At 40.2% G+C, this 922,329-nt stretch overlaps 35 protein-coding genes, 2 long non-coding RNA genes and 2 other non-coding genes across 63 annotated transcripts; 25 read left to right on the top strand and 14 right to left on the bottom strand.

Annotated features, from left to right (window-relative positions):
- Positions 1-1,560: 1,560 nt before the first annotated feature.
- On the bottom strand, positions 1,561-119,013 carry jarid2b (jumonji and AT-rich interaction domain containing 2b). Of its 4 annotated transcripts, XM_074614458.1 has the most exons (19): positions 65,043-65,061; positions 61,573-61,699; positions 51,193-51,316; positions 33,930-33,999; positions 33,776-33,833; positions 22,783-23,001; positions 18,630-18,868; positions 11,364-12,801; positions 9,536-10,095; positions 6,932-7,024; positions 5,486-5,604; positions 5,277-5,347; positions 4,939-5,053; positions 4,597-4,702; positions 4,316-4,498; positions 3,248-3,378; positions 2,925-3,111; positions 2,304-2,411; positions 1,561-2,053 (listed from the first exon to the last, which is right to left on the bottom strand). In XM_074614458.1, exons 2-19 carry the CDS (start codon positions 61,658-61,660, stop codon positions 1,826-1,828), a joined length of 4,137 nt encoding a protein of 1,378 aa, XP_074470559.1. In that variant the 5' UTR covers positions 61,661-61,699; positions 65,043-65,061; the 3' UTR covers positions 1,561-1,825. The 4 variants fall into 4 exon arrangements, with proteins under 4 accessions (XP_074470559.1, XP_074470557.1, XP_074470556.1 ...); XM_074614456.1 differs by lacking the exon at positions 65,043-65,061 and adding an exon at positions 118,336-119,013 and having other exon boundaries at positions 33,776-33,999; XM_074614455.1 differs by having other exon boundaries at positions 33,776-33,999.
- A 17,847-nt stretch (positions 119,014-136,860) lies between these two features.
- On the top strand, positions 136,861-148,234 carry LOC141754842 (uncharacterized). Its single transcript, XR_012590734.1, has 3 exons — positions 136,861-137,002; positions 146,162-146,338; positions 147,882-148,234. It is a non-coding gene; the product is annotated as an uncharacterized LOC141754842 (long non-coding RNA).
- Positions 148,235-219,571: 71,337 nt separating this feature from the next.
- On the top strand, positions 219,572-256,177 carry pard6gb (par-6 family cell polarity regulator gamma b). Its single transcript, XM_074613171.1, has 3 exons — positions 219,572-219,918; positions 226,313-226,535; positions 254,535-256,177. Exons 1-3 carry the CDS (start codon positions 219,847-219,849, stop codon positions 255,614-255,616), a joined length of 1,377 nt encoding a protein of 458 aa, XP_074469272.1. The 5' UTR covers positions 219,572-219,846; the 3' UTR covers positions 255,617-256,177.
- Positions 256,178-258,963: 2,786 nt separating this feature from the next.
- On the top strand, positions 258,964-263,681 carry bloc1s4 (biogenesis of lysosomal organelles complex-1, subunit 4, cappuccino). Its single transcript, XM_074613176.1, has 5 exons — positions 258,964-259,417; positions 261,161-261,232; positions 261,347-261,448; positions 261,915-262,049; positions 262,671-263,681. The coding sequence occupies exons 1-5, from the start codon at positions 259,079-259,081 to the stop codon at positions 262,767-262,769; spliced, it is 747 nt and encodes a 248-aa protein (XP_074469277.1). The 5' UTR covers positions 258,964-259,078; the 3' UTR covers positions 262,770-263,681.
- A 1,159-nt stretch (positions 263,682-264,840) lies between these two features.
- Positions 264,841-268,444, top strand: LOC141754245 (nuclear transport factor 2-like). Of its 2 annotated transcripts, none has more exons than XM_074613177.1 (5): positions 264,841-265,000; positions 266,659-266,776; positions 266,966-267,037; positions 267,242-267,340; positions 268,151-268,444. In XM_074613177.1, the coding sequence occupies exons 2-5, from the start codon at positions 266,675-266,677 to the stop codon at positions 268,265-268,267; spliced, it is 390 nt and encodes a 129-aa protein (XP_074469278.1). In that variant the 5' UTR covers positions 264,841-265,000; positions 266,659-266,674; the 3' UTR covers positions 268,268-268,444. The 2 variants fall into 2 exon arrangements, with proteins under 2 accessions (XP_074469278.1, XP_074469279.1); XM_074613178.1 differs by having other exon boundaries at positions 264,883-265,023.
- Positions 268,445-269,648: 1,204 nt separating this feature from the next.
- rrm2b (ribonucleotide reductase M2 b) lies at positions 269,649-275,530 on the top strand. The gene is made up of 9 exons (XM_074612541.1): positions 269,649-269,845; positions 271,016-271,183; positions 271,370-271,486; positions 271,656-271,789; positions 272,949-273,043; positions 273,166-273,299; positions 273,800-273,904; positions 274,595-274,708; positions 274,965-275,530. The coding sequence occupies exons 1-9, from the start codon at positions 269,795-269,797 to the stop codon at positions 275,115-275,117; spliced, it is 1,071 nt and encodes a 356-aa protein (XP_074468642.1). The 5' UTR covers positions 269,649-269,794; the 3' UTR covers positions 275,118-275,530.
- A 1,413-nt stretch (positions 275,531-276,943) lies between these two features.
- Positions 276,944-288,032, top strand: mtdha (metadherin a). Of its 2 annotated transcripts, none has more exons than XM_074612539.1 (12): positions 276,944-277,378; positions 281,748-281,846; positions 282,029-282,134; positions 282,377-282,544; positions 282,668-282,718; positions 282,930-283,097; positions 284,012-284,092; positions 284,296-284,367; positions 284,505-284,629; positions 284,912-285,022; positions 285,149-285,248; positions 285,372-288,032. In XM_074612539.1, exons 1-12 carry the CDS (start codon positions 277,022-277,024, stop codon positions 285,437-285,439), a joined length of 1,506 nt encoding a protein of 501 aa, XP_074468640.1. In that variant the 5' UTR covers positions 276,944-277,021; the 3' UTR covers positions 285,440-288,032. The 2 variants fall into 2 exon arrangements, with proteins under 2 accessions (XP_074468640.1, XP_074468641.1); XM_074612540.1 differs by having other exon boundaries at positions 284,015-284,092.
- Positions 288,033-291,055: 3,023 nt separating this feature from the next.
- On the top strand, positions 291,056-304,379 carry laptm4b (lysosomal protein transmembrane 4 beta). Its single transcript, XM_074614229.1, has 7 exons — positions 291,056-291,297; positions 293,744-293,861; positions 295,778-295,851; positions 295,954-296,076; positions 296,792-296,890; positions 298,485-298,580; positions 302,265-304,379. The coding sequence occupies exons 1-7, from the start codon at positions 291,205-291,207 to the stop codon at positions 302,337-302,339; spliced, it is 678 nt and encodes a 225-aa protein (XP_074470330.1). The 5' UTR covers positions 291,056-291,204; the 3' UTR covers positions 302,340-304,379.
- Positions 304,380-308,739: 4,360 nt separating this feature from the next.
- rpl30 (ribosomal protein L30) lies at positions 308,740-312,880 on the bottom strand. The gene is made up of 5 exons (XM_074614230.1): positions 312,775-312,880; positions 312,610-312,659; positions 311,782-311,927; positions 309,872-310,002; positions 308,740-308,840 (listed from the first exon to the last, which is right to left on the bottom strand). The coding sequence occupies exons 2-5, from the start codon at positions 312,628-312,630 to the stop codon at positions 308,788-308,790; spliced, it is 351 nt and encodes a 116-aa protein (XP_074470331.1). The 5' UTR covers positions 312,631-312,659; positions 312,775-312,880; the 3' UTR covers positions 308,740-308,787.
- A 1,984-nt stretch (positions 312,881-314,864) lies between these two features.
- LOC141754504 (uncharacterized) lies at positions 314,865-322,004 on the top strand. Its single transcript, XM_074613596.1, has 3 exons — positions 314,865-315,229; positions 317,981-321,281; positions 321,369-322,004. The coding sequence occupies exons 1-2, from the start codon at positions 315,139-315,141 to the stop codon at positions 318,292-318,294; spliced, it is 405 nt and encodes a 134-aa protein (XP_074469697.1). The 5' UTR covers positions 314,865-315,138; the 3' UTR covers positions 318,295-321,281; positions 321,369-322,004.
- A 107-nt stretch (positions 322,005-322,111) lies between these two features.
- On the bottom strand, positions 322,112-327,964 carry LOC141754503 (2-iminobutanoate/2-iminopropanoate deaminase-like). 2 transcript variants are annotated; one of them, XM_074613594.1, is made up of 6 exons: positions 327,813-327,964; positions 326,136-326,241; positions 325,566-325,620; positions 325,412-325,480; positions 323,356-323,411; positions 322,112-322,621 (listed from the first exon to the last, which is right to left on the bottom strand). In XM_074613594.1, the coding sequence occupies exons 1-6, from the start codon at positions 327,875-327,877 to the stop codon at positions 322,565-322,567; spliced, it is 408 nt and encodes a 135-aa protein (XP_074469695.1). In that variant the 5' UTR covers positions 327,878-327,964; the 3' UTR covers positions 322,112-322,564. The 2 variants fall into 2 exon arrangements, with proteins under 2 accessions (XP_074469695.1, XP_074469696.1); XM_074613595.1 differs by lacking the exon at positions 327,813-327,964 and adding an exon at positions 327,494-327,653.
- A 1,029-nt stretch (positions 327,965-328,993) lies between these two features.
- stk3 (serine/threonine kinase 3 (STE20 homolog, yeast)) lies at positions 328,994-338,045 on the bottom strand. The gene is made up of 11 exons (XM_074614225.1): positions 337,862-338,045; positions 334,482-334,562; positions 334,145-334,273; positions 333,791-333,905; positions 333,463-333,627; positions 333,144-333,311; positions 332,910-333,047; positions 332,631-332,756; positions 332,344-332,548; positions 331,968-332,161; positions 328,994-331,794 (listed from the first exon to the last, which is right to left on the bottom strand). The coding sequence occupies exons 1-11, from the start codon at positions 337,882-337,884 to the stop codon at positions 331,636-331,638; spliced, it is 1,503 nt and encodes a 500-aa protein (XP_074470326.1). The 5' UTR covers positions 337,885-338,045; the 3' UTR covers positions 328,994-331,635.
- Positions 338,046-338,489: 444 nt separating this feature from the next.
- polr2k (RNA polymerase II, I and III subunit K) lies at positions 338,490-341,189 on the top strand. The gene is made up of 4 exons (XM_074614227.1): positions 338,490-338,626; positions 338,846-338,913; positions 340,726-340,818; positions 340,932-341,189. Exons 2-4 carry the CDS (start codon positions 338,853-338,855, stop codon positions 340,952-340,954), a joined length of 177 nt encoding a protein of 58 aa, XP_074470328.1. The 5' UTR covers positions 338,490-338,626; positions 338,846-338,852; the 3' UTR covers positions 340,955-341,189.
- A 1,596-nt stretch (positions 341,190-342,785) lies between these two features.
- spag1a (sperm associated antigen 1a) lies at positions 342,786-356,351 on the top strand. Its single transcript, XM_074614226.1, has 8 exons — positions 342,786-343,279; positions 344,851-344,950; positions 346,311-346,463; positions 347,771-347,928; positions 352,467-352,608; positions 352,904-353,030; positions 353,147-353,284; positions 354,393-356,351. The coding sequence occupies exons 1-8, from the start codon at positions 342,922-342,924 to the stop codon at positions 354,396-354,398; spliced, it is 1,182 nt and encodes a 393-aa protein (XP_074470327.1). The 5' UTR covers positions 342,786-342,921; the 3' UTR covers positions 354,399-356,351.
- Positions 356,352-356,606: 255 nt separating this feature from the next.
- LOC141754843 (E3 ubiquitin-protein ligase RNF19A-like) lies at positions 356,607-378,116 on the bottom strand. Its single transcript, XM_074614224.1, has 10 exons — positions 377,967-378,116; positions 366,600-367,451; positions 362,841-363,049; positions 362,572-362,716; positions 362,206-362,368; positions 361,869-361,983; positions 361,518-361,676; positions 360,388-360,601; positions 360,017-360,160; positions 356,607-359,707 (listed from the first exon to the last, which is right to left on the bottom strand). The coding sequence occupies exons 2-10, from the start codon at positions 367,211-367,213 to the stop codon at positions 358,897-358,899; spliced, it is 2,574 nt and encodes an 857-aa protein (XP_074470325.1). The 5' UTR covers positions 367,214-367,451; positions 377,967-378,116; the 3' UTR covers positions 356,607-358,896.
- A 1,379-nt stretch (positions 378,117-379,495) lies between these two features.
- Positions 379,496-379,658, top strand: LOC141755074 (U1 spliceosomal RNA). The gene has a single exon (XR_012590783.1). It is a non-coding gene; the product is annotated as a U1 spliceosomal RNA (small nuclear RNA).
- A 2,365-nt stretch (positions 379,659-382,023) lies between these two features.
- ptpn2b (protein tyrosine phosphatase non-receptor type 2b) lies at positions 382,024-396,287 on the top strand. The gene is made up of 10 exons (XM_074614526.1): positions 382,024-382,256; positions 382,806-382,896; positions 383,031-383,131; positions 386,357-386,455; positions 387,929-388,066; positions 388,731-388,940; positions 390,040-390,201; positions 391,174-391,388; positions 391,508-391,603; positions 395,351-396,287. Exons 1-10 carry the CDS (start codon positions 382,200-382,202, stop codon positions 395,370-395,372), a joined length of 1,191 nt encoding a protein of 396 aa, XP_074470627.1. The 5' UTR covers positions 382,024-382,199; the 3' UTR covers positions 395,373-396,287.
- Positions 396,288-397,547: 1,260 nt separating this feature from the next.
- psmg2 (proteasome (prosome, macropain) assembly chaperone 2) lies at positions 397,548-402,798 on the bottom strand. The gene is made up of 7 exons (XM_074614527.1): positions 402,595-402,798; positions 401,574-401,745; positions 401,036-401,094; positions 400,682-400,800; positions 400,412-400,591; positions 398,999-399,119; positions 397,548-397,915 (listed from the first exon to the last, which is right to left on the bottom strand). The coding sequence occupies exons 1-7, from the start codon at positions 402,649-402,651 to the stop codon at positions 397,835-397,837; spliced, it is 789 nt and encodes a 262-aa protein (XP_074470628.1). The 5' UTR covers positions 402,652-402,798; the 3' UTR covers positions 397,548-397,834.
- Positions 402,799-404,941: 2,143 nt separating this feature from the next.
- Positions 404,942-407,037, bottom strand: LOC141754916 (putative 2-ketogluconate reductase). Its single transcript, XM_074614348.1, has 5 exons — positions 406,659-407,037; positions 406,167-406,338; positions 405,816-405,994; positions 405,626-405,722; positions 404,942-405,409 (listed from the first exon to the last, which is right to left on the bottom strand). Exons 1-5 carry the CDS (start codon positions 407,035-407,037, stop codon positions 405,244-405,246), a joined length of 993 nt encoding a protein of 330 aa, XP_074470449.1. The 3' UTR covers positions 404,942-405,243.
- A 1,850-nt stretch (positions 407,038-408,887) lies between these two features.
- LOC141754998 (putative 2-ketogluconate reductase) lies at positions 408,888-417,870 on the bottom strand. Of its 2 annotated transcripts, none has more exons than XM_074614528.1 (6): positions 417,740-417,870; positions 413,663-414,044; positions 413,401-413,572; positions 412,255-412,433; positions 412,049-412,145; positions 408,888-411,459 (listed from the first exon to the last, which is right to left on the bottom strand). In XM_074614528.1, the coding sequence occupies exons 1-6, from the start codon at positions 417,854-417,856 to the stop codon at positions 411,294-411,296; spliced, it is 1,113 nt and encodes a 370-aa protein (XP_074470629.1). In that variant the 5' UTR covers positions 417,857-417,870; the 3' UTR covers positions 408,888-411,293. The 2 variants fall into 2 exon arrangements, with proteins under 2 accessions (XP_074470629.1, XP_074470630.1); XM_074614529.1 differs by lacking the exon at positions 417,740-417,870 and adding an exon at positions 417,037-417,086.
- A 7,731-nt stretch (positions 417,871-425,601) lies between these two features.
- Positions 425,602-444,340, top strand: LOC141754084 (neurocalcin-delta B). 2 transcript variants are annotated; one of them, XM_074612910.1, is made up of 4 exons: positions 425,602-425,796; positions 437,752-438,182; positions 440,612-440,717; positions 442,321-444,340. In XM_074612910.1, the coding sequence occupies exons 2-4, from the start codon at positions 437,805-437,807 to the stop codon at positions 442,413-442,415; spliced, it is 579 nt and encodes a 192-aa protein (XP_074469011.1). In that variant the 5' UTR covers positions 425,602-425,796; positions 437,752-437,804; the 3' UTR covers positions 442,416-444,340. The 2 variants fall into 2 exon arrangements, with proteins under 2 accessions (XP_074469011.1, XP_074469012.1); XM_074612911.1 differs by lacking the exon at positions 425,602-425,796 and adding an exon at positions 426,170-426,306.
- Positions 444,341-445,746: 1,406 nt separating this feature from the next.
- Positions 445,747-463,208, bottom strand: grhl2b (grainyhead-like transcription factor 2b). Its single transcript, XM_074612909.1, has 16 exons — positions 463,047-463,208; positions 460,582-460,771; positions 459,917-459,984; positions 458,795-459,173; positions 457,781-457,851; positions 457,413-457,569; positions 455,868-455,979; positions 453,189-453,283; positions 450,763-450,921; positions 449,969-450,026; positions 449,580-449,719; positions 448,509-448,546; positions 448,250-448,341; positions 446,926-447,011; positions 446,775-446,839; positions 445,747-446,689 (listed from the first exon to the last, which is right to left on the bottom strand). The coding sequence occupies exons 1-16, from the start codon at positions 463,064-463,066 to the stop codon at positions 446,575-446,577; spliced, it is 1,845 nt and encodes a 614-aa protein (XP_074469010.1). The 5' UTR covers positions 463,067-463,208; the 3' UTR covers positions 445,747-446,574.
- LOC141754085 (uncharacterized) lies at positions 456,298-460,022 on the top strand. Its single transcript, XR_012590559.1, has 3 exons — positions 456,298-456,429; positions 459,587-459,702; positions 459,939-460,022. It is a non-coding gene; the product is annotated as an uncharacterized LOC141754085 (long non-coding RNA).
- Positions 463,209-474,131: 10,923 nt separating the features above from the next.
- znf706 (zinc finger protein 706) lies at positions 474,132-478,359 on the top strand. The gene is made up of 3 exons (XM_074613218.1): positions 474,132-474,271; positions 476,796-476,941; positions 477,430-478,359. Exons 2-3 carry the CDS (start codon positions 476,807-476,809, stop codon positions 477,523-477,525), a joined length of 231 nt encoding a protein of 76 aa, XP_074469319.1. The 5' UTR covers positions 474,132-474,271; positions 476,796-476,806; the 3' UTR covers positions 477,526-478,359.
- A 3,166-nt stretch (positions 478,360-481,525) lies between these two features.
- LOC141754779 (14-3-3 protein beta/alpha-like) lies at positions 481,526-493,533 on the top strand. 4 transcript variants are annotated; one of them, XM_074614058.1, is made up of 7 exons: positions 481,526-481,684; positions 484,476-484,783; positions 488,065-488,188; positions 489,842-490,005; positions 490,768-490,863; positions 491,920-492,004; positions 492,041-493,533. In XM_074614058.1, exons 2-7 carry the CDS (start codon positions 484,490-484,492, stop codon positions 492,094-492,096), a joined length of 819 nt encoding a protein of 272 aa, XP_074470159.1. In that variant the 5' UTR covers positions 481,526-481,684; positions 484,476-484,489; the 3' UTR covers positions 492,097-493,533. The 4 variants fall into 4 exon arrangements, with proteins under 4 accessions (XP_074470159.1, XP_074470160.1, XP_074470157.1 ...); XM_074614059.1 differs by having other exon boundaries at positions 492,047-493,533; XM_074614056.1 differs by having other exon boundaries at positions 491,920-493,533.
- On the top strand, positions 482,479-536,937 carry sf3b4 (splicing factor 3b, subunit 4). The gene is made up of 7 exons (XM_074614050.1): positions 482,479-482,482; positions 531,236-531,298; positions 532,456-532,584; positions 532,728-533,270; positions 534,082-534,249; positions 534,415-534,576; positions 536,604-536,937. Exons 2-7 carry the CDS (start codon positions 531,265-531,267, stop codon positions 536,771-536,773), a joined length of 1,206 nt encoding a protein of 401 aa, XP_074470151.1. The 5' UTR covers positions 482,479-482,482; positions 531,236-531,264; the 3' UTR covers positions 536,774-536,937.
- On the top strand, positions 497,385-507,753 carry LOC141754774 (polyadenylate-binding protein 1A-like). Of its 2 annotated transcripts, none has more exons than XM_074614047.1 (14): positions 497,385-498,167; positions 500,850-501,043; positions 502,183-502,298; positions 502,648-502,787; positions 502,915-503,009; positions 503,088-503,225; positions 503,569-503,664; positions 503,781-504,147; positions 504,275-504,385; positions 505,046-505,191; positions 505,319-505,403; positions 505,678-505,808; positions 506,104-506,203; positions 507,365-507,753. In XM_074614047.1, the coding sequence occupies exons 1-13, from the start codon at positions 497,975-497,977 to the stop codon at positions 506,194-506,196; spliced, it is 1,905 nt and encodes a 634-aa protein (XP_074470148.1). In that variant the 5' UTR covers positions 497,385-497,974; the 3' UTR covers positions 506,197-506,203; positions 507,365-507,753. The 2 variants fall into 2 exon arrangements, with proteins under 2 accessions (XP_074470148.1, XP_074470149.1); XM_074614048.1 differs by having other exon boundaries at positions 505,049-505,191.
- Positions 503,334-503,470, top strand: LOC141755085 (small nucleolar RNA SNORA5). The gene has a single exon (XR_012590793.1). It is a non-coding gene; the product is annotated as a small nucleolar RNA SNORA5 (small nucleolar RNA).
- Positions 507,919-917,054, bottom strand: LOC141754781 (type-4 ice-structuring protein LS-12-like). 2 transcript variants are annotated; one of them, XM_074614061.1, is made up of 4 exons: positions 917,050-917,054; positions 509,430-509,507; positions 509,214-509,340; positions 507,919-508,290 (listed from the first exon to the last, which is right to left on the bottom strand). In XM_074614061.1, the coding sequence occupies exons 2-4, from the start codon at positions 509,476-509,478 to the stop codon at positions 508,071-508,073; spliced, it is 396 nt and encodes a 131-aa protein (XP_074470162.1). In that variant the 5' UTR covers positions 509,479-509,507; positions 917,050-917,054; the 3' UTR covers positions 507,919-508,070. The 2 variants fall into 2 exon arrangements, with proteins under 2 accessions (XP_074470162.1, XP_074470161.1); XM_074614060.1 differs by lacking the exon at positions 917,050-917,054 and adding an exon at positions 621,141-621,144.
- lix1l (limb and CNS expressed 1 like) lies at positions 518,003-529,324 on the top strand. The gene is made up of 6 exons (XM_074614051.1): positions 518,003-518,598; positions 521,818-521,981; positions 522,310-522,450; positions 523,008-523,103; positions 523,479-523,556; positions 525,228-529,324. The coding sequence occupies exons 1-6, from the start codon at positions 518,214-518,216 to the stop codon at positions 525,477-525,479; spliced, it is 1,116 nt and encodes a 371-aa protein (XP_074470152.1). The 5' UTR covers positions 518,003-518,213; the 3' UTR covers positions 525,480-529,324.
- On the top strand, positions 539,020-554,979 carry LOC141754773 (synaptic vesicle glycoprotein 2A-like). The gene is made up of 13 exons (XM_074614046.1): positions 539,020-539,279; positions 543,929-544,675; positions 545,384-545,564; positions 546,085-546,236; positions 546,910-547,043; positions 547,219-547,308; positions 547,925-548,032; positions 549,039-549,127; positions 549,222-549,386; positions 549,474-549,607; positions 552,533-552,739; positions 552,840-552,999; positions 553,213-554,979. The coding sequence occupies exons 2-13, from the start codon at positions 544,066-544,068 to the stop codon at positions 553,394-553,396; spliced, it is 2,214 nt and encodes a 737-aa protein (XP_074470147.1). The 5' UTR covers positions 539,020-539,279; positions 543,929-544,065; the 3' UTR covers positions 553,397-554,979.
- Positions 559,639-561,796, bottom strand: LOC141754778 (cathepsin S-like). Its single transcript, XM_074614055.1, has 8 exons — positions 561,661-561,796; positions 561,315-561,436; positions 560,980-561,102; positions 560,728-560,874; positions 560,417-560,641; positions 560,172-560,337; positions 559,929-560,031; positions 559,639-559,820 (listed from the first exon to the last, which is right to left on the bottom strand). The coding sequence occupies exons 2-8, from the start codon at positions 561,432-561,434 to the stop codon at positions 559,721-559,723; spliced, it is 984 nt and encodes a 327-aa protein (XP_074470156.1). The 5' UTR covers positions 561,435-561,436; positions 561,661-561,796; the 3' UTR covers positions 559,639-559,720.
- On the bottom strand, positions 562,687-569,133 carry ctss1 (cathepsin S, ortholog 1). Of its 3 annotated transcripts, none has more exons than XM_074614053.1 (8): positions 568,975-569,133; positions 568,441-568,561; positions 568,214-568,336; positions 566,161-566,313; positions 565,677-565,901; positions 565,081-565,246; positions 563,300-563,405; positions 562,687-563,171 (listed from the first exon to the last, which is right to left on the bottom strand). In XM_074614053.1, exons 2-8 carry the CDS (start codon positions 568,558-568,560, stop codon positions 563,072-563,074), a joined length of 993 nt encoding a protein of 330 aa, XP_074470154.1. In that variant the 5' UTR covers position 568,561; positions 568,975-569,133; the 3' UTR covers positions 562,687-563,071. The 3 variants fall into 3 exon arrangements, with proteins under 3 accessions (XP_074470154.1, XP_074470153.1, XP_074470155.1); XM_074614052.1 differs by having other exon boundaries at positions 568,441-568,581; positions 568,975-569,128; XM_074614054.1 differs by lacking the exon at positions 568,975-569,133 and adding an exon at positions 568,689-568,896 and having other exon boundaries at positions 568,441-568,581.
- LOC141754678 (leucine-rich repeat and immunoglobulin-like domain-containing nogo receptor-interacting protein 1) lies at positions 573,717-578,588 on the top strand. The gene is made up of 2 exons (XM_074613922.1): positions 573,717-574,055; positions 575,976-578,588. The coding sequence occupies exon 2, from the start codon at positions 575,984-575,986 to the stop codon at positions 577,799-577,801; it is 1,818 nt and encodes a 605-aa protein (XP_074470023.1). The 5' UTR covers positions 573,717-574,055; positions 575,976-575,983; the 3' UTR covers positions 577,802-578,588.
- Positions 580,593-587,988, top strand: vps72a (vacuolar protein sorting 72 homolog a). The gene is made up of 6 exons (XM_074613577.1): positions 580,593-581,003; positions 585,346-585,498; positions 585,749-585,869; positions 586,109-586,285; positions 586,660-586,804; positions 586,983-587,988. The coding sequence occupies exons 1-6, from the start codon at positions 580,887-580,889 to the stop codon at positions 587,371-587,373; spliced, it is 1,104 nt and encodes a 367-aa protein (XP_074469678.1). The 5' UTR covers positions 580,593-580,886; the 3' UTR covers positions 587,374-587,988.
- Positions 597,335-648,207, top strand: LOC141754772 (ras/Rap GTPase-activating protein SynGAP-like). Of its 9 annotated transcripts, XM_074614037.1 has the most exons (22): positions 597,335-598,365; positions 598,512-598,640; positions 601,138-601,315; positions 603,793-603,896; positions 614,128-614,215; positions 614,510-614,641; positions 619,489-619,642; positions 620,464-620,562; positions 620,664-620,924; positions 621,017-621,352; positions 621,487-621,631; positions 622,644-622,788; positions 623,636-623,872; positions 626,181-626,382; positions 628,186-628,376; positions 630,450-630,654; positions 632,012-632,593; positions 634,251-634,919; positions 635,075-635,236; positions 635,845-636,056; positions 640,535-640,607; positions 643,347-648,207. In XM_074614037.1, the coding sequence occupies exons 3-22, from the start codon at positions 601,230-601,232 to the stop codon at positions 643,368-643,370; spliced, it is 4,107 nt and encodes a 1,368-aa protein (XP_074470138.1). In that variant the 5' UTR covers positions 597,335-598,365; positions 598,512-598,640; positions 601,138-601,229; the 3' UTR covers positions 643,371-648,207. The 9 variants fall into 9 exon arrangements, with proteins under 9 accessions (XP_074470138.1, XP_074470139.1, XP_074470137.1 ...); XM_074614038.1 differs by having other exon boundaries at positions 597,335-598,640; positions 614,128-614,216; positions 614,520-614,641; XM_074614036.1 differs by having other exon boundaries at positions 597,335-598,640.
- On the bottom strand, positions 652,657-656,109 carry LOC141754213 (relaxin-3 receptor 1-like). Of its 2 annotated transcripts, none has more exons than XM_074613128.1 (2): positions 655,754-656,109; positions 652,657-654,457 (listed from the first exon to the last, which is right to left on the bottom strand). In XM_074613128.1, the coding sequence occupies exon 2, from the start codon at positions 654,322-654,324 to the stop codon at positions 653,119-653,121; it is 1,206 nt and encodes a 401-aa protein (XP_074469229.1). In that variant the 5' UTR covers positions 654,325-654,457; positions 655,754-656,109; the 3' UTR covers positions 652,657-653,118. The 2 variants fall into 2 exon arrangements, with proteins under 2 accessions (XP_074469229.1, XP_074469227.1); XM_074613126.1 differs by having other exon boundaries at positions 652,657-654,463.
- On the top strand, positions 661,290-680,307 carry LOC141754673 (zinc finger protein 516-like). The gene is made up of 5 exons (XM_074613919.1): positions 661,290-661,608; positions 672,492-674,017; positions 675,459-676,766; positions 677,022-677,086; positions 679,292-680,307. Exons 2-5 carry the CDS (start codon positions 672,682-672,684, stop codon positions 679,340-679,342), a joined length of 2,760 nt encoding a protein of 919 aa, XP_074470020.1. The 5' UTR covers positions 661,290-661,608; positions 672,492-672,681; the 3' UTR covers positions 679,343-680,307.
- tshz1 (teashirt zinc finger homeobox 1) lies at positions 742,240-776,049 on the bottom strand. Its single transcript, XM_074613575.1, has 3 exons — positions 775,589-776,049; positions 774,826-775,451; positions 742,240-746,836 (listed from the first exon to the last, which is right to left on the bottom strand). The coding sequence occupies exons 2-3, from the start codon at positions 774,863-774,865 to the stop codon at positions 743,493-743,495; spliced, it is 3,384 nt and encodes a 1,127-aa protein (XP_074469676.1). The 5' UTR covers positions 774,866-775,451; positions 775,589-776,049; the 3' UTR covers positions 742,240-743,492.
- Positions 917,055-922,329: the final 5,275 nt, after the last annotated feature.

Consider the following 922,329-nt stretch of genomic DNA (forward strand, 5'->3'; position numbering starts at 1 on the left):
AAGTAAAGCTAAACAAACAAAACTAGGTTGGGCGGGGGGCAGTCGTTGGCTACTCAATATCTTCTTTCTTAGTGATATAAGCAGCACTTAAAATTTTTATACACGTTTACCAGAGCAACCCTGTAAGCGTCAAACTCACACGGATGAAGAAAGGGAAATGTAAGGCTTTTTCTTCATCAACCACTCTCCTCTGGAACTTTTTCTCTCTTCTCTATTCCTTCCTTTCTTTCTTCCTTCACCCCAGAAAAAAAGGCTCAGGTATTTAAAGAGATTTACAGGATTATGTACAAAAAAAGTTGATGTTTTGTTTGTGTTGGACTTTTTCCTCTCTCTAAAAAAAAAAAAAAAAAAAATCACTCATAATATATCTGGAAAAGGGAAAAAAATGCAAAAGCCAAAAAACAAAAGGACAATTTCAAAAACAAAAAACAAAAATTGGATTTGATATTTCACATTTTACACTCTTTGACTAGTGGCTCTACTTGAGATAAACACGTCAGACCAACAAAAGTAAAAAACACAAAATAATAATAATAATATAATATAATAATTAATGTTTACTGGTACAGATGAAACAAGAGGACTGGAAGAATGGAATGTTAACACGATTGCACATCTAGAACCAGAAAAGCCAGAAAGCCTTTCTGCCCTGTGGGGTGGGGGGTGCGTGAGCTAGCTGTTAGCCGATAGCAGGCGCTAACCCCCAGATTTTTTATTTTTGTGGTGTTATACAGTAATTATAACCAACAGCACCAATAAAGTGGATCTCCTCGCTAAGTATCAGGCACAGTTTTCACTTGCTAGCGAAGGAGGGATCCCTCCATACTACCAGGAAGTGAGGTGAGCGGTGACCTTTCACAGGTCAAGCAGCTGAAGCTCTGCCCCCTCTCACATCCACCAACGAACAGAAACATCCACAATGACAAAAAAAAATAAAATACACAGAAGACTTCTTGCAAAAAACCTAGCAAAAAACAAAGCTAAAATTCAAAATAGGACTTGAAAAAAAACAACATAGCCAACCAACAATAAACCAACATCGTCTGTCTTTCAAGTTTTTACCTCGCGTCACCAACCCCCCTTTAAAAAAAAAAAAAAATCAATGCAGGAGCTGCATCAAATAAAGAATAAAATCATTAAAAAAAGGACTCCTCTTCCTCAAAAGGACAGAGAGAAACTTTGGGTAACTACTTGATGTCATTTTCATTTCACAAAACTGGAGAAAAAAAAAAAAAAAAGGCCGCCTTTTCATTTGTCCCATGTTCACAGTTGAGTGACGCATGATGAGAAGGAATGGGGTTCAGTCTCAGGGGGGTGAGATGAGGGCAGGAGAAAGAGTGATGCAAGAAGAAGGTAACAAATGTAACCCACTGCAGTTAAGGGAGGATGGTGGGTGGAGGTAAAGGGTATAACAGGGCCCATCAAGTCTTCTTGTGAACGTTACACTTAATGCTTGTAATGTTGTAAAGGACGACTTAAGGAGGGACAAGGGGGGGATTCTAAAATCATCCAGAATAAAAACAAATTCTTCTTTCACACTAGTGCAAAAAAGACATCTTGCTTTTCTTTTTTTTCCTTTTCTTTTTTTTTTTTTATAAACAAGCCTGTCATACTAAGGGGGGAGGTGAATCTTTTTTCCGAGGGAGGACTGAGGTCAAGTGAGGGGATTTTTTTCAAAGCTCAAAAACAATCAATCTTAAATATTGGGTGTTGGAGGAGGGATTGATAGTGATCCTGCTTAATGTAAAACAAAACAGGGGAGTTTGGGAGGGTCGGGCCACGACGTGGCACAGCGCATCGGGTGTTGATGTCGTGGCGTTCCCCCTCAGGACACAGCAGCAGCCTTGGGTATGTGGCTGGAGGACAGGCGTGACAGGGACACCTCCACGGTAGCGCGCTTTCGGGGGCCTCGCTTGGCTGGCGATGATTTGGCGGGGCTCAAGCCGTGGCAGGGGTCCCCCGCTACTGCACTGACGACGACTCCGCCACCGCTGCCTCCGTTCTTTAACATGGCCCGGCCACACACCTGGTTCACCAAACTGTTGATTTGCTCCTGATTGGAAAACACAGAAAAAATATATTAATTAAAACATTTCACTTATTAAATTTATTTATAAATCACCTCCTCTAACATCATTTGTTCATCTATAACCTATTCACACATAGTAGGAATTACAGCATGAACACTGGGATGCTGAATAATGTACTTCCAGGAGCAGAGCGACGTAAACCTGGCTGATGTCTCCCCCTTCTGGACGGAGAGAGAACTGAATCACAGCAGAAACTAACAGGGGGCAGCTCACCTCATCGTAGCGGTACATCATCTTAAGGCCTCTGCAGGACTTGTGCTTCTCCACATAACGCAGGGCACACTCCAGACAGAAGACCACGTTGTCAGTCTCCTGAACCACCTGCACAGACAAAGACATTACTGTAGAAACCAGACACTCAACTCAGGAGTCTCTTACTAATGTCATAGTGACAAACCTGATAAATCATCTAAATGTATTCCACGACTACTGTATTATGCCACTGGCAAATTAGTATATATTAAATAAATTATGGCATTCAATTTTATAACATTATTATAACATTATCAGACTTCATTATTTGGTTTATATACTTTGTTTAAGATACTTTTGAAATATTCGGCAAATAAAAAGCCGAAAGAAAGTGTTGTTTAGTCTAGTTGGTAAGTACAGTATATAAACTGTTTTTGCAGTGCATAATGCAAAATAAAACCTACAACCTGAAGAAAAACAATGATATCCTCTCTTGCATTATTGATGATTTCATGAATAAATAACTTAAATAATAATAATAAAAAAAACTAGCTTCAAAAGGCCAAAGCATATCCGAACTAGCACAATAGCATTTTAGAAAACACGTCCCCATATCTTCTAACTACAGTGTGTTAAACTCACCATGGACAGGTAGCAGAGATGCTGACAGATCTGGCAGCGTCTCTCGGAGGACTCCAGTGCCAGCCATTTCCCGCGGGGCTTCTTGCGTCCCTCGCTGGGCCCCAGGCTGCTGTCATGGGTGCCGTAGCGGGCGGAGGAGAGCAAACCTGCTCTGTAAAGTTCCTGCCGTTGGCGCATCTCTATGTTCCTATTGGATAAGGAGAAAATACAGTATGATTATACCCTTAATGCAACATTTGATTGCTTCCTTAAGCCAAATAGTCATGGTATTTGAGTATATCTGCGTGAGTATGTGCTCATTTAGGACCACTGCTGCATCCTACCTGAGGTCTTTGAGTAGGGCGGAGATGGTGGTGAGGAGAAGGCCATTGTCCCTCTTGGATTCGGCTGCGGCGATCTGGTACAGTAGCTTCTCCATGGAAAAGGGTTTGGCTATACGACGACATTTCAGGTCCTGCAGACCAAATCACAACAGATTACACCTTATGATTCTTGTTAAATCACTTACAGACTATTTCTGATGTATTTTATTGAGTAATATTTCTTTATCTCAAAATCAAAAAGATGGCAGCTTTCCCCAAGGCGTGCCATTTATTCAATTATTTCCTTTTTTCAGAGGTTTACACACATCCCAATACGGATATTCTAACTAGGTGAAGTAACAGTAGAGCACGTTGACTGACATGCTCCAAAAATGCTAATATGTCCTTCAGACTGAAATTGTTTGCAGTGTAACCACGGACTCTGTACACTATTATTGTTTGTCCTCTCCTGTTCCTCATTCTTAAGTAAAAAATGTTTCAGGCAAAGCACCACAACGCAGTACGCTATATGAATGTCGTATTACCCTTGAGAGCAATCTTTGCTGTGGCTATGAATACGATGGTAATGCCGATGGTATACGTACTTCCATCACCATAATGCCCGTAATGACAGTAAGGAACATTTTCTTCTCCTCTATTACTGCCATAATGAGGTTCAAAGGCTTTCTCATGATAACAAAAAAAAAAATCTAAATACACCCGACGGCAGACTTACAGCTACAATTACTCCTTATAGTTCAACACACCGGCTGATTAGAGAATCAAGCTCTTGGTTCTAAGTTCATTTATCCATTTCACTTTCAATCAACTCTACATAAATCAGAGCTTTAACTGCCACTGCCACAGGGGGCCGGTGTTGTGAGGCAAGAGCGAAATAAAACAAATACATCATGTAAAATCTGTAATACACAGGGCAAAATATTCATTCCAAAAGACACCTAAGAGAACTTTTGATTTTATATTTATAATCCCTCATTGCACATTTGGTTTTTCCACATATAAATATGTACCATTAATAATTCAACATGGCCCTCGTACTGATCTGCTCACACAAATTCATATACTGACCTTTGCGGCCTGGTAACCCAGGTTCATCCAGTGCGGTGTGGCAAAGTGCACCGTCTCTGACACGCTGTAGCCACAGCACACTTTAGAGACAAAGGCACCGGGGTAGCAGACCACAAACTGGCCGCTCCGCTGGACCGTACGGTAAACCTTGATGCCTTCGCGGCACAGCACCTCTGGAGAGATCTGGAAGGTCAAGGAGGAAGAGAAAAAGTGTTACATATCTGAAACTGTATATTTTTTTGGTAACAAATAGGCTTCAGAAAGTCCAGAAAACAACTGACCATGATGTTCTTCTCCAACATTTCTAGTCCTGGGGTGCCATTGGCCTGAAGCAGTGTATGGACCACCTTGTCCAGCTTAGCCTTCTCCTCAGCAGGGACAGAATACCTGCGGGAGGAACACACAGAGACGTCAACACACATGGACAGATTCATACTGAACATTACGTCACATAAAAAGATCAGCGGAATTTACTCTACTTGCAAAGAACTGTCCACAGAGAGGAGACTATGCACTCTATTGATCCTCCTCAACAATTATGTTTAAATATTTATATGTTTTCAGTGTTATCACGTATACACAATACCAGTGATGATGAGGAGGAGAGTCCAGTGCATACTTACCAAATGCAATCAGCACCAGTGTGTAAGTAATCAATAAATGGAAGGCGATTTTGGTCTCGAGACCAGCATGAGGTAGAAAAGACCATGCCAATGTTAAGCCAGGGAATGGTCACCCCTGGGGAGACAGAAGGGGTTTAAAGAGAGAGAAACAAGAGCATAGGTTATTATTACTAACTGTAAATTACACAGAAACAACGACATAGCATCTGAAGAGTGATTTATGCCCTATACATGCATTTTTCTGGAGCAATTCACAGCTAAATTAGTCTTTCTTTTGAGTTTGCTATTGAGGAGTTACAGCCTTTATACTGTAGAGAACTGCCTTTTCATGTCCTTACCAGGCACAGCACCCAGATGCCTCAGAATGGATCCAGAGTTATTGGGGAGGACAGTGAGGTTCCATCCATGTCTGAGGAAAAGACGAGAGGAAATGGTCATTTTTGCGGACAGTGGCCTTCTGGTTAACAGGTCAGCACTACAGTCTTGCAACACAGGCAGAATATTCTGTGCAAACTTTAAAGTGAGAGTGCTGTAACGAGCTACTTACTTTGAAAATGGCTCTGACTTTCCTGTGGGGAATCCACTGCCATGTGTACTGGTGTCCACCTTCCCACAATGCACTGCCACATGGCTGTCTCTCTGCTCCACAATACTCCAGTACTCTTCCTGCAAGAACAAAAAGGAAAGAAAGACAATCAGTGGAAGAATGCATGAAGCAGGGGAAAGGTTTCAGGTGTGCCTCATAGTGGGTTATGTCAGCTAACAGAACAAATGCTGCTAGCTGAGGTCTATGAGAAAACAGAGCAGTAACACATTTTTGAATGACGAACCACTAGAAGCTGTATAGTAGTTAAAATGGTCATAGTATAGCACGTCATTAAAAAGTCATATAGTATAGTACGTAAGAAAAAAAGTCAAAGTCATTGTATAGTATGTAAGAAAAAGCCATAAAACAAAGTATAGTATGTCAGAAAAAAGTCATAAGTATGCCATTAAAAATGTCATAAAAATCATAGTATAGTAATTAATAAAAGTCATGGTACAGTATGTCATAAAACATTATATAATTGTATGTCATAAAAAGTCATAGTATATTATTTCATAAAAAAGTTACAAAAAAAATCATATTATAGTATGTCTCTGAAAAGTCAAAGTATAGTATGCCATAAAAAAACATAATCAATGTATAGTATAGTATTTCATAAGGAAAATACATAGTATGTCTGTATGTCATAAAAAGTCATAGTATGTCTCTGAAGTCATAAAAAGTCATTATAGTATACCATAAAAGCCATAAACAAGTCATAACATAGTATGTCATAAAAAGGTCATAAAAAATAATATAGCATGCCTTAAAAAAAGTCATAAAAAAACATTGACTTTTTATGGGATACGATACAAAGTATAGTATGCCATAAAAAATATAATCAAAGTATAGTATGCCTTTTAAAAATCAGAAATAATCAGAGTATAGTATTTCATAATAAAAACTCATGTCATAAAAAAGTAATAAAAGTCATAGTATAGTATGTCATAACAAAGTCACAAAAAAAATCATAGTATAGTATGCCATTAAAAAGTCATAAATCTTAGTATAGTACAGTGGTTCTCAAAATTGTGTTTTTTTTTCAGTCCTCTTTCATAGTCAACTGTATATTTTTGGGGGTTTTGGACGCTGGTCAGACGAGTCAAGTAATTCCATGACGTCACCTTGGGCTCTGGGAACTTGAGATTGACATATTCTTTACACGTTATAGACTAATCAATCAATCAATCAATTAATGGATAATGAAAATCATCATTAGTTGTAGCCCTTATTTAACCATACAGATAATCCACAAACCTCACTGTCAGCCATCTTTACCAGAACTATCTATTAGTAGAACAGTGTCCCAGTTGAAACGGATGACAGCGAGGCCCTGTGGACTTTCTATGCAGACGATGCAGTTTACATTCAGTACAAGTGGTTTAATGAAGACGTTAGCATGCTAACCTCAACCTCAGCAGCCCCTGGTTCCTTGTTAAAGCACATGGTCATGGTGTTCCGGGCTATCCTGAAGAAGTTAGTCAAAGACACCGATTTCCCCTGCAACAAAGAGGCATTAAACATTATGATGAGTCACAGCATGGTGCAGGAGTCTGAGGGGGAACAAGAAAAAAAACATCTCCAGACTTCAGTCCACATATTTATGGTCTTCTGTCATGCTATAACAGCTATAGGGAATGTGAACCGAGAGTGCGGCGTGAATAAAACATGAGCAGAGAAAATATTGCTGGACATCAATGAACTGCGAGTTCTCCTATTTCCCACCACATGTTTAAGTCAGAGGGAAAGCATTATGGTGAAAAGATTGTACATGCACAGATAAATGCATCAACTGCACATGTGTATGTACGTGTCACTATACAGCTCCACCTCTCTGCCTCCCTTACAAGCCACAGATACGTTTCCCCTGGACTTGACCCTTCCCTCCCATGGACACTCTTTGAAGGTTACCATAAATCTGCCTGCTCGGGGCCTGGAGACGTATGGACCCCGCTGAAAGATGACCTTGCGGATTCCTCATCCTCACAGTGACGATTTGTCTCTCTTTTCTTTTTTTTTCTCCTGCTTAGGTATCCAGATGTTTTGAAGCTGACCTTACTACAATATGTATTATTACAACAGCTACAAGGTTGTAAAGTAATGTCGTTGAATAATACAGTGTAGTCGTGACTTAGTAAGCACGACTTTCTTTAGGTGAGTCAGTAGCAGCACTTATCCAAGCCATTTCCTGGTGTAATTAGAGTTAATTATACCCTTGACATACACTTTGTTCTCTTGATAGAAAAAGTGAAATACAACCTCCTCTTGGGGGGGCCACTCGTGATGAAAAATGCATACAAATCTCAACCGTGGAGAAAAGTGATGGGTCATATTTAGACAAGCCTGTCCCGTCAGAACGGTGACAGCCATTCACATGTCACTACGTTGAATAGTGCTTCTATAATTCAGAGGTCTATGGACTGTACTTTCAGAGGGAGGTCATATAGAGGGATTTAGTTACCAAAGGAACTGGGAGGGAAGGAGTGGGGGGGGAGAAATCAAATGGGATCCACGTTTGAGATGGGTGGAGTATTGTGCAGTGTGAGTTACTGCTTCGTCAAGATGCTGTGGCGTGACAAAAAGAAATGTGCAAACAAGCTCTTTGCAAATAAATATTGTGAATTTCAGTTTTTTGTGAGTTTGCACATGTGGATTTCAACACGTACACAAAGAACTGCCAGAATTTGCACTAAATGTTGGGGGGTAGAGGGGCTTGGCAGAGGGATTGGCAAGCGGACTGGGCATGATGGAGAAAGAGAGGGCCGGCGAGATGACTGGAGATCTGGGGAAATGGCTCAGAGCAAGGGCATGGGCTGAAGGAGAGAAGGCATTGGGGGGTGGTGGGGAGAGGGCTGGATTAAAGGAGCTGGAGGAGGCGGGGTTTGAAGGGGGCGGGACAGGGGTGAGGGGAAGGGACTGGTTTGAGGGCTGCCTTCTCTCTGACCTACATTTCAGCCAGCCAGAATCAACACAGCTGCCAGCAGGCTGGGGAGGTGGGAATACATCTAATGTGTGAGTTCATACACACACACACACACAAGCAAGACTACTGACCACCTTACCACACACACAGCTGCACAGAAATACTCAGCGAAAACCACGAGACGTGCAAGGTACTGCCCCTCGCTCTCACACCAAAAACCAGGTCTTTACAATGCAGCTATGACACATTTACACGTATTCGCAGCATGTAAACAGGTGTGTAAACCTCTAATGTTTGCTTTCATAAACCACAAACTATGACAGCTAACAGCACGATAATGTTACCAACACTGAATATGAATGTCAATAGGCATTAACATGTTTGCAGTTAACACCACAGTAACATTCTCCCCTAAGAGAAACCCTTTCATACAGTGTGTTGTCGCAATTTATAGCACAGCTTAGCTCCTTCTGAAGATGGGGTGCAGATTTTGTCACTTAAGAACCGGCACAGTGATATGTAAACGTTCAAATTTTAGATGTGATGCTACGAAAGGTGTAGGCCGTTTGCACCTCATGTGTGACATTAGTCTCGATTCAGATAGTAGTGAGATGGCAGACATCTGGCTGAGCAATAATGAGGCTCTTGAAGACTGCTTAGGGGCTGACAAGCTACAAAATGTCTGGGATTTAACAAGACAATGTGCATATCGTTTGTGATTTTAGTTAAGGCATGTCATTATCAGCTTGTTAGGTTGAAGGACTAAAACAAACCTGATAATGGACGCCAGACAAACTATGATATAACATCTTGTGAGTTAAAAGTATCTGAGTAATACGAAAACAAGGGCAACCATGATGAGGAGGCAGCATCCAGAGATGTTTCTATGTCTACTGCTGATGCAAAGACAGCTAACTGCAAATTTCACAGCAAATGCTATAATGAACTGACCCCGGAGCAGTAGTCAATAACATTTGTTAACAGCACTTAATGACTTAAGATCATAAAACCTCTTTTAGAAAGAAAAGATACACTCACGTGCCTCTTGTCTGTCTGGTTCAAATATGTGACCTAAACAGCATCCTCACCTTGTTAATACATTTGTGCTGGTCACTGAGAACGCCCCTGTCCTCCTCCTCCTGCTGCTGCTGCTGCTGCTGCTCCTCTCCATGCTGCCTGTCCTCTTTGCCTTGTTTTTCCTGAGCGAAGAGCCGGCGCCGGCCCGCTTTGACCTGAGCCTCCAGCTCCTTCAGACGGTGATACACTCCATTGGTGCGGTGGTTCCCTGTCGCCCCGCCCACTATCCCACCCGCCAGCCCATTCTTGGGCTCATAGCGCGGCAGCACCAGTGCACTCGGTGCCGAGGAGTCTGAGAGACCCTCCAGAGGGCCCCGGCGTGACTCCAGGTTCTTTTTCTCCTGCAGCACCTCGGCCTGCAGTAGCAAGCGCTCCTCGGCGCTGAGCGAGTCATAGGAGAGGATGTACTGGAGGTACGCTTCCTGCAGCTTGGCCAGCCGGTCCTGCGCCGACTTGGGGATGCGCAGGAGGTCGGCTAGCTTGGTCCACTTCTTCAGGTCCATCACCTGCTGCATGCCGCCCATGTCATTGATGAGCTGGAAAAAACGTGACAGGTCCACTTCACAGCCACCTGCGAGGAGCAGAAAGACAAAGAGAAGGTTAATTCAGGGAAAAATTAGGAGTGAGCTCAGTGAGGTTAGACACTGTGACAGTTCCAATAGGACTCCATGTGTCTCGTGGTAATATTAAAATCAATCAAAGGCGAAACAATTGTCACCCAACAATGCTATGTGTACAAAAAGAAGTTGCCCGTTCACTTAATTTTCAAAAACACAGAAATCCAATCAAGAAGACTGCCATCTTGGAGCATCTGCTCCGTTTGGCTAAACATGCCTTTTCGTCCAGCCCAGTTCATTTTATTTGAAACGGCCAATTGAGCTATCACCTTTCAAAATGATCTGAACCGTCATTGTGCCAAACAGAGACACAAATTCCGTTAATGTAGAACTGATCTGCTGGGCGCAGTAAAGGAAGTCATTTGGAACCAGGGTATCCTGGCTGGCTGACGCCTCTCCACTGTGGCTCACTGGCTGCCAGGTCTCTCTGGCTAACAGCCGCATACCAACTGCACTCACACTGGGCTAATCTGAATACAGCTGTATATAAAAGCAACAAACACAGCACTGCACAGCACACACGCAGCACGAGCCGGTGAAAAACTAATCAAATCCAACCACGTTTATGTGGAGTACAGACAACTCACATGTACAGTTTCTGTCTAAACAGGGGCTGTTAAAGGCCGTTTAAAGGCTCATAAAACGCTGATGTCATTGTGTGAAATGGAAGGTGACCGGACAGACTGAGGGAAATACTGTATTGTGGCCTGTCAGGCCCCTCGCCAAGTTGTTCCACATTATTATTATCATCTATAAACAGGAAGATAAAATAGGGCGGAATGCCACTGAAGCTTTCAGAGCACCGCTGGAACCGATGGAAACAGCAACATTGGTGACGCCTGCTCGCTGGCTTTATATAGAGCCCAGCAGGAGTGACAAAACAGTTTAAAAACTCAGAATACTGAGAAGGTAAAAGGCAGTTTTTGTAATCAATAATTTTTATTTTAATATAGTGTATCTAGTTTATCTCATCTTTACATTCAACAAAAGCTGTGAAAGAGAAACAAGTGTAGACGGGGTTAAGAGGAGGCCTCAGTTTGGGATGGGTTGTCTGGGTTTAATTCACTCTCATAAAATCGATAGCCGTGGTCCTCAGTGGCAGCCTGCAGGAAGAAACCTGTGGCTTATTGCTTAGTTCATTTAATCAATTCAGGAAGGAGTTTTGTAGACTAAATTGCCCTGTGTACTTTCACATAAACATACGTGTGTTTGGCTCACTTACCAATGACAGGTGGCTCATCCATGGTAATGCCCTGAGATTTGAGGTGCTTGCGAATGCAGGCTAGCCGCTGCACGTTAGGGCCCCAGCGCCGGCCCAGCATGTGGACCCTCTGCACCTGTGTAACAAAACGCATCTCCTCGCTCAGCTTGCACTCTGGCCGCCAGTCTGGTGGCGGGGCCACGCGGCACATGCCAGCCACCTCAGCCTGTTCCCTCACTGCATCCAAGTACACCAGGGGGTCCTGGAACTCCCGTGGCGCTGGCCGGAAGACAGGGGCTTCGCCCAGCGCTGTCCAGCCTTCTTGCCTGCTCCGCTGGCGCTCCCACTCCTTCTCCTGATCGCAACGCTTCTGGCGCGCCATCTCTTTCTCGCGCTCCCACTCCTTGTCGCGGTCAGCGGGCCGAAAGGCTGCTGGTTTGAGCTGTCCGGGGCTGTTGCTGGATGTAAGCGGGGAGGAGGAGGTGGTGGAGGAGGACACAGAGGTTTGTTGGGGGTCTGAGGTAGTGCTGGCACGACTGGGGTTCTGTGGGTGATTCTGGCCTGACGAGGGGGAGGAAGAGGAGGAGCTCCGACCATGAGACCTGCTCTGCTGCTGCGCTTGTCGAATCAACATCAGCTTGCCGGCCGATGCCCGCTTGGGTCGCTGGTTCACCGGCTCCGCGTTGGCTGCTGGTGTAGAAGGAGACGGGGTTTGTTGAGGAGGGGGAGTAGAGGGTGGACGTGGGGTGACAGGTGGAGTTTGTTTAGGAGAAGGGGATGTGTCTGATTCATGTCCATTAGAAACTGGAGTGGTAGGGTTGGCAGCTTTCTCTTGATTGGCCGCCTTCTTGCTGCGTGTCTCCAGAGGCGCGGGTTGAAGCTTGGCCTTCTTTGCGTCGGTGCCAGTGGTTTTGGCTTTCTGCTCAACAACCCCCGTCCCCACAGAATTAAGGACCACCTCCAGACGCCGCTTGGAGTTGCGCAGTCCCTCTCGACCCGGGCACTCTACCTGCTGGCACTGTCTCTGCCCGTCCTCCTTGGCCGGGGTGTTGTGCCGCTGCCCGTTTAGCCTGCCGTTGAGGCGGGCGCCGGCAGCCACCTTGTGCAGCCCATTGGATAGTAGCACCTGTTTGCGGGTTTTTGCATTGCTGTGGTGGGCTGGAGCCGCTGCTTTTCCTGAGTTGGCCAGCCCATTGCTGGCTGCTGGCTGGCTGTGCTGATTGTGATTGTTCGCTGACGATGGTGCCGAGGCGGCGCTGTTGTGTTTGTTGCTGCTGCTGAGTTTGGTTTTCTTGCCCAGTTCTTTCTGTTTGGCTTTGGTGTAGGTGACGTGGCCCTTGGACACGGTGGCTGTGTACTTCTTCACAGTTTTGGACGGCAGTCGGAAATCGCGGCTCTTTTTGGCACCACCGACAGTTTGTACCGAGCCTGCCCGCGTCAGCCCGTTCACTTTAGAGACCTGAGATCAACAGAGAGAGATAGTACACGTTAGATGAATAGGATAAAAAAAAATCACAATGCTGTGGATCAATCATGAACTTGAAATAATTGGAAAATATATTGGAAAACAGCTGGAATGGAAAGGGGGTGGTTAGCTTAAACCTCTGAAAGAATCCTGTTTGATCAGATCTCTGAATGTTGAACACAAAACATATGAAAGTTAAAAATACTTTGGATTTAAAGATAGCAACATATTTCCCAAAATGTACCCACACACAATTCTATAATCAGAAAGCACGACAGGACACATGCAGGGGCGTGGGTGCGCCCACACTCCACAATGAAGAGGCCAAACATATTTGTGGAAACCTACGCCATTCATTGGAACCGATCGACTGCCTTGATTACTATACTTTAAACGCAGTAGACTTCTGTAAACTGCAGCTCAAACTGCTGTCAACACAAAGGCTGAGATTTACAAAAAGGATATGCGCAAACCAAAACCAAAACCACTACATCCCGAGATAAACAACACTTTAGAACGGGTAGGGAAAAAAAAGAGATGACACGAGAGGGAGAGCGGGGATGGCTTCATGGTTTCTGCTAGCAGATGGCTGGACAGTATGAGGTAGGAGGTGGGGTCATTAAATCAAATCCCATCCGGGTGCATGAAAACAGCCTTTTATTTGCTATGGGTTTCCTTAAACGCTACAATTCAATTTCTGTGCTATGAATAAAGCTCCTGCGTGAGTGTGTGTAGAAAGAGATAGAGAGAGGGACTGTGTGTGTCCACATGAATGTGTCTTTGAGGCACCCAGCTGTAGATCAGAGGTTTGGTACAGTGGTGTCTGGTTCCACGGCTGGCCCACTGGCTACAGCTGTGGGAAGAAACATGGTCATCCTCTCCCTCAGTGCAAAACGCTTTACAGCTGGATCAGAACATGTAAGAAACACATTGTGTAAAATTAAATTGTGTATAGGACTCCGTCTAGCCATTTCTTTCACTTCATCCCCGCATCTCCTTTCTTCCACTTATATTTCTCCTGAATGCAAGTCTAAGAATATCTCTCTCTCTCTCTGTCTCTCTCTCTCTGTCCTCCTCGCCTCTGTGTTTTCATGGCCCACTTTCAGTGCTGCCAGGAGCTTCTCATTCCCTTTTCCTTCTCTCCCTTCTCTGGTCTGTGTGTGTGGTAGACAGAGAGAGAGAGAGATGACTACAGAGTTAAGATGTCTTGTAAATTTAAAGATCACTATTTGGCTGCCGATATCTGAATGGGTTGAGCTGGAGATGATGTTTCTGTAACTATATTAACCCTCTGAGACCCACAATTGTTCTTTTTTAGGGGGATACAAGTGGTCTTTAAGGGAAGATAGCAGGTCAACAGTAGATGTCACATAGAAGTGGTGTACATCATCTGAAAGCTGAGAACCTGAAGATTAATTTGAGCTGCAGCAGAAATAAACATGATTTAATTGATGTATTAATTGTCTAAAATAAATTGTAAAAGTGTATAAGGGTTTAGAACATTATGATAGAAGTATATGATGGTCATTCCCATGTTCACTTAGCGTATGTCTCATAAGTTGTTGCAGCATTTTTTGGGTTGATAATATTTGTTACACAGATTTGGTGCTAAATTTAACCATTTTTTACCAATCAATACCAATGACAATAATCCCTCCCTAAAAAACTTTTGACATTTTATGATTTCTGCAAGAATTGCATTTTTAGAACACATTTTCTTTCACATATCTTGAGGTCAGAGGTCAAGGGACCCCTTTGAAAATTGCCATGTCCGTGTTTCCTCACTAGAATTTTAGCCCAACTTTGGAGCGCTATTTAGCCTCCTAGAGAGTAAAGTAGGTTAACATAAAAGGCCTACCTCGTCCTATTGTATTACATTTTATTTTCAGAAAAATATACTTTTCTTTATAGTTTTCATTCTCTTAAATATCTTAACGATGCATGCAAAGCAGGGGCAGACACACTCGTACATCAGCCATCATGGAGCCCTGATTGTCGTTAGAAAATTTACGATCACATTTCGCCGCCATCCATCTACGCTATCTGCGTGTCTTTCCGTCCAGACCAGCTGGAAGTGAACCACGGAAGAAAGAAAAGGAGGAGGGATGGGAGAGATGGAGTTATCAATCACGGTCGGGGCGCCACAGGAGGGAGGTGACAGCCGGCCCATTGACAGGTTTGCCTTTGAAGGGCTCTCGTGTCACACTTGTGTGTGTGTGTGTGTGTGTGTGTGTGTGTGTGTGTGTGTGCGTGCATGTATTGTATTGTGTTCGTCTCAGGTGGCGGGGGGCCGACACAAAGACCAGGCCATTAAAAGATAAGGGGGGACTGAAACCTAACCCTGCCTCCGTCAATCATTCCCCTCCGACACACACACACACACACACACACACACAAACACGCTCCTCCTCACAATGGAAAAACACAGGGTGACAAGGAGAGAAGGAGTTAGGGGAGGAAAGGGATGAGAGAGGATTCAAGGCTGCAGGGCAAGCGCCGCCTAAAGAGCACTACTGTTTTTACAGGATTCATATTTCATGTCAAAAAAGCGTCCGTCATTGGGATTTTGCTTGTTATTTAAGAATTAATAACAGATCTGAAACATAATCTCACAAAGTTCAAACTGACGTATTTTTTAATTGTTTCCTTCAGCCAAATCAAGTTCAGTGTGACAGTTTATTTAGTGTTACACTGATGCTGAAATAGTAACTACCCGCTGAAGCAGCAGCTGTCCAGACACTGTAGCTACTATATTTGTAACAGCCACAGTTTGCTGACAAAGCACTGAATCTGAGAGACACGCTGTCATGACCGCCTCCTGCCACAGGAGGGCTCAGCGGACCGGCTCTCTTCATGGAGGGCTCGGCAAGTCTCCATCACTTTTTCTCTCTTTAATTATTCGGTCTGGTGGCAAAGGCGGATGGCAAGAGAGTGATGATGAGAGGAGAAAACACGAGGCGGAGTAAAAGAGGCAGGAGCTAGTTTAGATACTTTGCTAAGGGAAAAGGAAAAGAAAGAAAGAAAGAAAGAGATACGTAAAAGGATGTGGAAGTTCACTCGTCTGGCAGAGAGAATTCAAACAGAAATGAGAAGGACGATGAACAGAACAAGAAAGACAATGAAGCCAAAGGGAGAAAAAAAACCACACACATACACACACACAGACACGCACACACGCACACACACACACACACGCAGGCAGACGGAGACTGTTCTGGAGTGGATTTCGGTCGCATGTGAGCGGAGGAAGAGGAGGGGAAGGGGAGGGAGAGGGAGGAGGGTCTAGATGACATCATGTGTTGCTATAGCCCAGCTGAGGCCTGGCAGGAAGATTTTTAACAGGCAACATCTGCAGGAGCCGGCCCTGAGAAGAAGAAGAGGAGGGAGAGAGAGAGAGAGAGAGAGAATGAGAGAGACAGACAGCGAAAGAGAGAGAAGGCCAGCCAGACGATAGAAAAAGACAGGAGGAAGTTTAACCCTTGCAAAGCACTGCTCTCTGACAAAGAAAGGGAGATGCAGGAGAGGTTGTGCACATCAGGACTATTTTGTGTTTTCTCCAGTAGTAAAAAAACATTCCCAGCGCAAACCTCCTCCTCACCATGACTCCATCACCGGGAAATAATGTAAACACCATAACTTTGGGGATATAATGAATGCATGACACAATGCTTGACGGCGTGCGACACATCCATCAAACGTTACGGTGGCGCGATGACTATCAACGGGTTAAATCCTGTGCTGAACTGTAAATCAATTCCTATGCCGGAGTCATTTACGGCGCGACTGCCGGAACACCTCGACGGCGAGGCATAAATCCGGCTTAAGCCTTCTTTCCCCTCTGCTGTCTTATTAGGGAGCGATGCGATGCGGCCCTGGGCAGGTTGACTTTTAAGCAGCTAGAGAAAGGTCACTACAGCCTGGCACTAATAACACACACACATTGCAAAATCCCTTTTTTATAAACTACCAGGGAGAGATCTGCATACAGTAAGCTGGCAAAAGAGGCTCCAAGAAGACAGAGAGAAACACGTTATTTCATTCTTATTGCTATGTTTGTTATCTATAGTAATTTGTACATGTTGTAGTATTATGAGGGAGGTTAATTGAGGATGGCTGAAGACAAACAACTAAACAAAAAAGTGCAGAGTGCTTCTCAAATGCTGCCGAGTCGGCTAAATGGTTTGGCCCACCTGCGCTCGCTGATCTGCGCAGCTGCTTTGCTGACATCCCCGCTTTTGTTATTTAATTAAAATGGATAGAATCATATTGTTTTATGAAAAGGTCCTGTTACGGCGCATGTATTTTGTTGATACAAGCCGCTATTAAATTAAGCAGAACTGAATCGCGGTGAATTGAATTATGATAATGCCTTTACCCTTCGGTTTTACACACACAACCCCTGGTTGGTTTTACGGCTACATAATCACTTAACCTTTTATATGGCTTAGCCTGTATTTTCGCAGTTGGTCGTGTGTATAAATGTGTGCGAGTCTTGAACACACATGGTTAACACACGTACTGTTCATGCTAATTGAAGAGAGAGAGCGAGAGGGAGAGAAAAAAAAAAGAAAAAAAAGAAGCACTAATCCTTCCAAATGATTGGAGCCATGTTGTCAAGGGCAAGATCCGTCTGTTAGACACAGGAGCAGAGAGAGTGGAGCATGAAGGGAAAATGAGTGAAAGAGAGACGGAGATATAACGAGAGAAAGGTGGAGTGAGAGTGCAGGGGTAAAAAAATAAAATAAAAAAATCGCAGCATGAGAGGAGTCAAAAGAATCACGCAGGGTGCCAACAGTGAATTGAAAAAGAAAGAGCGTAGAGGAAGAGTGATGGAACAAAGACTGGTGAGTAAGTGAGGCTGAAGTTTGTCTTGGCAGGCAGTCGCTCTCATTGAGATTCATTGTTGGTTTTACTGGACAATTCCAGCCACTTTAAAAAACCTGAAGCACATGCCCGAGTCTGAGCACATTACAACAACAACAACAACAGTGGATAGAAGGCTGGCATTCAACGGGAAGGAAAAGGCAGCGGAGGAAATGAGAAATAAGACGGAACGGAAGCAGATAGATTGTGAGAGAGAAAAAAGACAGAATGAAAATGTGGTGCCTCAGCAGACAATTGCTTCCGACTGGCTAATGTGATCATAACAAATGCCAGTTTTCGGACTAAAGCCACCTCTGGCCTCGTTCTACCATCGCCTCCTCTTCTTTCACTTTATGGGGTTCCTTGAAACCTGCTAAGTGCCACGGAGAGAGAGGCAGGCTTTCACAGGCCCTCGCCAGCACTACTAAATATAGCTGCAGTCGCAGCAGGCCAAAACACAATCATTACTCTCCCAGACACAATGGATGGAGGAGAGGAGAGGGAGAGGAGAGAGCAGAGGAGAGGAGAGGAGAGGAAGAGCATGGAGACGGCAAGGCAACGGAGGAAATCAGCAATAAATAGAAAGTAGAGGAGGGAGACAAGAAAGGCACAGGAGTAGTTAGGATAAATCACTGAGAGGAAGATAAAGAGAGGATGTGACAGATGGGTGAATGAAAACAAGAGTCAAGAGAGGAGAGGATTTCAAATGGGCATAATAGCCAAAGCATGCTGCAGCTCGAGCCCATTAATAGAGAATATTCCATGGTATCTCAAGTTATACCACAGCTAATGCAAACCATTCACCCTCCCTATAGGAGAATACTTCCCCTGCATGCCACTGTCACATTTTCCAAGGTCTCTTGGGGAAGCTATAGAAATGCTTTCATCCGTTCCATGTGATATTTAGCACGTTACGGCTTTGAAATTCCAGCACTGGGCGCTCTTGCCCCATACAGTACCTGTTTGCGTAGCTCCTCAGCAGCTCTCCTCGGCGGCAGCCCGTTGCCTTTGCTGCTGGCCAGGGCCTGCTGCTCCCTCGCGTGCTCCCGTGCCTCCGCCCGCTCGCTGCGCTCCCTCAGGAGGGGCGGAGGAGGAGGTGGAGGAGGTGGCAGTGGCGGGGCGGGCGCGTCCCTGCCGTGAGTTCCCACCTTGGGCCTCGGACTCTCCCTGGTCCCTGCTTTACCGTGGCTGTTGAACACTGGAACGGGAGAAAAGGAAGAATCAGGTGTGTTGCTTTTAGGATTCATAATTAATGTGGGAGGTATCAAACACTGTGAAGGACAGATCTCTCACTAGCTCAAAGTGGCCGTTCACATATTTGAAATTAGCTGAAATTGTTTACGTAGAAAATTTATGTGGATATTGTAGTTTTTCCATACACATTTTTTTTAATAGAGCTAAATGAGGTAGCAATATTTTACTGTTTCTTAACCAGTGATCATTGATGAAGCTCCATCTGCTCTCAGTATATGAAATAGGCATGTTTTCATATTAGGGCTGTCAAAGTTAACGCGATAACGCATTGACGCAAATTTGTTTTAACGCCAATAATTTCTTTAACGCATTAATGCAACTTGTGATTTTTAGCTTGTAGCGGGCTCAGTTTTAAAAGCTAGAGTGAAGATACTGGCATCATATGAAACTAGAAAACCTGAGAAATCCATTGGTACCAACCATATCATACTTCGTCCCCTTGACCTTTGACGTCAAGATGTGTGAATGAAAATGGGTTCTATGGGTACCCACAGGTCTTTCCTTTACAGACATGCCCACTTTATGATAATCACATGCAGTTTGGGGCAAGTCAACACACTAACAGCTGTTGTTGCCTGTTGGGCTTGAGTTTCCCATGTTATGATTTGAGCATATTTTCATGCTAAATGCAGTACCTGTGAGGGTTTCTGGACAATATTTGTCATTGTTTAATAAATATATGCATACATTTGCATAAAGCAAGCATATTTGCCCTCTTCCATGTTGATAAGAGTATTAAATACTTCCCAAATCTCCCTTTAAGGTACATTTTGAACAGATAAAGAATGACAGCCCTACTTCATATACTTTCTGTAGAGAAGTTCCCCTTAGATTTAAGGCTCTGCTGGGAAGTGCAGCAACATGACACTGCAGTATAGATTTGCATGATTCACTGATGAGTTTCGGGAATATCTATCTGGTATATGTACACATATATGTATTTTTTTTCAAGTTCTGCAACCTAGATCGTAAATTCTAATGTGCACAACTCAAAAGTAAATAAACAAAATAAAAAAATTAAGCCACCGTAAAGAAAACTAGATATTACGGAAAGTTCCTATCAGGTAGCGAGGCATAAATACCCTCGGACATATACTATGTTATTTCAGGCTACCGTCTACCCATGCCAACGCCAATATGTGGACATAAGTCTCAATACCCCCCCCTGTAGTGCAGAATGGCATATAAACCCCTGGCACCAGACCACAACGACCAAGTGGAAAAGCCCGCACAAACATTGGAGCGACAGGGTTTTGGCTAACATATAGTGCCCAATCAGTAAAATATGCATGATTTAAGGTCGTGCATGAAAACGTCTTTATGCTACATGTCAATGAACCTGTTCAAAAATGGACGCAGGCTGCATCAACCCCCGGGGAAGATGGTAAACGAGTCGAACGGGAGCGAGGCAATTAACATACACATTCAATAGCTACTCTCTTCGGCTTTTATGAGGCTCAATTTAAAGTTTCATGGCTTCTTAATATCAACAGGCTGTGTGGAAAAAATGACAGGAAAAAACACACGGAGCATTTACAGCACACACGCAACGCACAACATGTACAGTATGCTCTGAACAGCGAGGCATGTTAGATGATTATGTGTGTACATTTTTTTGAGCCATCAGTGCGGCGTTTCTGTCTGCAGAAAGTGTGTATGTGCTATACTGTATCCACTCATAACCGCGATGTGAGCGTCTGCGACTCTCTGGGGCCCCCCGGCTCTCGTGAAAAATGAGAGAAATCCTGACATTTTGAGAAGTGAGCTAAGCAAGAAACTGAGCCCAATAAAAGCTGTTTAATTTAGCTATGTCAACATGGCACATGGCCGAGCGGGAGAGACGGAGCGCTGATGAATGGCCTACAATGTAGGTCCTTTCCTGTCTCTCTTTACCTCCCAGAATAAAAATGTTTCTCTCCCCTTCACTAATTCTATTTCTCCTTTTTCCTCGACTATTTCCACCCTCCTTCCTCTCCTCCTCCTCCTCCTCCCTTAAGAGCCCATATAACCCTGCTCCTGCTGGAGAGTGGCCCAAGCTGCATATTAAAGTGTCACGTTTGACACCAATCTTAAAACCACAAAATGTACTGGAGGTGTGTGTGTGTGTGTTTGTCTCTCTTTGTGTGTGTGCCTGATACCCAACACAGCACAAACACCAGAGCAATGACCCGGTCTTTGACTGTGTGTGTGCACACCTACGTCAGTTTCGGTGTCCTTAACCTCCTCATCTCTATTGTCCCCTACAAAGTATATCTGCCTATATTTCCTTCTTATCTATTTATTTAGCATATCGCAGTGAAGGCGCCGAGCTGCTTTGCAAACAGTGTTGGTATACGAGATAAGAGAGGAGACTAAGCTGTCCTCGTGCACACAACAAGCCTGGATTTGTCCATACAGGTTTCACTATCCTACCGTTCGTGCTCCTTATACAGATACGTGCATATGTACAGTTTATGTTTGCAGCTACAGATGTTCAGGAAAGAACGAGAGAGAAGTATCTATGTGTGTTTTGGAGGGGGAAGACACTGTCAGTGAACTCTACAAAGGCAGCGCACAGTTCTCCAAGAGTTCAGTTCAAGTAAATCTATGGACCTCTCTCTCTTAATCCCACCAGTCTCTTCTCCTCCTCCTCCACATTCCACTTGAGAGGATGACAGAGGAAAGAGCTGAGCAAAGCGTTCACCTTTTGAACCTTTCTGGCGGCGATTCTACAGACTAGAGGAGGGGGGGAGAGAGTCAGGAAGGGCGAAAAGGAGGAGGAACCATGAAATCTAGCCGTTGTTTTGTGGGGGAACGCCTGGCCGGAAGGATTGTATGTCTCCGAAGTCTGCCAGGGAGCGAAGGCCTCCAGGTTAAAATTGTTTCTCTATTGCTCTGTAAAAAAACCCAGGGGCAATATTTTGGATTCTATGAAATGAGTACATGTTTTACCTTATACACTGCAAGAAAAAAGATTGCAATCTTATAATTTTTTATCCATGATTGAGCACTAAAAGTCAGATTTTCTTAAAGAATAAAAATATGCCTGTGAAGTAAGAATATTTGTAGTCTTATTTCACTCATAAATCACTTGATAAGATGCTAAATACTTGTTTTTATAGTCATCGATGTTGGGATTGTGAGTCTGTTCTCACGGCTCAGTAGCATGCATGCAATTTCCTAAATGTTGTGCACAAGTGTGTGCACGTGCATTCATCCAAATGTCTACGTGCCCCCAAGGGGTGTACGTATGCTGTCACTGCGTTGTATGTGTGTCGAGGGCCCCGGCCAGCTGTTGCAGTGCGTGCATAAACACCTTGTTAGGGGCTTTGCAAGCTAAGTGTTAATTGGGGTGGAAAGAGTTGATGTGCTGCTCTGCTCTCCCATGTGACTTAGCCTGTCTCTGCAGTGGAAAAACAAGAGTGCAAACTTAGGAAATAGCTCACGTTCCCTTCACACCGAAACAAGCACCACTACTCTGTCCTCCGTCCCATGACTCATTCTGTGCTCCTGTTTGGGCCGAGTTTCTCTCTCTCCATCATTCACTCCCTCGAAATGGATCTTTCCATTTCTCTGTAGTTATTCTGCCGGTGCATCATGCTTCACTCTACTTCTTCTTCCTCCTCCTCTCCCCTCACCTCCCTCTTCATCCATCTCTCTCCCTCTGAGTGCCGTATCTTTTCCTCCTACATACAGCACTCCTGCGCCTCTTCTCTTCTATTTTTCTCCTTCTCCTCAGACAGTATACACAGACAGGATCTCTGTGACCCGTTAGACCAATTGACAAAATTGCTCCTATTCATGACTGCGTTTCCCATCAAGCTCTGGGAATATGTATGAAAGGAGTGAACTCTACACAAGCTCTAGTCCCGTCCTTACCGTGCCCGTTGAGCGGCTGCCTGGCGGGGAGCTTGCCCTTGCGGGGCGTCGAGTGGCACGAGGAGGAGGCCGAGGCTTGGCTGTTGTTTCCCGCGCCGTGAGAGTGGATCCCACCACCGTTCCTCACCTCCTCCTCTTCCTCCTCCTCATCGTCCTCCAGGTCCTCTTCCTCCTGGGAGCTTCCGAAGTAGGCCATGTTGCTGGGCAGGGCCGATGAACCTGAGTGCAGAGAGGTGGAGGAAAGGAGGAGAGAGGGACACAGAGAGGGGGAATGAATAATAAAGAGGAAGGTTGGGAGAGAAAGGGGAAAAAAGGGAAATAATTATAATTTGAAATAAAAAAAGGCACTGAAAAACACAGCTTTACTGTAATTCTACTTCCCACTCAACACTTTTTTGGAGACCCCCAGCTGTCCATGCATGGGGAAAAACTGTCTTTCCTTTTTCATTCTAATCTCAGACATTACAGATGAATCAACATCAATATGTGAGCGGTGAAATATTAATGTAAAAATAGAAGTTGCTCAAGCGTTTGTGAATAATGGTGATTGTACTGCTGCTTTTTTCATCTGTTATTATCCCAGCTGGTGGCCTATTGATGCTTTATAAACTGCTCTGCACATAGCGGCTCCATTGTTGCATTCACACAAACATAATCAAGGACACGCACGGCACAATGTTCAAATGGTTTGCAAAAGCGATGACAGTTTTACTGTAACAGCATTTATACTGCGTCTGAATCAGGCTTAAGCTCTATTGTCTTCCAAATCACTTCTTGAATATGACATCTATGGATTTACAATTGATTTACTGACCTTGACCTTTATCTGTAGAGTTTGTCCTGCAAATGTTTGTTTATTGTTACAATGACTACGTTTACATGCTCACTAATATTTCACTATTATTCTGAACATGACAATATTCCAAATTTTATACAGGTCATATAAACAGCATATATTCTGAAATAGGCTATTTTCCGATTAAGACATGTGGGATATGCCGATATTATTCGGGTTTTAGGAGCATTCTTTGGATATGTATGCAGAATATGCATCTCAATTGGGTTTTTTACGGCAGTTTGCAACAGACGGCCTCTTGCCTGTTTGTGTCCAGCTCTGAGCGTTGTACACAAACCAACTAGCCGACAGTTTGCAGAGATGCATGCCCAAAAGAAAAGCCCACATTCTTAGTCGGAAGGAGAAACACACCTACTTTAAACATTATGAAAGACAAGATATGAATACAAGTAGTGGTGGTTCTAGCAATATTTGTGGTACTATTTTACTATATAAAGTGTAGAAGGAAAGGGAGGGGATGACTTTCAACATATTCTGAATCCGGGGCACTGGGAGCACGAAACAGTCCAACCTTCCACAGAGACTCTCGATGTTGACAGCTTTATTGAGACATATATATCGTACATGTGCTCAAATATATAACTGCAAAAGAGTTACTTAAGAAAACCAAAGAGTCACTGCTGAGCTAATCCCAAATCTGCCGCTTTCGCTCTTCCAAACAGGATTACTGTCAATCTCTCACCCTATTGGAGAAGAAAGCCGACGTTCTCTCTCTCTCTCTCTTTTCCGTTTTCTGTCACACTCAATCCCTTTCATTGTCATCTCTGAGAAATCTAACTCAATGCGCGCTGGAAGGAGGTAAATGGTGTTTGGCAGTGGATAGCCTATAATGTTACCTCAGTTAGCTGAATGTAGACACACACTCTCATAAAAGGTCGTAAAGCCCAAAGCTATGTTATTAAAGCTCATAATGTTGCACTCGTAAATCAGCGTGCAAACAGCTGGTCCACTCATACAGATGCAGGAATAAAAAGCTAAGGCAGGCTTGTAGAGTGTAGTAGTAGCGACTGGCATTATATGTTTGGATATAAATATATATACACACACACACACACAAGCACAGTTGTAAATCACTTAGGATTTTCATTGTGCTGCATCATGCCTCAGTGTGCTTCCAGAAACATCATAAAAACCTTCTCAGCAAAAGGCTGATCTTTGCCACAAATGAAAGAACAGACCAGGAGAACACTTCATTGCTTGGGAGTGTTTTAGTTTGTACTGATAGATTCTGAATTCACTTCCAACAGAGGAGCTGCCTCTGCAAGGCCAGTGTGAAGAAGACAGAAGATTTCTGCAAACAAGAACCTTCCCAATATTGCTAAATACGTATGTATAATATGTACAGTACGGCAACAAGGCTGATTCTTTATTGTTAGTAATGTACTGCTGAGAGATAAATGAAGTAAACAGACCCTTCCTCAATAATAGATGCCTTGGTATAAGCCTGTTGATCCGTATGATTAGGCTTTGTAATGTTATAACTGTGCGTTTGCAATTGTCGATTTATAGTTAACTTGGATGTGTGCTTATGCAACATCCTCATAGCTTTGATAAAACACGGTTGTTTATGAGCAGGAAACACTGGATTTGTATTAATCCTTTATAAAAATTGATTGCATAGCATGAGCAACAGTGGTTTTTATTACCCTTATAGGGGCCACAGTGTTTAAAGGGCATTAATGGGAAGCAATGCACGATTATATGTCAATTAAAATAATGTTAAGCCTCTGAAAAATAGGCTGAATTTAACTAGCCTCTCTCTTCTCTTTACAGAGAACTTAAAAATTACACAGAGTGAATTGAAAATCAGCCAAGCCAATTATTTAATTAGCGCTCTTGTTTTAGAGGGTGCTGAACACTTATCTTAGATTTTACACATCCAATACCGTATTAAGTGGCTTAATAAAAATATAGAGATAACACAACACCGACATAATTCAATTTTTCTAATGGACTTGCACAAGGGATATATCTTATACATAAAGAACGAGCCAGAAATGAGCAGCAAATCCTCACGAATACTTCCCAAGGTCTCTATTTGGACAACAGGTATAAGATTGAGGAGAATGAATGGATGTTTAGTAACCAGTCTTTTGTAATCAATATGACACAAATACATTTACACTCTAAGTTGACAATGGAGCTCGGCTTGGCAACATTTGTGTGTATGTGAGGATACACGATACTGAAATGACACCCTGACTAAGGCTGGGTTTTCCTAATAACAAAGGGGAGGCCATGGTACAAGGCTTAACTGGTGTTAACCAGTACCATGCAGACAAACAGAGCACTGTTGAATACTGAAGCATTCTCCTTTAAATAAACTACACTGCTGAGTAAGATAAGAAAATAAGAATAGAAAGTCTTTAAGGGAACCCTTGTACCAACAGACAACTTTATAAATGACATTAATTTGAGATGACTTTCTGCTTTTATGATGAGAGCATAAAATAATAAGCATATTGAAATCATTCTTGTCTAAAGCATGAGCTACATCTCTGAACACAGATTCATTTTCATTTTAAAGTGCACTAACAACTATTATTGGACAGTCGGGGGAACTGCGGTTACCGCACGTCACATCACATTTATTTTGAAAGCTTAGTTTAAATTTCATCCTCGTATCAAAGCGTTTTCAAACACTAAAAAAAACAAGAGCCTGGCAATAATAAATCGGGTTGTGCCTTGGATCACACTTTTCACTCAGCAGCTCTGCCAGTTTCTAATTATCTCCTCAGAGAGCTGGAGAGAAGGAGAAAATCTGACGTAGCAGCAGATTCCCTGAACGGATAATATAGTTTTACCTGCTCGCTTTAACTTCTAAAAAAGAGATCTGTAGGGCAAAAAGTAACTGTGAAATATGGCTTTCCATAGTAACCCCCATGGTAAGGCCAATTTCTTTGAAGGCAGGGATGGATTCTCACACCACGTCCGGCTAAAAAAGCCCTCATAGTTCCTGTCCAGTGTGCATTTATGTTGTGGTTTCTTGGCACACAGCATCAGAAGTGGGATGCAGACAATTATAAGTGGTTGAACCCGTGTGCCACTTTGTAGCAAAGTACAATCTTCTGGCTCTTTACCAGCGGATCAGCCCTCGGAGGTTGGGTGACCGCAGCACACACACACACACACACGTAAACCAATAGATACAAAAAGCCACACACATCCACCTAAAGACACACACACTGCACAGACACCTCGTTTATCTTGGCGACAGAGCAAACGCTCCTCTCTTAGACCAAACAAACACGCAGAGGCGGCACACACACATGGCCCAATCAGCTTCTAATGACTTGCTTCATTAGCTAAATGGCTGTAATTTACTGCTCTGACCAGGGGTCAGAGGGCCAATGGCAAACAGACCACAGGGGTACCCGGGGGTAGAAATGGGAGGGAGGAGTGTGTGTTTGTTTGGGGGTTGCAGGGAAGTGGAGATGAAAATGTTCTAATACGTTAGAGGAAGAGTGTGTGTGTGTACCTTTGCAGTACTTCTGAGAACCAGTTGAACAGGTTCAGGATTTTGAGAATAAATGCATTCAATACAGGGTTCTCAGAGGTAAGACAATAGTTGCTATAGAGCAGAAACTGAAAAGAGGAAGAGAGGTGGAGCAGAATGTGAAAGTGAGAAAGGAAATAAGAGACATGTTTTTTAAAAAGCTGAACGGTAGAAGACAAGGACCAGACATCAGACCGAAACAGGTTTAACAACAGCATAACTGTATCCTCTAATATATTCAAGAACCCCAAAATAAGACTGTCTAGGATTTTTGAAGAGAAGGAGAAGGGAGGGGAAACAAAGCCAGACAGACACACTTTCAGAAAACAGCCTGCCAAACAGATCTAGTGGTCCAACACCGACCACTGGCATCCCGACTACGGGAGTGGCTGCAGCACCAGAGACCCCGAAACCATCAGTTCCAAGAAAACACACACATGAATGCATATATATACATATATGTGGTAGGGGTGGGGGGGAAATGGATACAGCATGGCATCGCAATATTTCGTGTGGTAATGTTGTATCAATAGACATTAAGTATCTTTTGTTATATTAACTATTGACCTCTTAATGCTACGGCGGGAGCAGCCGCTATTCTGTCTTTCAGAGGTTGTAGTGGGCCCTGTCTTAAAGCTGGAGTGAAGATGTTTATAACATATGAAACTACAAAAAACCTAAGGAATCCATTGGTATCAAACATTTCATGTTTGCTTGTCAACAAGAACGCTAAATAATGCTCCAAAGGTACGCTAAATTTTGGTGAGGAAAAACTGGCAAGGGGCCCCTTGACCTTTGACCTCAAGATATGTGAATGAAAACTCTGAGATGAACAGGATGAAAACTTAGTCTTACTAGATAAAACATAATAATGCATAATTTGCAGTTGAAAATAGCTAATAAAACACAATATATCATGTATAAAATGTTTAAAATCGCAATAAGATCGTATCGTGACTTAGATATCGTGATATTGTATTGTAGCGCCTCTGGTTCCCACCCCTAATACAGTATGTGGTGAAAAAAAAAAACATATCTCAGTCCGTCTCCGAGACCTCAAACAGGGCTCGAGCCCAATCCCCCAATTACACCATCTTTTCATCCACCTCATTCTGACCGCAGACAAATCATAATTAGGTCTGAAAGAATCTATTAGAATTGTCATTTTTTAACGGGGCTCTTGGGTGGGGGGGGGGCATAATTACAAAACCTCCATTCTCTGGCTACCCTTCTTTTGTCCCCTTAACTGGAACTGAAACAATGAGGACAATTTAAATAGTCAATCAGGAGGGTTTAGCTGCCGCGGGGACATGTGGACGTGCTGACTTAGAACAAAGTGCCGCATGTGTGCGCAGGAAGTGTGAGAGCTGGGGTTTTTTTATTATTTAAGGGAAGGTCGGAAAGGGAGACAAATCTATGGTTCTCTGGCACGGAGAAGAAAAGTTATCTCCTACAGCTGAGCTCTGCCAAACCTGTTCATCAGTCACTAGGGTAGAAACAGAGAGAGACTGAGAGAGGATTAGGGATTACATCTCCAATTGACATTCCTTGATGTCAGCAAAACCATTAACCCCACAAACATTGGCTCTAAACTCGGAGGAGAATGCAGAATCAGTCGTCGTACCACCAACTTCAGCACAGCATCGTGAGTGACATGAAAGTCACAACTCCACTCACACCGTTTCCAGGCTTTAATCAAACAGCAATCATACATTAGAGAGAGAAACGAAAAAGGTACCTTATTATCCCTGAGGGAAAATTCAGTTGTCACAGCAGCAATGCACTTGAGAGACACATGAGTAGCTGTCGGACTTGAAATCCTATTCCCAGGAGTGGAAATGTGCTTCTAGTTAAGCGAGATTCTCAGACAATAAAAATACCATCAAACAAAATCCAACAATCTAGCTACAAAGATCCCAAGCACAGTTCCCAGGATTGGCAGTCTTTTTTCTTCAACAACAGATGTGAAAAGTCCACATTTGCCTCATATGTGTAATCACGTACTAGGAATCTGAGGTCTTTGGTTCACTAGGTCAGGGCTGGGGAGGTTATGTAAGCAGAGCAGAGAAACTGGACTCGCTGAACCTGAGAGAGAGAGAGAGAGAGGCACCACGCTGGGGCTGGCAGGCACGGATGAAGGCCCGGAGTTCAACGGGGGTAAACATGGCAGTGGTGCACATATACACTGCTGGCATACTGGCACGTACACACACACACACACACACACACACACATAATCACAAAGAAAATCCCACTCTTGGAAATGAATCTTATGTAAGAGACTCATTTCCAGGAGTGTGTGTGCAGACAGTTATTCATTTACTCCCTAATCTATTCTTATCTCATCTATGTCAATGTGTATACTGTGCTTGTGTGTGTGTGTGTGTGTGTGTGTGTGCGCTTCAGTGAGAACAAACTTCAGTAAACAACTTCTTTCCAAAATGCACAAAACAAAGCCGGAAATATTTATCGCTGAATATTTTAAAAGATGCTCAAACATGTTAAGTAAAAGGTCAGAGAGCAACCGATACCACTTATACGGTTCAGTTTACACCCATGACAGCAATCATTCCTGAGAGATTGTGCTATTTACTTAAAAATAGTATTTGGAATGCAACCCTTGGATGACTTGGAAAACCTGGAGCGGACCCACACCGAGCACTTTGATGTGAATCTATTCATCCTGCTCCTCTCAGTGCTGCCCCCACCCTGCCAACAGCAGCACTACACCCTCCAGGTTACCAGAGGCAGACGGAGCCAGAGGCAGACTATCTGGCTATCACCCAAATGGCTTTCTCCATGGATATAAACAGCGCAACTACAGGCCTGGACCACACATAAACACCATTCTGAGAGCACAGGCAAGGACTCAGCTTGTGTGTGTGTTTGCAGGAGAAAGGAGATGAGCTGTGAGATAAATACAGAATATAGACCCTAGACAGTGTGGGTGGTGAACGTACATGGTGTGCATCCTTCCATACACAAGACAGAAATCTTGTTTTTCACTTCTCCGTCCGGTTACTCCCACGTTGCATCAGAATTATCTCCTCGGATACAGCAGCCACCCAGAAAACATCCCAAAAGAATAGGATGTCGTCAATTACAAACTCCGATTGGATGCAAAAAGGTGCACGAGTAACATGCGGAGTGACGTGCTTTCATAATACGGAGTGACAAGAGTTCAGCTTTCACAACATGCGTTTATGGGGTTTTTTTTGTCGCTCACTTTACAGCTTCAAATCCTTCATGTTTTAACGGCTTTTATGTAGCTGTCACAGTGAGTGATGGATAGAAGCCTTCGGGGTGGATACGTAATGTTTACCAGATAAGAAAAGCAAACACTGCAGTGGGTGTGTGTGTTTAAACACGATGAACGTTTGACCTGATCTAAGAAATCCCCAGCGATAGGGGTTTTAGGGTAGAAATGTTGCTAAATGTCCTGTTTAGAAGTTCAAAAAATAAGTCCAAAATCAAATTGGAAAAGAATTAAGGAGATAATGGGGTTGGAGATTTCCATAATATAGCGAGAGAGATCCTGTCAGAGGCGTTTTGGTATAGCAGACATGAAGCAGCCTAATGTGTGTGGTGGTCAGATCACCAGAGAGACACGTATCAGAATCTTAAAGGGGATTTGGGGGTTTCAGACGATATCAAAGACTCGAGTCCCTTTGAAAAGATTAACCGGGCTACATCGTAGGCTGCGTCTCGTCATACACCCCCGGATGCTGCTGTGTGTGTGCATGAACACGACGGCGGGGCACACGGGAGAGATAAGCAGAACGGGCAAAAAACATCGGTGGTGAGCGTGGATTTGCACTCACACACACACGCTCACTGACACACAACCTCAAGGGCTCTGCTGACATTCTCCCACGTCCTTCTCTTGGTAAGGGTCCCTGCATATGGGTCAGATGAGAGGCCAAGGGGAAAAACAGAAGCAGAAGAAGCCCGCACAGGAAAATGTCATCCTCGCAGCATGGATAGTTAGTAGACACACACACATACATACATACATATATATATATATATATATACACACATAGAGCTAAACTGGGTCTATAAATACAGCAGTAAAGCAGGGAGCGGCAGAGTGGAAAAAGCCCAGTGGAAAACCATTCAATCTTTAGCTTAGCAGCCTAGCTCTAAAATTAACATTAGCAGACCTTGCACACACACAAACTAGAAATCAGCTTGCAAAGCACCATTCCTAACCTTAATTATAAAGAGAGAAAGCAGCGAAACTGAGTCAGGACCAGCCACCTACACCTCATTAGTCTACCACTCCACATGTAAAGGGTGGGGTTAGTTTAGCACCCAGAGCTCAGAATAATCTCAACTTCAAAGTATATGGGACATTATATCATTAGCCTATGTAACACCCTGGCCTATATATGCAAATCACCGCTTCAGTCGATTTTTAGCAACCCTCCAATTACGCGTCCTTGAACGAGCCCCTGTAAGGTTAAATCGACGTTCCATAATGGGAGCGTTCTCGTCAGAATAGCGACGTATAGCTCATAGCGAACCCAACGGACGTGAATCTAAATTCGACTCCCCTGAGTCTTTAGCCTACTTTGTAAGATGGGCAGAGGTTAATGATGATAACAGTAAATTAATCTGAAGCGATGACTTCCAAATGAGTTAATTCTGGTTGCGAAGACGTGTTTGAGAAAAAAAGGAGAGCGGGATATTTAACAAAAGGAAGATAGCAAAGAGAAGAAGTCACGACCAAGGTTGTTTGAGAAAATGGTCCTAAACTTTTTTTATTATTATTCAGGCCTTGAATGTGTCACTCCCTCTCCTCCTTTATAAGAGGGTGATTTAAGACAGCCGTGAATGAAGGTAGAGCTTATGATTTATTGAAGCGTGTGAGGGTCATTGTACTTCTTTACATTTTATGCACAAGTCTGCCTATATACAGGACATGTAGTAGAGAAAGGTATTGTTCAATAGACGTGTATTTTATCATGTAAAATCTGCACAGAGAGAAACTAGGAGCAAACAATTCATGTAATTTTTATATCCAAAAAGTAATTTTAATATACTGTAGATATTTATGTAGAGAATTTTAGAAGTGAAAACATTTACTGTATGTTTCTTGATGTTATATCAATGTTGATTCTTAAAATTTCTCTCATTTTTTACAGTTTTCTGCGAGCTCAGATTTAGAAATTACTAGAGTTGCAACGATTAAATCGATTAGTTGTCAAATATTAAATTAATCGCCAACTATTTTCATAATCGAATAATCAGTTTGAGTAATTTTTTAAGAAAAAAGTCTAAATTCTCTGATTCCAGCTTCTTAAATGTGAATATTTTCTATTTTTTTTTACTCCGCTTTGACAGTAAACTGAATATCTTTGCGTTGTGGACAAAACAAGACGTTTGAGGACGTCATCTTTAGCTTTGGGAAACACTTTTCACCATTTTCTGACATTTTATAAACCAAACAACTAATCGATTAATCAAGAAAATAATCAACTGACAATGAAAAGCCATTAGTTGCAGCCCTATAAAATTACAGTACAGATTTTGAAATAGGATTCATGGGTTTGGGTCTTGAAACTTTCCTAGAAAATAAACTAAGCAGAACTTTCGAGCTGTAACAGAGGAGAAACTTTTTGCAGTGTCCTGGCAGCGGACTCGCCTTCTCTGTTTGCTGGCCAGCAGAGCATAGATCATAAGTAACATGAATCCTTCATTAAATCCAGAGGGAAATAAAACAGGACTTGTTAAGTTACTGGGAGGGTCGAAGGGAGGGGGTCTCAGTTAATTTGAGTTACTGTACACAGGCAGTTTATATGGGTGTGTGATAGTGTGTAAGTGCCTGCATTTAACCCAAATAGTTCTCCCAGTTAAGACAATCCCAATAAACAATACTGCTCACACACACACACAACTCTAACTCCGCTGCTAATTACTCCGCCATGGCTTTTACAGTTCACTTGACATGGAAGGTGCTACATAGTGTCGATGAACCTGTGTAGTGTTTGCCGTGTGGGGTGTGTGACTGTGCGAGTACTACAGGCACGAACAGCTGCCGTAGTAGAGGGTGATAGGCAGGGTGTTAAAGAGACAGATAGTTGTTGAAAGGTAGGAGGGGGAGATGTGTAAGCTGATGAAAAGCAGGATAATCTTAGCCTTGGGCGAGCATACAGTTATTTGTACTATGTGTGTGCGGTTACATGTGTATGATAGTGGGTGGAAGGTGATCAAAACCTGACTTGACAAAACTTACTATATGTGCTCTTGAAGTGTTTGTGCACATGTGTCTAAAAGAAGGAGCGGAGCAAAGTGTTTAACCACAGTTCAGGTTTCCATTTAGATCTCCATGTGAGACAATCTCAGTCTGACAATACCAGCGCTGGGGCTGCACATACAGTATGACAGGTCTTGTGTTCATAAGCTTACATAGTGCAGGCCTATCCAAAGACAGCCAAACAGTAGCAAACTGCTGTCCAGCCTCCAGAGGTAATGCGTAGTAGTTTGGCTCTCTAGCAGACACTTGTGTCTTGGACCCATATAAAAACCTTTTAGAGCAAGACATATCTGCAGCTCTCTTGTTCAATAACATCCCTGCGTGTCTACCGCTAGTTGTGTGGGTCTGTTCTGTGATTACATCTCCATCTGCTTCGTCTTACCTCTGAGGCAAAGGAAGGTGAGGAAGTCCTCCGTCTTGGGCTTGCGTCTGGACAGGTCCTGAATGGACAAGGACAGTGATGAAGAGGAGAACGACAACAGGGACGTGGAGGGCACAGTGGCCAGGGCGGTGTTCAGGCTGCCTGGGTCTGCCACCTTGACGGGCGTGGTGCTGGGCGAGTTGGGCTGCGACTGGGCGAACTTCCTCTGCGCCTGGAGCCGAGGTCTGAGAGGGAGGAAACGAAGAAAGGAAGGAGAGAGTAAGTTACTGAAATGTATTATTTAATTACAGTTAAAACACATCAGTGTCTACTACACAGCGGTGGGCCGCCACGACAAAGAGACAGCCACGATAAAGTGAATGCATTTTATCAGATTGTATGATGTAATGTAATGTAAGATGAATCGCATTGATCTCAAATAATCAAATACAACTATACATTAGGAAAAAACATGAACAAGACTCAACTATATGACAAAACTGACTGAATGGCTGAACCATGTATGGCCAGTCTGTGAATTTGTGTCAGTGCTCATGTCTATAATGTTAAATCCAGCGGTACATGTCCACCTTTCCATTGTGGAAGAGCAACGACCAATGAGGAAACTCAAACACTCGGCCGACCAATCGTGTAACTTCATCACTCAGTGACAGACCCTCTGCGGTTCACCCAAAACACCTGCAGATACCACTATAATAGCACAGCATAGATACAGTAGATGTTGTATGCCCGGTATGTGGAGATGATATCATTCATCCCTATAAATTCTCAGCAAAAGACAAAGTAATCTACGGCTGATTAAAATCACACGCTTGCTCTTTTCCATGCACAAACACACATACACACTCTCATCGTTTTCATTACTGTGGCCCCGATGATGGCTATTGTCTCACTGCAGAGTGGATTGCTGAAACAACTACCCTGTAGTGAAGAATTGATCACCTTCGCGCGTGTGTATTTGCACATTTAAGTGAAGAGTGAGTGCGAGCCCATCATGGATGTGCAGATAAATTCACACTCACACAGTCATTCACTGAGTGCTGGGTGTGTTTGCATGTAAATGTTCACGAGTAAATTACGCAAAAAAACCTTACATGTGCGTAGTCACAGATACACACACGGGTAGTAGTTCTATTTTATTCCTGTTGAGCACTGAGTGAAAGATAATTAAGCTGCCGGAGAACAAAGTTCCTTCATCTCCCTGTCTTTCTTTTTACTTCCTTCTCACCTTTCTGCCATTATAGTTTCTCTTTCTCCCTCTAAGTTGCGCTCACTTTCCTCTGTGGTGCACAAAGCCTTTGAGATGTCTCTTTCTTGCTTGTCTCTTTATTTCACAGTGTGTGTCAGCGGAGGCGAGGGAAGGTGGAGAATATTAAAGAAGTGGGTGTCTGAGAGAAAGCGATGGACTTACCTGTCACACCGCCTCCCTCACAACACACACACACCTGGGTGTGGACACTCACAAACACACACACACAGACACAAACCATAAAAGTCCCAGACTGTCAGGGGCCACATGAACCAGTAAGTGGCCTCAATCGATTAGTGCTGCTGTGTGTGTGTGAGAGTGACAGAGAGCTGTGATAGAAGCAATGTGATATCCTGGTATTATTTGTCAATTTGCCGTGGACCCGATTGAAGTAAGGGGAAGATAGGATCATGTCTGGAGAACACCCACAATGCATTTTGGTGCAGAGCCCCGATTACGCTTCAAATCAGAGAACAGCGTGGTGTCAAAACGTGTCAATTTCCCGCCGTGACATGGGTGTACGCTCAATATGTGAGAAATTGAGAGATGATTGCGCGCACATTGCCAAAGCGCTGCATTCGGACACGAGGTGTGAGGAAACTCAACAAACAACTGTTTGCACACGTCCAGTTTGTTTACAATCAAACACTCGGTAAACAAAAAGCCTGTGACTGCGATCGGCTCAGTCAATAGGACACAAAAGTGATCCGCGTTTACACAAATCGAATCGGCTTTGATTTTGAGTTTCCAGATGAATGTGGCAGGGAAAAGTTTAATCACTCATTTTAATGAATGAAAGATATTATAGGGCTGCCTTATTTCAACATTAACTTGAAAGCTAGGAGCGTAGAGGATGTACTGTTTTCCCATGGTATTACAGAACAAAGGACATGACAACTCAATAGGCAGAACAACACAATGAGGACAGGTGAAAAAGCGGCACATAAACGTGTTAAAAATTGAGATACAAAGAATGAAAGAGACAGAAAAGAGAAAAACAAACTAACTAGGGTAGTAAAGGAAAGAAAGAGGAAGGGACGTGGAATAAGAATGGACACGACAAAGACAGAAGAGCAAAATGGAGAAAGAAATTATCAGAAAAATTATCAAAAACTGACTAAATGCAGTGAATGAACCACTGAAAATCAAAAGCCATTCAAGGCCAGTTCCAGGAGAAGAGCGTGACAAACAGCTAGAGAGACAAAGGATGAGAAAAGTGTGAGGGGTAAAGCACAATCCCCTTCGTTTCACACGTCCACATTGTGTCCGCAAGGCTGGCCTTCTGTTGTTGCCTGACTGGAGGGACTCAACATGTACACAAACAAATGCAAACAATTCAACATGCACACACATGCAAAGACCCAAAACACATACTTATTACCCTCACCTACCCAACTTCAATAACTTCCTCATGAAACATTTACTTTCTCAGTCTGCACGCACATCATAATAAAACTCTGCTTCGGTTGTGACCACTAGGGATGGAGAGTGCGTTGCGTACGGTCAGAGAGAAGTACGGAAAGGGATGAGGCCAAAGCCAGAAAGTGAGATGAAGTGATGGTGAGAGGTTTGCGTGACTGCAAGACTGAGAAAGATATAGTGTGTGAGAAGATAAGTGATGGAGAGGGGAAGGAAATACAGAGAGAAGGAACGACACACAATGTACACAGAGATAATGTAATCAGACTTAGGTAACTTTAACCACAGACATGCCACCACATCCATTTTGGCATTTCGACACTGTGCTCTTGCATAGACCGGCACACACATACTGTATATATACAGTAGAGTGTTTTACACATAGGCAGACAGTACTGTGAGTATTCCCCAGTGAAAACGGAATATTTCAGCTATGTATTAAATCAAATCCTTTGCATTTGCATTTACACCAATATATCAATAGTAATTCTATATCAATAAGAATGTCTGCTTTTACATAGACATTACTGTGGCAACACCTGTATGTGGGCATGGCTGTGTAGCTGTTGCTATGCTTATCCACGGTTCAAATGTGCAGCCACCCAAGCCCAAACGTCCCACCATCCCATAAATTTAATCGTCTGCAATTTAATATCGCAAATGGGGGGGGGGGGGGGAGAGCAATCACTGTAGACTAAGCTGCTAGCTATGAACGCTTTCTAAATAGTAAGCAGAGGAGAGACGGAGCTCTCCATAAAAGCCTCTTTGGTAAGCTAAACCCTGGATGTTTTTTATTGCTCCGGCCTTAGATGAATAGGATCCTATTTAAATACTTAAAAAAAGAGAGAGTGACAGAGGGAACAACTGACACATAAAAAACAGACGGGATGACATCAGAAATAAAACACAAGCAACTGTGCAAAAGAATGGGGACAGAGACAGAGGAGCTAATAAAGCATTGTGCGTCCTACATCCTGTCTAGACAGTCAACCAGAGCCTTTTTAAACGGGCCTCAGGTTTTCCTGGGACGATCCTCTGCTATCTGTTACCTATTAACTAACAAGGGAGATATGCTGGGAGTGGGGGGTGGACAAAATACTCTTTAAGTACATTTCTCTACGTATTATCAGTTGTCATCTTCTCTCTCTTTTGGTATGTTAACAGCCAAGATGAGGCTAATAAAAGGGTAATAAAAACAGATCTGCTTCACTGATGGTGTGATAACGAAGGGTATGGTATGTAACCACATGCAGGGGAATGCATAAATAAAGCCCTAACACCTTACATTGCGAAAACTACAACTTCGGTAACACGTAATTACTTTAATTAAAAGATGACAGAGAGCTCTCTTCCTTGGAAATAGTGCTCAGGTGGCAAAAACAGAATTACTGTTTTTATCACAATTAAGGGTGTTGGGAAATTAGCGCATGAAAAACAATTATAGTAACACGTGTTTGACAAATTCATCCAGATTCCTCTGAAATGATGGATCGTCCCCAACGTTTTGCAAATATGTCAACGCTGTGGCACATCTCTTTAGTTGTAAGAAATGAGGAGACAATCAAGCATCGACACACACACATACTCGCTCACACACACACACACACACACACACACACACTTCAGTGTCAAGGACCAGGTAAATATTGAGAAATCAGCACGGGAACAATTTGCAATGACATGACTTTTTATAAGTGCTGCCACTGCGTTATGTGCTCAGTGGTAACCTGAGCCTCTGATTTAGCCCCCTGTCTGCCCAGAGGAGGGCTGCCGGTGTGTGTGTGTATGTAAGTCAGGGTACACTATGTTCCCAAGCGTGTTGAGCTATAGAATACACATTGGTGCAGTGCCACGGTAGGCAAGTGAGGCTTACGTAAGGAAAAATTAAGACTGATTGTCCTGATTGAAGGAGAATGAGAGGAGGGCCGGAGAGACGCAGGGAGGGGAAAAGAGGCAACCGAGATCCGATAGCGGAAGAAAAAGCAAAGAGATTACAGCAGGATGTCCCCATTCATCCCTTTCTAATCCACCTTTCATCCATCCCTTCCTCCCTCCATCCCTTCCTGCTACCCCCCAGCCATCTACCCTTCAAAGGCCTGCTCTAATGTCTAATATTACACATGCCACCCTAGCTGCTGGAGCATTGATTATCTCTGGGAGAGACAGAGTGAGAAAATTTGACGATCCTGTCAGCCGGCGATCCCGTGAAAGAAGGCGGAAAAGGAGAGAAGAAGAAAGGGAGCGGATAAAGAGCCATTTGTGATTTCCCTCTAACACATGAAATGAAGTAAGATGAAAAATGGGAAGGAGGTGGTGATGAAGGGACACGAGGACAGAGAGAAAGATGAGCTACAGCTACGTTAATGCATTTTTTACTCAGCCGAAGCCAGACCACCGTGTGCTCAAGCAGCACAGTTGTGGACAGTTGATATAGATCACACTCATGCACATGGACCCTGTCAATCAAAGACTTCTAGCTCTCTTCTTCAGGGTAGATGCTAGAATGAACCCACTGAACCTAAGGTAGACTCACTGCACGAAAAACTATCTTGACCCCAACCATTCGAAGTCAATGCCTAACCATAACCATCTCACCAGCAAATCGTTACCAGTTACATCTAGCCCAACGACTAGGGCTCGGTATCGGTCCCTTTAAAAGGTATCGACCGAAACAACCCAGTACCAAGTAGTATCAAAACTTCTTCAGTCAAACGATACCTGCAATCAATCCTTTTTGTGCCCAGATCTGGAAAAGAAAGACCATTTGGTCACAGCCACCGAAAGTGTTCTTTGATTTATTGCGATGTGAGCCGGCGGCTGGGTATCGAATGAAGTTCTCTCTTGGTATCGGTATCACTTTAAGGGTACTGGTATTGGTACTGGCATTGTAATTTCTTAAACGATACTCAGCCCTACCAGCGACCTATCCTAACCTTAAACATCTTCTCATACAAACTACATTCTAGCATCTACCCTTCTTCTTCTTCAGTCTCCATCTTATCAACACCTTTCCAGTGATGGCCGTTTCCATGGGAACTGCCGTGATGGCAGGACTTCTCCATGTGGTCATCTCGATTTATGCTACGAGGTCATTGGAAAGCGTTCACCCTGCTGAAGTGTCACTGAGCAAGACTCTTGTCTATAAACACTCCCTACCGCAGGGATGTTGATCAGTAACTGACCCTCATCTCTGACCTCTCCCAGTGGAGGGAAGCCAGCAAAAACAGAACTTATCCTTCACACTCAGTCAATAACTCAAAAACCGTCAGTGTAGGAGGAGAGTATCACGAATAGAAACTTCCAACCCTAACTGGCTCCTCAAACCAGTTTGCTGTCAGCCAGAGCACATCGTGCAGGGTGCAGAGTGCAAGAAACGAGATGACTAAGCACGTGTGTGTTTGTGTGTATACAGAGCTGACAGCAGCTGATTTATTAAACCGCATATCAACTCATTTGTGAATAAAACACTTATAATAGATGCAAAGGAAAATACTTTAAATGCCAATTAGGCAGGGCTGATTGTTGGAAAAGCAAGTCTCCCACGCTTGTTTGATTTATTGAATAAACTGTTGGCTCAGCATCTTTCAATTCTTTACGTACATTAAATATTGATGAATGGAGTCCAATATGTACCAGTACAAGCAATAGTACAGAGAGGGGACAAACAGAGAGATACAAACGCTGTCAAGACTTGACTTTATGGATGACCCAAGCTTGAGAAAACATTTGGATTTGGCATTTGTCTCACTCGGTGATATCTAGCAAGGAACCAACACCACATAGGAAACCTGTTTCTGATTCTAAAGTTAGACGTGAAGCCTGATACCCAGGTTTCAATTTAATGTGAAGCCAATTCCTTTGATTATATGGTCATTTAAAGCCATATTCTACTTTTAGTTTTCCATTTTCACCAAATATAGCATCAAAACTAAATCCTTTAATGAATTAGTGGATAGAATGACACACTGAATGACTGAGCACCTTAACATGAGAGGGCATTTAATGACGTGCGCGTCTGTGGTCCTGAGGTCATATACTGTACACTGTGTCCCTTGTAGACGATGCCCTGGGTCCTCCACAGTGGAGCCTTGGCTGTTATGTGTGTCAGTCGCTGTGTGGTTTGGTTTCAGACCTTTGCTGCACCACTGTAACCTGATATTTGGATAAGGCTGGCAACTGGAACATGAGCTAGTAGTCCCTCTGTGTCGATTTGTGCAAAATGTGTCTGCCTTTGACTTTTAAAGCACTCTGCAGCATTTAATACTGTGAAGTTCTTTGGATGCGAGCCGTAGCCAGCGATGCCAAAATTTGAGTATTACTGTAATTGGAAAATAATTGCGTATCTTAATTGCATCCATTCCACAACTCCACACATACCACTAGAAAGAGAATGAGAACAAGACAAACAAATAGAAAGAGAGAGAGAGAGCAAAAAGGCAATTAATAAGTATGAATGTGTGCCAGGCCAGAAAGAAAAGCGAGTAAAACAGTTTAACAATTAGTCTCTGCATTTAACCTATGAGACTGTCAAAAGAGACAGCAAACTGACAAAAACAACAGACAAAAACAAAGATTGGATCAGGTATTCAGTAAATACATCCATCCCAGTAGCTCCATCTATGCCAGACATTCAAAATCTGCCTACTATTTTGCAGAGATATGGCCCATCTGAATCAAGAGGAGTCTTCAGCTCGTCCACAGAGTGTCCCACGGTTTGATAGATGTTGGCATGAGGCTGGGCTCGAGTCAGACTTTGTGCTCCCTCCCATGGTAAAGGTTATTGTGTGAGGAGAAGAGCACTGATCCAGAGTCTGTACCTTAGGGGCTGTATTAATTGGCTCCAGATGGCCCACATGGTCCTGATAAAAGACTACCTCGCTACAGCTGGCTCTGTGAGAGTGTGCTTATGTGTGTGTGTGTGTGTGCCTGAGTCCATTTTGTCCAACATGAATGCACATGTTTATGTACACAAGAGTGAAATTTGTTTGAATGTTTATGCGCAGGGATTGTGCTTCACAAAATGTGTATGTCTTTAATCAATGTCTCTATCTATATTTATTTCCGTGTGTGTGTGTTGTCTGGCAGTCTGACTCTGCTCAGATCGAATTCATCAGCAGATAAAAGAGTGAAAAGAAAGTATTTGCGCAACGATCACACTGTAATTGACACCATGTGTATGAGTGAATATGAGCATTAAAGCATGTGTATGAAAGAGATAAAGCTCCAAGGCTACTATGTTTCCGCGTAGATACCACACTTTTCTTGTATTGCATTTAACTGTTAATTCACTGACTTCACTGTATACCTTTTAGTTTGGCTCATAAATCTGTGTATCAAATGAAGAACATGAATCAGCTGGCCTTTACAGATGTTACTTCTTAGTTACTACCAGGGTTAAAAGTGCATAATGAAATGATTTATTCAACTTGAAAAGTTTTACTTTAAAAGACTACACTGACCACACACATCTTCCATTTAGGGTTTGTGTTGGGGAAACTAAACAGTTGTAACTGAACACTCATCTTACTCAAAGTGTTTATTGCTTTTCCGTCTCCATGTATTTAGGAGAGGGATGGCACTGGAGTGAACTGACCCACTGACCTTGTGACCTTCACATATGCAAACAGCCCCTGTATTGACCCCAGTCACATATACACAATGAGCATGTGCACACCAAACGCAAATAAACACCATCATTAGTCAATGAACCAAGGTTGCTGAGAGGACAAATATGCACACAGAAGTCAACTTATTGCTCAATATATTGGACCGAACAGTAACAGACAGTAGTCCACTGGAGCAGGCCTTGATAACCATAATAGTAATGTACATGTAAGGAAAAAAACACCCTTTGAAGTGTCCATAAACTGGAATTAAGTGCCTGATTGTGGACACCTCGAAGGGCATTATCCCACTTGTACCATGGACATTTGCCAAAGAAATAAAATTATAAACAATAATAATACAAATTTTCACAAGCCATAACTCTGTTTCCCTGGTAACGCCTGAGGGTTTGCTAATACCTGGAACAATCATTAACATCCCATAAGGTTCACATGCAATGGAAACGTTGTTCACTACTCCAGTAAATAGGATGAACCTAAGATACGACTAGGCAACAGGAGATATTACAGAGATTCTAGCCCGCTCAGCTCATAGAATTAATTTAAACGTGAACCCACAGTTTCACTGGAACTACTTAGTAGAGGTCCATTATAAGGAATAAATGGACACACTGCAGCGAATCAGAATCGAGTATTCACCCAGAACATGGTATACACTACAGTATTTCTGTATATATCGTCAGCATATGGTTTTAACGCTCAACTGCTTTGTGTTGACATCAAGATAAATGTGAGGGTGTTATTCAGATGTGTGTGTGTCTCTGTCCCAGTTCAGCTGTGACAGCTATGTGCTTCAAGCAGTCACAATAAGGCTAATATTCATTTGAGATTAAAGATATAGCAGGGCCTGTGTGCATATTTAAATATAACCTTGGCTTTTCACTCGCCCCCCTCTTTTTTTTTTTTTTACTGAATGAAACGATGAGAGGGGAGATGGCCTGATAGGCAGATGTGGAGAGAAAAGACATCTTGACAATAGATCAAGCTTAGCTGTATCTCTGTGAATATATAAATGCTATATTAGGTCAGGTGGAAGTCAGCCAGTGTCCCCCCTTTGTCACCTTAAAAATGCTAATGTACAAAAGTGGCGCGGCACTCAACCTAAACGCCATTAAAATAACTTCAAAACACCGATAGCGCTTTGCCCTGATGTAGCCAGAGGCTTTGAATTTGTAATGGATTACATGGCAGAAAATATAGAATCCAAATCCTGCTCTGCTTCCTTTACCGTCATGGCCAGAAAGGAAAGACCGCACCTAAATGTAGGCTTTGTTAGCAGTCAAGGTCCCCTGCTCAGGGCTATTTGCCTCCCCCCACCTCCTCACAACACATGCTGAACTCCAACCCTTTGACCTCTGACCTTGCAGTCCTTCTTAGTCACCCCTGGGAGTAGCCGAGCTGACCACAGCCAGATTAGGTCAATAAACATCAGAGATGGTTCTGTATGTGCTCAGCAATCAGTCTAATTAAGCCCGAGTCCCGTATGTAGACCTTCAGAGACCTTGAGTGGACTTGAGGCCTGGGGGCTAGAAACACAGGAGACTGGCTCACACAAAAGATCTGGGACAAGAGGAATACAGAGGGGCTCAAATAAGATACATATAGGTGCATAAACTGAATAGTCTACTGTTTGGAGTGCAGATTATTTTCATGATGATCTTTGTATTCTGTGATGCAGCTATTAGAACTACAGATTTGAAAGAAATTGAAGTACACGTGTGCACACAAGCATGGTGGTCGAAGCGCCAAATGCACACACATACACTGCTCCAGACTGATCAATCTCTCACCGGTGCATTTCCAATTTACAGAAGATTCCCCGGCTGAGATGACAAAACTGACCCTTCAAATGGGTCACTGCTCTCTGCTTTTGAAACGTTTTTCTTTTCACACACACAACTTCCAGCTCAGCTCTGGCTTTAATAGAACACTAAGGTGTATTTTTGCTTCCCTTTGGCTTCTACCAGCTACCTTTAAAAAGAATCCTTTCTGGCTTTTACTGGAGCTCAAAACTTGACATACAAGGTTATGCTTCTTATTGAGAGGTGTCTCAAAATGAGATATTTTTATGAAAGCATATTCTGATTCTAATATACTGACACAGTATTCTAACTATAAAGCAAGAATCTCTGTCTGTCTTTCTATGTGTTATTCACATATCTCGAGAACCGCTCATCCGATCTACTTCACACTTGGCAGGTGTATTGCTCAGGATCTAAGGGAGTGCAGTGTTGAATGTGGTGCAATTTGGCCAGATGGTGGCGCTATAACGATAACTTATATTACGAAAAAATGTCACATCTCCTGAACGCTTTGTGCCATTGCGACCACATAGACATGTGATATGTTACATATGATGTCTGAGTGACCATGGCAAATTTGGTGCCATTTGGCCAATATCTGGCGCTGTAGCAGCATCATCTAACTACGAAGGAAGTATTTTCTGTCTGTCTGTCTGTCTGTCTGTCTGTATGTATGACTGCCTTTATCTCGAGAACTGTTCATCCAATCATCTTCACACTTGGCGGGTACAAGCAGCCATACCACAGCTCTCGACAACGCTGCAAGCAGAACTTCTGGGAGCCAAGCAATCGGGCCCTTCTGGACGGGCACACGCTCCGAACGGGCGCTGCACTAGTCTTTTGTAATATACTGACAGTATTCTGAGTAGGGCTGTCCCAAATATCATTTTTTGGGCTTCGAAGCTTCCGTGAGAAATATTTGAAAGTACTCGAAGCTTCGCGGAGCAGCACGGAGTGGCAGGCTGACATGTTCTTCTTTCTGTCTGTCTCCATCTCCACTGTTTCTGTGCCCGGGACAGCGACACTGCCGCACTACTGTACTCACACGCAGCTCCACACACAACAAACGATATACGTCTGAGAATAACTAATAATAATTAATAATGTTGCGGGATTATTCCTTATTTAATGGGCTATTTTGGGATTTATACATCATTATGACACTTATATATAAAATAAAAATTGAAAAATGAAAAAACAAAGCATTCGAATAGTGATTTAGAGGTTGAATACCATGGCAACGGTCGAAGCTTCGAAGCATTTGGGTCAGCCCTAATTCGGAGTCATCTTTTTTAATATACCGATACAATATTCTGAGTCATTTTATTTTACAATAGATATTTCTGCAGCTAAAAAAAGACACACACTATTAAAAGACTTTTCTAAACTCAGGGTGGCAGCCCCAATTGCTCCGGATAAAAGAAAAATAACAGTGTACAGTAAATCCTGTCAACCATTTAGATTTTGTTGTCAAGAAGCACCATGCAAACCGGTTGTAACACGGCTAATCTGTGCTACAATCACAATGCTAGCACTTGTATTTGACAGTGATTATGGGAGCGAAGTCTGCGCTCTGACTGACATTATGCACTGTTGTGGATGGTTAATACTCCTTCACCCTGCCATTTCAGCGGAGAGCGGAAGGCTTTCATAAAGCCGCGGCGAGGCACCGACAATGAGAGCAGAGTTTAGAGGAGATTTTGGAGACTGACACGCTGACATGCAGGGCTGAGAACTGACAGACTGACTGAGAAAGAAAAAAACAAAGAGAGAGACCGTTTAAACTGTACTGGGATAAGCACAGACACAGTATTTAGTGGTGTTCCAAATTTAACACAAAGCCGCCATTTGAGTGCAAAACCAAAAAGATGCCACTCTAATGGACTGGCTGAAAGCTCAAAGGGCTAACTGTCCTGCTTTCTATTAATAAGATCAATGTGTGTTTGAATACAACATTAGGTGTTAGTAGTACAGCTAGGTGGTTGCACTACATATAGGTTCCCTCACACCTAAAGTAAATCAATAGACACATTATGGCCCTCTATTAACACACACATTTGCAGTGTGTGTGCATGCAGGCACATGCATGTAATCCCTCATAAATGGAAATGGTGATTATGCATTACTGACAAGAGTCATTGGTTACGCTAGACAAGACAAGCGTGTGTGTGTGTGTGTGTGTGTGTGTGTGTAGTGTACACACTTGGCATTCATTAAGTCGAAACAAAACAAGCGGCAGCAGCTGAGTGTGTGAGTGTGTGTCTTGGCTGAGACAACAGAGGGAGTAGATTCAAAGAGAGCCAAAAGTGGGGTTCAGTGAAGAGAGAGAGAGAGAAGAAAAGAGGCACAGAAAAGAGGGACAGAGAAAGAGAGAGAGAAACGCAGAAATTAAGTTAAGAAGCCTGTTTAAGAGGGCCACTCAACTTCTGATCTACACACACACACACACTCTACACACACTTTTGCAGCGCTTAATAAGTTTGTTTGCAGATTTTTTAAAACTTGCACGCAGTTGAACTAACAGCTGAGTCGCCGGCGGCAATGGCATGAAAACCTGTTGTAAACATAAATCAGATGAGCTGAAATAAGACATGATCTAATAGCAAATCCAAAAAATGTTATAACACATCAGATTCAGTGCTCGAGATTCGTTTCCCATTTAGAGGCTACGAAACGACTACCAGATTAATAATGATTACACAAATTAAAAACCAGAATATTCTCCAAAGCATAGACACAATCAAGCCACAAAATTGTCCTCAAAGATGAAAAAAGAAACCACACTGGAGTTTAGATTGTACCAGTGAGAGCAGCAATACTAAATTAAAATACCAATGAATAACAGTGAATGATTTACTCATCCCATTTATGACTTTACAAGATTTACAAGATGCTGACAAAACGCCAAAATTACGACAGTTTATTACTGCTGCTGTGCCAGCAGCATGTTTTATGACTGAACTGAAGACACAGAAGTATTCTATTCAACTGTAAAAAAGTTTAAATCCTATATGAAACGGATAAGGCTACCTGCAGTACTCCGCTAGCCAAGACAACAACTTCATGTTAAATACAAAGCAACAATCACCTCAAATACACAGGCTGTCTTCAAACCTATATCAAATGTGTAGGGGTGGAGGGGGAAAGAAAAAAATCGATAACAGTATCCTTGTATCAATACACAGACGTCAAGTATCGATCTTGTATTATATAAACTATTAACCTCTTAACAATCCGATGTAAAGTGAAGATACAGGTATCATATGAAACTAGAAAACTTAAAGAATTCACTGGTAACAACCATGTCATGTTAGGTGGTCGGGAAGAAAGCTAAATAACGCTCCAAAGTTGGGCAAAATTTTGGTGAGGAAAAACTGCCATGGCCATTTTCAGAGAGTTCCCTTGACCTCTGACCTCAAGATATGTGAATGAAAACTCTAAGATGAACTGAGTGAAAACTGTATCTTATTAGATAAAACAGACTTTGACAAACTGCATAACTTACAGTTAAACAAAGGTAATAAAATCGCAATACTCTGCATATCGCAAAATGTTTAAAATCACAATAAGATCGTATCGTGACTATAAGTATCATTATAAGATTGTATCATTGGGCCTCTGGTGATTTCCCACTTCTACAAATGTGGGAGAAGAACAGAGGTGCAGGAATATAAGTAGGTCAGTAAACCATGGCAGCGAAGATGAGACTGTGTGTGGGGTTGTGAATATAAGTTTGCGTGTGTATTTGCAAGGCCTGCTTTTGGCAGGGGAAACCCCATTTGGAGAATATGGTCATGCTGGTAGGAGAGGGCTACAATGAGCTGGCATGTTTGAGGGGATGTGCTGCCAGTGTCTCCACCAATCTCAGGAGCATGGGAAGGCAAACACAGAGTTGATCTCAAAGACTTCTAAAGGGGGCCGCTTCCTGCCAAAAATCACTCGCACCTGTCCTTCTGTCCCTGCCTCCCTTCCTCTCTCTCTGCTGCTCCTCCCAGTCTTTCCCTCTCCCGTCTATCCCTTCATCCTCTCTCCACAGTGTGAAACTTTTTTCTCCACTCAAAATTGGAACCAGCAACGCCACCGCTCCTCCCGTCTGTTTTGGCCAGTGCCAGGTGTAAAAGCTCCTGGCATCATCTCACTTAGTCCTGTTCGGGAACAGTGCGGGGCAGCCATGCCAGGGCACTGGAGTCATCCCTCACACATAAAAGCACACACACACACACACACACACACACACACACACACACAAAATACGCTTTTTAAAGAGGGCATGAGGCATTGCCAAGTACTGGCTAGGCTTGTGTTTCATTAGCATCAGATAGAAAGCCTTTCTTCATTCAGCCCCGCTGTGTGTATGCGTGTTTGTGTGTGTGCGTGGAGTGAACTAATGAAAACCGTGGAGCAAGCTGGCCTCGAACTGAACTCCACTCAACACAACACACAGCACTACAGGCAATCAGAGCGACGGAGAATACAAGTACGAGAGTGTCCTTGTTATACGTTATTCCTTCAGTGCTTTTCTTCCTCAGTCGGTAGAGAGTACAGGGTTAATGCTCACGGAACAATTATTCTCTAAGTGTACGATCCAACCTCTGGCATCCTCTCTGACATCAAGATAATGCTTTTCTGTCTTTCTTTTACACTTTTACCTTCATTTCATAGCCAAGGCTGTACAACTTTCATAAATTCTAAGATCTCTGACTTTTACTAGTGCTGTGTATTGGCAAGAATCTGGCGATACGATACGTATCATGATGCAGGGGTAACGATTCAATATATTGCAATATACTGCCATACTGTAAGCAAGGCGATATATTGCAATTTTTTAGAGCTGTCAAAGTTAATGCGATAATAACACCTTTGACACAAATTTGTTTTAATGCCATTAATTTCATTAACGCAATTGATCATTCGGAGGTGGTAGCTGGCTCTGTTTTAAAGCTAGAGTGATAATACTAGTATCATATGAAACTAGAAAAGGAATCCATTGGTACCAACCATGTCATACTAGCTTGTCACGAAGGAGGTTAAATAACGCTCCAAACTTACGCTAAATTTTGGGGAGGAAAAACTGGCATGGTCATTTTCAAAGGGGTCCCTTGACCTCTGACCTCAAGATCAGTGAATGAAAATGGGTTCTATGGGTACCCACGAGTCTCCCCTCTACAGACATGCCCACTTTATGATAATCACATGCAGTTTGGGTCAAGTCATAGTCAAGTCAGCACACTGACACACTGACAGCTGTTGTTGCCTGTTGGGCTGCAGTTTGTATGATTTGAGCATATTTTTTTTTATGCTAGATGCAGTACCTGTGAGGGTTTCTGGACAATATTTGTCATTGTTTTGTGCTGTTAATTGATTTCCAATAATAAAGACAGTATATACATACATTTGCATAAAGCAAGCATATTTGCCCACTTTCATGTTGATAAGAATTAGTTACTTGACAAATCTCTCTTTATGGTACATTTTGAACAGATAAAAAAATGTGTGATTAATTTTGCAATTAAATATTTTAATCGACTGACAGCCCTTGATTTTTTTAAATAAAATTTTAGGAAAACTGTCATAGTATAAAGAGCACAATTTTACTTTATTTATGCAATCAGAACAGTGGGATCTGCATTTACATTTATCACAGTCCCCGTAACATCCAACATCATAGCACGGAGGAAGCGCAAATCTTTGCAAATGAAAAGTATTGACTGAGTTCATTTTTGCAGAACCGCGTTTTTGAGAATCGATACAGCATCACACAACATAATATCTTAATATTTTCGATATTTTCTTACACCCCTAACTTTTACGTCTCTTAAACAGCCTCCTGAAAAACGTTTAATTCCTTATGAGCTGCTTCAGAGGCACGCTCTTCTGTTTTCAACGCCAGGTAGATGAAAGATCGTAATGACCGAGCTCAGATTTTGGAGGTTACAGTATCGAATGACAGCTAGCAGGACTTAGGCAGGTGCTTGACACACAGTGAATGGAGCCTGTATGGGCTGCTCATTACAGAGGGACATCTGCTGCCGTCCGGCCTCCAGACTCCGCCCCTAGCTTTACACTGATGCTTTGATGCCCTGTCAGTGTGTGTGTGTGTGTGTGAGAGAGACCAGCAGCAGAACAAAACAACACACACAAGCATGCACTCACTCTCACACACACATACACCTGCCACCTACAGTACAGTACCCAGCTGCTTAAGAATAAAAATATAAGAAAAAGGTTTATGGCTGCTAAAAATATAAGCATGAACATGTCCTGTATTGTGTGAGAGCGAATGTGATGTCGAGGCAGAGGAAAAACATCAGCTTCGACAAACACACACAAGCCATTTTAATCTGCTGTACACTCTATAGAGCGTGATTATTTGTAAATCATATTTTCCAGCTTGTGATTTCAAAACCTGCTTCATGCTGAATGCATTAGACGCATCACATTATCCAAACAATCCTTTATTCCATTTTTCCAAGAATATTTGTCTAAAGACAGAGAGCAGTGTTTTGTACCAATCTATCTGAATTTTTTTTTTTTTTTTTTCACCATTTCAATAATTCACTCGTGATATAATAAATGCCTTTAAAAAAAAAAAAAAAAAAAAATGACGCCTGCCGGAAATTAACAGTGTATTGTACTCTGCGACAAGTTAAATTTGTAAATGATTCATTTGGAAATGCATGGCAACATTCCTTTAAGTGGCTAATTATAAATGACTGAAATGGCATTTGCGTTAAAAGAAGAGGGGGTGTGCTCATTAAAAGACCTCGGCGGCGCTCTTTAAAGGGTGGTGCTGTTTACACTTCTCCGTTGACTGTCATCTTCTATTACACAACTAATAGACAACTTGCTCTCCTCCAAAATCTTTACTGCACGCGCTTAATGAGAGAGGGAGCTACTAAGTACAAAAATCAATGCGATGAACTAAGTCGCGCTGAAACATTTTGAATTGATTTTGCTGGGGATGTTGTAAGAGAGAATACATGAGGAGACAAAGAGAGCAACGGAAAATAAAAAAACAATGGAGGAAGATAAAGTGTGTGTGTAAAACAGTGTAAAGAACTTGAAAGCAGCTTCTCAACCCTCAGAACTCAGGAAATCCATCACAACGAAGCTGCACGTTGTAACGTGTGCAAAGTTTCTCCTCACACTCGCAGCCTCGCACATTCACGCTCACAGTATCAGCAGCCTTTGATATAAACTCAAGACAGGCCCACAATTCTACACCAATACAACATTCAGGGCTCTATAAAGCCTTTTAATAACCCAATGACTCAACAGAATGGGGAACGCTACACACACATAAAAACACACACGCAGTCTCACCTCTTCTTTGCAGGTCCGTCTTCACCGTACTCGCGGCTGCCGTGGCCCTGAGAACGCAAGGACCCATCTTCTTTGTGGCTGCCCTTTGACCCCGAGCCGTTCAGTTGCCCATTGGCTAGGGAACCTAGAGAGAGAGAGAGAGAGAGAGAGAGAGAGAGAGAAGCACCGAAAGGGTTAACGGCATGGTCCTTTGTAGGGCTGGGCGATATGGCCACAATCTTCTATCCTGATATAGGTCATTTCATATCTCAATAACAATATACATCACAATATAGCATGTTTTCTGGTAATTCAATAAATGAAGAGTCTATATGAAATAACCACATGGTTTTGTATACCGCTGTGTGAATTAAATATAGAGAAGTATCGATACATATTGATACTGAATATTTGAGTTTCAATACTGATTTTCAACAGTATCGATACACGGTTAACAGCTATGCTTTCTGCTCTCTCTTCTCCACAACAGCAAGTTGATGCGCTCACATTGCTATTTATCTTTTAAAAAAATCTAAAATGATATGCCCTTAATGTTGTGTAAAGTTTCCCCTTGGTATAGAAAAGGGTATCGAATATCAATATTAGTATTTTCTCATTGAATTAAGAAAGTTAGTGCAAAATGATGAGATTTTCTGAGCATTTGTTTGTTATTATTATCAATTTAGATGATGATTTAATTACGATATGATTTCATTGAGACGATAAATTATCATATTGAATTATCGCCCAGGTCTAGTCCTTTGTGGACATTTTATGCTCCATACAGCATAAAAGATATAGCACGAGTCTCTGGGGAACAAACATTGCTTTCATCTGACAGTGTTAATAAAGCCTTCTGTTTTTGTTTTTGATTTGATGCAGAAGAAGAGAGGGCTAAAGGCAAAGTAGATGCTTTTCTTTTGATTAGATTATGGTGGTTCTGCTTTATCTGACAGTGTACAGAACATGGTAAACAGAAGAAAGGCAGAAATACAGAGAGAGATCCAGAGTGTGCAAATACACTGAGCTCCTGAGCCCAAAGCATCGGCAGTCAATGCGAAAATAGTGGCATGTTGTCTATCCAGCAATTGTGACAGAATGACAAACTCACATACGGTCCTTCACATCACGTATTGCAGCATCACGGGGGCTAGTGTCGGAGCAAGGAGAGTTACTTATTCATTTTTCTGTCCACATTTCCCTTGTCAAGTGCAACTGCTTTCCTCTGCTGACGTACGTGATGTCTGCCCTTTGACAAAGAATTTAAAATAACAAGCCCGAGGCGGTGAGAGAAGTGAACAGATATTGCTGGACTTGACGTTCTCAGTGAGCCCAATTGGCAGAGCCCCAATTAAATATTTAGCAAGCGACTCAGACAAACAAAATAAGCCCCCAGACAGATTCTGAAATCAAAAGCAACAACAGGCACAGAGAATTCAAATTAGGTCAAACAGAGGAGTGGAAGTCAATGGTAATTAAGGGAGACAACCAAATTAAATAGATATCACAAGGGTTGTTTTTTCTCATGGGCAGCTCTGGCAATTCTTGGAACGTGTCGCACAGGTCTGTCTGATTCAACAACGGCGCGCAAATGAGCAAATTTATCGGAGGGAAACAACCGGGGTGTTCAAAAGCTTTTCAGGGTTGCTTAAAATATATGAATGCGGGAGTCAGAGTGGCAGTGACCTGTTTAAAACTAGCTGAAATATCACTTTACAGTGCTGAAAGCTGAAGATTTATATCAGAGAGTGAGAAATGCAGCAATCAAACATTTGACACTGACAGTAATTCATCCCATTTTACCCGTTTTGACAAGTATTCACCCCTGAGTGGACTTTGGCATGGCACGCTGTTCAATTACTCACATTATTATTTTGCAAAAACAAAATGATGACTCACTGAACAGTCAAGCTTCAAAGTGGTTTGTTTAACCAAGAACGCTGCCGTCATAAACCTTTTCATTCACTTTTACTCTGGCATGTCACTCTCTCTGATTGGCTGAGGGATTCTTCCCAGCACACCCAGTGAAATTCCATTTGACTGATGCTTCGGAGGGACGTGTCAATCACCCCGCACCACAAACTCCTAATAGTGGGTGTCAAAAGGAAAATAAATTAAGATAATAACGACAGCGGAGCGCCGGTTACGATAAGTGGCAACTTGAATGCTATCCTGTTAGCGAGGACTCTACCGTGGAACAAGCCCGGGCATTGTGTCATGTGAGAGATACGGGAGCTGTAAGATCAAATGACAGTGTAGGAGACAGGATGGAGACGAGCAGCAAAAAAGGAGTTTTCAAACATATGATTTAACGGAGATTTATAAATGTGCTTTGGGGCTGAATGAGCGCACACACACACACACAGCCACACTTTCTCATGATTGCACACTGGCGGTTAGTTTCTTACACACACAGGGCAGGTCAGTACCTGAAAACCGGAGATACAGTCATCAGGCACGCATCGTTGCGGTCAGAAAGTTAACAGGCGCCGAAGTGATGAGTAAGGCCATTGCACTGCTGGCAATGCTTTATGTTGGTGTTTGAGAGCCACTAAGTCTATAGGCCGCGGGTGAATCACTGCTTTACAATGTCTTGATTTGCACGAAAGGCTCACATCCGCTTGCCTTTAATCAATCAAGAGCTTCACTTAAAGAACTCTGAAGTTTCCCCTTAAAGCTGCAGTGGGTAGAAATGGAGCAAATATGATTAAAAAAAGTTATTTTTATAAAACAGTCACTATATCCTGACAGTTGTGAATGAAACAGGTCATCTGAAAAAAAAAAATCACATGCCTCTGTGTCCTCCGGTGCTCCTAATGGCATCTGCAAGGTTTCACAGACCGGAGGAAAACAACCAATCAGAGCCGAGCTGGAGCCTTGCCGTCTCTGAGCAGCTGTCAATCACTCGCGAACTCCAATCAAACGGTCAAATTAGGCAGCGCTGATCAAATATGAATCAATATTCTGTTACTGTAATGCCTATTTCTCACCTCAAATGTTTTTAGAAACAATTTTTAGCGTACAGTTTAGCTGTAAAATGAGAAAGTTTGTGACCCGGCAGCCATGTTGAGATCAGTTGAGGAAATACCAACCCCAGCCAATAGGAACGCTCTCTCTAAAACGACCTGTGATTTGTGAAAGTCTTCCGCAAATACATTTTTTTAAAGCCCGAAATCAGAGTCAAGAGGAGGTGCAGAAGTCTAGTTTTCGCTCAGAGCACTTGAATTACAATATGCTGAAAGGTTATTATGGATTTTTTGCCCAATGATGCCAGAAACGTTCTGCCTACTGGAGCTTTAAGCTTTAATTTCTCAGTACTTAAAACTAATAATTAGTTGAAGCACTACAGAGAGGAGATGGTGCAAGGAGTCTTATCACGACTTCAGGACCGTTTTTTTTCCCAGGGAAACTTGCACCAGAGCAAAAAAAAACACAAAATAGCTCATTAACTTTAATTGTGCTCAGAAAATGACTGACGCGTGATGTCCCCGCAGAACGCAAACAAACCCATTCCACACTCCCCCCTCTTCTTCCCTCCTCCACTTTCTCCCTCCCTCCATCTATCCTCCAAAGAGATGTTTGACATATGCTGGTTGCACATGAATGCCCATCCGAGGGCCGGAGCTGGGAATCTTGGGAAGGCTGAGGGGCTGGGGATGGGCAAAGTGTGGTGCCTAAACTCAAGCTCCTGGTGCTGGTGGTGGAGGAGGCCTGCGACCAGAGGGTGGTGTAGTGGTAGAGGTTAAAGGCTGGGATTGGACGGGGCAGCGGAGGGAAATGCTAGTGTGCCATCCCAATAGCTGCTCCTTTGGGGGGGGGGTTCTAATCAAATTTATGCGTGCTAAACTAAGCCCATCGCCTCACTATGCTCACCTCAAAGTCTCGAGAGAGCAGGAGGGAGCGAGCAGAGGTGCATAGCGTAACATCGCATATCACAGGGCTGAGAGAAGCCTATTAGTGTGAGCTGTGGTAATAAGTGGAACTATAGCATAGGAAAGACAATCATAATGGGGGCAGAGAGCCCTTATAGGTGCTTTATTACACTCACAAACACACCTAATGTACAGGGAACCATGTAAGGGCCGTGAATATCTTGCTATGATAGAATGCTTGCTTGTTTCTAGGTTAGCAGATACGTGGTAGTAATCTGTCTTTTGACTTACGTCTCATAAATGCGTACAATTTGCAGTGGGAATTCTAATGTTATACAAGACTTTAATCCCCATTTCCCTCTTGTAAACAAGAGCACTAAAATTATACTTCATGCCCTTTGTTCAAGCAGTCTGGGCCTGTATACAATTAAAGTTGTCGGATAATATGAAAGGAAACAATGGGTAGTTTAATTTTAGGGAAACTCCCCGTAGTATCCATTCCCAGAAGCTTTTCGGAGTAAAAGCAGATAGTAAAACTTGACTGCCTGCCTGGCGAGAGGGTTTCAAATGGCTCCAAATATATTGCTCTTCCCTGCGAAATTGAACCCAACAACGTTGCATGACACTTACCACAAGCCAGAACAAAAGCATACAGCAATGTGGCGTTTCAGAAACATCATGGCATCTGCTTTGTTGTGCAGTTTAGGGCCATAAATCTAAAGCATCAAAGGGGGAAAATGGGGCTTGAGCGGTTGCATAAAAAAGAGCACGTGAGGACAGAATAGATGCAATCTCTTTCACTCTTTTGGCTACTGGGATTCTCTTCACCTTCCATCCCTCTCTCTGCTGGGAGAGAGAGAACAGAGGGCCCACACAGTGTTTCAGCTGCCACGGCTGACACTCCGGCCACGCAAGGGGCTGGCAGCATGGGAAATACAGACAGACAGCAGAGTGACAGCAGAGGGAGCGCTGAAGGAAAGGGGACGACATGCATAAAAAAAGGGGGTAGGAACTGCAGGTCCTGAGATGGGCAGACAGACAGGACGAGACCGAGAGGGGACAGTCGGAGAAATGGGCGAACAGGGAGCCCTCTCTCTTCAGCCCCTTCTGGGTTTTTGGCCGGCGGCCAGCTCCTCCATCAACAGCACTCTCGGGGAAATGGAGAGGGAGGAAAGGATGGCCGGGGAGAAAAAAGAGGATCGCACGAGTGTAGCGGGGAGAGATGCGAGGTACAGGAAGAAGATGCGACTTTAACAGTACGGAGAACAGGAGAGGAAGGGTGGGAAACTGGACAGAGGGAGGGGAAGGATGAGTGGCGATGGAGGAAGAATGGAAAAAGAGGGAGGGAGGGTTTGGGTGACAGATACTGTAGGTAGTTAAGACAGACGGGGCAGAGGACAGGAAGGACAAAGCGGAAAAGAGGGAGAGATGGTGAGAAAAAGGGAGACAGAGACGGATGGAGGGAGGGGGTGTGGAGATACATAATCGAGGAGATTGAGCAGCGGGAGGGAGAGAGGAGACAGGAGCTCGCGGAGAAGGCAGTAACCAGAGTCCTATTGATGTGTAACGAAACCCCGCATCGGGGGAGGGACAACCGGAAGGACAGACGGATGGAGGGAGACGGGGATGAGAAAAAAAGGAGAGGAAGAATGTGGCCGTGATGGAGCGGGAGAACAAGCGGAAGCCGGGACGCAGAAGGGCATAATGTCATTTTGTTAAATAATGCAGGCGGCGAGCGGGAGAAAGCAGGAAGTGTGATGGACACAGAGATGGACGGCTGCCAACAGCGAGAGGCAAAGTGGCTGGGGGAGATGGCATGATTGCGGGCTATGGGCAGGGAGAAGGCTGGGTGGGTGGGGAGATGGAGTGACACACACACACACACACACACACACACACACACACACACACACTAACGGACACACACGCAGCTGACTGACAGACTGCCACGCCCCCTTTAAAACAGATCGCCACGCAGTGACGGAGAGAGGAGGAGGAGGAGGAGGAGGAGAGAGGGAGAGGCTGGGGAGGGATGGAGGTATGTGGGGAGGGAGACAAATGCTGCTTTAAGGAGGTATCGCTGTAACCTCCTTCGGTCAGACCTATTTCCCAAAATGGTGGATGCTTATCTCGAAATATACCGAAGCAGAGAGGACCTTGCCTCGGTTTGGACCAGATCCTGTGTATAGACTAACATTTGTTTTTCATTATTCTTCATTATGCTTTTGTCCTTTCCTTTAGTGTGTTATTTAATTGTTTGTGCATGTAAAAGGTCTGCAAAGTTACAAAGCCCAAAGTCCACACCAAAGGGGAGTTATTCTTTCCCATAGAAACTCTGCTCCTGAACTGCCTGAAACGCCTTGCTTGAAGTCCTGCCTTTTTTTCCGTAACATGGTGATGTCACAAAGTAACACACTTTGCCTAGGAGCTAGTTTGGCATGCCCTAAAACAAAGGAGCTCAAACAGAGCGTTTCAGACAGAGACAGAACGTGAAAAGCCAGTTGAACGGTATGGGAAAAATTAAATTAAATTAAATGTTTTTTGAACATTAAAGCATTAAAGCATTAAAGCATTTAAACATGCTTACAAATACAAGTGCGCACCTGAAAAATGAGGATAATAGGTCCTCTTTAATAACCATTCTCTGGTACAAGCTTCTGAAATGTGGGTATTTTCTGGTATTGTAAGTCTACTATGATAGTAAAGTCAATTTTTCACTATTTTCTGACCAAACGATTAACTAAATAATAAATAATCAACAGAATAATTGATAATTAAAATAATTCTTTGTTGCACCCCTACTTTCAATTATTTTGCGATAAAATAGTTAAAGAAAACACGAAATGATTCCCATCATAATTTCCCAGAGCTCAAGTCAATGCCTTAAAAATAGCTTATTGTGTCCAACCAGCAGTCCAAAGCCGTCTAATTTAAAACAATAAATCAATAAAAGCAATAAATCCTCACATTTGACAAGCTGAAACCAGCAAATGTTTTGACATTTGCTTATGCAATTATACAATCATTTAAATTTTCTGCCAGTCAAATAATCCATTAACCGACTAATCATTTAGATACGACAGTTATCTCTAATCCATCATCTTCTCCAACTCTATGACACATTTAAGGATCATGCACAGTACATGCCTGGTCTGGCTCCAAAATGGCTGATAGTTTCATAATAATGCCTGTGTGAGACTGAAAACTGTGGCACATGTCTGGCCCCAACATAAGCCCAGACTCTCTAACCCACAGTCCTCTAAAACAGCAGGAGCTGCCCATTCAGGATGTAACGCACGCTGAGCGTGATCTTCCAAAATGGCTGACAGTTTCACCGCAACGTCTGTGCGAGAAGGGGAAACTGTGCCGCTCGTACGACCTCCAAAGCCTCGCTAACCCACGGTGCTCTAAAACAGCGGGGCCCGTCTATTCAGCCCCAGCTCCCTTTTGTGTCAGCGCGGGCTGCTGTCGTTACCCCCGGCACGACGGGCCGCCGACGCTTTCTAATGAGTCATTTTTATTCAGGCGATAAGGTCAGCTACCCGCGGCGGCTTAAAAGGCCCCGAGGAGCTCTGGAGTGGCAGCTATGAGATGCCAGACAGACATGCAGAGATACACTAGCTACAGGGAGGGGAGGGGGCACTCAGCACAGACACAGAGAGACGAAATGAAGGTGTGAAAAAATATATAATATAGAGAAGGAAAAAAAAAACGCTAGGTATAAAAGATAAGCTACATTTCAAAAGAGACTTCCCTCCTGTCTGCCTGTCTGCCTGTCTGCCTGTCTGTCTGTCTGTCTGTCTGTCTGTCTGTCTGTCTGTCTGTCTGTCTGTCTGTCTGTCTGCCTGTCTCCCTTCCCTGCCTAGCTGGATGACTGGCTGGCTTCTTTGGCTGGGCGTGAGGCTCTTTTTTCCTCCTGTTTCCTTTCTTTCGGTGTCTGGCTTGTGTTAATGTCAGCTGAGAATAGCTTCTGAGGCACGTGTGAAGTTCAAAATCTCCTCCGCTGCCTGGCAGAGGGCTTTTTTTTGTGTTGGAGCACCAGTGTCAAACAAAGACATGGTGGCAGCTTGGTTCAAAACAAGCTGTTCATCCCCCCTGTGCTCTCACTCTTCTTGTGTTGTTTCAGGTTTACACGGGTCTAACAGCAAAATCCCTTAACTGTTACTGTAGCGGGCTTCCACCTGGAATTGGATTTCTGTCTAACTGAGCAACTTCAAGTATTAATTCATGTCAGGGTTTCTATTAGTCCGCGTTTTAATGAGTGCAAACGTCCACGCTGCAAAAGATTAAAAACACTTATACATAGGTTTTTTCTTCGGTGGAGGATGCAGCTCATCAGAGTCCCTCTGTTTGATGCGTAAACAACATTTGAAAACTAGTGGGAAATACTTTTAGAGTTCAAGGGCTCCTTTGAGAATGTGACACTGAACCAGCAAAGTGATATAATGCAGCTCGCTGCCCACTGACCCACAACAAAAGGAAAATGAGAGGCCTTGATCATTTGTTCTCGGTGGATTCTCTCCATGTTAAGTAAAGTCAGTCAAAGTAAACACGCTTAGTCTCCACTTACAAACAGACTAATAAAACTGTCGCCTTCAATTAAAGGACTGAAGAGCCAGACTGAGAGGCTAATGTCGGCCAAGCCAGACAGAATTGGCAACTCTTGACATTTACTCCGCAAAATTCTAGCGCAGCAGATTCATTTCCTCAAAACAAAGTGAACGGTTTTCACTCGGTTCAATTCAAGGTAATCCTTTAAGTGTTGTAGGGCTGTTTACAGTACATTGCAAGTCATTTTATCCTATTTAAATTTACCTCAGCTAAATAAAGATTTCCAAATATGGGATGGGAACTGATATCCACTTAAACTTATTCTTAGACTGGCATGCAATGGTAAGCCTACTGTATGTTCAAACATCTGGCTCAACTTGGCAGAATTTAACACTACAACTTTTGTATTCAAGTGATTTGAACAAATGTGGTCAGTTTGCTTTATTTCCTGTTATTCACCATGAGGAATGAATACACTAACTTACCACTTTACCTGAATCATACTGTGGTAAAGTGGGAAAGCTACAATTACACACATCTGATATATCTGTGTCTATCCAAGTACAAATAGACGAGTGGAAGGAAGGGACACACAATGGTACAGTTCCCTTACAAACCCCCTGGTGTCGCGTTAGTCGCCTGCGATTGCAAAAGCACTCACTTCATACTTTTACTAATATCTCTGTAACGGATGTATGTAGCGACTTACTTTAAAACTATCCTGCAGTGCACGGTTCAGCCGATACAATGCACCAACGCTTGCTCTTATAATCGATCCAGCGGTTTGGTAAACCATCAAGAAAACACATATTTTTTGGACACTTTCAAAAACATGTCTGGCAGATATGTTGACTCTCTGCTCTCTTCTTCACTGGAGTTTTATGTCGTTTGGCAAACAACTTTATGGTGCGTTACTGCCACCAACTGGTAGCCTATGGACCATGGATCAGGAGTCTAACTATTCACTAGTTTTAGAAACTCTCTCCTCTCCAATCACTAGCTGTGTTATTAGGAGGTGAACCGTGCGCAGAGCCACTGTGCCAACGACGGTTGCAAAATGGCAAATCGCCGATTTATAAACGTGATTGGAGAGATCTATGCTGTGTCCCGAGCCTTTAGAAATCTACTGCAACACGAAAGCGACCTTCAGAGAGTAAATAGATGTATCAAGATAGATATCTGAAGTGTGTTGAGCTGCGTACAGACATTGTCGGAAGTGGCGAGGTCGGCAAAAGGGCGAAGAGCTGCGAAATAATGCTGATAAAAATGTACATAGTTCTGTTTGTCTGTGTAATAGAGTTTATTTTGTTTTCCATTTTTCTTTCACTTGAGGCCTTGGGCTACAATGTGAAGAGAGTAAACAGTTTCTTTCTATTCACTTCTTGGTCAATTACTTGCTTGAAAGGATGCACCGACCGTTACCACATCGGATCAGATCGGGCCGATACTAGCTCAAATAGCTGATCTATTGAATTCAATTCTATGTGTATATACTATAGATATTACATTCTGGAATTTAAATTCCTGTTTAAGTTTTGCTCATTTGTGGCGGCATTAAAAAGGTTTACACCGGAATTGTAAATCCTATTAATTTTGAACATTTTGCTAGAACACAATTTATTATTTTAATACAATTCAGTATATCTATATCTAAGCTATGTATATATTTGTCACATTTTGTTCTACAAAGTTAGGAAAGCATTGTTTAAGTCAAACCTGCTGTTGCCTAAAAGAATGATCCCAGTCCCTTCCACACAGCTTATTAATTAAAAACAATTATCAGATCGGTACTCTGTATCGACCGATACCCAAAGCCCAGGTATCGCTATCGGTATCAGGACTGAAAAAGTCAGAACTGTGCATCCCTACTTGCTTGTGCCTCACAGTACTGAATCTATACACGTTTATATATTAAGAGAGTCGAGGCTCAAAATGGCTCAGTCCCCAGAGTGTTTTAAGGACGTGGATATGAACTTACCATTGGAGTTTGGTGTTCCATCACCATCCAGCTGCCGTTTCTGTGCGCTCCTAAACTCCTTTAGGGAGAGGTAAAGCACCTTTCGCATAACCCTCTCCTCCGACCACGGGATCCCATCACTGTCATCCTGTAGAAACATACAGAGAGAGAGAGAATGGGTCAATACAAACTATTGTCACTTTTGTGATACAACAAACAGTTCTGAATGATCATGTTATTTTTTGAAAAATCGAAACTGGCAGACAGACAATAAAAAACACATTAATATAGGCTGCAAGTTTGAATGTCAGAGCTGTTTATGCCTTTATTTCTTTGCCTTGTTGCCTTTTGACTTACAGACCAGTTGTCCAAAACAAAACAAAACCTAACAAGCTAATGTCAGCACAGACTGTCCATTTCCACGCATGAATGCATGAAAAGGTACGGCAGCTTTGGTAAAGAGAAACAGAAAGTTTTTGTATGATGGGGGAATCTCCTTTCGTATTGTTGCGGTTGCATCCTTCCCCTCCGTTTCTCGCCATATCGTGACATTGGCAAGACACAACATTACCATAACATAGCATTAGCTTGCAGCTAGACACAGGGCGACGCATTTTGCATAACAATGTGCGAAGGACTGCATCTCCCCACAATGCCTTGATAGGACAGTGTTATGGTGATGAATAGCTAGGAAGCAAATGAAAAAAGCATCATGGGACTTGCGAGTTCATGTGTTGCCAATCTCTCCCAGCGAGACTGAGACAGAAGACGTTATTGTCAAAGGAGGTCAGCAGAAGTCACACACACCACACATCCTTTCCCAAGACATGGCTATATTTCCCCAGTCAGTTTCAATCTGAGCAACAAACACATGACAGCGAAGACTGATTTTATTCAAATACTATATTGCTCATATTGAGCATTTTAACAGCTCAATTTAAAAAATACTCCACTGTGACAAGCTTTGTTAAAAGGGTCTTTAGTGAGTGTCCAACAGCAATAACCATACTTCTCTTCCCCCCCCCCCCCCCCCCCCCCGCTCCCCTACACTCATTGCTCTAGCAGCTGTGTTTGATGTCGAACAACGCTAATGACTAAAGGAAATGAGATTAGGACATGAGCAACAACAAAGAGGTATTAATAAATAATGGAAACTGGAAATAGCTTTTCTCTTGTCGAGCCATGGGGCGAGTGGATTTCAGCTGTGAGGTTTGAGAAAAGAAAACACTCTGTCTTTGTGCAAAAAAGCTAATGTATGCTAATTATTTGAATTAAACTGCAGCACACTTCTGATCCCGTCGGCTCATCCCGGTGAGCACGTTTTTTTTCCTTCCCTCTGAGTCAAATGTAATGTAAGAGAACAGACGTGGGAAAGTGTGTGGGAGCGCGTTCTGTTCATCCAGTTGACTCAGATCATTAAGAGTCGGCCTCGGCTGAGTGGCTGGCGGACATCACGGTGTCATCAGCGCGGGGTGTATTTAAGGATCTCCAACTCAGTCACACGAAAATGAATCACTCCGAGATGTTTTTAACGCTGCTGTAACAACAAGATGACGGTCACGGGGTTCCATTAAGAACGAGTGTGCTTTCAAAAAAGATAAACTGAAGAATTCAGTGCAGCTGGGGGTAACACAACTGAGTCTGTGTGTCAGCCTGTCTGACTGTGTGAAAGGGAGAAAGTTAATCTCGTCCTAATATTATGCATCCTCCCACAGCCAATGAATAAAATGCTACTGAAACGGCTCATAAATGTCTCGTCTTTCATTCCTGCAGTCCCGGGTCTAGTATACTCTGTTCACACACACACACACTGAAACACACAATACACTCACTGCTAATTATAGCAGCATCACAACAGGGTGTGTGCAAATGTGCCTGAACTTTGAAACCTTGAAGTAAACGCACACAATGATCTTACACCAAGATGACTTTCTGAACCGCGCCAATACGCTCACAGTTCACAATGTTCTGGGTATAAACTCAGATCTACTTCATGCAACTGCTTCCTGCTTCGTCACTCACCACTACTATAGTATATAGTAATTCAACAGAAAGTCAGATTACTTAAAGAGGACCTATTGTGCTTTTTTTCCCCTTTCCTTTAGTGTGTTACATAGTTTTTTGTGCATGTAAAAGGTCTGCAAAGTTACAAAGCCCAAAGTCCATGCAAAAGGGAGTTACTCTCCCCCCACAGAAACACTGCTCCTGAACTGCCAAAAACGCCTCGCTTGAAGTCCCGCCTTTTTCTTCCTTAACATGGTGATGTCACCAAGAAACACATTTGCATAATACCTGCCTAGTGGCTAGTTTGGCACGCCCTCAAATTAAGATAGTTAGAGCGGAGCCGCAGCAGAGTTCAAAGAGTTTGGTTCAGTTGACCAATCACAACAGAGTGGGCCAGCTGACCAATCAGAGCAGACTGGGAGCTCAGTTCGTATGAAACAAAGTATCAAATTAAAGCATGTAAACATGTTCTAGTAGAAACCTAAAAGACAAGTATGCACCTGAAAATGAGCATAATAGGCCCTCTTCAAAAGCCACAGGTGGGTCATGAAAGACAAAACTGCAAGCGAAGAACAACCTAGAAATGATGGTTTACTATCTCCATTTAATTGAAAACTTCCTGTAATCACAACAAAAAAAAAATGATACGACCTCATTCACTCACTTGACTCATTTCACAAAGCTTAATATTTTTTGACAATATTGACAAGGCTGAATATTTAGCTTATTTATCAGGCTTTTGTCTTTTTTTTTCTCGCTCTAAAAATAAGCTTTTGCAGAGTTTCGTTTTGATATCCCAGGTCTGCACAGGGGCCTTAGGGATGAGGCCTCAGCGGAGCTAAAGGAGACAGGATGGGGAGGGGGGGGGACAAGATTAAAAGCTGGGTGTCTGCACATGATGGAGCTGATGGGTGACAGCCACGTCTCCCTGCATACAGTACGCATGCACGCACACACACACATACACATACATGAGCGACCAGACCGTTGAGTGCACCGCTGGTTTGCAGCCTCTGACAGAGATTGATAGGGTGTGTTTTGTGTGTGTAGCGTGCAGTCCCTCATTACACTGTCACACGTGAGTGCGCGTGCACACACACATACACATAAGCCAGAAATATTGTGCAAGTATTCATTTATGCCATTTCCTCCTGTAGTTAATGTCATCTAATCCATTGTGTGTGTGTGTGCGTGCGTGCGTGTGCATGTGTGCAAAAGCCTGCCAGGTAAAGCGCCAATTACCTCGACAGCTCACTGGCACTCTTCTCCTCGCGGTGTGTCACAAGGCCAAACGTACACTGACACACACACACACACAGCATTGACGGTATATCTCAGGGTTACAACACTCTGACATACGCAGCTTCTATGGTATTCATATATATACCTGACACACACACAAACAACACACAGCTGTGCTGAGAAGAAAAAAAAAATCCCTCCAAAAATTGACCATAAAGTTCATCTGCATCTCGTTTTTCTCTCACTTTCTCTTTGGTTTCCTCACAGTTTTTGGCAGCGTGCCACAGATATTTCCTGTGCCGTGTACACACATAGCAACACGGTCTGAAAAAAAGAGAAAAAAAAAAAATGCTGACTGACTTCATCAGCTGAGGGGGGAAAATAGTGAGTGTTAAAGCTCCGCTCGGTTACAGCTGCTGCACCCTGAAACCTCACTAATAGTTCTTCATAACTCCAGATCATCGGTTAAATGGGTTTTCGCAACCTTTCCTCAACTGTAGGTTAACTATTTTGCCTGACCTTAAAAGGTGGTTTGCCATCTGTTTCAGGGCAAGGTATTGCTCTGCTTTCATTGGTCACAAAAGCCAGCTCCTGCCTGTGTGTGTGTGTTTGGTGTAAAATAAAGAAGTGATGGACAGGAATAGCTGCAAAATCCCTCCAAAGACATCCACATAGCCTGCCAGAGGGTAAGTGTGGTATGACAGAGGAGGGGAAACATCTACTCAAATAAGCAATAAGACCAAATTGTGTTGCATCCCAGTCTCTCAGTCACACATTGCAGTGTGTGTGTGTGTGTGTGTGTGTGTGTTTCTGAGGTATTGCCAGAGCTCTTTAGAGACAGCTCTTACGCAGAGCAATGCCAGCCGAGCGCTACCTGGCACTGACACACACATCTACACCCCGACCAGCTCCCATCAGGCTAGTGGAATCCCACTAATGAGCGCAGGGACCTTTTCAGTGCACATGCGAGAGTGTGTGTGTGTGTGTGTGTGTGTGTGTAACCAAGTGATGCATCAGGGAACGCGGTGAGCCTACTGTCACCCGGCAACTCCACCCCCATCCAACTCCTATGGAATACACACACAGGTAATCCGACCTGCAAAAAACACACAGACATACAGAGACAGACCCCTTTTAGGCATCCATAGGGATACTGTGCCTCCATCTCTCTCTGTCACACACACATGCTGCCATTAATCAGACAGTGCTTGGAAGTATACCAACGTAATACCTCTTGGCTTCTTTAAACCTTTTACCCCATAAAACATCTCCAAAAATATGTAATCCACGGGGAGAAAATATCACTGAATGCACACCCGAGAAGCAGTTTTTAATTTTGTAACATTTCAATTTATTAAATTCAAAATATAATGTCATCTCCAGCTATAGTTTGTGTTTCTTACTTACTTAAATAGCAATTTTTGTTGTAAGATTATATTGAAAAAAATGCACGTTACAATTTAGAGCAAGAAAAGTGAATGAATAGCTATTGTTGTGAAATAAACCCAGACAGGGCGATGCGGCACCCCGAAATGAAGCAGAGGGGTTTTTCATCGCCTTCTAGGGTTTATTTCACAACAATGACTAGCTAGCTGTACATTATCCCGCTTATTACAAGTCCACTTACTTAAGAAATCAATAATTTGACACAAAAACGGTCCGCCAAAGTCTGCCATCAGAACTGCGCCCATAGCAACGGTCTGTTATACATAGCAACGGTCTGATATAAAGAAATAACAGACAGTAGAACATCGTGATTGACCAATCAGAATCGAGTATTCAACAAAGCTGTGTAATAAATACCATGAAATCACAACCATCACAAGTGAATAAACTGAGTTTTTAGAGCAAATGTTAAAAAAGCTTGCAGCGGCGGGACAACGAAAACAAAAAGTCAAACGTCTGAGCGGGATCAATCGATCACAGCATCTGTATCTGTTCATCTAACTGGATGAAAAGTGGAGCTGGTTCCACTTCATAACCCCAGGCTTACTCAACAATCCTCTCCCCGCAGCAGGCAAATCCAATAACTGGGATAGTTGATGAGGAAACAAGTGGATTGCATTGGCTGTGTGTACCAGTGGATGCAGAAAAAAGGACCATGGATGCAGTATTAGATACAAGGAAGAAGAGAGAGATAGAGAGGGAAGGAGGATGATGAAGAGTGCTGGATGTACAGTGTGTCCATTTTAAACTTTAAACTCGCCATCAAAATCAAAATCAGATCCGACTATTTTGTTTTAGTGTTTGACTGATGTAGATGAAGAAATACTAATTTCCTTGTTTAACCCTTTGAACTCTTCAATAGAAATGGTATTTTTGCTTATTGTGTTGTCTTTTTTTGTGGAGTATCAAGAAACCAAATGCTTCACACATCCCTAAAATCAGTACAACAAAGCTAAAAGGTTATGTAAGTCAATAAACCATACTGATTGATAAAAGTATTGTAATGCCATAAATGTGAAAATAAATACAAAAATCTGACGTTTTTTCATAAATGTTACTAAATAAACACACAAAACATATCGATACAAAAGATTTCTAAACGTAGAAACATGATCAAAATATTTTTTTAACATTCCATAAATTATTTGAACTACGCACATTTTTTAGTTTTTGAGATCATGAGCTCATTTTCATGAGCAGATTGAGTGCAAAGGCGTTTTGATAGTTTTGTTACGTTCCACACGTAACATAACGAGATGACGCGGAAGACAGAAGCTTGTCCACTGGAAAATTAATGCTCTAGCTATTATGTTTTTTATTTAGATTGATATAAACAGGATCAGGCAACAATAATCTCTAGCGGCCCCCCGCAGGAGGTCCATTTTTAAAGGGTTAGCTCCCAAACTATACTATTCCTGGAGTCTTTTGTTGTGGAACAGACGTATGTTTTACTACCAGACTATTCAGAAAATTCAGCAGTACATCACCAGCATTTGGTAGAATACTTAAAATGTGAGTAGCATTTCTTATTACATCATTCACCAAAAACACCCACTGCGCCTTTAAGAACATTGGTGTCGTGCTCTGTGTGTGTGTGTGTGTGTGCATAAGTGTGACACCAAGCCACACTAGCGTCAGCTCTGCAGCTTACTGTACAGGGGAGACGGAAACCACAGATTTAAAAGGTGATAAAAAAAATATGTTTGGTTATTAGCAACATTCGGTTGTAAGATTTTCATTTCTTATTTAACAATTAATTGTCCAATATATCAATGTATATGTATAAACATCAAAGTAAACAAAGCTACAATCAGTCAAAATCTTGTTAACACTACTACTGTATAAACAAAGTCTCGAATTTATGTTTCTTAGGAGAAAAAAAACCCTTTGAGCTAATACATGTAAACATTCACACACTTGGGAATCTGCATATACGTGCACATATCTCTGTGTGTGTGTGTGTGTGTGTGTGTGTGTGTGTGTGTGTGTGTGTGTGTGTGTGTGCGTTCTCACTAGCTGTTCTAAAAATAGCGCCGTGCTGCTGCAGACCGTGCGGATGTCATGGCAGAGGAATGTGGGCCACGCGCCAGCTGCGATCTGCTCTACAAAACCGGCCCAAAATCTGTTATTCTAACACACATTTCCCTTCACGAGGAGGGACGGAGAGATGGATGGACGGATCAATGGAGGGAAAATGTTATTTTAACAAAGCTTGGGGTTATTGTATCCAGTAGTCCGGACAGTCTTTACCCTACTACTAGCCTCTTTCCTCTGCTTTCTCCACATCTTGCTATTTCTCACTCTTTCACCAACACATGGGCCCCAGATGACTGGCTGCGAGGAGGATATCATTGCTCTGGGTTCACAAGTGGTGCAGATGACTGCGATAACAATTATTTAAAGGGGACATATTATGCTCACTTTAAGATTCTTGATACTTGTATTTTGGGTTTCTACTAGAACATGTTTACATGCTTTCATGTTGAAAGAAAACAAATTATTTTCCTTATACTGTCTGTCTGAATATACCTGTATTCACCCTCTGTCTGAAACACTCCGTTTTAGCGCCTGTCTCTTTAAGACCCCCTTCCGAAAAAGCCCAGTCTGCTCTGATTGGCTTGCGAGAAAAATATGGCGCATCTTTGCAAAGGTAGTTGGTAGAATCTAGAAGGTAACCCACAAATTGCGAAAACGTGCAAAAACTTGCAAAAAATTATTGCGAACCATTCAAGGTCAACGCCTAACATCAACTATTCGAGGTCAATGTCTAACATCAACCATTCAAGGTCAACGCCTAACCTCAACTATTCGAGGTCAACGCATAACCTTAACCATTCGAGGTCAATGTCTAACATCAACCATTCAAGGTCAACGCCTAACCTCAACTATTCAAGGTCAATGCCTAACCTTAACCATCTCGCGAGAGTTTCGCAATTTGCTTGTTACCTTCTAGCCATGCCCAAGGTAGTTCTCAAGCTGTGGGTGGAGATACTCAGATGGGGGGGGGGGCGGTATATTCTAATGAGCCTTTATGTGACATAGGAAGGGGAGCCAAATTTGAATGCTTGTTGAATCACATGTTTTCTGATCTAGGCAGCCCACACAAACTGACTGGGTTGTCTTATTTCACAGTTTGTGGGTTGGTTGGTTGAGTTTTTCAAGATATGTCCCCATTCATTCCTAAATACACTACTGTAAACTATTCTAGGGTTAAGGCTAACCATTTGTGGATTAGAAACATTTAAGGCATCTGTATTATGACCCCAAACAACTGCAAAGTATTAAAGAGAGTCTAGACAATGCGGCAAGACGTCCAAGTTATGCCTCCACAATACTGGAGGGCTCTTCAAAGCAATCTTGTGAGTGAGAGATGCAAATAAAAAAACTTCTGTGCTGCATTTTTTTTAGGAGAATTGACTCATTATAAAACTAACTAGAAATTTGGAAACTTTCAATCCAGGTAGTTTTTGAGCCAGCGTTTGATGTAACTGATGGCTACTGTTTCCCCAAAAAGCACCCTGGCACTAACAAAATGTGACAAGCAGCACTACCGTCATCTGCAAACAAATGAGGCGGTGGCTAAAACCAGGCCAACTTCCTCAACTACGAAGCACGTGTTAGCTCACAAAACTCGCATTCCGATCCTAACTACATCCTGGTCCCTATGTCCCTCATGGCTTCTAGTAGACCGGATGCTTAGCTCAGCACGGAGCTCAGTGAATAGGCGAATGGAACAAGGTTGCCGGGTTGCCGGGGACGAGAGGCCCTATATAATCGCCTCATTACACCCCAAGCTCACTGCATTGGAATGTGTGTGTGTGTGTGTGTGTGTGTGTGTGTGTAGCCACAGGGCCTTCCCTTTAAAACTAGCCGTGCTGGGATAGCCCCAACCGTTAGAGTACAGGGACCCAGAACACTTCCATCTGCAGGAGTCGAGAGGCGATGAAAGGAATGCTGCAATCGTGTAAACGACTTACACCACAGTTTTTTTCATAAGCAGACATGCTATTGAACACAACTCCCAAATATCAACTTGATCCAGGCAGATAAGCAGTCTGAAGAGAGACATTTTTTTGTGTGTGACCACATCCTTTCTCCACCTTTTTCTCCCCGCAACATCATAAGCAGCAGATAAGAGGTTTCTCCCTCAGAACAATGCCTCCTGTCTGCAGCCTGGCCACGACGGTCTCTCCTGCTGAGCTCAGTGTCACAGACACACACACACAAACATGTCGCGTCTCCACTGTCAATCATATCAGCTGTCTGCATTTTGCACACTCGCACACACACACACAGTCTGAATCTATCTGAGCATGCATAAGTGACAGACCGCCAGCGCCATTCAGCCCTGTCGAGCATAAAACGCTATCAGGCTGGTAAAAAGTAGAGCACAGAGAGAGAGAGAGAGAGAGATGGGGTGAGGGAGAGAGAGAGAGCTTTTAAATACAGACTGTGACCGAGTTTATTTTGACTGAAAGAAAGAAAGAAATGTCACAGAGCTTTGAAGAACCAGTGTGTGTGTGTGTGTGTATTTGTGTGCATGTGAGCAGAAGAGGCCCAACTGGCAGCCTAATAAAGGGGTTTAAATTGACTGGGGTGCCCACCCACACTGGCTATGTGACCAACTGACCCCTGTTCTGACCCTTGACCCTAAAACACACATACACACAAACGGCACCTAACGCAAACCTTCATTAACACTGATACATTCTCCAACTTGTTAGGGCTGTCCTCGACCAAAGAAATTCTTAGTCGACTAACACTGTAAAACTGAGTTTCTCCTCAAAGAATCACATAAAAAAACACTTTAAATCTCATGTTTACCAGAGATATGCTCTTCATTTTCTTGGAAATAAGTCATTCAGCATAAAAAACGACAAATCGACTTAAGAAATTAGTCCAATTAGTCGACTAATCGACTAAGAGGGGGAGGCCCAAAAAGCTGTATTTCATTTATTTGTTTTATATTGCTCGTCTTCAAGGTTTGATTTCGGACGAATCAATGAACCAGCTGTCTGACCTTTCCACTGCCACGTGAAAGCTGCACCACTTGTGTCTAAAAAGGCAATTGTTTGACTGCAAACATCCCCGAAATGTAATCAATTGATTCTTTGGGCCATCTGTTCACCCACAATGCAGCCAAGTCTTTTATTAACTTTGAGAAATGCCTTTTAAACAAACAGATGTTGTTAATTTGTGGTGTTGAAAACTAGAATTTAAAGTAAAAGAAGGATATGAAAACCAGAATATTTTTTAAGTAAACCCTGGCAGGGCGATGAAGGGGTTTATTTCACAACAATGACCCACTGGCTGTACATTATCCCACTTATTACACGGCTACTTACTTAAGAAATCAATAATTTGACACAAAAGCGGTCCGCCAGAGTCCGACATCAGAACTGCGCCCGTAGCAACGGTCAGTTATAAAGAAATAACAGACCGTTGAATGCCGTGATTGACCAATCAGAATAGAGTATTCAACAAAGTAGTGTGATAAAAATGATTAAAAAAAAAAACTCGCTAATGTGTACAACTGGTTTATTAATCGGATTCCTGCAGCACTGACTGCTATAGCAGCACTGACAGATTATCTAACAGTACGTGGAAGGAGTTTCTTGCAGCCTCGGTACATACATACATACACAGCACCAGAGGAGCATTACCGCAAAGAGCCGGGGCTCAAAGCAACTGTTTTCCTGTTCATTCGGTGCCACAAAGCCAAGAAAGGACAGTGAAATCGTTGTTGTGGGAATTTTAAGTGTCTCTCATAAAGTGAAATGTTAAAGTAACGGCGTGATATCAGCTTTGCAGCCGTGTCTCTGTCAGTTTCACAGCCTTGTTGCCATGGTTTTTAGGGCTCAGCTGAGGAAAATTCCTCATATTCTTAAGTTGCATTTGGCAGGTTGAGAGTGCTGAGTGTTCAGGCGGAGGACTGGGCTTCGTCTGGTCTCACAATAGAACTAAAATACAGGCCTTGTGGTGGAAAAGTGTGTTAAAATATAGTATAAAGCAACCCTTGTGTGTACGTGTGTGTGTGTGTGTGTGTGTGTGTGTGTGTGTGTGTGCGCTCTCTCTCGAATTTGGCAGGTTGCATAACAAATGGCTCCCATTCAGTAGCAACAGCCTCGTTCAACACACTTACCCTACAACTCTGTCACAATATCACTTTCACTTTGGCTACTTGCCGCTGACCAGAGGTTTGACTCAATCCCCCGCACTCACACACACATACACAAGCTCTCTAGCAGCGGTCACGTGGACAGTTGTGATCGACGGCGCTCCCCAACACGCTGTCATTCATCATGGTAGCAGCGGCAATGGCTCATGCGCCTCCCTGCTATTCCCTCGGGAGCCTTGGAAGACCTCTGCTGCTGATCCCTCTTAACAGAGCGGCAGTTCTAACCTTCTCTCCTCCACACGGCAGCTGTGCCGCACAGAGAAACGCGGGCAATGACTTCTAATGTCAGTAGTTTATTTCTTTAGATTTTATATACAGCCAAAGGAATGTGCTCTTTATTGTCACCCGGGCTATACGACACCGAGCACTACGAGTCTCTGGAGATTATGAAATTCCTTCCATATAATAAAAGCTCTATCAGGACATTTAATTACTTAGATTGATGTTACACTTTAATCCTACATCTTTATATGTATTAAGAGTTGTGTAAGAGGTCACAATATGGAAGAAATATCTGCATCTACTAGAGATGATCCGACTTTTTCCAGTTCCAATAGGTATTACCTGGGCTTTGGGTATCGGCCGATACCGAGTACTGATCCGATACCAGTGTTTAATTAATCAGCTGTATGCCTCACTGTGTGGAAGTGACTGCGATCATTCTTTTTATGTGTAAGGCAACAACGACATTGCGATCCTTAATCGTAAACCAGCAAATTAAATAAAAAAAAAATCTTCAAAATTAACAGGAATTACAATTCAAGTGTAAACATTTTTTAATGCAGCGACAAATTGGTCAGAACTTAAACAGGAATTAAAATTCCAGTCTATAATGTATATCGTATATAGACATAGAATTTAATTGAATAGATCGGCCCCATTATTACGATACCCGATCCAGCTATTTGAATCCGTATCGACCTGATATCCGATCCGGTATGGGTGCATCCCTAGTATCTACATGATGAATAAATAAAATCTTGTCCTGCAAACTGCCTAAGGCTTTTGCAAGGCTAATGGTCAATTCTTTAAGAAATATTTTCTTTCTTTAAAAGCAAGGTCAAATGATGCTGGACCTCTAAAAACCCTGGATTTACGGAGATGAACAAAAACTTATTTAACAAACTGGAAATACATTTTGATTTTTGCGATGGGTTTTGGGTGCATTTAATGCACTCACGGGTCATTAAACTAACTACAATAATAATAATAGGCATGCTGAGGAGCATGTCACCTTTTGATTTAAGTAAAAACAACGTTTAGTTTATTTCATATGACAGCAGTGATATACAGTATAAGGCTATAGCTTTTCTTGCCAGGTTTGGCCTTTAAATGAGGCACCACTTGACACATTCTCTTGCATTTGTTAGACAACTCAAGAGTTACGGTCCCGTCACATGACTGGATCTGAAGATACTACCGGTCCTGACAAACTGTGCTAAAAGCTTACCTAAGTGAGGAGTGTATGTGCATACATCCATACAAACAATAGGTTTCAAAGCATATGTTACAGCGTGCCGACATGTCGTGCCACAGAGCTGAAGAAGCCCTCCCACTCCCACAAACACAAGGAGGGGACAGGAAGGCAGAAACAGGAAACAGAGTAACCTCATTAGCCTTGTACCTCGTCTGACAGGAACAGCCTGCAGGCTAGCAGGCTTATACGAACATACAGAGAACCACTATCCAGCCTCTGGTCAGTTTATGCAGCATCTGTCTGCTACTAGTGGAAGATGCCATTTGTATGGAAGCGAGCCGGTGCGAGGGCAACGCCTGAAGGGGACGTCTAGAAAGTCTCCCCGTTAGCCTTGGATAGTCAGACTCATCAGAAAGACTGTAGGATTACATCTGGAATCCAGTTAGGTGAGGCTGTAAGCAATCAGACAGGAAGAAGCACACAAGCCCCATCACACACACGTGCACACGGGCACAACAACAACAACCCGTAGCCCGAGGCTTTAAACTCATTTACCCTTGCAGAACTTTGTACGAGAGCAGACAAGCTGCTTTACTAGAAAGACTCATTAATTCCCCTTTCCACAACCAGGATATAAAAAGATATTGAGCGTGTGAAAAAGGCCGCCGCTTGCCCACACAAGAGCTACTGCGAGATGCAACTGAGATTAACGCAAATGAGTGCATCTGTGGAAGAAAAAAAAAGCAGCCACTTCAGAAGCATCTCTCGCTCTCCGTAGAGACGCCTCAAATGTTGTCACGGAGCATTCTGAATCCCGCTCGCATCTCCGCCGAAAAGACAAACAGATGGCCTCTGCACCTCCCTGCCTCATCTCTGGAGCCCTCTTCTCTCCGCTTCCAATCAAAAGAAGTTCAGTCTCAGTACAATCACTTTTAGACGCACCGAACAGCGGTGTCGGTTGATGCGAAGGCGACGGAGTCTTCAATCGATGAGCACACACGCACGCACTTTCCTACACACACATTTTATCTGATCTTCCATCGAACATTGTGTCTACATTGCAACAGATTGCAAAAGCAGCAATATAAGCAACAGTCTTAGTAACCAGGCATGGAAATGCAAGTATTAATGCTAAAAAGAAATCACAGGTGAGAGCCAGTTTACAACTGCCAAAGTGTGGTTTTGTTACATGTTCACATTTGTCACTTTTTTTTTTTTTCACAGCAATTCTTTTAATGGTGCCAACGTTTTTGATAGTAGTTTTAATGGCCTGAGGCTTATCAATAAACCCCAAGATTTGGAATTGCTGAATTATAATAGGAAACATAATACAAAACAGTGTGACATCTTATCCCATCAAGATGTAACTGATGTAATGTGTCTAATACAGTTAAATTAAAAAATAGGGAATAAATAACTGTGTGGTTTTGGTTCTTTGTCATGCTGGATGTTGGCCTAACCTCAGTGTTACATCCTTATTTGCTCAGCCTGACACACAGAACCACAGACATCATGTGTTGATGAAATGTTGGGTGTGTGTACATTTGATCCTCTGCAACCCTCTGAGTAATGTTTACCTTGAAACCCCCCCCCCCCCCCGGGTCAGCGTCCCTATTCAACCTGCAGAGCTTCCAAATGCTACTGCTTTACCTTCCAAGATACAATAAAGCAGCATGAGGTTGTGGTTTTAGGCAAACACGCGAGAACAGGTTACATGGTAGAAAAACAAAAGAGCCTTGAGACGGAGAGACACATTCTCAGGAAAGGTGTAAGAAGTGACTGACAGAAGAAATGGAAATGGAAAGCCTGCCTTTCTGTTAGCCCATAATGCACCGCTCCATTACTGCATCTTTCTTTCTCTCACACATGCATGCAGCCAATGCACCGTCCAGTATTGTTCATTGAGATGGATGACCGCCCTGGAACGGCCTGGATCCATTGAGCATTCACACTGCTCCATATATGCATGCGAACACACACACACACACACAGTGACATTTCATATTCAAAATTTCACTTTGAATAGAAGCAGAACAGGAAAAAAAAAAAAGCAGTGTGAACAGGAAAATAAACAGTGTCAAGGAAAAGGAGAGGAGAAAAGGAGAGAGGAGAAGCACACAGTGGCTCCTGTGTGGCCACTCTGGGCCTGGTGCCGGTTGGCATCGGTTGGCATCACCCCCTCTGCAGCTGGTGGCAATATTAACCCGCCTGTTGGCAGACGGCTGGTGGGGGCACGCGGGCGACAACTAGCCAGGCTGGAGGTGGGGCAGCGCTCTGGGTGGGTGTGTGTGTGTGTGTGTGTGTGTGTGTGTGTGTGTGTGTCGGTATTAGGCTGTCTCCAATACCATTTTTTGGGCTTCGAAGCTTCGGTGAGAAATATTCAAAAGGTATTGGAAGCTTCGGGACAGTGCCACTGCCACACTTCTATACACACACACACACACACTTCTACACATACGCATAACTAATAATCACTCTTGTTGGATATGAATCATGAATAATGTTGTGGGATTATTCCTTATTTCATAGGCTAATTTGGGATTAATACATTATTATTACATACTTTTATAACAACAAAAAAAAGCATTTGAATACTGGTCTGGAGGTTGATTACCATGACAACGGCCAAAGCTTCGAAGCTTTAGGGTCAGCCCTAGTTGGTATCTATTAGGGGTGCAATGGTACACAAAATTCAAAGTTCTGTATGTATCTCGGTTATGCGGTCACGGTTCGGTACGTTTTTGGGAAAACAAAGAAAATATTTTTTTCATTTATTTTGAAAATTATAAACATTCACTCAAATACTGTCATAATGCCAATAAAAGATAAATGAATAAGAAAAATAAATAACACAAAAGTCTAATGTAATGCTCCATCATATGACTCTGAAGTGTTGCTCATTCCTGAACTGCAGCTTAATGCTCGTTCATACAGGCAGGAACAACGGACTGACTAAAATACACAAGTAAAGGCACATTGTAGTGATGCTCAAAACTAGGAATGCATGATTTTGAAAAAAATATTTAATTTAATTTTGACTGTTATTGCAATTGTGATATGACTGTCGATATTAGAGGGAATGATCATTTTTACATCATTATTCTCATTATCATTGACAAACTTATGGTGGGATTTTGTTTGGGGGGCGGGGGGGATCTGTACCAAACAAAGATGTTTTCTTAAGGCTGTAGAATATGATATATGATGTGTAGGCCAGGACATCTCCGCAGCACGACAATATTTCATTTAAAGTACGATTTTGACACATATTTCAACTCTAACAAATATTGCGATTTCCTCTTTATCCTGCGATTTGAAAAATGTCAACAGGCCGTATTGCGATTTCAATATAATGGCGATTAATTGTGCAACCTTACTGAAAACATCAAAATAGACACATTCAGGTGATGCCGTCGTAAATTCAATGTTTAAAGTGGATCCACGGATAAAACCTACTTCAGTTTAACAGTGTTGGCATACAGTTTGACACAAATTGTTGTCCATTGAGCTTGATAAACCGGGCGAACCGGGCTGAAACTAGTATGCCACAGCTGACAACAACTGGTGCGCTGCCAGAACTTTCTGGATAAGACTCGCGCTGCAGAATTCTTGTTCCGTGTACGCGAGTAGTAGACATAAACAGCTGTGACAGGGTGTACCAAGAGGATGCTGTTACACCCTTAGTATCTCTGTGTCCTGAGATGCCCTCTGTTGGCACTGACGTCTGTGCACACTTGTGAGTAAAGTCACTTGAGGGTAAGCCTGACTTTGTGTGTGTGCAACTGTGCACACATGTCCTCGCTCTGTGTGTGTGAGTCTACATGCAGCTGCTTGCAGGGGTAGGATGGCGTGAGGATCCAGACCATAAACAAACCAAACTGAGCCGAGATGAGAACATGACAAAATATTGGCCGGCGCTCCTAAATCCCATTTTGAAAACACGATGCAAAGTCCCGGCCTGTGGATCAGGAACTCCTAAAGGTTCAGGCTCCACTCCAGAATCATACCTGCTTTTCCACAACTGAACAGATCGTTTTGTTTGACTGAAGGCTGTGTATGGTTTTCTATCCGACAGGAATGTTCAAAAATACCTCTTTTTCATTGCAACTTCACAGTGGTATGCGTTAACAAGATTCCTCCACTTTGATCGCTGTGGTATTAAAAAGGGCAGAAAGTGAAATTATATTTGGTATGTTAACATGCCTCTCCTCTGGAAAATGATAACGTCTTTTAGCCTGACATCTCACACCAGCGATACAATTAAAATCCCTCTGCTAGGACTGCTGTGCGAAGCAAAGAGACCCGTTTTCCACCAGTGTGACTGGGACTGATGACAGCAACAACAGAGTACCTTGTACAAACCATGTAAGGTCAAGTCTCTCTCTGGCTGACAATCTCGCTAACAAGCACGTCACAACACAGCGCTCTTTTTACACTGTACACACACATATACACATAGATACACAAGATTGTCTCTGAAGGACTTAAAAGCTCACACTATACAAGTGCTTGTCTGGATCATTACTGGCAGACTGTGTGCTGCTATGTACACATACACACATAGTCCGGGCCAAGAGGTGCATATCCATCCCTTCTCCCTAGCAGCTGTTTCTGACGTGCAAGTCGGCGCTATATGCGTGCGAGCGTGTGTCTGAATGTGTGTGCACATGTACAATCGTGGGTTGCTAATTATATGCCTTCACATGTGGCTTACATATGAATCAAAGAAACGGCACCTCCTACACGTCATCTTTTTCAACTGTAACAAACAGGAATATGTCTAGAACCCGCCTTCAAAATGTACCTCATCTACCAGGAAGCAGGAAAATATTATTACAAACTACGCTTATTTAAATATATATGTCAAGTATTTATTGAAAAGAAAGGGTGCGCTTGCAGTTGAAATATTTCTGATGACACTACTGTGCAATTTTTCATGTAACTTGCCAGACAAATGAGACCATTCCAACAAAGCCATAATTAGGCAACATAACTATTATTTCATAGACAACACAATTATTTCGCAGTCTCCTATTGCTTAAAGAGGGAAGAGGAGGGAGGAGGGTGAATCAAACTGTTGTGAACAAGCCACAAATATCACATGGGTGACAAGTTAATTACCCAATTTAACAAAGCAAATAATTACCCTCTGGCTCCGAGTCTACTGAACTATTTTCCTTATGGAAATGAGATGCCGCCGTGTGCATAGAGGGCCTGCGTCGCACGGTGGGGGAGCTGACGTCAGCAGGAAAAAGAGCTATGTGGGAGCTGTGGGTTGGTTCAATAGTTGAGGCATGTTATTACTTTGTTGCCTCTCCTGGTCATTGAGGTAATTCAATATCAAAGAGGAAGAGAGGAGCGGGAGGGGAGGGAGGGTGTGTCTGGGCGTCATAAAGCTGCTCTTTTGTTTAATCTGGCTCTCACTTTGAGGAATGTGACGTACACACAGTGTTTCTCACCCTGCCTTAAATCTCCCTGTGTGCACGTCATTTATCTTGAATGAGCACATGACTTACACACAAACACTGAAAAGTCCGCCATTATGATCCCACACCTACATGTGCTGGCATTTAATTGACAACAACAGGGGGTCACAGTAAACATATGTCAGGACATGACACACTTCAGAGCTCCTGGGTGCACACACGCGCGCAAACACTGTGTAACCGCATACACACGGACACATGACCGAGCGCTTTGTTCAGCGAAATGGCTGCTTTGCGGCCTCCGCAATCCCTGTTACATACCAATGAGTTTTTCTTTTTGGATTTGGCAACAAAGACCGACTTCTCAGTTATAATCCTCATGGAAAAAGCAGCTGTGACTGTGTGCAAAATCTCAAAAGAGTGGCAATACTCAGCGAGTATGGGCTGAAGTGGACCGGAGCCAAACACAATCTCATGACCTTCGATCTTGCCAAAATGACCAATCACAGCCAATAAAGTTAAATGAAACTGCAAACTACAATGAATCTGTAATATGAACAATGAGAGGTGGCGATACACACAGTCATATCTACACACACACACGCACACAAACACCTAAAGTCTTTTTTATTTACTGCACCATTCAAAAGGCTAAGCTAGTCCACGAGCGAAGTGCAAGACAAGCACTCTGTAATAAATCTATAACCGTTCACGGGGGAATGAAGAAAGCAACCTTTACAGCACAGCCTCTTATTCACACACACCCCCTCTTGCCGCTTCGCTCTCTTTATTGCAGTCCAGATGCATTCTGTTTATTTACCCCGACGACGCGGCCCAATTTAGCCCCCGAATGAGGGAAATTAAATCAGGCCTTGTGAAATCGCTACACTTCCCAGCCCCTCGTTTCGTCCATTAAATTGTCATTGTTGGCCGGCCATTTACGAGACGCGGCGAAACAAATGTAACGCTCGTGGAGCGGAGCGGAAAGCCAGAGGACGTGGCGGAAATTGCAGCACACGAGGCGGGTGAGAGTAACCTGCATGGGCTAAATGAGAAATCATTTGCTGAAACGTTCAATGAGGTGGATCAGAGTTTGTAGCTGTAACATGGGGTCAGGCAGGTATTAAAGGGGAACACCACCTAAATTAAGAATCCCAATATGTTATTGTGCCATGACCTAGTGAAGTCAATCAATATTTGTGAACATGAGCTACTCTCTCTAAAAGCCAGAAAACCAGAGAAGTGAGTCTCAAACTTGTGATGTCATAGTGAGACTGATTTTCTCAAACCACAAAATGTTTGATTTCTTTTTTATACCTAAATGAGCTTTATTCTATTGTAGTGTTCTCAGTACTGAAACAGAAAATGTTCCCATATACTCTGAACAGTCCCCTGGGTGCTCTCAGTGTCTTATAACATCTCTCCCTATTCATTGTCTATGGAGCAGCTCCACACTTTATACCCTATGACATCACAAGTTTAAGGTTTAGCACTCTAGTTTTTGGATTTGGGAGAGAGTCGTTCATGTTTGCTAATATTTTTGGACTGTCTTAGACCATAGAATTACATATGAATTTTGAAATTATGCGTAGTTCCCCTTTAAGAGTGTTTAAAGTGGATTGAGAGGGGAGGAAATGAAAAAGCTATTTATTGTGCTACGTAATGGTCAATGTATATATGGTAAAATATATTTAAACACACAAAAACACAAACAAAAGCCTGCTTGCAAAACAACCACCTCATTTCTTATCGAAGGCCACATGCGGTCCACGCATAAGTCCAGCTAAAGGTCAAAGGTCGGGGGCAAGCAGGTGGCCGGAAGGGGTCAAAGTTGACCTCCCGGCAGGCACATCGGTGGGCGGGCCGGAGCCACTCTGCTCAAAAGGACCCGTCAATCACAGTCACTTATTTACCATGCGTCGATCTCTGTTGGCCCCAGGGATCCAGCTTGCTATTTCTCTCCAGCCTCTTTACCCCCCAACCAGAGCCAGATAAGGGCCTCTTTACATGACAAAGTGCTGTGGAAGACCCGGGCAGAGCAAAGAAAGAGGGTCTTTTCAGTCGCCGATGGGGAGCAAATCCTCTGCCCGCAAGAGGTTATGGTCACATGGTTCTAATTTAAAACTGAAAGGTGAAATGGGAACTTTGAATTCCCTGGCCCAACATCATATCAAGTATCTTGCATGGGCTTGATCTCAAATTAAAGTTAAGCTTTAAGCCATGGCCGTGATGTCCTAGATCGCTGTTTCTAATCTTTAAAGCTTTGAAAATAATGTCCTAAAAGCCATTTCTTTATTTCTTTAGTTTCCACCCAGTCACAGCATAATAAGCGATCTTTCAAAAGGCAGATTTCGTTGTCGTTAACAGCAAACATTCTGCACACTAGAACCCAATTAGACCGGGACGCGCTGAACGCTAAAACTCCGCAGCATGTGTTACAACTTTAACTCGCAGCTGTAAGCTCACTCACCTCACTCTGAACCTCGCCCTCGCTAATGATGTGCAATGTGCTAAAGTTATCGCCGCTTAAAAGGAGACAAGACGACTGAAGCGGAGCATCTCCTTTTCGTCTTCAAATGCGCTCGGATTCAGAGAGATGTTTTTGGCACGTGAGAGCGAAAACGTTTTTTTGAAAGAGAGAGAAACAAGATGTGAAAAAGGGGAAGCCTGGTTTCCATGGTTTACAGAAACTGGCAGACAAACAAGGCGTCTGTTATGAGTAAAATCTCAAAAAAAAAAAAAAATATTAGTAGAGGGAAGATGGAGGATTTGGGGTTTGATTTTTAAGTCTGGGTTGGAGAAACTCCCGATCGAGCCATCTGCCCGTGTGAAAGGAATCGGAGGAGTCAGACAGCTTCTGCCAGCAAAAAAAAAAAGAAAAGAAGGGGTGTCACAGGGGAGTTAGTGGGAGGAAGAGAGGGAGGGAGGACAGGTAGGCATTGTGTCTCGAGTTCCCCTTTCTATTCATTCACCCTGGTTCCTTTTTGGCCTCTTGGGGGGGATGGTAACTGAAGAGGGTGTTAGAAATGTCTTGCTGCTCGGAGCCTGTCATCTGTAGACAGAGGGAAGTTTTGTATGCGGCGCTCTGTGAGGATGAAGGAATTCAATCAACTGGCATCTGTAGAGGACAACAGAGCCTGCTGAATGTCAATAGCTTTAGGGGTTTTAAAGAGACGTGTCACACATTTGCAGCTGAATGTATGTTGCCACGAGCTTCAAATGCTGCGGCAAAGACAATGGCGCGATAGGGGAGACTTTGATTAGCATGTGGGCTGTTGTGTCAATGAGAAACTAATGGCAGGTTAATCTGAGACGCTGAATGCATACGGTGACTGAAAATTCCTCTACACATGCAGCGTCCACACAAATCAGCCGGCTCGTCTATACGAGTGTAAACAGTTATTTTCCTTGTGGCGTAAATTGTTTTTGTGTCAGTTATTAAAATGATGATTGCAGAGTTCCTACTGCGCTACATGGGGGGGCGTTAAATTTGGAGACGAGGTGAAGGTGTGATGACAGGTCGTCCCGTAGGCCCGCTGCTATTTCTCCTTGGGGAAGTTGATTTTAAAAACAACCCCCCTCCCTCCTTTCCGCGCTCTCTCCTCCATATTTCACGCAGGCTTTTCAAACGCGCGCAAATCTTCATCCATCACTGACAGCGAGGCAAAATAAACAATCATACCGTAGATCAATCACTGTCTGTTTAATGCCGCGCAGCAGCGCCGAGAGCTGCGAGGTGGGGAGGTTTAATGCGGCGGTGGCGCAGTGGCGTGTGTGCTCACATACCTTTGTGGCGTGTGTGTGTGTGTGTGTGTGTGTGTAATATGCATGTTGTTTTTTTGATTGCGTGAGCCGAGCTACACAATCAAGAGGAAGATAAACACCACAATAGAGAAGGTTTTTCCCTATATGAGCACTGAACATGGAATCCAACCCAACAACTATTGAAAACCACACTGGAGCCGCACTGTCGCCTAATGAACAATAGGGCAACATGAGGCCAACGTCACGCTACTTGTCAAAACTCTTTTTTCACATTAGGTGATGGGACATTTCAACTTGTGTTTGAACTTCCACCTCTGGAGGCAGCAAACAAAAAAAAGTTACATTCAAATCTATAGCCAGAGGTGACACACAAAACACTACCGTAAATATGGTCACAGTCAGAAGTGCATCAGGTCCTGTGCCGATATCAGTGCTGCCAGGACTGATCCCGACTTTAATCTAAACCTTAGATCTGGGCTCTCTATCACAGCGTCTGCTTTCGAACCAAAGTCCACCGGCCGTCATCACCTGGCCTTCCCTCCTCTCATCTAACACTTCATAAAGACCATTCATCCCACCATCCTTTCATCCGTCTATACCAGGGGCCTCGTTAATCCTCCTCTCCATCCTGACCCTGTACCACTCTACTGGACTGGGACAAACTTCAAAGAGGGAAAGAGAGAGAGAGAGATGGTGTGTGTGAGGGAGAGAGAAAGAGAGAGAGAGGGAGACAGATTGGGTGGGTGGGCAGCTGTGTTGTGCTTGGCCTACACCACAAAGCCTTTAGAGGACAAGGGCCCACACACACACACACATATACACACAAGCCGCTACTCTTCAACATCCTCTCCAGGCCCGCAGTAGTTAATCTCTAAAGAAAGTGAGAAACCAGGCATGGTTAAAAAGCTGACCAGTTTACCCCAAAGAAGCACAGAGCAGAGCAAAATAGTGAACATTAGAGCTGCAACTGATGCCTATTTTCATTGTCGGGTAATCTAGTGACTATTCATTCGTCCTGCCGATTTCAACACGGGAGGTGTCATTGATGTACAGTATGATGCATTCAGGCTCTATTCAGTATTCGTATATTCAGAGTATTGGGCAAAGGGGAATTCTTACGTCAACATGATGTGTTCAAAGTAACTTGAATAAATCCAGTTGTTTGAAGGAGATGTTTTCACAGCAGTATAAAATAGGTAATAGAGAGGGAATTATGACCCGTTTAACTTCCTAACAAAAACCAGTATGCAAATAGTACATTTCTGGTATTTTGACATCCCTAGTTTAGTCTATAGAATTTCAGCAAATAACGAAAAATGGATTAATGCTCACATTCGAGAAGCTGAAACCAGACAATTTTTTTTTGTTGCTTAAAAATATATTTTTCCACACAACACATTTATAAAATCAGACAAACAGCTGATGTAGTAAATGAACAACATTTATAAAACACACTGCCAATCAGAGCTATCAAATTACATCATTTTCCCACAGGAAGATGCACTATTTAACCAAATAGAGTAGAATAACAACCCGTGTCCCCGGTGAACTCTGATGAAGAGTCAGACTGATACACAGCGTGCTAAGCTAATGCCCTGCTGCCCCATATGGGCTCCAATGTGCCGGGGAAGAGGCACTAACAGAGAGAGGGCTTTGACAGACAAGCCCCAGCTAAAAGTGACAGTCTGTGTTGGAAATAGACTCACACACACACACACACGCATCAAATAACCCACACACACACACACACAAACACACACACATATATATACACACGGCTGATGACAGCTAAGGGAGTCTGACATGCCTGCCATCGCCACTGGTGGATGTATGTTTATTTTATTAACCTGCCACAGACTTGGCAGGAGAGGGGGGGAGGGAAAAGAAGGAGAAAAGGCTAAATGTCTCGGTGCACGCTGTGACCTGTAAATGTACACATAACTTGAAATACATCCATTTATCTGGAACATTTCAGGCTGTGCGCTAATGTGTACAATTTCTTTAAAGGTTTTCCCTCTTCAGAGCCGACGGCGTTACATCAAGTGCATGTTTTTCCCAGTGGGAAGGGGTTTTCAGACTGACATTTTACTTTTTAGTCCGACTGTGACCTGTTGTGTCCACATACAAAACCTCTGAACGGTACAGCCGAGGCCTGACTTTACTGTTGTGTAACAAAAGAATGAAAGCAGTGAAAATGATGTGAACAAAACAGAACATATTTTGCCAACATGTTTCCATTATGCCTTTCACATGTGACATGTGTTTTGTTCTTGAAACTCAATAATGCAGATAAAGCAGTTTTTTATCAGGCAGTTAAAATGTAAGCAACTGACCATGACTTCTCACGAGATAACCGCATTATGTGGAAAGGAGCCATTCCTGCATCACCTGTTCATCTTGCCTCACAGTATCGACCATAACTGCCTCACTTATCACAGGACAGGCTGGTAACCGACACCCAGCCACGCACGGCACACCCTGTCTTCATACTAGTCAGCCCTGCGCTGCTTTATTATCAACGCTGGCTCCTTTCCTGGCGAGATTCTACATAGAGGAGAGAGCGTTCATGTGCTTGTGCCCCACAGCACCGCGGCTCTTAATTGATTCATGTGCTTTAATAAAAAGCTCAAACTCTTCCCCCGCCCGGAGGAATGCACCTGTCACATGAAATCAGCGGACGAAGAAGTGAGAACGGCGCAGAGGCTTTTAAAGCTACCAAGAGGCGCAGTAAAAAGAACAGCACTGTGGGCAGGAGGACAGACAGTCGCAGCTGATGCGGGTCTGCACGTGTAAAACATGTCAGCAGAAAAAACCGTGCTCCTCTAAAGCTGCGGCGAAGGAGAGAAAGAGAGTGTGTGTCGCTCTTTGTGTGTTTGCGGGTCAGCTGTTGCTCTTGGCCCGGTTTGCCCGCACAGCCTGGTGGCTTCACGGGACAGTGACGCCCTGTCCTCACATCGCCATTTCTCTCTCTCTCTCACACAAACGCTGCTCATGATATAATGGTCCATTCTACCGGGATAACAGAAGAAACACACTCACGTTATATGAGGGACCAGGCTCCCTTTAACAACACACAGAGTCAAAAATTCACTTCTGGCTGTGACCATTAAGAGTGCTTTTCCATCTACCCCCAAGCACCTTGCCAAAAACTAAGGTGCCATCAGTATAAGTACCTTTAATTGTGCCCAACGTACCATTTAAACCAATGTTGTGTTTTTACATGTCTCGAGCCCCCGAGTTGCGTGATTTACAGAGCTCTCGTAAAATGTGCCGTTTAATTTAAGCCGATGCTCTGCTAGAAAACGCTCACAATCGTTTTCCTGTATTAGCTCAGCGAGGAGCCTCCGACGGTTTTATTTCTTCTGCGTCGTTTTCTAACCGAGGGGTTGGAAAAAGAGAGAGGAGGGAGTGAGTGAGAAGGGGAGCGCAGCAGAGAAGCAGAGGAAATACAAGGGCATAATTGCACGCCACTTGCAATCAACTTGAATTCTGCTTTTGTGTTGCTTAAAAAAACAGAGAAGAAAAAAAAAAACGTGCTAAAGACATCAGAAATATGGAATCAAATCAACAAGCTGCGTTTTACCATCACGAGCACCCTTTTTTCTTTTCTTTTTTTTTTTGTTGGAGTAATTGCCAACTTACATTAAGGCTGAATTAAAAACAAGAAGAGGTGGAGTGGTTAAAACAAAAAGAGCATTATTTAAAGAAAACGTGATGGACATTACGAGCACATAAAAATAATGGCAGGCTCTCATTCAAGTACAACTCCGTGCCTCCTCTCCTAAAATGTATTCAGGCCTCGGTATTCATAGATTCGTATGGGTATGAGGCTAGAAGTTGACATAGCACCATTTCTCTGCACTATTCTGCTGATTATTTCTGGAAAAAAACTTGAGTTGCTTGTTTCTGCAATTGCTTTCTATACGAAAAAGTTATTCACATTCATACAGACATTTTAATTGACTCCCTTCTCAATTTCTACACGTACAGAACTGTCAGTTACAGCTACTGTCAATCAAAAAATCTACCAAAAAAAAGCATAATAAAGGGCTATAAGTGTCACATTTCCACCCGCAATTAAACATACAGCAATAAACCATCACCTCTGATCATTCAAAACACATTACAACCGCTGTTTGAATGTGGCCCAATTAACAAAGTGTTAAAAACTACAACACGAGGGGCGTTCTCCGAGCCCAGCAGACACGGCAGCCAGAGACGCGTTTGCCAAATAACAAATGCTTGTTCAATTACTCTCACCTGCCAAAAAACGGTCGTAAATATTGCTGTAGGCAGGCGAGGCTGGCTGGGGGACAGCGCCTGAAGCTCTTGGGCCAACTAGTACGCCGCTGGCCTTCACAGTGTCTGGTTGTTTCTCGTCACCCTTTCTAACCCCCAAACATGCCCTTCTTCACCAACCTCACTCCACTCAGCTTTGCCTCTCTAGCAGACAACACAAACACACACTACCTGCAGCGAGAATGCATCAAAATGATCAAGACGTTCGATATAGAATGCAGCAAGAAATTTCCATCTCGTGCCAAACCCCTCGCTGTTACCTTTGCCCCCCTGGATTCAGCAGACCGGGGGACTCCAGTTGCCCACAATTTCCTGTCCAAGTATACGAACAACATGCATACACACTCCAAGTCTGCCAGCCTGCACGGCGCCTGCTGCCAGAGGTAGCAGATCAAGGAAGCAAGAGGAAGAAGAGGATATAGACAAACAGAACATCCAGGAGGCGCCGCCACAAAGGGCTCCTAAGTGAGGTCATCGTTTCCCCTGGTTGTCATTTCCAACCATATCTCGGTCAGCCCAACCTTCCCTTTAATGCCCTCTATCTATTCCCACTCAGCACATCAAGATAATAGCAGCTAAATATAAGCTAAGACGACTCCTGATAAGGCCCCGCTTTCAAAAAAGAAGCCACCTCTCTCTCAAAAGCTCTTCTACCACCCGCGAGGGGCCCTCCTATCTGCCGCTTGATGAGATTTGTGAACGCTGGAGGGAATGAATGAGCTGTGAAGCCAAAGCGGCCGACCATTTTGGTTTCAATAAACTTCTTTCGCTTTTGAACATTTTAGCCTTGGGTTCTTGATAAATGAAGTGTCGAGCAGCCGCTGGTGGTATTTCCTGTGTGGCGGAAAAAAAGAAATATTCAGCAACTTCTGAAATGAACCTTCTTTCGGAGTGGGGCTCTCGCTTTTTATAAAAGGTCACGTCAACCATATGGCCAAATGGTACTCGCAGTAGAATGTGTGTGAGCCGTTTTTACAATGCCCTAGTAAGTTCTGTCTTTGTCCAACACAACAATCACTCTCCTCATCACATAGATTTAACTTTGGATTGATATTCATCGTATAAAACAGAAGCTAATAGGAGCTTGCGAAGTCGGAACAGCGCCCATGTATACGCACATAACGCCGAGATAAAGAGCTCAGAGCCTCTAGCAGGTAAAGTGGCCACTATGCTTCATTAAGCATGCTGCGATTCCCTTGGCCCTGCTACGTTTACCCAATTTAGACAGGAAATGACATTGTGTTAGCGTTAGCGAGCATGGGAGGGGGGGGGGGGGGGGGGAGAGTTGAGGAGAGAGAAAAGGGAGAGACCACAGGGGGAGAGAGGAGAACGGACTAGAAGTAAGCAAGATTAGATTAAGAACGGAGGGAATGGTCTACCATGAAGAGAGCGATTGACAAAGTGAATTAGTGAATTAGCACACAGCAGAGGTGCGCAGAAAAGAACCCCAGCGTGGCGTTACCTCAGCTACGGCAGCACCGAGAGGAAGATGGAAGGAGGGAAGGAGAAAGAGAGACAGAAAGACAAAGGAAACAGCGTGCGGGAAGCAGGCACACAAGCCTAATCACATTAACACTGACTGGAGGGAGGACGGAGGGAGGGAGCAGAGTGCTGTAAGACAAACCCATATTGGAAATCAAGTCTCGTTCTGCGAGCTAAAAGGTCAGCGTGGTCACAGCGTGCATGTGTGTGTGTGTGTGTCTGTGTACTTAACAGGTTGAGGCCACTGGAGAGCCCAAGGTCTGCAAAGTAGGAAAGAGGTCGATAGTGCATTACTGAGAAGAGAGAGAGTGCTGGTGTGTGTGTGTGTGTGTGTGTGTGTGTGTGTGTGTGTGTGTGTGTGTGTACAAGGTCCTGTCTGTCCATTTGTACTCCGCAGCAGAGAGAGACAGTATCTCCACTGGGAGTCGACACCCGCCTCTATCACAGAGTGTATGCATGGGTTTGACGGGAGCGGTTGTATGAATAGGCGAGCTAAGCAGCACTAACAAAGTGGCTTCAGAGAAGGGCTGGGCCGATGAACGAGGCCCAACATTGTGATTTAAAACCAACACTAAGGTACGGGTTTGAAGTGGCGCCAAAGGCAACAATTCTGATTTATCAACAGTGCGCAGATCATAGACTGTATATAGAGATGGATGACATGAGAGCTACCAAAAAGTGAAGCCAAAACATCTGGATCGCCCCCTGGTGGCTGGCTGCAGTATAGCTCATAAAGCCCACGTCCTCGATGTTAGTGGATGGGACATGGGCCAAACTAAAAAAAGTCAAAGTACACGTCAAATAAATTTTTCCCAAAGATGGTTTCTGTCATTTAAGGTAGTTCTTATCACGCTGATGTATGTTCAAGTGTTCATTTTTCTGATAAGTTTGGTTTTAATTAGTTATTTGATGCTATAAAAAACAAAAAAAAGGGAGCAAGATGTTATGATTGGCAGCGGAGTTTCTCTCGCTAACAAGCTGCGGTCGTGTTCGGCTCACGATTAGCTTGGGCGGGACCTCAATACAACAGCTCCAGGCCATCAAAATGTCAAAATGTCAAGATTGCAGCTCCCGTAACAGGGATATTTTGGCTTCACTTTGGTACAGTGGGAGGAAGTGGAGACGCATCATCCATTTATATATACGGCCTATAGCGCAGATTGATTTTGCGAGAGCAACTGAAGGACACTAGGGCTGTTACAAGCAATCCCAAAAAAATATTGTCATCAGTTTGGATATTTGTTATTGCGTATTGCCTCTTGACAGCACGCACCAGAGAAAGAAGGACAGAAAGTGGGAGAGAGAGAGAGCAACTGGTGCAATTATGAATTTATTTTATAGTCTATGGAACGCACTCATTTATGGCAAAAAAACTTCACGATTGATAAGATGACAGAGATCCTTTTATCCGTAATGGTGGATATAGCTTCTGAAGCAGGAGCAAGATGCCTGATTAATAATTCAATAATATGAATTTCTATTTTTTTCAAACACATCATCACAGTTTGATGAGTTAAAATGATACCTTTATGCAATGTTTCACTGTGGACATCTTCACATGCCAATTTGGCAGACACCGCCCAACCCTACTTCAGAGATGTATTTATATGGACTTGGACTTGGACTTGGACTTATATAGCGCTTTTCTAGTCTTCCGACCACTCAAAGCGCTTTATCTACACCAACTTCCCCAAAATATCAGCTCCAGTTGCAATAAGAGAAAAAAAAAAACTTCTTTGGGCTAAAGACACACAATCTCACAGCTTTAGTGGGTTTGTCGTCGTTCTGGCAGACGTTACATCATGAGGCGTGGCCTGAGAATGATCTGGGAGCCGTTCTCACATTCACGTCCAAATCCCAAATTCCCATCCTTCCACTTCAGCATAAACAACAACCCGCATGGATTAAGCTGCGACGTGAAGCAGCGCTAATGAAGGTGAGACGGAGAATGTTGCAATTAAACCCTCATTTTGCCAGGATGGAACGCGCACTTCATTGATTTGAAATAGGATATTAAAGACGGGCGGAAAAAAAGGAAGCGAGGAGAGGGAGGGAGGAAGGGAGGGGAATGGAATGGTGAGAAAGCAGAAGAGACGGAGATGTGTGGGAGTGTGGTCACAAACTGACTGGCAGTCCTGCTGAGGGCTAGCAGGAGGTGCGCACACACATATTCACGCTCACACACATGCAGAATGGGCCAAGGCATCTGTGCTGGAGACCTGCGTGAGTCAGGCTGACTGAGCTGACGAGCAGACAGACAAGAGAGGAACGAGGCCTCGGCGAAGAGAGAAGAAGTGATCTTGATGTGCAGCCAGTAAATGTGGCTTCATCACAACAGAGCTGAGCAAGTAGACAACTTGTCAGACGGATACACTCACCGAAACATGTACACAAACAGCATGTAATAGCAGAGGGTCAAAACTCAAGGAGAAGCAGATGTATCTTTGTCTGATAAAGTACTACGGTACTTTTTGCACTCGTACGCCTCAAGTGCAGCACACTTGGGACATCTGACCATCTCTCCCTGCCACACAGCCTGGCACAAACACACACATACAAAAACACAGATATTCTCTACTTTATTGGTGTATTTCATGATCTCTTTTGGCAACACTATAAACAGCTTTATGTCATGTGTTACAGCTGTAAATTTGGGGAGCAGATGCATGAAAAATGGGCCATTCTGTGCAACAATATTTTCTCCTACCAAACTATTTTCAGAGACTACCTGATTCACCATCTTTTAAAGAGAGGCACCCGTTTTTGCTCCCTGTAACTCGTAGTGAGGGTGATCCAAACATTTAACATTCCAAAGCCAACAAAAAGCTTTGAAATAATCCTCCCTCGCTGCACTCAAAGCTCCCCTGCCTGCTATAAATCCTTATACGACCATCAGCGTTTCCGCGTCGTAGTGTAAACTGCATTCCAGAGCTGCCCTCAGTGTCCCCCACTTTAAAAAAGACGGACAAGATATTCTGGCTACCGCCATTTACTCCCCAGTATGGAATCAAGATATTAGATTTTTCTTCTTACGATGGGTCTATTGGGAAGGGCACTCATTGCAAATCTCCCTTCGCTACCCATCTGGCCCCGCTGAAACAGATTTCAGGCCATTATTAGAAAAGCCCGTAGACACACTCTTACACACAAACAGACAACTTCCTCGACCAAACTCCGTGACCCTTTGTTTAATCATCGGCCGTGAGCTGGGGGGGGGGTGGGGGCAGGGTTTACTAGGCAGGATCAAAGCAAGCTCAAAGACGGACCTAAATAACCAGAGGAGCATGGTCGGGTGAGCGATGTGCAAGTACTGAGGGGGAGGCGAGCTAGCGACAGAGAGGCCAGCTCACTTGTTTAACTCAAGGCTGTCTGCGTATTGTCATAAAAACACTTCATACGGCGTCCCGACCACATTAAACCCCCCTCGATTTATAGGCCGGCCACTTTATTGGGTCTCGAAATGTCTCCAACCAAATGGGCTCTTAATGAAACGTGGAAGCCCGGCGAGAGAGACCTATGCAATGTATGCAGTGTCACTGGTGAGTAAGATGAGGCTTTGATATGGCTGAGAGAACCAGCAGCCGGGGAGAGGAGGAGAGGTACCGAGCTTCGTCAAGTACTTGAAATCTTTCCAGGACTGATTAATAGTCGGTGGCGTATCTGTCCTTAAGTCTGACACAAAGTGTTGCGGTGACTCAGACAAGACACAGAAGCACTCCGAGCCACAAATGAGATTTTGATATTCACCACAGACCGAGCAATAACAATCTGTTTAATATCACCAAAACTCCTTGGCTGTACGTCGTCCTCTCTAGTGCAACTCTATCCTGTTTTGTCCGTCCTGGCGCGCCCACCCAATGATCTTTTCTGCCCATAATTACTGTCTGTCTTTAGCTGGGAAACACACGAGGATGGGTCAAACCGCACTGACAAACCACACAGCTAATAATAAGAATGAAAACAGAAACACACATTTTAACCAGAGCCAGAGTTTCATCTCCAAAGAACTTTCTGTCTGTGGCCGCGTCACAGCAGTTAACCGTTACGTCATCGGCCCGTGACCGCCGTCTGGGAAATACCTCCAGGGGTTTCCTCGCGTTTTGTCTCAGGAAAATGACGCCGCTGCAACAACCACAACAAAAGCTTTGAGGTCTTCGTCACCGATAAGCTGCACAGGAGCCACATGCAGGAAATCATTTAGCTGACTCGAATGTGTGTCAGCGGCATGGTGCAGTGACCCGCTCCACTTATGAAAAAGAAAATCACCGAGACTTCTGGTGATGCAAGGCCGGGGGAAGGGAGAGCGGGTTGGCAGAGGTGAACGCAGGTCTGAGTCAGAATCTCCTGTGTCACTCTTTCATGTCAGCGTCATTATCTAATGAAACCCAGAGGAGGTTTCTCATGAGGAAACATTTGTGTGCGGCGGGAAGGCATGGTATGCTGGAATCAGCGAAAATGAGGCTAGAAGAGAACAGCTTTGAGTGTGCTGGGGGAAAAAGTTGTGCTAATAGCGGCTGTGTGGGCATGTTGTCACTGAGCTTTGAGAAATAAGAGTTGACAGGTTTTGGTGCAGAAAAACAGATGTTCCATTGGTCATGCTTTTCAAAGCTGCCCTCATTGCTTCAGTATTAAGACGAGGCAAAAAACCACAGCAGTCACAATATGATAATAAATTCTGTCTCGGATTTTGCTGCGCTGTTATAGCCCCATTTGGATCGCACGAACAAGAGACCAGGGTCTAAATTAAGTCTAATTTGACTGATCTTCACAGGTCTTTAGACCGCGATGGAAACACAGACAACAGAGGGCTGATTAAACCTCTTGGTTGCCCTCCTCCAACACTAAGAAATCCTTGATTTAACCCAGCATTGACCCCACCTTCCTCATGATTGTTGTCTTCCTTATCAGAGGTGGAAACTATTGCCTCAGTCCTTCCTTCTTCCTCGTTATAATCATGACTCTCTTTCTGTTTCTCACACACCCACAGACTTTGGACAAGTGCCAGTAAAGCCGAGTAGCGCATTACAGCAGGGTAGAGCACATTTAGAGCTTCAGACGATGACTTAAACGGATCTTCCACTCAAATGTCACTTTGCGTTGGCCTCGACGTCAGATTGTTGTTCGTAGATTTCACCCGCAAAAAGGGAGCCAAGAAGAGCACGTAAGGACAATCAAATGTGCGCTCGCGTGTGTTCCGGCATGCGTATCCTTATCTCTACTGAGCAGGAGGAGCAGGTTCAAAACGATTTGCGATGCATTTATCCTGCCCTAAAAGCTCAACACCCGTATGCTCAGTCAGTGTGCTCTTTTTGCCCGAGACAAAGGGTCACCGAAAGCAATCAATCACGGTGCCGGCACCGAAAAAAAAATGTTCACATTTGTCTCTGGAAAAATAAATCAATCTTAATCTATCGTGTCTCTTTCATTTCACATTGACAGAGGGAGTGGGAGGAAAGCTAAATCAATAGGAGAGAAATGTGTCGTGGCGACAATGACGTGGCATTAGGTGTGTGTGTGTGTTTGTGTTTGTGTTTGTGTGTGTGTTTAAGCAGAGGTGTTGAGGTCTACACTGTCATTCCTGTCATTCCTGAGGCCGAGCGTTTGGTTTGACCTGAGAAACCTGACAGTGTGGAGGAAGAGAAGGAGAATATTCACAAGATGGTGAGTAATAAAAAGAGAATGATGGCACATTAATAAACTATTTCACACACATTGTAACACTGAGCTCCGTGTTATGGTTGTGTATGAACTCTACACGCCCTCTGAGTTGGGGGTAACGGGGGAGAGTTGAGGAGGTGGAGGTGGGGGGGGGCACTGTGACTCTGGCCCTCTAAAAACCACAACTCCCAGGAGGCTCTGGGGATTTATTGACCACAGGAGCAGCCTGGGAGTCTGGAGCTAACACGATCTCCAACCAGACCTGAGCAGAATTAGTAGAGGGGAGGCCATAGGGGAGTGTGTGTGTGTGAGAGAAGTGTTCCTGTGCACTGGAGACAGGTTAACTGCCAGTGTCTGCTCACAGCGGAAGACAGGGCAGAGAGCTGCCGCCCCAAACATCCGTTATTTAGGGAACAGGCCATTGATCTCTTTCTTTCTCCCTCCCCTCGTATTCCCTTTCTCTCTCTCTCTCTCTCTACATCTGTTCCCTCTCTCTCTCCCCTTCCCTCACACCTGCTCCCTGTCTCCCTTTGCCCACCACTCATTCTGCCTCTCCCTTCTCTGCTCGCCAAGCTACGCCAGACAGCAGCTCGACCGCCAAGCAAAGATCACTCCACACTGAATTAAAAGTCCCGTTTTGTCCTCCGCCCCCCCAGTAAGTGGTGGAGGAAGCTGATTTGACTCAGGCTAGCCTTTACAGTGTGTTACTGATAGCCACGCAAACCACGTGCACACATAAAAAGCTCCCTCAGATCTCTCCCACTTCCCAAGATTGTTTTCCCACACAATCAATCCCCCTGCGTTTCTGCAGAATGATACTAATCGCAGGAGACCTGCGTTTTTTTTGTTTTCGCCATACAACCACCAAGTGGGAGACTCAGGAATTTTTTTTTACGATCGTCAGGGTTCCCCCCCTGTTCTCTATCACTCACTATTCCGGTTCTCTCTCCCACTAAAGCGTCGGAGAGTGGGGGAGGATGGTATCCTGTCAGAAAGATCCAGGAATTCTCTGTGTGAGCGCGGAGTACAGTGAGGACTCAGTGGGGAGAGAGGCCGGTACACTGAAGCCATTGTAAGCCAGCCAGCCACCCACACGTGGTGCTAGGGCTAGCAGATACAGATACACTCTCATGACTGGGGGGACAAGAGCCGTGTCCCGAATCCACACCATAAACTATCATGCTGTTTCGGCAGTTAGTATCCAAAGAAATTAATGCAGCTGCCAATTAAACATAAAGAAAAAGCAACATGCTTTTCCAAAAGATTTATTACTTAATCTGTTGTTTGCCGAGATGTTTCCGGAGCTGTCTCTCCACTGTCCAATATCAGTTTTGATGTTCTCCAGCTGTGGCCGATTTTTTTCATTCCCTTTGTGCATTGCATTCTGGGTCAACAGTTTCCACCAACAGCACACTCAAAAACCAAAGCAAATTTAGTATGCATAGGTGCTAAATTCGATATTCAGCGCGTTAATGTAGCAGAAAACAACCATTTGCTATGTAAAGATATAGAGGAGCAATGTCTACCTGAGCAGAGAACGAAGTCACTCTCCCTCTGTGTGTGTGTGTGTTGTAATCCGAGCTTCTCCGCGTTTTGGTGACACAGCCAAGCCAGACGCGCTTTCTTTTAGCACCTGCGAGCTTGCCCCACTGGCTAGCTCACGGACACCGCTCTGCACTGCTCTCATACGGCGGTTACAGCTGATAACACCGTCCAAACCGACGGCTTTGTCGCGGAAGCGTAGAACCCACCCTCCGGTTCCGCCTTCCGTTGAGAAGCAACAGAAATGCTCCCAATCCCGTATTTAGCACCTTTAATTTTCTCACTTTTCCTGTGAATACACTACATACTCAAACCCTGTTTAGAACTAGAGCTGTAACAATGAATCGATTAGTTGTCAACTACTAAATTAATCGACAACTATTGATCATTTTTGATTAAAAATCGATTAATTGGTTTGACTAATTTCTAATGGAAAAAAATCTAAATCTTCAACAGATTAATCAACGATGAAAATAATCGTTAGTTGCAGGTTTTGTGGAACTGGGTCAAAATCTAATTTGGACTAGAATGCAACAGAAAACATTATCATTCAGTTGACCTACAGTATTATCAAACTCATCAAAGTTGTCAAACTAAGATGTCAAACTAAGATGTCATACTCTTAAGTGTACCAGTTGGGTGGCTTGTTTTGACTGTGAAAACAAGCATTTCACCACAGCCTACCCACACACACTCACTCGCCAGCTTCTCCAGTGTGACTCGGAGCTGTGCATTTTATCAGTACAGCTCATCACAATGGAGGAGTATGTGTGAGTGTACTTCTTCGCATCATCTCGGCTTTGCTCATCACAATGGAGGAGTATGTGTCGGTGCATTTACGTGTGTACACTAACTGCACTCCCTCTTGTTCCCACACCTCCATTTACCGCCTGGGTCACATCCGCCACTTTCCCAGCAAAGTGAGTAGCTCCCTAAGTCGATGGGAAGGCGTACACAGCGAGAGCAAATATGGCCCGTCGTTTCAAACAAACGCTACTCCCCTGCTCGCGCGCACACCTACGCACGCTGTCACTCACTTGGTCTCGCACACACAAACACGAGCTCGCTGAAATTACCATCTATGAGACGTAATGATGCGGCTCGCTGTATAGACGCAGCGTGGTGTCATTTCTCTTTTGTTATGCACTGATAAGTGGAATCAAAGACAGTAGCAGCATACTGGGGCAAATGTCAGGTTCTGTTACTAACTACAGTGTGAATGTACAGCACTGTACGTTGTGGGAAGCTAATTTAGTGGGTGCAAATGGGGGTCAAATTAAAAGTTACATGGAATCTATTTTATGGCAATCGCGTGTTCGGAGAGCTGAACGTAAGAGGTCGTGGAAGTGACTGCTTTTTGGAAAGTATGTGTGTGTGATGTGTGTTTGTTGGTGATGGAGGCTTTTCTTGCCAGTTGTGTCATAATGAAACTCCTGTGAAACCAGGTAGTCTTCCTGTCAGTGCAGCCGAGGAGGAGGAGGTGGCGCAGGGGAAAGTGTAAAGAAGATGACTAAGATTTGACACATTATCTGAAAATAAATGTTTCGTGCAAAAGGCTAAAGATACAGTAGCACTTCTGTTCATCTTGGAAAACACGGGAGCAAACACACATTTAGAAAGACAAATTAAATCTCCTAGTCTAAGGACATCATGTATTGATGTTTAAAGTATTTTTACCACAGTTTCCAACACTACCATTCAAAGTATTTTGCATGGCCAAACCACAGGAGGCCGAGCAGGAGGCCCGTGCACCATCCCTGGGGAGACCCTGTGCATGTTTGCGTGCCAGGCATCTCTCCCGCTGGTTTGAATAATTAACTTGGGGCCTCTTTATCCTCCGGGCTTATTCAGAGTTGCTGGACCGTTGACTCGCCCTTTTTAATTCCTCCGGGTTTTTGGCTGAAGACGGGGAGACGGTGCTTGGCTCTTATGGGACCGTGCTTAAAAACACACCACACACTTTCTCTGCTTCAGGGGTGTGAAAGTTTGTGGTTTGTGGCGACCGAGTCATTTCAGAAAGAAAACAAGAAGAGAAAAAGACTCCCTTGCGAGACGAGATGATGCACGGCTTCTTCTGATCTGTTCCCAGTTACCCAAAACACGGGGATTTTCTGCTAATTGTGTATGTGTTTTTGAGTCTGAGTGACGGGTGTGGGCACAGAGTATAATACAGATATGATGAGAAATGTGTATGAACAGGAGTGACGGTAACGGGAAATGAGAATAGTCACAACGTAAAGGATTTCTTTCGTCACTATCTATAAGTTTACCTTGGAAACATATAGAACATGACTCTATGAAAGTGAAAGACGCCACCGTGTCACTTTTTGGTAGCCTTACACAAACAACAACTAGCTGTCAATGTAACTTTAATCCACGCAAGTTAGCCAAAACAAATACAGCCAACATATATTCAAAGTTTCCCTTAGCTGAAGTCGCTTAAAGGAAGTGGGAGTAAAGAGCCTCAGCAAAACGCCTGCATTTCCGAATCAATGTTTTATTGACGCGACTGGTAGCGAGCAGCGGTTTTTATTGTATTTGGCAGGCCATTGATTCAAACACGTGCTGATCTCTTCGCTCATCTATATTCATTTGGACGCTTAAAGAGGCCGAGGGAGAGAGGGTGCTAGTGGTCGGTAGGTACACACCAAAGAAAGAAAACGGAGGACCGTTCTTAATATGTTCAGAGTCGCTCGAGGGAAAACTCCACGTGCACCGCGTGTTAACATTTAACAGCATGTTGTTAACATAAAGCTTTACTGAGTGTGCGTTCAATCAACCAACACACTGACGAAGATGGATCTCAGTCAGCATCTAGAGAACATTTTCCAAGTTGAGAAAGCTGCTTCTTGTGCATTTGAACCATATTTTTACATCTATATACAAGACATAGAGCTAGAAACTTGTTTGCTTGCCTATACATTTTATATGTTATTGTTCTCTGTTAAATGTGCAAACATAGTTCAACAGAACACAGCTCTCGCATTGGCGTACAACGCACCCAAGGACATAGCTCAGCAGCCATTAAGGAGCAATCTCCAGCTCTGGTTTCACTTCCCATTACCCATTCAGAGCCATGACAATACCCAGGAGGGGGGAGACAGTGCAGCCCTGGCTTTTACCGTCTACCAAGGCCCTCATATTAGTAAGTTCTCTCTCTCTCTCCATCTATATATACACTCCACCAACTCTTCCAGATGTCCCATGTTTTTTTGCGAGATGATATTTTTCATTAAATGTCTGATTCAAATTAAATTTCCCTACCGGCTTTCTCTTCCTGTATTAAAGGGGAGGAGTGTGTGAGGAGAGGCAGTCAACCTCCAACCTTAGCGACCGCGGGGGAGGAATCATGAAGGGCACTGAGGTAGTGTTTGGACCATACTGTGTGCCAGAGTTACATACATGTTACATTAAGTGTGTAAAAGAGGGGTTAGTGTCCCAAATGTGACCACAGTTACAGAGCCAATTGTGGTGCTTTTAAAGACTGAAAAAAAAAAAAAAAAAAAAAAGGAATATGGAAATTAAATCCTGCACATTTGGAATATTGTAATGTAATTGCACTACCATGATGGTATTATCCTTGCCCAATGGCTGAGTAAAGTCTTACCTTACCCCTGCCCAGAGCCCCTGCCCCCTCTCTCTCTCCCCACCTCCGGTCCCAGATTACCCATCAATCCCATTTCATTCCACTGGCTAAAACAGCCCACCAATCAGACGGCAGGATGGGGAGGAATATGATAGTGGATTGGCTCGTTGGGGGGGGAGAGGGGTGGAGCCGCTCAGCCATCCCCTAACAACAGCAGCGTGCTGTGAAATGAGTGAGTGAGCGTGAGAGGCGGAGAGAATTTCGCCCCGTCTAGCATTTACTTCGTCCTCTCTACTTTTTCTTCTTCTTCTACTTGCCTCTCGTGCCCTTCTGTCTTTCTCTGAATCTTTCCTGCTTCGACTCAAAAATAGTGCTCTCCTCCCCACCCCCCGTGCCCCCTTCCTTGCTCGCTCGGCTGTCAGTCTGCATACGACTGCTGACTCTGTTGCTCGCAGCGACATTGAACAGAGCTCTGCCGGGGCTTCGGCCGTCACACACACTTGCTTGACGCTGTGGAAGCCGGGGGGAGGTCAGGCCGGTTCCTGGCGGAAGGAAGCAAATTACACACTGTGCTACACATGCCCATACACAAGTGCATAATGTGCACGCACACACACGTGCACTCGCACAAGCCGCTCAGCTCCGGGTTGAACGGGGTCTCTCCGCTGACCTACTTCTTTACTGTCATTCGAGGCAAACACCGGGCACACTCAACATAAACTCTGCAATAAAGACCGCTGTTCGCATGATGTGAATGTTTAAGATCAAGAGGGAGCTCCTAACCTCACAGTCCGCCCCCCCACCCCTCGCCCCCGTATCTTTCCTGTGGTGAGGAGACGGCAACAAAAAGAGGCCCCCTTCTGTAGACTAGAGGTGTTAACAGCCAGCCACAGCCTCGAGCAGCCATCTTGTTTGTGCGTGAGAATAATAGAACGAGAGTAGAAACGATCACCACACATGCGCCCTTTAAACTTCCAGCTATCCGGCATGAATGCCGTCAGTTTTGGCATTTTGTGAGCTCACATCTTTAATCATGTCCCATGATCCTCTCATGACAGCGAGAGATCCTTTTTCCATCGCAGCTGCCGTGGACAGCTCTCCCACATCTCCATTTAGACTGCTTTTGACCAAACACGACCTTGACATACTTTTTTATCCGCGGCCTTTCTTAAAAGCAATTCCTTTTAGAAATATCAAAAAAAATATTTTTTTAAAAACTGATATGAGGGCCGCAGCTCTGCCAATGCCTCTTCTTTATCTCTGGAATGATATCAAGCACAAAGCGCTTCAAGCGTTAACAACCTTGTCTCGGCCTCGGCCGGGGCCACTTGTTGTTTGTTTGCGGGTTACTACTGAACACCTGAAAGCTGAAATCTAATTCTTGTGTTGTAAACGGTCTTTTCAGCACATAGTTCAGCCTTAAGTCAACTGCCATTCAGTCAAGATAAGCAAGTCTTGGATTACAGTCTATGAATACAGAGCAAGTCGCTGGCATACTTTGGGTAACTCGAGCACAAAAGTTCTACTATTCATCACCACAGAAACAAACTGGACACAAGTTACACTTCATTTTTCTTTAGGAAGTCCTGATTTCCCATGTCATTTGTACGTCGCTTTTTGTCATTTGTATGTCCGCAACAAAACTACGGTAACGTTAGGTTAGGTTTAGGCAACAAAACCACACAGTTAGGATTAGGAAAAACGTCATGAATGGGCTTAACATAAGTACGTAAACTAAGTAAAATACGTACGGGAACATGTCACAAACGTCACTAAAAGACATGGTCTTGAACACCGGTCTCCTGGTTCAAAGTTGCGTGTTTGTTGGGCCCATTCACCTCCCCAACCACCCGTCATAAGAAGTCTCTTACTTTTTACGCTACATCACTGGCTCTGAGCGTCGCATATTTACGCAGAGCGTTTACATTGCAGTCAGTACAGACAACATGCAACACGCAAAAAGCAAGAAAGGCATTCTTATGGCACGCTAAATGCCTTGCGCATTATCATGTCATTCATACGCCTTTTTTGTGCAAACGGGCTGGATAACGGACACGAGTTGGAAAGTTGCCTCGAATAACTTCAGAAAAGCAGCCTACGAGTTTCACTATGAGATATTTGTGTGCATTAGAAGCTGGTTAAATACAGTTTCAGGTGGTTTCCAGACAGAATGTGATATATTTATATATGAAGTCTCTGGATTAATCAGCGCAGTATAACATTACCATGCAGCTGGGGTGCATTTCTTTTTGAATGGCGTTGCGGTTTCGCCACGGTCACGGCTTCATAGCTGGTTGATCTTAACCGTTTGTGCCGTAACACCTGCAGCTTAAACAGGTGAATATGGGAGGGGAAGAAAGGTGCTTCCCTGACACACAAAAGGCCTTATCGCAGACCTCCAACCATTGCACACACACACACACACACACACACACAACGCAGGAAGCCCACAGAGGGGGAAGCATGTGCCCATTGTCAGGGGGTCTCATGAGCCCCCCAGCTCTTTCAGCCCCGACAATAGCTGCATTGATAACACCTACCAGCTAGGGAGATATACACGAAAGGAGAAGAAAAAAGGGGACAAAGAGATATAGAAGGAATACGGAATTGCAGCCTGTCAATGGATATCCATTCACTTCCTCGCCCTGCAGAACATTCTCCCCCCCCCCAATAAGCAAAGTGTGTGAGAGCAACTTTTCTCATCTCGTGAGACAATAAAAATAAAACAGTCCACTCCTGAAAAGAAAGCAGACAGAACTCGATAACCTTGCATTGGTTATCAGTCAGCCAGTCACTCAATCAGCCGCTGATGGGTCAGGATGGGCACGCTCGGAATAGACTCTGCCAGTGAGTGACAGCTGCCTTCATAAATCAATCCATTTGACAAGTTATTCACACATCAACACCCTCGTTTATGGAAATCATATGCAAACTCGCTGTCGAGCAATAGACGCGTTTTTTACAAGAGACTTATCCAATTCCCCCCCGCAAGATCATTTGGTGTGCCGACGAAAAAAAAAAAGATTTTTTATGGCACTAACGAGGAGGAGAGAACGATAAACGGCGCTCGCTTGGAGATCTGCAATTTAGACAGTAGTAGAGAAAGTAGGAAGATGGAATAAAAGTAGCGGACATTAAAATGTGTGCATGAATATCTGAAAAAAAATCCTCTTTACAGCAGCAGAGGTTGAAGAAAAAAATGGATTTAAAACATCCTCATGATCTTGCAGCCACAGGCACACTAGGAATTCTGGGCCCAGTGTCAAAAGCTCACTCCCGAGCCTGAAACAATAAATATCTAATCCCTGTCATGTTGCAGGGCCCCTTGTGCAGCTTCGGGCCCCCTGAATCGATCAGGGTGTCCGTCCCCCCCCCCTACACACACATATGGCACCCCTGCCTGCCTGTGACACAAGTGAAGGGAGTAATCAATGGGATTTAGCGTGTGCTACAGATGCAATAACAAGACAAGTGAATGAAAGGTTTAGAGCTGTGTGTGTGTGTGTTTATATGGTTTGTGTGGAAGGATGATTGACGGATAAGTTCAGCGTCATGCTATAATTCTCATGACATGTGGTTAGTGAGTTGTAAATTCACAGGAACATGACAAATATAAAAAAAAATTGAAGGGAATTTGTGTGCAACCAAGAGGAGGGAATGGCTTCATTTCCCATGATACCACCACTAGCTCCACTCGAGATGATATGTCATGAGGCTAAACTGACATTCATTCAGGGTCAACAAGTCTGACCCGAGTTAAAAAAATAAATAAAAAAAAAAAGCTCCTGTAATCACTTCAACAGCCTCTTATATATTTTCCACAATGAGAGTTCTGTGTTAACCTTAACAACAAGCCCACGTTGAACTACACTCATTCAACGCAACGAGGCACCAAACAATTCTCCTGCTCCGGTTCCAACAACACTGATCAGGAGAAATGGCATGTCACGTAAGCCGAAGTCGACACCGAGATTAAAAATTCAATATGGGCCAAGTCGCTCGATATCACAACCATCATATTTCAGCCGTGCTAATCAAATTCACGAGCATGACCTCTGGGGTATATTAAATGTGTATAGAACATGTGTCATCTCTCAAATGTTTCGCAGGCAAGATATCCATCTACACTAGTAAATACGGCGTAAAAAAAAAAGAAAAGAAAAAAAGGTGATCCAGCAGCAGTTGCAGTAGCTGCAACAAATTCGCTCCCCATAAAAAATGAGCAGTGGATAGATTTCAGCGTGCAGCTTGCCAGAACCACGGGAGGGAGACTAAATGATTATGTTACAACAACAGCGCTCCAGCTCTCAGAAAACAACAATCAGGGTCTGGGTAGGATATTGCGGCCGAGTGAAATTAAAGGGGAGTGGGAGCGAGACAGGCTGAGGGAGGGAGAGTGGGAGACGGATTTTATGGAGATCATCGGGGGGCTGTGTGTCTATGCAAATAGCGACTGGCCTGCTCCGAAATTCATACATCCTCTTTATGAGTTGACAGACGGAGGAGGCGAGGGAGAGATAAGCTCCTTCTATGTCCGAACAGCTATGACAGACTGATCCTGTGCAGAATATCACCCGTCACTCAAACTCTGTTTGGGGCCTTTTCAACGAGCCAAAGTTCAAACCCAAAACGACAACACTTCCTCTCAACATACAGTGTTGCGCCACTGGGGACCAAAGGAAAACTGCTTGCGCTGTGGCCTGTGAAGGGTTAACCGGCAGCAGACTGAGCCTAATTCAGATTGTCAGGGAGATAAGATTACCAGTTAGTGTGGTGGTTAATGGAAGCCACCACAGCCCCTCCACTGACAGTTGACAGGAAAGGCCTGACCACGGTCACACAAGTACCCCTTTCAGACACAGTTACGGTGACGCGACTGGTTCAACCCGTCTCCGTGGTCAACCGATTAATCCAAACCAGTTTTGCATCCTTCCTCCTGACCTGGATTACAGATCAACCCCGTCTCCTACAAATTTACATTCCCATACAACTAAACTGCCTTCACAAATTAGGTGTGGAGGGAAACGTATTGTCTCCCAGAGTACGATCGCAGTTTTTAACATGTGATTAACATTGTAAATTGTATCAAAACAAAAAACGGAACCAAACTACTTAATTAGGTTTAGTAAAAAACATCATGGTTTGGCTTAAAAGTGACTTTTAGCTTCACGTGGGACACGAACAGCGGTCTCGTTATTAGACCAATAACATTATTAATCCAAGTAACTTTCGTTAACGGTCGCTCGATACACTATGTTACGCGCTCTGCACATCGCTCTTTGTACTACGCCACTCGCAGCGGCCGTCCGGGATATTTGGGATGCGTTCAAGACAAACGTAATCCGTGACAAAATACGTTTACTTCCAACACGTAATTGAGAACGCTTTTGGTTGTATGGGAACTTCATTTTTGGGAGACAGGGCTGGTACAGATCAGCGTCTGAACTGTACCAGCCAAAAATTAACCTGTGACATAAGAACTATACATTCGGGTCAAATGTGCTGAGCGCACACAGTCTATAGACACGCATCATATTCTCATCTCCTGTATGACAATGGGAAAAGACACACAGAGGATCTATGAACTAAAGCAAAATGTGTCTCTTCGGCTTCAATTTCCAAAAGAGCTTTGGCCAGAGAGATATCTAGATATGAATCGAGCTTTGCACTACCACATCCCATGTTTAACACACCAAAACTAGATTTAAAACCAGATTACACGTGTTCGCACAGCAAAAAAAAAAGAAATCACTTAGGGAAGCCTTAAATGATAAGACCATTTTATCTTACGAAACAGGCCTGCAGAAACTCGAGCTGGAACAGCTGCGAGAAGTTGTGGCGAGAGCCAAGCTGCTGTTCTACAATATATCATTTCTAATACAATGCAAAATATGTGGGATTAAAAAGCCCAAGACAAAAGCAGCTCGACCTGTTCACAAACATTAGTCATGATCCCAGACAAACCATCATCTGACACGTACTGCGCTTCACACTGAAGTACACTCAATTTACAATGCAGCACAACTGCTCATTTACAATTCACCTAGACCTCATAGTGCTACATCCAAAGCCTATTTTCTCTGTATTCTGCTGTGTCCAACATCTTAAGCCTTTTTAAAGCCTGTGTTTGTGTGTGTGTGTGTGTGTGTGTGTGTGTGTGTGTGTGTGTGTGTGTGCGTGTGTGTGTGTGTGTGCGTTGCTGTATGACTGCAGATTACAGTGTAGCCAGAGAACGTTATGAAACAAAGCCAGGGCTTAGGCGAGGGAGTTCCTCTGCTCGGGGAGTTGTAGTTCAGGCCCGGGAGTCCATTCCCTGGCACAACCGCTGGCACAAAAAAGACAAGAGGCAATTAAGAAATGATTTTCACCTCACAGCTTGGGACAAAACCCTCGTACCTCACCCCACCCCTTTGCTCCACTCAATCCGCTATCGCACACAAAGGCAAATTCTCCGAGGCCTAGCGGGGCCCAGAGAAGGGGGGTGGGGGGGAGACCGACAGAATACAGGGGACAGAGACGGAGAGAAGGTGAGAGACGGCAGGAAAACAGGGAGTAGAAGCACAGCGAGACGTGGTAGAGGAAAGATTGTGTGCAAAAGCAATGGAGCGGGCGGTGTAGATGGAGGTGGAGTGGAAAGCAAGAGAGTGTGAGAAAGAGGTGAATAATGGCGTTGGTACAGTGGGGATGAAGAATGAAGGTGATGCATGAGGGGCGATTAGATGGCGTCAGTGTAGCTAGCAACCCACAGGAGAGAGAGGGAGAGAGAGAGGCGCCCACACGTGTACTGCAGACTCTATCACTGGTAATGGACCTCAAAGGGAGCCTGGATAAGAAAGGAAATAAATGAATTTATGTCCAAGCCACATCCGAGCAGGTATAGTTTTTTTTTTGTTCTGTTGGCGCACTTACACTTAGCTGTTGTGGGTTTGTTTTATTGAGTCACTCGGCTATCCGGTAGTCATCTACAAACTAGATAACTTCATTACCGGATAAATTACTGTCCGACTCATATAAATGCTTTAATGATGTTGTCGACATAACAAACCAAATAGATCGAGTTAGATATGGAGTGTGTGTCAAAGACTTGCCCTACATTAGTTATCAATGATTGATCACACTACACAATAAACCTCTGAGTCAAAGCTGTAGTTCGTCATCAGACTTGCAGCCCACCCAGGTTGCGGCCAACACTTGATGTCACCGCTGGTGCCTTTTCCTGGAAACACTTGCAATTTCACTCGGAACCAAATTTCTCTATCTTGTTTGTACTTGTACTGTCAATCACAAAAAAAAAAGCATATTACACACCCATAGTGTTATCTACTCCTGAAAACAATTTCGGTTGTATGTGCTGAGGTTTTGAGATATTTGTCTCTGACATTTCTGTTGCCACCCCAATAAAAAAGAGGGGAATGAAAACTTTTTAACAAATATTTTAAAATCAAATATATACTGTATATTCGAATAGTAAAAAAACAACATTCAAATATGAAAATGAATATCCATTACGTCTTGTAAACAAACCATGTACCCATCAGCTGAGTTCCAGATCAGACAGGAGACATAACCACTTAAAAGGATGGGTGAGTAGTACTTGCAGTCGTCAGACGTTTGTACTTTTTAAACAGAAAAAACACACGTTTTATATTATGATATTTACTGGAAATGCCAATATAGCCAATAGCAAGTAGGAACTCCCTCCAGCCAGCTGCAGCTTATTGAGGTTTTTGTAGTGAAATGAGGAGGTATCGTATTGATACCTCCTCATTTCAACTTCACCAATCAGCTGTTCCTCGTCCGTTGCGGCACTTTCAAAGCGAGCGGCAGGAATAAATAGAAACAGCGCGTCCAAATAAAAGTCCAGCTCAAAACGGCGCACCGCGCTGAGCAGTGCTGCATCGCTCACGGCCAGTTAGGACACTGTTTCATGGACATAATGCGCAAAAACAGATGAATAAATAGGCCAATTTTGACAGCCCTAGTGTCCCTGTTACTCTGAATAATCTTCAGATATGCCATGGACAATTTTGTTTGTGACTATTTCTTCAGTGGAAAGACACAGTCCCAAAGAAACAGTCTGCACAGCTGGATACCACTAAGGGTGAGTGCAAAAATGTTTTTTTGTGACATGCACAAGACGGTCCGACTCAACTCTGTGGTTCCACATAAAGATGCAAGTCACAGCTGTTGTGGTAAATACAGCTACTGCATTACAGACTTTAAAACGCATTACTATGATCAATCATTATGATGAAACTACACTGCACTGCCATAATATAGTAGATCTGCTCACTTCTTTTGTCATTTTTGTGTGTTTTGTTGATTTACTTGTTATTCTGTGCATGAATAAGACCTATGATGAATTCATGTACCACTTCTCCACCTCAGGAACTACAACCGGAATTAAAAACAACTGTCATATAGGACTGAATGGTATGAGTAATATGAAATTCCACACTGATTTCTGTGACTGAATGGTGGGGGTGTTTGTTCAAAATGAAAATGACTGTCGATAAAAGGTAAAATAACTGATCTACTGTCAGGAAACGTCAAATATTTTCTTATGACTACTGCAATTTACTGAATAGATGTCACAATAGCTGGGTAATACGAGAAGCCCAGATGACTAAATAAGGAACAGTATTAGCAATGATGCGTTTACTTTTATTTCTCTTTTTCTTTTCAGCTTTAGCGTGTGCTTAGAGGCAACGGAAGAAATGAAATTCTCAAATTTTGTAAATTTCTATAGAAATAACACACACTGCATACCAACTTTTTCACATAAAAATTTCCCTTCTCAGATGTATTTTCTCAGTTTCACTGTCTCACTTAATTTCTCTGACTCACATTATTGCGAGACCGATCTAGTAACTTCCCCAGAACGCAGCCAGGAACCAGATGCTCCAACAACAATCTAACTTCGCTCTTCATCTAGTTCCACACCCTCGTGAGTGAGCTAGTTCTGAAACAACAAGGAGGAGATGTACGTAGTTTGACTTGCTCAGAAACCTTGTCAGCACGTCAGTTTCTATAGAAACCTGGGGGTGGGTGGTATAAGTCCCCCCAATCACACATGCCCACCCCCCACCCCCACCATACACAACAGAGGCAAAGAGAAGAGAGTTGAGGGGGGTAAACTCTCTAGTCACCATGGTAACTTCCTGCTAGTTGGCTTACACATTGTGTTTACCCAGAGTTTGTTTCGATTTTATCCTTACTGCTAACCAACCAACACCTGCGTTACTCATTTCAAATGTGTGAAAGTGAGCCTGCATCTACGGCAGACAGACTCGGAATCAACCGGTGGTTACCTCATTTCCTTTCCTCATTCGCAAACAATTACATCTAAAAACGACGACGTCAGCCTTTGTGATGAGCATGTGCTTTTTTCAGGAGCCGCGTTTTTGCACAGAGAGCGATTTTGACGGAGAGGCCTTGCCGTCACTGTGGATATTCCACTTGAGATGGTGCCTAATTTGATTATTTCTATCCTCTTGGATTTTCTTCTCCTTGACGATCACAGGTTGTGATTTCCAGGGCTGGCCCTCTCCTCCTCCTCCCTCCCTTCCTCTCCTCCCCCCCCTCAGGCCTTGTGATGTTTGATCCAGGGCCAGGGGAGGCTGGCCAGACATTCAGCCCAGACTCTGGCGCCCTTCCCTCAGTGTACCATGCACTCTAGCTCCCTGCTGTGAGGCCTGGAGGAAATCACGCAGCCAGGAGAATTATAAAAGCCCTCATCTATTGAGCAGAGGTTAAAAACGGGGGGAACAATACCTTTGACTCGCACTCTGCTGCGCTCTGTGGAGAAACTTAAAAAGCACCTATCGCTCGTAAAAAAAAATAAATCAATAGGCAAAAAAAAGAAGAAAAATCAATACGGCTGTACTGACTCTTGTCTATTCATACTGCTTTTCATAGGGCTTTTCATTTATAGGAATAAGAACAAGGACACCCCCGAAGCGCTTCACATAACAAGATTAGAATAAACATTTAAGCAGAATATTACAGCAGTCTGTTTATTATCAATAAAATGTTTGGTAACAAAGACATTAAAAATGTGTCCAACAGCTCTCTAAATCATTTTTTTGCAAAGGCACTGCAGCCAGGACAAGATTTACAAAGTGCAAAATGACAACCCCAGAGGGCCAGATTATGCGTGTGCATGCATGTTAGTATGTCGGGGTGTGTGTGTGTGTGTGTGTGTCTGGCCGGGTGGTGTGGAGGGGGTTAATTCACACAGCTGTGTAAAATCAAACTGGGGAGAGGATTCCAAAGTTTCCTTTGGCAGACAAAATCAAAACAAAAACGGAGGGGAAGAATGCGAGTTGCCGACGGAGTGGGAGACCGAGAAGGAGACGGCTGCAAAACCGCCAACAACCTAATCATGTCGCTAAGCAGTCTGATCTTTCAAGCAAATGATTGTCACATGCAAACACACATAAAGTGCAAAGACGACGGAGCAGATCCTGCCGATCGTGCGCCGGCTCCTCCTCCTCTGCCACCGCGAGGCAATTTCGCAGCTAGGCGAGGAGAAAATACCCCCGCTCCTTCTTCTTCCTCCGTCCTCTCTCCAGCCGCTATCCCACAGAAAGCTCCCAACGCCTCTTTCCTCTCTTTGTAGCGGCGCTGAGTAATAGAGCGAATGAGTTGACAGGGAGGAGGTGAGAGAGATAGAGTGGAGCAGCGGAGAAAAAATATCCACTCAGTATTCTATTACAAGACAAGATGGAAAGGGAAGGGAGGGGGGGGGGGGGGGAGTGATGCGTTTCTCATGGCGGTTGGAGGATGTGGGGTGTGGGATAGACGCAAACAGAATGTGTATATATTGACCTGCGAATCAAATAAACCGTTTATTCTGCCTCTTACCGCCCTCCACCACCGCTACACCTCCTCCCGAGCAGCTGACGCGGTAACCAGCAGCACATCCGACAACTGATACATCAACCATGTTTCAGCATTAAAACATGCTCTTCTTGTCCGTCCTCCAAATACAGTTTGGCGGGCGGAATTGAGCGAGGGCCAGATGCAGTTAGCACCTTTTCTGTAACCAGTCATTTTCCTCTAAATCAGTCATAAACCACAACATATATACAACTACTTTTCAGCCTTGAATCAATAAACTTTGTATAAAAAACCTCTTTACACCACGCCACCTTCACCACATCTACTTTATTTTTAATCTTTCAGCGAGGGCTGAAAAGTAGAGATTAGGCAGCAACAGTGGTCACTTTGCTCCACTGGCTCATTACTCCTCTGGTTGGGGGATGGAGGAGAGGAGAGGAGGTGGGAAGGGGGGGGTGCCATCCTGAATTAAGGCCTGCCTCGCAAGGGGCCAAACGCTTGGTGAAAAAAGGGTTGCATTCGAGAGCTCTTTCACACAAGGGAGGTCACCGTTCCACGACTAGCCATGCGTGTTGGAGAGCCACAAATGACCATCATTAAAAAGAGGGATAATGATAGTCAAATATTTTTTTAGGGATGTCAAAGTCAACGCGATAATAATGCATTAACGCAAATTCGTTTTAACATCACTTATTTCTTTAATGCAATTGATCTACTGGGGGTTGTACCGTGCTCATTTTAAAGCTGGAGTGAAGATACTGGTATCATATGAAACTAGAAAACCTAAAGAATCCATTGGTACCAACCAGGTCATACTAGCTTGCCACGAAGAAGGTTGAATAATGCTCAAAACTTGCACTAAATTTTGGGGAGGAAAAACTGTCATGGCCATTTTCAAAAGGGGCCTTTTGACCTTTGACCTCAAGATATGTGAATGACAATGGGTTCTATGGGTACCCACAAGTCTCCCCTTTAAAAGGACATGCCAACTTTATGATAATCACATGCAGTTTGGGGCAAGTCATAGTCAAGTCAGCACACTGACAGCTGTTGTTGGACTTGAGTTTGCCATTTTATGATTTGAGCATATTCTTTATGCTAAATGCAGTACCTGTGAGGGTTTCTGGACAATATTCGTCATTGTTTTGTGTTGTTAATTTATTTCCAATTATAAATATATACATACATTTGTATACCACTCCCATGTTGAGTATTAAATACTTGACAAATCTCCCTTTAAGGTACATTTTGAACAGATAAAAAAGTGATTTATTTGCGATTAAATATTTGAATCGATTGACAGCCCTAATTTTTTATTTTTTTTTAAATTATCATGGGAAAATACCTCATGAGAGATTAAATGAGTGATTTATCATGCCATGGCAGCATGTTGCCAGAGAGGACCTGAATAAAGTGGCCAGTGGCTTGAAAAACTGTTCCATCATAAAAAAAGAATGATTCATAGATTGCTGCACTTCGTGGGAAACTCGCGAGGCCGTAACACATGACGTAAACAGTTGTTGAATGTAAACCTCAACAGGATTCCCGACTGAAATCTGATGACACCGTACAACAAGCTATCTTCCCAGAAAATATGATAAGTCAGCGTAAAGCATTTTCTTAAGAAGCTTCAGAATGAAGTAATCTCAGTATCACAGTCATTTTATGATGTTGTCTACAGAGTCGTATCTTGATAATGAAACCGGTATCCCGGGCAGAAGGAGTAACAGAGGATCGATACCGACTGAGCCCTCGCTCTGTTGCTTCATCCCTCGAGGCTTAATTCACTGGATGTGTAAAGACGACGGTGTCACAATAGGGGATCAGATGGGATTGACCACGGGATGAAAATGTAAGGAGTGTTTATTAAACTGATGTAGCCGAGATGAAGAGCGGGGAGAGAGAGGGCGAGCAGAGATCGGTCAAAAGGTTGTCTGAGAGATGCACATAATGGTCATTAAAAGCTGATGCCAGACTAAGCTACAATAGCTGGGTGATTCAAAAAGTGGATGAAAAAACAAGCTAATGCCTCCTATTTCAGCTTTACGCAGCTTAAAAGGGGAAGCCCGGGGCGAGGACATTTGAACTAGAAGCAAAAAAAAGGCACCTGAAGATTTGTTGGATTATTTTGTATTATTTCATTTTCAAAAAAAGGACAATGCTTGAAGGAAGATTATTGTGCATAAAAACAACTGGGTCCATTGTTTTCTTTTCATTCAACTATTGCTGTTGAACGTCCTTCATGGACCCCACAAAGCCCGCAAGGCCAAACCAAAGACAAAGCTAAAGTGTTGATTCAGCTTCATAGGGATCCTGAACGGATAAGCTGTGGCAACCACTCACTCATTCACACACACACACAAACGCATGAGCGAGCATGTGTGTTCACATACACACACACACACACACACACACACACACACACACAGCGAGCCTCTCAGGGCCTGACCAGCTGTCTCACTCCCCCCCACCCCATCTCCATCCAAACCCACAGGAGCAGGAGGATATAAATCACTCGGCAGAATGAAGACGCGCACGCAGAGAACGCACGTGGTGTACGTGACACACACACACACTTGCACTGGCTGTCCACAACTGCACCGTGTCCAACTATTGGAGCATATGCTTTAAAAACACACCTACACAGACCCACACTTGCTTACGACAGAAACACACATTCTAACAAAGACAAGTCACGCCCAGTTTTGCGCGATTACTCCGAGAAAATGGCCTACGCTGCTGAAATCCACGAGACACCTTGGTTGGCCTTAAAACCGGTTTATCTCACCTACTGACTGCAGGTGTACACCCACAGACCTTTGCCTGTGTGCCAGCAAAGAGCAAGAGATTGTGCTCAATGCCAACAGCTGATAAGAGAAAAGGTCATATTGCATAACAGGAGTTTGTGCCATGTGTGTGTGTGTGTGTGTGTGTGTGTGACATAATGCTGTAGAAAACTGACACAAGAGAAGAAGAAAAAGACAGGGAGATTAAAGGGTAAACAGGGAGAGAGTGTGTGTGTGTTTGTGTCAGAGGAAAATAGCTGAGTGGTGGTGATGCATTTGGCCGCCGAACATCCATCGGCGGTCCAAATTGAAGCCGGCAGCTCACGGAGAGCCTGTAATGATGCAGTAAACTCTCCGTTGGCAACGCAGGCCTTTATCTAAGAGGGGGGGGGAAAAGGGCTCCCTTCTCTTCATTTCAGCACAAACTTAATAAATACGTAAATAAATAAGGCTGAATTAAATGAGGCAACTTCACTCCCAGATTTTTTTCTGGCAGTGCTCATCGAGTCGGCCGGCCCAGTGAGGGGAGAGATGCACAAAAAGGGATGTGAGGCTGGGCTCGCAGCGTGGGAAGGACGGCTTCCTCTCGGCTTTAACACAAAACTGTTGAGGTTGGGAGGGGAACACGTGAACTGAGGCCTGGCAGTGTTCGATTACCTGACATTTGAAAATTATTTGTCACTGAAACACAAAGAGAAATACGGTTGCTAAACACGTCTGGTTGTGTGTTTTCTTATTATGTTTCGTCTGCAGACACAAACTCCTGGTTCGTTTCAGTTGTTTTCCATTGTGTGTGAATTGCTGGCAATCCTCATGGAGACTTTTTATATTCTTGGCAGTTACTTTTATGCCACGCTGATACAGTTTGGCAACGTAATCAAAGTAGCACTGCTTTGATTTTCCCCCCATTGGTGAATAAAAATAAAAATAAAACAGACATCATGCTAGTTTCAAACTCTCATCTTTACATTCTGTATACATCCATAGAAAGACTGTCTTGTCTAAAAGCGAGGCTGACGAAATGAGCACATATGGAAAGCACTTTTATCTTTCACCGTAGCGCCGTTCACAGGTGCCACGTGGAGCGTATCCATAGTGAGCGTAGTCAAATAAACAGGCCGTAAAACGCTGCTTTAGCCACAGTACACTTTGGTTTGCCCCTGGTCGCCATAGTGACGGGGAGGTTGCAAAGTGAACCCTGCCATGTTGCACACGTGAGGAGAGGGGAGCTTATGAAAGAAGAATTTGCATTGAAACATAAGGTTAAATGAAGCGCATTGAGGCTCAGGCACAGTGAAAAAACAACCCCGTGACCCTCTCTTCATGGTCCGACATGAGGCCCACATTTCATTTGGACAGGCCAAGAACGAGAGCGAGAGCGAGAGAGAGAGAGAGAGAGAGAGAGAGAGAGACAGAGACGGAGAGACAGGGAGAGGGGGAGATAAAGAGAGGAAGAGGAGGGGGGGGGAGAGTCTGTGCCTTTGCACTCCCCTCTCTGCCCCCGCTCTCTATTTTTGTTTCCTCTTTTTGTGCACGCTCGACGCACACACACTAGCAGTGCAATGGATTTCCAACTTGGCCCTCATCAGTTGTGCGCCTGATGAAACAAACACTGACAGCCTCTTTACATTTGTAAAGGCCCCTGCAGCAGCTGTGCTTGTCCCACACACACACACACACAAACACGCACTCACACACACACACAACCTTTGAATCAGAGGCCTAGCCCCAGCTGGGGCCTACAGGAAGAGCCGACTCTGCACAAAATGGCTCTGGCTGCACTGAGCTGCACTCTGCCGCGCTCTCCTGCTATCCTCGCTTACACGCATTCACAAACACACACACAGTGTGTGTCATGTTTCGTTAGATAGAACAACACTGCCGCACATTAGCGCTTGCTACCTCAGTCATTACACAGCACCGACCCTCAACCGCTGGCTTGAAAGGCGCCAACAAATTACAAATATAAAAGCTTTTTTAAATAATTTGAACTGGGAGAACAGAGAGAAAGTGTGCTCGGTTGCTCCTGCGGCATCACTTCGCCTGACATTAGTGACAAAGCATCTTTGGAAAAAGAAAAACTGACAGGGCAATTTGGCTTTTCTTTTTGGTTGCGTTCACATCGGCGGCTATAAAGTCTAGTGGAAAATGGTAATTGCCTTGTTTGCTTTTATTAAAAAGGGACTCATCACCCTTTTTTCTCAATCATTTTATGACTGATGAATTTTAATATCATCCGTATATAGTGGGTGTTTGTTGGGTGTAGGGGGTGGCGGTGGAGGGGGAACAACTCGCACTCATGTTTCAGGGGAAATGGTTAAGCCAAGCATGTATAATTGTCTTACGCTAATTAAGGGGGGGTATGTGAGGGGGGAGGGGATCAGTAAGGGCCAGGAGTCCTGTCTCAAAGCCTGGAGGGAGGCTCGGGGATCTGGACTCCTCCAGGTTGTCGTAGAAAATGCACATTTGCAAGCCTTATTTGGTCCGGGCCAGACTTTATGCATCAACTGCAGCTGCTGAAAACACATGACAGATGCGACACACATGTGCACACATACAGGACAGAAACATGCATCCTGCAGTCGGGCACACAGACAAACCGTTTCCCCTCCAACCCCGAAACTCTTATGAATAGTTAGCTATGAATAGACCACATTTTAAAAAAAATAATCCAATTTTAGAGAATGAGACAGTGTTGGATATAGTTGTCTGGCTCAATTTTAAGTGGGGACTTTTGTTTCAGTTAGTCATCATTTCTGGGGCGCATCCTGTTTCCTCAATTCAGAGGGAGACTTATAAACAAGTTCACTAAATCAAAGTTTTCTTTGCAATAATAAACCCACTTTTCTTTTTAACCAATGGAAAGTAAAATATGGTTAAGTTAATGTAACTGAAACTATTTGGGTCAGTGGAAGGGTAAAGTCATTGTAATGAGTCAACTCTGACTGTGACAAAGGACACTATGGGATGTTAAAATCTAGTACAAATGTCACACACAAGAGCTAGATAGATTGACTTTTTCAGTCATTTTAAAAAACATCTGTCTGTCTTCTTTGGGATGAGTCATATTTGTGCTGCTTTCCAACAAATAAAAAATGTAGATGCCCATACATTTCAGCACATTTTCTTACTGGCGATGACGTAACAGAAATGTATGTGGGTCATAAGGAGACATACAGATGTGTTAGAATGACATCATTTTGGAGAGAGGGGATTTTTGGGCTGGATCATAGAAACCAATTCAAAGGTGGTAAATTAAAAGCTCCATGAGATGAATTTTAGATTATGTGTATATATATTGTTCACATTTTTAGCAGCCCATGTAATGAGACAGAAACAACGTGGATACTTGGAAAAAAGTTCTTAAGAAAAGACCATTATTTTAGTAGTATTCAGACTATGCATTAATTGATTACACACGAAATGTATTTAATTATCTATACTTATTTAGAGGAAATGGAAAAACCACCCAGGTTAAATTAAGATCCGAGCAAGAATGCATGGAAACAAACCTCTTTAAATTTAGTCCAATTGTTTGTTTTGCTCCTACAAACCTGTTGCTCAGCAATATTTCCTTACGGCACAAAATAAATGTCATAAAATAAAAATAAAAAATCAGCAACAACATGTCTGCAGGAGAAAAACACTTTTTAAAGCCACTCCACGTGTTGTTTGGATGATGATGATGGGGGTGGGGATGTTGGGGATGGAGGGGGGGGGGTTGTGTAGCTGTGCAGCTTTCACAGCATTTAGGCAGATATGATGAGCACTTAAACGCAACACGGGGGTCTCATAATGATAATTCACAATCTATAAATACACCAAAAGAAGTGCAACAAACTTCCCAGACAGACACATACATGCATGCAGAGAGGCCCTGGTCAGTCAGTCAGCAGCGTGTCATGAAAAACGATACTTTAGTCTGAGCACATTCACACTACTTCTTCTGCAACATTAAACGTCTTTGTTGCATTCACGGACAGACTACAAAATAGGTGTTCACCAGACTGACAAAAACGACAATATGAAACCGTTTTATTTCGCAGCCCCCTTCCCACCATAAATCCACTTGCAGTGTGTTACTTGCAGAAAGAAAATGGTTGCTTCTTCTTCTTCTTCTTGGTATCGCTTCATACATGATGAGCCCCTGCAATGCGACTGAACACAGCCTCTTTTGAAAACAACTGTGTCGTTTGTCGACCATGTAAAATGTGCAGGTTTTAATGTGAATTCAGTAGCTGTGGAGACCCAAACGCTTGTAAGCTAATCCCCAGTAGTGTTGCAAAAATGCTGCAATATATATATCTATGTGCTCGTTCACAGAGGTCACACTGAGACCTGCAGAATAACAGATAACCCTGCTGGATGCATATAGTGGCACTTAATAGCAAAAGAAAAACCGCATAACAACAAACCCAGAGCAACCGTTTTCAAGTGTTGGAAATTGCACGAATATGCTGAATTGCATGACCCCCTTTTCCTCCTCCTGCTCACTCTTTATGGAGGAAATTAAAGAGCCACAACAGTCCAGCACACACAATGCTACCTTTAAACATGCACGTAAAGCTTCGTGCGGAAAGAAAGGTTTTTACATATATATATTCTCCAGTTTAAAGCGGAGATGAAATGCTCAGCATGGGACGAAATGGAAGCCGGAATATAGCTGAGCCATGGCCGACAAGGCTCGTTGTCTTCACGGCTCTGAATAGGAGAGAAATGGGGCGCGAACAAAAGCGGTTTTTCTGACAACACTTTGCCAAGTCTTTTTTTAATTACGACCCCTTTTTATAGCTTTTATCAGACATGCATTCACACATCACATCACGCGTAAAAACTAGCCCTTCCTTCTTTCTCTCAAAGGCACCCAATGTTCAGAATCGTCTGATGTCGAAGAAACGCTGCAACACAGACATTGAATAAACATTGCTGTCTCTTTAAATAAAAAATAAAAAAATCATGTAATTGCTAACACGTTGAGGTAGAACTCCTTGCCTTATTATAGGGATGTTTGACCCAAATAGTGCACAACAAAGTGCCCCTATGGTAACCTTCACACACTCCTGTAATGAAAGTTTATTCATCAACTTGAATTTATTAAAATTTGTACTTACGTATTTCTTTTGAATGATATTCCTCTTGGGTCTTTCCTTGCTCATTATGCAATCCCAAAAAAGAAAATGTTTGGCTATAGAGAGAATGGCCACATGGGTTTCTTTTCTTTTGACTCTCCTCGCCTCTCCTCCTGGAGCAGGAGCACCGACGAGCAGCAGCAGCAACACCACCAAGCAAAATGACGATTTAAATCCCCAGCTCTCTCTCTCTCTCTCTCTCTTTCTCTTCTCTCTCTCTGTGTGTGTGTGTGTGTGTGTGTGTGGAGAGGAAAAGCTTGCTGGCTTTGCAGAATCCTCCCGTCGGCGTTTCCCCCTTTAAACTAGTCGGATGATAGAAATCCCAGAAACAGTCAAGGGTCGACGACGCACAGAGACGCACTGGAGCCAAACTCGCTCATAGTCAAAACAAACGCACAACAATAAGTTCCATTCGCCAGAAACAGCTCTCTTCGTCTCGTCTCTGCGCACTCGCTCCCGGCTCTTTGCAAATGCATGAATACACTTGGAGGTTGACGAGTTACATCTTGTTCAAAGGTGACGCACAAAGTAATAAATAGAAATTAAAAATAAAAAGGTGTCACGTCCTTTTTTGTGTGTGTTTTTTAAGCTGGAGCCCTGCGGTCGACGAGAGAGAGCTCTTCTCCTCCTCCAGCTGCACTGCTCTACTGACTGACTGAGCTGGGCTTCTTTCTTCCTCAGCCTCGGCGACCAGCAGCCTATCACGTCCTTCAGCACTCAGCGGCAACTTCAAACTCCCAATGAGACGGCCCCCAACACACTCAGCACTATATATACCACACTGTCCTCTATATACATCCTCTATACTGCATTTATTTTTCCTTATTTAGTTTTTTCTTTCTTTAATTTATTTTTTTTCTCCATTTTGTTTTAACCATATTTTATTTTTATTTTATTATGAGGAAAAGGAAGAAAAATTTAAAAAAAAAAAATTTAAAAAAGGAAAAATATATGTATATATTAAAGGGACTGTTTGTAACTTCTTAAGCGTATAAATGTATCATGTCGGGATCCCATGCGTGCTCGCGTGTGGCCGGAGCATCTGCTCCTCTGCCTCCTTGCCTTCACTCACACAGCACGCGCGTTCTCGCTGTCTCGCTCCACCTCTAGACGTGAACGCGCGCTCACTCCACACTGCAGAAGAGTTAGTTTAGCTCTGAGAATATCTAGTGAATGTACAGTGGACGTTTGTGCAGAAATAAATGCTGCAGCTCCTCCAGACCAACAGAGGTTTTCCGTGTCTTGTGAAGTGACGGGGCTCCACAGCGAGAAACGTTATCGTCTCCGACCGGGTGCCGGTGTCTCCCTACGGGCGCAGTCTGGAGGCGATAACGTTTCTCTTCCTGCTTCAGCCCCAGTACCGACCCTCTTTTGCTGAAGCAGGAAAAGCCAACACTAGGATCAGCATTGATTCATGGAGAGACCTTCGTCTGGTCAGCTAACATTACTGACAAGCAGCTGAAATATAGAGTGATATTGTGGTTTTAGCTGACGTGTGTCACCTCACTGTTTTGAGCGTTGCTCGTTCAGGTATATTTAGAGTGAGCAAGCGCGAGCCCGACACTGACTTTCGTTCACTTAACGGCCACAGGTGTCGCTGTTAACAAGCATTTCTGAAAGTTACAAATAGTCCCTTTTAAAAAAAGGAAAAAACAAGACAAAAAATAATCCTCTATACTGGGTTGGTGCTGGCTGCAACTGGCACTTTATAGTGATCTTACAAATAAATGGTGCGTTTAAATTCCTGTACTAGTTTTCTCTCAGAACACTTGAATTACAATATGCTGAAAGGTTATTATGGAATTTTTGCTTTATTAATGCCTGCAAATAAAACTTGTGAGCTCGTGTTTACAACATGGGAAGTGGTGTACAAGATATGCTTGGCGTTCGAGTGGTTAAGTGGTTAACACCACTGCTAAGCAACGGCAATATTAACGTTACTGTCGGTGTCTAGAAGCCACAGAGGCTAACAATTTAGCAAGCTAGCAAGTAGGTAACATAATGCAGTAACTGTAAAGGCATAATGAAAGAGGGGAAAGATAAGGCGTTGGGAATATCAAAATTCTCCTCAGATAATTATACAATTACGAAGAAAAACAATATACGACTAAAATTACAATATATTCACTTGTTATGTACCGAAAATTAACTTCCATCGCCGCCGCCAAATCCAACACACTGCACCTTTAATATCTTAATATGGAGATGATGATGTCTATAGCCTAAGCTCAATGAGAAGTGAGATTGTTTTTACATTTCCTGTCATGATCTTATGGTCAGCAATCACATTTTTTGGGGATATACTGCATATACTGCATTTTCTTTTGTTCAGTGGTGGAAGAAGTATTCTGATCTTTTACTTAACAAAAAGTAGCAATACTACAGGGTAGAAGTACTCCGTTATGAGTAAAAGTCCTGCATTCAAACTCTTAAGTAAAAGTACAAAAGTGTTAACATCAAAATATAAAGTACCAAAGGTAAAGGTTAGTCATTATGTGAAAGGGCACATTGTATTACTGGAATATAATTATTATTGATTCATCACTTTAATGTTGCAGCTGGTAAAGGTGGAGCTAATTTGAATGACTTTATATACTGGTTGGTAGCTTAATCTATAATAATACATCATGATGTGTTAGTTGATTTATATTTTTGTATTAATAATCTAAATCTGCAAAGTAACTTGAATTATCAAATAAATGTAGAGGAGTAAAAAGTCCAATATTTCCCTCTGAGATGTGGTGGAGTAGAAGTATAAAAGGCCTAAAATGCAAATACTCAAGTAAAGTACAAATACCTCAAAATTGTATTTAAGTATATTACTTGAATCAATGTACTTAGTTACATCCCACCACTGCTTTTATTAAGCAAAAACAGTCACGTTTGTAGCTAAAAGAAGACTTCTCAGAAGACGCTGGGGCACAAAGTAGTGGTTCCCAAATTTGTATGTAAATATCCGTCCCCAACCCCCAACCTCCACTCTCCACACCACCCCCACTACCTCATAGAGTATAGATTGTGCTTTCAGGAAGCCCATTCGTTTTTTGAGGCTGTAAGACAGTAAAGTTTTAGTATGGAACGCTTGAACTCTAGGTGTGGTAGTCAACAGAGCAGAGAGAGTGGAGTCAATGTTAAAAAAAAAGTTACTTTTACACATTTGTTTCCTGGACTCATAATAAAATAGATGAGTAATCAGATTAAGCTCTTCCCTCTGGAGCCTCTATAGGAGAACACAAGTGTCAGCATCAGCCCGCTTTTTGAATTGCTACCCTAAAATAAACAAGTCCCTTATCTATAAATCATCCACATACCTCTCACATCCTCTTGGCTCTGATCAACTGAACTGATCAACTGTCTCAACATGTTTTCACACAATGTCCAACAAGAAAAACAAGATTATAGGAACACATTGTTGGCCTCATTTACTTTTACCTGAGCGCATAACACATTTTTAGATCATCTCTACTGTTTTCATGAACCGATAGTCAAAGCTTACACCAAAAATCTTTGAGAAAATGTGTGCGTATCAGGTCTCATACACATTTGTTCAGGTAATATTCACACTTTTGTGTTATCCTCTCACTGCTATGACTGTTGTTGAGCTGGCTGGGCGTCCTCATCCCCCTCACTAGAAGTGGGCTCGCTGTGTCATTATTCTAATATACTGAGTGGGACGGTTGCTCTGTATGAACCCTGGAGGTAGTTAAGAGTAGTGTGTGCTTTTGTGTGTGTGTGTGCGTAGGGTTACAAAAAGACACAGATATAGTTGTCGGTAGGTATGACTTTAACTGTGGTTATAATTGTAGTAAAATGTGCAGTATTAAAGCTTTTAACCATCGTTAGGAGGAGGATTGGTTAACTAAAACACTCCACTAAGGCTGTCAGTCGGTCCACCATTTTGGTCCAGACTGAAATATATCAACAACTATTGGATGGATTGCCATGAAATGCTGTAAAGACATCTGTGTCTCTAGAGGACGAGTCCTACAGAATTTGGTGATCCCCTTACTCTTTCTCTATGTGAAATATCTCCACAACTGTTGGATGGATTGCAATGACATGTGGTACAGATATCCATGGCGCCCAGAGGATGAATCCTCACGACTTTGGTAATCCCTTGATTTTTCCTCTAGCCCTACCAGCAGCTCATATTTTTCCCTTATTCTGTGAAATATCTCAACGTCTACTTGATGGATTGGTACAACATTTTGTACAGACATTTACGGTTCCCCAGAGAATGAATCATACAGACTGCGGTGATCCCCTGACTTTTCTTCTAGTGCCACCATAAGGGTCAAATTTGTGGTTTTCAGTGAAATATCTCAACAACCACTGGATAGAAGTTTGGTACAGACCATAGACTATATGTAAGAAGTGGACGTAGTCGCTGTGACGTCACCCAATGGTTTGTCGACTACTGTTTTGAAGCCTTGAGTTCGGCATTTTGGCCATCCCCATCTTGTTTTTTTGCAGCAGTGACACAAGAAGGTGGAGCTTAGTACAACTGAACGCTGAATAAGACATTTTCAGGTGACCAAAAGGTTATAATTAACTTTCATGAACTGAAAACACACTGTGAAAAGGTTAAAGAAGAAAGACGTATAAGACCAAAACACGGACACTCCCAGACCAGACAACGCCGTAGTAGCAACCTTTCAATCACAAGGTAGCGACGCCCTAAAGCATCCCCTGCTTTATGGTCTGTTTTACACGAAATGGGGCCATAATTTACTAAATGAACATCATACTGTATTGAAGAAGACTTGAAACTAGCGATTGAGACCATAAACTCATGTTTACAATGTTTACTGAGGTAATAAATCAAGTGAGAAGTAGGCTCATTTTCTCATAGACTTCTATAAAGTTCGACTTCTTTTTGCAACCAGAGGAGTCGCCCCCTGCTGGCTGTTAGAAAGAATGCAAGTTTAAGGCACTTCAGCACTGGCTTCACTTTTCAGACCCCGGAGGTTGCTCAGTGGTACAGACATTCCTGTTGCCCTGAGGATGAATTGTAAGAACTTTGATGACGCCTTAACTTTTCGACTCTTCGACAATTTGACATTCACACTCACTTCACACCATGATTGGTCAGTTGTGTGGACAAAGGAGCCGTGGTTTGAACATCTCTCTCTAGCTCTACTCGAGTGTTGTTGTTCAGAACAACTATAAACACTTGTTCTCATGCCGTAAGAACTATATCTGATCGAGTATGCCCCGGACCTAACACACACATTCAAACTCATTTTCACGGCTATAAGCGAGTTTGAGTTTCCAAGTAATTTTACCACCACGTCTTTGCACTTTGGGAAGAAACCCATGCACAGGTATGATCAAGAAATATTACAAGCAGATTAAGCGTCTCCCAGATCCCCACAAAGCTGGAATACAATCAATCACCAGCATCCGTGCAATCATGCTGATTTCATTATCATTCATGTAACGAGGAAGAGCCATCGATTCCTCTTCTGTGTTTGATGTAGATTTAGCATAACGCACCAAATGATCAAAGCACTGAACTTACCCATGAATGCATGAACAAAGACACCAAATCAATAGCTGACGGGTCAATAATTCTAAGTGAGGCTCGCGGATGACATGAAATTTATGTAGCCCCCCCATTAAGTCACGCTGTCTGTAATATATAAACAGAATGGGAAAGAAATATTGAGGGACCAGTAGGAATCTAGGAATTATACAGCGTGGATAGTGAAGGGGTTTGAACGAGTGCTGATCATAAGCATGTTTACTGCGTACTAAAAATGAATCCTAATCCTTTATGTTCAGGTAAATCCACGGAAAATCTTTATAGTACCTTTATCTGTGGACATAGTATTCCTTTAGCGTCCGAATCAATGACGTCTTGTCCTTTGACAGCGTCAGAGTCAAGCGGGCTATTTTGAGTCGAGGCTGTGGAACACGCTGCCTTTAGCCCCCATCACCCTGCACTCTCAGGGGGTTTACCGGGGTCCTCAGCCCTGCTGGTGCTGACATTTAGGCCCACATGAATCAATGAGACAAGCTGCGGAGGGACGCCTGAGTTTCACAGCAGTAACCCTTCACTGTACACATTTAGCCCACGCCATGTACAGGCAGAGGGGTTGAAGGGTCTTCGAGACATTTTTAGCCCGATTTCTCCGAAAACAAGGCGAGGCAATAATGGGAAAATATCTGTTTGTATTTCCTGTTTTTTTTCCCTGACAAAATCCAATTTATCTTTCTTACAGAGTGCTTTCAAATTTCTAAATGTATATTAAAAATACTTGAGTGTAGGGGTAAAATGTCTGTAACTGTAGCCAGCTCCAGTGTGTTAATGACATCTTAGAGACTGCTGGTAATGGAGTACATTATAAGTCTGTTGTGAAGTAAGTGCATGACGGCCTATTGAAGCTCTAAAATGTTATCAAAGTGTGTCAAATGCAGGAAAAGATTTATACGACTGATCTGTTTTTATTCAAGAAACAGTGTGTTTGTGTCCGTGTCTTTTGTGTGTGTCCTTGAAGAGACAGCGTGTTTCAAAAGTGCTGCTCTGCTCTCGTATAAATGGCCGAGACATTTACACCAATGGATTTAGGAGTGTGTGTGTGTGTGTTTGTGTGCCTATATGTGTGTGTGACGGAGAAGGCCAGGGATTGATTAGAGCTTTCACTCTCAATGTGGTTAATTGCCCAGTGAGGCTTAGCAGACGGTGCTGGCTAGATTGATGTCCGATAGCCAAGAAGAGGGGGAGTCGGGGTGTGTTTGTGTGTGTGTGTGAGGGGGGAGAGTGGGGGGGGTGATTTACTGGGCACCATGGATGGGGGGGGGCAACGAATCCCAAATTAATGTTGAAAGATTGAATGGTTAAATATTGCACACTGTGGAAATAAACCCAAAGGAGTTTCCTTCAAAAGAAAGGAGAAAATCAAGCGATTGTAATCACATCTGCTGAATTAAAAGAAGATGCATTGAAATAAAGAAAGGAAAATACTCAGGCATTTCAGCTTTTGTTTTGTTTTTTGTTCCCCTGGAATAAAAAAGGGTTTGGTTTCTTTTTTTTACAGCAGTCTCCCCTTTTAGAAGAAGCTTCCTTTGGGTTTAGTTCGACAATGACCTGATGTTTTCATCTCTCCTCAGTTCCCCTGAACTCGCTCATTCTTTCAAAACAATTGTTTCATTCTGGCGCTGAATCGAGTTCAAATCCTCACTAATCTATCTCTGTGTTTAAGTAGATATTAGCGTTCCAGAATTGCTACAACAGCCTGAAAAGCTTTTAATCTTGCAGGCAAAAGTTCCTGGAAGTTCAAATGTTTCTATGAATGTTCGCGTTGTATTAGAATAAAATCTCTGGCAATTTGATCCCTGGTATTTACAGGAGGAATAGTGAACGCCACTCCCGATTGTTCCTTATCATACACGTTTCATAAAATTAGGTTTATAGTTCAATAAGAGCGGTAGGGAGGTATGTGTGGAGAGCTGAGTGTGATACTATGGGACAGCAACAAGCAAGAGTGTTGGCAGGAAGGTTGGGAGGATAAGGAAGCAGTAAAATCACGGCTTATACAATTCTCTCCTTTTCACGCAGCCTGTTAAAACTCTGAGTAATACGAGCACCAGGGATATTGAATACCTCGTATAAAACGTTTTACACTGCAAAAACTATATATCTAAGTCAGGCAGACAGTCTTATAGGTAAAGGGAATATTTGCTGACTATGCAAGGCTATCTCAAGACATAACTTAATTAATAATCCCCTCTTTGTTTGGGTTATTTTAGATAAATACAGGGAGGCATGTCTATTAAAGACCAACAACAAGGTTTTCTTTTTTACAAATCATTTGGTCTGCTATTGACTCTTAGTTTAAGTTTATTTCAACTTATTTCAATTGGAAAATTTGCTTCTTTCAAGATTTTTAAAGATTTAACATGACAGAATAAGGCTGACTGCTGCACTCATATAGAAAACCCTGTTGATTCGGAAAAATTGTTAATTCAAGAGGAAGCGCATGAGTCTCTGCTCATGTTATGCTCTTTTAATGAAGCTCCTTGGTGCCAGAGGAAGAGGATTTCTTGTCTTATTTAAAGGTCTTTCGATTTTGTTTGTTCTTCTGAAGTTATTGAAAGCCTAAACTGAGCTGAAGAAAAGAACATTTAACTTGGATCTAAAGTGAAACTACACATTTGAACACATTTGACGGTAGTTTTGCGGTCAAACAGAATTTTGTAGAGGTAGGATTTTTATCCTGGTTTCATAAAGTAATTTTTGTTTAGTGGGTGGGGGGGATTTCTTTTGCAGTGCGTGTCCTGGTGCTGATGATGGTAGACAGACTGGAGGTCACGGTGGCTTTGAATTACTCCGCTGAAATTTGAATCTTATAAGTACTCTCATTAAAGTGAGGTTAACCTTCTCCACAGCCACCCCCACCTCACACCCACCTCTCCCATTCCACTGTTCGGGGACTCGTTGAGATCACAAACACAATTTATTTTTCGACAACCCCCCCGACACACACAGACGCACACCTCCCCTTCTGGAGGGACTTGAGAGTCCCCACTCTACTACCATGGATAATTGGACACCTTCAGCATGAGAAATCCCCCGCCGAAACAAAACAGGCACCAGCGGCGTAGACTCGTATCAGGTTTGTCAAATATAAGCACAACAGTGAGGATGAGACGGAGGCTTGGCTGAATCTTCACTACAAGATAGATTTGAAAAAGCCCTTTGGCAGTGGTTCTTTCTGATTCAATTCGCACTTTCAGTATCTCACTTCCTGAGCGGTGGTGGCTGTGCTGTGTTATGGCAGGATCAACAGGAGGAATATCCACACCCTCGGGCTGCAGGGGGAAGTTGTCCTCGGGGCACGTAACTGGGATCAGCACGGTCTTCGCTGTGCCCTAAGTTGACCCATCTGGAAGCTAAATGCAAAACTGCATGAAGATCAGAGCCGAGGGATGACTTGCCCTTATTTCTGCCCCCAAGGCTGTTGTTGTGTTTCACTAATGAGGCAGATCTCCTCAAGCTCACCTGGCAACCGCAACCCCAGATAAGTCTAACCTGGTAAACTGCAGACTTTGAGGACAAATAGATGCCAAAATGGTCTGGATGTTAATGTACATTTTTAAAATGCATAAAGGTTCTCTATACAATATCCAGAACATTAATATAGCAGCAAACAACTATTTGTTATGTAAAGATTAGGGCTGCCCCCTCTTCGTCGATTAGTCATCTAATCTGCCGTTTTGGTCTTAGTCGAATAAGACTTCTTTAGTTGATTAGTCGTTTTTATGCTTTTTCATGCTGAATGACTTATTTCCAAGAAACTTATGAGGACATATATGGCAAAAACAGGTGGTGCTTTTTTGTGATTCTTTGTGGAGAAACTGTTTTACAGATCTGTCGATTAAATCAACTAATCGATTAGCTGACAAAAACATTTGAGTGTTAGTCGATTAAGATTTTCTTAGGTCGAGGATAGTTCTATTAAAGATATAGTGGAGTAATGTCTACCTGAGCAGAGAATGAAGTCACTCTCCCTCTGTGTGTGATGTAATCGGAGCTTTCCTTTACTTTGTTGACATCGCCGTGCGTGCCTTTTTAGTCCATGTTTGTGCCCCACTGGCTGGCTCACGGCCGCCGCTTTGCACTTCTCTCATATGGCGACTACAGCTGATGGCGCCATCGGTCAGAACAGCAATCATGACCCACCCTCCGGTTCCCCCTCAGGTAAACACTGTTATCTCTGTCAGCAACGTATCCTCATACAACGGTTTGATTACCAAAAGTTATTCCTCATTTTGCATGCGTTTTCTTACGAATGTCCAGCAACACGTGACACACATGTCAATTTCCGCTCCAGTCTTTTCAAAATAAACTTCCGTCTTCACAGGAAACACTACACAGCGTTTGTTGCTCTTTATACTTCTTTGTTCACAATAACATGGATTACATACTAATTGATTTTGTGGGATATACTAATTACAGTGCTTTGGTTTTCCTAAATATAGCTACGAACAGTGTATGAGAACAGCCTGCTGTCAGGAGTGTTGTTCTCGCTGTTAGCACCGTAAGCTAAGAGCCGCCAGCTTAGCTGTCACCATGTTGAGTGCCATGCGGAGGCAATAGAGATGCTCCCAATCTTGCATTTAGCACCTTTAAACTGTCTCAATGTTTTCATGGATTTGTCACTGTCTTTATAAGCAACCATTACATCTCATGGTAATGTTGCTACAGTGATGCTAACGAGCCAGAAAGTCAGAAACCTGTTCCCATGATGTAACGCGCAGTTGCAGAAAAACAAGCAGATTTCTCTTTCTTTTTAAAACATTCAATATGACCAAAGAACTTTTTCTCATTTGAATTTATGCGTCTGTTTTATTTCACACATCCAATGTTTTGAAATGTAATAACGTCCCCATGTGGCCCTTATTAATGGATCTGTTTGCCATCTGTATTTACTCATCCATTCCACTGTAAGTCCAGTTTCCCCATTCAGTTTGACATCATTCAACGCTCTTGTTCCCCTTTCTCACCTCAAACCAGTCTGGACTGGAGTATACGGTGTGGATGAGTAGCTAAGCATGAATCACTCATGAGGAACAGGCAGCGCTGTAGCGTTGCCAGGTCCCTTGTGTGTATCTAGCCACACAGAGAGTAATAGCGTTCAGCCACAAAGGTTCTATAGCCCAGGAGTGACTGGCTGACTCATGTGGGTCAAGACCTGCCACAGGTGGGGGATCCCAGGCTGAATAACCCCCCCCCCCCCTGACAGTAGGCAGCCACAGCCTCTGCGCCCCTTTTCACCCACCCGGGACACCTGCAACGGACACAAAAGCCATCCCTCTCCGATTCTTTGAGGGCATGAGCAGAGAGAGGAAAAAGGGGACGTGGGGAAGAACGGAGCGAGGGAGAAAGAAATGGGGTTGGATGGGTCGCGGTGGGGGCTGCCTCAGTCGTAGCCATGCGGAAACAAAGTAACACAAACTCGAGCCACAGCAGGGGAACAGCTGGAGCACACAGGGACGGCAGTCTGGGTGGTCTGAGAGCGGAGGGAGAAAGAGAGGGTGTGAGCGTGCAGGAGGAACGAACGAGAATGAAAGACGCAGAGAGGGTTTGGATAGAGATGTTGAAAATACAGACTATTAAAAGAGAGGTAGCACAGAAAAAGAAAAAGAGAGGGGTAAAAAAAGAACTGAGGAAAAGCAGCTACTTGTGGGTTTCCCATTTATCCCTGCAATTATGGCAAATCAATACACATCAATATCTAATTATCCAACGAAGCCCTTCCACCAATAGCCCCATTAGAGGCAGAGGTGTAATTCAAAGTGCAGGAGAAGCCACTTCTGTGTAACAAATTACTGTATATTCGAAATCAGTTACAAATGTCTTAAAGAACAGCACAAAATGGGACGGTAATTACCTTTTTTTTTCTCCCTATTTTGCTTAGAACACAGCAATTACTATTCCTGCACACAACAACACACTGCAGCAAAGTAAACACAAAGTTTGATAATCGAACAATTTCACGCTGACCATTATAAAGGTGTTTTAATTCAGCTGCTTTTATCAGAACAATTTAATTAATCCTCAACAAAGTTAGAGTGTTGGTTATTAGGGGAAGCATTTGATAACCTTTCTCACAAAAGAGGAACATTCACTTGCACACAACGAGCCAGTATCCCTGTGCTTTTCCATACAAGGCTTATCACACCAACATGGTTTGCATGATAAAAAAAAATAAAAAAACCCGAAGGTAAGTCATGCGGGAGGTCCTGCACATTTGCATATCCCCTGGGTGCACGGTGTAATTTAGCTACATATGTCCCTTCCCTAATAGGCTGGAGTTGGCTTAACGCGAGGCTTGTGTTTTTTGGAAGCGACCTCGCTTGATTGTCTATTCGGATTCGCAGCTCTCCTCTGATTTGCAATTGAAAGGCACGTAATTGTACTTGGACTAACTGAATAACTATAGGTCTTTTAAAGAGAGTATGTGAGGGAGAAAGTTTTTTTTTTTTGTATGCCAGATTCAAGCTCATCATCCCTGAGTGCAATCTGCTCCGTGGGGTATCATTCACATAGCAGTGGTTGGTGGTGAAAAACACAGTGCATGTGACTGTGAAGTTAGCCTGATTGCTTACATGTGCCAACGCCACCAATTCAGCCCTGTATCACATCCCAGTGAATTCATAATGTTACTAATCTGCCTCCATGTTTCCCATGGTAATACATAATATATCTGACTCAAACAAATGGAAATATATTCATGATATGCATTCGCTTATTCTGCACTAAGTTTGACATTCTCCTCTCGAATCCACAGAGACTCAGACAAACATTAGTCAGGCTGATACATCACCAACCAGAAGCCGCCGTAAATTGAGGACCTACTTTGTTCCTGGTCATAGCCCGCTGCTTATCTCCTACATTTGACTACCATAATTTGCCTCTCAAATGCTCTGGCGTATGATGTTACGGCCTGCCTATATCTGAAAATGCATACTCCGCCGATGTAGAGGAGTCTCATGTGTGTTAATCCCAACTTGTTATCCATGACATCAAACCCAATTTATCCAGATTTAACATCAATTTTCAGTTCGACGGAGAGGAAAAGCACCGGAATATGAATTAATGTTGTTTTTTTAATCTTTATTAATAATAACACAGCCGCTCCTGCAACCACTCTCTCTCTCCTCGATATTAAACAAGATTAGGATAGCTAAAATGTTAATGAGATTCACCCTTTTTTTTTTTTTTTTTGAACAAACTGTGCCTTATTTCTCCCTTTCAGAGGAAGCCATAAACATCCTCCCTGTAATAACGAATGGTGATTATGCCGATGATATTAATTATCATTACTTTCAATTACTACACCCAGCCAGGCCCTGTCGGTTATGAGGGCAGCTCCCTGTGGAGGAGCCGCCACCCGCCGCCGTACATTCATTAGCTGAGCCGAGTGATTGTGTGAGTCTCTGTCTCTCTCTTCTTCTCTTTCTTCCTCCGCTCGTGGCCTTTGTTTCATCCTTTCTATTTTCTTCCTTCCTCTAGCCAGTGTCAATGAGTCCAAAGAAGCTCCACATACTGTCGAGGGTAGGCCAACGAATGGATGAGGTGAGGCGGAAGTTAATTGTGGAGAGATCTGAGATGAGCTGTGAGGGAATCCATGGCACAGATTGTACCAGATTCCTCAATTCCCTTTTCTCTCCGTCCCCCCCTCCTTCCTATTTTATTCTTCCCCTCTTTCTCTCTCATCTCGTGTCTTTGCTTTAGCTCATGTCACCGGTCCCTCGCTCAATCTTGTTGCTTTGTCTCTCCCCCTTTCCACTCTCCCTCACTCCCGACATAAAACATCCATTTCCGCCCCATGAAATATGGAGAGGGCCCTCATGAATTGTTCACAGGTTAGCAGCACGCATGCCAATGGCAGCAGGGGGACAGGCTCAGGTTTTCAGGCAGGCTGCAGCAGGCGAAGGGAGGCGATGGCAGGAGGGACTGGTTCCAACAAATATGCTCATAAACCTGGAGGGTCTGATTATCCCGGCCTGCAGCCTATTATGAGGGCGTTTGGGAGAATTCAATATATTTACAAAGAAGTCATCAGCATAGACTGTATATAAGAAGTGGATGTAGTCACCCATTGGTTTGTTGGACTGCCCTTTTTTGAAGCCTCAGGTTCGGCATTTTGGCCGTCGACATCTTGGTCTTTGATTGTCGCCGTCTTGTTTTTTTTGCAACCAGAAGTGACACAAGAGGGTGGAGCTAAGTACAACCAAATGCTGAATAAGATATTTCTAGGCGACCAAAGCATACCCTGCTTTACGGTCTATTTGACTCTAAATGGGACCATAATTTACTAAATGAACATCATGCTGTATTGAAGAAGATTTGAAACTAGCGATTGAGACCATAAATTCATGTTTACAATGTTTACTGAGGTAATAAATCAAGTGAGAAGTAGGCTCATTTTCTCATAGACTTGTATACAATCAGACTTCTTTCTGCAACCAGAGGAGTCGCCCCCTGATGGCCAATAGAAAGAATGCAAGTTTAAGGCACTTCCGCATTGTCGTCACTTTTCAGACAAAGGAGTTTTGCCCCACTGGTCGTCATGCATGATGTATGTTCATATGATGCACTCAAAAATCAATAATATAAAGCCTGAGGTGATGACATTTTATGTCGTCTTTCACGTGTAAACTTTAGCTCAACCAACTCGTATGCTTCTCCCTGAGCAAGATAAGTCGTATTCATCATGCAGGTCACATTCTTTACATGCTTGAGCACTGTTGCGTGACCCTGAAGTGGAGATGTGAAAAATTCAGTAGCACCGAAAACGGATGCATTAAATGGAAAATGAGCAGCAGTCTACTCATGTCTTAACATTAATATGTTTTCCCCAAATCTACACTTAAAGTTGCATTTTAATTATCCCCAATTTTACTGAATGGAATTTAATAAAGTGTAATAACACTGTGGCAAATGTGCATATTTGTCCATTTTTAAAAAATAGGAGAAAACTGTTTTTGGTCTTATTTTTATCAACAGAGTCTAAGTTTTAAGCCTCTGAGTGGGAGTTTCCAATGGCAGTAATTGACTGATTGCTAGTAGACGCATTGTCAACTGGGCTACTGGCTGGAGCACGTCATAGCCCTGTATAACCTTTCGATAGTGGATACAAGGCATTTTTTCCCCTTTTCCAACAAGCCCGAACAGCATTGGGTATCCATCCGTTAGGACCCATCATGCAGTTAAGTTTGTATTCCACTCAGAAAGTGGAAGCTAGCACGCTATGGATGACTAACTTTCATTTGCAGAGTGAATGGTAGTTAGCCTAACTTGATAACATTAGCACTGATTCCCACTAGATGGTACTTCTTACTCATGTTATTTCAACACCTGTCAAGTCACTGGACTGCAGCATCTGCACTGTTGGTTGTCAGTTTTTATCAAAGATTCAAACCCACTGGAGAGCACTAATGAAGGGTGTACTGACCTACATTTCTTTTTTTTTGGCGATCACAATTTTGACCAAATAAGTAGAAACTGCAAAACAAAAACCAACGATATACCGATTTCTTGACAAAAATGAATTTTTCTCAAATTGTATGCAGAGTGCATGATACTAATGCGGTACATTGAACTTAGATGTTCAGCAGCCACTATAAACTGTACAGCAGGTAGAATGTTGAGGTTGAACACGACCCTGCAGCACTAAAATGCTCACCTCATAAATATCCCAGAGAAATCAAGAGGAGAGTAAGAGGAAGTGGGCCGGGTGCTGTAATGTGATCGGACGGTCAGATGGTTCAGGATATTTATTTGCTTGGTCTCACTGGACGAAAACGTGGCCTGTTGAGTTGGTTAATTGCCTCCTGATGAGCTTGTAGATCACGTCAGCGTTGCACCACAGGGATATGAAGGACGAATATGGAAGCATCAATTAAGATGTACTTTGGTGAGGGTTTTTATCAGTTGTGGCTTTTTTCCTCAGGCCTAATAGCTTGTGATTGATAGCGATGAACTTGAGCACGAGGGGTGTGCATTTCAGATGGACAGATAGAGCATTTTGAGGGCTTGCTGACTAAAGTGCCTTACTGCAGCTTGTGCACTTGTGGTTATAATGGAGTGCCTGGGAGCCACACCACTTGAGAGATTGTGTGGATATATTATTAATCTGTTCCCTGTCCCATCGCCGTATAGCGCCGAACTGTGGGCCTGGCAGAGAGAACACTGCCGTGGCGCCATCTTCCCCTTATCTGTCTCTTCCTCTCTGTCTCCTCCACTCCCCTGTCTTTGTCACTCAGCCTCTTTCTCTGAGGTACTGTCTGAGGAAAGGAGCTAGACCTAGAAGAAGAAGGGAGGTAGAGATGATCAGATCAATATTCCTCTCAGGAAATAGGCTTCCTCTGTCTGACTCTCTCTCTCTCTCTCTCTCTCTCTCTCTCTCTCTCTCCTTCTGCCTCTGCCTGTCTTTTGTACAGCCAGCTTGTCTGACCACATCATTGGAGCATTGTGGCCAATTTCACGAGCAAGCCAGATAAGCAGCCTCACACAACCTGTCACGGAGTGTGACAAGCTCGACGCGCAGTTCTCATATAACGGGTGAGGGGGGGAAGAAAGTGATAGAGATACAGAGAGTAGGAGTTGTGGTTGAGAAAGAGGAAGACAGTGGACGTCTGTTTCTGAATGTCATGACTAAGTCATTTTGAAGTCATGGTGATAGCTGGCTGAGAGAACCGTATGTCTTCTCACGTTTGACTCAAATACAGTGGGAGTGATGCCTCGCTGTATTGTTTTCACCGGGCAACGTATACTCACATAACAGTTTGTATGATATCTTACGAAAAGGTATTCCTAATTTTTGATGCGTTTTTGTACAAATGTCCAGCAATACATGTTAATTTCCGCACATTACATGCATAGTGCATACAGTCTTTTCAAAATAAACTTCCGTCTTCACAGGAAACAACTGGCTTAGGTTGAGGCAACAGAACTACTTAGTTAGGTTTAGGAAAAGATTGTTGTTTTGTGTTACAATAACACAGAAAGTAGCGTTACTTAAGTACGGAAGTTACGTGACAAATAAATCAACATTGACTTCTGGTTTCACACAGGGTACAAACACCGGTCTCCTGGGCGAAAGTCCGGTGTTTTTGGACCCACCCATCCACCCCGACTTCCTCTCTACATGGCGTTTGGTGCTTTTCATACTTCCTGGTTCACTATCATATGGATTAAATACAAATTGATACAAAATACAAAAACATCTATCACAATATAGGTCATTTCATATCCCGATTTACAGTACATCACAATGTTTTCTGGTAATTCAATAAAAAAATAGTCTATATGAAATAACGACATGGTAAAGCCTATTTTTTTACACTCATACTTGACAATATGTAACGTCATAATGCCCAGCCCTAAGAACAGTCTGCTCCAGGTGATGACTTTGTGGATGCAAGTTTGTGGAAATAAGACTTTCCTTTCTATTCTATTCCAGATATTAAAAAAACATAAAGAGTTTGCATAATAAAAACATATGTGTAATGTAAAAGTATGTGTTTTTCACTTTTTAACCAGCTCTCTTTTTAATCACAATATAGGTCACCTCCCCAAATTACCAGCTCTTGTATTCTGTGTCTGTTATTGAAGGTAATTGCCATTGACTTTGCCTTACTTTTCCATATTAGCGAGCTGTCATCACTCCCTTCAGCATAAACCATGACTGATAACCTCCGTGAACCATTTTTCTATGCAGGCATTTACTGTAAATGGTAAACTTAATAAAGCACTTTAGTATGCTTGAAGTTAGTGAGCTAGTAAAAATCTAATTTTCCATATATATATAACAGTATTTTAACACACGAAACACACGCATGATGTTTTCTTAAATGGTACTGTGATATGTGATGTAATTACACACTTTGTTAGTCTTAAATTTAAGGGAACAGCTATGGGTAAGTCCTAATAGAAAAAGAAAACAGTAACATACATTTGCAGATGATGTATTTGTTAGGAGGAAAGTTTAATAACAAGTGAATAAATTGATGCTGACATTCAGCAATTTTCCATCAAATATTGAAGGGATTATTTAAGGCAGAAAAACTGGACTTAAATCAAACCTGGAAAAAAAACCATGGAGGAACAAGATGAGACACGACAGCCGAGCTACAGATCTTTGGAGACATTGTGTTAGTTTCCTACCAGAATGCTACATCACCTTAAACACAGCTCACTGGCTGCGACCATTGTTTGGTTGCAATCACTTTTTCCTCGTCTGCCAAGATGGCTGATGTCACAGACAGGGCGCTATGAATTCTCCTTCTGTTCTAAATCTTCCACTTCTCGCTGGCTGCCGCGGAGCCGTTTCCACATTCCAAGGTAAGTAATAATTTGCTGTCAAGAACTGTTCTGTGTTTTGACTGTTGAGGCGATGAAGCTGTAACCACAAATTGTGTCAGCTGGAGCACCACGCGGATGTCAGGGCCGGTAATGGCTCGTAAACTGCATTAGTGTGTTATATTGTGGATCAGCACGTCGTTTGTCAGATGTTTGTGGTGTAAGGTCATTGGGAAATGACCAAAATGATCACAAGCAATCTATGTTACAGATTATTTCCCACACGGGGTTATTTCACCACCGCTGTGTGGGCGTATGTGTGTGTGTGTGTAGTGAGAGAAGAGGAAGAGATTGTGTGTAACAACAGGAAAGGTGGGTGGTGTAGAAGATACTGTATGTGTGTGTTTCTGTGTGTGCAGATAGGAAGTTTCCACTGCAGCCATGAACTGGCACTGTGATCCCATCTCTCTCACACACACACACACACACACACACATACTGTCTTGTATTTTATGGACCTGCTACCTAGAGATTAGCTTCCCCACAGAGGGGTGTGGCTGTGCCGTTGACCACTGTCCAATCAGGCGTGACCTAGCAATGACAACCAGCCAACCAGCACGCCCAGATCCTGCTGGCCTGCCAAGGGGGCGTCACATGATGGGACCAACTGTCACCACACATGGTCTTTTTCTCTCTAAAATCTGTCCACTTGTGTCTCAGAAACAATCCATCCATTTATCCTTGTTATCCGGGAGGAATATCTTTTTTTTCTTTTCGGTTTTTGGATTTTAGAGGAGTTAGAGGAGCCAAATCATCTTCTTCCGTTTGAATCCTGTATGTATGTTTTGTGTGTTATACTCACATCGTTAAAGGGGACATATCATACTCATTTCCAGATTCATATTTGTATTTTGGGTTTCTACTAGAACATGTTTACATGCTTTCATATAAAAAAAAAATATATACCTGTATTTTAGCACCTGTCTCTTTAAGCTCCCCTCCAGAAAAAGCCCACTCTGCTCTGATTGGCTAGCGATAAAAATATGGTGCACCTTTGCAAAGGTAGTTCTCAAGCCATGGGCGATATATATTCTAATGAGCCTGCATATGGCATAGGAAGGGGAGCCAAATCTGACTGGCTTGTTGAATCACATTTTTTTATCTAGGCAGTAGGGTCGGGCGATATGCTAAAATTTTCCAACCAACCATCGACAGCCCGACAAGTGGCGATTGACGATATATTCGTGCAGGTGTGTGTGCGCAGCGTGGCGCAATCCCCCCACTGACGTAGTTTCAGATGGACGATCAGCTCTTCTAGCAGCAGAGCATTGTAAAACACACTTCATTCAAACTCATCAGCAACGAAATGAAACTCACCAAAACCGTCTTGGTTAATATTTCCAACAATCACCAACTGTTTTGGTCGAAATATACCCTTATTTCACCGAGTTAGATGTGAAAATATGCAGGCTATGCACATTGTTTACCCTGTAGCTCTTTCTCTCTGCCTGCTGAGCAGCAGCTGAGCGGCTCTCGTTCTTCAAAAGCGGACCATTAAATTAACAAAATAAAATGACCAGCAATGTACTCAGCCAATTGCCGATAGCCAGTATATTTGTTCAATCCCCCGACCCTACTAGGCAGACCACAACAGGTTGATAGGCACTCCAGATATCCAAATATACAGTATGTGCACAGGCACTGAGAAAGTGGGTTTTTCATGATATGTCCCCTTTAAGTGGTTCAATCCACCGATTCTGGAGCTGAACAAACTCCCTTGTTGGCAATGAAATTGCCAGAACTCTCCTGTGCCTTTCTCTCTGCTTTCCAACAGTCTGTTAATAAAAAAAGATAAAAGTGAGAGGACTCTCTTTTTTTTCCTCAAAATTGAGAACACACTGCGTTCCTCACAAAATAATTTTCCACAGGTGCACAAACATTATCACTCTCTTTGTAGCGGCCTACATTGACCCGACTAGATGACTTGTTTTTTTGTATCTGCGGCACCTGGCCATTTTCAGCTTCACTTGATTCTAAATACGGAGATTGTGCGCTGGATATTCACACTACATTAACTCTGCCAGGAACGACAAACACCGTGTTTGTTTTGAACATAAAGAAAAGGACCTCTTGGCTTCAGTAGGATCACTTCAGATAATATATCGCCATTCAGGGCGAACCTGCGATACTTTGTTCCAAATCACACAGCAGCAGCCATCTGTTTGCAACAATAAGGTCCTTTTGCGGTTTGTTGATCGCAACCTCTCTTGATCTTTGTTTGCATGACTTTACCTGACTTACAATGGGGGTTAGATTGTAGTCACTGAGGATTATGTTTATACCTTGCATCCTGTACACAAAACAAGCCGAGGGAGTAGTTTATGATGTTGAAAACGCAGTGTTTACATTGTACAGAATGTGAAAGTGCATATCCTCAATAAAAGCACGGCTCTTTGTATTCTCTTCACACTGTCCTTCACATGTCTCTACTAGCAGGCTGGAATTTATCCTATAATAATACGTGCTTTAATGTTTGATTTGCTCAAGGTACACTTGCAACTGAGGCTTAAGCGAGAAAAAAAAAAAAGGTCTGTCTCTCTGTGTCTCGCGCTCTATGTCTCCCTCTGGAAATGATTAGGGCTGTTGGGGCAGCCTGGAACCATTACTGATGTACACTGATGAAGTCCCATTTGTTTGAAGTGCAAGCACTCTGTCTAAGCTCTTGTGCGGGTGTGTGTGTGCGTGAGCAAGCCTGCATACATCTGCCCGTCCCTGTGTGTGAAATCTCCCTCTCCTTCCCTTTCTCCCTCAGCCAAGCCCACACCACTAAAAACTCATTGCAGAGAGGAACTGGAAATAAACTTGTGAGGAAACCCGATCCCTTTGAAGTGTCGGGCTCGCAGTTCAAACCGTTGCCGGTCATCAAATATGTGTCATCAACCACCAATTTACGTATAAAACGTTTCCTTTGGCAGCGGACGCGTTTCGCCATTGTTGCGTGGCTCCCCGTGCTTTGACAAGATAACACAACAGCTTTTTCCTGTCCCTGACATTATTTTAGTCACAGAACGTGAGTCTAAAGGAGCTGGGTCACTGGAGCAGCGGAGCATTAGTTAGATGTCTTCACACACGTTGTAGGCTTATAGACAAATGATCAGAATCTGGAGTGTATTCTCCGAGCTTTGATGTGATTCAATGCAATTGTTCTTTCAAACAAAGAGCCATATACTGCAAATCTGTTTTAGGTTTTTGGCTGGTGGGTAAAATATGAAACTGGTCTTTTTCATTTGTAGTTAAAGACAGCTGTGTACTCTCTTGGGATGTAAAACATTTGCCCGTGAACTGCAAATATACTGGATGTGTGAAAAGAAAAGAAAAACCCTGCATAGAGTATAACACAGTACAGGGTTTCAACACTTAAAGGATCTTATTCTATGACAAAATCCATGAATTTGCAACAACACAAAACTGTAAAACAAAAGCACCATATTGGGGGTTTTGCATATCTCAGCCAATTAACCAACCCAATATCACGCCAAAGCCTGTAATAGATCGCCTTTCCACCAGAGGATAGTGTGTCAGTGTCACGTTTTGCCTTGCCGAGGCGTGAATATTACATGTATGTATGAAGCTGCCAGCTGATTAAACTGTTGTCAGGCTATTAAATAGGTGTTATCAGTCGCTATAAGCCCCATAGATGTGGGTCAGTAGGGGCCTACTACACCCACTAGTAGGTTTTATCATATATTCATATGGTAGATCACCGAAAGAAGGTATAAAAGAACACGACAACGACCTCTAGCGACCGTAGTAATTGTTACAGGAGCAGAAGAGGAAGTCAGGTGCTGTAGCAGTGTGAAACTAAACGGGTGGAGGTCAGGGACGATGGATGGGACACAAAACACAGAGTTTTCACCCAGGAGACTGGAGTTTGCATCCCGTGTGAAACCAACAATGTGTAGTTGATTTTGTGTTTGTAGTTATTGTAACCCAAAACATGATGTTTTTCCCTAAACTTGAAGAAGTTGTAGTTTTGTTGCGTAAACCTAAAGAAGTTGTAGTTTTGTTGTAGTTTTGTAGTTTTATGTTGTACTACAACATGTTAGAATGAGTTGCCTTTTAGTTTCACTTTCACTTTTACAACGTAGTAGGTGTAGTAGGCCCCTACTGACCCACATCTATGGTGCTTATAGTGATTGATAATGTCTATTTAATGGCCTGATAACACTCGAATCAGGTGAAGGCGCAGTACCAGCAGAGGGCAAAAAAATGTTTGAGAAAAATGTCCTGGCTGGGCTTAAAATAAGTACGTAAACTAAGCACAATACGTACCGAAACAACGTAACATAAGTACGGAAAACATGTCACAAACCTCAAAGGGGTACCTTACAAAACACCAGTCTCAAACACCAGTCTCCTGGTTGAAAATCCTGTGTTTGTTGGACCCATTCACCTCCTCTTCTCCCGCCCACCATAAGCGGTCTTTCTCGCTTTTAATGCTACGTCATATTCACGCAGATGCATTTACATTGCGGCGCCAACGTTCTTATTACGCGCTTTTGCGTTGCACATTATTGTGTCATTCACGCGCCTTTCCGTGCGACCGGGCTGTCTTAGTTTATTGTGCGTACCTTCATTTTTTCATTAACACTGTTTGATAACATTGATGTTTGGCATTTTGTCAGCAATAGCCATTAATTGTATTTACATTCTGTTATCGCCTCTCTCAGTAGTAGTTTTCCTTGTTAGTGGTGGAGTCCGCCATTCCCGTGCTGGACTCAAATTGCCTACCTACGCACAAGGGATTCACAGGCAGAGTGGTGAAATTAGCTCGACTGTAAACAAGTTTTCACCTAAATTGTTGTTTTTGTGTGGTTAAACAGGTGTGCATTTAGGGGCCATTGCTGCTAGGCGCTGGCTGCAAAAGAACCTCTTTTATAAAGCAAGAAATAAGAAATGCTCTGACTCATAACTGGAATTATCTTTAAGACTTTTCTTTGATAAAAAGAAATAGCAGGTTGTTCACTGTAATGGATTAACTCCATCTGAAGCCAGTATCACGTCAATCAATTCAAGGTTAAAGTCAGTAATAATGTAAATTATATGTGATTTGTTACGGCCTAAAACATGTAAAATCACTGGTATAGCTCTTTAACTGTCAAAGCTTGGGCCTCAAGTTCGTTTCCAAAGAGACTACTGTTTAATTCTGCCAGGCCGGGTTAATTATTTTTATACAATCTAATAATAAGCGAGCAAAGTGGGGGAAAAAAATCTGAATGAGGATTGTGATAATTTTCTCATTGTTGTCCTGTCATCTCCTAACAAAGACAGAAAGGGAGAGAGCAGAGCAAAGGGTTATTTAAAGGAGACCTAAGGATGTCCCCACTAATGGATGATGCACTTTACTCACCAGTGCACAATACTGTACACTTCTATTTAAATTCAAATTACGCCATTTGAGGTCCAGTGTGTGTGTGTGTGTGTGTGTGTGTGTGTGTGTGTCAAGGGAGGGCCGTGGTAAGTCCCTTTTGTAGTGTTTATTGTCGACAATGAGGTTGAACCCCTCTTAAAATGCAAGACAAAAGCAGAGAGGTGCTAAGGGGCAGGAAACAGCTCGCCACTTCTCTTCCATTTCCTTCAGGGCGCACACACACACACACACACACACACACACACACACACACACACACACACACTCTGCTAATTACATGTGCTACCACCATAGATGCAGCGCTCTAATTGTGGGACCACAAGTGGCTCTGGCTTTAAATAGGTTGACTTATTATGAAAGGAACACGTCAGCATCAATTATCAAGTCTGAGGCTGGCTACCATAAGTTGGAGCTCCAAATGATTATTTGATATATATGTATATATATATCTATATATATATAAACTAAATATAATTGTGAAAAATTCAAATGAGCATTATGTCATTATGTTATTTTCAATTTGAGAAAATTTTAAATTTTTGCTAAGCAACTTTGTAAAAGAAGAAAGATTTGAGCCAGCTACTAATTGTCAAAAGTGCGTTGATATTTACTGTATATGTGGAGTTACCTTTTTATTTGTGTTCATTTGTTTTGAACATGTGGGTTCAGTAATGTCCTTAAGTTACATCGTATACAATAAAAGTATATTGTAATGTTGTGTGCAATAGGCCAAATGGTTTGCCATGACACTATAATGCTAATAATGAATTAATAATTCATCCATCCATCCCATCTGTACCCTGATACATACATGCTGCCTGTCAATATGTCAATAAAATACATACATAAACTATTAATGTATGACTCTTAGCATACTAAATATCAAATTAATGTATAATAACTTCAATAAATTGATTAAATATGTGCTGCTGTCCATGAGAAAAAAACAACATTTATCTAGTTTTCAATTTTTCAGCTGAACCAAGGAATTACGAGAAAATAAATAAATAATCTAAGACTCCATCGGTTAATCTGAAAAATGCACTGTCATAGAGTTGAAAACAAGGCTGTTTTTCTTATCTGTTGCTTTGGAGATCCATCGTTTTCACAAGACAGTGACAAAATGCTGTCTGATGAGCAAATAAAACCAAATTAAAATGATAATGAAGCTTGGTATTAAAACACCATAAAAATTGCAAAGCATAACAACCCCAGCAGAGACGCTGCTGGAGGTAGTGAGCCTCTCTTCTCTCTCTACAAAGAGCTAATGGAGGATCGTCAGTGGCGTGAGAAGTTGGAAATAAACTTCCACCGTACGAGCCGCTCTCCTCCGGCAGACTGCACCAGACTGGTGTATTATCAGTGTGTAGTGGCGGTGAGCCTGGTGAGCTCCTAATGATAGCTCTGCCCTTCGCCACAGACTAAATCAAGGCTTGCTGGGTAAACCAACTCAGTGCGAGCACTTAACCCCGGTCTGCCCCCCTGCCGCCAACGCAAAAAAATTCTCTGTATTTATATGCAAATCAGAGGGGACCACCTGACCACCATGTATCCAGGCACCCTTTACTTCAGCCATGTAGACAGCCGCAGTTTTCCAAAAATAACTTTTATATTTCCTGTGCCAAAATAGTCTCAATTTTACAGTAACAACGGGTATTATTATATCACACTAAAAAGGTGTTCTGTATGCTTCTCTCGCTCCTCACATTTTCATCCCTTTCGCTGTCTTCAGCATCTCCTTTTTCACATTTCTTCGCTCCACATCCGTTTTGGTAGTTTCTGTTGCACCTATAAAACATGGGGAAAAACTCATCTGGAGCATTTTGTATCAGCTTCCTCATTTGTCATTCCAGCACGCTGCCAGGGCTAGAGAGATTTCTCCATAAAAAAAGTCTTAGATTCCATCTAGATTATCCTCCGAGTGTTTTGAAACATCCATCTACGACGTCTGGAGACGCACCAAACTCCGGGCCTCAATTTGTCTCCATAATGTGCAACTGTCAACACTTCACAACCCTGTAAAAGAGACACCAAAGAGGCTTTGCCCCTTAACTCCGGGGCTTTAACAGAGGCATTAGTGTGTGTGTTTGTGAGAACGTCTGTGTGCACGTGGCGCCTCGGGGATCCAGGTGTGTTCATCCGTCTGCCATTCACATCCCTTCAAGGAGAACGGAGGAGAGGCAAGACACTCAAGATGTCCAAAGATCAAGTTACACTTCTCTGTCCCACTGTTTCTCATCACGCATGCACACACACACAACAGTGCAGAGAAGTATGCAGGAGGTCCATGATCCATGAAATGGGGAGTAAGGGCTTGAGGCCAGCGTGAAGGCTGTGGAGAGGAAGGGAGCGGCATGATTGATGGCGTTGGATCAGGAAGTTGTGCAGGTAGTGTTACAGGTAGCCGCGGGGGGGCGGGACGTGGGATACTTAAATTAAAACGTGGATATTTGTTAGAGCTGGGACGATACACCTATCTCCCGATTCAATACTATCACGATACTTGGGTGCCGATTCAATATGTATTGCGATTTTTAAGTATTGAGATTCTGTTTTAACACTAGACCATGAGAAAAATTTAACTCATACACTTCTCGAGACTTTTACTTTGGAAAATATCTAAATTAATAAAGTAAAATTTTTGATTTTCAGCATGTATGTAGTCGGAGATGTCCTGAAGTCAAATACATCCGTCATTGTCAGACATAATTTATAAAAATGTTTCCATCAACACAAAAATCAAAGAACAAAGACATTTCCCTCACAAATTAGTTTATAAGGGACATGTCATATTTTATGCTTTTACTTTTTATACTTTTTCTTTTTTAGTTTTGTATATACAATACCCTTTGTTAACGCCTTAATTTGAAAACCGGATATAATCACACGTGTATACTTCCGCTAACTTCACCAAGTCCGTCTCTAGCTCTCCCGGCCGATTTGACCACGGAGATGAGAGTGACGGCTGGCTTGACCGCACGTTACCGTAATACGATAACGTTTCCTGTCCATGACAGAGTTGGCATGCAGCTTTAGCCGTGATGTCTAGCTCTGCTTTTCCATGGCAATATGTGAAACCCAAAGTGTTTCCATACTTTACTGTATGTGTAGTGTTTACCGCTTTGGATTTCAAATGTGAGGGTGCAGGTTGTATCCACGCAGATCCTCCGCCGTTTCCTACCTTCTTGTTTCAGCTCTCTAAGGTTTGTTTTGGTTGACGGATACGGAACGGATATGACCTCACGTTACTCTGACTAAACCAATAAAAGCGGTAACTTCCTTCTACCTCCACATAGACTAAAATTAAGCAAATATTTCGATTCTGGCACTAAAAGAATCTATCCCAAAATCCTAAAAAAAAAACGCGATACGTAGGTGTATACATTTTTTTTCCCCAACCCTAATATTTGTATGAAAAGGATTCATGCAGGCAAAAAGAGAAGCATGTGCGGCGAACACAAAGGAAATGGGAGTAAAATGTCAAGCGGTTTGTGGAGATTGCAGACAGACGTTGGTGAGAGCTGAAGTGAAGAGCGAAGGGCGGAGTGACAGAAACAGAGCGAGCACATGACTGGACGCGGGCCAATTCTGGCCGCGGTGGTTCAAGCCTTTTGTGGCAGCATAAAACTTGAGAGGATGAAAAATGTGCCGGTAAAAGTCAAGCATTGGGTTTGAATCATGTTCTGCTGACAACTGTTTAAGTTTGCATGAAAGTTTGAGCCTCTCGTGCCTCGCTGGAGCATCAGTTTACTCATGTCTGTGTTTTGAAGTTTCAGTCTGCTCAAGTCGTGGAGCAGTGTGTTTTTAACTTATTTAGAAGCAGAGTTAGCGGGGGATAACTGGATTTCCTCTGCAAAGTTACTGTTAGATGCAACTGCAGCAATAAAAGTCCTAACGTTGCCCTTTAAATCAGGTTTACAACAACTTCTGTGTTACAATTACATCAGAGGTGTCAAAAAAGCAAGATCAAGAACAAGAAAAAAACAAAAGGGAAATTAAATAACAAAAGGAGGGTTGAGGTGGGGGGAGGGGCTCTCGTGTAAATGTGACCTAAGTATAAACATTGCATTTTCCGAGACCGCAATTTCCTGTTTTCCCAGGCGATTAGAGTGAAATGTAAGCCTGGAGGAGTCACGGCACGGTCACGTTTCCTCCTGCGCTTTAAAAAAGGGGGCTGGAAGAGGAGAGCCGAGGAGCGCCGAACTGCTGAGCTCAGCCGAGGCCCAAATTTACATATGTGTGTGTCGCTGCTGAGCACATCCTGAGCACATTGTTTCACTTAACTCCCTCCACGCGCTGCAGAGAGTGTGTTGGTTACGTAGCTGAATAGGCCTCTGTGCTGCTACATGTGCAAGCTGCCGCTATGTCACACTAGAATTCCCTCGGTGTCTCATGAACGCATTTAACTTATAGCGATACATGCATTACACCTGCTGTGTGAGACGGTTTATGGGAGTAACAGATAAGTGCTAAATATCCAGAGAACGTGTGTGTGTGAGGATTACACACATTGACATAGCAGTGTGCTTGCAAACACATGATTCTCGTTTTCTTTACATAAGTGAATATGGAGCTCTACAAACGAGGCGTGGATTGACCAGACCGTGATCACGTGAAAGTCTGGGCTGACTGGGTGCTCACGCTGGGTTTTGCCTGGGAATGTTTAAGGATGAGAAAGCCATGACGGCACCCACACCCCCCCCCCCTTCCATCGACTGCCTTCTCTTCAAGTTGTCATGGTGATGTAACCTTTACTAAACTCCATCTGATCCCTTTGGAAGTCAGATCATTATCCACACACGTTGGGGGAAATTGCAGCACTCCCACTAAAAGGATTCATTTGTTATTCAAATTAAATGTGATTTTTTTTTTTTTCCTCCTCTACTTTGGCTGTGGCACTTTGTGCGCTGAACACGACACCAGCTGATGATTATTGTGGAGGACGTTTAATTTAAGATTTGATTAGTTTGAATGACGAGCGCTCCAGTCATCATGTTTCCCACAGTACGTTCCTAATTCTTAGTCATCTGTTTTTGGTGAATAGTGGTAAAAATTGCAACCTGACCCAACAGATGGTTTGTTCCATCTGTGAAGCCGTCATTTGAAACTGTTTGGAAACGTTGGCAGATGATTGGATGAACCACCTGTCAATCAAACTCTTGCCGAAGCCAGTCGGGAGAAGAGCAAAAACATCTTTACCACCAAGGAAAGCCTTCATTGCCGTTCTTTGCTCTTCCGCCATGAAGAAATACTCTCCAGTTCTGATAGAACAGATACTATTGGAGCTACGCTAACCTCTTCAGGAGATGCCTTTGTTGTTTTGAACAAATAGTCGCCTCTCCTTGCCATCCCGTCTCACACACACCTAAACCATGGCCGCAGCTGCCAGCAGCTCCTCACAGGACGCTGATTGGTCCGTGATCTGGCTTGCTGGACACAAACGCATTACACATAATCTGTTATAATCTGTTATCTGTCACATAACACTTTCATATGCTATAATGTCTGTCTATTACTACATGTTTTACTACTATATTTGCATATACTTTATATTTTTTACATTTTGCTTTTCTACTGTTTACTTATATCTTCATTGTTTACTTATTTATTAGATCTTGTTTTGTCTTTTACTGATGAGTCTTGTTGTTTGCATTGTCCGCTTTGATGATGTAATACTGCAAATTTCCCCGCTGTGGGACTAAAAACGGATTATCTTATTTTATTACTTGAAGCCTGACAAGACGGATTTTCGTGTGATGTTATCCCGCGTGATTACGGGACATCACGAGAATCCAGCTGCCGTGCGAGGTAATAAAGAGTGCATAGAAAGGGGAAGTTTCAACTTGTCACAGTTCACAGGCCTGGGTCTATATTTGTATATGTATTATCAGATAATGATCGACCACACATGAGTCACATGAGCTTTTTTTACAGTCTCCTTTTTCCCAAAAGTGTTGTAGGAATAAATAATTCTCTTTATTAATACATAAATAATGAAACATCCGCTTCCAGTAAAACAACAATTTTTAAAACTGAAAACTCGTAATATTAAAATTATCTGTTGCTAAATTAAAATGTCTACGCTTCACAAAACAGACTCATGCATCAGTGGACTTACAAGTTAGCAGTGAATCAGTTGTTACTGCCCCATTAGAACAATAAAGCGGGAACATTTTACTGTAAACGGGGCTTTGAATCACACATAATCTTCCATTCTGGAGAAGAATTCATCTATTCTTCTCCATTCAAACTGAACTAACTGTGTCTTTTTCACGTTTGTAGGCGACATCTGGCAGGCAACAAAGCATCCACCTGACACTGTGGGATAACCTGACTGGCAAACCAGCCCACAGGATGATGATGATGATGAGTCAGTAAGCCCTGACTAAGTGTGTGGTTTCAACCCAACGAGTGTGTCACTCCGCTTTCCTTCGAGGCTTTTCACCAGCTACAATACGTTGTCGGGGCGACACAATGAGATGTCGGAAGAAACTTAGTGAAACTTTAGTCACTAAGTGTGTTGGAGACGAGCCTCGATGAGTGTTTTCTGATCCAATTTACAGTAATAACTCACTATACTCGCGTAAAGGCAGCAAATGACTGCGCGCTATCTCCGTCTGGTTTTTAATATCAGCATTTCTTCAGTCCTCAGAGACGCCGTTATCTGATCTGCGCCTTTATTGGAGTTTCTCTGCTGCCTCCCTGTCTCGTTTTGCCCCTCTTTATCTCTCTCATTTCATCCGTCTCCCTCTTTTTTCTCTTCCGATCTCTTGTCTTTTCTTCTGCGGCGCTCGTGCTTCCTATCTCTGAAACTGCCTCTTTTATTCTTTCCCCTCACTCTCTTTCATCCATTGATCATGTCTCTTAGTTTATTTCTGGCATAATAAGGTTGTTCTATTAGTTTTTTGTTTCCTACTTCGGTAAAAAAAAGAAAACCTTGAAAGAGAAGTGAGGAACTGTAGGAAGAGAGAAAGTGAAAGCAGAGCTGCGAGGTTGCCTCGAAAGAGTGTGCCGTGTTGCCCCCTTCACCTCCCTCTTCCCCCCCTTTCGTCTCTCTCCTCAACCCTTGTCCCTCCTCCCCCGTCTTGCCTCCCTGGTGTTTATTGCCACTGGTGTGTGTGTTTGTGCGTATGTGCATGAGTGTCTTTTTGTGTGTGTGTGTCCATGCACAAGGGATGGAAACCCCGAAAGTTGGCCCCATGACAAGTGACCCCCTTCTTCTCCACCGACTCCCCCGTATAGCAGAAACCATCAAGAAAAGCAGACAGCGCTTCACACACACACAGACAAAAAAAAGAGAAAAAAGAAAGAAAGGGAGACTAAGAACAGAAAGAGGGAGAGAGCAGAGAAGGAGGGCAAGCCCAGCTGTAAGCAGCACAATGCGAACGAGAGCTTGGCAGAGGCTCAAAGCTGCTCCGAACGAGTGCCTCTAACTAACCCCCCCCCTCGCTCCCGAACTCCTTCACCCCTCCCCGACAAATTAAAAGCGTTTGGTGCTGTAAAGCGTGGGGGAGAGAGGGAGGAAGAGGAAAAAAGAGGAGGAGAAAGGAGAGGTTGGGGGGGGGGAACAAGGGAGAAGATGATATAGGGAGAGGGGACACGGGAAGGATTAGGAATTAATGCGTTTCTGCACCGGCTTAATCCCAATGATTACACCAAAATAAATACAACTCAGTTGTTGTTTTTAGTTTTCCATTTGATGTTGGTGACAGATGCCACGGGGCAAAGGTGGTCTCCGGTCTGAATGGACCCCGTTTTTTTTGTTCAAACACGTGCCAAAATGTGTTTCTAATTATTTCATTGTGTAAATACAGTATGTCCCCTGTCTTTTTCATTTAAAGCTAGAAGGGAGAATCAATCATGAAGGAATAAAAGAGCAGAGAGAAAGGAGGAAAGGTGTGCTCCCTGTGTGTGTGTGAGTGTTGTGTAGGATACAAAAGGAGTAGGCATATCAAGATACAGGGCATCAACAGATACCTGTGAATCATCACAGTTTGGCTACTTCACACACCCACAAACACACACAGACTTGCAAACACTTACACACACACACACCTACGATAGTCACGCCAAGCACAGGAGGAAGCCTCGAGTCAAATGAACCACGGATGAACCCAACCTGGCGCTCAACTTGACATCAGCACTTCCATCTTCAAACACGCGAGTAACCGTAAAACATGAAAACACACCATATTCAGGGAGGAAGGCATTGATCTTGTTAATGGCATTCCACATTTGGAGCTGATCTTTCGCTGTCAATACTTACACATCCTTCAAAAAACACATGTGGGCTCACATCTGTGGGGCATCTTTGGGAAAACTTTAGCTGCACTTTCACTGTCCCATAGCAGCAGCTGTGGCTGTGCTTTAAAGATACTGAGGTTTCTACAGTCAGTTGAACTCTGTCTGAAGAGGATTTAAAAAGCCAAATAAACTAATTCAATTGTTTGGAAGCAACAGCGTTTGTGAGATTATTATGTATTTTTTACAACTTTTAATTTTCTCTTTCTGGTGCATCCTTTTATCTACAGCAGGGGTGCCCAAACTTTTTCCCTTGGAGGGCCAAAACTGGAACTCAATGGTGGACCACGGGCCAAAAGTAAACACCTATTTTATTGTATTGTTAAGATGCAAATTGGTACCAGGATCCCAGGCTCCCCTTATTGAATATTATTTTAGCTTTTACATTATTAACCCCTTAAAACCCACCTGTTGAATTCAATTGGGCTCATTTCCAGCATTTCAAAGACTGTTTAGGGACCCCAGCATGCAGAAATCTTCAAATAGACCATTTTTAAAATATTCAAAAATAACACATTTATACTGCATTAAACAATCTGCCTGTTTTTGCCCCAAACTGCATGTGATTATCATAAAATGGGCATGTCTATAAAGAGGAGACTCTTGGGTAACAATAAATCCCATTTTCATTCACATATCTTGAGGTCAGAGGTCAAGGGACCCTTGTGAAAATGGCCATTCCAGTTTTTTCTCGCCAATAATTAGCCTAAATTTAGCCTCAATTTGTAGCATTATTTAGCCTCCATCCCGACAAACTACTATGATATGGTTGGTACTAATGGATTCCTGAGGTTTGAAATGATTTCAGTAGCTTCACTCTTACTCTAAAATGAAGCTTGCTACAACCTCTAAAAGACAGTGATGTCAGTCAGGATCACCAGTGATCCCGCAGGCCTTTCAAAATAAAAGAAAAAAAACATCTGCTTGGCCAAATTGAACCTGATGGTGGGCCAATTTTTCCCTGCAGGCCCCACTTTGGGCAGCCCTGGTCTACAGAAAACTGCAATTATCAAACTTTAAAAGATTTTTAAAAAGACATTATTGTTTGCTTTTGATGCAAAGTTGTATGAGGTTGAACAAATTTAGTATATTTCTATGTTCCAAAAAATAAATGAATGTGTTAAAATCATTACTGTAATCAGTTTGTTTTGGATCGATTGCAAGAATGTTGCTTTTATTGCAGTTGACCACATTTTAAACAGCTGTCTGGATTTGACTGATTAGGTAACATATGATTAATCAGGTTTGACTAAACTTGATTAGAGTTGAATGACCTGAGTTGATTTTAATTTACTAAATCTGCCATAATAGATTTAAGTGACCGTGTGCTTTGGGGGGCTCTGATTGCGTTAGTCAGCAGCGTTGCCTTGAGAAGGTTCAGCTTGTCTGGAGTTTCTAGGAATTGAAAATAGGCCACTGGAACACGGCGTCCAGCCCTCAAACGTCTGAGAGAGAGAGAGAGGCCCAACTCCACCCGGCCCTTCCCTCTCCTCCTGCCCTTCTTTTTCTTTTTACCACAGTGTGAAAGGGAATACTCTGCCCCACCGAGACGGCCCCACATTCCTCCATTACAGATGACAAGCTGCCCCCGCCTCCCCCCCACAAACGCCACAGCCCTAAACCCAGGCCTGCCGACTCTGCAGCCTGCTGTTTCAAATGCCTCAGGTTTCACCGGGGGAAAATCCAACTTTGGCGAGGAATCAAATTCGACCCCCGCCCCTCCGAGTCTGCACACACATTCAAGCGTACACCTGACTGCCCGTGCCTTGCCTTTCTCTGCCCCCTCGTTGAAATCCTTCCAAAACCCATCGGAGGTGTCGTGATTGATGGCGGCGAGTGTCCGTCTCCGATTGCTCCAATTAGGTCAGACGCTCCAGTGAGGCACAGCTACTCTCCATTAGTCCTGTCCAGCTTTGTTTCTCCTCTCAGACCAGGTGGTGTTGTTTGGGCGGACTTTCTGTGTTTTGTCTGCTGAATTGTGGCACATTGTGACTTCTTAACACAATGGGGGCGGGCACACGCAGTGCCGGCGGGGAGCTATAAGGATCTACAGTCCAATCAATCAACATTGTCATGTTTAGTCTGTGCTTGTCTTTCACTACAGGAGGGCTGTCTGCTACTGTTTCTGGAGAGCATTTTTTGGCGTCTGTAGAGAGTTCTGGAGAAGTTATTCTGAGATTAACGACTGAGATCTCCTCAATTCAGATAGTGACGGAGAAAAAGAAGCCGCCTGTGTCTTCAGATTTAATACTCCCACACATGAAACGATCATTTACATATGTGCAGCCCGACGGTGGCTGTAAACAACTGTGAATCTATGGAGGCATTTAGTTTTTGATTCATCAGTGTGTTCGCAATCACAAATCAACTTGCAATACTCTGTGTGGCTGTGTGTGTAGTCACTTTTATAATAAAAACGGATGATTAAAAGGGAAGGGAAGCAATGCTACCTCCTGATGGATCAGCTCATATCCTTTGGTTTCATGTGACTCTTTTATGATCACAGACAAACACAGTAAAGCTCGTACCACACAAGCTACATCAAAGATGATGGAGCGTTCTCAACTGACCAAGTACCATGAATGCAAATATAAAAACTGGGTTCCGTCCTTACAAGCATTTTCACAGTTTTCTCAGAGCTCTACGTCCACATTCAAGTTCTGAAACAGGAACAAACAATGGTAGAATAGCAATTTCTCCCTCTTTTTCTTGCAGTTGGCAAACAACAAATTTGTACACGCTGTAACAGTCACGGCGGATACTCCAGGCTAAACACGGCTGCATCCAACTCTCTGTGATTGCATTTTGTGTTTCAGTATAGCTGAACAGACATTTACAGGTGTTCTTAGTGACATCTTGCTGTGTTTTTGTCGTCAGAAGGCAGCACGAGTATAAAACCCGACAGCCTGTGAGGGTTGACAGCCGTCAGCATTTTAGGAAAGCTTCCTCATCCAGGCCACAAGACAAGATCTGTATATTAAAATTGATGTTAGTATTTGATGAAATCATACAGATGGATCAAGCTGTTCTCATACACCGTTCATAGCTATACCTACGAAAAGTAATGCACTGTAATTCAAATATATCCCATGAAATCAATTCGTATGTAATCCACATAATTGTGAACCAGAAAGTATAAAGAGCAACAAACGCAGTGTATGGAGGACGTCGGGGCGGATGGGTGGGTCAAAAAACACAAGACTTTCGCCCAGGACACCGGTGTTCTTACCCCGTGTGAAACCAGAAGTCAAAGTTTTGTTAAGTTATTTTTTTGTCACTTAACTTCCGTACTTAAGTTACGCCACTTCCGGTGTGATTTTTAACCCAAACCACAATCTTTTCCTTAACCTATCTAGGTAGTTTTGTTGCCTAAAGGCCCTGACACACCAAGCCATCGGACAGTTTGGGGCCGTCGGTGAGCGTCCGTCGGCCTAGTTTTTTCGGGTATGTCCCGCACTGTCGGCTCTACTCTGCCCGTGAAACAGATGTGTGGAAGGCAAGCCAACGAGTAAAGTCAAGAGGAAATACACAGAAGCCTCTTCACATTTTTCATCTTCATCTCATCTGATCATTCCAATACATGGATATTTTCACAGCAACATGGCCATCTGGAATGAAGCTGAATAAAGTGGTGAGTGAGAGTGGTCAAAAAAATGGTCAGCAAACGCCGTTTTGTTTTATGTACGTATCATAACAACGGCTTATATATCCGCAGTCCACTATCTTCCGGTTTCACTTTTTGAATGACGAATACAGACTACCACGACCTGGTGGTAGGGAGAGTTATTACATCTCATGCATGCGCAGAACGTACAAAGTAGTTGGCCGTCGGCTGTAGTCTTTGCGGTGTGCTTGAGTGCAACATTTTGGCCAAGACAAAGGGCGTCGTGACGCGACTTAACAGACGGCCTTCGTCGTGGCTAGTTCTCTGATGTCGGCTCTGTGTGTCCACAGCTTAAACCTAACCAAGTTGTTGCCTGTGAAGTATTTTGAAAAGACTGGAGCAGAAATGGACACTTGCATCACATGTTGCTGGATATTTGTAGAAAAACACACGAAAAATGAGGGATAACTTTTTTGTAAGATATCAAATGAACTGTTGTACGAGGATAAGTTGGATGGATATAATAACGATAAAGTAATTCCAATCCATCCTGCTGTAGGATCCTTGAACAGCACACCAAATCCCTAGCAGCTCACTTCAATATGATCAATAAAACATCCGTCACTTTATCATCGCTGTTTCTTTTGTCACAAAATGAAAGACATTCCCGCTCCTTGTTGCTGCAGCTCGATGAAAGAGCGCAAATATTTCCTTTCAGTGCTACAGATGTAAACCTGACTGACAACCTTGACCACATATCATCCTCGTCTCTCACCACACTGTACACAATGTGATAGGTAAAAAAATGCCATAAAATTCCTCATCCGTCTTTCGTGCCACGAGGAGGACTGGAGCTCGCGGGTCGCCCGAGGACACATCCATTCATTAAGTCCCTTCACCCCAGAGGAGGAATTGGACCGCTGGCTCCCAAGTGCATCGCCATGTCACCTTGAACAAATCCAGATGATTAAGTGACAAGCACTCCCACGTGAGGACGCTTTATTTCCCAGGAAACCCAGACGCTTCCCCTCCTATCCAATTTTCAAGATGCAAATCTTGAAATGTTGTTGAGGAAAAAAAAAACATGCTCCTCTCTCTCTCTCTCTCTTTCTCTCTCTCCATCCTTCGTTCCCCTGCCATGTAAGCAGTACTAATTGCCTTTCATAATTAGCCCGGTGACAATAATTGTTGAACTGATAAAGCTGAGTGCTGCGTGTGTGTATGAAGTCACACTTCCAGCTCATTCTTCCTCATGTGCCTCTTGATAAAGTGGGTCATCAATGAAATGCCCCACATTTAGATCACACAAGGACAATTCCTACGCACATTTCCTGGCAAGTTTTCACATTGTTTCTCTGCACCCCCGCTCTGTGTGTGCATGCACTGATGGAGAGAGTGCTGTAAAGGGGAGGAAGGGGGGGGCGAGTTTTATTTTATAAGATGCATCCCACCAATGGAGCCTCTGCAACCTCACAGACAGAAGCTGGCATGTAAATGTGGGGGAAAGCAAGACAAGGAAGAGTTTTAATTAGCCTGGTTAAGTAGGCGCTCGCGGAGCCGCCGGGGCTCACCAGGGGGATTACGACAGATTTATTTAGCCGAGGCTGCAGGAGACGCTGCGATATGATATATTCCAACAACAACAATAGCTCTGTAATCACGCTCCAACCCCAGAAACCCCGGCTAATCTATTCCCGTGTCTCGAAACGAGCACTCGTTTTATTCCCTCTCATCTAGAAGTCAAGAGTTTTGTTTTTTCTTTTTTTCTTTTTCCTCCCCTTCTCCGCTCTCCCTCTCCTCCCTCCTCTCTCCGGTGTTCAACCCTTGTGGGCAATTTAGCGAGGCACTCAGACATGCTAACACAATCAACAATCAGGTCGTTTGCTCTCTCTAATAGGCACTCTGGTTTTCAGTAAAAGAAGCCGTATTGTTTATTTGATTGTGTTCGCCGGGGAGAGTCCGCTGGGGAAGTATTTGTTACACGTGGAGGGCGGAGGCGGGGTTGTGCCGGCGTTTTGGAGAGACTACTACAGGAAGTCTGAACATCGAGGCACAATGCAAAAGCACAAAAGTCACTCTCAATTCAAAGCACTGTATTCAGAGCTTAGTGTCATTTTGGGATGCTTGTGGCACACTTGTTGAGCGAGTATGCAGTTCAGGCTTGAAAAGCAAAGGGCTTTTCAGTTTGTTACTTTATTGTCATTGGACAAAAACATGCACGCTATGTAGATATGATGTTATAAAGGACATTTCTATAATGAAGCATTCAATCCATGAATGTTTGTTTTTCTAAAAGGCAATAGCTGCATCTTAGTAGCCTTGAAACATTGTGTTCAGAGCATGAAAAACAGTTATTGAAGTGTACGTGAAACGTCACAGATTAACAGCAACAGAAAAGAAAGAAACACAGTGTGATGTTTCTCTGTGGTGAAGCCTAACCACTGAAAAATCTAAATAGAAAGCACAAAATGTGTAAGAGAACAAACTGGTTTGGATGAAAGACATAATCCACTTGCAACAGCAGCTCATGAGGGAATTCGACAGGCCTGTTGTTTTTCCTTTACAAGTTTCTGACATGTTGTCACCTGTCCAAATACCCATCAAAACCATATGGGACCACACACACACACACACACACACACACACACACAGCCGTGAGAGGAAGAGGAATACACAGTAATTATTGACAACACATAACACCTGTTTCTATTCCGCATGGGTAGAGCACTCAGAAAACCCAAATGAGACACGCTGTTGATGCTGAAAGGCTTTAGAAGACCAGGACACACACACGACTAATAGCAAACTATGTCTGTATAATGGTATAATGTTTTACTGAACTGGAATATTAATAAGTGTAGTTGTGCAGCAACCCAGGGATTGTAAAGGGCAAGAAGAAGCAACATTTGTCATAAATTATATTTTGACAAGGCGAAGTGGCCTCATTCTTTGACAGATTTGACAAGTTCTGACATTGAAATTTTGAGCTAAACTTTGTTTGATTAAATATGACACTGTAATTTATGTAATAGAACATAATATGACACTGACACAGGAGAATAATAATTGCATACTTTAGATGGATATTTATGTGTCTGTGTTTCACTATTTTGATCATAGTGCATGGCATGCAATGTTCGAGTAAATGCGACAAATGATGGTGCAGCAATTCAAGTCAGCATCGTAACCTGTTTACGGGCAATGTATCCTCATCATACAACAGTTCGTATGATTTCGTACGAAAAGTTATTTTGTTATGTTTTCATGCTTTTTCCTACAAATGTCCAGCAATACAAGTGGTCAGGGCACCTGCGCAAGCCCCTGCAGTGTTTAGGTAACAATACTACTTAGCTAGGTTTAGGAAAAGATTGCAGTTTGCGTTGAAATAACTACGGAAGAAGCGTTTCTTATGTATGGAAGTTACGTGACAAATAAGTCATCGTTGACTTCTAGTTTCACACAGGGTGCCATGCCATTGTTCCGACGGCCCATTAGCCTATTCCAAAACCCCAACAGTCCATAAAACAGAACAGAAGCACATGACTAATTATTATGCAAAATTACGTCTTCGGACCTAACCGGTCGCGATATTTTTTTCTACTATGGCAAAGGCATGACCCGCCATACTCTGTCTCTGGTTGGCTTATACTCTGATGTTCTTATCCTAAACATAACTAACCAATCCAACCAACGATTTAAGTCAACGAGACGGGAGGGCTTGAGTAATGGCTCGAGGGTTAGGGTGTCAGTTTCTGTGTAGTGGCCACATTTGGAAAATCGGTGTCATGTGATTTTGTCCACTGACTGCGCTTCAAAGTTGACTGAAAACAGAGCATGATAGATTAACACACTCCAAAGCACTGAAAAATCATTTGAGGTAATGTTTATACCCTGTTACGAGCCACCATATCCACACACACACACACACACACACACACATGCACATAAAACACACATACATGGAAGGCAGGCCACAACACAGACGTGCTCCTGGGAGAATAGTGAAGCTCTGCAGGCAGACCTCACCCCCTTCAAACAAGCCACAGAGGAAAACATGAGCTTAAAGTAAACAGGAGGCAGACAGAGAGGGGGAAGGGGGGGTTACCACAATTTAACTACAGAGTGACGCATCGTATATATACTGTATGTGTGTGTGTGTGTGTGTGTGCGTGTGCGTGTAAAGATCTGTCCATCTTTATCTTTCTTCTCTATGTTCCAACTTACTGTACCTGAGTTGTGTGTATGTATTTAAAGGTAGTTGTGTGTGTGTGTGTATGTGTGTGTGTGTGTGTGTCTGCCTATGTGTGTGTGTCTGCCTCCATGTGTGTGTGTGTGTGTGAGTGAGTCAGCTCACCACAACCCCACACACACACTACCCACCCACATCGCTGATGACAGAGCGCCTTTAATAGACTTGTGTGTGTGTGTGAGACTGTTTTTGTGTTGTATTTAAATGAATGAAATGCAGAAAGTGAGACAGAGGCTGCGGAGGGTCGCGGTAGCTCTCCGTCCACTTTGTGATTCAGCCGGCGTCGGTGATGTCAGCAGGAAAACGTGACCGCCGCATGCTCTGATGCCTCATTTACTCACAGGCCTCGTTTCATCACAGCTGCCCCACCCCCAAAAAACTTTTATTTGTTCCTGCCACAATTTGTGATTTTTTTCCCCCCCCCCAAACTTCAGCACCTCCAAATCACATGATAAATGATCTGACAGCTGCACGAGGCTTGACCATACGAGGTGCACTTTCTTGATCTAAACGATTCATTTTCGCCACATATGCATACACTGCAATTTTCTGGCCTGAAAATAATGCGCTGAGGTGATTTATCAAAATGATTAAACTGGAGGAAAACAGCTGTTGAGCTTATGGAGATCCTGGCAGGTTTCGTTACTTTACACTTATTAGGATTTCCTTTTTTCCTTGTGAACGTCGTAGATCAAGGTTTGGCTTTTTGTGGAAATCGAGGGGGGGAGGGGAAGCAGGGGAAAAGGCGTATTTGACATGACAAAAAAAAAACGGGACCGACTGAACGTACTCAGAGGGAAACTTACAAATTAGCCTCCGCTGAGGATTCTGACGTGCCGTCCCGAAATGAAAGGCCATGACAATTAGCATGAACCTCCCGTCCCGGCTCAGCCGTCTGCCAAGCCAAGCTGAACTTGAGGGGGAGCAGGCGTTTTTCTCACTGTTTTAACATCCTCCCTTTTTCGTTTTAATTAACACCTCAGTTACTCGGGGTGTTTGGGTTTCCTCAGAGGGAGCGTGCAAGAGCCTGTTTTTTTTTCTCCTGGAAGATCGTCACACCTGTTCAGTCAGCAGGTGTTCCAGTCATCTCCGCCGAGCAGAAAAAAAGACAGATTCCTATGCTTCCTATTTCTGGAATTTTCTCTGACACTGAAGTGATTTGATCAGAAATGATAGGAATACATTAAATGTAAATACGCTGTACAAATCTGGTTTAATTTGCCGATCTTTCCACCATCTGAGCAGTTTGGTTTTGCCCTAAATCCATTATTTTTCCGAGCTGTTTTTACCCATATTTGTGCAATTTTTTTTCTCTCTGTCTAAAGCAGGCAACAAAACAAGTCAACACCATTGTCAGGTGCATTAGCTATTCAGTTATTCTCTTTTTTCTTCCTCGCAGAATGCTTGAGTGTCTGCATTTGAATATCGACCAGGACTGTCACACGGCTTTCAGGTGAGCGCAGAAGCAGAAATATACAGCCCAATAACAGTCCTTGGCAGCCGCTGTATTTTTCTTTTGTTTTCCAAACTAGATATGAACACATATTTTCCCAGCGTCGACTCTCACGCTGCATCATTTCACGTCAAAAGGACTTGTATTGCGTTCATTAATCCACCCCACTTGACAGTTATTTGGTCCAAATTTGATTTGCGGCTGTTGGTTTTGATCGTCGCCGTATTGGGAATGATTTGAAAGCATTACGGCCTCCCTTGAATCCATAATGAATTTATTGCACCTTTATGGAATATTGCAGTGACAGGATTTGTGTGCTTTAATATTCTGTCTACAGTCATATGCTGGGGAGGAGAGTGATGCAGATGTCAAAACCTCGGTTTGCTTGCTTTCCTCTTTACTTTTTAATGTCAGAGTTTATTTGGTGTTATTCATCTATCCATCCATCCATCCATCTATGCTTCTGTCTCTTGTCAGTCTCTCCTCCCTCCTATCTCCTTAATCCTGTAAAAATGTCTCTCACTGTTCGAGCACATCCTCCTCCCTCCTCCCAATTAGACATATGAAATCATCCTCGCCGTATCAATTGGTGACTTTTACACCCATTAATTTGCCATAATTATTTCATTTCAGATTGATCTGACTGCGCCATCGCAGATGGTGTGCGCGCCGACGCTCCGTTCCCTCCGCTGATCAAAGGGAGTCATTTTAATTGGAGCCTTTTCAACGCTAATTGTTCTCTCTGTTGTAAATCAGTGTCTGTTAGTCTCCCCAGGTCTTTGTTAGCAAATTGTCTTGGCAGTTTCCTCGTTTCATCTTGGATTGAGTTTTATTGCGTTGCATAACTGTGTGTGATTGACTGTGATGATTGTGATGTGCAATCGGAGAATTTGAGGATTTAATCCCACTGAAATGAGGGAGAATTAGAGATATGTGCTGGTATACTGTAATATTATTGATAGCTGTAATGATGTTTTTTGTGTGAACCATCTTCTAAAGCGTGAACGCCATGAAACAAATAAACCAAGAAGAACATTTTATTGAAATCTGATGCTCCTGATGCTCCCCCAGACTCTCACAGTGCTTTGTAAGTACTACAGCTTTAAATCAGCCTTTGGCTTTTTGTCCAAAGCTCCAGCCAACAAAAACAGCACCTGCCTTTGCATGTCCATCAGTAGCCCATTAACTCATAGTCTGGTGGAGCAGACTCTTTAAACTGACCAGAATGTGGCTGGGCTCAAAGCCTCTCCTGTTGACGTATGGAGATAAATGGACTCTGGCCTGCATTGTCCTGCTGACACGCCCACATTCAGCTTCATTGGTCTTTGTGACAGGCCAATGGGGGAGATATGCAAACGAGGTTCGGAGGAGGGGAACCCCCAAAAGGTTTTAATTTTTGTCATTTATCAGCAACGCTCTGCAAACTTTATTTTTTCCTATTTAGTTTGTATGTTAACCCCTAAAAACAAACTCATCAAAAAGGAAAGATGTCTTTAGTCCTAAAGGTGGCTGTTAAGCAAACTATTCTAGTTTGTGTCTTTGCATGAATGATTCCTGACCTGTGACCTCCCCTAAAGGGAGTAGGCGACAGCTTTTCGGGTTAGGGATTAGGTTGGGGGTTGGATGACCGCCGGGCCGAAGGCAGGAAGTGTAAACCGATACACATCAGACCCTCATTTAGATCTGAAGCAATGGCTTTTTCATGCATGACCGCAATAAGAGCTCTACACTTCATATACACTTGGTAAGGCCACGGTGCATGGATCATTAAAGCAGAAATAATCCCGCAGTCTGACTTTTGAGCCTCTAAAACACAAGTTCAAATCCATCACTTCAGCACAGCTGTTCAGCCGTGCACTTGCCAGCTCCTCAGTGTGTGTGTGTGTGCTTTACACCCGTGTGTTCACAGCGAGTTTGCGTGCATGCATATGTTCGTGAACAAGTATAGGTGTGTTTGTGCATGTACATGTGTCTGGGAATGCAAAAGACTTCTCAGCTCTAATGGGTTAGCAGGAGAGAGTGTTTTGTGGAAATCCCAGTTGGCCAGTAGGTATTTCTGTTACTATGAGAGCCCAAATAAGTGAAATTTAATAGGCTTTCTCTCCCAGAGGGATATTGAGCAGGACTCAACAGATTAAGACCTGTTGACTGATGGCAGCTTAAACTATAGTGCCGTTACACTCCCAGCTTCTCTGGATGAGTGCTCCAAAATGATACCAGAGAGAGAGTGGAAGAAATGATAACAGTAGCAGTTGTAGTAGTTGGCTTGTCCACTTGAATTGTCTTGTGTGTCTTTACATTTCAAACTTCTGTTGGTAGAACTGACATGTTTTGATTCTTCCTGGCTTTTGTCTCTTGATATTTCACTTTTTTGGCCCGACTTATGACGTGATTCTATGGATGGCATATGGATATTTGGTGATCCCCTTTATCTCTAGCACCAGTATGAAATTGACTTTTTTAGTTTTAAGTGAAATATCTCAACATCTACCAGATGGTTTGGCACGCAGTTTTGTGCAGACATTCATGGTCCCAAGAGTAGGGCTGCAACTAACAATTATTTTCATTGTCCATTAATATGTCAATTATTTTATTGATTAATCGACTAGTTGTTTGGTCTATAAAATGTCAGAAAATGGAGAAAAATGACAGACATCAGTGTTTCCCAAAGCTCAAGATGACGTCCTAAAATGTCTTGCTTTGTCCACAACTCAAAGAAATTCAGTTTATTCTCATAGAGGAGTAAAAAAAACAGAAAATATTCACATTTAAGAAGCTGGAATCAGAGAATTTAGACTTTTTTTTCCTTAAAAAATTACTTAAACCGATTAATCGATTATCAAAATAGTTGGCGATTAATTTAATAGTTGACAACTAATCGATTAATCTATTCAGTCAGGATGAATCCTTATGACTTTGATGATCCCCTGACTTTTTCTATCCTAACTTTCTGCTGTCACTGGAATGTTTTCCATGAGTCAAATCCAATTAGCGTCAAATTTATTTTGGCAAACAATTTTAAAATATTTATTTCCATGTCCCATAGTCCAATCCCATATTCCCAGATCCCTTTATCAAAAATCAGCATATTTTTTGTTCATATTAAAACTTATTTATAAATGAAGGAATGTCTTTTGGGATATTATAGGGTCATTTGCGTTGGTTTGCAGAGGCAAACCACATCCTGGTCATTTAGTTTGGATGTTTCACAGACAAATGCCTTCTGGCGAAGTGGCAGCAGATTCCTATCTTACCCCCTACAGTGTCCTGACTTCCCCTCGGAGCTCAGATCCCTATATGGCCGGGCCTCTCTCTCACTTAAGCAGCATTCATCAATCCAGGCCGGCCCTGTTGCTATAGAATGTGTAAGCACTCGGATATCGACCGTCTGAGATGTAGAAACACTGCGTTCTGCCAGTGGAGTGACAGAGAAAAGATGAAGTAGATGGCGTGTGTGTGTGTGTGTGTGACGAGTGTGTGTATGTGCATGTCTGTGCTGTATATTCCCCAGCCCACAGTCATTATCCTAGCGCGGTGTGGACTGTATTTTTATCAGGCTGGGAATGCTGCATGTTTCATACAGGAAACCACAAGTCAATGATCATGCCATACATGAAAACCAATTGACCTTCCTTGACTCTACATCAAAGGCTACATTGGCTCTTGTAAATTATGTCACATCTGACCGAGCTTCCCCTTAAACAGCCAACTACAAAGACATAACAACAGTTAGCAGTGAATAAAGGAAGATGATGTAAGAGAGAGACGATCATTTGTTTAAAAGAAACGACCATATGAATTCTTCCGCTATAAATGAAGCTTAAAAGCTCATAGTAAAAGCACTGATTTTTAAGAATATGCCAACTAGATAAAAAGCCTAATTCAAAGAGAGAGACAGAGTGTATAAGGGATGATAGATATACAAAAGCTTCAGGGATTCTGTAGGGAAACTGCAAGGACAGACTTTTGTTTTGTGGATTGCTTTGAAAAATCTCTCCTTAAATGGATTGGAGCAGAAACACCATCTTGAGAAGCCGGATTCTGTGTTTTGGCCTCATCAAGTGGCAGCAAACGCCAAGATGTATGGATGAGAGGCCTTGTACAGGTGCCATGCCAATGCCCTAAATGGTTAAGTGCCCCAAGTGCCAGTTTGCCTGGCAGCCAGACAACTGGCACAGTGAGGTGGTCCCCTGAATTACATTACTGTCAGCGAGGAAAAGTACAAACGCCTGACACAGAGACCATTTCCATTCAAATGAATGCTTTCATTTTGACAGTACGGACAGGAGAGCTCGCGTTTTAATGGCCTTGATAAATCTGGGTCCCATTCTGCCAAATTTAGGGCTGTCAAAATTCAAACAAAAGGGAGAAAATACAGAAATGTGTGCAAACTGTTTTATTACCCTTGAACATTTGAGCAAAAATAGCTGTAACAATTCCAGTGTTGTATTCAGTATAAATGTGTTGAGTTCATGTGTACAACTCCATCAATCTTCAATCTTATATCAGGCAGCTGTCATGTACAGCACTTAATGAAATACCATAATTCTGTGCCTATTTCCTTTGCCTCAGCTTTTACATCACCGTGCTGCTGAGTTCTCGCTCTGTATCAGTCTCTGCTTGCAAAAACTTTAAAAAGATCCAATTATCAAGTTCCATTTACAAATATGTCCAATTTATCCAGTCTCTTTCAAATCAGGTTTCCAAGGAGGGAATAACATTTCACTCACATGAAGCAAATCATTTTTGAAATAGTCAAGGTAAGCAAAACAGAGCTAGTCCACTTGTGCAAGAAATTCCAATCCCTTGAAATTAATCCACACCAAAAGAGTAACAATCTTCTAATGACAAAAAAAAGCTAGTTGTTAATGAGAAAACTCTATAGCTCTGTTGCTCACACATAAAAGTAGCCAACTTACATAAAAAGCAGCAGCACTACACTAAAACCACATTCAGTTTAGAGGTTGATGGAAATAATGCAAAAATAAAAATAAAAAAAACTTTTTGTAAGAGCTTGTTATATTTCAAAGACATGGTTGTTGAATTACTTGCGATCAGTGAGTTAAATTTATTTAAAATATATATAATAGAAAACAAACTTATGATTTTTAGGTGTGAATATCATTTTAAATAATTTGCAAAACTTCAATATTGCATTATGTACTTTGGGCTGGTAATAATTTGTCAAAGACAAAAGGCCCAAAACCCAAAGAATTTTCACTGGCATACAATGGCAGCGGCACCACTGCTGCCACTCTTTGGCTGTGGTGCTTTTTGCTACGACAAGTCCTCTATCATGCATGACTGACATGGTGGTGGGATGCCAGTGAGGGATCATGTCCCTTTCGCTGCACAAGTGACTCCTACTGGTTGTGTGGGGCATCTAGGCAGAGTAGAGTTTACCATTAACATTGGCTTTTGTCTTCAGTGGTATTGTATTGTATTCAGTTGTCTTCAGCTCACCACTTAGCTTCATTCCAGATGGCCATGTTGTTGTGAAAACATCTGTGTGCTGGAATGATCGGATGAGATGAAGAGGAAAAATGAGAAGAGCCTTCTGTGTTTGCTCTCTTGACTTCCCTCGTTGGCTTGCTGTCCTCATTTCCGTTTCTCTTCTTGTGCACTAATTCGCTTAAGCTGAAGAGACAATCAGAGTGATTTCTTTCACAGCCTCTGACGCGGGCAGACTAGAGCCGACGGTGCAGGACACACCGCAAAAACTAGGCCGACGGACGCTCACCGACGACCCCAAACTGTCTGACGGCCGACTGTTGGCTTGCTGTGTCAGGGCCTTGGCCCATTGCTGTCTACACCTGCCGCATGCCAATTGGAGTTTACAGTGACAAGAACTGCAGTGCAAAGGGTGACTTGCTGCTCCAAATTGGGACAACTCGGTTAGGGTTAAGTTGCAGAGGCACTTGATTCGAATCAACCTAGCAAAAGGAGAGCCAGGATTTATTTAGTTGTAACCATTACATGACACATAAAGAAGCAGTGAAAAAGATCATATGTTCTTGTTAGCCTAAATCTGAATTTATCAAAGAGACGTATGTTTGGCAAGCGTTTCGCAGCCCTCATTAACGCAGCTACCTTAAATGAAGTGGAAGAGAAGTTGCTCTCCATGTCTCTCCTGTCAGACAGAGGCAGAGGCTCACAGATGGCCAGTCGCGCATCATTAGGCCTACGAAGCCTGGACCGCTAGTTTAGCTAAACCGAGCAGTCCACTCCAGCCCACAGCTGGACCCTGGAGTGTGTGTGTGTGTGTGTGTGTGTGTGTGTGTGTACATGTGTGTGTGTGCGTGTGTGTGTGTGTGTGTGTATAATCCACAGGTGCACAGGGCCTGCTCTGGACAGAAAAGAGAGCATTAGCCCGGGGCCATGGAGGCAGGGAGAGGGGCAGAAAAAAGGGGCAGGGCAAGGTCTGTTTCAAATGCAAATGGCCTGCCCTGTTCCTCACAAAAACTTCCTCCAGTGGCACAGCTTGTAAAATATAGCACCCTATGGCTTCATTCAAAAGATACACCCACTAAGCACGGGACTGCGGAACCACATGGCCCCCTGAAACCACTCAACCATATCAGGAAGAAAAGTGGGCTCTTTTTCAATCACACTAGTCAATGAATACACCGAGGCATATTAGCCGAGCAGTTAAGTTTTATTTCATGTTTTACCCTTTGGACTGCATGTTGTAACAATGTATTATACGATGTCTTTCCTCTCGTGATTATTTTAGTATTTTTAAGTATTTTCACTGAAAATTAAAAGATATAAAAACTGCTACAAAAAAAAGTTGGAGACCAGAAATAAAATAACTTTGCTTTCAGAAAGTTTTGAAGTACCCTGATGGGACTTAGTGCGAAGCAAATGGCCGTAATATATCATCGGCTCGCCATGAGCATGAGATATCACAAAATTATTTCTAATTCTGGAGGATATAAACTTAGTTGCAGTAGCCACCTCCTTAGCTGACATGCCATTTTTCACAGTGTGGATTAAAACATTTGCATACAGATTTTTTAACGTTGCTTGCATTCGAATCAGGGACATATTTTAATTACGCTCTTGAGAGAAAAATCACCTTTTTTTTTCCTAATGATCTTCTAATCTATTCCCCACTTTCCAAACTTGCAAATGAAACGTTGCCTGCAAAACTTTGTAGGTTCAGATGTCGTATCATTACTCACACACCAGTGTGACTTCCCAACATTTAGCACTCAGTAGGAAGTCCTGAGGAGTGTTTATACATCTGCTATGGCTATCATAGCAGCCTGATGGCCAACAGGCTTTTCTGAAAACTGCCTTTGTTTTTAGGACTCCCTCGACATGCCGCTCACTGATACATAAACTAAGGGAAAAATTTTATGCTAGGCATGACTGAGATACACTCAATGGCAGTCACATACACAAATATGCCCACACATGCACACACACACACACATTTTGTTTGATGCGGCCTGAGTTTCATCACATGATATGGGATCATAAAATATTATTGTTCTAAGGAATTAATTTTGACGAGGTTGAATTTCTATGACTGACTCATACATAAATATACATATATATGTGTGTGTGTATGTGTGTGTGTGTGTGTGTGTGTGTGTGTGTGTGTGTGTGTGTGTGAGTTTGTATAGACTATGAATTATGGCCTAGAAAACCCACTGCACTACTGAACTATAAACGATACGCTCACCCACACACAAATAAACATGCGCCACATAAAAACTCTTACACACACATTCGCCTTTGACAGCAGCGTTATGACTGCCATGAGACAGAGAAGCCTGAGAGTTACTGGATTTTCCCAGCATGCACTGAGAAAAGAGGCATCAGAGACTCTGATGGAACAAACAGATGCTTCCAACCAACCAACCAACCGACCGACCGACCTACCGACCGAATGGCTAATCTGTTATAACATTGGTCTCAATCAGTGGGCTACATCTGTATCTGAGAAATGAAGCCAATATGGAAGTGCCTTAAACTTGCATTCTTTCTAATAGCCAGCAGGGGGCGACTCCTCTGGTTGCAACAAGAAGTTTATGAGAAAATTACCCTACTTCTCACTTGATTTATTATTTAAGTAAACATTATAAACATGAGTTTATGGTCTCAATCACTAATCACTAATCACTTTTCTTCACATGTCATCTAATCTTGTGACCATCTGGTCTCAAGATAAGATCACATAGAGCTTCTACTGTTGGAAATGATCTTCAATTCTTTCGAACTGTAAAATAGTCAGCAGTCGGGTTGTTTAATGATAATTATATGCACATACAGGCAGGTTTAATGAAAGGATAAAAGAGTGCTTTAGTGGAGGAAACATAAGAGCACAGTAAATTGTACGTAGGAGGACTGGAAAGGCTGGAGGTCGGTGATGGTGAGTTACAGACTGAGGAGATGGCATTTTAGTCTATGACAAGTGAAGAGGAGCAACTCTGCAGTCTGACTGAAGAGCAAGGGGCCTCATTATGTAAAGAGTGGCTTCGCTGTAATATAGCATGCATATAGGTCGGCGACACGTTTCAAGCTCAGTGCTCTTCAATCGTTCTTGAAAAGCTTTGCCTACATATCTGCATTTAATATCATAGCCACTCTATGTCTATTTTCTGCTCTGTGCACTGTACGCTTTTTGATTTGTTCACTTCAGAAGCTTCAATAAATAATAAGACTTTCTGCATAGGTGAGGCACTGGTATGAGTAGAGTAACACATGTTGTGAGGTAGTATTTTAATTAAAAATGACCTGGATTTAATTAGCAAAGGCTTAGATCTTAATCGTTCCAATTAGACACCTGCAGCAGACAACATACTGTATGTTTGTCTTACGACTGATGTCAACTGTCTTTGTGTTTGACCTTTCCAGTACACCTGTCTTTAATGAGACGCTAATTAAGAGTCCCATTAGGATCAGAGAACTGGCAATTAATAGGTCCTTAAATACAAAGATTTAGGTCTCTGGTGGTATCGGCATCGCGGAAGGCTAAATGTCAGCTCATAATAACAGAGAAGACGTTGGGGTGGAAACTGTATCAGTGTCTTTGAGCAACAGGCCTTTTTCACAGCAGACACTGAAGCAGCTATGGACTTCAGTCCTCATTCATTTTATTATTTATACCTGGATGTTTTCAAACTGTGAATTCAAAATGTCTTCTGTGAAAAAGGCCTACTTACAAACCAATAACAACCCATAGTTGAATATTTAATTGTATCAACTACATGGGTTGGTAATTAAGATCTAACCTATTTCCAGTTACATTTATGCGTTAAACAGATTAATTAAAGTGCTTAAACCTGTAACAACTGATGTTTTTTGACCACTTGGGGGCAACTGATACAAGTTGTGAACACAACATTGACATATCAACTTTTAAGTTGATATGGCATCCACTATTCACTCTTTATTAGCTCTGTTTCTGGTCTCTACCCAACCCAGTCGCCAGAAAAAAGGTTGGCATTGTACGTTTTTGCAAACCACGGGACACGTTGAATGTCGGCGTTTCTGAACCCAAAATATGTTTCAAATATATGTTTCATATCAGCCTCGTATCGCGCTTACGCAAGAACATAGCGCAAGAACGTAACGCAAGAACGTAACGCAAGAACGTAATGCAGGAATGTAACGCAGGAACGTAACGCAACAACGTAACGCAACAACATAACGTAACGGCCTAAAAACGTAACGGCTATCAACGTAACGGCTATCAACGTAACGCAACAACGTAACGCAACAACGTAACGCAACAACGTAACGCAACAACGTAACGCAACAACGTAACGCAACAACGTAACGGCCCAACAATGTAACGGCCCTACAACGTAACGGCCCTACAACGTAACGGCCCTACAACGTAACGGCCCTACAACGTAACGCCCCTACAACGTAACGCCCCTACAACGTAACGACCCTACAACGTAACGACCCTACAACGTAACGACCCTACAACGTAACGACCCTACAACGTAACGACCCTACAACGTAACGATCCTACAACGTAACGATCCTACAACGTAATGGCCTAACAACGTAACGGCCTTACAATGTAACAACGTAACTAGTGTAAATAAATAACAACCGAATATACCAGACTTTGTTATGTAAGGTTACGTAAAAATCATAAAGTCAACATTTACTTTTGGTTTCTCACGGGACGCGAACAGAGCCCCACTTGGTGAAAGTCCTGTGTTTGTTTGACCCTCACACTCGCCCTTATTGGACTTTGTCGCTGGTTATACTGTACTCGTTATTATCATGGATGTATAAAGAGAATACCAGGTAACTCTCTGCGCATCGCTCATTGTAATATGTCACTTAATCTGACCAAATGGTAAAACATAGACATTCAACATATCCATATCTGGTTTGCAGAAACGTACAATGCATGCAAACCATTTTTTCCGGGTGACTGGGCTGCTCTTCCAACTCCTGAGAGAAAGATCTGTCTCTTAAGCTGCTAAATGCTCGACTATGTTCACCAGCTAGCCACTAACTGTGTTGGTCTGCCATTCACTGCTGGCAAGGTAGTGTAGGCCTACAGTTGGTTTATGAGAGCTTTTGTGCTGAGAACAGCTGCCTGCTGCATCCAAAAACGTCGCCACATGAGCGGTGAAACTGAAAGTCACTAGAAAGCTCCGTCAAGCTGAGGGGAGCTGCAGCAACCACCATTCACATAAAAAAAGTTTGACTGACAGTGTAAATGTCATCATGTTCTTTTAAATTGTAAAACCGGAAGACAAAGATCAACTCAAAGATAAGTGGTGGAGTGATGGGAGTATAAAAAGCTTATGTTCTGTCTGGAGTGGTGGCACTATGTGATAACTTTAACATCATTATCATTATGATTATTTTGAGAAGGTGAAAGGAAGGGGGAGGAAGTGAGACAGGATGCGATGGAGATGTTTGTGTGTTTGCATATATTGTGTCTGCACTAGCATGTTTCCTTAAGCCTGAATGCCTGAATACATCTCCGTATCTGATATTGACTTTTCTTGAGCTCACTGACCTCTGCCTGGATAAGCCACTGTATCCCTCCACCCAAACATCGGGTCAAACATTGACATTTTCTTCTTATGCGTGACTAGAAAAATCTGCACAGAAAAATCCTCCTCGCAGCCATACCAATCGAAGACAAAATAAGTTTTGTTCTCCCCCCGATCATTAGCAGATAAAGCCCCTCTTTCTTGCCCTTTAATCAAACAGGCGATGGCTTGACATGGCTGGTTAGCTCCCCGATAGAGTGCTCATTGTGCCCGCGTCGAAGAGCTATAGAGGGCTTGTCTGCGAGCAAATCATGGGATCGCTGAACGTGCATTCCTCACTCCCTCCCCCATCCCTGCCTCTCTCTCTAATACTCTCATCCCCTTTGAAAATCATCACGTTGCATATTTATCGCTAATTTGCGTTTAGGCCCAGAACAAATATTGGTAAAAACAGGCAAGTTGAAGGAATGAAAATGTGTTTCCAAAGGTTTATCTACTGACTGTGGACATTCATTTGAGACTAACACGGTGTGTACACTTTCACACAGGTCAAACAAGGGAAATTTGCCTCCTTTTAAGGTAATGTGTTCCCATAAAGCCTTTCGTCTTTCAGCCTCTGGCTCAGGTACACGGCTAGGCTGCCCTATTCTCCCCACACGGGGTCGAGAACAATAGGTTTCAAGGCGAAGGCCCTTTCGTGCTCGCTGTCTAGTTTGTGATGAACCCTCAGGGGCCGCTGCTCATGAGAATCGGTTTGTTTGGGGGGGTTTTTTATCTCTTTTTTAAGGCTTCTCCGGAGGCAGATGTGTACTCGGCTCAATTCAGACGCAGCTGCAGATGAAGAGGAAGAATATCGAGGGGGCAAAGCCTGGTGAGATGGAGGAAGAATGAGGACCTAAGGGGAGGAAAGACAGCTTGTGAAGGAAATAAGAGAAAGCAGATGAGAGGAACAATGAAAAACAAGCTAGCGAGAGACAAAAATAACAAAGATGTGCGATAGAGAACACATAAGAGTCAAGTGAGGGAGTGTTTAAAGGTGAGAGAACAAAAGAGGTGGAATGTGTGAGAAGGAAAAAGATAAACAGAGAGGGAGGGACAGAGGCAGACAGAGATAAAGAGCGCCGTGATGGATCGAACTGCACACTTCTTTCCATGTTGCATGTGAGAGAAGAAGAGACGGTTGAGAAACAAGACATTGTGGTTTCCCTGATCTAAATATAAGTCTGTGGTCGGACCCACTAACTGCTGTGCGTCTCTATCAAGTGTGCTTTTTTTCTGAGCTTCGTAAGTAGCCGAAATGCCACACTTCCTTACAATAGTGAAATCTTTTTTTTTTACTTTTCAATATCTATTCTTAATGAATGAACTCAGATGTTTGTTTCGAAACCATTGCGTATTAAAGCAAAGATAAAAATAAAGACTTGTTTTCAAAGAGCAAAGCATTATATTCTAAATATAACCCTGCAACACATTTGAATTTCATTATGTAGAAAAAAAAACTCAAAGGATTTCTGGTGAGGGCAAATACAAACATTTACATATTCTCATCTCCGGGATATCCTGCACTGCTAATCGTCATTTGTATGCTTTGTTGATTAAATGATCCTCCTCATAAATACTTCATTGTTCTCTGTAAACAACATAGTAATAACGCTAATGATGTATTATTTATTTTGGGCTGCGAGGGCTCTAAAATGTCCTTGATGTCATTTGTTATACTTTTTTTTGGTGAAATCCCATCATTTTCCCATAAACATAACAATAAGAGCCACATTTTTATACACACAAGGCTGTGTCAGTGGATTAAAAAAGTCATGGGCATGTGTGTTTTCCCCCAAACCCATAAATAGAAGAGGGGAGAAACACAACTCCTTTGGCCTCGTCAGCCCCAGTCGTCAACAGTAAGCTAGTGTTTCCCCTCGTAAATATCACAAATCTCATACTTACTCTCTGATACTTTGAAGTTGCAAGTGAACAGTTTCAGATTGTTATCTGTCTCAGGCAGTGAAAAACAAGTTTTGAAAATAGAAGTGGATATCCGGCTGTAACTATCCTGACCCGAATGTCAGACAAACAAGAGCATTTAGGTTTATCATACTGGCATGAACGTTTATCATCCCATCGCTCGCTTTATTTCCGTCTTCCTGTATTTCTCCTTCTGTCTCGTTCGACCTTTATCTCTCTGAGTCACGTAGGGGAAACCAGTGTGTCTGTGTGTGTGTGTGTGTGTGTGTGTGTGTGTGTGTGTGTGTGTGTGTGTGTGTGTGTGTGTGTGTGTGTGTGTGTGTGTGTGTGTGTGTGTGTGTGTGTGTGTGCAGCCCGGTCACACAAAAAGGCGTATGAATGACACGATAATGCGCAAGGAAAAAGCGTGAGAACGCCAGTGACTGCAATGTAAAGAGCGAGTGACGTAGAATAAAAGTGAGAAAGACTGCTTATGGCAGGTGGGAGGGGAGGTGGATGGGTCCAACAAACACAGGACTTTGAACCAGGAGGCCGGTGTTCGAGACCGACGTTTTGTTTTAAAAGTTACGTTAGTGACATTTTTTAAGCGACCTGTTTTCTGTACTTATTTTACATAGATCCCGTACGTCTTGTACTTAGTTTACGTTTTTATTTTAAGGCCAAACATTAAACTAATTAACTATTAAACTATTAAACCAACTAACTAAGTGGTTTTGTTGCCTAGATCTAAATGAGGAAAAATGTGACACTGACATGCTATCCTCTGGTGGACAGGCGGGTCTATTGCACGCTTTGGCGTGATACCGGGTTGGTGTCTGAGTGTTATGGTTAAAATTGTTGCCGTATCAAAATGCAATTTCAGTACAACCGTTGATCTTAACTTCCTGGATGTAGATAAAGCAGAGAGGAAATAATTACACTAGCATTTCTGTCCAATATTAGATAAATGGATGGATGGTAAATGGACTTGCATATATATATATACTATATATATATGCTTGCATACATTTTATACAGGCCAACATAGTCAGATGTGTCGTTTGTCATGCGTAGTATTCTCAGTAAGCAGCACAGTGTGATTGATCTACCACTTGATGCACTAGCGGGACTTCTTCTATAGTCGAGCCTTGGTGGTTGAGTTGTGGTCAGCCTTCTCAATCTACACCCCCGTCTCCTAAATCTCACTGCAAATTGCCAGTTCTGTGCCAGTGTTTCTTCTTCCATACACTGTCCTAACCCCCTTCCCTGTTATGTTCTTGTTCATATAGCGCTATATATTGTATATAGCGCTTTTCTAGTCTTCCAACCACTCAAAATGCTTTATACTACATGTCAGCATTCACACACACATTCATACACTGATGGCAGAGGCTGCCATGCATCTGGATCTAATCTAAATACTCATTCACACACCGATGGCACAGCCTTCAATAGCAATCTGGGGTTAAGTATCTTGCTCAAGGCCAGGGATCGAACGTCCGATTGGTGGGCGACCCGCTTTACCTCTGAGCCACAGCCACCCCGTTAGCCCCCGCGTTAGTTCATAACAGCAAGAACGCTTACACAGAGCAACAACAACACACACACACATACACAATGCCATTCACCTTGAAGGCCACAAGACTGTGTAAGGAAGTTATTAGCCAATATTCCTCACATGTTTTTTCTTTTATTAAAATGTGTAGCTCGGGAACGGAAGGAGTGGAAGTGGCAACCCCAGCTTATTTGAAGGGCAACCCCGCTTAACAGAAAACATCTGCCATGGTTTCTGGAAGTCATCCGTGCGGTTTGTAGTCGTGAAGTTTGAGGGGAACTCAATTTTGGAAAAATCATCTCAAACAGCAGGACGTTTTTTGGTTGTTGTTTTTTTTAGCTATGATCATATTGATTCCTTTTTTTAGATTTATTCTTATTAACCACCTGAGAGATTCAAGTTTTTTTTCATAGTTTTGATTGTTAGTGAACCCTGTCAATAGTTTTGCACAAACATATGAACAATGAACACCATACGTTTTTACATATAAATAAATGGTACAATTCCATCAGTCTGTGATGCACGTGCACTTTGCTCCGTCGAGTTGATCGACAGTTTCTACAATTCAAACTGCGCTGCTGTTACTTTTTCCCCCCAATTGAAAAGAAAACACGCTAAAGCGCATCCTGCAAAATGAGATTTATGAATATGTGAATACATGCTGTGTATACATAACAGCTGTTGCTGTCAAGCTGCGGTGATTATTTAATTGTTATGTACACTGCGGCTAAGATAACGCACCGACAAGGTAATTGAAATGTTATCCCAATCTTATCTGAGATGATTACTTAAACACTACATTTCTAATGCATGTTGAATTAGGCAATTACATGCGTTTAACGAGAGCCGGTAAGTGAGAGAGTGAGAGAGTGAGAGAGAGTGAGGGGGGAGAAGAATTAGCAGACAATGGCATGGGAATATTAAGTGTTTCAGCCAGTGAGTGTGGGGTCAAAGATCACACAGCGCTTATAGGCATATTAGCCACTTGGTTATGATAAATTATGACTGTGTTGCCATGGCGACCAGTACACTCATAGCCGGCAAAAACAGGGCCTTAACGAAGCAGGGCAGAGAGACTAATGCACTAGTCTGATGTCAGTTCCGTTCTTGAATTAGGTTAAAAATGAATAATGCTTTTATTTCAGTAACTTACACAAGACCCAGTTATCCAGAAGACAGTGTTTGTCCACTGAGATGTAACTGTGAAAATATGCTCTGTAGCAAAATGTGTGTAGTTTTAATTGTTATCATTTTTGTGGAAAAAACATCCTCATAGTTTTATCTGATGGGAAAATTTGAGAACAAATTTAATTGAAGAGAAAACAATCAAGAAAATGAGGACTTCTTTCTTCTTTTTTTACTGTGCGTGTGAGTGCCTGTAAAAACCTGGATTCCCCACTGTCTGCCATATTACTATGATTTGCCACTTACTTGACAATTAGACGCTAGCAGCTGGATGTTGATTTTTTAGGAAGCGGCGAGCGCTCGTCGCCGTAGTCAAGTCACGTCCCCCGTGAGCTCATTAAGGATGTGTGGAACGCCTGGATGATTGGCTTAAAATACTGGAGATGGACAGCCAGGTCTGTTCTGAGGAAGAGAGAGAGAGACAGACACAGACATGGTGGGTGGATATACAGTGAAACCAGTGAGGAGAAAGGGAAAGCAGATGTGACTTTGAACCTCCCACACTGCCCCTAAAGGGATCTTTTTAGCCGCTATCATGTTACCTCTGAACCTTTTTTATGTTTACACGCAGGTGTGTACACGTCCGAGTCTACATGTGTATACCGAACATGTCTGCACGTGTAATGTTTGCCAATATCCACCCAGCCGTGTGCATTTGTGTAAACATATACACACACACACATATGTCACATGCTTTATAATTAGCTGATTGAGCTCTAACTTCATTAGCATGGGCGAGTCTTCTGCACACTAATCAATTTCCACCATCTAGTAACGGCTTAGCGCGCAGCACTGGCTGTCAATGGCAGAATTAGCCACAATGCTGTGGGGACGGAGCACGTGGCCGGCCTGCTGCGGGAGGGAGGAAGTGTAAAGTCTGATTAGAAAGTGTGATGCGTTGGCCTTATTTGCATGCAATCTGCGTTTTCAGAGTGTATCGGTACATGTATGTGTGTGTGTGTGTGTGTGTGTGTTGCTTTGCATGTGTGTACCTGGCTGCTCTCCTTTAATAGCCACACATCCTGCTGCTGCCTGTTAAGACTGGCATTTTTACAATCTCGTTAGCTTTAACAATCCCTGATACGAGCAGGCCAAAAAACTCCCAGCCATTTCCTCTGTCTAGCTCCCTCGACCCCCCCCTACCCCATCTCCTTTGTAGTCAACACTTTTTACGCATTTCGTTTTAGCCATGCTAGTGGCCTGGCTCTAGGGAAGGCACTGTCGGTCTGTCGGTCCACCACTTTGGACCGGACTGCAGTATTTCAACAACTATTGGAAGGATTGCCATGACAGTTTCTACAGCCACCGTAGGATGAATTGAACAGACTTTGGCGATTCTTTGACCTCTCATGTAGTGCCACCAGCAGGTTGATATTTTTGTTATTTTAGTGAAATGTCTCAAAAAGTATTGAATAGATTGCCAGAAAATGTGATACAGATATCTGGCCGTGGGGAGGCCGAAACGAAAATACGAGTAAACACACAGATGGCTAACGTAAACTAAAGGCCGACATCACACGTGAAGATTTTAAGGCTCTCGGAGTTTCAGCAGTTTGGTCGATTTGTGCGTATTCTTGCCCTGCTGTTAGTTAGTAGTTGGCTTTTTTTTTTAATTAATAACTGATGACTGTAAATTTAGATTGTATGGACCCAGTATAAGAGGTGAAATGCTGCCCCCTATATGTTTGAAACATGTGGCCATGACCTTACACATTGCATCTTTAAAAGGTGCTAAAATGTATCTATTGGTTCCACGAGGCTCTCAACATGGCGAAGGCTGAGCCGGTGGCTCGCAGCTAACGGTGCTAACAGTGCAAACCACGGCAAGAGTGCTGACAGAGCTAACAGGGTTTAGCTGAGGGGAAACCAGTAGGTTAGCGTTATCAGCTGTAACTGCCGTATAAGCACAGTGCAGAGTGGCGGCCGTGAACTAGCCAGTGCACATGCACTACTTGCACTACATGCACTACATGCACTACATGCACTAAAAGCACGTGCGGCCAGCCCGGCGATGTCAACAAAGCAAGGAGAAGTGCTCAGGTACACATTACTCCTTATTTGCTGTTTTATTAATGCTCTGAATGCTGCAAAGAGCATCTGAAAAATTCAAGCTTCTAGTGTGAGAATATATCACATTCTCTATTTACCAGGAACTGACAGATTTCCAGAGAATATGAGTTCCTGTTTCACGTAGGCCCTGTTCAGACCTGGTATTAACATGCGTCCCGGGTGATTCGATCATAAGTGGACAGCTCTAAGTACAGGTGTGAACGCACTCAAGACGCATTGAGATCCGATCGCTCAGACCACATTCAGAGGTGGTCTGTAACGCATATGGCCAGGTTCTTTTAGTAGTGTATACCCGAATGTGTCCTGGGCAACATTGAAGGACCGTCTACTCAACTGACGTCCCGCTGGGATCCGCGGGTCTCTGCGCACCTCAGGTGAACAGACAGGCAGAGAATGAGCGCTTCTCTGCCTCGCGGCATGGATACGGCCTCTGTGCTCTGTATCCTGTCGGTACAACTGTATTTATTTAAAATATATCGTATCTATAGGCTTCACATCTACAGACTATCAGACAAGGCACACATCATACTGTCGGAGATGTGTCGGTGGTTTTGTTCCGGTGCTTTGCACGGAGCTGACACCCGGCCGCCCACTCGCTCGCTTCCATCCCCGGCTCTGAAGCTCTGTGCCCCGCTGTTGCCTGGCAAAGGCGGCGATGTCAGTGGCACGGAGGTCCCCAGAGACCGCCGATACAATAACCTTATTTTTTAAGTTAATAAAAAAATGTAATAAAATGTACCCAAATTCACGAATATGTAGGATATTACTACTGACATTCCTGTAATTCTACGTCGCAACATCTGCTGTATTGGCCATGTGTTTACTAAGGGATTATTTGCATATAGAGCGGGGAAGTGAGACCGGATCACAAGTGGTGACTGGAGACGCATGTGGAGTCGTATTCTAATGCCAGGTGTGAACAGACGTACTCAAGAGCTATCCACTTGTGATCGAGTCACCCAGGACACATGTTAATGCCAGGTCTGAACAGGGCCCTAGTCTCAAAGAGTCATGTTTGGCAGGTTTAACCCTGGTTAGAAACACAGCAGGAGGTCTTGTGAGTGGATGGTCAGCCTTGTAGCCCTCAGGCCATCATGTAATAAACATACAAACATAATGCACACCAGGGAACATGCAGGGACTAGAGCTGTTGAATGGAGCAGAAGCAGAGCAATGATTGGACATCCATTTGATTTGTTTTGGCATATTCCATCACATGCGTCAGTGTGGAGGGGTTTCACTTGCAGGTATAGTGTAGTTGTAAGTGTGTAAGAGGGGTAACTAAAGCAGGAGGAGGGTATAAACAAGAGAATGAGGAGTTGGAAGATGGGAGTAGGTAGAGCCGCAGAGGAAGAGGGAACCGCACATGGATTTATGTTATGAATGGCAGGCCTTAAGATGAAAAGAGCATGTTCCTCAAGTGTTGATTGCACATCTGAAGGAGGTGAGGGCAGTAATAGGAAGCCTCCTACAGCCATCTTACAGCTCAGTCCAGCCACCGGGCCCCAACACCATCTCTTCATCCCCCGACTCCCCCCCTCACTGACGAGCTCCTCCGCCACTGGACAAAAGCTGCTGCAAGTCAAGCATGAAAGCAGGGGAGGGGGAGCCGAAAAGAAATTAGGGGTGTGTTGGAGAGAAAATAGCAGGGGGCATGAACTGCCAGCTGTTGTGTTCAACGCTGCACTTCTCCCGGAGTAAAAAGTGCCAAAAAAATAATCTTGGAATTGGATTTACTTCAGGTGTTGATGCATAATTTATGAACCACTGACCATGTTCCTATTTGTGCATGTCTAACACAATAAAAACTAAATTTCAACATGTTTTCATTCACATTACTATGATGCTTCACTGATTCTCACTGAGAAACGTCTTCTAGCTATACCATTCAGGGAGATCAGAGTAAAGAGCAGTGACCCTGGAGTCGTCTGGGAGATGTTGTCATTTTCAAGGTAACGTCAACAGAGACATTTCAACATGAGCCTTGAGAGAAAGTTCCTCGAAAGCAACCTTCAGTATTACACTGAAAGTAATCTGCCGTAGCATTATGCTGGCAAGTATTCAGTTTACTTGTAAAGGAAGCTTTATTAAGTCATCACAAAGTCCTTGGCATCATAAAAATGTTGCCTTGAGCAGGGGCGGGTCCTAAAAACTCATCTAGTCTGCTGTTAAGGCCTGTCTTCTTTCTTTCTCCTGACTTTTGCCGTTTGCCTCTCCTGCATGGAAATGACTCCTCTGTGTGTAAAGCTATCTGTCAGTTTCAGCTCTCCAGACACTCCTCTAAAACAGTTTACTGGCTCATTAGGATGCGTTTTGGAATCCAACAACCCCTTCCTCTCAAAACTTCTGACTACTTATGTTTATGTATGATTATGTTCCACTGGTTTTTTTCTTTCTTTTCTTTTCTCCACAACAATGACAGCATGTCTGATTACAACACGAGGGTGAGTGAAAAAGCAACAAGCCAAATCAGCCCCCTGAAGTGATATGTATTGGCTGGGGAGTTGTATTTTTCCGTCGCTCTCTCGTGCTGTAATCAAAGGGAGTGGCGCTCTGACTGCGACTCCCATCACCAGAGGCTAATGGCTAATCAAACAGGAGGGCTGCCAACTCTCAATGGCTTTCTCTAGCTGTCCTGCACTCTCTCATTTTCTCTCCTTTATTTATTCAAGGGATCTAAGCTTCACAATTAGCATTCATGCTATTTCCAAATGGGATATGATTTAATTGTCCCAATCAACACACTAATTAACAATATGATCCCTTCAAAATGTGAATGTTAGAGTCGTGAAGTCTTTTTCCTGACCTGATAATGCTGCACAATTATAGGTTGCTGTCGTTCAACCTCTTTTAGTTCTTTTATTCCCTCACCAAACCTCAATCAGCGCTAAAGGGGACGTTCCCAAATAGCTAAAACTATCCAGATGATGACCTTTGACCTCCGCTTTGCACCCACCAACCTCTGAGTGAGGTGGACGTTGCCTCCGGCTTTGGAAGACCAAACGCCTCTATTACGGCCTGAGATTGGAGCGAGGATTAGACTTGGGGGCCAAGCACACATACACAAACACAAATGCTGTCTATTTCCATCTCTCACTCTCTCGCTTGTTTTCTCTCACTCCCTACCCTCTCCCCCTCTCCTTCCTCCTTCTGCTCCCTAACAAGCAATAAAGCTTTTGTGGTTCACTGACTCCTGCAGGCTGCTCAATTGGGGAAGTTGCCTGTCTCCAACACTTTATGTTGTTTAGATTTGCAGAAAAATAAAACATAACCTGCCACCTGCCTGCTCAAGCTCTGAGAAGCGGGCCAAACACAACAATTAGCCAGCACAGAACTGCTATAAAATGCCATTATGGCATGTCTGTGCAAGTGTGCGTGCTAGTTGAGAGACGGAGAGAAAACACACCGCACACTTGAGATATATAAGCACATTTCCACTCCAAATGAATTCATAGCATGTGGGAAAACACGATGGCCTGACCTGAATAAATATCGGAAGGGCTGTGTTCCCGTCCAAAAATGGAAATCAGCCGATTGATTCCAGGATAACAGTGCGCATATTTTCTGAAATGGCTTTTATCACAGCCAATGAAAGTCATATAAGGAAATCTAATGTCTCTGTAATGTAAATATAATGCCACTAATCCGAAGGGTGCAAGGCAGCTTGAAATCTCCTCAGGCAGGCGTGCACAGGCTCCTAAATATGTAATACCGTTAAATCAAATTAGAATACCACTGTCTGACCAGAACGGAAGCCAGCGTGCACCTCACATCGGAAGATAATTCAACAAGCACAGTGAGAGGAAAGCAGATTAATTTGCACCACAATTATCCAGTAGATTGTTTCGGCGAACGTTTCCATTTTGCAGTGAATTATTCTCTCGCTGCTGGCTTGGCAGCAGAGCGACACAGAGTATGTCACACCTCTTTAGTCCAACTGAACACACATTTTTGTCATTCACCTTGGCCGAAGAGGCCTTGGACATGACATTTCAACCTCCATGCCAACCCCTGCGGCGGGCGATACAGCGACTTCTCAGCAGCGGGGGCACGCTGCCTTTGATGGAGGCTGTCTGGATCTGAGTGGCACAGTTGGCCTGATTGGTGCTTTTTGAAATTGTGTCTCCAACATTTAGGACACAAAAGAATTTACACACAGAAATCACAGCGTTATTTGTGGATGTCAGATCTCCTTCAGATTAAGATCAGCTATTTAGACCTTACAGCTCTGAGCATCCTTTACCACAGGTCCTGTGTCAGCACAAAGTGCCTCATAATTCTGATAATTGTAGAGGTCAAATTCAACATACTTCATATTGCAAGTTGTTAGACTTGTCTGTCAACACCATAGACCAGGTGCTCTCAAACTTTTAGTGGTCAGGGACCCCTTACAGGGAGAAAGCTTTCCAAGGACCCCTATTAATCGTTGCACCGATTAAGCATATGCTTACTACCATTTGTACTCTTACATGCCGTAGGAGCTACTTCTATTCAAAAACTTTTCAACCTAAGTACTTCAGACTTGTTTCAAAGTGATAAACAGAAACACATTTCAATTTGAATCATGTTAAGATAAGATGATGAGATCATTTATTAGTCCCACTGCGGGGAAATTTCCAATGTTTCTGAATGTTAATACCATTTATTTACTGGTAAACTGGTCTTACTGACCAGTAAGAGTGGACGACTCCAGATTACATTCAAAGACGTCTTGCTATCTATGATATCTGTGCATGACAACTACAGTGTAGTCAAGGTGAGTGAAAGATTATGGTTATGGCAGATAACTATGGTTAAGGTTAAACAACTAAAATGCTCACTTAAAGTTAAGGAGAGATCGCGGAAACTGAAGGCAATCATTGACGGGCAGTAAAATCCAGTCTCCTGCAAGAAAGAGAGAGGTGTTACATGCCTATGCATGCACCTCACTGCTACAGCCGTCTTTCTACAGATGTGAAACTGATTTTAGGTCAAATCTTAGAAAAAGTAGTTTGCGTTGGTACCACAGGTGCTAAACTGGGTTAAAGTTTATTTTTTTCTGTGTTGCCTAACGTGCCTTTGCAGCCTGTTGTTCTGCTCGTCTTTTTTGGCTGCAGAGGTTTAAAAGCAGCACTGAAAAGTTTCGCACAAGTTGAATGTGCACACAAACACACACACACACACACTTCCTCAGGGCCGATCATATGCTTCGTGCTCCCTGTTCAACTGGATGTCTTTTGTGGTGAACTGGCCGCTTCACCCTCGCTGCCCACGCACCCTCCCACACACACAAACAGTCATTCACACATAAAGCCACACATACACACTTCACAAATAGTCTGCCATGACTGCATGTCTTATGCATCCTTTTTGTGAGCATTTGTGTGGAACAGATGGGAGTTGGTAGTGCTGCCAAGTTGAATATCATTCAGAGAAATTCGTCAAATTAAAATGTCACTTCAGAGCGGCTCCTAGGAACCACCAACGTGCAGCTGCGACAAGTGCTGCTTTCGCATTCAGCAGATGTGTCATGAGAAACATAAATATCGGTCTGAACCGCTGACCTAACACGGTGGACAATTATTGATCAAGTTCAATCAGAGTTTCTTGTCATAATGTGAAAATAAAAAATATGTATACAGCATAATTTTCTTGAGGCTAATAGAAACCGACATCTGTAAACCATTATTATGTTAACCATTGTCCAGCAGACACCACATTTTACATAACTTATTGGGTTGTTTCTGTACAATCAAATCATTCTGTCTAATAGCCAGCAGGGGGCGACTCCTCTGGTTGCAAAAAGAAGGCTGATTGTATAGAAGTCTATGAGAAAATGACCCTACTTCTCACTTGATTTATTACTTCAGTAAACATTTTAAACATTAGTTTATGTCGTTGATTTTATGCAAACCGGCTGAATCTGCATTTGTCATTATGACACGTTCTGGCAAATTAAAAAGCAGCCGACATCAGCAACAGGTGCCGACGGCATCACCACGCTAAATCCAGCTTGCATTGCATCAGTAATACGCAATATAAGAAGGTGATTAACATTATATTATGTTTGTATATAAACAAATTCATGGAGCCACTATTGTCTGACAGGACTTACACATCTGCCCAGGCTGGCAACATGAAGGAGATCACATTTCAGTAGAGGTGGGAGGGGGGAAAAGGCTCACGGTACACGTTGAGTTTGTTTACAAGAAAGTTCATGTGTTTTTCGGGGTGGCGAAACAAGACGGACTTCTGTCAGCCAGTGAATCGCAAGCCCGACGGCCTGTAAAGTTAGCAAGTGTGTGGTCTCCAGAGACAGAAAGAGAAAGAGAGAGGAGAAAGAGCGTGTGACGGTGAGTATGAAGCTAGCAGTAACGTTATAGCTGTGAACGTAGCAGTGCAGTGTGTGTTCAGTTTGGACTGTCGGTGAATAAATGCTACAACTCCTCAAGACCCAAGCCAAGTTCCCATGTCTTGCTTGCCACCTGCTGATTAAAATGAAGGGGGTTAGCCCCGAAGTTAGCGACAACAACAGCCCAGGGTCACTTAAGGTCGGCTGACCTTTAAGGTGGACCCCCTATTCCAAGTTTTGGTAGAGCGGCTGCTAGGTCAAGTGCAACACCTAGTGGTAAAATTTGGTATATTGGTCCGGTCCGGTGTTGTGACTTAATATCAAACCAATTAAATTTTTTTTTACACTAGCCCTGCTCTAGTCCCATTTAGAGTTAAATGGTACATTAGCAGGTGTTATTTGATCAGTTGTCATCATGTGACCTAAATTCAGTACTAATCTGAGCCATGGATAACAACATCCACTGATGAAGACCGTAACTATGTTGTTAAACGCTCCTACAAAAAGTGAAAAAGCTAGTATGAGGACCCTGAGTTAAGATTATTTTGACAATTTGCGATGCCTTAAATCAAGACTAAACTTTTGCCCTCAACCTAGTCTGTAACTTCAGTTTGGTATCAAATAAGGAAACTCTAATTAATCTCAAATGTACTGCCTGTATTTTTAAGATGGTTATCGTTTATTTATTTATTCATTATTGTTTAGGGTCATTTGCTCCACAGCTGCCGGCTTTTTCATCTGTGCTGGGTGGTCACACACAGCTGGCAGTCAGCTGAGGTGTCACCACACTGTCCTCATGTACACTCCATGCTAAAGATACGAAAAACATGGCTGTCTTTGCGAATATAGTAGATGCTTTTGATGTGTGTGTGAGTGTGTCTCCACAGACATGATTGTTTCCCTCACTGTGGGCAGGAGCCGGCATCTCTCTGATACTTTTATTACATACAGGGGTGGAGTGTGGAAGGGAGCGGGGGTGTTTCCGGGGACTTGGTCGGCCCTTGTGTTTCAAAACGTGGTGTTAAACCGCAGGAATGCCCGGGCGGATACTTTGCAGCATTTGACAGCCGCTCATTGAAGGAAGTTCTCATCTGACCCGATCTACTCTGCATGTGTGTCTGGCTACGTTTTCAAGACTGACCTGCATATTCTGTACATTTACTGTACATGTACAACTGGTCGAGCACGTTGTTGATGTACAGTATATTTGGCATGTAGTGTTAATATATAAACATAGAATTGAATTTAATAGATCGGCCCCATTGACATTGATATCCGATCCAGCTATTTGAGTCAGTATCGGCCTGATATCCGATCCGGCATCGGTGCATCCCGACTAGAATATTATACTGAAGTAAAAGTAGGCCTACTTTTACTTTAAAGAGATTTTACTCAAATTAAAGTAAAATTGCTTGTGTAAAAATGAACTTAGATCAAATTAAAAAAGGAGGTCAGTTAAAATGTACTCTGCTACATTACACTTTTAAAAGGGGAAAAGGGTGGTGGTGATGGTATATGATATTATTGTTAAAATAAAGAACATCTTTAGGGTACAAAATAGTGGAACAACATCAGCAACATGAAGTCCAAACTAACAATAAATCATTTTTCTATAGAAGGCACTTTGCAGCCTGTACATAACTGATTATACAACCTCAAGAAGAGACAAAAATTAGAAAATTAAGCAAAAATGACTTTGTAATAAATAAAGACCGGTGCAACAAGCAATATTAAGCCAAATGAATAGCCGGACACTTCTTATATAATCAACAGCAGAATAAAACATCACTAAAGCAGACAACAGAGAGCTGTAAACAATATAAACTCCACAGCGTTGCTAGGAAACGCAGTGGTTGTTGACATTCTCATGTGTTGAATGAGTTCAGTAAGTGACGTGTGTTGTTGTACTCACCTATCTGAATGGCCTGTGAGTCTTGTGATCATGGTGAAGTCCTCCACAATCTGCTCCAGGTTCAACTCTGCTCATTCATTCTCACTGCATAATAACACCAGTCCACTCGGCCTCTCTGTCCCACCGCGTTCCTCAAATTTAAAAAGTTCTGAGTTGAATGAGGCTCATCAGTCACATCAGGAATTATTGTCAAAAACAGCAGAAAGTCCTCAAACGCCTCACTGAAGGTAAAAGCTCCTCAGTGAAAGCAGAAATCAGATCCACCGAGAGCATGTTGGCATGTTAGCCAGACCCAGAAGACTTGACTTTAACTGCAGGCGCTTATATCATTATTGAAGGGTACCATTACACATATTCCACGTTACATGTGCACTGAGTTAACCAAACCACACTACTCTTCTCCTTCTTTGGTGATAATTGGCGGTTGGCGAACCAGCTTAAAGGTGCATTACCGTCACCTACTGGACTGGAGTGTTTCAAACTTCAGACGCAATGCCGGTGTTTTTTGACAACAGCCGCTGCCCCCATTTTGGACTGAAAATACTTATTATATTTATAATATTTTATTATTCAACACATACCATTTTGGAAGAATATGACAATAGAATAGAATTAATTTTGTTTTACTTTCGTAAAGCACTTTTTACATATTGTACTGGCATCCGGTAGTCGTTTTCAGTCCAAAATGGTGGAAGTGTAGCTTTGCTGCTGGGCACTGATGTTGGAATGGAACGATCAATTCACTTCTTTGGTATCACCTCTCTGGACATGCAGCACTGTGGTGCTCTGCCCTCTCGCAGCCACAGACACACCAGCAGCTTCTCTCTGCTGCAGCTGCTGATTTATCACCTTTCCTCTGTTCCATTCACACACAGTTTATCAGGACTTTTCATGTGGCTTTTCTTTAGATGTGGTAGTTTAATATGGAAGTACATTAAAAGTAGAATTACAGATTTTTAAAAATAGCCTACTCAAAAAAGTACACAAAAAGCAACTTTGTTTTAGTAACGAGAGTTATGTAATTCGTTACTTCCACCCCTGCAAATAAAAATATAGCCTATATTGTAGGTTATACCATGTGCAGCAAAAAAATTAACTATTGTATACAAGCAGTTCTACAAGTTAAAACAGTTTTTCTATAATTATACTCACACATCTGCAACATTGGAAATTAAATTCCTTCTAATCCCTGAATTCCATGTGAGTACATCGTCATTAATACCAACATAAACGCTGATAATTACATGTAAAACACGGTTCCATAGGCTCCCACCTGTGTCAATAGACTGTCAGTTTGTTTAGCTTTAGCTTTGGGCTAAAGGTTTAGCTGTTTCCATGTCTGTAGGCCTCCAGGGTGCAAGTTGAATAAAGATTACATGTGTCATTATATTAAGTAGCGGCAGCTCTTGTTCTTGCACATGGTAATATAGGGTGACATACATTTTACATGAGTTCCACTGACCGGCTACTGCTCCGAGGTTGCTCACTTCATTTAAAGCGCGGACAGAATTAATTAGGTAAATGTCTCAGAGGTTAATCATTTTCCCCTTTCTCTTTTTTCAGGAACGTTTTTTTTCCCTCCGTACTGTTCTCACAGGCTTCGTCTTAACACACTTATGTATGTGGTGATTTTTTAAATTCTTCTTTGTCCTGTATCTAATCCTTTCTTGCTTGCTCTTTCTCTTAAATTAAATCTATATATTTAAAAGTCAAACTAGGTTATCTGTTGGATTTCTTACAATCTTCCATGTGCATATTATAACACACACTCTCTCTCTCTCTCACACACACACACACACTAACTGATTAGAGGGTGGTCTGTAAAGCCTGAGGTTAAGTTGATTAATTAACATTGATATAGATTAATTAGCTGTAGCGACACTTTGATCTATGAAATCACCTCCATATGTGTAGCCAGCTATGTCTTTAGCTGTGGGGTAGTTTGTATATGTAGGCAGGCGGCTGGTTGCATGCATGTGGTTGAACCACGGGCCTCCCAACCTCTTTTGACCCAGCAATAAGAAAGACAGAGCAAAGGAATAAACAAATACAAAGTTGATCTATAAAGAATGGCAAGGATCTGAATGCATTTTGCATATGGTTTGAGCACACTAATGTGCATTTAATGTGATGTAATTGACTGTGTGATTTGACATTAAAAAAACGTTGGGTTTTTTTCAACATCTGTTTATCGGTTTCAATGCATGTACATCACCAGTAGTGATCTTGGTTATGTCGGTTTCAGTTGCAGTAGGTATTTAAGCGGTGGAGTAACATAGCTCCTGCAAGAATAGAGCGAAAAAAGAAAGTAGACAAGAACATTGTGAATGTTAGAAATAAACAGAGGATGTAATGCAGCATGAAGGGTACAATACGGACATAGAAATTAAATAAATAAAGAGAGAAATATTAGAAGAAAAAATAAAAATAAATAAAATAAAATAAAATAAGATAAAAATAAAATAAAATAAAATAAAATAAAATAAAATAAAATAAAATAAATAAATGACAGCAGTTAAATATTTGCATGTTTTTGATATGCAAAGAAAATAATCAAATACTGGGTGAATTGACAGGTTCTCTATTTAAAAAAAAAAAAAGACATAGGGGCGACCTCTAGCTCACCCGGTAGAGTCCTTGTCAGCGGCTCGGGTTTGATTCCGACCCGTGGCCCTTTGCTGCGTGTCATCCCCTCTCACTCCCCCCCTTTCCTGTCAATCTCCAGCTGCTCTAATAAAAGCCCTAAAAAAATAATCTTAAAAAAAAAAAAAAACACACCGACTGGAAAACATGAACTGTAACAGCTGGGAACAGAAGCTGTGCGGCCAAAAGCGTCGTAGTGGCTCAGGCGGCTAATGCATATGCTTTAAATTTAAGACTGGATGGACTCAAATTCCAGCCGTCGTCATGCTGCCCCTGCTGCCGCTGATCTCTCCTGTATGTAACTTGAATAACCATACCATGAGAAGTCTTATTTTACTGGTAATATTTGCCTTAGGCCTAAATGAAATGGATACACGTTGTAGAGGAGAACCGCTCTTCCTCAGAAAACCAAAAAAAGCTGTTTCATAAAAATCTCTGAAAGAAGCTGTTCTGAATAATAATAATAATGAAGCACCGAAATGGAGGAAAAGTGATCATCCATTCCTCTTGACATCCTTCCTTCCTTCCTTCCTTCCTTCCTTCCTTCCTTCCATCGCTCTCCATCTCCCCAGCAGAGAGGCTCTTCCACTGGCTGGCATCATTAAAAATCAATATGGCTTCTTCTTATTTAGAGTTTGAACTGTGTGTGAATTGGAGAGGGGGCACTCTGACAATTCCCCGGTGCTAAGCCCTCCAAGTCACATGCGGTTTGTCAAGCTTTGTCAGAGGACAAAAAGGGAGGGAAGGTGTGTGTATGTGTGTGTGTGTGCTTCCCTCCCTGCCTCGCCTGTGTGTGTGTGTGTGTACACAGTATAAGGGTGAGAGTGCTGCTGAGGATGAGTGGGGAGGCATAGCTGCCGGGGTCTCCATGGCGATGATGCTAGTTAGCTAGCTAGTGCTCGGGGGCCCTGGAGAAAAGTGACAATACAAGGGACTTAGCAGCAGCCGCAGCTCAGCAGCCGCACTGCATTAATGAGATTTTTCACACTTATTATACACACACTCCCAGCTAGCGCCATAGCAGGAGCGGCAGTCGAGTGGTGTGTGTGTGTGTGTGTGTGTTTGTGTGCTCATTGTGCGCACACACATGCAGGCCCCGTTTCCACTAGCCAGTGTCTGTGTGTGTGTGTGTGTGTGTGTGTGTGTTTGACAACAAAATTAGGAGCATCCCGTAATTGTTTACGAGCAGTCGCACAAATAAACGCATGCAAACACGCGTTAAAAATCTTTTTCAATCTCAATCAACGTCTCACTGCTACCCATTCACAAACACACACACACCGAAGTAAAAAACAAACAAACAGACTCCAGGCTGTTATTACAAACCATTATGCTCCTTTATTGTGTTGTATTGCTTCATCTCCAGTGTAATGTTGCTTAGAAAAAAGGCTCCTGAGTTTAGAAAAAGGAGATGCGCTTCAGCAGATGTAAATAACTCTCTCATGACAGATTGGAAGTGCAGAAACAGATGACAACAGGGACGGAGAACGGAGAACACAAATAACATAATCTAGTGTTTGATTTTTCATTCATTTTGGGATACATCAGATACGCCTCTGGGGGGCAATGGGCTGTATTTCTGGGGTTCTGGTGTAGCCAAAGGATATCTGGGCCAAGACTTCCTTTTCCGTGCGCTGCTCATTGTTTACAGTCCGATTAGCAACATGAGATGCGAGACTGGAGTTGAGAGACGACGTGTACGACCAGATTGTTTCACACGTCGCCAGTTTACAAGCTCATTTTAAACCAATTAAAAGCTAAATCATCATCAGACGATAGCCGGTGGGTTCCAGGACAGCGTTTTGGCCAATGCGTACCAACTTTTTTGCTCTCCACACAGACACACAGAAATTACTGAAATACTAACTCCAACCTGCATGTGGCCTGCGAACACAACCACCCGGTAAAATCTAAAATTCAACGATTATGTGGACAAATTTGTCCTTTTTTAGTTAAATTAGTCTTTTTTATCACTTGTTATTACGCGGTTGTGTTGAATACTCGATTCTGATTGGTCAATCACGGCGTTCTGCGGTCTGTAATTTCTCTATAACAGACCGTTGCTATGGGTGCAGCTCTGATGTTGGACTCTGGCGGACCGTTTTTGTGTCAAAATATTGATTTCTTAAGTAAGTAGCCGTGTAATAAGCGGGATAATGTACAGCGAGCCGGTCATTGTTGTGAGAGAATCCCCTTCAGGGCGATGAGAGAACCCTCCACTTCGCGTCTGGGTGCAGCATCGCCCTGTCGGGATTCATTCACAACAATGACCAGCTCGCTGTACATTATCCCTTACTTATTAGGGTTGAAACTAACAATTATTTTCATTGTCAATTAATCTGTTGATTATTCTCGATTAATCAATTAGTTGTTTGTCTATAAAATGTCAGAAAATGGTGAAAAATTATGATAAGTGTTTCCCAAAGCCCAAGATGACGTCCTCAAATGTCTTGTTTCGTCTACAACTTAAAGATATTCAGTTTACTGTCATAAAGGAGTAAAGAAACAAGAAAATATTCACATTTAGGAAACTGGAATCAGAGAATTTTCACTTTTTTTTCTTAAAAAATTACTCAAACCAACTCAAATCGATTATCATAATATAGGCGATTAATTTAATAGTTGACAACTAATCAATTAATCGTTGCAGCTCTACTTTTTATTCAATGCCTGCTGTGACCGCTTTTAATAAAAGAAAATTTCTGTTTGTTGTAAAATACTTTGAAAAGTGAAACATGATGTTATAAAATAAGAAAAAATCAGCTTGTAAAAATTTATTAAATGTATCCTGCAGCTATAGACGGATGGAATCAAGCTGCATGTAAAAAATAAGAGTTTGATGATGTTATTGGGGAAAAAAATAACCGAGGTTAACCAGAGCGGTGAACCAAATTGTTATTATTTAAGAAATCTTTCATTTGAAATGACAAATAACAGTAAATTGAAATGATCCTGGAGTGTGGTCTGTTTGGCTCGAGCTCACATGGCTGTGGAGTCGTCTGTGAATTTTCAGCAGCGAGGGAGAGAGATGTCAAAGAATCTGAAAAATTAACCATCTCATATAATATTTACGTCGCTGTTGTCTTATTATTTTTAAGAATGAAACCACAAACCAACGGCTGACAAAGAACACTTCAGTCTGGCTAAATTACATTTCACATATCTTGTCTAGTTTGGGGTTATTATGGGATTATAGGATATTATCAGTCGACATTCATCTTTCTGATGTGAGAGAAGATGAATGACAGTATTTTTATCATTCATGATGATGTGAAAATGAAGAGTTGATAGAAGATCAGAGCCTTCATATTTAAAATAAATGTAAATGCTTGTGTTTCTGCGATTTATGTTAGAATTACCTCCAGTGTGTGCTGTAAGTAGAGAAGCAGAGTCTATACGACGCCTGACAGAGAGACGATGGAGAAACACACCGGGAGGAAAAAACAATTGTGTGCAAAGGAAATGAGAATCTCATTCTACAAAGGAAGTGTTCCTCCGCTGCCTGGCTGCCGGCTGCCGGCTCACAGATTAAAGCAGCTGTCAATTGATCAAATATTTGCATTTTCCTTCCCTTTTTTTTTTATTGTGTGCATCTGCAGTGGTGCACGCACACACACATAGAAAAGGATGGGTACACACACCTATATTCAGAAAGAACACACATTCAAACACACACTCTCTCTCGGCACCATCCATTTTCATCAGTGGATCTCTCTTGACGCTGTCAGCAAGGAGGGGGTTAGGGTCCTTTTTGCAGCGCTGACGGCACATGCCCCCTCGAGGGTAGCAAAGATCAGGGGCCAAAGTGCATAGGGCTCGCCCTTATCGCCGTGGTAACATCATTCTCAGGGGGACCATTCCCACCAGTGTGAGGCTGCTAAATCCAACCGGTGATGCGTTATCACTCCTAAAGTTGTACAGCAAATCGTATGCATGGCCTCCATATGTCTGTTTTAATGAGTCATATTGCAGTCAGACCCCTGAAAAATTTTATATGATTTTTTATTAGTGCATCAGTGTCTTTTAAAGTCAGGAAATGAGTTCTATTGTTGTTATCTGTTGTCCAGTTGCTCTCTTTTATCTTTAATTTATGCCGTGTGGTGAAAACCAATTTCCACTTTGTAGACAATAAAGTTCAAATTAACAAACCAAAAGGAAAAAAAAAATTAAGCAAAGTTTATATTTCAATACTGAACATTAACCCTCTGAGACCCACAATAGACCCGGTTTTGTCTTTTTTAGGAGGGTACAGGGGGTCTTTGGGGGAGATAGCAGGTCAGCAGTAGATGTCTCATAGGAGTGTTGTACGTCATCTGAAAACTGAGAACCTGAAGATTAATTTGTGTCAAGTTGTTCTAGTCATAAATCAGAAATAAAGATAAATCAATTGATTATTTAATTCTTAGAAATAAATTGTAAAAGTGTATAAGGGCTTAGAACATTATGATGGAAGTATATGATGGCCATCCTCATGCTCTATTATGTCTCATAAGTTGTTGCAGCAGTTTTTGGGTTGATACCATTTGTTACACAGATAAATTTAACCATTTTTTACCAATCAAGAACTGATAAATATAACACATTTATACTGCATTCAAAAAACTGCATGTCTGTAAAGGAAAGACTCGTGAGAGAACCCATTTTCATTCACATATCTTAAGGTCAGAGGTCAAGGGACCCCTTTGAAAATCACCAGGCCAGTTTTTCCTCACCAAAATTGATCCCAACTTTGGAGCGTTATTTTCCCGACAAGCTAGGATGATGGTGGTACCACTGGATTCCTTAGATGTTCTAGTTTCATATGATATCAGTATCTTCACTCTACCTCTAAAACTGAACCTCCTGCAGCCTCTGAAAGACAGGAAAGTTGGTCGGGATCGCCCGCTTTCCCTTCGGGTCTCAGAGGGTTAATCATAATTGCTACTGTGTGGGATCATTGAAATGTTGTTTATTACGTAACGCAACAGTGATGCTCATTCTCCCCTAATATTTGAAGGTTTAAGCAAAAACAAATTAAAAGTTGTGTGATAAACACGTGTGACCGGCTCTCCAGACATCCATACTGTGGTGTTAAAAGGATGCTACTGAAGTATTTCATCCTTGTTAATTACCAATTAGCCAGCCAAGAAATATTTAACTGGTGTGTAAACAGATTGAGAGGCTTAAATTAAGAAAAAAAAATGCTGATTTAAATCCAGAAAGAGTTTGTGGGCACCAACTGCCACTGAGTTTAGTTTATGTAAACAAACAAACAAACAAAACAGATCATTTAGTCGTCATATGGTATCATCAGAGTGATGAAGTACGAATTATAGATCTGTCCTCAACAGCCTTTGTTGTGTGTGTACCAAAACTTAAGAAACAGATGTTACATTAGTTAAAAAATACTGAGGATGTTACTGACAGTGAAACTGCACGATTTTTTGATATTTTAATATATAGATTACATAATAACAACTGATTGCTAGACTTTTATTGTAGCCTCTGTGTGTTGTGTGTGTGCGTGCCAGCAGAGAGTACTTGTTTACAGCCCGTGTAAGTGTTTGTGTGCCTGCGTATGCATGTCTCACCTCCTCCTCACCCTGCTCCGCTGAGAGATGAACAGATGGACACAGTGGGGGTGGGTGGGGGGGGGGAGTGGAGGACGGAGTCTAGCGAGGCGCAGAGAGACAAAAGGAAGGAGTCCTCTATCTCGTCTCCTTCATTCCACACCGTAACACAAGACACCACGCTGTGCCGCAGACGTGTCAGACTAACAGGTGATACAAAGGTGTCTTGGAGGGGAGCGTTTGGGTGACAGTGGGACGGTGCAGATAGCAGCCTGGGTGACAAAGGTGACATTGTGTTAGAGGAATGACACCGGAAAGGCGCACAGGTGACACAAATGTGATTTGCAAGGTGCCACTCATGAGGAAACTGACATGTTTACATTACCGTATATGTTTGTGAGTAATTAAATGTGTATTCTTGTCACGCATGCTGCACCGTGCTGCTCTTTATGCTCAGAATGAGGACTTTCTACAGCAAATGACTTCAAAGTGAAAGATCAGATAGCAGAGCTATGATATGGAGGGTTGACACGCAGCAGAGATAAGGCCTGCAGAATGATAAACGGGGTGTGTTTCTCGGACAATTCAAGGTGAATCGACCCCCTTTTGGAGACAATTTATTCCCTGTTTTGCTTGGAAAGTTTAGAAAAAGCTAAAAAAACAACACATTTTACCAAAAAAAACATGCCTGAGAAACGAGGTCTTGACAATTCAAAATGAAACTTTAAGAAATAAGAACGCTGCACTCGTGAAAAACAGGAATCATGAATAATTTTGGTTGACATTTCTCGTATTATCCATGATCCCTGGTTGGTTTTGACTTACAGTGTCATATTAGTTTGGTTTGATTGGACTGAATAAGTGCTTATACATGACCACATTGGCAAATGAACCGTGTTTTACTGACCGACTGCATGGCAATATGAAACTCAACCAAGCCGAAGAAAAACTGGAACAAAGTAGCAGCTTCTGATCAAGTTCAAACCAAACCGATCAAACCAAAACGGGGTGAAAGCATGAATGTGTTCAAGCTTGCGGACGGAGTTGTCTGCATGGCCTAAAAAACACAACAGAAGATTGTAGATGTCAGAAAGGATTTTTTGTCTTCAGATCTGTCACAGCTCTATCCCTTCACACAGACATATCTGTTTACATTCAACATGTGCTGAATGCATGCTTGTGTTTTCATAAGTACCAGCATGAGTTGAGTCACTGTAGTGTTGCAACATATTATTGCCTCGACATACAACTACAGTTTCTGTGACACCTTGTGTAAATATACTTACACTGCTCTTTCACAGTAATGCGCCAACGTAAAAAGATTTTTTTTTCTATTACATTTTCGTTGCATTAAGTTATTTAGCATGAAAACATGGAGACTTTGCAGCTTAGTTTCATTTTGAACATTATCTTTATCACAATAAAAGGTCTGCTGGAGGCCCACTGGAGCAGGGCAGTTTTTTTATTTATTTATTTATTTATTTATTTATTTATTTATTTATTTATTTATTTATTTATTTATTTATTTATTTATTTGTTTATTTATTTATTTATTTGTTTATTTGTTTATTTATTTATTTATTTATTTGACAATTTTTTTATTAAGTTTAAAACAATGAAGTATGTGGGTTCACAGCTATGCCGTATGAGAATAGGATATGCAATGTTTGTGATCTAAAAAATGTTGAAAATCAATTTCAGTCGCTGTTTTATTGTACATTATATGACAATTTGAGGATTCCCTTGTTTGACAAAATGCAAAAGCAAAAACCTGAGCTTTTTGGTATAGCCGATAGACGGTAGAAGTTGGAGTGTAGATTTAAGGTTGAAGTATTTAGGACTACCAATTATATTTATAAAGCCTGGAAGCCTCTTTTTATTTATTTGTATGTATGATATTTTTTTTCTTTGTTCTGTTTATATCTGTCTGGCCCCCTTGATATGTTATACTTTATAATATGGATACATTGTTTGTGTTTTTAGTTTGATCATTGCTTGTGTAATGTGAAAAAGAAAATTGTCTTATAAGCCCACATAGACTGCGCTTCATCTGAAGCATGACACTAAGATAAAGAAATAAATCAAACCGTAGTTCACATAAGAAGCAAAAGAAAATTAACAAATCAGCAACAACAAAGAGTACAGACCCAGGAAACAATATAATAGAATAACAGAATTAACTCTGTGTTATTTATTGACTGTTTTATTGTGTGTTGGCCATATACCTCTCTCACTCTCTCTTTCTTTCTGTATCTCTTTCTCTTTCTCTGTCTCAAGGGCAGAGGAGTCGAGGAGTGGCAGATTCAGCCGTGTTCCACCAGTGAACTGCAGACCAAGCAAATTGAATAATTGCATGGAGCATGTGCCATCAGGGAAGGTAATATTATCATGTAATTGACCGTTGGTGTGTGTGTGTGTGTGTGTGTGTGTGTGTGTGTCTTAAATGCCTCCTTTTAAATGTGTGCAGCATCAGATTTCAAACTGTTCTATAAAGGAGATATTTGCATTTACATTTTTTTTTTTTTTCAAATTCATGTAAACAAAATAAACAAAATAGAAACAAAATAAATCATGTGTCCAAAATAATTTGTATCAATTAGTATAAATGAACTGTGTCTGTGCATTTGCTGAAACATACAAGCTGATGTGGCTGTATGTGTCTTTGTATACCCGTGTTTACTTGCTTGTTTACATGCTTGTTTGCCTTGTGTGCCTGTCTGTCTCGTCTTTGTTAAATGGACAGATATATCCGGCGTGCGCTCTCTGCCTGGAAGTGGATCTGATGGGTTTTTCCTGTGACTGTGTCAGCTCCGCTTTGCTCTGACAGTCTCCTCAATTTGAGCAGGAATTAGATTTACTTCCCTCCGCCAGCGTCGGCCTTTCATCAACAAATACAGGGCGGCGAGATCACATTTGACAAGTGCAGCATAGGTAATACATGACCAGATCCATCACTTTAAACTTTTTTATGTGTGGCAATGACAAGGCGTAAATCCTGAGGAAAATAGTAAGTGTTGGGAGGATGTCAGTAAGCTGGGAGATGTCTGAGGGACACTGAAGGACGAGTACAGTAAGCGGCAGCAGTAAACTATTCCTTTACTCACTCTCCAGAGTTTAGACAGAATAAAGTTATTTCAGCACCAGCCCTTTTGAATATTGTGTGTAGAAATACATTTTATTATTAAGGAGATTCAGCTTTGCTTTTGTGAGCTGAGGAGGGAAAGTGAGAGTGACTCTCATTCAAAATGCATTTTTGTTTTTAGCACTGAAGTTGTTGGTTGAATTTCTTTCTTGAATTTATACTTAAAGGTACAGAGTGTAGGTTTTGGCGGCATCTAGTGGTGTGGTTGCAGATTACAACAAACTGAGTACCCCTCCGCTTACTCCTCCCTTTCCAAGATTGCGGTACCCTGAGCCGCCGAGTACTAAACCGTGGTAACGGTGTTCGCCTCGCTCAGAGGTCATTCTTACCATAATAACACTACTTTAGAGTTACGGTTATAAAGGATCCGTCTTGTGTAAATATGACGTCAAGTTCCGGACCGATTCGGGGAAAACGACTCGGAATGGATTGGTTGCCCTTCGTGGGGAGAGAAGACTGTTGTATTAACATTGTAAACAGACAAAATCATGCAGGTTCACTAGAATCTCCTTTAGCTCACTTCAGCGGGGCCTCCGGCAGCGACCAGCCCACCACGGACCGACACAGATCCGACTTCCTTAAACCTCCACTTTACGCAAGACGGATCCTTTCTAGCAATAACCCTACTTTAGGAGCAACGGAAGTCAGACGGTGGCTGGTGGTATCACGGTTTTGCACTCTGCAGCTCACGTTACTGCAGTTTCACAAGCGTGTCGGAGAACTACGGTGGCCTTCAGGTAACGTAAAAACCTGAAAGCTCTCTCTAGAGCCAGAGTTTGGTTTGACTGTTCTTGGCTACTGTAGAAACATAGTGGAGCAACATTCACATCCGTGAAGAGGACCCGCTCCCTAAACACAACGATTCTTAGTTTCAGGTGATTATACACTAATGAAAACATAGTTATGAGCATTATACTTCATTTATGCCAATAGATCCCCTAAACCCGACACACTGGACCTTTAAGTCGTTGTGGACATTTTAAATATATGATTTTATTGTTTTACAAGCAATTCCAGAGAAAAGAAGGTATTTTTTGTTAATATAAAGTCAGATGATGTCACAACATTACCTAACATTTGTCACTCACCAAGCACCTGTCCAGTTCACCACTGGTTCTCCTCACACCACACCGCTAGTCATCATTTCTCCTCATTCCTGCCTGTTCCTGGCTCTTTGGACACCTAGCAGGCTCAGAATAATAGGACTGTGGTCCATTGTGCGTATGAATATGTAATTTAAACCTGATCATTATAATCTGATCTATTATAAATTTAAAAAATCCAATTTCTATATTATTTTCTCACACATTAATTCACCAGCCAGCCTAGAAGTTGCTCTTTGCGGTCTTTATGTTATCACACCAATCTCATAAGCGATCATAAAAAAGGCACCGAAGCTGTAAAACAATTAGCTTCTGATATGTGGTGTCTGACACAGTAGTACAAAAGGCAACAGAAGATGAGTTCCTTGATACGAATAATTTGATATGCAGATGTGCTCAATGTTTACCGAAGCAAACAACACGTGAGGGCATGTCTTGTCTAGAGACAAAGATGTATTGTTTGATTTCCTCGCCATAAAATATCCCACCAAGTTTTGCTCAGCTGGGGTCACGCAGAGATAGGCTATCTGCAAGAACAAAGGACGTGAAAGTGAGTCATTTTATAGTAAGCTGAAGGGAAAACACACTGTTACTTTTAATATCTTATGCCACACAAACAGCTCAGAGCAATATCATGTGTAAAGAGGATGTTTTGCTCCGGTGGTGGTGGAGACATCCCTCTGAGCTGAAAAATGCTCCTCGGGGTCCTCGCAGGTAGTTTCACTGACTCACAATTCTTTCGGTTCCGGCAAATTCACCTTCTTCTTCTCTCAAAATCCTTATGTTTGTGATTGTGTGGTCTAAACATACTTGTTCCATACATCCACCCTGGTATCCTCTTACCAAATGACATCAAACACACCGCTCATGCAGCTCGCTGCATCGGCCTCCACCAGGCTTCGTTCTTATCTTGTTTTCCACAGGGGAAGTACGAGTTCTGAATTGTTTAGCTCAGCCTCCGCAGATAGCTATCATCTCAGACGCTATTCGCTCGCAGCGCTGCACGGGAGCTAAGATGGATGCATCAGCGTCGTCTTTTCATTGATGAGCGAAATAAAACTTTACGCTTGACAGTCTGTCCCAAAATGGATTCCTTTGCTACCTGCAGGTATGTCTGAGGTGCGCTCATAATCCATCTGATGCCGTTCAAGCATGGGACAGCATGGCAGGTTTGCCTCTGGTGGTGTATTCCCCCTCTGTGCCCGTATGTGTGTGTGTGTGTGTGTGTGATATATTCATGTCTGCATGCAACAATGTCTTTGCCAACATATAGAAGAAAACAAGATCTTCAGATTAGGCACATCTGTCCTGCTTTGCATCAAAACGTGACTCGCTGCAGAAATATAAGTAACCTATGTTTTTCATTTTTCAGCATGGAGAAGAAAGTAGAAAACTACACTGACTTATTTACGCTAGATATGTTAAATCAAGATAAGATCAAGCACAATATCTTATTTTACTGTCTCAAACAAATGACACCTTAATTAATATACAGTAAGCGTTGATAACAATATAGTTAGAGTTGGAGTGACGCGACGCATTGATTATACAGTGTGAACATCCTGGCGGCGGAAACGAAATGTGGGAAACGTTCCAAATCAGGCTGATTTACACACTCGACAAAATGTATGGTGATTATAGTGTGAGATGGTCAAATAATCAGGCTATTTTCTCTCACATTCACACCCTTACACTCGCTCTCTCCTGCGTGTGTGCTTGAGAATATGTGCTAGAACATTTCATTATAGTTAAGATGGAGATGTTAATAAGTGCTACCCTGCAGGCAATCATCGATTGATCACAGTTTTCTTACTTATTTTGTAGAGTGTGTCAGACGGCGCACACACACAGGAGTACACACACACTGATATACATAAAGGCTTGTATAGGTGCATGAAAAATCACCAGCAGAGACATGCAGAAATGTACAACCCACATCTACACACACGCCGAGAATGATAAATTGCAGTGGATGCTGCTTTTTTTTTTTAAACAGATACGCATGAAGAATTACACCGATCATCATTTAGCAATGCTCCGTTTTTTAGGACATGGTTCTCATTTTGTTTTGGCTTGTAGGATCCAGACGGCAGCGAGGGGAACAATCAAGAATTTTTGGCAAGAAAAAGAAGAAGAAGAAGAAGAAGAAGAAGAAGAAGAGCCGCTTGTATCTTTCTTTATAGCTGCTTGTTTTCTGCTTGGCATTTGAAAGGAGTGTTTGTGCCTCGTTGAATCACCGAGGCCTCATCGTGGTGCTGCTGGTGGCGGTGGTGGTGGTGGTGGAGGCTTGTTTTGCTGTGCTGCTTACATGGCTGCACGATCGCTGTGTGTTTGTGCATCTGCAAAGAATCGTGTGTGTTCAAGGTGAGACACCGCAGCGGTTTGACATATATTCTCCTGTGTGATCACACACACAGGATGTAAGGTGCAGTATGTGAAAGATCAAGGTGTTTAAAGGCATTTAACAAGGTGTCATAGAGGAGAGGAGGTGACAGAGAGGATCAAATAAAATTATGTGAAGCAGTACGCACATTTGTATTGCATTGAAATCATAGACTTCAGTGGGGTATATATTCTGTGAACGAATGGAAACCGTTTACTGTGTTATATGTTTGTTTTCGTGGTTTAAAGAGAACTTTACTTTATCCAGGAGCACCTTTTTTTGTAGAGCTGCTCCAGAATATGCATCTGAGTGATTAGTTACTTCACCAACACTTAATCTGTCCTGGATAAGCCGTGACTCTTTATCTAAATGGTCCTCCCCTTAAAGCCACATCATCGCTGCTCAATTTCACCACATTTAGTCCGGCCACCTTAGCCCCCTTATCGTATAGATTTACCGAGGATAGCTCATAAAAATCCTATATCACTTTTCAAACTGTTATCATACACCGGTTGAAATAGGAGTCGTTTAATGGGATGTATTAAACGGCCAATTGAAGTGTAATGTGCTAAGGTTTTATTTCCATTGTAAGTGATGGTGGGACGTGAGAGCATAAACCCGCAGACCATTAAATGAGCTCAATGAATTAATTTCATGCAAGCACATGTGTGTGTGTGCACATGTTTGAGTGTCTCCAAATGATTGAATCTTTGGGGGACATGCATTTGTCTGTGCATATTTAACCAGCGTAGCGGGGGGTAGAGGTAGAGGTGTGTGAATGTGTGTGTTTTTGTTCATGTATGTGCTCCTTCCCCGTATTTCAGAGTCTGCATGTGTTTGAAAGCAGCACCATCCCAGAGCCAGTCGCTGCCTCCCCCTCATCAACCCGCTAATCACTGTGATTAGTGACTCATTTCATCATTACAGGTTTCATACCACACACTGCTTACCTCTGTATACAACCATTCCTGGAGAGAACGTCACACACACACAGAGAGAGGTCTTGCTGTTGATCACACACTCCTCCACCTTCACCCTTGCAGTCTGCCATCCATCACTGAGCCACTGGGGAGAGAGGGATGGAGAAAGGAGAGAGAGAACGGGAGGAAAAGATGGGAAGGGAGAGAGAGAGAAAGAACAGAAGAGAGAGACAAAGGAAGGAGTGACCGTGTCTGTCTTTTTACCTCGAGCTGGGCCTCTCTTAATCCCCGGCCTTACACACACACACACACACACACTCACACTCACACTCACACGCAACCGGAACAAGATATGTGAAACCAGAAAGCCGAAAAGGCAACCACTTCCTCGAGGGGCAGCTTGTGTGCATGTATGTATGGCGAAGTGTGCACCAGAAGCTCTACGAAGCTGTGTGAGGTCAGGTACGTGTGTGAAAGTGCAGCAGACACACAGGAACACGCAAACATGCACAGAAGCACACAAACGCAAATCACACCTAGACAGAACAACTGCAAGTTTCTAAATCATTGACTGGAAGGAGCCTGCTAGCTGATTTCATTTCATGGTGTTGTTAGCTGGAGATTTAAAATGCTTAAATAAAAACAAATTAGACTAATAAATAATGTGATTTACTGTGTCATGACATATCATCAACTGTTAAGTGTTTTTCTATCTTTTAGCTCAGTTTTTGGTCTTTGGAGCGTTATTTAAAACGGAGTCTGCTACAACCTAAAAAATTGCAAGTTGCGTTAATGCATTAAAGAAATTGGTGGCGTTATAACAAATTTGCATTAACACGTTATCGCGTTAAATTTGATAGCCCTAATCCTCATACAACAGTTTGTATAATATTTTACGAAAAGTTATTCCTCATTTTTCGTGCGGTTTCTTACAAATGTTCAGCAACATGTCAACTTCCTCTTGTTACATTCATACAGTGTTTTCAAAATAAACTTACACAGGAGACAAGTTTGTTAGGTTTAGGAAAATGTCATCTTGGTTAGGTTTATGCAACAAAACTACATAGTTAGGTTTAGGAAAAGATGGTGGTTTGGCTTAAAATAACTACAGAAGTGGCGTTACTTAAGTACGGAAGTTAAGTGAATAAATCAACGTTGACTTCTGGTTTCACCTGGGACACGAACACCGGTCTCCTGGGAGAAAGTCCGATGGTTTTTTGAGAAAGTCTGATGTTTTTCGGAAACTTTTTTAAAATACAAAAAAGTAAAAACGTTCTTAATGTTTGTAGCGCGTTAGTGCGACCTCCATACAAAACAACAACACTATTCTGGGACAAGTTTAAACAGAAGCAACACAAACGCACACCGCTCCACATCTATACGCCTATATGTGCACAGATGATGCCTTGGTCTGCTCTGAACCTCAGAAGAACTTCCTCCGGTAAACACCTCCACAACTAAAGCAGAGTCAGTCACAACAAAGTGATCTGTCTGCGTGATTGTGAGCATGTACACATTCTGTATATGTGCGCCGTATGCACGTGCAAAAAGCAACTGTCTTTGTACACATTTCCTTTGTTTCATTTCCACCGTTCCGCCGCTCACGCGGTGTGTCACAAGCCGAGCCAAAACACCCAGTTAGCTTTCTTTGATAGCTGCTCCTACATCTGTGTTTCGATGGCACCTTGTCCAACCTGCTCCGAATGATCCAGCCGCGCGGGCCCCTACGCCGAGCCCAATCCTCCCCGTGTGCCAAGAGACTGTCGAAATAATAATCCCACCCCGGGTCAGAGTACATTAACAGTCTCTTTTATGAGTTAGCATACCCCCAGAGCCTTTCAGAGGGAAAACCTTTAGAACAATGGAGATTGTTTCCTGGAGGCTCTGAAGCAAATAAATGCAGCCTGTGGGGACCTTTGAAGGGCACACGGCGTTCTCACCGAGCTCCTGTAACTTCTCAGCAGCAGATAAGTGTTAAATTCTAAAGCTCTGAATCCCCGCTGTGTATCTGCTGCCACAAAATATCCACTCATGAAAGAAATATGGCGGTTCAAAGGAAATGTAATAGCCGAGTATTGAGAGAGCTACTGTACAAATCGGTGCTGGAACAGGTGTGGAGGAAAGATACTAAGACAAGTCCAGACTGTCGGGGCGAGGCTATAGGGTTGTGGTGAACTAATCCTAACCAGACCTGCCTCGTCTGTCTTCAACCAGCGACACCTCGTAACGCTGAAGTGTGTGTGTGTTTAAATGTGTGTGTAGGGGGGGAGGTATAGGGACTGGTCTGCATCAAGTTAAAAAAAAAAAAAGGAGGAGACGTTTCTGCAGAGTCTGCAGCCTCTCCCCTTCAGTGTGTGCATGCATGTGTGTGTGTGTGGGTTGTCAAAGCCTCCCACCATATGGGCTGTTTTACCAGGTGACCCAGCGGACTGCATTACTGGGTGACAGAGATGCACGACGAAGCCTCATCTATCTCCACATCTGCAGTGAAGACAGGGAGGGAAGGAGGGGGTCATTGGAGACGGATAACATGCAAATTGGTGTGAAGCTCGTATGCAGAGCGTTGTTTCTTTTCTCGGAGAAGTAACCGAGCACACAACATCAGCTCAGAACAGCTAACAATTCTTAAGATTTCTACTTTATTTTAATCAGTGCTTGGACTTTTTCACTTGTATTGTAGTAGCAGCAGTAGTCGTACAACTCATTATACAATTTCTTTTCCTTTTCTGTGTCTTGGAATGAGCATTAATTTCACCGCAGGGGAGAAGAAAACAACACACACACACACTTACACACTCGCACACAAACATAGCCCCAACAGCAGTTCTCCTTCCTCTCCGCTCGTCTCTCCCACGCTTACCTTTCACTCCTACACAGTCTCTACTCCAACACCGCATGAACATACTGTAAACATGTCAGCTATTTAAAAAAAAAAGAAAAAAACGGACTTGCCTTGGCATTCACGGTCTCTGGAGTGAATGCAGGATATTCTCTTCAAGAATTAAATAATGCGAGCTATTGTTTCAAGGAGTGATTTGGTGACTTTTCCAAATCTTGACCCCATTGTAACATTAAATGTAATGATTTTATCTGTCAGCTGTTATTTTCAGGTACATTCTTCCTGAGTCTGCCTTTGTTTTGAGGTGACTGGGGGCTGCATGTGCACTTTTCAGTTACTAGGCGGCGCCGCAGCCATCAGCCAAATGATTTCTAGTAGTAAATACATAGAAAGCATGCACAGATGTTCCCCTAACCTCACAAATTGATCTTCATCATAGTTTTGCCTTTTTGTTTCTGCAGCATCTTCAAAGTGTGCCCTCTGAATTCGAGGCCTCGTGACGCCAAACAAAAAGTCCAGAAAGCAGCCCGTTGGCAAACAAACAGAGAGAGAGGGGAGGGCTGTGGGAGCCGAGTGGGGTGAAGGGAGCGGGGGCATGTTTACCTCTGGTCCCTCGGGCCTCTGCTTTAGGGATGGGGGGAGTTGCCGGGAAAGGGGGGGGGGTCTCGCTAAGAGAGATGGGGGAGTTTTGGGGAGGACTTTAGGAGGGGTTAAAATGATATTTGGGGGAAGTGAAGGTTGTTTAGTTCTCCACCGCCCCTCTTATCAACCGCGAACCATCCTGCATATGTTGATCACTTCCTCAGACACATTTCCTCTTTCTTTAGACTCACACACTTTACATGACTTCCATACTTACTCAAGTGGTGTGGGGGTACTGTACATATGTACATACAGTATATGCCCTATACTACTATATAATGAATAGCCGTCAGCCGTAGATGAGGAATTGGTAGGAACATCTGGAAGCACATGCATGCCTGCTGGCTTCAGGTCAGTTTATCTCCTCTCTGCTCTGCCTTTCCTCTGCTCTCTCTTAAAAACAGGAGTGAAACTCTACTTTTTGAATTTCGTTGCCTGAAATTCAGTATTCAGTATTCATCATCCAAGGACTTGTTTTAAAGGAGCAGTGTGTAGGATCTGGCAACATCTAGCGGAGAGGTTGCAGATTGCAATCAACTGAAACTTATCCCGTGTGCCAAGAGTATGAGAACTACAGTGGTCGCTGCGAAAACATGAAAACAATTCTTATTATCAGGTGATTATACACTAAAGAAAACATACTTATTAATATTATATTCCATTTCTGCCAATAGATTCCCCTAAATGTTACACACTGAACCTTAAAGTTAAATCATTTTGTGACAAGTGTAGTGTTTTCAAATAGTCTGCATCCCAATTTGGCTCTAAATTGAGCTTGTAAAAAAGGAAGAAAAATATAAACCAACACTGGATTATGAGCTGATTGTTTTCTACTTGTTAAATCAACATATATACTGTAGATCCACATCAAATTCATGTATATGAAACCAGTGCAAAACAAAAACACGAAACCATGTTAAAGCCCAGCCCACACCTCTGATAACCCCCCTCATACCCCCTACAACTCCTCACCCCTTAAACTCTCTCTCTCTCACACACACACACACACACACACACACACACACACCAAAGGCCCCCACCAACAAAGAGAAGGGGGCAGCAGAGGAGCGAGTGAGGCAAAGAAAGGGAGAAGAAGGAAAATGCACGCTTGACTAATTCTTGTATTCAGAGTCGGTAGTCCCTTCCCCTCCCTCTCCTCTGGCCGTGGGTGTGTGTGTGTGTGTGTGTGTGTGTGTGTGTGTGAGAACTGGCACACTCTAACCTTGACATTTTAGCATCATGGGGGCGATGAATGAAAATGACCACAATACACTTGGGAAGGAGGGAGTGCGGAGGAGGGACGGCAGGAGAAGACGATAAAGGGGGGAGAGCGAGGTTTTTAAACGGTGATGGAGTCGCAGAAAGCAAAACACCCGTTTATCTATATGTTTATATGTGTGTGTGAAAGTGAACAGAGTGTGTTTGAATACAGTTGTGTCTGTGCAGCAGCAGCAGCAGCGGGGAGGAATGGGATCTGTGCTCTAAAACAGTCTGCCGGTTATTTAAAGGCCTTGGGGCCTGTGCTAGATTGATGTTGTTTTCCTTCAATCAAGGAGCCGTGTGGGACGCGCTGCTCGCATAAACACTCTTTACTGCTGGAGTAGGGAGGAAGACAGGCCTAGACACTGTGTCTACATCGTCTCCTTCTCCATGTCCGTCTCCATCCATGTGTCTCCGTCTGTCTGAAGGCCTGATGGGAACTTTTCTCAAACTCATCGTAACCTTCATGCAGCAAAACGTGTTTCTCGATGTTTGAAATGGCTGCATGGGCATGTTTTCAATCCAAATGCACCTATGTATGGTGAATTTCAATACCAATGTTAATATATAAATTACAGCAGCTGATCCAGACTAATATTAAACTCATTTAGGATTCATCCTCCCTTGAATTCATCCCAGATTTCTCACCAGCATGTTGACACCCAAAGCACACTACTAAAGGGTCACGTCTACCTGCTAATGAACATGTACAGGGACGGCTCAAGGTATAGGCCATGTAGGCGGTCGCCTCAGGCACCCTCTAAAAAATATATATATATTTTTCCTTTTAAATGCCGATGGGCACCCCTACTCATTTTCTGCACTGAGATAACAAATGGACAAATAAATAAAGACTTTTTCATCTGCCAGGCCACACTTCTTTGTTATAAAAGTGTAAATTGTAGTGAAACTGACCAAACCGACGAAGCCGATCAATTTCTTATTTATATTATAATAAATAGAGTTATTTATGAAAATAAAAATCTTAATTTTTGTCTTAAAACCATTGTGAAAATAGATTTTATTCCACTGGCCTGTCAACCTCATTTTGTTTACACTTTGTAGACTTAAAAATAATAATAATTAACATTTAAACATTTTTGTTATTCTAATTTTATTCCTGTTTTTTTCACTTTTATGTTCTCTCATCATTATTATCATTTCTGTTCTGTTATTTTCTTTCTTTTATGCAAAGCAGAAGGTTAACTTTTTTTCTTTTATTTACATATTTTATTATAATGTATTACTTTGATGTGTAGTCATTTGCAAGATAAAAAATACAGCAAATAATATTAAAAGGACTTTATGTATTCAAAACAACCCTTTAATGTAGATTTGTGTCAGTGGGGATATTTATGGTTAAATTTGGTCAGACTGTCACTAAGAGCTGAATACAAAGGGAGAAAATTAAACAACCATAGATGTAAAATTAAAATGCATGCTACAGTTTGTTCCTAAGTATGGAAGAACTATAAGAAAGTGTGAGCTAAACTTAAAGGAGGCTTTTGTTACTGGTACAAAAAATGTGCTCATCTCACCTCAGCCAGCCCGGCCTTCTCGTGACATGCAGCGCCCCCGTGAGACCGCGAGGCAGTAACAGTGTAGATGATGTGGAAGAGACTTTGTCTACAGTAAAGGTAGAAATCATTCAACCAGGCTAGACTGTGTCCTCAAGGTTTATATACAGTAAAAACAAAACACTGAGGTTATGAAATGTCTCGAGGTCTGTCAGAAAAAGGCGTTTTAGTTTTCCACCAGCAGATATTCTGTGAATACATCGTGAGTTATATCTTTAATTTCTCCAGGCCGTCCCAAGTATTCTAAGACAAATTGTACATATCCAGCCTTCAAGGCAAAGAAGAAGCACAACATCTCTCTAGCTGTGCCCCATGAGTGAAAGATTCATGCTTGTACTTTTTAAAAGATAAATAATCAATACGCTGCACATCACACACACAGCCCGGCCACTCTCTGATATTTTATACCAAAAGATACCGAAGGGACATCGGAGGAAATACATTAAACATTGCAGAGTCTGTTTCTCTCTGGATGGCTCTCTGACTCACGGCTGTCCAGGAGACAAATCATTTACACTCCTCTGGGCAGAGAAGTGACCAAATCTACGACCGAATGACAAATTTAGGTGAATTACAAGTTACAAGTTTATTTGCACACTTCACTTCTTTCTTTGTTAAGAAAAGTAAACCTTTAAATATATAAAGAGCAATGTATTCAGCCTGTAGGAAGTGTTTAACTCCACTGCATTTGAAATTGTAAATGAGAAATCCAGCACGTTCCTCTAGTGGCCATTAGAAAACTTCAAATGTACTGAAATAAGGGAAATTCACAAATTCTCTGTACCGATATGTGGGCTTGTTTCATTTGGAAGATATTACAACTAATAGAAGTTTGGGGGCATTTTGTTTGGCTAACCTCTTAAACATAACATTCATATTTTTAATCTATATATTGTAGGGCTGGCAAAGTTAATAATAACACATTACGCAAAATAGTTTTAACACTACTAAATTTAATTTTCAAAGGGGTCCCTTGACCTCTGACCTCAAGATATGTGAATGAAAATGGGTTCTATGGGTACCCACGAGTCTCCCCTTTACAGACATGCCCACTTTATGATAATCACATGCAGTTTGGGGCAAGTCATAGTCAAGTCAGCACACTGACACACTGACAGCTGTTGTTGCCTGTTGGGCTTCAGTTTGACATTTTATGATTTGAGCATATTTTTTATGCTAAATGTGAGGGTTTCTGGACAATATTTATCATTGTTTTGTGTTGTTAATTGATTTCTAATAATAAATATATACATACATTTACGTAAAGCAAGCATATTTTCCCACTTCCATGTTGATAAGAGTATTAAATACTTGACAAATCTCCATTTAAGGTACAATTGATTAATTTACGATTAATTGCAATTAACTATGGACAATCATGTGATTAATCGTGAACTTGGTCATTTTGAATTTTCCAAATAAAGTGAAGGATTACAAGTTCTTATATGGATTGGGAAAACTGTCACACTTTTTACACAAAATTATTTTTTTTTAAAATACATTGGATTACCTGAAAAATGCATTCTCACAAGGCTGACGTGTCATGTCATGAGAACTTGATGTTATGGAGAGAAGCGTTGTTTTTTTCACAGGACAGTGACAACATCTATGTACAATGTATGTTTAACCTTGTTAATTTTATCTGGTTCAAATCCATGCAAATGTGTAAAAACATATAAACATGTATAATATTGCTACAAAACACCTACAAATGTCACTTTTACACGGTTACTTTACCCAGACTTCTATTGTAGTGTTACAGAATTTACTGTGCAGTCATATATATACCGTATAATAGTCTATTTTTATCATTTAATTTGTCTTGGATTCTCATTACTGTAACAGTCCATACAGCCAATTATTTTTGGCGGAAAACAAGACCATTTTTGCCCCTTCACCAACGATGTCCACCCCTGAGGACTGCTCTCCTTCCACCATGTGTATCACCATGTAATGTGTGAAGGGACCCTCTAATGTACTTGTATTATGATTATGAAACTGCTGTGCTTTGGGGGACAGAGACTGAACAGATCACACCTAAAGGTTACTGATACAGAGCGAGAGGTGGGCTTACCGCTGAGGACATGGGTATTCCAATATCACCACCACCACCATCTTTTGCATCTCCATGGCAACTACACCAACACACACATACACACATAATAAAGAGCAAAAAAAGGAGGTGAGTGTAACTTGTGAGCTCTGCTGAATCTTCATGCCAATTAGGTAGCTATGGTGCAGAGGCCAAATGTTACTATTATCTAACAGCTCACCTGTTTATCGACCTGCATGTTATAGTTTCTAGCGGTAGAAATCCAAAAGGAAATTATTACAGTCGTGGTGGAAAATAACTGGAACAAATTATGTGTTGGATGAAATGGCTTGGGTGGAAGCAAAAGGTTGGCGAACACACACACACATGCACAAGCACCTCCGTCACAGCAGTTGCCTCTGTGCCTTTTTCCTTCTCATCGACCAGAGCTATTGATGTACTGGATGTTGGAGGGCTGAGTCAATAAACAAGAGGAAAAGCTTTTTGAGGAGAGAGTGACTGAAAGGAAGAGTGTATCCACATGCAGTCTGTCTTTCTGTGCATTTGTGTACCTGTGTGTGTGTGTGTGTTGTCTACCTGCACATTTGTCTTTCCTCTCTCTCTCTCCCTACGGTGACTTTGTCTCTTCGCCTCCACTCACATCTCCTCTCTCGTCTCCTCTCTCCAGACTCACAGAGCTGAGTCGTTAATGTTTAATGCTCACTCAGGAAGCAGACACGCTCGGCAAGGCTCGCACGCACACACCAACACACACCCCTCCTGCATCCCCCTAGCGACGCCATCCTCATTACCAGCCTGAGATTTGACCTTTCACCCCTGGACCAGATGGCTGATGTTTTCATTCTGGAGGGAACCAGGAGTGGCTCCACATCACACAGCGTCACAGGGAGGGAAGGAGGACGAGTGTGTTGGAGGATGACGGGGATGTTTGTCTATCAGCAGGGGGATCACACAGAACTATTGCTGAATCAGGCACGGCTATTGTGCATTTATATTTTTTTGTGAAGAAAACTGGGTTCCCAGGAGTTTTTGGGGGCCTGAAGAAACGGATTGGTGAGAGGAAAAAGCTTGTTCACCAGCATAGTAGATTTTCTGACCTGTACACGTGTAAAAAAAGGATTCGTAGCTAAATTTTATGGGGAACTCTTCGTGGATTTGGACTTTAAAAAGCGCCCTTACACACTCTCATTTCTTCCACTGGCCTGCAGACTTCGCTCACTCCAGAAACTGTGACAAAGTCCAGATGAGGCTGCAGGTTCTTTGCCACTTCACACATCAAAAGATCCCACAAATCACACAGCGTGGACGAGAGGCAACGTCCATACGGGATTGAAGCTAAGCAGGCGGCGATGTGTGAGAGGTGGCATTGTGTGAAAGTATGTGTGTGTGTGTGTGTTGTGAGAAAAAGAGCTCTAGAGAGTGAGTGGAAGCAGCAGAGATTTCACAGGCCTTGTGTAGTGCCTGAGCGCATGGTCACGTGTAGCTACCGGTATGCCAATGGCACCCTCCGGTGGTGGCGTAGTCCATGATGGGGGTGTGTGCATGTCATGCCAAGTCAAGTCATTATGTGTGAAACTCAATATCACTTATACTGTAATGTTTTAATTGGCTTTAGAGGCCTACAACAGGAATGGTTCCAAACTAATGGAAACCACCAAAAACTCTCAGCACATGGAAGGGAAAAGAATTAAACAACGTCATGAAAATGGCCAGACAAGAGACAAAAATGAATAAAACATGAGATAAACACTAATATTCAGGCAAATGGTAAAATAAAGGCATCACCTGAAAGACAGTGGCTGAGGGCAAGCTGGACGTTGTACATATATAACGCTGTCAGGCAGGAATTTGAAAGTTGACATAGAAGTTAGGGCTGCAACTAATGATTATTTTCATTGACGATTAATCTGTTGATTATTTTTTTGATTAATCGATTAGTTGTTTGGTCTATAAAGTGTCAGAACATGATGAAAAATGGCGGTAAGTGTTTCCCAAAGCCCTAGATGACATCCTTGAATGTCTTGTTTTGTCCACATCTCAAAGATATACAGTTTACTGTCAAATAGGAATAAAAAAACAGAAAATATTCACATTTAAGAAGCTGGAATCAGAGAATTTTGACTTTTTTCCTTAAAAATTACTCAAACTGATTAATTGATTATCAAAATAGTTGGTAATTAATTACATTTTTGACAACTAATTGATTAATTGATTAATCGTTGCAGCTCTAATAGAAGTACCAAACCTTCCTTTGACAAGGCATTCCAAAATAAAAGGATCTTAGATTTACTTGGAGGAGGAATTGTGCAGTTTATGACAGCAACTAAACGGCTAGTGTCACCAGGTGTTATTGGTACATATAGCTGGATGTCTTCAGCGTAAAAATGAACATTCATATTGTATTTGCAAATAATGTTCTCTAAGAGGAAGCATGAATACAGAGAAAAGAAGAGGACCTGAAATGGAGCCTTGAGGAACACCACAAGTGAGAGGCAATAGAGCAAGAAGCCTTTTCTATAAAGGCACAACCAAGAATGTTATATGGATTAAAACCACATTAGGGCAGTATAAGAAAGGTTGACCCATTTTTCTTTTTTTTACATTTTACGTTTTTTGTTTTTTTTCATATAGGTGACGGTTTTGTACAAGTCAGGGTACAAAAACGTACAGAGTAGATCAAGGAGAAGCTATTGAGAATAAAGCACACAATGTTCCAAGGTTGCATGTTGCATGAAGTAAGACATAAGTGCATTGAAATTTAGATTTTTGCAGTCCCCACTGTCACATGTATAGATTTGTCTTTTTTATCCAATGGCAGCAGATGTGTGGTCAGCACTACTTAGCCAGGTCGCCAATATTTATAGAGGTGACAGCCTTCTCGAGAGCTTCTGCCAACAACACTGCATGTGTTCACTTGACTGAGTGTCTCTCTGCCTCCTCCACACACTCTCACCATCCTCATTTTTTCCTCCTCCTCCTCCTCCTCCTCCTCTCTCTCTCCGTCTCATGCACAGACATATACGTTGAGAACTATACACAGCGGTAGAGAAAGACATAGTGATGGAAACATAGAAAGATTACTTTTTCCATTTTGCAACTTGCACTGCGCCTGTGTTTCATTTTGTCCACCAGAGCAGACAAATCAGAGGTCTGATGGTGTGTCATGACTCAGTGTGATCCGGAGGAAAGGCTGTTAGCTCTGCTTATGTTAAAACACAACCACAATGTCTGTTCAATATGACCTGAGTGCTGAGATCACCAGTGTGTGTGTGTGTGTCTGTGTGTGTGTGTGTGTGTGTGTGTGTGTGTGTGTGTGTGTGTGTGTGTGTGTGTGTGTGTGTGTGTGTCTGTGTGTGTGTCTGTGTGTGTGTATGCCCTCCTTTCTCTTTAATCAGAGAGTGAGTGGAGCAGAACAGAGCGGAGGGTTGAATCCGGGGCCTGACTTTAGGCTGGCACTGCTGTCGACTAAATACCCGCCAATAACCAGCTCCGGATGTCTCTCTGCCTCTACACATGCACAGGATGGATTACTGCGAGTATCTTTTCATCTCGCTGTAATCTTCTCCTCTCACATTACCAGCAGAGGACCACCTGAATTCAGACATATGGAGCTGGATTAAAACCACACAGTGCAATGAGTATAGAGTGACTGTCTGCCAGGCTCCTCATTACACACACAGAGCCCATGAGGAGAGGGAGAGTCTGAATGCAATGATTAACTCAACCTTCCTGATTTTTTTTTTTCCTTTTTACCTTCATTCATTCTTTCTTTTCATTCTTTACTACGTCATTAATTTCCTTTTTTTTCCCCCTTCCCCATTTTCTTATCATCCCTCTTGTCCTTCTTTCTTCTAGGTCTTTCTTTGTCCTCGTCTTTGTCTTTCAGTGCAGCACAACAACATCAGTAGAAACTCATTCATTCACTTCACATACTGGATCAGTGCTTATTCAAAACAAACTCATTCATATGAAAGGATTTAAATGGTAAACCACTCTTCACCAACCTTCAGTAGATCCCTCACTGCAAAAGTTTAGGTTTTGTTATTCCAGATCATAATGAGTATAATTCAGATGTATTTAAAATAAATTATGTGTTTAGCCTAATCAAACAATTCACTTTGCTAATGTATAAAGTATGTTATTGCACACTTGCTAATGTATATAGTGGGTTATTCTGTGTTTATAATTTGGATTTTTTTGCATTAGTCAGGTATATTTATTGTGTATTTCAATATTCTTTATATTTTGTATTCTTTGGATATATTTCTTTAGTGTTTACATGTACATTTTATGTACTGTACCTATGCATTGCTTGGATGACCTGCTGCTGTAACACAATAATTTCCCAATTTGGGATCAATAAAGTACATCTATCTATCTATCTATCTATCCATCTATCTATCTATCTATCTATCTATCTATCTATCTATATATCGTGTTATAGGCCTATTTCACCCATGTATAAAATTATAAAAGTATGCTTTTCCCCCCTCTCTCTCCTCTTTCCTGATTTCGGAAACTAAGCCTTCCTCTGTCTCATCTCACATCTTCACTGTCAGTCTTGATTCTCTCGTCTCTTTCCTCAAAACCATCTGCCTCCAAGGACCACAGAAAAACTGCTTCTTTTTCTCAGTAATTTCTCTTTTGTATGTGCAGTCCAAAAGTCCATGTTCTATATCTGCTTTGGGGGGGGAAACAGTGCATGTGTGTATGCATGTTGCAACGACAAAATCTTAAATGCTGTGTGATTCAGACATATTTAAGATGGAAGTGCAGAAACATGCTTTGTAATAGTTGTGTCAGCGCTCTCAGTGCCTGACAAAACCTTCTGCATCTAGACTTAAAATGATATGGGCTTTATGTGGGTATGTGCTGACCTCTGCTGGTCATATGCAGTATTACTGCATTTAGGGGGAGAAACATGACAGTTTCATCCTACAAAGGTACCCTGGGACTAGTTTACTGACTCTCTCACATGCAACATTATGAAACCCTGCTTTACCTACTTTAATAGACTTGTTTTAAGCTATACTGGTATATGTGTGATTTCATGATTTTGTTTTTTTCCTACTATTAAGGCTTTATATTAGTTTGAATGTCCTCCTCACTTTCAAAGGTCAAAGGTCAACTTTCAAAGGTCAACTTTATTATCCCACAAGGGGAAATTCATGTGGTCCTAAATGCAACTGAAGGACTCAAGTAGTCAAAAAATAAAGCAAAGCTAAACATGTGTGCATGTCCTACTCTAGTCTACCTTTGTATATACTTTTTTTTTTAACAGAAATGCATCTAAATGGCCTTTAAAGATGATGAAGACTGGTAGATACTTCAATGTTCCTTGACTACATGTATACTATAGTACAGGCACTTCCACGTTGGATGTACTCTGTTCAGTCTGCTGTTATTGCAAAATGATTTGTCACTGAAGTAGCTGCAGTCTCCTGTGTCATGTTTTAGAGTTACTACAAACTATTTAGAGTCATAATGAATGAGGGCTTGCCTATAAGCCATCTCCTGATCCTGATATATATATACACACCACTGACTTTGGATTTTATTTTATGTTTGCATTTGAATTTTAAGTCATTTTTGACGTGATTTCATTCATGGATGTTGTATTTTTGTTGGGTGCATAATTTAATTAGTTGATGTTTTTTTAATGGCGCTATATAAAGCTTTCTCCACCTTTCAAATGCTGCAACAATTTTCATTCTGTTAGAAAAACAAGACAAACGATGGATTAGGTTCCACATAACATGCTCGCCTCTGGATGTTGTTTTCCCATGAATCATGAAGATAATTTTGTAGCACAAGAAATTACTGCGAAAGCGCTCTTTAAAATGAAACCTTCGGGGGGACATGCGCAATGCCTGGTACTGGTCTTGAGTGGGCGCCATAAGCTTGACTACCAAATGTCCCTGAGTTAGCACTCAACATCGACCATGTGACTATTGACCATAACTACATTGACTAAACGCAGTTTCATCAGTTATCATCTCTTCACATCAGATCACATTCAAAATTATGCATGCACTTGCAACAATGTAATTTAAATAAGTGACTAATCAAGCCTTCTGATTATTCGTATACAAGTATGCAACAATAAGAAACACATGCAACACCAAACTATGGGAAGTGTAATAATGCTATTTTGAGTCTAATTAGGGATGAAAAAACAATGAGCTCCACATCAGAAACTGTCAGAATCATTTGATCTTGTCATATAGTCAACAATTAGAAAATGTAACATTAGATAACAGTACTTTAGTCCAGTTTCACTAGAAAACAATATGAGGTATCCAACTTGAGAGACAAAAGATAACTCTGCTACCATTACAGGAACCAAAACACATTGATGTACCAGAACTTGAAATACCAATACTGTACATCAAACCACACTGGTACACCTTCAGTGAAACTAGCATCTTGAACAGTGTGCTTAGTAGGTTTCTAACTGGTCATCAACACATTCCTCCAGTGAGTAAACAAGCAAAAGTTGCAGCTACTGTTTGTGGGGCAGCATTGCAGACAGCAGCTGTTGTCCACCGGCGTCCTCAGGGGCCCGGGAATGTTGTGAAGCCGGACAGCAGCAGTCACCCGGCTGCCTCAAGGGAGATGATGTGTACTTTTGGGGGTTTTAACCTGTACAACATTTATCCGTTGTGGTCCAGTGACAATTAAGTGTACTATTGTATTTTGAAGTATTGCTTCACTTAAAGGTCCCATATTGTAAAAAGTGAGATTTTCATGTCTTTTATATTACAAAGCAGGTTTAAGTGCTATATAAATACTGTTAAACTATCAAAACGCTCAATATACGGAGAAATACACACAGCCTGTATTTAGAAATTTTGCGTTTGAAACAAGCCGTTATGATTTCTGTCCATTTGTGATGTCACAAATATACAATATTTAGACCATTACACGGTTTTAAACGTAAACATTCTAAATGTGTCCCAGTTTATTTCCGGTTGCAGTGTATGTAAATAACATCAGCTGACAGGATGTAAACATGGACCCAAACTGTTGCCTAGCAACGCAATTCCGTTACAATTCCATTGAAATTCCATTGAAATGCACTAAAACGGAGCGTTTCAGACAGAGGGCGAGTACAGGTATATTCAGACAGACAGTATGAGAAAAATAAAGTGGTTTTTTTACCATTACAGCACGTAAACATGTTCTACTAGAAACACAAAATACAAGGATGAACCTGAAAATGAGCACGATATGGGACCTTTAACACTTTATGGTGGAGTTGTCAGAAGCTATACGGGCTCTTACATGTTTTTTACAAGCGGAAGCTCTGAAGATGTTTTGTTACAGATAATGAATTATATGTAAACCATTATGTGGCCTATTAGTCTTAAAAGCTGCACCAGAAACATAAACCACAGTGGTGAAACTCTGTGTGTGTAATATATCACAATTAAGTTAGATTTGGCAACAGTTAAGTTGCTGTAATTGAATGTAATATGGACCGGGCCTGTCTGACAAGTCGAGCAGTTGATAATAATTGATAGATGATAATATAATGATAGATAATGAGCTGTTTCCTTCACACGTTTGTACACGGCAGACCATGTTTGGGTACCGGATAGAACAAGATATCACTAGTCATGGGAGTATGGCGTGTTTTGTGAATAAAAAGTGAGGATACATGGGGCTTTCCTGTCTGTGTATTGTTCTGTCTCTCTCTGTAACAATTTATTAAAAGGGAAACATGTCTGTACCAGCACACACACACACACACACACACACACACACACACATAGAAACCACACATCAGACTTTGATGCTTCTGCACAGGTTTTGGTTGTAATACTCAAATCTAAAATTACCTGGAAATAAGATTTATGTGGGGATTAATGTTATTCTTGATTCCAATTTATACCATCTTCAAATATAATCAACTACCTGTCTTTTTAACTAGAGGCTTTGAAAACATTTGTGTTGTGCGTCCTCTGCTGCACTGGAGGACCAGTGTGCGCGGTGCTGCCTTCAGGGGCTATCGAAATTTTAAGAGATATTAGTAAAGTGGCGTAAACGACCAAAGAAAATGTATGGATAGGATGAGAGCTGCAATGATTAATTGATTAACTGATTAGTTATCAACTATTAAATTAACCGACGACTATTTTGATAATCTATTCATCGGTTTGAGTAATTTTTTGAGGAAAAAAAGTCTAAATTCTCTGTTTCCAGCTTCTTAAATTTGTATATTTTCTGGTTTCTTTACTCCTCTATGACAGTAAACTGAATATATTTGAGTTGTGGACAAAACAAGACATTTGAGGACTTCATCTTGGGCTTTGGGGAACACTGATCGACATTTTTCACCATTTTCTGACATTTTATAGACCAAACAACTAATCGATACATCTAAAAAATTATCGACAGATTAATCTACGATGAAAATAGTCGTTAGTTGCAGCCCTGATTTTTTATTTTGTCCCCTTCATCCAATCTGTGCTTGGGACAAAATAAAAACAACCTAAATCCAAAAATAGAAACATGACATTAACAATCTTTTACTGATTTTGTTGTAGTAGTACATCATATTCATATTTCCATCAAAGGTGTGTGCAATATGTTAGCTATGACAATTTGATGACCTTATAATGAAAACTAGCTAAAGCATATGTCATATTCCACACCTCATGCTTTGCAGGGTCAACTTCCTGTTTGATGCTTGCACCGCCCAACTACGTGATGTCACACCAATGAGGGCATGCCATTCGGATTATGTGGTTTCTACCAAGCCAACTTTCCTGCATTTTATTAATGAATTAAAACAATATAGCACCATCATACCAATGTTAAAAACAAATTTAAGACATTTAACTTATCAAATGAATTTAATATGATGTATACAACATAAACTCTGGCATTATAAAATGTATATGTATTATTGTATATATGTATATTAACATATGTAGGCCTGTAGTATGTATTAGGCTATTATTATTATTAAAGCTGCAGTGGGTAGAATTGGAGCCAATATGATCAATACAAGTTATTTTTATAAAACAGTCAATATATCCTGACAGTAGTGCATGAGACAGGTAATCTGAAAAAATGTATGTGCCTCTGTGTCCTCTGGTGCTCCTAATGGCATCTGTAAGATCTCACAGACCGGAGGAAAACAACCAATCAGAGCCAAGCTGCCAGTCACTCGCGAACTCCGATCAAACGGTCAAACTAGGCAGCGCTGATCAAATATGAATCAATATTCTGCTACTGTAATGCCTATTTCTCACCTCAAATGTTTTCAGAAACTTCTTGTAGTGTACTGTTTAGCTGTAAAATTAGAAAGTTTGTGACCCGGCAGCCATGTTGAGATCAGTTGAGGAAATACCAAGCACCGCCCACCAGCCAGAGCACAGCCAATAGGAACGCTCTCTCTCTGAAATTTGTGAGTTGCCAAAGTCTCCCGTCACTGGCTAGATTTTTTAAAGCCTGAACACAGCGCCATGATGAGGTGCAGAAGTCTAGTTTTCTCTCAGAACACTTGAATTACTTGAATTGCCTCAGTAGGTCCACAACTAGTCTCAGGGACTCCTCCCATCCACCTCAACGCCTGTTTGACCGGCTGCCCTCTGGCAGGCGCTACAGGTCAATGAAAGCCCGCACCTCCAGACTCGTGAACAGTTTCTTTCCCTGGGCCATACGGACACTGAACAAACAATAAATCTGTGCATTATTAATACACTGAATGTGAAATACATTTGTCTGTGCAGTATATCCTTGATGCAATATACACCTCAAGTGCAACTACCTTTGTTTACATTTTATTTATTACATCCACCCTACTGATTTTACAAGAGCAATTACCTCTGTTTACATTACATATATTTTATATTTTATACCTCTAGTGTAACACTTTTGTTTATATTTATTTAAAACATCTACTTTACCTTTTTTATTTGCTTTATAACTGTGTGTGTTTTACATGTTATATGTTTTATTTGCCTCGTTTAGTCTTGTCAAGTGACCAGAAGTGGCAGCTGTGAATCTCGTTGTATTTAATACGATGACAGTAAAGCTTAAATTCTATTCAATTCTACTACAATATGCTGAAAGGTTATTATGGAATTTTTTTGCTCAATGATGCCAAAAACATTCTGCCTACTGCAGGTTTAATTGGCAGTTGCAGTCAGCGATAAGGCTATACTCCGAGGTCCTATAGGTGAGGAAACTGTGGATTACGAGCAGCACCTGAACGCCTCATCGGATCCCATTTTTTAGGAGCGCTGATGTCATTTCAAAACTTAACTCGCTCTCTCAAGTCAACGCGGCGAGTTGCTGCTCAGCTCCTCTTCTCCAGTAAAACTCCTCTCTTCTCTTCAGTGTGACGGAAGAAAACTACCAGGAGGTGAAATAAACTACAGGAGACACAAACTTCTCTACTCAGAGACCAAGCAGGAGGGTTTTTTACAGCAGAAAGACAGGACCAGAGAGAGAGCCCCTCTTTCTAAAAGGGCTTAAAGGCGGCTCAACTTTTTTTTTTTTTCTTTTTTTTTTTTTTCTTTTATAAAACTGCAACCACAAAAATGAATCGGAGTTTTAATAAGTCGCAACCTCTGCGTAACGCGGATTGTAACGCGGTGGAAGTGAAAAGCAAGGTGAGCGTTTTGTTATTTCTAGGCTCTAAATGGGGGATTCTAGTGGAGAAAATAATAAAGAGTTCACATGGTCGAAGCTGGAATTGATCCGACAAAACTGTGTGCAACTATTATTTTCTTCCTTTCAATGACAAAAGCTCTTAATCTGGTTCATAAAAACACCAGTTTTGCTGTAATTTGCTCTGATTATTGTCTTCTTAACCTCCTAAGCATTCAGATTGTGCTGATCTGGCTCTTTCCTTCTCTCTCTGTCACGAAGCTGATGGGGAGAAAAACTGGTTTGACATTATTTGTTACAATGAGAAGGTGTTCTCTGTTAAATCGGATGTTTTTGCAACATGTCCCTGCGGGTTTTGTGCTACATAGTTTCAGCCCACTCATTGTTTAGAGTAGTTTACTGAGAGGCGGACAGTGGAATAGCTGCATAAATTAAAATTAAGACCACAGCTATCCATCAACTTTAGGCTGTAATGGAGAGCTGTAACATGTGAGCAGACATCTCATAGAGATTATGAGCACTCATCAAATATTGTTTTAAATTGTGGAATTATGTGTAAAAACAAAGAGACAGCTGTAAAATAATAATACAGTGGTAAAGAATGGGATGATGATAGTTTTTATTGCAGTTTCAGCAACTTATACAAAGTTTAAAAAAACAAAAACAACAACTCATCAAATACACTAGATCTCTTTGATTTATTTTTATACAGTAGTTTGGTTCAGATCTGTTTCTAGACCATGTGGGCACAGTGGAGATAAACACTGTGTCCAATCCTGACCACAAAGTGAACAAACAGTGAACTATTTATAATGTTTGCCACACGCAGCCTTTCAAGGACTTCTTGTGACCAACATTTTTCTCTGAATTCCATTGAAGTGACGACAATCTGGTATTCATATGTGTGTGTTTACACATGCCAGAACACATGAGTGTGTCAGCAGCACATATATGTACTGTATGAAGGATGAGCTGCTGAGTCACTGTTGGTATGCCACATTGAGATGGACAAGAGGTGACTCATTCAGTCCAAGGCTAAAGCTCTTTTTACTGTTTAGTTTTGGCTGTCCAGTTTCAGGTATAACAATACATCGATCTGGATATCGATTCAACGATCTAATATCATCGATGCAAAGTGAAAATATTGATACACGTCGTCATCAAGATATGCCTTTATTTTGAAATGACCACTTAATAGTTTCCATTTAACTGTCTAGAAGAGATCAGTAGTAAAATTGACATATTTTAGATGCTTTTTGTGAGTTGATATAAATGTAACAGATTGTGTTAAAGGACCAGTGTGTAACATTTAGGAGGATCAAATGGCAGAAATTAAATATAATATTAATAAGTATGTTTTCTTTAGTGTATAATCACCTGATAATAAGAATCGTTGTGTTTTCGTTAGCTTAGAAAGAGCCGTTTATATCTACATAGGGAGTATCAACTGTGGCCCAGAACAGACAAACCAAACTAACTTTTCCTGCTTAGGCCGGAGTCGATAACGTTACTCGCTCCCGTCGCCGCCGCTCTCTCTTTCTCTCTTGCTTCACCACTCACTTCCAACATGCACTCACACTCTACGCACTGGCTCTGCTCCAGATGGCTCTAGAGAGGGCGAATTTGCGTTTTTGTATCGGCCGCCGTAGCTCTCCAACACGCTTGGCACACGAGAGAGGCTTCAGTTGGTTACAAATCTTCTCACCTCACCGCTAGATACCACCAGATCCTACACACTGGACCTTTTAAATGGGCATGTGATATTTAAATGGGCATGTGATATCGTCTCCTATCGATCGCAGGCCCCTGAGTTGAAACTAATTGAAATCGTATCACAGCAGACTTTGTGATATCATCAAATATTGTATAGTTGTTCAAAGAATCGATACATTGTATTTTGATGATCTTGTGATTTACATCCCTGGGTGATGCTGTGAAAGAGATAACAGATACTCTGATGGTGGGTGAGAAGAAAGGAGGTGGACGTCTATTCCAGGATGCTCTTATACAACATCATGGAGGAGCTCTGTTTGTTTGTTGTTTGTTTTTTTGAGGCAGCAGGGTGGGTTTTGTGATTGTTCCACAGAGACAGGAGTGGTCACTTTGAGATTGTTTGTAGGTGACGCTGACGAGAGCCAGAAAGCTGTAGAACGGGCAGGGTTTTAACACCGTCATTACAGCTGACTCACTGTCACATAACGTCACACGTTTCCCTCTTTGGATCAGATATAAGTCATGGCTCTTATCACGTCATCTTGTTCTATTACTTCCTAGGACATTTAGAGTATCACCTGACTAAACCAGATTGGCAGCTCAGAGCTTTTGAATACTTTGTAACAGGTCGCTCCACTGCTGCTGCTGCTAGCTGAGTCTCCTTTTTAAATGTGACAAGGAATTTTCCAAACACACTGCAGCTAGTTCACAACAGCAGCATGAGACGAGAGGTTCATCTCTTACCAGAAATGTCACTTGAAATGTTCAAAATGAATCCGTCTTCCATGCATAGTTCAGAAAATAGGACTTCAAATTGTAACAGTACTTACAGTTGTTAAATACAGATGTATCCTTCCACTCTTATATCAGAGGCTCAGTTGATAGCAGATTGAAACTGTACATTCAATCTTATTAGATACACATTTTCATTGAAGCAGCTTCACATAGGAACTAGTTATCTAGAAGTCACAGGGAACAGGACTTACTGGAGAGTTCTTGAAAAGAAACCAAGAAAGAAATCTACAGAAACTTTTGACTTAGCATTCATAGATATCCTATGACCTCCTGGATGACTGAGACTCTTCACAGACGTGAGAGCTAGTCAGTTGTTTGAGTACACACAGCCGTACATGACCGGTTATTGTTGGAGAAATAACCCCAAAAGTCAGAGAGAAAACTTTACCAAACAATAGTTGAAGTTAAGCATTCACATTCACTAGATTGCCAATAATTATATATGTGTGTTTGATGCAACCAGCGATTATTTTCATGTCAATTAATGTTCCGAATATTTTCTAGATGAATCGTTTTGTCTATAAGAAGTTAGAAAATAGTGAAAAATGTCCATCCCAGTTTGTCCAAAGTCTTTAAATGTCTTGTTTTTGTCAGTCCAAAACCCAAAGATATTCAGATTAAAGAGGACATATTATGCTCATTTTCAGATTCATACTTGTATTTTGGGTTTCTACTAGAACATGTTTGCACGCTTTAATGTTAAAAAAAACGCTTTACTTTTCTCATACTCTTTCACCGTCCGTCTGAAACACACTATTGTGATTGGTCACAAGCGAACCAAACTCGTCAGACTCCTCTCAAGCTCCGCTCTAACTAGTTTTGTTTGAGGGCGTGCCAAACTAGTCGCTAGGCAGGTTTTATGCAAAATGTGTTACTTGGTGACATCACCACGTTACTGAAGAACAGGCGGGACTTGAAGCGAGGCGTTTCAGGCAGGTCAGGAGCAGTGTTTCTGTGGGGGAGAGTAACTCCCTTGGGTGTGGACTTTGGGCTTTGTAACTTTGCAGATCTTTTACATGCGAAAAAAACTTTATAACACACTAAAGGAAAGGGAAAAGCATAATAGGTCCCCTTTAACATGATTCAAAACAGAGGGGAAATCTCCATATTTGAGAGGCTGAAAAATGCATTTTCTGCCTGGCTAATCGATTAGTTAATTGTTGCAGCTCTAGTTGTCTGTGTAGGTGAGTGTGGTGCATGTTGGTTCTCACTGGTTAGTGTTTGGTTTTCTCAGGGGAAACTGCTCCAACGATAAGCTATCAGGGATAACACGGGAGGTGTCTGGCTGCCCGTCGTGGAGCCTCGGCCAGGAGCTGGTTTCACTCACATGAAGCTTATCAGAGACGGAGATGGAGCGTAGGGGGTTGGGTGGGATTTTTTCCCCCACTCCCTTTATTTCAAAAACTTTATAAGCATATTCTCAGTTTGAGGCCTGATCCACAAGTTGTAGATCATGCTGCATATTTATTTATTCATCTTCTAATGCCAAAAGAAGCTGTAGGTGAGATGTCCCTGGCTTACAGAGTATTAAGTGAGGACGACGCCAGTGTTGACGAAAGACAGAAGTCAGTTACGCTCCATTTTCTCCAGTGTGTCGGAGTTTAGTGTCTCCCGACGTGTTCCAACCTGTTGACATCACTTCGCCCCGATAGGCCGGGAGGACAGGTGATGTCACTTTTGTAGTGATGTATTCTTAGGTTTGGGTTTTAGTGCCGAGGTCCCGCGATGATTAATCGTCCCGTGTTCAGACTTGTTCGCACCGGAGGGCCGAGTTGTGAAAACAGATTGTTCTAGATCGCGGAGCCACAAGAACATTTAGATTCAGAGCCGTGACGGAGCTTCACTGATATGCAGAAGTGTAATTATTGTTTGGGAGGTGGAGTGTGACATGTTTTAAGTCTTACAGTCTTAATGATTAAAGCTCAGTCATGCGGAGGTTTCACTTTCCTAAAGTACACTTACGGAAGACTGACGAACCTGTTTGTCAACTTCTCGTGTCGTAGGAGGTTGAGTTTTATTAGCTGGAATCCAAGTTTCATAATGCAGGTTCACATGTTTGACCGTGTTGCCCTCAGTGAATCTGGCAGCAAACCTCACACCCGCCTGGCATCCCACTACTCTCCTAACACGCCTCTTAAATTCACATGTCATCTTCTAATTACAGAGCTGGTTAATGTATCCCCCCTGTTCTTCTTCTCTCCTCCCAGTCAGTACCCTGCTACTCTCTTCTGCTTCTCTGTCAGCAGTTTTCCTCTCCCTCCTCCTCCTCCTCTTCTTCCTCCTCCTGTTGCTCCATGATCACCATCATCTCTTCTCCTCTGCTGTCAGCTGATGATTACAGTTACAAACGGCACCTTCGGCTACAAATTACCGCCGTGATTCAGACTTTAGTTGTGCTGCGATTGTGTGTTGTTGTGGTTTATGGAGCTTTTGTGCCTCAGTTGTATCTCCGCTCCTCGAGTCCATTCTTGTCTATGAGTCACATGATGACCCCACAGCGCCCCTCAGCCGCGCTCTCATTGGTGGGTCGCTGACCTAGCCGGGAAAAGCTGTGGCACATTATTGTTCAAGTCTGTGCTCTTGTGTGTAAACGGTGGGTGGGTGTCTGGGAGGGAGGCGGGGCTGCCAGCTAGATAATGTCATTTATATACAGTATATATATACTGAAACAGCTTACTCATCCACCTGTATTGTTCTATTGTGCAGCAACTCTCTTCCCTTTTCCTGCTGTTGTCTTGGTCAAAGTCACCTGTGTGCTGTGCAACTGATATTTGTTTTTGTAATGATGTGCTCTTGGCATGCAGTGTAACACAAAGCTGCTGGGTTTCCACCAGGAAGTTGTTCAGATGAGATGGTTAGCCCCTCAGATCCTGATGCATCTTGTCTTGCGATCAGTTTAGTTTATGGATGGCGGCCTAAACACACAAATGCACATATTCACTTTCTTGGAAATAGTAAATGAGAAGATTGATACCACTCTGAAATCTGGGCTCCAAATATGAACCTACAGCTAGCAGACAGTTCTCATAAAGACTGGAAACAGCAAGCCTGACTCTATCCAAAGGTAACAGAAAAACTCTAAACCTCACCAACTTGTAATTTTCACCTTTTAAAGGAATAGTTCAATATTTTAGGAAATACACTTCACTTTGTTCCCAAGAGTTTGATGAAAGCCCGGCGTGTAAAGGCCTTTAGGCTACAGTACAGACATGTGAGTGGTATCGATCTACTCATCTAATTCTCTGGAAAAAGCGAATAAACATACAGTAGGCTACTTCCTAAATGTCAAACAATTCCTGTAAATACATGGCATTTGCTGCGTGAAAAGTGCCCCTGCTCTTTTCCCCCTGAAGGTTGATGTTTCTCTTCATAAAAGCTCACGCATTTTTATGACGTTATTAGAGGCGTTTTAGACGAGGTGGCCCACCTCAGCTATAAAACACTGATTTAAAAGTCTTTCATATACAGAGGCACTCATTTTTAATGTATTTATTTAGCACAAGTTTTTGATTAATGTTGATTTGCTATGCTGTCAATAATTTGACCTGCATTTTTCTGTAAATATCAAACTCTTACTATACTTGAGTGAGTGTAATATGTATAAAATTATATTGCTTTGGCTCCGTTAAAACCAGTTTTACAAAGGATTGCAGCTAATTCAGTTTGTATTGTGCTTAGAAACAGTTCCCCCTGTGCCATATTGTACACAAGGTCATCACCGCAACCGTGACTGAATGCAGCAGATTTCCACCCTGATGGTTTTATGTGTGCCAGTCAGATGGTTTAGATAAGTGCATGAGGTCCCGGTTTCCTCTTCCTGTTTGGCCGTCTTCCCACTGACTGTCCTTTTCTAATGTCCTCTCTCTTTTGATATTCCCTTCTCTTCAGTATGGGGCCGAATTTCGCCGCTTCGCGGTGGACCGGGTCAAGCCCGGCAAGTTCGAGGAGTTTTACAAGCTCATTCTGCACATTCACCGCATCGCCAACATGGAGGTGATGATCGGCTACGCTGACATCCACGGGGATTTGCTGCCGATCAACAACGACGACAACTTCTGCAAGGCGGTGTCGACGGCTCATCCACTGCTCAGGATCTTCATACAGAGACAAGGTAGGTTGACTGGAAAGTCTTTAAGACGGCACGGCTTCCTTTTGGCTCTTATTCTAAAAATGCTCTGCCTTTTTCTCCATCGGAATCCTAAACATTGTCTCTTAAAACTGGTTGCTAGTTTACATAAACATTGTGTGGATATTAGTTTTCAAATATCCTGCAACTGGTAAACCAATAAAACAATCATCTATTGCAATAACTGCATCTTGGGCTGCAATTATTGTGTTGACTCGAGTCAAGTTTCCCCACAGAATATTTCCTCATCCAATTATGCTTCTCTCTCTTCCCGCTACGGGAACTCAAGGCCTTTTTGTTTACTTCATGCAAGGCTTTCTGTGTGTGTGTTTTTGTGTTTCCTGCCCTCTTATTGGCTGGATCTGTCTCCGTCTGTGTCTGTCTGCCTGGCTAAGTCCTGTGTCTTATCCAGAGGAAGGGCTCGCAGGCAGATGAACACACACAAACACACACACACACACATGCGCGCAGGCCGGTGCCTTGGCAGCCCCATAGAAATCAGGTCATTGAGCAAAGCCTGTATCCCGGCATACCAGACATTACTGAGAGACAAAAGATCTGCATGAAAAGAGAGACTCCTTACTGAGCTCCCTCCGTTTGTGTGTGCGTGCATGTGAGTGTGTATTTGTTCAAAGACAACACCACGGTACCCAGAATGGGAACCAATCCTAGTCTCTCATTGATCCCAGGTCTGGAGTGGGCCTTGACTGCCTGCCAGCCAGCCAGCCAGCCAGCCAGCCAGCCAGCAAGCATACAAATGAATCTATCATCGTTCACATCTATTCAGACCCTCAATCCTTCCTGGAATGTCCCTCGCTCGGTTCGTGTAATGAACATGTACACTCCAGGGTATTGTTTTAATTGTCGTCCAGTGGTTCAAATACAAAAGCAAGCCACCGCATGGTGAGTTATCTTGTTGCAGATTTCCAGCCAGAAATAGGGTTTGGATGTTGAGGAGGCCCCACCGGACTCCTCCGTTGTGTGATTCACCGTCTTGAGAGCTCGTATGGCTGCAGCTGAATTAAACTCATTGTAATGATAAGACATCTGACAAAGATGTCAAATGTAAAAATGAAAATTGTTTTTATGATAGGGTTACTTTTTTTTAATAATCTGAACTTTTGAAACACAAATTAATATTTGTGTGTCTGTAGATTGCATATTTCAGTGCAAATACTGCATGCCTTTATGCTCTCTACTAAGAAATGTATTTAGCCAGCCCGCTCTCATTTCCAGGGCGTTAAATACTGAGGCTTTGTCACAGCCATCAGCGTTAAGGTACTGCGGCACAAGGCACCCTTTAGCGTCAGGCATTTCATTAACTACAATGTAAACCCATCCGGGGCAGTAAACAGTAAACGCTCTGAGGAAGTACGCCGTGAGTGTGGTGACATAGTTTAAATAGCGAAAAGACACACACCAGGTAGGCGGGACGGGAGGTATACAGTATGGTCCAACAAACACAAGCTTTTCATCCAGTAGACCACTGTTCGTGTCCCGTGCGTCACGTTACAATCAGCTGTTCAGAGTCATTTTCACTGTACAAACGTAAAGTAGTTTTAAGCCCAACCATGTCATTCTTTCCTAAACCTAATTATAATGGTTTTGTTGCCTAACCCTAAAGTGACGGCAAGGGTAACTATAGTGGCATGTAATGAGTTAGGATGAGGTGGTATTGTGATCATTTCATTTAGTACAAAAAGGTAGCCACACCTATTGAATACACTCACCGGCCACTTTATTAGGCACACCTGTTCAATTGCTTGTTAACACAAATAGCTAATCAGCCAATCACATGGCAGTAACTCAATGCATTTAGGCATCTAGACGTGGTGAAGACGACTTGCTGAAGTTCAAACCGACCATCAGAATGGGGAAGAAAGGGGATTTAAGTGACTTTGAACGTGGCATGGTTGTTGGTTTTGGGATTTTCACGCACAACCATCTCTAGGGTTTACAGAGAAGGGTCCGAACAAGAGAAAATATCCAGTGAGCGGCAGTTGTGTGGACGAAAATGCCTTGTTGATGTCAGAGGTCAGAGGAGAACGGGCAGAGTTGTTCGAGATGATAGAAAGGCAACAGCAACTCAAATAACCACTCGTTACAACCAAGGTATGCAGAATACCATCTCTGAACGAACAACACGTCGAACCTTGAAGCAGATGGGCTACAGCAGCAGAAGACCACCCGGGACTAGCACCGGCCACTTTATTAGGTACACCTTGTACCTAATAAAGTGGCCGGTGAGTGTATGGCATTTGCGGTTTGAAATAGAAACTCTGCTCTTTCCCTCTGATTGTTAACGTTTTCTTTCATTAAATCGTTAAGTTTCTTTTAATGATAATTAGCTGAGGTTTAGAGATTATTTTAAGTGAGCTGACTGGCCCTTTTCTGCTATAAAACATTGCAGGAAATCTTGAGCTTGTAATGTTTGCAAACTACAAATTTAGGCATCATTTAACACATTGTTAAGTCATGCTAAATACGGTCATAATTCATTCCTGAGACATAGTTTGTGTCTTGGTGGTTCTTACCCATAGATGCAAGGATTCTGCCCCTGGCTTTTGCTATGAAATGTCACCCATATCTATTTTATACATCAGGATCAGATTTATTTTGCCAAGTAAATACATACAGAACGAGTAAATAAATACTGGATGGATATACGTGGACTGGAGATCCAGCTGTGTCCCTGTTCCATGAGATAGGTTGTGTACCAAGCAATCTTTACCTTCACATCCCTTTTCTGTCCTAGTTTCCCCCTTTGGGAATACCTAATACAGAAATGCCATAAAGTAGCAGAGGAGCTGACCGTTGTTGAAGGGCAGATGCTCTTACGAAGGGGCCTATGTAGTGTTGTAGTTGTGGTGTAAACACAACGCTGACATGGTGATGTGGTTTAGGGGAATGTCCACTCTTGTGACTGATGCTGCAGCAGTCTGAGCATCCTAAGCCTCACTGCAGTCTATTGTTACTCGCCAGACAAAGAGGTGTGTGTTTTACTGCGAGTACCTCATGTCTCAGAAGAGCTGCCCCGCACCCAGTACACTGCACATGCACGAGAAAGTGTTGCGATAATGACTGTATCAGTCAGTACCAGCCTGTTAGCACAGGTCATTAGTGGTGGTGTCACCGTGTATCTTCTCCGTCCCGGTCAGCAGACCACCCCAGATGAAAGAAAAGACACTGTGACTCAGCCCTCAGTCACAGAAGGGACGTTTTGTGTTGAGCTGGACTTTCACATGCATAGGAGTGCGAAAAGAATTTGAAAAACAGACATTTAATTGGGCTGCTCCCCTAACAGCTCAGCCCACAAACTTTATATGTCTCTCTTTATTTCCTTTGAAAGGCAAAAAAAACACTACAGTAAATTAAAAAAAAAAGTTTTTACAATGTGTAAACCATGCATTTTCTTTTTCAAAATAAGATGCCACATGGAGCAGCATGTTAAAAACCCAACTTCATGGATGCATCGCAAAATAAGGGCTTTCAAAGGCTTTCATAAGAGTTAACGATGAAACACCATGAGAGATGGGAGGGGGGTCTCCAAGTTTGAATAAGAGTGGGAGAAAATTGAGAAAATGCACTGAAAACTAATAACTTAATACCTTTTTATAGACCTTTGTATTTCATTTTCTCAAGTTAGACCTTCACCTCCACCTCGAGATCAAGTGTATGTAAGTGTGTGTGTTCTTTTGTCCATGTAACAATAGGTATTATAACGTGTGTGTGTGTGTGTGTGTGTCTCTTTTATCTACCTGACACCCCCCTTCCGGGCTTAGATTGCCATTGTTGGTGCGATCACTGGAGCACGTGTGCAGCAGTTGTGTGGCGACACACAGCAATAATCCAGCTGATGATACATGTTGCTCCCTGTGGAGGGATGATGACCTCACCTACAGAACAGAGGCTTACACTTTGTGGTTCATTCACCAACAATACACAATAGCCTCTCGGCGTAGATTATTGCACAGCTCGTCTTCAGTCTGAGTAAGGGGAAGTTAAAGGAGAGCACCTGTGTTGTGTTTTAAACCAGGAAGTCCACTATTATTATATTATATTATATTATATTCCATTTCTGCCAATACATCCCCCCTAAATGCTACACACTGTTCCTTTAAGAGGCGATCCTCTAAAATGAATGAGTACTATTTGCAGCTACATAGCATGTATTACGTTGCCAGCAATGCAAAACTATTAGGAGGTGCATTGAGCTGTAACACTTTTCAATTTGGATATATTTCACTTTAGCGAGGTTCACTGCATTTGAATGCAAATTGAGGAATTGTTCAAAAATAGAAATGTGGTTGTGTCCACGGTAGAAAGGAGCCTTTCTGTTAAATCGTTCACATAATAACTTCGATCACAGGCAGTCAGTGTGTAATGTAATGATGAAAAGAAATCGACGGAGAGAAACGTATCTATTTGTCCCAGCAGTCTCATTACTTCTGCAACCTTTTTATTTCAAGCGCTACAAAAGGTGTTCTGGGAAGCCAACAATGTCAATAATATCAGTTCAGTAGACAGAGACAGACTGGGGGAGGGTAGTCGCTTCACAGAGGGAAGTTTTGTACTGGGACACTTCTACATTTCTCATGCAGGCACACTCGGGCGGGGGGAGGGGGACGAGCAGCAAGTGATGGGAAGAAATAGGACGCGTCAAAAGATCTGTGAGCGAACCAGCTCTGTATTTGGAGGCCAGGGGACTTCTTCTTGTTCGGTCCAATGTGTGGGCGGGCGTGTGATTGTAGCGGTTCAGTCATGTGTGGCCAACTGATGATTTATGTTTGATTTGGGGTCACATGCACATTTCAGTGCTTGAAAGTGGGAAAAAATAGGATATCCTTACTCCAGTAGCCTCACGTTGACTCAGCTTTTAGTTTCCTGTTTGGTCCAGTTGTGCTTGACACATCGCGATCAGAGGTATGTTAAATTTACTCCACTAGGTCGTATGACATTTTGTCAAAGGTTTATGGTATGTTTATCTCCTTTAAGTACTAACTGTTCATTCACATTCGGCCTCTTGTGCAGAATGATGCAAATTAGGGTATAGATAAGAGAGCGGGAACACTGCCTACATTGTTGTTTTAAGCAAAGATAACTGGGACAGGAAACGGCCACTGAGCTCATGAGTTTTCACATTTCACCAGCGTCTTTCGCTTTTATAAGATTAAAGACATGGCGTAAATGATCTCTGTTACAAAATGTATCTTCTATATTCCCACAGATCTATTTTTGGAGTAGATATGATGTGTGGATGAAGGTTGAAAGGCTTTCAAAGCTGGCAATGTCTGGCGTTGGCGCATACTAGCTGCTAATTTCCCACACTGCAGTCATGCCTGTAGTAATCGTGATGATAGTCTTTTATGATGCACAGTGGAGGACATGTAGGGTTCAAATGTTGTTAAAGTCAATTAGAATTTTACCTGTAATTACACTAATGGTTCAACAAAAACGTTCTTGATCCAAGAAAAACACGAGTCTGTTTTTGAAAGCTCAATTTTGGGGGGGAAAAGTGGAGTTGTTTTTGTAGACAGTGCCAGCAGTGTGCACACAGACTAAACTTTCAACAAAGACGAGAGACCCCTGTTTGGCAAAGGGCTAAAAGTTTAAATAAATAGAGCAGACGAGGTAGGCCAAGGTCGAGTCTGTGCGGCGTCATATCTCGCATGCTGGGGTTTAGTCAGCAGCCCGACTGCTCTCCACACCTGTGAAAACTAAGAGGGTCAGATATCAACATCAGCCAAACTAAAGAGAGATGTGGCACCACAGCACAAATAAAAAACGCCAGAATAAAACGGCAGCTACGCCAGTTAAAGCCGACATCCCAGACTAGTGGTGTTTCTCAACAACTTGGACCGCACAGTTGCTTGGAGATCAAATAAATGCGGAGTGTTATTATATTTCTACTGCTGCCCCGACTGTCTGCACTTTGCTGACTTTCCACACTTGGCTCTCTTTGCTCTTTTGTGTGTTGTTAACAGAACAAAGCTTGGCAGGCTGCGAACAGAAAGGTGACATTTACACTCAGAACTATTAAGGGAGTACAAGAGGAAGATTTAATGTGGCGTGTTGAAATTGCTTGAGCGAAAAGTTCATGATATCAAAGTTCAGTGTATTAGTCATCACCCTGAGAAGTCGTCTCAAAACATGCAGACAGTTTTAAATGGTTACTCTCTGTCATTCTAGAAAAGTAGTTTTGAAACTCACCACAGACAAATCCACATTATGTAAAAAGTATCTTTTTTAAAAGGTTTTTTTTGCACTTTTATATGTGATGTGGTTCTTAATGATCAAAGAGACAACATAAGACAGGAATAAAGACATTTTAAAGTTATTTTTTATGTCTATGAAACAGAAACTCTGCATCCATGGTCACAGTCTAATGCCTGAAGTCCAAATGTTGCTGAAATGGAGATGACGCTTGGTCGGCTTGTTTGTTGTTTTTGTCTGGTTTCGCTTAAATTTTCATAACATTTTATTTCGTCGTCATGAAAGAATCAGATTCCAAGCAGACATCTAATTCAATTCTCATGTTGTACTCTCTTTTGTTTCAAATGTATTTAGGATGCACCAGTTTAACCATGATACCAATTCTGATACCACTGCTGTCTTTTTCCAACATTTTAAATCTGTATATCTCACTGCAATCATTTTTATGTAAGGTACATTGGGCCTGCAATTCATCATCATTGAGGGATGACCTTCATTTACAATGACATCGAGTCAATTACAAAAACAAATACAAGGAAAACATAACTACAACAATGACATATACAAATAGATAAGAGGCAATACCATTATAAAAATAGTAAAAGCCATTAAAATGTTTCGATTAGTAAAAAATAATAAAATAAAATACAGTATGTACTAGAATTTTGCAATTACGATGAATAATTAATTAAAATGCAAAATAAAACACAATGGCAAGTAGAAGTTGGGAGATATAAGATCACATTTCTAAAATGTCCAAAGGATACAAGTGAATTGTATAATGGGACTTACACAGTAACTGGATTGGTTGCATAACGGCCCGATCTGCTTAATAAGGTCAGTATCGGTGCCAATTTCGATCCAGTGTATCAGATCGGTCTAATTCTTATCACATATTTTATTACATTACATACAATTATTTTCACTGTTTCATAGGACTTCATGATTTTGAAAAATATCTAATTGCAATTATTTTGACTGATATTACAATTGCGATATGATTTTCAATATTGGAGAGAATGATTGTTTTTACATCATTATTCTCATTTTTCATTGAAAAACATATTTAAATGATTATGGTGTGATTTTTGCAGGGATCTGTACTAAACAAAAAAAAATTCTTAAGTAAGGCCAGGACATCTCTGCAGCACCACAATATTTAACTTAAAATGGTATTTTGACATGTTTCACCTTTAACAAATTATAATTTTCTCCTCATCCTGCGATTTGAAAATTTCAGTAGTCTATATTGCGATTTCGATAAAATTTCAATTAATTGTGCAGCCCTATTGTATCACAATTGCATAAATATAATTTTGAATATCTCTATATAAATCCATAAAGCAGCTATTATACATTTTAGAGCCACAGACTCTGTTGTGTTCCTCTCTGTCTGTGTGCTGCTGTTGTGGCTGACTCCAGGGACCCTGACAGCACATCTGGCCACTCTCACACCACGGCCAAAGGGCTTCTGAGAACACGTGGGGTGTGTGTGTTGTGTGTGTGTGGATGTGTGTGCACTGTTCACTAGATGCGATTGTGCAGCAGATATGTCAACATGCCAGTGCTCACTCATGGTAGCTGTAGGTTAAAGCTTTGACCCCACAACATTTGATCCATGCAGACAAGAGGAAGAGCCACCTCACTAATTAGCGTTTGCTCTTTATCCTCAGTCAGACCTCACAAAGCTGATTTAGTCCTCGGACACTGGATTAGAACAGATCTCTTGATTAGTATCAGAATTTATTCATGCCAGCGTGCAGCAGCTTTTTTCTATGTCGTCCTCTTTGCTCATTTGCATTTTGTGTGTGCTCTTCGGTAGATTATAAACTTGTGTGCCAGCCGCACAATCAAATACCACGATAGGCAGAAAGCATCCTTTTCCTCATTCCAGCAGGTCTATTTTGGTCGTGTAAAGGCACTGCCTTTATTGCGTTGCCTCAGTGTGCTTTTGTGACTCCCTTAACAGGACATCAGAGTCATTAAGCGTGAGTTTGAGTGTGGTCTGTTGCCACTACCTCTAGTCTTTGTGCTCGGTACCAGAGAGCGTCCTCGGGCTGTGTAACGACGGAGCCGGCTGAGTGAAAGGGATCGCTGTGAAACAACCCGCCCCTACTCACTGCTTACTGCTCCTTGAAGGAAAAGAAGGCTGCATCTGTCAGTGATAGCTCATCTCTCTTGCGCTTTTGTTTTCTTTGTTACATCTCCACCCTGCTACCCTTTTCCTGTGTGGTGAAAGTGTGCAATTCCTGTCAATTAGGATGTCTAATCGTCTTGGTCCACATTCATGAGTGCTGTTTTAGGGTAGCTGCTCAGACTGATCCTCATTCTTTTCACATAACAGCTCAGGCATGACTCAATTGTCGAGGGGCAAAGGGGGAGAAAACCACGGCAGACAGTGAGGAGTCAGCCTGACAGTAAGAAAGACAGACAGGCAGGGAGTAGGACGGAAGGAGGGAGGGAGGGAGGACTGGGCAGGTTGAGTCCACCTCCAGTCCATCCTGCGGTCTGGCCTCTTGTTGCAATCTGAGCCAACAGAAATCTTCTGGCGAAGAGGGGGAAGCCCGCGCAGACAGAGGTGGCACAAGAAGACGTCTGAGACAAAAAGCCTTTTTGTTCGAGCTTTGTGTAAGCTTCACACAGATACTTTGATGACACATCTGGGTCACATTGAGAGGGCAAGAGCAGCATGGGAAAACGCACCGCCTGCCTTTTGAAAATCGCAGCTAAGTGAGGTGTTCGAGGCCTCGTCAGTGTCGGAAATCTTTCCTGCGCGTGTGTCTCACACGGTGCATCTCTGCGCCATACCAAATAAATCCCCCCGTCTCTACTGGGAAAAGGTTCAGTGCCGTAAAAAACGACTAAAGGTAGTGTGTGTGTCTGTGTGGGCTTCTCAATAAAAACCTGTGTGGCCTTTTCTCTGCGCGTCTTCAGACAATGCCAGCCGTAGTTAAAGTGTGATGGAGATGCCTGGTGCCTGCCAGGAGCGGGACAGAGGAGCAGCAGCCATGTCCGACGGGGAGCTGCTTCTCCTTTGTGCCTCCGACTGCAAAGCCTCTGCAGACCAGCTTGGACGACGCTGTAAATCATGTCAGCTGGCACAATGAGGGACCATCGCAAATCCACAGCCGTATTAAACATGCAGCCAGATAGTGAGCATGCACATACGCTCTGTCCCATTACATCTAATTTGTGCATGTATTGTGCGTTTGAGTCATTTTTATAATAATTGCATAACAGAAGTCTTTTGCGTTAACTGTACCAAAGCAGAAGATGCACACATGTTGCTTTATATGCATCACAAATCGCAGCTGACGCACATCTTAAGCCCATCTTCAGCCCGTCTCTCCGTTGTTGAGGCGTGGGAGGGGGTGGTCCCTCCCCGTGTTTTAATTAAACTTGTAAGGGCTGTTGTGTTTGGCAGAACTATATTGGTGTTTGTGTTTCCTAAGTCCCTGCTTTCATTTTGGTTTTACGACCCCGCTTTGAACTGCGTCCTCGCTCCCCCACAATGAAGTTTCCAGACATTGTGGGACAGGAGTGTCTCTGTCGGGGCACTCCTCCTCCTCCCACTGTATCATCTGTTTGTCACGTTTGATGAAAATTTCATGGATTTATTTTGACATTTTTTTGGTTTTGCATGGTCACAAATCGGGTTTGTAGAAAATTAATCCTTCTAAATAAACCGCTCAAATGTTTGACAAGCACATTTCCTGAAAGATGAAGCTCTTCCTATTGGTAAAAAAAAATGCAGTCTGCACAGCTGCTCTCAATCCAGGAATGCTTTCACACCTCGACACTCTCTGTTATGACTATTCTCAGAAACTCAGTGGCTCACTTGAAATTGACCTCATCCTGCATCTAAATAAGCTCGGGAGTACGAAGGCTTTTGGAAATAGTATGCTGGATGAGATGAATATAGCCGGTCCTTCAGGGACAAACAAACAGCTTCCTAAGCCGCCACCACCACCAGGCCACTCCTCAGCAGCAGGAGCCTTCAAAGAGAGAACAACAAGCTTGAAATACTTCCGTGCCTTATTTCTTTCCCTCGGTGTATATGGCTTGAAAGTGGAGTGAGATCCTGTGACATGTGTGACTGAGTTTCCAACTGTGAGGGAGGTTCTTTGTTGTTGTTGTTGTTGTTTGGATGTTGTCATGAGCATAAGAGGCAGGGTTTGTTTTGGGATTTCCCCTCTCTTAACTAACACATCCGTTTTTCTATACAAAAGGATTTTACTTTATTTTGAGAGGTGTTCTATAGATTTTTACATTAGGTTCCTACATAAATTTACCATTTAATTCTAAAACCGCATATTAAAAATAAAAAAGAATACGTTATTTATTTATATAAATAATACATTAATACAAATAATTATTTATTATTTTAATTAATTATTTTTTTAATTTATTATTTTAATACATTAGTTAGTTTCTAGCCAACAGTTAAATAAGAAGATTGATACCAGTCTCATATTTATTTATGAGTGGTATCAATCTTCTCGTCTAACTCTCAGCAAGAAAGCAAAAAAGCATATCTCCTAAAATGTCAAACTATTACTTTAAAACACTCAAATAACAACAGTTCTTGGCTGTTTTCGTATGGTGGTACTTATTTTCACAGATGACTAAAAATCAACATTTAATTGAGACATTAAGGTAAAACAGGTAAAACTGTTATCATCATATAATCATCCTAGTTTAATGTTCATGTTCATCTATGTCTGCTCATGTTCTATTGGACTTGTTGAACCTAATTCTGGGAAATGCAGGATGTGATTAAATTTCCATGACAAGTCGAGGGTTCAACTAACACATTTAATCAGAAAACACCTCCTGCGATGCATTAAACATCACCAGGTAAATGATATATATCAAATGTAAGGATGGATTTCCCCTCAAACAGGACGGAGACAATACTGAGAATGGTCGAATAAGAGTTGGTATGCAGTGGAAAATTCCCAGGCCAAGTTTAGAAACCGAGCCATGAGGGAAGTGAGGGAAGTGAGGGAAGAGGGTGAAGATTTTGGGGTTAGAGAGAGCGGGGGATATGGACGCTGGCCTGGGTGGATGTTAGTGGGTTTTTTTGAGGGAGGAGTTGCTGGTTTTGTGCAGAGACGGCTCGCTGCGAGACTGCTCACTGCAGTTCCTCCTTAATTACAGCTCTACTGGAGGACAAGGCCAGGCATGCTGTGTGTGTGTGTGTGTAGCACTGGAAGACTCACACGAGTAATTCACACGTACAAATGTGGTGAACACAAGCTGGAGCAAATGATTTGTGTCCTTTGAGGAAAACCCAGTTTATCAGGCATTATCAAAGCACGGAGGTCGCCTTGAAAAGGATGTGATTGTCACTGACGCACATGTCATATCTGGTTCTCTGTGACGAATTTCCCACCATATCTGAGTGTTTTTTTGGTCCTGGAACACAGTTTGAAATATTTTAGTAGCTTTTGGAATTTGTGTCACTATTGAATTTTCAATGTTAAGTTAAAGGATCATTCAAAAACCGTTCATTTGTATCCTCGTAATCTTCAAATCAACTACATCTCACTTCCGGTTCTGGCTTGAAAAACAACCCATAGATCTCTGGGCTAAGCAAGCCGAGCCATGAGAAGTGCACAGTAGCTATAGCACAACATCAACCTAGCATTGCCTCTGCAAAAGGGTTATTTTGGGAGTCCATAATTACAAAGGAGGGACTGACTTTGCTCCTCGACTGCTCACCCGCAGCAGAACGCACTCACCACTGGCAAGGTTGGCTTCAGAGCCACCCAGCTTACTCTGTGTTAACGGTGTCTTGGCTACAAATCATGGTAACTACTGGTAGCTTATATGGTCTAGTCAATAAACAAGTAAATCTATCAGCCAGCCTAATTCAAGAAAGGTTCTTGACTTTTGCTTTGAAATGAGTGGCGTTTATAGCGCATATTTCTGCTGATGCACATGGCATGTACTAAAAGCGCTCCTAGTCCCTTGAAACCAATCAGACGTGCTCGACCTTGTAGCGTGTGATGTTATTTATTTTCCCCATTTGATGACCCTGGTCAGAAGTTCACAGTCCCTGAGGCAAAAAACCCTCCAGAACTAAAGCTACTCAACATGAAAGCCAGTGCAAACACGGCTGTGTACAAGTGCACTGTATGAACTCTCGTGTCATTTGGCCTGCGCGGACACTAGTGTGTCTGTCTGAGTCGAGGTCCATGTTTTTATATTTTATATTTTATATTTTTGTGCGTTTCTTGGTTTTTGCTCAGCGGAGGAGACTCAAATCATTGGCCATGTGTGCACAAAGTGTAACATTCACTACTAACATGATTGCGATCATGCCTCCAGCATGAAAAAGGCATGTATATGTGGCACATTTAGGAAGTGTTGCATTGTGTTTTGAATCCATTTTGTTGTTGTTTTTTAAAGAATATAAAGTGGATTAGAGTTAAACTTGTGCATTATGGCACATTAGATTTGTGTGGACTAGTCTCGGGTGTGTGTGGGGGTGCTCGAGGAATATATAGGTCATGAGGATAAAACAATGAGACAAGCTGTCATGGCCCCTCACCAGTCTGACAATTGTTCATCCGCAACACACACTGGAGTGATCGGATTGGCTAGAATGGAGCCAGAAGTGTTTATGATTGGCTATCACAAATCACCAGAGCTAACAGTTGCATTGCAAACCTCATTTAGCATCAAAGTAAATCACTAAGAGGATATGAAGCACGCGTCTTATGATTATCTATGGTTAATTGATTACTCTTCGAAGAGTTTCTGCAATCGTCATTGGATATTTGGTTGTGGCGTTTTATATGCTTCAATATGTATAGCCAGTCTCTGAGTGATCAGTTGAATGATTTAAAACTGCACTTGTTTTTGCACAGTACTAAAAGAAATTGTGCAAAATAGTTTTTTGGGACAGTGTTTAAGAAGATGTTCATACAAAATCTAAAATACCAGTTATGCCTCTTTAGCATGGAGTGAAAAAAGTGAATAACAACAACCTCCATTGTAGGGGTGGGTAGAAAAACAATCAATACAGCATAGTATCGCAATATTTTTCATGGCAATATTGTATCGATACACAGGCGTAAAGTATTGATCCTTTATTATATAAACTATTAACGTCTTAACAATCAGAGGTTGTAATCTTAAAGCTAGAGTGATGATGATGGTATCACATGAAACAGAAAACCTAAGAAATTGAATGGTACCATGTCATGTTAGCTTGTCGGGAAGAACACCAAATAACGCTTCAAAGTTACACTACAAAAAAACTGGCATTGCCATTTTCAAAGGGGTCTCTTGACCTCTGACCTCAAGATATATGAATGAAAACTCTGAGATGAACAGAGTGAAAACTGCATCTTATTAGATAAAACAGATGTTGACAAACTGCATAATTTGCAGTTTAAAAAAGGTAATAAATCGCAATATATCTTTTTTATATATATATATATATATATATTATTATTATTATATATATATATATATTTATTATTATTATATATATATATATATATATATATAATAATATATATTATTACATATATATTATTTTTTTATATATATATATTATTTTTTATATATATATATATATAAATATATAATATATATATATATATATATTATATATATATATATATATATATATATTATTATATATAATAATATCGTATCGTGGGGCCTCTGGTGATTCCCACCACTACCCTGTTGCATACCTTTTAGTCATAGTCACCTAAAGTTGGACTTATCTGGTTTACTGTTTTTCATTGAGTCCATTTTGGATGACTGCATCATCGGTGCATTCAGCATGAAAACATCAAACTCCAATTAACTTTCACAAACAAAGATTAAACCTTGCTCTCCTGAAAAATGTGCTCCTGAACTGACTCCCAGATGTCTGGCAGCAATAGACAGACACACCGTGAGAAGATGATGCCCCCTCCTCCCGCCCTCCCTCCCGCCCCCCTTCTGCAGACATGTGGGCCACGAGTTGGTGGTTGAATCAGGCCAACTCAGCAGTTCAGGACGGGAGAGGAAGGAAAAGAATGGAGGAGGGGAGGAATGACTCTTGTCCCGATAGGAATTGTGTCCCAGAGACTCGCCGAAAACAATGGACACTGACAGCTCATGTGAAAACACTCCCACAGACGGTTTTGACACGGTGTGCGAGAGCAGAGACTAGATGAAGTAAACCACTAATGGAGTCAGCGGAGCAAAGCATGGAGCAGGAAGAACAGAGGATATGTGTCACCACACACAGGAAGTGTCCTGTTATGCTGTGTGGTTGTGTAAGAGCGGGTGTTTTTCAGGTGGAGGTGGAGGTGGAGGGGGAGGATGGGACTGAGGCCTGTCCAAGCTCGCAGAGGATTAACCCAATCACACCCGGGGGGCCCCTCACCTGGAGGCCAGGAAGGGGCTTTTCATTGACCCATGTTCTTGACTGAATAGAGGTCAATGAGGGTGCCGGCGTTGACGGCAGGGTCCGCCACATACCAGTGGTGCTGAATCCCCGTCAAAGGATTAAGAATGGTGACTGGATCAGCAACAAAAAAGTCCATATTCAGCCAAAACTATCACACTGATTTGTTGCAAAACAAGGCACACTTGACTGCCAGAGCTTCTCGATAGACGAGGTGTGTGTGTGACTGCGTATTTGTCTGCTTGGATAAGGATAAAAAATGATCTCATTCAGCTTCGGAGACAACATTTTCTCTGGCCACTTAAGAGTCGAGTTTCAGCGTGATGGATTATTTTTCTTGCCCACAGTGTGAATGAGATGAAGGTCTCCAGAGGCAGCTTCACAACAGAGGATCAGTTTTCCTGTGGGTTGATGTTAGACCTTCTCGGCAAGGCGTCCTCTGTGAGACAGACTATCTCGCACTTTCTCAGTCTCTCTGTTTTCCCTTAAGCCGGCAGTTTACTACAAATCTGAATTTGCTCCGAGGCCTGTTTACTGAAGGAAATTTGTCAATTTTCAAGTCTGCACGTGTGTTTACTTCTGCTTTGTTGTTTCATTTCCTTACCTGTCGGCTTGAATGTCACATCCTCCGGCATTTCTTGGCCTGTCTGCACTAAGAGAGCCAGACGGACCATAATCCTCCTAGTCTGCTTGTTGTCACTTGCAGCAGATAAAAGATTAGAAAGTGACTTGAACTCAGATCAGTGCCAGAAAGTGGAGGAGGATGAAGCTGGAGGGATACAAACTAGGGCAGTAGTAGAGGTCTCTCTGAGTTCACTTGTGGTTTTGAGGAATCTGACCCAGGTCTAAATTATACCGGGTTGAGGTGGGTCTCATTTCATTACATTTTGGAGCTGTGAATACTAGGACTGGGTATCGGTGCTCGATACTTTTTAAAGTATCGACCATAATAACCCAGTACCAAGTAGTATCAAAACGTCTCCACTCAAGCGATACCTGCAATCAATCATTGTTGTACACAGATCTAGAAAAGTATGACTATTTGCAGATTTTGCTCGCAGCCAATCACGTGTTAATCTTTGCATGTAAACTATTAATTAAAAAATCAATAGTGTTTTTGAGAATCAATACAGTATCTCAAAGCACAGTATCGTGATTCTCAACATTTTGTATTTTTTCTTACACCCCTACATTAAAGTAAATGTTTCAGTTACTCCTCCACAGCATCCTCTTTATATGTGGTTTAGTATTTTTAGATCTTGCTGCCACTTTTTATTGCAATTCACTGAACCTGTTTGCCACTATTTAACTAACATGAATAATATTCAACACAACTAACAACGCCGGACAAGTTTATTCATTTCGTCAACTATAAAACTATCTCAACGAGCTATTGCAAATGAACCATATTCACCTTTTTCCCCACTTGTGAAGCGAGCCCACATGAATAATATCCACACAGGACTCATAAACATTGTTCTCTTCATTAAGCAATGTGAAGCAAATCCAATTGAGCGCAAATCTTTTCAGCCTTGGGGCTCATTAAACATGATTTGATGGTCGAAGAGGCTGAAGGCTGTGAAGCTTGTGTTTTGGTTTGAGAGTGTGGGAGAGGAATGGAGTCAATTCAGCAATGTTAGTCATAGTATCTCTTGAGGTTAGAGTTTGGGTTGTGTATAAGAGGAGATGGATATAGAAAGATTGGATAGTCATTCTATCATTATGTTGTCTGTGTTATCCTTAAGTCTCTCACACACCCACTTAATGACTCTCGTGGACTCTCACACAAACAGAAGGTCAGACAGGTGGCAATGACACAAGTCCAAGTCTGCTGCTGTGTGACGTGTGTCACTGGAGTCCTGCCAGAATCTATTTCCCCTGATCCCGTCTTTGCCAAAATGTAAAATATATTATTTGTCATATGATTGCAGGATTAGGGCCAAAATGATCATTTTGATTATGTTTCTCAATATTGAGATCTCGATTATTTATCAGGATTATTTAGAGATTTTAGGGACAAAATATCTTTATTGCACTTTCACATTTAAATAAACAGAGCGCTGCTTACACTTCAATGTTGTGCTACATTCCTGCCTATATTTACACATCTTTGCATCAAAATAAGGTTCTTCTTCACCTGAATTAAGTGGATTTTCATTTTGCCAGTCTGGTTTCTGTAATATACCGTATATTACTCTTCTGCTCTGGACTGCAGCCGCAACATTCAGTTATGTTTTTTACCGGTTGTCGCCGTAGGGTGCACACATAGTGGCATGACAGTTCCCCAAAAGTGAGGCCAAGACATATTGATCGCCCCCTGGTGGCTGGCTGTTAGTTTAGGAAGCGCTTGATTTGAAATGCAGTGGGAGTTTTCTATGAGCGGAGCATTTTAAACGCCAGTATCACAGTCGAACATGTTCATTTAATTGTGGGAAGCCAAAATCGTGATCACCATTAATATTCGATTAATTGTGCAGCTCTACTTTAAAATAAAAAATCTGTACACCGCTTATAGCTCAGCATATCTTTTCTTAAGTAAAAAAGTGTAAGATTTCCCTCACCTTTTGTATTCCACATGTATTATTTATATCTTTACTTGGGTTAGTAAGCAGCAGTGAAGGCACAACCCGGCCCGGCCCCGGGTACCTGTGGGCCAGATGGCAGCGGAGACTTTGTGGAGCTTAAATCAACAGCATGTGTTTTCTTGGTTGGAAACATGCATATGATCAGCAGAGAGGCAGCTGGATTAAAACCAGAAGCAGTAGTTGGTTATATTGAAGAGAGAGAGAGAGAGAAAGTTAGTGAACCCCCCCAAAAGCACTTTTTCTCAAACACTTGATCGAGTGGAGATTGTTCCTTTTGAAAGGTTGGAGGAATGCAGGACCTGTCTACTCCATCGCTCTCCTCTTCCTCCTTCTTTGATGTTCCTCCCTCCCCTCCCCTGCTATACGTCACCCCCCCCCAACACACACACACACACACACACACACAAACACAGGTTAATCTCCTTATGTACGCACACACACTCTCTCACTCCCTTTCTCTTGGTCTTAACCTCTGATTCCCTTGTGATTTGGCCCAACATTTGCGTGCATATTGGCAGTGTGTGTGTGTGTGTGTGTGTGTGATGGGGGTGGGTGATACCTGCAGAGAATCTTAAACCTGTGACTCCCTCCCCACCCCACCCCGCCCCACCCAACCACACAGGCCGAGCCAGAGCGGAGCAGACGAGGCAGCTCGGTTTAACGTGTCCCAGATGTGCAGCCAGCCCGGCCCCTGTGTGCCGCGGTAACTGCTGGTGAAATGAATGCAGAGTGCAGTGAAGGAATGGAATGGGGGGGGGTGCGTGCAAAGTGCTACCAAGCGCACATATATGCATGCATAAGTTTTAGAGCTTTGTCTTTGTTTTATCAGGAGGAAAAACTTTTCTTGCAGACCGTTTTTTAGTTGGATTTTTCTAATCCCAAGGTCTTTTTCTTCTTTTATCTACGTCAAGCATGAAGCAATACAAACGCACGCTCACACATGATTGTGGGTCTTTGAAGTCTGTTAATAAGTTAACATGACAGTCCAGACTCAAGGCTTTTCCCCCCCCCCCATCATCTTTTTTTGGAGTTCACATAAAAGTGATTGCAGGTATGCTTGTGTGTACGTGCAGTGGCATCTGTGTGTGTGTGTACTCTCCTGTATGCAGTACTGGAAAAGGGATTCAGATCATTTACTTAAATGTTCTCTATATGATATTCAGAGCATTAATATAGCAGCAAACAACTGTTTTCTTCTTTAAAATTATAGAGGAGTAATGTGCAGAGATTGAAGTCACTCTTCCTCTGTGTGTTGTAATCTGAGCTTCTCCGTGCTTTGTTGACATGGCTGGGCCGGCCACGCGTGCTTTTAGTGCATGTGAGCGTGCCCCACTGACTCGCTCACCCGCTCTGCTCTCATACGGCGGTTACGGCTGATAACCCTGTCCCGACCATCAGCTTCGCCGCAGATGCGTAGCACCCACCCTCTGGTTCTCCCTCAGGTAAACACTGTTAACTCTGTCAGCACTTTCGCCGTTGTTAGCACCGTTAGCTGCGAGCTGCCCGGCTCACCGTCACCATATTGAGAGCTGTTGAGAGGAAATGGAAATGCTATTTAGCACCTTAAAGTAATAGTAATACCACAATGTAAAAATACTCATGTGTTGTATTTTTATACGTGTTATTTGATTTATTATTGATGCATTAACTTGTAAACAGCATTTTGATGTTTCAGTGCAAAGATATAATACCTATTTTTAATAATATGAACAGGTTAAATCAATAACAATGCTTCATATTTTATAAACTGATATGTTTTTCATGTAAACATTTACTTTGTAAGGTACCTAGTATCCACTGTAGTGAAGTAGAAGAATAAAGTAGCCAAGAAATATTCAACTAAAGCACAAATAGGGGAGTAAGAAAATGTAAAAAAGATCAAGTATCGTGATAATGTGTTTTGTGATACTGTATCGATTCTCAAAAACACTATAGATTTTTAATTAATAGTTTGCATGCAAAGATTAACTCAGTCAATAGTTTATTTAATTTGCAAAGAGATGTGCCCTCTCAAAGTAGTGCTATGATGTTTGGTGTTTCAGGCACTGTGATAAATGCAAATACAGATCCTACTGCTCTGATTGCATAAAAAAGTAAACTTTTTTGCTCAGATTGCATGCATATGATGATCTGTCCATTATAAAACAGTTTTCCTAAAATTAGATTTAAAAAATTTCAATATATCACCTTGCTCCAAGTATCGCAATATATTGAACCGTATCATGATACGTATCGTATCGCCAGATTCTCGCCAAGCACAAGTACCTCCAAATTGTACTCAAGTACAGTACTTGAGGTTTGTACTTAGTTATGTTCCACCATGGCCTGTACACGTTCATTGTCAATGCACCTAGTATAACACAGCATGCACAAGACCACAGAACACAGAAAGTTTCTACCCAAACCTTCAGTTTATCAAGCTTCTCCAAATTTTCCACCCGGGCTCAGCCTCAGCCTCAACCACCCCTGCAAGAATGTGAAATATGTTTGCATGTTTAAAAAAAGTTCTTCTTTATTCTGTCTGGATTCTTTTTCCATGTTAGTGTTAGCCGAACGTCTTGGCAGCGGTCGGCCTCCTAAACACACAGATAGACTTCCCGGCCGTCTCCAGTGGTGGAGGAGAAGAGACGTCCAAGAATACTGATTGTTTTGGTTCATTCCTCACGTTTATATGTGTGCGAACGTCCCAATGGAAGGGGTTCCACATGCACTTTACACTGACAAAGGTGAAAACTTGAACTCAAAAGTTACAGGCGAAATGCCTGTTTTAGTATTTGCTGCAGCTTATTTACATGTGAGAGGAATGCAGCTCATTTTGCTGTATTTGGATGTTGTATGAAACCACTGGAGAGTCATGAAAACCAGCTCTTTCTGAGCCCACGCTATGAGGAGAAAGCAATAGGAAAAGCGCTCTGCATTTCATTAAATCACGTCTTTTCTAATGCAAACAGGACACAAAAATGCAAATGTGGCTAAGGGGACAGTGGACACATAACGCTTACTGTACCGCATTGTGCTGGGCCGTCTCGTTTTGGCTGCGCTCTGTCATGTGCTGTTTTATCCCGTTCTACTCTATGCCATATTCCTGGTGGGTTTGAAAGTGAGGAGCGTCCAGCTACAGTATGTGTGTGTGTGTGAGTGTGTGTGTGTGTGTGTCTGTGGGGCCCAGGAATGAAGCCCACTGCCACAGCATCCAGTGACCTAATGCAAAAGGCAGCAGGGTCTAGCACTATTCACCATTCTCTCTCTGTGTGCCTCGTCTCTCCCCCTCTCCAGTGATTATGGTCTCTCCTGTCACTAAGCACTTTGTCACGCTTGGCCGAAAACCGTGATGGGGGCTGGGGGGGGTTGTTGGGGTGCAGGAATGTCACTCGCATAGATGGACTGTAGCTGGATATGCTGTAGAGTAGACGGAGCAACATGACGTAGGTCATGGGCTGTAGTTTTAGCATACAGAGTTGAACTGATGAATATATCGTTGTGGCTGCAAAGAAATTTCCAAAAATAAAAAACATAAAAGAACACTTAATACTTAATAAGGAATAGTTGGACTTTTGGGGGAAATACGCTAATTCACTCTTTTGCCGACCCTTGGATGAGAAGATCTGCTATCACTCTCACATCTGCACAGTAAATTTGAAGCTACAGCCAGCAGGCAGTTAGCTTAGCAACAAAGCCTGGAAATGGGGTAAACGGCTAGCTTGGCTCTGTCTGAAGGTAAAAAAAAATATTTTCTCATTTAATTAAGAAATTTAGTGCAAAAATTAACATAACAATTTTCAAGTGAATTTATAGAAAAAAATGTATTTCCATATATACACATTTGTTAATCGCGTTGAACTGAGTGGTAATGAAAAGTGTGTTGTAAAAACAAAAAAACACAATCTTCAAATTATATTCCGTCTAAGTATTTCACATCAGATTAATTTTGTATCTCGATATAATCACTATACAATACCATTGAAAGACAATGAATTATCATATTCAATTATTGCCCAGCCCTAGTTTTCTCGTTTGTTTAATCCCTACAAAAGTGTAAAATCATCAATTTGCATATTTCACAAAATGTGTAAAAAAAAAAATTGAAAGTTCAAAGTTTTCACCCCATATTGACAATATGGTGATCTGTGCTAAAGATGCTGAATCTAGCATGTAGCATTTAACAAGATTTTCATATACTGTATGCTTTAGTGTATGTGTGTCAACAGTGCCTGTTCAGAATGGCCCGAAAGCTTGGCCTCCGGTATTGCTGCTTGCAGCTTTCATGAGAACAACTCATCCAAACAACTTCACACTCGACGCTGCACTTCCTTTGGTCCTCAGCAATACACCTGTCGAGTGTGAAGTTGATCAGGTGAACGGGTGTACATACATACATACATACATACATACATATACCTAGCTGCAATGTAGTTTTCTTTGCATGGTGCGTTGCTGCCACGGCAGTTGGCTATATTGCCTTTGTGAAGCCGTCTGAAAGGATTGTGTGTTTGTAAGTTCCTGAGCTGCTGGTGTCTGGGTCATATCACTGACTGAGTCAAAATATCATTACCACAGGGTCACACACCCGAGGGGCCGCCGCTAAAGCTGTTAGCAGGGTGTTGATGTTGTCGACTTTACCCCGAGTTTCACGTGCACATAATAACAAGGCTTTCCACGTTGTGTTTTAAAATGAGAAATAATGAAAAGTTAATCTTCTAATAAACAATATAGTTCTTTAATTGTAACTAAACAACCTAATATTTTTTTTCTTTGACAGTGACTCAGCCAATCAGAGCTTTTTATAAAGATGGATACAACATGTTCCTCCATTTACTTCCCACCAAGCACAAAGATGTCCATTCATACAGATTAACATGTTCAGGCACACATGCTAGCACTGAAACACACAACGCCGACAAATCATGAAAAAATTATTATAAATTCTGGCTCTGGTTCCAACACACGTATAAGCAAAAGTACTTAACATAGCGTGCCAACTTTCACAAAGCCCTGTGTGAAATATCACACATGAGGCCGGCCCCAACACACCTCTTCAAACGTTATTAGTCTCAACTTCTGCTTAGTGATTGTTCTGCCTCTGACGGGAACCAAAAAGCATACCAGTCATGTTGTGGCTGCGCTGCTGCATATTCACTTTATGTAAAGTCAGGAGCTAGTGTGCAGAGTAGCGTACACAAACACATGTCATACAAATACCCTGTTGATTAATTTCCTCATACCATTTGTGTACTCGCATTCCTGCACACATTACGTTACCGAAACTATAAGAAGGATTTGAGACACTTTGTCACACTGTGTGTTTTTCTTTCGGTTCATTTCCAGCCGTCCCTTCAGTCTGTTTACAGTCGTGTCGAGTCAGTAGTGAACGTAAGAAGACCTGCCAGGAACAAGTGTGCACAGAGGCCCTAATGGTCGATCATAAAACTCTTTAGATTCCTGTCTTTTATGGGAGATGGTGGAAAAGCAGTAGGACTTTAAAGGGCCTTCCCTTCACAGCTTTGGTTAACTAGAGGCGGGCCGCAGTGGAACAAAGACTATTTTTCTTCTTTTTCCCAAGAACAGCATGAGGCGTTCAATAGCAACTGAGAGCCAGATGCAAACTAGTTAGCTGGCGTCTAATTGGTCTGTTTTTTCCGCCCCAATGCAGCGTTACAACAAGACATGTATGTCTCAGGATTAGTATGGCTGTGAAAAAGATTTAGCAATCACATTACTCAAACAGCATCGTGGCGAGCTTGAAATAGCTGGTTGCTTTGGTTCAAAGCAGCCCACGCCTTTCTTGAGAAGCTATGCAGGTCTTCAACCTGTTCGGAGATATCCCCAACTATGTTTACAACCGCATTCCTCGAGTGTCATACACACATGCAGACTCATGCACACAGAGCAGAATGTAGAAGAAGCCGTCTTTCCACCTCTGACCTTTTTTCCCCTGACTGTGTGGGTTTGAGTTTTAGCATCATGTGGTTTTTAACTTCAGTATTCCTATTTTCATGATTACTTTATGCAAGTATGGCATGACAGAGTTAAGGTTTGTGTTTGTGTGGAAATCTCACTGTCAAATTCTGACCTTCTCTCTTTATCCAGCCAGCTGTGTCAGAACTCTCGTATTACCCTCACTGATACTCTTTACCACAGACGTTAAATGTTGTTTAAGTGAATGACTGTTTTTTCCATCCTTGTCAGCATTCAGCCTCGTCGCTATTAGCCGTACTTCTGCTGGAATCCCTTGACCTTAACTTTTAGAACAAACTGAAGTTTAGGGTAAATGCAAACGGCTGGTATTGATCATAGATTGTGCATCACCTAAATATGCATTTTATATTCCATCCATACTCTGATCAGTAAATAACAATGTGGAAATGTTGAGTAAGAGCTTATTGAAGCACCAGGCTTTTCTAACGGGCTTTGATCTGAGGTGCTGTTTGCCCTGCAGATGCCTGGCAGCGACCCGGCGGTCTTTGATTAACGGGTTCACATTGGCTTACCCATCATGCTTCAGTGTAGCAGGGATTAGGTTTGTCAGGAGTTGTTACGATAACCTTTGTTTGATCGGCCGGAACGTGCTCACTTAGTTTAGCTCTGTGCCAGGAGCCCTGTGTGTGTGTGTGTGTGTGTGTCCCATACTTGGCAGGATCAAGTTAGAACTAGAAAGCTGTGACACCTGATAGTTCATCCTTACTTAGCTTCTTTGAAGTAATCAGTGACCTTTATGAGATTGGACTGTTTTAGAAAAGTCTTTTTTGATCTGTAATTTAAAGAGTAATTTTCTGGCTTTATCCTGGACTGCAATCACATTTAGTTAAAACTACACAGTACGGTAGTAATAGAAGTTTACTATGAAACATGCACACAATTTGGAGTGTGTATGTCGGGTTTTTTTTCTACAGTAGCACATAACATAATGTTAAACTTTGCAATGGAAAAACCCCATTTGGGTTTGATGAGTGCACTGGTCCTGAATATAATACCCCAGTCCTGCAGACATAGACAGACAGGGTTTTGCTGCCGCAGTCTGGTACTATGACTCGACATCTTAATTTGTTTGGCGTCTCCAAATACTTTAATCCCATGATACTCCAGTGGTTTTGCTTACCAGGGTGAGTTGCTGTAGCTTCAGTGATGGAAGGCACAGTGCACTTAAGGGCTGCAACTAACAATCATTTTCAGAATTTTCAGAATTAATTGATTAATTGTTTTGGTGAAAAATGCTAATCACAGATTTCCAGAGCCCAATGTGAAAAGAGATTAAAATTTCTGACATTAAAGACAAAGCAAAGCAACGAATTCTCACATTTGACAAGCTGGAACCAGTGTTTCATTATTGATTGGAAAAGGACTTAAAGTTACTTGTTAATTTTCAAGTGCATACTTGTATTTCAGGTTTCTACTAGAACAGGTTTACATGCTTTAATGTTCAAAAAACTTTTTCTCATACTGGCTGTGCTGCAGCACCTCTTTTCACTCTCTGTCTGAAACCATCTGTTTGAGCTCCTGCCCCCCCTCCCAAAAAGCCCAGTCTGCTCTGATTGGCCAGCTGGCCCACTCTGTTGTGATTGGTCAACTGAATCAAACTCTTTGGACTCTGCTTCAGCTCCGCTTTAACTAACTTTGTTTGAGGGCGTGCCAAACTAGCCGCTAGGCAGGTATTATGCAAATGTGTTACTTGGTGACATCACCATGTTACGGAAATAAAGGCGGGACTTCAAGCAAGGCGTTTCAGGCAGTTCAGGACTTTTGGCTTTGTAACTTTTTAGATCTTTTACATGCACAAAAAATGAAAGGGAAAAAGCACAATAGGTCATCTTTAAATGATTAATCGATTACCGAAATAGCTGCAGACTAATTTTCTGTCTAATTTTCTAGTATTTCTGCTTTCCTGAAACATAAAATGACTTCAGGGTTTGCTGAATGTGAGAATTTCAACTCTCTGTGCACCTGCTTCACCTGCGGCTGTTTTCATTGTTGTTTAACGCCATCCTCCTTATAGAGGAGCTATTTACTTGGCTCGCATTCACATTCTTCCGCAAACAATGTGACATTTCTTGTTGTTTGGTAATTGTATATATAGGCAGAAGATGCATTATGATACTTTAATTGACTTTTTAGTGTTACAAAGATGCAATGGTCATGAAAAGCTGCGGCGGCAGCTCCCGAGCTCTGAGCTGCGGACGTTTGATTCTGCGGTGAAGTGCGGCCAAACTAAAAGTTGGGATAGTTTAACTTTTAGCGGCAAAGTGTGGCCAGAGAGGACCTGCAGCCCGTCAGTAAACAGATCCTGTGACTCCTGTGACATGTTGACCTATGTTACTAAGAATGCCGCTGCCTGGTGTGAATGCAGCATTACTTTTAGAAAGAGATATGGAGGAGAGAGATATGTATTTTATATTATTTATTATATTTGTTATGGTTAGATACGTTGCTGTACAATAAAGGACATCAGTGAGACAGAATTTAGACCTTTTAAAGTGAAGCACTCCCAATGAATTGCGATCAGTGTAATCAGCACAAGGTGTTCCAAACCCAGATGTGACCCCCCGCTCAGCTCCACTTCAATCTTTCCTCTTCATGCTATCGCCCCAAGACACATCAAACACACCCCATATCTTTGGATCTGTAGGTTTCTTTAAACAAATTACGGCTACGTGGGCTTCTTAAGGGATTATGCAGAACAGCTGTGAGACATTACAAACACAAAGAAGCATAATTATAGTTGTACACACAGGATTTCTGACTGAAAGATCATCTGTCCTACTAAATACACTGGTGATGTAGTGTGCTATGTGTGGTTTCAGACCGAGGTGAGGGTGTGGAAGGTGGAAGGTGGAGGGTGTTGCACCGTAGGCCTGTAAGCGATCTCCATGCAACATGGTTCCCATCAGGCAGACTTGCACTTGTGGCAGAAATTCCAGCCCTGTAGCGAACGCGTTGTCTGGATTTAATCAAATCAGCTTCTGCCACGACATGCCCAGAAAAACCAAGAATGCCATGCACTTCAAGTTTGATAATGTTCAGAAGCTTTTGCTTTTAAAAGTGGCATTTATAAAAAAAAATTAAAAAAAGGCTATTTTAAAGCAGCAAAAGTTGATAAGGTTATTTCTTTATTTGATATAATGCAGTTTTGGCACAGCAGTTTGGCTCCACTCTGTGAGCACTTAACATTATTTCATGCTGCACCAAGAAACGTCAATCTACCATATCGCAAACACTCGTTTATCATTCTTATTTTCCTCCCCAATTTATTCATCACCAATTCCCCATGTGTACTGTGGTCGGTGACACTGCTGACACAAAAAAAAAAGCTGCTTCTTCCCTCCTGACAACACACCAGATTTCACAAAATTTCCCCCCAGACTCTTTATTTCTGAAGCCGTGTAGTAAAACATGCTGCTTAGTCGACATTCTGCTCAGGAGGAGCGGCAAAAGAAGATAACGTGTATTAATGATGAGTCAGCATTGCATAGGGAGAGGTATGGCAGGCGTCCACGCTCCTTCGAGGCCGAAGGGGTCGACCGGTGGCCAGCTGGCTCTGCTCGGAGAGACTACATATTTGTTTCAGTGTTCTCTCCTTCCACAGTGTACTTTGAAGACGGGGCCAAAAAAAATTACAGTGTGCTCACTCGTGATAATTTCAGAAAGCAGGTGTCCCAAACAGTAGGGCAAAGATGACTCATCATCGCCGTTGCCATGGAAGTGCAGGATGCTCCCGTCTGGGGAGCTTCACTTCCTGTCACATCAGGCTTTGCTGTGTCCAGATTTCCTGTCTGCCTGAGAAGAGGAGATTAGAGAGCTAACAAGTTATTATGTTTTCTGTCATGGAGCACACTCACAGTATATTTTTCATTCCACTCTTGCAAAGCCTCAATCCTCCTTCCTTTATTTTATTTTATCTAAGCAAGTACATGAGCATGTTTGGCAGCAGCGGCTATGTTGTTCTGAAGAAGCCAGTCCTCTATGAGGGTTTTCATTGTTTTACTGATTGCTCTAAATCTCTAGTTGGACACATCATGCTTTAACTGAGATTACCACACTGAGCTCATACTTTCCACATTGTATTACATCCTTTGAGGTCTCTTACTAGTTGAGCTAGTGGAGGACTATCTTTTGAGTTTCATGTTTGTACTGAGGTTAGTACATGCATGTGCCTGTGCAGAAATGCACTCTGGGAATCCCTACAGCTGCCGCCTGGTAGCAGAAGGGTGGGTCGCCTCTGTCAGCACAGGCAGGAATGCTCTGCACACTCAGCGTTTTATACGAACATGCACACACAGAGAGAGAGAGAGAGAGTCATTTTTCATGCGTAGATTGGACTCATCATTGTGAAAACGTTGGCTTCAAACTTAACTCACTCACTCACTGAACTCAGGCCTCGTTTGTGGCTGCAGTAATAAGAACTGTGTGTTATATCACACATGGAATAAAATCTGTACAAATGATTAGCAGGTCTCTCACGGGAAAGTTATTTTCAAGCACATCTGTGCATAGTTTCATCAAAGGTTGTTGGATTTGTAAGGCAGGTGGTTTGATTTAAAGATGTAGGCAAAGACTACAGGTTTTGTAGTTGCATAATGGAAACTTTTCTGTTGTCAGTTTGTTTTAGCTTTCCAGATCTTCCTCTCAATCTTTTTGTGCCTTGTGGTTTTTCCTTGTTGCTTTTAACATCTGGGGACAGAAAGAATGTGTTCAACCTCTGTTGCCTGCACATTAACGACATTGAAACCTAATTTCTAACATTTTTTGTTTCTCTGTCCCCCCCTTATTTCTTTGCAGAAGAGGTCGACTACGCCAGCTATGGCACCAACACGATAACTCGTAGGAAGAAAGCCGTGGTCGCACTGCGCAACAATGACATCAACCGCAAGCGGCCACTCATCCGCATCGGCATGCCGCAGGACTTCCGGCCCGTCTCCTCCATCATCGATGTGGACATCCTACCCGAATCTCACCGCCGCGTCCGACTGTATCGCCACGGCTCGGACAAACCCCTTGGCTTTTACATCCGAGATGGAACCAGCGTGCGCGTGACCCCCCACGGGCTCGAGAAGGTCCCCGGCATCTTCATATCTCGGCTGGTGCCCGGAGGGTTGGCGGAGAGCACGGGGCTGCTGGCGGTTAACGACGAGGTGCTGGAGGTGAACGGCATTGAAGTGTCGGGGAAGTCCTTAGACCAGGTAACGGATATGATGATCGCCAACAGCCACAACCTGATTGTGACGGTCAAGCCGGTGAACCAGCGCAATAACGTGGTCCGCAGCAGCAGGATCTCGGGGAGCTCGGGCCAGTCGTCTGACAGCAGCGGGTCGACCGGTTACCCGAGTTTGTCCGTGGCCTCGGCGGGGTTGATGTCCTCCGGAGCACACGGGTACCAAGACGACCTGGAGAGCGACGAAGACACGGATATTGTCATTGAGAACAGCATCAAGCGGCCGTCTCAGAGGTCCAATGCTTCCCTGGCGTCCAGTGCATCTCGCACACACCATCAGACGCCAACGACGGCTTCAGGCCCGGCGGCACCTCCGAGCCCGCCCTCACGTCCTGCATCGGTGGTCTCCACCGCCTCCTTCCACTCCCAGCAGAGCCTCAACGGAGGGTCCCACCACCACCACCACCACCACAGCAGCAGCCTCAGCTACCAGCTCCACAGAGACCTGAGCCTTCAGCACAACCCGCACCAACAGTCCCAGCACCGTCACCACCAAGCACAGCCTCCGCATCACAGCAGCAACCCGGCCCTCCGCCACAGCAACGGCAGCCTGCACAAAATCCTCAGCTCCCTGAAAACGGACCCACGACACAGCCTCGCGCTGCCCAGGGGAGGAGTGGAGGAGGACGGCACCGTCATTACCCTATAATACTTATAAACACACACACACAGAGACAGAAACATCCCAACTGCTCAGAGACTTAAACTGGAACACCAGGCCGGATGAATATGAGCACGAGTGCGTTTTGTCAGATACTAATTTTGTAACTTCTGTTTGTTTTTACGAGATAATTGATGACTGGAAGTTACAAGCCAGGAAACTGTATTGTGTATATATTTCCTGTATTTTTTTTAAAAGTTGTCTTTGTCTTACATCAAAAGATTTGTACGTATGTATGTGATGAGCATCAGAACAAATAACTGTTTTTAGGCGAGTCCACTGTATCCTAGAGTTCTGAATGTGCCTACAGCCTAATATCTTTTGTTATTAGTGACCACTTTTATTAAGATCCTTTTCATTCTTATTACTGGGACCAACTTTGGGGTTACTTATGGATGTTTTTAAAGAGTAAATCTATATTTCTTATATTCTGATAAATGCTGTTTAGAGTATGATGATTTTTTTTTTTTTTTTAATAGTTCTTTTATGCATTGATGATTGTGATCAAATCCTTGTATCTGTTCCAATAAATTATTCTAAGTCTGCAAACTAGAAATGTGATGTTTGGTTTAGCTGTTAGGTTACATGTATGGTTCCTAAAGCTTTACATTGTGTAATTTAAACATCGCTAGTTCCTTAATTGCATAAGACTGAAAATAGTCTATAATATAATGAAAGAAAGAAAAAGTACCAACCATGTCATATTAGCTTGTCGTGAAGGAGGGTAAATGACGCTCCAATGTTACGCTAAATTTAGGTGAGGAAAAACTGTCTTGGTCAAAGGGGTCCCTTGACCTCTGACCTCAAGATATGTGAATGAAAATGGGTTCTATGGGTACCCATGAGTCTTAAATATATACATACATTTGCATAAAGCAGCATATCTGTCCACTCCCATGTTGATAAGAGTATCAAATACTTGACAAAATCTCCCTTTTAAGGTACATTTTGAACCGATATAAAAACCCTTTTTTTCATTTAGCTTTTCTCCAGACTCACTGCTGACAGTCAACAAAGCAAATAATCACAGCAGAGGCTGACGTCCCAAGTTCTTTACCAACAGCAGCATCTGTAGACGAGGAATGCATAACCGCAACACATGCCGTAAGGGGTGTGACTTTGCTTTTTCTGGAGATTACTGGTAGTGTTATTGCCATTCTGCAGCTACAGTAAAACCATGAGGATATTTTCACCTCGGTGCCTACAGCAAACTAGTTAAAACACTGATTACTGATAATATCACTATTCAAAGATTAATTAAGAGTCTTTTAGAGCACTTTTCATTGTCACTTTAACCTCATTCCCGTAATGTTTAAGTTTACTGCAACAAGTCCGTGCCTGTTGGAGGCAGGTTCGGGTAGGATATATAGGTCAAGTTTCATCACAAAATAACTTGATCTAGACGTCACATAGTGAAGACGGAATATCTGAAGGTCTGTTTTTCAGACGCAACTAGTCTTTATCATCATCCAATACATTCAACATGGACATGCAACAGCTTTGTCCTACAGGGCAGAGGCCCCTCCAGCAGAAGCAAACTCCTTCCACCTCTCCGCTAATGAATGTTTGTCTGCTGTGTTTACTCGAGATGCCACACTGCTCAAACAGCTAATAGATCATCGGCACCCAACTGGTCTGCTTTGGCTGCAGTCTGCACCACCAATCAGCAGCAGATTTGAGTGTATTGGCAGACCAATCGAGTCTTTAACACGGACTTTCAATGGGATGCATATAAAGTATAAAAGTTAATGTCAGCAGAAGACATGCACACGCAGTAGGTCCTTGACATAGTTTTAGCACTTATGTGTGAAAGAACTATGCTCCTCACATGTGACACAGATGCTCAGCTGGCAATTTTGCAATTCAAGTGAACTGATATAAGTCTTGTTAAAGATTGAATCTAAAAAAAACACATCTAAAATAAGGAAATTCAACATTTGATGTTGATCTGTGCAAAAAGTACTAATTTTAATGCCACCCATGTCATTCTTTTACCAGACCTTGTCCGATTTTATATTCTATATTGATGATTCATTGCTGCATCTTCTCTCCAAATAAACTGTTTTGACTGCTTATCAATTATGTTGGATATTTGATATGTTGAAATGTGTGATAAACTTTTTTAACCAATGCCATGCCTCTGCATCAGTCAATTGCCATGCAGCAATTCTGGCTGCCATCTGCTGGCCGAGATTGCAACGACATGGCATGTCATGAAATATATACAATACAGGCACATGAACATCAGTGTCACAAATTACACCCTACTGGTCACTGTAGCGAGTGTCAGGTCATGGAGACAGCTATACTTACTTCATGCACAAAGTCTGAGTTAAATAGATGGAGTATGTTAGCAGGTTTGCAGAGGTTGGCACCATGTGGAGAATAGGATGGAGGGTTTGCTTGGATGCTGGGACACGGTGGAGGGGAGAAAAGTGATTTTTTAGGTTTCTGATCAACACTGGATTAATTAAGAGACTGTAGAAGAGTAGGGGTAGTGGACGGGTAAAACCAGAAGGAGGCAGCAATGCAACACAAAGGATGCCAGCTGCTGTAAAACCCCAAAGAAGAAGAAGAAGAAGTGTCACAAATTACTGATATATATATGTACAATTTAGAAGAAGGGCAGACCACACCAATCAAGCACTGATCTCCCTTGCTGTTTATTTTGGTATCCTAAAGAAAATCCCACATTTATTTGTATTATTATTATTATTATTATTTATTTACACATATGATTGTATGTTCAAATATGTGATGAAGAGTGTAGTGATATCAGCCATTTAATAAGTAAAGGCTGTTCAATATTAGGATTATGACATATTTTCTATTGTAAGAAATTCATTCTAGTTTTGGTATAAGGTATGTGGTTTTATAGAGTGTTATTGATATTGTAAAAGGTAGACAGTTATTTTGTGTGTATATATATATACAGTATATATATGTGTGTGTGTGTGTGTATATATATATAATATATATATACATGTATATAGTGCTTATAATAATAATAATAATAATAATAATAATAGTAATAATAATAATAATAATAAATATTATAATAATAATAATAAATAATAATAAATATAATAATAATAATAGTAATAATAATAATAATAATAGTAATAATAATAAATATAATAATAATAATAATAATAATAGTGTTTAATTTAATTTGCTTTAGGTTTAGAAATATGTCTTTTGTCTTTGCTTTGACTTCAATTGTACATATGTTGAATTTTTACAGTATAATAAAGTGGAACTAAAAATAAAAGTTGTTTAAAATTGTCAACCCTTTTTTATTGCGCGCTACACTGTTTTGACCCTTACGAGCCACCGTCGGCTGCACATCACACGTGATCCAGTCAGTTGACAGCAGGGCTAATAACACGGCAGTATAACTTCCATCAGACCGATAGATAGAAAGAAAGACAGACAGACAGACAGGTCAACATGGACCACCATCATCACCGGGTGGACAGGGTGGGCCTCCTGTCTCCCCTGGAGGAGTCCAGCGCTGAGATCAGCAGAGACAGCGGCATCGTGTCTCAGAGTGCCAGCAGTCTGTCCATGGTGAGCGACATCCTCAGCAGCGGCACCGTGTCGCAGAGCCCCAGCTTTGGTGCAGCAGCAGCAGCTAACGAGCTCTCTCAGAGTCCGAGTCTCAACGAGGTAGCAGCAGCAGAACCAGGGACACCAGACCAGCACCACTACCCGGAGCAGGACGACGAGGTCCTGCACCACACCGCACTCAGCTACGCAGCCTACATCAAGGCGACAGCCGGAGAAGAGGTCTGTGTAGTTATGAAGCGTTAAACTAGCTGAGTTAGGGTTAGCTCTTTGTCTATGAGCAGCACACACTTTGTATTACTGCAGTATATACCTGGTATAATAAACTTTGTATTACTGCAGTATTACCTGGTATAATAAACTTTGTATTACTGCAGTATTACCTGGTATAATAAACTTTGTATTACTGCAGTATTACCTGGTATAATCAAATGCTTAACTTAACAACGACTAAGTGAAGTGGTTGCAAAGCCACACTGAAGTAGGGACATGATTGGTTTGTTGTCACTGGTTCATCACCTGTGCGAGTTTACTGGGCAGAAATCACAGTATACATAGTAACAGCAGAAAACATTAAAAACATTTATATACAAAAGAAGCATAGTGAAAACATAAACAAAGAGCTGTGCCAAACATAAACGGACAACAGAAATGAAACAAAACCAACATAAAAAAATAAAATAAAAACACAATAGATTAAATAAATAAATAATAATAATAATAAAAAAAGCGAGAGTATGACAATAATTTCACTTAAAAACTTTAAAGATATTGCATAGATTCATTGTTTTCATTGCTTTTTTTGTTTTGTGAGGAAGAAATTGTTGACAGATATAATTCCATTTCTTTCATAAATACAAAGAAATTAGGCTTTTTTTTTGGTGAATTTACACTTGTGAATGTGGAGCTTGGACAAAATCATTATTTCTAATCAAGTTTCAAGTCGCAAGTCCTTTGTCAAAACTTTAAAGTCAAGTCCAGATCCTAAAGTTTGTATTTTTTTATGTTTCTATATTTATGGAAAGCTGAATGGGTCATAATTCGCCTGATTTTAACGCCAGGCCTGACACTTATTTAATGCTGCCAGGCGCCCTGGTGACGTTATTATCTTATTTATCATCTGGTGACGTTATTATCTTATTTATCATCTGGTGACGTTATTAAACGCCTGGTGGTGCTTATTAAGGGCCTGGCGGTCCTGGGGTTTTCACTGCCAATAAATTTGAACTGTAATCACCCAGTCAGTAAGGAAGAATAGATAAATAGATAATTCATACAACACTTTCTCCCATAAAAAGTGCAATAAACAAGTGCAATACCTCAATCATATATCTTATACTGTATATACTGTATATGTTCTTAATATGCCCTTAATAAGTTCTTACAAGTTAAAAGTCTAAAGTCCATGTGAAGTCACGAGCAATTGGAGTAATTCAAGACTCAAGACTTACTGAAGTCCAAGTCATGTGACGCTGCATTCAAATAAAACTAATTTAGATGTGCTATCACAAACATAAATGGCTGAACTGACAGTCAGTTGATAACAATGTAACATAACAACACCAAAAAGGTCACCTGTCTTCAGCTTAAGGAGACAGTTGTCTATATTTGTAGGAACTGACTGTTTTATCATTGTGGTCGACTGACCAAATTGCTGTCAGTCCTGAGTTGATGTTAACTGGATATGTGTGATACATAGCGATTTGTAAGGAAGGTGAGCTAGCTAGCTGGCTCTGTAGGAAGACAAAGGCCCCTGTGTTTTGGTCCTGTGGTCCTTGCTCACTCAATTTAAAGGCATTTTATTGAATTCCAGCTGTAACTGGTGTGTGGGACTGGTTTTAAAGTGCACAGAAACTGTCACATAAGCGCCAGTTCATCTGCTATGTATTTTCAGTAGCTTTGGTTTCTACATAGTTTGTGTGCGTGCAGTTTCACAGCCTTTTCTTTTAATGGTTTCTCCTCTAGATCCTGTGCTTGGACAAGAGCTTGGAAGAAATGCTAACAAGAGTAGATGAGTTTGTTGGAATGCTGGATATGGTAAGCCAAGTCAGGCTATGACACCGTAAAATCGTATGAATGCACTGAATCTCATTGTTATTGAATAAAATGCATACTTGTCTCTCACATCCTTTTGTGTGTTTTTCCCTCTAGATCCGTAACGATACCTCCCAGATAGTGAACGAAAACCTACCTCAAATCCAGCAGAAGTCAGATGAAATGAGACAGATATACAGAAGAATTGATAAGTTAGAGGTAAGTGGTCATTTTTAATTTTGCAAGATTGAATAGTAGGGTTAATACTACTGAATTAATATTACAAAAATATTTAGTTTGGTGCTTTTGTAATTGATCAAGGATTCTGAAATGAATGCACCATGAAACCTGTGATGTACCGTGATGTAAACAGGATTTGTGTGCAATGTTTTTAGTCATAATTAACTAAGAAAAGTGTAATTTTTCTAAATTTATTATATTATTACTTTGTATTATTTGTCTTTTCAAGTTCACTCATCTGCCTCCTATTTTAAAAAAGGTCAAATTTAAAGTTCAAATGTTTTAAAGATAGTGAAAGATTGATTCTTTGCCTGCACCAAGAAGCAAATGCCTGCAAAACTTTTAGTTTAATGTAAGTATGATGATGGAATGTCTTGAATGAAGTTTATCTGAAATAATGTTGCACAGACAGAATCTCAGTTTTATTATTCTGGTGTGCCTGCAGGCTTTCGTAAAGATGGTGGGAGCCAACGTCACCGCCATGGAGGAGCAGGTCACGCAGGCAGAGGGAGACCTAGGAACCCTACCGGGTGCTTTCAAGAAGATCCTCCGCACAATGAGCGTCCCAGGCTTCTTAAACGTGAGAGCGCCTTCATGTACTTTATGGATTAGTAGTTTTACATTATCAGTTTGTTTACTATAAACTAGGGCTGTCAAAGTTAATGCGTTAACGCAAAATCATTTTAACGCCACTAATTTCTTTAACGCATTAACATTTCGGAAGGTTGTAGCAGGCTCAGTATTAAAGCTAGATTGAAGATACTAAAGTGAAGATGGTAAATGCAGTCCTGTGAGGGTGTCTGAACAATATTTGTCATTGTTTTGTGTTGTTAATTGATTTCCAATAATAAATATAAATATAAATATATACATACATGTGCATGAAGCGAGCATATTTGCCCACTCCCATGTTGACAACAGTATTAAATACTTGACAAATCTCCCTTTAAGGTACATTTTGAACAGATAAAAAATGTGTTTAATCATGGACTATAATGCGATTGATCGCAATTAAATATTTGAATCGGCTGACAGCCCTACTGCAAACACATCTTGAAATTATGTGAATTATGGTGTGAAACTGTGTTTTTTGTGCCGCCGATTTGAACAGAGACCCTTTTCCAGTAAGCATTTGAAATGCTGCACAGCCAGGGGGTGCTATTGGATTATTAGGACTCATCTTGTGTCTGTTCACTTGCAGAAACCGGCCAGCCCGAGAAGACTAGCACCACACCAGCGCCAAGAGATCCCCAGCGTGTTCCGGACAGACGATTATTTCACATCACAGCCAGAGCAGTGACACGCTACAACGTATTACACATCACTTGGTTCTAACCTCAGAGGCCTGCTGGGTGAAACTATAGAGACAACTTTTACTGCCATCCATTGCCAGAGGATCTATTGGTGCAGCGGCCTCAACAAAGCAATAGTAGCCTTTCTGAACAAGTCACTGGAAGTCAAGTGCAGGAAGACATTCAGCATTTCTGAGTGTCATTTTCCTGGCAGCAACAAGCACTGAACTGTAGCTAAATGATATAAAAAGTGCCTAAATGGGACTCAGTCAGTCTTGTTTTCACTATTTGCAAAGAAAACAATGTCAGATGTTGGATTTGTGACAAGTAAGGAGGACAAAGTCATCCCACTCGCCAATAGGACACTGTAAACAAGGTACAATACGAGGAGCTGTAAAGCTCTTAAGATATATTACATAAAGAATTAACCCAGCTTTTTATAAATTACATTCCTGTTACTGGTGTTTGTAAAAAAAAAAAAAAGACCTGCACGCTGTTATGAATTAATCTGTATTTCTAATGTCTCATCACTCTCCCCGAGCAATATGGATCTCATCCAGTTAAGCATTTAATGTCTTCCATTTCAAAATATTCGCTTTATTGCTAGCCCGAGTTACTGGCTAGTTGCCTCATTGATATGGGGGCGACATCTTTGATAGCACCTTTTCAATAAAAGCACACTGTAGATTAGTAGTAGGTTGATAGTTCATTATTAAAGTTTGGGCCAAGAGTGGAGCTGTGATTGAGTTTTGTAACAATAACTGGAGGAAACTTGGATCTGGTCCTTAAAAGACAACTGTACCTATGATTTATTATTTTGTTCATTATTTGCCAAAATATTTAGGAATGAAGATGTTTCATTTACAGGTTGAATTTGTTTTATGTTTTTTAAATAATCATTAAAGATTTATTTGAGACAAGTTCTTTGTTGCATGGCTTCCCTTTAGTCTGCATACAAATCCTGCCTCCTACTGGGATTAACGGGCCTAAAGACCAAACATCTGTATCAGGGTGTTGATTTGGGTCCTTTTCATTATGCTAACTTATGCTTCCTCCCGTCCTCTCCTCCTGTGACCCGGAAATCATTCCCCCTCCACCATCATGGAGAATCTTCCAGTGTACCTTGAGGAGACACGGATCGAGGAAGCTTCTGGAGGAGCTGAGAGCGAGGAAACACTGGTGTATCCTTTGCGGAGGTCTTTTCAGCACAAACGAGGCGCCACACACAGCTGGGATAAACCCAAACCATGGCACTTAATAACGTCACCAGATGATAAATAAGCACCACCAGGCGTTAAATAACGTCACCGGGCGTTTAAAACACACAACGTCACCAGGGCGCCTGGCAGCATTAAAGGTCCCATATCGTGCTCATTTTCAGGTTCATACATGTATTTTGTGTTTCTACTATAACATGTTTATATGTTGTAATGTTAAAAAAAAACTTTATTTTCCTCATACTGTCAGCCTGAATATACCTGTATTCACCCTCTGTCTGAAACGTCCTGTTTTAGCGCATTTTGACGAAATTGCAACAGAATTGCGTTGCTAGGCAACAGCTTGGGTCCATGTGTACTTCCTGTCAGCTGATGACATTCACATACACTGCAACCAGGAAATAAACTGGGACACATTTAGTATGTTTACATTTAAAATTGTGTCAAGGGTCTAAATATTGTATATTTGTGACATCACGAATGGGCAGAAATCCTGACAGCTTGTTTCAAATGCAGAGTTTCTGAATACGGGCTGTGTGTATTTCCCTGTGGATTGAGTGTTTCGATATTTTCACAGTATTTATATGGGACTTAAGCCTGCTTTATAATAATAAAAAAAACATGAAAATCTCACTTTTTTATAATATAGGACCTTTAAATTAATAAAATCACTTGATAATTCATCAATTCATTTTTCAGTTCACATCCATTTTTAACAGCTCCATGTTTTATTTCACATCCATTTTTACAGCTCCATTTTTCAATTCACATGCATTTTTATCAATTAATTTATGTTACTTCCACCACCCCTCATAGGTGGAGGCAGGCTGAGCTCCTGACAGGCTGAACTCAGGGAAGGCTAAACTCTGGGTATTAGATGTTATTGATTCTTGCCCTTTCATTGGTCAGCTGTAACTGACGTCATGTGTTTGTCATCACGCTGAGGAAGCGGGAACCCCATCATCCTCAACTGGACCTCCTGTATCAGAACCACGCTGGTTTCTACCGCTGATTGAATAAAAGTAAGCTCAAACTTACGGACACGGTAAAGTACTGTTTTAAGTAAAGCTTCTCAACAACAACTTGCCCAGTTGTTGGTGTTGTTGGAGACCAGAATAACGGAGCTAGAAGAGAGACGACGAGACATTAAAAAGCAAATGTGTGTGCTACTGTTAGCTGTAAGTTAGCGGTACTGCTACTGGAGGACATGGCGGTGGCAGAGAGGACACTGGCTCACTGCTAGTAGTAGTAACTTAATGTCTGATGGACCTGGATATGTTTACCTTTATGGAGCCCACGTTAACATTAACACTGATGTGGCTTTGACCAACTCATTGGTGTAGTCTGTTTTGTTGTTGCAACCGATGGAGACATAAAACAACATTTTACAGGTCACACGTGTTTTCCAGCTGTTTATTCGCAGCTATATATCTCTAGAGACGGCTGGTGTAAATTCAGGATCATCCCTCCATAATGTTCAAATGTTCAAACCAAGCCTATATCTGTGTGAGAGAGTAGGTGCGCTCCTTTTGCACACAGCCGGAGCTCAATCTGTGTCGAGAAGTGATGACGAGTGGAGAGGGAGGAGCATGTGTTTTATAGAGTTGATCCAGGAATGACGAATTTTTGTAGGCCAACCAGGAAGTTGGCATCATTTGTTTTGTTTTTTCTTCTCAGAACTTTACTTCAACAAAAGACATGTACAGACGAGTATAGGGACTACAAAGAAACAGCACACAAAAAAAACAACTTAATGCCAGAGGAGTTCAATGTCCATTCATTTTCAGTCTTTTCAGAGTTCAAGAAAATGTACTTCCTTTAAAGGAAGTTGGCATCATCCTGGGTTCCCTCGACAAAAACGGCTTATTATAAACACGGAAACACACCGTGTTAATAATAAGCCAACCACTTCACGGTACAGTGAGCTGTGACCTGTTTTTAAAGTCACGCACCTTGGCGGAGGTATGCACTCTCCGAGTGCCATTCTAGTTTTAAAGGGGACATATCATGCTCATTTTCAGGTTCATACTTGTATTTTGGGTTTCAACTAGAACATGTTTACATGCTGTAATGTTCAAACAACACATTATTTTTCTCATACTGTCTGTCTGAATATACCTGTAATCACCCTCCGTCTGAAACACTCCGTTTTAGCGCATCTCAACGGAATGGCAACGGAATTGCGTTGCTAGGAAACAGTTTGGGTCCATGTTTACTTCCTGTCAGCTGATGTCATTCACATCCACTGCTACAGGAAATAAACTGGGACACATTTATTATGTTTACGTTTAAATCTGTGAAATGGTCTAAATATTGTAGATTTGTGACATCACAAATGGACAGAAATCCTGACGGCTTGTTTCAAACGCACAGTTTCTGAATACGGGCTGCGTGTATTTCTCCATGGATTGAGTGTTTTGACACTTTCACAGTATTTATATATCACTTAAACCTGCTTTATAATATAAAAGACATGAAAATCTCACTTTTTACAAAATGGGACCTTTAAATGATCATTCCTGAGTTGCATAATTTTTTACATGATGTGGATTGTTTAAATTACTGTAATGACCAGATGAAATGTTTATGTTAGAGAATGAGTTCATATAAGTGTTTTCATGAGTTCAGTGTACAGTCTGCAGTCTACTGCAACTTTGACGAGACTCTTGTCTTTTTACAGATCCAAAGCTGCACAGATGGCTGAGAAAGAAATATGGCAAAAAATTGGAGAGGGCTTTGTCCAAGAATATTACAACCAGTTTGACAATACCAACAGAACAGCACTGGGTAACCTATACGTAAGTTTGTCCAATGTCATATAATTATTGCCTGTTTTAATAAACATCAGCATGTGGTGTCAACACTGACTAACCAAATTTCATCACGCTTGACATTTACAGTTGAAGTTACTGTAAATACAATAATGATTAAACAATATATATACTGTACATACATTGTGTGCATGTAAACATACTTTTTTTTCTTAGTCTGCTGACGCCTGTTTGACATGGGAAGGCTCACCTTTTCAGGGGAGAGAAGCCATCTCTGGCAAACTAGCAGTAAGTATCTCTTCTTACTCAGTTTTTATTAATCACAATCCACAGAAAATGTGGAAAAAGTAGGCTTCCCTAAAGGGAGGTTAGTGGTAACAGAAAAAAGGAGCAGAGCCAATCACTGGCGACTTCCTGTCCAAGCTTCTTTTTGTTTCTTTGTGTGTGTTATTGTACATTCTATTAACAAATACTATTGTTTCCAATCCACAGGCCTTGCCTTTCAAGCGTATTAAGCACATCATCACAGAACAAGACTTCCAACCCACAATAGATAGTTGTATCCTCATCATGGTGTTTGGACAGTTACAGGTAAACTGGCACATTCTTGTTGATATCTTTGGGTTTGCACCTGGGGCTTGTATCACAAAGCGAGTTTAACTCAGGCTGGCTCTCTTTGGGTTACCTGGCTTCCCTGAGCCTAACATTGACCATCCTAGAAAACTGGTTATCAGGCTTTCATCCAGGAGATCGCTGTTTGTGTCCCGTGCGTTACGTTTCACTTTGACTTTACAATCAGCTGTTCGTTTGTGTCCCTTGTTCACAACATCAAGCCACATTTGCACTGTAAAAACTTAGTAATTTTAAGCCCAACCATTTTATTTTTTCCTAAACCTAAAAAAGTGTTTTTGTCGCCTAATCCTAAGCATATGCTTTTCTTTAATTCACAACATTAAGCATGTGTTTACATGCGACCGAAAAGTGACGGCGAGGGGTCTGACGATGCGTCACTATGTGATGAGATGAGAATGTGTTTCTGCTCAGCAAACTTTCTGTTGTTGCCATTACACAGGTTAGACCCAGCGCTGACGCCCAGCAGCACTTTTTCAATGCAGTTATTCAAATTCATCATCTGACTTTAACACACTACATTCTGATGATGCAGTACAAAAATACACACGGAGGGCTACACTATAAGGCTGTTTACTGTCTGCAGGTTGAAATGTGTTAATTAAAAACACACTTTGCAAAATCGTATGAGTGTTAGTCGACTAAGAATTGTTTTGGTCAAGGACAGCCCTAGTTTAAAGCATCAACATGGTCAGAATGAAAGAAACTTTCTGCTGTAGTTAACATTACAATGTGTCATCATTGTGCTCACAAATACAATTTCTGCAACAGGTGGATGACGAGCTACCGATGGCCTTTCATCAAGTGTTTATGCTGAAGTCCCAAAACTGCGCATGGGCCTGCACAAACGACGTGTTCCGGTTGGGGATACACAACATACCAGTGTAGCAATCTGGATTTGTTGACATCCAGGTCAGAATTCATACTATGTTCATGCTGTCATTGAAAACACAAGGGATTATCTGCAAAGTTCCTCCATGTTTACAATACATCCATTAGCATGCTAATTGTATTAAAGATGTCAAATTGCATTCCTGTCCAATAAAAGAATTTATCAGTCTGAAATAGTGGCTTTATATTTTTATTTTAGAATTTTTTGACAAAGACTGCAGTATGAGTAATACTGAAGGTGAAGTGAGTGTATATGTATATACTGTGTATATACATATACACTCACCGGCCACTTTATTAGGTACACCTTGCTAGTACTGGGTGGTCTTCTGCTGCTGTAGCCCATCTGCTTCAAGGTTCGACGTGTTGTGCGTTCAGAGATGGTATTCTGCATACCTTGGTTGTAACGAGTGGTTATTTGAGCTGCTGTTGCCTTTCTATCATCTCGAACCACTCTGCCCATTCTCCTTTTAACGTTAGGTAAGATGGTGCTATATTGTTTGAATTCATTAATAAAATGCAGGAAAATTGGCTTAGTTCCTGACCATTTCTTCCTATGAATATGACCTTTTCCAAAAAATAATAAACAATTGTATGATATACAGCATGTTATTTCCAATCTTATTATGACTAAAATATAGCATTTCAACTTTCATCTTAAGTTTCTTTTGTAGAAAGTTTGCCCACATAAATCCAGAACATCCTGGTATATATACACAGCACCTTCAGCCACAGACTCATCCCCACTCGGCACAACACAAAGCGCCTGGGTCAGTCCTTTATGCTGGTAGCCATCAGGCTCCACAACCAAGGCTGACCCCCATATGAGAACTATGAGGACTTTTAGAAATTTAAACATGCACTATCTGCAACCAACTTGGACTCTAACCACTGGCGCACTTTACACTTTACACTATACATCCTATATACAGTATATACCACTTTATAGACTGCACATATGTACATATTAAATGTATTTATTGCTGGACTGCACACTATTTTCACCCATTCACTCTGTATCTTTTATATCTCTTATTGTTTTTATAATTTTTGTATACCTTTACCTCTCGTGTTTCACTCTGTTTGCTGATGTTGCTTGATTTGACACCTGATCTTCCCTCCGGGGATTAATAAAGGTTCATCTTATCTTATCTTATACAGTGAAAACATTTATGAGAAATCACACTTGTAATCAATATTCAGCTTGAATCTTTCTAACACAAGTTTTACTGGGTAAATTCTATGTAATAACTTGAAAGACACTTCCTTAAGTTTCTTATTGACACAGTATTTATCCATATTCAAAACGTCCTCCCACCTGAAGGGGAAGTGAGTAGCTTTCAGCACTAGAGGCGCTACACCCTGCTACTCTCTCTGTCTCTCTGTGTAGGAGTCCGTTTAAAGGGTTTACACAACAAAGCTGCAGCTGCATCCTCACAAGGACATGTGTCGGAGTAGTAGCTTGAAGAACCAGAGCCAGTCCTCCGAATCACACCGACGGTGACAGAGTTCTCCTCTCAGGACATGGATCTGATGAACATCAGTCGACAATCTGATCACCTTCAAGAATCACCGGTAAGCAGGTTCAGGTACTCTACTGTGAATAGTATCGAGGGTCAAAATAACCAGTAACCTACGGACGTTACTGTTACATTACTATATTACTCGAGACCTCAGGCTTAGCTACACGAATGTATGTTATTGTAAACTGAAGGTAAACATTGTATCTGTTTGATAACTGTCTTGGTCTGCTCCTTGTAGCTAACAGAGCTAATGTGAGGGTGTAACGTTCAGAGGTTGTCGGATACATGAGACACAACACAACCATTGAGAGTATAAGGTCACATTGAGTTAATGAAGAGGGACACAATAACTGCTAGCTGTGACATTCACTTCTCTAAATAACTAAAAAAGCTTTATACTGGACATGTTGAGGCTTATTTGCATGTTGTTGGTGTGGGAATTGGTGCGCAGGCGCAGTGGAGTATTTTATTATTATGAAAGGTACATTATGTTGAAAGCTTTCTAGTAGGATACTACCCATGTTTGCCCAACCAACATTAAGAAATTACAATACAAACTACTACTGATGGGAGTTCAGGTTCTTTTTAGTGAGCCAGATCATTTGGCTCAGCTCACCAAGAAGAGCCGGCTCTTTCGGCTCCCAAACGGCTCTTCGTTTTCTGCCTTTTATTATACAGCCAAATTTAGCGCTGTTTTGACCTATGATTAGTAATTGTGAACATATATCACTTAAATTATTCAATATAATTATACTAAACCTTATAATTTCCTGAATACCATAATTTTACATGCTGCTTCGTTTCCAACTGTCACTCATCTTGTCTGCTATTCATGCACCGCACCGCAACGCACTGCACCGCATCACAATGAAACGCATCGCACCTCTGCGCACCGCAACGCAACTCAATGAACCTCAGCGCACCGCACCGCATCACAATGCACCGCTCCTCAGCGCACCGCATCGCGGCGCACATACATCATTAACACAACATTCAGTCACAGTCGGTGCATGGAGTGCCCGTGGCGCGGAGAAGATCATCCTATCATTCTGCCTTGAATTAATAAAAAAATTAAAATAAATGGCTCTCGGACAGGAGCCGGCTCCCATCGTTCACTTAAAAGAGCCGGCTCGTTCGCGACCGACACATCACTACAAACCAGATAAAATACCATACCAAATGTGAGGTGAAAATGCATTTACTTTACTGTGCTCTTTTGCAGAATATTGTCTTCAAAGATAAAGACCCAGACTGCCACAATGGTTCCGAGAAAGAGGAGGAACCTTTGCTCCGAGAAAACCCCAGACGGTTTGTCGTCTTCCCCATCCAGTACCCGGACATCTGGAGGATGTACAAGCAGGCACAGGCTTCTTACTGGACGGTGGAGGAGGTGGGGATCAGTCTCTCACTGTATTGTCATTTTATTGTTTCAGCAGCTGGCTTCAGGTTGATTCCCACAAAGACATACTGTGTATATGTTGCAGCTCCCCACAAAAACACTAACAAAACTAATAGAAACACCACAGTTATCACTGGAAAAAGCTGACAGGTTTACTGCTGATGTTGTGTCTTTCAGGTTGATCTATCCAAAGACTTGACGCACTGGGACAGTTTGAAACCTGAAGAGAAACACTTCATCTCCCACATCCTAGCCTTCTTTGCTGCAAGTGATGGTATCGTCAATGAGAACCTGGTGAGGGATTTCATCAGATGTGACAGATGTTTTGTAGATTGTATGCATCTAAAGAGGTGGAACATTTGTTGGTCAACCTACCACAGGCACTAATGGATTCAGAACAGATGAGACGTTAAAATAAAATAATTTGCCAGGGTAAAGTTTCTGTTTCTGTCTTGTCTGACAGGTGCAGAGGTTCTGCCAGGAGGTGCAGGTCCCTGAAGCACGCTCGTTCTACAGCTTCCAGATACTTATAGAGACTATTCATTCAGAGATGTACAGCCTGCTCATCAACACTTACATCCAGGACCTGAAGGAGAGGTTAGTTCTTCGTTTTCTTTTTGGCCACTTCTGATTCTCAGTGGCAATGTTTAGATGGTAAAGATTATGTGCCTCAGCTCGTTCGGAGCAAGTGCATAACCACACCCATATGTCTAATCCTCTGAAGATTCAAAACAAACTGTAAGACTTGCACCTGTTCATCATCACACGTTAATTCTGCTCCACTTTGGGGATTTCTGTTGCATTCCCAGCTGCAGCAGCTTTGATGTACCCACAGACTAGGAAGGCAACAATTTCAGGGCCAACATGCATCAACGGGCTATTCACAAAAAAACATGTTTTATTGTCTTAAGATATATATTTTGCAGCATTTAATTTAGAATGAATGAAGAATGAATATTTCTTTTCATATTTCTTTCCATAGTTAGTGTATTTGTTATGCGGGTGCTATACTGTATGTCTAGATTAGGGCTGTCAATCGATTCATATTTTTATTCGCGATTAATCATGATTGTCCATAGCTATTAATCGCAAATTAATCACAATTTTTTTATCTGTTCAAAATGTACCTTGTGGGCAATTATGCTTGCTATATGCAAATGTAAGTATATATTTATTATTGGAAATCAAACAATGACGAATATTGTCCAGAAACCCTCACAGGTACTACATTTAGCATAAAACAAATATGCTCAAATCATAAAAAGGCAAACTGAAGCCCAACAAGCAACAACTTTCAGTGTGCTGACTTGACTATGACTTGCCCCAAACTGCATGTGATTATCATAAAGTGGGCATGTCTGTAAAGGGGAGACTCGTGGGTACCCATAAAACCCATTTACATTCACATATCTTGACGTCAGAGGTCAAGGGACCCCTTTGAAAATGGCCATGACAGTTTTTCCTCGCCAAAATTTAGCGCAAGTTTGGAGTGTTATTTAACGTCCTTCGCGAGCTAGTATGTTGTATTGTTGGTACCAACGGATTCCTTAGGTTTTATAGTTTCATATGATACCAGTATCTTCACTCTGACTTTAAAACTGAGCCCGCTACCACCAAAAATCACAAGTTGCATTAATGCGCTTAATAAATTAGTGGTGTTAAAATGAAGTTGCGTTATAGTGTTATTATCGCGTTAACTTTGACAGCCCTACTCTAGAGCTATAGTAAATCATTTTGTATGAATTGTGTGTTTCAGGGACTTCTTATTTAATGCCATTCAGACCATGCCTTCTGTGAGACGAAAAGCAGACTGGGCCCTCCAGTGGATAAATGACAGCAAATCCACATTTGGTAAGGAAGATGCAACATTCAAAACATCATATTGTAAATCACATAATAATGAGAAACTCTGGCCTAGAGGAGCATCCCATTATCTGTGGTTATTAGTAGTTTTGACACTATTTTGCCCTCAGGGGAGCGAATTGTGGCTTTCGCGGCAGTGGAGGGCATCTTCTTCTCCGGCTCATTCGCTGCCATCTTTTGGCTCAAGAAGAGAGGACTAATGCCTGGCCTTACCTACTCAAACGAGCTGATTAGCCGGGATGAGGTGAGATGAGTTCACAAACAAAAAGACATGTAGTTTAATCTATCTATTTGAGTGCTGCTGGATTAAAAATACAATGGTGTACAAAACAGGGAAGAGGACTTATGTTTGAGCTCAGGCTACAAATAAGAAATCAGAGCCAGTTCAGGGGTGAAGTTTAAGTTATCCATGACATCTCACAGCACATTGAATAATACAAAAACGAAAGTTCGAAATCGTTACTATTGCACAATACTTTGTTATGTTTGACACACCTGCATAGGCATGAGCAAGTTTTTCTTGTCATGTCAGGCCATTCAACTTACTCTGAGGTTACTGTACTATATAATTGTCGACATTTGATGTGACTGCGGGCTTGTTCAGCTCTTCCATTCACACTTTGCTGATGGTGCTCTTTGGTCAGTTTGGGTAGTAAATATGGTCACAGTTTGCATATCAACACAGTAAGAATTATCTCTGTTTTATATCAACTACTCTGACATGCATATTGATGTTTTTCTCAGGGCTTGCACTGTAACTTCGCCTGCCTGCTGTACAGCTACCTGGTGAATAAGCCATCCGAGGACCGAGTGAAGGACATCATCACCAAAGCTGTCAGCATTGAGCAGGTGAGCTAATGTCGGAGGGAATATGCTCAACCCAGACTACACATGATGATAAATTGTTGAAACATACACTATATCTCTGCTTTGTCTCTGCTATCGCCGGCGCGGAGGCATTATGTTTCTGGGTTGTCCATCCTTCCTTCCGTCTGGTCCATTCTCATGAACGCGATATCTCGGGAACCCCTTGAATTTCTTCAAATTTGGCAGAAACGTCCACTTGGACTCAAGGATGAACTGATTCGATTTTAGTGGTCAAAGGTCACTGTGACCTCACGTCCATCCCACTCTCGTGAAAGCAATATCTCAGGAACACCTGGAGGGAATTGTATTACATCTGGCACAGACATCTACTTGGACTTGAGGATGAACTGATTCGATTTTGGCGGTCAAAAATCAAGGTCACTGTGATCTCACAAAACACAATTTGTTGCCATAATTCAAGAATTCATATGCTAATTATGACAATTTTATAGAAATGTCTAGTAGGATAAAATGATGAAGCCATTTTTGACAGACATGGATGTAAACTGCAATTTGACTGTTTGGCGGAGGCCTACAACTGCAATGCGTTAATTCTAATTTACATTTTACTTTGTTTATATTGACTCCGATTGCAGTAAATCAGAAGATCAAAGTCTTGATAGCCCGTATCAGTTCTGTTGATACATAATTATATCATGTTTGCTGTTGCAGGAGTTTTTGACAGAGGCCTTGCCAGTGAACCTCATTGGAATCAACTGTAGTCTGATGAAGCAGTACATCGAGTTTGTGGCCGATCGGCTTCTTGCTGACCTTGGACTGGCCAAGGTAATAATTATCATATAATAGATATAACGAAGCCAAATGGTCATTACTCATTGAACCCCTTTATACTGTGGTAGCTGTTGTGTTAAATAAGAGGGTTGAGAAAAGCTAGAGCCTTGCAAAAAATACCATAATGACATATGCTTTACACATTATTTGACGAAAGAAATGTACATCAAGATGTGTTAATGCGTTATATTTTTTTGTTTTTAATAGTGTGAAGATTAAGTCACCTTTTTTTCCTCTCCTTTAATCAAAGGTATACCAAGCTGAAAATCCATTTGACTTCATGGAGTCCATTTCACTAGAGGGGAAAACCAACTTCTTTGAGAAACGAGTAGCGGAGTATCAGAAATTTGGAGTCATGTCAAGCATGACGGACAATGAATTCACACTGGATGCAGACTTCTGAAACGGAGATGACGTTCTGTTACACATCTGTTACATTTGACCTGTTGAGCTGCTCTCTTCCAGCAGACATGTGCACCTGTTGGGCAATAGGGATTGAGAATTATACACTTGGGAGTTAATTAGCAGCCAAAATAGTTTGCAGAGTGAAATAGGGTAAACAAATGGATCCTTTAAGCCCTGCTTAGGGCTACTTGTAATTACCTCAACACACTACAAGGCAAGTTTATGACCTGAGTTTTAAAAAATATGGGGGTGAGGTGATGGGACTGATTATTCTGTACCTCTTTGGACATTTAAATTTGAATGAATATATTTTATTGCGGCTGCAATTCTGGTAGCAGTCCTCTATGGTGGTTTGTTTTAACATTTTGACATTTTTAATGTACAATAAAATGTTTTGTAAAATGAAAATAATTTCTTTACTTTAATTAAATACTGAAGATCAGTGACCAGCCACAATTTGCTCCCCTGAGGGCAAAATAGTGTCAAAACTACTAATAACCACAGATAACGGATACTCCTCTAGGCGAGAGAGTTTATCATTATTATGTGAATTACAATATTATGTTTTGAATGTTGCATCTTCCTCACCAAATGTGGATTCGCTGTCATTTATCCACTGGAGGGCCCAGTCTGCTTTTCATCTCACACAAGGCATGGTCTGAATGGCATTAAATAAGTAGTCCCTGAAACACACAATTCATACAAAATTACCTTCTATAGCTCTAGTCTAGAGCTGTCAAAGTTAACGCGATAATAAGACTATAACGCAACTTCATTTTAATACCACTAATTTCTTTAATGCATTAATGCAACTTGTGATTTGTGGTGGTAGCGGGCTCAGTTTTAAAGTCAGAGTGAAGATACTGGTATCATATGAAACTATAAAACCTAAGGAATCCACTGGTACCAACAATACAACATACTAGCTCGCGAAGAAGGTTAAATAACGCTCCAAACTTATGCTAAATATTGGCGAGGAAAAAACTGTCATGGCCATTTTCAAAGGGGTCCCTTGACCTCTGACCTCAAGATGAGTGAATGAAAATGGGTTCTATGGGTACCCACGAGTCTCCCCTATACAGACATGCCCACTTTATGATAATCACATGTAGTTTGGAGAAAGCCATAGTCAAGTCAGCACACTGACAGTTGTTGCGTGTTGTGCTTGAGTTTGCCATGTTACAATTTGAGCATATGTTTTATGCTAAATGTAGTACCTGTGAGGATTTGTGGACAATATTTGTCATTGTTTGATTTCCAATAATAAATACTTACATTTGCATAGTGAAATGGGGCAAGCCAGTCAAGTCTGCACACTGACAGCTGTTGTTGCTTGTTGGGGTTCAGTATTTGTGATGAATTCATACAGCCAAATTAGAGAGCCAAATTTATTCAGCAGCCTTATTGTCAAAGTGACTAGTTATAAACATGGTTTACATGATGTAGGCCAAATCCCTGAATATAGCTGATGTCTGATTTTCAAATGGTCAGACTAAAGCAGCTGTGTGTGTATGATAAGATACAACTTTATTGTCACTGAAATTCATTTTGCATCCATAGGCAGCTCAGTTTGAGGAAAAAGTACACATACAATAGACATACTGTTACAATAGACAGGCAGACAAGTAAGATCCATCAGACAGAAAACAAAACACATCACAGTTATTCATACATAACCCATTACAAAATGACCATCTGTCCTCTGGATCTACATGTCTTTAGCAGCACATTCATTATTATTTAGCAACAAGATGGACTGATATACAGTATAACAGTATACACTGTTTACTTCTCCCAGCAGTCAGATGAGCTTAGCCACTCCTCCGTTAGCATCCGGATGCTGCTGTGCTGTGCCATGCTTGCTACCAGTGAGCTAATAGCTTCTAGTGTTATCAGGTAAAGATGGCTGAGGACTGGCGAGGTTTCGCTCTGGAGAAAGCCGAGCTGCTGTCAGGCCGTCTGAAGGAGCTGCTGTCTTCTGGACAGGGATATGTTCAGGCTCAGTTCGGGGTGGATCTGGGTCTGAAGCCTGATGTGTACCCGACCTGGGTGATCCTGTCCACGGCCGCGGCGGGGCTGCTGCTGCTGCTGCTGCTCGGTGTGTCCTGGGCCGCCTTCTGTGGCGGGCTGTTGGTCGGGAAAAAGCGGGGATCCAAGGCGGTAAGCCACGGCAACGGAGAGCCAGGCAAGGCCCAGTTAGCTAAACCTGTCAAACCAGAGGAACTGAAGAAGAGGAACAAGAAGAAAACCATCGAAAAGGTAACATTACCGTAGAACAGTAGCGCTAAATGAGCTGATGAATCACGTTAAATCAAAACAAAGTGCGTCCATTGGTGTCTAGAAAACAATTAACACAGCTGTTATCATCGTTAGATCAGTTAGCATTAGCTAGCATTAGTTAGCATTAATGTATACATGTATCCCCATCAGAATCAGAATCAGAATCAGAATTGTGTTTTATTGCCAGGTGTAAGAGATTTACACTAGGAATTTGCTTTGGTTATGTTGGTGCAAGTCAAACAGTATAATAACAAAATAGATAAAAACGTTAGAATAAAATAGAATTAAAAAAAAATTAATTTTAAGAATATACAATATACAAAATAAGCTTTAAACAAAATAAACATGATATATACAGATAGTGCAAATATTGCCGGAGTGCAAACAATCAGACCCATTGTTATTGTGTCAATAAAGCTAGCTTTGCTTTCTCATACACTATTAATGAACTAGCTTCACTTTGTTTACACAATAACAAGCTATCTATCTAGGGACAACCACGTGACCCCTTTACAAAATGACAACAATAAACCAATTAGCTAAATATACACTGAATCACTGTATGTGGTTTAGAACAGGATGCTAACTAGTTAGCTTACGTAGCTGCCTACTGACAATCCACTATCTGGTGATGGTTCATGTTAGTTAAGGTTAGATAACACTTAAGCATATTGCTTGCTAAAAATCACATGTCTGATTAATAACTTGTTTTTATAACTTGAAAATGGAATGTTTTTCACACATTTGTGAACAAGGTTTGCTGCTTATAAAGCTGTTATTCAGTCAGTAACATCAATATTGCTATGTTGATGTTTCCTTAAAAAAACACTTTGATGGTAAAATGTGATTATACATATATAAAGTATACTCCAAATTCAGATGTGTTAGTAAAGATGATGGTAAAGTGTGATTATACATATGTAAAGTATACTCCAGATTCAGATGTGTTAGTAAAGATGATGGTAAAGTGTGATTATACATATATAAAGTATACTCCAAATTCAGATGTGTTAGTAAAGATGATGGTAAAGTGTGATTATACATATGTAAAGTATACTCCAGATTCAGATGTGTTAGTAAAGATGATGGTAAAGTGTGATTATACATATGTAAAGTATACTCCAAATTCAGATATATTGTAAAGATGATGGTAAAGTGTGATTATACATATGTAAAGTATACTCCAAATTCAGATATATTGTAAAGATGATGGTAAAGTGTGATTATACATATGTAAAGTATACTCCAAATTCAGATATATTGTAAAGATGATGGTAAAGTGTGATTATACATATGTAAAGTATACTCCAAAATTCAGATATATTGTAAAGATGATGGTAAAGTGTGATTATACATATATAAAGTATACTCCAAATTCAGATATATTAGTAAAGATGATGGTAAAGTGTGATTATACATATGTAAAGTATACTCCAAATTCAGATATATTGTAAAGATGATGGTAAAGTGTGATTATACATATGTAAAGTATACTCCAAATTCAGATATATTAGTAAAGATGATGGTAAAGTGTGATTATACATATATAAAGTATACTCCAAATTCAGATATATTAGTAAAGATGATGGTAAAGTGTGATTATACATATATAAAGTATACTCCAAATTCAGATATATTGTAAAGATGATGGTAAAGTGTGATTATACATATATAAAGTATACTCCAAAATTCAGATATATTGTAAAGATGATGGTAAAGTGTGATTATACATATGTAAAGTATACTCCAAATTCAGATATATTGTAAAGATGATGGTAAAGTGTGATTATACATATGTAAAGTATACTCCAAATTCAGATATATTAGTAAAGATGATGGTAAAGTGTGATTATACATATATAAAGTATACTCCAAATTCAGATATATTAGTAAAGATGATGGTAAAGTGTGATTATACATATATAAAGTATACTCCAAATTCAGATATATTGTAAAGATGATGGTAAAGTGTGATTATACATATATAAAGTATACTCCAAAATTCAGATATATTGTAAAGATGATGGTAAAGTGTGATTATACATATATAAAGTATACTCCAAATTCAGATATATTAGTAAAGATGATGGTAAAGTGTGATTATACATATGTAAAGTATACTCCAAATTCAGATATATTGTAAAGATGATGGTAAAGTGTGATTATACATATATAAAGTATACTCCAAATTCAGATATATTGTAAAGATGATGGTAAAGTGTGATTATACATATGTAAAGTATACTCCAAATTCAGATATATTAGTAAAGATGATGGTAAAGTGTGATTATACATATATAAAGTATACTCCAAATTCAGATATATTAGTAAAGATGATGGTAAAGTGTGATTATACATATGTAAAGTATACTCCAAATTCAGATATATTGTAAAGATGATGGTAAAGTGTGATTATACATATATAAAGTATACTCCAAATTCAGATATATTAGTAAAGATGATGGTAAAGTGTGATTATACATATATAAAGTATACTCCAAATTCAGATATATTGTAAAGATGATGGTAAAGTGTGATTATACATATATAAAGTATACTCCAAATTCAGATATATTAGTAAAGATGATGGTAAAGTGTGATTATACATATATAAAGTATACTCCAAATTCAGATATATTGTAAAGATGATGGTAAAGTGTGATTATACATATATAAAGTATACTCCAAAATTCAGATATATTAGTAAAGATGATGGTAAAGTGTGATTATACATATATAAAGTATACTCCAAATTCAGATATATTGTAAAGATGATGGTAAAGTGTGATTATACATATATAAAGTATACTCCAAAATTCAGATATATTAGTAAAGATGATGGTAAAGTGTGATTATACATATATAAAGTATACTCCAAATTCAGATATATTGTAAAGATGATGGTAAAGTGTGATTATACATATATAAAGTATACTCCAAATTCAGATATATTGTAAAGATGATGGTAAAGTGTGATTATACATATGTAAAGTATACTCCAAATTCAGATATATTAGTAAAGATGATGGTAAAGTGTGATTATACATATATAAAGTATACTCCAAATTCAGATATATTAGTAAAGATGATGGTAAAGTGTGATTATACATATATAAAGTATACTCCAAATTCAGATATATTGTAAAGATGATGGTAAAGTGTGATTATACATATATAAAGTATACTCCAAATTCAGATATATTGTAAAGATGATGGTAAAGTGTGATTATACATATGTAAAGTATACTCCAAATTCAGATATATTAGTAAAGATGATGGTAAAGTGTGATTATACATATATAAAGTATACTCCAAATTCAGATATATTAGTAAAGATGATGGTAAAGTGTGATTATACATATGTAAAGTATACTCCAAATTCAGATATATTGTAAAGATGATGGTAAAGTGTGATTATACATATATAAAGTATACTCCAAATTCAGATATATTAGTAAAGATGATGGTAAAGTGTGATTATACATATATAAAGTATACTCCAAATTCAGATATATTGTAAAGATGATGGTAAAGTGTGATTATACATATATAAAGTATACTCCAAATTCAGATATATTAGTAAAGATGATGGTAAAGTGTGATTATACATATATAAAGTATACTCCAAATTCAGATATATTGTAAAGATGATGGTAAAGTGTGATTATACATATGTAAAGTATACTCCAAATTCAGATATATTGTAAAGATGATGGTAAAGTGTGATTATACATATATAAAGTATACTCCAAATTCAGATATATTGTAAAGATGATGGTAAAGTGTGATTATACATATATAAAGTATACTCCAAAATTCAGATATATTAGTAAAGATGATGGTAAAGTGTGATTATACATATATAAAGTATACTCCAAATTCAGATATATTGTAAAGATGATGGTAAAGTGTGATTATACATATATAAAGTATACTCCAAAATTCAGATATATTAGTAAAGATGATGGTAAAGTGTGATTATACATATATAAAGTATACTCCAAATTCAGATATATTAGTAAAGATGATGGTAAAGTGTGATTATACATATATAAAGTATACTCCAAATTCAGATATATTGTAAAGATGATGGTAAAGTGTGATTATACATATGTAAAGTATACTCCAAATTCAGATATATTAGTAAAGATGATGGTAAAGTGTGATTATACATATATAAAGTATACTCCAAAATTCAGATATATTAGTAAAGATGATGGTAAAGTGTGATTATACATATGTAAAATATTACTCCAAATTCAGATGTATTGTAAAGATTCAACGTGAAATTGAAAGTACTGGATCAACATGTTGTTGATCTGATGTCTGTCTTGTCTTTCTCCACTAGAACACTCAATCCAATGGACAACCAGTGGCTGTAGCTCAAGAGGAAGTTAAAGTGACTGAAACTGTTTCCAAGCTAGGCGTGCAGATCAAAACCGAGAAAGTATGTTGTTTGAGCACTAACTGTTACTGGGAAGGGCAGCCACAAGTATTTCTTGAGATTTGCCAGTGTGTCTTTGTGGGCTTCAAAGGACAACAAAGTTACATGATTGCAATGAGAAATAACCTTTTTTTGTAGCCTCATACTTTGTTTCAATATAACTTTTGATTTCTCTCTATCCACAGGTGCATGAGGCCCAAGTGCAGGTGAAAAAGAACAAGAAGAAAACCAAGACAAATGTAAAACCAGTCCAGCAGGTGTCTAAAAATGATGGGAAGGAACCTGATGATGGTAAGACTCAACTGTTGTATTGTGATTTCAGTATTTACAACTACATCTACTTGACCAATGCCGTTTTGGATAGCCTCACTTACTACACTTAACATTCAGTTTTCCTGTTGTAGCCAGCCTCCTGGTTAAATCATAGACCAAATTTTATCCACAGTCGACCATCTAAAATACTTCTTTGTCATTGCATTGCACACGGTAAGTCTAACCTAACTATTTTATGTTGCTTTTTGTGTGTTCACCAGGTGCATGGGAGACCAAAGTCAGTAACCGAGAGAAGAAGCAGCAGCGCAGGAAGGACAAGGGCCCTGAGGACTCTGGTGGCCCAGGAGGGGTGGAGGCTACCAAGAGCAATGTGGAGGCACCTGTGGCAGCAGCAACTATCAACACCAAGAAGAACAGAGGAAACCATGGTATTCATCAGTGTGATGAACTGTTATTTAACATGCAGGGCTAAGCATATATGTAGCAACTTGTTGTGATGAGTTCATGTGCAAGTAACTCAAGCATATCTTTTTTCCCAACACTTGTTTCAGAGTCCCTGCATTCAAGACCTGCTGTAAAGAGGGAGACAGCCAGTGGAGCTGGTAAAGACAAAGCTACACCATTATTTTGTGTGACTGAGATGGGAAAACTATGTGATAGCTCCCTTTTTCTTTATTTGTTTTTCTTTATTTTCCCAAGTGAAGCTTTGTTTAATATTAAGACGAGATGGAGGATATGTATAAAGATGTATTCCTGGGTGTGGTAACTGAACAAGCCTGTAAGCCTGTCTTCCCCCACTGTCTATCTCCTCAGTGTCCTCCAGCTGGAAAGAGGAGCCTTCAGTCAACGGTGGAGGTTGGACTGATATGTCTTTGAAGAGCCCACGTCAGATGGGCGCTATGGAGGGAACCAAGTGGAGTGCCATCTCCACTCCTACACCTTACAGGGCCCCACCTAAGTCCTGGAGACAGGAGACACAAGGTACCACCTCGACCTGAGCAGACCTATTTACACCACAAACATAAATACTGTTAGTGCGGTATAACACGATAAGATTAATCTACAATGCAGGCTCTACTCAGCACATTGGATTTGAAATGAAACCAGAAAAGTGTTTGTGAGTAATCGCATCCTCATCAGATGAACTGTGTAGGACTCATAGCCCTTTTTTATTCTTGGTGGATTTAACACTCCCAGTTATAACTATTTAGATAAGCAGGATAACCAGAGATTTCATCATATAATATCATTTGTGTCTATACAGCTATTTCACCATTTTCAAGGTTGGCTACAGCAACAATAAATCACTGCCATTCTGACTGCTGACATTTTAAAAAAGAAAAAATCACAATAGGTTATTCTTGGGTTTAATTTCACTGACATCATAGTCATTTTAAAATCTGTGTCCAACTGAGCCATCTGCTGGGCAGACATGGTGTTGTATGAGACATTCGAAATGAGTTGGCATTGTTGTAATTGTTGTAATTTTGAGCAATCTCTGGCACAAGAATTTCCTTCGGGATTAATTAAATTAAATTTATCTTATCTTATCTTAACTTTTGTTTGCAGGAGTTGAAATCATTGAAAGTCTAAATTTAAATCAACACCCAAAATAAAAAAAATACTTTATTTTATATGGTAACATACCCATATTGGGGTTATTTTCACTTTTGTCTTCCTTGTGGATGTTAAATGATTTACTGTGAACCGAGCAAACAATGCAGTTGTCATATCAAAGCACTGAAATTGTGTGTTTACAGCGATTAAATTATTTTTTAAGATGGTGGAGGGTGTTTTATACTGTAATTGAATGAATTCTCTCCATCAACTGTAAACATCAGTAGGACAAATATATTATTCTTTGAACATCTGAGCTCTACTGTTTATTTGCCAAGCAGCCTGGAGTGGCATTGAGGGCCGGATAAAGACTGACCTCAACCCAGTGACCTTCTCCATGATGGGACTAAACACCACTGGTTGGTATTGCGATTAATTGTCAGCTTTATCACCCAGTCACAAACCATACTCTACTTCAGGATGTGTAATATAAAGAATGTCCGATGTAGCTTTTCCACTTTACTATAAAAGCTTAGCGTGTTTTGTATTTTTAAAGAAATTACTAACTTACTTTTATTTTTTACCTCTCTCTCTCTCAACCACTTTCTGACTGCCTTCTTAGACCCAATATCAAATTCAATGGAGCTGCAGTGGCCGAGGAAACCCGATGTTGATGATGAATGGTCTGGATCTAGTGAGTATTTCAGCAACGCAGCCTTCTAAATATTAATGGATCATAAAGAAGAAAAGTAAAAGCTGCCAAAGACGCATATACTTCAGAATTTGTAATGGTTTATCTAACTGCCATCCTGTTGGTATGAATAATTTTAGATGGGACGGCCGTGGACCACAGCTCTGACTGGAGTGTCCCAGAAGTGCACTGGGGAAACTACGAAGAGCCCCCGGTGTTGGTGACGCCAGCGCCTCCACTGAAGGAACAACCTCTCCCCAACAAGGTATCACTGACACTCTGCCACATCACCCACATGTCTGTCGAATTACATCTGTTAGACTTTTCTAAATGATCCCTTTGCGAGGCCTAAAAGTCTTTATGAGGCTTTTTATATTCTGGATTTTACTGCATTGTTTTTTATTTGGCAACACTGATCCTCTTTGGCGATTCATATACTCTTGTAGCGTCCATCTCACAAAGCACCTCTTCTTTCTACCGTGGGATTCACTGTTACCAGAGCTTGTGTTCCTAATTTTCAAATGAATGTCTGTTTTTGTTATGGCAGGTATCAGAGGATGAAAAGGACACTGACGATCCCTCCGGCGGAGCAGCCAAATCCAAGAAGAAGAGGAAAAAGAAGAAGAAAACAGAAGAGGAGGCTGCATCTGAGGCTCAGGCAAGAAAAAACAAATCAAGTGGTCGGAATAATATCTTCCACAAAAATATAAAACTTTAATTTATTCTATTTATTTTTAGGCATTTTTTCCTGTTTTGTAATGTCAACCCATTTCTTTGATTGTAGACGGTGAGCACAGTGCCGTCGGTCAATACAGTACCCAAACCCCAAGAGCCTCCTGCGCCGGCCTCCAAAAAGCAGAATCCCAGCATATCATCCTCTCAGAGTAGGTTTCAACAGCTAAAGCTGTGAGTTTATATTCACTCACAGAGAGGAAATAAATGTTCAAACAATATAGTAAGAATAACATGGTTCTAAATACAAGTTTGCCTTTTTAATCTACTTGCAGAGAAGTCTGAGCCGACTGCGGAGCCTCCGAAGCCCTCCCAGAAGAAAAAAGTGCGAAGGGAAACATGAAGTCACACAGGTCCATACAAAGCATATGCAATTGATTGTAAAATGTGTCACATGCAATAATTACCAGGTACAGAGTTTCTTTCTGAGATACATAAACAGTTTATCAGTTACCGAAACAAAAAGGAAAAAAAAAAGCAGTGGATATCACCTGCTTGGCTAAATATAGTGATGAAATGTGGTCCTGTGGACTAAAATCTTAACTAATTTGCACTATTTGCTACACTGCAACCAGAGTGGAGTTTCAGGGGTGGTGGAGGTACATGTTCATGTAATTATTTTTTATGGCATCAAAAAAAAAAATAGTTTTCGCCCCTCCAAGAGTGTATGTTTATAATTAACCCAAAAATACAAAACGGGTCTTGTTTTTTTGTTAAATGAAAATTTAAGTTACAAGAGAACATTTTTATTTTTGCTCCCCAGGATATTGCACTTTGTTTTGTTTGCCATGCTTCTGCCCCGATATCAAGTACTGAAATGTGTGAGGGCTGGTCTCAGATCACAACAAGTTCAGATTTTATATACCCATATGTACATTGAGAGAGTTGAGGGTTGTTCGCACTGACCATGAAGTGATACCCTCATAGAGCAACTACAATGTAGGAAATGGGGGGGGGGCAAAAATCTGCACTCCTCGTTTTGTGCAAAAAGGGTATTTTCCAAAGTAATGGCATTTTTAATTCAAAATACCGTCTTAATGTTTCCCCGTGTTTTCTTGCTATGGTGTGAGGGATACGTCCTGGCAGTCACCTATAGGTTTGTTGCCATGACGACAAAACCCTGACAATAAACCTGCACGCGACTGCCAGTACTAAGGTTTGATTTGGCTATTCTCAGACTGCTGAAGCCTCGTGTTAGTTTTGGCTGAACTTTAGGCAGCACTTTTTGCACAGTAAAAGTGCATTTTGTACCTTACATTGTAGTCGCTCTATGAAAGTATCACTAGACGGCCATTATGAACAGGACAGTAGAAATGATTACAGCGACCTTCAGCGAACAAATTACATGTGAGTGTTGCATTTAGGTTTGCCTATTTGCCTAAAATCCATCCCAGTAGGCTGTGTGGTTTAAAAAAGCTGCTTAATGAAGAATAGCAGCTGTTATCAGGTTGTTTCACAGCAGAAAAAAACAAGTATTTGGCCACAGAAGCTTCTCCACAACCACTCCTGCAGCTTAATCCACCTCTTCACTGTCCATCCGTGTGGTAGTATGTTCCAAACTCTCATTGTTTTGCCAAAATACGGTTGAATACACTACCGCCTGAGCTTCTGAGCTGTGGGGAGAGAGGCATAGGAAGACACTGAAGCAGTGTATTTAGCCAGATTTTGTTGAAACTGTGATGACAATTCAGAGCACACTGACAGCTAAAAAGTTACTGATTCATCAGTTATGGATTAAATCAGATCTTTTCTTCAAAGACTACGCTAAATGTGAAATTTGGACGTTGTAAACTGTTTCTGGAGTCACACTGAGGACTGTTGATAACTGTAATGTACAGTAGTGAGCACAGTAACTGATATGAACCACCAGGTGGCACTGTAATGTGAAGTAAAGGAGTAGTGGGATTATCCCATAAAGCAGTAGCACTATTAAGTATTGTCCCTCTACTTTTATCATTCTAAGTGAGTCTATCTTTATCTGACTAGACTGTGCGTTGATTTTCTAGAGACTTGATGGACCCCTCTGCACTCTATCTGATTTTGTTTCTTCTTCTAGTTTTCGTGCTAGAAAAAGCCATGCCATATGTACAGATTGTAAGGGCTTTTTCCAGTTCTCTGATTGCACTGTGCAAAAGGCTGTATTGCTTTCCTTTTGATGTCGATGAATTGTTTTTTACTACCTTTTTGCAGAATGTGAAATGTATAATTTTTTTTTGGGGGGGGGGGGGGGTTAACCTGACATCCAGGATTTATGATGGGGGATTTTTTTTTTTACATAAATTGAGAATGAAGACATGCATAATGATATGATATGGAGCAGCTTTAATTACACATCAGAGTTGGTTTTAAACAACACATAATTACACATATATAAAAGGAATTGAATTCCGTTGCCTTAACCTGATGTTGTATAGAAAGTGCATTGGCATCCTTTTTTTAATAATTTCCAATCAATTGCAAGTTTTGATGTCAGAAATTAATTTCATCTTGCATGACTTTGATAGTAGTACTTGTGTACATGAAATGAACGATCTCTTGCTTTAACTGTTAGTACTTGGTCCCGGAGTACCACTCAGTGTATATACTGTAATAGCTTTTTTTTAATGAGACAAATTGCAGCTTTTCTGTGGACACCCAGTTTAGCGGACGTTAACAGGAGTCTATTGTTAGTAGTCAAAGAGTCTTCGTGCATCAAGGTGTTGATCAGCTGCTGGTGATGCTTAGTTGTTAGTAGAGCTGATGGAACAAAATGATGCGTCGCTGTGGCTTCAGGCGCCCTGTTCTGTTTAATTTCTACTGATGATTCAAATGGATTCAATCAATGTATTTATATAATTGTCTCTAGGACATGGTTATGTGAATGATTTTGTTTATGGAGGAGATACAAATGATATTTCTATGTTTGTTTGGTAAAAATAAATCATAATTGCTTGATATCACATTGTCATGCGTTTTATCTCTAAGGCTGACTTAAACCTATGGTTTACATTATTATTATTTTTATTTTTTTTCTTAAGGCTTGAACTTTAAAGGTGCTATATTTATAACATTCAGCCACTAGATGTCACACCTTGTTTGAAGTCTTGGTAGAAGTGGGAACCAAAGGTCAGATACCTTAAACAAACAAAACATTCATTTTGGACCCGCCAAAAATGTTTAAATGATATTTTCACAATCATATATATATATATATGTGTATATATTATTTTTTAATTATTTTGTTTTTTATTTATTTATTTATTTTTAGGAAAAGCAATACTTTTATTCTGCACCTTTCTTAAAGCTCTGTGGATGTGTTATTATTTTTATTATTATTTTACATAAATATATTCTCAATAAGACCTTTAAAAGTACAACAGCGAGGTCTATTACAGGAGGCTTGATGATAATACAATATACATGTACAGTATATACCTGTGTGTGTGTATATATATATACTGTATGGTTTATGAAATCAGTTATCCTGATGAAGCACTGAATATTTGAACACTTTTAATCATGTTTTCGTGCCAATATAACCTTATTAGAGGCATATTTTTGCCGCAGAATTCCACACACGCAATACTAATACTGAGCGATGCTTCCTCCCTGTCCACTGGCAGTTTGTTTTCATGTTTTCCCGTCAAACTAATCCCAAATCTGTGATTAATACAATGAGGATTCACTATGTCATGGTACGAAATCTGTCAGCAGCAGCCAGGCCTGCGATAGGCCCTGGTTGCGTTGACCCTCCTCAGGCCAAAACCGCTGCTCCAGTCGATGTGGCGAGAGGCAGTCGCATGGTACGCTTACAGAGCCTGACCTCCTTCATCTCATCAGTCTCTCCAGCCCTTATCTCTCAGTTCATTTAGGATTTACCATTTTTTAATCTCTCCCAATCTCTGGCTTCCAGTCCATTCACCTTCACTTCAGAGGGATATCACGTTTTTATTATTATTATTGCAAGAGGATTGTTGTACTTATTTTTCTTGTTTGTGTGTATGAAAGGCAGATATATTAATAGTGAAGGTCACTGTCTAATGGATGGTACTGCAGTTGCTCAAAGCCCTGCTATGAAAATCACTCGCTAATGCTGTTTTAAAAAAAGATCCATCTAAAGTCCTCGTGTCTGAAAGCCACAGGCTGCACATATAAAGTCAGTAGAGTGGGGTGACATTATAGAGCCAGACTAACAACCCAAACACTGGCTTTGTATTTCTGGTCATTATGTCAGAGCTCTCTCTACATAAATACTTCTGTTTGATAATTCAAACACTCTCTGTGAATCTTAAAGGCTGGGAAAATGGACCATCAAGTGGATGTGTCCTCTTCAGATTGCGTTCCAGCAGTTAAAGAGGTGGCAGTCTGGTCAGTATTAAGTCATGGCAGGAGAGGAAAATCCCCTAATGTGACGATGATGCGGTCCACCCACCAGAGCTTAGAGCTGTGGTCACTGGCCCATCTGTCAGGCTTGATCCAGGATGTTTGCGCAGGCGGAGAGACAAAACTGACATGAAATGAGAGGCTTGTTTCTCGTTCTACCACTGCAATATAACACATCAGTTTTATTTAGTTTGAGACGGTTCTTGGAAAAGAGCATTTTTGCTGTTGTGGTGACATCTCATTAGGTCTCAATGTGAATCATGAGCTATATTAACGTGACACTAATTTGGCAACCTGCCCTAATTTTGAGATGATGTCACTTGCTTCATTAAAAGTTTAACAGCTGCACTGGAGCACAAAAATGAGCCCTATTATACTTGATCAAAGACCATAATCCAGCCTTGCACTAGATACAGGTAAAAGGACTGCTTCGCCTGGCAAAGTTGTAGTGACATGTGGCTTTTACATCTGTTTGATCACTGGAAACAACTAAAATAAATGTCAGGTCATGTTTTCAAGGCGTGTTCAAGGCTCCATTTGCCAAAAATCATGATTTTCTTTGATGTGCAAACTTGTTCTTCTTGTGGTTGTTTGAAAAGGGTAGTCAGAAACAGAAACTCTGGACTATAGTGGCTATAAATGGTTTATTAGTTTATTCACTATAATTCCATCCATAAGAAACACAACTCCTTATTTCATGTGCTATTTTGTGATTTATACTTTATTGTTACATACTTATCTAGTATGTAACAACCACTGATCTAGTCTACATCAGGGCTATGGACACGAGTTGTGAGCACTTTAACCTAATAGTGACTTTACCCTCTCAAACTGCTAGATTTAAAGGTCCCATATTGTAAAAAGTGAGATTTTCGATGTCTTTTATAATTTAAAGCAGGTTTAAGTGCTATATAAATACTGTTGAACTATCAATACGCTCAATATACGGAAGAATACACACATCCCGTATTCAGAAATTGTGCGTTTGAAACAAGCCGTTTGGATTTCTGCCCATTTGTGATGTCACAAATATACAATATTTAGACCATTACACGGTTTTAAACGTAAACATTCTAAATGTGTCCCAGTTTATTTCCTGTTGCAGTGTATGTTAATAACATCAGCTGACAGGAAGTGAACATGGACCCAAACTGTTGCCTAGCAACGCAATTCCGTTGAAATGCACTAAAACGGTTACAGAGAGAGGGTGAATACAGGTATATTCAGGCATGCAGACAGTATGAGGAAAATAAAGTTGTTTTTTTTAACATTACAGCATGTAAACATGTGATAGTAGAAACACAAAATACAAGTATGAACCTGAAAATGAGCATAATATGGAACCTTTAATGTTTCGATATATTAAAATCAATGAAGTAGGCTTGTCCAAACCATACAGAAACTGTCCCTAAAGGAAAGACATGAATAAAAAGGGTATATAAAGAAAGCATCATGTATAAGTATGTGAAGTGAAATAGTGTGTATGATTATGAAGCATTTATCCTCCATCCTCCTCTGGTCAGAATCCTCCTCTGGTCACGTGACTCCGGGATGAGCCAGATTAACGGTTCTCTCTCTCTGCTCACCAGGAGGACTCAGTCAGTCCACTAGCGGAAACATCGTGTCTCTACTGGATGTGGCGTCATAGCACCAACTATTACACACCTCTTCTTTCTTCATAGGACGTTGTAGTTTTGAGTAATTCATTCATGAAATAAACTTGACATCCATAATCAGGATATCATAATGATTTCGCCGTGGGACCGGTGGTACTCGACGAGCTGCTGCCTCTGCTGCCATGTACGAACGGGCACCATTATTCTGGGAATATGGTACATGGTAAGTGAGATGTTTTCTACTCGATGTTAGACCACAACAATGTCCACGAATATGTAGAATATTAGAAGAAATAGTTGATTATCAAGTGAGTGTTACAGCAAGTTAGCTAGCTGCTGTTTTTCATTCGCTTTACGGGCATTTTGAGGACGTCGGTTTATAGACGTTGAAACTACATTGTCAGTTAATTAACCGTTAAACTACATCGACAGTTAATAAACCGTTAACCTACATCGCCAGTTAAACTACAGTGTCAGTTAATTAACCGTTAAACTACAGTGTCAGTTAATTAACCGTTAAACTACAGTGTCAGTTAATTAACCGTTAAACTACATCACCAGTTAAACTACAGTGTCAGTTAATTAACCGTTAAACTACATCGCCAGTTAAACTACATTGTCAATTAATTAACCGTTAAAATACAGTGTCAGTTAATTAACCGTTAAACTACATCGCCAGTTAAACTACATTGTCAATTAATTAACCGTTAAAATACAGTGTCAGTTAATTAACCGTTAAACTACATGGTCAGTTTTAAACTACATCGCCAGTTAAACTACAGTGTCAGTTAATTTACCATTAAACTACATTGTCAGTTAATTAACCGTTAAACTACATCGTCAGTTAATTAACCGTTAAACTACATCGACAGTTAATTAACCGTTAAACTACATCACCAGTTAATTAACCGTTAAACTACATCGTCAGTTAATTAACCGTTAAACTACATCGACAGTTAATTAACCGTTAAACTACATCGACAGTTAATTAACCGTTAAACTACATCGACAGTTAATTAACCGTTAAACTACATCACCAGTTAATTAACCGTTAAACTACATCGTCAGTTAAATAACCATTAAACTACATCGTCAGTTTATCAACCGTTAAACTACATCGCCAGTTAATTAACCTTTAAACTTCATCGTCAGTTTATTAACCGTTAAACTACATCGACAGTTGATTAACCGTTAAACTACATCGACAGTTGATTAACCGTTAAACTACATCGACAGTTAATTAACCGTTAAACTACATCACCAGTTAATTAACCGTTAAACTACATCGTCAGTTAAATAACCGTTAAACTACATCGTCAGTTTATCAACCGTTAAACTACATCGCCAGTTAATTAACCTTTAAACTTATTGTCAGTTGATTAACCGTTAAACTACATCGTCAGTTAATTAACCGTTAAACTACATCGACAGTTAATTAACCGTTAAACTACATCGCAAGTTAAACAACTGTTAAACTACATCGCCTGTTAAATAACTGTTAAACTACATCGCCAGTTAATTAACCGTTAAACTACATCGCCAGTTAATTAACCATTAAACTACATCGCCAGTTAATTAACCATTAAACTAGATCGCCAGTTCATTAACCGTTAAACTACATTGCCAGTTAATTAACCGCCACAGTTTGAATTCAAGGCTTCTTTCTCGGCTATATAGATATATTTAATACAAAAATAAGTAACAAAATATAATAGCATAGTTTGTAATAACGGTATTCATTCTACATGTAAACTTTGTTGTGCTGAAATAAACAACCTTACCAGTCATCCAGGTTTGATTTGTTCTACATTTGTACCGGTTAAATATAGAGTTAATTGCTTCTGTTTTTAAACCACAGGGATAACCTAAAGTTTTAAACATAGTTCAGTAAGCCTGTTAAATCCCTGACCTTTCTTAAGCGTTTAGTCCTCCTCCTCTTTGTGACCCTACTACTAATTAAAGCGAGCCAAGGCCAGAAAAAGCAACCCATTATGTGTTTACCTCCATAAGACGTGTTGACGTAACTTAGGGACATGATGTGGGACTGGTTGGACAGATGCTGCACTGAACATGTCCAGCTAATGTTAAACACATTACAACAACTGGCCAAGTATTTGATAGCAATTTTGATAATCAAGTCATCTTTTTAGTCACTTCCAGCATCTTGAGTTTGATGATTTGTTGCTTTTCTCCATTTTTTGTTATTGTGAATTAAATATCTTTGGATTCTGAACTGTAAATTGCACAAAAAATGCAATTTGAAAATGTGTCCTTGGGCTCTATGAACTTGTGATTGGTATTTTTTTGATTATTTTCTCTACTTTTTAATCAGAAAAATAATCGATGGAGTACTGAATTGTCCGTCAATAAAAAAATGTAGTGTACAAAAAAGATAGATGTAAGTCTGTAAAATACTATATGGGATGTAGTGTAAAGTAAGTTTAAAGTGCACCATTGGTTAGAAGAGGTGGTTGCAGGTAGTGCAGATAGATCCAAATTGTCCAGATAGTCCTTACTTTTCCATTTGAAATACTTTCATCCCACTCCAAGAAAAAGCCCCGATCTATCTGATCAATTAATTATGAAGGTTTAACCCCAAGAACGTAGAGATGGATAACTACACTATGAAATGTAATATTAATATATTGATCTTCATTTCCCCCCCACAGCTCATCAACGCGGTGGTCCTACTCATCTTGTTGTCGGCTCTCAATGACCCAGTTCAATACCGCTACCACCTTACCAGCTCTGAGCTGGGGACTGACATTGATGTCATGGACGATGCAAGTGAGTGTAGCTAATCCCCCCTTATTGTTACATATCTGACGTGGTATATATTGGATTAGATTAGCTGCCCTGTTAATGCACTGTATGATGTCATGTATTTTGTCGTACCTATTGTTGCTGTTGTGATTCAATGCTGTTGTCTCGTTATGTGTTGGATGCTGCTATTTGACCTTGTCTTGGCGAGGTCTCACTTGTAAAAGAGGTTTTAATCTCAAAGTGACTTCCTAGTTAAATAAGGGTTATACAGTATATATAATAATGCACTATTTCTTAATATCTCTTAACATTTACAACATGTTGTCAACCATACAAAGCATTACATTTCATTCAAACAGAGTTTAACAGAAAAGAATACCATTACAATAACACCAAAAGACAATTTAATTCCATTTTTTAATGCATGATACACGATTGTAGGTATGTGTGTGTGTGTGTGTGTGTGAGACTGTAGTGACACGTGATGGCTAAAATATTTGAATAGCATGTTGTTTAAAAAAAGGCCCAAAACTGTTACACTGTTGTGGTCTTCATTGAATTCATCTTTTTCCAGAGCAGAGTCAGCTGACTATACTATACTTTAATATAATTTTTCAGATCTGGCAATTGGTGATTTCGCACATATATTTAATATTATTTAATATTGACGTTACACAGCTTGAATAGTCTCATAATACAAAACATTGTAGCCATATGAAAACATTACAGTAACTAAATACCTAGACAATATCAAGTTTCATGGCCCTAACAATATTATTTGGGTATTTCTCCCATAAAAATCAGCAGCATGTCCACATAAAAGCCCCGTGTGTTTCTGCAGCACTGAAATCACCTCTCCTTTTCTGCACACCGCTTCTTTTCCCAGAGTGCTGCTCTCAGCACAGACACAGCTGAGTAGGCTCGGCTCCATACAGAACAAATCAGCGTGCATGTGTATTTTCAGTATTTCCCCTCCAGCAGCTATCATCATCACAGTCGCCCCCAGGACACCACAGGCCCTGTCGCTGGCTACTCTGATTAAAAACGACTGCTCTAATTCTCCATCGGATTAAAAAGGGCCATCTTGACTGATAGCGTCGCTGCTTGTGCAGCATCAAAGATTGTGAAACAGGATGGAGACAAGCTGGTGTGGTCGTTTTGTAACAGGCGGGTATTCAACATCGATATGCAGAGAAATCATTAAATTTGACCTCATATGTGAGGGGTGTTGTTTATATATAGTATGTGTTAACACATCTGTACCCGTGTCTAGTGTGTCTGGCAAGGGAGGGATTAAGATGGAAGGGTATCATCATTTCCGGGATCTTAACACAGTATCAGTAGCAGCGTTGCTGAGTGCTCACCAACAGTCTTGATGATATACACAAGTTGCATTCAGTTTTTCATGAATTTAAATTAGTAAAGTCATGGAAATTGTTGTGTTTTCATGCAAACAATGCTGCCAAAACCTACCAGGGATGCATTGATTCCACTGTTTCCCAGCCGGTACTGTTTCTGAATACCAAGTTCAATAGCTGCCAATGCTGCATAGTGATCTGGGATCCCTTTCACCAAACGGCACATATGCAGATATCCTGATTTAACTCGATGTCCCTGTTAGTTACTCTGCTACTGTGACACTGACAAGCATCTCATCAGTCAGTTTTCACAGCTGTAATCTGAGAGGGACATTTAGTCAAATTTAGCACATCTTGCATAACAATTACCCTCGTGCTGATCATGTTTTCGTCAAGGCAGATTGCGTGCTAAAAATAGCAAGGTTACTTAAGGTGCTTTGTTTTGTCAAATCCATGTACCCGCTTTTGGATTACGTCAGCAGATTCAAGAGTTCCTGTGAAATATTACGGCTGTTCTTCACCAGTAATCTAGATTATCTGTTCTCACATTGTTCTGTTTTTTTGTGTGTTTTGCTTCTGTAGATATCTGCATAGCCACTGCAATATCCCTGCTCATGATTCTTATATGTGGCATGGCAACGTATGGCGCTTACAAGGTAAATAAACAAACAATACAAATGAGATTCAAGCACTTGAACTGAACTTGAAAAGTAGTTCTTTCTGAGTTTCTTCATCTATTCTCAATCTCTCCCACACAGCAACACGCCGCTTGGATCATTCCATTCTTCTGCTACCAAATTTTCGACTTTGCCCTTAACACACTGGTCGCCATTAGCGTGGTTGTTTATCCCAACACGGTGCAGGACTACCTCCAGCAGCTGGTGAGAACTATTTCCCTTCAGCCTAAATATACGGAAGCCCTGAAAGGCAAGCGAGAATATATATATATTTTTTTTTTGATACATTTTCTAAGTCTGAACTAAATTGTTTTCTCTCCCGTGTGTATGGCTTAAGAACAGGTGAAAAAAAATGTTTTGGATAATCTTTCTAAATTCCTTTTATCCCATCTGTAAAACAGGTAAAAAAAAAAAATAGCCAGCTGAGAGAAAAAAGGAAAATTATACTGAAATTTAAAAAAAGTTTTTTTCACTTGGCATTTTTTTTACCTATTTCACTGATGAACAAAAGGAATTCAGAAAGATTATCGTGGCAAAATATTTGTTTTCACCTGTTCTTAAGTTATAAACAACTTAGATCAGACTTAGAAAATGGATCACCAAAAAAAAGAAATCTTGCTTGCCTTCCAGGGCTTCCTTACAAACACCTTCTTTTAATGACTTCTTTTTAAAATGCAGGGTTGTTTTTGTTCTTGAAATATTGTCAAAAGCTACAATGCACAACATTTTAAATCAAGGACTAGTTATAAAATAAGTTTGTGATAACTGCTTAACAAGAAGGCAGATTCAGAGATTAGGAGTCCATTTAAGACTCCTTGGTTGTTTATGACTGAAGGTTTGGTCAGATGCTGATTTGTAAACTTTCTCACTTTCTGTCTTTTATTTATTTATTTTAATTTCAATCCCTCTCTTCCACCAGCCTGGGACATTCCCTTACAAAGAGGACATCATGTCCACCAACAACATGTGCCTAGTTTTTGCAGTCCTCCTCTTCATTGGCTGCATCCTCTCCTTCAAGGTGAGCCCACAGAGTCTCTTTATCTCTGCAGATTCTCCCAACCTGCCCTAGCTTTGGCCTTTATTTGGCTTTGGTTATTAAATCTGCAACATCCATGTGAATGATGTCCAAACAGATGTATAGAAAAGGGTATACTTTGAAAATAAAATGATATCTGCAACACATGTCTACACATCACACACGCTCACTGAACTGCCTTTTTATAGATTTCATCATCATATTGCAACGTGATGATTAAGGCAATTAAGCCTCACACTGTGCACACCTCATGCAATACGAACCATATGGCATGTGTAATGAATCTACCCAGTGTGAACGTTCCCCATTATCAATGTTCTTCATGAGATTATCACACAGTCAGAGAGCAGCGGGTCAGGGACAACAGGAAACCGACTCCTGTCAAGCTAATTCCCCCCTTAATGCATGGATGATTCTCCAGGCGTAGCTATGCTCCGGGGCAGTGGGACGCGATTGGACAGGAAGTTTCAGTCATCTGTACAATCAAATCAAGTTGTCTCTTCTCCGAGCTGAGTTTGGAAATGTTCTCGGCAGATATCCAAATACCGGAGCCGGGGTTTTATGATGGGAAGCAGCCACTGGAAGATCCGCTGCTGGACTTAGAGAGAGATATAAATGTCATGTAGGCAGAGGGTCTTGTTGCACAGAGTATACGGGGTGGTTGAACTGCTTTTTGCTTTACATTTCAGCATCTAACATAAATATAATCTTGAAAATTGCCAAGCAAAATGAATAGGTATTGATCGGCTTTGCATACAGTGTATATTGGCTGCTGTGGCGACGATAGTTGAGTCAGTTCCCTGGAAAAGGGCCAGATCTGAAACCTCAGCTCTCAGCACACAGAGGCAACACCTGCTAAAGTTCCTGCTGAAGCCAACATCCTCCACTTGACTGCACTTGGCATTAATGACAGATAGAGACAGGAAGGAAGAAGGAGAACTGGAGAAAGAAGGGAGGAATGCAGCAGATAGAGAGACGTAGATGGACAGATGGTTGGATGAATACAGAAAAGGGAAGTATATGGTCAAACTCAGACTTCGTAGCAATGCCAGCTTAGCACATTATCATTGTGATTGAAAAATGTTAGAGTTGGTATCACAGTGAGGTCAACTCAGCAGATGGTGAAGTGATTGGCTAGCAGGCAGCCTGGTTTCCTGGTCGGTCGGTTGCGCTTACTGCTGGCAGAGGTACCGACTCAGCAGGCTGCTCACACACATGCACAATGAACCTCCTGTTCTTCTGCCAAGTCAGACCAACCTAAACCCTAGTGCTACCATAGCTTACTGAGGGCAAGAGATGCCTGGGGAGTTGCCTTGGCTAAAATGTTGGTGAAAGACCAAGAAGGGCAACACTGAACCAGGAAAATGTCCATATACAGCTGTATCCTGACCTGTGTCATTGCAAAGGTAGCTAATATATCACAGTCTCTCTCTATCTAAGTGATTCATGTCTGCCGTCATCATCCCCTAACCTTGATGAATGGATGAGATCATAGCATGCAGCATCAGCAATAATGAAAAGTGGATGTTGTTAAAGGTCATTGTGTGCTCTTTTGTTTCCACCTCCCCGGGGACAGGCCTACCTGATTGGCTGCGTGTGGAACTGCTACAGATACGTGAGCGGCAGGGGCACCACGGAGGTCCTGGTTTATGTCACCACCAATGACACCACGGTGAGTCCTCACATCCACCCTCTAGCTCCTCAGCTCAAGGACATACTGAAAATCCCCCTCACTCAGAGCATAATAGAAGTGCATCTGCGCAGCATTGATTTTTTTTTTTTTTGTGGCTTACAAGCTTTCAGTACATTATATAAGAGGAAGATAATTCTGATTTGAAAAGTTGTTTTCGTCACTATGCTTGGCACCAGTGTCAGAAATAATCGGGGGCAAAATGCCCCCCAAATTCAATGTATTTTCCCCATAAAACACAATCTGTAGGGGCAAAAATCGCCCAAAATTGCCCTGCGAAAAATATTTCTATGCTCAATATCTGTGAGGTTTTATCGACCTATACTAAAATATAGACTATATTTACTTTTGTATGTTATTGCAGCTCAATGAGTTGATACCTCTAAATGTGCAAGGTAAGGATTATAGGCGTTACCTGCGTCATTGCGATTATATAGCTTGAATTGTGCTTAGAGTAGCAATTTAGAGCCTGAAAAATAAACACATTTAATTTTTTAAAACTAGTAAATGCCAAATTCTCCAAAAACCTCATTAACCTCAACCTCAGACTTGAGAAGTTAAATGAATCCATGATGTAATGCAGGAAGACAGGAACGATTTTCTGTTCGATTTCATAACATTTCACCAACTGTTTTCAATAATAAGAAAAGAAAAAGATCAGAGCATGTGTTTAACATATCATCTATGCATCAATCTCTTTATTTACATTATGTATATTTAAAAAAAAATCGCAAATTAAATTGAAAAAAGTATTTTCACGAGGTATTTTATCCTGTGTCTCTGTAAATTGTGACCATCAACGCAAATAACTTTTCCATTTCCAAGAGGTTCAGGTTAGTGAGGTCCGGCTATAAAATCACCATGAAGTAATAGAATAGCTATCATGTCACACTCCCTACATACATGTACAGGTTAAGATGCTATGTGTAGTATTTTAAATATTAATTAATTATTGCCAAACTAGAAATTACACGAGAATGAGAACCTGCAGATAATAATGTACAGCATTTGATTCATATTAAGTTAAGCAAGAAATTAAGACTTGTATAAGGAGATTAAATAAAAACGTGTTAATTGTTAACTCATTAAAATCCTACACATATCACTTTAGGAGTTGTATTGCAAATGATCAGTAGAACAGAAGTGTGAAGTGAAGGCAGTTTGTCTGGGTTGTCTGACAGTGAAGTGACATTGGTGCTGTGGGTAGCAGCACTATAGGTGCTGTAGGTCATCCTGAGGTGTGATTGGCTGGCTGTGCAGAGCCGGGTGTCGTCCATCCCTCTTGTCCCCTTCAGTGTTGACTCAAAGGGTTTCTGAGAGGCTTTAGCATAGTCACGGTTTCCATTCGTCTGTCTTTCTGTAATCCTCCACACTGATACATAAGACATTAATCTGTCTCACACCCGCTGTCGTCTCCATACGTAGCACCTCGTCCGTCTGTCACTTTGTCCTTCTTGTCATGTCGTGGCCCCGGTTCACGCTGCCGACATTTTTCACCTTACGAAACAGACTCTTCGTGCAGGAACTAATCCAGTAGGGTCTGATATCATGTCTATCATATGGCCAAATATTGGATATGTGTCAGTCAGTTTTGTCCGCTGCAGATACGATGGAGGCAAGATGAGGGGGAAAATAAATTGTTTTTATTCCCCATCCAAATTTTGAGAGAAAAAACATTACATACATTTAGAAATTATTTGAAATTGATAAAATAAAATTGATGAATTTGCATGTAAAGCATGCAAAGAACAAAAATAACGTATGCAAATTTTTGATAGCAGGCAATGACCTTAAACTTGTGTGTTATTTTTATATAATTATGGATGCCCTTTTTTTTTCCTATGTACAATAAATTTCATGAAAACTAGTCTGTGGCTCTCACCCCCCCCCGGAGCCAATTCATTCCTACTGAAGACATAAATCTGGGTCACAAATGTATAGTCTAATTATTAAATTAATTATTATAAGCTAAATAATTTTTACCTTTATTGCCAGCCTTATCCTTCAAACACATCTCTCTGTGAAAAAAGTTGAGCCTGGGACACGTGTAATAGTGATACTTGTTACAAACGCATATTTTAGATCCTTCTGTGTGCTTCTCTGCTTTTTCCAAAAAACTAGATATTTATCCAAAATCTCCAAATATCTGCGGCTCACGGTTTACGCAGGTTAAACAGCTCTCATATTAGCATGAATAGTGACGACATCGTTTTTATCACTGCATTCCCTGAATGAATAGAGCACTCCATCTATTTTGTACTATTAGAAAGCCAGCAGTGTGTCTAAATGGCTTTTTACTGCCTCGAACATCAAGTACCCAGCTGCTTATCTGTCGTGCCTTTATATAAACGCCATTAAAATGCACAAGAGTCGTCTCTCTGTCCCCCCCCCCCTCCTCTCTCTATATATCTCTGTCCGTCCTCCTCTCTTCTTCTGGACATGTTACATAATTGTCTGCTTGTCCGCTTCATTTCAAATCCTCCCAGTGATGTGTTCGCCGGGCCTCCCTGGCTGCTTCACAATTCCATCCCCTCGAAGCATATTCTCTCTCTCTCTCTCTCTCTCTCTCTCTCACTGAATTAGCAGCAGTGCTGGTTTTATAACACCATTTACAGAGAAAAACCTCCGATGGAGAGAAAGCAATCTGGTCTCTAAAGCAGTGGGATGTGTGTGGATGTTATCCTTGCAGCTAGAAATGCTTCTGTAGGGATAAAGATGGAGAAGAAACCTGTTAAAAACAGTTACTAAGGCTGTGTCTAAAATCACTTCCTATTTACTATGTTATGTACTATATTAACTGGCCGCCATTTAATTTGAGTGTCTTAATTCTGAGGGTGTAAATTTCTGCATTAAATAATTAAACAATATTGTCTGGATAAAGATTAGGGCTGTCGGTCGATAAAAATATGTAATCGCAATTAATCTCAAATTAATCGCATATTCTTTTATCTGTTCGAAATGTACCTTAAAGGAAAATGTATCATGTATTTAATACTCTTATCAACATGGGAGTGGGCAAATATGTTGCTTTATGCAAATTAATGTATATATTTATTATTGGAAATCAATTAACAACAAAACAACGACAAATATTGTCCAGAAACCCTCACAGGTACTGCATTTAGCATAAAGAATATGCTCAAATCATAACATGGCAAAACTGAAGCCCAACAGGCAACAACAGCTGTCAGTGTGTCAGTGTGCTGACTTGACTATGACTTGCCCCAAACTGCATGTGATTATCATAAAGTGGGCATGTCTGTAAAGAGGATACTCGTGGGTACCCATAGAACCCATTTTTTTTCATTTTCATTCACATATCTTGAGGTCAGAGGTTAAGGGACCCCTTTGAAATTGGCAGTGCCAGTTTTTCCTCACCAAAATTTCGCTCAAATTTGGAGCATTAATTAACCTTCTTCGCAACAAGCTAGTATGACATGGTTGGTACCAATAGATTCCTGAGGTTTTCTAGTTTCATATACAAGTGTCTTCACTCTAGTTTTCAAACTAAGCCCGCTATAACCTAAAAATCGTATGTGTATCTTAATGCATTAAAGAAATGAGTGGTGTTAAAACAATTTCACGTTAACGCGTTAACCATGATAAAGATACACTTAAGGTACGCTTTGAGACTGAGACACCTTCTGGTTTTCCGTTACATTTCAGGTTCTGCTGCCACCATACGAGGAGGCCATCGCCATACCACCGAAGGAGCCCCCTCCCCAGTATATGGAGGCATGAGAGACGTCCTGGCTGCTGGACGTCTAACCCCAAACACATACCACATCTCTTTCCAACAGTAGGACCCCAACGCTGTTGAAAAACAAGACAAAACAATGTCTTCGAGGCTGGTTTCAGCGTGGACTCCTGCCAACCTTAGATTAGATTAGGTTGACCCTGAGGCAGTATTGCCATCAACTCTCTCCCACCACCACCACCCCTGTTTGTTGTGACGTATTTTCCTCCCCTCTCGTCTCCTCTGTCCTCTTCCAAGGACAGTATCGCAGCAACTCCAACCGCTACCAACCCTCCCTCTTGGCAGCTGCTGTCCCCCTGGCAGCATCTAAACTCTTGCACGCCCTGAACACTCTGTCCCAACTTAATTTGCACTTTTCTTTGAGTGAAACGTGCACCGGTTTGGCCATCAACTGTTAATCCCCCCAATACTGTGAATCTCCCTCGTGGTCTTTGTCTAGAAAACAAACTACCTGAAGAGAGATAGCGACAGAAGAGTGAAAAGGAAAGCGACATACACGATCAGTTATATGCAAGAGCACTTTTTTCAGAAATTGACAAATTCCTTCATTGAATGTAATGTCGAGGTATTTTTGTATGACTTTTTTGTATAACAGTGAAAACTGAGAGAAAAAAGGAGTGAATAGTGAAAGGCGGTCCTGTTTTGTGATATCATCTGTGTACTGATGTGGCTTGTCCTGCAGGAAATCGTATTAACAAAAGGTTCCTCGACCAATAACAAACCACGTCTTCCTTTTGTATCCATGCAACACGCTGTCTGTAAACCTGTAATCCATCGACTGCCAGTGAAAAAACCTTGTTCACCCATTGATTTCAATCACAATATTCCAGTTTGCCTTCTTGTCCATTTCCTGTCTGTTCCAAGATCTCAAAAGCTGAGAAAGACTGGCATTAATGTAATCATCCAGAGAAGCACACAAACGAGTCTCACATTACAGATCCACATCCAAAAAAGGCAATACAACATACTGTAAAATGTAAAATGTGTAAACATTAGCGTGTGAAGATCTTCCAGTTAAGACTTGTGTTCCCCGTCGAGCTGCAGCTTCAAACAGCATCGTGTGTGTCTTTATTGTGTGTTTTTTTACATGGATCTTTTTAGTTGAGCTAACTTAGCTGGACTGAGGGCATTTTCCTATAAAGGCGCCGCAACATGCGACTGTATGTGTGTGTTTGTGTGCTTGCCTGAGCACTGTATGTGACGTTATGATGTAACTCCTAGTTCCTTTTATATGTAGTAACATTTCCTTTGCACATGCAGCGATATCGTGTTGAGATATTTCCTGTGCTTTTTTTAAATTAACGATGGATGGGATTCTAAAGCATTGATTTAGTTTAGCATAGTAGCACAAAATCAATATACAGAGCTAGACGCTTGTCTACGAGACATAATAATGGGACAAACAATATTAGATATACCTAATCCCATTCTTTCCAATGATTCCTAAGTAATATATGCTATAAAATATTCAATCAGTTACATTTTATCCTTCAGACTATGCAACAGTGCATTCAACAACTCCTTAGACCTGGAAATACACGTACTATGAAGTAGTATTCCATTTGATACTAATACTCTAGTTGATAATGTAGCCATTTGTTGGCCCCTTCATTGTTTTCCCTTTGTGAATTATAACCACTGCTTTTGCAAATCCAACAAAGCTGAAAATTAAATTGCACTTTAAAGTCAGTGTGAGCTCACTGGGAACTGATGTGTGTTGTGTTTTTATTCATCTGTACCATGGTGTGCTGTAGCTAAGTGGTTCTAAATATGATCAGCCACCCTCTTCTGGGTGACACTCGCATTGTGTGATGTGACTGATGAGCTGCTGCAGATTTTAATGTGACTGCAGGGTTTAGAGAAAAGGCTTGTACAGTATCTGGACCAGTGGATGGCTGATGCCTCATTTCATTAGAATCACTTCCAAGACTGTTCTCCATGGCTTTCCATTCACACACATCCTCTTGTTGGATCTGCATGAGCTCATGTCTTCAAATATGAATAATAAAAAGCAAAATCAGTCAGTGTCTGCTACTGGATTTATTGAGTGAGTCAATGGTTTGTTTGTTGTTTGACAAACTATACTATGACTTTTTCTGACATACTATATTAATTAATTTTTTCGACATGCTATACTATGACTTTTTTATTCATTATTTCAACGTATTATATCATGACTTTTAATTAATTTTATGACATACCATACTATGATTTTTTATGACATACTATATTAATAATTTTTTTCAACATACTATACTATGACTTTTTTATTATTTTTTTCGACAAACTATACCATGACTTTTAAGGAATTTTATGACACACTATACTATGACTTTTTTTATTAATTTTTTCAACATACTATGCTATGACTTTTAAGGAATTTTATGACATACTATACTATGACTTTTAAAAAAAAATTTATGACATACTACTGGTATTCCGTCCATTTAGCTACTTTGATTTCAGGATCCAGGTATTGTGCCAGCTGATTTACTGTCACTCTCACATGGGACACTTGAATAGAGCAGAGCCATCGTTAGTGTTATTAGTTACACCTGTACTGTTTCCACTATGACCAGTCAAAATGTCTGCTGGGAAAAAGGCCTGTTGGTGGGCAGGTGTGCTGATTGCAGGTTGATTGCAGATCAAGGTGAGTTGTGAGAAAGAGAGCGAGGACAAGAGGGGGAGGGAAACGAGCAAACAGACCGACAAACCCAAACACACCAATCTCACCTCACTCATACTAATAGGCAGGAAAAATTAATAAAAACACAGTTACACCTGGCAGGCAGGTGTCACTGACAAGGGACCGTCACAACTATACAATATGATATGACTTTATAATATCATACTATACTGTGAATTTTTTTGTGACACACTATTTTATGAATTTTCATGACTTACTATAGTATGACTTTTTTTTCGACATACTATACTATGACTTTTATATGAATTCTTATGACATATAATACTTCACTTTTTTAAATGATTTTTTGTGACATATTATACTATGACTTTTATGATTTTTATGACACACTACTATGACTTTTTATGATTTTTATATCACACTATACTATGACTTTTTTAAAGATTTTTTATGACACACTATACTATGACTTTTTTATGAATTTTTTCAACATACCATACTATGACTTTTAATTATTTTTTACGTCACACTATACTATGACTTTTTCTATGACATATTATACTATGACTTCTTTTATGATTTTTTTATGACACACTATACTATGACTTTTTTGTGATATTTTGACCGTCTTTATGGTCTGTCTACTGTCTAAATAATGCCCTTGCCATAAAGACAACATTTTCTAATTTTGAGTGAGACTATAACTGTTGTGAAGTGGTTCTAATGCTGATGTGCGTGCGTCTTGCTGCCCTCAGAAATTCAGAATCCCTCAGTGGAGACGAACAAGCTGGCAGATCAACAAGGATTTACCCGCTTGCCTCAAAATGGACGCTGGCATTACCTTGGGTCTGACAGCCGGCTCCCAGACAGACACGCTCACCTACTTTCTGCCACTGGGACAGGGCAGAGGGGAAAAAAACACAAACAAGTGGGTCACATTCTGTCTCTTTTCTTGCTTGTTGAATGCAGATAGAGTTGCACAACGACGTCAGCTTCATGAAGGGGGAGATATTTGTGAGAGGACACAAGAGCCAAAGGGTAGTTTTGCAAAATCTGTCAACAGACTTTGTGTGACCTGGATAGCATTCAAATTCTCCTTTAAAATGTTCCTATGATTATATATCTACTAGGATATGAATGAAAACGGTTAAATGTTATTTTCTGTTTTATGACATTGCCCAGAGTCAATGAGAGATGTTTATGATCAATAATGTGTGTGTGTGAGAATATAAAGCACTCAGCACTCAGTAAATGATCACTGAGGTCACATACCATTCAGTTTATGTCCCTGTGGTGAGACATATTCAATACTGAATTTACTGTAGTGACCAACATGGCCTGACACACTCCATTGCCTCGTGATTGTGATTGATTTGTATTCAAAGGACTTTGTTCTACATAGCTGAAAATAACAATATAATTTGAGATCAGCCAAAATGAACCCAACAGTAGCCAAAAAAGTGACGTGCTGGAGGACGCTGTATGACCCTCAACAGGCTTTAAGTTCTATTTATGGTGCAAATTGCTTACAAATCTTACTCTGCAACCTCTTTAGAAATTGTCCTCATTTGGAGCGAGGCTTCTGCAGCACGTGAAACAGATCATCTGGGATGATTTCATTCCATTTAATTGGGGAATCAAGAAAACGGCTTAGGGAAGCAGTTAGTGGAAAAACTGGGCCAAACATCTTACATCTCTGTCTCTGGGTAGATGCATCAGTTACAAACTCAGGCCAAAAACATCATCTGACGTTTACATCTATGGGATTAGTACTCTTATATTATTTAATACTCTTTATACTCGAAAAACAATGCTAACTTGCATCGGTCATAACCAGCCACGTGGCTTAACATGTTTAAATATTAGTATAGTATCATATCTTGCCAATTCTACCTTTCAGTGGCTGCAGATGGCATGTTTGCTGTTGGTTGTTCAGGTTTTCAGACATTGTCGTTCCTCCTAATCATTTCCTGTTATGCAAACATTCATATTAACCCTTTATATTTGATTTGATGTATTGTCAAATTAATTAAAAACTTTTGACGCTATAGAAAAAATTAAAAAAAATTAGATGAGGAAAAATCCCAAACTGTATGTTTTTAATATTATTTCTAAGGGAATATATGGATGTTTGCCATCGTCACTGGAAAGAGTAAGTTGCACTGATTCCAGCGGTTGAGCTACTTACTAACTCGCTTGTTCTGTAGCTTTCGACCAAATCACATGGTCCTCATCAGCATGTCTTTCTCAGTTGTCGTGGCTTGATATGGTCAAGAGCTCCAGAACAAGCAATTAGGTGGACCTTGGGTGGAGATTGTTTTGTCAACTATTAGTTACTTTTGTGGAAATAAAACACCTTGCTTAAAAGTTTGTACACTGGTATTCTACTTATAAGTATAATAATAGGCTAGACAGGCCTGCATCAGCCTCGGTTTGATGTCCATCAGCAGTTACAGATGAAAGGTCTAATCGATTTTATCCACCCACCAAACTGCCCTTCTGCATGGCACTCAACCCCAACCAGCTGCAGCTGAGCAGATTTGGAGCTCCGTGACCTCGGTGAAAACGCACTACTGCCTCAAAGGAGAGGTAATGTTTCTATTTATCCCCCTCTAAAGCTATGTATGTAGCAGAGCTCAGACGTGCCTTTCAATCCACTCATGGTGTGAACACACAGCCTCTTTCACAGCCAACAAATGTCCAACATGTACTGATGTACTGTTTTGCAAGCGTTGCAGTGGTTGTAACATGATGCAAGTCCATACCCAAGTTTTTATTGTTAGCAAATTCATCAGATATTTCAAGACTTTTGCTTAAAAAAAAAAGATATCACAAATAAATGTAGGCAGATGGGATTCAAATGTGACCTAAACTTTGAGTCTTTTTCTCTGGTCTGTGGCTGAAAGAAATTAACCAGTACACCACTTTGTTGCTGGCTTCTTACAGTTTGTCAGTATATTCTCACACCCCACTCACACAAGTCAGAGGACATCAACGGTATGTGTGACAGAAGCGTCCATCACACTCTAAAGCCTTTAATACCTCTGAAAGGACGGAGAGCGTCCTTACTCGATTACAGTCACCAGGCTGCAGCTAATACAGCAGACGGTCATCCCCAAGGTTTATGTAAGTGAGAAAAAAATATTCTCAAAGATCAGCAGTTGCGTAATTTGAGACGACACTGTGATAAGCGGTCAGTTGGGCGGATCGTCATTTACACAGAAACAGATAATCCTGTTGTCCGGCTTTGTTACACAACTCTCTGAAGAAAGAGTTTATTTCTGTGGTGCTTTCTGCTGTTAGTCTCATATTGTAAACTGCAGAGACGAGAGGAAATCCCTCAGACCTTAAAACCTCTGAACACCCGCACAGGTGTTTGTAGTTATTCTGGCTGATTAGACCTCTGCTCAGGTGGCTCAGATGGGAATTTATTAGGTCACAAATCTTTTTTTGTTTCTTCATCTACCAATAAGAATGATAAAGGTGAAATTCATTCCACCCCTAACAGGTGCAACAAAGCTAACAGGACTATACATACTCACACAGTCCTGAGAAGCCAGATAAACTGAAAACACCTGTGTGGGTGTTCAGAGGCTTTAAAAATGTTGATGGCAGTAACCTCATCTGAGAAAGTCAAAGAGGACACTGGTGCTCTCTGGTGGACACTTTGAGGTGTGACTCAATCTGAACAGGCAGGTTATATTGATTAAAAAAAAAAGAAATGACAGCAGCATGTGTACTGTTGACACCGACTTTATTTATAACAATGGGGTGGGGGAACAGCTCTACTGAGGTGGCTGCTGCTGGTCAGGCATGCTCCTGATGATATCAGAATCACCTGAAGAGGGAAAAAAAAAAAAAAAGTCAGTAGAGCAAAATAAAAATTGTCATATACACGGCAAAGACATCCATTTACATACCCTGCATAAAACAGCATTTTTTTCTCTCCAACAAATACATAAAATCAACATTATGAGGGTAACAACTGAGCATCCATGAACTGGCCAGAAAGCACTGCCAGTTCAGCTAAGAGCATCGAACGACTTTCATCGAGCGAACCACTAGTTCTGAACTGGACCACTTTGATGAGCAGGTCAAACGGATGCTAAAATTCACAGAGGAAACCCAAGTGGCAGAAGGTAAAAAATATATACTAGCAAAGTGTTTTAACAAACCTTAATCTGAGCAGTGATCCCAAATATTTTAACAACAATTAGGGTCAAGAGACATTTCTGCAGTCTTTTTTGATGAGCTACATTGAGTTTATGGAAGAAAATTGTTTAAAAGGATGTTCTGCAAAGTTTAGTTGCTCTCTGGCAGCGATACTGATGCATGAATATTATTACGATTTATTATTTGAATAATAAATAACAATGCAGTAAATTTATATCTATGTATTTATTTGTTACATTTTATTTTACAAAGTTAGGAAAGCAATGTTTAAGTCAAGCCTGATGTTGCCTTATACATAAAAACATTATCCCAGTCACTTCCACATAGTGAGGCATACAGCTTATGAATTAAACACTGGTATCGGATTGGTGCTTTGTATCAACCGATACCTAAAGCCCAGGTATCGGGACTGAAAAACTTGGATCGGTGTATCCCTAGTTGTGGTTGAAAACTTTGTTGGTGTTTGAGGGACCTTTTTGCTGCTGTTCAGTTCTGACAAACAGGCTCACTGGGAACAGTCCCCCGAGGCTAAATTCCCAGCATCAATTTTGCTGTTATGTCAGAAGCGTCCCATTAAATATTCTAGTTTGGGCCCACTCCATCATGAAATCTGAATTAGCTCTAAAGAGCCAAAGAACAAGCTCAATGTTTGTGCTAGTAAAGGAAAAACACCAGGCTGCAGAGGTAGGTACTCACCAGGGTCGATGATCGCCAGTGTGCACACCCTGTAGTACTTTCCGCAGGCTGTGCCGAGCTCAATGTTGTTTCCACTGTAGTGATGGACACCGGTCTTGGCCAGCATGGCATAGTACTCAATCTCAGATTTCCTGAAAATGACAGACAAAAGAAAAATGTGAGTCAATGCTGGAGATACAAATAACTTTGCCAAGGGACCAAAAGTAAAACAAAAATGCCCCAAAAACGTGCCAACAAGCCATGCTACCGTTGAAGCTCTAAACATCAATAACCAGCATGTAACCGGACAATTCACAACAGAATCGACAGCTTTTCAGACCTGTTGTGATTCACAACATCTGCATCGAAGCACACTGACCTGTGAAACATCTGTTGTCTGAACAGATTAATCAGGCAAACTGATTTAAAAAAAAATCTATTAGTTATAAAGATTTGAACCAATATCTGAAATCTAGGGCGTGACAATGCAAGCAATAGGCCCTTTTCACAGCAGATATTTTGAATCGTCATTGCAAGGAAAGCACAGGTGTTACTAATAACACTAACGATGGCTCTGTTCTATTATAGTGTTTCAGAGAGAGTGACAGTGAGCAACATGCACAACACCTTGAACCTGAAATCAAAGCAGCTAAATGAAACTCAGCCATCATTCATTTCATTATGTACACCTGTGCCTTTCCTACTGTGACAAGTCAAAATGTCTTCCGTGAAAAAGGCCTATGATATTGACATATTGTGAATGCAGTATGTTAATAAAAAGCTGTTGATGCTATATTCTCTTTAAATTCCAGTCCCATTACTAGTTATATCTCAGGGCCCTGTTAAGAGCTGTCAACCATATAGACTCATCGGTCTGCAAGTTGTTGTTACACACAAACCATAGACAAATGTCATAACCCCCCTTTAAAACAGTTTGCTTTGAGATGTCACGAGAACTGATACTTCGGTACCAAACGACGCTTGTAATGGTCATTTGGTACCGGAGCGGAGGTACTGCAGATGCGATTCTTCCGGATCTAATGGGGGCAGTATACGCTTACAAGTGTTCTCATCTGCCGTGAAATGAAGGAAGAGGAAGAACGCCGTAACAGCACGGAAAAACAACAACACTAGATGTGAAAGATGGCAGCTGCTGCAGCGCTACCTCCGCGTCATCTCGTTGAGAAAACAAATAGCAAGAATCGGGTATGGAAGTACTTTGCGTCCGAGGCGGATTTACAAGGAGTAATAAGAGATTCGCAAAAAACAGTATGCGGTGCAGTAACGGTGCCTTCGTACTTTTCTTTCCAACGGAGGAAATACTTCCAATTTAGCAAAGCACCTCAAAGACAGACATCCTGACAATATTGTTTGTTTTAAATACTTGAAGGCTACATGCCACTGTTCTGTTTGCAATGTTAATAGATGTTTCTTTTTATTTATTACTTAAAGGCTACAAGCCTCTGTTTTTTTGTAATTTTCAAATGTTTTAATAAAAGGAGTGCGTGTTGAATTACATGAGATTTATTTGTTTTTTCCCCCCGTGGTATCGAATTGGTATCGAGAACCGTGTAAATTCACTGGTATTGGTATCGACCACTAGATTTCTGGTACCGTGACATCCCTAATTTGCTTACAACTACTAACGTGACAAATAACTATTCTTTCACAGCAGTCATTTTGACATGTCATTACAGGTAAACACAGGTGTAATTAATAACATTAATTAGGACACTGTTCCATTTAGGTGGACCAGGGCCCTAATATTGTGCATGCTGGCTCGCTGTGACACTAAATGGAAGGGACAATAATTAATTTCATCAAATTATACAATATGTCAAAATGAAGGGTGTTTACCCTGCAATCACATGTCAAAATGGCTGCTGTGTAAAGGGGCCTAATGTGAATGTATTCATTGTGTGCTCATGTACCTGAGGGCTGGGCAGTTGTTGGCCAGGATAACCAGCTTGGCTTTCCCCTGACGGATCATCTTCTGGGACTGTTTGTAGCCCAGGACGTATTTTCCACTCTTCATCACCAGCTGGAGTCGGGAGTTGATGGACTCCATCGACTTTTTCTGAACAAACATACAGGACACATACATACCTAAAAGTTAGTGACAGCACACAAGCTACACAGCTCACTTTACACATCATTATTGTCATGCAAAAACCTTAACACAGTGGGAATTATAAATAAGCCATTAAACAAACAAGACACAAGGAGGTCAGCACATCAGACATGTTAACGTGCATTAATAATATCATTTTCCACTTGTGCAACTTTGTTAATATTCTGTTTATTGTCAATACTGCTCCTATTTTTATACTTTCTATTTAAATGGTTCATATTTTGCTACACTTTGTTTAGCTCTTCTTTTTTTTTTTCTCTGTGTTAGCTGATGCAACTTGTTTTTTGCACTATCCCCTTTGCTGCTGTCTTTTGCACATCCCCCCACTGCCTGACTAATAAAGGAATATCTCATCTCGTGAGGATGATTTGTTGCCATGGTAATTATATTTTTCCTTTTAGATTTAGCGAGCTAGCATTAGCTACACCGCCGGTGTTACACAGTATTACAGGTACAAGTGTCCAACACACAGATGGACGGATATAAAGAAGAGGGACATGCTTTCAAACATTCACAGCCGCAACAGTTTAACGCAAAACACACGTTAAAGTGTAAATAACGCGTTTCCACGGAGAGGCTATGTGTTAGCTGCTAGCAGGCCTCAACAGAGACACGTGTCCTCACTCACCGTTTTCTTTGCGGCCACCATTTTGACGGTTTTAGTCCTGACCGGCCAACCTGCGGGCGAGAGGAGGGTAGGGGGAGACTGTCGTTAATGTCTGGATGGTAACAGAATGATAAAATGAACAAATCCCGGTGAGTTTTAATGATAAAAGCTCGGAGCTCGTCTTACTGTGAGTTTACTCCAATATGGCCTCGGAGAGAAAGGAAGTCCCAGGGTGCACCGCGCTGCTATGTGAGGTGGGTGTGCGCAGAAGACTACTGCGCAGGAATACTCACATGCATGGAGATACATGAAAATATTATTATGTGTAATCAAAGATGCTCTTCTTGAACAAAACTAAACCTGAACTGCAGATGGTTTACAGAATTCATGAAAATATATGTAAAATTAAAGATGCTCTGTAACAAACCTATAAACCTGAACCGTCTCTGGTATAATTACAACAAATAAACAGTAGTTTACAGCAAGTATTAAAGGGACTGTTTGTAAGAATCAGAAATGCTTGTTAACAGCGACACCTGTGGCCGTTAAGTCACTAGATTTTCTCAGAGCTAAACTAACTCTTATGCAGTGTGGAGTGAGCGCGCATGCTCGTCTAGAGGTGGAGCGAGACAGCGAGACAGCGAGAACACGCGCTGTGTGAGTGAAGGCAAGCAGGTAGAGGAGCAGTGACTCCAGCCACACGCGAGCGTGCGAGCATGCTCGCGAAAGTTACAAACAGTCCCTTTAACATTTAATATGTATATACATAAATACATACATACACATCGCCTCCCACACAGAGACAGGTCCAGCCTTCTTCCCACCCCTAGAGGTAAATTTACAGAAAAAATAACTTAGTTAGTTAGAATGAAAAGTAATATGTAATAGGATCTCAATACTTCTTCTACCACTGAGCAGGTGGGTAGTTTGTTACACATTTGTCACACTGGACATTTAGCTGCTCCAGTATTATCTAAGGTTTAAAGGTCCCATATTATAAAAGAGTGAGATTTTCATTTTTTTTTAATTATAAAGCAGGTTTAAGTCCTATATAAATACTGTGTAAGTATCGAAACACTCAATCCACAGGGAAATACACACACCCCGTATTCAGAAACTCTGCACTTGAAACAAGCTGTCAGGATTTCTGCCCATTTGTGATGTCACAAATATACAATATTTAGACTCTTTACACAGTTTTAAACATAAACATTCTAAATGTGTCCCAGTTTATTTCCTTGTTGCAGTGTATTGTGAATGTCATCAGCTGACAGGAAGTAAACATGGACTCAAACTGTTACCTAGCAACGCAATTCCGTTGCAATTCCGTCAAAATGCCCTGAAACGGAGCGTTTCAGACAGAGGGTAAATACAGGCATATTCAGGCAGACAGTATGAGGAAAATAAAGTTTTTTTTTATACATTACAGCATGTAAACATGTTCTAGTAGAAACACAAAATACAAGTATGAACCTGAAAATGAGCATGATATGGGACCTTTAAAGGATTTAGAGACCCAGAGAGGTGAAAGTATGCAGCATTTTCTTTCTTTCACTGTTTTTTTATTTTTATTTTTTAAATATTGTTATGGAAATTTTCCAAGTCAAATCAAAGCATGACACAAATATCAACACACCACACCATGCGTTAAACCAGTGTCATTTTAATGTATAATAATTGTGTGTAATAATAATAATGCATACAATGCACTTTCATAGACTAAGCTACTGGAGTTACCCTGCACTGTACTCATTTTTAACAGTCTCTTTTGCACTATATTCACTTTTTGAATAGTCGTGTATTACAGCTGTTACCCTGCACTATATTCAGTTTTAACAGTTTTCTTCATCTCCTTGTATTTTTATATCTGGTATATTATTTTGTACTTTGCACTACTAACTTTTTTACTGCCTTTTTACTAACATGTCATTGCACTATGGAACTGTGATGCTGGAAACTTGAATTTCCCTCGGGATCAATAAAGTTACTATCTATCTATCTATCTATCTATCTATTGAACAGAATATAACCAAAACCCAAATAATGAGCACACAGACACCATAAAACTACCAAATACATCAGGTTGAGGGGAAGGATATTCATGTTTCCATATATCAAATCAATGAAGTATGCTTTGAGATGTTTGCTCAAGGGACTCATCCACAGTGGGCCTCGCTGTAAAGTTGTTGAGGCTACCTAGGTTCACTTTCCCCGCCCCAAAAAGAGGTAGTGGCCGCTGCACTCTGACTGAATAATGTATTTTTGTCCCTGAGCCAGCCTCCTAGAAACAGCCTAAGTTACAGTACACAACAGAAGCCCACATTTCACCTGCTGCCTGTCCACACTGTTTAGTGACTTGTAGCCACAAACACAAAGGACTAAAGGAATTTGACGACCAGCCTTGACTTTTTGTTTCTCCTCCAGAGGATTCTCCAGAGTTCTCTCCATTTACAGAGACGATATCTATGCAGAACGTCATCAGTGCAGCTGCAGCCTCTCCTCAGCTCTGAGGTGAATCATCCAGTCAGTCCTCTATGTGCACAGGACAGGATGGGATGCTCCACCAGTTCACAAACTTCAGCAGTAGACACGACTCGACCCAGTGCTAAACCCGAGGAGAGCAACGGAGCCAGCACAACAGGTGATGCACAAAGCTTTATATGTAATGCATATGTTAGTGAGATATGTGGAAACATACAAATAACATATGTGTGTTATACTGTATATGCAGATAGGTTGCATTCATTGCAAGCACATTTTAAGTGGCCTAACACAGAATATTATAATAATAATATGATATAATAATATTAATGTATTAATAACTGAAAATAATGATGTGTTGTCAACAGTACATTGGAAGCAATGATTTCCTATCCAAAACTAATTTTGACATATTGTATAATTTGAATGTAAAACAACAATAATATGTTTTTGCATAGTGTGAAATCTCTAAACTTTCAAGCATGGCACTGACCTGGTTTCACTTGAGAGATGTTAATGGCTGTGACATATCTGTAAATATCAATTTGCTATAATGGCACCGCTCAAATTATGTGTATAAATGATTATTGAAATCAAATGTGTTATCAAAGTACTTTTCATAGTTATTTTATTTCTGTAGATACTATGAATAGCCTTGTAACATGTTGGTGTCATCGTGGAAGGTCCCTGCCATCTCCAAGTAGAGTTACATCATCCATATACTTAGACTGTGGTGAACACTGAGGGCCCAGTCTACATGCAAATGTTCATGAATGTATTTCTGTGGGTACAGTATCTGATGTCTGTAGTTTTAGTGAGCCACAGCTCCACAGTGACAGGATGGGAAAGTTAATTGTCATTATTTAACAGGGGTTTCTGGCTCTGTCCTCCCTGAGAGAGAGACAGTGGCATGAAAGCAGCTTTGGTGACAGTCTACGGTTTCAATAGGAAATGGAGAAGCTGCTTTGGACACTCCTTTGTTGTAGTGGGTCAGAGATGGCCCGGCTGTGGCGCAAACTTAGCACACGTTTCGAGGTAAAAAACACCAAACACTGGATCCTGTGTTTGCATTGGAAAAGTAGGAACTCATAAAAAATATGTGCAGGTTTTAATTTACCTTCGTAGACTGTCAAATGTTACGATAAATGTGACTTTGTTTGCACTTCAGCCAGCTTAAGCATTATTTGACAGAACTCTGGTGGAAACCTGGTAAAAGATTCACCAAGTGGGACCTCCTCTGAGCAAGTGTCTCTTGCTCTGATTCTCTCTTTGCATTCCTTAAAGAGATATTACAGGCAATTTAGTGTGATGACAGCATTAGGACACATGCATGCATACTTACATAAGTTAAATGCATAGATTTAGAGTGATATAGTGAGCTTAGAAACTGCCACTGACCCTGCTAAAGTGTGTTTAAAGCTCGTGTCCTGCAGCTGACTCTGGCCTCTGAAAAAAGAGAGTTTCCCCCAACGACTCTCAATAAAGGTTCTCATCACTTTGTTGTAAACTGATGATAGCAGAGCTTCTCTCCAGGTTTATCAGCTGGTTGACACTGAACAGTGTCCCTGAGGTCAGATGGAAATGTGTCAGGATGTTTTCTTTTTTTTTTGCATGTGGCTCATGACATTTATTAACTCATTCATTCAAACATTTAAAGAATGTAATCTTTTTTAAGGAAGTTATTGTGACAAATATCATGCGAAATGAAAAGGGAAATACATTAAATTTATTCAAACATACACAGCCTTCTATGATCCATGCAAGTACTTGCAATGCAAATTCCTCAGACAAAAAGTTGTACAAGGAAGTCATGCACATAGCAACCTGTTCATAGAGCTGTGAACTATGAGGCTGTTAATGTTTATTAACAACAATCCTCATAATCATTAACACTTTGTGGTTCCAATTATGCATCAGTGGGGGGTCTCTTTATGTTATTTTTGTTTTTACTTCCTGCCCAATAATCTGTGGCAACTAGCAGCAGCATGTGTTTTATTCTTTTCCCAGGTATTTCAAGGAGAGATTCATTCATTTTAAGATTACAAATTATCTGTATTTCTTAAAATTTCTTGTCTATTCCCCTCCAAATTTATGAAATGTGATTGCGTTATTTTGCTACATCCTCACTGGCTGCTCCTGTCATACTGTCTCATGAAGTCTACATAATTTCAGAAGATACCTGAAAAATAGTGTACAACAAACTGTGTTGCATGGCACCCGTAATAACATTTGTTACTTGGTAACTCTCTGGCTTTGGGTCAAGTCAACTCTGTAACCATTATGAAGGCAACACAAACATGAAGTAAACCAAAACAACGAAACCAAACAGCTAATTATTGATGCCCCTAACTGTCTCACATTTAAATAATGAAAGTCTAGTTCCTGTTTTCTTACCTGACGGGGTATGTGTTTGTTTGTTTGTGTCTGTGTTGGCCTCCGGTCACCAAGTAACCACAGTGCTGCTACTGTCCTGTGATGCTGTGATGTGAGAGAGAAGTGTGAAGAGACGTTTTCAAGTATTTTGTGGGGCATTTTTATTACAGACAGTAGTAGAGAGATGACAGGAAACAAGGGGGAGAGAGGTGCAAAAAAGGATAATAGATACATGTGAGGAAAGTTTTACCCAAAGCAGACAGAACGGTATCATTAGAGGCACATGTTTACCACAGGTAACCCCAGTGAAAACGAACACTACCTTGACCCTTGACCCTGAAGTCATACGTGAAAATGTTTCTCATCTTTATTACATTCAAAGATTTTGGTACATAATTCATGCACTTTGACTGCAGTCTTAGTAGATATAGTACATTTGAAGTAGTTTTCTATTTTATTTATTAATTTGACATTATCTTCAAACTGTCTTTTTGGATGTTTGGATCACATGCCGTGTTAATATTTGTGTTCCCGACAGGGGTGGCCAATGAGAATGGCAAAGTAGCTGAGGACAGCGAAACTATTCCCGACCAGACACCCGCTGGGGGCGGCAGTGATGCCAAGCCTGCAGATGAACCTGCTGCAGCTGCAACATCTGAAGCCGGCACCAATGCAGCTCCACCTGCGGGGGAGGAACCTCAGCCTGCCGCAGCCAGTCCACCTGCAGAGGCTGCAGCACCTGCTGAAGCAGCAGCAGCAGCAGACAGCACAGCAGAGACGGCAGCGAGCTCCTCAGAGCCTGCAGCCGCTGCTCCTGAGCAAAGTAGGTCGGAGTCAAAAACTGCACTGTAACAGGTTTCTTTAACAGAAATTTATTCACAAACTAGAGAGTTTAGGTCCAATTCTACATACATTTTAGGACACCCCCCCCTATTTTTGTGAGCAAGCTGCAGATAAACATGCTCAACTTTGGATTCAGTTTTCCTTTAATGCTTCTATCTATATAATATAGTCTTTACCCAACCAACCTCACTTCGTCTCTGCAAAATGACCAGTTTAAAGCTGTTAGCTGAGCCCTTACAAAGCTTTAAGCATTTTGATCGTGAGCTTTATTTTCAATACAAATAACACGTTTCTATGCACTATCTCCTAACACAATGACAGTCTTGTGACATCCATCACACTGACCTCACAAAGATATAAAGCAGATAAGGATGGAGCTTCATACCCGTATATGTGTGTGTGCCTCATCAACATGCTGTTTTCTATATTGAACATCCAAAAATACATTATATATTCAACAGCTTCTATGTGCATCATACTCTACATCTGTGAAACAGGTTGTTTAAAGCTGTCACCACAATCGATAGAAAGCAATATTGATGTGTCCCATCAAGGGGAGAGGAATTTATTAGGGACGAAATCCAGCAGTATCCTGAGCACTGCTCCGCTTCCTGCATAGTGACCCAATGAACACAGCGCCCAGGTACATAATGTCCCCTCAGTCCTTCCCTAGACCCTCCACAGTCCCACTGTAATGAGGGTAACCAGGCGGTATCCAACAACACACAGACACGGCTTTTAATGAACACACCGGTGCGGCTACACAAATGTGTTTATAAGTCACACATCTGATGATTTAGTTAGTATTTAAGAATGGGTTGAGTTTACCTCAACAGGTAACAAGGAAGTCTGTTGTAAAGCTCTGTTGTTAGGGGACAGCATGAACACTTCCTCCCAAACTAAACGCACAATGTAGTCCGGATACTTTTAAGCACAATGGCATTTGTTGTCTCTGGAGAAAAAATACTGAACCTGTTAACCTCTCTGCTGGTTCTCTGGTGACGGGGAGATATTACAAATTAGTGAGAGCAACATAACGATCGCTGCTTTAAATTCCAAGAGAGCACTTCAGAGCGACTGCAGGTCTGCACAGCGATGATCTCTCTGCACACTAAATGATTATCTCTATACATGGAAGTACTCCACTGGGAGCTACGTGACAGTGCACCATTACACCAACTATCATTTCACTTATCGTTTCATGATGCAAATGACAAGCAGCCGACAGGTTCACAAGGTCAGCTCTTCAGTTTCTCCTTTGTCTCATGCAAAGTGTCTACCACTTTAACGCATTGAGGAAAGATGGACAAGATAGCAATGCCAGTACACAGTGCACTTATGCAATGGGGGAAAAACAGAAGTTTGCACCCTTAGATTACTGCATATTGCCTACAATAAGTATTTATATCAGTCATCCTGTGTAGGTGATATCCCTTCTTTAGTGCATACAGGTTCAAAACTCATCTGCAGTTTATTTTAGGGATGTTTTATACAAAATAACCACCTACATTACGTTTCATCCAACAGTTTTACTAGCTGGCTACGATGTACTGCAGCACAATCATTTAAAACTCCCGCCTAATGTAAGCTGTACATACTATATGAGATAATATAAAGACAGAAAGGCACAAGCTGTTACTGATTACTTGACAGTTTGAAACTTATTAAGAACACAAAATTGACTTAAAAATACACATTTGTAAATTTATTTAAAAAAATAGTCATCACTTTCCTTGACCTTAGTCTTCACTTGATCTCGACCCCACTTGGTGTCCAACTTTACTCACCCTCAGTTCAAGCTTGACTCACCCTGTTTGGGCTGCCTGCATGCAGTTTGTGTGTGTGTGTGTGTGAGTTGCCCACATTTTGTTGTCATCGTGGTCTCATTAAGGTGCAATCTGAGTCCACAGAGAAACTAGAGCATGCCAACACACGCATATATAGGGCTTCCACTGGCCACGAGCGATGTAGTTGTGTCCGTTTCACAGCCAAAGGAGAGAGAGGATCGAATGTCACATAAGCAGAGCGGACATGGCAGCTCATCCACTCCTGGATCTGATAGTGGTCAGGGTTGAGATAAGTTTAGTGGAAATATGTTTCATGTTTGGCAATGTGTTTCTGATTGTCATTGACGTCATTTCACACCTTTGGATTAAAAGGTATTACAGGATAAATAATTCACGTTTTTCTTGTTAGTGATCTGGATTTTCAGTGCGGTTCAAATATGCAGCACTAGTCTTAAAGGGCCAGTTCACCCAAATAAACATATTGACTTACCTCCAGCTATATTTAACCATGAAGGTTTCTGGTTTTTATTTGTGCAAGTTTTTGAGATATCGTTCCAAGATTTCGGCTGCAAACATAATACAATGGAGGTACATAAAATGGTATTTGTGGTGCTCACAGCATTGAAAAAATACATGTTAAAGACTTGTCTTGGCAGAAACAATGTATCTGTTGATCAGGATAATCCACAGATTTGCTGTTATCATTGGATGTGCTTTCCACCAAAGAAATAGTCCCTACAGTATGAAAACTAGTTTGGATTATCCAGCATAACAAGGCAGCCGATTAAACTGTTGTCAGGCCATTTAATAGACATTATCAGTCACTAAGCACCATAGATGTGGGTCAATAGGGGCCTACTACACCCATTAGTAGGTTTTATCATCTATTCACATGGTAAATCACCAAAAGAAGGTATAAAAGAACACAACAACGCTTTCACTTTTACAACATAGTAGGCGTAGTAGGCCCCACTGACCCATATCTATGGTGCTTATAGCAACTGATAACTCCTATTTAATGGTAACAATGTCAAATCGGGTGCAACAAGGACACTGTTTCTGGAAAGAGATGCTGCTGGTGAATGTCATTATTTGTAATGCTGTGAACACCGAACCTTTAAATGTTTGTTGTTCACATGTACAAATCTTTCTTTCTAAAAGCAGAGGCCACAGCAACCACTCCAGAGCCCACAATAGAGGTGGCACCAGGTGAGTGGCGCTGTAACGTCAACACAACGTCACATATAAAAAAGCATCTACGCCACCCTAACATATTCCCCCTTTTTTTGTTTCCAGCTCCCAGTGAGTGAAGTACAACATGAATGACTGCGCAGATGAGTTTGTTGGATGTGTCTTACCTTGTTTGTATGCACGAGTGAAAGTGTATGCAGGTGTGTGTTTGTGTGAGAGAGACGTCGCCTTGTTGCCAAGATGCAGACCCTGCGATAAACCACTTTCAGTCAGTCAGGGTTCCTCAGTCATCACTGTGCCTTCTTCTTCCCCTCATGATGGTGTATGGCTGCAATTTCTGCTCGCAAACTGTATATACACAGAGCTCTACAGCACCTGGTGTTTATTTTCAGAGGATGTCATTTCAGGATAACTTAAATGATAAACTGTCTTTGAAATTTATATTTATTATCTTATAGAAATTAAAAATGGAAGATTTTCTTGATTCTATACTTTTCTACAAAATTATAATTCTAGGGAAACCAAAGCCAAAATATATTTGATTTATGAAATTAATATATTATTTTTGGGTAGCTGGCTTTGATTTTACAACCGTGTTTGTAATGAATATGAAGAGCTGATGACAGATTGAGATACGAGTACATGGGAGACTGTTTTTTTGTGTCTGATGTGTCATGATTTTTCTCTGGGAAGACGACCTGAAATCTGTAATAAGCTATGAACTGTCAAAAAATTAAAAAGGCCACCTTAAAAAATGACATCTACTTTCTTTGATATCTTAATGCAGGATGAATACATGCGTCGGATGTGACGTTTTTCGGGTAAAATAACGATTCTGGGATCAGACGTTGCACTATATATTTTTTTATTAGTGAGAGCTGCACTTTTAAAATGTGTTATAATATTTATCTGGAACAAAACAGAAGATAGCAAACCAGAAAGAGCACCAAGAAGAAGCTGATTTAACCCTGAATCTGGCCACTGTGACCAGGGAATGTTGTACAGATACCATCCCACTTTATCATTTTGTTTTATGCTGGTGAATTAAGTTCTGCAATATTGTTAAAGATTTTAATTTAAAAGGGGTTTAATAATACTCAAAGTAGTTCAGAAGGGCAGTCAACCAGCTACAGTGACCACATTTATGCTAAAACCTGAAAATTATGGAAAAAAGAAAGCCAACAAATTCCTAGTTTGGTCTTTAACGTGTCATCTGGAAATACATTAAGGCTTTAAACTGTAAAACTATAAAAGGTCACTTGAAGGTTAGACTACAGCTTGTTTGTGATGTGGCCGTCCAGTCAGGAGTCAACGAGAGGACCGACAACAGCAATTGCCTCAATCTCCACCAGCCCGCCCTGAAGAGAAAAAGGAGACAATGAGGACATAGGACAGGAAGCGATAATAAGAATACTACATTGCAATGCTTCTCTGTTATATTTATGGAACAATATTGGTGGTAACATGTGGGGAAAAGCCTGATGTTCAGTCAGAATTTGTCCCGTGTGCATCTAATTATACAGTATAACTATATTTTTTTCATGAAGGAGTGGCTTCTTTTGTCAGGGACTGAGAGTGGGTGCGTCACGGCAAAAGCGCGTGAGATGGCAAAAACTGGTTTAGTGTGTTAGCATGTTAACATTTGCTAATTAGCACTAAGCAGCTTACAGCTGGGGCTGATGGGAATGTCACTGCAGGTATTTGGTTCCAAACCGAAGTATTGGACGATAATAATGTTGACCTGATGATGCCACTATAGATGAAACATCAGGGGATCACCAAAGTTATTAAAAATTCATCCTCAGGGGGGCATGAATGTCTGCACAAAATGTCCTGGTGATCCATCTAATAGTTGTGCATTTATTACAGTTTAACCACATTTATTCCAATATTCATTTGTACCATTTCCCACTCCACTCACAGTGAAAACAGCTGCACGTGGCTGATGGAAAACACATGGCACGGATGAATGAGCATGCATCTATAGCTACCACGAATCTCCTCCACCCCCCATGTGTATTATTGATGTATATGAACTATACCACAGGGTACTGCAGGTCTATATCGGTGTACAAGATGTGTTTGTTCTTACTCTGGGGAGAGCAGCGACTTGGTAGGCAGCTCTGGCAGGGAAGTTACTGGTGAAAACTGGAGGGAAAATATTTACATTATATTCACATAATAACAAAAAGCATATTGGAAAACCACCAGGTTAATCTATGACTCCATATATAAATGGGTCATTTGATTTCTGCAGCTTCTAATGATGCATACTTTCACTTTTAAAGAATAAAAGTAATGTGTAAAAGCATCTGGTGGAACACTTGGAGTCACTGAAATGTTTTTTTTTTTGCATTTTACACAAAAGCAGTTTTATAATAGAGACAAATCTCCAAATACAAATACGAGTAATCGAATTATCAGACATTTGGCCTTGGAAGTCAAAATTGACATGACACATGTCGTCTCCTTCCTCTCTTCAAGGTCAGGGAAAGTTCCCAGCCTGTGTTGGTTTAGGGTTGAGTAGAGTCATGAAGGAGATGGGAGAGCTCTGGGACTATATACCCGAGTCAAAGCTTGCAGGGAGGGTTGGGTTACATCTGTGTGCCTGCTCGGCGGTATCCATTTACAACTCACTGGGCACCGCAGCTTCCATTACACCTGTCTGTTGTGATCCAGGAGGAAATGCCCAGACCGAGCGGCCTGTGAGAGGAGGCTGCATTCATACATCAGAGGACGGGCTGAGTGAGCCTGTCGGTCAGGTGACTGCTTCACCTGTCAGCGGTCACTTTCTGAGAGATGTTGGTGAAATATGAGGCGCCGCATGTACAGATCCTGGAGTGAGCCGCTGGAATAACGGAACTGTAATTTATCAGTAAATTGTGCTGAATTGGAGCACTATTTATACATCCTTAAACTTAACCCAATCATGAAATGGAAACTGTTTTAAACAAGAAACATATGTATTGTGATATAGAATATCATATGCATCCACATTGGTAAATGGAATAGGAAAAAGTTCAATGTAAAAGCCTATTCCAGCTATTCTACTTTAGAATCAAAATATTCATCATTTGAAGTCAGAATAAAGAAGTAGAACTGGCAGATTGAATTATGTTTTCATTGAACTTTCTGGATCATAATGCAATCATTTGATTGCAAATATAATAAATCCAGTTATAACAGTTTTTTTTTTAATCAAACTATTAAATGATTACAGTAAACGTCTATATTTATTCTGGTGGCCCACTCAAATCTCTATACACAGAAACATGTAGCATGACCATCAATAAAGACAACCTGGGAGTATTTAGATCTGTTTAATTTCTCTGATCATATCTGGTCAGCTACAGATCAGCACTGTAGACATTCAGTGCCTTGCTCAAGGATACTTCTGCAGGCTGCACACTTGCTAACATGCACTCAAGTCCCAAGTCACGACTGACAAGTCCTAAGTCTTAAACTTTGAGTTTCGAGTCAGACAAGTCATTATGCGCTCTTCACCAAATGTAATGCCATTTGAACAACAGAGTAAATATATATTAAAGTTACAAAAATCACTTGGGAGAAGGTATTTTCAAGTCAAAAGGCTCAAGTCCAAGTCGAGTTGCAAGTCCTTTTTGATTTTGTCAAGGCGAGTCAAAAGTCTTCAAATTTGTGACTCGAGTCCAAGTCATGTGGCTCGAGTCCACACCTCCGTTTGAATCCACTTCCTCTCCTTAAAGAGCAGTCTCCTTGACCACAACCCCACTCCCAAAATAACACACTACATATACAGTATAAAGAAGAAAGGGATGAAACAAGCCACTGATCTATTTTGATAAAATAAACTTGACAACCCAGTTGCACTGCAAACAGTGACTCAGGTGTTTGTGCAAGTGAATGGTCATTATTCTGTGACAGGACTGCAACAGTGATGCTTATATAAAGTGAATAAACTGGGCTGCTTGTATAGGAGACATGGATGTAACAGCAGCTCTGATAATGTTGGTTAAAGGCCGCCCCTGTGTGGCTGCTTTTATACACTAGAATATAGAAATACGAGAGAGAAACATACAGTATATCATTTTGATTAGAAGATCTACTATTTTACATTATAATGTGCTTTCTAGCACGACATGAAGCACATGAATAGAGTATTGCCTTACATGTCTTGTAGACCTCATTGACGCTGTTAAAGTCGTTGATATCAGCGAGCAGCACAGTCGTCTTCACCACTGAAACCAAAGAGTTCACTCCGTCAGAGAGTTTGTTATGAATTATAAAAACACAAGCAGCCTGACAGCACTGAGATCATCTCACCGTTGGTGTAGTCGCAGCCAGCAGCTTTAAGGATCTCCCCCATATTGACGAGAGCCTGAGGGATGACAGATAATCAATTTTTAATATCACCTTCCTTTATTTATGTGGTTCAGATTTTTTTAGATTGAATAGCCACTCAGATGAGACCTGCGGGAAACATCCTCTTATTTTGATTCATCACTGTCAGGGTATTGGATTTCTGTCTTTGTTGTTTTTCGGTTTAATGTTTTACCCCTACGGCTGGAAGTACTTTTTACGTTTATCTTTGGTGAACATCTTTTGGTCAATTTCTATTTTCTTTGGTTGCAAAAATTATCAAATAAAAAAAATAGGAAACAATTTAAATTTGTGCTCTAATAAGTATAGCACAGCTCTACGCTCTGTGCCTACTGATCCATGTAATTAAAACAGACATTCACTGAAGGATTCATTTATTTGTGGATGGCAAAAGCATGTGGCACACATCTGTGCTTCTTGATTATCTTTGAAGTACTTAAAGTGTTACTACTCTAGGGGGGAGAATGTCACACTGCTCAGTGAAATGGAGAATCTGTCCCTGTGGAGCCTCACCTGTTTGGCCTGGGCCTGCACCCCTCCATCTACCAGCTGACCAGACGCCACGTCCATTCCCAGCTGACCCGAGATGTACATCGTTCTGTCCACAACCACGGACTGGCTGAAGATGAGACACACACACACACACACAGACAATTACACACTACTTAGACCTGATACTGGATATTTAATTTCATGTGAGAGAAAAAATAGCAAAGAAAAGTTGCTAAAAAAAAACCCTGCTAATCCGTTTTAAAAGGATAAAAAAAAAATATAGATTTTAAAATATAATATATAAATAAAAAATAAATAATATATAAAAAAGATAAAATATATAATATATAAAATATAATATAATAATATTAATATAATATAATAATAATATAATATATAAAATATAAATATATATAAAATATAAATAAATATATATATATATATATAAATATAATATATAAAATATAATATAAAATATAATACATAAAATATAGATTAAATAAAATTATGTTGCAATTTACATTTTGGTGTATGTATCCATTCTCTCTTATTCTGCTTTATATAGGCCTACTTACTTATACATACATTTGCATAAAGCAGCTTATTTGCCCACTCCCATGTTGATAAGAGTATTAGATTCTTGACAAATCTCCCTTTAAGGTACATTTTGAACAGATAAAACATGTGATTAATATGGGATGAATCGCGATTAAATATTCTATTTTCTCAATTTTGAATGAACAGCAGTAAATATGAAAGTGTCTGTAACCAAACTGAACTGTATCTGCACTTTAAAATATCTCAAGGACATGAGTGTATCATCAGTCTTATGATCCTGAAACCTCAGTTTCATGATCTAAAACCCCCACAGTCAGTCTGTTCTTCATGTTTTCATGGTAGTTTATCAAGTCAAATGTTGGAACAGACACAAACAATGGCTCAATAACCTTGAATCCAAATAAGATAAATGAGAGTCTATTCAGTCTGGTAAGTATCTCCACCCACTGGCAGCCCATTGGTCAGAGCAGGAACACCCCTCACATTGTTTCAACATTCAAGCCTTTTATTGTCATCGTGTAGTACAACGAAATTAGATTGTGACAATCCCATAGGTGCTAATGAAAAGATAATACAATAAAAAAAGAGATAGAGAAATCTAAATATAAAAAATACAATAATAATTGGTGTAATAATTGTTTGTGCACGGATTGAATTAAACAATAAAACACACTAGATTGTTGTTGTTGTTTTTTTTGTCATATTATTCTAATCATTTCACTTTATTTGGTTTTAATCAAGTTATTAGAAAAATAGTACTTTTTAATTGAGTTTCTGCAGATTTAGACCTATAAATCCAGATAAAGTGCATTAATCCTTACCTGTATATTCCCTGTCTGACAGGAGCTTTTGGTGTGTAAGGGAATTGTCGACGAATAGATGCCATTTCTATTCAGCTGTGTGTCTCTACTCTGCAGTGCTTTGTTCTGCTCTGCTTAAAGTTCAACTCTGAAAACTTTTTATGGAGTCATTTCAAGCAGGTGAGTTCATTGTGCACTAAGACCCGCCCCTGGTCAAATACTGGACTGTCCTTGTAATTCATGCATTCATTCATGCACTTTATGCACCAGCTTCAGCACTCCACGTGTCACTATAAATAGAAAAGTATATGCATATTTCTGTTTTTTGAAGTTCCCTTACCTGTATGGACCGATGGCAGCCGGGGCTGATTTGGTGTTGATGATCTTTCTGTTGAGTGCAGACATGATTTCCCGATTCCCTCAATGTTTCAGCACCGTTTAGTGGCTGTGAATGAAGGAAGTTGTTGTGCAACAATTTATGGAGAGCAGGAACAGCCGTAAAGTCTACCGTAATGTCTGTCAACAGGAGCACGCTGCATTCTTGTTTTTTTTGGAGGAGCTTCTTTTAGTTCAGGGGTCAGCAACCTTTACTATCAAAAGAGCCATTTTAGGCAAAATAATAAAATAAAAATCTGTCTGGAGCCGCAAAACATTTGAGCATTGTGATGAAGGTAACACAGTTTATAGTCTAAATATATAGTATATAAGTCTAATGCAGTGAGGGCCAAAGTGCAAAATGTACGACGGAGTATTAGGGCCACATTGATGGAAAAAACATCTGAGATTTACAGAATAAAGTCGTAATATTATGAGAAAAAGGTCGTAACTTTACGAGAAAAAAGTTGTAATATTAAGAGAATAAAGTCATAACTTTACGAGAAAAAAGTCGTAATATTAAGAGAATAAAGTCAACTTTATGAGAAAATAAGTCGTTATATTAAGAGAATAAAGTCATAACTTTACGAGAAAATAAGTCGTTATATTAAGAGAATAAAGTCATAACTTTACGAGAAAAAAGTCGTAATATTAAGAGAATAAAGTCAACTTTATGAGAAAATAAGTCGTTATATTAAGAGAATAAAATCATAACTTTACGAGAAAAAAAGAAAATAACTCGTAAAATGACTACTTTATAATATTGACTTTATTCTCATAATACGACTTTATTCTCATAATATTACAACTTTTTTTCTCATAAACTTGTGACTTTATTCTCGATATCTCAGATTTAATTTTTTTCCTCAATGTTGCTGTCGTAGTGTAGACCTACAACAATGATAAATAAAAATTAAAGTGTAAACAAACAACAGTTATTCATTTCCATTTTTAAAAATCCACAGGGAGCCACTGGAGAAGAGCTAAAGAGCCGCAGGTTGCAGACTCCTGTTTTAGGAAATATCATGCAAACGGAAAATACTGGCGTCCATAGTAGAAGAGTTACGGTACAACAGGTGGTCAGGTGGTGATTCATGAAGTCTTCTTTTATTAACTTAAAGATAAGATAAAAGCATACTACTGCAGTTATGGTTAACTATAAGTAACTTTTATTATTTCTTGCACCTTTTCAAAATAAAGTATTACAAACAAAAGATAATAAATTAGGTGGTTCAAAACATAAATGCTTACATTCCACTCTACATCCTCATAAGTCATTATATATAGTGGAAATAACAGCGAAATAAATGAAAATCATATAGCAGTCAAACAATGATTTCGGATAACTATACATATATGGCAGATTCTCCGCTACGTCATATTTTAAACAGGGCTTTTTTTTTCTTCTTAATTGTATAGAGCAAAATAGTTTCTGTTAAAGCTGAAAATCCAGCTTCCACATTAACAGTACTCTCAGCTGTGCAGTTAATACAATAGCATTCCACTAAATAAGCAAACGTAATTATAAACATGCATAGTCTAAAAAAACACACGTGGAAATCAAGCCACATATATTTGACAAAGGGCAGAAATATTAACAGCCAAATCAGCTACCATATTTAAACCAGTGCCACAAAAAGAAAAAAAACACATTTAATAAATAAAATAGTGAATGCTTGTGTGTGAGTTGCCAATGCACTGCAGACTTAATTTATGAAAACAATTCATGGCAAGAATGTTAATGATTTCTGTGAAAGAACAGGTAAAAAAAACAAAAAAAAAAACATTTGAGACATCATCATTCAGAAATTGAGAGCATACTGATTGAGATTTGGATAGTGGTGTTTAAAATGTCAGCTCATTTTGGCCACATTGCCAGATCAGATGAGACATAAGATAGTGTAACAGGATTATAAGATTATCAAAATGTTGATTATGCACAAGACTGCATGTTAACATTCGTATGTAACAGAAACCCGCAGACGTATTGGACATGTATTTAAAGAAATATAAAGTCATATTCATTCAAAAAGGTCATTAATAGCACGTGTAAAATCAATATGTCAAAACGAAACTATAGCAGAGCAGTTTGTTTCCCTCATGAAATAAGAGTAGGAAGAGTTTTCAATTACACATTCACAACTGTGAAATAAAGCCCAACTGACATTGGATTTTTGAGGCCAATAATGATTATCTTCAATATTTGATAGCTGAGAATCTGGTAACAGCCAATACTTATATATATTTTTTTTAGGATAAGCACATGGCTTAAACAACCAGTTTTAATTTTCCCTAAATTTGTTTAAGGAACAACACAATCGATCACTGCACTGAACAGTTTTGTGTAAATGTTAAAAATGAGCTTGTGTCGCAAAACACACAGCATGAAGAGTAACTTCATTCCTTCATTAATAATCACTCCTTAATGTCAGAAAACTACTGTAGAAAACAGAAACAGCACATTCTCAATGATAACTGCTGAAACATTGATATAAGCTGCAGAGAAATTTGCTGAAAAATCTCTTGAAATTCAGACATTAGATGTGTGGCTGATGCAGCGGCTCTGTTTCTCCTCAAGTATTAGTCAGTCACTTAAGTGTTTTTACAAACATAAAACAGTTTGTCGTGCCTTCTTCGCTGCTTTGCATATAAGATCGCTCCACATATAGTCAAAATGTCTACAAAAGTCATATTGGAATCTGAAGTTAATCGATCTTAGTGTGGAACAATTACAGAAAAAATAATTATTAGAACCTTGAAATAAATCTGCAGGGTTTTTAAAGTCTCCAGGGATATTAAAACAAAAGTCATAAAGTATTTTGGAATGCTTTCGCTCGTATGGAAATCAATTCTTTTTAACTTAGGAATGAATTTCGGTGCAAACTCCGGTTTTAATTTGAGTAAAGTGGATCATTTTGTCAAGTAAAAGCTGTGATTTTAAAGCAGTGGTTACAGGTGTGTTATGAGGCACCAAGATGCACTGGATGTTTAAAAGAAGCCCAAAGACAACATAATTAAATAAATGATAATTAAGACTAATGAAATCATTTTTCTGGTCCACCATGAAAAAACATGCATGATCCGTTCTTCACCATCCACATGATTTCTGTCATGTGTCCATTCTTGCAGCGTTCCACAGTCCACTTCCAGCTCATCTCCAAGTGAGGAAATGGATTTAACCGCCTGACGACTTGGCTGTTTTATCACATTGCTTATTGTAAAACTAGGTTTCAAATATTTTAAGGCATTCTCAACGTAATCATCTTGATTGTCTTTGGTCATGGACAAGCCTCCACAGCTTTTTGTTGCAGGTATTTCCAAACTATGCTCTATATTATATTTACACTGAAAAGTGAAAAGTCTGAGGAAAAAAACGACCACTTGTCGTTGACCACTGTGTATTAAACTGCTGCTACTGCCAAAGGATCAGAGGATAGGCTTCCTTATGTTGATGGGGATTCCCAGTGACTTTCAGACGTATAATCGCCAAGCCTTAGTTCTCTCTTTGGCTGCAGTCCTGAGTATCATTCATGGGAAAGCACTTTTACAGGAACCGTAGAAACAAGTATAAGATTTAAAATGGATGAACAGCATCTAGACAAACAAGGCGCCAAAAATGGATGTAAAAGAAGCCTCTAACTTCACTTAGAGGCCAGTTAGCAGTCAGTTACAACAGCAGTGGGCATCCAACAAAGACAATAAGGTCATCTTAGTTCCTCTGAGTCAATGGGACGTAAGTTTAGTGGTGATGGTGGGCTTTGGGAAACCGAAACTAGAGGGAGGGACACTCAGAAGTTCTGTTGTCGCCTCTTCTTGGCATCCATGGCGTCCAGGATGGGCTGCCTTTTGGCAGTGTAGCGCTGCCTGAGCTCCTCAATCTCCCGCTCCATCATGGGATCCAAGGCAGTCAGGCGCAGCTGCAGCTCCTCAAAGTCCAGGTTTTTCAGCTGGGCGACCAATAGAAACACAAACAAACAATGGAGAAGGATGAGTCACATTTAGTGTAGAAGAACTGCTTCTGTTTTGCTATTTTTACCACCGAGGCAGTTCTGTTTATTCCTTTAGGTTAAAACCCCGTTAATTACAGCCAGTACCATCACACGCTCAAGATGTTACTCACAAAGTCAAAGTCTCCGTCCTGAGGCACCTTCCAGTTGTCGGGGAAGACGTTCTTGGACTGGATGTGGTAGCCCGGCTGTTCCTGCGGCTGGTTGTGGTTGTAGTTCTCCTGCTGTTGGGCCGCCTTGTTGGAGTCCTGCTTGTCAAAATAGTCCATGAAGGACGGACGCATTGGCTGCTGGGGGGTGGCGTGCCCTGTGGAGGAGGAAGAGGGATGTGTTTCAACTCTTGATTAATTAGTCTCTTTAATCAGTACCCTGTTTTTACCACACCACCTCCCCTGTATGGCACTATTACGCACTACAAAAGCTAACAATATTGACACTTGAATCCCTTTTCTCCCCATAACTGAACCAACTTCCTCTGTGTGTGCTCACTTCTCATTGATCCCTGGTCTTCCTCCTCGTCGTCATCATCATCACTGTTGATGACCATAGTGCCCAGGTCCGACTCTAGCATGGTGCTGCCGTGTTCGATCATGGTCTGCGCCCCGTCGCTCATGGTGCTGGTGGCCCGCATGGTTCCTGCTCCCTCCGAGCCCGACTTCACCATCGTGTGAGAGTCCACCTCTGTCTCCTCCTCCTAGAAGACATTTAGTCGGACGGCCTCAGCATATAGCCGTCTGATCGAGTAAAGTTCATTGTTAACATCTCGGCATACGTACAGAGTTGTCGTCCTCCTCCTCCAGCTCCCTCTGCTGCTCCTGCTGCCTCTTGGCTTTCATCTCCATGGCCTCAGTTATCAGGTCTCTCAGGATTGAGACTGGCTTGGCCTGGTTGATGAATGCGTGCTGGACATTCACAAGAGCAAAAAAAAAAAAAAAAAAAAAAGTGTTTTGTGGTAATGTTTATTGCCTCAACGTCTCTCTGACACGGTCAACACAAATACAGCATCCGTGTTATTTTGTTCATGCAAGTGTGTGTGTGTCCTTCCTTCCTCCAACCTGTAGGAGCTGCGTGGCGGTCGCTCTCTGCTCTGGATTCTTGACCAGACACTTCTTGACAAAGTCTGTGAATTCGTCTGACCAAAGCTCCGGCTTCCTGAATGTTGGAGGAGGGTTGGTGGGGATCATGAAGATCGCCTGGAGGAACACAAAGAGGTTTCAAAAAGTCCTGATTCAGAGCTAAGCGGTTACGTCTAAGCACCCACTTCTTCAACAAGCTATGTTTACACTCACTCTCATGGGATGGATGTCAGCGTAGGGAGGTTTGCCCTCTGCCATCTCTATGGACGTGATGCCCAGGGACCAGATGTCGGCCACACAGTTGTAGCCGATCTCCTGGATCACCTCTGGGGCCATCCAGAACGGAGTACCGATCACAGTGTTTCTCTTTGCCATAGTGTCCTTCAGAGAAAAAAAACAATGCTGGTATCATCATTATGAATTTGAAGTTTTCAAATTACTTCATATTAATTCACAAAATCATTGAAAGATTACATAGTCCTAGTGATGAGAAAATTCACTTTAAACTCTAAAACAACTGCTATAATGTTACCGTTAGTTGTCCAGCAACTCCGAAGTCTGCCAGTTTAGCGTGTCCCTCAGTGTTGAGGAGGATGTTTCCTGCCTTGATGTCCCGATGGATCTTCCTCATGAAGTGAAGGTATTCAAGACCCTTCAGTGTCGACTTCAGGATAGTGGCAATCTCATCCTCTGTCAACTGATGTGAGGAGGAAAAAGAAAACACAGGGATGAAAAATTGGTCAAACTATATCAGTCTACATTATAAACAGTTTGCTCTGAGTAAAATATAACATAGAAATATTAACTCTGATCAGTTGTGAACCATCTGTTGAACCACAACTGTCTCTGTAACTATTCACCGTCTTGTTGCGCAGTCTGATGATGTCAGAGACGGAGCCGGCTCCACAGTACTCCATGACAATCCACAGGTCTGTGTTCTTGAAGTAGCTGCCATAGTACTTCACTACGTAAGGGCTAGGAGGAAATGCAGAACAGAGCGGTTGTCAAAAGAGAAGACAAAGTTTCGTTGAGAACGAAAACAGCAGAAGTGAGAAAACTCTCGTAGGGCGAGACATCAGAGAGCTGCACAGGCTGCAGCAGCAAACCATTTCCGTTAAATCAAACGTTAGAGCGAAGTGAACTATGGAAACAAGTATGACGAGTTGAGAACTAGAATCTTTGTAGTGAATTTGGAGGTTTCGGGGGAAGCTGACCTGTCACACTGCTGCATGATGGAGATCTCCTTGATGATCTCCTGCAGATCAGACTCCACAGGAACCTGCTTGATGGCCACCACCTGGCCTGACTCCTTATGGATGGCTTTGAACACGCTGCCATAGGAACTAAACACACACACACACACACACACTTTAAGTCACAATATGTCCAGACTAGAGTGCATTTTATGACTGGCATCATTAACGAATTAATGCATTGCAAAACAAAGGAGTTGCATCTTAAAAAGTACAGACAGCACTGATGAACTTAAAATAGTTTCAGTCAGTGGCACACAAGTGGAAACGGAGGTTAGTCATGATAAAAACATCTTACCCTTCACCGAGTTTCTCTAAAACATCAAACACTTCCTCTGGTTGTTTGGTCAAACTGTCCTCACTCAGCTTTTTCAGCTTGCTGCAAAAAAATGAAACAAATCAATTGTAACTTCAGTAAACAGTCAACCAAAAAAACAAGTAGTGAAACCAAACGAAAGCACTCTTCCATAGGAGCATCTGAAATCAAAATCACAGTGGTTTCCAGCACGTAGCATTAAGTTATACATATAAATGAATGAAGAGCTGGGAATAATGTACTCCTAGAAAAACAAAATTAGGTGTTAGAATATATATTAACCCAAATGTTTGTGCATGTGTTCACTTCAACAAACACTCCAGCAGGGGATTTTTGTTAAACAGTCTAACAGATTGAGTAATGTGGATTAATGGCAAGCAGATAAATAAATAAATTAAATGAACTGAGAGAAATACATTTCAGTTCAGTCAGATAAGACATTTTTATATCTTCTATCCTTTATCATTTGATGTTTCCGGTTTCTGAGATATGAGGATTTTGATGCTTTTCTGTATTTAATATCATTGTAAATTACATAAATTGAATATAATTTGGGGTTTTGTACTATTATTCGAACGAAACAAACCCTTTGAAGACATCATCATCATCATGTGATAGATAATGAAAATAGTCTTTAGCTGCAGCCCTAATCGTACGCCTTATAATAACTGTAAAATGCATCACAGTTTGGCAAACATATACCGTAACTAATTATACAGTTAGATATAAGATGTAAAATAATGAAAACTATTGGCCTATATCTTGTTATTGATACCAGCTCTTTCTCCCTCTCCTGAGGTGTTTAGTTGGCAAGACAACCACATGAATCACCATGGCAGCTATTAATTAAATGGTTGCCGAGGATACTCATTTGTGTTACATGGACGTGTGGGATTGTCTCAACAGTCACACAATTAATAAGTAGTATAGTGTACTTCATCAGGGTTTGTTCCTGCAGCTGTCAGACTCCACAACCGGCACTGCTTCCAGTAGACCACTTACACACCAAAAACTGACAATAACTTCACTATACTGTATAGTGACTGTGCAATATCATTATGCAATATTTTCAGGTGGAATTTAATTTCATTCTCACTGTGCAATATCATTGTCCACACAAGGAGGTCAGCACATCAGATATGTTGTTAACGTGCATTAATAATATATAATATAATTTTCCACTTGTGCAATTTTGTTAATAGTCTGTTTATTATCAATACTGTTTATACTGCTCCTATTTTTATACTTCCTTCTATTTAAATGGTTCACACTTTGTTTAGCTCTTCTTCTTTTTTTTACTGTGTTAGCAGATGCATCTTGTTTTTTGCACTATCCCCTTTGCTGCTGTACACTGCAAATTTCCCCACTGCCGGACTAATAAAGGAATATCTTATCTTATCTTATCTTATCTTCATGTCCAAATAATAACGTAAAGTTAGATCAAATGCTCCCCAAAAGGCACTAACAAAGTTAACATTAACAGTTAATGTTACCCAACAGGCTAGAAAACAAATGGAAGCATAGGGCTTTGGTCTAGATCAGGGGTCAGCAACCTTTACTATCAAAAGAGCCATTTTAGACAAAAATAAATAAAAAATCACTCTGGAGCTGCAAAACATTTGATCATTGTGATGAAGGTAACACAGTTTATAGTCTAAGTGTACAGTATATAAGTCTAATGCAGTGAGGGCCAAAGAGACAATGTACTACAGAGTATTAGGGCCACATTGAGGGAAAAACATCTGAGATTTACAGAATAAAGTCATAATATTACGAGAAAAAAGTCGGAATGTTACGAGAATAAAGTCATAACTTTAGGAGAAAAGAAGAAAATAACACGTACAATTACTACTCTATAATATTACGACTTTATTTTCTCGTAAACTTCTGATTTTATTCTCATAATATTATGATTTTTTTCTCGTAAACCTATGACTTTATTCTGGAAATATTATGACTTTATTCTGGAAATATTATGACTTTATTCTCGAAATATTATGACATTATTCTAGAAATATGACTTTATTCTCGAAATATTACGACTTTATTCTAGAAATATTATGACTTTATTCTCGAAATATTACGACTTTATTCTAGAAATATTATGACATTATTCTCGAAATATTATGACATTATTCTAGAAATATTATGACTTTATCCTCGAAATATTACATCTTTATTCTAGAAATATTATGACTTTATTCTAGAAATATTACAACTTTATTCTAGACATATTACAACTTTATTCTAGAAATATGACTTTATTCTCGAAATATTATGACTTTATTCTCGAGATATTACGACTTTATTCTAGAAATATTACGACTTTATTCTAGAAATATTATGATTTTATTCTCGAAATATTATGACTATATTCTCGAAATATGATGACTTTATTCTAGAAATATTATGACTTTATTCTAGAAATATTACGAATTTATTCTAGAAATATTATGACTTTATTCTCGAAATATTATGACTTTATTCTAGAACTATTACGACTTTATTCTCGAAATATTATGACATTATTCTAGAAATATTATGACTTTATTCTCGAAATATTACATCTTTATTCTAGAAATATTATGACTTTATTCTAGACATATTACGACTTTATTCTAGAAATATTATGACTATATTCTCGAAATATTATGACTATATTCTCGAAATATTACGAATTTATTCTCGAAATATTACGAATTTATTCTAGAAATATTCTGACTTTATTCTCGAAATATTATGACTATATTCTCGAAATATTACGAATTTATTCTCGAAATATTATGACTTTATTCTAGAAATATTCTGACTTTATTCTCGAAATATTATGACTATATTCTCGAAATATTACGAATTTATTCTCGAAATATTATGACTTTATTCTCGAAATATTATAACTATATTCTCGAAATATTATGACTTTATTCTCGAAATATTATAACTATATTCTCGAAATATTACGACTTTATTCTCGTAATATTATGATTTTATTCTCGAAATCTCAGATTTATTTTTTTCCTCAATGTGGCCCTAACACTCCTTCATACCGTAATACCATAGACCTTCAACAATGATAAATAAAACTGAAAATGTAAACAAAAAAACAGTTATTCATTTCCACTAATTAAAAAAAAAAGAATCCACAGGGAGCCACAGGAGAGGATCTGAAGAGCCACATGAGGCTCTGGAGCCGCAGGCTGCTCAGAGACCCCTGCTGTATAGAGTGATCTCTAAACCTGTTTAATAACTGAGTAGAAAGTTTGACAGTAAACTGGTGAAGCTAACTAAGTTAGCATCAGCTAACCGCCCCGTTAGCCTCCTCGCTAGCTGGTTCATAGCTCTGATGGCAGATCAGAACAAACCTTTTGGGTGCAGTCGGCTCCATGATGTCTGACCTCGACCAGGAACAAACGGACCGGACTAGGATGAAGTTAAGGCAGTCTTGGGGCCGATAGTCAAGATGTGGACATTGTTCGACTGAGTCGTTGTTGTCATAAAACTAGTTAGTGGAGGCCAGCTGAGTCTGAGTCTGCTTCTGCTTCTGCTTCTTTGAGGTTTACTGGCAAACAACGATTTGGTGCTTTACCACCAACTACTGGACTGGAGTACGGAACCGGAAACTGTGCAGAAACAAAATTCAAAAATAAAATAAATAAAATAAATAAAATAAATAAAATAAATAAAATAAATAAAATAAATAAAATAAATAAAATAAATAATAATAATAATGAGGAAAACTCTAGATTCGTTTAACTAAATCAGTTTCTCTTAAAAACTGAATGGACAGTTTTGGGGGACTCAGATGTCCCACAGTGTCCTCTGTTGGACAGGAGTGCAACACAAACAAAAACCCAACTTCTGTCCTTAGAAAACCTAGAAAACAATGAACAAACCTGCAATAAATAAACCACAAACACGACTGCATCATAAGATGTTATCTGACATTTTTTGTTCATATGATTTGCGTTGCCTGGCAACAACGGAAAAATTAGCCAAATGTGACGTCAGTATCTTCTGACCAATCACAAACCACCTTGCTTTGAGGTGGACTCTCCAGTTGTGCGCATGCGCGTAGGCAGCAGTGTGTGATGCGAAAAGAGAGGTAAACAGTTAGCTTGTTATAAACGGTGAGTTGTCTTATTTATTATCTTTTCCTTTTGTGTATTTCATATTTAGTATATTCATACTGCATTTTGAGATTTTTTAAAAACCTTTGTTGTTCACTACACCGGTGGTTTAGACTCCTGTCGGTACCACCATGCTGTGTCTGTGTTAGCCTGTGTTAGCATGCTGCAGCTATAAAACCTGATTGTGTCAACTCTGCTTCTTTCTCCTGTCTTTTATAGGAAGAAAATGGATCCACAGAAAGATGTGCAACCGCCCAAACAGCAGCCTATGATCTACATATGTGGAGGTAACTACTACTACAGCAGCTAACGATGCGAACTTACCAGACTTTAACTTTACTTTGTACTGTAATGCTCTTATTTATCTTATGCTCTTATTCTTGTTTTGGTATCACTGGTAGTACTGCCATAACTACTTCTGTTACTGTATACTACAATATAATACACACAATTCTAGTAGAACTGATTCAACAGTAGTACTGTTAGTACTATACTAATAGCAATCATTATTATGTATTCTTCAATTCTGAAAGGCATGAACACCTTGAGCTGCAAATAGCATGGTTTATGCTATTAATAACTGAAGTTATAAGTATTATTGTGTGATGATACAGCTCTGCCCGGACCACACTGCATCACAAGACATTGCAAGACACATATTTTATTTTAATTTTATTTTTATTTAACCAGGTAGTGCTCATTGAGATTAAGAATCTCCTTTGCAAGAGAGACCTGTCCAAGACAGCATTATTTAAACATACATTAAAGTTTCAGACGCCACAACATAAAATAAATGCAAAATTAATACTAAGCATAATATCATACAAAACACATTCAAATCAAGTGTTTGAAGCCAACGTTAAAGTGAAAATATTCAGAAACACAGACAGCTCCCGATTGACTCTGCTTCTAGGTATTTCATTAGTCTTTTAAATTCATCAAAAGTAATCAGATTTCCCAGTTTCAACTTAGCTTGCAGTGTATTCCATGAAAAGCAGAATAGCTAAAGGCCATCTTACCTAGTTCTGTGAGGACCTTAGGTACAGATAATAAGTACAGGTCAGATGAGCGTAGGCTATAGCTGCCAGTGTTGCGCGATTTGAGAGTGCACAGATAGGAGGGGAGTATACCAAGAATGGACTTATAAATAAATGTGAGCCAATGTTTTGATATTCAGAGTGCAGCACATATGTTTCTAGATGATATTACAAAGAGTCAAAAGATTGAAAAAAAACCCCACAAACATTTCACTATTTTCAGGCCTTCATGCCTACAACAAAGAAGAAGACATTTCTGCCAGAATTGATACTCTATAAACTAACCAAAACAATAAAACAGATTCATTGACTTGTCCATCTTGCCTTCTTTCCAGAACTTTAATTCAAAGTTATCGCACACATAAGAATTAAACAACCATTGCCATTTTTGAACATCTGTTCACCAGAATATTTCATGATTTTTGTTGAGGCATTTCATGACAAATCATCATTTAGATCAGCTTGAACATTTGTGAATCTGCCAATAAACTGCTAGAGGAGGAACAACATTCTTGTCTGTAAGTAAAAACCAGTGGCTGCTAAAAAATTTTTATATTAATTTTGTTTTAATGTGCATCCATTGTATTTTCTTGTGCATATAAACTAGTAACCTCCAACAACCAGCTAAAACACATTAAACTTCAGCATAAACTGAATAATTACAGTTATCATAGCCTGACCGATACTGGATTTTTGAGGCCGGTACTGATATCTATATTTGGAAGTTTAAAAATCTGATAATGATATATCGGCCGATTGTAATTATTGAAAAAATGAACGCATAAAATAATATTTTGTTTTTTCTTTAATATATACTGAGTGAGACATTTTACAGTTGAAAAATCAACTTGTCCATGCTCTCTGGTGGACAAAATATATAAGACACTAAATAACCTCAAGCCTAGTTTTGCATTTCTGTACTGCAATATCTTCTTATTTATCAGCTGACATGTACACAGAAACTGATAGATCTGCAATAAGCTTATATCGGTCTGACCGATTATCGTCTAGCTCTAATAGTTTTATTGGATGTATAGATTAATATTCTTTCTTTATTTACAGAATGTCACACTGAAAATGAAATTAAGGCCCGTGATCCAATCCGATGCAGAGAGTGCGGATACAGGATCATGTACAAGAAGAGAACAAAGAGATGTATCCTTTAAATATAATATTATGTGATGGCAAAAGGCTGTTTATTAAAATTATACAGTATGTATGAACTGAGCATTATAATACTTGTACATTTCCTTGACTCCTGATTTCAGTGGTCGTCTTTGATGCCCGATGAAGAAGAGAAGAGCAGCTGTTTTCATTATTTTGTTGTGTGTGCTATTTTTGTAGTGTTTGACCATGTAAATAAATAGATTGAAAACTCCATAAATTCTGACCTGCAGGCCTGGCTACAGATTTCAGAATTATGGTTGAAGCTCAACATTATCATTTTGACCTAAATAGTAGCTGTTTTCTACTCAAGAGAAATGGATGAAAGTTTTTGGTTAATTAAAAAACAAGATTTTCACTGATCTTTACTGTGTTTTTTTCTCATTTGATCCCATGATTCATAAATATCAGTTCACCCACATGTCCTCAATACCCTAAATAAGTCAGAAATTATCATCTTTGAATGATAACATCTAGATGGATGAAAGAATATATACAATAATTGGGAATTGTTTTTTAAGAAGCACATTCCTCTTTTCTACCTATTCTGTTGTTCTAGATTAATATTTTTTAAAGTTTTTTTTACACTATAATTGGGGGAGTAAAATGACAATGCTATCATTCAGTTGCTGTATGAAGTTCCAACCTCTTTGGCTTGATATCCCTTAAACCAATGTCTATTTGTAACCCCATTGGTTGCATACACTGTACGTTTACCAGTTGTCACCAGTTAAACCAAAGACTGATTTCTTTATTTTTAATATTCATTAAAAGGCTGAAAGTATTCAGCAATTTGCAAGAAAAAAAATAAGAAAAGTTTGAAAGAATTAGCGTAATTTTGTGAAGCTAAATCATTTCTTAAGAAGTTTACAAGAAAGACTTATTTAATATTGTACTACTGTAGTTATATGGAAAATAGAGAAAATGTTTAACAGGTACTCTTATAATTGATTTATTGTCATCAATGTGTTACCTAGTCTTTTAAAAAGTTTTAATCATTAGGTCAACTGAGCATACAGAAATTGTCGGGTGAGCAGCTGATGTAACATGGAGAATAGGTTTCTAATAGTAAATGAATGATGAATTATAAAAAATCCCATTTTCCCTTTTTTGTTATATACATAAAATTATATCCAGAAATTTATAGGAGTATATTAGAAAATAAACAAATAAAATAAAGTGTTACTCGGTGCTTCTCTGCCTCCCTATCCTCTTGGTGATCTTGCGACCCCTCAGATTGACCATGTGACCCCTTTTGGGGGCCTCAACCCCTAGGTTGGGAACCACTTGTGTGGTCCAGTAGTAAAGCGACGTAGTCGTTTTGCATCCCGTTGAGGTGCAGTGGAATGGTGTGCAGCTTTAAGTGATTAACAGGATGGCATTTAATGATTAGTTTCATCATTGTTTGTTTTGGACTAATCTATAAAACATAAAAAAATATATATTTCTGTCATAATGCTTTCAGATTTCTTTTTCACAGCAGACATTTTTGACTTGTCACAGTAGGAAAAGCACAGGTGTTACCAATAACACTAACGATGGCTTAGTTCTATATGGCAGTGAGCCAGTGTGCACAATACCAGGACCTGCAGCTAATTCATTTGATGATTTACAGCTGTGCTTTTTTACCGTGACGTGTGAAAATGTCCCTTTGAACAAGACCTATTAGAACAAGTTTCAATTTATAATGAAACAAAACAATGCTTTTGTTTTGTTAAGGTGTAAGAGCAAATATTTAACTTGATAAATTACAATAAAAAAGCATGGAACAATATATCATCAAAATTGTAATGGGTTGTTTTCCTGTTATTTGATATGCATGTTTTTAATCATAATCTCTCTGTATTCCTATATGTCAGCAGCCACCAGAGCGCTTTACTGTGAAGCCTAATCCGAGGCTCTCCCATCAAAGCTGTCCTACTGCAGCACTGCATCGCAGTTGCACTTCCCCCCTCTGTGACATCACCCGACGTCTCATCCAGGGGGCGTGTCCTCCAGAAATCCCCAGCCTGGCTCAGATGTAGCTGCAGCTCTGCGAGAGGAAGAGGCAGGGAGGGAGGAAGAGTTTGAACACACTGCAGAGGGAGTGCAGCTATGGGGAACGCACAAGACAAGCCTCCGGGCAGCGGAGGAGCGGGAGGCAGACCAGATCAGGCCACAGCGGGGAGCGGGACGAGAAACCGGGGTGGAGGCGGCGCGGAGAAGCCCCAGGCTCAGAGAGCTTCGGGGAAGGGGGTGGCCAATGGCAGTCAGAGAGGAAACAGCCCTGCTGGTGGACAAGAGGAGCGCGGCAGCCCTGCAGTGGACACAAGTTATCTGGACGCCCCTGCTGGGGCCCTTCCTCCTCACCTGGGCCGGCTCAAGAATGCAGGGAACCGCCTCTTTAAACACGGCCAGTTTGCGGACGCCTTGCAGAAATACACACAGGCCATTGATGGATGTGCTGAAGCAGGTGGGAAACAATGTGAACTGTTTGTGTATTTACTCTGAGAATTCACCTCATGAGCTGCATTTCATCTGAGGAGAAACACCTCTGTTGATTAGACAAATGTAGGTTAGAAAACATATTTGACTCTCAGACATCTGTCAGATTTGGAGAAGCAATTCTGAGTCATTTAACTTGACATACACAATATACAGTACAACCAAAAAACCTTTAATAACCTAAATTCTACTTGCTAGTGTCGACACAGTTGCATGAACTTGTGACCCCATTTGGGGGCCCCAACCCCTAGCTTGGGAACCACTGGTTTGGTCCAGTGTAAAGCGACATAGTTGTTTTGCATCCTGAAGTAAAAAAAAGAGTGGGCTTATTTTCTCGTTATCTATTAATTTTTTGGTCTGTAAAATGTCAAAAATGAGTGAATATGCCCATTACAATTTCATAAAGCACAAGTTGACATATTCAAATTGCTTCTTTTGTCTGATCAACAGTCCAACACCCAAAGATATTCAATTTACAATTGTAGAAACTGCACATTTCCCACTTGGGAAGATGGAATCTGTGAATATCTGGCAATTTTCTTTAAAAAATGATGAAAAGACTGATCATTTTAACTCCAGTAAAGATTCATACTATCGAAATTTATGCTTTGAAAAGCAACTTCTGATGGCCATCAAGTCACCAATGTAGAAACAACATCACACCAGTGACACAGAAACAGACAGGCCTCTTCTAGCATCTGTGTACGAGCCCTCGTAAGGGTATCACATACAAGTTGACTCAGTTTCTTTTGGCTCCACAATCCACAGTATCCCATGTCAATTTTGAATGCATTATGCTGCACAATTTCCTCTATTTACCAAATCAGCATGCAAGTGTTCACCATCCTACATTATAACTCTAGTAGAGGATGAGTACAGGTCGCTTTTCAGATGTCACTGGTGTGGATTAGTGAACGGGTTTTTTAGTCTAACATCCAAAAACTGTAGCCGAGACGTGAGGCGTCATTGGTGAAGACAACACCGCCTACCGTAGACAGAAGTCGTGTGCTGGTGCATGGGAGCTTTTAGGTAAGATTGGATGTCATGCCGCACCTTTAAGAGCGCTCAGCCAACTTTTACTCTCGTAGCTGGCAAGACGGATAGCTTCTTCTGCAGCACAGGCTGACAAGATTTAATTACACAGCAGACTTAACAGAGAGACCCCAATGGAAAGCACTGAAAACAATGTGTGGTTAAGTCTTTTTTTTTATATTGTAAAAAAAGAAATCACAAGTGGAAGAGTATCAGCACTGTTGACATCAGCATTTGGGCACTGAAGCAGCACATAATAACTGATGCACCGCTGGCGGTTGTGAAACTGCAGTGGAGGCTCAAAGGAGAGAATGACTCTACCACTTATCTGCCTACCATTCATCCCCTCAGCATCTCTGGACAGGCTACACTTTAAATGAAGGTTTCTATCATAAAAAAAAAGCGTTGTTAATATGAAGCACTAGTCTGTCCTTACACCTGTGTGTTATACTGAAATGAAGGATGACTGTAGTGTTATTTCAGCATTTTGTATTTGTTCCCCTGCAGGCATTGATAGTCCAGAAGACCTGTGTATTCTCTACTCCAACAGAGCCGCCTGTTTCCTGAAGGATGGGAACAGCGCCGAGTGCATACAGGACTGTACCAAGTACGTGACAAGTGTCAACTCTGTGCATGTGTGTTTCTGTCAGATTTAAAAGACTACTCCACCGATTTAGCATTACACTCCTATAATTTTATCAGGTTTATCAGTTAAAAAGAACAATCGAAATAGATGCAGCAGAACCAGATTTATTGTATTATGTAGTCTGCCGACACGTTCTCATCCCAACACATCACATACCGCCCCCCTTGGCGTCACTTAAGGTTTAGGCAACAAAACCACTTAGTTACATGGTTGGGCTTAAATCTACTAAGTTTGTAAAGTGAATTAAACTGAACGTTGTGAACACGGGACACGAACAAACAGCTGATTGTAACGTGAAAGTGAAGGACCCATCCACCATCCTTTCTACTTGCCCTTAGTGTGTTTTTTAGCTCTTTAAACTACGTCACCAAAGTCACTCCTGGCGCACTTTCTCTGAGCGTGTCCTGTTGACGTGGATGAGTTTACATTGTAGTTAATGGAAAGCCCTGTGCGTCTCATATAGGCGCTAAAGGGTGACTTGTTCTGTGGTATCACACGCCGTCAGCCGTGACAAAGCGTCGGTATTTGACGCCCTGGGAATGAGAACAGGCTGCGCATACTTCTTCCTTATCAAAGCCTGTTGCCTACATTACCCACAATGCAACTTAACTGGCGACTGCTGGGACAGCGATTCGGGTGTGTTTTGCTGGTGGCGGCTAGCAGAGAGGAGGGCTGGTCTGCAGAAGTCCGCCGACCTCACTTCTTTCTGACTCCACACACCCTCAGATTTGATTCATTTTCTAACTTGTAACCTTCGACCCCAACCCATTGACTCAAGTGACATCACTTGAGGCAATTTATTTCGTGCAGCTCCCTCTGCAGCCACAAAAGGCTTTAAATGTAGTCGTACTTCCCAGCGCTTGTAAACAGACTTTGATGTGTAAAATCTGTGGAGTTCCCCTTTAAAAATGTGTTTGCTATTATTGCATTTACCTTTGTCTTAAAATTAAAGATCTCAGCTTTTGTAATTAATTTAAGTTACATTTGTAATATTTTAACAGTTGAGCTTGTATGAGGTAACTATCAGTATATTAGTAGTCTTTTGTTTTGCTACTTTTGGTGACATAAATAATTTTCTGTCAGCTTTTTCATAAACCTTTTAGGTTTTTCATATAATCTTTTCATGTTTTTTGACCCTTGTAACTATAAACACTACGTGACTATTTGCGGTGTCCGGACACTGCAGGAATCTCTCCCTGTCTAAAGCAAATACTCCCTCACATGTTTATGAATGGAGAGCTTCAGATCAGCCCGGTTCCACCTGTGACACAGTGTGCAGAGTAGACAGTTTGATCCTCTGTCTCTCTCTGATCCTCTTTAGGGCTTTGGAGCTGCAGCCGTTCTCCTTGAAGCCCCTGTTGCGCAGGGCTATGGCCTATGAATCACTGGAGCGCTACAAGAAGGCCTACGTGGATTATAAGACTGTCCTGCAGATGGACACCGGAGTGCAGTCGGCTCAGGACAGCGTCCACAGGTCAGCTGAAAACAGCCAGACATTATGAATGGTATAGCTACTTGATGTGGCCTCTGTATCTTGTCAAGTTGTGTAAGTTGTTTCAAGGTTAGAGTTCATTCATTTTTTCTCTTTTTTATGACATTTTTGTTGAAACATTAGGCACCATTCTTTTTATGGTAGTTTTTTGAACAGTTACATTGTACAATATGCATTTAATAAGTGTTGAGGAGCGTATTAATCGTGTGCCATCAAGGCCTGAGAGTTTGCACATTTTCATTCAAACACTGAAGAATCTGATTTCACTGACTGGCTCCTCTTTGATGATGTTAGAGATCCACTGGTCTATACATAACATTTTGGTAATTAGTATTTTGTTGATTTTTTTACATGAACATTGTCACATTTTGTTCAACACATCAAATGACTCCTATATGCAAAACAATAATAATCAAATACATATTCCTACATTAATCTGCACCCTGATCTAATGCTATTTACAAGCAGCCAATTAATGTTCAGACACATCAAGAGTGTGTAAAAGTGTGCTGTGTGTGCGAGTATTGTGTGATGGTGTGTGCTTTACTTCAAGATCTGTCCACATTAACAATGTATCCCATGTAGTCTTCCCACTTAGCCGCATATTTCTCAGTCCTGTCCTTCGAGCTGAAAGAGATTTGTTCGTATGATGCCACTTTTGCCAACTCTGTGAAACACTCCTGACAAGAGGGCCCTCCTGGATTCTTCCAGTTTTATACATAACTAACATTAAGGCATTCAGCACCACAGAGAGCTCCCGTTCCCACAGTGTTGGAGATGCTGCATGCTAACTATATACAGTATGTAATATTTATGGTATACTGTTTTGCAGTTTGTATACAATAAGTCATCATACTTGCCCGTTTTTATTCAAATTCTTCTAATCAGACACCAAAAATTGTTTTCCAAACAGTTTATTTATTGTTTTTTCGGTGGTTGTTTCACCACCATCCACAATTAGTTTTACTTTATTCATCACTTTTCTAGTCTGAGTACACTACAGACTCAAAACATGCTTAGATTTAGTGTTTAGTATGGATTTGAGATACAGATATATAGATTTTTTTAAAGGGTGAACCCTCACATGTGTTACTGTCCCTTACTTCGGCTGATCAGACCTCTGCTCTAAACTACAAGGATGAGTGTGAGGCCTTTTTTTTTATCCCAGCAGACATTTTGATCTGTCACAGTAGGAAAAGAACATGTGTAAATAGTAAAAAAAAAAAAAAGCTATACAAAATGCTTCCTGTGCTCAAGGTTCATGTCGTTCTCTCTGTGTCCTCTACCAGGATCACCAAGATGCTCATTGAGCAGGACGGACCCCAGTGGAGAGAGAATCTTCCAGAGATTCCCGCCGTCCCTCTGTCCGTCCAGCTGCAGCACAGAGACAAACCGATCAGCGCCGAAGTAGCTCAAGCCCGAGCTGCCAGGGCTGTGGCGGAGGAAGGTCAGTGACATCCACCTCTTAGCTTAGGGAGGAGTTGTTAAAACACACAACATGTGCTAAGTGGATTTATAACCTCCTGGTCTTTCTTCTTAAACAAGCTCACACTCTTAGGATTAGCAATCACTAACTGTGAATGACTTCTTTTCAAAAGGAGATTTTGTTCTGACATAAAAGGAATCTAGCACCTTTAGTGTTTTTTCTTGCTCCTATATCGCCTGGTGAATTGTGGGTGGTAAAATCTGAAATTGAAACCCCTGAATTATGGAATCGTGAGGCGGCGGCAGCAGAAGTCGGTCAGTGAGAATCAGCGTGTAAATGCTGAGGAGCTGTGAAGAAGGCACTCCTGCTGGGAGATTGTGTGTGTGTGTGTGTGTGTGTGTGTGTGTGTGTGTGTGTGTCTGGGTGGATCATCAATAATGCAGAAGAGAAGGCGATCCACACAGAGCGTAGCGATGCTGTAATGGAACAATTCAGGTCAGGTTTCCTGTAGGCTGCTCCTACTCATCACAGACCAGAAGACTCCATATATATCATATATTCAAATATATTCATATAACTGTTGTTTAGTATACCGCTATAAAAACATACACACATATACTATAATATATATATAAATTGCTTTATTTAAATGCACCACATACATTTTCCATGCACAGATAAAGCACCCGGCCTTTACAGAGACAACACATGCATGCAACACTTAATGAATATAACACATAGACTGAACAGAGCTAATCTCTGAATAGCACACTGCTGTTGCTGGGGAAACAGATGAGAAGTGGTTCAGCTGGTTGTCAGTGTTTAACACTTCACGTTTATTGGTAAAAATCCTGTTTTGCCACAGCAAATTTTTTACAATTTTATACTTTTAAAGGATGAATTACCTTAAGATAAGATACCAACTTCTTTCTGTCCCTCCCTCCAGCCATTTCCCCCCCAAACCCGCTCATTACCATTCTCTACCTGTCCACCAGATAACTCTCTGACTTTTCCACCTGTTCCAGTCACCTGACTCCCTCATCCACATGCCTTGCTGTATATAACCGGCCCATTTCCTCTCCTTCCCTGTCAGATCATCGATACTGCTTTCTTTCCTTGAGTTATTGCTTTTGCGCCTCTGTTACCTGAACCTGCCTGTGAGCCTATACAGTATATACCTTCACTGTGGCAATAAATCATTGAACGGTATGGGACTGGGCGATATGGCCAAAATCTTCTATCCCAATATAGGTCACTTGATAACAATATATATCACGATATAGCATGTTTTCTGGTAATTCAAGTTTGAGTGAATTTGAGTGCAAAATTAAGAGTTTTAAGTGAAAATATAGACAAAAAATAAATAAATATAGTCCTAGCCTATATTGCGTTAGAAACAATATATGATAGATTTTTTTATAAAGTTTTGACGCTATATATATATATCGTCATATTGCCTAGTCCTAGAAAGGTAGTCTGTCTGCTTCGTCTGCATTCAGTTCCTATCCCTGTTGCTCTGCTCACACCAGACGTGACATCTAGAGACTCTTAATTAGATTCAGTTTCACATTTTCACCTTCACATCCCACCTGCACAGATAACCAGTCGTCTAAACATAATGACGTCATGCCTGTTCACGAAGGGATACTAACAATCATTGAGTCCTGGAACATGTTGAACAGTGAATAATGACATTATATGATTGGACAACTGGTCTATTATTGTCCCTAATCTCCTTAACAAACTATTAGATAAGATGTGTGTGTGCGTTTAATATGTTCCCTATTTTAAGATTCACATAACAATTGTGACAATTTAAGATAATCAGCCTCCTTTCATGTAGACCAGCATTTCTGGATCTACTCACTTTCATGTAGTTTGTCTCTGTTCAGAAGATAATGGTTTTCTTTATAAACTAGATATGTAAACGTTTTTTATTTGGCTTCTTATAAATTGAAATAGAAGAAAATACACTTACTGAACTGACTAGATGTGTGCATTTATTAACACTTAAGCTTGAGCTCTTTGTTTTATGATTTACCTCTGAACGATACAAAGAAATGGACGAGCATATACTGTAGGTCGTCCCACTGAGAGGCTCCTATAACTCAAAATGCACCAGAGGAAGACCTTGGTTAGTTTACTGTATCCCACTCTCGTGCACATGTTTGATATCATACTGTTGTATGGTTTTATTATACACTATTATATTTTAACATACTGTCTATATTATGTTGGATGAATATGCTTGTTTGTTTAAAAACAAGAGACATGAATACATTAAAACTGAAAGAATACCAGTTGTTCGTGTTACTGCTTAGGTGACCAAATTGTCGAAGGCTGGAGACTAAGGACATTTAGACATTGGACATGAGGTAAGCAGAATTAAGGACAGCAAGCCAGGAAATTCCACCAAAAAAGGACTTTATTTTAGATGAACGCCCCTTTAATATCAGTAAGGGGTGTATCTGCATTAAATACACAAACAGAGGGAGATGCATGACATTAACAGCATCACACATGCATTTACTCGTAATCATTACCAACTCGAAGCCGGATAATATTTAAACACAAACAATATTCCAGTAAAACATGGGCAGTCATAAAGTGGACAAAGGCATGGCATTATCAAAGTGATATGACCCTTAAAGGTCACCTATTATGCAAAATGCACTTTTCCATGTCTTTTAAACATCAATATCTGTCCCCAGTGTGTCTACAGGCCACCATAGTATCATAAAAGACCATCCTCTCTTTTTCTCCTCCGTTTGTCCGGAAATGGGTGCAGAAAAAAAATTCGCTTTTTTCCTTGTATCTTGACGTCATTAGGGAATGCAAGTCACGTGAGGGTTTCCTGGTCGAACCAGAGAGAACCTTCAGTAGCTGACCCCGGCCCACAGCGCGTCACTGTCTCCTCCTCAACCGAACTTGAGCAAAGTAGCTCCTACTGTTAGTCTGCAAGAACCAGCAGAACAGGCTTCATGTACTCCCATCATCTAAATATAACATGTTCTTTCACAAAGGCTTTATGTAATTACACTGTTTAAACAGATGATATTTATATATTATATATATTTGATGTCATGCATGTAGCAGAGTACAGGTAGTAAATAGTGACTTGTAAGCAACACAACACATTTCTGTTTCACAGTCAAACTTTATTTGAGTAGACAGATGACAATATTAATTATTCACAGCATTTGTAATCATCTCACCTGTTAGTTAGTTATGTTAACATGGTACAGGAGAAAGTCTTTCAGCTCTGGTAAACTATGGTAAGCTAAGCTCCGGTGGTCTGTAGTCATGGTAACACAGAGACAGCTACTACTGTAAATAATATACCATTACTCTGATCTTCCATACATTTATCTTTTAGCAGAAATAATGAACTGACTGTTTCACATCTTCTATTTTCCACCCTGATGGTCGCTGTGTTTACACACCGTGTCATAGCGGTAGCATGTAGCTAACCCGTTAGCATGTAGCTACATGCTAACGGGTTAGCTACATGCTACCGGGTTAGCTTTGTATCTCCATGTAAACAGAGCCATCTGCCCACAGCTGTCTGCTCTCCTCTGGGATGATTCTGTCGGTCATTTCTCACAGATGGATCTGTAAAGACAGACGTAAAACAGAGTGTATGTTTACGGTTTACAGAGTTGATGCATGAGGTAAACACTGAGCTAACTAACAGAGATATAAACAGCATTATTTACCTGAGAGAAACCGTCAGGAAAACCTGGAATCTGGACCGCAGATGTTCATCATGTGTCGCCGATTTCTGATCAGATTCCTCCGGTAACGTGCGCTGGGTGAAGTTTCTGGTTTATAAACTTTAAAGTGGTTTATAAACTTTATTCTAGCTGCTATCTCTCCACTCGTCTCTCTCTAGAGAGAAGCTAGAGAGAGAGAGAGAGCTTCTCCGGGAGGGAGGGGGAGGGTGACGCTGTTGTTTAGGACGTTTGATTGACAGAAAACGCTGACCAATCAGAGCAGAGTGGGAGGAGACAGAGGCTACAGACACAGAAATCAGCACTTTTGGAAATGGGCTGAAACAGAGGTTATAGAGACATGCTGGAATGCATGATCTGATTGTTTTTTTGAAAAGAAAACTTCAGAGACATGGTTTGGAGGTGTCTGAGACCTATAATAACTAGTTTAAATGGAGTATAATATGTGACCTTTAAGAATAACTCACTTTAGACGCACTTGGATGAAACAGAGGAACCGGTCCAGGCTGGTAGCAGGGCAAGTGTGTGCATCCAGTCTATGGATATGTTAAAGTGTCTTTCTCAGCACAGCAGAGAGCTCAGTAAGCAGCAGTTGACTCATCTCCTCCGGTCCATTCAGACTGCTGCTGACATCTACGGATGGATTTATTGATCACTCTTAAAAAAACACTGTGCTCCGGACTGACGAGAAAAAGCTTTTTGAAAGACGAATAATGTTCTACACCGACTGCCCTGACGTGTGTGTGACATATCCATAACAAAGTTGTTTCTTTCACCTGTTTCTGTATCGAATTGTTGCTAAATTGCTCTTTTTTTTTCCGTCAACAGCCAGACTAAAAGATGCCCGCTTTACTTTACTGAAACGGGAAGGCAACGATCTGGTGAAGAAAGGCCACTTCCAGGAGGCTCTGGAGAAGTACAATGAATGTCTCACATTAAAACCTGACGAATGTTCTCTCTACACAAACAGGTACGCATGAAACTTGGACCCTTAAACTGCACACACATAGGATAGTCCCTGAATTAAACACTGTGTGCTTTAGAGACACAGGTAGACACTTTAAAAATGGAAACCAGAGCTTAGGATGTAATATAATGCTGATTTTAAAACTGCCTGATCTCCCTTAAGGACAGTATAATAGTAAAAACAGTAGAGGGCACCACATCATCATCCATAACTCCCATTACCTGTCGCAGCATCCTGGATGACAGACATGGACATGCTGCTTCCACTGACTCCCGTCCTCTGTTCTCCTTTTCTCCAGATCCATTTGCCACCTGAAACTGAATCGCTTTGCAGAGGCCAAACAGGACTGTGACTCTGCTCTGCAGATGGAGCCGGCCAACAAGAAAGCCTTCTACAGACGAGCCCTGGCTCATAAGGGTTTAAAGGTACCCGTCTCTCCCTCATCATAAACACACACATTCATTCATTCATTTGAAGCAGCTGGATCAGAAGGGTTTGTGCATGTATTTATTGATAATATTTTTCATTCTGTTTTTTCCAGGACTACCTGTTGGCCAGCAGTGACCTCCAGGAAGTCCTCCAGCTGGACCCGAATGTTCGGGAAGCCGAGCAGGAGCTCGAGGTGGTGACGAGCTTGCTGAGACAGAGCCTGATGGACAGCACCGCGCACACACCGAGGGTAAAACATGGTTTATGTGCACACACACAAACTTTCTTCAAGAAGTAATTTCTCAAGAACAGCAACAAAACTGGTTTTAAATTTCAAAAACGAAATATATACTTTGCAAAGCAAGGTTTTGGTTATCAAATAGGGCTGAAACTAACGACAGCATTGTCGATTAATCTGTTATTATTCTCTTGATTAATCGATTAGTTGTTTGGTTTATGATTTTGTGCGCCCTCTTTGTAAAGCGTCCTTGGGTTTCTTGAAAGGTGCTATATAAGTCCAATTTATTGTTATCATTATTAAAATGTAGGAAAAATGTCAATCACTGTTTCCCAAAGCCCAAGATGACGTCCTCAAATGTCTTGTTTTGTCCACAACTCAAATATTTTCAGTTTAAAATGACTCAAACCAATTGATTGATTATCAAAATAGTTGTCGATTAATTTAATAGTTGAGTCGTTGTAGCTCTACTATCACATCATGTTTTGGAACAATGTTTTCAGATCAGTGTTACATTTTTGTCAGACACCAAACATTGTGTGCCATTTTCATAATTTAGTTCAGCAGAGATGTTCACCTAAACCATATTTCTTATTTTTAAATGATCCATACTAGTCTTAAAATTATTGAAAAATTAACTATTTATTAAATGTAATTTTTATTTAACTTTGAATGGCTTCCTTTTTAGATGTTTAGATCATCTTCATTTGCATTTAATGTCCAAGAGGTGAGATATTACTAATAATATTCCACTTTTAAATTTGAATAAATATTGATTTAATAGAACGACATCTGTGGAAGAACCAGGGTCAACCAGTTTTTGTTTTCTTAACCAAAAAAAGTCTGAGTTGACATTAATGTACATAAGATACAGGAACAATTACAATTGTAGTCATTCAAAATGATCATTTAACATGTCCATTTTGTAAAACCACAAGATATATATCAACTTATTTACTTTACTTATCAACTTATTCATGTTAGAAAATCAAACGCTAAAGACAAACAATAAGAAAACACTGATATTGTAGGAAAAAAATATATATTGTGCCTTTTTAAAGATTGCACCTGCACAAAAAAAACACTTGGAGGCTGACTTTTGCTAATTTTTTTGCTCCAGGTTTGACATTTGTGCAGGAATATGGAGGCAGAGGAGTGGAACAGGTGAGCACACGTACTGTACTGTAGCAGTTATGGAGGAAAAGGACTCATCAACTGTCGTAAGTAAGACCTGAAAAAATGGAAAAGACTGCCGTCGTCTCCCCGGGACGGGCTCCTCGGACGACCAGCTTTTCAGCTCTCTACCATCTGCAATGTGTGCAAACAGCACACCATAACCCCTCCTGAGTACACGGCCTTACATAACGGGCAGCTTTGTTTAAAAAAGGCTAAGGTACTCATGACCTGCTTGCACTATGAATCATTCACATTATGTTGTAATAACGTACTGTACACACATACAGATTCATGTTCAATAGTGGAGTAACATGGGGAGAGTAAGAGTGTATTAATGTGTGCCTTATTGAGATTTCTACCACAGTTAGGATGAAATACGCCAAGATTAAAACTGATTTGTTTTAAAGATGTTTGGTTCTAAAAATGGTTCACTGAGCTCACGACAAAAGCACCGACAGAAACCGATTCAACTCAACTGTATATAGAGATAAGGACGTCCCAGAAAGATTTTAAAAATGTTCAACCTTTATGTATCCAGGCTTTAAACTATTTCAAGAAATGTCATTGTTTACATGTAATATCAGCTGCTACGTATTAAAAAAAAAGATAAGCCAACAACTTACTATACTACAGCTAAAGACCCTGAAGAAGTGAGCCGTTAAAACTATAATTTAAGATTGTAAAATAAGGATTTGCCACAGTTAAAATACCCACTGAGCTCAGTGCTTAAGTTACTGCTAATCGTGATATTGTTCATTGGTTTAGTAAATATCCAGCACCGGAAGTTAGCATTACTTGATCATGTACTGTAAGACTTATATTGTAGGTCTCAGGTTCAATCTTGAATGTAACCAAGACGACTGCGTATCTTTGTGTGTGAATAGGTGTACAGTATTTACGTTCTTATCAGAATAGTTTTATTAAGGGCTTCCTAACTCTGAACCCTCACAACTTCCATTCAACAAAACATACTTGGTATTATACTACAAAGTAATCTGCAGGGGGATGAATTACATTTGATCTGACCCCCGAGCAGTCCAGTCTGATGAACTAAAACAGCTTCTTCATCAACTGGTCTCTTAACAAAACGTATTTGGGATGCTCCAGGTTGGGAAACCTACTCCGTAACAATTTAACTCCATGAGATCTTCCAAGTGTATATCCAGACTAAAAGTTCCACATTTGTAACCCACATATATACAGGTGTTTTCACTTTATTTGCCTGATTAGAGCTCCTGTGGATGAGCACAGACGGCTACCTGACTCACCTGTTTGGGAGGGACAAATTAGACTTTTTTGCGCCCTCACTGTACTTCAATAGGCCCTTTTCACCGCAGTCATTTTAACATGTTGCAGCAGATGTAAACACAGATGAAACAGATCAAATGAATTATGGTACCACTCTATTTAGTGTGTCACAGCCATTGCAATGAGTCAGCATGCACAATACCAGGGCCCTGGTTCACCTCAATGCAACGACGCTATAATTACTGTTATTAATTACACCTGTGTTCACCCTGCAGTGACTCTGCAAAAAGGACCAATAGGAGCAGAGGTCTAATTATACCAACATAATTGAAAACACCTGTGTGAGTGCGCAGGACATTTAAACATCTTGCTTTTGAATCTCCCATTCCTACAACACACAAAAAACAATGTTAATCTTTGTATAGCACAATGTGCCACAACTTTTAATTTCATTCATACTGGATTAACACTTTGTCCAATCTTATTTTACCCATGTGTTTTTCCTTGTATTGTCTAAATAAAAAGCATAAAATAATCTCAACTGAAAACACTTGATATGAGGCTTGGAAGTGTTGTTTTGTGGAATGTAAGAGCATGTACTGTATGTAAATAGTTTGGGTGCAAATGTAAATAATAAACTGCTACGTGGATGCTTTATTGAGCCTTTTGTTTCTGTAACTCCATAAACTTGATTACTGAATGTGTAGCCAGAGGGGAAAACAACGAAAACACTGCAACAAAACTTGTAAAAAAATTAATGTTGATTTGTTGATCTCTGGTTATTTGGCATGATATAATAAACTTAACCAACACCTGTTAAAGCTGAGTTACTTCAATGTCATATATACAACAATTTTACAAGGTAACATAAAGTGTAAATGACTGCACTCAAAATATACAGACAACAAGCTTGATTGAGAATTTTATTGTTTAAGGATATGCATTTACATGCACATTATAAAGCAAATAATTAGGGAATATATACTTTTTCAAATAGCATAAGCTTCTTTTGACCAAGTTTAGAAAATAGACCTGGTACTAGTCTTCAAATAATAATATAAAATTCACATGAATTTAACAGAAGAAACATTATCAGGGCGGGAACATCCTGCAGCTGGAGGCTTTTTGAGGTGCACCGAAACTCTTTCTAGTCGACATCACAGACTCTTTACTGGTTGACATCACAGCAAAGTAATCTGTGGTCAGCGCTGAAAATTCACAACAGCAGCTGAACGCAACATCTGATCCTAAAAAATGCTGATTGCTTTGGATAGACAGGGTTTTTATTGCCAACAGGAGGTGACTAACAACACAGGTGAGCTGACTTTGGCTACTTTAGGGAAACATTTTTAAAACATAATTCCTAAAAATTACCCAAACAAATATTTTGGTCTTAAAGTACTGCCTCAAAATCAGGTTTAATGTAGTCGCCTGAGAGCAGTCTTTGGTAAGCTAAACAAGCTGGAGTGACAACTAGCATTAGTCTCAGGGGAGGGTGAGTGTTTCGTGTGACGTTTCATGCGTTTTATGAGGCAAATATAATTCATTCTCTCATGATTTTTATGTCTATCATTTGAAGACACACAGAATGAAGAAATAAAAATAAAATAAAAACACAATACAAAGGATTTTCCCCCCCAAAAAAGGCACTGTGGGTCCAAAAAAATATAAAAATTATTTTGCATTAATCATTTGCAAGGATTTAAGAAAAACAAAAACACATTGTAGTTAAAATACACCCAAAGCTCTGAATCAAAAATTATATTTTGATTTGGATATCATTGAGAGGGAGAATCAAACATGTAACCCTATTATTATCATCATCATACATTCACTACTGAATACTAAATCACTGACAGATGTACAGTATGTGCTCAAATACACAAGAGGAGTTTCCCATTGCACCTTCAACTATATCAGAGCTGGTTTCGCTATAAAGTCGATGCGTTCCCGTGACTGGACACATCTGCTCAGGCTAAGTAGTTATTAAAAAGCTTTGTTTTCTTATTGCAAATACATTGTTTGGTAGACTTTCCAGCCCCTATAAAATTGTAAGAAATGCTACAGTTTCAAATATAAAAACTGGGCTTTTCTCAGTTCTGTTTACAAGGAATAACTTAAAATTCCCTTTTAATCTTTAATATACCTTTCATAATTCCATAATATACTAAAAAAGAACTGCAGTGAAGACTTGGTTACATTTGAACAGGTGCAACCACAAACAAAACACTATTATTTTACCAGTGCAGACAGAGGCTTGTGAAGACGGCAGCTGTCTTAAATCCACAATATTAAAAAAAAAAAAAAAAAGGGCTAAGTTTTCCCGCTCGATCATACTATAAAGAGTTTGGACCCAACACAGGGTTTCAACATTAAAACCAACTTTCCCAAAAATGGAAAATAAAAATAAGCAAAGACAAAGCACGAAGAAACACATTTTAAACAAATGCAACAATAATGATTTTTCTTATAGGTGATTATGGTAGAAATAAAAATGTGCTACTGTACGGACTGGTCCCCTCTCTGGTTCAACAATCCTTTAGCTGTGGTGTTTCTCACAGAATGAACTGGTGGTGGCACAGCGGTGGACCACAGTGATGACACATCCATCCCTGATTCATGCAAACCAGATTTTTGCAGAGGGAGGATAGGTTCAGGCTTTAAAATAGCAGCTCGACTTGAAAAGAATACCAGATATTTTACTTGCTCCTATCCAGCTTTATCACTTCTGCTTAGGAAAAGGGTAGGACCTGCCTCGAGCTCAGATCCAAAACATCCTTCAGGGGTCAGACTCTGCTCTCTTTACAACCTGTCCACAGACATTCAACTCCACCTTCTACTTGCTGCTCCTGCTTCAACAACAGGCTGAAACGTCTGGTTCACACACGTTTTGCTTGTTCGGTCACTGAAGAGCAGAACCCACTTGATATGCTTTGACTTCACTGTGCTCCTGTTTACTTCATTCACAAATCTCTCTATCAACTTAGACCTCGACCCTCTCTGTAACCGTATAGACTGACATTCACGTAATATTCCTGCCTGCATCCACAGCAGGTAAAACTTCAATTATACTTAAGATTATAGCCTTAAACTTGACCACCACCTTCCCAAAATGCATGTGGGGGATTCCACTAAATAGTGAAGATAAGGCTAACTGAGCTAGCAGCGCTAACACCACCAGAAGAACAGGAGAGTTCCTTTTAGATTTCTGTTTGTATACAGCGGTTCCTTGACGGGCTTACAGGCTGTGCGGCAGTGTTTTTGGTGGTCTCTTGACTTTTCTTCTCTGGCTCTGCGTCGGCGACGGCGCCTCCACTCTCCTCACTGATGTACAGAAACGTCCCGCTACTTCCCTCTTTGGGTGAAGCAGGTGGAGATGACGATTGCAGGCGGTGGGCGAAGGCTGCGTAGCTACTCTGAGGCGGATGATGCTCCAGGCGGTCGTTCTCCACCTCGGGCATGGGTGTGATGGTGACGTCGTTGAAGGTGGCGGTGGCGGGATGATGAAGGTGGGGGTCCGTTGGGGCGGAGCAGGGCGGTTGAGCTGGTCTTGAGGTTTCAAGGTCCGAGCAGCTGAGCTCCGATGAGAAGTGGCTACAGTGCGAGTCGGCCACCGAGGGCAGGCTGCCGCTCAGAGACGGTGAATCGAACTCGGAGGAGTTGGTGCTGCGCTGCTCCAGGAGCTGAGCATCCATGTCTCCTCGCATCTCGTTTATTTTCGTGTCCCCTTTGCCGCTGCTGCTGCTGCTGGCTCTTTTCCAAAGCTTTCCTCGGCTCTTCTTGCCCCATGAGGTGGAGGGTTCCTTTGACCAGGGGGACGACGGGCAGCCGTGGTTGTCATGCTGCACGCAGCAGCAGGTGGAGGGACATGAGCACGTACCACCGCTGGCACCTTTAAGGCCGACAGTGCTGCTGCTACAGCTGGCTTCATCCAAGCTGCTGCTGGCGCTGCAGTGCCTCAACTTCTCCTGTTTGGACTCGACGTCTGCCTGTGCGTCCAGACTATTGTCTCTGCAAAATAAGACCACTCAAAATGAATCAACAGTAAAAGAACAAATCATTTTGGTATTACAACTTCCATCTTCGGCATCAATCATGCATATTCATTAAGAATCAACTGTTTTGATGTGCTTCCAGCATCGTTTTCTACTAAAGCAGAAAGCATGCAGTACAGTCAATACTGATAAAAACACACAATGACTTTTCTTCAAACAATTTGACCACAGGGCGTCTGGCAAAATGTACTAGATAAACTATGACAGGGATTTCTTTTTTGGTTTAAAAATAGGTCAGAAATGTGCTGATGAGTATGGAACTGACCTTTCCAGAGGCATGTAGGCATTGAGGATGGATCCTGCCATGGCTTTTGTGCTCGCGTTGTCACTGATTGTCCCGAGACTGACGGTGGCCGACTCCCCGCTCAGACTACAGCGCTCCTTCTGGACATCAGCCTGCACTTCCATCCTAAAAATAACAATTGAAACAAAATATAAAACAATTAACATCTTGATGATTCACTGCATGTTTGATTTATCCAGTGTAGCAGAACACAATACCATGAAGCCTCACTGAATATTAATATCTAAAAATAATCAAAATACACTACCACTTTCTTCAAATTCCTAAACTTGTATGAAATGAGGACTCTTTGCTGGTCTAACATTTTCTCAATGATCCTCCAGGTCCATTACCTGTTGTAGCAGCTGCCGGAGAGGCTGCCTGTGATGCTGGTCCCGGCGAGCGCCGTGGTGCTGGCGTTGTCGCTCATGTTGTCCCGCTGAGTGGAGCTCACGCCGCAGCGCTCCATGTGGCTCCCGCTGACGCTCAGGCCCGTCAGGCCGCCGACGCTCGCTCCATCTCCGAGGCTGGGATTGTTGAGCCGAGTCTCCGCCACCGAGGTTGTGTCTGAGGAGAAAGGGGAGGAACAGGAAGTGTGACTTTGTTAATTTAGAGAAGGTTTTGACTGACAAAGAAGAGTCATAACTTATGTGCAGCAAATAACTATTTGGCTTGGAGAAACCCCCCAAAAAAGAAAGAAACACGTTAAAAAGGAGGAGGAGGGAAATGAAGATTGAGCCATAAAGAAGAACTGGGGCAGACGACCTCAGATAACAACAACAAACAAAGGTGATATTGAGGTCAGGGCTTAAAGTTCATTCCTCTGCAGTTATATCAATGACTTTAACCGACTTTAAATTCATCCTGGAACAAGAATCCTGAAGAATTCTTGGGTGTGAATAAGTGTCATCACGTCTCACACCTTATGTTCCCGGAAAGGTTAAAGTCCCTGCTGTCATTTGGATTCATTATTATCATCCACGGTGTTGACAGAAGCTGTGAGAAATACAATCCGTCGCCCTAAACACCTCCTGGGAAAGCAAGACGAGCTCGACCTCAGACAGCCGTCAGTTTGACAGTGACAAACACACGATGACAGGAAAACCCACTGTCATTTCACGCCACTGCACACCTCAAATACCCATCGACTGTTTTGGCACTTCACAGGCTATGAATAATCCAAATCTACACACAAAGGCACTGGTGAATGTAGGTGTACTTCTGCAAGCCAAACAGAGTTGCATGAACACAACTCCTTGTGTTATGGTTGCTAAAAAAAACGCTGGTATTTTCCAAATATTCCGGTGCTGTGCCAGACAAGAATCAAAATGATTGTGCCAATAATAACGACACATAAGCCAGTCTACAGTGACTGTATGACAGGAGAGTAAATGTTTATAATATATAAGAAAGTAACTTACAATAAATGGAGTGATGAAGGTTTAAGAAAAACAGTGGCATTGCTTTCGTTAGAGATGCTCACCTGTGGCTGCTGCCCCGCTACCGATGTTGTCATTTTCGTCGTCAAACTCGATTCGCACCCCTTTGCCGTTGCCAGCGGACACTCCACAGCCACCGCTCCGGCACAGGGAGATCGGGACAACTCCGTAGACGTACGCCAGCATGATGGGGACGCCGATGCCTACACAACACAGTGTAAACACACACTTAAAACAGTGGTAGTTTTATCAGGGTTCAATGGATGATGGATGATGCTTCTTTATGGCTTTATACTAGTGACCCACCAAGAAAACCCTTTTAAATAATTTAAATGTTGTCGAGAAACAGATGGTGAAGGACAGAAAGTCAAGAGAGAAAAAAACTTCTTCCTTACCAACAGTGACGGCTGCGACCACAGGCGACACGATCACAGACAGCGTCACACCTCCAGCTATCACCAAGTTCCTCTTGTGTTTAGAGATGTCTTTGCCCTCATAACGATTATGGATCTGAGGAGGAAAATCATTGTCGATTACTTATAAATGAAATCACATTATTGGCAATCGTGACTCAGAAATCATACAAAGATTGCATTCAGATGTATTTGGATTATAAACATGTGTATTAGATGTCACATTGTGGCTCCATGTTTTCCATTTATCTGAATAAACTGCTGGTTTTGACCACTATTGTTCCACATCATTCCTCAGCGGTCTGGCGTCAGCTCTCACCTTTCTGCCCACGTAGACTGGGATGCCAATGATCATCGCAGGGATGGCGATGCCGGCTATGAGGGCGATGCCCACGGGTGCGCCCACCAGCGTGCCGAGCTGCCAGAGGATCTTCTTCTTTCTGCTCCAGGGCTTCTTCCCCCAGAAGGTGCAGCCTGACGGACTGAGAGGATTGGAGGGAGAGAGGAAATGGGTTGTCAGGGCAAACAGAGAATAAGAATAATCATAATCTAAGAATCTAAAATAAAGGCAAAATGACAAAAAATAAACAAAGAAAAACCCCAGAAAACACTGTAAAAAGAAACACAACTGTAGTAACTACTGAGTGCAGATGAGCAGTTTTTTCCTACTGTGTGTTTGTCTCACCTTAAATAGTGCAGATCAGAGATCTCCTTCATGCACAGCCAGCAAAACTCGCAGCCGCAGACAGCGCAGGTCATGTGATTACAGCTCCCATCATTCATCTTGATGATGTAGGCGGCACAACGAGGGCACGGCTTGATGTCATCGCCTAGAGGGGGTTGATTGAGGAGAAGCAAGAGAAGCAAGTATTTTGGGTGAATATTTATAGTGCAAAATTGTATAATGTGGCTATAAAAGGTGATTTGAGTGCAGGTGTTTTATTTGTATGTTACCTGCGGCTCCGCTCTCTTGGCTGTAGCTCAAGGAGGAGGACCTGAAAGTTCTCAACCGGAGGCTTTGGGCCCTTTGTTGCCGTGCGGTGTCACATGTCTGGTTGGGATGCCACAGCTGTTTGCAGTGGTAGCAGAACTCCGTCCCACAGCCCTCACGCCCACAGGTGATCTTTGGGCAGCTGGCACAGCCAAACGCAATGACTGCATAACTGAGAGAGAGAGAGAGAAAAAAAAAAAGAATCAGCCAAAATGGTGGTTAGTATTTACTGGTAGGGGAGCATGGATGTAGTAGTTTAGCACAACACTAGGGGTCAGCAGGGCTAAAATGACAACTGTAGGCGTAGTGCAGGAGTACTAGAGTGGCTTTTCTAGTGTGTTATACAAAAATCCCATAAACTTTCACAGTATACACTGCTGCTATTTACATCTTCACACTGAGAGGCATTTGTGACATAAACACATAAAAGTAGCTGACTTTCCATGATGATTTCACCAGTGAGCTCTGTTACAATAAATCAGTGCTGCTGGCACAATCAGTCCTGCGTCACTGCACGTCACCATAGTTTCCCTCATCAATCATAACAGTGGTGCATCTGAGAGCTATTATTGAAAAGTACACGGCATGGACCGAGGCAAAGTCCCAACATCCAACATTTGTTATAAACTCGACAAACTGGCACGATAAAAAAAAATGTTGCGGCGGTTATTTATAACTCAACACAATTACTGCCTCAAATAAATGCCTTTATTATCTGTGAAAATAATTATATTAAATGGTAGCAACTGTTCCCTCTTGTTTGCTGACTCTAAAACCTATTATACGACGAGATATTAATAATGTCATCAATCATGTTGTTGAAAGGAACACCTTAAGACACTGTACGAGGGAGTGCAGAGCACCTGGACTATTAATAAAGTAAGTTTATGTATGACAACCTCAGTTAAACCCTGAGATTGTTGCAGCTATTCAGCATGATCCCCATAGCAGGGTTTATCATGGGAACATTAGAAACATGCGATAAGGAAAAACAAACACTCTGGCTGACGTATCACTGTGTAAATGATCTAAATAAGAGTCTGCCGCTCGCATGAAACCTTCAGCAGATCAAATACTGTGAACATACACTCTAATATCTTTATTTATAAATGTAATTCTGTAAAGCAAAGCCTACGGCAAGACGGAGCTGCTTATTCAGTTCAGTAAAATTTCCCTAAAAACTGTTGAAGCTAAGAAATTGGGGCATCAGCTGATATACACACTGCGGCTGTTGGTTGATATTTAGAGCCGTTTACTTATTCAAGATCTTAGTTAAAAGTCTTTAATCCAATAATAGACATACTAACATCAGCTGATGTCAAAGAATAGAATAAAGATAATTGAATATATTTGGGCTTTAGACAAACAAGACATTTGTAGACATCATCTTGGGCACGGACAATTATGATGGCGTCAGTGTTTTTTTTTTTTTTTTATGTTTTATAGGCCAAATGATTAATTGAGAAAATATTTTGATAATAATAATAATTAGTTGCAGCCCTACTTGAGAGATCAACAAAAAGTGCTCAATCTGTTTCCCATGTGCTGAGATCCAATCTAGTTTATCTAGTTTTCTTTGCATGGAGTACAAAACTCCAACTGGTTTCACCCTCACAGCGTCTTTATTTGGTGGCAAAGTTGATAAAAAGATAAAAAATTAGAACATGAAAGTAAGGTAAGGGTGGACTTTCTCCTGTGCTATGGTGTGAGAAAGCAAAACAAAAACAAATGTACCGGTAACTGACGTCACGGTATAATTTCATTTTACGATGCCTTTTTTTCCCTAGAAACTGACACACTGTGCAGTCCAGCATCGGAGGGTAATGTGTGTGGGCACCATATTAGACCTACAGAGCAGTCAGTCTAGACATTTTCCAGGCGGTCTCCAGTAACACCTCAGTGAGGCAAACTGATGGCAAATGGTGTACAAGTCGTAAAGTGGATGGGAGAACTTCCAAATGGACCTTTCGGTACGTGCATGTGCATTGAACTATGTGTGAAACCAGTCAAGACTCTGCAAAGACGATAATAATTTGTCTCTTTACATCAAATGTTTGTTCGGAGGACTTTTACATTTGACAACTGAGCTGACAAAAACGCAACCCAATTACTTTGCGAGAGCAATTATACAACAGTTAAGAGCGACAGCATTATTCGGTAGAGAGTGTGACAGTGAGCCAGAGCTAAACTGATTAGATGACGAGAGCAAGAACAGCTGAAACAAGCTCATGAAAGAGCCATTATTCTAGCAGACAGGGTCAGCAGTGTTGTGATGAAACAAAGACCAGCGAGAGAGAGAGTGAGAGAGGAAGGTGAAGACATTACTGAATTCAGCATTCACTCAAAACTAAACTAACAATCATAACTGAATGCAGGGAATGTGGGTTAGTTGCTCCAAACCTATATGAAGAACTATACATGAATAGTTTTCTTTAAAACACTTCTACCAGCATCTGCATCAGCAGCAAAAAAATAAAAAAAATAGACTGCTGCAAATGCAGATGAGCAGTTTGGATTATTCTGGTGGTTGTCATGGCCTACAGGTGCGGTAAACAGGTAGAGCAGGGTGACCTAGTGAGCAGCACACAGAGAGCATAATAATGTCAGCTTGAGTTCAGGCCCCTGTGAGCAAACTGTTGAATCCCTACCAGCTCCAAACATACAAGACCCTGACCTGACCCTCACCTTACACCGTCACCTCCTCGTGAAAGACGGAAACCAGAACAACAATCTCTCCCTCAGAGAAACCAACGGAGTTTCAGTAGCTGAAGGAGCAGATTTACAGAACTCGCATCTGACCTCAAGATAATAATTTACATGACTAAATACTCAAATTCAATACATGGAAGTTTGTGTTGTTGTTTTTTTTTACTCATTTAAACTGTTTTTAAGCTGTTCTGTTTTTATTTTTTTATGATCTTCATTGTTTTTACTGTTTTATTCTGTGTGGTACTCTTACATCTGGTCCTGCAGTCTTAGATAAATAAATAAATGAATAAATAATTTATAAAATATTTTTTTGAAATTTTATTTTAATAAAACAATATTAATTTATAAAAAAATTAATTATTTTAGCAAAATGTGCTGTTTACACTGTTACTGTAAACCCATTTAAAGTAAATAAAATATGAAGATATGAAGGTATGACGATGATTATATTGCTAACGTGCAAATCACTACCGGCTTTAGTAATTATGTGGTTAGAAATAGGTCAGGTACGGTCTGATAACAATAGGCGTCATCATCACTTGCTGCTCCCCTCTTCCTTAGCTGACTCATTAGACTGACAGAATAAACAGGTCTATTACTGCTATGAGTTATTTATAACTCAGGCATCAATGCAGAAGCTGGCGTGAACTTCAAAAGGCCAGATTACAGCCTTGAAGTTTCCTTAATGTAGCTGCTTACTGTGTTATTTTGGGACCTTTTGTATTTGTGTTCTATCAGAAGTAAGAGACATCTTAGAGCACACCTCAGGTACCCGAAATAGAGATTTAAAAATATTTAATAAATGTTGTAGCCTGTGTGGAAATAATCACACATGCTTGGAGTTTTTATGGTTACTGGAATTTGTTTCCACAAGTGTTGGGTGGACAATACTTATGTGAAAAATAGTTTCAAATTCGTTCCTACCCTTGAGTTACACCTGTATGTAAAGAGCAGGTTGTCCTAATGTGTTATTCTCTGAGTAGTCTATATACTCCACCAGCTCTGATTCTTACCCGCAGTCGGGGGCTGGGCACCAGCGGCAGTCGGGTTCCCCCACCAGCCACCTCCTCAGCATGAACTCCTCGTACTTCTCCATGAGGTTTCGGTTCCCCAGGATCATCTGGATGTCGTGGGGATTGAAGCGCTCCGAGCACTCGGGGCAGCAGATGTTGACGCGAGACTCTGAGATCTCGATGCGCAGGTACTGCCGCAGGCAGTCCGCACATGAGCGGTGGTGACAGGTCATGATGTCTGGGAAGCGGTCGCGTGCATGGCGCAGTAGGCACAGAGGGCACTCCAGCAGCTCTGATAAAGAACCGGACAATGATGAAGTCGATGCTAAAGCCAGCACAGAGTGGGTAGAGGTTTTATCGGTGACAGTCTCTGACTGGACGCTTTCTGCGCTGACGATGCCGTCCACTCCAGCTCCAGCTCCAGCTTGCAGAGTCCTGGACTTGCGCTTGGGGTCGCGGTCAGGCCGCCGCCGCCGACTGAAGAGCGAGTGGAGGGAAAGGCGGCGCTTTTTGGGGGTCTTTCTAATTGAAGGGAGGCTGACAGAGGAGGCAACAGAGTGAAGGTCTCGCTCTGAGCCGGTGCTGCCATGATGCTGCTGGTGCAGGCTGCTCATCACGCCAAAGGGGGCGCCGCTGGTAGTACGACCAGAAATCACCACATCAGGAGAGGAGATGAAGGACTGTGAGAGGGAGGACGATGGAGAGAGGGACAGGATGGTCAGGGGAGGGGGCTGGGCCGCTGTTGGCTAGGACATAGTGGTTGATATAGGAGGTCTGGAAGTCTGCGGTGTTGTCTGTCCCCGAGTTAAATCACAGTGATGAGATGTAGATGTTCAGATGTAGGACACCAACCTGAGAGAGACAGAAAAACAGAAAATCAGGTACAGAGCCAAAGCTGAATGCATTAACTTTTAATGTTCTGCGGCATTTGGATGATTCAGGATGCACAACAACCAATCAGCTAGAGATACTACGTTACAAATCTGACACAATGTAAGACAAGACAGCTAATACTGAGGCGTTTACTGGCTTGTGTGAGAGAAAGAAAGACCATCCCGTTGATAGTTTTCTCGCAAAGCATTTATTTTTACAGGCGCATCTTCTGCGTGCATGCGTTTGTGCGTGCCAGACTGCTTACATAAAACGTCTGCAGGCTTTCCCTGGAGAGCGTGTATTAGTCATGTGTAGGCAAAACAAGACAAAATCCTGTGTTTTTTCCATCATAGATCTCAGATGTGGCCACAGCTGTTGTCAGTGTGCCTCTGGAGCGGCCACACCTTGCCTCAAGTGCTTCCACATGCTCTGATTTTACACAATGTGAACAACTAAAGCATAACTCGTCGTGTTTGAAAGCAGCGTTCAAGTGCACTTGTAGTGGATGTGAAGGACGGCTGTTTGAAGGCGATGCTACGCAGAACCAAACAAGTATAAGTAGTAAAAAGTAGTAGTGACTTTCAAGTACTCAGAAGCAAAGTTCATGCTGAAATAAACCCAACAGTTTGTGGGTGTGGTGCTATGCAGGCTTCCATAGAGTTGACAGATCCAGCTAATAAATTTACATATTTTGGATAAACCTCTGATTCTGATTCTGTGCTGCATCAACCTTTTAGCAACAATAACACACCCAGATTCCAGATGTGTAAAAACATGGGGAAAAAGCTTGATAACTTGTGAGAGATTCAGTTGGGAAATAAGAGATTTGAATGCTAAACCTTTGCCCTCAAGATAGTCTGTATAGTTTCCAAGGTGACCTATTAACCTCCACTTTAAAATCAATAACCATGGACAAATCAGGTTATAATACAGCTTTAAATCATGTGGTATGTTCCCAGCTTAAAAGCAGGATGGGGGATCTTGAGAAACTAGCAACAGGACACTAGATTTTTTTAAATGATCCAGCCGAAAAAAACGAGCCCCGTGTTGCCAATTCTTTTCCAATGACTGTTAGATAGCAGCACCAGCTCCAAAAGTCCCTAAACCTAGCGAGAAGGTCGGCAAGACTGACAGTCCGTGATTTGTTGATTGCTGTCGGGATGTAATGAGAATTTCAACTAATATAACAACAAAAAAAATTCTTAAATCTTTACCAACTCTGCCTTTAAGTGAAGAAAGAGTATGTTTTATTTATGTCCTCAAATTTGTCCCAACTCATCTCCCATCTGGAAAACAACAAAACATCAGCAAGGAGGTGCTGCAGCGGAGGGTTATGCAATGTTATTAAAAAATACTTGCATCTCCTTGGAGATTCACCATGAGACACAGACACAATTTAATAACAGTGTTGGTTTATTAGGACATTTCAACATAATTATAGCTATTCCAAAAACATGTTGTGCCCTGGTTATGAGATTGTATCTAGTTTAACGTCTGTTAAATCAGTTTGCAGAGTCTGACAAACCAACAAATATGAGAAATATCACTCCTCTGGCCCGTTTTACCGGGGAACAACTTTCCGTATTTGTATGATGCCATAAGACTTGACATGTCCTCAAAACTATAGCTGCAGATTTAACTTTCAAAATCCTGAAGGGTAATACCAAAATGGAGCACAAAGAATGACTTCCCTCTCCTTCTGTGTGCTCTTAACTTGTGTTTGAGTGTGTGTTTGTCATTAGAGACTAATTTCAGGAAAATTCCAGTGGGAGCCAAAAGGTGACTAATTAACAAGCAACAAATCTCAACTGGGAACGCAATCCTGCCACTCGCACTCTCATAACCTACAAACCTTCATCTGACTGGCTGCACTTTATCTCTCCTCGTGGTGACAAGCAGGCAGCAGTAAAGTTTTACTACGGCTACTTTAGTGTTTTAGTCATTTGGCTGCACAGCTGGAAGCCAGATTCAGTCAGCACGTGCCCAGACTGCACGTGTTTAGACTCCTTCCTCCTCCATATCAACCAAATCAAACCAAAAACACACCGACTCAAGCCACATTTGAGAAGGTGGGGAGGTGTGCCCAACTTCCAACCTGTGCTGTGCAGTGCAAATGGGAATCAAAGCTCCTAAACACAGATTATTCTATGCTAAACAACTTGGATAAGGTTTCAAAGCTGAGGTACCAAATCAGTCCACTTCTCCAACTGAATATGGACAGGTGTAAATATGTGTTTTACCTGTTTAGCTGCTGGTGCTGGACCAGTAGAAGACATCAATGATAAACATAGAAGAAGGTCCGCACACTGTAGCTCCCTCTAAGTGCAATTTATTGGCACATCTTAGTTAGTGACTGTCTCTTGGAGCTTGCGTTCAACTCTTAGTTAGTCAATAAATTGCACTTAAAGGGAGTAAACTGCAATTTATCTCAATTGGCTCTTGACACATTACAATGTCCAAATATGGCCTACACCCTACCCCCCTGTAGGGTGTTTAGAAGGTAACCCGCAAATTGTAAAAATGTGCAAGAAAAAACTCTTGCGAGACTCGCTGCCCGACGACCCATCTTAATAATATAGTTAATAGTTAACAAGTTCAGAAAATAATATCACTTTACTATAATGCGGCCTTTAAAACCAGGAAAACAACACTTATGACATATCACAATATTACGATATCCAAAATCTAAGACAATATCTAGTGTCATATCACAATATCGATATAATATTGATATATTGCCCAGCCCTATCATGACATGCTAAATCTTCAATCTTTTAACCAGTGTATCTGAAATTTGGGGACAAACAATCACAAATGATTTGGCCCTTTTGGGAGCAGATGTCTCATCTTACTTTGAAAATTCATATCAAATTGTCGATTTCCAATACTTTTCCATAACTGACAAATGCCAACTGACATCAACCCAGTATAAACCACCACCTTTATCGTAACACAACAATAGAAGCCTTATAAAATATGGGCAGTGTAAACATCTAGTCCTTTCCCCTGTTTGAGGTCACATTCAAAGTACCAACACTGTGATATAAAAGTGATAACAGGGCTGTTAAGTCTTGGAAACAACACTTCAAGTAGTGGAGCCGCTCTTGATTCACAAGAAAAACACAACTGCATTTTGAATGGCAGGTGGGACAAGTTCACAAGAGGACGAAGTAGCCGCTGCTAACCGACTGAACAGTCATGGAAACCGCTGGAGCAGCCACTCGCGGCGTTTGTGGCGATGCACATGCATTGTCCAGAAAGACTCGAGATCAATCGCTGTCATCTGCTGAGTCTCACAGAACCTGTTTAACTGTGAACTAAAGATAAATAAGAGTTTAAAAAAAGAAGTCTAAACCATAATTGCATGTCATTAAGCCATTAGCACTGCAGCCAAGTTGTAAAGAATTATGTGTTTTAATTGCTCGTTCTGCAAGTTTAAAAGAGTCACATTTAAAACCGAAAGCCTGCATGTGACATCTGAAATTAAAGCAACACCAGTGGGTAAGGCGACATGAGATGATGTGAGATGACAGTTTGTTGGCGCTACTTCCTTGAGGTTGTATCACGATGACTTTAAGTGGGTCTCCCTCGGAAAATAAGGTCACAGCGATGCCACCGACTCAAAGACAGACTGCTGAATTTGGAGACGTGGCACAATACTGTAGCCTGTAAAAAAAACTGTAAAAATTCTTGTAAAATAGGAGCTTCACATTATCCGGTAGCATCTGTAAACTTGCAAATTGAAATACTCAATTCAGTCAAGTAGAACGATCTTTTAATAGCAACTACTGAACAATTTTAGCAGAAGATTTCCAGAGCCATCCTTGAGTATCTTGGCACTGAAATGTGTCATAGACCAACAAAATGCGATCTGGTACTGGCTAAAGTGATGTCCTAATGCTACAATTCCACATCATAACAAAGCTTGATGATGTACTGGGTCAACTAGCCAAGTCATGTGAGCAAAAGGAAACTTTAACAAGACAGAAGAGCAATTTGGAGCAACCCGCAAGTCGATGTGAAATTACACTCCCAAGGCATAATTAAACTGGAAAAGCCTGCCTCGGCACTGTACCGAGAGTCAGTGGGACTTTCCATGTGACTGCGGTCAGTGTGTGTGCATTTGTGTTTGTGCACACACATGCATGTATTCAAGTTCTGTGACTCGAGGGCGATCACATGCAAGCCGCGGCGGCTCACACGCACACACACACACACACACACTGGGATGGTGTCCCAGTTCCTGAGACGACCCCGAGGCAGGAAGCCTGCTGCGGCACAATAAATGGTTTCAACCTTCCGTCAACTCTTAAAAGAAAAAAAAGAAAAGAAAAAGAGTCTGCACCAGCTGATGCTACATCACGATTACCATTGTAGTATGGTTTAAATGTGCTATTTTCTACTGAAGAGACAGGTCAATGCAAGGTTACTGAATTTTTTTGGGGGAGTCGCACTATAATTTACGTGTCAAGACAGACGGGGGGGAAAAAATATAGTGACAAAATGTGTCACTTGGGGCCGTAGTGGTGATGGTTTTAACAAATATGGCCCTCCAGACCACGGAGCAATAACACGTTGGCTCTTGCATTGCAATAAACAAAATAAATCTAGGTTTCCATTGCCTGTAATTTTGCAAAAAGACAATTAGGCGTAACCAAATTGCAAAGGTCTGCACAGGTCTGTGACTGCACACTGACTCTCAGGTCAAACTGTGTTTTATAAATAGTTTTTGTTTACACTATTAATAAGCTATAAACAGGATCTGACCCTCTCCCAAAGCAACATATTTGTCTAAATATTCACATTAACAATGGTTGCGTCCAAAATTCCATACCAACATGCTATTTAGTACGCTAAAACAGTATGTGAGATATTTTAGTGTGTCCGAAACCATAGTATGAAACCAATAGTAACGCAAATTGCATATACTGTATTACAGTATGCAATGCCGGACACCATGGCAGCATAAATATCCCACAATGTAAAGTGGTAGTGACGACAGCGTTCATAATGGACGTTGGCGGACAGCTCCGTAACATCAATAACGCTTCAATTTAACTGTAAGTATAAGATTTCACTTTGCTAGACGTAATATATATTTCAAATCAATTCAGATTTGAATTCTCACAAACTGTCGTTTTGGTCATACGAGGTTGGCACGGGTTACCACGGTTACACGTCTCCAACCGCAAAGGAGGCTCTCAGGAAGTGACGACGTAAATTACTGCTCAGTGCGTCCGAAAAGATACATGCTACTGTTTATGCCCACAAAAGCATGTTGAACGATGGTACACCTGTCGAGTATTTAGTGCATAGTATGTGATTTTGGATGCAGCATTATGTTCCACAGCGCTTCTTCTATTTCCAAAATAAACAGAAGAGCAACAGAGCAAATAAAACCAGGCAACAGTAAACATGTCCCCACTGCAGAATGCAATTCCTTTTCTGGATCTATTCATTAACAAACATATAACCTTGTGCTGACGTGAAAATGTGTCCGTGAACCATTCAGTGGTTTCAAAAACATCAGCACACACCAGTGAAATGTGTCACCTCCCAGATGCTAATGGTTTTACAGTCCCAGATACATTGACAAACAAACAAAATGAATGATTACTGGATGATATAGTTGAAATAGTGTAAAATGTTTTATTTAAAAAAAAAAAAACTGGATGTAATTTCATCCCTCACCTCTGGCATTTCCTGTGCGTTTAATTCGATTTTGGGTCTTTTCTAATCCACTTCTCATATTTTTGACAAAGCTATATTTGAGCTACCTCCAGTTTTTTTAACATCCCTGATGATGCTGCAATTTCTGAAGGTGTACATCATGACACACCATCCAGACCGTACTCCGAATTTAATTCTTGGTTGACAATATTGATTAAAAATGGTGTGTAATTGAGCTCCGAGTGCGTTTCAGGTCATCGGGAGTGTATTAAGAACGAATCCCTGCTGTGTTTCTCAATGCTGAAGTCTAAATTTAGGGATAGATGATGTAAGCTTCCGGGGATTTTGTGAGTTCGCTAGAACTACCTCCAAAGAAATCCCACATACAATGATCAGCTTCCAAAACTGGAAACGAGAGGCTCAAAGTTCTCCTGAAAAGCGTTCGTCACGTACGCTAATTTCCGTTGACATTCCAGCTGGAGGAAAGACTTCCTGGTCATGACAATGTGTTCAGTTATTATGGTGTAAGACAGAGGAACAGCTCTGGGAATTGGATAACAAATTACATAGAAAAGCAATTTTTTTTTTTCTTACCTTGCTCACATTTTGAAACTGTCATTTTGAAACTGTCATTTTGAAACTGTCATTTTGAAACTGTCATTTTGAAACTGTCATTTTGAAACTGACATCCCTCTGAAGCAAATTAATACTGGAAAAGAAGTTATTGTTAGACTGCCCGGCATTCATCAGGTGTAGGCCAACTCTCTGTCAGCTGGACATCAAAATAACCCCGCGGCTTAATGAATCTCTATCTAGCCTATTATCTGTCGGCCAAAGTATAATAATAATGTCTGACGTTTAACACAGAGTGGGAACAGGAGGCACCGGAGTCAATGCCTCTGTGATGTTGCTTTTAGCACTATTTACAAAACAGTCTGATTTACAGCCAACAGGACAAGGTAGTTTTCCACTGTATCTGGTTCACTATGATGAGGCAGTACAACTAAAGACGCAGATGGAGATGCACAAAAATTGGGTAGCGAAATTCTCTACAGTATAAAAAATAGTTTATCGTGTCAAAAAGCAATTTAAACACGAGGTAGTATTTCTCCATTCTCCATTCAGCACCATGGAGACGGCAAATAAAGATGGCTTGTGTTGCAGAAGGGGAGATGCCATTTGCCTACTGCATAGATAGAGGGACATCTATGCTGCCCAGTGGGGTTCTGACAAGGACGATAAAGGAAAAGAGCCACATCATGGATGTATTCTGAGTCTAAGAGTTGCCGTCCATTCATTTCAATGACAGCTTGATTTCTTAGCAAAGAGTTTCTTGCACTTCTGTAAGCACTCCCTACTCCCAGGATACGAAGTAGAAAGCAGTAATGTACACACATTAGTGTGTAAAATCTTGGTAAGATTTCTAGATCATATTATATTTAGGACTGTCAAAGTTAACACGATAACGCCTTAATGCAAATTCATTTTAACAACACTAATTTCTTTAACGCATTAACACAATCGATCTTCGTGAAGGTTGTTGCGGGCTCAGTTTTAAAGGTAGCTTGTCATGAAGGAGGTTAAATAACGCTCCAAACTTGCACTAACTTTTGGCGAGGAAAAACTGACAGGGCTCTGACCTCAGGATATGTGAATGAAAATGGGTTCTATGGGTACCCACGAGTTTCTCCTTTACAGACAAGCCCACTTTATGATAATCACATGCAGTTTGGGGCAAGTCATAGTCAAGTCAGCACACTTGACAGCGGTTGTTGCCTGTTGGGCTTCAGTTTGTCATGTTATGATTTGAGCATATTTTTATGCTAAATGCAGTACCTGTGAGAGTTTTAGGACAATATTTGTCATTGTTTTGTGTTGTTAATTGATTTCCAGTAATAAATATATACATACATTTGCATAAAGCAAGCATATTTGCCCACTCCCATGTTGATAGGAGTATTAAATACTCTACAAATCTCCCTTTTAAGGTACATTTTAAACAGATAAAAAAATGTGCGATTAACAAACATCCTGGAATAAGCATAAGGACTAAAACAGGGTCTACAAAAACAAAATGTTTTCAGACATTTATTATCTCTAGACATACTCTTGATACTTCAATCTCCATTGGGAGACTTCATCTTATCTGCATCGTAAATTCTTTGGAATTACCCCTCAATCAACAGGAATATCAAGATAACCACAGACTGAGATAACACTTCTTCTTATTGGTCCCAAGAAACAAAATACACACAGGCCAAATGAAACTAGAAAAAGCAGTTAAAAAATGATGTTAGTGTGTTCGCTGCTATCTGTCCCTGGAGCACAAATGTTTGTTTGTTCATTCATCAAGCCAAAGGAAAAGTCAAGACAAGTGTTCATGTTTGTAGATAGGACACATTATTGCAAAAAAAAGGCCAATGTTTGCTTTTGATTCACAGCCCGTGGTCGGTGGGTTGTGTGTGTCTCTGTCGCAGGCTGTGTCACACTCACACCAGTTGATTGAGAGGTGATGATCACTAGATTATACAAATACATCTTAAAATAAAATGTTTCGATTGGCTATATTATACAAAGAACTTAAAACAGGAATATCAAACAGCCTACCTACTGGTATATGCACGGATAGGGGGCTGTTTCATAGGCACAAAAAGCATAAAAGATGAATTTCTCCCATTTGAATACTGATTTTTTTTTTTCACATCACGTAGCAGATCTAATACATTGTTAATGGATTCATGTAAAATATTGGAAAGTATGATCATAACGTTGTACACTGTACAACTTACCAGCAAATCTAGGTCAGTTAACCTGAAACTAGTTAAGACTGGAGAATGTTTGCGGGGTGATGGTGCAAGCCCTTGTGTCAAGAAGTGACAAGAAAAGAGTAGCTTCCTTCATCACAAAAAAATATGGGCTCAAGGATATAATCAGTGTCTCAAATTATATGAGATGTTGGGATTTGCTTAAAAATAACCTTCTACCTTCATTCAGGTTACATTCAGAAAGTCTGACACTGAAATTGAAGTTTGAACAGTAACATGCCATTAGGAGAAAGCAATGCCCTATGACTCACTAGCTTCCAGTGAGGATGGCTTGGATTAATTTAGCAGGCATGCAATAAAAGTCACACATTAAATAAGGAAGGTCTGTGCCCAGTAATTTAGCCCATGCATTATCTATTCAGTCAGACATTACTGACTATAAAAGTGTTGACAGAAAAAACATTGAAGTTTCATCATTCAGTTCATTGAAGTAGATCATTTCCATTCACTGAATGATCGGGACAAATCTCACTCAGACATATATATAACATATTAAACCTTAAAAGAAATCCTAATTCTGACATTGAGATGCAGGCTTTTACTGTAGCTACAGTCACCAGCTTCTACTCTAACGTTGCACTAAATGCATTATAAGTTTTGAATGCAACATAAATGTAAAAAGATAGTTATTTGTTTTGACTTGTCCCAGTGATGTATACGGTGAGCAAGTTCTGCTATTTCAATTTAAACAAATTTAATGAACACGTTTTTAACTCCACAACCAGCACTGCTCCCAGTAGACCACTTACACACCAAAAACTGACAATAACTGCACTATACTGTATAATGACTGTGCAATATCATCGTCATCATTATTACTACTCAAGTGTAATTCATACTGTGCAATATTTTCAGGTGGAATTTCATTTCATTCTCACTGTTGCAATATAATTTTCCACTTGTGCAATTTTGTTAATAGTCTGTTTATTGTCAATACTGTATATATTGCAGGACAGATAATAATGCACTATATTCATTTTGAACAGTCTCTTCTGCACTATATTCACTTTTTTAATAGTCCTATATCACAGCTGTTACCCTGCACTATATTCACTTTTAACAGTTTTTCTTCATCTCCTTGTATTTTTATATCTGGTATATTTTTTTGTACTTTGTACTACTAAGTTTTGTACTGCCTTTTTACTAATATGTTTTGCACTACAGAACTGTGATGCTGGAAACTTGAATTTCCCTCGGGATCAATAAAGTTACTATCTATCTATCTATCTATCTATCCATCTATCCATCTATCCATCTATCTATCTATCTATCTATCCATCTATCCATCTATCTATCTATCTATCTATCCTGCTCCTATTTTTATACTTCCTTCTATTTAAATGCTTCATATTTTGTTACACTTTGTTCAGCTCCTTTTTTACTGTGTTAGCTGATGCATCTTGTTTTTTGCACTATCCCCTTTGCTGCTGTACACTGCAATATCCCCACTGCAAGACGAATAAAGGAATATCTTATCTCATCTTATTTGAAATCTTTAACCCATGGGTGCAAACAAATGATGTCATTTTGCATGCCCCAAAAACAAACCCACCAACCTACGAAGGTTTAATAGAAATAACCTGTTTTACAAATAGTGGTTAAAATAACTCACAGGAAAACAAAAACAAGGCACCATATGTTAAACACCAAATTGTGTTTACACTTTCCACCTAGCTAACAAACATCAGATGTGGCTAGCAGGGAAGGCTACTGCCTAACTTTAATCGCCCAAAGAGTTGCTGACTAGGCTGAGCTATATGATGTCTGCTGGCTAACCCACTGCACACTTTAATCGATCATATTGTTTATCTAAGTAAGAGTACAACTTTATCTGGTGCCAGCAGAGGCTTTGTGTCGATCTAGAGTTTAATTTACAAGCTAAACACTGCTAGCTGCTCGTCCAGCCTCGAAGAGGAGGAAGTTGTGATCTGTGTGATATTAAGCGTTAAACGTTAAGCTGGATCTGGCTGTAAACGTTATTCTTTAAACACACACTTACCGTTAAATGTTCCACCTTTTACTTCACAACTCAAGTGTGCACCGACGTCTCCATCTCTCAGTAAAGCCGTGCATTTGTTGCAGGAAAACTTCGCAGGACAAGCCAAATGTACATTTCCCCTCAGTGAGTGACTGTTGTTGTCAAGGCAGCGGAGGAAATAGCGACAGACAAGCTTCATACTTCCGGTGGGAATTGTTTTGCTTTTCACAATAAAAGTCCATACATCCGGTTTTTAATACAGTATCATAGTAGCAGTAGTGGAAGAAGTATACACATTCTTTAATTACTTACTTTATAATAATAATAATAATAATAATAATAAACTCGAAACCTTTCATAGATTTTATGAACGGCCTGACTATAGATCCCTGTGATCTGATAAGGATTGGTGCTACCACCATCACTCCAAGGTAGCTTGTAATTTGTATCATTCCTGGAGCAGGATGATTGTGAATAGGGAGAGAGAATAGGATGATGACTGAATTGTACAGTGATTTTTTTTTTTGAATTGATTATATGTATATGTGTTTTTGTATGTGTATATACTGCGTGTGCGTATATGTGTATGTATGTATATATGTATACAGTATATATATATATATATATATGTATATATAAATAGATTTTATTTTGTTTTATTGTTTTTAATTTAATTTTTTTTTTTTACTTGTGTATATTCTTTTTACTTATTTATCTATTTTTTGTATATAATATGTTTTTCCTGTATCTATTCTGGCTTATTTTATATTAATATTAGGTTTGTTAAGTTTCTTTGTACAGAGAATGTTATTATTGGGGACGTTTGTAAATGTTTGTTCTGTTGTTTCAAAATGAACAAAAAAACAATAAATATAATATTGAAAAAAAAAAACACACATTAAACTACTGCTATTGCAATTTCCCCCGTAGATAATATGATTTGTCTGCTCTTATTTGTAAGCCAATCGGAATATCTTTTCCTGGTAGCAGCTATTGACTTGACACATTGCCAGAGAAGCACATAAGATATTTAATAAACAGCCTTGTTCACACTCCAGACCTCCAGACCAGTAGGCGGCAGTAGAGCAGGAAATGGCCAGTTGCCCTACAGTGGTATACTAAGAAAACGGAAGTGGCTTACTAAGAAACCGGAAGTGGTTAAATTAAAATGTGAAAACAAAACAAATGTGTTTTTTTATTTTCAAATATGAATCGAACAACTTAGTATGATTTATTTTCGGTTCATTTGAATTTTATTTGGAGTCAAATAAATACAACTGGTGATTTTACGGTGTAGCTTCTGATTACGGCCCAGAGTCGCCATAGAGATACATACCGCAGTGCATGATGGGATATGCGTCAGTTTTATTTTTTTGTTAAACGTAAAAAACCTTTTTCAACATCAATTAAAAATTGTGTCTTCTGTGTATAATTACTGTAGATTATAGTCCCATTATAGCCCATGATTTAGTAAATTTGCTTAACAGTCAGCACCATCAGTCAGCATGGTATGCCTGTGGGTCACTCGTTGACCATAACCATACTTAATCATACTTACCTGGCAGGGGAGACTCCATGATCAAGAAGGTGGTTCACCCATGGTGAGGCTCAGCCATTGCACTGAGGCGAGCTGACCCGTGCGAATTCCCCACATGCGGGAATCTCGACTGCAAAATTTGTGGTACTTGGGGACTGCGTCCGCGCTCTCCCCTGATAACATGTATAATGACAATAAACATCTATAAACCCATCAGTATGCAGAGTTACAGCGTGGCTTGACCAGATCCAGGTCCTTGTTGATTATCGTGGGAAACCCTGTAATCCTCAACCAGGAACCCACCTGGGAGAAGTACTGTAAGACAAAGCAGGCCACATTACAGAAATACAACAAGGGTATTCTTTCACTGTAGTACACTGAGTTAAAGGGTATCTTTGAAACTTCTTACATGTATAAATCAATCCGGGTCGGTTTCCCATGCGCGCTCGCGTGTGGCTACGCTGTTCAGACTCCAATACGAACTACACGGAAGCACCAAAACTGCAAAATCTAGTGAAGCCCGTCTTGCGAAACAGTGTTGGCTGTGGTCGGAGGACGCGGGGGAGACCGTAGCTTTGGTCTCCAGGGCTGGAGTCTCTGCTCCTCTGCTCCTTTGCTCCTCTGCTCCTCTGCTCAGCTGCCTGCCTTCACTCACACACCGCGCTCGTTCTCGCTCTTTCGCTCCACTCTCACGTGCATGCGCGCACAATACACACTGCAGAAGAGTTAGTTTAGCTCTGAGAATATCTAGTAAATGTGCATTGGATGTTTGTGCAGAAATTAATGCTGCAGCTCCTCCAGACCAACAGAGGTTTCCCATGTCTTGTGAAGTGACGGGGCTCCGTAGCGAGAAACGTTATCGTTTTCAGAAACATCTTATTGTGTACTTTTTAGCAGTAAAATGAGAAGGTTTTCTCAGGCTGGTGGGCGGTGCTTCGTATTTCCTCGACTAAACATTTGAGGCGAGAAATAGACCTTACAATAACAGATTATTGATTCATATTTGTTCAGCGCTGCCTAGTTGGACTGTTTGATCGAAGTTTGCAAGTGATTGACAACTGCTCAGAGATGGCTGGCTCCAGCTTGGCTCTGATTGGTTGTTTTCCTCCGGTCTGTGAAATCTTGCAGATGCCATTAGGAGCACCAGAGGCACATGCTTTTTTTCAGATTACCTGTCTCATGCATTACTGTCAGGATATAGTTTTTATAAAAAAATACTTTTTTAATCATATTTGCTCCATTTCTACCCACTGTAGCTTTAACTCAGTTTAAAATCTTGTCCGATGGGTTTTCAAAAATGCCTGTCCTTTTACGAGGTTGTTGTATGGTGATTATCAGTCTCGTGGGAGATCATCACATCACTGCAGGTGTCTTTATGTTTCAGACATGTTCAAACATGTTCACCATTTAACCAAGCAGACAGTCTCATGAGGCTTTTTTCCTCATCTCTGTTTCTTATTAACTAGCTGCCAATAAAAATATTGTGGCCTGGAGTAGTGTGCGGGTGTTACCTTTCTCTAAAATAAAACCTGAATATCAAAGCAAATACTGCCAAATGACCTTTCTCCAAATAAAAAAATCTTTATAAATGGGTGCTAAACTACGACGGAGTATTAAGGCCACATTGAGGAAAAAAAATCGGAGATTTCGAGAATAAAGTCATAACTTTACGAGAAAAAAAGTCGTAAAATTATGAGAAAAAATCACAATTTTACGAGAAAAAAGTCGTAATATTATGAGAATAAAGTCGTTATTTTACGAGAAAAAAGTCGTAATATTACGGAAAAAAGTCATAATATTACGGAAAAAAGTCGTAGTTTTACAAGAAAAAAGTTGTAATATTATGAGAATAAAGTTGTAATTTTAAAAGAGAAAAGTCGTAATATTACAAGAATAAAGTCGTAATTTTACAAGAAAAAAGTCGTAGTTTTACAAGAAAAAAGTTGTAATATCACGAGAATAAAGTTGTAATTTCACAAGAGAAAAGTCGTAATATTACGAGAATAAAGTCATAATATTACGGAAAAAAGTCGTAGTTTTACCAGAAAAAAGTTGTAATATTACGAGAATAAAGTTGTAATTTTAAAAGAGAAAAGTCGTAATATTACAAGAATAAAGTCGTAATTTTACAAGAAAAAAGTCGTAGTTTTACAAGAAAAAAGTTGTAATATCACGAGAATAAAGTTGTAATTTCACAAGAGAAAAGTCGTAATATTACATGAATAAAGTCGTAATTTTACGAGAAAAAGTCGTAATATTACGAGAATAAAGTTGTAATATTACGAGAATAAAGTCGCAATTTTACGAGAAAAATGTTGTGAAATTGCGACTCTATTCTCGTAATATTACAACTTTTTTCCTCCACTAAAGTATCTACTGATTAGGTTAAAACTTTATTAATTTATTCTCCTAATGTTGTGCTTTAGATAGAGTGATCTTGGTGTTTAACATCTCGTGTGTTCACTGAATATCTTGGCTGGGTTTGTTTTTGACAGCTACTGGAGGACCTCTGTGTGGCGCATGCGCAGACGTCACCCCGTCAGATGTCAACTGCACCACAGAGATAACGGACGAACACTTAGCAACAGCTCGCGAGCTAGTAGGGAAGTAGTTTAATCCTTTGACCAAAACAGAAAGCTTCAACAGCCTCAATAAAGTAATGAAGTAGATAGTCGAACAGCTAGTTATACTTACTTTGAGTACAATAGACGGTGAACATGGACCAGGAGTTTGAAGACATAGATTCAGAGGGCCGGTGGCAGAAACTCTACCTAGTAAGTCTGTTAGCATGAAGCTAACATGAAGCTAACATGAAGCTAACATAGACAGTACTTCAATGGCGCATTGACTTAGCATGCTAACGGCTCGGCTAGCCTATCAAGTATACGATGTGTAACCTGTCATTTTATAGCAAATTTCCTTCATATTTTTTTTTTTTTGTCTGTGTTTAACTTTGTTTAACAGTTTGTCTATAGACACTGTAACACTTTAATATGATAAAATGATGTTACTGTAAGCTTAGTGTAAAAGAAACTGCTGCATGTGGTTGAAGCTCACTATAATTAGCTTCATTATTATAGCTATTGAGCTACTTGTTTGTGTTCTATACTCCACTTCTGCGAGTAGGATCTTATATATAAGTTGTATAATGTTCAGTGCTGAAAGTAAATTTGTTTGTACGTTGTTTATTGAACAGATTTTCATGCTTGCTCATATAAAATGCTCAAGTTTTGGGATTGCTGTCATAAAATTGAATGTCAGACTTGTGCATCTGGTGATTTATTGTTTTCTAGTCTTCCAACCACTCTTTCTATTGTCTTCAGGAAATAAGGAATCAGTCCCACGAGTGCTCCTACAAAGTGGCAAAGTATCCAGAGAATCGCAACCGAAACAGATACAGAGATGTCAGTCCATGTAGGTACACACACACGTTTGTGGAAACTGTTTTCAATGTGGCGTTTTCTCTAAACCTCTTAACAATGTCTGTCAATTTACATGCGATCATCCCCAAATATTTTTTTTCTCTCTCTCTCTCACACTGCCTGCAGTTGATCACAGTCGGGTGAAGCTGGAGAGCACAGAAAATGATTACATCAATGCAAGTCTGGTAGTCATGGAGGAAGCCCAGAGAAGTTACATACTGACTCAGGTAAGTGACAAGGATTATATTCCAGTAAAAACAGTCATGCTCTGCAGGTCTATTATTACACCATTACACAAGTGACATCTTCAAATTGCTTAGTTTAGTTACAAACAAATGGTCCAAATTGCAAAGATATTCAATAGACCATCACATAAATCAAAGAAGAGCTGAAAACCCTCACAATTGGGGAACAAGGGGTATGTTATTTTTTCTTTAAAAAAAAATAAATTTACTTTTAATCAGTTATCTAAATAGTTGCAGATGGATTTTCAGTCAACAGACTAATCAATTAATTAATCATTCAGGCTCTGAAACAGTTCACTAATTAACTTAACAAAAACTACAAAAAAGTTTATAATTTAAGTACTGTAATATAACGTATCAACGGCACACCGTTAATTAATAAATTCTTGCCATTAACTAGTTCCCCATATTGAAGTCAATTAGTTTTTGTTTTTTTTTAAAGATTTTTTTTGGGGCTTTTGCCTTTATTTGATAGATACAGTGACTGTTGTGAAAGGGGGAGAGAGAGAGGGGATGACATGCAGCAAAGTACTGGACCACTGCAGAAAGGACTTAGCCTTCGTACACGGGGCGCCCACTCTACCAGGTGAGCTACTAGGGCGCCCCAGGAGTCAGTTAGTTAGTATTATCAGAAAACGTATGGCTTACGGACCAGTCAGAAAAGCAAATAAGTGTCTAGATTGGCTGTGTAGGCCAGTTTTTGTTTTCTGGACTGCATGATGAATTATGTAATGCTTATGAGCGTGATGAATGATGAGTTCTTGTTTTAAGTTCCCTTAATCATTTAGTGATGAGTAAAGTTTCCGCATCACAGTATAACTACAGGAGTGTGCGTGGTTTTGAGCCAAATTGTGTGTATATGTAGCTACAAAATAAAGTATAGTAGATCTGGAGAATGTGTGCTCTTTCTGATGCTATATCTTTGAAATATTTAAGAAATAGCCTATTTCAATTTCAAAACAGTTAGTTGCTGCTCTACCTCTAAGCCACAGCCGCCCCTGTGGGGCAGATCGTCCTCCAATTGGAAGGTCGGTGGTTCGAAGTGTTCTTGAGCAAGACACTTAACCCCAAATTGCTCCCGAAGGCTGCCCCATTGGGGTGTGAATGAATATTTAGATCAGAACCTGATGGGCAGCTTGGCACCTTGCATGGTAGCCTCTGCCATCAGTGTATGAATATGTGTGGGAATGCTGACATGTAGTGTAAAGCGCTTTGAGTCGTCAGAAGACTAGAAAAGTGCTATATAAATGCAAGTCCATTTACCATTTAGTATATAATGATCTTTCATGATATTTTATCAAGAATTATTATTGATTATTTTTTATATACATACAAGCACAGAAAATATTGAAATTCATGTTATGTCTAGACATAATTATCTAGAGGCCATACAGTATTTTGTTCCTAAGCTTTTTCCTTTTAATAATTATTTACTACATTCATTTATATGCACTTGTAAAATATCACCTGGTGTATTTCTAAATTCAGACAGACTGATTTTATATCCTTTTCTGTATAAACTGTAATAGACCAGACAAAAACTAAGCAACGTGTGTCCTCACTACACACTTGCCTACAAACAAAGTTGTTAGTGTATAGCCATGCACGCAAGAGAACAAACAATGGCCTTATTCATCAGGCCGTAGAGATGAGTTTTAACATACATAGCAGAGAATAAAGCTTGACGTCAAATGTCATTAACCGAATGATGCCATCGTCCATCGCCGATGGCTAACAGTTGACCACTGAGCCCAACATCGTCATTTAAAAGCGGACTGATCCTAGTCAGCTGCTTGGTATTAATGTTTGCTTGTGACTGACGTAAGAAACAGTTGAAATGAAAGAACAACCACGAGTCTTTCTTATTTTGTAAATGGAGAGAGAAGATAATGCTTAAATGTTAGTTTAGAAGAAGCAGTGAAATTCTGGTCTTGACGGTGTTTTATTCATGAAAGGTTTTTCATGGGTGTTGCTGTATGAAATTCCCTCAACTCTCCATCTTATTACCTCTAGTAATGATATACATTTATAAGTTTGAAATACTGTGATTATTGAGGACTAATGCCTGATGTCAAGTAATTTGAAAAGCCAAAGTGATCAAAGTTGGTTCACAGAACAGAAACAGAAACCCAACACATGGGCGTCTTCATCCCACACAGCTTTGAATATTCTCATGTCTTAAGGACAAATAACCACTGAACTTTTTCATGTGATGTTTTTTTTCTTGCTAGCATGACCACAGAGAAAACTTAGATGGGCTGATAAAACGGTTTCTTCTTCACCAAATGATACTGCCCACCGTACACTGAATATACTGCTTCAGTAATTTAAAGCCACAGAAAGTTTGACTCATTTACTTGACATTTTTGGTTGTTGTTATCTTGCAAATATATGTCAACCTTTTGTTGCAATAACATGCGTGGCATTTGTGTCACCGCATGTTTGGTGGCAAGTGTTTTCAAAGTACTTGTGCATTGGTTCTTTAATGTCAAGTCAAAGCTGGATTGTACCATTCATCTGTGGTGTGTTCAGGCATTATAAAGTACCACAACATTGATCAGAGATGGTCTGAAATGAATTACTTATCAGTTTTTTTTTTTGTTGCATAATGAAAAACACAAGAAAAAAGTGCATAAAAAGCCAAAAATGTGAGGTAATGTTTGCTTGACAAAAATGCAAGCAAATTAAATACTTGTTGACAGTATCTCAGTATTGTCCATGTCTTTCTGTATGTTATCTATTCTGTATTATTTGAGAGACATTTGACATGTAAGGGATAATGTACAGCGAGCCGGTCATTATTGCGAAATGAACCCCAACAGGGTGAGCAGGACTTTCGCAATTATTTCCCGCTAGCTGTACAATTTCCTGCTCATTACACGGGTACTTACTAAAGAAATCAATAATTTGTCACAAAATGTTGATTAAAAAAAATATTTTATTAATTTATTGCAACATACTGAGTGCAGTTTTCTCAAGTTAACCACATCATAAGCAGTCTTGACCTCTTAAATAAACACTTGTTAGTCGCACAGTTTTCACGTTGATAAAGACAATCATCAGCCTAATGTATTCAATGTTCGGTCGTGCTTGAAAGATTACACACATTTCCATTGCAAATGATTTCCCAGTGTCCCACTGGACTCATTTCCTCCTGCCATGTAAATGATCAAAGTGTGTTTAAATGTGTGTGTTTGTCGTCCACAGGGCCCCCTCAGGAACACCTGTGGCCACTTTTGGCTCATGATCTGGGAGCAGAAGACAAAGGCGATCATCATGCTCAACAGGGTCATTGAGAAAGGCTCAGTAAGTAAACAATAATAAAAGGGCATCGTATTGCCTGATACATCTGTTATTTGTCTGGTGTGTACACACCCACACACAGATAGACCACAGACAGACAAGTCATACACAGACTACTTCATCCACAGCAACACACATACTTTGTTAAGGTTAACTTAAATGAACCACCATGAAGCTTCACTCTCCTGTCAGCAGGATAACAGGAATTCAGTGTTTTGACAGCGTGTTCACAGATGTATGTGAGGAACTGGGATGCAGCCCAACCTCTCAACGGTTTTTAAATCCAGTGATCCTGTGATGTGCCGATTAAACACACACACTCTCCCCGAAGCGGAGCAGCTGTGATCTCTCTCTCTCTTTCTCAGTAAAGCAGCTGGAGTGGATCTCGCTGAAAACTGACTGTTTTCTTGGAAATAGAAGATAAAGAGTACCTAGTCCACAGATATTATTAACCTCACAGGGATCTTTTTTATGTAGGCCAGCTCTCCAATTCTGCAGAGGTTGAAGTTACATAATAGACTTATCTTCGTCTGGTCATTTTCTGTTTACTAAGAAATGGCGAGATGTGATGAGATGTTTGTTGTAGATTTAACTTAAGAATTTGTCACAGTATTTGGCGGCAGTACTGATGGATGACTTGCTGGTATCTGAACAATATTTAGTGCAATACAAGATCAGGAATTGTTTTGAAATTGAGCCAGGCTTCTCATCTTAACTCTGTGTGAGCAAGATTTTATTGTTTCCACCACTGCTTTAATAATAATAATATAAATAATAATAATCTTGCAGCTCAAAGTGCTTTGCAAAAAAAACACTTGTTAAATTACTTATAAAAAGAGGAGGAAAGTAAAATAATACAATTTAAAAAAGGTATATTTATACATATTTTTTGGGTTGAACCTGTTACTTTTTTCAAAATTCATTCCTGTAGATTTTTTAATTTTTTTATTTCTGACGTTGTGGTGCAGTGAAGTTACAGTACAGTGTGATGTAAGGAGTGTAGTCACAAAATGCCCAAAAGTAATACATGAGAAAAACTGTAAAAAACTAAATATATGCAAAAAAAATAGAATCTTGACTAATACAAGTTTTAACTGTTGTCAGAATTTTGTGGGTATTTTATTAGTGCAATGTGACATAACACAAAAGGTGACCTAAATTAGACAGACATGCATGTGTGAAAGTGTATTATTATGTAAGTGTAACATGTAATGTATGTGTGAGCGAGTGTGACATTTGCAGGTATGTGTGGGGAGAGAGAAGGCAAAGAGGATGTTTATCCTCTGCATTATATGATTTATTATTCAGCTTTCGTCTCAATGCCGAGGATCAAAATGTCCTCCTGTTAGTCGTCATCTGCTTTGCCTCAAGGCCACTCGGCCAGCATCTGCTTTTCATCAGGTGTATTTCTTTGTCAGATGTTTAATTTATTTGGTATCTCTTACCGTGTTTGTCTCCTTTCTCCTTGTGTGACAGGAAAAGTGTGCCCAGTACTGGCCCACCGCTGAGGAGAGGGAGATGGCCTTCAGAGACACACGTTTCTTGGTCACGCTGCTGTCAGAAGACATCAAGTCTTACTACACCACCAGAGTGTTGCAGCTGCAGAATATCAGTGTAGGCCAGAGTTTTTACTTAAAACAAGGGGCATTCCCAGTTCAAGGTGTCAACGGAGAACTGAAATGGCTCAAGGGTGTCACACCAAGACGCATAACAAGGACCTGTGTTGAGGCTTCTGCGAATTTAAAACATCCTTCTTCATCACCAAGTTTTCTGTTTTTACAGACAGATTAAACAGAAGTTTTTTGTTCCCACACATTCAAATGATTTGCTGTGTGTAGGTGTGGAGAAACTGATTATGCAGCAGAGCAATTTCAGTATGTAAAACACACAGCATATGCTTAAACTACAGCATTTCTGCTGCAAATTGCATTATAAAATTCAGATTTTCACCCAAACTTTAATGTTTTGAAAGAACACACTTTTTTTTTTAAATACAAAATTGAAAATATCAACAACCAAATATTAACTGCCAAGGTGATCGCAAGAAAAATAAGCATGAGAAAGAAGTACACACGTCTTGATTTGCTCTTTTGCTGTGGCAAGTTTTCAGAACCTGTTTTCTTGGGTGGATTGAAACTGAAACTGTTGGAAATGTTAGCTTAGATCAGCTCTCAAACAGTCACCTCAAACAGAACTGATAAAAATCAGCACCGACCGGCTGCAAATAAATAAAATGTTTGTACCTGCTAACGAGGCCTCTGTTTGCCTGCTCTCACAGACAGGGGAGAAAAGAGAGATCTACCACTTTCATTACACCACGTGGCCTGATTTTGGCGTCCCGGAGTCCCCGGCATCCTTCCTAAACTTCCTCTTCAAAGTACGGGAGTCGGGAGCGTTGGAGGTGGATCACGGGCCGGCGGTTGTGCACTGCAGTGCTGGAATCGGACGCTCAGGGACGTTTTCATTAGTCGACACGTGTGTGGTCCTGGTAAGTTTGTATCAGTGTTTCCATTTTCTGACTAAGGAGCCTTTTTGTTCTTTGCTACAGTGATTTGATTTGTCATTTAGACATTTGTGTGTGTTAGAGCCAACTAGGGCTGCCTTGGTGAAGAAAATTTCCCTGTGGTGATAACTCAAATGCGGTATTAGCGGTATTTGTTTTGTTTTTGCAAATGACTTAATTAATCCAGATTTTAGTGCTATAAATAAGCTTTATTTTAGGCTATTTTTAGGTATATTGTTGCTTTTTAAATGCCAAAGATGATACAGTTTTTAAACATCTTAAATACTTGTTTATTGTTAAATGCAGAAAACAGAAGGGCAAAGAGGCAAAGCGTTTTTTTCAGCGATGAGGCGCTTTGGTTGCGTCTGGTTGCTATTATACGGAATATCCGTGGAGGTAAAAATGTTGGCTAATTCTAGAGTACTAGCTCTGGATGAAGGAAAGGCTGAAGCACGTAGTGAGAGAGGACGGACCTGCCGGTGTATGTGTATTAATTTCTCCTCCATGGCTGTTGTTGTTGTTCAGTACTTATAGCCTACATGTAGGATGTGACGGCTGGTCCCCTCCTCCAATTTGATTGGACGGCTGCGTAAAAAGTGAGTGACGAGCGCAGTATTTTTTTACCCAAAGTTGTTTCAACTCTCGACGACCAGAAAAAACTCCAAACATGCACCGCTCTCTGCAGAATACACGCTCAGCGAATCATCACAGTGCTGGATGAAAAAAAAAAAAGAAATGTGAACATAGCAGTTGTGGCGGTTGCTTGCCATCCCCTGTGGTTGGCTTGTCAATAGTGCGGTATTGCAATATTGCGGTTATTGCAACGTTGTACTCTTGGCATGCTGGGAAACACACAAAAACATGATAATATGGAGGTAGATAAAACCAGATTAGAGAAAAATAGTGTACTAAATAAAGGTCAATTACAGCATTTCATCCCAAAACTGTTGCTCTATACTCACTGTCACAGACTGGCGATGTGCAACAGTGTGTCAGGCTTAAATATTCCTTCAAAATACAACCAGCAAATTAGTCACCAAATATCCTGGTTAGCTGAGCTAATTTACAAATGTGTCCTCTCCAGATGGACAAGAGGAAAGACCCCTCATCAGTGGACATCAAAAGCATCTTGTTGGACATGAGGAAGTACCGCATGGGCCTGATCCAGACCCCTGACCAGCTGCGCTTCTCCTTCATGGCTGTCCTCGAAGGATCCAAGTACATCATGGGAGACTCCACTGTACAGGTACCTGCACCTCACACACACTGACCAATTCTATCAGTACACTTTTTCCTCTCCATTTTATCTCTTGTTTTCTTGGAAACCCGGAGGCTCTTATTTCCCTTTATCTAAATGTTTCAAACACAGACTGCACTGTGAGTTTGTGAGTTTCTCCAGGCCTCTGTTCAGTTGGGAATTTGGCTGTAACACTCAAAAGTACAGCAGACTGTCAGTCTGGTGATTGATTGTTTATTTTACACTACACAGTAATTCAGTCTGTGCGTGCGTAACATTCACATACTGTCAATTAAAGGGAATAAACGCTTTCCAGCGAGAGAGCCACAGTGTGAAACATTTTTCAAATTCAAAATATATTCCAGTCTAAAGGATTATTTACAAGATGGTATCATGTGGAGTTTCCACTGAACTTATTTGCTTGAGATTTGCATCAGAAAATCATTGTGACACGACCTACATTAATTCACTGGAAGGAGGCAGATGAAACAAGGCTGCTGTAGATCTCCCACCGTATCACCAGGCCCCTCTGGCCAGGCCTCTCCAGGCACATCTTAATGATAAAGTGGCTTTATGTAATCAGAGAGACGATAGCTGTTACCCTACCAACAGAATAGCAATGAAATGGTCTATAGTATTTTGTTCAAGCCGATGTCCTGTATGCTTGACAGAGCAGTGATTTGGGTGCATCAAGCTACAGTACGTATGTGTTTTTAGTATGGGACCATCTTGATCTTGCATGATGAGGCTAATAGTTCTCGTTGGCAGATACATTTTTTGTTGCACAAGACATTTTTGACAAGAACAAAATAACCAAGTATAGGCTATTTTGATCCGTGGCAAAAATGGTAAGGTGGCCTGCTTTGCCAACACATTTTTTTATATCTATCTCAAAATATGTTGTATGTATTTATTGAATCAGTAGAAAAACAACTTGAAAGTAAACTATCTACCGTGTTTACTGTTCTTCTCGCCGTGTAGAACCGGTGGCGGGAGTTGTCCAGGGAAGATCAGGAGCAGACATCGGAGTCTCCCCCCTCGACTCAGCCTCAGGCCAGGTGCCCGACAGAGCGATACAACGGCAGCCAACGGGGAGGTCAGCAGCAGGAGGAGGGAGGAGACTACAGACAGGATGGCAAAGTACCAGCACAGTCTCCTTGCAAGGAACAGGAGCAGGACGGCAGCACCACGACACAGTCAGTACACCACACTGGTTATTGGTCACAATCTGTTGATAAATGTTCTGAATAAAGGTCATTGGTGATTTCTTACTCGACAGACAGCTGTTTACCCATTTTCCTTTTTTTTTACACAGCAAACGACGCAGAGAAGACAGCATCTCCAAATCAGGCACAGCCAAGACACCCCAAAACAAGCCCAGGACGAACGACTCAGAGAAGAAGAGAAAAAGGTGATTCTATCATTTGGCTGAAACCAACTCTTATTTTTCATACACAAAGCATCAAGTTGTTGTTGCCTTCCACGATGATTTGTCAAGCACCATCGCAATGCCACTTCTGTATTCATTACACGCTGTCATTTATACTGATTTACAAACATTTATGTATTAATCAACACAGACTGTAAGAACTAGGGGTGGGGAAAAATATCGTTTCACCTATGTATCGTTTTTTTTTTATGATTATAACAAATATTTTTTTAATGCCAGAATCGATATATTTGCTTCATTTGAGTCTATGCAGAGGTAGAAGGAAGTTACCGCCTTTATTGTTTTAGTCTGAGTAATGTGAGATCATATCCGTTCCGTATCCATCAACCAAAATAAACCGCAGTTGGCCGAGATGAGAAAGTAGAAAACGGTGGGCGGTCTGCGTGGATACGACCTGCACCCTCACATGTTAAATCCAATGTGGTATGGACATTTATGTTGAATGCATTCAAACGGCCCCGATGGAGCTGACCATAGATGTATAAAGAGAACGGAGCTGACGGGCGAGCTAGCGATGGACTTGGCAAAGTTAGCGGAAGTATACACGTGTGATAATGTCCGTTTTTCAAAATAATGTAATAACAAAGGGAACTGTATATACAAAATACATATATGGAAATAAGATTGATTGGATTATATTCACCAGAAGTAGAAAACATTACCCGTCTCTTATAAATTAAAAAGAAAATACCACTAATTTGTGAAGGAAATGTCTTTAGTCTTTGAATTTTGGGTTGCTGGAAAAAATGTAATACATGCTGGCAATGACTGATATATTTGACCTCAGGACATCTCTGTCTACATACATGCTGAAAATCAAACATTTTAATGTATTAATTTAGATATTTTCCAAAGTAATAGTCCCTAGAAGTGTACGATTCAACTTTTTCCCCATCGTCTAGAGTTAACAAAAATCGCAATAAATTGTAATATCGAAACGCAACACTTGTAGAATCGCAATACCTAAAAACCGCAATATGTATCGAATCGGCACCCAAGTATCGTGATGGTATTGAATCGGGAGAAAGGTGTATCGTCCCAGCCCTAGTGCAATCCCTGTATAATGTTCCATAATGGGAGCTGTGGAAAATCTGTAGTGTGACATCATTTTTCATGCTTCTTAGTTTTCTTTCTAGTTTCCTTTTGGCAGAAAAGAAGGGCAGTGTTTTTACTCTACATCTCTTGTGATGTAAAAGAGATGCCATAGAAGAAAAGTTTTCAGCTTAACTTCTTGTAACCACACAGAGGAAATCCTGGCAGGCTTTCCCAGTGCATGACTCAAACTCCTAATAGCAAAAGTTAGACTTCCTCCAGAGCTGAGGCTTTCTGATTTTCTCTTTCCTTCTCTCTCGACATTCCGAGGCCTTTAGTATGAAGCCGCCAGTGTAGCTGACTGACATCTCCTTCATGTTGTCATAAAGGCGAGACGGTTAGCCCTGATGAAGCACTTATTTCTGATGACTGTGCACCTCCAAAAATGGCTCACTAAGTCATTTCTCAGAAGCCTTCCTTTGTTGTGTGACATGTCAGTGTTCTTCCAGTAATCCGGCCCAAACTGCACCATTTCTGACGAGGTCTTACTCTGCTGTTGTGGTTCTTCTCGGACAGTTTGGGCTGCATTTGCTGCACATGACAAGAGCTGGCCTGTCCAGTGGGGGGCAGTGTATCTTTACCCCCCCTCTGTGACAGCAACAACCACGAAGAGCACATTTACAGGACGAGGTTTACCTACAGCTTTTAAAAAGAACGCCCACTCTTGTACATTGAGGTGTGTGTGTGTGTGTGTGTGTGTGTGTGTGTGTGTGTGTACTCGGTGTCTGCTGTGTTTTTATTGCTGTTGAGGTTTTGCTCTTCTTTTCATGATTCGCTTGGCCCCTGTGGTTTGGAGTTAATTTCAGCTGCACCCTAGCATGGTGTGTGTGTGGTGTGTGTGTACGTGTACATTTGTGGTTAAGTGTTGAAGCTCTGAAATGTCAGGTTGAGTTGGAATAATGCAGGGTGTTAATTCATGCTGTGCATCATAGATTCAAATCTGGTGGCGTCTTATCAATCCTGTCAAATGTTACTGAGCACACCAGCATAAAACACTGTTACAATCTACAACCACAGAAGTTTTCACCTCACTAAACCACTGTTTTGCACTTAAAAGTGCTGCTATTTTGTTGGCTTATAAGTTGGATCAGATAATGTAGAATCATTTTTCACCTTTTAAGTATTTCAGCAATGAAGGTTAAATTCTTGTCCTGGTTGAAGACTCCAGTCCATCACACCAAATGTGTTGGGGCTCGAGCTTGTACGTTCGTTGCATGTTCCTGTGGTTTTACTGCTGTTCCTAACTTTCAGAGTTAGCATGGCAGATTTCCTAATTGGTTTGCTGGTTTTAAACTGCATCAGTTGTGTTTTTGGTCTTGTTGAAGTTTGAATGGAAGTTTGGATGTTTGAAATTCATTGGGAGATTTATGGACAGGTTTAGGAGGGCTTTTGTTGATTAAATAGGCTGGAGGACCATTGAACACTCAAAACTTTTTGGCTTTTGCTGTAGTTTTACAAACTATATATTCAGGGCTACAACTAATGATTGTTTTCATTATTGATTAATCAATTTGGTCTGTGGAATTTCAATAAATAAATAAATAAATAGCTGTTATTATTTCCTAAAGCCAAAGGTTTCTAATGTTTCGTTTTGTCCAAAACCCAAAACATTATCCGTTTACTATCACATAAGACAAAGAAAAACAGCAAAATTAGGAATGTTGGGTATTTATGCTTTGAAAAAGAAAACCATTTAATCATCAAAACAGTTGCAGACTAATTTTCCGTTAATTAACTTCATCATTTCACTTCTGTAGACATTCATCCTGTAAAAAATCTGTTCTCTTTAAAAATGTAATATTTATGCTGATGTTAAGCCAAAAGCCAAACATCTGGGCAGCATCCCCTACCCTGGATTTAGTAGATTTACACATCTACAGTACATAACATTTGTACAGGCTGAATTTGAACTTGGAAGTACAGTAGAAAGAAGCATATTTGGCATTTTTGCTTGATGATTGAATAGAATTAAAAGTGATAAATCAGTGATCAAAATTGTTGCTGATTAATTTTCTGTTCATCAACTAATCGATTAATTGACTAATTGTTTCAGCTCTACTCTTATCTTCAAAACCCCTCTACATCAGACTGAGATGAGCTCACAGATAATCAAATCTAATCATGTGTCCTAACGCTCTGCAATAACTAAATTTTGTGAAATTGTCTTGAAAATGTTGCAGCTAAGAACATCTGAACACGGTGTGACATGTTGCTTATTAAACACGATGGCTGCTTTCGCTGCATTGACTCAATCCAATGTTGGTATGATCAAAGTGATCCAAGACACTGTCGTGCCACAGCTCCTGCTAGCAGCTGAGCGAACCTTCTTTTGCTTTCTGCTCTTTGTGGTTTAGTTTTATCTAATTACATGGCTTTGAATACTCGATTCTGATTGGTCAATCACGGCGTTCTACGGCATTCGCCCTGAAGGGCTTTATATCACAACAATGACCGGCTCGCTGTACATTATCCCTTACTTGTAAACTTGACCAAGCTGAAGACGCTAACTTGATTATGTGGCACAAGTTCCTTTGATCACTCTTGAGCTTCACTGACACTCTGTTAGAAAAATAGTGTTTTGAGTTCAACCTCTTTAAATACTTTGTCTTGTGACAGGGCGAAAACCAGTGACTGCTAACCACCTCCTCCTGCGGCTGCGCACCGACAGCTCTGGCCGCAAAGCCAACATCGGCAGGGATCTCCAGCTCTCTCCCAACCTCTGTGTCCTTCTTCCATGACTCCAAAACCACTCTTCCTCACCTCCACAGCAACAGCCAGCTCTCCTCTCTTAAACCCTTTTTTGTTGTTGTCCCAGCCCTGAAACATTATTCAGCCACCGCACATCTCCCTCTTCTTCCTCCCGTTCGCAGCATGTCACTCCCCAGTCCTTCACCTCACCTCGCTTCTCCTCATCCTCTCTAAACTGTTTACAGCAGACACTTCGACATTCTTTGAAGACAGCACATTTGAAAAGGCGAACACACCAGCGCTTTCTCCCCCAGCCACACCTCAGCCTCAACCTCAGCCTGCGCTGCTTCTGGAGTCAGAAATAATTTTGTTTTGCTTTAATATTATTATTTGCAGCTTTGTCATTCTATTATGCTTCTTTGCATTTATGAAACTCAGACTGATACTAGGGACTATGCATTGCCAATTTGTAATGCTGTTCATATGTGTATTTTTAGAAAACCTTTTTTTCAGAGGCAAAAATAAATGTTCTATTTTTTATAAGAGATTACTTGAAGTTTTTCCAGGGTGATGGGGGCTGGTTAAATGAAAAAGCACTGCCTCCTCACACATGAGAAATTCAGTGGCATGTAATGTTTCCATGATGTACATAGTGTCCTTTTTAAAAACGTGTGTAAAAAGACATATTTTTGCTTGTAAAAAAAACCAAAACAAAAAGACGGACGACAATGTTACAGATTTGAATACAGTAGAAACCTGATTTGATGACTTGTTCTCCTTTTTGAAATGAAATTGTCTTAAGTTTCTCTTTCTCTTAGAGTGTAATCTACAAATAAAACTGGTATTATCTAGTTTAAATAACAAACTGTTGTTCCTCGTTTCTGTTTACTGCACCACAAACCTGTTAGACAGGAAACAACAAGCCTTGCTTTTCTATTCATAACAAAAAGCAAGGTTGAAATAAGTTCAATAAGTCAATGAATAAATAATAAAGATTTGACAATGGCATTTTGTCAGCAAATGGTATACATTTTTTCATTTACTAAAACGCCAGAAAACAAATATATTTTGCAAAATGTCAAACTATTCCTCTAAAAATGCTTTTAGGATAGAAAAATTTCTCAAAATCCTCCTTAACCTCTTCCACTCCTTTCAAAGGGATCCCTTGACCTCTGACCTCAAGATATGTGAATGAAAATGGGTTTTATGGATACCCACGAGTCTCCCCTTTACAGACATGCCAACTTTATGATAATCACCTGCAGTTGTTTTTTGCATGCAGTATAAATGTTTTATTTTCACGTATTCGAAAAATATTTCTGCATACTTGGGTCCCTAAACAGTCTTTGAATTGCATAAATTGAATTGGGTATGACTGTAAAGCTGAGACTCTTGTGGATCCAATGATTTTTCTATGGTGTTCCTCAAGGTCTTGGTGTCTTAATGTGGTATTTTGGAGGGATTATTGGTCAGTGTCGAGTGGTAAAAATGGTTAAATTTAGCACCAAATCTGTGTAACAAATGGTATCAACCTCAAAATTGCTGCAACAACTTATGAGAAAGAAGTGAGCATGGGAATGGCCATCAAATAATGCAAATAATTATTTATTTCCGATTTATGAATGATGTACACCACTACTATGTGGCATCTACTGTTGAACTGCTATCTCCCCCTAAAGATACCCCTAAAAAAGACAAATGTGTCTATGGTAAATATCTATTAATATTACTTTTAGGGCCAGCATTATTTATGTCCCTTTTTCAGAGCCAAACTGTAATTTTATGGTTTTCTCTTTAAAAATGCTGTCAAGACATTCCTTTCCCACCAGCAGTCCTACACAGAAACCACCCAAACAATGATGCAGACAGAAAGGAAAACCACAAACTTGTCAAAACAGCTTTATAACATCAGTGTATGAATTGGAGTGCTGTCTTTTTTTTTTTTTTATATTACTGTGTAAGTAGTTGTAACATGTTTGTAGAAAGGAATCAAATTACAGAGGCGGGGCTGCCAGGAATACAGTATGGCACTTGGCCAACCACTTTCAGTCAAGCGGGCAGAGGCCGGGTCCAGTGAGAGTACACAATCAAAGTTCTTGACCTTTTTAGATAAATTCACACTGGCTTCTTGTCGCAATCTTTTATTGGAAAAAAAACATTCAACTTCTGCAATACTTGGAAATAGTATTAGATTCCTGTAAATGACGTAATGTTTATTGTACAACTGAAAGATTTATTACCAAAATAAAAGGAGACTGCGATAGATGTCAGAGAGTGGCAGGGTTCTTATGGGGGTCAGTTTACAACCAAGTTTTATGTCCAGACCAGGTAGACTCAATATAATACATATATCAGACTTTGCTGCAGTTCCCAGAAGCTAATTATGAGCTCCAAAAACTAAATATAGATGTATCAGAACAGTGCTGGAGGCAAGCCACTGCCAAAAAGAAGACTCCAGGAAGTTGGGATGTTCCATTTGTTGGGCTTTTGGCTCTGAAATGGGAATCAAGCAAAACCATAATTAGAAAGTTATAATCTTAAAGAGATAGTTTGGCTTTTTTTTGAAGTTGTGTTGTATGAGGTATTTATCCGTAGTCAGTGTATTACCTACAGTAGATGATGGTCGGCACACCCACAGTTTGGAGAAGCAGACAGGAGTTACTACACAGAAGCAAAGCAATGTACTGCTGTGGACGGAGGCAGCAGAAAAACATATTTTAGCCTCCTAAAAGAAAGGCTCACCTTAAAAAATCTTTATCAGTTTAAGTGTACGCTATATTTAGAAGACAGTATTTTCACTGCTTTACCTTGCCGTCACACAGCCCATTCTGACGGGGAACTGAAGCCGTTATCTACAGTATGCTCTCTTCAAAGCCACAAGACTCCTTTGACAAAAACAGTAATTTAACCTCGCAGAACACGGGGGTTGCTGGTCTACCGCTGCATCGATCAGTTAGTTTGTTTGGGTTATTGTGCAACTCGGGTGTTTTAAATGGTTAGACAATAACACAAACTAACTAACCGATCGAGGCAGCGGCAGACCAGCAACTCCTGTGTTCTGCGAGGTAAAATTACTGTTTTTGTTAAAGGAGTCTGGTGGCTTTGAAGAGAGCATAGATGGATATAACGGCTTCAGTTCCCCGTTGGAAAGGGCTGTCTGACGACAAGGTAAAGTGGTGAAAATAGTCTAAATATAGCGTACACTTAAACGGGTATTGATTTTTTTTTAGGTGGCTAAAATATGTTTCACCTACATCCCAAGTGACAGGTGCAGTAACTCCTGTCTGTTTTTCCAAACTGGAGGCGTGCCGACCGTCATCTACTGTAGATAATACACTGATTATGGATAAATACCTCATACAACCCCACTTCAAAACACCCACACTATCCCTGTAAGTCACACATTATAGTATATAGCGAGTTCTGAATCAAACTAAGCATGTTGTCCACTATGACAGAATACTTTTCTTAAGCAAGTTTCTCTGCAAGTTTATTTTCTTACCGTACTGAAAAGAATTAGAAGTGAATGGCGGTGTAATCTAACTGTGTACATAAGGCTGTCAGTTTGTCACTTACAGGATTGTCCAGCAAATGAAGCCAGTCGTTGAGGTGGTTGACAAGCGTGAAGGCGTCTGGGACGTTGTCGCCTTCTGAACAGAAGAGCAGCAGCACAGCCAGAGGGAGGTCCTCTGCACAACTGAACACAACATCCAGCACACACGGTCAGACACATAAAACAACACCCCTGATCAAAAACCTATTAGAGCACACTGTTTCAGTTTGCTGAATAAAAAAATATATATTGTAGTTGAGAAAGTGTGTTTTGATATTATCATACTAGGGATATTCTGCAGGTTTACCAGCGATCTCTCGTATCATGACAGAAAAGGTAGCTTTACCTTTTATAGTATAATCATCTAAATTAGTGTGATGCTTGTTTTTCGGATTCAGCATGTTTTTTTCAGTGCAGTCTGTTAGAATTGTATAGAAGGGCAACATTTTCATTATTAAGAGTAGGGCTGCAACAACTAACCGATTATAAAAAACAGTTGGCAACAGATTTCCCCATCGATTAGTTGGGTCTATGTTATGATGCATGACGTTGATTCATCACAACACGGAGAGAAAACAGACGGAGGGTATTTCTGTCCGTTATGTTTGTTTTTAAATTAACCACTAGTGCTTTTGTCTGTCAAAAGGGACACAAATCTGCGTGGAGATGCAGGTTTAGCTAATGTTAATTAGCTGAAATTAGGTCAGAGAGACAATGGAGTATTGCAAAACGTTATGTAGCCATGTAGCCATTAGTCAGAGACAGTCTAAAGTGAAACCTTTATTTCTTCGCAACAGAAACTTGAGCAATATCTCATCAAATATATATATATATATATATATATTAAATTACATTTCCTTTTTATTCTTAGTGCATGTCTGCATCCCCAATGTCCATGTATTTAATTTTTTTTTTTTATTGTAGTAAAAGAGCATTGTACAAGAAAATGAGGAATACGTTTTGTTTTTAAATAATAAGCTGGAAATAACAACATTTTTCTTCTTTTTTTCTTTTTATCTGATTTAATATCCACCAAAGTAATAATCGACAGATTATCAAAATAGTCGTTAGTTGCAGCCCTAATTAAGACAAAGAATACAGACATGTTTAACGGCCATCACACAGGTGGTGCACTTAGTGAGTTACATCAGAATGCTGCATGAATAAACCAGCTCAACGTGCAGTTTGTTGCTGTAATTGGTTAATTATACAGAACCATGATGACTCATGTCTCATAGACAGAAGGCAGTTACAACCCTATTTTTACTTCTTAAACTTACGTATATAAAAATGAGTCATTAGAACTTCTAAAAAAAATAGCCTCATCTTTCAAAACTTAAAATGAACACAAATAGTACAATGTCTCCTTGTGTTCTTTCAGATCAATCATGATTTGAGGTCTGTAGGAAGTTGCCAACAGGCTGATGCAGCGTTACCTGTCTGTGTAGAGTCCTTTGGTTATTCCTCCTCCAGGGATGTAGAGGCGTGGCTCTGCGTTGGCGTCGGTCAGCCCCGGGAAGGCCGCCACTCGCTCCATCTCCCTCCAGCCAAGCTCCTTTAACGCATCCGCGCTCACCTTCAGCAGGGACGGAGTGACCAGGTACCTCAAAGGAGTGCTGACATGGAAACACATTTGTTATTAGAGATGATTGTAAACAGCACAGGCAAAGACATGCAGCGGTGATGTGAAGTGCATGGTAAGGTACCCTTGCATCTGTTGGTCATCCCTCTGGTAGGCTTGGCTGCTGGACAGAACTACGGTTCTGGAGAAGCCGCTGGTTTTGATCCAAGACACGAGCAGCTGACGGAACTTTTTGGATTTTGTCTGCAATTAAAAAAAAAAGGTTAGAGCTACAAATACTGTTATGCCAATTTAATTCTACGTCCTTGGAAACACAAACTACATCATCATGGAAGATAAAGATGTCGTTGATGCTCTCTTAAAACACATCGCAGCTAAAAAAATAGTTTATACAATTAAAACGGCCTCAGACTCAAAAAACAAAAAAACAAAAAAATGAAGAATCAACTCATGCTGATGCAGCAGACGGTGGTTTCACCTGAATAATTGGCGCCCTGATTTGAAGAACTGCGATCTTCAGATCTGCTGCTGTGTAAACTGTTGATGAGAAAAAGTTGACAAATTAATTGTGGATTTAGATTTTTTGAATGTGTCGGATTTCTTTTCACTTCACAGCGGTGACAAATTACACCGCTGATGACCTGTCTCACAACTTATTCACGGTGTTCCGACACACACTGAGACCATGTTTTGGTGTATTCGGTAAACAAACAACAGTCAGTCTTCACTTTAGTCCTTGACAACCAATGATTTAGGTAGAGTGACACAAAAAGACAACTGGATCCAAAGCAACTGACAGGAGACATGGCCTGTTTGTCAAACATTACAGCACATTTCTTAACTTTCAGTACAGATCAGTGTTTTTGCGACACATGCAGGTTAGCAAAAAACACATTTTGTATTAGTTATATTAGCAGAATTTAAGGGTTTACAAAGTACCTCAAACAGGCCCTCAGTGCTAGTCGAATAAAGAACATATTTCACAGGTGAAACTTGCACATTTACTTAGATGGTACCTTCTGCAGGGGTGTGCAGCTCCTCAGCATCCTCTTTGCAGGTGGCGTACGGGTTGTTTCCAGTCATGGGGATGAGACAGTCTGTGTGTATGTAGCCCACTCTGCTCATGTTGAGAGTGGACACGATGAGGTCCACAGCCAGCTGGCCCACATTACCAACAGCCACTGCTGGCTGGGGGGAAGAACAAACAACAATAAATTAGCAAATGTTTTGATAACATATTGTTTCAGTCTTTTTGTTTTTTGTCCAAAAATGTATTTTATTTATTTTTATTGAGGAAAAAAATCTGATGATTAATCCATAATGTCAAATAATAATGAATTGCAACACTATATACAATAGTTAATACATAAATGTGCATGAGTAATAATAATCTAATGATATAACAATATATATATAAATAATAGTATAACAGTGCCATTTATTCTTACTGCTTTTTATTTGTAATTGAGTATTTTAACAGTGTGGTATTGGTACTTTTACTTTGGTAAAGGATCTGAATACTTCCTGTAATCTGTGATTCTGGGCTTTATATCTAAATAACATTGACTTGAATCTGTTCCCATTATATAACAAAAAAAACAAACTAGTCTAAAATGAACCTACAAGGCTGAAGCACTTAACTCTTTAATAATAATAATAATAATAACAAGCATTAAACACACTATCTGTAATTAACGTAGTGTTAAATGTCTATATAGATCACACCACACATACTACACACTATACATAATAGTATAACAGTCACAAGTGCCGTTTATTCTTACTGTTCTTATTTGTAATTGAGTATTTTAACAGTGTGGTATTTGTACTTTTACTTTAGTAATCTGAATACTGATGCAAATCTGTGATTCTGGGCTTTATATCTAAATAAAATTGACTTGAATGTGTTCCCATTTTATATAACAACAATCTAACTAGACTAAAAAATGAACCTACAAGGCTGAAGCACAGAACTCTTTAGTATTAATAATAATAATAACACACACTATCTGTGTATAAGTGAAACCACAGACTCACCATGAGGAGGGTGAAATCTTTGAAGCAGGTTGGTGAGTTTTGTGAAGAGATAAACATGTTGCCGTTTAACTAGCAAACAAACACGAAGCCAAACAAGTGTTTTACTGAGTAGTTATGTTATTTATATCTATTTTATCAGGATAGTTTTATTGTCATGCCTGCTTGGTGAAGTCTTTCTGGGGTCGCTTGTTGATGACTGAACAGTTTTAGTAGCTGCTGTAAAAATGCCTGAATGAAAATGTCTCTGAGAAAGGTTTATTTCAGGGGTAAAAAAAACTATTTCTTAAAGGTCTGTACCGGCTATCACAATCTGTGTTTATAGGTCTATATTTCTTTTTTTAGGAGATATATTTTAAATAATGTTTTAGGATATTAAAATCAGGCATATTAACGGTCAACCTGCAGCTCCACAAAGATCTACACTCTTCTGGATGTATTAGAGATCAGCAAGTGAAACATTTCTTACAGAAGTTAAAGAGTAACATATAGATATAAATTGTTCCTTCTTTCTGTTTACCAAAAAAAAGCCTTTGTATTTATGAAGGAAATGGAATTATATCTGTCAACAATTTCTTCCTCACAAAACAAAAAAGCAATGAAAACAATGATTGTATGCAATATCTTTAAAGTTTTTAAGTGAAATTATTATTTAATTATTATTATTTATTTATTGTGTGTTTTTTTATTTTTATTTTATGTTGGTTTTGTTTAATTTCTGTTGTCCTTTTATGTTTGGCACAGCTCTTTGTTCATGTTTTCGCTATGCTTCTTCTGTATGTAAATGTTTTTAATGTTTTCTGCTGTTACTATGTATACTGTCATTTTGAAATAATAATAAAAAAATAAAAAATAAATAAAATAACAATCACACACTGCTGCAAAAGTTAAAGAGTGACATAGATGTAAATTGTTCATTCTGTGAATCACATCCTGAAACTTGCTCTCATTTATTCTGGTCCTGTAAATTTACATGTGATTTTTGTGGAAAGATGTCAATAATTTTATACTTGTTAACATTTACTCATATTTTGTCCTGTACTATAGAAATATTATATTTGGTTGCTATGATTACAGTGACAAAGACAGTAATGCATTTTTTCATATTAGTTTAATTTTAATTCTCGCGAAGTTCCACATTCACAAGTAACTTTACCAAAAAAAAGCCTAATTTCTTTGCATTTATGAAAGAAATGGAATTATATCTGTCAACAATTTCTTCCTCACAAAACAAAAAAAGCAATGAAAACAATGAATGTTTGCAATATCTTTAATGTTTTTAAGTGAAATTATTGTCATACTCTCACGTGGTCTTTTTTTTTTGTTTTTGTTTTTTTATTTTATGTTTGTTTTGTTTCATTTCTGTTGTCCTTTTATGTTTGGCACAGCTCTTTGTTTATGTTTTCGCTATGCTTCTTCTTTATGTAACTGTTCTTAATTTTTTCTGCTGTTACTATGGATACTGTCATTTTGAAATAAAAAAAATAAATACAAATTAGAGATCAGCAAGATGGCAACAATATTTCTTTTTGAACTTGCCGTTAGACATGTTTGACGCCTTTTCGACAGTTGATATGGGGGAAAAATGCAGCGATAGTAAACTATGTTAATCCCACCGTTAAAATGACATGATATAAGACGCAACGAGAGACATTTTCAAAAGAATAAATCATAAAAACAGGAGGAGGACCAGAGGAAAAGCTTAAAGACACTTTCACGAAGAAGAAGAAGCGGAGTATTTGGGGTAAACAGTGGTGCGAGACGGCTTTGAAGTTTAACTGAGACCTCAAGAGAGCAGGAGAATACACGAACATTAGGGGACATCAGTCAAAAGAAGAACGTTAGCGGAAGCAACAGGTGTTACACTGAAATTTGTGACCGTAGAGGCCGCTGTTCCACATTTTCTGCATTTTCACTGTTGCTGTGATCACTAATAATAATAATAATAATAATAATAATAATAATTAGAGTAAAACATTCAATTTAGCCATAAAAAGCCCCAAATATGTACGTACAAATAAAGTAATAGAAAAGCTAACATATACAGTTTGAGATGAAAGTGACTGTAAAATCAGAAATATGAGTGAAAGGGAAATCAACAGTTGTGTAATAATGCATGTTATAATAATAACACCATAGATATAAAACTGTTTTATATCTATGAATAACAACATGTATTGCCTCAGCAAATGATCAACAAAAGATAATGAACACCGGTGCAACATTCATTGTGATTTGTACCTTTATTATCTTCAAAACATGTACAATCAAACTGAAGTTGTAATTGCAAATATGATAAAATGTAATTTTTAATAAAATTATAGACTATATATATATATATATATACATATATATATATATACGAAAGGGGAGACTCGTGGGTACCCAAAGAACCCATTTTCATTCACATCGCTGGCGATCCCGGCCCCACGTTATTGTTAAAATCATTGTGTAATTATGTAATTTCATATCCAACATTTGTTTACAGACGAGTGATATTAAACATTTGCAAATGATTAGTTATCTTATTGTAACATAAACGTGTTTATCACAGTTATAATGGCATATAATTTGATAGAACCACAAAACAGGTAAAAACGAATTTATTGATTTCATATTGCAAAACACTAATTACAGTCAGAAGAGGTAACATCAGTGAAGAAGTTCTGGTTTGACTTCATTGGGAATAGGTTGGCCTTTCAGTACAGCCAGAGCATTTTCTACCATCCTCTGCACCATCTTTCTTGTTGTAGTGTAAGTGTTGGTGCCAACGTGGGGGGTGATCAGCACATTAGGAAGGCCAAGGAGAGGATGATCCCTGTACAAGATGAAGAAGAGGAGTTGTTAGGAGCCGAAAAGGCTTCTTTTTACTATTATTAGCTAGCTGCCTTCTACGGCTGGAAACATGGTGGATGAGAGCAAAGTTGCGGGCCAGAAAACTAAAACAACAAGCTAAAAGATGACAGAGCTGTACAGAGCTGCAGGGTCTCTATAACTTCTACTGACTTTTTTTCAAAAAAGAGTGTGGTGAGACCTTGGTAATGGTTCAGGGTGAGTCACGTCTAATGCCGCCGCATGAATTGTTCCAGACTGAAGAGCTTCGACTAAAGCATCCTGGTCCACAACCTGACCTGAGGCATGAAAAGTCCAAAATTAGAGTTAATAACTTCATAGAAAATTCTTTAACTAAGATTAGTAAAGTCTAGGGAACACATTATCCTTACCTCTGCTGATGTTGACCAGTGTTGCCGTGGGTTTCATGAGGGACAGCTCTCTGTGGCTGATCAGGTCTTTGGTTTCTGGGGTCAGGGTGACCGCCAGCATGACAAAGTCTGACTCTCTCAGCAGGTCGTCCATATCCTCACGGTAACTTGCACCCACCGCCTGCTCATCTTCAACACTCCTGAACAGCACAGAGAAAAGATAAAGCTTAACTTTGGCCCTGTTCAGACCTGGCATTAACATGCCAGAATTTGATTTGAATTAGTTTGAAAATGTAGCTTAATGCATTGACTAAGAACTAAGTAAGGAATTTCTAAATTACCAAATTAACTATTTTAACATCAAACTTTTACCTCCTTTTCCTGTTGTGATACAGGATCTTCATGTCAAATCCTTTGCCTCTTTGAGCGATTTTGCAGCCAATGCTTCCCATTCCAATAATCCCCAGAGTCGACCCTGTGACTTCAGCTCCCATTATGTCTAGTGGTATTGAAGTGGTGTTGGGGTCAACAGCTATTTGGTGACCTACAGAAAAACAGGACATTCTCTCAGACAAGCTGAAGGTTTTTTTTTTTTTATCAATGCCATATTGAGGAATGTGCCGCCTCTTTTTTGGCTTTCTGTAACAAACAATTTATGAGCACATTAAGTTACAATTTTTGTCAGACTTGTTCTTAAGCTGTATAAGTGTAAAAAAACTAGAAGTCTTATGTAATTGTAAGGATTCAGCTAACCCTTGACCTCGAGAGTCTTGGGATACATGATGTCATACAGATTATAAAGCCCTTTCAGAAAATGTATGATTTATGATTTCAGTTTATATAAATAAAATTGACTTGACTCACCTTCAACGATCCTGCGTGCCGATGCCAGAAGCAGACCCATCGCGATATCTGCAGTGGCATCGTTCACCACATCGGGCGTGTTGGTCACCTTCACTCCCAGACTGGCGATGTACGGCAAATCCAGGTGGTCAGTGCCCTTTCCTGGGCCAGCGACCACCTTCAGTGAGGGAAGCAAACCGAGCAGCGAAGGCTCGGCTACAGGGTAGCCCTTAAACATTAATACGGCCTGGATTTTAGGACCGTGCAGCAGAGGGTTTTGAAGGAAGTCTTTGTGACAGATGAGTTGGAAGTGTTGTTTCATTATGTCAGTGACCTCTTCAATGAAACATTGTTCACCCTTCACTGAGATCAGAGCACATGGCTTGTTGTTGTCTTCCATTACCTGGAGTTAAAACACAGTTTGACAAGCAGTTAGACACTTGTTTCATCTCATGTCAAAGAGGGGACAAAGGTGGTGTATATGTTGTCTGAAACTGCCCTCTGACTCTCGGGGGCCCAAAGACTCCATGTGTTTATTAGCACTGTTTGCACTAAAATACATTATATTAACTGAAATAATAGAAGCTTAAAAAAAAAGTTTGAAATTTTGGGAAATGTGCTTATTTGCTTTCTGGCAGAGTGTTAAGGCTGGCCCACACTAAAAGATTTTACAAAACTTAACAGATGTTGAAAATGTGAGAGACCCCACACATAACGACATGTTGTGTTAAATTTAACAGTTTTGTTCCTATAGTGTGTGGTGAGCAACGACTTGGCCAAAACAGCACACCAGACACTAACAGACTCATTCATGAATTCACTTGGTGTGTGCTATTGAACGACTGATTCTTCGGCTCAGGGGTGTATGTTCATACACAAATGGTTCTTCGGCTCAGGGGTGTATGTTCATACACAATTGGTTCTTCGGCTCAGGAGTGTATGTTCATACACAATTGGTTCTTCGGCTCAGGGGTGTATGTTCATACACAATTGGTTCTTCGGCTCAGGGGTGTATGTTCATACACAAATGGTTCTTCGGCTCAGGGGTGTATGTTCATACACAATTGGTTCTTCGGCTCAGGAGTGTATGTTCATACACAATTGGTTCTTCGGCTCAGGGGTATGTGCTCATGAACTGGGTTCATGAAGAGCTGCACTGAACAAGAATCTGGAGCAGTGCTTCCCGGAAGTTAACCTGGCTCTTATGCACAACTGCACACGCACCATACAGAAGCAGGTTTTTGGATTCACCCATGCTTGCAAATCGAGTTAACGTGTTCCTCTTTAAGATTTGTTAAAAAAAAAAAGAGATTTGATCACCAATCTAACATCACTACCTGTCACAATTTGGGAATAGCAGGTTTGGACCCAAACACACAAAACCCTGATGGCAACAGGTGGCGTTCAATGATTTAAGGGGAGACACCCCAGGTGAATAGGGTAAAAAAATGAACTAATAACTAAAAGATATCACCATGAAACTTCCCCAGTTGATTACTTAGATTAAGATAATAACTTTTTTGTATTACAAGTTTTCTGAAATTTGATGTTTAAAGATGCAAATCATTATCTCATTAAATATGTGCTGTGAACATTGAATAACGCTAGGTTAAAAATTCTTGTTTCATTTGTTGACATCTCTTTTTATCACTCCATAAATCAGAAAATACTGTCAACCGTTTGTCATGTTTTTAGTAATAAAATGTTCTATAAATGAAGCCATGAAAGATATATAAACAAACCCTACAGTAGAAACCTTCAGAATATAGATAGGAATGAAACTGGGAAGTCTGGTGGATGTAAGTGCTACTGAAGTGGAGATTTCTGACTCAGTATGAGTATGAGGAAAAAAAATCCTTTTGAGAAAATGGCCTTTAAAGATGTACTTTAAAATGTCATACATTTTGCAAGACACCACAGGTGAATAATGTAAAAAAAAAAAAGAATTAATAGATATCAATCATGAAACATCCCCAGTTGATTAGTTACAAAAAGGAAATCGTTTTTTGTATTACTGGTATTGAAATTGTATTTTTAAATATAAATGAGGCAAATATAGCGTATTAAAATAAACACCTGAATGTGTATTTTAGATGTTTTCTTCACACTAGACTGAAAGAAGACATCTTATAGAAGCGAATTAGCCAAAAATCTAAAATCTCAGAGCATGAAAAACAGTTTACACTGTCGCAATTCATGAATAGCAGGTTTGGATCCAAACACAGAAAACACTGTTGAGGAGGCATCAGGTGGTGTTCAGTAATTTAATGATGAAAAATATACTTACTAGATGCAGTCCACAAACAGGCAGGTAACAGAGGCAAATCCAAAAAACAAACAGCGGACACTAAAACACTGGGAAACTAACTCTGTAAGACTTCTTCACACAAGGAGAGATGACGAACTGACAACTGGCACAGGGAGAAAAAAACCCAGACTAAATACACAAGCATCTAATTAACTAAGCAAATAAAGGTGGAGAAAAACAGGTGGAGAAAAGACAAAGCCACTCAATATTTTTTTTCTACGCTTTCTGAAGTCCAACACAACAAATTTGACACAATGACAAACGGAAAGCAAAACGTTTCATTTCTCTGTAGGGTCCTTTCCATAATGTTGACAGACACTTCAAAAAGTGACTTAGACATAACAACATGGGGAAATACATAATGTAATATATAATAATAATATAATAATAATTATAATAATACCAGATAGTCTTCACAAAAAGTACGAGGGCTCTTGACACAGAGCCAAACTGTTAAATAAACTTCGTACTTTGTTTGTGTTTGTGTTTGTGTGCGTGTGTGTGTGTGTGCGCGCATGCGTGTGTGCAAATACTATTTTCACCAGGGGCAGAATATCCAATGTGGCTTTTAACTCCGGGGTTTATATAACATAGAGTAGGGCCGTTGTAAAAAATGTCAAACCGGTTTGATATTAAGCCACAACTAGGGATGCTAATAATTAACCGTTTAACCGTTACCCGACATTAAGCATTTTAACCGATTAACACTATCGGTTAAAACGGTTAAAAGAAATGTTAATAATTAACTAAAAAGCTGAGAAAAACTTGTCATTTAAAACAGAAAAGCTGGTCCACCATAAGAGAGTCTGAGCCGGCGTTTCAGATACGGGAAGTTGGCTCCCGTCTATAGCTCGCTTGAGCGAAGGATTTGTAGCCTCGTAGCATTTATTCATCAACAAATAAACTGTACACACATTGTCTGCTACACCTACGTTCACAGCTATAACGCCGCCGACACACACACACACACACGGTCTGTCGGAAACTCACTGAAGTTGTGCCATGCTGACACAGACTGTATGTGTGTGACAATGGTGAGCACGAAGCTACCAGCAGAGCTACAGATGCTAACGTAGCACAAACACACTGTTTGTCGGACAATCGCTATCTTTAATCCGGGCAGGCAGAGTGTCGTTACGCCGGGCAGAAACACAGCTGACAACCTGCAAGGAGGTGCTCTAGGAACTACACGGTGCCAGACCCCCCCGGCCTGTTCGATGGCCACGTCTGGCCCATGTATTTGAAACACAAGAACATCTCCAAGAGCAACCCTAAACTAAATGTGCGGTGGAGACTTTTACTGGGAAAGTGGCTGCATGTCCGCGACACTACACGCAGCACCGTGGCTACTGAGTTAACTCTCCCTGACGGGTGAACTGGGGACTCAGTTGTCTGTTGTGCTCATACACTTCAGCTGGCGCACCGCTGCATGCGAGGCAAAAATCTTGTCGGTTAACGGTTAATAATCGGTTAACAAGGGTTATCGTTTAAGATTTTTTTTTTCAAAATAAGCATCCCTAGCCACAACACTGTAGCGGTGTACCAAATTTTACCACTAGATGTCACACTTGACCAGCCAGTCCACCAAAACTCAAAGGAGCGGCTTGTCACTAAAATGAGAAAACAGCTGGTCCACCTCAACAGCCCACCTTAAAGGTATAATATGCAACAATTTCCTAAAAAACAATGTATAGGCTGATACAGAAATGATCCTTCTCAATCCCCACTAGAAATGTGTTTATATTAAATATAATGTTTTCGCTTTTCTTCTTATTTTGCTTTACCTTTGTGCGTCTGCAAACGGCCTTTGGGCCCCACGTGGGGGTTTAAATACCATCGCTTTGTCATGCCCCTCGGCTTCTGATACCAAGCACAAGCATTATACAGATCGGCACATGTCCCCATTTAGATGCTTTGCGGACGTATTTGACGGATGAGAACGGGTTTGTTACATCGCTGTGAGGTCCCCTGTTCCTCTGTCTCTCCTCTGCTGTGTGCAGAGTGCTGCTATCGGTGTGTCAGTTTGAAACCAAGCAGAGAGGACAGCCTGCCTTTCGGCTGCATTGATATAAAAATAATGATATAATTGACTTCAGGACATCTCAGACTACATACATGCTGAAAATCAAACATTTTTACTGTATTAATTTAGACATTGTCCAAAGTAAAAGTCCCTAGGAGTGTATAATTCAACTTTTTCCCATGGTCTAGTGTTAAAAAAGTTAATAAAGATCACATAAATCTAATATTGATTTTGCAATACTTGTAGAATCGGCACCCAAGTATCATAATAGTATTCAATCGGGAGATCGTCCCAGCCCTACTAACTACAGACAGGTGAGGTAACATCAGTGAAGTAATTTTGGTTTGACTTCATTGGGAATAGGTTGGCCTTTCAGTACAGCCAGAGCATTTTCTACCATCCTCTGCACCATCTTTCTTGTTGTAGTGTAAGTGTTGGTGCCAACGTGGGGGGTGATCAGCACATTAGGAAGGCCAAGGAGAGGATGATCCCTGTACAAGATGAAGAAGAGGAGTTGTTAGGAGCCAGCATGGAGTTGGTTGAGTGTTGGTAAATGTTAAACTCAGCTTCTTTTCACTATTATTATCTAGCTGCCTGCTACGGCTGGAAACATGGTTGATGAGAGCAAAGTTGCGGGCCAGAAAACCAAAACAACAAGCTAAAAGATCGCAGAGCTGTACAGAGCTGCAGGGTCTCTATAACTACTACTGACTTTTTTCAAAAAACAGTCTTGACCTCAAAATGAAAACAATTGTATCTCATTTGAAATGTATGAATGACACTGACTTTGACCTATAGTAACGTAATTGTACTGTCCTTTTACGCTGTATGTAAGATGCTGAGATCCCTGAATACCTTGTGTGTCAAGGTTCATCTTCATGCAGTCAAAGTGAGAGTGTAACTTTTGCTGCCAATTAACTCAATTTAAAGTACACAGCAGTTTTTTTAATTTAAAGTAAGACTGTAGTAGCAAAACTCCTTAGTGTATTGAACTGAGCAAAGAGTAAGAATGTTCTTCTTTCAAAAGTTACATAATGTCACTTTAATGAATTGTTAACTGGTTGAAGAGTGTGGTGAGACCTTGGTAATGGTTCAGGGTGAGTCACGTCTAATGCCGCCGCACAAATTGTTCCAGACTGAAGAGCTTTGACTAAAGCATCCTGATCCACAACCTGACCTGAGGCATGAAAAGTACAACATTAGAGTTAACATCGGTGTTTCAGAATAACTTCACAGTAAATTCTTTAACTAAGATTAGTAAAGTCTAGGGAACACATTATCCTTACCTCTGCTGATGTTGACCAGTGTTGCCGTGGGTTTCATGAGGGACAGCTCTCTGTGGCTGATCAGGTCTTTGGTTTCTGGGGTCAGGGTGACCGCCAGCATGACAAAGTCTGACTCTCTCAGCAGGTCGTCTATATTCTCACGGTAACTTGCACCCACCGCCTGCTCATCTTCAACACTCCTGAACAGCACAGAGAAAAGATAAAGCTTAACTTTGGCCCTGTTCAGACCTGGCATTAACATGCGTCCTGAGTGATCGGATCTCAGGTGGACAGTCTGTTCACACCTCGCATTAGAATGCGTCTCTGTGAGCAGCTCTCACTTTCCCGCTCTATATGCACATAAACATGTAGTAAACACGTGGTTTATACAGAAGCTGTTGTGACGTAATATTACATGAATGTCAGTAGTAATATCCTACATATTCGTGAATTCAGGTACATTTTGTTTGCATCAAAATATGAGGTTATTGTAACGGTGGTCCCCAGGGACCTCCGTGCCGCCGGCACCGCTGCCAATGCCAAGCAACAGCTGGGTACAGAGCTCCAGAGAGCCGGGGATGAGAGAGAGCGAGTGGGCAAGCGGGTGTCAGCTCCGTGTGAAGCACCGGAACAAAAACACAGACACATCCACATCAGTATGATAATAATGAACTTTGCGTGCCTAATCTGATATTCTGTAGATTATGTAGCCTCTAGATAAGATATATTTTAATAAAATACAGTTGTACCGTCAAGATACAGAGCACAAACGCCGTTTCCATGCTGCGAGGCAGACAAGCGCTCTTAGCCTGCCTAATACCAGGTCTGAACGGGGCCATTGTTTATTCATTGCTTTAAAATATCTGGTTATAGTCGTGTTTACAGAAGTTAGCAAAACGAGCCGTTTTTCCACTTTTGGTTAAAAGTGGATGATATTATGCGAGGCGAGCACAGGATCCAAGCTAAACGGCTCTGTTTTTGTTTTTCCTATTTGCAAGAACTTAGCCTACATGGACCTTTTCTCCTATCTTTATTTTTTTAGTATACGTTCAGGAATTATGCCTGAATTTGATATGAATTAGTCTGAAAATGTAGCTTAATGCACTAAGAACTAAGTAAGGAATTTCTAAATTAATCAAATTAAGTATTTTGTCAATAAACTTTTACCTCCTTTTCCTGTTGTGATACAGGATCTTCATGTCAAATCCTTTGCCTCTTTGAGCGATTTTGCAGCCAATGCTTCCCATTCCAATAATCCCCAGAGTCGACCCTGTGACTTCAGCTCCCATCAAGCGTTGTGGTATATAAGTGGTGTTGGGGTCAACAGCTATTTGGTGACCTACAGAAAAACAGGACATTCTCTCAGACAAGCTGAATTTTGTTTTATCACCAATGCCACTTTAAGGAGCATTGACTTGACTTAACTCACCTTCAACGATCTTGCGTGCCGATGCCACAAGCAGACCCATCGCGATATCTGCGGTGGCATCGCTCACAACACCGGGCGTGTTGGTCACCTTCACTCCCAGACTGTTAATGTACGGCACATCCAGGTGGTCGATGCCTACTCCTGCATTTGCGACCACCTTCAGCGAGGGAAGCAAACCGAGCAGCGAAGGCTCGGCTGGAGGGAAAGAGTTCCACATCAATACGGCCTGGATTTTAGGACCGTGCAGCAGAGGGTTTTGAAGGAAGTCTTTGTGGCAGACGAGTTGGAAGTGATGTTTCATTATGTCAGTGACCTCTTCAATGAAACCTTGTTCACCCACCTCTGAGATCAGAGCCCATGGCTTGTTGTTGTCTTCCATTACCTGGAGTTAAAACACAGTTTGACAAGCAGTTAAACACTTGTTTCATCTCATGTCAAAGAGGGGACGGAGCTCTGAAACTGACCTGGGCCCCCTGACTCTCAGGGGCCCAAAGACTCAACACTACAACACATTATAAACTGAAATAATAGAGGCTTTAAACAAAAAGTTTGACTTTTTAGGAAATATGCTTATTTGCTTTCTGGCGGAGAATTAGATGAGAAGATCGATGGCTCTAGCTTCATATTTAATGTTCAGACATTATGACAGAGGACATTACATATGTCACAGTATTACTCACAATTTCCTAGATGGATTCCGCTGGTTACTTAAAGGGACTATTTGTAACTTTCAGAAATGCTTCTTAACAGCGACACAGCGACACCCTCCGCCCGCAGCCGGGGGCAGAGGAAGACACCGGCAACCGGTCGGTAACGAGACAGTAACGTTTCTCTCTGCGGAGCCCCGTTACTTCCCAAGACAAGGGAAACCTCTGTTGGTCTGGAAGAGCTGCAGCATTTATTTCTGCACAAACGTCCCCTGTACATTCACTAGATATTCTCAGAGCTAAACTAACTCTTCTGCAGTGTGGAGTGAGCGCGCGTTCACATCTAGAGGTGGAGCGAGTACGCGAGATCGCGCTGTCTGCGAGCAGGCAGAGGAGACAGCGGCCACACGCGAGCGCGCATATGCGACGAGCATGTGTGCCGACCCGCTACATTTATACGCGTAGAAAGTTACAAACAGTCCCTTTAAATTCAATTTTAATTATATTGCCCATGTGGAATCGTATTTCTGATCACATATTCTCTGAAGTTGGTGGATTAGAATTTCTATTAGTGTGCAATTATAACAGTGAAAAAAAAATCATATTTGCCTTTCTAACTTCAACAAACAAGCTCTGCTTGCATGGTCTTTGATATAGATAGATATATCCCGTAAGCACAATTTTTCACTGCAACACTATTTAATATGGAACAACGGAGATACAAAATCAAATCTCTATTTTTAAGAGTGGTTCAATAATGAAGCTTCGGGGATCAATAAAGTATTTCTGATTCTGATTTATTTCCTGGCCAGAAGGAGGGAGGTTCGTCCAGAAGTGGCCGCTGTATTTTATACCTTGAAGAATGGTGCTTCATCCAGCTGTGAGTTGGACTACGAACGGAGTTCACTCCGTCACAGAGTGGGAGGGTGTAGGGACCGGATTGGAATTGGATCTCATTCACAATCTTTCTATCTCTCTCATGCCGTCATTATAGCTACAACCACTCACTTTCTGCATCATTCTTCAAAGCATCACGGTTCACTTAATGTGGAACTTGAAGTAATTCATTTTAGTTTGTCTATCATGACGACAAATATTATTTAAAAAAGTTCATGTTCCCGGTTTAGATTTGATAGGTATGGAGACTGGAGCCTTAATTGAATATCTTTTTGATAATGTTTTTGTATTTGCTGAATTTCTTTCTAAAGCATGGGATAGGAGGAGAAAAGTAGGTACTATAGATAAATTCCTCAGAGTCTTATGCCTTTTGTCATGATTGGCATTTGTGTATGCGTCTTGTGCTTAGGGAGCTGTGTTTGTATATCTGTGACTGTTTATTTGTTGTATTTCCATTGTGGGAGATATCCTGGAGCATTAGTTGTGGGAGGTTCACGTTTGCGATTATGTCTGGATGATGTTTAATTTTATGTTTGGATGATGCCGGTGTACTGTGCTGTTAGTTTATGGTGGTCTAACATGCCAGATCGTTTGTTTGTTTTGTTGCTGGTTAATGTGTCTGAATAATCCCATGAGGGATGGGTTATGTAAATGATCGGACAAGAAAGTAAATTAGTCATTCATTCATTCATTCAGTATGTGTTGTGGTTAAATCAGTAACTGCAAGGTTCTCTTATGGTACCTTCATCGCTGTCTCCATCTTTTGGCACTTGTTTCTACAAGTTCTGTTGAATGGGATTTAAAGGACTAGTGTGTAACTCAAATACACTGTAAATTTAATACGTTATATACATTATATCGTTTAATTAGGCAGTTAGAAGCTAGGCGTGTCTCCTCGCCACCAGCTTATACAGTTTTCAGTTGAGTCCCTGACCGAGTTATACCGGTAGGGCTGAGAACCTGACCCTTTAATTGGAGAGCTGGACCAGTACCAATGACTTTGCTGCTTTTTGCTATAATTTACATGTAGATATACATAAATGGCATAAAAGTGTTTCATGTTTATAAATAAGCGTCTAGTAATCAGGTTTAGGCTCTGGTCTGTCATGACCTCTCTATGGTTTCTGGTCCCACGCGACCTCTCTTTTGCACTGTTCTCACTTGACTTGGGTCGATGCAAGCATAACTATAACATGTTTTACTTGTAAACATTTCTCCCATGTCTAATTTTCTATTTCTGCTTAGAAATCCACAGCTGCAGTAAGGTAATGTATTAGGGAGTGTTTTCTTCCTCTTTCTTCTTTCTCACGATGGAGTGTAATTGCCAAAGACTTAGCACTATTCATTTTATCTTGCACCATGAAATAAATCATTGTTCATTTGTTCTTTTAATAAAAAAGTGTGCTTTAACCTATCTAATTGTAAGTACGACCGTGGCTGTATTCCAAATCACATGCTTTTTCTTTTTACTTTCAGCATCAGCTGCCCTTGTAAAGTACGTACTGGTGCATGCAGTATGCATACAATTGGGACATACTACTTCATCATAACATTGCACTTTGAGCTTTGACCCTCTTGCTTATATCCGCTGCGCAGAGGATTGTGGGTCAGAATAGCCAGAAAAGCATGCTGGCTTGCATACAGGAAGATGTACAACATGCAGCACCCTCTGTCCTTGGACCGTAATCATATCCATTATCATCAATTACACATATTAATAAACAATCAATAATAACCAGAGACACCTTTATAGGTCACATATGAACAATGAGAAATTCAGTAGGAACTTAAAACCCTGCCAAAATTGGGAATGGACCGTACAGCACTCACAAGGGTGTTTTCTGTTCGCTCTGCCCTTGACCTAGGAAGAACTACTTGTAGTATGTGGAGGATTTTCAAAATAAGAGCTTTTTTTCCTCAAGAACACTGCCACTGCTATTACTGCTAGTCCTACTCCTTCTACTTTTACCACTACTAACAATACTACTACTACTACTACTAATAATAATAATAATAATGATTTATATTGTTAGTAGTTTTCAGTGTTTCAAAATAATCCAGGCCTTCCAGACCTTCCATGGCCTCCGCCATTTCTGACAACGTCAACAAGCATGTCACAAGTTGAGTACTCTGAGCTTTCACAAACTTTCCACTTATGAGGTTGTGAATACCACAAGAGGGTGGGGTGTGTTCAAATGGATTCTTCTCGTGAATACAGTAAACACGACCCCATTTGAAGGCCCCATTGGTTGCACTGAACTGATAAAGTTGCCATAACTAATTCAAATAACTTTAAGTCTGTGTTTCAGTGCAGTATTAGTATAATTTAATTTTAACTAACCATCTCTGGACCATAATTCAGCCCTTAAATCTGACTTGTACGAAACGCTCCATCATCTCTCCCTCCTATCCCACAACTCTATAATGTTACACTCCTCTGACCTTAAGCCCGGCACCCAACACCACATTTTGTATCCTGCATATCCCCCAAAATACTCTCATTATAAACTTTATATTGCAAGTTGGACAATACCTTTTTCTGTTGCATCTGGCGTACAGATCCATGCAGGTTTGCCACTTTAAGAAGCCGTGACTTTTGTGCTGGACCCCACAGTCTCCCAACACACCGAACATAGCAGAGACTTTGCATTCTGGCTGGCAGGCTGTACTGCGGAGTACAGCCTGCCAGCCAGAATGCATGGATGTGTCAAAATGTGCATGCTGTGAAAGTCCACAGGTCAAATTGCCATGAATGAATTATTAACTTGTGGGTCAACATAAAAATCCCAAATGGGTGCTCAGAAAGAAAATGCATCAAATGATGCAAAAATATTTGATTTATGTACAGTAGTGGTGAAATGGTTGAAATGGTATCCACATTTAATTTGAGCATTTGAGTTCTCACATTCAGCTGGAGCTTGAGGAGATTTTAGTAGAAACTGAAGGTCAAGAGGGAGGGCAAGATGAAGATTACACATTACTGAAAGCAGAGGGCCGTTTATACCGAGTTCATTAAACACTAACCGGGCAGGCAGAAGCTTCAGAGTGGTGATTGCACAAGACTGACCACAGCGATCAATGGTCAAAAATCTCCCCACCACCACCCAAAAAGACCGTACACAACAAAAAAGACCAACTTTTTCAGTCAGTTCTCCTACTATGTTATGAAATGTAAATTGTCAATTGAACATGTAACCACTAGGTGGCAGTACTACATTAAGATGTGTCTGTGTGGCAGCACAGTGACTTCACATGTGTTTGAATGGGCTTATCAGTGATGAAAGTCTTGAAAGCTGTTGCTCAGGCTGTCACAGCCTACACAACCTGCCTGCACTTATTGCTGCTTCTTTTGTGTGGGATGGATGACCCCAACCACCCTTAGTTTTTCCATTTACAGTAGCATATCAGAAGAAGCAGCAGTCGACAGCAACACCGTGTAAGACATTGGTTGCCAACCTTTTGGGCTTGTTAATCTACTTCTTTTGACCCATTAAAGTGAAGAAATATGTGCAGGTTATGGTGTGACATGAGAGTGAGTTAATGTTTCATCAGAAAGGTTTTTACAGGCCTGAAGAGGTAAATTCCTCTAGTAGCTATTTCACAAGAACAAAGCAAGAATTATAGAAAAGTGACCAAAAAATGTTTGTTAGCCCTTTAATCATCTTTTGACAGGTCTTGCGGTGGCCTCTATCTTCAGGTTGGCCTTTCTCACAGCAGACATTTTTGACTTGTCATAGCAGGAATATAGCACAGGAGTTACTAATAACACTAACGGTGGCTTTGTTCTATTAAACTGCTCCATTGAGAGTGACAGTGAGCCAGCATGAACAATATCAGGACCATGAAATCAAAGCAGCTAAAAGGAATTCAGCCATCATTAATTTCATTATTAACACCTGTGTTGTGTTGTGAAAAAGGCCTATAAGTCACACAGAGGTGAAGAGAAATTTAACATAGCAAACGATTAAAGTATAGCCATATATAGACATGACTATAATATTATTTTGATTTAGCTTAACTTAACATTTCATTCATCATTCCAACTTAAAATACATACATTGTGAGATTTAAAGCTCATTTTAACAGTGATTTACGGAATGTATTTGGTCTTTTTTATTTTCATGTTGTAAACATTGTGGAAACAGTAATTCTTTAGCAAATTAGTAGAATTAAAGTCACATTTTTTATATTATTTTTTAGATTTTTAGACAATGAACTTTTGAATGTAGACCCTTTAATTACAGGTTGGTTGAATTAGTGTCAATTTAGAGCGTTTAAGATTCTCAGAAATCTCAATGACGTCACTCAGTGAAGTTTTCACTCAAATGATTTGTAAATACAAACAGATGAGAGACTCTGCACAGTCACAAAGTCATCTTTCACACTTTTAAAATGCATCTGCGTCCTACATTTGTTAAAAGTTGGTAATGAGGAGTCAGGGTCGTGTCTAGAAGGTAACCCTTGAGTTGGGAAAACTCCCGCGAGATGGATGGTTAAGGTTAGGCATTGACCTCGAATGGTTAGTTAAGGTTATGATAGGTCGTAGGGCAGCGAGTCTCGCAAGAGTTTTTGCCAGATTTCGCAATTTGTGAGTTATGTTTTAGACACGACCAGGAGTTAGCTTTGAAGTGATTGTCTATGTGTGTGTGTGTGTGTGTGTGTTAAGGCATGTGTGCAATGCAGCTGCAGATCAGCAGCTTACCTGCTTTTCACTGTTACGTAATCTCACCACCTGAATTTAATGAGCTCATCTTCTCCTCCTCTCCTCACTTCAGCTCCTCATCTCTCCCTCTTGTCTTTTCACTCCTCCTCCTCCACCCCTGTGTCTGTCGCTCGTCTTCACCTCATCCTCCCATCTCTCCCCTCTGTCATCTGGGCAAACTTTCACCTCCGCACTCTCAACTCCATCTTCTTCTCCATTTAGATTTTTACCAGCACCTCCCACCCTCTCTGACGCCGTCTTTTATGTCCCTCCTTCATGCGTCTGAGACTGCAACCTCCTTCTTTCTTTTATCTATACTGGCCAGGAGTCAGTAAGGCTTTCATTAAGCCAGTTCAGATCTGCAGACAAGCTCCGGTTCGATCTGCTGCCACGTTCGACAGCAGGTGGCCTTTCAGCAAAGTGCTGACTCACGTGGTAGACACAGCAATTATATCCCTGCTTCATCACAAAGCATTTTGGATATTGTTGACGATGCTCTTCTCTGATCAATGAACAAACAAGGAAGTATGATCCATGTCAAATCAGGAGGTCAAAGGGTGTTATTTCATATTTTAATGTACAATGCATTACACATTTCATCAAGTTCAAAGCACCGTTTTCAATACCACCCCTCCTAATGAACACTTTACATCATGACTCAGTACAACAGAAGTCATTGTGTTGCGTGTCATGGTCTCATGTTGGTTGACAGGTGAGGACTTATACCTGGTGTCCCAGCTGTCTCGGTATACAGCACAGAGGAGACTTGCTGACGTGAGTCCACAGCCTCATCCTGACTCAGCTTATCGGCGCCGCAGAGCTCTTTGAAGTAAAGGTGTAGTTGCCTTTTCACTCTGCCTCCTCTGAGAAGATAAAAATAAAACTCCAAAACAATGCACATGACTTTGTAGGATTTATAAATGGTGTTATACTGTGGTGTCACATCTGATTTCTTGTATTTTCTGTAAAATGCAGTGAAACAAGACAGGGAAAATTCTATATATAACTCTTTTCTACTGTCACCTCCAGAGACAAAATAATAAAAGTGATCTATAAAGAATCAAATGTCAGAGGTAATATTCACAAACAATTAGCTCATTAAATGGTTCATTAAATTGAACCAGAAACAGAGTCCTATTTGGTGCTTTGTTTAGGTTGCTTGCATTTATCATTTTGGAAATGTAATTTAAGTTGCCCTTTATTTACTTTGTTGGAGCATTTTGGCTTTTTTGCACACGTTGCTGCAATCCTGTGTCCTTTTAAAACTGTAATCAATAGGTGGCACTTCTCCAAGAATTAAATATATTTCCAGACCACTATATGTCAGTGGGAGAAGTACTGAGATCTTTGACTTAAAGGACCAGTGTGAACATTGGTCGTGCTGTATTGTGAGATGTGCCTCCATTTCCTTCACTGTGTATTTGCAGCTGTTTTCATGTTTGTGCTAACATCTCGTGGCCAAGTCCTGCTGAACCTCTGAGCGGACATCTGCGGGATTGTTCTCACCGATAAACGGTCAGATGCTGTGCTAAGTTTAAAGAAAAGTGCATTGACTCAGGCTTCCTCCAAGGGTTTTTCCTCTTGGGATGTTCCTGGACAACTTTCCCCTCTGCTCAGTTGCTGCTGTCCTGCAGGAGTACAACAGAGAGAGAGTTCATACCTGTGTCTCCCTAATGGTTCTGGAGAAGCTTTAACACGCAGCTGTCAGCATGTCCAGGTTGAGAATAAATTCACCTGTTGGGTAATCCAGTCAGCCGGAGCATTAGTCTGCTGCTCATGACGCACGGGTCGACTCAGAGGAGCTGTCCTTGTTCTCTGACTGCTGCAGGATCACCTGCTCCTCTCTGATGTCCACTGACAAATGCTTTGTCATTTGATGCACCTTCAGTATACACTAAAAACACCTATAACCACTCTTAACAGTGGGTCATGATATCGCATATTGTTCATTAATTCTGTCTGTAGAAACTTGAAAATTCTTCTTTTGTTGCGGAGAACTCTTGAATGTTTAAATTTCAGATATCTTTCCTCAATAAGATCACAGTCCCCAGCCAAGGGATGTCTGCCAGAGAGATTAGCTCACCTCGAAAACTTTGGCCACGCTCCACAGTGGGTTCGGAGCGGAGCAAAAGGTTAGCTCTGTGTGGTTAGATAACAGATAATCAGTGAGAAGAGGTGTTTGGTCCTCTACCGTGCGGCTCAGGAGCTTCTCCATCCAGCACCGGCTACTTAGCCTCGCATCTAAAGCCGCTGTTACCTAATGACAGAGCCCGTGCAGAGCCATGGGCCGGCTGATTTAGAAGATGGCTCTCCAGTTCAAAGCCTCTTTGAGCTGTGGCGGACCAGGCCTCACTGGTGTGTGCAGATGAGTGCAGAGTTGGGGAATGCTCTCCAGTCAGATCAATGTTATGCAAACCTATTAGTCAGAGGTTGCAGTGCTATAGCTGCACAGTACTCAGGGACTCTCCCTCAGGGTCAAACTCACTGATGAGCTCTCATTTCTGTTAGGAGTGGATAACAATGCTGTCTGCTGCTTAAAGTCAACGACAGATATTACAGTATCAAACAATGCTATACCATGACGCTGATTTCCTCACCCCGAAACTGCATTGGTTGCTGTCAGAGACTCGTGATCTATGTTCAATCAGTGAAAATGGATTTTTTGTTGTTGTATATTTGCATTATTGTTTAAATCTTGCAAGTTCAGGACAGTAAATTTAAGATTTTATGAGGTTTTTGTAAGACTGATTATGGTCACAGATTGCATGGATCACTCTGTACAGTTGATGTTTTCTCTCAATAGGAACATGTTTTTGGGGATGTCCAAGTAACTTGGGGTTTAATATACCGACCATGAATCACAGCGTCCCCGGTGTTGAGTCTGGTTGGGGACCTTTGTTGCATCTCTTCACCCTCATTACTTCTTTTTATTTTTCCAACACTGTTTTTATTGTGCTTTTAACAGATGAAACATGCAAAACACAACTCTCCACATGAGACGTCATATAAAGTATTGTGATTATAATTATATATTTGTAATAAACAATCTGTCATATGATACAAATTTACAGTTCACAGTAGAGCGTATTTCCTTACCAACAGTCTTAACAACAGAAAAAAAGAAAAAAGTAATAATTGAATAAAATTCATAATAATATTAAAAATATTAAATAATTAAAAAATAAAAATAAAAAAGGGGATGATGCCTATTACCCTTGTCAGCGAACCAATTGGTGTATCTTCTTATCTCTCTACTGTCTTTAATAAAGACATAAAATGACCCCCCACAAAACTTTTAAAAATGCTTTTTGCACCTGTACCCAGCTGTGTACATGATCCACCTCTTCTACTAATTATGATGAGTTTTTTCATATTGTTGGAGCATGACATTCTGACCTGAGTTTGATGTTGCATGTGTCACCTTTGTTGTATGCATTCATGCATGGATCTCAGTTCATTAAAACTAATTTACCACCAACATTTCAACGGACATTGGTCCTGCCCTGCTGAGATATGACTTTATACATTTATGTATATTAACATTGTTAGCCATTATTTGGGACTTTTGCAACATTCCAGAGAAGTGTGACAGGATTTTCTTTTTTTATCTTACATAAGTTGATGCCTGCATGTGTCCTGAATGATTTCCAGACATTTATAACTTCTCTGTTATGTTTAGTTTTTGAATGCAGCGAATCATTCTGTCTGTCAGTGAGGTCAGGAATTTGCTGACTCAGCAGGCAGGACGAGTTCTCAGTGTACTTTCTAAGGCCATTTAGAAAATGCGCCCTGGAACGGCGGCCGAATAAGCCCTGTGGCTTTGACTTCCTCTAATCATCTTAGGCAAAGCATGGCTCCCAATGTGCCTGTAAGGGAACACCTGTACTGGGCCACAGCAAATGCATGGTGGTTATCGTCACCATAATCTCTCTCAGCATTATCATGCAATACTCAGTATTAAATAAGCTTATTATGTTGTCGCTCCAACAAAACATATCAAACTACAAGTAATATAAAGGTATGCAAAGAAAGTAAAAAAAAAAAAAATTAAATGAAGTCTACAACTATCGTTTGAATCCCTGCACAGCACTCGGTTGCAAATATTCCTCATTAGGGGAAAAAACAGCAAGGCAGATAAAATACACATAATGCATGCAAAACTATGGTTAGAAAATGCATTTGCATTAAATTACATTTTCAACAAGCAGGTGCACTGCACTGCACTGCACGGCTGCACAAAAAGCTAATAAATCAGCTTTTCCTGTATTTTAAGCTTTTGAAATATTTGAAATGCTGCCTTAAGGGGTTTATTTGTTTTTTTCTCTATCAGCAAGAAGTATCACAACCAAAAATACACAAGTAAACTCCATCTTTTGAGGAAGACCATGAGATACTGTTAATAGCAAATAAGAAAGCAGGAAAAGGCTAGTGCACTTGGAGACTATTTTTGACAGCTATAAAGAAAAAGATAAGATACAATAAGAAAAGATCACGCTTACAGAGAAATATATATATGGAAATATAGAAATTAGGAGATGTACACCATAAACAAAAATTTAACCAAAGCTATGAAGATATATAAAACAAATACAGGAGAATATACTGAATATGGAGAAAAATCTCCACATTAAATAGAAGTAGGAAAGCTATATACTATTGTATATGTAGTAATAACTAGTATGTGCCAAAACAAACCGGTTTCACTGTTCATTATAAAATAAATACAAGAGAGTATACTGAATATGGAGAAAAAACTACACATTAAATAGAAATAGGAAAGCTACGTATATACTATTGTATGTAGTAATAGCTAGCATGTGCCAAAATAAAAAGGTTCCACTATTCATTATAAAATAAATACAGGAGTGTATACTGAATATGGAGAAAAAACTACACAATAAATAGAAATAGGATAGCTATGTACTATAGTATGTGTAGTAATAACTAGTATGTGCCAAAACAAACCAGTTTCACTGTTCTTTATAAAATAAATACAGGAGTATACTGAATATGGAGAAAACCCCCACAATAAATAGAAGTAGGAACGCTATATACTATTGTGTGTAGTAATAGCTAGTATGTGCCAAAATAAAAAGGTTTCACTATTCACTATTACAATTTCCTATATATATATATATATATAAAATATATTTTTATTATTTATTTTTATACATATATATTATTTATTTATTTGTATTATTTATTTGTATTTATATATATATATATATATATATATATATATATAATTTTTAATATTATTTTTAATATATATATATATATATTATTTTTAATATTATTTTTAATATATATACATATATATATTATTTATTTGTATTATTTATTTTTTAAATATATATAATTTATTTTTATCATTTATTTTATATATATATATATATATATATATAATTTATTTTGTATTATTTATTTTTATATATATTCCTGAGATATTTAGAAAATATTACAAAGCATGTCAACTTTACTACACTGCCAATCTTTAATACTATAGAACTACTAGTACTTATTTTTTTATATTATAAATTTATTACAACTTTAGTGTGAATGTTTTACTAATGGGTGCTGGGGTTCTTGTTGCCAGGACAACGCTGCTTCCTATTGGCCGTCACCGCCGCACCACGTGACTTGGAGTGTTGACGTCACGCCGAGAGTCTGCAGAGAGCTGAGCTGAGCTGAGCTGAGTGTTTGCAGCAGCAGCAGAACAAGTCTGGCACAGTTTGGACTGAGAGCAGCCTGGAGAAACTACAGATCCTGAGTGCCCCCCCCTGCAACCTGTTGCACCCCCACCTTGTCTCTGAAACTTTTTACCCTTCGAGGTAATGGACTATTAGACTTTTTAACAGGATCCTCCACAGCAGCAACATAGAAGAGAGGTAAGTTGTTGCTCATGTTGTGCGTCCCTCCCTCGCAGTTTGTCCGCTTCCTGTTGTACTTTTTCCTTCTTTTTTTTTTGCATACAGCTCAGGTGAGGTAAGTTTACAGGTTGTTACTTCACAACTTATTCCTCTGCATAATATAACAGAAATGTACACATTTTTCTACCATAACTTTTGCAGCATTACAAGATGCTATAGCAGAGGATAAAGCTTTATTTCTAATCGGATGATGAGGCTGCTTCTTCTGGTTCTAAATGCACCCCTGAGAGGAGCTGGTAGAGGTGCTTGTTGTCTTCACACACTCTCTCTCTACCATATTTAATTGCTAGAATGAGTGAGGACAGGAAGTGAAAAATGAGTCCTGCTACCACACAAGGCTGAGTGAGGCAGGGTATCTAATTTCAGCAAATACACATCAGTCAGTCAGTCAGTCAGTCAGTCAGTGTGGATTCAAGCAGGAGAGAGGAGGTATAGCATTATTGGACTGGTGGTGCTTTACCTTGGCGAGTGAGTTGAAATGTTTGTTTTTACTGTGAATGAATAGGTCCACTCATTATATATTCAGTATAACAGTGTTATATAGTGTGATATGTGTTTTCATGTTTTAATGAGCTGACAATCTTGGCAGCTTCAAGGCATTGCATGTTATAAAATAGTACTAAAAAAATCAGAAACAAAGGACATGGAAGGAAAAGTAGCAGTCAAATAATGTTGAAAAGATCAAATAGTTGACAAAGATTTAAAGTATTTTATCAAGCTAAAGCATTTGCAGGTTCCAGCTTCCTAAATGTGAGGATTTGTAGCTTTTGTTTTTAGTATTTTTTATAATATATATAAGATATATTTACAACTTTTTTTGTAACTAGAGCAATAAAATTACAATTTAATCCATTATTTTTAATCATTCTAACATTAATTTTTGTAGATTAATCCATTGTTTAGTCAGAAAAGGTGGGGGAGAAGATGTCCATCGCAATTTCTCTTGAGCCCAAAGGTGAGTCTTCAGTCCCAAAGATACATGCAATATACAACAAATAGAGCTGAAGCAGTTAGTCGATTAATCATCCGTCTTTAATTGTAGACAAATACTTAATTTATCAAGTAAAACTGCCAAATTGCAAGATTCACTTGTTCCAGCTTCTCAAATGTGAGAATTAATTGCCTTTTTTATTTTACAGTATATAGGCTTAATAATTAAACCAAAAAAACATTTGACAAATTAATCAGTAATGAAAATAGTCATTAGTTGCAACCCTTCATTAAACTGCTTGGTTTCAGGTTTCCATTAGACAGTCAAGCAGCTGAAGTGAGCTAAAGATTGCTGCCTCTGAAAGTGGCATGTTGTATTAAGAGGCCCTCTGTTCAAATTGACTTTTCTTTGGTGGCTTGTAGTAATTGAATGGCACTGGTTTGGTTTTGATGTGGGATGTAAACAAGAACCTGCAGCTGGATTTCCTCTGGCGGTCCCTGTGAAGTGTTCACAAAGTGATCAGAGCGGGCGATGATGTGAAAAGACGCCAGTGGACACAGAAAGAGAAAAACTAACTCTGAAAATGACCTCTAGTAGTTTTTCTATCTTTAAAGCTCTGTGGCTTCCAAACGTTTCATTATGTTTTTTTAGGAAATTTCCACCAAAACTGAAGTGAAATACTCTTCTCCTCTTCTCCTCTTCTCCTCTTCTCACCTCAGGCAGCCAACACCACATGGCAAGAAAAGTTAAAAGACCTGCGGAGGTGCTGCTGACACAAGGGTGGAGTCGAGATAATGGCCCCCTTGGTGTCAACAGCATCCCTCCAAACATTTCAAGATGCTGAACTCTTACAAACATGCGCTATATTTGAACAGATGTTCTATTTTGGTGTGCGTGGGTTTGTTTTGGGCCAGACTGACCACACTGGCAGAATCCCTCTGTAGTTATGCTCGTCTGTGCGGCACTTGGTGCTCTTTTTGAATTAAATTAGACCTTTTTTTTAGAGGAAGCGGACCGGGAGAGTGATCGGAAGAAAGCAAGGATGAGTGGAAGATTAAACTGAAGGAGGAAGAGAGAGCTGAGATAAAGAAATAGATCCCGGCCTGTCACACAGATAACATTTTGGATAGAAATCCGCATTTCACACATGCTGTGCAGCAGATATCGCCGGCAGAGAGAGGTGGGAGTTGTTTAGTCATCGGACAGATTGACATTTCCATCTCTGTAGCCTTTGTCTTTACAACAGGCTGTTTCAGAGAGAGGCACATTTAGATATTCAGTGCAAAGTAAACAGCACTCTCCTCGTGCAATCAGTGACAATTTGCTGCGAGCAAGTGTGTGTGTGTGTGTGTGTGTGTTTGTCCAATCCCGAGTCTGTTGCAGCTCTGCCTGCCTTCTTGCAGTTGTTGTCAGTGACACTTTTTTATCTTGTTCTCATTCGCTCCCTCATAATGGCTTCTCTGTCATGATTGTGGTTTTCTGCAGCGCCTTGACGCACGAAGCTCTCCGGCTGACAATGGGAGCTCATGTGTGCTGCATTATGATGAAGTTGCTGCCTTTGGGTTTCTCAAAGAGAGGATGGATGGGATTTAGAGAAGTAAAGAAATGGTTTAAGTAAAGAAACAGTTTTTAAAATGTAATTCACGAAAATCACATTTGAAACTATGAAATGTCCAGAAAATTGCACCGATGTTTTGAGTCGTATCGACAGCTGTGTTGGAGTATTTCCCCGATATTCACATTCCACTGATGTCCATTGGAGTGACAGATAGAGGCAGTAATGAAGGTAGCACTGTGATAAACGCAATTATTAAGGAAGTGTAAGAGGAAGTCGTGGCTATTTTTAGAGCTGTTGCTATGAAAGTTTGTGTTTTTAACAGTGATTTGACCTTCAGCCTCAGTTTGATGTGTCTTATGTTTGCACTCCTGTGGAGGAAGCTGGCTGCAACTCATGACTCATTATAGACCAATGTGCTGATTATTTTCTCTATTAATCATTTAGTCTAATTTTTAATTTTCAGAGCTGATTCCTTGTTTTGTCCGACCATCAGTCCAAAAACTCAAAGACAGTTAATTTACTATCATGTATGACAAAGAAAAGCAGGAAACCCTCAAATTGGAGAAGCTGAAACTAAAGAAAGTTGATTGAAAAATGATTGAAAAGATAATCAAAAAATAGTTTCCACTCTAAACTGAAAGGATGTTTATGTCACAAGACTGATGGCATCAAAATCAGCAAGATTACTTTCACTGTTAGTCACTGCAGCCTACTATTATCTCACTTTCTAATCTTTTTATATTAGCTGTTCTGCTGAAGATGTTAGTTTCCCCAGACAGACTCTGGTACAGATTGGATCACCAGTAGACCAGCCCTGACCTTACACTAAATAACACAGCAGATAGAGTTGCAGCCAGATATTCAAGGAGCCACTAAAGCACGCTACACTGAACAGCGCTCGTCACGATACTTTGTAACGTGAGCATCGGTTGCTCCCAAAGCTATGCGGTGCTGCTGCTGCTGCAGCGTTCGGTGGTGGTTTGAAATGTGCTGCTGATTAGACGTGTGATCGCAGATGGGGCAGCAGCAAGAAGATGGTTAAAGAGAGAGATGTGTGTACGGTGTGTCGAGATGTTGAGGAGAGCAGCAGGGCATCGTTTTTAGATCTCGTAAAATTTGAGCCAGAATGTCACAAGTGAGAAACCAACAAGCCTGACACCTCGTAGCTCATACGTGAGATTAATGGCTAACACATTTTCTACTGAGAACACATACTACAAGCTTTCTGTGCTCAACACTAGAGGCTAGTTTCAGGTGTGATAACCGCCCTGACATGACTTCGATGGGCTAAATATACTGCAGGTGGAGTCTGCAGATGCTCACATGCTCGATGAGATTTAAGTTAGAGGTGAAAAGAGTGGTCTTGAGTTGAGTCTTGGATGTGCTGCAGGATCTCACTCGTGTTGGTAGAAAGTTTGTCAGGTTTGTCATCCTGCACTGTAATTAACTGCACTTTAATTACACCGATGTCGATCTCGAGTAGAGCGTCCAGAGTCACAGTTGTGATGTCAACCAACGTCGTTTTTGTGTGGTAACAGCTATCTAACTGCAGGATTTATTTAATTTGGGAGGACATGGATTCTACATTATGGTAGTACTTTCACACTAACATATATTTGTCACCTTTTGTGCATCAACTATAAGACAGAAAATAAATCAGCTAAAAAAAAATGATAATCGATTAATTGTTGATTTTAATTGTTGATTAAGTCATTTCAAAAAGCAAAAAATTACAAAGAAATCTCTGATTTCAGCTTCTCAAGTGTGAGTTTTTGATGGTTTCTTTTAGGGCTGCAACTAACGATTATTTTTCATTGTCAATTAATCTGTTGGTTATTTTCTCGGTTAGTTGTTTGGTTTATAAAATGTCAGAAAATGTTGAAAAATATCATCAGCGTTTCCCAAAGCCCAAGATGACGTCCTCAAATGTGTCCTTTTCTCCACAACTCAAAGATATTCGGTTTACTGTCATAGAGGAGTAAAGAAACCAGAAAATATTCACAGTTAAGAAGCTGGAATCAAAGAAAAAATTACTCAAACCAATTTAATCGATTATCAAAATAGTTGTTTACATCCACTAATTGATTAATTGTTGCAGCTCTAATCTAACAGCATGAAAATGTTCTCCACCTACCAACATCTTTATTTAATTTACACACTTAAACATGGGAGGACATGGATTCTACATTATGAAAGTACTTTCACACTATTTATCACACTTTGTGTCTCAACTAGAAGACAGAAAATAAATTGGCTACAAATTTGATAATTGATTATCAGTTCTAGTCTTGCAATCTAATCTTCCTTGAAAAAAAAAAAATCACTGATTTCAGCTCATCAAGTGTGAATTTTTGATGGTTTCTTTCCATGCTGCTGTAAACCTGTTGTTGGACTCTGTTAATGAAACGCGCAACTCTGAGCTCTTACAAAAACAGATGATGCGAAACAGAATTACTCGCTTAAATAGCAGAGAAGAAAGAGAGTGGTTGTGATGTCGCAGTCCTCGAAAATCATGTGTCTGTGTGGTGTGTTGCCTGAAATCAAAATCGCATTTGAATCTTGACTCGAGCTGCTGCCTCCCAGGTTTGTTCCAATTCGTCCTCGGCTGAACCGGTCTAATCTGAGGTGGGTAAAGTTGTCGTTTTTAATATTATCGCAGCTGAGCTGAAACATAATTATTTAATTTTGACCTGTGGGTGAATATCAGATTGCAGATCTTGCGGGCCTAATAATTGCTTGCCTGTTAGGTGGAGAATGGCCGGCCTCAGCTCTGCAGCCCGATCACAGACGGATCATGTTGCATTATGAATGTATCATTCATAAACTCGCTATCTGCGATCGGTGCTCTTTCAGACACTCTGGCTCTCTGTTGGATTTCTCCTACTCTCTCTCTCTCTCTTGGATTATCTGAAGGACCTTTGGGTTAAGATATACCTGAAGGATATAAACGGAGACTTCTGCCTGTTACGTAAGTTGGCAACAAGATGTTCTAGGATGAGTGTCGTGTCGAGGGCCTTTGATTCAAGCAGCTAGATGAATGAGTCAACCGTTCAGCTGCTGCAGGACAAACATATTGGCTGCACAGTTGTGTGGGATTTTGTCTTCTTTACTACAAGTAAATAGATTGTCTCTTCAAAATGAAACTCAGGTAATTTTCTGTAGCAATGAATATCGAAAAGTGTCGAGTACTGAGAGTTGGGATCAAATACTTGGTCAGTTTTTAACTCAGTTTTTATTAATTTAAATTAAGAAACAACTATTTTATTTAGGCAAAGTTCTTAAACACTGATTCCTTGAGCGATTAGGCATTTGTTGTTAATTGAAAAAAGGGTTAAACCTGTTTATGTTCCCCAAACTAACATATCGAAAAAGTACTGTACCAGCATCGAGGCTCAGGTATCGTATTAGCACCAACGTTAAAACAGTGTTACGTAGCCCTGAATGCTTGCTTTAATGCCTTTGTCTTCGATTGGAAACCATTCATATTGAACAAATATTAAAGCTGAAATAACTAGTTGATTAATTGATCGACCGAAAAAAATAATCTGCACCTATTTTGATAATCTATGAGTCATTTGCTCAAGCAGGAATGCCAACTGGTTCCAGCTCAAATGAGATGATTTGCTGCTTTACTTTTTTTTATATGTGATAGTCAATTTAATGGGTTTGGTCTGTTGGTTGGACAAAACAAACATTTGAAGAGATGCCCCATGAGCAAGCACTCGGTGCGACAGTGGCAAGAACATATCCCCTTTAACGGGCAGAACCAGGGTGTCAGTGGGCGGCCGTCTGCCTCGACCGTTTGGGTTGAGAGAGGAATTAAGTCATCTTGGTGCCTTTTTTATATTTTCAGACATACTATAGACCATGCCATTTATCAAGAAAATAATCTACAGATTAATCAATAATGACAATAATTGTTTGTTACAGGCCCTATTTCTATTTCATGGAAATGAAAACCAGATGTTTTCTTGATGTGTAGCTGTTGGATGAGATAATTGATAATTGAACTTGGTGCCACTGATGATGACGTGTCATGATGTCTTTAGTTGAATATGATGCAGCCTTGTTGTTGTTGGTTTTAGCAGTTAAAGTCCTGCAGGTTGATCTTGTCATCTGCTAAACGTCTCAAACACTGAACAACATGTCGGTGTTATTAGAAACAGAAAGCGACAGCCTGTCATCTGCTGGATTATACCTGCACATGCTGAGGTCACCTGCTCTATCTCAGGCCCGTTCTCCTCTCAGACGCACTCACGAGGTTTAACAAGTGCCTGGTGTTCTCTCACTTGTCTTGATCTTAAGAGATGATCGTGGTAGAGAGACAACCACGTGACCTGTCCACTTGTCAAAGAGCCTCTGTTATGTAACAGTGCCTTCAAAGGTCTGCCAGCAACAGCAGCAGCAGCCAGGTAAGAGTCTTAACGGTTAATTGTAGGCGGTGATCTCTGAGAGCCAGGAATAGCTGAGTTCTTAGGGATGACTAGTTGAGGGGATGTTCAGTGGAGGTCTGAGCTCTCATCCCATCATTTCTTCTTTTAAAATATCAGCCAGGAGAGAGAGAGAGAGAGAGAGAGAGAGAGAGAGAGAGAGAGAGAGGGACGTGTGCAGTGTTAGCACAAAACAACTTCTACCCATACATACTGCACACATGCAGCAATACCTATATGTCTGTGGGAGGAAACGAAAACCCACAGGGAGTAACATGCAAACTCCACACAGAAACTACACCCAGCCGTGTAGTCTAAAAACTAGCAAAACAAATTCCATTAAATGTCAGAAAACAGTGAAAATTGGGCATTATAATATGTTGTTGTAAAGCCAATTAACCTCCGCTCCCTCATGTAGAGGAATGGGGAGAGAGAAACATTTTAGTCGGCTCTGTTTGTGTAAATAGTCTGGCTGAACAGAGTCGGTATGATTAGAGCCGCAGCTGAAAACAAACAATTACACAAGCCGACAGTCTGCACAGAAAGTTAATTAAATGCTGTTGTGAATCAAAGGCGGCATGTAAAGTAATATGTTGTTTCTCTTTTGACAACTCGCTGCCAAAAACAAAAAAACGATTGTATAGGCAGTAATTATGACAACGCAGCGTCAATAATCATCGGAAAAAATGCTCCACATCTGTTAGAAAATATAAATGCAGAGTATGTGACGATCCCGGTCTCAGCATGAAACAAAGAATGAGTGTATGAATGAAATGGGATGACGTGGAGTTGTCAAATGACATTAGGGCTGCAACTAATGATTATTTTCATTGTAGATTAATCTGTTGATTATTTTCTTGATTAATCGATTAGTTGTTTTGGTCTATAAAATGTCATAAAATGGTGAAAAATGTCAACCAGTGTTTCCCAAAGCCCAAGATGACGTACTCAAATGTCCACAACTCAAAGATATTCAGTCTACTGTCATAGAGGAGTAAAGAAACCAGAAAATATTCACATTTAAAAAGCTGGAATCAGAGAATTTGGACTTTTCTTTCTCGGATTATCAAAATAAATGGCGATTAATTTAATAGTTGACAACTAATCGATGAATTGTTGCAGCTCTAGATGACAGTCTAATGTGAGTGTGTGTGGTTAGGGTAAATTGACAGAGTTTTGAGTTGCATTTTTATGCATTTAGACTTTGAATGAGAGATATAAGACCCTAATTTGGTTGTGATAAGGCTTTCTAAAAAACATGACAAACCACTGTGAACTCGCAATGCAATATAGATATTATATTCACTGTATTTGTGATTTTATGTGGAAAGTTTTAGCATAATATTTATTTTCTTTATATAAAGTGTTTTATGTTTTGTGTATTTAATGTTCAGATCTCTGTGGAAGACAAATCTCCCTCTGGGACGATATAGTGGAGGTTGATGTTGAATACAGAAGAGGACACATATAACTTTCCTTGTGTAATCTTAAAGTAACCTGATTTCAAACAGTTATTTTCACTGTGTGCTGCTGCTGCTACGTAACAGCTTCTATCATGGTCAAATGGCAAATCTAATTGAACAAGTAACAAATTCATTAGCTAAATCAGCTGACAAGTACGTGCTGCTGGCTTGTTTTAGTTGTACAATCTGTTTCAAATAGGAACACTAATACTTGAATTTACACCCTCGCATATTTCCTGACCTTTGCTCTTCTTCTTTTTTTTTTTACATCAGACATGTTGACATGTCACGATAGGTGTAAATAATGATATAATTACGACACAGTCCATTTGGGTGCTTCACGGTCCTCGTATTGTGCACGCTGGGACACTTAAATTGAACATCTGTGTAGGTATGTTCATGGGAATATTTCAACGGTAAATTTAATTGAACTGCAACTAACAATTATATTCATTATTGATTAACTTGTGAATTATCTTCTTGATTAATCATTTGGTCTAAAAAAACATCAGAGTCACAGTAAAGAATGCCCATCACAATATCCTAGAGCACAAAGTGATGTCATTAAATGTCTTGTTTGGTTCATCTAACAGTCTCAAACCCTAAATTATTCAATTTACTACATGAAAGACTAAGAAAAGCAGCAAATTCTCACATTTTAGAAACGGAAATCATCAAATGTTTGATTTTTTTGCTTGGAAAAATGACTTAAGCGATTAAAATTGGATGATCAAAATAGTAACCTACTAGTGCATTAGCTGATACCTTCGGTTTAGAGCTGCAATGATTAATCGATTAGTTGTGAACTATTAAATTAATCGGCAACTATTTTAATAACTGATTAATCGGTTTGAGTAATTTTCTAAGGAAAAAAAAGTCAAAAGTCTGTGAATATTTTCTGGTTTCTTTGCTCCTCTGTGACAGTAGACTGAATATCTTTGAGTTGTGGTCAAAACAAGATGTTTGAGGACGTCATCTTGGGCTTTGGGAAACACTGATAGACATTTTTCTGACATTTTATAGACCAAACAACTAACCGATGAATCGCAAAAATACTCAACAGATTAATCGACAATGAAAATAATCATTAGTTGCAGCCCCAATTAAATGTCTTGTTTTGTCCAACTAACAGACCCAAACACAGAATTATTCAGTTTACTATAATGAAAGACTAAGAAAAGCAGCAACTTCTCACATTTTAGAAACTTGAACCATCAAGTTTTGTTACTTTGCCTAAAAAATGGCTCAAGGGATTAATAGATGATGAAAATAGTTACCTACTACTAGCGGATACCTTTTTGGATTTAATGTTGTAAACCGTCCCCATGCTGCCCCTCTCAGGTCGAGACTGTTTGCCTCTGTCTAATTTAAAGGCAGACACACTTCCAAGTCTGTATATGAGCGGTTCACGTTCGACCACCGCTGTGTAGCTGCTGCTGTGTTTTGTTCCAGGAGTGATGAGTGTGTAAACAGGTGTTAATCTCCTTTTCACACCGCTCCAGCATTCACGCTGGCATTGAAGTGAACTATGGGTAACAGCAGTGAACTCATTAGAGTTGGCTGCCACATTGCTAGAGCCCATTGTTTACCCTCAGTTAATTAAAGGATTATAGCTGGCTGTTTATGGAACATGCGAGTGAGAAATAAAAGGGAAAAGAAGACTGCATCGTTGCATTAGCAGCTAACAAAACTAATGAAAATGCGGCGCTATTTAATTCAAACTGCAACCACTTCCTCACAAATCTACCTATTCATACAGCTTCACTTAAAATGCCTTTTATTGCAAAATCAATATGTATAGAATAGTGTTTCTAAGACCCTCCGTTTTCTGTGAACTTGTCACTGAAGCAGCACTTTTCATTAACACTGAGTTCATTGTTATTGGCTAGAAGAGCATATTCCCACTGAAAAGCTTTACAGAAAAGTAAACATGATGGCAGGTCTTTATCAATCAGTCTTGATTAATTAATGCATCAGTGGGAAAAGCAAATTTAAGTCAAGTCAAATGGGATTGTAAACACATTGCATATTTTATAATTTCATATTTTAGCTCTGGAGTCTTTAAACAAAGTAAGAGAAGCCACAGACACTGAGTGGATACTCAGAGGTGACAGGTCTTTATTTCCCTTCTCGGAACAAGCTACTTGTACAGTAATTTGCTTTGGCCTGTCCTGACATTGCTGATTTTATCTGTCATTATCCTCGGCTAAGCCTAGAACAGCTTCCCTCTTCCCTTTAGCCTGGAGAGCTCAGCAGCAGCTAGCGGTCTGACAGGGGAAAGTGCTAAGCACATTAGCTGCAGGTTTAAACGATGAACTGCGTCTTCTGTTGAGTGTTGCGGCTCCCTGTTCACTTTCTGCAACGACATCGTTACACAGGAGAGTGATTTTTATCAGACACGCCATGTTGGATCAGCTCGGTGGCTCGTATGCATGTTTATTATATGCTTGGAAAGCGTAAAACAAGTCGTACTTGAGGTTTACTACATATATCTATATCTTTTCCTGCAGGTTTTTATTTCAAAAGCCTCCTCAAAACCAAAACTAAGTCGATAAACTATTAATTCAGAGGATGTGTATGCGTGTGTTGACGCATCAGCATCGTAGTTCCTGCAGGAAATGGAAGGTGCATCTGCAGAGATGCGTGCACACATTGGCATGAATTGGGGTTATCAACAGTGTGTGTGCTACACTGTTAGTGTGGGTGTAGTCTGTGTTGGTTGTGCACCATGAAAGCATTTGGTGGTCTCCTGTTGCAGGTGCATGGGAGACTGAAACTGGCTGAGCATGTGCACAAGACCGCATACTCAACGTTATCTCCGTGCTTTGCCTTTATCTAGTTTCATGATAACATTTACTTGCATTTTGTCATGAAACGGCAACAAACAAAATGAAAAAGATGAGTGCAGTTAAGATAAGAGAATCTCGCAGCTTACACCCAACTGTCGTCTAAATTATCACCGTTTAAAAAAGACAAAATGAAAGCAAAAACTACATGTTTACTAAGTGAACGGAGAAGTTGATATAAAGAGATGATATGAAGAAAAACAATATATAATCCACAGTTTGCATTGAGTACTGTAAGTGTAAGCTTTTGTATGTTTTCTATAATTTATAGTTTTCCTTTTTTAGAAGTCACAGGTTAATAGGAGTTTCAAACTGCTAGCAAATTAACTCCCCAAGTTGACATCTCAGGACCTCATAACACTTCTACCCAATAACAGCTCTTTGTGATAACAACACTGTGATGTTAACTGCTTGAATACACATAATGTTAGGGCACTTTGACATCCCAAAACTCCACACAGGGTTTCATGTTTCATGTTAACAACAAAAACTAGTTAGTACTAGCTAGTTAATCTATCTTTTTAAAGTGTGAAAGTGCATTCAGACTACGTTTTTTTCCTTTTTACATCACTGTCCTCCCTCCTCCTCTTGTATCAAAAAGGCTCAAGGTCATTTCAGATTAATTCTAACATCCGTTTTCTGTTCCCCTCTCTCCCTTTCTTTCTTTCTTCCTCACTGTCTGCAGTCTAAATCGCCGCTGCCCTCACATCACCCACAGCCTAAACAGAAGCAGCGACCATGGGCAAACAGAACAGCAAGCTCCGTCCCGACGTCATGCAGGACCTGATGGAGAACACGGACTTCACCGAGCACGAGATCATGGAGTGGTACAAGGGCTTCTTGCGGGACTGCCCCAGCGGCGCGCTCAACATGGAAGAGTTCAAGAAGATCTACGCCAACTTCTTCCCTTACGGAGACGCCTCCAAGTTCGCCGAACATGTCTTCCGCACGTTTGACGCCAACGGAGATGGGACCATAGACTTCAGGGAGTTCATCATCGCGCTGAGTGTGACCTCTCGTGGTCGGCTGGACCAGAAGCTGAAGTGGGCGTTCAGTATGTACGATCTGGACGGGAATGGATACATTAGCAAGGCGGAGATGCTGGAGATTGTATCGGTGGGTTTACTGTTACGGTCTAAAGTGTTTTTGTTCTGTTTTGGTTGCTTCTATCTTTATTTCCCTCCATCCTTCGTTCTCTTTCTGCCTCTCTAGCTCCATACAGCCCTCAGTCTTTCAGTTGCCATTGCATGCCATCATGGTAACGCCATGTTCCCTGGTCCTGAAACTCCTCCTGCAGTGAAGAAACATTTTGGCTCAGCCATCCACACCAGCTGCTGCATCATATATCCATCCTCTTCTATATTCTGCACCACAGCAGGAAAACCAGCCGCTGTGTAATTTTAGAAACCAGCAGTTCCTCTCGGGCCCTCAGACATCTCTAAATAAGACTTGACTGTGGTGTATTTCTAGAAGGGAGTGGTCCTCTCCTCATATTGACTCAGCAGCGCTACATCCAGCAGCTGTGTGGTTTTAGGAAGAGCAGCAGTCCCCCTTGTCATTCCCTCAGCAGCTCCAGTGTTGCTTTTATTGGATAAACGGTTCAGACACACACCAGCAATCCCTTACACATGTTGTGACGTCCCACATCACGGTGCTGAATTGAGCAGAGTGCCAAAGAATGAGTAATCCCATTCTCCAATCAGTGTCCTTGTGAGCGGGTGTGTTTATGTCTATGGATGCCTTGATACATCAGTCCAATAAAAGGCCTACATCTAATGATCTTTATCGATTCATCTATTTTAGGGCTGTCAAAGTTAACGCAATAATAACGCAAATTTGTTTAAACGCCACTAATTTCTTTAATGCATTAACGCAATCGATCTTTCGTAGGTTGTAGCAGGCTCAGTTGTAAAGCTAGAGGATGCTGAAGCAGCTAAAGATACTATATCAAACTATAAAACCTAAGGAATCTATTTAATTAATTTGTGATTAATCCTAATTAACTATGGACAATCATGCGATTAATCACGATTAAACGCTTTAATCGATTGACAGCCCTAATCTATTTTTTGTTTTGTCTGACAAACAGTCCAAATCCCAAAGACATTAAATTTACAATATATAAAGCACCATAAAAGCAACACATCCTCGCATGCGAGAAGCTGTAACATGGCATTTTTTGCTTGATAACTTGCTTAAAATAATGAATTGAATAATTTTCTGTCAGTCGATTTAATCTACTAATTGTTTTAGCGCCTAGTGCAATATTATCCTTACTGCAAATATCTTGCTGATTGTTGAATTGAAGTCTCTGTGACCTTCTGAGTTATCTTCCTCAATACAGCCGTCAAATTAGAAACAAAAAACAATAAAATGGCCTTAAGATAAAAAACAAACATACCCGTGCTTTTCTATTATTGACAATTAGTATTAAATAAGGGCCTTATTTTCTATGTCTCTGTTCTATGTCAGCTCGTTTTCTGTCATTGTTGATATTTGTCTGTTTATTTCTTTATATGTCGTCAAGGTGGCCAACTTATTAGGAAAAAAAGTAATAATAATAATGCCAATTACTCAATAAATAAATCATCAGCAGAAATGTTATTCATCATAATTAATTATTCTTTTATCTACTACAAATACCAAACATTTGATTACCCCTTTTCAAATGCCAGGAGCTGCTTATGTCTTATCATTGTTATGCAATTAAATACTTTAGATTTTGTGTCTGCTGATCAGACATGGATTGATCAACTAATTTTAAAAAATCAATACACTAACTAAATTATAATGAAGAAAATAACTGATACCTGCAGCCTTAATCACCATCTCGGTAGTGTGTGTGTATATGATGGATGCAGATGTGCACAGCTGCTCCGCTGCATTGCTGTTTGGACAGATGATCCGACAAACTCTTCATCATCATGAGGAACATTTCAAACGTTCTAAGGTTAAAGTTTCTAATAGAAAGGTGTGACAGGGTGAAAAACAAAAGTTAGCAGCAATATAGATAAAATATTAACAGCTTCAGCTTTTACGTATCTCAGGAAACATGAACAGTGAAGCAAACACATTCACTTTTCTTGATTTATCATCTATTTAAAAACCTAACCTGCATCTTTTAGACATGAATACTTCCTGTTTGTTTCCGTGCAGTCAAATCAGGCCCCAGAGCCAAACACAAATGAAAGTAATCCTTTATCTCTCTTCCTCCCAGAGGAGATAAGTTGATTGATGGGTCGTATATATATTTCGCTGCACTTTTAAACAATCCAGCTGATGCAACCTTGCAGTTGTGCTTCTGGCAGGAATAACTGATATGCAACGTGATCAGACTGTAGACGCGTTATCGTTGGAGTTTTTAACTGAGATATTTGCTATTTAAAATGTATTACACCCACTTTTACAAAGTTATAGTTTAAAGAAAGGAGGTTAGTTTAGGTGATTTAACACACAAGAATGACCGTTTTTACAGATGCAGTCAGAAACATAAAAGCTTCCATACTGATTTATGGTTTCTTCCTCTCTGCTCCCTCTGTCTTCAGGCTATTTACAAGATGGTTTCCTCTGTGATGAAGATGCCTGAGGACGAGTCCACACCGGAGAAACGCACAGACAAGATATTCAGGCAGATGGACACAAATCGAGATGGTAAGCCTTCCTCAGACTTCCTGTCACTCTGCTGCAGTGTTTTCTGCTGAAACAGTAGCTTCTTTAACGCCTATAACTGAATGTGATGTCAACATCTTACATTGGAAATCTATTCTATGAACACAGTGATCCATCATATATTATTCTGATTGCTATTGTATTGCCACAGCGGTTCTCCAGCGTTCAATCAGCCCGAATTCATTTCAGTGACTGACACAAAATAGCCTGTTTAGAGCCTTGAACCTGCCCAGTTGTCATAAAAGAGCCCAAATTGCCTCTGGTCTCTGTGGATGATGTGAAATTAAGCATCATATCTCTTCACTTATGAACAGATGTAAGCTTTTACATGGCTTTTATCACAGCGATATGACCAAATAATAATTTGAATAGGAACAAAGTTTAGTAGTTGTAATAAACTGAAATGAGATTTTGATTTGTTGGTCAACCGTTATCAGTCTCTGCATGTCGAGCTTACTGAACTCAATATCAATCAAAATACACAGAGGCGAATATGGGCTGATTTATTGGAATATAGCCTAACTTTTTGTCAAAAAAGCCCATATGATCACAACCCACCCAACTAAATAAAAAGAAATGGAAAGTCGCCCAACCTGGCAACACTGTAACGGCCCAGACACACCAAAGAATTAGCGCTGAGGAAGGCCGACCGTTGCGTCGCTTCACGTCACCTGTATCTTTGCCAAAAGTTGCACTCGAGCACATCGTAAAGACTACAGCCAACTATCACGTACGTTCTGCGCCTGCGTGAGATGAAATAACTCTGTATAAGTCTGTATTGGTCATTCAAAACGGGAAACCGGAATGCTGAGGATCTACAAGCCGTTGTTATGATACGTTAATGAACTAAAGCAGCATTTGCCGATTATTTTCACATCACTCACCTCTTAGCTTCATTCCAGATGGCCATGTCGTTGTGAGAATATCCATCTATTAGACTGATGAAGATGAAAAATGAGAAGAGCCTTCTGTGTGTGCCCCCTTGACTTTACTCGTTGGCTTGCTTTCTTCACTTCCGCTTCTCTTCTCGTGCACTGAGTCGTTTAAGCTGAACAGCCGATCAGAGTGATTTCTCTCACTAACGGGCTCAACATGTTGAATCGGCCAAAAAGCCTCCGACACGGGCAGACTACAGCCGACGGTGCTGGACACACCACAAAAAACTAGGATGACAGACGCTCACCGACGGCCCGAAATTGGCCGACGGCTAATCGTCTGGCCTTGTGTGTCAGGGCTTTTAAACTCTGGTCAAATTCTGTACATGCACTCTAGCAGTCTAAATTGAAGCCATTTAACTTTAAAAATATTTCTATAAATATTATTTTAAAGACCTGTTAAAATAACTTGTCAACGTGTCACATCACCTCGAGGAAGATATGTGCTCTTTGTTTTCATTTAAGCTATTTTTGATCAGCTTAGATCTGCTGCAACGATAAGCAAGACAATTAACCGATAATCTGTCTCTCTCTCTCTCTCTCTCTCTCTCTCTCTCTCTCTCTCTCTCTCTCTCTCTCTCTCTCTCTCTCTCTCTCTCTCTCTCTCTCTCTCTCTCTCTCTCTCTCTCTCTCTCTCTCTCTCTCTCTAGGTAAACTGTCCCTTGAGGAGTTTGTTGAGGGAGCGAAGAACGATCCCTCCATCGTCCGGCTGCTTCAGTGCGATCCCAGCAGTGCTGGGCAGTAGAAAACTGGACTTTTTCCCATCGAAGTTTGATTCATTTAGCACATTTTCAAAATCTGACCCACCTGAGATTGTTGACGCTGTAGAGGCACATGCACACACACACACACACACTTAGACAACTGTAGATACTACAAATACCAAAGCCTGCTGCATATACAATCTGTCAGACGCCCACATTCACATACTGTACATGTGCCTCTACGCCTGTTCAAAGGACTGCAGACAACACGGGTCTCATATACGGTACAAATACAACTCAAAGGACTGGAATCCCATCAAAGACTTGTTAAACACTGAATCAAAGCTGTGCTGTCTCAGCCAGCGAAGATAATCCAACAGATTCTTGAGGTACATTGAGCCGAATCCAAGTTCGCTGTTTCTTTTTATTCTTTTATTTATTTTTTATTTTTTTGAAAGCATAATTCCTTATATAAAGGAACTCATGCTTGGTTTGTTCTCTGTTAACTGACTCGGGTTGTTGAGAGATGACGGACAAAGTATTGCAATCTAACTCCATGTTAACGCTGACTGAAGTGAAGTACGTGAGTCTGGGACGACAAGTGTTCACAGCTTACAGTATGTAGACAGGAGATCTGGGAAGTCTAGTTTTTAATAGAAGAATTTAAAAAGGACTGATTTTTTTACGTATATTTTGGAGGAATGTTACATCAAACCAAAACTGACTGAGATTTCTAAATGAAGGGGAATATTTTGACTACAGATTACATCCATCTGCTCTTTTCAAAGTGACTTTTTATGCCAAGTTCACACACAGATCTACACGCACACTTCACATAAACCTTCATTTTCCTGATGAATACATGAACTCGACATATGCATATAAACCGAGCTGTGATTCTCTTTCTTCAACAAGTGTATAAGCAAAAAAAAAAAGAAAAAAGTTAGATGTTATATGAATATATAGTATGTTACTTATATATTCTTTTACTCTGTGATCACATTGTGGCGATTTCCTGCAATGGAAGAGATTCACTTTAAACATTTTGACATATAAATTATTGGAATGTGATGATAAACATTTTCTTTTCTTTTACTTGACGAATATGATATGAAAGAAAAGTTGTACAGTATATTCACTCATATTTATGCTAGAGATGCTACAAAGGTGCGGACCACACATATTGCTATGCATTCAGCTTTGAATATCCACAGGTACGTTTAGTGTACGTAGCTTATTTTGTTCCCTTTTGAAAGAGAAAATGGATGCAGATCTCAGTTTGATCCCAAGCCGCCCCTCTACTGACATCATATTTCGCAGGAAGCACGTAAACAGTGGCAGTTTTTGTAAACGGTATGGCTTCAAATGGTGTCATAAAAGTGCAACAGTAACATCTGCAAATCAAAGGTTTTGTGCAAATGTGACTCTTTTGAATGTGCACCAAATTTGAAATACACATGTAATTGTAAGACAATTTGAGGGCTACTGTGACGATGGAGATACAACTACCAGAACCAAGCAGTGACATTGGTAGCGAGCAACAGCAGCATCCACCAAACCTCACTGTGTTTTTGTACGATTTGGCTCTTTACTGCTTCCATTCTGCTTAACGTTCACCATGCCTGTACCTGCTGGTCTGAAAACACCACGAGATGCAGTAGCCTTCACAGGCGGATGAATGATTACTTCCGGGGGAATAATAATAGTTCAGTTCAAGTAGGTGATCAGGTACGTCAGTCTCACATTTCATTTCAATAGCATCTTGTGGTCAAGTGCCAAATATAGATGATTTCAATAAAAGAGAAACAAACAGTATTGTATCCATTTATACTGTACAGTTGTTACTGTCGAACAAAATACTTTGTCACTGTATCATTTTGTAGATTTTGTATTGTTAACTTGCATTATGTGTGTTCTGTGTAGGATGTCCATTTTGTAATTCAAATAAAGACAAAATGGGGAAAAATTGCTTATTTTCTTTTTTCATATATGTTTATTAATAAAAACATAATCAGCCATGACAACTGTGTGACTCAAGAGATGTTTATGTTGCTTAGTCTAGACTGAAACAGCTAAATATTGGATGGATTGTCAATAAATGTCATGGTTTCCAGACAATAAATTCTGATGACTTTTCCCTCAAAAAAACACCATGTGATTCATATTTTGCTGGTTTTGAGTTCAAAATTAAAGGATGAATTGCCATGAAATTTTCATTTAACTCATGTTTCACACAGGATGAATTGTAATACATTTTGTGACTACTCTTATAGCACCATCATGACCAAAATGTTTATTCCCATTGGCGGTAACGCAACTCTAAAGCTGGTTTGCCAACCGCCAATAAAACAGTAAAGAAGAAGAAGACGTCTCTTCCCATCATCTTCCATTGGCACATGGTAGCATGCTGGTAACCCTTAGATGGTGAACATGCTAACCTGCTAAACGATGGAAACCTGTGCCTACAGCCTCATAGCGCCACCATAATGTAAAACATTGTCCAATAAGTTGGTTTATTAGTAAATACCAGCAAAACGAATGAGAAATTTCCCATCAGCCTCAGCTAACTTTGTTAATGTTAGCATGCTAGCACAGCAAACATGGAGATGTTGAACATGTGAACCGCACCCTAAAAAGCCAAGATACAATTTCAGTGAAAATAGTAGGACGTAAAATAGTTTCTGTACGGTTCCTTGTCAGTGTATACCTGCTTAACATCAGTATGTTAGTGTTGTCATTGTATACACTCACAGGCCACTTTATTAGGCACACCTGTTCAATTGCTTGTTAACATAAAGAGCTAATCAGCCAATCACATGGCAGTAACTCAATGCATTTAGGCATTTAGGCATCTAGACGTGGTGAAGACGACTTGCTGAAGTTCAAACCGAGCATCAGAATGGGGAAGAAAAGGGATTTAAGTGACTTTGAACGTGGCATGGTTGTTGGTGCCAGACGGGCTGGTCTGAGTATTTCAAAAACTGCTGATCTACTGGGATTTTCACGCACAACCATCTCTAGGGCTTACAGAGAATGGTCCGAACAAGAGAACATATCCATTGAGCGCCAGTTGTGTGGACGGAAATGCCTTGTTGATGTCAGAGGTCAGAGGAGAATGGGCAGAGTGGTTGGAGATGATAGAAAGGCAACAGCAACTCAAATAACCACTCGTTACAACCAAGGTATGCAGAATACCATCTCTAAACGCACAACACGTCCAACCTTGAAGCAGATGGGCTACAGCAGCAGAAGACCACCCGGTACTAGCAACGTGTACCTAATAAAGTGGCGTGTATGTCAGCACTTAGCTGAAAGAAACCTGTCCCCTAGAGGCTCACTTTCAGTCTTGTTCTACCAAAAAATGACATCCCTATGTTTAAACTTTTTATTAATTTTTCAATACAGCCAAGCACACGAGGCCAAGTGCCATTTGTCACCCGCCAGACGTCGTTTTACAGTATTTATCATTTGTCATTACCATCTCATGTTATGTCCTACCAATAAACACTTTGGCTATTTGTTGAAATGTAAATAGGAACGTGGCTGAAAAATAGAGACACATTGAAAAAAAAGTCCTTGAGGGTGACTATAAATAAAGTCACTGAAATGTAAAGTACTTTGAAATTCTTGGATAAATTGCTAAAGAAATGCAAAACATTTGTCATTAATAAATAATAACACAACTAACAAAAACAAAGGATGGCATGCAAAGAAGCTAAGTTAATATTAGGACCAACTAATTCAAGCTACACACAGTAGGCTACATCAGGCATTTCATGAGGCTACTCCTGATGTGTTATTTGGCAAAAACACAAGACTGTACAGAAAAGTAGAACTTTTTTTTTTATACAATAAAAAATGTTCAGCAAAAGTGGAGGACATGGATCCGTACTCCATCACCTCACAACGTAGAGGATGAGTAGGTACAAGGAGGAAGAGCCAGTTCATTAAAAATCCTATAATGTCCTCTTGTTTGTCGTCATCCTCCTGCACGGTAAATACGACTTTGCTTCATAGTGTAACAGTGTCAGAGAGGGATCGGGTGTGTCGACGTTGACCTCAGAGTGTCGGACTAACGCCACCAACTGTCTCCAATACTGTCAGTCAGCTTATCAACCAATCAATAGCAGCCTCGCAGATTTCAGCCAACCAGCAGTCGGCGTCTCTTCCGTCTCAACCTGCGGCCCTTCGAGTCGGCTGTCAGATCTCCTGCAGCGTGATCTTGTAGGCGTCCGCGTAGCTCTCGATGTTGAGGATGAAGGTGTCTTCGTTGGAGTAATGCTCAATGATGTTATCGTCCATGTTCACCAGGATCCTGACACAAAACACTTAATGTTTAATTTAATACGCTTAACAAAATGACTCCAAAATAGGCCCTGAAATTGCAATTCCTCACTCACCCTTTTTTACTTTTCTTGTACACTTTGGCTATCCTCTCTGTGGCCACGCCGTACTTCTCTGATATCTACGAAATGACAGATGAAAGCAGTTTGTAAACAGGCGCTCTGCTGCAAACAAATTGTGCCTTTGACATCACTCGGCGCCACTCACAGCATCCATCAGGCCTCTGAGCGTCGGAGACTTCAGCATCAGAGCGTCAAACACCTCGTCCGTCTCCTTTCTTACGTACAGCAGCACTGCAGAGAGAGGAAGAAGAAGAAACCTTTAACTGTTAGCTGCAGTATTAGTTTATATAATCGATACATCTGGGTTTGGAGCGTCGCCTGTATAGTACAACGATGTGATTAGGTTTCACACAGACTGTCAGAGTAATAATATTAAGTAGTATTTCATATTTTTTTCTTTAAAGTGGTCACAGACACGTTTTTTGCTTTAACTAATCATTATGAAGTAAATGTTGATCATATAATATAAAGTCTATAAAATAATGACACCATCTTCGTTTAGATTGCCTCGCTTTCACTTTGCAATTCTGTCTGCCACCAGATACGATCTCCTGGGAAGGCTTGATTTTCAGCACAAAGGAAGTGCGTCAACCATTGCTCAACCAAAGCAGGAAGAGATTAGCGTTTTTGTTTTCCCTGGTAGCTATTGGTAGCCATCCCCAGTTATCAAAGAGGATCAATGTAAGTAAATGACGGTGGAACAACCAAAGTAACTGGAGAAAAAAAAATGCAGTGTGTCCTGTGTTGTTGCTAAGTTCTGAGTTAGGGCTGCGCAATTTGATCGAAATCCCAATATGGTTTACTGCAATTTTCAAATCGCAGGAGGGACAATATTTGTTAAAGGCGAAATATGTTTCATAATACCATTTTAATTCATATATTGTGGGGCTGCATAGATTTCCTGACCTACACATAATAGTCTACAGACTTAAGAAAACATCTTTGTTTGGTACAAATCACCGGAAAAATCACGTTAATAAGTTTATCAATGAAAATGAGAATAATGATGTTAAAAATATCATTCCCTCTAATTATCGCAAACCATCTCGCAATTGCAATATCCGTCCAGATCTGGCCAGAAATAATGACAAAAACAATCCTGAGTTACCCGACTACAAAGTCTCAACATTTGAAAATCGCCAAAAAAACAATTATAGTAGAGCTCACAACTATTCATTCACAGAAACCTAAACATCAATCATTTTTAAAATCCTTTTCCTGTTTGTCATTTATCACGCAAAAATGCCAACGGTCAGTGTGTCCGGGGGTTTGATGATTTTCTTTGTTTTACATCATTCTATATTGAATATCATTGGAGTAGTTGATTGCTGTTGACAAAAAGCAATTTGAAGACATCACCTTGGGCTGTCATCATAGAAATAATCTAAATTTCCAAGACGACAACTAGGCTGATTATTTCTTGATGTCGGTTAAAAAGAGATGCAGAGGAGGAAACAGCCGTCTTGTACCTCTCTTGTGCGTCTCCTCCTTGATCTGTTTGTGAGGTGACGGACACAGATCTTCATCTGACGGCCTGAACATCCTCTTCACCAGCACACTCCTGGTGAAAACACACACAAAAACAAAGAAACATGTGTCAGGTGCCATAAACATCTGCACTGTGTTTGCATCTGTGGTTTGGTCGGTATCTGTACCTGCTTTCATTTGCATACTTTATATTTGTATGGCCTGATGTAAATAAAAAATGCTCATTTCCTGTTGACTCACCCTTCTCTCTCGATCTCCTCTGTGTTGAAGGTAAACACCTGCAAACAAAGTATTAAGCATTAATGTAAGTTTTAGGCTTTATGCACGATAAAAACACGAAGCCGATAAATTCTTCGAAGACAGGCAGTGCTGGGAGAAATACTCAAATACAACAATGTATAAATACTCCATTACAAGAAGTCCTGCATTCAAGTAAAAGTACAGAAGTATTATCAGCAAAATATACTTAAGTATTCATTCTACATAAAAACGGCCACTGTGACTGATTTATTTATATATTATATTTATGATTATTACAGACCGTTGCTATGGACGCAGTACTGATGTTGGACTCTGGCGGACCATTTTTATGTCAAATGATTGATTCTTAAGTAAGTAAAGATGTAATAAGTGGGATAATGTACAGTTAGCAGGAGCCGCATCGACCTGTCAGGGGTTTATTTCACAATAATAACCGGCTCGCTGTACATTATCCCTTACTTGGATTGTTAATACTGATGCATCAATGTGTAAGCAGCATTTTATTGTTGCAGCAGGTCGAAGTGGAGCTAGTTTGAACTACTTTATATACTGTTAAAGTTTAGTCGGGATTAATCTGATTGGTCCTGAGATGATTAACGGGACAGAAAAGAAGAAAAAAAACGTAAAACTAAATTTGTATTCTTGGGCTTTTTTTCTAATCTTTGAACTTTTGCGAACAGTTATTTAAATAAAAACATCTGAGAAGGAAATAAATATATATCATTCTTGATCTGAAAACTATATCTGTCAAATAAATGAAGGGCATTAAAAAATGCTATATTTCCCTCTGAAATACAGTTAAGTAGAAGTAGAGAGTAGCAGAAAATGGAAGTACAAGAAACTCAAAATTGCACGGCTGAGAGGTGGTCAAAACCAGAATTTTTTTTTTAAAAGTTTAGTCCTGGAGCTGAAATGCAGCCATCAGGTCATTCAGAAACCAAGATTCGGCTCCAGTTTCAGCTTTCAGCAGATGAACTCAGCTGATAGGAAACAAGTTCTTTCACTTTGTGTTTATGGAGAAGAAGAATGTGTGTCTGGGTGGCGATCTACCTGTCCGGCCCTCTGCAGGTTGCCAAAGTGAACGTCGGGGATGAAAAGTACAGGCTGAGCCTCCAAGTCGCTCATGGTCTTGAAATAAGTGGCGTCGGACTTCTTGGGAACGGTTATCACGCCTACACCTCCGTCTTTACCTGAACACCGGGGAAGAAGAAGATTTAGAAAAGAGCAGGTGGATTTTTCTCCAGCAAAATGAAACACGCAAATTAATACCTTGTAGTCACAATTATTATTATTATAAAAGCAGGAGAGGGCGATGTAATCGCAGTGGTTTCATGTAATCACGAGGGTGTTTAGACCTCTCCGGTCCTCGAATCCTGGATCTATAATTTCCCCTGATTTTTTGATTTTACAAACAAAATGATTTTTCATGCAACTCAAACCTTTTGACTTCTTGCGGAACAGTTTTCTCTCCTCGTCCCTTATTTTCCTCTCTGCTCCCTGAGAAAAACAACAGATGAAAATATATTGAACACATCAGATTGTGGAAATGATTTAAGCCTCCTTTAAACTGACAAAATGAGTGACCACTACATTGTTTCTGCATTTACATGGGGTGTGTGTGTAGTCTATATATGTCCAGGTGTATCTGAAGGCTCACTGTGCAGGTGAGACCACTAGAGGGAGGACTGATGTCATGATTTAACTCCCTTCTCTCCACCTAATGGTGCCGTCAAACACACTGTGACACATCTACAACATATACTGCAGCATTTTCACTTGATGGTAAAGATCCCGACAGCTCAACATTACAGGTAAGGAACACAAACTCTATAAATTCCCATTATTGTCATATAGATTGAGACAAGTATGAAAAAAACCATTACTACTTATTTACTAGCAAATTCATATTCAAATGTCAGGTTTAGAGCTTTTTTACTCATAAAAATTGATCAGGACACAAGCTTCATATAAGAGCAGCTTTAACATCTCTATGAACGCAACTGTAGTTTACCTTTTCTGTCCTGTGTGCTGCTTTTATTTGTCATAAATGTTAGGAAGCTGAACATCTTTTCGTTTTTGACTGATGGTCGAATAAAACAATCCATTTCAATGCACCACCTTGAGCTAAGACTATACAAATGTCACCCTTTAATGGACATTGATTTACTGACAAAATGATGACATTTTTCCAGGCAGCATCCTCATAACTGATGAAGAGGCGGCGATTTCTCACCTTGTCACAGAAGACCTTGATTTGTGAGTAGGCCCTGTGCAGCGGCTTGTTGCTGCGGTTGTTGTAGCTGTACGTGTCAATCTGGATCATCAGAGGAAGACCCTTCACCCCCTTCTGAGAGGAGAAGTCCGTACTCAGACAGTTGACTGTGATGAAGATCTGCCGGGGGACACAACGGAGGGAGGGGGAAGAGGGGTTTGCATACTTCAATTTAAACTTTAAAGTTTATTTTTTTCTTCAGCTATTTTCTTTAGAGGGATGTTTTCCTTCTTTTGTACACAATGTACCCCATCAAAACATCCACCGCAACAACAAAAAATTTTGACAAGTGCAAATAGAAGCTGGTCCTTGAACGGCGTGGCCCTGAACACAAAATAAAAAACGGCATCTATGTGGAGATTGTTCTACTTATGTGTGGTTCAAGATACAATTTTTAAAACATGAGTGGGTACTCCCGCTCAGAGACACATGCTGTATCCTTTAAAGACTGTATTTCAAATACTTTTTTTCTGACAAAGCCTAATGTTCAAATTCAAAATGTCTACAGTTACACAAACAAAATTCCTTTCACCACTGTTGTGTTTGTTTTTGCACGAGAAGTTCCATATATCTCAAAATCCCTGTAGATTGAAATCAAAACTACATGTAACGGCATGGTGACATAGCTCACCGGATTAGTGAGAGGCTGTTACATACCGGTGTTGTATCTCTGCATCTGTTTCTGTATTCATTTACAGTTTCCTATGTATTCAAACCTTGAGAGTTACAACTGTGAACTAAATCACAGTTATACGCTCTGGGGTTCCTTTTTTACAAACATATACCCTGATGAAGGCCTTGTGACTGAAACCTTGACTTTGTCATTAAATACTGAAATCAACACGGATGTGCAGAGTCTTCTTCATATATATATATAGTATATATCATATTTGATTTTGCTCCTTGCTCTCCTCATTGCTGACACCTCTCAACTGTATGCTATGAAAAAATAAGGGCAAGAATAACTAAAAGAAAACTGCACTGTGAGCTTCTTCTTCAAGATATACATGAAGCACAGAACTTGCTCTGGTGTAGTTGTACTTTATATCACGTTATGTGCACTTCACTGAGAAAAAACCCCCATTTAATTTATTATTCATTGAGCTTTTCCTTCCTTGTTTATTGTCATCCCTGAAAATCAGATACTCTTATTTACTTAAAGGAGCAGTGTGTAGGATTTGGCGACATCTAGTAGTGAGGTTGCAGATTGCAACCAACTGAAACTTCTCCCGTGTGCCAAGCGTGTAGAAGAGCTACGGTGGCCGACACGAAAACGTGAAAGGCTCTCCCTAGAGCCAGTGTTTGGTTTGTCTGTTCTGGGCTACTGTAGAAACATGGCAGACTCCGTGGAGAGGACCCGCTCTCTATGTAGATATAAACGGCTCATTCTAAGGTAACAAAAGCACAACGATTCTTATTTTCAGGTGATTATACACTAAAGAAAACATACAACAAATTATATTCCATTTCTGCCAATAGATCCCCCTAAATGTTACACACTGTTCCTTTAAATAACTCATCAAGTAGTGTCCTACTTTCCCTGAGACATAAACCAGGCACTTAAAACACCTAAATTTAAACTTGATTGTAGGAATTGATGAAGACATTTATAATAATTCTTTCACTTCCTTTTTAGACCTACAACAGTAGAGGCATGCTCAATAAACTAGCTGGGCATTACACCTGTTCCTGCAAATACATTCAGCCTCACTAGTCACACAGATGAAGAGACAGAGAGAAACAGAGTCAATATTGGCCCAGAGAAGTGTGCTTGGATTTCCACCAGCAACGTCTTTGTCCGCAGGCTGCTATTACAATGAACGAGCCCCATAACACACACACACAGACTGACTCACACACACATAGTCGGTCGCATTCACACAGAAATGAGGGCAAAACAAACAACAGAGGGTGGGGACAGGGATTGGTGTGTGTTGGCCCTTGGGGGCCTCTGGAGTTAAACAGTGACCGAGCTCCATTTAAGGAGTGGCCACAAAGGAGTGGGCTTCACAAAGAAGACAAAGCAAAAGTACACAACGCTGCCCATCATCTTTATCTCGGACAGCGGGGAACGCAAAAGAACTGCTTTATGCTTTCAATTCCTGTATTAAAGCAACATTTTAATGATTTAATTCACCGTTCTTTAAGTGAGTGTTTGTGATGTCTACAGGTGAAGTGCTTGCATCACAGTTAATTTGTCGAGCGAGTGCATTTGTTTGCCAACACCTGAATCAGCACAAAAAACCTGTCCTGCTGCTTTTTTTTTTTTACGTCTACAACACACCTCCAGCAAGAGTAAATATAGTAGACCGGTGTCTCGGAAAATTACAGTGACATTGACGTCCTGCAAAAAAGAAAAAGAAGACTGTAATATTTGTGTTTTGTACCTTGGCCTCTTCATTCACGTCCCAGGTGAAGGAGATGGCGTTGTAGGCGATTTCTTCGATGTTGCCGATTGTGTTGAAGCTCTCCTTATAATCCGCTGTGAGGACAAAAAGAGGGATTGGTTTATTTCTGCAGCCACAACCTTTCAAATATAACTTCATACTCAAACGTATTCTGAGTCTACAAAGTTTTACTTTGCCGATATCTGCTGTTTAAAAAAACTAACCAAACATCATATCTCCTCTCCACACACAGCGTAGATTGGTCAATAAATGACACAATGCAGATAGCTATTGTTTTTTAAGATAAGCAATCAAATGGCACGCTTCAATTTTAGAAGATAAAACCTTATCTGCTTGAGCAAACAAACTCTCAAAAGGCTTCAAAGGCAGCGGGAGGAAACACAGGAGGCTATCTGGCTCTGAGAGCCGTATTAAAAGCCAGTCAGGGGAGCGCATCGGCTGGCTATTGTTGACCTGTGTGACCACAAAGTGGAGGGACTTTAAATGTGAGGCGTTGAGTACACTGGTATGTTGTGGAAAAGGCTCATATGTAAAGATTTAGTAGGAACAAATAGGCTTGGAGCTGGTAGGAAAGAGGGCGTGTATTGAGAGAACTAGCACATATTGTGTTTCAGCCACAGTATAAAATCTGTGTGTAAAATGATGATTTGGGCTGAACGTCTTTTGAGAAGCAGCTCATCCTACAACAATGCTGGTCTGCTGGTCACATCTCAGAGCTCCCCCCCCCCCCCTCTGCTTCAGTGACCTCCGACCTCCTCCATCATCTTCAGCAGGTGCACAGAGCAGCGGGACAGGTAGCAACATGCCTATCTGCCAGCATCCCCCGTTAAATAAACCCCATTCAAATGATCCATTCTGTGACGCGGCCCAGGGGCATGATGACCCCCCCTTCAAACCCTCCACCGCTATTCAAATCAGCTCTCTGGACAGCATCACGTTACAGGCTGCATCCAGCTACAGGCCGACCTGGCTCTGAGGAGCAGGGTGGAGGGGTCTGTCATTTGACCTACTGAGCTGTTTGACTGCAGATTCCCCACTTTGATGCACAGTCATGCACTCACATGTATAAATTAGAGCTGAAACGATTAGTCAATTAATCGATTTGTAATTCGTAAAAGAAAAGAAATTGGCAGAAACCTATTATTCGATGAAGTGAGAAAGTAATTCATGAATACATAAACTATCAGGTTAGTGTTTTATTTTAGCATTTTAAGCATGTTAAATGGTTTCTCAGCATCCTCGTTTGTACTCAATCTTGGGGAACTGTGTTTGTACATGTTGAAAGCGTGTGTGCAGATAGGTATCTGTGTGTACATGACGAAAAAGTAGGCTACTTCAGCCCTGTGGGTCGAACTGTAGATGCACATTATCTATCTGTGGCTCGTACACACAAACAAACACAGACTTATTACACTGGCAAATGCCAAACAGCGTGCCAAAGGGACTCGTGGTGAAAAAGATAACACACTTCCTCTTAAGATTATCTTGCTGAACAAAACGTGTAAGTATCACAGATGTTTGTTTGCCATAGAGTTTATTTCTGTTATAATCCAAAACCCAATGGAAAAATCCCATCGGCTTTTTGTCGAGGGAACCCAGAGCGATGCTAACTTCCTGTTTGACCTACAAAAATGCATCATCCCTGCAGCACTCTATTCCCTTTTACTACAAAGCGATGTCTGTTTGTGACCCATGTCTATCAAAGAGTGATTTTCCCTGCTCTGAAAAAGCTTTACAGTTTAAGTATTCAACTTAATTTTGTGCAGGTGAATTTAGTCTTTATCTTATTTCCTACCAGTAACCATCTCACAACGGCTTAAATCTATCTTGTGACACCCAGCTACTGGCAGATATAAAGATACGTGTGAAGTGTAGGCTGATTACGATTTGTCTTGGTTCACGTAAATATAGGAATTAAGATGAAGATCTAATTGGGCAAGAAAATACTTTCAACAGACCAAAACAGGCCAAGGTAACAGTGCGGCTAGCATTCCTCTCCCTGTCCCAACAAGCTGTGTATAGATGTGTGTGTGTCTCCCATCCACCCCATGTTTCCCACATACCTCTGAATCTCTACCTGGTTAGCAGGCCCAAGCTTGTCAAACGCAAACCGCCTACAAGCTTCTCACACACACACACATACTCATTCAACAAGGCGTAAAAATGCACGGTTCAAATTCAAAACCGTAAAAAAACGCCGGCAGACAAAAGGTCAAACGTTTTAAGATACAAATATAATTCGAGGCTTCAGATCGACAGCGTACACTCGTGGGAAATGCAGCCAGAGAGAGAACGTTTTTCCATCACATCAGTGTTTTTGCTCAATCTCTCAGGCAATGTCGAGGAGATTAGAGGATTATGTTGTGTGTCTCAGCAACACCTAGACATTAAGAGATTCAGGTGTGTGTGTGTGTTAGTGGGGCAGCCCAGCCTCCTGTCTGATGATGGTGGGCAGCTCCACAGCCTCAGGCAGACAGCTAGGTGGGGGCTTGTTTGCTCTCAGTTTGGTCATGCCTTGTTTATTACCTAAGTGCATTCCAGCTTTTGCAATACATAAATCATGTCATTGTCTTTCGGCCCGTGTGTTTTGATTCATTCAAGAATTTGCTGTCATTCACATACAAACACAGAGAAGAAGGAGTAAGGAGCAAGTCTTACCGATGTCTAAGACTCTCTGTTTGGCCGTGTGCTGCCGAGAGTGCCAGTACTTCCAGTACTTCAGCTGCTCGTCCCGGTTCTTGTCCTCACTGAACACCACCATGATCACGCTCTGAGACGGACAAAAGGCCAAATGATGGTCAAGTTTTAGATGATTCAGCTGAACCAGTGCCTGCATTTGGGGTTGTAACCTCACAGGATAGCATAAAATCCAATCAGATCATTGTCTCCTGTGACTTCTTTAAAGGATAATTCATAATAATAGCATTGTCTTTTTCTGCAAGACACATGAGCATCGTTTGAATCCAAATATTTGGATTCAAACTATCCATTGTAAACATAGATGACAGTTTTTCAGACGGATTTTGATCTACTGCCCTTATTGTGGTTATCCACACACATTTTTCCCGTGTAATGAAGGATTTTCTCCAATATTTTCGGGAAGCCTACACCAACTTTCATTTTAATCTCCAAATAAATGATAACTGTAGATCATCTGGCAACCTGTCTGATCGTCTGACCTCTCGCCTTTTAGGACTGCCAGATCTCAGCAATTACTCTGGTGAGTATAGTATAATAACCATTAGAAATTATGGCCCAAAACTACAAAGACATAGTTGTAATAGACCAGAAGTATCTTTTATCCTGTTGTCCTGTCAGCCACATTATTTGGAGGCATGTTTGTTTCCAGCTGAGGGATGTATGTCCAATATTCTCTCTCTTTTAGCTCCATTTTTGGTCTCTACCAACGCCTGAGGGAAATATCTGTCTCTTAAGCTGCTAAATGCTCCACTATGTTTACCAGCTAGTCACTAACTGTGTCTGTCTGCTGTTTGGTGCTGGGCAGGTAGTGTACAGAGGGTTTATAGAGCTTTTTCACTGAAAACAGCCGCCTGCTGCAAGTAAAGTTGGAAATCCAAGACAATGAGCTGAAAGATGCTAAAACGCTCTGTAGAGCTGAGAGGAACTGCAGAGTCGCCTCTCATGTTACACATAGTTATTTGACCTATTGTTATTATGAAAACAATAGATTACAGCAACTAGCATCTAGGTTTGGTCATAGGTAGACTAAAACTTAAATTACAGTACATACAAAAAAAACTTAACTTGGTGTTTTCCGTAGGTAATATTTATCAAAATAAGACTAACTGGGATCAATTAAAGGTCTTATTGATAACGTTTTTATGTCGACGAATATAAAAAAAACAAAAAACGTCCACAGAGCCTTTAAAAAGGTGCCAAAAAAAATATTATGATTGTGAATTAATCATTTAAAAAATTAATGTTTTGTTTATCTCTGTGGAAGATATCTGAGGTTTGGTTCCCACTTCTAACAAGGCTTTTGAGCCAATAGTAAAACGACGTTGGTATTTCGGGGTCGTCAGTTATGGTGGAAAAAACAGATAAATGGCTGAGATTGACGGCGAGTGCCTGGCAACAACTTGTTGTGAAGTGAATGCAATGGAAAGGGGGAGGGCGAATGCGACATCTAGTGGCTGATTTTTATCAATAGCACCTTTAATAGCAGGAAAAAATAACCCTCACCCGAACTTTGCTGATGGGGTGACGGAGGCGTTTATTGGCACTGAGTTCGTTGAGTGTCACAGCGTAGAACTGGCCTTTGTTCAGGTAGGTCATCGGTCCCTCGCCCTGCTTCTGACGTAGCGAGCGAGTGGCGTCCAGCGTGTACTGGAAGCTGTCACTGCACACACATACACACACAAACATAGAGAATGTGATTAGACATAACAAGGTGTGATGGAGGTACAACAACACACACTTTTTGCATTCCTTTTTGGATCACTTCAAGCCGGTGTTTGGAATTCAATATATGAATACTCACACTGTAACATATACGGATAATTGTGCTGTAATAACGAATAGACTGCTTGATTGTATTCTGAGCGACTTACACTCCCTCCTGGTGAAATAAGAAGTCATTGGTAGCCAGAGAGGAAGGTGTGTGGTACTTCTGTTGAGAACGCTGAAAACACACAGAAAGAGGAAATTATTTGGGCAGAATGACAAGTTAATTTAGCCCGAGAGGAACTGATTACACAATGCTGCAAATTAGAAAAACAACAACAGTATTGTTATAAACAAAGATCAGAATGACGACGAGGAGATTTCAGGCTAAACAGGGGATGAACCTTTGGACTCTCAATGAATCATATTTAAACATCTATCTGTCTTCACGTACCATTTCACAACAACCCCACCCTTGCGTGTACTGTCATCTGCATGTGATGACAGGACTGTGCTGTAATCTTTTTCTAGTGTGAGCCTGGTCATTCATTCAGCTAGATGGAGGCGATAATAGTAATGGAATAATAACAGCAAAAGAGTGAGATTTTCCAGTTGTAGAAAAAAGCGACAACTGAGTCTTTTTCTCAGAGTAAAATATCTTATTTCTGTTGACTGACGCTAAAATATCTACTTGTGATCTTACATTTTACGTTTTCTACAGTTCGACTGTAATCTGCAAGAATGAAAGGAAATACAGCATCAACAAATTAGACTCAGAAATGCAAAGAACAACAGCCATTATCAATAGTAATACGATGCTTTGGGGCAGTTGTACCCATCGTTTTGGCTTGTGTCCCCTTAAAATGAGGCATTGTGTCTCCGTATCGTGGGGTTAATATGTCTACGAGTCATGTTCAGTTAAAAGAAAGTAATTAAAAGTAGTTTAAAAATATTTTTTAAAGCCCTGAGAGGGTCAACTGGTTCAGTCTTAGCAAGAAAGGTTAGTAGAGAAAAGTCAGAAAAATAAACATGATTTTGTTTGGATGAAATCCCAATTTCAATTTAATTATCGCATGACCCCTCAGATTTATCTCGTGACCCCACCAAGTTGTGAAACCATTTTAGGGTGTATTTTTTCTTTCCTGTAATAACTCTAACATCTGTTCAGACTCTCCTCTCACCTCGTCTCTCTCCTCGTCATACGGGCTGTCCGGCGGACTGTGCTGGTCTTCTTTCCAGTACGAGTTGTGGCTGACGGTGGTCACCTCAGACGGATTCTGTTCGTAGATCACCCTCGACGCCTCTTCTCCCTCCACCCTGTAGTGAAGCCCCGCTCCCGTCATGAAGACGGGCGGGTACACCTCGGCCTTCACCGCGGCCAAAGCTGGCGAGCCTCCGTCCCCCGACGCCGCCTCGCTCGAGCCGCTGTAGTGCTCCCGTTTGGCCTCCTGGTGCTCCGTGTTCAGCGACAGGTTGACGGGAACGGACTTGAGGACCTGAACGCGGTTATCCACCGTCTCCGCCTCGCTTTGGCTGCTTGTGTTGCTCGACAATGCAGACCTGAACACAAAACACGGATGAAATAGGATTTAGGACGTATTTCTTCTTTTTGTTTTTTAATTACTTTTCATCCTTACTAAATGGATCAACTATGATTTGTATTCTAGATTAATTTTATGGTTTGGTAGGCTGTGAAAACCACTGAGCGCAGCAATGTGAAGGCCTGAATGTAAACATAATGTTTATTTAAAAGAAACCTCCACAGGACAGCTTTAATTATCTTAAGATTGGCATGTATGAAAACCTTACACCTGCTTTTATTTAAAGATTCACACTAAATCAGTGCAACAGCTGAAAGAAATGCATCCTCCCTCTTCTATTCAGAAAAAAACATCTGTAGATAAAAGGTTTTTGTTCCAAAAGGGACACATACAATCATGACATCTTTTGTATTTTCTCTTTTTTCTCTCCAGGGATCAGGAGCTTTTCACTTGCCTCAGTCCAGTCTGAGCTTCTTTCATTCAGTATCAACACTTCAAGTGAAACAAGACTCACTCGTCCGTGATATTTGCACACTTGCATACTAGAAGTAAACGTCTCATTAAACTGAAAGCGTTTCAAACTTAACTGCTAATCTTATTAACCACGGCTGTCAAATACTACAATCACTGAGCTCTGGGATTTAATTCCACACATTGCTGGGTAAAGGCCTGCCAGCAACTACATGTTAAGCATTTTTCTTTCTTTTTGTCTGTACATGTGCAACGTTGAGCAAAGGCGTCATACAACCCAAATTCACTGACCTCTTCTCCTGTTCCTCCTCAGTTTCAACGACTTTGGGAACTGGCAGAAGCCTCTTTTCTTTAGGCACCTGGAAGGAAGAAAAGAAAGGACATGAGGTCAGTGTTGGATGTCTCCGTCATTCGTCATGTTTCAGGAAACAGTAGAAAATAGTTGTTTACTTCAGGCCTCTCTACAATGTGTTTCCAGCATCAGTGCAATTAGAAATGTGCTTTAATAATAATAATCAGTGTGCTGGGAATTAATTTGTTGGCCTTCCACTGCTGTGAGTATATTAGCTGACAGTCAGTGTAATTTGGAAATGTCTATAAGTTTAAATTAATATGCTTTTAATTTTTTCGTTTATCGTATTGTTTTTTCTCTGAAGGACAAAACAGACGACAGCTCTGCTGAATCATTATAGCTGTAAAGACTTATACGAAGCATTCCTCAAGGTTTTCTGTTGGACATGCAAGAAACATCCAAATATGTTAAGCATCCAAACTTTTACAGCTCTTACTTAAAAGTCCAGGAAATCTCAGAACACTTAAAGTAAAAATTAAGTTGTAGAAAATGTCTTTGAAAACCCCATTTCCCTTTTAGTCTGACCACCACTCCAACACCCAAAACATATTCAGTTTATTATCACATTCAAGACAAAGAAAAGCAACGAATCCTCCGTCCAGACCTTGTAGTATTCGTAGAGCAGGCCCAGGGCGTTGGCGCTGTCCTCGTCCCCGTTGATGCTCATCATGGCCTTGGTGGCGGCTGTCAGGGGGTTCTCCAGGTACGACCTCCATGCCTCATCCTCGCTGGTGTAGGCCCGTCGCACCGCGGGGTAAGAGCTCTCGTTGGGGACCACCACAACCAGACGCTTACTGAAAAACATGCACAAACGTTTTAATTCAAGTGGATTAGATAAATAAATCTGCTGGTTTTAACTTCAAATATGCTAAAATGTGCTTGCTTTCTAATATTTAAAATGTTCATCTGTCATTAGACATTTTCTATACCAAATTAATGATAAAAAAATAAACATTAATAGATTCATTGATAATGAAAAATTAGTCAGTGTGTGCTTACGTGGGTTTGTCTCTCCACCCACTTAAGCCGAGATCACAGACCAGTTAAACACACAGTGTTGTCACAACATCTCTTTGAACTTTTGAAGGCTCTGAATGTGTCAACTTGCACATGTTGTACAATGAACGAACAGCGTAATGTCACACTTTCAGGGAAAGTCTTGGGAGTAGTTCTTTATAATGTTACAGTCTCATACTGGTTAATTTGTCTGCGTTTAGTTCATTCATCATTCAGTTTGTTTAATTGACATCAACAGGAAATAATGAGGAATATTCTCCACTTATAAATCTTTTGTACGTCTTTAAAAAACTCATTAACGACATGAAATTAACTAATTTGTATAATTACTGTTATGGTTCCTCTAATAGATATTAATATCCCGTCTGTCAGATCCACCTGCCAAATAAAACAAACCCGTTTGTCCCGCCTCTAATCTGTGATGTCACACTGATGCATTATAGAGAAGAGGCACCCAGGATGAAGCCGTCTGACCAATTCTACCTCATATTATCACATTTGATGTTTTCTTTTTTTTTATATTATAGCCTACAAATTCTGGTCAACATCACCATGGCAACCATCGTCTGCAGGTAGAGAACTGGCATGCAGGTATAAAAAGGCCAAAGACATCAACAGTAAGGTGATGTTTATGATTTGAACAACTCTACTCTGGTGGATCAGACTAAATATTACCACTGTAGGTCATAATAGTGGCGGGCCGCTGTTGTTGTCATGCAGGATGCTTGAAACAGCATCACTGTAGTAACACTTTTAGTTGTTTTAAATACACAATAATATTGATAATGATAGTAATAATCTAGTAATAATCAGTCATGTTTCATATTATTATAAATACAGTTATCCCACATATATAACTTTATTAAGACTATAAAAATGTAAAGCTAAATTAGTGATGCCAATTAAAATATATCAGATCATCTGTAACATTTTTCTATCAGCCAAGGCCTCCCGTGCTATTTATTACATTTAAGATAGATAGATAGATAGATAGATAGATAGATAGATAGATAGATAGATAGATAGATAGATAGACTTTATTGATCCCAAATTGGGAAATTATTGTGTTACAGCAGCAGGTCATCCAACCAATGCACAGGAACAGTACATAAAATGTACATGTCAACACTAAAGAAATATATACAAAGAATCCAAAATATAAAGAATATTGGAACACACTATAAATATACCTGACTACTACAACTACCATAAAAAAAATCTAAATTATGAATGTAGAATAACCCACTATATACATTTACAAGTGTGCAATAACATACTATATACATTAGCAAGTGTGCAAGTTGGTATTTTGTTCTTCAATAAAAAATAATTGAGATAGTAAATGTGCAAATGTAGCTGTGCAAAATTATTACAGGACTAAAGATAAGAAAATATTATGATAATATATAAGATATATAATATAACATATATTATATAATATATAATAATATATAAGATAATATATAAAATGAAGGAGAAAGCAGAAATATTTTCAAAAGCACACAAATGTAAGGTAGTAAAATGTTTTTCTGATTGTCATAGAAGTAGCTTCAGCACCAAGGTTATAATTTCTTCTTTGATGTAAATAACAAGTAGTTTCAGGAGATACACAGTATACAGGCCCCACAGGCAACAACACAAGCTGTCCTCATTCACACGCAGACCCATTGCACCGCACTATAATAGGCCTTTTCATATGAAAACATGCAATGCAATGCAAAAAGTAGAGATCAAACTCTTATTTTCAGTAAAAGACATCAAAGTGTTTAGATTAAATCCAGTCTTGCACTTTGAGGGTATTTCCCCCCTCCCATCAGTCGAAAATGGCGAATTCAGCTCTGATAAAATCCACCCTGCCAAGTTTATTTGTTTCCTCAAGTTTCATATTTGACACAAATATCCAAAAGTAATACAAAACAGAAAGTTGTTTTTTTGATCCTCTGACACAACCTAAAGCCCAAATTTTATATTTTATTTAGCAAGTAAAAAAGTAAAAGTTTTCCCTTCAAGTGTAGCTGATCAAAGATCCTCTCCACAGGCTCGATCACTTACTTGTCTGTCTCCTGTGACATATTTTGCTTCCTCTGCGATCCTTCCTGGTGAAACTGGACTTTCAAGTCGGAGCAGGTAATAGAGTGAGAGAGTTGCCAGAAGTTGAGCTACAGGTAAGTCTACTTTTCTCGCCCCGCTTCTTTTCTCCCTCCCTCTCTCTCTCTCTCTCTCTCTCTCTGTCTCTCTCTCTCTCTCTCTCTCTCTCTCTCTGTCTCTCTCTCTCTCCACCTGGCTGCAGCAGGTAAAGCAGCTTTTGTCCCCAAACAGCCAATCACTCTGCTCTGTTCAATTTGTACACAGATTGTGACTAATATACACACATCCTTCTGCCATGCATTATAATATTTACTTTGGCTTGCTTTAATGGCAGCAGGTCAACTTTGGCTCAAATTCTTTCACTGTAAAAAAACAAAACAGAATTGAAGGTGAGTGCAGGTCTGACGCTGATTGGCTGCTGCAGATTGAGCTGTGCTCTGATTGGCTGCTGCAGATTGAGCTGCGCTCTGATTGGCTGGTGGGTCAGAGAGGCAGGTAGGAGCCCACCTCACCTGCAAGCCAACAAAAAGAGGGCATTGAAGGCACCATGATCAGAGTTGCCAAGTCTGCTTATTATACAAATTATAAATTTATACAATTATACAAAACAAATGGACGATAAAAATGGACGCAAAAAAAGACATGAAACGTTCAATTTCAAGTTTATAACAAGAAAAATGTAAAGTTACAAGCTGAAAATGGATGCAAAAATGACATGAAATGTGAACATTTTAAGTTTACGATGAAAAATGTAAAGTTTCAAGCTAAAAAGGGATGCAAAAATGACGTGAAATGTTCAATTTCAAGTTTATAACAAGAAAAATGCAAAGTTACAAGCTAAAAATGGATAAAAAAATGACATGAATCGTTCAACTTTAAGTTTATAACAAGAACATTTTTAAATTACAAGCTAAAAATGGACGCAAAAATGCAATCTGATGCATGCAATCCAACATAAATTCATACATATATATATAAAGTGATCAAGTGTCTCATATTGTGGTAGGTAGGTAAGGTCGCTTGTTTTGGGTGTTTTGGGCTTGTTTCTATAGACCTGGTTGCTTGTTTCTCTCTCGAGATCTGGCAACACTGACCATGATGACACAGAGAACACAGGCAACTACTTAAGTTTAACCTTTAAAATGAACTCCTCTGCTTTTAGATATAATTTTATTTTAGAAAATAAGGTTTTTACAAAAACAAGTGGGTTAAAAGTATAGTCATGGTCGCCTCATAGTTGTCCTCAGACTGACACACACATCCACAGGTTTTCCTTCAGGTCGACAGCCACTGATTTCACCTTTTCCCCCTCTAAATGCTCATAATGAGTGTGAGTGTCAGTATGTTTCAGGTAATCTCGGAGCAGACAGAAGGCAGGGAGGAGCCCGGTCATTAGCTGACACAATGCCATTGTCCCCTTAATGAAGCCTTTGTATGAGAAGGTCCTAGTTTTTGGGATTAACCTGCCAGAGCAAACAATGTGTGTGTGTGTGTGTGTGTGTGTGTGTGTGTGTGTGTGTGTGTGTGTGTGTGTGTGTGTGTGTGTGTGTGTGTGTGTGTGTGTGTGTGTGTGTGTGTGTGTGTGTCATACAATGCCGGAGCACTGCTGAGGTGGGGAGCAACAATTGTGACCACTGACCCTAAATACTCCCTTTTTTGTTGTTTTAATTATTGTTGTTGATAGATTGATGATTTCATTAATCCCAATGGAAAATTATAATGTTACAGCAGTTAAGTCACACATAAATCACAAAACAAACAACATAAGGCACAACATGAGACATGATAAATTGTAGATAGTAGGTAGCAATGAAATAATGAAAACATTGTTAAAAAAAACCACTAAAATCTGAATTAGAAACTGAATCTAAACCAAAAAACATTATATCTGTTGTGTCAAAAACATTAACTGTTTTAAGACAAAAATTAAGATTTTTATTTTCATAAATAACTGTATTTTATCATAATAAATTAACGTGATGTCCTAGACGACCGCCTATATGGCTGATGCCTTAAGCCAGCCCTGGGTATGGATATTAATGGTTATGGATGTGTTCAAGTTTGTTCATCTTGATTTTCACCACACCAACACACACACATACACCTATTGAAATACTAGATAAACCATTAAATACAGAGGCATTTCAGTGGTGGAAAGTAACTAAGTACCTTTACGGAAGTAGTGTACTTAAAGGTCCAGTGTGTAGCATCTCAGGGGATTTATTATTATTCATTACAATGTTTCCATTAGTGTATAATCATCTGAATCTAAGAAGAATAACTAAGAATCGAAAAATCGTGTTTTCGTTAGCTTAGACTTTAGCCCTTCATATCTAGATAGGGAGCGGGTTCTCTTCACCGAGTCCGCCATGTCGCTCCGCCATGTTTCTACAGTAGCCCAGAACAGACAACACTGACTCTAGAGAGAGCCTTTCACGTTTTTGTGTTACCTGAAGGCCACCGTAGTTCTCCGACAGGGTTAGAAAGGGAGAGGTGAGCGGAGGGGTATTCAGTTGGTTGCAATCTGCAACCACACCACTAGAATCCTTTAAATCCTACACACTGCTCCTTTAAGTACATATTTGAGATGCTTGTACTTTACTTGAGTATTTCATTTTTTAGCTACTTTCTACTCCATTTCAGAGGCAAATATTGTAATTTTTTTATTCAAATATATTTGTTTCACAGCTGTAATTACTAGTTGCTTTACAGTAAGATTTTTAAGATTTTGCTGTACTTTTACTTAAGATTCAGTAGTAGGACTGGGTGTTACAGTCCCTGAAGTTCAGCACTACAATCACCTGAGTGGGGTTGTTCTTGGAGGAGACCACTGGATGATGCTGCCACTGAGACACATCTTCAGTTGTGTACCTCGGCGTCATTGGGTGATTCGGCCTTTTATCACAAGACACTCTCAGTCTATAGGCAGGCCCACCGCAGGCTGATCAGACCTGGCTGTGTGTCTCATGGTTAGCCTCTTGGTGGTCTTAATGTGGAGGGTCTCAGAGAGAGTTTGAATGCAAGACTATTACTTGTAATGAAGTGTTTTTACATGGTAGTTATTGGTACTTTTAAAGTCACTGTTCTATTCCACCACATTTCAGAGGGAAACAATGTACTTTTCATTCCACTACATCTACAGCTGTAAAAGATCTCAGAACTTCTTCCAGCGCTGCTTCAGCGTTACATACAAATAATGCAGAAAAATAAACTCTGATGAAATCCCCTCATTTGAATTTTCAAAAAAGGTTGAGATGCAATATCCAAACTGGTTTGATGTCCCATGAAGGTGTTTGCATGACAACATTTGGGCTTTTGCTTATGAATGCCTTCAGGCACTCTCATATGGAAATCTAAAAATTACGTTTCAGATTCAGTTAAACCGTCAGTGGTGTTTTGTATGTGTATGTGTGTGTGTGTGTGTGTGTGTGTGTGTGTGTATGGGAGAAATGCAAGCATGTGTTTGCGTGCGCTGCGGATGATCACTACTATCCTCCCTTGTCTAATTTGTTTTACAGAGCACCTGGGCCTTTGCTGAGCTCTCTCTGTGTGTGTTTAAATGGTGCTGCTAGATAAATACAGGTGGGGTCCTTTTCTTCCAACAACACACAGACACAGAGATGAACAACAGAATGACAGCAGAGTAAGAGAGACCAAACTTTATTATTTATTACATTTAATTGACATTTAATAGCTGATGTATTCCACACATATTTCTATCCAACTTTATTACCACTTTTTCCCATGAACATGGATGGATTACTGAATGCGCCTACCGAGCACAGGCCCCTTAAAGCGCCTGGGCCTGTACCCAGAGCCTCTGTTTGAAATTACTGCTTACATTTCTTGTTGGAAGGTCAATCAAACAACGATACAGGTGGGAAACAACGACGAATACACAAAAAACAAGTACAAAGAGTACCAAAACTACAACAAAGAGACACAAAACGACTACAAAGAGACCAAAAAACTACCACAGAGACACAAAACAGCTGCTTAGAGACAAAAAAACAACCACAAAGAGACACAAAACAACTATAAAACCCCATGCAAAACTACCACAAAGAGACAAAAAAGAGCCACTAAGAGACACAAAACGACTATTAAAAGACTAAGAACTTCCATAGAGACAAAAAACTACCACAAAGAGACACAAAACAACTACTAAAAGACAAGAGACTACCACAAAGAGACACAGACAGTACGACGTAAAACTATCGGAAAGATGCAAAACTACCACTATGCGACCCCAAACAACTATTATAAGAAAAAAAACGTCCACAGATACACAAAACAGCTACTTAAAGACAAAAAACTACCACATAGATACACAAAACAACTACAAAATCCCATGCAAAACGACCACAAAACAGCCACTAAGAGACAAAAAAACTACCACAAAGTAAAACTACTGTAAAGATGCAAAACTACCACTAAGAGACACAAAACAACTGCAAAACTGTGAGGGGGAGGTTTTGATTGACTTAATCAAAGTAATGGTTATGTGTAGGCTTTTCTCATATTTGTAACGTTGCCCTACATGACTTCTCCCGGCTGGAATGTCGGCCATGTGGAGGAATGACAGCTAGAGTAGTGCGGAGGCTGCCCTACAAGCTGTCACAAGCAGCCATAAGCAAGACAGGAGAGTCAGGGGCCAAGAGACACAGAATACCTTCCTCTGTGTGTGGGTGTGTGAGTGTGTGTGTCCCACTGTGAGAGAGGTGAAAGGTGTATCCTACATACCTGGAGTTTTTTCGCAGGGAGAAGCAGCTTGTCTGGACTTGGCCAGGATTAGGTGTCAGAGTCTACCTGTTTGAGTACAGAAACTCACAGCTGAGACAGAGACGCAGCGTTGTTGTGAGGGGGACGTGTCGACAGTAGTGAGGAAAGAAGGCCGAGGAGGATGAGTTAGAGATGACTGGAGATGTAGAATAGCAGATTAAGGCTTATTTAAACAGGTAATTAACAAGTAAATATCTCTTTAAATGAGTTGTTTCCACCCTGGGATTCAGGACACAAAGTTATGTTTAATTTTTCCTATATGTTCACTTCTTAAGGGCTTTAAAAATCCTTCAAAAATCTGAAAAGAAAAACATCCGTTTTCACAATTCAAGAGGGGCCATGAATAAATATTTTTTATTTTAAGATTTTATGATATCCTACAAAACATTCTGCATTTTGCGTAACAGTATCATACAGCTGACATGAGTATATTTAGTACCTCCAACACTTCCTTACAGATTTTGTTGAGCAGATTCCTTTACTTCCTTTACACATTATACTCATTATCAACCTTGCATTGTCTAAATCCCATGACATTTGTGTTAAAACTGACATTTGATCCAATGCTGTTGACTCCATTCACTAACAGCCACAGTTGCCCCAGAGCTGCTGCTGCTGCTGCTGGTAGTGAGGTTAGTGAGTGCTGTCACCACCTTCACAATCAGCCTCTGTCTGACCGGCTTATGTCTGCACTGACCCCAGACCTCGCCTCTCCTTCAGTTGCACTCTGTGTGTAGATGTGTGTAAGTGTGTGTGTCGAGGTAAGAAATTAACTTTTTCCCCCCTGAAGGCATAGTTTGCCCTCTTGATGTGATTTCTCGGGGCATCTCAGGGTCAGTTTTAATAAACCGATGAACAAAATGCAAAAAAAGAGGAAAAAAAGTTTGTACTATTAAGTTTGGTTTTAACTTTCTTCCCCTCAAGAGATATATTGATGTGATGTTGGTAGTTTAACTTTTAATGTGATTTAATTTTTTCTTTGCCAAAATACACTGTAAAAAACACTGTGATTAAAAAACCCTGTGTGTGCCATTTATGTCAATCAAGTCACGTAGTACGAGGCCTCTGAAGATGGCAGTGAAAGTTAACAGTATGTGGATGTGTTGTGCCCAAAACTGCATGTGATTATCATAAAGTGGGCATGTCTGTAAAGGGGAGACTCGTGGGTACCCATAGAACCCATTTTCTTGAGGTCAGAGGTCAACGGACCCCTTTAAAAATGGCCATGACAGTTTTTCCTCGCCAAAATCTGAGCATTATTTAGCATGACATGTTTGGTACCAATGGATTCTTTAGGTTTTCTAGTTTCATATGATATCTGTACCTTCTACTGCCTTATTTCTACTCTCGCTCTAAAACTGAACCTGCTACAGCCTCTGAAATACAGTAAAGTTGGTCGGGATCGCGGGTCTCAGAGGGTTGCAACTCAACCAGGCAAATAAAAACTAAGATTTGATTATTTTCTTTACAGATTGATTGATGTTATGTTAACAATATGCAAAAAAAGTGCTCAGTTTGTACCATTATGTTTGGTTTTAACTTTCTCACCCTCAGAGATAGATTGATGATGTTGGTAGTTTCCTTTTTAGTTTTTCCAAAATACACTGTAAATACACTGCTGTTAAACAAACCCCGTGTGTGCCATATTATGTCAATCAAGTCACGTAGTACGAGTCGTCTGAAGGCGGCAGTGAAAGTTACCAGCATGTGGTTGTGTTGTGACTGTGTCACGGCTTGTGTACGGCCCGACTGGTCTGGCAGCATTGTGGCATGTCACGGTGGTGCAGCAGCAGCAGCAGCAGCAGTGGACTGTGGCAAAACCTGTTGGTTCGGAAAAAAAAAAGGAAAGCACGAAGGGGGGAGCAGGTAGAGGAAGTGGCCGATGGGGAAGATGAAATCCAACTTCCTCTTCCCTCAACAGCCTCCAGAGAAACAAGGAGGTCACACTGACAGCCACTGTTTCTCCCTCTCTGTGTGACGGCTTGTTGCCAGACAAGTTTCTCTACCCAGAAATGCATTTAAAAAAAAAAAAAGAAGCCTTTCCTGACCCTGGCTTAACCTCTTGAAAACTAGCTGACCCTGGATCATGCAGTGAGAAACGTAAACCAGAAACTGCAAGAGATCATTCACAACAAAAGGAAAACAACTTGGCTGAGCCGAAAGTGAACCTGAAAGCCCTTGTGGCGGAAGGAAAGGACCCAAAAGGGGAAAAAAAAAAAAATCTCAGGCTGTCTGCGGCAAACCCCTGCTTATTCATACACACAATGGACAGCCAGATAATATTCTCCTCCACTATTGAATAGCTGACACCTGGAAGATTTGTTTTCACGCAGGCCCTAAGGCTATGGGCTGGACAGCCTCACCCCAAACCTATAAGCAAGTCCCTGCACAGCCACCTCCAGGGTGGGGGGAACTTGAGCAATGTGTGGCTTTTGTAATTTTTTTCCTCTCCCTTCTTTCTTTTTACTTTTTTGCCTCCTTCTGAAAGCATAATCACATCCTTCTCTCTTGAGAGATATCCCCCTTTCACAAAAGACTGAAAGGATTGTCTCTCTTTCTTATGATGAAGGGGGGAGGGTGGGGGGGAAGCAGGAAGGTGGTGAGGGGGGTGCACAATGGCAGGCTGGAGACTTTTCTCACAACGATAAAATTTCTCTCAAGAAAGTCGTGACACCTAACTGTCGGGAAGATTTCCAACAGGAATGAGACACACACACACACACTGATTTGACTGACTTATTCTTTCTAATAAAGACAAATACATTAATGCAACTCACAGCTATAGACAAATAAAAACTATGATTCTGTTATTGGGATAGCATGTGAGTCTTCTATCATGTGATAACTGGAGTTGCGGCTTATTTACATGTCAGCTGCATTCAGTCAAATACAGAGCGGAGGTGAACGGCTCCACTGTTCCCGGATAGAAAAGATGAATATCTGATGCAGTCCCATGAACCACATCGTGGTCTGTACAAATTGTGCAGCTGCAGTATTTGTATAACTGTGATTAAAAATAGATGTTAATAAAAAGCTGTCAAACAGTCAAGACAGATTTTTTTTTTCTGGGCTAGCAGTGCATACTTTGAATTGTTTGAGATTGTCGTAATGATAATTCAGCTCTTTTAACATTACAACCACACATGTTGCACATGTGTTGGTGGCACAGCAACTGATTTCTCCCACACAACACATCAGTATACAGTCTACATAACATGTATGTAGTCTTCTGTACCTGCCCCCTAGTGTTGCTCTTGGGGAACATCACTTTTTATTATTTATCTCTCAAAATTGATGTGTGATGCAAAGAGGTAAGGTCCTGTGCATGGTATATACACGATACCAATAGATTGGAGGTGTTTAGTTTAGTAGTAAAACCAACAATAACATAGAGTGAGGTGCAAAAGGTTCAACAAATAGCAAATAATCTGTGCTTTCCAATGAAGAGAAATAAAACACTGAACAAATGATACAGATTTGTAAAACAGGTAGACAACTATTTTCAACTTATAAACAAAAAAATTATCAAATATAAAGAAATGTGTTATTATTGCACACAATCTAAAATGGTCTTTTATAACACTGTTCTAGTCCCATAAATGTGTGAATACTGACCAGGCACATAATTAGATGGGAAATGGGTCTTCCTTCTTTTGATTCCAAACAAATAATGAAACATTACCAGGCCTGTGTTTGCAGATTTTAAGCAGATTATCATGCAATAATGAGGAAAAAAATATTGTGAATAAAGCAGTGGATAAAGCCATAACTTCCAGCTTTGGATCATCATGAAGCATTTAATTAAACACATCTTTGTATTATTATTTTAGTTTTTTAGTTTTATTTGTTTTTTTAACTCTATTCTTCTTTTTATAATTATTATAATTTCTTTTCTTAATTTTATTTCAATTTTTAATGTTGAAGTTGTTTTCTCTAGTGTACTTAATGAATATGTCTATAAGCTCAACTACTTAAAAATTGGTTTATAAACGATTGTAATTACATAACTGTAAATTGCATATATGAAAACAACCTCGAAAAAAGGGAGAAAAAAAATTATAAAAAAGAAAAATTCAAAACATCTTATATTATAAGAAAACCTGATTTACTTTCTTCTCCTAATTCCAGTTTATGTGGATGTGTAGTAACCAAACTCTGCCACGTGAGGGCGACACTGCCAACGTCATATATCTACGTCATCAGCCAGCCCTACCAGTGCGTTCATGGAATGCTCTAATAATCGTAAAATGCGATTATCCCGAGGTACTTCCGTGGTTAATTCCATTCAATTCAATTCAATTCAGTTTGCTTTATTGATCATGACTGTCAGGTGAACAATATTGCAAAAGTGTCAATTCAATAATAAATAATTTTTTTTTAAAAAGTACAAAATAAAAACAAAAACATATATATACATATATACATATATACAATTCATTAAGCAAATTACAATATATAGATATTTAAAATGGAAGAAAACAATAAAGAAGTAATTAATGTTTTTTGTGTCAATAAAACAAACAAACAAATAAAATAACAATTGATAATATATTGCAATATCAAAGGATAAATGTAAAAAACAACAACAAAAAACAAGAAAACAAAAAAAAACAACAACCATGGAGTAGAGGAGTAAATAAAAGGCAGAGTGTGAGTTACATCTATTATGCGTTGTTGTGGTTGTGACATATTCCCTAGAGTTGACAAAAAGCAGCGTGTCTGACAATAAAAAAAACAGCAATAATATTGATAGGTTAATTGTGTTATCCTATCATTCCTAAAATCCCAGTTTGGTATACTGCTCCTAACACGTCATTTTCATTAACCTTTTTTAGCTGGTCAACACGGATAAATCCAACTACTTGCTCCTCTCATGAGAGAAAATATTGTGTTTGGTATTAACATGAAGGACACTAAGAGTGACTTGATATTGAACAATCTGATACTGCTGGCAATTTTTTTCATTCATGCATCGAAATGGAGGAAAATTAAACCCCTATTTTCTGTTTTTGAAAGGGACCTTGTGGACAATCATCTCACTGCTTTAAGACTAATGAATGGACAACATGCAAAGTCTCTCCTTAGAGCTTATGAAGAACTGAACATATATGATGACGACCCCTTAGAGCAGGGGTCAGCCACATGCGGCTCTTTAACCCCTCTCCACTGGCTCCCCGTGGATTTTTAAAAATGGAAATGAATATCTGTTTTTTGTTTACATTTTAATTTTAATTTATCATTGTTGTAGGTCTATGGTACGAGGGTACGACAGAGTATTGGGGCCACATTGAGGAAAAAAAAATAAATATGTGTTTTCGAGAATAAAGTCATAAGTTTACGAGAATAAAGTCGCAGTATTATGATAATAAAGTCATAATATTATAAAGTAGTAGTTTTACATGTTATTTTCTTTTTTCTCGTAAAGTTATGACTTTATTCTCGTAGTATTGACTTTTTTTCTCTTAAAGTTATGACTTTATTCTCGTAAAGTCACAACTTTTTTACTTGTGAAGTTATAACTTTTTTCTCTTAGTTATGACTTTATTCTCGTAAAGTTAAGACTTTTTTTCTCGTAAAGTTATGACTTTTTTCTCGTAAAGTTATGACTTTATTCTCGTAATATTACGACTTTTTTTCTCGTAATGTTATGACTTTATTCTGTAAATCTCAGATGTTTTTTCCCTCAATGTCGCCCTAATACTCCGTCGTACATTTGCACTTTGGCCCTCACTGCATTAGACTTATATACTATATACATAGACTATAAACTGTGTTACTTTCATCACAATGCTCAAATGTTTTGCGGCTCCAGACAGATTTTTATTTATTTTTTTGCCTAAAATGGCTCTTTTTATAATAAAGGTTGCTGACACCTGCCTTAGAGCGACTATGGAAGAGTGCAGTCTTATTATTATTTATTTATTTATGCATTTATTTTTTGTTCCTTTAATTATTTTCTACCCCCTCTTTTATTTTTGTTATTATTTTATTATTATTTTTTTATAATTTAAGTTATCTTTCCTATCCAATTGTGCCTTGTATGTTAGAAGTACTGAGTTTAGATTACAATGCCTTAATGTTTGTAAATTCATTTTCTTCAATAAAAAAAAATGTTAGAAGTATTGAGTTTAGATTACAATGCCTTAATGTTTGTAAATGAATTTTCTTCAATACATTTTTTTTTTTAGAAATATTGAGTTTAGATTACAATGCCTTAATATTTGTAAATGAAAAAAAAAAAAAACACTGATAAAAGTTTTGTGTGTCGTAACTTCCGGTGACGTAGTGCTTACTCTTCCCGAGTGTCCCTGAACGCACCAGTAGCCTTCAGCTGTCTGCTAACTGAGCAGCTGTCACTCTGAGTGTGTTTGCGCCCAACAAACCACACAAACTGTTACCTTTAACAGGTAAGAACTGCTCTCCCTTTACACTTTGTATAAGCTATAACATGTGGTTGATACTTTTGACTGGTTAACGTCTCCTACAGGCCGAGAGGTAGTCAGTTTGAGGTTAGCCGGCGAGCTAAGATGCTAGCTACATGTAGCTAGCATCTTAGGCTAACCCACGTTACAGCTGCAGAAACACACTGGTGTTACTGGAGCCAGATGTGCTTTGGTAACTTCAAGGTTTTGTCTCTAGGGAACATTTCATTATTGTTGACTTTTTGTACAAAAGCCTTATGTTCAACATTTTATTTTGGCCTATGTTTTTATTCTGTATTGTGTTTTATGTTGATTTTTGCATGTAAAGCACTTTGTAACTATGTTTGGAAAGGTGCTATACAAATACAGTTTATTATTAATATTATTATTATAGAAAGGACTTTGTCCGAGTAGTAAACATAGAGGTGGAGTGGATATTAAATGGTTAGCTAACAGTTTGCTAATTCTTGTCTGTATTCCCACATTGTTCCTAATGTTACATCTGAACATTCATATCACTGAAATGACTAATTACACTATATATTCTTCAAGCTCCAAGCACCAGTAAATCTAGTTTTTTAAATCAGCTAACTTGGCTAACATATGGTGTTGACATATGTTAACATACTGAGTGTTTAGCAGACTTGCCAGATTTTTCCACAAGTTAATCAACACTAGTTACCACTGAATGCATTGCTGTGCATACTATTTATATAAAGCAGCAACATGTGCAAACATCAGCAAACAGAGTGAAACACAGGAGAGGTAAAGGTATACAAAAATTATAAAAACAATAATAGAGATATAAAAGATACAGAGTGAGTGGGTGAACATAGTGTATGCAGTCCGTCAATAAATAAATGTAATATGTACATAGACCTTGCTAGAAAGCAAGGCTGGATTACCAACAAGGCAAAGTGGACAACCACCCCAAGTCCCTAGACCTCCAGGGGCCTTGCATTTCCCAGGGTTACCCTCTCAACCAGAGTATGGTAATTTTGGATTATGCACCATTAAAGTTTATAAACTATTATGGGATTTAGAGTGAGTGCTGCTATAGTACCTAATATCAGGTCCTTGTGTCAACATCTTGGGACCCATATCTCATTTTTACCCTGGGGCCCTTTTAAAGGTATAAAATAAACTTTATTAAAGTATCCTTGCATTCTTTGGGGACATCTATGGACCGAAACCGACGCCCTGACCGTATGCATTTACCTTCATCCACCTAAACTTTTCCCTAAGGAAGGATCTTGTGGAGCTTGTGCTGGACCGGAAGAACTAGTTTTATCCCACCACACAGTAATCATCCATATATAAATGGCTGTGAGAGCAAGACAGAACTTGTTGCCCTCACCAATACCAGTGTTACGCCCCACCCTTGGGCAGCCCTATTGGGGCGAACAACACTCCAACATTGCCCCAAACCGACCACAAAAGACACCTTTTAAAACTCTCAAAATCCATAGGATTTATTAACAAAGACATATATAAAAAAAAAGACAATACAAAGTCGTAAACTGAGAAGCAGCAGGAGCAGCAGTCCCCACACCAGAAACCTCTCCCTTCTGCTGCTGGCACATGAGCTTTTAAGCACTAAAATGCTATTTGCAAGTAAATCTGTATCACAACCTGCCAAACCTTGGCCTGCTCCAAGAAACATATGTTATTAAAACCTGCAGGTTTATACAACAGAATTATCCAGATAACTCTGTAAACTTGCTTCCTGGTATCGTACCCTGTATAGTCACTAAGCTAAGCAGTTCTATTGTTGTTTGATTTCCCCCGTCCTGAATGACTTTCATGAAATCCATTAACCGAGATCTTATAGCCCTGCCTGTGTTTCAGCTGAAGCACCTGCATTTCATTTCAGGTTAAACGGAAACTTTATCTTGTTTACTTTGGCTGATCCTGACTGATTTACAGTTGTTGTTTGCTTTTACAGTATTTATAGCCACTAAACTTTTAGCTGCCTATATGAAAGGTGTGGCATTGGCCCTGCAAAAGACTGATGGGAAATAATGTAGGGCTGTCCCGAACACCTTTTTTTGGGCTTCGAAGCTTCGGTGACTAATATTCAAAGGTATTTAAAGCTTTGCAGCGCGTCCTAGCAGGCAGAGATGTTCTTCTGTCTGTCTGTCTGTCTGTCTCCATTTCCACCGTTTCCGTGCCTGGGACAGAGCTGCTGCTGCACTATTGTACAAACACGCACCTCTACACACAAAAAACGGTCGAAGCTTCGAAGCATTTGGGTCAGCCCTAAAATAATGAGAGACTTGCCTCTCTCATAGACCACAACTTTTGATAGTCTCTGCCACCCATACCTTTGCTATCACAATGGTATCACTACTGTACTGTATTATGCAAGCCTTCTCTGTGGGCACTGGGCACTAAAAGAACTATTACTGGCTTTTAATAACTGACTTGTTTATGGTAGATGTAGTATGTTTTAACACTGATGTGTATAAGTAAACGTTAAGTCCTTTCTCCTTGCTTCCTCCCCTTTCAGGCTTTGCCAGAATGGCACGCGGGCATCAGAAGCTTCAGTCTCAGCAGAAAAACGCCAAGAAACAGGCGGAGATGAAGAAGGCCAAGGGTCACGATCAAAAGACGGCAGCCAAGGCAGCGCTAGTGTTCAGCTGCTCTGTGTGCAAGGTGAGTGTGTCTCAACTCTGACAACCCAAAAGTCAAAACCTGACTCAAGCTGGGACTTTTATTTTCCATTCAACTTTCTGCTGGCATCTGATCCCCTTTGTAGATTTGTATAACATCTTTTGATCACCAAGAGGCCATATTTTCCAAAGAGAAGGCCTCTGCCATTTCCCTTAGTTATAACATATTATTACAAGACGTTGTTGAATACTCGATTCTGATTGGTCAATCACAGCGTTCTATGGGTGCAGTTCTGATGTCGGACTCTGGCGGACCGTTTTTGTGTCAAATTATTGATTTTTTTAAGTAAGTATCTGTGTAATAAGCGGGATAATGTACAGCTCGCAAATCACTGTTGTGAAATAAACCCCTTCAGGACGATGAGAGACCACTCCGCAATATCGCCCTGTCGGGGTTCCTTTCACAACAATAACCGGCTCTCTGTACATTATCCCTTACATTTCTTTTGGATGCATTGTCCCTTTCTGCAGTCCCAGATGCCAGACCCAAAAACCTTCAAGCAACACTTCGAGAGCAAGCACCCAAAATCCCCTCTGCCTGCCGAGTTAGAGGGAGTGGAGGCATAAACTGTCACCCTGGAACCGGATTCCTTCAAGGCCCTGCACCATCTCTGCACTTGTCTCAGTCTGACAGCAATGGATGATTTGATGTTATTAACATGAAGCGGTTATCTTCATTTAGGCTTTCACAGGCCAGGTTGCCTTTAACACGATGCTTCCTCCCATCCAGTCCTCTTTTTCGCTCATGTTTAAATACACGCGGGACTAAACATAAATGCCGGTTTTAATTTCAGGGCCACTGAAGACCTGTACGATCCAGGAACAATCCAAGTGATTTCTCGTTTCATCCACACCGTTTTTCAGAACAGATGCCTCACTGCCCTGATGTGTTGTGCACATAGGAGTATTTCTTGCTGCTAGCGCTTGTACCTCTCTATCTGAATGGATTGAATTGACTGATTAAACCTTCATAGCAAATATGACACATGAGGTAAACACATACAGTGTCCTCAAACAAAGCACGGATTCGGCTTGGGTGGGAGAATTCAGATATTTAAATTTGCTGCTATCAAAGCAATGACAAACGTGACCTCGTCTATTTTATTTGTGCTTTGAGTATTGAATCAAAAGGAGGCTGTGACATTTTTTTTTCTCATATCAGTTGTTGAATATGGAACTCCTCCTCAGCGCTGTCTGCTGGTATACTGCAATCTTTCATCTACCTAATCCTAATTTCATGTCACAAAAATGTGAAATTTCGCTAGCCATTTCCAAGCTGCTACATGAATTGTAAGTTAATAAAATTTTACGGGAGTGTGTCGGAGACATGTGTACGCTTGGAAAATGAATGAATGCTCCAATGATGTATTATAGCATTTTATTAAATTTTACTTTGTGGTATATCTGCGTTTCTCTAGAAAGTGTTTCTTTTCATAAAATGGCATATTTTCTGCCTTCTGGGTGTTGTAGGATGCACCCTTGTTTGTTTTTCTACTTTGGTGGACTAAAATTCACTTTTAGCTTTCACTGTTTGGTTGGCCTTTTTCAATATTTACAGTCCAAATTGATGGCATTTTAGCTGGTGCACTGCTCACAGAGCGTAAATGTTTTGTTTTCCACATTATGTAAATGTGAAATCTTTATAAGACACCAGCTGTCACTTGTAAATGTGCAATAATTAATGAATAATGATTCATATTTGTGTACACAGTATTGCATTTAGTCAATCTGGAGCCTTAATATTATGGACAGACAACAAGGGTTATACATGGAAAAACAAGATTTTGACGCAAACAATAAGAACACCAGTGCCAAATCTGAAACGGATATTCAAATTGTAATGAAACAAATATATCAGTGGTGTGATGTAGAACTTGATAGCAACCGTCATAAAAGCCTTGCGTCAGCCAAACTGCTGACAACAGGAAATGACTCAAACTGCAGCACCATGTGTGTCTAATTAACAAAAATCCTGTCTGAACCCATTAGTCACTCGACCGACTGAAAATGACGTCTTTGACTCTGTTTCGTCCCAAAAAGCATTAATTTCCTGAGGTCCCTTTTCTCCAGCTGTGACAGATGCATCAGTTCAGCTCCGACTCAGTGACAGAAAAGATGTGTTGTCTTGCCATACAGACAAAGCAATAACCACAGCACTGCATTTACTGATGTTACAAACTGGCCTTGTATTCAGTGTCTCTAAAAAAAAAGCCACAAAATGATTCTTTGTCATAACAGAAATTACTCTTTTTATTAGTAGTATTCAGACGAATAGAAAAATAAAGCCAGTGCCATGCTGCTTTTTTTAAATGGTTTGAGCTGCTAGACTAAATGAGTCATAACCCACATTATTCCTCTGTCTCACCCCCACACAATCAACCTCCCCATCTGTAAACTTGTGAATTCCAAAAAACAACACATGTTCATTGATACAAACAGACATCTACTAGAACTCCTTTGTGTGTTATGTCCCATCTGTTTGGATTCAAGCACAGACATACTGACGGGAAAAAGAGGAGCACTTGCACAAAATGAATTAGTTGGATTAATTAGGTGAAGGAATTAATTAGATTCCCACCGGCTATGGATCATCTATTTCCAGGCACAGTCCATCTCCGATTGAAGAGATGAAAACAACCGCAAATCAGAAACTGATCTCACTATACTAGTGATAAAGAAACACTTTGGTTTTTGGGCTTTATGTGACATAAATGTGTGACATTAATTTAGACCAAATTATGAACAATATGCATCTTTCTGGCAATTTTCAAAAGAGGTTGAGCTTCCATTAGGAGCACATTTCAGGGAGCTTCACCTTTCATTCAGGTATATGTTGCGTCTCAGCTATAGGCTATGCTGTAATAAACGTGTCAGATAATAGGTTCGAAATGTTTATTTTTATTGCTATGTTTTTCTTTTGTAAGACAGGTCAAGGAACAGGATTTATGTGTGATACCAGAGGGACTAATTATTGGCTATTTGTAAGACTAGTGCACTAAATTAACAGGGATGGTGGGCAGACTAAGGCCTGTTTAAGTAGCTGAGTATCATCTCTTTGTCTGGGTATGATTCAAAGAAAGTTTAAGATTTGTAAGTTCAGGGTTTGAAAAATGGTGTCACCTGTCAGAAGGCTCGTGACGGCACAGCCTGAACTACTTTAATGACAGATGCTTAGTCTAATGATAGATCAATTTAACATTAGTTCAGTAATGCTCATTTATTACCATTAATCAAATGTTATCTCACTATGGTTAATTTACTCTCCATGTGAGAAGCTGTGTCTATTTCTGTCCCTGTTCTTCTGACACATCGATATCTACTACCAAATAAACAGTCAAATTTGAACTCCTTCTCATCATGCCTAAGATGGAATTTATCAACTATATCTCCCATGTGTCTCTGCGTACCTTGTTTGACAAAGGCTCATGGAATATGTATTTTTTTTCACATTCATACATTAAAACCAACTTGGATTTCAGAAGTAGAGAATAAAGAGTGACATTGAACCAAATGAAGAAATAGTATGTTATAAAGGCATTGTTTACTTAATTTAGTATAATAATTAGAATAGCATTAGGTTGCTTGGCTTCGTCCGAAATTGTATACTATGCACTACATACTCAATAAGTGTACTATCGAACAGCATACTTTTGTGTGAATAAACAGCAATATGTATCCATGTATGTATCTTTTCGGACCATGGATGTAGTTTCGGACGCACTGAGCAGTAATTTACGTCGTCCCTTCCCGAGAGCCTCCTTGCCGGTTGGAGACGTGTAACCATAGTAACCCGTGCCAACCTCGTATGACCAAAACGACGGTTTGTGAGAATCAAAGTCTGAATTAATTCTAAATATATATTTCGCCTAGCAACGTGAAATTTTATACTTAAAGGTCCCATATTGTAAAAAGTGCAATTTTCAGGTCTTTTACATTATAAAGCAGGTTTAAGAGCATAAATACTGTTAAAATATCAAAACGCTCAATATACAGAGATATACACACAGCCTGTATTCAGAAATTGTGATTTCTGCCCATTCGTAATGTCACAAATATACAATATTTAGACCCTTTACACAATTTTAAACGTAAAACATTCTAAATGTGTCCCAGTTTATTCCTGGTTGCAGTGTATGTGAATGTCATCAGCTGACAGGAATTACACATTGACCCAAGCTGTTGCCCAGCAACGCAATTCCGTTGAAATGCGCTAAAATGGAGCGTTTAAGACAGAGGGTAAATACTGGTATATTCAGGCAGACAGTAAGAGGAAAATAAAGTGTTTTTTAAACATTACAGCATGTAAACATGTTCTAGTAGACACACATATTACAAGTATGAACCTGAAAATGAGCACAATATGGGACCTTTAAGGGAAAAAAAGTGTGCTATTGGTTTCATACTATGGTTTTTGGACATACTAAAATATCTCACACACTTGTTTTAGTGTGCTAAATAACATGTTAGTATGGATTCAAGGACGCAAACCGTGTGTTAAATATGTTAAGGAAAAAAAAAAAAAAGTCCAGTTTCCATGGCTTTAAAAAATGTTGCCTCAATTTCGGTTGCCCCAGCAACCCGGGTCTGACGTCACCCGTCCCGGTGCGACCCTTGCTGCTGAGTCTTTGATTGGAGGGAAACCCCGTGGATGAGCGGGAGCAGATCATCAGCTGTGCTGCCGGGAGGAATCAGGAACAACATCGTCTCTTAACGACAAACTCAGCAGGTCAGTTCACATCTAAAACGTCACATTTCGACGGTAAAATCGGTACATTAGCTCCACTGTGTGCTTTTGGAGGTACTCTTTTAAATCCAGCTTGAATGGTTGCTACTAGAGGCTGTGAGAGAGGAAACCAGTGATGCGCCGCAGCAGCTCAGTCATTGTTCGGTTGCTTAATGGGGACGCACTTTAACCGCTCTTTAACGCATCCATTTCTTTTAAAGCAGCTTTCCAGGTGTACCACGATCGTTTCTGTACATGAATCAACCTTAAAATGAATGCTCAATGCTCGCAAAACCCGACATCTCTGCCTTGTTTTCCGGGAAGCTGAAAAAAGGGCGTTCACTTTGGACTGAACTAAGCTAACGGCTCCTTTCATTGCAGTTAAACTGAGTCAGTTACGTCATTAATGGGGGTTTTATGTGTCCATCTGCAGCGCTGTTAAGATGTATTTTTACATTACACACTGGAAATATTAAAACCAAAAGGCCTGTATCCTTTGCAGCACACAGTGGGCAGGTGTGTGTGTGTGTCAGTGCGTCGGTGTATGTGTGTGTGTGACGTGAAACTGGGTGGTATACATTCCTCTGAAGGGTGCAGGTGTCTGTCCGTCTGTCTGCTGCTGCTGGCAAATCTGACTCACTGATCTGACTGAACTGAGCTGAGCTAGTCTCATAGGTTTTGGTGTTTCTGCGTTTTGTTCCAAGACAGACTGGTAAGCAATAATCTGCAAAATTTGGTGTATTGTTTATGCACTGCAACAGTCCTGCAGTTATCCTGAATCCTACTAAAATGTCTTAGTCAGGAAGTAGTAGTGCTTGTGAAAGTCTGAAAGAGGCCTGAACAGGACAAGGATGTCTTACCTTAACCTCCTTTAACCTTGTATAGAGTCTTTTTTTTTTTAAATTATGTAACATACATCTGATATGATTATTGACAGAAAATGTATCTGCAAGTATTTTTTTAATAAGCTGTTAATCATTTATGTAATTTGTCAAGACTCATTGGTTTCCAAGACAGCTGGTAAGCAATAATCTGCAAAATTAGTGTATTGTTTATGCACTGCAACAGTCCTGCAGTTATCCTGAATCCTACTAAAATGTCTTAGCCAGGAAGTAGTAGTAGTACTAGTGACTTGGGTGTCATCCAAAGGTCTGATCAGGACAAGGATGTCTTACCTTAACCTCCTTTTAACCTTGTATAGTCTTTTTTTTTAATTATGTAACATACATCTGATATGATTATTGACAGAAAATGTATCTGCAAGTATTTTTGATAAGCTGTTTAGCATTTTTTGCTTGACAAATTACAATAAATGATTAAGACTCACTTGTTTCCAAGACAGCTGGTAAACAATGATCTGCAAAATTTGGTGTATTGTTTATGCACTGCAACAGTCCTGCAGTTATCCTGAATCCTACTGAAGCAAGGCAATTGTAAAATGTCTTAGCCAGGAAGAAGTAGTACTTGGGTGTCATCAGAGGTCTGATCAGGACAAGGATGTCTTACCGTAACCTCCTTTTAACCTTGTATAGAGTCTTTTTTTATTATTATGTAACATACATCTGATATGATTATTGACAGGAAATGCAAGTATTTTGAAAAGCTGTTAATCATTTATGTAATTTGTCAAGCAAAAAATGCTTAAGACTGGTTTCAGCTTCAGTAATGCGAGCATTTCCTTTTCTGCGTCATACATGATGGTTAACAGAATATCCTGTGGTTTTGGACGGTTGCTAGGAAAAAAAGAAAACATGCAATTTGAAACGGTCAGTTCAAATTGCATGTCTAGGATATTGCGATGGAATTTCTTTCTCTACTTTCTTACATTTTATAGGGAAAATGACTAATCTATTCATGGATAAAATATTATGCAGATTAATTGATAATGGAAATAATCCTCAATTGCACCCCTAACACAACATCTTGAATAGGTCACCTTGGGCTCTGGGAAATTGTTTTTCTTTCAGTATCTCACAATATCTTGTCTTAGCTTACATTTTACATTACACAGCCCAAACAATTAATCTAGAAAACTAACGACGGATTAATGAAGTGGATAAATGTTCTGTTTTCAATATTATGGTCATACTATTACCACACTTTTTTTCATAATGCTATTTTGCAAAGTTCTATGTTAAAATGAATCTGTCTGGAGAAATGTCTATTTGTGAAGTAAAACCTCTGCACACACAACCACTTTCTCTTGTGGTACATTTAATGACTTGGATGCCAAGTCAATTTAGTCACCAGTATAAATCAAGTCTGTGCCAGACTGAGCCAGGCTGAAATCCCAAAACTAAAAAGCTGGCGTGCACACACCCAGGACACACTTTCTATTGAAAAAGCATTCCAACCAGCATTGTGAGAGACTGAAACACTGATAATGGAAAATAATGTGATGAATAATGTAATGCAAGTGATACTGACCAATGTACCAAATGTTTTGCGTGACATGGACTTTTTGTCCATGTAATATTCTCCAACTAGTCTGTAGGCAAAGTATGTTGGTCGACTGTTTGCTATCTTTTGTATCTTCATGTACATTAACGTGCATACCAGAAACCAGGTTTCTCTGAAAAATCAGGTTGCGCAGGAAGGACAATGTGTACTGTAGTCGTCCTGCATTCAAGTTAAATGATCAAATCCCTCCCCGCTTCCTCACCATGTTGCTCCTCTCTTTCTCTCCTTACTCCTGCCCTCCCCCAACACTCTCTCCTCTGTCTTCCTAATCTGTCTCCTGTCCCCTTTGTTTTGTCCTTCCCGACCCCCCTCTCCTCTGTCCTTCCTTCCTCAGCCCACACAGGAGCCATGACAGACAAGGAGGAGCAGGTACAGAAGGCCAAACTGGCCGAGCAGGCTGAACGCTATGACGACATGGCTGCAGCCATGAAGGCTGTCACAGAGGAGGACGTAGAGCTCTCCCACGAGGAGCGCAACCTGCTCTCTGTCGCCTACAAGAATGTGGTGGGGGCTAGGAGGTCCTCATGGAGGGTGGTGTCCAGCATGGAGCACAAGCCGGATGACAGCGGGAAGATCGCACTGGCCAAGGAGTACAGAGCGACAATCGAGAAGGAGCTGAACGACATCTGCAAGGAAGTACTGGTAAGAAGCAGAGACAATGGAGCGTGGGAAAACAGGGTGGAAGGAAGTGAAGAGTAAATGCTTGAATAAAGATTGATGGATGAGCTGACAAAGAAAAAATTCAGGTGGCGTGGAGGTCATGGTTTTAGACCTGAAATAATCTCTGGCTGAGGGAGGGATTAAAAGGTGAGAAGGAAGTGCTCCACGTGCAGGTAGTTATTAAAATGTCAAACGTTGCTATGTGGAAATCAACAGTGAAAACGATAGGTACAAGGAGAACTGTGTGTATCAATATATATATATATATATAGTGGAACTAAGAAGTGATTCCAGTTTGAAATCACTTCCAACTATCTTTTTAAAAAGGTACTGCACACATAAACATATTTTTTGAGCTGTAAACTAAATTGTATGACAATGTGGGTGTTGATATTGACGTGTCTTACCAGATTTATAAAACAATCAACAATTATCAATCATCAAATAAAAATCGACATTTCATAGGTTGAAAATGGCTCAACACGCCATTTACGGTTTTAACTCTGCCCTGAGCCTTGCGAAGCCAATTCTAACATCGAGTCGACCGGTTTGGACTTCTCTTTGATCGTGTCTAGAAGGTTATCCGCAAATTGCGAAAACTTGCAAAAAAATGCAAAAACTCTTGCGAGACTCACAGCCCAACGACCTGTCCTAACCTTAACCGTTTGAGGTCATTGCCAACCTTAACCGTTCGAGGTCAGTGCCTTACCTTAACCGTTCAAGGTCAGTGCCTTACCTTAACCGTTCAAGGTCAGTGCCTTACCTTAACCGTTCAAGGTCAGTGCCTTACCTTAATTGTTCGAGGTCAGTGCCTTACCTTAACCGTTCAAGGTCAGTGCCTAACCGTAACCGTTCGAGGTCAGTTTCTAACCTGACCCGGGGGTCAAGTTAAATATATTTTTGTTCTCTACACCATGTGGCACAGAAGAATACTCAGCCACCACTGCAGCAACCTGCATTCAGTCCCTCACTGCAGTGCCTCTGGCCTGGTCGGGGCATGGATGTATTAAGAGAGCTGGATATGTTGCAGCCAATTTGACCCAGTGGCCAATCGTGATACTGTAACTATTTGCATTTGGAATTTTTCAAACCATGAAGGTTTTATATTTGCAAAACTAATAAGGTCCAATTACCTTATATTTTGATGTTATTAAAATGTACCCAAATTCACAATATTACGACGGACATTCCTGTAGTATTACGTCACAACGTCTGCTGTATCAGCCATGTGTTTACTGCGTGTTTATTTGCATATAGAGCAGGGAAGTGAGATCAGATCACAAGTGGTCACTGGAGACACATGTGGAGACAGGTGTGAACAGACGTACTTAGAGCTGTCCACTTGTGATCCGATCACTGAGGACGCATCTTAATACCAGGTCTGAACAGGGCCAGAGACGAGGTCTGTAATACATGGGTTTCTGGTTACTTCATATTTGGGGAGAACAAATTATTTGGAAATAATATGTAGTGGTTGTGATAGTGTTGTGTCTTGGTGTGCTTGAGCATTTACAATATGTCTGAGACTAGTTAAAGCTTCATGTTTGAAATCATCCTACCATGTAGACAAGGGATGCTTTAAGCAAAGGAAGGCTCCCTGCCCCCACAGATGTTTTAATATCATACATTAGTATTTGGATACATCCTGTATCCGCACATTCACTGCCACTCCGAGACACAAACAAAGTTGTATCAGAGTGAGAGTATATGGTGATGCATTTAATATTTTCTGAGAGGCTCCGTTTAATGTTGCATATTCTATTTATATGTTTTGTCCTGACTTTGTTGGAGTTTTTTTTCCAATTTCAAGTCAAGACTCTTTGAAATCACACTAGGATACATTCTCTGTCAGTCCCACGACAAACCAAAGCAAAATAGTTCTGCAGCTTTGCACACCATTGTCCATATGTCAGCGTCTTCCTTTCTTTCAGTTGTTTTCTTTATACAGTGTTTGTCAAAATCTTTACCTTAGAGAACCAACATATATGCAGTGATAATAGCAAAAGGTTCTCTGAATAATGCCATGAAAGACCTAAAAAATGACTGACAGGGATGAAGGAATGCAGGAAATAAGCAGACTGCAACAGTGAGGCTAAGGTTGTCTTTTAAAGCAAATATGCGGACTATTCCAAACTAAGGTTCAGGTGGCACACTTAAACACACCTCTCCAATTACCAGAGGTGGGACCAAGTCGTTGTTTTGTAAGTCCCAAGTCCTAAACTTTGAGTTTTGAGTCCTAAACAAGTCATAATGCGCTTTTCACCAAATGTAATGCCATTTTAACAACAGAGTAAAGCTTATACTCGCGCGAGACACCATGGTGCGGGCCTCCGTAGATGGCGCGCGCACTATAAGCATGTAAAGAGGTGTTTATGCTCAGCGCGTTGTTACAATATGCTCGGAAATGCCAAGAGGCATACAAACAAAATATTATGTGTATAAGCAAGAAGTCAACGAGTGTTACCGGAAAGGAAAGTAGGCTGCCTGGCAACAGTAGTAAACACTAAACACCGATGTACGTACCGCCAAACATTGCATTTGTGTACTGTAATTATTACTGTCGCTCACCTCCAAGTCAAAATTACTTTCTGTCTCTCGGCGCTTCTCAGTAACGTAATGTTAGTTCTTCATGGTTTTCTCCTGCAACTTGATTGGATGCTGTTGGATTGGTTCAAACAAAGTGGGTCTGGAGAATTAAGTCTATGATAATCTAATGCAAGTCACAATAATATTCACCAAAAATAAAGAGCCCAGAGTTCAACAAAATAAACACCACTTTTACAAATAGAGGATCTCTGTTCAGTTTGTTCAATTCAGTAATTTCCCCACAAGTAAATCCTCTTCCCAAACAAATGAATAAAGGATCTCTCAAAAAATATACTGTACAAACCAAACATCTCCGACGCTGTCGGAATTACCCCAGGACCGGGCAGTTGATCGTCTTTGTGCACACACTTTTTAAATGACATACTTATTCATCTTTGAACACGGGGGAAGGAATCAAGTATTCAAGTGAAGTCACGAATCACTGGTGTTAAAGTCCAAGTCGAGTTGCAAGCCTTTTTCAATTTTGTCGAGTCCAAAGTCATCAAATTTGTGACTCAAGTCTGACTTGAGTCCAAGTCATGTGACTCAAACCCACACATCTGCCAAATACTGTTGTCAACGTTGAGTTAACTTATGAACTGATTTGTAACTTCTAGTGCAGTTGTGTGTTGAGTTCCACACATTTCAACACTAATGTTGCACACCTTCACTTGCAGGAGCTGCTCGACAAACATCTGATCCCTAATGCTTCGGCTGAGGACAGCAAAGTCTTCTACCTGAAGATGAAGGGAGACTACTACCGCTACCTGGCTGAGGTGGCCAATGAAGAAAACAAGACTAGTAAGTAAAGCAGACCTTTGTGATCTGTAGCAGTTGCAGTCATTTTGGAGTTTTCTTTTTTCATCCTACATCACTATTAGCCTCTCCATCCACCTCTTGTGCAATCACTCAAGGAAAACACAGGGGCAGGATCTGAAATTAACTTTTTTCGCTGCCCGCCACTGTGGCATGCAAGTAATTTTCTTGTCTGCCTCTCAGAAATTTCATCTGCCAATTTTGGAATCTATGCGCTAAATGAAGAAATAATATTTTAGACCTGATGTCATTCAATGTTTTGTATATTTTACAAAAAAAACATGTATAGTAAATTCCAGAGTAAGAATTACGCCGTAGCTCTTTGGAGAGCCCTATTTTGTGGGAGTGGGAGGGTACTGTACACAGTACTATGCTGTACTTTCTTTTTGTCATCGATAGTGGCTATTTGCATAAAAACACAATTCGAATGAGTATGATTATTTAAATATTTGAAACAGAAATCATTGAGGAGGAATCAGTAGTCACGGAGGCATGACATGCTAAGGAATCAGACAAGTAGGAATTCATTCTGTTCCCATCATAGTTCCCATCCCCAGCGTTTTCCCTGTCTGACAATTTTATCCTCCACTGCCAACAATTTACCCGCATTTGGCGGGTAGTGGGTGCTAATTTCAGACCCTGCACACGGGAGATTATTATGCTCAGGGTGCATGAGCAGTACGGAAGACATTTCAAATATAAAAGAGAATTTAAATGGTGCCACCTACTGCTAGAAACACCCACTGCTGTGTGATCCAGCCCCTTGTTTCTATGGCGATAGGTTGTTGCACATCTGTTGGAGGATGAGACGAATGTGTGCTGATTAATGGTCATTAAAATACTCTTTAGGATGAAACCAGGCTTGCTTCAGGTGTTGTTTGTGGCCAGAATACTGACACCCTCCCCGTCCTTGACCTACAACTGTCAGCCGAAATGTAGGCGAGGGCTGCTGCTGGGTTGTCATGGCAACAGGAGCAGCGCCAGGGTGTTGGCTGCTACTGGTTGCCAGGAGGCTTATTTAAAGTTTTTTTCTCCTAAATTTCAGATTGTTCTGTGGGTCATACAGTATGTTTCAGCAGTATATTTGCAATCCCATAGAAAGTAGTGCAGTTGTAGCCTTCAACCAAAACAACAAGCAGAAAGTAGAAAACGGCGGAGGGTCTGCATGGATACGACCTGCACCCTCACATTTTAAATCCAAAGTGGTAAACACTACACATACAGTAAAGTATGGAAACACAGCAGAGCTAGACATCATGGCTAAAGCTGCATGCTACCTCTGTCATGGACAAGAAACGTTATCGTATTGCAGTAACGTGCGGTCAAGCCATCCGTCACTCGCATCTCTGTGGTCAAATCGGCTGACGCTACAACTGTAGAGCACCCATATACTGACATTTATGTTTAATGCATTCAAACGGCCTTTTTTTTTTGCATACTTAATATGGCAAGTGTGGTAGTGATTGCCAGAAAGAAGACTGAAAAGCGGGGACATGCACTATCATGTATACACAGAGTGCACAGTGGAGTGTTCTCCTATCCAGGGCAGTTACAAAGTAATGCGAACACACCTCAAGAGATCTTGTTTTTCCCATCTGAAAAATCGTCTTCCTGATTGGTCTGTCTTCCTATGTACAGGCACCATCAGTAATTCACAAGAAGCCTACCAGGAAGCCTTGAACATCAGCAAACAACAAATGGAGCCTACACATCCCATCCGCTTAGGGCTTGCTCTTAACTTCTCTGTCTTCTACTACGAGATCGTCAACTCGCCCGAGAAAGCCTGCAATCTGGCCAAGACGGTAAGAACCGTGCTCTTCTCACATTAGTATTTTATTTCGTTTTCTAATTCCATTTGTTTTGTCCTCTAAAAGATGAATTGTCCTGAATCTGGTGAAAAGTATAATATGAGGTTAATGTGGGTTGGTCGGTCCGTAACAAATGAATTTACTTGAAAGCGGAGGTGTTGTTGTGACTTAGAATCCTCCTGCTCCAGTCACTGTACCCTTCCAGTCAGGGGGTGGACCACATGGGACCTTATTTCAGAAAAAATATGTACTGTAGTCAATGGCGAGAGACAAATATATATTTTTTTTAACCGTCCGTTGGAGATACTCTCTTATGTAACCATACACACATGAGAGTGACATCAAGGGTGATGTCACTCACGACATTGAGCGTGTTTCCTAAAATGTCAAACTTTTTATTTAAAAAATAAAAACTATTAGGCATATACACACACACACACACACACACACACACACACACACACACACACACTGAGGGTCGTAGCATCAGTTGCAAAGTTATCCCCAAAGATTGGAACTATGGGTCTGTGCCATCATAAGTGTTATAATCATTAAAAGAACTTTGGGTGCACCCTTTTATCTTGAACCCTATCAATGATTGTTTGATGTTGTGTTTTTTATTCAAACCATTGTCTTTTCATTTTTGCCCTGCCAGTATTTACTTAAATCCATCTCATGTCTGTGAATTTATAATCTCTTTTGGAAACCTGCACACTGTTTTTTTGACGCACTGATGGCCGCCTCTGTCTCTTCCAGGCCTTCGATGAGGCCATTGCCAAGCTGGACAATTTCCAAAACGACTCCTACAAAGACAGCACCTTGATCATGCAGCTGCTCCGTGACAATCTGACAGTGAGTGTCCCATCTTCATCTCCCTGCATGTCAGCTGTGTCTTATACTTTAACTTTCTGCAGTCCCTTATCTCTGTACTGGTTTGGTTGAGTTTCGCATTACTCATCAAACTCGACTAAATATTTGAGATGCAAAGGTTTTTCCTGTGCTTAATGTGCAATCCCCACTAAAAGCATTTTTTGACTTCCATAACTCGCGCGTGTCACGGAACACATACGCCTCCATTTTATTAAATGTATCCATCCACACCGACTCCGTGAGGCGCTCGTCTGACGGAGACCCCCTGCGATTGTTTTACAAGTCAAGTCTATTTTTCACACATTTAGTGAAGCATAATCTGTATAGACTGCTGTTTAAATCACACAAATATCTATCTGTATGTGTTTTGAACTTATTAATCGTATCTACATTGATTGATCACGGCTCCCAGTCTGTCTGTCGGCTAGCCTGTTTCACTACAGGCAGATTCCCCTCACACGCTATGATGGGCGGGGGAAATGCAATCAATGAATCAATTCATAGGCCTACAAACACGGTGGATTTCTTCCCATGGAGCCCACATAAAAACCATTTTGGTTCAGTAAACGTCTGCGGTCAGTCAGCCTGGTGAAGGCAGTTTTGCCTAGTTAACGACTTAAGCCCTGATGTTCCGCTCCCCGACAGTTTTTGGAGCTCCCCGACAAAAGCCCTGGATCAGAGGCAAATTGGCATTGGCTCGCCGCTCGCACATCGGCGCTCGATGTGTGAAGTGTTCAGAGGCGAGAGGCTCACCGACTCTTTGCAGATTCCTCGCAGTCGCAGAGACATTCTAGATATCTAACATGCTAAATATCTGGACCTGTCGGGGACTCCGGCCACGAGCTACAGCCAATGAGAGCGCAGGATGCCGTTTAATGGACACGAAGTCCGTGTGGATTGGATGACAGAACGCTTACGCACCGCTTACGTCTCGCTTACATCTTGCTTACATCTTGCTTACATCTTGCTTACATCTTGCTTCCAGTGTGGATTCCCAGTTACCGTGCACTAATCCCAGTATTCTTTGCTTTATTGCAGCTGTGGATGGCAGACTCCCAGGCTGAAGGCGACTGCGAGGGAGAGGAGACGGAGCAGCAGCCGGAGAAGGACAAGGAGAAGGAGCAGGAGAAGGAGCAGGAGAAGGAGAAGGAGAAGGAGAAGGAGAAGGAGAAGGAGAAGGAAAAGGAGATGGAGACGGCAACTGAGAAGAAATGAACACCAGAAAAAAAAAGAAAAAAAAAACACACATTTTTTACCTCTCACCAGCCTAAGTTGTGTGTGTGGTTGTGTGTGCACATACATGCACAGATATGTATGTTTACACTCCACTCACAATGTGTAAAGTACAGTATGTGTGTGCAGATACATTCAAGTGTGTGTGTTAATTGTATGAGCACCTCCACAGAGAAAAGAATGGAATAGATCTGTTATTTTTGTTTCTTTTCAACATTACTCATTGTGTCAACCCGTGGATGTTTATATTTTTCGTTTTGTTTTTTGTTCATGGTTCAGTCCAGATGAAATCCCTCCTTTTAGATCCAAATCAGCCCCATGTTCTTTAACCTTATTCACTGTAGCAAACGGCTGCTGTTGCAGGAAAACACAAACAAAAAAAACCTCTAACTGTAATTTTGATAATTTGTATGTTTTTACTTGAACTCAACATTTACAATCTTTGTGACACTTGGGTCTACAAAATCCTTTGAAGCATGTAAACTGTTAAAAAAACAAAAAAACAATGGTCACAGCGGTCTGAATTCACTAAATTTTAGGTCTCATCTGACAATAGCAGTGATCATACAGATGGCAGAATTTACCTGGGTAAAGATCTATTACCATATTGCTTGTATCCATCCCGCCCTGTCAGTGTCCAGTGTAGCAGGTAGTGTTTTTATGGATGGTACATGTGTCATGGCTCAGTGGGTTCTATGTGCATTTGGATGTCGGAAAGGGTTTTCTGTATGAATGGCCACTATGGTTAAACTTTGGTTGACCGTTTGGTTGAGAGGGTTACATTCCATTTTACTGAAATTTTTTCACTCTCAGTGAAATGTGTAGACTATAATTTCCTGCAGTTTTCCATAACACATGACAAGGTATAGACAGCCTAAGATATAAAGTGAACAACTTGACAAAATGGCTTGATACTGTAACTTTTGATATTTTATCTCTTCAGCAGTGCAGAGGATACTTTTGCCATGTGCATTTATGTGGCTTTCTACTCTTTTCTATTCAGGTGTTTTTTGTATTTTCTTTTTGTGTGTATTTTCCCTTCGACTCTTGATTTGACTCCTGGAATGTATGTGGTTCTCAGTAGTATGGTGTGAGGGTTAGCCGTGCTTTGAAACTGGCAGTTTATCGCTTAGGATTTAGCTCGAACCAGGTGGTTTACAGTAACATTTACCTTCCTTGAAAAAGTACATTGTGAAAAGACAAACTAAAACAATGCTAAATGTAAACTGATCATTAAAATAACTTGTTAGAAAGCTGCGTTATGACCATTTAGTAGTCACAGAGTAGTGCCAGTTTCTTCCTATTACAGTATCTTGGTTTTAAAAAGATGGGATGCAGGATTCAGAATTCAAGTTACACTCAGAGTACGTTATTTGGTTATGTGCTTTCATGTAAGTGGAATTAAAACATTAAAATCAAGTGTGCTGTGCTCAGTGTGTTTGTTTTCTCTCTGTACATGTGGAATGACATTGTTTTTACAATGTAATAATGCATACGAGAAGCTGTGTTGGGCCTCTGTTGGATATCAGCTCAGTGTGCCACAATTAAGAAAACTAAGAAATGAGGACACCTTTCGGCAGAGTGGCCGCTAGTGAATGTCCTCAGGCACAGAACAGCCTTCATTGAACTGGTTTAAAGCTACATCTTCGTATTATGTCTCAAATCTAGACTGGAATGTGGGACACAACCTTTGATTTCTAACATTAGAAATGAACATACAGTTTGATGTATTCTAATATTAGCGCATAATACTCGTGTGACACTTTGCTTTACTGCTGAAAGATCTGAGATGATAAAATACTGTAGCTTACTTAATAATGATAAATCCCTTGGTCCTGGTGAATTCAAAATGAAAGCACCTTGGAAGAGACTGCAGAGTTGTAGTTTGATTTTAGATGGAAGCAACCTTCTCACTGACAACACTGCCATCTGCAAATGGAGCTGGCTATGTTGTGCATGTAGATGTGTAATTTAATATATCTCTTCACAAACCTAGAAATGATTTGTCCAACCCTACTGAGAAAATCTGACTAAAAACCAAGTCTAACTCACATGAGAGATCACAGGGTGACATGTCTCTTGATTAGATTTTAGCAAAAATGTCAAAACTAATCTATTCCTTTTCACAGCCATGCACATCATACGCTCACTGCTGTTAACCTTTAAGCAACACTAAGCCTATCACATATACATTATCAATCAGTAGGCCCACTTCAGTGACATTTGTGAGCACTTTAACGCTGATCAATGCCCTTTTGAAGACAAATCTAGTCAAGTGAGTAATGTGGCTCTGTCTTTCATTTTCACACTGATAGCAGCTGAATAAGAGTTTCCCCACACAGCTGTATGAAGGCTGAACATACAGTATATAGGCTACCCCCAAAAGTGCTTTAGTTTTTGAGATACCCCTACTGGAGGTAGAACAAAGCACAACAATGTTTTTTTCATATTCTCTTAGGTCTCCTACACATGAAATGGATTCTTGTATAAAAATATTTTACTGCAAAAGTGGTTAAATTGACAGATATTGTGACATGCCTCATAAATAAAAGAAGTGCAAAATAAAGCCAGGCCGAATGGGAGATGGTACACCGAAACTCACGTAAGTTCATAATGCAAGCTCTGATTGATCCCAAAGTTGGTGTGATAGTAGCCAGGGGGTTCCTCTACATGTGTGAAGAAACAGAATGGGAATATATTGAGGACATACAGTACTACAAACACATAATTACAATAAGTGGAAATATCAAATATGAAAGTCTATGATGAATGTATTCATATACTTTTAGGCAGCTTTGGCTGTGATTGTCCCAGTATCACCAATCAGGGTTTGCTGGAATGGTATGGCTGTGCTGAATCCAACAATATATGATATGTAACTGTAGCAGGTATGGTCAATGGTCTACATTAAGAAATGTATGATGTGTTCCAAGCATGAAATGGGGGTTAATGGCACGTCTGCAGTCAATCTAGATAGGGTGGATTAGCCTGATATGAAGTCAATACATTAAATCCAAACCCAGTACCACTCCGAAATCCCCAGGATGTGTCCTAATCAAACCCCAAAAAGAAAGAAAAAGGCCGATATCACTCTCATAAAAGAAATGGTATATCTGTACTCTAATGCCAAGTTTTCTCAGACAAACCTAATGTGGGACAGTCATGTCTGAAATGTGGGACACTGAAACGTCTGTTAAAAGGCCTAAAAATCACCTTAATTAATGCAGGAAACACTCAGTGCTAAATGTGCAATCCCATGTTCAGTCATTTTACCACTTACTTTGTTATTGCTGTTGCAAAACCTACAGGCTTATGAGTGGATGTTACATGGAGAATCTAACATCAAACAAACAATACGATTATAAATAAATAAATAAAGACTTTAATAGTTTTGAAGCATTTAGGCATATTAGAAAGACATTAAATAGCTTAGGTGTCCCACATTAGGCAGTGTCCCACTTTAAGGCAACTCACCCTTAAAACATTCTATCAGGGAGAAATTGTAACATGCTACTTACTGAAAGTTTTATACCAACTTTAATTTAAGGAGTTAATAAATGTTCTTGATGCAAAAGTAATAATTAAAGTATGAATATATAACTCAAACACAAAACGTTCCCTGGTCTATTTATTCTTGCTTTTTACATCTTTTGAATGCAGCATGTCACTCTATCCACATTATCCACATTGACTAAATATAGATAGATAGATAGATATTACTTTACTTTATTACTTTATTACTTTATACTTTATTGTCAGACAGGTCTGAAATTTGTTTTGCATAACAGCAGCTCCGTTTGCAACATCACAGAAAGGACAAAGACAATAAACAAGGATACAAACATTTAAACATTACAATCACAGAAGACAATATTCAGGGCCCTTTAACGCACATTTGATCTGGGATTAGGCTCCATATTTAGTTTAAGGATTGACTGATGCAAAAAAGAGTGCTTCAGTCTAACCTTATTAAATCGTGGAACCCTGTATCTCCGATTCGATGGTAACAGTTGATATTCACTGTTCAAAACATGATTGGGGTTAGAGACGATGTTGTTAGCCAGCCTTACGATGTTATTATGATAGGCTGATTCATAGAGTTTCTCAAGGGGTTGACCTACTATCTTTGAGCAGATTTTCATTTGTTGGAGCAGTTTTGACTTTAAAGTAGTTGACAAATTATTGTACCATGTAGTATAACAATACTGCAGGACACTCATAATCACAGAAGTAAAAAACAATAGAAGAATTTGTTTACTTGCCCCAAAAGACCTGAGGCGGCGGAGAAAGTAAATTCTTTGTTTTGTCTTTTTACAGACAAATTCAATGTGGTCTTTCCAAGATAACAGATGATCAATCATTACTCCCAAATATTTATATGAAAATACCTGCAGGATTTTTTCGTTATGAATAACAATAGGATAGATAGATAGATAGATAGATAGATAGATAGATAGATAGATAGATAGATAGATAGTTAACTTTATTGTTATATATTTATCCCGAAGGAAATTCAAGTTTCCAGCATCACAGTTCCATAGTGCAAAACATGTTAGTAAAAAGGCAGTGAAAAAGTTTGTAGATATAAATACAAGGAGATGAAGAAATAAATACAAGGAGATGAAGAAAACTGTTAAAAGTGAATATAGTTCAGGGTTACAGCGGTGATACAAGACTGTTAAAAAAGTGAATATAGTGCAGAAGAGACTGTTAAAAAATTAGTATAGTGCAGGGTAACTCCAGTAGCTTAGTCTATGAAAGTGCACTGTATGCATTATTATATAGTAGTAATAATGTGAAGGATTTGTATGTGATGCATTATTGTATGCGTATTACAAATATGATCATACACTCGTATCAAATGAGTCATGCATTGTGTTACAGTAATTAAACGTCATACCTAAGGCATTAAGCCCTATGACATCCCTGGTAGGGATGGTTGTGTGATTTTATGGGCCGCATGTAGAGCCCAACCACTGCGGAGGAATTCACGTCACAGCACCACTAAAATGATTGTGGTTAACACAATAAGTCAATTTAACAATACATTTTTTACATGATTTCATCATCATGCGTACAGTTGTGGTCAACGCCCATATGTTGACTTTTCTTTTTTTTTTCAACGATACTGGAAGCTGATTGGTCCATTTTTCGATGACGCCCATACTAGTATAAGTAAGACAACTTCCCTCGACTTCCTCCACTGGAAGCTGATTGGTCCGTTTCTCTGATGATGCGTCGACTAGTATAAATAGGACACGTTCCGTCTACTTCCTTCCCCTCATACCCCGGCTGTTAGTGCTGTGTGAGTGCGTGTGTGCTCTTGAGCTCGCTCGGCACACATTCTATAAAAAAAATAAAAAATACAAAAAAAATTCAAAACATTTAAAAAAACAAAAAATCACTTCTTATTTTTCTTTTTCTTTTTTTGTAACAACGGTGAAGCTTGAGACGAGAAGAGACACACCTCGAGGAGGCCTGAGCACGGTAACTAACGGCTGCCTAACGTTTAAATCGAACGACAGTTTTGTTTTTCAGTCGACGTGTTACTGGTTGAAAAAGCGACGCTAAATATCGTTAAATTGCTTTTTTTATCATTGCGTGTCGAATTTGAATGAGTTTAACTCTCATTAGAAGTCGACATTGTGCCATTTTAACGTATTTATCCGACATTTTTTACCCCGATACCTTCCAACTGACTCGGCCAACGGTTGTTTGCCACCATCAGCGTTCTTCTACCGCGAGCTGACCGTTAGTCGACCGTTGAGAAACCCAAAAGCATTCGCCCGAAAACTTTTTGTCGGTTAGGAAAAAAAACACCTTTTCGTCGTCCGTACTTTTGTTCGCTTAGCCTCCGAAAATGAACCCCAGTGCTCCCAGTTACCCCATGGCTTCCCTGTACGTCGGGGATCTGCATCAAGATGTGACCGAGGCCATGCTGTACGAGAAATTCAGCCCAGCCGGAGCGATCCTCTCGATACGGGTCTGTAGGGACATGATCACCCGGCGTTCCCTTGGATACGCCTATGTCAACTTCCAACAGCCAGCGGACGGTGAGTACTTTTTATTATTAAAATGTTTTAAACTGACAGGCTGTGACATGTGGAGAGCTAGTCTTCTTTCCACGACTACACGTGACTGCGGCCGACATGTTGTCGGGTCTCCTCAGTTGAACCTCCCCAGCAGCAGTGGCGTAGCAGCAAAGCACAGCAGCCCAGCCCACCCTGTTAATGCAATGTAATGTAGCAGAGGACTGCTAGTGAGCTGCCAGCTGACTACTCAATGCCTCTTTATCTCTGTTCTCTGTCAGGACAACACCCCAACTGTGTTCAGAGCTAAAGAAAGTGCTGACACAACGCGTTTTATTACATCAGCCCCACACACAATGCTTGCCAGTCACCTTTTGTTGTGGTATGAACATTCATCTTTTCATCTGAAAAGACAAAATAGTTCCTAAAATGTTAGAATATGTCAGCCCTGCATACCGTAGAAGACAAATATCTGCCCTCCCACAACACATGTTTCCGCATTTCATTGATAAGAGCAGAGATCTGCATTTGCCTTTTGGTTTCTATTCTCCTCTGACATGATGTATGTCATTTTATATTTTTATATCCGTCAATATAAAATGCAATATGGTACATTTTTCTCAAACTAGAAAATTAACTAGATCGGAATTCTCTTTTTCTTAGTGGGTTAATACAGGGAATTAAAGTCCTCATAAGTAAAGGTAATCCATCACATTGATGCAAAAATCTTCTAAATTCAGTAAACCATAAAGCTGACACAACTACAGTCACCTTTTGTTGTGATTAGGACATTCATCTTAATCTGAATAGAAAAAAATAGTTCCTAAAATGTTAATATGTCAGCTTTTGCATAACCCTAGAAGCCAAATATCTGCAACACATTTTCTGCATTTCTTTGATAAGAGCACAGGTCTGCATTTGCCTTCTAATTTTTCTTGGGTGTGTTTCTGTTTTTTTTACTGATAAATATCTGTTGAGGCTTTTGCACTAATAGCCTCTTAATATTAGGAGTGGGGCATGTGGATCAAATCCTCTGACATGATGTATGTCTTAATATCTACCTATATCTTGAATTTCCCTCGGGATCAATAAAGTTTCTATCTATCTATGTCATTTTATATTTTTATATCTGTCAATATAAAATACAATATGGTACATTTTTCTCAAACTAGAAAATTAACTAGACAGGAATTCTCTTTTTTTAGTGGTTAATACAGGGAATTAAAGTCCTCACAGGTAAAGGTAATCCATCACATTGATGCGAAAATCTTTTAAATTCAGTAAACCATAAAGCAATGGTGGCTTAACAAGATGAGATCTATTAAAGGGATAGGCCTAGCTTCCACAGTATAAAGGGAATGACCAGTTTCTATAATCTCAATGTATATTGTGATATTGGTTTACCCCACCTAGTATTATGTTTTTTGTGAACTATTTTTATCCCTCCCTTCCTTGATTTGTAGTTATTTAATGTATACTCGTTTAGGGATGCACCGATCTGACTTTTTCAGTGCCGATACCGATACCTGGGCTTTGGGGATCGGCTGATATGGAGTACCGATCCGATACCAGTGTTTAATTAATAAGCTGTATTCCTCACTGAGTAGAAGTGACTTGGATCATTCATATATCTGAGGTAACACCAGGTTTGATTTAAACATTGCTTTCCTAACTATGTAAAACAAAATGTGACAAATAAATACAGATATATAAATTACTGAATTGATATTTCTTATTAAAATAATAAATCATACACCAGCAAATTTTACAAATTACCAAAATTATTTGTAAACCCTTTTTAATGCAGCAACAAATTCGTCAAAACTTAATCTGGTATTAAAATTCCAGTATATAATGTATATAGTATACAAACATATAATTGAATTGAATAGAATAGATCGTCCTCATTGTCACTGATACCCGGTCAAGCTATTTGAGTCGGTAGCGGCCCGGTATCCGAGCTGGCATCGGTGCATCCTTATACTCATCGATAATACCACTCTGCCAATTAAAATGGTGTACTTGATGACATACTAATAGAGCTGTAACAACTATTCGAGTGGTCGATAAGTCGAGTGACAGTCGAGATTAATGATAAGTGAGATTACCCCCATTTTTATCTGTGGAACAAACTGCCACTATAATTGAATTATTTAGATCAATGAAACGTTATTATATTTGTACTGGTCTGAGTTGGCAAGCTCCCAGAGACTGCTAATGCAGATGTGCTGACGACTTGTGACTAAAGGCCCAGTTTGAAATTCTAGACCAGGGGAAGTAGAGGAATGCAGCAACACCTACTTTCAAGCTGCCCTGGAGCAAGGGACTAAAAGGAGGGTGACACCTTGAGGATCAGCAGATGTTAAAAATGTTTTACCACCATGACAGCATGGTGGGGAAACTGTGAGCCATCTGTTTCTTTAGAAATGGCCATGGGGAGAAACTTGAACGGTTTTATTCGGTTTCCCTGCAAGCACTAGAAATCCCCTCGCGACTATCTCTCATATCCAGCACTTGAAGATTTAGATATAGATCTTTTCATTGCAAGGGCAACAGCTTTGGTCCAATATTACTTCCTGTCAGCTACTGCATTAACAACCATTACAACAGGAAATACAAAGGGGCCCATTTATAATCTTTATATTGTTAAGTTTGAAAAGGTCTATACAAATAATTTAACCCCTGCTCCTGTGTTCCCTCCTTCAGCCGAGCGTGCACTGGACACCATGAACTTTGACGTGATCAAGGGGCGGCCTGTGCGCATCATGTGGTCGCAGCGTGATCCGTCACTGAGAAAGAGCGGCGTGGGAAACATCTTCATCAAGAATCTTGACAAGTCCATCGACAACAAGGCTCTATACGACACCTTCTCTGCTTTTGGCAACATCCTCTCATGCAAGGTAAAAGACTAGTGGCCGACACCCCTTTTGTTGTATCTAACCTGAAACCGGGGGATGATCAACCACCATTGTTATGGTACAGCATTGTGAGGGCGGGTGTCATTTGCATGCGTGTGCTTTGTAAATAAAGAGTTGTTTGCACTATGGAGACGTGAAAGACCTGCTCCCCAACTTTTCCCCCAACAGTTTTGTTGTGGTTGCCCTGTGCCCTTAAACCAAACAATGGCCCTGTTCAGACCTGGCATTAACATGTGTCTTGGGTGATCCGATCAAAAGTGGACCGCCCTTAAGTACGTCTACTCACACCTTGCGTTAGAATGCGTCTCCACAGGCGTCTTGAGTGACCACTTGTGATCGGCTCTCACTTCCCCCCTATATGCAAATAAACGCATAGTTAACATATTGTTAATGCAGCAGATGTTGTGAGGTAAGATTACAGGAATGTCAGTAGTGATATCCTACATATTTGTGAATGTGGGTACATTGTATGAACACAAACATAGATAAGATCTATTTTATTTTGTTGTTATAGCCTACAAAGAAAATACAGTTGTACCAACAGGATACAGTAGAGCACAAAAGTGGTCTCCATGCCGCGAGGCAGACGAGCACTCATGTCTGCCTGTACTATTCATGAGGAGGCGCAGTGAGACCCCTCAGATCCAAGCGGGACGTCAGTTGAGTTGGCGGTCCTTAATGTGACCCAGGACACATTCACGTATACACTGCTAAAAAATTTGTCCATTTGCGTTCCAGACCACCTCTGAATGTTTTCTGACTGATCGGATCTCAATGCGTCTTGAGTGCGTTCACACCTGTACATAGAGCTGTCCACTTGTGATCGGATCACCAAAGATGCATGTTAATGGCAGGTCTGAACAGGGCTAATGAATTGAATGAATTTGTATATCCATTAATATATATCAACTGTACATTGTTTCCCAGCTCTGCAACAAATTATATTTGATAGGGTTTGAACAGTTCCACAGTTGAAGAAATTCTGGACTCCTTTCGCAATACAAGTGACGTCACAATAGAAAGTCCATTTCAGAGAGGAGACTGATCGGACGAATCAGGTTTAATATACTGCATGTGTGTGTGTGTGGCTTAAAAGCAGCATGTGTTTTCTTTCTCTTAAGGTGGTTTGTGACGAGAATGGCTCTAAAGGCTACGGCTTTGTGCATTTTGAGACTCAGGAGGCAGCCGAACGAGCCATTGAGAAAATGAATGGCATGCTGCTCAATGACCGAAAAGTGTAAGTGAATGTTTTAACTAGTTTTTAAACGGTGGTGCATACTAATGTGTGGAATGGAAACAAAAGACTCTTTGTTCAATTAATACTGCACCTGGTCTGATTGAAGGTTGCACAATGATGCTTGAGACACTTTTCAGTCAACATGTCTTTGCAAAGATGACTGAATAAATAGATTTGTGGAAAATGAAGACTGCCCTGCATAACTCGCATAATAGGGCAGTGTGTAATGATACTTACTAAACATACGCAATTGATTTTACAGTTGTGAGGAGCAGAGCATTTTATTATTCCTATAATTCATGTAGTTAATGTGTATTAAAAATTTTGCTAAATGTCCATTTCAATGCAGATTCGTGGGTCGTTTCAAATCTCGCAAAGAGCGCGAGGCTGAGCTGGGTGCCCGAGCCAAGGAGTTTACAAATGTCTACGTTAAAAATTTCGGCGAAGACATGGATGAAGAAAAGCTGAGGGATGTCTTCAGTAAATACGGTCAGTCAGTTTGTCCATATTTCAAATGACTTAGTCCGCTCCTGTACACACATATACAGTGTTTTGATCCTCTGCCGTAAAACATTATCGGGTAAAAATGTCACTAAAGGTAATCTCTCTGTTCTAGGAAACTCCATGAGTATCCGTGTCATGACCGATGACACTGGAAAGTCTCGAGGCTTCGGGTTTGTCAGCTTTGAGAGGCACGAGGACGCCCAGAAGGTAAGAGTTGCACCAGCCCCCTGGAGACGTCTCACCATTTCCTGTCCCTGAGCTGACTTATTTTCTTGTTTGCTACAGGCAGTGGATGAGATGAACGGGAAGGAGTATAACGGCAAGCTCATCTACGTCGGCCGTGCCCAGAAGAAGGTGGAGCGACAGACGGAGCTCAAGCGCAAATTTGAGCAAATGAAACAAGACCGCATGACTCGCTACCAGGTCCTATTCCTCTTTCAAATTCACAAGAACAAAATATGCTTTATAGTTTGACAGCCACTTCCAATCAATCCCTTCAATCATATCGTCCGGTCAAGCATGTTGAAAGACTGCAGCTTTGTCAAATTCAGTGCTACCTCCTTAGTAGGTTGGACTGGCCAAAATGGCTGCAACAGTGACTCTGTAGTTCATGGGCCCCATGTTTCTTCACCATAGATTCTGGGGATAAATATGTATTACAGACAAATATTTTAAATAAACAGTAAAGGGACATTTTTCATTATTCCTGCATAATGTTTTCAAAAGAGAAGTCAAAAATTAACATTACTACTTGTCTTATTTTCAGGGTGTCAACTTGTACGTGAAGAACCTTGATGATGGAATCGATGACGAACGTCTGCGAAAGGAGTTCACACCATTTGGCACCATAACCAGTGCCAAGGTATAGGACCTCCGCTGTTTACTCATCTTCTGTCATTGATAGTTTTCTGAGAAACAGCTTTCATTAACTGTCGTCCAGATTCAGTCATTAATTTCATTTGACTCTCTCGCTCTCAGGTCATGATGGAGGGCGGGCGCAGCAAAGGCTTCGGCTTTGTCTGCTTCTCGTCGCCAGAGGAGGCCACGAAAGCCGTGACAGAAATGAACGGACGCATTGTAGCCACCAAGCCACTGTATGTTGCCCTAGCCCAGCGGAAAGAGGAACGTCAAGCTCACCTCACCAACCAGTACATGCAACGCATGGCTACCGTGCGTGCAGTGCCAAACCCAGTCATCAATCCTTACCAGCCAGCCCCGCCCTCTGGCTACTTCATGGCAGCCATACCTCCGGCCCAGAACCGCGCTGCTTACTACCCAGCTGCCGGTCAGATGGCCCAGCTCCGCCCGAGCCCACGATGGGCCACCCAAGGTGTCCGGCCACAACGTGAGTAGCTGTCCATCCATCATTGTGTACATTTACTGTCATTTTTAAAAGCACATCAAGACACAGTGAAACCAAACCAGTTGTTTGTACTTGTACATGAAGCCACTCTTTTTTTGTGTGTTCATAGACTTCCAGAACATGCCGGGTGTTATGCGTCCCTCAGCTCCACGCCCTCAGACCTTCGGGGCTATGCGACCGACAGGCCAGATGCCCCGCATGATGTCCGCCCAGCGTGTCGGTCAGTCACTTATACTCAGTCAATAGTCTATCTAACTGCACATCAAATAGAGTGCTACAGAAATGAGTCCTAAAACCCTGAAATATGTTAGCACTTTAGCACTTTCGGTTCCCTCGTCTCATATTCAATGGGTTTTTAGCTGGATGCCTGAAATAAGGTCTGTGGTTAACACAGGCTTAAGAGATTTTGACATTTAGTTCTACGACATAAAATACATCAGTAAATATCCCACTTGTGAATTTTGAAGCTGGTATGTGTCTAAAAAAAAGGTAGTTGCTAAATGAGTCCACTACGTCGACCCGTCCGCCTTTGCTGCCTCGTTGTGTATACTCACTCTTCATGCGACCGTGGTGTAGTTTGTTTATAGCTTAACATTATCATAAATCATGAAAGTGGTGTTCATTTGTGGAGATTATCTTGCTGAACAAAACGTGTAGTTATCATAAATGTGTTTGCCATAGAGATTATTTTCTGCAATAATCCAAAACCCAATAGAAAAATCCCGTTTTTTTTTGTTGAGGGAACCCTGGGCTATGCTAACTTCCTGGTTGGCCTACAAAAATACGTCATCCCTTGAGCACTCTATACAGTTAAACTGTATGGCTGCTATTTGTGTCTTTGTGTTTATGTTTCTGTCTCCCTGTCTTGCTCCTCTTGCAGCAGGTCAGCCCATGGGACCCCGACCAGCCATGGCAGCTGCTGCAGCAGCCGCTCCTGTGCGTGGAGTCCCTCAGTACAAATATGCCGCAGGAGTCCGCAATCCCCAGCAGCACATGCCTGTTCAGCCACAAGTCCCCATGCAGCAGGTAGGAATGCACATTTCTTCGTTAGACAAGACCTGTTCGGCCCTCCACATGAGGAGAAAGTTCAGTTTGGATGTGCATTCGAAAAATTTCTGTCTGACTTTCAATTCCCTGCGTCCTTCCCCCTCAGCCTGCTGTTCACGTTCAGGGACAGGAGCCTCTGACAACCACCATGCTGACCGCTGCTCCACCACAGGAACAGAAGCAGATGCTGGGTAAGTGTCAGCAACAGCTCTTCATGAACACATACCTTGTTGGTTTGACATAACACTGATCCCCTGCCTCTCACTGGACCTAGTATGTACTATTTAAACTTTTGTTCCTCCTTCATACAGTCAGAATGTGTTAACTCTATCCCTGGCTAAGAAAACGACACCCCCACTACACCTGTGCTGCATATTATATACAACACCGTGTATTTACATAACTGGCCCTTGGCAAGTGCTAATTACATTCTGTATTAAATCCTCTGTTCTGTCACTCCTGTAGGTGAGCGCCTGTTCCCCCTGATCCAGGGCATGCACCCAAGCCTGGCAGGGAAGATCACTGGCATGTTGCTGGAAATTGACAACTCAGAGCTGCTCCACATGCTGGAGTCCCCAGAGTCTCTCCGCTCAAAGGTAAATACAAGTTCATTAATATTGACAACTTCCCTTTGGTTGTTTCTCTGAAGGGCTCACCAGGTGTTAATATTAACAGGACAGTATAGTATAGAGAGTGCTTTCTGTTCTTAATATAAATGTCCCGGGAAACATTTCCACCAAAGGATGTGAGTTCAAGTGCAAGTATGCATCTTCACTAGTTAGCAGTAATTTTTAAGATACAGGAAAGGTGGATCTTGTGGCAGCACAGCACTTTTGAGATCCCACCATGATATTGTGGTGTTGCTAACATTCAACAACTTAATCTTTGCAGGTGGAAGAGGCGGTGGCTGTGCTTCAGGCCCACCAGGCAAAGGAGGCTGCCCAGAAACCTGTGCCAAATGCTGCCGCTGTCCCAAGTGTCTGAACCACAGGTATGACTAGTTTTCCAGAGCTGCTATAACAAGAAGAGGACAGTGTTGACAGGAGATAATAATGGATCCCACAATGACACTGCCACATACTTATCCTATTAGTTGTGTATTAAAGGTGCTAAATTCAAAATTCAAAGCACATCTATGGTTGAGGTATTGCCTCCACACGGCCCCCCTCAATGGCGATGGTTAGCACCTAAGCACCTACATGCCGCGTCTAAAAACGTGGAAAACGCCAGCTGTGCTGCTTACATCCTTTTATGCAAGGTGCTTCGGAGGTTGCGCTACTGTCGCATCTGCTGCTACTAAGCAACCAGTGCCTGAGTGCTGAGATGACAATGATGAAGTTGCAGTAATTTAGCAGTAAAAGCCAAACTGACTAAACTAAACAGCGTCAAAACAAAGAATTGGATTTCCAGTACCCTAAATCCCTCACAGAAGCATTACTGCTCGATTTCTCTCAAGTTGGCTGACCTTTCAACCAGATGTTTTGACGTTCTTGGAAGGAAAGGGTGAAGCCAGTAAAATATTCTGTGGGATAGATCTCTGGGTAGCCCAGCACAAAAAATGATTAACTTCCCCTCTTTACTGTAGACTGATATTTACAGAATAAAGAAAAGATATCTGCCGCCTGTGATTGGTTGTTCCTCGTCACATGACATGCGGTGCGCACTTCAGCGTTCCAAAAGTTGAACTATTTTTATCTCGGGGCGCCGTCCTGCGTTTGAGCGCACCTGCCGCACGTCAACATTGGCAACAATGGATTTGAGCGTGCAAAAAACATGGCATGTATGCATGCGCTAACAGTGCAAACACCTGCAGCAGTGATGACAAACAGTAGTTTAACAGTGTTAAACCTGGGGGGAAACTGTAGGGTGGGTGTTACACTTCTGTGATGTTGCCGTGGGTTGGGACGGTGTTATCAGTTGTAACCCCCGTATAAGCGCAGTGCAGAGCGGCGGCGATTAGCCAGCCAGGTGGGCACACACACTGGGACTCACATGCACACGCAGCTGGACTGGCTACGTAAACAAAGCACATAGAAGCTCGGATTACAACACACACTGAGGGAGCGTAACTTCAGTCTCTGCTCAGCTAGATATTACTCCACTATTTGCTGCAATAGTAATAACTGATTGTATGTTTGTGTTGTCTTCACAGGAGTGGGGAACCTCGAGACTAGCTTCACCGATGGACAAAAGAATTTAACAGTGAAAAAATGAAAATACACAAAACAAAGTAAAAAGAAATCAAATGATATATCAAAAAAATACCAATGGAAACAAGTCTCCAGCTAGGCCTATAATGAACAGAAACACCTGGCCTGGTTTGCTGAGTTAAAAAGAGAAAATACACAAAAAAGAGAAAAAAGTCAAAATAAAAAATGACCAGTTTGAGGGGTTTTAGAGATTTCTGTGACGAAATACAATTGAAAGCATTCCTTTCTGCCATTTTATCCCTTTTAAATGTTTGAATGTTTGGGCTGTAGAAGCCTGTTATTGTGAAATTTCCCTTGACCTTTGCTTGCTTGAATAAAACTTAGAAAATAATCCGTATGTGTCTGTCATTGGCTGTAAATGAAATTACAGATAGTGACAATAAGCTTGTCACTCTCACTAGTTTCCTAATGTGTTGGACAAATCACAATAATTCAGAAGTCCCAATGGTGAAGTGGTCAAAAACTAATCATACACACAAGTGAAATTGACACAGTGAAGTGTTTCAAGTTTTAATTGTGCTTTGGGACAGAGATGATGATGTCAACAATCACTGAAACACATTTTAGGCTGTTGCACTTTCAGGCCAGCCATCAGATGCAAGATGATGGTGTGGTGGCACATTTGCATCTTTTGGAAGGACAGTTTGTTTAGTTGGCACTGGGAAGGGCAAGGTTCTGCTCCTTAATCCTCTCGACCAAACCCTCCACCATCTTGAAAAGGCTGGTGAGCTGGGGCTGGAACTGAGTTTGCACGTTGGCAGCCATGGGCTTGATCTGCTCCTCGACGTTGGCGGCAATGGTCTTAACCTGCTCCTGCATCTGAGCGACCAGAGGCTCCAGCTGAGTTTTCCTGTCCGCCACGAAGGTCCTGTGGAGTAGAACATGATGAACCACCATACAGTAGATAAAAAAAAAAACAGAAAATAGACCTGCATGTTGTAGTGCTGTCTCTGAAAAATAGGTACCATTTTTATTTCTCATGCTCGCAAAGTCAGTGATGGCACAAAGTGGGTGTCTGTGCTTTGAGGAAAAGCCCCAAATGATGAGATGTTAATCAGTATTTACTTAACATTTTCTTACTTAAGAGTGTGAAAACTAACTGAAGCTTCCACTATGGGTGAAAATGAAAACAATTCAGTGCTAAATACTGCAAACATTTTTTTTTTTCTCTGTTGGTTTAAATTTTACTGTCAGGATATAGTGATGGATTTTGCTCCAATTCTACCCACTGCAGCTTAAAGTAGGCCTTAAAGTAGAGACAATATAAAATACTCCCATTGCAAATAAAAAATCCTGCATTCAAAAGTTTCAGAATTGGCAAACAAATTGACTTTAACTATCAAAACTGAAAGTATTCATAATGTGGCCACTGCAACTATTATACTATTGTCTATTATATTATTGTTACTGATGCATTAACTACTTCATATACTACTTGGTAGTTCAATACATGATGAATCATATTTTATACACTGAACATGTTTTGTATGTAAAATCTTTAGTAAGTGCTTTCCTTAGGAAAGTAGAAGTATGATACTTGAGTAATTGTACTAGGTTACTTTCTACCACTGCATCTACTTACACTGGTTTCACTTAAAAAAAACTGACTGAGACTCACAGCTAATGCTGAAATATTTCCACAGGTTTTTCTGTGTGGATCTGTGCACGCCTTCCATAAATATAGAGGTGGTCAGCAGCAAGTAGATTTTCATCATCTTGAACGTGAGTCATCATGACTAAACCTTGATTTTATGTGTGGAGGTGGAGGTCTCATGGGTTCACTGTACTCACTGAGCCTGGTTGGCCAGGTCCTCGTGGTTGCGGAGAATCTCAGTCAGGTCCTGGACCATCTTGGTCTTCATCTCCTCCAAGTACTGACCGAGCCTTTCAAGATCGGGCATATCTTGTGCAAAGCTTCCTGTGGGTTTCCAAAAAAAATTCAATAATTAAGTATATATTTTCACAACTATGTGTTAAACAAAATACTTGGAGAGGTAAATGGGATACCTTGTGCCAAGGCAAGCAGGACAACGGCTGCAATCAGGGAGAATTTCATGGTTGCTGAGTTGGAGGAGGAGGAGACCTAGAAAAACAAACATTATTTAGTTATTCTGTATGGTTGATGATGATATAACCTAGATGTTAACGTGTGTTTGCTCTATTGCAGTGTGTGATCACACCCACTCTGACTGAAAGCACCATCCTTGTTTTGATCATCATGCTTGCTCTTGTTGCTCAATCAGATGACTCACCGATAAAAGTTCTCACATTTCCTAGGAACGTCAGCCTGGCTTTTTGTCGTCAAGAGGTTAATATTTTGTGTTTGTCCAACCCCTCACACATTAACTTGTAAACTTTATCTGGCTTATCAGAGACATTAGCTTTTTACTGGAGCTGTGGACACGATAAGTGACCCTTGAGTTTTTATCACAGTCATAAAATAAACCTTTATTTTTTATTGGTTTGATTCAAGAGCAGAAAAAAATTATTTTCAAAATGCTACACCTCAAAGATGTTTTTTTTTTTTACTACAGAAGATATTTAAAAGTGTATGAAGAGAAAGAATATATTCATGTACTAGCTTGTATTTATTAATGTATTTTTATTTTTAACCATCGCTTTAAGTTCCTGGCAATTTTTTATGCAACCCGTGGATGAGGGCATAGTTTTTCCTCTTTAAATTCTTTTTTTCTTTTATAATTTACTAATATCATACTATAATATTATAATACTAATCGTTTCCACTGGTTTAGTGTTAATTTAGATTATACTTAAATACAATAAACACCCCAGTGCTTGGGTCATTTATTAATTATTTTAAACTTTCATTAAGATTGATCATATAAATAAATACATCATATTTATTACCACTATGTCTTCTGTCTCTCCACCGTATATTGTAAATGCTTTATGTTATTTTCTGTATGTCTGTCCATTACGTCTGTTTTCTATGTGCATACAGTATGTCACTTTGTATTTTATAAAGAAAGTAAGACAAAAGAGAAAAAAAGATTGAGAAAAATATAATAAAATAAATTGGCTTGTGAAAGGTAACCGATCACAGCAGCATGGATCACATGTAATCCATACTAGTGTCACAATTGAATGGCATCATTTGTACGTTTAGATAGCAAAAGCCAGCTACTGCTGTACCACAAAATGTTAAAAATAATGTCCCCTCTAAAATAACACGTAAAATTACTACTTTATAATATTATGACTTTTTTCACATAATATTACAACTTTTTTCTCGTAAAACTATGACTTTATTCTCGAAATCTCAGATTTTTTTTTTTTTCCTCAATGTGGCACCAATACTCTGTCTTGAGGAATAAGGACATTAAATACTATTAATAAGATCAAAAGAATAAATTGAAAGAGATTATGCCATAACTTTACATGGAAGCATAACATTGAAAATGATCCCTCATTAAATCTCTTAGTGATAAAGAGGTACATTTTGCTTTCAATAAGTTACATTTTCAGTCTGAAGTTTAGTAACATTAAATAGTTTTACATTCAAGAAGAATTAGTGGAATCGTCTCAGTTTAAGTACATGAGAAAATAAGATAAACAGATCTGGACTCACCTGTACCGAAGGAGAAGTTGGAGCGGATGGGGTCTTCCTGTAGGACTCTCACACTTCTTATAGTCCACCGAGGTGATGCAGCCCTGTCGTTATGTGAATCTGATTGGACAAGAGAAAGACATAAAGCATTATGGGATGTTTGTGCCGGTATGAGGGAATCACAGCACTGACCCTTGCTGCTCAGTCTGCCACCTGGGCAAACTAAACCAAAGTCCAACAGTGTCTCTGCTGACTATCGAACCTGAGTAATCATCTTATCATATTGATTAAATAAAACGCTTAATCACCGGTAACCGCATCACCGTTATGACCGAGAGGCCAGAACTCAGAATCAGTTTCAACAGATATGATAACACATAAGATAATTGACAGAATATCTAATTTTATTCCTGTTTTTACTTTGCATTTCATTGTACTATTGTGGTTGTTAAATACTTAATCATTTTGTTTTTTTTCCCGATATATCTTTTATGTTGTAAAGCACTTTGTAACTTCTGTTTTGAAAAGTGACCTATAAGTGGTACATACTGTATGTATGACAGAGTATTAGGGCCACGTTGAGGGAAAAACAATCGGAGATTTCAAGAATAAAGTCATGATATTACGAGAAAAAAGTCTTAATTTAATGACAAGTCATACTATTTTAAGAAAAAAAAGTTGTAATATTACAAGAATAAAGTCATAACTTTACGCGAAAAAAAGTTATTTCCTCCTCCACAAAAGAGGCATTTCCCCTGTCGTCCATGTGGTTCTTTCTTCGGAATAAACGCAGTTTCTTGCACAGTCTTTTCAAGGTCCTGATACTTATGATAATGTGGTGCTGATGTGCCAAAAGAGGAAGTATTTCGTTATTTGTGAAACTTTTACTAAAGTATTACTTCACAAGATGCTCCATGTTCCTCATTTTCACACAGGTGGCACGCTGCTCTATTTCCCCTCTAAAATAACACGTAAAATTACTACTTTATAAACCTGACTTTATTCTCATAATACTACGACTTTTTTTCTTGTAAATTTATGACTTTTTTCTCGTAATATTGTGATTTTATTCTCGAAATCTTAGATTAATTTGTTTTTCCTCAATGTGGCCCTAATACTCCGTCGTACCTATGCCCTATGGTTTTCAGTCATTTCCTGTTTAAAGGAGGGATGAGTCATGTAGACATGAATGATGTTGATGAATTTCTATGGTATTTTTGTATAGCACAGATGTGTTGTTGTAATGTTGAATTTTGTGTATTTGAATAAAAGTCAGTCTACAAATCCTGTGGTATGATGTCCATGCTATGTACCTGCCCCGATGAAAATAAACATTAAAGATAAAAAAGATACAAATGTAAGTATGGCCATAAAATGTATGTTTTATGTAGGGCTGTCAATCGATTAAAATATTTAATCGAGATTAATCGCATGATTGTTAATCGCAATTAATTGCAAATTAATCACAAATTTGTTATCTGTTCAAAATGTACCTTAAAGGAGTGATTGGAGGGGTATCAGTTGGTTGCAATCTGCAACCTCACCACTAGATGCTACTAAATCAACATACTATTTCTTTAATTTAATGGACCGATAGAAATTACAGGATTGAAAACTATACTTTCCTTAAAAAGAAAATAAGAGTTATTTTAAAACTTTAAAAAAAAAGTCTCAGTCAGCTGCCCTTTTGGGACCAGTGTATGATACTCATCCATGTGGCTGTACACCTTCTACCTTTGGTTTACATCCAACAGGGTGTTATTGCTACCAGTCTATCTTTATGGCCGCTGTAAAGTCATTAATTCTCAGCTCCGCTCCGCCCCAGTAGGTCATAAACAATTCAAGACGGGGGGAAATGGGAATACGGGGAAAATACGTGAGCAGTGGACATAAATAACACGAGCTGTTTAATAAAACTTGAACGACGTGTCTCTTTTCATCTGGTGGGAAAGCCCTGCACTGGAATTTTAGAAGTCCGACTATAAAGCTCAGATCAAAACCAGATGTGGGAATGTCTGTTGTGTTCGTCGTGTGTAATGTGATGTTGATGTCGGTGTTTTGATGTTACTGATGCTGTTGTTTGAGTTAACCCCCCACGCTGTACCAAAAGCAAATCCCATCGTGTGGTCAGTAACAAATGATTGATTGAATGTATTCTCTCTGTCCAGAGTCTGTTCACCTCCGGCCCGGACTCCCCTGGTGGAAACAGAGAAGGTTGTTTATGTCTCTCAGACCCATCCTCTAAAAAGGAAAAAAAAAAGGAGCTGGTATGCAAGGCATGCAAGGATGACACAGACCTGGGTAAACGTTGCAGCAGGAGGAGGTGGTAAGAGCAGTTTAGTAGGACAAAATGAGAAAACATAAAGCTTAGAAATGTGTGTAGTTTTGCTGAACATTAACTGGGGACCTGTATTGTACAAACGGGTATTACAAAAGACCTGGAAAGAGAGAGAAAAAAGACCTGAATGATATTATTGGATTATTATTGTTGCATGTGTGTGTTTTGACTGGTAACTAACTGAAACTACTTTATATACTTTATATAGTGTTTGACGTTTAATTTGTAACAATGAATCATATTTCAAAAACTGATCTAATGTTATTAATATGTAAAGTAACAGACACCAACCCTGTCGCCAAGAAATTACATTTATACACATGTAGTGGAATAGAAAGGAGTAGAACAGTTGTCAAAGAAGTACTTACTTACTTTACTGAAGTAAAAGCACCAGTAAAGTAAGTAAATAAAGTTAAAAAAAAAGTGTATTGAAACGCTTAAGTAAAAGTACAGAAGTTTTATAAGCAAAATGTGCTAAGTATCAAAAGTAAAAGTACTCTTTCTGCAAAAAAAATAAATAATAAAGTTCCCCTTTGACTGATACATTATTATATATTACATGATTAGATTGTTATTAATGCATCAGTGTGTAAGCAGCATTAAGTAGTTTAGTTCAGTGGTTCCCAACCGGGTCGAGGCCTCCTTCAAAGGGTCTCAAGATAACTGTGATGGATCTTAAGATGATTAATGAGGCCGGAAAGAAGAAAAAAAACATTGTGCAACACAAATTTGTCTTCACTTTTTGGCATTTGCTTATCTTTGCTTTTTCTGTGAATTATTGGAGCGTTTGACTTCTTTTGGCTTCAAACTAATTTATTTAACTGAAACCATCTGAGAGGTTTTAAGGGGAAATGTGTTTTGGGTGCAGGGACGATTCTAGGATCAGACCTTTAGGGGGGCTCAGCCCATAATAGGAATTTGACATTGGGGGGGACACATATTAAGCGGGGGTCTGGGGGTCCTTCCCCTAGGCAATTTTGAGCATCAAACACTTAATTTCCTGCATTCTGGTGAATTCTTATGCACTAATTTCTGCCTTTTCTGCATCAAGTTATGGTGGAAATGTCTTTATGTCTTGAGGTCAGAGGTCAAGGGACCTTTGAAAACCACCATGCCAGTTTTCCCTCGCCAAAATTTTGCCTAAATTTGGACCGTTATTTAGCCTCCTTACTGACAAGCTAACATGATAAGGTTGATACAAATGTATTCCTTGTTTTTTTTTAGTTTCATATGATGCCGGTATCTTCACTCTAGCTTTAAGACTGAACCTGCTACAGCTTCGTAAAGACAGTAATGTCGCAAATATGATTAGAAAAAAGTTATTTTTGTAAACGGTCGCTATATCCTGACAGTAGTGCATCAGACAGGTAATCTGACCAATCTGACCAATCAGAGCTGATCTGGAGTCCGCCGTCAAGCTGCTGTCTATGAGAGCCATGAGTCAATCACTTGCAAACTCTGATCAAACGGTCAAACTAGGCAGCGCTGATTACATATGAATCAATATTCTGTTACCGTAATGCCTATTTCTCAAATCAAATTGTTTTCAGAATCATCTTGTTGTGTACTGTTTAGCTGTAAAATGAGAAAGTTTGTGACCTGGTAGCCATGTTGAGATCAGTTCTTGGAAATACCAAGCACCGCCCACCAGCCAGAGCACAGCCAATAGGAACGCTCTCTCTCTGAAATGACCTGTGATTGGCCAAAGTCTCCTCACATTTTTTAAAGCCTGGAAACAGAGCCATGAGGAGGTGCAGAAGTCTAGTTTTCTCTTGAATTACAATATGCTGAAAGGTTATTATGGAATTTTTGCCCAATGATGCCAAAAATATACTGCCTACTGCCACTTTAATCTGGATAGTAACTGCCAGGTAAATGTAGCCGAGTAAAAAGAACAATACATGACTCTGAAATGTAGTGGAGTAGAAGTAAAAAATGGAAAATCTCAAAACTGTTTTTAAGTAACCTAAATGTAGCCTTCTTTCCACCACTGGATTTTGTCATAAATCAGACATTTGCAATTTGCTTTTGACAGGCCATCTTATTGCAATGAACACAACATGTTTAGGCTGGCTTTTAGTTATAATGATAGTAATTTGATCAACAGTGAGAGGAGGAAAAGATGACAAGAAGAAGGGAAAAAAATAAATTGCCGTGCTGAGCAACACACACACACACACACACACACACACACACACACACACACACAAACTAAGCATTAGGAAAACAACATCAGTGTCCAAATGTCACTGAGCAGCAGAGCTGATGTTATTAATGTAAATTATGTAATGAAATGAGAGCACGCCCTCCAGTGAGCCAAACACTCATTACAATTCTGTGACATATTGATTTCCCTTTCCTGTTTTGTGTGCACTCTAAAGTGAACAATGCTAACATGTTTTCATGTTCCTCAGTCTTCTACTCAAATGTGCAGATTCAGCTTTGAAAAACAGATATTCAGATGCTCCCCAGTTCCTCCTCCACACTCATCTGGCCTCAAACCAGACCACAGAAAGAATGAAAAAGTACACAAGCTCCAGAAAGTCTTTAAAAAAACCCAAGCTCAAGAGGAGGTCCCATTTCCTCCCCAAGTCTTTGGTGGTCCACTCACTCAAAGTTAAACTAAGTTACATCAAAGTTATATGGTCTGTTTCTAAGAAGGATCATCATTGTTTCCGCTCTCTTATCGAGTAAACTGAGTTACTCCTCTTGCAGCTTTTAATCACATGCTTGAGGCTGCAGAGCTGGAGCTGTAAAGCCACACTGTAGTTGTACTCTGTTGGAGCCAGAGAACAGCAGAGGCTCAGATTTCTTGGCTTGATTTTTTCTTTGACTTTCCACTGCTGCATTCAGGTGCTACAGAAAATGTTGTAATTATAACAACAGCATGCATATAACTGACTTTACTACATACCATAGAGAAAAAAGTGGAATTTGCTGATGCCCCAGTCACAAAAATTAGACATTTAGGAGTTTTAAGGAATTGTATCAAATCATTACACTACAGCAGCTGTTTCCTGTCTGTGACTTGAGTAAACCATTACATTGTCAGTTTCTATTAGCAATAAGTAAACAGCAACAGAATCAAAATGTCTCTGTTACAGACAGTTTAAAAGTGAGTCAGATATTAAAGGCCTGGTTTTACAAATGAGTATCTTTAATTTTCTGCTATGTAGCTTAATTTGCGTATTTATAGGTATTTACTGGCACTACATCTTCCATCACTAACTGGTGACTTTCTAATATTATGTCACCCTCATGTATGTAAATGCTGGTGCATAAAACACCTTTTAATGTAATTCAACCCAACATCACTAATTATGGCCTCAACAATTACCACAGAGTTGAATTAAAACTTTTCTGACATAATTTCCATAAAAACGTAACATTATAAACTCTACAAAATGCAATCACAAACTGGATTGAATTGAACAATAAAGGTGTACCTGGTAAAATAGTAAATCAGTGCCAAGGTCAAAGTCAAGGTTACCATCATCTCTTGTAATCAAATTAATTTGGTTTATATTAGGGATGCACTGATCCGACTTTTTCAGTCCCGATACCAATAGCGATACCTGGGCTACGGGTGTTGACCGATACTAAGTACCGATCCGATACCAGTGTTTAATCAATAAGCTGTAAACCTCACTGTGTGGGAGTGACTGTGATCATTCTATTATGTGTAAGGCAACATCAGGTCTGACTTAAACATCGCTTTCCTAACTCTGTAAAATGATGACTTTATTGTTGTAATATTACAACTTTTGTCTAGTAAAGTTATGACTTTATTCTCATAATATTACAACTTTTTCCTCGTAAAACTATGACTTTATTCTCGTAATATTACAACTTTTTTCCTCGTAAAGTTACGACTTTATTCTCGTAAACTTCTGACTTTTTCCACGTAATATTATGACTTTATTCTCGTAATATTACAACTTTTTCCTCGTTAAGTTATGACTTTATTCTCGTTATATTACGACTTTTTGTCTCGTAAAGTTACGACTTTATTCTCATAATATTACAACTTTTTTCTAGTAATGTTATGACTTTATTCTCATAATATTACAACTTTTTTCTTGTAAAGTTACGACTTTATTCTCGTAATATTACGGCTTTTTTTCTCGTAAAGTTCCTACTTTATTCTCGTAATATTTAGACTTTTTTTCTCGTTAAGTAATGACTTTATTCTCGTAATATTACAACTTTTTCCTCGTAAAGTTATGACTTTATTCTTGTAATATTACGACTTTATTCTCGTAATATTACGACTTTTTTCTCATAAATGTATGACTTTATTCTCGTAATATTAAGACATTTTTTCTGGTAAAGTTATGATTTTATTCTCGTAATATTATGACTTTTTTCTCACTAAATGTCATCTTTATTCTCGTAATATTATGACTTTATTTTGTAAATCTCAGATGCTTTTTCCCTCAATGTGGCCCTAATACTCTCTCATACATTTGCTCTTTGGCCCTCACTGCATTAGACTTATATACTATATACTTAGACTATAAGCTGTGTTACCTTCATCACAATGATCAAATGTTTCTTTTTCTTTGCCTAACATGTGTCTTTTGTTAGTAAAGGTTGCTGACCCCTAGTATAGTGTGATGGTTCTTTCAGACGCTGTAGAGTACGAGGAGCCCCTGAACGCCTCCTCTGAGTGACATCCTTACAGTCTAATCCAGAGAGTGAAGGATGCTCCGCAGCTCCGAGCAGCGCTGAGATGTGTCGAATCAACATCCTATAACTTCTTCTCTCGGCTGTGATTGACAAAAACCCCGCTAACACTTTGTTCATCCAGCCCGCAGAGACCTGAAACCCGTCGGTACAACATCTAATCCAGCCCGGGACTCTCCGCAGACGTGACGTCGGGACAATGGAATCTATCCCGGACAGTATCCGCCCTCATCGGCTGCAGCCAGGCATCGGGTTCGGTTCAGGACCGACCGGGACCGGGACGCTCCGCTCCTCGTCTCTCCGGCCCGGGGTGACGGTCCCCATCGCCATGGCTCCGCCGCCGCTGCTGTTGTCCTCCCCGGCCTCTCTGGCCGCCGCTATGTCCGGCTGCGGGCCTCCTCCGCCGCCTCCGCTGCTGCAGCTCCACAGCCTGTACGGAGGCATCGGAGCCGGGCTATCCGGGCTTGGGCCGGGGGCTGCCGGCCACTGTAACCAGGGCAACCCAGCCAACCCGGCGGTGCTGAAGGAGGCGGTGGAGGCGGTGGTCCGCAGCTTCGCCAAGCACACACAGGGCTACGGCAGAGGTAAACGTTAACGTACCACGGTAAAGTGGTGGTAGAAGCTGTGTTTAATGTGCAGATAATGATGTTTATATGCGTCACATTGTTCAGGTTACACTGGAGGAGTTTTGAGGAGCAGAAGGAGACTTTTAGCTGCGCCATTTGTTTTGGAAGATTAGCAACAGAGAGAGAAAAAAACATGCTTTACATTCCTATACAATACATGTTTGTGTTAAATATACTAGATTCAAGATTCAAGAGTTTAATTTGCCATTTGCACATATTAGTACATTGGAACTCTGAGCAGTTTATACCAAGTCTACTACTACTACTACTACTACTACTAGTACTACTACTACTACTATTAGTAGTAGTAGTAGTAGTAGTACAAGAGATTATATATTGTATAGTTATTTATTTTTTTGATTTTATGTTATTTTTTTAAGTCACTGAATGGGAGAGATTCTGGGAAAAAACTATCCTAAACTCAGTACTAGTAGTACTACTACTACTACTACTAGTAGTACTACTAGTACTACTAGTAGTACTAGTAGTACTAGTAGACTTGGTGTAAACTGCTCAGAATTACAATGTACTTAAAAGTGCAAATGGCAAATAAAACTCTTGAATCTTGTTTATTTAACACAAACATGTATTTTACAGGAATGTAGCATGTTTCTTTCTCTACTACTACTAGTACTACTCTACGAGCCTCTACAATTGCCCATCGGGGACAAATTAAGTGATTTGAATTGAATTGAATTGAATTGAAGTCAGCTTTCAGAAAAGAAAAAAGGTAGAAAAGGCAGGAGGTAATTAAAGTACAAAATAAGTAGCAACATTCAACTCAACACAATAAATAAATAAATTATTAAAATGTAAAATGCCCCTCAGTGTTGTCAATAAATAAACTAAACTACCCTCTGCATAGGAAGGATACCCCCCAGAATACAAATATACAGTATATATGCTCCATGACCATGTTAAAAGAACTTGTAGCTCTCATAAAAATATTTAGAAAAAAGAAATACAAACTTTATACTGTTTTAACCTGGTGATTTTCATCTGATGCTAAATGTCTTCCTTTGATATTTACACAGCTTTTGCAAGATTTGCTTCAATCACTTCATTACAGGATTAAGTACCACAGCTCTCTGGGGGGATTACATTAACCAACAATAAGCTTTTATACCTCCATTGGACACAGTACAACACTGGTCCTGTAATGTCAAACTGAATAACAAAGGGGGGCTTTACTTGTTGTCAGTATAGCAAAAGATGTAGTGGGTTAAATTATCCACTTTTTAATTGAGCAAAATAGAGTTTATCCATCTTTTCTTTTTTCTTTTCAATATTATATTTATTGTTTTTTTGTTCATTTTAAAAACAACAGAACAAACATTCACAAACGTCCCCAATAATAACATTCTCGGTACAAAGAAACTTAAAAAAACTAATATTAATATAAAATAAGCCAGTATAGATACAGGAAAAACACATTATATACATAAAACTAACATCACACCTAAATCTGCTATAATGTTGGCTGTTGAAGTGTTCCTGTCTGCTGCTAATAGGATTTATTCCCAAAGATTGTCCCTCTGTGCTCCCGACTAACAGCCTCTATCCCATTTAGGCTACTTAACACCTCCAACATTGGCAGCACCATGAATACTGTCGACATTTTTGTCTTAGTGTTGCTCCAATTTTGTGATTTAAGAAAGTGTGTTAGGTAGATTATCACATTTTTACAGAAAAAATATGTCATAGTTTGGCATTTGGCGATAATTATTCCCCTTACACTATATTGTAATTTGTGTTTTCTCAATTTTTCCTGTGGTATAGCTATAAGTATGCCATTACAAGGGACTTAATTTGCAATAAAACCCAAGAGTCTTAAGACTATTAAGACAAGTGAAGTCATTCTGTCAGTAATGATTTAAAAAGGCCCATTTCCTACCATGTTTGATATCAGTTTATTTTTACTTTTCCCTGCGATACAAGTGTCAGATATGTGCTGATTGATACCAGTGTGTTTGAGTCCGATTCAGCATTATTACTACGTGTATTCCTCCACTATCTCCCAGTATTTCCTGTCTTTCTATCTTCATTGCCCTGGTCCCTTTACATGCTCAAAAATAGCTTTTATCGGGGGCTGAATTTGGTTTGTTGAGCCTATTCTGGGTGGTCCCTGATTTAAGGAAACATTTCAGTAAAATGTAATGCATATTCTGTACATCCCATGGCTCATCATGCATCTAGCACCAGCTTAAGTTAACTGTTGGAATGATACTTATTATAAATAATATGTTTTATATAGGGCTGTCAGTCGATTAAAATATTTAATCGTGATTAAATCTGTTCAAAATGTACCTCAAAGGAAGGTTTGTCATTGGCTTTAAAATGAATATTATCGTTATTATCACTTTAACTTTGACAGCCCTGGTTTTATAATGTTTTAAACAGAGTACACAATGGATTGATGTATAGTTGTTGTGAAAGTAATACAACAGAGAGGAACTGTCACTATTAATAGCACTTAGAGTAAATTGTTGTTTTCAATAGCACATAAGTTATTACTTTTTCAAGAGAACAGTTTATAGTGAGCACTTTACTTTTACACACAGTGCAGAGCAACAACAACATTATTTGGATTGCAGTTTAGGGATTTATATATCTGATGTCAGAGTGTATTTCAGCTTGTTTACAGTACAGAGGCCTCAAAAGCTGCAGCCCTAAAACACACTGATCAGGCTCCAGGCACCGTACGTGAACGAGAAGCAGGCTGCTTACGTTCGTATCAAACAGCGAGAGCTCAGCAGGAAAGAGCTCAGAGCTAACAGAAGTCAACCAGCCCTGAGTAATGTTGGCTGAACTCACATCTCCCTGCAGATCCAAACCCAAATAATCATCTCTGACTCGGCCGCACATTTTTTTTTTACTGCTTTTCTTTGTTGTTGTTGTTTTCTTTTGGATAAAAGGAATGTAACTTTCTCACACATAAAGTGTCGAGTTGAGGGAGTGTTTCTTTAAGCAGCTCCTCTGAGGTGGTGCAGAGTTTCCTCTAAGCAGCCATCTAAATGTTTTCAGGAAAAACCCCTGGCATCCTTGAGATGACCTTCCCCCCACCCTTTCCATCTTTGTGATTAGAGAGGATGTTGCAGAGCACAGTCGGGGACTAATGGCGCTTTATAGAGTGTTGATATGCCACACTGTGTGACGAGGCTTCTTTTATCTCTCCAGTAAACGTGGTGGAAGCCTTACAGGAGTTTTGGCAGATGAAGCTGACGAGAGGGGCCGACCTGCGGAACGGAGCTCTAGTTGTGTATGAAATGGTCCCATCCAGCAGCCCTCCTTACGTTTGCTACGTCAGCCTTCCCGGAGGCAGCTGCTTCGGAAGTTTCCAGGTACCGTGTCTGCATTTTCTTAGCACCAATGTAATGAGATCATCACAGAGATGGAGCTTTCTTTTGATTTAAAATCGGTGTGTTTGAGAAACCCTTCATACCGTACGATTAATGTAAGAAAAAATAGTCACTCAAGTGCCATGTTACAAGTTCATCCCAACATGCCTGTAACCATGACATACCAAATATGGATGCAAATTAAAGTCTGTGCACACAGTTTCTAACTTTACTCCCCATAAACACTGGCTGTCTTTATACTTTTGACTGCATATCTGTGCTTCTTATTGTATTCTGACCACTAATTCATGTTTTCTTCCCTGTTCGACAGTTCTGTCCCACCAAGGCAGAGGCGAGACGCAGCGCTGCCAAGATCGCCCTGATGAACTCTGTTTTCAACGAACATCCCTCTCGACGCATCACAGACGACTTCATTGAGAAGAGCGTCAACGAGGCCCTGGCGTCCTTCAATGTAAGTCATGTAGAGCTGCAATTGTTTTGATAATCAGTTAATCGGTTTGAGTCATTTTTTTTTAAGAAAAAAAGGTAAAACATTCTCTGATTCCAGCTTCTTAGATGTGAATATTTTCTGGGTTCTTTACTCCTCTATGACAGTGAACTAAATATCTTTGAGTTGTGGACAAAACAAGACATTTGAGGATGTCGTCTTGGGCTTTGGGAAACACTGATCAACATTTTTCATTTTATAGAAAAAGGGAAAAAAATGATTTCATTACTTTGCCATGAAATTTTCTTCCTAAAATTTTACACTTTTTCCAAGGTGGCCTATATGTAAAATTCATTGTAAACCACTGCACTTAATCTCTGGAGAAAGTTTCTTCAAGGACACATATTATTTCAGACAACCAAAATGTTCATACTGCATACATCACACATTTTAGACATCCTCTCTTCATATCCTCATTGATCTCTCATCATTATATTGACCCAAAAATCCAGTATTTGTCAAACTGTTGTTTGGTCCAACACGGCACGCTGACATTAACTAGTTGTTGTTGTTGTTTACAGGGAAACCGAGAAGAGGCCGACAATCCCAACACAGGAATCGGGGCGTTTCGCTTCATGCTTGAGTCCAACAAAGGAAAATCCATGCTGGAGTTTCAGGTGCATACAAATTCAGGAATGTCTGTGCAGCGTTAGATACCATTTTATGCTACTCAGACGCACCAGAGCAGTGTGAAAATAGCACTGGCAAGGTTTGAGCCCAGATGCTGTGTTAAAATGTGTTATAGAGCTATATAGACCAGATAAATGTTTTTTAAAGAGATTCCTCCAGTGAGGTAGCATACAGTAGTTTGAACACACATGTGACCTGTTTATCTTTTACTAACAGCATGGTGCTTGAAGCCAGAACATCTTAACCCTATGTCTAATTGTAAATAGGGAATCTGAAGGAAGCATGCTTGGTTTGCAATACTGAGTCGCTACATATTGAGTGTCCTGAAGCAAGTTTCATCCTAACTCCTGTTTGTGTGTCAGGAGCTGATGACTGTGTTCCAGCTGCTGCACTGGAACGGGAGTCTCAAAGCAATGAGAGAACGACAGTGTTCCCGACAGGTACCGTCATTCAGCTCACAGATGGGTTCAATTATCCAAGTACAGTAGTGATTTTCATCACTTTTCATCAAGTTTCCTAAACATGCCAAATCTTTCCCTACAACAATGGCGTGACTGGTCTAGACAGATTAAACAGTTTTGGGAGCGTTGCTGGAGAGCAGCGGTTGGAAAATAACATCAGTGCAGAAGAAGAGCATTCTAAATTATAACACAGGCTACCAAAAAGATTGATTTAAAGGACCAGTGTGTAACATTTCAGGGGATCTATTAGTAGAAATAGAATATAATATTCATAACTATGTTTTCATTAGTCTATAATCACCTGAAACTAAGAACCGTTGTGTTTCTGTTAGCTTAGAATGAGCCCTTCATATCTATATTGGGAGCGGGTCCTCTTCACGGAGCCCGCCATGTTGCGCCGCCACGTTTCTACAGTAGCCCAGAACAGACAAACCAAACTCTGGCTCTAGAGAGAGCCTTTTGCATTTTTACATTACCTGAAGGCCACTGTAGTTCTCAAGCTTGTGAAACTGCGGTAACGTGAGCCGCAGAGTGCAAAACTGTGGTACCTCCAGCTGCAGTCTGACTTCCATTGCTTCTAAAGTAGTGTTATTGTGGTAAGGATGGCCTCAGTGTGAGGCGAACGGCGTTTTCACACTCGGTGGCTCACGTTACCGCAGTCTTGGAAAGGGAGGAGTGAGCAGAGAGGTGTTCAGTTGGTTTCAATCTGCAACCACACCACTAGATGCCACCAAATCCCACATATTGTCCCTTTAAAAACATCTGTAGTTGCATTATATTTTATCCCCTCGGCTGCACAGCTGACATGTGAAGCAAGTTCAAATCATATCTGCCTGTGTGGAATCAGTCGGACCCATTTTATGTGAGGTAACCAAGGATTGCTGTTGTGCTAAAAGTTGGTGGCCCACTGGGACTAAAATTAATGTGTTGATAGCCAAAACACAAAATTTTAGAGTGATGAAGAAACTGTATCTAATGTGGATCAATTGTGTCTGGCAGATCCACAATCTTCATAATAAGATCGATAAGGGTGGGAGGAAAATCGATATAGCTTAGTATCGTGATATTTAGCGTGGCAATATAGTATCGATACATGGACATCAAGGATCGATCCTTTATTATATAAACTATTAACCTCTCAACAATCCGCCGGCCGGAGGTTGTAGTGGGCTCAGTCTTAAACCTAGAGTGATGATACTGGTATCATATGACCTAAGGAATCGATTGATATCAACCATGTCACGCTAGCTTGAAAAACTGGCATGGCCATTTAAATAGGGGCGTTGACCTCTGACCTCAAGATATGTGAATGAAAACTCTGAGATGAACAGAGTGAAAACTGTATCTTATTAGATAAAACAGATGTTGACAAACTGCATAATTTGCAGTTTAAAAAAGGTAATAAATCACAATATATCTTATTGCAATACTCAACATATCGCAAAATGTTTAAAATTACAGTAGTAAATAATAAAATCATATTGTGAATAAGTATTGTGATAATATCGTATCGTGGGGCCTCTGGTGATTCCCACCCCTAAAGATCAGTATCTCTACCAATATCGCATGATTTTATTTTTATATCCTTTAGCCACGGCCAAAGATTTACTGAAGTCTCACTTATCTTTCTCTCTCTTATTCTATTTGCAGGAAGTGCTGGCTCACTACTCCCACCGGGCTCTGGATGACGACATGCGCACTCAGATGGCCGCCGACTGGGTGAACCGAGAACAGAGCGTAGCGAGCACCATCGCGCAGGAGGTGGCGTCGACGGAGCGCGAGCTGGAGGACGCCAGGCTGGCGGGCAGAGAACTGCGTTTTTACAAAGAGAAGAAAGACATCCTGATGTTAGCGGTGGGCCAACTCAATGCAGCCAACACCGCCACGCTGCCCTCGCACTAAAACCTGCCGTCCGTTGTGGAAACAAGCCTTCACGCTCCGTAGGATTCCTGGTAACAGTATTGATCACTTCATAGATATAAAGGTGCTTTGTCTGAACTTTTTAGGTTTCGTATCTTGTGTTTTGTTATGAGGACCAGGTGATCAGGCCTTGACTTACAGTATGCACATCCGTCCATAAAAACCAACACTTGCCACTATAGCCGTTACCTCTTTGTGCCTAGTGATTACAGGATAACAGTGCTTTTTAAAAAAAAAAATACCTGTAAACTTGCTCGGCATTCCAACTGACTGGGGTTTACATGCTTTTTCATTATTTCAAACTCGCAGTAGACCTACAGAAACACAGCCTGCCTTTCATCGGTGAATGTACGGGACATAAGTTAATATGACCCATCAAACTAAACACATTTTATCAAGGTATGGGTCATCACAGTTTCTTTCTTTCATGTTTTGGGTGTGTTTACTTGCATATAGTATTTTGAACTCTGGCAAGTGAAGGTAGAAACATGTATGGGTTTTAAAACCTCGATGACAAGTACCCTGTGTCCATTAGTTAACACAATGTTTCTAAAATATCACCACAAAAACCGCAAGAGGATAAAAGATCCCAGCTAATAGAGTGGTGCAGGAATGAGTCCCAAAACCCAGAGTTAGCATTTTAGTACTTCCGGTTCCCTCGCCTGGAAGTCAATGGGTTTTTTAAATGTGTTTTTAGTTAGATGCTTGTAATAAGGTCTTTGGTTAACACAAACCGAAGAGATTTTAACGTTTTGTTCTACGATATAAAATACATCAATAAATACCCCACTTGTGAAATTTGAAGCCTTTATGTGACTTTAAAAAAGGCGGTTGCTAACAAGTGACTAAATGAGACCACTAAACGTCATCATGCCGTCTCGTCCTGCCTTTACAGCCTCGTTGTGTATACTCGCGCTCATGCGACCGTGTTGTAGTCAAAAATCATAAAAGTAGAGGTCATTTGTGAAGATTGTCTGACGGAACAAAACGTATAAGTATCATAAACGTGTGTTTGCCACAGAGTTTATTTTCGGCAATAATCCAAAACCCAAATGAAAAATCCCGTTGGCTTTTTGTTGAGGAAACTAGTGAGATGCTAACTTCCTGTTTGGCCTACAAAAATAGGTCATCACTGCACCACCGTATAACCCGTACGCAAACTTGTTCTGCCTGTTGTAATGAGAATATAGTGTGAATATGTGGAAACTACATCCTCAAATTATACCAGAATTCAAGAAAGCATGGAAACATACTTCTTATTGGCTCATGTAATAATTTGTGGGTACTTTGCTAAAACGTCAGCAGGTGACTGATGGCTCTGACAGCAGCTCAGGTTTTTTTGAAAAAAATCAAATATTGAACCCTCACTATGTTTTCTTTTTGTTCATGAAGGCTTTTGACTATTTTAGTGTGTATGCTTGGTGACCATGACACTAGCTGAATGTATATTTTCAGTGTGCTATCAACTAAAGGATCTGCATTTAGACGTTTGAGTTACTCTTGTGTTATACAGGTTGTGTTTGTCATGTGCTTCATTTAGAGGAGTTCAGAAGAGTTGTGGCATGGTAGACGGAGGCTGAGACAATCTTAGTCCTTCTGTAACTCTATGGACTAATATCATTTTAGCCTGAGTATGATTTCGGGAAATGAAGCCCAGTCTAGTAGGGATTCATGTTGCGAATGATTTTGTGTCACACACAAAGGGCATGTCGCGTAGTAAAGTTGTTTAATTCTGAACAAACGTAGGCCCAGGTTGGGATCTCACAGAAACAAAGAATAGTGGCGATTGGGCGTAAAATGTGAAGGCCAAAAAAAAATGAGTTGAGGGATCTTTTGTTTTTAACAAGCTGATTCATCGCGTGTGAGTCATTGTACAAAACAGTACCAGCACTTGTGGTTTTATGTTTTTTTTGACATACTGGAAGCAGAATCTGCTTGTTAGCTGGTGTGTGTGTCCATGGGCAAAAAACAAAGTATGTTACTCGCACTTATCACCTTTCAAATGTTTTTTTTTTATGTTGAAGGAGCTGATTTCGTTTCATACTGTAAATGTTATATTTCTCTATGTATCTAAAATGTATTGAATACATTATACGGATGAAGGCGTTTCAGTGGGTAGCCTTTTAAAGACCCCATGTAATGGAAGTGAGAGGTAAATTGATAATGAATGGCTCTGTTTGGATGGAAATGCGGGCAGCGAGTTAAACAGCAGGAGGGCTCATTCTCGCCGCTAAATGCTTGATTATCAACAGCAGAAACTGATTACGCTAAATTTAGGGGAGACGGCGAATAGAAAAACAAAGAAGCAGAGTTGGAGTATGATTAAAGCTAGATCCAGTTTTATTGCTGTGTCTCTTCCCTGGGATCATTGTGCCTTTATGAACTTGGTAGAACGCAACAGTTCGACATGTAAAAAGTTTTCATTCAATGAGGTCTTTAAAGGATGTTCTACTTTGCTTTACAATGTTTTTTGTAACTTCATGTGAAGTTAAAATGATAGATTACATGCTATATAACTGTTACATTATTAAAGGAATAGTTTAACATTTTGGGAAATTCGCTTATTTACTTTCTGGCGGAGAGTTAGTGGAAAAGATCGATACCACTCATATCTGTCCATTCAATATAAGGCAACAGCCGGCAGGAAACAGTTGCTCGCCGTTGCTTATGGTGCCTTCAAATAGGGTCGTGTTTACCATGTTCACAAGAAGAGTCCATATGAACGCCCCCCTCTTGTGGTATTCATGACCTCGTGAGTGGAAAGTTTCTGAAAGCTCCGAGTTCACGAGTTGTGACGTGTTTGTTGACATTGTAAAAAATGGATGAGGCCATCGAAGTAAATTTTTTGGTACATAATAAGTTAATCTTTTTCCACTGTCAATATGCCTTTGCATTCCATTGAACGCCAAGCATATCGTTTACATGACTTCCCATGTTGTAAACACGAGATCCCGAGTTTCATTTGAAGGCACCATTAATATTTACAGTACAGACATGAAAGTGGTATAAATGTTTTCAAACTATTCTTTACATTTTTGACATGATATTAGACTATGAAGGATTTATTAAATCTTACTACCTTTGGTATACATTTATAATCATTATATATTGTTTTGTTTGGTACTCAGCTTGCAAAATATGTGTGCAGCACAAGCAGGAAAATGTTTCCACGTAATTGTGTCTTCTTGGCAAATACCCTGCAGCCCTCTTCAGTGATATACTGAAAAGTTAAGAGAGACTTTTGAACTGATACAACGAACACTTTGACCTCACAGTTCTGCAGCTCGAACCCTGTTATTATCACATTTTCCTTTTCACTTTTGTTCACTCCTGCTCCCAGAATCTTATCTACAGATATGTTTTCTGAATTCACCAGTGATTGTATCATCCCATGAACCAATTTGCTGGTAAAAAAAAGTTGTTACAGGAATGAGGTTGGATATCTTGAATTGTGTTTTGTTTTTCATTTTTCTTCTAATTTAGATGCTTATTATGTGTGTGATTTTTGACCACAAGCCATTAATCTCAGAGCTCTCCTCTTACAAATGCCTTTGACTTTTCTTTGTGATCATTATCAATGAAGGCTTTTTTAAACAATATATTTTTTTGCAATCCATTTTATTAAAAAAAATGGGCTTTTTATCTTTTGGCTTCGATGCATGATGTGTTTATTAAGTTTTGTTTTTATATGTTTCATATTCTATACAGTATTGTTTTATAAAAGTGTTTCTGAGGCCCCTTATTGTATGTATTTTCTATGAACATTTTGTATTCCATGTTTATACTTTTAGTAGATTTATATGATGTAATAAAATGGCTCATACAAATGTTTATTAATTGGTCATGTTACTTATTTCACTGCTTAGTACACAACTAAGATCAAGTAAGTCTAAGTATTATTTGTAATCGTTTAATAGTATATGTGTTATTTGCACTAATGAAAGCTGTGTTTTTATGGAGGTAACTTGACATAGCTAAAAAAAAAGGAAAAATGTTAGAAATAAGGAAATATGATATTTTCAATTGTTTCAGGAAATACACCTTATTTCAATATTTTATTTAATCTTTATTTAACCAGGAGTAAAAACTCATTCAGATTAAAAATCTCTTTTTTTCAAGAGTGTCCTTGCCAAGATAGGCAGCAGCACAGTTACACGGTTGCAGACATAAAACAAACTTGAAAACGAAGACAAAGAGCAAATTACAGAATCATAAGGTATCAAAAAACATTCATCAGCATTCAAAACATCTACAACCAGATGTGCTTGCTTCCAAATCTTTTAGAAGCACTTTAAAGACACTCAATGAGACCAGCTCTCGAAGTTTCAGGTAATTTTGTAACTATATATATATATATAAATATTATTTTTATTTTATGTTTTATTATTTTCAATTTCTTTAGTAGTAAAACTAGTGAGTAGTTATAATCGTGATCTACACTCCAGACCAGTTGCTGGCAGTAATGCCGAAGAAGAAGGAGGAAGAGGAGGAGGAAGGAGGAGAAGAAGAATATGTATTCTCCTGTTGGAATTGACTCGTTTTGGTGGATTGGATGATTGAACTCTCCATCAGTAACAAGGAACAAACAAGACATATTGACAATTTTACACTTTATTCATTTAATACCATCCAAACCACCAAACAACTCAAAACAAGAGTCAATTCCAACAGGAGAATACACTGTTTACCATTGGCAGAGCATTTTGGCAAATTTTTCTTGGGCGCTACCCACATAATCAGCTGTGCTGCTCATCCCACAAATGCATGATCCTTACAAGTTGGACATCATTGTGAAGGTAAATTATCAGCATTGTAACAACAGAGAAATACTTTTTTTCCAGTTTATTATTAATTTGATCCTATTATTTGCAAGAAATCTCATTCTCATATATTTAAAGGGACTATTTGTAACTTTCAGAAATGCTTCTTAACAGCGACACCTGTGGCCGTGAAATCAACGAAAGTCAGCGTTGGGCTTGCGCTTGCTCGCTCTAAATATACCTGAACGAGCATCACTCAAAACAGTGAGGCGACACAAGTCAGCTAAAACCACAATATCACTCTATATTTCAGCTGCTTGGCAGTAATGTTAGCTGATCAGACGAAGGTCTCTCCATGAACATGATTTAGATCTGATCCTAGTGTTGGCTTTTCCTGCCTAAGTGCAGGCTGAGGCAGCGGGGCTCTGCAGCGTGTCTCCCTGCTCTCTCCGCCCGCAGCCGGAGACACCGGCACCCGGTCGGTAACGAGAAGACAACGTAAATCTCTGTAGAGGTCACTTCACAAGACACGGAAAACCTCTGCAGTGTGAAGTGAACGCGCGTTCACGTCTAGAGGTGGAGCGAGCTGAGCTGTCTGAGTGAAGGCGAGCAGGCAGAGGAGGAGGGTACAGCGGCTACACGCGAACGCGCATATGCGAGCGCGCATGTGTGACGACCCGCTACATTTATGCGCGTACAAAGTTACAAATAGTCCCTTTAAATGTTCTGATCATATAAACCATCCTTTATCATCTTTGAAAATGAACTCAAACAAAACATATTCAATCTTATTTTTTTAATGAATTTATTTATGTTTTCTGTCAGTGCTATTTTCTGTCTGTTTTTGTATTTGTTCAATGCTCATTTTGCTATTTTGTCAATAAAGAGTTTATTTAAAAAAAAAAGAAAATAAAAAAAAAGGTTTATTTAATCACTTCCGCTTCCGGCGCACAGACCGGAAGAGGCGGGGTCTTAGTCGGACGCTCGCCTGGCGTTGTTCATTCAACATGGCAGCGGGACCAATCTCAGAAAGAAACCAAGGTAACATCATCCTTTATAAAACACCACTTCAGCCTCTTTTACATCATTTATGAATCTGCTTGTAGGCTACACCTCAAACTCCTCACTCTGTGTTGTTATGAGCGCTGCTGGCCGTCTGGTTATCCTCATAGTAAACATAGTAAACAACCGGTTCATCACATGGAGGAGCTCACTAGTTAGCTTGTTAGCTTAGCTTCCTAGCTTAGCTTCCTGCTCATTCATTCATTACCCTTTAACTAAAGTTATATCTACTTTAATACTGTTTTACTTGTTTGCTGCATACGAACCAATGTGTAGCTTTGATTCCTGTTTGATTGTAAGTATGTTAGTTGTTGTTTGGCATATTAGAAGCAGAGGAAAAGTCCTGGTGGCTAACAGCTAGCTAGTTAGCCTAGCATGCTAATCATGTTGACCAGCTAAACTAATGGTCACACATTTATTCTCATTGTGCTTCAGGTGCCTTTGCATGGTGTTTAATAAGCTAGAGATGTGGTCTGTATTATTATTAACAGTTAAACAGGTAGGTTTGATAACTAATTATTGTTCACTTCATTCAGAACTGTCAGTAAAAGTTAAGAAAGCTTTATTATTATATAACCTTTTAGAAAAGCCACCTCATTTAGGAGCATCATATCAAAACTGTGTTGATATTTTATACAATTGATGTCCTGTCCTCCAGCTGTAATCTCAGAAGTTTATTTAATTAAAGAACTGAAACCCACAAACTTTTATCCTACAGTTGTTCTTACAGGCAAACTGAGTTACTTTGTGTAACCTTTTATGTATGACTTTAATCTTTGCCACTGAAATTAAACTCTTACATTATTTTGAAAAAAATTGACAGTTCAGTATTGTTAAAATAAGGTTGAATGGAAATGCATCATGAGCAAAAGAAGAACATAGCAATTTTTGTTTCAGTGTGTGTGTACAACCAACAGTTAATGAACAGTATCCTGTCACTTCATCATTAACTCCATAAAATGTAAAAAAAAATTATAGTAAATCTCCATCAGAGGTTACCAGACTTCAAAACCAAGTCAGAATATTCCATTTGACATTATTTAAAACAAATAACCCATGTAAAGTTGTTTCTTATTTTGACATCGAAGATAATTTCCATATCAAGTTTAATTTAAATTCTTATTTATTTTTTTCAGACGCCACTGTGTATGTCGGCGGCTTGGATGAGAAAGTGTCAGAGCCATTACTATGGGAGCTTTTCTTGCAGGCTGGTCCTGTGGTCAACACACATATGCCAAAAGACAGGGTCACTGGCCAACATCAAGGTGAGTGTCAGCTGAAATGCTCTGAAACTGTGATTATCAAGGTAGCAACATGTCACCCAAAAAGGAAAAAAAACACCCTGTAAATCTTTTTGTATCCATTAAAATCTTGTTTACAGATGGATAACTTTTTTTCTGCTTATCAGGTTATGGCTTTGTGGAGTTCCTTAGTGAAGAAGATGCTGACTATGCCATCAAAATCATGAATATGATAAAGCTCTACGGCAAGCCCATTCGAGTTAATAAGGCCTCTGCGCACAACAAAAACCTGGATGTGGGTGCTAACATCTTCATCGGTAATCTGGACCCGGAGATTGATGAGAAACTGCTCTATGACACATTCAGTGCCTTTGGCGTGATCCTCCAGACGCCAAAGATCATGCGAGACCCAGACACCGGCAACTCCAAGGGTTATGCTTTCATCAATTTCGCGAGCTTTGACGCATCAGACGCCGCTATCGAGGCCATGAACGGCCAGTACCTCTGTAACAGGCCCATTACGGTGTCCTACGCCTTCAAGAAGGACTCCAAAGGGGAACGGCATGGCTCGGCTGCAGAACGACTCCTGGCTGCACAAAACCCTCTCTCGCAGGCAGACAGGCCACATCAACTGTTTGCAGATGCTCCGCCGCCACCGAGTGCCCCGACGCCGGTTCTTACTGCGATGGGATCTGGGATGCCCATGCCAGGTATGACCAAAATATGTGTGGGTACACTGGCAAGATGATAAAACATACAGGATGTTCTCTGGCTCTCTGGTACATTATTCAACCAACGGTGCAGAACATTTTCACCCACTATTCATCAACAGATGAGAATAATATCTCAATAGATGATAATTTCAGGTCATATGCTCACAGAGAACATAATGTAGTATAGCGTTTATCTGTATGGTGTGATACACGAGAAAAATGGCGATTGTAATACTGTCTCTGTTGGCTTTGCACATTTAACCAGTACATTTCCTGAATGTGACAAAAGGATACAATATCTGCTGCAAATTCCTCAGCTATACATCTGCAATTTTATTTCTTTTAATATCTTTTCTTGATTTTTGTTTCACAAAGCCGTAATCAATGGTATCGTTTTTTTTCTCTTGTAATACCCTCATATTCCATACGCAGCAGCTGCCTCTGATTAATGGTTATAGGTTGAGTAGTTGATTGTAGTGATTGCCATGAGAGCAGATAACCGGTTTCATTACCGGCAAGGAGATGAAGTAGAACCATCTAGGAAATGGATGTTGGCTTCTCCGACTGATGCCTCTTTTATGAGAAGGCGATAATGAAATCGATTTGACTTAGTCTTGGGTTATGTCTGTAACTAAAGGAGAACATGACAGCTGACAAATGAGCCCATTTTGTGAGATTCTAATGAAATTTTAAAAACTGGCTAAGATGACTATAATATTTAATTTAACCAATTCATCAGTCAGACAGGCTGACTTTATGTACCAGTAGAATACAAAATAACTTGTAAATACAACTTATTCCTGTGCAGGCATGCCACCTCCTGGTTTCCCTAACGTTCCTCCTCCTGGATCGATGCCTCCATCGATGCCCCCTTCAATGGGCATGCCTCCAAATGCAGGAGCACCAGGCCAACAGGGCGGCGGCGGTGGGCCACCACCCGGACCACCACCATTCCCTCCTGGCAACATGCATCCAGGTAATAGTTGTTTTAAAATGATTCCTCAGTGGCTGCAAGTGTGCAAAAATATAATAACCAAGTTTTACATATGTAGTAGATCTATGTCTATGTCTGTTTTCAAAAACTAGGAAAGTAGTTCTTTGCTCAAGCACGCCTGCAGACTTTATTGTTTCTGTTACACAGGTATGCAGCAGATGGCCATGCCCCCTCCCGGTCCTCCTGGCATGGTGCCTCCACCTCCTGCTCCCCCAGGGTCAAATCAATCACGGGCACCGCTACCACCTGGCATGCCCCCACCCCCACCTATGGGCATGCCACCCAGAGCGCCGTATGGACCTCCCATGGGTAAGCAGCACTGTGGTGTCTCCTTCAGCTTAAAAATACTACCTCTGTCATTTGTGGGGAAAATGCCTCAAAGAATTATCGTCTGTGAAAGAGCAACTGAAATGTCGATAACCTTACTTCTACATATGTCATCCATCCATTATCTGTAACCGCTTATCCCATTCGGGGTCGCAGGGGGGCTGGAGCCGATCCCAGCTGACATTGGGCATCTGTCTATCTATCTGTCATCCAGCACAATAGATTTAATGATTTGTAGTATTGACACATAACCATGTTGCCATGACTACCATGACTGCTATTGGTAAACCAAATTGTGTTGCTGGGTTATCTTAGCACAATGAATTTTTAAAGGACACCTTCACTATAGTCAAAACCTATTTCTAATACTGGAAAAAAAGAAATGGTCGACTATCATGAGAGAAATCTTTGGTCCTCTGTCAAAAAAGGAGCTCATAGTTTGGATGAGACGTTACATTCATACCTCAAAATTGATGTCACACAGTCTGACACATATCAGGACCAAGACTTTATTAGATCCATCTCACACACTGTGACATGCAGTGAACTTGTAAGATTGTTGTTGTCGCTCATACAGGTGCCCTTTCATGCTTGCGTTTCACCCTCATCTTTCACCCTACTTGGCGTTATGGCCAGGGTAAATAAATACTATGATTTTTATATTCAGTGCAATATAAAAATCACACAAATTTGTATTTAAGGGTATACCAAAAGAAAAAAGACATGACTTTTCCTTCAAGATTTGTTCATCTTTCAATTAAAAAAGCAGACAAAACAAAATAAACTACAGTGTGCAAATGTCTGTAATCATGTAATCAGAGTTCTTCCTCATCTTGGGCTGAGATGCCTTTTCCTGCTCTGTATTTACAACTTCACTCTCCTCCTCCATGTCTGCCCAAATCACATTACCTTGCAAGGCACCTGGTGATCACGAGATCATGTGAGAATCTCACGATCACGTGAGCGTTGCTACAGCGGTGAAAATGATTTTGCCAAATCTCTACCAGTGCACACATTTCTACTGTCGCACTTTATATACCGTCATATTACCCAATGCTAAATACAAAGTTGCATATATAAATATTGCCTTTTACAAGCTGTACTAATGAGTTGAAATCAATTGACAAATCTGATCATAGTTCAGGATATGATTGAGAATATGACATGAATGGAGGATGTGCCACCACACAAAACCATGCATTTGTGAGAAGAAAATGTTTACAGAAAAATGTAATGTTACTGGTTTCCTAGATTTTAGTGACAAAAAGCTGTAATATGTAATAGATAAATATTGAAACTGATGCAGACCTTGCCAGTCCCTACACGTTTTGACATCAAAGTACAAGTTATTACTTTAAGGTATGCAAAAAGAGGCCAGTTGTCCTTTTTTTTTTTTTTTTTTTTAAACCTAAGCACCTAATGATGGTTTCTTCTCCTACCAATAAGCTCTTTATAGCAATAAAAAAACTGACCAATGATGGTTTCCCTCATACAATAGCTTTTAATGTTAGTCATGCCACAATGTGTGGACTTAGAAGTTGCTGCATCCCATGTATTTCTGCTTAAATGACCAACTAACAGTATTGGCATCTGCAGTTATTTGTTTGTTTTTGGTATCAAGAATTTTCACATCAGTGCATCGCTCACTTTTTGTCAGTTTGACTGCTGCATATATGCAAATTATTAACTGTAATTCATTGTGCAAACAGCAGTGATTAGCATCTGATGCATCTAGGTCTCTGAAGTGGTACTCAAAAGATGTGTCCAGGGTTGGCAGGTCTGCTAATGGTTTAGGATTTTTTTTGTCCCATGAGTCTCCAAACAGTCCATTCTTCACCGTAACGTCGAACCCCTTCATGTGATTGTTGTTTCGTAAGCTGAAATGTAGTTTACTGTAGTTACCTTTGACTGTGGTGAGAGCAAATGATCAAAGATTTGATCATATTATGACCCTTTGTGTCTCTCTCTCTCTCTCTCTCTCTCTCTCTCTCTCTCTCTCTCTCTCTCAGGTCACCCGGGGCCTCCAGGTATGAGAGGGCCTCCTCCCATGCCTCCGCCTGGCTACGGTGCTGGCCTTCCTCCTCGTCCACCTTTTGGCTTCCAGAGAGGACCTCCAATGCCTCCGAGGCCCCCCGGTGTCCCACCCCGCGTTCCCATGAGACCACCAATGCCACCATAATCCACCTCAGCCTGCAGAAACGGGCTCTCATTTTGCTTTTTTTTAAAAAACATCTTAAGATCTACTCAAGTTTGTAATAGTGCGAAAATAATTTAACCCACTGTTTGTATTTTTTTTCGGTCATTGTACAGATGAAGACCTTCAACGAATAAAATTTTTAGTACAAGTTTCTCCCCCACAAATATTACTTATAACGATTTGCGTGTGTGTGGTATATCTCATGGTAATGGGCCTTTTTCACATAAGTGTGAGTGAATGAAGAGAGGGAGTGGCGTTAGTGAGAACAAAGCACTGAACCAGACAAATAAAACATTATTTTGTTATCGTTTCATGGCGGTTACGTTCTAAAACAGAAATAAACACGGCTGCTCTTACTTAGATTCCCAACCTTTTTCCTTCAGGGACCCCTCTTCTATCTTTGATTAAACTGACAACCCCTGACTAAGCGACATATTTTATGGATATTTCATATTATATTCAATGCATAACAACAACAGTACAGAACAACTGATTAACCCAAATAGTGAACGCAATAACTGCAGGAAGTTTGTATCAAACGAGCAATTTGGATGAATTTTGAACAGATTATTTCCTTTGAATATTGCATCACTGATGAGTTTTTATTTGGAAAAAAAATGTTTTTACAATTCTGTCTGTATTATGTATTTTTTATTTATTTTAACAATCATTCATACTTAATAGCCTTCTTTTTTTGACACATTCTGTGTTTTGTTCTCCATGACACATTAGCTATTGATCTATTGGCTCTTTGGTTGTTTTAACTGGGTACTTTTCTAATGCAGGACGAGGCTGTTTAGCAGAGAGGGAAGTCTGTGAATATAGTGTTCAGGTCTTCACTGTGCCCTTATTCTGTGATATATTTTTGAAGTTTATATCTTAAAGAATAATCCAAACTTTAAAAAGAACAATTTAATTTACTTTTTCTTCACCAAAATGAATGGAATGCTGAGATATAGGCCAACTGTATACTATATATATAAATAAAAATTATATATATATATATTAAAATATATATTAATATATATATTAATATATATATATATATATTAAAATATATATATATTAAAAAAAATATATATATATATATATGTATTTTTTTTTTTAAAGGTTGTCTTACACCCCTTAAAATCAAGAAGGCCTCGTGGCTCCCCGTTAAGCTTTGGGTTGGGACCCCCGGGTTGGGAACCAGTGACAAAGTATTTTTTACATTATGCATACTACTTTTACTAGTATTTCCCACTGGCTATCAGGACGAGGACCATCCAATATTAATGACACGGTTTTCCCCAAAATGAAATGAAATGAAGTGGTACAAAAGATTGTTTTTCTTCCAGTATCCTGATTTCCTCCCTTACATGAACCAACACAACCTGTCTTATTAGGACAACCACAACATAGTGTGTTATAGGCTTATTTCTAATCATAAACAGAAATCACAAGTTTCAAAAATCCTTTACTAGAATTAGTATCATGTCTTGTCATGTCCACATATGTACACATGTACCAAGCCAAATTCTTGAGAAAAAGTGGTAACACTGAATTGCCAGTGAGTTAAAAACAACAAAAAGTAGTAGCTGAAAATGTTTCTCAAGATCTTAAAAAAGACTATATAGTGATTGATTATAGAAATATTATAAAAATATGAATGGAAGTCAATGCTATCTTATTCTCGCATAACATTTTCACTTTTAAGGATATATGCCTCCATACAAATTGCCTGTCTATCAGCAGCTGGATAGGAATCTTGTTCTGCCATGTTACTGATAGTTACAGAGGCAAAAACACTTATGAATTTTTAAATTTTTATTTGAATGGCACAGGTGATGATGTCATCACGCTCACGTTTCTTCATAGCAGGTCTTTGATGCAGCAGAAGAGATCAAGAACATGGCAAGTGGTCGGCATGGCAACAGGAGTCAGGTGCGCTTGCACGTGTGTTTGTCTGTGCAGCACAATTCAGATATTCATGTATACAGACACAATCATGTATTTTGCTAAAAAAGCAGATGGATGAGAATGAGCTGTCTGTGCGTGCGTGCGCGCATGCGTGCAATGGTGCATCATACACATGCATAGTGTTGTAATATGAGCCCAACCAACATGTTATGCACAAACATCATTAGATATGGTGGGAAAAAATCTTAAATAGCATGATCTTAAAGGTGCAATAGCTTGTGCAAAAGTGCGCAGATTGTGTGCACCAAAAAAAAAGCCCCTCCAGATATGAAGGCGTTAATGTGTTGGTGAGGGGTTTTTGCATGGGGGAGGGGACCCCTGCACATCACTCTGACTCTGACTGGATGTGTGTGTGGATGTGAGTGGGCTTCTCTCCTCTCCTAACCGCACAGCATCATCATCATCACTCGGTTCACGGCAACAGCCTCGTACGCATCATCATCCTCATCCTCCTCCTCATCCTTCCTCATCACCACCATCTCCAGGCTGAAGAGAGGGAGAGAGAGGGATCCCATCGCAGGAATAAAAGGTATGCTTGAATATATCTCCTATAATAATGAACTGATGTCGTCTTATAGTGTCTTATATCTTTTTTTGCATGAAGACATCATGTTGAAGAGCTGATGATGGGCGTGTTTGCTTCACACAGCAATTAAGATCGATTTTGTGAATCGAGTCTTGGGCCTATAATTTAATCCAAGTCGTGACAAACTGAGCTGCCAGTGTGATTTCTAAGAATGAGCACAGATGTCAGGATGCAGTTGAGCAGACGATCGGATGCTATTTGTGACAGATTTAGATTTTTAATCCGGTTTTATTTGTTGGCTGGATTGGTATAAATTGGCCTGTTAGCGACAAGGCCTTTTTTTTTTTTTTTTCTTTCTTTAAACATCAATGATTATGAACTGGAGGCTTACATTTACACATATTTTAACCAGACTCTTGAATGCATCTTCTTGCTGGCAATTACTGCTTCTGAAAAAGACACAAAAAAGCAGTATAATAATAATAATAGGATAGCATAATATTATAGGAGATAGATTTGTGTTATTTTTTCTGTGGCTGTCGTCAATAGGATTGATTATATCTGTATTATTAATCTTCTTATTCTAATAAAAATCCAGTGCTTTAATAAGATAATATGATGTGATGCTATATCTGCTCTGCTTGGTCTTATAAGGAAGTGGTAACCTGATGCTGATTGATTTTTGAATGGGGGGAGAAAATAAAGTAAAAACATATAAATAAATAAAAACGGTTGCTCAAACACAGAGAGCAAAAACACATCCATCCTCCTCATCTTCATCCTGCTCTATCACTGACAGTGCTGTGTTGCAGGCCTCATGGGGCTTTAGAGATGCTGTCAACTTGACTACAGGGCAGTAATGAGGAAAGTGGGTTTAAAAGCCTTTGTTTGAGTCTGACTGGACTAGTGCTCGCCTTTCTAGTTTAAAAAAGAGAATTAAAGGAGTGCATCTGTAGGTTACCTGTTGCATAAAGGATTCAGTAGCTGTGCATCTATCTATCTATCTATCTATCTATCTATCTATCTATCTATCTATCTATGTATCTATGTATCTATGTATCTATCTATCTATGTTGATTTTAAAATAGCACAAATATATAAGGTCCAAAACAAATGACAGAAAACCAGTATGACTTGATGGGAATATTCAGTTTGTATTTAATGTTTGTAGGGGTGAGTTTATAGAATACTGTATATGTTGGTAGTAATAGTGTAAAATGTTGTCTGTTGTTACTTTTTGATGTTAAATTGGTTGTGTTTTGGAAATGAATATTAACGTGGAGCTTTACTTTCCATATTGTGCAAACACTGTCCCCGATTAGAGGCCTGTAAGTGCTTGAGTCCAGGCCGTTATTAGGTTAGTGTCCGACAGTTTAGCCTGGCTGACCGGGCCTGTGGGGTTCCTTTGATCTCTGCTGGTAAATCTGCTCATCATGCTGACAGCGAAGCATCTCTGGCTGGAGATGACGTTTGAACTAAATTTAACATAGAAACAAAATCAAACACGTGTGTATTGTGCGTTGACCAGGATACAGATGCTTGTACAGGTATATCTTAGATAACTGTAAAATAATAAAATAGTCTTTTTCAACATATTATATTGTACCCGTTTATACCAATTAGCAGATATTTTGGTCTTAAACCTGCAGAAGGCAAAATATTTTTGACATCATTGGGCAAAAATTCCATAATAACCCTTCAGCATATTGTAATTTAAGTGTTCTGAGAGAAAACTAGACTTCTGCACCTCCTCATGGCTCTGTTTTCAGGCTTTAAAAAATCTAGCCTGTGACGGGAGACTTTGGCCAGTCACAGGTCATTTCAGAGAGCGAGCGTTCCTATTGGCTGTTCTTTCAATGAAGGCAGCTGTCAATCACTCACAAACTCCGATCAAACGGTCAAACTAGGCAGCGCTGATCAAAAATGAATCAATATTCTGTTAATGTAATGCCTATTTCTCTCCTCAAATGTTTTCAGAAACATCTTGTAGTGTACTGTTTAGCTGTAAAATGAGAACGTTTGCTCCAGCTGCTGGGCGGTGCTTGGTATTTCCTCAACTGATCTCAACATGGCTGCCGGGTCACAAACTTTCTCATTTTACAGCTAAACAGTACACTACAAGATGATTCTGGAAACATCTGAGGCGAGAAATAGGCATTACAGTAACAGAATATTGATTCATATCTGATCAGCGCTGCCTAGTTTGACCGTTTGATCGGAGTTTACGAGTGCTTAACAGCTGCTCAGAGACGGCAGGCTGCAGCTCGGCTCTGATTGGTTGTTTTCCTCTGGTCTGTGAAATCTTGCAGATGCCATTAGGAGCATTGGAGGACACATGCACTACTGTCAGAATATAGTGACCGTTTTATAAAAATAACTTTTTAAATCATATTTGCTCCATTTCTACCTACTGCAGCTTTACCTGCACCACTAAACAAACATGAATTCGGTTTCACGGTGTGATTGAACAAAGTAACATCTCGTCTGCATAACGCAGGGCTGTAGCTGTCACCGAGAACATGGATTTCATGTACTCAGTATTTGTTTATGTTAATTTGGGGATTTTAACAACTGAAAGAGCAGGTTTGTCATTCTGGTGGTGGTGTGTTTTAAAGGCTGATTTTATTCTATGTTTGACTGTTTGACTACAGAAATATTATAATATGATGGGATTTTTTATTTCACCATTATAATTGTACTGTGGGGGCGTGGGGAACGCTGTGAAGCAGCATTTAGACCATCATATAGGGAGATACATCTTAAATATCTTAAAGAAAATGAAAAATAAAGAAATAAGAAACCATTTTTATACCAGAAAATGTCCCAGGATTCTTTTCATGGCTGACCCCTGACCTCAGTGTTTATGAAACCATGTCTCTGGCCCTGTATAAAGCTCCGTTGGCCCATTATTACCTGTCAGACCTTGTTTTTGAAACAGGGGTCAAAGTGAGCGCCGCAGCGATGCCTCTCATTCTGTGTCTGCTGTCTCACTGCACCGCAAAATCGAAGTGACGTGTTGTTTTATTGCATGGCGACCCGTGGCCCACGGCGTCTTAATACAGCAGCATATGGATGTGGGTATCGTCGGTGAACTACACGAGTCAGTGCCTTATAAATGTTTTTCTCTAAAGGAGATGTGATACTGCAGCAGACTTATAGAGTGGACATCCGTTTTCTGGCTTCTTTTTCCCCAATTTCAAGCCTCATTTGTTTTAGCACACAGCTCCTCTGCAGTTGTTCACTTTTTGAATTAAGGAACGTCTTTCTTCAATGTCGTTAATGCGTTTTTTGAATTACTTAAACTAATCAAAAACATTACGTTTTAGTGCAGGCTTTTGAGCAGTCTTTAAAAGAAATAATGAAGAGGTGTTATGGGATGACCTCATAAACAGTGATCTGGAAGGCCTTCACTGATCCTTTGGAGCATTATATCAGTCACATTACATCTGAGTCATGGTCACGTACTGTAGCTCTTCATTGTGAACTTCCACACCAAGAAATGTCCATTAAAAATCACTCTCACCATCCAAGGCTTGATGTCGCGCCCTGTAATTACTCGCTCAGACCCTTCTGTGACTCAGCAGTGAACACATGCTGGGCAACATATGGAAACGCAACAGGTGCAGTCTGGAAACATGCGATTAAAGGCTGGTTAGGTGGTTTGGTTAGCTCAATGAAAAAAGAAGAATGACCAGTTCAAAGAAAAAGATCCCCCTCTTACATACTGTAGGTAGAGACAAGACACCCAGACTGAAAGAGACACAAAACAACTACAAACAATGACAAAGACATTTTTAAATGTGTTTCTTTGTTTTGTTTTCTTTGTGGTAGTTTTACATCTCTTTGCAGTCCTTTTGTGTCTCTCTATAGTCATTTTGATAGTGATTTTATTTCTCTTTGTAGTCATTTTATTGTCTCTTTGCAATAATTTGCATCTATTTGCAGTCATTTTGTTTCTGTCTGTAGTCATTTTGTGTCTCCTTGTAGTCATTTTGTGTCTCATTTAGTGTCTCTTTGTAGTCATTTTTGGTCTCTCTTTAGCCATTTTGTGTCTCTTTATGTCGTTTGCGTCTCTTTGTAGTCATTTTGTGTCTATTTGTAGTCGTTTTGTGTCTCTTTGTAGTCTTTTTGTGTCTCGCTATAGTCTTTGTAATAATTTTGTGTCTCCAGTAATTTGTTTGTCTTTGTAGTCATTTGGTGTCTCTGTAGTCGTTTTGTGTCTCTCTTTGTAGTCATTTGTGTGTCTTTGTAGTAATTTTGTGTCTCTGTAGTAATTTTGTGTCTCTCTGTAGTCATTTTGTGTCTTTATGTGGTAATTTTGTGTCTCTTTGTAGTCGTTTTGTGTCTCTTTGGAGCTGTTTTGCGTCTCCTTGCAGTAATTTGGTGTCTCTTTTTATTGATTGGCTTTTCCGAGAAATGTTATTTCATTTCGACACTCACTTAAGACAGCGGATTGCTGGGCACAGGCTGAAGGGCCTGAGGGCTCAGGGCCCTTTCAGGAATCCATCCATTGTAATGGCTTACCAGAAATGTGCACTGATGCTTTTGAAGCTCCTATTAAATGCCTCTCTTGATAACATGAAACCTACCACTACATGCCCGAATGAAAATTATATAAGATTGGCTAATTCATATTTCTATTTTCTCCCCAGACATAAGAAGAGCCTGTTGTCAGTCAAGTGACTGACCACTCTTCAGATCCGTGAGGTGTATCCTGAACACACTGAAGCTTCAGGTGGCCTCTCCGCTAAACCTTTGACCACTTTTGAATCTTCTGAACCTCTTTAAAATGGAGGACGGCTACCAAAACCGGACTGCCTTCATAAAAGGCGCCAAAGACATTGCCAAAGAAGTCAAGCGCCAAGCATCTAAGAAGGTCGGCCGTTCGGTGGATAAGGTGACCGACGAGTACAGCAAGCGCTCCTACAACCGGTTCGAAGAGGATGATGACGATGAATACCCCACGCAGGGAAGCCAGGACGGAGGTTATTACCGTGGAGACAGCCAGGCGGCCAACGACGATGAGGGCGGCCACAGTGACTCCACAGAGGGTCACGATGAGGATGACGAGATCTACGAGGGCGAGTATCAAGGAATCCCCCGGGCCGAATCGGGCAAGGGCAGCCTGGCTGGAGGTCCGGGCTCGGTGAGGGCCGGCGCTCAGCAATTCACAGATGTCGGAGTGTCCGAGGCCGAGAGGAGGAAGGACCAGGAGGAGCTGGCTCAACAGTACGAGACCATTTTACAAGAGTGTGGTCACGGGAAGTTCCAGTGGACCCTGTACTTTGTGCTGGGGCTGGCTCTCATGGCAGATGGCGTGGAGATCTTCGTGGTCGGGTTTGTCCTGCCCAGCGCTGAGAAGGATATGTGCCTGTCTGAACCTAACAAAAGCATGCTAGGTAAGGCTGTTTTACAGCGTCTCCTCCTTCTGTTGTCACAATGCATTTGATGCTGCTTAAAGGATAAGGCTGTCTATTGTCTATATTTTTCTTATTGTCAACACATCTCCAAAACCAACCTACTAACACGTATTGGCTGTGAATCCAAATTGTATTCCTCTGAGCCATAGAGCTTCATTCTTGTCCAAAAACTATTAAAAACCCATCAATGAGCCACATTGTTTCACTAGGTGACGTGTTCCTGTATTATCACGAACATGAGCACTTTGAGTCAATCCTACGTACACCGTCCTGCTGCTGGAACAACTCGACAAATAGAGCACCAACTGTGTATTAATCTGCAGCTCAAAATAGTCCCCAACAAGTACACTAATTACTCCTGTTTGAGTAACGTTTGCTAAAAACGACAGTGCCCAGCTGTTTCAGGAAATTACTTAGCCTTTAAAAAAAGAAACTATACGTGTGTGACCTGTTTTAAAATGTCTTAAGTAGAGAAAGGGCTTGCTGAAATAACTTATTATTGGTTTTGGTGTTTTCATGGGATTTGTTGACAATAAGAAGAGTTGTCTGCCTGTCTTGAGAGGCCAGCAGAGTAAGCATGAACCTGAAAAGCTCATGACAAAACAGTAGGAGTACAACAGAAATAAAGAAGACAGGACAGACCTATTTGTTGCTATAATAGTTTCATCTCCTTTGCTCTCTCCACAGGTCTGATTGTATATTTTGGGATGATGGTCGGGGCTTTCCTCTGGGGGGCTATGGCTGACCGGATAGGCCGTCGACAGTCTCTCCTAATCTCCCTCTCCATCAACAGTATCTTCTCCTTCTTCTCCTCCTTCGTCCAGGGCTACAGCACCTTTCTGTTTTGCCGACTCCTCTCAGGTGTTGGGTAAATTGAAAAACACTGAATATATTTTTAACTTATTCTGATCTGATTTGTCAGTCGCTTCACTGCACCGTTAGTTTAGTTAGTTAGTTTACAGGGATGATCTACAGTTACAATCCAGCAGGGCAAAGACCTAATTAGATAAATCATACATTTCAATATATCTGTAGAGGAATGTTTAATTTTGTAAGTATAGTATAGTGATCCTAAAATCATTTCCATTTGTGTTCAAATCAACTTTCCTACAGAGCTTCTGTGACTTAGTTTCACACCAATGTGATGGACTAATCATAAGCAAATAATCCATAATACAGTTATTCAAAGTAAACAAGTGGCTGACAATGTGTATCAGCACTTTAAAGAGCCAATGCATATGGTATATGTGGTGTTTGAGGATATTTAATAAGAAATAAATAAATTTAGGTCTTGTTTCTCAGTACAAAATGCTTTTAATCTGTCAACCTAAACTCTGTGTGCTTCGACTCTTAAACACAAGGACTCAGTTGGTTTCTGATCTTTGCAGGATTGGTGGCTCGATTCCCATCGTGTTCTCCTACTATTCTGAATTTCTGTCCCAAGAGAAGCGTGGCGAGCACCTCAGTTGGCTCTGCATGTTCTGGATGTGTGGGGGAATATACGCATCTGCCATGGCCTGGGGTATAATCCCACATTACGGTGAGTAGGCTACAGGAACCTCTCCCTCGATTTATGAGGCTATGATTTGCTATCTTTGCTACCTCTGTTCAAGCTAGCCGATTGTCCTCATTTACACTTAAAGCAATAGTTCAACATTTGGGGAATATCCCAAAATAATATTTAATGTCTTTATGGTAAAATAAACTGCTGCGTGTAGCTTTATATTTAAAGGGACAGTGTGTAGGATTTGATGGCATCTAGTGGTGCGGTTGCAGATTGCAACCAACTGAATTCCCCTCCGCTCACTCTTCTTTTTCCAAGACTGTGGTAACGTGAGTGGTATTCAATCTTCTTCTCCGCCAAAGCAAATAAGCACATTTCCCAAAATGTCCAACTATTCCTCTAAATTTAGATATTTTTGCAGCAAACAAAGTGTTAACAATAGTTGATAAAACCATGCCGGTTTAAGCTTGTTTGAGAGCAAGCGTCTTCCCAGAAACACTGCGCTGCATCTGACCTCTGACTTCCTTGGAGGGAGGAAAAATAAGAACACGGTTCATACAATGTCACATTGCATTAAATATATTCCAGCCTGTGCTCTATAAAGATCGATTGTCTGACCTTATCTGCTATTGACACGACTTACATTTGTAGGGCAAAATGAAAGTGTGTGAAGGTGTGAGCTCATTTCTTTGCGTTTTCTTCTTCTCAGGATGGAGTTTCCAGATGGGCTCGGCGTATCAGTTCCATAGCTGGCGTGTGTTTGTGTTAGTGTGCGCATTTCCTTCTGTTGCAGCCATCGCTGCCCTCAGTGCCATGCCAGAGAGCCCACGCTTCTACTTAGAGGTTAGCACACATGCTTGTTGACAACAATCTGGCAGTATTATGTTGTGTTACTCATGTATGAGTTATTCAAAATGTGAAAATATCTTGAGTTGAGATCATATGTTCCTCTGAATGTTTGAATTAAGGGGGATAAATAACAGAATGGTTATATGTCGTTTACTTTTCTTTCAAACAGAATGGCAAACATGACGAAGGCTGGATGATTCTGAAGCAAGTTCATGACACCAACATGCGAGCAAAGGGACACCCAGAGAAGGTGTTTTCTGTGAGTATCTCTGAGAAAATATTGTTACATTAAATCATACTGTTTTGATCAGCTCACAACCAACACTTTTACGTTTTGGGGCATTTTATGCTTTTATTAGATAGCTGATAGCAGAGAGATGACAGGTAAGAAGGAAGAGGAAGAGAGAGAAAGACACATACGTTTTATTCTAGCAAGTACATAAACAAGAAATTAGCCGCTATTCTATGCAATGAAAACATAAGGAATTGGATTTTCACTTTTAATAATATAAACTAACAGTCAGTAGCTTAGAAATAGTTTCCCTTTACTCTGAAATCATTACCCTTCTTATAGATTATAAGGTCCAAACAACGTCTGCTTCCGCACTTCATGTGTACATTTCAGTGTGTTGGCATAAAAACAATAAAAATCTTGGAAAAACAAAAACAACACGTAGTTAAAGGTACAACAAAAGTAAAAATGACTATTGTTATTTGACATAGTTACACTTGATGTTTGCTTCATCCTTTACCTGTCACTGTGTTACCTGTATGACAGTACCAGGAATTCTTTTCAGAAATGCCACTTGTTGTAGTTAAAAGATTTTATTAGATCATGACATCTGGCTGAAGGACTTGCGTCTCTTTCATCCAAGGTCACCACAATTAAGACGGTGAAACAGGTGGATGAGCTGGTGGACACTGGCACCGATACTCCGGTCTGGAAGCGCTACAAGATGAAGATGATAGCCATTTCCCAACAGGTGAGTGACGGAGATTTGATTTGCAGTTCTGGACCAAAACTGTAACCACGTTTTAAAAGTATGAATAAAACACCCCTGAGATCTTATCTGAGATCTCTGCTCCTTTAAAAAATACAGTCTTATTGTACCAGAGTTTGAAGCTGTGGCCTTTTACAGCTTGGGGTTGGCTGTAAAAGGCCTCAGCGGAGCTGGCATCGGTGGAGACGAGCAGTGTGGATGGAGGCGTAGCAGGCAGCAAGTACAAGAGTAGCTAAGAGGTTGAAAATGCCAACTTGTTCCTAATGAATTATTTTGCCTTCTTGACCTGCATCTGATTTTATGAGTGAATTAAAACCGGAAAATCAACTATTTATTAATTTTTTTTCCTATGCTATATCCACATACAGACTTTCTCTGCTGCTTTTTGTCTCCTAAAATTAAATTAGGTGAAACAGTCGAATCATTTTTAGCCTAGAGTGAATAAATATTTTATGTTTGTATTTGACTTTCTTGTGTTTAAGCTTGTGTTTTCATTGTGTTGCACATTGTTGCAGCACCACTGCTCCGGGCAGAAACTTGACCAGCTTTGTGCCTGATTTTAATTTGCATTCAGCCTACGTTCTGCTGCACGCCTACACCCTCCGTTTCCTTCTGAATCTGCTACTACACCACCCGCTTATCGCCTACTGCGAATAGTCTTCACTCGAAATGTTGAAGTTGTTAACGACGTAGTTTCACGTGGGTCCATGCAAAGATCTTTGGAACGAGGACATTTTGGGGAAACCAGCCTGGCTGCTGTCGTGTTGCATTTGAGCTTTACCTCCTATTCATAAAGTCAATTCTAGCTCTACAAGTTGCATGTTACTGCTCATAAATGTTGCAGCTGAAATATCACACGATCATCAGATCAAAGTAAGAGCATATGCAATGTGTGTCAACATAACTTAATTTAATCAGACAAATTAACCTTGTGAGGAGTCTAAATCTGGTCCTCCTCGCTTTGTGTTTTCTTGTTCACACGTTGCAGATCCGGAATAACATTATCGCCTGCTTCAGCCCAGAATATAAACGGACGACTTTCATGCTCATGGCTGTTTGGTTTACCATGTCTTTCAGGTAAACTAAAAACTCATAAAACTTTTGCTATGCGGTGAATCACGTTCACTTTTGAGCCTCATGTCGTCTGTACTGACTTTAAAATACTTTGCAGCTATTACGGTCTGACGGTGTGGTTCCCCGACATGATCAAGTACATCCAGAAGCAGGAGTATGACTCACGCACATTGACCTTCACTAAGGAACGAGTGGAGCACGTCACTTTTAACTTCACCCTGGAAAACCAGGTGCATCGCGAGGGACACTACTTCAATGACAAGTGAGTGGATTAGTCACATCTGTCAGATTTACATTTGAATGAAATCAACAATAAAGCACAAGCATAAAACTACAACCTGTTTACTAGGTTCCTCAACCTGAAGATGAAGTCCATGGTGTTTGAAGACTCGGTGTTTGAGGAGTGCTACTTTGAGGACATCACCTCCACACACACCATCTTCAGAAACTGCACCTTCATTGCAAGTTTGTTCTATAACACAGGTAAATACGATTGGAAATTCATCAGTGTGTTCAGTATTGATGTGCACCAAGGTTAATTGTTTTATGTTTTAATCATTTAGTCTATTAAAATGTAAAGAAAAGGTGCCAATCAAAAAAACTTAGAGCTCAAGGTGAAGTCTTCGAATCTTCAAGTTTTGTCCCGACAACAGTCCAAAACCCCAAGATATTCAATTCAAACCTGCATTAATGGATTTATTTACACATCCAGCAGACACTGAGCAACATTAGCATTCATTTGGAGTCATATTTCTGGCCACCCAGCAGATGTAAATCTAATATTCACTCTCCTTTAAGCTCTTACGCTGCTAAAATGCTCCGCTATGTTCACCAGCTAGTCGCTAACTTTGTCTGCCTGTCTTTGGGTGCTTGGCGGGTAGTGTACAGTGGATTATAAACCTGCTGTAGGCAGAATATTTTTGGCGTAATTGGGCAAAAAATCCATAATAACCTTTCAGCATATTGTAATTCAAGTGTTCTGAGAGAAAACTAGACTTCTGCACCTCCTCATGACTCTGTTTTCAGGCTTTAAAAAATCTAACCCATGACGGGAGACTTTGGCCAATCACAGGTCATTTCAGAGAGAGAATGATCCTATTGGCTGTGCTCCGGCTGGTGGGCGGTGCTCGGTACTTCCTCAACTGATCTCAACATGGCAGCCGGGTCACAAACTTTCTAATTTTACAGCTAAACAGTACACTACAAGATGATTCTGAAAACATTTTGAGGCGAAAAATAGGCATTACAGTAACAGAATATTGATTCATATTTGATCAGCGCTGCATAGTTTGACTGTTTGATCAGAGTTTGTGAGTGATTGACAGCCGGCTCAGTGACTATTACATTATATAGTCATTTGATACGTTGTTAGTATAACTGATTAGTGTAGCCTTAAAGTGATGTAAAACACTGCGTGTAAACAGTTTGTAATGATCACTGTATATTACACAGCTGCTCAGCAACAACACAAATCATTTGAGATTAAATCTGAATTTTAAGTAGTTTTTATTGCAGCCTGAAGTAAAAATAGAGAAAAAGATAAAACACAGATGATCAGCAGGACTGCAACCATGGAAACATTCTGTTGCCAGTATCCCTGGGTTACGCTGCATCAGAACTTGTTACCGTAGCAACGTGAAACAAATCCAGCCCAGACCTTTTGGCAGCAGAGTGATGCGATTAGCTGCGAAACAGTGCTTTGTGATTACGAAAAAACAGATGTAAGAATTTGTTTACTAGTGGATAATCACAACCAAAGCTTCTTCTTCTTCTTCTTAGACACGACACAAGACCAACTCATGTGTGTGTTAAGATGACATCATTTATTTGTGCAGCTGTCGTCCGGGGTGGGTTGTTGCTGCTTTCCATCAAAGTGTCAGATTGTGCCTGAGAAAACAGAGAAACTGTTTCTTAAATCCCAACAGAGACGCCTCAGCAGCTTTTACAGCAGCACACTTCTCATCCACGAAGCCAACGATACATTCTTTTATGTTTATGTCATTTGGACATCTAAGATTTTATGATCATTCAGCACTCTTACGCCTGACTCTCTTTAATAAAACTGTTATTGGTTATTGGTATGGAAGCAGTTTCAGCAGTGTCATCAGAAAATCTCATCGTGTAGTTTTGTGCAGCTGCAGGCAGCAAAGAAGAAACAGAAAATAAAGTCACAAGCCTTGTGACCTCTTCTGACCTATTTTGTTATTTGTTTTAAAAAGTTCATAGCGATGGATGCTGTTTTTATGTTTAATATCTGCCTGAAAGGAATTTTGATTAAAAGCAGCCTCCGACGGAGGTTTGGTTGTGCAAATGTGCTGGTTTCTTTTGCTGAGAGGTCATTCAATCCTCTCTTTTTTAGAGAAACTGATAATTCATGCAAGTGTGTAGATAGCTTTGGTTTCAGGGAGGAACGATGAAATCAGAGGCTCTTCATTCAAAAATAAAAAATAAATACAAATTAATAGTATAACCAAAAATTTAAAGATAGAGACCTGATATGATAAATCATGTTGTATCTGTGTTATAATCTTTGCTATAAAGAGTACAGTCCTCATCATTGGTTGATATTCCAGCCCGTTCTCATTCCCAGGGCCTCAAATACCAACGCTTTGTCACGGCCATCGATACGCTCGATACCGCCGCACAAAGTACCCTTTCCCGGTGGTACGAGACGCACCAGGCGTTCCATTAACTATGATGTAAACCCATCCATGGCAACCGAGAAAGTGCAGCAGGAGTAGGAGTGTAGGTTAAAGAGTGAAAGAGACACACAGGATGGGTGGTAGGGGAGGTGGATGGGTCCAACAAACACAGGGCTTTCACCCAGGAGACCGCTGTTTGTTTCCAGTGCATTACGTTTTACTTTCACTTTACAATCAGCTGTTCATTCATGTCCCGTGTTCACAACGTCATAGTATGTAATAGTAGCAATTTTAAGCCCAGGGGGGGAGAAGAAGGAGAAGATAAACTGTAAATAAAAACGTAGATTACTTTATTTAATTTGATCTGGAAAACATGCAGAGTAGGTGAACGTTTTTCCAGTGTCTGTAACCCTCTGCTCAGGCTGCCCTAACAACCTCCGTAAATGAGTCTGTATTGCCTGAGGTGATTTAGATGAGGGTATCAACATTTTGACACTTTTTCAACAACTCTCATCTGGATTATGGCAGCTCTACAGTCAGAAAACACAGATTTAAAAAATTAAACTTTAAAATTTAGGGGTCAAAAAATAGGATTTGCAAAAACCCATCCCACACAGTAGCATTTATGTGAATCAATTCCTCAAGTATTTATGAATTTAAGAGAAATGACACTCCTCTCTCTCTCTCTCTCTCTCTCTCTCTCTCTCTCTCTCTCTCTCTCTCTCTCTCTCTCTCTCTCTCTTTCCCCCTTTTTCTCTTTCATCAGATTTGTTCAAATACAGGTTTGTTGACTGTAAACTGCACAACAGCACGTTCCTCCACAACAAGGAGGGCTGCATGCTCGACTTCAGCGACGACTTCAACAATGCCTACATGATATACTTTGTCAACTTCCTCGGCACGTTGGCGGTGTTGCCTGGCAACATCGTGTCGGCTCTATTAATGGACAAAATTGGGCGTTTAAGGATGCTGGGTAAGTAAATCTAATCACTGCAGGTAATTCACTCATGGCCATATAGAAGCTATTTAACTTAATGTGATTCTGGTTCCTCTCTCTCTCTCTCTCTCATCAGCGGGATCCAGTGTCATATCATGTATCAGCTGCTTCTTCCTGATGTTCGGCAACAGCGAGTCGGGGATGATCGCCCTCTTGTGTCTGTTTGGTGGCATCAGCATCGCCTCGTGGAACGCCCTGGATGTGATAACAGTGGAGCTCTACCCTTCGGATAAAAGGTAACATGAGATGCACCAGCTTGTGGCTGTTTCATATTTTGACTCATCTGTACAACAAATGACTACAGAGACCGTGTAGTAGAAGAAAAACTGCATGTTCAAATACAGTAATATATCACCCTGAAGCAGGGCCTTGATGATCAGTATAGTTAAAACTCCTCCTCTTTGTATCAGTTGCTGTGATTGTGTTTCTCCCTCTCTTCTTGTCTTCAGGTGCACAGCGTTCGGCTTCCTGAACGCCCTCTGTAAGCTGGCGGCCGTCCTGGGCATCAGCATCTTCCAGTCATTTGTTGGCATCACCAAGGCCGTACCCATCATATTTGCCGCCGGTGCACTCGCTGCAGGTAGTTTCCTTGCAACAAAGTTGCCTGAAACACGAGGCCAAGTGTTGCAGTAAAACAAGTGAGCAGCAGTGGGCAGCAGAGCGCCGCTGGAGTGTGTGTTTGACAACCAAGAGCCCAAGAACATCCCTGAGAGCTTCAGCGCTGCCCGTCACACACCAACAGAGCAGACTGCCATCCCCATTGTAAGCCCAGAATCCTTTGAAATATGACTACATCTGAATGATAACACTTTCAGCTGCACGTCAGGTACCAAAAACATCAGATCTTTCCTAAAGTGTAACATGCAGCAGGGTGATGCAGTACAAATTGTGGTGTGCAGTAGGGATAAAATGTTAATTTCTGGGAGTTTTTTCTCACCGACCCACCGATCTACAAAACCAAACACAATTGAGAAGAAGACAGAGATGTCAAATGTAGAGATGGGACTGAAAAAAAAAGCCATTTATGGGGGAGCGTAAAGAGATTTAGTCTATGTACGTGGTCGCTTTTTAAATGTGAATGCAGTGTTTTTCTTTCTCGTCTGTCCTCGGCCTCGGCGACTGGCTTTCAGTGCTGCTTTTTCATTTGCCGCTTGTACAATTCACTTCACATTTCCATTCCAGCCGACGCTTGTGCTTTTATGAAAAGTTTTCCTTTCGAAAAGATCTTCAAGATGAATATATTTTCTTTAAAATCTTGCATGACCCTTGACCACTGCCTACTCCCTGTTTCTATCAAATAATATGAAAACATTCCAGCGAGGCTTGATTTATTCAGAAACAGAGAATGTAATATTTCCCCGTCGCTGCATAAATCTAGTCTACTCCTCTACTGATAACCTCAAACGCAGACAGGTGAAGATGCATTTCACAGGATTCTCTGTTGTAAATGGGAATAGTTTGATCCAGCTCCTCAGTGTTCAGTGTTACACTAATGTTTTCCCCTCCCTGTTGTTGAACCATACAACTGTGGCAGTGCAACACAGGGACGTCTGTGGGACGGATTTTGGTCAAGTGCTAAATGTGAGAGCAGATGCTATAATGTAAATGCCTAAATTAGTCGTGTGAGTGTGCATGTGTGTCTTTGTTATGTGAGACTAGAGAAATCAGTGCAGCCATGTAGACCATATATCTTACTGATCCAACAGCAGAATGTACGGAGCAGCGGTCACACATTAATTCATTGAATTATATAAAATATAACTCATGCAGTAGCTCAGGTGTGGTGAAAAGTTTAGGCCACGTTCACAGCTGGTATTATGTTTTAGCGCCACTCCACCAAATTATTATTATTATACATGCAGGATAGTTTACTGATTAATTTGTCTCATATGCATTGCTGCGTTAATTAGCCTTAATGTGAAAACAAGTCATTTGAGCGTGGAAGTTCATTCTTGAGAAACAGGAATTTGACAAAAACTATCTTTCTTCGCAGTTTGCTTAGTATTCATAGAGAAAGTAAGCTCTGGAAAAAGCTACTAATTCAGTGTCATTTGGTTGTTTTGTCTTTTCCTGTTTGGCTTCAAACCGTACAAACAATGCAGTATCCTTTCTTAAACCTGTGTTAATGCCCCTTAATAAAAGTCTGATGACTTCATTATACTCATAAGCACAATGCTACAGAAGCCCTGAATGGCAAGCGAGAGAAAAAAAACAAATCTGGTGATCCATTTTTCTAAGTCTGATCTAAATTGTTTTCTCTCCTGTGACTTACAAACAGGTGAAAAAAAATGTTTTTCAAGGATACTCTTTCAAAGTACCTTTTCTTTCATCTGTGAAAAAAGGTGGGAAAATTATTTTAGGCTGATTATGAGTTATTTTTTTTCTTCATCTGTATGAAAACAGGTAAAAAAAAAGAAACTTGGAAATATCCTGGCAAAACATTTTTTTCATCTGATTTTAAGTCATAAACACAGGAGAGAAAACAATTTAGATCAGACTTAGAAAATGGATCACCAGAAATGTTTTTTCTCGCTTGCCCTTCTGGGCTTCCGTACAAATCAAACGGGACCAAAAGAAGAAGAAGAATCAGTAAAAGTCCTATTTATCAGGCAGTGTGGCACAAAGGGAAAACAGAGATTACAAATCACTTGTCTAAATTAATTTTAAGGGGTCCTGTTCCTGTCGTTCTCTTACTGCATCCATTCGTGGCAGAAAAAGTGAAAAGTTATCCCTCGCTGTGTCCCTGTATGATACTGCGCCATCGATAAGTAAACAAGAAAATTGCCTATTGAAAACTAACTGAGTACTATTATTTATACATATCACTACTTCGGTATCATTTCTCCAAAGGTGTACATCAATATGTGTGCTGACAATCAGTGAGTTGAGTATGTGGGTGCTGCTGCTGCCCAGTAGAGTATGTTGTTTGACCTAAAGACGTCCTCTGGATTGTGTGTGTGTGTGTGTGTGTGTGTTCAGGATGTTAGAGGCTTTGGAGTTGTCTGTGGGTGAAGAAAAACACGCACTTCAGAAAGATAGCGGATATTATCTCAGCTATGGGAGCTTGTCTGACCTCTTGACCTGTATTTGTGTGTGTGTGCGTATGTGTGTGTGTGAGAGAGAGAGACTTTAAAAGAATAATTCAACATTTTGATAATTATTGTGAAGATTGATACCACTCTCATGTCTGTGCGTTCATTATGTAGTTGAAGCCAGGAGGTGATTAGCATAGCTTAGCATAAAGACTGGAAACGGGGGGAAAAGCTAGCCTGGCTCTGTTTAAAGGCAACAAAATCTGAAGAAACTGGCAAATAACCCCCCATAAAACCACAACTTGTTGTTTTTACACGTTGGTTTCTGTACGGATTAAATAAAATGGATATAATATGTTAATTAGTGAGCTTTAGAAGTGTTAGTCGGTGGATTTTGCTACCTTTGGATTGAGCCCGGCTAGCCGTTTCTGCCTGTTTCCAGTCTTTATGCTAAGCTAACCTTCATATTTAGCGCAGCTGCACTCATGAAAGCATCAATTTAACTTTGAACAAGAAAGCCAATAAGCTGCATTTCCCAAAATGTCCAATTATTCCTTCAACGGTGTCCACTATAGATTTCTGAGGATCAAAATCTCTCCTTTACTGTCTTGTGTGTATTTAATGAAACCAGTTCGTCCCGTCTTGTTCATATTGAAGAGACTGTTTGGATGTGTCGTTCATGTGCGGATGTATGTACGTTTGTGTATATGTGTGTAAACTGACTCTAAAATCGTCTGTCACATATTTTTCTACTTTTTTCTGTTGCGGTGTTTTCATCCCTGCGATGAATACAGCTCAGTTGGGGACCACAGAAATATATTTACACTAAGAGGAGAAAAAAACAACAATATATGCAGTGTAGAATTTAATGTTGCTGTTCTTCATAATAGACTCGGGTGCTCTTTTGCTGATACAATTCAGTCTTTAAAAAACAAAATTGCATCAAAGATAGTCAGATGACACGTGGGCTATTCTCTTGTTTAGAAAATCTCAAATTCACTAAGACGACTTCGCCCTCTAATCCTTCTGTATTCAACCAATCGTGACGCATGTTTGTATCGTATTGTCTGACTTCTTGGACGTCCTGTATGCCAGCCGTTTTTGTCTAAAGCAAGAACTAGTGTTTTCATTGTTGTATGATGACATAGATTTGTTGCTTGCAGTGATTGTTCTTAATCAAAGTGGGGTTAAAATTGGTGAAACTTGAGTATGTGTTCTGAAAGTAAGTTAGTGGTGACTGTGCTCCTTGTTTACCTCGGACCCAGGTAACTCTTTTTTTATATATATACATATATAAGCCTGAATTTCTGAGGAGGATGCTTGTTATTGTGCAATTCATCTTGTCACAGAGGTGCAAGATACGGCCGGAAAAGGGCAATACGCTTAAGGCGAAGGGAGCAGAAAATGTGCGTAAATTAAGAACAATTTGACATAAACTCGTTTGTCCTCGTGAGTCTGTTTTTAAAAAGGGGAAAGTGTGAGCAATAAAGTGGACACTTTCCCCAATTCTGAGGAAACAGGACGTCTGTTAAATCCAAAAGGACCACGGTTTATCAACTCACCAAAAGAGCCCCCTCTGTCAAATTGAAGCTCCTGTCCAAAATGTAAAAGTTTACTATTTAATGTTATTATGTGTAGAATTTGCATTCTATATATATATGTATAAACTGATCAAAAGGGTCACTGGTTTGAGTTTTATCTATAATGATGGCAGTGATACGGGATGTGTTAGCGAACACCAGCCTGAAGACTTCCTTTAATGAAGGCGGTCTGATAGAGATGGAGGACTTTTTATGGCATGGTTTGTGTCTCCTCGACTCTTTAAGAGCACACAGATCAGTTCTGGGCCGACCCATGCCAGAAAACAACTCCTTCATCTGCAACAAACTGCGAGAATCCTTCACTGTAGTTCAGACTGAAGGAATTTATGTTTGCGTTTTCTTTAGTTTGACTCTGACCTGTTTATTAAATGATAAAAAGTTCTACTTTAAATGTGAGTTCAATTGAAAAAAATCAATGTACCGTGTGTAGAAACTGTAGATGTTTGTACGTGCAAGTTTGGACTTTGTGGAACAAAAGATCACGGAAAATGATTCCAAAAAAAAGTTCAATATGACACAAAAATCTATTGTGTGTTGTCTTTATGTTTTGTAAATGAAGACTGAAAATCTTGGTACATTCAGTATTTATTACTTCTGGTTATTGAGAATATTTTAGTGATGCTGAAAAGGTGCTGTATTTATTTTACGTGAGAGTTGTTCATCATGCTGGGATTTGCACTTTTGTGCCATTTATCCAGTTCTATGAAGAAAATGATAAATCATAATGGAAATAAAACTTGAAGAAAGAAAAGCAATGTCATGATTTGCATTACACAGCATGAAGTCAACAATTCAGAGTTTTTCTTCAAACTGTCAGTAGGTCATACTTTGCAACGGTAGGTGTGGACTCGAGTCACAAATTTGATGACTTCAGACTTAACAAAATATAAAAAAGACTTGCAACTTGACTTGGACTTTAACACCAGTTACTTCACTTGGATTTGAGCCTTTTGATTTGAAAATACTTGATACATTCCCCCAAGCCCAAAGATTAAAACGTACGTTATTTAAAAAGTGTACCACTAATCAATTCATGTCCCCTCATTTCCAGAATCAACTAAAGTTAACGCAAGTCATTCCCAGCAAGTTGATTGGTTAATTCCCCAGATCTACTTTGTTTGAACCGATCCGACAGCATCCGGTCAAGTAGCAGGAGAGAACCATGAAGAACTAACGCTACGTTACTGAGTGCCAGTTGGAAAAAAAAAAGATACCAAAGATATTTCGTTCGCGTATCAAAACCTTTGCAGTGGTCAACAAAAAACATTTCAATATGCAAAACGAAAATTACAGACGGAGACGCAAATGGCATTACATTTGGTGATGAGCACATTATGACTTGTTTAGGACTCAAAACTCAAATTTTAGGACTCGAGTGCAAAGACTTAATTGTGACTTGCTCCCACCTCTGGCATCTATCGGACGGTGTCACAGGATGAACTTGAAAGATTAATTGGCAAAAACTGTCACAAAATTGTTTTGCACTTTGATTTTTTCCTCACTGTTTAATTTAAAGAGGCTTTCTTCAAACTACTCACAGGCCCATATTATGTACATTGAAAACAGTTGTACTTGCTCTAATCATTCCTCCTGTTCATACTGGCCGTTAAAAGATCCTTCCTAACATGCTTCCAGTGTAAGTGATGGGGGACAAAATCCACTAATATGTTGCTTCAACATCTGACAGATTAAGTGGGCATCTACCAAAGAAGTCTTTATTAGGATACACAAAGCACAACAGAGAACTGTAACTTAAGGAAATGCATATAGAAATATCTAACGCAACTGCAGAAGCCTCATTAACTTTGACATTTTGATTTTATCCATCACTTACTAGAAGTGATGACGAAGGGTTGCAAGTAGACCTTGCTTTGAATTAAGGGGTCATAAGCAGTAAAAGCTGGGAACCACTAACCTAGTGCAGTTTCTCAACAGATCTGTGTGGTCTATATTGTTATTGCCAGGGGATCTGTGACAGCAACTTGAAACAGCCAGCTTGTGTGGCATTTTGTTCGGGCTTCAAATGTGTTTTAAGAACCAACAACTGGCTGGCCTGCTTTACATATTACTGATGTATAAACAGGCTAAATGACTTCAATATCTGGCTTGTTTATGCACAAATTAATTAAACATGCAGCTGGGGATGCTTGTCTCATCACGAGGTTCCAGTACTTGAAAAAGGTTGAGCACAATTGATTTAGCAGCTGCAGTCATTAAGTTACAAAAAAAAAAAATCCACAAATTGAGGATCAAAAGATTTATTTAAAATAATGTCCAAAGCAGTGTTGAGAAATGTAGGCTGCATTCAAAAATTGAGTTGTTGATCACATGATGGGGAAACAAGCATAGTGAGCGATGCCACACTGGTTGCGTCGGTTCCGAGCCATCTTGATGTAGCCTTCCTCTCCGTACTTTTCACCCCAACTACAATGGAACAATATTAAGATCATAAAATTAAATGAATAAATCAAGAAACATGTAAATACAATTCCTATAATCCATTGAACATCATCAAAATCTTCCCAGAATCACCTGTTTTTGATCAGCCAGTAGTCGTACCCTCTCTCTGTGCCATAGCCCACAGCCAGCACCCCATGGTTCACATTGTGGGTGCATGTGTGGTCCCTGTACACACCTGTAGAGCCACGCAAAACAGGAAGCAAAACTGAGCTCAAGTTGAAAGCAGACATCCAAAAAAAAAAAAAAAGAACAACTCACTTCCTTACATCAAAATAAAATGTGTATTTTTAAAAGAGATATGAAGCCACTACTCACCGTGACGGTAGAAGACAAACTTGGGCCTGGAGGCGTCAATTGCTACCGAGATAGGGCCGATGCTAGCTAGAGCTTCCCTCAATGCAAACTCATCTCCCTCCGGTAATAAGGTGTAGCTCGAGCAGTTAGCAGCCTGGTACTGTGAGTTATACTTGCATTCACGACGCTGAAAAGAAAGCAATGTGCTGGGGGAGTTAACAATCAAGGTTTAACATTTTAACACATGCATCGTCTCGGAAGTTCACCTTGCCAATGTAGGGGTAGGCTGCTTCAGAAGCTATGCCTTGGTTTTCAATGATGTATTGGAATGCGTTTGTCATGAAGCCACCATTGCACCCATGGTTGCCGTATCTCACGGAGCAATCCACCAGGTTCTGAGGACTGAGGGATACCAGGACGCCTGTAGACTTCTTGAGTTGCCCTTCCAGAGCGCCAACAGCACTGAAGGCCCAACAAGAGCCACAAGAACCCTGGGAGATAGAGAAGTTGCCCATGTAGACCGCCTCTTCTTCAAAAGACAACCAAGTTCTGATGTTAATGTGTGCTGATGCCTCACCTGCTTTTTGACCTCCGTTACCAGGCCTTCATTCCTCCAGTCCACTGATGGTGGTAGCAATGTGTTGACCTTGACCTTGGAAGGAACCCTCTCCAGGTCAAAGGGCACGACAGTACCCGTCAGTGTGCTGATGATCTCCTCAGTGGTCTACAAATGAAGAAAATGATCAGTTCTTTCCTTATGCATTTGTTTGTTGGCATGGCTTTGAGGTTAAACCACTTGGGGGAGTAAATAGGTGACTAGTCTACTCACCAGGTCTCCCAGGTGGTTCATTGCCAGCTCATAGGTGTGTAAGCCCAGGGAGGTTTCCAGGTTATGGACATTAATCATTTCCAAGTTTTCTTCCCATATCCGCCTGCGACCCAACTCCTCAATCTGGGAACACAGCATTGACATTCAACCACATGCGATACTTGAGTTATTTATCCGTTACACTTATCAGATACCATGAGGTGAAGACACAGAAGGTGTACTGTGTGCATGTAAAAGGAGAATAGTCTTCACACATCCACACACTGTTAAGCCAGTCGAAACAAACAAAGTGTTAAGAGTGACTAGGTTGACTTGGTTTAAGACCTTAGTTTTACCTGGTGAGAATAGACTTTATTATGCATCTTCTTCCATAGTGCCCAGTGTCCATCCAGTTCTGAATTGATAACGGCCGCTGCAAATCCACACACGATGGTGAGGAACAGGCTCCGAAACATCTCTGGAGTTAGAGGAAAAGATCAACTTGTCATTAAAACAGAAAACAAATGTGTTTTTTTATAAAATCAGACTAAAGGCCTGGCAGCTTGCAGCAGCTTTCATTGAAACACCACCAATTCATCAATTAACAGAGAAAACCAAAATCATCAGGAACCAAAGTGAGCAATGAAAAGAAATGTCAGTAATGCTCATTTGATGACATTCAGATGCTGAAATGTTACCAACCTGAGGAGATCACCAGGGGGAAAACCCAGGCTGAAGCTCAGAGTATTTATGTATCACCATGCTCACTGCACACCTGCAAATCATTACACCTGCAATAACTGATTATACCACTAAGGTGCAGCAGAGACAAGTTGTAAACACAACACTGACCTATCAATATCAGCTGCTGCTTCTGATACTACTAATAATAGTGGTGGCACAACACAAAGCATACTACAGTACTAGCTTAGTAGCTTATATGTATGTATATGTAAGCCTAATGATCCTCTTCATCCCTGTACTACCAATACTTTCATTAGATTGATTAGCCAAATCAGATTAAAAACTGTATTTTTCTTTTCAGTTTGTTTATTTAATTAAATGTTATCAAAACAATAAAACACAAAGGAGTCCAAGGAGGCTGAATATCTTTATAAACACTTTTAAAAACCTGTCTTTGTACCACTCTCTTTTCAAAATAAGCTCAATAAATTACCATAACTTTACTTGTTGGAGAAAATAGTGAGGTCTGATGAAGAATAACAAGGAAAAGAAGATAAATTAGACACAGGCTGATTGTGGCAAAAATGATTTGGACTGAAATACCTGTATATTTACCACCGAGACCAAAAGGAATCCAGTTTATAAAAAGTTTATTGTTCTCACCTATGATATGATTAAATATATTTATTTAATAATAAAATAGCTCTACTACAACAATGACACCTACTCAAACTAACAATATAACTACTACTACTACTACTACTACTAATAATAATATATCATTCCCATGTGGGCAGATAAGAGATATTTGATATCTTTGTATGTTTCTTCCATTATCATAAATAATAATAATAATAATAATAATAATAATAATAAAAATGTATTTATAGCACTTTTCAAAGCAGATATTCCCAAGTGCTTCACAAGACAATAAAAGCATTAAAATAAAGTAAAAAATAAGGTAACTGTATAAACATAACATCACAGAACATATCAATAAAAATAAAGTAGTAAAATGGTTGAACAAGGTGATAAAAAAACAAGTTTGATAAAGAGTTTTATTAAATACATAAAAGTACACTGTAACACACCAAAAGCAAAGCCAACATTTAAATATTAACATTTAAATAAATACATCAAATTGATTAAATAAAGAGATTTCCCCCCTCCCCCCCCAAAAAGACACAGATTGAAAGGCGAGAGCTTATTGAAACTCAGAAATGTATAAGTAAGTATTTATAAAAATATATATATATATATATCAATGAGAGAGGCCACCAAAGCAGATACAGTAATTTAGCAAAATTTACTTTTGGCAGTGTTTTTGACTTCCAGGACAACATCTACAGTTTCAGTGTTAATCTGGTCTCTGATATTAAAGTAAACTAAATTCTACTAGGATGATTCAAGTGATTCATGGGTCACATTTTCACAGCGTAGGGTAGACTGCAAAACTGGCAATGCCACAGAGATTATTCTTGTTTCTGGCAATTCGAATGAAGCCTTCTTCTCCCCATGCAGTTCCCCAACTGAAATCACAAAACCACTCACATTTAATATTTAACACCGGTCATACATTTCTTTTCACATGTGGGGTAAACACATGTTTTACAGGTGAACTCCTGTAAAACTTTGTGGCCAGAAAAGTCAAACTCACCTGTTTTTCACGAGCCAGAAGTCTTGTCCTGCGTCTGTGCCGTAGCCCACAACCAGGACAGCATGATTTATGAACTTTGGGTCGCAGTTTGGTACGTTGTATAAACCTGAAAGATGCATAAGATTAATAATATAATATCTTCTTTTCTATGCACCCTGGAAGTAGATGAAGTCGTGCAGAAACCCCCTACACTGCTTCTACAGTACTACTGCTAATATCTGACACTTAAGTTAGAAATCATTCATCCCTTGTGTGTAGTTATTATCTAAATTGGGATTTTGGGAATGCTAACCATTTCATCGCATTATTTAGAAGCTCTACTATCTACTAAACTAATTTAACTGAGAGTTCATGCTGTAAAATCACTCCTTTTCTCATTATTGTTTATCACTCCTGACAGCTTCCGGTCTATTAGATAAGTGATTAGTAAATCGTGATGTAAGTGCCACACAAAGCTGCCCTTGTTCCCCTCTAAAGATCTAATCCAATTAGATTTAAAAGTGCAATCAATAATTTATTTAATGGTGCACACATTTATGTAAAGACAGAAGTGTGGAAGGCCTTGTAGAAATCTTTGAAAAGTGTATTTTGTACACTCTGAATAAACACAAATATCACAAATGTGAGCTTTTAGCACGCCCCACAATAGTTCAACCTTGAATCTGTCATTCCTTGGAGAGTTTATGACATTAAAATTCTAGTCAAAAATCTAGTTTTGTGAACAATTCCTGTGCTGTAGTGACAATATTTTAGCTGAACAAACCATGTTTAACTGCAGAGTGGAGCCTTCAATACACGTTGGATATGGCAATGATTCTCAAAAACACTGAATCTTTGCATGTAAACTATTAATTATAAATTGATAAACTCAGTCACTACTTTATTTCATTTACAAAGAGATGCACCCCGTCAGTGTATGTGCCCTCTCAAAGTAGTGCTATGATGTTGGATGTTACAGGGACTGTGATAGATGCAAATGCAGATGCCACTGTCCAGATTGCATAAAAGCCTAATTCAGATTTTATGCATATGGTGGCGTGTTCTTTATATATATATATGACAGTTTACTAGATTAAAGTCTACATATCTTGCAATACCCTAATATTGAAGCAATAGAAACTCATTATTGTCTATACCTGCTGTCTGTCTGCATCTCTGAATGGGATTGTACTGATGTTTATTGTATGTTTTGATTATATGTGCTGTCTCTGCATGATTGTACTGATGTTTTACTGTTCTCTTTTATCTTTATTGATCTATCTTGTTTCTTCTCTGTCTTAACTCTTTCCTTTTAATCAATGTGCTGTAATGTATTGTTCTTTTTAGGGTGCCTATTGTCATCAGGCCGGGGACTACAGCTGGATATTAGCCATGTTGGCTAAAGCTGCCCTTTTTACTGTTATTGCTACAGTCAATTAATTGGGATTTTCCACGATATAATAAACTAATAAACTAAACTAAACTAATACATCTTTAAGCATTGGATTTTCCCTAAATAGCAGTTGACATTTTTGCAAAACAGAATTTTTTTAAAAGTTCACTATAAGATAAACAGAACAGAAAATGTCTGTAAAGCCTGAACTATTTTTGGCAACCAATATAAAATATAATATTCTGCTTAATGTCATGTCATCCATTGAATACACAAAGAAAGGTCATGCACCTGCCTTCATTCACTACAACAACCAACGTGTATAGTTTTCTCAGGTGTGACTCAGAGCTACAGTACTACTAACCCATCACTCATCAGTTCACCTCTTCCTCGCATTAAAGGACCTCACCTCCTTTGTAGAAATGAAACGATCGCAGCATGGCGTTCACGGCCACAGCGACCGGCCCCACTGATGCCACTACAGTCTGCAGAGTCTTCTCATCTCCTCGTGGGAGGATGTGTAAATCAGAGCAGTAGCCGGCCTTTCCCGCCACAGAATACCGACATTTCCTGTCCTACAAATAGAAATGAGTTACAAAATATATTATGTATCACTATTTAATCAAACTGGTAAATATTATGCCTGCTTTTTTGTCTTAAAAAAAACACGATTATGCACAATATTCATGCAAGCGCACTGCATATGTGTGAATATTAATATGCAAATTAAATTCTCTTATCACTAAAAAAAAGAGCTGTTTTACTTGTTTAAACACAATTCCAGCTCATTAAGTCATTAAAGTATTTAGGAAATGACACATGGCATGATGCTATGTCTTAAAGTTGTGTATCAGATATTTTGAAAATACTGAACATCCACACTGTAATAAGTGAAATAAAGACAGAAAGAAACAAGAAAGGAAGGAAGGAAAGAAAGAAGCAAGCAAACAAGAAACAAAAAAAACATTTTAAGCACATTTTAAGCCAGATCAATAATGAACCGACCTTGTGTTCGTAGGGGTAAAAGCTCTCTGAGTCGACGCCTTGGTTGCGGATGACGTAGCGGATGGCTTTTGAGATGTATCCTCCTCTGCAGCCGAGATTTCCATCCTCGGTGCTGCAGTCCACCAGGTTCTGTGGGCTCAGGGGAACGAGGACACCTGTTCGCTTCTTCATCTGGCCCTCAAGAGCTCCCATAGAGCTGAAGGCCCAGCAGGACCCACACAGACCCTTGAAATAGAGAAATTATGTTTATTACCATAGGTTATTTATTAAGGCTGTCCTCAACCAAAGAATGTCTTAGTCGACTAACACTACAAATCTTGTGTTTACCCGATATGTGATCATAAGTTTCTTGGAAATAAGTCATTCAGCATGAAAAAAAGTATAAAAATGACTAATCAACTAAAGAAATCTTAGTCAACAAAGACCAAAACAACCGACTAGTCAACTAATCGACTAAACTAGCTGATCTCAAATCGTTGCTTACCTGGTTTCGGACTGGACTGACCAGGCCACTCTTCCTCCAGTCTACACTCTGAGGAGTCAATAAGCCACTTGCTTCCTTAAAAGTGCTGTTTCTGAAATTAATAGGGTCCTCCAGCTTCAGGCCGTTCAGCTTCTCATTGATTTCCTCAGCTGTCTTAACAGAAAAGAGGTAAATATATGAACTACACATGAAGGAAATATTATAATGTTAAAGTTTAGTGATGACGTCTTCACAGCAGTGCTATTGCGAACTTTGAACACATTTAAAATTGCAATATTGTGTATTTACAGCAGTTTAAGGACACTCCTCTTCTAAAAGGTCCTCTCAAAGTGCAGTGAAACAGCCCTACTAGCATATACAATGAAGGTTCCTCCACCCTCCCAGTAATAGGTTTAGACAAAGGTTTTATTTTGCACATGGTGTCCCTCATACAGAAGCAAGCAATCATAAAATTAACCACAAGTTCCTCTGAATCTTATTAAGTTTAAACTTCTGCCTTTCGAAGAAAGAGAACAAAATAGACCACAAATCTAACATCACTTTTATTTTATTCATTATAACGCCACATCAGGTCCAGCATCTCACTTCTTCCCCCTTTTTTTGCTGTACAGTCCTGCTGTGTTGGTGTCAAATTTGACTCTCGACTTTGTTTTATAGATCAAATCAAAAACAGTGGCACAACAAAAAGACACAACCTTTGCACCACACTAGATACTAGTTTGCATGTTCATATACCTTTTATGTAACTTTATTAGCCTTCCCAGATGTACTCTACATCACAATAGTCCTGATTGTCCAGATTGGCACAGCCATACTGGATTAAATTAATCAGATTGCATTAAGGAGGATGAGAGCTGCTCTGTAGGTTAAGGTTTAATTTAAGCCACGGAGGGTGAAGGTTTAAATCCAGATTAACAGTATTGGTCATCCGTCTTGCACCAGCAGAGGTCAATGAGTGTGAATGCACTATAACTAGGTTATAATGTCAAGCATATGGTCCTGGGAGGGAGAGAAGCCAGTTCAGTGACATAATGTTCAGTGACATCATTTTGTATCCACGAGAGATCTCTCAGATACATTTCTGTCTTAAATAGTGACATGGTCAACAATGTCTGAGTGCTCCACTTTGGTACTGTATTTTCACATTAGGGATCTTTTATTGTCAGCATAAGGCTACTTTCGTGAGTTATAAGTCATGGGATGGATACAATACCGCTGCTATAAAGGGCAATAAAACTACAACTTCTTTAGGTTTAGGCAACAAAACTACAACTTATCTAGGTTTAGGCAAAAACAAAACAGTTAAGTTTAGCGAAAAACACCATGTTACAAACACGGGATGTGAACTCCGGTCTCCTCCTTTAGGTTTAGGCAACAACACTACAACTTCTCTCCTGGGTGAAAACCCTGTGTTTTGTGTCTCATCCATCTTCCCCAACCTCCATCCCTTATGGAGTTTCACACTGTCTAAACTACAGTGCCTGACTTCCACTTCTGCTCCTGTCATTATTACTACGATCGCTAGAGGTCACTGTCATGTTCTTTTATACCTTCTTTCAGTGATCTACCATATGAATAGATGATAAAACCTGCCAGTGGGTGTAGTAGGCCCCTATTGACCCACATCTATGGGGCTTATAGCGACTGATAACCCCTATTTAATAGCCTGAAAACAGTCCACTGCAACCCACAGCCAAGCAACAGCAGAAGAACCTCCCTGAGTTATTATTAATCATAATTAATTATCTGTCATATGATGCGAGCAAATAAGTAGTTGAATGAGCGACAACATATTTTTGGTAATTAGCTTTGGATTTATCTCCATCAAGATACTGTCAAAAAAAAACAATTATTTGCATGTCTAAACCTACATTCATGCTTTAATACAACCCTGTTAAAGACATTTAAATGTTACTGACGAATTACAAACCGACTAAGATTTAAGACATGTCCGTCTCGTTAGGGATCTGAAAGCTAAAAAGTTTACACAACCAACCTGTTTTCTGAGCAGGAGACCGGAAATGCAAACAGTTGCTTTGGAGCAGATTCTTACCATGTCAGACAGATGATTGAGTCCCATTGTGAAGCTGTGTTTTCCTGCTGAGGCCTCCTGGTTGTGTCTCAACACCAGCTGCATGTTCTTCTCCCACACTGCTCTCCTGAAATCGACCTCAGTCTGAAACAAAAACCCGGACTGAACGATCTAAAGCCATATGTGTACACATCTGTGTGTGTGTATGACGACAACAGAGAGAGAAATTAAGGTTTTCACAATCCTACCTGATTATCATAAACCTTGTGATGTTTGATCTGCCAGTCTTCCCACACTTCATTTAAGGCAGACGCAGCGTGGCCGAGGACCGGAAAGGTCAAAAGCAACACGGAACACAAAACGTGCATCCTGAAGAAGAAAAAACAAATCTAGTCACATTTTATGAGCAGATATGTCCCAGTTTATGTAATTCCTCCTGGAACTGAAACGATTAGTAGATGAATACACTTTCGTTTTTTTGTCTTATGTGATAAACTGAAAATATTTAAGTTTTTGACTGTACAAACTGGACAAAACAGCAATTTGAGGCGTGTAAAACTTTGATGTGAAAGCAGGAAATGAAGGAGGCTGTTTTCTAGCATTGCAGTCGTTTAAAAAAGATTTCTTCACCTCAAAGAGGAGAAGTTCAAACCTGCAATCTCTGAGCCGCTTTATCAAATCGTTTCTACCCTCTTATGACCTGTTTATTCCACATATAGACATTAGCTTTTGGTTTTTACTCAGCCAATCTAAATGAATTACTCAGGAGAGTTAGCATTTACCTTGTTGCAGAAGATTGAGCAGGTTTATTTTGTCCTGGCAAGAAAGTGCAACCGTTTCTAACGGACCCAGAGAACCTTCACACTCAAAAGAGGAAGTATAGTTTTTTTTATCTTCGCTTTTCAGTGCGTCTGCTCTCTAGCTCGTCATGTGAAACCAATTTACAAGCAGCTGCAGTGGCCAAAATACCCTTCTAGTAGCAGAGCGGGAAGTGACATGATTGAAATACATGTAAATGAAACTGCTTGTGGAGGAAAGTACATAAGAAAAAACCCTGTGGATGGAAATGATTTGGAAAATCCTACAGATTATTTGTGATCATTAAACTGTGATAAATTGACAGAAAAGACCATCTATCAACATTTTCTAGTTCAGTATTAAATCACTTCAACAACACACTGAATTATTTTTGACTTTGACAACATGGGGTAACCCTTGCTATTTGGCAAAAACAAGAATTCACATTTACTGCTAATGAAGCGAATTTCTAATAGTGTCAGACTGAGTTTGTTATGAGAACTGCAATTAGTTTGAACTTTCTGAGGACACGAATCTTCACACCATCAAGGCTATACACATTCGAACATACTGGATTTATAAATGGACATGGAGTGGTTTAACCTCTTGTGTTCTCTTGACTAACGTGCTGCTATATTTTGTGGATTATTGTGAATTCCTGCTGTTGTGAGAAGTTGTCGTGTGAAGTTTTGAGTGTAAAAAACAAAGTCAGTTTACATCTTTAGTGTGAACCTCCTCCCCAGTGCTTCATATTTACAGCTGTTTCTATATGTACAGTACATATGTTAACACATACTGTAAAGCAAACAAATAAACAACAACAACAACAACAAAAAGACAATACTAAATGCATTCTATTAATATCAGAAATAATTCTGTTTTATCTATTTACATTTACTTTTTTGTTTGCAAATTGCTGCAGTCCTATTACATGCAAGTTCTTGCAAATTATATTATTAGATATTAGGTTATTATTATTATTTACAATATGTAAATAATTACATAACTGGCAAACCTTGCACACCCAGGTGTCCTAGGGATTTAAAGGAATGTTTCAACATTTTGGGAAATTTGCTTATTTACTTTATTCATGAGAGTTTGATAAAAACAAGCTGTAGTAATATCGTTTATTAGCACTTCTGTCCTATTTGTGTCTCATTAAATCAGTCGTACACACAGTACTGTCCAACTTCTATCTGTGGACATGTTGCTACGGAGTTTATATGCGCAAAATACCAACGTTATGTGTTGTTTTCAACTGTTACTGCTAACAATAGCTAACCTGGCTGGGGGAAACTCCATTAAGTTTTCCGACTTGTTGTATGTAACGCGGTCAACTCGGGTGTGACGTCATTCCAAGCTCCGATTTCCGAGGTAAATGGAACGCAGCATATTTCTTGGCCCAGAGCAGTATTTTGTCATCACTTTAAGGTTGCCTTGGCAACCAGCAGTGACATCAGGAAGTCACTGCACCCAGCCAAGAAATAGTCTGGCATATAACCCACGTTGAACCACAATGTGTTGGTTTTATACTTTGTTTTTTGTACAGATTAAACAAATGAGATATAGTGAGTTAGTCAGTGAGCTTTAAAGGTCCCATATCATGCTCATTTTCAGGTTCATACTTGTATTTTGTATTTCTACTAGAACATGTTCACATGCTGTAATGTTAAAAAAACCACTTTATTTTCCTCTTACTGTCTGCCTGAATATGCCTGTATTTACCCTCTGTCTGAAACACTCCGTTTTAGTGCATTTCAACGGAATTCCGTTGCTAGGCAACAGTTTGGGTCCATGTTTACTTCCTGTCAGCTGATGTTATTCACATACACTGCAACAAGAAATAAACTGGGACACATTTAGAATGTTGACGTTTAAAATCATGTGATGATCTAAATATTGTATATTTGTGACATCACAAATGGACAGAAATCCTAACGGCTTGTTTCAAACGCAGAAATTTCTGAATACGGGCTGTGTGTATTTCTCCGTATATTGATTGCTTTGATAGTTTAACAGTATTTATATAGCACTTAAACCTGCTTTATAATATAAAAGACATGAAAATCTCTTTTTACAATATGGGACCTTTAAGGGTGCTGGTAGGCAGGTTTTGTTACCTGACGGAGCCAGGCTAGCTATTTCCCTCTGTTTCCCTCTGTCTTTATGCTAAGCTAAGCTAACTGGTTGCTGGCTGTAGCTTCATGGTGTGGTAGCAATCTTCTGATGTAAATCTGCAAGAAAGCAAATATGCGTATTCCCCAAAAATGTCAAACTATTCCATGCAGATGGTGACCGTGTAATTTGCAATGTCTCTGGATAAAATTTGACTGAGGACCTTTGTTGCAAATCATCCCTCATCTCACCCTCCCCTCTTTATCTTTCAGCTCTCTACTGTACTCCATCTAATAAAAAAAAAGGAGAATTAAGACATCACAGCAGTCACCACTACAGGGAGCAGCAATGACGAAGCAAAAATGATGATAAAAATACAGCAGGATATTATGCAATTAGGAGCTTTGATTTGGCCGAGGTTGTATTTGGCGTTCGTCACTGATTTTCTCTTCCGGGGTTGGAAGGAGATTCGCTGATGAACACAGGTTCCCCGAAGGTACCAGATGGTAAGTTCCTGACTCAGCAGCAGCAGCTCTTCTTCTGTGGTGATCATGCACCTTTTGTGTCCACACACCTCAAAATCCTGCAGCTGAGCAGAGAGGCAGGCAATTCTGATTGTCTCTTTTCTGAATAGTTGCTAATGAAACAAATTAACAAGGGGAGCCGTGTGGGTGTAGTGAGCAGCTAAATCACAAATGTATAAAATGCACACATGAATTTACACCCATAATATTTATGAGGCCCACAGTCAATTATTCAGGTCTTTTAGAGATGTGGGCTGAGATGAGAGATAATTCAGTCACAGGGGGAAAGGAGAAAAAACAAACCAGAGTTGGCAATTTTAAATGCATGTTACTGCCCACCTCTTATTATGGAGACGTGACGTATTGATTATAATACTAATTGTGAATTGAGTCAGCTTTTATGTAATTGTAAGAGAATGGATCACGACAAATGGGACCACTGAAAAACACAAGGATTCATATACTGTATTTGCATGGATTGTACTCTGATCATTCATCAGTAGCGAGTATGTGGAACAATTGTTGGACCTTGTAGGTGACATCAGTTGTTGTGAAATCTAACCCTTCAAGTGCGGTTTAAAATGACCTTGAGATTTTCTGTGACTCCAAACAGCTATTAGTTTTCATGTCAGACTTGCAGAAACACATTCACAGACTTAAAGGTGCTGTTGATAACATTCAGCCACTAGATGACGCACTCTTCCTCCCCCGTTCCATTGCATTTACTTCACAACAAGTGGTTGCCATTTTGTTGCTCAACCTGCATATTTTATTGTCGAGTGTAATGAGACTCAGACAAGTGATACCAACTTTGTTTAACTTTTGGCTCACAAGCCTTGTTAGAAGTGGGAACCAAACATCAGATATCTTCCACAGAGATAAACAAAACATTCATTTTGGACCCGTCAACGTTTTTTAAAAGATATTGTTCTAGGAAAAGCCATATTTTTATTTGTATCTTTTTAAAAGCTCTGTGGATGTATTTTTTTTTTTTATATTTTACTACATAAAAATGTTATCAATAAGACCTTTAATGTACTTCCTCATATCCTCAATCAAACTAATACTACGGTAACCTTACTGTACCTACTACATCCTTAATACTTAAGTTCACCTCGCTCATTTATGGTGTGTAATTTATGTTCTAATGTTTTATCTGACATTAAATGTTTGTGTCTATTTGTATTTCCTTGTGTTTCTTTCATTTATTGTCTTAATCCCTTTTTATGTCTAATAAGACATTTTTATTTCCCACTTTAGTTTCACAGTGAACAAGCAGAACTGAGAGTCTGATGTGAACACCAAAAGAGAGGAGATGGGTGAGTTGCCATATTGGCATTCATTAAAGGTTCTCTACGATACGTAGACGGTACGTACGATATTCAGAGCATGAATATAGCAGCAAACTACCTATTTGCTATGTAAAGATATAGAGGAGTAATGTCTACCTGAGCAGAGAATGAAGTCACTCTCGCAGCTCAGCCGTCGTCATGTTGAGAGCCGTGCGGAGGCAATAGAAATGCTCCCAATCTCGCAATTAGCACCTTTAAATAATATTATATAAAGAGAAACTATGGCCTGTTTATTACTCACAGACTAGAGTGACTGGAGCACACTACACCATCAAGAATACACCATTCACTATTGTATGCTACAAAAACTATCTATGTCGTAAGTTTTTTTTTTTTTTTAAATTAGTCTCAATAATTTAAGACATAACAGAATTATGTTAGGGCTCAGTTTTGTACTAAAAGAGTAGTTAAGGTGGAGTTTTTGCAGCGTAATACTAAATCTTAAAGCTCTAAATACTAACAAGATGCAAACATCTTACAGGTGGGAGAAATTGTTTTAATTGTTTCTAACGCTACCCTCCAAACAATTGATATGTCTTCATCAACAGACCAGAGAGCTGAAAAGATATTCCTTTATTCCTACGTGTCAGTGCCCAAATTCAATCCCATCTGGTGTTTGCACCTAAATCTCTACATTTGGCTGACCTGTGAGCCTGCCTCCTGTCATCCAATGCAATGTGCTGGATGGAGTCCAGGAGCTAGTGTATATAATCCCCCAGCATGCATCAAGCGCCCGCGCGTCCAGAGCCAGGTTCTTGTTGCCATGAGGACAGTGAAGCAACAGGGAAACCGAGCTGCAGCAACACGCTTCCTCCGGAGCTGAATATTTCAGAATGGGAGGATGAAGCTTTCTTGTTGATGATATGTCTGTCTGTTTCTCTCACATTGCAGGTTTCATTTGGATGTATTTCTGAGCAACAGAAGATGTACTGTACTCTTTGAATTCTCTTCCCTTCGACAATTTATCCAGAGACAATTTCAGAAGAAAAACCCCCACTTGCAAATCTGCTCTTTTCCCACAAAATTGTTATAATGGAGCTATCACAATGACAAGCCCTCGGAACTGAAGAGACGGTGAGTCACAATACTTGATTTTCTTTTGCTTTTTTCCACAAGATCACTATAATTCTGTGCCTTTTATAAAACCATGCACTGTATTTGAGCTCTTGAAGCTGTCAGACCCCAGTAAATAACTGTGATTTCACCTTTGTACACTGCTTTCACTCTCTAGCGTGTACGCTCTCAGTGGAGTTCAGGAGGAGTCAGCCTCCATCACTCACTGCTCTGGGGAGCTGCTGTCATCACCAGCAGTCACACTATACAGTATTCCCCAACTCCATACCCATGACTGTGTCCAGATCAAATTACCACTTTAAAGATATGATCTTAAACACAGTAAGAGATGGCTTTCTCCCTGATTCACTCTGTTGGATATTAGACTTTCTAGGTGGAGTTTTCAAGGTTTAAATAATCCAGTGATTCAAATGTAAAATAATTTAGGAACTCTTTAAAATACAAGCATTGAATATGTCAAAGTTGATCAAAGAGGAATCAGTCTGCAAAGAAACACCAAATTCACTTTTAAAAATCTTTTTTTTTTTTTTACATTTAGAGACACAGCTCCTTCTGCAAACATTGTCGCAAATGTTAGTGAAATCTGTCCTACTGTAGTCTTTCTCTCTCGGTCCCTCTGCTGAGTCTGCTCACATGTTCTATAGTGTTGCATCGTTCAGCACAACAACATGTGAGGAGATCTGAGGGTGGCATCACACTTTTCTTTCCCAGCACTCTCTTGGCAATTTAAACACGTTTCAGCAAGTCACACATTTTTTGATGAGCTGATCCCTTAGTCATTTATACAGGTTTACAGTTAGTGTGCTACGTAATATTCTTGTTTCAATGTTAACAGCAATGATGTTCATATGACATATCAATATAAATTCGTTCATGAACTGTTTTTTTAAAGTTTTTATGTGATTACTGATAGCAATTTGACTCTAACTGGGTATTTTTACCACTTACAGGTAATCTTCAAGCAGTGTTATAAAACCATTGAACCTGGACATACTGTACAGAAATATAGTTTTGCTTTTGCCGCCCCCTAGTGGTGGATTAAGCAATGCTTTTTATAATCTATAGTGGCAACCGCCTACAGATGATGGGGTAATACAATTGAAACAAATCCACATTAGCTATGAGTAATGCTACATTTTTGCACATTATAATCCTGTTAAATAGATTCTACAAGTCTCTTCAAATTGCAAAAAACATGCCCACAAATGTCAAAAAGTTGTCTTTTCAGCCTTCAATCTGCTTTCACAGTAACCATAGTATCTACATAAACTAAATATAAAATGTTGAATGTAATAAATGCCAAGGATTATGTGTTCCTCTCACATACTGTGCCCAGAGAGAGATGATGTTTTCAATAATGGAGAACGGAACTGTTCAAACTCTACAGTGTGCCTTGGATTATTTGCATTTCGTACTTTTTTGAGATCATATTCCACCCATGCAATAAGCCCTTCACAAGATTGTATAAGTACACCTGAAGGATCCAAAGAGCACCTGAATGTGATTACCACAAAGACCCAGCAACACTTCTACTCAGTTGTCTTCACTGACACTTATAGTTTGACAAAGATGATTCAGCATCAACATCTGGCAACATTTGACCACATCTTCCTTTGCTTTTTGTCTTTTTCCCCCCATCTTTAGCATTTGTTAAATCTACAAAGACAGGACCGTCCACCGGCAACTGTCTGGTTATGAAAATCATCCTCCTGTTATCCAAGAGATGAGAACAAAATAAGACAATTATTTTCAGTTTTAAAGAACAGATGAATGCACTCAGCCACACCTCACCACTATCAGCCTTCTTGTATTCAGAAAGTCATATTTCCCCCATTTTTACTGATGTGATTAGTAAATATCACTTCCTCACTCTTCTCTCAGCTGTGTCTCTCTCTCTCTCTCTCTCTCACATGCAGGCAGGCCACCAGATGTTTGAGGGGATTGCCGTCCACCAATGGCTGTGCTGGGGAGCTCTCTACCTGTTGACAGTGGGGGTGGCATTATCATCTGAAACACGCCGGCCGTGTCCACAGTCCTGCCGCTGCACCACCGTGTTGCTGGAGGTGAACTGCTCCGATGGCCAACTCACCACAGTGCCCGGCGGTCTCCCACAAAACACCAAACTACTAAACTTAACGCACAATAAAATCAAGACTCTGGTGCGGCAGCAGTTCCCGACTTTGACACAACTTTCAGACTTGGATTTGAGTGACAATATAATGGCGACAATTGAAGTGGAAGCATTTCTCGGCTTGCAAAGTCTGACAACTCTGCGTCTCGCTTGCAACCACCTGAAGATTATTCCTGTCGGAGTGTTTGCCGGTTTGACAAAACTGAAGTTACTGGACATAAGCAGCAATGAGATCCTTGTTTTTCTAGATTTTACTTTCCGTGACTTAACTGCGCTGCAGTTTATCAAAGCAGCAGATAATGACTTAGTTTATATTTCTCATCAAGCTTTCACTGGCTTAACCAGTCTGCAAGAGCTGCGCCTCGACGGCTGCAACCTCACTGCTGTGCCAACAGAGGCGCTCACACAGCTCGGCCGGCTTAGGAGTCTTCATTTTCACCGACTGGGCCTCACCACCCTGCCAAACTACTCTTTCCGTCATCTAGAGCGTCTCGGGGAACTTGTCATCACTCATTGCCGCTGGCTGGAGAGCCTGTCAGGAAACAGCCTCTTTGGCCTAAATCTTACATCCTTAACCATTAGACACTGTAACCTCAGTGCTGTCCCCTACATCCCTTTGCATCATCTTGTGTATCTTGTATACCTTGACCTTTCTTTTAACCCAATCACCGACATTCGTGGGAACCTGTTTGGAGACTTGCTCCGGCTCCAAGAGCTCCACCTGGTGGGGGGATCGTTGCTACATATTGAAATCGGAGCATTCAGGGGCTTGGCGCGTTTCAAATTGCTGAATGTGTCTAGAAACCTTCTCACCACACTCGAGGTAGGAGCTTTCCATTCAGTTCACACCCTAAGAACTCTGGGACTTGATAACAACCCATTAACATGCGACTGTCGTCTGCTGTGGGTGGTGCGAAGGAGACTATATCTGGACTTTGGTGGAATTCCACCGACTTGCACCACCTCAGTCCAGTTGCCGGTAGATTTTACTAAAGCTGAGCTCCCGGGCCTGCTCACATGTCGGCAGGCTCGTATACTGAACAACAAACCTCAAGAAGTGAGAGTAGATCAGGGACACACAGTGGTTGTTCATTGCAATGCAGAAGGTGATCCTCCACCATCTGTCACATGGATAAGCCCACAGCTAAAACTTCTATCACCCTTTGGTAGAATACAAGCTCTCTCTAATGGCTCGCTGGAGGTTCGCTACGCTCAACCTCAAGACAGTGGCGCTTATCTATGTGTGGCGTCTAACGCGGCAGGAAACGCCAGCCTGCCCGTCAGCCTTCATGTCCGAGCTTTTTCACCATCTTCTAAAAACCCCTTTCTTCTGAACGGTTGGTTTGCCTTCCCGTCCGCCTCTCCAGGTGTGAATGGAAATCAGAACATCCAATTCGATGTCAAGACGTTACTGGTAGCTGCGACCATTGGGTTACTTTCATTTTTCAGCTCTGTGAGCGTATGTTTCATCTTCATGTTCTTCTGGAGTAAGAGTAAAGGACAATTAAAGCACACTGCCACAATAGCGTATGTTCCAAGAAGCGCCTTGTCAAGTAGTAACGGAGGGAAAGGCAACCATATGGAGACAAGCAGGTACACCATGAAACTAATATGAGTCAATAAGTAAAAAGCCTATTTTCACTTGATATAACTTGCTACATCCAAATGTAAAACTTTTATTATAATTTCCATTATTAGACAGAATTAATTTAATTTTAGAGCATATACAGTAAACTTGTGTCCAACAGATACTGACTGTTGATTAATTTATTTAAATATAAGCATGTTAATGCCTATGTTGTGCAAAAGTGAAAAAGACAGGACATACAGTAAATTGTGCTGGTATAAAACCTTCTGAACATTAGACTTTAAGAACATCTAACCTAGAGGTGGACATCATCGTCTGTCTCTTAATGAGACGGTAACTCCACTAGGCTATAACAAAGCCTGAATGTAAAGCAACCAAAGTAAGAAATATTTAATTAGTATAATGCATGTTGTATGTAGAGATGTAAATTATTCAGTTAAGTTAGTTTTGCTTATATTGCCTTCCTTGATGTTTATATATAGAAGCAATTTAACAACTTGTTTGTTTTGTTCTTTGGTTTCCAAAGAACAGACGAAATAGAATTTTTAATTGAAATAATTGACCTCAAATAGTAGATAGATAGAGATAACTTAAATATATAACAGGAATGTTAACCTTATATTAAGGTTAATGTACAAAATACTTGCATCTGTACAGCATGCCATTTCTTATATTTGGATAGTATTCCAATATTGTCACATTTACTGCTGTACTCATTGTTTAATGGATGTGTGGAATGTGTTTTTCTTCCCCAAATAAAGGACTTCATGAGTTTGCTTTCTAAAAGTAGCAAAAAATAAAATGATTGTGCTTTCAAAAATGTCACTTTGTTTTTTCTGGTGTGCTTATTTGTGGTTCTGGGTCCAAAATGTACATACGAATCATCAGATGCAGTAAGTATTGTGTTTGCTTCGTGAATGCTTGAGACACAGATAAAATATTTAATAGCTACTGTTACACAAGCACAAACAAAGGGGTATTTAAGTTAAGTATAGTGTAATGGTGTGCAGTGAGCAAACAAAGAACAGTATGTATCTTTGTAACGTTGAAACAAGTTGATTGACAAGGTAATCATTACAATTCTAACATGTTCATCCTCTAGACTGAACAGACACCACATGAGACATAAAACATTTACACAGACAATACAAAAATTATATTAAAAAAAAAAAAATACATTAAGCAAAATTAAGCATTAAATAACCATAACATAAATAAATCATAAATTAATCAATTAAAAAATTGAGTTAGTTACAAAGACATTCCATTGGTTGGATCATTTTCTAGTAATATAGAGATCTTTGGCATATTTGGATTTAATTAATTTCAGGGAATTATTTGTTTATTTTGCACAAATTAAGACACAAACATAACAAAAAAATAAATAATATACAGTGCAGGAAGAGGCAAAAAACCCACTGGGCTTATTTGAAGTCTCCACCCAGAGACAAGATTCATATACAGAAATAATATGACTACAGAAAGTTAAGTACAACCGAACACTGAATAAGACATTTCTAAATTACCTAATTATTACTGTTATATACTTAACATAGAGTTGAGTGCCATTATAGTAGCATGTGAAGATGGGTTGGGTCTTTATACATTTTCCCTTATGAATAAAGAATTTGGCTAAAATTTGTAAAACAATGACCATTAGATCATATGTATTGTCCTCTAATAAGACACCAAAAATAATACTATAATGATCAATAGTATAGGCATTGCTGTGGTTTTGCTACTTTCCATGAATTGTTTACAGAAAAACTGGGTATGAGAGCATGAAACAAAAAAAGAGATGCTTTGTTGTTTCAATATCACCTTCACGGAAAATGCACATTGCTCTAATCACAACATGCCACAAGGAAGTTCATCCAAATGATGTTGTTGCCATGGCAATACACAAGCTCTCCACTGGTTTCATGACAGTCAAACATTGTGTGGCTGCCATTCTAAATAAGATAAGATAAGATATTCCTTTATTAGTCCCGCAGTGGGGAAATTTGCAGTGTACAGCAGCAAAGGGGATAGTGCAAAAAACAAGATGCATCAGCTAACACAGTAAAAAAAAAAGAGCTAAACAAAGTGTAACAAAATATGAACTATTTAAATAGAAGGAAGTATAAAAATAGAAGCAGTATATACAGCATTGACAATAAACAGACTATTAACAAAATTGCAAAAGTGGAAAATGATATTGCACAGTGAGAATGAAATGAAATTCCACCTGAAAATATTACACAGTATGAATTACACCTGAGTAGTAATAATGATGATGATATTGAAATGTACCAGCCACGTGATTCAGAAGTAGATAGATAGATAGATAGATAGATAGATAGATAGATAGATAGATAGATAGATAGTAACTTTATTGATCCCGAGGGAAATTCAAGTTTCCAGCATCACAGTTCCATAGTGCAAAACATGTTAGTAAAAAGGCAGTAAAACAGTTAGTAGTGCAATGTACAAAAAAAATACCAGATATAAAAATACAAGGAAATTAAGAAAACTGTTAAAGCTGAATATAGTGCAGGGTAACAGCTGTGATACACGACTATTAAAAAGTGAATATAGTGCAGAAGAGACTGTCAAGAATCAGTATAATGCAGGGTAACTCCAGCAGCTTAGTCTATGAAGTAATAACGTGATAAGTTAGAAAAAAAAAGAAGAAAAAAAAGGCAAATTGTATACAAACTTGTGTACAGACTGTCTGTTTATCAAGTCAAAATATTATAATTTTTTAAGTTGAGAGTATTTTTATTTTGAAAACAACTTTTTACTGCAGACCGTAACCCGGAAGTACACCAACTGCTCCGGATGTATTGCTTAGCAACAAGAAGGCAGCGGCTAGTCTTAGCTTAGCGGTTAGCTGCGTACTTAGCTTTAACTCAAAGCATATTTATAACTTAAATAAATATGGATACAAACAGATAACGTTAATGCAGTAAGCGCAGTAAGTAACGACGAGGTAAAAGAGGTCCCTTAAAACAACTTGAGACAGTTTAGTTAGTATATAATATATACGTTAGTTAGCACAACACGAACACTAAGCTAGCTAGCTAGAGACCCAAACATTAGTTAGCGTTGTGTAGAGATTATTCCAGCCATCATGACTCTGGCAGTGGACCGGGAACCCAGGAAGACTGCGGGAAACCGCATGTCAAAGCTACTGGATGCTGAAGAAGAGGATGAATTCTACAAAACCACGTATGGAGGCTTCAACGATGTGAGTAAACCACACTGACAGATACACAATGAACAATATACGGTATCATTGTGCTGCTCCAGCTAGCTGCTTGATAGCTGCTCCAATAACATTAAGATTCAAGAGTTTTATTTACCATTTGCATCTATAAGTACATTGGAATTCTGAGCAGTTTACACCAAGTCTACTAGTACTTCTACTAGTACTACTACTAGTACTACTAGTCCTACTCCTAGTACTACTCCTAGAACTACTACTAGTCCTACTACTAGTACTACTCCTAGAACTACTCCTAGTACTACTACTAGTAATACTAGTCCTACTCCTAGTACTAATCCTAGAACTACTACTAGTACTACTACTAGTACTACTAGTCCTACTCCTAGTCCTACTCCTAGAACTACTACTAGCACTACTACTAGTACTACTAGCACTACTACTAGTACTACTAGTCCTACTACTAGTACTACTCCTAGAACTACTACTAGCACTACTACTAGTACTACTAGCACTACTACTAGTACTACTAGTCCTACTACTAGTACTACTCCTAGAACTACTACTAGCACTACTACTAGTACTACTAGTCCTACTCCTAGTACTACTCCTAGAACTACTACTAGCACTACTACTAGTACTACTAGCACTACTACTAGTACTACTAGTCCTACTACTAGTACTACTCCTAGAACTACTACTAGCACTACTACTAGTCCTACTCCTAGTACTACTCCTAGAACTACTACTAGCACTACTACTAGTACTACTAGCACTACTACTAGTACTACTAGTCCTACTACTAGTACTACTCCTAGAACTACTACTAGCACTACTACTAGTACTACTAGCACTACTACTAGCACTACTACTAGTACTACTAGTCCTACTACTAGTACTACTCATAGAACTACTACTAGTACTACTCCTAGAACTACTACTAGCACTACTACTAGTACTACTACTAGTACTACTCATAGAACTACTACTAGTACTACTCCTAGCACTACTACTAGTACTACTACTAGTACTACTCATAGAACTACTACTAGCACTACTACTAGTACTACTAGCACTACTACTAGTACTACTAGTCCTACTACTAGTACTACTAGTCCTACTACTAGTACTACTCATAGAACTACTACTAGTACTACTACTAGTACTACTAGTACTACCAGTACTACTCTACGAGCCTCTACAATTGCTCCTCGGGACAAATAAAGTGAATTGAATTGAATTGAATTGAATTGAATTGAATTGAAGTCAGCTTTAAGAAAAGAAAAAAGGTAGAAAGGGCACAAGGTAATTACAGTACAAAATAAGTAGCACATTCAACTCAACACAATAAATTATTAAAATATAAAACGCCCCTCAGTTTAGTCAATAAATAAACTAAACTACTCTCTGCATAGGAACGATACCCCACAGAATACAAATATACAGTATATATGCTCCATGACCATGTTAAAAGAACTTGTAGCTCTCATAAAAATATTTAGAAAAAATAAATAATTAATATATTTCACACAATTACAGAGTGGAATTACTCAGGCTGATATAATTTAACGGTCTATTTTCATTATAGCGTTACCCCAAAAGGAACACATTCTCATATTGAATCACATTAGACTGCAACAGACTATAATTGAGTTTTTCTTTCATGAACAAATGTCTATCATACCTGGGAGTTATGATAGACTCCACCCTATCATGGACCCCTCACATTGAATTTACTTGTAAGAAGATACAGCAGCGCATTTACTTTCTTCGCAGACTCAGGTCATTTGGAGCCAGTAGCCAGATTATTTTTCTATTTTTCAGTTCAGTGATTCAGAGTGTCCTGTTGTACTGCAGCACAGCCTGGCTCAGTAGTATATATGTAAAACTTAAAACTAAACTTTATAGCCAAATCAAAATCTGCACAAAGATCATTGCCCAACCTGTGACAGCGTCCTTTCAAGCAGCTCACAACAAGAGTATGCTCAGATTTGCCAACAGCATCTCTTCTGATCCCTTACATGTTTTAAATGGGGAATATCAACTTCTGCCCTCCAACAGGCGATTCAGAGTCCCTACATTTAACTGCATCAGGCTAAAGAACCCTTTTGTCCATCAGTCCATCTTGTTGCTAAATAATAATTAATGTGCTGCTAAAGACATGTAAATCCAGAGGACAGATGGTAGTTTTGTAATGGGTTATGTATGAATAATTGTGATGTGTTTTGTTTTTTGTCTGATGGGTCTTACTTGTATGTCTGTCTATGGTAACAGTATGTCTATTGTATGTGTACTTTTTCTCAAACTGAGCTGCCTATGGATGCAAAATGAATTTCAGTGCAAACTGACAATAAAGTTGTATCGTATAAGTTATCAGAGGCCACAAAAAGGTCATGCAGGACAATTCCTTGTCTTGCACAATACATGTACAAAATATTAGCTACATTCCTTCACATTTTTCATGATTTTTTATATTCCAAAGGGACTGTTTTGATTGTCCTAGTGACAGGCACCAAAAAAGGAAACAATTATGTTGATAGACAGGTCAATTAATGGACTAACTGCTTGCACTTCACTTATCAGTCACAAAAAGAAACATAGAATTGACTTCATACGCCAATATGTTTAATGTATTATTTAGAAGTAAATAGGTAAAGCAATTTAATTTGATTGAAGTGTCTCATATAGTCTTCTCTCACTGAGGGATGGGGAAAAAAATAATAATAGAATCATCTCAGTATAACGCAATACAATTCAACAGCAGCACACACTACAGTGCTGCTGATTCAACTAAAGTTGAATCAATGCCTCTCTATTGCAGGGCTGTTGTATTATTATATTCGAGCTAAGGGTACCTAATAGACACTTGGCACCCAAGTGTATGTTCATGTTTCAAAGTCTCTGCAGTATTAGAAGTGATGCAGATTTAACTGTGTTCATGCCCTCATCCCTGCAGTTAATGCCGCAGCCGATATTTAAGAAGATCATGGACTTCAGCATGGGCTTTTCAGAAATTGCTCCTTATACTGCAGTTTTTGGAGATTGGGACAAATACTCTTTAGCTTGTGTTTCTCAGGTCTGTTAGTAGGGCTTGTGAAGTGTGCTCAAAGCCATAGTAAGAGAAGAAAAATGCATACAAGATCAAAGATGCAATAGATGTTAACCGCCAACATGGAAAGGACACATCAACGGATGCGTCTACAAAATGTGCCTTCAATTAAGATCTGCAGCAGCTCTGATCATCAAAACCACCATGCCAATGTGATTCATCTGAAACTGCGACCACGACTCCAACATTTCCTGGCCCAGTCTATCTTAACAGCTGACAAATTTGTGAAGGCTGGATGAGAGTGCCAGCCTTTCCTGCGTCACACTTAAAAAGAGAGGAAAGGCTTCAGGCTATATTGTGTGTCAGAACATTACATGCTATTATTTAATATTGCAGCAACTTAATTTAAGGCTTACATTTTAAGATGCGGCTGAGTTGTATCCTCAATTTACAGTCTGGGGTAATTTTCTTCAAGCAGCTGCTGGTTCAAGGGCCAACTTGTGTAGGGGGATTTGGCAGCTGCTGCTCTGGCAGTTCTGACGTTAGTCCCAGCTGAGGTTGACAAGAGTAGCTAGATAAAAAAAATCACAAACAAATCCTGAGACGCCTCAGTCATCTCTGCTGGCAATTTGATAAAGCAGTGTGACCATGCCAGTGCACGTACTCAAATTTGAGGGCTAGCTTGACTTAAAATTCTCTTGAGTATTTTCAACTTGTTGTGACCGATGTTGGTCTTTGTCGTCACAGTTTATGTCGTCATGATTTTCATGTCGTAATTAAATTACTTTGCAGGGTTTGTCTTATCTGTGCACACAGTATTTAGGAAAATATTATTTTTCTTTTCGTTAGAGCTCTGTTAGTTGTCACATGTTTTGAAAATCTCAGACAAAATGCAGATTTTCCAGACTCTTTTAAAACCTATTGCAGATTAGCATTTAGCTTAAAATTACCCACTTTTGTGTTTGTGAATGTGATGAAGTTCAATCAGAGTTTATGTTCTTGTACACAAGGTCAGTGAGTATCTGAATTAAAAATGAACCTGCTTGTTGTACAGGATAGATTCTCCCTCTTTAAATCTCCAAGCTTAATTGTGCCTTGCTCACCACACATGCACATCACAGAACTTACCTCAGCTACACTAGCCTAATTAGTTTCAAAATGGTGACACGTCACCTGTTTGAACTTTATAAAATAGTCTGAATATAACTTACAGAAAACTACAGAGGAAATTTGGTTCACCAAACTAACTCCAGGGTGTATTCTGATTCTGAAGGTTGTTGCTTTTTGCTAAATGATGCCCTTTTTGCTTCCTTTCAGGAATCAGGAGATGACGAGTATCACGGAGAACATTCAGACACAGAGGATGAGGTGGACAGCGACTTTGACATCGATGAGGGGGACGAGCCAGACAGTGACAAGGAGGATGATGCACCTCGGAGGAAATGTCGAGTGGTCACTAAAGCGTATAAGGTAGTGACAATCATTTCAGGAGCTATCAGACTTTGAATCAAGTTTCTGCATTAATAAGTGAATACAATAATTTTCATCAGTCTACATTCATATCTGAGAGACCTTCTTAAATGACAATGCAGCATAAAAGGACTTGCTCTTGTGACTTACGAGTATTTTTGGTGACAGATTCACAACATGAACATGGAAGTGCAAACATGATTGCAATAGATGTGCAGTTAATAGGCCGTTTATCTTTGTTTAATCCAAGGAACCAATAAAGGTGGCAAAACCCAAACCCAAGAGACCCTCCGAGGAACTGAAGAAGACTGAGAAAGTTAAAGTGGAGCTCAAAAGGAGAATTCCACAAGAATTTCAAGATTTTGCAGAGAGTAAGATTGCTACGAACATCCCACAAATGCCTACACACTGTTTTCAGATGCCTCCCCATAAATGATCCAAAACTCTTCACCTTAACTGTTTAACACACATAAACCATCACCTCATAAGAACATGACAATTACAGCACAACTGCATCAGAGGGTCAGCTTTTGAATATATGGATAATTCTTTTAACAGGATTCTGCCTCTTCAGGGTTTTTTGATTACAAATGCTTTAATTATTCTTTAGCTCGGAAGTCTGTGCGACAGTCCACCAGTGAACATACCCGAAAGACCAATCTGCGCTTGCAAGAGCGTCAGGATGCCCCTCGGAGACGCAGAGGTGCTCATCGGGACCGGCCCCTTACCCAGGATGAACTGCTGGCGGAGGCCAAAATAACAGCTGAGCTCAACATTCGATCTTTAGGTGAGCACATATTGGTCAAGTTACTCAAATGTGGAGTTTTGGTTCCAAAATGTCAAATGTTATGTACTTTTGCTTTTCAGTATATGCACTAGTATGTTACAGGGATGACTAACATGAACATATGTCTGATTTCATCAGTATGATTTTTGTTTTTTGCATCGCTCCAAAAAATAAGCATAGTAGTTATCATATTGGTATTTATTTTTGGGACATATGAATAAAGGGCATCTGGGGCGAGATTGTTCACAAATCAATTTGATAAAAGAAAACTTGATAAAGCTAACAAATTCTCAAATGGTCTCAAATCTCAAGTTTCTTTTAATGACAATACACTTAATATGGATGCCCTTATTAATTTTAATTTCTGTTTGTAGAGAACTATGAACGTCTGGAGGCGGACAAGAAGAAACAAGTCCATAAGAAGCGTCGTTTTGAAGGACCAACCATCCGTTACCATTCAGTCATGATGCCACTAGTCTCTCACTCAGTCCTAAAAGAAGAAAACGTGGATGTTGAAGGGTACGTATGATCTACTGCTAGGCGTAATTGGCTTCAGAAAAATGGCTATTGCACCATTGTTTACATTTGTGCCAGCTTGAAGTAATCCGCTTCAACTCAATTTACTTTAATTATTTATCTAAGTGCATATAGTATATTTGTGTAAAAATAATGGTTGTAATTTTTCCATTTTCGAAAGGTTGGATCAGGACGTCCCTCAGACTGCACCACAAAATCCCGCCACACCTTCCCAGCAGCCTGCCGGAGGCCTGTGCTCCCGTACCTACATAACATTCAGTGAGGACGAAGCTTTCGAGGCATCATTCCCACACATCGACCAGTCGAGTCCTCCGCTGCCAGTCCAGGAGGTTTGTCCTGTCACCCACAAGGCCGCACTGTACCGAGACCCGGTCACTGATATACCTTACGCCAACACACGAGCCTTCCGCATCATCCGAGAAGCGTACCGTAAATACGTGGCTGCACATGGATTTCCAAACACTTCGGGTGCGGTGACGGGACTTGACTCTTCAGCAACAAAGGGCTCACGCCATAAAATGGTTGTCAAGCAGAGTGCTATGGCAACATAGATTAGTTTAAAAACATTTCAGGAAATGGGTCTGTGCTTCTGTTTTGAATTCATTAGTTCAGTTAGAGGGACTTGATCGAGTGACATGAGGAAAAAACACAACCAGTTTCTGTTCAACCATATGGGGTAAATACCTTTTCTTCACCCAGCTGTCTACATCTCCATACAAAGTAACCTTGGCACCAGAGATGTATTATAAAAGTTGCAGATGTTTTGGGATTTAGTGGTCACTGATTAAAGGGACATTTCAGATGTTTGGAAGTGGGGTTGTACGAGGTACTTATCCATAGTCGGTGTATTACCTACAGTAGATGGCGGTCGGCACGTTTGGAGAAACAGGCAACCAAATCAGTTGGTAAATTCCCTTAAACTGCAAAAAAGTCTTGTGTATCTGTGTATAGTAAGTCATTTTGTACATCAACACTCTGACAAATCCAGGTTGAATGGATGAAAAACTACAGATTGGCTTTGGAAGCGAAGTAGGTCTCCATCTGCACATTGGTAGCTTTTGATTTATTTTTGTTTTTAATAAAATGTCTTTTTTACGATCAATATATTTTGGTTTCTACAAATGTACATATTTCTCAACAAAAATAAAACTGCATAATTCATACTATTTCTATGAATTCTATTATCACACTTCATAAACTCAATTTTAATTTATTTAATGTTTTTAACCCGTCCATCATCATATTAAAATTAATTCCATCTGTTATGCCCTTCACAACTCCAAATCCACCCTGAATCTACCCATACAGTTAGAGTTTTGTGTCATTAAATTAGTTTAACCTTGGTTTACACAGAAGACAAATGACTAAATTTCACATTTGTTTGTTTAAAACCTTAATTTTGCAATCAGTCGAATGCCATTACTGAAATCACATGAGATAGTTTTGAGTAAACTGGGCCCAGGAGTTTAATTTTCTGCCTGTATCTGGCAAGTCATCGTGATAGTTTTAATTGATCTAAGCATTCAAAGCTGTTATTGCTCATTGCTAAATTTTAACAGACATGAAAAAACCCTGTATTGTTATTGACAGCAAACCTCGGTTTCTTTCATATTTAATGCCTTATTCCTTCTTTCTTAATGTAGTCTGATACTTCAGATTTAAATTCAAAGTTCCACTCACTGCCTCACTGAATAGACAAGAATGAATAGACACACAAATCACATTACAGTATCTAAATAAACCAGACAGCCGACATACAAGCATTTTGAATATGTCTGCGCTGGTCGTGGAGCTATTATAAAAGGTGCTATTTCAGTTCCTGGTAAATAACAGAAAATTGTTTGAGCTCCAGTCTCGAGTGTCACAGCAAACAATACCGCTTTGTTGATCCCCCTGTAGGACATTAAATGATGTTTTCTATATTTATTCTCTCAGGGTACAATCACAGAGCAACAGAGTCACCCTGAACACTGAGTGCTTGACTAGCGTGGCACCTTTGACCCCTCATACATTGAACACGAATCTTTCCCCTGCACAGCGACGTGTAGCTTTTGGCCATCTCGACCAGTCTGTGTTGCATAAAAGCCCACCGGGGAACAGAAATAATGTAAACGTTTAGTCACCCAGGTTTCAAGGGTGAATATCACGCTCCTGAAGCACAATGAGTAGCTTTCACATTATTTCTATTATTAGTTTGCTTTTCAGCCGCAGTGTGGCTGTTTGACTTTCACACTTGAGCCAGGAACATGATCAATGAAGGTGACGGCGTCACGGCTGACTGGTGAAGCCGACCTTGAGTTCCTTTGGAGTTTCAGGTACAAATCCTGCTGAGTCTGCCTTCATATCAGTTTAGCCCTCAGCAGATGGTTTAGGCATAAATTTTACCTTTGAATTAAAGCTCCCAAAATTCAGATTTGACGTTGCTGCCAAAAGGATCATGTTGCACTCAAGCGGATTTTCTCCTGCTGTTCCTCTATTTTCCTAATGATGTTGAGTAGAGCATCTCGTCTAAGCACTCAACCACGTCTTTGTTCTGTGTCACAAGTAACCAGGCTGTTGATGCAAAAAAACTCAAGCTTCATTTGATGTTGTTTACCTGTCAGCTGGGGAAAAAAAGAGAAAATGCTTTTTGCATGATCTGATGTAGAACCCCCTGACCTCTGCTAATGTACTCGCTTCAAATATCCTATTAACTCAGGTTGTTTTGTTGGTTGATGAAAAAAATAATCTGATAGGAAAAGGTACTCAAAGTAGAACCATCACATCCAGAATGAATTGACCAAGACAGTCAGATTTTGAGGTGACAATTAGTTGATTGATTAGTCTATTGGCAGGAATGTAACGAGCAACAATTTTGATAATCATTTTTCAAGCAAAAATAAAAGACGAAAGAAGAAAGTTTCAGCTAGGGCTGCACAATTAATGGAATTTTGATCACGATCACGATTTTGGCTTCCCAGAATTAAATGAACATGATCGCCTGCAATATTGGCGTTAAATATGCATGCTCCACTCATAGAAAACTCTGCTGCATAAATCAAGCGCTTTCTAAACTAACAGCTAGAGATGCACTGCCAACTTGAATAAATGCAGTTGTTTGAAGATGTTTTCACAGCAATATAAAATACATAATAGAGAGGGAATTATGACCTGATTAAGTTCTTAACACTACCACTAAACAGATTATAATATATAATTAAAACTACTCATACCAAGATTCTTTTTAATCAAAGCAAATATTTAGATAAAAATACAATCATTTATTTCCTAATCATTTGAATTGTGTTTTTATGCAAATAACCACTAGAGATAACAATAACACTGTAAAAGAATATAATTTTGAATTTTTGACGGTTGGAATTTAGCACATTATGGAAGTGAAAGCAGCGCTCAGTTTTTTAAATGTGAAATTGCAATAAAAATATGTTGTCCCTAAAATCTATGAATAATCGTGATAATAACTGTGATCTCAATATTGATCAAAATAATCATGATTATCATTTTAGCCATAATGGTGCAGCCCTAAGATTTGCTGCTTTTCTTAATAATCTTTCAGAAAACTGAATGTCTTTGTTTTTTCACTGTTGGTGGCGAAAAACAAGCAATTTCAATATGTTAAATTAATTGCGTTCTAGTTAATTGTTTCCACTATTTTCTGTTTTTATAGACCAAATGATGGCCGGAAAAATAACATGCATTGCTTTTGATAACTGATTATTTTCAAGAGTCACTTTAATGCCAAAATGCCAAATTTTTCCTGCTTTCAATTTGTCAAATGTGAGGATTTGCTGCTTTTCTGTCTTTTGTTTGATTATAGATTGAATAACATTGGTTTTTGGATTGTTGGACTGTCATACAAAACAAGATATTTTTTGGGGCTTCAGGAAATTGTGATCGCTTTTCATTACCATCTGACATATTGTAGACCAATCAATTCACAGAGAAAATAATTGGCGGATTAATTGATAATGAAAATAATCATTAGTTGCGGTCTTAGTAAGATTTATGTCCTCCATGACAAAATCCTCTCTCAAATTGCTTAAGCCTTGTGTTGGATGTGTTAGTGGACATGCAACACACTGCCAATGAGGACCTTTTAAAATACTGTCACTTTGCACAGGTGTAGGTGAACAAAAAGTGCTATTAATTATGACGCTGATCTGCTAAACTTAATAAATGAATAACTAGAGCTGTCAAAGTTAATGCAATAAAGGATAAAAGAGGTCTGTTGACCGCTGACCTCATGATCTGTGAATGAAAATGGGTTCTATGGGTACCCATGAGTCTCTCCTTTACAGACATGCCCACTTTATGATAATCACATGCAGTTTTGGGGCAAGTCATAGTCAAGTCAGCACACTGACTCACTGACAGCTGTTGTCGCCTGTTGGGCTTGAGTTTGCCATGTTATGATTTGAGCATTTTTTTAATGCTAAATGCAGTACCTGTGAGGGTTTCTGGACAATATTTGCCCACACTTTGCCCGATCCCATGTTGATAAGAGAATTCATGCTTGACAAATCTCCCTTAAAGTACACTTTGAACAGATAAAAAATGTGCGATTAATCACGATTAACTATGGACAATTGTGCGATAATCATGATTAAATATTTTAATCGAATGAGCGCCCTATTAATATCCCATTATACAACAGGCATTCACAGAGATATGAACATGTAAGAGACCAGGCTGCACAAATGACACCGTGGATAAAGATCACAAATCTACTTCACTTTTCAGACAGTCAGATGATCTCTGTCATGATACAGACACTAGTGATGAAGTGAAGAGCAGAGGCGGATCGGCCATCTGGAAGTTTTCCTCCTGGGCCGTCCGACAACCGACTTTACTTGCTCTGTATTTGTCATATGCTGAGTTGATGGTGACAGACTGATTGCACTTTGTATTAATCATGACAGTCTGTCAAACAAATTAACATCAAATGACAGAAGACCAGATCAAGAAAATCCCCCTCAGACAAATTGATTCTTTTTTTTATTTGGTAGCAAAATGAGCAAATATTAGTTATGCTAACCACAGCATAGTATACTGTGCTGCTTTGGCAGTTAAACAAGCCGTTTAGAGACAACAAAATGAATCCAGAATAGGATGAAAGGGCCGTGGACAGAGGCTAAAAAAGGAGTGGTGGGTGTAGCAGAGACACATTGTCTCAAATAATTTCACCAGCCTTTTTATGGTTAAGATGCATCATTTAGCACACATTGTACGGACACTTTGTTGTCACATTTTTCCACAGTAAAGCCCCAAAGTGAAACTGTATTCAGCACAGTGGCATAATCACTTTTTGAGGATACAGATTACAAAGAACGTGTTGCACAAAACCATGTCTGAAGATTTTGAATTGTTACGCTGTCACTTTACATCAGCAGCAACAGCGGCCGGAGCTAGATTGGAAGAAAAGGCATTTATTTTATCATGCCTTTTCAATTCTATCAACCTCAATACTTGTTTCTTTGAAAGCAACTGCTGCCCACACACTGTGCCACTTGCTTTGGCCAAGAAGAAAAAAACAACAACAACACATTTAATTCAAAAATAACAAGTTATCCCTTAAAGCGATGATGATGAATTCAGTGTCGGGCTGAAGCCAACGTCCCTGGTGGATAGACGGATGTAACGTATGCAGTCAAAAAATATTTAACCAGTAGTGTTTTTAGAAGCATTACATTGCACGCATTTCTGCAACAACAGAATACAGAACGCTTTGTCTCCCACATACTGCACAGTGCATATGGTACCAATTGAACAGTTTTCAGAATCGGAAGAGAGGGAACTGCATTATCACTCGTTCTAGTGTGGTAGTTGCCATGGAGACGAGTGTAGGTGGTGTACTGTGCTGTACTCTGTGCTGTACTCCTTCCCTTGTCCTCTCCCCTCTTCTGTTGCCCACCCTCTCTGTTCTGCTATCTGCAACATCCGCGCAACTTTCATTCCTTCATATTTGCTCAAATCCTTCTGCTCGATTTGGATTCTGCAGGACTTGCGTTGAGCAAATTTTCAGTTTGAACCACACTTGCGATAAATAAATGTGTAGCCTGCAATTAAGCCCCCTGAAAAGCAACAAATTGACACTTAAATTGGATTGAGAGCATTTTAGGCTCTACTCTTTGAGGAATTACATGTTTTTTGACATTAAAGCTATGTTAATTTAGCATTTTCTTCATATTCTTTGACTGACGGCATTTGTTGTTCCGCTTAGATCCCTCAATTCCTTCCTGTATTTTTCTTTATTCCATAAATTTGCTTCTTGCTGACCATCCAAGTTCTTGTATATGCTTTGGCAATCACTTCTTTTTGCACACCAGCTATTCTTTTATCAGTTGCCATGGAGATGTATGTGTTTCTGTGTGTGAGTGAGGGTTGAGGTTGAGAGAAAGAGTGGCAATGTTTCATTTCCAGTTTATGTTATTAGTGTATTCTTGAAGACTGCATGTGCTGTCCAGTGTCCCAAGTTAGTCTTTGACATCACTGAAGTTTGCTTCTTCCCAAATCTTTTCCTGCTTCCTATACTTGTCTTTGCGCCTTGTCGTTGCAGCTGGATCACACTTTAAATCCCAATAACAAGATCATAGTAAAAACCTCCAATTTATACCAAGAAGATAAAAGAAAATAGAAAATAATTTCAATGACTGTAGTGTAATCCATGTCACTGTCTATAAACACGGCTGTGAAAACAAATTTTAATCGGTTTTAATGCATGGTTTGTCTGTGTATTTCTAACAGCTCCAACCTTTCATGACTCATTTAGAGGATTATTACCATTTAAGAAAAAGGTTATCAGTTTTCTAACCATTTAAATCCGCCCGCCTCATGTTTATGATATAGAGAGACACAGGAAAATAAAATAACCGGGTTACATCTTCTTTAGCAGGGATTTATGTAACACCATCTTTATATATGCCCACGAAAAGATCTATGACACATTCGGGATGTAACAATTAGCCATACATATTTATGTAACATGTTAGCAGATATCAAAATAAAAATGTTCTGAAGCAAAACAATTGCTGGTGCCTCCACACTTTTGCACCTATATAGACAGTGTTTGTTGGACTGTCTGGCAATTTCTCCGTGACCACAATAAAAGTGATTACAGACTATTAAAATACAAATGAGTCACCCACAGACTTCTCTTGTGTTTGGGCTAAAAAAAACATCACTGAGCACCTTGAAGGATAGGTTCACATGTTTTCAAGTCTGTCCCATGCCCATATATACATTATACAAGGTTTTTGTCACTATTCCTCCTCTTTATGTATGTAAACATATGTGAAGCGACAAAATCCACAGTCTTCCTCCTGTGCACAAATGTATTCTAGCAGAAGCTAAGAGGGAATTTACTAAAGACTGTCACTTTGCAAAATACCTGCTTCATTTGGTAAACTTGGGCTGAACTTAAAGGGACACTTCACAGCTTTTGCACACTAATGCAGTGCCCTTTCAAGGCGTGGTTGATCCGAACAGGCCGATTGCTTGGCTCCCAGGAATGCAGCTTGTAGCGTTGTCGAACCGCTCATCGTTTGTTGACTCCAGGGAAGCGCCAGAGGAGTTCTGTTAGTTAGTATATACGTTTCTATATGTATATACTAATCTATACGTTAGTATATTCAGCATCCAGCAGCAAAAGTGAACGACCCGCTTCAGACAACATGCTCGACTCAGTCTGCAGAGCACTGAAGCCCTGCACCCGCTGCTGCACAAGAGCACTGTTCGCATGTTTATACAAAAGTTTATTAATATTGAATGTGCTGCGTGTCCCGATTGCAAAAAAATCTACATGGCACTCCCTTGGGTCCCCAGCAATACACCTTCTAAATGTGAAATGGATTGAATGAGTGGTTCTTGAGATATGAGAAGGACACACAGACAGAGATTCCTTGCTTTATAGTTATTTGAGAATTAGCTTTTTTGGTCATCATTTCTTCTGCGGCTTTGGTGTTAGGCATTTACCAGACAAGGAAATTATTATTGAGTTGCATTATGGGAATCCAGTGTATTTGGACCTTGATGCATACTAAACCGGCTTTAAAACACAGCCCCTTAGTTCATTTGAATGAAGGGAATCCGACGGCACATCGGGGGTGCTTTTGCTATCCAACAAGGCGCTGCGTTGTCTAATCAAATACATGCAAATGCACATTCCAGGTGGATTACCTTGTAGCGTGAACGCTTTAGTTCTACTGTTTACCTTGTGATTGTGTTGCGATGAAAGATAAAACAGTCGTTGTATAAATTCTGTACACTAAATTCTGTAGTGTTATTAACATAAATCGCTAAGCAGTGTTTTGGCATCTGAGAAGACTTCTAATTCACAGATCTGTTACTCAAACTAGACTTGATTGTATGTCATGTATCACTGGTACCTGAAGCAACATGCCCCCACCAACGCAACCCCTTGTTTTGTTTTAAAGCAGGGCTGATATCAGTCTGAACGCCCACTAAAAGTCTGGATGTCTCTGCCTCTGCTGCTTTGATTTTTTTTATCACCCTTTACGGACAGTATGATCAGGAGAGACAAAGACAACGACCAATAACTCTTTCAGTGTTACATATAGGCGTGTGACTACTGTATTAAGATAGACTTGAAAAAAAATCTCAACCTGTCCTTTAATCTGTTTCTGTGGCTGATTTGAATGAACTTGAGTGACCCCTGTCCTAAATCAGATGGCCAGATTAGTGTACTAGGGGCATTATTCCTAGGCTGATATATTACATATAAATGTAGGAATATGCATCATGCAAGTATCTGCTGAAATAAATAAATATCCTAAAACTATATTTTAGGGCATCGAGATTGGGTACATGCCAGTTGTGCTTTAGTAGCTCATATTATATTCAAAAACAATTTCTACACAGTGAACCTGGGGTCTTTTTGGGCCCCTGGGGATCTTGTTACCAGAAATCTGTAGTGCCAATGACCAAGCTGTTTTTGTCCATCCATTTCCCATTGGTTTATACACCTTGCAGCTGCTGAGAGCACTGTCTTATTAAAATGTTGTTTACATGAAATGTTACTTGTAGTTCTGACGGTTCCTAAAGCTATTAAAAGCATCTACAATTATGGAAATTCAGGTGTGCAAGCTTGAGCCTTATTAAAAGTGCAGCACCCCTACTTTAATACTGTGAGACATTAAACCTGCAGTAGGCCGAATGTTTTTGGCATCATCGAGCAAAAAATCCATAATAACCCTTCAGCATATTGTAATTCAAGTGTTCTGAGAGAAAACTAGATTTCTGCACCTCCTCATGTTTTCAGGCTTTAAAAAAAATGTAGCCTGTGTCGGGAGATTTTTTTGTGCGTTGCGATTGGCTCAATTTTGACGAGTGCAGACCAGTTGCACCCCCAAAGATATGACGCGTTGATGAAGCATGACCCGGCCTCCTTCAATAGGCCTTGGGTCAAACTAGGCAGCGCTGATCAAATATGAATCAATATTCTGTTACTGTAATGCCTATTTCTCTCCTCAAATGTTTTCACAAACATCTTGTAGTGTACTGTTCAGCTGTAAAATGAGAAAGTTTGCTCTGGCTGGTGGGCGGTGCTTCGTATTTCCTCAACTGATCTCAACATGGCTGCCGGTTCACAAACATTTCATTTTACAGCCAAACAGTACACTACAAGATGTTTCTGAAAACATTTGAGGCAAGAAATTACAATTAGGAATGCACTGATGCAATGTGCCAGATCGATATCAGCACCAATACTGACCTTATTAGCCGGGCTGTATCTGCTATAACAACACCAATCCACATTAAAGCTTCAGTAGGCAGAACGTTTTTGCATCATTGGGCAAAAATTCCATAATAACCTTTCAGCATATTGTAATTCAAGTGTTCTGAGAGAAAACTAGACTTCTGCACCTCCTCATGGCTCTGTTTTCAGGCTTTAAATACTCTAGTCTGTGACGGGAGACTTTGGCCAATCACAGGTCATTTCAGAGCGAGAGCGTTCCTATTGGCTGTGCTCCGGCTGGTGGGCGGTGCTTGGTATTTTCCTCAACTGATCTCAACATGGCTGCCGGGTCACAAACTTTCTCATTTTACAGCTAAACAGTACACTACAAGATGTTTCTGAAAACATTTGAGGCAAGAAATTGGCATTACAGTAACAGAATATTGATTCATATTTGATTAGTGCGGAGTTCAGGAGTGATTGACAGCTGTTCAGAGACAGCAGGCTCCAGCTCGGCTCTGATTGGTTGTTTCCATCCAAATCTTGCAGATGACACCAGAGGACACACATGATTTTTATCAGATTACCTGTCTCATGCACTACTCTCAGGATATAATGACCATTTTATAAAAATAACTTTTTTTTGTAATCACATTTGCTCCATTTCTACCCACTGCAGCTTTAAGCCCACTCTACATATTCCAAGAAGTAACTTCAATGAACTTTGTTATACTCCCTTTAACCTTCTTTCCCATTGTCATTATTGTGCGCAGTGGGCGACCAGCCGTCATCATCATCGTTTCGTTTTATATTTTCTGGTGCCACAAAGTCAGAGCTGGCACAGCGCTGGGCGGACTCTTGCAGCCTTTGGAGGCGGTGGTTTCTGTTTCTGTCTCTGTCTATCTTACGCACTATCTCTATCTCCGCCCTCGAGGGAGAGACTTCTCCCGTTTGCAGACCACCTTTTTTTTTTCTCCACGCACTGCTGTTAAATCAGAATTAGGTGTGACGGACTGCAAAGAGCGCAAAAGGACAGACACGGCGTCAATTTCCTCACCGGATTCCTCCTTCTCCTCGTTTATGAATCTCTGGATTATGGCACGCCGCTTTCCAAGATAAAATCACCAAGGAGCACGTCAAAAAAAATGTGCACGATGTGGTTCAGATGCTGCAGCACAACATCTGGATTTTTCCTGTAAAATAACCTCTGGGATGTTTATTTTTTTGTGGTTTTTGGTGCGCGCAATGTGCAGTATAGGTTTGTAGGAGCTGCTCTGAGTTGGTTTATCCAGCTGGCATCACCTTGATCATTATCCTCATTTGAATATATCGGTGTGATTCGTGTAGTTGTAACCATGCAGAACCCACCGTGAATCTCTGTTTTAAATCTAGCCTATAAGTGATAAATGGTGAACTAATTGGCTTCCGTGGATCGTTTAGAACCAATAATAAGGACTTCACATCATAAAAGCGACGCAAAGGGGCTGTTTTTGAAGTCACATGTGTGCCCAGAGCAAACAATTAAGATGACAAAACCTTTCCTCACAAGAGATTCTCTTTATTACCGAGGAAGCTGCACATCTCAGTTCCTGGATTGCAATCGAGTTGGAGGACAGGGAGCAGAGGAAGAAGAGAAGAGGGAGGAGGAGAAGAAGCAGAGGAGAGGAGCTGCCGAGCTGCACAACAGAGCCACTGCTGACAGGAGAGCTTCAGTGATGGACTGAGAGCTGAAGGTGACGACGAAGGGACCCCCCACCTGTGTGACAGCCAGCTTCACGTTTTCCCTCAAGAGCCTTCACACTTGATACAAAAAAAAGAAAAAGGCATGTATGGACACACTGCAGCATAGGTGAGAGAACAGGAGGAGCTGCCCCTGAACACATCAGATTGGCCTAATGATTGAAATATCTGTCAAAGAGGACAACACTGGCCTTTTTATTTGGAAACAGTCTCTCAGGTTCTGCACAAACTGATTCTACCTTTGTCCCAAAAAAGCAAGTACACCTGGAACCTCAGATCCTTCCCAAGTGCCCTATAGGCTGGAAGTCCACCGGAGTCCGTCTGCTACAACAGATGTAAACTAAGCTGTCAAGATTTCGTCTCCAGGAAGTCCTGTGTTTTTGGGTGAGTGTTGTACGCATGTGTGGGGCAGAAAGTAAATTGATGTACTCCCAAATAATATCTACCCCATCTCACAAAGAAGTGTTCACCAAATGTTAGTGACAGCTGGTCCTGGAGAGGCTCACTAATCGAAGTGTTGAAGCTGGTTGTGCACCTTCACGGCCTGAATACTGTTCTGCAACACAAGGCAGTAAGTAGGGTCTATACCAGCTGTTAGTACTCACCAGCGTTGCTTGGGTTCAGGGGTCTGTTTCTAAGGTGATGCATTGCAGGCCGAATGACCTTTTGACGACACAGTAGTGAGTTCAGTTAAAGTGGGACATGAGCACACATGTAACCTAGAACATTTAAGATTTGCCTAATAATTTTCTAGTGCCTGTGAAACATGTCTTTCATGTGTTTGCATGGTGCATTTTTTTTTTTTTAGGAACTGTTTTACCAGTTTATGATGGAGACATTGTGGAGAATTTAGCACAAAAGCAAAATGAACCACTGTTGGGATTTGCTTGCTGTACCAGGAGACCCCCCTCTCCTCTAGTATTGGACTGATAGATGTTTGATAAGAATTTATAGAGGATGTGCACGTATAAAGTTCTGATTAATGCTAATTAATATCACATGCTGAAATAACATAGTACATAAAATGCATTTTGTGCATACTAAATGTATTTCCTAGTTAGGGCTGTCAATTGATCAAAATATTTAATTGTGATTAATCGCTTGATTGTCCATAGTTAATGTAAAATGTACCCTTTTAAAGGGAGATTTGTCAAATATTTAATACTCTTATCAACATGTGAGTGGGCAAATATGCTTGCTTTATGCAAATGTATTTATATATTTATTATTGGAAATCAATTAACAACACAAAACAATGACAAATATTGTCCTAAAACCCTCACAGGTACTGCGTTTAGCATAAAAAATATGCTCAAATCTCAACATGGCAAACTGCAGCCCAACAGGCAACAACAGCTGTCAGTGTGTCAGTGTGCTGACTTGACTATGACTTGCCCCAAACTGCATGTGATTATCATAAAGTGGACAATTCTGTAAAGGGGAGACTCGTGGGTCCCCTTAGAACCCATTTTCATTCACATATCTTGCAGTCAGAGATCAAGAGACCCCTTTGAAAATGGCCATGCCAGTTTTTCATCGCCAAAATTTAGCGTAAGTTTTGAGCGTTATTTAACCTCCTTCGCGACAAGCTAGTATGACAAGGTTGGCTAGTTTCATGTGATACCAGTATCTTCACTCTAGCTTGAAAGCTGAGCCCGCTACAACCTAAAAATCGCAAGATGTGTTAATGTATTAAATAAATGAGTGACGTTAAAACAAATTTGTGTTAACGCGTTAACGTTGACAGCCCTAGTCTTAGTCAATTCATGTTTATGAATGCAGTTTTCTGGCATATGAAGCCACACAAGTGCCATGAATTTGCATTTAAAAGTTAAATTTTTACTGCATTTATTGTATCAACTGTCTGCTAATTGGCCCAAAACTGCTGTACTTGTCACTGCCCCCTGATGCATTTTGAACACGTAATAATCACATTACCTATAATGTGATGGCACACAATGCAGCACGTGACACTTGGTGCCTCACACTGAGTGGAATATTATTTATTCATGTCATTTATTTTCAAGAGAATTTTAAATGAAGTCCCTGCACCCTCCCCCTCCAAAGGTGAAGTCAGTGCAAGGACGTGATTGATTGGCAGTTAGCTTCTGTGAAGTCAACCACACTTTCTTGCCATTTCGCACCAATTTCACTGATACCTGTAGTTTGCTAATTGGCTATCTCTAGGTGGTTGAACACCTGCACAGTCTGGAGGTCCTGAGAGCTTAGATATGCAAATTAAATATTAACGGCTCATACTTACATTTTATAAGTCAGAACAAAGTGAAAATGACAAAATGGGATTTTGCAGGGTTATTATAGCTTTGCCAAATTAGTTTTCTCTAACTCAATAAACTAAAAAGAAATGTCCCACTTTCCCTGGACGTTGCACTGGGATCTGTGTATGTACCGTGGATGAATAGATGAAAAGATATACGAAGATACGCTTGTGGGAATTTTTCTGCTTTTCCTCCATCGCATCTGGCAAAAACAGATGTATGTGATGTTTGGACACTCTGTAATGTAGCGCAGGTATGATTGGAGGCCTCTATCTTTACAGTCCATGATATTGTACTGCAGGCTTTCACATATACAGCTAAAAACATAACGCAGTGGAGAGAGGAGCTTCACTTAATGAAATGTCTGAGGCTGCACACTTGATAGAACGAGATAAGTCCGGCTCACTCTGACTCATTGCCCCTCGCAGGATTTCCTCGTCCTCCTCCACATGAAATGCTTATAAGATATGAACTATCTCAATCATCTCTTTATTGGAATTATTTTCTTAGTTAAACTGTAATAGAGAGGCGAGAGGTCTATTAATCTTCCTCTGTTCCTCGTGAACTGTTGAGAATCTGGACTCCTTGCCTCTCTGCCACAGTTGTCAGCCGGGAGCCTGACAGCCGGCAAAGAGCTGAATCTACTCCAACACCAAGTTTCCGTCATAATTCTGCTGCTCTTCAGCCATCTTCAATGCAACGCATGGAGGGGGCTATCTCTCGCTGCCAAGGACAGAAAGGCTTTGTCAGTCTGTTTGTCAGAATGTTCTCTAAAAAAAAGTAGGTACTCCTGTCAGCGAGCTCCTGTCCTGCAATCTTCTCAAATTGTTTTCTTTTGCCTCAGGCCATGAATTTCTTTGCCATCCTCATTTTCTATTGAGCAACTCAACAGAGAAAAAACAAGATATTTTTACCATCCTGGTATTTCTTCTCCATCCTGAGCCTCTGATCTCACTTAACAACGTACTATGCTTCTGTTTTCTCTTGCAGAACTGCCTAACAAACCTCTCCTCATATTCACCTCCTCTTAATGTGTTCCTACATGGCCACTAGAGTTAGCCCGCTCCCTGTTTGGATGGCAGTTAAAATATGTATTGGCAGTTTTATGACTGTTTTTTGATATTCCAATCAGAGAACAAGGAATTAAACACTGATGTGTCGGTAAGAATGCTTATCAATTAATCATAGTAACAGCTTGTGGTTAAGCAGCAACATGACATTTAGTCTACTAGGCTATAAAGGGCAGCGATGATAAGTTGAATGTTGCTTGTAATAGATACAAGTAAATAATTTATTGTGGCCTGCAGTTTTTCAGTTTTTTTTATGGTGAGTGAAATCAAAACCAGATTTGTTTCAAGACATAGACAAGTTTGTGAGTGTGTTCCATAGACTGTATATATAAGGATGACGCGTCTCTACTTCCTCTTACTGTACAAAAGTGAAGCCAAAAAATCCCGGATACATCTTCAGATTTTGACGTCAGAGTCTGCGTAGTAGTGATCGGGGGGCTGGAGCCATGGTATTGAGGTCCCGCCCTCACACCCGCCCAAGCCAATCACGAGCCGAGCACAGCCGCAGCTTGTTAGCGTGAGCCACCTACTAGCTATGTTAGAACCCTGGTAGCTGTTTGGCCAGAAAAACACAACAACTAAGCATAATATCTCTACAACTACATTTATGATCAAACTGACACATGTTCTATTTCCCAGACTTGTGAAGGTTATGGAAAGTTGAGGTTACATCTCCTCTCTCGAGCAATTCCCGAGCCTTCGGCTCCGCGACAACTTCACTCAGAGCAGCTGTCAATCACAGCTGTCAATCATGATGTCTCACCCCCTTTTTATAGCATTAAATAACTAATTAACACCAGGGCTGCCATTCAAATATTTAATCGCCATGATTAATCACAATTAATTACACATTTTTTATCTGTTCAAAATGTACCTATGATTTGGCAAGTATTTAATACTCTTATCAACATGGGAGCAAATATGCTTTCTTTATGCAAATGTATGTATATATTTATTATTGGAAATCAATTACCAACACAAAACAATGACAAATATTGTCCAGAAACCCTCACAGGTACGGCATGTAGCATAAAAAAATATACTCAAATCATAACATGGCAAACTGCAGCCCAACAGGCAACAACAGCTGTCAGTGTGTCAGTGTGCTGACTTGATTATGACTTGCCCAAAACTGCATGTGATTATCATAAAGTGGGCATGTCTGTAAAGGGGAGACTCGTGGGTACCCATAGAACCCATTTTCATCTGCATATCTTGCAGTCAGAGGTCAAAGGACCCCTTTGAAAATGGCAGTGACAGTTTTTCCACGCCAAAATTAAGCGCAAGTTTGGAGCGTTATTTAACCTCCTTCGCGACAAGCTAGGATGATATGCTTGGTACCAATGGTTGGTTTCTTCTCTCTGGCTTTAAAACTGAGCCCGCTACAAACTCCGAAAGATCGATTGCGTTAATGCGTTAAAGAAATTAGTGGCGCTATAACAAATTTGCGCTAATGCGTTATTGCGTTAACTTTGACGGCCCTAATAAAAATCAAATTTATCAGAAAAATGAACACTTGAACACCAGCGTGATAAGAACTACCTAAAATTACAGAAACCATCTTTGGGAAAAATGTATTTGCTGTGTACTTTGACTTTTTAGTTTGGCCCATGTCCCATCCACTAACATGGAGGGGGCGGGATTTACTACCTATACTGCAGCCAACCAGCAGGGGGCGATCAAGATGTTTTGGCTTCACTTTTGTGGAGCTGTCATGTCGTCCATCTTTATGTACAGTCTATGGTGTGTTCACATGCTCTTATCTTATATCATATCACATTATCATTGCATTCGAGGCACACAGCTAAACATTAGTTTTTCAGAAAGATAAATCCCTGTTGATCTTTGAGAAAACCCAGAGGTGTCAAAAACACTTACTGCCATTTTTAATGTTTTTCCAGAATCCCCACAGATCCAAATATTCCAGCTGCTGCATGATAGAAAATATTTTAACTAATTTCCCAAGTTGCCTATTCCCTATTCCAAACCAAAATTGAAGCTGCAAGTTTGATTTGAACCAAAATGATCAAGTTTTGCTTTTGTCTTTGGTCTTATTTGTCTATATTAATGTTACTTTATCTTTTATTTACATGCACAATAACGTTTATTTTCCCTGTCATTGTTGTTGTAAGTGACGGTGTATGAGTCTTAAAAACTAAAGAAAACCCTTGTATCTGTGCGATATAGCTGCATGGACACATCTTCAAAGACGTGGCTGCCGCATCAGAGTCAGTTTGGGTTGGTTGGTCAAGCGGAGGTTTGCTGTGGCGGACCTGGAGTTTTAACCCCAAGTGAGTCAGTTTAGAGGTTTACTTTTCTCTGCTGTCAACTGTGCCTGACTTGTACAGCCTCCTCCCCAGTCTGTCGTGGTCCAATGAGATTTTTCTCTGTTATATATGTTTTTATATGTTCCCCTTCAACCTGCTATTTTCTCTGACACCCGTCGACACCACTGTTGCCAATGGTTAATGGAAGGTTTAACATACTCTCCAGCCTCAGCTGCGACATTCTGCTCTTTTTCCTCTGCCATGGCTTTCCAGTCCTTTTCAGCCTGTATGAAGCTTTACAAAAGTACCTCAATATGAGTGAGAATTTTTTACCACTCAATCCTCCACCGGAGCATCACTCACCCTCTGAGCCCTGCTTTGTCACACTCCCAGAGTTTTATTTTGACATCCTCTAGGTTTGATAGCGCCATTTGCCTTTTTACTCCGGCGTTGATACACTCCGAGTATTCCTCCTCTCTCTGCTCTCTTTACTTCCCCAGATGAAAGCAGCCATTTGTGCTCCCTCCAGGGACGGGAAGAGAAATAATTTTCTGTTAGTTAGCGCAGCGTGTAAAGCTGTTGTTTCATTTCAGACATTAAGACCTACGCAGTAATGTTTTGAAGTGTTGGGAAGAAACAAACAAGAGGCAGCTCAGATTGTAGGGGAATTCTTAGTTGAGAATCACCTTATTTGAAATTGTGATGAGGTAATATAGAAGTATACACTCGGTGTTCAGAGCTTCAAATTGCTTCTTGATCTCTAATTTCATTTTCACAATTTTCAGTTGTTTAATTTGGCTCTGCTCATTTACAAGCGCAGCAATAATGCCTCTAAATACAGTAGTAAAAATGAAGGTAGTTTGATGGAGAGCTGTGCACAAGCTGCGAACATGTTCCTATGGTAACTAGGCCACACTCCCGTTGGCTAGCGCACACACACACAGGCAGAGGGACAGGCAGGAGAGAGAGACAGGAATTCTGGAAAACACGTGATGGAGAGCAACTTTACGTTGATTATTCAGGTTACTGTTCTTATGCCTTTCTGCACATGAGGGATATTTGTATTTTGTATGTATAATCGCGGTTGCATTGCAGCATGTTGGAAGTCACTTTCTTTCTGTTCCTCCAAAAATATCAAGCCGATCTCAGGTTCTTTCCCGTGGCTCCCTTACGCCCACAATGCCCCTGCTTCCTCAACCCCTCCACCCACCCTCTGCTTTCAAATCCTGCAGCTCTACCTCTTCTCTGTATTTTACGTTTACTCGATTACAGTGCTGTTTCTAATCATAGCGCCGGAGGGGCTCTGAACACAGTCAGGTGTGTCACTTGTCCCCTTTTTTTGCTCAACTTTTCTTAGTCCTATTTAAACATCTTTGTAATGAAAACTTTTTGTGCCATTGTCTTTTGAGTGTATGTATGGGGTTCAAGTTTAGCTCGAGCTCAAACAGTAGTCCTGATGTTTATTCACCTTGCATTTCTGAGCACCCGGCATTGCAAAACAAAAGTTTATTCCATCAAGCAGCTGATCCTCTTAAAGCCAGCAGTGTACGTCTCTATGTGCTCGGCATCTCCGATGTCATTCTGCATTTTTGTAAATCACGGCTCACACTTAAACCGTGGCAAACCTCTCGGAGCGATGCTGTCGGCTTGTCAAAGAGCCACAAGGTTGATACAGCGAGGTTTTGCGTCTGTCAGTCATGCAGGCTGATTGTTTGGACAGCTCGCTGTTAATGAACGGCCTTAACTTTCTGCACACATTTGCGCTGTCTGTGGTTTTCCAACAGCTGTGATGCTGTGATGAATTTATGATGGCAGATAAACAACCTTTGACCCAGTGTACTTTGGCAATTGGCATTTATTTTCTTAAACAAGCACATCCAGAGTTAAGCATTGGCTTAAAGTGTCATTTCATCCAATTAATAACATAAAAAACAAATAGATTTTCTCACTTGCCGCCTCGTGCTGTCTTTCCAAGTTTTTGATGATTTAAAGTGCGACTTAACACCCTGTTGTAGCTGTTTTTAATACATGTAAAATGTATTAAAATCCAGCATCAATTTGCTTTTTACTGTTGGGGCATTGAGTACAAGACAACATCACTGATTCTTTTTTTTATTTGTTTGCTCTATCGGGACAGAATTTCTAGATTGTTTCTGGAAGAACTGAAAAACACTAAAGACTGTTATCTACTGATAGTATAATAAAGTATATAATTAAAGAAAAGTGGATTCATTTTACGTTGCTCTTTAAAGGTTCTCTGTAAGATATCCAGGGCATTAATATAGCAGCAGACAACTATTTGCTATATAAAGATATAGAGGAGTAATGCCTACCTTAGCAGAGAATGAAGTCGCTCTCCTTTTGTGTGTTGTAATCTGTGCTTTGTTGACATCGCCGGGCTGGCCGAGCGTGCCTTTTAGTGCATGTGAGCATGCCCCACTGGCTAACTCACTGCGCTCTGCACTGCACTCATACGGCGGTTATAGCTGATAACGCCGTCCCGACCGACGCCACTGTTGCGAAAGCGTAGCACCCATCCTCCGGTTCCCCCTTAGGTTAACACTGTTAGCTCTATCAGCACTTTTGCCATTGTTTTCAGTGTTACACTGTTCGGCTCAGCCGTCGCCATGCTGAGAGCCGTGCAGAAGCAATAGAAATGCTTCCAATGCTTCCAATCTCGCATTTAGCACCTCTAAAGACCACAAAACAAAATTCCTGTAAATTGTATCGATGGGCAGAATAAATAGGAGAGGATATTTCAGAACCTGGGGACATAAAATCAAAACTCTTTATGGATAGGTACCATTAGTGGTATGTGGAAAAAAACTCTTAGTTAGATTTAGTGAATAGCTGCCGGTGGAATAAGAAAAGAATAAACTGGCATCCGGTAGTCGCTTTCAGTCCATCGTGCTGATGTTGCAATGGAACGAACAATTGACTTTCACTTATTGGCAATATACGTTCTTTGTGTGTACTGCAATTTCTTGCTGCGTATTGGTCATCATCATCACCAATTCATTGGTCGGGCCGTAACACTTAAACCAGTAATCAGTCATGTAAAATCTCATATGTTTATAATTTATTAACTGCATTATAAAATGCATTCAGATTTCTCGATCTGTACAGACAATTGAAATTAAACTGCTTAATACAAACAATACTAAATTGGACCCTTTTGAATAGATATATACTGTACAGTAGAAACTGTGAACTGCACTGCATTCAGCCTTTTGCTAAACTTGCAATGATTTGATAACATTTTCGATGAGCAGATTTTGCAGTAGGGTAAATAGTGCGCATGATCAGAACAGAATTAAATTTAGATTTAGTCAGGATACCTTGGTGTATTGACTTATGTTACGGACATATTGGAGCTGTCAGAAAAATAGCAAATTCCAGGCCATAATTATCATTTTGTTGTCGACATGAACAGTATTTACTCGTCGGAATATGGCAATTAAGGAGGCTTCCATATGACACCAATGCGACATCTGCCCCGGCAGGCCCGTCTGTGAGTCACCAGAGGCTCCTCATTGTCAGATGCTGCAGACCAGACATAATGAGATCTTGTGTGTGTGATCTGTAACTGGAAACACTGTCACTCCAAGACAAAGTGGACTGCTGCACCATCAACACTGTGGACAGTCTCAATAAAATTAAGCTCACTCAATTTTCTCAGAAGGCTCAGCTCCCACCCTCAATGCAGTGAATCATAAGACGTAAATCATGTAGAGGCCTCGCACGAGTGACGTAAAACAAACAAAACACCTGCTGGAGAGCACACCGCCTCATTTAGTAGCATCACGAGCGAAAATGCAAATGATGATCATTTAATTGTCGGTACAGATGTGTTTTTTATTTGGGATGCAGAGTGGCATCAGTAAAAGCATCCATATTGGCATCATTCGTAATTTAACACTGTGTTGTTTATTACAGTCATGTCCAGACCAAAAAGTGAGTGGTTTTATACCTGATACAAGACTTGATTTGAGGTGTGTAAATACATTATACAAGCATTTGTACCCAGCTGCAGTTAGAAAAGTCATTATAGTATATACAATAGCTTACTATCCTGACATCTACAGTATATACTGTAGTGTACTGGGTCATGCTTTTTTCTTTTTCAGTCATGTGTCCAGTCAAACTTTAAAATAACTTTCCGAAACTGTGTTGGGCCTGTTAACAAAATGAAAAGCTTTTCTTTTTGACGGTAATTCCCAATGACTTTTATGATCATCTTACGTCTCCTCTAGCGCCACCATAACGTTGACGTTATTTTGTTCTGGGTGAAATGTATATTGGATGGATTGCCAAGAAATTTGATACAGACTTTTATGTCCCCCTCAGGATGAATTGTAATCGTTTTGGTGATCCCTTGGCTGTTTTAGCAGTTACTATACAATTTTACTTCACAAACAAAAAACGCACAATTTATTTTTTTTCCCAGCTGCAAGAAGCGCTTCCAATTCCTTTGTGCATTGCATTGTGGGAGAATAGTTTCCATCAACAGCACACATTTAAATACTGACTGTGTTTAGTCGGCTCTCTGTCTAGTTTGAGTGTTCCTCATTTTGTCACTTTTCCAGTGAGAACATGCTCTATACTAAAAACCTGCTTAGAAGTAGTACAGATGTGGGACATGCAGGTTGTCATTGTTAGCATGCTGGAATTTGCCCAAACAACTGTTGTGCCTAGTTACATGCTAACAGAGCCGCTAACATGACTGTGGACTCTTGTTGACCACTAATAGCCCAATGGAGCAAGTGTTGTCTTGTCATGTAAGATAACCTGAGGCCAGGGATAGTTATGGTGGCAGACTGCTTGGACTGAATGTAACAGATTGCAGAAACACTGAATTGTTTAATAAAATTAACAAAGTAAATATATTTAAAACTGCAGTGGGTAGAAATGGAGCAAGTAGGATTAAAACAAATATTTTTTAAAACGGTCACTATATCCTGACAGTAGTGCATGAGACAGGTAATCTGAAAAAGAATCACGCGCCTCTGTGTCCTCCGGTGTACTCCGGTGTCCTCTGGTGCTCCTAATGGCATCTGCAAGATTTCACAGACTGGAGGAAAACAACCAATCAGAGCCGAGCTGGAGCATGCCGTCTCGCAAACTCCAATCAAACGGTCAAACTAGGCAGCGCTGATCAAATATGAATCAATATTCTGTTACTGTAATGCCTATTTCTCACCTCAAATATTTTCAGAAACACCTTGTAGTGAACTGTTTATCTGTAAAACGAGAAAGTTTATGACCCGGCATGTTGAGATCTGTCGTGGAAATACCAAGCACCGCCCACCAGCCGGAGCACAGCCAATAGGAACGCTCTCGCTCTGATATGACCTGTGATTGGCCAAAGTCTCCCGTCACGGGCGAGAGTATTTAACGCCTGAAAACAGAGCCATGAGGAGGTGCAGAAGTCTTGTTTTCTCTCAGAACACTTGAATTAAGATATGCTGAAAGGTTATTATGGAATTTTTGCCCAATGATGCAAAAACGTTCTGCCTACTGAAGCTTTAATGTGGATTTTTTTTGTCATAGCCGATACAACCCGGCTAATAAGGTCAGTATTGGTGCTGATATCGATCTGGCACATTGCATCGGTGCATCCCTAATTGTAATTTCAGTGATTATTATTTCCCATGGGTTGAATGGAAATTTGGGGTCGGTTTTCATTAAGTACATATTTTGCTTAATTAATAGCTGCTGCGAGATTTCATGGTTATTAAAAAACAATTTTACAGTTTGTACTCGATGGGGCTGCTCATGCCGTGCCCGCTTAGCTTGAGGGATGGCACACTGTACCCTTATATTGCATCTAGTTTATGTCTATAACAAAAGAGAAAGCAACCCTGTGTAAAAATTTTATGATTTTATTCAATTTATTGAAATATAAAGTTTCCAAATGTGTATTAATAGAGAGATATATGCTAAAGGTTGAGTATGTTTCTCCAACACCCACTCACAGTCTTCCTCTTTCTGTCTTTCTCTCCCTCTGTATCACAGTTAGCTAGAGGCTGTTGCCACCCACACACTCCGTCCTGACAGAAATTTACATTCAGAATAGCCCATGTGAACACATCCATGTGTTATAATATGTCACGTTTACTTAAAGCACCACATGTAGCAGGTGACGGTTTTGGTGGCAGTGATGTTGAATATTCCTCTGCGTACAATGAGGGGTGTCAGGATTGAGCCCCACATGAGGCAAAAAGGAGAGTGAAATATTTCCTTCAGTTGAGGAAGATAGGTCTGATCAGTTCACTCACTTCACTGCTACCAGAAGCGCAGTGTTGTGCAGCATGTTACTTTGTGTCTCTCATCATCTTTATTGTGCAGTTTTGTGCCAATATCTTCTACAGTTCAAGTAGAAGCCCTTGGAGTTGTTTCCATGGATACCAAACAATTAGCTTGGATTCAGAATAGAACCTGGAGAGTCGCCTATTTAGAGGCTTTGGGAGTGAGGAAATCATAGGACGACAGAGTGTCTTGTTTCTCTGTTGCAAAAGGGAGAAAAAAAACAGGTCCTTTGGGTAATGGGGAATTTCTAAAAGAAAAAAATAAATAATAATTTGCTCCAATGGATCAATCACAGACAAAAATAGAAGAGCAGAATGACTCACAATCACGTTTTTAGCTTTAAGAGACCAACCTATGGCCGAATCTGTGACATTTTATGCCACACTTCAAATGTAAGATGAGTAAATTTGATTACACAACCATCTTAGAAAATGCATAAAATCCTAAAAATATATGAATATATAATAGGATGAGGCTTTATTGTACAACCAGGGCTAAAAAAAAATCGTCTTTGGCCTCGAGTAAGGGCGACGTTTCACCTTTTAGACATGCTTCATTCCCCCTTGTATTGCTGTCATTACAAACCCTGAACCGTGTTTAGCTGGAAATTGATAGCCTGATAATCAGACTGAATTGACATTTTGTTTACCTTTTTTTTTTTTCATTCAGTCTGCCATCGTGCTCATTTTATCTAATTTCTTGTCAAGTGGGAGGTTATTTTGTTCTGCTTTGCCCTAATGTGTCGGTACGGAGTGACATATTTTAACTGTCCCACTATGTCGTATTTCACTTGACACAGAATCTACGGTAGCCAAGAGCTGCAAAGAAATACGTCAATTTGAGAGTTGTTATTTCTGTAACTTTCGACTTACAACAACGTTTACAGCGGCGTCAATCCACGCTCGTCACTGTTTTTCAGTGAATGTAGCTAATTAGCGATGTAGCAGATGATGTCCCACTTTTTTTATTCCGCCTACTAAACTCTGATTGGTCCATTGTTTCCTCTATACCAGACCTATTTGAATTGCAGAACAAATTGCACATGTGGGTGGTGATTCACAGGTCTGGAACCAGGCTAGGAAATAGGACAATTTTTCAAGAGGGAAGAATTTTACACAAAATGTCCCATAAAAATAGAAAGCTTGGTTTATAAAAAAAAACCCTCTTGCATTTCTATCATTGTTCGTATGGAGAGATATGGATTTTTGGAGTCTGAAGGATGCTCCTGCTCCTGTGCATTGGCCTCATCACACAGTCATGTAGCGAAATGCATCAGATCTGATTCCCTACAGACAGCTGTCTATACTTTTATAGATCCATCACCATGTTCAAGCATGCACAAAGCCCAAAGTCAGACGAAAACCATAAAGTTCAAGATGACTCATTGTTACTTCTTCCCACTATAGAGGGGTCCAATATAATTCTCACATCAGGTTTTGCGTCATTTTCCACTGGCCTTGGATACAGAATGTTTCACAATGGGGGAGCGATGAATAGCGTCTAATATTGTCTGTGTTGTTCTTTGTGGTTATTTGGAGGCTGTAGCTGTCTGTCCTTGTTGGTGAGCTTTATTTAAACCTCCTATTCTGCATTATTGATGTGCTAATAGCTTATTTGTGGCTATTATGTGTTTGTCATGTTGTTATTTAATGCTTATATAATGCTTTCTGTACATGACCAAAGCAGCTGCAAGGTAATGACAGAAGCTATGAATAAGATAATGTAACAACTTGTCAGAATGTAATAAAGTGTCCCTCTTAACTGATTGGAAATTAACTGTTGGTTATGACCTCATAAAGGTGTGACATATTGTATTTATTAGTGATAATGTAACAATAACATCAATAAATATTACTTAAATAAGTAATAAAGTATAAACAGTATAACAATTCAAGTTATTATATAATGATTCAACATTATAATGACATTATCCAGGCTGTTCTCACACAGCTTTACCTACAAAAAGTAATGCACTGTAATTCGTATATATATCCCACGGAATAAATTATTATGTAATCCACGCAATCGTGAACTAGGAAGTATAAAGAGTGACAAATGCAGCGTGGGGAGGATGGATAGGTGGGTCAAAAAACACCAGATTTTCGCACAGGAGGCTGGCATTCGTGTCCAGTGTGAAACAAAAAGTCAATGTTAATATATTTGTCATGTAACTTCCGTACTTAAGTTACGCTACTTCTGATGTTATTTCAACCTAAACCAAGATCTTTTCCTAAACCTAACTAAGTGTTTTTTGTGACATAACTTCCGTACTTAAAGGGACTGTTTGTAACTTTTTAAGCGTATAAATGTAGCGGGTCGGCACACATGCGCGCTCGCATATGCGCGTTCGCGTGTAGCCGCTGTACCCTCCTCCTCTGCCTGCTCGCCTTCACTCAGACAGCACGCGTTCTCGAACAGCGCGCTCACTCCACACTGCAGAACAGTTAGTTTAGCTCTGAGAATATCTAGTGAATGCACAGGGGACGTTTGTGCAGAAATAACTGCTGCAGCTCCTCCAGACCAACAGAGGTTTTCCGTGTCTTGTGAAGTGACGGAGCTCTGCAGAGAGTTACGTTGTCTTCTCGTTACTGACCGGGTGCCGGTGTCTCCTCTGCTCTCTCCGGCTGCGGGCGGAGAGAGCAGGGAGACACGCTGCAGAGCCCCGCTGCCTCAGCCTGCACTTAGGCAGGAAAAGCCAACACTAGGATCAGATCTAAATCATGTTCATGGAGAGACCTTTGTCTGGTCAGCTAACATTACTGCCAAGCAGCTGAAATATAGAGTGATATTGTGGTATTAGCTGACGTGTGTCGCCTCACTGTTTTGAGCGATGCTCGTTCAGGTATATTTAGAGCGAGCGACGCTGACTTTCGTTGATTTCACGGCCACAGGTGTCGCTGTTAAGAAGAATTTCTGAAAGTTACAAATAGTCCCTTTAAGTTACCCTACTTCCGGTGTTATTATAACCCAACCACCATCTTTTCCTAAACCTAACTAAGTAGTTTTGTTGCCTAAACCTAATCTTGTTTCCTGTGAAGATGGAAGTTTATTTTGAAAAGACTGTAGCTGAAATTGACACGTATGTCACGTGTTGCTTGATATTCGTAGGAAAATGCACGAAAAATGAGGAATAACTTTTCATAAGATATCATGAGGATATGTTGCATTATCCGTTAAGCTGCAATATTGTACTAATGTCTTTTATTCCTTTTGTGACTTCTTTCAAGGGACATTTTGTGTCATATTGTTATTACATCATCCCATTTCTGTTATATTGTTCATGGCTTCATGTTGTTTTAAAGCCTCACAAGAGTGTCAGAGCGCTTTGTAAGCCAACACACACTGTTAATTGTTATTCAAAGTGGAGGAAAAAGCACTTCTCTTACATATTTTATCCTTTCTTCACCAAATCTGGTGCAAATTGTATTTGGGTGAGCTCAAAAAGTTATGAATCTGTTTTCTGATTCCATACCATTTTCCTATTATTGGCTGCCAAAGTAAGCGTGACTCACTTGTCATTAAATTGTCATCATCGTTCAACGCATTGTGTAATTGCTAGCTAATTTAGATGACACAAGCACAGATTAACTCTGTCTGAGCAAAATTAGATGGAAATTTACTCAGCAACAGCCCTACAGCAACATGATGCATTTAAATGGCCTTAACTCAGCAGCCACTAGTCTGACTCACAGTTGATCATCACAATCCTAATATTCCCAGCATGTTGGTATACTCCAAAAATCATCTTTCACAAAACATAATGCATTTTGATGTTTTATCTGGATTCAGATGCAGGAAAAAAACATTTTATATTCATTGGAATGATACATTTAGGAAATTGTGCTTTGAGGTTGAACACCTGCATTAGTTGACTATAAGTATAATGATTTTATGTCTCTAATGTTGTTATTAATTGATCTCTTTTTTTATCTTTCTCTTCTTATAGACCAATCTCGCAGGGCAAGTTTTGCCTCTGTAAGACAGTCGAGCATGGAGACCCCTCCAAATGCCACCCCACAGCCCTTCAGACAGCCGGTGAGTACCCTTACGGTGGTCACACTCTCCTGATGCATACTGTATGTAAGCTTTCTCTTTTTCACATAGAAAGCACGTACACGTTGGCTTTTTTGGGGCCCAGTCTGATTTTAAATTCCCACTGGCGAAGCAAAGCCAATGTGATATTTGAGGGAGAGTTTTCATAGATGATTTTCATACATTAAGTTTCTAGCTAAGCCTGCTTTTAAATGATGGATATTTTTTTTTATTGCATTATGCTCTTTATTCAGTTGGGTCAGTGTTTTTACACTGTTTTTCTATTTTCCCGTGTTGAAACTTAAGAGTTTTCTCAATCGGCGGCTGAAGGGCTCGATCAAGAGGGCCAAAAGTCAACCCAAACTGGACCGGACCAGCAGCTTCAGACAAATGATTTTGCCCCGGTTTCGAAGTGCCGACCAAGAGAGGTGAGTAACTGATACTGTGTGAAGCGTTCATACTGTAAATTCAAGGTAATACCAACTGTTTTGTAATTTAGGGCGCTTCTTTCGGTCCAGAGCAATATACCCGACATGCCAAGTGTGAAGATGAACGGTCGTACTAATAAATATGTCCCGTAGATCTCCAGGCTCTCTTTCTTTATCTTTTCTTGAATGTACTATAGTGAGCGACAGAGAGAGAGCTGTTCCCAGCATGCCGTTCGGCGGTGTAATGGTTAATAGGGGTCCCCTCTCAATACACTACACGGTGTGTACATAACGCACCACTAACAAATATGTCCCGTAGATCTCAAGAGCTCGCACCCAACACTGCACTTCAGCAATACACCTGCCAAGTGTGAAGTCGATCAGACGAAGACAGAGACTCCTTCCATTTTAGGAGATGATTATTTATCATATCAGAACTACACAAACTGTCATGAGCAATAGACTGAAGATCTGAAGTGGTAATCATCTATAATCATCAGACAGGCATGACTGTTACAGTTTGTGTTGTGTCAAGATCATGCAATAATTATGTGATCATGACAAAATAAAAGATACAAATGATTGCAGCTTGGTCCTCGGGATCATGTTCTTGGACTGTGGGAGGAAGCTGGAGCACCCAGCGGAAACCCACACAAAGCCAGGGAGAATACGCTAACTCCACGCAGAGAGAACCAGAGACATTTTGTTATTTTTGCCTTTGTTTGATAGTTGAACGTTGATAGCCTCACAAGAAACGTGGGGGAGAAAGAGAAGGGTATGACATGCAACAAATGCTCCCGGATGGAATCAAGTCCAGGGAAATTGTGGCTGTATGACGTGCGTCTTAACCACTAGGATGCTCCTTTTTACTGCAAGGTGATGGTGTTAAACACTGAGCCACAGTTCTGCCCTGATGACAGTACATGTGACTTAAATACGCCCATGTATGCACTTAGATCTGGAGCAGCTTTAAGCTTTGGATGCTACTCCGCCATCAACAGTCAAATCTGTTCTTGCTTGGATGTTGGACGTGTGCCGCGTTGTGTACCGGGTGTTACTTTAGTGGGTTAGCTGTGACTACCAACTAGAATTGCCTCTGCATTGAAACCTGTCACTTTTGCTGCTGCATTTCTTTTTGAGCTGCAGCTAGAACATTGCTAACCTCCTTCAAGGTTGCCTCTTATTACAGGACAAGCTGATCGTGTGCTGTAATGATATTGTATGTAATTATAGTGCGCTGTATTAAAGCAGAATGTGGCAGTTGATACTGAGGGTACTGATACTGTTTATGACAATTGTGTCTAGGAAGAACAATCTCAGTCTGTCAGTCCAATACTTTGATTCAAACTGAAATGACTTTAAAACAATTTAAAGTGAGACTAGTAACTTTTGAAAGAAGAAATATCACATTCCTCCTTTTGTAAATAAAAAGCTGAATTCATAAGTAATAAAACAAAACCTTGCTCATTTCAATATCCTCTTGGTTTTGCTGTTAAAGCCTCGCTTGGTCTGGTATGACCAGTAGCTTACACTGAGTCCGTTTGCTGACTTTATTTTCAACTTAAAGGTCTCATTCAATTCGCTCTGTCGGTCAATTTTTGAATTTTTTTTTATTTCCTTGTGTCTTTTAAAGCAACCGACTGATGAGAATCATGGGAAATGTAGTCAAACCCAATTAGTCCTGTAAAAGACTATTTACACAGCAGACATTTTACTCATCATAGCAGGAAAAGCAAAGGTGTAAATAACATCATTAATGACGAGGTGTTTACTGCTAATAAGGCTTACTGGGCTACTTAAATAGAACAGGGCCATTGTTAATGTTTTCAGTTACAAATGTACTCTTCCTGCTGTGATGAAGTCGAAATGTCTATTATTATTATTATTACTCACATGGCACATTAGCGTTTGTGTTATTCTGAGGGAAGATGTCTTTTAACCCTTTCATGAAAAAACAAAAATCGATGCTGTGTTTTAAAGAGCTACGTGTGTTTTTATGTGGCTGAAGCATAATGTGACAAAAATCCCACACTGGCGCTGGTGCTCTGAGGAGCCCACCTGACGCTCTTAACTTAAACTGTGGCTTCTTATCAACCACTCTGACAAAAGCAAAGCCCTGCAGAATGAAGGACATTGCATTCAGCGTTACATTCACAGATGGTTTGATCTTTTTCCAGAGAGCTTTCAGGCACCCTGGGAGGGTCGGATGGTTAATTACATCTGCCATCATAAAGCCTATCAGCCTATAAATGGACAAGGTGACCATGTTTAAACATTTTGACCTAACAAAGAACCGGCTGGGGTTGAAACCATGTCTTTTTAATTAATTTGTGGTTTGTGCAGGTGTTATTCTTTTCATCAGTGCACAAAAGGGAATTACACATTATGCCTTCATTTATCAGTGTGATTTCTGTTTTCCAATCATCAGGACGCAATAGCTTGCAGCTCCAGAGGCTCTCATGGCAGCTTTTTCTTGTTTTTGCATTCTGACTTGAGGTCACATCCCGAAGGGTTCAGACTTGCATTGTGACCAAAATTTTATGCAGTTCTCACGCAATCCTGTCACGACGCGCATATGGGAAATGTACAGATGTAAAGAGGGAGAGGCAGAAAGTAAAAAAAATGTAACGCTGACAGTACACTTTCCTCCCACCACAGGAGATGCATAATAGACATTTTCAGGGCAGGTGTGGATGTCCGATGCTCAGAGATGACGAATGTGTTGTTTAGCACGGGATGTAAAAATCCTTTTTTTAGTAAAATGCAGGGTGAGCGTCAATGCGGAAGCCAAGTTCAAATGTTAAAATGAATTATACTATTGGAAATGTATTCTGTGGAGGCAGCACTGAAGGAGGTGGTGTGGGTATCTAATGGTGTTGGGGTTAAAGGGACTTTCTGCCTCAGTCAGTGCTCTTTCCCCTCTAACCACGGCCGTTCACCAGCTCCCACCGCTGCTTCAGACAGCTGCCTTCACAGCCTGCTTCGAGTTCTGCCCACACACGCTTAATTCACTCAGTAGTGTTAAGTTGACTTTGCTATAAACCCTCGGCGTCCAACTTCACACTCTAGCTTTCCAACACAGCTGCTCTACCCCTGCTGCCAAGTCGGTTTACCAAAGCCTTTCTGGTGTACTGCATTCTGCGATAGCACTGCTCCTCACACTAGACGATTCATTGCACCTCTGACCAGCATTAAATCTGGCCTTAAATTAGGGCTCCTCATTTGCTGCATAATTATCAGGTGTTTCTTCAAAGCCGCTGCTTTTTCTTTTCCTTCATTTTTCTCTCATGTTCAAAGCCAGTGTTAATAATGCAACATGCTAGCTCCAGCTTCTCAGTGCAGACGAACGCCACATTTTCAGCTCATTCTTCTTCAGGACTAGTTTGAGAAAATGTTAAAGGAATAATTCAACAGTTTGGGAAATACGCTTGTTAATGTTCTCACTGTGAGACGATATATGAGAAGATTGACACCACTGTCATAATTGTCTGTTAAATATGAAGCTGTAGTGTTTATAAAAATGGACGACATGACGGCTCCTAAAAGTGAAGCCACTTAATCTTGATTGCCGCCTGGTGGCTGGCTGCGGTATAGGTCATAAGGTCATATACGTCAAAAGATTTCTCTGTCATTTTAGTTACACTGATGTTCGTTCAAGGGTTCATTTTTCTGATAAGTATGGTTTCAATTAGTTATTTGATGCTATAAAAAGGTAGTGAGTATCATGATTGACAGCTGTGAGTCTCTAATTACTAACCAGCTGCGTCCATGCTCGGCCTGTGATTGGCTCGGTGTTGGTGTGTGGGTGGGACCTTGATATCGCGGCTCCAGCCCCCCGATCACTACTGCACAGACTCTGGCTCCAAATGACGTCAAAATCTCAAGATCGCAGCTCCCGTATCCGGAAAATGTTGGCTTCCCTTTTGTCATCTTTATATACAGTCTATGCTTGAAAGAGTGAGAAACCGCTACCCTGGCTCTGTTCAAAGGTAACAAATCCACCTACTAACGCCACTATAGTGTAAAAAAATTAAAAATAAATAAAAGTCCAGCACATAACACCCTGTAAATCCACAATTTATCATGTTTTGAACAAAGGTTTATGTACCGGTTAAACAACTTTTTGCATAGTTTTCCACCACCTTTTTTCTTTTTTGGGCGGCTGTGGCTCAGTGGGTAGAGCGGGTCGTCCTTTATTCACAAGGTTGGTGGTTCAATCCTGGTTTGGCTCCTCCTATCTGCATGACGCAGTGTCCTTGAGCGAGACACTGAACCCCAAGTTGCTCCCCGGGCGTTTTACAGCAGCCCACTGCTCCTAAATGCTTAGGATGTGTTAAATGCAGACTCAGATTTTGTGTATGTATACTATGTATGTGACGATTGAAATAAAGTATGTTTTTCCTGATAGAGCTTCCATCCTCTAAAAGTAACCCAGCAATCAGTTCTAATGCACTGTGCCTTTTATCTTTCTGCAGATTAGCACGGTAGGCAATAGCATCATATACATTAGCATTTTTTCATTCTTTTCCAGGCAAAACCACAAACTGAGTCACTGTGGGCCAATTTACCCAACATGCAGTATGACTCACATGAGTTGAGTCAACAGACCAAACTGCAAACACCAGATCTGAGAATCTGGTATTCTTAGCTTCTCCATAAACTCATTATAAAAGGATCAGATCTCAAAAATCAAATTGCAGGAGTGAGGATTTCTGAGCTGCAGTGACTCATGCTTTGTTATATGAAAACCTTTCTGGATTGTTTATCTGAGAAAACCATATATATATATATAATAAAATATGATTATAATGTAATATATAATCATATCTGAATTCTTCTCTCACCAGGACACGCTTGATGCAGAGCTTCAAAGAATCCCACTCCCATGAATCCCTACTTTCTCCTAGCAGTGCTGCGGAGGCTTTGGACCTAGTTTTGGATGAAGATGCCATAATTAAACCTGTCCACTCTAGCATTTTAGGACAAGAGTACTGCTTTGAGGTGTGTTGTGTAACCATTTCATTCTCCCTGGCTTTACCTGCCTTCTAATGGGCTTATTGTTTTAAACTAATTGTAGATTTCTTTAGCCAACCAACCAATTTAATTGATTTTTAACAAAATATTCTTCGTATGTAAAAGTATCAAATCAGGTGCCACTATAAAGGCACTCTCTCCTAACTTTGATAAATAGTGTTTAAGGAATTCATGCTAAAATGATAAGTTGATTATCATCTTAGGGTGGGCGTCAAAGATTAACGGTGGTGCGCGAGGATTTGTCTGCTCTGAGGTTGTCAAACTTAGATTTGCACAATTACAGTATAACTAAAATCATAATAACACACTTACTGGATAATTGGATAAGTTATACAAGAGTCCTTAGATATTAGGTTACACTAATATCATTAGTATTATACTATTTGTAGAATTAGATTTCAGTAGCGGCTGCGTAGGATTGTTTCCGACCGTGTGATCCAAACATTTGCAATAACTGTAGAGCGTTGTCAAGTCCAAAAGTCAACATTTATTGAAAGAAAGATAAATGTAATAATTTCAAAAATTCACAACATGTTTTAATCTAACAAAATATTCTGCTTCAATCCATATTTGTTGGTGACAAACTTTTGCTGTCAAAAACCTATTTGCTTTCCGACTCGCCGCACACAAAGTGAGGCCCGCACCTGTATTAACAGAGTGGTCAAGCAGCAGTCTAACAGTACCATAAATTACATTTATTTAACCGCAGTAAAAAGATTAAAAGATTAATCGTACTTGTTAGTTGCAGCCATAGAAGGAATATTTTATAGTAATGAATATGTCTGCAGGTGACCACCAATTCAGGGACAAAATGTTTTGCCTGCCGCTCAGCTTCTGAAAGGGACAAGTGGATTGAAAATCTGCAACGAGCTGTCAAACCCAACAAGGTAGATACAATAGATTATTTTCACTTTGAATTTAAATGACAAGATCCAGGGTGCAATATTAAGGACAGATGTGAATAAGGACTGTTATAATGCAGTAACAGAACTCCTCGTTTCAATTCCAGGACAACAGCAGACGGGTGGACAATGTGCTCAAGTTGTGGATCATTGAAGCTCGAGACCTCCCGGCTAAGAAACGCTACTATTGTGAGCTGTGTCTGGATGACATGCTGTACGCACGCACCACCAGCAAACCCCGGACCGACACCGTCTTCTGGGGCGAGCATTTTGAATTTAACAATTTGCCTACCATTCGTAGCCTTCGTTTGCACCTCTACAAGGAAACTGACAAAAAAAGACGCAAGGTAATATCTTCTGTATCGATCTTAAAAAAGTCCAAAACAATATTATTGTGCTACAAATATTTTTTCTTTATTTTTTTTTCTTGGTGATGTAGGAGAAAAGCACATATCTTGGCCTTGTCAGCATCCCCATCTCCAGCATCACAGGCCGGCAGTTTGTGGAGCAGTGGTACCCGGTGATACAGTCCAGTGTCTTGAACAAAAGCGGCGGCGTTGGAAGTACCAAAGTGATCAACGCCTCACTACGAGTCAAGTCTCGCTACCAGACAATGAACATCCTCCCGATGGAGCTGTACAAGGAGTTTGCAGAGTACATCACCAACAACTACAGAACACTGTGTGCCGTTCTGGAGCCGCTGCTGAGTGTGAAAAGCAAAGAGGAGGTGGCGTTCGCTCTAGTGCACATTCTGCAAAGCACAGGGAAGACAAAGGTAAACAAAGGGTCGAGCTGAGTGCGTAGTGTTGCTGTTATTTGTATGATCTGTAGGTTTGTTTTATTGGAATAAGTTTAAAATTAAAATAATGTTTCCTTTACTACTTAACTGAAAATGTAATCTCTTCTCAGGAGTTCCTGTCTGACATGGCGATGTGTGAGGTGGATCGGTTCATGGACCGCGAGCACTTGATCTTTCGGGAGAACACGCTAGCTACGAAGGCTGTGGAAGAGTACCTCAAACTAATAGGTCACAGATACCTCAAGGATGCTATAGGTGAGGATGCTGACTGCGCATCACGTGTATGTAATCTGATGAAAGGAGCTTTTTTGAAGGCTAAATTCCAGCATTTACAACATCTGTCATTTAGCAAATGACTGTGACATTGTTTAATGTTGAGATAGTTTGAACTACATTTGTGACATTTTCCCAAATTACTCTTATTTGTTGTGGTAGCAGTATTTTAGAAACGCTAGTCTGATGAAGACCTGTCTAAATGTCACATCAACAAATGGGGATTGTGCTTTAATATGATTCTGTGTCATAACATAAAATGCTAATTTCTTCTTTTATTCTCTCTTGCAATGAAAGAAAAATAGTAAGAATAGTTGGATTAGCTGTTTACGTTTTTTCTTGATGGACTCAATCTACAATTCAGTATACTGTACTTGATACAAAGAACAACATAGTAGTCATGTTTTATCCCATTTATAACATGTATAGTTTACATTTATGTTTAAGTTTTAATATTAACTTCCTCCAAACAGCCATTGTTTAACAAATTGGTAATTCACATATTAGCTCTTCTTAACATTTTTGTATACTGTCGTAATCATCATAATCACGGTACCTTAGTGAGTGACATAGTTTTCTTATTTTATTCCTTGTAAGAGGAAATTTTTTTTTATTCTCAGTAACTTTGAGAAGTGCAGCGTATGTGCAGTCGTATTCTCCTGATCCATCTGTCAGAGTAGTTTATTGCTTTACAGGGTGTTGCATTTAAGGGGATCTATTGGCAGATAAGTGTTTTCTTTAGTGTATAATCACCTGAAAACAGGAATCATGTTTTTTTTTTCTACCTTAGAATGAGCCGTTTATATCGACATAGGGAGCGAAGTGGGCCGCCATGTTTCTCCTGTAGCCCAGAACGGAACTCTTTGGCACACGGGAGAAGTTTCAGTCTGTTGCAATCTGCAACCTCACCGCTAGATGCCGCCAAATCCTACACACTGCACCCTTTAAGGTGCATTTTGGAAAACATAATGATTGTGTGATCTACAACTTACAGGTGACTTCATTCGAGCCTTATATGAGTCTGAGGAGAACTGTGAGGTGGATCCCATGCGCGTCCCACCGTCAGTCCTTGCTGACCATCAAGCCAACCTTCGAATGTGTTGTGAGCTGTTACTCTGCAAGATTATCAACTCTCTCTGGTTAGTTTTTCCCCCATATATATCTCTCAGAAAACTGCAGGCATGTATCTGTTCTGTGTCTGTATTGATTGGTGCCACGTAGGGTTTAAAACAGCCAGCAACTGTCTCTCTGTCTGAAGTCCATTTTGATCCACGGCAATCACTTTGATATGAAATGTAGAAGATTCTGAGTCTTACCTTTCCCACTTCCCATATCTCCTGAAGGCAGCATGATTGAGCAAAGGTCTCAACCTCTCTGTTGATCCCAGCCCTCGACGCCAGCAGAGGGGTAAAAGTCAGCTGAAAAATAAATGATTTCTAGCAGGAAAAAAAGAAAATCTGAAACTGAAAAAATAAGATCTGACACAAAAAATCGTTTGTACTGAAACAGTTACAGAATTTGGGAGAAAAAATTATAAAATAAATTAATTAATTCAATTTCTTTCCAGAGTTTAAGATCCAACTTTCAGATCCAAATTTCAGCTTTAAATTTACAATTTCTGTCTTTTTAATTGACAAAACATTTGGCCCCTTTTGTCTCTATAGCAACAACAATATGAAAACTTACTTTATGCGAATGCTGATATTAAAACAGAAATAACTGGATTTGAACATGAATATTTACTACTTAGATGTTTTTTCCCACTAATATAATCAATAAAATTGTCAACCTCCCATAAGATGGTTTAAAAAAGGGTTTTCATAAACACATTCTCCATCCTGAGCAGGGTATGGTCTAGTAATTTGCCGTACTGTATATTTTAGTCTCCTGACCTTGATGAATTCCTGAGGGCTTAGGATAAGCTGCTGGACTTGATCTTGCCGTTCTCCTTGACAATGCGGTAATAAAATCATCTTCTTGTTTCAGCATATTTCCCCGGGAGCTGAAAGAAGTTTTTGCCTCGTGGAGAGCCAGATGTGCTGAGCGTGGAAGAGAGGATCTCGCCGACAGCCTCATCAGCTCCTCCCTGTTCCTTCGCTTCATGTGCCCAGCCATCATGTCCCCCTCCCTGTTCAACCTAATGCAGGAGTACCCCGCTGAGCGCACGTCCCGCACACTCACGCTCATAGCCAAGGTGATGCAGAACCTGGCCAGCTTCAGCAAGTGAGTCCCTGTCATCGCCTGTCCTCTTACACTAACATTAATATGATTCAGTTCATTTTTAGATTCCTAGACGCTGACGCCTGTGCGAAGTGGGATGCATCTCACAGAGTAACATCACGGAAATAGAGGCTTGCAGTTTTGACTGTGACAGTATAAACTGTTACTCACCCTCGGTGAGCTCCAAAGCTTTTAGCTGCGACTCATTTTGTTCCCACCTTCACTCCTGTACCCTTTACTGACATTTCTTTGAATATTAAAACAATTCTACTGGCTTAAATATGCACCTTCTGCATAATTAAGACATCAAAACTTTGGTGATCATTTAATAGACTCTACATTTCAGGAACAGTGGATGCAAATGAGACATCATCAGACATCCTGAAATTATATAACTTATGCAGCAGTAGTAATTATTTATTTCAGTCCTTAATAACAAATTTCCGAAAGGAATGCACATAATAAAGTAAAAAACAATAAAGCATTAAATGAAATGAAAAAAGGTGTAGGCTTAAGATAAGATAATCCTTTATTAGTCCCACAGCGGAGGAAATTTGCAATAAGCTTAATATACTTACCATTTCTACTTAGCATATTCTAATAAGAAAACAATAACAAAGTTCCAAACATTTAATACACAATAATAATCATACCCCAGTTTTATATTTGTTTACCACCTTACTTTCAAACATTTTACTTGCAAAGTGAACTAATTGTTAATTCTTGCCACAACCATTCTGCAAGTTAACCCCTTTGACAGATGCACATCTATTCTTGATATGTGTCCTCACCTTTACTTTTTTTAAACATACCGAATCCCCTTAAAGGAACAGTGTGTTACATTTCAGGGGATCTATTAGAAGAAAAGGAATATAATATTCCTAACTATGTTTTCATGTGTGTCTAGTGTACAGTCACCTGAAACTTGTTTTGTTTTCGTTAGCTTAGAAGGAGCCCTTCATACCTACATAGGGAGCGGGTCCTCTTCACGGAGTTCGCCATGTTGTTACAGTAGCACAGAACGGACTAACCAAACGCGTTTTTACGTTACCTGTAGGCCACCATAGTTTTCCGACACGCTTTGGCAGTGTGCAAAACCGTGGTACCTTCAGCTGTCGTCTGACTTCTGTTGCTCCTAAAATAGTATTATTATGGTAAGAATATATATATTGTGAGTTCTGATTCAGAATATCTTTAGTTTTATATAATATTGCAATGGTTTTAGACATTTTTGTTTTTACATTATTTTTGTGTGGTTTCCAACATATTATACAACATTATGTCATCATTATCTTAGGCGTATTTTATATTTTTATAAAATGATATTAACTCAAGGTCCCCTTTAGTGTTGAAACAATTAGTTGATTGACAGAAAGACCAAAACATGATTCCAGCTCCTCCAATCAGGTGGATTTGCTGCTTTTCTCTGTTTTATATCGTTGTAAATAAATATATATGTATATATATATATACATATATATTTGGGTGTTTGACTTTAAAGTAATTTGACGACCTCACCTCGGACTTTGGGAACTTATTGTAGACGTTTTTCACTCCTTTCTGACATTTTATAGACCAACTAATTAATTGAGAAAACATCTGATGCCAGAAACTTTGAACAGAGACAGGGGTTACAATCTCCCCCTCCCTACTTGACAAAATTGTACACTTCATGTGATGACAACTGAGTCAACCCCATTTGCTGATGAAGGCTGTGAGATGCAGTTGAAAGCTAGTAAACAGACCTTGAGTTAACATTATTTGGTCAACCTATTATGATCTGGTTTTTGTCCTGGTTATGTGTTGGAGCGTGGAAATATATTTCAGAAACCTGGATAAGCCCTAAATCCTGGTTTTGAGAAACGTTGATATGCTAGCTGAAAGAAAACCAGAATATTGTAGCATGTAAACATGGTATCCAGGTTTCTTATCATTCTCTGATGTGTTCGTTGGTGCAAGTTACATAGTAGTAAAAAAAAAAAAGATAAACAATGTAGAGGTGGTCTATGTTCCATGTAAATATTACAGTATGTCTTAATCAAATCCAAGATATGACTCAAAATTGGCACGTAAACATACTCAGTGTTGTTATATTGTTTTACACTGAATGAATATGCACAGGACATTAAAAGTACGGAACAACAACATAAAGGTCAATCACAAATTCACAATATATGAGATTTTATTCACCTCAACTCCTTCACACTCCTGACCTGTGCATATTAGATCCATCCCCATCCACGGTGCACTGTACAGTACGTTTCCATCTTCTTCTCTGCCTTCATGTATCCTTTCATTGTCGTCTCTGCAGATTTGGACCCAAGGAGGAATACATGTATTTCATGAATGAGTTCCTGGAGATGGAGTGGGGCTCCATGCAGCAGTTTCTCTATGAGATTTCCAACATGGAGGCCAGTGGAAACGCTGGCGGGTTTGAGGGCTACATTGACCTCGGCAGAGAATTGTCCATGCTCCACAGCTTACTGTGGGAAGTCATGGGCCAGCTCAGCAAGGTAGGTGGAAGAACACGCTGGAGCATTAAATGAAACATCTTATTATGATTTATTTCTCCAACTGAAGGATGTAGAGAGAGGAGAGCTGGAAAATGAGGTTCTGCAGTTTTCCATCCATCAGACACATGATTATTATTTGAACTCCATTAAAACTGAGGTGGAATTAATACTTTAATATTTAACTCTAGTGCTTGCACTGTTCATTTATTGAAATTGTACTACAGCCGTAACTTAATGAAAGTTATAAATATTTTATGCTCGGCCCCAAATTGTCTTAACACTGTGTGCTTTTTAATTGCTGTACTCTTACTTCCATGAAAGACATTCTCTGCGTTTTCTGAATGACATTTAAAATTTTATGAATGAATAGTGAATCATACTGTGTATAGAGTGCTGCAGGGATGAGGTATTTTTGTAGGCCAACCAGGAAATTAGCAATGCACGGGTTCCCTCGACAAAAAGCCAATGGGATTTTTCCACTGGGTTTTGGATTATTGCATAAAAATAAGCTCCGTGGCAAACAAACATTTATGATACACGTTTTGTTCAGCAAAATAATCTTCACAATTGAACACCACTTGTAGTGATTTTTGAAGCGTTAATGCAATCGCCAGAAGTAAAAACCTAATATTAGGCTATAAACAAACTAATATAGACAACTGACGTATTTTAATTATTTCAAAATTTCTTAATATGTAAAGGAACAATATGTAAAACTGACAGCTCACGTTTAGAATCGGTAACAGCAGTCCAAATTCAAAACATTGGAGCTGTGGCCCGTCCACTCCTCCGGTTTGACTCATAGCAGTTAGGGCAAATTTTTTGCAATTTGAGGGTTACCTTCTAGACATGACCGTGTTACCCGCTGACCAGCTGCAGTAGTCGGAATCACTTCACCGGCTGTGTCTCAAATACTCGCTAACTCGATAACACAGCTGCACACGGACCACAGAGAGTTGTGCAGAGGCTTTTCAGATCCGGTAGAATCTAATATTAACATTATCTCTGTTGATCCAGTTCATTAGCTTGCCTCCATGGCTGCAGAAGGGCGCGCTTGTATGCCAGTTTGTTTCATATGTGGCAAAGGGGTGTCGAAATGTGCAGAGGACGGGATCACACTGATCCAAAACAAAAACTGACGTTCTGGACCAGAATGGAAATTTCAAAGGAGAACATACTGGCTGTAACATTGTTGTCGGAGAACCCAATATTTCAATTTAGCATGTTTCCTTAATCTCTGATGACATATCATGGTAATTTTATGATTTACTACAGTAAATATATTACATATTGGTCCTTTAAGACCTTATTTCAGGCACCTAACTAAAAGCCCATTCAAAAAACCCATTACCTTTGAGATGAGGGAACTGGAAGTGCAAAAATGCTAACTCATTTCCAGGTTTTAGGACTCCTGCAGCACTCTATAGCAGAGGTTTCCGACTCCTGGGGCATGAACTGAACGGACGGAAGCACTGGGCCGTGGAACATTTTCTACTGGGCTGCATAAAATGCTGAATAATCTGTCTCCCGATACATATTCAGATACCTAAAATAAGCTGCTGATACTGACTACCAAGCCCTCTTTATCCCAAAATTAAATATTTATAACACATGTGTTGGCAGGATAATGACTTTGAGCTAAAGTAGGCCATCAGCACATGAGGTAATCGGTTTCACCTTGCCCTCCCCCACAGTTGTCTGGTCAGCTACAACATCATGAAATGGTCCTAGGGCTGGGAACTCCTGGTATAAGGGATGTGAGCTTTGGATTTTCTTGATTTTGGAAACCTTTCTGTGCCGTAGGATGCCATCCTCAAACTCGGACCCCTACCACGGCTGCTGAATGACATCAGCGTCGCCCTGAGGAACCCGCAGCTCCACATGCCTGCAAATCACCAGCCGGACCGACCGAAGGACAGACTCTTCTCGCGGCCATCCTTCAATCGTCTCATGTCTTCTGACTTCCAAAGCCTTATGATGCGCGACTTAAACAGGTATCCTATCACGGTTTCCTTTTATGTATTTTTGCTTCTACACATGAAATTGGATTTGCATGTCCTCAAAGAGGACTGAGCCAAGAAGGGTAATGCTAATGCTTTTACATTTGAACAGACGATTGATCCCTGCTGTGACTTTATCAAGACAATGTGAATGGTCATAATTGCAAATATGCACCTACTGCACATAAACAGAGGAATTACAGTTTCACATGGGTGTAATTAACAGGAGCACATAAAAAGGCCAAGAATACACAATAAATGAGAATTCAGTAGCTCAAAACAAAACACTGGCATATTTCTAAGAGCCCATAATGCTAACGCTAATGCACCTCTTCAGGCTTTTTAAGTAGTTTATCAATCAGTAATTGCCAGCACCATCTGTTCCCAGACTCTACTACCCAAACCTCTTTCCTCTGTGTTTTAATTCATGTCAGCGCTTTGCTATTGTCAAGAGACAGTTGCTCTCATTACAGCATACCTGTTTAAATAAGAACACTTTAAGTAAGGGAAAACCAGCGGTAATATCGGAGGATTCCACTGCAGCTATTTTATGTTTACTATTACACCAATATATTGGAACAAACTCTGCAGCAGTAAACATGCAATTAAATAAGAATGACTTAAATCTGCTGCAGGCAGGTGTGAGAGGACAGAGATCAAACGTCTGGAAATTCAAAGCAACACAAGCAACGACACACCTGCCACTCCTCGTAGCTCTAACCCCAGAGGTAACAGACTGCGAGTGACTGACAGGATGGAGGGCATGCCTTCTGCTCACTGGGTTACCACATGTTTTATTATGCAACAATTGCATAATAAAACCTTGTAGCTGTACATTTTTTTCTTGACTGTGAGTACATTTTTAGTAATTCTTTGGTTTCTTCGCATTTCTTTTTGAAATGAGAATAGCAAAGGAATGATGTTACCATTATTTTTCAAATTATTAATTTATCTGTATATTTTTCCCTGTTCTGCCTTGGCTACCAAACTGACCAATTCGTTTTTTTTAATTTTATTTGAAATTTAATTTACAGCTTCTAACAATTAACAAGTTACAGCTCCAGCTTATTTCTGACCACGTAATATTTATGTAAAACAGTAGATGGGACATCCTGGTGTCCCAGAGTCAGGACCCCTACAAGGTGCCGTGAGATGAATCTAGTCGTAAGATAATTGGGAAATGACAAAAAAACACATTCTGATTAACAGAATTGTGTTCATGTTTCTAACTCTTGTCTAATCTTTTTTTTTTTTTCTTATGAAGTACTGCTTTATCCTTTAAGGCCTCTGATTATTCAAAAAAATCACCCTTTGATTAAAACTGCTCACAACTTACAATGCCATGCAAGCCATGATGACATATTGCCTCATATTAAAGGAAGAGTGTGTACATCTCAGGGATCTATTAGCAGGACTGGAATATAATATTCATAACAATGTTTTCATTAGTGTATAATCACCTGAAACTAAGACTTGTGTTTTCGTTACCTTAGAATTAACCCTTCATATCTAGCTGGTCCTCTTCACAGAGTCCACCATGTTTCTACAGTAGCCTAGAGCGGACAAACAAAACACTGGCTCTAGAGAGAGACCTTTCACGTTTTTATGTTACCTGAAAGCCACCGTAATTCTCCAACATGCTTGTGAAACTGCGGTAATGCAAAACCGTGGTACCGCCATCTGACTTCTGTTGCTCTCAAAGTAGTGTTATTATGGTAAGGATGGCCTCTGAACGAGACGACCGTCGTTACCATGGTTTTGCACTCTGCGGCCCACGTTACCGCAGTCTTGGAAAGAGAGTGGAGGGGTATTTAGTTGGTCGCAATCTGCAAACACACCACTAGATGCCGCTATATCCTATACAATATACCTTTAAGGGGTCACAAGCAAAAAGACTTTGGACCATCTGTCCTGTGCTTACATTTTTATTTCTCTCCGTACGGCCCAGATTGTTTAAAACTAAATGTGATAATGCAAAATAGAGTCAAGTATAAAATATCTGTGAGACAGTGTTAATAAACCCATAATAGCAATTTCTAAACATCTGTTTCGGTTGTGTATCTGCAGTTCAATAGACATCTCTCGCCTGCCTTCCCCTACGACCGGAGTCTCAGCTGTAGAATCCCTCTCATCTAATCTGAACATGAGGCGTCACGCAGAACGAGACCTCCGCTCGTCGAGGGAAGTGTTCTACGTCACCCGCCCGCCGCTGGCTCGATCCAGCCCCGCATACTGCACGAGCAGCTCAGACATCACTGAACCTGATCCGAAGGTACAATGTCAAATAGTCTGGTTCGTTTTCCTGATTTATGTCTTAAGTTTTTTCTAAGCCTCCGAAGTCTCAGCACATAGATTTTGATAAAATACCATAAAAACTTTGTTAGCATATTTGCATAACAAAATAATGATGTGACTGATATGACTGTGGCATCACAGTATTATCAACGTGAGGTGAGCACTTAGGCTTGATTGCTCTCTTTGGTTCTGATTTACTTGGAGAACCTAATTTTATTAGTTGTAATGAAATTTTCAACATTCTTTATAAATTTCAATAACAATGGTAATTATCAAAGCCATTTTTCAAGTCAGTCTTTTGATTACAGAATTTGGTTGCAATGTAAGATTTTACTGAGATAATTACATTTAGAAGGCCAAAAATTACATTTAGTCAGTGTTGCCTCACTCCCGGTCGTCTTTGTGCGCTGATTTTACAAAACTTAGACAAATTAATCAGTTATTAAACCTGCAGTAGGCAGAATGTTTTTGTCATCAAAATTCCATAAAAACCTTTCAGCATATTGTAATTCAAGTGTTCAAGTGAATATAGTCACCGCTTTATAAAAATAACTTTTTGTAATCATATTTGCTCTAATCCTACCTCCTGCTGCTTTAATGTCAAGATTTGGAAAAGAAGGTTTTTCTGGTAAAGCACCTTTCAACAACAAGACGAGATATAAAAGAAAAACAAGCCAATAAAAAGTTTATTATGCCTGAGGCATTATGTTTTCAGGTTGCCTGTCCGTCTGTCCGTCCCTAAGTCCGTACCATTCTAGTGAACATGATATCTCAGGAACACCTTGAGAGAATTTCTTCAAATTTGGCACAAACATCCCCTTGAACTCCAGGATGAGCTGATTCGATTTTGGTGTTCAAAGGTCAAGGTCACTGTGACCTCTCAAAACCCGTTTTTGGCCACAACTCAAGAATTCATATGCTAATCATGACAATGTCACACAAATGTCTGAAATGATAAAATTATGAAGTGATGACATTTTGGACAGAGATAGATGTAAACTGCAACTTGACTGGTTGGCGGAGGCATACAACCACGAGGCAATAATTCTGTTTTTTTTTTAAGAACATAGGAAATAAACTTAAATTGAATAAAACAAAGAACAGAAAAGAAAAACATTGGTGTAGCATAACTATGTAAATGCATTTAGCTGTTTAAAGGCATCAATATAACTATATATGACAGCCAAATGTGTTTAAATTACATTTAAAACTAAAAATATACACATTTACTGTTCATTTAAAAATGTAAAAATGTATCTGCATTTTCTTCGTCATGAACAATGTTTTTGTATATAACAAAATCCAGTCCAAAATCCTTTTATTTCTTCTCTCAGGTCCATAGTGTGAATAAGAGTGTGTCCATGATGGACCTTCAGGACTCCCGTATGAACAGCATATCCAACCTCAACTCTGTGGGAGACATGCTCACCTCCTCTCAAGCCTCCATCGCCGGCCTGGGCCACAGCTTCGGCAACCTCTGTGGTCCCCTTCGTATGGGAGGGCACATGCCAGCGGGCTCCTCGGGCTCCGGTTTGAGGCTGAGCCAGATGGGCCACATAGGGGGGCCCACCGAATCCATCTCTCAACAGCAGCAGCAGGCGGCAGCGGCCATGCACTTCCCCCTGTCTTTCCAGAACCCGCTATTCCATCTGGCCGCCCAGAACTCCCCGGCTCAGTCTCAGCATCCTGCTCCCCCTCCTCTCCTCCTCGCCCCAGAGCCCGAGAATGGCCACCACGACTATGCACCGGCGTTTGGCAACAGTGCTTTCTCCCGCAGCGAGGACTTGTCCGCCCTGCGGTCACAAAGCAGTCTGGTGCAGCCCAGCATTGTCCACTCACACAGTTACAGTGATGACTTCACCCGGCAGAATCAGAGCAACGACTACGCCTGGCACCAGCTGTCACTGCAGGTTCAGGTAAAAATCGCTCACTTATCTTCACACACTTTGAATTTTACAGAAAGACAGTTTGTTATATTCAAGCTCAAAACGGCAAATATGCCTTGTTCTTTCTACTCTTATATGCTTTAGTAGATCTTCTGGATTACATTCATTTTAGCAATCACTCAATTTCAATACAAATGCAGTATTATCATTATCACTACTGAATCTACAAATGTGATGAGGACAGTCACAGCCAAGAATTAATTTTCTCAGTTTTTCCTAAAAATACCTGGATTGTTTTTTTTCCTATTTCAAGCCAAATTGCCCAACAGACTCGTCTTGTCATTTATTCTTAGTGTGATTTTAACACCTTGATTGAGAAACGCAAATGTCGGCATGGATTCAGTTTCACCCTTGCAGTTCATTAGATCCTGCTTGTACTTTTTGTTTTCACTGTGTTCAGGCTTGATTGTCAGGTGGCAGAACAAAGCTCGGATCCAAATAAAGTAGGAATGGCCCTCTCATGAGCAGCACAATATGCAAATCTAACAGTAATGTGAGGGCACTTTTGAGGGACTCTTTTTATGCGACAGACAATACACTAAAGCAGGATCATTACTGGTCCGCTCTGCTTCACTCAGGGCAGATGATAACTGTTGGCACTACACATATCATTATATTATACAGCTCTCTGTGCACTGCAAATCAGACATAGATCTCTTGAGAGTCTATACTGGAGTTTCCAGTAAAAGCTGATTCACATTGGAGAAGAGTTATTTTATGCATAAGCAATTATTATATGTACAATTAGTGTCAAACTTGTTTTAAAACACACGGGAGCCCAAATAAACTTAAATTAAACTGTCACTTGTTTGATGAGTTCAGTAGGATTCTTGTATTTTTTGGAACAGCATTTAATTAATCTAAACTGACCTTTTTGGCTGCGTCTTGATGATGCAAAATTATAGTGTTTATTGATACAGTCATGTAGTCTTGAGCTATTTCTGTCCTGCTGCGTGGGCCTAAATGGAACAAACATCACAAGCCTCCTGTTTTATTAATACAGATGGTGTGTCAGAACGCAGCTCTATCTATCCATCTATCCATCTATCCATCTATCCATCCATCCATCCATCCATCCATCCATCCATCCATCCATCCATCCATCCATCCATCCATCCATCCATCTCTCTACCTATAAAGCTAGACAGCAAGCTATAAATGTATCCATACATACTGTTGGATTATAAAGCACTAAATGGTTTAGGGCCAAAACACATTTCTGACCTCTCAGGTCTACTGGGACGGGTCTGCTTCTGTCCCCAGAGTCAAAACAAAGCATCAGCATTCAGGTTTTGTGCACCACATATCTGTAACAAACCAAGAAAACCTGATGTCTGTTCCAAGTTATTTTAGGCTAAAAACGTTTCTGTTTGCCACTGCCTTTTATTTAATTAAATTTGGGGCTATTCCCTTCTCTTGCACTGCACTGTAACTGCATTGTAATTTGTATTCCTTTGATAAGTTTTTTTTAATGCAATAGGATAGCCATGTGCACTGCTGTTTGGCTTTGTGTCTTATTGAATTGTACCACTAGGGGGCATCAAAGTTGGATATTCTCCAACTCTCTAAACATTTGCTTAATTTTCTAAATTGTTTTTTTGTGTATCACCTTATTGTCTCCTCTCAGGAGTCTCTCCAGCAGCAGCACCTGATGGGAGTTGTATCTCAGACGCCCACTGGGACGGGAACCCCCGCCTCCTTGGCCACACCACCTACTACAGTTCTTCACCATTCCCGCCAGTCCTCCATGGCTGGGCCACAACACCTCAAGTCCCAGCGGTCCATTAACACTCCAGCCACCGCCACACCTCCGAAAGTTCGCCCGCAGAGCAGGAACCTCCTCCTCGACTCCTCGGACACAAACTTCGGCAGTCAGCCGAAACTGCGCCATTCTCAGCAGCTGCCGCAACAGCAACATCAGCAGCAGCAGCAACATCAGCAGCAGCAGCAACATCAGCAGCAGCAGCAACATCAACAGCAGCAGCAACATCAACAGCAGCAGCAACATCAACAGCAACTTCAGCAGCAGCAGCAGCAGCAACATCAGCAGCAGCAGCAGCAGCAACTTCAGCAGCAACATCAGCAACATCAGCAGCAACAACAGGAATCACAGCTGTCGGTAACAGACAGCCCAGCTCCCGGACTCCCGTACCAGACGAGCTCCGCCAAAGAGAACCAGGGCCCGCAAGCAGCTGCAGAGGAGTCAACAGACACACCCACAAAAAGCTCCAAGAAGTCTCTACAGACACAACTGCAGCCGCCACAGCAGCATCTGCTCAAACCAGGCAATAAACAGGTCAATCTAACTACATATCTTAATTTAAAGCTTGACAATTCTTCAGTGTCTCATTTTATACAGTATTACATTACATTTACATGTTTTCAAGGCATTTCTAACATGTAGACATGTATTTAAAGCATGACTGACCTGTGTTGTTGTTGTTGTTTCAGGGTTCTCAGTCGACCTTGAACGCCCAGGGTCTCAATGAACGGACAGTCGCCTGGGTGTCCAACATGCCACATCTCTCTGCTGACATCGAGAGCCTGCGGCCGGACCGTGAGGGTCAGCTGAAAGAGTACTCCAAAAGCATGGATGAGTCACGACTAGAGAGGGTCAGCACTTTTTCTTTTTTACCACCTATTTAAAAAACTAAACTCATTTACTTCCTATGAATGCTTAATATTAGGTTTGAAAATATAAAAAGTAAAGAAACAAATAATAATAGGATAAAATAATAGGAGTCTTAGAAAAAAATCTCTTATCTGGTAAGTTAATTTTCTTTTCAAACATGATAGTATAAAAATTTAAATTAGTTTTTTTCATAAGCTTTTTATAATAGCAATTCCTACATGTACATGACCTGCACTGCAGTGACACCGTTTCAACCTATTCTGCCATATTGCAAGTATTAATCAGAGCTATAACAGAATTATACATGACTTTCATAACGGTGACTATTGTAAATGATGAACAACTCCCACACTGTTGCCTATATTAGAAATGCATGTCCATGCAGTGCACAGCATTGAATGTGTGTTTTCACATATTTAAGCCGACCACAGTGACACTGCAGCTTTGTCTGGTCTTCCCCACTTACAGCTTAGCACAAAGAGAGGTGTACTACAGAGCCGTGTCTATATTGATAAAATCACTCATCATTCAGGAAGAATTCTGAATAACAGTGACAACACAGGTGAAGTGACTTTTTTTTAAATTTCAGGTAAAAGAGTACGAAGACGAGATATATTCCTTGAAGGAGCGGCTGAAAATGTCTCATCGCAAGCTTGAAGAATATGAGCAGAGACTTGTGTCGCAGGAACAGACGACAAGTAAGATCCTAATGCAGTATCAGAACCGCCTGGATGACAGTGAGCGCCGTCTAAAGCAGCAGCAAGTGGAGAAGGACTCTCAAATCAAAGGCATCATCAACAGGTAATTAGTGTTCAGGTTGAACTGCTGGGCTTTCTCAGAACTTGCTACACTTCAAGCTTTTCACTTTACTGAAATATATGTATACTGTATATGTATATACTATATATATATGAACACTTAAAGGGACGGTTTGTAAGAATCAGAAATTGGTTGTAACAGCGCCGCCTGTGGCCGTTAAGTCAACGAAAGTCAGTGTCCTGTGTCCCGTGTGCAGGCGCTACCTGAATGTTAGCGAGCATCCGTCAAAACAGTGAGGCGACACACGTCAGCTAAAACCACAATATCACTCTATATTTCACCTGCTTGGTAGTAATGTTAGCTGACCAGACGAAGGTCTCTCCATGAATCACTGCTGATCCTAGTGTTGGCTTTTCCCGACCGCGGCCGGAGGAAACAGGGGAGACACCGGCACCCGTTCGGAGACAATAACGTAACTCGTTGCGGAGCCCCGTCACTTCACAAGACACGGGAAACCTCCGTTGGTCTGGAGGAGCTGCAGCATTTATTTCTGCACAAACGTCCACTGTACATTCACTAGATATTCTCAGAGCTAAACTAACTCTTCTGCAGTGTGTAGTGAGCGCGCATGAACGTGAGGTGGAGTGAGCTGAGTGAAGGCAGGCAGGCAGAGTACAGCAGAGACTCCGGCCCTGGAGACCAAAGGTACGGTCTCCCCCGCGTCCTCAGACCGCGGCCAACACTGTTTTGCAAGACGGGCTTCACTAGATATAACTTTGCGGTTTTGGTGCTTCCGTGTAGTTTGTGTTGGAGTCTGAGTCTGAACAGCGCAGCCACACACGAGCGCGCATGGGACACCGACCCGGATTGATTTATACGTGTAAGAAGTTACAAACAGTCCCTTTAATCATCACAGTATAACACCAAGACAGTTAAATTTCAGGGATATCAATCTGTCCATTTCGGAAGCACAAATGATTGTGAATCACTTTCACCTGCTTTGGTGCAAATGAAAGTGACAACAGGTGCAATGGAGAGGCAGCAGCAAGACAACCCCCAAAAAGGGAATGGTTTTGCATGTGGTGGCCACAGACAATTACTCTCTCCTTATCCTTCCTGACTGATTCTTCTCTAGTTTTGTGTTCTGTTAGTGTCCTTGTCACTATTTGTTGCATGAGGCGGTACCTGCAGCCCAATCAGGTTGCACAGGTAATCCAGCTCCTCCAGGATGGCACATCCATATGTGCGGTCGCAAGAAGGTTTACTGTGTCTCCCAGCACAGTCTGAAGAGCATGGAGGAGATGCCAGGAGACCGGCCGTTACACTAGAAGGTCTGGACAGGGCCGTAGAAGGGCATCAACCCAGCAGCAGGACCGGTATCTGCTCCTTTGTGCGAGGAGGAACAGCAGGAGCACTGGTGTACATGTTTCTGACCAAACTGTCAGAAACAGACTCCATGAGGTTGGAATGAGGGCCCGATATCCTCTAGTGGGACCTGTGCTTACAGCCCAGCACCGTGCAGCTCGACTGGCATTCGCCAGAGACACCAGAATTGGCAGGTCCGCCATTTCCGCCCGTTCTCTTCACAGATGAGAGCAGGTTCACACTGAGCACATGTGACAGGAGTGAAAGAGTATGGAGATGCAGTGGTGAATGTTATGCATTTATATGTATATGTGTTTATACACCGATTTAAAAAAAAAAATAAAATATATATATATATATACTGTATACATATATGTACAGTATTTGTATATATATATTTAAACACACATGTATACATGTATGTGTATATATATGTGTGTACGTACTGTATGTATATATATATACACACACACTCACATACAGTATAGGTATGTATATATGTGTATATATATATATATATAGACACGCACACACGTGTGTCTATATAGATATATATTATTTCATTAGAGTGAAAAGCTTGAAGTGTAAAAGCAAATGAAACATCTACAGGGGAAAACGTATCCAAAGTAAAGGTGGTGACCAGCTTTACTATTTTTTCTTAAATTGCCTCCATTTAAAGAAATATTTTTGGTCTGCTGAAAACGTACAGACAAACACATCTGTGCTTAGTGAAGGAAGTATCTAGCATCAAAGTATCAAATACCAATCTTTCCTTTCCTAAACTTTAAGACCTTCACAAAATATGACCAAAGGCAGAATGAGAAGGATTTGTCTGTTGCAGTTTCAAACGCAACACACCAAGTGGTGATCAGTTGACATCGCTGCTCCTCTCTTCACCCGAGTGTCCAAGACATACGCTGCAGATCTAATGATACGGCGAATGATAAGTCGATCATCGATCTTTGGCCTAGGGTGTTCAGTCCCCGGTTGGCGTCCCTTCCAGGACGCCACCCAGAGCCTCTAAGAAGGCTGGGTAGTCTGAGCTGCTTTTTGGTGCATAAGCACAAACAACAGTCAGAGATTTCCTCTTAGCAACTCACAGTCGCATAGAGGCGACCCTCTCGTTCTCCAGGAAGAACTCCAAAACAGCAGTGCTCAGCCGGGGGCTCGTGAATATCCCCACACCCACCCAGTGCCTCTCACGTAGGGCAACTCCAGAATAGGCGAGAGTCGGGCCCGTCTCCAGGAGTTTTGTTCCAGAACCAGTACTATGTTTGGAGGTGAGCCCAACTATATCTAGTTGATATCGTTCCACCTCTCGCACCATCTCCGGTTCCTTCCCCACCAGAGAGGTGACGTTCCACGTCCCCAGAGCCAGTCTGTGATGCCGAGGGTCAGCATGCCGAGGGTCAGCACGCCTAGGTTCCCGCCTTTGCCTGCCGCCCGGCTCACATTGCACCCGACCCCAATGCCTATGCAAATCGCTCCTGGTCTGGCCCCTTTTTAGGAAAATCCTACTCATTCTGCCTTCACTCAAATACAACCCGCATGATGTCATATGTATCCATTTTTAAAGAAATAGTTAAATATTTTGGGCAATACGCTTATTTGCTTTCTTGCTGAGAGTTACATGAGAAGATCTTGCTCTCATATCTGTGCTGGAGTCAGGAGGTAATTAGCATAGCTTAGCATAAAGAGGGCTAACAGCTAGCAAACATTAGCCAACTCCCCTTAAAGCTACAAATTGTTGTTTTTACAGTTCTGTTTTGTTTGGATTAAACAAATGAGGTACAACATGTTCATTAGGGAGCTTTAGAGGTGTTGATAGTATTTATGCTAAGGTAAACTAATCTGCTCCTGGCTTTAGGTGCAGACTAAAGGGTACCCTGTGGAGTTTGTGTACAAACACAGATTATATTAACATAACAATTTGTATTGTGTTATCTAAGCCCATGCATTTATGTGCGTTTATGTCCAGCCCTTTTTATGTGCATTTTCAATTTGGGCATAAAAAACCTGAGTGGAAAAGCAGAAAATTCTGAAGACATTTTTTACGCTTGGCTGAGGTGGAAAGGTTGGTGTATCAATAAAAGCAAAGTGCGATGGAAACAAACTTAGCACATAAATCATGACATACATGAAGTATTGTGACTTAAGCGTCCACTGAAGAGATGAAAAATGGCGGCAGTCTAAAACATCAGATCCGTGATACGTTCCACAACTTAGTACATGAATCAAACAAAGATCATATTTACATCATGTTTTCTACATTGTTTTACGCCGTCTGAAGTTTTACTGGCACTCGCATTACAGCAGTGGTTGGAAACGCACATTAATTAGCATTTTCTTTTGCAGATTTTCTGAAAATTTGCATTGCATTACTAAGCCTAACCCTGTAGAACCAGAATGGAGATCAACACTGATCAACACATAGCACCTGTAGTGGACAAAAACTCCACGGGGTACCTTTAACAAAGAGTGGTATCAATCTTCTCATCCTATTCTCAGAGAGAAAGCAAATAAGCAAATTTCCTAAAATGTGGAACTATTCCCTTTAAATGAAGCTCATTTAAATATCACAACTAATACAAAAAATCATACCCATTAGGCTCATACTTTAATATAACTAAACACTTCACGAGGTTGGTTTTATTTCAGTAACCTGATTACAAGGACCGAAGGAAAAAAAAAACCCAGACTAATTCTAACTGTAGCGACATGCACTTGAAGGAAATGTTTCATGGAATAAAGCGGGATTGCTACCTAATGAAAAGCTTATTGCACCACATTCAATTTATTTCTGAAAGCTGGACGGGAGTATGCAGAGCTCACATCTCATTCGGTAGAAATCCTGCTTGAGTTAAATTAAACATTTCCTCTGAATACAGCAGATGGGTGCACACCGAACTATCCCGCACGCACTCATTTCACAATTTGTTTATCTGAACAGCTGAATTTGAACTGCCTGAACTGTCCTGAAGACAGTTCCGATTCAGCTTCAGGAAGCTCTGAGGATAGCTGAACGCACCCAGAAACATGTCAAGACCTTAATATCATCATATGGCCACATACTCCTAGAGTAAATTTGAAGAACACCGGCTTCTTAGTTTTATTTTTGTCAACCGGTATGTTTGTTTCTATTTCCCTGTTGTCAGACTCATGGCTGTGGAAGATGAGCTGAGAGGGGGTGCCATTCCTGATATTAAGCCTCGAATCCTCACAGACCAGGTTTGTGCCTGTGTCTACATCTTTTATCATCCCTATTTGCTAAACCAGTCATGTCCTAAAACAGCTTGCATCATTCTTACATCACATGCTGCGCATTTGCCAAAGCCAGTGCAGGGGAAAAAGTTTGCAGCTGTCATGCACTTCACCTATTCCCATCTTTCCAAAGTACATTTATGTCACATCTGAAATAACATTCCACCATTTTTACTGCACACGCTTCAGGGGAGAGCGAAAACATCCTAAAAATCAAGAGCTGGATGGAGCTTAAATTCATGTGCAGGGGTTAATCTAGTTCTGCGAAGGAATAGCAAGTCTCCAACACTGAAACTGAATATTATATGCCACAAAAAGATTATTATTATACCACTGAACGCATCCATCGTCAGAAAACCTTGACTGTGACTCACCAGCCGCGTCACAGTAATTCCGCAGGGCTCAGCGTCGTGAATGCACCATGTGGGCTGGATTGTGACCCGATTGTGACGCAGGTGAAGAGGCTGTGTGTGTGTCGTTTTTACGCCGAAATAACTCGGGAGAAACAACATTTGCTGTCGTTGAAATACACTGTCATCTTCTTTCTGCGCTCAATATCGAGAGCAAATAGACAAAATTGCCTGTTGAAAACTCAGACCATATAAAGAAGTGTTTCTCCACTGGGTCTACTGTGAGATTGCAATTGTTTTTACAACAGACTTCTTAAACCAACAGGCTATGAGTGTGTGATGAGAATACACGTCCAAACTCTGCAGCCCAATTTAAAGTGTAGTAAAGCAGGATTAGCTTGCAAGCCGTCCTTTTTGGCTCAAACTATAATCCTAGCTATAAAAACAACACTCTCGTGATCTTGAATGTTTCAGTTATTGGATTCATAGTCCAATTAAGTGTTGAGAAATGCTATTCCTTCAGATTAGGAGAGCCGTGCTGATTGCTGTGTGTGTGAGTGTGAACAATTCTTTCCCATAGACAGAAAACTGAATTAAGATTTAAAGGAATAATTCAGCATTTTGGGAAATGCGTCTAATTTGCTCTCTTGCCAAGACTTAGATGAGAAGATCAATACGATTTGTGTCTGTACGTTAAATATGTAGCTAGAACCAGCAGCCGGTTAGCACAAAGACTGGACACAGGTGGAAACAACTAGTCTGGCTCTGTCCAAAGGTTTAGTACACAAACTAAAAAATTACAATTTGCTAGACAGGAGTAGCAACTTCCTGGAGTCTCCGCCGAGAAATACTCCAGCACGTAACACCCCGCAAAATGGCAAATCGACATTTTTACACTTTGGTTTTTGTATGGATTAAACAAACAAGATATAATGTGTTAAGTAATCTTGGAACCCATCAGCTTCCGGTCTGACAACAGATAAACCTCCAAGGGAAAAGGGCTATATTTCTGTGGTTCTGGTGTATCACTTTCTTTTTTCTTTTCCGTGCGCTGCTGATTGTTTACAGTCCGATTAGCAACTTGAGATGCGAGACTGACATCTTGTATAAACATAAGAAATGTAAGAAAATAGAAATAAAGAAGTATGTAACATGTAAATGATGTATATAATGCTACAATGTGTACATAATGTTACAATATAAACAAAATATATGTAAAGAAATATAAGTACTAAAATTAAAAATAAGAAAATTAGAATACAAAAAATATGAAATATGTACAAATATTTGCGTTAAGATTTATTTCGGCGCCTATGTTAACAGGTGTGAGCAGCGTGTCTCTTCTAGAGATTCACGGTCTCGCCTATTTTTCCGCATGCCACACGCGATTCACAGTGAATAGTGAAAATGATCTTTTGACTGTATATTGACATCATACCAGCAATATTATTGCAATTTCAATGTCTATATCTGTAGAATATGTCAGACATGAAAAAAGTCAATATTAATTTTGAACCAAACACTTCCCCTTTCCATTTCAAAATAAAAGCCCTCTAGCGTTTTTTTTCTTCCGTAGACAGAATTTCTTCATTTATAAACACAAGGGCGTTATTCTGAAATATTTACAGGGCAGAGTTGCACAGCTCCATAAATTAATAGACTACCAGCTTTTAATTGTGGATTATTATTTTCAATTAAGCACATGCTTCTTAACCTTTTACTGTCTAAAATAAATATAACTGATCATTATGAAAGGCAAAGGGCTGGCAGCAGCGGCGTAGCAGCTCATATCATGTTCACATAACTTTGAACTCTACAGACATTTACTCACCTTGTTTTCTTGGCTCAGCTTGAGAGGATGTTTGGGCCACTGCTTCCCTTCTCTGACCTTGTATCCATGAGTGACTGTATGAGCTCACCTTGCTAGCGTTTGACAGACCTGTCAGCCAATAAAACACAAGTATTTCACGTATTGTCCTGTAAGCCCTCTCTGATTGGTCTCGCCTTGCCTACGTTCTGTTCACTGAAGATAAAAAATGACAACACTGTCGTTTTCTTTAGTGACAATTAACCAATCAAAGTGGAGAAAACATCCCAGAATGCCCAGGCCAGGTGACGCCACTAGCAGCTTCCCCCTGTTTCCAATCATTATGCTAAACTATGCTACATATTTACTGTTACAGACATGAGAGTAGTATTTTGGACAGTGATCTTCTCATCTAACTCTTGGCAAGAAAGAAAAAATAAACTTATTTTTCAAAATGTCTAACTATTCCTTTAAACGTTCGCCCTCGTGAAACTGTAAATGGAGAGTTGATATTTCATATGTTTTCTCTTCCTTCACTCTATCAACCAGGGTTATGGCCACCCAGGATCCTGACTGCCAATTCCCATGTGACCAGAGGTCATGATGGTCACACGAGTCTAAGAAGACTAATTCAAATCCTACAAAAACCCATGAAGAGAAGCTCTGCAGTGGATCCAGCAGGACCACTGGAGGCTTCATCTCACGTTCGTAAAAAACTTTGCACATATTCAAACTTTGCCTGTACAAGAACTTGACAATCAGTTTAGCGTGAGGACCAACATGTGCAGTGAATCGTCTGCACATTTTGACTGAAATATAAGCCAATGCCACAACAATGGCAATACTGTACCTAATGAGTTTCTTTATTTAATCGGAAGAAGTGAGAAGAGATGCGTAACACACTGGGGATGAAGACGGATTCATGATTTTTCCCCGCTACAAGCAGCACACTCGCTTCTCACTTAAGTGGCTGCAGACAAAATGTAGAAAAAGGCTTTAACAAGCACAATATCCCCTCATGGTGACGCCTGTGACAAGCAACAAGCATGTTGTTAAATCAGTTGATCTATTGCCATCTATGATCCTCAGATGCATTGCCCAAGCAAAGACTTATATTACTATTTGATTCTGATTAAATCATTTAGTAACATATTCTCACTGCAAAGATATTTTCACCTACAAAAGGTGGTTATTGTTATGATTTTGCATCCCTTATAGTACAGCCATCCCATCTGAAAAGATGCCAAATTAATATTACAATCAACTAACTGCTTTAAATACAATCAAAACCTTCTCGTTGGTTACATTTTCCTTCGGCACACAGTGTAAAGCCAGAACTACAGTCTCTCTTTCCGTGTATAGAAGAAGTATTTCTACTAAACCTTTTTAAAAATGGAAATACTTTACATAAATAATCTGACATCATAATGTGTTTTGTTCACTTTGTAATAATAATATTAATCATGATAACGACTATATATGACATTTCAAAACAGTGATACAAAGTGCTTCATAAAAGACCTGACATGAAAGGAAAATTGCGGTGAATATGTAAGAAAATATTTAATTTAAAGGGGCACTCGACCGATTTTCAGAAGTACAGCACTTCTCAAAAACAGACTTGACAAAGCTCCTCCATAGCCACAAAAGATATTATAAAACTGAGACAGTAATATCTCAACTTGGGCTTGGAGACTCCAAATTTATAACACAATATCTGCGCTTCAAACTGGGGTTGTGGAGTTTGACAGACATGGGCATTAACCAGGCAGAGATGAAAAGATGCATATGGTTGCATTATGGGAAATGTAGGGTCCAGCATAAGGCCCCATTCACACCTGGTTTTAGTATATGATCTGTATCTGGATACATTATCTGGATAATGGCATCCCATCCACGGTCTTTTGCATTTACACCTGGTATGCCAAACAATACCACTGACTAGGGCTGGGAGATACGGCTTATAAATATAGATTTTTAGACTATATTGCGATACTGTATATATGTCGATATTTTTATATTTTCTCTAAAATAACATTGATTTAACCCTTTGATGCATATGATCATACCAGTGTGATCATTCCAGCAAACTAATGTGAACACTCACATTACAGGTTTGACTAATTATTCACACAATCTTTTTTTTTCGGAAATACAGTTTGCAGGTGCTAGCTTTTTTTTTTTTTTAACTATCATTCATTGTATTTATTATTTACTATTTATTCATTTTCGACAGACTGACTGACTGACATATTGAATTTAAAGTATAAACAATAGTAGGCGATGGGGTTGGGCGATGAATGGAGTGTTTGACGATGCTCCGCCACTAGAACAGCTGATCTCAACACAAACAAATACACGTGGATGATGACGCAAGTGTACTCGGGTACGGCCCAACATTACTAATGTGAAAGCTGAGAGGGGGGAAATCGTACTTGAGCTCGGTACAGATCGATTGTACCTAATATGAAAACGCCCTAAACCTTGCATTTACATGTGTTTTTCCTGATCCAGATACAGATTGCATGTTAATTCCAGGTGTAAATGGGATCAAAGAGTTCGGATATCTCAGCCTCAGCTGCTTCGATGTTGACCATTTTTATAATCCGTCTCTTACAAGGCCTCTAACTTAATGTAAATGCAATAGACTCACTGGAGTGCCCCCTCCCCCTTTCTTTTATACTATATATATTTAACATAATCTTTAAGAAAGGTTATGCTATCAGAAATATCTGAAAGATGATAGTGACAGCTGTAGCTTCTCAAGCAGCAACAGCAGCTCATCTTTAGTTGACAGTTCCTAATGAATGTTTGTCTCATTGCCGTTCCATCTGAGAGACAGTGTTGGTCTAAAACCAGCCTAAACTAACCAAGCCGCAAAAGTAATGAATCAACCCAATCATGGCCTTCATGTCTGCCATTTTCATTATTTATCTTTTTAGCCTTCTCACGTTTCGTTGTACAGCACTTTGTAACATTGGTTTGAAAAGTGCTGTATGAATACATTTTGAATAACTATGATTATAAACATTACGTGCAACTGGAAACAAATCATATTATAGCAAGTAGTGAATTACTCATCTGTTGTGTTTAAGGTTTCTGAAGCATAGATGTGCAACAGTTCTGCATGTGCTTTTTAAATGCGAGGACGAGTAAGTCGATTTGTTGTCAGATATTATTCTAATGTACAAAAAAACCTTTGACATGGCTTTCTTATCGGAAGGCATCTTTTTTTATCCAACCTGCTGACTCTTCCGTTTTTTCCAGAAGAGGGTGGCATTCAGCCTTTTGCATTATACAACATAAAAGTACTGAGAGAAATGACCGGAAAACAAAAAGAGGAGCGACCGTGAAAACAACAGAACAATAAAGAGTTTCCAAGCAGGGATATGTAGTATATGTGCATAGGATTTGACTGCCTTACAGTCTGTGCCACAAGGCCCAAAATAACAATGCCAATACAAAAAGACTTGTAAACTTTGTATATTAAATGTCCTTTTTTTGTAGTCAGGTGATGAATTAATAAGCAGTGTGTTGGTTGGTTGACTCTGTATGTTAGTCAGAATAATTTATATTACAAATTTCATGGTTGATATAATTTATCTTAACCTCTTGCCTTTAAAAAGACATTTTCTTTTAAGATAAATATCAAATGATACAAAGTTATATGTTTATGTTACCAGAAATGTATAAAATAGCTTAATGTATATCTATTCTTATATGTAAAATGTATTCAAAATCAAGGGTAGGCCTTCAGGCATGTTGAACTTGTGGTAAAAAACGATTCTTATATTATTAACTCTTAATGCTGCAATCCAGAAACTACAGTGCTATGGTGAGACTGCGTTCGTGGGATGAGAGCGGAATAATTTCCCAGCATAGCACATTTCTGTCCTGTGAAATAAGAAGAAGACACATTCTTAAAAGTATCTCGCCAATGTTTGTGTAACCAAAATAGCAGTGGTGCTTTCAACAATACTGGATTGCAGTTTTAAGTAATCTTTTGAAATACGCGTTTTATTTATTTGGCCTGCATTGCAATACAGTATTTTGAAATGTTAAACTGCACTTCTGTTTTTATTTTATGAGAAGCTGCAATCCGTAATCTGACAGATGTTTATAAAGACATAAAAATCTACGATATGCCCATGTATTCTTGAAACTTTCTTTGTGTTAGCTGCAGGGGTACAGTGCGCTACCTCTGAAATCTTTATACCACAACCTGAGAGGATACTTTATTCCATGTGGCTAGAAAACCACCATTTATTTAAGAGACAACGCTAACAGAAAAAAATATATAAATTTCTTTACTGGTTGCTCGTTTATTGCTATTTTAGGATTTCATATATATATATCTTTTGCCATCGCAGGGCCATTTCTAAAGTTAGTCCTGTTTACTATTGTATTTAAGTGCCATTACCATTATATTCATACAGATCTCCTTTTAATTACAGGATGAGATTGGTAGTGTTCCAGGTATTCCTCAGACTCTCAGGAACACAGAGATATTGCTAGCAAGAACTTTTGATATCTTCAATGCCAAATGCACAAAACTATTGAAACACAATCTTTGGCAAATGACCATTAAAGCTAAAAACAATTAAAAAAAGAACATCAAACGAGGGGTCTGTGCAAAGGCAACTACTCTGCTTTTATTTTGGTACGTTCCCGGCCCACATCTCATCCATATAAATAGTTTAATTTACACCTTCTCTCGTATTATTTATTACATAAAAATGGAACACGAGTTTTGGTTTCTTAGCCCAAATGAAAAATGTGACAAATGCTCCAGCGTAATAAAACTTTGTGAGGAATATTATTCAAGTTACTTTTGAAGAAGTGCTTTATGTTTACAGAATCATGAGACTTTAGAGGATGTATGAACCTTTGTTGACCCAGGGGAGAATAACTGCCGCTTTGCTGCAGCTAAAGTAGGACCTAATAAATGAGATATCTTGTATATTTTGAATAAGGCTATTTAACATCTATCAACATATTTATGTTTCTAAAATGGATGTATATCATTATGGAATGAAACAAAGTATTTTTCGGCAGCTATTATTCTGCACAATTGATCTACTGTGTCACAAATATATAGTTAGTGGGATTTCTGACTTGAATCGGGCCTACTGGATGTAATACCTTAATTTACTTGACATTTCTTTTGAAATAAGCCATGCCCCATGGATAAGCCATACCCTCCAGTCCCCTGATGTTGTATGGTGGATGTTTAATGTTGGTAGTTTTATTTATTATGGTAGTTATTGTAGGTATGATTGCGCTTGTAATTATTATTATTATTAGTGTAAGTATACTTGATTGATATGATTTGTTTTGTTTGAACAAAGGGAATGTATTCATTTTTCAGGTGATTTTTCCGAGTGATTTAAATAAACTAATAAATCCCTAATTGACGATTTTTTATTTTAAGTACATAAGTGAGCTACTTTAGTATTTCTAGAAATTTGACTGCAAGTATGGTTACATTACTGTATATCAGGGCCGTAATCACCTATTTAACCCTCCAGGGGATCTGGTGCGAATTTTTTTTATTACTTTTTTATGGCACTGTTATTTTATTTATTTATTTTTTACTTTTTTCAACATACTATACTATGACTTTTTACATACTATATTATGACTTATCAAAATTTTTCGACATACTATACTATGACTTTTCTATTCTTTGATATACTATACCTTTTTTTTCGACATACTATACTATAACTTTTTTTTTTCGACATACCATACTATGACTTTAAAAAAAAATCTACATACTAAATTCTGTCTTTTTTTCCAAACATATTATACCAGGATTTTTTGATTTTTTCAACATACTATACTATGACTTTATTTTTTGACATACTATACCATGACTTTTTTAAAAAATACTATACTATGACTTTTTAATTTTTTCGACATACTATGCTATGATTTTTTAATTTTTTCAAAATACTATTCTATGACTTTTTTACATACTATATTATGACTTATCAAATTTTTTTGATATACTATACTATGGCTTTTTATTTTTCGACATACTATACTATGACTTTTTTTCGATATACTATACTATGACTTTATTTTTTTTACAAACTAAACTATGATGTTTTTTCAACATACTATACTAATACTTTTTTTCGACATACTAAATTCTCACTTTTTTGCGACATACTATCCTATGAAATTCTTTCGACATACTATACCATGACTTTTTTTTATTTTTTAGACATACTATACTATGAATTCTTTTCGACAAACTAAACTTTGACGTTTTTTCAACATACTAAACTATGACTTATTTTTTCAACACACTATACTAAAACTTTTTTATTTTTCCGACATACTTTACTATGACTTTTTTCTACTTTTCAGACATACATTACTTTGACTTTCTTTCTTTTTTCGACATTTTATACTATGACTTTTTAATTTTTTTCGACATACTATGACTTTTTTCAACATTTTGACATACTAAATTCAGACTTTTTCGACGTACTATATGACTTTTTTTTTATTTTTTCGACATACTTTACTCTGATTTATTTTTTCAACATTCTTCTATGACTATTTTTCGACATATTTTACTATGACTTTATTTTTTCGACATACTATACTATGACTTTTTTCGACATACTATACTATAACTTTTTATTTTTTCGACATACTATACTTTGACTTTTCTCATTTTTTCAACAAAACTATACTAGGAAATTCTTTCAACATACTATACTATGACTTTTTTATTTTTTCTACATACTATACTATAACTTTTTTATTTTTCCGACATACATTACTATGACTTTCTTTCTTTTTTCGACATTCTATACTATGACTTTTTTTCAACATACTACACTATGACTTTTTTATTTTTTTGACATACTTTACTATGACTTTTTTAAAAACAATTTTGACATCCTAAATTCTGACTTTTTTTCGACAAACTATACTATGACTTTTTTTTATACATACATTACTATGACTTTTTCAACATACTTTCCTATGACTGTTTTTATTTTTTTGACAGACTATAGTATGATTTTTTTTTTTGACATACAATACTATGACTTATTTTATTTTTTTTATGTCCAAAAAATAAGTCAGAGTATAGTATGTCGAAAAATTTCATGTCAAAAAGTCATAGTATAGGATATCGAAAAATCTCATGAAAAAAAGTCAGTATATCGAATAATTTGCAGCTATTCCCAGCAACGTGTGACCAGGTTGGTGACCAGCATGAGGAGGAGATGCCAGGCTGTTGTGACTGCGTATGGATCTTCCACCGCTACTGAGGTTCCTTACGGTGTATTAAATGAATAAAGTGTAAAATTGCCAATAAATGTATGTCTTGTTTGTTCCTTGTTACTGATAGAGAGTTCAATCATCTAATCCACCAAACAAGTATGTCGGAAAAAAATAAGTCATAGTATAGTATGTCGAAAATTTCATGAAAAAAGTCATAGTATAGTATGTCGAAAAAAGTCATAATATAGTACTTTGAAAAAATTAAAAAGTCATAGTATAGAATGTCGAATAATTTTATGAAAAAAAGTCATAGTATAGTATGTCGAATAATTTTATGAAAAATTCATAGTGTAGTATGTCGAAAAAAAAAAAAATTTCATAGTAAGTTGATAAATGTAAAAAAAAAAGTCATAGTATATAGCATGTAAAAAAAAGCCATAGTACAGTATGTTGAAAAATGTCGAAAAAGTCACAATATAGCATGTTGTAAAAAATCATAGTATAGTATGTCGAAAAAAGTCATAGTATAGTATGTCATGAAAAAGCTCTCAAAAAGTATCGACTTTAACTTCAGGATTCCTCCATATACCCTATTCCTGTCGCTCTTATTACACATTAAAAATCACAGGCGCCTGTGCAAATAGCATGCAGTAATCAGTAACCGGGATACTTGTATTTATCATGTACAGTATATGGGGATATGAATAACCAGATTTCACAATGTACCATGTAAACATATCCTGAATATGATAAAAACTGGAGTATTCATGTCCATGTAAACACACTCATTGTGGAGGAGGTGTAAGGTGCACACATTCACCATATCACCTCTCTAAGGACATAATATACCACGTGTTGTTTTCAGCTTGTTCTGCTGCCCCCAAGTGGCCAACAAAATCAATGAATATTTCTTTAAAGTAAAAAAAAAAAATTCTCGCTTTTATATGCCAAAATACTGTTTGTAAATTTCAGATTAATATTCAACTTAATCATCCCAAAGCTTCCGCCAACCAACCATTTCCAGCTCGAAATAGGCTTCAGGCCCAATCTGTCACATGTTTGTTGACCTCAGGCCAAGTCTCTACTTGCTCATATCAATAACAACGATGCTCCTTCAACGGCACAATCTGCTGATTTGATAATTGACTTCTACAAGCCTCCGCAGCTCCATTTCCCACAAATAATGAAGCGATGATCCAATCTAAGCATTGTAGACCCCGTCTGTCAACTCACAGCTCTAATGTGTCACAACCAATGATAGTCCATCCTCTCATGTCACTCATCACAACCTGGCTTAGTATGCTCTCATGTCACTTGAACATCTGAGTGGGATTTCAGCTGTTCTCTAATCAGAGATCTGCATGATGCCAAAGGACTGCAGACAACCGCCTACCTGACAAACAGATCTCTGCAAGAATCAGTTTCACAGCTCCCACTGCTCCTTCAATTTCTTGTCAGTCACTATCACACTCCTTTGATGAGTCATGTTGGCTTGAAATGTATTTATGTTTAGTCAACTCTTATACTGTATGTCTATCTTAAATATATAATACACACACACAAACAAAACCATGCACATACACATACACTAGTGCTGACCGATAAATCGTATTCCAAGTCATATCGTCATCACAATATTGAACAGTGATATCGCACATCGCAGATTTTCCTCATATCGTGCAGGCCTAACATACACATGTATATACAGTGTATGTATGTATGTACTGTATACTGTATGTATATCATATATAAACAAGCATACAGTATACACACATACAAAAAAAACACATTTATATACCTATAGATGTTAATATGGTAGACTGAACTTTGCATCATATTCTATTTTATATTAATTTCTACATTAATACAGAGAGACATCCAAGTACCATTACTTAATATATTAGTCTGGTGTACATTTTTAACATAGACTTGCCAACGCTTCTGCTATTAAGCACACCACTGTCACTTTAACCACGTCACTGTATCTTACGATTTTTTTGTCTCCAAATGCTCTTCTGATTCTATTTTGTATTCTGTATTATTATTCTATGTCTGATTTTAATTTTGTATACACCTCTTATTATTATAATTTTTTTTTTTTATTTAACTTCCTCTATTTATCTGTACCTATTGCTGTAATGAATGTTTGTGGGATCAGTTTGAGCTTCTTTCAGTTTTTAAAGTTGAACAACAACACCATCTTGTGGTGTACTGGGATCACAGGAGGCAGAAAAAGCGACAAATGAGGATTTTTCCATAATATTGGTCATACAGTATATTTCAGTTTTGATGTTAAATGATATATTTCAGACTGTTTAGAGAGACAAAATTCAGATTTTATGTAGAAAGTTATAAAGCTGCAGCAACACACAACAATTTCAGCATAATTTTTCAGAAATTAAGTCTTTAATCTTAGTCTGTTAACAACAAAATGTTTGATATTGTGTATATTATCAAAACAGTAGTAAAACCCTTGAGACAGAACGGTACATCTAAAGAGGTTTATCCTGATCTGATGTATCTATGATCAAATTTGAATAACCTGTCCAATCATCGTTAAGACTGTGGCCTGTGGGTGTGGCTGACATCCAAAAACATAATAAGTAGTAAAAAGTGCAGGTTAGAAACAATTTTATTTATTAATTTTTATACAAACAAATGACAAAAACGTGTTCACACCTGGACAAGACAACCACAATCCAGACATACAGAACAGCAATATTAATTGTTCCAAACTGCAGTAATAGACATTTGTACATGAGTTTTTTCAATAATACAATAAGAACAAGATGGAGAATAGGACAAATTTGTAGTGATTAGTGAATTAATTTGAAACTTGTATTAAGCCTACGTATAAGACTCAAGTCGTGCAGCCCACTCAGACATCTAAAACTGTAAAACACAAGACCCACACGAGCTTAGGCGTGTTTAAGATGCAGCTTATTCACATTAATAGATCTGAAATATACATACTTTACATCCTTACAGGAAAAGACAGGTCCTCCTCAAGCACACCATCAAAACTCTTGAAATAAAAACACACCATCCTTGTTAATTTGATCATTGTGTTGATGCTTTACAGGGTGGACACCACTGTTGGAAGTGTTGACAGAGGTGCGTATCTCCTTGTGTCAGTATCGCTGTACATGTTATTGAGTGGAATGGCCAGCCGCCCAGTTTGTCCCGACACCTCCTCAGAATTAATGCCGTAGGGCATCTTGGACGTGATAGCCAGGCTCAATTTGAAGAGCACGTTATGGAGAGCCACACGGTATTCTTTTCTCACCAGACAGTAGATGACAGGGTTGAAGCAGCTGCTGGTGAAAGCCAAGCAGTTGGCCACAGGGAAAAAGTATGTTTGAGCCAAGTAGAACGAGGGGCTGATATCAACGATGTCAAGTTGGATCAGGACGCCCCAAAGTGTGAGGATATTGTAGGGGAACCAGCAGGCGCAGAATGAAAGCACCACCACCGCCACAGACTTTGAAATATCGGCCTTTCGCCGAGTGTTGCTGCCCTTCAGCTTATGCCGACAGAGGAAGCGCAGCAGGAGCATGTAGGAGAGGATGATAATGGCGTAGGGCAGCAGAAATCCCAGCACTATTCGCAGAAGCTGGTTTATTCCGAGCCAGGCCGTACCATCTGGGAAACGGAGCAGGCATGCTGTGTCGTTGCCACTGCCCACACGTCTCAGGTCTGCGAACAAACCTCGGGGCGCTGCTGCTATGAGCGCTGCGGCCCAGATAAAAGCTGTGGCCACCGGAGAAGTGCATGATCTGCTGCACAGGGAGGCGCTGGGTTTGAGAGCAGTGGCCACATAGCAGTACCGGGTCAAACTCATAGCTGTCAGGAAAAAGCAGCTGGCAAAGACATTGAGCCCAGTGAGTAAGGACACGGCCTTGCATGTGGCCGCGCCAAAAGGCCAGCTGTAGTCCATCGCAATGTCTACGGCCCAGAATGGCAAGACCAGGGAGAACAACAAGTGAGACAAAGCTAAGTTGAACACAAAGAAGTTGATGATGCCTGTGGTGATGGTGTGAGTCGAATACAGCAGGAACAGCACTAGCAGGTTCCCCAACACTCCTGCTGTAGCCACAACCAAGTACACCACAGAGATGACTATTCTTAACCAGGGGGATCCATCGTCGTCATAAATCTCGAACCCATTGTCGAGGCTCGTGTTGTAGAAAATCAGATGGGAGTTATTACAGGATGGGCCTCCAATGCAACCATTCAGGATACTGTGGAAGAACTCAAGTCTCTTGAAGTCTGTCTCTGACATTTTGCTATACTCTGAAGGCAATCCTGTTGAGGGTTAAGGTTGTCCAGCTATTGTTTGTGATGTTTGTCCTCCTTGTGCCGATACCGGACTAAAAATGTAAGTTCTGGTTGTCAGTTTATCAGCTGACGGTCATCTATCCCTGCAAGGAAAGAGGAAATGATTATTACATAATAGGTGCAGCAGTTTATGAGTAAATAAGTACATTAGCCTTGTCAGATAAACAAATTACACCTGAGTGTTACCTGCAGAGTTAGATAATCTAATTTAGATCTCGAAGAATCAAACTTCTTTGAGAGGAAACAAATAAAAAGATGAAGTGATTAAACTAATTTCACCCTTTGAAGTGAAAAGGCCTGTCAGGATTTCCTCCAGAGTCTATTTTTATCATGTAGTAATATATACATAATATGATCTACATTGATATAATCTATAATAATCTTTACAAGTTAATGGCCAACCACTATAGAATGTGTGACTAGTATTCAAAGTATTGATATTTAATGAAACAATATAAATATTTGATGTTAGACATTTCATTATACATATGTTATAATCTACCAGATAACTGACATGTGTTATTCCTCAGTTAGCAGATACACTTTTGAAAATTAGAGTTTAAGATATATAAATGTGAAATTATAAATCCCTTTTGCACTTTACATGATTAGCATCTAAAAAAGAAAGATTTTGACCTTACGGATATTAACAATCTGATTAAAACTGGGTAATTCAGAGGAGTAAGATACATGTGTCTTTTCACTCTTCACTCACTATGGTACCTTTATGAAGGAAATTATTTTCTGTAGTGTAGATCAGATACTGTATGTTTCATTTCTCCTCAGATCTTTAGAGTCACAATGTAGTCTTTCAAAGTACATTTGAAGTTAAAAAAAATTGCCAATAATTTGACATTTAACTTTGTAACTGTATCAACCCAAAACGTGTTATGTATGAGCAAAAGGCAAGCAAAATGATTGGTAAAAGTTACTGGTTCGAAATTGGGTTTAAAAAGACTTTATTTAACACTAATGAATAATTTGCTTAATTCTCACATATTTATGTCAGTATACGTTTTCATCATCATAAATATGCACAATCCACTTGAAAACCACCAGATCTGAGGATAAAAGACAATACATTTTGAAGCAAAATGTGCCAGACACATAGCAGAGGTATTGTTGTTTCCATTTATTTCTAAACCTGTGCTCAATAAAAAGTGTAATAATTAACCAACTCTAAACTCTTTAAAGTTACAGAGAGCTGGCAGACTGTGATTTGCAATGCCACAACAGTTCTCTTTTGGAGTAACTTTTGTCAGACATAGAACAGTAAACTAAAAATACTGAATATGTGCCTGTTTAAGATAAAAATCTACATGTCATATTTCTATACATATATTTTAAGCTATATGGAGAAAAATGAATCTTACCTGGATATGATAAAGGAGTTAATTCTTCAGGTTGCAGGTTGTTTTCTTGTAGTCACCAGCTCTGCTGCACAAAATGGGATTTTCTCGAGGGCAAACAACAACAATGTGGATGTCACCCACCTTGAATTCATGCTCCACCCTTCTCTCTGCATATTAAGACTGGAAATCACCTTCAATGGCACTACTGAAACACTGAAAAAAAACTACAGATTAAGGTGGAAAGATATGATAAAAAATAAAACAAACTAACCCCTACAAAGGGAAAAATACACTAAAGAGAAATAATCCTGACAAAGAGTTGTTTTTTCTTGGATTCAGTTTTTTTTTTTTCTCTACATTTTATCAGATTGTCTACAAATTTGTTAGATAACAAAGAGAAACAAACAAAATGTTTATTCATTATTGTTGTTATCCATCTGTTTTTTTATATTCCAGTTTTCCTATAACTGGTACACATTAACTGTCTTAACTCTTGAATGCATCATGCAATTATAAATTACACACGTACTAGAGGCAATCGTGCAATATGGGCATTTTTACCTTTATTTGAAGCTACAGCAACAGCGTAAATTCAAATGGCCACATCATAGTATATCATGGGTCTGACTACCTATAGCCCTGAAAATTAATATGTGCTTTCTGTGTGCTTTCTAGTGTTGTACTTTGACCCTCCTTCCTTCTTCCTTACTGCAACTCATACCTGCTGTTTTATGGAGCAGTGCATATATTTGTTTGGTTTGGTTTTGTTGTTTTAGTTAGAGCACTAGTGGAAAACACTTTGTAACATTGCGTTTTGAAAAGGGCTACAAGAAAAAATGGATAAGTAAAAAATGGGTCAATTGGGTGCTTGTCTAGTTTATTTTTATACATTTTTTAAATTCTGCTTTAATTTTTTATATTTTTCAACTGAAAATCACAGTTTTTCTTGTCCTTGTTCAACAAGCACTGTTAAGGTTTCTCAAAAATGTATTGTTTAGTCTCGACTCAAACATCAAATCCAGTTCAGGATCTGCCAGGAAAGGTTAATGAATTACTACAATTTCAACATTTACACGTATTGCTTACTATTCTTTGCCTCTGCATTAATTAAATAGAGCACACAACTCTTTCTCCAGAGTAAACAGTTCACATTAAATGGTTGATGAGTCTTTCTGGGTCTTTGCACAGAGGCTGCAGGTAACAATGTGCTTAACATATTGATGGTATGTTAAAGGCACTTGGACCTTGAATGCAGGTGGAAAAAATGCCTTTGACTTTGACAGAAAATAAACGTGTACAAAGCCAATTTGTTTGTTTTTTCTCTATTTATATATCTGGGGCGTTGCTTCCAGATTAGATTGAGCAGCAGAGATGACTCTTCATTATAAATCCTTGATGGAAAGAACATCAGCAGTGAATGACTAAATGAGATTAGCTTGGAATAGGCGGAAGAGTGGGGAAGTTGATTAATGCTGGTCTGTCAAATCTGAGCCATCTCCATAAACTAGCTGAACAAAACACGCACCTCCCTGAGTGTTCACGTTGTCATCGGCAACAACGTGCCACAGACACAATAACGCGTTAATTTCAGCCTGAATGTTTTCCTCTGTTGCGCAGCTTTATTTGAATTATTAAAAAAAACAACTGAAGAATTAAACTTGCAACATTTTATTTATGGCTGTTCAGGTGTTTTGATCGGACTAAGATCTTCGTTGCATTAACAAACTGGCAGATTAATTATTGCCTCATATCAACACACAGAGATGCAGATCTGTTAAATTCAATCTTTTGGTATCCATTTTGATCAGCATTGAGCTTTTAACAATAACAGTTTGGCTTTTTGCTATCATTCACCCTGTTTATAAGTACACCATATAGATACTTGAACACAAACACAAATTATATTTTAGTCTGCAACTTCAAGCACCAACACAGACCACACACCAGGAGACACAAAGAGTGGAAACAGGGGGAAACGGTTAGCCTGGCTAGCTTTTAACAAAATCTTCCAAGCAGCACCTCTAAAACTCATCAATGAGCTTGTTAGATCTAGGCCAGGGGTCAGCAACCTGCGGCTCTGGAGCCCCATGTGGCTCTTTAGCTCCTCTCCAGTGGCTCCCTGTGGATTTTTAAAAATGGAAATGAATAACTGTTTTTTGTTTACATTTTCATTTTTATTTATCATTGTTGTAGGTCTACGGTACGACGGAGTATTAGGGCCACATTGAGGAGAAAAAATAAATCTGAGATTTCAAGAATAAAGTCATAATATTACGAGAATAAAGTCATAGGTTTACGAGGAAAAAAAGTTGTAATATTATGAATATTATTTTTTTTGTAAAGTTATGACTTTTTTCTCTTAATATGACTTTTTCTCTCGTAAAGTTATGACTTTATTCTCATAATATTACGACTTTTTTTCTCGTAAAGTTATGACTTTATTCTCTTAATATGACTTTTTTTCTCTTAAAGTTATGACTTTAGTCTTGTAATTTTACCACTTTTTCCTCAGAATATTATGACTTTATTCTGGAATTTTTGTTTCCCTTTTTGCCTAAAATGGCTCTTTTGATAGTAAAGGTTGCTGACCCCTGATCTAGGCAGTTTAATTCATACAAAAAAGTGTTTAATTGAGAACTTGTGGTTTTAAGGGGTGTTATCCTGTATGTAGGATTGTTTCTTGGCCAGGGGAAATGACTTCCTGGAGTCCTGCAGTTACTGTGAGGTTGCCAGGTAACAAGGGGAGACTCCCATTTTTGGAAATAGGCATTTTCTCTCTTGCCAAGAGTTAGGCGAGAAGATTGATACCACCACGCTCAACTCTCTAAGCTTAAAGTAGCCTATACTTAGAGCCAGGAGACCGTTAGCTTAGCATAAAGTCTGAAAACGGGGAAAAATCAGCACCTTTATAACATTATGACTCTTCCCTGCAAGAAAATAATGCTCTCTGACCAAAATGATTTTTTGTTTCAAATTTGTATGAAACAGAGTCAGGTCTTTGTTATGTTTTACAGATGCTATAAAATCATTTATTAATAATTAAATGTATCTGTAAATGCTGGGTAAAAAGACACCCAAAGAAATCATTGTAGCCGGGTTACAGCTTTTATAAAATTATAAAAACAGACATTATTTCTTTATGGTTAAGGTAAGTCCATGGTGAGTCATTAAATTTATAATTTTTATGATTTATTTCCCCCCCCCCTTGCTATTAAATGCATAAAAGCCGTCTAACATTAAAGGTGTAGTGTGTAGGATTTGGCGGCAACTAGCGGTGAGGTTGCAGATTGCAACCAACTGAGACTTCTCCCACGTGCCAAGCGTATAGGAGAAATATGGTGGTTGACAAACAAAAATGTGAAAACTCAAATGGCCCTATCGAGCCAGTGCTTGGTTTGACCGTTCTGGGCTACTGTAGAAACATGGCGGACCCTGTAAAGACAACCCGCTCCATATGTAAATGTAAAAGGCTCATTCTAAGGTACCTTTAAATTAACCTTGAAAACAATAAATGAGAACAAAAAACAAGTTCTCCAGCAACAGTCAATCAAAAAAGTACAAAAACTAACTAAATGTGAAATAAAGCCAAATATGGTAATTTAATGAAATATGCTAATTTGAACCCACAGTAGTGTCATAAATTTAGGATTTACTTCTGTAAAACACAAACAGATTTCTATATCTTCTGGCTCCACTCTTATATACTTGGATTCATGCTGGCTACATACCACCTTGGTGTGTGCATTACTGAATATGTCAGCTCAGTTGTACCATGGGGAATTAAGGAGGTCTGTGCGTGGTCAATGTACTGTAGTAATGTGGCTTTGTCGCCACCTTTTGTAAAAATGAGAATACAACACTTCACTGTGTCAAGAGGAGGAGGAGGAGGAGGAGGAGGAGGAGGAGGAGGAGGAGGAGGAGGAGGAGGTTTGGAAAAGGCTCACTTCAGTACGTTCCTTATGCTTTCTCTTAAAGTGTGCCCTCTGGTGACAAATGTCAGACCTAACAAAAAGCAGCCTGAGCCCATTTATGGTGGGAGATGTTGTTCAGGGAAAAAATGTATAGATTAAATAAAAAAACACAAAGCTTTCCTTTACAGAATAAAACTATGAACAAATGTCAGATACATCTAAAAAGAGTAAAAGCATCTATGATGAGCTACCTGATGTGCAACAGATTGGCAATAGCGACTTTGTTTGCCGCTATACATCTTGTTAATCATTACTTTTGGTGGTGGTGGTTTTGTTACACATTTGTCACTATGTTATTGTTACAAATCTTGTTGTTGGGTCTTGTAAAATGAAAGCAGATAATCCTAATCCTGATGACACAAATTAAAACTGAGCTGCACAACAATACAGGAATACACTGAAATCAGCCATTTTATTGGGTACATCTACAGCAGCTAAAACTAATGCAGTCTACTGCAATAAAGTAAATATGATGATTTGTTATTATTATTATTGTTAGTGTTATTTTTTTTTCTTTTTCTTGTTATTAATGTTCATTATATTTCACCTATAAGGCTGTCAAAGTTAAAGTGAATGAATGTGAATGAAAATGGGTTCTATGGGTACCCACGAGTCTCCCCTTTACAGACATGCCCACTTTATGATAATCACATGCAGTTTGGGGCAAGTCATAGTCAAGTCAACACACTGACAGCTGTTGTTGCCTGTTGGGCTTGAATTTGCCATGTTATGATTTGAGCATATCTTTTATGCAAAATGCAGTACCTGTTAGGGTTTTTGGACAATATTAATATATATAAATATATACATACAATGGCATAAAGCAAGCATATTTGCCCACTCCCATGTTGATAAGAGTATTAAATACTTAACAAATCTCCCTTTAAGGTACATTTTGAACAGATGAAAAATTGGGATTAATTTGCAATTAATCGGACATTTTTGCCTTAAATTTCACATAAATGCAATATGTCAGTCTGTCAAAAATGAATAAATATTAAATAATAAATACAACGAATGATAGTTTAAAAAAGCCCCAAAAAACTACCACCTGCAAACTGTATTTCCGAGAAAAAAAATAATTTAAATTGTGTGAATAATTAGTCAAACTTGTAATGTGAGGGCTTGTGTTTGCCATGTTATGATTTGAGCATATTTTTATATATTGATTTATTATTATTATTATTATTATTAGTGTTAATATTTTCCTTTTTCTTGATATTAAAGTTCTCTCATCTTCATTTTCCTTTTTCTTAAATGTTCTTTAAGAATTATTATTATTAATGTTCTTTAATCTTCATTGTATTGAATCATACCTGCTAAATGAATAAATACATATTACAAACCCTTGGTCTAAAACCGTCAACAAATTATTTAAGTACTTTTTTGAGACACATAAAAGGTTTGATTGAACTTTGTTTCCTTTATTCATTAATGGTTGTGTATGGCTGCAGACCTCACTGTGAGCCATTGTTAGAGCACATTCACCTTTTATATATCTAGGCTACGACATGTTCACGCGCAAACTACCGTTAATCTAAGATAACTGTCACGCGCACACTCCTCAGAGTGAATGGGAGCAGAGAGGCGCGCGCACGCAGAGATCACTCTTGTTATTACCGTTAATAACGTTTATCTCTCTCGCGTCACTCAGGTCCCCAAACAACCAACGACTGCTGCTGCGCAGGAGGAGGAGGAGGAGGAGGAGGAAGAGGAGGACTGACTGCGGTCCAGACAGGTGACACCGCTGTGATTGAAACACTGTGAAGTTTTAAACGCTGAGGAGAAGAAAACAAGAGATGAAAACACACCAATTGACGCACAGTTAGTGTTAATCTGAAGATCTCCATGGTGATGGTGATGGGATTCCTTCAGGAGCGACCTAACGTCTACTAACCGTCAAAGGTAAGAAGAAGCTAAACGACGGTTAACTAACAAAAGATAGTGATAGTGATGCAAACAAGGAGTGGGATGCTGTAGTGTAGCGGCTCGGTACTAGTGAGGGTGTTTTAGAGGGAGTTTAGGTGGTTTAAAGTTAACATCCCGTCGGTTTAATGTCAGTTATAGTCACGGTTATATAGTAAAACACTCCGTCTCCGTCCTCTGGATCTCGTGTTGGAGTCTCTCCATGCTCCACCATCACCATTACTGGGCTATCATTCTTATCTTTTTACTGCGGTTTTGGCACCATCTAACATTGTGAACGCACTCAACGCAAACTTGTGGTTAAGTGAGTGCTAAATGGGACAGACAACAAGGCTGCCATTGTACCAGATCAGCGGCGGATTAACGGAATTCCTTTTTCTCTCTCTGCACTGTCTCAATGGCCTCCAGTCTCTCTCTCTCTCTGCTCTGCCTCTCTGACTATAACATCTTGATTTCTATAGCTTCTTCCACCTCTGGCACTTTGTTAGAAAACACTATAACTAAAACACCTCACAGCCAGCAGCCAGCAGCCAGCAAACAAGAGATGTCCAACTGAGAGCCATTGTGAAACATGTGGATGTGGATAGAGCTGGGTTGTTGTGGTTAAAACATGATTTATAAGACAGCAGGGCTGCATCTAACATTGTTATTTTCATTATAGATTCATCTTTTAGTCTATACTATTAAAGAAAAATAATGGGAAATAACTGCTGCAATATCCCATGGTGACATTTTTAATTTTTTTTTATTTATTTATTTTATTTAACCTTTATTTAACCAGGTTAGTCCCATTGAGATTAAAAACCTCTTTTCCAAGGGAGATCTGGCCAAGACGGTCAGCAGCAAGAACACAAAGTTGCAATGGCCTCGAGTCTCTCTCTCTCTCTCTCTCTCTCTCTCTCTCTCTCTGCCTATAACATCTTGATTTCTAGAGCTTCTTCCACCTCTGGCACTTTGTTAGAAAACACTAAGGCTAAACTAAAAACACCTCACAGCCAGCAGCAGCCAGCAGCAGCCAGCAGCCACCAAACAAGAGATGATGTCCAACTGAGCCATTGTGAAACATGTGGATGGGATAGAGCTGGATTGTTATTGGTATCAGGGCTTGTAACTGAAAAAAAAACTTGGTTATTCAAGATTCAAGATTCACTTTATTGTCATTTCACTGAGTATTTGCATACACAGAATGAAACAAATTATTGTTTCTCCCAGCTCCCGTCAGTGCATTAAAAGGGATAGAATAAATAAGACTGCAACTAACAGTTATTTTAAATCATCTGTTAGTGTATAAAATTAAAGAAAATAATGGGAAATAACTGCTGCAACATCCCATTGTGACTTTTTTTTAAATTGCTTACTTTGTCCCGAGCAACAGTATTAAAACCAAACTGCATTTAATTTACAATAACATAACAGAGAAAAGATGATAATTTTTGTTTTTGTTTAATTTTATTTAACCTTTATTTAACCAGGTAGTACTCATTGAGATTAAGAATCTCTTTTGCAAGAGAGACCTGGCCTAGACAGCAGCATTTAAACATACATTAAAGTTTCAGATGCCACAACATAAAACAAATGCACACAAAACAATGTTTTGCTTGATAACTGACTGATACGCTTAACCAATTGTCAAAATTGTTGGCGATTAACTGTCTGTCAAAACGCTTAATCGACTATAAGTGTAAGAAAATATAATTTTTTTTAAACTTTTTTACTCAGATTTTATGCATATGGTGGTGTGTTCTATGACAGTTTTCCTAAAATTAGATTTAAAAAAAAAAAATCGCAATATATCGTCTTGCTTACAGTATCACAATATATTGAATCGTAACCCCTGTATCACCACATTCTTGCCAAAACACAGTCCTATAATCAACTAATTGTTTCATCTCCATTGCAAGCAAGGTGATGCCACTGGTCTTTAAACCTGAGATGAGCACAAGAGGACAAATATGGGTGTTGTTTATTGTCTGTCCTGCTGTTGTCTCATGACTGATCATCAGTGTTTGCATTGAAGGATAAATTATGTAGACTGTAAAAATGTCTAATTGCATCCCAAAGGCAATCAAGCCATGATGGAGGTTGTAGCTCTTTTATGTTTTAGTACTCAAAGACAAAACCCAGATTTTCTGTCTTACTCCTCCACCCCTCCTTCCATACACTTGCACATCATGCACAACATGCACCATCCCCAGCCCTCCCCCCTGCCCCCCCCCCCGTGTATGTGGCCAACCAACATGTGGGGAGGTAATCCCAGCTATTAGGGTAATCTCCTCAGCATGACGATCAATAGGGGAGGGTGCACGACGACTACCAGACAAGAGTAGCGGGGGGACAAAATTTGTGCTAAAGAAAAATGATTTAATCATCTAGATTAGGTCAGGAGACTGGGGTCTGGACAGGGGCTTGTTGCTGGACGGGGGGAGGGGTGCAGACAGAACAGACAGGAAGATGTGAGGGGTAAGGCCATCTCCACTTTGGGCAGCTCCCTCGTGTGACAATGGGATGAGACATTTTGTTTCCCTTAATCTGGAGTAAATGAAAACAACAAAGACAGGGCTTCAAATGGACAGTGCCAAACCTATTATGGGACTGCTACTAAGAGTGTCACAAGGAAACACATTATATAAGAAACCAGATTACAACATAAACATTTCTTGCACAATGTAAAATTTAGGCTATAGAAACCTAAAAATCACAAACCAAAATCATGCGGTTTGGCAGCATTTAATAAAACAAAAATAGCCACAAGAAATTGTGGAGATGACCGACCCCAACAAATTACATTTTGAGTCTTTTAACTCCTGCGAGGCACTTCAAGGGGAGGGAATGTAAAGGGAGAAAACCCCCGGGAGAGATGGGTGTTCAAAACAGGTCAAAGTCATTATGCTGTTGTTCCTGTGAATGCATTGTGAGGTCGTTACAAGACAGCATGTGCTCGGTGGCTCACATCCAAAACATCTTGTATACCAACTCCCTTTTTTCATCCACATATGAAAATGCTCACCATTTGAAAAAGTCACAGACATGCCAGAAGGTTACAGCAATTATATTATCAACAACATTTGATATCTCTTCAAAAACTGCCGTATGTCGTCACTTGCTGCCGATATCTCAAAAGCGTCATTTTTGATTGCTGTAAAGCATTCAACTGTTTAGTCGAAAACCTTATTGGCTTACATCTAAAAGGTATGTTTTCCCTGTATCATTGTGCAGATTTTGAGACCAAAAGGAAGGTTACAAAAAAAGAGCAGGTTCAATACTTAACATATCATGTTTCAAGCTGTAAGATACACTTAAATGTAACTGCACACAGAGCCACACAAGTCTGCCAAATAGGGGAATCTGCTTCTAAAAATGGTGTGTGTGCATACATGTGCACATTCTTGCTGAGTGTGCATCCTCTCTTCTGATGTTATCACCTAACAGCAGAGCATGCAGATGGACCACATACTGGATTCAGTGCAATGTTAACAACATATGTTGTCTTTGTCTGTATGGGGTGTGTTGTTCAAGCTACCTGGACCTTGGGGAGTCCAACATATTAAACAACTTAAAGTGACTACACGTAAACAGATGGGAAGGGCTCGCTAAAAATATATTTTTAAACAACAAAAAGTGTTTTACCTAGTTGCTGTATCATGCCATGGAAATAAATTTGATTTAATTCTAATGAATATTTGCATTTTTCTGTTTAAAATATGTCAACTTGGGCATCGGGAAATTGTTTCAATGTCCCTGCCATTATTAATTAAAAAATAGTACTTTTTATTATGAAGTGTATTGTAGTCCAATTAAAGTAAGGTATTGGTCTAATGCAGTGCAGCATTCCTCTCTGGTCACAAAGCAACTGCTCTTTGTTAACATCTCGCCCATCAAAACTAAATATTAGTGCAAGTCACTCAGTATTGAATGGCTTTTGTGATGAATCAGGTTCCTGGATAAAACAAGAACTTGCCCTTTAAGTCTCCAGTGGAGGAACTGCAGTGCAAACACTGGCAAAATGTCCAGATGGAAGATGGGAGGGATGAGTAAGGCGTTCACAGATCCCTTCTGTTTGGCCCCATTGAGACAGAGGGAGACGAGATTGGATGGGTCCGGGGGAGTCAGGTTACTTATCGGCCCATTCTACTCCAAAGAAGCGGTGGTGTAAAAGATGCAATACTCCCTATGGGAAACCTAATCCAGACCCTACTGCCAGCTGTCATTCTTTAGCTCCAGGCTAAAATCGCAGGTATCGCATTACCCTTCAATCCTTACCTTGATCATAGCAGGAAATAGGAAATTACACACACGTTGTTCTGTACACCTCAACATCTTCTATGTAATTTGAGGATTTCGATCTTATGCATTGATAAAAGGTCTACATATCACAAGAGAGCAATCCCATGGGCAAAACTTATTACAAGTACCGGTTGTACAACTCATGAGATTTTTCTTACAAAAATCACAGAGGTAAAATGTAAACACTCACACTCAGATTACCTTTGTGTATGTAAAAAAATATATTTTTTTCTTAATATTTTGTGAGAGTATTCAGTATAACCACAGCCAGCCAAAGCCCACTATTGAGATGAAATACCCTGATCACAAAAAGATCAAGATGGTTAAGATAAAAAATGCTTTTATTCGCCGTGCGAAAGATCAGAAAGTCAACCTCATTCAAACAAAAAATTATGTTGTTTTTTTGGTGCATAATATTCGTGTTCTGTGTGAAAATACTCATGACAAAAACAGTTCTAAAAAATATATTGACGTGCAAATTAATCACACACAAAAATATACAGTAAAGGCCTTTAGTCAGCAAAAAAGAGCTAATCAAATGTGTCAAATTGGGCTCTGGTGAATTGTGATGACCCTTTTTCAATATTTTCTAATGTTTTGTAGATCAAACGACACTGACTTATTGAAGAAATAATCTGCAGATTAATAGATAATGGAAATAATCATTAGCTGCAGCTCTATTGCTAAGGCAACCAAAGTGCCTTTCGAAGCCAAAATCAAGAACTTTGACTCAGACTGAAGGTGTCATCAGGGTTTTAATCCTGAAATGGCTCCACTGAGAAGAAGTACATCAAGTACAACTATCAAAGTCTCATTTTCCACGTCAAAACATATGAGCAAGATTGTTTCTTACTGTAATCTAATCTCACTTTAATCTAACAAACACGGTGCGGGTATTTTCAGTTTTCGTTTTTCTGTGGCGTCGAGCTTTGGAGGAGGACACTGTACCACAACGTCCTGTATATTTAATCTGTGTTAATCCGTCATGTTTTCTTTCGCATTGGCAGCGTGATCTATACTTAGGTTGAGACTGAAACGAATGGCATTGTTACAATGTACACCTGACAGAGGTAGTAGCTAGGTAGAACAAAGGATGACAGAGGAACTGATCAAGTGACAGACAGGAAGCAGCAGAGTGATAGATAGAGACATAAAGGGAGACAGTCAGAGCGAGTCTGAGCTGACCTTGCCATGATAATCTAATCCCTGTCGAGAGTGCTTTTTTTAGAGAGCAAGTTAATGCCAGCAGATTATACTCCAGTGTCTCCCACACTAGCCAATCCACACTGAAAAGAGAGTAGGTCCATAGTGGATTCTCAGACCTACCTCAGCAGATAAATTAACTTCAATAATACAAGGCAAAATTATTCATTTGAAAATCAAATCTATTCATCTTTGCCTTTCTGCTTTCAGTCGCATTGTTCAGTTAGTTTGTGATGTCTGCATTTGGGCCTGCATGAGACATCTTGTGTATTTTTTAGTTCAAATTTCCACGCAGGTAAAATCTCTGCCAAGAATCTCTCTTCTCTTTGTGTGCTTTATAGCACTAAGGGGCATCCATCTATAATAAAAGGCCACTCATTGAGCAGCTCATCTCATGCTATGAAGAGTAATCCCTGTATATGTTGTGTAACCGAGTGCAGAGTTGGACAAGGAGGGGGATGGGCACGAATGTGCGCAACTTTGTCCGAGCTTGTGACTGTTGAGCTCATGGCTGTCTAATCTCTTAGGTACATTAGGCTGTTGGCCCACAGCATTGTGCTGCTGCACTGTCTTTCATTCAATTAACTCATTCTAGGTACAGTGTTGGTCTTGAATACGACTTATGCCCAAATTATACATTGGTACCAGGTTGTGTTGAGGCATATGTGTCATATCATATTGTGCTCATTAATATGTAAAACACAGAACAGTGTGTCTTATGCTAGGGAAATAGTGCAAAGTGCTTAAAAAAATCAATAACGTGTTTTGTAATTCAAGTAATTTTGTATCAGTGAATCAGCAGAGATAACATTTTCTGCATACCTGCTTCAAAACACAAAAGAAATTGCTAAGAAATATTTTTTGCTGGAGCATCATTCTATACAGGTGTTCAATATGGTGGCCTGTCGGGTCTTTAATTGTCATTTCATTAAGACAATGACTTCCAGTATGACCAATTAAGGATTTATTCACATTTCAGAAAGCTGCTATAGGTCAACAAATGCATTTCAGACATTAGATATAAAACATTTACTGTGGGTGGGGGAAAGAAAATCAATACAGCATATAATCGCGATATTTTGCGTGACGATATGGTATCGATACATGGATGTCAAGTATCGATCTTTTATTATATCAACTATTAACCTCTTAACAGTCCGGCCGCTATTCTGTATTTCAGAGGTTGTTGTGAGCCCAGTCTTAAAGATAGAGTGAAGATACTGGTATCATATGACACTAGAAAACCTAACGAATCGATTGGTACCAACCATGCCATGTTAGCTAAATAACGCTCCAAAGTTACGCTAAATTTTGGCGAGGAAAAACTGTCATGGCCATTTTCAAAGGGGTCACTTGACCTCTCACCTCAAGATATGTGAATGAAAACTCTGAGATGAATAGAGTTTAAACTTTAATCTTATTAGATCAAACAAATGTAGACAAACTGCATCATTTGCAGTTGAAAAAAGGTAATAAATCGCAATATATCCTAATATATCTTATCGCAATACTCAGCATATTGCAAAATGTTTAAAATCACAATAAGATCATATCGTGACTTAAGTATCGTGTTAATATTGTATCGCGGGGCCTCTTGTGATTCCCATCCCTAACATTTACAATAAAAAAACAGATTATTTAGGAGCTTTTTGGAGCAATTTACCTTTAAATGTAATAGACAGTTGTTTCACACAACTGAATCTGTCCGTAAATAAACTGACAATCATACCCATCACACCTTGGAGTGTTAATCAACTCACATTATCCACTGTAAACTGTAACATGTTCCACTAGAATATTAGGAATCCGTAAAAATCTAGTTTCTTTAGCAGTGACTTTGCCTTCAGTATGCAGTTTTCTGTGACAAGCAGCCTACAGGAACTTGACTTTGCCATTTTTATGATAGTATTTTCTATAATTATCTAATAGCTGACACAATATTTTTTAAAAGTGATTTGATTTTGTGCACGATTGCATTCACCGTGCCCACAGCAGACAGGTTTACTCAGTTTTATGAAAGCTAAAAGGACTTGAAGATAAATGGGATGACATTTACAGCAAAGAAAACATTCTCCTTTTGTGTATTAATTTTATGTTATGCCTCGGTTGTGTTCTGCGGTTGTTGGAAACAGACAGGATTATTGGACACAAAACGGTAGATGCGAGATGAGGCTTAGCGAGTGACTGTGGCTTTGAACACTAGCATAAGGACAGTCACATGCTATCTCCAGTCAGGGGTATGTTGGCACAGGCTTGTTGCTGGTTGATGAGAATATTTGGATGACTTCAGCACATACACACACACACACACTCAGGCATGCACACTGTGCGTGTAGCAAATTCACATACAGTACTTGCTTCTACCAGTCTACAGTTGCAGAATTTTGCAGATATTAGCTATAAGTGGACATGTCTTACTTACAAAAAAAAGGTATTTGAGGTATTTTGGTGTATCGGATGCAATAGGATCTTGCAAAGTAAATTCAGGGGAAATGCTATTTACAGATCCTGGCAGGAAATTACACCCACAGTTAGTGCAGCAACCAGGCACACAGGCAGAGTGCACACACATAAACACACCGACAGTGGATATTTTCATACACACACATCACAGCACACAGGCTCTCAGCATCAGTGCCCTGACCATAGGGAGTTTGTGCTGAGCTGGTTGGGACGTCAGGATGAATCAATGCGAGGACAGCTGACTGGACATGCCTATTCATCTGCCAAAGAAAAGAGAGAGAAAAAGGGAGCGAGGGATTCTAAAAGAAATGAGTTAAGCCCCCGGAGCAACATGTTTGGCTATCTGCATTACTTAACATATCCTGCAAAAGGGCTTTCAGTAAATATGGGATGAGAGCTGGAAAGGTGGAAAAAATAGTGACACATGAAATTATTTTATAAGATTGATTTTTGTTTTTAGAAATGCAATGAACAAATTTGGTGCTTAACACAATCCCTATGCATTTTTCTTGTATGATTGTGCAAAAGTAGGGTACTGCAGATGCAAAAATATATAGCACACACTAAGCACGTAGGCTGCTTTGACAAAGGCATAAGCTCATACTGTAGAGGCGGCTAACTCCATACTGATGGCCCGTTTATTCCCATCTGTTGCCCTCAGCTCTCTGACTTTATCCCCATTGTGGTAACTCATTACATTCGCCTTAACCTTAACCCCTTAATTGCCACCCTCCAGTTTTCCTTGCACATCCTCCCCCTCTTGGAGACAGTGTGCCACATTGCCCATGCACTAATCTGACGGCGTCTGCCTACCAAACACCTGCCATGTGCGGAAAAACCTCCGAAACTCCTCCCATATTCCAGATACAACACCCATTCCAGCGTGAGCGGATCAGCACACATGACCGCAGGCAGGCAGGCAGGCAGGCAGGCAGGCAGGCAGGCAAGCATGCAGGCAGATGCGACCATGGATGCAGATACAGATAATTAGACAGACAACCTCATCCCCAGAAAATCACGACCAGAGTCACCGTCTCTTTTTCTAGCCTTTCTGAGTCATGTGCACCTAGTTTTTCCTCGCGCTCAAAGACTGACAAGACAAACAAGAGTCGCCTTTTGTCCTCCCTCTTTGCCCAGACATGTATTGGAAGACAGTGACGTGTAGGCCCAGGCCTCTTTGCTTTAACAATAACTCTCTCGACCCCCCAATGAGGGGTGCAGGGCCAGACATGAGGCGATGTGACAGTTCTGGTGCGGCCGACACAATAGCAGGTTTTTCTTTTGACTGCCTGGCTGGCTATACGCCACAGAGTGCTTTCTTTCACTATTAACAATCCAACAAATAGTCATGTTTACCTGAAGAACATGTTTAACCACATCAGACCCTGCCTGTGCCACATATTTTTCATGTAGAGTACAACAAATTCCTGTTCAGATGTCTCGGAACTATTAGAGCCTCATATATCAAGTTATCTTCCTGGCTTCAGATAGTTTCCTTACATATAATGTTAGAGAGGATTAAAAGATAAAGGTTAAAACACATTGTCATATTTAAACTAATATTTAGCTATATACCTTGTTACCTATGCCCACAATTTTACGTAAGCACTTACCCCAGAATCAGGGCTATGTGTGCCTGTATGTGAGCTTCTAAAATGAAGTTTGTTGATAATGGATTATTGATCGTGAATTAGAGTGGACCGCCCCCTCAGGGCTCATCCTGGTTGGCCAGGAATGAATACATCTCTTCATGCTCCACCTCACACACTCAATTTAGGCATAGGAAACCAAAGGACCGACACACACGCATGTTGAGACACTGACCCGCGCTCTAATACGCACAGACAGGCGTCGCTCAACCACTGAAGGACAAAGGTTACTCCAAAATCTGTGGGATGCAAATTGCCTCAGTCTCTCTTAGTACACGGGTTAAACACACTGAGTGAAACCACCTTACATGTTAGTCTATTCATAGTGAAACCAGTCTCTGCATCTCTGGAAATTGTCTGTGTACCTACAGTGTGTAAAAGAAAAAAGGAAACAAAAGAAATTTAATTTTGTTTACCAGAAAAAGTATATAAATCTTCTGGCAGTTCTTTGATTCTGTGTTTTAGGCAAACTTGTCACAATTTAATGATTTAAATATCACCCACAGTCCACAGATTTTTATCTTACTAGATTCACTTTTTAAAATATTGTAAATCCTTAATTCTTTAAGTCTGTGTAACATTTAGGGTTTATAAGGCAACAAGCCAACAAAAGCACTGGTAATCACTTACATGTTCAATTTTAAGCCCTACTAGTTCATTTCTCTCACTGTTCTGAATTCTAAAGTTGACTTTTAAAGACAAGACAGCAAAAGACATATTTCATACTCTTTATATTGTATCATCAGTGTTAAAGTATCCAAAACTAAATAACAGTTTGGTGCTATTTGCATAACTCCAGCTTTTACAGGTATTGCCAAATTGTGGCACATATTGCCTCAAGGATTGTACGTTCTTTGCGGTTTTATTGGTTTCATCAGGTCTTATTGTTTTACTGTTGAATATATGAACATTATTGATTTGTTTTGGGTTCATGTGTTTTAATGTATAGCGCTAAGTACAGCTGCATGAATGCTCTGTGATGCAGTTATACTAAGCCCAAGAAAAGGCGGACAAAAAAGTTTAGCTTAACTTTTCATTAATTAGAATGTGTTTTAATAATTAATGTTTTTGGAAGTCATTATTATTAAAAAGTGATTTGGCTTAGCCATATTATTTTCCGCTCCCCTTAAGAATGATTATATTATTTAGAATAATTCTGGTAATAATATTTGACTAACCTTTTTTTGATATCATTTATGAATTTGGATCATAAGTAAAATTACCACAAGCCTAATTTTAAATTTCTTTTTCCTTTTTTTCCAGGTATTCTTGCCAAAACAGTATGCGACTTGAAAAAGAAAATCTCTTCAAAAATCAGGATGGAAACTAAAGCTGTGATGTTTTTTAATGCCTATTCTGAGAACTCACTAACTTTTGGAAGATAAACTTTGCACAGTTAGAGGATTTATTACACAGTTGTGGTCTTTGGCGTACCGGTGCTCCAGAAGAAGTAATGGAGACAGAAGAGAGAGAGGATGTATCACAAAAACCCACAGCAAATATAAAGGCAGAGACAGTAGATGTGCCCTCTGGCCACACCTGTGGGGTGTGCGGCCGCAGCTTCCCTCTTCTCAGCTCTCTGTCGCAGCACATGAGAAGACACACGCGGGAGAAGCCGTACAAGTGTCCGTACTGTGAGCACAGGTCGGCTCAGAAGGGCAGTCTGAAGGCCCACATTCGAAGCCATAAACTGGGCCTATTCAGCCACAACCTCAGTGACAAGGACGGAGGTGGAGCTCAAGAGCAGAAGGATAACACCGAGAAGCCTGATCCTCCGGAAATCGTCAGCACATCTGACAAAGCTCATAATGTCAACGGGAAAGTGAAGAAAAAAGGAACCAAGAAAAAAGTGAAGGGTAAAGATGGTGTTGAGGTCAGTGATGGGGCTGAGGATGGGTCCTGCACCTGCAGCATTTGTGGCCAGGTGTTCACTCAAGTACCACTCCTTAAATCCCACATGAAAAGGCACCGCAGCTCCCAGGATCACGGTTGCCGGATTTGTGGACGACGTTTCCGCCAGGCATGGTTCCTCCAAAGTCATATGCGCATTCACCGGGTCAAAGCCCAGCTAAAAGGCGGCAAAAGCAATGAGCCGCCTGTCACCATCAATGAAGTTCCTCAGGACGCAGCATCGCTGACAAATGAAGAGTGCCTCTATGAGCTCTGTGCCGGCTGTGGTAACTTCTTCTTTGACCGCAAGACATTACGAATACATGAAAAGCTGCATAAACCAAACCACAGCCGCACTCAAACACAAAATCCACCACAGGAGGACGTTGAAGCCTCTGGGCTGCACATTGCTAAGAGGCATTTTTTGGAAAGCCTGAACCTCACATGTGCTGGACCAAGAGAAACTTCTGAGGAAAAGAGCCTGGGCAGGCGAATTCCAGAGCTGGATCCAGTTTGTAGTTACCAAGCGTGGCAGTTGGCCACAAGAGGACGCCTAGTGGAGGCCACAGAGAAATGTCTGGGATGGGAGGAGAGGCTCGCTGACGCTGAGGTGGCGTATGACACAGCAAAGGGCGAGTATGTACCCCTGAAGCAGGAGAAGAAGAGGAAGCAAATCGACACCTCCAGCTCCAACATTAAGAAGATGAAGGGTGATACATGCCTCGATCACTCATCAAACAGCTTGGCTCACACTAAAGGTGGCGACAAGAGGATTTCCCAGAAAGACCGGATTTTGTTGAACGGACTTGGTCATGCGTTTTATGAGGCGCTGCAGACTAAGAAAGGCAAAGATGTTCACCTCGCACCTAAACAAACCAACAGGAGCCAAGACCAGGAGGGTAAGTCACATTCACCACACCATACTACATTATCTGTACTACAGTTTTGGACAAATATTCTTGAAAATGGGAATCAATTATCAGGTTTGTGCTCAGGGCAGTTGCTTTGTATTGAATATTGCACCCTTTTTGTTAAATTAAGATGTCAATGGTTATGTTTGTGGACATGCAGATGGGCCACTTTTTCTGGTAAACAGCTTTATTCAATATAGATAGACCAAGATCAGACTCTTTCTCATATTGCTGCAAGTAAGTTAAACTTAGGGCCATCAATGTGAAAATGTAACATTTAACATTGTACTGTGGAAAAGGGAGACATCTAGTGAATTTGTAACTGAATTACAGCTGTAAGTGCACTTGTTTGTACCAGAAGATTTTGCAAATGCACACCCATGAAGGTCTTCTCACCTCAGCTTCAGAGGATTTTTAAAGGACATATTAAGTTTCATTCCTAAATGTTTTAATTAGGTAAAGGAACTTTTTTTTCCGCTGTAATTCATGATTACATAACAATATGATGTTTTGTTTGCCAAAATTCTGGTGGTTTTAACACTAGAAACAGCTGTTTTGAGAGAGCAGGTGCCATGTTTTAGAAGAATATTTGTATTTTGAAAACTAGATATCAGCATCTTTAAAACTTACTAAATAAAATCTTTGTTCTGCTGGATTTAGAGCTGCTGCTGCTTGGAAGGACGAGTAGCTAAGCTGTTTATCTACCCCACTCACAAATTTGTGTTTAATCAGCACAAAATGATGGAATGATTAAGATAATCACTTCACGTTTTAGTCAAATTAACTTGTTTAACAATCTTTAAAGCGTGTAAAACATTCATTACAAGACCAAGATGTATATAATTGTCTAAAGGTTCATTAAAATCTGTCAAAATCTGCCACCACTTAAGATGTAGAGCTAACGTCACTGTCAGCAATGAGACTGTGATTTATTTATACTCAGAGCAGATGTTTATTCCATTATGAAATTTAGTATGGTTTCTGTTGTCTGTCCTAAAGCCGATTGTAACTCCAGACCCGCGATGACCTTTAACTTTAAATAATGCTTTTTTGCTAATGTAATCACTGCTAGTGACTTTGTTGTATACATACACATACGGACACAACACTTAAATTTAGGGCCGCAACTAAAGATTTTCATTGTTGATTATTTTATCGATTAATTGATTAGTTGTTTCGTCAACTCAAAGATATTCAGTTTACTGTCATAGAGGAGTAAAGAAACCACAAAATATTCACATTTAAGAAGCTGGTATCAGAGAATTTTTCTTTTTTTCTCTTTAAAAAGTTACTCAAACCGATAGATTGATTATCAAAATAGTTGGCGTATTTAATAGTTGACAACTCATCAATTAAGCGATTCATTGTTGCAGCTCTACTTAAATTCTACATACGTACTTAACATTGCTTCTTCTTCTCTTACCTACAGATAAAAAAGCATACTTCTGCGAGCACTGTGATTTCCACACTGTCGACGCCTCACTACTCAGGTCTCACCTGCACAGGCAGCACCAGGACTTCCTGGGTCCCTATAGCAAACACGGCACCATTTTAGACAACAGTAACCAGAGTGGTTCCAAGGCCTCAAGATACATGGACTACCTCAGAAACAGGAGTATGTTGCTCAGTCAGCCATACTGGAATCCTTACACATGTCCGACTGGCCCGGGGTCAGCAGAGTCCAACATTAAAACAGAAAAGTCAAATGGTACTGAGGTCAAAGGGCAGGGACATACTGCTAATGATGCTGCTGGGAGTCTTCTTAATCTGTCTTCATTACCCATAAGTGAAGGAGATGGCACTGTAAATTATCCAGTAAAGACAGAGGGCCTGGTGAGACATCAGTGTCCATACTGCTCCCACACTACCAACTACCCAGAAGTACTGTGGATCCACCAGCGGGTTGCACACAGGGTGGATAGCAGCAGTTCCATGGCACCCAAGTGGGCACCTTGCATTAACAGCTCCAAGAGTTTAAAGGCAGGTGGTACCCAGTGGAGACGCACAGGGCCTCCACCATTCCTCGAAGGCAAGGACTGCCCTGCTCTACCTGCTCCAAAAACTCAGCGCACACAGCCTCCAGGTTTGACAACCCACAGCAGCAGCAGCAGCAGCACTAGCAGCAGCAGCAGCAAGCACTCAGCCTCCAAGACCCAGTCAGGCGTCCCTAAGTCCAAGCATCAGTCTAAGGACTCACGCTCCTCAGATGGGACGCAGTCAAGTGGGAGGATGGGACTCCTACCTCAAAAGAAGTCTGGTGAACATAACCGGGCAGAGAAGGGGGGAAGTAAAAGCTCCAGCACACAAGCTACTTCATCAAGCAGTATTGTGCACAGCAAAAGTGCCCCTAGTTTCCAGCCTACAGGCAGCCCCAAACACAGAAGCCACAGAGCTGCGGTGGAAGGAAACTTCCCACAGGAGGGTTTGGGTTTCATGTTGGCAAGAAATCATGGCGGGACTTCATCCAACGCATCTGCAGATAGACCACATCCCCGCAGGCAGTCATGTGACTCCTCTTCAGTTCCTAAGGGTCCTGATCTGTGGGCTGCCATGAACATGTGGGGTCACAAAGCGTACTTAGAACCACTCCGTGGTTTTGCTCAGGTAAAGAATGAATCGACAGGAGAAATGCCAATGGACATTGATATTTTGAGTCTCCTGAAAAACTACAGTCCCCACGATCTGGCTGCTCTTTACCAGCACTGGGGGTTTATTGATCCCAGGATTGATCCACAAGGTGAGGAGAACCTTTGTTTTTGTGTTTAATTTGCTGTAAAGGGGCTGATGAATAACTGAGTATTCATTTGTCAAGCTGTCTGATGGCTAAAATTAAAATTTGGATGGATTAAACAATAGTGCCCGCATGACTTTACCCATTGGCATCCCAGTACGAGTGATGTGTCTAATGTTGTGATTTTTTACACTGAAGGTTGAGATGAGACATGACCATGATATGTATGTTTACAGGCTCTTTTTATACTTCTTTTTACAGCAATGTTGCAGTTAAATGGAAATTTTGGAAAAGAAGTCCACTCAACCTCTGAAGCTTCCAAACAAGTATGTTGTCTTTGCAACAGCCATTGATATTGTAGTTTTGATAGAAATTGTCTCCTGGACTTCAGCCTACGGACAAGTGATTGAACTGACTTTATTTTAATAAATTAAAGGCCTAATCATGCAATTTACAGTATATTATGAACATATTTATACGTACGATTGAAGAGTTGTACTTTTAAGTTTCAAAAGTTATCAGAAAATATAAGCCTGTTTTACTGCTGTCAAGGTTTCCTGCAGTGTTAAATAGTGGAGGTGAGTAAAGACCACCCTCACTAACAACATAAAAATAGAATATAAACAAATAAAAAAGCTGAGATGCCATTTCACACACAAATGCCATATATTTAATTAGTGTGCCTTTTGTTTAGACCAGTAGTTCCCAACCTGGGGTCCAAAGATCACAGGGGATGCATGAGGATTTGTCAGCTCAGAGGTTGTCAAAGTTAGATTTGCACAACTAAAATCATAATAACACACTTACTGGATAATTTATACGAAAGTCTGTAAAACTATTTAAAAAACTATATTCTGTTTAAACCCAGTATTTGTGCACAGTGGCAGATAAAGATTAAACTACACTAATATTATTAGTATTATGCTATTTGTAGTGTTAGATTCTAGTGGTGGCTGCGCAGGATTGTTTCCGACTGTGTGATCCAAACATTTCCAATAACTCTAGAGACAATAAGTCCAAAAGTCAAAATGTATTGAAAAAGGATAGATGTAATTATTACATCATGTAATCATTTCAAAAATTCATTTATTTTTTTTCAACAAAATATTCTGCTTCAATCCATATTTGTTGGCGTTTAGCCTTTCAAAAACAACATTTTCTCTGCGGTCAAAAACTGTTTGCTCCTCCGCTTGCAGCACACAAAGGGAGGCACGCACTGACAATTTATGTTCATTAAGATACAAACTTAGACACAAGTAGGGGGGCTTCAAGGAAAATATGTTGGGAACCACTGGTTTGGACTGTCATCTAACATTACTAACTGAAGTGATTACAAGAAACCCTGTTCTATGTTCAGAAACATCACTAATGTAAACACATATTTATCCCCATAAGAAAGCATTGTATCTTATATCTACTGTATGTCCATGTACTGAAGAAAATGCCAGTTAGTTGGTGGTGGGACAACGCTTTTGTTTACATCAGAGATTTTGCTTTAGCTACAGTTAAATCCCAAATATATAATTCTAAAGATCCATCAATTCACTCTATAAATTTCAAAATAAAGTATAAAAGTTCTTCTCTCCCTCACAAGTATGTACAGTACAGCTTCACCAACTGTGTGTGCCTAAGTTCTCGTGTCTGTACCTTGTCGGCGTCTGAGTACAGTCTGTCACTTCTGTGCACACGTGCGTCTGCGTATTTTCATTTCATTTGCGTGCGTGGCTGTCAACTTCCGCAACCTGGCTGTCTCTTCCTTCTCGTTTCCGTAAGAGAGGCTGACAGGCAAGAGGCAAACAAATAATAAAAAAACATTGTTGTCCCCCTCAGGGTAAAACTCGCCCAGCATCTCCATATGGTGTGTCATCAGCCTGTCAGTCAGGCCTACCCTGATGCTACCTACAACTGTTCTTGCTTTCTCCTCTTTCCCCCTAGAGTAATATGTGGGCAACTTTTTAAACACTAGAGATGGGCAACAGCTCAGTCTGTAGGGGTGAGGAATTATAAATGAGATAAAACTAATAAGGATAACAGTGGGAGCAGTAATATTAGAATATATTTTGTACTATAATAGCTGAAATTATAAATAAAGATTGTTATATTTTCTTTGTTTCTTCTGGACATTCATTTTAAAAAAAAGCACCAGCTTCACTCTGTCCATGATGTGTTCATAATCCACAACATGAAGCCTCTTTATGAGCAGCATTACATTACTGACAGCTTGTAGGTCAATTAATACTGAAGCTACTGAATAAAATATCGTAGCATAGTGTGACAGGGCCTGCACTCTTATAATCAGACATTTGATTATCACTGAAGTATAAAGGTATTAAGAGATTTTAATATTTCAGATAACATTGTTGCCCTTTAAGTGTGTATGATTTTGAACATTCAAGTATTTAGTTATGCACCGCTATCCCATTTATTGATAGTATAACAGTGTTCATACACATTATATACACATAAATACACTCCCTCTCAGTGTTGTTAGATACAATCTAACTGGGGCGCCTCACCTTTGTCTCCCGCAGGCCAACAGCCGCTCCACTTCCTCCTCAGGGTCTCTTCATAAAGGAACGTGAAGAAGCTACATCGTGTACCTGTTTGCTTCCAGCCTGCGCGATACTGCTGAACAAAAGAGGCCTGCTGTTCTTTAAAAGAAACCAGCCATAACTCCCTAAAGGACAGAGGAGGCACTGGATAATGCACAATATATGCAAAACAATGAGGTTGACTCATATTTTGTAATATGGTTGTTTAATTTGAAGTGTTACGCATGCTTTTTGTTTGTTAAGAGTGTAGATAAGTTAGTTACCAAAACACACATGAAGGTATGTTTTATGGAAATGAGGTAGAACTGTTTGAGCTTATGAGGGGCCTACATTTGCTAAAGGATAAAGAGGATATTATATTGGCTAAAAGGCACACAGATATCTGCTGGTTTTGATGAAAGCAATTTAAAAAAAACTCCAAATCTTAAAAACCAGGATGCCACTAGAAACTTTCAGAAGCTGTGACCTGAACATTTTACATCACTTTTACCTCTCTATACACTATGTTTCATTTTTTTTTAATTTTATTTTTTTTTAAATGGAGCCTACAAGTTTGTAAAATGTCAGTTTTTGGTTTTTGATTTAGGGTTAGTACTGTATTTGATTGTCTCAACATTCAGAATATGCAGCGCAGCACTTGAATATAAATCGCTGGTCCAGCACTATACTTGTCATAGCATAGTGATGGATGATGGTGATGGTTGTAAATCAGAAGAGTCAAGGTCCAGAGAAAGTTCGCTATATACAGTTTACAACTAAAAATGAACAAAGTCGTGATCTTGCCGTAGGGCACTATGAGGTGGTTTAATTAGACCAGAATCCAGGCTTTAGCACTATTAGCTCATCAGCCCACACATATGAAGAGAAACAGAGTGCACTGGTTATCATTCTCACTCTGAATGTTGTGATCTAAAAGCTCCTCAGCCTACAGTCACAAGTAGTGGACTGACTTCAACGCAAATAACTGGCAATAAAAATATTCCTCCTAAACATTACGGTTGCTACACACAAGACTTTTTATTACTACAAAACCTTGCCATACATTTGACAGAACATGAACATCACACTCAAGGCAACTGGATTTTCTTGATGTTAATTCACTCTTGATCAGTATTTACTCAAACACACCCACATAATTAGTGCTGAAGGGCATCTTCAGTGTATCAGCTACTAACTGCTCACTCCCAGTTTACAGCCGCAGATTATACCACTTATTGTAAATCAACAACAACTAGGGTAGCACTAAATCCTTGTGTTTTCGACCGGTTTTAAATTCATGTCAACCAGCGGAAGTGGCGCCACGATCGATATATCGCTCAACATATATTTTCTGGCAAATCCATAGCTGCTGCCAAACCTAAGATCCAGAATAGACAATTTCATGTGAGAAAACCAGAGAAATATACCTAAATCTGTCAAGTCTGTCAAACACGTTTATGTGCCGTGTTGGGGTGTCCTGCGTTCTAAGTTTTAAATTTAAATGCTATAATTTGCCCTTTATTTTCTTCTATTAAAAAGATGGCGTAAACATCTGCACTCATTTCACATTGTGCTCGTGACCTAGCAATTTAATGCTGTGATTTTTAGAAGTAGAAACTGTAGCGATAACAATTTCTACTGACGTGGCCCCTGACTTACAGTCGAGCTACTAAAGAGGCTGCGAAATATTTTGTTTTTGATTTCTTTGAAATTCACCTCACTCTCAGATTTGTTTTCATGTGTTTTCTGTTTGCAGATTTGTTTAGTATGTTTATATTTTTAGTTCTGATTCAGTGTATTCATCTCCCATAGAGAAATAGTCTATGCATTTTGACAAAAAGCCATCAACTTGTGGATTCTTGGGAGATCTTGAGAATACATGATTTATTGTTGGAGTATTGACTTTGATCTGTGTGGAAAGCTGTTTTTTGATAAATATTGTACATGATTGTTTTATTTAATGTTATTTTTTGTTTGCTAAGAGTGTAATTTGAACACTCCTAAGTACTTGATATTTGTAGAAACAGAAAATGTATAAAAAAAAATAAAAAAATCAGTAACACACTTGAGGTCAGAGTGCAGGGTCAGTAAGGAGTGACGCTACTGCAGGAGGTATTATTGAGCCTGTGATCTAACAGCTGTCTGTATAGAGACAAGGGGGGTGACAGGAAACCGTGAGACAGTGGTTTTTATGCAAGCCTGAACATTTATGCAAACCTAAAGCTTAAATTTGAGCTCTCACTGGGTTAATTTTTGTGACTATGTAAACATAGTTTATGATTATGTTGGTATCAGAATTTCTATTTTCACCAGTTCCACATTTTGTCTGACTGTTAAAATATACAAATAAAGTTGGTCAATGTAGATTTATATAATGATGGTGCTGTTGTCCTTATCAAACCCCCACACTAACTGATCCTCATTATTTTTTTTAATTAAGGCTCTTTGCTTGGATTTACTGAGTGAGTTTACATCTTAAGGCGCCTAAAATGTCAAATAAAAAGACTGCAAATCCACTTTTTGGTTGGAACCACCACACGTAGACGTGTGCGACCTGTGATGAGGCATCGTCACACAAACACATTGCTTGGTCAAAAGCCATAAAGGCCCAAACAAGGCTGTTTGTGGTTTATGTTTAGCCGTCACACTTTACTTAAAATTAAAAGAGAATACATGAGGATCATTCGCAATTTTTGATCTAGCAGTTTGTATCTTCAGGCCATGCTTTCGTTAAAGGATATAAATATTGTACTCATCACTTAGTACTTTATGAAAAACAACAAGAAGAGAAATACACACAATCATTTTTGTTAATAAATGCTGCGTCAGCATGATCATATCCCTTCTCACAATTAAAACTGCAGTTCATGAGAGCAGAGCCCAGGATTGACTAACTAAATTAACTAGTAAATACTGATCTTTTGAAGGACTATCTTCCAGTAATGTGCACCATATAAAGGAAATTAATTACAAAGGACTTGAAAGTCTCATCCCATTGGATGAATTTAAGACATTTTAGACATCTGTGCGATTGTTTCTGTATTTCTTCTGCAGTTTTCAGGTCAGGTGAGATTTTGATAATAAAATGTGGCCTCATCCTTGTTGCAGTTAACAGTTTCTACCAGCAGATGGTGGGCAATGTCAAGAAATAAAGGAGCTAAAGAGAGGAACTGCTTTGTTACAAATTCCACCCCTCTTGTTTTTTTTTTTGCTGGCTATATGACTCCTTAATGTGGCGTTATAATGTATTTTTTCTAATCTTTTTAACAACTAACCCGTTAAAAGGTTTGTACTATAAGCTGCCCCTGTACACAGCTTGACATAGTACAAAGACAAAGCTTCAAATTATGGATGAGGCCTTTTCCCCCCCATCATCAGACAGCTATTTGCCTGCAGGCATGACTGAGACATTATCACATGGTAAATCTCTAACTTGGCCAAAATGAATGAACAAGCAACATTTGGCTTTTTAAGCTTTTGGCGTCACAGAAAAGCATCTGAACTGTAATATGTATTGTTGCTGTCAACATCTGTGCAGCTGACCATATCTGGTTGCTTAAACCCAGAGGAGGAAATAACTTCTGAATAAAGGTTGTACTTGCAGCAACTGTTGTCTGGTGCATCGACGAGGCATGAGTACTTGTGCGACTGAGCGTATGTGTGTCTGTATGTCCTTGTCACAATGTGTTTGTCAGTGGGCCGTGTTATATCTTGGTGCAGTGACAGCATCAGTTAGCTGCCTGAGAGACATCAGAGATCATGTTCGCAGCAGCGCCACCAGCAAGAGGGCTCAGAGTCGGTGCCGGCCACGGGGTCTGAGAGTAGATACTGTCAGGCGGCTGGGAGCAGCAGAAATGCACTGGCATATGTTGTCTGACAGGAAACGCCTGGCTGTTGTCGAGCAGAGAGGAGAGACGAACTGGTGGCCGATTGGAGTGACAGCTGTCAGGACAGACTCTCTCTGTCTGTGTGTGTGTGTGTGTGTTGTTGTACTGCTGCTGTCCTTATGAGAATCAGTCTGAGCGCTAGACCTCGCAAGTGAAGACAGTATTGTAAAGTGACTTTATTTTGGGAGGTGGTCTTTACTTTTTTAACAGGGTGGTTTAAGGTTAGGTTAATTCGGGTTTTGGAGATAAATCAGAATTAGGTGAGGCTAAATGTCAAAGTAAAAGTAAAAAGGTAGTTTGAGGCTTGTATTGGATTTTAAATTAGACTTGAAGATAGTGAAGTCAAGCCCTTGGTAATATTACTGGGAGTTTTTTTTTGAGGGGGGTTCATCATTACAGATGAGTTTGCACGCGTGTATAAAACATTGTTTTTTTTTAAAGCAGATTCTAATATCTTTAGACTAAATTCAACTGTTTTTTAGGCAAAAAATATTCAAATTAGATTAAAATTAAATTAATGTAGTATTCTCCAACAGAGTTACACATTAGGGCTGCAACTAACGATTATTTTCATTGTCAATTAATCTGTCGATTATTTTCTCGATTAATCGATTAGTTGTTGAAAATGGTGAAAAAAGTGTCGATCAGTGTTTCCCAAAGCCGAGGATGACGTCCTCAAATGTCTTGTTTTATCCATAACTCAAAGATATTAAGTTTACTGTCATAGAGGAGTGAAGAAACCAGAAAATGTTCACATTTAAGAAGCTGAAAGCAGAGAATTTTTATTATGTTTTTGTTTTTTTAATTACTCAAACCGATTAATCGATTATCAAAATAGTTGGCGATTAATTTAATAGTTAACAACTAATCGATTAATAGTTGCTATTACACATCACACCATAATGTAGGCAGGCGATAGAAATACATTTGAAATCAACAAATTGTGATGTTTATAAATAATTTGGCATGTGGCTTGTCAAAATGGTCGTGGGTGGGTGGGTGGGGTTCTGCGGAGGAGAATTTGGACTTAAAACCTCAGCATTTCTAAAATTCTGGCAACAGATCCGCTTCAGGATGAGAAGAGTTAAAATTAGTTTGTTAAAGACTTGTATTAGTTTATACGTAGTGGTGACAATTCAGATTAAGAGGGAATTAATGTAATCAATGTAAGCATAGACCTGGGGTTCACGTCACAAGATGATTGTAGAAACTAAGAAAAACTAAATTCTTCAAGTCAAATAATTTTTGTTTTTATAGCCCAAAATCACAAATTTCTCTAAAAGAGCTTAACCATCTTTACAGCACACGACATCCATATGCTTGGACCCTCATTTCAGGTAAGGTAAAAACTCTAAATAACATAAACCCTTTGACAGGAAACGTCGTACACAATATTGTTTATATTTCTTAGTTTATCTTCCTGTGAAATGCTGTATAGTTTTACCTCCTCAGGCATATGAAATGTATTAAAACAAACAATCTAAGAAGGTAAAAAACACCCTCAACTCTCTCCGTCATGAGGGGTCGTCGGTAGACATCACTTTTTAATAAGCTGATATGGACCTTCTGCGTCAAATGACAGACCTACTGTACCTGACTGCTTTACAACATTACTTTTCTTCCATCAAATACCAGCCATACATTTTTTTCCCCCTAAATTAGGTATATTTAAAGGTCTGTATTTGTTTTCTTTAGTTATGCATGTAGTTATATTTCCACATAAAAGTGAATTTGAATTTGTTTCAGGTCCTTAACGTGTACTGCAGCCTCAGTTTTCGACACTGAGGCCCCACTGTGACAGTAATGACTAGACAGCAGGCTGAAATATACTGAGCGCCGCCTCAGACAGGTGGACACTGGTGATAAGGAGATTTCCCAGCAGTCACAGCAGGTGACTGGAAATGTTGTTCTGTATACCTCAATTGTTAGAGGTATACAGACATGGCATTAAAATTGCCAGGGCCAAAGATGTGATTCCTACCTGCACTAGTGTGCTCTATAGTACTATAGGATGCTTTGAATACAAGCAACCACTAAATTTAATATTTTATTATCTATTTACTGCAAGAAATATTCGGAAAATATCAAGTTCAGAATAATTATAAGCTTAAGAAGAGGTGGTTTTCTCTCATACATATATTCTCTTCCAGTTAGCTTTGTTTACTCTTTTCCGAACAATTGCAATAAATATTAAAAATGCTTTTAAAGTTTGAATCCTCAAGAGTAAGACCTTAAAGCTGGTGGAAAAAGAAGTTTGTGAGAGCATCATTATGAACCTGCTTTAAACACAGTAAAGATGAAGTGTGACAGTCCAGGTAGAGAGAGAGACACGCAGGAAGAAGAAGGCATATCCATCAGATTAACACACAGTAATGTCTTCCTGGTCTGGCTCCCAGCATCAGTGATTTATCAATGCAAAGCTAATAGCATCAATATGAATCTAACTAAAAATCAATATTTCATTACCTAATTGTTAGTGGGAATGAAGAAGGATGATTGTACGAGACAGCGTTTGAGAGCATCTGGAGTTCACAGAGACATCTGGAGGACAAACTCGAACCGTAACTGCACTCTCAGTTACACCGCACTTTTAAAGAAGAGGGACAAAAATCAATGATCGCGGCTTTAAGATGGTAAAACACTAACAACAAACAGACAAAACCCAATGATTTGTTGCATTTCGCTACTGCGAGGTTAAAACCATGTTACAACCTTACATTTTATCAAATAGATCGCCGCCACAACACCACACACACAATCCATTAAAAATACTGATTGTCCAAAAAGACTCATAGTCCCACACAAAGATGTCAAAGCCAGACAGTCATCCTGGACATCCATCACTTACATGTTAAATAGAGTCGGTTGGCAAAAGTCAATATCATGCAATCTGGTGACAAAGATGCATAAAATAAATTAGAATTGAATCCGCTCAGCTACTTTGAAAGTCATATTGGTAATCACACTCTTACTTCCTGAAACCATCACCAACAATGAATAATGTTTATGTCTTGTAAAAGCTTAAAACACCTAATAATATACTGTTCTTGTGTCTTGGACTAATCATTTGTACAACCGGTAGTACTGTGTGGCTCCACTGCTGGTTTCTACGACTAAATCAGGTATGATGTGCAGCCGGGATACATGGTGAACACTGAAGTACTCAACTTGTTGGATAGAGAACCAACAGCATGTGGCTCCGTGAAAGGATAAAGCTGGCATTATTCTACATTTATCATCATATCTAGTTTCAACAAATCTTTTTCAAACTTCATTACCTTGTCTGTAGCTTTCAGCCTCACACCTCCTAGTAAGGACCTAAATCTTTAAGAACTGGTCATCAATATATAGTTTCAAAAAGGCTAAAGTTTAAAGTTTAGTTTTTAACAAACATTACTTAAAGGAGCAGTGTTTAGATCTGGTAGTATCTAGCGGTGAGGTTGCAGATTGCAACCAACTGAAGCCTCTCCGGTGTGTGATGCGAAAACGTGAATGGCCCTATCTTGAACCAGTTGTTGTAAGAGGAGCGTAGGTCATTTGGAGCAGAGCAAGTGCTTAACCAGAGAGAGAGAGAGAGCGGTGGCGACGAGAGCGAGTAACGTTATCGACTCCGGCCCAAGCAGGAAAAGTTAACAGTGTTTGGTTTGTCCGTTCTGGGCTACTGTAGAAACATGGCGGACTCTGTGGAGAGGGGACCCGCTCCCTATGTAGATACTAAGCTAACGAAAACACCACAATTCTTATTATAAGGTGATTATACACTAAAGAAAATATACTTATTACTGTTATATTCCATTTCTGCCAATAGATCCCCCTAAATGTTACACACTGGTCCTTTAAACAGGAGTAAATGGATCATTTATTTATTTATTTTCAGACGTGGATTAATACATTTTGGGTGCTCTGGTGCATATTTACAGCAGCAGGACAGTGTATGTGTGATTCACTCAAGATAAACTACAGTAGCTGTGTTCATAGCAATGAAAGAACATGTCAGCTTGCGGAACCTGTTGATTAAATTGTGGCTTTGGTTTCCGTGGGATTTGATGACAATAAGAAGAATATTGCCAGACATATATCATTGAAAGTCTAAAAGGTTTAATTGTATCTTTTGTAGCATGAGGCAGTATGAGAACATTTTTCATATACACTGAGATAGTTGTGCTGCAAAAGCACAACAAAATAGCTTCATATTTGGGTCTAAATTTACCATTTTAATGTTTTTCAAACACTATTTTTGGAGTATTTTGCCTTTATTTTATAGTTGACCGTGAAGATACAGTTGGAAAACACGTGGAAGTGAGACGACGAGTGAAACACAACCCAGGGCACGCCTTAGATTTTATGTAGCAGGAGAAACCGTGCAGCAGCACACTAGATACATTATGTACATAATATGTTGTATTGTACATCTTTAGGTGATTTCCTTGAGTGAAACATGTCCCATGTCTGTTGTTTCTGCCCTCAAGCTCTTTTTTAAGGGGGCAATTAAATGAAATGTATATTTTTAACCTGAGGTTACACTGTTACTATTATTATTAAGTTGTAAAACACACTCATGTCTTTGGTCGTATGACTGATAAGTTCTTTCAAATAACAGCCAATTTCCACTCTCTCATCACTCTAGTTATCTACAATGCACTCTATGTATCCCACACATGAAAATATATGAAAGGTAATATGTGTAGAATGTTATTTAAATGAAATGAAAAACATGAATGTTTATATGATTACTGTAGTTAGATGAAGAATCTGAATATATATGTTTTCATTTCACAAGACATCGTATCTAGAGATCCATAACTATCTTTTTTAATAACAACTATGTAGGTTATGTGAGTGATAAGATAACTGTATACAGTATAACTGAAGGGTGTCATTACATGTCATGATGTAAACCTGTCTGAGTCTCAGCGACCTGGAGTGAGTAGGAGAAGGTTTGGAAATTGATTTCATCTTGCTCTTGAACTGTGATGTTGTGTAATTCACCATCTTCCTACACATTGCTTTTTGTGCTTCCTTCAGCAGTTCCTAGAAAAGGTAAGAAAATATACCAGTTGCAATAAGTTCTTGAAGTCAAGGACAAGAGAAAATTGAATGTGCGTGACATTGAGGAAAGCAGAATATAAGTTAAATATAGTTTCGAACACATAAGCCAGAGCTATAAATGAAGAGTCAGAGTTTGTATTTAAACATAATGGAGTTTACTCCTACTTACTCCCCTGAGCTTCTTCTCTGCTCCTAGTATACATGCAAGTTAATAAGCGGTGACTTATTCGTTATGTTGGAAGCTGCATTCTTAGAAATGATGAGGACGTGCTGACATTCATTCTCCTGACTTGGTATCCTGCAGGAATCCCAGAAAATTAAACAGCTGGTCATCGCAATTTGGAGCACTCACATACGGCAAAAAAGAAAATAGATTTTCAGTGATTTGCATCCTTTAAAGTTTCGTTAACCAGTCGATCAAACAGTGCAGGAGTTTGTATGCCTCTTACACTGCTGGAAATATAAGGTTTCTATTTAAACAAGTGTGGATCTGCAGATTTCTTTATATATATTTAGGACAACATTAACAACATGTGAGGCTCTCTAAATGTAAAGTTGGCATACCACACTGCACTGGTTATACATCATTTGGCCGTTAAAAGGAACAAAAGGTGGAGAAACAGCATCTGTAACAAAATAAAGAGTAACCTGACTGTGGGCATGAATATGAGAGAGTCTGTCTGCATTATCCAAGACCTTGAAGGTATCACAGTCATAGAGCTTACTGACGTTGTTAAAAAGACTGAGAGGATATTATCTCCATGGTGCCAAAATAAATCTCTCAGCTAAAGGTATTATTTGTTATGTCAAAGATCTCATCGCACGACGACACTTGTTAATGCTTTTGTAATTTATGAAATGGTTATTTACAGGCTTTGAATCTGTAGCACAGAGTGGAAAGAGGGGGTTTGGTTTAATTGCTGTGGAGCAAAGTACACGACAAGGCCCAGGGACTGGAGAGAAGCCAGATCCCTCCACTGTCGGGCACTAATAACACATCACAGTGACAGAGATGCGCCTCCTCTCTACCTTGCTGTATCGATCTTCCATCTCGCTGTTAATAGTGCTGTTAAACACCAGCTCTTGGCTCTTTACTGTGTCCAAGCCCACTTAACAATAAAACTCCCCCTCCGCTCACCTTTTAAAATGCCTGAGAGGTAGCGAGACAGCCGTGGGCAAAAACTGCTGGCGGTGGTGTTACGGATTCACCTGCCTGCAGGATAATAGATTCGCATTTGTAGTCCCTAAATATGTCTTAATTAGTATTAAGCAAAAAAATTTTACATTTCTTTTTGTTGACTTGCTTGCAGGAGAACCTGCTCCTGTTTAATTTATCTGTGTGATACAACATGGAGGGAAGCAAAACAATTCAGATGATAACATGACAGGATGTTCAGTTGTGTTTTTGACTATTGCAAATAATATGTGAATTATATGACATGAAATTAAATAATAAACAGTTGAGAAATTTAAGAGCTGATCTGTAGATGTAGGAGACAGAGTTGTGCCCTGTTAGAGGAGAGACTATATCAGAGATTTTAGCCATGCGAGCTAGCGGCAAGGCTAGATGGTAGCCTGATGTCGGTTAATCGGTCCACTGCTTTGGTCCAAACTGAAATATTTCAACAACTGTTGGATAGATTGCCATGAAATTTTGTACCAACATTCATGATCCCCATGGAATAAATCCTACTCAACTCCGAAAAAGGCTGGAGTCTAGCTCCTCTCCAGGAGTTTGGTTCCAGAACCAGTGCAATGCGTGGAGGTGAGCCCAACTATATCTAGTTGATAACGCTCCACCTCCCACACCAACTCGGGTTCCTTCCCCGCCAGAGCGGTGATGTTCTACGTCCCTAGAGCCAATCTGCAATGCCAGGGGTCGGCACGCCTAGGTCCCCACCTTTGCCCGGCGACCGGCTCACATTGCACCCGACCCCAATGCCAATCCCTGCGAGTCGTGGGACCAGATTTTTCGGCCCCGTGTGTCAAGGCCCGGCCAGCACATGTTAGCCGGCGTGCTCCTCTCCCAGGTCTGGCTCCAAAGGGGGCCCTGGTTTTCCCCTTTCTGGGCGAGGTGCTATAACTCTTTTCTGGCCGATTCCTATAGGGTCAGTGAATCGCTCTTGGCCCTTCCCCTGGGACCACTTTGCCTTGGGAGACACTACCAGGAGCTATTGCCCCCGACAACACAGCTCCCAGGGTCACTGGGGCACATAAACCCCTCCACCACGTTAAGGTGGCCATTCAATGGAAGTGATCATCTCTGTTGGAAATGTCTTATATGAGCTTATATTCTACCATGCTACATTGACTGTTGCTTGAGAACAACTAGCTAAAAAAGACAGATATTTTGCAAATCAAGCCTTTAAAGAAGAAATGGCACCAATTCTCCTATGGTGAGATTTCTAATCGTTCATACGAGCATCAAGTATTCCTAACGAATGGTAAATGAACATGTTTAGGCAGTAAACAGTGCATTAAGTAATTACCGATGTGGGAAGCGATGGAGGAGTGCGTTTAAGGCAAACAATTGCTGCCAATGTAGAGCAGACGTCCAGGGGGAGTCCAAGTCTTTAGTCAAGGACTTGTGTTTTATTAGTTGAACGATATAAAACATGACAAAATGCCTACTCAAAGAGAATCAAAGATTCTCAACCCTTCCCACGGGAACTTCTATATAGGGCAAGAGCTCCTCGCATCTCTCTCCGTGTCTCTCTCTCTCTCTCCTGGGTGGTGTGTCGGCATCGTCTGAAACGGGCTCTAAAAACCTCCGCTATCGACAAACAACCACCAGGAGTATTTGTAACAACATGGTAACAACATTTTCCTCCATCACTGAAACAAACTCCAGTGTTGCTTGAGAAAATTCAACTGGGAATTTATTTTAATGTGGTCTGTCTATATTTTCTGGTGGTTAATTATTATAAATTTGACATGGTTTAATCTAAATTGTTGCATAACACAGCACAGCATAATTTAAACTATTCTAGCTTAACTTTAATGAACCCAAATCTTAGTTTAAATCCTCTCTTTCTGGTACAACCCAACAAAGTAAAAGGAGAATTCAGGGTAAAGCAATTTGTCACAATTTGCCAACCTTTTGTCACAAATTCACATTGCAGAAAAAACAAACTCCGCATGTGTCTGCCTTGAGCGCGCCGAGATTAGAAAGACAAAAACTGATACATTTTTACAGGGGGCTGTACGTCTGTTTGTGCTTTGAAACTTTTTTGATAGTGTTTGAGCAAAGCTCCTTTTAAGCAGAAAAAAAACAACATTTGAGTAACTAAACAGGAGCGTAAGTGTGATGTTTGTTGTTTTTGATTTCACTGATGCCTCAGGAAGGAATTTCTGGCTTTGGTGGTGAGGCTTTGAAGAGAGCTTTCTTAAAGGTGTGCAATGTTTTTCTTTTTCGAAACAGCATTTGATTTTTATTTATCCTGCTAATGTCACGTATCAGGCGCACACACAAAATGCACACAGGCATACTTAGATCAGAGAAATGTTTAGACAGAATATACAGCATATACCACGGGGTTATAAGATTAGAAATGTTCATACATGAACCGGAAGGAGAGGTCAACAAGATCTTTGCTCGGTCTTTTCCAAACAGCTTTACATTATTTTCATATTCATTTACAGTATATTACTCTCTGTCATACCATTACATCTTAAAAATGGATACCCTGTGCCCTGGTGGCCTAAAGGTGAGGTGGTGATCATGAACCACAACATCCCCAGCTTTGTTGCATGTCATCCTCACAACAATCTCTCTCTGCCCTCATTTCCTTGGCTACAGAATAAAGGCATAAAATGCACAAGGATAAAAAGATACATGATCCTGTGTGTTTCAGCTGAATCTAAAGACTCAGTTTTACTTATCTGAACCGATTCGTTTGAAAAAAAACAAACATTTTAAGACAGACTAGAGCTGTCAATGTTAACGTGATAACGTTTTCACGCAAATTATTTTTAATGCTACTAATTTCTTGAATGCAATAACAAGTCTTACAATTTTTAGGGAAGATACTGGCATCATATGAATTTAGAAAACCTAAAAAATCCATTGGTACCAACCATGTCATACTAGCTTGTCGCGAAGGAGGCTAAATACTGATCCAAACTGGTATGGCCATTTTCAAAGGGGTCCCTTGACCTCTGACCTCAAGATCTGTGAATGAAAATGGGTTCTATGGGTACCCATACATCTCCCCTTTACAGACATGTCTGAGTAAATGTCCCCATATACTCGGATCATCCCCCTGGGTGCTCTCTCAGTGTCATCTAGAACAGCTCTCCCAATTCATTGTCTATGGAGCAGCTCCAGACTTTATATTTGACACCACAGATTTGAGTTTTAGCACTCCAGTTTTTGGATTTGGGAGAGAGTTGTTCATGTTTACTAAGATTTTTGGAGTGTCTTAGACAATAGGAATAACATGGTTGAATTTTAAAAATGGGCGTAGTTCCCCTTTAACTTATCAAAAATGACACAAAACTGTGTATTTGCTGTACATTTCCTGCAAATATGTCCCTTTGACCTAACTATGAAACACTACTGAACTTTCCATTGTCTTGCACAATAAACAGACATTTTTCCCCTGATGTGTGTTATTCATCACTGCGGTGAGTTCTGGCTGTAAAACTCAGGTGCTCCGACTGTACTGTAGTGTGTTCCTGTAGTGTTACCAAATGATTCATAAACTCTGCTGAGTCTGCACTTTGCCTGAATGTGGACATTTTTCTCCTGAAACGTTCACCATAATAGCTCCGTTCTGAATTATAGCGTCGCTGAAGGTGGCAATCATGTTGCCAAATTAGTCATCCTAATTTGACAAAAAAGGAGAAAGGACGGAGAACGACAACACGAGTCTCTCTTTAACAGAAAAGAGCTTCAGCTGTGGCATCCATGCTCTTCACTCTAACTAAAAGAAACCCTGCACATTTCTCTCTCTGTCTCACTAAAACGCACACACACTCTCTCAGTGTAACTGCAGATCAATACAACCGGTTTTAAACTGTATTATATCAATCAATACAGAGCTGTAGCAGCTGTAGATTATCTTTGTTTCTTTACCGATCTGAAATGACTCAAGTGAGAGATGAAAGATAAAGTGAAAGAAAGGCTCAGCTCTTGGATCCCTCAACACTACACAGGACTCGTCATGCCCGTCATTTCAATGTTCCTGAAGGCCGCTTCCTCTGAAAGGCCGGGAGGGAAAGAGGTGAAGAAATACTCACTGATGTCGGGAAGTAAAATAACTCACAATGTAAGATGGAGCCATTCACACATCATCACTATTCTTGTAAACAAACATTTATTTTGATTTACTTGCAATATCGAAGGGTCTAACTACATGTAAAACACAAAACGCTTCCAAGCACTCAAGTAGACAGCTGTTAAGAAAGAGAAAGTTTAAAGCCACAGTGTGTAGGATTTGGTGGCATTTAGTGGTGTGGTTGCACATTGCAACCAACTGAGTACGCCTCCGCTTACTCCTCTCTTTCCAAAACTGCGGTAATGTTGGCCGCCGAGTGCAAAACCATGGTAACGCCGTTTGCCTCACTCAGAGGCCATCCTTACCATAATAACACGCCTTAAGGGAGCAACAGAAGTCAGACAACACCACGGTTTTACACTCTGCGGCTCACGTTATCACAGTTTCACAGGCGTGTCGGAGAACTATAGTGGCCTTCAGGTAACGTAAAAATGCGAAAGGCTCTCTCTAGAGTTTGGTTTGTCTGTTCTGGGCTACTGTAGAAACATGGTGGACTCCGTGAAGAGGACCCGCTCCCTATGTAGATATGAAGGGCTCATTCTAAGCTTACGAAAACACGATTCTCAGTTTCAGGAGATTACACACTAATGAAAACAGTTATAAATATTATATTTCATTCCTGCAAATAGATCCACCTAAATGTTACACACTGTTACTTTAATCAAATTAGATCAGATCAGATCAGATGAAATATGTACTGAATGCTAAATATAGTTTCAGGTTAATAATGATTTACTGACAATTTGTAAGTATACAGTAATAAGTAAAAGTTGAAATTGTCAATGAAACTGTCTTTATCGCTAACTAATAATTAGTATCGCACGAGAGCAGTGATGTATAGAAAACTAATATATCTATCCTCATAATAAAGACATTGATGTTGCTTGTTCACATGATTTTACAGCCCGTGTCCCGTGTTGCACATGAAAACAGCTTTGGACTTGTTTTTCTACAGGTGGTGGAGTTTGAAGTTATTCTAAAATAAACATGTGATAAATATGAAATCTAATAAACTTGTTGTAATTTTCCCACATATTGGATTTGCGTGACAGGAAAACAAGCAAACTTTGTTCATATTCAACTCATAAATCTATTTTGCAGTAAAGTATAAATGTCGTCTGAGTCATGCTGCAGTTAGAGCGAGAGTGATGTTACGGACTGATGCTGAATAGTCAAAGGCTACTATTGTTGTCGACTGTGTCTGTAAAACTATTGCTGTCCTGAATGGCTCATAATACAAAGCATGCTGTATCCACTCCAGCCTCAGTCATCTTCCATGACCCATAAAATGCTTTTATTTATATACTGGTCCGTCAAGCTCAGTGTAGAATAGTTATATCAGGGTGTGTTGTTGCAGTGTTTTCCCAGCAGCAGGAATCTATTACACGCCATGCCTTACTGTAAAAACTGACAAAGATTTAAGTTCTTTAAAGGGACTGTTTGTAACTTTTTAAGCGCTCTCATATGCGCGCTGTAACTTTTTAAGCGTATAAATGTACCGGGTCGAGACACATGTGCGCTCGCACATTCGCGCGCGCGTGTGTGGCTGAAGTCTCTGCTTGATCTTGATAATCAATTAATCGGTTTGAGAATTTTTTTTAAAGAAAAAAAAGAGTAAAATTCTCTGATTCCAGCTTCTTAAATGTGAATATTTTCTGATTTCTTTACTCCTCTATGACAGTAAACTGAATATCTTTGAGTTGTGGATAAAACAAGACATTTGAGGACGGCATCTTGGGCTTTGGGAAACACTGATCGACATTTTTCACCATTTTCTGACATTTTATAGACCAAAAAACAAATTGATTAATCGAGAAAATAATCGACAGATTAATCGGCAATGAAAATAATCGTTAGTTGCAGCCCTAATTAATACATTAGCTCCCTTGTAATATTGCAAAGAAGCCATGACACATAATGCTAAGAATGTATTTCACATTAAATTAAATTACGTATATTTGCAAAAAAATAAATGTCAGTTTTGTGTCCAAGAAACATCGTCTTTAAAACATCCTTCAAAAGACTCGTGCTTGAAGTGTTCATCTGGTCTTATTTCAGGGTTTAGCCTATACCAGACATCTCAAAATGTTGTTGCAGTTCCTGTTGGTCACCAACAGAGGTTGATAAAGGTCATGGATGACTTCATGTCCTGTGGAGCACATAGTGATACAGTGCTGAACATATTAAGGTAATGTGATATTTACAATCTGTTGTGTGTCCTGCACTGGTTCCAATCTCTCTCCAGCTTCCCTTCAATTGTCTCCAGTTTAATTGCTTTACTGCCCCCTGAATACCCTTCTCTCTTTTCTGCTTCTCTCTCTCTCTCTTTGTCTTTTTTTCTCCTTTTCCTCAGTCCTCTCACACACACACTGAAATACACACAAACATACAGACACACACATTTCCTCTGGCCTGGAGTCAGGCAGGGCAGCTGCAAAAGGCCTCACCAATGCGGGCTGACGAGAAGTGACAGCTCTCTGTATCACTCCCTGGCACTGACAACTGACAGATGGATACCACTCACACACACTGCAGGGGGAGAGAGAATCAGAGGTCGAGGAAGGGGAAAAGTGCCAAGGAGGATGATTCTCCAGCATTATTCTCTTTTCATGGGGCTGTTGTGTGATTGAGTGCTGGGTAGAATAACAAGCTTGCGTCAGGCCAACCTGAAGCTCTTTTCTCTTTCCAAGACACAAACATAAAAATGTGCACACACATTCTGTACTTGACACTGTACCGGAGAGAAAAAACAACAACGTTTCTAATGAAATTACAGACATTAAGGTTGGGCGATATGGCCAAAATGTTTCTATCACGATATAGGTAATTTCACATCTCGATATATATATCAGCATATAGCATGTTTTATGGTAATTCAATATAGTCTATATGAAATAGCAACATTGTAAAGCCTATTTTGTATACTCCACTGTGAATTAAATACTTGACAAATGAAAAGTACAGAGTATTTTCTCATTTTAAGAACTTTTAAGAAGCAAAATGGACAGTTTCAAGTGAAATTAGATAAAAAGGATATAGAAAAATATATTCGATAGACATTTTTATATCATTTTGACGATATATATCAGCATATTGCCCAGCCTTACTAGTTTGTTCTTTTTTTTTACCATAAAGCTCCAGGAACTATTGAACCAAAAATTTATAGATTAGGCAAATTAGTCCTAAAACAAATTAAAGGAACAGTGTGTGACATTGGGGGATCCATTGGCAGAAATATAATATAATATTAATAACAGTTTTCCTTAGTGTATAATCACCTGAAAACAAGAATAATATACTTAAATTAATATCTTATATAATCTATATTAAAAAAGAAAATAAATAATAACTGTGTTATCAACAACCAAATAATAATAATAATAATAAAACAACATTCTAGTCATATTTATTGATCCATTTGTGTTCAGAAGAGCACATTACTGGATGTGGGTGCTGCTGAATACATTTTAGAGTTATTAATTGTTCTACAGCAAGCTACGGCATTGAAAGAGACATTCCCGTGCTTCAGTATTGACTTTTAGGTGTGCATGCTTATGTACTGTATATTCAGAAACACCCTTTGATCACTCACATGCCAGATGCTTTAACATGTTGTCACTAATGTGAATACGTTGCTTGGATGATGCCAACACGTTCAACTTGTGTGAATGTGGAGATATTTCTCTGCTCTGACAGTATGCGGATCCATAAGAGCATAATGTAAAATGGTCTGGGGCATTAATGTCAATATGTTAATTTTTGCGTTAATTTTCTGCGTTAATGCTTCTTACATAACCAATAAATTGTTAATATATCCACTTGTGTGCTGGAGTAGAATAGACGAGACACATTTACAGTTGGCTGGAGAAGATCTTTCTGCTCTGCCGTTGACAAATGCTGATTGGCTTGTTGGCTTGCACCTGTTTTTCTGACATTGCCAATAATGTGAATTCAAAATGGAGTCTGGATAATGGAAACGAAAGCATTTCTCACACCGCGTCTGTATCATCATGCATCAACAGTTCGAGCCCAGTGGTGTCAAACTTTAGCTGGCATATTTTTTCAGTAGTTGGTGATGGAAATAAAGAGCAGCCGTCCTCACAACCTTCCAAACAACTCCATCTGAGCTGCAGATCTCTCACCGCTGCAGAGGGCAACAACACGCTGGAAATAGTAGATTACATTATATTCCTTTTTGGATGATACCTTTGTATACATTTTTCACATCCATACACTCTGGGGCCAGTTTGGGATTTAGTGTCTTTCTTAAAGACTATTTGACACAAACACAGGAGGAGATTGTGATTAATCGCTGACTTTACAATCTGACCTACAACCACCACGGTTTTACATTTCAGTTTTACGTAAGCTCCGAATGAAAGGAAACCAAACTAAAGCATGAAAAAGGTCAGTGCTTCCTACATTTTGAACTGTAGATTATAATGTAACAACAAGTTACAAAGATAGAAATACTCTCATTTAAAAACTGGCTCCTGTCGAATATTCATCATGGACAGAAATGATTTTCTTTTTGGTTGCAATCACATCACAGCGTGCCACTTCATATTTAGTTTAGTGTAGAGCTAAAAAAAAAATCATTTTTCAATTAAGGCAAGACAGTGCAGGTGAATAGGGTAAACTAATATAAATCACCATGAAACTTCCAAAGTTAAAACAATTATTTTTTGTATTACAAGTTTTCTGAATTGTAGGTTTAAATATGCAAATGAAGCTAAGTTGCATACATTTCCTGAACAGAAATCTGAACATTGGATAAAGCCAGTCTCAAACTTCTCGTTTCACTTTATTGACATATTAGAGACAAAGGTTTTTTACAGTGGGAATTTTGGATATCTCTTTTTATCACTCCATAAATACTGGCAACAGCCATACAAAAAAAAATCCAATTTCATCATGTTTTTAGGAATAAAATATTCCATAAATCAGGCTATGGATGATATATGAACAAACCCCTTGGTAGAATCTTTCAGAATATAGATAGTATAATATAATGTGTTAAGATAATCATACTGTTTTTGGTATGTTTGAAATTCTATGAAAACTCACAAATGTTGATTATCAAATATTCTTTAAAGCAACTGTGATTATGCCTCAGTCTGGTTTATATTCTAGTTGTTTAATACATTGAAAAGTTTAAAGTATATGGTGCATGATGTTAAATCGTGTTGCAGGTATTCAGTAAGAATGTAGAAGAAAATTTAATATGACAAGGCCGTCGCTGGTAGAAAATAAAATCAAGCAGTTTTTCACAGTTTGAGGAAAAAACACATCGTGTGCCTGCAGATTCGAGCTTATTGCCTCAGCCACAAAACAAATCTATTTTCACCTCAGTTGTTTGGCTTGGTCGTATTCACATGAGAATCAAAAGCCAGGTGGTGATTGCGGTGGCGACTGACTCGACTGTGCAAGAAAAGTGGAGAGTGAGAAATGGGGAAGATGAAAGGAAGTATTGTGGCGGTGAAGGAAATCCCGGGGGAATAACGCTAAGCAGACACAAATCAGAATGGACACTGAGTCTGTGCGTGACAACAGCAGACACTTGTGCCTCAGTAATATGAATATTACCTTCTTCTCTTAACTGTAAAATCTACCAATGGTGGAACCTAACTGAGTACATTTACTCAAGTACTGTACTTAAGTACAATTTTGAGGTACTTTACTTGAGTATTTTTATTTTCTGCTATTTTATACTTCTACTAAGAGGTCATTTTTACTCCACTACATTTATCTGACAACTGTAGTTACTTTTTACAAATTAAGATTAATACAAAATATAACTAATATTCAACAGCGATCAACTAATAAATTATATATTATTATAGATTAAGTTACGTGGCAGTAAAGTAAAACTACTTTAGCTCCACCTTTACCAGCTACAACATTAGTGATGCTTACTATAATACATATATTAATACACCAACTATATTATAATATCCAGTAACATAATGTTAATCATTCTGAAATGAGACATTCTACATAAGAGGACTTTTACTTTTGGTACTTTCATGTTTTGATGCTAATACTTATGTACCTTTACTTAAGTACATTTTTGAATGCAGGACTTGTAACAGAGTATTTTTATATTGTGGTATTACTACTTTTATTTAAGTAAAATATGCCAGTACTTCTTCCACCACTGAAATCTACCTGGAAATGCAACACTTCTGCCCGAACAACAGAACATTAAATTAAAAGTCTCCTCTCAAATCCGTCACTGTGACTGCCGTAAAACCACGTTCTACTCTAAGAAATCAGATTTTACACTTAACTGGGAGAGCCACACGGGGAGAAGTTGGCATTCAAGTGCAACATGCTCAGATTTGATTTTAAGTTGGCACACACTAAGCAGCCGCACTGAGTCTGATTGAACTAATAAGCTCATGCCTGAAACCTTAAGTGACACTCTAAAATAGCAACAGTGTCAAGTCTCAAATGGGCGATGCCACACCAAGGCGATGATGACACGAGTATTGTATATAGGAGGTGAAGAGTATGGTAATGTTGTCAGTGCAGCCCGAGGCCTCGGAGCCATCACACGGCAAAACAAGCAGCTCTGCGGTGCGCTGTCTCGTTACTGGCTGGCACACATTCTGTCAGTCTTCCTAATGCCAGACTGCTGCTCTGATTACTTCCTCTTCACTTCCTGCATCCCTCACAGACTGCTTGACCTTTTGTAATTACGTAAAATGATATTTATTTATTTTTTTGTGCTCTTTCTGGAGGGGTAAATCTCACCAACATGAAAACTTGTGATCATGATAGCTCGAGTCTCATGTGATCGTCATAACTACGGTCTCTCATGAGCGTGATTGCTAGTGTGTTGATAGCTGAAGGCAGCTTGTTTTCTTGGAGTCTGATGAGTTTGATTCTCAGCCAGGAGGAGTGGACTTAAAGAGGCAGGGGAACTCTAGGCTGCTGTGCTGTGTGGAAACCCCAACAAGATTTAAGATGTAGTCACATTACAGCTTGTGTTTTTGCTCTCAAAAATTGTGTTCTTTTTTGCAGAGTATTTGTTTTGACAAGAAAAAGATTTACATGATCTGTAATTGCCCTTCAAAATTAATTTTTGGTCAGATGCCCCTATCAGCAGGACATCATTTGTCTGTGCCTTTGAAAGTCCTTACAAATCATTGTTGGAAAAATAAAAACCTTTTATGATTTTAAACAGCTATGATGCTGTGTTCATGTTTGTTTAGGCAAAAAAAAAACACCTGGTTAGGGAAAGATAGTAGTTTGGGTTAAAATAACTTCGTCATCATGATTAAAATAAAAATGACTTGTTTACCGTTAAAGGCCGTGACACACCAAGCTGACAGTCGGCCGTCGAACAGTTTAGGGCCGTCGGTGTGTGTCTGTCAGCCTAGTTTTTTTCGGTGTGACCCGCAGCGTCGGCTCTAGTCTGCCCGCATCAGAGGCTTTTAGGTCGGTTCAGCATGTTGAATCGCCGGTTGAGCTCGTCTGTCATCTGGTTGGTGGTTTAGTTAAAGCCAATCAGTGAATGAGCAGAGAAACGGAAAAGAGGAAAGCACGCCAACGAGTTAAGTCAATATGAAAAACACAGAAGGCTCTTCTCATTCTTCATCTCCGTCTCATCTGATCATTCCAATACACGGATATTTTCACAACGTCATGGCCATCTGGAATGAAGCTAACTGGTGAGTGAGAGTGGTGTGAATATGGTCGGCAGACGCCGCTTTGTTTCATGTAAGTATCATAACAACGGCTTGTATATCCGCTGTTCTCTGTTTTCCGGTTTCCTTTTTTGAATGACGAATACAGATTACCACTACTGGCCGTCGGCTGTAGTCTTCGCAGTGTGTTCAAGTACAAATTTTTGGCCAAGACAAAGGTGACGTGAGGCGACGCAACAGTTGGCTTGTCGACTTGGTGTTTCTGGGCCTTAAGGAAAGATCGCGGTTAAAAAGACCCAACCTTGACTGTCGGGAAGCGAACAGTTTTTTTTAAATTAAAAAAAAATTACAGTTTAAAACCAAATTAAACTGTAACATCAGTCCTCATTGTTCTCTGAGACTATTGTGTTTATAAAATCTATTACCTATATTTGTTTGATGCACATATTTCTTATATTTTTCTTATTTATTTATATTTCTCTACATATATTGTGTTATATATTGTGACATTATCTTCATAATCTGCATGTTACATACTCCTTTCTTTCTATTTTTCTTGTATTTCTTTATGCTTTGATATAAGAGCAACTATAATATCCCAATTCCCCCCCGGCAATCAATAAAGTATTTTTCTGATTCTGAAATATTTCAAAATGACTTACCAACAAAAAGAGCAGAAAATATGCCTTCATCCATGGGTAGGGTGTGGAATAAAAACATCTCTAGTCACTCAACTTTTTAGAAGTCTTTAACTGATATGCATTTTAAATATGGACCATATAATATATTATAAAAACACATTGGTATTTTGCCTGGAATTGGATTGTTTTAAGCAACACCCTGCCTGTAGATGAAGGCATGTTGTTTTCCTTTTTTTATTATTTTTAGAACATTTTTGGTAACATTAGCAAACCAAAAGTGTCAGTACTTCCGGTTACACTGTAAAACACTCACTTCACATCTAAAAGCAAATGATTTTGTGATGACAGTATCAGCTGTAGCTTTACCTCTTTACTAGTCAGCGGCCCACTGTGACAGAACAAATATAACTGATGTCGGAAAAACTGAATTTTATGACATTTACGAAAAAAGCTGCATTAAATATCTATCATTTAATACAGCCAATACCTGACCTGCTTAATAAGGTCAGAATCTGCACGGATACCGAACCTCATACTAATCCACTATTTGATTAATGTGCACTCACTGGAGGAGATAATATTCAACGTACAGAAAAAATTCAGCCACTTCATCTCCCAGTCTCACTCACAAAAACAGGTTTTTTTACTATCTGCTGTAATATAGTAACATCTGTACATTCTCAGTCTCTAAAATAAATCCCTCCTACGTACACACACACGCACACACACAGGAACACAGAAGAAATCTGCCATGAAACTTAATCACAAAAGGTCATGTTGGCGAGTGAAGAACAGATTAAATTAGCATAGTATTAGATATGGAAAATGATTTCTGTCAAATCAAACTGTAGCACAATTATAATATGTTAATTACTTATTTCATTACGGAAGTTGATTGCAGTTCACAGATGAAATCATGCGGGCAGAGACACCTGGAAAGAGGTGATGAAGCTTGAAACCCGTCCCCCGTTTCCTCCCCGCGTCCTCGTCATCGTCATCGTGTCTCATCTATTCTCGCTTTGGCTTTTCACGTACGCATTAATTGCCTGAGCGTGCCACGCAAAAAAAATGCTTCAAAGGCGCAGGACTTCTCATTTGTTCATCAAAGGGAAGCTGATGAGTAGTGTGAGATCATATGACCTCACCGCAATGCTCCTCGGGGAAACCGAGCAGCAGAATCAAACGTGTGAGGCAGCCAATAAAAGCATTTTAAAATTGAGCAGGCCGGATAAACAAGATCAGATTTTAAATAAATAGTGTTACAATAACATGAAATTGTTTTTAATTGCAGAAAATATGATCTGTGTTTGTGTGTTTATCGTCTCATGCTGAGAGTGAAGATTGAAGATTAAAGCCTGAACTGAACAGCTTGTGTTTTGTTGTGTTTAATCTCGGTTTATGACCCCAAAAAAAAAATCATAATTTTTTGTGACAATATTTAAACAGTTAACAGTTAAAGCTGCCAACTGCTTTTGTTTTCAAAAGATTGATGAAAAAATGGAAAATGCGAGGATTGTTAACAACTTCATTGTTTGGTTTGTTTCCTGAGGCGACATCCTGAATGTTTAGGTCTCTGTGGTTAGAGCGCATATGATTGATTAAATTGGCCACATAGACTGTAAATAAGAAGAGGACGTAGTCACAGTGACGTCACCCATTGGATTGTGGACTGACATTTTGAAGCCTTGAGTTTGGCATTTTGGCCGTCGCCATTCAGGTTGTTTTGGTCATCACTATCTTGTTTTTTGACACAAGAGGGTGGAGCTAAGTACAACTGAACTCTGAACAAGACATTTTTAAGCGACCAAAATGTTACAATGATCTTTCATGAACTGAAAACACACTGTGAAAGGGTTAAAGTTGTAAGGCGAAAACACGGACAACTCCCAGACCAGACAACGCTGAAGTAGCGACCTGTCAATCACAAGGTAGCCACGCCCTAAAGCATACCCTGCTTTATGGTCTATTTGACTCTAAATGGGACCATAATTCACTAAATGAACATCATGCTGTATTAAAGAAGACTTGAAACTAGCGATTGAGACCATAAACTCATGTTTACAATATTTACTGAGGTAATAAATCAAGTGAGAAGTAGGCTCTTCTCATAGACTTCTATACAATCAGACTTCTTTTTGCAACCAGAAGAGTCGCCCCCTGCTGGCTATTAGAAAGAATGCAAGTTTAAGGCACTTCCGAGGTTGTGAGCTGACTGGCCATTACAGATATAAATAAACTGCAGGTAAATTAAAGGAAGAAATACACAAGTGAAAAACAGACAGCTTCACTTTTACAGTTTGAGGCCGTCTTTCAACTCATGTAGAACAGATTTAATATGTCCAAAGTTAATATCTGTAAACGTCATAACTCACCACAGATACAGCAACCTCAGCACAGCAGAGATTGAAAGAGTGACCACAATAAAGCTTTGATTATCTCATTAAATATAGAACACAACATCAACTATCAAGCCGCCGTGTGGCTATTGCCCAACCAAGATCATGAGTACATGGATATAGGTCTACTGTAAACTTGCAAGCAGCATGAAGCACAGATCAGGAGCTCATCAGTTAGATACGTCTATGATATGAATAATAATAAAGCAAGCTGACGTATAACCCACGCTTTGAGTCTAAATGTTTTTCTAAGGCTTCACTGAACATGAGGTGGAGAAAAGGGGTAGAATCTAGAAAGTGACAAAAGTATGAGTTTCCCAGGGAACCAATATCACAGGAAATAAAAAAATGCTGCAAAACAATATTTATATTTACATCCTTAAATCCAACAAACCCTCTACTAGAGACTCCAGACTCCAAAACAACAGCAACAAGCCAAGGAGGCAATGTTGTCAACACATCAATTCAACTCATGAAAGCTCAATTATGAATACTCAAACGTGAGTTTTCATTTCAATGCAAAACAAATCAGGAGCATGAAGGCAACACGGTGCCACACAACAAACAAAGGAAAATAACAATGATAGTCACCAAGGAAAGCATTACAACCAAAACACATTGCACACAGACAGCAGCAGCAGCAGCAGCAGCAGCATGAGCAGAAACACACAGCCAGGTGTTCAGGAGAACTCACAATAAGCATGTTAGCAAGAGCATTATACTCTTACCTTGAAGAAGAGAAGCTGCAGAGAACACCTGAAGGGATGATGTGATGTGATGCAATGGGAAACTCCACTTCCGGTTTGAAGAGTTCAGTGAATCCTTCAGCTGGTTTCAGCAGCTACAAAAATCATTTCATGAGAATGATGACAAGAGTAAAAAGCATTCAAAAAAATCAGAAGCAGTAACAGGAACATTACCTTCACAAAGCAGTCCTGGGGTGACATGTTTGTTTTGCAGGTGTTATTCCTTTAGAAACGCCAGGTATGAACTGCAGCAGCAACAGTTTGCAGCAGTTCAGGGCAGATTTAGCACACCTGGTGTCGTATTATGAGAATAAAGTCATAAGTTTATGAGAAAAAAGTCATAATATGACAATAAAGTCAGAAGTTTATGAGAAACAAAAGTTGTATTATGAGAATAAAGTCTTAAGTTTACAAGAAAAAAAAGTTGAATGTTATGAGAATGAAGTCATAACATTATAAAGTAGTAATTTTACGTGTTATTTTATAGGGTAAATAGAGCAGCGTGTGTGGAAATGAGGAACATGTAGCATCTTGTGAAGTTATAGTTTGGTAAAGGTTTAACTAATAACAAAATACTCAATCTTTTGCAACATCAGCAACACATTATCATAACTATCAGGATCTTGAAAAGATTGTGCAAGAAACTGCATTTATTCCAAAGAAAGAACCACACGGACCACAGGGGGAAGTTGCCTCTTTTGTGGAGGAGGAAATTACTTTTTTTCTGGTAAAGTTATGACTTTATTCTCGCTATATTACGACTTTTTTGTTTTCCTGAAATAGTATGGCTTTATTCTCATCATATTACCACTTTTTTATCGTAATATTATGATTTTTTTCTTCTTCAATGTGGCCCTAATACTCCGTCGTAGGCTAGGGATAAGGGCTGGTTCAGGTTTAGGTAAGGGGAGACACATATCGACAGGCTTCACACCATTTGTTCGAATTTTCTGGAGATTTTGCTAATGGCATGTGCCGGTTTGGTATCTTGGGATGATGTAAAGATCTGTTAAGATGTTTTACAAGTTTTGTTTCATAATATGCTTCCTGTTGTTCGGCTTCAGTGTGATATCTCGGGGTTGAATAGTCTCTCACCTGCATCCCTGGAGCCTTTCACTGGAGCTGCTGAGCTCTAGATAATAAGACAGTGTCATGATGGGGATAATAAAGCAGATGTAGGTGTGATGTTGGATGAGCAGAAGAACAAGTAACAATCAGACAGCAGTTGACAAAACAATCTCACCTCAAGGTCCATTTAGTAGCTGTTCTGCTGCTTTCATACCACATCACATGATCTTCATCAGCAGATGGCCTATTTGTCGCAAAAACTGTAAATGTTTAAATTTCTGAGCACTTTAAGGACTTCTCGTCCACATGGGCTTAAAAGTTAAGGAATAGATTTGCCCCCACTGCGGTGTTGCATCGTGGTAATGCACATTTTTAACAGTACAGGCCAGTGAAGACACAGGATGCTCAGTTGTACGGCTGTGTTTGTCTTGCATGCTGCTTATTATAGCCTATCTGTGTGGAGAACTCCATCAGTGCCTGAGGATTTTGTAAACTACATCCGCACACCACCAACTCTTGAGCTATAAATCATTCTACAAAGCCTTCATATTTTGCCAAATTGGATACATTTCTGGCATAATTTATTATCTAATCAGTGGCCAGAAAAGTTTAAGCTGATCTGAAACCTCTTTGCCTGATTGAAAGACTGACACGTCTTGTGTGAGTTACTGAAAGGCTGAAATACTGTGCGATGATGGCAATGCTAAATGACACTCGCCTCTGACAAGTGGCAAATGGAGAGGATTAGCATGAGCCAATGAGCTACAGAATGAATATATGTTCAAACCTCATTTGAAGTGGCATCTGTGACATTGCCATGCCAATTTAGAGAGAATTCAATCTGCCGGCATCAACCCTCTGAAACTGTGATTGGACTTGTGAAGAGACCAATTTGTTTCTAAATGTGTGCAGTCGGGCCTCTTTGTGATTATGATACGATATCTGTATTTATTCTTGAGCTTCAGCTGTATTCTCAACTCCATCAGCACTCAAATTAGCCTTTCTTATCAAGTATTTGAGGGAAGATTAGAACATAATACAGTCTATCATCTTGAGAGGCAGGGTTAATGTTTGCTCGGATGTTTGAGAGGTTATCAGCTGTCAGTACAAATTGCTAGAAAGTTGATGAAGTCTGTGTTTCATTTGTGACCAGCAGTTAATCCAATGTACCAGATTTGTATTCTGGGATGAATTATTTTTGATGAGCCTGCCATCCCTTTTTTCCGTCTTTTTCATGCATGTTTATACGGTCCATAAATGTAACTGGGTTCAGGGTTCAGACATTTTTCTCTCAATGCCTGCTACCATCAAGTTTTGTTCCAAAAATATACAGTACGTGCTACCTTTCCCCCCACGATGCTGCTATATTTCATACTAGTTTTGTTGCAAAGATACTGAGTAGATGCAACCTTAAAGGAATAGTTTATTTTGGGGATATACTTATTTGCTTTTTTGCCAAGAATTAGATGAAAAGATCGAAGTCACTCTCATGTTTGTACAGTAAATATGAAGCTACAGCCAGCTGCTGGCTAACTTAGCTTAGCATAAAGACTGGAAACAGGGAAACAGCTAGCATGGCTCTGTCCAAAGGTAACAAAATCCACCTTCCAGCACTTCTAAAACTCACAAATGAACATGTATTTTGTTTGTTTAATATGAGCAAAAAAGTGCGAAAACAACAAGTTGTGGTTTTACGGGGGGGTTATGTGTCGGACTATTTCTTGGCCGGGAGCAGGCGACCAGCAGAAACTCCACGAATTCACTGCACACTGGACAGATGCTGCCTTTAAATGAAACTCGTGAGCTTATGTTTACAACGTGGGAAGTTGTGTACAAGATATGCTTTCCGTTCAAGTGGCTAAGTCGTGAGAGCACCGCTGCTAAGCAACGGCAATATTAACGCTACTGTCGGCGTCTAGAAGCCACAGAGGCTAACAATTTCGCAAGCTGGCAAGTGGGTAAAATAATGCAGGAAATGCAAAGGCATAATGACAGAGGAAAAAGATGAGGCGGTTGGGAGTATCAACATTTTCCTCAGACCTATTATAAAATTAGGAAGGAAAACAATATACGACTAAAATTACAATATATTAACTTCTTATGCACCGAAAAATGAACTTCCATGGCCCCCGCCATGTCAACAAAACACGTCACAACTCGTGAACTCGGAGCTTTCAGTAACTTTCCACTTACGACGTCATGAATACCACAAGAGGGGGGCGTTCATATGGACTCTTCTCGTGAACACGGTAAACACGACCCTATTTGAGGGCAGCAAGTGTCAGGCTAGCTGTTTCATCATGTCTCCAGTATTTATGCTAAACTAAGCTAACTGTCTGCTGGCTGTAGCTTCATATAAACTGCACAGAGATGATTGGTATCGATCTTCTCATCTAACTCTAACTAAAAGCATTTTTCCAAAAATGTCGAACTATTCCTTTCACAAATATACCTTAATGTTGGTTTATAAAGGCATCTCACAAAGAAATTAAAGAAAACAGTGACAACTAAACTTAGATTCAGCAAGGAAATGAAAAGCAACCAGATAGTTACTAAAAAAACATAACAGACACATATAATTACAAAGAAAAATATAAATAACAGTTATTTGCACTGCCATTAAGATTGATACAGTATATGTGAATGGCCGCTAACCGCCATGTCATGCAAATGCTATAAAAGACACATGGAAGGAGAAGCTTACAAATAATGGAGTAAAAAATAAATACATAATAATAAAAATCAATATATAGCATTTTGTTTGAAATTCTTCCCCAAGCAAACTGCAGCTTTCTGTTACTTACATCATGAACTTAAAAGTACCAGTTTTGTTAGTCAGATGTTGCAGGAAGCTGCATGAAATCCTGCGCGTGTCTCACGGTTTGATTATTGTGATGAATGATTATCATCTTTCTTGCTCTCACAGGGCAGCAGAGTATAGGAATGACCAGTTTCTTAGACTATTATCTCTCATCTGTGTGTGCAAACGGCACTTTAATGCTTCAGAGGAGATGTGTCTGAATAAAATTAGAATAACTGGATGTGAAAGAGGAGGTTCACTCTGGTGGGGCCTGGTGTTAAAACAAATTGTGTGTGCATGAGTGTGAGTGTAGCGGGAGACCGGAGTCCTGTGTGTGTGTGTCTCTGTGTGTGTTATGTGTGCAGGAGAGCTTGTGTATGCCCTGTCATATGATAAATGTTCTCTCTCTTATAATCTATGTGCTTCAAAATATGATGTATGTGAGGATGAACTTTGAATTATAACCTAAAGAGTGACTCATTAATCTTCTGACTTTGGTGGGGAGTGGACCAGTGGAATCCATTTTGCGTGTTTATGTTTTATGAATAATGCAATGTTGCGACCGGCCAGCTGGATCTGGGCAGTGACGTTCAGACACATAGGAGTCGACGTACAAGCAAACAGCTCTGTTTGCTGGAGTGAAAAGGAGGTGAATGGATGTTGGCGTTCACAAGGAAGGTCAACAGATCCTATTAGGGTTTCACGACCTGACCTCAGTGTCTTGGAGACAACGTTGACGCTTCATTTCCATCGTCTATTTTATCACTTTAGTGTACTCTGAACTGTAAAATCAGCTCACATAATATCACGCTCACAGACAGCATCAGTATTCACACATGGTCAGCGAAAAGGGGAAGGGTGAGAGGAACTGTGTGTTCACTATCTCCCCAAAAATGACTTTGATGATCCACCATCATCAGGTCAGATTTTAGTTTAGTAACCTGCTTTGGTTTGTGACCAAAAACTGAAATTTTTATCAGATTTTGTTGTACTGTTTTGTGCTAATTAGCAAATGTTTGCACGCTAACACGTTAAACTAACGCTTAACCACCCTTGTCCAGAATCTTCTCTCTGCCATCACCACACAATAGCCAGAGAACACCAAGCATATCGTGTACACGACTTCCCATGTTGTAAACACGACGTCACGAGTTTCATTTAAAGGCACCAATAATTAATTTATGAAGCACCCTTTGAAATACAGCGACATCTCAAGGTGCTTCACATAAAGGGTAAAACAATCATAATACAGCGTTAAAACAATTTACACAAAAGAAAATCATGCCATTAAAAGCGTTAAAATAGGATAAATAAAATCATAGACATAAGATTTCTTGACCCAAGTTAAAAGTGAATAAAATGACTATAAAATTATAGCAAATATAAAAACCCTAGGGGAAGGCTGAGAGGAACAGGTGAGTTTTAAGATTAGATTTAAAAACAGAAAGTGAGTCTGAGGCCCTAATGGATCCTGGGAGCTGATTCTTGCAAGCGTGGCCCCAGCAACGAGAAGGCACGATTACCCATGCTTGTCAGCTTTGTCCGCGGCACAGCGAGAAGGTTCGAGCTGCCAGACCTGAGTGTCCGGGGTGACGAGCTCCTGAAACCAGGTGAGAGCGGTACAATTTATGGCCTTTAACACGAGGAGGAGTAGCTTGAAGATGATCCGTTGGTTTACTGGGAACCAGTGAAGGGAGTGGAGGAGTGGGGTGATGTACTGTGATTTCCGTGTTCTGGTGGATAGGTTTGGTTGGTAGAACTGCGAGCAGAGAGTTGCAATAGTCAATGTGTGAGAGAAATATATTAAAGATATGTATGTGAACTAATGTTTGCCCTAATGCAACATATTCTAACTAGAAAATCAACATTTAGAAGATTAAAAACAGCCAATCCTGTATTATTAAAGATTATTTTGTTATCATTTAATCTGCCAATTCATTTTGATTAATCACATTGTCTATACACTGTAAGAAAATAGTGTAAAAAAAGGTAATTTCTCAGAAGCTGAGGTGACGTCCAAATAAAATTCTGCATCTTTTTGTGGCAATTTTCTTCTGATCACCCAATCGATTAATAGACAAATAATTTTATCTCTGCTCCTTGTAATATGACACAAGACCTAAAGATTCTGTTTATTTTGTTCAGTGATAATTTGCGTCAAAACTGAACCAGACACAGTTAAAACACAGAACATCTGTTAAGATCATTTCTAACAAAAAAACATGTATCGTTACAATTTTACAGTCATTTATGTATCTTCTGGGTCAATTATTGTTTTCCAGTGGGAGTGCAAAAAACGATGCACAATTGTCCGCGCTGCAATTTCAAATAGTCATTTAGGGTCCTGAGGCCCCAGTGGTGTCCTCAACCTGTGTGACAAAATCCTTTTCAAAGGGAAATGTAGAAACCTAGCAAGTTATCAGGTGAGCCCAGACACAATGTACGAGGTGATTTACTCTGAGCGGGCGACATGTCACCAGGGCTTTCTTTGTTTCCCTCAGGTCTGATTTGAACTTAAATTGCTTCTGTGAAGACTCGGCTTGGCGTCTCATTATTTTGCCCCTCCTACAGCTCAAACATTAAGGAGCCTCATGTACTGTGCTGTACTGTATTCTCGGATGGTAATGCCCTCATTCTTTACCACCATGCGACCGTCTGTCAACCTGCTGAGGAAGTAAGTCTTATATTCCAGGTCATCATAAAGAGAGACACACAATTTTTAAAAATTTGATTTAAATTGCTACATTATAGTTGAAATACATTTTTGCACATTATATTTCAAGAAACTATTATACTCATGCAGGAGACATGACGTTGATAATAAAATGCAGGCAGTCCCATTTCATGAATAAATAAACACAACTGAAGAATCATCCAAACTAACATTAACACAGTAACGGTTAACATTTTACTGAATGTAAATAATGCATTTCTGGGAAACTTAGAATTTGTAAAGGCTATAATATTGGCATTTAGAGTTCGTTTTAAAGGAATAGATTTAGATGAAAAGATTCATACCACTCGTGTCCGTTCAATAAGAAGCTGCAGCCAAGATATGGTTAGTTTAGCTTAGCACAAAGACTGGAGACATGGGCCACGCAAAGTGACTTCCCGGAGTCTTGTTCTCACAGGGAGGTTGCCACCAGCAACCAGCAGAGACTACAGGAAATCACTTGCCAAGCCAAGAAATAGGCAGTGTCTGCAACATGGATGAACAGTTTAAGACCTGGATACGGCACCGCCGTTCAGCCTTTCCGACACGTGGCCCAAAATGCATTTTCCCCATAGACTACCAGTGTAAAAGAGACGTCTGTAAAACTGTTGACAGGAAAGTTCAAACTGAAATAAAGTTAAATTATGACATTTTCTATTATGAATTTTTGTTCCATGGAAGTCTTATATTTGTAAAACCTTCATTGAGCTGTGAAAAGCGACATCATGTGTGACGTCATCACAATGTAAAGTCTATGGGGCAAGCGGGAACTCGATGGCGAGGCCAGTGGGAGAAACACTACTGCGTATTTTCTGTAGGCCGTATACCCCAGAAGTAAACCCGGAAGCTAGAAATCGTTTTTGGCGTATATATGCATCAGGTGAGCAATTCTCGTTATACTGAATAGGTGCCATCTTGGGGTCCAGTATCCAGTTCTTTTAATAAATCCATGGTCTGCAATCACTCCCTTGTTCACCCATTTACTACTCCCTAGAAGACACTCAATAGGTTACTCAATAATGAGCAATAAATTACATACATGTTCATTAGTGAGCTTCAGGAGGTGCTGGTAGATGGATTTTGTTACCGTTTCCAGGCTAACCAGCCGCTGACTGCAAGTCATCAACTCAAAGCAAAAAAGGCAAATACACGTATTTCCCAAATGTCGAAGACAAAACAATTTTATCTTTTATAACATAATTAATTACAAATAAATTAAATGTGCTCTATGCACATACAACTAACATGTACAGAAGAATATAATTTAAAGAAATACAAAACAACAATAATAAAAAGTAAGAATACATGGTAGCTGTCTGGTGGACATTTATGCATACGTACACTTACATGTCACTCATTGTTTAACCTTTCCCCCATTAAAGTTGTGTTGGGATAACATAATTAAAATTATTACAATAAATGCAAAAACTGGCACCTTCACCACTTCTACAAATGACTTTGTTATTCATCATCATCCAGTCATCTGCCTTCCCTATCAAATTAAAAAAGTGCTCAATAGACAGCTTAAATTATTATTATGTATCATTACCTATTCCCAATATTCAGTGACGGGAGAGGACACACACACACAGACATCTGTACACACACACTATCACCACGGTGCAGCTGGCCGACCCACCACAATCATCTGCAACAAGATAGAGAAGGATAGAGCAGGCAGGAAAGTATACATTAACAAACTTGTAACTGCTGGCGGAGTGCCTCTCACCCTTCCTGTGTGCAGCCAGGCAGCCATAACCAGATGCATCAAGCACACATTACATCCCTATACCCTGAGTATTTACTCTGCCATCCAGCCAGAGAGATTAGTTTAGCTGGAGAGTTGATTTATGGACGACAGAAAGTAATCCCTTCTTGTCCTGCGTGCTGTAGTCGTGCCTCCTCCTTTGCCACCGCGCCGAGCTTACACAGTCTGAAAGCCCTTGATACCGTGTTCGCCCTAAGGTGTAATGTTTGATAATATAACTACTGCTTCTGTCACCAAGACCCCCCACCCCATCTGCACCCACAGCCGAGCCTCCACCCCACACAAATACATTACAGCCCCACAATGCTTTGAGATTTATGAGGGAGTAGTGGCATAGGAAAGAGAGAGAGAGGGAGAGAATATGCATTGATTGAAAGCCCCAGATAGTCCCATCCAATCCCGCCCCAAAGAACATCAGTTATTTTGCATCCTGACACAGCGATTGATAACTCGTAAATGTGTGCGGGGATGACAAATGCAGATGGAAACTGACTCTGACAAAAATGATAACGGCATCGGTCTCGAGGGGGTGACGGAGGTGGAGGCGGGAGGCTGCTTAAAATATTTAATAATTGATACAGAGGCAGTGAGATGTTGTTTGACCCTGGAGGAGTGTGAATGTCATCAGAAAATTGCCAAGACTTTGAAGTGAAATACATTAATGATGCGTGTGTGTGTGTCTGTGCATCTGTGTACATGTGTGTATATTTGCAGAGGAGGGCAAGAGGTTATGGCCTTTAATGGTCTCTACTTTATATCAGCACTACAATCACTATTTGTCTTCAGGATATAGGATTTTATACGTTAACTTCTAAAGACAGGGAGTGTTGTAAAAATTTGTGAATACGTTTTATCGCGCATTATTAAAGGCTTCAAATCAGTTGTGTTTTGATTCCTACGAGCAACGATACACAAACGGATAAACCATTGTGCATATAAGTTCTCTTAGATCTAACTTTTTTAAGCATCTTCAGATTTTTAAAAGGGAAGGATTCGTTGGTTAGAAATATTTTGACAAACTAGAACACAACTCCATTTAGTGTAAAACTTTTAACGTTGCAACACATCCTCACTCCCAACTCATCAAATACCGCCACTTGTCAGTGGCCCTGCGCTTCAAACTGTGACGCTGTGACCTCTTGCATCAGTTTTGGACGTGTCAGGAATGGCGTGTCAGTTTTCCGCTCGTTACATGCATTGTGTCTTTTCAAAATAAACTTCCAACGTAGGTTTACTTAGTTTTAAGGTTTACTTACGCAATAAAACTAATTGATTAGGCTTAGGAAAAGATCGTAGTTGGGGTTAAAATAAGTGTTTGTTACGTAACTGGTGTTACTTAAGTATGGAAGTTACGTAACAAAACTACGGGAAAATAAGTCAACGTTGATTTGGTTTCATACGGGACACAAACAGTGGTCTCCTGGATGATAATCTGGATGATAACCTGCATGTCTTTGGACTGCAGGTGAGGTTCATTGTTACACCCAAGTAAATATTAATAAATATTAATTAATTCTTATTTCTTTCTTTACAGGAAACTTCTTGGAAAATCTTAAGAACCTATTCAGAAATTGGGGGCCCATAAAATAAAGCATTAGCGAGACCTACAAGAGGAGAGGTCTACAAGAGTGGCTTCATATGAAAGTTCTCATACAGTAGAGAGGCAAAGGTGAATGACCCCAGGTTCTCCTTGCAGCTATGCATACTCTTAATACACTCAATATATCACTATAATACTGTGATGTGCTTTGAATTAAAGCCGCATCCAAATGTCTCATGTTAAACCATCTGAATTCCTCTCCATATGGTAAGTCGTGCACCCCCGTGGTGGACACAGTGGGACTCTGACAGTTTCAACCCTATAACCCCTCATACCTTCAGCGAGACAGACCTCAAAATCTTTCAGCTGTCTAGTTTGGTATTAAGACAAATCAGTTTCAAAAGTACAGAATGTGAAGCATTTCAATCCTCTTACACAAGTCTGATGTCTGAAAAGAAACAGACAATTAAGAAGCTCCAATTAACAAAGTGCATGAGATTAAGGATCACTGTTGAATAAGTCCAGTATGTAGCCTCAGGGAGGAAACAGAGACAGGTAAATAACGGTATAGATCCATTTTATAGCTTCATTAGTACAAGAGAAAATCAAACCTTGAAACTTTTCTTTTGCTCGTAGTTTCATCATGGAACAATCTAATCCTCTTCAAAGCTTCTTACTGCACTGAGTCTTTCATAAAAGTATAGCTGGAAACAGACAGAAGATTGTAATGGCCAAACAAAAGCCATTATCACACCCCTACATGATAAGCCTCTTGGATAGATACATGGTGAAAATGGAAATTGTGATAAATCTTTGGCTGCGTTGCATCAAAGCATTGCCAGGCCTTCATCTAGAAATGAGGTTGTGCATCACAGAAACCTCCAGTCTCCCGACCCGCAGCCCCATGGACGGATTACTGAACAGGCCTACCGGGCACAGGCCCAGAGGCCCAGAGTGTCAGGGGCAAAACAACCACAAAGACACACAAAAAGACCATAAGGAGACACAAGAAGACCATAAAGAGAAAAAAAGACTACAAAGAGACACAAAAAGACAAAGTGGCCACAAAGAAAGACAAAACAACCACAAAGACACACAAAATGACTACAAAGAGAAACAAAACAACCACAAAGAGACACAAAATGACTACAAAGACACACAAAAAGACCATAAAGAAACACAAAAAGACCATAAAGAGAAAAAAAGACTACAGAGAGACACAAAATGACCACACAAAAAGACAAAGTGGCCACAAAGAAAGACAAAACGACCACAAAGAGACATAAAAAGACCATAAAGAGACACAAAACGACTACAAAGAGACACAAAATTACCACAAAAAGACAAAGTGGCCACAAAGAAAGACAAAACAACCACAAAGACACACAAAATGACTACAAGGAGAAACAAAACAACCACAAAGAGACACAAAATGACCACAAAGAGAAACAAAACAACCTTAAGGAGACACAAAATGACTACAAAGAGACATAAAACAACCATAAAGACACACAAAATGAACAAAAATAGACGCAAAATGACCACAAAAAGACAAAGTGGCCACAAAGAAAGACAAAACAAACACAAAGACACACAAAATGACTACAAAGAGAAAAAAGCCAACCACAAAGAGACACAAAATTACTACAAAGAGACACAAAATTACTACAAAGAGACACAAAATGACCACAAAGAGAAACAAAACAACCTTAAGGAGACACAAAATGACTACAAAGAGACATAAAACAACCATAAAGAGACACAAAATGAACAAAAAGAGACGCAAAATGACCACAAAAAGACAAAGTGGCCACAAAGAAAGACAAAACAAACACAAAGACACACAAAATGACTACAAAGAGAAAAAAGCCAACCACAAAGAGACACAAAACGACTACAAAGAGACACAAAATTACCACAAAAAGACAAAGTGGCCACAAAGAAAGACAAAACAACCACAAAGACACACAAAATGACTACAAGGAGAAACAAAACAACCACAAAGAGACACAAAATGACCACAAAGAGAAACAAAACAACCTTAAGGAGACACAAAATGACTACAAAGAGACATAAAACAACCATAAAGACACACAAAATGAACAAAAATAGACGCAAAATGACCACAAAAAGACAAAGTGGCCACAAAGAAAGACAAAACAAACACAAAGACACACAAAATGACTACAAAGAGAAAAAAGCCAACCACAAAGAGACACAAAATGACTACAAAGAGACACAAAATTACTACAAAGAGACACAAAATGACCACAAAGAGAAACAAAACAACCTTAAGGAGACACAAAATGACTACAAAGAGACATAAAACAACCATAAAGAGACACAAAATTAACAAAAAGAGACGCAAAATGACCACAAAAAGACAAAGTGGCCACAAAGAAAGACAAAACAAACACAAAGACACACAAAATGACTACAAAGAGAAAAAAGCCAACCACAAAGAGACACAAAATGACTACAAAGAGACACAAAATGACCACAAAGAGAAAAAACAACCATAAAGACACACAAAATGACCACAGACAAAAAAAAGACCACAAAGAAACACAAAATGACCACAGAGAAACACAAAACAACTACAAAGAGACACAAAACTACAGAGAACTGTAACGACTACAAAGACACAGAAACGACCACAGAGAGACACAAAATGAACACAAAGAGACACAATACGACTACAAAGAGACGCAAAACGGCCACAAAGAGACGCAAAACTGCAGAGAGATGTGTAATGACTACAAATAGATACAAAAATAATTTTAAAAACGAGGCAAAAGTATCACTAAGTCCGTGTGTCTTGCTCCTATGTAGGAAAGATGGTGGGGCCTTTTGCATGTCTGTGCCCAGGGGCCCATTGTCTCATAATCCGTCCATGGGATGGATACAATACTGTGCATGCCAGCTTCTAACGGATGAGAACTGGGAATGATTGGGTTTGTCCTCCCTTGGGAATGCGAAAACAGGTGCAGAGCAGGATGTTACAAATGCCATCACTTTAATAAATGAACTTCTCCAAAAAAAAAGGCGGCACTAAAATTCTGATTAAAGCTGGACTGATGTTCCTCAGAAGTTAGTTCAAACTTCCTTTTTTTAATATGTTTGACAACGCCTACCTCCAGAAAGAGGGATGAGGAGACTGAAGAAGCAAAGTAGAGGGAGACGACAGGAGCAGAATGTGAAGAGACATTAAAACATTTCAAATGAAAGGTGCGTCAGAAGAGCTTGTCAGTGCATTACCGCCAAGATTAAAGGGGTCTCGGTGTCTTCTGTCGGGTTCAAGGGAGACTGCATGAGGATTTGGCTCAGACTCTTAAATACCTCTGTCGACTAAGATTCAAACAAACACTTCCACAATAATTACAAGTTGACTTTTCTTCACTGCTAGAGGAGAAGGTAAACCATTTTCAAATGAAACTCCTACATTGTCAGTGTAAGTACCCGCTGCTGTTTATTCACGTTTATTTTTAGTCTATTATTCACTGATTAGGGCACATGGCATAGAAAACATAATGCTAGCGCATTTACAAGCCTTTGGAGTTCAAGAGGAATAAGGTATTTAGTTCAGGTATTAGTTCGGAAATGAATGTGCCATTGGTTGTCAAGGTTGTTTCTTGAAGGTATCCTGCTTATAGCGTTGACATTTTGTGCTCAATTTGCAGTTTTTAGGGCTTAACGCACACGCAAATGCACTAAAAGTTACTTATACTCTACCATATCCGAAGGAGCTGGTAGCTTCTCTTCCTTTTTCTCGCTGTTGTTTCTTTTAGCAAACAAAATCCTTCATCCAGCCATGACCTCTGACCTCGCTGCAGATAAACAACCATTATTACATTAATACTGCACTCAAGTTTTCATGTTTAAGACTTTAAAGCTGGGGGAGTTTAGAGGGAAAACATACTCACACACTGTGTTCTCTAAACCAGTGAGTAGCTCAGTGGGAAGCCGTGGACTGCTGGTCTCCTTAATAGCAGAAGCTGTCAACACAGACAGGGTGGCTGAACTCTAGACGGGCCTGTCAGACGTCCAAGCAGCTGTGACCGGTGCTGCTGAATGCAAACATGAGTGGCCATTTGTATGAACTTGGCAGGCTGAGAGGTGACTGTCAAAACCTGGTTTGAGGAGAGAGAGAGAGACGCACAGACGGTGTAGAAAAGTTCTTCAGGGGTAAAAAAATACTGACAAACACTGATGGCATTTCATAGAGTTTTGACATTGCCTTGACTTTTGAAAGAGCAGTCTGACAAAACAATCTCAAACCAAGGTCCACTTCAGCCACATCACACGGTCTCCATCTGCTGATGAAGACAGTGCTATGCTGTTGATAGCTCCAGAACTAGCTTATAAGGGGACCTTGAGTTTGTTCTGTCAAATAGGCCAACTACTCCACAGACTGTCACTATAAATTGGCATTGGATGTAAATTGCGATATATTTTTAGCGATATATATATTGATAGAGTCGCTTGCATTCAACATTTGCACAGTTTCTCTGCTTTACGTCATGTGAAAGCAGGAGCTATTAGAGGCGGGAATCACGATACTTAAGTCACGATACGATCTTATTGCAATTTTAAACATTTTGTGATATGCTGAGTATTGCGATAAGATATACTGTGATTTATTACGTTTTTAAAACGGCAAATTATGCAATTTGTCAACATCTTTTTTATCTAATAAGATAATGTTTTCACTCTGTTCATCTCAGAGTTTTCATTTACATATCTTTATGTCAGAGGTCACGGGACCCCTTTGAAAATGGCCTTGCCAGTTGTTTCTTGCCAAACTTCAGCATAACTTTGGAGCATTATTTAGTGTTCTTCCCACTTACTCAACATGACATGGTTGGTACCAATACATTCCTTAGGTTTTTTTTAGTTTCATATGATACCAGTATCTTCAGTCTAGCTTTAAGACTGAGCCCGCTACAATCTCTGCAAGAAAGATTAGCGGCCGGGCAGCTCATTGGGGTGGGATTTTTTTCCCCCTCTCTATGTCCAAACAATTTGTGCATAATGTTACTATGTGTAGAATTAAAAAAAATTCTTAGTCTGGCGTCCCCTAGTGGCAATATATTAAAAACAGTTTGGAACTAAATACTCTGACAGATGGCAATTTTAGAAGGTATATTTTTCTACAAACTTATCAGAGTAATTCAAGAGATGCCATTATCACGTAAAAAAATCGAGTCAACACTTTATTATAGGAGTCTTTTTTCTCTCCTAATAATTTCACAATCATTTCTTGGAAAAACAATTTTCTGGAAAGTATTATGTAATTTGGCACTAATTATAGGGAAAATAGACACAGTGTTCAATTAGGTCAGCTAAACACACACAACTGTGACAGAAAGAACAGATTTCATTCATAAATTAATAAGGAATTAACATTTTTGCGGGGTGTTTAATTGGAATGGTTCTTTAAAAGGTAATTTTCAAGATAATGAAGAACTTCTACACAGTACAGAAGATATTTTACTTTGTTTAAGCATATTTTATAAGGAATAAAAAAACAAAACATTTGATTTCGAAGACAAATGTCTGACTAGATTGTTGCTTTGGGAATGACACAATGCATATTGGGATGCTTTGACTACTGTTAGACTGGCTCAACACTAAAAATATGCATATTCATATGTTTAACGTACAAAATTTGAATACTTTGCACACATACTAAAATGTTATGCTTCCAGTATGAAGTAAACATGTCTAAGACAAAGCTATTATGTGGTCTAAGTAGATAATTTATAGTCTGTACAGGTTCAAAAATGTAAATTACAGATGGCATATTCCTGCCTTTAATGCATAGCGATGGGAGGCAGCTGAATTATATTTGGTTTGACTTTCTTGTCAGCCACAAGTACACAACACATCCTGTTATGTTTGAGGTTAATAAAGCAGAGTGCATCATGTGGATAAAACACCACATTTCACTGAGACATTAATTCAAATGATTTAATAAGAAAGACAACAGAATTCTCTAAACGTCAATGTTTGGGAAAACCTTCCAAAACCAAATGGACGTATCTTTTCCCACAGTAATGAAAAATGGCAGCACATAATAACCCGGAGTGATGCTAAGCTACTTAATGTAAATTCTGCCCCGGAGAAGGAAACTGTGCTCCTCTTTAGTTGACCGGTACAAGGACGTACACACATCACAACAATGGAGACAAAAAGAAGCAGGAATTAGCTGAAAAACTGCGCAGACGGAAACAGAAGTGGCTGAAAATTGATTTCAAGTTCTGTCAGTGACGGTGAAGAAAACAACCGCACACACAAAAACAACATCTCTCACAGACTGCCTGGAGAAAACAAAACTGTGCCATTAAAAATATAATAGGATTATCGTTTCTGTTTGTTTGTCACGGTGGATCAAGAAAATTACAGTTAAGAGAAGAGCTTAGAGCCACATTGTTATCACCACTTCAGAAACCGAGGCGCAGACACAGACCATTTGCATATTCATTTACTGCTTTTGAAATGCACCTTTTTAATTAGTCCGCGTGTAACAATCACTTAATATCTGCAAACACCTTGACACCGAGAGCTGCCACAAACACGTCCTCAGCCGCCGCTCACTTAACACGGGGTTCATCAAGCAGCGGGGAAGTTACACAACACTGATGTGTGTCGGAGTGATGTCTGAGTGGGAGGAAAAAAGCTGAAATAAAGAAACACGATGAAGGCTAACAGTCACTCACAAGGTTGTGGGAGCTGTTTGTTTGTTTGTTTGTTTAGTTGTTAGAGCGAGGAACAAAAACAAGAACAAGACAAAAGCTACGGAACGGGAAGCTGCTTGCAACGGCCCTGATTCAGATCATCCCGGTGTGTTGTCTTGTTTGTTGTTCTTTGTTTATTCTCTGCTAGATGGTGGCTTCAGAGGGTGACAGAGGAAGACTATCGGTCCTCGCCTGCCACAGCTCAGGACCACCCCTTCTTGTTTCTCTTGTCATAATCATCCCGGAGGACAATGGTATTTTGTGGGATAGGGGGGGTGCGCGGATCAAAAAACGTGATCCAGGACAGGGCTGCGTGGCACTTCGGGCCGAGGCAGGCTCGCGACGCCCAGGAAAAGATGTTTCTAATTATGTGAAGTTGGCAGGAAGAATTCCCTTTTCTCCCACCACCTTGATTTCAAGGGAAAAGTCAATTTTTCCTATCTGCAGACGAGGACAACACATAGAAAAACATATGTAGTATATGTGAATAAGAGTAGATACTGTTTGTATTTATAATTTAATATGAGTGTATTCAATATGCAGTAAACTACCTACGAATATATAATGAAAGCTCTGACTAGGATACTACAGGAGCTGGTAATTGTCCCAGATTGTAAACTCCTTGGATGCGACTGTACAGTTAACACACTACGCTGCACTATCTGCACGTGTTGTGATAAAGTGTAATAGCTTCTCAGCTCAAACCACCAGTAGTCCTGTGCACAGTGCAGTTTTAAAATGATACTGAAATAGTCTAATTGCAAACTCATCAGTGCTATTTGCTTTCATTTTCTCTCAGTTAACCTCTAGTGGGAAAGCACTTAAATATTCCACATTTTATAGGGTGAAAACTTTATAAAAGGTTTATACAAGGTTCCTGTTAGATTGTGCAAATGACAAAATCAGCAGGGGAATAATATTAAATTGGACTAGAGCTTTCACGATATCAGATTTTCACTCCACGATTATCGTGGCCAAAATAATTCACAATAATGACATTATCGTATCTATAGAAAATGTGAAGAAAACAACAATAATGATGTCAGCCAAATTCAGCTTTAACTTTGTTTATTGCGCGTTTTGTCTCTTTTTGGGCAAATTAATTATACTCAAAATATGAGTATAGGGAGGTGGACAGAAAGAGAGAGTCTGTAACCATACCAGTCTGTATATATAAAATTAGTTAAGAGAGCTATTTACCATTTAATCAATATCATTATATGTGTATTATTAATATATCTCGACACCCTTACATTGGACACAAAAGAATACGGTGACAATAGAAACTGTGCTAGAAGGGCTGAATGAAAAAGGTATGACATTTAAGGTTCTATAAAATAATAAAACAACCGTGTGGTCCTTTGTTGTAAATACTGTTTTATATGTGTTTGTGATTAAGCACCATTTCTGTTTGTATCTCATTCATGTCAATCAGGGTTTAAATCTTGAAAAAAGAAGCTGTAGTGTGGTGTGCAAATTAAAGAAAGTGAGAAAAACAAAGGATGGGTTACAGGTCGAGGTCTGTTATGTAGATTTAGTCTCTTCATTGATGGCTGATTAAGAAAAAAAAAACAATGAGTCATGCCAAGAACTCAGATTACCCAATAAATCATATTATTTACAGTATATTGTATTTGTTTTCATTTTATTTAAAGTATTTTGTTGAAGAAATGTCAGCTTGACTTACTGGTGTTGACTTAAAACAAATAAGTTGATTAGACAATCTTGCTTCTGCTATCAGGTTTGATTTCTGGATTCACTTTTATAATAATTAATTATATTTAATAAATTAATCTCGACCTGCACTAAATTTTGTTACACATATTTTATATGCAGTATAAATGTATGTTACATTTTAATAAAAGTTCAAGTTTAAGCTCAAGTTTAATTGAATTGACATTTTAACCATAACAAAAGGAAAGCTGAGCTGAAGGATTAAGACACAATCTGGATCCAAACATTAGCTACTTCTAGTGTTTCATTCATTGACTAAAACACTTTACAATGATATGACTTGTGTGTTAAGACCACTTAGTATTGTTTCATTTCAGATGTCGTTTCGGGTCGACAGCTGCCACTCAGGCCTCTCTGATGTCTCTCAGAGCTCTAGTGGCTGTTAGTGTTATAATGATCATCAGCAGGGACAGATGTGCAGCTAATGAACAGCAGCAGCACACAAATAAATATAAAACATGTAGCACGCTGGAGTATCTTTTGATGTCATCATTGATTTCAATAAAGCGCTGCGGTGTGATGGTGGACTCTTCACATGTTGATACCCACAGCTGAACAGACAAAGACAGTGGATTATATAAAGCTAGATACACTCTCGTCTTACAGCTGATCGAGGCCTCCTGTTGTTACCAGTACTTAAACACAGTTAACTTTTGTCTTAAATCCAACAAATCTAACAAAATGTTTTCAGCACAATATACAGTACTGTAAATATGTTAGTCAGAGTCAGTCAATGTATTTAAAGTTATAAAAAATATAGAGCTGCAACAATTGATCGATTAGTTGGCAACTATTCAATTAATTGGCAACTATTTCGACAATTGATTAATCGGTTCGAATAATGTTTTAAAGAAAAAAAGTAAGAATTTGCTTATTCCAGCTTCTTAAATGTGAATATTTTCTGGTTTCTTTACTCCTCTATGACAGTAAACTGAATATCTTTGAGTTGTGGACAAAACAAAACATTTGAGGACGTCATCTTGGGCATTTGGATCGAAATTTTTTACCACTTTCTGACATTTTATAGACCAAACAACTATTAAATAAACAACAGATTAATCGACAATGAAAATAATTCTTAGTTGAAGCCCTTAAAAAAAAAAAAAATGTGTTGGTGCCATGTTGTAATTATTGTTTTTATGTGTGTATATCATGGATTTGAGCACCATTACAGAGGTCTAATCCTGGTATTGGGTGAGTTTAAAATATCAATTTAATCAGGTTGCTTGCCTAATTTTGTACACACAAAAAGTAATAAATCTGTGAGCTTGAAAAAGAAAATTCAGGTCACTTTACGTGCAGCATTGGGGTAATATTAGATAAAACAAACTCAGATTAAAGCTCATCAAAAACAATATCACTCAAATATCCAATTGATATTTCTTTAAAAAATGTTGAAGCAAGTGAGACAATGTCCTCCCACCGCTTTCTGCTTTAAAAAAATCAAATAAATAACGCTTTAGAGATCCCCTTTTATTTCCATTATACACGCAGATGGCAGCTTGGCTCCTCTGACTGGCAGTTAGACTCAGATGACATGACAGATGTTATTTCATTTCTCTGTTTCGTGTTTTTCTCTGTTTGGACGGAGAATGATAATTGGATTTATTGGATGGAATTTCGTACGACTCTCAGTTTTTCCTCACGAGTCTGTTTTAGCTCTATTTTTGTTTTCAAACTGCAGCAGCAGTTTGGTAACTCTTTGGATTTTAGGATTAAACATTGTGGCCAAAACAGAGCACGAGCACAAGAGAGTGTTTAAATGTCTCAATTCAAAATGTCTTCAGTAAGAAAGCTGCACTTAAAGGATTCATGGGAGTTGATTGCTGGTCATAGCGGCACTTAAATCAAGCTCAATACCGAAATTATGTTTCCAGTTCTATCAAAAACACTTTTCTTCCATCAGCTGTCAGTTTGTAAAGCCACTGCATGCTGCCTCCCTGGGGTTTTTTAGGGGGATATCCCTGCAGCACTTGCAGGAAGCAGCGCAGCCAATTCACTGTGTAACCAAACCTGTTTTATTCTTAGGGTCGGTACGTAGCACTTTCTGACATGTTTGATGTGTTTGCGCGTCTCGGTGTGATGTGTGTGTACATAAATAACACAACTCTGAATATCTGTGTGTGTGTGTGTGTGTGTGTGTGTGTGTACAGTACGGAGGGAGACATGCGGATGTTCTTTCTGCAGCGCTGTCTTGTTGCCGCATTTCTTGCTGACAGGTCTGATCAGAAAGTGATGACAGCCTATGATTGTCAAAACGCCTGTCGCTGAGTGGCAGCTCGGCTTTGGCGCTTCCTTATTTTCCACTTCCCTTCCCCCTGGTTTTGTCACATCTCTTTCCCAGCAGTGGGGTTGGCTTAGCTCAGAGTGAAGGTAAGAGGAGACGCGTATAGGCAGAATGAGGAACTCAATCTCGGCGTGTTGTGTTAAGGCCATTGTAGGTGTCACGCGTTAATACTCCCACGGCGGTGGAGGAGCGAGCCGGATAGTGACAGTGTGGGAGTTAAACCGGGAGTTGGAGAGCCGAGTTCGGTGAGTGTCTTGACAAACAAAGCAGAGCTTCTCCTTGCATTGTGTGCTGGACAGGTATGACAAGAGCAATATGTGTAGTTTCACTAGAAGGATGCTCCAACCAAGAGCTTCGAGAGGTGCACCAACAGATACATTTCACAATAAAGTTCCTCCTTTATTGGGAGGATTGAGTGGTTTTTTAAGAGATGCCCTCCAATTCAATAAAGGATTTTTATGCAATTAGCACATGTAGTATCTAGATTTCTTAATGAATCAACTTCTATCCTTCCATCCAGCATAGTTTCTGAACAAAGTATGGAATTAATGCGCACCATTTTCAACAAACGTCCTGCCAAAGGTCAACAGACAGGAATTCATCGGTTTTTGAGAAGATGGGTCTGAATTTGAGTGTACTACATTGCACTGAACAAAGTTGTTTGAAGAGCTTCAAATGAAGCCCTTATAGTCAATCTAACAAAGATTACTGCAACACCTCTTTATAGGACCTTTAGAGGACTTTTCCTTTCATTCATCTAATGACATACAGCTGCAATTTCGGGGATATATACAGTAGGGCTAAACAGGTGTCTTGATTTAAGACTTCATTGACCCAAGTTGTAGCAAAGTTGTGTTTTGTTACAATAGCCAGGTTTCCATCCATGCGTAGCGCAAATTTTAACCAAATTTCCAGAAAGTCTGCCAGAAAATGCAACTTTATGTGCGTTTCCATCCACTACTGGTAAAAGTACAGTGTGTAGGATTTGGCGACATCTAGTGGTGTGGTTAGAGATTGAAACCAACTGAGTAGCCCTCTACTAACTCGTCCCTTTCCAAGACGAAGGTAACATGCGCCGCCAAGTGCAAACCGTGGTAACGCCGTTCGCCATCCTTACCATAATAACATTACTTTAGGAGCAACGGAAGTCAGACGGCGGCTGGCTGTACCACTGTTTTACACTCTCCGGCTCACGTTACCGCAGTTTCACATGCATTTCGGAGAACTACGGTGGCCTTCAGGTAACGTCAAAAAAACGCAAAAAGCTCTCTCTAGAGCCAGTGTGTGTTTCATCTGTTCTGGGCTACTGTAGAAACATGGCGCAGCAACATGTCGGACTCTGTGAAGAGGACCCGCTCCCTATGAAGATATGAAGAGCTCATTCTAAGCTAACGAAAACACAATGATTCTTAGTTTCAGGTGATTATACACTAATGAAAACATAGTTATGAAATGATATTAAATTTCTGCTAATAGTTCCCCTGAAATGTTACACACTGTTCCTTTAAGAGAATATTAGGGGTTGAGCACATGGAGATAAACAGTTGGTTGCACTATACATACTTCACCAGTCAGGTAATTAATCCATCGTAGAAGAAGAGGGTGCAACAAGAATTTGTAATTAAAATAGCGCCAGTCAATTTCAAACAATGGAAAACAATGCAGAAACTGGTATGAAAATATGCCATTTACAATACTATCAGAGATCTGATATTGTCGTCTGACGCCATTTTTCGTCTCTCCAGTGAAGCAGAAACTTCAGTAGATGTTTCAGTCACATGGTTCATGATTTATTTGCCAGGTCTGTTTTCAATTTGTTTTTATTGAGACCCCCACTTCTCCACCTTAGTCAAGCGTAAAGGCCCTTATGTGAGTTGTTTTTTTTCTGCATTTCTGCTCTTTAGGCTCTTTAATGCGCAGGTGAATGGAAATGAACTCATTGCAGCTTTGCCAAAGTGCACAGGTATGCAGTGAGCTAAACACACTCCCAATAAAGGTTGAAGACAGGAGTTTGAAGTCTTCACTGGAAGCAATTATGAAACAAATTCACTGATATTGATTAAATATCAGAACAAGATGCGATAACATGAACAACAGTTAGAAATGTGTTGTTTAATTAATTAGTACAGTAAAGAGGAAACTGGATTTACAAAAGCAGCTGTCAAATTAGAAACAATGTCTCTCGTGTGAGGAAGAAAGAAATCACCAGTGAAAGATTAGCATGAGTTTCCCAAAGAGCGTACAAGACCGTAATTAATCTAGTAAACACAACACTCAGTTGTCACTTCTCATTCTGTAATAAAGCGGAGTTCCCCCTTTTAAGTCACAAGATAAACATCTCAAATTCAATCTCTTAGCCGAGTTGTAACGGTCTCAGATTAGATCTACCCAGATGCAGGCGGCCCCTCTGTATGGAAACAGCTGTTTGGGTGTGTTTAGCTCATCAAACTAACTCATCATATTAAGCACAAAGTCCACACTTGTCACCGTGCTGCCGCTCCTCCACCGCCCTCCTGTCATTTCTCTGTCACTCTATTCCGACTGTGATTATGATTGTTGGATAACTGTTAATTAAAGAGACAACAAACTCACTGCTAATGATAGCGACTTAATTTCGGGCTGGAAGATGAAACGGCGATGTACGCGGCGCCTTTAACACGAGCACGAGAGAGAAAGAGTTCCCTCTGCTGTGACTTTGCAGGAAGTTGGTTGTGCTGCTGATCCAGGACACATCTTACCCTCAGTGGAGATGTTAGGCAAGGCTCAAGTGACAGGCCAACATCCATCCGCCTCCTCAACTTGTCTATTTATATGTATATTCATATTCATGAGCTATTGGACCATGCGCTGTTGGCGATGCATTTAGCGTTATTGGAAAAACTGAATCTCAGTCCTTCCCCCTGGCAACTGACAGAGAAAGATTGCAGTGCCCAAGTGACAAAGGACTGGCAGGGCCTGGTACTAAATCATTGTACTGACGTGGGCAATGAAAGCAGAATCTCATCTCTGGACTTGTAAAAGTGACTCTACCCTTCACTTTTGGGCATTAAGTGGATTGTTGGTTCTTCTATTAACACATCTCTTAAAGACGTGCACGTCGCTGAGCGTCTGTTTGAAGCCAGGCGAAAGAGGAACACAGATGTGATAATTTACGACTCCTGTGCTTCATGACTCTTACAAACTTTTACGCTCTGTCTGTACAGATGAGAGCGTTTTGGCCTGAAGGCAGAGTGTGCGCGCATCAGATGGGATCACAGTTAACCTTCAAGTCAGCCAATAATTTAAAAAACACAGTAAAATTAAAGAGACTTTGTAATTATCGATGTCTACTGCGACAAAGGCAGACTCACTTCTGTGACACTGAGCTCTTAGTTATGTTCTTTTACTAATGGAATCATCGGTAAGATGATATTTCAGTAAGCAACAATAATTCATTTGTAAACAGAACGGTAGAAAAATAACCAAATATAGTAGCTGCCTTTAAACTGTACATTGAATCAGAATGAAGCTTTTAATGGACAGTGTTTGCACATTGTGCAGTGACATTTGCAAACTACAGACATATTCTTATGTGTATTATTTGGAAATGGTGCAGAGTGCAGTCCATAGTTCAAGACACTCGAGGCGCACTGGACCATGCATGCGCAGGATGAGAAGTGAATCGCATATTGCATTGGACCACTGATCATAGGAAATCAATAGTTGGTCGAACTCTAGGCAGTGGTGGAAGAAGTATTCAGATCTTTTACTTAGTTATAGTAAAAATACTACAGTGTAAAAATACTCTGTTATAAGTAAAAGTCATGCATTCAATTTCAAGTACAAGTACAAAAGTATTGGCATCAAAATATACTAAAAGTACCAAAAGTAAAAGTATTAATTATGCATAATGGCCCATTTTATATATAATCAATCATATATATTATGTAACTGGTTTAAAAGTAATGATGCATTTATGCGTTCATAACTTTTATGTTGCAGCTGGTAATTTTAATTACGTTATGTACTGCTGGTTAGCTATAGCTTTAACAATGCACCTGCTTCGAATGTTATCAGCCAATGGCCGCTATTAGTTGTCATCAGTAGCATAGATTGGAGGTGGTATGGCCCTACTCTACCTCCTAATTGGCTTAGTAGGCCGTTATCATCTATTGGTAAGCAGGATCATCGCAGGAAGGTTCAATATTGTTAGGCGGCGGCTCTGGCAGCCGCAGTAGTTATGACGGGAGTAAAGGAGGAAGTCGGGGTGGATGGACAGGTCAAACAAACAGGGCTTTCACAAACGAGGCCGCTGTTTGTGTCCCGTGTTAAACACATTGACTTATTTGAACTTATATACTTATTTTAACATGCTTATTTTACAGTCGTTTGGTTGAAGTTCTTATGTTTCAATTCCCAACGTTAACCACTAGTTTAAAACTGTGACCGTTTAATAACGTACGGGTACTGTAGGTGCAGTTTGCCCCGTCTGAAGCATTATAACGGTAGTGATAACAACTGATAATGGCCATTTAGTGGGCCGATAATATTCAAAATGGGTGCAACAATATTTCATAATTAATATGTTGATTTATATTTAGTATTAATATAAAAAATCTGCAAAGTAACTAGTAATTAAAGCAGTCAATTAAATGTAGTAGAGTATGAAATAGCATAAAATGGCAGCACTCAAGTTAATTATAGTACTTGAGTAAATGCACATTATACCCCTGATCATGCTAAAACTATGCATTGAAAATCCCACACTGACCACATATAAAATTACAATGAGAAAGGTAATATTCTTCTGCTGAAGAGATACTCTATGTATCAAAGGTAGACCACAGTGTGTACAAAAAGAGTCTGGAAGCAGTTCAATAAGATTCCTTCATGCATGCATCACACACTAAAACCACAAAAAATACCAAATAAACACAACACTGTGCCAGTTTCACTAGTGTATGCAGGCTAATGTTGCTGCACTGCAGCACTTGATCATCACTGACACGCGTCCTACTGTGCCTCTAACTTGAACACAGTCCAATTCAGAGTGAGTCATCAAAATGCCAGAGGGCACAGGTGAGAAAAAAACTCAACCTATTGTCTTGATAAAAATGCCACTTCGCCACCACATACGCCTCTCACTGCAACATCATAAAAACCTCTGACTAATATCCAGTCAAAAAAATATTGTTTTCTCTAAAACAATGAGGATAGATCAACTATAACTATACTACATTTAAATAAGGCATCATGTTTGTTTCACTGGATTCAAGAATATTGATTCATATATTTGAATTAAGTGAAATGATCTCATCCAATTTTTTAGAAATTTAAAAAATACGACTTTTCAGCGCATAATTATTGCTTAAAACAGATTCCTCCAGCTCTCTTATTGATTTTCAGCTTCTCTCTCTCCATGTCTGTTCCTCCCCTCTCTCTCTCTCTCTCCCTCTCTCCCCCCGGGCCCCTGCACTTCCTTCCTCAGTTCTTCCTTCAAGCCTCTGACAGTAGTGCTGCACATAAAGACACTGCTACCTTTGCATAATGCGGATGCACCTTCTGTAGGTCGAATGAAGCTCCTTCGACATGTGTCAGAAGCTTGCCGCGTAGGCTTGGACTAATGATGGCACAACGGCCAGCCCACTGCCCCTCAGCATATGCCCACTCTCACACACGTGTGTGAGTGCGAGAGTGTGTACTTGTGTGTGTGTGTGTGTGCGCGCAGGGGGTGGCAGGGTTCGTCATGCTGATTAAAAGCAACCCCCCCCTCACAAAGCCCCTCAGAAAAAGACAGCAGGGAACATGAACCACTGTCAGGTTGGCCCAGATGAGGACACAGGATCCATGTCACCTGAATTTACCGGCCTAATATGACAGCCAAGTTGTGATCCCTTGTCTGGGACGTGTCACGTTTGCAGAGTTTGGGCTTATTCTCATGCAAATGATGTCAGGTTTGGACAGAATGTGAATGAGACTCGTCACACTGTCCAAGGGTCTAAACCCAACCACATGACAGTGGTTTCTCCCACAGCTCAAGATGAAATAAATACGACATTTGACATTCAAACCTGGCAACCAATACCAGGAATAGTTCAAAATAATGAGGGATTTGTGAGGGGGAGCACAGCACCACGGGTGTAACCTATTTACCTTTTCTTAGGTTCTAAATAGCACGTATCCAAACTCCAATAGGAACATGCAAAGTCTGTTATTAAACACATACACACACAGACACTCAAACACCTTGCGGCCAATGTGAAAATGTTTGTTTTCCAGTTTAGAGAGAGAATTTAGAAATTGTTAATTACATAAAATAAAATGCTTCAGCCCATATGAAAAGGTATACAGTATATATTGGCAAGAAGAAGAAAACAATGCGATTTTCTGGTCATGAAGAAGTCCTAAAAATTGAAAACAAGAAGTAGATCTGTTTATCCCTGTAGTGGAACCCGTACTAAAAAAATTTCTGTTTTGTAGTGGTGGAAAGTAAATTTATTTAGGTACATTTGCTCAGGTACTTTACCCGAGTAAACCATTTTTATCTGTTCAAAATGTACCTTAAAGGGAGATTTGTCAAGTATTTAATACTCTTATCAACATGGGAGTGGACTAATATGTTTGCTCTATGCAAATATATGTATATATTATTGGAAATCAATTAACAACACAAAACAATGACAAATATTGTCCAGAAACCCTCACAGGTACTGCATTTAGCATAAAAACATATGCTCAAATCATAACATGGCAAACTGCAGCCCAACAGGCAACAACAGCTGTCAGTGTGTCAGTGTGCTGACTTGACTATGACTTGCCCCAAACTGCATGTGATTATAATAAAGTGGGCATGTCTGTAAAGGGGAGACTCGTGGGTACCCATAGAACCCATTTTCATTCACATATCTTGAGGTCAGAGGTCAAGGGACCCCTTTGAAAACGACCATGGCAGTTTTTCCTCCCCAAAATGTAGCGCAAGTTCAAAGCTTTATTTAGCCTCCTTCCCAAAAAGCTCGTATGACATGGTTGGTACCAATGGAGTGGCGTTAAAATGAATTTGTGTTAATATTTTATTATCACGTTAACTTTGACAGCCCTAGTTATTATAGATTAAACATCAGTGTAGTCAAAATGACTGTATCTCCGCATCGGCCAACTGAGCTACAACATTAAAGTAACGCTTGCACAGTACTTCATCAATAATGGTCATATAGCATTGATAAATCTGCAATCCAATCTGCATAACAAGTGCTTTTACTTGATACTCGGTACATTTTGTTGCTAAAATTCTGTACTTTTACTTGTAATTGAGTATACTATGTTGTATAGTGTGGTATTGCTACTTTTACTTTAGTAAATTATTTGAATGTTTCTTCCCCCACAGCTCTCTTCTCAAGTGCTCTTTTATTGTGTGCCCACTTTTTGCAGTAGGTCCACTCCATCGATTGAATAAATGAAATAATATAATGGTGAAATTACGGCATCCACCAAAAAAAAAAAAATAAAAAAAAAATATCACATTTATATATAAATGTCTCAATATTTCAGACACTTTGACACAACAGTGACGGCGCTTCACTTCACACCTGTGGGCTTTACAGCGATGGAAAAAGGCTTTGATGGATCCTAAAAGACACTCCATCCATTCAGCACGCTGGCAGCCGTCATTATTCTCGAAAGAATCGACTTTGTCACTTCTCCATTCTTCAAGAGCCTCTCCCTCGGCCTGATGAATTATGTCGTCTGTATCTTCCAAAACAAGGCTCATTCCTGACAGGTACACAACACTTTACAAGATGGTTTTGACTGCCTGCAGATCTCAGCGGGGACAAACGTGTCAACAAGCGATCGGATTGAACTCTCTGTCCATGATGAGATGTCTCGAGTGATTTTAAACCTTCAGCTTCCCTTCAAATCCTGCATTGAGGCTTAATGTTTTTACTAAAATTTAAGGTGCTATATTGTTTTGCTGTCAGAACGGCTGCAGCGGTAAGAAATGAGTCTGCCACTTCAGGAATATTTATTTGTTATGTGAGAAACAAGTGAGATCACTTCTGACAGATGCCAAGTTACAAGTTCAGACACCATCACAGTCATCATCTGAAATGATGTCAAACTAATAATCACTGGTATGAACGGTCAACAACACCTGAGTATTCTTGAACATTTAGCTTTACTACCAGACTCTTTTGAGGGAAGCAACCAGCAAAAGTAAGAACAACCAAAACTGACAATAAAATAATAGATAAATGCTTGTTTAGAAAGTATTTTAATAGCTGAATGGAGTGCAGTCATGTTCCAGGTCGTTCTCATTCACTATTCGTACTTATACCAACAAAAAGTAATGCATTATAATTTGTATGTAACGACGTAATCATGTGCCAGGTTAGCAGATCTGCCTCTAAGGAAGTCAGGTGACGTAGTATAAAGAGCGACAAAGTCCACGTAGAGAAGAGGTCAGGGTGGTTGGATGGGTCAATCAAACACAGGACTTTCACCCAAGAAGCTGCTGTTTGTGTCCCGTGTGAAAGCAAAGTCACCATTGACTTATTTTACCTCACTTTTGTTACATAACAGACATACTTAATGTACTTATTTTAATGCAAACCACAAACTTTTCATAAACCTAACCAAGTAGTTCTGTTGCCTAAACAAACTGTGATGTCCCTCCTCCCTTTTTCCAAGTTCTCTATCACTTTTTCCATTAAAACAGGATTATGAATTGTAACTAATGGCAATATTAATGGTTAAACATTTACTAAAGCTTTATAGAGCAGTTATAAGCCAATGATAAGAACAACTTTTGGGTTGTGAAAAATCTTTTTAACTGAATGCACTTCAGAGAAAAGAGCTCGCACATTTATTGATTGATTACCAACATTTAAAACAACATTATTAGTAAATAGAAAGGAAAAAATAGCAGCCAAAGGGAATTTTCACAACTTGGCAACCGAAGGTTGTGATTTATGAAGCATTAGAAATTGATTTGTTAAGCGTTAACCTCTTCCACTCCTTGAGGGGGCCAACTTTACTTTCTCAGAGGCTGCAGCAGGATCAGTTTAGAGCTAGAGTGAAGGTATCTCCCTGTTATTTATCCCCCTAAACTGTACACAACTGTAAACAAAGCTCAAAAATGGGTCTATGAAAAAGGGGGCAGGGTTGAAAAGGTTAATAAAGCCATTAGTTACAACTTATAAACACTTAATAAAGCGCACCTTATTAGAAAGTGGTACAAATTCTATACATTTTTAGCATTTCAATTTGATTCACTAACTAAAGTCTCTGTACACAGTACCATCTTAGTGTCCAGCTGTCATAGTCCAGGTGAGTGAATCTCTGAGTAGATAAAATATGTTAATAAGGTCATGTAGGTCGCTTTCGATTATTACCGTACACTCACAGCAATAAGCTTTAGGAAAGCAGTGCGTTGACTTTGTAGCCCTGTCTTGTCTTGTCTTGTCTTTCGGGGTAATCGGCAGCTTGAGAAGAAGATACTCTCTATAAGGTTTTGAATTTAGAAATATTATGTGGGCTAAATGGCTAGTGAATGAGAATGAACCAGCTGGTGGCTGGTGCTAATTTTGTACCCTGATGTGTAAATATATTTAGATTCAAAGTTAATATTCTCCTAAGAATACAGCAGTTTACATATATTTGTTTTCCATCCCCCTACTTTTGAAATCAAACCCACACTCATGCTTATAGCCCTAATATGAACCAGAATCACAGACATGTCCTTCCAGTAACCATTCTCCTTCCGAAACAGCACACATGAAAGCGTTTTATTCAGCAGCATGTTCAGCACATTACTGTAGAGGAGAGGGATTTCCTCTAGATATCCTTCCCTCTAGAGAGCACACGTGTTTAGAAAGCGAGGTCTTGTCGTACAGAGCTCTGAGGTTGCCCAGAAAGCAGCGAGGGGGGACAAGAGAGCGCGAGGTTAATTCACCAAATCCTTGCTGTCGGCATGAGTACACATGATATGCATGTCACAAGGATTCAAACACTGCCCGCGCCATCGTGTGCATCTCGCTGACACGTAATACTTCATGCATGTACAGATGTTACCACTCAGCAGCGGAGCAGCTTACTGCGACTCGAAGCTTTCCGTTGTGATTATTATAAATGGATAACAGGCTGCATCACGACGCCTCTTGTCATAAACACCCTTTTGTTTAACATCAGATTTGTGCCGCTGTCTCGTGAGCTCTCTGCTCACCTGGTAATGGTGATGACATGGAGCCAATTTATTTTGTGTTTGCTTTAAAGCAAACGAGAGTCACGAGAGAACAAACAAAACATCGACTGCCTGACAAAGTCATACGTGGAGCTTTTGTATCTGTTGTGACAAGACAAAGATGGCTTGTTTTAGAGACCATGTATGAGACAACATCATATTAAATGTACCAACTGAATGATCCTGAATGGGACACCTCAAAGTCTACAAAAGCAGTTATAATTTAGATCCTATATGTAACGATGTTGTATGTGCACGTGTTAACATTTTTTATTCACAGGTCTTTTAGTTAAATTTTTTCGCCCGATTATAAAAGGCAAAAAAGAGTTGTCACTCAAGGTGTTGCAACTAATGACTCCTTTCAATAGGAGCGGTGGGAAAAAAATCGATAAATCATAATATTTCGATACTTTGTGTCGCAATATTGTGTTGCTACACGGATGTCAAGTATCAATCTATTATTATATAAACTATTAACCTCTTAACGATCCAACGTCCCGCTGCTATTCTGTCTTTGAGAGGTTGTAGCAGGCTCAAGCTAAAGTGAAGATACTGGTATCATATGAAACTAGAAAACCTGAGGAATTGATTGGTGCCAACATGTCATGTTAGCTTGTCGGGAAGGACTAGGGATGCACCGATACTGTATCGGATATCGGGTCGATACTGACTCAAATAGCTGGATCTGGTATCGGTGACAAGGGAGCTGACCTATTCAATTCAGATTTATCTTTATATACTATATACAATATACACTGGAATTTTAATTGCTGTTTAAGTTTTTACCAATTTGTTGCTGCATCAAAAGGTTTCCACTTGAATTACAATTCCTGTTATTTTAATTTAATTTTTTTTACCAAGTTGCTGGTGTAAGATTTATTAATATAATAATAAATTACAGTTTAGTAAATGTATATCTATGCATTTATTTATCACATTTTGTTTTACAAAGTTATGAAAGCAATGTTTAAGTCAAGCCTGCTGTTTCCTTACACATGAAAGAATGATCCCAGTCACTTCCACACAGTGAGGCATACAGTTTATTGATACTCGGCCGATACCCAAAGCTCAGGTATCGCTATCGGGACTAAAAAAGTCGGATTGGTTAATCCCTCGGAAGAACACTAAATAACGCTCCGACGTTACGCCAAATATTGGCAAGAAAAACTGGCATGGCCATTTTCAAAGAGCTCCCTTGACCTCTGACCTCAAGATATGTGAATGAAAACTCTGAGATGAACAGAGTGAAAACTGTATCTTATTAGATAAAACAGATGTTGAAAAACTGTATAATTTGCAGTTGAAAAAAGGTAACAAATCGAAATATATCTTATGTCAATACTTAGCATATCGCAAAATGTTTAAAATTGCAATAAAATCATATCGTGAAAATATTGCAGAAAAAAATGTCATCCACAGAAAGTAAACTGGTAAAATCTCCAAAGTTGAAAGTGGATTATGCCCTTTTCTGACTGTATGAAGTTTTTCTAAACTCAAGTTTCTTTAAAGAGACAATTATTAATGACAAAGAAGTTGAAGGTCCTTTCAAATGCTTTCATATCCTGTTTATTTTGTATTTCTGTTAATCAGTCTTCCATTAGTTAACTTGCTGTACATTAGCTCCTGCTAATCACACATGTGACTTCTATTGTATGTGACTGTTCACTGCATTTCTCACTGCTGCTTCTTATGTTTCCCCGCCACACAGAGCACGCTGCGAGGCACTGGGACTCTATTGTTTCTTGAGGAAAATGCCTCAGGCTACTGTTCAAGAGCTGCGTGGGGTGGGAGCATGTCGACTTAAATACCTTCAGTGGAGAAATGCCATGGCCTCTTTTATCAGGTGTCTCACTAGCTGAACTATAAAGCTTAGCTCGATGTTAAACCATAAAGTCAAATCCTGTTTTTTTATGACAATGTTTTATTCACTTTTTTCCCCCCTAAAAGGGATTATGTCTCTATTTGAAATTGCTCGTACACATTCACTGATTTGGGCTCATCGTTGAGTCTGAATTGAAAAACCTCACATTCATTTAACACTATATGAAAATGTGTCATACTAACAAGGTGCCATGTAGCAAAAGAAATATGCAAAACACCTTCAAAGTTGTGCTCACAAGCTACTTCATTAGAAAATTCATGCTGAGTGTTCACTCAGCAGGGCTATACTGTATGCTACAGAGTATTTCTGACCATCGTCCTACCAGCCAGTTGAGCCAGACCTTTTGCTCTACCCTCAAATATTAAAGCGAAAATGGACATTTTAGCATTAATGCAGCGAGTTATGTCTGCTTCATAAACTTTGCAAAGTTGTCTTTCTTCTCGTAGCACCTGCTGGTACATTACTGCAACTGGAAAAGTGCCTGGCTCTGTCCAAAGGTAACAAAATCCACCAAACAGCACCTCCAAACCTTACTAATTAACACGTTGTTTGTTTAGACAATAAGTTGAGGTTTTACGAGGTGTTATGTGACGGACTACTACTTAACTGTCCCGGCAACCTCACTGTGACAACAGGACTCAAGTCAGTATCTTGACAAGAAGTAGTCCAGCAGCGTAACCTCCCGTAAAGCTGCAACTTTTCAATTTATTTTCCATTTATGTTAAAAGTGCGTTTGCTTTTGTAAGGTGCAAGCAATGCATATTTTAAGTTATATTAAATTCTTTAAAGATACATGCAGCAAGAGCAAACAGAGAGCACGACTCCTGAATATTAATTAATTAATATAGATTTTTAATTCAAACAAATCATCACAGTTTGATCAGTTCAAGTTTTGGTACCTTTACAGGAGTTCATAAGATGTGTACCTTTTTAAAGCAAATTGAAATTTATTTTTTATTTATTTGTTTGCATTTCAGAAAATGTTTTAAAACCCAGAATGTGATATGGCACTTAAATGCACTAAATGGGTTGTTGTATAAAATGTAAGTAATAAAAATGTAGATTTTTCTAAAAAGGAAACCAATTAAATTTTCATTTTAAAAGACCTGTCTTATTTTCTCTTTTGTATATTTACTATTGCTCCTTAATAAAGCAAAAATATTTTTTTATTTGATCAATAAATCCATCAATGGAATAATCAGTAGAATACTAGATTACTAAAATAATCGATATCTGCAGCCCTATAAAATAATAAAGTGTGCACCTAAATGTCCCTGAGTGTAGTCTTTATGTCAAATTGGCGGATCAATCGTTTGGGCCCAATCTGTGTTTGTATAGTTCTCTTTCCTACCGTACCTCATGAAGTGGAGAAGAACAACCCGGCCTCAGAAGCAGGTCTGCATGATCTTCCTCAAGGTCCTGTTCACCATCCAGCTAACTGGAATCTCTATTCTTCATGATGTCCACCTTGGCACCTGGACTGTCCCAAGATCTTTACCAAAACCTGACCTATAGACAGGTCACACATCCATGTAAAGTTATCAACACAGGTCATATCTACTAGCTTCTAAGACTTCATCACCAATTATTAATGGCTCTGTTGTACAACAAAAATATAGTTTCTTAAAGGTCCCATATTATAAAAAAGTGAGATTTTCATGTTTTTTTATTATAAAGCAGGCTTAAGTCCTATATAAATACTGTGAAAGTATCTGAACACTCAAACTACAGGGAAATACACACAGCCTGTAATCAGTAACTCTGCATTTGACACAAGCTGTCAGGATTTCTGCCCATTTGTGATGTCACAAATATACAATATTTAGACCCTTGACACAAATTTTAAACATAAACATTCTAAATGTGTCCCAGTTTATTCCTGGTTGCAGTGTATGTGAATGTCATCAGCTGACAGGAAGTACACATGGACCCAAGCTGTTGCCTAGCAACGCAATTCTGTTGCAATTCCCTCAAAATGCACTAAAATGGAGCGTTTCAGACAGAGGGTGAATACAGGCATATTCAGGCTGACAGTATGAGGGAAATAAAGTTTTTTTTTAACATTACAGCACGTAAACATGTTCTAGTAGAAACACAAAATACAAGTAAGAACCTGAAAATGAGCATGATATGGGACCTTTAATTAAATAAACATGCAGCAGAGCTTTCTTTACATTTAACACAGTAATCTACATAAATAGCATGGCTTAACAGTGGCAACATTTAACCTTCAAACAAATACAAAAACACAATTCTCAGGCAACAGAATCGTGGTTTGCTAGCCACACACCACTTTGCTGACCTTACTAGCATAAGCCTATGGCATTTTACATTGTAAACAGCTATCACATTTTCCTCACTCACCGCTGAACAGTTTGAATCCCTGGACTTCCCGACAGGACCGCAGAGTTGAATTTAAACCTCCATGTACGATTTTAGCCTTCACAGAGTCCGAGCAAAGCAGGTAGTATATTGCCGAAACATGTGCACCAAAGATGGTGGATCAACACAGCAAGGTGCGCTGGGAGCCTCCACTGATTGACTAGTCAGGTTGCACTGCAACAGGTCACCCAATTAGCCCACCAGAGTGTCAATCAAAGTAAATAGTCCCTTTCTATGCCACAGACAATAACTGTGATTTCAAGTGCTTCTTTTCATTGCTTTTCAAACTTGAGCAGTCTGAAAGGAGTTGCTATATATCATCCTAACCCAAAGGGACTCAGCTCTGTCTGGCACCTCCTGAGGAGACTGTGAGCTTGTAGCCATGTCAGAGTCAGAGATCATGACTCTACAGCAGGATGATCTCTGAAACCTGTTGCAGGGAATACACTGTTTTCAAACACACTTCAGTTCTTATAATGGAAGTTGCTCAGACTTAGAAGAGCTGTGGCTCACAGTGGGAAAGCTGCTGCTCCTTCAGTGGGACCTGGAGATGATCCAGAGTGTGCTGCCCGTAGCTTCCCTTGAGGACAAAAAAATGAGGGTATTTGAGGTGGCAGTCACTGTTTGTCCCAATAAAGTGTCGCTGTTGGTGCATCACAATGAATCCCAAAGGGTGGGGGTGAATACTGGATTTGAACCTATAGCGTTCCTCCCCATAAGTGCCCTGAGATGTTCAAACTCGACCCTCTTTGAGCCCCTCAATCCCCCATGAAGAGTTCATTTATACACACATCCAGAAAAAAAATCAGACTATCTGTTTGTCTGCTTAAAGCCAGAGTACCACAGCTGTCAAACGTTTTCAAATTGCCAGTCTGTCACACTGGATTGTATTTATGATCCTGACAGTACAGTAGATGGATGGATGGACATTTCAGTGCAATCTGGAATAAGGGCACGCTGTACTGTCGATACCTGTAGTATGATGACCACCTAAGTGACAGCTGGCATCCTCAATTCAGTCAGTTTAAAAAATCTAAGAAGCTCCACACATCCATATTATAGTGAACTGGTGGGTATTTCCCCCGATTTTGTGTTGTGCCAAACTTTGTAACTGTAATGCAAAACAATCCTTTACTCAAAGCATACCTGGGTCAGGATGCAATTTATTAACTTCCAGGTAGGATTAAGCCCCTGTTCGTATACGAATAGATGATGATTTACAACTTGTAACTTAAGTTTTTTTTTGCAGCGCTATGGAGGACAGGACCTGCCAAAATAAAATTAAAAAAAAGAATAAATATGTAAATGACTCAATATATAAATAAATAAATGAATATGTCATTAAATGTAGCAAAAAATATTAAAAAAACAAATCTAGCCATTAATTAATTTATAAAATGTGACAAACTGATATTTCTGTTTTAATTTGCTTCTTTATTTATTTTTCTTTGGATGAATTCCCTTATTTATTTACTCCTGTTTAATTTTCCCTTTCATTTATTTATGTATTTATTTTTAAATGTATCTATTTATTTTTGTGTTTATTTATTTTTGCATTTATTTTTTAGTTACTCATTTATTTTTTCATTAATTTTTTTTCATTCTGTTTATATTTACTTTTAAATGTGTGTATTTTATTTATGTATTTAAAAAGGACAACAGAACAGACATTATTGAAAACTCAAATTACTGCCTCCGCCAACCAGTCAAGTTGCAGTTTACATCCAAATGTCTGTCCAAAATGTCATCACTTCATCGTTTTATCCTATTAGACATGTGTAAAATTGTCATAATTAGCATATGAATTCTTGAATTATGGCCCAAAAACGTTTTTTTGTAAGGTCACAGCGACCTTTGACCTTTGACAATCAAATTCTCATCAGTTCATCCTAGAGTCCAAGTGAACGTTTGTGCCAAATTTGAAGAAATTCCCTAAGGGATGTTCCTGAGATATCACTTCACGAGAATGGGACGGACAGACGGGTGGATGGATGGATGGATGGATGGACGGGCGGTGGACAGACGGGCAGGCGGGCATATAACCCGTAACATAATGCCTCAAGCCACGGCTGGCACGGAGGCATAAAAACATTGGCAGGAGTTTTCAGTATGATATTGTGTTTCAGGTTCTGATTTCACACTCTCCCAAAATCACTCAAACAACACCACAATTTAATCCAGGACATGGAGTTTATTTTACAACTGAGGATAAAAGAATGCCATTCTGAATAATTGGGTTGATGATAAAACCTGGGAATCTATCATTGGGTGAGAATTTACCTTTTCAACGTTATGTACAGGACCATGCATCAGAGCAGATGCCAGTAAAAGTCTATGTAAACCACATTGAAGGACCTACTTTTCACTGAAAAAGGACATTGTGGTCCGACAATATTCTGTAGTTTTATACATTTCCCCCATATTTGTCTAGAAAATAACATTATAAAAATGCACACAGTACAAATAATGTTGAACTGTAAAGAGCAAGATATGCTGACATACATGTATACATACTTGCTGATTATTCATACAATAACTTTTAAACTTCATTAATTTTTACAACTGTAGCTTCACAATAATAAAATTGGTAGCCTACTAACGCAAATACTGTACATGTTGAAACAACCAGGAAATGATATTTTACTAGAGAAACAAATATTCTCAACAATTTTTGTAAGAATTTATGTGATTTAATGGCAAATACAAAACAATATTATAGTTAGTCCCCAAAATTGCCATGTTGGTCAAGGAAATTAAAACTCAAAACGATGATGTGTTGTCATTTTTACCCACACATTTCTTCATCAATTTACACTTCCTTAAAGTGCTGAAATCATCTTAATATTTTAGAACATCATCTTTCACGTGGCTACTTTCATAACCATATACCTTCATTTAAACAGCTAAACCTGCAATTTGATAAACAGGGATCATCATGGTTGAAATTTCATTAGATATAATATGCTCACTGTTTTACATAAAAGACATGCACAAACTGTCTCATAAATAATATGCAAGTTGTGTTGAAATATATTCATCTTGAAAAAAATCATTCAAAATCAGTGATCAAAATAAGAGCGTGGTCCAGTTTTAAAACAACGGATGGACTTTTCCCAAAGGCTCAGATTAGATGCAGTGCATTAGGAAAGCAACAATCAGTCAGTGACTATATAGTGCCATGGCTGCTGCACCAATTTGGTACGTTTATGTTACCAAAAGTTCAACTTTTATATTGTAGTTTTGAGCCTCTGCAGCGCAAGGTCCTGTTATTTATGGATAACTGAATAATTACAGTATGTGGTATTAAAGCTACCATGTTTTCATTACAATATGTGTCAATACAGTTGTGGCACTATCTGTTATGACAGATTGTAGCTTGAAGTGTATAGTGCAACAGTAATCTGTCATGCTATCAGCTTTATCTTCATTGTTTGTCGAACTTGTCCAACTCTTTCACAAAGATAAGATGGTCCTCAGGCGACTTTCCGTGTGATTTGCAAAGGTGCAATTTGATTGCATGTTTGCTCAAAAATGTCCGATTGCACAGTTTGCACTGATATACTGAGCCAGTGTCTTCTTCTGAAAGTCCAGAGGAGCTAAAAGTCTTGTCCTCTATTCTGCTGACTGCTTGCTGGTCTATTAAATCTATGGTAAGCTTTGAGAGGTCCTTCAGGGTAAACCCAAGGTGGGACTCCAAGTGGTGAATGTAGGAGGAGGGAGTCCTGAACTGGGAAGCACAGTCACTGCACAAAAACAAAGGTTGGCCAGACTCAATATTTTTTAGGAACTTTGTGCACCCTGTCCGCTTTAACTGGTATTTTACATTGGCCAGCCAATGTGAGATAGTAGTCATGGAAAGACCAGTGAATTTACAGATGTGGACCCGTTCCTGGGGTCCCAAGTCAGTCATCACCATCTTTCCGTCAGGAGTCTCCCTAAGACTGGAGACAAACTGGGCCTGGAGGATCAGGAGGTGCTGGGGATTCCAGTTTGACTGTCTGCCCTTCCGTCTTTGGATGGGCGACAGCTCGTCCAAGCTGTCCTCAAAAGTACAACCATCAAGGTCTGATTTCTCAGAGACGGAAGAAGGGGTCGTAGACTTCGGTGTCAGACGGCCAGTCAGATTTTTGACCATGTCTGAAATATCCATCAAAGCATTCTCCCGCAAGGGCACAGACGAGGACTGTGAGAAATCTTTGAAAGCTGGTTTGCTGTTGTTTACGCTGCCATTATTGTTTGGTGTAGAAGCACCCTTAGGTGTGCTTCCATTGGCGTTTTTGGATTTTGTCAAGTCCATGGGCTGATCATCATCGTCATCGTAGCACTGACTCACAGGCTCGGGTGACTTAATCTGAGCTGAGTTGCTGTTGATCTTATAAAGCATCGCAAAAGGGTCCACAAAGGGGGTGGCCACTTTTGCAGCTTTCCCCAAGTGGTTGTTCATGATAGACTGCAAAGCACTGAGAGGGTTCACAAGTGGTTGTTCAGGCGAGTGGTCGGTGATGATGCTCAGGTTATTGCAGCCATTGCTTACAGGCTTTTTTGGTGAATCAAGTTCACTCTTTATCTGTGTCTCTACTCTGCTCTCTGTCTGCTCTCCTTCTTTGCCTCTTGAATCACTCTGGTCCTCTACTGCAGTGCTTTTCACTGCCCTTGAGCTGTTTTCTGGATTGGGTGAAGCCTGTTTGTCTTTAGGATTTGGCAAGGGAGACTTTGCAGACCTGCCCTTACTCTGTACAGTTTTTTCCTCTTTTTCACTCTTAACTGAAGGTTTCCCTGTCACTTTCTCAACCAGCTCCTCCATAGCCAGCACATTGCTCTTGTGACTTGGAGGTGGAGAGGGGCTATTTGGTGAATGGATCAGAGTGCCCAAATCAGCGGACAGTACCTTCAAGCTGTTGCTGCTGAACAAAGGTTGAACTTGTGCACATGACGGAAAAGTAGACTTCAAGGATCCATGGAGTTGATAGGCAGCATGAATGCTGGGGTATCCCCCCCAGGTTGGTGAGCCTGTTTGGGCCTTGCTGATTGCACTTGAAACTGTATTCTCTAAAGACTTTAGGATGTCCAAGCCACCTTTAGGCGCCTCTTCCAAGTCTTCTTCTCTCAGATATTGGTAAGATCTGGCCTTTCTAGGTTTATCAGCTTTTTCAGGAGGATCTTCTTTCTCCTGTTTTATTTTCTTCTCTGGTTCCATCGCTTCCATTTTCTCCTCCTCTGCCTCATCATCTTTCATTTCTTCGTGTTTTTCCTCAGGGCTAGTGGGCTGCAACGGGGAGTCAGGCTGCGATTTCCCATTGGGTGCTGGGAGTCGTGTGGTAGTCGGTGGCAGAGGAATTGACTGAAATTTCTCCTCAACAACAGGATCAAAAACTAACTGCTTACCCTTTTTAGAGGCTGAATTGGTTACTTTGAGAAAGTGCCCTGTGACCATCATATGGGCTGTCAGTTGTTGCAAGGTGTCATGTGAACTGCCACATTCCATGCATTTGAGAATTTGTGCCTTGCGGGCCTCAAACTGCCAAGTATAACTGGCGCCGTTTTGGTAACCGTATCGATTGTTTGGAGTGACGTAAGGATTGGTCATTTTTTGGTCTTTGGGAGACTCTCCCAGGAGTATGCCAGATGAGACGGACTCTGGCGAGCTCGGGGACATCAAGTCTTGAAATGCTCTTTTTTTGGTCGGGGGTACCAGCTTTGCGGTGAGAGCTGACATTGGTTCTTTTAGAGGCACTTTCTGATAGTGTTTTGTTTTGATCATATGAACACTGAGGTCTTGCAAGGATTCGAACGAGTGGCCACAGTACATGCATTTAAGAACTTTCTGGGCATCTTCTTTGCCTTCCATCTCCAGCAGAGAACGCTTACGTGGCTTGGACCACCTCCTGCTTCGATCATCCTCGGTATCCTTATTGTCATCACGGTAGTGGCCCGTCTCGTTCATGTGCACCGTCAGGCCAACCAAAGTGTCATAGGCACCACTACAGTCCTTGCACCTGAACTTGCTGGCACCAGTAAACACCGGGCCATAGAGCTTATTGTTTTGCCTGTAAAGCTGCACGGTGCTGAAAAGGCTTGGCTCAGGAAGCAGCTGGTATGGGGTATGCTGGAAGGTTTTGGCCAACGCTGCCTGGTGCCAGTCATAAGCTAATCCTCCTGCGTTGCCAGAGTTTACACAGGTGTTGTTGCTCGACACTGCTCTGGTGGTGGTACTGCTGATGGTAATATTAGTGGTGGCTGAGGCGTTGCTAGTGCTACATCTGCTCTTCAGATGGATGTTGCCTGGGCTGTGACTGTTCAGGAACCCATTGCTCCCTTTGCGATTGCTCCCATTGTCGTTGCTAGCTGCGTAATTGTTCCCTTGTTTACTTTTAAGCATGTCCATAGCGATGCTGGACCAGGAGGCATCCGAGATCAGGTTTGCATAGACGGATTTCATTTTTGCCAGACTGTCCTGTAGCGAGAGGCCATTGATGGGCTCTGTGCTCTCCCCTAGCTTCTCCTCTACCTTGTCCTGATCACTGAAGGTGGACGTGGTCTTGAGGTCCACCAGGTGTTCGCTGGTGGTGCTGAGTGGAGAGGCGTACCCAGCGTCTGGGTTGGTGCCATTGCTGAGTGGAGAGTTTTGGCAGCTGAAACGATCACCTGCTTCCTCGTCATCATTGAAAAGATAGTCTGCATCTTGACCATCCAGGGAAAGGCCGTCATCTTGCAGATGTTCCTCTTCATCAATCTTATCCCCTGTAACTTCATCCTCAGGTCCATAAGCTGGAAGACACAAGAGCGGAAAAGTGGCATTAGATTTTGTTTATACATAGAATGACACCAGTTATGGATCTACTACCCTTACTATATGATGGAGGTATGTGCAATAATCCTAAAGAGATTTTTGTCAATTGTCCCAGAAGAGGACACAGGTTTGCAATAATAAAGTGGCAAACATCCATATCTTGACAGTGACAAATAATCCTCTTCTCTGTGCTGCCTAATGAAGCTATTGAACACTACAGCTCAGCAAGGGTAGAGAGCATAAGAAATGTTTCTGCTTAGTTTAAAAACTAAAAACAAGCAAAATTTCAAATTACACAGAGAACAAATCCTCAGCGAAGATGATACTTATTAATCATGTGGTGAGATCTGTTACATCCCAATAGAAATGAAGACATTTTTGTCTCCTCACAATTGAAAAAAAAATAACAGGAAAGAGGAAAATGTGCCTCACTGATTGCTCTGCTGAAGACTCACTTTGATGCTTCCTTCACAACATATACTGAGTGGTAATTAATAAGATGAATTTACTGCATATGTGCAAACATTTCAGTATATTCATCAAATATAAAACATTTTTCCTTATCAGCAAATTGAAATGCCAGAGCAGCCTACAGCCATATACTCTATGCAGAGTATTTCATTGTCTATTTTGCTGCTGTATAGCGACCGCAGATCTGTTTCTGACTTTGATTTGCTCTCTTCTTCCAACGTGCCACACATACTATGGATTCACAAGTAAGAGATAGTGGAGGAAAATGCCAGCTGCATCAGCCGTGCCAAGCCATGGTTGGCTGGAGTCAACTTGGCATCGGCTGTGGAAGTCCTCACAGCGTGATGCTAGGAAACGGGCAGTGGACATGACAAGCCGTGTTGTTACTGCCTATGCTCCCAGAGTACTCACAGCTTCAAGTGTGCCATTTTAAAAGAAGAGAGAGAGATTTATAGTATCAATGGAAAATGGCTGCCCACTCTCTTTAACTGTCTTTTCACAAATCATTTGTTCCGAAAATTATAAAATCAGCTTCATCTTTTAAACTCCAGATGAGCTAAAATAAAAAAATGAAGAAATTAAAAAGGAATAATTCTTAATAATAACAAAAAGATGAAAAGGTTTATATTTGATCCTGGGACCAGATTAAGAGAGAAATATTACAGAGAAGAAGGGAGAAGGAGAAATATGCTAAGGCAGCTCCCCCCAATCCATTCCTCGTAAGATGCTTGTCTGAGGTGCCAGAATCAGTCTCCAGTGAGGAGGCAGATGTGCTGTCAGCTTCAAACAGCATGTAGCTCTCTATCCCATAATCGGAATGGACATAATACCTGATGTTTGTGAGGTGCCAGTTACTGCTGCCTGGGAAAAGCTGGAGGTCCAACAGCTGCAACTCTCAGCCCCGTATGTGTGTGAAAGTGTGTGTGTGAGTGAGAGAGAACGTACATGCTCAAATGTACAACCTTCCTCTTTTTAATTAAACTATTCCTGGGCTAGTTTTGCTCTTAACTGTAAGATTGTAATTATACACAGGCTACACTGAACGCATTCACTTGAGTTGGTCTCTAAATTAGAAGATTTTAACCTTTTGCCAACGCAGCTGCACAGCTTTCTTTCAACCTGTCTCGTCCTCCCTGTCAAGATGCAGCCCGCTGTATTGAAATAAATGCAAAACTGAACCTATTCAGAATCAATGTGGTGAAAGTAGTTAAAGACAAAAGCAGCCGAGCTGACAAAGTGAGAGAAACCTGACAGCAGTACAAACACATACACATTCACACACGGAGAGCACACCGGCGCTAGATTCTAGTCTTTCCCTGCCATCCTCCGTATGTTGCCTTGACAGGCATCAGTGTCAGGAGTGTGTCAGTGTCAGCCCGAGGTGTCAGTGTCCACGCAAACAAGCCAGAGAGGAGGTGGGAGGGGAAAGTAACAACAACAAACACAAGTCAGCCATTTTTTTTCACCCCCCCCGCGCTCGAGCCTCCTCCTTCACCATCTGTGTCAGAAAAGCTGCGGGTGCCACCGCCGGCTAATAAGGCAATCAGAGATGGAAAAGATGCTGACACGGCGGCTTTCGAGCGTCACTCAGAACAAAAGAGGAAGAGGAGAGGGAGGGAGAGAGGGATAGGGAGGGGATTAAAACGGGGGCGGAGGGGAGGAGTGGGGGAAGGTGTCTGTTGTGGTTGTCAGTCAAAAACGTAAGCCCACTTTGTGCTGTCAGGGAGGATAGGGAAAAGAGGGGAAGTTTTGAAAAGAGAGGAGAAAAGATGTGTTTAGGCCAGCGAACAAGAGGTGTGTGTATGCATGTGTGTGTGCGCGAATCTTACAGAAAAAAACATGACAGGGAAACAAGTTAAACACCATCCAACAAACTAAGTACGAGATATCAGGAGAGAGAAAGTAGGGAAATTTCTGCCGTGTGTGCTACTTTGTAGGTGCGTGTAATAAAGGTGTGGCTGATCACTTGTGTGTGTGTGTCAAGTGTCACAGTGTGTCAGGTGCATGCAGGGATGCAATGTGGCTGGCGGGGGGAAAGCGAAGCCATCTGCGTCTGGAGAGGAGCCTGTCACTATTGTTGTGCCCAGAGTCCAGGATTTCCTGCTGCAGACAGGTGACACCACAGTAGGACATCCCCCCAGTCACACACACACACACACCTCTGCCCCAGACTACATCCCTCCCCCAAGGCAGGAAGCTGTGTGATGTCCACACACACACTCAAAAACACACACACAACACCTTGCTTTTTACACAAATTTGAAAGGACAAATGTGACTGAGCTGATAAAACAGTCGAGATAACGATTTCCTTGCTACCAAAACATGTGTAACACACATGCATTCACTCATGCAAACATGGACTAGGCCTTGATATCAATACTTGTTCTTACCAACTGAAATGTGTCCATAGCAACGAGCACCAAAAGTTGGCAATAAATGTCTGGCCAGATTCATAATCTTGTTTTTTTTTTAAATCTCTAATTGGATATTTACTGATTTAAATCAAATTTGAAACTGAACTTTATTCAAGTAAAGTTTGTGTATGACTGCTTTTGTTAAGACATTTGATATCTGAGTCAAGTTTGGCGTCATTTCTTAAATGGAACAAGGGATTTTTGTCCAACAAAAAAAAAGCTTTACATTAGGTCTGTCAAAGTTAACGTGATAATAATGCGTTAACGCAAATTCGCTTTAACGCCACTAATTTCTTTAACGCAATAGATATTTCGGAGGTTGCAGCGGGCTCAATTTTAAAGCTAGAGTGAAGATTCTGCAATCATATGAAACTAAAAAACCTAAAGAATCCATTGGTACCAATAACCAACCAGCTTGTCAAAAGGAGGCTAAATAACACTCCAAACTTTCCCTAAATTTTGGTCCCTTGACCTCTGACCTCAAGATATGTGAATGAATCCCATGCGGTTTTGGGCAAGTCACAGTCAAGTCAGCACACTGACACACTGACAGCTGTTGTTGCCCGTCAGTTTGCCATATTTTTATGCTAAATGCAGTACCTGTGAGGGATTCTGGACAATATTTTTCATTGTTTTATGTTGTTAATTGATGTCTAATAATAAATATATACATATGTTTGCATAAAGCAAGCATATTTGCCCACTCCCATGTTGATAAGAGTATTAAATACTTGACAAATCTCCCTTAGAGGTACATTTTGAACAGATAAAAAAAATGTGCAATTTATCATGATTAACTACGGACAATCAAGCGATTAATCACGATTAAATATTATAATCAATTGACAGCCCCAGTTTATATTCCTCAAAGTAAGGTATCACAAAAGTCAAAGAAATTCAAGTATTTCACCACTAGTATCTAAAATTTCAAACGACATCCAGCTCTAACTAACCGAGCCTGGACACATACTGTATAATCATCACAACTGTGTCTAACAGTGGAAAGAAATATTTAAAAGAGAATTCTGAATTCATTTTTAATTTAAAGCTACATTGAGTATGACTTTGACTGCCCAATAGCACAAAATATTATAATATGTTTTATTATTACAGTGACAAATCTAGCAACACAGTTCTACGAGATAACACAAGACCAGGTCAGATAACGTGAGTGTGACATGGCACTGGCACAATCAACACAACTCTTTTTTTTTTTGTTACCCGCTCTCTCTTTCATACACACACAAAACACACACTTTCCCCTCTAAACCTTCTTCATTTATTCATGTTGTCTCGGAGAAGAGGGCAATCCTGGCTCTCATTTGCGGTGCTAATGTCCAATTCCGCCAGCTTTCACCCTGCTGATTTACCCTGCGTGGCCGAGCGCTGCATTTGGAGCGGGGCGGCCGCCGAGGCTCCCTCACACCGTTTAGTGGCCCTTCAAAATGGGAGCTCTGGCGTGGCAGTCTTATTTCTCTCTCCCGTTTCGCTTTGTCACCGGCCCCTCCATTCCCTGCCACTCACCTCTGATGGCTTTGGACAGGCCTGATCAGTGTGTGTCATTGACCTGTACGCCGTGCATGAGTGTGTGCGTGTTTCAGCGGAGAGAAGGCTGTAAATAAAATGACATTATTATTTCCTCTGTCCTATCATGTAGAAAAGCCAATTATGGTAATGCTTAGTATGTCAGGCAATCTCTGTCTCTCTCTGCTCTCCCCCGTCCTCTTCATTCTCGCTCTTTTTTTTTTCTCTCCGGGATAGTCGGGCTGTGGTTTCATAGGACCTGACACTCTCTTTGGACTACCCTGTGAACGACGCACACTGAGGCAAACTGGCACAGACCAACAGTCTCCTCTCAGCCTCAAGACAACTACCAAACCAACAGACAATTCTGCATAAAGAGAGGAATCATCTGAGATCTACGTTGTCATCTAAATTATAAACTACTGACTGGATTTTATGGTTAGATTCAAGCACGTTTTATTATCGCCACCGCCTCCCGACACAGTACGAAGCTGCACAGATAAGTGAAGCCACGGATACCACGTATTCACCATAATTTAACCCGCAGCTTGCTTGACCAGACATGTAAAAGCCTACCTAACACAGCCCCCCCTTCCGCTGCCCCACCCTCCGCTAACCCACATGGAATAGTCCACCATATGGCACAATAGCTCCGGGGCTTCTAATAGCTCGTGTGTCGTACAAATCCACCTTCTCAGCTTCCACGACTCTTCCGGTTGGGGAAAACAAAACAGCCGGCACAGTCTGCTCTTCATGCTGGTCGCTACATGTGCAGACAACATTTTAAATTTGGACTTTTTTTGTTTTCCTGCACTGAGTCTGTGTGACTGCTTTTGGATTCTTTATAAAAGATAAATTTAGATAAATGACCTTTTCCTAAACTTTGGACTGTCCTGAGGGCTTTCACATATGTTTCCAAGTAATTTGCAATTACTTGAACTCATATTATGCTAATAGCCTTTTTAAATGGGTCACACAGACACTGGCTCAGCTTCATTAGGCCACTACGAGTACAATATGTGTATATATGCTCAGTGTGACTGAGAGAGACCAAATGACAGCTGCTCAGCGTTAAAAGAAAGCAACTAATCTGGAGAACTGCAGCCATTTTCATCTAAAGAAAATGATTTCCAGTTCTTCCTTGAATTGCTCTGCAAGTTTCTCCTCTTCTTCTTTTCCTCTCTTTCTTTCTTTCCGTTTTTTTCCCTGTTTGTTCAGATCTCCCGTGAGCCGGTTTCGACACGCCATGACAGTGACTGTGGTCTATAAATCACCTTTTCCCTGAACTGTCAGTGCCTGCTTGCTCTGAGATGAAACAACAGCCATTAGATCATCGGCGCGGCAGATTCCAGCCCTTTCTGCTCCGCTTTCCAGCCAAAACCCCCCACGCCCAACAATCGAACATTGCTCTGGTTGCTGCGCACACATTTCAAACCATCTGGTTTGTTTTCAGGCAAAGTACGGACTCAGATAATGCATTACTAATGCTAATTAAAGATGATGTGAGTGAGATTTACACAAGCAATGCCAAGCGCTGATTCAACGTGGGCTGCATCAGACAGATGCCATTTGTTAAACGTCACTTTCTTTACCATCCATGAGAAGTTAGACGTATCAAAATTCTGATTCAACTATCTGTATTGTCATAAGTATTTCAGTTGTTCTATTTTAGTTCAATCAAGAGTGGCCGTTACATGACAGAAAGGTGTTCTGTTTAAATCGGAATCACAAAACTAACAAGCTAACAAAATAACACGGTTCATCCTTTCTTCATAGATGCCGTCTTTTGAATTCACCTGCATTGCCCCTGACAGTGGAGCTTCCCCCGACTAAACAACAGCTGCTCCCATCGCCTAGCAACAACCAGTTGATGGATGACCCCAAAGATGGATAATTACCATAAATCACTATGGTTGTGTGGAGAATAGAAGCAGAAAATCAGTGCAGGAAAAAACAGGCTCAACCACAGTTTAAACTAGTGTGCCTGGTGTTTAGGCGAACTTTGTCTCTCGTGTGGAATTGTAGTCGTCGGTAGATTATCGTGCTGGCAAGAACTGGTTGGTGAACCAAATCGAAAGTGGCACTGGATTTGTCCATTAGGGTCGTTTTGAGCTTTTCTTGAGAGTGTCCAGTGTTTCAGACTGTATGAATAGAGGCTGTAAAATGAAACCTGATGAAATGACTCACGGGACAAAACCTGTCCTGAAGGAGCAGGGACAAAGAAAACAAAGTGGGCAGAGGAAGGAAGAAAGGAAACAGCGAAGAATGAATGATGGCAACAATGATGAGTTTAGTGCAGCAAAGAAGACGAGGAGGGGGTGGAGGGGAAGAAGCACAAAGAGGGAAGTGTGTTTACGGTCTGAACATACGTGTATATTTACGCGGTAGTGTGTTAGAGTGTGTCAGAGGTAGACGGTGAGATACAGGGAAAAGGAGAGAATCAAAAAAAAGGAGAAAATGAGAGGGCACGGGGCCAAAACAGGGTCACAACCTAACCAGTTCGGTCTAGCCGAGTCCGGTTGCACAATAAGCCATCAATCAACCTTCTCCACGCTGTCAGACCTCCCCTCAATTCACAGAGGCCATCCACTTTGTACACTGCTGAGGAACAAAACATAGAAGGAAAAGAGACAGAGGGAGAGAAAAAAAATGCATACGCACATGTCGACACACACACGGTTCCAAGAATCTGATCCTTTACTCTCTGTGGGAAGGAGGCACCGTAAAGACCCACTCAAACCAGCAAATGACAAAGTGAAATTCATCCATGCGTCTTTGCAAAATATTTGTCTCTAAAAGCTTGTTGACTAGCTAAACACGCAGTGTTAGTTGGTGATCTACTGTGGCTGACCACAAGCTAACCAGCCAGGATAGATGCTAATGCTATTCAGTCACAATAGAGTGCTGCAGGGATGATGTGTTTTTGCAGGCCAACCAGGAAGTTAGCATCGCACTGGGTTCCCTTGACAAAAAGCTAATGGGATTTTTCCATTGGGTTTTGGATTATTGCAGAAAATAAGCTCTGTGGCAAACACACGTTTATGATTCTTACACGTTTTGTTCAGCAAGATAATCGTCACAAATGAACACCACTTTTAGGATTTTTGAAATGTGAATGCGATCGCCAGAAGTAAAAAGCTAACGTTATGCTATAAACAAACTACACCACGGTCGCATGAATGCAAGAATACACATTGAGACTGTAAAGGCGGACGAGTCGATAACGTTTTGTAGTCTCACTTGTAAGCAACCGCCTTTTTTAAAACACGTAAAAGCTTCAAAATTCACAAGTGGGGTATTTATCGATGTATTTTATGTCGTAGAACAAAACGTTAAAATCTGTTAAGCTTGTGTAAACCACAGACCTTATTTCATACATCTAATCATCTTAAAAGAAAACACTGACTTCGGGATGAGGGAACCGGGCGTTCTAAAATGCTAACTCATTTAGGTTTTAGGACTCATTCCTGCAGCACTTTATAGATCTCAGGGCTTCTTCTACTTCATCTACGTCATTTACTTCCCCTCGTATTTTTCATAATTTCATGCCAACACTAAGCTAGCAAGCCCATTAGCTCGGTCGCTATCAGGACAATAAGTTCACACAGTTTATTCGACTCCTGTCTGAAAACCATTCCTCTTTTGTGGAGCATGTTTTCACCCTGACAGAGGTTTTTAATTAAAAGTGAATGATGCAACAGAACTACTAAGCTATGTTAGCATCCTCTATTTTCTCTCAAAGGTCAGTACGGCTTGCTATTTCTCAACGGCGCAAAGTCATACGTCAAAGTTCACCAAAGTTGAACTTGATGGATTCACTTAATTGGAGCGAATCTACTGATTGTACTGTACAGATTTTGCTGATTTAAAGGCTGATATGACTAGGCCTTAAAACTATTGGGCAGTCACACACACATCTCATTTTGTCTTTCTGCATCAAAGCATTTCATCAGCTCCTCTCTACCCTTATCTACTTTCTCGGTAAGACATTCAAAAACAAACCACACACCAGTCATGCAACATAAGCCCGAGCGCAAGAATGCAGAGGACTTTGTGAGAACGTGACCTCAGAGACAAAGAAATCATAACTTTAAAAACCATAAAGTCACTTCAGGGAAATTAATTAGAACCGCAAACCCTCGGGGCAGGAGGCTGCTCAGGACAACCGAACGTCCCCAAACATTTTAGTGCTTTTAACTGGATGTGTCACCGGGGAAATTCCAGCAATTGTGCACCATCAAAACAGTTATCCTTTATGCATCGCCACATTTTCTTTTTCATTCGGCCCGCTTAAGTGACGAGTTAGTGCTGAAGTCTGGCGCTCCATTAAACAAACTTCTGTTTCATTTCAACACTAGTTTAGGATTTAAAGGCTGATGAATAGCATAGGGGCGTAACAAAAAAGAAAAAAAATAACAAAAGCATACGCTGAACCACACAGCAGTTTGGAGTGTGTATGTGTGCAGCTTTTTTTCTCCCTTTCCTGATGACCATGGCAATAAAGTGACAAAAGAAGAAATGATAGGAGGGAGGAGGGATTAGAGGCTGAAAAAGGGTCCCTGGAGAAAGTCAGTAAATTATGTACTGGGCTCTCAAAGTGGACTAGTATCAGTAGCCATCTCAGCCTGATTGCGTCTGTGTGCGACTATGCATGCCTGTGTGTGCGTACAATGGCTATGAACAGCTTCACAGTCAGAGAGAGAGAGGCAGGAAGAGAGGAAGCAATCCTTCAACAGAGCACAATATCAGACTGCGGACAGACAACGAACGGCTGGAAGGTTCTGGAAACGAGAGAAAAGCCTGCCTCCCTCACATTTCAGCTCCAAACGCCGCCTCCCAAAGTGCCCTCCATCTAACACTAACACGCACACACTCGCACACGCACACACAAATGGCACCATAACTCTATATCCGCAATCAATCTCGGCTATGAAGACACATCCATCTTCAGTAATGTTAATGGGAGGGTTTTTGGGGGGGTTGGAGGGGGGGTGGAGGACAGGGGTAAAACAGAGGGTATGCGACTACAGAGCTGACCTCAGAGCAGTGTGAGGTAATACGGGCTGTGTAATAGAGACGGAGTAAATGAATAAAAAGCGAGAAAAGAGCTACGTGCATTTGTGCGTACCGGTAGTGTATTCGTCTGCGTGTCAGGGGGGTCAGGTGTGTGTGCGTCAGTGTGTGTGGGAGAGAGACTGATGGCTGTCAGCTTGCATCTGGCAGAGAAAATAAATTAGGCTTATGAAGACAAATGAACAGGCTATGGAAAGAGTAAACGGGGGTGGAGGGGGATCACGACAGAGAGAGAGAGGGTAGAGGCAAGGGAAGGGAAGGAATGAAGAGGAGGGAGACATAATGAAGGAGAAAAGAGGGATATTGTGAGTAGTATGTGGTGGCATGGATATGAAAGGAAGGAGATGGAGCGGCGTTGCCAACTAAGAGAGTTCCTTTCGGCAGCCAGTGACCGTTCATTAAGAAGGACGGGCACACAGACAGGCCTGCTGCTGGCAACAGGAGAAGCTTTGGCATGCGGCTTCTCTGCCTGCGAGGGAAACATATATGTGGGTGTATGTGTGGGTATGTGTGTTTGTAGGTCCGCTGCCAGCACGTTAAAATCCAGAAAATATATATTTTTTTCCCGCTTTAGTTGAGCGTTTTACAAGACTTTTCTTTCTTTAAAACACAAGCAAAAAAAAAAAAAGAAAGCTTTTTAAAGCCACAATGCAGCTTGAGTGATCACTGGGTTTGTATCTGTGCTGGAAGTGCCTCTCAGTGTGTGTTTCCTCTGCTTGTGTGTTGGTGTCAGCGTGTATCCATGTGTGTTCTATCTCCGCAGATTTGTCAGTGTCTATCCCATGACACACTCCCCTCGTTGCGAGTGGAGGAGAGCTCTCGGGGGGCTTTGTCACGCGGCGGTCTGTTCTTTTCCTGAGGCCTGGCGCCCCTCGTTTGATAAATGACACATGTCATTCTGTCAGCCCCTGCCATCCGGGCTGGGAGGCCCCGAGCTGATGTATGGCCGCCCGGGCTAAAGGAAATCAGAGTGTTTTGGCAGCGCCCTGAGAACATGGCCTCTTATAAGGGGTATGTGTCTGTGTGTTTGTGCCTGTCTGTCTGCGATACTGAGTGCATGTTTAATTGTGTGCGTGTATGTGCCTATTAGTGAGTGTGTGTGTGTGTGTGTACTCGTGTGTGTGTGTGCATGCTCTCAACCTGTCAGGCGGACGGGCAGAGGGAGACAAATCATCGTCATGGCCGCCCCAGCTGTTCCCCAAATTTGGTGCGAGGAGGAGAGCGAGGGGATAAAATCCTGCCGTTTGAGTTTTAAACGGCTGATGCTTCCCAGAAACGGGACTGAGTGAGAGGACAAGTGGAGCTGAGCACACACACACACACACACACACACACACACCACACATACACACACATACGCACACACACACAAACACAAGCTGAATCAAAACTCCAATAGGAATCAAGCCAATCCCAGAAGGAGGCAACAGACAGCCGGAGTGGTTTCCTTGAAAACAAACACGCGCGTACACACACGTAAACACACATGCTTCAAACGTACACACGTGTAAACACATGAACACAAACTTTGGACAAGGCATTTGCACCTTAACCAACATAAAATGGCTGACACGCAGGCAAAACAAAAACCGTAACCGTGTTTACAGAAGTGTCTCTCATCGCAATACCTCGCCAGATTGTGTAAGAATTTCTCAAAACGTCCTCGACACTAAACTATCTCCGCGTCCAGACGGCCCTTACAGCTACACACACCACACACGCACATTTCCCTGGTGGAGGACAGTCCCACCTGGAGGTTGTGAACTCTGTATGACCCAGTTTGATTGGGCCGGACTCCCTCCCCTCCTCCTCTCCCACGGAAAAGAAGCGGGAGAAGGAAAAAAAACAGCGTCATTAAGCTGTGAGTGATGAGTGGCAGCCATGGGTGACATCCTCCCCTCTCTCTCCTCCACTATCCAACTGCTTTCACTCTTTCTCTCTCTCTTTTTTCTTCTCCATTGCCTTGATACTTTTCTCTCTCGCTTTATTCACCTCTCTCTCCATCCCTCAACCCCTCAAGTCATTTCTCTTTCACTCCTCTGTTGCTTTGCCTCCTCTTTTTCCACTCCCTCATCCCTCCCTCCCTCCGTCGCCCCCTCCTCTTTCCTCCCTGGTTCTTTTTTGTCTGCTGTCACTCTTTTTCTCCTCTTTTTTTCACCCCTTTATGCCCCTCCTCACACACACACACACACAATAGAGCCTCACTCAGTCCTGTCTAGCTCTCTGGCCCCGGTCATGTAGACACTCAGCTCCTCCATACATAATAGATCCCAAATATCAAGAGGAGGGGTGCACATTCTCACCCGCTCAGGATTGTGCCATCAGCACTGCTTCCACAGTAGCTCCACTGTCTGGCACCGCGAGGCCGACGACGGTAGTTTTAAAATAGTTTTAATGAATATGTGAAAAACGTCTTTTTTTAACCGACTTCTCTTCAGACAGGCCTGTCCGGTCGAGTGTGTTAATTTCCTGTCCCAAGGAGAGCCCTTTTAACGGCTTCGCACAAGTTTTCAAGCTTTTGCAGTAGGTGTTCTGAACTTCTATAATTGAACCTCACAGCACAATGTCATATCTTGTCTTTTTGGAAATAGAAGTAAGATGTTAAGTGCCCTGGATCGACTATAGTGCAGCCTTGCAATACCATGTAACACTTTGTCCCTCAGAGAAAAATGCACAAAACATGCAACATCTTTTTTGTATTTAACCCATTTCTGCCTGCAATAGAATTTTTTTATTTCCTTTGGTGGAAGTGTTCTCTGAGATTGCCTAAGCACAAATATGAATGCATTTTCAAAATTGGTCAGACCATTTGGCTTATCATACTATATCTATAGTCTTTACTATCTACTAGTCTTTACTAGGGACTATTGTTTTTGCAATAGACTGCAATAAATCAGTAGTCCCACGTGCCCAAAGATGAAATATAGTATGATAACTAGGGCTGTCAAAGTTAATGCGATAATAATGCGTTAACGCAAATTTGTTTTAATGACACCAATTCCTTTAACACATTAGCGTAACTTGTGATTTTTAGGTTGTGACAGGCTCAAAAGTTTAAAGCTAGAGTGAAGATACTGGCATCATATGAATCTTGAAAATGTAATGAATCCATTGGTACCAACCATGTCATACTAGCTGGTCACGAATGAGGTTAAATAACGCTCCAAACTTACGCTAAATTTTGGCGAGGAAAAACCGTCATGACCATTTTCAAAGGGGTCCCTTGACCTCTGACCTTAAGATATGTGAATGAAAATTGGTCTCCCCTTTACAGACATGCCCACTTTATGAAAATCACATGCAGTTTGGGGCAAGTCATAATCAAGTCAGCACACTGACACACTGACAGCTGTTGTTGCCTGTTGGGCTGCAGTTTGACATGTTATGATTTGAGCATATTTTTTATGCTGAATGCAGTACCTGTGAGGGTTTCTGGACAATATTTGTCATTGTTTTGTGTTGTTAATTGATTTCCAATAATAAATATATACATACATTTCGATAAAGCAAGCATATGTGCCCACTCCCATGTTGATAAGAGTATTAAATACTTGAAAAATCTCCCTTTAAAGGTACATTTTGAGCAGATACATTTTTTTGATGAGCTATAGACCATCATGAGATTAATCGCAATTAAATATTTTAATCAATTGAAAGTCCTAATGATAACAAAATGGCTGTATCTCAGAAACTACAAGGAGCACAATCAAATATTTGGTATCTATGAACTCATAACAAGTTAAATATCATAGATATGCACAGGTATGCAATGTAAACAAAATATTTCATATGGAAAACATCTAAGAAACAAACACAATGTGAGTGTTTTTCCTTATTTTTTAAAAGAAATCTGACTTTGAATATTAATAATAGTGTGATTTTTCATGTGATCTAAAAATTTCAAAGTTGTACTGTTAGCCCAAAGTATGTCCGTACCAAATTTCAGAACTTTTTACCAATCAGAACAAATGTTGTCTCATTTTTCCTTATCATACTAAATATAGTCTTTGGGCACAAATGGGTTAATGCGGATTGCTATAAACAGGGTGAGAAAACACCATTTCTAAACAATTCAGCATTGATGCACACAATTATTTAGAAAATTGGAATTTAGAGTATCCTCGCCTCTCTCTGACTGCTATAGACCGTGATGAAGTTACTGGAGGAGAGAGTGTAACGAGATAATTGACTGAACTCGATAAACTTGATGTTAATCAGCGCGAGCCATTCTGCTCCTTGATCTTGTTTAGTTAGACTGAGTTTAATTAACCAATCCTGACATGCACATTCTCTCTACTGACAAACGCTTCTCCGTGTGTGCACACTAAAGGAACTTAACGTTACGGATATTGTCCGGGTCTTCTTGTGTAAATAAAGTAACTAGATAAATTAACGTGGTTGTTAATTGTGTTGTTGTCATTTTACAGTCGGTCCAAAACCTTCCCAGGCCTGTGACGCACAACCTGAACTCTAATCACAAACACGGACGCTGCACTCCTGTTTCTCACACTGATAAGTTGTTTTTTTAATAAAGCACACAAAGCTGTTTTCATTCAGACTGAATATCACAAACAGCCGGTTGTTGGTTACGCCAGAGAACCCCTCAAGCAAGCTCAAAGCTGCACACATTTGTTTCTTTTGTTGTGTAGATGAATGAATCTAAACTTTAACATATCCGTTTGTGTACTTCTGCTGTGTTCATAAATGATGATGGAAGATAATTCATCTGACCTTTTTCACGATGGATATTAATGTTTATGGTGTTATTAATATGTTCCATGTGTATGGAAATCAAAAAGGCATTATGACGTACAAAGCCTCTCAAATGTAAGAAATTGTTTTGAAGAAAAAATGCCAAACATTCCCAAGTTCCTGCTTTTCAACCGTGCGGATTTGCAACTTCTCGTGAGAGCTAATTGAATACATTTGGGTTTGGGGCTGTTGGTCTGACAAAACAGGCAATTTGATGACATCACATTGGGGTTTTAGTAAGTTGTCATGGCAATTTTTCACTATTTTGATTTTTTTTTTAGACCAAACGATTAATCAATTATTCAAGGAAATAATTGGCAGATTAATTGATAATTAAAATAAAAAATAAGTAAAAATGTGCAGCCCTCCTGTACATTATTAATATACTGTTGGTAAACGTAAAGAATATTTCTTGCCGATGGTTATGTCCAGTTTGATATAAATATTGTTACGGTCGGACTTGCAGTTCAATATGAACTTTATAACTTTCTCAACGCTCATTTTCTGTTGCCTAAATCTGACAGCAGTTATTGTTAAACCAGAGAAGTTCGAGGCTCCAACTATGAGCCAAGGCAGGGAAGGAATGAAGTGACAAACTGAGAAGATGGAGAGGAAAAACAGATTAGTTAAGTAAAAATAAGTATGTCACACTCGCACCTAGGAATGACTCATGCACACTGGGAATGTGTCCATTCTTGGACTTTGAATGTACGGCCATACTCCAAATATACTGTCATTAGTCAGCAAGATGACAAATATATTACACAGACCTTCACAAAGTTCAAACAGCAAACAGTACCCAAACTATAAAGTACGGTAGAAGGCAGACGCAAATACTACTAAATGGACATAAATGGACCAGTTAGACGAGATCCAGAAGCCTTTCATGGACGATATTTTGCACACAAACAAACCCAAAATGTTCAATGGGTATATAGAATATATGTTGATGTACTGCATTCAAAAAGTAACTTCAGCAAAAAAGTACAAAAAAAGCAAAATGTATTCAAAGTATCAAAAATAAAAGTACTCATTATTAGAGGTATAAGAAAATATCTAAAATATCGAGTATCACAATATTATGTTTTAATGATACTGTTTCGATCCTCAAAAACACTGTATTGATTTTTAATAAATAGTTTATATGCAATGATTAACATAATCAATGCTTTATTTAATTTGCAAAGAGATGTACCCTCCCAGTGTATGTGCCCTCTAAAAGTCGTGCTACGATGCTGATGTTACAGGGACTGTGATAAATGCAAACACAGATCCCAATGTTCTGATTGCATAAAAAAGTTAACTTTTTTACTCTAATGTTATGCATATGGCAGTGTGTTTTTTATACTGTGACAGTTTAACTAAAATTGGATTAAAAAAATTCACAATACATCGCTTTGCTTACAGTTTCGCAATATATCCCAATATATTGAATAGTAACCCCTGTATCATGATACGTAAAGTATCGCCAGATTCTTGCCAATACACAACCCTAATCATTATGCAGTCATTGGTATATTACTATATATTTAATGGATTATTATATAGATTATCACTGATGTGTAAGCATTATTTTAACGGTGTAGCTGGTCGAGGTGGTGCTCATTTTAACTACTGTATAAATTGTTGGATTGTTCAGTCTGTGACAATGTATAGTATTTTATTAGCTAATCACATATTTAATATGAAAATCCTGAGATGAATAATTCAACATTATGGGAAATGCACTTATTCTCTTTCTTGTTGAGAGTTAGATAAGATCGATACCACTCTCATGTCTATACAGTGAAGCTACAGCCAGCAGCTGGTTAGCTTAGCTTAGCATAAAGTCTGGAAACAGCTCTGTTCAATGGTGAAAAAATCCAACTAAATAGCACCTCTGAGGCTCAATAATTAACACGTTATATCTTGTTTGTTGTGTAAGAAATGTGTGGTTTTATTGGGGGTTATGTATTGACTATTTCTTGGCCTGGCACAGTGACTTCCTGGAGTCTCTGCTGGTTGCCTCACAGTGACAACAAGACTCCAGTTAAGTAACTTGTAACTTCAGCTGTCAGATAAATGCAGTGGAGTAAAAATGACTTCTTCTAAAATGTAGTGAAGTAACATTATAAAGCGGAAATACTCAAGTTAAGTACATCAAAACTTTAGTTACATACAGTACTAAATGTACTTAGTTACATTCCACAACACCAGACATCATTCATCGTATTTACGTCAATGTTGATGCAGATTATCATACAAATATTATTCAATGTCAAAATGTTTTCAGGGTGGTTAGTTTGATGCAGTGGCGGTCCTGTCATCATGTGCCATCGGAGAGGCAGATGGACCGGAGACAGAAAAGTAAACAGTCGGGTCAACAGACAGGCAGAGACAGGTGATCAGAAACAGATGCTCAGGTGGACAGTGAATTGAGACAGAGTTGGTTTGCTGTGTGCGAGGGGACTGAGTGGCGAGAGAGACGCACTGACAGAGGAGATGTTTGGGCGTACAAGAGGCCTCCCGCTGTTCCCTCTGAGACAGACGACTTAGAGGGACAGAGATGAGCTTATACCCCCCCTGTGATTGTCACCGTCTGAGACTACACGGCGGCTCAGGGAAGATTTGGGAGGAACTTCTGGGGGTAGCATGTGGTGTTGTGTAATCGACTGGGATCCAGAGACGTTATATCCCCTTTCAACCGCCCATCAAGCCGACGATTGTTAAGTGATTACTTAGTGTAACCTCGAGCAAATTGTGGTCAATGGGTTTCTTTTAAAATGCAAGACTCAAACGGAACTCAATGGCACAAAATATGCTTTGATTCTTTTCCCTGTGCAACATGTTTTATGGGAGAGGAAATGTGTCTTGGAAAAATATGTAACAGTCATGTGTTTAGACTTCAAAGAAGATGACAAGACTTAAGTGCCCCATGACCTATCAGATTTTTACAACAACGAGTGTGACTGCAGGATGTCGCTGAAATCAAACTATTGGAAAAAGAGGTTCTTGAAACATGAGAACAAGGCCAGTGGGCCCGAAAGGGTATATTACGCTCTCCCTTTCAGATGTCGAGTTCATGTTCTTGTAACCAGCTCACTGACTCTTGAGCATCCGGTGTGAGAGAGAGAGAGAGAGAGAGAGAGAGAGAGAGAGAGAGAGAGAGAGAGAGAGAGAGAGAGAGAGAGAGAGAGAGAGAGAGAGAGAGAGAGAGAGAGAGAGAGAGAGAGAGAGAGAGAGAGAGAGATACAGATGAGGGCAAGAGACAGGGAGGAAGATGAAAGAAAATGTGAGCAGGGTAGAGGAGAATTGAGTCAGTAAGATAGAGATTGATGACAGATAGGAAGATGAGAAAAGGCTTACAGGGAGAGAGGGGGGCAGTAATCCCCAAAAAAAAAACGAGTAGAGAGAGAGGGAGTAGGCTGAGATAAAGATGAAGAGGGTGAGGGGAGGATGGCAGTGGTACTACACCAGGCTGCAGCATGACCTTCCTCAGCGTCCGCTCTCAAGGACAAAGTGTCATCTGTTAACTGTTTCCATTCCCAGATGGCTTATCTGCAGTAAACTAGTGTCCAAAAAAATTATATTCATTGCTTCTCAACCCACCTTATCAGTTAAATAAACACTCCTTTGGGGATAGAAATGTCCGCCCCCTGACTTTTGTCCACTTGCACCGGCTGCTGTTTGGATATGCTGAGGCCAGCTTTTATCCATGTAATAAAAACAAAAACCTTTCTTCTCATGATATACAGCCCTCTGGTTCTTGCCAACATGCTCTGAATGCAGTTCAACCAAAGCTCTCCTTAGAGCTACGAAGAGAAGAAGAAACTTTACCGCTGCTTATGTTTGCATACGTTTGATTAATGTTAATGTTCTCCTGATGTTTAAAAGGGGATTATATTCTAAACACCAACAGTGTACAGCTATCATGAGCATAAATATTCAAGCCCATATCCAGCCTTTGCTTTGACTACCACAAAACAAAAAACATAAACAAAATACACTAATTCTATTTGTAAGCCTCCAGCCTTTTTAGGGTTGCTTTATAGTCTGGCGTGAAGAATTGATGCAACTCTCCATTACAAAGTTTTCATTTTCCCTTTTCTGAACTTTAATGGAATTTCTGCTGAGATACAAAATTCAGCCAAAAGGTACTGCAGTAGTTAGAGCCTTGAAATTACTTCACTAGACAGTTTCTACAATTGTTTCAAGCTTTCCTGCAAATCCTAGATATTGTTAGCCCCTTTTGAAATCAGCAAGAACTTTCCAATCCGTTAGCTATAAGTTAAAGGTGCTTAATATGAAATTCAGAGCATATCTATTGCCTCCGCACGGCTCTCAACATGGAGACGGCTGAGCTGGTCGCTCGTAGCTAACGGTGGTAACAGCACTAACAACAGCAACAGTGCTGACAGAGCTAATGGTGTTTACCTGTGGGGGGGACCGGAGTGGGTGCTACGCTTCTGCAACGACGCCGTCGGTACGGACGTAGTTATCAGCTGTAACCGCAGTATAAGCGCAGTGCAGAGCAGAGGGAGAGTGACTTCATTCTCTGCTCAGGTAGACATTACTCCTCTATTTCTTTACATAGCAAATAGTTGTTTGCTGCTTTATTAATGCTCTGGATATTGTATACAGAACATTTAAAAAAATGAAAAGTAAATGGAAAGTTTAAATTGCTAAAACTAGGAATGCAATGATCCAACTTTTTCTCTCCTGATACCATTAATGAGGAAACTGTTTAATGTGGATCTGTCACGTCTAGCCGATAACTAATCTGCTTATTTAGGTCAGTACAGTAGGTCCCAATACGGATTGGATTGTTGCACGAGTAGCTAAAACATTATGTGTTCTTTTACTTGAGGGCCTATGAAGTTATCTTTAACCCATGAGGTGACAATTCTAACATTGCAAGTTCCTTTTGTTGGAATTATGGGAAGCCAATAAGGTGCATACAAGAACAAAGTGCTTCAAATCCTCATACTAGAAAACATGAATTACACATACTTGCAGCCAGAGAGCTACACCTGAGTGATTGTTTCATTTTGAGATACGACTGAGAGCTAAATCGTGTAATACTGTGGCAGTCACATGACGATTCAGTAGTGTAAGTGGTTTCTGTAACCAGACTTGTTATAATTTAATTGTCCCATAAAGACAATTAAATTAAACTGCTCTTCATCATCTGGAGACAAGTTCAAGGACTAAACTTTGACAATCAAGATGGAAATATGTGTTTCTTTTTGCCTCTACATCTACATTAGCTCTAGGGATAAAATACATCTACCTGGCAACAGCAAAAGCTAGTGTGGCGTTGGCGTGCGTGTCTGCAGCACAGCACAGGCGCATGTAATCAGCGGCTAATAACACGATGGGAGTCGCTGCCCCACCGTAAATCAATGGGCAAAATAATTGCTAATACACTGGTTATCGATTAGTGTGCCCGCCATGCTCTCATTTTCTGGGGCGACCGCGGCTAAGCGCTAAAGCAGTGACAAGGGTAAAGTGTTATTTCTCCAAAAGGCACACAGACAGACAGCTGGGCAGGATGAAATGACTACAGGGCCTCGGCAGTAATTCTTAATTGACACCTGTCAGAGCGATGGCAGCAGTCACAGCTGCTGCAGGAGAACGTCTGCCCAAGTCCTGTTCATCTGTCACTTTTAATACCTTTTCTTCACAGCCCGTCTTTCTCTCCCTCTGTTGTCTTCTTCCCCTCGTACCCACCCCACTTCAACCCAGATGTTCAAGGCTGGTTAACAGAAGCAGGGCTGGGTCGTACAGGGCCTCCGGTGGCAACTCACTCACCTCCAACACAGGTTTTTAATGTTTACTTTGTGGATCAAAGACACTTTTTCAGTCTTAGCTTAACCGGCTGAGCTCTTGACTCAAGTATCAGCAATACGAGGGAGCAAGAGATTCAATAAAAAAAGGAGTACGGAGAGTAATTTAAACCTCACTGCGCCTGCTATGGTGGCCATGTATCTCCAGCCTTTATCTCTAGCATGATCACCACGATTACTGCAACAAGGCGCCGCCTCTGTGGAAATTTCTAATACATCAAGTGTAGCACTACAAAACAAGAAAAAAGAAAAAGCAATGCCGAGTAATTTCTGAGATCACCCGGGCAAAATGCAGAAAACAAGTAACCGAATCAGAGCAGAGTATTTTTGTTTTTTGGACAAATTAGATCACAGCAGCAAACTCTGTCTCTCCAATAGCGGCGTCTGTCTGGCGTACAGAGCATCAATCATGCAAGGACACACACAATACAGACAGATACACTGGTGTAACATTACACTGGGATTGATGACTGAAAACATAAAGTGCATTTATACTAAAGTACTTAGATGACAGACACACAAGCAAGACCGCTGTGTTGCAAAGGGAACATGGGAAAACAACAGAAAACACACTGTAGACTGGAGGCTCCCCTGAGCACACACACTGACCTCTGAGTGTACCCCGGACCTCCCGTCTTCTTGCCTTAAATCATCACTTCCCATTAATCTTTTCTGCATCTTTCTTTCCCTCTTTCCACACTTAGCCTAACTCCCTTTGTCTTCCTTTATCTGATTTTTAAACAGCTTGAATTATCACAGAAACTGTCGGATACATGTTTGTGTGAAGAAGAAGGAGCAAATGCAGCTGGCCCACTTTGGTTGTCTGATTGCCAACAATCCTTTACTGCTTTGCTAGAGCCTACAGAACCAGTGAGGATATTACAACGTGTGCAGCTTCAAGCAAAGCTTCAGTTGCCCAAAGTTGAGTCTAATAACTGGAACTCTCACTTTCTTAAAGGGCCAGTGTGTAGTATTTTGGGGGATCTATTAGCGGAAATGGAATATAATATTCATAACTATGTTTTCATTAGTGTATAATCACCTGAAACCAAGAATCGTTGTGTAGTTCTCCGACACGCTTGTGAAACTGTGGTAACGTGAGCCGCAGAGTGTAAAACCGTGGTACTGCCAGCCGACATCTGACTTCCGTTACTCCTAAAGTAGTGTTATTATGGTAAGGACGGCCTCTGAGCGAGGCGAATGGCGATACCACGGTTTTACACTCAGTGGCTCACGTTACGTAGTCTTGGAAAGGGAGGAGAGAACAGAGGGGTACTCAGTTGGTTGCAATCTGCAACCACACCACTAGATGCCGCCAAATCCTACACACTGTACATTTAACAAGCAGGAAAAAAAAGTCTAAATGTCTAAATAGTGCAATTATTAACAGAAAACTCGATTAGTCGATCATCAAAAAATTAATTGTTAATTATTTTGATAATCGGATAATCGTTTTTTTTGTTTTTTAAGCAAAGATGGCAAACATTTGTTGTTTTCAGCCTCTAAAATGTGAGGATTTGATTCCTTTTATCGTCATACATGTAGATATACAAAAAAAGACATTTGTGAAATTAAATAATTAAAAGCATTTTTCACTATTTTCTGACATTCTATGGACATAACGATTATCAATTAATCAAGATAACAATTTGCAGATTAATTGATAATGGAAATAACTGTTAGTTGTTGCCCTATCCATAAATCCTGATGGCCAGGATGAAGGCACAGTCACATATGCTTTGTGAAATCCATGTTTGTGTTGGATACATTTTCAGTTCGTATATAGAATGTATTTTATAAACCCAGCCTGTGATATAACCCTCTTCTCCTTTCACCCAACCGACTATTTCACTCAACCAGCAGCAACGCTTTGTGTGTATGCTTCACAATAATCAGCAACCGGTGCCCTAAACCACGGTTACATCCCCACTGTACATTGTGGCTTTTGTTGTGCAGCTGTTTTGATTCGAAGCCAAGATATCTTTGCAAATGGGAAACAGGGACACACTGAAAATCAGAGACAATAACCACATGCAGGATGTGTTTAAGCGTGAGGACGCTAGTGAGTCTTATTCCCGCAAAAAATGACCTTGTTTTCTTTATTTCTTTGTCAAGGCTCCTTGTGCCGTGCTTGAGTGAAAACCCAGGTTTTCCTGCTTCCTCTGAACCTCATTAAGCTCCGGGATAGTTTTACCTCGCGGCTGCGGCGCTGAATGCCTTTACATCGTCACCCCGCTGGCGAGCCTAATTCCCACATATTTTCAATCCGGCCCTCTCTTTTCCATAAGAGCAGTCATCGATCTTCATTTGTCACTTAACCTCCACGAAGATGAGGACAGAGAGTGTAGTTGTGCGAGTGTGCGCATTAGTGTGTGTGTCTTTGATTTCCTGAAGGCCTACTGGCTCCGACACCACATGCAAATGAAACGGCGGGTGTAGCGGAGTGTGGAATAGCAAATATATCCACTGACTCCTTCAGTCAATGTCACCTGTTAATGACACTTTACATACACTGCCTTATCACGGGATCAGAATATTTCACATTCATACACACACACTCGTCTTACTCAGTACACACACACACACACATACACACACATAAACACACCGACATGCTCTGTTCTCATCTACAGACTTTTCACTTCAAATAACATAATTTTTTTTCCTCACAGCGCCGCTTCAACTCCTGACAAATGTCATTAAATACTTTATCAGAAACATCCCGATAAAACCAACACGAGGTTCCAAGGCGACGGCTTCTTAGTTGACAGGTGCCGTGAGCTAAATTTCTGCAGAGGAAATACAATGCAAAGTAACAACAACAACAACACCAACAAAATGTGTTAATGCTGCTCGGCTTAGAACTTTGTTCCTGTTCTGTCAAACAAACCAAAAAGCTGTTAAACCACAAAGATCAGAGGGAAAGTATTAAGAAAATCTTTCACATTCGATGGAAGTGGATCAAATATGCTGCTATTCTTTAACTACTGCTGTACTGCATATGCTGTACGACTACTTACACTGAGAGTTCATGTACTAAGCAATAAGGGTACATCCAGACTTGAGACTACAACCATTCATAACCTCGGTGTTCACTTAACAAATCACACATTTCGACGTCACGCTGCATGCAACCTGTGCTGTTGAGCGTACACTGGAACAACTGGGGGTGGCTGTGTGAGAAGTGGCTAACACCGAGTTGATTATATCAAGGCAGCTTGCAGACTTGACACCTTGCTGAATTTGTAAGCATTAATCGGTGGGGCCCTGTCACTGATCCGTCAGCTACCTGGATAATTAGGGACCGCGGCTAACGATGCCGTCGGGAAGAAGGGAAGCTCAACTTCTCCCCCCACCCACAAGTCATAATTAAGAGCCTCCTTTTGCATTGAGGTAGCGATCGTGGCAGTAAACAGGGGGGGATCTGTTTAGGCAGCCGCTGATGTCGGCGGAGGAGCTCATAAGGCAAGGCGCCGTTCGGCGTGTACCTCATTGTGGCTTCAATCTGGACAAAACGTTGCAGAGCGCTTTAATTAAACATGCTGAGCTAAGCTATACAGACAGATCATTAAAACGTAGCACTGAAGTCCGTTTATTGGAGACACTGAATCATACGTATTAAAGAAATTAACAGCATCTCTGACTGTAACCTGAACACTTGATTTATGTTTAGAGTGCTAAACTTTTTAATTAGTGGCATCAGTGTGTGTGTGTGTGTGTGTGTGTGTGTGTGTGTGTGTGTGTGTGTGTGTGAGTGGCCAGCCAGTTGCCTAACGTTTCTATCAAGAGAGGAGACAAAGGAAAACTAATTACGATCTTTTCCACATGGTCATGTTTGACAGTATCACAGCACGTCACTTCTTTCTCTCCCTTCATGACCTGCACTAATTCTGTCAGAGTGGAAACTGCTCTATCTGCTGTCAGTGGAGAGAGGAATCTATCACAGAATCAAATATTTCTAAAGTTAAACATCTAAGAGTGAAAGGAAACTGAGTGGATTTCAGATCCCCTGCCTAATTCAACCTAAGAACAGTGAGTATAAAGATGTCCATCCACTACTCTTACAGTATGGAGCTGTTTCCTGGTCCATCCCACTGTGGATTGGTCACCCACTGTTTGCCCCGCCTCTTCCTCTGTCTCAGTTAAACTAAATGTAAAAAATTACATTCTTTTGCAAGTAGGCCTTTTTAACTCCCGTGGAATATATTCCACACGGTGTCGCACTGTAATCACACTGACGTGCTGAATGATTAGTTGACAGATTCATTACTTAGAGTGACAGTGTTTGATTTAAGATACTGCGGCTGGCAAACTATAAGCGAGAGCAGACGTGCAGCAATACCATTAATTTCCAGACAGCAATCAAAACTGTGACCTCAGCATCAAGGCGAATACAGAATTATGGCTTCTTTGTATATCTTGTATACAAAACAAACTAATTACTGGTTATCTAGGTGTAACCATATGTTGCCATATTTAAACATGCTATTGCTATTGATGCAGACAGTCCGATGCTAGGGATGCACCGATCCGACTTTTTTAGTTCCGATACCTATACCTGGGCTTTGGGTATCGGCCGACACAGAGTTCCGATCCGATACCAGTGTTTAATTAATAAGCTGTATGCCTCACTGTGTGGAAGTGACTGGGATCATTCTTTAATGTGTAAGGAAACATCAGGGCTGACTTAAACATTGTTTTCCTAACTTTGTTAAACAAAATGTAACAAGTAAATACATAGATGTAAAATAACTGAATTGTTATTTATTATGAAAATAATAAATCTTACACCAGCAACTTGGTAAAATATCGTAAATTTTAACAGGAATTACAATTCAAGTGTAAACCTTTTTAATGCAGCAACAAATCGGTCAAAACTTAAACGGGAATTAAAATTACAGTATATAATGTATATAGTTATATAAACATAGAATTGAATTGAATAGATCGGCCCCATTGTCACCAATACCCGATCCAGCTATTTGAGTCAGTATCGACCCGATATCCGAAATGGTATCGGGGCATCCCGATTCAATATCATGCGGTTTTCTTTAAACGGCGATAAAAAAAAGGTTAGAACTGTTTTTGATTAATCGATTTGTCTATAAAATGTTACGATATTGAAAAATTACTTTTCAAAGTTCCCATACCCCAAGGTAACGTTTTCAAATTGTTTGTTTTGTCCGACCAGCGGCCCAAAAAACGAAAATATGAAATTTCCGATGACATTAAGTACCGAAAAGCAGCACAGAACCAGAGATGTTTTTGCGCGATAAATTATGTAAACAATTAATTGATTAGCAAAATTGTTGCTGATTAATTTTCCGTCGATCGATTAATCGTTTCAGCACCAACTTTGATCGCACATAATCAAAGGCAATACTGGAACAATAACATCGGTTGTACACTTTGTTGTTGTCTTAACATGGTACACGAGTTAAACATATGAAATTCGTCACAGAAACAAAACTCGCTTTACGTCGCAGTCGCAATACCATTAATGTCTTTTTAAATTCCGCCTCCTGCTACATTTTAATTCTCATCATAATTACTCGATATTACTGCCTTGTTTGCCTCGAGGTCCTGTGAGAAATACCTCACAACACAACAGCACTTCAGTGAGAGGAGACAAGAAAAAAATGGAAAATGGCGACAAATGACTGCAGCAAAAGTCTCTGCTGCTCAAATTGCACTGCGCTGAACTCAACTGCCAAAACTAACAGATGCAGTAATGTGGTTCCAAATGAAAGAACACTGATGTATTGTCACTGGTCATAAACTAGATAGGGTACAGCGCCATTACAGGGTCTAAAATCATCACTGTGACTGATGAAACAGAGCCCATTTAAAATGGCATACAAAGAGCCATTGAAACCTCTCTCTCTCTCTCTCTCTCTCTCTCTCTTTCTCTCTCTCTGAGGAGCGTATGCAACATTTTGTTTTAGTGCAACTCCAAAGTGACAAATCCAGGTTGTGGAAATATCTGGTAAATGCATTGTAAAAATAGCCTGTGTTTAAAAGGTGTGTACACAATTTCACAGAGGAAGCAGTCACACACACACACACACTTCAGTAGAGGTGTTAAAGTTTTTGGATTGACCATATGTCACACGCTGGAAATAATGTGGAGACAAAGCCTGCCAAGTTGGGATTGACCATTACTGCCTGTGATGTATGTGTCTGTCACAAAAACAGACAATTAAATCAATATTCAAAAGCTGAGCCACGAATGGGGCCACTTCAGAGCTCGGCTGAGTGACCAGAAAACAGGAAACACTTTCTTTTTTTTTGTATTCTCTCTTTTGGGGGATTTCACCAGTGTTTGTGGCGGATGTACAAAACCGACACTATTCACTTTCAGGCTTGTTCTTCAAACAAATTCCCCCTCTATCCATCACTAAAGCCTGGCGTCAATTAGAAATTACAGCCCCACCGAGTTCAAAGTCTTTCTGTCACAACCTTGATTAAGTCTGCTTAACCTCACATTTCCACCGCCTGCTTAACATTCTACAGCTGTTTTATTCGGCTTTGGTCATTACTGCGCCAACTTCAAAGGCTCCCTCCTCTTCTTCCTCCCCCCTCTTCCTCTCCCGTCATTTGAAAAACGCATGTCAATCACACACACGTCGCCCAGGGACATCAAATGGATTCACGCAAACATGCGATTCTCTCTCGGAACAGTTCACGTCTGGTCAAGTTAACGGCAACATGGAGGCACGACTGTCAGAGAGGCAATATGTGGGAGCTGAAACGGAGATTGTGGCGTGGAATTTCTCTGAAAATGTGTACTTTTTCCTGAAAAATACAAATAAGTACTTTACTTTTAACTCTGTATGTGCTTATTGTAACAGATGCTCACCTGAAACTACTTAAATTTACATTTTTATTATGATACCCTATAGTGATTTTACATACTTTATCACTGTTATATTGGTGTTTAGATGTATATAATGTTCCTGTTTTATGACCACACTTCCTCTTTCTAAGAGATGCACACAGAGGTCAGGTCAAGAGCTTGGAGTGACCATTGGAGGTAACCTCCCCTCTTCACCCTGCAGTGTTTTGGGGCTATTTCCGTACTAGATGCTCCACTGTGATCTCGCTACGCCCCAGCACCCCTCCACCCTCCTCCCCTTGTTCCCTCCCTCCTTGGGTATTAATCGCAAAGTATTTATCCCGCTTGAGAACTTTTTCTTTCAATTTGTCTTTTCTTTGCTCCTCAGGCGGGGGCCAAAAAAAAAAAAAAAGTTCTCCTCCTTTTGAGGGAGTCCAGCTGCTGCCTGGTGCGCATGCGTGTGTCTCCAGTGGTGAATGATTTACTGATGTTTATCAGGAATGAATAGATCAAAGGCGGTTGCATGACAGGCGATCAATCAAGCATCAAATCAAGGATGGCAATCCCCAGAGCGGAACACAGGCTGAAAATACCACACTTTGCTTTAATTCTTGTTTTTTCTTTCCTTTTTTTTTTCTTTCCCTGGCACCAAAACATCAAACACGTTAGCCTGTAAAAATGAGATAAGATGAGCTTTGTTTTGGAGAACTTGGATGGCTGGCAAACCATAGTGGAGGATCAGCTTTAAAAACAGTGAAACTGAAGTGCATTCATTTTCTACAAGAGGCTCAATTGGCACCGATAAAACTATACTAATGCCAGTAAAAACACGCCTTATAGATTAGTAGAAATAAACTTATTATAGGGCTTTTGGAGAGGTTTGCTCTATGCTGCACATACAGTCGATTCTACTGTCCTTGTATTGCATCAGGCCTATACACTGCTGTGTAAACTTGTCTGCGTACTGATCCCTTTGCTTTTTTTTATGGGAGAATAAAGTGCGTCTGTTTGCTGACGAGAGTGGGGTGTTTGTTTGTGTTTGTTTTGTAGCGCTGTAGAGGAGCTTCTTACCTGCTGACCGCCGCGGTGCTTGCTGCTTTCTCCTCGGCATGCTGCTGCAAGACTTTCCGCTGGACTTTTCATGCAGAGATCAAAATGAGCGGACGAGCTTGGAGAGAGGAAACCCAAAGGAGGAAATCAAAGCCAGCCGCGTTTCCTCCTCACTTCTTTCTTCTTCTTCTTCTTCTTCTTAGAATGAAAGTGTAGATCCCTCGCAGAGGTGGGTGAATGAAGAAGTCTCTTTTTATATCGATGCAAGTGGATGTTTTTAATCTCTACTGATCATGTTTTTATAGTCGGTATAGTCCGGTGAGAAAATGAAGATTATAAAGCACAAAAAAGGTCCGTTTAACTTCTGCACGATCGCAGAAAAAGTCATCGGTGGAAGAAAAACGTGCGGATCGAGGAGAGAAGAGCGATATTATGGACAGCTGAAGGAGCTCCTCACCTCGCTGCGTTTTCCAAACCCTCGCTGTTGACTATTTCAGACAAAAGTGAAGAAAAACGGAGCTCCTCTTCTTTGCGTTTGAGTCCAAACTGCGTGGTGGTGTTGGTGTGTTTCTCTCCGTCCGTCAGTCTGTCCGTCAGTCCACCAGGTGCCAGCTCTCCTCCGGTTCTCCAACCTCCGCTACTACAGTCTTTGGGAGGAAATCAGGAGGAAAAAAGAGAGGAAAGAGTGACACGTTATAGCCTGGGTGTGTGTGTCAATCAGCACAGAGAAAGAAAGCCCGCAGCAGCTCACTGAAAACACCCCCTAGGATAATGAAATACTCACAGAAAACGCTGTCCGTCCGTCCGATTGTCAACACGGACACTTGACGAATTTCCTCAGAAAGAAAGTCATCACCAAAAAACACGGCCCGCCCCTGTGAGCCGCACACTGTCTTCTTTCCTGCCTTTTTTTATTTATTGTTATTTATTCTAAGAAAAGAAGCGTCCCCCTCTCTGGATATATTCTCCGCAGTGGATGAAATGTGCGCACATTTGGCTGATGGTGATGATGCGCGGTGCGTTCAGGTTCAGACAGCTCAGCTCTCCACACTGATAGACAGACACATCCAGCTGCCTTTCCGGCCTCTCCTTTACTCCACCCCTCCAACAAGCGTCACCCTGACAGTCACAGAGCCCACCTGTCAATCCGAGGCTCTAATTGTTCACTGGGATGGGATGGCTTTCTTTCATTTCATTTCTCTCCAGTCTATCTGTGCGCACCAGAATAATACAGGAGAGAGAGGCGCGTCCTGTTGGCGAACATGGCGATTTGTAAACTTAAAGCACTGAAACAACAGAATGAGAGCTGCCTCGAAAAGTTGACAGTGTGTGTGTGAGAGAGAGAGAGATTTGTAAAAAACAAAAACAAAATCACGATGAGGTTTGGTTTGATAGTCACTGCTGCTGCTACAGTATTGCACAGCCAGTGAAGGTTTATTATGAGGTGCAATATTAGCATGGCCAACACAAATACTGCCTTTTAATTTTGCAAAATACAAATAAAAATCTCCATATAAAATCGCATCAATAAACCTATTAGACTTTGTTGATCCGACACAAGGAGGATTATCTTTGCTATACAAGCACAGCAAAATCAGGCCTGACTGATTATTAGGATTATATACCGTGAAACATCAATCACTAATAATTCATGTGGCAAAATGTAAAAAAAAAAAAACTGTAACACAACATAAGCAAAATTACATTATATCAAGTTTTACCCTTGAATAAAACAATTTTACGAGAGTTTTTTTTTTTTTATCTCATTCAGGCACAAAATGTAAAAAAACGGTAACACAACATAAGCAAATTACATTATATAAAGTTTTTTCCTTAGAATAAAAAAAATTCTGACATTGCTGATTTTTTTCTCTCTCATTCAAGCACAAAATGTAAAAAACTAACACAACATAAGCAAATTACATTATATTCACTTTTTTTCCTTAGAATAAAACAATTTTATAACACTGCTGATTTTTTTTTTTATCTCATTCAGGCACAAAATGTAAGAAAAATCTGATTTTTTCACGTGTTCAGACAGTGTTTTAAGTGTGCAGTGTCTCGCAGAGCTCTGCTCCAAAGTTTGCTTTAAAAATGTGGAGATTTTCGGTGACCTCTTTAGTGGGACAAAGGAGGCTGCGGATCGATTCGTTACACCTTTTTAAAGCGAGGCTTGTGGTGGTGAAGAGGGAGGGGCTCTGAATCCACAAGAGGCTCCATTAACAGCCTCCATACTCCGTCCTATAACTATTATCCACCATAAAGTGTTTATAAAAGGGCACACAAGTGGGCTAATGTTTATCTCAAAATGAGACAGCGTGATTTACTGCTGGAGAGGATGGAGAGGAAGAAGAAGAGGAGAAGGGAACAAAGTGTAAAGTTTGTTTTTTATTACTGAGTGATAGAATCATAACTTGGATGGCATCATGCGCATCTTCCTTCATCTGTGGCCACTTTAAGGGACGTTATTCATCCAGCTACATCGGATCCTTTACAAGAAACAAGGATTACAAACTGTCTTCAAACACGTCCTGATTCTGGTGAGTTTCTGTCTATACTCTTTCTCAGTGTGAACAGGTAATAAACAGTGGTGTTGGGTGTCTCCTCCTCATCATTTACGCACAGCCATGGAGCTCCTCACAACATCTTTACGCACGGTGTTTTTATTGAGCCACTGCTGCCTGTCTGCAAAAAGCAGATTGTCTGCGCAGAGAGGATGTCTGAGGTCGCCTATTATGTGGTAAAAAAGAAATAGCAAGTACCGCCCCAACATCTGTCTGTCCCTGTCTGTCAGAGCAGCCTGCATGCTGATTGATGGAGCCCACTTACGTCACTAATATTCCATCTGCAGGCAGACAGACAGACAGACAGACAGACAGACAGGAGAGCTGTGCAGATCACTAGTTATTGTTCCATGTCTTGAAGATGCTTTGCACACATTTATTCAAATTGAACACCTTTAAGATTAATTTCTTACCATTTTAAAACACACATCACATTGAAAACCTGCTCATATGTTAAGATGAAAAACAAGATTTAATTTTGATGCCTTATTTTGTAGCCTATGCTGGCTCACTTAAATATAATTATGAATGTTGTTGTTGAATATTTGTAAAGTAAAATGCTTGAATTTGCCTTTCTAATCCAGCGTGACTGTGTTATACTGCAGTATACCTCATACACTATGTAACAAAAACATTAAAGGTTGGTTGTAATTACATCAGGGATCACAGCCTCTGAGTGAGGTTAATATATATATCTATATATTAAATAAATAAATAAATAAAATAATTGGCTTATAAACTATTTTCAACATTCAGTGCTCATTAATATAAGATTTTTTATTCAGGAAAATGTTGAGGTCAGTGACTAAAAAACTGAGAATAAAATGAACCCACCTTTTGTCATAATATACAATAAAAGCTACACTATATTGACATAGTCACTTTTATGTTTTGGTGTTAGTTTGGTACTGTAAGTGAGGTATTGTTGAAAGGTTGCATGTTTTTATGGAGCAGAGATGCAGTAGAGGAATCCCATGCAGCAGTGAAGCTTGTGCAGGATGTGATCCTGGGCCAGCAGGGGGGGACATGTGGTTCAAGAGGCGAAGGGGTAGGAACCATCTCTGCACTGAAATGTCTGTACACGAGCAGGACTTAGTCAGAATGAGAGCACGCTCACATTTTCATGTTAAAATGATGAAACGTTTTCTGTTATTATGATCAAATTGTCTTTGTTCTGCATTTCTTTCATAATATCTTGCTTGTTTTAATTCAGGTTTTTTCTCTTTTCTTCTTTTCCCTCGTCTCTTTAGACGGCATATATACAACTAATGTGAAAGTACAAACATTTTACTTCAGTGTCAACTCGTGTTTTTTGTGTGGGGTTTTATTTCAAAAGAATTTCCACCAAATTGCACTGCTCCTCCCTGAAAGTCACAGATATTAAACTCTACAGACGAGATAAAAAAAAAAACACGTTTGTGAATTTGCAATACTCTCTTTATGACCTATGACCTAATATGTATAATGTGTTCCATGTACGGTGACTTCAGATATATTTTTTCAAAACAGAAAGCCACACACGATCAGGACATCATGATCCAAATTGCTTGCTACAGTAATTCCACTACCCGTGATTCAACCACCCGTGTCCATGTGCATGTATGACAAAACCCCATTGCACAAACAGTTGTTTCCCACCACCCCCCCAACTTGTATACATGAAGCCCCTCTCCCACATACTGCGGCACAGTGACAGCGTGATGACATGTCATCCTGTTTCCTTCTCTTCTGTGTGACGATACCTCCCTCAGAGCGGGCGAGAACATCCATGTAGTCGTCATGTATATTTTACATACATTATTCTCCTCTTTCTTTTGTCTCTTGTCTGTTTTTTCTCTAGGTCTGACGTGACCGTCTACAAAGAGAGGAGCTGTTTATACGATCTACTGGGTCGTACTGCAAAAGGAGCTCTGCAGGTTGTCAAATGAGGTGAGGGACCTCGTTTGAAAAAGTTGCTTAAACTCACAAATGACCAAATCATGAAAAATATACTTTTTAATAAAAATGTAAATTCTGTAAATTTGAATAACACAGTGGGGTTACCATAAAGGAATAAAAAAAAAATATTAAGAATGATATGCCATTGATATACATTTACTCATATAAATGTGATCAAATAATACGTCTTATAGTGAGTGAGAAATATCATTGATGATATGTATGTGTCAAATATACATTTTCACATGAACTCACAGAATAAACAATCCTACTGAGCTATATTTTTTTCTGTATGCCACTTATTAAATCTGGAAAATTATTTGAAAAATCCAATGAGCAGTTAAAAAAACAAACAAATGCTTGCTGGTCAAACATGTGACACAAAAAAATAGGCCACTTTAAAAATGTCCACAACCACCACCACTGCAAATATGACATTCTTTCATCCTATTCTGTCTTCTCTATGCTTCATCATTATCACTATTATCTCTATCCTTCTCCTCCCATAGTTTTATCATCATCATCACTGCCACAAAAGAATTTATTCTGCACTAAAATTATGTAAAATGTGTGTCGGAGCCACACACTGTACCGTGATTTAATTCAGTTGTCGTCCTTGTTTGACACCAGAAAACCAGTTTTAGTGGAACTGTTTGATACACAGTAAAGATAAGTTTTCATAGAGATTACTGTATGAATATGATCCTTTGTTATTTTCATTTGTCAACACGTTTTATTCGATGAAATTGATGCATTTCAGTTTAAATTTAAGGATATATTTTTTAATTATTTTGCAAAACATATCACCAAAAATAATCATGACATAAACCAAGAATTTAACGCCCACCTCTTAATACTCGTAAATAATTAACGCTGTATTGCAGATTTTGGCCTGTGGCGAACCATTTTGCAGCCTTAAACCTCTGATGTCAAAAGGTTTGGCGTGCAACTACTAACGTGGTGTTTAACGTCTCGTGCTTCTTGACGAACCTCTTCTTTTCTATTTTAACGTTAGTTGTGTAGAGATCTGCCACAGCAGCGGCCGGACGTCTGAACTTATTCTTGGTGGACTGAATGAAATAGAGAGTAATCTTTTCCCTTAGTGTCATTCAAATAAGTTAACATTTGGAATGACGAAGGCTTACAGCTTATGATAATGCCTCTCTTCATAATCTTGACTAATCTTCAATCAATGATGGGTCCTATCAGATCCCAGACACTCATTGACAGGCTGAATATAAGAATATATAATAAAAAAATTAATAAAGAAGAGGCTCTAACTTTGACATGAGCTATATCTCCACATCTATCAGATAAGACTGCATAATTAAAATGCCAAGTGTGAGTATGGAGAGAGAGAAAGGTTTTGATATTTTATAGAGATTTACTTTTCCACGACTTGTTTAATGTGTAGACTTTAAAAAAGAACGATATGTTGCTGTAGTTTTGACAATGCAATTAAAGGTTTGTAATCCCCACCTGAGCTGCTTTTTTCCTGATTTTGTCAGTTCGGACGTGATGAAATGCCGTGCAGCGGTTGACAGATGCAAGTTTATTAAAGGATCCGAGTCTCGCAGGGATTCGAGGTGTTATTTTATGGCAACAAGAAAAGCTGAAAGGAGAGGAAGCAACTTCAGCTTGTTTACATGAACTATGAAATAATTGTTCAGCGGAATATATACAGAGCGTCAGAAAGCACATGAGCTACATTACATACATAGCACCACAGGCACAACTTTATCTGAGATTTCCTGCTTCCTGGAAACAACCTCGCTGCGAAAAAATCCTCCCCAACTCGGCTAAATAAAGTGACATATTTCACGTTTCGAAATACCAGCCGCTCTGACACGCACGCTCCTTCCCTCTCCTCCTCCCTTCCCTTTTGTTTTCTCTGACACGTGCACTCCAATTAGCATTTTTCAGCCATTAAGGAGGAAGGAGAAGCAGCCAAATGTTTGTCTTCACCGAGCTCCTTTTCCGACAAGACACTTTGAGCCACCCGTGAAAAAAAAAAATATTCAGACAGACTCAATATTATCCTCAATGTTAACATGATCTTCTTCACATAACAATTACCAACAGCTTTGTCTGGGGAGCTGATGTGACAATGCAACCACTGGTGTTTATGAGAGCGGTTGTCAGTCTGCATTTGGAGCAATTAAAATGATTAAAATTACTTTTTATGAGAGAACACGAGGATTATTTTCTTTCTCGGTGACATGCTGTAATCAGTTAAACATTTTCATTTTGTAAATATTTCCCCTTCTTAAATAGAGGAATACCATGCACAGTGTGACTTCTCAACACAAGGAGCTCCCTGTAACCTTTTGCGATAAAACACACCAAAATCTCCTGAGGATTACATGCAAAAACTGTATCATAATGTTCAGTTATACAGTAAGACTACAGTTTTGTTATCAGCCCTCTTACATGTCAAATTAGTGCATCCTAATCTCCAGCTTTACTCCTAAATTTAAATCTGCAAATCTCAAATTGCACAGATCCCTCGCTGCGAGCTTTTCGCTGCAAAAATCTGTCTTAGCTGCTGGCGTGCTGTACATTAAGGGAGAAAACGCTCTTAAAAAAGGTGCTTTCCTGACATTAAAATGACTTGTGTGCACAGCGCCTGTCGATCCGTGCAGTTTGAGGCATATATTTATGAATAGGAACCTTTAATTAGGGCTTGTGTTTCCTCCCTAGTCACATTGAGGGATGGTCCTCGCCGACATTCATTAATGATAATCACCAAGAGCGATGGCATAGCTACAGGCCAAGTCTCGGGGGACCCGACACTTGAAAAGAAGCATTAAATTACACAGAGGGACTCTTTAATTGCAAAAAGGAAAATATATACATTGTTAAATATGATCTTTTGTAAGTCTTTACTGGTTCAAGGATTTGTCTAAGGGTTTCTTATCCTCAAACTCTTTCAGAGGAATCTGGAGCCACATTTCTGCGATAACACACCACAGGGCCCTTTTTAAAAAAAAAAAAACTCTTATTTTTACCCCTCTTGGTTTTTCTTTATTGCAAACCAAGCAAAAACGGTGAATATATGACCATTTGCATTTTGTTGTAAATTCAGATTTGACACGGATTTCAAATGCAAGTCGCATTTCAAACTGTTGAAAATTGTACATCGGCTTCATTGATGCAAAGCAGGATTGTGTGAGATTAGAGCAGAGCCACATGGGACCGAGGCAGACAGCGTTTTGGAAATCCATCTTTAACGCTTTCTCAGAAAAAATATACAAAAAAGATCAGGACCATCCCCACCTACTCACTGCCCCATTGGATGTTCACGAGTGGGTCTCAGGCCAATGTGATGGTTCTGTTTAGGGCTGACCCGAATGCCTCGAAGCTTCGACTGTTGCCATGGTACTAGACCTCCAAATCACTATCCGAATGCTTTTATTTATTTTGTATATTTATATATGTAATAATGTATAAATCCCAAAAGAGCCCATGAAATAAGGAATAATCCAACAACATTATTCATATTCAACATTAATTATTATTAATTATTCTCAGACGATATCACTGTTTGTTGTGTTTAGAGGTGTGTGTGTGTACAGTAGTGCACTGAAACAGGGGAAATGGAGACAGACAGACAGAAGAACATGTCAGCCTGCTGCTCCGCGTTGCTCAGCGAAGCTTCGAATTCCTTCGAATATTTCTCACCAAAGCTTCAAAGCCCAAAAACTGGTATCCGGGACAGCCCTAGTTCTGTTTCACCACTTGCTTTACGGAGATTTACTCTGTTTTAAGTAGGGGGAGCCACTGCCGCCACAGTATACGGGTTAAGGAGGTCATGAATTACATTTAGTTAGAAAAGATTCAGTTTTCCATTAAGAGATCAATCATGAAATGCTTAAACCTTTTCTGAAAACAACTGGACTTGTATCTTACCTTATATTTTGATTGATCTATTTATTTCTATTTTGTCTTGCTTCTTCATGTTTTACCCATTGCTTAACTTATTTTGTATCTATCATTATGAATATATCTATTTACTGTTGTTTGTATTCTTGTCTGGCTGAATTGTTTTCGTCTTCATATTTCATATGTTGTACATACTGCTTACATACTTTGTTAATGAAAGGATCTTGATAGGAAAAAAAAAGTGAACACACTGACATATGCATACACACACATTTGTACTCATACACACCCCAAACTCCTGACCTAATTGCTCGCTCTCACTCAACTAATTAATCACAGCTGACTTAACATGGTGACAAGGTTAGGTAGGTGACATTCTCCAAAAATCTGTCTTTCTGCCTCCTCTTTCTCTCTCTCCTTTCCCCTTTTCTAGCCTTCCTCATTCATTTCTTTGGTCTGTTCTCTTTGCTTCTTTCCAGCTCTCGTTTTTTTTTCTCAATTCTGTCTTTCTTTCCGTCTTCATTTTATATATTTATTTCTTTTGTTCTTCCTTTCTATTTTTTATTTCACTTCTCTCTTCTTCTTTCTTTCCTCCCTTACGTACTTCGTTTCCTATCTTTTTCCCCTATCAGATCACATCTAGGTAGAATTCAAATGTAACTTGGCCCACATCTATTTTTACCTGTGATTGGGGGTGGGTTGGTTGGGGGGGGGGGGGGTTTGGAGAGGTGAGAGTGGGCATGCTGGGAAAGAAGGCGGGTTAGGGGCGGGGTCACAATGCTCCATTAATCAAAAAGAATGACACTCATGTCGTCCCTGACAACCATCCTGCCACCCGTACGTCTGTTCCCCTCCTCCTCCATCCCACTCAAACAGGACAACTTTAGTGATGGGGAGGGGGAAGACAGAAGAGAATGAGGGAGAGAGAGGGGGGGGGGCGAGCGAACTTTATTAATCAAGCATCTCAGATTAATTGTTATGAAGTGTCACCCGTAAATTCTCCATTTGGATTTAATAATCTTGGAGGTAGACTTAACAATCTCTGTCGTGATTTGAGTTTTATTGAAGAGGCTGCAGAGAGAGAGGGAGAGAGATGCAGTGACACAAATAGCTTCTCAGCGGACAGTCCCTCTCCGCATGACAGTTATGAAATACAATTATCAGCCAGATCTGCTTAAGAATTCATCAACTGCACCCCTGCCTTCCAAGGAGAGAAGGGAAAAAAATCCTACATACAAAGCAAGTCTTAACTGATAAGACTTCTCTTTCTCCCCGCAGCCCTTAAACTATCATTTCAATTTTTCTCTGTCTCCGACATGTTAAGTCACCGTAAAGGTACGGTACGCATATTGCTTTGAAAGGCCTCTGTGCATTATATTAAAGCATAAATCATTAGGTAATCAGGGAATATGGTAAATGACACACCACATGCAAATCAGCGAGATAGTGAGTAGTTTGTTTGAAATGTATTACCCGTTGGTTTGCATCAGGGTCAATAATAGCAGTTAATCTCCGCGTGCAGAGAAAATATACTGTCAGTGGATCGTACAACGCCCTGTCAGCTCTCAAAAGTAACAGAATCATAAAACGCAAATGATTTCAATCAATTGTCGTCTAATTGCAGTCATATCTTTTGAAATGACCGAAGAACAGCCACTATGTAGGTTGACAGTATGCATAAAATTAGCATAGCTTTGCATATTGCAATGCCATTAATGTTAGTTTTATTGGAGGCTTGGGTTTTCCTGCTTTTTCTGCACGTTGGCATTGTCTTAAAGGAACAAGGACGAGACAGTCCATTTGATAGTTATAGAAAACTCGACTATCATTAAGACACTTTAACAAAATGGGGCTAATTTCTACCTCAAAGTGCAGCATCTGGCCTTGTTTCTGTCTGAGAACAATATTTCGTCTGATCCAGGAAAGCTATTCCCTAAGAGAAGTAATCTGTCCAGCGAGCACGGGTTGACAAAAGACAGATCTGAGGGATAGAAAACGACTTTGTCTTTGTTCGGAATAATAATGGAAAGTCTTTATGTGACAATTTTTGGGAGAAGCTTGTTAAACATGTGCCTTTAACTACACGTTCCCCTCTGCCAGATATCATCCTGATCAATGGTGCCCCGGCTCTGTGAAAAATTACGATAGCTGGAGCCACGGTAAATGTTTTAGCCATCAACACTGCCTCATCCCCCGTCACCAAACACCGCGGCCAATCCTTCACTGACACAACAGCGTGGCCTCGGCCTGGTTAAACCCAAGCCCATCTTCTACCATCGGTAATTGCGGTTGTCTGCTCGTGATGTGCGACTTCTGAACGATTCCTTCACTTCAAGCTCATCTGTTTCAGTGAGTCTGGAGCACTAATTCAATGAGATGGCGGAGACAGTTTCAAATAATGCTGTGACACTTGAGCACGGCAGGAGGCCGGACCACGGGCAACCCCTCGGTGTGTTTACATGCACTGTAATAATGTGATTAAGACCAGAGGGAAGCAACGCAAATTACTACAGCTATCACGTTAACTGTTTAAGTTATATTATCTGAATTAAAGTCGGAATCAGAGTATGTAAAGCTCGATAAAAAGAGCATGATTACACATCTCTCTTTCAAATGATTCTTGTCATTTAAACTCTTGATCAATAGAGTGAATGCAAAGCAGTTTGTCTGAAGTGATGCGTTTGAAGGAAGAACTAACACTGCAGTTAATACATTGCATTGGGGAGTTCTTTAAATTCACCAACAAAGTCCCTGAATTTACTTTTATATTGGTTTTCCTCTTAATCTTGCAGGCTACCTCACATCCTTCTAAAAAAACTAATATAAACTTGTGTTATTAGATGAGCTAGCTTTGTACATGCCTTAAACCACAACCTCAGTCTGGGTATTCACAGTAATTGGGTTATTTATGTATGTACAAATGTATTGATTGCTTGAATCAGTAGATAAGATGGTCATTACATACGTTTCCATCCACCTTTTTTATGTGCATTTTCACATAAAAAAATAATGAGTGGAAATGCCTAAATTTTGTAAAAAGACGAAATATTGCAAAAACACTTTTTCTTCTCAGCTGAGGTAGAAAAGTTGACATACTGGAAAAGAGAAGATAATATAAAAGCTGATGGAAACAAATACTCTAAAATACACTTTGACTTTGCTTCAATGTTACTAAAATTAAAGAATAAAAAGAGCACAGGTTGTGTCAGGAGTGTACGTAACCGCAACGTCTGGTTTGAGTTGAGATGGGAGCCCTTGTTTCATGCCACCCCCGTTTTATATCATAGCGAAAGATATACAAACACCACAGGATGCATGTGGATCAGAAGAGACAAATTTCTTCGTTTTTTAAAATAACACAAATGCCATCTAATTTAGAAAGCACCAAGGAATGAAGTACTATGATGTATCAGGTGCTCAATTATTTATGTGTATTGTTCTTTGCTGTATTGTGTTTTCGTACATCAAATTCTGTGTTACGCTGCAGGTTGTACTGTTTATTGTATTATTTTCCTTCTGCCTGTGTGGTATGAAAGCAAACAGTATATGTTGTCACAGGTATTGGGTGTCTGCCATGTGGAGACTGCTTCCAAGATAAACTACAGAAACTCGTTCCAGGAAGTTCCCCAAAACGGCAAATGTTGACACTGAAGTGGCAAAAGCCCTCTAGCGGCCGTTGAAATTATGTCGGGAGCAAAGGAGGAAGTCATGTGATGTTATTATTGAGCAACAATGTCAATAAAAAGTTCCCATTCCCTACCTCTAGTCAATGTTGGTTTCTTTTAAGCCTGACCACGATCGTTACCTAAACATAACCAGGTTGTTATTACTGTAACCATGACGACAACGCTCCCCTAACCTTAACGAAGTATAATTTTAACCTACATCATGATCCCTAACCAAATAGTTTTTTGTTCCTAAACCTAACCAAACCTTCACTACAGTATTGTGACATCATAAAACACTTTCAAAAAGGTAGTTACAAACAACGTATTTAATTTGGAGGACTTGTTGGCCCAGCCCTGTCTCCTTAACATTACGTTCCCATACAACCAAACTGCATTGTGAACTACGTTTCGAGGGAAACATATCTTGTTGTGGATTACGCTTGTTTTTGACGTATCACAAATACGTTTCTAATGACAGTCCGCGAAGTCTGCGTAGGAAGGAAGTCGGGGTGGTGGATGGGTCAAACAAACACAGGGCTTTAACCCAGGAGACCATTGTTAGTGTACCGAGTGAAACCAAAAGTCAACATTCACTTATTTACGTAGTCATTTTAAGCCAAACTATGATGTTTATTACTAAACCTAACCACGTAGTTGTGTTGCCTGTTTTGTTTTGTATTGTTTCTATTTACAATGTGAACCATGTGTTTGAAACTGTTTAAAACGGTAACCATAATTCGGGAGAAAAGTAATTGAGAATGCAGTTTACAGTAGTTGTATGGGAATGACGGGGTTAGTTGGCCATGTGTGGAGTATTTCTTTGGTTGTTTTTCTTGTGTATGTTTTTACGCCCACACTGCAAAACAATTTCCTTTTGGGATAATAATGTTGAACAATTAAATATATATGTAATCTTGTCACATCGTTGTTAGAAACACACTAATTCACATTTTACGTTGCCCACATTTCAGAGATTTGCGTAACATTTTGTGGAACTATTTTAGATCTTTCTGCGTCATTGTACCTGCATAATAAACACCTTAAAATAATTTGAACAGTATGATGCATTGTTTCTACTGAATAAAAAAAAAAATAGAAGCTCCAACTCTCCACCCCACTGCCCCCTCCGTTCATTGCGTCTGCCCCAGTGGTCAAGGACACCCGTATCAGTGGACGTCAGGGTAGGCCCCATCCATCAGAGGGCTATGGGTAATGGAATCAACCGGTGACAATGATCATCAGCACTGCAAACAATGGCCCATAAACATCCCTTGACAAGTGGTCAAATGCGAGAAAGGCGAGGCGGGGGGTTGGGCGAGGGTTTGAGGGATTGTATGCGAGCATGTGTGTGTGTGTGTGTTTATGTGTGTGCGTCCACATGTGTGAGTCAGTCAGACAGAGAGAGAGAGGCTGTAACACGAGGTGAAGTAGCAGAGAAATGGTGAGGAAGATATCTCCCCGGGGATGATGTGGTGGGCCAACACGCTACCTCTGAAAACAAATGTCCCCTGTGGGTTGGAGTTCAGACATGCCTCAGCTCATTTTAAGAGTTTGCTTCCCCTACTTTCTCTCTATCTTCCTTTTTCTCCTTCCTTTAAGATGAGTTTTTATCTGAGTTTTGTTTTATCAGATCACTAGCAGCAGTGAGGGCCAGGGATAACTGGCAGAGAAGGATTTATATATACACCTCTGCCTGCTTTTTAATGAAAATCCTCATTCAATATAGGAAATTGCAAAAAATGAAGACTTCTAACCCGAATAAAACACTTCTAGTTCAAGCCTAAAATTGCTTGCTCCTGCCAAAATACTCTGTGTCCAATCATTGTTTCCCTTTCCCTCCCAGTCAGCGCTGAATGAAACCCAATTAGAGAGAAGTTGAGGATTTCAAAGAAAGCACAAAGTAGTTTTCTCTTTATGTTAAGTTTCCATCGCAAGAAGTAGTTGTTGCTTTTGTCAAGCCGGGTGTTTCGTCACTCCATTTTTTTGTCAGCTGGTTTCTGTCTCTGCAACACTCTCTCACACACACACGTACACACTACACACACCAGTTTAATTAGCCATCATTTGTCTCAGCTTTCCCTCTTTTCCGCTGTTTATCCAAACGTCAGGAGTGACACTGGCCAATTAGTGCAATGAAATAGTTTAACCCTCTCTAACACTTGGAACAGTACAAACCAAGTGGGATATTTGCTCGGAGCTCAAGGACTGGTGTGTGTGTGTGTGTGTGGTGAGGTGTAAGGAAAGGGGTTCAAACAAAAGAAAACTGTGAATGAGAAAGCACAGCGGGTGTTTGGTAAAGATATATATTTTTTTTTTTCCTCTATTATTAGGTCAATATTATTTGTAGGGTTTTATTTCAGGCTCATCACACAAAAGACGACTTTGTTATTGGCACAAAACATGTGCGATAGTGTGATAGAGAGAATCATTATTTTATGTTTCGTCATTACTGGCAGACTAAATTGACCCTAAGATTGGCTCGCTCTTCAAAAATCCAGGGCAACAGCTGGATAATGGTTGCCGTAGTGATTTACTAATTGTCTTCGGGATTCAAATTAATAATTGGCAAAGCTTAAGCTGAAGTGCACATCTAAGTACTCTTTGTCGTTCACTTGTATCTTTGGAAAAAAGAAAAAAGAAAAAGGCGGCGGAGACGATATCATTAACAGTCTCTCCAAATTGAAACAGTCATCAAGAGTGTCTTTAAATGTCTCCGGAAGCTTTTTGTTGAGTGCAAATGACATCTCGCTCATTTTGCTGGTGGCTACATGACTGATGTGTTGAATAAGACAGTCCGTTTTGACGCTTTTGAAGGCCGAGGGGTTTGAAGTATATGATTCTGAAGTGCCAGCATATGCTTTGTGAGATAAGTAATTTGACACACAGACATCACAGCCTGCAAATCTTTCGTCTGGCTGCCTTGAGTGTCCACGTCGGGCGCTTTTTCAAGAACACTTTACAACTGTCACAACTGACTGTCAGCGCGCAAATGACACACGCAAAACGAGCTCATTTTGAACACAGATTAAGACAGCTGTCATATCAAAAAATATATATAAATTCATCCCGACTATAAATACCATCAATTTGATCTCGGGCGTTTTAAAAATTAATTTGCTATTTAAGAACCAAACAATCCTGCTTTTTAGCGTCGGTTTGTTGATTAGAGTAATTAAATTAACTGATCATCCTCGGGAGTGAAGCGAGATTTAAAGCAGGAATCATTGAAAGCAGCACAGCAATAACAGATGACAGAAAAGCTTCTGCTGTTATTTCTCTCTCTCTGAATAAGACATTTGACTGAGCATCATAAAGACACAGAATACTACTACACACAAATAAAGACGCAGTATATGTATATACAGCATGCTTACACACGAACATTCACACACACACACACACGCCAGCCGGGGGGTCAGAGCTCCAAACGAAGTCGCTGACATCGTGGCACTTCTTTGGCAGCGTTGTGCAGGTGTCGTCTGCACACAGGCTTCTGAATAAATGGATCTGAAATGATTTACCTAGGGTATCTGCCACCTGAGCACCGACACATGCACCGCTCCCCGTGTACACACCCACAGCGACATACACACACACACACACACAACACAAGCTTCCCTCCCTCCCCGTTGTTCATACAGAGACGCTGACGCAGACACACCAACACCAAGAGGGAAAATCTGGCAGAGCAGCATCCCATTGTGTCGCCCTGAGTCACATTATCTGACAAATACACAGATTTACCAATGTGAGCTTTATCGTATGGTTTAGAATCCCATTTTGTGATTTATACCCATTTGTTTTCAGACATAATGGGAAATATGACTGAGGTCACACTAAGAATAGCCGATTCCCTGACCTCGGCTTCTCCGGCGAAGTCTGCTGCATTATCAGCTGAAATATCCACCGCTACATGCTAACAAGAAGAGACGTCTCTACAGAGGCAGCGGCGCACAGGACGACTGGCTTTAGGGCAAGACATCCGGATCACGGCGGCTGTTGTCACCTACAAGCCACTTGCAATCATCCAGGAGAAGAGAGCACATCTCCCTGTTCTTTTGTTGAAAATGCAGCGTATGTGAGGAAATAAAGACGCTGTGTATATAAACTGATTTTGCTGTAAAGCTTTGTTTTTGTGTGTTGTTTCATTTAACAATTATATGATGATCATTTGAGGAATATGTTGATGCCGTTATGATAAATAAAAGAATCGACATGCTGCCATGACAGTACAGCACATCACTTAAATACCTGTTGTCGGACACATGACTTGTTATTAAAGAGTTATCTTTTTAGAGGATGGATAGTAAATACTGTGGGCATTTTAAACAACGAGATGTAGTTTTTACTTTTCGGAGAGAACTGTTCCTTTCACGAGGTTAAAGGAACAGTGTGTAATATTTCAGGGGATCTATTAGCAGAACATTTTTAAGGGATAATGTACAGCGAGTCGGTCATTGTTGTGAAAGAATCCCCGACACTGGCTCTAGAGAGAGCCTTTCACGTTTTTACGTTACCTGAAGGTCACCGTAGTTCTCCGGCACACTTGTGAAACTGCGGTAACGTGAGCCGCAGAGTACAAAACCGTGGTACCGCCAGCCGCCGTCTGACTTCCGTTGCTCCTAAAGTAGTGTTATTATGGTAAGGATGGCCTCTGAGCGGGGCGATTGGCGTTACCATGGTTTCACACTCAGTGGCTCACTTTACGGCAGTCTTGGAAAGGAAGGAGTGAGCGGAGGGATACTCTGTTGGTTGCAATCTGCAACCACACCACGAGATGCTGCTAAATCCTAAACACTGCACCTTTAAGGTAGCACAAATGGACATTTGTGATGCATCACAATAACATGGCCTTCGCACCAAACGTACAAAGTGTGACACTTTGCATTTCCATTTCGAATGGCGAGAGCAGCTGCGTGAGACATAGTGGCGATTTCCTAAAACTTCACCAGAATTTCTCAGCCACAGTTCAAGTAAATTGAACTCTGACCCCCGAATACACGGACTGTTCCTCCACAGTCATTAACAGGACACAAAGTTATGATGGTGTCAATTTAACTGTAAAGAAAACATTTCTTAAATCACATCTGAGTTATCCAACTCTACTCCTAAAAAAAAAATCTCAAGCATGGCAGAAATGATCAGAGAGGATGGGTTTACCACGTTAGAAAATTTATATTGTGATTGTTTATATTCCAACATAGTCCATATCTTAGCCTGTTTCCTTTGAATCATTGCACACATCTTGGATTAGTTCAGCGATTCAAATAAATAAGTAATAATAACTGAAGTAAAATGAAATGGCAATTCAGTGCGATTATCAGGCTGGTAGCATCACCAGTTACCTGCTTTGTAAGATTACTGCATGTGCTGCGATTCATTCTGTGCACTACCTCATGCAAACTGTGCCGTCTTGGTGCATTTGGTGTGAAACCAGCACAAAGGACAATATCTCACGTCTCTAAATGATGCCTTTAGGTCGGCACACGGCATGGAGTGATGAGTGCACTGTGAGAAGATATTGCAAAGTTTCATATTTTGCATGATGCTGGTAAATGGTATCTCCTAACAAACATATTCCACTGAAATTTGTAGAGGATGCAAAGCCTCAACACTGTCACTTTTGAGCCAAATTCAGTTTTGAGTGAGTATTTCACAACAACCACAACAAAAAGTACGAGAAGGAGAAATGTTTTTACTGCCCAGGTATACAGAGGGTTAACAGTTCGACTGTCCAGCTCTGATGGGAGACACGTCCCCGGCAGATGGGCGAAAAAAAGTTGACACTGACGCAAAGGAGAAAAACAACAAAGTCAAGAGGTGAAAAACGAAGGCATCAGAGAGATGCATCATCATCCCACCTCTCTGACACTCTGTAGGGCTTGACCTTACCAGGCTGCCGGGTTGTCAGAGTGGCGTAATCAAGTAGTAGGCAGGGCTGCCAGAGCTGGCCTGGTCTGAGAACATGCACAGCCCCGACTTCATCAGTCCAGCTCACACATGTGCATAAAAAGGGTTTTAAAAGGGACAATTACACCTTTCTTTCATATTCAGTTTAGGTTGTTTTTCACACAGAAAGCATGGTGAAGATATGGGTCAAATAGAAAAGTGAAGTATGAGACCTTTTATCTACTCTGAACAAATATACAAACTGAAAATAAAATAATATACTTAAATATAATTATACTTTTTTTAAATGAAATTTAACTAGCTTCTAGGTCATTTATTAAGAAAACAGTATTAGTTAAAGGCTAACTTCGATGTTTTTCAACCTGGACCCTATTTCCCCATGTTATTTTGTCTAACTGACTAATAGGGACAACAATTTCTGAAACTGGTCCAGTATTGAGGGAGAACGCTGTAGACGGCAGCTGCTCACGGGCTGCAATGTAATCCTATTGGGGCAAGTTGGCACTGTCATTTACGTCCACTAAAAGTGCTTGTTTTTGCCATGACAGATGATTGTTATTATGTATGTAAGTGTCTGACATTATGGAAAGAGTCTCGATCAAGGAGAAGTATCGTTGTCAAATCTGGCGAAGTGATGTGTTGCTGGAAGACAACGGTGGAATAGTGGAATACATCCATGTTGCCCAGCCGGGCGGAGTTTGTTGTGTTGGAGTACAGAAAGCATAGCTTAGTGTTATCTAAAAGATTTTCAATATCATGGCTGAATATTTATATGATTTCCACAATGTGGATGAGGTCTTTGAATTCGATGGTCGCCCGTATTTATTTGAGCCAGAGTATACGGATATTCAGTCTTCTCCTTGAGCGGGACTTGGACACAATAACAAATAGACCGGATCAAGTGAAACCTTTTATTTCTCTGTAGGGTCATTTCCATAATGTTGTCAGACACTTATGATAAAGATCTGAGTCTGTCAGACGTTACATTGACATTGCTCACTTGCCCTCGCAGCTTGTTTCGTGGCTGCCGGTTACAGCGTTATCCCTCAATACCGGACCAATTTCAAAAATTGTTGTCCCCATTAGTCATTCAGACACAAAAACATTGTGGCACATATTTTACTTGACAGACTCCCATGAAAAAAGCAGCTAGTTTGGGAGGAATCAAATTAACTTTTATACCAAAAGTATCTGTGTATAGTTATCCTGTGAGCCTCTGTATAATGTCACAATTGTACTTCCCTTATGCATTGTCCACTCACACAGGTTATACCACTAAATCATGCACTGTAATCACAGAAAAACCTTGATTATGATCATGTATTTTACACACACACTCACGCAAACCCCATTTTCTTTCTTAAATACAATAGTTTTAATTCCACTGCTATCCAAAAAGTCCAATTTCAAAGTGGCGACAAAGAAGAACATGAATATCATTAGAGCCGTATTAAAAAATAGCACTGACCTTTCTGTGGTTGTGTGAGTGGACATCAAACCCAACTTTTTAAAGTCTCACCCATGTAGAGTGCTATTAACATATGCCGGTCTTAATAAATTATCTCTGTCATATTATAAAAAAAATTAAGCACAACTCTACAATTTTATGAGCCTGTAAAGGTGAAGGCCATGCATATTAAGTTTTTCATGCACCGTGAACTTTTGAGGCATGCTACAATAGGTTATATAATTAATTTCTGCAGGGATCCCTGAGCTATATATTTTCAACACTTTCCTCATTCTTACAGGGTGATAGCGCCTTGGTGTTGGAGGATGTAAAAATTATCATCTTGCAGTAAGGTTCAAAGTTCGACATCATTGACTCCAACGCAGTAAATAACCTTGGAAACAGATTAAATCACAGATACCATGAGATAAACCATGTTAAAAAGAAATATTTCAGAAAATTGTGAGAAGCAAATGATGCAAATGTTTTCATATATTATCATCAGCTATTCCTCTGCCATTAATGACCTTTAGGGGTCATTTATGGTGTAAACCAACACATGGTAACAGTGTAAGTGTGCAATAGTATTAGCTGTTGATACCATAGACCATAGACTCCCACTGTACAGAAGTGAAGCCAAAATGTCCCGGATACTGGAGCTTCCATCTTGAGATTTTTACATCATTTGGAGCCACAGTATGCGCAGTAGTGATCGGGTGATGGAGCTGCGGAATCGAGGTCCCCTGCCCGGGCCAATCGCGAGCCGAGCACGGCCACAGCTTGTCAGAGAGAGAGAGAGACTCACAGCTACCAATCATGATCTGTCATGTCTAACCCCCTTTTTATATCATAACTAATTAAATTCCCATCCACTAACATTAAGGGGGCGGGCTTTATGACCTATACTGCAGCCAGCCACAAGGGGGCGATCCAGATGTTTTAGCTTCACTTTTGGGGAGCTGTCATGTCGTACATCTTTATATACAGTCTATGGTTGATACTTCCAAAGGCTTAATGATAATTCAATATGATACTTTATCGTCTTTCAGTGGAATCGCATCATGATGAAATCATACATCGAGATATCATGATACACAATTACATCATCTAAATTGATAATAACAAGCGAATACTATGTTTTTCAGAAAAGCTGAATTGATAATAATTCTGTGTATGGGAATACAGTGTAGTTAAATCAAACTATTGTCTTAATCTGATTACTCTGTATTTGTGTGCATGCATTTAAACAGTCTGTATAGCTGGAAATATTTATAATTTTTTTCTCTATAATGTCACTTGAAATTATTTAAATTAATTTTGCACTAAAGTTCTTAATTAAATGAAAACATACTTTGTACTTTTTATTTGTCAAGTATTTAATACACACAGGAGTATACAAAAAAGGGCTTTACCATGTGTTTATTTCATATAGACTATTTAACCCTAACCCTTTATTTATTGAACTACCAGCATGATATATATTGCTATCGAGGTACGAAATAATCTATATCGGGATAGAACATTTTGGCCATATTACCCAGCGCTAATACTTCCCCTTCGTTTCTGTCATCAGTTAAACAGAAAACAGGTTTGTAGATTGGTACTACACTTACAAATCTGTACCTACGCATTTATTCTACTTGCATTCAAATGTAGGAGGGCTATTTGCTCAGAGCCTTCGTCACATTGTGGTTGTTTACTGAATGTAATCATCTGGTTTACTGATGGAGTTAATTTTCAACCTGCATGACATCCTCTGCATGCATAAGAATGTGAAATTATTTTGCTCCAGTTCTTGTGATAATTGGTTTCTTCTGGGGCACTTTTTCATATCTTAAAATCACTTGCTCTGGAAAAGATTTCCATGTGAAGAGCGTCTGACAACTTTGCAACTCAAGACTCATTTGAGTTGTTTGACAAGCTCTTAAATCCAGTTAACATCTTACGAGGTGATTATGATTATTAAAATCTGATGGGTTATTCATCCGTGATAAAGTGCATCAGGGCTAAAATACCAACAATAAGTCAACGTCTTGATTCCATCTAACACTAGTGCATACTTGCTGTACTATAAGTGTACATTTTAAACATAAGCAGACCCAGTAAAGTCAGTAAGCATCACGCTCTGCTCTCCGAGTTACACAGCAGCACTTTTCCATCTGCAGAAACCATCTAGTTTTGTGTACAGCGTACCAACAGACCGAAAGCTTTTGTTCTCTACGCAGTGATACCCTGTTGGGATTTTCATTTGAGTCACAGTGTGTAATACTTGCTAATTTGATAAGCTCCCTCTCCCTCACTCTCTCCCACACACGTTCCCTGTTTTAAACTGCATCAACCAGTGTAAAGCTGATGCTCGCCTTAACCACGTCGTCATTACAAAAATCTTTTTTAGTTTCTGGATGCTTATCCGGCCCTCCTGCTGATGAAGATGTTTTAAGCTACCTAGTTCTTTACTACCTTTTATTCATGCCGCTTTTAGATCAACTGATGAATTTTAAAAAGTAGAGTTCTAATTTTTGGGTGAAACATGAAAAGTCCTGCTGGTTTGGCTACTAGCAGTCCAGTCACCTTGTTTACTTTAATACTGAAGAAAAGGTCTGAATCTGATTATAATGAGACAAGATCCCAGGATTTATAAACGGAGTTATAGATGTCTTGATGGCCTGACACCACGGTAAAGAGTGAATTCCCCTGATTTTAACAAGTTGTGTATGATATCGGTGTATTTAGATTTGACTAATCTAAGTAGGGCTGCTCGATTATGGCAAAAATCATAATCAAGAATTATTTTGGTCAATATTGAGATCACGATTATTTAACTCCATTACTCACTGACTTTGGAAACATGATGAATTTAGAAAGAAAATATTGTAGCCTACATTTTAAAGCTAAACTCATCAATCTGGTGCACTTTGAGAGCAAAATTAAGAGAGCTAGATCTATGAAGTGTGTTCTAGTAAACAATTTAATCATAAACACATTGGTTGTATAGATATGAACGGTGATGACACGGCATAAAAAGTCACAGCCACAAATCGTGGTAAACGAGACGGGGTCTTTGTTTCAAGACGGGTCGGGTGGGTTGCCAACATCGCTGCACTGTGGACTGTCCAAGCCGGGAGCAGGGAGCTCCCTTCCTCTCCGCAGGGAGAGAGGGTACAGCGAGCACTAAGCGGTGAGGTCTGGGCGAGGGGTGCTGTAAAGCGCCACTTTCACCCCGGGCCTTTCAGAGCCGTCCTAGAGCCGATCACGGCGCACCACTATGGAGGAAATACACCCGACGACGGCCAGCCAGCGCTGGGGAGAGGTCCCACGAGGAGATCCTTCCACACCTAGCAGCCGTACATGACCCGCCGTGCGGGACGAAAGCGCACCACTGTAAGGGAAAAGGGTGCGCTGGATATACAAGACAAGACAAAATGAGCGAGTCATTGCCAAACAGAATGCGCCACAATAATCACTTTATGTTGATTACCTCGTTATCATAATCGTTGGAAGCCAAAATTGTAATTGAAATTTGATTAATTGAACAGCCCTAAATCTAAGTAGTTTAGTTTGTGTAACTCTGAAAGGAAGTAGGGTTATATTTGCAGTAAATTGAAGGGGGCGAATACTACAAAATGATGTTTTTCGTATCTGTTCAGAGCGCATTACCTGTGCATGTTCGAATAATGTGTTCACATTCGATTACACCCATAGTATTCCGTCAAAATACGTGCTTGGAGGTCTTGAAGAAGAAGTACTTGTCCTGCTCTTCCTTCCTCAGATGTGAAGTTTTACTACTGTCTCATATTTCACACGTCTCTGCCCACTATTACCAGCTCTACAACACAGATAACACCAAACACAGGTAAGGCTGCACTCTGGAATGAGCCTCGACAGCTGAATGACGTCAACGCAAGAAAGCCAACATTTCTACGTACTTGACCCCTTCCCAACTAGTACGAGTCGACACCAATATTGCTTGCTGTTGCCGCTCAACGCGTGACAGCTGAATGGACATGGAGGGAAAGTTTGGTTCTGTTTCTCGCTCTTCCTTATCTGCCTCTTACAACAGACAAAAAAACAAGCAAATCCAATGCACTCGAGGGGGGAAAACGACACGCAACAATAGCATCCACCAATAGGACTGTCAAACAACGCCATCTCTCTCGGATGTTAAAAGCTTTAAGAGCTGAGGCCTCTGTGACATCCGTAGCCTCTGGATGTCAAAGATGGTTGAAGACTTGAGAGCAGGCCTCTGTTTTAAAAATACTATGTGTGGGTGTGTGTGCGCGCACGTCTCGGAGCAGCAAAAGTGACATTTGAGGGGCACTTTACAGAAGCCGGCGGTTGCTAGGGATCTTCTGTATCACCTAAAGAGCCTTTGTCAGTCATTGGAAAGCTGTCACCTTTCGGGGGGCCGATACGGTAGGGGGAGCCGGCTGACAGGTAGGAATTAATGAGAGGTGTATGACAGCAGACCTCGGTGCTCTTGTGTATGTGTGTGCGAGCATGCGTGTGTGTGTTTGAGAGTGTGTCCACATGTGTGTGAGTGAGGTCCTTTGTCTCAAGAGGATGAACCACCTTCTTTGTCATCCTGATGCAGGAAGAATAGGTAGAGCGATGTGTGAGAGAGAGACACAAAAGACGAGACATTTCTTCGCATTTTGACACAGATAAACCTTTCTGATTTGAGTTTTTGTTTGTCATTTTCTTGTTTAAGCGAGTGATTTGTTGGCTTAATGAAAATCCCATTTCAATAGCCAGTCCCTCACAGCCACATTGTCATAATAAACACCTGTGCACATACTCCCCAGGATGCAACAGTGCAGGAAGCAATCAACCCAACACGTTTCTACCTCTGTTCACCTCTGCCTCCCTGGCTACATGAGACCACAAGTACAGAACAACTGAAGAGGCTCTTCAAACATGGTGCCAAATTACATTCTCTCCTACTAACACGTGTGTGTCCGTCTGCTTTTGTGTGATTGTGTGTGTGTGTGCGTGCGTTGATGTAATAATCTGTGTTCCCTTCCACATTACACAGCTCTCCATCGCAGTAAATGAGTTCTGTCAATGCTTCTGCATCTCAATTACACAACGGATATAATAGGCAGCGGCGTGGCAGAGGAGGGGGAGGAGGAGGAGGAGGAGGAGTAGGAGGAGGAGGAGGAGTACAGGGGCAGCTCATCCACGGAGCCGGAGAGATCAAAAGCTCCGTCAATGACACTTGGTGACTTGCTCTCACTCGGTAAGATGAGGCATCGCCATCGCTGTTTACAAATGGTATTTTCAAAATCAATGTGTAAAAATGAAAATGAATATGATCGTGGTCACTCTGGCCACTCAGTGATAGCAGGGTATGAAGCGGAGGCAGCATTTGTCTTTAATATGAATCAACCCAATCATGCAAATCACTGGTTTTCCTCTGAGGTCAAGTAAACTCTCTTAAGTCATGTCAGTGACAAGTCATACAGTACAGTGTACAGTGTACTTTGCATTGCTGTGTACTCAGTACACAGCAATGCAAAGTAAACGGGTTCATCAGCTACAGACGAAACGATACATGTTGTTGACACTAGTTGCTCTATATGAGGCCTTTGCAAACCACTTAATATGATACGGAAGTAGTTTCCTTTAGACTCGTTGTGCCAATTGATAGTGACACTAAAGGCAGCATAGCCCGGGCAATTCTTGTAAAAGGCACAAAACATAATTTTCCTTAATTATTTATTCCTAAACATGACTTGGAAAAAAGAGTCAAACCAATGGCAAATGGTGGTCTATAAGCTAACAGTACGCTATTTACAGTCCTTGGTTAATATGAGTTTTCAGCAGTCTGATTGAGCCAAATCTTCCAATTTCTTTTCACAATTCATTGGACACTGGAGTGTTTCCTTGCTGAGCTGTAGCGGAGCGATGTCTCCAGATTGTCACACACTGGCAGAAAACCTACAAGCGAACTACAAATCGAAGATAACCACTCAATTCGTCTAACTGCGGCTGTTGAAGACTCATATTAAAAGGCTTTTGCCTTTCGTTAGATGTTAAAAAACGCAGAAAATCAAACCTGTTCTGAAAACTTTAATGACGTGCGAACCTTTCGGAGTCGGTATGTAAACGTGGTTGAACAACGTGAGGTCATATTTACTTTTGAGACAAATTTGGATGAAAAATATAGACTTGGTGTGCAAAGGCCTTTACTTTGGATGAACTTTAGAACACATTTTTGCACAGAACTATAACTGATTACAGCAATCGCTGACTGTTTTTAGAAGAAACACTTGACAAAATACAAACCTATCTTTTTAAGTCTGTGGAGACCAATATGCTGTGAAGGACCTTGTGTGTGTGTGTGTGTGTTTGTCAGGATGTTTCCTGTGACTCTCAAAGAGTCAGAGACACATGAGCTGCACTGGATACATGCAAGACTAAACTGCTGACAGTTGTGGAATTAAAAATATGGATGCATTTTTGACTGCTGGCACCAGACTGGTCTGAAGGTGAATGCTGTATACAAAATACTGGTTAGCCAGTGAGCTAACTAGCCAGCTAGTGGTTTTCAGCCACTCAATACCAGACTCTTTATCAGGAATGTGTTCTCACTTAAACATCCAGGATTTCTTATGGACAGCGAAAGCTTGTCTGAAACATGTTAAAGGATATAACTGGCTTGCTAACAGGCTTGACTGAATGTATATAGCTAAATATACAGGACATGTGTTCGTTTTAATCTCTCACACAGACTGAGAAATAAACAGTTCAAATCAACACGTCTTTTTTTAAATCAAAGTCAGCAGGCCTGAGAAACAAACCCAAGGACAAGGAAGAGTGAATAAGAGGAGAAGGTGTTTAGATGTGCGTGTGTGTTTTCATGTGAGTCAGTAAATTATGATAGGAAGATGTTGATTTAAATAACTGACTCTCTAAGGATCTGACATAAAACTGAAAAAAAGAAGAAAGAGATAGAGGAAAAACTGAAAAAAAACAGCCTTCACCGAGTGAGTTTATCAGCTTGGCACCTGCTACTGGAACATTCTTGATGAACCAAAGGTTGTCTTCATTAAGCGCATTAATATTCATGACGCATGGTAATTTTGACACAGAAAAGGTCTTGGTAACCTTTTCGCGTGTGAGGAAATTTTTTTACTTCTCAAGGAAATTACAGTCCAGCAATGACTTAATTAATGCTCGCTTTCTTGGCCACGGTTTGAGGGCCTGTCAGTTTGGTGCGGCGCTGGCTGTCAGGCACGCCGAGGGCTCGGGGAGAGACGGATTGAAGGAGAGGAAAAAGACAGGAGAGGAGAGGAGAGAGGAGGAGAAAAGAGAGCAGACAGATGAAGTCAACATGCACTCGTCTTACCCACAGAACAGAACATGGTAATAGGTTTACCTTTTGCCTTTAGAGGTTTTTCTTTTTCTCTCTGTCTCACATTTTATTTTGCCCTTTTACCCTTTCCGGCTCTCCGACTTTTTGATTTACGAGAACCAGTGGTTGACCCAAATAGATTAGAAATAATTCATATATGTGTATTTGAAACCGAGATTAAACATATTCCGTATACAGTAGTGTGGCTATTTCTAAATGAGATAAATCTATCACTTGATTTTTCTTCTCCAATTTAAACCAAATATGCAAGACTCGTCGCCGTTATGACTGACACGACTTTAGGATATATTCAATGAAACCTTTGTAGAACAGTTTAAAGGATGACAATTTTACATTCATGTTCATTTTCTCTCTTTCAACCCACGCACACACACACGTCACACACTACACAGACTAGTTTCCAATATAGTGAATCATGGCATGTCCTGCTCCAACATTGGGCAGTAAAAAATGTGAACATAAGGTAGCATTTCCTTTATCATGTCCCATAAAAATAGCAATTTGCCCAAGCCCTTGTAGCACAATATGGAAGGCGGTGTGTTTGGATGATAATGTTGAGATGACAGATCGTTCCATACAGGGAGGTTTCTCCGCTGTCTGCCTGCCCCGTGCAATAAATCGCAAGAGGAAGACCGAAAGAGGAAGAGAGAGAGAGAGAGAAGGAGAGGGAAGGAGGGAGTAGTTGGGAATGAAAGAGGAGGGAGGGACGATGAGAGAAGATGAGCTGGGGTCAGGGATGTTGTGGAGGGTAAACCCATCGACGCTCAGTTGAATATGAACAAGGAAAAGAATACATAACGGAGCCGTATAAAGAAACACATACCTGCACACAAAAACATTTCTCTCAGTTGTAGGAGAAATATCTTTACAAAAATAAATCTGATTATCTGCATTTGTTGTCTCCATCTGACTTTCCCTTCATCGATTAACTAAAAACACTCTTGCATTTTGCATTCTCACAATAAAGCTTTAACAAGTGAACATTGTATTAAATCCGCAGACATGCTGTTACATGTTACAGTTTATCAACTGGCATTGTTTAGGTGACATGAATATATTGTCACTCTGTAAATATTTCACTCATCTCTTAATGAATTTATTTCAAACTAATGCCTCGGGCCCCAGCGTGCATTTGTGGATGTGACAGTTTGTTGAATATGTAAATGCTGTTGAGTCAGATCCTGAGACTGATAAAGTAGCTCTGTCGATGCGTGTGTGAGTTACACTTTTTTTTTATTTGCTCAAGATGTGTGCGTCTCTTCTGCTGCGCTTTGTTGCTTTGATCACGCTCACTCGGCTCATCGCTCACTGCAAAACCTGCCTCAAGGAGTGTGTGTGTGTGTGTGTGTGTGTGTGTGTAAATAAATGTGTCTTAACTATGTCCCTCCAAAGTTGAGTTTATTCGTGTCAGCGCTACAGACTAAAAGTACATCTCAGTCTCTACCTAGGCTGCTGTGGTGTGGACATGCAGCCTGAAACACTGCCACAAAATATCATTGTATCTTATGCCATGGCTACAGAAGATACTTGTTTCTGATTGGCTGGTCAGTGTCCAGTAAAATATCAGGGCACCTCAAACAGTCCAGTCAACACTTTAACCATTGTTCTAAATTGCTGCTGAAGGTATATTGAAGTCCAGAGAGTTGCTTCTAAACACATTATACATGTTAAAAAATAATTGCTGAAAGCATGAAAACTGAACTGTATAGTACTGAATTGTAGAGTTAGACCGTTTTTCCATTTTTGTGTTCAGGATTCTTTAGACGGGCCTCAAATCATGGCTTGATGACGCACTGGAACCATCCCCAATTCACACCAGAGCAGTGGCAAAGTGCGGCCTGCAGCGAGCTGCCATGCAACGTCTATGGAAAGCTGCGGCGGATGCTCCAAGCTCAGCGAGCTGCGGTCGTTTGATTCTGCGGCGAAGTGCATCCAAATTAAAAGTTGGGAAAAGTTGAACTTTTAGAGTTGTAGTGCAGCCAGAGAGGACCAAACAATAAACCTAACCTATGTCAGAAAAGCATTCCTTCCCGTCTGAAACATGAATACGCCTCCCGGCCGCAGAAAAGTTTAATAATTGCGGCGAGCAATCGCCTGGTGTGAATTCGGTGTAACACTATATCAAAATTAGAGCACTAATCACTAATCTGTTTCCCAATTGACTCCAAGTGGCCTAGCCCCTTGTGGGACTGTGTCTTCCACTTCGTGGCCAAATGGGGCTTTAAGTAGCCAAAATGTCACCATGCAACCGACGTCTTGTGAGTTTGTTACATTGAAGACACGCATCATCTCTTCTACCTCACAACTTTTAAAACCAAAACAATAGCATATGGTGCGTTCAGCGAGCTCATCCAACCTTGTGATGCCAATTTTGGGAAGTGGACTGTCCATTCCTAAAGGACTGCCATATGACTGGTTAGAAGTAGCCTAGTTTCTGTGATGTGATTGGTCTCTAGTACATTGTCAAAAGGTATATTGAAGATTCTCATTTTCTTATTGAGGAATTGTTTGTATCCCCTTCAGCTATTGCCCAGCGCAATGATATCCAGAGCATTAATATAGCAGCAAACAACTATCTGCTATGTAAAGACATAGAGGAGTAATGTCTACCTGAGCAGAGAATGAAGTGACTCTCCTTCTGTGAGTGTTGTAATCCGAGCTTCTCTGTGCATTGTTACCCCACTGGCTATAGCTCACGGCCGCCGCTCTGCACTGCGCTCATACGGCGGTTACAGCTGATAACGCCGTCCAGACTGACGGCACTGTTGTGGAAGCGTGGCACCCACCCTCCAGTTCCCCCCCCAAGGTTAATACTGCTAGCTGTGTAAACACCATTACCATTGTTAGCTCTATTAGTACTGTTAGCTCCGAGCCGCTGGCTCCGCTGTCGCCATGTTGAGAGCTGTGCGGCGGCAATAGAAATGCTCCCAATCTCGCATTTAGCACCTTTAAACTGAATACATCCAACTGAAATAATGGAAAACATTTTTATAAACAGACTCCCTTGTTCCCTTTGCTAACTGGCCATCTCGTCTCCACCTCATCCATCACCTTATATCAGAATGCCCCATCATGCATTATCACATACATAGGTTATAATACCGGCGGACAGTATTGAGGACTTTGTTTGCTTTCTAACCACCAAATGGAGGAATTATTATGAGGCAAAGCTTCAGCCTCGGCAGCGCATTCAAACACACAACATCAACTGTTACGACACAATGGCCTACAAACATTTACATTCCCTGTTTGTGGGACGGATACAGCACATTAGTTTTTAGAGTTACAGGCCCGTGATGACAAATAACACCGAATGACAAGTGCAGTATCTGCCTTTGTGCCTTTTTCAAACGTGATACTCAACCCTTCATCTGTCCTGCCTACTGTCTTTGTCCCTCTCCATCTCTCTTTCCCCCCCTCTCTCTGCCTTGTATCTGTCTGCCATTAGGCAGATAGTTGCCGGTCTCATCTGTATCATGTCTCCGACCGTCCCCATAGGAGCGCCACACAGTTGCTTGCTTAAGGATTCAGGAGCCACAGCCCCGTCCCACTCACCGATCCCATGGATCAAACTGACACTTGGTCAGCATCAGCACATTATGAACTATGGCCACCTGCCACTGCAGACACATTGTTCCCTCTGTAGTAATGTGAAGAATATAGAGGGGACGGGCGAACTCAGTCTGCTGACAGCTTATTCTCTCTCTTATCTCCTCTGTGGTGTGCGCCAGTGGAAAGTGGACGATGGGACTGCATTGAGATGCGAGGGTGTGGATCATCCTGTAGGTATGGGTTGCCTTTCCTGTATCCTGACCTTTACCCAGAATTCAAATGTTTTAACTTCGGCTGAGGTCAGTTTTGTTTGTATTATCCTTTAACAATACAGGTCAAAAAACAAAGCTGAAATCAACTGTTCACATAGATCGTCTTTAAAAGGAAGCCAGGTTCAATCTGTTTTTACATTCATTTTGATGTCTCTTCAATTTCGTAATTCCCCCTGCACTTTAAGGAAAAGATGATATACAAGATAGTTATAATAATCTTGCTGATGCAGAGAAAGAAACTGATCCAGATTCAGCCCAAACTAGGACTCCAGCCTGCATCTGGCTGCCCCCAATCATTCAATCAGCCAAACACATAAAGTAAAGCAGAACTTGAAGTAACAGATTGTAATACCGCAGCACCTTCCAACCCCTGTGAACACAGTTTCTTTGGATTTTCATCATAACGATGCAATCTCCAGTGAAGGAGATTAAAGAAATGACCTCATTTCCAAAGATAAATCGGACCAACACAGATATAATCAATTTCTTTTATTTCCTATCTTTCAAAAAGGCGAACACACAGTCGCTGAGCCAGACAAATGTGTTCCTGCCTCTGCTGAAAATAAAGAGGTTTCTCTGGACTGGACTCGCCACACAGCTCCCCTCTAGGATGTCTCGCTCCCCTCCAGACCCCGGATCCCATTGACACCCTTCATGTATGACCAGGTGGCACCCATCCACTGAATAATGAAACAGGTGATTAAAGTGACTGATGTCCGGCCATCTATTCTCCCAGGTCTCCTCTTTAATGCCGCCATTACGCTCTTGTGTCCAAACTTAGCTCATCAAATGGCCTCATTTATGGTGAACTGGCGGTGTGCAGTATATTGAGCCAAGATTAAGGAGCACTTCACATCATCCACATTTGGATTTACACTTACGGATTAATCTGACAGTGACAGTCCAGTGCTTGACCACAGCACGAAGTCGGACACTGGAGGAGAACAAGAAAAATGAATTTTCTCAATGTACACCTCAGCTTGTACTAGTGAGGGTTTCTGGAAAATATTTGTCATCGTTTTGTGTTGTTAATTGATTTCCAATAATAAATATATACATATGTTTGCATAAAGAAAGCATATTTGTCCCCCATGTTGACAATAGTATTAAATACTTGACAAATCTCCCTTTAAGGTACATTTTGAGCAGATAAAATTGATTTGTGATTAACTATGGACTATTGATTATGGATTAATCAATTAACAGCCCTAGTCATTATCTTCTTAGTCTTAGTTTGAAAATATATGTGCATACCTAAAACATGTGTCCTTCAAGTTGGTTGCTGAACATATAAGAAATTCTTTAAAGTAGGATCTGACCTTACAATTACCAGGCAGCCTAACTAAATCCAAGGTAATGATGTGCTTATTGATCGTACATACTCATTGTAAACATTAGCCGTGTTTCCATTCAATTGTCAAGCGAATTATAAGCAAACTTTTGAAATGTCGCAGTAAAGAAACACGAATTAGGCACGTTTCCATTAACTGGTTTGGAGCAAATAAACTCGGCTACAGCGTAGTTTCATCAGACGTTGGCGCTAGAGGTGACACTTTACGCATGTCTGTAATCTGACAGTAAACAGAGTAGAAGAAGTAGAGGTTGCGAACCGGAAACAAAACAAGATGCCTTTGCCATTTAACTCACGTACGAGAGAAAAATGGAGAAAGGTCTTCAGGAATTTGTTTCAATTGAGCAAGTTTTAATTGTTCTTTCATTTCAGCTAGTATTGGCCATGTTTCACATTGTTCGGGGATGAAAACAAGAATTTGCGCGTTATGGCAATATCTGTAAGCAAAAATGGCTGATCAGTCATGTGAGTTAAATGTTCACTACATCAGAATTTATTCGGCAAAAGCGTTTCCATATCCCATTTAGCGCATAAACTCTTTTTTTGACAAAAGGCAAACACCACCTAAAGCGAACATAAAAATCTTTTTGCGCAATTGAAGAAGTTCTATCGAATTTTGCTGTTTCCATACAGCTTTTCTAATGCGATACTTGGAAATGTGCATTAAAATATGTGAATGGAAACACAGCTTTTGTGGCTTATTTATAAGTAGAGGTCTATGGCATGAAAGAATAAGATACTGGGATCATGAGATTTTTTGCCAACAAGAAAAATATAGATCAGACTTTAGATTATGTATTGAGAAGATTCCAACCTTCTTTGGTCTCAACAACTTATCTGTAAATATCAGTACTAAAACTGGCCTCGAGTCGACAACTGCAGCACATCAGTGCCAATACGGCATGGTATGTCTCACTTGTGTTATTATGGCTTAAATGTTACTGTAATGATATACTTGACAGGATGCCTGCCGATTTCTTTATTTTATTTTTTTTTAAGATGGAAGGCCAACAACATCTCATGTGGTCTCCAGAGCGGTGGCACCGCTCGCTGCCACATAGTGACATTACTGTCACCTGGCATGTCAGTCCTGTCTATCAAAAGTGGTGCCTAAGTGGAGGGGGGACCCAAACGTGTCACTAACAGTCGGGCATTACAGACAGCTAAATGTGCTAATGGCCTAGCTAATGCAGTGGTATTCACCGGTGGGTTGACCACACATGCACACAGTACGCATGCATGAAGTGATCCCTACACTCACTCCCACTCTTTCTGTCATTCAGTCACATCTGAGGTACAAGGATATTCACTCAGACATTAACACACAAAATGGGAGAAGAGTTAAAGACACTCAGTAGGGCATGCCCACTCAGACAATCTGTCAGTCAGACGAACAAACATACACTTAGATTTAAAAAAAAGGTGAGCGAGTCTAGCCATTTTGTCAAAAGGTTTTCAGTCTTCATCTCTTTTTCTTTTCTGAAAATCAAAAACAGACCGCACACTACTTCCCAGTAGAGCTGAAACAATTGGCCCATTAACTGTTCAGTCGATCGACAGTGAAAGTAAAAAGCCAAACATTCCCAGCTTCTCAAATGTGAGGATTTGCTGCCTTTCTCTGTTTATGTGATAGTATATTGAATATCTTTTAGTTTTGGAGTGCTGGTCGGAACAAACAAGCAAACGGCGTTAGATACCAACGCACAAGGCACCCTTGAGCGTTGGTATGAGACGCACTGCGCTTTCAATTAACAACAATGTAAACCCATCCGCGTCAATATTAAACACTTAAGGAAAGTGCACCAGAAGTTTGGTGACGTAGCTTTAATAACGAAAAGAGACACACTGGGTGGGAGGGAGGGGAGGTACATGGATTCAGTGTAAACAAGGCTTTCATCCAGCAGACCGGTGTTCGTGTCCCGTGCGTCACGTTACAATCAGCTCTTCGTTCACTTCCCCTATTTACAACGTTCAATGTCATTTTCATTGTACAAACGTAGTAGTTTTAAGCCAACCATGTTGTTTTTTTCCTAAACCTAACTAGGTTTTATTGCCTGAACCTAAGAAAGTGTTTGTTTACTTGACAACATTAAGCACGTGTTTACTGCGACCGAAAAGAGTGACGCCGAAGGGTCTGACAAAGCGTCAGTATATGACGATTTGAGATGAGAACACGTTGGGTGTGCAATATACATTATATGCTTTAAACTTTTACAGAAGGACCGGACCACAAAATCTGTATTTTCTGTCTCACATTTTTGCCGTGTTTTTGCACACAGTCATAAAGCCTTTTCCAAAATTGATAGATATCCCTTTACATAAATATCTGTACATCATGATCAAAGTCAAGATTCAAAACTGGCATGCAATAACATGAAAAATGCCTCACTTGACATACGCAGTTCAGTCCTGTCTCACAATAATAGTTACCTCATGCTGTCGCTGCTCTAAATAGAGCTTGTTCTCGGTCAGTTTGCCTGGTTAAGTGAAGATGAAGAGAACTTCCCTGCCAGGTCCTGAAGATCAAGACTTGACATCCGTGTATTTGTAACAAGGTTCTACCTACGGCATCTCTCTGTGGGACACTGTACACTCTCCTAGAAAGACGGTAACACTGATGCAAGGCTTTGAAAGCAGCAATTAGCACTCCTGGTGGTCTGCACTGTTGTGTTTTTTTCCTCCTTTTACCTTCCCCATTCTCTTCTTTAACTTCCCCCTGGGAATAGCTGTTAAGGGATACAATTAATTTTTTGACACAAAAATGAAAGTGTTAATTCACCTGTGATAATTAGAGCTATTCTTACCGCATGTTGATGAATGTAAAAATGCAGTGTTTATTTATTAATTAATTTCCGCCCTGCCGTCAGAATGAGAGCTCTCATAATTGTGTGATCTCGACTTAAGAAGGAAGTCTCAAAGGAAATAGATTATAGACCTGCCCGGCAGTAATGAAACATTGTCAAAAAATGTTCAGAAAAGTTACAGCATCTTCACTTTGATGCTCCTTTTTTTAAACACACGTCTGAAGAATGTTTGATGGTAAGGCTTGTGTTGAAGAAGTATCATGGATTTTATGAATTCTGTAGAGCTGGCTGGTCAGATGTATTACTATAACAGCCTTTACATTTTAGCGTTTCTAATTGAGAACATATTACAGTATCAATATACTGTATAACCATTAACATATTTGGCGAAGCAATCTCAAAATGACAACATGAGCAGTATGAGACGAAGACTGAAGTAGTACATGTACATGTATGAATTATATGACACACAGGGTCCAAAATGAACTTTTGAACCTCTGGTTCAAGGTGGCTGGTAGATGAAAAGAAATTACCAGCCAGACAGATTTTTTTTCAGCCAAAAATATTCAATTGCTTTTTACTATTGCAATTATCTCCATAATTTACTTGCCAAAGACTAAATTTACATTTCACATTTGGCGACTTGCGAGTTTTAATTTTGGACCCAGGTGACACCTAAGGAAAACATTGAAGAATGAAAAATAGTTTACTGTTAGATTCATAAAGCAAAATTAAACCCAGAAAATCAACAATCCAAAACCCTTAAATATTCAATTAAATATTGTAGAAGACTAAGAATGCCAGCAAAATTCATGTTGAGAAGCTCAAACCAGAGAAGTTTGGGCACATTTGTTTAGAAGAATACTTAAATTATTAAAGATGCTAAATATGGGATTGGGAGCATTTCTATTGCCTCTCAACATGGCGAAGGCGAGCTGGCGGCTCGCAACTAACGGTGCTAACAGTGATAACAATGGCGAAAGTGATGAAATGAACATCATGATTGAGACCATAAACACATGTTTACTGGGGTAATAAATCAAGTGAGAAGTAGGCTCATTTTCTCACAGACTTCTATACAATCAGACTTCTTTTCCCAACCAGACTAGTCGCCCCCTGCTGGCGACTATTAGAAAGAATGCAAGTTTAAGACACTTCAGCATTGGCTTCACTTTTCAGAACCCTAGAGGTGGCCCACTGCTTGCTAACAAGTTCACCATATCAACTTAAAAGGTGATGATATGTCAATGATGTGTTCACAACTTGTTTCTGCTGCCCCCAAGTGGCCAAAAAGAAACAGTTATAGCAGGTTTAACACAGAATTGTGAGATGAAAATAACAAGCAAGAGTGTAGAAGTGAAACAACTCCTATTGATTCGTATGTACAGTATGTTACGCATAAGCTCCAAAAAGTGATGACAGAAGAATATAGAAATCCTTTTTAGAAACGTTGCTTCCTCTGCAGAAGCCTACAGAACATGACCATGCACATTAAGCAAATCAGGGCCATAATATTACAGGTCAGAGCAGTGACCCCTTGCTTTGGTGGCATGGTGGAAATGCATATGACGACAGAAAGCCACGCCATGGCTTAAGCATGCCATACTGAACCAGCGGAGGAAGGACATAAATCTCCTGAACTTATCAGTCCACATCTCTGTCTCCACATGGCACATGGCCATATTCACACAAAGATAAACACTCCACTTCCCTGCTTTTCCTATTTAAAAAGACACAAAACAACAAGAAATACTTGTGAGGTAACCCATCAGCCTCACCAAAGAGTGGTCTTAAAGCACTTTTGACTCAGTCAGCCAAGACAATCACTGTCCAGCCAGGCCCGTCCCGCTCCATCTTGCCTGGCAGACACATAAAGGCAGCCATCTTAAATCACGTCTCACGGCGCACATCTAATGACTACTGAGCCCCTGCATATTTCAACATTAATTCATTAGAGGCGGGGATTGGGGGGAGGGAGGAGGAGGAGTATGGGTGGGGGGGATCGGCGGCAGCAGGGAGAATCCTCGGCACACTCTGATTAAGGCCGTTATGTTTTATAGAAGCCATTTTTCAATGCCTCCTCTGACAGCACTTGATGTTATTAAATTGCGGGCTTCAAGGAAAGAGTGAGAGAGGGAGAGAGAGAGAGCGGGAGGGAAGGCAAGAGAGAGAGGGAGAGAGATCACGGGAGGGAGAAAAGGGGGAAAGACAGATGGAGGCTGGAGAGAGAGAGAAAGAACGATTAACAATAGCGAGGAGACAGGTTGCCAGGTCTCCTTTGGCTGCTGATAAAGTGAACTTCTTGTGATTTGTTTGTGTGTTACCTGTGGTTTCTGGGGTTATCTATATCTCATAGGGAATAGATTAGTATGTGTGTGTGCTGTACTGTACATAGAATGCGGCTATTTTCTCTCTGTCAGTTGTGATACAGGGATTGAGTGAAGATAAGCTACAGAGGACACTATTATGTCCACTGAACGACCTTGAATCAGATCTCTGGAGTCGGCCGCATACAGTGCATACACATACTGTACATAAAGTCACACAATGTTTTCTTCAACCGACAACAGCATAAATAGTAAATGTTTGGATACTTAGGTGATGGAAAGCACTTAACAATACAGATATATGCTATAAAATACCATCCAAAGGTTTTCCTTTAGATTCCTCTGTAAGAAAAGTAAGAAAATAAAAAACTGGTTGCTTACAGACTTTTGCACAAAGAGAAATGTAACAAGGCAGAGATGTGAATCATACTGTAGAGGGGGTTTGAGAAGCTTTTATGGATGTTTTGATACTCTTTTCTGCTGTGAGAATATGTCACTATTGAAATCCATTATACCTGCTTTCAATTCTCCCTTCATCGTGAAAAGGGCAAAGTGCAAACTTTAAACGGGGACCTTTCAAAGTATAGTATACAGTAAGTAGAGTATCACTTTAAATACTGTACAGACCTGTCTGAAACCTTTCTAATAATCTTTCAAGTTAGCTCACGATTCTCTGTATCAATTCAATACCACGGTAAAAAGCAATAAATCCCATGTACTTCAACATACACTCCTTTATTACCGTTTGCATACTGGTTTTTATCAGGAAGTTTAACAGGTGCTAATAATTCCCTCTCTATTATCTCTTTTATAGCGCTGTGAAAACTCGTCCTTCAAACAACTGAATTCATTAAAGTTTCTCGCCAAAGACTACATTTTACAAGATTACATTTGAACGTATGATAACGTTAGAATACCTTCGCCCACTTACTGAATAGAGCCTGGACGCACCATAATGTAAATCAATGGTACTTTCCGTGCCGATTTCAACACAGATTTGTTTTTCACAATAAAGGGTTGTCAGGGAAAAAATAGGGGACCGTCCCCTGGATGCGTCTACTGAGTTTACTGCGTCCCAAACACATTTCCTATTGTACCTGTGATGACGGGACGGAGCGGGACGCTGTTAGTCTCTGTAGAAAAACAAGTACCGTCTGGTTTTCAGAATTTCGGCATCAACTTGGTACCTTGGCAGCCCAAGTTTAGTATAATGGTGAAACAGTATAGATGCACAAAATCCCATAAGCTTCTTCTTCTTGGGTCCATGAGCGTGTACAGCAAATTTAATGCCAATCCAGCTACTATTTTTAAAAAAATCAGAAACAAACTGATGAGCTAACTCATGTGCACCGACAAAAGCAACAGAATAGTGCTTCTTCTCACACTCAAGATAAAACATGACACAACTTCTGTGCGAGCCCTTCTCTCCATGTGCCCTCTCTCTTTGCTTGAATTAATAGGCAGTGGCAGTTCCTCATCAGCCAGTACCTCCTTCAGTTTCCAAATGGCTGCTCAGTGCCAGGCTTGTCAAGAAATTGAGTCATCACATCCTGACAGCTGTTGCTTTTCTCTCTCACACACACACATACTTACATGAGGGGCATGTATGAATGTGTTAAACAAGCATTTATATCAAAATTAAAACCATGTACAGGGAGGGATATTATACTGTAAATGCATGTTTTATATTCTGACAAACAAATTGCCATTTGTGGATATCAATAGCTTAGTGTCAATGACAACCAATCACTGTGAGTGCACATAAATGAACACACACACTAAAGCACAACACCATTACACACAATGGTGTCTTGCGGATATCTTGGTGAAATTATACTTCATCCAAGTTTGTGTTGCTTCTATGCAAACTAATTGGTTATAACTTTTTATTCTACCACTTTACATGATTCAAATCTTTAGGAGTTTAGGTAATGCTAGCATCCTGAGGACCATTTGAAAAATCCCCCTCCTTTCTATTATTTCACGACACATTCGTAGCAACCGTTTCTCCAGATCCTCATCCAAAAACATTGGCACATCATCAGCATATTTGGATGCCATATACTGTATGTATGTTCTGGCACTCTTACCTCCCAGACAACAATATAATTTTTCAGGAGAAGATGGTCTGGTATCTGCTCTCCGTTTGGTGATGAATTGTTATGCACCACTGTGAATGACATGTATGAGATGAGTGATATGATTGGCTGGGAAATGTTTAAACAACTCTTTTTATAGTTCACTTCATTCAACCTTTCTGCACACAGTGCTTTGTGCGTATATGAGCACAAATAGCAAGGGGCACTTGTTTAAATCTTCATTGACCATGTGCACATTATGTGGCACTTTGCATTGTGATTGTGCCGTAGAAACCCAGACTTCTTATCTCTGGTACTCTGCGCAGTCACTCTCATAAGTACAGTCATATAAACAAAGACATTCACACACACATCATCATGTAACAGTAGTAACAGTACTATGTCCTTATCCCTGCTTTATCCCTGTCATCTATGACAGTTAAACAATGAATCTGTTTGGGGGCCAACCAGCGGGGCGGGGATATAAATGGTTTCATTCCCAAAACACAATGGCCGTGAATTGCAAGGGGAGCTCCTGCTCCAATCTTAAAAGCAAAAAGGCAGAACGATTGTGCTACCAAGATCACATTTGTGATTCCTCTCACTGTGTGCCTGTTAATTAGGAGCTGTTTTCTAGAGGTTGAAGAATGCGATTCATGAATTATGAACAAAACACACTACTCAAACCTGGTTGACTTATTATGACATTTGTCAAATCACAGCCCAAATAAATTAAATGTTGGGACAGGCTGTCTTGATCTTTAATTCTGTATATCTAAACAAATAATTCTTCCTCAGCTTTACTGTAAAGCCTGGTTTATGATCGCCGTTGTGAAGCTCGCGCCAGAAAATTACGTCATCACAGCTTTCGCGTTATGTTGTCACGGTGGTTTGTCGTGCACCTCTGAATTTTTGTATTTTTGAATTTTTTGCGTTGCGTTTTTTCGTTTTAACATGGATGCCTTTGAGGGAAGACTGGTTAAGCAGGTTCGCCTGTACAGACATCTCTACAACTATTCATAGAGAGACCACAGGGATAGTCACATGACATTAACGACTTGGAAAGAAACAGGTAACACACTGGGGAAAGAAGAGGCTTTCTGCTGCAGGCTGTGAAAGAATACGAGAGATCGTTTCGTAAAACCTAAAAAAACTTTCCAGTACCACTCGTTGACTTCTTATTCTTAAAGAATCTTATAGAATATAGAAAAAAAATGGTGGCTTATCCACAGAATATGTTGTTTGTGCGCCTCCTGGCGTTTCGGAGCGCTGGGCATAAACGCCTCTGTACATGTTTGTAGTGTGCGCGCCATCTGTGGAGGCCCGCGCCACGGTGTCTCGCACAAGTATAAACAAAGCCTACGTTTTTGTACTTAATATATTAAGAATATAATTACAGGAAATGGAAACGAAAACACACAGGACACTTAATCTCCGAAGAATTATACTTTTGTCATGGAACTTGTATCATAGATGGCTTAACCTAATTTAACCTTGTGTGACAAATAAAGCTGAACAGAGTTGGTGTTCTTAAGAAGAAATTCACAAATACTGGGATTTTTAAGTGCAATTGGCATGGTACGGGCAAAAAATAAAAAAGAGATCAAGTTTGAGGTCAAGATAGATTTTTTCTTGACGCATCATAGCTCAAAAGATGAATGTAAAAAATATCTATACCGGTATCTTAATCAATTATAAAAGTAAGCATTAGCTGTAGCCCTGCCGTGTATTCGGTGATGTATCATCGTCCAATAAGACACAGAAAGATTAAAAAACTGATCAATAAGATGGGTTGGAAGGTGAGCAGGTTGGAGAAAGAATGAATGAGACCACCTAATGTGAAATCAAAGATTGAATGTTTGTAGTGTTGAGAGGATAGAGAGAGATGAAGAGCGGGGGAAATAAAAGGCAATACAGAGTGTCAGGGAAAGAAAAAGGCTCTTACGGGCTAAATGACGCCTGATTCCCTGGATATTTGGGCTCCCTCTGGGGAACATATAGTTGTTGCCTGGCACTGACAATTTGAGAGGCTCCTGGGGGAAACAAAAAAAGACACTGAATAAGGCAGACGAACACACAAGCTTCTCTCTGTGGTTCAGACTGACAGACAGTCCGTCCACATATCCTAGAAACCATCATGCCAGCACTACCCAATGAATATCTCTATTTGGAGTTAGCAGGCTGCTGGTGCTGAAGAAAAAAAAACCAAGTTTAATTTAAAATTCAAAATAATAAAAAATGAAATTGAAAGTTCCCCAGATTATAAAAAAAATATATAGAAAACCATTGCAGAGCCTCCAAAATGCCAGCAGAATAGGCCAACATAGTTGGAAGGAACCAATTTGAACACATGCAAGCTTTTTTACAAATGACAATGCCAACTGAGATTGCCAAAATGACAAGAATTCAAATGTCCATCTACACTCTTCAGTTTGCCAGGAAGCGTGGTTGGAAATGTGCCTGTCACAATCCTATTGGAATTGTCATTTAAAGTAAAAAACAAACAAACAAACCCAATATGTGTTTATTTTTTTTTACTATGAAGAATACTTCCGACTTCAGAATACCAAATTCAAAGACATAATACAAGACTAAAGATCTCTCTCTTGCAATGGCTCAACATCTTCCTTTTTGGAGCGCCAAGTGATGCATTTCCAAGACATATCGGTGGCGATGAGGATCAAAAGAAAAGAGCCAAACCGAGTGACATACACATGCAGCATAATAAAAATTCATTGAATCTACTCCAGAGGCCAAAATGGATGGTGGCAGCTAGGTCATATTGCATCTGTGCAGATGGGGTCAGGGGTCACGTAAAGTTGTATGAGAAGACAGTGTGCTTTCATGCATCATGTAGCAGATAAAGATTTTTGGGGCTGAGAGGGAGTGGAGGTTGGGGGCCAGCTCACTGCAAACAGCAACAACAAGGACCCCGCGTCTCTGGAGCCACAAATCTGCCCGTCTTTATGCTCAGATTTTCAAACACTGAATACAGGTGGTGTAGGATTTGCCACAAGGACATTTGGCTCTTTTTAGTTAGTTATCAGGATTCTACATGCAACATGAATTGACCAAGTTTACTTCTATGACCAAATGGACCAGGGAGTCCTGAATAAACCATAATAAACAAATAAGTCTGGTGTTCATACATTTATATTTGTTGCTTATTGTCAACAAATCCCATGAAAAGAACAAAACCAACAATGCACCAGTCCCTACCCTGTCTGTAGCACTCAGTCCCAAGCCTGTATGTCTTTGGACTGTGGGAGGAAGCCGGAGAACCACGCTTACACGGGGAGAACATGCAGTGACAGCGACAGTGCTAACCACTGCACGGCAGCCCACTAACTAACTAGTTCTTATTATTCATCAATCAAAAAAACACAAAGATGTTAGGTGATCAAATTGTGATGCATTCCTTACTTAACCAGTATCCGTTGAACGCAAACTGTTAACAAAAACACTATTCTTATCATCGTTGTTATACTACTTTTGTTGCAACTAACTACTATTTTGAGAACTAAATGCGTGTGTGTGTTGTTGAGAGAGAGAGAGAGTGCAGAAGTGTGTTTGAATGTGATGGGAAGGGGTGAGGAAAAAGAAAAAGAAAGAGAGAGAGAGGTAGAATACAGGCATGTGAGCAGCTGTAAAGCCATTCATTTGACTTCTTCACTTTTTATTCAAATAGCCCTGACCTATTTGTTCGATGCCAGCCCTTATTTCATATGATCCACCAACAAGCCGAGAGCGATTATTCCAGCACAAATGGCATGGACTTGACATGGGCCCAAAAGCGTTCATATACCTCTCTGGCCCGAGGCCACAGTTTGTCATAACACAGGGAATTATGTATTATGCCTGTGCCCGGTGATGACATCACAATAGCAGGATGAAATATAAGCCCTGATATGGCTAGCTGATTGTGGAGAGCTGCGAGGGCTTTCATTAAAAACAGCATATCGCTCATAAAAAGATTAGAGCTGGACAGCTGTTTCCTGATAGTATGAGGCTTCTGTAGTGGCTTCATCATAAACAGGCACACCTGAAAAATATAAAATGCTCCACTGCTTGTGTGCACTATGTTGTACTGCTGTGCAGCTTTATGGCAGTAAACAACAATAGAGACTAAGGTAACAGTGAAAAACTTGTATTAGCGCTTATATATTTATGAATACATATCAGCGCTCAAGATAGAACAATAGCGTTAATAGACTTTTAGTATATATATATTGTTAGACATAATCACTAAGGATACAACCTGTCTTGTCAAAGACGCAATCTTAGATCATGAGCAATTTTTTTACAATGACCATAACAAATAATCAAGTACATTTACTCATTCATTACATTACGCCAAAGAAATTTATTTAAAAGTTCTTACAGCCAAAACATGCATTTTATAGATGAAAGCAGATATATATATAGATAGTTTTTTTTTTTTTTTTTTTTTTTTACATATAAGCATAACATAAAAAAACTGTTTTGATAAGGATCCCTTACATTTGATTATTAAATAATTGATATGTACAAGATATACTCAGCAGGGCATTTTACAAATGAAGTAAAACTTGCTGTGTGGTCGACAAACTATGTAAATTACCTCAAACATATCTTTATAATTTCTCTACTTACTCATCACTTATCACCCATCCCATATACCTGTGATGACCCCAAACCCTAACCTGCCAGTGGATCAGGTAATGCATTACTTTTTCAGGTCTATGCAAAATTAATACTTTTAATTAAACTTAACGTTACTGTGAGGAACTTTTAACTGGTTAGGAATCAGTCTCTATTTAATACTGATGCCTCTAAATGACCTACATAAGTAAATGTGACCATCATCGAGAAGATTGGCTATTTCTATATAGTTATTCTTAATTCTTGTCATTGGGGCCAGGGGGTCGGATTCCGCACAAAATCAGACGAAATCATGCAGGTTCGCCAGAAACTCTTTCAGCTCAAACTCCAGCAGGGACTCTGGCAGCGACAAGCCCGCTGCGGACAGACCCAGATCCGGCTTCGCTGCCGCCTTCGACCTGCAGTCGGAGCTCCGGTGAGAGGTGGAGAGCTTCGCCTCGCTGCTCCTCTGGGCCCCCGCTAGGAGTCAACACTGACACCACGCTGCTGGAGGCCAAGGCTATATTAGGCCCGCTGGAGGGAAGGGAGGCACGGGAGAACCAGAACCAGGACTGAGTGGGGCAGACTGTCAGACCCTGCTGCAGTAAGATTAGACGTTTTCTAAAGGGACTCTGGTGCTCAGAAACACTACCGCTTTTGTCCACAGGGACCGCCAAAATCAACACAAAATGAAAGCTCCTCGTTGTAGCTTTAAGTACATTTAGCTAATAAAAGCCCTGTACTGTAATGCACTTGAGTTAAAGTTTAAGTGCAGGACTTTTCTTTTTAATACAGTATTTTTACAAGGGCTGCCTCCTCATCGATTAGTTGAATAATCGGTCGTTTTGGTATTAGTCGAGTAGATTTCTTTAGTCGATTAGTCGTTTTTTTATGCTTTTTTCACGCTGAATGACTTATTTCTAAGAAACTTATGAGCATATCTCTCGTAACTCGTAAACACAAGATGTAAAGTGGTGCTTTTGTGTGATTCTTTGTGGAGAAACTCAGTTTTACAGATCTGTTAATTAACTCAACTTACCGATTAGTCGACAAAATCGTATTAGCGTTAGTCGACTAAAAATTTCTTCGGTCGAGGAAAAGTTTTACATTATATTAATACAACAATCTCTCTTAAGTAAAGGATCTGAATACTCATTCCACCTCTGCAAATAATAGATCATGGCAAAACAAGGCGAGTGTTTTTGCTGTATAACATAAAGGATGAAGCAAGCATTGCTGCAGCGACAGACTGCCATTGTTTCCAGTTAAATGTGTGCACTTAATCAACTGAGTAATAATTAATCTAAATTAAAAAATATTACGGTTATCTGGGACTTTGCAGTGCATTCACTTTTTTTTTTCCAGTAGCCACCAATGTGCAACTCTCTTTGCCACTACTCACTTCTCTACAACCCCCTCAGTGAGCCGTACATAATAGAACAAATATGTTATGTAGTAGACAAACAAGAGGAAAACAGTACGTGCTGATTGTTTAAGAATAAAGGAGGTGTACAGGTGCCATTTCTAATTTGGTGGGAGAGGCCGTGGGAGGACGGCCTTGAAGAGCACAAAGCAGCTGGAATCAGCCTCATAAACTTGCACAACATCAAAGGCTCTTTAGCTCGTTTCATCAAAGGTGTCTTCGTTGCTCGGCTCTCACTGTCTGCGAGCGCACGGTGTGTGTGTCACTCTTGGTATGAGTTTCAGGAAATCTTGGCATTAAAGAAAAATTTACTCACGCATCCAAGAAAAGTGATATTCCTCTAACACAACACTGTTTACATAAGGAAATGAAAAATGAAAGAAGGCAGTCACACACTCATCCGCGCTCCCGTGTTGTATGTTTTTCATGGGTAAAGTAAAAACAAATCTCTGCCTTCGTCAGGGGGAATGTAGTGGAATATGACATTTAAACACTAGTGTGGGCAGTCAGTTCAATCTGTGACAGGTGTGTTAGACATGAATGTAAATCTGTTTTCTTTCCTCATTGAGTTCAGAGCACAATGAGCCAAGCTAACAAAAAGATATACAATAACAGCATCACACGCACTGACTTAGATTAACTTTGTTTTTTAATGTTTGGTTGCTTTATTCAAGTGTGAAATCCAAATACAGTTTTCTATCCTTTTTAAGACTTTGGGGACAAAACAGTTCAGTTGGTGTCATCACAGTTTGCAATCAACTTGAGAATACTTATGTGCTCATTAACAGCAGTGTCAATTTAAAGAACCATTGTCACAGTCAGAGCAGCAAAGAGCATAAAAAGAGATGCAAATTAACGCATTTCATTGTAGTATACAGCTGGATGCATTTAGGCTCACATAGGATTAAGGGTTTGATTATGACTTTTTTTAAACCCCAATCAGAGCTGGTCAGAACTAGTCTGCTGGGATGAGATGATTACAGACTAAATTTCAGTCAGTTCTGACCATATCAACCAATCGTATCGGTAAAGATGTCAATAATGGATCAGCAAAATATTGTTAAATCTGTCACTATGTGATACTGGATGAATGTGTTTTGAAAATGTGTCGGAATCTCACAGTTTACAGCATTAATGTAGCCTGATTTCAGATTTCTGTGATTTTGTGTTGAACTCATTCCATCGGTTAGAGAGACAGTCGACCAATCAGAGCTTTGCATGCGGGTTGTTTGTAAGTCAACTCACAGAAATAATAACTCTTAAATTAGCATATTTCTTCTATCGATGTGAAAAACATTAACTTTAGAGTACCGAAGCTTCCGAGTTGTACGGAAGCTATGCTAGCGGGACAGATATACATGGTACTGCATGACATATTTTCACATTTAACTCGGTGAAAAAAAATTTATTTCAACCAAAGCAAGAAGTTTACGAGATGGTTACAAACACTAGATATTCAAACCTATGTGTTTTTTTACAACGAATATTCGAGCGGTATTTTTGGCCAATTTTGACGGCCCTAATATAGATTGTCAACATTAGAATCCCGGATTTATTCAATACCTCTAATTAAAATAACTTCACAAATATCTATTATTATTATAATAATTATTCTATTTCCACAATTATTCTCAGGTTTTGAATTATATTTCTTGGATTATTGCATCAAACATCTTAATTTGTACACTTGATATTACAAAAGGTAAACAGATAGAGTAGAGAAAGAAACATAAATTGCCTATGTAGATAGTGGAAAATTGAGAACAATGACAAGACAGAGAAAAAGAAAGGGAACGGAGACAGGAGAGAGAGAGATGTGGCCATTACAGGTGCGCTCATCACAGAGCGCAGCGCGTGTCGGAGATAGAAAAGAAAGTTCCCTCTGGAAGACAATGGCTTCGGACAGGCACACAATAGCTTCATTAGAGGGTTCACATTATCAGGTCATGGGAGATAGAGGGGAAATATCAGACCGGACACATTCGAACGATGCCCGTCGCAGAAGCCTGCCAACTTGGCAAGCACGAGCCTCAGCTGTGACGAAGGCTGATTTTTTTGTTTGTAATCTGATGCTCCTGAAGTTGGCAGTGATGGGAAATGGTCAAATAGGTAAACTGTGTGAGGGGGAAAAGGGGTAGAGACGGAGATTAATGGTTACTCTACATTCCATTGTAATACCATGCTCTCTCACTGTCCCCTTATCAACTCCCTTCCACAGCTCTGATAGAAGGTTACAGGTTGTAAACAACATGGCAGAAAGAGGCCTGGCTTGCGAGGGTGACTTAAGTTGCATTAATAAAACCAATTTCCAAACGGAAAAGCCTGTTCCTTGTATTGTCCCTTCGTGAATTTTGCCACCATAAAAAGGGCCCGAATGTCATTGCCTGGCCGCAAGACATATAAAGAATAAAATCAAGACACCAAGCAGAGTTTTACTAGCTGCTAAAGCATAAAGCATAAAGCATGGAGAACAATTACACCAGTAGGAAACCCACACACACGCCGCTCACCATTAGCACTGGACGTGAACCCTCTCTGAGACGCCGTCTATGCGCACCGACCAGGCTATCGATCAGACGGATCAATCACCGGCTGCTGGTGAGCTGGCCTTTAAGTGCCCACGTCACACTTGTTCACCAGCATCAGGGGAGCTGTCATACAACACTTACAATCAATTATCGAAATTAGCCCCTTAACCCCCGTGTGGTGCTCCAGACTGTACTCAAACCCAGAAATGATGGACAGCATGAAGGGAAACATTTGGACTCCTATTGAGCTGATGAGAGAAGGAAATGGACTTTTTTAAAGATTCTTCTTTACCACTGTAGAGATTGTAAAGAGTAGGGACCAAAAACAGCGAGAGAGAGCCACTACATTATTTCTACTGATAGTGGAAATCAAGTCACTTTATGACACTGACTAGAAAATAGATACTTAAATGTTGCCTGAAGTCATCTCGCTAATACCAGATCCACTTAAAAAGGTCAGTATTGGAGTCAATATGATAATGTATTATTAACACAGACAGGTAGTGTAATGGTGACAATGGCTTAAGGTAGGAATATTATATTGATATACATGGTTATCTGATTTTTAATGCCAACCCTAACAAGCTAAATTTTCATCATCAATAGTATTAAAGCAAATGAAGTTAGCATATCATGGTACTGTTACACTGCATTAACGAGAAATCCCATTTCAAAATGTCCATTTCCCTCAGCAGGCACTGAAGGTGACACTTCTAAGCAGATAAAACACCCCAACTGTGAATTCAGGCCAGTGGAGACGTATCAGTGAAGTGTCCCCAGAAAATCTCTCACTCCCTTGCTCATGAATATTCCCGCACTCTGACTTCCTCTCACTTTTATCCACATTTTTTTTTGTCTCTATACGTATATATACTGTACATCCAACACGCACACATACACAAACAGCTTCCCCTTCAGCAGGGAACAACCTGCAAGGTTGCAGCCCCTCCACGGATGTGCCCATGTCATGGACAAAGAGTATTCTAATTTCAGCCAAGTTCACTCTCACCTGCATGCTGGTAATAAATCTTGTTTGGTGACAAAAATAGATGTCCAATTAAAGTAGAAATTGATACAAAAAGAAGTGAATGAAGAAAATATGCCACTTCAAGGACAACATAGCCTGTGATGAAAATGATAAATAAGTGTGAGAGATTATAATCTAGAGTAATCAAATTCATTGTTGAGTGTGTGCACCCACATCCGTAGATACTCAGGCCTTGTTTCATGTTTAAAAGCACTCTGAGCTAAATTGACATTCCTGAGATTGTTGGCAAACTCCGGCACATTTCTTTCCAAACCTGTGACTTGTGATCCGTCAGGTCAAGCTGCACTTGAAAGCAGCTCTCACCTCAAACCGAGATCACAGCCACAGTCTCGACTCTGGTCTGCTGCAGCTGCGACTTTCTTTGTTTGCAGCCATGTTACCACTCTAATGTGTCCCCTATCGGAGGTTATGTGTAACGGATGGTAGATTTTTAGTGTGATGACAATGCATAAATGGAGTATGACACTCCCATCTCTGAAATTTGGGAGACACTTATCCAGTGCAAATTAGCCATCAACAGAAGTCATGTGTTAACAGGTACTATACACACACACACACTGTGCTGAAAACTAATCTCGTCGGAATCGGTCGTAAAGCTGTTACGGAGGGAAACTTTGGGACGGTCCTGAAAAAGCAGACACACTTGGTGGACATAATAACTAGAATGCTTGCTTGGTCAGTTCCCCTCAGCGCCTGATACCGACGAACCGAGGCACCCTTTAACGTCTGTATGGGACGCACCTGGTTTTCATCTAACTCCAGTGTAATCCCATCTGTGTCAGTAATAGATGGTCAGAGCAACTGACGTAGTATAAAGATAGAGAAAGTCCACGTAGGGTGGGTGAGAGTGGCGGCTGGATGGGTCAAACAAACCCTGACTTTAACACAGACCACTGTTCATGTCCCGTGTGAAACCAAGTCAACGTTGACTTATTTTACTTTACTTTTTCACGTAACTTACGTTACATAACTTCCATACTTAACTCACAACAGTTACGTAACAAACTTAGTTATTTTAACCCAAAACTCGATCTTTTCCTAAACCTAACCAAGTACTTTTGTTGCACAAGTAAACCTAAAAACTAAGTAAACCTACGTTGGAAGTTTATTTATTAATTTAAGAGAATATGTGCATGTGATATGCGGAAACTCGACGTTTTCGGTGAACAAAGAAGTTTATTTTGAAAAGACAATGCACGTAACAATCGGAACCTGACACATCCAATGCTAGAAAGGTAACAAGAGCGTTTCAGTTTGAAGCGTAGGACCACTGACCAAGCGTCAGTGTTACACATTACAATACAAGTAAACTTATAATCTTGAGCATGTGTCAGAGAGGGGTGTTAATTTACCTCTATGGTAACTTTTGAAGCCACATTTGATGGTACTGTTGCACCGCATTTCATCAGTTAAAGGTGTATTGGTGTTTCGTATGGTTTTACACTTCTGTGTATTTATTACCTGCGGAAGAATGACCTTGCCATTATTCTGTATTTCTTTTTTTGTTCGGTCAAAAGATCCAATGAAAATATCAAACGCAAACAATGTGTTAATAATCCCTCAATACTTTCTCACCTTGCAACCCTGTCTGTGGCACAGATGCCCAGGCCCATTCATTCCTACTGAAGACATTAATCTTTAAAAAGGGGTCACAAAATAGGGGGGTTGATTTGTGTGTAGGTGATGCAATCACACTGGGAAAAAGTTCATTTAACAGAAGTAAAACTAAAAATGTTGAACCTTAAATTAATGAATGTATGCTACTTAAGCTTAAGTATTGCAATTCTGACCAATCAGGAACCAGTACTGTTTTAAGGTGGATCCCTGGTTCCCGTGCCTACAGAGAAACAAACTATAAAAGGCTTTGGCTACACAGGCATTACTTGTTAGTGCCATGAATTCATTGTTCAATTTAGGTTTTTCATGGGATTTGTTGACAGTTTGAAAAACATAGAACATCACTAGCCGGGCTTTCACTAACAAACTAACCCTCTCTCTCTCTCTTGCTCTTGATGTTGCTTTGAATCTGGAAGCCATCTTTCTGCTCATTCAGTAACAGAAACACACACAGGTATTCACAAGCTAACATTTACTGACATTACACTGATTGCATGCTGCCTAAGAGACTTGACTAAAAAAAAACAGTTACAAGTTAGTCTTAAGTGAAACTCCTTGAATGATTCAATCAGTGGAGTTTATCATTCAGACAGGCTAATGCAGCAAGCCTTTTGCCATTTACTGTTCGTGTCATTGGTGATATTCATCCAGTTATAAATGGAGCTGTCATGATAATGCTATGAAGGATCACGCTAACCCCCATTTACCAATCTCTTCGTCAAATCCCAAAGGGTGGAGCTTTGATTACTCCCGCAATTAGCGATGTCAACCTCTTCTACGAATTAAGTATTCAGGTTTGTGTTTTCAAACCAATTAGCCTACTCTCTTGCTATGACTTGTTGATTAATTATAGATATTTAGTTAGGAAAGGAGACATTAATTATTAATCAAAATTGAATTATGTGGCATAATTAACCACAAAACTTTTCTGTTTTTTCCCCCCCGTCCCAGCATGTTTTCATTTATATAATCTCAGACTGTTTGTGACACGTGACGAAGCGGAGAAGAATATGTGACCTTGGCTTACGTGTAAAGGCGTTGAACGCATTAACAAGGCGCTAATAGCTTTTGTGGGAGTGTTTGCTGTACTGTCAGCAAGTTGCTGTAAGTGCTCAACGTTAACACACACTCTCAAATCCAAAATCAATGGGCTCTTACAAACCTGTTGTACTGATGCACTGGAAGACTCTATTCATCACTTGTTTATGGCTACATGCTATGAAGTGAGGTAATGGCATTTATGGGTATTTACAGATGACATGTTGAGTCCTTAAATAATATTTATTGCGTCTGCCACTCTGCTGCTATTGTAGCCGATGTCCTTGCACAGATGATATAACAGATATCTGGTCATATATTGAAGGAAAGGTGTGATTTATTGCAAGGTCACCAAGGTTACGGAGTGCCTTACTAGCAAATAACCGAATGTATCATCAGCTTTTGTTGCAACAGCAGGTCTGAGTTACTTCACGGTGTAATTAGTATTGACTGACAGGCTATTAAATATGAAGTTTGTGACTGAAACCGCTATGAAATATTGATTATTGTCTGTTTGTTGCCGGGCAGATTTGCTATTGTAGCCTTCATCGTGCAATGCAAGACTGACCAACTCTTGACAAAGGGTTCCTTTGACCTGTGAAAAGCGGCGTGAGACCGTGCAAATATCCATCATCACTGAGGCTGTATGGAAATATACGACAGCCAGCTGGTAAAACAAGTGTGAAACAACGCTTACACATTTCTTCTGCATCTGCGATAAAATAACTGCACCGGTAACTGCACTTTTAGCAGATTCGAACTTTGTGATTGATGTAGTTGGTGTAGTTCCACACCATCAGCACAATGTTGTAAGGGAAACATAAGGGGGGAGAAGACTGTGGCATTAGTTGCAGTTTTGCTCAATTTCTGTGTGTATTGCTGCATTTCACAGCACATTTCAGTAACCAAAGAGACTGTGATGAGATAAGGAGATTACCGCACTTATCATAATCACCATTGAGCAGCTCTGAATTTGCATGAACATACAATTTATTGCTCTGGGATGAAGCTTACAATAGCAGTGTGGCATATTTGCTCATAACCACAGGTAAATCTGAATGACAGCTGTAAAATGTAGCAGCTAATGGAATGCTAAATTCACTCAGGATGCCTCTGGAAATGCAGATTCACCAGGCTCCCTTTACCAAATAAATTAAACGGATATCTGATAAAGCCTAGAGCACATGCACAAAGACGCCACGTTAGGGCGGCTACACCTACCTTTATATTTAGCCTGACTATAATGTGATAAAGTGATGGCAATTGTCTCTGGTGAATTATGTTGATATATATCTATGAAACAGTAGTTAACTTACATTATGGTGTATAAATGAAAGATTATCCATTTGATTTTTACAGTTTTTACAGTACTATAATGTAATGCACATATGCAGGAGACATACAGAAACAGTGAGGGCAGATTTACTACTACTGCATGATGTCGACTTTAAAATTTAGTTTTCTGTAAAATGTAAGTCTTATTAACTTCAAAATGTACAGTATAAAACAGCAAAATGAATCGTCTTGAGTTACCTTACATTATTGCAAACCTTTGCAATGAAAGACATTGTATTTCTCCACTTGTTCTTTTCCCATTTATTCCATGCATAAAATGGGTACAAATCACCCACGCTCCCATAAAGCACAATAATTCCTGAAAAGACCAAGTTTGGTCTTTGAAACTGTCGGAGAGAGATATACCCTCTCTGTAATGAAAATGTTCGGTCAAGCCAATTAAAGCCGAGCCATTTTGTCTTTGTGTCTCACCCTTCCTCTGCAATTAATTAAATGTGGTTATAAAAGGAATATTCTTGTGGTCTGAATGCCTGCAACAGACCTCCACTGGTCATGTACTAAGGTTGAATTACAATGTTGTCAATGGCGCCATTATGTGAGAATTAGGTTTGAGCTTGTCCCCTTTACAAAATGCTATTGTACGATACGATTATGAATGCTGCATGAAAACGACTGACTCCAGTGAATGTTTCAAGTTGTGAATGCTATTGAAACCAAGTCACATGTTTTAACACTTTATTAATTTACCTATTTCTCCCTCTTTCATTTATCAATTTATTCTGTTCACCCTTTGTCTCTTTTACGGTCAGGGGCGATTAGGAATTGAAATCTACTAACAGACCTCCACTGAGGTTAATATATTATTACTGTATATATATATTAATATAAACCTGCAGACCAAACATTGGGTCTTTTTGCTGGAATTTATCTGATGTTACACACATAAATGCATCCACGGTAAATATTTTAGACTCTACTGATGCAGTCATTCTTGGATATGTGCAGGTACCGGTGTTTTGTAGTCCTGCATCATTTTTTTACAACCTACTTATTATTTCATGATGTCATAAAGGGAAGTATGTTCATTAAACTTTGCAGTAAAAACAGAAAAGTAATATTTTTATAAACTGAAATACCCCTACCAAGCTTGTTTGAGTTGTGTGTCGACAACGGAGTTGCTTCTGGAAACAGCTACAAGGTGCTGAGTTACAATTCTTGCACTACTATCATAAAAGCATGAACACAATTATAAGTGCCCTCAACAGCTACACGGTAGAGCTGGGACAATACCGTTTCATTTTTAGGCTGATGCCTAACAGCTGATATTTGTTTCTTTTTTTACATAAACACAAACTGTATTATAATAATATTTTTGATAAGGATCCCAAATGTTTATATTTAATATCTGTGACCAAGATTTGAATTTTATTTTTTTAAATTAACTTGTCAGTCCAAATGAGTTTCTAGTTTAGTTTCTAGTTCTAGTTTCTAGATTACCTCAAATACATTTTTGGCATTTCTCCGCTGCAATTTCTTGTTACTTATTGGCCAACTTATATACACCAATATGATATATGTGTGTAACAAGCTGAAAGTAGCCTATGACAGCCACGCCATGATATTTATCAGTTGGGCTCTATTAAACACAAGACAATCTGAAGTTATTGCAATTTTTTATGGGTCTCAAAATATATAATTATACATGCGATAACAAACTCCTGAGGATAGGGTGTATTTGGAGAAGTGATGAATCCTTACCAAATTTGCGAACAGTATGGCAGGGCTAAGCAATATATCGATATTATACCGATATTGTGATATGAGATAGATATCGTCTTAGATATCTTTTTGTTATATGGCATAAGTGTTGTCTTTTCCTTGTTTTAAAGGCTGCATTACAGTAAAGTGATATCATTTTCTATTTATCAAAAATCTCATTGTGTAAATATTTTGTATAAGCACCAATGGTCAACCCTGCAATGTTGTTGTAATATCGTTATTGGTGCAATCGATTCGCGGAAAAATATTGTGATATGAGATTTTCTCCTTATCGCCTAGCCCTACATTATGGCAAAAGCCAATCTTTACCAACAATATGCCTCAGCACCTTTTAGGGTCTCAGGTGGAGGGGTGGGTGGTATGCATGACTGGTGGAAATAATAATAATAAAAAAAACATACATGTGACTTTGAAAAATTCCACCAGTTTAAGTAGCACAGTGTTTATAGCTATGACAATGGTTGGCATAATTCATCATGTACATGTACAATGAGGATATAAGGAGTGTCCTTGAATGTGGATACGTCACCCTCAGTGTGCTGGGTTAGTCATCCCTCCCGAGGTGATGGAGTGTCTGCTCATGGATCATTGACGTTTTAGGCTCTTGTCATCGAGTATATCCTTTAAAGTTGTGTGTCCCTCTAATTTAAGCCTTTGACACAACTAATGTATATAGAGCAAGGAGGACTTTTATAGGCACTAAAACTGCTGGGAATTCACCTGCAGACTGTCCTGGTACAAATGCCTGAAGGCAGAGGAAAAAAAATATGCATAAAAGGAAGAGGGGGGGACAGAAGCATCTATTTTAAGCACATGCAATCTTAATTTGCCGTTCGAAGGCCTTTGCATTGCTACATACAGTACCGCAGACATGAACTGATCACCTTTTTATTTTAATAATAAGCATCAGGTGCCCAGCACGGATAGGATCGCAGACCTCCTAGCCTCACCACAGGGCTACTTATTATTATTAACATCATTTGTCTGGATCTCTTGCTGGTTCAACAGACACTGTGAGGATGACATGTTAATAAATGACCCTGGGTAGCTCTTTGGCATAGGCCTGTTCCTCATCTGCCCCCTCAGCCTCATCAGCAATACACGTGCACACGTGCACAGACACACATACAGTACATCGAATCCCCAACAGGGACAGGAGGTGGCGATTTGTTTTCCTGAAGGTCCCCACTCTGTCTATTGTTGTTTGCACTGAAGGGGACAAATTCAATTCATTCTTATGACAAGAAAGCTGTGATACACAAGAATAAAGAGAGAGGAAGGAGGAAGGAGATAGGAGGCAGGAGGTGGAAAAGGTATGCGACTGTCCGGGAGGAAACAAACAGATGAGGAAGAAAACAGAAACTTGCTGAATGCAACAATAAGATACAAAGTAGAACACAATGGCTGAGCGAGTTGTGCTTGAGGGAGTTGAGGGCTACAGCTGTGAAAAAGCTCTACTCGTTTTTCTTCTTCATTCGGATGATGATACAATAAAGAACTGCTGAGCTGATTTAAACCGCAGCAATCAATGCGACTATTTTGACACACCTGGACTGGACTGACAGCCACTCTCGTAACCTCAAACAATCAAACTAGGGCGGTAGTGGGACTGATGAACTGACTACAAATTTGAGCCACTCCTGAAGACACACCACTATGTCTACAGAATCAGTAAATTGTCAAATAGTTTTCACTAAGTTTGCTATCATTACTTAAAATCTAAACAATTTATGACTGCAATCAAATACACAACGAACAATAACATCATCAGCAAAAGACAGCGACTGCTTACGGCAACGTTACTAGCCATCACTTTGTACTTTTAGTCTGCCAACTGCTCACTAAGTAAGATATCCCAAATTTACAGCTAAACAGACAGGATTGGCATTTAAAGGTAGGGTTGGTAAAGATTTTAGAAATATTTTTTGTTATATTAGTTGATTTCTCTTTACATCTCATTACATCCCGAAATAAATAAATCAAATGCTCTGACAAAAAAAAAGAAGAGAAAACCCGCCTTTCGAGTGAGTCATGCTAACTACTTTCATTGGAACAGCGTTGGCAACACTTGGCTGAGGTTTTTTAGCTGAATCATTTTTTTAAAATCTAGTGTACTCTTGCTAGTTTGTCAAGATCGCCCACCCTGCCTTTAAATTACAGCAGTTTTCCTGGATATGTCATTTAAGAAGATGGTGAGCCAAAACGTTTCAAAAAGGAATGCTGAATTGGAATAGGGAAGTTTTTAGTGGCCCTGTTCCAAGTCCTTTAACATCAGGTGTTGGTTACAAAATCATAACCCATACTTATATTTACTTATATATTGATTGACCTGTTGAAATTAGCATCCTTCCTCAAGTCTTCCTCAACAGAAGTCAGACAAAAGTTTGCTCTGTTATCACAGAGATATAGTCATTGAAAACTCTGTTCACAGTAGCTTTGAGGCATTTAACCAACCTTTAACTACCAAAATATTACCAGTTGTATTTCAAAGTTTAGCTAACATGAGACTTACATTTTAATATATACTTAATAGTCCAAAGGATAAATCTTTAAAAAACAATGCAGATGTTCACTTTTGAAAATGGCCTTCTTTACAGCACACCTGCTCTCTGAGTGATTCATCTTGTCTCTTTTTTTGATTTCCTAAAATTAAGTTAAAATTTTTCTCACTACTCTGTTTGGTCAGACATGATGACAATCGCTGCTCATATAAACTGCACAGTTTGTTAAGAATGAACATGAAAATGAACATAATCCATGCTAAATATGTATTACTAATCAAGTTATCATTAGGAGAGTTCAAAGAAACCGTGCCCAAAGCCCATCTGAATGGTGAACATGAAGCAAACATTATGCACTTCCCTTTTAAAACCCACCTGCCATAAAAAAACCCTCTCCTTCTGAATCTCCCCATGATGCCTCCCCTATGAACTGTCACATTAATAATCCTATGCTCATATTCAAATGTTCTGTCGAGAGCTAAAGAAAGATTGAGTGTCTTTGCCATCGTGAGGCTAAGATTGAAGACATGTCCCATTGACATTGTTAAAAGTTTATGAAAATATATGAATCCTCAAATGTCATTGGCTGGTGGGGCTCCCAACTCCTGCACAGTTTCAGGACAAAATCAGTCTTTTAATCAAAATGATTGAATACTAGCAAGTTGGATTCGGGGATGTGAATAAAACAAGTGGGCGAGAGGGTCGATGTAGTGTAGAGCAGTGTGTGTGCGTACTTATATGATGGTGGAGGGTGGAGGCGTGGTGGGGTCAGACAATAGATCTTTACTTCACACATGCAATACAAAGAGATGTCTGATTTTTGCTCATGGTCTACGTGCACGTGTAGGGGACCACATTTTCAAATTAGCATGATACGATTCCGACAGAGAGTCAACCGTCTGTCAAATGAAGACATATGGTGTCACATCTGCATGCAAAGCCTTGCATATGTTACGTATTCTTTCAACCTGTGAGCCTGAATGACACGAGGATAACTCAGTGGCATACTTTTTGTGTCTTTGTACTCACAGAGGTGTCCATATACTGTATGTACAAGATGTTTGGCTCTCTGTTGTCTCTGTAGCAGTTAGTAAACACACTATAGTGCTTTGAGTTTCTATTATCCAACATATTATTCTAGTTGTTGAAGATTAAAAATGAAAAGTAAGGATTTAAAAAGGAGCTTATCTAATTAATCCTGAAGAGCGAGTCCTATTAGTCCTTGCTTCTGTGTTATGACTTTTATACTACATGCAGAAATATCAAGCTTTTGTCATAAATTCAGGTACAATCTAATGGTGGTAAAATAAATCAGACTCCATTTCCATAAATGATTTTTAAGGCCCATTGTTTTGCATTTGTACCGTCACACCTCACCAAATGAAGCTGTTGTACAGGGAAAGTAGGAAATGTGGGAAAGTTTGGGTGAAAACAGATCCTATCTTTGAGAATTCAACCCAACACAAGGAGTGACAGCCTCATACTCCTCCAAGCACCAACCTGGCTGGGATTGACAGAATGGACTCCCGCCTTCTGTCTCATTGGACAAATGGGATTCCTCACATTTCACTTTAAAATGAGAGCAGCACAAGAAATAGGCTACCCCTCTTTTTCAGTTTCTGACACATTATCCTGCTCATCTTTGGACACAAAATGCTCCAACTTGCATTAAATATTTCTAAACAAATCATTACTGCATCCTCGAAGGTGCTAAATACGAGATTGGGAACATTTCTATTGCCTTTGCACGGCTCTCAACATGGCAACAGCTGAGCCAGCGTAGCTAACGGTGCTAAACAAGGGCAACACTGCTGAGAGAGCTAAGAGTATTACCCTGGGGGGGAATTGGAGGGTGGGCGCTACACTTCCGCAACGGCGGCATTGGTTATGACGGCGTTATCAGCTGTAACCGCCTTATCAGAGCAGTGCAGAGTGGTGGCTGTAAGTTAGCCAGTGGGGCACGCTCACAGGCACAAACATGCACTAAAAGCATGCATGGCCGGCCCGGCTATGCAATGCAATCAGAACATTGAGATCAACATTTGCATTTATAACAGTTCCTGTAACATCCAACATCATTACACTACTTCTTGTACAATCTGAGCCAATGTCTGCCACAAATCTTTGCTTGTTAACTATTAATTAAAAATGAATAGCGTTTTTGAGAATCAACATAGTATCACAAAACATAATTTCGCAATACTTATATTGATATTTTCTGACATTCCTACACAGAGGGAGAGCAACTTCATTCTTTGCTCAGGTAGACATTACTCCTCTATATCTTTACATAGCAAATAATTGTTTGCTGCTATATAAATGCTCTGGCCCCTTAAAAGGGATGCGGTGGGGTCCGTGAACAAAGGTACACGATAACAGAATAAATGTAGGAACTTGTGAGGTAATGAGGTGGGGTCCCCCTACTTAACCTCTATAAGTGTAGTTCTATTAAACAAGGGCTAATAACATCATCTTCTATCTTCAGTGATTTAATGGCTCAATTGAAAAAGCACTCATTTTAGCCTAAATTCTTTAAAAGCACAACAGAACATTTTCATTCATGCTGCACAGGATAAAACTCAAACAACGAAATTGTTCATCTTTAAGAGGCAATAAAAAGACCATATATTACATGAATTAGCTCGCTGTCTCTAGAGAGATACAGTCGGAAGTACAAGCATGTCTAAATTCTGAAGTTACCAGGTGGACTTGCTGTCGGTCTGTTGGGAGCTGGTGATATGGAGCGCTATTGTGGGACTGGGAGAATGATGGAGTGCCGCGGGCCTACAGCAGTCGTCCCGTCTGTTCCGTTGCCACTCTATTCCATCATAGGCACATTTACCCTTAAGGGAGTCTCCGGAGAAAACGGGTGCTGACCTTGTGCACCTGTGCTTCGCTTGATGCTGGGGGAGGCTCACTAACCCAAGCAGTCCCTGTCCTCTACCTGTTTGGTCTTTTAATTCGGATTATAATTTAGAGCAAGGACAAAGTGGGTTTTCTAGAGAGCTTAGTCTACATTTAGAAATGTTCCACCTCTTACTCACCTCCTGTATTAATAGGAAGGAGCTAAAAAAAAGAAGGGAGATGTGAGGGGCTTTCCATTCACATTAAAGAAGCTACTGCATCGCTTAAAGCTTCATTGTGGCTGAGGATAAATCTAATGTTTCATCACGCTCCTTTTCAAGCTTTCATTATAGCGTGGGTGTTCTCGATGAGTGCTGAACTGGAAATTATCCAGAGTTGGAGCGTCAACATGGAATGTCAGTCCGTTATGGGCTGTCATTCAGTGCAGACAGATAAATTACTTTGCTGTCAATCTGGCCATCAAATTAAACAAATTGTGAGAGTAATCAATGGCAAACAGGAAGATGAAAAAATAAGCCCCTATTTCATCACTATGGCGTGAATACATTACATGGTAGATGCATTTTTTTTTGGATTCCTTTACAGTTATCCTCATTTGCATGCAATGCTACTCAACCATCCCAATTAGGGGTACAAAGAAGGGAGTAATTGCAGATTAAAAACTAGAATGCTATATGTAATCGCATGGATCAAAACACAATTAAAACTTCATCTCAACCTGTTATAGCTTGCTGACGAGCCCAACCCCCCTCCCTGATCTTAATACTTTAAATCATATAAGGGAGGGTCGTTTGCAGACGGACAGATGAAAACACCTCTTGCGCCCAACAGTAAATTAATCGCGCCAATTATTCACCACCAAGAGACGTTTAATGCAAGCCTTTGGAGAAACGAAAGCCGGGCACTCAAATCCGCTCATTTGTAATTGGCTGTCTACTTCAATAATTGATTGGAACAAATGTGAAATGGATGAGAGGGTCTAAGTGTTCTCCATCACACGCTTTCTGGTTCAGGAAGTTCACGGGCGACTGCTCAAAAAGGAGTCCCACTGCACAGATTTAGCTGATTTTTATATCATCTGATTGCTATGCATGTAAGTGGAGGTAATAGTAGCGAGCCATTTATATGATAAGGGCGTTCAAAGGACAGTTTTTCCTGATGTACACAAGTAATGCTGTAGGCCCTAGTGTCAAATGTCAACAATTCAGAGACAATAAAACAGTCTACTACTGTACCACTAGACTGTACAAAGTCTGCTGTAAACTGCTCTCAAACATCTGCCATCATAGTACTGACTCCTTCCACCTTTAAATACAGTATCAGAACAAAAATTTAAATTATGAAAGTGAATGATTTTTCTCCATGCCAGCGGCTGTGTTGGTCCACCACTTAGGACCAAACTGAAATAACTCAAAACCTATTGAATGGATTGCAATTATACATATATTCGAAGTCTGTGCAGGATAAATTCTAATTACTTTGTTGAGCCCCTGACTTGTCCTCAGAATCAGCAGCTGGCTATTGACATATCTCAACAACTATAATATGGATTGCTGTAAAAAGACATTCTCCAGAGGATGAATTGAGCTTACTTTGATTCTCTGACTTTACCATCATCAGGTCACATTTTTTTTTTCTTCAGTACCTTGGTTTATGATCAAATACCTGCAAAACAAAAGTCATACATTCAAACATTTTGAAATCGTGACGGTACTCGCTTTTCTACAGCACCGTAGGTACCATAGGCACCATCAGGGCTCGAGACTATCAGCATACCGTCGTACCGGGGACGATAGAAAGTGTGTTTGGTATGCAGAAAACTCACTATCAACGTGTCCAGGGGACACCCTATGTCTTCCCTGTTAAGGCTACATTGTGAACAACAAATCCATGTTGTAATTGGCTCTTGTCCTGCTGATTTCAACACGGGAGGTGCCCATTATGATGTGTTCAGGCTCTATTCAGTAAAAATTAGTAATATTGGTAAAGGCAGAAGGTAAATTTATTAAATTTCACTGGTATTGGTATTGATTACTAAATTTCTGGTATCAAGACATTCCTAGTTAGCATGTTAACACGTTAAATTAAGATGGTGAACATGGTCAACATTATACCCGCTCAACAGCAGCATGCTAGTTCAGCCTCACAGAGCCGCTCATATGACTTTAGATTCTTGTTTTCTATTATTGCTTATGGTGAGGAAAAAAACAATCCTGGAGCAACCTTGCTAAAGTCAAGTGTAATCAATAGTTACTGATGGTATAGTAAACCTAGTGACCAAACAGAGCTAATGACTTGAAAGCTTTATGCAGAACATAGTGTACCAGAGGGATTGCAGACTTGCCCTATAGACAAATGCATAGTCAAGGTGGCTTGAAGAAGCTGAGTCCTATTCTACTGTAGTAGCTACGCACCATCACAGAAAGCTACGATAACACTGTTCACAACAAGAAGTAATAATCCACTTGTCCAATACATGCAGAAATACATTCTTAGCCGCATCTGTTTTTTTGTGTGCCTGCGTGCATGTTTTTTTTCCCCATGTGTGTCAAGATGTCTCCACGACCGTGGAGGATGAAGTCATGAAATGAAAACCAACATGCCCAGTGGGGCCCTGAGGCAGAAAACTGAATCAATGACGCTAAGCAAGAACGGCTTAAGGGGACACGCGGGGATGCTGCTTTCCTTTCACTGTCTTGTTGAAGACAACAAAAGCACAATGCAACTGTACAATGTGCATGCGAAATTGAAGTGCATGCATGTAGCATATACACTGTCACTGCAACAAGAAGACTGTAAGATGAAGAGAATTATGAATGAGGGAATGATTTACTAATATGAGTACATGATTAGTGGTTGTTGGAAAGGCAAAATAAAGATTATGTGAAAATAATGTGTAATTAAAAGCTTTATTTATTATCTATAATAATAGTGGTTCCTAACCTTTTTGGCTTGTGTTCCTTTGGAACAAAGCAATGTCTACCCGTCATATGTTTAACATGGTATACAGTATATTAACCAACGGTCTTGTTTAATTGAAATCATTTTTAGAATCCTAAAGTAATAAAATGATCCAAAAGAAAATAGCAAAGATTAAAGAAAAGTCTGAACAATAAACATAATTTTGTGCAGTTGAATATGTTTTTGATTCTTTTTTATTATCTCACGACCACCCAGATGTACCTTGTGACCCCTTTACAGGGTCACAGACTAACTTGTTTGGACCAAACAACTATCTTTTTAATGACTTTTTTGTCCTCATCTACTGTCAGTGTGCAAGAGGAAAATATCCTGTCGCAATAATGCACGATAGGAAAGAGAAAGCAGGTGCTGAAATGATCCCCTTTCATGCTGAATAATTGCACCGACACCCCTCCACCTCCCACCCACAGTTGCTTAGCAAATCCTCCCCACAAGCCTTTGCTGCTGCTTGCTGTGGCGGGTCCCATCCACCTGCCAAGGGCTAAACACTAGTCCATCCATCACCGCACCACTTGACAAATACATTCCATAATAGAAGTTTATTTTTTATGGGAGGCTGAATCAGAGGCCTTCCCATGCATACAAAAACGTGTCAAAGTTATTTATGGGACCTGCTGAGAAGCACAATATGTCATATCAAACTCCTATTTTCCCTTTCCGACCACCACATCGCCTGTCAATATCACTGCAGCTATCAATAATGTGGAACACCAGCAGAGATAACGCCCTGTGGAGCTGTGGGTCAGACGGAAGAACGTCCTCTCCTGCCGCTTGAGGAATATGCGCACACACACACACACACACACACACACACACACACACACGCACACACACTGATAAGACCACACATACACACACTGGCAAACAAAGATGTACACATTTCCAAATGGAGCTCATTGGCATATTCTCCCCTCTGTGTTTCTCAGAGCAGTATTACACAGACACTCAAATGCTGATTTCTGATGTATTCATTTTCAAACATACATAGCACCCCTGAAATGCAAACACTTAACATTTAAAACAGAAATATTCCAATTTGAGACAGCCTTTAAAAGATGCTGCGGTTGGAATACAATAGTCTTGCTTTGGTTATAGTGTTCTTCCGATAAAGCCAGACAGGTCTTTAATTGCCTAATTGTTTAAAGGTTAATTATAAACACATTAAAAGGCATTTAGTTTTTGTGTTGTAGATGTCAGTACATACAGGCTATGCACACAATTTAGTCCACCCAGCATGTTCTGCAGTCCAGTGTTTACCCAGGTCTTTTGAAAAAGGTTTGGATGAGCGAGAAGAAGAAGAAGAGCAATTTTTTAGTTTGCACTAAATGGTCATCCGGAAGCTACGATATCTATGCAATGATGATGTTTTTACTCTATGCAAGTAAAGGGGATCAAACCCTGAGATCACTGCAGATGTGAAATACTGAAATCTCACTCAATAATTCAGTTTAAATATATATTAAAAATAGGGCTGTCAAAGTTGACGCGATAACGCAAATTTGTTTTAACACCACTAATTTCTTTAACGCATTAACACAACTTGTGAGTTTTAGGTTGTAGCGGGCTCAGTTTAAAGCTTGAATGAAGATACTATTGATTGATGCTATCATATGAAACTAGAAAACCGAAGGAATCCATTGGTATCAAACATGTTGTACCAGCTCGTCGTGGAGAAGGCTAAATAATGTTCCAAACTTACGCTAAATTTTGGCGATGAAAAATTGTCATGTCCATTTTCAAAGGGGTCCCTTGACCTCCCCGCTCAAGATATGTGAATGAAAATGGGTTCTACGGGTACCCACGAGTCTCCCCTTTACAGACATGCCCACTTTATGATAATCACATGCAGTTTGGGGCAAGTCATAGTCAAGTCAGCACACTGACACACTGACAGCTGTTGTTGCCTGTTGGGCTTGAGTTTGCCTTGTTATGATTTGAGCATATTTTTATGCTAATTGCAGTACCTGTGAGGGTTTCTGGACAATATTTGTCATTGTTTTGTCTTGTTAATGATTTTCAACAATAAATATATGCATACATTTGCATAAAGCAAGTATAGCCAATTTGCTCACTCCCATGATGATAAGAGTATTAAATACTTGCAAATCTCCTCGATTTGAACGGATGAAAAATGTGCGATTAAAGCTGAGGTAGGCGAGATTGGAGCAAATATGATTAAAACAAGTTATTTTTATAAAACTTGCGCCTCTGTGTCCTCCGGTGCTCTTAACAGCATCTGCAAGACTTCACAGACCAGAGGAAAACAAGCAGTAAGAGCTGATCTAAGATCTGCTGTCTATGACAGCCATCTGTCAATCACTCACGAACTCCGGCCAAACGGTCAAACTAGGCGGCGCTGATCAAATATGAATCAATATTATGTTACGTTAATGCCTATTTCTCGCCTCAAATGCTTTCAGAATCATCTTGTAGTGCACGGTTTAGCTGTAAAATGAGAAAGTTTCTGACGCCGCCGTCATTGCGAAATCAGGTGAAGGAAGGCCAAGTTCCATTACCCACAATGGAACTCTGCCACCGATAGTTTGGTTGGAAATTTGGATATGTTAAGTGACATCACTTGAGGTAATTTATCACACTTAGTGCAGCTCCCTCTGCAGCCAAAAGAGGCTTTATACAAATTTCCTCTCTAACGTCATAAACATACTGTACTTTGATGTGCAAAATTGGTGGAATTCTGCTTTAAGATTGTCCTTAATGACTAACCACATCTGGACTGTCCTACAAATAGCATGATTTAAGAATGCAAACTGTAACTGAACTACTTAGATGCAATGTGTGCAAGAATGTAAAGCTTAGTTCAAAAGTTACACAAATAGTGGCAGGTTGTGCTCTGAGAGCCACGGTTGTCGAGAACACAGTGGAATTCAATGCATTGACGGCCTCATCTGTCTCAAGGTGTCTAAGTAAATTCATTCACTGGTGCACGCTCCAGTTCCATTCCCAAATCCAAGTTGAGCAACATATTAATTGAAATCGAACGCTGTGTACCAGTTCACCTTGGACGCTTTAATGTTAACAGCAAGGTCCAATAGTGTCACCATGTTAATGATCCTGCTAGATCACTAATGAACAGCTTTGCTGAGCTTGGTACAACAGAGAACGGACATGAGGGGCAATACAGTGAAGGGCAGTGGATCCATGTGTTTTCAAGTTGTTGTGAAAAGAAATAATGGCGAGATAATACATTCACATTTATAAAATTTCCAGGGACATTGTTATTTTAAGTATGTTAACATGCTGATGTTAATATTTAGCTCAAAGCAGCGCCAGTTGTCTCCATTAAAGAAAAGTACTGCTTTGGTTTGTTGGATTAACAGATCAACTTGTTAAGAATAAGTGGTGTGTTACACAAATTATTATCTGTGCTACTTTTTTTTTTTTACACCTTTTAAACACCTTTAGCTCATTCCTCAAGTGTGACATAGGTCCCTTGAGAGGTATTTGAGGAATGGAGAATTTGTCCTAGTTTATCCCTTTGGTAATTAGTTTCCTATTTATACAAGTGATTTATTCTACTCAATCTATCTTGTCAACTAAAAGAAAATGTGTGACTAAAGATGTGGCCGTGTGGTGAATGCATCTGCATTTTAAAATATAATAAAACCCACATACGATGTTGGGTTATTTATGATTGAGTTGCTGAGAAATGTAGCTGTGTACTTAACCAACTGAATGACTGAAAGCTCAAACTTGAGGTAATGCCTTTCCAAAATCCACCTATGGCCCTTAGACAATCGACTGTGCATCATTCTGTGGATAACTGGGTTTGATTTACACTATTCCAGAGGACAGTTGCAGAGCTGCTGGGAATCATTGCTTTTCCACACAGGGCCTGAGGCCTGTCAGTCATCTTGACAGACATGTCCTTTCAGGGTAAGAAAATGTACCAAATAGGGTCCCCAGATGAAAGCTGACAAACCAATCAAAAACAGACAGAAATTAGACTCTCCGACTTGAGAGCTGTCAGTCACAGTGATTGGCAAGTCTTGCAGGTGACTCCGTGCCAAGTAACAGAGGGAAATGACTGCTATAGATCATAATTCCTGAGAAAGAAAATGCCATTAAAACTAATTTAAAATAGTTTTCTCTTTTGATTTTTCTTAATGACTCATCTACGTCAACGTTTAAGACATAGTGGTGGATATACTGTGGCCATATCTCAACAGAGACAGCCTACTCTGGTCACTGGTCAGGGAGTCTAAAATTAAGTTATGTGCGTATTCACCATTGTTAATGCTGCTAATATTTATTTTTCTTCTTCCAAAAAGACTTAAAGAGGACCTATTATGTTTTTGTGCTTTTTCCATTAATGTGTTTTTTTGTGCATGTAAAAGATCTACAAAGTTACGAAGCCCAAAGTCCACGCCAAAGGGAGTTACTCTCCCCCCACAGAAACACTGCTCCTGAACTGACTGAAACGCCTTGCTTGAAGTCCTGCCTTTTCTTCCGTAATAGTAATAGTGATGTCACCAAGTAACACATTTGCTTAATACCATAACTGTCCTGCCAAGTTATCCAATAACAGCATTTACCTAAAACAATCTGCAGAATACAACAGGTACAGTATGTGTGTGGATGTGGTTTGTGTGCATGCACATCTATTTGTGATAGGGGTGGGGGAAAAAATCGATACAGCATAGTATCGACGATATTTTCTGTGGCAATATTGTATCGATACATGGACATCAATTATCAATCTTGTATTATATAAACTATTAACCTCTTTACCAATCCGACAGCGGGCCCAGCCGCTATTCTGTTTTTCTGAGGTTGTAGAGTAAATGTAGTAAATAAAAACATGCTTTTCCTCAATCTTTCTCTGTGATGAATGAAATATCTTCCAAACTTCCCTTTGCGATGTTGAGGACTCATCATCTCATCATCAGGCTCGATGTTTTCTTTCATCATGTTAGGCGCTGCTGAGGCTTCAGCTCTAAATCAATAAATGATCTGATGAACAGTTTGGTAAACAACTTGTCTTTTTTATATGTGTACAAAAGTCAAATATTGAAATTTGCTCTGACAGCACTGTGCGGTCCCATTCTACTCCACCTGCTCTTAAATTCCCTCAAAACAAATACAACAGTTTGGTGTGACAGAATGGATATTTTGTCATTTTTTGGGAGACGTTTTTTAATACTTGTTAATGTTGACTGAGCGGTCTTAGGCTATAGGAGGAGCTCTTAAGTGATATGTCCCAATATAAGGAGGTTTTAAAGAGTTAAATGAAGCAAGCAGAAAGGGGTGAACCAAAGGGCCATGCTGTTAATCATAAAAGACGGCTGCTAATGACAAAATGTAAAAACATCAAATGACAAAACTTTTTCAGCTCCCTGACTAAGTTCCCTGGCAGGGGGGCCCCAGTTTTCTCCCTAAAGCCTCATGTTAGTGAGCGGCTCATATAATGATCCACAAATCCCCCTACAGTGCTCATGACAGACCACGGCCTTCAGTTGCTTTTATGTGTTAATCCTTAAAACATGCTTGAAAGAAACAAAACATCTGATGCTGATGGGGCCGAGTCAACTTTTCCACTGATTATCCGAGTTGGTGTGTACGTGTTTGTGTGCGGAGGGGTGAAGTCGGATGGTCCGTAACAGCTTGACATGAGTTGGGTTGCAGCGAGGCCGGCGTCACATTATGAAATGAAGTCATGTTGAAGGGAGAGAAGTGTACGTCAAGCTCATTTTGCTCTCTGTCTAATGCTGTCTGGGCCTGTGTAGTGCACAGTGACACTCAAACAGCTCTAAATGAGCGCTGATGCCCTGAGTGTTGATGTGTTATGCCATTTGCCGTTTGCCTCATTCATAACTTATGATATTACTCATGGTAATGGCGCAGGCCCTTTTGCCAAACATAATGAAACGTGATCAGTAAAAGGAATCTCAAAGCTGGCTGTCGTTTCTGTCTCTATGAATACATTTAAGGAAGTTGCTGTAAATCAAATGTTTGAATTCCTTGATCTTATTGCAAAAAGTCAAACTTTTCCTGAGACGCATTTCAAACAGCTAAGTGGATTCTAGCTTTGAAACATTAATCAATAAACTTCAATTAGCATCAGCTGTACATTACAATATGTGTTCTTTTGCAGAGGGCTGGCTTTTGGGGAACATCTTGATAGATAAGCGAGTCTTAGAAAATGTTTTGCTCCTTAAAACTGTTGGTGTGCATTTAATAAAAGTAAAATTGTGATATTTGAACATTTTGAACATTTGCATCAAGTTAAAGTCACTGAAGTACACATGTTCCAATCATTTATGTAGAAATGTAAAAAGCTATAACTATTCTATGTAGACATTTTAAGACGTTGTCACTGTCATTGCTGGTGCCATCTGTCAGATTAGCATCAGACAAGATAAAAAAGTGAAAAAAGCTCATGCTTATATTGTGTTTGAGGCAATTCAACCCTTTCACTGTAAGAACGTCAATACTAGACAATTCTATGGAAAAAAAACAGATAACATTCACATCTAAAACCAACATTTGAAAATTCTTCTAGGGCTGAAATGATTAATTTAAACACCAGGGGCATGACAAATAAACAGCACAAAAATGCAATAATACTCGCCTTATACTGTATGTCTTGGGCTTTTTTTGTGAAAGGTTAGAACGGAAGGAGAGGATGTGGTCTGCACTACCTTTGTCAAGGTTGAAAGGAGTAATAAAGTTTGCCGTCCTGGTTCAGACTATGGAGCCTCCGTGTTGTTGTTTCATAAATTTAGGCGCAACTCAACCGATTCAGCACAACGTGATTGGTTGACGCCTTTATTTGCGGTGCGAAAGCTCAGAAAATCGACCTTGTTCCGAATTTTTTTTTTTCTTTTCCGCTATGTAATATTTGCGTTCTGTGTTAAAGTACTCATGACAAAAACAACAGTTAAAATGTATTAACGTGCGAATTAAACACAAGAAAAAAAAAAAACGCCGGCGTGTAACAGCCTCAACTCGATTAAATTCTTTGCATCAAGGCTTCGTTTAACCGATATCTGCAGCCCTAAATTCTTCCCTTCCACAATATTTGTATGTAACTACTGCATGATTAAGTGTAGTGAAGGATCATGGTTCCGTCAAATGAAAAGGCAAGTGATGATTGCAGGTCTGTGATGGGATGCAAACTCTTGAAATTCAGACAAAATCGAATATTGAATCTTTTTGAGTGACCAGTGATTCACTGGCAGTTCCAATATTTAGTCCATTGTTAGCAGTCCTCTCAGTGAAAACAGCATGAAACCAACCACAACCTCTGCTGCTTTTAGCTCTGAATAAACACAATTTGCACTGTGCATTTTTTTTACATCACAAAATAAGAAAATGCAAATCTGGACCGGGCTTTAAGTCAGGTTAAGAATATAATTACAAAGGCCAGTTAAGGTTTAGTAGTGTGTGTGTGTAACCCCGCCACAAACAGCTAGTGTTTGACGTCGTTTCACAGTTACCACACATTTCTTTCATTGCTAACTACGGTGGGTTGCGGCCTCTTCAGGTGCACTGCATGCAAAGCTATTTTGTCCTGAAGCATTAAGTTGTATTTCATAGCTCATACAGCATTACAATTACTGGATGTTGACCTCATTGTGGCTGTTTATGTTTACAAGCTCTTTCACGAACACAGTTTTACAGCAGGCTTTATTTACTGCAGCTACAGCGGGTTTAATGTATGTTGTCTCATAAAAAACACACAATAAAAGCAGCCGCACATTTACTATTACTCTCTGGTGGCTATTCAGTCTTGTCACACGTGCAGAGGCCCTCACAACAAACTGCTGTTTAAGGCAATGTATGTTTTAGAAGAGAGTGGTGATGCCTACAATTTATTCTTCGCTGCACCTGACTGATTTAAAAGTTCTGTTTACGTGCGTTTGTTTTTGTGTGCTTGAATGGATGACATTAAAATCTGGATGAGAGATTACTGTAAAAATAAATAATGTATTTTGGTAATAACAAATGTTTTTTTTTTCTATGGAAAATATTGTAATTATATACTTTATATTTCTGAGTTTGTCTGACATCCCGTAACTTTTTCTCTTCGCTTTAATATGTACACTTTGTAAGATCACAGCTGTACAAATTGGCACTACTTCATTCCAAACCATACTGTAGGTGTTTTATCAGTTCGACTAATACTGACAAAATCCCTAAAAAAGACAATTGTCATCACTATTTTATCTGCTTGAAAAAAATGTCAACCGTCAGCACTATTGGGAGATCCAGCAGAAAATCCCTCGTCCTTTGCTAATCAAAATTTCCATTTCCTATCATTTGGGAGTTCTTGATGCAGGATAGCCTATATGCTTTTATCCCAGTTAGAGGTTTAATTTGAAGCGAGGCACTGAAATTAAAAAGCCAGCCTATGTCTACCTGTCAATCAATCGTTTGTTCATATGGGAAGCTCTCCCGCTTAGGTACTGACAAGACTGAGCCTATTTGATCTGGGCTTTTCAAAGAGGGAAGAGCCTGGACGGCCATCAGAAATCATTTGCTTCTCACCATGACATTCAAGTGCTATCTTGACAGCGAGCAATCACACACCGGTTGATGCAATATCTGTCTTGTTAATCTCTTTACTATTACAACTCATTTTGATTTTATATTCGAGTCTTTTATTCAATCAAAACTTGTTAAATGACTTTCAGTTGGAACTCAAAAGCGGACAGTTGAGTGCTTAGTCCGTACTCTACACCGCACTAAAAGATGACATAATGGGAGTCGAATGCAGTCTGGGCGGTCCGAGTTCCCACGTGTCTACTGTAAAGAGATCCATTATGAACGGTTTTAATATTACTGGAGGAGTATTTTACATATTGTGGCTAAAACTGTAGTCTTGACTGAGACGGTGCTGTGATATAAAACTGAACTTTGCGGCAAAACAGACAGAACATGTTGCCTGCATCTTACCAGAAATCTGTGGCTCCATATTCACCTTTTTTGTATTGTATTGTGTTTATTCTCTTTATTATCATAAAGTGATGTATATGACAACATTTTAATGGAACATGTATTACTTTGCAAACGATTACAGCTTACATTTTCGCTGGCGGTGTACACTGAAATGATTGGAATAATAAATAAGAAATGATGGTCTCCAATAATTATAATTTATGAGGTGAAATCATCTCTGTAAATTGAAACTCAAATGGGTAGCTTCTACATTTCTCGTGTAAACCAAAATGTCTTACTGCCCTGAGTCTACATGAGCGAATTGGAGGAAAGGGGAAAAAAAAAAGAAAAAGATATCAGTCCGTGTTTAAATGTGTGACTCTCCATCAGTGTCACGCTGAGGTAAAGTCTGGGAAGAGTATACATCCTTTGAGATCACTGGCACACAACTGGCTCAGAAGTGGAATAGCTGTAATCGCCACCCTCATAAAACATGCATAAAAGAGTATTTAAGAGTCAGCCGACGTCAGTATCATAAAGAGATGTACTAAGAAATATGACTGAGGCCAAGTGAGTGCACTGCATCTATAACCAAGAAGAGGATGAGGAATCATTTGGAAGAAGAATGACTGTATTACCAAAATATGATATTAAAAAAACATCTGCGCATGGTTGAATTACGTCTCAGCTTTAAAAGATTTTAGATTGGTGCAGGAGAGCACACACAATTCAGTTACATAATGTATATATATTTAAAAGAAATACTGTTTTAAACATGTAAACTAAAAATTAGGATGAACAAAATATTTCTGCAAAAGCCGGAAAGAATTAATTTCAACTAACTACAGTTTACATTACATTTTGGAAACACAAGTCCATTTGAATAATTATTCCCTTTAAGGCCCAGACACACCAAGCCAACATCAAAGAACTAGCGGCGATGAAGGCCGACTGTTGCGTCGCCTCACATCGCCTTTGTCTTGGCCGACAAGTTGCTTTTTGAACACACTGCAAATACTACAGCCGAATAAGGAAGTAACCCTCCACACCAGCAGGCGGCAATAGTCTGTAAAGGGAAATCGGAAGACGATGAGGACGAAGAGGATGGCGGATATACAAGCCGTTTTCACACCATTCTCGCTCACCACTTAGCTTTATTCCAGATGGCCATGTTGTTGTGAAAATATCCGTGTATTGGAATGATCAGATGAGATGAAGATGAAAATGAGAAGAGCCTTCTGTGTGTGCCCTCTTGACTTTACTCGTTGGCTTGCTCCAATTTCTCTTCTCCTGCACTGATTAATTTAAACTGAACAGCCAATCAGAGTGATTTCTCTCACTGACGACCTCCGCCGTTGATTCAACATGCTGAATCGTCCGAAAAGCCTCTGACACAGGCAGACTAGAGCCGACAATGCGGGACACACCAAAAAAACTAGGCCAACAGACGCTCACCGATGCCCCCAAACTGTCTGACTGCCGACCGTCGGCTTGGTGTGTCAGGGCCTTAAGACAGTTCAGTCTATATATCAGTGAATATTCACTGCTGTCTATAACAGGAACAAAACAAGACGAGACTGTTTTTCCCCTTAATCCATGTGACGTTATTGCAATCTACACAACAACCTATAAAAAATACGGTGGAAACGGCATCACAGGTGATTTTCATTGACAGATTTTCAAGGAGAAAGCCTAGAGCTAGCAAGATAGACATCTGCATCTTTAAAATGTACGGGATGTCCTTTTAACACTGCACAGAAGAAATAGCATAATGTCTACGATGCTCGACACAAACAATACTCCATATAGTCAGTTCCTATTGAAAACAACTTCATACACTCAAATAAATACAAGTAGAGAAAGCTTTTTTTTGTTATGATTCAACAAAAAATAAAACTTTCCCCACACACAGGACCTGCCTGTTTATTTGGTCTCCCTTTTCAATGTACACAATCTGTATGTTGCACAAAAACGGATAATGCGGGAGCAGCATTCAATCCTTTTGATGCATAATTTATATACATGTATTCACGTTAAAAATTCAACAGCTCAACAAATGATTTTTCAAAAAAACAAACAAGAATGTATTGTGAAGCAGCGCATGGAATGAATCACAATGTTTAATGCCTTCCACTTGGATTTTGTCCTTCTAAACTACACCTGGTAGCACTGCACCTCCTTACTCAGCAAGGCAAATAGCTTCTTTTGCTCTTTATTCTTATACAGGATGAACATTGTTGGGCTCAGCGTCAACAACTGATTTCTGTTGGTGTTACAGGTCTATATTCCCAAATGAGTATTCTCTTTTAACACGGTATGATGTCCTCCATTTTGATCCTGTTGCTTTATACTGCACAGTGGCCACGCCTCTTAAAGACAGGAGCTGGTACAGATGACACTCCATTTTGAAATCACAACAATATTATTCCACTTAAGTCAATCTAATTGCTCGGACATCTAAATGAGATTTAAATGAATGCAGACAGATTAACGAGGACGCTAATCACATGATGAGGGGGTTGTCCTTTCCGTCCATGTTCCATTTTCTCTTGATGCATGGGAACCATACAACACAACTACAACACGGGAACCTGACAGTAGCCTCCCACTACCAGCTGCGATCTACTACACAATGCCCAGGGCAACGTAAATGTTAATTGGGCTTCTAATATGCAATTTTGCCGGCCACCATCTGTAAATATCACTTAACATCAATGGAATAAACCAAGCAGACGTCCAAACCTCTCTACCTCAGTTTTTTCTTCATACTAATAATAGTGGTTGCTCCCTTTGGTCATTGACTATGTGAAATAAATGAATAATAAAAAAAAAAAAAGTCAGAATTTTTCCTGTTAATTTGAAATAACACGAATGATGTAATAAATGCTGTAGCATTCTAGTAAATCTCGGAATTTCAATGAATGAAAAGCTGAAATTTAAGATGTTTTTACTCAAACAAAATGTATTTAATTGTATAAAAACATAGAAAAGAGATTAAAGGCAACCTAATGAAGGAAAATACTTATAATGTACCAAACTTGCAAATTATTTATGCACAAGTGCAGAAGATTGACTGAATCCTAGATCACATCAATGTTGGAAGGCTACAACTTTTTAAAATTACTTTAGTGGCATTAATGGCACAGTCAATAATCATTATTTATTAGTCTAAAAGGGAAACCCACGCACACAAAAACTGGTCGTCCTGTAATTGTCCAAAGTTAAGCTCACTAGAGCCTTGGAATATATGCAGACAGACATGCATTATTTTGACAGTAATGCACTAAAATGGCCTATCAACAGCAACAACTGTTCATCTCCCTCAGACAACCTATGTTGCTTATTGCCGTACATTAAGACCTTAAAACGCCGCCCGAACCCCATTAATACATCTCATTGCATAAAATTTCCATTTGATTTGTATTCAGAATTTTAGATGACCAGTAGAGCACCAGAAAACCCTCATTATTTCATATTCAATCAATCACTCATCGGCGAGCGCCTGTATTATGCCAGTTTTGGCAGTGTGTGGTTTCATCTTGATTATGGAGATTGGCATTAAAATCAGACGAACAATACAGCCTCCTCGCGCATGGCCGTTCTTGAACATGTCACAATTTCATTACTATTGACAAGCTGCATTATAATGTACTTATGTGTCCTCCTCGTCTTCATCGGGTTAGACTGAGATGCTTGAAGCGCTGTGAGCCCTCCAGAAAATTCACCGTATTTTGAATGCTGTCTTCAATGTCTGAAATACAATTATGCTGTATATTTGCAAATTCAAAAATAGCTTAATGCAATAAGCACACATTTTAAGCCTCTATTAATTTATATCCTTGAAGAATAAGGAAATACTTTAGAATCAAACAATTTAAGGTTTGATTTAAAAAAAATCGCCAGTCAGTCAGACAAAAGCACATTTACAGAATTATAGAAATATGATTGCTCACTGGTTGGTCAGCTACTTTCATGTCTTCTATGGAGGATACTAATATTGTTTTGCTTGGTTTGCTGAATAACGTAAGAAAACGAGCTACACGCTACATACTGTAGCACTCGACACCTAACACAGGCAGAAGGTGTAAGTAATGACAAAGACTTAGGAGTTGGGAAGTGAGAGAGGATATTTAAAGCGCACCTCGTTCCAGAAATAAAAGTCCCATTCGTTTTTCATTAAAGGTCAAGTGCGTAACATCTAGCGGTGTGGTTGCAGATTGCAACCTTTCCCGTGCGCCAAGAGTGAAGGAGAGTTACGGTGGCCGACGTGAAAACATGAATGGTCCTTTCTAGAGCCAGTTGTTGTAAGGGTAGCGTAGGAAATTTAGAGAACAGCAGAGCCAACGTGTAGAATGTGTGTTTACGTGGGAAGTGAGTGATGAAGCAAGAGAGAGAGAGTGGCGGCAAATGTGTATGAGCAGAACACAGAGTTAGCTTTGAGAATATCAAGTGACTGTACAGTGGAACTTGCAGTTTGTGCAGAAATAAATGCTGCAGCTCCTCAAGACCAACAGAGGTTTGCCGTGTCTTGTTTCCCGGCGGCTGAGTGGAGTGACGGCGGGGGTTAACTCTGGAGCGAGAACGTTATCGACTCCAGCCCAAGCAGGAAATGTTAACACAGTAGTTTTTCCATTCTGGGCTACTATAGAAACATGGCGGTCGGCTCCGCGAAAAGGACCCACTCCGAATGTAGATATAAACGACTCATTCTAAGGTAACAAAAACACAATGATCCTTATTTTCAGGTAATTATACACTACTAAAGAAAACATACTTATTAATATTATATTCCATTTCTGCCAATAGATTCCCCCTAATTGTTTCACACTGGTCCTTTAACAATATTGCATGCCAAATAGAGTGCTTCCATGGCTTGGATAGGCATAAAAATCTCTTTTCATGTATGTCTGTGTGCATAAAAACATATGGTGAGAAGTTAACTACAACTCTCAAGGTGCATTTCTGTAACAGCTTGGGAGATTAAGAATGCGGCGTTGATCATTTGTCTGTGCCTTTTAAAACTGTTACAAATCACTGTTGAAAAATAAATCGGTTTTATGATGCGACAAGTCAATGCTTAAGGTTAAGTTTAGGAACAACAACATCTTTGTTAGGTTAAGGGAAAGATCAAGGTTTGGGTTGAAATGACTACTTCGCTAAGGTTAGGGGAGCTCTGTCGTCATGGTGACAACAATAAATGGGGACGATTGTGGATCATACAAAAAAAAACAAAACAATGTGGACTGTTTGAAACGGGAAACGAACAGCCGTCTTCCGTGTTAAAGTCCAATATATATATATAAATAGTATTGTTACGTCATTTGTGAGTCTCTGGTTTTTCTATGTTGAGTGATACTGAGGATATTATTAAAAATTCAAATGGAAGTTAAAATGAGGAAAAATGCTTCCAAAACGAGCGGATCCTCCCACTTCACAAATCTACTAGCCATTTCAAATTGGGGGGATTTGTTTTTTATTTTGAAAAAAAAAAAAAGTCTGTAAGATGTTATGGCTGCTGTGAACTGTCAATAACATCCACCAAGTCACTGTTGGATCCCACAAACAGCTGGATTCGCACCAGGACATCAATTTGAATGGAGTGACCGGTGAGCTTACAGAAATAAAGTGTGACAATTAAAGTTATTCTAGCAAACAATGTCATGAGCACATTATGTGTTCACTCAGGTGTCTGGGACAGCACTTTCATCACCATAGCAAAAGTGCTGCTGTCACACAACAGGAATCTTGGGGTGGGGGGATGGGTTGTCTTCGTGGCCACAAACTTTTTCAATTTCACTGTCAATTTCCTGGGTAATTACTGGTGCTTTTGATGGACTTTTTATGACACCAGCTCCCCTCCTGCGAGACGCTGTACGTGCTTCGCTGCGAGAGGATGGGGCAGCAGTTCCCACTTTTGACACCAATTCCCACCTCCCATAAGTGGACCTTGTCATCACTGGTGACCCCTGTGGCGGTCTCTCAACAGAATGAGTCTGGCCAGTGAGGCCAGCTGTACTTTATCTGCACCGCTAGGCTGAAGATGGGTCGACTGGACCATGACCTCTTTGTGTGTGTGTGAGTGTGTGTGAGGGCTAAGTTTGGGGAAAATACACAGCAGTAGACTTCTACATGTACTGGATATCGACGTGTCCTAAACTGTCAGGCTGGTCAGTAAAAACGTGCATTGATGATATCTATGGTGTATAAATAACAGATAAAAAGGAGCACTTCAACATCTATTTCCTCTTAATCTTTCCAGATCAGCGGGCTTGACAAATCAGCCGACAAGAAAAGGGCCCAGTGTTCGGGGCTTATTGGCTGGCACTGTCTGGATGGCACTCTGTCTAAAGAGATCAGAACACCAAGCACATCTCCCGCGAGATCGATGGGCCGACAAACAGATGAGCCCACAGGCCGGGGGTCACAGATCATTAAAAGCCATCTATCAGCGCCTTTCAAGGCCTCTAATTCCCCCCAAATCGAATATTTCCATGTAAATATGTCAAAACAGGAATGAAATTAGCGTGGTAGTTTATTGACTGTGATAAAATCTGAAAAGCACCACTGCACATAATTACATACTTGTCAGAGCCATAAAAATTAGCTTTATTATCAATGGAATGGTTTTGTACAACTTCATTTAGGTCCGATGTCTTCCAGATGGGGCTGCTCTATGCACTTGAGCAGTTTTTATGCAGCTCTCTCATCCCCCCCAAACACACACACACACACACACACCATCGTCTTTTTCATCCTTTTATTCCCCTGCTGAGGGGAAAAAAAAAAAAGAGGAGCTGATATCTATGGCAGAGTTGAGGGCCACTGTGTCTGATAGCAGAAGTTTTTGATCTCATTAATGATACTGGCCTCCGTTGTGAACCTAATCGCACGCAAATCAAAAAGTTGGTGATGTTAAAGATGCTGAGGGTAAAAGGGCAGCTACTTCATTCCCTTTTTGATGATATTTCAACACATTCTCTCATTTGCTCACCATTGTACGACGTGTGAGTAGCTGCGCTGGTAGTCTGAGTATCTCCGGCAGCTGGTATCTGGTGCGTTTCGCTCCTCGTCTGCCCGTCTACCCCCACTGCTGCCTCGGTGAAGCTGCTCTAGCGTGTCAGTCGGCTGCACTAACAGTTTTACCCCCATCTTTTATTTAGCTTTTCATTATTATTTGTTGCTATTGTTCCATCCATTCCTCACCCCATTATCATATCAATTATCATCTCAGTCACACATCCTGATTTCCACTCATATCACATTTACATCAAGTCGATAATGCACCCATGTTACTGAATTATTTAGTTAACAACTTGAACTAGAAGGGTTTGATTCATATTTAAAACAGACACCTATTCTTAATGGCAGCTCCTGCTTAATCCTTCAGGAGAGATGACTCGCCTTGATTCTGTCTCTCTCTCCTGGCATGCACATTTCTCGCTTTCCTTTCAAGAAAAGCCTCTACTCAAAACACAGAGCGTAAACTGATAAGTCAGTTGCATACACACTATCCAGTCAAACTCAACTATATGCAAAGCAGTTTGATTTTTTCCTGTTTCTCTGCAACGTTTAGACACAATAAAAAGTAAAGGTATGTCCAAGCTTACTTTAACTGAAATACTGTCACTGTAATGTGGGCCTCTAAAGTAAATGCTGATCCATTACATCTCACATGCTGTAGTTTTGGGCTTATTAAAAAAGCAAAACCCTCATATGGCTAATTTAAAGTTTTAACTTAATTCTAAATATTAACCAACCCTTATAAATATTGGAGATGGGGCTGCAACTAACTATTGTTTTCATTGTCGATTAATCTGTTGATTATTTTCTCAATTAATTGATTAGTTGTTTGTTCTATAAAAAGTCAGTGTTTCCCAAAGCCCAACGTCCTCAAATGTCTTGTTTTGTCCACAACTCAAAGACATTCAGTTTGCTGTCATAGAGGAGTAAAGAAACCAGAAAATATTCACATTTAAGAAGCTGGAATCAGAGAATTTGGAGTTTTATTTTTTTTTTAATTACTCAAACTGATTATCAAAATAGTTGGCGAGTAATTTAATAGTTGACAACTAATCGTTTTAATTGGGGAGCCAATGGTCTTCCGTTTTTCAAATTGTAAAAACTTGCTAGCTATTCTGGAGATGTTGTCAAATGACCACTAAACTATCCACTACAATCACTTGTTTTAAATAAATCTGAGGCCATACAGATGGATATCTTCCATCATGCTTTATTCATGCTTAATTTTATATCACCTACTGTCCACAAAATTCATTAGATTTTAAGATCAGCGAGTCGCGTCACCATCATCATCACACTCCCCATAACTTGCTCTTTTGTCTGACAATTAATTATCAGCGGATGTTTTCACAAATTTAAGTTTCATAAGAAAAAAACTGAGCTCAAGAACAGTTTTCTTCTATTTCCGCACATGAGATAAATAAAGCTGACCTTATGTTAGCATCTGATATAAAGACAATTAAGATGAATATCTTCACCCCAAATGGTCCTTAAAAACACAGAGAGGTCTGCCATCCTCTTGATCATAGTGTATCTGCCATTCGGCCTTTCAATGTACAATACAATGTTACAGCATCAAAAGCTGGCACAAGGAGCTACCACACACTTTCTACAGCCACTGAATAAATGGTGGGATTAGAGCTTCCTGGTTTTGTAAATCAATCATGAAAGGCATTTTCTTAATCTGCTCTGGAGCCTGACACGCCTCAATATGCATATTAATTAATAAAAAAAAAAACATCCTGTTTTTGTATGTTTTACAGACAAAATGCTGGATTCTCAGGTTAGCAGGCGACTGTAACATTGTGACTTGTGAGGTAGCCTAAGTGCAAATGTTTAGAAGATCGCCGCCTCTCACCCTTCGGGAGAGCCCCTTTGAGAAATGATGCTTTCGCTCAGAGAATTGGTTTGATGGAGGGATCTCATTACCCTGGACAAAGCTTGCAAACAACAGCAGCCAAGAGATAGTGATTATACAACCTTAATGTGCCTCCCATGTTGCCTATCCTGGCCATTCAAAAAGCTCTTCAATAGCTTAACCCATTCCTAATGAATGTATTAATGATGTTTCTGCTCTTGAGAGTCACTTTCCAGGTTGTTTGTGGGCACTAGAGTCTTTTAAAATGAGCTCTCCTTTCTAACGTACTTTCTCTTAATGCCTCCCCAGTGTGCTGTGATACCGCCTTTAAAACCTCTCAAATTGCTACAAGTAATGTACCAGAAGTTCCACACAAAGTATGACATTTTGGGGTCAGGTTTCAAGTCAAAGGATCAATTGTTAATACGGGCTGTCAGAGTTTTTATGATCCGACTGTTTAAAACATTTACAGATATTTAATATCTAAAATACACATCATAGGCTGTATTCATCTCCCCAATTAGCTAATTAAAGGCCTTTAAACATCGGGGGCGTGACGAATAAACAACACAAAAATGCAAAATACTGGCCTGCGAAATATCATATATCGAGGGCTTTTATTGTGAAAGGTAAGCTCTGGTCTGCCCTAAGTTGAGGAGTAATAAAGTGTGTCGTACTGGTTCAGACTACAGAGCTTCCATGTTGTTGTTTCATAAATATAGGTGCAACTCAGCCTGTTCTGCACAACGTGTTTAGTTGATGTCTTTATTCGTGGTGCAAAAGCTCAGAAAATCAATGTTATATATACATAATATTTTTTTTTTCGCCATGTAATATTCGCATTCTGTCTGAAAGTACTCATGTCCAAAACAACAGTTTGAAAAAATATATTGCATGTAAATTAAACTTCACAAAAAAAAACGTTGCCGGTGTATAAAGGCCTCAATAGGGAAGAAACAAAAATGAAAAATGTGATGTAAAACTCAATTTAAAATGAACACAAAATGTTGTATGAAGTAGTTAAAGTATTTAATAACATGCTGCTCATCCTGCTTGCTTAACATAAAGTCTATGGAAAGGTTGTCATTTGTGGAAACAGTTATTATCAGAGTACAAAATTCTCAGGCTTATGATGTTTGCGGTAACATCATTATTTATACTCTGCATGATTTAGACACCTTGATCACTGACCAAGGAGTCTGTGTGACTGTGATTTGCATTCCCATTGGGACGACGGACTATATTAAATCTACAACAGACTGTTTAAACGTGAACCAAAGAACCGGTCTCTTTCCTGATTCCAGAAGAAATGTGTGACATCCCACACTGCGTGATGTCAAACAAATGACTAGCTCAATGATATACAACTTCTGATGCTAAAATAAAGCACAGTATTCATGTCACTCTTCGGGAACAACAGTGCTTAACTAACATGCTAACAAACCGTCCCTCTTCCCTCTAGAATACAATGACACCGATGTCTAACTAAAGCACTGACAATGACATTTGTCTGTACTTCAATGTGTGCGAGCAGTGAGTCTAGCATGTCTCACAGACATTTGTCACAGTGCAGGAGGAATTACTATCATTTGATTTGACTTATGTTGTTGTTTGTTTGTGTCTTCCATTTGTTTGTCCATTACATCAGTGACTGAGAGCTGAAACAAACATCTATCCACTGCCGCTATATTTCTGAAGTCACCCTCTATTTTCAGATGACCATTTTCCCAAGATCCTTCTTCTCCCACTTGTCTAATTACCATAGAAGTCTTTTTTCAAACACCTCCTCCATCTTTCCCGAAGGAGACCACATGCAACTATAATTGCCTCCCTCATTAGTTATGTTTTCACAAGACGGGATAGGGGGCAATTAATTTTATCACTTAATTTTGTCACTGATATTTCCACCGCCTCGGTATTGATGTGTCCACCGCGGCCGGGCCCATTTCTCAGGAAAATTAATTGACAAAGCGGTAAAATTTATCAACTTATCACCAGATTAGGCGACAAATTGATGCAATGAGGGAATCAATTGTGTTTCTGTCATCGGGGAGCAACAGCGCAACCCAGAACAGAGCCGGACAAGCTAGACCACTGTGAGAGTGACTTCTGTGGCAGGTGCTGTGATTTATGTTTTTATTTAGACAGGGGGCATAAATCAGAATGAGTTACAAGTGTGGTGCTACCTCCCCTTGAGAGTCACACACATCCGCCTGCATAAAGCACATGCAATGCACACAAAGTTCACACACACATGCATGTACACACAAAAGCGTGAACAAAGATATAATCAGAGACATTCACACAAAAAAAATCAATAAGAAAGGAATAAGGCAAAGAATACTGACTAGATCAGCTGAAGCAAAAACAAGTACTACAAGAGGAATGAAAAATGCTTATCAAGTACTTTGTAGAAAAATAGAAATGACGACTTAACTATTCTTTGAAAATAGTTGCATTACATATCTGGGCTGCAACTAATGATTATTTTAATACGTGATTAATGAGATATTTTTTTCCCCTTGATTAATAGATAGGTCTAAATGTCAGAGAATAGTGAAAAATGCCCATCGCAATAGCCAAGAAATCCAAGGCATTAAATTGCTTGTTCTGTCCGACCAACAGTCCAAAACCCAAAGATATTTAGTTCCATGTATAAACACAAGTAAAAAAAATCCTTCATGTTATAGTTCTTTACTTAATTCTGAATAAACAAAAAAAAAAAAATGATAAAAACATCCTAGTGGTCTGGTGGTTGAAATGCATACCGTGTGTCCACATCATCCTAGATCCGATTCCAGTTGGAGACCTTTGTTGCCTGTCCTACTCTCATGTTATCGTGCACGGCCGCTGGATTCTCGCGATGTAACAAGATCACGCGAGAATCGTGGGATCACATATCACATGAAAATCCATATGGTCAGGCTTCGAGTAATGCATTTGTGTCCGTCAAACCAGATCACGGACCAATCAGCGGCCCGTGATGAGCTACTGGCTGCTACGGCCGTGGTTTAGGTGTGTGTGACGTGACACAGACGGGCAACTGTTGAACTCCTGAAGAGGTTAGCGTAGCTGCAAGAGCATCAGTTATATCACAACTGGAGAGTATTGCTTCATTGAAAGAAGAGCAAAGAACGGCACTGGAGGCTTTTCTCCATGGAAAAGACGTTTTACTCTTCTCCCGACTGGCTTTGGCAAGTGTTTGATTGACAGATGGTTCATCCAATCACCTGCCAAGTATTTTTTGAAAGTAAGCTCCCCTTTAAAAACAGTTTCCGATGACGGCTTCTCAGATGGTTGTGAGTAACAAATCTGGCAGGTCAAGATAACTCTCATGCATACTGACCAATAAAAAGAGCAAAAGAGTCTGGGAAAGCCACTATTCTCTCGTCACAACAGACGACAAGAAAGAAAATGTATTAACATCAGCTGGACTCTCGGGTGAGGTGACTGAAGGTCATAAAACCTGAGAGTCATTAAGCTCCTATAACAGCAGTTGAACCAGTGAAGTTCACTGTGGCTTCTGCAGAAAATGAAAACCTATTTGAACAGTTATAATAGCAACATGTCTTCTGCGTGACCCTGTCAGCACAAGCCTGCTGAACACTCGTGACCCAGCAGTTGAGAAACAGCATCCTACTGTAACACATGACCCTGGCTGTCTGCATTACATCTGCTCAGCATAGACGAAACAGTTTGCCTGACAGTCGGTCTATCAAAAGCATTCAGTTGACCCCCGTGCAATACTTCAACGCATGGTGAGAACAAATTGAGGACAAAATGGCCACAGCGCATCACCTACTGTTCTATCCTCTCAAGAGGGCACGCATTTTATCCTCAGCAGAGGTGAGAGCACGACATAGGAGGGAGAGGAGGAAGGAGAAAAAAAACAAAACAGTATAACACAGCGTCTAGAGAAGCAAGCAGGAGAATTGCTTGGGCGCCGGGACTGTCATGTCTGTATAAACAGGCATTGATTTTCCTGTCCAGCCCTGGCACCTCAGCCATTTATTCTCAGCTTTGTGGTTGGGGCCCAGCGGGGCTGGAGAAATTCTGTTACAGTCCAGTTGGGCCCTTGAGGCCTGTGTGTGAGAATAGATTTCACCTGTAAACGAGGAGAGGGACTGGAGCCACTTAACAAGGGCAGGCTGTGTCACCAGAGGGCAGGATGGGTGAAGTCACACTGGATGGATAATGACACATACTGTGGAAAGTGAGGGAGAATGAGAGACGCAGAAAGAAGGACTAAAAAGGAAAGGGAGAAATGATTGATACGGTGGAAGAAGGGAGAGAGAAGGGAAAGGAAGTGTTTGGCGCAGTAGAAACGAAGAAATACAGAAAGACAGCAATAATGAAAAAAACAACAAAAGAAACAGAAAAGACGGGAAAAACATTAAGAAGCTATTATAACACCAATTTCTAGGGGTGGGGGGGGAAAATACAGCATAGTATCGCGATTTTTACGTGGCAATATTGTATCGATACACGCACGTTAAGTATCGATCTTTTATTACATAAACTATTAACCTCTTAACAATCTGACGGCGGGTCCAGCCACTATTCTCTATTTCAGAGGTTGTAGCGGGCTCAGTCTTAAAGCTAGAGTGAAGATACATTTTCATATGAAACTAGACTAGAGTTGTCGGGAAGAACACTAAATAACTGCTCCAAAGTTACGTAACAAGATTTTGGCAAGGAAAAACTGGAATGACCATTTTCAAAGGGGCCCCTTGACCTCTGACCTCAAGATATGTGAATGAAAACTCGAGTGAAAACAGATGTTGACAAACTGCATAATTTGCAATTGAAAATAGGTAATAAATTACAATATATCTTATTGCAATACGCAGCATATCGCTAAATGTTTAAAATCCCAATAATATTGTATCGTGGGGCCTCTGGTGATCCCCACCCCTATATGTCACCAGACTAAACTAAAGCAATGTGCATCCAAACTAATGTCAATTTCTTGACCACACTTCATTGAGAAAATATCAAACATGAAACATATATACGGATGATTTTTTTGGTCTTTAACGTGACGGCATTTTTCCATGATAGAGTGCATGGACAGGGAAAACTGGTGTGACATCAGCGTTGCCCTGAATGCCATTCACCAAATAAAAACATCAATTTAACTTCAGACGTAATAAGGCCGCTCAAATCTGTATTATCATCAATGTAGATGTAGTTTGTTTTGTTAACAGCTTTACATGCTTTCCCTGTGACGCAGCAAAGACAAACACATTACTTTTACTCTGTTTGAATAAATAAATAGGGCATAAACAAGAAGACACTTAAAGTATCACAAAATGTCTAGACTGGAATTATATTATATTATATATATATATATATATATATATATATATATATATACACAGTATATACATAATTATCATATTATCTTTGAATGGTATGGAAACACGACCCAACAGGACCAAACAACGTGAATGTCAACTCTTACCTTAAAGGACTTGCGTTTTGCACTCTATCCACTAGGGCTCACCCATTATATTCAACAACTCAAATCTTTTGTCAGTAAGCTCCCAGTCAAAATATCACTCCCATTAAATTCAATAAATGTTCATTTAGAGTGCTACACCAATTTATGATTGCACACCTATAACATTGTTGGACAGTTAAATAGTGCTATAATCGATGCAGCAGAACCAGAGATATCTTCTTTTTTATTCCACACATTCTTCTGCCTTGTCAAAACCTGGCACCTACATTACCCACAATGCAACTTAACTTATGACAATTTGGTTGCAGATTCGGATGTGTTATAATAGTAGCAGCTAATGTAGCCTACAGAGGTCTGGTAAGCTCAGTTCATTCTAGCTCCACACCCCCAGATTTGTTTTCCATGTTCAAATTTCCCCAACCAACGCTGACAAATGTACTTCCCAAGACCTGTAAACAGACTTTGATATGTAAAATCAGTGAAGTTCCCCTTTAATACTTTCCTCTGCATTATTCTTAGAACTACCGACGATAAAAGCTCATGCTGACAATATGTGATAAACATTAATAATGCTGCATGCAGTGAAGTCATTGTTATGGAGGCAGCTAGGTCATATAATATGTTAAGAGGGCAATCAGACAAAGACAAGTCACTATAGACGCATTCAAATAAAAAAATATCACAAGCTTAGTACACAAGGGTTATCTGGAATTGAGTGACACTGATGCCAGATCAGATTCACTTTGGAAAAGTCCTAAATAGGTACAGCATTTTATCCACTGACGGCATATTTTAAAAACTGATTCCACACAATACAAAAGTATAAAAGGCCACACTGAACATTTTGTTTTATGAGATGCTCACAGAGTCCAACTTTTAAGAGCTGGGACACCTGCATTTATTGTATGTGTTCTTCTTTTTCTGCAGTGAGGAATTATGGTACAAGCTTTTCAGGTAGCGCAAAGCCCTAAGAGACCCACATAAGAGAAATACAGTGTATTCGTCTACACCTGGCAGTATGGGAGAGGTCAAGAAAGTGAACCCAAGAATACATATATATACAATATGCTGTACATTTTGTTTGAGAGAGCATCTGTAATGCTTTTGGCCTCTGACTCGTATTTGCAGCTTGCAAAGCAGTATATTTTCATTTAGGATTTAAGCTTGTTAAAGTGATATTGACGAGAGTGAATTGATTTTGTTGCTACTCTCTCCTTTCAGCATTGTCCGATTGATTAACTTGTTTTGATGTTGGACAGCATTGTATACAGTACTGTCCTGTCTCCACTGCTGCTTCAGGTTCATTCAAGTTATCTCAGTAAAATAAAGGAAGTCTACTTGAACATACACATGATACACGTCTAGGATTAAAATGAAAAAAAGGGCATTTTGTAAATTCTTGATTACTCTGTTAATTTCCCTTTAAGTAACTTTACATTTTGAAAAAAATATCTAATACATATTCAATATATCTGTTTGTTCCAAAACTTAAATGAAGCTACAATACATGTTGAATATTCAAAATCAAGAGTATTGGAAATATCAGGTATCTAGCAATGAGGTTGCAGATTGCAACCAACTGAAACTGAACCAACCAACTACTGTGGCTTGCACAAAAACGTGAAAACGTGAATGGCCCTATCTAGAGCCAATGTTTGGTTTGTCCGTTCTGGGCTACTGTAGAAACATGGCGGATGGCTCCGTGAAGAGGACACGCTCCGTATTTAGACATAAACGGCTCAGTCTAAGGTAACAAAAACACAAAAAATCTTATTTTTCTTCTTTTTTTTTTTTGGTGATTATACACTAAAGATAACAAACTTATTAATCTTATATTCAATATTCAACCAATAGATCCTCCTAAATGTTAGACACTGAGGGTTTCAACAAAGCTTGGCTGCACACCATGAGTTTCTGCAGATGGACCCATCGGTTACAGTTTAAGAGCTAAAATGAAAAAATAGAATACTAAAAGTTTAAATCTAAAAAGGCTGCTTTCACTTTTATAAGACAAATGTTAGAAACAGTTCACAGAAACAGCCAGCCAGCTTCAACATCAGGGGAACCTGTAATTGAGAGGAATTAAAGACAAACAGCGAGTTTCATCTCACGCACGCACACACTCCGCAGAAAGTGAGCAGCTCTGTGAAGTTTCAGCGGAGAGTGACAGTAATGATAGTGTGTGAAGGTTAACTCCTAGAGAAACCGGAGCACTCCTGCTGAATGGGAAGGAGAGGGGCAGGTTTGAAAAGTACTTATTAGTCAAACTGGGTAACAACGGCGCCGCCCGCACGGTATAATGAAATCACTCTATATACCTAGTTGCAATACAGCATCTGAGAAGCAACCAGCCCTGCAACCTTGACAGGAGGGTTATTTTTACTGATACTTTGCCTGCCTATTGTCTTCCGCACTTATTGAAAATGGCGCCATCAACAAATGGAAATAAATACAATGAAGGGTGAATGGAAGGAGGAGGAAAAGGGGGATTTTTTTGGGAAGTGGGAGGGATGCGAGAAGCTATTATGAACATGCGCTCCTCTTGTTTTCCGCTCTCTGCCCTCGAGTTAACCATCCAATTGTTTGTGGAATACATAGAGTGCCATGCAATTTTAATGACCCCCCAGCATGCGCAGATTTCACTCAGCCCCCGGTTTTTATTTAGTACCAAACACTCCTACTTGTCTCCTCTGTGATCAATACGTGGTGTCTTGGAATGAGGCAACGGGCTTTAATATGATTTTACAAGATCAGATAGCTCCCTTTGATCCCCCGCCACGATTCGTCTGATCTCCTATATCCGACAGGCTCCAATGTTCATATGCATATTATGTCTAGGAACAGAAAGAAAAAATATGCGAGAGGGGGGAAACAACATTGTCCCTGTTCAAGGAAGTGTTTGTTAACCAGAATGAATATAAAAAGCTGCAGATACTGTTGCTGTTGGTGGTGTTTTGTTTTAGCAGGCTGCTTGCGAGAAGTGCACATCAAGCAAATTAACACTTGCAGCTTTGTCCTTAATTGCACATATGAGAAAAACAGTGGCTTAGGGAATGTTGTATGTAAATAAGGTTTCATTTTGTTTTGTTTTGTTTGCTGCTGGTGTTTTATCATAATAAACAGGTATTTCCCTTATTGAATAATATTGAGTATACAATGTGTAATAGCAAATTTCACATTAAAACCTTACCAATATCCATGCTTTGCATATAAAAATGTACAAACCAAACATCAATAACAACAGTAAGCGTAACTTAATTACTTGCACTGACTTGACAAACAGCAGTGTTAATTTCTTGTAAGAATCATGCCTATGTGTGCAGGAAACACAGAAATGTTTTCTGTAACGGAGAATGCACCCATCCAATGGTTAAGGATATGCACTGACCTTGAGTGGTTAAGGTTAGGGTAGATTGTCCCGCAATACTTTTTGCAAGTTTTCCGTTACCTTCTAGACCTATCTGTACCATCTGTCTTGACTACAAAAGAGAATGTGTCACCAGCTACAACTCATGCAAACAACACATGCATGTTTGTATTATCAATTTATTCCTCGTAGCAGATAGATGCAGGCACTTAACCACTTGAAACAATCATCAATCAATCTCACGTCAGTTTAAAACTTGAGGTCATGTTATTATTTTAGGACGTTTGTTGAAAATTATTTGCATATATTTTTTTATATTTTTGTTGCCTAATCCTAACTAAGTAGATATTGTCCAATGCCTAACTAAGTATTTTCTGCTCTAAACCTAAAAAAAGTTGTTTCCTGTGAAGACGGAAGTTTATTTTGAAAAGACACGTTGCTGAACATTCGTAGGAAAACGAACGAACAAGGCGGATTAACTTTTTCATAAGATATCATATGAACCTTTGTATGAGGATATGGAGGCAAGTAGGGAAAAATAAACACAAGTTTTGGACTTAAAAGCCTTTTATACTGTGTCTACCATAGTACCAGAGTCATGTCAGCAGACTGACTAGGGATGAAGTTATTATCTCTTTGTCTGGCGAGTGTGGTCGGAGCAGAAGCCGGACATACTGGTGCTTATAGCTCTTTAGAAAGATGTGGATTACAGTCAACAGAGCCCTGCAGCTGTGAAGTGATCCAGTGTCTCTCTTCCTGTACAAAGTAGTGCTAATAAAAACTGTGCAGAACAACCAGACTGAATGGGAAAGTTTTTCTTTTCAACTTTGCTATTGCTTACTTGTAGAGTGGGATCATATTTTTTTGTGTTTTTAAGAAAAGTAAGTAAGTCTTTGGTTCTTGTGCAAAAAGTCTGTAATAAATGACACCATGCAGGCGACCAGGCAAAATATCTTACAGTCAATATGTTACAAAATGGTTAGAACTCACTACAACCTCAAATGGTTAAAACCATTTTTGTCACCAGATACATGGAGGTTGGCAACATTGAGGCCCAACATTTCTTTTAGAGTTACAAAATATAACATATTTTTCCTATAGACTCGCCTATATGTTCATCTATGGATCATTAAACACATCAACTCTACGAGAAAATCATGCTTTCTTAAAAAATCATTGTATAGTTGTACCATAAATCACTCTCTATGGGGTGGTAATGATTGCATTTCTCCTGCCAGTGTCTTGAAATGTAATCATTGCATGATGCATCATCTCTGTGTCCATCCTCAAGTTCACATGTTGGACCCTCGGAAATGGTGTAATTGTCCGCTGTGTCTCAGGCTGCTAGAGGTAATGAGCAAGTGATAGCATCACAGTCTGCTAGACGGGATGAAAGAAACACCACAATAAAGAAAGGACAGGCCAAAGCAGTAAATATCCCTGGGCCACGCAGTGCAGATACTAATTGCGTTCCCAAACTCAGGCGCGGTAAATAATAAAATTTTAATTTCTGCTCTTGCCATTGCGTTTTCCTCATTCATGTTCAGATGAATGTTTCAAAGGAATTTACTGCAGCCATGAGGAAAAAAATGAAACTGGAGGGTGAGGGGAGGAGCGAGTGGATAAGAGAGAAGAGACGAAGGATGGAAAACAGACACAAGATGGAATATTTGTTCATGTTGACGACTAACTGGCTGAAAGGTTTTGAATTAGGTTAAAAAGACAAACCAAATCAACCTTATCTACAGATTCTTCAAATCTCTCGAATGGTTGAAAAGTGATATCAACTTCCCTCACTAGGACAAGAAACGTCTGGTCAAACAAGGCTAAAAAAAGTCTTGTGAGACCTTCAACACCAGTTTCACCACCAGCTTCAAACACCATTTGTTACATCACTAACAACCAATTGTTACATATATAACCACGTTTCTCAATCTATGTTATTGCCTCAAAACGGTCCTGTTCTGCGGCTGGGTCACAGATTTGACCTAAAAAGATATATATACACAACACTGCACACATAACAACTTATCTTATTTGAATCAAATTGTGATTGTTATAGTGACATCAGTTGAAAACTACTTATATCCATATTTGATCTCCATTTCGTTCTCTTTGGTGGCACCTATGGTGATAAGCGGTAAGTCGTAGGTATGTTTTTGGATCTCACTTCCCTGAGATCTAAACGGCGTCTGTTGATTGTTCATCATCTGTAGTCATCACTCTTTTGTTTGTTTGTTCGACCATAGCAACAATTTGCTCGCAATAGTAGCAGAGACTGGAAAAAAAGTATGCCGCTTCACACACAGTTTTGAGTACTTTACCAGGTGTCTATATATCTGGCTGTGGACATCGCTTAGGTTTCCTGGTTTCATACGATGCTAGCATTCACTCTATGTTAAAACTGAACCCACTACAATCTCCAAAAGATCGAATAGCAGCCAGGCCTGATGGTGGGCTGTCGGATTTTTAAGAGGTTAACTAAAAATCAACGCAGTGTTTTGGAGAACCAATACAGTATCACAAAACATAATATTGCGATACTCATGTGTATCGATAAGGGGCCAGTGCCCCCCACTTTATGTCACTGGCCCAATTTGGCGTAGGTGTGATCCCATTGCAAGATGGTCTCTAGTGTTCCTGATTGCTGTCATATTACACCCCATCATCCATTACATTATGTCTGTAACAGGCTGGCTAACTGGGGAAGACTTCCTCTGCTCTCCTTTCCTTTTAGTGCTGGCAAAATCCAAAACGAAGAGCCATTCATCTAGATCCACTGGCAAACAAAATCAAATAAATCAACACTTTCCCCAAATATAAAAACATTTGTGTTGTGGGCAGATAATTAATGAGCACAGCTGCACTAATTAAAAGCCATCTGAGTTCCATTAATCTTGGTTGTTGAGTCCCATCGTTTCTCAAAGTGGACAGCCACGCCTTTCCTGTGCAATGCCCGTTGTCCTTGGACTCATTTTTCAGGTGATTTGGAAGAGCATTGTTGCTTTATTAGCATCATGAAGAAACATGAAAGCACAATTAATAATGCATTCCAAGATGGGCACAAAGAAAATTATTTCTCTCCATTGCAGATTACAGTGTGGAAAACTGAGCGCTGTAACAAAGCTTTACTTCAACAGAGGCAACCCAACAGACAGTTTTTCATGTTCAGTTTTTTGCCAGCTTTTGCCCTCCATAAGGCCCACTCTGGAAATCCCTCATGTTCAACTATTTAAAGGAAGAAAGTCGGCTTTTAATTGTTAAGGTTAAACACATTTGACTTTGGTAATCCTGATGGTTCACACGATTTCAAAAGCAATCTCCATGATAAGATCTGGAGTGTAGCCAACATATTGCCAAAGCTGAACTTTAACACGTTATCAAAATGCAAAAATATTGCATGGACATTGACAATGAACCGTTTTGTGGCCTGAGGTGAGCATCATATTGCCCATATTACATTTTGAAATCAACAATAATCAAAACAAGCTTTAAAATTGTATTTAGAATTAGAAAGTATATAGCATCATAAGTTATTTGAGCATGTACTGTAAGCCCATTTGTGACCTTTAGAAAAAGCCTATGTTGGAAAATAATGTTAACTCAAAGGCTCCATTTACTAGTTTTTCTGAGCTTTCAACTGCATCTCATGGTCTTCTTCAGTGAATGAAGCTGACTCAGAAGTCTATATACAGTAAGATAGAATACAATATTTCATGAACCCCCAAATTAATAAAAAGTCAAACAAAACACAAATCTATTTCCATATGAAAGACCATGCTAAACCATAAACACTAACTCCAACTAATCTGCAATTATTTTTCCCTCCCTGTTAAAGAGCTCATCCCTGCTTATCTAATAAAAAACATTCATTCCCGTTTTGAGACATGCCCAGAGATGGATTGGCAATATCGTCACAGTAATAAATGTTAATCCTCAACTTTACGTTGCTCTGACACAGCTCATAAATACTATCAGAAACATAAACAGTGGTGCACAAGATGACTGAAGCCTCAGCCTCTTTTGCATGCTGAACCTTTAGCAGAGACGGAGGGAGGGGAAGGAAGCATATGGTGCAAGGCTGCCATAAACTGGTTTTATGAAAATGGCTGGAATGTTTATTGAATTTAACAGTACCTTAGGCGCTAACGACTCATCTCATTTTACCAAAGCGTGCTTGTAAATCTCTCTGAGCAAAATGACAAACAGAGCTTGATTACCACTAGTGCTGTGAACATAAGTTGTGTTTAAGCTGCTATGATGACATTTCGGTTTTAAATTTCTGCTTACATTAGGATTTCTTATGGTATCACATGGAAAAGAAACTTAATGGAACACTGACATACATGCACGGCTGATATTCATCATGGGGTCATTCTTACTTGTGTACATGTGAAGGGTCAAAACAGTCAGACATCATGTGGTAAATCTTATCATTTCTTAAACTACAAGGAACCTTTTGTGTTGATTTTGGCCCTGTGGAAAGAAGTGGTTGTGTTTTCCATGTGAACAGCGCACCACTGTCTTGTGTTGTAAAGATCTTGATCTGGCTAGGAGTGATGGAAGGACCCAACTTGGTCATAAATAGGTTTACTCACTTCAGTGGTCTAGCCTCTCAATTATACAAACTACTGTTGATTTCCTGCTGCATGTTGGTCATCATGCTCATAATCACAGAAAGCATTGCGGTGCTTGCTTTGCTTGACAGAACAAGCTGCAGCTCCAGTGGAGACGGACCTTCAGTCAGCAACTGTAGAGAGTCACAGCAGGGTGGTGGCCAGTGGCGGCAATGGGTCTATCTGTGTGTAACAGTAGCAACAGAAAGTTTGCTAATAGGGGCGGTCCGGGATCAGCAAAGCTTCTGTATTAGGGTTCGACATTATCCATGGCCCGATGGCTTGTGGCCATAAAAATGGACTCTATGGCTACCAAATCTCCCCTGTAGGTGGCCCCCTGTGGCCACACAGTTTTATCAGGTCTCTTTTGAGAAGGGGATTGCGTGTCTCAATGATATTACGGTGTCCGTGTCCTAACTGAATGCGACGCATGCGAGCGTCAACAATAAAATCAGTTTGATTGCGTTGTTTTCTATTGGAGTGATCCAACTGGCGCTGCACAGTGCGACTGAACTTTTGCTGGACGCCCTGTATCCATTTATTCCTGAAGCTAGCTTTGAAAGTGCTGCAATGGTCAAGGAACGGGCCATTAATGGAGGGCATTATGGCTCTCTAGCTGCCGATCCCTTAACATTTGTTGTTAGCATAAAGCATCTTGCAGCAATAAGAAGCATCTTGCATTCAGTAACATTTTGTTTCCGTCAGTAATGTTATCCAATATAACTGGTTCCCGGAAGAAACAGATTAAAGGACTGAATTCTTTTACAATCCACAGAGAATGAGACAAGAAGCAGCAACAAAACAGCTGGGACAAACTAGGAAAACATACGGGCCAGCACAACGTCACAAAAATGCATAAAAAAAGATAAGCTAACATGACATTATCAAGTGCTGCGGATGTGGCGTTAACTTGACTTTTCAGCCGTCTATCTAACTATCACGAGCAATGAGTAAATTCTGGGATTAATGTCGACAGTCATCCATCTAAATCTCCCTCTAGAGTTTGGCTAAAGAAATATCACTACATTCTCCAACGTTTTAGCTTCTTCTCTCAAGTTATATCCAGACAATGGAGAGTATTTTAGTGAACAAAAGAGTGAATCCAGCTTCCGAATGATCAGCTGTTCTGCAGGGGAGAACACAGGTAGCTGCGGTGATGGATAGCCTTTTTCACCAACCTCGCAATTGACAACAACACTTGTCCCCATGCAACCGTACACAACAAACATAGCAACAGCTGTAGCCCCAAAAGGCTTAGACAGAAGAAAATGTAAAATGCATGACAAAAATTAGACTAAAATTACACTGATGAAAAAAAAAACGTCTTTAGTTTTTGTTGACTACAACCAGTATATTTTCCAACATTTTATAAACTAAATGATAATTTGATTAATTGGAGAAATAATCACTTGCGGCCCTAGCTGCGTGTTTAATTTTTATCAGAACTTAGAAAGTTTATGATGAGAGAATTACCATCAGCCCAGTGTTTTAAGAGCAAAGCAGTGGCTATACAGCAGAGAAATATTCCTTTATTTACGTTTTCAAGATTTGACATACAGTAATTAAGTTGTTCTAATGTTTATCTTTATGTTCAAGACACAATACCACTGAAAATATACAATATATGGAAAAAATAAACCTAAAGTCTGGAACTAACTGGGCTTTCTTTGTAAGAATCTGAAAGATTCCTTGTGGCTTATGTAAGTGGAAACCTTTTCCCTTCTCTCTGTCCTTTGTAGTCATTGTGCAGCATAGTGTGGGTTCTGAGAATATTGCTGTGCTGAATCACACAGAATCATTTTACCTACCACAAGCTGTTCTTAAAAACAACCCACCATTAGCTATATAATTGCTGTTCAAAACCCCTTTTTTTCTGCATTCTTAATTATTCATTTCTTCATATGCTTTGTGCAGTACATAAAATTGTTGTTGTAATCACAGGGGCAATGGCCATTAAGCCCTAATGTGGCTAATGTTTGCCTAATCAAAGTTTTATGGACGGCAATAACTTTGAAATAACATTTTTTAATTATCCTTTAATTTGAGACGTGATATTGGTGCAATCTCTCATTGGAAGAAAGACCCAAACAATAACGGTCCCCTTGGGGATCGTTATTGTTTTGCACATTAAAGGTAAGAAGGCAGGGCAAAGTACAAGACCAGTTTTTTTTTTTTTTTTCTATGAACATACTTTGGTACTTGCAGGAAAATTCGTCTGCAGCTCAATTAACATCAGTAATTGATTAAAAAAAGATTGATTCATCACACTGATGGATTTGTTTTAGGTCGCACACTGTATTTCAATTTAGTATAATCTCTCAGTGTTGATTTTCATAATGCATTTATAAAGAAGTCACAGTGACAAGCCATTTTGTTGCTCAAAACATGAAGCATTGGTCATTTGAATGTTTCCCTGATACACATTCTATCATTGATTGGTTTAAAAAAGGTAATAAATGAGTTCTATCATTTAACAACTGAAAACGTCACAGCTAGAGTAGCTAATATATGACTTTGAAATATGAGGGGTGGAAAAATAAGACTTTCAATTCATGTGCCATGGTGAATTTCAGGAAAGTCTACATCTTGTTATTGTTCCTTCAACCCCCCAAATTACCTTTTCTCCGCACTTTCTGGATGGAACATACAGTATTTACCCCCTTCACGGTCCTCACCACCCAAGCACAGACGTTTGAGCGAGTCTATTAGTTCAAAAGGATTATTATTCTAATGTGAAAATGGAACTAATGGTGTGCCAGATGCTTTTTTGCACAATTATCTGAGAAAACAAGTCTCAAGATAAGTCATGTGTTATTATTTGGTCATTTTTCAGAGACCCTTCAAAATTGCCCAATTATGTTCTATTAAGGCAAGGCCAACCCTGTCAATCAATGCGCCAGTGTTTGCCTGTGCCTTCAAAGACAGTCCACTCAAGATTTAATGGCTCTCAGAAGTTTGCACTGCAGCAAAGTGATGATGTTGCTCAGACTAATGAAGTTTTTTGTTCTCTAGATTCAACAATATCTATGCCAGTTATCAGCACATCTGTTTTGTTGTTGTTTTTTTTTTGAAAACTGACAAAAATGGCATGCAGGAAAATCTGACTTAATGACAAGTAACACTACTCAAGACCTGCCTAGATGAAAAGAAAACTTGGCAGTCTTCTACGGAACATAGTATTTGTCATGCAATACATGCTGAGAACACAAACTGTGTTTTTATGCCAAGAACTGGACACCGGGGGAAAGAGCCTAGTATGTAAAAAAGAACATTTGCTTCTTTGTAATAATGAATTACATCTAAACTGTTCTGTCTCGGTGGTATTTTTCCATTCTTGCACGGAGCACACATCAGTGGATGGTTCACAGAACACTGAATACACATCTCTTTCCACGGATTCGTAGGAAAGTGGCATCCCAGTATACACATGCTCAGGCACCACACTTTAACACTGGGGTAATAGAGCTGTTGACCAAGGTTTAAAAGACTATCCCGGGGCACCCCAGTAGCTCACCTGGTAGAGCATGCGCACCCTGTACCAAGTCTGAGTCCTTACTGCAGCAGCCTTTTATGTCTCTCGCCATGCTATCATTATCCAATAAAGCAAAAAATGCAGAAAAAATACCTTAAAACCCCATCTTTCCCCATACTGACTTTGTTTCATGGTCTTTAACTAATATGTCCTGTAGATGTACAAAGCTCTGTGTCAAAACGTATACCTCCACAATTTATTCTGAGGGAGACCATATTGTTCTTTTGAACTTTAAAGCTACAGTAAGGAAAATCTTTTTGGCATCATTGGGCAAAAATTCCTTAATAACCTTTCAGCATATTGTAATTCAAGTGTTCTGAGAGACTTCTGCACCTCCTCATGGCTCTGTTTTCAGGCTTTAAAAAATCTAGCCCATGCCTGGAGACTTTGGCCAATCACAGGTCATTTCAGAGAGAGCGAGCGTTCCTATTGGCCGTGTTCCGGCTGGTGGGCGGTGCTTGGTTTTTCCTTGACTGATCTCAACATGGCTGCCGGCTCACAAACTTTCTCATTTTACAGCTAAACAGTACACTACAAGATGTTTCTGAAAACATCTGAGATGAGAAATAGGCATTACAGTAATATTGATATTTGATGGACGGCAGCCTCCAGCTCGGATCTGATTGGTTGTTTTCCTCCGGTCTGCAAAATGTGCAAAACACCGCAGGACACAGAGGCACATGATTTTTTTCAGATTACTTGTCTCATGCACTACTGTCAGGATATAGTGACCGTTTTATAAAAATAACTTCTTTTTTTTAAACATATTTACTCCAATCCTACACACTGCACCTTTAAGTGTTCCTCCTACAGTATGTATAGGTCCCCCAGCACTTAAATTCTCCTTTCACACCAGGGCCTCCCCAAGAATGGCTGACTTCACTTCTGATGGCAAGTCTGTTGTGCCCGAAAGTCATATCGTCCCCTGCTGTTGCCCGTTTGCCAAAACTTGTGCTAGGTCAGATCCAAACACATGCACTGCCGCTGGGAATTTTTTGGCAACCCGAGTGTCACATTCGAGCAAAACATCTGTTGTTTTACCGGCCCGGCCAAACCCATTGTCGCAGTGAATTAGGGAAATGGGAAACAGCGTCCCCCACGAATCTGACACCGATGCCTGATTGGCTTTTACCATGCAAACACACAGTAGTGCATACATTCACTGGATTTTGATGAAAGTTAAGACAATAAAACACTTAAAAAAAACATATTTTGTTCAGCTATCATATCTAGAATTCTAAAAATACCACGTGAATGGTGAGACGTTGGGATACGATAAATAAAGTCTCTGTGATGTGGCCCAGTGCTGCAATCAATCTCCAGCATCTCCCTGTATCCCCTTCTCTCTGTTTCTCTCTTTGTTTTCATATCTCACTGTCCCTCCCTCTTCGTCCTACATCTCCCTCCTCTCTGTCTAACTCTATCTTGCTTGAGAGCTAGCATATGTCTCCAATCATTTCCTCCCAGCCCCCACCCCCTCGCCTTCTCCTTCCTCCCAGATTTCCTCTCGTCCCCTCTGTCTCTTCCCCAGTTACTCCTTCATCTCTCCCAGTCTGACTCGAGCCGTGACTGGTGCAGTTATCAATCACGAAAGCCAAGCCTTGTCAGGGACGACTGAACCCAGAGGCGCTCCTCTCCCCTCACTCCCTCTCTCTTTTATCTGTCTCGGTCTCCTTCCTTTAACAAATTTGTTCCAGTTAATAAGCCCTCCAAAATGACCCCCTCTTCCTAATTAAGCACAGGCAGCATGTAGGGAAATATGATATTTAATTAATGATGAGATAAACTCTCTCCCAAGGCCCTGTCAGAAAACCATGACACCATGTTTGGCGGTTTGAAATCAAATTAACACGCCAAAAGACAGAGAAGAAAAACTGATGGGTGATTTTGCTCTCCCCGTTCAAATTCTTCATCTGACAGAGGAACACAGCGAATCTGGATTTGGATTTTGAAACAAGTCACTTCGGTTGTAACTGGCTTGTATTGTCAACCAAGTCAGGCTGTCATGTGAGCAGGCTCGGTTTATTAATTATCATTTCGTTATACTTTGTCCCAACAAGCCATTCATCAAAGACACTGAATGTTGGCTCTGGTTTAGATGAGTGGTTCAAAACTTGAATATGCACAAGGCCATCCGTTCAGACATATACACATACACACTAGAGCTGTGTAGTGTCGATGATTCAAATCATCAGCTGCTGAGTGGAATCTCATTTTGTTAGTCAAATCACTGCACTATTTATTTATCTTTTTTAGCTGCGTCATTGTACACAGAGCAATGCAGGTTAACAACATGGCAGGAAATAAACTTTTAAAAACAGAGTCCTGTCGTAAAATTACTAAACTACAAAACTAACTGCAATGGAAATGGAGAGCAGAGCGACTTAGAAGTCAACTAAACTACTTTTGAACCAGACGTTAGTACGACCACCTCTACTGTCGTCCTGTGCGATTTACTTCTCAGATGACAGAGCTGACAGCAGCCGGGCAGGAGAGACGTTCTGTTGTTGTGGTAGGATTATATTACTTAACTATAACCAGGACGCACACTTACTTTCTTAGACTGTGTGGAACGTATGCATTAAAACCAATAAAGCTGTCTTACATAATGTTAACATTCATTTAAATATAACTTATCTCAGGTACACATTACCTTCACTTTGTGTATGGAGCCTCCATGCAAAGCGGTGATGTACTGGACGCTGCGCAGCCATCGGCCTCTATCGGAGCCCAGCTCCAAAGATGACGATAGTTTATAAAACGTCCCATCGGCAACCTATACAACAAAGAACAGATATCGGTCAGAAGTAGCTCTCTTACCAGTGCCCACACAGAATGTAAAAGACATTCATACTGGCAATAATTTATTCTCTCTTATCTCATTACCCTTTGTATGATTTCTGTGTTTACAACACACTTTAATTTCTTTAATCATGTCCAACATCTCAGTCTTTTATTATGTTTTAACAAGCTTTAATTAACGGCTGACACAGCGAATCACATTAAATAATGCATGGATCCTATTTTGTCGAGAACATATGGTGTAGTTTATTAATATTCAACATCCATTGTCACATCCTGTCTGACGGGTCCTTTCAGAATTAGGCCATTTTGATGTGAGTGCAGATGTGACTAAAGTTGTGAGTGAGTCGTTTGAGGTCACTGGTATTTAAAGGCTCATTTATATCCTACCAGGAGGAAGGCACAGCACTTTCAGAAAGGCAAGGGTGAGGAAGAGTAGGACAAAAAACTAAAATCTGCACCTACACCTGCATGCATCTTATGCAACCCTGTCTGTGCTTCAAATTAAATTTGTATGCAACTGACTTGCTAAAGCAATTTACATTCATTGGATTTTGTTACAATGCAAAAAAGTAGTATGCCATACATGTAAGGCGCAGGAAAGTAAAAGTGTGGTAGTTAGACAGGGGCTGGTTGGATGTGGACTCTGACGCTGGAGTGGAGACACAGTCCAGTGTTTCCCATAGGTTGCTTTGGGATAGTAAGGCGTTCGCACAAATTTTCCCAGTTGAAAATATTTTTTTCTGATTATTCCAACACCACATGAATACAGCACAAAGCCTATGGCATTTTACACTGCATAAATTAGCCCAGCAGCTAGCGGCCTTTTCCTTACGCATAGCTCTTCTACTCTTACTTGGTTTAAGACGTTTTTGCAGCCTAACATTGTTGAAACAGAGCAGCTAATAATGGTTGCGAGAGCAACAAGTTAGCGGACTGCCGAGTGTTTGAATGCTGCCTCGTTGTCCGCAGTTCGCACACACCCCATGTGTGCCCCCCCCGCCCTCGGTGAAACACCAAAGGAGAGGAGAGAAAGAGGAGAGAAACCAGCGCGACAATAACTGTCAACGAAATGCAGTAAAGTCTCTCCCACTGACCCGAAATGAAACGAGTGCACATAAAAATAAATAAAATATTTATAAAATACATTTTTTTTTTTTTTTTTTATGGGGGCAGGGGGGTCACCGTGGTGCCCTCAAGGCAATGGCAGGGGAAAAGCTGCAGTTTCATGTTTGAGATGTGTTGACAAAACACTGGTCTTCCATCACTTATAACTCAATCATCATATAGATTCAGTTTTAAAAGCAATACACTGAATTACAGAAGCCAGACACAACTCAAATGCTGTTTTTCTTTCTTTTCAAAATGTAATACAACGATTTCCAGGTCAAAACAAAGAACACACACTGGACAGAATTAAGAGTGAGCCTGTGTGTCTATATCAGGCACACTGTTGTAAGGATATCTTGGGATAAAGACTGTCCTAAGAGAGTAAGGAACCACAAAGGTCAGCAAAGGCCCACATTGATTTGATTTGAGCTTTAGCAAGATAAAGCACAAACACAAGTAAATATGAATTCCCTAACTGCATGAATTCCCATAATACACTTCAGACAGGACTGCTTCCGAGTTGTTTGACTCTAAGTACTTCTTGGTACAACACTGAGAATTAGTTTGTCACTTCTTCTCCTTGAAACCAGTGAGCCAAATGCATCATTTTCACATCATGTCACGTTGCCGACATCATAATCATTATACAGACAGTTCAGTTGTAAACTATTTTTACCAAGTTGGGCGCTGGGATCGTCTTGTCGGTTGAGCTCCTCATCCTTGAAATGTGTCTCGACAATGACAACTACATTTTAGCTCTTGTTCACCCTCATCTTCAAATTAAATTTACACTGACTACTTTGATATGTGCAGAGTGAGTGTTTACATCCCTGTGGACTGGGAGGAAAATAAATAAACCAAAACTATCACATCCGCAAACAACCAACAGCAAATCTGACATATTTACCATAACAGCCGTTCTGAACTTTGGTCTAAATGAAACACATCCATAAAATAAGTGTTTGTTCTGCACCGTCCTTTGAAGTTGGATTTGTTTTTGCTCTTTAATGATTTCTTTCTTCTGATGATGATGGAAGCCGTGCTGACACCTTCTTTTGCTTCATCAAGTTCCGCTGCACAATTACATGAATTTACTTTCAATAAATTACCATCCTTGCATACATCAGTCAAATCATCCAGCTGAGGCATTCGCAAACAATATGCATTATTAATTTCATTGTCAGTGTTTATTTGGTTAACTTGTAACCGACTTGGACAGCCCATTGCCTTGATGATGCATTTAAAAGCATCGGGGTCGGCTTTTTAAAAGGAAATCAGGGGATGACATGCTTCCGCACACCACTTCGCTCCCCGCTGAGGCCACGGAAGGAAAAAAAGACTGAACTCCAGTGAAAGACCAATCAAAAACTCAAAAGATGCATCAGGAGTTGCCAAAGCCAAAACAACAGAATCAGGAAGATCATCCACATCACAGCGATTCACAGTGAGTGGTTGTTAGCACTGATTGAGTAGATTTCAATTTAACAAGTTTCTCCTGTCTACACTAGTTAATTGAATGAATATATTGTATTCATAAAAGGGAAAAAAACAACATGAGCAAACAAAGAAGTTCAGATAGAAATTATCTCTCATTAGGCATGGAGTGAAGAGTTTTCAAGCGTGTCACTCATCACTTCAAATGAGGATTTAAACTTCTACCAAACAGCGAATATTAAATAGGATTCTGTCTATGTACAGGAACATGGAAAGATTAACAGTGAAAGGTCAGTGACAAGTTGGGACACAGAAAAAGTTTAAAAGGCCGATGCATCGCAAATAGACATGTCTGCTAATGGCAGGAAAAACACAGCTAGTGAAGACAAATCAGAGCGAAGAAGCACCTTCTAAAAGTGCCATGTTGCAGCCATCCATTTAGCCCCGAGGGCACCTGGAGGGTGCTGCAATGGCAGCTCTCATCTGCCATCAAACTATCATCCCAGATGACAGCTCTTAGGTACACTCCCAGCTAAATTCCAAACTCTTGCACCGGCTTACACTGAACAAAAAAAAAAAAAAAAACACAGAAGAAGAGGGAAGGGGAGGAGTGCACAATATTGCAAACATTTCAGATAATTACTTATTATATAAGTCCCTATTAAAATACCAAAAGCTGAACTTAATGTCCATTTATACATATGTAAAAATGTAAAAAGAGATGTACATGTATGGGAACCTGGCTCAGGGTACATTGATAATCCAAGTGTTATGTAAAATGTTCATCAAGTGGAACAGGATGGACAAAAGTGGAGAATACCAAGATTGGTACCGCTTTCTTTTCTAACTTAAAAAATAAAGGAAGTCACATTTTCACAAATACAGACAAAATTTAGATCAAATACGCAGAAAATTTAATGATTTGTTGAATGAACCAAAAGATGCAATTGGAAAACTTTAAAACTTTAGAAAAAAGGATCACTAAGGATAAGAGTAAAGTGTTGAATTGTAACATTCTTGTTAGGGCTAGGCCTGCCGCGGTAGTCGTTGTTCGGGCACAGACCGATTACATGACTTGCCGAAAACCCCACCGTCTTTTGCTTTTTTTTTTTATAGAAATAAAACCCATTTAGTTCATTTTCTCCTATCAGTGCCGTGTTATCGATACATAGATGGACGCTACAAACTGAAAGTGAAAGTCTCAGCACAGAATAGCAGGAGTCAGATTTCACACACACACACACACACACACACAGGACGAGAGAGAGTTGACAGACGAGACGATGGCGGAGGATTTGGTGTCAAAGTAAAAAACAAAAGCGCCAATTTAGCAATACTTCGGATTTAAACCCAATGCTATAAGGGAACCATAACGTTAATGAGGCAATCGCAGTGTGGAGGATGAAGTGGTCACATCCGGACGCTTTATTTTTCTCATACCTGCTGTGTTGCAGCACCTCTTTTCACCCTCCTGCCCCAACAAAAGCATAATACAGTAGATGCCCTTTAAATCTCATGTGCAGAAAATGTAATGATTTGTTGAAAGAACAAAAAAAAATACATTTAGAAAACTTTAGAACGTTAGAAAAAATATCACCAGGGCTTAATAAAAACGTGTTGAATTATAAAACATTCCTGCTAGAGCCAACTTGTTTATACATTAGATTTTCTAATCACACAAGAACAGTGCAAAAAGCTTAGGTGGAAAAAAATGGTTTTCAAATAAACACCAAAATGCTGAAGTTTTTTTTTAAGCCAATGTCTAATAATAACTTCAAATACAAGTCAACAAACAACACCTCATTAAGGCATCTCAGATAAATAATTAGGTATGCCACCAGAACTACAAACAGCAGACTGAGAATACAACCACATAAAAACAGGAGTTCACATGAAAAACACGAGTCACATTAAATGCAACACATTGAGGTTGAGTCATTCTTAAATTCAACGGCTTTTCCTTTACTTCCCCGAGTCATGTTTTATGTCATGGCATCAATGCATGATCCTAGCGTGGACGAGTGCCTGGCGCCAAGAGAGACGCATCGAGAGAGCTGGGACTCTGGGATTCCTGCTTTATCTGCCAGGCCCTAATGATGGCGTCCACCTGCTGTTTTATGGTCACAGCTGGAGCAGTGGAACTCCCATTTGGCCCAAAGCGCACAATCTCTCTTTCGCTTCCTCCATCTCTCTTTGCCTTATTCTTTGCCATGCTCTTCTTTATTCTATCCTCTGCTCTTATCTCTCTCTCACACTTTCGTCTTAGTCAACCTGTTCTCAACGCCCTCTTTTCCCCCCATCTTCACCCACCTCCCTTTTCACCACCCTTCTTTCACTTTTCCTTCTTTTCTTTGTGGCTCATTGCCCTGATGTTCTTTTTATGGTCAACAGCCACAAGCTCATCATCTGAGCTAGTGTGGCCTCATGTGTTTTCAAGAGGGGATGAGTAGATGTGGGGGGAAAAAGGCCCACGAGGTGCCCATACAGCCAAACATCAGGACAATATGTCACACAGCTGCCTGATGACCTCGACCATTCAACCTTGCAGGGCTCTGACTGTGCATCTTCATCCTGAGGGTAGTTGCGACACGAAGGCAATACATCTTTTTCATAGAGGAAAATATTCCTACTTTGTTATAACATGATTCCCATACAGGTCCGTGACAAAGTCAGCCACCAATACGGACTTGCCTTGGGCATGTCTTGTAATTTTAGACACTTTTTTTTTGGTTTTGAAAAATGTCTCACAAAGCCATATTCTATCAAAACATGCAGCTCTGGTCATGTTATACTTTCTTGACATTTTTAATGGGCATTTTTCCTGCACTCACTCGTGGATAATGAAACATATAAATACAGTTGAAACAAGTAGGGATGCATCGATTTATCGGCTGACAATCGGTATTGGCCAATTTTCGCCTTGTTAACTGCAATCGGCCTATCAGCAAATAAGATGTTGTTCACCGATGGCAGTGGCCGATGTTTATGTGTTGTGTTGCATGCATTTTGTGCTAGCTAAATGTTGTGCTGTTTAATTACATTTAAGTTATGTTTCACAAAATGTTTTTGTTGGGCTAGGTAATATATTCCTGTCATTGATTAGGTCGTTGTATACATGCGAAGGTTTTTTTTGAAGCAGTTATTTTTCATGTGAAAGGTTATTTTAAAGCGTGTTTCATTAATTTGTGCCCATTCAAGATATGAATGAAGGGCTGAATTAATTTAAGAGTGTTATTTTCTTAGAATGAAGATGTCTGATGATGATTGTTTCCTTGATAAACAACAACCAAACATTAGTATCGGCCAAATTTTTATCTTAAACATTAATTTCTAACAAAGATAGCCACTACCGGGTGAACAAAGTGAAGCATTTAGCGTCCAAAGAGCAGGATATTTCCCTCAGGAAATGGTGGACACCAAATCAGAGCTAAAGGAGAGTGAATATTGGACTTGGATGCTTCGGGTGGCCAGAAACAACTCCAAATGCATGAATGCTAATGCTCCATTTCCTTTAGGGTGTACATAGGTTAACACAATCTCCATATCAACTAATATTGCAATGTTGTGTGTACAGCTTGCTGCACTGTCTATGTGGCCTACAATCATATAATGCAAGCTTCAATTATAAATCATCAGGCCGATACTTGAAAACACACATTTGTAGTGAAACTAAGAATCTTCCCCGCTCACTCAATCATCCCCTTTTCGGCCAACATTTACAAAAGCCTCAAGATGCTACATCCCTCCAACTGTTGTCAAAACTGCCATTAGACATTATGTTGTATTGTAGGTGCATGTTTCCACTGACTGACCAGAGCAATATAAATATATTGAACAACCGAGCATCTCTACCTCAAGGAACCACTGCCTGTGTTTTGAGTGATAACCTAATTTCTGAGCTCAGCATTTCAAAGTGTTGTCGGGCACCTTCGCTGCTTTGCTATTCCCCAAGACAGACCCATTAAGGATACTCTCAATATCTACTTTAAAGCAGAAAGAGTGGGGTGGCGCTTAAAGACCACTGAACAACAAGAAATCTTTCATTAATCTTTTAGTCAAATTTCCAGATAACAAGCCTCACCTCACCTTGCTTCCCTCTTAATCCCCTGCCATGATCATCATTTTCAGCTCAATCAAGAAACCCTCAACTGACCAGATTTTAGACAGGTGATCTCCAAGGAACTTCACAGCAGGTGTTTTCTAGACAACTTCTGACTGACTTGACTGAAGAAGATTGGAGTTTGGACTAAAAATAGGAGCAACAAATCATTTCTGGGAGACAAGCTGAAATTACTCAACGGCAGAAGGGGAAAAAAATCATGATCGCAGCCCGGGCCCGTCAACAACCCAAGACGTCCTCAGAGAGAGGCACCAGCTTGACAACATGTCAATATCACTTTGAGCGCGTCTCCGCGAACACAGCTCTTTGGGAAATCTCATTTACTTCAACAGCTTTACACACAAAAAAGACAGTGAACATTTGACGAATGCAGGAAAAAAAAAAACCTGAGCAGTTGGTCTTTGAGACCGCAGGAAGACAATTTAAAAAAAAAAAAAAAAAGGTAAGACAACACTCCTTTGTTGATCACTGTCAATGCGTTTACTGGACCAGACGGTGTTGTCTAACTTTCGGCAGCTAACGCCCGTCTGTCTGAGATCTTACGTTCACAGGAAAGAAATTGCCCTCGTTGAGTTTAGCCTCCAGTTCGACTGCCTCTTAAATCTGTCACTCATACGCCTCTCAGAAGCTGACAGGATGATTGAATACAAACCCATATTAACAGTGACAACTTCAGCTGCAGTTAAGCAGACCTGAGCAAACAGAGCATTGTGGTAGGCAGGCAAAAAACACAGACACAGCTCTCAGTCACTCTACAGGCATACAGACAAAATGGAAAAAGGATGAAATTTAAGAAAAAAAAAACATGACTTGGGTTTACATATTAATGGAACATGCCTCAGATAATGGCAGCTTTACATTTTTACGCTGTGGTATTTGCAAAAGACAGACGGAGGGGTGGATAATGTGAACGAGGAGCTGTTTTTATTTTGAGGAACTGCACATTAGTGAATATGCATATTGGAGCATGTCTTGCAATTTCCATATTTAGCTCCACACCCTTAGGTGGTTCTCTCAGTCTCCAGGGGCGACAGCCACTCTTGAGTGTGATTTGTCCCAGGGGCTGTTACACATGCTGAATAAACATGAGCCTAATCCTCCTTCCGCTACACTTGTAAGGGGTCAAAGTTCGTATTTACAAGTACAGCAAATCCACTTACAATCAAAACCTGTTTTGAGAATAGCCAGCCTTACATACACTACCTAACAGCCAGCAGTACATTTCAATTTATTCTGTATGTATGTCAAATTTGTCAAAACTCACATTACCTCTATAGACATCTTTCTTATCACCAATCTGTATTTCCCCCTTCCCCCTGTATGATTTCATCTACCTAAACAATCCAAAGAACATTACTGCCATTTTTTCTCTGTGAATAGTCTAAAACTATGATGTGCAATAGCAATATTGCCTTTTAGCATGGTACTGTACAACTTCAAATGGCAAAAGAGAGTAATGGGACCATTTATAGCGTTAATCTTTGAGAGTTCTTGTCAAAATGCATATCAAATATTTTCCATCAAACATAATTTTCCTTTAGTGCTTAAGATAAACGACTGTTTGAGACAAATACAATAAAAAAAGTGATGCAAATAGCCCTATTATTGGAAAAACAAGCAATTTAGTAGCTTGTTGCGAAGGATACTTAATAACGCTGCACACTTGCGCTACATTTTGGCGAGGAAAAACTGTCAGGGCCATTTTCAAAGGGTTCCCTTGACCTCTGACCTTAAGATATGTGAATGAAAATGGGTTCTATGGGTACCCACGAGTCTCCCCTTTACAGATATGCCCACTTTATGATAATCACATGCAGTTTTGGGCAAGTCATAGTCAAGTCAGCACACTGACACACTGACAGCTGGTGTTGCCTGTTGGGTTTCAGTTTGCCATGTCATGATTTGAGTAAGGATGTAACCGTTACCGGTTTCACAATAAACCACAGTAAAATTTCCTGCGGTTAGTATTACCATTTCAAATTTTAATCGGCAATAAAACCCTGTTTAATTACCACCAGTGTTCTGCAAGCCCGGCGTAACGTCAGTGGGTGTGCAGTCGTCGTCATAGCGGAGCTGCTGTGTGGAGCACAAGAGAGAGAAAGGGAGAGAGAGAGAGAGAGAGAGAGAGAGAGAGAGAGAGAGAGAGAGAGAGAGAGAGAGAGAGAGAGACAGACAGACAGACAGACAGAGACCACTGCGCATGTTGTGTTCGTTTACTAGAAAGTTCATGTGTTTTTGGGGTGACGAGACGAGACGGGTTTCCACCAGCCAGTGTATAGCAAGCCCAGCGGCCCGTAACGCCAGCGAGTGTGCGTTTGAGAGACAGAGAGAGGGAGCGAGCATGTGTGTCACGGACCGAGTATGTGTATGAAGTTGTCAGTAAAGTTCTAGCTGTGAATGTAGCAGTAGCAGTGAGTGTACAGTTTAGTGTGAATAAAAGCTACAACTATGATCAGTCATGCGATTAAATATTTTAATCGATTGACGGCTAATTATATGTATATAATGTGTTATAATTCATAAAATGTGTAAACTTGAATTCATTTTTGAATGTTTGCCACATGAAAACGTTTGTTATATTGTTGTATTTACACAAGCTGAACAACTTTAGTTAAGGTTTAAGTTGGCTTAAGGTTAATGTCTTCAATTATTCAAGTACAGATTTCTGTGTGCAGGCTAATATATTCAAGCATTGATTTTCCATTTGAAACTTAACAAAAGCACCTATAAAAAATCCATAAGATCACTTAAAATATTTATTCACCCAAGTTCCTGATATGAGCTTTTTCCAATTGGCAGTCTTTCTATGCGACAGGCCTCCAATGTTGCTGACTTGTGCTCTACTTTCTGCCACTAACCAGACTACTGACAGTGGTTCATCTATTAAGAAGTTCGGTGTTTATTTCTTTAAAAAAAACAAACAGTTTCCCATAAAACCATTTTCAAAGACATGACATGATTCACTGTTGCTGTTTTTTCCCCCCGTCTAATTGTGAAACATACAGCACTAGTAGAGTAAGCAACCCTCTTTTAATTGTCATTTTTTATTGTTAAACTACCTCCTTCTTCCTCTCACCAATTAGGGAATATAAAGAGAATTTGTCTTTAGACTTTCTCTCTGTATGAGCTCCATCTCCCTACTAAATCATTCAACAGCACTGTGCTTCTCATTAGCCCGCTTAGCAAAACTTCCTCAAAAATCAAATAAATCAGCGCCCGGGACTAGAAATTAAAGTCCTGCCTGCAAGCTCTTGGGACGATTTTTCCCTCCCTCTTCCTTTCAAAAAAGGCCGGTACTTAAGATTTACAGCACTGCAGTCCTGAAGGCTGGCTTAGCTTCACCCTAGGGTTCTGGTACAATGAAGAGAACCATGAATGTTGGTGTTATGAGACAATCTGTGCTTGAGTATCTTCGCAGTGTGTCTGATATTGGCTATTAGGGCCAAGTAGAGGTTCACTTAAGACACTGAAAAAGAGGAGTGATTAGTGGTGGGACGTCCTGATGGCATAAAGGTGTAAGACACAGACCATTCAACTGCAACATCCCTAGTTTGAGTCCAGCTGGGGACCTTTGTTGCATGTATAGCAGCCATGAACAGCAGCCATGTAGGCTAGAACATTAGGCCCTATTCAGACCTGGTATTAAAATGTCTTGGGTGATCCGATCGCTAGTGGACCGTACGTCTGCTCACACCTGGCATTAGAATGGGTCTCACATGCATCTCAAATGACCGCTTGTGATCAGATCTCACTTCCCCGCTCTATATGCAAATAAACAAGTAGTCTACATCTACATAATTTCTGTTTGCACAGATCAAATGCCTTGCTTTTAAAAAGTTGCTGTTTTAAATGAATTCATGTACATACTTGTGCCGAGCAAATGAAGCAGTTAGCTGGCTACAGACTGAGGAAAAAGCTTCTGCGACTTTCTGAGTTTCCTCTATCAGCCTGTAGACTGCTTTTAATGTGAAGAACCCAGGCCCATTTTTCTGGGAAAATCCAATGGATGTGACGTCATGCACGCTCGTGAGAGTGCCTTCGGGGCTAACAGTGCGCAACCATAGCTAATGTTCATGGAGTTCATGGAAACCACCAGCCCCCACCACAATTCAGATTCCAACAAAAACAAAGATATATCTAGTGAAGCTCGTCTAAATGCTGCAGCTCCTCAAGACCAACAGAGGTGTCCCATGTCTTGTTTTCCTGCTGCTGAGGGAAGTGATGAACCAGGAGTCCAAAACTACGGTGTCTCCCCTGTTCCTTCTGACCACGGTCGGGAGGCTGAAGCATGAAAAGTTAACACTAGGATCAACATCGGCTGGGCCTTCATTTGGCAAGCTAACATTACTGCCAAACATGTCAAATATATAGTGATATTGTGGTTTTAGCTGGCTAATGTTAACATTAATCAACATGATGCCTGTCAATCACGTTCAGTCTCTTGCGTGCAACAGGATGCTGACTGTCGTTGACTTAATGGCCAAAGGTGTCACTGTTAACAAGCAATTTCTGATTCTTACAGAGTCCCTTTAAATGTTAATATGACAACTTTGACCATTCCATTTGTTTTCATTGGCTCCCTTACATGGCTTACGCCTCAGTGATGATTGGATCTTCAAGCGCTTAAAAAATGTATATGAAATTTAACCAGATTATGCAAAATGCAAACGTTCTATATCCTCACTTGGAGAAAAAAAGTGGTTGAGCGTTCTTCCGGTGCGCTCAGGCAGCACGATACCTAAATGCACACATACTCTACACACACCGGCACGTCAATTGGGTAGATGGTCCTTAATGTTGCCCAGGACACGTTCGCATACACACTGCTAAAAGAATGTGGTCCAGACAACCTCCGAATGTGGTCTGAAAGATCCAATCTCAATGCGTCCTCAATGCGTCTTCGGTCAATTCGCACCTGTACAAGACGCATCTTAATACCAGGTCTTAATAGGGCCTTAGAACGTTTAAAGCATTTTTATGTTATCGTGGAGACAAAATGTTTGGCAGCTTGTTATTGAGAGCTTTAATATGTGTGTTACTGCTAAATAATGAAGAGCTTTCCGGGCAACAGATTTCCTGTGTGAAGAGAGTCAACAAATCTTGGAACAAAAAAACAGCTAAAACATCCCCACCAATAAAGACGGAAAGAGAGGAGAATGATACTGCATCAGTGTGTCAGCAATTTCAGCTCAAACTATCACAAGTAATCTGATTTTTAAAACGGCAGAAACAATCCTCTTGAGATTTTTTAGTTTCAGTTCATGATCTCTTGATTTTTTTTTGTGTGTTTGTTTATTTATTTCTCCCTCCCTTCCCACCCGCCTCCCCGAGCGACCATCGTTTAAATGCAAGCCAACATCTGACATTGTTTAGGCTCGGTTTGTTTATGGAGGGTGATGGCTAGCCGCTGAGATGCAGGACTCACTTGGGACTGGACCAGTCAAATCTCGTCAGGCCCTGGATGACTAGATGAAACAGCCGTTCAAGGCCCATCCGCACAGGTTTGCGTTCAAAAGACAGCATGGCATGAGGCCTGGGAGACGCAACCGCCCATGGGTCCGTTTATAAAAAAATAAATAAAAAAGAGAGAGGGTAAAAAAGAGAAGGGAGGCACGGAAAGAGAAAAATATGATTTATTTAGCATGTTTACTGTTTGCTTTTTCTTGGAGAGCACATTCATTTTTTAAAGAAAAATAGATGTGAAATCCCAAGAGTATGGACTTTAGATTCATGTGGAATTTGACTTCAGTGCTGATCACCTGTTATAAGGCAGAATTTGATATCTTTCACCTTTCATGATGAAGTTCAATTTCTTCTGGGTTTTTGTATCTAGCAAATAGTTTGACCATCAATGAAGAAGGAGGTTTGAGAGTTAGAGGTTGGATTTTAAGGTGATAATTGAAGCTTCTTCTGAAAACTACAGAGTGAATAACTCACAATCATAGTTGATTAGGCCAAAGAATATGGCAGTAGTAGTACAATTGTACAGTTATGATTTAAACTAATGTAAAATGCATGTCTAAAGAGATGGTTTGGGTGTTTTGAAGTGGGGTTATGTGAGGTTCTTATCCATAGTCAGTGTATGACCTAAAGTAGATGACGGTCGATGCGCCCCCAGTTTGAAGAAACAGACAGGATTACCAACACAGGAGCAAAGCAATGTACTGCTGTGGACAGGGCAGCAGCAAAACATATTTTAGCCACCTAAAAGTAGGGCTGGGACGATTCAATACTATCACGATACTCGGGTGCTGATTTGATGTATTGTGATTCTACAAGTATTGTGATTCGATAGTACGACTTATTGCGATTTTTGTTAACTTTTTTAACACTAGACCATGGGGAAAAAGTTAAATCATACACTTCTTGGGACTTTTAATTTGGAAAATATACAAATTAATACAGTAAAAATGATTTATTTTCAGCATGTATGTAATCAGAGATGTCCTGAAGTCAAATATTTCAGTCATTGTCAGGCATTATTAATTAATTTTATTTCCAGCAACCCCAAAATCAAAGAATAAAAACATTTCTTTCACAATTTATTGGTATTTTCTTTATGATATATAAGGGCCATATAATGTTTTATACTTCTGATGAAAATAATCCAATAAATCTTAACTCAACTTAACTCATCTCAAACATGTCTACTTCCGCTTACTTCGCCAAGTCTGTCGCTAGCTCTCCCGTCAGCTCCGTTCTCTTTATACATCCATTGTCAGCTCCATCGGGGCCATTTGAATGCATTTAACATAAATGTCAGTATATGGGTGCTCTACAGTTGAAGCGTCGGCCAATTTGACCACGGAGATGTGAGCGACGGCTGGCTTGACCGCATGTTACCACAGTACAATAACGTTAGCTGTTCATGACTGGCAGCTGTGCTTTTCCTGGCGATGTGTGAACCCCAAAGTGTTTCCATACTTTACTGTATGTGTATTGTTTACTCTTTTGGATTTAAAATGTGAGGGTGCAGGTCGTATCCACGCAGACCCTCCGCCGTTTTGTACTATCTCGTTGACGTGGCTGTGGTTTGTTTTGGATGACAGATATGGAACGGATATGACGTCACGTTACTCACACTACAACAATAAAAGCAGTAGCTTCCTTCTACTTCCGCATAGACTCAAATTAAGCAAATATATTGATTCTAGCATTAAGAAAAATCTACTTAAAAATCGTAAAAATAAAAACAAAATTGTGATACATACTGTAGTTGAATCGATTATTTTCCCTACCCCTACGTGAAAGAAAGGCCCACTTAAAACAGAAATCGATATCTGTTTAAGTGTGCACTAAATTTTTAATATTTTCACTGTTTTATCTTACCATAAAACAGCCCTTTCCTTAACGTGGAACTGAACAGAAATGATCTATGCTCTTTTCAAAGCCAGCAGGTTCAGATGACAACAGTACAGATACGTTTCACTTTCAGTTCCCCTTCAGAAAATATTCTATATATAGCCTTTATTCTATGTAGCTGGAATGTGTTTTGCTGCCGGCCCCGTCCGCAGCAGCACATTGCTTTGCTTCCGTGCTGTAACTCCTGTCTGCTTCTCCAAGCCGGCTGGGGGCCCGCCGACCCCCCATCTACTGTAGGTAATACAGTGACTATGGATAAGGATGTTTTACACCCCACTTCAAAACACCCAAACTGTCCCTTTAACTTGTATTGTTGCCCTGTTAAATAAGGACTGTGTCTGCTCAGTGAGGCTTCTGACGCTGTAAACAGTAAAGTAAATCTAATCTAATCAAGCCCTCCTTCAATTGGCAGGGCGAGTAGCTACTCACAACCAAGCTTGGTGTGAGTAGTTTGCTGTATTTATTTCTCATCATAATCGAGGTCTTACAGTTGGACAGGAGCAGACACTTTTAATCCCACTATTTGACACAATTACTGAAAGTAAATGAATTTCATATTTATTTGCTCACAGACAATCCAAGTCAACTGTACAACTGTAGTATTCAGCAATTTTGAGGTTATTATTTGTGTAAGATGGTGTGTGAACGCATGAAATCTTTCAGAGGGAAATGTCTCTCGGGATTAAAATCAAAGTTTATAATTTATACACCAGTGGCTCTCTATCAAAATATCATGTAATTACACCTTTTACGCACATTTAGGTTCCCTGATCGCCATTCTCATCACAACTGACTTCTTTCCTTAAATCACAGCCTCTCTAACACCATCAAAAGGTAGCCTATTTAAATTGCAGAACACTAGCAGAGGTTTCTCAAGAGGACACGGGAATAACGGTAAGTGTCCACCATTAAGTGAGTTAATAAATATATAAAAAAATAGGCACTGATGCAAATGAGGGTTACGACGAGACTACTTTGAGGCGACTTTGTGATGCAGCAGCTATTCATCACTGTGGCTGAAAATGCACTCTTCGCTGTCCTTAGCTTTATCTAATGAAGCCCCCGTATGCAAATGAGCCTGCCCTTTTTCCTTGATTTTTTCCTCTTCTGTGTTTATAGCTGAATGTGGGAAAGTGGGCGTTACAAAATGGCAGAAATGTTACAGCACAAGCACTCTAAATTCACAGGATAATGTATGTATGGAGGACACGATATATATATTAAGAATCACACTTACTATTGCTGCTTGCTCTATCTGCATGCACCTGCACACAACGTACTCTCGCACAATGAATTGAACGTTTTTTTCTAGAGCTGCCTTCAAAACCCTTTTGTGTCACCTACTTAGCTACAGTAAATAAAACACCCTTAGGTGACTTAGAAATTCATCAAAACAAACAAAAGACCTGCTTACTCAGCAGGTAGTGAAATAAATTAACTGAAAGAGGCTGTGATCAAGAATAAAGACATATATAATATGAATATTTATATATGTCTGTATATGTAAGATTTGGGGCTTTAGTGCAAAATATAGCTGCACTGAGGCTAATATGTCCATAAAATGATATTTGTTGTAATTTTTGTGTTATTTGCTTGCATTATTATGCCATACTACCGACCTCTACTAAGTAATTTCGCAATAAATAATAAATGCATTACACTGAAGATAACTGCTGCTTTGCCGAAAGCATGCTGTCTCTGTTTAGCTATAACATGGTCATTATAATTTGGCTAATCGTAAATGCAAGCCTAGCACAACTATGGGTCATATCTGATCATTTGATGGGCCAGTTTTGCTGCAAATATGTGTGTGCATGTGATTAACTCCTGATATCGGCCGATTAATCAGCTATTGGCTTTTTCCTGCTCAAAACTATCGTTATTATCTCATTCAAGTAAAACCTACTCAAAGAGATCTGAGGTATCAAAAGAAGCAACAGAAGCAAATGTTCAAAGATTAAAAGCTTGACAATGCAACTACATTTGGTGCACTGATTCTGAGAGACTTTATAAAATGTTGGTCTTTTAGAAACAGATTTATGTGACTGTTTGCATACAAGAAAAAGTCATTATTCAAACAAATATGCCCACATTAAAGCGAAAAGGTCATTCTCAGATCAGGATCTCCTACTGGCCTTGACAAAACAGCACCACAATGTCATCCAAGATTTCCACTTTGCTTGCACAAAGTCAACTGCAGGCGATGTACACACACACACACACACAAACACACCAGGCCTGTGGTTACACGATGACACACATCATCTTTGTTGAAAAATAGCTTTCAGTAAAGTGCAGATTCTCACAACCTTGAAGTCTGGATTCCATGTGGTTACAACAACACTCAAACAAGCTCAACTGCTGATATCTGCAAAATAAATCCCAGTCACAACACTACAAGATCTTCTTGTCTTACTAGAGTTGCATCATTTATTGCATAACAGCTGCTTTGAACATCAGCTTGATCATTCTATATGTGATTTTGCATATAATTGCCATCTCATGATATGCATTTACATTGTAAAATATCCTTGTTAAATTTTTCCCGTGGCATTTTCAGACCTATTCAAAAATCTGTTAATGATGTATCGTCCGACAATAGTTAAATCTTTTTTTGTCAGGATTCAGTAAATTTCCCTATTGAAGAATTATGACCAAGAGAGTCATTTTACAGTTGATTAAGGTTGAGGTAATTTAGAAACAGCGATGGCATAATACAGTTTATTCAGCAGACATATGTTTGGCATTCCTGTACTGCAATTTCTTGTTATTTATCGGCTGACATATTCCCTTTATCCTTTGTCTGAACTAGGCTGCCTTCGCATTGTGTCATGATGTATTCTCACTTCCGTTTAGAGCGGAAGTGCCATTAGGTAGATAACTAGCTAGCTAGATAGTAGAAAACCGGTGCTTTGGTTATAGTATTGTTGTGGCCTGCAGTGACAACTCTTTATACATTTCAACTCTGTAGTGCGGACCTTTGTCTACACAGCCATCCGATTGCTGCAGTGTAGCTGCCTAATCATATGGCCTAATAGCACAGCTGGCTGATGGAAGAACTAACATAATTGTGTTCAAACCGGAAGTGAAAAAAATGGGCGGGTGAACACTGTACGCCAACACATACCTCCGTGACAATATTGGTTGAGTTCTACTTTTGTGATATTGATTTCAATCATATTGCCGAGCACTAGTTGCTACTGACCTCCGGTGAACTTAGACTGACCCTCACAAGTGATAACATCTTAGAGAACTACCGCCTCGGGATGATTTGAACACAGAGTCAATGACTTCTAAATGTTGCGGTCTGAGAAAGTTTGTGGCCTTAATATGGGATCACTAGGTAAAAATAGAAACCTTTGACTCAGGGATGACCACAGATTGATGATGTGAGAGTAAAACAAGAAAGATGTAGAAAAGCCCTTGAGAATACAAGAAGCATCCTGCACAGTCAGCTATAGAGAAAAATAAGTGAAATAAATAATGTGCAGAGAGGAAGAAGAGGAGCATTGTGGAGTGTCTTCCAAAATCTTTGGCAGATATGGCCTCATCTTACTAAAAAAACATTTATCTGTACCTTAATTCCTGTTTACAACCATATACAGAATGTGTTAATAAATTGCCAATGTGTAGGCCTATGGAAACTGACAAAACGTTTGTTATCGCAGCTCGAAAAGGCAAGGTGAAACATTTTGGGTGCACCTAAATTAGGTGCTGGTGCACCTAAAGGATAAAAAAGTTAGGCGCACCAGTGCAACCAGTTTAGAAAGTTAGTCTGGAGCCCTGATTATATGATTTTTGTTCAACAGAAGTGGCAAATAAGTCAACGAGTGTATAATGAAGAGAGAGCCGAACAGTCGGATAACATATTGCCAGACAGCAGCCATTAGCCAGAGAGCTGCAAAAGCACATCAGGGGAAAACTCAAAGAGATAGAGAGGCAACGAAGAAAGACAGGGGGAAGAGAGAGTGAGGGTTAGAGGGAGAGATGTGAGAGGGAGAGAGTGCAGAGTGGAGTGTGGAGACTGATTGCCGTTGATCTTCACAATAAGCAGGGCCGACAAGCGGCGAGCGCGCCTCTGCTCCGACACTAATTGCCCGTGAAAGGTGACCCGCGGTGAGGCGGAGGCGCTCAGCTCCGATCGTCCTCGCCGCGCGACGTCCGCCCTGATCGCACACGACACCAGACAGCCGAGCCGTCACACCGACCACCAGCCCCACCAGCTTCAACAGCCGGAACCCATCCGGAGAGGGAGACAGACAGAGAGGCACGAAAGAGACCGGGAGTGAGGGGGGATGGAGGATGGAGGATAGGGAGGCTGAGAGGATTGAAAGAGTGAGGGGAAATAGAAACAGGGCAGGAGACAGGAAGAATAGACCAAGATGGAGAGTTAAAAAGAAGAGTCAGAGCAGGCTGTAAGGGAGAGAAAGAGGATCCGACAAGGGGAAACACTAGTGAGAAAGAGAGACGGCGAGAAGACACAGGAAATGCTTTGTTTGTAAAGGATGAAATGAGAATGTGAATGATAACAAAGAAGAGTAAAAATGATTGCACACTGCTGTAGTGCTGTTGCTACCCACTAATTTGGTGTATTTCAAAGAAATATATGTGTGTGTGTGTGTGTGTGTGTGTGTGTGTGTGTGTGTCTTGGAGTGTAAAAGAGAAAAAAAAGGGAGAGGGAGTGAGTAATAAGGAAAAATCCCTGATTTTCACCACAAGGGTGGTTAACTGCATAATCTACTCAAATCTTTTTTATACACCATAACCAATGTGACACAGTTTTCTCAGGTTTTGTAGTAAAATTGCAATGAAAAATTAGGAACGAGGGATAATGTAACGATTATTTACATTATGGATTAATCTGCCAATATTTTTATTGATTTAAGGGCTGTCAATCCATTAAAATATTTAATCTCAAATTAATCACACATTTTTATCTGTTTGAAATGTACCTTAGAGGGAGATTTGTCAAGTATTTAATACTCTTATCAATATCGGAGTGGGGAAATGTGCTGTCTTTATGCAAATGTATGTATATATTTATTATTGGAAATTAATTAACACAAAACAATTACAAATATCAGGTACTGCATTTAGCATAAAAAATATGCTCAAATCATAACATGGCAAACTCAAACCCAACAGGCAACAACAGCTGTCAGTGTGTCAGTGTGCTGACTTGACTATGACTTGCCCCAAACTGCATGTGATTATCATAAAGTGGGCATGTCTGTAAAGGGGAGACTCGTGGGTACCCATAGAACCCATTTACATTCACATATCTTGAGGTCAGAGGTCAAGGGATCCCTTTGAAGATGACCTTGGCCATCTAGCTTTAAAACTGACCCCGCTACAGCCTAAAAATCACAAGTTGTGTTAATGCGTTTAAGAAATTAGTGGCGTTAAAAGGAATTTTGCACGTCAAAGTTAACGCAGTATCACGTTATCTATGACAGCCCTATTGATTAATTGATGAATAATTTTGTCCAGAAAATGTCTCTTTTGCACCACAACCAACAGTCCAAAACCCAAAGATATTCAATTTAGATATGCGATATATTAAAAAAGAAAATAGTTTCAGCTTTATAAGCAACATTCTTTCATATTATTTAGTAAACAACAACCATAGACAGATATGCGTTTCTTTATTAGCAGATGAGATACAGCCGCAACATCATCAAATCATAAAAGGCTCTAATTAGATCTTCACTGATTTGATTTAAAGAACAGACAATAAATGTGAATTTTTCACCCAAGGCATGGTATAAGCGAGGAAATAAAGGATGGACAAAAAGGGAGACAAACACAAAACAACCGAATTAAAGCAAGAAAAAAAGAAAGGTAGACTGAATCAATGAATGAGAAACTGAAAGGGAGAAGGATGCATCACTACTGGCCTCATGATTTCTGAGGCACCGGAGAGTAAAAGCAGCAGTCAGGGTGGCGACAGGGCTGCAGTCATCCCGACAGTCACAAGAGGATAGAGAGGTGCGAAAAAAACAACATAATGGTTACAGATGATCAGATGAAGGAGGGGGTTGGTGCTATGAGATATAAGAGGGAAGAGAAGGCTATACTCTGAATACTGGGAGAAGAAAACGGCTGGCTGGAATAAGCGGACAGTGTGTGAAGCTGCCGGCCCTCCTCCTACTTAAACACGCTTCTTCTATCCAGGACACACAATCAAAGGCTGCCCTCATTTCTGCTGCCATTTACTGAATTAATTCACTGGGTATTCTAATACATAATAATCCTAGTCACAACAGGAAAGTTACTGAACTGGGAGAGGATGGGAAAATGGAAATTCAACTTGTAACTTAAGTGTGTGATTCCTTTGAAATGCACTTTTCCTGTTCTCACTGAAGCATACAGAACACTTAATAAATGTGTTGCACTGTAATGACTTCCCTAAACATTCATCAACTAGTTGAAACTTCCAGAAGCATCTTTGTTATTGATTTCCCCCCTTGCTTTTCCATGGTTTTAAGAGGTTATGAGGGGATAAAGAAGAGAGACAAGCCTGGATCTTTTTACACAGTGGAGCCAGACAGCTGGAGCCCAGTGTGGGGGGGAAGAGGAGCGTGGGCAGGCTACGAGACCATTTTCCCAGCACAGATACGGATATATTGGAACGCAGTGGCCATTAATAACAACTCAGTTGTCATCCGCGCAGTCATTGACCCCCAGACCGGTCAATATATGTGGAGAGAGTGAGAAAAAGAGTGTGTGTCCCCACATGTGTGTGGCATGAGCTAAATCTGCTGCTGCTAAATCACATATATTAAAACATCACACAATACATATAAAATGTATAAATGTGGACTACACATATATATACATTTTATGGTGGCCATATATATTCTGGATTCAAATGTATGTGTGTGTAACACAGGATTAATTCAGTTTGTGGTTAGCACCACCCTTTGGTAGTGCACAGTATTGTATAATGGCAACACTTGCATGCGTGGTTCATGTTAATTAACCTCCTTGCATGAAGACTTCTTGAATTATGTATTCATCTTAAGCAGGGTACATGTGTTGGTGAAAATATATGCCTTTATTCATATGATTTGTGGCGTTAGATCAGCTCTCTTCTCTGCTGTAAGCGTCTAAAACAAGAATATTTACTTACTGATGATTCATAATGAGAATACTCATCAGTGGTTTGACTGGATTTGATTGTCTTCAACATTAAATGTGATACCAAGTTGAGGGGATAACTCGACTCCTCAAAATAGGCAAAGATGAATACTAGGGCTGCTCCTTCTTAGTCGACTAATCAGTCGTAAGTAAGATTTCTTTAGTCGATTAGTCAGTTTTTCTATGCTGAATGACTTATTTCAAAGAAACATAAGAGCACATCTCTGGTAAACAAGATTTAAAGTGATGCTTTTGTGTGATTCTTTGTGGAGGAACTCAGTTTTATAGATCAACAGTTAAATCAACTAATTGATTAGTCAAGAAAATTGTACAAGTGTTAGTCGACTAAGAATTTCTTTGGTCGAGGACAGCCCCAATGAATGCAATAGTTGAGGAAAGATATTACACTTATAAGGAACCCTCAAAAATCCTAGCTGTATATCAGACAAATATTAGCAGTCAGGAAAAAGGAAGAATTAGGCCCTGTAAGACTGATAATAGTCGGAGAGCATTAGCTGAGTGAACAAAATAACAGCAAGAAAAATAAAAAGTTATCCCAGTTATCTACTCAATTCAATAAATGTTCCTTTTGTTTAACAGTAATCATCATATTTCATGCTGTCACTTTCTGTTTAATTGCTCGCCTTAGAAACATGCTTGCCTGTTACTATCGCCATCCTACCGAGCACAGCGAAGACAAGACAGACACACACCAATTAAAGTGTGCTAGTTTTAGTTACCTGCACCAGGCGCACCTGACAAGTTAATTCTTTGCAATCATGTCATTTCTCAAATCAACCGACATTACGAGACCCCGCATGTGTATATTCTGTGAGTGAACATGGCAAACCGTGCTCACCGTGAAGTTTCAACATGGGGGCTCAAAATAAGATGTTCAGTTGTTGTCTGCTAAAGACAGGAAATTACTGTAAACCTGCGAGCTAGTGTGCAGCTCACTGCAAGGTAGGTGTCAGTGCATGAGGGGGTTTGATTTCTACTTTTGCCAGGAAGCTTTATTTTACATCGTGAAACGATGACAGGTTGGTTAATTAGATGATCAAACACTTTCAGGTGGTGTCCACTTCCTCAGCTCTTGTTGACAAAATGATCTACATATAATCAAGGTTACAATTGACTTCAAGTGTTGACCACAAGTAGGTGCTTTACTTAATGTAATAAATATTAACATCAGCCAGTGCGAGAATAATGTAAATAAGTAAACACAACTAGGGTTTATTAGCTTGTCAATCATTTTCTTGATTAATCGATTAATTGTTTGGTCTATAAAATGTCAGAAAATTATGAAAAATGTTTATCAGTTTTTCCCAAAGCCCAAGCCGACGTCCTCAAATGTCTTGTTTTGTCCACAACTCAAAGATATTCAGGTTTACCGTCATAGAGGAGTAAAGAAACCAGAAAATATTCGCATTTAAGAAGCTGTAATCAGAGAATCTTAACTTTTTTATCTTAAAAAATTACTCAAACCGATTAATCGATTATCAAAACAGTTGGCGATTAATTTAATAGTTGATAACTAATCGATTAATCGATTAATCGACTGTTAACTAATGAAACCGAAAAACAAGCCGATAACAAAAAGAAAATCTTTAAACCACCCGTGTTTATCACGACAAAGACAGAACGACTACCGACGGATCACTTTATACGAGCAAAACAAAAGTCTGGTCCATATTTAGTCTTTCATTTTACTGCATGTTGTATTTTGTCTGATTAATCGATTAATCGTTGCGGCCCTAAACAAAACACTGGCTGGCTAATTGTCACATTAAACTCCATTAAACCATCCTGCCATTCTTAAAAGCTCCTTCAGAAAAGAATGCTGCAAAAATACTCCAGAATTTTGGGTCTAACCTTTTAATACATTTGTATATATTATGATACCCAAGCATCAGTTTGACATGTATTCTGAAGCTTTGAAATATTTGTTTATGTGTATGCTCTTTTTAAAAGTTGCGTCCGTGTTTAGACGTGTGTTGAGAATATTTGAAAATATTTTCCTTCTTTAAATTAAACTCTTTAAAAAAACAGTCACACAAGTACGTGGGTTAAATAAATTGATGACTGAAACTTTAAAATGTGTTTACTTTCTTCATCTGCGAGTTCATCTATCTGCAGCTTTGATGGAGCGATTTTTTAACCTGGGTGTTGCACTGGAGAAACTAATTTCAGGCTGGAGATGATAATCAAGGTCCCAAAGTTCTCCAGTTTGGCTACATATCCACAAGCCATCCAAGGGACTTTCTAATTAAGAAGTTACCGCTCAGGCACTTTCGGTTCTTTTTTAAGCAGTTTTAAAAAAAAGTTCTTTAACTTCCCCCCAGTCCTGTACACTTTGTAGTGCTGCAGCATCAACTCTCAAAGTCAGGGAGCTTTGCTAGTTTTCCCCTGGAGACCATCCCCGAGATCTCCCTTTGCACATTTCCGCAAGAACTACTGAGAGTGGCGAGTGATAACGCGGTTTAAGATGCTAACACCTCGCCATTAACATGTGGCCAGTCCTAGCGCCCTCTCATCAGCGCCCCGAGGGTTTCTTCCTCTGAAATGCTCTTTTAGCAGCTCCCTGACAGGCGAGCGTTTGGCTTTCTAGTTAATTAAAGGGAAAAACATGGCCTTAACTGGTGCATGGTCGCGCCCAGCCTGCATAATGGGACGTAATTAACTTCCCCTCATCGTTACTTCACTTCAAAGGGTCGGTTTTGAGTCAGCCATGCAGACACACACACGCACACAAATACACACACACACACACACACACACACACACACACACACACACACATATATATGAGATGTGTATTTATTACTGCTTGTGAGCAAAGATAAAGCCCAGAGAAAAAGATCCCTATAGCTCTCCTCTGGGAGTTACATACAAGAGCCTGAACTGTCGGGGAGATCCTGGAAAAAAACTTGCTTCTGCTAACTTGTGAGTGAATGTTGATAACATGAACACACACACATATATATACACTGTGTTCTCTGGATCTACAGGTTTGAAAATGAATAAATATTATCTAAAATGTTAAATCTTAGTGCATATTTTGCTTCCCATCCACTAAAATATACAAATTATTTTAGTTTTTACTTGTGAAATAATTAAATATAATGACAAATTAACTGCTTTCAGTGGTGACGTCAATATACATTATAACTCTTACTCTTCAACTGATAGCTCAGCTGTTTTTAACCCTTTACTCCTCAGCTGCTTTCATCTCTTATTGTTATGTGAGAGCTCTACTCTCAGTGATCGGCTGACACTTCCAGCTCAATTAATCACAACTTTAATTTCTCTCAGTGCTTGAACTTCAAATGAATCTTCAACTCCTTTCAGCACTTTCACTTCAACCGATTCTTACACGCTTACAGTTAAATTAACACTTCAGGAGCGCCTCGGTAGCCGAACGTGAAGTAACCGCAACATCCACAGTTCTAGAGCCTCAACGATTAATTGATTATTTGTCAGCCATTAAATTAATCGCAAACTATTTTGATAATCGATTAATCGATTTGAATAATTTTTTAAGAAAGAAATAGTCAAAATTCTCTGATTTCAGCTTTTTAAATGTGAATATTTGCTGGTTTCTTTACTCCTTTATGACAGTAAACTGAATATATTTGAGTTGTGGACAAACAAGACATTTGAGGATGTTGTCTTGGGCTTTGGGAAACACTGATCAACATTTTTCACCATTTTCTGACTTTTTATAGACCAAACAACTAATCGATTAATAAGAGAATGTAATCTATAGATTAATTAACAATTAAATTAATCGTTAGTTGCAGCCCTGCATGGTTGAATTCGAGCTGAGGGACCTTTGATGCATGAAAACCCCTCTCTCTACACCCATTTCCAGTCTGCCTCCACACTTTTCTCTGTCCAATAAATGCGAAAATGCCAAAAGAAATCTTAAAAAAAATTTAACACACTCCTTTCACCACTTATATTTTTACTGCCACTTCAACTTCTTCCAGTATTTCAAGAAAATTTCCCCTTTTGCAGTTGTAATTTGATCATTTTCTCCATTGTTGTCCTTTTGTGACCTCTTTCACACGACCACACCCATCACAGATATATTACAAATAAACAAACACACTTCCAGCACCCCACAGCTCCTTCCTTGCTGCAGTCCAACACTATGTGGAGAAAAATATCTGAATGCTGACATCTGCCACATGCATTTGGCTGCCGACATCGAGGTGAGTCCAATGTTTCGGAGAGACTTCTTTTTTTCCCCTCCTCGACCAAACCAAGTTACCGTGAATTTCCCAGCAGTGAGTGAACAAGCGAGCGACAAGCCTCAGCCAAATCGGACTGATGGCTGGGCTCTGTTTGCCTTTTGCTGTTATTTATTCATGTGTTTATTCTTCCTGTCGTTATCCCCTCTGATCCAGCGTCCCTCCATCCTTTCCTGCCCCTCCCCCAGGTGCCAACGAGGAAACACTGTCTTGTCACATCAGGTGTGATACGTAGCCCCCCTCAACCCCTGTTTGCAGTTGTGTGTCCTTAACATTGTCTGATACGGAAGAATTGCGACATTTCTTTTAGCTGAATAAATCATTAAACGGGGCTTTTTTTTTATTTGAGATAAACCTAACAAAGATTTATCTAAGGCTTAAAGTCAAATACTGCTGTATTTTTTTATACCGCTCTTCAAAATCAATAAACAGATTTAAAAAAAAATACTGCTCAAGTGAAGAATTTGTTTTGACATTATAGAAATATTTACATTTTTTTGCAGTGTGTCATGCGGTCATTGAAACGTTCACGCTGACTCATCTCAAGATTATATTTTTTGGTCTGTGTCCAGTATGTTTGACACAGCAGAGGGTGAAATCTGCTTGGTGGCTGCTGGTGGTGACGATGGCGCCCTGAACAGGGTCATTGGTGGTCGGTCGAACGGTTAGTGTCAGTGGGGGTCCAACACGAGCGCTTATGACAACACAGAATGGCCGTCATTGGTCACCAGTGGTGGACATCCCCTCTTACACTTTGTATTATCTTGTGTAAACTCAGCGAACCACACACACAAACATAGAGCCCCCCCTTCCCTCTCATGAACAGTTGCCATGTCGCAGTTGGTTGTCCCTGGATGAGCTCCACGGTTACCCTGAATTTACATGTGTGCTAATTAGACTGGAAGAAATGATTGGCTGCTCACAACATCGCAGTAAAGAGGGCCCAGATGCATACAGGAATACATGCTCGCCTGCACACGCACGTACACATATGGGCGTCCACATACACAAAGCCCTGGTGGACGGTAATGCATTAGGGCGCGCCCCATCACACCATGTCAAGAGACACACCTCGGCCGAGTTTGGGCTCTGTCACATGTGATTTACTCGCCGTCAGACAACCTCACACCCCTCCTTCCTGAGTGTACAAATCTATCTCCCTCCAAGTCATGTGTATGTGTTTGTTGCAGTATTTCTTCCATACCGAGCCGACAACATATGCTATGCTGTCATTGTGTATATTTTCTAAGTTGCTTTTATGAATGTGCACCAGTGAGGTCCACATGTACGTGTGCTTTCTGTGTGTGCGTCAGGGTGGTTAGCGCCGAAACCCCCACAGAGCTTCTCCATAATAGTCCTAAATCAGCCTTATAATAATAACATCTCACCCTGTGTTATTCCTGCTGCAATCCTATGTGCTCAGGCCCCCCAACTTTCTGCCAAATAGCCCCTTTTGATGTCTCCACTGCTGGCAGGACACAGTGAGCTCTTTACCCTCAGCCGCACACAGTCGTACAGTGTGAGGAAAAAGTGAGACTGAGCATATGGAGAGTGAGAGGCGATGATGTCCACAAAGCCATACGGTGTATCCAATATACAGAGCCATTCCCATTTTTCTCAAAAAGGGGATTTTCTCTTTGCCGTTTTCTTTTAACTTTTGTATCATCCCATCATCCGATATTAGATGATAAATGCTTTAGTGTTACATTCATAGAGGTTTTTACAAAGTTTTTTTGTCTTTTTTTTCGTCTCTGAATGTCAGTGTTTTTCAGCTGGTGAGCTGAGACCCCCTTAAAAAGTGGGTCATGAGATGTTCTGCCAGAGCCGTACTTAGAAGAATGTTATTCAATGGACCGTCTTCTCAAAGACAAGGTCAAATTGGATTACTCAGCGTAGAACCTCTGTGTTCTTTACTATTAGTTTCACACCAGTGCAGAACACTGTCTGCCTCTAAGCTTCAGCTTTATAATCTAAAAACGTTACACAAGGTCGGTTGTTCACAAGTCCTCTCCATGTGTGTGTGAAACGGAGGAACACACACATGTAATAACAACAGCAACTCCATGCTAGAGCACGATTAAAATATTGCTGAGACACCACTACTTCATTCAGCGAGACAAGAAGGAAATACTCCTCCAGCACTATGTCAAATCTTTGTCTGTCTTCTTTCCATTTCGCCACACATTCCCTTTCTTCCTCCCGTTTACTCATTTTCTTGTCTTTTACACAGGACGATGAGCAATACAGCAATTATTTTTTGTCCTAAGCTTTTGGAAAAAGAGCAAGTTCCCACTCAAGATCCTGGAAAATAATTTGATTATTTATGAAAGTGTTAAAACATGGACGCATTCACAGTAATTATTTTTTATGTACATTTCATGCATTGCAAATTCCGAAACCATCTGTTTGTGTGTTGTAATAAGTTGTTTGACTTACTGTAATTAAAATTTTCTGTTGGCCATCTTCTGCATCGTTCAGACAGAACTGGGATTATTGGTACAAAATGTTACTGCGAATACAACATGTTTGCAGAGTCTCGTTTCATAGAGTTGTAGTGATTATTTTAGTGTTGTACTCAAATATTAGAAATTAGAGAGAAGGGGAGGATCTAAGGGCTTAAACGATTAGTTGATTAATCGATTGGTCGACCCACAGGAAAATAATGGGCAACAAAGTTGATAATCAATTATTCTTTTAAGTCATTTGTTCAGGCTTTTCAAATGCAAAAATGCTTTCCCATGTTTTATAGCATTGTAAATTGTAAATCTTTGTGTTTTTGACTGTCAGTTGGACAGAGCAAGTGATTTGAAGTCGTCACTTTAGGGCGCTGGATAATTGTGACAGGGATTCTTCACCATTTTCCAACAATTCAATTAGGGCTGCCCCCTCTTAGTCAATTTGTCGAATCTAATCGTTTTGGTCTTTAGTAAAGTAGTCATTTTTTTCATTCTAAATGACTTATTTCTGAGAAACTTATGAGCACATCTCTGGTAAAAACAAGATTTAAAGTGGTGCTTTTGTGTGATTCTTTGTGCACAAACTCAGTTTTACAGATCCGTCGATTAAATCAACTAATCGATTAGGCAAGTGTTAGTCTACCAAGAACTCTGTAGGTTGGGGACCACCCTAATTTCAACTAATCAAAAAAATAAAGATGAATCAATAATGAAAATAAACTTTAGTTGCATCCCTAGGAAGAGCAACAAAATAAATGATTCAAACATAAAACCCTGTAAAGAGAGGATTGGCACCACGCTGCCAACTAATCTTCAGAGCATCCCGTAAGAATGAACATTAGAAATCTTCCCACTGACAGCACACAGCTTTGTACACTCAACTTTGCAAATATTTAGCCACATTATTGCTCATAACCATCCTGTCGGGGGGATGCTTGTGGAAACACTGACTATCTAGTGTTTTCTTTGGCCTTGCATAGATGGATTACAAACAAAACTGCAAAGAGATGTGTGTCCGTTTTTTAACACACATAAATAAAAGAAGAGCTACAAATATCACAGAGCAGTCATACGTAAAAGAAAATGTAGCAGCATAGTAATGAGTCTTTCAAACATATCAGGACTTAAGAGGGAGCACAAGAGAGTGCGTGTGTGAAAGCATGCGAAAGGGAAGAACATTAACAATGATACATTTCAAATGGAACAAAAACTGTTTTCAATTTTGGCCCCCCTCATAGGTTCTGAGGTATCTATCATCCCTCCAGAAGGAAAAAAAAAAAGGAAATCATCCAATTTAGCAAAAGAGAGACGAGCGAGAGAAAAATTTGAAGCCCCAATTACAAATAATTACCACTTTTCGCTCTCAACATGGTGAAATGATTTGATGCCTTTCAGAGGGTAGTCTGGTTTAGCTCAACACAGACATCTCCTTCTGCCTTGTGTTAGTCTTAGGCGGTGGTTAATACGATCATTTGGTGGAGATAAAAGACGGGGCGGTTAAAAATGATGGCGCTGGAGCCGGATCCGCCGGCTATAAATCACACAAGGTGGTATTGAGATGAAGCGAAGGTACGTGCCACGACAGCCTTTCGCTGCGACCAAGACTAGAAATGATAAAATAAATACATCTCTGAGGCGAGGTGGGGGCGTTGTGTGCAAGGTGTCTGTGTGTGAATGCTTTAGTCGTGTTGTGCCTTGTAGCAGGCGTTGCAAATACTGGAAAGACATCCATCAGCCAACCACTTATGTCCGTTCACACACCAGTTTGGATTAGACTGCAAGTTTGGGAAATTACCCTGTGAAAGACCAAAATCCGAACGGTTAAATGTGACATCTTTTGTCTGCTTGCCTGTGGTTTTCATTTCATATTTCTGCGGTTAGTAAAACATATCACAGCTACTAATGAGTGCAATTGTTCAGAGCAGTGTTGGGCAGAAATGGCCTCTATTAATAGTGTCTTTAAAGCAACAATATTGTGTGACATGTTGACATCAAACATTACTAACTACATCATACACAACTGCTCTCTCCACACTGCAGAAAAGCTGTTTTTTATGTGGTCATAGCGCTGAAACAATTAGGTGATAAACAGGAAGTCAATTAATGACAACTCTCTTAATCAATTAATCATTTGAGTTCTTTATCAAGCAAATATGCCACAAAAGTTATTGGTTCTATAGCTTCTCAACTGTGAGGATTTGCTGTTTTTCTCCGTTTTGTATCATTGCAAACTGAATATCTTCAGGTTTTGGAACCTTAATCAGAGAAAACAAGCTATTTGAAGACATCACCGCAGGGTCTGAGAAACTGTGAGGGGCATTTTTCAAAAGTTTTCTGATATTGCGTAGGATTAAAAATGTTTAAAAAAAATGGATGGGATGCAACGATCTGACTTTATCAGTCCCGATACCTGGTATCAGCCAATACCGAGTACTGATCAGAGTGTTTAATTAATGAGCTGTATGCCTTCTTTTATGTGTAAGGCAACATCAAGCTTGACTTAAACATTGCCCTCTTAACTTTGTAAAACAAAATGTAACAAATAAATACGTAGATATAAATTTACTGAATTGGTTAATATTAAAATAATAATTCGTACACCAGCAACTTAGTAAAGTGTCTTCAGACACTTGAATTACAATTCAAGTGTAAACCTTTTTAATGCAGCAACAAATTGGTCAAAACTTAAGGAATTAAAATTACAGTATATAGTATATAAACATAGACTTGAATTGAATAGTTCAGCCCCATTGTCACCGGTACTCGAGCTATTTGAGTCAGTATCAGCCCGATATCCAATCAGGTATCGGTATTGGTGCATCCCTACAAAAAAATAACGAATGGTTTAATGAGGTAAATACTGAAAATACTGTACGGTAGTCATAGGCCGAGTATCTATAGAGCTGCAACTACAAATTTTATAATTCTGCTAATTATTTTCTTGATTAATCATTTGGTCTATAAAATATCAGAAAACTGTGAAAAAGTCCATTCAAGAGACCAAGGTGTGTCTCCTAATGTCTTGTTTTGTCTCACCAAGAGTGCAAAAGCCAAAGATTCTATCACTTAAAACAAAGAAAACCTGCAATTCTCCACATTGGAGAAGCTGAAACCAGAGGAATGTTAAGCATTTTAATTGAGGAAAATGGGGGGAAAATTACTTAAACGATAGATCAATTATCAAAATAGTTGTTTAATTTCCAGTCGTAAAAACTAATTGGTTGTTTCATGCAGATAAATGTATAACGATATTTACTTATACAAACATCTGATTCACTGTGGCCAGTAATATTGAGCAGTGTCTGTCTTGCTGATGAGTGTACATTTGGAAAAACCACAGAACAAATTCACAGACAAAAGGCAGTTTTTCACCTGTGGAGAGACGACGGGATGAAAAGCAAACTTGTTTTGAGGGTGATGTGACCCCTCTTACAGCTCAAATCACAACAAAAGCCCCTGGAGACAAGCTAGAGAACGTCTGTCTATCTCAGAAAAGCCTGCTCCTCTTAGGCAACTGCAACACACACATACACACACACAAACTGGTGTAAGAGATACAGGCAAGACATTCACACACACAAATACACACACACATGCACTCAAACCTCAACACCTCATGCTCACTCCCAGTATTGCATCTCAACATCGACACGAGGCAAATACAGTTCCAATCCACCTGGTCGTTTGATGGCTCACACACTCACACATGACAATGCATTGATTTTTATTTTTTTTCCCTCCCCCTCCCTCCTAGCTCTGCCGGGTGCGTAGACGGAGCGGTGTGGAGAAATCCATTAAGCCGACACTTCTCGTTTCCATTGACTGACAGGGCTTGACGGGCTCGGGCTTTTGGCCCACCCGCTTGACTGGCAGCTCGACAGTTAAACAAGCCCTCCAGTTGCTATAATAGTTTAAAACACTTTCAATTACCCGAGTCAAACAAATCCTGCAGACGAGCGCTCGGGTGCTTCTCTACAAGCAATCCCACACCCCAGCGGGTCCTTCTCCGCCTATCGTTTGGTTTTTCTGGAGATCCCCCACGCTACGATGAAGGGGAAGAGTTTTTCTGGACAAGGCAAGCATGAAGTCAGCGAGGGAAATTGGGGGGTACAAACTGCTGGGTACTGAGAAGAGGGAGATGATTTTAAGGTTTTTCAAAACTCTCCACTGTCTGTTTGTACGGATGTGTTACTGCATCTTCCCTTCCACCTATACACTACACATCCCGTCTACGTGTTTGTGACTGCAAGATTTATAACACAACTCATTAAACATTAAGTAAATCAGTTTTGACCAACCTCCCGACTTCTACTGTGAAAAGCACACAATAACCGGGGGTGGGCAATTTCCACAAATCAATGAAATCTCACAGTAATAAGCCAGACTCATAAATCACTTGTAAACAAGCACTTCACAGCAGTTTCAGTTGACTCGCAGGTCTAAATGCTCCTTGCATACTGTGAGACCTTAATTGCCAGTAAAAACACGAAAAAAAGGCAAATGGCAGATTTTTTTTTTTTTGCGGGAGATTAAATTAAATCAAGCAGAAACATTTAGTATTACATTTGATTGTTTGATAACTCAAACATGTCAACCATGAGGAGCTCTTATCATTATGAGTTACTCTTTTAAACAATTCTAAAAAAGAAAATCACATTTGTATTATCCTAAGCACTCTATTCTCTCACTCTATTACTGTAATGTATTATCTATTTGTCTGGAGTTGTGAATTTGCCCTGCTGTATAAATTACAGGCGGTCTCAACAATAAACAGATAACACGCTGAGGAAAATCTGTTTTTTCTAAATAAATTCTTTTTTTTTCTCCAGGAAAATTACATCTCTGGGTGTAATGTGTTGCTTCATGTGAACTATAGATATTGGTTACATTTCTATTTTGTACTGTAAAACATGGCTTCATTAATAAAGTTGTAATAAACAGTTAAATGACAAAACAATACAAGTTAAATTAATCTACAAGCTTTTAAAAAGACTGAAACAACAACCCCTTTACACCTGAATAATTATAAACAGGGTTTACAGCATTCACTCATTTGGAGACATAATGTAATAAATGTATGTAATATATAGTTTTATAATGTAGACAATATCTATTAGGCTATGTTATCTTGTATAGACACCCAACGCCTAATTTAGGGTGACTGTTAATTTATCTGTAACTGTAATAAAAGGAGATTGGTGAACACCACATGCAATCAACAACCTTCAACCAAATCCGTATTTTTAAAAGAAAGAAAATAAATAAGAAAAATGTGCTAAGGCCTCAGAATAATTTAGTTGTATTTTTTTTTTTTCAACCACTAATTCAAAATTCTAATTATGCAGAAAGTGTATTTTGTGTTCTTATTGGTTCACTTCTGCCATTTGATATAGCCTGAGAGCCTTGGCAGCACACCTTTTCTGGAGGTTCGTTTGTTTATGCATAATTATCTGGCATCACCAGCAGCACCTAGGGCTCTTGCAGCAGTAGTAATCTCCCTGTTGCCCCAGAAACACGAGACACACACCAGCAAAACAGTGAAGTCATTCCCTCTTTGTCCTTGAGAGTCGTGGAGTCGAGAGGAGTGCGAGGTGTGTGGAGCAGCGTATGAGAAAAATACACTGTGAGATGATGAAAATATGTTCCCACTATTTTGTAGCGCATATTCAAGTGTGTGATTGCCTGAAAGTAGACCTACATAGTAGAGTTGAGGGTCTGAGTAATTATTCACAAATCCCAAATTATTCTTATTAGAATGATTCAAGGGTTTATTAAAAGAGTGGACTGTACCTTCAACTGGATAGTTTGGTGTTGTCCTGTATGTCCGCCAGTTAGAGAGAGACAAAAACGGAAAATATATAATGGACGTCATTTTAAAATATAGTGCTGACACAACAAAAATGTATAAAACTAATTACTAAAAGAACTATACTAATAAACAATATGTATCGCAGGGGTTTATCCATCACAGACACATTCACACAGGTGGTAGACAATCCTGTTTCATAATGTCTACATGCTGGATTTGAAAGGTATTCATCAGCATATCAGTATTATGCACTTTAATTACAATGCAAATCAATTTTAAGTCAAAATAGACTGCTTTTTATGTGACATATTTTGACAAAATCGGTTTAATAGGGCCGCAACTAACGATTATTTTAATAGTCGATTAATCTGTTGATTATTTTCTTGAATAATCTATGAGGTTTTTGCTCTATAAAATGTCAGAGAACAGTGAAACATGTTGATCAGTGTTTCCCAAAGGCCAAGATGACGTCCTCAAATGTCTTGTTTTGTCAACAACTCAAAGATATTAAGTTTACGGTCATAGAGGAGTAAAGAAACCAGAAAATATTCACATTTATAAAGTTAGAATCAGAGAATTTTGACTCTTTGTTTTTTTTTTAATTACTCAAACTGATTAATCAATTATCAAAACAGTTGGTGACAACTAATCGATAAATTGTTACAGCTCTAGTTTAATTGCTATTATCTAAAAATAAATCTTAAAATATTGTTTTATTTAATTGTGTTGAATTTCATATATTAATGGTAAGACTTCACACACTGCAGAGTCGTTTTTGGACACCTGAGGGAATTCTAATGTCTCCTTTTGTGTTGACTTCTACACCACAGAGGTCAGATTGTACTATGGGTCACGCCACCTCCAGAAGCTCTTAAATAACTGTTTTTCTATTTTGAGTTTTGTGGTCCAGTAAGAAGGGAACTACTGTCACAGAAGCAACACAATCAGTGCATCAACAGAAGTCCATATAATTCCTGTAGAGCGGAGCAACAAATAAAAAGCTGCCAGTGCTGAACTTTTTGATGTCATTTGTTGTCTTTGTTCTCTTTCTACTGATGTTTTGCTGATTGTTCATTTTGTTCTGTGGACAGCAGTTTTGGCAGGCAAGTGCAAAATGGGCAAAAAAAGTAAATACACCCATTAAACAGTCATTTTTCTCCCAAATTCTCCTACATTGTTTTTTAATAGACTACAGGAATAAACATGTTCAAAGCATTGACTGAAGAATGGCTCCATTCACAGTTGGGCTAGACAGTAAGCTACAAAGTATTACTATTGATTTGTTTATTTTGTTTTAATGCTACCTAATTAGTGCTTCCCAGCTGGCTGTGTCTACTTGCTGAAATGACACAACATTATGACAGGCAGCGCAACAACTACGCATGACTTATGTGTTCAAAACACTGTAGCTGCAGGAGACTATGCTCACACATGCCAGACCATAAATGTCACTCAGCTCAGTGTGGTCTGGTAAGACTCAACAGGCATTTACTTGCATTAAGGGTGTTAATGGTGGTGAACCAAAAGTACACTGCAGATGATTGGATCAGCTTCTGACTAGGATTGCTGCGGTATAGTCGGTGTTACTGATGTCACACGGTGTTCGTGCATAACCGATTACATTACTTAACCACCGCCGTTTTCTTATTTTTTTTTATTAAAAAACAACAACTATTCAGTTCATTTTCAGTTCCCACATTCATCAACTACAAAAAACTAATTTGCAAAATACTAAGCATGTTATCAGTAGTTAATAGGAGGTGAGAAATTTCCTCACCGTGGCTGGACGAAACACACTTTACAGTACATGACGTCATCTAAACCACTCCCCGCTGTTTACTGATTGGGTCTCTTTCAAACCTCAAACATTATTTATGAAATTTTTCCTTTTTTATAATACAAAAAACAAAACAAATAAGACATGACAGAGTGGAACAAAACCAGAAGAACAAACTGCCAGCTCACAGAAAAAGTGCACATATTCATGTCAATCTGTACGATGACTGAAATGTCCACAAGTAGGACCACGGGAGTCTATGAAGGCCCAAGACGAAGGCTAGAAAACTGAAATTCTGGCCGATCAAAGCACAATACAATACAATACAGTCTGATATAATTAGTTCCCAGGTTGACAGCTCTCCCTCCTAATATGTTGAATAAGGGTCCCAAGATCTTAAGAAACTTGGGATGGTCATGTCATTGAGCAAAACTCGGAGGAGTGGCTTGTCATAATGACAATAGCGCTGGGCCACCTTTAAGGTCAGCCTACCTTAAGTGAGCCTGAGCCGAAGTTGTGGCTAACTTCGAAGCAAACCCCTTCAGTAAACAGACTGTGCCAAGCAACACACGGGAACTTTGGCTTGTGTCTTGAGGAGTTGTAGCATTTATTCACCGACAGCCTGAACTGTGCAAACACTGCACTGCTATGTTCACAGCTGTAATGTTCCTGCTGACTTCATACTCGCAGTCCGTCCATCAAACACACACACACGCTCCCTCGCTGTCTCTGTCTGTCTCTCTCTCAACCACACACTGACACTTGCTAACGTTAAGCACACAACCTACCCACTGAGTTATTCCTTAAAGGAGTTTGCAACTTGTATAATACATTTTAGTTTAAAAAACATCTTAAAAATACATAATTCTCCAATGCTTAGGCCCAGCGGGGCATCAACTTAGGGCCGGCGGGCCGCTGGGCTTGCAATACACATGTGGAAACCCTGCCTTATCAAACATGAGGGCTTGTTGTAATGCAGGGGTAAGAGTCAAAGATGAGCAACCCAATATCATAGAGCAACGTGTCCTCATACAATGGTTCATATGATATCTTACGGAAAGTTAATCCTCATTTTTTTGTGCGTCCAGCAACATGTATCAATTTCCACTCCAGCCTTCTCAAAACTTCCGTCTTCACAGGAAACAAATTGGTTGGGCTTAGGCAACAAAACTACTAAGTTAGGTTTAGGAACAGATTGTGGTTTGGGTTAAAATAACTCCGGAAGTGGCATAACTTAAGTACGTAAGTTATGTGACAAACAAATCAACGTTGACTTCTGGTTTCAAACAGTGTACGAACACTGGTCTCCTGGGCGAAAGTTTTCTAACTCACCCATCCACTTCGACCTCCTCCCTATGCGGAATTTGTTGCTCTTTATACTTCCTGGTTCACAATTACGTAGATTACATATAAATTGATTTCATGGGATATTTATGAATTACAGCACATTACTTTTCGTAGGTATAGCTATGGACAATGCATGAGAACAGCCTGCACAGAGAGACTTACAGGGATTAGCTGTCTACTGTATATGTTGCTGTACAAATTAAAAATGCCGTCCCAGAAACTCTTGAGTTTGGGGCAAGACCAAAAAATATGACCGTGGGTCCCGTCACCCTACTTACACTTATCACAGGTAGCAGAGACAGAAGGAAACATTCTGTTCAGTTTGGTCTTGAAAAGGTGCAGCCAATGGATGACTTTAAACTGAATGAGTTGAAGTCTAGCATTGATAGAGCATGCTTTGATCCTACCTAACCCTTTCCCCCCTAACTCATCAGTATCCTTAATCCATGCCTCTTTAATGTGGAGAGAAGGGATAGACCTCAAACAATTCTTAATTGATCTTTTTAGACTAATATAAACTGAGATTAAGAGTAGCTTTGTGAGGTTTGCGGGTCTTGCACCACAATAACTCAGAAAAGAATGACCATTCAAACCTTTCAAATTTGCTTTGTGAATGCTCTGTAATTGTCTGTAACCATCTGCAATTCAACATCTGGACAACAAAGACACTGTAGGTCAAGTTCCAAAGCAAGCAGAAGTAGACTGTTAGAAGATTTTTGCACTGTGTTTTAAGGCAGGAGGAGTTTAAACTTGAGACAACGACAAGGATGCATAGCTCTACTGTGTTTAAATGAGGAAATTGCAGCCTTTTTTCCAAAACTGTGCAACAAAGTAAATAAATAATATTCAAATGGTCTAATGAATTCACCAAAACACTGAGAAATGTGTTCCCATGTGTCTAATGTCCAGCTGTGCACAGCATGCAGCAAACTGTATGTTTTTACCAATGAACTCTGATTATGCAGTAAACACTTATGAAAGATCCTTTTTTAGATGGGAATGATTTGTGAGTAAAATGAGGAAAAAAGTACTGCTTGCATTGCAATAGCTTAAAATATAAAATGTGAATGTGAGAACATAAAAAATATAATAAGTTATTATAATACTATGTGTATTGATTTATCCTCCATTGTTGTTGTTGTCCAGCACTCGTAGCCTACATGTAGCATGTGACGGTTGGTCATTGTAGAGTTTTACCCAAAGTTGAAAATCTTTGAACTCTCGATGACCAGAAAAAAACACACCATTCGTGCAGCGCTCAGCGCACAAAAGACGCTCAGCGCCTCCTCATGCTGCTGCTGTTTGTAGCAAAGTGTAAAAATGCGGCACTCCCATTGCAGAGAATTAAAAAATAAAAAATGTGAACATAGCGGTTGTGGCGGTTGCTTGCCATACCGTGCTGTTGGCTTGTCTATATTGCGGTTTATTGCGACAGCCATAAATTCAACTTCTGTATATCCGTAAAACAACATGAAACGGAGTATAGATAAAGTTCAAGTGTAGGAATTCTATACTTACTCTTATACTCTATACTAATTTGAAATAAGGTTGAGATGACAAGTATGGAAAATTGCACCAGCACATTCCACTTTACCTTCCCTGTGGTGCTTTTGCTCATTTAAGAGTCGTATGATCATTAGTAAGCAATCCAAAGCCAGTGCAAGTGAACGGTGACTTGGGAGTGAAGGAGAGCTATGGTGACAAATTCTCTCTCTCCTCCTCCTCCTTACCCAGGCTTCCTATCCAGGTCAATACAAGCAGGCGCCACAGTGCAAACAGCCCAGGACACACCATGTAAAGTGACTCTACAACCCTCCATTCCCAACCCCCCTCGGACACTATGCGCCCTTAACAACAACCATTGATTTTTTTTCCTGATGAGGATCTAGCCGGCATTTAATCTAACATTGTAGCCCCTCGCTGTAGGACATGGCTGAGCATGTCATGCTAATCGATTGGTCACAGCAACCACTGTAGGTTGAGCACTTAACTTTACCTCTGTTGATGAGAAGTATCTATCTATCTATCTATTATATCCATCTATCTATCTATCTATCCATCTCTAGGAAAACAGTACATATAACATCTAGACACAATATAAGTTTCTCATTTCCTTGATTTTTTCTCATTTCAAGGGCAAAGAAGATGAGGATTATATTTAGTGCAAAAGCCTCTAAACCAGATGATAATTTGCATTTAGTCACAGCACTTCAAGGCGCTGTACATGTTTGACTAAATGCACCATCAAGCCTCTTGAGTAGCCTATTGTTTACAGAAATCGGACTTGACCAATGGTGCTGCGATGAAAACACGGGTGGGTGTCCACCCATAATCCCTCTCTTTGTCTACAACAAAAACCCTCTTTAGGCAAGGACACTGGTTTTAAATACTGCCATATGCAAATTGTTGCATGCAATTTGCATTTTTAAATATTTCAAGCCCTGGGAATCACTGGATTCTCGGGGCACGCTGATCACAGATTTATGCACTTCTATCAATCATATTTCAACATTCATATGCTTTTAACAATGACTCAGAAATGCGTATGAATTTAATTATGCCCTGAGTTGAATTATTTCCATATGGGAAAAAAATATGTGTTTGTATAACTGCTTTTGCGCCGCCCACAGCTATTAACTATCCAGCTATGAAGCTAAATGTACACCTTTCTCACTGTCACGAACACTATCTGTGTGGTCAGCTTCAATTAGAAAACATTAACACTGCTTATAACTCAGTATGAAGCCCCTCAAATTCAACTGAAAGTGCACAAGGCTTGTTTAAGGATTGAAATGTACGTTATTTCTACTCGGCTGCACAATTATTTCTTAATCATACAGCAGTGAAACATTACATGAGCTGTGCACATGATGTGGCATAGAAAGAGAATGGAACAGATGAAAGATAAATACATAAAATACATATAGGATGTATATATGCTGCACGGACACAAATTATTAATACATGGGGAAATGCACAAAGTCCCTGGTTTGTGTGCAATCAATGAATTTTCTCACTTGTTCAGCTTGGCATTATTCTAGCAACAACCATGTAGTGTAAAACATAAAACAACACAGAAACATTTTATCTAGGTCTCCGTTTCATCATGCACAGCATCTCCATCACCAACTAAATAAATAACCAACATATAGACTGCATCCCCATTGTACATCAAACACAGCCGAGATTACATGTGACAAGGCTGGCAATTAACAATTTCTCTCACTCTGGATTCAAACCATAAAAAAAGATGATCAAGGCTGGTTGATATCCACAGACTATGCATAATTTATGCGGCTGGTACAAAATACCGTTCTGTTGCAGTTCTGTTCATTCACTCGACTAATTCATTGAAATAAAGCGTCCCAAAGGGATATCCGTGTAATCAAGCCTAATCCCAGATTGATTTGAGAGCAGTCAAAGACAGGAAGCTGGAGAAATCTGGGAAAGCTCTCTGTCACATGAGGAAGACTGCGGGAAGCTGGGTTGATCGGAAGAAACACTTCTGGAGGCTCCAGTTTCAAATGAGAGGATGATAAAATAGCTCTGGGAAAAAAAAACAATGACGGTATACAAATGAATGAAAAGTGATGATCGTTTAATCTGGAAATCTAGAAAATGTGGAGTTTCAAAGCTCTGAAGTGATTTAGCCCAAAAAATTGGAAGTACTGGTCTGTTTCTTATTTTTTATATATTCAAAAATCGTACCTCGTTTTCTTAATGATTCTCAGGGCTATTGGTTATGTTAACCATATACTGTTTGCATCAGCAATTCACACTGATTTTATTGATTGGGGTATGTGTGTGTGTGTGTTTGTGTTGGCATGTATGTACATATTTATTCTGGTACTACTGAAGCTGCACACTGTCTCTGGGAGAAAGAAAGCACAAAGAAGAAAGCTGAGATTCCAGGATATACTCCAAGATAAAATACAGGAACAGCAGGCAAAGAAAGCACAGAGACTCTTTCAGTGATTACAAGAAAGAGAGATGAGAGAACATGCAAGCAGTGAAAGAAGACAACATGTTGTACTGTCATGTGTTTTATGTTTGAATGTATGTTTCATATATTGGGCATACACACACAGAGGAACTGCAAGAGAGAGTGGTGAAGAAGGGAATGCTCAAGCGATGCATCTTAAAATACTAATTATTAAAATGTTAATTATTAAATTATATAAAAATATTGCATTTACTACTTTCACCAGGTTACGATAATTTATTACAATTTTTTGGAGACTTTCATTTTCAACAAAATGCCAAAACAAACTAGGATATCCTAAATATAATATCATCCACATCCTTTAAATCTGTTAACCTGATCCTTAACCACCTTTTTTTCTCCATTAGTGCAGCAGTGGGGACAAATTATGGTCCCTGTCTTTGTCTTTGTCGCAATTACCCTCTCGACACGCTCTCCTCTACACTCACATGGCTACACAAGGGCTTCATACACGAAAGGACTTCTCGAGGAGCTTCACTGCATCATTATCCTTTCCCACGGACCCTGCAGCCTCAGCTTGTCCCAGTTTGACTAACACACGGCGGACTGAATGTTCTTCTTTGTCCCCTCGCTGTCACCGCTTGAGAGAGGGCAGACGAATCAAAAAGGGTTTAAGCAAGGTGATACCAAATTAAAATTAAAAATAATACTTAGTGACAGACACCGATTAACCAAACTGCTTTCTCGGAGTAAATTATTTTTCGATCCACATTTGCAGACAGAATAAGAATTATAGAAAAAATTCTTACAAGAAAGGAGCCAGTTCATTTAAATAACTCATAATTTGGCTCATTGTTGTTCTCTACGCTCTCATTATCCCTGAGTGAGAAATAAATAAAGTGTGCTTCATCTAAAAAGGCATGCACGAAAGTTCACCAACACTATCTGTGTTGTTTTATGCTTTCTCTACTCAGGTACAGGAATCTATAAGTCAAGTATCAAAGGTCATCAAGCTCCATCTACTGACGACATGCTGTATGGCCAATACAAATGCAATGCAAATGTGCACATCGTACCAAAGAGTGCTACATTGGTGCATCAATTGTTTTACTGTTTTTTCTATTCTGGAGAAACACTTAAGCATTCGCATTTAATATGGGGAAATGGCTGCAAGTTTTACTAACACAGGAATGTCTGCGAGTGTCTCCATCATCCCTCTCTACTTTGATTTAAAAACGTCTACTTACTAAAACCTATAATAAAACATATTTAACCAACTAATAGCTTACATTTTTTTAGGAAATAATTATAAAAACCTGACATAATTCGGCTTATCTCTTGTAAGCTTTATTGTTTTCCCATCCTCTGTAATACTTAAGTCTCAATGTGTTTGTTTGTTTGTCAACTCATTCAGTTGTATTATTATTATTATATTATTTGGACATTCTGAGTAAAAAAATCATCTCAAAGACAAACTTTTGGTTACTGAACATCAACACTTGCATTTTTAAAGCTGCACAGTACCAACACTGACAAAGTAGTTCAGAGGGTTGCTGGCGCCATCTACTGATCATACATGGACAATACAATCAAATGCAGTTTGGGGAGTTTGAGTGCAGAGCTCATTTAACCACCACAACACTGAGATTATGGCCTCTAAAATGTGTTCAGCAAAGTAAGCACTGACCGAAATCTGAAATGAGAGAATTATATCAATTAAATCTCAATGAATCGGATATAATACCTCATCAGAATGTTTTACATTTACACAAATTATACCTCAAAGTGCTGCAAGACAGAAAATCAACATATTCCCAGCTATCCTAGTCATGGTCTTTTTCACGGGTCGGCTGTCTCCATCTACTAATCACATGCTGCGCAGTAAGGCCAAAGAAAAATCAATAGCTCACATCAAACACACTGCAAGTTTTACCAAGATTCTTCTTTTTTTTCCCACTCGACTTTCTTCAAAGATGTTTCTAATCATCTTGATGTTAAACAAACTAATTTACTCATATCTGGAGCAGATAATAGAAAAACAGGCCAGATTGCCCCAGTTGGACAGAGAGATGAAGAGTGTTGATCTTCATCCAGGCTCTGGCAAAACCACACCATCAATTAGTTACTGAAAACTGAATCATTAAAAACAACAAAAAAAAGAACACCGTGATATGTCCGAATTCCAGGTCAGGTTTTCTTTGGTTCATCAGATACATTTCCTGAATAAAATGACTAAACCTTATTCTATATAATCTTCTCTATCCATGAATGTAAGGCATCATGCAGGCTGAATTGCTCAAAGATTTACAGAGGTCATCTGGTACCATCTAGTGGCCATGTAAGGCAAATAGAATATAAGGCAAAAAGCACAGCACACAGACCATTTCTGATTATCAAATCCAAATAGCTCTACAAATATTATAGTAAATATCATTACTGACCAATAGTAAAAATACACAAGGTTTAGGTCCATCTGCCCAACCACAGGTTAGACTAATGAGAACATCAGAAAATGAGATAAATCAATGGGAGCCAACACAACCTTATAACTTAGTGTCCCCTTCTGTCATAGCGTTCATGGCTGAAGATAAGAAAAACAGAAGCAAGAAAATATATATTTGTAACCACTCAAAAGAGGGTAGAAAAGAAGCATGGAGGAGTCGTTTGAAATCCTTTCTTTGGCAAATTATTTAAGGCAGGCCGCCTAAAAAAACTCACATGCCAGCATATCCTCTAACAGTGAGACACAACACGCTCCCTGCAGCCCCACAAAGTCTCAACATTACTTCTAATTATTCAAAGAAAATGTGCAGAGCCAATCTACCCGACCCCTACCTTCTACAAAAAAAACTTGTGTGAGTGCGTTCGTAAGGGTGATAGATATAGGCAATCATCTTTCATTCAGACCTATTTTCATGAATTTCCACTACTCTTAACTTCTTACTGGCAGCGCTGCTCCACTTTTCTGTTTGAAAAGCAAAGAGTAAATGTAGCTCAGCTAACTGGATTGATGTGTTAATCAGTCTAGTTCTATTTATAAGTGTATTAAATTACATTATATTAAATTATGTTTTTTAATAATAAAAAAGTTACATTTTAAACTGGGACAAGTACTTGTCTTGAGGGCTGTGTTTAAAATGATAATATTAGCCTAATTTTATGAACAGAACTTGAACTTTGTCAATTATAACATGATGGCTGTCTTCTTAATGAAAAATGCCAAACTGGAAGAGGGGAAGCGGTGTGAGTGCATTGTGAATAAGTGAGTAAAAGCTCTATGTTAAGGGTTGTGGTATAAATTTAAACTTATCTTCACAGTTTTACTTTACACCAGGCTTACATTTACCTGATCCTGTTCACTCGGTTGAAAAACATAATCCTGAATCAACTGTTTTGGTGAGCTGAACTTCAACTTCAAACAACAGCACATAACTAACGTTAGCCAACCCTGCTACTGTATGTGTTTGATAATGTTACATTATATATATATATATATATAACAGAAAATATGTCAAAAGGGACTCACCATTTTGATGATAAGTCCCCTTGAGAAACAGCTCCACCCACTTTCGAAGTTGAATATGTGTCCTATATCACCTCACATTACCAACCTGTAAATATACATGAGAGTAAAAAAACAAGTCAGTGAGCAGTTTTCCTCACAAAGGTCTCTTTTACTTACAATCAGGGTCTAAAATTAAGTTTTTTCCTCACATGCCACTGTGGCAGGTCACTGAACATTTCTACTAGCCACACAATTGTTTTGTCTGCCACTTCTGAAATCTATGTAGAACGCTTTAGACTTGTAAACACTAGGACTGTGTATTGGCAAAAAATCTGGAGATAACATTACGTATCATGATACAGGGGTTACATTCAATTTATATCACGATATATCGCAGTACTGTAAGCAAGACAATATATCGAAAAAAAAATTGAAATCTAATTTTAGGAAAACTGTCATAGTATAAAAAACACACCACCATGTGTATACAATCTGAGCAAAACAAAGTTGACTTTTTATGCAATCAGAATTGTAGGATCTACATTTGCATTTATCACAGACGACGCATATCTTTGCAAATAAAATAAAGTATAATAATACATAATATTGCAATACTCCATATTTTCGTCCACCCCTAGTAAACACCGAGTCAGTGGTAACAGACCGAAATCTGGATCATGTAACCTTAATTCTTGACTATTTTTAATTTAGGAATTGCTTTTTGAAAATAATATTTCTTAATATAAGGAATGTGCCATGGTGGCAGGTGACCTGACATTTTTACCTATCACAGCCAACATTGACCCTGTATTTGGAAGGTGCTAATTTCATTCCCTGCTTACAAACCAACCAACAGCACTCAACTAACATTAGCTAACCATGCAACTGTAGGTGTCCATTTGGCCCACATTAAATGTTATATACAGGACATATTTGATACATTGCACAACCAGAAAATGTTCATAAACACACCTGTACAACACCTTGTCAGTGCTATCTGACACCATGTCGAAGAAGGATTTCACTCTTAAGTCGCCCTAAAAACTATTGTATCCTGACAGAATAATATAACTGTTAATATATAGCACTAATAATATCAACTGCACAGTTAAGATGACTTTAAAGCGTTTACCTTCTACACGCGACCAGTGGTGACCAGCCAAACAAAAGATGGAGGCCAGAAGTGACACTTCTCGAGTTCGATAGTGGTCGTGACTAGAAGGTAGCCCGCAAATTGCGAAAACTTGCAAAAATAAACTCTCGTGAGACTTGCTGTCCGACAACCTATCCTTACCTTAACCCAGGGGTCAGCAACCTTTACTATCAAAAGAGCCATTTTAGGCAAATAAATAAATAAATAAATCTGTGTGGAGCCGCAAAACATTTGAGCATTATGATGAAGGTAACACAGCTTATAGTCTAAGTATATAGTATATAAGTCTAATGCAGTGAGGGCCAAAGTGCAAATGTATGAGAGAGTATTAGGGCCATTGAGGGAAAAAACATCTGAGATTTACAGAATAAATTCAAACCTTGACGAGAAAAAAAATTTTAATATTATGAGAATAAAGTCATAACTTAACGAGGAAAAAAGTCATAACATTACGAGAAAAAAAGAAAATACGTAAAATTACTACTTTATAATATTATGACTTTACTCTCATAATATTACGACTTTTTTTCTCATAAACTTATGACTTTATTTTCACAATATTACGACTTTTTCTCGGAAACCTATGACTTTATTCTTGTAATATTGTCACTTTATTCTGGAAATCTCCAATTTATTTATTTTTGCCTCAATGTGGCCCTAATACTCCGTCGTATCGTCGTACCATAGACCTACAACAATGATAAATAAAAATGAAAATGTAAACAAAAAACAGTTATTCATTTTTCCATTTTTATAAATCCACAGGGAGCCACTGGAGAGGGGATAAAGAGCCACATGTGGCTCCAGAGCCGCAGGTTGCAGACCTCTGCTTTAACCATTCAAGGTCAATGCCTGACCTCAATCTGCGTGTTGCCTTGTAGCCACGACCTTCAATAGCAGACTATTACCATTCCTGATTTTTCTGGAGTCCATCCATCCATCCATCTTCAACCGCTTATCCGGGATCGGGTCGCGGGGGCAACAGCTCCAGCAGGGGACCCCAAACTTCCCTTTCCCGGGCCACATTAACCAGCTCTGACTGGGGGATCCCGAGGCGTTCCCAGGCCAGAGTAGAGATATAATCTCTCCACCTAGTCCTGGGTCTTCCCCGTGGTCTCCTCCCAGCTGGTCGTGCCTGGAACACCTCCCAAGGGAGGCGCCCAGGAGGCATCCGTGCTAGATGCCCGAACCACCTCAACTGGCTCCTTTCGACGCAAAGGAGCAAGGACTCTACTCCGAGTCCCTCACGGATGACTGAGCTTCTTACCCTATCTCTAAGGGAGACGCCAGCCACCCTCCTGAGGAAACCCATTTCGGCCGCTTGCACCCGCGACCTCGTTCTTTCGGTCATGACCCAACCCTCATGACCATAGGTGAGAGTAGGAACGAAGATTGACCGGTAGATCGAGAACTTTGCCTTCCGGCTCAGCTCTCTTTTCGTCACAACGGTGCGGTAAAGCGAATGCAATACCGCCCCTGCTGCTCCGATTCTCCGACCAATCTCACGTTCCATCGTCCCCTCACTCGCGAACAAGACCCCGAGATACTTAAACTCCTTCACTTGGGGTAAGGACTCATTCCCTACCCTTTTTTTCTGGAGTTATATATGTAAATGAGTAGGCAGTTATGACACACTATTTGCTGCCATTGTGCCTAGCAATGCAACTTGGTAAAACCGAAAATCAACACAATAA

The sequence above is a fragment of the Sebastes fasciatus genome, chromosome 17 (assembly GCF_043250625.1).
Source record: "Sebastes fasciatus isolate fSebFas1 chromosome 17, fSebFas1.pri, whole genome shotgun sequence".
Classification (NCBI taxonomy): domain Eukaryota; kingdom Metazoa; phylum Chordata; class Actinopteri; order Perciformes; family Sebastidae; genus Sebastes; species Sebastes fasciatus.

Bases quoted from the DNA above. Each gene is read 5' to 3' on its own strand.
- LOC141754916 (XM_074614348.1), bottom strand. From the start codon at position 407,037: ATGGAAGACAACAACAAGCCATGTGCTCTGATCTCAGTGAAGGGTGAA. The intron at 406,339-406,658 runs GTGAGTCAAGTC...GTTTTTCTGTAG, and splicing joins GGCACGCAGGATCGTTGAAG to GTCACCAAATAGCTGTTGAC. The intron at 405,723-405,815 runs GTAAGGATAATG...TTCATGCCTCAG, and splicing joins ACTGGTCAACATCAGCAGAG to GTCAGGTTGTGGACCAGGAT.
- LOC141754774 (XM_074614047.1), top strand. From the start codon at position 497,975: ATGAACCCCAGTGCTCCCAGTTACCCCATGGCTTCCCTGTACGTCGGG. The intron at 503,226-503,568 runs GTCCTATTCCTC...TCTTATTTTCAG, and splicing joins ACCGCATGACTCGCTACCAG to GGTGTCAACTTGTACGTGAA. The intron at 505,192-505,318 runs GTAGGAATGCAC...CTTCCCCCTCAG, and splicing joins CACAAGTCCCCATGCAGCAG to CCTGCTGTTCACGTTCAGGG.
- LOC141754504 (XM_074613596.1), top strand. From the start codon at position 315,139: ATGGGATGCTCCACCAGTTCACAAACTTCAGCAGTAGACACGACTCGA. The intron at 315,230-317,980 runs GTGATGCACAAA...TGTTCCCGACAG, and splicing joins CAACGGAGCCAGCACAACAG to GGGTGGCCAATGAGAATGGC.
- LOC141754998 (XM_074614528.1), bottom strand. From the start codon at position 417,856: ATGCAAAGTCTCTGCTATGTTCGGTGTGTTGGGAGACTGTGGGGTCCA. The intron at 413,573-413,662 runs GTGAGTTAAGTC...GTTTTTCTGTAG, and splicing joins GGCACGCAAGATCGTTGAAG to GTCACCAAATAGCTGTTGAC. The intron at 411,460-412,048 runs GTCTCACCACAC...CATCTTGTACAG, and splicing joins CACCCTGAACCATTACCAAG to GGATCATCCTCTCCTTGGCC.
- rrm2b (XM_074612541.1), top strand. From the start codon at position 269,795: ATGGATCTGATGAACATCAGTCGACAATCTGATCACCTTCAAGAATCA. The intron at 269,846-271,015 runs GTAAGCAGGTTC...GCTCTTTTGCAG, and splicing joins ATCACCTTCAAGAATCACCG to AATATTGTCTTCAAAGATAA. The intron at 274,709-274,964 runs GTAATAATTATC...CTTTAATCAAAG, and splicing joins CTGACCTTGGACTGGCCAAG to GTATACCAAGCTGAAAATCC.
- tshz1 (XM_074613575.1), bottom strand. From the start codon at position 774,865: ATGCCGAGGAGAAAGCAGCAAGCACCGCGGCGGTCAGCAG. The intron at 746,837-774,825 runs GTAAGAAGCTCC...TGTGTCTTCCAG, and splicing joins AGCACCGCGGCGGTCAGCAG to CTTATGGACCTGAGGATGAA.
- LOC141754673 (XM_074613919.1), top strand. From the start codon at position 672,682: ATGGAGACAGAAGAGAGAGAGGATGTATCACAAAAACCCACAGCAAAT. The intron at 674,018-675,458 runs GTAAGTCACATT...TCTTACCTACAG, and splicing joins CAGGAGCCAAGACCAGGAGG to ATAAAAAAGCATACTTCTGC. The intron at 677,087-679,291 runs GTATGTTGTCTT...TGTCTCCCGCAG, and splicing joins CCTCTGAAGCTTCCAAACAA to GCCAACAGCCGCTCCACTTC.
- lix1l (XM_074614051.1), top strand. From the start codon at position 518,214: ATGGAATCTATCCCGGACAGTATCCGCCCTCATCGGCTGCAGCCAGGC. The intron at 521,982-522,309 runs GTACCGTGTCTG...CCTGTTCGACAG, and splicing joins GCTGCTTCGGAAGTTTCCAG to TTCTGTCCCACCAAGGCAGA. The intron at 523,104-523,478 runs GTGCATACAAAT...TTTGTGTGTCAG, and splicing joins AATCCATGCTGGAGTTTCAG to GAGCTGATGACTGTGTTCCA.
- pard6gb (XM_074613171.1), top strand. From the start codon at position 219,847: ATGAATCGGAGTTTTAATAAGTCGCAACCTCTGCGTAACGCGGATTGT. The intron at 219,919-226,312 runs GTGAGCGTTTTG...CCTTCTCTTCAG, and splicing joins CGGTGGAAGTGAAAAGCAAG to TATGGGGCCGAATTTCGCCG. The intron at 226,536-254,534 runs GTAGGTTGACTG...ATTTCTTTGCAG, and splicing joins GATCTTCATACAGAGACAAG to AAGAGGTCGACTACGCCAGC.
- LOC141754084 (XM_074612910.1), top strand. From the start codon at position 437,805: ATGGGCAAACAGAACAGCAAGCTCCGTCCCGACGTCATGCAGGACCTG. The intron at 438,183-440,611 runs GTGGGTTTACTG...CTCTGTCTTCAG, and splicing joins AGATGCTGGAGATTGTATCG to GCTATTTACAAGATGGTTTC. The intron at 440,718-442,320 runs GTAAGCCTTCCT...CTCTCTCTCTAG, and splicing joins GATGGACACAAATCGAGATG to GTAAACTGTCCCTTGAGGAG.
- vps72a (XM_074613577.1), top strand. From the start codon at position 580,887: ATGACTCTGGCAGTGGACCGGGAACCCAGGAAGACTGCGGGAAACCGC. The intron at 581,004-585,345 runs GTGAGTAAACCA...GCTTCCTTTCAG, and splicing joins CGTATGGAGGCTTCAACGAT to GAATCAGGAGATGACGAGTA. The intron at 585,499-585,748 runs GTAGTGACAATC...GTTTAATCCAAG, and splicing joins TGGTCACTAAAGCGTATAAG to GAACCAATAAAGGTGGCAAA.
- grhl2b (XM_074612909.1), bottom strand. From the start codon at position 463,066: ATGTCACAGGAGACAGACAA. The intron at 453,284-455,867 runs GTAAGACTTGCT...TTGTCCTCACAG, and splicing joins ACAGAGAGTCTTAGACATCG to CGGATTATAAGGAGAGCTTC. The intron at 447,012-448,249 runs GTACAAGACGGC...CTCTCTCTGCAG, and splicing joins GGAGGAGACGCACAAGAGAG to TGCTGCTGTACGTAAGAAAG.
- znf706 (XM_074613218.1), top strand. From the start codon at position 476,807: ATGGCACGCGGGCATCAGAAGCTTCAGTCTCAGCAGAAAAACGCCAAG. The intron at 476,942-477,429 runs GTGAGTGTGTCT...CCCTTTCTGCAG, and splicing joins TCAGCTGCTCTGTGTGCAAG to TCCCAGATGCCAGACCCAAA.
- spag1a (XM_074614226.1), top strand. From the start codon at position 342,922: ATGGGGAACGCACAAGACAAGCCTCCGGGCAGCGGAGGAGCGGGAGGC. The intron at 343,280-344,850 runs GTGGGAAACAAT...GTTCCCCTGCAG, and splicing joins TGATGGATGTGCTGAAGCAG to GCATTGATAGTCCAGAAGAC. The intron at 347,929-352,466 runs GTCAGTGACATC...TTCCGTCAACAG, and splicing joins CAGGGCTGTGGCGGAGGAAG to CCAGACTAAAAGATGCCCGC.
- mtdha (XM_074612539.1), top strand. From the start codon at position 277,022: ATGGCTGAGGACTGGCGAGGTTTCGCTCTGGAGAAAGCCGAGCTGCTG. The intron at 277,379-281,747 runs GTAACATTACCG...TTTCTCCACTAG, and splicing joins AGAAGAAAACCATCGAAAAG to AACACTCAATCCAATGGACA. The intron at 285,023-285,148 runs GCAAGAAAAAAC...CTTTGATTGTAG, and splicing joins AGGCTGCATCTGAGGCTCAG to ACGGTGAGCACAGTGCCGTC.
- LOC141754772 (XM_074614036.1), top strand. From the start codon at position 601,230: ATGCAACGCATGGAGGGGGCTATCTCTCGCTGCCAAGGACAGAAAGGC. The intron at 620,925-621,016 runs GTAATATCTTCT...TTGGTGATGTAG, and splicing joins CTGACAAAAAAAGACGCAAG to GAGAAAAGCACATATCTTGG. The intron at 630,655-632,011 runs GTACAATGTCAA...TTCTTCTCTCAG, and splicing joins TCACTGAACCTGATCCGAAG to GTCCATAGTGTGAATAAGAG.
- psmg2 (XM_074614527.1), bottom strand. From the start codon at position 402,651: ATGTTTATCTCTTCACAAAACTCACCAACCTGCTTCAAAGATTTCACC. The intron at 401,746-402,594 runs GTGAGTCTGTGG...TCTTCCCCCCAG, and splicing joins AAGATTTCACCCTCCTCATG to CCAGCAGTGGCTGTTGGTAA. The intron at 400,801-401,035 runs GTGAAACCACCG...TTTTAATTGCAG, and splicing joins TCAGGGCGCCAATTATTCAG to ACAAAATCCAAAAAGTTCCG.
- ctss1 (XM_074614053.1), bottom strand. From the start codon at position 568,560: ATGCACGTTTTGTGTTCCGTGTTGCTTTTGACCTTTCCGGTCCTCGGC. The intron at 568,337-568,440 runs GTAGGATTGTGA...TTTTTGTTTCAG, and splicing joins ACAAGGTTTATGATAATCAG to ACTGAGGTCGATTTCAGGAG. The intron at 563,172-563,299 runs GTGAGTTTGACT...TTGTGATTTCAG, and splicing joins TTCTGGCTCGTGAAAAACAG to TTGGGGAACTGCATGGGGAG.
- ptpn2b (XM_074614526.1), top strand. From the start codon at position 382,200: ATGGACCAGGAGTTTGAAGACATAGATTCAGAGGGCCGGTGGCAGAAA. The intron at 383,132-386,356 runs GTAAGTGACAAG...TGTCGTCCACAG, and splicing joins GAAGTTACATACTGACTCAG to GGCCCCCTCAGGAACACCTG. The intron at 390,202-391,173 runs GTACCTGCACCT...CTCGCCGTGTAG, and splicing joins TGGGAGACTCCACTGTACAG to AACCGGTGGCGGGAGTTGTC.
- LOC141754781 (XM_074614061.1), bottom strand. From the start codon at position 509,478: ATGAAATTCTCCCTGATTGCAGCCGTTGTCCTGCTTGCCTTGGCACAA. The intron at 509,341-509,429 runs GTATCCCATTTA...GGAAACCCACAG, and splicing joins CCTGCTTGCCTTGGCACAAG to GAAGCTTTGCACAAGATATG. The intron at 508,291-509,213 runs GTGAGTACAGTG...TCTACTCCACAG, and splicing joins GACCTGGCCAACCAGGCTCA to GACCTTCGTGGCGGACAGGA.
- bloc1s4 (XM_074613176.1), top strand. From the start codon at position 259,079: ATGGACCACCATCATCACCGGGTGGACAGGGTGGGCCTCCTGTCTCCC. The intron at 259,418-261,160 runs GTCTGTGTAGTT...TTTCTCCTCTAG, and splicing joins AGGCGACAGCCGGAGAAGAG to ATCCTGTGCTTGGACAAGAG. The intron at 261,449-261,914 runs GTAAGTGGTCAT...GTGTGCCTGCAG, and splicing joins GAAGAATTGATAAGTTAGAG to GCTTTCGTAAAGATGGTGGG.
- rpl30 (XM_074614230.1), bottom strand. From the start codon at position 312,630: ATGGTGGCCGCAAAGAAAACG. The intron at 311,928-312,609 runs GTGAGTGAGGAC...ATGTTTGTTCAG, and splicing joins TGGTGGCCGCAAAGAAAACG to AAAAAGTCGATGGAGTCCAT. The intron at 310,003-311,781 runs GTACATGAGCAC...TGTCATTTTCAG, and splicing joins AACAACTGCCCAGCCCTCAG to GAAATCTGAGATTGAGTACT.
- polr2k (XM_074614227.1), top strand. From the start codon at position 338,853: ATGGATCCACAGAAAGATGTGCAACCGCCCAAACAGCAGCCTATGATC. The intron at 338,914-340,725 runs GTAACTACTACT...CTTTATTTACAG, and splicing joins TATGATCTACATATGTGGAG to AATGTCACACTGAAAATGAA. The intron at 340,819-340,931 runs GTATCCTTTAAA...TCCTGATTTCAG, and splicing joins CAAGAAGAGAACAAAGAGAT to TGGTCGTCTTTGATGCCCGA.
- LOC141754773 (XM_074614046.1), top strand. From the start codon at position 544,066: ATGGAGGACGGCTACCAAAACCGGACTGCCTTCATAAAAGGCGCCAAA. The intron at 545,565-546,084 runs GTAAATTGAAAA...TGATCTTTGCAG, and splicing joins CGACTCCTCTCAGGTGTTGG to GATTGGTGGCTCGATTCCCA. The intron at 549,128-549,221 runs GTAAACTAAAAA...AATACTTTGCAG, and splicing joins TGGTTTACCATGTCTTTCAG to CTATTACGGTCTGACGGTGT.
- jarid2b (XM_074614456.1), bottom strand. From the start codon at position 118,380: ATGAGCAAGGAAAGACCCAAGAGGAATATCATTCAAAAGAAATAC. The intron at 5,054-5,276 runs GTAAGGACATGA...CTGTCTCCCCAG, and splicing joins GCATCTGGGTGCTGTGCCTG to GGGTGACCATTCCCTGGCTT. The intron at 2,054-2,303 runs GTGAGCTGCCCC...TTTTCCAATCAG, and splicing joins TGATGTACCGCTACGATGAG to GAGCAAATCAACAGTTTGGT.
- laptm4b (XM_074614229.1), top strand. From the start codon at position 291,205: ATGATTTCGCCGTGGGACCGGTGGTACTCGACGAGCTGCTGCCTCTGC. The intron at 296,077-296,791 runs GTGAGAACTATT...CTCTTCCACCAG, and splicing joins AGGACTACCTCCAGCAGCTG to CCTGGGACATTCCCTTACAA. The intron at 298,581-302,264 runs GTGAGTCCTCAC...GTTACATTTCAG, and splicing joins TCACCACCAATGACACCACG to GTTCTGCTGCCACCATACGA.
- LOC141754778 (XM_074614055.1), bottom strand. From the start codon at position 561,434: ATGTTTCGGAGCCTGTTCCTCACCATCGTGTGTGGATTTGCAGCGGCC. The intron at 561,103-561,314 runs GTAAAACTAAGG...CTGTGTTCCCAG, and splicing joins ATAAAGTCTATTCTCACCAG to ATTGAGGAGTTGGGTCGCAG. The intron at 559,821-559,928 runs GTGATTCTGGGA...GTTCCATTGTAG, and splicing joins TACTGGCTGATCAAAAACAG to TTGGGGTGAAAAGTACGGAG.
- sf3b4 (XM_074614050.1), top strand. From the start codon at position 531,265: ATGGCAGCGGGACCAATCTCAGAAAGAAACCAAG. The intron at 531,299-532,455 runs GTAACATCATCC...TATTTTTTTCAG, and splicing joins AATCTCAGAAAGAAACCAAG to ACGCCACTGTGTATGTCGGC. The intron at 532,585-532,727 runs GTGAGTGTCAGC...TCTGCTTATCAG, and splicing joins GGTCACTGGCCAACATCAAG to GTTATGGCTTTGTGGAGTTC.
- LOC141754843 (XM_074614224.1), bottom strand. From the start codon at position 367,213: ATGAGCAGCCTGCACCAGCAGCATCATGGCAGCACCGGCTCAGAGCGA. The intron at 362,717-362,840 runs GTAACATACAAA...AACCCCCTCTAG, and splicing joins CCAAGAGAGCGGAGCCGCAG to GCGATGACATCAAGCCGTGC. The intron at 361,677-361,868 runs GTAAGGAAGAAG...TGTGTTGTGTAG, and splicing joins GGTCGCAGCCGTCACTGTTG to GCATCGGCGTCCCCATCATG.
- LOC141754245 (XM_074613177.1), top strand. From the start codon at position 266,675: ATGGCTGAGAAAGAAATATGGCAAAAAATTGGAGAGGGCTTTGTCCAA. The intron at 266,777-266,965 runs GTAAGTTTGTCC...TTTTTTTCTTAG, and splicing joins CAGCACTGGGTAACCTATAC to TCTGCTGACGCCTGTTTGAC. The intron at 267,038-267,241 runs GTAAGTATCTCT...TCCAATCCACAG, and splicing joins CCATCTCTGGCAAACTAGCA to GCCTTGCCTTTCAAGCGTAT.
- LOC141754213 (XM_074613128.1), bottom strand. From the start codon at position 654,324: ATGTCAGAGACAGACTTCAAGAGACTTGAGTTCTTCCACAGTATCCTG.
- LOC141754779 (XM_074614056.1), top strand. From the start codon at position 484,490: ATGACAGACAAGGAGGAGCAGGTACAGAAGGCCAAACTGGCCGAGCAG. The intron at 490,006-490,767 runs GTAAGAACCGTG...TGTCTCTTCCAG, and splicing joins CCTGCAATCTGGCCAAGACG to GCCTTCGATGAGGCCATTGC. The intron at 490,864-491,919 runs GTGAGTGTCCCA...GCTTTATTGCAG, and splicing joins TGCTCCGTGACAATCTGACA to CTGTGGATGGCAGACTCCCA.
- LOC141754503 (XM_074613594.1), bottom strand. From the start codon at position 327,877: ATGTCTGCACTCAACAGAAAGATCATCAACACCAAATCAGCCCCGGCT. The intron at 323,412-325,411 runs GTAAGGCAATAC...TTTTCCCTCCAG, and splicing joins CAATGAGGTCTACAAGACAT to TTTTCACCAGTAACTTCCCT. The intron at 322,622-323,355 runs GTAAGAACAAAC...TTTTCTCTTCAG, and splicing joins AAGTCGCTGCTCTCCCCAGA to GGCGGGCTGGTGGAGATTGA.
- stk3 (XM_074614225.1), bottom strand. From the start codon at position 337,884: ATGGAGCCGACTGCACCCAAAAG. The intron at 333,906-334,144 runs GTCAGCTTCCCC...ATTTCCTCCTAG, and splicing joins ATCATGCAGCAGTGTGACAG to CCCTTACGTAGTGAAGTACT. The intron at 332,757-332,909 runs GTTGGAGGAAGG...GTGAATGTCCAG, and splicing joins CCGCCACGCAGCTCCTACAG to CACGCATTCATCAACCAGGC.
- LOC141754678 (XM_074613922.1), top strand. From the start codon at position 575,984: ATGTTTGAGGGGATTGCCGTCCACCAATGGCTGTGCTGGGGAGCTCTC.